The 1,153,433-nt window shown below is 38.6% G+C and overlaps 11 protein-coding genes across 33 annotated transcripts; 6 read left to right on the forward strand and 5 right to left on the reverse strand.

The window, feature by feature from the left end:
• Window positions 1–66,988: 66,988 nt before the first annotated feature.
• NALCN (sodium leak channel, non-selective) lies at window positions 66,989–306,587 on the reverse strand. Of its 10 annotated transcripts, none has more exons than XM_039562350.1 (46): window positions 306,180–306,586; window positions 304,923–305,362; window positions 304,331–304,440; window positions 295,346–295,492; window positions 292,829–293,011; window positions 275,045–275,128; window positions 273,329–273,468; window positions 272,382–272,510; window positions 253,359–253,513; window positions 223,928–224,070; window positions 223,705–223,809; window positions 220,941–221,027; window positions 179,906–180,037; window positions 171,795–171,962; window positions 167,138–167,329; window positions 160,291–160,428; window positions 155,052–155,126; window positions 127,215–127,351; window positions 125,168–125,309; window positions 110,961–111,034; window positions 101,633–101,734; window positions 101,125–101,194; window positions 99,840–99,931; window positions 99,556–99,678; window positions 97,026–97,082; window positions 96,516–96,636; window positions 96,283–96,414; window positions 94,338–94,505; window positions 93,105–93,209; window positions 92,299–92,405; window positions 90,226–90,346; window positions 90,044–90,142; window positions 86,497–86,590; window positions 85,854–85,960; window positions 85,396–85,470; window positions 82,532–82,651; window positions 81,471–81,539; window positions 79,161–79,309; window positions 78,357–78,450; window positions 77,433–77,565; window positions 76,774–76,889; window positions 74,326–74,483; window positions 73,524–73,674; window positions 71,305–71,454; window positions 70,510–70,627; window positions 66,989–69,213 (listed from the first exon to the last, which is right to left on the reverse strand). In XM_039562350.1, exons 4-46 carry the CDS (start codon window positions 295,451–295,453, stop codon window positions 69,020–69,022), a joined length of 5,217 nt encoding a protein of 1,738 aa, XP_039418284.1. In that variant the 5' UTR covers window positions 295,454–295,492; window positions 304,331–304,440; window positions 304,923–305,362; window positions 306,180–306,586; the 3' UTR covers window positions 66,989–69,019. The 10 variants fall into 10 exon arrangements, with proteins under 10 accessions (XP_039418284.1, XP_039418212.1, XP_039418154.1 ...); XM_039562278.1 differs by having other exon boundaries at window positions 304,923–305,365; XM_039562220.1 differs by lacking the exon at window positions 304,923–305,362.
• Window positions 306,588–315,147: 8,560 nt separating this feature from the next.
• ITGBL1 (integrin subunit beta like 1) lies at window positions 315,148–451,713 on the forward strand. The gene is made up of 11 exons (XM_010394119.4): window positions 315,148–315,417; window positions 316,696–316,907; window positions 371,887–372,033; window positions 375,264–375,386; window positions 378,477–378,617; window positions 381,357–381,497; window positions 385,734–385,880; window positions 433,800–433,916; window positions 443,890–444,036; window positions 449,229–449,342; window positions 450,847–451,713. Exons 1-11 carry the CDS (start codon window positions 315,344–315,346, stop codon window positions 450,936–450,938), a joined length of 1,455 nt encoding a protein of 484 aa, XP_010392421.1. The 5' UTR covers window positions 315,148–315,343; the 3' UTR covers window positions 450,939–451,713.
• Window positions 451,714–452,059: 346 nt separating this feature from the next.
• FGF14 (fibroblast growth factor 14) lies at window positions 452,060–836,655 on the reverse strand. 5 transcript variants are annotated; one of them, XM_010394117.4, is made up of 6 exons: window positions 835,970–836,161; window positions 619,332–619,371; window positions 549,686–549,796; window positions 541,430–541,533; window positions 461,376–461,574; window positions 452,060–458,852 (listed from the first exon to the last, which is right to left on the reverse strand). In XM_010394117.4, the coding sequence occupies exons 3-6, from the start codon at window positions 549,735–549,737 to the stop codon at window positions 458,716–458,718; spliced, it is 492 nt and encodes a 163-aa protein (XP_010392419.1). In that variant the 5' UTR covers window positions 549,738–549,796; window positions 619,332–619,371; window positions 835,970–836,161; the 3' UTR covers window positions 452,060–458,715. The 5 variants fall into 5 exon arrangements, with proteins under 5 accessions (XP_010392419.1, XP_010392417.1, XP_039418892.1 ...); XM_010394115.4 differs by lacking the exon at window positions 619,332–619,371 and having other exon boundaries at window positions 835,970–836,655; XM_039562958.1 differs by lacking the exons at window positions 619,332–619,371; window positions 835,970–836,161 and adding an exon at window positions 581,612–582,735.
• Window positions 836,656–905,441: 68,786 nt separating this feature from the next.
• On the forward strand, window positions 905,442–960,817 carry TPP2 (tripeptidyl peptidase 2). Of its 2 annotated transcripts, XM_039563180.1 has the most exons (30): window positions 905,442–905,680; window positions 912,029–912,157; window positions 913,916–914,011; window positions 914,432–914,536; window positions 915,205–915,329; window positions 916,048–916,211; window positions 917,408–917,562; window positions 918,554–918,630; window positions 919,159–919,286; window positions 921,161–921,260; window positions 923,265–923,413; window positions 923,553–923,668; window positions 925,258–925,426; window positions 927,681–927,838; window positions 929,336–929,412; window positions 930,215–930,321; window positions 931,118–931,272; window positions 932,421–932,537; window positions 934,089–934,189; window positions 936,145–936,241; window positions 936,513–936,650; window positions 938,052–938,296; window positions 938,495–938,573; window positions 940,458–940,496; window positions 947,114–947,265; window positions 947,363–947,459; window positions 948,339–948,469; window positions 950,235–950,442; window positions 956,768–956,887; window positions 957,513–960,817. In XM_039563180.1, the coding sequence occupies exons 1-30, from the start codon at window positions 905,519–905,521 to the stop codon at window positions 957,600–957,602; spliced, it is 3,786 nt and encodes a 1,261-aa protein (XP_039419114.1). In that variant the 5' UTR covers window positions 905,442–905,518; the 3' UTR covers window positions 957,603–960,817. The 2 variants fall into 2 exon arrangements, with proteins under 2 accessions (XP_039419114.1, XP_039419166.1); XM_039563232.1 differs by lacking the exon at window positions 940,458–940,496.
• Window positions 958,620–967,283, reverse strand: METTL21C (methyltransferase like 21C). Its single transcript, XM_019282881.3, has 5 exons — window positions 967,267–967,283; window positions 962,848–962,999; window positions 961,386–961,528; window positions 959,719–959,836; window positions 958,620–959,155 (listed from the first exon to the last, which is right to left on the reverse strand). Exons 2-5 carry the CDS (start codon window positions 962,987–962,989, stop codon window positions 958,761–958,763), a joined length of 798 nt encoding a protein of 265 aa, XP_019138426.1. The 5' UTR covers window positions 962,990–962,999; window positions 967,267–967,283; the 3' UTR covers window positions 958,620–958,760.
• Window positions 967,284–1,001,681: 34,398 nt separating this feature from the next.
• Window positions 1,001,682–1,007,267, forward strand: TEX30 (testis expressed 30). Of its 2 annotated transcripts, none has more exons than XM_010394122.2 (5): window positions 1,001,682–1,001,756; window positions 1,002,764–1,002,994; window positions 1,004,437–1,004,488; window positions 1,005,534–1,005,742; window positions 1,006,903–1,007,267. In XM_010394122.2, the coding sequence occupies exons 1-5, from the start codon at window positions 1,001,739–1,001,741 to the stop codon at window positions 1,007,074–1,007,076; spliced, it is 684 nt and encodes a 227-aa protein (XP_010392424.1). In that variant the 5' UTR covers window positions 1,001,682–1,001,738; the 3' UTR covers window positions 1,007,077–1,007,267. The 2 variants fall into 2 exon arrangements, with proteins under 2 accessions (XP_010392424.1, XP_019138634.1); XM_019283089.2 differs by lacking the exon at window positions 1,001,682–1,001,756 and adding an exon at window positions 1,002,101–1,002,252.
• Window positions 1,007,268–1,008,297: 1,030 nt separating this feature from the next.
• On the reverse strand, window positions 1,008,298–1,019,080 carry POGLUT2 (protein O-glucosyltransferase 2). The gene is given in 11 exon segments (XM_039563529.1): window positions 1,008,298–1,008,559; window positions 1,008,808–1,008,912; window positions 1,009,449–1,009,538; window positions 1,009,895–1,010,104; window positions 1,010,681–1,010,918; window positions 1,011,876–1,012,048; window positions 1,015,155–1,015,232; window positions 1,015,993–1,016,198; window positions 1,016,604–1,016,809; window positions 1,018,894–1,018,960; window positions 1,018,963–1,019,080. Coding segments are annotated over 11 exon segments (1,494 nt in total). The 5' UTR covers window positions 1,019,066–1,019,080; the 3' UTR covers window positions 1,008,298–1,008,541.
• Window positions 1,019,081–1,022,996: 3,916 nt separating this feature from the next.
• On the forward strand, window positions 1,022,997–1,037,703 carry BIVM (basic, immunoglobulin-like variable motif containing). 5 transcript variants are annotated; one of them, XR_005603545.1, is made up of 12 exons: window positions 1,022,997–1,023,079; window positions 1,024,171–1,024,773; window positions 1,025,704–1,025,830; window positions 1,026,716–1,026,811; window positions 1,026,905–1,027,009; window positions 1,028,776–1,028,870; window positions 1,030,052–1,030,184; window positions 1,032,453–1,032,524; window positions 1,033,399–1,033,482; window positions 1,035,158–1,035,254; window positions 1,035,712–1,035,869; window positions 1,036,214–1,036,304. XR_005603545.1 is itself a non-coding variant. In XM_039563967.1 (11 exons), the coding sequence occupies exons 2-11, from the start codon at window positions 1,024,284–1,024,286 to the stop codon at window positions 1,036,502–1,036,504; spliced, it is 1,590 nt and encodes a 529-aa protein (XP_039419901.1). In that variant the 5' UTR covers window positions 1,022,997–1,023,079; window positions 1,024,171–1,024,283; the 3' UTR covers window positions 1,036,505–1,037,703. The 5 variants fall into 5 exon arrangements, 4 of the variants coding, with proteins under 4 accessions (XP_039419901.1, XP_039420022.1, XP_039420084.1 ...); XM_039563967.1 differs by lacking the exon at window positions 1,035,712–1,035,869 and having other exon boundaries at window positions 1,036,214–1,037,703; XM_039564150.1 differs by lacking the exon at window positions 1,035,712–1,035,869 and having other exon boundaries at window positions 1,022,998–1,023,079; window positions 1,025,708–1,025,830; window positions 1,036,214–1,037,703.
• A 1,389-nt stretch (window positions 1,037,704–1,039,092) lies between these two features.
• LOC104685994 (DNA repair protein complementing XP-G cells-like) lies at window positions 1,039,093–1,054,215 on the forward strand. Of its 3 annotated transcripts, none has more exons than XM_039563742.1 (16): window positions 1,039,093–1,039,218; window positions 1,039,369–1,039,486; window positions 1,040,105–1,040,280; window positions 1,040,785–1,040,900; window positions 1,040,998–1,041,090; window positions 1,041,909–1,041,969; window positions 1,042,890–1,043,033; window positions 1,043,891–1,044,098; window positions 1,044,360–1,045,508; window positions 1,045,887–1,046,119; window positions 1,046,490–1,046,609; window positions 1,048,094–1,048,307; window positions 1,050,129–1,050,273; window positions 1,051,094–1,051,294; window positions 1,052,152–1,052,236; window positions 1,053,549–1,054,215. In XM_039563742.1, exons 2-16 carry the CDS (start codon window positions 1,039,399–1,039,401, stop codon window positions 1,054,101–1,054,103), a joined length of 3,588 nt encoding a protein of 1,195 aa, XP_039419676.1. In that variant the 5' UTR covers window positions 1,039,093–1,039,218; window positions 1,039,369–1,039,398; the 3' UTR covers window positions 1,054,104–1,054,215. The 3 variants fall into 3 exon arrangements, with proteins under 3 accessions (XP_039419676.1, XP_039419738.1, XP_020439156.2); XM_039563804.1 differs by having other exon boundaries at window positions 1,039,386–1,039,486; XM_020583567.2 differs by lacking the exons at window positions 1,039,093–1,039,218; window positions 1,039,369–1,039,486; window positions 1,040,785–1,040,900 and having other exon boundaries at window positions 1,040,193–1,040,280.
• A 2,061-nt stretch (window positions 1,054,216–1,056,276) lies between these two features.
• LOC104685996 (protein-lysine methyltransferase METTL21E-like) lies at window positions 1,056,277–1,074,687 on the forward strand. 2 transcript variants are annotated; one of them, XM_019282646.3, is made up of 5 exons: window positions 1,056,277–1,056,856; window positions 1,058,472–1,058,577; window positions 1,067,519–1,067,676; window positions 1,070,094–1,070,211; window positions 1,071,109–1,074,687. In XM_019282646.3, the coding sequence occupies exons 2-5, from the start codon at window positions 1,058,508–1,058,510 to the stop codon at window positions 1,071,531–1,071,533; spliced, it is 771 nt and encodes a 256-aa protein (XP_019138191.1). In that variant the 5' UTR covers window positions 1,056,277–1,056,856; window positions 1,058,472–1,058,507; the 3' UTR covers window positions 1,071,534–1,074,687. The 2 variants fall into 2 exon arrangements, with proteins under 2 accessions (XP_019138191.1, XP_010392434.1); XM_010394132.4 differs by having other exon boundaries at window positions 1,056,277–1,058,577.
• Window positions 1,074,688–1,131,393: 56,706 nt separating this feature from the next.
• SLC10A2 (solute carrier family 10 member 2) lies at window positions 1,131,394–1,141,916 on the reverse strand. Its single transcript, XM_010394133.4, has 6 exons — window positions 1,141,017–1,141,916; window positions 1,138,022–1,138,140; window positions 1,136,822–1,136,910; window positions 1,134,519–1,134,694; window positions 1,133,791–1,133,948; window positions 1,131,394–1,133,515 (listed from the first exon to the last, which is right to left on the reverse strand). Exons 1-6 carry the CDS (start codon window positions 1,141,436–1,141,438, stop codon window positions 1,133,343–1,133,345), a joined length of 1,137 nt encoding a protein of 378 aa, XP_010392435.3. The 5' UTR covers window positions 1,141,439–1,141,916; the 3' UTR covers window positions 1,131,394–1,133,342.
• Window positions 1,141,917–1,153,433: the final 11,517 nt, after the last annotated feature.

A 1,153,433-nucleotide genomic window follows, 5' to 3' on the forward strand; every position in this document is an offset into this window, starting at 1 on the left:
AGCATGGTTTGGCTATAAATATTGCTGTGAGAAAGAGAGGTAGGGCTGATATGTCACAGCTTTGTTCTTCTCTGGGTGAACTGAAGAAGACAGCTTGACCCTGTGCCTGGGCACTTTGCTGATGTGTGCTCAGCAGCAACACATGTCTACAGCACCCTGGCCTGAGTGCACGGAACTCACATAGACAAACTTTCAAGACTTCACTGAACAAAAAACAGCAAATATAAAAAAGAATTTTTTGAATACGAATTAAAGAAATATTATTCTTTAGAAAGAATTGTTCCAGGATTGACAAGTCTCCGTCAGACTGTCCTGCTATGAATTTGGAGAGCTGGACTGGAGGGAAGTGAGACCTTCCACAGACAATTTAGTGCTGCAAACTATTACTTTTTATTATTCACGATTATATTGCATTAGTACTTAAGCATGCACTACAAAAGATTGCCTCAATCCCCAGGGAAATGGTGATGTCAAGAGACAGAATAATCACAGAGCTTGAGAGAAGACACAGGCAGGGAGGATGACATGAGTGGCACAAGGCTACACAGCAGGTCAGCAGAGGAGGAGCGCAGATTTCCGGTCCCTGGCCTGGATTGTGCTTTCTCCCCAACTCTCAGCCTTGCACCAGCAAGAGGCATTCCACCCTTATTGTTAAGTCTTAAAATAAACAACTTGATAGCATCCCATATGTGGTCCCTGAATTAGTGCATAATGGAAACTGGTTTTACAATCTCTTACATTGTTTCCCTGCTGTTGCTGTCACTTTTCAGCAAGATACCCCAGACAGCAGTCTGGCTCAGCAATGACAATTTCAATTAAAAACATTTGTTTTCACATCCTTTTAACAGTTTCCACATGGTGAGAAGTGCCTCCTCTCCCCATGTGAATTTGGGGCATAGGACAGTGAACAAAGCATGTATGTTTCTCTCTGTATGGAATACTTAATTCCATTGTGGCTTCATTTGGCATCATGCTGTAGCAGAGCCAGGGTGTTGCACCGTTGTATATCTCACAGTGCTAATGGGAATTTATTTTCTCTAATCAAATATTCTCTGTTTAGCCTTTTTCCAACCTAGAAACAAAAGCAACTAACATACAAACAAAAAGGGAACTCTAGTGTAAGGGAGTAAGTTTGTTTGCTATGATATCCAGACTCTAAATATGCTGTTACTAGTTTGCAGATCATATTTCTGCAACATCTGGGGTTAAGTACACTTTATGTTGGTGTACACAGATTTAAATAAGTAGAGGCGTTTTATAGTTTAATGTCGTGACACTGCAAAGAAAACACATTTTTTCCCAGCAATTTAAGACAGTTTTTTTCATATCAGTATGCTAAGTTTAAGCACATTTGTGTTGTGCTGCAAATGTGTACTTTTTTTTTTTAGGAAAATGGTGTTTTTTGCCCATTAGCAACATAATGCTCTTCCTCCAAAGAGCCTGTTTCTCTGTCAGTACCCAAGTTCACTGTTTCACAGAAGTCACAGCAATTAGCAAGTAGTCAAGGGATCAGGACCTGCCCTGCATTTGAAAATGATATGCAGATATGTTCATATTTGATGTGAGAGGCAGGCATGAATAAAACTGTCCTGGCATTTTTGACCTTGGAGGAAACAATACTCACTAGTAGTGATTAAAACCTACCCTGGGGTGAGACAGCAATCTGGTCTCTTCCCTTTGCAGGATTGCTTGATACTTTTTATGTACCTCAGCTCTTTAGATACCTCCCTACTTAATTTGAAAGCTCCTCTGGTGCTTATTATTGATTGTCTGTGAACAGTCTCCCTGAAATGACTGTTTCTTGGGAGATGGGTACCTACTTTTTTTCCTAAAGTTATATAGCAGATACTTGCTAAAATTCCTGCAGAATGACAAAAAGCTAGGTATATTCAGGCTTGATCTGTGTCATAACAGATCTTACCCTGTATGCAGAGGTATAGCAACTGCAACACTCATCTAGAGTGGGAGAAATCCAGAAGGAATGATCAAAAGGCCAAGGCAAGCTCAGCTGAGGGCATGCCCCTCTCTAGCCATCACTGGGACAGACAAGAATCTGGTGAGGTGATGATGTACTGCTGACATTGCCGTGGTTCCTTATATAACTCTGTGTCTCCTGCATTCCTGTCTGGAAAATGGCCAACTATTGCTCAGATCATCCCAGGGCACTAGGGGGTGTTTATTCTCAGGAGGGGCACAGGAGGACACATCAGCGACCTGACAAAAAGCTCAATATTCCTTTTGTTTTCTTGTACTCTCAATGGAAGCATTAAATACTTACCAGTAACAGATTTCAAGTGCATTATTTCCTTACATGAGAAATGTAAATGAAAGGTGCTTTCCGAGTGTTCTGGCAGCTATGTTGGGTAGAAAGACTATCCCCTCTCACTGAGCACCAGGAACTTCAGCTACTTTTGAGACATGCTTAAGTCAGGCACCAAAACTGAGCAGACTCAAAAGAAAATCGTGTTCTTTGTTGCATCAACAAGGAACACAGCTGCGTTGTCTGTCTGTGTGAGTTCAGCAACTGTTGTTGTGGAACTGGATTAAAGGACCATCTGAGCAAAATGCAGAGACTATATTATTCCATAAGGATCCAGGTTTTTTGTATTCCAGTGAAAATAGCCTAAGCATAGAGGAAGTGCTGGGGAGAGGTGAGCCCTGGGAAAAGGGAGTAGCTTGGAAATGGCAAAACCAGGCGATGGGAATGGGATGAGCACATAGGATATGGAAGATGGCCCAGATTGGCTGTACTTCAAGGAGCAATGAAGAGCAGAACCCTTATGGCACAAAGTGGTAGATACAAAAAAGAGAAGAGATGAAGAGTTTTCTTTAAAAGACAGCACTAGACAACCAGAAAAGTGAGGGCAGCAAGTCAAGGAAGCCAAATGGACACTTGTGTCACATGAAATTTAAAACAATGATAATAAAAGCTTTGGAAAAATCATCCTATGAATTGTCTTATAAACTTCAACAAATGCAGTGGGGGTCTGCTGATCTCCATGGGACAACCAGCCTGAGGAAGTGCTGTTGAATCCTGAGTGAGGCCAGATTTTGTGGCATATGCAAAAGTAAAGGGTATTTCCCCTATCAAGAAAGCTAAATTAAGTAAAGAGTAAGTTTATTTTTTGTACTATTTTTGAAGTCCAGTAAATAGCTCTGGAGTTTTCATGCCCAAATACACACACATCCTATAGGCATGTGATAGTACTTACTATGTGGGTATTTCTTCATATTTCTCTCTTTCTTCCACTGCAAAATGAACCCAGGTTAAAGTAATATATATATTACAGAACCTGCTATTTTATAGAACTCACCTTAAAGGTCAGTCTCCCACAACAAAGAATAAACAAAAACATCTTTTTGACCAGCTAAATAATATAATCTAGATTCATTAGCATAGGATACAGTAAAAGTGAGACTATATGTAGGACTGAAGTTTTAGTGTATGTGGACAGTGTAAGGCACAGCTGTGCAACACTTGATGCTGATTTGACTTTTCATTTACTTCAGTGGCTCCTTGAGAATATCCATCAATCAATAATTGAATAGATTAAAACAAGACGTCTCTAGAAAGCAAATATTAGAAAACTGTTCCAGTGTATTGACAATATAGCAATTTAATCTTGGCATGAAAACAAATATATCTACCAATTGTCTGAGTAAATAAATTTGTTTGCTAGAATTGTTAATTTAACAGAACAGGGGTCATGCTAAAATATCCTTATCTGTCCAAGGATGAGGTGTGGACTAAGCCATTTGTCTCACTTAATAGTTAAGAGGGAGAGTGAGGTGGATGGTTCCAGGTACATCTCAGGTGAGACAGGTACTTTAAATGTCTGAGGTAAGTGAAAAGACCTGGCCATTGAAAGTGCCTGTATCTTTCAGTGTTAGATGGTCTATCCTAGTCTAGACATGTGATCACCAGGCAATCAGTGTTAAATAATGATCTTCACTACTGGCCATTGCTGTTATACAAAGTTCAAGAGGTGGAGGAGAAATACACCTCACGCATGACTGGGAGACCTTTGCACCTGCTTAAGTGGGCAGCAGAGAGAAATGATGACAAATGTACATCACGTGACAACTTCAAATGTCCAACAGGAATCAGACCTCCTTTTCTTCACTGGCCACTTGAGGAACTGACATTGGTAGCCCTGGGTGCCTATTGATCTGAATCACTCATTGGTCTCTTGAATGCGGATATGTTTACCAGTTACCAGGACCATAATTTAAGTAGTATGAAAATAACCTCTAGGTATTAATAAAACAACAGTTTTCAGATGCTAAATAATTGTTTATGTGAATGACATCTCTCCTAAACATCACATTAATACCCTGTGTTTGTACAAAATATCTGTACTGAGGAAGGACCTAGAAAGGAGATGCTACCCTGTATAAGACTCAGATCTCTTTTTTTCTGGTAAATGAGGAATTCCCAAAATTCAGGTTGGTAGTCCATAAAGTTCTGATCAGTTTGAATTCTCTCTTAGAGACCTGTGTAGTTATCTTTGAGTGCTGATTAGGTTTTGTGGTAAAGAAGTGTCATAGTTTGATGCTGGCCCAATGACCCATGAGAACCATTTGCTCACCCTCCCCTGCTACAGCTGGGCAGAGGAGGGAAAAGGGAAAAAAATTAACAAAGGCTTCATGAGTGAGATAAGGACTGGGAGAAACACTTCAAGGGTGAAACAGGCTCAACTTAAGTTGTGAATTGAATTTATTACTAACAGAATCAGAGGAGGATAATGAGAAGTAAAATAAGCCCTTAGAACACCTTCCCCCCCAGCCCCTCCCTCCTTTCCACCGACAGCTCAGGGAGGCAGGGCAGGGGTGTTTGGTCACTTCATCACTGAGATTTCCTTCTGCTGCTCCGGGAGAGGAGTCTTCCCCTGTGAGGCCGTGGGGTCCCTCCTACAGGAGACAGTTCTCCGTGAACTTCCCCGGTGTGGGTCCACTCTCACGAGCAGCAGCCCCACTGTCCCTGCTGCAGCGTGAGCCCCTCCCATGGGCACACAGCCCTCCCAAAACTGCTGCACCGTGGGTGTCTCTTTCCATGGGGTGCAGTCCTCCAAGGACAGGCTGCTCCAGGCTGGAAGCAAGGGCCCTCTCTCTCCAACAGGTCTTCCACTGGATCACAGCCTCTTCCAGGCGTCCACCCGCTCCGGCACGGGCACCTCCCGCATGGGCTGCGGGTGGATCTCTGCATCCCCCATGGATCCCCCCATGGGCTGCAGGGGCACAGCAGCTTCACCATGGTCATCACCACGGCCTGCAGAGGAATCTTGGCTCCGGCGCCTGGAGCACCTCCTGCCCCTCTTTCTTCCCTGACCTTGGTGTCGCCGTGTTGCTTTCTCTCACATGTTCTCACCTCCTCTTCTTCTCTGACTAGAATCCAAAATCTTGTGACTTTATTTTGATTTTCTTCTTAAATATGTCATCACAGAGGTGTTACCAGCCTCTCTCATTGGCCCAGTTTTGGCCAGCAGCATGTCCATCTTCAGAGCCATCAGCCCTTGGCTCTGCCGGACATGGTGGGAAGCTTCCAGCAGCTTCCTCACAGGAGCCACCTCTGTGGCCCCCCCGCTACCTAAAAACCAGGCCGTGCCAAACCAATGCAAGAAGATAATTCTCTGGAGAGTGGTGATGATAGAAAATGAGGCTTTTGCAGGCTGTTCATACCTACTCCCTTTTTTGTGTTATCCAAGAGTGTGTTATACTGTTAGCACTGCAGAACCAAAGAAAGCTTGTGAATGGGCACTCGTGTCCCCTGGGGCATGCCCATCCTTGACAGAATGATTAATTAATTTCTAGTGTCACCTGCTGTGCTTGGGAATGTTTATCTTGCTGTACCTGCACAGGTTAGAAAGGGGCTGGCTTGTCTGGCAGGATCTGAACAGAGTTTAAACAGTGGTCAAAATCAACATTACCTGTTTCTGTACTGATGGAGAAATGTGGAAAACAGTGCTAGAGCTGCTGTCAGCAATGGCAGGAAAGGGGAGCAACTGTGAATGTACTCTAGATACATAAGAAACTAGTGTGACCGTCATAGTGTGCCACAGAACTGATGATTTTCCCTTGATTTCAAGAGTGATTCAGGATGGGAAAGCCGGAAAATAAGATACTCTGTAGTCTTTTATGAGGATTGCCTACTTACCACTCTGTGGTACATAATGGTACTTGCTGTTCATTTTCCCTTTGTAGTTTGATTTGTGGGGGTTTAAAAATGTCAAAACACAGTTTACCCACTTTTTATATACTCATAAATCCAAATAAATAATAAAATAAAAATTGGGCCATTTATTCAGTCACTTTTTGGTGTATAACCTCGTTTTAAAAATACAGGCTTAGCTGCAGGGTAGGCAATCTTTCAGCATTTTGTTTCCAATCTGTCAATCTGATCAGAGCTTAAAGGACTCCCATTCTGTTTTTTCCATAGAAACAAAACACTGACTCAACAGTAAATATAGCTTAAGCTGCCTAACAGACAATATGCATTGTCTACTTCTCCATTGTCATTATCTTGGAAAATTGGCCAGTTGTCAGCTGAATGGACCTTGATACCAGGCACTTTGAAGGTCAATGAGTGGCTTAGTACAGAGGATTTGGCAGCACAAACATTGACAAATTTTGGAGAAAATATGTCTCAGGGATGAATCTCATTTATGATTTGTGATCATGAAAGTCATCAAATATTTGCATTTATGTATAACCCTAAGATTTTATATCCTGTGTTATAACTTAGGCCTCATCTCTTCTTTATAAGATCCCTTTTCAGTGCTGAAGTAGATCAATAAATTTAAACTTCCTCACTTTATCTTTAAGGCTAAGGAAGCTCTGTCCTGTTCTACTTTTTGGACTTCATAACACTGGTCTCAAAGCTGGTTCTTTATTTCACCAGTGCTGAAATAAAGAACTACAGTGCTATATTCACTCTATTTTCTCTATCAGAGTTTTCTATAACAAATCTCCAAGAGGAAAACCTTGTTGGATCCAGTTCCTTTAGCACTGTGGAAGAAAAATTAGTGACAGGTTGCAAGGTCTTAAATTGTCACAATTAGAAATGCATTATAAATGATCTGTAGTAAGTAGAGCTCTATGAGGCAGCAGACTACTGAGTTGCTCACTGACCAAAAGAAAATCTCTTTAATCACAACAGCTGAAACAAACCTAAAAAACCTGCAAATATTCAAGCTGCCTACTTTCATTTGTTCCACTGTTTTAGTCTTCTTTTGTTTTGTTTTGTTTTTATCAGGAAATAGAAAAAATTCAACTCCTTCTGAAGGCTAAAACTGCATACAGAAGTTATTTCAGCAGAAAGGCCCAGAGCCGTTATTTGCCCTGGTAGATCTAAGTCAGAAACCTGGAGAAATAAATATTATAGCAGTATTCCTAAGAGTAAAGAAATTGTAGAATTTGTTTATTTTCTGAGTCTGGTGTAAGCAATTCATCTGTTATTCTGGGTGGTTGTGAAGTTTATACGGAAAAGATTATTCTGTAACTCCAAAACAAAACCAAACCACAAATATTTAAACAGCTAAGAAGATTTTATAGTGAGAGTCACTGAAAAACCTCTGTTTTGAAAAGTCTGTCGATGGAGATAGATGAAAAATTTTGGAAAATTCCTTCAGAAAAAGTTTAGACAAAGTCAATTGGAAACTGTCTGCTGTCTGATGTACTCAAGGTAACATTAGTAAATGTTAAAAATGTTGATTGCAGTTGTATGAGTTCACAGTTTTTCCTACAATAATGAGTGCTGGACATGAATATGTGAAATTAGCTGATGTTTCAGTATAATTTTCCAGCAAAGTGACGTTTTCTAATAATGGATATTTCCTTTCCATACTTGCTAGTGAAGCCTACCAGGGAGCGTACTCCTACTGCCCTTATTTATGCTGAGCACTATTTAGTAGCACCCAGTACTTCTAAATTGGCAATAGCAGAAATTGGCTTAGAACCAGAAGTGCCTTTGAGCATCTAGGAGCATCTTTGGCCAGCTCACACTGTTTTGGAGACAAATCCTTCAGCCGACTTCAACTGAGCAAACTCTGTACCCCATCACTGCGATGCACAGGGGTCTCCGGGCTTGGCTGTGCATCCTTCGTGGGACCCAAGTGACATTGGTGCTGGGTTGCCACATGCATGTAATAGTTCACCCAGAGCTTGACTGAAGATCTTTGTATTCCATTCCACAATAGAGACAGATGCTTGTCCTCCACGGAAGAGAAGCACCTGTGATGACAGCCTTGCTACAAAATTTGCGTTATGTCGTCAGCAACCTCCGGATGCAGGACCAAGCTTATTCAGAGCTAGGCATCCAAATGTGAGTATGAAATAATAATTTAAAAAAAAATTCACAAAAGTCTCTAGACTTACTTTCTGGCTTGGTTTTCATAAAATTTTTCAAACTTTCAAACTTTGCTGATTTCAGGGGAATCAACAGTTGAGAACTCACTCCAGAAATAGGGTTCACATAGCTGAGATTAAGTGTGATCTAAATGTGGGTTTGTGTCTAGCATTCTTTTCAATGAAACTATAAGGAATATCTGAAGAAACAAAAAATCACCATTTTAAGGCCTTCTGGATCTGTAAATAGGAAAGCTAGCTCCTAAGGAACTGGAAGAGACTTCCATAAATACCAGTCTAGGACACACATTTACTTTTGGGCAAATAAGTTTAAACGATATAATTTTACATATCACCAGGGCTGTTGAAAAAAAGCCATGAAACAAACTGTGTCATGTGGAATTTATCTCATCCACCAGGAGCCATGGAAAAATTAGATGTCTGTTAAGAACTTACCATTTAGGCTTGTGCTGTAAGGCAGCAAAGTCATACTTTCCAGAGGATTCCATGTCCCCCATATCTTAGGCACCCACTTTTACACGGGATAGGCTTCTGTCTGAAAGTGTCTTTATTTCTTTTCTGACTATAAGGAATATTTAAATAATTTCATTTCATTTGAAACCTGCTGTGTACAAAAACAAAAGTGAAAAATAAAAAACTTGGAAAATATGGAAATACATAGAAAAAAAAAAGTAGAGAAACACATGACAGTTAGAAAAAATGAACCCTATGTAAAGGGTCTTTGTGGAAATAAAATTCTTAATTATGCTTATATTTAAGAATAACACCAAGAAGAAACAAGTGAAATACAAAGAAAGAAAAGCTATCCTTAAATTACAAGAACTTTACATTTAAGCAATCCACTGACCTCTCCTTTTATGACCTCTCATTTTATGACCTTTATGACCTTTATGGCTTTGGATTGTATTTTGGGGTTCGATTTTTTTTTTTTTTTGACCCTGAGTCACTAATTACACAGCAAAGGCAAATTGAGAGTAATCTGCAGCTGGATCTAACAGCATTGCTTCACAGTGGTATTTTCATGGCAACCAAAAAGCCTCCCTGTGCTTTGTGAGAAAGTATTGGAACTATACAGCAACACCAGAGCATTCCAATTACCCATCAAGTTATGGTTTTTTTCCTGATCCATTGTAATGCACTAACATAATCTCTGTGACTCGCCCTTCAGTAGATGATGTACAAAATCACTTACTTAGGGGTGCAATGACATTAAAAATATGCATGGCATCTTGGTCTTGTCTTTATACAAAAGTGCCCTGGTTCTGCATATGCAATATGGTTTAGCAAGATACCAAGGAACACACCATAGCTTGTAACACTGGCTACCTCCACCTTCCATGAATCTAAAGAGCAATCTTTTCAGCAAATTCTGCAGAAGTAAAATAAAATCAAAATAGGTGGTGGTCAAGCTACTATAGCCCGGTTACAAGAACTGTTTTTTGCAATGAATGAAAGATTGAGAAACCATACTGGGCAAGAGAGAAGAATTCCATATGAATATATGAATGTTACTTATTCAGACAGGGAAAAGCTTGTGTTTAACAACATGATGTAAAGAGAAACATCTGGGGACTTCTGATTCCTGAATAGTACACAGATTATGGCTAACTGTAAATAACCATGAACAAAGAATATCTCAGTAGCCAATATTTTTCTCTGCTGGTATCAAATGAAATTCATTTGGTATCAGCTGGAGTTTTTATAGTGCTAATGGAAGTTATTTTCAGTTATCACGTCAGCCTGTAAGTATACAAAGGCAGCAATTTTGCTGGTAATCTGGAGATCAGTTTGTATGTAGGGGGTATACTTTAGACTGTTTCTGCAATGCAAGCTTTTATCTTAATAAATGTGGTGAATCATAAATAAAAAGGAAATGATAAAAAAAGAACATTCAGCTGGGGCTAAGGTTGGATTTGGAAGCATTTCATAGTGTGAATGTCTGAACTCTCAAACATGCTGTCCAGTAAGCCCTGTGCTCAATGGAGAACCAGTGTACCAGAGAACCAAATATAACTGTTTTATTCTTTACAATGACTCCTCTGATATTCCTTTAACATACGACACAATATAAAATCTAGTGGAATTCTGTTGGGATGCATTACATACACAGAATTGCAATTCTTTTTAATAAACTCATGAATTTTAGCACATATCAAACTGCCAAAGGATTAAGTAATCCAATAAATAAGGAAGGGTTTAACTCTGTTTTTTTATAGCTCTGCAAATCCTATCAGCAATGCCAGTCTTTAATTGTGGTGTGTTGATTAGTATTTCAATACTCTTTGTTAAGAGGTAAATTAATTCTCCAAAATTGCACTTTTAGAAGAGCTTTCATATTTCACAGCTCAGTTACTCATTTTCTCTAATGACAAATTTAACAGTAGCTAGTTAAAATTTATCTAGTGTAATGCATACACAGTGCTTAGAAGTTACAGAATGTGTTGTTACAGCACACATAGACAATTTGGCTGTGCAAAAGAGTAGGGCCGAATTCTCAAGAGAGAATACACCTGAATTTTCTTATATTGATTAAAATGTCAGTGACTGCCAATGTTAATGGCCCTTAAAGCTGAAATTTCCTAATGTCCATCAGCCATTATAGCTATGTGAGATATGGATTGTTTTCCTACATGGTATTCCCTGGCATCCAGGTGCTCCAGTTGTCACACTGGGAAAACTGTCAGGGTACACAACAGCTCCATCCAGGCTTGACCACTAAAACACCTTCCCACTGAAAATAGAGTGAAGTGTGAAAGTATACCCAAGTTTAATTTTGTTTTGTGGTTGGGTCTCAACTGGAGTTTCATCAGACTTGGAAGTGGTCTCATACCCCAGCCTCTGGCTGCAGTCCTGTGATGCTTGCTGCAGCAGCTACCTGCTTGCTGCCTATACATTTGTGTAGGGACTGTATTTTAATTCACCATGTAATTATGGTGAATATTTCTTCATTATGATACCCGCTATTAATGCAAATAATGTAACACAGTCTGTCAAACTGTGTATTGACTTTCCATAATTAAAGGAAAGCATGATCAGCTAATGAGATAAACAAAAGCAACCACCTGAACATGGAACATATTGCTATGAGCTTTTAACAATGTTCAACATTTACCACTTTTTTACCACTTCAGGTAAAATTTGAATTATAAAAAAGACACACCCTCTAATTTTGTAAAGAATGAAAAGTTCAAAGTAATACAACAGTTCAAATGTTTTCTTTATTCAGTGAAAAACACTCACTACTGTTTCAAGCTGAAATGCACAATTGGATAATCCTAACCTGTCACAGATTATCAGTTCTTTTGGGTTTGAATCCCCAATAGTGAATCTGTTTTCATGTAGTCTTCACAATAGTTACAGGGACATAATTTGTAACCAGCACTAGATTAATAATTTTCTATTTAGGTAACAAAGCATTTCAATGCAATTGCTTGGTTATACTTCTTTAATGGTAACTTTCTTTACCTGTGCAAATGGTTAAACATCAGCCCACATTCTTTTTGCTATTCTAGTGAAACAACTGAGTCATGAAACCTACCTGAACTGACAGACAAAGGCAAACTTTCAGCTGCTGTATGTTAACTAAGATGACAAGAACATTTTTCCCAGCACTATTGAGATTTGGATCTTCATTGCCTTTGCCTTCGAGCAATCAGTTCCACTTTAGCAAAGAGAGTTCCAAGGCTGTTAAAAACTCAGCAGCACCATGACATCCGTACTCACTTTGCATTCATGACTGCAAGGCAGTACAGAATTAGGATTCTTCTGGTGAGTACAGGTGCTCTCATTTCACACTAAAGACCAAGGAGGTGAAGATCAATGTCTACATTGATATTAAAGCAAAGCCACTGAAGTGACATCCTGAACTGCATTAAATACCAAGTTCCTTGGCTAGAGGATGGTCTGATCTATTCTATTCTATTCTATTCTATTCTATTCTATTCTATTCTATTCTATTCTATTCCATTCCATTCCATTCCATTCCATTCCATTCCATTCCATTCCACTCTCCTGTGTTGTGGTGTCCTGTCCTGTCCTAGTCTTTATAGTAGTCTCACTATGAGAAGAGGTCCAGCATTTTTTCAGAGGTTTATTAAGCAGCATACTTAACATCTCTCATACTGAGATTATGTTTTCTTGTGTTTTCTCCTCTGGAAAAAGAATAACATGTAGAGTGGTGTGTTTATGGTGGGTGGGACACATTTGGAGACTTTCTTCTGCTTTGCAAGTCAGCCTCTATTTGCACTAAAGAGACATAGAAGATGCAGCAGGTGTTGAGTTCTGTGATGGTCTTAAGGTTCCATGTTAGTTCAGTCTATGCAGTCCTGCATCCTCCAGTCCCTTGAGAAAGCTGCTTGTCTGAAACAGGAAAGCTGTACACTTACAATAGAAAAGTGCATTATGCAGAATTGTCAGCTATGTAGTCAGCCTGCAGCAGGCTTAAAGAGAGGAAGCCTTAAAGAGGAAGTGCAAGAACTTGACCCTCATTTGATATGCAGAAAAATGGTTTTATATGCTCCTAGGATGCTGTATTGTTGAAGTTTACTGATGTATATTCTGTCCTAGTTGAAGTCTAGGTTATTTCATTGCTTTTGTCCATACGGAAGTGATAAAGGCATTTATAGGAAAGGGAAAATCAACAGACAAATGAGGGGATGCAGTCTCATAACCACACAGATCTAACTTGTCTTCTTAGGAATTCTACTACAGAAGAGCTTAGTGTCAGTAAAGAAAACAGTGTGGGGACTTGAATTTACTTCTGTGGATGTGTACCCGCATCTCTGAAAACCTTTCAGAATATTCTCCTTTGCTTTTCTACCAAATTGATTAGTTAGTAGTTCGAAGTAAATGATGAATATGAAAAGAGTAAAAGTAAATATTGGTAGACATTGAAAAGAGAGGTAGAGTCTCATTTTGCTATGCTTCAGGACAGATTTAAACTGATTTAGCAAACTTCTTGTGCCCTACTTTGAGAAGGCATCAACATAGCTCATGCTTGAGACTGCCAGATGCTGTAGAGTGATCCCGGCAGATGGGAATAGCATTGAAAGCAGCTGATCAATCACAGGCAGTGCTGTAGCTGTTCCCATTCTACCTTGTAGCCTACATCCACAAATGTCTGTTTTTAGGTGATAACTTACGCTGACTGTGTAGTTAGCATTTGCCTCATTTCTGTTTCTGCTTGCTTAGTCTGGAGAAGCTGGATGTTGGGCTGACAGTAGGATGAATCAATAGCAGCTTCTTCAAGGATCAGCAGGCAATTGGATGTGACAAAGACAAGGTTCCTCTACAGAATGAGCGCTTTGTTCTGACACAGCCTAGGCTGGTTGTGGCTGTCTTCCAGCAGCCAAGAGACGGCTCACGGCTGCTCAGTAAGGCTTCTGTCTCAGCCTGGGATTGCTTTGTGAGTGAATGTGCTGAGCCCTGGCAATGCAAGCAGGATGGGAGCTGTGGTGCTGCGTCCTGATGGATCCTCAGGAACAAAAAGTGACCCATCAAATTTCGTCTTCACATGACACTTGCATGTAGAATTTACTGTAGTTAAGTTGGGGCTCTTCTGTGGTCATTGCTGAGTAAAAAAAGCAGCACAAAAAGTGGTGCACAGGAGTAGGAATGGACAGTCACATTGTCCTCAATTATAACAGTAACCACATCTTTTAAGACTGTTTTAAGACCAAATATTGATAGATCATGTACAAAGCAATAATGTTTTTCAAACAGAATTTCAAGTAATTAGTGGTCCCAGGGTGTCTTTCAAAGAAAGCTATATTTACAGGTATGCTTTTCCATGCTGTGAAATTGCACTCGACACATAATTTCTAAGAAATGCACAAATGATTGAGACACTGCTGAGGAACTCCCTCTTGTCTCCAGTTTTCCTTATGATAACTGACCCGAATTTCTTTAAGTCAACAGGAAGATTGCTGTGATGTCACTGAGTATCCTTTAAATCCTACTTGTCAACTCCGCTGAAGTTACTTGCAGGTATTAAGGCTGAGTAGGTATTTGCAGATTTGAGCTGATGTTTATCAAATGTGAAATTGCAGTAATAGTAGGAAGCTTAAACAAATTATGATTGATTCTTTTTCTAATGATGATGAAAAAGACTTATTTTTTATAGGTAATGCAAAGCTTGCAGTGCTTGAACTAAAAAAAAAAATCCCAAAACTGTAGTAAAGATACTGAACGTGTTCCAAAACTATTAAAATAAGCAGAGTAAACCAGTAAATCATGAATATTGTAATTAAATCTAGATCAACAATAAAATTTGAATATTTATAGTGTTACTATGCTAACAAAAAAGTTTGAATTTTTAGGAAATCACCTTATTTTTCTAAATAAATAAATTTCTGCCTCTGCCTTCATCCAATTCTACATTCAAAACCATATGACTTAAGCAATAAGAGAGGGAAAAAAAAAAATCTTTTCTTAACAAATGTTTTCAGTGTTTTGGCAGTAAAATCTGTCATGGCCGAGTACTGCTAATAGTGAAAAAGGTACAACCACCATACCCAAGTGCCAGAATTTTATAAACACTGCCTGCTGAAAGTTCAGCAAGAACATGAATTTATCAGGTTTCCAAAATGAAATGTGGTTTTCCGGTCCTGTTCCATCTTCCAGTGTAGATGTTCAAACTAATTTTCTGTTATCTTAGTTATTGTTTTATGTTATCTGTGTCACCAGCCTTTCCTATCTTCTAGATTAGCTAAGTTTTCTTTAATTTATACTTTATCTGATGTTTGCAGAGTGTTTTCTTATTAACAGTGAGCAAAGTGTCGAGTTTCACTGATTTTCAGAGCTGGCTTCTTACATCTTTTCATTTCCCTAATAAAGAGACCATTGCATTCTTAGTGTTGAGAAAACTGCTTTTCCTTAAATCTCAGATCATGCCCTTCTCCATTCTAGAAGTTGCTACTTAAAAAAAAAAAAAACAAAAAAAATCAAAATACAGCATGATAAAATAATGATACTCAGCATCATTATATCATGAAGACAGCTTGGAAAGAATATCTTGCCTCTGTGACTGAGCTAGCATCTGAAATGTCTTTCCAATGGAAGTCAACATAGATATATAAGGCTCACCATATTTCAGTTTTTTCTTTTAATTGACTCAGCATTGGCTATCCTGCCAGGAAAATGCAGAGAACATTCAAACCCAGTTTTGGTTTTTTTTTTTTACATGTCATCCTTTATAAAAGGAATAACTGACACACGAATAAAATGCTTTGACATTTAAGTATTTAGTACACAGAAAACAAATTCCATGATCTTTTCTTTGAAGTCCACTTCTTGGCATTTTGGAGCAAATGACTTTATTCTGCATTCAAGAAGGAATGTCTGAAATGCCCTACTTGGAGTAGCTCTTTACACACTGTTTCAGAAGCAAACCTCGTACAGCTCCATTAAAACCAAAGTAAATCAACACATTGCCAATGCTGTTTTGTCTGTTGGTTGTCACAGCATTTTTTTATTGAATTAATGCAACCAACACCCTCTCTAGAACTGATGTTGTAATAAAAAATTCTTGATACCATTAGACACACTGAGGATATAGGTTTCTAACTTATAGGCACAAAATCTTAATAGTGGTTTTTGTTTTCACCTTTCCTTCATGTTAGAAGCTGAACTGAAGGACTCTTGAAGGGATTCTTCTTATCTCTTTCTGTCTTCCTTTCAAAAATGACACATACATTTAAAATAAGTATTCTGTGAGCACACTGAGTCTGTAAAGAGAAAGAGGCATCTCCAGGAGATGACTTTTCTTGTTCTCAGGTAATTGTCAGGTAGGTAGGATGACCTGCCCTGGAAAGAACTCTCTTTCTATCCTTTGCTGGATGGGATTGTGAGGAAGCACTTGTACCATATTAGTTGAAAGTTTTCACACACAAAAAAAGCCAGACACAGGTTTCAGCATAGGATATCTTGCTGAGGTCTTTGCTTCTGCCAGATCTCAACAATGGCAAAATTACCAGCTTTTGAAATGTCTGTAAATGCTTTATTTGACCTGCTGTGTTAATAGCCGGGTACAGAACAAGTAAAAGGAAAGAAAAAAGAACTTTTGGCATGAACACTGTAAATATGCTGTGAATAGTTGCTTATTTTTTATCAGTGTCATTTTGATTTTTTCTCCAAGTGAGAGATTCAGAAATCACAAAGAGTGTAGGGAAGAAATTGACCAAAACAGTTAGCAATGCTCTGATGCATATCCATCATGTTTTGTGAAACCAGAAGAGATCTGTGGCTACCCCCCAGACTACTATTCCAACCTGTGCCACTAACTCTAAACCTTTTCTCACGGCTGCAAAGGTATATTTGATGGTGGTGTATTCCCAGGTTCTTATTCTGGGCTCTCAGGTGCCAAGAAGATATGTGGTCATTTCAGAGAAATTGATGCAGTATTCAAGATTATATTTCATAACAGACACTAACCTATTGATCATGACATCAGTTTTAATCAATTTTTATAAAGGTTTTAGTTCACATTTAAGGAACTTGTATGGAGGCAGAAAACTTACTGGAGATTTAGAGAGTTATATGATCATGCAATAAAAATGTCAAAATATTAGTAATAAAAAAAATTGATCTTCTCTCCTGTTAATATAGGTTGTATTTTTCACAGGATAGCTGGTTTTAAGGAACTCAGTGCTAAGTCTTCTCTACTGTCCTCTGAGACAGGATGAACAGGAAATAGTCACTTCCTATATTGGGTAGTTAATAGAGATACCTCATGGGTCTTTAAGTTCATTAATTTCACTGAAATCTCTTCTGAAATGCAAAGAGTAGCAATGATGTTCTAAAATCCTGAATTTAGTTTTGCATTTGGAGGCAGAACACATTCGGTGATTTATTCACTGAATGCTTTATAAATGTAATTACAGAACAGTACAGATCACCTCTCTTCAATCTTTGTCCACAGTCATGAAAAAGAAATTGTTTACTCCACTACTGTGAGGAGTAAGCTTGAGACAAAAGTTCAACTTACATGAAGAGAATGATAAAATATACATCCTTTGCAAAGAGGAGAACTGATATTTAAGGCAGTGTCAGAGGGATAGGTAAAGAGCTGTACAGAAAAAGATTATAAAGCCTACTTTTTTTTTTGTTTTTGCATCACACAGAGACAGTGAACTTGAGAGAGTTCATCCACACATCCACTTGCCTGGGCAACCTAGTTCCTGCATCTATCTTAACTCACATAAAAATCAACAATAATTTTATGTCTTGATCTTGCACATTGAAAAGAAACACTTGAAACTTTCTGAAGGCATAGAATTGCCATGCCTTCTTCCAAGAATAATTTTGAAGTAGCTATGTTATTTTTGCATATTAAAGGTCCACTATTTTTGTTGCAGTTTTCATAAATTAAGAGCATTTAATCTTGAAATGTGAGTTAGCCTTTTAAAATTAAGTCCTACCTCACAGAAACAGAATTTTTTTTTCAGTGGGTCCAAAATATGATTTCTACTTCAGTCTGCAATAGGATAGCATCTATGCAGAGATTTGGTTATCATTACAGGTCTATGAAGTGCAGACATTTAATTGCCTGTGAGGTTACATGAGAGAGAAAATAGTATCTTAAATGTTAATTATGGCCTTTTCTTTATTGCAAGTTATTTTATCTGAGGAGAAAAATCCCAGTAAAGTTTTTTTGTCTAAAATAATAACGTAGATTATTAGATCCCCTAATGTCATCTGATGATTCACAGTCAAAGTTCTCTTTTATGGCCAATTGACGCCAAATGGCAAGAGCAGACCTGAGGGCAGACTGAGCAGATTACTTTTTTTTACAGCTGAACTCAGCCAGCACACCAGCTGTGTCATTCCACCGGACATTACTACTGTCAAGGCAAATGTGAACATTATTTCTCTGAAGGAACGCAGCGCAGCACTACCAGGCTTTTGGACCTTGGCCCCTGAACCAAGGTTGTATGAAGCTTCGATATTCCGATCATACCTTTAAGAAATATCTAATAAACAGGGGACCCTCTGCACCAACCCTCACACTGTAGAAACAACTACCTCACAGCTTTCTTTCATTTTCTGTGATCGCATTCTAAAGAAAATATGACTAAAATGGAAATTTTCAGGCAAAAGCATTAAATGAAAGAAATAATCTGTCAGTCTAGAAAACTATCTTCAGCTGAGAGTTGGTACCTTCTGTTTGAATAATTATACCAGTCTCAGTAAGTCCTGTCTCTTTAGATTTCCTCTGCATAAATTGGAGTATTACATCCCTGGCAGTGTGTATGGCCCCAGCCGGGCGTGCATAAAGATAATCCTTGTGCATTTGCAGAGGTGGCCATCCATCACAGATCTTTCTCTTGCCAGGCCACAGGTGCTTCATCAGCCAGTAATTAACAACTTCGTATTCAGAATGGTGACCTGGAATTCCCAGTCATATTGCTCTTCACTCACTTACTCCTCAGACGATACTTCCTAATGCCTCCTTCCCCATCCCCTCATGGCCTGTAAATGTACCCACTCACTGGGGTTTGCTTGCAGTTCAGGGACTGTTTCTCCTTTCCAGACTTCAGAGCTTTCCCTACTGTAGTAGATATGCCATTGATTTAAGACCTAACTTCAGAGGGATCACTCACATGATTAAAATGGCCATGTGCTAAATTGCCTACAACATCAACTTCCCCTCTGAGTTACAGACTCCCTCTGCAAGAATATAGGGACCACACTGGTCCCTATACAGGTTCACTAGCTGCACTTCTGTGCAGCTATCTATCCTTTCTCTGACTGTGGCTAAATCTGTATTATTTCCAGGTAGAGTATAAGAACATGATTCTTCTCTGAATACTCTATGAGTCTCTGAATTCTAGCAGCTCAGGGGAGAATTTGAGTGACTTATAGTTACTAAGAATTCAGTAGCTGTCAGTGCATTTCCTTTCTATGAGCATGAACAGTGTCCTGAACTTTTAGTAAGTGCACCATTCTGGGACAATGAGTTCCACATCTTAGTTAGGACCTCTCTTTTGCGCCTACTCTGCATGAGTGCTGCTCATCACATTTTCTGTAATATAAATGCATTTGAACTTGTTTTCTAACTTTAAGTTTTGTGAGGCTATTAGATATAATAATTATAATTAAATTGTATTGCATTATAATTGCTGACATTATATTATTTATCATATTTTACTTCAGTGTACTGCATTGCATTGCACATTTGGGGTTTTTATAACTTACATAGCTGTGAAAAATAGTAAAGCCAGTTAATTCAGATAGACTACGTACAGTGAGGCCCGAGATGGAACCACTACTACTTTATGAGGTCTCTCTATACATCTGCATCAAACACATGCTACAGTGCTTCAGGGTCTCACATTTTACCACCTTAACAATTTTACCACTGAAAGTTATGAGGCTTGTCACTGGCTTCCATGGGTGCAGTACTGAGCTACATATGAACTATTCAAGGTCACACAGGTATAAAGTATCAGGGGCGGGAAATGAACCTTTATCTCTTGACTCCTTATGTATTACTTTAGCCTCAAGCTCAGCCTTTGTTCCTTTGCTTTTATTTAAAAAATATTTCTACCAAAACATATTATTTTGTCCATGATGTTGCATGAATAATTCCTCTTACAGTATGACTTGGTTACTTTTCTCGTACATTTTTGATCTAGAAAGAAAAATCACAAGCAGTATCTTCCAGCTAACTAAGTTCCCCATTGAAAAATTAATGGAGCAATTTTGTACTTCCTATTGATCAGATCTTCAGGCTTGTAAGCCAAAACCTAGTCTTTCTCACAGGAATCAAAATCTAAAATCTTCTTCCATGCTTGCCCACAATTTTGGACACCTTTGAATAAGCTAACAGTAAAGTGAAGACTACTCCAGGGCCTGGAGGTGTTGAACACAGGCAGAAGACGTGTTGGATAGTTTGTTGGTGACCAAGATTTTTGCACTCACTTACCTGCCCTGGAACATGTGGAAAGATGTGACTAAATCCATGATCATTTTATAAGATATCGACAAAAGATGAACAAAGGTGTTGTGAAAAACACTTTTTGGTACTTAAATATTTCTGAAATCCATCCCCCAACAGATCCCAAAACAACCTTAGACTTCTGGAAAGTTTTTGCCCATGTTATTTGTATTGAGGACCATAAGGGATAGCCAGGCAGAAACACAGAAGTCTTCTAAGGGCAGTAATATTATTTATAATGGAAAGTTCCCATGCTGCCAAATAGACCACATACTACGGCAAGAGAAAAACAACTTAGAAACAAAAGGGCAGTAATCTCCATTATGATATTCATCTCTAAACATTCCCTGAAGGCGTTTTATAAACCCATTTGCAGGAAATGAATCCATACAAGATATGGGATTAGGAGGGTGAAAACAGCATAAGCTACTATTTATGTACACTGACCTCAGAAACTATATCAGATTGGCTGTCGGCCTCTATGGAATAAGTTGAACAGCCCCTGATGTTGGGGATGTATACCTTTGCTGTGTCATTTCATTCCTGGAGATAGCTGAGGAATTACTGCTGTTTGCCAACACTTGCAGAAGTGTGGCTATGACCTCAGAAAAATCAAGAAAATATGATAAGGAGTTGAATTAAATAAAAAAGAAAAGCGAAGGGGAATTATGAATTTCATTGGAAGTGCTACTTGCTATGATGTCACATATGTGGGAGATACAGGGTACTACGATTAGCACTTGGGATGTGATGTAGCACAGGATTTGCATCCCTAGCCAAGCAGTTCCCAGGTTTGGACTGTGCCAGGACTAACAGCACGGGTCTGGCACCTTTCTTCATTGCTGAGTTTGCTCTTTGCTGTGGTATCGGCGGAAAGGAAAGAGCAGGACATGGAAGTGTATTTCTCATGTGGTATCTGGTACAGGATGAAGCATGTGTGGCTTCTTTCTAGTCAGAGACAGACACTCCTTTTCATGCTCTGTCATTCACTCGTAATGTGTTGCAGTGACACTCTTCAAATAACTTTGAAATTATTTTCATACCACTTCCACAGGCAGGCAAGATTATTGCTACACAGAATGTGAACAAATGTGTTTGAAATCATTCAGTTATCTAATACACCAAATACAATGAACAACATTGAAGCATTTGTTATAAGTGTTAATTTTCAACAGAAATAAACACTGAATAGTACCAAACCTTTATAATTAATAATTTTATTTTGATTTTAACATCCTAATAATGGTAATAATTATAAGTTAATATGTTACTAATTATATGTTATTTTATTCCCTGGATGTAGCTTCGTCTTATAGAGCTGACAGAACAAATTGTCTTGCTTCCTTGCTTGCAGAAGTCTTTACTATTGGTGAAGACTTGTTAGCAGTGATATAGATTATTATAGCATTTTCACTTTGTTTCTTTTTCAGTACTGTCAGTCCATGTCTCCAGACTTTCATAAAATGATTTTGCTTCTTAAAAACACAAAAGTTGTCTGACGACTGAACATTTCTAATGTCTATGTTTCTACCCTTTGAACAATTTTCATGCTGTTTTTCACAAACTCTGTCTGACTGCATTTTTTAGGCTTTTAACTGGAAGTTTTGTCCTAGCTCTGTACGATCTTAATGGTTTATGATCCCATAGTTCAGTGAACTTCTGCATTGTTTTGATTTTTCTTCAGAGCCTTGAATCCTGATCTGAGGCTGTCTCCTCCGCTCTGACTCTTCTAATTGCCTTTTTCTCTAATCCCCATTATACTCTACTTGGGAACTCCACAAGCCTACCAAGAAAGAGGGTATCTCTAACACTGGAGACATGGCTTTGTTATTGCTTCACAAAGGATGCTGAGCCGGGTTCACATGCTCAAAGACTTCTTAGCAGGGTCTGTAGCTACTAACATACATAGACTGTAGTCATGAATGTTACTTTGGGGAAAAATATTAGGAATAGAAGAAGAGAGAGCAAGTTGAAAAACAAAGCTGAAAGGCTTTCCCCAGGTCCATCCAGGAGAAAAAGCGATGAGGATCCCTTGTCAAACAATCTCCCCAGATGCCCTCTCCAGTGCATCAGAATCCCTTCTCCCCCCAAAAATTTCCTGGAGTGACTTGCTCCACCAGTTCCATGTCCTTCCTATGTTGGTGGTACTGGGGCTGGATGCAGTGCTCCAGGTGGAGTGTCAAAGAGCAGAGCAGAGGGAGAGAATCACCCCTTAGACCCACTGGCCACTCTGCTATGGATGCAGCCCAGGATTAACTTGGCTTTCTGGGCTGTGAGCTCACACTGCCAGTTTATGGTGAGTTTTTCATCAACCACCAACCCCAAGTCTTTCTCCACAGGACTGCTCTCAACCACTTCTCCGCTCAGCCTGGAGGTGTGTCTGGGATTGCCATGAACCAGGTGTAGGCCCTTGCACTTTGCTTTGTTGAACTTCATGAGGTTTGAAAAAGCCCACCTCTAAAGGTGGTCAAGGTCCCTCTGAATGGCATTATTTTCTCCCTTAGTGTAAATCAAACACTGCAACCAAGGATAGGAGACAGGGGGGAAAGAAGGTGGTATTCTCATGCCAACAGCAAAAAGAAGAATCTATAATGACACTTAGCAGAGTTTGGCGATGCAAGGCCATGAGAATAACAACATGAGAGCAATAGTATTAGAGCAAAAAGGGAAAAATATGGCTCTGGAGAATCTGGAAAATGCTGCTTTTTTAGCCTGAGTGAGAGGGTACAGAGCTGGCAGGGAAAAGCAGGCTGCAGAATTGTGACTGCAGCACCCACAGCAATGTAAAAGGTATCTTGGGCACTGAGCAAAATTATGAAGTCCAAGAATTTCCCTAAATTTTTCACTTCTTATATGAAAATGTATTTCAAGTTCCATTATTTATAGGATTATTATATAGTTCAAATCTCTTGAACACACCCTGATAACCATCCTGTTCTTCCTTGCTTAACTACAGAGTGCTAAACAAACCTTGAGCCTCTGATGGGAAATAATAAAGAAGAGTTTTTGAAGCGTGAGGAAAAGATGGGTTGTTTTCCATTCTTGATGCGCTCTGAAAAGTTAATTAAGAGATAAATGAAGAATATGGCTGTGAAAGTAGGAGAAGAGCTTGTATTATGAGCATCAACTAAGTCTAACAGATCCCTTTCACACAAGAATGATGGATTTTCTAATAAGCCAAGTCAGGAGGTAGCCTACTTTTATGTTTTCTATCTTTCTTTGAATATTCTGGCTGGGCCCCAGAGAGGAACTACCTTTTATATAAATGAAGTCTGAGTAATTAGACATCTCAGAAAGGACAAATCTATGTGTGTGCTCTGCACAGCTTCTTGATCTCCAAGGAGGAAAAGAAAACCTAATTTCTAATTTGTCTGTTAGGGCTCACTTCATGCCCAAACTCCGTTTTTGTAAGGAAGGGTCTTACCCCTTCAAACCTTGCCACTTTCAATTTGGTAGCTTTGAAAAGGCCCTTGGGTCTCTCTCCTCTCTTAATTGCCTCTTCTTCCTTGGTGGACATGGCAGAAACTCCTTTCTGTCTGTCCTGTACCCAGTCATTACAAACTCTGGCCATTTGGAGGCTGGGCTGTTGCCTCCCTCAGGAAAGAGGGCAGATTGCAGATCTTTGTTGATTTCTCAAGGAGATAATGGAAATAAACCAGTGTGTATGACATATGGGACAGGGTCCAAGAATCTCCAAAAAAGTTTTGAGGGTACCAAGAGTCTTCTCAGGAATGAGAGGGTCATTCAGAGAGTCTTGAGTCCAGATGGAGATCCATATATTGGCCATGATTGCCCCTTGCAGGTGGTGGATCTGGCAATACCAGTGGGGTTTGTGTCACACACAACTTCTTCCACTGAATTATAGCCACCAAATATTAGAAGAGGTGATGGAAAATCATCCAGTTCTCTTCAATTCCCTCCAGGCAAAGTTGCCTCTGTTCCCACCATTATCAGGAGGGGAGGACAGAGGTGAGTTTTTACGTGTTCTCTATTGCTCAGTATAGCTGTAATACAGTGCGATAACAAAATAAGCATTGCTAACAGAGCAACAGATCCTAACAGATGAAAGCAGACACTTCCATTTTATATATATAAAAACATCCAAGGCAGGCTTTTATGTTAGAGGAAGCTTTGGGACTACAGACCTGCAAAGTGGCACACACATGTGTTTCCTAACTTGCTACAGGCAAAATCAGTCAGGTAATCTTCAACCAAAGATTTAAACTCTAAGATAACCAGTCTGAGTTTGCTTGAGAAAAACTATGGTGCTGTTCCACTGTCAGATTGGGCAATGGTTTCTGACCAAGGGTAGTCAGCATCTATAGAGCTGGATGGGGAAAAGAAAAGCATTCCTGTGATCTAAAAATGCTTGTACAATTCAGCCTTTGGGAGGTAGTGTTACTTCCAGGTTGACCACAGAACTTCCCTTGTAGCTGTGTTTGGCTGTGGCAGGGGAGGGAAGTTGATGTCAGTCGGAAAATGTACATGGCTATGTACAGATTTCATGGCATTGATACTAGTGTGTGTCTTGGCTTGCTTGCAGCCATTTCCCTAACAGATCTAGGACACTAAAGGGAATCACTAAGGAAACTTCTAGCATTATTAAAAACTTCTCCTGAGATAAAGTTAATGGTCCTGAGGGCAACACTGGGCCTTATTATCCACCCTGGGACCACCCAACCAGGATCCTGGGTCCCATTGCAGCTCAACCATCCCAGTTCCAGCAATGCTGCAGGAGTATCTGGGCTGAGCCCTGCCTCTCTTCTTACTCTGGACAGACTACAGCAACAGCTTGTTGCTTCCCAGAAGTGTTAGAGGCTGCCAGTGTCCCAGCTCTACCCAGAACCCTCTTCCCTGAGGTCCCCACAGCACTCTGCTCCCTGGTTCCAAGGGAGCAACTGGTCACTGCTGATCTTGGATATTACATTTCTTCTGTAAATAACCCTATCTGCCAACACCAGCTAGTAGGTCTGAAGGATCTTTTCCAAGCCAACCATGTGTGTGCAGTGTGCTGTTTGTACTGAACCCTGTACTGCCATCGTTCTTGCTTTGTCCTTCTGGGTACAAATCTCACACTTCTAGCTCTTCCCATTGGACAGCCTTCTGGAGTCTCATTCCCCAGTCTGTCCATACATCCAGGGTATTCCCACCCCAGGTGCAGAATCTGGCACTTTCCCTTGCTGAACTTCATAGGGTTGGTAATTGCCCAGGCCTTTAATTTGTCAAAGTCTCTCTGCAGGACCTCCCTGCCTTCGAGGGAGACAACAGCTCCTCCCAAAACTATTGTATGTGAACTTGTACAAATATCTCCTGCTATTTGTAAAATAGTGTCCTAATCCAGGTGCCAATTACAGAGTAGGCATCCTTTAGACTGTTAGTGCTAATAAGGAATGCAGTACCTCCTTCAAGGTCCTGACAGCAGAGATTGTCCATCAAGGTAATACAAGACAACTGTCATAAGAACACCCTTAGGAATGTCAGTCCCATGCTGTATGTTTACAAGCTCTCTTTCTGTAATAAACACACTTTTTATTTCCTTGTTTATACACCAGCAGAGAGATGTGATTTTGCATTTCAGTAAGTGTATGTAATTCCATTAACAGTAAGAGAGATTGGAATGTGCAGCAAAGATGCTATATCCTCAGGCATTCGTCTCTCATCTCTGCTAGAGAATTGGTCTGTGCTTATCTAGGAGTACAGAAATTTCATCCCGGTCTTTTTGTGTAAATTCTATATAAACTCATAACTAACAAGTGCCCTTTTTTTTCCCCCTGAGATTTTTTAATGATATTTTTCTCTGTTTACTAATTGTGGAATATCAGCAGGTCATAAATTACCATAGATTACCTCCAAATCCCAAAGGCATTTATTAGATATGAGAAAAAAACCCCAGACAATGTGGTTATGACAGAATGGATATTTTGTCTCATTGATAGATGTAAGATTTGATGGCAAATGATCTAGATCTCACTTTACTTGGATGTGCTTAAAAGCACTGTAAGAATTAATAGAACTATGAAGAGAAGAAATCCCTGTTAAAAAAGGAAAAAAATTATTTTATCTCTGTGTGTTTCCACCAAATATTGAAACTTGCAAGCCAGCCTAAAGGCAGGCTTCTAACCAAATATAGGCACTGATGTTTGGATCTGCTTTTCAAAGGCAAGTTCTATATATACAGGTTTGAAGTCTGTGGCTTTTAAGTAAAGGTACCTTTTTCTCTTATGAAGTTGGAGAGAGTTACAGAAGTGGGATTTTAAAAATTGGCCACAATCTGTATTTTCACGTCTATAATCTATGAATGAAATGTCTCAGAAAATGTTCCTGGGTAACTCTTTATTCCACAGAGAGAGAGAATAGAGAAAATGAAAAGCTGAAATGGGGCTGCAGTTAAGTAGGACTGGCAATTTGTCACTGGTGCGGGACTAGGAGAGCAGAGAGAATGACACTGAGGCTGAAACACTGAAGAATGTCTTCAGAGTGAGATTAGCAACAGTGCATTTGGTGGAAATGAATTTTCTTCCTTTATTCAATGTTTTTGTGTCAGAAATTGGAAAATGCAATGACCCAATTATTTCTCTATTGTATTGGCATGACTTCAAGTGACTGCCATTTCATGCTGATTGAAGATTATAGTTGCTAACTATGTTGTTGTAGAAATTGCAGAAGCTTTTTCACTTCCATCTGAAAGTGTTATGCTCAGTGAAAATAGTCACTCTGTTCTAGGAGCTGCAGTTCAGAAGTTTGTCCCACAGGTTTTCTGTTACACTAAAGCAGCAAGATCCAGGGAATAAAGAAAGAAAGAAAAGTTAGAAGAAAATTATTTCCCAGTCTGATTCTTGTGCCTCAAACACTGGAAGACCTTGTTCAAATCACTGTGCTCTTTATGCATGTTCAAAGGAAATAACTTTCCCTTCATTTGTCAATGAAGTGCCTTATAGTTCACAATGTTTTAATTGGAAAGAATGACCTACATGCAATCCAGAGATTCAGTGATGGTATGAACAACGAAAGGTCAAATGCTGAAGTAAAGCTTGTGTCATCACCTTGCTCTTTTTTTTTGTTATGTGCTAGGAACTTCACAGGCTAGGAGACTTCCTAAAGTACTGATTCAGCTGTAAAATAAAATGCAATAGTTTGTCATTTTATCAAACTACCCATGCATTGTTAAAAGGCTGCTGGGGATGGTAGAGCTTGAATTAATTTCTACATTCATTGGCTATGGAGATCTGAATTCCTCTGTACTTCTGCTATAAAAGAATTCACACGAGTTTAATTAATACTTGGTTTTACTGTTATTCATTATGATTTACTGTGTTGTTATGGTTTATTGTTGATGCATCATTTGAAAGGAGTTGACAAATTTGTGCCTGGAAGAGATGACATTTTTAATTTTGCAGGTGATTATGAGTATAGGCCAAATTCTGTCCCTAGATTTCACTTCATTCCTCTGAGACAGAGTCTGGCTTTAGTTTACAATAGACTTGTGCAAGTCTGCGAAGAAAGCTCATTTGCACTGTGTTGAAAGGATGATGTTCTACAAGGTATATAAAGCACTTCAGCTTGTCTTTAACTGCAAACAAACTCATGTAAGTTCAAGCTAATTACTTTTTGGCACTGAGGGACCTGAAATCTTAGCTGCTTGTTCTGAGCTGTCACTTATAAATTTACTGTAAAAAGACCCCAAACTTGAGTGAGTTCCCTGGCTTATTACTCCAGCCAAAGGCAGCATAAAAGCTTTATATATCAATTTGTAAAATACATGGATTTTGTCACTTGAACTCTTGGTGAGACCATTATTTGTCTTAAGTTCACTTTACCCACTTATATTTTTAAAAGTTTGGTGCTGAGGTACCAAAGCCTAGGCAACTAGTGAAAAAACTCCTTAGGAATACATCTTACAAAAGTTAGAAATAGGTTAGCTGAGACAATACAAGAAGTCCTGGTTAGAGAAGCAGGTCTCCCACTGACATGAGAATGCTTAGGATTCGACCTTTTGTGGATACATTTGAGTCCCTAGGCACTTCCCCTACTTTCCCCATACATTTCTGAACTGTGTTTTCTACGTTAGGAAGGGCCTGACTGTAAAACCAGCATAGACCCAGATAATGTTTTACTTGAATTGTCACATGAAATTGTTTATGTTGCATTCTAGAACACCATAAATTAAAATATTTTAATTTTGTAGTCTATTTTTTGTTTCTCTCATTGATTTCAGCCCAAATGTTAATCTCTGAATCTATATGTAGATTAAAGAAGAAGGTTTCAAAACCGAGTGACTGGTACTGATTTCAGAAGTCAGATCATAATTAGTCCATTTGAAAATATTGGCCTGAGATACCATGTACTTTGGAAAATTTCTTACGTAATAACTCTTTGAAACCTGATCATGCTTCATTGCAAATGGTGTTATTGACCTGTGTACGGAAAAGTCCTTTCTTCAGTGATTTTTCATTTCATATATTCCTCCTCTGCTTTGCTTTGCTTTGGTTTGGTTTTAAAATGCGTCTTTAGGGATTTTCTGAACTGGTTAGTAACTAGAAAAATATTCCTGTGTCTTCCCATATATACAACTCCAAGACTGTCTTGCTACCCACTATTATTGGGAATGCAGCCAAAAGAATTATTAGTGGCAATTGTTCAGGTGATGATTAATGTCTCAGCCTCCAGAAATGGTGGGAGAGAGCCAGTAATCGTTGGAGTTATAAAAGGCATTTCATGAGGCTATGCATGCAGCTTTACAGAAAAGTATTTACTCTTCTCTCTCCTGCTTTAGATCCATGTCTGCTTTTCTTTTATCTGCAAGCAGAAAATTGAAAGCTGTTTTGTTATTTTATTCTGTCTTTTGAGGGCTTCACTAGATGATCTGGTGCAACTACTAGTCAAATTTTTCAATTAAAGATAAACATATTTTTTTCCGAAAACTCAAATCAGACATGAATGGAGCTTTTTCCTGCCTACTTCCCTTTCTCCCTCATTCAGATTCTGGCAGCAGATACTACAATACTCTGATTTGTCAAAATTTCAGCACCTTTGTGTATATACATTTGTGCCTCTAATCTCTGCTTTATATTCTAATTTTGTTTGTTCATTTCCTCTGTTTCCTTTTTCTCAGTATAAGATTATTTTATTTATCAGTCAGTGAATATGTTGTTTTGGATACTGCAGTTTAGTCTATGAATGGTAGAACACTGTAGAAAAGGAGGATCCTCACAAGAATTCCCATCCCTCCCCTAATGAAATAATGCTCCCTTAGATATCTCTTACCCTAGTGTGAACAAGATATAAACAGTTCAAGTTGGTGGTGTTGAGAAAGGGGAATAAGTGAGGTGAAAATCCACCTGAAAGGATTCCATCCGATCTCCATCTTGCTCCATCTGAACAAGGTGCTTCCAAAATTTTTAAGGTGCATAAATTACTATGTCATTGTTGTCAGATTTCTTATGAAGGACCTAATTTCTTTTGAAGGACCTGATTTGCTTCCATGACAGAACACAAAAAGCTTAAGGAAATATGTTATTTCTGCAGTCTGCATGCCCAAATCTAATGCTATAAAATTCCTCTGTAGCTGTAACTAGTGATGGCTGAAGCAAATTTTGTATTAATCAGATTATAATTATCAAAAAAAAGGAAATGATGTAGTGAATGGGCATATTTTACCTGTAAGACTTTAGTGTGTGTGCAATCCACGAGTATAACATTACACAGTTGACTGGAAATTTGCAATAGACCTGGAGACCTGAGTATCACTGCATACCCTCCCTGAATGCTGCTGCTGAGCAAAGCACAGAGTCCCATCACAGAAAAAAAAAAAAAAAAGAAGTTAATTCTTTACAGCAGGCAAACAGATGTTCTTTGGAGCATTCATTTGGTCCCTTTCTGTGGAAGGGTGAACTTCCCTGATGAAACATGCTGAGAGCACTGGTTGTCTCTCTCAGGATATCTTCATTTTGATTAAGTCTGGATGCAATTTCTTCAACTAATCTTCAACATCTATGGATTTAATGCATAAATTTAAACTCCTTTTGCAGTCAGTAGAGGGAAAGAGGCCCTGAAGAAGGCAGCTCATCCCTTCTTTGGACAGTGGTTTGAAAGTGCAGTGTCATGGTCAGCCTAAGTCTATATGAGATGTGATGTTGTTGAAATGATGGGCCCCAAGCTCCCTTCTGTTCCCAGCCTAACATCTGTGCTGCCTTCCATGTGATGGGTCTAGACAACCTTCCATAGCTAGGATGAATATCAGTTTGGATTCTCCCATCTCTTTCCTGTAACTATAGGAGATGATAATCCCTAGAGGATATAAACTGGGTAAGATGAATCTTCTCCTTTGACCGGGAAAAGAAGAATAACATACTGCAATACTTGGCTTAATTTTTGTACAGAAAAGCATCCAAACTATAGTCTGCCAGAAACAGTTAAGAGCAATGGAGATTTTTTGGGAAGCTATGACTAGCTGCTATGCATTTCCTGGGAATTTATCCAGTATTTATTTCCAAACATTCATAGGATTTTCTTGAAGTAAATAGAAATATTTATTTTTTACATGAGCTTTGTCTCCCTCTTCTCCTCTTAATCTTTTCATTCACTTCTCATTCTTTACTTCCATAATTTCTTACAAATACTTTTAAAGATTTTGAATAATGGTGCTGTCTTTAGGTAAGACCATCTAGGTAACCTGAGAGCCCAGAAACTGAATCATCCTTTTGTTATACATTTTTTTTTTTTCCTAAGGAGAATTGATGAAGCTAGTGGCAAGATCTAGTTTGCCTAACTTAGAGATTGAGTTGTTCTTAAAATTTAGGGAAGTAGTGGGCAGTGCATCTAAGGTTGCCACGTAATCAAATGACAACTTATTTAGGTGGATGGTACTTTCCTCTCTAATAATTTGAAGGCATCTTGCCCTCTCTACTACTCATACAGGTGAGATAGGCATTAGTTTAGGATGGCAGGAAGGAATTCATCATACCAAAAGAACACCTAAGTTAGTAGCGCTAAAATCCTTTATTACCCGTGGACAGACATACATTGAGAATGCAATTCTTAGTTTCATTTAGACATCTAAAATGGGTCAGATGAGCAGCACCCTGAATTTCTTAATTTTTTTTAATGGAAATGGGAGTCTCAAGTGATTAGTTCAGGTGCAAACATCTATATTGTAAAGCTAAACCTTCCAAGTCTAAGTTTACTCTCACCTTAGTTATTGAAAATTTATATCTATGACAGATGCCCAATTTAGGAGACTAGTTGCCCCTGCCCACCTGGGACTTCTGCCAAATTGCATCTATGTGGTTTCTTTGAGGCCTGCCAACGGAGGAACTTTGGCAGTAGCCTTTCTCTTGGTTTTTATAATTACGGGATTTGTCTTTGCTAAGTAGGATCATTTCAACAGAAATTATAACCAATGGTAGGACAGATATGTGTGTAAGGATACCTGAAATTAGGTGGGTTGAATCCCATCTAGACTGGTCATGCAAGACTGCTTCCACAGAAAAACAGGCTGAAATGGGTCAGGAATTTAAAATAATTGCTATCTTTGCATTAGACTAAATGAACACTTAAAAACAATGCTGGAGTTAACTGTACAGCAGCACAAAGTGCTTTTACTGTGTGAGGGGAATACACATTTGGAAATTTCAATTAGATTTTGTTGAGGGTTACAAAGGTTCAGTGTGAATTGGAGCCTTAATATTGCAACTGGGCTTTCCTCTTAAACTTCATCTGCACAGGATTAAGTCAATAGTGAAAAGGATGTTATCAACTCAATTGTACAATAAGTGACTATTTGACTTAATTACCTGCAGCATTATCCCAGTCATAAGAGATACATTAGCAGTACATGTTTGCAAAACAGACAGTTCAGTTTCTCCAAAATCACATTGAAACTGAGGTTAAAATACCTTTGTGACACTTTTTCATGGCTCAGCGAACTCGTTGACAAAAATAAACTTATCTCTCACTTTGCCAGTTTGAGTGATGCCTAATAATCAGGAATGTCAAGTTACCTCTTGGTGCAGAAACAGAACAGGCTGTATTTGTCTGTTCCTGAAAAGGCATGACCAAATGTACCTATGGCTAACAAAAAACTTTATAATTAAAAAGGCAGGTTTTCTTTTGTCCAGGAAATCCATCCATTTCTCAATTCCTTCCTGGGAAGAGAACAGCAGTTCAAACAAAAGTAGCTCCATGATATCTCTGCATTGCTTTTCTTTGTCTTTATTCTGGTCTGGTGACAAGTTCACTTGAAGGTTAAGGAAGTCTAATCTCATTAGCTGTAAGTGTTAACAGTAAGGAGTTATTGGGTGCAATGATTTTTCTGGAGATAAAGCTGACTAAAGAAGTTCCTACCTCCTCTCAAACCCATCAACAAATACCTGTCCTCTGGAGGCAAGCTAATCCCCTCTTCTGAATTTTGCTCAGATAGCTCAGATAAATATATGTTTATGCTCTAAATTGGATGAAGAAAGTGATCCAGATTCTGGCAAATTGCTCAAAACTGTGTTTGGTTTCTTTAGTTAGTATTTTTTTTTTTTAATCTTCACTAGCTCTGTGTTTATAGTCAAATAAGAAATGAAGATGTTCAGACAAATACCAGGCACTTAAAGTTCACACACATTCAATGAAATAAAAAGCAGGATAAAAGGCAAACCCATAGAAGCTTGATATACTTCTGCTTTCTATTAGCTAGGTCAGCCTTGACTTCCATTCATCCAGTTTTTAGAGACGGCATCAATGATTTTTCCTAGCATAAAAAGCTTCCATGTTTCCATTTTCTCATTATAGGTATGGAGGATGTTGTGAGTTACTTCTCTTCAATGCCTCAGTATTTTCCTGCTTGATGCTGAGATTCAGATGATCTTTTGACAGCTGCTTGCAGAGAATTCGCTGGGATTAGCAACCCAGCACAGATCAGGCACTTTTACTGGTTAATAAAAGAAGAACAGAAGTGTGTGGTCTTTTAGAAACAGTTTTATTTGTGCTGCTGGATGTGCAAGACAGTGGTGAGGGTCTGATGTGGTTTGACCCCAGCTGGCAGCTCAGCCACTCTGCAGCCACTCACTCAACCCCCTGGTGGGATGGGGGAGAGAATCAGAAATCACAGAAAAAGTGAGACAACTCAAGGATCGAGGTAAAGACAGTTCAGAAGGAGAAGAAAAGCCGTGCACACAAGCAAAGCAAAGCAAAGGATTCATTCACCAGTTCCCACGGGCAGGCAGGTGTTCAGCCATCCCCAGGTAACCTGGGTTCCATTACCTGCAGTGGTGACTTGGGAAGAAAACACCATCACTCCAAACATCCCCCCTTCCTTTTTCTTCCCCCAGATTTATATGCTGAGTATGATGCCATATGGTGTGAGATATCTCAGTGGTCAGTTGGGATCATCTGTCTTGGCTGTGTCCCTTCCCAGCTCCTTGTGCACCCTCAGCCTGATCAATGGTGGGGTGAGAGGCAGAAAAGGCCTTGACTCTGTGGAAGTGCTGCTCAGCAACAGCTAAAACATCCCTGGGTTATCAACACTGTTTGCAGCACAAATCCAAAACTGCCCCATGCCAGCTACTGTGAAGAAAATTAACTCTATTCCAGCCAAAACTAGCACAGGATCATATACAACTTGCTGGCATTTGATTGCAAGGGTTTTCTCAATGCATGCCCATCTTCCTTGATCAAATGTTGATCAGAGAATTCACTGGTTGAATTCTCTGACTAAAGCTGTACCTGACCATAAAATCTGCTATAAAGAATGTACTTTGTACTTCACACTGCATAATTTTCAGGTTCAAGGTTCCTCAACAACTTCAAAGCAACTTCAGTAGTAGCAAACCTCTGCTAACTTTTCATTCGGCTTCTCTCTTAGCAAGGATCTTGTGGTGGGTGGAGCAGTCCTTTGAACTCAAACAGGAAAGCAGGACACATGCAACAGATTTCCTGCACGGGTATTTGCTTTATCTACCAGTTGGACTGTCCCTATCTTTGCAATTCTCGAGACAAGTTTTCAGTTGGCTTCTGCTATGGAAAAAATGTCAGAATGTATTTCTTTTAGATTAGGTGTTTGATTAGGAGAATCTTGTGTAAGGGGAAGATCCATTTAGTTCCTGAGGATGGTGGTGTGCTGTTTTGGGGTATTTTTCTTTTCCTAGAGTGAATAGAATGTCCTTAAGTTAAATCAATTTGAATTATGCAGCAAGGATACAGAAACAATCTGTTCAGAACCACAGCCACTGTAAACCACAATGGCTCACAGGCTTCATGGCCACAAGACTTGTCTCAACGAAAATCAACCTGTACACAACCATTTTGCATTCTAATCAGCATGGTCAGACTGTTCCTCCCCACCAGTCTGTAGTGCAAAATACCTACTTGGTGGCAAAAGGCCATTAAGCACTTACGAACAGTTCTTTTGCTATATGACTCCCATACTTACGCTCTGTAACTTTTCTGTGGTTGGTAGATTGATTTGTCCAAGTGCTACATTTGGCAATTTTTTTAAAGCAATCTCAGGTTGAAGTGGCTGGAAGTTTTACTCAAATGAAGACTACATTCTCTGACTTACTGTTCTGCCTTAAAAATGATGAATAGCCACCGTGCTTAATCACGGCCTTGATCAGCTCTAGAAGGTAATGGCTCAGACCTGTCTATGGGATGGCTCTTTGACAAATAATTGGGTGGAATCAATTTGGTATGTAACCGGACACAGATCATTTATTTTTCTGATCTTCAAAAAATAGTCAAATGCAATGAAGATTTACAGTAAGATCTATGCACGTTAGGTTAATGCATCCCTACAGTCTTCATTTCAAAGCTTTCATAGTTTTGTCAGTCAATTTGATTCAACATCATAACGAAAGTAAGTCTAATTTTCTTGGCTTTCAACACACCATTATTTTCAGCAAATCAAGCTTGCAGTAACAAGAATCAGAGTCATAGAGTAGCAGTGCACAGTAACAGATGAATCTCCTAGGGTAAGTAGTCATCTTTCACAAAAGGTGCATTGATTTATCTTCATTAAGGCACAGAAAGCAACCACAACACATCAAACTTGACCATTTACTTGTCTAGCTTCCCATTTACATCTCTGGGTCCTTCCATCAATTAAGAGTGAGGTGTTAACCCCCTTTGTTAGAGTTATGTAGACTTAATTTTGACCTTGTTTTTCAGTTACTGAAAATTTTCAAATGCTTCTATTTCTAGAAACCCCCTTTAAGAACCCAGTGGATCATTGCTAAGGGCTTATGCAAGTGTTCCTCTATAGAATCAGGTAGGTAAAAGTACGAGTGAGTCAAATATTTATTTTCTGCCCTAAGGGGGTGGAGCGAGAGAGACAGACAAAATTGATGAGGCGTTTTCGAGTTCAGTGTGATTTAAAAAAAGCCCAAGTTTTAAGCGGCTGTATATGAAATTATATGAGATGAGTGAAAAGGCTTGAGGCTGTGAGTGGAATTTGGCAGGGAAACAGCATTTGCTGAAAAGAAGCAACTGTGCTTGTTTTGTGGGGAATTGGCTTCATTTGACCAAGCTATAAACCTTGTCAGATTATGAGCTGTAGCTGTAATTTATGCAGCTTTTAAAAAGTGTGCAGCACACATATGCATGGCAAACTAACTACATAATGAAAAATCTAGTCAGGTAAATTGCTGCAATTCAGAGAAGGCTTCTTGAAAAAGGTACCTAGCAAGCACTGTCAGGCACTACATGACTGCTTGAGCGAGAAGGGGTTCCTGCTGACTTAGTAGGAGACATTTAGCTGCTCTTATACCTCCTAGGGATATATTGCTTCCTGGGTATTGTCAGGGCCAATCCAATGGATGAAAAAGGATTTTGGTTCAGTTCTGTGTGGCAATTCCTGTATTTCTAAGAATGTAAATTTTACCTAAAACTGAAAAGCTAATATCGCAACCTGGGATGCCCCAGGCAAAGCTCATTACATTAGAAAATGGAAATCACATTTAGTGTGTCTGGTTTCATCAGAGATTGTGCCATGCCACAAGGAAGCCACTGGGCCAAGACCCCTGTTAATTTTCATATATGTCAGTATGAATGGACATTTTCCTTTGCAGGCCAAATTCCCAGCTGAAGGTTCAAGGATGGCCTTTTCTGCACCTGTATTCTGAGTCTGTGGGAGAAGCTGTCCATACAGCTGCTCAGTACTGCTGCTGCCTAGCACTGTGCATCAACTTCCACATCAACTGTGTAGTGATTTTAGTGTCATTTCTCATATCTCATCAGAAACAACAGATTGAGTTAATAAACTTTTGTTTAAAAAAGACAACAGACAATGTCAAAGAAACACAGCTCTGTAGTTTTCTGTAGGAATAGGGATCTCGCTATCAAGGGTATTTGAGAGGTCAGGTCCAATTGAAATTGTATCTTACTATCTCAAATTCCCATTAATTTCATCAGAGGAAAAAAAGAAAAAGCTTAGTATTAATTATTTTGTGACCACTTAGCTTCTTTTGGTCTTGATTCTTACTTAAAATAACTCCTTAAGTGCAGTCCACTTCATATTACATATGCTTCCTCTTTAATATCCCTTGCTTGCCATCAATTCACATGCAAGTTCCATCCAAAACATCTGTTGAAAGTACCTACTCCTGAGAGCACTAATCTCAATATTTACTTAGTTATGCACTCATACTAAATATCCCCAGCTAATACAAAAGGCAATTAGTTTGCTGATTCATGGACTCTTTTACTTAAGTTTCAGCTAGGAGCAATAAAAATTAAGGTTGAATATGCCTTTGAAAAGGCAGTCTGGTTTACATGAGAACTTTGAGCTGAATGGAGATTGATGTTTGGTTCAGTACTGGTGTAGGCTTCTCCTCTGCAGAACTGTTGAGTTTCTTGCAGAGAGAAACCCATTTAGGAGGGCTGCTCCAGGAAGAACCACAGATCCCCTCATCCACATTACAAGAGGGGAGTACATGAACCCAAATGCCTACCACACAAAAAAATCCAACAAACAGCACAGTCCTGGGTAAGTTCGGGTAAGAACAGCCTCAAGGACTCCTACCATATTTAGAAAGCTGGTCATTTATAAAAGGAAAACTTCGAAGAAATAGTCATTTGAGCTCCTGTGTGCTTCAGCTCTTAAAAGCAAGCAGGGCATGATGCCATATTTCCCTCTCCCTGGGACTTGTTTCAGGAGGCTGACTCCCGAAGAGCTGTCAGCCAGCTGTGCTTCTTAGCAGTGATGCTGAAGCGTTGACTCAGGAAAGGAGGTAGGAGGCATTTAAATCACTGTCTCAGGCTGCCAAGATCAAAGCAGAAGTTGCACATTTTTAAAAGTGTAATGTGGCAGAACATCTAATAGCTGTAGCGTGGCAGCGCAGCCAATGCTAGGAGTGCAACACATGAGTGGCCTTTGCCTAGGACATGGCTGGTGGCACCAGCAGGAGTTGCCTACCCCAGCGGGAGAGTGAAGGGGAAGAGACTCAGAGCCTCCTTCTAGAGGGCTGCAGCAGGAAAATGAGATTGACACTGTTCTGGGAAAAAATGTCAAAGAAGGGGAAGAGAAACATCCCCCGATCACTCTAAGGACCTGGAGAAGGAGCAGATCACTCTAGGTTTTGACTTTTCACAGCGACATTAGCTCTTTAAGGACCCCTGCCCAGAAGCTCTCAGTCACCAGAAGACAAAAAAAGAGACCTGGTATGGTGCCCACTCTTAGCTCTGTCATTACAAAATTCAACTGATTGAAATTGCTGCCGACACAGGGAAGAAAACAGGGTAATTAGGAAGCCATGCCACTATTCTACTCTTGTTTAATTTGTATTACCAAAGCAGCTAGAAACACGAGACATTTCTGTGTCACTGTGTGTTACACAAATACAGAAAAACGAGATGGTCTCATTCCTCAAAACCTGCCGTTTTAATTTCCACAGGCAACAGACCTTAAAGAGACAGCAAAAATGTTGAGATGCATGAGAGGTAGCAGGTTAAGCATTTCCCCAGGACCTGCTTGTGGTCAGGGAGGGAGGAGGAAGAGGTGACTGCAGAGGAGGAAGGCACATATGACCTCTGGCTTGCGCAGAAGAGCTGCTGAAAGGCTATGTTGACAGAGTGAGATGGCAAAGTCACAGGTTCAGGGAGAAAACCTTTGTGGTGATGTGCTGGCTGCACACCAACAGCACAAGGTGACATTTGTAATTTCTGTGGCAAAATCTGTTGCACTGGCTGAGACAAAGGATTTTAGTGCTGGGAGGAAGTCAGTAAAACAGCCAGCACGTGCACAAGTGCATCCCAGGCAGTCTGTGTCATCTCTGAGGAGCAGAAAGCTGGATTACAGTAAGGATAATGTACTGTTTGTGGGGCTGGGCAGTCAATTATAGTCAGAAGTGTTTGCTCAAAAAAAAAAGCCAACACAAAAAATCCAAACCCAGACAACTCCCTCACTGCTGTAGGATTCAGACCTTGTCAAAAATGTCAGTCTGACAGTCCTGGAGCCTGAAGTCCTCTCATTATCCACAGAGCAGGTACAGCACTGGGAGCAGAAGGACAGGTTTTTCAGTGCTGATCTGACAAGCCTGCCTTTAGCAGTAAGATGCCACTTTTCTGTGACAGATATATTGTTGATCTCCTGATGGAGTCTGCAATTTGTGGTGGTAGGAGCAGTGGAATTTGGAGACTGATTGCACTCTTATTGAGAGTTGAGTTGAGGCAAACCACTCACTTTGGATCTCTCGAGTGAGAAGTCTGTCAGAAGTAATGCCTTACAGTCAAAATACGTTACGTGTAATTTAAACCAGGACCTCACAGACAAAAAATTAGGGCCCCATTTCAACACTCCATTTGCTCACCAAAGTTCTTTATGTTGGCTTTCAGACCCTTGAACCATTCAATATCTTAAAAATTCCTCTCTCAGACCTTGTTATCCTTCCTGACCTGCCTCAGTAACTAGGGGTGTGAAGATTTTAGGAGAAACTATTGAGAAGGGCATGAGAAAATTTTGATGTAGAATTAGAGCCACTTCACATGGATGCTGCACCCAATCATGTGTACTTCCACCTGGAAGGGCTTTTCATTGCTTGCATACGGTAAAATGCACATATGCACCATGGTCTGCCTCTTAGGGTCTCCCATGTCAGACAGCTCCTAGAATACCTGACAAAGGCCTCTTCTTTCTGACTTAGGTATGGGGATCCCTGGTCTCAATGTCATTTCCTACAACTCCAGTCTCTTATTCCTAGTCTATCTCCATGGATGGAGCAGAGTTTACAGGTTTATTCTAAACTAAGGATTAGTTTAAACAAAACTGTAGCACATTTGGGCAACTTGGAAAGCAGTGGTAAATCAAAAACTCCCTTAGAAATGTGTGATAGGTAGGTACCTAAAGTTTTTCTCAATTTTTATTTATGTCTTGAACAATTTGACATCTCCCCCTCAGCCTTGAAATACCTATTGGCAGAGTCTGCTGTTAGCTGTGGTTTAGCTTTTAGTTTGTTGTCTTCTTTTTTCATATCAGTCAAACCAGGCTGTAAACCCCCTGCACTCACTTAACAGCTGTAGTTGCAGTGGCTGTGCTCAGGAGTTTCACTAGTTTTACCAAGTCCCTGAAGTACTACCAGTAGTTTTCAGTATATCTGTATACCATTTTGACTTGCCTTTTGATATTCTGAACTGCCACTGCAAATGTCACTACTTTCCAATATCAGTCCAAAATGAAATGACAGTTCCAGGAAGGTCCTCCCCTGCTTCCTTTTCAGATATAGATTCTTTCTCTTTGTGCAACATAAAATGTGAACTTTATCAAATACTTTCCCCACCACCCTTTTTGATGTCAATAGCAGGCAGCATTCTCCATCAGCATCAAATAGGCTGGATACCTCTTGTCTGATTTAAAATGTGGAATAGGTATATAGACTGAATATTTTTATACCATTGCTTTCCATTTTTGCCATTTGCATCTATGTTATTTGAAAGGATGCTTGTTTTCTTCTGAGTATGTTTTGAGTGGCTTCTAGTGCTTTTATCAGTATTGACTGCTTTCCTTACCCATATTTGTGGCATTTCCTTTAATCCACTCTTTAGCCATCCAATCTCTAAGCATTGATTTGTTTAAATTTTTTATTAAATATCAGTGCTAAACCCCTTTTTCAAAGAAATGGATTTCTTGCCCAGAAGACTTCTGCAAACTTTAATTTTAGAGCATTTTTAAACTACATTTAAAACTATGAGCTGTGACAACAGTTGTTTTAATTTTTAGAAAATGTGTTTTCAAAGACATATATCTTTATACAGCATCTATGGGTGTACTGTCTGTTGGTACAACACATGTGCAATCAGATCTTGATCACTGCTACCTAGGCAACAGTTAATTTTTGGGTTATCTTGTACTAGTGATTGGTTCACAGAATACTGCATCCCCAGGAAACAGGCACGTATTTTTTTGTGTGAGAAAAACCTCTCTGCTCTAAACAGCACCTATTTACTGTCAAATGCAAGCAATCACTGTGAAGGCATTTAAAAATATGGAATGCCTTTGAGCAATGGTGCTTAAATTTTGATAACATGGACTATTCAATTACCTGAACAAGTTACTCATCCAAGTAACTTGGATAACTTCTGAAGTTACCAGAAACAAATGATCAGCTCCCCAGAGTGGGAAGACAGGTAATGTTTCAGTTCAGAATTACTTGTTTTGTGAGGGAATCAGTCCATTTGATCTACATACGCCCTAGGGGAAACACATGGGTTCAGAAACATTCTGTTTTTTCTGGACTGGCAGCTTCAAGGCATGCACTTCTCCTCCCTCCTGTGTAAAAGTGAAGCACTGCCAGGTGTGACTAGATCAGCTCAAGACTCTGGACTTCCTGGAAAATTGGTCTGATCCTGCCTGGCAGTTCTGTTAAGGAGGGATGAAATTAGTGAGCATGATGGCTTCTTTTTCTACAGACCTCTGACATTACAGCTTGGAGGCCCCTATCAGCAGGCTCCTAATAGCTGGCTCCAGCTGCTCTTCCCTGTTTTGCTCTCTGCTGGATGAGCTGACACCACCTAACAGCTCATATCATCACTGAGACCATGTCAAGCCCTTACAGGAACATTCATGTTGTGCAGGGTGACAGAGTCACATCCTGATGTTCTGCATCCAGTGACTGGAAAATCTGCCTCCATGTCCCTTTGCTTAGAAAGGAGTCATTAGATCAGATTACATTGCCATTTTTTCACCTTTAAGAGAGGAAGATGGCGCTTTAATATTAATGGATGGAAATTGTACATCTGTTTCAGCATTAAATAGGAGAAACCTGCCCACAGAAATTGTATACACCTCATGCCTGGAAGTGTTTAAGGCCAGGTTGGATGGGGCTTTGAACAGCCTGGTCTAATGGCAGGTGCCCCTGCCCATGGCAGGGGAGTTGGAACTGGATGATCTTTTAAGTCCCTTCCAACCCATACCATTCTGTGATTCCATGATTCTGTGAAACAGGACATATTTATAGTAAGTTCCCAACCTTACAGTAAGTTTTTATATTTGAAACACTTGGGTAAGATAACCACTCAGCTATTTAAATGGTTGCCATATGAGGAGAGAGAAACATTTAGATACAGTGAAAGGGAACCAAAGCAAGTCTTGTGAGGTACTGTTCTGCATTATCTCAGGCACTTCAGTGTCAGTGGGGAATTGGGCATGGCAGGCATTTAAATGCTCAGCTTTTTACTACCAGTGATGTTCCCTTTAATGCTTTTGTCTTTGAGGGAAATTCATCACATGTAAAACCTGAAGACACATCATACTCTTCTGATCATCCCTCATTATTGTTGTTCCATATGTGTTTTAATACAGCTGACCCCAAATGTTCAGAATTCACAAATCGCACTCCTGTAAGTGATCTTGAGTTAAACCAGAAGTTTTAAAGGAAAAAACACCCATTAATATAAAAAGCTTTTTAATTTCCTTACCTTTTATGAGCTATTATTTGGGATGTGTCATCATAAGGTTCTTTTGTGAAATTAAAGTCTTGATATTTCCCCTTGCCTTTTGCCTTGCTTTGCCTTGCCATCCCTTTCCTTCCCCTTTTCCCCTTTCCCTTTACCCTTGTGGACAGGGCTCTCAGGCAGCTCTTTAGTTGCCTTTTTGAACATGTTTTTTGAGGAATGATGCTTCTTTTCGTTCTTTCTGATTAAGACAAGCCCCGAGCAAGGAAGATGTCCTGCTCCACTTTATCTGTCTTAGCCTTTTGTACATTCAGCAGAAAGACTGTGAACATTTCTCATGTCTGGCTTCAGGTCTTTAAAGGAGGGAGGATAATTTTGTGTGTAAGGCATGGCAAATCCGTGAGAATTTTCTGGCCTCCTGTGAACCACAGCTTGAAAAATATGATTAAGTCTGTTTCTTTTTTTTTTTTTTTTTTAATGAACATGAAAGACCCTTGATTATTTAACAAGACCTATAAAAAAGTTATTTTACTTTTTTTGGAGAGCTGACCATGGAGGTTAAATTCAATAAATTGAAGTGTCTGTCTGCGCTTTTGTGTCTGGTTTTGAAATGTGTGTCAAGCCTCTGTTACAGGCCTTGAAGAATTCTGGGGGAATTGCCTTGGATAAACACAGAGATACAAAGTCATTTTAGGTCAGTCAGTCTCCAGAGTCTGTTTCAGAAAGAGCAGTCTTCCATAAGCTTGAGTTGTGCGCCCACCCTGTGTCCGTATCTGGCATATTGATGAGCATCCCAGCCCTTTATGGGATCTGGACATCTGAAATTGGTCAGGTGACGTGTGGGTGCCTGATGAATCCCTCTCCACACACCACTTAAGGAGCAGTCCGTGAAGTTATTCTAAACCCAGATACACCATGTATCCCTGATGCCCTGAAGAATCGGAGACACCTGAGCTGGACTGACAGAGCTGATATGATTCTCACACTTAGAGATCATGGTGTGAAGGTAGTTGGGATGCCCTAGGGCACCTCCAATGAAACCAGAGAACAGAACACGGAAAAATGAATCGATTTCTGATGTATTATCCACATTTCCATGGAGTTTATTTGGAACTAAGAGACGCAGCTCACACCTTGAACTGCCTTAAGCTGTGAACAGAATCTGCTTTTGGTTGTTATAAGGTGCAAACATGTGCAATTTAAGTCTCACATAGGCATTTCATCCAGTGGCATTAGTACTACAAGATGTTACATATGTACAAACAAAAATGAGACATTCTCCTTTGTGTTAGAAAAAATAAAAGGCAATGATTGCATAAACAATGTTTGGGGATTTTTTTGGCTCAGTTTCCAGATTATTACTTTTTGTCTTTGTATGTCAGCGTTTTCTTTTAGTTCAGTGATGTATTTTGAAATCTGTATTGCACACTTTCTAAATTCCCAAATGAATTATTAGAGAAGCACATCAAATTATGGGTTTTCAATGGCAAGATGGATATCTGCCTCTTTGCATATGCATTTTATGTAAAAATACAAGCATGCTCCTAATTTGCTCGCTACAGTGTGACCTTTGTATTATGGTTTTGTTACGAGAGTTTCAAAAATTGTTTCAGACCAGTGGATCATGTCTGAAGGAACAAAACAGCAAATATATTGTTGCTTTTTATTAAGGCTAATGCATGCTAATAAATGCTAATGCCATTTTCTAAAGTACCAAATAGTGATATTAGACTCCAGCATAAGAAGCTGTGGATTAGTCTCAGGTAGTTGAGAGATGGAAAGACCACTAAGCTCAAAGATCACAGTTAAAAAGGGAAAATGGAAAATTCAGGAAGAAAGCATGTATTTTAAAACACTAAAGTCAGACTGGTTTTGTTGATGTGGGTCTCTGTCCAGATCTTCCCTGTTTTTCCCTAGGGCTCATGTTTCTGTAAGTCTCATGCTTCTGCCAGCCCCACGGGATCACACCCAGCACCTGCTGGTGTCTGAAACAGTGGTAGATGCTTGGTGTGGACAATCGAATGTGAAGGCTAGAGGTTCCATTGTTTGCTGAGATCATTAGGACATATTTGACCTGGCTGTGCTGCTTTTGCCCAGCAGACATGTCTGGTGTCCTCCCTGTGCTGTCTGAACATCCCCTCCTGATATTTGATGGATTGCTCTGCTCCAGAGAGTCCTGGGATACTGCATTTAGGTGAGTTTGAGTCTTCTGAGCATAGCACTGAAAGAAGCTATGTCACCCCCAGTGTAGCTCTGAAGGTCACTACATTTCATGAGGGAAACATCCTAGTCTAGTCTTCCCAGCACACAGACAGGGAGGTTCTACTCTGCCTTGTAATGATAAAACAGAAATCTGCTGTGACTAAACTGGAACCCCAGAAGGTAATACCTGTGAAAAAAGCGAAAGAGAAGGGATTTTCTCAGCATGAAGTCAGTTGGTGATGAAAAAAATACTGCAAAGGATAGAGAAAAATTAATGCCAAAGACTGAGTTGTTACAGATCCTTGTTAACTGAGGGGCTAGAAGCAATTTCTACCATCTTTTAGGTGAACAACAGAATTGTGAGTGTTTTACATATTCTGTTCTTCTGGTTGAGCCAGACAACTGCTTATCACAAGAACTCTTATTTATTACACCCCAGGGTAGAAGGGAATGATGCATGAATATAATTCTTTCTCTCTGCTGTAATTCTGAGACCTGCCCCAGCAGGCTGTGGCAGCAGCTGCCCACCCACAAACACAGAGCCATGCGATAAGGCTATTGTGAAAAAGATTAGTTAATTGGATTAATTGTACAATTACATAGACTCTCAGGAGTAATCACAGGGAAACAGAAATCTCATAGCAGGCAAGAACTATGTTTTTAAAGTGTCATTTCAAGAGTGACAGAGAAGATAGATTTCCACTGCAGAATTTTTAAAAATTTTTCTACTCAGAGATCAGCTTCTCTAGAGAGCTGATGTCATAGAGGAACCTGGGTGAGTCTGAGCCCCTGCTCATGCCATGCAAGCCTTTGGTGTGCTTGGATGGTACTATGGCTGCAGAAAACTCTTGTGGTGCAGCCAACACAAACACTGCAAAAGCCAGAACCGAGAATCACTGAACATTGAAAGAAGGAACCATCACTATCTTTATGTCTCCCTTTATTATTTGTAAAATATTTGGAAGAAGGCAGCTGTTGTAAGCATTTTCCAGCCTTTTCTTAGCCTTGTTACTACCCTTCTTTCCGCTTTTAACCAGAGTACAATAACAGCACAATTGAGAAGAGACAGGATGTTTTTGGTTCCTTAAAATCAGAGGCTTGCTGTGCCTGGCTAGTATTGCTAACCATTAGACAGAGGGAAAGCTGATGGTTTTTCTTGTCTGGGACACTGAAAAATGCCTCATCCAAGAAATTAGAGAAAGAAAATAATGACTGAACATACAAAATAGCCAGCAAGATGACAACTAGATGATGACAATAATATGTAATCTTGAGAATGAATTTTGTTCATTAAGTCTGCAGGGATCCCACACTCTGTTTCTGTAAAAGAAGGTCTTTAAAAATGGACAGAAAGACTAAAATGGCCATAATACTTCCTTTTGTAAGTGATGAAGCAATCACTTTAATACATTAATTGTGGCTCTGCAACATGACTTGGATCTGTGACTGACAAGGACCCAAAGACATGAGCTCCTTTAAAAATTTTTTTTCATTGAAGAGTTCTGGAATAAAACCATGAGAATAAGAGAAGTTGAATCTCTCTAAATAATACAGAGAAGCAGTTGTAATTTTTGTTTTGCTGTTTTTAACTGCATTATGTATGCTATCCACTTTTTAAAATCCTCTTGAGAAGCTCTTTTTTCTTTTTATTGTGTTTCCATTTCTGAAGTGAAACTCTGGACCCACTGAAATCTACAGAAATCTTGTCTTGTCTGTTGGCCAGGAGCCATATCTGGTTCACCTCAGCAGCCCAAACAAAAAGCCGTGCTTTTTTAATATATCCAAGCTATTTTTTAATCAGATAACCCTTCCTTGTTCCTTTGCTCTATTGCTGAGGAAATGTGTTCTCATTCTTCCATCTTCACTGATAGCACTGGCAGTAGGTGCAAGAAGATGCTCAAGGAGTGCAGTAACTTCGGCAACAGATATAATTAACTCTATTATTGACATTATTGACAACTGTGTAGTGAAGGTTTATGTATTTTTTGGAGTATGATGGAGCTAAATAACCATGTTTGCAGGCAGAGAAAAATAACTTGATCAATCCACACATTTACTTTCTTTTTCATATTGAAATGACTTTTTCAGATTTGTCAATAAATAATAGAAACACATTGAGGAATTCAGTCGTTCATTAGGTTGGAGAGGCATAATTTTATCCATATGAGGTGTCTTTGCACAAATAACAAGAGTGAATCAAGAAAATCCAGTTATATCTTTAATTTATACTTGCAGTAGTTAGACGTTTTTTGCAAATGTGTGCAGTAAGGAAAGACGAGCTTCAAAGAAAATGGGTAACTATATTTATTGCACAAAGACCTGTTAATAAATAGGCTAGGAGAAGCACAAACAAGTTAAATGTTATGGGCAAAAATCAGTCGAGTCTGTGTAAACTCATCAATTAAACCTTGCGGAGTCTGGTGGGGCAGTCTGCATGGGAGCTGTGACCTCTGCTGTTACTGACTGAGACCAGGATTTTCTAATTAACATGACTCTCCAGGGACCACTGAATTGATGATGAGTTTTGTGCAGGTACCTGATCACCATTGCAAATAGAAGCCCACAAATTCAGATTGCAGGTGCTTCACTCTGTGCTGCTGAGATGTATTTTCTCCGTGCATGCAAAACGTGGAGTCCTACAAAACTGTTGCCCAGGCACTGCTCTGAAAATTCAGTCCACAGAACTCAGCTTCTTTTTCATTCTTGTTGTTCAGCCTTACTGAGACTGTGACCTTCCATTTATTTGACTTTATTTAAGCGATAAATTGTCTATTCTGTGAGAGTGTATTTTCTATGATTTCCAGTAGTATTTAAATACACCAGAGGTTTTTGCTTTGTCTACTTCTGGTTGGAGGTTGTTACATATTGACACTTTAGCCTCAACAGAGGAGAGGAATGCCTTATTAAAACTGATAGTTTCTACTACATGACCTTTCAAAAAATAATTTTACATTTTACTTAAGATTCCCAAGAAGCTGAGAGGCTACTGTTCATGTTACATTTCTATTCCATTTAATTTCTTCACTCCTCTTCTATCTTGAAACAGTTAGAAACAGGGCTTCATTCTAGTTTTGAAGAAGGGATCAATTTTTGTTGGAATGTAAACAGGACCTTCTCAGAAACAACATTATATCCTTACACAATGGAGGTACAGGTGGTGAGCAGCGGCTAAATAATCTGGGCTGCCTCTCCACTAGGAAAATTAGAAGTGTCAGAATCTTTGGCTATGCCAGATCACACAGAGGGGTTCAGTTTCAACTGCATGGGCTGGCTTCAGGCTTCACATTCTCCCAAGCAAACTGGCAAATACTCTCATTCCTCTCAATTACATGTTGCAAACAAATTTGAAATAGCTCTAGGGATAAAGTCATAGGTCAGGCACCTCAGCCAAGAAAGCTGTTCAGAAAAGGAAAAGGGTGTCAGAAGTAAAAGGTGTAAAGCTGAAAATAGTTTTGTCTTTGCTACAGTGAGGTGAAGTCAGAGATACAAGTGAGGAGATGTCCTGCAGCTGCCAGATGAAAGCCCATGGGAAAAGAGCTGGAGAAGGGCTATAGAGATCTGGGATTTCAGCTGCAACAGAAGCTGCAGGGGAAAAACAAAAATAATAGAAAAAAAAAAGATGATGTCAAAAAGCTTGGACATGCAAGGATTTGGTTGCAATGTTGAGATTCTAGGAGGAGTTCCACTGAATATTAACCCTTGGTGAGATGTGGGGGTCCTCAGCAGCCAACTCATACTTTTCAATGCAAATTTGACAACATAATTTCAAATGCGTAGTGTTTGCTTCCACCATGGCATTACCCCCATTTTCTGAGGAAAGGAACATGTGGGATGAAGGTAAAGAACAGTGACACAAGGGTTAACATCTCTGGGAACTTCATTTTAATGCTTCTTTCTCAGAAGCCCATTTCTGATGCCATGCTGGGATGCTAACAGATGAAGCATGTCTGGCTCCATGTCCCTTAATATTTCAACCTTTTATCTTCTGGTCCAGTGAGGAAGTGGTGCAGAACTGAAATGCCACCCATACTGTGACAATTCAATTGTTGTTTTATATTTTAAAAATGTCCTGTTGTTCATGGAAATATGACACCAACAAAAACCCAATAGGAACTAGATGGAATTATTTACTTGCGTGAATCACCAGCTTCTTTATCTGCAGCAAATCCATGTTTCTTTTGTAAATATCTGCTAGCGATGGGGCCAGTTGGATTAAAATAATTGGGGAGTTAAATTATCAACCCAGGAAAAATGCTCATTAAAAGTAGTGCAAGGCCAAAAGGAAGCCATCCAAAAATGTTGTCATTGTTCCTTAACTTTTTGTTGTATCTTAGACCACAAAATGAAGTTTGACACTAAATGACATACACTAATCCCAACAGCTTGTGTACTTTGTTTGTAAAGTTTATAAACGATATATTTTTCTCTTTTTTCACAGTTTCGGACTTTTACATTTTCATCTTGGCATTTCGAATATGTTTGCTGCAAGTGGAAAGGATGATGGCAAAACACTTCAGAACTGCCTCCAATTATATTGACCTTGAATTATAAATCCTTTTCTGGCAGGATAAGCTGGCTATTGTTGCACCTCAACCAGGGCTGGTTGACCGAAAGCTTCTAAACATGAAGGTGAGCAATAGTGGGTGAAAAATTATAAGCATGTGCATGAACAAGGCTGAACCCATGTGTAAGTATAATTCAAGAAATATATGGTTTGATGTCCCAAGGGATTGTGTACGTCACATGTGTTCATTTGATACTGTGAGCAAGTAACGATGGGACCCTACAAAACCCCCAAAACAAAACAGGAAGAGGTGTTCGAAACAAACTCTCCATTTACAAGAATAATTCTGTATCCTTTCCTACGCTATGTAACACACAGTTGTATATCAACTCCGTGAGAAAGGAAAATTGCTTTTATATAAAATAACTGATTTTGAAATTGAAGAGCAAGAAAGAACACTGTATGCTTTAAAATAAATTTGTAGTGTAAGTGTTCTTCTCAATAAAAGGGGACTGTTATTTTTCAATAGGCTTTTATTTCTAGAGTTGCTAAAACCTTTACTACTTCATTACAGTAAGAGAAAGCCAAGTGATTATTGATGTATTCCCTAATTAATAATTTTCCTCTTCCAGAACTATGTCAGCACCATCATTACTCCTATTTTAATAACAGAAGATGAAAAAATAGGCATAATTCAAAACTGCTGCTTAGTATAAAATGGATGGGGTTGTAGAAAACCAGACAAAATCAAGCAGACAAGCAGAAGTAAAATCATTAATGATTTATTCAAAAAACACCATTGATTTAATAATTTGGGGTTGAATATGGTGCATTTTGGAAGGCCCAATTAGCTGGTGGTTAGGAGGAGATAGCTGTGTGTGGAGTGCCCTTGCTGAGTGCGTAAAGACAGCGGTATTTAAAGGTTAAAAAATGGATGCAGGAGAACCTGCTTGGAAACAATTCAGGGCTGAACATGCATGAGGTCAAGTGTGAAAACTGTTTCCTGCTTATTCTGTTTTTTATCTCCAAGCAGAGAAGAAATCAATAATCCCATATAGTGCACACTTCTGAATAAGAACTAGCCACCCCATTCTGAGTAGCCCATTCACATGAGCTCCATGCATTGACAGTAATAAAAAGGAAAGAAAGGACCTTTTTTCTCCATTGCCACAAATTAGGAGCAGTATTTTACCTCTTCCCCTCAGTGCTGCTTTAGACATAGGTTAGCACACGGCCATTGCACACCTGAGAGGGACACAAAAGGTAATGTACAGCTATTTGGATATAAAATGAAAATACATCACACAAATGGCTTTGACTTAAGCAGACTCTGCAGGCAAAGCTGAAACATCCCAGAATGGGCAGAATACTTACCCTGATTCATGGAGCAGCATTTTACCATTCTCTTATCCTTCTTTCCTTCTGTCTCTTTTTAAACATAGGTGATTGCCTACAGGAGCCAAGGCAGGAACTCACAGACTCCATTCCATGAGTCAGTTCCTTTCAGTGAAGATGATTTTCTTTTCTCCATTAGCAAACATTGATTTTCCTAGTTTTGTTTCTTTGGACCTATACTCTGCAAGGCTCCGCCTGCTCCCACTGTGCTGCTGCAGATCATCAGTAACAGCAAGAAAATCTCTGACAATGATACAGGCTACTTACCTGCTGGTTTTGAGCCAGCAGAGAAAGCACAAAAGCACAAAAGAATGCAGAATAAAGATGGTCTGGTGGTTAATCCCTTCTTAAAACCTTTCTCTATTGTGATGCCAGCAGCAAAACTTGACAGTGGTCAGGCTGCAGCTGAGCAGAGACCTCTGCCTAACGCTGTGGCTGGAAGCCTAATTTCAGCTTGTGGTCTCTTGTACTTCTCCATCTGATTTACTCATCCCTTGTAAAATGTTTTAGGTAGGGACCATCTTTTCAACTGCTGTGTCACAGGGAAATGCCACACTGTGCTGCTTAAACCCAATCTAGATAAAAGAGGAGTATTTACTAATTATTGACATGTAAGGTAACGAGAAACCACATAAATATACATTCAAGACAAATGCAACAGGCAAACACAGCACTAGACGTTGAAAAACCCTTAATGAATGCCCAGAGATTTCTGAACATCCTTCTGTAACAAACCCCAGGATGTTTTAATTCCATGCCATCTCACAGTCCCCTCAGCAGTGGGTGTCCTGCAGTGCAACGTGTGGGCGTCTCAGCCTCATGGGTAGCCCTGCTGCTCCCCCCAGCCTGCTGAACCACAGCCAGGGGCCCTGGCATTTCCAGAGAGCCATCTGTGCTGTTTACCTTAACCCATGTTCCTGACTTAAAACACCAGGATGTGATTGTCATGCCTGTGTCCTCATGCCCTGCAGTAACAAGGCTTAACAGGTGGGTTATTTTACCATGTGCTTTGTAGCCCCACTGAGCGATCCAGAGGTGCTGATCTGCTTGTGTTGAAACTTGGGCTTGGCAACAGAGTGGGTGAAAATCCTGGTTTGGTGTCTTGTTTTGCAGGCAGAGCATAAACTACTTGAACTTTTTATTTTTAATTGAAGTATTTCAGGATTTAGCTACCACTGCTACAACAAAAGGCTTTTGCAGAACCATCCTTTTTCTGAGGCTTAGAAATATATGTTTAATTTCCATCCTAAATTTATTCATGGCCCCTTTTTACTCACCAGTGCTTGCACAAGCAGTGTTCATTAGTCTGAATAACAACTATTTCACAGGCTGCAGCACTGGAGGCCTGGTAGGAAGCTCCAACAGCCAGGCAGACTTGTGGGCATCCTAAATCCATTTTTCAAGGAATTCTTCAAGGCTGGAAGAACAGCTTGGTGTGAGAGCTGCATGGAAGCCAGACTCTCAGCTGGGGGGAATGCTAGCAACAGTAGGAAAGATTTCTGGATGAAAACGAATAAATGCATTGTTACACAGAATTTTACATGCAGTAGGACACAGCTTCACTTGAGAATAGAAGAAAAATTTTCCTTGGCCGTTATCTATCTCCCACACCTGATGCAAAATGACTTCCAAGGGAAGAGAGAAACTCTTCAGAAGAAAGTTAAATCTTCATCTGAAGATTTAGCTACACTAACTTAGATTTTATTAAACAAAAGGAAGAACAGATTATTTCTTTAGTTTGCATGCCAGAATGCTTAACTCAGCATGGAACACTTTGCCAGTGTCCATGTGTTGTCTCAGGGGAGCGAGCCTCTTTGACAGCTTGTGCGATAAGTGAAGAAGTAATTTGTGGCTTTTTATCTGTGAACTGGTTGTGCTCATTTATAGCCCTATTGGGAGGCAACAGCCTCTCCCTCAGAACAGAACCTGCTCCCCATTGCTGTGTCCTCTCCTTCTGACCAGGGGCACTTGAGAAGCTTTCAGCTTCAAGAATCTCCAGACAATCAACAGAACCCCCATGGAGGCAGGGCACCAGCTCTCTCTTCTCAGGATAGCCATCGGTTCTCAGCTGAGGAGAAAATATCTTTTTCATACATGGCTAAATCAAATAATCAAAGGCTTCCCTGGCACAAACACTGTTGATGCCAATAGCAGCAACAAGCTATGGTTTAATTGCCCCAGGCTAGGGATATTACCTTGCCTAGGTATCTCCAAAAAATAGTGTAAAGTGTCAAAGTTAAGTCACAATTTCTTATTGCTACTCCTAGATGAGTCCTGGAACTGCTACTACCCCTTCCAAACTGGCATAAGCCTTCACAGACATGTCCTATCCATACTGGAATCACTTCCAGTTTCTTAAGTGTCCTGGATTTCTGCTTATAGCATCCAGTTTTGACTGTTTGCCTAACAAGCAACATTTTCTTACCTAAGGCTAGTCAATCACCTCTCTCCTCCTGAGAAGGAGAAAATTTTTATATCATCAGCTTTTCAAACCACATCAAGAAACTAATTTGAATATTTTATATATATATTTATTATATTTATAGAAAGTGCAAACATTTATTGTTAGCTTTGGTTTTAAAATATTGGCTTCTCGGAGTTCACTGATGACTTTCAAATAGTTGGGAGCCTGTTATGCCTCTGGCAGACATCCTGGGAAATTTATGAGTGCAACAAACCTCCTGTTCTTTGGGGGTCTTTGAATAAACCTACATGTCACCATAATGAGAACAAGCAGCAAGCTGCTGTTGCTAGTCAGGGACCTTGTAAGACTGCCCTGGGATAAGAAGTTCTGGAAGCTAATAACCTTTATAGTCTAAGTTCTGCTTTTAAAATGTAGATGAAAATAATTGTGTGTGGCTGTGAATCCAGATCAACAACAGTGAACTATGGAAATAGATTTATGTGTGTGGGTCATTTCTCAGCTTGAGCAGGGGAAGTCAGCTGGATGATAAGTAGTTTTATTTAAATGCACATGGCAAAATTAGGAGATATTCCTGCTGAAGTCTGACTCCTGAGATTTCAGGTTCGTACAGCAGATCATGTAGGGCCAGGACTGTTTTTGAGGAATGGACTGCTCGAGCTGGAAGTCTAGCTAGAAATAGGACAGAATTTATGCATAGATGCAAGGCATCATTTTTTTCTGGAGTACAGAAGCTGCTTAAACTGTCACGTTTCAGGTTGCCACATATCACTGATGAACTTCTTTCAAGATCATGCATGCTGTTTATCGTATTTTGCATGTCAGATGGGGCCCATGCTGAACTCACACAATGATGTTATACTTCCTGTGGTGATAGGAATTGGAACTAGATGATCTTTAGGGTCCCATTTCCAACTAAACCATTCCATGATTCTGTGAGGGTCTGTCCTTGGTCTGTTGCTTAAAGGAGAAGGCCACATGGTATTTGGCTGCTGTTGAGAGAGTCGATGTCCAAGCTGAGCTTGGAACATGGGGCTGTGCCAAATATCCCAGATGTTTCTGTGTGTGGGAAGACACAGGAGGAGAAAGAGCCCTAGTGGCAGAGGTTTGTGGAGTCGAAGTACCCGGGTAAGTCTCCCAGTCAGCACTGGCATTGTCTGGTAAGTAGAGACCCCCACCCAGCTGAGCTGTGTCATGTTTTCCCTCACAAACTGCAGACTACAAAGGGACAATCCTCAACCACTATACAGCCACAGATACCACCAGACTTCTGTAAGTGAAAACTTTTCCATAGATTTCCATAGCCCCTTTCTATAGCCCAGGAGTGAGCGCTGAGGTGTCTTCCAGTGCTTCAAAAGAAGCCATTTTGGTAAAACACACTTTTAGTTGAAAGTAGGCACAGTGAGCCTTCTGTTGAAGCAGGCAGGAGCAAGGCAGCAGTGGGGCTGTGAGCATTACCTAACATTTTGACAGGGCAGGAGCACTTCTGCTCAGGAATTTTGGAAAGTTCTCCTAAGCAGGCAGTATCATAAAGCCCAGTTCCTGGAGAGGCACCAGGCTGTTGAGAGGGCTGCTGAGAGTTAGCTGAAGCAGCCTTGGAGCCTGACACACATGAGCAGGGCATGGGTGTTGCTGGGGACCTTGGTTATGGCACATGAGATCTGCAACACTGCCTTGTGCCAGGGGCTTTAGCAGGTGTTTCCCCCAGAGCCTGGATGCCTGACAGATGTGTGCCATGGGCTGGACACATCTCTGCAACAGCATTTTTAAAAATTCTCCACTCCTGCTGATGTCAAGGCTCTCCATGTCCACAGTGGTGTGGCCCCAGGCTTTTCTCCATAGGACGTAAAAGATTCTGGGTCTTAAAGTCCTTTGGGGAAAGATTTCCTCTTTCTTTGCATTTTAGAGCATCAAGGAGGCCTGAGCTTAGCAGAAACTGTCAAATAAAAAGCAGTGCTTTTGTGTGGCTCCCAGATAAATACAGAAAAAGTACCGTTATTGGCAAGGAGAGCTTTCTCTGAAAACAAGGAGATGCTAAAATAATTATTATTTGAAGCCTGAAAGGCTTGACTTTGCAAATTTAGAGTAATTTTAAAGCAAATCTACTTTAAAGTTTGTTTTAACTAGATTTTTTCATCACTTATCTCAGCAAAAGAACAGTGGCCAGGGCTTTCATATTTGGGGGCTCATATTGCATTTATGTTTACTTGTCCTTCAGTGCCCCTCCTCAGTAGGAAACAGCAGTGTAAAATAAAAAAGAAACTAAAGTCTGCTTCTATGCTGCATTGTTGTTTGGTCTGTTACTAACAGAGATTCACAGGAGAAGAGTAGCAATTAAAAAACTGCTGGAGTCACTTAGGGTCAATTTTTATTATTTGTGACCCTAGGAATGAAATGCTAATTACAGGTCAATGTACCAAAGGCTTACTGCTCCCGCCAGAAAAGCCACAGCCATATTTTCACTGAGATCACACACTTTGCTGCTTCAGGGAGGCACCACACCCAAGGGGATGCAATCAATGACAGGTTGCCTCAGGTGAGCACATTAAAGCCAGAGGAAGAATTCAGCTTGGAGAGAACCAACTGCATGTGCCTGTATAAGCTATGGTACACATCAGGTATGAAGATATTTGGGAAGAATAAGCAAGGATCCATTTGTGTTGGTGGTAGCCTGGCCAGAGGTGTTTTATGTAGTGGACAAGAAACATTTGAGACCTTCATGCCACAAACAAATACAAGGAGAAACTTGTTACTGCTCTGTTTGGCAAATGGTAAGCCATTGGTATTCCAAATCACCCAACCAGCTTCACGGCAGCTGGCTTACAAAACTCAAAAAGCAAGGTGAAGAAAGAGATGAGAAAGCACATTTCTGAAATCAGGAGGCCACACATCCAGTCCCTGAGTAGACCTTGTCAAATGTCTGCGGGTGCTGTGCAGTTTTTTTAGGCCTTTTGTTTTACTTTTATATCAGACAGATTTCTGCTGGCTAGACCTATTCTTTATTCTGTCTCATCTCAGTAAAAAGGCAAAAAGCTTTTCCACAATGTGCTATACAACATGAGAACTATTGCTCACCACAGTAGTACAACAAACTGTGCCAGAAAAGGCTTGTCTTCTACTTTATGTAGTATTTCAATATATATTAATTTAAGTCCTATGAAATATTACTATAATACAGTGGAAATAGAAAGCAAATACTGCTAGGGGGATGGTTCTGATCAATACTGATGCATCTCCCTTGTATTGCTTACTACTTCAGAAGGCAAACACAAAGGCACAAATACCATTAAAGAATTTTTTCCACTCAAGTATTTTAAAGTTTTTCTTGTAGCTGCTGTTACAGACCTAACCATAAAACCAGAAGATTGGCTTCACTGAGCCAATCTAAAGATCCAATATCCTGTCTTTGGCAGAGAGCAATGAGAGATGCTTGGAGAAAGAATGTAAGAAATAGCACATTTATAGAGTGATCTTTCCCCTGGTATGCACTCTCAGTTTCCAGCAATAACCATTTAAGAGTTTCCCGTGCCAGCTGTGGCATCCAGACCATCATGTTTAATGAGGAACTCCTCTCACTGGGCTGTCACCAGGTTGTTGTAATTAGGTCCTGCGTAATTCTGTGCCAGCTGGAGCTGGGCAGAGTCCAGACGGCTCCGGAAAAGGGCTCCAAGGTGCAGTTCCTGGGGCAGACCTCCTGCCGGGCACCCTCCTGCAGAAGGCGGAGCTGCCACTCAGCCACTCCCGGGGCGGTGGGTAACGGTGTGTGCCGAGACCCAGGCCAGCCTCCAACACACCCTGGCACAGGTGCTCTGCTATGCAGTGCTGTTCCTTGGGGTGAGATGGCAACTGAAGAAAAAGAGGAAGAAATATGAAATACAAGCCTTTACAGGAGCCTTCCTGAGAACTTTTACTGCTGGTAAGCTGTAATTTTGCATGTTTCAAGCAAAAGAGGTAAAACCTGTATACATTTCCCTATGGTCTACCAGTACAGTTTTCCAGGAACAGAATGGACTTCTTTATGAAGGTGTTAAGTGACTGAATTAAGGTAATGGCCTTAAACTGAAAGAGAGTAGGTTTAGATTAGATATCTGGAAGGAATTCTTTATTGTAAGGGTGATGTGGCACTGGAAGAGGTTGCCCAGAGCAGCTGTCGATGTCCCACCCCTGGAAGCATTCAAGGACACTCTAATGGACTTTGTGCAGCCTGGCCTAATGAAAGGTGTCCCTGCCCACGTCCCTTCCAAACCAAAACATGATATGATTCTATAATTCTATGATTCTTGTTTGACCCCATTGTGAAAAACAAGGGAGGAAACATGTATGACACACATAAGAGATGGCAGCAGCACCTTCAGAAGACTGTCATGTTAGAGAATTGCTGTTTTTGCTTTCAACATCTTTCACCCATTTCTCTGTAACAGAAAAGCTTTGACAGAGACCAGCTTCACTGTCTTTTCCACTATCTCAACATATCCCAGACTCATTTTCAGTGGTGCTTGTTTATCAGTCCTTCTCACCTGACTAATCTGTATGCTGACAAGCTTGTGCAGCTTCAGCCAGATTCCTTTGTTTGAGGGAGAGCACTTTTATTGAAGAGGTTTCAACCTGAAATAAAGCAGGGTGTCATGGTTCTGGTTCTTGGTTCCAGTAATGCCCTTGGCTTTGAAGCAGCCTGAGATACCTGATACACCATCATCTACAAGAGGAAATGTTTTTCCTTTGTGCTCTAAGGAATTCATTCTCCCTCTGACTATTAATTTTGCAGTGTACTATGCACTCACTTGCAGGTGTTAGTGAAGATAATTTTTGGGCCAATTAAGCTCTGACTTGGCACGGAGATCATATAGCTTTGCAGGTTGCTTTTCTCCTGCCTGGAGAACATATGTTTCCCTCTTATTTCCACACCTCACCTTTTGGGACAGCACCGTGATAAACAGTGGCATGACCTGTCTTCCTGAGCTGCTCCCTGTAATTTTAAACAGAAGCTGCTGGAGACACATCTGATACAACGATTGTCTCTGTTTACCCAGTCTTGCACTGCTGAGGTGTGAACTCACCCTTACTACCATGTGTGACTCTAGTCATTATTGTCCTATGTCCTTTGCAAATAACCCCTAAAGCCCGCTTGTTGCAGTGAGCCATGATCAGCTGAATCAAGTGGACCAAAAGGTCCATTGGTTTGATGCTTCCACAGCCCAAAAGCCTTGAGCATTCAAAAGGCTGTGAAAAATATATAAATCCATGCCTTACCATGGCTGCAGCCCTCCCCTCCCCGTATTTCTCATATTTGGCTGTCTTTCTAGAGAGTTCTATGTTCTTTGGTAGTTGATTGGCCCTTGTTACTCCTCCCTGCCTACCCTTCTCCCATTTGCTGTAATTCCTTCTCCCCACCTTGGTAGCACCCCCTGGCTGATGTTCCATTGGTTACTGTGTGTTTTCCACACCCATGTTGTGGGGGTACTGTCAGAGACTGAAATATTATATTTTATGACTTAAACGTTTTCTTAAAGGACTTTTAAAATTGTATTACAAAAGCTGCAAAGAAGACTCCCACACCCTGAATGGGGCTCTGACTGAGGCCTGACACTGCTCGCTGATGAAGATAAGATAAAGTAACAACTCAGGGCTGGGGACATTCACTGAGCACAGGCTTAACACCTCCAGGGTGGAGACCACAGCCCCAGGGCTATCAGCTGCCAGGCTCCCACAGACCCTCGAACCAAGGGGTGGAGGGAGGAGAGGCTTTGGGTATCTGGGAAAAGCCTCTGGTCAGAGGTGCAGTGACTGCCCATCCTCCACTGTGCAGAGGAGCCCAGCTGAGGGGTCCTCACCAGGGGGGGGAAGCTTATCCACAGCAGAAGGGGTGACATGGCCCATCACAGGGGCCCCCCTCAAAGGAGTCCCCAGACCCTGCACCAGAACACCAGAGATGATGCAACAGACCCTCAGTGTTGCAAGGGACAGTGTCAAGCCAGCCCCTGCAAGGGGAGACACGTGGGCGTTCCCACCTGGCCCACAGTGTATATTAATCCACGGGATTCTGCACTCTCTGGTGTGTGCTGTGGTGGGGTGTGGCGGCGTGGCCACGGCGGCGATGGGGGACCCTCACCACCAGCAGACCAAATGCAGGGGAGCAACGAGACATCATTGGGACCCTCGGATGGGTGATTGCTTCCACCTAACCCCTGTCACCTCTCCCTGTTCGCCCACCCCCCCCCCCCCCACTTCTTTTTTTTCTCTCTTTTCTCTTTCCTTCTCTTTGCCTCTTTTACTATCAAATAAAATACATCCATTTTTTGGCAACAACATCTGACCTCATTTGGTTTTAATCTCATTTCTGGGGATATTTTGAACCTTCCAGGTTCTTTCCGGTTTATGCTCAGAGACTTAGCTTGCTTTGCTTTCCTGGGTCTAAACCAGATTGTAACAGGTACAAGACCCCCTGCAAGCCTAGTTTCTTTGGCTTTCTCCATGGATTTTTCTTTCCAGTAAACCCTCTCTCCCACAAAGAAGTCCCTCTGCTTCTTTCCTACCTCCTTCGCGCACCCTCGCCACCGGTGGGCAAGGTGAACCCAACCCGAAGCTTCGCCTGCCCTCCTGCGCCGCGATCGGTTTCCGTCCTCCCTGGTCAGAGCAGGCAGAAGATTGCCCGGTGCTGGGACAGTGCGCTAGCCGGGCGGCACCGCGGCACCCACTGGTACCACAGGGACTCTTCAGTTGGGTATCCCCTTCATGGCTGCACCCACCACTACCGTGACATCCCTGGCAACTTAAGGACCAGCCCCATGCCGGCTAACTACCAGTTAGAGGTGGCAGAGGAACAGCAGACTCCTGCAAGGCCCTGCCTACTCACTTCTAAACATGGAAAGAAAAATAATGTCTGCAGGGAAGCTCTGTAAAGATTTCCTGAAAAATTATTTTATGCATCTTACATTCTGCCTTTGCTGCTGTCAATTGCACAGCTGTAGGACTTGGAGCCATTGCAGGGCTTTTCCAAGTAGACACACTCAGGAAAAAAACATCCAGACCCTCCTCAGCCTCATCTTTCTGGGTTGAGGAAAGTGAGGCACTGGAGCAGGTTGCCCAGAGACATTGTGAATGCCTCATCCCTGGAAGCGTTAAAGGCTGGGTTGGATGGGGCTCTGATCAACCTCAGCTAGAGGAAGGTGTCCCTGCCCATGTCTGATGGGGTTGGAACTGGATTATCCTTAAGGTTCCTTTCATCCCAAATCATTCTGTGATTCTATGATCTTTCTCCCCTTCATCTTTCCTCTGTGCCTTTACTGCCTCAATCTTCCCATCACTGCACAACTGTAACTTTGCTGCAGCCTGCTTGCATTTATCAACAGTATGATCACAGAAATTTCCAGCAATTCCTCCACATGGGCTGACCCTCAGCTCCTCCCTCCCAGCTAAATACTGGAAATGGAAAGAAACAATGGAAGGTTTTTATACTGGTCTGGGCTCCAGATTACATTTCCTGTTGATAGGTACCCCACTGCACACAGGAAAGAAGAATCTCTCTCTTGTTGCTTCCCCCAGCACACAGAAGCTGAGCAATGCAGGCAGTGTTTAACTGTGATGCCAAATGCAATTGACAATCACAAGAGCAAACCTGCCCTCGCTGCAAGGTAGCAGTGCCTTGTGTGCTCACAGGTTGTGGGCTGCTTCCCAGGCACCACTCTGCAGTGCACTTGCAGCAATTTTTAGACGCAGATGTGCACGGGAGTTTTCAAATGAAATTCATGCACAGTTCAAGTTGACTAATCCACTAGGTGGGAGTTTACCCAGGAAATACTTTGCTATGGCAGAAAGTCTTGTGGTTCGTGTTAGATGAGCCCTTGAGGAAGAAGCCCAGACTGTAATGTGAAGATGTGGGCATGTAACTGAATGTGGGTGAACCACAACTGGACAAGTCACTGCACACAGCTGGCTACTGCACACATGGGGGCATCTGAAATGGAAATGAACCACATTAGTCTAAACTGTCCATTAAGGAGGGACACCATGGGCTTACTGCAGCCGAAAGGAAACTCCATGCTGCTTTTAGTGGACATTGTGCACCATTCTGTGTTTTTTTCCCCCTCTTACTGTAAAAATTGTTATGAAAAAAATTACCCCAAGCACTCCCTGTTTTCATGATAAAAGACACAAAGCAAGCTGTACTTTCAAATATTTCTCAGAATGATTAACTATCCATCAACAAATATAATCTGTTATGGTATTTCTCATCTAACCATAGCTTGTAAGTGAACATGTGTAGATACTTGCAGCCAGGCAAAGAAGATCCAGAAATAAAAAGCAGGCATCACTGTTCAAATTATTGAGCAGAATTTCTGTGTCCAAGAAGTGAAATATGTATTTATTTTGTGGCATAAGGCTTTTGGCATCCTTAACTATTTGTTTCTTCAGCTTTAGTATCTGGATTTTGAAAATGGTCTCACTCCTGAATTTTCCTGAGAATTGATATGCAAATTTAAACTGCATTCCATCTGACATGCAAATATCATAGTCACTGGAGACACAGAAAATGGAATCCTGTTGCTAACTCAATCTTCTATTACAACTTCTGTGCACATCATATACAAGTGGGAATTCAAATGTCATGAGTTTCCCAAAAAGTCATGCTTCCACAAAAAAAATAAAGCAGTTTTTCTAGAAATACTGTAAGGTTAATGAAAGGTCCCTTGTTATATAATGATGGTAGAAATATCTTGTCACTGCAGTATCTAAATACTCTACAAACCAAAATAATTAAACCAGTATTAAAGCACTACCACAAGGAGGATCAAGCCACTTGTGTGAATGTGTGCAGAGACCAGTGTAAAGTAACGCCAGCCCTCTAGTGTTAAAAGAGTTCACATTTGTCATAGTTCTGTGACACCTCAGTAGAAGGCTCAGCTATCAGAAATCATTGAGATGGTCTATTTTTGGCAACTCTGGCTGTCCGGCTCCAGGGGAATATAATGTTTGATTACAACTGTGGGGGATTGATCATATATTAAAACTCTGTAGTTAGACTAGCTCAGAAAACAGGTCTTAGAGATCCTACAAAAACCTTCTCCTGATGAAAAGCACTGATTTACTTGAAAGAAGAAAGGGTTTGGTGAAAGCAATCTGAGCCTAAGTCGACTGTTTGTGTCTAGATGTGTGCTTTGTTCAGCTCAGTCATTTGGGATAAGGCAAGGAATTTACTGCACCAGCCACAGCGTGAAACAAAGGATGTCCCGCGTTCTCTGTGGTGTGGCAGGAAGGCTTGTAGGAATATTGGGGGTCATAGAGCTGCTCCAAGGACTGCACGAGGTGGAGGGAATTGTACCTAATACAGACTCATCTGAAATGACTCCTTGGGGATGTCTCCTGGTGTAAATTGCCCCAAACTGCCCAACAATATCTTGGGGCAAATTGGAGTGTCACATGGCAGAGCCAGCGCTGCCCTGGCACTGGGTTCCATGGATGCTCGGGCAGCAGGGTGCAAGCTGCTCCTAGAGACAGCTTCTAGTTATCATCTCAGCTCCTGCCAGAGACCATAAAAAGGGCCTCCTCTATGCAAAGGATTTGGAACCACATAATTAAAGTTGCAGGTATTGAGAGGGCTACTGTGTAGACCTGTGGGAGCACTCTTGCCATTGGAATATAAGCAAGGTTATTTGGGTTTAAACATATAACAATGTAAATAACCTTTAAACTGAAATAAGCATTTCCACAGGTATTCAAAGTGACTTAGAGAAATCAATTTGCAATAACAGGTTAAATTTAAGCTGGTGCAACTTCCTCACGTAGATAATCCCTTACAGATACACACTGAACTGATGAATGCATATGAAGTTGAAATAAATCTATAGGCCAGCATCAGATATATATTCTTTCTATTGCTGATGCAATTAAGATGAAGGTTTTAATACCTGGATTTTTAAATCTGGAGCATTTTACAGAGCTCAGAAGAAGCAACTGGGTGAAGAGTTAAACTGGCCAAGTTCAGGGCATTGTACTTTCTGGTGTAAGAGCTGGAGCTGGCACTGCAAGCACCTACATTTCCCACCTTCTTAATCACAGCAGCCAAGCCTGTTATTGGATCACACCCTCAGGACTGTCTGCAGTGTAGGAGTGGATAAATTATACACCTAATATCACTGATCTGAAAGTGTTGGCAGGAAAGCTTAGGCAAGCTTTTCTGTGTCTGTTGGCTGCTCTTGGCTGCCCAAGCATCATGGTGACAGAGGTGTCCCTCTCCTGGCAGAGCAGTCTGAGGGAACCTGCATCTTCTCAGTGCCTGATGACATTTTTAGAGCTTTAACTCCTCCCCACTGTGGGTGCTGTGAAAAAGCGGAGTTTTGTCATGGAAGACAGAGGCACAGGCACCTATTTGCATCTGCCAGCTTTGAGGAGGAAGTTGCTTCTAACAGCTGGGTGGCCAGGGCCAGCAGTGCCTACAAGCACTTTAAAACTCACCACCAAGCATCTGGTAGCACTTGGCAGGCAGTTGAGAAGGAACTGGGGAAAGTGATTTGTTTTTTTCCTTAGTGATGTTTAGTTTTTGAAATACTTGAATTGCTTGGGAAGAAGACCCAGTGATGTCAGCAAACCAACATTTTCTCTGAACAAATTCCAGTAAATTGAGTAAAATGTTCTTTTTGTACAGTTTTTCAGCATACTGATAACTAAGGTAGTGTTGTTCTTTCTCCTGGGTGTGATTTTTCTGTATGGCAGGTAAAAAAATTCAGGAAACGTAGAATGATTTGACTTGGAAAGATCTTAAAAGATGATTAAGTTCAAGCCGCCTGTCATAGGCAGAGACACCTTCCACTAGACCAAGCTGCTGAAAGCCTCATCCAGCCTGGTCTTGAACACTCCTAGGAATGGGGAATCCGTAACTTCTCTGGGCAACCTGTTCCAGTGCCTCACCCTCACAGTAAAGCATTTCTTGCTAATATCTAACTTAAATCTACCCACTTTCAGTTTAAGGCCATTAACTGTTGTCTTGTCACTACAGGCCTTCATAAAATACTCTCTCTGTCTTACTTATCATCCTGCTTTAGGTACTGGAAGGTGCTATAAAGTCTCCCCTGAGCCTTCTCTTCTCCAGCCTCAACAGCCCCAGCTGTCTTCATAGGAGAGGTGCTCCAGCCCTCTGATCATCTTCGTGGCCCTCCTCTGGATTTGCTCCAACAGATCCATGTCTTTTTTGTGTCGGGGACCCCAGAGCTGGACACAGCATTCCAGGTGGGATCTCACCAGAGTGGAGTGGAGGGGCAGAATCACCTCCGTCTCTACCTGCTGGTCACACTGCATTTGATGCAGCCCAGGACATGATTTGCTTTCTGGGATGGAAGCTCACATTGCTGGGTCATGTCCAGTTTTTCAGCCAAATGAACCTTTTCCTGGGGGACTTAAAAAAAATAATTGGGTGAATTTTTATGCATGATAAAAATTTATGGGTAACATCAGTTTTTCATAACCAAAATATCGATAATATTTAGTCAAATACAGCAAATAGGTTTTGATAAGATTTAAAAATAAAAAGTAGGGACAAAATGTGAAAGCTCTTCTTTTCAAAACAGATGCATTTGAAAAACAGAGACTTTAAGAAAAAAGTAAAATATTTTTTTGTTTTCTTAGATTGGTCAGAACAACTGAGAAGCTTGTCTTTATTTAGAAACAGAGATTTATTTATTTTTAAATAGCTGCTAAAATAAAAATGGGAAAAAACCCCAAAAACTAAACCCCAATGCTCAGGTAACTACCTTTTTTTTTTCTTTCTTTCTTATTTTTCTCTCTTTCTTTTCACTTTTATTTCTCTCTATTTTTAAACATGCAGTGAACAGATTCCCCAGGTGGTATGAATTTAGAAAATCTGAGAGGAGAAACTACTTGATCTGTAGAACACATCGTTCTATGGAATAGGTGCTGAGACACAAAAGCAATACTTACTACCCTTATAAACTGGCATCATGTACATTATAGTGAAATCATACCTGTTGAATCCTGTGTTTCTTGGGAGCACATGCTGAGAATGGAGAATATGCTTAAACACTGTCCACCCTACATGATATTGGAGAGCAAAATGTAAAAGGAAACCAGGAAAACAGGGCACAAGAGATGATGTAACTAACATCCAGCTTCTCTGACAATGAACTCAAGGGCCAACTCTCTTCTTTCACCTTTGGGGGAAGATGTACTTGCCAACAGCAATCCCACCACAGTGACTTCCAGCATCTGGAGGACCCAGTTAGAACCTGACTGCCCAAGTCTCTAGGACACACTGATATCTGCCTGGTATAAACCACTTTGTTTCCAACCTTGGCAAAAGTTTTCCTGAAAAAAAGTAATTCCCACTGAGATACCGGAGGCTTGTGCCACTGGTGGTTGATGCCTGAATTCAGAAGGAAGAACAGGTTTATGTCAACAGCTCTTCAGGTTGATGGATAGTGTTTGGAGTTTTTCCTTCCTTTTCTACGTGTACTAAAGACATTTCTTTCTTTCCAGGAAGATACCCTTTTATGAAACACACTTTTGTAGGTGCTCAGGCAATTCACCCAAATTCCCCAAGGCAGATATGCAAGTCAGGTAAAAGTATGAAACCAGTAAGGGTACTGGAATAAGCATCTGAGACAGGAACCTGTGGAAGGGGATAAAATGCCACTGCCCATACACTTAGCTCACTGATGAGTTAATAACTTCGTGCTTAGAGGTTTTTCGTTGAGAACAATGGGCAACAGCTGCTAATGGGGTCTGACACCAGTGCCCTTGCAATGAAGAGGAAGGTTAATTGAATTCTAGTGAGGCTTCCTTTGTGTTCCAGAGCGATTGGACAGACCAGGGCAGCCAACTTCCCAGCATCAGCCTATGCATTGTGGCAAGTTCATCTGTGGTGTGACTAAACTGCCTTCAATAGCAGGAATGAATTCAGCCTCTGAAAGCTAGATTCAGGGAGACTGAAATAATCCTATTGGAAATTTTGATTGACAACTCAGGGCAGTGTTTGTTTTGGCTTGTGGAAATACTGCAGGAGGAGTGGGCATTTTGGATGGGAGGTTGTTTGCTTGTCCTCCAAATTACTGTTACAACAGTGCAAACTCTTCTACTTCAGTTATTCATGGACACCCTAATCTGCATGGGCGTGTTGTGAATAAAAGAAGAGAACAAAATAGATTATTCTCACAAAGTTACTCACTTGCTCTTGGCATTTAATCTTCTCTGGCTTCTCAGAAGCTGTGATACTGGTCTTCAAATGCAGACAATACTGAATGTAATGTTATTTTGAAGATGTTTAAGCCTGATTGCACCACATTAGTCAAAACAAAGATGGTATTTTCAGCTTGTAAAAGCATACTTTATGTTTTCAGCTCTTAATTCAGTTGGATATCTTCCAAAAGCAAATGTTTTCAGATGATTAATTTCTTCATTAAAAAAGTGATTGAAATCTGATCTGACTTTGGAATGATATTGAGATACATCCTTGCTGTGTGTTTTCAGATTTCCCACAAGTAGGTTTTTATTTGAGCACTGACAATATGCACTACACTTTTTGTCCAGTGAAGCCATGAACACTTTTACAACCTGCTTCCTATGGAAAAGAGCTCCCTTAGTGGATGAAAAGAAGTCTAAACACCTTCATTTTTTCATTTGTATAGGATAACTTTGGATAGTAATATTCCTCCAGCAATTTTTTGTTTACCTTTGCTTAGGATCTTTTCTTGTTTGAACTTTTCTCTAAGGCTCTCTGGACTGACTGACTTCCTGACACACTGTTTCCTCTTTGTGTCTCTCTATTGTTGGTGCAAGCTGTTTGAACTTTCGTCATCATTCTTCAAATCTCTTCTCTGCTTCTTCATCTTAATGTGCAAATGTGCATTGGTTGCTGTGCTGCAGAGTAGGACCTTATTTAGTTATGTTGGCAGTGCTGTGCTGAGGTTCTTTACCTTAAACTGGTTGCTTGTGTGCCTGTGTATATATTATTTTCACATTTTTGTAACTTTATTCCGCTTCCTATATCTGCAAAAGTAAAATGGCACCCACACACTCTCTCTCACATGCAGGCTCTGAAGCAAACAAAGAAAAAACTGGGTTAAATAAAAAAAAAATGAACAGTCCTATTTAGTCCCATCTTTTGACTGAGACCCCTTGTGGCAGAACTGATGAGGTCAGTTGCTGGAGAAAAACAAAAGCTGTCAATTGCAAGAGTTTGAAAGCACCTCTACACAATCCTGTACAAACCACAGAGATTGTTACTGTGCAGCATTATCATGGATGAGCCAGATATAGCCAATGCAGTTACAATGAAAACCACAGGGAGGAATATTGCTTAAAGCAACTCACTTTTATTGACAGTGTACTGTAAGGCAAGGAAAAAATGTTTGCCAGATTTTTTAAAAAGAAGGCTTGCAGCAAGAGTTATCTGCAGTTCAGTGTATTATTGAACTGTCAAAGATACCATCTTTTATAAATTCAATATTTATCTTTTTGTTATATATACAAAAGCTCAGCTTAAACAAGCACAAAACATAACACAAAGTAATGGATTTGCATATGAAGTTTTGTTGATAGTTCATAATCTAGTAAACAAGAGAATGCACACGTTCTTTTACTATAGAGTTACAGTTGACTAGATTTAAACTTAAATATACCCCAAAACACATAAACCCCCCACAAAATACAGATGTATTCAATATGACTATTTTAGAAAAAAAAAATCTAAACAGTGTTCAACCATACACTGGGAAAAAACATCGACAGATACCAAGAAAGCTGTATTTCATGGCCAAAACTAATTTTCAATTTTGGTGAAGGCATCTGTGTGTTTTCACTGTTGTATTCTGACCACTTGAAATTAATATCTTGGCCAGATAAAAATTGCAAAACACTGGCTTTTGTCTGCTTTTGAAAGGATATATTTTTGAAGTAGTGATGTAAATAAACTGTGAGCCTCTTACAAGATCTCACATCAGGCCATGTTAGAGCAAACTATCATTTCCATAGGAAACAATGGTAACAGAAAGGTCCCAGCTATGCTATAAAACCTAGTCAGGGGCCAAGCAACAAAATCTGCAACCTCTTAGTTCTTCCCTGAGGGAAGGGCACAATTTTACCCCACATTTTTTGACAGCCTTAGATTCTGAAACTAGCAAATGTGGTTGTGTTTTGTGGCTTTCCTTCTCCACCTCCATATCTGTATAGCATTGGCCTTTCACTGGAAAAGCTTTTATGAAAGCGATAGCTGCTTTTTCACCAGCGGTAGTGTAGCACTATTGGTGGCTCACAAAACAAGTGAAGGCTAACATGTCAAATATGATGCGTCGGGATAAAAGGGACAAAAGTACTTAACCACAGCACAGTGCCATGCCTTACCTTTGCAGGGTTGTAGCATGAGCAGTAACATGGCTAAGTAAAATTCTACCTATCCAGGCAAAACTGAACGTAGTTTTGAAGACATAAAATACTATTTTGTAATTAGAATCCCCAACATGCTAATTTTTATCACAGACAAGAAGAAAATCTTACGACTACACAAGAAAAATGGGACCCAGTTAAAAGAAGAATAGTGACACCACACATGTATGTAACCGGTATATTCTGAAAATGAAGCATAAACCCATAATTTTATGTGAAAGTCTTCTGCTGGATGCTTAAATACACAGTTTTTCATGTATTTTTTTTCTTTTTTTCCCCTTGTTTTCTCTATGAAAATCAAGCTCTTTGCATAATTAACCAAACCTCAAAGATATTTACATTTTAAAAGCCAATCCTTCACCTTCTCATTTTAAAATGAGTAATCCTGTATCTTGCATATTTTAAAAAAAGGTCCGGAGAAAGCTTAGAATTGTAATTCAGTATCTGTACTTAGTAAAAATACTTCCCTTGAACATGAAGTCAGTGCTGACCTCTTCAGGTCATTTGTGAATAATAAAATCTTTCTAAAGAAATGTTACTAAATAAGAACTTAGGGAAAACACAACAAGAAGAAATACACTGCCCCTGTATTGTAAAGTGTTGCCACTTTATGGTAGAGATTGAAGAAAACCACAGAGGCGTGTATATCAAATTTTCACTATGATTCTACAGAACACATGAAATCTTTCAACGCTCTGTCTGCTAAAGGCAATATAGTCTTTCTGGCTTTTTTAGTACTGCTATAGTATACAGGTTTCTTAGAGTACAGTTAGTACCTATAAAGGTCAATTCTAACACAGAAGTGTGTGCTACGCTTCATATGGCAGGAGGATAAGCATAAGAGAAAATTGATGACATTGATTTTAAATAAATCACACATTGCACAGCATCTTTAATTCTAAACATAGAAAATTAGACTGTAGTATGACTTAAATGTTTGTCAGATATCAAGAAGGTCCTCTCCACTCTCATCACTCTCCACAGTTAATTGCCTTGTCCACCATTTCTTGACTTCTGATCCACAGGAAGCAGCATCAGACATGGGATTCATTTTGCATGCAACAGATTTCACAGTTGAACGTCCACCAAAACGGAGGTTGACTGAAGACACTGAATGGCTTATTGGTTTGGGGGCTAGGAAATTAAACACAAAGTTCTGTATTAGAGTTGACCTGCTTCTTGAACATTTTTGCTTAGAATCCAGGTATACAGAACTAGCAGGACTACGGCACCTTTAAACTGATTTAGTTCAGAAAGAGTAGGGCTCTGTTCTAATGTGGTGGTGGTGGGTTTTTTTAGTTTTTTTATTGTTTTGTTTTGTTTGTTTGTTTTCCCAGCTCCAGATGTTCACACTGCTCCCACTAATCTGCTGGTAGAGCAGTTTAACTGAGCAGTGTCTCATTTCTTTCTGCTGGCATAACTGATGCAAGATATCTCTTCTTATCCAGCTACTTGCAACCTAAATGATTTAGGCAGTACTTACATGAGCTAACCTGCTGTCAAAATGGTGACAGTATTAATGTGAGGAAGGGGGGGGTGGGGGAGGTGCTTTTAGGAGTGGGAGCTACGTCTAGAAAGTGATACTTTACTATGGCCTAGGGGTTGAAGCCAGTACAAGTTGCTGATATGGCACTAAACCACAAGTCTAAGTATATTAACTACACAATTGATCTTAATTATGCTATTCATGATTTTAAATACCTGTCTTTGCTGGACTGGAGGCAGACTACTTATCTGTCAGCTGTATTGTGCATGGAGATGACCCTCCTTTTTAGGACCATTCACTGAGGAACATTCAAAATTGACATGGACCAGATCAGTGCTAAGAAAGGAAACCCTGAGCTAGTCATTCTTTCAAGCTTTCTCACTCGAAGGCCTGTGCAGTTGACTATAGTAGTATGATTCCTCCTTAGCATGTTTCACTCTTTCTCTCTTTTCCAACAAAATGTTGATCTTTGCTGCCCAGTGATATTTAAATGGAAATCATGGATTGAAAGCTCTCTATTAAACTATCCTGTTTCTTGGACAAGTAAACTGGCCACTAACGTAGGGTCAATAACAGAACAGCATGACTATTTCTCCTACTTCCACTTAGATATGATTAGGGTCTGAATTGTGGCAGCCTTTGAAGGCAGTGCTCTGATTCAGAATAGGACTGACTGATGTCAAAGGTCCTGAATAAATGTATGAAAAAGTGAAAAATGCAACCTCTTTCACAGGGCAATGCTTGAACCCATCCAAAATTTCAGCATTGTGAGGAAAAGGAGAAACTGCTTTATTTCAACAGGCATGAGGATAGGAAAGCTGTGATGTGGTTGCAAGCAGCAGCCAGGAGGCAGAACCATGCATCATGAAGCCTCTCTTGGCCTTGTTACTGCACAGCACCAATTTTGCATGTGGGGACTCTACTGATAAACCTTTTTCACTTACCTGATGGCAAACGCCATTGTCCAAATTTCCGCTGAGGTTTCCCAGCATCTCCGGAGTCTTGTCTATAGCCACCTCTGTCAGAAAGTGTCGGGCTAAGGAGCTGCTGCTGGCTACTTGTCTGAAGAGAGGAAAAAGAATCTCAGTCATAGCTCCCCCCTGCATGTGTGTAAGCCTAGGAAGGGATACCTTTCTATTCTGTTTTAAGATTTGTCCCTGAATACAAACAAAACATGTTGCCATTGGTTAAGGCAGCATGCTTTCTACTCTTTAATACCCCAGAAAACTACTACTAACAAAAAGATCATGTGGGCTCTCTTTGCCATTCATCCTATTGAAGGGTATGAAATTATTCTCAGCCTACTCCAGCTACTGTAGAAAGCAGCCCTTACGTTGTACCTTCTATATTCCCTATCCTGGAAGAGCCGAGGACTCCTGCTCAGAGGTCCCAGCATGCCCAGTGTTTTCACTCTCAGTGTAAACACCATTTCAGAATGCCTGAACTGGAAAGCTTCACATCCCCAAGCCTGCACACCGCTCATGCAAGAGCTGAAAGATGGGGCTGCCAGAGTTGTACAGCTGAGTTTGCCCTTTATGGTGATAGCAAGACAGCTAAATATATCGGGGAATTACTACCTTGGAACATCTTGCCTTTACATCTGATGGCATAGACTGAGGTAAAACAAGGTATTGTTTTTAATTTTTTTCAGCCAAAATGATGTTTAAAAAAGAACAAATAAGAAGCATGGACATTTTCTGATTTGTTATGAGTAGCTGATAGTTTTCTGGATAACATACCTCTGGCTGTGCACTGTTGTCTTGATTAATGGCATTCATATCTTCACTTGGCTGTGTTGTCTCAATGCTGGGGGGATTCAGAAATCGGCTCAACTCCTGCTGTTGGCTCTCTCGTAGGCTATGGATAATGCTGCACGACTGCTGCTGTTTCTATCAAGGTACAATATGCGATGAAAAAAATGTCACACCAATGAATCTGATTTTTTTTTTAAGCATTCTAAATATTTAACTGAACAGTGAGCACCAGCTGTGGATCCCAGGTGCATTGATAAAGGTCCACATATTAGATGTCGCTACTTAAATAAAGTGAATTCCAGCATATTTGTAACCTTTAGGGAATAGAGGCTGAAACTCATGAACTACATTAAGTGGAAGGCACGTTGCTCAATTGTCGGTTTAAACCTAGAGTTTAAACACATACAAAGTTTTGAATTTATCAGTTAAAAGTTCTTGCAGAGAAAAAGAAACCAGGCAATTGGTGGAGATTCACAGGTAATTACGTGAAGGCAATGAAAAAATTCTGATTTCTTTCATGGACTTTGGAACGGGCTGTCAGTAAGACTGAATAAAATAGTAGTGAAAACCTTGGGACTAAGTATAGATTTGCAGTACAAATAGAAAAACAAACCTACTACCATTATGATTTTACAATCTAATTTGCTTTTAAATTAAAATAAACAGCACTTAGGAAGGGTTTCACTTTCCTGGGTAGTTTTCACATAATCCCTCTAGGGAGACTTACAGAATAACAAGAGAATTTGAAAATATATCTTAACTTCCATAATTACATTCAGTTTATAAATGGTTCATAGAATGTGAAATGATCTGAACCATATTATTAGAGTGAAATGAATAGCATATTTACTTTAACATAGTGTAGTTCAGTATCATGATGAAATGAACAACAGAGTTGAACAAACCCAGAACTGAGGGCTGAGATTAAATTTATGGCCGTTATTATTACAGAGATGAGATCAAAATGAAACTATGTATCATTGAACACTGATGTTTCAGCTGGAATGTACATTATATTCAAAATGTCCAGCTAAGTATTTTTATAAATTTACAAACACAAGAAGACAGATGCCATGATTACAGATCACTATGGAAAATCCCCAATCACAAGAAGAAACTTTTTATAAAAATAAAATATATATGTGTCAAAACCTGGACTCAGACTTACAGTAACTGAAATATCAGTCATCAATGCAACCAGGCTGTGACTTTTCATATAAAGGAAGAGTTGGTTTTGGAAGAAGAGACGAAAATAACTGCAAAACTTAAATCAAATGTCGTGATTTTTTTTTGTAATATAAATTTAATCCAAGCCAAACTTTGACCAGCATATATTGTAGCCATCCTGATTAGAGGTAAAATGTTTCTAACAATCAGAAACACTGCATAATCAGAACACAGAAGCACTGGCTGGGTCTCTTCTAATAACTTAAGAGACTGGGGTTTCCTGCACTGCTCAAGGCAAGTGCCAAGCCAGGATTTGTGTCATCTGGCTAATCTTCCCTCTACCACACCAGGCAGCTTCAACCACTGCCTGCTGGGAGTGGTCTCTGCCTGGACCCATGCCTGGAGGGCAGTGATGCTCCCGTGGGCAGGGATGCTCCTGTGGCAGTGGTCTGGGGAATATGAGTATGGACAGGAACATGCTGTGAGTATGGGTGACCCCATCCCAGTCCTGAGCCAACACCTTGCCCCTGCTTAGTTTACTGGCTACAGCGTGCCATGTTTCATACACCTGCACACAAAGTAACTGGAATGGCTCACTCAAATGATTTATCTTAATACAGGCTCCATTTGGAGAATCATCTACAGGTTTCTCATCTGCCAGCAGAGGCAAGGAAATTATACAATTGCATTCTGTGAGGAAAGATCAGGCCTATGAAGTTTCATTGAATTACATTATTTTTTTCTTTATTCCTTTGACTTTGGTCTCTGCACATGCATCTTCCTGTTGTATTGAAAAGACAGATAAAGTTTGGGCAGGAAGACAGTTTTTGCCTTAAAAAAAAAATGCTTATTTTTGTAGCGCTTTCAATTGACCTGTAACAATCTTTCATTTTTGCTCAGTTAGCAACAGCTACATACTTTTTCAAATAAGTGTTATCATGACTCCAGAGTAAAGGAAGCATAGGAACAGCAGATTCCAGTACCGTTGAGCAGTTCAATTTATGCAACCATTTAGATCCTGCTTTAGCTTGACTTACTGCTCTGATTCGCTTTAAGCACTTTTTCAGCCACATTCGTATGGTCTGTTTGGCCACTTCCTCTTCTATGGTATATTCCAGTTGTTCCCTAGCAAGCAGCTCTTCCAGTTGAAGACTTTTTCTGATATCAACAGACCTATATGAAAGCATGCTGGAAGAAACAAAATTTACTTATTTTTAAATGCTGGTGTCTTTACATCTTAATTTAGAAAATCAAAGCTCATACTTAAGATCTTAGTGTGAAAATACGTAATTCAGGTAGCACAGTAAATTCATATTGGAAGCTAAAAAATTGCTGAGATGATTCTAGAAGAGACTTACTGTGCTCAAAACAAAGACCTCATCACCCACATCCAGCTACCAGTACAGGTGAACTGCTGAACTGTGAGGAATTAGGGCATTTGTGGTGGTTTGGGGCTTTTTTCCCCCTAAGTGTTTACGCCTGGATAACGTTCCCATTTCTATTTTATTTCTAGTCAGGGTCACTGTCATGTTGCTACACTTGAAGGTACATTTCATTAGTTGGGATACAAGAGGGACATGTGACTGTAGTTTGTGACAAACCTCCTGCAATGAAAATGTTAAAATACTTACAGCTGATTCCCTAAGACCTGTATTTTCCATCACTAATATTTTTGCAGGAAGAAAAAGGGAAATCTAATTTTTGTAAAACATTTAAAATTGAAGTGCTTCTGTAGCTACCAGTCTTACCTTCTCCCAAACCTAATGACTACCTGTTAGCCTGGAAAGAAACACAGGCTGTTATACATGTTCTAAAACTGTAGAGAAAATCTCAGGGTACCTGAGCACGTCATGAAAAGTGACGTCACCACCATTGTGGAGCCGCTCCATTTCATAGCACATGTGCTTGAACAGCAGCTTGTCCTTGTCAAGATCCACCTCCAGCCTGCCTCGCAGAAGCCTCAGCAAAAATTTCACGCGGAAGGTAGGGATTACACCCTGTGTTAAATTGCATAATGGATGGTAAATTATTACTGTGATCCAACAACCAACTCAGGCATTCAGCTTGATCACTGAGAGAAAAACTATTTCTCCTAGCCTATTTAAGTCACTGTGAACACATTATTGAAGAACGTGCACATTCAGCCAGTTCTTCAGCTAATTCACAGAAGTCTTTGTGGTTATTTGACTCATATACAATGAGACTCTATGCCGTTAATTTTGCCAGAAATTTTCAAAATTGCTTGGGGATTTAGTTTCCCCATTTGCATTCATCTGTAATTAGAATCATACTCCCAAAGAGCTACCACTGAAAAATGGAAATTAAACTGTAGCTTAAACACTCATAGCCATGCCTATAACTCGTTGTAAACCTGTGCCCTTCTCTGTGCATCTCTGTAGGAACAGGAGAATGTTGAGAGTTTACTGGCTTTTTAGAGGTTATCTGCTCTAAGAGGCAGCGCATCCTGCACTTTTGGTGACAACAATTTTTATCTATTGTTGCTAAATTAGGACTGAAAGTACTTCCCTCTGAAACCGTGGTACTCACAATCTTCAAATATTTTGTTCTGCTAAACAAGCCTCATCAGAACTATTTTTGCTGCAGGGTGTTGTTCTGCATCAGAGATACTGTCAGTGCTGGGCACGATGGATTCAGAACTCTCTCCCCTCCGTGAGTACAGACAGGAGCTTCCATCTCCAGCACAGCCACATGCCAACTACAGACAACCACTTCCACCATAATGTTGTTCACATTCAAATCTTAGTGATGTCATGAATCATTCAGATGATGATTTAATTTGTGTGGGCATCTGAGCAGCTCAGTATCCCAGATGTTATTCTCATTTCAGAATCACAGAATGGTTGAGGTTGGAAGGAAACTCTGAAGCTCACCTTGTCTCACCCTTCTGCTTAAGCAGGGCCTCCTAAAGCCAGTTTCCCAGGATCAGGTCCAGATGGCTTTTGAATGTCTCCAAGGATGGAGACTCCACAACTGCCCTGGGAAACCTATGGTACTCAGTCATCATCACAGTGACAGTTTCCTGATCAGAGGTAACTCTTGTATTTCAGGTTGTGCCCATTGCCTCCAGTCGTGCCACTGGGCAGCACCGAGCAGAGCCTGGCTCTGTCCTCTCTGCACTCCCCTGCAGGTATTTATATGCATTGACAGGATTCCCCTGAGCCTTCTCCAGGCTGAACAGTCCCAGTTTTCCCAGCCTTTCCTCTCAGGAGACATGCTCCAGTCTCTTCATCATCTTTGTCTCTTTGCTGGACTCTCTCCAGTATGTCTGTGTCTCTGTGTACAAAGGAGCTCAGATGTGAAACCAGGACTCCATCTGAGGCCTCACCAGGGCTGAGCAGAGCAGAAGGACCCTCTCTGCCCTGGCCTGCTGGCAATAATTTGTCTAATGCAGCCCAGGATACCATTAGCCCTCTTTGCTACAAGCGCAATGGTGGCTCATGCTCAACTTGGTGTCCACCGGGGCCCCAAGTCCTTTACTGCCAAGCTGCTTTCCAACTGGGTGGCTTTAGCATGTACTGTGCCTTGGTTTATTCTTCTCCACATGCAAAACTTTGCAGTTCTCCTTGTTGAACTTCAAGAGGCTCCTGTGAGCCCATTTCTCCAGCCTGTGAAGGTCCCTCTGGATGGCAGCACGACTCTGTGGCAGATCAGCCACTCTGCCCAGCCTTGTGTCATCAGCAAGTGTGCTGGGGTTGCCCTTTGCCACTCTGTCCATGTCATTAATGGGGATGTTGAATAGGACTGGACCCAGTATTGACCCCTGGAGCACACAGTGAGTTACTGGCCTCCAACTAGAACCCTGCCAGTCATCAAGCTCTGGGCCTGGCTATACAGTTTTCAATCCACTTCACTGTCTTCTCACCCAGCCCATACTTGATCACTTGATCAGTGTCTCCATAAGAATTTTACAGGAGATGGTGCTGAAATCTCAGCAAAGCTCTTCTGAAGATCAGACACAAAAATGGATATGAATCTGTAGACTTCCAAGGGAACAACTTTCAGGGAGCTGGGAGGAAAGATGGTATTATACTGATCCTATGAATAGGTATGTTTGTTTGTAAATCTGCTATTACAAGCACTTCACAGAATACAGGTTAGTATTTGAAGCGCCATGAGCAACATTAAATGATGCTCACTTCTCAAATTTGACCAGTAACTGCTCAGAGAATTTTGTCAACACACTTTGTTTTCTCTGTATTCGTTTTCAAGAAAAACTGGAAATTTACTGTATTTCTGTGCTTATTATCAAGAAATTATTATTCTTACCTCTCTTTTGTCATCAACCATGTTCCATATAATTTGAAAATGCCTTAGATCATTATAACTTAAGAGCTGGTCTTCTTCAGTTGAGTAAAACAATGAGAAATTCTCCACAATGATAGCTGAAAACCACAAGAACAAAATACACCCTGAAGAAAGTCTGTTGTTACATTGTAACATCTAATTCTGTTGTGCAAACACCACATTAACAAACGCCTGTATGCTCAGACAAGGATTTTGAATGCATAAGATACTATCTTGCCACATCAGTATTCACCATGCTCACTTTTTAAGTGAGCATGTATCTTTAAGGCTGTATCTTAAATGCTGGTGAGATACCTAACCTAACATCTAAGATCAATTCAGTGAATTCCAATGATGTTTGAACAAAGGTTTTCTTTCTTCAGTTAAGCTCAGAAACCAGTGTTCCATAGGGTAACTCTACTCTACAAATAGAAAATATCTCTTTGTTCAAAAAGCTTTCATTCCCAAACTTCCTGAGTTTTAGCATTCCCCTGCCAAAGAAGTATCAAAATCATTATATGCATACAAGGTAACACTGACGGTACAAGGTAGCCTCATACCTGAACAGCACAACAGACTCACATCTAACAAACTACGTGCCAAGATGGATCTTTTTGTTATTAATGTGTATTTTCACTTACCAACAAGCAAATTTAGCATGATGTATGCAATGATGACATAGAAAGAACAGAAATACATAAGAGCACCAGCATAATTTCCACAGTCTGTTTTCCAGTAGGTGCTGTTATCTGGTGTACAAAATGGAGGCTGAACCTTCAAACCAAAAGAAAACAAAGTAAAGTGATAATAAGAATAAAAAAACTACTAATTTCTCTGCAATCAATACAATATTTAATATTATTTCTTTAAGGCTTATTCCCAATTAGGGAATAATACTGTGGGCATTAATGTGGGCAGGTTTTTTTCTTCCTTTAGTAGACAGAAACCAGGAAAGAGAGAGAGGTATGACAAAAAAGGCTGAGGCATGGATCTTACAACCACACAGAGGGCACATTGTGCATTATGCCAGGAACAACCTGGTGCTTTGAAGCATAGTGGTTTTCAAAACGTTTCTTCCCTGCTCATTAATTTTAAAAAGGAAAGGGATATGATTTTCCTTGCAACAGAAAGCACAGATAAACATTTACTTGGGCAAAATGTAATAATTCAAGGCAGAATTTTGAGGTCATCAAGACTATCTTTCACATAGAATGAGCCAAAGTACAGGAATCAAAGACAAGGTTAATCTCAAAAGACATCTAGCCCCCGTCAAAGCAGAGATAATAGTGAAAAATTAAGTTACTGCATTTCTGATTTTGAAACCATCTTTTTATTTTTGTTTTTAAATCAACTAATAGCCTAGCTCCATGAAATATTATACTGTGAGTATGAGACTGGAACTGCAATTTGTGTGTCATGTTCCGAGGTTTAGTGAACATTATTTTCTTGAAGAGATAAAGGCAAGCCCAACATTCCTTGTACAAAGCTAAGATACAGAAAACAGTTTGAGATGGAAGGGTAGCTCTCATTTCTTGTCTACTTATCTCTGGCAGTATTGTAATTACCATGCAGTCATGCATAATTTTGTTCCAGTCTTCTCCAGTGACTATTCTGAAGAGTACAGTAATAGCCTTGCCAGCTGATGAAAAATTTGCATGTCTGTTTTAAAGAAAGAGAGAGAGAGAGAGAGAGATTGAGAATGAGAGATTGTTTCACTTCCCAAAATTAAAACACTGGCAAGAAAAAATGTTTCCATTTTCTACTGTTCTACTATTTTAACCCAAAAATAGTTACAGTATTATTTGAATGAGCTCATTGAAATATTTATTTCATGACTTAAAATACAATAACTGAACTCTAGCTCAGACACTCAATACTCAGGTCTGAGTATTTTAGCTCACTTTATCAGAGATCTAAAGAAAACTCAAGGCCAGATCCTATTTCCTGTCTCCATTTTCTTTTGTAAGCCTGATGATGACTGGGAAATAATCCAGCTAACAGCCATTTCAAAGAAGTGTCTCCTTTCTGTATCAGCCTGGTATATGGATCCTGTTCCTGGGTGATGCTAATAAGATGCAGTAGGTACACTGTGTTTGAGCAGCTTGTGGGCTAGCACAGTACTGCTTTGAAGCATATTTCAGCTGGCATAATGAAGAACAGCTCTCAGTCTGCTCTGGGTTGGATCAGGTGTCATTTGGCCCAATGCACAAGGACTTGACCGTGTCTCCTATCAGAAATTCTGTTTAGAACTCTTCAGCCAGACCTGCAGATCTGTCTGGCTTTTACCACAGATAAACTTCTCTAGCAGAATGTGATTTCTTCAGGCTGTTTAAAGAACCTCCCCATGAGGTAGGAACTATATACTGTACCTGTTAATGTTCTCTCCATATTTCACTGTACCAAATAACACCACTCCAGCAAAAGCATAACAAAGAAGCAGTAAGAACATGCCCACTATGATGAAGAAACTCTTGTACATGCTGACAACCACAGTCAGGAGCAGCATTTTTAGTGTCACCTGGAAGGACAGAGAAAAAGCAGTCCATGACAGCATTCAGGAAAGCAAAGATAAAAGAGAAAAAACAGTTCTTACACTTGCCATTTTGACAACAAATCCTTTATACACATTCATTAATGGATGAGCTCAGTAAAATGGTACATTATGAATGTGATTTGAACTGTGTGTGCTTTTTATTTGTTATAGACATCAGCACATCTCCCTCATTTACAAGGTCAAGATGTTGCTCCTCAAGAAGTATATATAGGATATACAGTGTAGGATAGTACCGTGATGGTACAGCATAAGCTCAACTATAATATTCCAGGACCAGTATTTTCCTGAAGTATCAGCATTAGCAATGCATGAACAGTGGTGCAGTAAACTACTCTGGGCTTATCTGAAAGTGATCCTAACTGTTAGACAGAAACCACACGTACTGCAGCCTACCTAAAGGACTGTCTTCATGTATAGAGAAGGGGATTTCCTTAAGATCAGTACAGCTTCTTTAAGCTAGTAATTTCTCATGGAAGTTTGTGAAAGCCCAGGGACACCTTCCAGAAGCCTTCCAGTACCTAAAAAGGGGGTGACAAGGGAGCTGGAGAGGGACTTTTTACAAGACCATGCAGTGACAGAATAAGGGCAAGTGGCTTTAAGTTGAAAGAGGGTAGGTTTAGATTTGATATTAGGAAGAAATTCTTCACTGTGAGGGTACTGAGGCACAGGAACAAGTCGCCCAAACAAGCTGAGGATGACCCATCCCTGGAAGTGTTCAAGGCGAGGCTGAATGGGGCTTTGAGTAACTTTGTCTAGTGGAAGGTGTCTCTGCCCTTGGCAAGGGGGTTGGAACGAGATGATCTCTAGGGTCCCTTTCAACCCAAACCACTCTGTGAGTCTATGATTCTGCAAAGTTGGCCAAAGAGCATAAGATGAGAACATAATTATGAAAATTTCATAGGCTGTAGTCCTTGATAATAGGTATTACTTTCCCATGCATGTATATTTTATATTTTACTCTTGATAAATTTATTGCCCTAGATTGTCCTAACACCCTTAACTACTCTGGATGCAATGAAAAATTCCCTTTAATGGGACTGAGGGCGTCATTTTTCTTTATAATTGTGCCAAATTCCTGCTGACCTTTAGTCATCACATTGGATCAGGACAGGTAAATTAGTGAAACTGACACAGTTTGTAACATGAAAGTACAAACCAATAGGTTAAAACCGTGAAAAAACTTTACAATCAATCAGAAAGCTTTGAAGGCAATCACTTGGTCTGGTTGCATAGGAGAAGCAAGGATTTTTCATTTGACTTCCAAGGCTCTACAGGCTCTGTGTAGTCTGATTGAAAGAAAACTTTTTATCTTTACTGAACAAACCCTTTGACTTACTGTTCTTAACCCTGGCAACCTAGTACAGCAGTCTTTTTATCATTTACTTTAATATGTCAGACTTCACAGAAAATATTTGGATAGTCTAAGAAGTTCTACAGCAAGGGAATGCAGTGTCACCACTTGTTAAATAAATGTGTTTGTTCTCTGCTTATGCTTATTCTGCCAGTCTACTCTCCATTACACCAGAGAAAATCCAAACACAAAAGAAATGTAAACTTGAGAAGTGACTTGCTTTGTCACCATTCCAGTGTTTCCAGAAGAACATCTTGGCCCAAAATTGTTTTTAAATTGAATATAAATCCTTTACTGTGACAAGACATACAGTGTAAAGACATAAGACACAGACCTGCAGTCTGGAGGAAGAAACTTTTTTAAGAGAGCACTATCATATCAAAATGAGTGCATTCAACCACCACTACAATAGTCTTGCAGCAAAAATAAATAAAGAGCATGCCCATCACACCTCACTGAAATGGAAAGGGCTGAAAGTAGCATAGTGTATGTTCAGAATGGTAGAGAGCATTTTTAAAAGCTGCAGGATTGCAGCTGCATTTTGTTTTCTTAAAAAAATTAACTTTTCCAGTAACCATCGCACTATTATACAATATACTTAAAATCCTGACATTGTAAAGACAGCATGTAAAGTTGGAGACTGCTGCTTGAAATCTCCTTTTTTTTCTCCTGGAAAACTGAGCCTTACAGAATTTTCACTAGAGATGCACAGCATCCAGTCCTTTAATCTATACATGAGCACTGCAATAGTTGTAGTTCCTAATTTGTACTTACATGCTTCCCACAAATGGAGAAAAACCTGAAGACGATTACACATGCCCCCATCATGTACGTGTATGCATTCTGGAACACAAACACAGAAGACTTAATATATGGTCCCCCAGGAATCTCTTGAACAGATCACAAGAACTGATTTTTTAGTAATGTAGGGCAGTCCCCATATAAAATAAATCATAAACTAGTAGCAACAATATAAAGAACACAAACCCAACCTCCTCACACGTCAAGCCAAAGAAACGTCAGTCCTCTATTAATTATGTCCATCAGGCCCAGTGTACTCATCTAGGCAATTGCTGGGTTACAGAAACTCCTCAGACCTTCCAAGCTACTTAGCAGCTCCCTGAGCAAACTGTGAATGTCAGGGCAAAATGACTAGTCACACAAAACAGAACAGAAACAAACAGAACTTGGGGCAGACAAGAGAGAATCCTGCAGACATTATAAGGTTGTGACTTTGACAACTTGTGATTGATGACAAGTATCAACCACCCCTTCTCCTTCTCCTGTAAATAAAGAAACCAGGAGTGTAGTCAAATTTAAAAAACATGTGAAATGGAGAGCTGATTTCCTCCACTCTCCTTCATGTGTCTTCTTGAATTAAACACTGCCCCTTAACCAACACCAGTGGTATAGAATTGCTGTTGGGTTTGGCAGGGTTTGTCTAGTTCAGCAGTTTTGAACCTATGTCTTCTTCCAGTCCTCTGCTCCTGTTTGTATTCTGTACCTTGCCTCTTTCTTCCTTCATGCTCATAAGACTGTTAGCAAGAACTCTCACTCTCTTCAGTCTCCTTCCTTTCCTCACTTACATCCCTCCAAAAGACTTGTTTTCTACCACATTTACACACTCTAACTTGTACCAGTAAGACAATTTTTGCACTACATGATTGTCCAAGACAATGATTCGTTCTTGTTAGCATCAAACTTAGTTTCTTTCAGACATATTTCAGCCTTATTGAACTCTCAAACGTTTATCTGAATATATACCAGCAATCCTACTGCTGGTGCTTAAAGACAAAATAATTTTAATCACTGGAATTGCATTTTGTATATCTTACCAGTAAGGCAAAGTGAAGTATCACCCATATAACTCCAAGAGATGTCACCAAGAGATCATACCGATTTCTTCTGCTTTGCCAGAAGCCAGAAGGTGACATGGCAATAATCTTCATCGTGACCTACGGATAAAAAAATTCTAACTTGTAATGAAGAAATGATTATTCCTTGCCATGAGATCCTCTTCCATTCCCCAAAATGTTTGACTGGGTCCATTTTATGAAATAGTTTCAAACAATGAGGGGTAGATTTCACATCAGCTAAATATTCCCACGTGCACTAACTGGATAATATTAGCTTCCCTTGGATGAAGGAAAACTGGCACTTGTGTAAGACCACAGATGACCAAGGGATAGACAGCATTCTGAAATGTCTCTTGTCTCCATCAAGTATCAAAGACAGACTTAATGCTTAATGTATAGATTGCTGAGGTGAATGTGGGCTTCAGATAGCTTAAAGTTAAATAAGTCATGTCAATAACGTAGCTAAAAAAGCTAGCAGTATCCTAGCTAGCTAACTGTCTGTAAGCAAGCTAAAATGACATAAACACATCTGAACTCAGGAATATAATTGTGTTCTGCAGCAACCACAGTTCGGATTAATTAAAAAGCTTTCATATATTGCAAATATTTCTTGCTTTAAGGAATACTCTGTACTCATAATCATCTCTACTCAGCAGCATGTAAAAAAAAAAGCTAAGAACAGTAAAGACAGTATGTTTTACAATGTACCTGGTAAAAGACAGCTTCCAAAGTGCTTGACATTTCCAATTTAGGTTACAGGAATGCAGATGAGAAGCTCAAGAATAGATACTAATAGTCACAGAAATAGTCACATCAGGTAACAGATACCAAGGTAGAGTGATGCATTTAAAGGGAACACTTAAGAGTTTCTCATATACAAGTTGTATTAAATCTCAGAGCAGGTTAAGAGTCACTATAAAAAGGCTATAAATGTCAGGCATTCATTACGTTATTTTTTCCATCCCACCTTGCAACCCTGCCATTTAACATTTCTGAAAATGAAACCAGATATAAGAGGACACTAGCTTGAGGTAAAAGGCTGATTTTCCAGTTAGCTTTTTACCTTATAATGTTTTCTGAAGCCTGACTACAAAGTGAACAATGTGGTCTCTGAATCTCTAATTATCATTTGAGTTACCTAAGGTATCTTGACTCCTTATACCAGATTTACAGTCACCTGAGATGCCCTAGGGAACTGGAGATGGATGGATGGATGGGACTTGCAAGGATGACATAAGACCTGTAAACATCCCTGGCATTCTGGAGTGGCTAGTGGAGGTAACTGAATTTCACCCTTCACCTCCCTTGATCACAGTAACAGCTTAAACACCTACCTCACATGTAGAATTTAAACACCTAGCTTCAGGTGTCCATAAACTTGAACTGAATACCACACCATGGAAATAAAAAAAAATCACATCTCCCTTTACTCTGTCATCATCAGTGTGGTAACAAAAGTGAGATCTTCAAATTCTTCCTATTTTCTATACCACATATTTAGGATGTAAGCAGTAGAGGTTTAAGGCTGAATCAGGAGGTGTAGGGTTGGACACGGGACCATCAGCTATGCAGAAAGCAGACAGCAGACTCTGCAACCAGACTGTGCTGCATTAGGGAAGATCCTGGTCAAGAAGCTGCTTCCTCTCTCCATAAATTGTGTGTGCACTCACAGTGTGATAGCTTGCCTGTTGAGACAGCCAACAAATTTTTCTTGGCTCTGACAAAGTTCCTTTGAAATTCTAGAAGTGTATTTGTTTCCCTGGCAGTATAAGAGAAAAAAGTATTTCCAAAGACATAGTTACTAGGTAAATTAAAACCTGCCTGAGTATGACACAAATAAAACTTTTCTGTGTTTGCACAGTCTCTCCAGAGATACTGATTTCTCCTGGGTAGGGAAAAGAGAAGCAACAACATGGACATACTCTAGCTACAGCTGCTACAAGGTCTTCACTTCATTGTTTATTCATCACTGCTGGCAAAACCTATCAATGGAACATAGGAACTGTCATACTGGATTAGAGCAGTGGGAAACATAGTCTACTATCCTGTTTCTGATAGTGGTCAGTGTCAGCTATTCAGTGGGGACTGACAAGAAAAGTAGTCAACCAGAAACTTACAAAGAATTGTGTACTAACCTAACCACAGAGGAAACATCTTCTTTAGGATCATAAGTGTGTGCTTTGTTACACTATGGATATCCTTATACATTAAAAAATATACGTTTTTCAAAATGTGTTTAAATCATTAGATTCCAGTCTTATGAAAATAGGCTAAATACACCTTGCAGAGATTGTAGTAACAATATTCTCATAGATAGAGAGCTGCTACCACACAGGAGCCAGACTTGTGCAACAAAAGATAGACAATACTGGAGCTGGGGTGCAGCTTATTAAAAGATATTAAAATGAAGTACGATACTTAAAACAAAATGGAGGAAGGTTTGATTTTTTCACAGCTACAGAGTAGTGGCGAACACATCAGGAAAAACATAAATGAATGAAGCAGAACTTCCATTAGACAACATAGACCTTTTGTTGTATGGAGGGAAGGTAACATGAGATGTTCTGCAAGAAAAGAGTTCACTGGGTTCACCAAAGCACACTGTTAAATACTCAGACTTGAATATATATCAAAAGACACAAAGCTCAAGGTTGTAGAGAAGTATGACTATAACACATTAAAAGTTTCTTCTTACATGTTTAAAGACAAGTGACACGGAGAACCCTGAACGTACACATTCAGAAATAAACACCACTGTGAAGAATGAGAAGCATCCCTAAAGACAAAATGAAATATATAAATACAAGTCTTAATCTCAAGAAGTCATAAATATACTACTTTACCTCAAGGACAAAAATGAAGGTGAAAACAACAGACATTGTTGCTAAAGGCACAGTCACTGGATCTGCAGCATCCCACTGAAAAGCAAACATAATCCATTCATAGAAGAATAGCTGTTAAACAGAATAAATGCCTCTTCACTGCCTTAACTTTTCTTGAGGGTTTTGTTATGAATAGATTTCACTTTAAAATATACTCAGATAGGAATGGCATCTCGGTGTGCTCTCTCAGGTTTACAGCTTAATTAGAAATTAAAAACAGTGGACAACACTACAAAAAGGCAGAAATTGACTCAGCTCCACATTACAATTAATCTACAGTGATCTATGCCAACTGAGATTGCTGTATCTAGGAGTCATGTTCATCACACTAATGGCTCAACTGATCATTAATTGGTGTTAGGAAATGTGCAACACATGCTGTACTACTGTAATGAAACGTTTAAAAGAGACACAATTACCTTAACTGATAACAACACAGACTGGGCCAGAACAAGTACAGCAATAGTTCTCTTAAAAAATGGATGCTGAGTTATATCATACATCTTAGCTCTAAAGCCATCGTTATCTGAAAAAGAAAGAGTTTGAGGAGGAGGAGAGCTAAAATACAAAATGACATTTCCCCCTTATTTCTTGACATATTTTCCATGTTCATTAGCGGCAAAATAATCCTTTCCCATTTTCAAAATACATTTCTAATTTTCTGACACAATTTTCCATATCAAACAGGGCTTCTGAACATATAATTTCAAATACTGAACACCAGTGTTGCATGAAAGCTTTGGTACTTTTACGGCAAGTGCATCATTCAACTGCTGTCAGGTTAATACATTCCATTCATATCATTACAGCCAACTGCAAATATTTTTCATTTAGAAATTCATTTTTTCATTAAGGCTTATCCTAAAACCATCGAAGCACAACCTTTTTTGGGTTGATTTTAATAGCCTTATGGAGAGATCTGTAGTTGGAGCCTGTTTCCACATTAACTTATGCACAACCTCCTAGTGGCCTCACGATTACAGTTTTAATTTGAATTGCAGACTCCTGGGGAATTACGAACACTAGGGCTCAACATGAATAAAATCAAAATATCTTTGATACCCGGACGAGGTGGGAGATGAAGAGGTTGCGCTATCTTCAGTCTGCTTTTCAGATCCTCCCATCGTCTCTGATCTACAGTCAGTAAAGCTGTCCCCTTAATATACAAAGAGAAGCATATAAAAGCTTTTGTCATTTAACAGCTAGAGTGTTCAGCACTGCAACATGAAAACAACATTCTCCTTGGTGGCTGAGATAAAGTTACATACACAACTTCCCTTAAATAACACACTGTTTGGGGAAAGAAGTCTGAAGTATCAGCTGTTACTCAAGAGGATTTCTGGATGCATTAGCTGTGAGTTTCTGGGACTCAACTCAGCAGGCACAGTTGCTGCCCTGTGTAGCAGCAGCCCAGTGTGGGCAGTGAAACACTGCAGGAGGTCTTCCATTTGACTGAATGTCATTTGCCAGGAAGCAGAATGGTGGATTTTGTCTGGACTTTGCAGCAGAAAATCCTGTGGCTTGCTAGTGCTACTACAGTTTCTTCAGGGAAGGAGCCCTCCAGGACACCACCGCTGCTCTCCACAGCTCTTCTGCTTGGGGTGTAATTGAAATAAAATAATAGTATGCTATGAATCTACAAGAGTTCTCCACAGAGGAAGCTCAAAGAGAAGTGAAGACACACCTTTAGTGCGGGTGGTAGTAATGCGTGTAAATGTTCACATAACATAGCAAACTTCAAACAGAATTCAATGTTATCTAAAATGACCTTCAAAGGAAAATAAGTTCCTTATCACTTCAGAGAACTGTAAAATCTCATAGAAGGATTCTAGAGTTACAAAAACAAAGGAGACCTTTCAAGGTAAATGTCAAAAGCCTGTCTCCCAGACACTTGGCTCCTGTCCCAGTCAGAAAAGAGCCGCACTGAGCTGGGTGAGGGCTGGTGTGATCTTTGGGGCTTCCTGGGCATTGGCTTGTGTAGATGCTGGAACTGTGGCTGGCTGTGCAACTGATAAGGTCAGGATTTCGTCCTCTTAGTGATCATAATCTCTTTATAGAGCTGTGTTCCTAGATGGTACCCTGGGAAGAGGTGCCTTCCAACACAGTGTGGACAAAGTGACAGATGTAAAGATGCTGGTTATTCCTGTCAACCCCAAACGACACCATTTAGAAACACAGATTAAAAGACAACACCTCAATGAGCATGTCTGGTTCATATTCTTGGAGAGCCTTCACAGCAAACAAGACGAAAGGTGGCAAAAAAGAGTGGACTTTTGTAAAATCTAGAAATAATGGTGCCAAATTGCTTTGTTGCTCAGAAACTGCCAGTTCCACAAGCAGGATCATCATAAGGGAACCACAGAGCAGAGCACTGCAAGCAGATCTAGGGCTGGAGGAGCTGTGCTTACATTTGGACTTCAGCTCAAAGTGCTAGCTAATATTTTAGTTGATCATATCTTCACTGCTGACTGAACTCCTGGAACTTGGGAGCTGTGACAAGTGATAGGTGGGAATTGAAATGGGGCTGGGGGTTGGAATAATTTGGGCTGTTGCCCTGTCACTGGTACAACCAAGGACACAGCCCAGAGCTTGCTGCAGTACTTGCCAGTCCAGCATTTCCACAGCTGCAGTTCCAACTCATATGAAAAACTAGAGCATATCTGAAATTATAATATTTTTTCTTTTTAGAAAATTTAGAAATTTGTTCTCATGTAAAATAGTTTATTCAGTAATTGTCCAACTCCGATCCTTGTCAACAACTCCTGTAATTGTTCTAACCATATATCAGCCATGAAATTTCTAAAGAAAATATCTACTTTAAACACTAATATATTGGTCAAGTAACTAGTTTTAAGAAAATGCAACCTAATCTCACACTGTGGATTGTTTTGCTCTCACTCTCTGGGCTAGTTGCCAGCCATCCCTCTACAATTTTCTTTTTAGTTTCTGGGCATTTCTTCGCTCTATTTGAATATTAATTGGGTTGAAACTCTTGCCCACTTAATTAACATTAATCTTTTCAACTCAAATCTGAAAACATTTTCTTTTCCCTATAGTAAATACATAAAAAGTAACAAGAAGTCAAGAAAAAAGAAAGAAAAACAAACATTACATGCCACTGCCTGTTACTAAGAAACAACTGAAGAAGCTGAACCAGAACATATGAAAGACTTATACTTTAAGTATCATGTGAATTCTATAGAAATACTGCCTGATGCGCCTGTTCAGTGTAATTTACAGGGAACTGTTACTAGTGAGCAAGGACAAAAAGCATAAAGCTTTTTGTATTCATCTGTGTATTGACAAATTTGAAGGAAGAGTAATATTGCATAGCTGTACAAGAAGTGACAAAAGCATCTATAAAAATCCAGTGGAATTCTCATACTGTAGAAATTTCAGTTTTGTTAATTCACCAGTCAAAATTTAGTGAAGAAGAAAAGAAATTATTAGCACATTGCTCCTTGTTCTCTAGAACAGATACATTTTAACAGGAATGACTGCACTTCATCTCACCAAAATTACGCGAACATAAAAATACATTCAGAACAGGAGAGATTTTAGGCAATTTTTTTGGCTCACAATCTTCTTGACCCCATTTCATGATGCCCTGCTTGCCCACATTAATGCACAGTAAAGTGCTGCTTGGCTCCTTTCCAGAAGGAGTGAAGTGGTTTCCCTGATGGACAAACTCAACTGTTGTGTTTGCTGCTGAGCTCAGGTCAGGGCCATAGCCAGCGCCCAGCTCCAGCACGAACACACTGGGCTGTCACACATCTCCACACCCCACAGAGTGTAATCATCCTTTCCCTCCCATGCCACAAGTGATAAAAATATCCTATCTCATTATTTTTGTGAGCTTGAACTGAAAGATGAAAAAAATTAATAATTTTGTCTTGATGCCTCAGAGGCACCATAATAGGCTCAGAAAAAACCCTCAGATTAAAGGTTGTGCAGTGTATGTGCAGCAGTCCCATCCAGAGGATTCTACCTTTTAACAAGTGTAGACATGAGCTGCTGGGAAACAATTCCTCTGGGGGCAGGTTTTTCTCCTTTTCAGGGTAATCCAAAAAGCCCATGTGAACTTGCCTAGAACACTAGCTACCTTTTTATTTGAGTGATGGACAATTATTTCTACAATGTACTCTGCTGTTTGTAAGGAAAAAGCCACTCAGCTTTACTTTGGATCTGAAATACTGCAATGGGAGGGTTCTAAAGAGACCCCTTAGTTGCAACACATGGAAGCATAACGTCTTTTTATCTGCCACCACGTGTGCCTACATCAAGCTAAACAGCTGCATCTGTAAATACATCTTGCTTTATGTTTAATCTCCATCTAGCAGCACAGCTGCACTATAAATAAACTCTAACAGCTTTGTTAGAGTGTGTGATGGATTGCTGTCATCACAGGCTTCAATTTTGTAGCAAGTATGGATCAAGTGTATCTGAAGCCATATTTGCAGTCTCGCAAAACGTAAGGTTGGTAAGGCAGTACTAAAGACAGCCTTATCAGGTAACGTAGACAGCATAATATCAGTTTCAGATTTCTTACAGAGCCAGTTCTCCACTCAATAAACCCCCCTCACTCAGAATAAACCACCTCACTTAGTACCTTGTTTTCATTAAAATTAGCGATGACAACTCCAACAAAAAGGGTCAGTCCAATCATGCAGCCAAGGAATACAAAAACATGGATGTAGATTCCATGGATCTGAATAGACAAAAATAAGTAATAGTCAAAAAAATTCATAGTTACTTGTTGTAGAATTGAAAGACTCTGATGTGTTTCCTTACCGGACCGACACGATGAATAATAACATCTCTGACTTCCACCCAGCCTTTTAACGAAAGAACTTCAAATAGTGCCAGCATTGCATTGCCCACATTGTCAAAATTAAAATTCCGAGGATTTGCCCTGAAATGCAGTACACAAATAGGTGTAACTTCAGCAGTAAAGTTGTTCTATTTCTTACCTTGATTCTTCATAGTCTAACTTGCAAAGTTGGTGTGAAACCTCTGAAACATATCAAAGTTTCATATCAGGAATAAGAAAACAATAGCAACAGCAATAAATATGTAAAGCATAACTTTTTAGATCCCTGTGTATGTTTTGTTTTCTTACTCAGACTCTGACTCACAGTAGTAAAGCTTATAACATGTTCAAGGCCAGGTTGGATGGGGCTTTGAGCAACCTGGTGTAGTGGGAAGTGTCCCTGCTCATGGCAGGGGGGTTGAAGCTAGAGAATCTTTAAGATCCCTTCCAACCCAAACCATTCTATTGACTCTATGTTGCTGCATTTTAATGCTTTTGCCAGTGACATAAGAAAAATACAGAATTCAAGAAAACAATCGATCTGATGGCATTGGCCAGATTCTAAAATAAATTTACCTGCAGGAGATAATTCTCTAACACACATAAAAGATCTGGGCTCCAAGGTCAGTGAGATGGTTTAGAAAATGCTGTTCTCTGTTTCATTATCACGAGGAACTGATAGTATAAAGCAAAACTTACTGAGAGGACGTCACATCTTCTTGGCTTTCCTATACCATCTGCTCTGACCTTTTTTATCAGTTGAGATTCAAGACAATGTTTCCAGCTTAACATTAAAAGTACTCTCTTTGGGCTAGGTTAGCACTTTGCTCTGCCTCTACAATCTGAGCCAGATAATCCAAGGAGCCCAATGAGTTTTCGACAGTTTATAAGGTAAATAGTTGTATTCCAGAAGAGTTATTAAGTATTTGGTGCTTCTGGAATCCAACCATTCGGTGAAAAGAGAACTCTCAGATGTAGATACTCCTTTTATTGCAGTCCTTATATTAAGATCTGGCTCTTGAAAATCTGGCCTGACAACCAACAGGTGGCATAAATGTCTTTGCGGTAAAACATTTTTCTGCAATAACAAAGCATTCCCCAAAGTTTACAGTTATGCTGATTAAGACAGTCTTTGCTTATTTCTGGATCAAGCTGAACAGGATTGGATTTGCTTACTCGAGGAAGAATTTCTCTGAAGTATACAGAAACAAAGACTTCTGCAGATGTCAGAGTTTCACTGACTGTTCAAATCACAGCATACTATTTCATTAGTGTAGGGTGGCTCTGAATCTACCACTGCTGGTACATTCTTTATCCACAGACATGGCCAATTAAAATAATTGTAGCTGTTAAGCTGATTTTGCAAAATGCCAACCAAGTGAAAAATATAAACAATTAAAAAGAGTGAGTTTTGCCTGTTCAGGTGTTGGAAAATATTAACTGGACTTCATCAGAACACTAATCAAAAACATACATTAGCTTTTAAATAATTTTGACTGCACTTCTGCACCAGATAGACCACAAGGATTCCCTGCACTGGAAGAAAAAAGAAACTGCTAGCTGGCATGGTTGATGGCCATAGAAGAGAAAGGCTGTTTTTAGACATGATATGATCATTTGTTTTTATGGGTAGCTGTAGGCAGGTTGATTTCCATTTCTTTTTCTTCCCATCTTTTCCTATCTATTCTTAGGTTCTATTGTTGCTTTATGGCTCTCAGGATGCCTTCATAATAGTCCTAAAGAACAACTAAGTGATGATACTTTTCAAGAAAATAGCTCCTGCTGTAATAATAACCAAATCAAATCTAATTCCTATATAGGTTCAGTACCTAGCAGGTTTTTTTTCTTCCTTTCTGTTTATGAAGTGGAGGTTAAGTCTGGAAAATTTCATATTTCTGGCTTTTTACTAAATATGCCAGAATTTTTACACTTAATATCATTTGAGTTACAATAAAACCCCTCCACAAGTAATTTGATGTCATCACATTTGAACCATTTTTCTACACCAACAGCTGCATTTTTGAAGAAAGACAGGCCAAAGTGTAGCAACTCACCAGACTCGTGGCACCCAAAATCCAGGCTTTTTCTCTCCAGGTCTTAACTTTAAATTGAGATTTTTGGAAACACTTACATTTATTCTGAAGATGCCATGACAATCTTCCTATAGTGAAATAAACCACAGACTGAGATTAAACAGAACCCTGTGAGAGATGCCAACATGGCAGCATAAATAGCACATTTGCCATGATGGGAAAGCAATATACACAGAAATGAAGGGTTATTTATAAGTCTGTGATTAATAGTCATGGACCTTTACCCACATGAGAAATACATCTTTCCTTCAGGACTGACAGTGCTGTACAATTTGCAAGACTACATAGCCTTTCACCTCTTTCCTGAAGACCACTGCTCCCTTTAGGTGATGATGATATTTCTCCAAATGAAGTAAGAAACACAGTTAACTTTCTCCATGTAACCCACATGGCATCCCCAGTGATGTAGACCTCTAGCAGTCTAACCTGTTTTTCAGTTGCGGACCTAGGAATGCAAAGGTGTCATTTTCCATGATTAATTCCATGTGCCAGCCAGTCTTTTGCAGATAACATGGCATTCATTTGACAATTTTTTTTTAAGACAGTCTCCAATATTTGGACCTGCTTTACTTTTTATGTGGAAACCCATCCTTACCCTCAGTTGCTGACTCCTCTATCACCTTTCCCTCCATCATCCTGCTTCTGAAGAAGAAAGAGCCCAAGATCTCTGTTTCTCATATGATAGCTCTGATTGCCCCACTTGCTTTCCCCAGCAGGCAAAAATGGCACAAAGTACCATTATTTGGAAGCAGAAAAGCAGTTCTTACCCTAGAGATGATGTGAGGATCATTGCATTTAGCCAGTTTTCCAGCAAATAGCTGCACTCCAAAGCTTGCGAAAACAAGCATTAATGTCAGCAAAAGAATAGAAACCTGTAAAAATGAAGTTGTACTTGTCAACCTCTTCTTCTGCAGACTTGAAGAAGAGGATCAGCTCCCTTGGTGAACTGCAGGGAGGATTGTTTTGTGGCATAAACCTGGAGATATGGCTTTTGTAACAGACATGTTACTTTAGGTTCTGATCCAGTAACCAGGTGCTGTGTTATATTAGTCTTATTTTTAACATAGGATCTAAGAATTGCAGATAAGGATGAAAGCTTTCTTGCACTCAGTGTACTACCTTGCTAAATTCTGTATGCATAAGAATTGCCACTCACTTTAAATACATTGTTTGAGTACTTGCATATGTGCTGCTTCTGTTTTGCTGATTCAGGCTAATTAAGCTGATTAAGCCGTTGTTGGGTATTTAATTCCAGGATAGCTCCAATAAAGATAAGCATGGGCAAATTAAAATGTAAATATCTTTAACAGAATACAGTATCTATGGAATGCCCACTAGCTTTTTACTTTTTGTCCTTGTTCTATTGCTGTCTACAAGTATTCTGTAGCTTAGTGTTTTATAACAACCTGACCTAGTAAAGCATTCTGTTAAGGAATAAAATGGCTGTTGCTTAGGCTGCCCAATATCACATAGGGTCCCAAGACAATAGATTATGTTCTGATCAAGCAATTGAAGACTCCATTGTTGTTCTTATTACTATAAGTGCATGACCATGATCATAATAGTAACAAAAAAGATGTAATGAACAACTGTATTGTTTTTGGCTGCCTCTCAAAAAACTTGAAGGTAGAGATCTGCAGCTCAGAAACCAGGTTTACTTTTGTTCTTGCAGAGCTGCCATCCACTACTACTCATCTTTCTTGACCAACTAGAACTGTGAATAAGAGGTAGATTTTTTTTCAGTAGTCCTATGTAATTATGACCAAATGTATGCTAAGCAAGTAATATAATTTATAAAAGAATTATTACAGCAGCTTTATTCAGTATGAGTTACTTATATTCTAACTTTTAGCCTGTTGTGTGGTCATTTGCAGTGACAGCCACAATGAAATATAAACAGACAACAGCAGTGAAAAGAACAGAAAGCATGAATTTTATATCAAAATATTAACTTATTACACCTTCATACATTTTTACAAGAAAAAAAAATTGGCACATACCAAAAAAATTTCCTTAAAGCCACTAAACAGCTCTCGCACCACCTTCCTCATCTGAGGGACCAGTTTGAAAATTCGAAGAGGTCGGAGGCAGCGGAGCACCATTAGGAGCTGAGCTCCAGATTTGGCAGGGACGTTCTGAGGCATCCAGCACAGGAATATCAAACTCACCTGGGGGTAACAGGACAGGAAGAGGCAAAGAAGGATCAGGCTTACAATGTCTTACCTGGCATAGACACAGCACAGAAGGTCAAAGAGCACTTCTCTATCTTAAAATTAGAGGAAAGAATAAGGCAAAAAAAATCTTTTTTACAAAAAGGGCTTAGCTCTCTTATGCCCTGGCTTATTGTCCTAACTAATGGACATCAGCTTGTCTTTGTCTCCCCCTTTGACTCAAAATTGGTTTTATAATCTTAATCAGATGGAGTAGTTCCCAAAGGAAAAATAAATTAGGCTGATTTAAAAGACGGACACAAACTATATTCTTGGAGCAGGCAGCATTATGCCTCTCCCTCCTTCTCATTTCAGACATTCTACCCTGAAACTGAGAAATCCTCACCTGGAAAGTCTGTTAACAGTTTTCCTGACAGTTTTTCCTACTACATTGTTACAGGCATAAGCGGTTTTATCACCATGTGGTTTCATCACACGAATGTTATGTATTTGAAAGTGTTTTCAAACAGCATAGTTGTGTCATGTAGCCTGAACAATCTCTGACAAATGGTTATTGATTTAAAGTCTCTTAAGTGCTTCTTGTTTTTTAAAAGCCAGTGTTATTATAGGGGGACAGAGGTGAGAGTATGACAAAGAAGTAAGTGCACAAAAAAATGAAGGATCAAGATGATATCACCAATGATTTAAAACAGAATATAATTAAAAAAAAAAAAATTAAAGGACAGCCACCCCACCAAAACAAACAGACTTGCCAGTGCTTCTGACTTTCTTCCACATTCTTTTAACATCACCACAGTCACATTTGGAATATCCAAACTACACCACCTAAATTTTCCTTCAGACAAGCAGAGGGATTCAGAGAGATTTCAAGAAACTAAAGCACATAGGAATTGTGCATACTACAGTTTGCACAGGGTTTTGTACAAGTATGCATATTTTTATTTATGCTAACAATGGAATCTTTGATACAAATTGGTCATGACAAATTTTATGCAGCACATCTGCCTGGTGGATTAATCTCTGAAAGATTTAATCTAAATCCATCAAAGCCATTTTTCTCAGTAATTTCTTCAGTTAGAAATTATTTCATACTCTATTATACTGAGCACAGTTTTTGACACATTCTGTGGTGTTTACTGTCATATGTGAAGAGGAAATGGACACCATCCTCTTGTATTTAAATGCAAGAGATTTCCCAGAAAAAAAGGGCACTATTGAGAAACTTTTCCCTGAGAACCACGACTGATAGATATAGGATATAGAAAAATGTTGCTTTGCTTTCTTCTACAGCAATACCAGCAACAAAGATGTGCCCTCTGTCAAATGGTAAAGGCTTTTGAAACACCTTCAGTAAAGCAGGAATATTGTTGAGAGGGGAAGAAGCAACTAGTATCTATGAAACAGGTAAAATAAAGATTCTCCTGCATAAAAATGCTGAAGCAATGTCAGAGATCTTGAATTTACTCTGAAGGAACATCAGATCTGATAGTAAAAACATATCAACAAATAAAGAATTAAAAGGGGCCATACAATGACCCCACACTAAGTTGCCAGGTGTTTATCACATCAGTGTATTTTTAGACGTCTAAACAAGTATTTGTACAGATAACTGATAGGACTGCACATGAAAACAATGGTGTCTGAACACAAAGTACACTACTGCATTTGTATCATAGTATAGAGCCAAACCTTTTCACACTACTAAACATTTATATAACCAAATATATAAAAATTAAGAATGTCACAACAAACTTCAATAAATATAGAAACTTACAAGATATATAAATATGTCCATAACTCCTCCAAAGTCCCTAATGACAGCTGTTGGTGTAAAGAACAAGCCATCTGCCATAATCTTCAGATTAAGCTCAATACTCATGAATATTACAAAAACATACTCAGCAATCTGAAAATCAAAGCAGAGAACAATCATAGTTTAGGAATAGGCAGTGGAGAAAAGCAAGGTGACTGGGGTTCAATAATTGTAAAACGATTCGGTGGCAGTACCTGGAGTGTTGGAGCATGCATAACTCTTCTAAAAGGGGATTCAAACATCATGGAAATGCAGGAGCATATCGTAACAATAATCATGACCCAGTCCAGGTAAGTAACCAAACCCAGCAAGTCACTGCGAACGATACATAAGGAAGTGCCATTACAGAAATGCCCAGAGCTCTGTGTACCTGTTTTGTGCCTACACTACAGTTAAGTGCTTTCCTATGAAAAATAAATTGAGCTGTGTCAAAGATTTCAGTATTTCAGAAACATGTAGGAAACTAGAGGAGTTACATGCAAGTGAAGAAGAAAAGTTTGATTAAAAAATTCTCTTCCTGTTCATCCTTCTCCCCAAACAACTCCATAGTAAGAAAAACATTTTTTTTTGGGGGGTGGGGGGGTGGGGGGGGGGGGAGAGACATACACATGTGCATGCACATTTACACACATCCATGCATGTGTGCACACACACTTATACTGCAGGCTTATGTGATCAAGCAAAGTTACTTTTGCAGTGCTTACTAAAGCTGATGGTATTTGGTATTTTTCACAGCTCCAGTAACAGGATCTGTTTTAGAACTATAAAAAGAAGAAAAGATACAGTAATTTACATTTTATTTTTGTCTGCATTATAATTACACCATGCATCCGTCAACTCAAAGTAATTTCTGTCCAAAATCAAGGCTCCATTTTATCTTGTCTTTATTTTAAATGTCTGTATAAGTTTCATTTAATTCTATGCAATTTCAGTCATATTATCAACATAGATAGTATCACTTTAACTCATTGCATACCTGTAATTCCCCTAAGATTCTTTGAACTGACAGTTTTTTGGGTCTTGAATTTGTAAACAAGGACTTAATCTTGTAATTTTCTTGGGAATAAGGGGGATAACCTGCTTTATTTTATGTACCAAATTTTATGTACCAAAATGCTCTTCACATTTACTTCAAAACCTCTTGGACCATGGATGGATGAGGCTCTGAGCAACCTGGCCTAGTGAAAGGTGTCCCTGTCCAAGGCAGAGGGGTTGGAACTAGGTGATCCTTAAGGCCCCTTGCAACTCAAACCACTCTATGCCTCTGTGATCGTATGATATCCCCAGTTAAAATACACACACACACACACACACACACATACACACACACACACTCTCACAAAAATCCTTCCACAAGCTCTTGTCTTTTATTATTTCTTTAATCTTTTTCTGATTAATATTTTTATATTCTCTGTATCTGAATTTTCCCATGTAATTGCTGTCCTCCACCTACCATATCCAAACACCACTAGGCAGTCAAAGAGTGAGAACAACTCTGTAAGTAATATGCACGTATCTAGGTGACATGAGTTAAGTTCCTGCTGCAACAATTATTTATCAATTTCATACAAAGTAGAATGACTGCCGTGGGAGAAGCTACAAGAATACTTTCCAAGAAGTTTCCCCTGGCTCATTGGTTATAGGCACTTTTACTTATCTTCCAACTCCCACAGGAAATCATGCCAAGACAGGATCTGCAGTGACATATCCTATATTTCATTGGAGGGCTCTAGCCATCGGGATGTGAAATTGCCAATACTTCCTTGCTGAGCTTAAAGTGAAAAATGGACTGAACACACTTGAGGAATTACCACCAGACAGATTTCATGGTTATGAATTACAGGAATGCACAAGACATACAAGGAGAACAAGAAACATCTTCCACAGGCCAGGTTCACCCACTTAACACCAGTAAGTACACAGAACATACTGGATTAGGTGCCTTTCCACTGAATCCAATGACTTTTGCTTCTTAGACTCATGCCTCTCCCTACATTGTACATAGCAGCATTCCTCAGCCTTTTTTACTAGAAGAAAATATGTATCCTGTAATTTTGAAAAAGGTATCTAAAATATCTTACTTGGTAAGCTAGATGAGAAAACAAATAAAGCAGGTAGGATAAGTAAATTAAAAAAAAGACTGTTTAAGAAAATCAGTTTATTCTTGTAATTGCAAATATTTTATTTAAACTGTTTTAATATAAATATCCTGTTACCACTGGGCACTCCACAATGCTAAGAGGCAATCCACTTGCTAAGTGGATTTGATTGACTGTTTGTGTGTTTTGTTTTTCTGTTTTAATTTGCAACTGCTTCATGGACCAGTGCACCACAATCAAGTTAGCAGCTGCATAGAAAAGTGGGGATGTAACTCAAGGACACGTCTCCACAAAGGTGGCAGAACCTTAAATACACGTATTGTTAAAACTGAGTATCTAACCATCCTGCTACGCTAATTAAAAGTAATTTGTTGAAGGGCACAGAGAAAATCAGTGGTAAAGCAGCTGCTGAAACCAGTCCTTCTAAGTGCCAAGCTCATAGCCTTGAGCTATCTTACACTGTCTCTTTGCAAGATGACATGCATTAACCTTTTAAAATCAGGGCGCCAGCAAGAGACAGAGGTTTAAAAGAAGAGCTGTGAGATGATTTTATATCAAGCTGCTTGTACATGGCTTGTACATGCCACACTCACATATACCTACAGCTTACTTGCTGAGTCCTCCTGGTTTTCATCAGGTTTCAGCTTTTCTCCTATTATCTCCCACAGCTGAACACCTCCCCATTCCATTCTGGGTCCCTAACTATGGGCTAGAGAGTATTTGGGTGAGCATAGGTGCAATTCATTTCTCTTCACCTTCTGTTCTATGAGTAACTGTTGGTGTATAAAAATTTCTCACCTTATGATGAGGAACAGGAAGAGAATAGCAAGCTGATTCCCAAAGGTCTAAAAGTGGGAAGCATTAGCCTTTCCTCTCAGCTCATGCCTGCAGTTTCCCCACAGTATTGTCCACCTCAGCATCATAGACTGCTCAAACACATCTGCCCTTACACAGCATTTTATTGCTTCCTTTCCTCCAACAGCAAGACGACACCACAGACAACTGGCTGCCAGCTTGTCTGGTGACCACACTATATGCAGTTTTCCTTGTAAATGAAAATCAAGTTAGAACTTGATTTCTAAGGACATGGAAGTAAACACCCATTGGAGCCAATGTTGCTATGAAATGAACTTACGCATTAAAGCGAGCCCGTACCACCACTCGGCAGAAGTTCCTGAATCTGTGCTCACGGCCAACTATGAAAAGGGGTTTATCAAAATACGGGTGATTCTCTCGCAGCTCCTCCTCCTGGACTTTCCTTTTGAAAAAACGTAAATTATTAAGTGTTACACATTATGCCTGGCAAAACTATCCCTTACACTTTGTTCCTTTCTTCATGTTGACTCTTAATACTTTTAACTTCATACAGAGAGTAGTTAATACAGAAAATATGCACTCAGACTTTTGATTTTTAAATACCTCTTCATTTCAGCTTGTTCCTTTTTTTCTTGGATCATCTTTATCTCACTGTCTTCTCTCTGTGCATTTCTGTATCTCACTGTGTTGGAGTGCTAGAAGCAAAATGATTCCTTTTAATCGAGGTCTGAGGGTTGTTTTTTAATGTTTCAGATGAAAGCAAGATATGGTATTTTACATAGAAATATTCAAATGAAAGATCTTTATTTCCAAATGTAATGCACATCAACTCAGTCAAGCATATTGCACAGTATTTTCTATCTACAGCACAAGGCTCCTTATTTTCATCAAGGTTAATTTCAGTTCTAATTTCATGCTTGAGGCTCCATCCAATCTAACGTTTAACTTAAAAAACAGAGGTCCTGTAAGTCCAGCCAATCTCTCTGAACTGGAATGAATACCATCAAAGTTACTAGGGGCAAAGACAAGGAAAGAAAAGGCTTTACACACTCTTTCAGCTTCTCAAGCCTGCTGCATGGCTGCCAGGCTGAGAGGCATGCAGATCATACAGGTAGTGACTGCTGCGTGCAGGGCTGAGGGAGAGGGAGGGAGCGAGGCAGGATGCTGTCTGAGCTCATGGAGTGGAGGGAACAATCAGCACTACTGTTCTGAGTTATGTGAGTCTTTGAAGCACCCCTGGTGGGGTAATGCTGGGTGTTATCCTTACTATTGTATATTAGCAAAGCCACATCTGCTTTAGTTACCTTTAAAGACTGAGATAGTTTGGAAATGGGGTGACTAATATTGCCCCTTGACTTTTCATTGTCACAGAGATCCACAAAATATAAGAATTTGCAGAAATGAAAATGCACTTAACTACATGAAATTATACCACAGTGAAATCCTTGATTGCTGTTCTCCCTTTTAGTCTTTGTCCGTTTGTCTGACAGTTCTGCTGCTTGGAAAATATTGCTAAACTTCCATCAGAAATTTTGAAGTGCTATTTTGCCAGCCTGAATGATTTGTCTAATTTCAGAGTTAACACTTTTTAAGGTGTCCTGGGTAGCAATCGTTGTGTTCCCAATGCAGTGTCTGCAGATTCAGTGAATCTCTCAGCAAGCATTCCAAAAACAGTAAGTCTATCAGTGAAATAATCATGTCAATTATTTTGAGGATAATTCTAAAGCAGTTACAGCATTTGTCTTATGACTTCCTTTCAAGATTTCAAAAGACAAATTGCAAGCAAGTTCATAAACAGAAATGAGTCTTACACAAGCATTTATTTGATAGTACCTATTCTTATTTCTTATATTTTCAAATTGAAACCAGCATTTCTATGAGGACTTACATCTTGAGTCAATGTTTCAAGAGATTTTCCTCTGCTGATTCGCTGGCTATTTGAACCATGTCTCAGTGACCTGAAACAATCATAATCAATTTAACAATACATCTCAAGATGAAATTTTGACCTTTATAAGATGACCATTATTAAGCACTGCTCTTCAGCCACTCAATATCTCAAATTCTTATCATTTTTCTCTTGCTAACATCAGAAGCTTATATGCTCTTCAATTGTTTTCAATCTGGTCTAACATAAGCCAATTTCTGTCCTTCTGATCTTTAAATTGATAGCTTTGTAGTTGGCAAAGGAAATGACATTTGAAATAAAAAGGCATTTTTTCCATTTATACAGTACAATGAATTTCATTATGGTTACAAGGAAGAATGTAGACTTCAGTTCTTTGTACAAGTAAGTAGTTTTGGCTTTACATATGTTAGGGATTGCTCAAATTTAATTCCTTTTGTCACCTTTATTTTAAGAATATTTTAAAACCATCCCTTCTGTCCATTTTTACCTGCGTTCTTGTCGTATATGATGCTGGACACTAAGTATTGACCTTTCCTTTGCTGGCTGCCCCTCAAATGATCCACTCAGCATGCGTTGTCTAGTGCAGGCCCTATGAAGAAATGTAAAGATGAAGACACAGAGTTTTCAGTATAAATGATAATTTCAGAGGTAGCACATTCAGAGAAATCATCTTGGCTTTGTGGGGAGCAAGGACTTCAAGAGCAATAGAGAATAACAATACAAGAGCAATCGACTTTCCAGGAAAATATGTCCAAAGCAATGGACCCCCGCTCTGCAACACAACTGGTCATCCAATGAACCTTCTCCATGCCTTAGCAAGGGCCATCTATGACTTTTGTTCAGTTTGCTGTAGAATTTTTCATCCCTCAAGACTTCACTAAGTGTGAAAGGGGTCAAGCAATGCACTAACCATCAGTAAAACCAGTTTCTCAGCAATAAAGAAGGGAATAGAACAAGTACAACAGCAATTTTAGTCCCTTTTAGGGCTGCACACACATACTTAAGACCTACAACATAACTTGGAGTGCTCAAAATAACTGGAACCATACATGGTCTGAAATGAAAAGCTGCACATTGCTGATATTCTGTAATACGAAGTGTCTGCTCTTTGGGAATGCATTCAACTTGTAGCACTTTGTTGTGTGGGTTTTCTCACTTGTTTGCTCATGGTTCATTTTGTTTTTTGCTTAATTTTGGGAAACACATTTTACACATTTTGGCAGAAATGAGTATTTGTTGGCCAGTAAGTGTGACACAGCTGAACAGAGCATACGTATCTTTATCTCGATGGCTACAATGAAACTGATTTGCTTAAGAAAAGAAAAGGTTTCCAATAAAAGAGCTCACACAGATCCCTCTGATGGCTGAGAAATGGAATTTCAACACTGGAAACATATTTTAACTTTCCAGAATGATTCAATTTGAAGTTTACACTGTACACTCCTTATTGCTCATTTTGTGTTATGAGACCATTTAGAAAAACACAAGACCCAGCTGGTAATATTCCATACTTTTTATTGAACTGAATCTTCATTTTTTCTGAAAAGATGAAAAAAACTATATGCTCTTTGTGTAACCACTCTATTTGCCAGTCTACTGTAAGGCTTAGATAAATGCCTTGACAGCATGGAATGACCATGCTTGATGGTAGAAGGTGTCCATGGCATGTTCTTTCCCCACTGTGGCTTTGTTTTTCACTCTTCTCCACTTTTTTCTTCATCTTTTGGATTTAAACACATAAATGATACAAGCAGCAATGCAAAGTGATATCTGGAACAAAAATGAGAACATTAGAATGCTTGTCAGTGTCACCACTGCCAATCAGATTAGCATGCTAGAAAAATACATTGTGCTACACTTGTTATAGAAAGCATTAGATTACACTACACTGCACTAAAGCATCATGACATATAAGAAAATTACTGCATGTCTTATAAAACACAGCTCATCTTAGATAAATCATGAACATTTTAATACCAAACGATTTTAAGCATTATACTGTGGAGGATGATACCACATAACACTGTCTGAAAGCAACTGAGATATTTGAATACCTTTGCAATTTTTGATTGAAAAAAAAGGCAAAAAAGAAAACAATTATATCCTAAAAATAGATCCTATCTAACTCCATTAAAATTAAAATCCAGTTTTTCCCTGCAGAGACAATGAAAAGTTCTGGGGTCTGCCTTCTCTATAGAGGCTTCTTGGTGTGGCAAAGAGGGTAACTTATTTCTTTTTCCCCCTGTAGATATAAATTATTATGCTCTGCTTTTAACAGCTAAAAATTATTTTCTTGACATCAAAAAGTAACTTGTTCATAAACTTTTCATGTTCTTGTACACAGAAACTTGAATTCCAAGTTGCATAAACACTTAGTGTCCATAATAAAAGAAAACTTTAAAGGCTCAAGCAATAAATTCTTTACCTGAATAATGAACGAGATGGCTTATTTGATTATTAATAATATTATGAAATAGACATAGTCATATACTATGGGCATACTATGGCAGAATGGGCATGCATAAAGAGTAACACCTGTAGAAAGGCTTAGTATTGTTTATGAGCTCTAAGTTAGATTCCTAAATCTATATTTAGCATTTATATCCATTGCCTCATTTTCATTACCTCTGGAAGCCCTGCAGCTCTTCTGAAGTCAACAGAGAAATAATGAAATACTAGTTGTTTAGCACAGAGATCAGAAATTTTTATCAAGTAACTCCAAAGAGACTTTTTTGTATTTCCAGAGGAAAAGATGTTGTGCTGAAAAGGCCTTGTCTACTTTTGACAGCCTCTCTCCTGGCATTCTCCACTTCATGGGAATTAGTGCCATGGGAATTAATCTTCCTTGTATGAACTCTTAGTAAAAGCCATGCTTAGTTATCCTTTTGACTCAGAATCTGGATATTTTTCAGCTGCTTAGACACCTAGAGTTGCAGATCTTTGGGGACGTTTGAAAAAGATGGCAGGTGCCATAAATTTTTCAGAATTGCAGAGTTGCCACTTTTGAAGTCTGCAGTAGGGTTTATGTTCTCACTTTAGACATGTACATGTATGTGCTTACTCTCAGTGCCTGCCTGTGAGCCACGTGTGCAGGCCTTTAGCCAACTCACGGCCAATGGAGATGTAGGACTCAATTAAATTGGTTGGACAGAGGTGGCCAGCACCACCTGCCATGCCTTCGAGTGTTTTGCCTTGCTCCAGCAGGGTACAATACACCTATAAACTTCTATATTACCTGCCATCTTCCAGAGGATGTTTTGGACATCCTCTGGCATCCCACACATTACTGTATGTCCATATGTGAACAAATTCATTGAATGCTTGGTCAGTTAATTTAATTAATGATGTTTGGAAGGTATTAAACTAACCATAAAGTGGGCATCTAAAGACAAAGCAGTCAGCTGAAGATCTCACCGGGCTCCATAACCTTTATTGATTACAGCTCTGTCAACTAGATGGTAGAGTTCATCCCTTAGCTCACAGGCAGATTTGGCTGCCTGGAGTTGAATCCCAAACCAGGCACAATCAGTGTGCCACAGTGTTAAAAAATCAGTCCTATGTGGTTTGAAAATTGGAGTTTAAAAAAATGTTTTTCTTGCCTTGATACATTTTTATGTAACTGTAGCTGGTCAGAATATTTTGATCTTTCTTCAAACAAGAGAGGCAAAATTACCCTTTTTAGCTAAAATTGCCCTTTTCATCTTCCTATACTACTCCTCTGAAATATTAGATAGGTTCACTTTCACTTGTGGAGGAATAAGGAAGGTATAAAACAAAGGAGAAGAGAAAAGAAAATAAATATGTCAAGCTTCTGGACTTTGTACTCACCTTGCAGAACTCTGAACACCATTCAGCAGCTGCAAACCACATGCTCCAAATCTGTCTTGAAAAGTGCAAATGTAATAAAGTATCCTGAAAGAGAAAATGCAATTTTTTAGGTTACCAGAAAGCCAGGTGAAGATCACACAGAACAAGACAATACTGCAATACCACATAGCTTGTACCACATAGTTTGTATTACCTGCAACCAATTAGGAGGTCCACATTTCTGAAGTCCTTCAAACTATTTCATGCTTTGGAATTCCTGAAAAATAAGTCGTGAACAGAGTGTTCACATAACATTCTTTGACCAAATGTAAAATGTTAAAGGTTTTGATCAATACTTCAAAATACCATACCTTTAATGAAAATTTGGAGATCTCTTGCAGAGGGTAAGCATGTGGCGCACGCTTGGATTTTTAAGTCAGGTATCCTTTCCACAACAAGTATTTACTCATCCTGCATTCCAGTGTAACACTGATTTGGGGTTTTTTTCTGTATTATTTTAATGAGTGAGTATTTATGTAGTAATGGTAGCAACTGCATATATTGCTGTGTACTTTTGTTCTCCTTGAAACGTGCTCACACTGAAGCCTCAGTAGTGTGGTGCACTTCAGTGTAGTTATCAGCCTCATTCAGCACTGTTGTCACTCTCTATGACTCTCTATCCTTACTAAATCTTTCTATGCTCTCATTATAATTCCATCTAACTTGGAATATATAGCTAAATGTGACAGCCTAAGATTCACAGGGAATCCACTTGAGAGGCATTGTAGAGTTTCTTTCGTTCATTTATAAATTTAATTTAATAAGGCACTTTTTGAATAGCAAGCACAATGCACATTTTCACCACAGCCACACTACTGTTCTTTGGGGGAAAAAGATACTATTTTTTAAAGAAATCTGAATCTGCCTGGTGAAATAAAATGGATTATTAATGCAACTTGGCTAAGTCAGTTTTTTTCTTTTCCATGTTTTTTCTTGTTTCCTTCCATATGTCTCTAAAGCAAAAAACCCAGTCACTTATTTTCTTTAGTGACTGCTCAGGCAGTTGAGCTATGGCAGGAGACTTACTTTCCTTTAGCAATTTTTATTCTTGATTGTCATTCTTGCCTTGCTGTTTAAGCTTCTCCTCTCACAGGAGTATAATAACAATTTTTATTGGACTGTAGAAGAATCAATAAAAGCAATGCAGAAGAAGAAACCTCAAGTGGGCATCCAGTCTACCACCTCTCTCAAAATGGGATCAATTCCATACCTGCAGTTTTGGAGACTCCATAGCCCAATAACTCCACAATTGTGCTTTGCAGTGATCCATAACATGGTGTTCATTTGGCACAAACCCCATAAAACAGAGTAACTTCTTACCAATGGACATGTGCATTGCAGCATTTCTTTTTGTTTGTCTTTGCATCAGGCAGGTGAAATTCAGTCATGGCATACATTCGTAGAGATTTAGGAAGGTGGTGACTAAGTCTGGATTTTTCACTGGATGACAACAATCATCAATGGAACTTACCTGAAACATTTGTTCTGAGAAATGCATGGGGTCAAACCCTCAAAGTTACAAAGAAAGAACTCATACTCTTAAGAGAGAAAACATAAAATATATGCCAATAAATTTGTTGCAAGTGATTCAGAACTAACTAATACAAGTCAGTTATTTAACACAGGCAAATTTCTAATAGAGGGTACCAAAGGTATATCTTCTAGGATCATAGAATCAGAGAATCATTTAGGTTGGAAAATATCTTTGCTCATTCTCTGTACTAGTGTTCAGAGAGACTTTTATTTAGAGATAAATTTATAGCTTTCCTAGAAATCACTGTATTTTGCAGAAATACTTGTATGAACAAAGTCTGAATTATCTTCTAACATATTAACAAACTAGAATAGGATACTTAATTCAAGCAATTCTTTCTTCCCTCTCTCCCTTCCTCCCTCCCCGCCCTCCCCCATGGCAGTCTCAGTTTCAAACAAAAGATAAATGCATTGCATTCAGTTAGTTGTTTATGAAACTGAACATTCCACTTAAGCATGAGTTATGCTACTCCCTCAGGCCCAGGAAACACATCAGACAAATCTTGTCTAGAACAGTGAAAATCCTATTGCACACCTCTAGCATCAGTTTACAGTTTGATTATAGCATCAGCTGTAATGAACAGCAAATAAAAAGCTGCCCATTGGAAAAAAAAAAAAAAACCAGTTTCCCAACCTGTCACAAAATATGTTTTATATATATGCATTGTAGAGATATTCAAAAAGTGTCTGGATGTGGTGCTGAGCCACTTGTTCTGGGTGGTCCTGCTTGAGCAGGAAGATTGGACCAGATGACCTCCAGAGGTCCCTTCCAATCTCTACCATTCTCTGATTCTGTGAAGCACAGTTTAATGGAGACCAGAATGAGGTTTTGCACTATTGACACTTTGATTATATTTTGGACTATGTGAGACTACTTTTAATTTGCTCATTTTCCCCACCATTCTGTGCTGTTTACAACTTATCCTCAGCACTGGAGAGAATGAAGTGATTTATACTCAACATTTTGACTGGACCTGCTCTACTCTCTCTACTTCAGAAAGCCAGTGGGACTAATAAAGGACTAGACCCCATTTGTAGATAACGATCGAGCAAGGAATGAGGGTCAGAAGAACCACAGGCACAAAACTTGCTTTTAAGAGAAGCAGTGCTCACAGCAATGCAGAGTGAGAGAAAAGTGTGAAGCACTGAAGATATACAGGAGAAAGTAAATTTGCTAGAAGTGGTTATTGCTGCTGAGGGAAATGCATTGTAATTTTCAGAAAGGAATGGAGCCGTTTGCAATTCAGAGGCACTATTAAATGGGATCTTGTTTTGAAAAAGTTGTTCTAACTGTCTCTAACTCACTTTTACTTTATTTCATTTTTCATGGTTGAAGATCTCACCTCAGATTGGATTTATGTGAAGAGTTAAGGCCTTCTTGCTCTGACACTGGCAGTGTCAGATGCAAAGAACTGATCAGAGTCAAAGTACCAGGACAGTAGTTGCTACATGCTTGACTTGGTTCCCATGCCTAATTGCACAAAGACCTAAAGGAGGCAAGGTGAAGGTTGGTTTCTAAACAAGGATGGTTAGAAATGAGATACTTCCCTGGGGGTGTGGCAAGAAAGCTGCAGGAAAACAAAGAGACCCAGAAAGCTGCAGGAAACAAAGAGACCCAAGAGATCAGTTTTGCTGCATAATGTAACACCAGATGAGCAGGTGAGACACCCAGGAGTGCATGATCTGTCTCTCTTGGTGGTCAAGGGCTATTGATGTCCTTCTTCCTCCTCTTGGGGAAGAAGATGTCAAGCTGCAGTTCAGCATATAAAAGGGAAAAATGAGGTTTGGATAGAGAAGGATACACAAGAGAGACATGAAGGTACCTATGTGTAATGCACAGTCCTTCTATACAGTTGGTTATATTGAAACATTCACAATTTGATTAAAAAACAATTTGGCAAGGTTTAAAAAGTGTGGGGGGGAAAGGTCAGAGGTGGACTTAGGTTAGAACAGACTTAAAATACCCTTTCATCATAGCAATTTTATCAAGTTGAAGTTGCCCACGGGCAGCTTTACCTACATAGAGGTATTGCCTTAGATAAATGCTTCTTAATTCAGGTAGACGAAAAATTAAAATGATGCTAGAAGCAATCTTTTCAGAAGTGACATTCTGAGTTATCTCTTATTGTTTTTGGCATAAATGCTGTTTCTTCTTTTGTCAGATACTCTGAGTAGCTGAAAGTCACCTAATTTTATGAAGGAGTTTACAGCACTTACAACTAAAGCAAAAATAAGAACAAAAATCTCTCATGTTGAGAGTTTCAATTTTCCTGTTTGTAAAACTCCCCATAATCAACAGTGGGAACACTGGTAGTGCTCAGGACCAGTCAAGCACATCACTGGCAATGCTCTCTATCAGTTTGCCCACCAGATATGCCATGAGCACAGTTTTCTTATGCTGGAACAGATGCATTGCAAGTGTCATAGATCAGAGCTTATGTAACAATTTTGAGGCAATTACAAGGAACAATAAACAGTATTTATTCTTTTTCTCAGGAAGACAGTAAGACTCTTTGTAAATGACTTACAAGCAGCTCAAGAAAGCATTAGAGGACATGCGATCCATGTTTTTCTTACTTGACAGAAGTTCTCTCCTTTTCTCTGTTTCTCAAAGTTCATTGCTGATGATCCGGGAAATAGATTAGAAAATTCAGTAAATGTAGATTAAATTAACAGAGTAAATAGATAATTAAAAATAAAATACTAGATTAGTAAATGAAAACTTTATTCTTCTGCCTCTGAAATTTTTTTTCAGAGGAACTCAGGTGAATTGATGAGAAGTCCTTTTACACACGAGACTTTGGCAGAAGCCGTGATCTGAAGGACCAAGTGGAATCCAGCAGGATTGAAACTGGCAGGATTGATTTCTGGTTCTGTCCTTGTAACTCTGAGAACTTAGTGAAGTTCAATGGTTTGCTTGGATTATCCTCCCACTGTTTCAGACTGCTCCTGAAAAGGCGAAAGTTCTGTGCAGATGGGAGAATTCTGAATTTCAGCTTCCAGGATTTAATTTTTTTCTCCTATCTAAGAAAGAATGGAACTCTTACAATATCAGGGTTTTTTAAAAAAATATTTAAATATCTAGAAGTAGGGTTTTTTCCTTTGTCTACGTTTTTTTCTCTGCAGTTCAGTGTATGAAACACACCAAAAAACCTGACATTTGTGTAACCCTGGAGGCATCAATAACATTTCACAGTTCTCATATAACACAGAATTTCATTACAAATGTTTTACTGAAATGCTGTGAGGATGCCCATATCTAAACCTGCATTTTTAAAAGTATTTTGCTTAATCTATCTGTAACAGTAATTCCTGTAAAATCAAGGCACACAACTGAAAGAAATGCTTACAAATAGTGCACTAAATTTTGTTAAGATTGAATACTTATGGTATTGCATTTACATTTATCACTGATATTTTTACAATAAGTATTCATTTGAATCAGTGATTTTTTATGTTGTCATTACATGGGTTTAAAGACAGAAAAAGTTTCACATTAATTTCTAAAGTTCTCCCTGTGCTGCATTCTTATAGAGCATTAAAAAGAACCAGAGCTGTAAAACTTCTCAAATGGTATTCAAGAAACTTGAAAATTCAGAACTCACACTGAACCCCTAGTTCACTGCTCCTCATAAAACATTGCCTTACTTAATCTGTACATTTCAGATCAGTTATTCCTGTTGATACTGTGTATTTGCCTGGGACCTCTCACTGATAAAATGTTAATATAAATATTAAAAAAAGTGACCTATACATTGTTTGCATTAATAATGCACCTTATATTGAGAACAGTCATTCTAATGTAAAACCAACAGTGGCATGAAAAAACTGCAGCACCGAGTTACCTACGTGATAACTTCAGAAATGAGTCTTGGAGACTGAGGCTTGCATTATTCACTTACAGTGCTGAGTACTTACTTGATGTAAAAGGATGGATCATTATTAAAACATTCAGGAAATCCTTCTACAGAAGTCATAGTTCGGAAATCTTCACTGTCCATTTCGTACATGGAATATGATTAGCTGTAGTCTATGTTTTCTAGTGCACAATCCCTGCAAATGTTTATGTGCAGACATTTGCAAGAACCAGGCTGGAATTCTTTAGGTAAAATAACACCCCTTATGAAGAGACATGTTTTGGTTAATTTAGAAAGAAGAAGTGAAAAGAGCTGAAACATGATCTTTCTGCATGACACAATTCAAATACATACTGAAGAAGTACAATCCCTCTCTTTTTGCTGTTCAAGCATATAAAATAGCCAAAGAGCAATATATCTTCAATGATGAAGGCAACAGATGTCCTACAAAGGGATACATTATTATGAATATTACACATCCAGTAACATTCGTGACAAACAAGGCTGTGAGAAATCAGACGACACTCGAAAAAATATCAAATCACATCTGACTCTTACCTTAGAATTTTATTGATTGCTGTCTCTTTTTCCAGAAGGTTTCTTGCTCTGATGCTGAAAACAGATTTACGGAGCTATAAAATTAAGAAAAAGACAGCATACTTTTTAATTGTCTTAAAATATAGCATGTGTATCGGACAGACCAATTAAATCTTATGATGCTGAATGCATGAAAAGGATGGTGGGAAAAAACCAAAATGCTTATGTACATCTTTTGGCCTTCCAATCCTAATCCTTAGGTAGTTCTGTGTAGAAAGAAGCAGATAGTTTTGTTGGCTAGCACAAATTTAATTTACTACACCTTTCTTTCCTTCTCCAATTGGCCAAATCACACCCATTTTGCTACTCCTTCTCCACTTTGGATTTTGACTAGGCTGGATCACACTCTGGAGATGCCTTGATTGTACAAAAGAGCCAGCTAACAAAGCTTAGATGTATCATTTCAATGTCTTTTTTTCCCACACATGCAGAGAAAAAATATGGTGAGCAAAATATGCTTATGCTTGACTCTGGTCATGAACAGTGTTTCAGGAATCTTCTTGTGAACAGGACTTCCTGAATGTAAAAGGAAAGGACTGAGATACATGAAAAAACAAGCAAGTGATTAACAAACATAGCAAATCAAGGAGCAAACCATAGCTGAAGAATTTAGCTCAGGAATTGCACCTGTGATGAACAGAAAGCCTCTGGCACACTGTAAGACTTAAATCTGTCTGTTTGGAGATTGTTATCTTGAAGAAAATGGTTGAGAGAGATTTGGAAAACTCTTAGCAATCTGTGTCCTGGTTTTGATCAATCTGAAATGGAATCTTTAAGCACATTTCTTTAAATGTTCTTTAAATTTTCTAAAACACTAGCTCAAATCCAGAGTAATTTGACAAATAATTTTGCTAGAACTTCTCTCAAGACTCATATTGACTCTGGGTCACAGTAAGATCTTACTTTGTAGAGAAACAGAAGCCTAGAAAATACCTTAAAAACTTGTTAATTATACTGGCTGTACTGAATAAAATGGATACTGCTTTTTAAACCACAACTGTAACAGCAAGCTACAATCCCTTTCCTACCCCTTGCCCTTTCAGGTGTGGCCCCTTTAACCTTTCTCATGTCCTAGACCATCTCTGTACAGCCTGTAGAAGTAATAACATGGAAAACACCCCTGTTTTGAGAATCTGGGGGTTCCTTAACAACCTGCAACTTGGAAACAGAAATGAGGTATGCAACACTTCAGAATGTAGTTTGGAAAATAAGGTATTGGAATTTCAGTTAAGGTTACAGAAAGAGTAATAAACTTGTAGAATATTTGAATATAAACAAGAAAAACTTCCATTGGCTGTATATATTTAACATAAAAATAAACTGAAAATCATAGTATGAGATATATCTGTTGAGGAATACATCCAGTGCAGGTAGCTGGTTGTGCAGCTGCAGTGTGAGCTGCAGGTTGAGCTCTGGGGGTGCAGGTGCAGGAGCCCGAGCCCAAGGCAAGAGGCTGTGAACTGATGACCCTTTGGCTAACGAAGGACACAGGGACCTGTGGCACTCAAAGACATGGCAGGAGCTGATGACTCCAGACTTTAGCTTGCTTAGACTGTGAGTGTATAAATGCCCAGGGTGCTTTTGCTTGGGCTCTCTCCGTGGAGGCACGAAGCTCGAGCTGCTCTTTTGCTATTCAGTTATTGTAGCAAGATTAAATTATTTTAAGGATCTGAATGTCTGAGACTCTGCTGTGGGAAACCTGGGGTGGACCTGATGAGGGAACCTGGTGTGACTGTGTAAATGTGGGGTGTGTAGCTGTGAAGGGGCCTTGGGGTCAGCTCAGGTGATGGAAGAGTGACTACTAGAGGGGCTCCTGAATGGTCAGACAGGGAAGTAACATACCATTATAATAAATATACTGTAGGTATAAATATGTCATATATTGAAACATATTTGTGTAGGTTTTAACTCATTTGCAGTATCTTGACACAGGTTTAGTGAATTTATCAGCATTGTACTTTATTATGGATTTAGATATAACTGATGATGCTGAAAGCAATGGCAACTCTTTCACATATTTTCTTTTTCTAATGTCAATGAAATTAATGTCAGTGGAATCCTGTGTAACCTTTTCTCCCATAGCAGAATTGCAGAAAGAAGCTTCTAAACCACAGGAGCACCTATTTTACAAGATGTCAGCTAATAATTTTTTTAGGGCTCAGGGTTATGGGAATAATGAGGGTGGAAACTCGTAAGTTTTGTTTCAGTTCTTTTTTCCTTTTAAAAAGAAATGCTTTAGAATAACTGCAACTACATGAAACATCAGAGAGAAAAAAAGTGTGCTGCCTAGTAATGTGTTATGTCCATTTATTTCTAACAACAATTCTTGTTAGCATCTTAGAAATTGAAAAGATTTCAAACATAGGAAACATTAATTTTCTACCAAATTTCTAGTTCTTGCTCATCTGATCTCAGTAAAAAAAGCTGAGTCATGCAAATTTTCCTGAAATTTTCTACAGCTCCTTATCTGTCATAGACCACTTCTTTTCAGTGTTTAAATGAGGTGACAAAACACCTTGGCATTAAAGGTTGTGGCTCAAGCAAGGAAATTCACCCAGGTCATCAACAAGGAAGCATGCCCTGGGAAAGCAGGAATGAGGAGTCTGTGGATTTCCAAAGACTCCACAAGGATGTTGAGCAGTCACTTAGTGCTGCTACAAGCCAAATGTTAAACTACCTAGTGCCAGCAAGAAGAAGAATATCTAAAGAAAAGGTGCTGGCAGATCTAGGACAAGGGCTACTTATACACTACCAGGGACTGCTGAAGCCTCGCTCTAGGCAGCAAGACTAACAAAGGAGACAGTGGTGTATGTTTTGCATAAAAACACTGCTAAATCCCTTTGCCACCCCAGCTGGAAATGGTTTGATCCCCTGTGCTTGATGCCTTCAATGAATGCTGTAGTTGTCTGCTGGGGCTGTGCAAGAACAGTGCTGTACTGTGGTATTTGGCTGTCACAGAGCCAGAGATGCATCAGCCAGAGAGATGAAGGGAAGCTGTAGAAGGAGCGCACGTCTGGAGCCACTGAGATGGGAGAGAAAAGACTGCGTTCTGTTCGCATTTTCAAAGCTGTTCATGAATTTTATTTAGCGATGCTTGAACAAATAAATAAGGACTATAGAATCACAGGATATGCTGAGTTGGAATGGACCCAGAAGGATCATGAAGTCCAACTCCTGGCCCTGCACAGGACACCCCAAGAGTCACACCAGGTGCCTCAGAGTATTGCCCAAATGCTTCTTGAACTCTGTCAGGCTGGTGCTGTGACCACTTCCCCGGGGAGCCTGTTCACTGCTCAACCACCCCCTGGGTGAAGAACCATTTCCTAATATTCAATCCAAACCTCCCCTGACACAACTTCAGACCATTCCCTTGGGTCCTGTCACTGGTCACCACAGAGAAGAGATCAGTGCCTGCCCCTCCCCTCCTCGTCATGAGGAAGTTGTAGACTTTGATGAGGTTTCCTCTCACTCCTTTTTCAGGTAGAAGAGATCAAGTGACCTCAGTTGCTCCTCAAATGGTTCCCCTCCATGCCTAAGAAGTCATAGTAATGGAGAAAGGTATCAGAACAGGGTGTTGCACCACATTATTTATGCAGAGTGCATTTACTTTTCCTTCACTTATTTTCAGGACTAGCTGTGAAACTTGCAGCCGAGACAGGACATTCTTGGGCACTGACCTTGGTCTAAGCAGACCCAATGAAACTGCAGCTTAGGTGAAGTTTGGAAGGTTTTTTTACAATCCTGTCTGTGTCTGGACTGTGATGGAATTTAGGTTGCAGCCAGGTAACCATTCTTTAATCCAGGAATACATAGGCATATATGAGATCCTAGAGTTCGGTGCCTAGGGATCTCAGTGGTCCAAAATGGAATTCACAAAACAACCTAGGAACTTCCAAGGATTATGACTTTTGAACATAATGGTCCTCCTTTCTCTTTAGGAATCAGGAGTCCTTCCTTCAGCAGAACACTGGTGAATTTATCATGAGTTCTTTCAGAAGAAGCAATACAGGAAAATATTTTTAGATAAGCACAATTGATCCATTTCTCATATTTAGAGGAGTCAGTAGTCAGTCAAGTAACAACACACATATGTCAATATGCATGCTGAAGAAAATCAAACATTATTATAGATTTTTAGAATAGAATTTTTAGAATCCTTATTTCTGTATTAGATAAATGAACTAAACTACTTCCCATTTAATTTTCCAAATTTGCATAGCACACCAGGCAAATGCAGTGGGAGTGTACAAACAGAAAATGGGGCTGATGATCAGTGTTTTGTTTAATAATGTCTGGATGCCTCATGCTGGTGTAGAATGACACTGGCAATTAAAACTTGTGATACCTGCCGAGTTCTTGAATGTTGCAGAGGAAATTATAAGCAGTGTTAACATACAAAAGACATTACTCAATCAGACAATGTGAAATTAAGTAAGTACAGTACACTCTACTGAGGTTATTTTAGGGTATATCTGTTTAGCCTGCTGGGTTTTTTTATTACAGATTGCACTGTACTGTAAGAACACCCTCAGTGCATCTTTATTAGCATTTATTTATTAATTTATTTACTTCTCTAAGCCACCTATAAGTACACTCAATGCAGAAATCACAGTGCCATACAGCTTTCTGCTACAGAACATTATTTTTTAGCATACGACAATGTCCGAAATCACCTAATAGCATCTGATTACTCTAAAATATGTTTTCAGCAACACACCTTAAAGAATTCTTGCACATTACTTTAAACTGCTGTAGCAGGTCAGCAAATTCCCAATAGTATTTCCTGAACGAAAAGGTTTTGGATGGAAAATACCTGCTGCTACTAAACCATGAATAAAGCTTGTGTCTTGGTTCCCACGTTTCTTTGAGTTTATTTACACAGATATGACCACAGAATTAGGAAATCTGCAGGTAGTGCTTCTCTTCCACAAGTGTTGACACTCTTCTCTGCTGCTGTTGGCAGGAAAGACTTCAGGCAGACAAAATAATTCAGTTCAGTCAGAGTGAACTTGGTCTAAATGCTACAGCCCATGAAATCCCATTTGCCGACAAGGACAAAGCAACTGTTGTAAAATAAGCTAAACCGCAGAACATTGTTGCTCTGCAAGTGCCACCCGCTGCTTTGAAAAGGTACTGCAGGCATTTTCAACAATGTTTATTTAATAGTGTATTTAAAAAATCCAGGCTTTCTACCCTGGAAAAAGAAAATCCTTGGCATAAGATTAAAAGCAAAGCAACACAGGAAAATACCTTTGTGAAGTGTCAGGAAATGACTGTGGACCAGCCCTACACACTAGATGTACTGGCACAGCACTGCTGACTTCAGGGGGATCTGTGCCAATTTACACCAGCTAAGATATGGCTGAGTGGTTTTAAGTTTTGAGAAATGCTGTATATTTTGGTTTACTAAGGTTTGATGTATTTTTCTAGCAACATGTTTGCATGCCCAGACTCCAACAAATGCTACATAAAGCAATAATTTTCAACTTGAATTTGATAAAGAATTGTATGCTATCAACAGGTAAAATCTGTGGTGATGTAATGTATTATTTTTGCATCAGACTACTTCAGAGTTGGCAGAAGAGACAAGTGTTGGTGGGTGTTCAGGAACACAAAGTGAGACGAGATCTGAAAGTGAGACACACACAAGTGAGACAAACATCTGAAATGTTTGCTTGACAGTAGAAAAAAAAAGAAGTGCATGTAATCCATTTTTCTAAGGCAATTTCTTAAGTGTTATATTAAAATTAGGAATTTTAGCTTAGTGCTGTTAATAATGCTCTTATAGGCAACTGCAGGACCATATGGGAGTACTATGCTGTGCCATGCCAGAAATTCCAAGGAAGGGAAAAAAAAAACATCCAAAGCTTCTGTTACAGTTTAGAATTTGTTGCATGCCAATGGATGTTTTATGTAGACTTGCAGAATGAACAGATTGTTAGGTATTACATTGTTATTCAAACATGTACAGCTTCTAGGGAAAATATGAAAAGTCAGTACAATAAGCAATATATCAGAATAATTTTTAAGAAAGAGCGAGGAAATACTTGGGAAGAGAATTGAAAGGATTCCATAAAATTCCATAAAACATAAGATATTCCTGGCCCACAGGAGTTTGCTGTATAGCCTCTCAAATGCAAATTCAACAACATTCTGCCTATGCCTCTTTGGTTTGAAGAGATTGGACTCTTTCAAAATGAATGTGACAAAAGTCATATGAAGAGCAATGGAAGGCCAGGCTGCAAGTTTTTGGCAGATACCTAACAAAATGTTCACAAACACTTAAGCAGGTTAAGTGACTAAATCCTATAGGTAGTGGGGAATTTCTTAAGCTCTTTTGAAAACTCTGCAAAAAGGCTGCAATTACGAGAGAGTGCTAGAGATCAGTAATCCATTTCCCTCTCTCAAAGTAGAAGTATTTTCATTTGGACTTAGAAAATCTGGCCCTTTGTGAGGTTGTCCTATGTAAGAAATCAGCTCACTACATGGTAGAGAAAGCGGTCTAGCATTAGGTAAGTGCCACAAGGACTCAAAGGCTGTCCCTTTGGATCAGATGTCTAGAATGAGAAGTGGGCATAATCTCCTTAACTCTTGGGAGTCATTGACCTGAAATAGCCTTGATTCATTTTGTAGCTCTTGATTGCTGCCTCTCTTTTAAGGAAGGTAAAGTTCTTCTAATTAGCTGACTACTGGTCTGGAAAATCTACATGTCTTTTCATAACCAAGAACCTTTTTCAATTAAGTCTGAGATCGTGGACAAGGCTAATATTAGCACTCCTAAGATCTCCAAAGACCTAAAGTGGGGGGATGGTGCATCTCAGACACATGGGGGAGCAGCTCTGGGGAAGGAGAAAAATCCCTCTCTTTTTACGCCTTACAGAAACATGGTGGGTTTTTTTTCCCCCCTTTAGCATACCTGAGTTTTAAACTTTCATAGGTTTAATGGGTAGATTTTTCATAAAAATATAGACTGGTTTGGTTGGAAGGGGCCTTGAAAGACCATCTAGTCCACTCCCCCTGCAATGTGCAGGAACATCTCCAACCAGATCAGGTTACTTAGAGCCCCATCCAATCTGACAGTGAATGTTTTCAGGAATGGGGAACTCACCATGTCTCTGGGTAACTTGTTTCAGTGTTTTACCACTGTCATCATAAAAAAATTTTTTCCTTATATCTAGCCTGACTCTACCCTCATTTAGTTTAAAATCATTACCCCTCATCCTATTGCTACAGGCCCTTGTAAAAAAAGTCTATCCCCATACTATAAGCCCCCTTTAACTACAGAAAGGCTGCTGTAAGGTTTCCCCAGAACTTTATTTTTCCAGGCTGAAAAACCCTCTTTCAGCTTGTTCTCATAGGAGAGACAATTCATCCCTCTGATCATTTTGGCAAGTGCAGCCTTGGATAGGTTTGTTTCCTTTTGTTTTCTATCTACTCAGTGCAGGGGCCAGGGAGACCCTGTGAGAAGCTGATAAAGAGGGCTGGGTAGATTACTTATGGCAGCCAACAGCAGGTGGAACTGAGGACTCCTGGCCAAGCTGATGTGGGGTTTTTATACATTCTGCTGGGTGTACAGCACTGGAGGAGAAGGCTTACCCTCCACACTTTGAGCTGGGGATCTTGAAGCTCTAGGGAAGAAGGGACTGTCAGGCTGGGCTGGACTGGGAATGGAAGATATGGACAGGGAGTTTCAAGTGGGAGAAAGAAAACTATTACTTCTGGTTGAACAAGCACAGGCAGTTAATTGCGTTCACTGGAAAAAAGCAATCATTACTACTGTTAATCAGTTCTTGCGAATGAGTCCTGTGAGTGAGTGGAGGACAGAGATCTGGATTCCTTGGTAGAAGAAGGAACAGGGAATGTAGAAGGCTCAACAGAAGGACTTTCCTGTAACTCAATCCCTCATTGCCTCTTTCCTTCATGCCAAACTAATGTGTGCTCTTGGTTGAAACCCAACTGCACTAAAACGTGCATTTTGTTTGAAGAAAAAAGAGAAGTATGATTGTCCCCCTTGTGTTTTAATGCATCTTCACAGCCTTTGCATCAAACACTTGAAATATTTTAGTGTAAAACTGATGCAGTAGAAAGCAAATGCCTGAAGGAAGTCCTGAACTATGGTTCTTTTTGAAAATGGCCAAGTATCCAGTCCCTGGCCTCCTTTCTCTCAGAATGTCAGAAAACTGGCACTTTTTCAGGCAGACTTTTGAACATACTATGCATAGGCAAGAGTGACAAAGCAATTTAAAATCATCAGAAGTCAGAGACAGACCACAACAAGAACAGTCTTGATACTATTGCAGAAGTGTCTTCTCCACTCTGAAGGCAAACATGGTCAGAGAAGTAAAACATTACCAGCTCAAATGTGTATTTGGTAAAATGCTTAATGATAAAGAAATCTATAAATTGGTTATTTAGGTACAGGGACATTTTTACATATCCATTTTATATATATATAAAAAATTCTTTAAAATGCAAAAGAGAAAAAGAGGTCAGCTGATTTTCAGTAAACCTGAAATTTACTGTATTTACATATATTAACTTCATTAGAAATAACTGATGAGAACAGACATGGTACAAAAATTATCTTCTTTGAAAATCATAATGGTAATGAGCACAAAAATGCTGGCTCCATAAGCCATTATCATCCCAGCAGGTACATTGTTTTAATGACTCTTCTGAATGTTATAACAAGATTGATTTTGGCATTATCCTGTGAATGACATAAATAGGTAAGACTTGAAGCACTTGGCTGTGTTTAATTAATGAGTGGTATATGGAAACTGAAATGGTAGGACAGAGTTCAATTCAGACAAACTAAGAAAATGAAGAAAAAGTTTGAATTATTTTTGTTGATATGCACAAAACTGCAAAAAGTACTTCAGAAAAAAAGTAGTATGTATTAGTATTTAAAAATAATCTTTTATACTTGGAATACATGTGCAATTACACTTTATTCGTTTCTGCTATATTCAAAATTAACGTGATAAGATTATTCTTTCAAATTACTTACGGAAAAGAATAATCAGGAACACACCACCACTGTATCTTTTGTGCCAAAATTGTGTTTTGCACAACTGAATGCCCAAAATAAAGTTCAGAGAGGTTGATTAACTTGGGACATAAGTTTATTACAGTAAGAAACAAATTCTGGAAACTGGAATTTATGAATAAATATTCTCCCTTTAGTTCTAAGGAAAAAAATGCAAATAAATTGTATGACTATGTCTTTGCGCCTGATGGTTTTCTGAAAGGTATCTTGGGACACCCTGTCTTCCATACTAAAAGCTATGCCTTAGAAAAGCTAAAAGGCTATTTCAGCTTTTACGCTTACAAATACTTTCTGCAAGGAAAAGTCCTTTTGGAATACTCTCAGAAGATTGTTTTTTCTTTTCCTTAAGAAACAGAATAGTTAAAGAAGCTGAGCACAGATCAGAAAAAACCCAACACAGAATATAGCCAGATTAAACAAAAGCATCAAGATTAGGCAGCATGTCTCAGTAGCTCACAAATGCAGTATCTATGATATTAACAAAATGCGTTAAGCACAGATTCCAGCACGACGTCTGCTGCTTAATATTCACAATCTTCCATGGCAATGACTCTGGCTACCTCTGAGATTGGCTCTTACTTCCTGACCACAACCTCCCATCAAAAAGGTACATTTTGCTGTAAGCAGGAAATCAATGGGACTCTCATGTGGTGTGGGAGGTCAAGCTTTCCCAGGAGCTAGACCTTAATATTTCAGCTGGCTCCTACTGGACAAAGGAATGGCTACTAACTGCACTGCTTGCAGAACTAAAAACAAAACCCATACATGTGAAAGGAATCAGAAAAGAAACAGGATGATTGAAAGGAGAGAAAAAGAGAAAATATGTTTGCTACTATCCAGTTAATCTTACAAACGGAGAAATAGGGGAGCTGACTTGCTTATCTTCCTTCAATTAAATGGGAGAGGTCCAAGTCTAAACCATAAAATACATGGATATATTAAATGCTCTTGTGCTTTCTTTTGTAGTTCACTCCTGCTTTGCCACTGTTGTAAACATGCACATGGGTTATCTGTATTATCTCTACATATTGAGCCATAGGCATTTTCAAAGTTCATCTCACGAGTCTGTCAGTTTTGAACTTTACTCTAACAGCCATGTGCTGTGTTGTAAGGCCAAGGATAAGTAACCAGTTCAAAAGTGTCCATCTCACAATAATTTTCTGCAAGGTTTGCTAAAAGTTGTATGTCTCTTCGGAAAGCACTTTGAAGGGTTTCTGTGCCCATCTGATTCCAGTCTTGAAGTTAAGAAGGCAAGGCCAATGCTCTACAGCCAACTCAGATGTATTTCACTGGACACCTGATTTGTTGTAAATCTCATGTTAATTTAATTCTTTGTCCCCCTGAAACTTGCTGCAACTATACCTCAGGCTATGTGAAGGCCACTGAGCCACTAAGATGTCCTTAATTTCTGCCAACTACATTTCTTCTCATCCACCCACTCACACTAAAATTATGTTTCCATACTTCATCCAGTTCTTCCATCCAAGAATTTACTGAAATATTGGTTAGATAAGGAAATTCTCAGTACACTGTGAATAATTTTCGTGCAAATGTAGAAGTATAAAAGAACACTTCCCTCTCTGTTCCTAAACTCTCCTTTTTCCTAATCTACAATGTACATTTAATACCCTAAATCCCTCTTTTAATCTCGTACTTTTTCCAAGAAGTCTTCCTTCTTTCATCAGAAAATACCTTCACAGTGCTTTCTACTACAACTGGGGAATGCTCACCAATCTGAACAGCCCTGGTTTCTCTAATTTGACCGTGGGTTCTTCAGCTCATGGGCTGCAGACCACATCAGGACAGACTAGATCAGCATGCAGGAGGAGTAGGTCTGTGGTGAGATCACTGAGTTTAAGTAAATTTGCTCTGCAGGACCTCAAGTGGAGAGAAAAAATGATCCTCCATTTCCAGCTGTATTAAGTTCAGAGAACCCCAGAGAATCTCAGTTTTACACACAAAATGTTACAGATAATAATAGACAACTCAAAGCATAGTGCTAAGCTGCCTATCAAGCATCTGCATGTGGGAGAGCCCAGGTGTTGCTGGCATTGGATGTAGAAGGATGAACATGGCACAATCTGTATCCACATACCCACTCAGACTCCACACACTGACAGAGAACTCTTAGGAGATGTATAAAAGGTAAAGGGCATTTAGGTATCCAAAAGCAATTTTTTATATCAGTGTTTGGTAAGTTTATTATTTTCACAATTGATTAAAAATTTGGAATTAGAAAAACCTATGAAACTCACAGATTTCACTAGAGAAAAAGAGTATAGCAGAGAAATCTGTTTTCCAAAGCTATTCTTTTGATTTGGCATAGATGAAAATAATATCAAATGGATTGTAGTCATGGTTACAGTGATATACACCAAAAATAATTTTTTCCAAATCTTTTGAGAAGGTAGAATACCTTAAAAAAAAAAAAAAAAAAAAAAGGAAGAATGCACTGAAAATCTACTCTCCCTTTACACCTTAAAACAACTTTTAAAGGAATTTGGTAATTATAATAATTATAACACTGAAAGCACTAACTAAATCCATTCTATATAAAAACATATATAAGATCTTCTTTATTGATCATCACACATTATGGGGCAGATTGATTCTGAACACAAAAAATTATAGTGGCAGATTTTTCGAGAAAGTAGAAAAGAATATTGCCGAAGTGGAAATAAGGGAAAAACAGGGGAATGTACGGATTAAAGGCTTCCTATCACTTCGGCAGCTCTGGAACACAGAGATACTGACTTAAGTCCAGGAGTAACTGGAGGAACTAGCCACAGTTCAGCTCCCACAAGGGAAGGACAGAGTCAGATCTGCCAGCAGGATCTCACCTTTTGATTCTACCTTTTAATTCCACTTTTTTTTCCATCAACTACAATGCAAAAGCATGTGAAAAGTTTCTGAAGCCATCCTACTGCTACCAGGAGCAGTGAGAAGGCATCCTACCAGGCACTGAGATCAGTAAAATGTTTTGTCATGTTTCTTTTTTCACAAAGAAAAGTAAAGTATGGATGTAAGGTTTATACTTAAGCACAACCAGTCATTCCAAGCTTGTTTTAAGGATACTTTAAAGAAGATTTGTTCATACAAAAGTGAGGTTGCCTTGGCAACTGTAGCTATAGAAAGCTAGAGTAATTACTTCCACAAATCCTTCTTAATGCTTTCACCTCTTAATAGGAATGTGTAAATACCTTGTTTTAAGCTACATTTATGAGAAATGTTACTTATCATTGTTTGTACCCTGGAGGCATGGGGATCCTAAAGTATATGCTTAAAGCAGGTTGAATAGCGCAAAACCAATTTGCACATGCTTATTTAAATTAAAAAAATAAAGTCAAATAATGTATATTTGCTTTTGAAGGGAATTGAAAATTTGAAAAGAATGCAGCATTGTTTTCATATTGCAATATCTCATTGAATGAACTGTGCCATGTATTCATCTGTCTTCAAACACAGTAACAATTCACTTTTGTAAACAGCAAACAAAAGGAATTAAGATGGAATTTAATATACCTAAATTATATTCATGTAAACAGATCTACTGAGCCACTGCACAGCTCTGCATTGCGGACCGTGGACTTACCTGTGTGGCTGAGAGAACTTTAAGATCTTTGTTCATCTCTTCATTACATGGTAGAAATGTACTCTGATTACCCTGGCATAGTGTTTGAGATCCATTATTAGTGATACTTGGTATTGCTCTGCTAGCCCCTAGGCTCATCATTTAATAACTTATCCAGTTTTAATGCTGTGCTTGTTAAAGCAGATGATGTCCATTTAGGCTTGACTCCTTCCTACAACCTTCTTGGCCTGATATGTCATATTTTGCCACAGACCTCCCTCTCAGGCCATGCTGCTCAGCTTTGGCTTACTGCTGCCATAGAATACATCAGCCACAAGAATGGGTTCTTGCACAGAACTAGGGATGGCAATTAACACTAGTTTATAAATTGTATATTTTTATTCATTATCAGAAGAGTAATTTTTTTCCCAACTCTCTTTTCCCAGTTCTGATTCCCAGCTCTGCAACTCTGTGTGCATGAATGCTGCCCTGGGTTATGGTTGCAAACACACAACAGGAAAGCCAGTTGTACTATGTAACTGCAATGCATAGACTTTTTTTTTTCTTGTCTGCAATTCTGTAACTTAAAATGTATTTAAAACCCACAGACATTAATATTCAAAGAGGATTTAACAATGAACAATACTGAAACAATACTAAAACATAACAATACTGAAAGTAATTTTGTCTATAAAAATGCCACTAAATTATGCAAGATTACAAGTGATCAAGGACTGATATCTATGTAGATGCCACTAGAAATCTGCGAAACCACTATCTTCTATGATGCACATGAACATTTTTTTCTGCCCCTTTAGTTTTATAAGGTGTCAGAAGTCACATACATTTACTTATGCTGCTGCATCATCATGGTCATCATTCCAAGCAGGGTTAGTATTTTTCAAATCCAACCATCCATGGGAGACTAGCAGCTTTTAGCACAATGAGTATCAAATATATCTGTTCAGGTCTGTTTTCTAGTGATTCCCAGGCTTACACATAGGTCAATATCCTCTAAACAATTAGAATAATTTTAAAATTTTTACTCATCTTCAGTGATTCCACAGAGATCTTAATAAATTATTCAATTTCTCTGCTCTGCTTGTTAAAGCAGATGACATCCATTTAGGTTCGATTCCTTCTTTCAGACTTCCTTCACACTTCCTTTGGTGAAGTGTGTTTTCAAGATTGCAATAGTATCAAGGCACTCAAAAATCCAATGTGATATTCAGAAACTTTAATTTTCCACTAGCTGCTCAGTGATTAACAGCAAAACTACTTAAAAAAATTGCTTCAGGTGACGCATGCATTAAACAAATAATGTATCAAATCTTGAATTTTGAATTCAAAGGAGATGGGAAAATTTAAACCAGAAGAGGATCTGCTATGATGTCTTTTTTAGGCTAAATTAAACATAACCATTTAGCCTATGTTCAATCATCCTAGCTTTTATTCATTCACTTTTTATGTAGTCTGACAAACTGAATAATCTGATGCCTTTCCTCACAATACTCTAGGCAAAACATAAACTCTCTACTCTTGATTTACCTTTTGATCAATATATTTGTTTTCTTCAATTGCTGATCTTTTAGAGTGGTCACATGAGGAAGAAGATGCTGAAGGAAGTCTTCGCAGCAAGCAACTGGTATCTTGTTGCTGGCGATCAATAAACTGCTTCATAAAACTTTCCCTTGTGAACAAATAAAACCCCGAGAAGAGTTAATATCTGTTTTTTCTTATAACATATCACAATCCATTAGCGCAAAGATAGATAAACTCCTGAGAAAAAGTTGTACTGGGCTATAGATATATAAATGAACGGAGTGCCAGAACAACTGATAACACTTGAATGCATTTATTAAAAAAAATCCATAACTGAATTGAGAGTTGGATCTTTTGCACATAGATTCAAATAAAATAATTCTATTGCTTTTATTATTTATTTATTGACCAATTAAGGTGCTAAATATTTGAAGTGCCTTTTGCAGTTTTCAGCTCTTTTGAGCTCATTAAACAGCAAGTTGTTACTTCAATGTAAATCAAATTCTGATATAATCCAAAGGAAACATACCCTCTGCATGAAATTCTCTTGAAGATTTCAAACAACATCTGTTCATATAACTGCTTTGAATGTCAGTATTAAGGCACTTCAGCAATTCTGTGCCTCACATATGCCATGTTTAAAACACAGAGACATTTCTGTTTAAAACAAATATACATTCATCTTGCCATATTTTAAGTTCAGTAGAGTTGTCTCTTTTTAGTGTAAACTATGTCACAGCTAATTTTTCTCTGGAGAGGTATTACTACATAGTACAATAGCTTCAGATTTAAAGGTATGATCTGCTAGTGCTAGTCTGAAGTAGTTAATAGGATCATGAGTGAGTACAGAATATGCTGGGAAAAACATAACTAGAAAGAAATACCAAAAAAAAGACTAAGACTAGGAGAAGAATGCCCTCCAGATATAACCAAATGGTACTTTGATACTAAAAGTAAAACATCTAGGAATGTTTCCTTGAAGTTTGGAAGGTTGTTTTTCCTGACCTTTCTGACCAGTATTATTCCTTTTGTTCAGCTAAGGTACTACAAACAGGTCAAACTAGTTGCCTTACCTTTCCTGTGAATTTAATCAAAAGAAATGTAACCTCAGGAGACTCAGAAGAATGGCAGGAATCTTTCACATCATCCTCTCTTCTGGCATGTGCTTGTTGAGGATATTGAAACAGACCTGGAGAGGACCTGACCAGCCAGCTTGTGCTGTGTCAGCAGACTTTGCAGCCTGTATATACTAGAGAAGCCCTTGGATTTCTGTCAGGTTTTTATGACACCAAGCAAAAATAATTTTACTGTAACTGATGATCACAGAATCATAGGATGGTTTGGGTTGGAAGGGACCTTAGAGACCATCTTGTTCCACCCTGCCTGCCATGGGCAGGGATACCTTCCACTAGACCAGGTTGTTCAGAGCTCCATCCAGCCTGGCCTTGAACACTTCCAGGCATGGGTCATCCACAGCTGCTCTGGGCAACCTGCCCCAGTGCCTCACCACCCCCACAGTAAAGAACGATCTAGTAGATCACTGAGCATCTGATCTTTAGTTAAGGTGAGTTTCACAGGAAAGTGGTAACTATGCAAATACAAATAAGGGACAAGGTCATCACAGACTAACTGGTATTGGATGGTCTGTTTTACCCCCTCTAATGATTCGCTGCCAGTTCACCCTTATCTTTAAAAACCTACATGAGAATCCATTAGACTGCTAGCTGTCTATGTGAGTCAAGAAACTAAAAGCCAAATGAAAGAGGAGAAACAATACACTTTTCAATTATATTGTACTTGTGTCAGTTCTGGTCAATCTAGGTGCTTTCATGAATAAGGTATAAGAAATGCTAGGATTTTTTTTTTTTTTTCCCAAATGAGGGAAATGAGGTAAACCCAAAATGCCACATCTTTTGAATGCCTATGTTACTTCTGTTTCACTTATTTTCTGAACTACCTGCCTAACAGACAAGAAAAAAAAAGTTAAATATTTTGGGTATTATATGGCCCCAGAAAAGTTTACAGCATACTAGAAAAGGAAATATTTCAATACCTTATTTTTGGAACTGTGAAATCTGAAGGAAGCTTTGAGATTTTCACCATTTGTGGCCTGTTTGGAAATTTTTCAAAGATGCGTAGACGCAATGGAAGCTTCTCCTTTGTATCTGCATTAGCTTCACTTTGCTTTAGCTGAAAACAAGGAAATAAAAAATATACAGAAAAGGAAATTTTGCTCTGTAATATTCCACTAGTTTTTTCAGAATCCAAATAATAACAATGGCAATCATTTAAAGAAACAGAAGATGGCAGCAAAGACCTACAGAAGGTAAATTTGATACGCATTAAAGGCTTGTGTTCGAAGATGTCAAATACCTAACAATACCGTGCCTTTAACTGCAAGACATAAAATGGGAGGATTGCTAATAATTTTAATTTTAAAATATAAAGCATATTAATGTCCTATTCAATATGCTTATTTCTATGTTTGCTTCACAGATTTTAACACTTTTGTTGAAAAACCACCCATGGTCTTTTCTTATTAGGCACATCTTTCTGTATATGCTGACAGCTCTTTCATACTCAAAGACAACACAGCAATTTCAAAGGCAGAAATTTTAAGAGAATCCAGCTCCCAGAACACAAAATAACAGGACAATTACATTTAGGTGAGTATCATAAGTAATAATACAGAACTCAAAAGAATCCATCTACATCAGCAATACTTAGCTATGGCAAATCATATAACAAATGTTGCATTTATAATTATCCACAAACAGTTATTCAATGGAATGTCACCCATCCAAATACAGAAAAGGCAGATAAATCTATGTGGACAGATGATAGCTAAATCAAATGATATAAGATAAAAAGATATGATATAGAGATGATTCCTGAATTCTGATTACCTTACCTAGCAATTCAGTTGTGTTATTGCAACAAAATACCAAGTCAAAAAGCAGCAATGAAATTAATTTTCACATTTATTTTAAACTGTATGTGTATTGTATACTATTTCAACAAGCATGCAACTGAAATTTCAATTATCCTTCTCACCCCTGCTTGTAAGCAAAGGATTAGAAGCTTAAATTTTAGAAAACATTTTCACCATCAACACCTGCAGGGAATACTGCTGATAGACATCAGCTACAGATTTTTACCAGGGACAATTGCCCAGGAATTCAAACAGCGCTTTAACTCTCATTTGCCCTGCCTAGTGAAATGCATGCTCCCACAGCATGCTATAGTAGAAAATCTGCTCTGCTGCACTGTCATGCTATCAGCAACATCACCACTTCCAGCCACAGGACAGCTTAAACTGAAAATCAATTCATATTTGGTTGGATATAAGTTGTCATGTGGACTGAAAACTGAAGAAAACTGAACAGCTACAAACAAAGACTAATGATTAATGGCAAAGCTGATTCAGAATAAAAGGGAAATGTTGAATAAATCTGTATTGTGTGCAGTCCTGTTTCATCGCTTTATTAATGATTCTTAAAAGGAAGAAATGATGACATTAGCACACACGATATTAAAATGTGAAGAATTGCAAATACCACATTGGGCAAGGATGAGGACACATTTAGAAATAGTGGCAGGAAATAACAGACTGAAAAAATTCTACATAAAGAGTAAGAGCAGAAACTAAACAAGACCTTGGATTTCAATACAGCATCAAAAGGCCAATTTGGGCACCAATTACCTTACCAGCCAAAGGCTATGTTCACAACCAAGCTCTGTTGGTTAGATGTTACAGAGGTACGAAAAATGATATGGAAGTCCACAGCTCCTCTCTGTGCTGCTTTGAGGAGAACATATCTGGGTATGCAGTAATTTCTAAATGCCATTTTACCATTTTCTCACTGACAAGCCAAAGTAGTGCTGAAGAGAGCCATGAAACCAAGGGGGGGGGGGGGGGAGGGGGGGAAGAGGGAGGGGCTGTGTAAACCAACTGGGACAAGGGAGAAATAAGAAGAGAAAGACTAAAGGGTCCCAATATTTATTCCACATCTACCATACCTGATAATAAAGTAAGAGCGGGGGGGATGATGTAAATTTATGTAAGAAATATTTGAAAACAAATTATTTCAAGTATACAATAGTGTACACCAAATAAAGGAATGAGAGAACGAAATTTAGAAATAGGATTTCTAGGATGAGAATAAAGATTATTAGCCTTATGGGGAAATCTCTAAGCGTTCAGAGAGATCTCCGGAGGGAAGTGCCTCATCATTTCAAAATCAGACTAGTCAGAACCCCTGAAATGTCAGAGCGTTGCCAAAAGAAATCTTTCACTGACAAGGAAATTAATTGGATAATCTAACACGGCTTTTCTGCAACATTGTACTGTTGAAAGCTTTGGGAAGGGATTATTTTTAAGAGGAAAAAAAGGTTTCCAGTTTCCGAGACTTGTTTTCCAACAGGAAAACATTGCATAAATATGCATATTTTTAGCACAGACAATGTCACTTACAGCTATGAACTCCTGTTTTCATTAGCCAGTGTATACAGAATAGAGAGCATTGCAATGCTGTCTGAAGTCTTAGTGCAGAACAGAACAGGGAGAGCTTGAAAGCAGGAAACCGTATAGTTCAAAAGGTAAAGAAGGGGATAGGGGACTGTTTTAAAATAGGCTTTAAAATAACTTAAAGTCAAGGCAGTTCTACAGAATATCTCCAATTACTCATGCTGTGATAATATTACATATTGGGGAGCATGAGGCATTTAGCTTCCCTGAGTTCTTCTCCATGCACTTAGGGTGTAATTGTTGCTCCACATGACACACATCCTGTTTTGTATTGCTGCTTAGAACCTTTGTATTTCAACTTTCTCTAACACTTGACAAACACGTACATTTTTAAAGGTACAGGATTATGTTGAAATTGGGCTATGATGGTGCAGAATGTTTCTAGCAACAGCTAGACCCAAATAACCCAATAAACTGAAACAAAATATTGGGAAATTTTTCTCTATGATTTTTAGGTTTTATTTATTAATCTTTGGTGTGAACATGCCAAAGGAGATACAGAATTAACAATGTCTAAAGGCTAAGACCTACCCATCCTAACTTTTTGTTTTGTCCTCTATTCATTTAGTTCTGATCACAGAAGAGGAGCCAGTAACGTGCCAAACTTAAAGAGTGAAAGACGCCGTTTTCATAGAGTTTGTGAGGCAAGTGTATGTGAAATTCACTTAAATACTCCATTTCAATGAAATCAAATTATTAAAAAAATTACAGCAGCGCTCTAACTCTTTCATTTCAGTTGACAGACTGAAATAAATCATTCCAAATTAAAAGCTTTGCCACTGATATACACACAACCTATTTAGGACCTGGCCAGCTGCCCAGAATAATTTCATGGTGACTGAAAAGTTCAAACCTTTTGCCAAAGTTCAGGAGGCCTCACTAGCAGATGATTTTAAATCAATATTGTTTGGTACATTACAGTGCACTGCAATATGAACATTTTTCACTGCAAATCTTCTTTAGGGGCTTTTGAGGAATAAAATGACCATATAATCTGTGCTGCATGCTTAGCAGGATACGCCGTGTGCTCCAACCCCAAACACTTTGGGCACAAGACTGCACGTGGATGAAAGACATTAAAAACTGATACCAGCACCCAACCAACAGCTTTGCAGAATTTTTTATTTATCCAAGTTCTCAGATTTGCCATCACCTTTGGCTTGTCAAAAGGAGCTTTGAATGAAACCTAAGTAATTAGCAGTATAAGACATTAATTAAAAAACTAAAAATCAGAAAGGCAGATTAAATGAGCCCCTTTTTTCCTTTCTGTTATTCTGAAATCCTAAGGACCTGGCAGATTTTTCAACATGAATGAGCCATATTAAAAGAAGATATGCATATGGGTAAGCTGTCACATCCCACACTCAGCTTTGGCATCAAATTGTAACAACATTTTTGTACCTGCATTTGATTTAAAATTAAACACAAATCAGATGTTCAGTTACTATTATTTACACCTGCAATTTCATTTGCAATGAAGAAAAATGTTGATTTTCTTTGAGCACTCTGCATCATGAAATAAAGGGAAGGCAAAATCAACCTGGAAATTAGTGTAAAAAATTGGATAAACAGAATTTGGGTAATTAAACTAATACTTGCAGTGTTAAAAAGAAGTATTTATGAAGCATAGATCTTATTAGTATCTCTACAGTGCTATATAAAAGACTGACAAAAGCCTAATCCCTTGCCTAAAGTCACATGGTACATGGTGAATTCAAGCCATAATATTTGCCTCTTGGTTCTTCTAGGCCCTGTGTGGTGGCCCTGAGACATAATTACACCAGTTATTTTTCTATGGGTTTTCCAATTCTTCAAGGCATCTGAAACAACATGTGAGCTTTTGCGTGCAATTCTCCTGCACAGCACTTCTGTAGGATTACATTTGGGTTGTGCATTGCTTAATTGAGAGGCAGTTTGGTAGGAGGTGGGAGAGCACTACAGTGTCTTAGAGTCCAACCTGGTGGAGCCTTCTCTCTTCTTTCTTTGAAAGCAGTCTCTCAATTAAAATATTACTTGAACTATATCAAAGTATTGTCTGGAAGAAAGTAGCAGGAGCTACAGGAGAGACCCAGCATGAGTTTTGCAGCATGCACAGACAAGGGCTCAATGTCTGAACTTGCTCTCTTGTCCTCTTTTACTGCTTAGATGTAGTGAATTTTGCCCTTTGGGTTCACCTAAACAAAGGGGACACTGCAAGCAATAAAAAATTCTCCCATGTAGGTATGGTAAAACAGAACCTAAATTGATTTTAACCACAATCAGCATTGCCATGAGGAATTTTCAGTGAAATATACCAGAAGCTATTATTACAGTGGTGCTGGCATTCAGAGTAGAAACTGCACTGTTGATAATATAAGAGTAAAATAAACTGCAAAAGTTCCTGACAGATGGAGGAACCAGACTACATGCATTTCTCATAGGCACAAGATCTGTTTTTTTAATAAACAACTTTTCTCTGTCACAGGGTTTATAAGCTGTGTGTAGCACGGTTTGGTGCTGTGACTGCTATTCCCTAGTTGTTCATTTAGATAACTTTTTCTTAGTTTTGCATTAAGTCTTCCAAATTTAACAGATATTGAGGAAGATTTCACAAATATGGGATTTTTAGTAGCTTCCTTCCAATAATTGTAGCTCCTATCAGCTCTTCAGGAACAAATGCTGCTGACAAGCTATGAATCCAATTCAAACTTATCTAGCAAAATTTGGCTAAGATATAGTCTGTTTATCTAAAAGACGACAGGAATCCAAATTTTCATATTTTCCCTGTGATTGAAATAAATAAAAAGAACTTTTCAGAGGTATTACTTCATACTGACTACAAACTGGCAAGCATTGCTACATGGTTTACACTTTAGCCATATTTCCAAATATTTTTGCCTCTGCAGGGGCAAGTATTATATAATTTTAAAAAATGGGCAATCCAAGGTTCTGTGCAGTCTGTGTCTGCAATCAGGCCCCAGGAGTGTGCTTACCAGACTAGAGTCAACCTTCTTGCCTTTAGACTGAAGTAACCACCTGAATTACTTTAGTTCGGGTCTCTTTCATAGCCAAAAGGGAGGAAGAGACACTTGTAGAGGTCAGTTCAGACCTTGGGTTGGCTATATACTTCACACATGCTTATTTTTTTCCATTGACTAAACTGGGAACTTGAATCCAGTATGTTCTTCAAATCAGATACCTGACTCCCAGCAGCAGGATGAATCCAAGCCACAGCATCTACGACGGCATTCATCTCAGCTAATGACAGTTCTCCAAATGGGAACTAAACTGTACAGTCATCTAGGCACTTCTTATATTTAATTGGAAAAGCTATCTCCAGATATTGAATCATCCCATACCAACACATAAGCAAGACAAGCAAGATGGACTGTCACCTCAGGGTAACTCCATCACTGAATACAGGTGCAGTATACAGCTACACCTGTCCCAGCAATGGGGTATGGGCCTAAGAACTGGAATAAGATTGCCCATTGTGTTATATTGTTAACGAGACCAAGTTTCACTTTTTGCCTTGGCCAGCTGGCACTCCCCCTGATCATGCCTGAGCACAGTTTGGCACTTATCCCAACTGGGTACATTCCCTGTAGGCAGTATGGACCCTTCCTACTTAAATGGTAGGTAGTTTTGGGAAGGGAAAATAACTGCTGTATTTACAAGCCAGGCTGTGGCAGCTGGCCAGCTTTAAGGACAGACAGCATGTCCTGGAGAGCTTTCTCTCTTGATACAGATTGGCCAAATTACTATCTTTGAGAAGATGCTCTAGTGTAAGGAAGATGAAATAGATAATAGATTTACAGAATCATTTAGGTTGGAAAAGCCCTCTAAGACCATAGAGTCAAACCATTAACCTAGCGCTAGATAAGATAAACCCCCCCTTTATTTTAAAACAGTTCAGGGGTAGGTACATATTTTGATGGATAGTTTAAAATAGATAATGAAAATGAAAATTTAATGCTAACATGCATAAGTCTTTTACATAGCCATTTCACATATAAATGACATAATGAATATGAAAAAATACCATTTTTATATTAATTATTTTTCTCTTGGGATAAGTAGCAGAAACATTTTTGTTTCCATACAAAGGTTAGTGAGTTACAAAAGAATATCCATTATAATAGAAAATGCATTACATGCTCCATTTCACCAGGGGAAACTGCTTGAAACTTCATGTAAACTAGGTATCATTATTTGTTATGAACTACATTTGCGATGAACAACAAGTAACTAAAATATTTTCAAGTGAACAAAAGCACAAGATGCATGAATTATGCTCTTGCACAAATGTAAACTTTCAATACTGACTAGTTACAATGCATTCATCTTCAAGATTCAGGGTGAATTCATTACAACCTGAAAGGGTGCTTCTGCATGGGAAGCAAAGGAATTACCATTGCAAGACAATTCAGAGACTCTTAATGTTTGCTTTCCTGTTCTATTTTCTACACAAAGGAAGATTTCTAGAGGTAGCTTTGCAAATGGTCCTTTACCTAAATGTAGCTGAGGCACACATCTTCATCTGCCTTGCCAGGATCACAAAAAAACAGAGCCAGTCTGGGAAATTATAATTATGGGCAGACTTTCAAAGGTTCTCACCACAGGCAGCTCCTATTCATGCAAAAAAGAGCTGAAGACACTCAGTGAGCCTGATGGTCATGATTGACTGAGGAAGTCATCATCTTGACTATCTATCAGGATACAGATAGCCAGAGATATTTAAAATGTTGAAGAGTAGAGAGATCATAGGAATAAATGACTCAATCTGCAGAGAATGTGTACATCCCTGCCCATAGTTTAACAAAGGAAAATAACTTTTACCTAGGTCCTCTTAGTACCTAAGTATAGAAAGCCTGAAATTTTTCCCATACATGCAAAACTTTTATTCCATGTGATTTGTATAGGCTGCTCTATGCATTGTATGGGGTATTACATGACATAGATCACCTCTAAACTGGTCGGGACAGAAGGCATATCCAGCTTGACTTACTACTTAGTTTCACCTGCAGGGTAGGAAACACTGGGCTGGTTTTGGCTGTGGTAGAGTTAATTTCCTTCGTAGTGGCTGACATTGGGCTGTGTTTTGCATTCCCTCTGCAAACAGTGCTGACAACATAGGGATGCTTTCCTTACTGCTGTGCAGCACTTCAACAGAGTCAAGGTCTCTTCTACTTCTCACCCAACCTCACCAGCGAGGAGGCTGGGGATACACAAGAGGTTGGGAGCTGAACCCAGCTGACCAAAGGGATATTCCAGATCATATGGCATCATGCTCAGTATATAAAACCAAGGAAGGAAGAAGGATGGGCAGATGTTTGGCATGATGGGGTTTCTCTTCCCAAGTCACTGTTACACATGATGGAAGATGGCTTTCTTAGGGATGGCTGTAGACCTGCCTGCCCATGGGAAATGGTGAACGAATCCATGTTTTGCTTTGCTTGCATGTATGGGTTTTGCTTTACCTATTAAACTGTCTGTATCTCAACCCATGAGTTTTCTTGCTTTTACTCTTTTGATTCTTGGAGTGAGGGAGCAACTGTGTGGTTGGGGTTAAACCTTGACAAACACCTTTGCTATGTGAACCTAATTCCAGATTTCAAAGCAAACCTATGCAATCCATATGAATTTGTGAGCACTCTCTCAGGTGGAAGCAATTATGTGTAGATGCTGAAAAATATTTGTCACAGATTGTGATGCAAGTGCTTGTGCAGCAGACGGTATTTTGTTTCTGCGGGCTGTAGCAATGCAAGCCTGTGTTTCCTTCTTTTTAGGCATGCTACAGTGTGTTTAGACACTTGTAAATGGATACTTTGCTGGCATAGGCCAATATTACAGTATATTCTAACATAAATGATCTCAACAAAGACAAAAAGGATGACCTACATCCTTAGGACAACATGTTTTTAGGACAAAGATGTTTCATTTGAAACACAGAACACAATTCAGATGAAACACCAGATAAATATTCCTAAGAATCTGATAACATAACTACTAAATGTGCTAATGAATTCATTATTCTTGGTCTTACAGAGGTAGGCAAATGTCAACCACAGTGCACAGCACTTTTTGTAAACTTTTTTCCAAGTGCTTTTATTATAAACACCATTATCATGTGTACTTGTTTCCTTAAATGTATTCAGCTAAATATGCACATGGCTGTACACTTGATCTGATCTCCATGTAATCAGGTTTGTTTGGGATTGCCACATTGGAGAGGGTCTGTGGAAGGGCTGCAGAAATTTTATCTGTAATGTAGTTCTAGAGAATATAAAGGAACACTCTTCACAAGGAGACCTAGTCACAGGACAGGAGGCAAAGAATACCACTTGTTTAACAAAAAAGAGTTTCTCTAGATAGAACAAATCAATTCTTCATTATGAAGACAACCACTGGAATAAGTTGCCTAGACAAACCAAGGAAATTTTATCACTGGAGATGTTCAGGAATTGACCTAATAGGGATGAGGGTAACCTCATCTAACAGACTACTTTCAATAGCAGGTTGGACCTGGTGCTCTTCAGAAGTTCCTTCCATCCTAGACTTTTCTATGGTTCTATGACTTGGTGATAACTATTAATTGCAGGACAACAGATAATTATGCTCTTCAGTTTTACTGTTGTGCAAATGCATACATCATCTCCTAATAACTTCTACTTTTGTTCAAATCATTACTGGGCTCTATTAGATTCTCTGAGAAGATAATTAGTATAACTTAGATTTGAGTATTTGCCATTCACATTGCAGAGTAATTTCTACAATCAGATGTCCTTACTTAGAAAACATAACTGAAGTTGAGAAAAAATTCACAGATGTAGCTTAGGCCATAATCCAGGACATCTCTTTAAACAGGAGAGACTTTGTCTTTGCACAAATTAGCTGCCCCTTAGCCTTTTTGTGGATGGTTGGTTTGTTCATTTTGAACTGGAGGCAGAACATTTAATTTGACATAAGTGGCCTGAGTTTTAGATGCATTGGAGTTTCACAGTATTTTTCCAGTACAGAAATTCAGATAGAAGATTTATTTTACTAAAGGACACACAGAGGCAAACCTATACAAGTGGTAATTGTGAGATCACAAAGGCTGATCCAAACTACTTCATAAACCTTCTTGGCTGGACTAGATGAAAACAGAAATAATTTGATGTTACTGGCTGCCCTTTTTCCCACACAAGTTTGCTGATGAAATTTTAGCCAGGGCTAGATTCCTGAGTTCTCTTATTCCCTTTCACAAGGGATGGAGATTGTTTTCTTTGTGTCCTTGTGGTCATGGGCTGATTCTTTAAAGAGAAAGATATGTGTAAGAATTTTCCCTTTACTCTGAAATAGTGCTCCCACTCATTGGATATTATGCAGGAAAATCCTGCAGGCTTCCTCATCTTCTGTCACGTTTTTAAAAGAGTGCCTGATTCATTCTTGAGAAACTATAAAAAGGAGACATTCTCTGAATTCTAAGTGGAAAAGAAGTGACTGTCTTAGACTCAGGTACCAAAAAAATGCAGTAAAAATATAATTAATTAGTTCTTCTAAGCTGCTAGCTCTTTTTAATGAACAGGAATTAACTCTCATGCAAAGGCCAGGCCTCTACTTTTTTTTCAAGAATGCAGAAGTTAATTAGCATGTGTACACAAGATTCACAAGCTCCCATGGGCCTAAAACACAGTTCAGAAAAGGCAATGCAGACCTCTGCCACACAGAAGGGCACAAAGGCAAACCCAGCATGGATTTTCAAGACTCCCAACTGCTAAGAAAAGAACTAGCAATGCTACATAAGCCCTTCATTCCAAACTGCTGCAGGACTCTCCCTTAGTTCAGAGGATGGAGCATCTAGAATCATCTGTGTGCCCTGACAAGCACTTGCATTTTCCTTTGCTATCAACTAAATAAAACAAAAAATAAAGATTAAATGATCTCCCAGTGATATAAAAGCTAGGTAAGCATTTTATTCCCTGATGATATAAATGAAGCAGCAGAAGCTTACATTTACATTTTTGTTACTGCTATTTACACATTCAAAGCAAATACGGCTCCCATCCCTCCTCCTTGAAAAATGTCTGCTTTGATTATGATCTTTGGCTAGAATATTCAAAGGTCTCTATTTTATACCGTAAAAACTTCATCCAGGAGAAACTCTCTTGAATTTGAGATTTTTTTGACAGATAATACCATATTGTATATACCAGGAATTGGCAACTTCTGAATTAACAGTCAGGTGTTCATTTCACCGTTACAAATAAAACATATCCCCCAGAATTTGTGATCCATTGATGCTGTTTTTAAAAAATGTGACAGATGAGGGAAGAGGTAGGAAAAAAACCTCAAACAACAATGGTGTCTTGAAGCTACAGCCTTCAAGAGACTTTCAAAACTTTCCTAGTTATTGAAAAAGAAATAGTCTAGCATGAGTGGTTTTCCAGATGACCGTATTTTCCAGTCTTGAAAGGCTGGTTTGTTTTCTAGAAATAGACATAGTCTCCGTAAAGACTACTACTTTTGAAATAATGCCTCTTTAAATGTTCTGCATATGTCCCAGGAATGGGGGACCAACTTGAATTTTGTGACATTTCTATCTTCCCTCTATGATGAAAAGAAGGATTTTATGCATTTTATGTAGTACATAAATTTCAGTGTGGAACCATTAGTGTACTGTTCATTGGTTAATGAAATGTGCTAGACACTTATCTTTCCTGCCAGTTGTTAAAAATCCATTCACATGGAATCAGATATAATGAAAAGGTAATTTTTCATTTTTATTCCATTTTATAGTTATTTCCCACTTAGAATTACCTCAAGCACTGTTCTCAGAATAAAAATACTCTGGAGGCAAGTAACTCTAACTAGGCTTCAAAACGCTCCTTGATTTTCACACACAAATTCACATATATAAAATTTTATGCCAAGTGTGTTTAAATTAGATACACCCATTATAACACCTTGTTCACACAATATGTTCAAGAAAAATCCCCATGCTGAAACTCCCACTTTAATTCTGAAGCCTCAGCACACATAATTTGGAAATGATGCAACTGCTGAAATTGTCATTGGCATCTTCCTGGATCTTTTGAATTCCTGGAGGTGCTAGGTGAAAGGCACAGGACTCTGGCAATGTATTCTGACCAAACGTGTTCAGCATCCCAAATCCTGTCTTTTCCAACTCCTCCTCTACTGACAGACAAAACGCCACTTCTGAGGTATCACTCAACATAGCTTTTGGAGCCATGTACTTGAAAAGCCAGTTACCAGTGTTTGACCTGTCATTGTTCACGGTATCAATTAAAAGCAGTAGTCAACCATGTGCTCTGGTTCTACTTAACACGAATCAGGGGAGAAGAGAGCAGAGGGGAAGAGAAGCTTCATCCCACTGAAAAGTAATACTGGGTCATAAAGTGTGAGTACAGTTTTGCTCCTCACTAAATAAAGAGTTATTAATAGGTCTGCCAAAATGATATTTGCATTACCAGGGCAGTGAGACCCATTGGTATTAACAGGAGTAATGTCAGAACTGTCTTCTGGTGAATAAGGACTGTATCTGGCTGGCCTGGACTTCCCCTGTAAACACCTTGCTTTCAAACACTAAGCTGCCTCACCAGAAAAGAGGTCTGTGGAGAGCAAATGAAGACAAAGGGGAAACAAAAAATGAAATCTGTGAAAAACAGGACCAGCAAAGCATCAGCAACCGAGCTGCATGCAGGACTGACTTCCTAGTGCTTTTTCTAATATGGCCTAGATATTTTGAATTCTTGTTAACAAGAAAACAACTTCGAAGAAATGATGTTACAGAAATTCTATCCTAGTAACTTCATATGCTCTTATTGACCTCAAAAAAACCAAAAAAAAAAAAAAAACCAAAAAAAAGGTGTTTATAAGGAATATAAATGGGAATGACTTTTTCCAAGATGTGTTAGTTAAACTGCCACATTTTCTTGCAAAAGGAGATCACTTGAAATAGAGCTACTCAGTGGAAAGAAACTTTGATCTGATTCTAAAGCTACATCTACAGGTGCACAAAGACAGAAAAACATAGGAAGTAATAACAGGCACTCTAGGAAAGAGAGAGCTCTGAGGAAGTATTTGACTGGAATACTGTACATCAGAGGCTAGAGGGCATCAAACAAAAACAAGTGGAAGACTCATTAGTTGAAAAAGAAGTGTCTTTTCACATAGTGCATTGTAAATTTATCTTTGCTACTGCAGGCAGTAAATGATAGAATATACACAGATTTGAAAATAGATATAATAGACATGCAAGAAAAAAATCCATCAAGAACTACTAGACAAAGATACACCATGTTGGACACTGGAAGCTCCTGTGTCTCTGGAAAGTGACTATCACTCAAGTATGAAGTATCACCAGAGAATGAAATACCACTTTGTGAGTTCCCTTTTCTTGTGTTAGTTCCTAACCATATTTGTGGGAACTCACACCTTCTCATCAACAAATCAATATGATTACACAGAAACATCTTATTGTTTAAAATACTCCTATGTTCACACATCTCAACTTTGACATAATACCTTACTTATACATTCTACCTACCTATACATTTCACTTGCTTATCTTATACTACTTATACATATACATACTACTCTACTCATGCACTTTACTTACTTATACGCTCTACCTGCTTTTGCATACTACTCTACTCATGCACTTTACTTACTTATACGCTCTACCTGCTTTTGCATACTACTCTACTCATGCACTTTACTTACTTATACGCTCTACCTGCTTTTGCATACTACTCTACTCATGCACTTTACTTACTTATACGCTCTACCTGCTTTTGCATACTACTCTACTCATGCACTTTACTTACTTATACGCTCTACCTGCTTTTGCATACTACTCTACTCATGCACTTTACAACTTATACATAAAACAGTACATATACATTTTGTAACTGCTGTGCATGACATCTCACATTGCTTGATTGGTTTTTCTATTTTGCCAATGAGCTCCACCCCCACTCTTCTGATAATATGATAGGCTTTAATCTAGTGCAGCACAGTCCTTTTTTATCTATTCCTTGCTGTCTTGGTATTTAGTTTTTCAGCTCCTTCGGTCCCAGTTCTTTTCCACTTTAGCACAGTTTACCTTTCAGTCCTTGATGAATTCCTGAGGGCTCTAACAGGTCAGGCTCCTGATCCAGGCAAGCAGCATCGAGATGATGAGAGCAACAAAACCCATCCAGTGATCATCAGCCAAGTTAGCCCAGGAACAAACCAGCAAAGAACACATATAAACCTATCCCACCCCTCTCCTCAACCCTTCAGACTGGAGCTTAAAAACCTTCCTGGGGCTGATGTGCTGCAGCTGAAGGTGGAAAGGCCAGGTGAAGCCGGTGAGGGTAATTCCAGCCTGGTCCCACTCTGAGGGCTCTGGTAAAAATAACTAAAATTGGTTTGGCTGGGGCACACTATCAAGGTTCAAATACTTTACAACACATACTTTTCTGGCCACTGTCAGGAACTAGACTTTGATCCAGGAGGACCTTTGCTTTGGTCCAGCAGACCTGTTGGTTTATTCCAAGTCTAGAGATTCTTCCTCAGTGAGTTTCATAATAAATTTCTAAGGACAATTTGGCACTGGTTTCTTTTTATCAGAAACATATATGGCGAAATTCTACCAATCACTGGTCACAAGGAAGTGCAAGCAATTGTGAATGCCTTGGTTCCACTTTCAGGTGACACTGATAGTGATAGAGCATAGTGCCAATAATGCTAAAGTTGCAGGTTCAATCCCAGCATGGGCTATTTGCTTGAGAGTTGGACTTGATGATCCTTGTGGGTTCCTTCCAACTCAGAATAGTCTGTGATTTAGTGATATAATTAGAGCTATAAGAGAGGCATGAAGCTATCGTTCCTAGGATGTGAGAGGCTTTCCTCTGATGTCAGTGACCATCATATTGAATACCAAACATCACCATACTTCAAGAGCAGTAATTTTAGGGTAGAGGTCTGAAAGGATTTACATTTAAACACAGTACACCTGGGTTACCAAAGTAAAAGTTTTTAGTAGGACAATCCACTGCCATTACAAACAAGATATGTAGTTACTCCATATAATTTCATTATTGAAAAAGGATAAAATAATATTGTGGAATTAAGACATGCTCTATGGGGGAAAAAAGGTACTAAACAGAAGGAAACTCATTAGAGGCACTACTGGAGCTGTTAAGGATTTAAGGATTTTGTTTTAAAGAACAATATAAGGCATACATATACATTTTCAAGCATTGGCAATATATTCAGCACTTTAATAAAATTGGCATGATTTTAAAAGGGATTTGATGTTTTTCTGCAAACTGTAAAACTCACTCACTTTGAAAAACTGTATATTTGACAAGTTTTTTCTGTGTGGGTGTGTGTGTACACCTGCATTGACATATGCATATGTAGCAAAGGCATTTGCAGCACCTGAAATGAAGAAAAACTTTAATGATTCTGAAATTGTTAGCACATATGCGTATGTCTGTGTAGTTTCAAAATCACAGGCTACTTGTATTAGAGAGCAAAAATAGATACTATGTTTTTATGGTAAACACACCCAAAATATACATATAGGATATGATAATCAGATGCACAGAATGGAAAAAACAAGCATCTGCAAGTACACTCAGGAGGTCTTAAATTTCTTATACTCTTTTCAAAGAACATGGGAACAACTGCAAAAAGAGGAGCTTGTCCTGACATTTTGATTGGTGCTTTTTTGCCCTGAACATAATTGCTTATACTACTGCCTAGAGGGTACCTCATCCTCCCAGAATTCACATTATTTTTAGTGCAGAATGGAATGTAGCACATTGCAAGCTTTTGAACTACCTCAAGGCACTGACTGTAAAACCAAAATATATCTGATTCAGAGGTTTTTTGTATGTTTTAGAAGATAAATATTAAGATTCTTTACTTTTTTGGTTTATTTTTCTCTCTTTTTAAAAAACCTTACTGAAATATTTTAAATATGACTGAAGTACATGTTTCTTTTCAGAAGGACATGGCCAATGCAAATGGATCTGCATTCTCTGTTAGGTGCTTAGTTATACCTTTTCTACAAGCTCCTTGCCCGACTCTGAGATCTCCCATCTTAGTTTTTAACCTGATGTCCAGAATCCTCTGACTTATAAGCAAAAAAGTAAAGGCAAGTAGCTTTGCAAAGTGGGTACCCTGCATTCCAGATACAGGAGAGGACGTGATGGAAAGACGATCTAACATAGCTTATTCCTTTCCATTCCTCAGAGAACTGATGTAACTAAATTGTCAAGGCCAGAAGTTAGAGGGAATGAATTAAAAATTAAAACAGGTCTCACTTTCCTTCAGAATTTGCAAGAATACTGCAAACCTCTTTGGAGCTCCAGAGTGAAAAGGAGTAGTGGGAGAGGCATGAAACAAATGGATGTCAGAACAGATCAAATCAGGCCTACAGGTCACACTTGTTATTTGAAACACTGGAAGGGGTCACTTTTGCACGGTTGAGCATGATGCAGTGAGGACAGTCCTGGAAGGCTTTACAGAAAACCTCATAGCAGACGTGTGCTCCTGAGAATGTGTACCTGTGTATGGGAGCACCCGTGTGCACACACATGTATGAATGTCTAACACAGGGGGAGTTTGGCAGAACAGTATTTTACAAAATAAGAATATACATTGTTAATTTTCAAGGAAACACTAACAACACAAAGAAAATTTAGTTGTTTTTTATTGGAAAACAAAAAATAATGACCATCTCTACCATTTCAGTGGTGCCCAGTGACAGGATGAGGAGTAATGGTCATAAACTAAAACCTCAATATGAGGAAGAATTTCTTTACACTGAGGGTGGCAGAGCACTGGAACAGGCTGCCCAGGGGGTCATGGAGTCACCCTTTCTGGAGACAATCAAAATCCACCTGGACGTGTTCCCATGTCACCTGCTCCAGGTGACCCTGCCCTGGCAAGGGGATTGGACCAGATGAACTTCCAACCCCAATGATTCTCTAATGCCATTGTGAATGATCTTATGACTTTCTCCTGCCCCTACTCATGCTTAGTCAAAATTGTCACATAATTGTGAGCTAAGGGAGAGCCAGCAAAATTCCCACACATATGCATAAAAATATGCATTCTCAGCCACACCTTAAAGATAAAAAGGTATCTATTGAAACCCGTACCATCTCTTACAAATTGCAACTTTCAACAAGTTTCCACAAATATTTTTTCCACTTATTTTCACTAATACTTAACTGCATCACAGGATTTCAAGTCAGTTTTTCAAGGCAAACACATTTGAAACAAAAAGAAAATATAAGTGGTGCCAAATATAAATGTAGATCACATTATGGCTCTCATGGAGAAAATCTGTTACAACTCCTCTACTCCTATACGAGCTGCAGCTTCAGGAAATGAGCTGGGAAAGTGATCTCCTAGAACTGAACCAGAAAATAATTTTCTTCCAACATCAGGAAGGCTTTTTAGAGAAGCTTGATGCAGATCTGTTGATGTCACAATTCAAAGATTAAAAATAACAGACTGCATTAACAGTTTTGGTTCCTAGAGCTATTGCAAGCAGCTTGATCATATTTGCTTGACTTCCAAATCCACATTAAGGAAAAGCTTTTATTTTTGTACTGCTTCTGGCATCCCACGATGCCAGAATTATCAATTCAATTATCCTTCATACTAGACAAGCTTTCTTCTACCAGAACCAAGGTTAGGTAGAACTTGGCCTCACTCAGGGTACTGGAGAACATGGACTTCAGTTTGGCTGACAGTCAGATTTTAACTCATCTTCTTTCTATGACAGTTCTGCTGAATACACCTCTCTGTTAGTCCTCACCTCTGCAAGGCTCTTATAGGGGCTTAATTATGAAGACTTCTTGACAGAAACTAATGGATGAATGCAGAAATATTTATTCTTAGAAGCTCACAATTAGAAGTTAAAGAAAAATAAGCGGTGCACTTAGTTTTGGTTGCTCCCTTTATTTGTTCTACAGACAATAATATAAAAGCAGCAGGAGCATCTAGCAGAAGTTATAAAAATAACATGTATTTCCACTAGACAAGTGAGCTGTTTCAGTTGTTAGAACTGCTTCACATGAAGATGTTATGAATATCTGAAGGGCAAGAGTGCATGGAAACCAAATTTCACAGCTTAATATGTAGAAATAGTGAAAAAAACAAACAAAAAATGAAAAGGCATAAACATGACAGTTCAACTGCTTCACCAATCATCATGAACGTATACTCAAGAGGTCAGTAGTAAAACCTTCGCCTTCTCTTCCTAGTATCTGATTTCAACAGAACAACAACAAAAAAACCCCCCAAACCTAAAAATGAGTTAAAATTTGCAATCATCCCAAGCACTGAAAGCAGAAAGGCGCTATGTGTGCAAGAGAAAAAATAGCTAATGGAAGCTAATGTAGACCTGAGTTCTGCATTTCATTCCAGAAAACACTATTAAAATATTTTTATCTCTTTGTCAGGGTGACTGTCATGTTGGAAGCCTAGTTTGTGTGAAAGCTTTCTCTCACATCATGAATTTCAGCAATCGATATATGCCTGGGACACAGAAACACTGATTATGAATTATTAGAAGGATGTTTTAGTCCAAAAAAGAGGAGTGAAAAATACCAGAGCAAGAGCCAACTTGAAAAATGAGAGATACCAATAAAATGAGAGATTCAAGGAAACCAATGCTGCATCCATGAATTTATGGAAGCTCTCCTAATAAAAAGATTGTTGTTTCGCAATTTTCTAACAATGGATGGATGAGTAAACTCCTTCGACAATGACCACGGAGAAGTGATCATTGGCACTAAGAAATGTATGGTCTAATGTAAAGAAAAGACAGCACTAACTGTTTCTGGATGTGAAGGAGAAAGAGCAGTAGCTGAGATAATGGGAACCATAGTGGTGATGGTGAGTAGAGAAAGGTGATAAGCATACTGGCAAGAATATTACTGGAAAAACATAGTAAATTCAAAAAAAGGAATTCCAATATCTTGATATTGATGCAGCAACACTTGTTAACATGTGTTAACATATATTGCAGAGAATATAAGACTGATATCCTCAACATCACTGGCAGTGCAGTGAGAGCCTCATTCTCTGGGGAAGCAATTATTTGTATCTTTGTCTTTTAAGACCAAACATAACTACAAAGCCTTAGTAGGATACATTAAAATACATGACAGTCACATTTCTGACATATTCCCATAGCAAATGGTGAATGTCTGGTTTCACACAGACCACACTGCTTTTGCGTCTCAGCATACCTTTTGCTCCACAAGTGAGACAGGGCCTGTACTGCCTTCTGAACCAACCCAGGTGGAAGTCAGGAACCTCTACAAAAGATCCTGCCAGATTTGTGCCACGTACCCCTAGAAAACTAACTGAAGTGCCGGTGCCAGGGACCTGCTACTTTATGAACCTAAATTCACAAATGCAGGCTTTGTTTTCTGCTGTGAGTGAAGAGAGATGACCAGCTTTGAATGTTGACTTTTGTCCTTCTCTGTTGCCATTATCATCTAAGTCCCTAACCTAAATTAGGATCCCAGCCTAGGCACTTCAGTAAGGTGCCTGCTGTTACACACAATGGTTTTTGGCTTCATTAATGTGAAAGCACCCATTTGATTAAATGTCAACGAAATATGGGTTACTAATTCATTAAACTTGGATATTTATGTAGCTTAACTTTATCCACTGAAAATCAGGCATTTTGCCTAATTAACTGTCTAGACTTCCCCTGTAACAGAAAAAAGAGAGCACCCAACTTGGATGGGATGAATCATTCCCTGGAGGGTAACTATGACTACAGGCAAGTGCAGATGACTAGCTTAGACTACATGCCTAACTTTTTGCATGGCTAACAAAGTGACACGAATCTTGTCCCTTGACACTTTAGAAAATTCCAACCTTTATCTAAATGAATGAGAATTTTTTTCCTGGAATATAAGTGTTCAAAAACTTGAAGATGGTTGCTTCTAAACTCCTGAGAGTAGGATTAAATATAAAAACATTAAAACTTCTGTTATGTTTACTTTGTAAGTGTACAGTATTATAATGATTTATTTTTTTCAGTATATGTCAGAAGATACTCTTACTTCTTTCTTAAAAATAAATGCATTTAAGTGCATGAAGTTTTCTATTCTTGGGAGGTTTCTTTACATGGATTAAGAATGTGAATTCAATTGCTCTGAGTTAGCAATGAAAAGCACAGACACTGGAATCAAAGTAATAATTGCAAATCAACAAATGATTGCACATGAATTTAGGATCAAAAGTACAAATTGTGCTTCTTCTGTCCAGTTTAGAGACAAACAAAGCTGAATACAATAGGAATCACAGTAAGAAAATTTTATGTTTGCTCTGGGGATGTAAGTTTGGATTGTTTGGCATGTAAATACTACTTTAATTTAATAAAGAGTCCAACTCTTCAAGCAACCAAGTACCTCTGAGTTTTCCAAAAACAACAGGATGCTGTGGTGATCAGTCATGCAACAATAAAAAATATTTTATTATACTTAATATAAATATTTGATTTGAAACTTTTATTCAAATGCACTTAAGAGAAAAATGTAGGACTCAGCATTATCCCTTTAGAGACTAACTTGCTTTGTCTTGACTACAATTAACCAAACTTCCACTTACGTATTCTTGCATAAAAGGGAAGTAGTGTCAAATTCATATTTAGAATATATGTGCCAGAATTATCTTTACCAATGTTCAGAAATAAGATACTATCCCTTTAGACAGTAGGCCACCAAAAGTCTTATTATAATTCAGGTATTTTCTAATCTGAGTAGCAAAAAAGGAAAAGTAACTGTGTAGTGATAAAAAAAAATATTAAGTTTTGCTATGTTTCCCTGACAACAAGAACAGAAAAAATAGAGTAGATTTTAAGATAAGAAAGATTAACACATAAATATTTATTAGGTTTTTAAAATTCTTTTCTAAGACATCTATACTCTGCCGCATTAATTCTGGAAAATTAGGTGGCTGTAGATCCCAGTATAGACCTCCCCATTGCCTCCATCACCATCACCACCACCACTACCACCACCAAAAACCCCCAAGCATTATAGAATGAGATTCCATGATAGTGCTGCCATTTTTGATGGCACTCAAATCCTAATTTACTTTATTCTACTGCAATTGTGCCTTCTTATGAGACAGATTGCCTAATGGATTCCTTTTATTTCTTTTATGCCTTTGCTGTGAAAGCTCTGCAAAACCCACTAAAGTTTGGTTAACTACCTCCTTTTTGCAAAACTTCTAAGCATTTCAAAATGTGATCCGGACCCACTGACATCAAATTGAAGAGTTCAGACATTAAACATTGTTAAAACAAGAGTCTATCTCAACAGAAAATATAGCCAAGAATCTATCATTATCTCCTTTATGAAAGTTTCTGTTTTCAACATCAAAGAGTTAAAAGTGAGATTTAAGAGAGAAAATGAACATGGCAAAAATCTGTTACTTTTCAAAGCACATAGGCAAGATAATATAATTCTAAAGGCAACTCATTTAAAAAAAAATTATGTATGAGTAGATATAGATATATACCATGATATATAGGTAGATACACATACACACACACACACACATATACCTCTGCATATAAATATACCTCTGCAGCACTTCCTGCTTTGATATGGATTTAGGGGGGAAAAACTCATATGTTTCATGGTGTGGAGCAGAGCTGGAGGGAAAGGAGCATGTACATCTGACAAGTACCTTCACTGGTAAGTGTGTGAATTTAATTCAATTAGAAGAAAAATGTCCCTACTGCATATTGTTGCTTACTCCTCCAAGAATTTCTGTTGCCAGGTAGTAAGCATAGGGAAAATATTTTTAGTAATGGATGCCATCTGTAATGACGTTTTGAGTGTGCACTAGTGAGCACAGACAGCACATGTGTGATGACAGAAATCTGATCTTCCTTAAGGGATTTTCTCTTTGAATCAAAGAACTACACTTATGTGAGATTTCAACAATTTAAAAGTGGACATATGTTCCTGATTGACTCAAGGGGCCTAAGCCCTAAACCAGACTTTTTTTGATTCCTCATCATATTGGGAATTTGTGTATGAACCCAGGGATATCACTTCAGCTTTGATTCTCCAGTAGTAAAATAGGGACACAATAATCTTGTCTGATACAAACTGTAAGATAAACCCTCCAAAGTTAGTGAGGTAAGGTGGGTTATAAGCATAAGGTAAACAAAATGTTATATTTTGTTAAAATATTTTTTATTAAAAAATATTGTTAGAATTTTATTATATAATATATTTTAATGGTAGAATTCCAGGAAATAGGATTACAGAGGTAAGATTACATGGTCAAGGAAGTTAGACCATGGCTCATGCTCAGAGATGATTGAGATGCTTGCTCTTTCCCTTGTGGAATTACAAACCAGTGAAGTAATGGCACACATGCCTTTAGCCACCAATGGGCTCATCCTTATGCTATTTGCAAATTGTTTCTGAAATCCTGTTCAGATTATGAAACACCAGGGTGTAAGAATGAGTACAGTAGGTTAGATCAAAGGTCCATCTGTCCAGTACCCTTTTCCTGACAAGGACCAGCCAAAGGGTTCTGAGATCAAAGAACAGACCAAAGAAAGAATAGTCTTATTTCCTGTGTGCTTTCTCAGTAAAGCTGCATTATATGCTTGAGAAGCAGTGCTATACAGGTTTCACTGCTGTAAGCTACAGACTATGCTACAAATGAAGGAAAGATAGTTCATACAGTGAGGGTGGCTTGAGGATAATCTTGAGGTTGGCTTCAAGTTTTCTTGTAGCTGCCCTATTAAAAAAGTGTGTGTCTCTCAAAATTGTCCTCCAAAAGTATCTGCTACTCTTCAGTGACTAGAGAAGGAAATCTACATGAATATTTCAAACTGCATATACAACATTATAATGTGCTGGTGAACTGAGATGAATTTGACCCAGGTGTTTAAATCTTCACAACATTTTTAAGGAACTTCACTGACTGCAAAGGCTGTTAAAGGAGCAGGTACTAAAACAGCAGAGTAAGCCCAGAATGGAGTAGTCAGCAAGGCAAACATGAGTTTTCCCATACAGAACAAAGCTATGAGAATCTAAAAGTTTATAAAATTCTGATAGGAAATAGAAAAACATAAAAAATAAAGCCATATTAAGGAGAGGACATAAAACTAGACAAGAATAATACACATACAGGCTTTTATATTAATAATAAAACTTTAAAACCCCCCATGGTTGAATTAGAATTTGTCATTAAAAACTCCACAATGTTGTCACAAAACACATCTCAGAAACTTGGTAGCAGTAACAGGCAGTAGGATCCTACAGAATCAGACAATGCAGAACAGGCAACGTATTATCCAGATGGAGAGTTCATGGCACCAGTGAAAGACTGGTGCTATATGTTACAGAAATTCTACAGTCAATGCAGTGAATAAGGTAAATGCATATACAAACAGCACAGAATCCACGTGCCTTGAAACCGTGTCCCGAAATGCAAGAAATATTCCGCACATGTGTAAATGAGGATTATAAAGTAATTGCAAAATGCAAAATAGTATTCAAGGCCTAAAGACAAGAAGTAATAACATTGGGAAGCCTTTGTTTACCCTCATGTATGTTTAGAAAAGGGCAGAAGAAAGAGAAACTTTTTACTCATAAGTGATTCCTTACTGACTAATATAGCCAGAGAACACCTAAGTGAAGAGGTAGCTCATGGTTTATTACTGAGCAAGGTCTATTTCATGGCATAAATATCAAAAAAGCTATTATGTAACAGTGATAAAAATGCTCTTAAATTCAGATTTTACTTTACAAGTAGAAGGTCAAATCCATCTATTACACTGAATTTAAATTAAAAAATTAATTACTTAAAATCATAAAGCTTTTGAAAAGAAGTTTAAAGGAATGGACAAATGACAGAAACTGGGAAGGGGGGGGTATATGGAGTAGCTTTAAATATCCTGTTTTAGAAGCACAGAATACATCCACCACCTACAGAAAAACTCTAAAAAGGTCAATAAGACCAGCAACGTCAAATGGAGTGCAAAGAAGACTTGAAAGTAAATGGATATGTTTCAGAAAAGAAAGCCATATGCTAAGCAAAGAATAGAGGAAAAAAAAATCCCAACTTAAATTCTAGCTTTTTTTGTATAAAAATAATGGCAGATCATGAAAGACTTTGAGGGACTAATTTCTAATGAAATAAAATCTAATAAGGAAGCTTTTAAGGACATAAAGAAAGCAGGATGTCTAAAAAGAGCAACAGACTATTAATTGGGTGTGTTCTGAAAAATAAAACCAAAACAAGAAATTAAAATAAACAGTGTTGGCCACAGACAAGGTCAAAGAAGGCCATGAACTGTGCCAAAGACTGATCTTCAAAAAGGTCAGGAGAAAAGCTTTCGGAAGATAACTGACACAAGGTCAATTTGTTACTCTCCAACACCTGATAGCACTCTCTCAAGACTTCTAAAGGATCTCAGATATAACAAGGCTGACATGCAGCAGTGGTAGACAATTTGTCACCTAAATAAACTCTGGAGTGAGAGGAAAGTGGCAAATGTGACAAACTTTAAAAAAGGGATTCAGGATAGAGTACGAGAAGTGGGAACCTAATCAGTCTGACTTCATATCTAGGCAAATTGATAGAAATATGTAACAATGGAATCAGTGAATATGTGGAAAACATAATGGGAAAAATTAAAACAGCTGCTGCAAAAGAAAGTCATACTTCAAAATCTGTTAAGAGTGATGAATTCTAAAAAGAAAGTTAAAACTTTATCACAAAAGGCAAAAGACATCAAAGAAATCCTCTCAGTTTCTTTTTAACTTTGGGGCAATAGTTTAGGGAGAGTGCAGAGAAGACAGGCCTAAAGGACAAGGAAGTCAGGATCGTAGTTGATAGATTTCTTGTGCCTAAGTTTGGTATCATCTGCATAACTGATGTACCAAACGCCAGAGAAAAGGGCCCCATGGGAACATGAGCAGGATCAATGTCATACCTGGAGACTAAGTAGTGTGTTAGGGTCAGTCTGGGTTGCTGCAGAGGGTCAAGTTTATTGCACAGATAGATGGTGACTATGAGCTATAGTGCAAACCCTTTCCACTTGAGCTTTGATGGCAGACATAGATGAGAGGATGCAATGTGGCAGAGGGTGAGAGATGTACTGCAAATGAATAGATCTGTAAGGATACAGAGAATGATTCTGGTCTTAAACCAGCTGAATGGTGTCTTGGAAAAGCAGATTCTATTCTTATGTGTGCCTGTGCTGCTAAGTAAATCACTTAAATTAATCTTTCACAAGTTCTATGTTTGTTCTACATACTTATGAGGGGTACCATAAAAAAGACAGAAAGGAGATTAATAGTTTTGTCTTTGTAGCAAAGCCTGAATACGGTGCAATAAATAATGCACAGGATCACACACTGTACAATAAATGGATTAGTGGTTTATTAAAATGAGCTCTATGTACTCTTTGCACTGAGGCCAGACTTTTGGAATTAATATTATGTAATGGTGTAATTAAAAATTAAATCATGATGTATATCCTTAACTAAATTTGCACTGGCATGTTTAATTCTAAAGGTTCACTTTCTTTTAAATACATTATATTATAATCTCACTTAGACTCTCCTAGTAATTTCATGCATTTTTGCTTTTATTTATCCTATTTAAATACATTTACTGAAGGAACATGAATACCAAGTGTTTGCATATCATTTTACATTCTAGAGTACCTTGCAAATATTAACTAATTAGTCCTTTCCCAATAATGTGAAAGATAAGTAATAAAATTTTTCTTATCAAGTTCCAGGAAAGAAATTAAGTCATAATTAAGAAGAACACAGCTCAAAAGGGATTATTAGGTAGGTGTGATTTCTGGCACAAATATATTCTCCTTCCTGCCTAGAAAATAATTCAGTATTTCATCATCTGAAAATTCCCTAGGAGTTGAGCTTTACAGCCCATAAAGGCAGGGAAAAAATATATCCCCAAGTATGGCGAGCATTACAAATTCATCATTTTCAACCAATCAATGTCTTTTACATTAACAGCTTGAATTACTTGACTCTTCCCTTGGAACACCATTCATCTTTTAATTACAGATGTCAAAAATTTTTCTGTGCAGCAATACAGATTTATTTCTTTATAGAAATGGTCTTGATTAAAATATAACAATTACCCTACAATCCTGCTTCTTCTTAAACTCCATTTTTAAGTTGAGAATTCAAAATATCATTCAATTAAAAACTCTTTTTGCTTTATCTTCTGAGATAAGACAACCAATATTTCAGCACAGTAGAGCACAGTCACCATCACCACTGAGCCTGTGATACCATTGCATTTACCCCTCAGGAAACCTTTTCTGTTCTAGACACTAAATCAGTTGTACATTCATTCCAGTAATCTCATATCACTGAACTCCAGGAACTGACCCCTTACCTCCTTTCACCTTAGGCATTTTTAAAATATGCAACACTTTGTATAACATTCGTTTGCATAAAATACCAGAAGGGAATGCATTCAATATGTAATAGTAATACGTAATAGTAATAGTAATAGTCTTTGAAGAGACACCACTGTTCAAGAGAACATTTCAAAAACATAAGTACAAGTGAACTAGCGTCAGCACCTTGGACATTTTTATGCATCAGAATGGTGTATAATATGAATTATAATGCATGTAGAATCCATATACCATTATGCTATGTCCAGTGGTAAAGTGCTCTGCTCTGGTTAAATGCCCTCCTGGGTCATGGAAACAGTCTGTCATTGGCATGGTAGTAGAAGGTCTGGTGGCTGGGCAGCAGTTTTATTCTGACCCAGTACTACTCTCATGTAGTTATGCTGCTGCAGTCTCAAAGCTATGAAGTTAAAAGATTGTTTTTAAAATTGTATTTATGTCTTTTACTTAAGTGTACTCGATTGCTATCATAGAGACAGAATTCCTAACAAGATTTCAGACTGAAATGTGGCAAGCATCGCTAGTGGTGGCCTCTCATTACTGCTTTCTGTTCACCACTTCCAAAGCAGGTGGCTGAAGCACAAAGCCTTGCTGCTGCCATTTAATAAGCAAAGGTGTAGACTTTTAAAGTGCTTTATGAATCAAAGATGCTACATTTCACAGAAATCCACTGGATTTCATATCTTAAGCTCTTCAGTCTGGAAAATTGATTTGTGCCCCTAACTCATGCAGACACTATGAAAAATTTCCTGTAAGATTATCAGTATGATATGACATTGCTTACCATACATCTGAGCCCTTTTCATTTCAGATCATTTTACCTCTTGAGACTGGTAAAGGGAAAAATGAATGCCCTTGATTTGGCCTACTCGGTTTGCATACTCAAGAGTGTCCTGCCATCCCAAAATCATCTCTAAGATCTCTCACTTATGTAAACTGATCAACTGAAATCCAGTATATGTGTTTCATTGTCGCAGAGAATACTTGTCCTTTTAATTTATTTCAAGTTTGCAATACATGCAGATATTTAATACTGCAACAGCAAAAGCAGTATTAATTTCTGCATTGACTTCTATAAAGACAAATTAAAAGTACATAATATTGTCATGTAGAACTCCAATGTAAAATATCTCAGCTGTCTGTCCTTATTTTTCAAGGACTGAAAGAACATAATTCAAAAACAAGAACAAAAGCAACAAATGATGGCTATAAGCCAAATATTACAGAAGAAGTTCCCACGTGTTAGCTCATGCTATTTCATGCATGAAATAGGGAAATATTTATGACTTTGCTTCTCTTTGTACAGATTAAAGCGCAGCTATATATTTATTTAAAAGCTATGGATACCTTCCTCTCTGGAGGTTTGTGCACAGGGTCAGAAAGGCCAATGTGAACTCTCACATTTGTTTTATATGATTGGCATTTGGGGTTTAAAGCATGAGAGAATGGCTTCTTGGTCCTCAAATGAGGAGAGTCAATCAAGCAAATTAACTCCTCCAAGCATCTTTAGCCCTCCCCTGACACATGGACTAGAGTGTGCTCTACTGCTTCCTGACTGTGGACCCTCTCCTGGTACCCTCCCCTGCAGTGGAGCTGTGCTGTGCTCACAAAGCATGGGCAGGGATATCTTTCACTAGTTTAAAAGCAAAAAGATGGCCTAGCTGTGATTTAATTTTTTTTTAATTACAAGAGTATCTAATTTGACTGTAATTGATTACTAAACCAAATTTCTACATCTCTTTTATGATATCTTAATTTTCCCTTAAGGTTGTGCAATAGTAAACTATCTAACAAAATACTGCTATTCACTTCCGCATGTACTATTTTGTTCATTGTGATGAAGATGTTTCCCATCTTTTGCCACAAAAAGTAAAATGCCTTATTGAAAATACTTTCAAGCACAATAAAAACATTCTTACTTGTTTAAGTTTCTTTAGATCTTCATCAAGTTCCAAGTTGTCCAAAATAACAGCAACAAACAAGCTGAGTAGAATCTACAAAACAATTGTAAATGATTTGTTAAAGTTTATCTTATTTTTCTTAAGAAGTACTGTTAAATAATATGGAAAAATGGTGGCCCTGCTGATGTAAACACGATTCTTGCTTTGACATCTGTTGAACTAGTATCACCTGCTACTGTATATCTACTAGCTATTTTGCAAGTAGTAAATTGTTTTTTATCTTACCATGCAATTAGTATGAGTTTAAAAACGCTCAACTCTAGGTTTGATGATCAATGCATTATATATGTTTAACAATATACTCCTTAAAACGTACTACACATGAAGAGGAAATTAAATTAATCAGAAATAACAACAACAATAATAATAATAGTAAAATAAATGCAAAGCAAAATCCCAAAATATCTTGTAAAGCTAAGGTGGTTTTCAATTAAGGTGTGACTTTTTAGCCACCTGACAGTCATTTACTTTATGGACTTTCTTTATGCTCAGAGTGCCTCTGTGAAAAGTAGCTAACTCCACTTTGGAAGAAAAGTAAGCTGCTTCATTATTTGCATGCATCACATGTATAGGAAACTCATGTCACAGGACAGGAAAATCATGTACCTCCATTTACTCTACATTAAATATTGTTTAGATATGTTTCTAGGAGGAAGAATCCCAGGGAGAGAAAAAAAAGTGTGTATCAGTATCAGATTATTACATTTTCCTTGTCTACAGATACTGACCAGAGGCCAAAGAAGCTGAAAATGTGACTGACATAGCTGAGAAGCAGACAGAATTAGGAGAGTATGGTAGGTGACAGAGGATATATCAGCATACATAATCAGAAAACTTCTGTATTAAGGCAGTAAATATGTATATATACGTAAGTCAACAGCTCTCAGCAACTGCCAAGGTTTTAGTCTCTGAAGTTTGATGTAAACATTCTCAAACACACTGAGCTTCTACAGGCAAGCACCAATTTCTGATATACCAGAGAGGTACCAGAAGGTAACCTAACTTTTTTTTAAGAGAGGTACAGGCATAGAATTTTTCTGTGGTCTTGGACCACTGCGTGACAACCACAGCAAACATATCCTTCCACCACTACTTTTAAATGAAGTGTAAGTTTACCTGTCATATTGGAAATTTATTCCCCATCTATATAGGAAATGAAATTTAAGTGGCTTCATTTACCAGACAAGGAGTTTGGAACTCAAACTGTATCTGAGTTGAGTGTGTGGACTTTATTCCAAGGCAGGATTTTCTTTCCCTCCATGAACTATAAAGGTTCAGAAGACATAGGAAGGACTCTGGCCCATAACTTTCAAAAAAGTCAGAGTTTCGAAAAAACAATGTTCTTTTAACAGGAAGCTGGCTTTAGCAATATGTAGAATTTCCTGCACTTATTCAAAGTGACAAATTGTATGTGCCACATAAACAATAGAACATATAATTTTCAGTGATCCAACTATTACGAACAGTGGAAAAAAAGACAGCATTCAGAACAGCAACACAAGACAGAATTCTGATAAAATACATAATCCCTGGCACGATATAGAGGCCCAGGGAAGCTGACTTCAGTTTCAGGATGGACAGTGGTGATGCACCCCCTCATGCCACTCAAGCGACACTATGATCTGAGAAATGCTCATTAGGCCTCCACCTTGATGAACTGCACTCGGACTAAGCCCCTCTTGAGCTTATCAGAAACACTGTTCCCTAAACAGGGAACTAACAGGTGTCTAACGAGCACCTGATGTTTAGTGAACAGCCTGGGAAAAATATTTTTCTTGCCTGCAAAACAGCCCAAGAGGAGTAATATTTCTGTTGTTGAACCTTCAAACAAAGTTACTGACTCAAGTTGTGGCCAGGATGGAAAATTACTATGACTAAAGCCCACTCTGTAATGATCCTATAAACAGTGGTCCAAAGTGAGATCCTTTTGAGCACTCAATTCCCAGAACAAGATGTATGTCTCAAACACTTGGATGGCTGTGGAGCCAGCCAAGGACTTTTAGTAATGACAGGCAAAAATCATTGGTAATAATCAAGAACTATAGGTATTAAATGCCAGAGGAAAGAACAAGGTTTAGATGGAGAATGGGGGTGAGGCAGAGATAGGGCAGCACTTTTCCACCAGCTGAAACACAACACAGTACAGTGCAAGCGCAAGAATGACTTGACATGGATATGGGCAAGGCATGGGCATGGACTGTAGGGTGGGACTGATACCACCACAGACCTCCAAAGCCCTCTAACCCATTTCCAGAAGGCCTGAACAGACTGTGCAAGATAATTAATTAGCATAAAAAGAGAGAAACCTGTCCATTAAAATGTTCCCCCCCAAGCCCAGGCAGCACCCTCCAGTACCCTGGACATACATCCCACTGGCCGTACCGACACAGCTGGATTTACACTTACTAGCTGGATAATCACCCCCAGGATTCTGGACATCTCATTAGCCAGACGGATGCTGCTAGATCGATGCCAAATCCAGGCTCAGCATTCCCCCAGCTGGATTAATGCTGGAAACAGGACTAGTGATGTCTTTTTCTCTCTCCTTTTCTGTCTCTCTTTCTTTCTTTAATTCATCCATACCTCTTGAATGCCTCTCTTCCCTTTCACCTTACCTCTTTATTCAAAATCCACCGCATTGTGCTTATATAGTAGGTCATATACTACAGTCAACATGCTAATTTCCATGCCAACTGGAACTTTCTGATTGATTGTGGACCCTCTGACTTCTGTCATTCCTTTTGACCAACAAGCATTAAGGAATCTTAGGTACCTCCTTCATCTTAAGGATGGGTTGTCACACACAAACTACTTTGATCCCTAGTTGCTAATGAACAGTTTTGCTATAATTCCGTCAAGATTTTACAGTATGGTGTTTTCCTTCTTCAGACATCCTGTTCATTCTATGAAACTCCAGTACACGCTGCTCAAAGCATACCAGTTAAGGAAGTTCAGTTCCATACTAAAAAGACATACAGTACTCATTAAATGTATCACCCCTTACAGTCTTGCTGATTCATGCACTGATATGTATCCAGACAAGACTTTCATTAACTCCCTTTTTGCTTTTTTCCAACAAGAACCAAAGACAATGTACCACAAAAGAAAAGTTAAATGCAAACTTGTTATTTGTTAACTTCCTCTGCCGCCATCTCAACTAATGACAGTCCTTGTTTCCAAGAGACGGAGTCTTTTTTGAGCTTTAGTTTTCTTTTGCCTTCTAATGTGAAACCTATTAATTTCTTTCCAAGTCTCTACAGTCTGCTATGCCAAATGCCTGCAATTATCATTCTCAATTCTAATTGTCCCCCCTCTTCCGGTTGATGAAAGTAATTTCTTCATTTCATTTTTGTTATTCACTGATGGCTGTTTATTCTTAGAATGCTTCTTTTTGGTTTTAGTAGCAGCCCAACCATTTTCATGCTCCCTAACCAGTTCCATGTTATTTTCTTTCAAATTTCTTTTGCCTACAGACAATTGTGTCCTACACAGTTTTCCCTTCCAAGGTCTGAGGAAGATCTTAGAAATGAAACTAACAATATTGTAAGCCCAGATAATTCTGCAAAGTTATCTTTGCAGGGTTTCTTCATTCATGTGGAATTTGCATAGGTGAATGAGAAGAAAAATGTACCCTTATGGAGCAAAGCAAGAACTGTGCATTTAAATGCAAATTCCCTGCCAAAGGACTGAGGATGGTGTACTGAAAAGTGACTTCGCTCCTAGCAAAATCAGTGCTTTCAGTAAACAAATTGGAAGTCCCAGATGACTCTTTCAAAATAGAAAACATAAAGTAGAATACTAAAATTGTTTTTACAGCTAAATTATTTCTCAACTAAGATATGAATTTTTAGCAGATAGGTCACTTGACACAATTTTACTTCATGGAATTGCTTAATACTCATCTAAGAAGTAAAAACGGATTCCTGATTAGAAAATGTTCTTGATGAAGAATTAAAAAAACATCAATAAGATTCTCTTACAATACAAGTAACTGCTTTCAAATCCATGACCAAAAGCTCACTTCCCTTTTGCTTTATAACCCCAATTCCCATGGAGTTTTAAAGATCACTCCAGCATGAAAAGTTGTATTTTCTGACCCTTGTGAGCAAATTACACGTCCTCTGTATTTTCTGATACATACATTTGTTGGGCTTATACTTTAATGTGATTAAGCAGCTCTAAGAGCATGAAATGCACTTTATTGCCATTTATAAAGTGGTCAAGTATTCAATCCATATGAAGGAATCCATTACACCCACAACTGTTGTCCAATTATTCAGTCTTTAGAAGTGAAATACACTGTAATGTAAAAGAAGTAGATACAAGCTGGTGGAGATTGTATAAATACAGTTAATACCTTATGTAAGTAGACATCTGAGCAAAGGAAGAAAATGGAATGAAGAAAGTGAAAATAAGAGTAAGTGCATCAAAAACTGCAGTGAATGGAAAACACAAAATGAGCAATAGTAGGAGTGAATTAAGGGTGCATAAAATGGTTATTTTCCTGATTGTGGTATTTTCTCTGTGTTGGTATTCAAATAAAGTACCAAGCCCTTATTGATATAGGATAACCAAAGAGATGTTTTCCTTCCCATTTTCTCTATAAAAGAAGGTAATAATTCCATTTGAAATGCATACAGAAAGAAACACTGGCTTTTGTTTTTTTAACATAATCCACATTTCTGTTTACATGCAGGAACTGCTGTATCAATTCTCATCATTTATTGATTGATATACTATATCACATATAGTATATCACATTTCCATGCATTGATTTTGTATCAGGCAACAGGACAGTAGGGATGACTAGTTAAGAGTTTGTATCTTAAGGTTTTACACTTCTCACTTTAATTGCTGCTGCAAAGAGAATGCAATGAAAGCTGAGGAGACCAGTTCTACGTGATAAATAAAATCACTTAACTCTGAAAGCATTAGAGCTGTGAAGGTACAAGACAGATAACAATTATATTGGATCTAAGAAGAACAACACCTCACAGCAGAACAAAGGTCACCACCTCATGTCACATGGCTGAAGGGTAAATTTATTCTACCACATCCACAAACTAAAAAAGCCACCTATGCTAAAAATGAGCACCACAATTAGTTTTAACTAGCTGAGAATAATAAGAAATACAAGAGCTATGAGAATAATTCAAAAGTAAATGAAACACAGCACAAATTTTAAGTGAAAACTTACCAGAGTAGCAAAGAGATGATATAGTATAAAATATATAGCAACTACTGGTGCCCACATATGTCCTACAGCATTCAGTGTCTGATCCATGACATCCACCCATCCTTCCTGTGTGAGAATCTGAAACATTGACATGAATGCCTGCAAGAAAGAGAATTGCAAACATATTAACAAATTATACTAATATGGTTTTATTGACACATTCCTAAAACTGATTTTACAGAGCAGAACACCTGTTTTGGTTTGCTTTTTTAAACCTTAACAAATGTGTTTTACTTTTAAAGCCAAGTGAAAGGCTATTCATGAGCTAAAGGAGAAATAAATAGCTTGGTCTTTGACAGAACTGTAAACTGCAATTTGTAACAGTCCAAGTTTCATTAGCCCATACAAAGAACTTTTTGGTTTTCTTCAGTGCTGAAAAAATAGGCTAAATATCCTGAGCATCAGGGATCATTGTTTTGAATGTTATATTGTATTGTGATTTTTTGATTATGCTTTTTTTTCCATGTTCCCTCTCTACAAATATACCTATAATAAAGCGTTACAATTAAATGTGACCATAAATTATGTTATCTTGATAGCAGAAGTGTTTTAGGCACTCCACAGATGAGAATAACCAACACACAGCAAGGTCTCTTGATTCAGCCAATCAGACTTTTTCCTCTATATTTTGTAAATAGCATTTTTTGTGGAACTTCTGTAACCTTTTCAAATTCCTTGAGACCAGGTATATATGTCAAAAATATAGGAAATAATGGGAATGTTTCAAACAACTTTATTTAGCCATAGGAACATATGAAAGCAGATAAGCCTAGAACCCAGATACCTTTGAAACCCCAGCTGGAGCCTGCAGCACCAACTAGAATTGAACTCAATGTGAGCAATGTGTAACTGCAGATGTACATCCTATACAGACACTGAGGAATGCACACTGCCTAGGAAACAGAAATTTGAGTATGGTATCAATGAGGCCAAACTATTGTATAAGTTTCTTTTGCTTTTGCCTGACATCCAAAGCATTCTCTTCCCAGACAGTGAGGATCAAAGCTGGTATCTTAACTGAAGTTTATGCATAACCAAAAAGGGCTAGAAACTGAAGACATCAACAGTGCAGCTTACAGCTAATAAGATTCCTAGAATTCAAGATGTTAACACAGTTCCAAGGATATATTAGATCTGTGCTCAGTGTGCCCAGCAGCAGCAGATTAATGCATTAATGCAATGGCACAAAGAGAAGAGGATTCTTCTTGTCAAACCCATGAGAAAACAGTATCCAGACAGCCCTTCACACCAACTTACCCTAAGCTAAAACCTGTGCTGGAAAAGCTGAAAACATGTAGCTATACAAAGTTATGTGCTTGTGAAACAATGAAATGGGTCTAATTTATTTTTAAAGCTGCTGGCAAAAACAACTGGTGGGAGACTTCAAGTTTCTATTACTATTATAAACCACAGGAAAATACTTCGCTTGGGCTCTTTATCAAGTTTATAGAGTTTTTCAAACAAAAAAATTATTTCTCTTAGCAGTTTCTTCCAATGCAAACAGAACCATTAAGTTTATACCCTCACCCCTAAGGGAGTCCACTCCAGGTTGTGACTTCTCACCTGCAGTGAAAGTAAATTTACTCTAGAGAAGACTGTCCATGTGCATGTATCCAGCACTTGGTTTTGGCCCCATGTGAGATCCCTATGGCTAACAATCATTAATATGTGGTGACAAGAAGCTGGTTCAAATTATCTGAAATAATAAGGAGGATGTGGCATGACTTGCTACATGCTGTTTCTGTATCATGAAATCAAGCATATACCAAGGGCTATCTGCCTAACATTTCAAAGGAGGGCCTGCAAGTACAAAGCATGCTAGGATGGTGTAACAGGACTGGGTAAGGCAGGGACAATCTAATCCAGTGCATCTTGTTACGCAGGCACTGCATAAAAGACACTGCCTTTTTGGAGTGCCCAGTTGGAGAGAACAATTTCCATGTCTGTAACCAGGGCTTGCCTTGGAGAAAGTCTGCTGGAAGCAGGAAGGAAGTTGACTAAACAGTATCAGAAGACCACTGATACTGCCTGTCCATTCTTCTATTGACCACAGATAAGGATTCTAGCACTAAAGCTTTTTCTCCTTTGTTGATTTAAAGAATACATATTTTAAAGTGCTCAGCACTGCTTCTTGGTCTCAGGTTCCCTCTGTAACGGGGAGCTGAAGCTAAACCAGGCAGCTGTCATTTGGCTGCACTCAGAGCATCCCTGGAGCCAGTGGCCATTGCACCTGGCTGGTGTGGCACTCCTTGCTGAAGCATAAGGTGGGCACTACATTAAGTAATACATCCCACTGCTAGCTTTAAAAACACCTGAGGGACTGGATAACTTAACTAGTGCAGTATCCTTTCTTCTGAACCACACTTAATTGCCACAGCTTACTGCTTTTAGAAAATACATATTTTACTTAATTCTTCAAGGTATAAAAATACCTTCAATACTATGTTGTGGACTCCTCATTAATACAAGCACTAGATTAATGTGGAGAAGAAATTCTTCTAACATCAAAAAATCTAATCTTCCATCCAAACCAGTTGTGCATAAAGCATATAGTTCTATAAAATGGCCTTTCAATATAATTTAAGCACTTCATTATAACATTAAAGTCCAGTACAACGCAAAACATTAGTTTTAAGTAAATAAAGCAGTGCACAATGAATATGTGCTTTGCACCAAGCAATCTTCTTTAGAGCAAGTTATTTTAAGCTGAAAGGTATACCTCCCACTGTTTATTTTAGAATTAATTTGAAATGCAACCAGCTGACAGAATCAACATCTGTGAAGACGAGACTTAGAAATTTATGCAAATGGTGATTTTCTGAATTAATTTGTGTTATAGAAAAGACTGTCAATTTCTTTGAGTATTTATGCCCTGTTACTTAATGAGCTGTTTTGATGATGGAAGTCAAACTACCTTTTTATTTATAGCGTAAGATTGGCAAAGGTTTGGTAGAATATATGAGCCAAAGTGCCAGTTCTGACATCTTGTCCAACTGTTACAGAGGTGGTGTCACACAAATTATTACTTGGAATTATAATGCACTTGTTTTGTAACTGGTGCTTGTGCACAAAATTTTAGGGACCAAATTCCACTGGCCTAATTCATAGAAGCAGTTCTACAATCATTGGAATTACTTCTTCAAATTAAGTTAAGGGGGTTTAGGACATTGCTGTAACATCCTTGCAAACTGTTCTACCAGCATAAACTTATGTTTTCCTTCTGACACAGTCATGAGGGCTCAGTGATGCCCTGAGAGAAGAGTAACCGTCCTGTAAAAATGTGGCAGTGATACTGAGATTTTAACTTCATCAGAGAATTAAGACTGCATTGTTCATCTTTTCTTAATATGTGTTGCTTAGATTGAACTAGTATTTCACATAATGAACTTTCTCCAAGCTCAAGGCTAGGAGCAGAGACTTGGTTTTGTGAGAACTCAGGGATTATTGCTGCTGTGATCAGTTGGGCCTGGCTTTCATCTTGTGTTGACCCATTTAAAAGAAGGGCAGAATTCCCAACTTTGTAACTTGAGACACAGAGCAGTCAGCACATGGCCCCAAACTCCAAAAGAAACCAGGGCATGGAAGTCAGGGACACTAACAATGTGTTTTGTTCTCCATACAGTGAATTTTCTTAGCGGCCACCTTACACCTATTTGAACAGTTTCCCCCTCCCATTCCTTCTTCAGGGGGCCCTGTCCTTCCTCATGGCTCAATATGTGCAGGTGAAGAAGATGTGCAAAAATAAGAGATGGCAGATTGGTTAAAAACAGTAAAGCAAACTTCTGTATTTTTATACTTAGTATTAGAGAGAAAGCCAGTCCATTTGGCATGTTGTAATGGCCAAAAGAAGGGTGAAATTAGTAGCTATGGCAACAGTGAGCTTGTGCCTATTGATTTTCATCAGGAAACCATGTGAAAACATGCAATTTAGAGGCATTAGCAAAAGGAGGAGGTCTATTTGTTCCAAAACCCATACTGTGCCTTCTTATAAAGCACTTAGTTTCAAAATTATTTTACGGTTTGTCTCTTTCAGTGTAGAAAGCACTTTAATATACAAACTCAAAATTTAGCCTCTAGTGTCACCATTTTTGTCATCATGCTTGTCATCTCTGTATTTGCAACTGAAAAAAACTCACAGTAACAGTCCTGGCTATTTAAGGTCTGCTCTTCTTTGAGGGTAAGCTCTTAATAATTTATCTTAGCAAATTCTGGTATTGCAGACTTCATATCATCTCATATGTTATATATTCTGTCTTCAGTTATGTTTTGAAAATAATTATAATTGTCTTATTGCAAACTGATTCAGTGATCTTTATTCAGGGCAGAAAATGTGAGAACTCCCCAGACTTTGCTAGGAGGACACACTCCTTTAGAGGGATACCACTATTTCACACCATCAATCACAATTTTGAGTACAAAATTTTCGCTAAATTTTAACCTCTTAAGAGATGCTGCACTATAAAACTGCAAAAAGAAACCACATACTGTAAATTTTACACTTCTGAAACAAATATAACAAGGTGAATATGAATACAAATAAAAAAATAAATAATGAGATACTCATGCTTCTGGCTATGATAAGAAAAGTATAATTTCAATTCAGTATTGCTGGAACACTCTTGCATTGTTGCTAACAGCTCTTTTCTTTTTCCAGAACTTAAGTCAGAAAATAGAAGACAAGTAAAGACATTCTCTGTTTGTAAAAACATGGTTTAATTTGTTGGAGAGAATATTTTATCACCCTTCAAACAGGGATTTAGTATTTTCATACACCTGTTAAAATTCAATATGCTAGAAGAGCTTATTGAAGCTTAAATGGCAGCAGATTAAAATGCTCAAAATAATCCAAAACATTACTAATGTATTGATATAAATTGGAAATTTTTCATTGCAAGTGGATTTTTCTCAGGTACTTGTATCAATTTATCTAGTTAAAATGTGCAGGTGATTGCAGTCCTGTCTTAGTCATACTACAATTATTCTTTCAGGACTTTCACTGACATTTTGCACAAATAATAAAATAATCCTAAAACAAAATTCCATGGTGATTTGAAACCTGCAGTTTGAAGTTTTTTTCAGAAGGTTTACATGGGAATTGAGCACAGAATATGGTGGTAATATCACCTGATTTAGAGACCTGACTTAATTAGGAAAGCTTAAATTTTATTTCATTTTTTTCCTTTCTTCAGCATTTAATGAATTATACTGAATATCTAATTCTACCGGCTGCTTTTCTAAGCATGTTTTTCAAAACAGAAAGCATGGTGTCACATTATTCCCTGTGGGTAAGTATTTTTTTGTCTCACATTTGATGGCCAGCTTCCCATACATCAAGTTGAAGCTTGATAATTACAAATTGTTGTTTAGCCATTTTGTTCACTAAATGCATGACCCTTCAGGCTGCCTTATTCATTGTTATTTAATTGTTCCAACCAATGCACTTTCACTAAAATAGATACATTGGATAACCAAACTGGAATGACAGAAACAAATAAATTGTCACTGGAACCAATCCATGTACACTCAGTCTAATCCACTATTAAAGAAACTGCATTATTTTCATTCAGAACAGTGTGCTTCAATAAATACATTAGCTCCAATTTCCACTGATTTTCAATGTTCTGTTCTGAATTAGCACAATGCCTGTAAATATCCATTATTTATACCCAAAAGGCAAACACTTACTATGTCAATGCAGACAGGTTTTATAACTCCATGCAAAACAAGCATTCCTGTACAAATCAAGAACAACCACTTTCATAATATGAAGATATAACTCATGTGTAGACATGTTTTACATAAATTCTTGGATTGATATTTGTGCCTGTGGACATGAATCCTCTTCCTGTAACATGCTAGAGTACTGTTAAGCCATATAGTGTGTTGTGTCATCATCACGGTGCATAGGTAAAACTCCTCTATGTTCCCTTGACAGCACAAATAGAATACCTATCTCAAGGAAAGATGGCTTTCACTACAGAAGGACTACAGGAAGACTATTACACCCAGAAAATACAATTTTTTAATCTATACATATGGAGATAAACTGCTTCATGTTTTGCAGAAGGAAAGGAAGACTGCTAATGTAACACACATGATAGAATATGTCCTGGGTTGGGCTGGGATAGAGCTAATTTTCTTCCTAGTAGCTTGCACAATGCTATGTTTTGGATTTAAGATGAGAATGATGTTGATAATGCTCTGATGTTTTAGTTGGTGCTGACCAGTGCTTGCACACAGTCAGGGCCTTTCCTGCCTCTCACCCCACCAGTGAACAGGCTGAGGGTGCACAAGATGCTAGGAGGTGACACAGCCAGGACAGCCAACCCCAAATGACCAAAGGGATATCCCATCCCATATGGCATCATGGTCACCATATAAACTGGGGGCAAAACTGGTTAGAGGCTGCAAATTGGGAGCAGGCTGAGCATCGGTCTACATATAGTGAGCAATGGCATTGTGAGCCACTGATTTTGTATATTCTAATTCTTTTATCACTATTGTCTCCCCTTCCAGTTCTGTCCTACTAAAATTTCTTTATCTCAGCCCACAAATTTTACTTATTTTCCCCAATTCTCTCCCCTATCCCACTGCAGGGGGAGGATTGAACAAGTGGCTGTGTCATGTTTAGCTACTGGCCAGGTTAAATCACGACAGAATCACAGAATCATTAGGATGGAAAGGACCTTTAAGATCATTGAGTCCAATCATTAACCAAACACTGCCAAGTTCACCATCCATGGTAAGAAAATATCCATTATAAGAAAACAGTAACAAGGAATGAGTAATCAGTGCTTTTTATACTTGCCCTTGGAAAGGTTGTAAATCTATCCAGCTCTTCCACAAAGCAAAACATCTGTAAACTGATTGCTGACATTACAATCAAAAGGCTGGCAGTAAATACTACCAAACTCCCAAGTTTTTTTCCTGGTCCAAATATCTTATACACAAAATCCTCCAAAGCAGGAGAAATCTTTATAAGGCGAACTACTCTAAGAACCTGCAAGGAAAGAGAAAAATGCAACTGTATCAATTATTCGATGATCACATTAATCAACAATGTTCAAAATATCAGACATTAATGGCCAAAAAGGGACCTGCAGCCTTGTAGACCAATAAATATCAAGTTTCTACCACTTGTAACAGACGGCAAGTTGTGTGTTAGGTTAAAACCACAAAACCTGGAACATAAGCAGCATTGAGGCATACAGGCATGGGATGATAGTACAGGCATGGGAGGACCCAAGGTCTCCAAGGCTATAGTTAACTCACCGACTGTGAACAGTCATTGCAGAAATGCAACTGGGTAAAGCCAGCTTTGGGGTAACAAAGGGAGCAAAAAACATAGACAAAACACATCACAGATATTAAATCTGAATGCAATGTGGAATTAGAGACCGAAGGAGGTTTATAGTGTGCTACCAAACACAAGAACAGCTCCAGACAGGAGTCAAAGCACATCAGTCTGGATTTAGTAACTGAGAATCTCCTGAAGGGCTAGGTAAATGGCTCCAGTTTGATTATCATCACTGTTAAAATGTCATTATTATACTAAATGGACAGCATCCTGAACAGTCTTTGATGAAAGCTCTGCTTTGAGCAGTGGGCTCAATGAGATGGCGTTGAAAGGCCTCTTCCAACTTAGATTTCTCTGATTTTATGACATTTGTTATACCAGGTTAAATATTCACATAAAGAACTGCCAAGTCTTCTTCCACAGATCATCTTTCCATTTCAGTGACCTGAGGCAAAATTGTTTGGCATTACATACCACATAACCTAGCAAATTTGGTAATGAGCATAAATTATTTTTTATAATATTTCATATTATACATAGCATGGGAAATTTTGGGTGGTGCTTCTCAGTATCAGAAAAACTCAGTATCACACAACAGCATTGTTTGCCCCTGACATATCAGACCTCTCAGCAGTGGCAGCAAAACTTTGACCTTGTGTGGAACTCCTCACCCATTCACTGCTGAGTCTACCTTGAAAGAGCTGCTCACAATTCTGATTTTCCTGTTTCTGCCATTGATGTTGACACACTGACATGAACATCAGTATCAACAAGGGCAGTGGCAGCAACAGTAGTTGCTGAAGACACCAGACAGCACATGGGGCAACTGAGATTCTGCAATTCTTACGAAGAAAAAGACTCTATTCCAAGGTATTACCTGGATTTCCACAAGAATCATACAGGAACTAAAAGGTAGGAATTGCAGTGCAGTTATTGGCTGACCTTATGTACAAGTCAAATACTATTACTATGTTGTTTTTGGAAAGAAAATAAGTATGACAGAAGTTGTTCATATAATGAGTTTACTGTACCCTGTATCTTTCTAATAATGTATACCTTTGGACTTCACATGAAGCTTATCTCCTACCCATTTGTAAGGTATGCAGACTATGCTTATCATCTAGATTCAACTACCAAAGGGGAGAGAGAGAGGGTCCGCTCAAGAGAGCAGCTTACTCCAAGCACACCAGAGCCCTTATGTGATACAGGATGAGCCTTTGCTGTCTTCTGTGGCAAAGACAAACAAGGGTCCTAGATTCAGGGTTACACTGGACAGCTTAATTTACACAACGTTAGCACAAGGTGAAATAAAGTCCTTTGTTTCATATTGGTACCTTGACTACATTACATATAATCTGAGTTCATGAAACTGGCTACTAAGGCAGACAGTGAGATGAGTGAGATTTCCAAGTACCATTAACATGTAAACACGGTGCCTTCTTACTTACAAGATTTACTCGCGGTGTAAATATTAGCTCTGCTCCCATCAATGCTAGTTTCAACACAAACCCCAGTGGGGAGAAGATTTCATACTAGTTGATATTCTGAGTGGTGTTTTAGATAAACTCAATTATCTGCATTACTTTTTTCCCTTTTCTTTGGGGAACTTTAATTGACCTTTAAGCAACACACTAATCTTATTGATACTGTTTGGTTTCTTCATTTATTTTCATTAGGTGACAAATTGAATCTAGCCAAAGTACATTCTAATGAATTTATGCATTTTGTATAATTGGACTGCAAATTGTATTAAATTTAGGAGCTGTAGAAGATGCACTATTTGGATTAGATTTAAAAATATATTAAAAACAAATCAAAATGAGTAATGCAAAAGAGGAACCACAGCTTTGTTACAAATAATGGCTGCATCTCCTGCAAGGGATGATAGTTACTCAGAAAATGAGTCAGCAGTATTTTCCCCAAGCACAAATACAATACCATCACTTCAGTCCAGTATAGGTTTAATTCTGTTTAAACCTCTCCCTTTTATGCTGGTTCATTACAGATCTCTGCAATAATATGCAAAATCTGTCATTTCTCCACTGATTTTATGTCCTACAGATTATAGCCATGTAACAGTCCTTTGCTGTAGTCTTTCACAGAGGGCTTTGCAAAGTGCCTTGAATGAATGCACAGTGAATGCAAGGAAGATAGGTGGGAGGGTGGACAGTAGCCAATGTAGTAAAGAGTGAGCGATGTGCTGGCAAAAGGTAATGATACAGACTAATGAATAATGCAAACTGAAATGTATGCAAGGAGGACTAGACAAGCCAAACAACAATTCATGCTTGCTATTCTGGAATGTGTCAAGGACTTCTGTTTTCAGTAATCTGTTTTGTTGGCTGACAAGGAACACATTTACCCTGTCATCATGAATACCTAAATGCCTGGAAATCTGCCTAACATTAAGACATATTCAGGTGAAAAAGACTTTTTGACCTCGGTTGATTTGAAAATGTGTTATCTAGCTTGCCCAGAACTTAACTGTGGAGGAGTATCGTGTGTACCTTACATGCTGACATCAAAGGTGTTCTGAAACCTTCCAATCATTTGCCTCCAAGGGGATTTGGATTGCAAAATACAACCCAAATCTTTCAGTGTAGCAGGTGTTTCTGCTTGTAAAACGTATGTCTTTCATAGACTTTGGAAAAAAAATCGCATCTTGAAATTTTCATAAAAGCTAGCACTGTGTAATTAAAAAAACCACCACCGCCACCACCACTGCTCCACTAAACTAATTAAATCAATTAAAAAGACATTATTTTATTATCAGCATCTGGTTACATTTTAGTTACACTTTCAATCCTATGAGTTAGTGATGACATCATCCATTTAGTCCAACATTCATATTTTATACTAAAAATTCTTACAAAGAAACCACCAGTCATAAGTGGACTATGTTTTAATACAGACCAATTATTAACTAAGTTGCTGACTGCTTTAACTGAGAGCTCCCAGCTATGCTCCCTGTGTACTTTTGACACAAGAGTGCAATGGCATACTCCTGACAGATCATCCTTTCTTGCACCTTAGATGTATCATGCTGCACTGAGTAACAACATTCTACATATTTGGACAGGAAAATCAAAGCTAGAATGACTTAAAAGTCTTCAAATGATATCAGGTGAAAGCAAAATAGATTTTTTTTATCCTGAAAGCTTTCTTGAGCAGGTCTGCAGAACCATTTAGAAAAAATACAGGATGACATTTGCAGAAATCTGAAAATTATAAAAATTATAAAAAAAATTATATTTCAACCCACACTTGGGGAGACTGCGTCCCCCATATTGTACTCATGATTACAAGATGTGTCTCTATAACTAATCACATTTATTGACAGGAGTCTGTCTGATGATTTACTATTTGCCTTTATTGAGTATTACGTATTCACCATGCCAATCCATTGCTGAATAATGGGCAGATATGAATCCTTTAATATATATATATTCTTAAAAAAACCCCTTTCTTTAGCACTGTAGAATATAACACATAATGAATCCCAGTGCTTTCTCCCAAAACTGGAACAACCCTAAGCACTTGAAGGAGCATGAATAGGGAATTGGTTGGGCTGGCTGACAAGAAGAATCAGAAGTCAGAATTAATCAGTCTTTTTTTGTCTCTCTTTCCTGCTCTTCAGCCAAGTGAAAATGCAGGAAGAGCCTAAATAAACACACTTTTCCTCTAGATAAGGAATAGATGGACAACTATAAAACCCAAGTCTAGGATGACTCTGGATAAATTACCTCAGAAGACCCACAGTATCTTAGTTAGGCATGTGACTGCCACAGAGATGAAAATTTGGAGAAGCAACAGCAAGTGAACTGAGGACTCAAGGAGAGCAGTCAGGAGAGTAGTGGTGGACACTACTGGAAGGTGATGTCAAGGCTCAATGAAGAACAGTGAAGAAACAAAACAGAACTTAATGAGCAGTGAAGCTTAGATAAGAAATGGGAGTTACTGAAAACAGAAAGGACTTCTCAGCAATGTTAGAAAGAATCCTATTTTTGTAAATCCACTCAATGAACACAGTTAAAAGCAGAGATTTGTTATTTTATAGTTATTCTCAAAATGAGGCAATACTGTGAGAAAATTGAAATTTGTGTGAAATGTGGATGGGTAATGTTTTAATTTGGTATATAGGGTAAAAAGTAAAAGTATCTGATCATACCTGAAAATATGTAAATTGAGAGTGATAGAGGTCTGGATAAATATGGAGAGTGGTTCCAATCACAAGCAGCAGCTCAAACTTGTGAAGAGATGAGCTGATGTATCCTGTGAAACCCAAACACCAGATCTTCAAAAGAGCTTCTAAATCAAACAGAACTGTAAAAGCAACCTAGACGGATATATAAAATAAGAAAGATGCATTCAAAACACTGAGTTAAATTAGAAGTTTCTATGTCATGATGTCTATCAGGGCTTTGTATGGCAAAAATAAAGATCTTCATAATATTTAACAAAACCAACCATATTCTGAACAGAAGAAACAATAATAGATTTCACTTCATAAAATTTTCTAGACTCAGCATAGACAGGTAGATTTCACAATTTGCAAAGCATGAAATAGTAAATCCCTCCAGATGATCTTTCATTTAAATACACATATAAAAAAGAAAATATGACTTACAACTTATTTTTTTTTCAAATTATGAAGTAATGAGATTTCTGAAGGATTTTAAGATATTTAAGAAAGACACCAAAGTTTAAAGGCCTCTAGTTTGAAAACCTCTACTTCAATTTTCTAAAACATCCAGAGTAATATGACAACCAAAACAGCTAGAAAAGAGGCAATGGTTTTTAAGCACTTAAAACAAATTTTTAAAAGAGTGGAAATTCAAAGTTAGTCCAGAATTGGTTAATTTTCACAATAATGTTAAAGAACTTGGACATGGTGGGAAGTTACAAGGGAAGAAATCAACCTGTAGTGATTAAATGACTTTGGAATTCTTCCAGAGGCCTTTCCTGAAATATTTGCACAGTAAATTGCATAATGTTCAGCTTAAACAAAAGGATAGGTGTACGTCTTCAAGATTTATTTTCTCTTACTTCTCTCACTACCAAAAATCCTTCTGGCTAGACACACTTCCTCATGTGCCTTCTTATTTTACCACTGTATATACTCTGAGGTGCTCTCTTCCACACTGTCCAGCAGACAGGAAATGCAATGGAAACACTTTTCTGTGACTCAGAAATGTTCTCCTCAGACCCTTTACACACATTGGGACTTAAAAGAGACTCTAAAATAACATTAGATCACAACTAAATACAACTAATACTTACAAAGTGCAGTAAAAATAAAGAAAATGCAGCTTACATCTCCTTTGAGGACTAGCATTATTAGTCTGTTAAGATGGAGAGACTAACTGACTGTGGGCCATGAGGTCTACTGAATTTGGCTGGGGATAAAAATGCTAGAGACTAAGATTTTAATGCTGACCCTGACAGTGAAAATCTCTGGGATGCTGTGTTAAGTATTTACATTATTTAAAATTTAAACTCTACAGTCCATCAAAAATATATTTACCAACATGAAAGAGAGAGGTTGGGAGATAGCTAAATAAAACTTTACATATTTTATGTGTACAGGACTGTCACAAACAGGAGTGGAGATGGAAATGAAACAATGAAGCTTATGTCCTTTGTTTATTCCTCTAGTCCACAGAGCTATTTACAAGCACTGCTACCAGCTGTATTATATGGCTTCCTCAAGGCATGTAAAATAGTTACCAGGCTTCAAATGTCCTCAGAATGCTTCATAGCACTCCATCAATCAGGAGATGTTCCTTTTCTTAGGTGTCACGGGTTAGCAAGCACAGCTCCGGATTTTCTTGCAAAGAGGTGCTTACAGCTTCCTCTATGACCTGACAGAGCCTATCAACTGGCTAGTTCGAATATTGACAATTTTTAAGCAACTTAAAATTTTGACCGCCTCTGTGGTCCACATTTAAGAATGGACAAACCCCGGGAAAGAGTTCTCTTGCTTCCGGCTTTGGGAAAGGTACCTGGGCTGGGCCTGTATGGGGCCCAGCAGGCCCGGGCCGGGCCCTGCTCAGCCGGGGCCAGGCCGAAACACAGCCATCCTGGAGCCGTGCGGCCCTGTTCCACCTGTGGTCCCCCCAGCCCTGCTCTGTGCAGACGGTGTGGAGCCAGGGCTCTACACACTCCCCCCTCTCCAGTGTGGCCGAAGATTCAGCTGAAGCTGCCCCGCTGCCTGGCAAAGATCATGTAACCAACAACAATAAGCGACTCCAGCTGTGGGGCTGGGTGAGATTAACCCTTTTAGTGCTGTAAGTTTCCTCCAGAATAGATGAAGCCTGCAGACATAAAGTAAAGAAAGAAGAGCTGAAACCCTGAGGGAGGAGAAAGAGGAGACGCTTAGAAGCTGAAATTCTGTTGTGAAGCTATGGTGGTGATAGACTATGATATATCAGAGTACCCATTGTAATTTCATGAAGCATGGCGGGGTGGAGCGTTCAAACTGTAATTGTGAGCAAAAGCACTTGTTCTGGAATAAGCAAATGCTGAAGCAGCTGTAATTTGATGAGAAGTTTGAACAGGGAGAGATGGAAGTGGTGAGGGCTCTTGCTCCAGCCGGAAGGAGAAGACCTCTGTTCCTAGAGATGCTCCCAGAGATAGTCCTAGAGATGAAGATGATGAAGACCCTTTTCTCCCAGGAAAGGAGAAGGGCCTCTGTTCCTGGAGCTGAAGATGCTCCCTGAGATGGGTGAGGAGAACCTTTGTTTTTGAACAGCTCAACCTTAAAATTGTACCCCAACAGCTCAAGATTGGACCCTCAAAAGCAGTTGTGGGGAAAGCTGTAAGTTGGGAGAAGGGACTCCCACATGATGCGAGCAGAGAACCAACATGGGTGGCTGTCTTGTGATACTGAAGCCATGAGAGAATTTCTTGTGGAGGAGATATCTCCATAGCATGAGCAAGAGAGACTCCTCTTCCTAAATGAACTGAACAAGGTTATTATGGAAGTGGTAAACAGACTGAAAATCTCAAGGGTTGTCTTCTTACATTGTCAGTGGGAGAAGGGAGAAAGGTGGGGGGAGGAGAAGTGTTCTGAAGGTGTGGGGTTTTTTTTCCCTTTTTTTTTCCTTTCTTTTAGATCCGTTAATAAAGTTCTTTATATTCTTTTAAATTTTTTACCTGCTTTGCTTTCTCCTAATTCTTATCTCACAGAAGGTAAATAAGTAATGAGTATTTTGGACCAAACCACTATATTAGGAAAGAAAGGCTACTAAGAAATATTTGTGTGCTTTCAGTCACAGACAGTGTAGGGACGCTTTTATGCCCTTATCCTCAAGTGGATCTGGCCAGTTTTTCAGCCTGTGCTCTGGGATCTCAAAGAGCCAGGTTTGAAGAAACTACTTCTTTACATGAAAATCTCTAAGACACGAGGAAAATGTTTTAGCAAAAACCCTTAAAAATAAAGCTCACTTTTAATGACAAGACATCTAACCGAGTCATAAAAGAAGAAGGGCATTGAATTAGGCAAAATGGAACGGTGGTTCAAAAGCAGCTGCAATTTAGCTCAGAGCAGGTGGAATAACAGTGCCATTTAAATACACACATACACACTTCAGAGCACATAGGCTTCCTATTAGAACAAGACTAACAAATATGATGTTAAGTGTATTTTAATTTATTCTAAAAATGTGTGGGCAGGATCATTTGCATTTCACATGCTTGTCAAATGAATTCAAACCACTGGCACTTAAAAATGTATCAAATGGTTTGCATAACATCTGATTACATTTATACACCTGTCTTCCTGCTGACAGAGCTTGTATTTTTTCCTTCCTTGTAATTAATTACAGGAGAAGATTCAGAGTATCTGACTAGAACTTTTTGTTAGGCATGAAATGCAATACAATTTTATAGTTTTGTGTGGTTTTTTTTTAAGCTGGAATAATTCCTTTCGTTGCTGTAGAGACAAGGCAAAAGCAAACACGGCAAAGCAGAAAAAGCAGGTGTAAGACATGAGCAGCCACTGAGCAGCCACCCTCCACCGTGTTGTCAGTTTTGCTTTGGGGAGGCCAAGGAGGACCTAACAGGAATGGGCCATTTCTCTGATAGTTATGTCCCTTTTTTTCACCTGGAAGCTTTATGGTATTAATGACACCTTCATCAACACTAAATTTTGCTAGTAGCCACTTGCCTCTTTTTTTGGCAGAGGCAGAACTTACTATCAGTCAGCATCCAACAGTGACAGACTCTGTTTTCTTTGTGTCTTACCTGAAAGGTTATCAAGCTGTCGGGAATGACAAGAATTCTTTCAACGAGGATCAGTGGGATTAAGGGCACAGACCTCTAGCCCCTCCCTCACTACCAGATTTGACACAGCATTCAATCCTTCCTTCATCCAGGACAGGCCAAAAGCTACCCAAAGGCAGCAGTGCAAGGGGGCAGGTTACAAAAGGAATCTAGGAGAAACTATATAGGAGCACTTGGTTTTGAACTCTGGTATTCAGACAGTATTTGTAGGAATCATATGCAACTCAAATAAGACAGCTAGTCTGTAACATGTTTTAATGGAAGACTCATAAGAAACAAACATCCATCACTATTCTGTCTAGGTATTGAGCAGTTAAAGTTAGCATCTTCATTACAAATTACCAAAATGTGTTTGAAACTCTACTCTTTCCAGGATACTGCACTGGCGTTTTGAGTCATCCTGTTAAAATTCTGGTTTTGCCTGATCAGCAGGACTGATGCATACAAGTTGAAACGCCTGCCAGAATCTCTTATTTACTACTGGGTATACAAAATTAGGCAAACAATGGGATCTGGGTATAGATTAATTTGTTTTATCTTCTTGTCTAACCTTTGCCTTCTTGAGCCTTTTAATTTCATTTCAACAATGAAAACAGGTTTCTTTTCTTGGTATTGGGCATCTCAATAAATCCATTTAGTTTGCCCACTGACTTTAAGCAGATGTATTAATATGTGACCCATAGAATGGACCAAGTGAGATATTTCATTAGACATATCTTCTCCTAAAGCCAGCAGCTTCCAACATAACTTCTGGAAAATGTATCAGAAAGCCAGATATGCTTGCTGTAATCTATCTGGCCATTTCCTTTAGCAAAGGGAATCCTCACCACTGTTGGCTCCTCAAGTCAGCTCCCACTGAAGGGAAAGCTTTCTGTAGCCTACTCTAACAGAAAAGACAGAGCAGCAGCAGTGCATCCTGCTTCAACTAGTCTTCTTCACCAAGGAAACAGACTAGCCACTGTGGAATAATCTGCATTGTTTGAGTATTCAGCCTCTTCAAGGCTCTTAAAAATATTTCCTTTGTTTACCCTTTGTGCTACAAAGAACAAGTTTCACAACAACCAAATAGGAAATGACAGCAGCTTATCAATTTCTCCTCTCTCCCAGGATTTTTTTACTCTTCTGCTCTTCTGATACTTTCCTTTGTTCCTCCTTCCATAACATACTAGGGTTTTGTTAGTTTGATTCTTATAGTGCCTCTAGTAAAAGCATCACAGGCTTAAAAAACAAAACAAAACCAGGAAACCGAACAAATGGACATTAAAGAAATGCTTTACAAATAAAAAAATCCCACGTTTCTCTATCTCAGAATACTTTACCTCATATACTTCGAAATGTAAAGTGTAGAATGTAAACAAATGTGTTTTCTGACAACCTCTCCACTTAAAAATCAATTATCTAAGCTATGCAGAAACAGAAAAATATATTGTTAAAGCAAACTGGACATTGCTTCTAGGACAGAATTATAATACACTAGTCTACATTATATACTCACCTTGAATAAACCCTGGCAAATATTTCTATCAGAAAAAAACCCCCTGCAAACTTTATACTTGAAATAAATGTTGAAGAGATTGTTTCTACCACTGATTAATAAAAGCATTATTATACTATATATTCAGAGCCAAAATAGAAATAGGAAACGGAGTGTTCCCTATTTTGAATATAAATAGAATTAATGTCATTTTGTTAAGAATCCAGGCTCCACTTGCTGTATCCTGGGGATAAAGCAAAAATGCCTGCTGTGAAGAGTTCATGGCCTCAGGCTTTAATGTTGACTTAATTATTTGTTTCCAGCCAAGGATATTGTACTAGATTTGCCTGTGACAGAGTTAATTTTCCCCATCATAGTTTGTATGGTGCTATTTTGGATTTGTGCTGGAAAGAGTGTTGGTTACATAGGGATGTTTTAGCTGTTGCTGAGCAGTGTTTGCACAGAGTTTTTCTGCCTCTCACCCCACCAGGGAGCAGGCTGGGGGGGCACAAGGAGCTGGGAGGGGAAACAGTTGGGACAGCTGATCTCTGCTGAACACAGGGACATCCCATCCCACAGGGCATTGTGCTCAGCATATAAGGCTAGAGGAAGCGGGGGGGATGCTTAAAGTGATGGTGTTTGTCTTCCAAAGTTACTGTTATGGCTGATGGAGCCTGGCTTTCCTGAAGATCGTTTCCCTGCCCATGGGAAGTGGTGACCGAATCCCTTGCTTTGCTTTGCTTATGTGCATGACTTTTGCTTCACCTTTTAAACTGTTTTTATCTCAACCCATGAGTTGTCTCACTTTTACTCTGACCATTCTCTCCCCCATTCCCCTGAGGAAGAGTGAACAAGAGGCTGCATGGGGTTGAGCTGCTAGCTGGGGTTAAACCCTGATAAAGATTAGAATGAGTTTCTCTGCCCTCAATTCTACTCTCAGATCTGTGGGGCGTGTCATAAGACAACCCAGCATTTGCTGGTTTTATTCCAATGTCTTATTTTCAGGATAATAATTTTCATGTTCACGTAGTTTTTCAAATAGACTTAGAACTTCAGACAAAATAAAGACAACACATTTCACAATTAGTCTTGTAATTGTTGTCCGTGCCAACACTGACTCAATATTCACACAGAATACAGCCATACCCAGCAGCATGAGAGACAACAGAGAATGATGCAGCAGTGCTGTCTCTATAATCTGCACTTTTTTAAAGGTTTGAACTCTGGTGCTGTGTTTAACGGGCTTTTTTGCTCTCATTTTTGTCCCAGAACTCACGAACTCTCAGCTTCATACAATTTTAAGAGATCAGATACAAATTCTAAAACTAAGATTAAAAATATGTATTGACTCGACCTTCCTTAAACTAAAGAGATTCATAAAGCATTGCATTGTTATGGACTAAAGGGCTTAAAGTTGGGTGTGTGAGTCTGAATATCAAAAATACTTAGACATAGAAAACCACACAACAACCAAAAGCAGAGAAACAACCAGGAACATTCTGCTATCATGCACTCTAGTCTAAGAATGACCCCTCTGGCTCCAAAGGACTGTGTAACTATTGAAGTCAGGGAAACTGCAGTAAGCATAAAGTAGACATGTGCCCAATACAGGAAACTGTGATCAACACTTTCAGAGAACTGATCTTGGTGCACTGGTTAAAGAAGCGATCTTTCAGCACTGGTGATTTTTTACTCTGATACAGTAACAATTCACAGTGCCCATGGAAATAAGTATTTTTAATAAAGAATGCTACAATATTGATTGCACTTGATTTAGGAAAAACAAATATCTATTTGAAGCTTTGCCTGTACATTAGTACCAAAGACTTCAATTACTTCTTTTTTCTTTTCCTTTACCTGAATTAATTATTACTAAAAAGACAAGTATGCAAGGTTCTAGGATCTCTAGTTCTTGATCTACAGTAAGATCTTTGACCAGCTAATGACTCAAGCAGGCTTCCTGTCAAAATGTCACTTGTACCTCCACTTCACTGTTCAGGAGGACAGACTCCTCCTTTAAAAAAATCATGCCTGCATAAATGGTTTTTTTTGGTGGTGCGCTCTTGCGACTGCTGAAGCCAGACTATTTGTAACACTATTTTGGTAATGCTTAAGGACCTTCTGGCAGCTAAGTATATCTACCAAATAAAGAAGATTTAGGAAGAACTTCTATACTGTATTTTTAAAATACAGTTTTGTCATCTTTTTAAAGTGAAATTCTTCTGAATGTTACACTCCTGCTAGAGAAAGATAGCAACTCGGCAGCCATGCACTCCCTGCAGATGTTACACTTAAGCCTCCACTTACTACCACTAACATTTTGTTTGAGGAAATTACCTTTCAAAAGGTTGTAAGATAGAGCTGTCAGCCGTTGTCAGACAGAGGAAGTTGAACAACTTAGCAAAGTATTCTTGGAATGCTTAAGGGAATAAAAAATTACATACTAAAATGTTCTTGACAGTCACATTTTTTACTTCAGCTTATCTTGAAAATTACCCAAATAGTTGTTTCAGCATACTCACCTCAGCAAGGTAAAATTCATCATACTGTCTCTTGAAATTTTCTCCTTTATAGTAATTACTTGCAGCAACAATCACATCGACAGCAACCATGCTTAGTATGAACATATGAAACACGGATGACCTCATCATTTTCTACAAAAGAAAGAGTAAATTTTATCATCAAAAGGAGTCAAACCACATGCATTTTAAAGTTCTATTACATTGTCAAAACATAATTGGCTTTAATACTGTGTTATTCTAAAGCTTCTTTATATGATTCTAATTTATTAATCTTTAAAATATGTTTTAATATATTGCTTCAACTGGTTTACATGGCAAGTTTGGGGGATTTTTTTGTACTTTTCAGTTTTTATTTGTCAGTTGACTTCTTACTGAAGGTTTATAATTTAATATGGTATCCATTACTTTAGTATGTTTTAAAGCATAAAGAGCATGTCTGTCTACTCAGTTGGGCCTGGTTAATACTCCTGCATTATGATTTATTCACGCAAATCTTGATGACTTACTGTTCAGGAAAAAGTAACATCAATTCTATCTTGTGCATTGCTTTTTCTCAAGAAACAGATGTATTATGGGATTCCTCTGATGTCAAACTATTGCCTAAATGAATAAAACACATCTACATATAGTAGATATACACATCTGGGCCAATGAGCTGTGAAGTACTCACAGATAATTCACATATCTGTGTACTTAAAGCTTTGTGTCACTGCTGCTGCAGTGACACAGGAGAGGAGAGAAACAGAGGCACAGAGCACCATCCAGGAGTTTACATCTGTGAGATACCAAAACATTACTGATAAGATACATAAGAAGTATGCAGAAGTTCAAAGAAATAACTTCTAAGCCCCCACCACAAAGACCATGGACTTAGGATTTACCCTGAAAACCTAACCACTTCCCTCACCGGGTCAGCCACAGTAGAAACAAGAGTCAAACAGACAAAATTATTTTACATTAATCCACCTTTGAATGAATGGTCACTAATATTGATAACTTTTTACAAATTCCCACAAGTAATAGAGTTCAAGTCTTTAATATAAGTAAGTTAAGTACCATTATGTTTCCTTGTGTATGTTTCTAAATTGTGCTAACAATGGCAAAAGCCATTTTTATTTGTTTCTGAGTTTATATGTAGGGTTGTTGTATGTTTCTTTTTTGATGAAATTAGAACATAATATGGGCCGTATGGGAGGCTGCAAGGACTAGTATTTGTTCAGCTTTTAGCAAAGCCTTGTGCCTGCCTACTGAATAATTAATTTCATTTTGAATTCCACTGGTGTTTAAGATAGCTTCCTTAAATTGAAGCTGAATGGAGACTAAGCACATATTTACAAGCATACAACCTGATAGAATTGCCTCTTGTCTCTTAATACCTGGACTTTTTGTGTGAATTACAGGTAGCATTACAGAGAAGACAGCTCAAACCCTTCTCATGCAAGCCAGCTTCCTTTTGACCCTAGTGACATAAAATGGTTGCATATCCTATTCTAGAAAAGGAGGTCAGGAGATAAAGCCTTACATCCAGTAATTTACAGAACAAGCAGGGGTTAATACCTAAAGCACAGGTAAGTTACCAAAATAGTGGCTAAATAAGGTCTTGCTTTTATTTTTAATCCACAAGGCAAGCTATAAGAATACAATAATTAAAGATAGGGCTACTGGCATCAATCATGCATTTTTCTTCAGTAGTGTGATTCAAAACAGGTGTCATCCTTTACATTTCCATTTCACACAAATTCTAACCAGATAGTTAGTCTCTCTGCATATTTTACACTGTATTTTTAATGGTGTCAAAATTTCCATCATAATAATGAAGTATTCTGTCTCAATTGTGAAAGTACTTGCTAAAGAAACTAGTAAGGGAGGCTGCAAAAGGCACTTTTATCTCCTTTCACAGGGAAGCAAAATGGTAATACGGGAAAAATAAAAATGCATAAACTGTCTCGATACACATGTACGTATACGCACACTTTGTCACTAGTCTGTACCTCTGGACACTGTGGTGATTTAGGAATGGTACTCCTCAATTTAGTGCTGCCACTGATACTCTCTGAACCACACCGCCACTTGCTCACTGCTCACTCCCCCCGTCCCCTTCCCCTGCTGGTGGCTGGAGAGGAGAATTGGAGGCACAAAAGGTAAAGATCACGGGCTGAGATAAGAACAATTTACTGGAGATGGCAATGAGATAAGAAAATGAACAGTCACAGCAACAACATTAATAACAACTGTACAAGAGAGAGGTGAGTGAGCCATGCACAAAATGTTCAGAATCAGCACTACCCTAGCACTCCCTCTGCAACACTTACTTGACTGGAAAAGACTCCTGCTTGCAAGAGACTCCTTTGCCCCTGACCCCAGCAATGACATCACGTGGTATAGAATAACCTCCAGCTTCTAGCCATGCCCCCCTTTTGGCTACTGCAAAGACTAATCTTGTCCTGGCCAGAACCAGAACAGACACTCATAAAAAGATTTTCCAGTGGCATATTTAATCCTGGAAAATAAATAGCAATAACAGAAATAATATCCTAACCACAGTTTGTTTCACAGAATCACAGAATGCTTAAGGTTGGAAAAGACTTTTAAGACCACCAAGTCTAACCTAGCACCACCACCATGTTCACCATTAAACTGTGTCCTCAAGTGCCATAGCCACGTGTTTTTTTAAAAATTCCAGGGATGGTGACTCCACCACTTCTCTGGGCATTCTGTTCCAATGTTAAACAACCTTTTCCATGAAGAAATTTCTTCTAATATCTAATTTAAACCTCCCCTGGTGCAACTTGAAGCCATTTCCTCTCATCCTGTCATCCCCCCACCTTGCTACAACCTCCTTACACGTAGTTATAGAGAGCAATAACGTCCTCCCTGAGCCTCCTGTTTTCCAGGCTAAACATTCCCAGCTCCCTCAGCCACTCCTCATAAGACTTGTGCTCCAGCTCATTCACCAGGGTCCTTGCCCTTCTCTGGACTCACTGCAGCATCTTTTATTTTTCAGTAAAATTCAATAAGGCTTGTTGTCAAGGTCGCCTTCCCAATTAAACTGAAAAGAGACTATTTAGCTAATAGAGAGTATTACACTGGCATAATGTGATTCAACATTAAGATAATAAGGAAGGAGGCTCAGACAGGATGCAAGCCAGGCACAGGCTATGTAAAGGCAGGAACAGCTGGCTGAGGCAACAAATTAGGAGATAGCTGTGGTGAGGAACACCAAAAGCACCCAGGTGCTGGCAGAGAGACAGAGAGCACAAAGGGCCAGCAAGGTGGAGGTATCTGAGCAAATACCTCCCCTGCACACACAGCAAAAGTGCTGTGCTGAGGAGATAAAAAAATAAATAAAAAAAATCAATCATCATTTTTACATCTCAGGACTGGCCAGTTCATAGGGACCAGATTGGCATCTGTGTTTCTTGACTTTTTCTACGTCATGTCAGAACCTAGCTGCTCACTTGTCATGAATGCTGTGCATGATTAGCAGCTTTCCCGTTGGCCTCTCAGACTGCTGTATCTTTAGAAGACCAATCACAGTACTCTAACCCACAGACCTACTGTGTCCAGCTTTCCCCCTACTCTAATCTTAGTTTGTTCTTTCTGCATCACAGAATTTTAATTTGGATTTGCACCCTTAAAACGATTCAGACACACCTCTGCTGCAGTGTTCAACCATGAGAATTCACTGTTTCTTTACATATTTCTGTATTTGGAATGAGGTCTAAGTGAAAGCTGAATTTAATCCACAGCTCTTGCCCAAGCCTTGAAAGTAATTTTGGATCATCGGATCAGCAGTGTGTTATTTGGATTACAGTCCTTTTCAGGGCACATAGGCATGGAAAATTCTCCACGCAAACTGGAAAAAAGACACATAATGCCAATTTTTGTTCTTGTTTAATTTACTGACCTTTTTTTAGCCCTTGGATGTGTGTTTCTTAAGCTGTGTAGGAATGAGATGAAAGAAATATTCTGATGTTGCTGTCAGCCAGATAAATGGTAAATTGTACCTAATATTTAATTTGATTTAAGATTATGTGTTGAAGAAGTCTCAAGTGAAATGCCCTGCTGCTGACATCAATCAACTACAACAGTGACGAATTTCTTACATTTACTATGAATTACCTATAATGCTGGTATCTGACTGGATGCAGGATGCTAATTCTCAGTGTCCAGGACAATGAAGAACCTGTATGGCACAGTGCATTAAAGACGCAGTGGCCATAAAAACCAGTACATGACAAACTGTTAATGACTGAAATTCTTTCATTGTTTGGAAATACACAAAGGAGCCAATCTATTTTGTGCTCAGATGGGAATTTCATGACTGCAAAAAATACTTCTAAAATACTACTCATTGATTCAACACTATGGACATGTTTGGTGCAGATGAGGAACTCTGAATGAAAAACTGTATTTCATATCCCAGGTTCACCCAAAAATTCAAGTAATGACACTGCAATTGCTGACAGGTAGAGACTACCTGGCTCACTTAGTCTTACAGAGCATTACAATGCACAGTGTAAAGAGGTCTTTTGTCACTCCGGTAGTATCAGAATGGGGTACATTGCTTTAATACTCCTCCCACGTTCCTGCATGGCAGAGGAAGGATGAGTGACATAAATCTGCCTTTGCCAGCTCACTGTCCTGGAGAACATCCACAGCAGCTGCCACTTTGCACAGTCAGAGCCACACAGACACTGGCTCAGGAAAGCAGAGGTCCACGCAAAATGCAGTCACTAAGCAAACTGGAATTACTGAATATGAAACTACCTTTTCCTAATGCTAGATCCCATCTGGGGGCTTGATATGCACATTAGGTCACTCCTTGTATCACCCTCCTTCATACAGGATTTTTGTTTCAAGTACATAATAGGTCTTACTTACTAAGCAAGATGGTAAATGTTGTAAACTTGTGGGGTCTGACAGACTTAATAATGAAAGAACCCATGGGCTACATTACCCTGATATTACTATCTCAAAACTGACCCAGCTGATGATGTTTAATATTATCATGTGAAACCTTGAAAGAGGTGTCTTCAAAGGGCTCAGTGGTTTCAGTTTAGACCTACAGGAATTCAGATGGCATCTGATAATATTAACAGTCTTGGTGGTAGTCTAAGAAAACAAAAAAAAGAGGAAAAATCATCTTGAAGAATAAAAAATTGCCTAAAAAGCCCTCAAACTTATTAGTACTGAGCAAGACATGGTGAGGATCTGATCTGTAGAAAAGCTTTGCTTATTTTGGCTATTTAGTGTGCGAAAAGCTTAGAGTGCATAATTGTCAAACTGGCAGGGTAGCTCTTGAAAGTACCAAACCAATTAATGAACAGTGTAAACATCATTTAACTAAAAGACTTTGATAATCACTACATGGGTAAGCAACTTTTTTTCAGATTTTGATACTCTTGAGTTGCGCATTCATCAATGGTAAAAATACAGTTGTATCTGTATTTCTTTATATTTTAGATATACTTTAACACTTCATAAACCAGTAGTATCTCCTCGTCTGTGTTATAATGGGATGGCTCTAGCAAGCTTCTTACTCCTTTTTCATCTTCATTGGCTTTTGCTATTTGCACAAGGAAGCTAGATCCTGCTAAAAGATTCCACCCAAGCTTCCAGCTATAGCTGTTGAAAGACCTTGTACTGGCTACATGATCACTGCGGTTTACACCTATCATTATAATGATCCTGTATGTTATTTGTACTCCTTTCTATACATGCCTACTTGAAGACCACCCTTTCTGGTAGTTAGAACAGACTTTGGTTTGTTAAAGTTGTTTGGATGTGCACAAAAGAGTTGGGTGATATTACTGAACAGCAACTGAAAAGCTTAAATTTGTGCTACTCCAGTCTTTTTTACTTATGGGCCTGTTGCAGCCTAGATCTACCACCACAGTGACACGAAGGCAAATTCAAGTCCCAGCTTATCTCCATGCACAGAATCACCATCATGTGTGGAGATACATTCTGGAACAGCACTGCAAATCTTATGGTACCCAGTGACTTCAGAAAGCCCAATTAGCTGGAGTTATGTGGGCATCACAGAATACAGAACCCTTATTCAGAAGAGCTAACAAAGCATGACTCAAGTTCATTGTAACAGCTTGGAAAATACTAGGTCAAATAGTAATAAAATGAAAGTATTGTAAGTAAATTCTTTCTTTCTGGACATTCAGAGATCAGCCCATGGCTCCTAAATACATATAAAGGGATTATGGTTTCATAGAGCAGGGCCAGTTTAAGGTGTATGCACAGCATTTACACCACTAAGAAAGGAACATGACTGCCAGTCATTCTTGATTCAATGTTGAAAGCAGGACACATCAAATGCCTCACAAACTATTACAATATACAAGACCAGAAATAGCAATACCTCTTTGACTTCAGGATTCTATGACACAAGATTTCTAAGAGTCACTAAGCAAAGATTCAATCCTGGCCTAAAGAAAAGGGTAAGTTTTTTTATCCTATACATGTTTAGTATACTTATGGTGTTTATTTCGTCCTTTTTTTTTTTTTTTTTTTTTTTTTTGCAAAGTGCTTGAAGATACCTTGAATATGAAAGAAGCTTTAGAAAATCACATTCTATACACTGCTAATCACAGATAATTCATAGCGTGAATAGGATAAATTTGATTTTCATCTTGTTGGTTAATGGCCATCTGAGCAAGTACAAAATTGTGAAATTGCAGAAAATTTTCCCTTTTGTTTGCAGTACATTGTAGAGCATTTTACAAGCTATGTAACTAATTTTCTATAAACCATTTTGCTTTCAACTTACTTTATGACTGCCTGACAAAGATATGCTTGTGAGGAGAATTCAGCAATTATTCCCATGCTCTGCAATCTGAACATTTCTGAAAATTATTAAGCATTAACCAGAAATTTTATGGGAACAAACTTTTTAATATCTTATATTGATGCAGTTATGTATCAGTATGGGACATTAAAAAACATTGTAAATCTAAGATACTATCCACTTTATTTGAGAGGAACTTCGATGCTAGATGAATTCAAATAATGCAGCTTCATTGAGGAAATGGTAAATGATGAGTTTAAAGATGCTGGAAGAGGTGGCTTTTAGATACTGCAAAGGAAACAAGTCAGTAGCCACAGCTCAGATGTTTGGTGATGACAGAGAGGCAGTCTTGGCTTTATGGTGCAGGACAATTGTCCCAGTGCAATGAGAGCATGGTGGTTCTTCAGCAATTTTGTCTACAGACACTTGCTTTAACATTTTTATGATGGTAGAGAGGAAGTTCTTAGGGTAGTGATGTGGTAGAGATGAATGTAAAGACCCTTTAAGATTCACAGCCCAACGAAAAATCTCCCTAGAAACTCTAGGTTACTTTCAGATCACCTTAGCACAGAGAACCTTTGTTATCAGCTGCAGGAGATAATTTAGATGGTAAGGTGATAGTCAAGGGAGGAAAACACTCCACAAAACACAAACATCATAACTCTGCAAGTTTTAGAATACATGTTTGGAAACCTTTCTATAAATGTTTTCTGGCTGCAGCAGAGGTGACCCTGGCCTGGCAGAAAGAGAAGTATAAACAGTAAACTGTCCGGGCTTGTAAAATATTCTACAAGTTTCACTTTACTGTGCTTCTCTTTCCACCTTCTACCTCATCTGATTAGGATGCAAAAATTAAGGTAGCCACTGCATCTGTGTTTTTACAGGGTGTCCTACCATGCAGCCACAAAACAAGCTGGAAATGGGACTATTTCTAAATAATGGTAACATTTCAGGACATGCAAATATGCTCTCCAATAGATTTTGTGCTACAACAACATATTTTAAGGCAACAAATATTTCAGGTGACATGGTATAGCTAAAATCATACAGAAATCGGCAGTTGTTAAGAACTATCTTCCAACAGTCTAAATGTCTCTGTAATATTTGAAAATACAGGTGAGTCATTAATCTGTCATATTTACACAGACTTTCCTGCCTTTTAGAATAGATAATTTTGATTTAAAATTTAAAAGCTACTTTAAAAAACAGCAAACTGAATTCTGATCAAAGGAACAAAGTAAAGTCAATAAGACAGAAAGAATGAGAAAATACACACTTAGGAAGTAAACAGATTGAAATAATGATAGAAAGTCTACTGAAGAGAAATGAAAAACTCTTATCTTGTAGAGTTTTTTGAGTAACCAAGCCTTTAAGTCCAAAGTTTCTGTCAGAAATTAGATACATTTTTTCCCTTACATCCTAGATTTGAAAGTCAAAGTTCTATTTCTGCTATAGGACTAAAGAATGTGTTGCATATGCCTCTTTCAGACTAGCTGCATCCTGTTAATTCACATCCTGCAAAAACAGAATAAAGCTGTAGCATAGATACACTTCTGTACGCCTCTTACTAACAGCAGCCACTTTTCTCCTCCCACAAACTTCTAATAGAACAGTCAAAAAGAAAATGGTGACTCTTCTGCCCTAAAAATCCATGAAATAATGGCTTCTTTGAAATTAAACTACCCTCCTCCCCACCAGTTTATAAATCAGCTAACACAGTATGTCATTTTCTTTGCAAGAAGAGAGAGGAAGTAAGCAGCCTTTCAGCGACTGCAATCTGACTTACAGAAATTGAGAGCAGCTGCTGCAACATAAAAGAAATCTAAAAATACTACTTAAATTGTTCATGATAATAACAATGCACAGAAATTGTTACCTACCTGTCAGATTTTTAGAACTGCTAATAAGTATATCATCACCTCAGCAGTAATTTACTCTAAAGCTACATACTATGAAATGCAAAACAGAACCCAAATAATATGAAGTTTTAATTTTTTTTCCCAAATATAGCCATATAGATCAATTCAGAAAATATAAGTCAAAATGATTAATGACTAAAATGTGAAATTAAATAGGCCAAATTAATTTTTGTTTTATATCTAGTGACTTCATCAAAGCTGTAGGGTGGAAATTCACTCTGTACTTTACTAAGATGTGATTAATTACTTATGTGTCCTATGGGGATAAATATGCTTCCTAATCCCAGAGTACTTGCAAAGAGAAAGTACACAAGTTCTTTTCCTCTCACAATAAAAAATACTGAACTAGCTTAAAATCACAACGCTAAATGCATTTAACTTGAGTGCATTTTATATATATTAAAATTCATTTAACCTTAATGCATTTTATATGTATTAACCTTAGTGCATTTAACCTGTGTGGGTGACCACACACTGAAACAGGTTGCTCAGAGAGGTTCTGGAGTTTCCCTCACTGGAGATATTCAAGAACCGCCTGGACACAATCCTGTGCCATGTGCTCTAGTGTGATCCTGCTTGAGCAGGGAGGTTGGACCAGAAGTCCCCCTGTGCTGCCTTCCAAGCTTAGCCAATTTGTGAACCTCAGGTACAGGAAGAGGTGTAGAAACACTCCCAGCTGCTCATATTATGGATAAACACCACATAAATACATAATTATATAAACAATTTATGTATGCACATACACACATTTATATAAATAGCCACTTACAGGGCAGGCCAAAATTATAGCCAATTGCTGATGCTGCCTTCAGTCAATCACCTTACAGTGGATGTGCCTGACATTTTAAATCTATATTTTCTAATTTCTTCTCTGAAAACTCCAGCTGATTCACTATCAGCATTACAGCACTATCTGTGTTTACATACAGTTGCCAAATCCTCTAGATATAGTCTCCTATTTTATGTGTGTCATGTTTTCATATTTATATTTTGAAAGTATGTTAACCACAAAAGAAAAAAAAGAGTAATAATGTTGTACTTACTCTGTAGCAAGACAGCTCCATCTCTAATACTAAATCTATTTGCTACTATCTAGAAGCTGTGCCATTTATGAGCTGTTGTACATAATATATTGCTGACTCTTTCAGATACACACTAAATATAATTTTGACAAGTAATCGATTATTAAGCTTCAACTTCCCCCCAAATTTCAGGAGGGTGAGTGACAATGGAAATAATCTGGATCCTACTTGTGCCGTAATTCTTTCCATGCCTTCAAAATTTCTGTAACTTTCACATTTTACAACTCTAGGAACTTCACTTCCAACAATTTTCAATTAACAGTTGTTCCTTGAACTATATGCCTTCGAAGATCTCACCTGGAAGGCCTCCCTGAAACTGCTTCAATAGACTACTTACTCTTTCACTTACATTTCAATTCAAGAATCATGTCTCTGAAATATCATTTATTAAGCAGGTGTGAATCAGCCATTTTCACTGCCTCTGTTTTCTTTGCCTTTTTATTTCTCAATTCATTAGAATAATTTTTATTTTTATGTTATTCCAATACTGTACATTTACTAGCTGCTTTATAAATATGAAGGAAAAGGTTGCTCTTATTATAATGAGTAAGTCATGAGCTGAAAGAGCAACAGACCGTAATGTAAGTATTGCACCTTATTCTGCAGTTAGTACTCAGGATCATCATAAAATCCTTCAGAATTTTTGATACTATTTTTAGGAAATTACCCATGTACCAAGACAGGTGTAGCTGAGTTGGAGAGTAATGAAATACACTGCCTTCCCTTCCCTTTTTGCCCTCTCACAGTTTAAACCACTTTCTCAAGAATTCAGTGGAGATTCCATTTCAGTGTGGCTTTGTGGCTGTGTCAACTCCAATGAGCGAGTGGCTCATATCAGTTGGTACCTACTACCTCTGCATACGCTGTGTAGGGATATGGCTCAGCACTAGCCACATGTGCTGTAGCCCCGCTCTCCTCACAATAGTGTTCACGTCTCATGAATGACTTACGTGGGTGTTCTGCTGATAGTACGAAGTGACAGGAGGCAGGAGAAAGCTTACAGTACTCAGTGAGTTGGAGGACTGAAAATGTAAATCCTGCTGTTAGGAAGACTGCAAGGCATATCTTTACCTTTGAGCTCATGAAAAAACAAAGTAGAGAGTAATTCATGATAAGTAGAGATTGAGTTTCTATTTGCCTGCAACCTCTTGTACAATGATGAAGCACTATTTTCAATTCCCAACTACTGAGAAAGCCCTAAAAATCCAACATTTTAACATAAAAGAAGAACAAGAAAAGAAAAAAAAAGAGACATGGGGAACACTTCATTTTTAAGACATGATAGTGAAAAAAAAAATCCAAATGCTTCAAGGAAAACATGCATGGAAACAGCAAAAAATATGCCCACCTAAGTTTCTTTTCTTTTATTTCTATAGAAATATACATGTGGAAGCATCCAGTTCTGTCTTTGGACAACTTGCTGTCGGTATTTACAAACAGCATGAGAACCTGGAAAATGAGATTCTAAAAAAGCAATTCTTCATGGAAGGAAACATTTTTTCTTACTATCATTTCTTACATTAATTACTTCTTACTATCATTGTATTTCCTGGAAAATACACTAAGATAAAACCCTCCTTCATGGAAAAATTTTATACACAGCTAAGCTCCGTATATTCTGTTGGTACTTACTGCAGCTTTTTATCTTAGTACAATGATTATTATAACACATGTGCTCTGAATTTCTTTAGATGGCTGAGCTAAATTTCAGCACTTTTTCACAGCTCTGGTATTGTTGAGCTGTTTAAAACTTAGAGAAGTACTCGATCAGCATTAGAAAAATTAGAATACTTCAGTTCTTTGATAACTTCCCTTCTGAACTAAAAACTGCCAAATGTGTACTTTAGGCAATTAAGACAACTCCACCCAGATAATGAAAATATTTTCTTGGATCAGACTAGACATTTGCATCTATTATTGGTTTCTGCAATTAGGAAAATAAGAAAACTCCAAATAACCTGTAATTAATGAAGATCTTTTCCGGTCACACTGGTCATTTATATCAATTATTGGTTTTTGATTGCAATGCCTTGCCTCACAGAGTGCATTCATCTTCTTAGTTACTGTATGTACTGCATTTGTCTTGGGAACATGGTGTAGAGTGTAGTTCAGACTGGCAATTGCTACCTCCTTTGGAAGCCTATATAAATAAATATCAAACATTTTAATGGAATTTCCACCTTTTGCTTAGAACAGTTTTTTTCTTGCATTCTCCCTGCATAATTTAATTAGCACATTCTCAAACTCATGATTTACATATAAAAAGCAGAGATTACTTTGAAACAAATCAAATACTCCATTAAAGAAGTGATCAGATGAATAATTAGAAGCAAGAAAATATTTTTTGCACTTAGGCTCAAAGCCTACTTTCTAGTAAAGTGGCTTCCAATCAAACAAAATTTAACTCACAGAGGAGAATTATAGAAGTATTTCTCCCTCACTGAAATAGCACTGGAAACTGCTGACAACTTAGGCTCTATTGCCTTGGGCAGGGGGATAGCAGAGCTAATCAGAGACATTGATTGCCATTAATTCAGAGGGCCAGGGGCAGTGATTGGCTTTATACTTCCCTTTTTCTTACAAAGCATCTGTTCTCCAACTTCATCTGCCAGACTACCTTTACTGCAGCCAAGCTGTGATATCCCTTTTTCCTTCACTACGGTAAAACCAGTGGTTAGACCTATCTAACCAAAAGGATATGGAAAGACTACTCAAAATAATGAAAATTCAGATGTTTTCTTATCTGAAAATCATTCCACTTATTTTATTTTTCCGAAGAAGATCTATAGCACTTTTAAAAATTGTCACATTAATATATATCTCTAAGTAACATTTTTATTTATAATAATTCCTGAAAAATGGGAAAATACAGAAATTCCAGATTTTTTTAAAGTGATAGATTTATATCATTTTGATTAGATCAAGTATGAAGAAATTTGTCTTTTTTGAAAACCATCTCTTTAATTACGGGACTCAGATACATCCAAAACTGAAGAACTGTTTGTAAGAGATGATGAGATATACACCTGCAGTGTATTTTTATAATGTAGAAATTCTTTAAAGGGAACTCTTGTCACTGACCTACTGCAGAATACTGAATTAATATGCTCTACTAAATATCAATGAAGTATCAATGAAATGCAGTAGCATCCCAGAATGAAAATACATTGATTGTTTTTAATTGCTTCCATCTCATAGGTAGCAGCAGAAGACATTATTTCCCCACTTTAAATAGTCATGATATTAAGGTTGGATTTGGACTAGACCAGGAATCTTGTCTCATAAATATCCTGGAGATGCTGGAGTCATAGGACAAAGGAGAATGCAACCTTCTGGTTATATTCTAGAAACACCCACACAACTTCCAGTGTTTTTTTTGAATGTTTTTCCAAATAGGATTAAGAAGAGTTCAAAATTTAGATGCCATATAAAAAGAAATAAGCATAATGTGTAGTGTTCATAACTACGGTCATACTTAGGGCATAAAACCAAGCAGGTCCTACAAAAGACAAACAGATGCACCAAATGCGGGTATTATCAAGCCTTCTTTCAAAGTCTGGGAGGTTGTGTGTAGAGGGGTACTGTCATGATCCAGTTTCAAGGTTCTTAGAAATGCCTCTGCCTGAATTATGGTGCAAACGAGACCATATGCCAGTGACAATAGTAAGGGTTTTATTTGATGGTAAATATGAGAGAGAGAGAGAGAGAGAGAAAGAGAAAGAAAGAAAGAAGTAGAAAATAGGTGGGAGGGACAGAAAGAGTGACAGGGACAGAATAAGGAAAATATCACCACTCTGTGGATCTCAACACTGTTCGTTGATCCTCTCCAGCTGGTCTCTGCGTGGTGAAGGTCCCCCCGGAAGGCACAGAGTCCCATGGGTGTACATGCTCAGGCTGGGTGGGCACGTCTGGCCATGTCCCCCTGGGGTGGGGTCAGTCTCCCACAGCAGACTCTGGGTCTGTTGCACCACGTGCAGCCCTGTGGGGCCAAGCCTCTCATGGGAAAGTCCTGTGGATGTGCCCTGTGGGGTTGGGGGTTCCACAGCTGGGCCAGTTTGTGTAATGGGAGGATGGGTGTTTGTTGCCTCTCACCAGAGGTTGCACCATGCACCCAAAACCTCCTCCTCCCCCTCGGCTGGGGGGAGTCTGTGTAAGCCTGGCTTCTGTGAGCTGTGCTCTTCCCCTCCCCAAACTCAGCCAGGGATAGTTGCAGCTGGTAGCTTTGGCCTTTTGTGTATGCACACCTTTCCCTCAGCCTGAGATGACTCAACAATGCCTTTCCCTTTACCTAATCAACAGTTTGACTTTCAGTTCAAAGTCCCACTCTTCAGGGAAGCTCCTACAGCTGTAGCTTCTTTATAATGAGCAAAACTTTATATCAATGTTTGAGGCATGAACTATTTTCAATTTCTGACAGGTACAAGACAATTTTTTGGATTCCTTTCACCATTTCAGCTTCACAGAGCTGTGTTACCTTTTGCTCATCTATACCCAGCAAACAAAAAGAGCAGTTCAGTTTCATGTAAAGCTGATTTGTAACACTGACAGCTTTAACACAACCTAAACAAGAGCTGCTTCTCTGAATGCTACTAGAGATGGATGGGATTACACAAAATAAATGGGGTTGATCAAGCAGTAAAGACACACAGTAAAGGTAATGTGTGACTTTGGATGAAAATTATAAATTTTGGGGCATCTCCTCAATACTGAGAAGAGACATGGATAGAAAGAAATTGATTAAGTAAGGGAGAGTAAAAAAATACGTAATTTTCCTTTCCTACAAATTCCTGAACTCTTAAAATGCTCTTCTTCCTATAACCCATTCTTTCAAAAATTATTCCCATATGTCCCATATGTCCTTTATGAATTTTGCCTTCAGAAATACTTTCTTGATGTGAAAGCATGCAGGGAGGGATTTAAGAAATGTTCACACCAGGGGAAGGACAGAAAAGCAGAATAAGAGCAAAGGAGGAAAAACGGGTTTAGTACCATGGTGAACTTTGTAAGAGCATTTGACAGAACTGTGAGAGGAAATTGTAGGGGAATTGCTGTTCATGGGCCATGAAACTCATTCTACAATAAGGATTTGTATGAGCCTCACTTCTAGCTCCTGCTCTTCAGCTGGTGAGTGCAGTGTCTGCCTGAAAACGTAGAACATTAAATCAGGCTGGGAATTGAGAAGAAAGAAAATTAAATAAAAGAAGAAGACAGGTTAAAAGTTTGCCAACAGCACATACACAGCTGTTTTTAAAAGTTTAATTAATAAAAAAAATCTATAATTGTGATTCGATTTTGTTATATGCTAAATCAAAATGAAGCAGCTAATTAGTAAATGAAATCTTGCCTGGTCTGTATGGCAAGAGTTTCTATTGAAGTGAACTTCAAAGGATTTCTTTAAAAATATGAGCATCAAACATTTTTTTGAACAACAAAGGAATATCCTTTGATAGAAAAATGCTGCTGTCCTATATTTGCAATAAATAATTCTTATTTGATAATTCTCAGTGGAATTCTAAGGTATCTCATAAGACTCTAGGAAAGAAATATGCTGTAATTAAATGATAAACTAATAACATGTCTGACAATATTGGTGCAAGTTCTGCAAATTTAGATGATTTTCTTATCTGAAAATCATTCCACTTATTTTATTTCTCCAAAGAAGATCTATAGCACTTTTAAAAATTGTCACATTAATATATATCTCTAAGTAACATTTTTATTTATAATAATTCCTGAAAAATGGGAAAATACAGAAATTCCAGATTTTTTTAAAGTGATAGATTTATATCATTTTGATTAGATCAAGTATGAAGAAATTTGTCTTTTTTGAAAACCATCTCTTTAATTACGGGACTCAGATACATCCAAAACTGAAGAACTGTTTGTAAGAGATGATGAGATATACACCTGCAGTGTATTTTTATAATGTAGAAATTCTTTAAAGGGAACTCTTGTCACTGACCTACTGCAGAATACTGAATTAATATGCTCTACTAAATATCAATGAAGTAGCAACTTTTCAGACCTGTATGTTCTTCTGCCAGGGAAACACTGTCAGAATGAGACGACACAGACTTAAGCTGTGCCAGGGGAAGTTTAGGTGAGACATTAGGAAAAAAATTCTTCACAAAAATAGTGATGGCGCACTGGAATGGGCTGCCCAGAGAGGTGGTGGAGTCACCATCCCTGGAGGTATTTAAAAGAAGACTGGACACAGCACTTAGTTCCACGGTTTAGTTGATAAGGTGGTGTTAGGTCATAGGTTGGACTCAATGATCTCAAAGGTCTTTTCCAACCTACTTAATTCTGTGATTCTGTCCAATTTTCAGCTTTGACTAATTAGAATTTTATTTTAAGCAGATGAAATTTGGTGTGCCTATAAACTCAAATGCTTCTCATTATGACCACGATGGGGGTTTAAACCTACAGGAAGAGTAAGGCTTACTGAAAATGCACTACCACAATGTGTTATTCAGTATTTCCAGTGTGAATTCAGCTGGAATCTTAACATTTAAATGACCAAGGTTTTGAGTTATCATCAATGACTGTTAAAATTACATGAATCACCTCTTGTTGGTCTCTTTTTCTTCTGATTATAAAGTGCCTAAGGTGATCAACTCCTATCAGTACATTTAATTGCCAGCCTCATAAGGCTGCCAAATGAATTCTGTTCCTTCTATGTCTATGTCTGTACAACCACACCTATGCATAGCTATCTATTTTTGCCCTCATTCCCACCCATAAGGCTTTTACGTATTTTTAAAATTAATTTCTAGTTAATATTGCTATCCCACCAGTGCAAAGAATAAAATCATTAAAATTAAAATGGTATCTATCACTGCCATACATCCCCTTCTAAGCCGCAGTTTTATTCTATTATTCACCCTTTGCACACGTTATCTTATTATTCTTTTAAACAACCAGAAGGATTAACCTTACATGTTACATATATAATGATTAATTCTGAACTGAAACAGTGTGTACAGGTTAAACTGTACATTAATTTAAAATGTGGGGGGTTTTTATGTGAAAAAGGAACTTCAGTGCCAGCATTACTACAGGCAGTTTTCCAAGTGATCTGTGAAAGTAACTACACTGGTTTACCATCCTGTCATTTCAATGATTATGCAAGTCCATCATGTTTTTTCTTGAATACACTTGCATAATCACAATCCACAAAAATAAGTAAGTTTGTGGCATACAACATGAGTCTTATACATACTCTTATCTGTCTCAATATAAACTCCTTACTGGTTTATAAAAACACAGCACACTCACATGTTGAAGAGTTTTCTTAGAGATCAAGAGCTTCAAAGCCGTTAAGTGGATTTAGGCATGTAAGTTCTCCCTAAGTAATGAAATAGTCATAAAGCAACTCTTGGAATTGCTGAAGCATTTCCAATGTACATCATTAATTCTGACAACTAGGCAGTATTCAAAAACGTGTTTAATGTTAAAAAATAAGCAGTAAAGTAAATTTAAGGAACTCCCTTTTTCATTATATTTATAGCTAAAAGAAATAAACAGCTAGTTTCTCCCATACATCCCTAAATCTTCATGCTTTTAAGGAGGAACACTTAGCAAGTGCATGACCTTTTCACATCATGGCTTTTTGGTATTTTTATTTGTTTCAAGATGGTTTGATATGTAGCTTTGTTTCAATCTGCCATTTTAACGACTACAAACCCATTGTTCTATATTTAAAACATCAGAAATTAAATCCTTCTGCAGAGCAGTCAGTGGCAAAATTCTCACTGAGTTTGGTGGTGCCAGTTTTCTATTGCTTCTCTTCTGCACTTCCCCTAAACAGAAAGGGAAAAAATCTGGAGGAACAGAGTGGAAAAAAACCTGTGCTAGTCTCATGTCCCTCCCTCTTCACCTCTTCTCTGAGGGACAGGTAGAAGAAGGTGAAGCATTAGTGTTTGACTCTACCTAGCTGTTGCAGTGGGGATCCTGCAACATACATATATCAAACCAGGAGTCCCGTGGAAAGGAAATATATATGGACAGACAGATTCTTGATAGCTGTTTCAGAGAGATGTTTATTTCTCCAGCCGCATGGCCGGAGCTCTGCCCAGGAACTGTTCCAGTCACGGGACCAAGGGTCCTTCTGCCCGCGCAGGGAACACAAACCAACCAATGGGAACGAGGCTGAGCAGGGGCAGGGAAGCCCCGTGTCTGTGCCCTCAGGGCCCCTCTCCCAGGGCTCCACGGCAGGGGAGGGACCCCAACACCTCACCCGTTTTATTTTAATAAAAGGAGAATGAAAACAACTGGATAAACGTAACAAGAACAGTTTCAAAACAAAACAAGCCACCCTCCTGAGTCTTTAAATGTCCAATCAGATTCTGTGGAACATCTTAGGGCTGACAGAAGGGAGACAGAACTCTGAGCATGCTTTGTGGGGAAACTGAGGCAGGAGAGGGTTTAACTTCTTCCCTCCCCCTTTTCATCCCCCACTCGGCATTGGAAAGGGATTTTTGGGGAAACAATTGGCAAAAGCATGGTTTTGTGAGGGAAACCATGGGTGAAAAAACGGATTAGGAATACACTGGGGGTAATAGGATATAGGGTAAAAGGGAAAGGTGGGATTAGGAAAGGGAGACTGTAGGGGGGACTTACAATAGAGATACTGTCTAACATGACCACGATTTTTTGCATATATACTGCCTTTTACAGGAACACCATCAGGCCCAGTGACCTGCGATGCTTGTAACCCTTTTCTACCTTGTATAATTTTGAATTCCACGACTTCTCCATCTCCCAAGCTTGGGATGCATTTTTCAGGGTTATTCTTTTTAATAGCAGTTCTATGCACGAATATGTCTTGCTGGTTGTCACACCTTGTTATAAGACCATAATTTTGCTTAACATTATACCATTTTACTATCCCTAAGGTCTTAGTTACTATGATCTTTTCCTTTTTCCGAGTGGCTGCTGTTTTCTGTCTCGCTGCGTCTTTGCTCTCTCTTTCGGTCGCTCCCGTGTTGGAATTGTCGGGGCTGCTGGTGCCTGCGCGCTCTTCCCGGGGTCGCGTTCGGGGCTGCGCGGGCCGGGCCGGGCCGTGCCGCTCAGTTCTCCGTGCGTCGCCTCCTCTGGTCGCAGCTTTGCTGCCGCTGCCAGGCGCTGCACCCACGTCTCGGCCGGGCCCTGAGCGACGACTCCCCCGCGCCCTGCTCCAGTGCGCCTTTCGGCTGGGCGCGGCTCCGCTCCACCGCCACCGCCGCCCGCCGCCGCCCGCGCGCCGCCCCTCTCGGCCGGGCGTTCACGAGGCTCGCTCCACCACGTGCTGCGCGGGGCCGTGTGGGCACCGCCGGGTCCCGCCGCTCCCGCCACGCCTCGCTCTGCCGCCGACACTGCGGCTCGCGTGGCTCCGCCCGCGCGCGGGAACTGCCTCGCTGCTGCTCGCAGAGCGCTCGGTGCACATGGCCTGGGCCGCACGGTCCCTGCGCCAGGCTTCCCTTCGCCAGGACACAGCTGACATTGCTCAACAGTCTCGGTAACTAAGTAATATTCACGAAAATATTCTTCCATCGGCATATATTTTGACTCCAGTATTAACTGTGTCCAAACGGTTTTCCAAAAGCCCTTGGTAAGAATTAAATCCCAAGAAACATAGAAAAAGTTCTTAAACAACCATGCCAGGAAGTGTTTCAGTTCTTTTTGAGCTTGAATCAAGCTAAAATTTACAAATCGTTGTTCAAGAATCATTTTAAGTTTAAGATAAATGTCCATATGCGGCTCTGAGAGCCAAGAGTCTTCCCACCGTTCCTCCATAGTTTAGATACAGAATAGCAAAGCAAAACCAAGAAGAGGAATCCAAAGTTTCCAGGGTTTACTCACACAAATCAGTCGCTTAGGGATCGGGGATCGTTCTGCTCACAATTCTCCACCATTATGTTGCAGTGGGGATCCTGCAACATGCATATATCAAACCAGGAGTCCCGTGGAAAGGAAATATATATGGACAGACAGATTCTTGATAGCTGTTTCAGAGATGTTTATTTCTCCAGCTGCATGGCCGGAGCTCTGCCCAGGAACTGTTCCAGTCACGGGACCAAGGGTCCTTCTGCCCGCGCAGGGAACACAAACCAACCAACGGGAACGAGGCTGAGCAGGGGCAGGGAAACCCCGTGTCTGTGCCCTCAGGGCCCCTCTCCCAGGGCTACACGGCGGGGGAGGAGACCCCAACACCTAGCTCTGCAGAACACTGAGAATCCCCCATCAATTTCCTCTCAGAAACCCAGAAAAGGAGCAGTGAATCATCCTCTTTTGCAGCTCAATCAGTGAATAACAACCTGCCTCAGAATACTCAGCTGTAAGACTGACAAGCCAAAGTTGGTATTTCTGTATCATGCACAGCTCTTTGCCCAAGTATCATTGCAGGCAGATCTTCACTGCAGGTTTGGGTTTACTTTACTCAATAGCATTCTCAGCTAAAATAAACTCCACTCAATTTTCTCTATCCCCTAGGAAGTTGCTCCTATCACTTCTTGAAGGATGCTGCTCACTGCCACCTCAGAGCCTCCTGACATAAACTGGAAGATGCCAGTGCTGTAACACTGTACCTTGCCTGACTTCATCCACATCCTTTGCAATCTTCATGTGAAACATGTTCAGTAGTAGCCCTGAAAAAGAAACAGTGCTACCTCCTCCCACAGAAATCCTTCTGACCGGTAGCAGGACAGGAGCTATTGTAGTTCCCCAGAGCATACAACAGGCACGAATTCAGCAGAAAAGCAAGACCCCTACCAGAAGAAATGGTTCAGATTATCTTCCAGAGACAGAACATGAGATTGCTCGCCCATAATTAACTTGCTCAGAGAGCTCTCCCACTTGTTTGCATTGTTTCTGTCCTTTTTCGGTGACTGATATGCATATAGCTGTACATACGTATATGCATGTGAGTAGAGGAGCATGTTTATAAGTTCTGATTAAGTGGCAGCAACTAAATGGATGAGGGAGAGTAGTTCTAAGCAGTGGAGGTTATCAGCCTCGGCTAAGGACAGACAGCATAGATCAAAGGTTGCTGAGCTCTGGCTAAAGAAGAAAGAAAGAAGAATTTATGGTCTGTGAATAGATCTATTGGTAGTGGCTTCTGTGCTATGAAGCATTAGAAAATTTTACTTTGGGCAGAGGACAAAATGGACCTACTAAGTGTAAAAATAGTAAGACTTTTGCAAACAACCATGAATCGTCAGTGGGAGGGAGCTTCTCAGTAAAAGAGAAATGGCTTACAGGATATTGAAGAAAACTGCGATATCCAGGATGACAGTTCTGAGCCAACAGAATAACAGACTGGATGGCAAAAGTTTATGCAGCTAAGGAGAGGATGAGGGAGGGAATTGGATATACAGTCTGCTTTCACTAATTAGTGTTTCAGTTCCTCCTCTCAGTTATCTAGGATCAGGGAAGCGAAGGCCAGAAATAAAGAAGCACAGCACATGTACTGCCAACTCTGCTATATTAGCAGTGTCTGTAGTAAAATCTTCTGAAATCAAGCCCACTAGTACATATATCTGCTTTCCTCAGCCAAACCTTCTGCAAAGATTATGACAGGGAAGAGGAAATTATTTATATATACTCTTGGTACTGGGCAACTAATAAAATGTCACCACATACAATATATGCACCAGGTGGCATTAATGGCAAAATAATATATGTCACTTAAAGTATGATGTTTCAGGCTACTATTCAGAGGATGAGGTGAAGATTCAATGAAAATGACGGATTATGGAAATTAATTATGAGAGTTCCTGAAACACTGCAATTTAAATATGTTGTGGGTCTAGGCCTATAAAAATGGAAAAATCTGTCACAACTGTTAAGATCTGATTATTAAGAGATGCCTCTGTCTGAATTAAGGTGCAAATGAGAGCATGTGTCGAAGTCAATAGTATGGATTTTATTTAACAATAAAACTTGAGGTAGAGAGATAGAAAGAAACAGAGAGGAAAGGAGGGTGGGGAGAAGAGAAAGAGAGAGAGAGAGATCAAACCCGTCACCACTCATGGATCCAGCAGCATCTCACTGGTCCTTTTTCACCCTGGGCTTCTCGATGGTAGGGAGTCCTGAGGTCATTCAAAACTTTTCACTATTTATACATTTTACCAAACAAAGGAATTAATGTTTATTGGCTAAGTGATTTTCTTTCCTCTAGCGCTAATTAGTCTGCATTCTCAGCCTTTCTCCTCTTTTGGGTTGGCGAGTTTCTTGGGTAGATGGGCCATGAGTTGGTCATCGTGATCTCCCCCTTCTGGAATTACTCTTTACCTGGTCAGAGCTGATTTCAGTACAGTTCCTGGGTTTGCTTTCCTTGTGGCTGCATTCTTTATGTCCGTTAGCAGAGATGCATTCTTCTCCCCTGGACTTGTTTACATCCCCCAAAGTCTAGGATAGCACTTGGACAGTAGAACCACCTTTCTCTTATATCAAGCTCTTGTCACAGTGGCTTCATTTACAATCTGAGTTCCAGGCATCCATGGAGGCAAATTCGGGGGGGGGGGGGGGGCACTTCGGTGATCCCAGATGCCATCTGTCCCATAACTTGGGGTGATCTTTGTTGGAGCAGTAATATGTTTACAAGTAGTTGTTTCTTTACACAGTTTGCCACAGTGAGAATTTTTGTCTGGATGTATTACCCAAGATGTGTTAGCCAGACCTCACTTCTGCCAGGCTTGGAATTAGGGCCATCCTGTTGCTCCATTCTGTTCTTATCTCATGGCACAGTCCTTCTTTGGCCCTAACAGTGTTTGAGAGAGGCAACTGTGATCTTTAAGTCCTTACAACAACTAGCAAAGAAAGTGTCTGCTTCTCTCCACTAAGTATAGCCTTCTGTGCCTTAGTTGGACAAATAATTTTTAAATATCTAAAGTATGTTAGATGCCCATTCCTGCCCATAGGAATAACTGGTTACTGCTTATGAAGAAAGAATATGGTAGTGTTTTGCCAACTGTCCTGACAAAAGGAAGCCCAAGTAACAGCTCTGCACTAAGCTGAGGTGGAAATATCAAGGCTCCTTGTATAGACAAAAGGCAAAGCTGGGGGAAGAACCCAACATAGCTGAGTGCCAGTTTTACAGCTGTGATTAATTTTTGCCTTTCTCAAAGAATCACAGGATCACAGAATTGTTAGGGTTGGAAGGAATCTCTGGAGATTATCTAGTCCAACCCTCCTGTCAAGGCAAGATCACCTAGAGCAGATTACGTAGGAATGTGTTCAGGTGGGTTTTGAATGTTTCCAGAGAGGGGGACTTCACAACCTCCCTGAGCAGTCTGTTCCTGCCACCCTCAATGTAAAGAAGTTCTTCCTCATGTTCAGGCAGAACTTTTTGAATTTTAGTTTATGGCCACTCCTTGTCTGTTGCTGGGCACCACTGAAAGGTGGTTCATTCCACAAGAGAGTAAAAGGAGTATCTGCTGCACCATTATCCTTATCCCTACCAATACAAAATTACTTTCTAGCTTTTTTGTCCAGCTTGGCCTGGAAATGGCTGCAGACATCGGAGGGTATTTTCCTGCTACCACACAAACTCTTCCACAGAATCTACGACATTTACTCATAGCCATAAATTTTTTTCTTATTTTAATCATGGAATCATAAAATCATAGAATGTTAAGAGGTTGTACTAAATATTAAATATTATCTAGTCCCAAGCCATGGGCAGGGACAACTCCCACTAGACCAGGTTGCTCAAGACCTTATGCAACTTGGCTTTGAACACCACCAGGGTTGGGGGATCCAAAATCTCCCTGGGTAACCTGTTCCAATGTCTCACCACCCTCATAGTGAAAAATTTCTTCTTAATATCTAAATATACCTTCTTTTATTTTGTATCCATTACTCCTTGTAATGATTGTAGTTGCTTGTCCCATATAATGTATACCCTGCTCCACCCTAACCTAATTTTCTGTCTTCTCTACTCAATCCTTTAAAACACTCATCATTAACAACCAGGCATGTTTGTTTTCTGTGTCTATGTATTGTACTGTATTGTTTTTGCCTCTGTGCTATGAAAGAGTTTGTTAAAATCTTTTCATTTGAGGAAAACTCACCCTCTGCTACCATCTGGTACTTTTATTCTGTTAAGGAAATGAAAGCCAAGAAGCAACCACAAAAACTGATGGTGTCTGCTCAACTGTCAGTTGCCTGCATGGCTCTGGTTTGGACTTCCTCAGACAGTTCTCCTTAGAAAAACAGCCAAGCATGGCTCCTTCCATTCTGTACAATTGTCTAATACCACAAAAGTCTTTGTACCCTTGACCTCACTCCCTCTGGTATCAAACCTGAGAGCATGCAGTGCATGAGCTCAGCATCACACCATTATCATTCTGGCAAGTCGCCAATACTACACTTAATTTATTTTAGGTACTCAGAAGAGAAATAATTGTGCCTGAAAGACACAGGGATGCCACAGGGACCCAGAAGAGACAAAGGGACAAGCACTATGTAAAAGGGGTATGACCGATCTGTTCTGGAGAAGGAAGTTTAGAAGGCCATAGTCCATGTCCAATGGTGTCTAGGCCAGGTATCCTTCTTTAGCTAGGAAAATAAAGGTAAATATTCCCTTCCTGTTAAAGGAAATGCACACTCTTATTGTGACAGTTCAGTTTCATATATTGTCTGAAAGCTCCAAGACAAGAACATAAAAGGATTTTTTTTTGTATAGAAGAATTAAAATAACAGATTAAAAAAAAAAAAGAACTCAAACTTTAAAATATTTACCCTGAATAAAAAACTAAACCTAGGGCTAGAAATCAAAGTACATCTGTGCCAAAAAAAGGACTGCAAACATGTGCTATCTGTTCACATCCATTAAACATGAAGAAAGCCAGTCACCTTTGTCCATATGCCACATTGCTAGCTCTCCTCTTTTTTCCTGTTGGGCCTTAAAGATCCTCTTTTCAAAGGTCTGAAGTAAGGGTAGGAAAGAAATGGAATCCCAGGAAGGGGAAGCAAAACTGTGAGGGAATCAGCTTGAAGATCTGAATCTACTGTATTGCACTGCAGCCTTCAGCTTGTTAAAATGCATAGGGGAGTGAAGATGCTGCTCTTTAGCTATTACTTTAAAAATTTGCAAAGGATAAAGGATATAGACTTTGACATGACTGCAAATACTTCTCTGTAAAACAGTTGCATTTATGTGAATGAAATCACTCACAGGAAAATACGATTCTAAAAACTCTAGGTACCTTCTACTGATTTCAGTAGGATTTAATAAATGCAAAATACTTGTGAAAATTCAGTATGCATGCCTGGTGAAGCAGGACTTAATTTTGCTTTAAATCTACACATCAGAAATACATTATTAAGGCCTACTGAAGACAGAGGAGGTACAGACTTTGGCTTTAGTGATTCACCTGAAAAACACTGGCACACCTAAAATGTCCAATGCAGTCTGTAGAGTGATGGGCACCACTGGATTCAAATCCTCCACAGACCTCTGGCAGTGCCCATTACTTTCCATTGGCTCTGTGTCACTATGGTCCTACCACTTGGGGCTTAAAGACACATGAGATGAGTCAGGACCACACTGATTCTCAAGAGTCACCTCAGAGACCCCAAGAGTAACAAAAAGATATTAAAAAGTCATTTGCTTTAAAAGGTTTAAAAAAATCTAAAAATTACTCTAAAAAGAACAAATGAATAACCGACAAGAGCTGTAGTACAAGATACTCTTTGCAGTCCTAGTGAAAAGAGACCTTTCTTTGTGAAATATTAGAAATATAGAAAATACTGCGGGGTAAAACAACCCACATAAAGCAAAAAAACCAAAACCAAAACCCTGCTAGTTTTATTCTAAGACTCTTCCACTTTGCTCAGATTTGTCATCCACGTTACAGCTCCAAAAGAAGTCATGCTGCTCCTGCTGCTACTCCTAACACTTTGATTGCTCTAATTGTGCTAAGCACAGAAAAGCCCCATGACAATTTAAATACCTGTTTTCAGCTTGATAGGATTTGAAACACTGGACATATTTAACCCCAGAAGTAAAATTTTCTAAAGGAAACTCAGCTGAACTTCAATTTTAGTGGCATTACTGAATAGTTCCTATAATCCACTAAAGCTCATGTGCCCCAAATTTCTATGTACAAATTATGAGTACAATCTGTACTGAAGTCCATTGCTAAAATGAATGCTAGAAAAATGGTATATTTTGCCTGTTTAGGTCAAAGCAAAAAGATTGAAGTAAGAAAAAAAAAAAGGAAAACAACTGAAGCAGTCTTTAAAAATATTAAAACAATTTGCATATTTTTATTGTAGAAGATTTTTGGTTTATTAATTTGACCATGATGTTGTAAGAACTCAATGTCACTGCCTAATGGGCGAACTCTTGAGGTGGATTGACCCAGCCTGGATGCCAGGTTCCTACTGAGCCACTCTCATCACTCCCCTTCTCAGCTGGAAAGAGTGGACGGAGAAAAAACTTGTTGGTCAAGATAAAGGCAGCTTAATAGGGTAATAGTAAAAGCTGCATGTGGACGCAAAGGAAAACAAAAGATTTATTCTCTACTTCCCTTCAGCTGGTGAAAGCCAGACACTTCCTGGGAAGCAGGGCTTCATCATTCCTAGCAGTTTCTCTAGAAGACACATTTTGTAATAACAAATATGTGTGTGTCCTCTCCTTTCTCTTAGCTTTTATAGCTGAGCAGACATCATATGGTATAGAACATCCCTTTGGTCATCTGGGGTCAGATGTCCTGGCTGTGTACCCTCTCCAGATCATGCCCAGCCCCAGCCTACTGGTGAGGGGAGAAAGTTGGAGAGACAGCCTTTATGCTGTGTGAGTACTGCTCAGCAGCAGCCAAAACACCTTTCTAACAAAGCACAGCACTATGAGAGCTGCTGTGGGGAAAATTACCTCCACCTCAGCCAGACCCAACACATCTGTACAAAAGAAAGTCAAGACTTATAAAAATTCCTTATGGAAAATTTATTACTTCTGGAGCAAGTTTTCTGTGGACCCATTTGAAAATCAGGGGCTACACAAAAGGTTCTAGTCAGGCTTGTCAAAAACCAAGAAGGTCAGAGATTTTGGCTGTGTCAGCCAATCCTTCTGGCTGGATGGCTGTGCCCAGAGAGTGGTGGTGAATGGAGTTACATCCAGCTGTCAACCAGTCATCAGTGGGGTTCCCCAGGGCTCAGTGTTGGGCCCGGTCCTGTGTAATATCTTTATCAATGAACTAGATGAGAGGATTGAGTGCACCCTCAGTCAGCTCACAGAGGACACCAAGCTGTATGGAAGTGTTGATCCGGTGGAGGGAAGGCAGGCTCTGCAGAAGGGTCTGAACAGGATGGATCAATGGTCCAAGGCCAATTGCATGAGGTTCATCAAGGCCAAGTGCCAGGTGGCACCACAGGGCTGGGGGCAGTGGCTGGAAAACTGTCTGGTGGAAAAGGACCTGGGGGTGCTGGTCCAGAGCCATTGAACATGAGCCGGCAGTGAACCCATGTGGCCAAGAAAGCCAATGGCATCCTGGCCTGTATCAGCAATCGTGTGGCCAGCAGGACCAGGGCAGTGATTGTCCCCCTGTACTCAGCAGTGGCGAGGTGGCATCTCAAGCACTATGTTCAGTTTTGGGCCCCTCACTACAAGAAAGACGTTGAGGTGCTGGAGTGTGTCCAGAGAAGGGCAACAGAACTGAGGAAGGGTCTTATGAGGGGTGGCTGAGGGAGCTGGGGTTGTTTAGTCTGGAGAAAAGGAGGCTCAGGAGACACCTTACTGCACTCTACAACTACCTGAAAGAAGATTGTAGTGAGGTGGGGACCAGTCACTTCTCCAAAGTGACAAGGTGAGAAGAAATGGCCTCAAGTTTCACCAGGGGAGGTGTAGTTTAGATAGTAGGAAAAATTTCTTCACAGGAAGAGTTGCTGGGCATTGGAACAGGCTGCCCAAGGGAGTGATGGAATCACCATCCCTGGAAATGTTAAAAAAACACCTGAGGGATTGAAGGAAATGGATTAGAGATGAACAGGGCAGTGTTGGGCTAATGGTTGGACTCAATGATCTTAGAGGTCTTTTCCAACCCTAACAATTCAACGATTATATGATATAACTCTGACATAGAAAGGGTTTTGAAAACCTACTGCCTGAGATGAATTCAAAATACTCGATCCTAAATCTTCCCAGAAGATGCCAAGGGCCTAATGTGACCAAGTTTTCTGCTGCAGCAGGCTCTCCTCTAATAAGGACTATTGCCAAGGAAAACCACTATCCTTTTATAAGCTTAATCATAGTTAAACACCTATCCATTTTGTGTTTTTGATGTGATTCCAATCTTTTAAGTCTGCAGGAAAATTACACATTCAAACTGAGTAAGTCATGCTTTATTTTTTCAAATGCAAATCAGGGAGAACAATAACATGTTTTCTTTGTTTAGTTTCGGGAGTTATATTGCTACAAACTGTGGCTAGTAATTTACTTCGGTTGCAGTGAACAAGAACAGACAGTTCAGCAAGTAAACGGAAAGCTATGGAGAAGAAACTACGAACACAAAAGAACTGTGTCTAACTCATTGTTAACACGTCGTTTGGTATAATAGTTACAAAGAAAAAGGCAGGTAGGCAAGAAAGAGAGGAAGGAGGGCGATTGGGAGGGAGGCTGTATACCTTGCAAACTGGCAATATGCCTGCAGTTCTGCATTCCCCTTTTTAAGAAATTACTTTTCTTTTTGATGCATGTATGCAATAGCAGAGAAATAAAAGTAGAGACAAAATTACAGTAGGGATCTAATAATCATTAATTAAATTAATATTTGTTAATGCCAGAATGTTACCTATGGGAAGATTTGAAAGTTGTCTCACAAATGACAGCCCTGTCACCAAATACAAAACTGTCTTTTTATAACAGTCCTTACTGATATCCAAAGTCTATTTCCCTTTCTGATGTTTCCTCAGCATTGGGAGTTCTATTTGTATACACAGGCACAAAGAGCAACCATGTCCCACGGCTGGTGTTTATAGTCTTCAGACACTCCTGCCTTCCCTCCTCTTGTTACTGATTGCATGTTACAACAGCCTGTGTTCCTGACTGTCAAGTTTTGTTGTTTCAAATTCTTTGTTTTATTGAAACTGAGCACTCATCTCAAAATTGCAACCAATAGTCTTTGTACTGTTTTGTGTTATTTCTGCATAATTTCAGGAAAATCTTTAAATTAATCTGCAACTGCAATCAATTAAAATGCTGCATTGTTACTTTATGTAACCTCTTCCTACGAAAAAGCTCTGGAGGCCAAAACGATAAATGGGCTCAAAAAAAGGCTAGACAAGTAGATAGGTGATAAATCCCTCAATGGATACTAAATATAATGGCCTAAATTTAACACCCACTTCAGAAGGTCCCTAAATGAATTACTGCTAGAGTGCAAGTCAGGGAATGAGAGCATAAATGGGTATCCAGAAGTTCAGAGAAGGATGATCTATATATGCCTATTGCTGAGACTGGCCAAGTTTTAAGACATGGCAAATGCATTGTTTATCTGCTAGTTTTATGAGCACTGCAGGGTTTCGAGCAATCTATGACATTCCTGGATATCAATCCAAAGAAAGCAATCAAAAGGAAAGCAATGTGTTAAAGTATTATTTTTTGGGATAGCACCCCAAATAGGCTTTAATCTTATTAAGTATGAATTATTGACCAAAATACTGCGAAAAGAAAGCAAAATCTCAAAATCTGGATAAACACAAACATCTTTACTAATCTCACCATGCATTACTGTTTCAGTTCCATCAAACCAAACTAAAAGGAATGTAGACGTCCTAAAAAAATCATGCCTTTAAAGCTTTTGCAATCTATTAAAGGCATTTTTTATGTATTAAGAGTCTAGTGAGAGATATGCTAGCTATTTTCAAAGGGTTTGGGTGAGTTTTGTTCCTCAGGAAAATGGTGCATAAATTTGAATATAGGAAAGAGTTAATCAGATTGGAAAATATATATCCTGCCTTTAGGACACATTCAATTAATATGCATTCCTCTGACCTTTCTTAGCTAAGTATATTGTCACTCAATATCCTGTGAAGGATGGAGTTCTTAGTAAAAGATAGTCAAGACTCTCTACTGCCCTGTATAATTTTAATTAAAATTTGCAGTAAGTTTGGTTTTATTAATTCTTCTCTGGGCTCTGCAAACATTACTGCTTCAAAAATGAAAGGGAATATTATTAAAAGTTCTGTGTCAACAGTTGCATGAGTCTGGGCCTGTCCTTTGGCAAAACTCTACTTATTTAGTGTATTGAGTTATTTAGAACTTAGTCCCTCAACACACTATATTGTGCACTGGGAAAGGAAATATCCTAATGGCTAAGGGAATAGAGAGGGACTCTGGAGATCTGGGTTCAATTTATTGTCTAAGCACAAATTTCCTGTGGGCCTTGAGAAAACTGCTTAATAGGTTTATTGCTGTAGTTCACATTCCTTATTGTGGAAAAATATATCCCTGTGAGATTTGGCTACTGTGGTATTTAAACATAGTAACTAGCTACCTGAGAGGCACTTCGATAAGACAGAACTGTGTTAAGTTGGCAAATAGATATATCCAGCTGTCTTGGGGTGACCTTATGATGTGTATCCCATATCGCTGCCTATGCCCAGAAATTAATTATTGGCCTTTCTATGCCTCTGAACTGAGCCTGAGAGGGGGAAGAAAAAACTGAGCAAAACTTTCTCAAAGCAGTTTGAAACTTGTTCAAGGTCACATAAAGATAGCAGGTTTTTTTTTCCCAGCTGGGGCAGGGGGAGCGAGGAAGCACCCGGCTTGCAGTTTTTCCAGTCAGCTTTTGGCCAGTTTTTCCAGTTTCTTGTTCTCCGGAGAGAGGCTGAGAGTTGAACTTTTCCTTCTCTGGAATTTCGGATTTTCTCCCTTTTCTACTGGACTGCCTGATTGCTGTAACATCAGAGCACATCGGGAGGACTTTCCACTGGGCACAGAGGGCCTGGCCCTGGGCCAAGCCCCAGCTCCGAGGAGACCAAAGGGAGGACTCGAACACTTTCCCAGGTTTTTCCTCTACAGCGAAAGATTTTACCATTTAACATTATTTTCCTTTCCCGTGTGTTTGTTAAATAAATAGTTTTATCTTCTTCACTTTCCTTCGAGGAAAATTTATTTTTTTCCTGAACCTGGTGGGGGGAGGGGTGGTTGTGCCTTCTCTCAGAGGATATATATTTCTAAATTTGGCCAAACCGGAACACCAGCTCTCTAAAGCGAGGAGTGATGGAGGAAAGAATAACTTGATTTATGTGTGGTGTGTTAACAAAAAACCCTCCCTAACACATGCTTTGGAAGACACTTAGAATCATAGAATATCTTGAGTTGGAAGGGACCCATAAGGATCATCAAGTAAACTACTTCCAGCTAAAACCACTTCCCATGGGCCAGCTAGATCTGTTGGGTTTTGCTATATATAATGGTGCTTACTCCCAGAGACCAGGGCAGTGTTTCACCCTGTCAGACCTTGCTAGCTGAGGTAGAACATTGCAATGGTGCGTCGAGCAATGCACGTCTGGTTTTATGTCTGAGCAAACAATAATTCAGACAGAGATACCCTATAGGCTCTGTGCAGAGCCTTTGTAACTCATTTGTCTCACACAAACGTGTGGTGGTTGCACCAAACTGCTCAATTAGGTAAAACAAATGAGGAGGTTGACCATGTCTTTATTTCTGTGACAGCTGATCTGCAAAGAAGTTTTACAAAGGAGTTCCAGAATCCCACCTGGTGAGTAGTGTGCCTTGGTATGCGTAACCTGCTGGATAGCTGAGTGATGCTGGGCTTGCCAAGATACCCCTCTTGTCTATCCTGGGAGCCCACCTGCCTATCCTTGGGTGCATGGCATTCAGCAGAGCAGAACTAACATGCATGGACAGATACGGGATCTGCAAGGGACTCTTGCATACAGCAGCACAGTAGCTAAAAGTAAATAAGACTAAACCATGACAAGTGGGAAAGAAAAATGGGCACTAATATGGTATTTTTAAGAGCTTTGACTCAGTCACCTAAGTTTTCCTTAATTTTACAGAAGTGGCTGGAAGTTGCAAAATGAAAAATTAGTATGGTTCCTGATTATGACTAGTAAATCCATCCTAATGTGGGCCAAAGAAGCTTTTATTTTGATACAATGGTTTTGTATTTATTGCATTTTTCTTTTGAGTGTTCCCAAAGGTGCTTTGTGGTCTTTTGTTACTTGTTCTCACTGTTCCCTATGACTGGCATTGATTTAAAATATTGATTTTCTTTTCTTACTGAAAAATAATCTTTGTGTTTTCCATTTCAACATGAACCATTTGGTATGAATGCATGCTGAGGCTCCCATGTTGCCACATTATTTTGCTGTTGTTGATATTACTTTAACACATTGTAGTGTGTTAGAACTTCCTGCCTGCCATGAGTTACTCCTACAAGCCCAGTAGGAAGCTCTCAGTTCACAAATAAAGAAAAACTGAGGACCAGTTTTCAGAAGAAAAGCCTTTAAAAATTCTTTGAGCCTGCATTTACCCTTTAAATGCACAGTGTTTCTTATTTTTCTTTTCCTATTCATTTTAGAGGTTGCTAATGATTTTGTCACTCCTTTCTTCTTTTTGTCTTCCTGTCTGCAAAGACTTGTAAAGTACACATACTCATTTAAAGCTGAGAGAGATTCAACTTGTGTCTTCTGTGAAACCGTGGTTGGTATTACTAACACAAAGTAATGACATCTTCAGCTTTTGCAATACATAGTTTTGTAATGAACAGGAAAATTATGAAGTTTCCCACTGTGGCTCCTGTAGGAACAATAAGCCAGACAGCAATTCCCTGTTCATGTTAATAGTTTGGGCAAAAATGAAATGCAGAGCTGAAGATAGAATGATATTCGGAAAAAGCTTGAGGATACTGTGTCTGATGGGTCAGCATGAACAGAAGCAGTCTCTTACAAACTGTATGTGGACTTGTACTCTGATAGTAAAATCTTCAACAGATTAAAGATACTATATTCACTTTTAATCATATGTGCCTCACCTAGGAAAGAAACAAAAGGTCACAAAGCTATGATCCGAGCAAGTGACATAATTATTATTATTACAGCACTTTTAAATATATGATTAGTGTCAGAAATTTAAGCATATTTTTTGCATCAAAAAAAGGTTCATGCTACGCATTATCTCAATTTGTTAGAGTTCTGTAAAATTACAGAACTCCAGAGAAACTTGAAGGAGACAAAAAAGATGAAAAGCAATATCCAAAGGCATAAAAAAAAATAGAGATTGGAGGAGACATGGCCAGAGAAGATGGAATTGAGTGTTTCAGCAGTTTCATGAGGGATATATTGAATAAGAGAGAGAGACATGAAACGAAACAGTACTTAGGGATTTTCATTGCAGGAATAACAGAAGAGAACATAAGTGGGTTTTCTCTTCTTCTCTTTCATGGGAAGTAATTATTGGTGAACAAGAAAAGTTGGTAGTCTATTTATATACTAATTTGCCCTTTAGCGTAACTTAAGAATCAACAGCAAAAGGTATGCCTACTCTGCCCTATTCCCTTCTTATCTACAGTGGCTTTCATTAAATTATATACATGTACTCCTTCCAATTAACTGGGATCATCTCTTACAGTGGAAGAAAAAATCTTCTCTTTCAGTTTGCTAAAATTGAGTTTTGATTTGAATGAGTTTATTATTTGACTATATTATATGAGTTTACTCAGAAAAAGATTAAGTGATTCCAAATCCTAAACTTCTGAGGCTGCAATTAAATAAAAACCCATCCTTTTTTTTTATGCCCTGTTCTCATTTAGAAAATCTAGAAATTGCATTAGTTAACAGATGCTTGGACACTTTAGTGATGCACTTAGCATTGAAACAGTACTGAAAACTAACCATATTAGTTTTACTGAGGAGATTCGGGAGCAGAGTATGCAAAGTGTAATGTAAAAGCAAACTTAGTTTTGGTGAGATAAAAACAGTTAAAAAATGAGGAGGAATAGAAGGCTCTGCAGAGAAACTAAACATGTTGGCAACAGAAGAACATACACAATATAGTCCAGCCCTATCCTACCTTGCTATCCTCAGTTGTACATGGGAAGATAGTACATACTGGGCATTATGAAAAAAAAAATCAAGAGACTTCCATTATTTTCAAATTGTACATGGAGTATGGGAAGAAATGGTGAAAGTGTGGTGAATAGTGTAAAGGGATAGAAACTCCAATATCTGGATTACTCTCAGAAACTGGTTGGGGATTCACAAATGAGCTGTCACAAAATGTGTGCTCAGTTTCAGTGTTATGTTACTTCAGATGAGGAAGGTAAAGCTGTTAACCATCCTCTGCTGTTTGCTTGCCCCTTTTTTCAGAGGCCTTGACCATAGTAGTAGCTGCAACTGAAGAAGCAGTGAGTTTACTCCTGGGACACCTCAGTTTCCTGTCTTGTCTGATAATATAAACTGGTGTCCACTTCAGTTTATGTTAATAAAACAAGTTATGAATTCAGATGGCTGAAATGATTGCAGTTCATTCAACCAGAGGAAGAAGGGGACAGAACAAATAAAATGTAAATGTAAGTGGTAAGAATCACTATCCTTTTCTGTTATGAATTAAAAAGATAATCTCATAACACTGAAGAACCAAACATATTTTGTCCATATACATTTTTTTAGCATACTTTAATTCACCATTTTTTATTGAAAGAGACCAGAAAAACAGTAAGCCTCTCAAACATCTTGCAGCCCCTCTGCTGAACCTGAGCCAGTTTGTCAGTATTCAGTATATATTCAATATATCTACAATATATATTGTACCAGGGGCCCAAAACCAGACACAGTATCTGGATTCAGGCTTAGTGGTGCTGAGTAACAGGAGATCATTCCTTCCACACAATGATCCAGGATCCTGTCGACCTCCTCCGTTGCCAGGGAAGGCCGCCGGCTCCTGTTCAGCATGCTGTCTACAGACACTTCCAGAGCCTTTTCAGCAGTGCCCAGCCCCAGCTTATGTTGCTACAGCTGGTTCCTCCTGAAGTGCAGCTTGTGAATTTAAGCTAATGTCCCTGCTGGTCCTTTCCCCAGACCTGCTTACTTCCCCCTGAATAGCAGCTCTGCCCTTAACTATTTCCTTCCCAATCCTGCAGTATGGACAAACATGCTCACAGATATTAATCTACCATTTTAAGATGTAAATTTGTGAAGGATTCTTAAATTTTAAATAGATTTGAGGTTTGTCATTTGGTACATGCAAAGTAAAGAGCAACCAGAGGTCAGATGGTATTTTTCTATCCCATTTCAAGTAGGCTCATTCTTACAGAGAGGGGGGTCTTGCATTACTCCAAGCCGGGAGGAGAGAGAATGAGACTATCAGAACCTGCCCTTCAGTACTTCAGATTCCCTGTCTCAAAAAAAATGTCAACATGAAACATTCAGGACACAGATAGACAGGCTGCTGCATGAGGAAGAGTCTGAACACAGTCCTGCACTTACATGAGCACAAAAACCAAAAAAGTTATGCATTATTTTCCCCATAAAATTATTACCTAATATACCTAGATGCCAGCTCTCCAAAGGTAGTACTACATCCTCATAAAATCAATGAATCACAGAATAGTTAGGGTTAGAAGGGACCTCTGGACATCATCCAGTCCAACCTCCCTGCCAAGTCAGGGTCACCTAGAACAGTGATACAGAAATGTGTTCCTTGGGTTTTGAATGTCTCCAGAGATGGAGTCTCCATGACCTCCCTGGAAGACTGTAAAAAATATGTTTCGCAAGTTACCTGTTTTGTCTGTGACTTTAGTTCTCAGTCAGGAATGTTACATAACTTATAGTAGTGGTCCTGTGGATTTAAATTTTAAATGGGTTTTAATGCCTTTTAAGAGAAAAGAGGATGAGTCTGCTGGGGATGCAACACACACTTTAAACAAATACTTAAAAAAATGTACTGTCAGAATCGGATGTAGGGCAGAGCTCTGGGGCCATATCCCACAGCAGTCCAGTGTAGCCATTAAGAGTCTGCAACATCAACATGTTTAAGAAAGGCTTAAGGTTTTATTAAACAAAAAAATACATTCTCTGCTGAATTTAGTGTTATGCTCTTTATCTTCATTTTTCCATGTACTACACAGTTGCCTCCTGAGACAGTATTATACTTGTTTTGTAGCTCATCAGGATACATACTCTGAAACAACTGAAGAATTAAAGGACACAGTCTTTAGCTGAGTTCTTTCACTCCCAAAGTACATATTAATAATATGTACTTTCTGCCAGAGTTAGGTTTCAAAGTTAATATCCTGCCAAAATAAGTGTCAGCTTATACCTCTCATAGCCATCTCTTTTGTTTTGCAGATATTCTTTGCATACATTGCCTGGAAGAAGGTAAGAAGAGATCTCAAGTTTGCTGAGAATACAGCAAATCTGCCAGCCAAAAATCAAGTTCATTAAGCTTTGTCAGCAAGCCTTTGTTTTTTAATCAGAAATTGTTTGGGTTTTTTTCCCCAAATAAAATCAGGGTCATTCCCTAAGATCCAAATATACTGAAGTATCTACTTGTAGGAACTCCTAACAAAGAGAAACGGAATACTGTTCATGGCATAGATGATACCTTAAACACACAACTTAAGATCAGCAGTGGCATTTGCAAATTCTCATTTACAATTTCTCTTAGAAATTGTATGTTCTTATTTTCTTTCATTAAGCAAGAAATATTTGTTTCCTAATCAGCAATCTCACCAAAATTTTTATGCGAAAAGCTTAAAGGCAAGCAGTTACTCATCCTAGTTAATACAGTAGAGGAGAGAAAGGTGATGGTAGTCAACCACAGCCTCTACATATGGCTGTAGGTACTGTATTTAAGATGTAGAAGGCTCCCTACATAACATCCTTTGTCCACCCACTGGGGATATATTCACACTGTGAGTTTGTCTCGTCCTGTTTTGTTCCCAAATCCTAATCCCTGAGTGTGCCACAACACCTCCCTAACTTTCAGCATCTTCTGGTAGGGAGCTCACAAGAATGGAGGAAGCCAGGTGGAAAGAACATACTAGGTTACAGTCTACATCTATTCTGCCCATCTGAGGTGAAGTGTAGAACAGTTTTATTCCATGCACCAAAGCCAGTGCTCCAATACTGCCTCCAAGAGCCTTATATCTTCCCCATGCATCATAAAACCCATGTACACTGGGATCAGGTCATCATGCTACTAAAATCACTGCCCCACGAGCACTTTGAACTAACAAGAGCAGTGAGCTCCTGAGACAGGGAGGCTGAACAAAATGTACAAGATGGGCCTCCAGCAAACACTGTGTAGCATGGCCAGTGCCCATCCACCCAGAAAGGTACATGGCCAGGAACAGCATGAATAAAACCACACTGCACTGCCAAAAGTGCATGCAGACTGCACTGCTGACCTGCTACTGCTCTCTGAGAGAGGAAGACAGGCACATCATGCTGCCTTTTCAGAAATGCTGAAGTCTGGAAATATCAATCTGTGAGGAAGTATTGTAAAAGGCTCCAAGCTCACAAGTCTCTGATTACAAATCCACAGTCACATTTCAGAAAAACGGACGAGACCAAATGGTAACGGCAAGAGAAGCTGCAAATGGAAATACAGCCCAGAATCCTTTCAGTTCTGTAGCTCAGTAAACCAGGAAGACATCACAGGAAAAACACACCACATCACTGCAATTCTCAGCAATTTGAGATAGTTCACAGCACACAGATTCACTTGGTTCCCTGCTCTTCCTTAGGTGATAAGATTGCATTCAAGAAACAAGGGAATGCCTTTGGTTGGCTTTAATTTCACTAGTTCTATTTTAGTGGAAGATTTTGTACAGTTTATATAAACAAGTTAAAGCAGACTTTATTTCATGGAACAGGAGTTCCAGAGGTCATCTTTTCCAAGCCCCCTGCTCAAGCAAGGGACACTGAGAGCCAGTTTCCCAGGACAGCTACTAAATATTTCCAAAGATGGAAATTCCACCACTTCCCTGGGCAACCTTGCCTGCACTCAGTCACCCTCAGAGTAAAAAGCTGTTTCCTGTCCAGAGAGCATCTCCCATTGTTTCATGCTGTGCCCATTGCTTCTGGTCCTGTCTGAGAAAGAGGATGTTAATACTTTTGCAAGGAACCAAGGAGATGGAAGTTAGTTTATGTATTTCATTCTAGTGTCTAATTGGGAAGCACAGGACAATCTCTGCAAAAGCTCTGGTTCCTGTCAGGGAAATAAAAAGTATGATCTACAGGAATTGCAGAGATGTCTCCAGTGCAATCAGCGACTCATGGTTGCAGTGCTTGGCACTAGACAGGTCTTTAATCTCAAATGTGTGAAATACTTCCTCCAGTTAACTTGACAAGCGTTTTTCTACCAGAATTTAGCCTTCAAACCCACAAATCTCAGCAGCACAAGTCTTTAAAACCAGGCAGTAGATAGGGCCTGTTGCTTCTATTTAAAACTTTGCTGAGCTGTTCTTCAAATTTTTGCTACATCTATTTAGTTTACCTCCACAGCATTATCAGCTATTATTGCTATTTGCCTCTTCTTGCAAGGATGGAAAAACTGGAAAGATGGCAGAGCTGCAGAGCCCCAGGCAGGGAGGCATGAGATGTCTAAGGTGATGTAAAAAGACTGGTTTGGTCATTGATTCTCATTTCTCTCTTTTTTCTGTACCAACTGGAATTTTCCTACAAGGGACAAAGGTATGTCTGCCTTGTACCTTCTCCCTACTCCATCATGGGCCTGTGGGCATCTGGAAGCTCAGCGCAAAGGGATGTCAACAGCCCCCTTCATCTCCAGACCCCATTACTTTTCTACAGGCAGCTGGAAGCCTATCACAGTCATGGGCAAAGGCACCACTGTTACACCACCATATCTGTACCACACACCACCTCTGAACCCCACTAGGTTCCCACAGGTAGCTGAAGCCTATCCAGGGCCATGGAGAAATGCATCTCCACACCACCTACAAGCTCTGTATTTCACACCTCTGCACCCCATCATTGTCTTACAAGTAGTTAGACTGCATCTTTAAACAACAGTGTATACATGTATGTGACATGCAGACATATAAAAATAAACATAAATAAAGTGCATCCATGAATAAATCTGAGAACTGCACAGAGGAACCGGGGTGGTTGGAAGCCACCAGCGCTGAGTATTTTAGGGGTTATAAGGAGCAAGCTGCACAGGTTAGCAGACCAGCCACCTCTCTGATATTGGCCCAATACCAAACAAGAAACAAAAATAATTATATAACTGATTTTTATAGTCATTTCCACATGTCTTTTAAAACAAACTCGATTGAAATTTTTGTACTCATGCTTTATAGTTCACTGTTGCTGAAGGAGGCACTTCTCACATTCCCAGACTGCTCCCACTAATGTTCTGGTCCCTTTCTTGTGTCAGAAAAAACATTTAGGCAGCTGCAGGGAGTCTGATCAATAACAAATCCACTCCTTTCCCCCTGACAACCTTGATTCCATTCCCTGAACAACTGCATAAATACTGTGCCAGCTCAGGCATGTAGTGAGGGGGAAGCATAGCAATGAGGAAGGGTAAGACTATCTTCTTTCTGCAATTCTTGCATTATAATCTGATGCAGAACAAAAAACATCCATTTCTCAGAACATTTTAAAACCATTAGACTACCCTAATATGTGTAGACCAGCAGTTAAAAAACTAGAAGAAGTACTACATCACACAGAATACTTATATTTATGAATGCAGAGGTATCTAATGCATGGAAGTTCCAAATTATAGAAAGCAAGTCTTACTGCTCAACTCTTATTTCTGATATCTGAAAGCTAGAGTGTGCACAACACACATAAAACATAGAACAGCAATCCTCTTTACTGCCTCCATGATGACAACACCAACATCAATACAGCTTATTCGTCGATAGAGACAGTAATGCCATGAAGGATAAAGTTCCTAATAGGAATTAGGACATGGAGTTCATATAGTTAATTGAATACTGGACTAATGCACTCCTAACAGAGTTCATGTAGTTTAATGTCTTAAAACGGACACTAAAGCACTGTTTCAAAACTTCTTTTATTTCACAAAAGGATGAAGAACAAGAAGAAAACTGCTATCTGAGTGGCAAATATAAAAAGTTGAATGCATGAGGTTTATGTCTACTGGAATACAATTCACTGTGTTCACATGATTCCTAAAAGGGGAAAAAATGCAATATTACAAAGGCAGACCATGTAACTCAGATGGTATCTTAATTTTCATCTGAAGTTGTTTTCACTGTGAGTTCAGTTACACTTTATCCACATACCTGAGACTGTTACTTGAGAACACCACAAATGATGTTCCTGTTGCTGTCAAAATCAAGAATTAAATTTGGGAAGATGAATTATCTGTTCAGACATATGCTATAATCAAATATATGGCAGTGGTTTGGCAAAGCAGAGATATTTGAGAATGAACAGCTTGTGGAGGGGATTGAAGGTGCTTGCCAGCTTAGGGTTCAGCAATGTACATGCTGCCAACAAGAACGTGTATTTTAGCTTACACATTAAACCAAACATAACCAAAAACTGCCAGCAAATGCTATAGTTGATTTGGCTTTCCATTCTGAATTTAGTTTGTTTATCGAGAAATGACATTATTTAACTCACAAATAAAAATTTGAGCTGCTGTACAGTGTTCTGTACTAAAAATGGATTTATAAAAAAATTACTTATCTTAGTCTGGATTTATTTAAACAATGAGGACAGAGTTTTACAAATTAACTTATATCAAAGTAAGAATATAAAATCTGTAAGTTTCAAACACTGTATGGCTTGCTGTCTACATGCTTCTTCTCCATTTTTCTGTGAGCCTATTTTCACAAGGGAACAAGAGAAATTAGGTACTTCTGTGTTTATTATGATTATTCATGCTTCTTGGCATATGTGATTGTATTTTGCAGTTAATAAACAAGCATTTATGCTGTGAATATCCTAGGAACAGAATATGTTCGTATATAAATTCTGAGAGATAAAACTTGATTAATTATTTTATATTATATTTCAAAATCTTAAATCTCTCTCTCATAAGCACACAAAACAGAGCCTAGAAGGAATGATTTTTCTAATCTTCTCCCTTTGGGAGTGGTACATCTTCTTTTGTTGATCTGTGATTTTCAAGAACAAGTCTACACTGCAGAAAGCAATGCATTTAAAAAAATATGACTAGAACTGTTGTAGCTATTTCTCAGCACAGTTTCCTTATGGCAACATTTGAGTGATGCTGGTTACCCACACTGATTTATTAAAAAGCAATGTCATACCTGTAGACATGCAGGAGCTCTGCCTTGGGGTTTATTCACATCAACAGCCACAAGCTGCCAACCTCCAGCAGCATCTTCATGAAACATCTTGAAAGGGAAGACTGTTGTCAGAATGTTTTATGTGGCAATAAATACAAGTGATATGTAATACATTCCCCTTAAGGACCAGCATACATTTTCGTGATAGCTAGTTTAAAATAAGAGAGGAATGACTCTTTCTGCTACAGGAAAAAAAAAGTAACATGCTTTTTCCACCATTAATTGTCTGAATTTTACTCAGATAACATAGAACACAATATATCTCTATTAGTCCTAATATAGAAACCAATTCAATTAATCTCTGACCAGCATCATTAGATGGTGGTACCTGCTCAGAAAAATTTCGTTACTAAGGTAAGCTTATCCTAAGGAAACACAAATACATTGTGACCACAAAAATAAGTTTCATGGTGAGTTTGGCGATCGCAGAGAACCTCATCTTTTTACTGGCAAAATTATTTTACTGCAAGTACGACTTCATTTTTGTTGCACTGATGCATATCAAGAGTAGCTGTATAGTCCTTATGTTATTGTTTCACAGAGCTTATAATTCCTGTAAATAGCTGAATATTTCCAGGCTCTAATGATGTCAATGGAAAAGGCTCTCTTGACCACATTTTATCAATAGCCTCTGGAAGAGTAGATGTAGGCATTCTGTTTTATTGGGTTTTTTTCTCAGAAATTAGGACACAAAATGATGCAGACTGCTGGACATAAGGAACTGTGAGAAGCCATGCCTCAAAGTGATTAACACTGTCCTTGAAAATGTCCTTGAAAGAAAATGAATGGCTCCTGCATTTTGAGTTGCCACCTGCATGTACTATGTAATGAAGTGTGGCAAAGTTCCCACTTCACTCCCACCTTTTCCTTGACACCCAGCACTCAAACGAGTCACCTCAAGAACACAGCCACAGGAGCGTGGTTGAAGCTTAAAAGTCATCCTGAGAGAAGTGCTCATTAGACTGGGGACAGTGTCACCCAAATATGGTTGTAATTCTTCCAAGTCTTTATTTAGCATCTCTGCAGCAGGACGAGTTGCCAGCTAAGATCAGCACAGTTACTCCTCTTTTTACCATGCTTTAAAGTGCAGCGCTGAAGTGCTTTACAAGAACCTCCTTTTATAGTTTTCTGGAGACTCCTTCTTAGACTTCAACTGCAAGGACACTCATTTTCTTTTCTACAGGAATAAGTTCAGGAAACAGCTCAATAATGTATGAAGTGGACAAATGAAGGCAGGTATCTCCAGGCTACTTCATGCACAAAACAAGCAAGGGTTTTAACTTTTGTCTGGTGCTTTAAACAAGAAATCCTGCACGATATTTGCTGCCCTTCTTAATACAGAAAAAGATGAGTTGTTTTTGCAGTTTGGTAACCTGGACTCTCTTGATGACCCAGTATGTCAGTGACTCGAGGAACAAAGCAGTCATTCGAACCATTTGCTTGTCTGCAGCCAGTACACTATTTTAAATTTGTGTGATGCAGATTATATGCAACATGTTCATGTTCTTTGGCATGATGACATTATTTTGGATATTTTAAATTTCTTAATGTTGGCTGCTTCTTGTGTTTTCCTACATGGAACTCTCTGTTCCATCTTCTAGTTCAGAGTATGCTGGATAAGCCTATATGCTCAGGATTTGTCCTACGAACATTAAGTTCCCCAGGCTAAGCATATGTCATGCAGAAACGTCCTTTTTTATAGATTTTAAATTGATATCACAAAGTCTGCTTTGACAAAGACATATATAGAGCAGAAATTATCGCCACAAAGTCTATTTGTGGCAAAAGATGTAGCAGCCGGCAGAAAAGAACTAGATTAACATATTGATTTCAGTATCGAGAAGAATATAAAAACTATTAAATAATTAATTTTGAGAACTTAAATCCTCTGGCTTAGGAAAAGAAATAATCTCCAGCTACACAGTCAGAAAAAATTCCCTCGTGGGTATGTTTCTCATATCTGTCTTTCTAAGAGCTTTTTGCAGGTAGTTGGTACTAGCTCTTCACAGAGATGGCAAACTGCACTAGCCTGGAAAAGCCTGGTCCTCTGCCCATTTGGGCACATAAACTGATGGTTAAAATAATGAGCGAGAGAATTTAAATCTCAACCCAGTAGCTCTTCTTTTTTATACTGGGTTCTTTCCCTCTACCCAGCCCACCCATGGCTTCTTCTTATTCGTTATTTCTATTCAGGATCTCACTTTCTGTGATTGCCCCAGCTGTAAGCATGGCTCTTTCCTTGCCCCAAGAACTCATTTCTCTTTGGTCTCAACACACCCTTCTCAGTTCCTGGACCAGCTTCCCCAAACACTTCAGCTACCCTCTGACCTCTCTTCTTCCAGCTACAACTTTGGGATTTCAGCTCTTATTTCTTAGCACAGAAAGTGGTATCCAATAGCAACCCTGACTTCAAACCCACCAATGACATGATAAAAAAGCATTATCATACTTTGTTAAAAAGAATACAAACACAGTAATAACATACCTAGCCATATAGAGAACCATATTAACAGTCTTCTCTATTATTCCTTTCTAAGGAAGACTAGTTAGATAATGAAACAAAGAATTTATTTTTTCATGAAAATTCATATGTAGTGTTTAGAATATAGGTAGTAACATGCAAAGTCAAATGTATCACATATGACAGGAATTTTTTGCTTATTATTAATTCATAAACTAAACCAAATCAAATCCCCAAAGAATCTCAGCATCTCAAGTGCTTCACCTGGGTGGTGGCAGTTGAAGTAGTACTGCTCCTCGACCCCCACATCTGCTGGAACTGCACTCTAATTTCTGCAAATGTTTCAATGATGACTGCAATAAAAACATTCTGGAAAAAGAACAAGAAAGAATGGCTGACACAAAGCTCAGCAAGCAGAAAAGAGAAGAAATTAGTTCTAATATGATCTATGTTTCAGGCCAATTTAAAAAGACATATTTTTCAGTACCTTAACAAGCCAGGCCAGAAAGAAAATTAAGGTGATGAAATAGAAATATGAACGCCATCGGGGAAAACTGTCGATTGCTCGGTACATAAGGAACACCCAGCCTTCCTGAGAAGCAGCTTCATAAACAGTAAATATACTTGTGCCTGTCAGAGGAAAAAATGAAAATGTTTGGCATTAAACCTCCCTGAAAGTTTTCAGTATCAGCAAACAACAAACTTTTATCTATCTTATTTTTGTTTTTTCTAAAGGGTGTCAGCTCTCCATTCCTCCTTCAAAGAGAAGTTTTTCAGGTGCATTTCCACATTTCTTCCTTTTGCAATTGAATATGAATTGGTTTTGTATCAAACCAGACTGACTCCCTTCCCTCCCTGGACACACATGTATAATCTCTTAGAAGGGTTCACTGGCAGTCTGCAAGTGTCTCCAAAGGCAGAATTTGTCCCATTATTTGCATTCAGCAGCATCCCTGAGAAAAGGCAGATTTAACAAGGATTAACATTCAGTAGGTTAAAGAAATCACTATTAATATCAGTAATATTGAGCAAGCAGCAATACACCAAGAAGGTGCTTGACACTAGGAAGCACAGGTAAGCATCTACAGCAAGCTTCTGAACCATTTTGAAATTCAGAAAGTAGCTGCATTAACATACATATGTTGCCTTAAAGAAGCATTTTTAAGTTGAACTTGCTATATCACTGGGGAGTGGGGGGAGAGAAGATGAAAGGAAAGTTATGAAAGACCTTTTTGTGCAGAAAATACTCTCAAATAAAAGCTATAAAGCTACTAATTTTAAACGTAAAGTCCAAACTCAACCTAATGTCTGAGTGATAATATGCTTTTGCTAGCTTGCCCTTCCTCCTTATCTCTGCAATGAAAGCTTCAAAATATAGACCAGTTATGGCTTGCAAGTCATTCTTGTTTAAAGAAATTTTTTGTTCCAAGAAGAAACACAATTAAACTGTGAAATTAAACCGTGAAATCTCACAAACTGCTGTGAAATCACAGAATTGTCCTACAGCCACCCGCTAGTTCTGCTCCACAACTGTGTTTCATGGAACGTCTTCGATAAAAGAGAGGGAGCATGACAAGCACTGCCCTTAGCAAAACACAGCAGCTGCTAGCAACATAAAGACAGAAAGCTGACAATCTGATTCTTTTCACAGAGACGAAGTGGTTCTGAGCAGAAATTCTGGAGTCCAGGAGTTTCCCAAAAAGTCACACCAGCCTAAAAGGAACTCTGCACTGTTATTTTCCTGTTGAATTTGCAACATCTATATCCTTTTGTCTGCTAACAGGGATGGGATGAACCTGGAGCCAGAGTGTCCCTTTTGCAGAGAAATCTTCACTTATGAGAGGAGATAGGGATGAATGGCATTTTTTCTGTATAACACCTATACCTTTGATAGGTAGGTGTCAAATGGTTAAGATGGGCATGGTGGGTAGGCAAAACTGTTAATCATTTCTGTTAGTTTTTCTAGTAATTGGATTCCTTTCTTTTTACTGCATACGGTTGTCAGGACCAAGAGAAAGAAATGAAAAGGAAAGGAAAGGAAAAGCATTCAAGCATAGAAAGCAAAACCCTTTCTATTTCTTCAGAAGAAAAAGTGGTCTCTACAATACTGAAATATTCATCAGTGATTACTTCATGGGTATTTTACATTTCAAAAATTCAAAAAGTAATGGTTCAATTGTCTAATAATATACTGTTGCTGAACTGATTAAATTATTGAACAAAACAGTGCTGTTGAGGACAGGCAGAGATTAAGAAAAAAAAAGGAATCTATTAAAAGTTGCTGGCTAGGAAACTGTCATTAGTCATTACCAATGGGAAAGTCACAGTGAAGATTAGTAAAATAGAGGGGATGTCATGCAAAGTATTTATAACACATCACTGGGCCATCTGCCACAGTAAAGCAATACTGTGAATGGACAAAAATGCACAACCCAATTAAAATGAGTTTGCCTGTGACACTAAAGTAAAAATGTCTCCATAGTGTATAACTGGTAGAGTTATTTTTAAGGCTATTAGAAAGCAATCCCTCTTAAGAATATACATTCTTGCTTAACATATGTGACTAGAAAGTAATAAAACTTTCACTACTGATGCCAGGAACCATGTTGTTAACTATCTCTGGAAATCTTCTTTCAACTGGATACAGAATAAGGGATGCAACATCATGAGATGTTTTGCCTTCAAAAAGAAGAATAATTCTTAGTTAACATCTGCCTTACTGCATGTTTTTGCTCTTCTGTTTTTTTCTGATTATTTCTTTAATATCTGACTACCTCTTCCTAAAGCCAATGCATAAGTTATTTAAAGACTCTCCTCTCACAGCAACATACTATGTTTTTCTCACCATGTTCAAAGCCATATGGAGGGTGAGAAAATATCAAAATTTTAAGTGATGGTGGGATACATCCCAAAAAACCAGACACTGGAATGCTGCCATAAATGAAACTTAACATATGCCCCTCAGATCAAATGGCAAATTTCTCGTTTTCCACAGATGTCTGTATTCTATCAGTGACACAGTGTCTTTTTCTACTAGTTAAAAAGGCTTAAGTAATGACAGCTTAGTGCTAAGAGTCTCATGGTTAGGGCATATGAGAACATAGATCCCTCTGCAGCAGAAATATGGGTGTCACAGAATGAGGACTTGAAAACCTGCACGGCCTGGCTACTCAATATGCAACAGGCCCTGCTACTTCAGAATGCAGTCACCTCTTGTCAATGTCCTGAACATTAAGATCATGATTTATGCAACATAACTGCAGGCATCAGCGAGACTTTTCAGTCATGAAATAGCTTTCAATCATGAAGAGAGTTAAACACATGGCTGTTATGACATTGCTTATCAGCTTAGGCATGTTGGCATGGGCAACTTGCTGAATTTGAGATATAAAAATATTGACCAAATATTTATGATAATTTTCCTACTTATTTCAGTAGATGGTTAGACCTTGATGGCATTAAATATTAATTTGGGAGGAACTTCCTGATGACAAAAGAGGTAAAATAAAGTAACGTGCTTTGAAGTTTTTGTGTTTTGTTTGAATTTGTCTTATAAATTCCACATTTTGATGTTATGATAAAAGAATTCCTTTAAACACAATGATAGTAAAACAAAACAAAGAAGGAAAACACTTCTCAATTAAAACTAAATAAATCAACACCATAATCTGTACCAATCTCAAAAGACTACTTTTATCCAAACAAGAAACACTTCTACCTTTGGAAATGTTTTACAGCTGTACATGGTCATTATCAAAGAGAAAAGAAAAAAATAGTTCAGAAAATGAAAGATTTAGTGAAATACTAGGAAAGAGTTTGAATCTTGCTCAATTTATGTGACATTTTTACTTGTTCCATACTGTATGGAAGAAAAGACAGCAATGAGAGACGAACTGTATCCTTACTGATATTGTATGTTTAGTACATGGGGATTCAGCACCAGAGTGCAGGGGGCTTATTTCTTCTTCAATACATGTGTCTTTCAGATCTAGAAGATGGGAACATTAGCCTGAAGGGGTTTGGAGAAAATAATTTTTTTAACACCTAAATCATAATAATAAAAGAAAATTCTAATGGTATCCATGTCTAAACAGGAAGCAAGGTAGCTTGGCTCTTCCATGCTCTACAGATAAATAGATTACCAGGGAAAAGAAAATAATTAAAAGAGCCAGAGGACATAGGTGATGACTTTTCTTAGGGGAGTAAAGAAACACATCCTGGCAAAACCCTGTCTTTTAAATAACTAATGAATATAGAAGGTATATGTATTTTTTAAGAAAAGAACTCAAAGTTAACAGAAAAAGAATATTACTATGCAGGGATGGTCTTCAACATTCTGTATTTTATATTTACACATATTTTTTAAATACATAGGATTTTCTGCTTGTTTCTGTGACCCTGACACCGTCATGCTCTGTGACCATCTCCTTCTATAATCAGTTCCTTCTGCAAATGGACATCATGAAAAAGAGAGTGCACTGAATAATGCTGTAGTTTTATAATAGAAGAATTAAGGGAGCAGAGCTAAAAGGTCACATGGAAAATTCACTGAGACTGGAAACAGAACCCTTTCCTCCGAACTCGATGATGCATTCTTGCTTCTTGATTCAAAATCCCGTATTATTTGAGGAAGAGAGTGTATGGTGCTGAGGAGTTGTCTTTCATTAATTAATACCTTTGTGCTATGTGTAGCTATTCCAATTGAGAAGTAAAACCAGAAAATAGCCTTAGATATGCATTAACACTAGAAATTTCTGCATGTGTACCTATATACATACCTATATTGACTACCTTGGCTTACCATGTTAGGATTTTCTCAGTTTTCTTGTGACTGCTGTGAAGCTGCTAAGAAAGGAAATCTACAAGAGGGCCACTTCATGTAAAAAAAAAAAAAAAAAAAAACAACAAAAAAAACGAATAAACCAAAGTTTGCTTTTTTAATTTCTTGTTTTTCTTTTTAATCAGGAATTATTCAGGCAAGTAAAAATCCATGCGTTGTTATTAAAAGCTTAAACTACTACCCATTGCCACGCAAGGTATGCACCAGATGTCGGGCAGTGACACGCTCCTTTCCCTTACTTTACAGCAGCCGCTAGATGGGGGTCGTGCACCTCGGGCACATCTGGAACATCAGGCGGCGGCGGAGAGCCCACCCCGCAGAGCGCAGACTGTGTCAACCTCTCGGTGCGCCGGCAAAAGGATTGATTCCTCTATTTGCCAGCAAAATTAAGTCGCCTTCTGGCAGGTGCTGCTTTCTAGTTTCACTCTGCTGTGCTGCACACTGAAAGGCAGCCTTCCTTAACACGCTTCTATGACTGATTGTCCGTAAAGCAATATCCTCTTCCTCAGCTATGGAAATGTTATCATGCCTGTTTCTGTCCCCGCCTACCTTCACTCATAAATCACAAAGCTGAACGTTTCTGCAGGGCATGGATAGTTCATTGACCAGTCACCTTTTAATTTATCTTATCTTTCAGTATTAAGATACTTGTAAAATATTGCATGCAGTCAGGTTTTCCAGGTGCTTTATACTATTGTTTCAGTGAAACTGGAAAGGACTAAAAATTGTCCAGAAATGCAAGGACAAAGCTGTTAACACATCTGGGAAGCAACTGGCAGAGAGGACTGAAATTGACTAAAAGATCAAATCTTGAATGTCTTCATGGGGTTTCTTGCTTGTCCCTGAGTGAACAATCTATTTTACTTTCCCAAACCAACTGTCACCAGCCAGTTTGCCAGCCAGCAGAAATTAGGAAGAAAAGAAAAAAAAACAAAACCATGCCAATTCTCTGCTCATCTGTTGAAACCTCAAGCCCCAGTGCCATTTTCCTGTTACTGAGCCATTGAAAAACTGATTTACAACAGCAGAAAAAACCCGCTGCCAGTCTGAACACAGTCTTTTAATCCTTGCTAAGCATAGTGACTTAAAATATACAGTAGTGATGTGGCACTGATTCTTCATTTTGAAAATCTATTTGCTTTTGAGAAGATGAAGCTTTTATGTATGAGAAAAGAGTGTAAACAGAGACCGTACAGATAAAAGAACGAATATGGAGATAAAGAAACATTGCAAATACAAGTTCTCTGATCAATGCAATCTGATCTACAGACTTAGTAATGAAAAGACACGAAGTCAGTCAACTGCCAAAAAAAAAGAAAATGGACTTCTCTGCCCTGTTTGCAAGTATTTTAGAAATGCGTTCAATATTCAGAAGAGTCAGCTTACCAATAGGAATGTAGGAATGCTGGCCACATGTATGGACTGCACAGGGTAAATAGGAGCGTGCTTTGGGTAAGTCCATGATTAGTTGTACCATTAATGTCTTACATGTGATAGTGCTTAAGCTCCCTGATGTAATATTTTACGCTTTGAAAAGAGAAACCTGCTTTACATTTTTGAACAAGTCCAAGGCGTAAATAAAGACCAGCATTCTTCAAAATGACTTTACTTGTGCTTTGTTTATGGACATTTAGCCAGACTAGCATTTATATCTGCTTTTCTTTAATAATTTTTTATTAAAATAGCCATAGATTCACAAATAACTTAGCAAAGAGGGATCCCAAATGTCAGCAGACCTCATAAGCTGACTTTATATGCAGAAATACTGTCTGCTTTTTCCTTTTGGCAATTACACAACTGTAAGGCTAATACACTGTCTGTCTGACAATCACTTTTGTGAGTGTGGGGAGGCAACTTTACAAAATTTAGTGGCAGCTGGAGACAATCAAGTAAATGCTGAGCTGTGAGATATATGGCTTCCTGGAAGCTCTGCAGCACAGTCAAGTCTCCCACCTCTCCTTCGCTCTAGAGAGTATTTTTAAGGACACAACTTTTCTCGGATCTCTGGGGTCTCATCCTCAACAGAACAGGCAGAGCTTCAGGCTGAAGCCTAGAAATAGGACACTGCCATAGCTGTGCTTTTCCTTATCAAATGGTAATAATACTCTTCAGATCTAGAAACCAAGAATACAGAAACCCCTAGACCTTGGCTTTAAGAGTGACAAACACTGAAGATGGGCCAGTCACCACCTCAGTCTTTCCAATGAAATGCCTCTGATTGAAAGTGCAGTCATAATGGAGTCAATGAGAGATTTACATTACATTATTTACATTATATTACTACATTACATTACAATTTACATTATAGTAGATGCTATGACAAAACTGTATAACAAAAAAAGTTCAGTGGAGGAATCTCTATAATTTAGTAACTTATTCCTTTGAAAATGAACCATCTTTTTATAGGACTGTTACTTCTTCTTTTAAAATCTATTACATATGTAGAAGTGTTTAAAACTATACAGTAAAAGTAGCAGCCCAGAAATCAAAATTTAGAAATTCCCCAAAATTGTTACATCTAAAATTTAATGAGCACTTTAAGGGTTATCATATTAAAGAGAAAAGTTCAAGGCAGAAGTTTTAGTACAGATATGTATTTGGATTGTCATTCAGCCAAGTGCTAGGAATGACTATTAAAAACAAGGTAGTGATGGATTACTTTGTTAGAAAACAAAGTATGCAAATCTTCCTTGATATAAAGCATGCAAATTCAGCACTGACTTTTATACACTGTTAATCAAAACTATTCACTTGTTGCATTAGCTTTCCCAATAGTCACAGACAGAGCAATCTAATTCATTTTAAGTACAGTCATGGAACAGCAAAGCTGCTTCATCCTAAAGCTGTATTTCAGTTTCATTTGGCTCCTCTGGGCATCACCTGTGAATTGTAGGCACTTCTCCGAGGATGTACTTGCTCTCTTAAAATGAAGAGATCAGCCCCTTTCTCTTGAATGGATAACAGGTTCAAAAGCAATTGCATGAGATTTTACCAAAATCAGTGGTAAAACTGCTGTCATCTTAAATTAGATGCTTTCAAAAATTCCCCCCAAAAAATCCTAATTTGATTTGCTTCAGCTATAGTGCATATCGGAACAAGATTTTATTCTTTTATAAAAGTTTCACCAAAGGGCAACAGTAGAAAATCCCAACTAACAAGACCTGCTGAGTATTCAGTGAACAGAAATAAGGCAGCAACGGCACTTAGATCAATGCATTTCTGTAAGAAAAAAGAACAGACAGTAAAGCTCTAATGTCAAGTAGACATTATAAAAACCAATACATGTTAGAAATCTCATTAGCCTCCACATATCTGAATAACAGGAACAAATATACAGCATCAAATGCATCATAAGAGACTAATCGAACTGAAGAGACAATAACTTCCCTTCCAAAATAAAAGAAAGGAGCTCTGTGATTGACTGCTACAAGAAAACCCAAATGACACTCACTCAACGACTTGTTTAGTTATTAGTAAGTACTCCCTGGTGCCTTTTACATGCCACTAGAAGGAAAATAATTCACCTACTTTGTTGATGTGAGGGAGTGGTTTGCCCACTATCCTAATATATGCAGTTAGTGAGAGCATGGAGACATAGAGAAGTGGTTTAGTGAGCCGATGGCTCACTGAACCCCACAGCACCTTTATGAGATAAGCATATTGTCCTGCTTCAGAGACGGCTGTATTAAGTTAGGGACTCTGAGACTCTCCTCAAGCAGCAACACAATAAATGTCTAAGATGAGGCTATCTTAAAGATTTCTGATTTTAAAAGAGCTGGGTGTCAAAAGAGCCTGATATTTTTTAAAATAAAAATCCCATACATGGATGTCAGCAAAAAACCCAACAACTTCTTTTCCTTTCTTTCAGAAAACAAAATACTGAATTGAAAAGAAAACCAATTCTTGTAACATCTGACTTGTTTTATTCTTGACTGTCTTAAAGAAAGTATTTGCATGACCAGAGATCTACTGATTATCAAAAGAATTCTTGGAAGATGCACTAATAGACTAACGCAGCTGGCAGGTTTATTAGGAGATTAAAATCAAAATCTTTGGCAAGAAAAGCTGTATAAACTGCCAGGTTTTTCTTGGGAGAGAGTATTTCCAAAGTTTTAATACACTCTCTTTTAAACGTTGTTTTCAATATTATCTCCTTTTGCAGAAGTGCTTTCTGATCTTTATGCACTACTGAAAATAGTCCCACATACCCATAACAGAAATTTCTGGGACTTCTCACTGTCAAATCAATGATTTTTTTTTTTTCACAGATAGGCCTTTTTCTTGTTTTTTCAGCATCAAGTTTACCTGCAAAGATGTTTATTCTTTGAGTAGGTGTGTGTCAACTCTGTGCTTTGACTCAAAGCTGCATTAATTTCTTATAGACCAATGATATTTAGCATAGTTTTTCTTCAAAGCTTTTTGCTTAAGTGGAAAATGCGGCATTTTGTACTAAGACACATGAACACGTGGTTTGAAAAAAAGGACTGTGTATGAAAAAAGACATTTTGGCATTGCTCAGTGAAGCAGTTTCACAAGAAATACAAATCAGACCTACTCCTAGCAATTTTTTATCAAAGGATAAGCTAAAGAGACCACATTTTCCATATGAACATAATTTTCAGTGGGTGAAATAAAAACAGAGCTTTTAGATCTGAAGGTGCAAACAAGTGCTATGCATAAATTCAGGGTTGATTTTCTGCATGCCATTTACTTCACCGTGACTACCTCTTTGTCTACTCTTCAATTAGAAAAAAAACCAACCTTGGAAGTCTATCCCCTCCCTTCACTGAAGTCAAAGGCACCTCTAAAAGCATACATAAGGATAGTTACTGCTGGACCTTATAAACACGTTGTTATCCTCAGTAATGTGTCTGCAAGTCCTACCATGGCTTGGGTAGAAATTTTGTGTTGCTACACTACGGCCCCATATTTTTCATAACATGAAACAAATCCTGATCCTAGCTTGTAAGCTCTGCCAATACATTTCTGTAATATTTTGGAGAGGAAAATTATGTTCACAATTTTTAAAACTCACTGCCCAAAGTCAGGCATGTGAGCTGATGTTGAGATAGCTGGATATACTCAGATTCTTTGAAATGCTGAAGGAAACAAATTCAAAATTTTTAACCCTGGCCTAAATGCTAGTGCTTGAAGCAAAAGAAGAATTTATCATTCCTTTAGCAGAAACAGAGTTAAATTTATGGCTCTGAGATTCTACCATTTAAGTCCCCACAAAACATAAAAGATGCTGGGAAAATGGTATATTTGATCAACATGGTGTTTTCAAAACACTTATTAAATTGCCTGCCACATAAAAAATAAAACCAGAGATTAATACTATGACATGCAGTCGCAAGAACAAAGCACAGCTGTTTCCAGACCCATTAATTCTACAATCTCTCAGAGATGGGTTTCCTAAATGAAGACAAATGCAACAGGAGAACTTCAAAGAAATATCTGCTTCCAAAAGGGACTGTCAGGCAGATCCGTGGTACCCTGGTACTGAAACCCTTTCCAGTTACTTTCCTAAAAAGCTTGCAAAAGTACCAAGTAAATCCTGTTAGTAGTATTCCTGAGCTCAGGTCAGAGATAACTGTAACAGAGGAGAAACAACTGCTAGCAGACAATAGCAAGCACTGGAATAACCAAGCGTTTGTCTCCTTGGAGTTTGTTTAAGAACACATCAGCTAAGCACCTATAAGAAATAAGATAGGCACAGGTGACTCAATCCTGGAGTGGCCTGGCAATGAGCTTGACCTTTGGATAGATACCTTTTTTAGGTTCATACTAATTTTCTCCAATTTTACAGCATTTAAGAGTTCTCTAGAGCCAGTGTAGCATCTTATCTTTACTAGTTATTAAAAGAAAAAAACTTATTAACATGGATAAAGTAATCTGTATTTGTTTAGGCTGCACAACACCACAAAGAAATGAAGATCAAAGTCCAAAAAGCCCCTTGCACTAGGGTTTAGCCTGGAAAGTGTTGTAGGAGTGGTGGTGCAGAGCCAAGTTCCACTTCTTCTGAACTGGTTAAACCATAATTTTTCAGCAAATAAAACATTTTTTTTTTTCTCCATAAAGAAAGCATTTATGAGTCATAGGTTGTGGTTCTAACTTCTGTAAAGTAAGAGATGTCAACAAACACTGGGAATAAATAAAATGTCACTCAGGACATGGTTTGATGATAAATTAACTCTGGAAGATTCTGACTACAGTGTGACAAGCACCAAAACCATATGACACGAAGCACTGATTTGCTATAAACTGACTCTGCCCCTTAAAAACACCCTTTTATTGAGGGCTTTATTTTGTAATGAAAGGTTGAACACTTCAAGTGGCACTGTCCATCTGCACCCCAACTTGCACCAGAGCAGGTCTGCTCTTCTACCTCCAGCATAAAGTTGTCCCAAAGGCATTAAGCTGGTATAATTTCAGCATTCTGTGCCACCCTCAGTGACACTGACAGTAACACATTCATGTGCCCTGCCTCATCCTGAGCAATTGCTACTTGGGTCTCATCACATGTCAAACCACAGCCTAGGGCTACTGCAAAGTAGCTCTCCTGTGGGCACTTATGGAGTGAAACACCTTAGCTCCTGTTCCCTGATCTTTGTACGGATGTGCCTGGACCAAGTGTGGCTCCCTCCAACCCCAACACACACCTTCAGTACTATTCCAAATAGGCTCACATCCTCAGCATCTTCCACAGGCTGACATTCCCACATACCATGCATTCCTTCTACACTGGGTTACAAAATCACATCCCTGGTGGGCTGCGACAGCAGGAATGTGACACAATGCTCACAGGAACTTTGGACTGAAAAGTCTCCTATTTTTGAGTTATGTTTTAGGGTCACAGCGGTGACTCACGGGGTCAGTGGAAATCAAAACCAACTCCAGTACATATGGATATCAACCATTCAGCTACAGAATGGACCAGGCTTGAGCACTGTAAATGCCTGTCAGTCTATATCACATTGTTTGCAGACCAAAGACCAATGCCAAGCAGATGATTTTATTAGTGGAAATCCTGCCCCTGACACAGTTCCACAGTTCATGTTTCCACAGTACATGGCTCAGCAGCACTACGCATCCAAAAAATACATGGCCAAATATCTAAGTGTGAATACAACCAATATCAGTAGGAAGTTCCCAAGTTTAGCCTGCCAAAAATTAGAATACATAGAGGGCAAAACAGCACTAGGTACTTGTCTCTGGCCACAAAGAAAGGCAAAGGATAATACTGGCATTGAAAGAACCTGAGGTAGGCTGGCTTTAGGTATTTTCTAATCATCAGAGAAGTGAAGTCCTGAAAGAGTTTTTAATCTTGTTTTGCCTCTTTTGAAGTTGGGACTTCACACTTTGTATGAAGAATGGATATGACACGGTTCCCTAAGGTCACAAGAAGGAGTAGACAAGAGCATCACCAAGGTTCTTTCCAGATGAAAAACAAGGCTTCATCTGTAAATGTGATGATATAGGCTACGAACAAACCAAACCCCTTCTAAGTTCAATAGAGTGCAATTGTTTTAAATAACACAGGCTGAATCCTCAAGTCGCAAATAGTACAAAAACACAATTTCATTTTCATTGGCTTCCTGACAGAGATTTCTAAGAATACTTCTAATGAAGTCATGCAGGAAGGATTAACACTGTGGTCTGTGCAGGAAGAACTCAGCAATGTGGCTGATTTAATAAAGTACTGCACAACAGCTGGGGAAAGTAATTCTTTGGTACAGTGTCCGGTTTCATTACAAAGTATGTGTTTACTCTGAACTGCACTGAAATTCTCCAGCGAAAACTCAGTTCCTGAGTTGCACCTTCCCACTTGTGCCTGAGGACACTGTAGACACAGGTGCAATTGTGCATGTCTGTGGAAAATGAATTGCATATAAAACTAACAGTATGTCTATACTTTGGCCAAAAACATTCACTGCACAAGCTCTAACAATTTGAACACTCTAAAAGCTGCTGTCAGCATAGTAGGTCAAACCTATTTATAATATATTTAACTGAAATGAAAGACTGCTTAAGGACTGAAGGAATCAAGCATGTGTTTAGAAGGAAGGGAGGGAAAAAAAAGAGGTCACAGCTCTTGGAAATATTAAGAGTCCACAAGTTCATGAAAGCCTGGATATTATGGATTTCATAGCATTTCTAAGGTATGAATGAAATCAGAAAGCAACTGGAGAAAGACATGCTGATGGAGACTAGCTTGTCTGGTATAACATAAAGCATCATATCTGACAAATTTAGTAAAGTATTTAAGCAGAGAATAGAAACAGATGGGCGTGAAGCAACTAAACCACTTCATTTAGGTTTAAGACACCTGTGAAACTGCTGTAGAAAGCAGGTTAACCACAGTTTGAGTAAGTGCACAGCAGAAGCAGCATTCCTCAGTGGATAAAATGACCAGGTAAAAGCCTGGAAAGACTAATCTGATTTTGAAATAACTGTAAAGTCATCTATTAAATTAATCCTACAAGCTTCCCAGAGCAACTATTCAAAACCAATATTCCCCCATGACACTCCAAAATCTCTTCAGAATTTCTGTGAATGCTCAAATGACTTCAGTCAATATCTTTAGCTATTTCCAGAGCATTTACCATCTTGGTTTGTGAATGTCAGTGAAATACATATTTGTGGTTATGGTATAATGATGGTAGAGTGCTGAAAATTTTTAAATGTTTTTTTAAGTATGCAATTTTCATTTATTGCCACTACCTCCCCATGAATCCTCATTATTGCTCCACAGTTTTGTATCCTATAACAAGGACAAAAAGAAAACATCCAGGTAATGACAGAATTATGATTCTACATGAAAAAAATGAAAATAGAAGAGAGAAAACGCATATGGACTTCGTTCTAGAGAAGAAGATTAAGCAGTAGTTCAACTGAAGCCTTTTGCTTCAAAGAGAGATGGTAGTAGACACAGTTAATTGTCACTTAACTTCAGAATTCTAATTAAAATGCCTAAAAACATCTAAGTTTTGAGTAAAACAAACGTAAGAAAAATGTTATTATGTACAATATAGCAATGGCTAATATGGAAGGATATGTAAGTAGTACACATACCAGTATAAAAACTATGCAAAACCTGCCACAGGCAGGTAATTAGAAGAAAATAATATCACAGTTTATCAGAAGAGACATAGAGAAGTCCTGTTGTGACTAATCTATCTTACTTGAATTTGTCAGCCCCTGGGTAACTTCTGTCAAGATGAATCAGCCATGTGTAGAGTCAGCTCCTCAAGATATAGAACAGATTTCTGAAGTTTTTATCTTGTACATATTTCCGTAGAGCATCTATGCTCCATGAACAGTTAGATGTCCCTGTCTTGGTGATGACTGACAAAGTCTTTTGACAGTAGATTTGCTAACTGTTTTCACTTTTTTTGAATTTTATGCAAGAAATAATTTTAATTCTTTCAGTATCATTAATTTAAAAAGTGTGGAGCTTAGCTGGAAATGACCTCAAAATCATCCAAGTTCACTGTAGCTGTTTAAATTAAGAGCCAAAATTTGGAGCTTAGTTACTGCAATATTCTTCACATTGGAAAGAAAAAGGTCATAGTGTTGTATGGTTAACTCATTTTTGGATGTGAGCTGAGATTCTTAACTTGGGGGTTGATACAACGATGAAATGAGACAAAGTAATGATCATTATGGTACTTTCCACAGCAAGGTGGCAGTAGCACAGACCTGTTGGAAAAGTAGAGGATAACCTTCTAAATGAGTTTTTGGATGAGAGTGGAAAAGGCTGACTGTACTATGGGAGAAGATGTACATTGACATTTCCCAAGATGGCCAGTCACTCCTTCCCTGGAGATGGAACTGCATATCTTCAAAAAGTCTTAAAATATGCTCAGTATTAAGGAGTACTTCAGAAGCAGCTTGAACAATTAAGCAGTCTTTTTAGGAAAAATAGCAATTATTTGCGTATTGAAACAATTCACAGAACAAAAATGCCCCTGTGGCAAAGAGATCAAGATGTATTTCCCAACACTGTGTCTTGAGTAATACAGAAGTGATAACTATATGTAAGATGTGTTAAAGATTTATTAAAAAGATTTAGTTAGATCACCTGCTACTGCAAGATCTAGCTCTCAGTTTGTTTACAACCAAAACTTATGATCCGAGTAAAGAATACACAAGGTATTTAATGTTCTTAGGTAAGATTTTGGTCTTTCAAGCCATTCCAATCTTTCTCAGTTGCTATGAGAAAGGCAGTAACTGGAAGTGAATGGTCTTACAGTTTTTTTAAGAAGTATTTCAATATTTCACATCAGATCCAAAATATTATACTATTCTTTTAGCTTGTAACCTAGATCTTTTCCAATACCACTCAATGCATACTAGATAGCGTGGTAAGAATTTCTTCATGAGGCAATGTCATGACATTGACAATGGAGTAGAAATACAGTAGCCACTGGAAGTCTCCAATAACAATAGAGAAAAAGCACTGGGAAAAACAAACATTCAATATTTAAATACTTGAGTAACAGAGTAATAAAGTGAGACTGTGCACTATTTAATGAGGAAGGAGCACGGCATCACACATTTGCCGCAGGGTAGCAGCATGTATGAAGCCAGTTACCACAGATGAGCTGATGTGCTGGAGAGTCACACCTAAGCTGCTGCTCTGTGTGCGCTCCCCCCTCTTGAGTGGCCATCTGTGAACTAGATTTTCTGGAATAGCATTATCCCCCGTTATTCCCCAGTAGAAGTGGGAACGCCAAGCTGCAAACTGGCCCTGTGTTATCAAATCAAAGGTCTTAAAAATGATTTGGTAAGCTGCTCTAATTACAGTAACAGAGGGCATGTTGCATCAGTATTGCACATTGGATTTCTAGTGGGTGGCTTTGCTCATTTCCACCAACTTTATGAAAACGATGTCTAGGATAAAATAATCAAATCTCAGGAGGCAAGGTAAAAACCACATGTCCCCTGCATTACACAAGTGCTGAAGGTCAAAGCCTGTAAACTGGTCACACCCTGAAGCTCTTGTCTGAAAGTGAAAATCTTCCACTGTGAAAAAAATTACCTCTATTACTCGGTAACTGCAGCTTTCATTATGCAGCGCTATATTGTCTTAATGGCACTGACTGATAATTAAACCGATAGGATCTAATTTTCTTGGTACAGAATGACAGGTTTCTAATTGCCTGACTTCCTTCTCTGTCTATTGGCTAAGAGTTTTCTGCTCCTTAGCATGGCTGAAATTAGTCACACCTTTTGTTTCCAGGCTGTTCACACACCTGTCACACCTTTAACTCTCTTTTTTTCTCATTGTTCTCCATTCCTTGTCAGACTGTGAGTTGTTGAGTAGCTATCCACACAAACAGTCATTGTCTTTGACACAAGCCTTTCTTCAACTCTCATGCGTAGTGAAAACTGCTGGGCTGGGAGGTTGGTTTTGCTTGTAGCAGCTCTTTCTATTTGTTTTCTTAGTAAATCCTCATTAAGGAAATTATCTTAGTGTGCATTTATTTCCCTTTGACCCTGATATTCCTAGAATACATGCCCCTTGGTTGCTTTACTTAGCCTCTCAAAGTTATCTGACCCTTTGGTTACCATTCTGCACTAGGGGGAAAAAGAAATGTCATGGTAGATAATAGACCTGAGTGTTTTATCTCATGCTTTCCATAGGAATTATAGATAAACCGTAGCAGCAGTAAAGCGAATTTCCTCCTCTGCCTTCACAGAACATGTATCATAAAATCATGCTGGGAGGCCTTGCTGTGCTAGAGAAGGGGCAGTAGAAGGCAAGCATGAGAAGGTCACTGTGGAAATAGTATCTACATTGCATGTAACTCTCACACAGCAGCAGAGGGCACTGGGCAGGCTGAAGGGTTTCCAGGAGATGCAGTGCAAAGATTGTCCCCAGCTAGGGGTGCCCTCTGGGAGCTTGGATCCTGCAGAGCCAGCTGCAATGTCTCCAGCACCACATTTTCCAGCAAGCTCCAATCCAGGCCTCCTCAAACCATTGTGCTGTAGCACATATGTCTGTCCTCATCTGTCCTCTTGAGATGCAGCGCAGCAGGGAGCAAGGGGTGTTGATACTTAAGGGGTTCACTAAGAACTCAGCAGCTGTGCTGGTGCCAGTGAGCTCTCCAGTGCTCTGCTGCATTGGGGGGTTTTGTTTGTTTGGGTTTTTGTTGTTTTTTTTGTTTGTTTTTGGTTTTTTTTTTTTGGTTGGGTTTTTTTTATTTTTTTTTTTAAATACATTTGATCTCCTACCAATCTCAGGAGAAAACTTACTTGTATAGAATTTAAGACTATACTACTTCAGATAAATTAAGAAACAGTACATGAAGTTTTATGTCAGCAAGGCATCAATTCATCTAAGGTGATATAGCCTACAGCTGAAAAAAAAAAAACAAGATGCAATTAAAACTTGCATTTGACCTGCCTCAACTTTCATTTTCTTACTCCCTTCTAATAAGTTTGCCTTTCTGCCACATTTTGCTCTTTCACCTTTTCGTCTTATGACCAGTGACAGTTTATGGGCCTTTTATCTAACATCAGCGAATATGAATTTATTTTTTTTTTAACATTGTCATCATCATCACTGTAATACAAGCAATTATTAGAAGGCATATTAGAAGGAAAACTTCAAAAATAATTACTTTGATAATGAAATCTAACCAAAATATATTGGTCCAGTATGCAAAAAACTCTGCATTCTCAGGAGCAGATGGGAATGAAAGAGATAGAAGGAAGTGCACAGCACAGACATTGGATGGCTGATTAAATTCTATGCAGCATACCATAACAACTCAGGCGATATATCAAAATATATAAAGTAGCAAAAGATGCCCACCAGGAAAGGTCCACAATTACAAATAAAACAGAGAACAAAAGAAAAAGTAAAGTTTTTTTGAAATTTGTTTTATTCCACTATAGATCCACCTATTTAGGTACCAACACTAACACAGAACACCCTGAAATGGCAGGGGAAAGTATGTTCCACTGAAGACTCTCAGCAGCAGTAAAGTTTTCTTTGACTGTCAGTACAACTATACTAATCTATTCACATTAGTTTCACCTGATTGCCTGACTTAATGCAAGACTCAATTACTTCGGGATTAACACAGCAGTAAATTAAAATTCTGGAGGGCTGCTCTGCTCAAATTCCTCTAAGTTTCCAAAACTCTACAACTTCCCACATACCACTTTGTTAGCATAAGAGCTAACTCAACAGACATTATTTGTGCAATTTTTTTGTTTCTATACCACTGCTTAAAAACAAAAAGTCTTGATTAACTAGGCAACTAGAATGGCTTAACTGAAGAGTGAAGCCTTCAGGAACATCAAATAGCTAAGGAAGTGTCTTTTTTTGTTGTTGTTTTGGTGGGGATTTTTTGTTTGTTTGTGTGTGGCATTTTTTGTTTCTTTTAGGTTTTTTTGTTTGTGTTTTTTGTTTGGCTTGTTTGTTTGTTTTTGTATTCAGTCCACTTTTTCACTTGTCTGGAATCAGAAGTATTGTCCTAGTATCCTCTGTGGGTTTAGGTATCCTTAACACAGAAATACAAAGTGCTCACTGTGACCATGAGTAACAGCCAATATTAACATCCCAGTCATGTCTGTGGACCCACACTATACAAGCAGTTTAAGCAGTCAGTGTGTGCTGTAGAACAGCAGGACAGTGGTGCCTTAGCTGCAGGAAAGTGGGACAGCAGCTGCCTTCTGGTCCACATATCATGGTTCTTTCTGCCACAAAAATCAAGCAGGAATACTGGTATTGGGTCACAAAAATAGGTGGCAACAGACACAGTATACAGAACCAAGACCTCAGACATGCAATCTAACCAGCTGAGAAGTAACCTTTAGTCAAAGGTTTTCCATTGAAAATTCAGGGTTGAAAGGCCTGTTCAGTCCTAGCAATAATAATTTTGCCATGTGCCCTAGCATTTTTGCTGAACAGAGCGAACTACCACTCACCTTAAAACTTCTATCAGTGCCACACTGTTTGGTAACTACCATATCTCATCTCTAGCAGGAAGAAATTGTGAATCACATGCATTGGCCTGCTTTTTATAAACCTTTTCCATAACTATTAAGTAAGAAAAACTATTTTTTAAGTATTATGCATAAGGATATTCACTTACATATATAGTTAATAGAGGGTTATGATCCCTGGCCTGTCAGGCTACAGGAGCAAGTGATTTACAAAAGATAAACAATATATATATTTATGACCAAAGGAATTCAGTAAGTACGGGCCAGTCCCTCAGTGTCTGCTAAGCAGAAACGTCCATACTGAGGATATCAGCATTTCTAAAACCAGTCTGCTGCTGGCCAGTCATCCTGGGAAATGCCTTAAGACTTGTTAATGTGATGATAAGGTTTATGAAACCTCAAATAAACTTAAATCTAAATGGAGAATACAGGTATAATGAGGGCTGGGCTGTCTCCAAATAAAGAAAAAGTTTTGTGGAGTCAACAACCCAGTGTGAGTGCCTTTGGGGCCTGCCGATGCAGCAGCACAAATGTTCTGACAGCATTACAGCTGAACAAAACATAGGCACCTCTATTTGGAGCTGAGCTAAAGTTCATAAAGCAATCCCTAAGCATTCACTTAAGGGGGTCAAGTTACAATCATAAGGTGGGACATCCTTGTCAAAACAGAAGCAGTGGACCCACCACCCACCACCTCATGACAGCACAGTTCTGGAAACTGCAGAACTGGTGACCCACTTGGAAAATCATGTGGCTAATTTCAAAGCTCCTGATAATATTTCTTATTCAACAGGTGCAGAAATGGGATCAAAACATAAAGTGTACTTTGCAGGATGTGGGGAAAGGCCAAGGGAAAGAAATATTGCTGTCTGTTGTCTGCAAGGTGTTGGTTTACCAGACTCTGCTTTACCATGCAATACAAGATAACGCACATGCCATGGACACTGCCAAGGCTGGGAATATTTGTGTTATCTAAGCACACTTTGATAAATTAAGTTTGCCTAGTCTTCATTTCTGTTTCCGCCCATAAGCAAGTCCTTTCGTGGTGCACAAATTTGAGAATGAAATAATATTATTTTGCTTCTAAGACAAGTCTGAGTATTCTGTAGTAAACAAATTTTCTACACACTGCATTGCAAAATCTCTTCGTTCTGTCAGTTCAAGAATATGTCATTTTTATTTTTTATTTCAAGGTTAAGTAATTAACTAAACTATTGGGCATGTCAGCACTGGGGGAAGGATGGAACAGAATGCCTGAAACTGTTTTAATTATTCAGTTAGTAAGTTAATGATATTAAATGCACATGGAGGATAAAGCACTCAAAAGAAAAGCCTTCTAGAGGAAAGGAAAGAGCGGTAACTTAGTCACCTACGTGACATAAAATCATGAGAGACAGCATACTAAGAAGGCATCAGAAATGTAATGACTTGGCAAACAGAGTAAAAATCTTGAATTTCTGAGAAAAAAAATCATCAAGGATAATACACCTTTATTGCTTTGGTTCGTGACAAGAGTATCCTAAATGTTTCGACTTGATTTATCAAGAAAATTTCAGTGAGAGGAAAATTTGATCTAAAACGTATTATCCTGTAACCTGTACAAGATTTAATGCCAACAAAAACACAGGCAAGCATAATGTAAGACAGAGCTTCCAATGCTTTCTAACTCACCTGATGGCAAAAATTACACACTGTACAGAAGAGCATAATAGAAAAGGATGCTGGTGGGTAAAATCCTTATAGAAAGATTGCTTTCTGAAGCTAAGCTTCTACACAAACTGGCATTTGGAACCTTAGAGGAAAGAATGGCTAAACAGTGAGTGGAATCAAAGGTGAGCATCAAGAGAAAGGAAAATTTTGTCCAAAAATACAGCTTTTTTTTTGTATTCTGTGAAAACTGGATATATTGCAGATCTGCATTTTTTCACTACAGGGAGGAAGAACAGGTTTGGAATTATTAAATGTTTGGAGAACAGGAAAATATAAAACAAGGAGTAAAGTCAACACCCCCTGGTCCTTTTCTGTCGTGTCATCTTGTCATACGAGGAGATCAAGTTAGTCAAGCAGGACCTGCCTTGAATGTTCATCTTTTCCTAAATATATCTGTCTACGTTCAACTTCCAACCACTGAATTTCATTAGTACCTTTTCTGCCAACTAAAATGAATTCCCAAAGAAAAAACACAACTGAAATAAGTTTAATAACTTCTGTTACTAAAATTTTTCTAATGAGAAACTAAACATGGCCTTGTAACCACGTCCTTAAGAAGCTGAAACCAGTGAAAACAGTATAGTGCTTTAAGCCCAAACAGGGATTTGTTAGTTGACTCACTTTCAATTTGTCCATTATCTCCAAGAAACAAAGTGAACTTATATACCTTATTTACATAGCCATGTTTCACTCCTCACAGCATTTGCATCCCTCGAAACTATAATTACTTCCCAAGATGAACAACACAATGAGGAGTGCAAACTGTTCTCACCTGCACAGGGCACACAGACTGTTTTCTTTGCTCCTCTGTGCTCACCAAAACCCTGTATAACCTTCTGAAAGTGACTATGTAAAGGTGGTTGTCATGTCTAAGTTTATTTAGGTGGCTTCAGTGTGCAAAACTGGTAGGCGTTTGGTAGTAGTGGACACTCCAGAGTGGGGACAGCTGTTAAAAAACTGCTGCCCATGGCTAAGTCCATTCTGGAGCAGAGGAAATTTTTAATTAGGAAGGAGCAGCAGAAAGAGAGAAGGAGAGAAAAAGAGAGAGAGAGAGAGAAAGAAAGAAAGAAAGAAAGAAAGAATTGCAAAACAAAAAAAAGTATTATGGATCTACTCCAGATTCCTGTACCACTCCCCACCTCAGATGCTGCAAGAGCAGAAGAGTGGGGACTAGGACATTGGGAGGAGATGACTGAAGATGGGACAGGTGAAGGAGTAAAGGCATTTTCCCTAAATGCCTCTTAACTGTTTGCCTTCCTTAGTTCTTAATACCTGAGTGAGCGATTATACTACGTTAATTGTCAGTAAAACAAACAAGGGAAATTTCCTGATTTACCCACTGAAGTGCCTCAGCTGGTGTCAGGGCTCTATTGCTCAATGTCTGCAAGGTCTAGGAAGGAATTCCAGTGGGGGAAAAAAAAAATCTACCACCATTTTTGAAATAATGATTTCTAGTGGTTTCTCAATCAGTGGACTAATGGGACCTGCTTTAAGTCATTCTGGCTCACATTTACAAAATACATGTTTTATTACTAGACAGTCTGAATAGCTTCCCTAATTACATTCTGACACCTTCACACATTAACATCACTATCACTTGTCATGTTACCACATGATAACTCCACAGGTCGAAGTCATGGATGAAGGGCTTCTTCCTTGACACTGTGCATGAAAGTGCCTGAACCAAAGAGCGTCATTAGTGGAATAAATTAGACCTCTTTATCAAAGTATTTAATACTATGATATACTTTCTAGAATAAATGAAGCATGAAGACTCAATACATGTATCAAGCATATATATCATCCATAGATTAAAAGAGTCTGACTGGAAGTTTTGATGAAATCATTATTGAACCAATGCTTATTTCATAAGAGCTCAACCTTTCAGCCTTCAATGAGTACAATTAAATGGAGGCTCTGACTAAACAATTACATCCCCTCATTGCTTTCTATTATCCCAGATACCAAATGACCCAGAGCCCAGGGATGCGGGCTGTGGTGGTGATGCTGATCTGCATTTCTGGCCATCTTTGTCTGTGCAAAGTGACACCAGCTTCATTCAGGAGACATGATTGTGTGAAAGGGCAGTGGAGGGAGGAAGGAGGCATGTTGGGAGGCTGACAGAAACCCTTGCAAGCCTTTCAACTATCAGTTGTATCTCCTACTTTGAGCAAATAACCTGGTAATATAAATTTTATTCAGTTCATCAACTCATAATTAACTGCTTCTCATGGACGTTGAAGTCTCACAGCTGGCAAAGTAGTCAGTTTCTTAGGACAATTTATCAATCATAATCCACCTGCCCCTCTTGCCTATGCCAAAAGGAAAGACCAAGTGGCTGCTAATACTGCCACCAAGAGCCAAGCTGCCTGGGTCAGGTGGGTGGGTAGTGACAGAGTACCTAAAAGGTCAGCCTCTGCCACCAGCGAAGGGCACTTTTCTCATCCAGTGGCAGCTGGAATGTAAATCAGATTCTCAAGCGTTCTCTTTCATCTTGGTATGCCTTGTTAACATTCTGCCTCCTAAATGCTAAAGATGGTTTTACCCATGCTGTGGAGAAGTGGTCCATGGAGAAAAACTGGTAATAATTTCATGGAAGAATGACAAGGAGCAAGTCTTTATAGAACTCCCTCTAGAACCAGTCTCCTGTTGCTTGCTTTCCTAAGGTGCCTGAAGCAGGAATTCCTGCTGCTGCAGACTCAGAGGAAAAAAGAAGGAACCACACTCTGCTTAGTCCGTACATAGGGGTTAGTAGGGAATCTTTCCAGAATGCAGGACTCTCCCTTTGACCACTGTACTACTATATAAAAACATGGGTCATTTTTACTTTAGCTTTAAGAACTTGTATCAAATTAATGATAAAGATGTCTACATAAACAAATGGACTTGATGCTCTGAACGCTCGCAGTTTCTAGAAGTACCGTATTTGGGGTCTGATTTAGACTCACTTTTCAGCTTTTATTTTAGACTGGTGTGAGCATCCTTCCTCCTTCTCCAGATTTTTGCTCTTTAAGTGTTTATGACATCACACCACTCAACAAACTCTGTGGCCATTATGAATTCTAGTCCAAGAGACAGGTACCCAATTTCTAAGAAACATTAAAATTTATCATGGAAAATTTACTTAGTGGATTGTGGCAGATCCAGATTCACAGCATGCTAACTTAATCTTAATTCCTTCCTTCTGAACAATGCACCGAATGCCACCCAATCTTCCACTCTAAGAGCAATGCCTTTGCAATTCCAACTGGTTGCACACTCACAAGTATTTTCCCCATCAAAATTTAAATTGTTTATCCAATTTATGGGTAAACAAAGGGGCTATTTTGATCATTGAATGAGTCTTTTATTAAAACAATACCTATAAGAGAATTGAGGAAATTCGGTCCCACTGTGAAGTTTCCTTTCACAAACATTAAATTATGTTCACTTTTAATCTAACCATGGCAGACATTTTTCACAGTGACATACAATTTTTTTTCATACAGTTATCAATTTTAAAAAGGCTCTCAAATGTAGGCATGCAAAAATATTTAATTTCTGGGTCCCACATTAAAAGGAAGAAGTCCTTGTAATAAAAGTGGGAAATATCTGAGACCCAAAGCTCTGTTGCTGTTTCACAGGCCATAAAATCGGATGGTTTTGCTGGCTCACTGTGCCAATGAGCAGTGTTCACTTCTACTGTAAGGCAAGTAAGATTTAACACAGATGTAGTCTTTGTATATAGACTTTGAAGCCCTCCTTACCATGGAAATTTTGTTATTTGTCTTCAAGATAAAGTATGAGTGTTTATCTCCTGTATGTAAAATGGTCATTAACATGGTGGTCTTTCTCAAATACTCTTTGCAGGTACAAGAAGTAATTAGTATCATTTAATAGGATACTAGCCCTAGCAATTGGTAGATGGGTTGATGATAAGGATACAATTAGATCTCCTCCTCCTCCTTTCACAATGATCTCTCATGACCTAAAACTTCTCTTTCTTACTTTGTAGAATATTTTTAAACCTTTAGGTATCTTAATTTGGGACTTCCTTTTCCTTTTGAGACTATTTGAAGCAATGCAAATCACTGTAAATCATGGAAAAAACCTTCTCCAGAATTATGTGAAGAGTGAAATCAGTGATGTGCTGCAAGTGTACATCTGTAGATGATTGCAGATGATTGCACCCATGAGGCATGTGGAATGATTACTAGCTGATGTTACAAAAAACTGAATGCAAAAGAATCTGTACAGTGTGGAAAGTGCAGGTAAGGAGGAAATCTGTACAGGATCCAACAATAGTGGGGATTCTGGCACATTTGCATCTATGAAGCACCCTTTTCAACAGAACCCTATGAATAGACCCCTCTGCCAACACCCTCAGTGTGGCCCTGATAGCAGTTACTGCCATGTTAAATATTGAGTAAAGGTAGATGCACACTCAGATAAACAGTTAGATGTAAGGTAGAAGTACTTGTCATAGCCCTCCAATTCCCAAGACTTGTATGCTCGTATTTAATTCAATAATTATATTTATGCTCTTTAGGTGCAAATACTTAAACAAATATAATCATATGACTAATAATTTTTAAAATTAGTAGTGTCTGTTCACAAAAAAAAAAAAAAGTAATTTTTCTCAATATTTAGCTCAACTTGTCTTACACACTTCATAATACTGTCACGGTCTCAGCTGCACCCTACGCAATTAAACATGGCTAGGAAAAATACAGAGAAGAAAAGAACACAATCAGAAAGAAGAAACAGGCTAGCTGTGAACATATCTGATGCTCCCAGTGGGAGACAAGGCTGAAGGCTGTTCTAAGATGAAGAAAACATCAATCTTTTTATAGAAGCCTGAATCAAAACCAGCTAAGAAGTCTGAGAAAGAGAAGAGCTTGACAGTACCATACAGGTACAGTCAATAGTGAGGAACTTTGCTACCCACGTCCACACAGGCTTCCAAGCCTTTCATTCATATCCTTTCTCTTACTTCCATTCAGCCCCACACGTAGTGCTCAAAAAATCTTTCAGGCACCCTGAAGAATAAAAGATTCAATTTTACATTAAGGCTCACACTGTTACAACACCTACTTAAGAAGTCAAGTTCTGTGTCAAACTGTTGGAAAGAGTAGTTGGGTTTCTACTGAGTTCATAAGCAATTTACTATGGGAAAGCAAGAACTTCCTGTAGCCTCCCATCAGGTGGAACCTGAAACAGCTGAAGTCACCTCACCTAGAGGGGTACCTTATTCTTTCCTTACTATCCTTCCTCCCGTTTCAGAACTTCAGAGACAAAAGGATTTGAGGTACTGAAAGCTCAGCTAATTGACTCCTGTTTCATCAATTCTTCAGTTTCATGAACAGTTATGAGGTAGACCTCTGTGATTTTTGCTTATAACTTTTCCAGAGGTACTGCCAGACAGAACTTCCCTGGCTTTTAGTAACTGCGCTCTCTTTAGAGATTACACTTGCAAAATTGGCAATACTAATTGGTCTTTACTTCATTCTACATGCAATCTAGAAATATGCACATTGAAGGACAGAGGCATTAGCTGTAGATATATGCTGATGTGGCCTGTTTTGGAAAATGATCTTCACAATCACCTTGTGTAAATATCATGTTATTAATATATATTAAAGGGCACAGGCACTTGACAACCTATGGCTCAAATCTTCCTGTATCGTTGCTGTACAAATGTGGAATGGAGGCCAGTTTTGTAAAGAGAAAGGAAACACTTGATGGTCTACATCTTTTAAAAGGCTTTTAAAGTCTTTTAACACTGTCTTGCCATGACAACACACAGGAATATGGCTAGGTGACACTGCTCTGTGATGGGTGCAAAACCATTTGTTAGGTGTCCTTATGAGCAGCTATTAATGAAACACTGTCAGAAAAGGAAGACTGTCAAAGTTCCAGAGACTAATCTTGGTCTGGTTCTATTTATTTCTTCACTCTTGATCAGGTTGATAGAATATAAATGATACTCATGTAATTTCAGATAAAAGTAAGATAAAAGGCAGCACAAGTAATCAGGAGGAGAGATTTAAAACTCCGAAAGATCTTTCAAATTGAAGAAATAGTCTGGAAAAACAAAAGAAAGTATGCTATTCAACAGAGACAAGTGTAAGGGTTTACATTTTAAAAGAAATAAGTAAATAAAAAAAGGATAGGAAACAGGGATGGCAGCTCTTTCAGTAGGACACAAGGGCTGTAATAAATTAGAAAAACATGAATCACCCACAACATGCTGTTCTGAAAATGGAAAACATCTCACTGGGATGTAGAAATTGTAACAGAGCTTAAAACCACATAAAATTATGGCTCTACTGGGGTATTCTGACAGCACTGCATTTCAACAAAGTGTTGAATCAGCCAGAGAAGGTCTAGAGAAGGACAGTAAGAACAATTCAAAGTATAAAATGTAAGTCTTTTAGCAAAAGACTGAAACATTTAGAGCCATATGGAAGGCATAACGAAAGATTCAGAAACGCTTTTTTTTTAAGGTTTTGTCTATGCCAGTAGTGAATAAGGTGAGAAATTACTATCTTAAATTGCATAAAGAGGAAAGATTCAGGTTATGCTTTAGGAAAATCTTCCTAAGAGTACAGACAATGAAGCAACACAGTAAGTTGCCTGGAAAGATGATGAAGTCTGTTTCTCATCAGAAGGAGATGGCCTAAATTATCTTGACAAGATGACTTCAAGACACATTTATCAGTAGTCTATAACAATGTTCTTCCTTAAACAATATGTATACGCTTGCATGGAAACATACATAAAACAGATAAACAGAACACCTCAGAACTAAAAATAGAAAACTTGAGACGTAAATATATTTTATTTATTTGAATAAGTACCAAAACGAACACTACCATGTTTCCAACTTTCATCCTTTAAAGTCAAAGCTAATTATAAAAGTGGGACCAAGGTATGGCCAAAATCAAGGTATTTTCCAAATAGGAAGCTACCTAATTGGTATATTCACAGCATTAAAAACTCTATTAACTTTTATCTGATTAGGACAGCTTGGTCTTCACCCAGCAATAAAATTGTAAAAATGCCTTCTTTTTTCTTTCAAGAGAACAAAAATAACAGAAATGATCAAATATTCATAGCTTGTACTTATATGCCACAAATTAAGAGTTACTAATTATAAAGTAGTTGTAAAACTGCTATACTCTTGTGATTTTTGTAATGATAGGATTTCAGGATCCAACAGGACAGGCTGCATCATAATAACTGCAAATGAAATACAAATGAAAGTACAATAAAATAGTATAATTACACAGAAAAGATTTATTTCATTACTTACCTGTTAACTACATACAAAGGTGCATCACAAAAAGGATATTTATAAAATATTGATATACGTGATGGTTATAATCCTGTTTGTAACAGTCCTAATTTGAGGAAGCTTATTTAACATTTTGTAGGAAAGCTTCTGTGTCTTACTCAGTATTTTAAAGTTTAGTAATCAGCCTTCAGTTGATATTCAATTTAACTTCTGGCTACTGTACTTAGAGGTGTTATATCCTGGTTACCTATTTCTAGACAAAAACAATTTATCAGCTACAGGTCTCCTAGGTCTATTAGCTATCTCTGACCTTTAAAATGCAATACTCAGAAATACACATTGATAAGGCATAGGACTATGACTCAGGAGACCAGAGTTTCAGTCCTGATTTTTTAACCAGTTTTGAAGGCATCCATGGACAAAACATTTCACCTGCCTTTGCCAACCTGCCCCCATCACTAAAACAAGCTGGCCTCCTTTATTTAAGCACTCTGGGTCTCATTCAACTCTTCTACCCATTGAAGCTTGTCTAAGACATTGCAACTACTTTTCCCTGTTGACCAGGTAGGCAGCTAGAACAACACCCTTCAATGCCACTAATAATTTCATATGTCAAGATAAGAAGGGTGATTTCAATCTGAGGCCTAATTATTCTGACAATACCCCTATCTTGTGCTCCCCTTCCAAACTACCTGGAACTATAGAACTTGAATGTGGATGGTTTTAGGTTCTAGTGTGAACTCAGCCCATGTTCTTCCAGGCATGGCAGTAAATCTCAAGGTTGACTGAGAGATCAGACAGGATTATCCTTTGAGATCTACAGAAGAAAAAAATTATAGAAAATTTGGTACTATTGATAGTGTTATTCATTTAGCAGTACTGGTACAAATGGTACTCTTTTGACTCCCACAGGGAGTCAAAACAGAATGGTGCTTGGTTGAAATCAGGTTTTTCGCCCTCTCTCACAAGACAAAAATAAAGGACATAAATGGGACTTTTTGTTCAGAAATTATTTGGTATTACAGAGTACTTGTTGTAGCAGGACTCTGAGACTTTCTTGTAACTCTCTGGCTCATAGTGTATATTCAGCAACCTGAATATTTAGGAACCAACTGAAGCAATTTCAGCTGTAAAGACTTTCGATACTCAAAAAAACTTTTTGGATTGCAGACATTCAGTCATTAAATCTTTTCATTACCTTCAAATTCAGCTGAGGCCAGGATAACAGTCTGGAGCTCAAGCCAGAAAAATGAAAAGGAAAAAAAAAAGCTTATCAGAGTCAAAGAGATGCATCAGAAAGAATTCAGCCTGTGGGTATGTTCTGTCATTTGAAGGTACTTCCCTACCTGTCCTGAAATGAAAATTTACAGCTGCAGACTCCTGTTAGACCTCTGTCTGTTAAATAAATGTGAGATAACCACAATGTTCTGACAGAGTAACTGCATATTTTCCATTTGGATGCGGATCTTGCCACGGCTGCCCATGCTCTTGCCACCTTTCCTGCTTTTGTGTTCTACACTCATTTCCTCATGGGGATGGCACAACACATTGCAGCTGTCAGAGAACGTATTCTCCTGGTAACTGCAGTGATTTGCACAGAACACAAATTGCACCAGTTTTGCAAATCTGCCTGACTCTCAATGATTTTTCTGGCTGATGTTCTGACTTACAGAGTTTGGATCAAGATTGCCACAGATAACATGGTATCATTTTTTCTCCCATCTTCTCCTTAGTAACAAGATGATTATCAAAGTAATTCTGGATGGGGTTTTTTTTGCATGGGAATTACTACTAAAATTAGACAAACAGAAGGAATTTTATACTCTAAAATGAATCAAAAATAAAACACAGAAATTAGTCATCACATTTGCATACTGGTGATAATCAACAGTTGACTCCTTATAAAGACATTGTTTTAAAGTTATTTAAATCCTGGGATCCCAGGCAATGTAAAAATATATCTTAACTGCAAAGCAAGTAGCACAGCCTCTCCTTCTGGCATGTGCTCTACTTGAGTAGAATACTGATTGCACTTGATGTCTTTTCAGTACAGACATGAACTATCTGTTCCATTCATCTCAAAAACATTTTAAAATGGATACTGAAATGGATTTTACCAGTAGGACAGACCTATCTCATTAAAGCCACTGTAGCCCAGCTCTTGCCTGCTTAGTCCCAGATCTTCAAGGTCCATGCATTTAAATCCAGGTGGGCACTGGTAACCTTCTTCTAGCTCTCTGGAACAGTGGGTGTCTGGGATAGCTAAATTATTCCAGGTTACATTTCTGTGAAAAATACAAAATTAAGTTGTTACATAAACTCAGCCCATAGCAAAACTACACATCTGAAAGTGTTGAAAGTGAAAGGACTAAAGTGAAAAGTTCATCAGCAGTTATTTTTACTATCTGATGTTCTTTGGTATACGCTGTTTTCATTAATTAAGCACTTATTGTAAAGAGCAAGCTAACACTCTCCTACAACTTCAGCCTTAGGCAATGACAGTACAAATACTAACAGCAGAAATTTCATACTAATGCCTAGAGATCCCATAAAAATGGAGACTCTCCAAGAAATGGAAGAGTTAACATTCAGCTGTTCCAACTGCTCTGTAATGCAATTTGGACATGATGTTTCAAGCTCCTTTGCAGATCCTGAGAGTGTGTTCAACTGCAGCCAATATTATGACTTTGACTTACAAAGGCATTACCTGTGCTTGCTTTGACACTCCTTAAAAGGATCCTTGTGGATGACTTGTCAATCACCTGAATATGTATTCAGCTTCTTGTAACTTGGTCAGGACAGGTTTCCACCATGGATGAAGGGTCACAGGAAAGAAGTCAAACCATTACTTGTGTAGTGCAATTAGTATCTAGGCACTGCTGTGACTGAAACAGATCTGATTTACTTCTAGGTCAGTCCAGCAATGATTTAGTAGAAGAGGTGAAAAAATTTGAACTGGTTTGAATTGGTTCAAACTGATTTATGTAACTGACCGTTAGTAACATTTTAAAATAGAAAGATCATGAGACAAGGGACAGTGCCCCAACACAGTGAGACAGTGTTGGTCATTTTTCACTGTTGTCAGAGGCTGAGCATCACTTGTTTTCCCTGTTTCTCTGGCAGCTGTGGTTGAGCTGTTGGAGGCTTTGTCACACTGGACAAAATGGGAATTTAGGTAGGCCCAGAGCTAAGGGCCATAGAAGCTAAAAGGAGAGGGACAAGTTTGTTGCTCTCTGTTCTATTAAATATATGCCTCTGGCATGTACACATAAATATGGGTTACCTAAGTACTCCCAAACTTTGGGAAGGAGAAGCTCAGGCAGTTGATTCCCCCTAATCACTTACAGTGCCCAGTTAATAATCACAATACACAGTCCTCTGCCAAAACCAAAGACTGGTCACCCCATTTTCCCAGAAGTCGTTTGGTTAAGAGGCAACCTCAGCAAACCATCCCGCTCCACCCTGAGCAGGTCCCTGTCAGGGTCTGCAAAGCCACACAGCACAGAAGTGGGGATTCACATCACTTGTGCTGTGGGGCTGCTGGGCAAACCAAAGAGAAGAAAGGTCCAAATAAGGCTCCAACTCTGCTGAATGAGCACACAGCTAAACAACAACTGTTTTTCTCCCTGCTTGTATTCTCTCACCCAGCATATGAAAACCCTGATTTTTGGTTCAGGCCTAGGGCAATTTCAAATCAGATGTGAAAAGCTAATCACAGTGAGTTCTGGTCTGAGAAAAAAAAGTCAACACCATTTTCCATTCATGTTCAGGTTGATTTTGACTTCCTGGTTACAGCACAGACTTTTGGTATAAAAACACCCAAAATGAATTGCTGAAAGTTACAAAAAAATGTTGTAGTATTCACCCTGTTATCCCAAGGCTTTAACCAGTGTCTTAAAATATATCATTTTAATCTTGCTTGTCCACAGAAAAGGGGAAACTTTTCAGCCTGCCCTTTAGGATAATTAGCATCTTATTGTTTTTCTGAAGTCCTTTTCCTTTAATCTAACTCACAGATGCATTTTGACAACTAAATTGGGTGAACAGAAGCTTTAATTACTTTATTTTTATTGCTTTTATGCACTGCATGGAATAGCAATACATTAGTTGAAATCTGTCGGTGTGAAACCAAAGCTTCCTACAAAATTTTTCCTAAGCAATTATAAATGCAGATAAATAACTATTGTCACATCTATCCTGTAGTCATTTCTTCATGATACCAGGGAGACATATATATCTGCATGGATGCACACACAGACATGCACAGTTCCAGATGGAGTTTTAAAGAACACCCTGAAATTTACAAATGTGCATAACTAAAAATACAAGATACACAAGCATATGTGTATTTGTTCCACTTTTGTAAACATGCTCAGCACATGTCACTCAAGTATTTAAAAATTAATCTGTGCACCCTAATTCCTTTAAACTAGAAGATGTTAATTCATACCCAGTTGTATGCTTTATGTTAGATTTATGATACTGCCATCCAAAAGTCATTATAATATATAGGACTAACATAAAACAATATTTTACATATATTTTTAGAAATTAAGATTAATTCATTGGCTCAGGCAGATTCAGAACCCCAGTAGCTAATGAACACTGGTACACTGGTAGTTAATGAACTTCACATCATGGTTTGCATTAGAAAATGTCTCAAATCCCAAGAGGCCAGCAGTGTGAGGGCATATTATTAAAAGCATTGCTGCCTCAATCACTGCAATGAAAAGCATTCATTTAAGTGCTTCATTTAAACCTAGACCATTTTTTTATTTAACCTCCTTCTGAAAGAAAAAAAAAACCTGACCCCATGCATTGAGTATGATTTAGGGTAAAAATGAAGAATCTCTGCTTATAGCACTTGTACAGATACAGGCCTTTTTGGATCACTGTCACTTGGCAAATTGTGTTCTGCCTCTAGACAGTAAATAAGCATAGACTCACCAGATGTTTTCAATATAAGATGACTTAAATTTTATTCCTTCATGGGACATACTCAGTATCAATTAAGTACTGAGATACTGATTCAGCACATACCTAGTTTTAAGCATCTCAAAAGTTCAAGTAGGCAATGTGCTTAAATGTCTTGCTGAAAAGGGTGCCCAGATAAATTTATGAACAAGAAATAATTCATCCCAATAGACCAACAATATTTCTATGCAGAGTATTCAATGTCTGTGGAGTGCAGCATCAACCCAACAAGCGAGCTGAGAAATTAGTTCTCCACAGGAATGCCAAGGATGCAGAAGGAGATAATTGACTCCACATCACTTGATAGGCATCCTTCAATAACAAGATTGTTGCAAAAGACACAGGACTGTTACTCTGACATGTTTTTAAGTGCCTGAAGAATGTTATGATTACATACATGTGTACATCACAGGAAGAACCTGAACTGTTATCTCTTGGGAGTACAGTGCCTCTTTTCCATGGCATCTGTTACAAAACTGGTCTTTCAACCACTGTGTGATGTGAGAACAATCTCTCTTTTAGTACCTTCTCCTTATTAGGGCAGTTCTTCAAAGAGGGGTTTTGACACCTTAAGAGACAAATTACCACGGTAGCTTCTAGCTTCTTGTTTTCTGCCAGCCTGACTTTCTCTGTTGAAAATAGAGATGGGGAAAAAAATGGGATTTTTTTTTATTCTGGTATTCTATTAATTTTCTAAGATATGACCAGAAAGCTATTCAAAATTAGCAAGCTTCTTATGTAGTTTCCAGATCCAGAAAATTTTAAAAAACCCCAAAACTAAACCTAAGAGGTATATTTATTGATAAGGTAATAAAAAAAATAATTTCAAATGGTCAGGTAAAGAAATTAATAAGTAAAAATGACTTAGCTGGAGCTGAAGGATTTTCTGCATTTGTTAAAAGGAACCTCATGTCTGTCCCTGTACAAAACCAGGCACTGCCCAGCTGCTGACTGGAGAGCTACTGCATGTTAAAAATACCACAGCAGACATAAAAATGGCTGGTACATCATGAAGCAAATAAGTAGTAACTGTGCAGCTTCCAAAGAGGGAGCAATACATTAACTGGGGTCTCAGAGGAGTTGGCACTGATTTCTGTGCGATCCATTTTCATTAGTGACCTGGGGGACCTTATGAACCCAGCTTCATCAAAATCACACCAAACATATGATGAAGGATAACAAAAAACCTTTGAGAACAGAGAAAGATTATGCAGTTCTGAAGACTTTAAAGGTTACTCTCAATAACTGTGATTTAATGTCAAGTAATGAATTCAGAAAGTGATAGAACCTAAACACAAAATGGACGCTGCTGTATAGAAAGTACTAATACAGAAATAAGCTTAGATCAGATGACTGATAAAATATTTTTCTTTTAGATACCAAGAATTATAGTCTTTTCTTCTGCTAGACATCTAATTCTGAACATAAAACTCCAAAAAAAAAAAAAATCCATTCCTGTACATTTCAGAAGAGATGCTTCTGCTTTGCCATATTGCCAGAACACAAGGGAAAAGAACCAAGTTAGTGAGACTCCAGCAAGAAACTTAAAATAAATTCAGAGAACTCCATGGTACACAGAAGTTGCTCCTGAAGCTGAAATTAAATGGATGATGGGCTAGGATCTCCCAAATAAATACTTTCTGATGAAGTAATACTGTGTTTCTACATTGACTTTAGACAAGTTGTCTGATGAATAATAATACACTGCTCTCTTACATATATAGGTCAATAACATCTAATTAATTTGTATTTATTCTGATGATCAGGGTGATCTACTACTATGAAACAACTTCCCTGCACCATTCAACACAATGATTATAGTCCATGAACTCATTTTTTAAAGCTTTAAATTTTATCTTATATCAGTATTTTATGAAATGAGATGTAAATTACAAGCTGAATTCATAGTTGGAAAGTAAGGTCAACTGTGACAAGAGCATTCTGATTTTAACAATGTTTTGGAGCCACTTTTGAAACAACAAAAGATAAAAGCAAAATATGTATAGATGTATATTAATGGTAGTGGAACCTCTCAGGTCAAAAATATGACATAGTAAATGCTAATTGCTAGGGTAGCAAATAAAAACTCCTTTTTTACAAATTTATTTATAATTCATTGAATCATACAAAAGAACAGATTTTCACACCAAATGTAGAATAAGTTGTTTAGTCACCAACACTTCACATTCTAGATTTAAAGCTCCCTCCCACAAATGAGTCCATGAATATAGCCAAGACTTGTAATTCAATTTTATTTTCCTCACACTGATTACTGGGGCCTTTGCGGTGCCTTGTGGTAGCCCTTTTAACATTTAGATGCTGATCTAGGAGGTTGCACATCTCTGAGAGCCCTGTATCCTACTTGAGTGTCTTGGATACATCAGTAACACCAAATGCCTGCACATGGGTAAGTGCATCAAGTTTAAAACTCTTCAAGCTAAAAAAAATAACACTTCCTATCATCAGCCAAGTCATCAGCCTTAGTTTGTTTTCCCCCCATACCTCCAGCCAGTTATAGAGCACATGACCTTGTTCTCCAATCAAAAGACTTTCCTTAATGAAGATAATTTATAGAATTAGAAAGAAAAAAACCATATTCATGGCATAACCATTACTAATGGCTGTAATTTTATACCAATAAAAATGAGAAAATCTGCAATTAAGATTCTTATGACAATATCATACAGAAACATTGTGCAGAAGGGAAGTTTTAAATTTACTTTTCTATTTAGAATTTATCCTCTTAAAAGCTCAGATAGTTCATGGCAATTACTACACACCTGATGATATCATTAGGTAGTCAAAAATACTAAAATTTTTATTTTGTATTCCAAGTTACATTTGTTTTCAGAAACTCTGGGAACTTGAAAGATAGGAAGCCTAGATGGAAAATTGTTTGTATCACCTGATTCCTTGTAAAAAAGTAAAATGGAGAAAGCTTAAAGTTTATTTGTTGCTTAGTGACCATGAAAACAATCTAAACACCTAGGCAAATTTCCTTCACTTTGTCCTTTTAAATGTGTCTCTTATTCCCAAAGCCATATCTTAATTCTTACTGTGTTCATCCAATCAAATCCTTTTCTCCTGTGGGAAACTCTGAACATACAACTGCTATTAACAGATGGTTCCTAGACTACTTCCTTACACTTGTGCTCTTTTTACAGGCCTAACAATAGTAACAGCTGCTCCTGCACAGTTGTTAGAATAATAATATTGTGCTATAATAATTGCTACAGATTTGTTTCTATCATGAAGTTTTCTATTTAACATTTTCATAATTATTACCCCATTATGATCTCATCTTAAAAAGGACAATATTAATGAATAAATCACTGATATTGATAGTTCTAAAATTTGCAGTAGTAGTTTATCATTATGATTGGGCAGAATTTTTTCAAAGTGCACTCAGTGTGAGCGAACTCTCTTCTCACTGTAGTCAGACACATATATAATTGCTAACTTCAGTGAAACGGCACCATACTGCAATTGAGTTCTACTGATAGATCTTCTAGCTTGTGCAGAAAGAGACTGTGACTTAGAACCATGATGCTGCTGGAGTTATTACAGGTTCTAGAGAATACAATAACAGTGTCATCCAAACTCACTGGTGAAAGAAATTTCAGAGAGTACCTCTCTCGTTTAAGGACTACAGATTTGTTTAGGCACAATTCTTCCTCTGATATTTTATAATTTTAGCATTTTGCTTTTGGTCAAATTTAAATCTAAAGTCATCATGTACCATACTTACAGAGCCAGTTTCCTGTTTTTAATCCAACAACAAAATCTGTGTTATCTTTTAAACTGTAAGTGTGAAAACTTCATCCATATTTAATGTTTCTCATAATTATATCTGTAATTACAACTATAAAGCTTTCAACCCTTTCTGGTAACAGATTGTCTCTTATATCTATTCATTATTTTTATCACATTAAAAGATAAGATAGGGCATGCTTAAGGACTCATGGCTTTACGAACAACATAAACACATAGCTTAAGCTTTGGCAACATTCCATATTTTACATTTTAGCTTGGCAAACACAGATTCTACTAATCAAGAATTAGTAACTGAGGAGAATATCAGACAGCATCTGCTAGGGATAATTATATTCAAAGCAACAAGCCCAAATAACTGAGGGCATCTCTTCCATTAATTTTTAATAAATCTTGAAATAGCAGGGAAATTCCGGAAGAATGCTAATGCCATTAATTTTTAAAGAACAAGCAGCCCAACTGCTTAGCCTGACATCAACCAAGACAAAAGAAAGAGTGAGCTGGTGAAAAGTCTAATTGCTAAAGAGTAAAGAGCATTAATGTAACAAATGGCAGCCAGAATGGATTTAGAGAAAATAATTCTCATCATAGTAACATGATTTTTATAAGATTACAGATTTGTCAAATAAAATTGCCTAGCTTTGACTTTGTAAAGCAATTAATTCAGTAACACATGACTGATTAAAAAGTTGGCACTATATAATATCAATAAAGCCCCAGCTAAATGGGCTGAAAACTGATTAACTGACATGTCAAAAAAAACACTTGCCAGTGAAATGATCACCATGATCTACCGGAATCAATGAGGGAGAAACATATAAAATTAAGAATAAGGATAGAAACATAAATAACAATAAGAGCAAGACATTCTAACAAGTCGGAATTATTTGGTTACCTTGATCAAATAAACCAAAACCTGCTTTAATACAGGCAAATGCAAAGTTACAATGGTAGGAAAGCAAATCTTATGTCCTGTGGCCTATAGATTAAAAAGGATAAGAGGATGGAAATACCGTATTATAGAATACAGGTGCCACATAAAAGTTTGAGATGAGGGGATAAAACAAGGCATATATTGGTCCCAGTAACATCATGGCAAGAAAAAGCCAGTGCTTCCCCTAGACTGTATACACAAAGCAATAATGAATTAATGTTCCTCTCTGTATGACACTCATACAAATTATGATTAATTTTACATACATATTTTTGATCACAGTTTAGTATTTGAAAAACTGAGGAAGTTATAGAAAAAAAAGAAAATTACAACACTGAAGAACATATTTTGCAGTAAAATACCTAAAGAGCTAAATAATGTTAGTTTATTAAAAAGCATATTGAAAGGTGCTTCAATTGTTGTAAGTGGATTCACACAGAGAAAATACTAGGAATTAAGGTTCTGTGTAATCTGGCATAAAAAAGTATAACAAGAATAGAAAGCTAACAGTTGAAGCCAGGCAAATTAAAATGATGAATTAGGAACATTTTTTAACAGTGAAATGGTTTTTGTAAGAAACAAGAAGTTTCTTTTCTAATGACTGTTCTTCTGCAAACTAGTCAAGAATAGATACACACCTGGGAGACACACTGGAGTCAGACACAAGCTATAAGGTTTCATAGAAGTGAAACAAATTGAAGTCTGACTAGATGATCCAATAGTTACTTTTAATTTTAAATTCAATATATAGATACAGTAATATTTTACTACTGCTAATATATTTTCTTTCAGTAATTTTTCCAAAGGTAAATGATTTTTTTAGTATCGTGAAATTCAGTTTAGCTCTTTTATTCACTCTTTATCTGTTCACTTTCAGGCTTCAGTGTTGGGGTTTTTTTGCCAGTTTTCACAATCTTGTAGTGTCTAAGATCGAGTCTGTGGATGGAACTTGGATTTTCTTCCTTTTTTTGGCCAATTTTACAAGAAGAAAATTATTTACATGTTTATTCAACAAATTAAGAAAAGTAATGGTCTTACTCACTTTCTTCTCCCACCCATATTCAGTAATAAGGCATCACTACATCAGACTGCCTATTACGTGAGGCAGCAATACTGAGTAAAGTTCGATTTGATTTTGATTGTATTATTTTTTCAGTTCATATGTGACCTAAGTTAAGGTCTAAAAATATACCTTTGATGTTCCTTCTATTGCTACTCACTGCACAGGAATTTTGAACAGGTTGAGATTAAATCACTGAACTTATCTCACACTTCAGGATGCAAAAGTTCAAAGATCGAACACCTTTTTGCTGAACCTCTAGAAGGAGTGGCACAAGTAAAGACTGCAGCTCTGGTGTCCTGACTTACCCTACCTCATTTTAGGCAATGAAGACAGAGAGAGAGAAATACATCTCCAGAGGTTCGAGGTCAGTGGGTTCATCCACACTCCTGAGGCACCTTTCTCTCTGTGACTGTCAGAGAGGAAATTGAAGGCATTCAGGTTCCTAGCACAGGTGCTAACATCAAAGTCAGATGATTCTCTACTCATGGCAGATCCCTTATGTTACACAAAGGCAATAGTGTCATTGCCCAAATGAAAACAGGATGGCTGCAGCTACTCAACAAATTTGACAAGCTATTGGTTTGATCTCTTGTTACTGGCACTAGAGGAAATTAAATTCAAATCACTCAGCCATTACCCTTCAAAGTAACAAAGTCACTGAAGTTCACCACAGAAAAATGAGAAGAAATATTTCCTATGGACAGGGCTGAAATGTACATCCAGGCACTAGAAAACAAAGCTCAAAAATTTCAGAAGGTCCAGTATGCATTTGTTTATGAAGTAGCATGCAAAAACAGTACTACTTTGAGATTTCAACAAATTCCACATGACATAACAACTCTCTGACACCCCATTTTTGTGACTGCAACAATCAGTCATGAGGGAGCTGAATTCAAATGACAATTGCACGATATGTATGCTAATGCAAAACCTGTTTCACAGGAATCAAAACAACATGAATTAATGGCATTCACACAATGAAGGAGGCTGTCACTCTAAGTGTTTAATATACAGGAAATAAACAGGAAGATTTAAAATCAAATCTAGCTAGCTTGCATGAATCTGCATGTCACTGAGGTATATTAAATTAGACTTATTTACAAGCTGAAGTGATCTCATACATATAGTACTATTACAATCAAAACCAGCATTTATTTATAGAATTTAAAAGAAAGAGTAAAAAACCACATCTCTTCTCTTTTAAATTACAAAGTCATGAACTGAAATGTATGAAACAATCTAAGCTGAAGACTGTACCCAAGTACATTTTAAAGTACGTTCAGGACACTTAAAAAAACCCCAATGTTACATATCGGACTTCTCTGGATGAAATACAGAAAAATATCTTCTAAGTTGCTGTCTAACCACTATAGGGAAAACACAAGGCCAATAATCTGCACTGTAGGATTTGAAAATCCCAAGATTGAAATTCATCTGGGAATTACTTTCATCAAATCTTACGAGCACTTTTGGATGCCTCACCCACAGAGCAGAGTTCTAGCTACAACCATTGAATGGGGGAGGTATTCCTGACTCTTTCTTTGGACCAAGGCACCATGCAGTTTTATCTCACTAGATTTTCTCCTTAGGCACAAGACAGGGTAATCTTCAGCATGATAAAAAAATACTGCCATGAATCCAAATCTGCACTACATGCAAAACCAATTCCTTCCTAAAGCTTGTGTTGCAAAGTGTCAAGACCATACACAGAATGCCTTCATCAAATACACTTACACACACCAGTCACAAACATCTGAAGTGTCAGGAGATGTGACTTAGCCTAGCAGAAGGGGCTGCTACCACTGAGCACGTAAGAAAAAATTTTCAACATCATCCAGCTATCTCCAAAAGGAAATTATTTAGCATGTGGTAACTGGCCAGCTGATTGAGCCCATCTGCCAAAGCTCTCACTTTACCTGGGAGAAAGCTGCTTGATATCTCCATTTGATAGCATGACTGCTACTCAAAGTGGGCAAGAAGACTTACTGCCAAAACTGATCGCTGTTTTATCTGGTGAAATGGCTTCTCTGTCAGGGCATTACAGACAGCAGTATCATAAAATATGCAGCTGCAGACCTACAGTAAGGTCAAATAACTTTTTCAGGGATATAAAATATTGCTGCGTTTCCAAGATACCCAAATGTAAAATCTCAAATTGGTCTAGCCTTCAAGCCTACAGGCTACCTCCTGATCTAAAGAAAAATTAAATGAGGCATTGACAGTCTGTAACCAAAGCTTTGTCCTCAAATAGCAGCTGAAAAGCCCTTCTCATTAACCTGCCAGGTAGAAGGTGTACAATAAATTGGTTTGGATTGTAGTTTTAATACTGCTGCTGGGCAATGGCCATGACAATCAAGAAAAGAGGCAGACAGCACTAAAGACCAAATTGTAACAGGCAGTAATTGTAACAGGAACTCTTGTTCTGATGCCTTGGCAGGCGCCCCACATAAGGAGAGAGCATGAGGAGGTTAAGCCTTTATTTGAGGTGAACTGGAGATGAAGACAAGGAGCTGAAAGGAAGAAGGTGGCAGTGATGTACAGATTTGTGAAGAAAACTGGTCAAATCACACATCAGTGAAACCAGCACAGCCTGCTACAACAGGGACAAAAGGGTGGCAAGTATTTTAGGCTCTGGAAAAGAGCGAATGTGGTGTGCATTAGTGTCAAGTACAAACAGTTGTGTCAAGTACAAACAATGTGGTTCACTGAGTATAACAGCAGGTGTTCTACAGTAAGGACTGATGTTGGATTTGGGGGCCTTTTCTTGAAATTTATTAAAAAACTTCTCTATCTTACATGAGAGAGAGAGCAGGGGAGTGAGAGACCAACTACATAAGAGGCTAAAAAAGCAGTGATAGGGATGGGAGATGTATATAAAGATTGAGTAGAAATATATTTTACATATCTGGAACCCAAAAATTAATAATAACACCTCTGATAGTAAGAAGCGTGTTTTGGTGGGAGGTTTGGATAGTCCATGTGGGGTAGGATGAAAAATGAAGCCAGAACATTCAGGAATAGGCTGTCACCCCTACTCCAAAGTTTGTACACAAAGGGAGAGAAACCAATAAAAACTGCAGGAAGCCACTCTCTCACTTCTGTCCTAATGTACAATAGCTCTGCATCCAATCCTCCTCACTTCCAATATGTCTTCCTTTAAAAGAGATGTAGCAAAAGCAAAACTCTTCAGATGGCCAGGATAACAATACCTGAACTTTTGTTATGTCAAAAAGGACCACATAAAATCACAGAAAAATAAGGTTGGATAGGAACACTCAAAAGGACATTAAATATAGTTCTCTGCCACAGTGTATTTCTACATTTCCCAAGAGAAGTTCCCACAGCCTGTTTTAAAGATCCTCAGCAGGGAAACTGAGAGCCTCTCTAAGGAATAGACAGGTGCAACTTTATCCCTACCACTACAAACTTTTTTCCTAATATCCTATCTGACATGAAATTTTCATCCTGAAATTTGATACATGTATTTCCTATTCTAGGATATTACAGAAAGAGACACCAGATTCCTTTACTCTGTGCAAAAGTGCTTATCCACTCAAAACCTGTGATATGTCCACTACCTTTTTTAAGTTAAAAAACTGCTGAACACTATCAGCTCTGCTCTCTCTCTATATATTTACCTCCTTTAGACTCTCTCCAGATGATGCCTATATGATGTATGATAATACAATTATACATTTTTACAGGAGCACAGTACTGTTGATCTCTGTTCCTTCATTATGCTCCTAAATCACTTTATGAAGATCTTTTCCACATCACTCACAATGCTGTATTTGTACAGTTGGTATTTCCTCAGTGCAGTATATTGTCTCTGCTTTCATCCAACTTTTCAGAGCATGTCTTCAATTTTTCAAGATAATTTTCATTCTAATCTTGCCTTCCAAAACATGTGCAGTCCTTCCCAACCCCCCATCATCCTCAGTGCAGTAAGTGTATCCTATGTGCCACCACGCAGGATGTTAACGAAACTCCAAAAAGCACATGGCAGGCTTATGTGGACTCCCTGCTCTTTCTGTTCTGACATTAATAGCATCTCACTGAGCAGGTTTTTTAAGCAGTTTTGAACCTACTCTACAATTATTTTCACCTTAACCATGTTCCTCCTGCCAGCTTACAAAAATGTCCTGTGAGACTGCTATAAAGCCTTTCTAAACTAAAGAAATATGACATCCACTCCTCTCCAATTCACATGGCTATTATCCTGCCATAGACAATTATATTTGTTTGACATGGTTTATTCTTTACAAATCCATATTAGCTCCTACTCACTTCCTTGTTTTCCTCCAACTGCTTACAAATTTTTTGTTTGTTTATTCATCACCAAATTCTTTCAAGGATACAGTATTTCCCTGTAATTCCCTGGCTTCTCTTGCCCTGTTACTTATCCCTTCCTCCCTTTTTAAACTTCTACTGTTTTTCTGCTTCCCACCCACCCTCCACTACCTCTCAGAAATAATAAAATAGCTGAGATGATAGCTTCAGTCTGCTCACAAATATCTCAGGATGACTATTCCAGCATTTCCCAGGCCTTACTGAACTGCATTAATCCAAAGGATTGGGAAACGAATCAAATTTAGGCATCACATTCAGCTTCCAGAAAACAACACAAAAAAAAAAAAATCACCTGGTATTCAAAACAGTATATGAAATTGATCACTCATGGAAAGAGATGTGAAACATAATGGAAACAGATCTCTTTTAAAACTTCTTTCTCAATATTCCTTATAAATGCTTGCACATCTAGAAGTGACTCTTTTGCACAGCATTTCAAGGTTAAGTTAGATGTTCAGTGATAACTGCTATTTAACCCGTGAATGTCAGGACATCCACAGCCTGCTCTATTAGTTGCCTGGCTTCCTCTTGCAATATAAAGAACAGAACTTTTCCAGCTTTCTTTATATTTAAGAAATCAAACAATACCCAATCACCCATCAGGCAGATTCAGTGGAGATCATTCCTGGGATTCCATTTCTCTGGCGATGTCTGGTCTTTCCCTAAATTTTGTGATACACTGGAGGATGTTCTGAGTTCCAGCATCATGGTCTCCTGCAGGTTTCTGTGGAAAGCTCACTACCCACCAGGCCTTATCTCAGTAGAGCGATTACCGGGTAAAAAATCTTGTGGTGGCTAAATATAAACTTTCCTTACAGCAGAGAGGAGATTAGGTAGTTATGTTATTTAAATTTTGTATATATAGTGAGCCAATTTCCCAATAATCTATAACATCCACTCCAGCTTACTCAAAAGGACTTACTCTCAAAAAAGCCCCATAAAGGTTGACTGGCTGAGAAGAAATTCAATCAGTTTTGACGTCTGCACTGAGACAGACAACTGTGTAAAGCTAAATGGCTCCAAATCTTAATACAGACAAGCATAAGTCATTACTGAGCCACCAGGAGCTGAGGTAATTGGGTTCTCTCATTCTATCCTAGACCATCACTAAAAGATCACCTTTTTGTTTAAAACTGAGCTGGATAAACAAAAACACTGTAAAATCTGTGTTAAATGAATCAGAAGCATACTAACTTGGAATAACTATCTGTATAACAATTCTAATAAAAAATAGGATTTCTGCTCAGAAATCACATGCCCTCTGAAAGTGATGAGAGTCCAGCTCCTGAAGGTTCTTTCCCCTGAGCACCAGTACTGGTCACCACATTAGCACTATCTTCCACTCTTCTGACAGGATTGCATTTAAACTGCATGACTTCACTTTTTGACTGATGCTGTATTTTAATTGGTTTTGGTCAGGGTCTGTTGGGGTTTTATAAACAACATCAGGCCTGGAAAAGTAAGATTTTTTCCATTCTCTTGTCCTTGAGGAGTTTATACTAGAGACATGTTACCAATAAGAGACAGTGTGAATAAATCCCAAAGACAATATTAAAGCAGGTCTGGTTGTTCACTAAAATCAATAAATTAATGTGCTCTGTTAAAGAAGTCCTGTTACATTGATTTTTCAAGCTTGGTCTTTGATTTCTTCCCTGTCTCAGAAACCCGATTACTCATTCTACTTTCCCACTGCTGATGTAAGACAGTATCTCAAATTCCTTTTGTTCTTTTTAATCGTATTTATTTTCTCTATTAGATATTGTGGTGAACTTTCAGCTTCAGAGTCTTTGAAGTTGTTTTCTGACATTTTCGTGGCCTATCCACAGACACATGGAAATATGACCAGGAACCTCTTAGATCTTTCCATTACTCAGTAATTATTTTTTTATCTGTTTTCCTGGGCATCTCCTGCTTTAAACAAGAAACCTTGCAAAGAAGGATTTTAAATTGACTGCCATGGTGACAAGGCAGATGGGTCTACAGAAGTATTCAGACTATACCTTATCAAAAGTGTTCAAAAAAAAAAAAAAGCACCTTAAAAAATTACTTTGGGAAAAGAAATAGGCAAGATTAGCATTTTCTCTGTTTATGAAGCTTCCTCTCTCCTAGCTCCAGTGCAGACTGAGATTTACAAAAGGAAAATTTTCTGTTGTGGAATAAATATACACTGATTATGCACTTTGAAATCATTCTTGTGTAGCCAAACGTATCTTGGGAGTAAAGAAAGCACTAAGTAGCTACAGCAATGATTTGGAAAAAATTTCTCTCTCCTGTCCTTGTGAAAGTTCCTTTTGTATACTGGGGGTTACCAAGAGTAAATTACAGTAGATCTAGGAACACAACTTTTTTCACCTTAATTAATTTCATCCCTGAAATTAATCTCAGATATAAAAAAAAAAATCCTGCCAAACTGTTTATAATATATAGACTCGTATATTATTATTTATATATTAATATTATTATCAAGATAATTGGATTATACATAGATTACATTCCAAACATACCATCTTTCAAGCAACTAGAGAAGATCCATACTAAGTAAATCCATGTAATATACCAATTCTTGACAGAAAAAGATATATTGGTTGGAGATATCATCAGGAAAAAGTTTTTACAGCATAGTTGAAAAAAGGTAAGTCATAATCATGAGGGAATAGAGTAATAAAATCATCTAAGAAGAAGACAATGTTCCCTACAGGGAAGATGATTGTAAGAATGAAGGAAAAAAGGACTTATCAAACAACAGTAAACTTTTCAGCCTTTGTAAGCAAGTTAGATTCTTCTGATTTCTCAAACAGAATGAAAACTCCGACTGTGGTTAGCTCACTTAAGTATTTCTGTTTGTTGGAGTTAACATCAGAAAATGACTGAGAAGGTGGAGAGACAGGTGGTCAGGCAGTGTGGGCATTGAAAAGGATGAAAAGATAACTTGCAGTAGTCAAGAGACAATAAATGCCTGATGAGGATGTCATGTCCTTTCAAATAAAAAAGAATAGGAAGATTTTAAGACACCATTTTCAAAGACACTTGACTCCCTCATAATAATAATTCATAAGGCAGTAGACGTAAGAGTGATTTCTAAAATGTCAGAAATAGATGAAGTCTTGACCACAAAAATCAGATTTTACCCTTGCTGCTTGCCGTGGAGTTCTGCATAATAAGAAGCAAATTACTTAAAATTAAAGTTCTCACAGGTGGTCACTAATTGGATGCTTTTCATTTCTCTAATCTTGACTTAGGAGCCTGGGATCTGGTTTGCAGAAATACTGAAAATTTACAGCTATGGCTTAGTAAACGCTAAAGTTATTTAAGGACAAGTACAGCCAACTTTGGCCACTCTCCATTGCCTGGAACTGAGCCACCTGAAAGAGAGACAGACAGACTCAACCTCCGAGAGGAATGTTTAACCCTCACTATAACGCTGAGAAACTGAACCTCAAAAACAAAAGTAAAATTTGGCAAGGCAATTTTCATGCTTTTGTACTCTATTACATCCCAGCTAATAAACTTTCCTGGATTCAGAAGTGAAATGGCCCCTTCTTTCTAACTATATTTTGGACCAATATCTGTCCATATTGTCCTCTTTTCGCACCAGAACTGTTATTTCTTTCTCTATATTTATTTTCCTAGCCCATGGTGGGAATTATAAATTCTGCAGTTAACTCCAGGAAGGTCAGCCTTGACCTACATGAAGAAGGCCCACTGTAACTCCAACCTGAGCTTCCGCACCGCATTCCTCAAAATTTAAATAGGTGTAAGTCTCCACAATATATCACGGTGAATATTACAGACAAGAAGAGGAAATCAGTATTTTCAGAGTAGGAATGAGCAGTATGCCAAAACTGAGGTATACATTCACATGTCAAGAAACAAAGAAGAAAGTATGTTGTTCTTTGGATGAGCACCATTCATCAGAATAAATGGGGGAACACTTTCAGGGAAAAAAGTGGTGTACAATGTAACTGTAGTCATCATACACAATCACAGGAACCATTTAAAATTATAACTCTGGTTTGGAGATAGCAAAAGTGATTAACTGCTTGCTGAGGGTGCCAATCCCAGGTACCTTAGAAGTAACTTAAATTAGATTACTAATATTTATACAGCTAAAACCATATATACTTGATGATATTGAAAAAAAAAGGAGTTAATGCTAGATGTTCAAACCTCAAGTCTAAAATTCCCTTAGTTCTGCATACTTGACTTTTCCAACTTTAACCCTATTTAGGCAGGTTTTAAATTTTATTTTATACACTGGACATTTGTCCCTTCTAACATTTTCCTGTAATCCAGCCTTTCAAAAACCTAAAATTGAGGGGTTTCTGTATACCTTTTTTTTTTTTTTATAATAATAATAATAATAATGCCTTATTCAGAGAGCAACCCAAGACATGCAGAAAAATTAGCCAAAATATTTATGGCCAGCCTTAAAGTTATAAACTTAAATTTCCATATGGCAAACATCATTATGTCACATTTCATCTTTTTCTGCTGATTTTAAGGAACAGTTATATTCAGTGACACAAGCAAGTACCTGATGCGCAATCTTTCCTGCATTGTGCATTCCATTTCTTGTTCTTCCAAAGAACATTCTTTAACTCACAGAATTACAGACCTTCTCATTACCACAAGCAAATTTTTTACAAAGAATCTTTTTCCCCATGTCTACAGGAAACTGTCAAAACATCTGTCCTATAAAGATTTTCTCTTAAAAAAGAGAGGAAAAGTTAGAATGAAAGAACTTATGTGCATGAAATATATGAAGATCAGCTCCATATTTTACTACATTATTGATTACATAATTGAGAAAATGCCCCAAAGCAATTTTTTTTTAATTCAACAAAACATCATATTTTGGTATTTGGTATACCGTATTCTCAAATAATTTTATAAACATTTTTGTATCTGCTGCTTCTGATTTTATACTTGATAGTTTTTAGTTCTAGTTTAGAAAAAGCTTTAACACAGAGTTTTGCAATGATCAGATATTTTATTCAGCTCAGTAGCAGATTAATTGGTGTTTTGCTTTCTTACAATACTTACTCTATTAATTTTATGTTCTGACAAATTCAATACAGGAATAAAAGGATCTAATTTGACTAAAACAAAGGCCACAACTCCAGAGCCAACATCTCCCTATGCAAAGGAACAGGGACCAAACAAAGAAATAGATGCAATAGACTCTCACAATGTAATGGTAGTCAAGGACACAGTCAAGCCCCCAATTCAACAGGACAGGTAAGCATGTTATCTGTGATTTTATGAGCCATCTCAGTGACTCAAGAGGCTATATTGTACTTTCGAGGTAATCTTGTGGTTAAGTACATGTTGAATCAAGAACGTGACGTATACCCGATTACCAGTGTAAAATATTGATCATCGGTATTTTGCCAAGGCTGGGAAAAAAGGATCTTTGAACCGTAGCATCAGGTCCCAGAGAACTCTTATTTCTGAAAGGGCCTGAGATACTGGAAGAGGTTGCCCAGAGAGGTGGTAGATGCCCCATCCCTGGAAATATGCAAGGTCAGGTTAGACAGGGGCTCTGAGTAACATGATCTACTTGAGGATGTCCCTGCTCATTGCAGGGAGGTTGGACTAGATGACCTTTAAAGGTCCCCTCCAGCCCAAACTACTCTGTGATTCTATGATTCTACGGGTTCTTTAGGTCTGGCCCCATATAAAGACATTCTAGGAAAAGACAGAAGAGTGCAAAAGCTGATGAATCATCAGTGACCCAGATCAGCCACCAGTGGCAATGCTCTTCTTAAAAATCCCTTATGCTTTCCTGCTCTCTCACCTCCCTGCCCCACCCAATACACACAGTCACTCAGTCCCGTAAGTCAGACTACAGCCAAGTGCCACAAATTGTAATCTCTCTGTCACGGTTAAAATTTGTATTTTTCATAATTCTTACTATTTTTGTTTCCCCAATTTGCGTTAGTGTATTTTGCTGGACTGCTTTTAATCTATTAAGTCCATTTTACATCTACTGATGGCAACTAAAGTAAAACATATGCAAAGAAAGAACAGGCCCACATCATGCCTGCACAGGTGAACTCACCCTGGCTGTGTGTCATCAGTCACACAATGGTATGTAAAAGTTCCAAACATCTGCACTCCCAGGATCCCATACAGGAGAAGAAAGAACAGAAGGAAAATTGAAACGCTCCATATTTGCTCTCCAGAACGCCTGGCAAAAAGATAAACAGGTCACTGAAAGCACAGGCAATGTGAAGTCTCCTCTGAAAAGCTCTAAAATAGAAAATATGCTCATGCAAAGAGAGCAGTATTTCATGCTGCAGAAAATTTGTCCTTAAAACTGTTCTCTCGCTCTGTGCACAAACAGAAAAGGGGGCTGTGATTTTTTCTAAACCCTTAAGTTAGGGTAATTAAACCACCTGAAAATGGCAAAGGGAGGAACAAAAATACCCAAATAAAACGCATAAAATCTAGCTTCTGTAAAATACTATTTAACAACTTATACAGACAAGATATGGTAATGAAATAAACTTGATAGTGAATAAAGACCAAAAAACTCTTTCACTTTACCATGACATGTTTTTTGCCATTACATGCTGTACCAAACACACTTACATGTGTTTGCATCTCTGTATACACACCAATACATGCACAATCGTAACTGGAATGGTTAGAGCATGTGCTCATGTACTGTTATTTACAAATATTATCCTACTAAGGGTATTCACCTTGATTATTAAATGGCCATATTAATGGAACAGAATTTACTACCATTGGTTGAAAATTGCTGGCTACAGTTACTAGCGAAATTTGTTAAAATTTATTTAATATTTGAAAGTTCAGATCATTTTCTATAAAACCTGATGATTCCTTAAATATGGAAAATAGCAAGAATTTTTTGGCCAGAACTAAAACTCAGGAGGGAAAATGCCCATTAAGCATGAAGGGTCACTGACTGACTACATAGTCAGTCTTCTAAGTCAAAACTGAAATAAGCTCTGTTATTTTTCAGACAACTGCCTTACTTACTTCAAGATATTTGTTATCCTAGTTCTTGGCAGCTCAAAACGAAAATATATCCGGAATGCTCGAATCATAATGAGCGGTCGTGGAATCCGTAACATGCCCCAAGGTGACATTTGGTCAACTATTTCAGCTATTTCAAACACCTACAAAGAAAAGAATCAGTAGTTTGTCGTGATGACCCTGTCCTGCACCCATGCTCATTTATAGAGCTTTAAAAGTATTAATACTATACATGTTTTTTATTTTCATTTTCAATCTTTTCTTAGTTTATTTTATAGTTTATGTGTACCATATTTTTTTAAAAGAAAAGTTTTTGTAAATACTTCAATCCACTTCTAAATTACCCTCATGAAATTAACAAAATATAAGCTGCTCATGTTCATAATGTCTGAGTCTCAACACGCTCAAGAAGACCGTGCAAGCTTGTGCCATCTGCCTGTTTCTGTGCTAGTCCTACCCCAAACGTTTCCCACAATGTTGTTAGAAGTTATTAATATCTATTTCCAAATATGAAAATCAGTATCTGTTAATGTTGTACAGCACTAAGGTTTTTACTATTATATAAAAGTACATGTACACAGATTGCCTAATGAGTTGCAACATGATTATAAATTCTCCATTTAATTCCAAGTGCATGACAAAACTGTACATCATCTTCTCCTAGACTCCACTTACAACATAAATTTCAGCCAAGGCACAGAACAGGGAACCATTTCCTCAGTACACTGACAGGTTATGCACTCCATAAAGAGTATTTAGCTGAATGATTGGGTGCAAATGTCTTGTTTTAATCCTTGTCTCTCACTCTTGGAGAGTAACTGCTTGATTTAATGTTTGCTCAAAGTACTAAGAAAATGGAAGGGGAACCTGGCAATGCATGAACTGGGTAATGTGCGGTGCTTATCTGTATGATCAAACTTCATTCTGCACGTGTACAAGGTGTACCAAAGTCTCCCCTGTGTAACAAGCAGAAAATTACAATGTGTCTTAAATTTGTAAGAAATGTGTAAGTGCCGAACGGCAATCACTAGAGAACTTTTACAATCCTTATGCTACTTTAAGCTCAGTGTCAGAGTTTTCAACCTGTTCTTACCCAGAAAACCAGGTACAGTTAAGGACTGATTGATTTGTAGGACAAAATTTGACCTACACCTTAACACTGTGGTTTTTTTGCAAAATGTCCAAGTTCCCTTCTTTATAAAAATTTATCAAACTGTTTCCAAATGTATTTTTTTTTCATCATGCTTTAATATGAATTTTGGAAAATGTTTTTTAGGTGTGAGTGATATTGCATGAAATCACTCCACTCACTATATCATTACTTACAGAATGGCAAACATCTACCATTGGAATAATTCTTCTAGGTGCCTGACCTAGTCACCATGGCATCCTGCTAGACTCACTGGAAGGAAATGAGCACAACTGTCATGTGGAGTAAGAGAGAAATGTCTCTCTGAAGATCCTCTTTCTCCTTCTGACTGCACAGGGTTTATGTTAACAAACTCCATTTTAAATAAGAAAAAATAATCAAGATAAAGTCTACTACTAATGTGGATATGCTGCAATGTGCAATTATAAACCTGTTTAATTCAGCACAGTTTTTTAAAAACAATTTGATCCATGTACAACTCTACTTCCACAACTCACATTTATTTGGTTGTGCCATGTATTTTTCACAATTAAGGAACTATTCATTGTAAAAGGAAGTGAAATGATTACCTGTAAAACCAGTGACACCCAAAGACAAAAGACCATGAATCCATCAAACACACACCAACGATCCTTTACGTAGGAGCTATCACCCTACAAGAAAGGAATGCTAAGAGGTTAATTTTTGTTTACTGTCAGAATTTACAAATATCATAAGCAAGAGCTCTTGGAAGGAGAAGAAGAAGTCTTCCCTGTGTATTTTTAAGAGGTCACTTTTGAAAGACTCCAAAAGCCTAGTATCTGGATTAGAATATGCTAGAAGCACATATACACATCTTGTGGATGAATAAATACTAACTTCATTCTTGTGCAATAATTCTAAGTTTGTTTCAAAAAGAACTTACAAAGACTTTGCTGTAAATCAAAAAACACACAAAATGAACTCTGTACTTTTCCGTTGTATTGCCTATTACAAAATACTTACACAGGAAGGTAAGTGCAAAATGCTAGCAATCTAGCAATCTGTTGTGCCATTCAATTATTTGAATACTGTTGAACAGCTTCAATTAAATCAGTATCATTTTACACCCATTTTTTCATAAGTTTTCAGTCATTTTCCATGCTCTGGAGAAGCCTTGCTATTTCAAAAACACTTGATAGTAACCACTGTAACAACATCAGAGCATGGTTTTGTGTCAGTCCAATCCAGAGATCACTCCTAAAAGGCAGCGTAGAGAATTCTGCATCCAAGCTCAGTTTCCTTTATACAACACTATTCTCAACCTCTGTTCCAGTTTGCATGCTTCAATATCCTCATGTTTCACACCATTCCTGACAACATGTGACACAGGCCCTCTACTGCAAGCTATAAGAACACTTCTTTGTTGGGCTGCTAATGCCAGACACTTCAAACACTGAACTGAAAAATATCTACATTTATTAGATAGATTATGGCTAAGCATTAGATAGTTTTGTGGATCTCGTGGAGCACAGAGGAATTTGGGGAACAAATGCACATATAGAGAGATGAAGCTTGTTGAAAGGGAGACTAGACAAAAAGATGCCTAAGGAAAGTGGATATCCTATTCATGTAGAAACATATGCAGAGACAATGACAATGCATCTCGGGGCACAAAATCACAGCTTTTCAAATGAAGTTTCTCACAACAGATTTAATACAGCCTTCCCTGCCTCATACATTCTTTGGGTCCTCTTCTGTTAAGTGATCTTCCAGGTACATATGACAATGCTTGACATCCACTTTTCACAGGTATAATTGAGGGAAAAAATTATTGTCATGCCTCAAGAGTCTTGAAGCCGTTATTGGACTTGGCCTAATATGTGATTCCTGGCTTTATAAACATTTTTCCGTATCTCAGTTATAATTATTTCAATATTTGTTTTTAAATGTCTCAGCATTATCATTGATTCTAAAAGCACAGACAAGATGTTTTGTTTTAATCTAATATTTTCAATGACATACACTATCCTAAAAATGATTTATCATTCCTTGCAGTAGGTGACAGCATGATATATTGTGTAAACAGAGACAAAATATTTTTTAAATATTTATTTCTGTTGCTTAAAATTATTCAGGGCAGAAGTGAACTGTTAGCATATCAGGAAAATACAGTAAGTGATTTTCATATCAGAAATAAAGGACAGAGAATTTCAGCCAAGGATTTTCTAACACCTAAAGATGTTACAGTTCTCAATTCAAGAACTAAGAGGGGGAAGACTGCAAATCAGGGAAGAAACAGAACAGGAACTTTTGCATCATATTTTTTGCCTGTCCTTCCTGAAGAAAGTAGACTTAGTTCCCTGAGTAAACTGAGCTACTCAGTAACTCTTCACTCAGGGCTGAGAGAACTCAGCTATTTAGTTCTTATGTTCAGTACCTGTGAAGCAGAAATATGCTATTTCTCTACAGAGATTAGCTACTCACACTCTGAATCTCTTACTCTGGAGCAAATCTCCAATGAGATTTGTATCAACATGCAACTTGAGTCCTTCAATTGTGGCTCTGAACAAAAATGCTGATTGGTCTTTCTCTTGCTGAAGAACTCCTTGAAAATTACTTTTCTTCTCTTAAGCACCTTTTGTCTAAACAAAAAGTCTTCCCTGAGCTGTTCTGTACAGATCTGAGCATGAACTTGTGCAGGAGTTCCTATATTCACTCCCCTGTGAATAACCCACCAAGTTCTCACTGAAAGCCAAATCTTTTTTTAGAAACTGCTTTTTCTCTCCACAATAGGTATGGTATGATTGAAGCAGCTTTGCTGTTTTCTCCTTACAAAGGAAGATGTCATGACCCTTTCCAGTCTTCTCACCAGTTAGGCTGCTGCACCACCTCACTGCTCTCTCTCACACCAGGCCTGCTTCCACTGCTTCACCCTCCCAGTAAGGGTGGCTTTCAGTGGATCACCCACAGAAACTCAGAGCACCTGAACTACTCAATACTGAAAAAAAGACTACTTTTAGGGGAGGTCCTGGCGCTTTCCACTTTACATGTAGAGAGGCTTTGGCTAAATCCTATTTGCCTTTTTGGCTAAATCCTGTTTGCCTTTTGTCTGGCAGTGGATGTGGTGGGGAATCTTTAATGCTTTCATACTGTGTACTGACATATTGGATGTTAGTTGCTGTTGGAAGCATTCTTAAGGCAGGACCACATTCTGCTTAATGCAAAAATCAGAATATACCTGCTACTTCCATGAAAAATCTAGTTCTGGCTAAATACAGGCTAGAACTTACATATTAATAGAAATGAACAGTGAGTTTCATTCACATTTGAAAAAAAATTCTTTGGGCTGAAATACTACACTCATGGTCAATGGCAGCTTGTTCTTAGACTTGGAAAGGAATACGCATAAACGACATTTAAATACCTCTGGTGACATTGTACCTAAAGTAGCTGAAGTATTGCAGTGTGTTAACCCCACACCATTTTTTCATTGTGTCTGCTGAAATCTGAGAATTATTGAGGAAGTTTCATTTGGTATTTTTTTCTGAATGCACTATTCCAGAACATGAAGGATTAGTACTGTAGACAAGAAGCCTTATGCAGAGACTAATCAAAATATCTTAAAGTCATTAAAGTTGCTGACTTCCTACTGCCTACAGTGGATAGTGGATTCTTGTTGTGCACAGCAAGTCCTGAAAGCTTCTCCAGCAACATGACTTACAGCCTATCTAGACAACAAAATCATTTGCCACTTCTCCAAAATAAAGCACCACAAGGTGCCAGAAGATCCACTTTCTCAATTGTGCTGAGCACATTAAAGACAAAACACCTATTGCCAATATTAGGTGCCCTGAACAATCATTATACAAGTTCACAGGAAAAAAAAAAATTAAGACCTAACACACTGAAAATGTGAGTCAGTACAAAACACAGAGAGAACCACAGACAGAACTAATAACACCTGGGGCAGTCTCTCCATGAGAGCCATTACAGTTTGAGTTGTACCAGAAGGGATGACTAGATGGACTGCAATTCTTTAATAAATGCTTATTTCATTATCAACTCTGCTGAAAACAAAATAGTCTGTGAAATTAACATCCAAATTGCATAAAGCAATCTGCTTAAAGATTGATTATGTCTGCTAATTTTCTCAAGCAATTTCAGTATCTCTGTGGTAAGGTAGATAGCTTAGCTAGATGATAGCATAGACATTCCCTAGGTCATTTCTGCCCTGCTTGTCTCTTAACACCTCAGGAACACCTTGGGATGAACAGCAAATGCCTGCAAATGAACAGCCTCCTCTGCCTCCCTTCTTGCCTTCAGGAATCTCTGTTTCTCTGTCATCCCTGACTACAACCTGTTCTCTCAACCCTTCCCTCCTGCCTCTTTCCAGCTGACTCTGTCTGAAAGCTAAATGAAAGAAGTAATATATCTGCCCTGAAAAATCAGATTTACCATCATTTGGAAAGGACTCCTGTAGTGTTGGCTCTCTCATTAGACCCTTAGTCTCCCACTTTTCCTCACAGTCTCTGATAAACAGGATATCTGAAAGAATGCAAAGAGACCAGCAAGCTCCGTAACAACAAGCTACTGAGCCATTCTGTCATGATCACTGGATCCTACATGCGCTGGTAGTGGTAAATAAAGCAGATCCAAAACTCTGGTACACCCTTCAGATTATCCTGTGGGCAACTTTGTGTAGCTCTACAAACAAGCATTAAAGTGTGGAGGCTGACATTTATGGAGATTTTAGGAGCAACAAAAAAGCACAGGAGGAAATGGAAGGAATAGAGCGAATCAGAATTTGGGAGCATATTTTTTTTTCCTCCAGATGCAATGCTCATTATAACACAGAAAAAGCAAGCTATAAGAGAGAGCACAGCTGAGTTAGGGAAACCAACCTTCCCTCCCCCACTCCCTGACTCCACACAAACACTGCTTGGCACAGAAGTCTGAGTAGGACACAAAATTAAATCAGAGCTCAAGGGAGCACCTTTCCTAACCTCTCTCTGTCCTTGCATATGCAGATACCTATACACACACAGATGGTATGCATCTCCTACCTGGTCACAGAGTATGCATACATTCCTTATGTTTTTGGCTCAACTTCAAACTTACCCTATTTCCTTAAAAACCCGCAGTTTATAGTCTGCTTAGCAGCAGAACAATATGGACAATCCAGTTCAGACCCCAACCTGACAAATGCTTTCAGTATTTTACTCACACAGTAAAGCCAATGAAGAAATATGGCCCAATCAAGAAGAAAACCTATGTCTGACTTCTGTTCTAAATTCTCCTTTTTCATCCCTCAAAATAAAATTATTTCGCTAATGTCCTCATGTGTCAAACCTTAGGAGGAAACAAAGGAAATTGTGAATTGCTTAGTTAGGACCATGCTAATAACTGAAGAAAAGCTGACTTCTTTTAAAATGGGTGATCACCTCTAATTTAGTCCTCTACAACAGTGATAGGATCACTTCAAAATAAACCAACATACATTTTCTTAAAAAGTCTGTATTAGGGGAAAAAAAATAAACAATATATGTGTGTGGGAATGACACAGCTTCTCATTTTCTTTATCATAAAGTATCTTCATTCATAACAAAAGAACTTATTTAAAATATACTCACATAACAGCAATTGATTTGAAAAAGCCAACAGAATTAGAATTTCTGTGTAAAACTTAACTCTGAATGGCTACAATGAGTATAATATCACTTTATCATCACTGAATTAAACAAGTTCAATTTGTGCATTGTACCAAACTGCTCCACCATCAGATGTTTAAGTAGCACATCACATAGTACATAATTTATCTTTTTCCTAACATATACTATAATATGGAGAGGAATCTTGTATTCTATGCTAGAAAAACATTTAAAAAACCATTAGATATTACAGCACAAAACCCAAAATTACTCTGTTTTAATTAATAAAATGAAACACAACCCTTGCTAGTCCTTTGGGTTAGAGAGTGATGCCATACATACTACAGACACACAACACACATAGTTCCAATTGATCATTACAAAAAACTTCCTATAATCACTGCAGAACCACTACTTCATCCTTTGCAAATACTACAAAAATTTATTTTGAACTGAATTTGTTGAGATTTTCAGATTGTTTTAGGAAACACCAATGACGATACAAAGCTAAAGAACTATTCACTAAAGAACAGTCTCAAACCTGTTTTTAAGGCACACTAGATTTTTATTAATTTATGTAATTAACTACACCAAATTTAGTATTTAATGTTTCATATCATAATGGGAGGGTATTAAGCTATAGTATTCACCATTTCATATGCTGTTTTTAACAGAAAAAACCAAACAACCAAACGCCAAAAAGACTGTAAAGGAAGAAACAATTCTGGCTGTGAAGCAAAACTCAAGACTTTCAGACAGACAAGAAAGGAAATGCTAAAAATCCTATAACAGTGTTTTCTGTAAAAAAATGGGTGGAGGAATTAGTAAGAGTTAAAAACCAGTGTTTTAAACCAAAACTGCTAAGTTAAACAAACAAACAACCCCCACAAAACAAACAAAAAGAAAACAACACAAAAAAACCCCCAAACAAACCCAAACCAGAGACAAGCATCAAAGTGTTGCAGTCACTTCATCAAGTACAAAACTATCGAAGGGAATAACCATTTCCACAGAACAATGGAAAGGAATGCTACAACACACCACCTGTGTCACCCACAACATTGTAGAGCATCTCAGTTCAACTGAGTATCAAGTATTTTGGATTCACCACTATACAGACCCTCCAGGCACACTCTTCATATCTAGTCCATAGAGGAGAGATGCTAATTCCCAACAGAAATATGAGTCCTAAACCCTTGGGAAAGGGAGCTTTGCTGCTGTATCACATTGCTGCTCTCTTGATACACCACCTTACCATTGTAGCTGCGTGACAACATGCCCTGCAGAGATTTTACGGGTTACTGCACTGAAAGCCTAAATTTCATTTCCCACTCCATCTGCTCATTAGCCATCTGTATGCAGTGCCCCAGGTATTGCCTTACTAGCTGACTCAGCTCCCCTGGACATCTAAAGGGTTCAGCAAATCTAAAAGTGGTTGAGCAGGAGGAGGATTAATAGGATTCCCCTACATGGAACTGCACTCACTGCTTCCAGGAAGCGCACAGGAAAAATATCGCCACTGTGAGAATAGTTAAACATCTGATCACGCTGCCCAGAGAAATGCCAACATGTCTTTTGCTAGAAATATTTAAGACTCAGCTTCATAGGACCCTGACTAATCAACTCTGATCCCTGCTTTGAGCAAGAGGTTGGTCCACACCATCTCTTCAGGTTCCTTCCAACCCAGACTGTTCCCTGGTTGTGAGCATCTAAGCCAATCTCCTCCAAATGCCGCTTTCTTGGGCTTGACTCGTTCTACATCTAGTTCCACATGCATGGATATCTGCTCACGCTTGGAAGTAAACTGCAGCCCCGCAGAAGTGATGTGAAGCAAACAGTGCTGCGCTTTGTCCAGCAGTATTCTGCCCTTGCCTAGCTCCAGTGTTTATGGTGGATGCAATGGGCAGATTGGGATCCAAATGTTTCAAGGTGAAAGCTTTTACTTTGAAGTATCAAATATTGCCCGGAGGCTGAACAGGGAGATTTGATAGGCAAACAGTTTCATCTAACATGACAAAACTCAGATTTATGATTGACATTAAAAGCTCTCATTCAACAGGAAAAAAAGCCACAATGATGAGGGTTGGAATACATAAGAAGGAGCCACTTTACAGAAAGAGGATTGTATTATTTGGTAATTAGCATTATAAAAAACTGAAGAATACATTTTATACTACCGAGACCAGGAAAAGTTTATTGAAAGAAAAATCCTAGTATAGCTGTAAGAAAGCTGTATTTATATTAGTGGTGGAGAAAACAATACTCTGAAATCCAATTTTACATTCATCTTACTCCCTTAAAAATCCCACACAAATTTCACCATTTTTATGAAAATACAGCTGCACAGAAATGTTCTTATTCCCTTCAACAGGGATTTGGATATCATTAAGATCTGTTTATCTTCATGTCTTGTTTGATCCTCTCAAATTAAGAGAGATGGCATGGGAACAAAATAAAATAAAACAGAATTTTTTAATTATAGCAAACTTCCTGGAAAATGCAAATTTCAATACAGAAAGGTACATTAGGAATGAATTTCCCTCTCTTGCTACCTGAAAACGTAATGTGTTATCCAATATGTTGGTTTCACTGCTTTCCCAGTATATGTGTCATTTTATTCTGATATGAAGTAATACACTAAAAATATCCCTCAATAATAGCTGCTTTCATGAAGAATAACAAGAAAGTAATCCTTGAAAGTGCTATTAGAGAGGAAAAAAAATAACATTACCAAAACATAATTTTTGTTCATCTAATTGGTCTGTATATTGAAAGAGCAATTTCTAGCTACACTATGAAAGTCAGCGTGCAGTATAGTTTTTCTCAGTAACTTTTAGGTTAAATTTTGATCACCATGGTAGTCACTAAGTATTATATGGACACCTACTTCAATGCATGCCCCAGAATGACTTCTCACTAAAAACTCCCATGACCCCTTGACTGGTTAGAATAAATACCATTTTTATTTTAGAAATACTGCTTATGTACTTTCACCAAGTAATTTAAATGCCCTTGATTTTCTAATATGTTAATGCAAAAATGGTGCAAAAAGCCCCACTGTGTAATATGAGTCATTACTTTCCTGTAATAAACACTCCAATAAAACCAGACACAAGTAACCATAGAAACAGGTGCGTATATTCCAGTGCCATGGTCTCTAACCTTCCCTGGCCCACAGGCAATAACACCCAACTAGCAGCCTGCTGCAGGCGACTTCGAATTTCTTTTCCTCATGATAATCAGTTTTAATTTCTTTAATTTCCTGTGACTGGAAACAGCATCCAAGCATTTTATGAGCAACACAATCCCAGTAGGCTGGGAACAGATGTCCTTACAATGGACGTGGACAATTAGCAAAACAGCAACAAACACAGGAAAAAGGTGAGACAGAAGAATCAACTTTTGCAGACTGTCTTAATTCAGATAATGGATATAAATACTGTTTATATGAAATAATATTTAAAACTAACAATCACAGCTCCAACACTGAAATATTACAGTATTTAAGTTATATTTTAAAACAATTTGAAATAACATATTCTTTCCCAACACAGGATAGCATAGGACCTGCATGTCACATCTACGTTTCCAACACCATTATACATAGTGCAAAATTCCATTTTTGATATATATGTATATATATATGTATGTATATTAATATATTTCTATATTTGTAAAATAATTTGTCACAAGGATAAGTAATTTTCATCTTATAATCCCAAGACATAGGGTAAAAGAGAAACTCCAATCTTATGACAAATGGTCTTTTTGTGTTTGCTCTGTTAGCTTTTTACTAACACAGGTAAGTAGTTCTCTCTTTCTTTTCCCTACACTCTGTTTAGTCAAAGCATCCCAAAATTTTCTTATCCTTGCCACTAATTCTGCTGGTTATGTCCCTGCCCTCCAGGTCAAGGTTCTCACTTGTTTGTGACTTGCACATCCCAAGAGTGAGCTTTCAGCAGAGCTATCGAAAGCACATCAGAGCACGTTATTGCTGGATGACAGGAGCCACATACTCTGTTTTACTAGCCGACCTTTGAAAAGAACACAACTTTCTGATCCTTAACTCATTTATAAACTATGGGTATACAGCATTTCTAAAGTCATGGAGTAAAATTATTTTCAAAATTTCAATCTTCTATTTTCAGTCTGTAATGCAACAGAAACACCCTTGACAAAGTTATCAAAAGCTGGTGAGCCAGTTAACAGTGTTTCACCATAATTCTATTAATATTTCCATCACTTATCAGAAAGATTAAACTACTTTTGTGTTTTCTCCATTCTTGTTTGATGAAGATGGCATATTTAATATTAAAACTACTGAAAAGAAGGCAAAACAGATACTTGTAATAAAGTGCAGTAAACATGAGTTCTGTAATTGATAACTCAAGACAAACTTCTGAATTAGGATGATTATGGAAAAAACTCATTTAAGCATAAAATGAGTTAATGCCGTAAGTATTAAAAAAGAATTTAGCATCCCATTGTCTCTATACTTTCTGTAGTCCCCACCTGCCCACTGACAATAAATATACAATGAGTTAGAGAATTGCTGACTGTGAGATACATGCTGGTGAGGTGTTAGCCTGTGTACTTTAAACTTCCCTTTCAGTCAATGAAAAAAAAAAGACCAAATAAATTATCCTTTGAAAGAGTCTACTTTAGACACAAACAACTAATTGCAGACAACTGCAGTCCCTCAAATTAGTGCTGATGAATATTGGGGTTTTTTGCCTATTTTAAGTCTAAAAATCTATTTTTTGCAAGCTCCATTCTCAGTTCTCTCCTCTTGAGCAGACAGACAGCAACTACAGCAACCAAAGCACCTATCAGAAAAATGATGAGGAAATGATGAGGAAAATGTTCTCTCTGAACAGGACAAATGCTGCCTGGAAACACCTGATGTAGGTACAAAAATGCTGTTAGTGAGGATTTTCTTGTTATTTTCTAAGTCCGTGAGAGACTTTTCTCTCTCACAGAAGAGGTAGCAGGGAATGTAAACAACCAAGCCACCTGCAACCTTGAAAAGTCTTGTTTATGGTATAGTAGAAAATATTTTGATAATGGATGTTTTAGGATTTTGGCCAATCACCCCCAAGGGGTGGCTGGTCCTTTGTCCAATTAGACTATGAAGAAAAAAGTCTATAAAAGAGTTTGTAAAATAATTAAATAAATCAATCTTGGCTGCACAATTCCTGCCTGTTGGATCTTCTCTCCTCCTCCTCCCTATGGCTGCGGGACATGGTGATATACCGTAGGAACCAGGCCTGCGGTAATAACCTGACATGCTGGAAGAGACTGATTTCAGTTAACTAAGTAATTTGTTGTCTTTACTACTAGATAGAAGCGGGTGAAACTGATCCCATCTGTTTGTGACTGTGTTGGTAGAAGATGAAGCATAGTTTCAGTTCCTGCCTGAATTCACCAAGAACGCAGAAAGCTATTGGTGCAACCATTCACTTCTGCCCCTTGCAGGAGTACTGAAGTCAGTGAAGAGCACACAGCGCTACGGAAATAAGACTCTGACAAATCCACTCACAACTACTTCAGTTAGTACAAAAGTTTTGCTGTGAATGTAATTGATTTAACAATGGGGAAAATGTTAAGGACCATTACCTATGACTTTTTGCAATCTCCTTTGTTAGTTGACATGTGTCACAACTGCACAGAGAAAAAAAAGAGATACTTCTATTGAATTTAGTGCAGTGTTTATGCTGGATAAAAAAACATTCTCATTTTCAGCATTATGTGTCAAAGTGGCTTTTTTAACAGACAGGAGAAGGAACTCTCATGTTTTTTTTACAATGCAGGAGTAGGATAAACCATGCCTTCTTTTCACAACATGATTTTGGCGTAGGTTCTCTCATACCATCGTAACAGTGATGAGAAGCTGCAAGGAGGATGCAGTCTAATGAAGAAAATTTCATATACCTTCACAGTGTCTATGGAATGAAACTATATCCATTCATCTTTAATTCCCTAAAGGCTGAATTATCATCTGAGATAACTGTTACTTGGTTCCTTTTTGTTATAGTTTTGGCACATTTTCCTCTTTGGTTATTTTATTATATATAATGTCACCAGTGCAACTGTGCCTAATACAATTTACCTGAAATATTTCTCTATCTCCCCACACAAAAGCCAAAAGTAAATACTTCTAATAAAGGTAAAAGATGCCTTTAAAGTAAGGTATCCTTACCTTGATCATACCCATGTGAGATTACCTTCAGAAGATGCATTATTAGAAAGTAGAAGGTATTTTTTCATCCCACTGACTAAACGAAATAAAGTCCTTCTGTCACAGTTAGGATGCCCTCTTTCTTTGAGAAGTCTGATGTTCATCTAATATCACATCTGTTTTAGGCTTGAGAGTCACCCTTCATTTCTCCAATTCCATCCCACCTCCTTTTTCAAGGAGGAGATAATTTTGGAAACTTTCCTTCAATCAGTGAACAGACTTGTGTCAAGCACATACAGTCATGCTCTTAAGTGACATATGAGTGGGCACATCAATGAGAGCTTTGATTCTGAGGGACCGTAAGACTTGTCAGTTCAGTTCCAGGTTGACTCATGAACTATTTTGACAGACCCAAAGAGTAGTTGCTTCATGGTGCTCTCAGAAGCCTGCCAATCAATCAGTAAGTTATGCAGTAGACATAAACTGCATGTAATTTGGAGAGCACTTTAAATTTTATTGATGATAAAGTAAAGGAGATTGATCTGCTTTCATTTGACAGACAATACTTCCTTGATGCAGCTGATTCTTGCAAAGCTCTTTCTGACCAAGGAGCATGAAACATGACAGGAATCAGAACCAAAGAGTCACTGAACCCTGTTTACATTCTGGGAACTAAAGAGCATGAGAACAAATCTAGGATCAATCAAAGGAAGTGGAATTCTAAACTGAAAAGATCATGAAAATACCAATGTCAAAATGAATTCAGTAAGCTTTAACTATGCACTGAATTGATTACATTTTTTATTACATTTACTATCACAAGCCATCATTCTTCAATATAGATTTTTTTTAATTCAATATATAAGATTATTGTTTAGAATGCAAGCATACGTTGTAAGAAACAGATTTGCTTTAATTCTGTCTCTGTCTCATATAAAACTTCACAAACCACTCCAAATTCTTACTGCTTGTACATGTATTTTATACAATGCAGCCACTACATACATATACAATGCAGACAACATTAGGCAGACTGTCCTAGAATGTTTATAAGGTATCTTAATCAGTATGAAATTACAGTCTGAATTTAATTCTTTCAGATACAAGTTTCAAAGTAAAGACAGATGTATTAATAGCATTAGTTCACTTGTTCATGACATGTGACAATAGCTGCATGGGCAGCCCAAATTTTGGATAGATTTTACTAACACAGCAACAATAACACAGAAGGAAACATGAATAATAAAAGACACATCACCCATGGCAACATTTCCTTCTGGGACAACAAACTCTTGGATGGAGGCATTGGTTTCTTTTGTCACTTAGTTTACCCAGGGAAAAGGGAAACATTTTACAGACAAAAGGCTAGCAGTTTAGAAAGTACTGTTCTTTCCTAAAAACCCCTTGAAATCAAAGGAAGTATATTTTTCATTTGTCCTCAGAAGGTGTTAATTAGACATGACTTAACATTTTCAAAACCTTCTTAGCTCTATACTTGCATTGTTATTAATTGGGACTTTAGTGAATGGTGCCTAACTTCTCCATAAATTAGGTTTCTTGCTGGACTGTAATTTTGCATTAGTCATGGTTCAAAGGTTTATTAGCATTTCAATTCCTAAAGCATTTACAGAAATACTGATTCATGGTAAAATTCATTAGAACCATATGGCAGTGCATTCATTGGTACTACACTCACTAAAAGTCTTGAATGCATTTAAATTAGGAGACTTCAGTAATGAACTGCCTTATATAAAAATGTTTCATATACAAACATCTTTAATAAATGCCAATAGGTTTCTAAACAGTGCCTTATTTACTTCATTTGTCATTATCTTTGGCAGCCCATGGATCAATATGTTCTTGGAAAAACTATAATATTAAACTAATATTTTCCCTAGAATCAATAATCCAAAGAATAAGTCAAGTACTTCACTAAAAAGGATTATTCATTGAACAGCATTGAAAGAAACATGGAAAATTTTGATTAGCCATTAGGAGAAAGATTTTTTGCATAAGGTTGGTCAAGCACTGGAATAGGCTGTTTAGAGAGCTTGTGGAATCTTCATCCTTGGAGGAGTCTGAAAATCATCTGGACAACACAAGCCATGGGCAATGTTACCTAACTGGACCAGCTTTGGGCAGCAGATCAGACCAGATGACCTCTGGAGGTCCCTTACATCTAAGCTATTCTATGATTCCTCGAATGGCACCAAAGAAGGCACTTCATTTCAGTGTAATTATATTCACTGATGAATGCTACAAGACATTAAGTTTTAAGCAAATCCTCGGCTGTTAAAATAACGATAAATGCAGCCATTTTCTGCTTAAACTATCTTTGAGTAACAGTGGTTATGTCTAATCTATTTTACTGTATTTTTATCAGATAAATGAAGAGCAAAACGTTAGTGCGTGAAAGAAACAATCTGTGTTGTTATCTATGCATGTATAAAATGAATCGAGGCAATGGGACCAGCTCCAGACAGCTATTAATTCTGTGTGCCCAGACTCATCAGACATGCTTCAAAGACAAGCTCATCATATGACAATCAGAGATAAGTTCACCCTGTGCAGAGCAGCTAAGGACTCCAGGTCTGTCGAGTCCAGAGAAAAGGAGGCTGAGGGGTAACCTCGTTGCTCTCTACAGCTTCCTAAAGGGGGGAAGTGGAGAATGAGGTGCTGACTTCCCTGGTACCTTGTGATATGACGTGTGGGAATGGTTCAAAGCTGTGTCACAGAAGTGACTGGTAATTAGGAAGCATATAGAGGGTGGTTAAACACTGGAACAGACTTCCTAGAGAGGTGGTTGATTTCCAAACCCTGTGTTTAAGAGGCATTTGGACAATGTACTTAGTAAAACACTTTAAGTTTTGGTCAGCGCTAAATCGGTCAGGCAGTTGGACTAGATTATGGTTGTAGCTCCCCTCCAATGGTCCCTTCAAACTAATTCTATTCTATTCTATTCTATTCTATTCTATTCTATTCCATTCCATTCCATTCCATTCCATCCCAGAATCACAGAATAAGCTGAGTTGGAAGGGACCCATAAGGATCATTGAGTCCAATTCCCAACCCTGTACAGAACGGCCCCAAGAGTCACACCCTGTGCCTGAGAGCATTGTCCAAATACTTCTTGAACTCTGTCAGGCTGGTGCTGTCACCACTTCCCTGGGGAGGCTGTCCCAGTGCCCAGCCACCCTCTGGGTGATAATATCCAACCTAAGCCACCCCTGACACCACTTCAGGTCATTCCCTTGGGACCTGTCGCTGGTCACCAGAGAGAAGAGATCAGTGCCTGCCCCTCCTCCTCCCCTCACGAAGAAGTTGTAACTGCAATGAGGTCTTCCCTCAGTCTCCTCCAGGCTGAGCACACCAGGTGACCTCAGCCACTCCTCATACCAAAAGGCCCTTCACCACCTTTGGACACCCTGACAGTTTAATATCTTTCCTATATTGTGGCACTCAAAACTGCTGACTCATATTTGGCTTTCTGTAGACCTGGACTCCCAGGTCCCCTTCCATGGCACTGCTTTCCAGCATCTCACTCCCCAGTCTGTCCATACATCCAGGCTTGCCCAATCCCAGGTGCAGAATCCAACACTTTTCGCTTGTTGAACTTCATACGGTTGGTGATTGCCCAGCCCTCTGATTTGTCAAGGTCTCTCTGCAGGGCCTCCCTGCCTTTGAGGGAGTCAACAGCTCCTCCCAGTTTTGTAGTGCCTGTGAACTTGCTCAGTATCCCTTCCAGTCCTGTGTCCAAGTCATTTATGAAGATGTTGAAGAGCACAGGGGTAAGGATGGAGCCCTGCGGAACCCCACCAGTCACAGGTCCCCAGTCTGATGTCACCCCGTTCACTGTAACCATTTGTGCCTGACTCATGAGACAGTTGCTCACCCATCACATGATCTGTTTGTCCAGCTGTGTACTGGACCTTTTGTCCAGAAGGATCCTGTGAGAGACAGTATTGAAAGCTTTACTGAAATCCAAAATGATTACATCCACTGCCTTCCCTTTATCAACTAGGTGGGTTACCTTGTCATAAAAGAAAATCAGATTTGATAAGCAGGACTTTCCCCTCATGAAGCCATGCTGGCATTGTCTTTCACGTGTTTTTCAATACCTCCCAGAATAATCTTCTCCATAACTTTACCAGACACTCAAGTGAGATTGACAGGCCTGTAGTTTCTGGGGTGCTCCCTCTTGCCCTTATTGAAAATTGGGACAATGTTCTCCAGCTTCCAGACAGCTGGGACATCTCCAGATTACCAAGACCACTCAAAAATTGAGAGAGGTTTTGTGGTGACATCAGCAGCTCTTTGAGGATTTTGGATACATCCCATCAGGCCCCATAGATTTGTAGGAATACAGCTGAAGCAGCAGATCCTGCACATTTTCAGGGCCAACTGGGAGTTGATCATTCCTGTAGTCATGGTCCTCCAGTTCAAAAGCTGAGATCCCCTTGGTCCATTATCCATGCTGAACACAGAGGCAAAAAATGTGTTAAACACCTCTGCCTTGTCCATGTCCCTGTTTGTAAGGTGACCATTCTCATCCTGTTAAGGGCTGACGTTATTCTTACACTGGTTATTCCCATTAATATACTTGAAAAAACTCTTTTTATCGTCCCCCACAGTTCTGGCAGGTTTAACTCCAGATGAGCTTAGCCCCATGAGTTCTCTCCCTACAATGGCAAGCAGCATCTTCCCATCTTCCCATGTCACCTGATCTTGCTTCCACTGGGCATACATCTTTCTTTTTTGCCTTATTTCCAAGAGAAGACTTCTGTTCAGTCAAGCTGGCCTTCTGCCTCTTCTGCTTGACTTCTGACATTTGGGAATTGCCTTCTCCTGTGCCCTTAGGAGATGATGATTAAAAAGTGACCAGCACTGATGGGTCCCAGTATCTGCAAAAAAATCTTCCCAGGGAACCTTACTTACTAATTCCATGAACAGCCTGAAGTCTGCTCTTCTCATGTCCAGAGCTGAGGTTTTGCTGATACTTTTCCTCCTGTCAACAAAGATTTTAAACTTTCGCCAAGATGGCCACCAATCTCCACTTCACTCATGACATCGACTCTGTTGACAAGCTGTAGATCAAGGAGGGCACCTTTCTGAGTCACCTCCCTTAGGGCTTGTTCCATAAAGTTGTCACCCAGGTTTTTTAAGAATCTTCTGGCCCAGGTTGTACCAGCTATGTGATGCTCCCAGGTAATTTCTGGCAAGTTGAAGTCCCCCATAAGGACAATGGCAGTCCTTAATATTCTTTTCGCACAAATCCAGAAATTTAAACAACCCAGTAAAGACAGTAGGCTATGCAGCAGCATATCTTTTATAGCCCCTAGGTGTTGACTGACAGTGAAGTTGGTATTTGCATACTCAAAAGCTCAGAAATCAAGCCTTGTACAAAAGTCACACTGTTGGCCAGACTTCCCTCTCTCTCTGCATTAATATCTACATTTCCTTTTCTCTGCAAAGGCTGTACTGGTTGTAACTTTTTATCCCCACACTGTTCAAATGTACATGATGGTCACTGATTCCTCATGCATAATCCTGTGTCCACATCTTCACTTTCTTAATGGACACCTCTGAATAAGAGAGCACAGGTAGCACTGCACAAAGGATTACTTTGGCTTTATACAGCCCATGAAGATTTTCTGAGAATCATCTTATTTCAGTAACTTTCTAAATATTAATATTAATGACAATTCAACTTCTGCTATTAATATTCATTAAGTATGATGACACAGTAGCTTGGGTTTTTTGTTTGCTATCTGCAAACTCAGAAAAAATTCAAGAGCTTAAGTACAACATCAGATGGCTGGAGTCACCAGACCTTTATTTAAGGAGTTAAAAGCAAGTATAACATAACACACTGATTATCTATTATGTGCAGTAGTGATATAATTGCATTGCCAATAAGGTCTGCATATGGATTTTCTACATGAAAGCTGAATTTGTATCTTTTTGCAGAAGACTAGAAACAATGGTACCAAATAACGTTTACTAAAATATTGCACAGTTCTGCAGCCTCCAATCCACTTACACAAATTAACCCAGCAACAACAGCAGACATATATAAGAGAAGCATTTTGTTTACCAACATGGACTATATCAAGGTAAAAAAATTCAAAGCAAGATCACTTTTTCTACTAGCTCACCATAAGACTCATGCTCTTATTTAAGTAAAGTAACCATACAACAACACATCCAGCCATAGGAAACGAAATCAAAATTCTAAGTCCATATATGGACCAACAGACATTTACAAAATATTCTTGCTAATGTGTATATGGCTTAATTTTCCTTTCATTCTTTATAGTAATAAAAAGAAACTATCTGTTTCTTTCTAGAAAACCTTTATTATGAATGTTTGCATTATATTTTGGGGGGATTAAATATGCAGTAAAGCTACATCCTTATCCATCTGTCTTTTCAGTTTATACACCATGGTGTTGCCTGCAGATAAAAACAATCATAGCAAGAAGAGCAAGTTAAAAAAAAATACCAAATGTCATTAGCATACATTCAGATCACTTGGAGCACACAGAGAATACTGTTTAAACGCTTACCTTAACTATCCCACGGATATGCATTTTTGCTATCATCTCTGCAGTGTAAAGAAACATCAACAGAGTATCAAGAGCAAATGTAACATACTGGAGAGGTGGATAATGCTCGAAGGTCTTTGGAGTGTTCATACATACAGAAATAACACTGATGATGGCACAAATTCGTAGTAAAGAGTGTACCCACTGGAAAAAAACAAAAACCAAACACAAGATATTGCAAGATTGCTTTGATGTTCAAAAACACCTCAAATATTCAGCCTCCATAACTTATCTGGCACTCTTTTGTAAACACACGGCTGTGTCCTTTTACATCACAATCCACATACAAAAGATCTTCAACCAAAAACAAGCACTCCTAAATTACTTATACATATATAGACCCATATATAATTTTATTAGTTAATTTGTGAGGTTGTATAATTCAGAAACCAAGAATTAAGAGCCACGAAACTGAGAACTAGGATTCCATAATTTCTATTTTGTGGCATTTGTAATTAAATTTCTTTTCAAATGACAAGTCATCACATTTATGGGCAGACAGTAAGTAGAATTAGTTGAAGTTATAAATTGGGTGGATAGATTAAATAAAATATCTGTGGAAAATTTTAGCTCAACACTTAGAAGAAATTACTTTAAAATAAATTCACAATTCAAAAAACTAAGTGAGAGGCACAGGATTAAAACCATCCTTCCAGTTATGAAAATAATAATATAAAAAGAATAAGTATAAAAGAGACTATGTCACAGACAGCTACTTCTTTCAGGATTCATTTTTGTTCCAATCAAGTTTTGTTGCTATAGGAGAACAGTTCATTTCTATTACTACTTAGGACTCAGTCCCACTCCTTACTGCCAGTCAGAGAGGGAGGTGTAACAAAAAAGCACAACATATCAATACAGAGGTTTAGGGTTGGATTTTTTTATTTTAAATCAAAAAATCATTGAAACATCTTGAGGCTAGACAAATATAATGAATCATAGTAGGTAAAGTTGTACTTATCAAAACAAAAAGGAGAAGATACTTCAGCAAGAAAAAAAATCTTTAAACAAAAACCACTGAAGTATATTTATCAAAATTGTTCGTCTGGGGAAAAATTCGACACTCATTTACAGTGTATCTCAGACCTTTTGATATCCAGAAGACTTAAGAACAGCCACCGAATTTAATATTCACTGTTCACTCACTTAACTATAATGATATTTGACCCAAATTGAATAGCTCTATCATTTGCATACTCTGAGCCCAGATTAATAATTTGGAAGCAGAAGCCACCTGATGAATGATTTCTAATGTCCCTTTAACATCCACTTTGTTTTGAACCTTGTTTCAACTGAAAAAATTAACGTAGGTATTAAAGTGTGGCTGATATAAACCCCATTCTCTTCCACAGTAAATTGTCAGTACTACAAACACTAAGCAATATACAATTAGTCCATCAGCATGACAAGAAAAAAATTATTCCATAAAATAAATTCCTTGTGCATTGTGTGATGAGAAATGTAGGCAAATAACCCATCAAATATTTCTGCAATGACATTTTGAGTTTATTACAGCAGCCAATATAAACAATCTACTTAAATCATTTACAAGACAACATCCATATATTAATTCATGCTAAATAGTTTTAGGTGTTAAAACTCAGCAGCAAAGCTGAGGGCATCTGGCATCCTTACTGCAAATGAGATGATGGTTCCCTTAAATGAGTGCAATGCTAACAACAGGTATTATTTCAGCATATTTTACTTTCTGCTATTAAAAAGTAAAAAATTTATACAGTAAGAGAAATATGAAAATGCCTTCTCTACAAAACCAGAAATCATTCACAATATAGGAATCCTGGATGCATGCTCACTGCATTAATAAATAATAATTATTATTCATATATAAATAAATTCAATAATCATAACTATATTTACATGGTAAAGACATTTTCTTTATACTGCACAGTCTATTAATAACTCCACTCCTAATGTAACTTTCCCCAGTTTCAAGTTGCCAGACACTTCTACACCTCTTCTTTTCTCGGGGCAGGTTTTAGGTTAAATGACACCAGAAAAACGAGAGCTGTACTTCAAAATTAACAACCAAAATACACTTTTACATTCACAAATATTGTAAAAGGAGATATTTGAAAGTCAAAAGTGCTTACTGCTGTCTACCACTTGAACAATGAAAAGCTCCTTTTAACATCCTTTTCAAAAGCTCATTTTATGAACTTTTAATTTCAACAAACATTTTAGGAACAGGAGACATTGAAAGGATGGCTGTTTTAAATGAATCAATCAGATGGACTGGTGGGAACACACTGCTTAATCATCCCATAATTTTGCAACAGCCAAAAGAAACAATTTTATTTAGTCTTTGACATTTTTCAAAAAATTAACTGGTACACTAGCAACTATAATCCAAAATTTGTTTCTGACTAGTACCTAATTCAGAATTTTTTGTGGAAGTCATATTTCAACAATACAAGTTACTTTTAACTTAAAATAGTAATTACATAAAGAGATACCTACTGGTTTGTTAATCCATAGAATATCTGCATTGTCTGACAAGGATTCATCGGGACCAAAATCTGTAACTGGCTGGGCTTCCACCCTTGAACTCTGTTTCCTTTTGAGCATCCTGAAGTTAACTTCTCTTATCTATAATCATGAAACCTCCTTGGTGAAAAAAAACCCAGAAAACATTAATTCACTTAAACAGTTTTACGATGCATTTTGAATTGTTTTATAAATAACCTAAAGCATTTTGTTTTCATGCATACTTTTGTACTTACTAATAGGATATTGATTTTACTATATATAAATCACTGACATGACTCTTGTTAGTTTACAAAAAAATTATACAAAGGTATGCAACACAGACAATTACCAGAAACTTAGCAATGCTGACAGAAAATTTGTTCCAATATGCAAAGAATGCTATTGCTATGAACTTCAACACTGAGTAATCATTGGATGGATTTGACCTGGAGCCATTTAATGAAATGGTGACGTTTCCATTTATTACACTAGGCTAAGATAAATCCCAACATGCCAAAGGCAAACAGGTGATGTTAAGCAGCCAGTAGATGTTATTTACTGAAATCAGAAGAGCCTTTTTGCTATATACTACTATTAACACATTTTTCTAATACTTTTTTTTAATGTTAACAATTATTTATCCAACAGCCAGACAGCTGTCTGTCTGTGGGGCATGTGTTGGCACATGGAAGGACGGAGGAAAATGTGTCACTTTCACAAGGTCAGGCTGAGTCTGGATATTCCTGCATGGGGGGCAGTGACTGAGCCTTCTGTATGCTCAGCCATGTGAGCCACAACTAGGGGACACACCAAGAGAGCAGAAAGGTGAGTTAGATCTTAGTATTGACTTTCCCACAGACACAATTCATGGATCCCAGAGTCTAAACAAATCCAAACAGATGAGGAAGATACACTCTCCTGGGAAGTAACTGTCTGCCCGTGAAGTACAATTCTATTGTTCATGAAATACAACTCCTTAGAGATTTTTTTTTCAGCCAAGTGAGAGGGAGGAAGAAAGCAAGATCTTGAGACCTTGTTCTGGACCTTTAGTCTGGACCAAGTGCTGTTTGCAGGTGACACTGCCTTGTGACAAACAAAAGTGTATCAAAACAAGTATAAGAATCATAGAACGCTTTGAATTCAAAGAAACCTTTGAAAATATTTAATTCAACTCCCCTGCCATAGGCAGGGCCATCTTTCACTAGATCAGGTGCAAGTCCCATACACTTTTCAATGATAGGGCAACCACAACTTCTCTGAACAGTCTGTTCTTGTGTCTCACCACCTTCATTGTTAAGAATTTCTTCCTTATGTCCAATGTAAATCTTCCCTTTTCCAGTTTAAATCTGTTGCTCCTTTGTCCTGTCACTACAAGCCCTGGTCATTACAGCCTCAAGTATCACAATGACAACTGCAACATGAATGCATGGAGGAAACACTGTCCTCGATTAGCTGGAGGCAACAGTGGTCTCAGGACTGCACAAGTGCCCATGTGCTTGGTCTCAGCTGGCCTTTTCAATCCCATGGGCTGCTGCTTCATGTCCAAACACTATGCATGCATCCTTGTCTGTCTCTTCTTTTAGCTTTTATGGCAAACGTAAACCCTTAATCTTATTCCAAATCCCTCAAAGTCTACCCCTCCTCTGTTTTCTCTTTCAGATTCAAGAGGTCAGTTCCTGTCTCTGTAAAACCAAGTCTGAACCAGTGGTCTTTGTACAAACCACACAGTAACAGGGCTGAGGTCTTGTACTAATGTGCCCAGCTGGAGGAGCTGACATTATGCAATAACTGATTTTTTAAAACAAACAGAAATCATATAAAGGCACAAAATAAGGGACAATTTCTGACACCTATATTCATTTTAAGTGGTCATTCACAGCAACCTTAGTACAAGTGAAACTGGTAAGCTGTCACTAAAAACATGCAAATACTGGAAATGGATATTATATATTAATAACCCTTCTCTAACAAATGAAGACTGAAACAGTATTCACAGAGATTGTATGCTCTCACGTTCATGCTCAAGCTTCATGCTCTCAATTCTGTCTTCTAACTGAATTGACTTCTTCCTTCTCTTTAGCATTCTTTTTCCACTTTCTCTTATTTATTTCTGTCAGAGACTGAAATACTATAATTTATGACTTAAACATTTTCTTGAAGGACTTTTAAAACTGTATTACAAAAGCTGCAAAGAAGACTACCACACCCTGAATGGGGGCCCTGACTGAGGCCTTACACTGCTGCTCACTGATGAAGATAAGATAAAGTAACAACTCAGGGCTGGGGACATTCACTGAGCACAGGCTTAACACCTCCAAGGTGGAGACCACAGCCCCAGGGCTATCAGCTGCCAGGCTCCCACAGACCCTCGCACCAAGGGGTGGAGGGAGGAGAGGCTTTGGGTATCTTGGAAAAGCCTCTGGTCAGAGGTGCAGTGGCTGCCCATCCTCCACTGTGCAGAGGAGCTGAGGGGTCTTCACCCGGGGGGGGAAGCTTATCCACAGCAGAAGGGGGTGACATGGCCCATCACAGGGGCCCCTCTCAACCCTGCACCAGAACACCAGAGATGATGCAACAGACCCTCAGTGTTGCAAGGGACAGTGTCAAGCCAGCCCCTGCAAGGGGAGACACGTGGGCGTTCCCACCTGGCCCACAGTGTATATTAATCCACGGGATTCTGCACTCTCTGGTGTGTGCTGTGGTGGGGTGTGGCGGCGTGGCCGCGGCAGCGATGGGGGACCCTCACCACCAGCAGACCAAATGCAGGGGAGCAACAAGACATCATTGGGACCCTCGGATGGGTGATTGCTTCCACCTAACCCCTGTCACCTCTCCCTGTTCCCCCACCCCCCACGCACACTTCTTTTTTCCATTTCTTTCTTTCTTTTCTCTTCCCTTCTCTTTGCCTCTTTTACTATTAAATAAAATACATCCATTTTTTGGCATCAACATCTAACCTCGTTTGGTTTTAATCTCGCTTCTGGGAATATTTTGAACCTTCTAAGTTCTTTCCGGCTTATGCTCAGAAACTTAGCTTGCTTTGCTTTTCTGGGTTTAAACCGGATCGTAACAATTTCTCAGCCTAATGTATTGACCTTTTTTCTCTACTTAAGCACAACCAGAAATGCTTCAAGTCTCAGAGATGCTGGTGTGCTTTCTGAGGTCATGAAACCTTAAAATCTTACATTTAGCATAGTGATAAGAAGTTACTGCAATGCCCTGGGAACTGCATTTCCCAAACCCTTAGGAAAAAAATCCACTGCCTAAAATGTTTATTTTAAGTATGTTCTTTGGGAAACTGTTACTTAAAAGCAAATCAGTGAATTAACAAAATAATAATTTTATGTTTACTAGTTCTGGTAATTGCTATTACTGTCCTCCTAGTAAGCTCTTAAGAAAAGATGTAGAAATAAACAGAATTAGTAAGATAAGCACAATCAATAATTATGAGAAAAAGTTCAGGATTTGAAACACTGATTTTTTTTTTAGGCACTACTAATTTTTTTTTTTGATAAATGGTGGTCTAAATAAAATACTATGTCCATTTGGGGAAGAAAGCAAATTATTATCAATGCTCTTTTAGAAAGACTGTTGTTTTTATGCTTTTCTGAGAATTGCCTATTTATATATCTGATGTGTAGGAAGATTAGCCATATCCTTCTAATGAAATTCCCACTTATCCTTTTACCCAGTTCCTCTTTGTTTGTTCAAGTAATTTTTTGACTGGTCTAGGCACAGAAAATAACATGAACTTTAGATGTTCATAATAAATGTCCATAATGGATTCAGTTCACATACTTAGATCACAGAAATCACAGAATATTCTGAGGGACCCAGAAGGACCATCAAGCCCAACTCTTAAGTGAATGGCTCATACGGATATCAAACCCACAACCTTGGCATTACTAGCACCATGCTCTGATCAACTGAGCTAATCAGTGTTGTGGCTGAAGAGATTAGAATTCTTATTTTTAAGAGGAAGCCTTGAATAAACAAATCTCCATGTATATAAACCAAATGGAAGGGAGGAAATGTTATGGAATATAAGAATCAGCTTGTTTACTTCTCTACTTGAAATGACCAGAAATGCACACAAAAAATTCAGAATGAAGATGACAAGCCAATAATATTTCGGAAATGGTCTTCAGCAAGATTATTCAAAATACAGCATAGTTGCTTTCAAGCTTTTATGCAACTTTTTTTGTTGTTCTCACTACTTTTAGTTTACCAGGGAATACACACGCTTTTCCGTGTGCTGCAGTTTTGGGACTCTGGTATTTATGTACAGAATTTTAACCCTTGGACTACTAATTCCTTTTGCACTTGTTTCTTCAGGGAAGAACCAGCTGGAGGATGAAGAGAAGGGGAGCTGTGCACGAACTCCTTGCAGCATGTGACACGCAGTGAGCGGCGCACCAAGCTGTGCTAAAGGGGGGGATGCAGTCCTCCCTAACCCTGATACAAATCCACCCCTGCAGCTCCCGCATTGATTCCGACACACGTCATTAGGTCTTTCTTTGATCACAACCTGTTATTAATGTGAAAGGCTTAATACATTCCCTAGGATGTACTTCTAGCTGCTGTGCTTTTAAGACATACTGGGTGCAGGGCTTTCAGACAGGAAAATATAATGGAGTTTTGGGGCTACAACCACTTCATATTTCTTTGGAGTACTTTCTTTATAGTAGCAATGAAAATTCACATTGCAGGTGAACCTTTTCAGGGAGCAACATAATGTCTTTGCTTTTAAATTTCTCTTATTTTTAGAAGCAAAGGCAAATTAAAAGGAATAAAACTAAACAGAAAATTACTCATACTCTGAGCCCCTCCAGATCCATTAGGCCAGCCTTTTCTCTTCCTTTCTATCTCTGAATTTGCAGGCATGTTCTGCAACCTCTACACTTTCTAAACCACCCCCACCCACTAAATTTGCAGCTTCTGCTGAAATGAAAGCATGCCAGCACAATGGTTGGGGTGAACATAAGACCCATTGTGCACTTGGGAAAAAATAATCTGAAGAAGGTATAAACCAGTTTGCAATATTCCCACTAAGAGCAAGACACTCCTTCTGATGGAAATATGCAGTTCCTAAAAAAATCAAAATACAAATTTTAAAAAGTAGCTTATCCTCCACAACATCAAAAGCTGAGAAATCTGAGTCTCGTTTATAAAGCAAGCTCACTGTATATAGCATAATCTGCTCAAAAGATCTCTATCACAAAGTCAGGAAAACATGCTTATAAAGGCTCTGGCTGATAAAAAAGGCAGCTGAAAAATGACTTCACAGAAATATAAACAGGAAAATAAAGCAGATATTCCTACCTACAACTTATGGAAAGAGTTCAAAAATCAAGACAAATCCTTGGAATCAGCAATGCCTGGCTTCCAACATACTTTTCTCCTGCTGCCTATTGACTTTGTCACCTGAGATCATATGAGTACTGCCTGAAGGTCCTCCCAAGGCAGACCACCTACTAGCACTCTCTTCAATTCTGCTTTGAAAATGTCAACTCCTCTTCCAACATTTCCCAGACCACGGACACAGAAAGTGGCACATACACTTCAAGACAATAATTACAAATGTGAGAGCTAAAATGGGTGACAGAAAGATGATGTGAATACCCATAAGATACAGCATGATGACAAAACCCCATTTCCATACTACACATTAAAAAAGCCCCAAAGTACAGGCTACCTTAAAGAAACTGATTGCTCTTAACTGTAGCATGCATTACATGGTTATAGCAAAAATATAACTTCCCATTCTTTCATCTCAATAGCTTTCTCCTTTCCTTCTTTGCAAACTGACGCTATTTATGTATTGCCTGCTCCCTCCATCCACGCATTCTTCCACCCCTGATTTCAGGTACAGCTAAATGGCATTTCAGTATTTGTTTTCATGTAGCAAAAATTTGACGTGAGCAAGTTGCACACGCAATAGTATAGATATATTTATTTTAGAAGGGTAAAGACAGAATTCCAGTGGATACAATCACATGGCACATGCTACCATTTATTAACTCATAACTAATTTCAAGTTAAGACTTATTTCAGTTCTTTTTATCTCTCTGTGGTATCATTGTATCTGATGAAATGTTCTGAAATGTTCTGAAAGATCTCTTTTTTATTTAAGCATGATATACTGCTAATAACTGACCAAACTTTAGTATTTATTAAAAACAAAGCTGGTTCCTCACAACGAAGGTACACTGAAGGAAACATTCTAAAAATCAGGTACATTCACATTTTCAAATAATTTAGATACAGGTAGGAAAGAACAACTGATGATATCTTGTACTTACTAACAGGATCCCAGGCCAAAGATACCAGGACTAGGGTTCATAATTATGCTGAGAAAGGTTTAACAATTGCTTGAGGCTGCAAATGTAAGAATATCTAGTCTCAAAACAGACAGGTGTTCAGACTTTAGCTCTTTGCTCGCAATGCACTTCCAGTGTCTTGCCTTATTATTGACTAAGGACAATGCTCTTACAGTATTTATTTCTTACATAAATTCTTCCTCTCAAATGTAGCCAAAATAATACTCAGCAAGCAGAATCAAATATCTCATTGCATACAAAGGCAGATCTCTTGTGAGTCAGACATACAGTCTACTGCTACTGTCACATAATCTTGTTCTTTTTACTATAACCCTTCTAATATCTGGAATATACAATTTTGAAGAAACTACACATGCATGTACATGGTGCCATGATGCAGCCACAAATGGAACTTTTTAATTTTAAATAGAATTGCTTAGCTTTTCCACATTTTTTTAATTAAGAGATTTGGTTGAGTAAAAAAAAAAAGCCAGAACAACTGAAGATGATTTTTCAAATGATACTTTTAGACCACACCATGTCACATACCACTACACCTGTTTAACATACAAAACAGAGATACAGGTACTCCAACACAACTTATGTAGTAAAAAGAAGGTACCCTCTCACATTCCAAAGTCCCAGGTCCCTATGTATCCCAAAGCAGGAACACATCCAAGCATGAAGCAGCTAGTTCCCTGTACAAGTAGCCAGCTTTTGCTTTCCAGTGGAAACCAAGGCACAAGACTGGTGAGCACCCTCCATCTCTCCCCAACAGGCTGGTTGTTGGAATGACTGGTGAACATGACAGCTTTCCAAGTCCTACAATTATGCTGTCAGAATGGCTGATAAAACACTAAAATTTACTGATGGCCACTGAATGCACAGTAATTACAGAGAAAACACCAGTGGCAATGTATTTCCTTTAGGAATACATAGCACAGTTTAACAACTAGTTTATTTTGAAAGTTCACTTTGACTGTGGGCCACCTACCCACCATTTGCTGACCTAAGATAGGTCAACTGCAATGTAGTCTATACAAAAAAATGTCAGAGCCCATTCCTGACAAAGACATGCAGCAACATCCCTAGTAAGAATCATGCTGGAAAAAACCAGAGCAGTGTTCTGGAACTTGCTTTTGCAGCCTAACCCATGTACAGGTGGAAATTGTGTTTACTCCTTCGGGAAAGTAAGGGGACAGGCAGTACCAGGTCATTGTTTGAGTGGATTCAGGGAGCAACCCATCTTCTCTCTGTAATACCCCACATTCAGTAACACGCTCTGAGTACTGTGGATCAATTTTTCAGGGTTTTAAAGGAAGGAATGAGGGTATCCTTCCCAGAATGATACAGGGGTGGAAAGGAGCTTCTCTGTAGGCAGACAGCTGGCAGCATGCCTGCTTAAGTGATTATTTTAATGTTTCTGGGATTTTGTTGTATCATTAATTATATACTAGTGTGCCTAGAACCTTGTATACCCATTTTTTCACAACTTAAATACATAAAAATTAAAATAAACCGCAATTATATTCTTTTAGACTTGTTACAATTTTTGCTAAAATAATTATTGAAAAAATTGAAATATTCTAGATCATCTTCCCTTCCCAAATTCTTCCTTTTCTATCCTTTAAGAAATTGCCAGCAAAAAAGTTAATGCCTATAGATTTTAAACTTGAAGTCCTGAAAACAGAATTAGTACTTTTTCTTTTTTATCCTCTTATCTTTCCTTTAAAACAAATTAATTGATGTGCCCTTACTGCAGGGCAGGTCCTAGAAGTTGCAGCCATAACCTCTGGTACTGTAGGTACTGTACCCAAAGGCTTTATTTTGGAATGAAGTAAAAAAAAAAAAAAAAGGAAAACTGAGTTCACAGAATCATAAGCCAGTTCAGGTCAGAAGGACCTCAACTCTACTCTCATGAGACCCCACCTGAGTTCTCCAGGGGGCCCAGGTCCAAGGCCTGCAACACAAGAAAGACATTGATCTGTTGGAACAAGTCCAGGGAGGCCACAGAGATGGGCTGGAGCACTTCGCCTATGAAGACAGGCTGAGGGACTTGGAGCTGTTCAGCCTGGAGAAGAGAAGGCTCCAGGGCAACCTTAGAGCAGCTTTCCAGTACCTACAGTCCCTGGGGAGAGACTTTTCACAAGGACATGTAGTGACAGGACAAGGGGGAATGACCTCAAGATAAAGGAGGGCAAGTTTAGATTAAATACTAGAAAGAAACTCTTTACTGTGAGGATGGTGAGGCACGGGAACAGGTTTCCCGGAGAAGTTGTGGATGTCCCATCCCTGTCAGTATTCAAAGGCCATGATGGATGAGGCTTTGAGCAATCTTGTCTAGTGGAAGGTGTCCCTGCCCACAGCAGTGGGGTTGGAACTAAACGATCTTTAAGGTTCCTTCTAACCCAAACCATTCTATGATTCTATAATCTCAGAAAGTCTGCAGTCGTATCTTGTGCTCAGGCGTGACAGCCCAGGCTATTGCAGTTTACTCAGGTTACTCCAGTCTGATCTTGAAAACCTCCAACAAAGGAGGTTTTTTGAGCAACTTGTTTCACTACTTGATTATCCTCACCGTGGAGGGGGGAAAAAAAAGAGAGAGAGATAAAAGATGAAAATATCATAGAAAATAAAGAAAGGAAAAAGAAATTACCTAGTAGAACCAAGACAATTTGCAACTGTAGTCTAGGACTGGTACTTCTCAAAGCAAGGCATTTATCAGTACTTAACCAATCCAGGAAACTTCAATTTAAATAAAAGGTCCTATGAAGGTAATGAAAGGGAGAACAGAGAAATGTTGAAAGGGAAAGAAAATATGATTCAACTTGTAACACCCATATTAGGCTGACTTTGCTCTTTATCTCCAAAAGATTTCATGCTCAAAGTCTATGGGAAATCCAACCATGGAAGCATTCTATCAGTAGCACAGTAAAAATAATTTTTGAATGCAGCACTTCTAGTTTATTCACAAGCACATCAGAAATCTTATTTGTAACAGACTGAACTCTTAAATACCTAGGCAGGTGTGTAGGAAACCCAAATCTCCAGAAGTATTGGTTCTATCTCATCACGAGCTACTCATGCCTCAAGAAGACATTCTCATTGGTAGAAGTCTTCCAGGGCTAGATCCAGTAGCCCATTACCCCCTACAACGTAGTGTGATAGTATTCATCTCCTACTGTGAAGGTTTAAGTTGCAAAATGTCTTTGACTCAATACTTAGGTTTGGATGAATGCCATACAGACCTATACAGTCCTCATGGTACCAGCAGTGTCCTAGAGCTGGAAATAAGTCAAATCAGAGTAAGTCGTATTTCCAGGTGGTATAGTTTAAATGGGAATGAACTGTGATGGACCACATTTCAGATTAAAATAAAACAGATGCACCAAACAAGAAGACTAAAGCAAAAATGACATGCTGATTGTTACAGTTTTGAAAGTTACTAAGCTCAAACGGTAAAATGAAAAAAGAAAACAAATGAAAACAAGTCCAACTGCTCCTAGAAGTCTGCAAAGGTATATGCATATTCTTGAAGAGCGCTGGAGTCTTCTAGCAGCCACAGAGACCAACTCAAAGAAATGCGAAGTTAAGAAACTTTGGCTTTGTGATTCATGCAGCAGAGCATAGTTCATTGTTAATATAGATCATTTCTCTGTTGATCACTCAGAGGGCAGGTGGAACGGGGCTGCTGGGGAAGGAAATGAAAACAAAAAGGGGACAACGAAATGAATCAGGAAATTGACGATGCTTAAGACAAACACAAAATACTCAAACAGCAATTAGTTAGTGTTTTCTCTGTGTAAATATTTGCCTGAATGCAATAATGGTTAGCCTCCCAAATCATAGCTGACTTAAAAGCCATGTTTGCACGTTAAGGCCATCAGAAACCTTGATCCTTTCTAGAAATATGTCTCTGATTTTACTGGAGTACTAAAATAAACAGATGTCAACAACAAAAGAATATTAAGCATCTCTCTCTCGATGAACGAACCCCTGACACCGCACGTTAAAGAGATCTAGCCCAGGCCTGGGTACATCGCTACCTCCAACCACGCCAAGCCCGCAGCCCATGCGAACCAGCCGAACGCTCCCCTCCGGGAGGGAGCTCTCCACGGTGACCCCCGTCCCCATCCACAACCCCCCGATGAAACGAGTGTCCCCCGAAGAGGCCTGCTCGCCCCACGGCCCGCTCTGCCTCACTGACGAGGGCTGCGGAGGGTCGCGGGGCGCGGGGGAAGGCCGACGGCGGCCGGCCCGGAGCGCCCCCTCCCACCGCGGGGGAAGGACGGCCGGGGCGGGCGATGCGGAGGGCGCCGCCGCCCCTTCCCCCTGCCGCGGAGCCAGGCGGGCCTCTCACCGCGCCCGTCCCTTCCCCGGGAGCCGCCAGCGTTCCCGGCACAGCCGCGGCGGCCGCCGGCACCGAGGGGCCGGGGAGGGGAGCGGGGAGGCGCGGGGCCCCACCGCGCTCCGAGAGCCAGCCGCGTCCGCCGCCTCCGACCTACCGCCAGCATCTCCCTTCATGGCGCGGTCGGGAGCGGCCCCCGCGGCTGTGCGGGTGTCGCGGTGCTGTGCCAGCCTCGCACGCCGCCCTCCCCGCGATGGATCGGGGCGGCGGGGCCCGCCCGGCGGCGGCCGCGCTCAGTCTCTCGGCAACGGCGGCGGGGGCGGGCGGGGACGAAGCAGGTGCGGAGGAGATGGTGCCGACCGCGCACGGGCGCCTCGGAACAAATAGACCCCCGCCTTGCTCAAGAATCCGGCTGGGAAGAGAGGTGGCTTAGCGGCCCCGCAGCCGGGGGTGATGCCCACGGCAGTCCCGTCACGCAAAACACCCCCACAGCGGCTTGGAACTGAGCTCGCTGATCCCCGAAACACAGGAGCGTTGCCCGGCTCGGGACGAAGCCCGCACTGCCCCTCTGCCAACAGCAGCGCGGGCGGACGCGCCACTTGCGGCGGCAATTTTGTAGGGCTTTAGTTTGCGCTTCAGCTTTTTTTTTTTGTTGGTTGGTTTGGGGGTTTGTTTTTGCTTTTCATTATGCTCTTAAAGTGCTAGGATAGATAATTTATTTTGGTAAGAACCCCTATTTGTACATCTTAGGGCTGCTTCTACTACTGGTACACCTCTTTGCCCTACTTCACTGGTGGCATCAGCTGGGTGGCCTGGTTAATTTTCAGGTTACTGATGAGCCATGTAAAAGCACAGTCTTGAGCTCCACAGCGAAATAAATTCATTAAATATTCTCCCTTGTTGGGCTAGATTATCTTAGAGGTCTTTTCCAGCCTAAATGACTCTTTGAAAGAGATACCACAATTAGACAAAAAAAGAAATACTTGGAAAATTGTTTCTGTAAATCAAGTTGACATGTTCCAATCTGTATTTTTATCTTCTTGAACAAAGAAAAAAAATAGTAAAGTTGTGTACAATTTATGTTTAAATGAAACTGGATCATGGGGAATAATGTGAGCCTATAACTTTCTGGAGATGGTAAAGATATGGAATAGGATTCAGAAGACAAAGCCCTTAGCAAAATACCCCAGAAAGCTGAGGGAAAGTGTATGGCATAAATTGTATTAGGCTCCTTTAAATTATATCTATTTGATGCTGGCAACCAAAACTAATAAGCCAGTTAGGGAGCTGGCCTCGGGATTACAGATGCAGTCCTGCCAGCACTACTTACATGTATTACCAGCATTAGCAATTCCAGTAAATTTAAGCACCTAATTTTAGTGTTTGCAGTTTTTGGTAACAGTCAGCTGATGTTTCATGAGAAAAAATTTGAAAAGCAAAACAATTTAAGAATAAATGTGCTGACAAATAATACTCTTCCCATTTTGTCTTTTCCTCCCCACTTACATTTCATTACTTGGAATAAGTTGCTAGGCAGCATTATGCTGTTGGTGATAGCATCTCATAAATGAAAACTGACAGTTGCAAACAGTGAAATGTTGCAGCTATATCTAAACAAAAGAAATCAACATTTGCCAGCAGATGTGACTTTGTGTGGCATTTTTTCTATGGATATACTGGCCTCTGGAAAATAATTCTCGATAGAAAAATTTTCCAGTTGGAAGGGACCTCAGGAGGCCATCTGGTCTGACTGGTCTGCTGAAACCAGGCTCAGAGATGAGATCACACCAGCTTGCTTAGGGCTTTATCCGGTTGGTCTTGAAAACCTCCCAAGACAGAGACAGCACAGCCTCCCTGGTAAGCCTGTGTCAGTACTGGACTGTCCTCATGCTGAAAGATTTTTTCCTGACATGCACTTTGACCCTCCCTAGTCTGCTGTCTCTCCTCCTGCAATGCACACTTGGGAATAGCCCAGCTTTGTCCTCTTGACAGCTTTGTCACAGAGCTGTCACACTGCTCCTAGGTGCCCCCAAAGCCATCCCTCCTCCAGGCTGAAAAAGCTAAGCTCCTTCAGCCTCTCCTCATGGAGCGAGTGCTCCAGCTCCAACCACCTTGGTGGCCTGCCACTGAATTCATGTATTAGCACCTGTCATGTGTTGGAGGGGGGTTTAAAATTTGTTACAGTAACTTAGATACTGTTTAATAAGTTCCCAAAAAGAGGGAATTAATTTCCTTACATGTGGTTTGTGTTATAGAATACGTATTATGTATTTCGCACTTCTCCTTTTACCTGGTGTCTTATTTGGTAGCATATTGTTACTACCTGCCCTTCCTCTGTGAACCACAAGCTGCTAATGGGGACCACACTTTCAGCAGAAGACTGAGATCTCTTTGACAGCCTATCTGTGAGCACAACTTGCATCAGATGATGCTAGTGCTGGAAGAAGCATTTAGCCTTTGATACCTTGATGTACCTGCCTGTGTGCAAAGGCAAAACCGGAGTCTTCCATTCATAGAATTGTGCAGATGTTGGAGGTCTCCTGTTGGCAAGAAAAAGCCCTTTCTTGGGCTTTCTTCTCTGCTATTTGACCACAAATTTACTTTCAGACCTGGCACGTGAAAAGCAATTATGAACATTTTAGAATTCAAGTGGCGTATAGCAGATGTGTGAGGGTAAAATGGAAAACTTGGGTATCTGTAAAATTGCTAAGATAATTTTGCAAAGAGCCTATTAGTCCTTTAAAGTCTGTAACAATGTTTAATATTTAAGGCTGAAGTCTGTTTTAATTCTGATTTAGAAAATTCACACTGACCTAAGAAACAAGCCATAAACATATATATAAGGACAGAATTTGGGAGTTAATCTTACAATGTTACTTGATGGTAATGTTAAATAGGTCAAAAGGAAAGAGATTTCTTAGTAAAGATTTACCTCTAATCTCTACAAATCAAGACCAGATAAAGGAATTTCCTTATTCATCCTTCAAACTTCAACATGTTTGAAATTGGCCGTGGCAAAATGTCCATTCCAAAGAAAATTTTGGAAAATTCCAGAAGATTTGTATGGAGAATTCAAGGGGAGAATTCTCAACCTTACCTATAACTTTAATTTCTGTAACATGATCTACAAACACAGTAAGATCTTCCTGGATAAAAGGTAATTAACAAACCAAAGTTTCCTAGACTTGCTCACTCAGTAAGTCCTGAAAAAAAGGGGAATTCAAAACATCTATTTATTTTACATGTTTCCTTACAGAATTTGGACAGCCCTCAAGCCTTGGTTTTACTTCTGAATTTATTTGAACTTTATTTGCTCACTTGTCCTTACTTTCTCATAGCATCTCTTAAGGATGAAGAGTAACGTAAACAAATTTTGAAAACATCCCAAGGAGCTGAGCTTATTGAGATTGCCATTGTTGGAATTTGATTTACCACTTATGCAAGAACGCAGTGCTTGATCAGATTTCAGATAGTCTGTAATGACTAAAAGAATTCATGAAATATTCATTTTGAAATTATGCTTGAGCTTTTAAAAAAGGTCACAAAATATCATTTAGCAATTCAGAATTAAACCTCAGACCCAAAGGAAGATTTAATCATTTTGGCATAGGATACAAGTCAAAAACTGCTAAATTTCTTCCTGTTGCTCTTTAGCCTCAGTGTCCAAGTCCTTAGTCATCTTAATGGTGTTTACCACAAAGTTCTCCTATAGTCTCAAGTCCTTCTCTACTCATGCTGAGAAGCACCTCGATATTACTGGGGTCCCATGTGAATCAGATGAGCTGAGCAGCCCAGTTTGTTTCCACCTGTCTGCTCTTTACATCTCTGGCTAGTGGTAGTTTCACTCAGAAGTGTGTAACCGTAACAGAAATGGTCACACAGCAACATCAGACTAATGACAGCAAGAGAAACTCAGTTAACGTTCATGAGTAACTTTGATTGGGATGGGTTAAAAACTGTCATTCTTGAGTGTCCGTGACCTGTGTCAACATTGATGAACCAGAATAAAGGACATGGAGTATGGTTTTCTTAATTGCACAGCTTAAGGAGAGTCCCAAGTCTGCAACTAACTGTGTATACAATTAGTTTGCTTTCAGTAGGTACCGAGTTCTCAGAAGAAGGGCAATAGTGGTGTTTCCCAACACTTCCTTTTTCTTAATTTCTGTCTCTCCTTCATTTTTGGTTTAACAGCAAGCAGTGCAAGACAGAACATTGAAAACATACAAGATGGTTGCTGTTGCCCTGGAGAATCTGGTGTGCATGTGATCAGTTTAGGCACTCAACCTGAGTTACTGCTGTTTTGCCCTTAAGAAGTCAGCAGCATCTATTTAATTAATTTGCTATCCTTAGGAAGAGCTCTTCGGTCAAAATATGAGAATGATCCTTCATTGTAACTTAGTCAGGTAACTAGTTAAAAAGATCACAAAATAGTATTTCTCACTACTTTTGATTTTTCAAGATTCCCAGCATGAAGAAACATTATCCCTTTGAGAAATAAGGCACAAATTGACCTCAGAGTAATAATTTATGGTGAAAAATTACATGCCTTTTATTTCCTTTCTTGGGCTCTTAAATGACACTTGGCTTATAACAGAGCTTTATTTGCTTTCTGAAATAAGTGCTAAACAGCTAAGAATGCAATAGACTTGAGTTTAAAATGCACTGTTGTTGCTGGCATTCTGAGCTTTCTTGCAAGATCATGCTTAAATATCTTCTGCTTCCTTAAGGCCTCTGTAAAAGCAGGGTATTATTGCTGTTTAGGGGAATTCACTGAACAAACAAAAGACCTACTAGCTATTTAAAGTTTCAACTGAGGCATGAAGGAGTAAGCTACGTTTTTACACAAGAGTATAACACAATAACATCTTGATTAATGTTGGCCTATGAACTGTTTGGGTAGCATATATACTGTACTATTCAGGCCAGCAACATTCAGACCAGCTCAGCTTTTATCTTGTTCTAACCTTGATCCAAAAGCTATTTGTATTCCCTGTGTGATACCCTCAGCTGTCCCAGATTCCATGTCATGTCAGCAAAATTAACACAAGGTTTTCAGTTCTCCACAGCTCTGGTGTACTCTGTCTCCTGCTCCCTTCCAGGGATGACACTGACCAGCACAGCAATGAGTCTCGAGAGCTGCATGCATTTCTGAACTGTTCAGTTTAGACAGATTTTAGTTAACTCCATCAAGAACTTTGCTTCATGGCTGTTAAAGTGGTTTGTCACAGATCTTTACAGCCATCTAACGCAGTGATTGTATATCCTGATCAGAAGAATCACTGGACACTTATAATTCTCCTCCTTCCACATTTTATGGAGGAACAATAACTTGTTTTGATATGTGGGATTTTCAAATTCTGGTTAATTTTAGAAATTGTGATATAACTGAATGTGTCTGCATTTGAATGCCTCAGTCTCCACTCTTACAAACCCATGCTGTTACTAAAATGGCTTCAGTGGATACCCAGGAGGATTATTTGACAGATTTTGATGGTTTCCATTTTTTTTTTAAGCTTAGACTGTTCACTGTATGTGCATTTCGATTTGTTTTATTAAGGAAAAAATCCTTAAGAATGGTATGCAATGTGTTTTGCAAACCTGATGGCTTTATTAAAGTGACAACAAAATTAAAATGTTCACTAGGAGGCTGTAATAAAGGAGTAGGCAAAGTCCATCTGCCTCCCCAAGCCAAATCAAACCTTGTTCAATGGCACATTATGTCATCAGAGTCATAGAATTATGGAATATTTGAGTTTGGGAAGGATCTCTGGAGATGGTCTAGTCTAACCCACCTGCTCAGAGCAGGATAGCCTAGAGCATGTTGCCCAAACCCTGTCCAGATGGCTTTTGAATATGTCCAGGGGTGAAGATTCCACTACATTGCTGGGCGTTCTGCTCCAGCATTAGACCAGTCTTATAGTAAAAAAGCTTTTTCTTGTTTTTTTGCCTTATTTTTTAAATACTATTCTTATTTGATTTATTATAAAAAACAGTTCTGGCAAAGTTAAAGTTAAGATATTGCTTGCCTTTAAAAAACATTTTAAAATCACTGCCTTTGAGTTACCTCATCTACTGCCAGGCCTGCAACTTAGTTTCTACACAGTTCAGAAGACTACAAAACCACAAAAATAACCTTCACCAGTTTGGATAGGAAATTACCCTACTGGTTCCTCTACTGGTCAATAAAATTGCAGGGAAAAGGTTTATCCCAGTCTCTGACCATACCTAATCCTGCAAAATTTTATCAAGAACAGTAATAGGAATACACTAAAAAAAGTGAGGTTCAAGTGTAAGTGTGCTTAACAGCACTTTTTTTTTAATTATTATTCTATGTCTTTATTTGAAGTAATTTTGCATCTGATAAGTATTATTTAAACCTGGTGCCTACTTTTGAAAAGGCTGTTTACTATTAGAAGCTTCTCCTCCTCATCAGCAATATGTTGACTTTCTCTTTTCTACTTTTACTCTGCAAGCAGTGGCATTACCACTTGTAAACTATACATTTATCAAGCAGCTACAAGTCAAGAACCTTAGTCTGAAACTCCAATACATAGGAAAAGTAGCATTTTACGAGCGCTGTGCTTCGTGTAGGTGTACATTATCCAGCAGAGAACAAAGTTCCTTAGGGTTGTGCACAGGAGTGGCTGAATAGAAGGCAGCAGTTCTCAAGGCAGCATGATGGGTTCCCATTTAGAAAGAGACTGACTCCTTTTAAATTGAATTTACAGTTTGTGTGGAAGCCAATTAGCTCCTGAATACATACACATCGTATGTATATATGTATGTTTGTATACGTGTATATACACACATGCATACAAACATTCTAGGCTTAAATGATTAAATAATAAATCTGAGCAAAGGTTAAAATCCATTAAGGGAGCACTGAGATATTGTATTAGAGACATGTATGCATGGAAGCATTTATTAAATTTAAGCTCTGGGTGCACATTTCAAATACTGCACCCTTGGACTATGTGAGCATGCCTTCTCCAAATTCAAAAGGTCCACAGCCAAAAGGTGTGTATTTCTTCAAAACATGACAGATGTAATTAAATAAAAAATGAGACAGTGATAAGGTCATCATATGATGAATGTCTTCTCGCACATTTGGAGTTACAGTTTGTAGGCTGCTTTAAAGTCTTCTGAATACCTGTCAGCACCAGTCTGCTCAGGGAAAAAGGAGGAAGATGAACAGATGGCAACCTTTAAATTTGTAGACTAAAGATAAATTTAGTGCTAAAAGGGAATTACTACTGTTTAAAATGCAAAGCTTTCTATTTTTTCTTCTACAAATTGAGACTTCAGGCAGTACAATTTCTGACAATCACATTGTTCTTAAAAGTGCTCCTTTCTGTAATTTAAGGGGTTTTAATTGATAAATATTTTTTTACTGTAGCATTATAAATACATTTGAAAAACTATCACACAGATATAACAGATAGTGCTGCATTTAGCATGGACTTCAAAGTTCAAGGACTGTCAGAAATAAATGCCTGCCAGTATTACTTCCCTTTTCACTAGATCCATCAAAGTAAGTCAGACGCATGGGGTTAGCAGCACTGTAAACATTCACAAGACTGAAGCCAACAGATCACTCAATACAGGATATTTATGATCTGTGTTGCTTGAGAAAATATTTTAATGCATTTGTAATATGAAATATACTATAAAGGGCATCAAAACTGATAAAAAATAGATACAGTATGCAACAGCTGTATATGGGGATTTTAGATTTTTTTATATCCTAATTCTACTTGCTTGTATTTTAGGGTAAAATTGTGTGTCATAAAGAAGGTAGTACACTATGAGTAGACAGTGAACTTTTGCAGTTCACAACTTCAAGATAACTTACTCAAATATGACAAAAGTCTTGTGTTTTAATAGTCCATTGGAATAATATTTGGGTTGAACCTGTATATCTTCAGGAAATAAGAATGTATTTTTACAAATATGCTAGAGCAGACTTTGTCCAGTCTCTTGTGTTTCGATAAAGTTTTATCCTCCACCAGAGTGGGTACTTGACTGAAAACAGGCCCCAAACTAGACTTTAAAGGTTCTTTTGTCATCTACACGGTCAGCAGAACAAGCAGAACAAGGTCAAATGCTTGATGCTTTTTTTTTTTTTTCCAGGAAGATAGTTGGCAAAACTAGTTATGTTAGCAGGAATGCTGTGAATTGTACCCTTGAGTTCACTACGTAAAATGTAAGACACCCACTTAAACTCATAGGAAAGGCAGCCTCTGAGTCGGAGAATTTTAACTAAATCTTAAAATGTTTTCTGGAACAGTATAATCTGTGGTATATTAGATATTTAATATGAAATTAAAACAAGAGTTGTTCATTCTGAGAAAGCTGATGGGCTTTAATCTCCAATACTGGCTTCAGAACCAGTGAAAGCTTCTGTCAGCTGCCTGCTTTAAAAACGTGTATGTGTGTGTGTAGAGTAGAACACCTATAAGTTACCATCTTCTGTGGTCAGTTTGTTTCTTTAAGAGCCTTCCATCCCAGGGAGGTATCAGGCAATCAGCAATTTCCCAGGACAGCCAGAGGGATCGAAAACTTTTCCACAGCATAAAGAACTGCACGTGGCCATATCTGCCAAAGCTGATTCATTTGGAGAGACTATCCTTCCTTTTAGCTTAAAGTAATACAAAAAATCTCCCACTGCTGCGATGAAGTATTGGACTGTGTTTTAATAAGGCGTTAGGAAATGGCAAACTAATAATACTTTGAATGTGTGGTCACTCATGCTGGTGTAGGTTGGCAGCCTGCAGTGTCGCACGGTGCAGTGATGTGAGCAGGTGACCTCAGGAGAAGGAGGGAAGGGATGGACCTGGGAAGGCAGGCGCCAGGGAGGTGCTCCAGCAGTCAGGCAGGGATGCTGCAGCTGGGGAGCGCTGGTCCTGTCTCCTCGGAGGTACAAGTTTCACAGATTATCCCAAGCAGCCATCTGTCAAAGGACAGGGGGATACACATACCTCAAATATTTACGGTGCCTGTACTTTGAGAATGAGATAGTTCGTTCACATCTGTGAACGGGCCACTTTTAAAACATCAAAATAAACCATCTGGCTGCGCAACTGTTTCTAATTACTTCCCTGCCTAGACTGTAAACTTTGGGGTTTGGCACCGGCCTCCTTCCCAGAGTGCTGCCCAAATCCCGCTCCCAGGCAGCTAATCAGAGCCACTGCAGCACGGGGGGAGAGCGCTGGAGCCGGGCTTGTCCAGCTCGCAGCTCTCCGCGTGCCTGGCGGGTCTGTCCGGCTGTCTGTGCGCCCGTCTGCAGGAGCGCTCCAGCTGCGGCTCAGCACAGCTCGCACCATGTTCGCACGGGGGCTGCTGGGGCTGCTGCTGCTGCTGGGCCCCGCGCTGCCGGCCGGGCCCCCGGCCCTGCGGTAAGTGTGGCTCTCAAGTCTCACGGGGGGTTGCGACTGATTGTGAGGTGCCAGGAGCGTGGAAGCTGCGGTTGTGGAGGGAGCAGTGGAGCAGTTTGTTGGCTCTTCCTCTGCCTGCTTAAAAGTGACAGTGAGGGAAGCGCTCTGGGTCATTGGGAACTTCAACAGGTAGGTGCCTGTGCAGACTGCAGAGTTATTTGCAACGATGTATTTGATGCCCAAGATGTACACTTTGAAAGCAGTGAAGGGTGAAGAGCTGGATAGTGATGACTCTTTCCACCCAAACCTCTAAATTCTGCTCCCTGAGTGGAACAGGCACCTAACCACGGAACCCTGCTTATTGCTGCACTTCGGTGCATTGGCACAGCAAGGCACACTGCCCTTCGCTCTCCACCTCCACCAGCCAGCACACACCGGCTCCTAGAGCCAGCAGCTCCTTTGCTCCAGAGCCTTGCAAAATCTATCTGAGAAGGGCACGTTCTACTCATCTGCATCTTTAGTATTCCTTAGTGTTGTGAAGACCTATTTTTGGCCTGAGCAGTCCTTTGTTCTTTTTTCCTATTATTCAGCTCCTGATGAGACAAAGTGTGATTTTTCCTGAGTATGTCCTGAAAATCCTGATCTCCACGTGCTCCAGTGCATGGTACAATTGCATGGCAGAACTGCAAATCTACAGATCTAGCATTGGATTCTGCTGGCTTTACTAAAACCACAGCCACAAACTACACTGTTGCATGGAAAGCTGTGGTTACTTTGGTTTCCTTTTCCATTGAAAGCATGGATCATATATGTCTGACAACCAGAAGAATTACTTTGGAAAGCATATTTTATTAGAATCAACCATAAGTTTGCTTTATGATATATATTCCTGTTATGCTACCCAGATGTTTGGATGTATGTGGTGTCTCTAAGCTTTTTGAATTAATTAAGATCAAAATGTTTCATGATAGATAATCAAACTATACGTGTCTATGCATATATACCAGATATGCCTGATGAGAAAGTAGATGAGCCCAAAGTAGTTTAAAAGGTAAGTAAAATAAAGTATAAGCATTCCTGCAGGTAGCAATGAGATTTCTGACGAAAACGAAGAAAATTGGGTGATTTGAGGCAAGTAATAATTTGCAACCATAACTGAAGAGGTGGTAAGAACAATATTCTGGGTATTGGCTGAAGCCAGTGGAAGGAGGGTGGTTTCCCATGAGCTAAGCTCTCATGGGCTCTGAGCTGCAGCCCCTGGCTTTGACCGCAGGTTATTCTGTTTGCTGTCCCCCACAGGAACGGTTTGGGTATTCCTGCTTCCTGCCGGCTGTCCCAGGCTGAGTCGGAGCTCAGGTGCCACGTCCCAGGGGGGAAGCTGTGCAATGACAGAGGCAGATGTGAGTGTGGAGTCTGCATCTGCCAAGTGACTGAGTCTGGCAAATACTACGGCCCGCTCTGCGAGTGCCACGACTGGGTGTGTGAGACCTACGATGGGAAGATCTGCGCAGGTGAGGAAGCCCCGATGATGACAGAATCTTAGAAAATTAGGAGTGTATGTTAAAAGCAGAATTATGTTTGGAACACAGCACACTGATACAGTAGAGGTGATTATATGTGGGTCCCTGAACCATGACTCTAAAGGGAATTGTGGGCACATCCAAAGATTTTTCCAGATTAAAAGATACGTGTTACAGGTACTGTGTCTGACATAAAATGGGACTTAGCCTAGAGCAAGATTCCTCTGCATCAGGGGAAAAAGCAGAAGTTTCTTTGGGTTGGAGGCTCTGAAAACTGTGTTTTAAATCTAACACAGGATGCAATATTGCTCACATTTGTAAAATTTTTTTTTTCATTTGAACTGCTTGCCTAATAATGGTTTACAGTATCTACCCACACTTTATCTCCAAACAATCAATTTTGAGGGCATATAAATATGAAAACTCTGTTTTTGTCTAAGTAATGATGATGCTTTCCAAATAAAGACTTAAACTGATGTAACTGTATTGTGGTTTCAGGGGTTTCCTGACAGACACTGTATTCTTTAATAACATACATTTCTGGGACAGAATTTAGTCCCTGCCAGTTGTTGGAACATGTTGCTTGGTTTACATCTAAACATTATCACTTTTTCATCTTTCCAGCTGTCTTTACTTAAGTTTCTGGGTTATTTCGGTCAGATTTTCATCTTTTTTTTTTTTTTTTTTTTTTTTAAGCAGCTTAGAATAGGATTTTAGAAAAAAGCAGGGAGAAGAAATACCATCACATTCCTAAAGGGATTCAGCCTGGAGCTTGATGAAAGGGGCCAGAAGGGTACTTCATTTCTAGTAACCCTGCTTCAACAGCTTTACCAGATTCACAGAAACGTGTCATCTTTTCAGGCCAAAACCTGCAATTAGGTCAATGGGAATGTTACAGGAATTCTTCTAGTAAGAGGACAATACAAATGCATTCCAGCAGTTGGTTTGGCAAATTATGTAGGAAAAAAGAGCAAACTTAGTTTAGCAACAATTTATCCAGGAAGTCCAGTAATAACATGAGAAGATCAAAAATGGGATTATGAGAAAACGATTTATATTTGGCACCTATGACTTTGGAGTTCTGTAGAGAAACTGATTTATAGACTCTGCAGTTAGCAGTGTTAAATCCCCCTACATAAGAAATATCATAGCATTTCAGTGCTTTCCTACGCCAAACATGAATTTTTTTGATTGGTAGTGTGATTTGAAAGTGCTTGCTGTTGTTGCTGGGTTAATTGCATAAAGGGAAACTGAAAGCTCCTTCAATTTTAATATTCTGCTGTAAATTCCACCATCATGTTCCTGTTAATGTTATGAACAGTGGCTGCAAGTTTTTTCAGTGCTTTGGTGGTAAAGGGTGCTGACAGAATAAACAGAGCCAAGAGATCTCTTAACAATATTTAGCTTTTGGGTAGCACTTCATGGAGCAGTTCAAAGATGTGAATGCTAAGTGATTAAATGTATTTTAAAAACCAATTTTCTGTACTTGTCACTTTGTCACTCCTAGCTGGAGTATTGAAGCTGCTTTACCACTGAGATGTGAAATAATTTGAATTCTCTCTTCTGGGGAAAAAAAAAAAAAAGGTAGTAAAAAATTCAGTACAAAATCCTGGGGAGGGAAATAATTGTGAAGGGTGCAGGAGTTTTGCTTGCTTTGTTTGGGTTTTTCGACAGTAGTGCTGAAAGTCCAGCTGACTTTGTTGCAGTCCAGGGCTGCCCAGCACTGCAGGAGAGCAGCCCCAGGTAACTCTTTTGGGGCTGGGATCCAGGTGGTGAAACACTTCCTTTCAGGCTGTGCTTGTTGCCCTCTTCATTTTTCCCCTATTCATGTTTTTAGTCACTGAAATTGTGTGTATAAGGGAGGAAAGGAGCGTAGAAAAGAAGGTCAGATCTAGGATAACTGGCAGGAGACTGGACCTTATGTTGTATGAGTGATATTTTCCCCTACCCAACTATTCAGTGAACTGCATCCACTGATGTTTCTTAACATTACATCAGCAGGCTGATTTCCAGTGTGTGTGACATATTTCCCTTTCTTTGCATTTTTGGGCCCATTTTTTCACTAATGATGAAATTGTGTTTCCTCTAAGTGAATAGTCAAAATATCTTACTGCAGTTATAGTTCTGTTTCCTGCTTTGTTTTTCATGTTTGTATTTTGACATTTGCTGTCCCGTTTCACTGCGGATCTCTCCTGATACAATAACTGTAACTGCTGACTGGTACCACATGGAGAACTTCTAAAAACACTTTCAAGTGGTATTTGAGGGTAATGCTGTTTAAAACAAGCTAGTTTTCAAGCTGCCAGAGTGATTCCTTCTTCAAGTGACCAGTGATGTTCATATTCAGAGATGGACAGGCAGAGTTGTTTGGGTCACAAATGCCAAAGATAGCTGTGTTTCCCTGCCAGTCAGTTCAGACATACCTCCACTTCCCTTGCCTGTCCCAAGCTAAACAAAAGATTTAGTTGTTCAATATTCAGCTCATTATCTTAAAGGCACTTTTTGTGTCAGATCCACTTTCTGGACCAGTTGTTGAACAATCATATTCTGGGGAGAGACGGCCTGAAGGTAAAGAAAACGTCAGATGTCTATCTGATTGATTTGCTTTTTCTGATAAGCCTTGTATAAAAATGGGAAAGAGTTTATGCCGTGAATAATAAAGAAGAGCAGATGTAAATGTTTCTGTCCTTTTACTTTCCCTTGACACTTCTTTGCTGTATTTCCCTCCCATTATGTTCCCAGGTGCTTTAGAGGGAGTTCCAATAATTTTTTTGCCTTTTGTCCCACTGGGATTGATAAAGTAAGAGGTGATCCCTAATGGAGTCAGAAACAAAGAAGAGAGAAACCAAGTACTGTGGTCTGAATCACTGAGTCTCCTGTCCTCCTCAGCGGCCTTTTTATCTGCCTGATGTATCACGGGGTGTAGAGGAAATCGAGTAGATACTGTCATTCTCTTTGCAATGTCATCTTTATCTTTTTGTTGCTGATCTTCAAGGAGATGAGCTGAGAGGAGGAAGACTGAATCAAAACCAACCACATCCCCAAAGGATTTATGCTTCATTCAGAGCAGACAATATATTTGTTGCTGTTTATTTGCAGGTAGTAGTTCTGACCTCAGACAGTTGCATATTGCCTCAGGCTTTCTTAGCATAAGTAGAGCCCATGTTTTGTGCAAGGGAAAGTGGAATACAGAACTAATTTCTGTCACATCACTGCTTGATACCTATTTCTCTGTGGGGTTTTTTGCAGTATGGTGGAAAATCAATTTTAGTGAATTTTCTTTTTGTTTTGTTTTGGTTTGGTTTGGTTTGGGTTTTTTGGGGGTTTTTTTGGTGTTTTTTTTTTCTTGGTTTGTTTGGTTTGTTTGTTTGGTTTTTGTTGTTGTTTGGTTGGAGTTTTTTTTGTTTGGGGTTTTTTGGGGGTTTTTATTGGGTTTTTTTTTTGTTTGTATGGTTTTTTTTGGTTTTGGGTTTCTTTGTTTGTTTGGTTTGGTTTTTTGTTTAATCTTTTTTACTGCATCTGTGGTTAATGAAAATAGAAAAATTAAACTAAGCATAGACTTCCTTGGCCAACTGAAGTGGGAACACTTTACATGTTCTTAGAGAATGGACCACGGGAACTGCCAGCTGGGACATGTGACAGGATGATTGCACTGCTTGTAGTTGGTGAGATCAAAAGACAGATAAAATTTGATGACGACATAGACAGCAACATATGAAGAAGGTTTGTCTTTGCTCAGAACTATATATTCATTATCTTTGGTTATTTTTGGTTATTAAGATTTTATAATTCATTTTTCTTGCAAACTGAAATACCTTTTACATCTACTGAAAAATGGTGGCACAGTGTGATTTTCCATAAGCAGTTGCTGTGGAACTTTAATTGCTGCTTTTCAGGCCAGTGAAAGATTTTTCTGTTTCTTTCTCCAAAGCTGTGGTTGCTGTGGGTGCTGTACCTATTTTAAGACTAGTTCAACAATATAATGTCAGTGTTAGTTGTAGGTTTTCACAGCCAGAAGTGTTATCATACACAACATGAAGGGCAAAAGGATATAAGTGCCATTATTTTCCAATCTGTAAGGTTTTAAACTATGCAGAGAACACAAGTGAAAAATTAAAGTGACAAGGAGTAGATGTAGAAAGAACAAGATAAATCGAAATTAAAGTGTTGATGTAATACTGTGTATCCAATTGAGTTTATTGGATGTATGGTCCTATATACCAGTTTGAGAGAGTTAGGAATTTGAAATGGAATTTGGAGGACATTTTGAGCTGTGCTCTTTCCACAGAAGCTGAATAGTGTCTTTAGGCAGAGCTGTCGAAGTTGGAAAGGCTCTAACAACTGTGCTTTTGTATTCATACTGAAGGGAGGTCTGACATGCTGATTGTTCATTGAGCAGCATTTCTTGCTAAAAGTGTGAAGGAAAGTCAGCCTGTGACCTGCATTGATTGCCATTTGATCCAAAGTGAAATTCAAAGCCCTGGATTTTGAGAACAGATGTAAGTCTCTTCTCTGTCAGAGGCCATGTTTGTGAAGATCCAGCTGTGGCACATGTGTCCATTGGAGACAGAGCCTCCTAAAAAGCCCAAGTTAAAAATAGGGCAGGAGGCTACTGATGAAAATGGAGGTGGCGGTTCTGCTCTGACCTAGTTTGCTTTAGTCCAGATTTCAGAACTTGGCATTTTGTGACATTTCCTCCTGGAGCAGGGGTGTGTAGGTGTGATAATAGCATCCATATTCACCTCAAGACAGGTTCCTCAGGTTCTAGTAGAAGTGAAATCGTGATAGCATAGACCTCATTGCAGGTTCATTGCCTTTCTAAGTGCTCGACATGCCGGCAGACTTAAAAAGCACAAGCTAAAGCCTATATTATTCTCAGCTTTATGCTGTTGGTATCTGATCTAGGTAAAATCAAGCAGCCTTTGATACATTGACAGTTGCTGTACACACACAGTTTTTCCAAATGCAGTGTATGTGTTCATAGCAGTGGTGAGTGAGGCAGGAGGAAGCTTAGACACAAAAACTGCAGGGGAGATTAATGGAAAGGAAGCATTTTAAAAGTAACTTATTAAGTGTTATGTCCCTTAGCTGCTTAGCCCTCATTTTGAGCACCTTTATCTATAGATACTACTGACAGGAAATAGGTGCTAGTTTAAAAAGTAAAAATTAGTTTGCTGGGCATATGGAAGGTAAAGGCTTTGAAAGCACCTATCAGAGCTGGAATGTCATCCCTCAGGCTGTCACCAACAGCAAAACAAGGTGGGGAGAAGCATCCCCTTCACCTTTTGTCTTTCTGTAGTCTGGGGTGACAAGCTTATCCATTGCAGAGGAAAAACAAACCTTTGTGTGAGTTTTGTCAAAGCAAATAAGTGTCCTGAAGTGTGTTTGAATTTTTATGCTTTTTACAGTCTGATAATAAACTGAAGTATATTTTTATTTATTTGAAAGAATGCTCTTTATGAAAAAATAGCGTACACAGACTGTCTTTCTATTAATATTTGTGTTTCAGTATCATTTTTATTAAAAAGATATGGTGAATAGAAAGTAGATGGTGTATTTAATGTTACAGAAGTGTTTATTAATGATTTTACCTGCTTCATCGGTGGATAGGTTTCAGTACGTGTTCTTTTGACAGCCTTTTTTGGACAAACTGACTGGCTTGGTATAATTTTCTATGCTTATTAAAAGTTTTATTGCTGATAGCTGGTTCTGTAAAGGACTTCAAACAATCATCACTTATGGCACTGGACTGCAGACCTTTCAGTGTTAGTGTTCCCAAGTAATTTGTCTTGACAAACAACATTTCACTGATTAAAAAAGTTCCCATGAGCTTTTGTGGGAGGAAAGGACGTGTTGCTAGTGATGTCCAGGAAAAAGGGCAATTTGTGCCTAAAAGGTACTGGAGTTTGAATTTGGCCATGCAAAGAAGGACCCCATAATATATATGGGGTACCAGAACTTATCAGTGTTTTAACTGGAGGGTGTGGTGGTCGAGGACATGTTATGGTGCATTTATGGTGCACCACAGCTGTATTGCTGGATTCAAATTTCCTTTGGAGGTGGAAGAACTATGAAGGAAAAAACCGTGTTCTTCTTTTAAATGCTATTTTAAAAGGTTATTTAAAAGCTTCATTTCTTAGTGATGGAGGGAGTAATTTTTGCAGACGGGGGTTTGTGTACTTTTGGTACATAGGGAGTGGGCTGGAACACCAACTTGAACAGTTCCATGACCATACTCTTATATGTAGAAGAATAAAGATTCAAGAGAGTTGAGCTGCTTTGCCCTTCTGTGTGTCCACCTGACTGGCATCAGTGATATAATATGGGACACCTTCTTGTCAGTGACCTAAAGAGTCTCAGTCAGAGTTTTTGGAGGCATATCTGGGGCATTTTAATGGGGAAGGGCACTGGGAGTGCCAGCTCTGACACTGTCAGGTGTGAGCTGCGTACTAACTTAGTGATTTGGGAAATGTCACAGCCGAATGCTGTTGCCTTGGCAGCTCCATGCAGCAGCAGATGTTCTAACTGGAGCACCTGGTCACAGTGTTTTGTTCCTGGGGACAATTCTGGGGTGGGGAGATTTGTGAGTGGGCTGGGGGAGAATCCTCCCATGCCCCAAACAGACTGCCAAAGTCTACCTTTCTCAGGCATGCTTTTTCCAGTTGTCTGCCTCCAGCAGGTCCTGTTCAGTCTTTTAAACCAAGTGGTGTCTGTCATTTTAAATATTGGGGATGTTAGCTTTTATGATCCACAGTTAGAGGCTACTGAATGTAAAAATAGCTCATTTAAGTATTTTTCCTGTTTTGCATATAATTTCCTGTTTAATTAAAAGGATGTATTAAAGTTATTTAAATCTTGAAGCTGTGTGGTTGACAGCTAAGAAATGCTAAATCTGACTGTCTACCTTTGTTGAAGAGTCCTGTGCATTTGCACTATTATGCATCTTTTGATTTTGTATTCATTATGGTTTTCTCCAGTGAACTTATGCAGCAATGACAAGAGGAAAATGGTTGCTTCCTAGTATTTGAAATGGTTTAGTTCACGAACTTGGTAACACATTTAAAGCAAGATAAAATGTTAATCATTTACCTTAGTCCATTCATTTGCCTGAAATGTGGGGAAGACATGTGGCAAACAGTTTGGTAACACAGCAGTGTCAGGTAACACAGGTTTCTTGGCACCTCATTTCCTTACTCCAAGTGTTTTAAGCAATATTTTGCAGAAAGTAACTGGATACTTGTGAAACGGAATGGTACAACCTCATTAAATCTCAGGAGTAAAAACCCCTCTTCTTCAGAAAACCCTGTTCCTCTTGACTTCCTGAAACATCCAGACTAATTTCTTGTCTATCCTTACCCCTTTGTAAATTATTGGATACAAGCAGAGCTGGTATATAATTTGAATGGCTTTTCAGCAGAAGAAGATACAGGTGTTTTTTAAGAGATGAATAATGAATGGTATTCTGTGAACAAGTGCTAAACTTACATAATCCAAACCATTTATATGTCTGTATCTCCTGTGAGTATGTAGTTCCTGCCCTCCAGAAATGCAAGAGCCACTTCAGGTGTGGGAAACATGCCTGATATATGGCACTGAACTGTGATGGTCACAGCATCCAGTTCTCATATCCACCTTTCTTTGCAGTTCTTGCAACAAATTACTAGAAGGTATGCATTTTTCTTCTGACATTGAAGAGAGGGGAAGTTGAGGTCAGAGATCAAAAATATACCTTCGGATCATCAAAGGCTGATAGTGAGACTCAGAAGAGAACCCAAGGATCTGAGTTCTTCCTAGGGACTCTTAAACCACCAAGTCCCTATGAGTTGTAAGAATAAAATGTGTAAGTATTAAAACTATCACTTAGGCTGTGTCAAAACACATATTATGTTTCATGTTTAGATCCTAAAAATACTATTTCCTACAAAAAATAGTCCTATATTCCTTTTCCTAAGAACAACCTGTGCATTACATATGCAAAAATTGTTGATTTCTATGTGTATTATTTGAGTGAGAGCAAGTTGGTTTTATGGAAACACCAGTGTGTTTCCAGCTTAAAAGTGTTCCACATATAAATAGGGAGGTGAATTTGTAGCAAGTCAATCCCATAGAGAACTGTAGGTGCAGTGACATGCCTGGTAGATTGTTCCAGAGAACAGTCTTCAAAAGAGTGGTTTGTAATGATTTGTAAGGATTCAAAGCCGTGCTTTGAAGGATTACTGGAGAAGTTCAGACCTCTCACTTCAGGAACAGGAAAGAACTGAAATGGAGGAGGACAACCGATTTCATCTCATGACCTGCAGAAGGTCCAAATCATGCTGAATGGTGGTGATGCCATGACAAAATGTCATATAAGAACATATTGCACTGTAGTTTTCCTGAATGCTTTTGCAGAATTGTGCCTTTTAATCACTGTGTACTTTACATGAAAAGAACACTTATGCTGTCTTGTGGAACATACCACACTTTTACCCTAATGATCTTGATTGACTCAGTGCTTTCTCAAACAATTTTTAAACTGGAAAGAATAGTGGCAGTGAATAAATTGTACATCTGTAGTCTGACTTGCAGAGGTAAGGCTGAGACCTTCTGTTACAGAATCATAGAAGTGAGTATTACAAATTTATTTAGGGTTTTTCTGTGCCTTTGTAGTCAGGTAAATTCTGTGGGAACCAGGTAACCAGTAAGAAATACATTTAAAATCAAAAAATGGTCTTGAAGCACTTAAGTATTGTTGTTGCACTGGTACTTCTACTGGCTGTCTTTTGAAATAATTTTGTTTCATTCTCACTTCTGTTTCAAGCCACAGCCAATCCTCATCAGAGACATAGCAAGTATAATGAAGCACAACTCCCAGACTGTGCTTAGGAAGAGATCAAGGTGCCAGCTATCACTGCCCACCACCTACATCCAGTTTCTCTGGATGGGAATGGAGAATGTAGGAGCTATTGCAGTTGGGTACAACTACTCTCCATTTATGTGAGTTTGCCTGCAGCTGGTGTTTTTGGAAATCCTTTTGTCCACCAACCCCAGATACAGTGAACTTCTCTTTCTAGAACATACTAGTTTCTCATTCACAGGGCTTTAGGGCATCATCCTACAGTGAGAAGTACTGGAACATTTCTTACTGCCTTTTTTTCCCCCAAGGCTGTCTAATTAATTGAAGCATAGCAGAGAAATGTTATAGCATATCATTGGCATTGGTAATAAACAGAGAGAATTAAATGTGGCATAGATTTTTGTATCACAATAAAAAGTAATTGTCTCTTCAAGATTTATAATGTTTAACTTCCTACAAACTTTGTGTATGTGATACAGAAATACAAAAAAAAATTGATTGGAGATGGGATTGGCAAAATTACCAAACCCCAGTCATGTACTTTGTTAGATTTAGGAGTGGATCCTGCCACCCATCTCTACTTTTCAGCTTAAAAATATGTTTTAATAAAAGCAGATTGTGTGGCTTTTTTTTTTTTTTCCCCCAAAGCTAAAGAGAAGCCAATGTTTTCTGCTGACAGAAGTCCACTGAAATCAATAAAGTTATGCCAACAGAGAATTGGTCTCACAGCAATTCTGGCCCTTGTTTGGCCAAAATGTCTGGGTAATAGCAAACGAAATTACAACAGCAAAATGTAAATCCTGTCATTTACCTGAAGTGGTAATGGTAAAACAATAATAACAATAATGTCATCTCCAAAGTTTTGAATGCTTTTAAGCTTGACAACATTTTACATGATTTTCTGTTTTGTTTTTCTTCTGTGTATTGTGCTACTTTAAATAGTTATGTGTTAGTTAGTGGTAATTTGACTGGACATTTACCAAAATAATTTTTTTCCAGAGTGTCAGAGTTGGATTTAGCAGGAATGAGAGTTCTGTGTGAAAATACTCTGATAAATGAAAACCAGTCTTTCAAAGATTTAGACTCAGTTGTATAAATGAAGGAATTGTTTACGCTGAGAGAACTATCCCAAGTTTTATTAAATGGTCTGCTGGTTTGGAAAGGCACAGTAAAATTAAGATTTTTTAATTGGATGAGCAGGGTAAGTCTCAAGCCCCTCTCCTCTCACCATCCTAAAGCTTTTGTATATGCCTTTTTGTAAATGAGGAAATTCTATTCTAAATGTGTCAACTGCTTTAAATGTATGTCTGGTACACTTACATGCAGGTTAGAAAAGATTTTATTTACAGATATTGGCGAGAAAATACAACATGATTTCTCTGTAGGCAGTTTCAAAAGGCCATATCACATGAGAATTTCTGAATGAAGTTCTTGCTGGATAATACCTTGAAGGATAATATTTAAATAGTACAGTGACCACAGACTTCCTTTTATTTCATTGGTGCCTGTTAAAGGAGCTCAGAGGTTTTTAAAATAATATTACTGTGTATGGAACATCATTTATCAAGCTCTTTCAAAACAATATCATAATTCCTCTGGCCCTTGATATGGTCTTCCAGTTCTCTGTATTTTCCAGGTGTTGTCCTGGCTTTTCCTCCCATCTTTTTCTGCGTGAGCCATAGTTGCCACCCGCACTCTCAACATTTTCGTTATCTCCAATTGCCAATTTGTTTTACTAATTCCATTCCCTCTTCACAGAGTTTTTTCTGCTTTTTGGGTGGTCTCTATCTGGCTCAGTTCCTTGGCACTGCTCCTCACAGTTTTCTTAATCCATTCCTCTGGCACATCAAAGAACAGTTGTTTCCATGAGGACCTGGGTGGAAGTCAGATCCACCTTGGCTTTCTCTACACTCCCTGGTGGCTCTTTCTCCAACCTCTGCTCTTGTGTCCCAGGAATCTTGTGTCCCAGGAATCATGCCATCAAGAGGAGCTGAACTGCCTTGGGTATTCACAGACTTTGTAGAAGTTAACCACAGTTGTATTCAATCAAACACTCTTTCTTAGCTCACGCTTTATTCATGCAGGTGTTCACATGTAGGGGCGCTTGGTCGGATATGAATCTAAACCACAGAGACTTTAAAACAGGCATAAATCAGGTGCCCACTCCTGTATCATCATTTCTGCTTGCTTCACCCCTTCCTCCTCCCTGAGACACAGCACACTGAAATTTTACAGTTTGTTTTAGTTTCTCCAAACAGTCTATTAGTTGGGCTTCTTATTCCCAAGAGATGGAATGGTTTTGACCATAGTAAAAAGCTTGTCTTAGGGAGACTGTGGAATCTCTGTGGCTGAGGGTTTAATAACAGGTTGGACAAGTCAGGAAGGATCAACACACCCTTGTATGTGACTCCAAAGAAGTGGACCAGAAGATCTCTTCCAGAGTTCTCTTTGAGACTGATTTTCTTTGATGCTGCTGTGAAACCAATTCTCGGTTTGATGCTCTGCCTTAGTGAGGAGGATCTGTGGTATTTTGTCATGCTATTATGTTTCTAAATGTAATAATTTATTGAAATGGATGCATAACCACTGATTTTAATCTATTAATACTAGGAACTTTCATTTTCTGCAGTATTTATAGTACTTTATAAAACATGAATGTGTTTCAAGTTTTTAAACTACCACATTTTTAAATGACTACTACTGAGTCTCTAAGTAGGAATGATTTTGAGAACAAGCTTGCTTGTTTGAAGTTTAGGCATCTTTTCAATAGAAAGACATAAATTAATGTTTCTAGATATAAGTGGTGGATGGACTTCTGTAGCAAGCTCACAGCCATGGAAAACATATTTTATCCATTCCTTGCAATTTGATGGAAAAATAACAGTCAAAGCATTGAACAGAAACATTTCTATTTTTAAATTTGCTTTGTTTTAACAAGTGGATTCTTAGTTGACTACTGACCTTCTGGAGTTATGGCAAAATGAACAAAACACAGGGTGAAATTGAATGGTTGCCCTGCAGTTCGATGTAGACCAATATAGACCACGTTAAAAATTATATTCTAGAAGCTCTTAATCCTTGTTGGGTCCATTAAACAGCAAAGAACATAATTCCTACTTAAACAGGAATCACATCTGTTCTGAATTTTTCACTGGAAGCAAATAGGTAAACATGTTTTGTCGGATAATGAAACCAGGGAAGCAAGTAGTATTGGACTGCCATTTTTTTAACTGCTGCCATGACAATGTGTATTCCCTATATTGTCTCAATGCAAAATTATAACCTCTAGAAAGTTAATTATTCTTGGACAGCAACGAACTGATCTCTGTATTGGTAGCTGAAAACAGTACTTAGATTTATGACAAGTCAGAAGATATTGCCATTGTTGGGGGACAACACTTCCATTCCATCAAACTGATTTCTTTCATATCACTGGTCACTGAGAAACTGCCCCTGCTATTCCCTTCTTCAGCTAAATCACCCATGTATACACAGGACAATCCTATATACACAGCATACAGCACAGGTCTGTATGAATATTTCTTCTTCCTTCTCTCATTCTCTTGATCTTCCTGCATTCCCTAGGCATATGTTATTCATCACACTCGTTGTGCACATTTGTAGGAAGGAAATAGGGAATTCCACCCCCACAGAAAGCTTTCCCAGTCTTCTTTTCTCCTGTATCCAATGAATGTGAAAACATTACTGCCTAACTTCTCCTTCTACCCAGTGTTCCCCACATCCCTTTGGACAAGCCCTTCATGGATCTGTGTTTTGGTCTGGCTGATACCGTGTCATTCAACTGTTGCTGCTGAGAAACAATGGTTTCAGAAAGTGCTGTGGTGTAAGGGAAGTATCTGCATTTCTGGGCTGTGTATTCTATAATGCCAAATAACTCTGTGGTGCTTAATTTTTTTTGTTAGTTTAACCTGAGAAGAAAAGCAGTACTTTTAATGGGTGTGCTATGTGACAGAATTGTCACCTCACCAGTGTAGTGACGGAAGCTGATGTTGAGGAGTCCAATAGTCTTCACATAATGCACATTCCCACTGTACCCTCTTGATCTGTCTTTTCTCCCCATGTGAGTCACGTAAGTGGTTTTAAATGTCTTTCAGTGAGTCATATAGTTTTGCTAATTCTGTCCCTACTTTAATGTCACAATATACAGAGTAATTTTCTTACCTAAAAGCTAAAATTTCATTTGGTCATCTACTTGACACCTTTATAATAAATACTTGTTTTCCTTAAGCAAACTTTTTTGTTTGGTGTGGTCATAGCAGTGTCAAAATCTCAGGCTCTTGTTTCTATTCTGAACTGTCAGTTTGAATTTTTAAATCCTTTCTCAAAAATGGATCAGGCTGAGCATTACATTGGCTACATACCTCCTAACACCTTCTGGCAAGCATCAGAAGCCAAGAGTTCCACTCTGCTGTGTCTTACTGCTTGGCTGAAAAAGAATCAAAATGCACATAGAAAATTTACTGTGGTGAAAGTGAGAAGAAAAGGATTAAAGGCTGGAAACAAATGTAAGGACTTCATATACAAGTGGCAGCTGGAATGTATGAAACCTCATGCAGTACAGAGTGTTCCTCAGAACAGGAAAATGTAGGTCTGTTATAGCAGCAACAGTTTTTAAACAGTGATTTAATTTTGTGATGGTAACATTCACAAAATTCCTAACTCAGTGGTTTCATTCTGCCTGCAAATGGAAGAGACAAATGCCTGAAGACATTGTGCATGTGGTATAGAAAGGAGAGACTAAACTGACAGATGCCAAAAATCAATAGGGAAATACTAACACCTTTCTAGGCAAACAGCTGGGCAGGGAAATCTATTTTAGACATTTGGATAAGCAAGATTTATTTCTAGAAGAAATGTAAGAGAGAGCCAAAAAAGATGATTTGTTTGACTGCTGTGTTGAAACATATTGTATTGGCATTATATGTTTTGACATTAAAATGAAATGAGCAAGGAAATGAGCATAGTTCAGTATCTTCATACCTTTCCCCCCAGTACTGGATTCTTCCATGGTAGTCCTTCAATGATAAAAGCACTTTCACTCTCCTTATGTAATATAATGCAATTTAAATGTTTTTTTTTTTTCCATTCCACACCAAAAATACTGGAATGTGTCAAATAAGCAGTTAAAAGTAATACTTGCACGATAGCTTTTGAAACTTTTAAGTTTGAAAACTAAACCAGATGCTGTCCAAATACAGTGGAGTGACTTGGTGAGCAGAGCATCAGCATCTGAAAACTAAGAGTCTTTCTTCTGGTTTCTATAGAGACAAATCAGTGAAGTCAGACTGATTTTTTTTGTTGTTTTAAGATGTAAACCTTAAAAGCAAAGATTCCTTGTTTTGTAAATGGAATACAAGCATCTTTAATGCCTGTAAGGGTCATCTGTTCTGCTGTTCTTGCATGCAGTTTTTCTGTTGCTACAGCATCTACGTTGATCAAGGGTACACTTTGATATACCTGGCTTTCAAGCAGTTCCAGAGGCAGTACAGCAAGAGTAGTTCTGTCAGGAGTTACTTGGTCTACAAATGCATCTTGAAACCACGTTTTTTTCCTTTACAAAATGTTGTTGTAGTGATGTGTAGAGATTTCAGTTAATCTTTTCTGCTAATTTCCAAGCACTTAATAGTAGGATGTGCTACAGAAGGCTCTCTGAAGAGAGTGTATTGCGTACCATTTATATCAGTTCAACTCTCAAATTTTGTTTTCTCTTGAATATATTTCCACCTGTATTTTAATATGACTGAGAAATTTGATCATGTTTGCTGTTTTTCAAATAGTGTAAGAATGCTCTCTGATTTACAAATCCTGGGGAATTAAAAGTGATGCAGATCTGTACAGACTGCTGAATAGGCTTGTGGGCCTGTAAACATTTTAAGCTAGTATTGCCACAAAATTTCAAGACATATTTTTTGGTTCCTGAGTAATGAGAATTGGTCCTCAGAATCTCATAAACAATTGTGCAGTTGGTAAATGAGCAGGGAATTGACAGAAACACTGGTATTGGAACAAATTGTACAGAGGATGCCTAGAGGCAACTGTTCATCCTACAGGATGATCAGGGGAATTTCATCAGAGGATGAAAGAGAGGATTTCATCACAGAGGATGAAATGAGGAGGAAGAAGATAGACATTGATATAGCTGTTAATATGTATTAAAAACAACAGTCATTTTGCTTCATTTCTCTGCCTGCCTGCAAAACTTCAGTTCCTTTGCCTGCAGTGTTTGTAGTGGTCACAGTGAAATTAGCACATGCAAAAGGGAATTAGGTGCGACTAGCAAAGGGTACATCGGTATTTGTTTTTCAGACAGCAGAAATGACAGGATTAGGAAAATTAAACTTCTGCAATATTACTATGAGCTGTGCTGAGATGGAATTTTCAGGCTCTTCTCATCGCTGTTGACAGTGTCATGATTTTGTTTATGTCACACACTCAACATTATGGGCAAACTAAACCTCAGGATCAAAAGAGGAATTTTAGTGCTCTTTTCTGAAATTCAGATGTACACACCCAGTTATACTCCCCTACAGGAATCTATTGCATCAGAATGAATCCGTTTTGTTTTCCCTTTTTTTTTTCTTTTTTTTTGTTCTGTGTAAAATGCTAGTTCTCATGGTCAAGCAGAAATTTTGGCAGGAGAAAAAAGGAAAAATATATACATCAGTCAGAAACCCCACAGAAGCAAATCCCTTCTTCTATATACCTTTTATGATAAATATACAATAATATATTTTGCCATCACAAAGTAAGGCTAGTCTAGAGGTCTTTTTTGCCATCATTTTTAGCAGCATTCGCTAAATGGTGAAAACAGAAAGAACGGTCTGGTTCATAGCCAGTTTACCAGAATAGGATCAGAGAATGATTTAGGAAGGGCCTTGGGGAGGTCGGCTGGTCCAACCTCCTGCTGAAGGAGGGCTCTCTTCAGAGTTACTCAGGGTTGTTGTACACATGAAGTCAAAGTATGTCTATGTGACAAGACAAAAAAATCAGAAGCACAAATTAACTTCTGCTGAAATAATGCTTAATTATCTGACTCATTTGACAAAAATTAGGAACAGTTAAAAATAATTTTTGACATGTGGAGAGGTGGCTTATGAAACTAAACTGGTTTATTTTGCCATTATTTTAATGAAAAGTATAATAATTTTATCCTGGGAGGTTGTTTTTTTTTTTTTTTAATTAAAAGGTCTCTAATTTACATCAGATAAAAAGCAAGCACAGAAAAGAAAAAATTGTTGTGGATTGTCTTTTAAGGAAAGTCTGTTCATTAAGGTAGTTCTGCCTACCTCATTAGCACACAATCTGTCCATCTGCCCCAGGTTACTTTGTGTTTCTCATATTTCTTTGACCTCTCAAGCCACTAGAAGACTTGGCTTTTGCTATTGAATATATGCTAACTGGTTGCAGTGATTGTTTCTCTGTGGAGTGTGTGATGCACTGTTGGGCATTTCCTGTTGGAAGACGAGGGGTAGATGGTATGTGACATGTGACAGAAAGCAGAAAGTTAAACTTAGTAGTGCAAGTAAGCAGTTTTGAAGTTTGAAGATCTTAAGAGTTCATAAGTCGAAGATACATGAAGGAAGGAACATGAAAATTCATCATTCAGATGAAAAAATTTAAAAAAGAAAATTTGGGTTTATTGCTTGGGCCCAAATATGTCCCTGTTAACATAAAATGGAATCATAAAACTACTCTCTGTGTCTCTAACTTTGTACCTAGTGAGATCATGCCTTTATCGAGTTGGTTTGTCACTGGTCATGAAAGGCTTAATGACTTCAAGACTCACAGTTTCTGGGAACTTCATTCAAAGGTTTTTTCCTAGCACTTGATTACAGCCTGCAAAGGCAGCTGCTTTGACACTGCTTAAAACATGATTAAGACTTGGAAGGTCTTGTTGCCCCCGCTCAATTTGACTGTGGGATAGGTTCAAGTTAACCCTGTGTCTCATCCTTCCTTTTACAAATGGGACGTAATTACCATCCTTCCATAATAAAAGCTATTCTATATGGTCGTTGAAGAACATAGAATCTTTTCATGTTAAAAAGAATGCTCAATCTGGTCTTTTCTGTTGAGCCTGATTTCAAGAATAAATCTGCCAGAAAAAAAGTTAAATAAAAAAACACCTAGGTGACCGTTTGCTCTATTCATCCATCAGCAGGGAAGTAAACAGTTTGTCTATGATTGCCTGTCTCACTTATCTATTAGGGTCTGTTTGTTCTTCCTACCCTGTAATTACTCCATTGGATCTGCTGAAATATCCTCTGATTCACATTCAAACTATTTTCAGAAACACCCTTTAATTCTGGCGTGATATTTCATTGCTCAGTAAATATGAAGAGGTGCTCAAGATTTGCTTTATTACAAAGTTCTGGATGGCACTGTGAACTTATTGCTGTGTGAGGTTCCAGTTTGGCAGCAACTGAAAACTGATTTCCTGCCTGAACTGAATGCCAGGAGTTGGAGGCAGGAACAGTAGGTGGCACGAAGTTGCCCCTCCCCAGTACTAAGAAACTAAGTCAAGGCAGTCTCCCTTCAGGGGGATACTCTAGCTGGCTTCCCCAAGTGGGCCAGATGTTAAAACCATGAATAAATGAAAACCTCCCACTGCAAGGAAGTTAATGGAGGTGACCCAAAAGGATGGGTGATTGCTGGGCTGCATCACACATGCTGAAGTGAAGGTGGTGAGCACACAAAGGCAGCCACCTTGGGGCATGGAGCTTTTTTCTTTTTTTTCCTACTTGCCTTTACCTTTTAATTCTTTGTCCAATATTTCTGAGATACAGTGCTAACCTTGCTTTAGCATTTTTGGTTGTATGCTGTAATTTACTATTGGAACTGACAGGATGCTCCCAGAGATTTCTGTGTACAGGTTTTTAATGTAAAATAACTGAATAGTTATAGGATAAAAGTGTAGCAAAACCCTTGCCAAGCCAAGTAGTGGCATTTAGGACCATCTCTTATCCTTACCCTAATGTCATTTCAGAAAAAGATTTTTAAAAAGTCAACTTTATATATGAATCAGTAGAATCAAAAGTATGTTTCTCCCAGATTTGATGAGGAAAGCAAAAACTCTGTAGTGCTCAAATATTCAGAAATCCACACTGCTTTTAATAACAAAAAGAAAAAAAAAGAAAGAAAAACTACTGATATTAACTCTAGAAGAAACAGTACTTTGAGAAAGGCAACAGCAGGCTTTACAAAATTATCGCTTCAGTCTCTTGAATGAAGGGTAATGAATTTATATGCAGATGCACATAGCACTTTTGTAAAATGTGTCAGACTGAAAACTATCAATAAGCATTAACAACTTTTTAAAAGACAGCATTTAAAACTTAGGAGAAAGCTGGGCTTTGCTCTCATTTAAGTAGTGTGTTTTCCTTGGATGCTGCTTTCCTTGGATGCTGCTTTGTTTTATTAAGCACTGACAGACCATTTTATCATCCTCACTGCTGTCAGTCTATTCCCATGAAGCATGCTTAAATTAAAATTCTGACTCTTGCCAGTTATATCTCACACTTTTCTTGGAAAAAGATATTTCCCACCTTACGTGTTTGAAAATTTCTCTATTTATTGTGAACATTATTACAGCTAGGGTAATGCAAGGAATTGCATATTATGCCATTTTTCACTGGATTGTGCAAATAAAGACCAGAAAAAATGTATCCAACCTAGCTACCCTAACTTTATAAGGTTTGTTTGTTGTTTCCTTTTTTTTTAAAGTTGTATTTCTAATTCTTTTTACCTTATTGATTGGAGATCTAATCTGCTTTAATGCAGGTTGGTTTTGTTGTTTAAACCTTTGTTCCATTTATTTCCTTGGCTGTTACTGTAAACTGAAGTTAAATGTAGTTGTGTTTAGAAATATTGCTCTAAAATGGTGGTAAAATACTTCCAGCCAATATTAGATACCAATAGAAATGAACAGAAAAAGTAGAATTGGTCAACAGTCTAATTAAAATATATGCAGCATACAGTCTTATTACCATTAAAAAAATAAATACAAAATTGTTGGCAAGTATGAGAAAAATAAGTTCATAGGTCAAATAGAACCTTGGGAATGAAAGAAATTTTAACACCCTTCTCAGCTGTTTCCTTTTTCCCTCATCCACTTCTTTCCCTTTAATTGGAAGACATTACTTCTTATGGAATTTAGTCAGGAGAGACAAAGATGAAACATGGATACTGAAAGACTTATTATCTGCAAGTTTAAACAGCTGCCTGCTAACACTTAAATCAAAATACTTGAAGTAAAAAATAAAGCAGGTAAACAGTATAGAAGACTACAAATTTAGGCAGTTTTAATTTGTAAGTTGTTTAAAAAAACCCCCACTTTTTGATATCAAGAATTGTTCAGGGGAAAGACAAGTAACATCTATTCCTATACTATTTTATATCTATTACAAATAATGTATCTGTCCCACTACTACAGAATAATATATAATTAAAGAGAACACTACTATTGTGACCAGTAGCTTGGGAAACAATTTGAAAATAACACATCTTTCAATTATTAAAAGATGTGTTATGTTTGACTATGCTAGTTAAAAAATCTCTTATTAAGAACACAGTGGCAGTTCTTAGCACTGCTGAGTACTTTGGCAGAAAAAGCGAATTTGTTCAATGGGTACTAATGTTCTGTATTTGGAAAGAGTGACATATTATCATGTGATGATTACAAAATACCATCTCAACCCTTTATTATCAAGGACCAAATGAAACATTTTTTATTAGGAAAAATCATTTTATGATTAAAATTAAATAATTTAAAATTTAAGTATGAAAACTTGCACACCAAAATTATAAGGTGATGCTCAGCTTACACATTATTTTATTAGAGCTAAAGAGTTATGTATAATAGTAATGTTAAAAAACTCCAAATCAAATGATCCAAGTGACCCATAGGGTGTTCTAAGTTTGGGGTGAAATAATAGAAGGACTGTCTTGTGATTGGGTTGATAAAGAATTAACGAATAAGAATTTAATTTATAACTGTCAGCCTGGTTTTATGGATTTTTTAAAATTAATTTTCTTCAAATTAACTTGAATTAATTCTCTGAAGAAATTACAAATTTCAAAGTGGTTGTTTAGCTGGGACACTGTAATTTTGTGTCGTATTTGTTTTGTTACTGAAAGTCTTCCAATTTAGATTAAAATTTTACCACCATTAATGTTAACTTCAAGCAGTCTCAGAACCAGGCTCTTATTTTTTTGGTGGATTCACATTTTATTGATATTAGAGTATTTAGAGGTACTTAGAGTGAACTTCTACTAACAGCCACTACTCAATTTATTTTCTCATTGAGACCTGCTGATTTAAAAAGGCATTGGATACTGATTACAATTTACAAGACAGAGAGACTGGCAGAATGGTTGATAAAGATATTTTCTAACATTACTATTAGTACATAATCAATTCAAAAAGAATGTGCAGTAAAGGAGAGCCTGAGTAGAAGGACCAAGAAAGATGCACATGATGGGGGACAAAGACTGATTCCCTGGATAAACTCACATTTGATTGAATTAACAAGATATTACTTGTTTTTGTTAAAGTGTATTAATATATTTTCAAAAAACCCTTTTCTATATAGAGATGACCACAGATGCATACTGAAAAATAAGTGTGATGCCTTCACACAGCTCAAAAATTGTCTGCCCTTTGAAGAACTGAGAGGGTTTTCTTCTTCTTCAGAATGCCACTTTTCTGGCCTGAATTGGCTTGGGTCATAGACCCCAGGATGAAGGTGGTGTTTTAAGTCAGCACCTGGAAATGAGTATGGAGCTACCCGGGACAAGAGTTCACAATGCCAGGTCGTGCCTGCACTGCTTTTTACACCCTTAGATAGATTTGTTATTTGCAGTTGCTATCCTCGCCTTTTCAGTATTGTGTCTGAAACATGTGACATAAAAGTTCCTGTGTCCTTGCCTCTGTGTTATAGGAGGCATCCTTCTGCCTGTAGTTGGCTCAAAGGGCCGTGTCACACAGCATAGCAACTGAAGTGAGCCACCTGTGAAATTATGAGCTTTTTTTGCTTTTCTTTGTCTTTAGCAGAGGTATTTGAGGGGGCACAGTGGGCAGAATTTTGCCAGTCCAGAGCCGTGAGTTCAAGCCATCAGCATGAGCATGCCTTACATGCTCTAGCTTGAGAGGTTATTCTGGCTCAGGTAAGTGACTCTTCAGTCAAGGATAGGTCCTTGAGCACATGGTCAAGTACATCTGGCCTCTGCAATTCAGGCTTAAAATTCTCCACTGTAAATCTATGAGTCTACTGAATGAAGTCCTTTTATAGGGAGAAAGCAGCTTTACAGCATTGCCCTGTAGATAGCCAGGGTTCTTTATGCTTTATTTGCCCTCAGGGGATGCCTAAGTTTTGCGAGTCAGAATGATCAGGGCATATAACACTGGAATAGTGATATGTCTAACTGTCACCAAGGATGCTTATGTGACCCATGTTCTGCTCATGGATCTAGTGTTTGATGATTAGGGGAGATACTTCCAAAAGGCAAAGAAAGCTCAGGAGTAATAAAAGAAGTGGCAAAAGGGCCTGAATTTTCTTTTCATCACTAAATTTCTAATATTGACTTGGGGTAGGGAGTAGGGAATGTCCAGCTTTTAACACCCAAAGTTCTCTTTTCAGAGACAGACATAAAATAAAGACTATATCTTGCAAGGCTCTCATGGAAGGTGGCCAATGTGTGCACATTATTTTGATTAACTCATAAAAGGATCCTTGAAAAAATAGTATTTAACAACAATTATTACAAGGACAGATGATTGCATCCTACTGATATGCTGTCTATGGACTCTTTAAGAAAGTTACTTGGCAATATGAGCAGAGAGGAAAAACACTGATTGAAATTGGCACTGATCATTTACAGTGGACTGTCTGTATGTATCTAGAAAGGTTGCACATTGCAAAACAGTTATAAATATTATGAATCACTGAATATGAAAATTGGAACTGAATATAACACTGAATAAAAATTAACAAAAAATATCCTTAAATTTCATGTCTGAATTGAGAAAAGAAATAATGCTGATGTAACAGAATTAATTTTTTAATGAACAAGGTTATTATTTTTTATCCCTGTGTGATTTTGTTATGCACTTTAATTAGTTTAACAAGGCTAATGGATAAACTTTCAAATTTTTGAGATACTGTTCAATTAGATTCCATAGAAAATAGTGGAAAAACAAACAGTCTGACAGATTATGGAAAGATTCAGATAAATTAAATTGGTGGGTTAATAGATGGGGACTGTTACTGAATCCTTTTAAATGTGAAAAGAACCTGTAGGAATACAGAATGAAACACAGTGGTATCTGTTTGTAGGAAGCTTGTTTCAGAGCACAGGAGAGAGAATACAAGTGATGTACTGTAGAAGCAAATCACTAAATTGTAAATGCAGTTAAACAGGAGTGGTGGAAAGAGGGTCAGTAAAGAACACTACCTGGGGAGATATTCTGTGGTAGAAAGCCATCACTTCCCTTCCCAGCCAAGGGAAGGATGGCTGGGGGGGCAGCTTCAGGGAGGGCATTTGGCATTTTCAGACTGCATCATTCTCATTATCATCTCAATTTCTCCCATGTTTCAGCACAGAGGATTCTAGAGGTTTGTCCTCTGAGGTAACAAAAGCAGGTGTATAGTGAAGGTCCCTAACAGTGGCCTTTTCACCCATAGGTGGTGTTCCAGCCTTGCCTCAGGGCCAGTTTGTGCTTTCTGATTGAGGTGAGAAGGAAATTAAATCCTACTTGAGCAAATTGGAATTACTGGGTCCAAGCAGCACTTGCGGTTCCTAGGGAGGGAAAAAATAAAAAAAGCTTGTGGTTGGTTTTGAAACAGTGGCAAAAGCATTTTGTTTGAGGAAAGTATGTGTTGGTTATTTAAGAGATGAGAGTTTGTTAATGCTTTGCAGACCCATGCCTCCCCTGGCAAATAGATTTACAAGGATATTGGGTAAAGTGTTTCCATGGCAATGCTCAGGCCTTTTGTCAGCATTTTTCATGCGAGAATAGAGAGGTGCAACGCTGGGCAGTAGAGGGCAAATGCTTTTGCTTCCAAAAACCCAGAGGAAACTGACCCTTCTGAACTTCTGTGAGGCATGAAAAGGCAGGAGGCAACAAGGTGTTGGCTGTGGGAGGCTTTTGGTAGCATTGTCTCTATATCATTCCAGATAGAAAATAGCTTGAGACTGCCTTTTCAGGAAGTTCAAACAGAAGACCTTTGATGCTGATGCAAGGAGAGAAGCCACAGAAGGAGAGGTAAAAGCTGCTTCTGCAAAGGAGTAGCTGTTTAAACAATACCTGTGTATAATGATTTAGCCAGATGGTTACTGGCTGTTGGATTTCAGACCTGAACAAAGTCTGATCCATGGGATTGAAGGGATGATTATATACTCAAGTACATGCAGACAAGCAGAGAAATTCTGCTCCTATTTAACTGGCTTTTTTTCCTCCTGTGAGAAGTAGTAATTCCAGTGCAGTTGGATGAGGGATGAATTTTGCTTAGTGGCCTGTCCAGAGTTCTGAGATGTAATTTTTTTTTTTTTTTTTTTTTTTAAGCCTGAGCTTGGCAATAGTCCTCCGCCTGATGCAGGCTAAACAAATGATGTGTCCTGGAAGATGGTGGAGAGGAAGGACCCCTGAGTCCTCTGAAGAGGACCATAAACATTTCTGTAGATTTTTGGATTTGCCCAAAATTTCTCACAATTGGCATTGCTGGAATACTGTTACCTGAGAGCATCTTTGTATGAATGCTGGACCATGAAAAAACTTTTAAGTTAGTGAATGAAAGAAGATGTGTCTGCTTGATGTCTCTAAATACACAATTTAGACTCTCTCTTAGTTGATCAAGTTGATGACATCAGTAGGTACAAACTTGGGGAAGTCACAAATCAAACAGGAAAGAACGCTTTAACAAAAAAACTTCTGTTTTTGGACGCTGTGTATATTTTTATATTTATCAGGGATACACTTTGCACCACCAGCCTCTCAGTAGATCTTTGTGTTAGTTTTAGCTAGAATTTATGTAAAAATGGATATGCAAATAAACCCTTCACATAAGCTGGGAAGACACTGCAGTAGTAGGTGCTGTCACAGCAGGATGATGGCTCTGAGGCTGAAATGAACTAGACATACCATTTGAAAGAAAGAGCCGGGAATCGTGACTTTCTTTAAGGTGCTCACAGGCATTCTACTAAGGAATATACAGGGCATACTCAAGTGTTTTCAATGCAAATCATGAATTTATTGATTCACTTATCAACCCACAGGTGAATGATGGTAATAGGACTGCTTCTGCATCAAGCTTAGAATGGTAAGCACACCTTTTTCATGTTAATGAGCCGTCAGCAAACTGCAGTAAAACCATGTGCTGGGTGCTGGTGGTGTTTTACCACAGGGCAGGGTTGTTATCAGCACCAAGTGGAGAAACTATTTCTGGAACATCAGAAGCCTTAGGTCAGACAGTGGTCCCAAAAGAGAATGTAGTTCTCTGGGTCTGGGGACACAGTGAGAGCCCAGAGCCTCTCACTAAGGCAGGGGCTGGAGAGATGGTGCCCTTGGCTGCAGGTGGAGGGTCTCTGTCACTAAACAAAGGAGCTGCAGGAGGAGGTCAGCAGCTGCACAGCATGAGATGATAACAAAAAAGGCCAGATCTTCTCCAACACCATGCAGCTACAGGAACCAGGGTGCACAGCTGTACTGAAGAAGAGGCAGGCAGTGTCTGCATTTTTCTGACTGGAAAATGATGACAAAGCCCAGAAACTTGTGACTTCTGGCACTCATAGGAGATGATCACGGTCCTGGTAGCAGATGAGAAGCTGGGAGTTACCTTCAATGACAAACTGAACTGAAGCTGGCTGATCCTGAGCCACACAGCAGCACTAAGAGAGAGAGCAAGAGATCCCTGTGGCAGGGAATGGAGGTCACAGTCTGGTGTCCTAACCTGCTGTCAATGGTTGTTTGTTGCTGGTCACAGTTACGGACCTGAGACATGGAGAGAGTGCTGAGCCTGGTCCAGCCCTCAGACTATTGACCCTGCTGCTCTTCCATGTGATACAGGGGAGACCTGGAGCTTATGATGTGTGACTGCGTGGCTCTGGGTGTAAGGGGCAAGGCCTGGTGCTCCAGATCTTACTGGTGAAGGAGGAATGGCTCTTATTTTTAAACAAAGATCTAAATTAATTTTACAGACAGATCCATTTCTCTAGTTTTCATGACTTCTTTAGAAATGAAGTAGCTGGTAGAATCCTTGTAATTAGAATAAACTTCAGTAAGTTTTAAAGATCTTTTAAACCTAAGTTTAATGTGTACATATCATGTGCAAAAGTACTGCACTCCTTCTAAGAGCAAAGTCCTGGTCTATGTACTTTGAAAACCCATACTGCTTCTCCTTTCAGTGCCAGGACATATTTTTATTCACAAAGGCCTTCAGAGTTTATGCCAAAGGTTAGGTGTTAATTTTTTTCATGGTCATTGGGGATCCAAATTATTGTTTATATTTGCTTGAACTCACTTCTGTTGTACTTGTTACCATTATAAGATTTGTCTCTTTTCCCATGGAAAAGTGTAACTACTTCAAACATTAAAGAAAGAAAAAAACCTCATAATTGATATTTGGTAATTAGAGCAACTCAAGCTAGGCTGTAGGCTGTCTTAGCATTATTAGTTATATTTTGCCAACAGAAGATATTCAGCTTGTACTGCTGCAGAGAACACTGAGAGTCACACCAATGACCACTAGAAGTTTTAGTTTTTTGATACCTTTACTATATCGCTGCAGAGAAAAGGAAGAATGAAAATTAAGGGCAGTACTTCTAATTTTGCTCCATTGGGGTGGCTGTAGGAAAGTGTCTTGCAATTTTTTCAAAGAAACAATTCCTATTGATATCACTAAGTGCTGTGAATTTGAAATGACTGTAAAGTTGTACTCTGTCACCAGTCTCTGAACTGATTTTCTAGTTTTCATAGGCAAATGTTGTGATCTAGAGTTGATTCAATATTCCTGTTACCCTACAGAAATACTGGTGAACTTGGTTTAGCTATTTTTATGATTAATCTCAGAAATATTTTTTAAAATATTGCAAAAATGGATTTCAATTACTTCTTACAGTGTGACAGTGGTTGGTTACAGTTAATTAAAGATACATTTATCAATTAGTTGTTTGATAACTTCCTTTCTCCTGTGATTATTCTAAACTTTCTTGACAACAGTTGGTGAAAGCGTGGTCTGAAATGAACATTTTTCTCTAGATTAAACGTTGGTCATTAATTTTGTACTATAGTAAGTTCTGGTAGGATTCCTGTGCTGAGTTTTGGGCTCACTTGTGTAGCAGAAACATCTGGTTATTTGGCAGAATCTTCAGACAAGTATGTTGCCAGCTTCAGAGCTGTCTCCTCGTTTGCCTTATGACTTGGCTTTTCTTGGCAGATTGACTCAAATTCCTTAATGCCATTTTTTTTCTGATTTTCTTTTTATGATAAAGGCAATAGTTCAAATGTTTTAATTCAGTGTTTATACACTGGAAGTTCTTCTTGGAATATCACTGAAAGAGCACAGGTGACTGGAATGAAAAGTCTGGAGGTAGTGTAAATTATTCAATTAAAAATAAAAATAACTTCTTTCTGTTTTCATGTAGCATACAAAATAGCTGAAAATTTTAATCAGTATGATGATGTGTGCTGTCCAAACTCTAATAATTGTGGTGCTTATTATGAAGGCATTATGTTCTGACAGTATTTGCACAAATTATATCTCAGTTTACTACTGTATGTAAATTCTTGTAATTGCAGTCACCAAGACCCATGAGAAAGCCCCAGGACATCTGACAACATTTCTCAGTGCATGCTGTATGCCGAAAAAGTAAAATAGCTTTTCAGAAAAAATAAATGGCTGAATGTGGGGAAGTTCTGATAGTAATTCTTTGAATAAGGCTGATCAGGAACAAATATCATGGTAATATACAGTGCCTGTAAACTATACCCAGTTCTGTCAAGAACATTATCTACTCTGAGTACACTGACAAGGAATAATAGTTATGTTCATGCATTTTCAACATCACAGATGGTTAAAATTTGCTAATATTTTCCAACCAAGTGCCTATCAATTGATCATTTCCTATTGACAGAATGCTCCAAATAATTTTGTTCTGTACACCTACACTGTTCTTTTACATGGCTGTTCCTGGAAAAACACAGGGAGCTGTTCTTGGAAAAGCAAGGGGAGCTGGGTGCCTTATGCCCACATTTGCTTTTACAAATTAGGTCTGTTTATAGTGAGAGATGATTATGGTCTTTTAGGCTGTGCTTTCTTATTTTTTATTACAATTTCTATGGTGAGTTCTTCTTTCTCATTACAAAGATGAGTAACATAATCCTGCTGGATATTTAAATTTTGATCTCTTTTGTCTTATTCTTATAAATGCTCTCAGGGAGTGTTACTTGCTTCACATTAGTGTGCTAGAATAAATTTGACTAGCCCCGGAGGCAATGTTAATCTCTTCTGATGCAAGTTCTGTTTCAAATGCCAAGACCAGGTGGCAAGGTTTGGTATGAATGGGATTGTAAGGGGTTTAGGCAATTTCTTCAGCATGTAATTCCTTAGCCTGGTTTATTACAGCCAGACCATTCGTCTGGTTACACCCGCTGAACATCCATCTTCATGACTCCACTTGCTATTTCTCTCCCATTTTGCAGCACAGTGCATGCAGAGTTCCTGTGTGTTTTAGGGCTGTGTGGTACATAGGCTGACTGGATGCTTCATCTGAGACCCACAAACCATGAATTGCCTGTCCATAAAACTGTTGAGTAGCAGACAATTTCTAAACTGTGGTAGCTAAAGATTTATGTAAATGCTACATAGTGAAAAAGCAGGGAGGCTGGAAAAGATTTTGTGAGGACCTACAGGCTCATTTCAGCTTTTTATAATGAAACTCAGTGATTTGCAGTTGATCTGCCTTTAAAATTAATTCAGATTAATGTTTTAAGTTGTTTGAATGGTATCCTATTTGGACTCAGTGATCCTAGAGACATTTCTCAATCATAACAACGCTGAGATTCTGTGATTCTGGGACTTGGCAGCACTCCCATCTCATCTGTCCATAAATGTGTGCTATGCTGCCGTATTTAGGGAAATATCAACAGATAGAAAAGCGGTGTTGGAGCAGGGTCTGATATATTCAGATTTAGGAAAGATGAAAGTAACCCTGTGTAGCCACTTTTGAATGCTTTTATCCCTAATACACTGGAGCAATTATTCAAAAATATGTTAGCGATGTGAAAATATGTTCCTTGTGGTGCTATAAAAATAGCTGTGCCCTCAGGGTATCTGCTGTAAAAAGTGATGGACAAACAAGCAAATGCAGCTTTAATTTACCTTTAAAGCAGTATACAAAAACGTTTATGTTATCTTTCTTTTCTTTCAGACTATTTTCTTTCTTTTTTTAAAAAACATCTTCCCTGTTCCCCTTCTAGACATAGGCACTCCAGTATAAATGAATACTGATGATGAATTAATTCAGTCTACGGTAGATCTGCATAGGCTAAAAGTAGGTTATTGTACAAAACTCCAGTTTCTTGCCAAAATGATAACTTGGGGCCAGCAGAGGTACTAAAGTGAAGTATGACAGTAAAAATTAATCTGTTTTTCTAAAACTGGCTTTAAAATGTCACTGTAGCATTCTATTTTTATATCCTAATTGTCTATCAGTATCTTGTTTACATGCTTTCCATAATTATCTTATTCTATGACCTTACTATTGATCTTTAAAGGTGTTAACTTTGATTTACTTTTCTTCTTTTGAAATAAATTGTGGGTTTTTCCATCCCCTACATTGGGTAAGTTGTAATTTTCTCTTACCTCCTACTAGAATTGAAGTGGGGGAAAGAATTCATCTCTGTATTTTGCAAGATATTGAAGTATGAGCACTCAGGATTCATTCCTAGTAGGGCAGTTCTGCAGGTATTTCTTGGATGGAGTCTCAGACTAAAAGTTGGAAAACAGTATCAAGTTTTGCGGCTTTCAAGGCAATGAATAGGGAGCCAGAACCACAGCTGTGGAGCTTGCAGTAGAAGTATTTCGGGAGTACACTGAAGCCAGTTTAAGGGACTTCTTATAAACCCATTTTCTCTCTTTGTTGAGAAGAAAATGTATACATGCCTTTCTTTTTTTGTTGTTTTTTTTTTCTTTTCTGTGCAATGCAGTAGTATTATATAGGTATATGTGTATTTTAACTTGTAGGAACTGTGTTACCTAATCTGTACCACACTGAAAATGAGGTGCTTCATTCATCTTCCAGTGTGTGAACCTAAGGAAATTCTAAGTGTTAGAACCAATGGAAAAAAAAAAAAACCCATATAGCTAAATTGTGCCACTGTTTGTGGTAATGTTTGTATATTAAACTTGATGCCACTGTAACTTACATTTTTCCCTGCTGAATCCTTGCAGGAGTTAATTATCCAGTGTGGAAGTTTAAGAAAACCACTGACAGTGAATTTAGCAGGTTTTCTTAGGTGAAGAAATTTGACAGCCTTTACCCTTAGAGACCAAAAAAGCCTGGAGTACAAACTACAAAAGCTTGACTTGCACAGATTTGTGTAGTCTACCTTACTAATTGCTCTGAAATTCCTCATTGGCTGCTGTATTTTTATAAGATGAAGAGAAAATTAGCGTGCCGTTGCAATTTATAAATAATTCTTGCACATTTAACTCATAATTTTCATCATTAGTCAGGAAGCAATTAACATTTTAAATGCTAATTTTTAGACTATTAGAGAAATATCCGCTGATATTAGACTTCTGAGATGGGGGAGTGCCATGGAAGATTATTATAGCTTGAAGACTGTAGAGGAGAATACTATATGTTTCAATTCAGTGTCAGCAGGAAGTCATATGGTGCAATTCTATAGAAATCTGGGAGATTTATTTTAACCTCTGGAGGAAAAATAACGAAGCAGAGTTATATAGAAAGCCTTACCTGAGACAAAAATTGAAATGTAAAGCAAAGAAAAGTTTTTTTGAATGTTGGAGTTCTGTTGTTTTTTAAGTAGGACATTTAGATTTGTCCATTTGTGCATACCTAGAATTAGAAATTTTACCCCTGTAGCCTTTTCCTGTTTTAAAGTTATAGGGATTATGTTAAAATGATGACATCTGCAGATCTTTGATACCCAAGGCTAGTAATTATATGTAAGCAGACATTCCCACTGATGGGATGTGCAAAAGACCGGGTTTCTAGTTTAATCTCCTTATTGCTGTTCATTCCAGTGAGCAGAGGAGATTCTGAAATTGTACAGGATATAAGAAAATCACAAATGAGGGCTGTTTCTAGAGAAAGTCAGAGACCTAGTCAGTAAATGATGCTTAGGGGACAGACAGCTAATGCTGGGCTTGACCAGCTTTTGGGTCCGGGCATTGCCAGTGACTGGCTCTGTGATGTTCAGTCAGGGGCTCTGCTTCTAGAAAAAACAGGGGAATGATACTGCCTTCCTTCTCAGAGCACTTTGATCTTAGTGTCTTCTACGCTCTGTCATAATTACTATTTAAAACACTAAGTAATTGCATACTTGTATCATGGACAAAGAGAACCAGAAGAGCATTATGAAAGTTACGGAGCTGTATGTAGCCCCTGTTGCCCTTCTCCCCTCCCATCTTTTTTAATGCTGACATGCTCAGTTTTAGAAAATCCCAGTGTTACCTATTTAGACCTGGAAGTGTGAGAGTTACTTTGTTTTTCCATTTTATGGTGCTACTAGTTAAGATAATTATCAGAGTCTGTTAACTACAGAAACAAATTTGCTAGATCCACTGAAGGCCAGACACTGTTGGTCAGGACATATATTTTGCTTTAGGCAACTTCTCATTTCCATTTTGTTAACACTTATGTAACACCTAGCCTCATAACAAATGGGTGGTTTGATGAACTAGCTGAGTGTTATGGACTCTATTAGCCCTCAAATCTCTCCTACCTGGGCAACAGAGTTTGAAGCCATTCTTCTCAAACTCCCACTTTTGTGGCAAGTTTACTAGTAATGAAACAAATTCAGTAATGAAATTCAGTTGTGTTGTCTCAAACTGACTGTTCATACATTCAGAAAGATGTTCCTGTGTAGCAAGTGTCCATGTACAGGAGCTTATTATTGTACACCCACTCATTTTGCTGTTTTCAGCAGACAGCTTCTCAGGGCCCACTGGAAGTGTTCATTGCCCTCCATCCGTGAATGTTTGTTTGCATGATGCCATATTTGGTAGGACTATCTTTGTTGAATCCAGAGGCTTTCACTTAAAACCGATTATGACTTTTAACAACTGTGAAATATTCTGTTTTCTCCTTCTAATATAGGAGATATAGATAATTTATGTGTGAAATCCTTGTCCAGTTGGAGTTAATGTGAGTGTGAGCAGGGCCAAACTGCGAACATGTCATCAAAATTGCTTGTGTGTTTTCCACAAAGCCACTTACAAGGGCTATCAGATAGCAATAAGAGCATTCAGATGGTTCTAAAAAATAAATAAATAGTATAATATTCTAAGTTATCTAAAAATAATAATACTGTAATAAATCTTCACATGAAAAGCTTAGTAGAAAAAAACAAAGTCCAAAAGATGATGAAACCAGTAAGGACAAACATAAACAGCTGTAAGTTTAAAACATTCAAATAAAACCTGACAACAGATTAATTGAAACTCACATTACTAGAGCAACTGTCCTCTCTAAAACACATGTGTAATGTTGGATTTACCTGATTTCCATGGCATGTTACAATGGAATTATTTCACCAGTTCAATACTTGGAAAATTAAACATTGTCTAAAATTGCAAATTTATACTTAAGATGAGAAAAGCCACTGAAGCGCCATAGCAAGCCTTAGATTCATACGTGTGGCTGCAAGAGTTTGCAAGGCCAGAAAATTACAGATAGCAACAGATTCTTGTGCAAAAATTCCTGACTGATCCATGCAATAAATACCTACCTTAAAAACCAAATCATTTGTAGAAAGTAACAAATGCAGATGACAGGTCAAATCAGTATGTACGGCCCCTCTAGCTTTTCTTACTGGTTTAAACTCACAATGACCCACAATGTTTTCATTTGAAACAAAAATTTCTTGACTTCTGCAAAGGAAGAGGCTCTGAAGAATGTCCTGTCCTCTCTTTCTTACAGGACCCTGTAGTTACTATGCATCAGTTGACACTCATGGCAGTTTCAGACCACCAGATAAGTAAATTTGTGGAACAGAAGTGGGAAGCTAGAATTGTGAGAGATGTTTCTATCCTGCACTGGTGAAATTAGGGTGGAAACTGCCACTAAAAATAGCATGATTTTTGTTCCTTGGTGCTTTTTCCTTTCTGTCTGCTTCAGAGAGGCTGAGCTAGAGTACCGGGACAGATTGTGCTGGGATGTGGGTGACACAAGATCCTAAGGATGAAATCTGATTTCAACAAGACTATTTTTTATTTTGAAAGCTTTCACTGCAAATGAAAGCCATGGCATAGGAAGTATGACTTCACCTTGGCTTTGTAGTTAATAGCATGTGGGAGGTCTCCTGTGTTCAGGTCAGCACAAGATCATGCAGGCATCTAGAATTTCAACTTTATTCACATCCTGGTGTTCCCTTCCTACTAAGTGGGTTAACATGTTTAGAAGAATTTTCTCAGTGATCTATTTTTGCAAGAAATAGTGAAAGGAGTGATTCTGTCTGTGCAGTATGGGAGGGGAAAATGCATACTGAAACAGCTTAAAGCACAAAGAAAAAAGTATTATAACTTGATTAAGAATTGAGTCTCAATTAGCTACCACAAATATTTGGAAGTATTTGATTATTGCATTTTAATCTCACCTTAATCCCAGTTTGAAACAAGCTGAGTGTCCAGATCTGTGCTTTCAGCATTCTGCAATTTACAGTCTGAAAAGCCTTAATGGTATTGCTGTTCTTAAGAAAAGAGAGTATTTCAATATTACTTACTCCTACACACATTCCCATGTGTAGTCCAGCCTAAAACATCCCAACCTGTTATATATTATTTCTGGAAGCTCTGGAGGTATTTTGCAAGACTGCCCTCACTAACATAGAAGAAAAGCACTTCCAAAGAGCCAAAGAATGTTAAGAGTTTCTTGCCAAGCCACTTTCCATTGTTTACCAGCAGTCCTGGCTAAGCAGGGGGGGGTGTCCCTGTTTACTGGCAGTCAGCAAATATGACACCCATCTACAAGAAGGGCTGGAAGGAGGATCTGGGGAACTACAGGCCTGTCAGTGTGACCTCAGCAGATCCTCCTGAGTGCCATCATGAGCCCACACAGGACAACCAGGGGACCAGGCCAGGCCAGCATGGGTTTAAGAAAGGCAGGTCCTGCTTGACCAACCCGATCTCTTTCTATAGCAAGGTAACCCATTGAGTAGATGAGGGAAAAAGGCTGTGAGTGTTGTATGTCTGGACTTCAGTAGTCTTTGACATTGTTTCTCACAGCATTCTAACTATGACTAAATCAGAAGTTCTTGAGTTTTCAATGCAGCTCTCTTTTGGAAAGTGCAGAGGTGAAAAAATCAGTATAAAATCCAAGTTAACAGAATTGCATTGCTCTTTCTAGGCAGCCATTGTGTGAAAAAGGAAAGGAAGATACTTCCTATATTGAATTAATAAATAAAAAAGTATGCATAATAAGATCCTGCTGCCATTCACATTTGATTTCTCAATTTCCTTCCAAAGAAAAGGTAGTTTAAGAAAAGTCATTGCAAAAGTGAAAGATTGAAAAAGAGAGTGTACTAAGAAAAAGAACAAAGCTCAACTTGCTCTAATAGCTTCTCGTGAAGTCTACTGATGATTTGTACTGAAAAAGTGCCCACTTTCTATTTCAAAAGAATTTTAAACAGACCCAGTGCATTTTTCTGCTTTACCCATTAGTAATGTATGGTTGAGGCTTATTTTCCTAATACATTTTCAGAGACCTTTAAAAAATTATTTTGACATTTTATGGCAGCATGGAGATATAAATACCTTTTTATCTTCCATTTTACTTATTTTCTATTCTTTTTGCAATACCTCTGCAAAATATATATATTTTTTGTGCTAATTAAGGTATATTTATTTTTATAGATATATATGTACCTATATTTTATATGGGGGGGGAAAGGGGGGGATGTACATACCTGTATGTGGAAATTATTGGTTTGAAAAAGCACTGGAAAAACTTCCAGGTAACCTTTCTGGCTTGTTTAATGCCAGGAAAACAATGAGTAATACTTACCTCTGTCTTTAAAGTTTCTGTATGCTGTTCTTTCTTTTAGACATCGTGGAGAAATTAAGCAACAGATACACATATTAAAGTGCTAAGTGGGATATTGTGTACTTTCCCTGCTAGTAGTTATTTTTATTTACATTACCAACTTTAGTGATATCACAAACTATTATTTCTATTTCTGTTATAAAAAATTATCATGTAACAGGTATTACCTGAAGAGTAATAAACACTTAATGCTAAATATTGGTGGGGGCAGGGGATGGGGAATGTAGTTTATTTGTCACTTTGGAATTTTTTAAAATTCAGAATAATGACATTATTTGTGTGGTGATGGGAAATTACAACCTGATAGACCTGGAAGTACTCTGTTCAAAATTGTGATCTTGCTCTATCGTGGCTCCCAATGGAGTTATCATCTCTTAAACTGAAGAGAGCCACACCATTATCTGGGATAGTAAGATAAACTTAAATTCTTTTAGGTAGTTTTACTACCTTTGCTTCCACATGATACTCCTGATAAAAAGTTGTGTATGGAAGACAAAATTATAATAATTTTTGGTAACTTAGTAACAGGGAGGATCACAGTTGTGCAGTGCTCTTCTGTTTAAAACTTACTTATTTCCTGAGTCTTATCCCTACCTTCTTCTCCACCATCTGTTCCAACTTCCTTTTTTCACTTCACACAAATTTTGTGGTATCCTTTCCACTATGATCTTGCATTCCTATCACTGAAAACTAAATACCCACCTACCTGATACAAAGGTTAATATCCAGACTATGTGGTCCACCTAGGTGATATTTTCTAAATATTGTTTTTGTTTCTTTTTGACTGCAGGTGTTTTCCAGATCTCTGTTGTTTCAAAATACCTACTTTCATGAATATACATCCTAAAATATTTTCCAATTTTGTTTTTAAGATCAATAATCCCTGTATTTATGAGGGAATACTCCTTCTGATGATGCTTTTCATACTCAAGTTCTTTTGGTTTCTGCTAGCAGGCACCATTTTTAGCCTAGATTTATCTTCAAACTCTCAGTAGACCAATAAACATTAGTACTTGGTTAGTTCCCTGGTATATTTACGTTATTACCAATTTTCTACCTTACATTCTAAGTTTTTAAATAATTTTCTGTTTGTTACAGTCTCCTTGGAATCTAGGTATGTCAGTATATTGGTTTCTTACGCTAAGTATGTATTTTTAAAAGTATTTTTGCTAATATCACCAAATCATAGAATGGCCTGGAATATAAGGGACCTTAAAGATCATCTAGTTCCAACCCACCTGCCATGGGCAAGAACATCTTCCACCACACCAGGTTGCTCAGAGCCCTGTTCAACTTGACCTTGGATAGTTCCGGGAATGGAGCATCCACAGCTTCTCTGGGCAACCTGCTCCAGTGCCATCACAGTAAAAATTTTTTTCGGAATATCTAGTCTAAATCTACTCTCTTTTAGTTTACAGCTGTGTCCCTTGTCCTATTGCTAAATGCCCTTGTAAAATCTCCTTAAGTAATGTGACTTTCCCTATGGGAAACCACAAGCATTTGGAAAAAAACCCAAACCAACAGCCCCTCACGTATTTATCTTTAGACACGTTCATCTATGTAACGAGATTATATACAATATTTGTATGCAAGGTATTTTGTGACTAAATAAATTCTGAGCTGCAGCTATAATTCTAGAATGCTTAAACCTGAAGCAATTTATGGTCCTCTATTGTGCATGCAGGAAATGGAATGACATCTGGCACTTGTTGCTAGGCAAAGTGTGCCTACCAAATAGCACTTAGAAGTAATCCAGCAGTTTAACTAGTAGGAATGCTAAATTGCTTCCAATGCAGTTTGCCTGTGGTGTATTTCTAAAATGAACATAAACTTCTTTTCCTAACCAATAATTTATGCCCACAAAATGTAAGCCCCCCTGCTTGTGTGGGCAGTCAGCTCCATGGGAGAAAAAAATCCCAGCATTTTGGGGAAGCTTTTTTCTAGGATGTACTGAGCACCTCTCGAGAACGTTGATTTCAGTTGGAATTAACAAAACACACAATTGCTTTTTAATGCACAAAATTAGGGTCTTGAAAATCAGCACCCCTATTCACTGTGAGGGGTGTGGATGTAGGAAAGGAATTTAGCCAGTCTTTTCAGTAGGTTCAGCATTTGCTTCATCTCTGTTCCATCCTATGGACACTGAAGTGAAAGAGAAATGATTATGTGTTTGTGGTGGTGGACTGGAGAGATCACACGAAGACATCCTTCAGGATATTCCTGATACAGTACAAAGTAGCAATAACCAGTCATTTCAGATGAGAGAAAATAGTGTTTGAGTATTACATATGCATCTGGGTGAGCCATGTAGAAGAAATTAGAAACACCTGTGATAATTTACATCTGTTTGTCTGATCTTAAAGCCTTTCCAAGATTTAAAAAAATATCCACTGTCTAACTGGGATTAAACCAAGCCGTGTTCATAATGAATTCATGAAGATGCACATTTTCCAAGAAAATCACACTATTACACATACCTTTATTTAAAAATACTTGTAACAGAGAAAGACTTTATTAATTTATATTCAAATTAAAAAAAAACAACTTTATTTCATTATGATTTAACTGGATTTTTGGTTGTGGACCTCTATATTTTAGGTATCTACTAAAGACCCCAGCTGAATACATACTGTAGCTTTGTAGCTTTGATTGGCAGCTGTAGTAAGAATGAGATACTGCTTTGCTCAGTGATTGTCATTCAGACATTCTTTGCAGAGAACATGAATTTGAACTAATGGCAAGAAAATTAAACAGTTCTTCTATTGATTTGTTAATTCTTCTTGTTATAAAGGCATTTCTTTTAGGGAAATTGCATTCTGTTTGGGAATATCTTCTGCAAGGCCTGAATTGATTCTTGATGTGATCACATCTCATCCTTTTGACTGACAAGGTTGACTCTTTCTGCCAAGGTTTTTTAATGTTTTTTTTAGTTGAATTTTCCATGTCATTGCTTTCTTCCTTCTTCTTTAATTTCTTTCTTTATTTTAAGTATATGCTTTAACAAATGTTTATATTTTCTCACCTTCCCTTCTTTTGTTTCTTCTGAATCCTCTCTGTAGTCCACATTATATTCCAGTCCTTTCTACTCATCTTGTCCTGCCTCTGTCTCTCCTTGGTTTCTTTGTTTGTGCCGTCAGACTCTTTAATTTCTTCTTCATTTGCTTCTAGGTTCCTTACACATATTCTATTTAATACTGTCCTCTGCCTACCCCTACTGCCACAGCCACTTAAAGCAACTGATATTTTCACCCGGTTCCTATCCCTTCCTCCCCTCTCCAATACTATGCGTTCCCCTTCCAGCCTGTGCTTTTATCTTTTTTCTTTTTTCCGATGGGAAGCCTTGACTAAAGATATTTACTAAAAAGAAATATGTTCATCTTAGCTTTTAATTTTTAAGTACTATTTACAAAGTAGTTACATTGATCTTACATTCACATACACTTTTTTGTCTAAGCCATCATAGTCAGTCTTAACTTAATCCATATTCATAAGTGTCAGTGTTGGCATGAGTTCGTTGTCCTTGTCTAATCTATCTTTCAAATTGATCTGCTTCTTAGAACAACTAACATATCCATAATAAACAGACATTATTAATTTCTGTGATAATTGATTTTCCACAGAGTATGAAAGCTAGCCAGGTTGCAAATTGAAAAAGCTCTGGGAAACAAAGCTGTGCTCCCCAAAAGGGGAACAGGGAAACTTGGAGTTGTTCATGATTTTCAAAACACTATTTTAACAGTTATTTATTGCATTATTCTTGGGTTTTGTGACTGTAGTAAGGTTTTTTTCCAAGTTAATTTTTTTTGTCTCTTTTTAAAAATTATATTAATAACCATTTAATTCTCTGACTACCCAAGGTCTTATTGTAACTAGAATGGGTTTGTGATTATGTCAAGCTTTAAAAGGCATGAATAACCAGCATGAACAGAAAAATTATGAGTGCAGTACACATTGTGTTCCTATTGGTGTGTCTCAGTTAGAAGCAGAAACAGCTTGTTTTTATCCTTGTTTTCTGAACTGTCCATACTAGTTCCTTTTAGAGTTTCTAGGCCTTTCACTCCCACCTTCTTCCTCAAAATGTTTTAAAAGCGTAGAAGTCCTAGGGAACAAAAAAAAAGTACTCTTCTATTATCAAGCCAGTTTGGTGAAAATTCTTTAATTGTTTGTCTCCTCTCTTTTTCTATTGTGTCCTTTAAAAGGTTCATTCTCTTAACCTCAAACTCAGAAAAACAATGACAGTCTTGTTTACTGAATCTGTAATTTTAGAGGGTTTTTTTCTCTTCTTTTTTTCATTTATTGCAACCAAAGTTCTTAGGAATTTTGTCTTTTGAAAGCTGACAGAGAATCTGCCTTTATGTCTGTGCATGTGAGAGATTTGTTATCAAAAGGTGCCTAACATCCTTTGTTAGAGCAGCCTTCCTTTCTTGCTGCTGTGATTGAGCTTTTGAAGATCCTCTGATGGCTTCATTAGATGAGAGGACACCTCTGTCATGAGCAAGAGTGAAACCAGATATGAGAAAATCAATGTGAATTTTGCCATTGACTTCATCAGGCCAGTCTCCTCTGTATCCTTCTCTGTTTACAATACTCATTCTGTATGTTCTCTTCCGTTCCTTCCTGGCTACCTACTCTCTAAGAAGGAAATGCACAGGGCAGAGTGTAGGGACAAGCCCACTGACTTATGTGATCTGAGTGTAAAGACAGGGACTGGCTCAGCTTGAATACCTTGGGAGCATTAGCTAAACTTACTTGTTTTACATGTCTTCCAGTATGTTTTATTCCTTATTTATAAAATGTGGGTAATTTTTTTCACCACAGTTTCTGGACATTATGAATGTAAATGGCCACACAAATGCCTAATAATAGATTGTGATATGCTAAGATAATCTGACAATAGAACTATATAAATATCTGAAATTAAAAGAATTCAGGACTTCACCTGAAATTACTTCAGAACTTTGGGATATATTCTTCCCTGTGCTTCAAACTTTGTAAGGACTAGAAAATGTCATTCAATTGTTTGGATTTTTTTTTTCTAAATTCATTACTTATTAGCACTACATTTAAATGTGCATTGAGAATAACAACATGAAGAGACTGAGAAGTTCAATTATACCACCCACACCTAGAAATAATCTTTTTGCACTAAGAATCTGGAACAATGTTTTAAATGCAAATAAAACAATCTGTTCACCTTCTATCTATTATGTTCTTTTAGTTGAGAAGATTTCCCTGATTTATTTTGAACCAAGGAATAAAAATAGAGTTAATTTCAGTTTGCCACGAATTGCAGTCTCTGGTATTTTAAAAATGTATAATAGTGTGCTGATTACTCTTTGTTTAAAAGGATGGTAATCTGTGCATACTATCACAGTTGGAGCTCTGTTCCCACCTGCCAGCTATTTTCTCACTCTTTCTCTGGGCAAGGAGGGCTTTTTGTGTTGCTCTTTAAGTAATTTGATGCAAAGAATAAATATAATATCTCCTACTCTGAAAAAGCCTCTGCCCAAGTTTTCTGACCTTTTACAGAAAGGTCTGAGCACATTCACCCACCTAATTATGGTGACATACCCAAGGCACCTAAATTAGTAACTTATCTAGCTTACTAAGATGCCTACATTGTTTTTCAGACTGTGCTGTGCAGAGCTGTGAGGTGCTATGAACTACAGGTACATTTCTAAAAAAGGCAACTGAAGAAATCAGTTCTAATATGTATTTGACAAAATATGTGAGTTTTCTGAAAACAATCACATGTTATCTGGGAAATGTCTAGGGGTCTAAAAGCAAGAATATTTTATATCCTGGTAGAGACTCCTTTTCTCCAGGAATAAGCTCTGAATCAAACCAAGCCACTTTCTGGGGCCACTGACCTTAGTGCTTTCATAATTGTCTCAAAATAAAATCTATCTATCTCCCTTTATATAATTATATTACTATATATAACTTATTTATATAAAACTTTTAGAAAGTGTCCAAAGAAGGTCCATTAAGATGGTGAAGGGCCTGGAGGGAAATCAGTACAAGGAGTAGCTGAGATCATTTGGTTTCTTCAGCCTGGAGGAGACTGAGGGGAGACCTCATTGCAGTCTACAATCTTCTCATGAGGGGAAGGGCAGGTGCTGATCTCTGTAGTGAGAAGTGACAGGACCTGAGGGAATGGTAAGAAGCTGTGTGAGGGGAGGTTTAGGTTGGATATTAGAAAAATATCTTCACCCAGAGTGTGGTTGGGCACTGGAACAGGCTCCCCAGGGAAGTGGTCACAGCACCAGCCTGACAGAGTTCAAGAAGCGTTTGGATAATGCTCAGGGACTTTGGACTTTGATGATTCTTGTGGGTCCCTCCCAACTCAGATTATGGTATGATTCTATGATCCATCTGGAAAAAAGTAAATTTTTTCATCCCCGCCACCTTCTTGTCTCTGGCAGTCTTCCTATTTATAAAGAAAGTGCAGTGAATTCTTAAGGAATCCTGTTTTGAATGCCTGATTTCTTCACCAGTCCTCCTATTATTCCACTTGCTGAGCCTTCCTTCTGATGGAATCAAGTCACTGGATGAGGAATATTTTCAGAAGTCAGGATGCTGCCGATCTAGACCTGACCTTATCTTAAAGATACTGCAATTGCAATATATTTTAGACTCTGTTAGCTCAGGAAAAAAATTTGCAAAATACCATATACCATGTTTTGGAAGGTGAAGTCTATTTTAATTTCACTAAGGAGCCAGTGCACCACTTGGTAAATTGGTAAGCCTGTACTTTGGAGAATGTGTTAACAACGGGTGCTGCAGGAGGTTTGGCTGGACTGTAGAAAACTTGTCAACCTGAGGCATGTTCTGGGAAACAAGATCCATCTTTATTTTTCTGAACTTCAGATTCTTCTTAAAGCTGATAAAGAAAACACCATAATCTCTGAACAGGTTAACTTTACAAATATTTATCTTTTCTAAAAGCATAGGGAAAAATTTTGGCAGTGTTGATTAGTATTCAGAAAGCAAGGGAAGAAAAACCTAATACCTACAGTACAGTGGAGGAAGAGAATAGCCAAAACAAATCTCGAGAAGCGTTTGTTTAACATTTGGCAGTAGATAAATGTGGGCGCAACTTTATATGCTCAGAATTGTATTTCATTTTTCATCCATGCTGTTCATTGGAATGTTGAGGTATAACCCTTATATGTGTCCTTGGTGGTCAGATATTTTCAAAACTTTCTAGAACAAGATTTTGATGCACCCATGTTTTCTGCTCTATTAATGGTCTATTAAAACTATGTGCCATGCTGTTTGTTTTTAAATGTTAGTGCAAGCTTGAATACTCCTGCTTTATACAACTCTTATTTTTGTACTGAGTTTCGCCCATATGCTAGCAAAAGTTTTGGAGACGTTAGTGATTCAATTTCAGGGATTACTAGCTGGTATTTAACAATTTAAATTGTGACAAGCTGCTGTTTCCCATTTCTGTTTTCTGTGTTGTATATATCTGCATTGTTTTGAAGAGAAAGGCACCAGATTTCCTGCCAGACATAATTCTAGAGGACGTGGTTAATTGTATTTATCATCTTGAGCTATAGGAAGAATGTGCAATCCCTTAATTTCCTCCAAATGTAAAAACACCATTTTAATGCCATTAAATAAAATTATCCATTTCAAATAATTAACTATATTTATCATGAAATGATGGATAAATTGTTTTGTAAAGCTGTGCCGGTTTGGCCAAATTTAGAAACATATCCTCTGAGAGAAGGCACAACCACCCCTCCCCCACACCAGGTTCGGGAAAAAATAAATTTTCCGCAAAGGAAAGTGAAAGAGATAAAAACTATTTATTTAACAAACACATGGGAAAAGGAAAATAATGCTAAATAATAAAATCTCTCCCTGTGGAGAAAAAACCTGGGAAACTGTTAGAGCCCTCCCTTTGGTCTCCTCAGAGCTGGGGCTTGGCCCAGGGCCAGGCTCTCTGTGCCCGATGGAAAGTCCTCCCGATGTGTTCTGATATTGAAGCAGTCCAGCAGAAAAGGGAGAAAATCCGAAAATCCAGGGAAGGAAAAAAGTTCAACTCTCAGTCTCTCTCGGGAGAAGAAGAAACTGAACCACTGGCCAGAAACTGACCTGGGAGCAGCAAGCCGGGTGCTTCCTCACTCCCCTGCTGCAGCTGGGGAAAGTCGCCATCTCTGTGTGACCTTGAACAAGCTGCAAACTGCTTTGAAAAAGTTTTGCTCAGTTTTTCCTTCCCCCTCTCAGGCTCAGTTTAGAAGCACAGAAAGGCACAAGAATTAATTTCTGGGCATAGGGCAGCGATATGGGATACACATCATAAAGTCACCCCAACACACATACACAAAACTTTGATAACAAATATTAGAAATCTATCATTAACAGATAATACTAAATGTAATTCTTTCAGATAAGAAAGCACATCATCTAGGAGATCCTGAGTTTGAAAACAGAAGTCTTTGTATCACCAGTCGGTCATTTCTTAAGCACAATTACTGAATAACAATACCTTTCACAATGCTGATGGATTTCTTTTAAGTGTAGTCATTGCAGGAGGCAATGCAAAGGAGATACAACATAAAGTTTTTAGCTTCTGACTCAATGGTGGCTACATGGTCACCAAACAGGCCTTGTACAGTGCATTGGCTTTAATTAGGTATAGGTTCTCCTGTGTGCAGCTCAGTTTTGTGCCAGGCTTTTAGTTTTGACCCTTTGGCCACTAGGTCTACCATGCTGTAAATAATATCTGACTCATTTTTGTACTCCATGGAGTTGTCTTGCCCAGCTGACTTGTTCCATGTAATGTTTCTGTAACTGGCATGTTTAACGGAGACTTGTTTGACCAGCAGATAACCAGAAAATTACGGTAGAATGTCTGGGATTTCATTAGAGAATGCTCAATAATTGTAACACACCTGTTCTAGAGTTTGTTGTGAATCCCAGTAATAAAGGCTCTTGGACTCCATAAGGTATTGTTTAAAATACATTTTGCTGGAGACAACACAAGAAGGAAAAAACGAGTAGCACAGATCTCCTTAAGCTGTGCAGCATCAGAAGGACTTCTAATCAAGGCATGTCAAGCTGCCTGACTATCTGTCCACACTGAGGTTCACCAGTGTGATGGCCTTCAGACCTCTTATAGGATTTTCTTAGAAGTAACCATTATGGGTCATTCTGACTGTCAGGCAAAAGGATGTTCACATGACAACTTCAAGACCAAGGCAAAGCTACACAGGTGGCCACTTATTTCATACGTAGCAGATCAAAAGTTACAGAGCTAATCTGAGCTCATCCGCTCCTTAAAGCAAGTTTTTGGTGTCAACCTGTGCTCTATGTAAGCTGCAATACCAGCTGGATTCATTTTGAATGTGCAATGTGTATAACATAGCTCTACTCCTAAATAACTTTCTGATTTATTTTTTTTCCCCTCAGAGCTCTGATACACTGGCAACATTTGGTTTGTGCTTAGCTAGGTATATTTTAGCCTGACTGTCTGTAGCTATCTCTTCAGTACTAATGACACAGGCATTTGGAGGCACAGTTTTTAATAAATCTATGTGGCCCTTTTTTTTTGAAAATAAAAAACTATGCAGAATTTGTGGGTTTTTCATAGGGAGATGGTGGTATGTTTAATCTCACAGGGAATCAGAAATTTCTCTTCAGTCAGGTTTGCTTCATTGCTTTTAGGCTTACAGAGCCCAAAAGGTCATGTGTAGCCACGGACCATGGAAAGAGCCAGTGAAGGGTATCTGGGACAACATTTTTTAGTCAACCTGAAGTACATGGCAAACTGACTAGACTCAGGAAATGGGGTTGTGCTGGCTTTTTTGGGGATGATTTTCCTTCCAGTAGTTGGATGTGGCTGTTATCTGTGCTGGAAACAGTGTTGACAACTCAGGGATGTTTTAGCTGTTGCTGAGCAGTGCTTGCACAGAATCCAGGCCTTTTCTGCCTCTCACCCCACCAGGGTGCAGGCTGGGGATGCACAAGGAGTGAGGAGGGGACACAGATGGGACAGCTGGTTCCAGCTGACCATGGGGATATCCCATATGGTGTCATGCTCAGCATATAGAGCTTGGGCAAGGAGGAGGAAGGGGGAATGTTAAGAGTGATGGCGTTTCTCTTCCCAAATCATGTGTGATGGAGACCAGCTTTCCTGAGGATGGCTGAACACCTGCCTGCCGGTGGGAAGTGGTGAATGAACGCTTTATTTTGTCTTGTTTGTGTGCACAGCTTTTACTTTACCTATTAAACAGTCTTCACCTCAACCCACGAGTTTTCTCACTTTTACCATTCCAGTTCTCTCCCCCATCCCACCAGGGTTAACTTCTCTGAAAGTTATCTCATGGAAAGGAATTGTTCATCTCTCAGGTATAATTTTGTTTGATATGTGCAGTATCTGTGCAAAAGTCTACACTGGGAAAGTAATATATGGAAAAGCAGTCTTCTAGAGAAGCCAAAGAATACTTGCTCTGCCTATTTGAAGACCTTCTTACTCAAAAGTTGATTATTTTTGTTCTAAAAAAAAAAAAGAAACCATTTGGTTAAAAATAAGTAGGAAATCTTTTACAGAAAAATTGAATTATTAATGGAAACCTTGACTCTAGACTGTTTTGATGGATAAAACTAATTTATCTCTGTCTCCCTGAGATATTTATATCATCTGTCTAAACAGCGTGAGTCACATTTAAAATGATATCAACTTGTGCCACCTCCAGTGTAACAAACTGGAGCTGATTCAGCTGAGTGTTGCTTTCCTTCATTTGATTCATTCACAATATCCAATTGATTTTTATTAAAATTGAGTCAGTTCACTTTACAGGGAATTTGAATCCATAGCCAAGAGGGAGAAAAAGACATGTCACTGAGCAGCGGTATAATTTATTTTCTCTTGTCTTTTGGACCTTCTTACTACAGGTAGAGAAAAAATGTGTGTTGTCTTTGATTCTTGAGTTATGTGTATGTATACATAGGCACAAACTTACTAATTACACATGTGTAGTAATAAAACATAGGTTTTTTTTTTACAAATACAACTGTGGGTTTTATATACACTTCAAGTAAAAGACTCAAGCTATGAAAGACCATTTGGTCTCAGAGCACTGTCCAGTACATAGGTGTGCTAAAAATATGTATTACCTGTCATGTGTTGCAACTGGAAACAATGAAATTGGAGTAGAAACATTTGGAAACCTTTTATATCTTGCTTAATTTTTTTTTTCTTTTAAACAATTATGAAAAAGTTATTTCAGAATTTGCCATGAAATGAACTTCCAAAAACATTTTTTAATGTCATCTGGAACTCTTTGATATTAAAAAGAATTATTACCTATTGTACTGTTTTTGTGTTTATTTGCTGAAAGCAGTCATTTCTAATGCCTTGTTAGGCATTTAAGTGGAAGACGGATGGAGATGTAGAAAGGGCTACACAACTGTATAACCCAACACAAAGAGTTGTGTGCAGAGAAATTTTAAGAGCACAGGAGACAATGGCACCTATATGCCTCTTGCTGAGACAGATATTTGAGGGGGAAAAATTTTTTTAAATTTATATGGAGTCATAGACTGTGTGAAAGAGTGAAAATACTTCCTGGCCTCTTTCAGAAACTTTTGTTCTGAAATTCTAAAATACAGGATTATAATAGCATATATTAAAAAACCAGTACTATGACCAGTATATGCAATAAAAACCTTTTATAAGCATTACTTTAGTTTCTAATCTTGTCAGTGGAATTGCAATTGCCAGTAAGTATAGTTTTAAATTCCAAGACTAAGTAAAATCATTCATGATGACCTCTTTGGGCAGAGAAAGACAACTACAGTCTCAGTACTAGAGACTATTCATGCCTTCCAGGGGGAGCAACTTTTTTTATTTTACTTTTTGTTTTATTTTTTAAATTTCTAGCCTATTTTAATTTCTAAAGATACTGATTTTAAGGTATTTTTTGATCTGATCCATAGTTTCTTATTTATATTAGTGTATTTATCTAATACACGCATGTATCGTGTTGATGCAGATTTTAAGTGTTTTCTTAAAATACTCTTCTGCAAATGCTAATGCTTTTACTCTCCAAATTTAGCAATAGTACTTTTAAATCAGCTTATCTGCACAACTTGTATTGAGAGATGATTAGAAGATTTAAAACCTTTTGTTTTCACATTGACGCAAGTCAACATGAAACAATGATGTTACTGCTATAAATAATATTGTAGAGTACGGATAATAGTCCCTGTGTCTAGTTGATTCATAACCTGAAAATTAAATACCATCAGCAGTCATGCCTTCACACCTATCTCTGGTAATTTTTCTGTATTTTAATGTGGGTTCTGATTGATTTTTTCATTTTAAAACCCTATTTGATATTTGTTTACTAAAACATTATTCTAAGCAATCCCTGCAGCACACAGCACAAGTGCAAGAGAAATTTTTTTGCTTTTTCTTAGAAAGTATCTACAGTAGTTTATTTAGGTTTTATCCATACCTCTGTTGGAATTATGATTTAATGACATTTATAATGTTTTCATTGTTAAAGTGCTTCCAGTAATGACTAGATTGAGATGATTTGTCATCAGTTTTCATTTTAACTCTGAAAGTTCATTTCAGATAAATTTAAATGCAAGTGGGGAATCCAATCACTAGAGTGCTGAGAGGCAGACTCTGCTAGAGACCTTGTGTGCTCTTGTCAGAGTGACTCAGTCACTCAGGCTGCCCACAGCCCCAGTGCTCAGTGGTTTTGTCTGTTACTCTGGGCTACTTCAAGGTCGGGATACCCTAAATAAACACAGATGAACTGGTTTAATGTGAGAGCATTTAAGTTCCAGTGTCGTAAGTTTTCTTTTCATTTTTAATAGTCTTTTGAGAAATAAATAAGGTTAAATTTCTTTTCTTCCTTATAGGTCTCTGGGCCTATTGTGTTGCTTTTAAAATCTCTGATGAAATTCTTATCAGCACTGTGGCTTGTTGATAAAGGAGCTTCAGTGACAAAATTGGCTTGAAATGTTCTACTATCATTAGGCAGCTTTTCCCTTGAAATCTCCCCCTGGCTTTTTTGAGCATTATTTCTAAATTCCAACCAGTCCCCTTGGTCAATCCATAGTTTAACCTCGTCCTGTCATCACAGGGAGAGTAACAAGAGGTTGATGTGAAGGAGGAGGAGGCAGTATTTTTGTGAAAACCCCAGCATTGCTGAACCTCCTTTCAGCAGGGGCAGAATCCCTTGGGCATACTGCAAAGGTCAAGAAGACCTGGCTTTTGCTGGAGGTAGTGCAACACAGACAACCAAGACCCCAACCCTAAAAAGAGATTAATTAAACATACAGGGGTAGAGAAAAAAAGTAATAATACCAACTTTCTTATTTTTTTTCCCCCTGAAACTGCAACTCTAACAATTCTGAAAAGGAGATTCAGAGAAATGCTTCATCTGAATTCCAGGCACAGTTATTGAGAATCTCAAATGCAGCTAAATAGAATAGTCTTTTTTTCAAATCCTATCTTAGTATAACCTGAAATGTTTTCACTAGCTTTACATTGGTGTAAAGTGGCACAATCTATTTCACTAACTACTGGAAAGAAAGTCATCCAGTTGGAAAGAAATATTAAAAACATCTTCACTGTGCTGGTCTAAGTTGAAAGTGCAGAACAATTTTTAATTTTTTTTCCGAAGTTGTCAACTGTTACAACTTAATCATGCTTCCTATCTAATATCCCAGTTGGAATCTGGAATCCATAACAACAAATTCTTCATATTTCTTTACCTATTTAGTGAATTGATTTTTTTAGATTTGAAAAGCACTTCAGGAATCACTCAGGGGTTGCTAAAAATGCATAGTAATGTGCCCAATTCATTTAGCATGCCAGCTGCTGATTTTCTTCTGATGACTGACTTCATGCTTGAGAGAGAAATCCTTATCTTAGTATAAGCATCTCACCTGCCTGTAGAAAATTGATTCCATTACAATTTTAAAATAAGAACTGCCCTCAATTGTGTTCTTACATAGAATAATTGGGCTTTAGTTATCAAAAATACGTGACAGCAAGGACATCTGAGTGTATTTTAATGCCTGGTCAAACAGCCTGGATCTTTGCACTCAAGTAAGACACTTCTTTTGAAGTGAAGGTTACTTTGCTATAACTAATGGTTACTTTGCTATAACTAATGTGGCACAACCACATAAATAGGTATTATTCCAAAAGCAGTATTTCCAGTTGTGTTTACTTAATGAACCAAGAATTTATTTAAAAGCTTTGGCAGTTTAGTAAGTGCATGACCATAGTTTCACAGTTCCTTCTGGACAGGGAGTGCTCTATTCATCTTGCTGAGAAAAATGGTGACTACATGTAATTTCAAAGGTAGGATGTTGCCTCATTTGGCTGTTTGAATTAGCTACCTCTAGTCATATGTAACATCTGAAAGCTCTTAACTACCAAGAAGTTTATCCTTACCAAAATTTCTATTACAAAGTCAATTACCAATTTTTGCTTTGTAAAGAAGAGTTTTTAAGCTCATCCCTTGGACTCCTGGTGATGTTGTCGTGTGCTAGAGGTTATCCAGAAAATGAAACATACAGCAGTTGAACCCAGTCACCTTTCTTCCAATTCAAGCTCGTAACATCAAGATCAGTCTTTTATTATTTTTGTTCCCTGTTAAGGAGTCTGCATTTTTGTGCCCCACCACTGCTCTGTAGAAAAGATAGTCATGGCAGATAAACATGCATACATTCTCACACACACTTACCAACAGCATGGGAGGTGACAAAGAAAGTAGTTTGTTTTGACTGCTTTCATTGCCTATGGAAAGTTTAACCACAAGGATGTAGCAGATTTCAGTCACGGTGAACATTAGTCTGTCGCTAGCTGGCCACTGCAGCTTTGCGGTGCCAGAGTGCGGGTGCTGCCACCTTCCTAAAAGCGTCTCCAAAGTGAAGCCGCTCGGCAGGATCACCACACACTCACACGCGCGTGCACGCACACACGGATAGCTCCACTAATATGAGTCGACAGCAAAGAGGCAGGAAGGGTCTTCGTATGGGGTTCCACAGATGAGGTTTATTGCAGCCACACTATGAAGGGGTCCAGGTTTAAGTATGGGAGTGGGTCAAGCATCAAAGACCAATGATCTGAGGGCATGGGGGTGGTACACAGGCGGGACTAGGGAACGGGAGCCAATGGGGAAACTCTGGGAGAGTGGCAATGGGGCAAGGGCCAATGGGGGGAACCTGGCATGGGGAACCTTCAAGGGCATGGGACATATAAGGTAACAAAGGGGCGGAGGGGCCACAGGCCAACCAGGGAAGGAGAACTGGGGGAGATTAACATAACCGAACAGAGCATCCTGGGAGAAGCCTTTTCTGTTCACCCTAACCTGGGGAGGATCTTTTGGTACTTGGGACTGTCCCACCAGCGGACTCTCTTTGTTCCTTGATACCACAGGCTCACTGGCCACCACACATTAGTATATAATAAAAAAAGTTAATGAAAATGGGTACAAAGGTGGAGGGAATCTTTTCCAGTAAGACACACAAAAATTACAATGGCACTACTGAATGCTGCAATTTCTGTAGACACATAAAAATGAAAGCAACATTCAGACTTAGTTTCTGGTCCATCCAATAATTATTTAATGTAATTGTTTTTATAAACTGATGCAGTTCAACCTATAACTAGGCTGACATCATGCTCCTTTTTTATTCAAAGTGTGTCAGAATGATTAAAACCCGACATAAAATATTGTATAGATGAGTGAAGCAAAAGAACATAAATGAATCTGTATTTGCATGCAAGCGTATCTAGTGATGCATCGAACTCCAAAGTCCCAGCTTCCCAGCAGTTTAGTGAAGAAAGACGAACAACCTCTGAGGACTGTTCAGCCTACACAGGACCTGAGTCACTCTGCAGAAGTGCCTGTCTCTCATGATGGATTACAGACAGAGCTCAGCAAAAGCAGGCTTCCAAACTGATGCCCTGAATATGTGCAATACAGATGTGGATTCAGAACTTTTCGTCAGAGATTTTACCTTTTTACTTTTGCTCTTGCACCTGTAGGCATGCAAATATATAGTAGAAAAATATTTTTAGAAGGCACTTGGGTTGAGGTCAGGTGTCTAATCACAAAAGTATGTGATCAGAGCCTAATGCTTGTGGTTTAAATTACCATCTTTCTGCTCAGATGATTTAATTCCCAACCAGTTGTAACTTTCTATGTGGTTAAAATTCTTCACGTTTTCCCTGGGAAACTTGACATCAATCTTCCAAGGTTTAGACCTAATGGCAGTTTTAAAGGATAAACTGGGCTCAGGACCATATCACATACACTGTGTGCATAACTTCAGATGTGGATTTGTTACTGGTTCCGGTCCCTAATGATATCTCTTCAATGGGCACATCTCAGACACTCGTCAGCTAAAGGCTTAGTCACGCCATCTTTCCAGGACTGATGTCAATATGCAGTCATAGTCTTCTTGTTGTTTCCAACTGGAGAGATCTTAGCCTGTGACATCATTTCCTTGCCCCTAGTGTGTGATCCTGTGCTTGTATTTCCAGTTTCAATCCACTTTTACTATTTCAGTCCTTCAGATTGTCAGTCCAGTTATTTTTGTATGATCTTTCATCTTCACCTCTTTAGTGAGGTTTTAGAGGTTTGTTATTGCCAAATGTTGTTGGTGTTATCTGAATTTTTGTATCAGTATCAGTAAAACACCCACAGTTCCAGAAACATCATTTGAAACATAGCCAGTCATCATCCTCTGTTCCAGTAATATCCTCTTTTGTCCTAATGTTGTTTCCTTCCTTTAAACAACGTTGTGATTCTTTTGCATTTCTAGAGCATTTTATCCAGAATAATTTTTCTTTTCTTGAATGGCATTGTATCCAACATACATGATCCTATCACATGGATTTCATATGTTCCTTTTCTTACAATATTCATTATCTCATAAAAAGATATGCCAGGCTGTTTTGGCATAATGATAGTCTATTTTGGGTTAAAGCTGTTATTTCTTATATTCCATTTTCATTACTTCAGTGTCTCTAGCTATGCAATGCTTCATAGTTTATTTCAAATCCTGGCATAGCTCATGAGGTCACAGGCACTTGTTTTTATGTTGTCTGGATCATGTTCACTCCTTTTGCTTAAAAGAAATAAAAGCTAGGTTTTATTTTTCAGACAGTTGATTTCCAGCCTGATAGATTCATTAAAAGTCTTTGTTGTTGAACTGCCATTTATTGTAAAAGTATTTTAAGTACTCTCAAATGGAGATTATGGGGTCTTGGCCTCTAGGTCTAGACACTTCCTTAAAAATAGTTTTATGTCTTTGTTTTCTTCTCATCTTAGATGAATAATTTTCATTCCCACAGAGCATGTCATTAGCCACACTGCATTTGCTACTGGTAGTCAACATCCCCATATTAATTTTGTTTTGGACTGCCTGTAAATTGTCTTTAATCTTAACTGGGTTTTGCTGCTTGGTGAAGCCACTCTTTTTTCTGTTTTCTTTTTATTTGGATGATGAAAGTACATTTTAGAACGTGCAATTTTGCAAGATATGACCCTGCCTAACATTTTCTGTTCTCACTTTCTTCATGTATTTTCTGACATCTGACAGTTTTCCTAGCATATTAGTTTTATGTTCCACTGTACAAGCTTTCTGCATAATCTGGATATACTCTCTGAGATGACTGCTCATTTAGTTAGAAATGGAGCCCTTTGTTATGAAAGGTTTCTCCGCATGTTTGAAGCTGCAAGTTTTTCACAGTCCACAGCCAGTCTTTTTCTTAAAGGAATTACCGCTTTTTCTTGAGTCTTCCTTATTTCCTTGTTTTCTATTTTTTTGTTGATGTTGTTTTGTTGGGCTTTTCTTTAAAGTGAGGTTCTGATTTATTTATGTTTAGCATTTATTTGTGTAACAGCTATTCTAAAAAAATTAGAATGAATGTGTCATCATTTTGGGATACAGCTTTCTTCACCAACTGTTTAGTGAGGTCTTATACTTCATTTCTCTCATGTTATGTGTCACATCCTCAAATACCTGGGTCTACCCTTTATTGCTAGAATTTATTTTCTGGGAAGCTTCAATCTCACCTCATAATTTTCATAGTGCTAGTTACTCCTTATTTACTATTTCATAGTACTATTTGATTTCTAAATAATGCAGAAATTTGTACGCAACAAATGAGATCCTACAAAAACCTTTCTGAAAGAAATCTAAACCCAATGAGAAAACTTCTGTGCTTTCTTTAATTTTCTTACAGTTTATCACCTACTTGATTTATACTTCATCACATCATTATTTTTGCCATGAGGAAGACAATAATATTGGTACACGTGGGTAATAAGAAGAGGATTATGTCAAACTGATTTGCAGATCTACTGCATCCTCCATGTGACAGGGAAGATGCAGCAAAGTATACAAGCTATTGCAGGCAGTTTTATGGCCTTCTATGCTTCAGTATAGTCCTCTCACCCAAATTTTTGGGCAGAAGGTTGCCATTGCTTTACATTTAAAAAAAAAAAATCCAAATGGAAAAAGTGATATATTTTAAGGGATGGTAAGGTGAAAATCACACGTGTAATCTTACAAATTCATATTAGTTAGATTCCTGACAATTTCTTTCGGTTGCACGCAAGTGATCTTCCATTACTTCTCAAAGTTTAATTAATTTCTTTTCTTTTGTATTTTCTTGTTAAATAAAGCCAAGAAACTGCTCTGTATAACCACTTTCATGAAAGTATTTTATTAATCTTCTTTAAATAGGCTGTGTGCATTTTAAGTGAAATTATTTTTTTCCTTCATGCATCATGTGTTAGATTAGTGCATCTCTGTCTCTAACTGAGAGAGGTTATGCTGGACCATTGGTAATAACTTATAAGGAGTGACTTCTGCCTTACTCTGTCATTCAGACATGGGAATGGGAAAATGAGTCCTACTTTTATCAGAATATCTTTTTTTCACCAGCAGACATCAAACTGTTAAATCACAAGTGTGTCTCATATAGAGAATGCAAAGTCATAGTGACAAGTAATCCTTCAAAGGAAGGGAAACAGTTATTTTTTTTCTTTACTTTTTTTGTAAGCTGCCCTAGGATTCACCACCACTTGTCTGTCGGTGAAGCAGAGTAGCCACTAGAGTAGGTTTTTTATTCTGTATTTTATAATTTCTTTTCTTTTCCTTTACCAATGGAGAGTTATTCAGCAATTTTTAAGGTGGCAATTCATGTTCTAAAACAAGAGCTAGCATGTTCTCTTATGGTTTTGGTTTATGTGTTTTGCAGCTATTGAACTATCATGTCTTAGGACCATATTGGAAGGCAAGCAAAGTTTTATTGAGCAACAAAAGAGACTACCTTTTCTAATTAAAACTGTGTATTTACAATAGTTATTTAAATTCCTTCTTACTGGCAGCAGACTGAGGTTGTGTTTTTCAGGCTGTTGACTCTAACCGCAATGCGTTAAAAATAGACCGCAATTAGATTCTGTTTTTAAGATGCAGTGATAGGGAGGGAATCTTCTGTAAATCAAATATATATTCAAAAGATATTTATTTTAAAATTGAATGCCCTAATTTAAAAGAGTTGAAACTGTTTTCACATTTACTACCTAAAATTGTATAGGAATGCTAAAGAATGAAGTGATAAAAATTTGCATCTGGAAGTTAGTGTGAGAAATGATACTTAGTACGCAACATAAGTAGTGAAAATTGTCCAGCCTCTCAACCACCAGCACCCCCAAGTCCTTCTGGGCAGGGCTACTCTTGATCTGTTCATCCCCAGCCTGTGTTGATACCAGGGGTTGCCCTGACCCAGGTGCAGCACCTTGCACTTGGTCGTGTTAAGCTTCATGAGATTCCAAGGCACCTAATTCTTGAGCCTGTCCTGTGGATACAAAAATGCTTCTAGCAAGGATTTTCTTGCTATTTTCTAAGTCCGTGAGAGACTTTTCTCTCACAGAGATGGTAGCAGAGTTCTGTAAACAATGAAACGCCTGCAGCCTTGAGAAGCCTTGTTTATACTATAGTAGAAAAATATTTTGACAATGGATGTTTTAGGATTCTAGCCAATCACTCCCAAGGGGTGGCTGATCCTTGTCCAATTACACTATGAAGAAAAAAGTCTATAAAAGAATTTGTAAAATAATTAAATAAATCAATCTTGCTGCACAGTTCCTGCCTGCTGGATCTTCTCTCCTCCTCCCTAAGGCTGCGGGACACGGTGATACACCCTAGGGCATTTTTAATACTGTCCAGGTCCCTCTGGATGGCATCACATCCTTCAGGTGTGTCAACTGCACCACTCAGCTTGGTGACACCTTCAAATTTGCTGAGGGTGCACTTGATCCCTTTGCCTATGTCATTAATGAAGATATTAAATAACACTGGTCCCAGTACAGACCCCTGAGGGACTCCAGCTGCCAGTGGTGTCCTTCAGGACTCTGAGCAGTGGATCACTGCCCTCTGGATGTGACCACCCAACCAATTCCTTTTCCACCTAACAGTTCACCCGTCAAATCCATCTCTCTCCAATTTAGAGAAGGATGTTGTGGGGGCCTGTGTCAAAGGCTCTACGAAGTTCAGATAAATGACATCTGTAGCCCTTCCCTTGTCCACTGATGTAGTCACTCCATCATAGAAGGGCACAGGTTAGTCAAGCAGGACTCCCCCTTGGTGAAGCCATGTGCTGGCTGTCTCCTTTCTATTTTTTATTGTATATGAACTATGTTAAGTTAATCTGTTAGTCATGTTCATTTAACAATGTAATTGATGTAATCTATTTTAAAAGCTGGATAAGAAAATACCACTTTCTGAATGAAAAAATAAGGGACTTGACACACTCTTTCCTTCCTTTGCTAGGCCATGGAAAGTGTGACTGTGGGAAGTGCAAATGTGATGAAGGCTGGTATGGTGAAGCTTGTCAGTATCCAACTACTTGCAATCTTACATGGAAGAAAAGCAATGAAATGTGCAAGAATTCTCAAGATATCATCTGTTCTGGTGCAGGTAAGATGTCTTTTGTTGCTTTTGATACCTTAGTGGTCTCCCAGTGTTATCTTGAGAATCATTGTCGTTTCTAACTAGTAATTTTGTAGAGTATGTTTAAGAGACTGAGATATAACTGTATGTATACTAAAATGTTTAATTTTCCTAAAGGCCTGTTTCTGTGCATGTAATGTACACTGATTCAGAACACCTACTTTAGTACTCTGGTTTATCCATAGCTGTTTTGATTTGATGAAACTCCAGCCGTGTCATTTCTATTCCTCATCAAAATGTTGTGATAATGGCATTATCACAGGAAATGATGTAATTTCTATCATTGAGGAGGTATCTTTTCAGCTTTTTACCGGCTAGCGCTCGTAGTTCAATGCCTTAGAAAGCCTTGACCAACCTAGAGAGGTAGCACAGGCAATCCAGCATTTCAGTAGCTCTAAAATCGGTACCTGTATCAGCTGCAAAGCTGATACCACCAGCAGAAGCAAAGAGGGAGAAATATAGCTCCCTGCTCGCCTAATTTCCCGCAGTTAGATGCTTTCAAAAAGAAACAGGCGACAAGAGACGTTCGCAGAAAGAGTTGCAAAGCCAGAGAGGGCGGGGCCTCCCTTGATCTTCACTTTTATTGGGAGAAGGGGAAAGGGGCGGACTGGGGGCGGACCCGGGGTGAGCGGCCAATCAGACACTGCTGAAGAGTCTGAGTTACATTTGGCTTTGCCCGTGCTTGGAACAAAGGAGCTCAGAGCACGTGGCAGAGGCAAGTGTCTTGGGGAGGGGAGGGGAAGCTCAGAACAGGCAGCAACAAATCATGTGTTTGTGTTTACAGAATGAAGAAATGGCATTTGCAAATATATTTCCCAGACATTTATAAACTGTACAATTTTTGGAAACACTTTTAAATTGTACCTGTGATTATTAAAATAGTGTGTAGAAGATACGCTGAATCATTTAAAGGAGCATTTCCATCTTCACTGTTTTGATTTGGCAACAGTCTCTTCTGTAATTGTTTGGTTTTATAACAGTCCTGACTTAAATAGAAAGCCCTTTCAACAAAAAAAACCCCAAAACTGGAGGAAAACCAAATGGCTTTTTAGAAAACTTCATTGAAGAATGGTACATTTTAAAGGGCATTTTCTACCAATCAAGTTTTGAGACCAGAAATTGCCTTCTGGTTTTTCCATTACATTGATCTCCAAGTGAAAGACTGTTTCAAGAACCGCACTTCTGCTCACTATTGCTGGTCTTTAATTTCTGTTGAGTCCATACATTTTCATGCAACTGAATTTGTCACAAGTTAGTTCCTGACATGAGCAAAGGATCCCAAGGATATGTGGGACTTGTTACATAGAAGCTGGTTCTCACAACAGGATAAGAAACCAATTTAACATAAAACTATTAGTATGCAGCATACTGAGTAAATGATACACTTAATTTATGACAATAGATGTATGAAAGTTGTGATCAAGAGAGACATGAGAGATAGCTAAATGAGAAACTGACTCTCAAAAATAAGTATAGTTCATGGTATTTAGTCAAAGTTCTTAAAAAAGAACCTATTTCTATCCTTGGTTAGAAGTGGCCCCCCAGTCTTCACAGGAAAATGAACATAGCATAATAACCACTCCAAGTAGCTAAGGGGGAAGTGTTTGTGGCATCATGAAAAGAATAAATGCTTTTGCATTAAACAGGACAGGAATTCCAATGAGACTGACTAAGGAGTTTGGGGTAACTTTGATGGGCTGTAGCCATATGTATTTTGTCTTGGTGAGATTGCTTTTTGATTTGCTACTAGCGCTGTCATTAGGGTCTGAGCTCTGTTGTGTAATTGCCAATAAAAGATAGGAAGGGATGACATGAGCTGTTAAAAGTCAGTGCTCTGGTGTCACACAAATAATCATTTATTGTAATTTTTTTTTTTGGTAATCGATCAAGATCCACCTAAAATTTCAGTTTTCTGACTCTGTTCCTTATCATTTGTCAGAGCAACTAGGGCATCTGCCTAAACTGAGTTGTCTATGTGAGCAATATCTGCTTTTGGCAACAGAAGGAATGAACATTTTTATGATACAGAGTCTCTCTGACCTGTTTAGATACCCAATATAGGAATCAATTTTCTGTTTTATCTTCTTTCTTGTTCAGGAATTGTCTGTAATCATAACTGTTTTCTCAAAAATTGCACTTGTATTTGTTTACCAAGCAATTGTTGAAAATAATTGTAGCTCTGTAAGTTACTTATGTTGTATTATCAGTTGTATTACCTTACTATATTAGCTCCTGCAAACATTTTAAAAATTTACTCTATTGGAATGGCCATGTCTGTCACAGAGTCCAATACTTCTCTTCTTTGGATTACCGTGACGTTTATTAAAAGTTCTGCTATGCTTGTAAGGGTAAAACATCAACTGGTTTCTGCAATCTTGTGTAATATCAGCATAAAACTTATATTTTGGAGAACTTCTTTGGTGCCAATAACCGTGTTTTCTAAAATACATATGGAAGTCATGTGAAGAGTATGAATGTTGTGAATTTTTAAAAAATCTTTACTAGCTGACCACAAGGCCCCAGTAATGGCATACTGCACAAAGTTCCTACCCTTTCAATTTTAATAAAGGTAGGGACAGAGGTAGGGAAAAGGGGTTTCTTATATGAATGGCATAGTAATACTTCTGTTTCTAATGTAATTTTAATGCATTTGTGATTTTTTTTGGACTGTGGAACTCATTCATATGTTTATTTATGGCCCCAGGTCAGATAGACCCTCTGAGGAAAAAGGGGGGATTCCTCTTTCCCAGGGAGCAATAAAACAATTTTTTCCTATTCAGGAGGGCAGGTCATGGAGGGAGGCAGCCACAGAGCTGAGGGGCAACCTTCCTCATAACACCAAGGAGCAAAAGTGTGACCAGATGAGAGGTGATAGAAGAGAGATCGGTTTACAAATCCATTTGCATTCTTTGCATTTCCTGAGTGTGCTGGCTTTTCATTATGTCAGAATGCTTTCTTTTGTGGTTTATGTTGTGAAAAAAACAGCTTTACACTTCCAAGGCACTTGAGTGCTCTATCTCTGTACAGCTAAGATTAGGCTTTTTGTTGATATGGATAATTTCTGTGTCTGTCTTTATTTGGGTGGATGATCTTTAGATTTCAGCCTTCTCGGAAATAAAATATGTACCATCTTGGACGGATTAATGAAACAATTTCTATAATCTGCAGTCATTGAGTAATCTCTTAAATGTTTACAGGCACATGTCAGTGTGGCAGGTGCAAATGTGCAAACTCAGAAGGAAATGGACTGGTGTATGGCAAATTTTGTGAATGTGATGACAGAGAATGCATTGATGATGAAACAGGAGAGATTTGTACAGGTATGTATCTTAACGAGTGCAAGAAAAATGATGAAGATTAATACAGGCTGTTATTTAATTGTGTGGTTCTATAAAATATTTTTACTGAATGTACGGCTTAAAAGTAACTCTATTTGCAAGACTTTAGATTGCAAATTGTAAGGGGAAATTTCAGATGCAAAAATGAACTAAGCATAAGGTTAAAGAACGAATAAATCCTGTGACACACTGCTCTTTTTGGAAGAGCTGCAAGGAGGATTGTACAGGATAATTCACTAAGGTAATTCATAGCTTAGTGTGTCTTTCTTGAGTAGAATATATGAGGAATGTGAGAACATTGTGGCACAGATGAGAGAGAGCAGAATGGACGACATACAAAAAAAAAAACCCAAACCAAAACTAGAAAATAGATTATTAGGAATTTTTTCAAGGAAACAAAAATTAAAAATATCAAGAATAAATGTAGGATGATAACTCAGAAGCAAGAAGATAAAAAGAGAAAGGAATGGATAAGGAAAAAAATCACCTGCGACAGGAAAGGCAAGAAAATAAGATGGAATGAACTCTGCTGATAGATAGAAAAGCAACTGCAATTCAAACTGTTCTTTCATGTCATTATAAGGCAGGAACCTGGCAGTTAAATATTGTTTAACACACAACATTTATGGCATTATAAATGCTGTTGCCTATATTACGAAGGAGGCTTGTCCTTGAGCTGGAAGGTGCTACGAACTTTGTTCAAGCTACACACGTGAAGATTGTGTCCATACGCACACAAGAGTGTTCCAGTCTGCTCCTAGACTGTTCATATCTGGTGGTAGTGCTTCCTCTGTGTGTGTATCAAGAGAGAGAGTACTTGTGTAAAATAGCTTCCTCTGTCTTTTCCTTATGCAGACAGCAAAATAAATTATATTTAAGTGCCTTTGAAGGCAAAAAGAACTATTTTTTTAAGTCCTAGGATTAAGTAGGTATTTTAAATGAGGGTATACAGAAAGGTCCTCCAAAGTCCAGATTCAGGAGCAGGGCATAGTATTTCCAGTAACTGCCTAAAATAAAATGAATGGAGTGCAACATTTTTTATGTGCCAGTGATTCCATTTATATTTGCTTCTAACCATTGCATATGGTACCAAATATGATAAAAAAATTGTCATTCATTTAGTTCCAGAAAATTTTCCTACTGGTGTTTTTGTCTGTTTTTTTTTCCCCACGCCTGTTTTGTTGCTGGTTTGTATTGTTAGGTTTTTCTTAGCTTTTATTTCCTGTTGTCTCATCCACTCATGCTGTATTCCCGAAAAGACCAAATGCATCTGTGTATAAAACTAGTCTTATATGTATGGAGGATTCAAAGGGATATAAAGGGACAGAAAGTGTTGGTAGATTGAAGTCTCTGAAGTCCGTGATTGATCAGTATTAAAGCCATGCTACCTCATGGAATTTTTGGAGTCTTCTAAAGTAAGGTATAAGTTATAAACTAATGTTTTGCTTGACTTGGCTAGGTTGTTGTAAGCTGAAAAGTTTATGCACACAACTTATGAGTGTTATATGTTGCTTTACTTTCTAACAAATATCTACAATACAAAATCATGTGTTGAACCAGGCCTTATGCAGGAAAAATGTGTATGACAGCCCATGAACTTAAGGTCAAAGGCACATCATTTCCTCAACTGTGAGCTGGGATTTTATCCTGGAAAAGCATACAATGTTGTGCTGAGATATAGATGACATGCCTTTTAATATTTGCACAAGGGCACTGCATTTTTTTTAGCAAATCAGTTATTAGGTAGGGCAAAGTTGCAAAGATGTGTTAAGCTTTTCCATCTTCAGTTGGATTTTTATCAGTCAGCTGACTATCACTTTTTATTTGAGGTTACATAAACTTTGGAATCAAGATACAGCTTATTTTTTTAAAAGTATCATATCTTCTAGCAAATTAAATTCTGGTCCTGATCTTTTTTTTAAACTAAGGCTTTTTACTCTAAGGGAGCAGTTTTTCCTCCTGTCAACAAGAGGTAGTGGCAAATTTTATTGTTTAATTCATATTTATTTGAGGAGTATAAAAGTATGAGTGAAGAATGAAGTACTGATGTTTTAATCTGTGAAAATTGCCTCTAGATCAAATTATTACACTCCTTTAGTATTTTTCCTTTTATTTGCTGTCCACTGTTAATGATCAACCTCTTGGTAATAATAATTATTTTAGATTGTCTTTGTTGTTTAATTATCTAATTAAATTAATTGTTTTTTGACATTTAACCAAACAATTGTAACGAAAATTCCATGTGTAGCTGCAAAAACAGGAAAAATTTGCAGTCTTGATAACTGAGGATATAAATTGACCAGATTGTGACAGAGGTGCCCAGATCTACTGAACTCAAAGCAAGAAAGAACAAGATCCTGACTCGATCATTCTATTAAAGAATTAACTTTGGGCTCTAAGATTAGTAAGAATTGAAGCTACTTAATTTAAGAGCTTTGTGCCATGAAGCACATGGCACAGGTACCTTAGCAGATCAAAATGTTCCAGAGCTGGTTTCATCCAGGCTCAGATGATGCAACCATCTTTTTTGGGAATGTATGTTTTGTTAAATGAACATCTGAAAGATTCTTTTTGTAAATAATTCTCTTTTATGAGCTGGTTTAGCCATGTTCTAAAATCTTCTTGACCGGTAAGAAGGGAAGCCATATACAACATAGTCTGTGTATAATAGTTGCAGTAAAGGGACCTTGATTTTATCTGAGGAGTCAGGGACACACAATGTGTTCTTAGACATGCCAAGTATGTCTCCTGCCTTAATGTGTAAAACTGTGCTTAAATTTTATTACAGTCTTCAAAGTTTACCTATAAAGTAAAAAAAAAAAAAAAAGTTCAAAAAGATAAAATAATTATGTCAATTAGCGTTTATTGATTACATTTAATCTGTGATTAAAGGAAAAGTATAGTTCAGATATACTTTGTCTTATTTTATGTAGTCCTACATGGTCTATAAATTGTTTCTATTCTGTGTACAGCACTAAAAGTTTTTAAGAGAAAAGATCAAAACAGTTAAATTGTTAATGCCTTTTAAAAACTTGCCTCTTTCTTACTGTACAAAATTTGTTTTGGCTTAAGGCCATGGAAAGTGTTACTGTGGAAACTGTTACTGTGAGGCTGGTTGGCATGGAGATAAATGTGAATTCCAGTGTGACATCACCCCCTGGGAGATCAAGAAAAGATGCACATCTCCAGATGGGAAAATCTGCAGCAACAGAGGTGTGTCATTTGCATGGACCTTCTACACATATTTATATAGTTGGCTTTTATTTTACTCTATGCATTCTCCACAGTAGGACATAGATTGTGTTTGCTAAGAGTTTCTCATTGTTCTCACCTATTTCAGGTCTGGATATACACTTCCAAGTGGGTAGATACCTGTGTTTTGGTATAAACTTACACAAATCCACATCCACTTCTTGATTAAGCAAACCCAAGTTGTTCATATTCTTTATTTTTGTAGTAAGACTGAGCAGGATAATTTGTCATTTAGTACATCTGTGTTTTGGTGAAATACCTACCTTGCAAAATAAAATATTACCAGATTTTTGACTTTGAATGAACTGGTGCTGTAAGGTCACAGAACTGTATATATCGATTCCCTCTTAAAGAAGACTTAGGACCCACAGTTGAATGGGGAAAATGAATACACAAAGCATTTAATTTCCCCTACAACCTGAAAAAACACCTGTGAAGTGTTCAGTAACAATGCTGTGGAATGTATAGAGTTGGAAAGGTAGACTTCATACAGTTTTTCTAACTATATGAGGTTTTATTTGCAGAAAGTTCTGGAATTTAAATTTTACCTTATACGTCTGTCTAATTTTGCCTTTCTTTGGCAGAAAAAAAAAGAAAAAAAGGAAAAAAGCACCCACAAAATAAGGTTGCTTTTCACTAGCTGCTGTCTTCAGCTTCATTGAACAAGGAGTTAAAAAAAATACTGGGTTTTTTTTGACAATAAGCCAGAATAATTATAGTAGCACATAAGCAAGAGTCACATAGATACCTCTCTTAAAAACATCTCTACTGACAAAACCTGCTGTACTGTGAACATCTAATCATCCTGAGAGCATTTAGAAAACTCTCTTCTCATAATTGGGAGGAAATTGAAAGCTTGGCTCAAATACAGAGATCATGTAGGCTCATTTAGTCTTGGGACTTTAGCATAAAATTTTTGTGTAGTTCTGGAAATAATAGATATCAAAGTGTTTTCATATCAGATGCTTTCTTTGCACTGAGAAAGTAATTTCTTGGCAAAGAATTTCTCATCAAAGCAAGCTTTTAATCAAATTTGAAATTTTAATGTGCGATGATTTCTTTAAACTGGCATTGCAATGGGAGAAATTGTGTGAATAGCATAGCTGATGTTCTGAGTAGCTGCAACCTCCTGTACAAAGGTACATTTGTGTGATACTTCCCTGTCTTTAGCCTGTCATGTATTTGTGATTTTATCTTCATAAGAATTATGTAGGCTTCTGACAACATGAAGTTGCTTTCCAAGAAAGTATTTCTGCTCCATTTAGTCTTAATTACTGAGTGTTCTGTGTTTATACATCCTGTGATAAAAGTGCAGTTCATCTTGTCAGTCTTGAGCCCTCTAAAATCAAGTATCAAGGCTAACCTTGCTGCCCACCCTCTTTCAGTACTAAGATGGATAAATTGTTCTTATCTTTTCCCCTGCTCTATCTAGTCAACCATCTTAGACCACATGTGAAAATTTAGATTTTAAACTTTGGTGAGATCATGTTCTGCATTCTGACATGCAGGACAGCTGATCCAAATTAACTTTGAAGTTGTTTCTGGGGGGATTAATCACTCTCCAGAGGCACTTCCTCTTTTTGTTGGTTGGTTGGTTGGTTGGATGTTTTTCTTCTTCTTCAGTAATGTCACTGAATTGTTAAAGTGTAAAAAATTAGGCACAAATTTCTTGAGGGCTCTCTCAGGGTTTTTAGCACTAAACAGGGTAGTAGCCCTTCCTGCTTCATGTCACGCATGCTGGATTGTGTAGACCTTCTCCTTTTTTTAGACAATGTGCCCATATCTATGTGTACTGTTTAGTCATCCTGTCCTGTTGTCCTCAAATGCATTATATTGTTTAGAGTAACATAAATAAGATGACAGTGGTGTAGGCAGAGTAGCAGAAGGTGAAGCCACTCTGCAAGAAATGAACTGCATGCATCAGTAAGGTCAGGCTGCTTCTAAAAGCCTGTTGGCATCTCAAAAAAAGTAGTGAGTGTGTTGCCCTGAAGCATATTTGCATTTCTGAATAAAGAAAATACCTTTTTTTGTTTGGTTGAGCTTTTTTTTTTCAGATTTTCCCAAATAAGTAGGATGCATATTCTCTTCATATTAGTAAAATATGCAAATTTGTATTTCTGTCATATTCATATTTCTTCTCATTGTAAGCAACAGGGTGTGGCCCTGAATATTGACTTGGGAAAAGTATCCTTTCATGTAGATCTGTGCTGTTGTTCTTCATAGGTAAAGAATGACCTCCTAGACATTTTTGGCTGTGCTAGTTTGGATTCTCTTGTAGTTTAAATGTTTATGCTTTAACAACCATTAATTATCCCCTGTGCCCAAGCCCAAGTCATTTAAACAGAATTGATTTTCATTGTCATTACTGACAGGGCAAATTACTGTTGATGTCAAAGATGTACAACTCTTCTGTGAGGTACATTTTTTTGTTGACTCCTAACAAGGCTCAGTAGCAAAAAGAAACATGAACAGGAAGCCAATTTGTTTGTATAAAGTATTGCTACTAAATAATCATAGAAGGTTTCAAATCATAGAAGATACGCACAACGTCATGATTATCACTTGCAGCTTTGAAACTGCATTCCTGTGAGAGCTGAAAATTCACAAGTGCAAATTCCTGTAATCAGAGTGCTATTACTCTAAATTACACAGTTAATCTTCTATCTCTGTGTCTTTTTTTTTTTTTCTTATCATTTTTAGGCACATGTGTATGTGGGGAATGTACATGCCATGATGTTGACCCAACTGGTGACTGGGGAGATATTCATGGAGATACTTGTGAGTGTGATGAAAGAAACTGCAAAGCAGTGTATGATAGATACTCTGATGACTTCTGTTCAGGTAAGGTTTGTCTATAAAGGGGACTTATGTGTAGTTTCATAAAAAACCTTCCAGCTGGTCGGATCTTCCTCTTTCCTAGTGCTCCAATTCTCATTTTCCTATCTTAAAATTTACCCAGCTTGGGGGGCAGGAGGGGGGCTTGAAGGAGGCTTTTTAAATTAAAAGACATTATTCTGGTTTTTTTTCCATGCCGTTTAACAAAATCCTGTAAATATTAAATTATTTTAGGTGCCCATCTCCTTTCTAATACTCTTGTGTTCAGTGTAACCTAAGATGAATTGGATAATAGTTGAAAATTTAAAGTATAGATCTGTACTTTCTTGGGGAAATTTGATTTTGAAAGTTCATTAGATCAAATTGTGTTTGTTATTTCATTTTATATGTCAGGGAGATGATAATCAAGAAGAAGAAATTCAAGGAAAAATAAAAAATGAGTCAATGAGAAATGGTACCTTGAGAATTCAAATTAATATGAGAACAAGTAGAGCATCAATACTTGAAAAATATGACTATGTGGCCCAGCTGCACATCTGAAGCTGTAGCCCAGACTGTACATCGTAGACACATCCATCTTCCTTTTTCTTCTACTTGTACTTCAGAGCATTATATTCAAAACAGTTTCCATCTGTCCATCCCTCCATCCATCCATCCATGGTTTGCAATTTAGATGTTCCATGCATCAGCTATCAAAAGCTGAGATTCTGAGAGAGACTTGCATGCAATTTTATGTGGATGCTAATAAAGATGCTAATACTATGCAGGAGAGAAGGACTTTGATCAATACATGGCATGCAGTTTGTACACACAGGAACTCTGCAAAAGCAAATGAACACGGTTTCAAAGGGACTTTGCAGATTAGAGGTTGTCAGCTTGAATGGATCCTGTAGAAATCTGGTCTGGCCTAATTAATAATAGGAAGAATGCAGTCACATCAAGGACGATAATGATGTGGTATATTTTCATCCTATTCCTAGAGTGAGAGATGTCACATAGAAAGATCATAGGAGTTGTCTGTAGTAGAGAAAGAAAGCTGAAACCAACATGATATATAAAGTTTTCAGCCTTTTCTTTGCCTGTTTAAAAAGTGAAAAGTTTTGCAACTGTTGTGTTTATTTTTTTTTAAATACATATTCAGGAATTGCTAGCTAATAAAATGAGGGGGAAAAAAAGCTTTACTGAAAACCTTCAGTGACTCAATTTACTAGTTACTATTCAGCCACTTGCAGATATTATATAGATTTATTTAATGAATGAGCTGGAATGATGTAGAACTGTGTGCAGTCATGAGAGCAGCAGGAAGATTGACTTTGTTGTCAATTTTTGAATGTATCACTGTGTTGCTGTCAGTTATAGCACTCAGGCACTGATCAAAATATCAGCATCAGCTAAGGAATACAAAGCTTCGAACCAACAAGGTAAATGCACTCTCTAGTTAAGGGTGAACACAGGAGTTTTAAAGCTAATTAGATTAAAGCAAGCCTGTGGCATTTACAAATAATGCTGTAGAACTGAAATAATGATGTTTGAACTCCCCCTTTCCTGGACGTTACTGCCTTTGCAGCTGCTGCTGCCCAGGATGGTAATGGTTGTAAGAAAGCAGAGGATAAGAAAGTACAGACAGTTACAAAGGGTCTTGGGAGAAGATATTGCCATGTGATATCAGATTAAGGACTGGTACATTGTTCTTTATTACAAAGACATAACTGTAAATGAGGAAAACTTAGATATAAAAGGAGGGATGCATATGGTTTGCTTAATGTGACTAAAAATCAAGTTGAAGTATAGCTTTATTTTTCTGTCAACTCGTCAAAAATTTTAGTACTAATTATTTTTATCCATTCCCTTTCCATTATATTTTAGAAAAGCCTAATTCAGTCTTAGCTGGCCATCCAAGTATACATTCCTAAAATAGATTGTGCAAAAAAATCCATTTGCACATGCAGCAGTGTGAACAATGTCTTCTAGTCCTGCTGTTTAGTCCTGTTTCAGAAATAGAAACGATGCATAAATTTTAATTTTGGTTTATTGTGGTAGACAGGCAGAATCTGCAATTAAATCAAAGGTTTGATAGAGGAATTGTAGCGGGACAGGTTTTTTAATTGCTTATATGAAAACAATTTACTTATTGCACTAAGTGTGCACCCTTTAGGTGTATCTGCAAAATATCTTCATTGTTTCTCACAATTATTTGTAAATTGATTTGTAATGAATCCAAGAATGATTTGTTAGATTAGGGAAAATAATCCATCTCTCTTAAAACCTTCATCAAACAGAAATGATACAAAATTTTCTTGTCTTGTTCTGTCTACCTAATAGATAGAGACAAGAAACCACTTTGTCCTGAGTAGCATGTAGAAATTATAGGAAATCACGTTTTCATGTAAAGAGTTTTACTCTAACTGAATGAAATTCTATTTTCATTTAATAAAATACAAATTACAGGGGTTGACAGCCCTGATGTGAGGATTTGACATCACACAAGGGCAGCTCCCTGCAGAAGCTTCATATGGCTTGAGGTGACTGTTATTTCACAGTACATCATATTGTCAACTGGATGCCTTCTTTTAACACCTGAAGTGCTATTCAGAATGTTACTGAATTCTGAAAACTGTATTTCAGAAATCTTCTCAACATTAAAGTGTTTATCTTCATTTAAAGAGATAGTAGCTTTCATGACTTGACACAGAAAGAAAACATGCTTCCATAAGAAAATTCGTATGTTCATATATTTCATTAGTTCCTTTGCTGTGGCTCTAGCAAAGAAACTATTGTATGAAAGCACATAATCTTCTCATAAGTATCTATCTGGGTCAGGGAACATAAATACAATTCACAACCTGTCAGCAGGGACACATGAAAGCAAAGGACAGAATCATGGGATCACAGAATGGTTTGTGTTGGAAGGAACCTTAAAAATCATCTTGTTCCAACCCCTGCTATGGCAAGGGACACCTTCCACTAGACTGGGTTGCTCAAATCCCCATCCAGGCTTCCCTTGAATACTTACAGGGATGGGGCATCCATAGCTTCTCTAGGCAACTTTTTTCAGAGCCTCACCACCCCCACAGCAAAGAATTTCTTCCTAATAATCTAATCTAAACTCACCCTCTAAACAAGAGGAAGCTTGTTATGCTTTTAAAAAAAAACCCAAATGACTGATGTAAAGAAAAGTTGTTTTGGGAAATTAATAAAACATATTCTGGGGAGCGCTCTGATGGCTACTGGAATGCTTGCTTCCTCCCATTTTATCCTTGTGAACTGACAAAATAATATGTTTTATAAATTAGTCTTAAAATGCAAGTATGGTTAGAAAGAGATAAAATGTCTGTAACTATGGTTTTCAAGAAGAGTATGGATAGAGAAGTGGACATTGGAGCAATGCTTTGGCCCTGTGTCCAATGAATGATGACTGTGTGAAAATTGTGAGAGATTTAATCTGCTGTCCAAGCTCATGGAAATAAACATTTGATTTTGTGGCAAGGAATGTTGTTTTGCTGATTCTCAAGCTTTTCTCAGTGCAAGGAACATGTTGTATTGCCAGAATGTCACTGCTTTACGCAAAGAGCATAAAGAGGGAGAAGGACAATGATCTTTGTTTTCTTAGTTTTCCTGGAGAAAAACTCAAGAAAAATTGGGTATGTTTGCATTCATATAGAGGAAATGTACATGCAGGGAAGAGTCCAAAACATGCAACCAAAAACCATATCCAACTGTCCTACTGAAATGAGAATTGATTATGTCCAATATTTCAATATTTTATTATTTGTATATCGCTGTAGTAGAAGGCACTGGATTGAGGCTTGGCATTGATGTGACATTTCTCTAGGGGATCATGTTGATTGCAAGTAGATAAAGGATGGTATTGATATATTTCTGAGAGAATATGCTGCAACTATGGTAGAAAAAGAACACAAATGAAATACTGCCTTATGACATTCCACTTTTCGAAACAGTGTTGAAATGTATATTTTTAATCCTTCTTCCATCCTTTGCGTTAGATCACATGCTAAGTGGCAAAACATCCCTTAAGGAAAAAACCAGAAAAGGGAATATGGCTCAAATGGAATGGTAGACTAGTGCTATTTTCAGAAACAAAAGTAGATATAGTGAATTGGCTGTATTTTTTGCCAGTCTAATTACTGAATGAAGCCCCAAGTTTGATAAAGTTCATCCAATTATGAGTTTTTTATACCTCATCAGAATGGAGGTTAATCTTGAATTGTATTCATTGGAAAGGTCATGGACAGTGTAATTGTGGAAGATGTGACTGTAAAGAAGGCTGGACTGGGAAAAAGTGTGAACATCCACGTTCGTGTCCAATGTCAGTTGAAGAAAGTGCTAAGAAATGCCAAGGAAATTCTAATTTACCTTGCTCTGGAAGAGGTAAGCACATTTCTGGAAGAATTTTCTTGCCCTTTAAATGTACTTCCATTAAAAGAATATTAACAGATGTCCAGCATTACTAGTACTAAAAAATATGTACCTTCTTGGCTTTGTTAATGAATCACACCCTGTGAGTTAGGAGAAGGGAGGAGAAGAATACAAAGGTCACCTATTTTTCCTGCTATGTGTTTTATTTTACATATCTTAATGTTTATTTTGGATGTTTTCAAGGGTGCTTTGAAAATTGCCATAGTTTAATCTTGACTAAAGATACGTTAAAAATATGAATTTATTTTGTAAATTTTTGACAAAAGCAGCATGAGATTTTCAGCCTGTGTAAAATGTTGTGCCACCATTGTGATAAGGACTGCTTGGATTTTCTCTGCTTAAGAAACTGCCCTTTAGGTGCAGGACTGACTTCTATAAAATGCAGCTGTGCTTCAGCACAGTTTGCTAGTTGGCCACTGGCTTTTCATTTGAAGCATTTCTTTGTGACGCTGTAGCCTTTTCGAAAGCTTTGTCTAAAAATATATAGTAAGTCACTAAATACATGTTGCAAGCAATTTTTCTCAGAAGGAAAAGGACCTGCTAATTTTCCTCTGTAGCTGTGTGAAAACGTGGTTTTCTGCAGAGAGAAGAGAGAAAAGTAAATACAAGACAGAATATTGCTAGAACTGGTAATTGAAGTTATGAATTCTACCTATTTAAGTGTTTTCTGGGAAAGGTCTAAAGCAACTCTTGAATTACTGCATTTGACCCTTAATGTCAGTTCATTTGTGATTTATTCTTTCACTAATGCTATCTAACATAGTCAAAAATTGTAGGCTGTCTACCCAAGTTATGTCTGTGATAATTGTACTATTCTCCCCCTGTAATTGTCTAGCAGCTCATTTACTTCATAAATGTAGCATTAGGAGTATCTTAAAAGAACTATGTATTGACAAAATTGCTTGCTTTTTTCTTAATTAAGCTACAGTTTTCCAGTTAATTGTATCTCTCTTTTCCTGCTAAAATTTTTCACCAGAATTTTTGACTACAAGTTATTTGGAAAATAGGCATCTTTAGAAAATTAATATAATTTTATTGTTCATGTTTGCAAGAATGATAACTAAAAGAAAGAAGCATTGACTTTTGACTTACTTTATTTTTTTTAATACTGGATCTTTTTCTTCCTGCCCTTATGGATGCTGAATATCTCTTCTTTCATCTGCTGCACTACAAATTGTGTATCTTGAGAGATTGGAGTCAGCTGATTTAATTGCATGATTTAATTGCATTGTCCTCTCTGAGAGTCAAATGACAAAGGACGAATGAAAATCATAAAACCGAGTTTAATTTTAATAAATATACAGTGTTGAATTCTTTAAATTAGGCATAATAAGAAGAGTAAGTTTAAAGATTTTAACATCAATGACAATATTTCTACCCTCTTGGCTATCTGAAAAAACACCTAATGATGCTGAGAATGTTCTCCTGTTGAGATACTGGCAGAAATAAGTAATTTGCAGGTGAATTCATTTGACTGAACGATCTGTTGGTCAAAATTTTCAAAAGCAGTATCTATGGGAACAAAAGGCTTAATGGGTAGTGGCTTTCACTGAACTTTGACTTCCAAACAAGAAGAGATCACTAAGGTGTTCAAGGAGTGCAAAAGGCACAGGTGTGGATTTAGGACATAGTGTGATAGACAACTGCTTGTTCCTAATAAAGGAACAAGAAATTCTGCATTCCAGGCTTGAAAAAAATTCCCCATGAAAACTTCCATTTAAAAATGGAAAATATTATCTTTTTTTAGTCCTATGAACAATTTTGTTTAAGAAATTGGGAAGATATTTTAGTCTACTCATCTGTGTTTTACTGGACAGTGTATTTTTTTTACCTTGGATTTACTCCATGGAATTCCCTTCCTTCCATGATATTTTGGATATAAAAAAAAGTGTAAGAAAGTTTCTGAGCTGCTTAAGTAGGGGTTAGTTCCTATGAGAAATTGTCATTCGACTTGCGCAGTTAGACTCGGTGCCATTTTGAAATCTCACTACTTGTCACGGGCAGAAGTGTGACACAAGCAAATGAAACAAAATAAGGTTTTCCAATCAAACACAATCTCTTTCAAGTCTTCAGGAGTGGGAAAGGCCATACACTTGTAAAAACATTCCCAATTTTTCTGATGTCCTTAGAGAAGATTGTGTGACGAGGAAAGGAAAGTTTGAAAAGGGAAAGGAAATGTTACCTTTTCCATCTGAAAATGATGGTAGAGAAACAGTAATCCTTGCACAGGTCAGTAATCCACTGCACTGCTGAGGAAGTTGAGTACTTACGTCCTTATTTAGTGGGAGCTTTTGGTAAGGCAGTTCACGTATGGAATAAGACACACAACAGGATGTCCAGAGATGCAGGTGCATGACTTTATGATTTTGCCATGTATAGTGTTTCCTTAAAGAACGTTTTCTGTTCATCTGTACCTCTTTTTTTAGATTTAGATACTCTTTTTGTCTTTAGCAATGGAAACTAAGAGAATTGGCACATCTCACCCAGATTTTGAGAACCCTGGGTTCCCTTAACTATTAGTCATGTAATCTCAGCAAGAGAAAAAAAGGTATAGAAGAAAAATAACAGTGAAAAAAGCATCTTCTTGTACCTTAAATGTATCAGGGGTACATAAATTTGTATTAAAGTTTTAGAGAACTAAAAAAATGTTAGGAAAAACACAATTAGACAATCACTATCTATAAAATGCTATAAATTATAATTTCTCAGTCTACATTTTGCTCTTCTGAGAGCAGATGAAAAGGTGAACTTGGTTTTCAGACTGTAATTCCCTTCCTGGTTTTCCCTGCTCACAGGAATAACAAGCTGTTTCATGGGTGCTGGTCGGCATGTGGGGAGAACAGAGAGGCTGCCAAAAACATATTACACTGAGGTCTTACATTTCTTAGCTGCTCCAGCAGGTGAAGGAGAGAGGAGGCTTCATATTGACATACTGCATAGTAAATGAAAATGTTTACATGCTAAAATGATGTTATAAAGACAGAGGAATTACAAATCCTCTCAGTTACACCAATCAGGCTGCCTATACCATCAGTAGTTCCTGTTATATATAAAGTGAGAAAAGAAAATTTTGGGAATAAAAACACATTAAGTACTTTCCAAAAATTACTTTCCGTACAAAAGTCTTTTGAGGACGAGGAGCGATTCTAGGCATCTTCATTCATATAAAGTGAAGAATTCCTTCTACACTTTTATTCCCAAGAATGTTGATTTTTTTTAAACTTGCTGCATGACTTTTAACTGTAGATGTAATACTGTCATTTTTTTTCACAGTGAAAATCAGTTACTTTTAAGAGCACACTGTGCAGCAAGACCAGTGTCAGAGATAAAGGAAAAGACATACTAAAAAATCATTATGGTTAGAAATAAAGAAATACTATATTGTTATCAGGATTAAGGGAAAAGCCAAACCACTTTTCTCTTTAAAATGCACATCACTCACTTGAGTTTCCCCTTCAGGTACAAAGCAGATTTAAAAATAGTTTTAATAAAAAAGCCTTCAGGAAGAGAGCTGAAATTAAAAAGAGTAGGTTTTGAGAATAATAGATGAGAGGGGTTTTTAAAAATAATCTTGTTTTCCTCACTTACCCTTGGTGAACGCAGCCATTCCATGGAAGATTTCCAAAGATAGATAAATGAAAAATCTTCTTATTGGCATTGTCTTTTACCATTTAAATATATTTTCTATAATTGGTTTTAGTTATTTGCCACATGGAGAAAATGAAACTATTTCTTTATTGGTGAAGTTCCTCCTTACACCTGTGCTCTAACATTGGCTAACTGAAAAATGAAGGGATTTTTTGATTCTGTACTTAAAAAATTTCTGTTGTTTTTAAAAAGGCCCCTAAATCCCATTTTCAAAATACTAAATTATTAGTTCAAAAACTGTGTGGCATTTTGAAAGTTTACTGACAGAATTACTTTACAGTAACTTTGCTGTTTCTTCTCTATTTAAAATTATTAGATTTTGATTGACTTAATGGAAAAGCAACCGTGTTCAATGCATTATTAAAGATTCATTGTGTTGAACTAAGACAGAGAACAAATCCCTTGTGTTCTGTAATGCTATTGCCAGTCTGGCAAGATACCATCTCCTGAAGTCTGAAAACAAGGGTCAGTGGGGGCTCCAAAGAGCAGTGCCCTTGGCCAGTGCTTGCTGCAAAGACTTAATCCTTTTCTGGAGTATCTTGTGTGTACTATTGTATGATATGCACTTTGTGCTGCTCTGAAGCATCTCATTGCATGCACGTTGTTGTTGTGTCAACTGTTGTAAATTCCAGTCGATACAACATGGTGAACATATGCAGAAGGAAAGAGGAACACACATAAGGAATTGTATCTGTGTAGTGACAAGAGTGGATGGAACCTAGATAAAAATAATGTGCTAAATAGCTGCCTAAAACCAGGTGTAACTATACAACTCTCTTCTGACCTTTGTGAAGTCTTACATGACCGACGGAAAACATGACATAAAATATTCAGCTTGTAAATAATTTTTGGGTTGGGTCATTAACTACTGTAGCTTGATATAAAGCTTTGAATTACATCATTCAGTGTATATTCAAGATTTTTAAATCTATACAAACTGTAGTGGTAATGCTGATCTCTCCCAACAGGTAAGTCCCTACAATTAGGTATGATGCCTTTAAAGGTTAGAAGGGCTGCTGGTGGCCTTTTGGTTTTTCTGTTACCACTGGAGCCTCATTGATTTTATGTCCTCACAGTCCTGGTTATTTTGTTCTAGGTACAGTTATTAGTTAAGGACTTTGGGGTCCCTCTCTAGTATGATATTGCCAAAACTGATCAACAAAAAAAATTTCCTGTTTCTATTAGACACTTATAGAAAAACATTGCTTCTAAAACCTATGGCTTGTTGGCTTAGTAAGGGGAGATGATAGTAGAAGTTGCTATTTGAATAATTCACTATACTTTCTACATGACAGGATGGGGTCAGAGCAGAAAAGTGTAAACAATCCTAAGGTAAAATCTAGGTTACTACCCCTGCTACTAGCTCTTTACTGCAGCCTCTTATTATGCAAATTGTGCTGTTTAATTGAAGTGTAAATTACTCTAATGTACATCATCTCTGAATTTGGCATGCTGTTTTCATTCATTTTGTATGACCCCTGCATTCTGAAGGAGGTCTTAATTAAAGCACTATAGTCGACAGCCTGGCAGCAAGCAGCATTATTAGCTGGTGTAACAAGAACAGAACAGAAATTCAACTCATGTGTCACATCTCTAGCTTTTATCTCATCAACTTTGAGATCGAGCTCTTTTCTACATCTGTGTACTTCAAGCAGAGAGGCACTCTTGCTATGCACATGTTAATGCTGAATGAGCTGGCCTAACAGTATTCGTTACACAATTTGGAGTACTCTTATATGCTGGACTGGCACTCTGCACTCCACTTGTTGTCTGTTGAAGTCTAAGAAAGAAAAATAGAAATAAATCTTTGCATCCCACTCCTTTTAGATTTGGGTATCAATAGTTTAGATCACTGATTTTAAACAGCTTCTCTGATTCAGGCTCTGTTTGAGCCTTCGCTCTTAATTGAAGCAGGATACACTGGATGCTGTCTTTTGTTAGGAAGGCTTCTGAATTTTAAGTTTTAATTCTTATCGTTTTAGGTTTTTTTTTTTAATCAGAAAGTATTCAGAAGCTCAACACTTCAGTTTTTCTTTGTACAGGAAGCTACATATTTGTTTGTGACCCACCTACAGCACTCCTTGCTATTGTTTTTACTTTATACTGTTGTGTTTTTGGGAGACATCAAGTAGGGACAGAGGAACTAAGGGAAGACTAAATCAAAAGAACATTTCATTTTTTCAGTGAACCCTTACTTGCAGTGCTTATAACTCAGTAGTAAAAAAAATGGTTCATAAAGTACTTTGTTTCTGCATAAGTGCTTTTTAATCTGTTCTGGTAGAAGCAGGGTGTGTTGGAAGATGTCTGTTTCTGAGATTTAGGTGATATTCTAATAGTGAAGTAATTCTGTAATAGAATTTATTACTGTTCTGAATTCTCTCACTTGTTTTCGTGGTGAGAATTTTGAGAAGCAGTAAAGAATTGAGGAAAAGTAATATATCTGGTTCAGGATGATACTTAGGAATTAAGGCTGTGGGATAAAAGCCCAGTATAAAAAAAGGAATCTTTAAACCATGGATGCCACCTCACCAACCAGAATAATTTGACACGCTCTTTTTCAATGTAGCATGTTTTCATTAAAATATATTTAATTTTATTCTCACCAGTAAGAAAGGCAGTAAAGGACAAAACAAATTCTGATGTTTAAATGAATATGAAAGAGGCCAGATCAATTATTTACATACGATATATCTGATTATTCATATGTGATACATTAGTATGTAATTACTTATTATGAGTGTGGTAGGTGTCCGCTACAGACCATCTGATCAAGAAAGGATGTAAATGAAGCTTTGCAGTCCTTCTTAGAGCTGAAGAAAGCCTCAAGGTTGGAGGCCTTGCTAATCACAGCCAACTTACAGTTTTATTTCTAATGAGCCATATGCCTATTGGAGTGTATTTGGAGGCACTGGTTTAGGTAAGGTTAATCTGAAGGGTAAGGATGGTTAGGGTACAAAAGACACAAATCTATAAAATAGCAGACTTACTGCTCAGGGAGGAATGTGTTTTTCTGATGGCTGTAAGCAATGACAACGTGAAAGATACCTGCTATTTTCTCAGTCAGTGCCTCTGAAATGCTACCACCTCTGGACACATTGCAAATTTCTTTTTGTGTGTGATGTTGTCTTCCTCATTCTTGTTCCCTTGATTGTAATTCTTTCTCCAGCAAAGACCTCTTTCATCCGTGAAAGACATCTGTGAAAGACCTTGAAGGCCAGGACTGCCTTCTTTTTGACAGCTAGCTATCTTCTGTACATAGTCTCTTCTGTATCCCAGTCTTGATTAATCTTCTTTGCCTATATCTCCCCATTTCAATTGGCATGATTCTCCTTTGCTGTTCTTCTAAGTGTCAGTGTTCAGTGATTGTTAGTGTGTCTTTTTTAGTTGACCTTTTTTTCAGGCACCCCTGTTTTTTTCAAATTTTTTGAACTTGATTTCTTTAGCAGAGCAGGGAACATAATAGAGAACACAAACCAAGAAAAAAAAATGATATTTGCCTTTTGTTTATATAACATGAAAGTCTCAATATTGAAATCGCTATCCAGAAAAACAGTATGTGATAAATAATAGTTTTGCCTAAAACTGTGTGTGAATTTGGGTTAAATCTTCAGTGCTTGCTCTATTTGCATTCCAGTGAGATTTATAACTGTAGATGATGACTATATTTTAGAAGAATTCACCTATGTATTAATATATGTAATAGATCACTGTATTAAATTATCAAGCCAAATTATGCTGTTTACAACTGAAAGAACATGGTTAGTATTCAAAATGTTCTGGCAAAGCTTTGCATAAGTGGATACTTGCAAGTGTGAGACTTTGCTACAGGCTGGCAATTTTAGAATGTTTTCCTGTATTGGATTGCTGTAATTATCATAATTGCCATTACCTAATCAAAGACTGGACTGACACTCATTTATGCTAGACTTCCTCTTAATCTTTTGTCTGGTCTGTCTCTTTCATTTGATTAGACAGTGAGCTGCAGATAGACCCGCAACACATCAAGGCCTCTGATGGATGGTATGTGCTTATAGAGCCTAGAAAGCAAATACATTGTTGTCAGTGCTGGACAGAGAAACTGCATGCTCTTAAGCAGTAAATCCTGTCAGTCAGAGATTTGAGGTGGAGTTTTTTTAGTTTCTGCTGAAGGATGCCTAACATACATTAAATATCATTGCTTTTGATATCATAAACTAATTTGTAAGGTGGTAGAATGTAAGCTACGCATTTCAGTCAGAGAAGATATAACCAATTAAAATTAATAATATTTTTTAAAGTAGCTTAGATTTTTTCTGCTCCAAGTTACCCTATTTTGGTTCACTTCAAAAAGTGGTGTCTGACCAGAAATCAGGATTTATGAACGTCTTGAGTACTTGCAGGGATATGGGAATAATTCACACTGATGAAAAAATTATTCATTGCAATGTGCAAGGGTAATTGTAATATGCTTTTTCAATGCATACAACGTGAGACATAGATGCCAGTTCATTTTGCATTTCTGGAAGTGACACAGCTATTTAAAATGGAAGTACCTTTAAGTACCTTCTCTCATGACTTTGGTATATCAAGTGTTTTTAGTTTAATCACAGTAACAGGAGACATTCCAAAAGAATCTCTGTTGGAAAAAAGAAGCAAGTGAGATGTGTGCAAATGTTTATGTGGGAGAGCTGATTAGATTTTACAGCTTGTTTACTAGAACAAATATCTCCTGTAAAGTCATGAAGTTGTATGGTGCAGCAAAAACTGAGATTAAGGTCTGTATTGTCCAAAATGTTTACTCATCCCCTTAAGAAATGTATTTATATTGAAACATTAGTGCATGAAGTCAACTTGCATTTGGAAATGCAGAACTGACTTGTGTGTGCACAACAGAGTCAAGTCATCATCTTAGATAGATGCTACCTATTGTAAAAACACAGAGGACTATTCTGGGTGAGGTTCATCTCAAATTTATCTAGACATAAAAACATGAGATACTTCAGCCTTTGGTTTTGGTGGAGTGATATTTTTTTTTGAATCAGAAGCAATTTGCCCATTTCTTCTATATTTCTGTGTTACTCTAAGATGAATTGTCATAATTCATACTTTACCATACTGTCCTTAAAAGAATTAATATTGGGCTAACATTTAGATGCCTGCATTTGGGTTCTATGGATCATGCCAATTTATGAAATTATTTACCCCAAATGTAGTGTCTTTCTTTAGTTTAAATAAAGTTAATAGAAGTCTGCTGGAGCAAAGAACCTCTGCTGCTGATATGCAGATAAGAGTCCTTTCCTGAATACTTGTCATTTGTAGAGTGTTTTGAGCTGCCTTGGCAGTGACATCTCTACTAGTAAGTTAAATAGTTCTATGGATCACCCTGAGGCACTGCAATCTGCTTGTCTGTAAATTTGGATTGCTAGAACAGCCACTGGCCCACTTTTGCCCTGTGCCAGCTAGTATTCTCTCCAAACAGCTCCTGATTATAGTTCAGGAATTAGTGTGGGCTAGTCACTGGTCCCAGTAGGCAGTCTGGAGGAGGCCACCTTCATGGAAGACCCCTTGATAGTACAGATGCCGTTTCTTCCATGCCAGTTGGCCTCATTGCCGGGGAACTGTACCAATCCCATTTAATTGACTAGTAAAGGGACATCTATCAAATACTGTACTGTGGTTACTCTCATGAAGATTGACTTTCTTTCGGCACTGAGGTTGGTGTCTAGGTCTAGGAAGCCCTCAGGAAAAGATGAAAGAAAGACAAGAGTTTCCAGCACACAATGTCAAGGACCCACTGCTTACTCTGAACCTGTTACTTGCTCTGTGCCTTTTTCAAGGCAGCAACTTGTGTAAAATAAATGGATCAGTTCTGACCCAAAACTGATTTTGTGTAGTGTGACAGATGATTAATAGGTTTCCATGTTGATTGAGTAATTTGATTTCTTACTTCTTTTGTGCATATGAAAATTTTTACTTAAAAATATCTGAAAGACCCTGAAAATTCAAATAAAACCAATTTTTAAGCTGAAAACTGTTAAGGATTGCAAGTATTAAGATTGCTGGTGAAAACCATGATGTGTTTTTCTAGGCTCTGCTTTTTGGAAAGAAAGCCTGGACTTGATAGAATAATTTTAGAAGTGCAACTTTCTGTGGCAAAAATGATCCCCCCCCCCCCCTTTTTCTTAACTGGATTTAGGCCTGACCAAGTTCTAACCTAATCAATGCTTACTTGCTTATCTATTTTGTAATTTCTTGTTTGAGGAGTTCATTATTTCTCTGCAATTTTGCTATTTGTTTTGCATTTTGCTATGTTGTTCTTATGGTACAAAATGAGTTATTCCACTCCCATGGTAATTGCGTATCAGTAGGGTATTTGAAGCACATAGGGACAAAGGTTAAAAGTTTCTTCAAATTCTGTTATGAAGAAAGCCAATAAAAAGCTAAACCAACTTTATTTTTCTGGTAGTCAAAAATAGACTTACATGTTTATATCAATAGTTATGTTCTGTTTTATTCAATTCTGAAGTGCTGTTTGCCAACTTTGCATGAAGCACTGACTGGTACATTAGAGATACAGGTATTTCTAAGAGTCAGAACACTATAAAGGTAATTTATTAAGTCAGTTAATCTCATTTTCAAAGTATGTAGGCTTTCCTATCAAGAACAAATGTCCATCTTTCTTTTAACAAACTTTTAGAAGTTAATACATTTAGCAAATGCTGAATTTAAATCAACATGACTTTTATATTTAAGCTGAACTTCTACTCTGTTACTTTCAGAGGGTGCTTCTTTGGTGTGAACATACATAGTGATCAATATGTGATTTATAAGGAAAAAAAGCATAATATCTTGCACAAGCACTTTCTTTTCTGATAAAAATAAGAAGGAAATGTTGTGAGTTGCTGTTAAGTAAGAATGTCTGTAAAAAGATGTTCTTTAGAGTTTTAAGTCTATCAAACACCTATTTATAAAATGAAGCAACATTTTTTGTGGATAGTGCTTAAAGTATTTTGTTCCCTGTGATTTTGTAAGCAATTGCATTCTTTGCTTTGCCTAGGAAAACTGAAAAGACAGCATAAGCACCTTGAGAGAGAGATGTATGAAATTGTTTCCCTGCTTTTACATGCTATTATAGATATTTGTGTATTGTGAGACCTGAGTCCAGACTGGATTAAATATTTTAAATGGAAGAAAGGAACAGGGAGAGAAGTGCAGTTGGGAGGAGTATTGGCTTTTGATCACTCATTGAGAGTTTTTGCAGTTATCAGTGAATAGTCGGAAGTATAGTTAACAAATAAAAGCCTAAACACTTTCTAAAATCTTAGTTAGATATAAGTCTAAATATTTATATGAAATTTTGGGCAATAACTCTAAGGTAAACTTGTTTTCTGCAGTTTATGTTTGGGGAAAACTTGTGCAAAGTTCAGAGACAATTCAAAATCAAGAAAAGTCAGGCTGAAAGCTTATCTCCATACTGAGAAATCGCTAATAAAAGTCTTCTTCCTAGTCAAAATCTTTGTCCCAGAATTTGTGATTCTTTCTGACACAAGGTTTCACAAAGAGGAACTAGAAATTGCTGTAATACCTTATGTCATTTTTGTTTCCTGAATGCCACTAATGCACTTCTTTTACAGGAACTGCTGAAGTTTTTCTAAGCAATAGGCCTGTGGGTTCAAATGCTCTGCCCTTTCCTTGCCACCTTCGTTTATCCAGTGCTCAGAATACTTTCAGGAGACAGCTTTGTCAGTTCTGTTAGGAAAATTATTTTTTGGCACACTTGAAGTCAGATATTTGTCCATGTCTTTGTTCTTTTTAGTTTGTCATCTAAATCACATTTCATAAAGCCAATAAAGGAAGACATGACCCCAAAAAAATAAGTTCTTCTGATTAAATCATACTGTCAGTGAAATTTACTGTTACCTCAGCTCTCCAGTTCTAAAATTTAAAGCATAATGTTGGGTAAAACCAAGCAAAACAACTGTCTTACAATACAGCTTTCCAGAAAGACAGATAAATACCAGATTCAAGAAGCTGCTGTTTTGTAAACATAATAATCCTTGCTGAATCTGGTCCCTCTGAGACATTGAAGCAGAGACAGGCAGGCAAATCATAATAAACATTACTGGTATTATTTGAACCTTTGGATTTTTTGGTTGTTTTGAATGGGTTTTTTTGTTTCTTTGTTGGTTTGTGGGTTTTTTTTTTCTCTCACGGGTCATAGTCATGGTCTTACAGCTAGAATATCTGAAGACATGCTGCTCCTAATTTTTTGCAAAGTGCAATATGTACTTTATTTCTCATATGTACTATAATAAATGATCAGCATCTACTTTGCTTATTATAAATCAGTCATTGCCTAATTACATGTTTCAAAATGACAGCACTTTAACAATGAATGTTTTTGAAAAGTTGTGGGACAGAGAATTTAATGTGAAGCTATGTGTCTGGTGGGGTCCCTTTATCAGTTTACTCAAGAATCTTTTAACAGCATTTTCTGCCTCATCAATGCAGGCCAACATAGGAGCTGTGTGTTAGGAGTTAATTTGTTAACAACAACCCTTTGATTGCTATACCATGTCTTTCTTCTCATTGTGAGAGATGTCCATTTAGTACCTATGCCAGTACTGTGTGTTTATAAGGCTGTGGAACACACACACAAAAAATCCTTCTTTCTAGGTGGATTATGAACCTAGTCTGTTATTTCCCACTAGGGACTTGTTTCCAAACATAAGGCAATGATTAAGAATAGACATTGAAGAGAAACGTGCAACTTAACACCTTGTTTCAAATTTAGAGATTTCTTTTTGAAGAAATGACCTTTGGACTTGTTTGCAGTGTGTGAAAGTGGCAACCTTACCCCACCTAGCAACTTACAAACAGTGCTACTTATTGTTATTGCCGGTAGATGGCATTCTTTATATAAACTAAATAACTTAAAAGTTTGAAAGTTTTTTGTCAGTTTGTTTTGGGGTTTTTTTTGCAGGGAGGGAGGGTGGATGATAGACATTTACTTTTCAGGGTATTCATGGAAATCATACATGCCTGCTGTTTTGAAATACCTGTCAGAATTCCTTACTTTAATTCAGCTAAGCAGTCTTCTTTTTTTTTTTTTCTTTCCAAAATGAAAATAATTATGGAATAATGGAATGATACAAATTCAACTCACTCAGTAATTTTCACTTTTATATTGGGTGAGGAAAAGGAAAGGGTTTTTCTTTTCCTCTTCTGGAAGATAGAATATTTAATAGAGAGTTTAGAGTTATATATTACTGAAGCTTTCATTCTAGAAAACTTCTTTTAAGAATTTTTTTCTCCTGTATTGCTTACTGTCTGCAACACCTACAGACTATAGACCCAGCCATTTCTTCTGTAGCAGATCTGTGGCAGAACTGAGGGAATAACTCAGTGACCCAAGACCAGGTATAGTTTATAGCTCTTCAGCTGTTTGGTTGGGTTTTTTTGCCTATTTGAATGCTTAATCCAAAGCCCACTAAAGTTAAAAAGGAGATGTATATCGGCATCAGAAATTTTGTGGCCTGTTCCAACACACACTGAAATCAGAGGACTGCTTTCAAAGAAAGTTATGTTGATGGAAGTTAACCAGAAGATTTTTCATGCATTAATCGTATTGGAATCCATGGCCTTTGCAATGAAAAATGAACAGCTGAAGTGTAAAAGATATTTCAAGATCCATTGAAATTCAAAATGTGTTGCATATTCCAGTGCGTAATCCAGATATTGATCATTGTGGCTTTTGCCTGTGCTGAATGTTTTTTTCACAGGCACCAACAAGTAAATAGGACCCTGAGGTTGTGTGGACTAAAGTTCTAATTTTCCCAGCTGGGATACTGGAACACAGTGCCCTTGGTTCAGTTTGCTATCATGTGTGGACACATTCCATTACGTTGTGCCTGTAAAAGTGATCTGTATCCAGATGTGAGCTCGAGGAGAGTGTGAGCAGCAGCCTCTCAGATTCTGGGCAAATGAGCCTCCTCTGGCTAGAGGAGGTACTGCCAAATGCAGAACACCTTCCAGCTACCAACTATTAGTGACAACGAATATGTGTCTGTGAAATAATGAATTAATGCCAGTGATGGCTCAGTTTCTAAACCCGGCCTTTGAATTGCAGTGACTTTCAGTCCTTAATAATGTACAGCTGTGTTAAACAGAAGAGCTAAGTTGATCTTCTCTGTGACACAGGGTCAATTGACCTGGAAAGGCTTATACCCCCTAACTCTGAAAAAAAAAGTTAGACTTTTACCTGAGTGCACATTTGTGCTTACTGGGAGAAAAATCTGTTATTCCCAGGACTATCAGAAGTCCTGTGGGTTGTGACCTGGTTGCAGTGGTGATTCTTGTCACAACCCTGTAGTTAGAGGGCCAAGTTGAGACCCAGGGAAGAAGAAAGATATTTTAACTATGTTTATGATTATGCACAAAATGCCTATGGAAAGAATATTCAGGTTGTCAGTAATGCTCTGCTGCTCAGAGGTTATTCCATTTACCCAGTCTTCATTGGAAATGACCTTCAAAAATGGTGCTTTCTTAGTGAAAATACTACCTCAACACATAAGGAATCACATTAATTTTATGTAGGTATTTATCCCCCACTGCAAAAAGGTTCAGATTTTTATACAGGACATGCACTGGGGCACAGTTGAAGAGTAGCCCAAAGTGTCTCCCACCCTTTAAAGTTTCATATAAGCTTTGAGTGAACTCTGAAGATAAAGGGATTTAATATAAACCAGAAATACCACAAATATATGCATTTCTATGTATATAATGACATACTAGAATTCTGTTTTCTGCTTTTCTGTTGAATTACAGGTGCAATTTAATATTTGTCAACTAAATTTGATTTAATATCCTAATCGATGCCTATGCCAAAAAGCACTGACTACTAATCGTCTTTATCATTATTGGATTGATATTTAACTTGAGTTGGCATACAAATGTTACGAATTCTGGATCTTTTCATTCAAGTTTTTACCTCTAGTAACATTTTTTGAGCTTGTGCCCAGATGAGTAATAGTTTTGTTCTATTAGTTTCAGCATGTTTTAATACTTAAAAGCTGTTACCATAAGGAAGAAATATGCTGTTTTTTTCCCCTCTTCTTCTGGATGTAGAAAGAATGAGATAGCTAATCTGAACAGCCTGAACTTTATTTTGTATTAAGTATCTTTTTGTTTCACATCACAGATTCCAAGATATTTTTTGATACCTGAGTGTGACCTTAGCTGATCACTTAGCAATTGGAATGTGATGCCTAATTGATTATCATATAATACAGATATTTGCAAGAAGTAATCAACTTAGAGGCCTCTTGGTCTTGGATATATGAAGCAGTCAATTTGTTAATTAGCTTCCTGCACTGACTAGTCATAGATGACTGATTTTTGATTGGAGATATAACCATAATATTATGGTCAAGAAGGTATTTGTCCAGTATTTGTGAGGATACAGGGGAACAGTAATTGAATAATAAACATTCAATCATAACTTTATAAGAATGTTCAGTAATTAACACAGCAAAAATGGTAATGGTGCATAGAGGTAAATCATAAGAAGTGTAAATATGGCTCTTATCATTTCCTAAGCCTTAAGAATTCTTTGGTGGCAAGGTCAAAAAAGAAAGATGCAGGAAAAAAAAGTCTGAAAAGACAGAAGGAAGGGCATTAAAAATATAAATACAAATGTATTAATTAACATTAACACAGGTTTTTCAGAGGTCTGAAATTAAGTGCATTATGATGAGCATTTGCACCTAAATCAAAGGAAGTTGTGCAAAAATCTGTCACCTGTAGAATTATCTCACATGCGAAACTTCAGTTATTAATTACAATTCCACTCTTGGGTCATCTCAGTGAATATATTTACAGTAATTTACAGGAATTTCAGAGAAAATCTCTCATTCCTGATGTTGAGCACTGCCAATCTTATGTGCATCTTGAAGAGATCATCAGTCTTCTGGGCAGGAAGCTTGAACACCAGTAAACTTACAAATTGTATCAGTTTCTATTGAGATCAGGTAGATCATTTATCAGATGACAAACTTTCAAGGATGATCTAATAAGCAGGTACTCTATAGAAAGAAAAGTGTTCTACAAGGGTTCATTCTCCTGTTCAGCAGTTTTTCTTGCTTAACTTCTAAATACTTACGATTAGAGTTATTTTCATTAGAGCAAACAGTTATGAAACTGGACATGATGTGTTTAGGTTAGCTAGACCTAGCTGCAGTGCAAAGAGGACATGCAAACATAGCCAGTGGTAAGTAATATCTTAAATAAGATCTGAGGCTCCTTTAGGGGCAGATGATAACTCATACTAAGTGAGTGACCTTATAAACAGTGCTTACTGATGTGGAATTGCATATTGACTGTCATTTTGTCATGTGGCATGTATCTGTATTTCTGAAGAGCTTTCTCAGATGTGGTTCTTCCTCAATAGGAATGACTCATATCATCACAAATTGGATATTGTGACATTTTCAGGTGTTATTCCATCTTGTCCATCTAGCTCGGTGTTGTACTCTTCAGAGTATTCAGTATGAACTGAATCAGCAGGGTGACATAATCTTTTCTAGATTAATTTAAAAGGATTGTGGAGCAATATATCATTTAGATAACGGAGAGTTCTAATGATTTATGCTACTTAAAATCCATTAAAATAGAAATTTTTCTCCTCAGAGAGGGGTGACTTCTTGACAGCTATCTTTTAGGACATAGAAAAAGGCTGTATCACCTCCATACAGCAGGTTTTCTTTGGGGTCTAACATGCCTAGATGTCCAGTGGTGGAACATTGTCACGATCCGCTAATGCAAGCGGGGGTCGTGATGGTTCGTTTATCGATCTCAGAGTGTAAAAGGACACAAGAGATTTCAGTTTTAATCAAAACAGTGCACCTTTATTAAGTGCCCACAACACAGTAATGCAATAGAAGAGAGTAAGAGAGAGAGAGAAAAACAAAGTAGAGAGGGGGAAAAAGAGGGGCAATAGCTACCAACGGATGAGACAAAGTCCTCGTGGTCTTCCGCCAATAGATTCGTCTTCTTTCCGTGGGGAGATCTCCTACTTGGTTATTTTAGAAGGTCCCTTTATAGTCCTTTTCAGAAGCGAGGGGCAACTGGCCAAGAGGTTGGGAAATCTACAGCCGTTGTTATGGGGTCCATTGCTTTGGGAAGCAGGTACAGGACAGACGTACAAGACAGGTGTACCGGAGAGGTGTACAGGACAGGTCATTCCTTTCCGCTTCAGCGCAGTCCTTCCCGCCTGGGCAGCAAGAACGGCGCAGTCCATTGTGACCTGCACTAATTTTCCTCAGGAATGTGTACCAGTTCCCAGTGGGCACACCCGTAGGCAACACTTGGCAGACAATCCCACCTCAGCCAGGCCAGGACTGCTGTGTTCAGTCTCTGTCTTCGGCGATGATCGTGAGGCAGATGAGGGATTTTCGGACCGTCTCTTACACCACCCCGTGACTCACGATTGTCATCAAGCGAGCTCCATCAGCACGATTTCGTAGTGTCGTTGTGAAGTCTTCAGGACTCATCAATGTTGGTAGCATATCCTGGAAAAGGGTAGAGAACATAAGAAAGGAAGGAAAAGAAAAGAAAAGAAAAAGAAGGAAACAAAAGAAAGAAGTAAATAATTTTTTTAATCAGAATACACATGTAATTTTTTAATCAAAATACCTCTAATTTCTTATCACATCTTATTTTAATACTCGTGTAGTTCGTCTCGTGTCAACAACCTTGGGGATGTCCACAGTGGATGGGACGTGGACATCTATTATAGATGTCAATTGTGTTAACCGTTTCATCATTCTCCAATTCATGATGTATAAGACTGCTGATAAAGCAAAACCAATCAAGATCAAAATCAAGAGAACAATGATGGGATGACACAATTTGTTCAGGACACCTGTAGCAGAGGGTGACCACCCAAAAAGAGTATCCCACCACCTGTGTTCAGCATCTTTCTTTACCCTTTCTAGAACACGATGTATTTCTTTCACATTGTGATGAACAGTTACCAAGGTTTTCTGTCCATTTTTCTTGATCTTTTCCAAAATTTCAATTAAATCTCGGTGAAGCAACAATTGCTTTACCAAAGTAAGGTTCATCCCAATGGGGGTAGGCAATAATTGGTGAATCAGTGTGTAATTGGACTGTAAAAGGTGATAAGAAGTAACTGGGGCTAAATATGAAAAATCACATCCTATGATTTTAGTAAAGTTACAAACACAAAAATTTGAATGATTTTTAGTATCTACTACTACATTTTCTACAAATATTTTATCGCAAGCAGTTCTTAAGCATGCACATCCGTTACCTATATAGACAAGCACTGTTTCAGAAATCTCGTTAGGATGAATTTCAAAATGACAGATATTTTGTTCTGTATCTAAACAAATGTCTTGAGCTCTAATTGCATTACTTTCACAGATGAACCCTTGTTGTTCTCGGACAATACAAGTTTCTAAATTAACAGTTTGCCACTTCTCACCAATTTGATGGGCCCATTCACTATGCTTGAAAGGATAGAGAACAGCTCCATCATGGTTCAGCCCTAATGCAATGACAGGGAATATCAAATGCACTGAAGCGTTATGTATGGTTAGTACAAAGGCTGTGGCTGTCTTTGTGAGGGGATCGTAGGTAAAATTTACTAAGTTCCACCAGGATTGGAATTCTCTTTCAAAATCAGTGGCACTGTCCCAGATTATTTTCCGAATTTCAGTAGGAAAAGTGCCTTCTTCGCCTTCTCTTATAATTGAGGCAGCAACTGACTGCATCCATAATTGAGCCTGGATGCAGCCGAGAGCCAAGGAAACGTTGTTTTGTGTAGCATCGAGTGCGTCAATTATCAATTTGTGGTCATTCACATTTACCTTTTCCCAATTTGGTAATATGTTTGATAACAACCACTGATGGCTTCCCAAGGCTAATAGGGATGACTGTAGTGGTTGTTGTATTTTAGTCAAATCTGTAGTTGTGGCAGCCAATTTATTCATTAGTACTTCTGAATCAATACTATTTAAGATTCCCAATCCTGTTCCCATAACACCGGTTATGTCTCTTTGCGTTCGTTTCTTAGAAGGGTTCTGCTTTTGCAACCAGGTTGTCCACCCCTTGAAGGAAGTTTGCAAAAAAGGTGAACAAGCTGGCTGAACTTCTGAGACATTATTTTGCATCAGCAACTCGACTTGTTTAAGGGACCATGCTGGATTCTTCATGTCCCTCAGAGTTCTTCTGTGAAAAGCAAACACAACAGAGTCTGCCGCCAAAGGCAGAAAAATTAGAATGATGGAATTATGCAGCGTGTATGTATCCGATGCTCTCCCCCGAGGGCATCAGAGGCTACCCATGCATATTTATTCAGAGGCCTTTTTAGCACTAGTGGTACTTCTCTTACAGTAGGAAGGTCTACCAAAACAGGTTGTCCAGGGTAGTGTGCAGGTTTCTTAGGATCATTTGGTCCCTGTAATGAGAGCGTTCCCAAGGCATTTAAAACACAATATCGGTTCTTTGTTGGAACAATTCCACACCTCTGGGCATCTTTCTTTGTCAGCGCAGAAATTTGTGCTCCAGTGTCAATCAGAAAAGTTACAGGTGCCCGTTTAGGGCCTGTAATAGCTGTGATCATTATATCTCCTGTTCTATTTTTAGTGAGCATTCTCAGGTATACCCATGCTCCATCTCTTCGCCCACTGACAAGAGACGGGGTGTCTAGTTTCCCTGGTTTTGAGGGAGAGGTTGCTTTGACTCACCGCCCAGATTCTGAGGGAGGAGGGGTGCACTGGATTGAAGTGACGGATTTGGTAGAATGGGTTTTCGGCAGTGCCAGTTAGACACTACCTTACTCAATTTATCAGGGGGTAAGCCATTCATCATATCTTTGGGGACCCCCTTTTTGATGCCTAATAACCACCAACGCTGACGGTTAGGGATCTGTTTTACATTCTCTGGTTTTTCACTATGAGGAGCCCTAATGTACCTGACACCTTTTGTTTTTTCTGATTTTTCCTCTGGGATTTTTATAGGTCCGTATTTCCTACTGTAATTAATCAGATCTTCTTCAACCTCACTCCATGTCCAAACTTTGCGATCACCAGCAGGTGAATTCGATTGTGAACCTGGCGGCTGAGAGGGGGTTGAGCATGGAGTAAACCCAGGATTGGTAGATCTTGTTCGGTCGCTTGGGTTTCCAAGGAATCTATCCAGCCTTTCTATGGGACCTACAGCTTCTATGGTTTTTTGAAGGACAATTGCTGTAGGTTTGAGTGATTCTGGAAGACCTCGAATTAAAGGGGTCATCAATTCAGGTTTCACAGGTAATTGCATGGGGGATTCATATCCAGGAGTTAATTTCCTTTCATGGATCATTTGCAGACAGGCGGCTTTGTGGACGCTTTCTAGAAGTTGATCGGGGGTACCGACTATAGCTAAAGGGTCTCCCCTTTCTAAAGGATTGAGTCCCCCAGCCCAGAAAGCTGCACGCTGAGTCAGGGACCATGTGCCACGTTTGTCTCCTGTTGTCAAGAAAACTCCATGTCCCCAGTATCCACTGGCCTCCTGTTCAGTTAATTGAATTTGGTCTCCTCCAGTGAGGGACACTCGGAAAACATATTCTGTCTCAGATTCATGGGGGAGCCGCCCATACTCCTTTTTTAACCTAGCCAATTCCACAGCAGTGTATGGTATTTGTTTAGTGGTGATATGCGGTTCAAGATCTTCATCATTGATATAATTATATTCTGTTTTAATCAGGGGTCTTATACGAGGGCAGCAGTTTTCCCCACAATTTTTTACTAGTATTAGTTCTTTCTGGGGGTATATTTGGTTAATGTGAGGAGTTTCCTTTTCCTCTGTCTCTTTTGGTGAGTCAGTATTCTGTGAATTCTTAAAATATTCCTCTTTTAAAGCAGTTTCTAGCAAATGATTTTTATTCTTCTCTTCATCTAATTGTTTTTGTAAAATCTCCACTAGGTTTTGAAGTGAATCTATGATTGCTTTCTCCTCAGTACATCGCTTTAAGTGATGATCTATAGCCGCCGCAAGGCATGCCCCTAAGACAGAGCAGATTATGGTTTTATTTCGGCCAAATTTAAATCTAGTCTCATGTTGTAAAGAACATACTCTGTCAGTTACATTATCCAAATTAAACCAGTTATTTTGAGCCCATTCTTCCCCTCCCGGAGAGGGCCGGGCATTGTGTTTTGCTAGCAGAGCATAAAACGCAGCTTTAACTTTTGCACTAGGGTTTTCAGTCATTTTATGAAGGGATCAAAACCACCACAGGGAGGTAAAACTTAATTACACACTGCGACACAAACAGCTTCACTGTGTCTCCCTTCGCTTCCCTGGGTGGATGAAGAGACCAAATCTGCTTGGGAGGTACTCCTTAAGTTACTTATGGTTGTCTCTTCACTACACCAAGCAGTCCAAATTCACACACACACCAAAAAACACAGTTCCCTCTTTTACACTAAGAGATCTTTTGCGAAAAATCTGAAGACAGAGCCCTCAACTGAGTATGGGGTGCTTTTCACCTAGGCGTGTGCAGTTTGCGGGAAATTCGAGTCACCCCCCTTGCTTTCTAGACACCGCTCACCCTTTTCAGGGTGTCGGGCTAGGTGCGGCTGGAGTGAAACGTCCTTCCCCTATTACAGACTACACACAACCCCTTCTGTCTGTCAGATCCTGTCCGTGACGCCAGTTTAATGTCACGATCCGCTAATGCAAGCGGGGGTCGTGATGGTTCATTTATCGATCTCAGAGTGTAAAAGGACACAAGAGATTTCAGTTTTAATCAAAACAGTGCACCTTTATTAAGTGCCCACAACACAGTAATGCAATAGAAGAGAGTAAGAGAGAGAGAGAAAAACAAAGTAGAGAGGGGAAAAAGAGGGGCAATAGCTACCAACGGATGAGACAAAGTCCTCGTGGTCTTCCGCCAATAGATTCGTCTTCTTTCCGTGGGGAGATCTCCTGCTCTGTTATTTCAGAAGATCCCTTTATAGTCCTTTTCAGAAGCGAGGGGCAACTGGCCAAGAGGTTGGGAAATCTACAGCCATTGTTATGGGGTCCATTGCTTTGGGAAGCAGGTACAGGACAGACGTACAAGACAGGTGTACTGGAGAGGTGTACAGGACAGGTCATTCCTTTCCGCTTCAGCGCAGTCCTTCCCACCTGGGCAGCAAGAACGGCGCAGTCCATTGTGACCTGCACTAATTTTCCTCAGGAATGCGTACCAGTTCCCAGTGGGCACACCCATAGGCAACACTTGGCAGACAATCCCACCTCAGGACTGCTGTGTTCAGTCTCTGTCTTCGGCGATGATCGTGAGGCAGATGAGGGATCTTCGGACCGTCTCTTACAAACATTTAGTCATAGCTAAGGTGGATGACTGTAGGCATTGTATTTTCAAATGTAAAACTAAATTTTCATTTATCTTGCTTGTGCCTCTATAAGAATTCATATCTTTGAGCAGATGAGTGGAATTTACTTACACAGATATTCACAGAATGTCCATATTGCTGCATGTCTATTGTTTTAAATTTAGGGTAAAGTTTGGCTCAGAAAACCAGCAGAATTTTTCAGTCTTCTTCCAGAGGCTAGTAAATCAGCCAGTCAGGGACATGATTACAATCTTTGCATGGAATTACTTTGTGTCCGTAAGGATTGTGCAGTGCTAAAGGCAATGCACTCTGCATTATATTACAGAGAACCTTACTGTTTCTAAACTCTTCTGTCGGAATCCTAAGTGCATTGTGCCTCATGCCAAAAACCTTGCAAGGCTGACATTTCAGCACAGTGAAAGCCCTTGAGTTCTGCTGAGTATTTTCTATATAGTTTTACATTTTTATATGTAGGAGGCCTTCAGGAGGTTCTTCATTTGATGAAATAAATACTTGTGAGGAGATAATTAACTCTGTGTTTCTTCAAGTAGGTTTTGCTGAATTTTCATATTAATGATGTATTTCTAGAATATGATTTGCCTAATAATGGCAGAAATGTTTCAGTGTAAGGCACTATCATCAATAACAAAAAGTCAAATAATCAATGTATGATGTAAATTTTCACTCAGCTTTTTAAAACTCCTTTGGAGACAGTGGGGGCTGAATGTAGAAACATTTATGACAAGATGAAGTGTTCCTGCTGTATCTGAATAACTACATACAGCTCAGTAGTAAAGCAGTAAAAAAAGATAAAAAAAGGATAAACTCCAAATAGTGTAAAATGGACTTTGAAATTGAAGAAGAAATTGAAATGCAAAAATACTGGGAAAATAACCATTCTCTTTTTCTCCTGTGCTGGGTGCAGGTGTCAAGGTGGTGGTGGGGGTCTCAAGGATGGCCTCTATCTTGGGGGGAGGCGGGGGTCGGTTCCAGACAACTGCAGCCAACCCACCAGAGGGCACGGCTCAGGCCCTCAGACACAGGGGTGTGGTGCCTCTGGGAAAGGGTATTTAAGAAAGGTCAGAAAATGAGGGACAGGGAGGAGGGAAACAATGAGTGAGGAACAGTGGTGTGAACATTGTGGTCAGAGAGGAGAAGGGGGAGAAGGAGAAGGAGAAGAAGAAGGAACAGGAGAAGGAGAAGGAGAAGGAGAAGGAGAAGGAGAAGGAGAAGGAGAAGGAGAAGGAGAAGGAGGAGGAGAAGGAGGAGAAGGAGAAGGAGGAAGAGGTGCTGCATGGCAGAGCACACATCCACTGCAGCCCATGGAGGACCCGCAGCGGAGCAGGGGAGAAATGTGAGGAGGAAGGAGGCAGAGAAGAGATGACCTGACGAGAACTTCCATTACCCTTTCCCCCTGTGCCTCTTCTGGCAGGGGAGGAGAGGAATCTCCTGAGTGCAGTAGTGAAGCTGAACTTAGGAAATGGATAAGATATGTTTAGTTTTAATATTTGTCTTTTTGTTTCCCAGTACCCAAATTAGTAATTAAATATCTATTTAATATTACCAGATATTAAATATTCATTATTAGTAGTTAAATATTTATATTATTTTTATAATTAAAATTAATTTTCTCCAGGTTGGGTCTGTTGTGCCCACTGAATTTAACTTTGAAAAAACAATTCACAATTCAGATGTTTAGATTCCATACAGACATGTACTGAGGTCATTAGTTTCTTTTTAATTTATGAATGAAGCTGTATCTTCAAGAAAAGCCTATGACTCTCATTTGGAAGATGAAACCAGCACTTTCTCTGCCTGCATTTTGATTTTAAAAGACTTTTTTTGCTATAACCATTTTCAATCCAATTACCCAACAAGTCATCAACACTGTCTCCTTTACTCCATACAAGAATTAAAAAATAAACAAGCATTAATTCTGAGACTGGCCCACTAGGAAAGAGAAAAAAAGGTTCCTCATACAAAGTCAATGCTGTTTTAGTGATTCATTTGTCAAATGGCAGTTATCCTTAATCAACATGAAATCAAGACTGAAAATCATTGCATGAAATTTTGGGTAATATCGGTGATTGCTGTTATGGACTAAGACTGAATAATAACTACTAATACCTGGTCTGAATGATACAGGTAGGTAAAAGCACAGACTGTCAATACTTTAATAGAATTTCATTACAACTATGTTCTGCATGGTCTTGGTGTCACCTTAAAAGAAATTTCTTGGTTTTCCAAATAAGCAATCCAAAAGTCATCATTCAGGAGGTGTACTTTCATTGCACTGTACTTGTTTTTGGGTACTAGTATGTTTGAAATAAGGTTAAGAAGTCCCAAAGTTGGAATTTCTTTACAGTTAGTGCTAAATAGCTATCAGGATAGCAAAGAATGGTAGATAAAAAAGGAAGACAAACATCTCTAACAATAGTAAAGGATGATACGATACAAAGCAAAAATATATAAATTTCTAAAAACCTATACAGTCACAAAAAAAAATATTAGCAAGAAAGATTCAATTACTTCTCTTTTCTACTTTTTATTTTTTTTAAACACGGTATTAGAGGTATATACTCCCTTTGTTTACCTTTTCTGTTTTAACCTATAACAACAGAATTTAGTCAAATATTGTATCCAAGCTCGAACCCCTCATGGCTACTGTGAAAAATTAACCCTGTCTTTGGCTGAAACCTAGAACAAAGCATCACAGGATAGGCTAAGATTGCTTTTACTGTTTTCTTGGGTAACAACAGATCTCTTGAAGTCAAGCAATGATTTTTAATGGAGAAAAACTTGAACTATTGGAACTTAATTGTATGGTTTTATTCCCCCCCAGCTCTATTTACTTCATTAATAAACCACCAAAATGATGAGATGATATTCTGGATGGTAGTGATGTGATTAGTGGAACCTGTTCTCCATTCCAAAAGGCCCCAGATAATGGTGTTTCTAACTGGGCCTGTTGCAAAGTTTGCTGTGCAATACTTACAGCTGTATGCAATGCTGTGAATTTCACAAAGAAATACACTACAGGATAGTTTTGCAGTTTTGCAGGCAGCTTCAAGGTAACCTCTCACTTCAGACTGAGATAGCTCAGATCTCTTTTAATATTTGCTTTCAAAGACACCACATTAGTGTTAAGGAAGGATAAAATACTGCACAGTGAGTCTTTTAAATGGCACTATTTTTATGCGAGTAGATGCATAATGGCAGGCTAATGATTCTGCTCTGTCTATATGTTCAATAAACCAAACTGAGGTTTATATTTAGGCTCTGCATTTAGCCACCAGCTTAATTTCAATTACACAGTCATCATTTGTATTCTCTTAGTTCCTGTGCTCTCCACTGGGGAGTTACAGCAGAATTTCTTTAGGCACTGTAAGCCTATGTGGTAACAAGTGATGACTTCTGTCTGAAGAGGTTTCCTGTTTAAAGAGGGACTGCTCTGTTCCACTGTCAATAAATAAGGGCACATGGGAACAAAAGGGAACATTCCCTTCTCAGGATTAGTGTACTTGAGATTTTAACTGTTCTCTTGTCTTCTGTGTTATAATGTCACTTTCTCTGCTCTGAGGTATGACAGATTATATGTCGAATTGTGAAGCCTCATATTCCCCTGTAAGAAATACACAACCGGATATTTAAAAACAGCAAGATGGAATAATTTGAACTTTTAGTCTGAAATACTGACTAACATCTGCTTTCACAGCCCATAATGGGGTTCAAGAACCTTCCTAATTGCCTACCACCTTGATGGATCCATGAGGAGTAATTACAGCAATTAATATTTCAAAACAACACAGATTAATTAGATTTCACCAAACATTTATTACTATCTTCATATTTACTCTGTCAGGAATTCTTTTCACTGCTTTTTATTTAGTGTGATTTGGGTTTGTTTTGGTGTTATGAACACTTCTGACATAGACCAATATTGGGCAGTTCTAATAATGAGGACAGACTTGGTACCTGAGTGAGACATTTCAGCATGGTTATCTATTTTATTTTTAGTTCACACCTTATAGCTTCTGTCAGCTTATTCCAAGAGGACTTTGGGATACCATAAGGAACAGCAAAACTTTCAAAGCAAAATGAAAACTCTTGCAGAATTATTTTTAAGTGCTCTTTGATAGCAACTGAAAGAATTCTCTTCATTTTATGAGTGCAAAGTGCAAATGCGTCAACGGCAATGGCATTTACAATTTAACCTACAACATCAGTGTATGCAAAGTCATATAAAAGATTTCGTATTCATAGCTGTATTCAAAACGCTGCCCATAATGATGGTGCTTCCATTCTTAGGAGTCAATGAGAAGTGTCTATACGTCTTTCAAAGTTTTGACCTTCATTTGAAGGTGCTGAAATGATCTTTCTGGTTGTTTGAATTCCTTGGGGAGAAAAGGGGAAAATTTTGAGGATGGAACAAGACAAGGAGGGATTATTCCCTCCCCTCCTTTTTTTTCCCTTTTTGTTTTACCTTCCTACAAGTTTACTGCTTTGACACTTGGAAAGAAATGGGCTTCTCTGTATGTTCAATCAAGCAAGAATGGTAATAATTCATGAATGTTATATGCCCTTTTCTCATCTGATTTTTTATAATTATTTTGTCTGCATTTGGATCCGTAGGCAATCTTGAAGGGGTCCTGCTCTTCTGTGAGGGATGCGTGGTAGGGACCTAAGTTTTGTAACACAGTTTTTCATAGCAAATGGAATTATTATGAATCTTCCAAAGCTCTTCATGGTTAGTGAAGGGATACAGAATCAGATATAAGGGACCAGAATCAAGATATCTGTGTGTTCTGGCAGATTTATTCAAACAACCAACTTATCAGATACTCCATGACAGGTGGTACCTCAGCTTCCCATTTATAAACAGGGTAGCACAAAAATCTTTTAATGTCTTCTGTAAATATAAATAGATGATGCCTTTCATCAATATACACTGTGAGGTTACAGTCAAACTGCCTTGTGTTAAAGTGACATCCATATTCCTTCTATGGATAGGTCCTAACATCAGGGAAAAGTAAAAAAAAAGGGTGCAAAACATATGCATGTATTCCTTAGTCAAGTTGTTGGGTGCAGAAATATCTGAGCCTATTTACTTAGATTTTTGTTCCTATTGAAAGTGTCTTTTTTCCCTGAATCTACATTTGTCTTCTCAACTATTTCAGACACATCCTGCAGATACAGCTAATTAAGAGCCAACCACTAGTTGGAGTTTCCCTCAGTGCTTTCCACTGATTTGTTTTTGTTTATGATGTGCTTTGTTTGCTTCATTTCAGTGATACATTTGTGCAGTCTTATTTAGCCTTTAGAGCATCAAGTTACTGGAGCATCAGTGCACACAGCATGAAAAGAAATGAGTCATTCACCCATTCCCAATCTTTTGTTTCCTCATCTGATTGAAGGGTTCAATAAATTACTGTGGTTCATAATGACTATAAAAGTTAAACACTATTTTTATCTATTCAGCTGTGTTTTAAATACAGCATTGGGATCTATCATTCTGTCATGGAGAGAGGCTCTGGAAGCATTTGACAACTTATAATCTTTCCTCCTTCACATATTCATGAGACAGAAAGATTATGCATGCAAGCAATAACTTTACACATTAATTATTGAGTCAGATATCAGGAAGACCATAACTTCATGAAAGACAATGCACAGAAATACTTTGATTTGAAGAAAAGATGAAGTTCAGGGGTAAAGATCCCAAGATCTGAATAACAGCAGATAATTTCCTGTCCTTCCTCCTCTATTCTTTAGCTAAGTGTTGGGCATAACTATGTTAGGAAAAGTCCCTAAGGAAGAGCAGAAGTGAACAGCAGGAGATACAGCTGTTCACTGGGCTCATTAATGGGCTTGGGCAATGCCTAACCAGTGCTGATTACAGATGGTGCAATGAGATCCTTCTCTCAGTGAATCAGTTGTGTTTCTTAGCATGCTGAAAGGAGTCTGCAGGGCCATGACTGTATCACTTTCTACATTCCTTTTTCCTGGAAGAAGATGAAGCCAGCCAGTTACCTTGCCTAGACCATGCAGCAAGAGTCATGGGCTTCTACTACATCCTTCTGCCCTCTATATTGCCTCATTATTTGATTTAATGAATCAATGCACCTGTCTCGGTACATCGAGCACTGGTAAGGTAGCCTCCTAATTTGTTCATGAAGGTTGGTGACTCATACTACTGATTTCAAGTAATTCAACTGGCTGTGTTGTGGAAGCCCCTGCACTCATTCTTAGACTATTACTGGTTTTTTGATGCTAGCATTATAATTCATCCTGGTGTTATACAGGAATAATTCACTGGAATAATTTGTTCAAAAGAGAGAGAAAAGAACACTTCTATTGCTGTTTCATCTACACTCTGTAACACAGAAACAATGCTTGGTAGGAGTTAACCCATGCTCCTGAATAATCTTTTGCAGATTAAAAAACAGAGGTATACTGAGCAATTATTTTCATTCAAGTGACATTTGAATTTGACACTTCCCACAGCCCTTTTTATTCCAATAACATGGGCAGGATATGAAATAAATTTAGTGCAGGATCAAAGATGGCTGTTGTTTTTAACCTGCAGAGTCTCATGATAATCTCTATAGACTAGAGCCCTCTGCTTAAAAAGAATAAATACTCTGTTTCTAGTGATTTGGGGGGTTTTCTATATATTGCTTATGATAAGAACAAAACAGTTACAGTTATCTATATCCTTGTATGTAAGTGAACAAACACAGCAGCAATGACACTTTGGAACCGTTGCATAATTTGTGTGTGTTCACCTGTATATCCTGCTATACAAAGCTCAGATAAAGACATCTGAATTGTGTTATTTGGAATTGCTAATCTTTTGTATTTCAGAGGCTTTATTCTACTGTTATGCTTCTTTTGCCAGAAATTGTGTTTGTGTCTCCTAGCACACACTTCTTTTTTTTCTTTTTTTTTTTGAGATGTGCATTTGAGATGTGGTGTGCTTTGAACTCCACAGCATTCTGCTGGACAAACTGACTGTTCATTACTTGGATGGGTGTACTCTTCACTGGGTGAAAAACTGGCTGAATGACTGGACCCAGAGTGTGGTGGTGAGTGGAGGAGTTACATCCAGTTGGTGGCTGGTCATCCAGTTGGTGGCTGGTCACACTCCAGTGGAGGAGTTACATCCAGTTGGTGGCTGGTCACACCAGGGCTCAGTACTGGGACCAGTTAGTCCTGTTCAATATCTTTAGCAAGGAGCTGGGTGAAGGGGTTGAGTGCACCCTCAGTCAGTTTCCTGATGACATCAAGCAGGTGTTGATCTCCTGGAGGCCAGAAGACTGGAGATGGATGTGAACTGACTGGATTGATGGGCCAAGGCCAGAGGTGTGAAGGTCAACAATGCGAAGTGATGGGCCCTGCCCTTGGGTCAAAACAACCCCATGCAGTGCTACAGGCTTGGTCAAGAGTGTCTTGAGAGCTGCTTAGCAGAAAGAATTTTCAGCCAGCTGACCATGAGCCAGCAGTGTGCCCAGGTGTCCAAGGACATCAGTGACATGTTGACCTGTATCAAGAACAGTGTTGCCTGCAGGACCAGGGCAGTGATCATTCCCATGTACTTGGCAATAGGTGAGATCACACCATGAGTAATGTGTCCAGTTCTGGGCCTCTCACTTCAAAAAGGGCAGTGAGGTGCTGGAGTGTGTCCACAGAAGGCCAGTGGACCTCGGGATGGGTCTAGAAAACATGTGGTGTGGGGAGCAGCTGAGGGAAATGAAGGGGTTCAGAGAAGGTAAACTCTGGGGCTCAGAGAGGACTTCATCAGTCTCTACAACTACCTAAGAGGAGGTTGTAGTGAGGTGGGGGTCAGTCTCCTCTGCCATCTCTCAAGAGAAAGGACAAAAGGAAATTGTCTTAAGTTGTAACAGGGAAAGTTCAGATTAGATAATAGAAACAAATTTTCACTGAGAAGTGGTTAGGCATTGGAAAAAGTTGGTAAGAGAGGTGGCGGAGTCATTTTCTCTGAGAGTGCTCAAGAGGTGTCTGAATGTGGCACTTGGAGATATGGTTTAGGGACGATTATGGTTGTGCTAAGTTGATGGTTGGACAGATAATCTTGAATAATTGTGTGGTGGAAGGTTGGACAGATAATCTTCCAACCTTGATGATTTTGTGATTCTGTGAACTTGTCTTGAGATCCTACAGTAGATCTTGTGCTAGAACATAAGACAAACCATTAGGTGTTAATTACAGTCAGTACTACCGACTGACTCAAAATGAGAACACTGAATATCTTTTTATGCAAGCTATTTGATTCTTTGATCAGAGAAAACTGAAAGATAAGTTGAAATTTCTTTATAGAACATTCAGGAAGATTAATGCTGTCATAGTTTTTAAATAAATTACTTGATGTGCAAGTGTAACTGTTTTAAAGGTAGCTGGCAAAAACAACACTCTTGAGAATTAATTTCTATGTTACTTAGAAGTAAGTAAAATATGTTGCTGTATTGATTCTGTTCCTAATTTATGTGCTTGGAAAAAGCATAACCTGTTATGAACAAATAGTATAAAGACTTTGCAAAACAAATACATATCTTAATTTTCAAAGAAGTGCAGGATGGGCATATTAATTTCTATAAACTATTGCATTTCCCAGATTGTTTCATATTTTTTTGATGAATCAGAAAATGTTGGGTGCAAATGTGTATTGTGCAGTTCCACCACAAGCTTTTGGGAAGTCTGTATTTGTTTTTCTCAAAACTCCCTTAATGATCACTAATTAATCAATAAACATTTTTTTCTTTACCACCTATAGGAGAAATATCATAATAATTCATCTTGAAATTCTGTGATTTTCTGTGTAATGGAAAGCCATGATCATCTTGGTGCAATGTAGTTCAGCAGAGGAAAGAGTTTAAAATTAAAGAAAAATGTTTTAGTAGGAGGGTGACCACACACTGGAAAAAGTTGCCTTGAGATTTCATGTCGTCTCCACCTTTGGAGTCATTCAAAACAAACTGGACACCGTCCTGGGCAGCCAGCTATAGGTCACCCTGTGCTGAGGAGAGGGGTTAGACTGGATGGTCTCCAGGGGTGCCTTTCCACCTCAACTATTTTGTGATCCCTGTTGATGGCACTTAGTGACTTAGATTAGCTGAAAAGACTTTCCCACAAGGACACATTAATCTGTTGAATTTTGCGGCATGGCTTCATGGCAACAGTTTCATTTTCCCATTAATACAAACGAATTAATTTCAATTAGAGATAATGTATTGCAGTCCTGTAGGAGTAGAATACTTCGTCCATCTGTTTTCTAAGTTGAGATGGTGTGAATTCATTTTAATAGGCTGAATTCTGAGTGTTGTTATGTATGTCAATGCAAAGGAAAAGATAAAACACTCCTCAGTATGTGTATCTGGTTTACATATTTATGCAGATATTACTGTTAATTTATCTTATGCTGTGTTTTCTTTTTTACTTGTGTAACAAATACAGAAAACTGGAAGGTCACTCATCACTTGGCTACTCAGGAACTTGTTCCCTTGCAGCAGGCTCTTGCCATAACTGCCTGGACTTAACATTCACAGAAAGAGGGGAGCTGAAGTGGAGCTGAAGGGAGCTCACTTAGGAGAGCTGCTCCTCCTGTTTTTCAGGTTTTGGAAGCATACATGCCCTGTTGTCCAGTTTATGGTTCACTTTTTAGCCTTTGTGCTGCCTAGTGGGGCTCTACTTCACTGAGATATTTGGAGGCATTCTTAAATTTGAGTTTGTTTTCATTAAGTATCTATATGCAGGAAACAAATATATGAGCTTCCACACAGCTTGAGTTCCAGACACATCTCCGAGTTACCATGGACTGCATCTAGTCAAGGCCTTTGTATGGTTTGTACAGCTGTCTAGGAATTAATGTGATTCTTCAGACAAATACATAATTTCATTAGGAACACAGACTATGAATGAGCTCAAAACTCTTTAGCATTGCTAAGAGTTTGTCCATGGGGTCTTATACAGAAAATCCTGAGTTTATTTCCTAGTGTTAGCCATGCCATGCAAGATCTAGCTCCAGAGATGAAACCACATTAGTGTAGCAGCATGCTTGAGTTGTTGAACTCTGCTTAAGCACCTGTGTTCATGCTGATAACTTAGTTTTTGATCCAGTTTTGTTTGGAAAGATTGTACAGATCAATCATTAAAGCTTTTATCTACTTCCTAGCAGAAGCAGAAGGAACGGGTGAAGGCTGACATGTAATTTCTTACCCTTTTGTGTCAATGCAACCAGGGCTTGTTCTGTGTGAAACTTTTTACAAGAACAGGTAGTGATAGCACAAGGGGGAATGGCTTTAAACTGAGAGTAGATTTAGATCAGATATAAGGAAGGCTTTCTTTACTGTGAGGGTGGTGAGGCACCAGAACAGGTTGCCCAGAAAAGTTGTGCATGCTCTATCTCTGGAAGTGTTCAAGGCCAAATTGGACAGTGCTCTGAGCGACCTAGTATAGTGGAAGGTGTTCCTGCCCATGGCAGGGGGGTTGGAACTAGATGATCTTTAAGGTCCCCTCCAACCCAACCCATTTTGTGATTCTATGAAACACAGAATTGCACCATTTGACTTGTGAGCAGATTTCATGATGTTGCAGATTGGTGTGCACACACTACTTTATCTGCCATTCCAAATTTTTCTCTATTCAGAAGTTATTTTATTTGAATTTTTTAGGTGGTGGTGGTGTTATTTTCCCTGAAATTATATTGATCTTCAGTGTCATAAGTCATGATCATGTAATTTTGATACAGCATGCTGTGAAAGCTCAGCATTTTTGCATTTTGCCTTTAAGAAACACATGAATGTGGTCTTGCATGGGGTTTACATAAAGAAAATACCTGTGTCCATCTGTACTACCAATTTTCAGATCAAGTTATTTCAGGGGGAAAATGCTTATGAAAATGGTTTAATTTGCAGTATAGAATCAGAAGCATAGAATCATAGATTAGTTTGGGTTGGAAGGGACCTCTAAAGGTCATTTAGTCCAAGCCCTTTGCAGTGAGCAGGGACACATTCAACCTGTTCCAGTGTTTCACCACCCTCATAATAAAAAAATGTCTTCCTTATATCTAGTCTAATTCTATACTCTTTTAGTTTAAAACCATTACCCCCGTCATATCAAAATATTGTGTTTGGCTTGTCTCTTGACATTTGAGGTAGGGCTTGTTTGGTTTTGTATTCTGATTTTGTTGCTCTTCTGAACACTGAACCTCTGCTCAGCAGTGGTGGCTTTTTTTGGGTAAGCCTGGGTTACCTTTCAATTAGATACTAAAGTGAGGCTGGGTTGTATATATAGTTTCATGTGTATTACTTACACTGTATAAACTATTCAGATTGTCGATAGTTTTCCATTGTTCCATGAAACTTCTTGGGAAAATATATTTCTTTTTCATTAATTCCAGCTATAAATAAAGTAATGGAGAAACAGATAGAGATGGGTGTAATGTTTCCTGTTGTGATCTTTGAGGCAGGATGGATGAATGAGTCATTCATTTAAGTAGCAGTGCTGATAATGAAGGCTTCAAGGAAGATATTAAATTCTGTCATTGCGATCTGCCTGTGCTCGGGCTCTGGATCCTGAAAGCGACACTCCCAGACTGTCCAGGTCTGCTGCAACACAGCCTGCTCTGGCAGTTGCCTGCTGATGCTTTGCCTGTTGACCCCTTTTACCATCAAAGATACTGAAAGCCAGACTATTACTGTGTGAAGTGGAGAGTCCTTCTGGAAGTGATGCTGAAATGCATGCAGCCTCACTGCTGGGGAGAAGGCAGGGCTGCTGCTCTTGAGAAGGAAGCAGAGAGTCACTGAATTTTTAAAATAAATGCTTCATTTCTGTGTTTGTGTGTGCACTGAAAGAGTTTTGGTGTGTTTTGCATGCTACTGATGTTATAGTACATGTGGTTGCTGCTTGTTTTCAGCTGATGTCTCCACTGCTCTTTTTCCTCTCACAACTGAGTATCAGTTTCTGCCCTTGTCTGATCTACAATTTCCGCCCCCTGTAACTTATGCCTCCCACTATTTCTCACAGAAAAATAATGAGTTCTACTGATTATTTTCCTTATTTCTTCCCACTCCCTCAGCAACAAGCCTCACTAGCCTTTCCACTCCAGGAAGAGGGAAATGAAAATAGCAACAAAATTAGTAATTCTTCTGTGGCAGGCTCTTATTTGCTACTGTCAGTGCTCTGCCATAACTCAAATTCCTTGGGAGGAGGGTTAAAATCCAAGTAGTTGCTGTACATCTTGCTGCACAGGAATTTAATAACACACCAGTTTTTCAGTTGCATGGAGCTACTGAGGGGACACTTAAATACAATTTTCTTATGACTATATTAGCAAGGAGGAGCCAAACCACCTTCTTTGAAGAAACAAATGCTCTTTAGATCATTACTGCTTGCTGTTAGAAAAAAACAAAGTAAAAAAAACCAAAAAACTTTATTAGCTTAGGCAAGAGATTTGTTTCTTTTATATGTCTGAGTTATTTTGAGTACTTTTCTCTAGAACAGCAATAAAAGTAGATGCCACATTCTTGCTGTATTTAAAGCAATTTTCACAAATTTAAACTGGTAATACCAGGTCCATTTTGTTTCTATAATAAAATGCTTGTAGCAAGTATGGAATACTCCATCTAGGCCTGATTTCCAACTGAAATCAGGTATGACAGAGATTGTCAAACTCAATGTGTTCTATCTGGTTAGCAGTAATTTTGGGTGGTTTTTTTGTTTGTTTGGGTTTTGGGGTTTCTTTTATTTGTTTTGGTTGGTTGGCTTGGCTTGGGGTTTGGTTTGGGTTTTTTTTTTTTTTGTATTTGCTAAATAGAACTCTGACATTTCCTGGAAAAGGTCTGGGATAAATTTTTGATAGTCTGTAAAAATCCATATGAGCAAACATGGCTTAACACTAATTCATGGCATGCTGAAGTCAGAGATGGCATCCTAGTGCTGAAAGAATGTTTTTCACCACTACGATTTGCCTCCTGTCTGTTCTTTCATATCACTTCAATCTTTCATAGTGAAAGCCATGAACAACAAATGCTACTTTACTCATGCTCCAAAGCTTCCTGGCTCATCTCCAGTGGTTGTTGTGAATCAAAGTCTAAGCTTAACAGCTGAGTTTGTCTCCAGGGACAGCCACCTTCCCCTTCTTGCAAGGCATGGGGGGATGTGGGTTTTTTCATAATACCACTTTGCATGCCGACTGCTTTTAATACACTGGTTGCTAGGGCTCTGCTTCTCAGGTGCTGTAATCCTGCTTCTTTCTTGTAGACAAGTAAGTGGATTGCTAAGGATTGCCTGAATTCAGATCCAAGGTGAAACTCAGAAGGTGCAACCATGCACCATGATCCTGAGGGTAGTTAGATGCAAGTGTGTAAGGGGTAAGGTGACCATAGCAGTGACAGCAAAATTGTTCTCAGACAAGAACTGGTAAAGCTGGTAAAGTTTTGAACCATGATGGTGCAGGAAATAGAGGATTTTTCTGTTGGCTTAGTGGTCTCTAAAATGATACATTGCTTCATACTTCACTGAGGTGAATGTTTTGCTTAATCTGAGTGGTCTTGCTAGAGAAATTGAGTCTGATTATGTATTGTGGAAAATATATTGGCTCTTTCTATAGATAAAGTAAATTTGACTTGGATGGAAGATTTTTTTTCTTTTACAGGATAAGAAAGCATTTTTCTCTCTTCACATCACTGGTTGACCTAGCTATTGCGTTTAATTCTCTTTTAATGACACTTTTCTTCAAATTGGAAAAATTTTCCTGAGAACACCTGGGTTTCCATTTGCTGAAACATCTTCCTCAGAATTACTCATCCTCATCCCTTTGGCACACCTTTGTATTTTTGAGATTCATTCGCCTCATTTTGCAAAGTGTCAATCACAGGTTCTCCTTCTTACTTAGTTCTTTCTTTTGGCTGATCATTTTGCTTTCTGTTCTCTCACCATTACCCACTTATTCTTCTGTGAGCTCTGCTGCTTACCTGCCACTCTTGTCTGTTCCTCAGGGATGAGAGCAGACCTCATCACTCTCTACAACTACCCAAAAGGAGGTTGTAGCAAATTGGTCTCTTCTCCAAAGTAACAAGCAGTAGAACGAGAGGAACTGGCCTCAAGTTGCACCAAGGAAAGTTTTAGACAGGATATTAGGAAAAGTTTCTTCACTGTAAGGGTGGTCAGGCACTGGAACAGGCTGTCCAGGGAAGTGGCTGAGGGTCCATCTCTGAAGGTATTTAAAAGACATAGAGCTGTTGCACTTAGAGACATGTTTTAGTGGTGGAGTTGGCAGTGATGAGCTAATGGTTGGACTTGGTGTTCTTAAGGGTCTTTTCCAACCTAAGTGATTCTGTGATTCTGTGATTCAGTGATTTGCAGGCATCTTTGCTCTTCTTTCCTTCCATTTTGCATCTTAATTTTTCAGGGTGTTTGGAGAACTCCAAACTTATCCTTTGAGCTTTATTCTTCTGTGTAAATGGTTTTGCTTTTGCGTCCTGACTTCATGGCCAAAAGTTTTCCATTCATCTCATCTAGGTATGCGCTGTCAAAATCTTTTTTTTTTTTGCCAGATTTATAAGTTTTCAGTGTATCTGGCCATAACTGTACTGTCATATAATTTCATTACCCATACAAATTAAGCCTTCATCCGTATCTCTGCCATTAGTCTGGGAATACTTTCTTTGGTGGAGCTTAGATTACATTTCTTACACGTACATATTCCAGAGCATGTTTAGCATCATCTGAGTGGTTTTTTAAATGGTCTTCTCTTCTCGTCATGTCCCATCTTCTGCTGCCTCTGAAACCATTCAGATAGTATTTCCTGCTCCTACCTGTGAGTGTAAAAACACTAAAAAAGAAAGAAACAGCTTCCAGGAACCTCTCCCACCTTTACACTGACATCTCCATTGTGCTTCTGTGTTGTTGACTTTCACTGTTTTACCAGTGAGCTTTAGTTAAGGCTAAAAATGTACTGAAATAAACTTTTATAGGGTTTATTCCGCAAACATGGTTTATGTGAAGGGTTCAATTCTTTCATTCCCCTCCACTGGAATAACCTTGCTCTAAAGTTGCAAAGAACTGTTCCTAAATAGCTGGAGGGAGTAAGGAGTTGCATCTACCTTCAGATTTCTGTATTAGGGGCTGCTATCTCTGGGAACACTATGTTCTCCATACATTCATTAGTGGGGAAATAGGCAGATTTAATTTACAAGTTACTGGACGTGCTTATAAAAAGTACTTTGGGGGAGAACAGGTACACAAATTACTACAGCATGTAGCTTTGATGCATTCTTTCTCTATGCAGAAAGGTACAAACCTTCAGGGTTCACTGGATAGGCCCAGATTTCTCTGCTCAGTTGTTCTTTGGCTTGGCAGATTTTTTTTTTTTTGCTAGGCTTTTATAGTGAATATTGCTTTTTCCTTGAAAGGATTGCATTTTTTTTTTTTATAGCCAGCAATCTCATTTCTGATGAAGTTTTAAATATTTAATAGAGCAACTGGTCTGTAGAAAGAACTATTTGCATTGTCTTTGTGTTCTTACACGATGACTGAGGAGATTGACAAAGCAGTACTTTGTGTAGTATCTATACTTATTTCCAAAACAGAAGAGGATAGATGTTTCCAATTTAGTGTAGAATTCCCTACAGTACTTATCAGGCTTTACAGTCTTAACATTTTTAATCAGTTGTAAAAGATCCTCTTACTCTGTGATTTATATAATAGACCTTAGTTTTTCTATTTTTGCTTCATTTGACTTCAGAATGTTTCCAATGCCATAAAAAAAAATTGACTTTTTGTTAATCTTACTTTCATCTTTAATTTTTCCATGTATCAAAGTTGATAACAGTATCACTGTTTAAGCAGTGACTTTTAAAGACAGAAATGATTAGTCATTTTCAACCAAAAGAGATACAATCATTAATATCATGCATATGACTGAAATTTTCCTCAAAATCTTATTGACCAAAGTTTTCAAGGGACTAATGACTGGTCATGTGTTTTGAATTCTCCAGCTGCTGGAAGGCTTTTAATGTTTTCTGGGGAACACTGGGGACTCTTCTTTCTCTCTCTTCCCTCTTGAGAGAAATTATGGGAGGAATTGCAAGTTATATAAAACTTCCCTGCCACTCCCAGAAGTTCATCTTGTGTTGTAGTCTGACAGCCTCTGTACTAACGGGAAAAATATTTCCATTCAGTTTCAAGCACCTCTTTTTCCCATTGATGGTGTTTCCTTCTGTCCAGTGCGTGACACTGGCCAAGGGCTGAGGCTCTTCCAGACATCACTGTTTTCAGTGGGCCACCCCACTGAGAACAGACACAAAGTAGCTGGTGGCAGAGTGGGTCAGGACTGATAGCAGCTGGTAGAGAAGAGCCAGGCTGGCTGCACAATGCGACTGCTGCATTTTGCATCTACAACTTAAATACACAGGTTAATCTGCTGATTGTGGCTGACCAGCAAAATAAAGGTCAGTTCCAGCCAAGGCAGAAATCTTGGCAAGAGCACATCTTCTTTAGCAGTGATCCTTCTAGAAATTTTGGGGCTAATTCACACTATAAACCTGATCTTTTGCTCTCAGAATTAGGAAGAATATTAAGGTAAGGGTAATTGCTTCAGTATTGGGCTCTTCATAGGAGTCTGAGTTAACTAAGTGGAAGAAAATTGCCTTAATTTTAGTGTTTCAGAGCACTGTTGTGTTTGTCGGGAAGGTTTGGAAACTGATCTCATATCCATCTTTTTTTGTGGTGGAAATAGGGGAGCTGTCACTGGTAGGCTTTAATTACTTGTTGCATGTGTTTCAACTAGCTTGAAAACTGCTGTCTCTGATTGCTGAATTTTATTCAGGTCATCCAAACAGGAGGCTGAGTATAAATACATGTGGCTCCTAATTATACCTGTTCTCTCCAACTCAGTCTTACCAGTGTCCTTGCCTGCTCATGAAGCTCTATCAAGACAGATGAGCAAAGAGGGAGTTACTTTCAAGGACTTTAAACAAGTGCACACCTGTAGAGTGATACATAATGTTTCTGGCTGGTCCTTTGAGAACCTTTGGGTCACTGGTTTGTCTTTGCTATATGCACTCTTCTTGAAATCTGTAAACTCCGGGTTACTTGCAGTGAAGAATTTACTACTTATGCTTCAAATCATAGTGGGGAAATGAAGGATTGTGTTGTTTTCTAAACTTTGCTTCTAAAAAGCTGTTACTCCTTCATTCAAACTCCTTCAAAAGCTGTTATTTCTTTGTTCCATATTAGATACTTTTCTGCAGAGCCAGCCTTTTTGGGTGCTGCGGAGAAGCATTGTTTCACAGATGCCATTAAATTTGGGGCAAAGATTTTAAGAGCCATAAGTCAGTGTCTCTACAACAGATTAAATAGAGAGCCTTGTAACAAGAGGCTAGTGCACAATCTGGCCAGTTGGCAGCAAAAAAGGAAAAATTTGCTTAAGAGTGAGGGTAAGAGCATTTTAGCTTGGAACTACTCAGTAGATGATGCAGTTGCTAGGAAATGTCTTTCATTTCTGGAAAAAGTCTTGAGGTGAAAGCTAATCAATAAAGTAGATCCAGTGTGATGTCATTTGTTGCCATGGTTTCTGAACTTAGTAGTCTGTTATCTGCAAATAGTATTGATGGTTGCTATGCAGTTGAATCTTTTCATATTGTTGTTTTACCATTATTAAGCACTTTAATCTTAGCTAAAGCTTCAAAGAGCAGACCACTTAGGAGTTTAAATGTTTTGATAGATAGGCTTCTATTACAACCCTAAAATATCTTGAATTTTACTACCTAATAAACAACAGGCATCAGCAGGAAGTGAACAAGGTTAACATTTTGGTGATTAAATCTCCACAAAGCAGTTGACATTTTCTAGTAAATTAATCTGCAAATTAAATATCTCTGTGGAATTAGTGCTATGACTCATTACATGGCAGATCATGTAAAAAGAGGGGAAAGCAGTCAATCCCCTGGGTGATAAGGCAGTCAAATGTATAAAGCTCTAAATGGCTCAAAAGCCATCACGGCTTCTTGAACAATGGCCTTGTGTTTCATGTATCTTTCACTATGGGATTGTGCCTCTTTATTATATTTGGCTTTTGCTGAAAAATATTTTGTAGCAGCTTATGCTAAGCATCAGGCAGCTGAACAGGCTGAAAAGGAAATGAGACTTACTTTTCCTGATAGCTGTCAAGATGAAGAGAAAGCATTCTCAGGTCAGATCCTTTAAATCAAACATAACTTCATTTTTAATATTCTGTGGAGAAAATGTTAGTTTTAGTAGAATGCTTTGTATCCTTTGTTGATTTAGTTAGATACTCTTTGCAGTATTTTTTCTTCATAGTTTGAGTTTTTGAAAGCATTTTGGGGAGGAAGAATAAAAAAGAGATGAGGAGAGGAAGGGAAGTTAAAAATCAGATGACGGCTTTCTGAATTCTAGTGTTTGTGCATCTTCAGAGTGGCATTTGCTGTGCTGTCTATTTTTCTTTTTTTCCCCCAAAGTATTCCTTTTCCTCCCCTTCAATTTCCACTGTTCTCTGCCTTAACAACACATTTCTTTAGAAAGTGTTTTGCCACCTTCTTTCTTGTCCTCTTCACACATCTCTCCTCTATGTGGTGACTTTGACTATCACCTTTCTTTCAAACAGAGAAGTAATTGCCTTCCTAGTCCTACTTGTCCCCTTAATATAGTGAGTGAACTGCCAAGGATGCCCTTCCAGTGGGAGAGCCTGAGGAAGATGTCACCAGGAAAAGTGATGCATCCGGCTAAAATCCTACTCCTGCAAAGTGGGCAGGGGTGTTCTGGATAACTCCTCTCCTGGAACTCCTCTAGAAATTCCCTGCTGGCTATGAAGAAATGCAACTGGAGCTTTCGAGTGTATCCTCGAAGCAGGGCTACTGAGAGCAGGCAGATGGAGGAGACATGTCGGCTTGATGATGATAGCAGATGTCAAGTTAACAATCTGAAAAGGAAACTAGCAGTGCAGCAGTACTTCTTACCAAAATTTTTAAAGAGAGGGAGGGGAAAAAAAAAAAAAAAAAAAGAAACAAAAAAGAAAGACCACATGGAAAAGGAGATACAAATCAGTATTGCTGATTGGCAGGAGCTCTAAAAGACTATCTGATGCCAAATCTGTAAAATGGTGCTGTTGAGTGGAATTATCTAAAGAAGTATTTCACTATTAAGCTGTCACAAAGAAAAAGCATTTACTTCAGGTGCCATATGCCAACTGTGCAATCAGGCTTCCAGTCATACATCGTGTGTGTTCTAAAACTGGGGGACAAGTCTCAGCCATTTGAAGTTGCTCTTGCGTATAAATTGCTTTTACAATACTGGATATTCAGTTGCTTGCTTCAGTTCACTGTTGTGAAAGTTGTGTTGTTTGGGATAGCATACTTTTATTTCTTGAGATTTTTTATCTTAGGGTTATTTGGGTTCTTTGTGTTTTGAGGTTTTTTACCCTTAAGGACAAACTAAATTGTCAGACCTTTTTTAGTGCTCTTTCACATCATAAAGCAATTCAATTTATAAAAGACTAAAAGAAACATACCTTTTCTTTCTAAGAAAATATGCCCATTTTGCCTGTTATTTGAGGGAAAGCTTGGTACCTTGTACAAGTGAACAACTTGGTAAAACACACAGTAGTGGAAAGTCTCAGGCAGTCTTTAACAAAAGACTTTCTTAATTTGTGAATTTCTGCTGTTTTTCTTAGGCTAGATATTTATACCAAGAGCCTTTGCCAGACACTGAGTGTGGGTGATAAGCAGACATGGGAGTTAAAGTACCCTCTCTTAAAGGGAAAGGGTAAAGTCTGCAGAGCCACCATGGCATGGCTGCGTTGCACACGCCTGTGAAGCCTTTCAATCTGCCCCTGGCCTTTTCACATGGGACTCTGAAGTTCCATGTAACACTGGATGGCCCCGTGTCACTGGGAACTTAAAATAGATTTGGAGTAGGTTTTCCAAGCATGATATGGAAATTAAAATAAAAACGTGAAGCAACAAAATCATTTCGTGAAAGTACCCTGGAGATAAAGCAGCCTGGAATAAGAAGTTACCAGCTATAGCTACAAGTCTTTGAAATGTAGGATATAGTTATATGATAGTTGATTACATTTATTTCAGACCTGTTGATAGTGCTGAATGTAGTAGCTGATGCAGTTATAGCAGCTGAGAGGTGACCAGTAAGACTAAGAAAAATACAGATATTTAACCCCAATTATATACTTCAGCTATTGTTCATGTTATTTAAATAAAAATCTCAGAATTTGCTGCTAAAAGTTTACTTTAGTGTACAAAATTCTTGAAAAAAAAGGAGTACAAAAATCTGAAGTTTGGAAATTACTTTAGATTTATTAAAGCAATTTTCATTTCATTTTATGTTGGTTTGATTCAGCTAAGCTCTTCTCTGGAGCTGTTATATCTTTAGTTGAGGTCTTGGGTCAGTCATGCTGCAAATAATCTCTTTTTATGAGTAGACTCAAGGCATGTTTACTTTCTGTACATTGATTTAGAAGGAGAAAGATTCCAATCCAGATCCAAACAAGTAGTTGTTCTTGTAATAATTGCAGAATGTTTTTTCTTAAGTAGGAGGCGATAAATGCACAATTTTTTTTTTTTCCATAATGTATTGCAGGAAACAAAAAGTGCTTGTTGCTTTAACATTTTGTGGAAAACCCAAGTTTCACCCAATTTCCAAATTATCTCCACACAAACAAGTCCTCCACCCCAAGCCCCTAACAGCCTAGTAGAGAAATCCTGTGCAGACCAAGAAAAGAAATCCTTTGTGGTTTTTGTATCTTGTACTGATAAGTTCATTTTTTAGAAGAGGAAATACTTTTCCCAGCATAACCGCAGGTACAGGTTCATCTCTTGCTTGCCTAAAGTCCTTGTAAGAAACTAATCCTGAGATTTTCATCATTTGGATGAGATCAGTCAGATATTCATGCACTCAAAGGGGTTCTAAGGATACTTTTGTACATACTTAAGATGCTTCCAAAGGTTCCCTTTTTCTGACTCCTCATAAACCACCCAACCAACCAGATCCAAGAATTGCCAGCATTTTAAAACCCAAGGATCCCTTCATGTGTAAAGTGGAATTCTTTTTGTCTAGTCAGTACAATATTTTTATACAAATTTTTTTTAAAGCCATTCTAGATGGGAATTAATTCCAGGTGATTTTTGGAATAGGACATACAAAACGCACAGTGCATGTCCACTGAGAAATATGTTGCTGTTTCCTGCTTGAGTTTTTCAACACTGATCAAGCTCGGCTGGAGTGTACTGGTGTGAACACCTCAGACTGAGCAAGGCATGGTGATATTGCCCACCCTACTTTTGGCAAGTGTTGCATTTTGTTTGCCAGTTTTGTGGTACTGTTTGTTCCCTTTACTGGTCTCTTTTTCCCTCCACCACTCAGTCAGTGAATTTTCTTTTGCCCTACTTGAATCTGCTGCCTGCTATTACTTCCTTCAGCCACATCTGCTTCCCCACACCCTTTATGTCCACTGAAACTTTGTGATCTTCTGTACAAATTTTCCCATCCCCCTTGTCTGCTTTGCCATTTCTGAACATTATTTTAGGTCATGTTCACATCCAGCATGAAATGAGTTCTGCTGGCAGAAAAACACAGCAGCTTTACTGAATGTGCTCAAGTTGCCTGAGATTACTTGATAAAAAAGAAATTGCAATTTCTGATAGGTAATGCTTTCAGATGTTAAGCCTGGGACAGCCATGGGGCAGAAAAATCCTTACTAAAGGCAGATTCCCTCCTATTTATCAGAAGCCCAAAACACCATTTTTCTGATATGAAACTTGTCTTGCTTTTACCACAGTCTCAGTGCAATTTGGCACTGTATTTCTTACACATTAAAAAAAAAAAATTAAAAATGGCTTTATCATCCTGCACAGAAAAATCCTTTATGTTATAGAGTTACAGACAGGGAAATACAATGAAGTATATTCAGTGTTTATTTTTACATTGAAAGCTATTGCTGTCTCTTCCTCATATTTTTGCTGGCAATAACAGGGTAGAAATGCTTTATTCCACAAATTATGTACTTCTAGCACAGTGTTTTAAAATTACCTGTACAAAAGAGACTTTCAGTTAATCCATATAGGCATCTGGAAATTCGTTTGAATGCAAGCAGCTAATGGTCACAGCAATTTGCATGGGAGCAGGTTTAATGTAAATCTAGGCACTGTTTAGTTATATTTTTATAAATGTTGGATGTGAGGAATGAAAAAATACTATAGTAAATGGGGAATAAAATCAAAAGCTAAATGCTTAAGGCATTTTTTTTAGAATTCTAGACTCAGTTATCTAATGAACTTGTGTTTTGATGAGATGTGGCACTTTAATTCCCTTTAAAAACAAAAAAACCCAACCTAAGCTGATCTTTTGTCACTCTTCAAGTACTAACAATTATTAGTGATAAGTTAATACTCCTATTGACATCAATGGGAGGAAGAAGTGTGAGGAAATACTAAGACTGTAGGCAAATAAATGTCTCGTATAATTATTCTATTCTTAGCATCTTGCATTGCAATAAGTAGCTTAAGCTTTTCAATGCTAATAACTCATACAACTTCCATCATAATGCTTCCTTCATCTGAAGGCATCAGTTTATGACATTTACTCTCCCTGTTTAGCAAGGAAGAGTGGAAGCTCCTTGCTATAAATTGTCTGAGGTCAACTGATTTCTTTTTGCTCATAAAGTGTAGCTCTTGCACAGATGGTTGAGAAGGTGCAGAATATTATAGTCATTCCATTTTTAATTGTCTCTATATGCCTTGGAATTTAAAGAGAATTGAGGATGTATGGCACTAGCTTTCCCTGTATAATCAGGTTGCTATGGTAAACCTATTATTCTATACAAAGAAAAAGTATGTTTAGTAAAGCGCCGATCCCTTTTCAGTATAACATGAGCTTCAAATTAGTTCCGAATGATTGAATTTGTTTTGTAAGTATCTTATCACAATAGCTCAGAAAAGGTCACAGAATAAGGTGTGGCTTTTGGTATTTCAGTAGCAGACACATCCTATATAGTTAGCTGTTCAGAAAAAATAGGACTTTAATTCTTTGTTAAATTATCTCCTTAGAGTGAGCCCACTTCACATAATCTAACCAAAATCTCACTACTTCAGAATCTCACTACTTTTGGAGGCAAAATATCTTTATAGCCAGTACAAAGTTCCAGTTATTTAGTGACACCACTAAATTAATTTCTCATGCTGATCTTGTAACATTTGTAAAAGTAAAGGAACTAATAATTTGAGTATCAATTTCAGCAGCATTGTACTAAGCTACTGTAATTGTATCTTTGAATATTTAAAAGTAAAGAAATAGCTCAAAGAAATCCTTTTTCCAGAGAACTTGCTGACTGAGGTTTCTGTCTGCTTTCAAGACACTTTTAATTCTGCTGAGGTCTGCAGTCAGATATCTAAACTGTACCCTGAACTTAGGTGGGAGCCATGCAAAATAAAATATGAGGCACAGATTGGGAAAGTAGGGCCTAAATTCCCTTTGATCATGTATCTCTTACATGACAAAGATGTGCCTGATTTGCCTATGGATGGACTTCCCTCCATTTTTCTGCTGGTGAAACTGTTGCACATTAGCTGAAATGGATAATATTACTTGCAGCAGGGACTGAGAGGAACCTGTTCCCACTGCATCACAAGGGACCAGCCACTGGACTCTAACTTATTAAATGAAGCATTAAAGAAGATAATTCTTAGTTACAGAACATGCAGGATCCTCATTACAGGACCTTCCTTTGCTCATTCCTCTGAAGGATTTTCCCTTTCTGATTACTCCTCTAGTCAAATCAGCTTGCTTAAAATGATTTTACCATCTTCAGGCATCCTTATTATAGCAATGGCTGGCCAGGAGACCACTGCTGAGGATTCTTCTTTTGTTTATGTTATAATCTCCGCAACAGGTGGGTCCTGTTCATCAGGTACCTCTCAGCCTACAGGTTACTGACTCTTCCTTGGGACAGGGTGATGCTGCATTTTTTTAGAAGTGATCAGGTTGCCTAAGATGAATGCATAAAAAGGGACAAATTAGACTCAATAAAATTCTCTGTATGTTTAAGCACTAAGGATTTTTTTTCCCAATTTCTAATGTGGCTGTCCTTGGCAAAAAATTATAGCTCAGAGAATGTAGGCAAATAACATAATTTCTTCTGTACATAATCATATCTTAGATTTTGACATGATTACTAAGCACAACTCTATTCCTTGATGGGGGAGATGCACTTACTGTAAGAAGTTTCTTTCTGGAACAAGCATCCTCATATAATTGCCAATGCAACATAATTTTTAAACTATGCATATAATAAAGGTATTAAAAAGCATTTTCTCTAATTCTCTTTATCAGCATGTCTTTTCCAAAATTCTTGGACTTTATGTCCTTCTAGATTGAATCCTGGTGCATAAAATGTCAGCTCAAAAGTGCAATGTTGAGGCTTGGGAAGATGAAGAGTATAGAAGTTATAAAATGAGGAAATATTTTTCCATAAATAATAAGATCTCTCCCTAATCTGATTCAATTAACTGTTTTCTTAAAATAACCACAAAAAACAACCCCCAAAACCCCACAAAAAAATATAACAAATTAAGGTTAGAAGTTGGGAAAAGAACGTTTCTAATTATCTGTCAGTACCTTACCCTAAAAGGTTTTATTGTCATGGCACCTACAGTTAGAAAATCTCCACTAAGGTTTTCACTAACAGTCCTGCTCAATAAAATATTTCATCAAATGCTGAAAAAAATTAGTGCGGTGTGTTGTGAACTGTCTGGTTGCATAATGAAAGGCTGCACTTGGAGGATATTTTTTACTTTCTAGCAATACTGTAAATTTGGGGGTTGCAGTCAGTAGAGCAGTGACGAGGCCCAAGTTGAGTTTCACTGATGCTGTGATTAAATTAAATCAATAAGAGCAGGTTTTCTGCATCCTAGTCTGTGTCTCTGGTGGCAATTTTTCACACACAATATCCTTTCCCAAGCCCATCAAATGTAGGAGTTTGGTCCATGGTTGGTGCCATATTTGGAACGTTCTCACACCAGCATTGCATAAAATAATTTGAAAACATACAAAAGCAAACTTCTTGAAGTTCGGGCCCATTACCTGAACTAAATTTGGCTCAGATGTGTGGAATGTATGACTGTCCTGGATATTGATTTTTTTCCACATCTGGCCATTTATGGTTTTGGGTTGAAGATCTGTGGGAGCTTGGATAAATCTGTTGTCCCTTTAAGCTCTGGGGAGCTCTCCTGTAAATAGTTTGATGGAAGGGGAGACTGTGAAAGAGGTTGTGCTTATTTCCTCAGATCTAGACAAAAATTATGGGGATTTTGGCTTTCAAAAAGCTTGACAGAATATTTGAGGAATTATTTTTCTACATGAATAAAGAGTATCTTAGGTAGCTCTGTACATAGACTATAATTCTGATCACATTCTTCTTGGTGTTTCTGAGGTATGTGCTAAATATTTTAGATCAATTATAGAGGTTAATTATGCAGATAAGAATGGGCCAGCTCAGTTATGCTAAGTTCAGATATGAAAAACATGCAATACCAGTTATTGTTTATTGTTGCTGTTTCCACTAAGATTATAACAGTAATACTTTCCATCTGGTTGCCATGGAAGAGGAATAGTTTTGTCTTGCTATGTTTTTGGTTGGTTGGTTGGTTGGTTTTTAATTGTGTTTATTTGCTATACTTTAATTAATAGACCATGACTTGTTTTTGGGGATAGAATAGCATAGATTTAGGGTTTTATTCAATTTATTTTATTTTACTTTACTGGAATCATGACTCTTAACAATTATTTATTCTTGCAGGGAGATGTGAATGTGGCCAATGCACTTGTTTCCCTCCAGGAGACAACAGAGTTCATGGCAAAAACTGTGAATGTGATGATCGACAGTGTGAAAATGCAGATGGCGATGTCTGTGGGGGTATGTGTTCACTTGATATCACATAACACAGCATAGCATAATTTAACAACATAACAGAACTAAATCTTGACACTTTATAGCTTTCTGTTCCCCTTGATTTTATAGTGTAATGTCACTATAGACAATTTACATCTTTGATTAATAATAAGATGGCAGATTCTGTAAGAAACAAGCGCTAGAAACATTGAATATGTTAGGGAACATTTATCTTAAGACTTCAGGAATGTTAACACATAAATGAAAGTGCTGTAGTATATCCTAAATTTCATCAGTGTTCATTAGACAAGAATACAAGCACTTTAACAAAAACCTAAAGCACTAGGTAACTTTACATTGTATTTAGTACAATTGATGTTTTATTGAGGGTGCTGTAATAAACCTGAAGGTACTAATGACCAGAAAAACCTTTAAATATTTCATATTCACTGACAGTGATATGCCTGTTTTCTAAAAAAAGTAGCAAAATATGTTATGAAAGAATCTAAAATTCTTGAGAGACAGTGTCATAGTAATTGTAGATGCAGATGGTTTATTTTAGTGTTGCCAGTGAAAACCTTACCTTGTGATATTTCAGTAAAGTTTATCGGCATTTAGCAGTATTTCAAGATAGTTTGGGATATATAAGTACATACATACCACAAGGCATTTTATAAGCAGGTGAATAATATTTACCCTAAATGCTGTCTTTCTAGATTTTATTTGCTTTATTTTTAAAATGACTGTTTGGTTCTAAATATTAACAAAGTTGTTGATATGAAGAATGGCACATTGTATTGTAGTCCTTATTTCTATGTAAGAAAAAGAATGTATTGCTTCACGATCCTCATGTACATAAAAAATTCTGACTACAGGGAATATTTCTTCAAGGTGTCTGCCATGCAGAATATAGACATATATAGAAAATTTTTCTTTGAATGTTTAACCAGCCATAAAAATAGTTTACAGCATTCAGAGTAATTCAATGATATAAGTGTGTAGAAAAAAAATAATTTGAAATTTAATTTTGTGTAAAGGACATAAAAGTACTGAGAAACACTGAAAATCTGTTTCATATTTGTTAGAAATTAAATAGTTGGGAAACAAAATTCTTCATCATCCATGCTAAAAATATCTGTTTATATCACTCATATTTTACATTATTACATCTTCCTCTCTTTCTTTTGGGTTTGTCCATACTTCCATCTCAGCCTGAACTTCCTGAAATGTCTTTCTGAACTGCTTATTCTTTCCTCTTTCCTTGTCCTCTTTTCATTGCTATTTTTCTACCACTGTTGCTGCCTAGGCAATCACAGTAAGGACATAAGCCCTTGCTAGTAAATCTGTCTTTGGAGCATTATAAACTGGACTGTGTGGGGTCTGACAGTGAGCACTGAGTGCCTGTAAGCACAAAGAAGGAAGACCAGTGTTTTCAGAATAAATGCATGCTGAAATGAGAAATGTGAATGACAGCCTAAATGACTTGAATAGGAATTGTTGCTGTCCTCCTCCAACCAGCAGAGACTGATTAATAGCTTGCTTTCTAGACCAGCTGTCCATGCAACGAAAGAAAGACATGAGGCGAAAGCTATGATAAATTAGGGTACAACTGAATGAGACCCTATGGCCATGTTTCTGCGTGATTGTGGTGAGTCATTCACTTAAAAATTCAGCTGTCCATCAATGCAGGACCAAGAATAGAGACTTAATGTCTCCACAAAGACAGAGGTTGCAGGAGGAGTCGGCATAGATTTCACAGCACTCTGCTGTTAGAAATTGATTCATATAATTATGGAATCACAGAATAGTTTGGGTTGAAGGGGACCTTTAAAGACCATCTAGTCTGACATGGACAGGGACCATTTCACTAAGACCAGGCTGCTCAGAGCCCCATCCAACCTGGCCTTGAACATTTTCGGGGATGGGGAATCCACATCTCTTGCCACTTGTTGCAAGTCTCAACACCCTAATGATAAAAAAATCTCTTCCTTATGTCCAAGCTAAACCCACCGTCTTTCAGTTTAAAACATTATTCCTTGTTCTGTCACTACAGACCTTGGTAAAAAAATCTCTCCCCCTCTTTTTTATACTCCCCCTTTAAAACATCGAAAGGCCACAGTAAGGTCTCCCCAGAGCCTTCTCTTCTCCAGGATAAACTATCTCAATGCTCTCAGCCATTTCTCATAAGAGGGGTGCTCCATCCCTCTGACCAGTTTTGGGGACCACCTCTGGACCTTCTCCAACAGTTTCATGTCTTTCGTGTACTAGGGATCCCAGAGCTGGACACAGTACTCCAGCTGGGGTCTCACCAGAGTGGAGTGGAGGGGGAGTCTCACCTTCCTTGACCTGCTTTCGCAGTCTTTCCTTCACGTTCCACTTCCTTTGTCTGTGCCTCTGTACAGAGACTTAACATGCTAAGACTGGAGGAGATGTCTCATGCAGCCTTTTTGAGATAGATATGTTCTACCTAATGGCCCATTCCCTACTGTTGAGGTTTTTTGATTATGTAAGATTTTCCCAGGTGTACTGCAGTGTTGATCCACAGAAGTATTTAACATCACATTTCCTTTGGCTTTATTTGGTTCTTTGAGTCTTTCACGTGCAAGTTAAGTGGTTTTGGTGCACACACATGACCAGAGAATCCCAGGTTTTTCAGCATAAGTTCTTGGCAAGGCTGTGTCACTTTTTTACACCAGGCTGATATTTACTTGTCCCATATACTGGTGAGATATATTTCTCTCTGCCCTCTGAGGTTATGGCTGTGCTGCTCGCTTCAGATGTGTCCTGAGCTTTCAAGTGGTATTTGTTTTCTTTCTGTGTCCAGTCACATTTTCCAGTGATTTCATCATTGGCTGCTCTACCTCATGGGGTCGACTGTTGTCCATTACAATTTTTTTCTATTTCAGGATTGAGGGCAGGCAGACAACAAGAACACAGAAAAACAGTAAAGATCAATTTGGAATGGAACTCCATTCACTTCGATTTGTTCTCTGGACAATTATTGGCTTAGCTATGAGATCTTTTCACAGCCAAGTAGCAGCCATTGAAAGAATGAAAAAAAACCTTTGGGGTCCTCTGCATACTACAAGTTTCTGTAAAATTATGCTGATTAAAAACTCTGCAATAAGACCCAACCCAACAAAAATAGTAAAAAGTTGGTTGAAACGAGGATCACTAGCAAAGGTTTAAACTTGTAACAGGTAACTCATAACAAGACTCTTACATATTTCTGTGGATGCAGGCATTTTGTATTACATCAGTATATCATTCTGTGCTTCAAATAGTCGGCCACCAATTAGAACATTAGCTTTGGTAAGACCTTTTAATGTTTATTCATAGATGGCTGCACTGTCCTCAGCACTAAGAAACAACTAAGACTGATCATTCCAGTAAACCAGTTTTTAACTGGTGACAGTGGAATACTTTAAGTCTGATTCCTTTATTTGCAAGTGAACAATTCCACTTTGATGACTTTTTAACTAATTCTTTTGGCTACAGCACATTAGAATACAATCCTCACCAAAACACAATCCTAACACTGTAGGGAATCCAGCTGTGTCATGTCACATCAAAGAGTAAATGCAGATTATCTTTTTTGTTTGTTTATACCAATGCCTTTTGGTAAAAGGCATTAGTTATCATTAGTTTGAAATTCTGGTTGTACTATAAAAGCTTGTAGAAGCTAGAAGAGTTGACTTATTCTTGGAGTAAATGCTGAGGTAATTAATATTTCCCTCTTTACTCAGATTTGCCTTCACACCTCTCTTTTCTCTAAGAAAAAAGTGCAGCAAAACTCTGCTTGAGACTTTATGGGAGGGGAAGCTAATATATTTTTAGGAAATCTGCAAGTAAATTAATTTTCAGCACTCAGACACATCCTTTCATTGATTTCATTTACTCATACCCTCACATCCAAATACAACCATCAAAGTGTCTGCATTTAATAGTGTGGTCAGGATTCCTTGTGTGTGATATAGAACATGGACAAGGGATGCCACCCATCAAGTTCTCGGTATGTCTTTGTTTCTTCTTGACTGACAATAACAGCCTGGTCTTTAAATACGTCTTTTATATACTTAGGACACAAAAGTTAGGGTAATCCTTTTGACTCAGAGTTTTGCTTACTTTTATCTCTGTAAACTTCAGGCAAGTCTGGTGCCTGTTGTCTGTGCTTCCTGATTTTTGACATTCTTAGGACAAAGTTGTTCTTGTTGGGCTTATGAGGAAAAGAATGACACAAGTTATGTGCTGCATCTGCACTGACATCTTTTGTTGTTGATCAAACAGTCTTCTGCCAGCAAATCATCATGTCATTCATTATATAATTGCTTTATGAGAGTGCAGACCTTCTGATTTTGACAAAGTAATACATTCTTTAGTTTACTTCTGTGAATGTGTTGTTGGTTATCAATGTAGGTCATGTGTTTCTTCTGGTGCTTACTTACACATTTCCATCCATCCGTCATTCACAGCAGTGTTAAGATTTCCAACGTTAGTCTCTATGAATTGCCAGAGAACAAGGGAAAATCTGGAGTTTGTAAGGCATACATATACCTTAAGCCACAATTCGCAGCTTCCCAATGATTTAAACTTTTGAAACTAAGGCAGAAACTTCCATATCACATTCTTATAGTGATGGATTCTAGGATTGCACAGTCATCACCAGGATGTACAACAGTAAAGCTCCCTCTCAAAAGTCTGGTATAAGTTGCCCCTAATTGCCATGTTCATTTGAATATAAAATTTTCATTGCTATCCAGCCAGGATAAATAATTGGATTCAGAGGAAGTACTGCTTTTTTTTTTTTTTTTTTCTTTTTTTTTTGGAATATAAGATATACAACAGAAAATGTAAAACTGTAAAACCTTTTTTTAATGGAAGTTCTATGTCTGTACTGCAGAAATTATGAATGACATTTTATTTTGTCATCTGTTCAGTGAAGCAAAAGCATGATATTTTCAGATAACATGTTCTTATGAGGACCAGTAAGACCATAACCATAGAAATGAGAAAGCTATGATTAATTAAATGCTTCATTAAGAAAAAGCAAAGTATGGTACAGTTGCTCATTTCAGTCAGACAGTTTTCTCATTTCTTGCACTGATGTTGAACCACAGAAACAGAAGTATATAAGACATTTGTGGAAGTCTCTAATATATGTAGAAACCAAATTAGGAAAGAAAAATAATACCTGTCTATCTCCCCAACAAAGACAAGTTTTGGCACTGACTGGTCTGAGAATTCAGAAATATGATTCCTGATTCTACCATGGCTTCACCAACCATATGGCACATAATTTCAAAGTCTTCAGCCACCTAAGTTAAAGCACCTTTTATCACCTGTGATTCCCATGACTACCTTTGCCTGACCCCAGCTGGGCTCCACAAGGACACAGGGGTGCCTGCCTGGCTGCTGCCATCATAAAGATGTCCTTGATGCCTTAGGGCTTGTCCAATGGCACTGGGCATCTGAATTGAAATTCTAATTTCTCTGAGGTTCCTGCCATGTTAAAATAAGAGTTTATATCCTACCCAACAGTTCTTTCATCTGTGCTATCGAGGAGTCTTTAAAGGAGGGACCATATTCTTTTGACTGTGGAATCTGAACATATAATTGTTAGAGCATTCAGTTTATATACTATATATAGAAAGTGAACATACTAGATAGATATATTATCTCTCTATATATTACTTAATAGAAAATTTTTATGATGGTATTTGTTATTGAAAAATACAATTTATTCTCTTGGGGGAAAAAAATCCAAACCAAACAGAAAACCAAACCAACAGTTCAAACACATGTTTACTGAGTAAAACTGCTACTAACAAAAGTGAAAATGATAGTATCAAATAATGGAGAACTCCTAGGCTAACTGGAATAAAACTAATGCGAATTAGGGTTTTATTTTGACAATACTAAGAGGAGAGTTAATGATTCAATGCCTGTGCCTTTGTGTTTAACTGCTTCATCCTAGTTCTGAGGCACATCCAGGGGCAGCAACAGATAAATTTGAAAGGATTCGTAGGTCTTAGATACAAGAGTGACTACTGTAGCTGGTACAGGTATTAATGGCATTGCATAGTCTGCATTAAATTAAATTAATTTTAATTTTTCTAACGTTTCTTTTAAATGCACTACAAGTTTCTGTCCTGGTCACCCAGACATTTGTGGGTGACTTTTCATTTGTCTGAAAAGTCAACACTTTACATAGATACACAGAAAACTTAGTTTGTTTAGCTTTTCAGATAGCATAAAATGTGATTCATGTTTGCAAAAAGCATTTTAACTTAATCTTTCTGCTCAAATGGGCAGTAAAGGAATTGCTAGTATTATAACATTTAAGTTGATTAATAGATATTAATATTGTGAATCCAGAAGGGGCTTTTCTGTTGAACCTCTTCTACTGGGCTATAAATAGCCATTACACTATTCCCATGCTTCCCCTACACTGAAGTCTCTGCACTATGTCTCAGCAGGCCATGCTCTCAGAACCCCTAAGACCTGTGTAGCCCACACCAACATCACTTAAAAGTTTGTTCCAGTAGTCATCACCCTTGTTTGAAAAGCTGGTTCATTTCTTAAATGATTTTGTCTGTATCAGGTTTTCTCTCTTGCTTTGTCTTTCTCTGGTAGTTTGAGAGTACCCTTTCTGATACCCTTTGAATTCCTTGGAACTTTTTAGTACCCTTCCAAGTCTTGCAAAAATCTCTTCAAACTTAACGCCGGCTCACCAATGCTCCAATTTTGTTCCTACTCACTTTTCTCTGGGTAGGTAGATGTGAGGATGACACTGGCCCTTTTTCCTGCAGAGTTTCACTTGAAGGTGTTACTGACCTGCCTGACAGTTGTATTACTCAAACTGAAGCCACAGTCCACCTTTATTAGAATTAGAGAAGACTAACTGACCTACTTTGAAAATATAATAGACGGTCAGTGTATAGCTTCACATTTATATTAGGCTTCTCCAACTACAGTTGTCACAACTGTTCCTGTCTTCTGATATTCAAGAAAAACTGAAAAATAAAAATCAGTGTTCTAATAATGTTTTTAGCAACTTGTTTAGCATATTTGGGCAGGGTAATGAAGCCTGCTTGCTCAGAAGTATTTCTCCCAGATATATGTGGTTTAATATTCTCTTCTGTTAATAATAAAATGGAAAGTCCTGCAATTTAAAAGAAAAAAAAAAATGGAAGACCTGTTTCTATTTAAATACAGAGAGAAATATTTGTTTCATTTTCTGTGGTGTTCTCTATCAGGGAACCTGTGTTATGCTGCAATTTTTCATATTCTTAGTACACTTTTAAAACTTTTATTTTTCATCCAGTTAAAATACATTATATTATATTAATTTGAGAAACTTCTGTTCCTGAGGTGCCAAATTTTGCTTGGGCCTGGCCTCAATTTGCCATTCAGGAACATCATCTGGTTGTAATAATTGGTCTGTAAAGAAGAACCAGCTTCCTCTGTAATAATTACTTCACTTTTTTCATTGTGCTGGTGCTCCCATGTAGTGGTGCCTTTTGTATTACAAAATGATCATGCAGATTTTTGGGGAATACCAACAGCAGCTGCATGAGTAGTCCTAAACTGAAATTTCCCACAACAATACAATTTCAATTCCAGGCATGGCAAGAAATAATTCATCCTGGTGTCCAGTTTGGTTCAGGTTGATTTGGGTTATAATGGGCTCCTGCTAGTAATCTGTCACAGCTTGCTTTTTTGCTGAATTCATGTTTCACATTTAAATCTTGTGGTTATGTGAGTTATAATTCTAAATAAAATGATAGTGTATTTGACACCATCTTTCTATCCTTTACCTCTCCCCATCAAAGTGTTTATTCTCTGAGAATTAATTTTTAAAACATTGTTGATTATTTAAAAGTTCATTAACATAGATTTTTATGAATGAGCATTTTCAATGCAATTTGGTTTTGATTTTAACTGTTTTATGTTAGGTCTGAAATGTTAATAGACCAACACTTCCCAGTAAATCTGCTTAATCTGAGTATTTAGGGGTAAGGAAAAATCTCTAATTGAAGAAGTCCAGATGAAATGAATTGCTTAACATCATAAAACACTCATTTAACTATTCAGATTGCCCCTTTGTTCTGTGATTTGCAAGGAGGATATTCACAACTAGACCATGTAAAGCAGTTTTTCTCAGGCTACCACACACATATGAGATAGCTTAAAGTTAACAAGCACTGGGCTGAACACTTGTACACTTGCCACCCAATATATGAGGCATCCAAAAAGCTGCAGCTGCCCAAGCTGGTGTCAGGTAGAAACAAATATTACTTTTGTAAAACTGGTTATTTGAGACAAAAGAATCCTTTATGATTTGGCGATTTATATGGCATAAAGGAGGAGAGAAATGGTCATTACAGAAAAATGCAAGTCAAGTTTTATGTGGTAAACAACAAGCTCTGTTTGATGCAAATTTATAGATTATTCCTTACCTTTTTGACTTGTGTAAAGGCTTTACAGACATGATCAGTCTCTTTATTCATAACACATAATGACTACAAGAAAAATGCCTTAAAATTATTTTCTCAGAGAAATTGCCATGGATTTCTTACTATTCACTGCAAAAATGAGTGCAAGGGTTTGTATCTTCACAAATCATTTTCCAGCAGTGACATCCAGTTGTATATTTTGCTCTTAATTGGTTGAGCTAATCTGAATTCTTATCTTTATGTTATTAATTAAAAATAAATAAGGTAGATAAAAATTAAGCTTCTGACAGAAGCTTAATTTTAGTTAATGTAGACAATTGCATGACATATCTGGAAGGAGCAAATGGGAAAGTACTTATGCTTGGTTTTTACCTCTTGTATTTTGGGTTGTCATATAGTTCCTGCTTCCCAGTCTAACACAGAAATTCAAGTAGCATCAAGCTTCTATTGTTGCTAGTTATCAATTTTTAGAAGAGGGTAGAAATAATGTCATAATAGGACTGTGTCATTTTTACTGAGCCTTTAAGGTTGTATAGATAATATGATAAAAAACCCCAAAGATCAATACAGAGTCTGGGATACAAAAGTTATTTTAAACTTTTAGGTGCTGGAAATGACAGCTCCAAGACTTTGGTGCTCCCAGTATTTTTGTAATTAGAATTTGTAAAGTATCTGACTATCAGTAAGCCTGAATGAATTCCACTTACAGCAAACTACCAGGTTTGTCTCTCCTCTGGGCCTCTACCAGTGCTGCCTCTCAGTTTACAATATCAAGTTGCACTGGAAGCTTATAGGAAGTCCACTAATGAGAAAAACAAAATTGATGGTTTGCTTCCCTGCATCCTATGGCTCAGTGCTTTCCCAGATACTCCTACTGCTTATTCCCTTCTTCCCAGCCTGTGCTCCCAAATTATCTCAGTCCCTTCATTTCTACTCCCTTGACCTACATAGCAGGTAGGATAGGACAAAAGTCACTGGTATGTATAATTTGCTTCCCAGATTAGCTCAGGAATTATTGTCTCTGATGCAGAAATACTATTCAAAGCTGAAAAATGTAATTCTGTCTGAGACATTTCTTACTTCTTTTTTCTTTTCTATTCTCCATTCCTATATTCTTGGCTGTATTTTTTGTCACTTTTCCCTTCTTCTTGGCCAAATTTTCTACTCAGTTTACTATTCCACATATTTTTGATGAAATATTCAACATAATTCTTTTATTAATCTTTGTACAAATAATTCTCAAAAATTTATATTTTATCTCCCACCCACCCCCCCCTTAAAAGTGTGAATTGTGGCTTTTAGAGTCTATTTTTCACTCATGTTCTAGGGTTTCTTTCACCTTTCCCAGTGTTGTTTTCTGCACCCCACTAGGGAGCCCTGTTAAACACAAGATGAGAGAACTGGAGAAGGCCATCCTGCTGGGAAGCTGTGCTATCCACCCATCTGTCTGCATGCACTTCATACTGAAGAGGTCTGAAGCTGCGACCACAGTCACTGGTTTCTGCTTGTCTTGCTCATAACCAACCTTGGTGTCATTACAGGCCACGGTATCTGCTCATGTGGCCGATGTATTTGCCAGGATGGGTGGTTTGGAAAGTTGTGCCAGCACTCAAGGAAGTGCAACATGACGGAGGAGGAGAGCAGAAGTCTCTGCGAGTCAGCGGATGGCATATTGTGCTCCGGGAAGGGTAAGATCTGGCAGCTGAGCTACCCTATGTCAGCGCCTGCCAGAGGAAAATAATCACCTTCTGGAAGACTAATGTGTGTGGTAGGGGGTTGTTGTTTAGTAACCCTTTCCTTCAAAGGCACTCATTATTAAAAGGATGTTATATTTGGGTCCGTAACGCACTTACATCCATTTTGTCAGACACCCACCCCAGCCATACGGGTTCAGCAGCGCTGCTCTCCTATGCAATTTGTTAGTAGCATATAATTTCCTGTATGTGTTTAGCTGATGGTCTGCGTGGAACAGCTGTACATTATAAACTAACTGTTAGTGCTCCTTCCATTTTGGGGGAAAAGGGCACTACCCACAGTAACACTCTAGTGGGGAAGATGGCAAATGTAATATATTGGACAACAGTAAGTGGAGGAAAGTGTTTAAAAGCAACATGTGGTATCCTTAATCACTCTGCTCCCCAACACATCTGCAAAGGAAAAGTAGATGTCTGCAACCCCCACAAATGAATCCTGCAAACTTTCTCATTTACCAGTTTTCATTCAGATGGTTGCATCAGCTTCAGTTCAGCTCTAAAAAATTGCCACAGGGAAGAATAAAAGTTAGAAAATCTTGATAATTATCTGAAATTATTCTCTGAGGTTCTTACCTCGCCATCTTTCAGGCTAGGAAATTGCATTAATGGAAAGAGGGCTTTTTAGCTCCCCCATAGTGCAAATTGCCTATTTTTGTATATGATATGTCTGAAAGAGAATAGACAAAAAAGAGACTGGTTGGAGGCTAGAATGCACCCAATCCAGACTCTCTGTGCCATTTCCTATATTTGTATGTCCCTTGCATAGACAGGAAAGAAATCTGCCAGCTGGAAAAAACAGGAATATTCTACATCAGGCAGATTTCCAGTTTTCCCTTTGGTAACTTTTATTTCAGTGCAAAGGAAATTTAAATGCAGTTTCTAGCCCAGCCTTCATCCATCTGTATTATCACTTATCAGAATTCTCCCCTATTGCACCTTTTTTTTGTTTTTTTTTTTTTTTTTTTCCCCCCTCAGTTAATGCGATGTCATAAAAAATGAGAAATTTGCACTGTTTCTCTATTTTTTCTCCAGATGGGACTATCTTTAAATTAGTATATGTGTAAGAGGATGGTGAGTTACTGCAGAAATAGAAATTTCTCTGTTTTACTGCAGAAGTTAACTTTTTTCCTCTTAATGTGTGTCACACTGAGATTTTTTTATATAAACCATGAAGGTGAGGGAATATATAATATCAATAAAATGCATGATGTAAGATTCTATATAAATATAAACATGAAAAATTATGTTGGTTTTTAAAATATTCATATAATCTGCTACCTTTTTCTAAGGATGGCTAAAAGCTATTTGTTCCAGCCTGTGGGTCTTACTGTGAGAACAATTAGCTTTGAACATGTGTATCAAGGGTTTCAATTTACTTTGAGGCTTCGGGAGCAGATAATCCTTCAGGAATTTGCAGGGATACCAAGGATTTTTTCCTCTGTTGGCTATGCCACCAGCATGGTTTGGGATCTGGTCACTGATGTAATCTGTAGCAGCCTGAAAGGTGCTCTAGATTGTAATCAGCAGCAGGCAGGTTTTGCTTTTAAACTGTATGAATGGAGGTTCCAAAGGCCCAGATTTTCTAGGAAGTAGGTCTTTTGAACAGCCTTTACTTCCTATGGCAATTACTTCCTATGACAGGCTCTTGTCAGTGGTGCCAAGCAGTAGAACAAGAGGCAACAGGCAGAAGATGATGCGCAGGAAGTTCCACCTGAATATGAGGAAAAACTTCTTACTGTGTAGGTGACTGAGCACTGGAACAGACTGACCAGAGAGGTTGTGGAGTCTCCCTCACTGGAGATATTCAGGAACTGTCTGGAGGCAATCCTGCTTGATGTGCTCTAGGAAGACCCTGCTTCGTCAGGGAGGTTGGATCAGATGACCCACTGTTGTCCTTTCCAACCTTACCCATCTGTGACCCTAAATCCATGTTCAGCAACAGTGGTGGGATTTTTATTATTTTTTTTGTTAAGTTTCTTTGGCCTCTGAACACGTATTAGCTTCCACTGTCATGGAAGGTTGCCCTGAGGACAGTCAATATGAAAAGCTGTGTCAAATTAGATGCGATAGCAGCTTTATTGTAGGAACAGCAATTCACATGTAAGTGCCTGTCCCAGCAGAGAAATGACCTCCATAAGGCATCTTCAGCAGTGTGTGGTCAGTAAACATCCCAGAAGGCTACGATCTCCTGCCTCTTCTCTGAGCAGGATGGGGTTCACAGGCAAAGACAGTCTAATTTATCTAATTACTTATAACTTTCGTTGGTACGCTTTTTTTTTATTCTTTTTTCTTTCTTGATCCTAAGATACGTGTCTGGAAATCATGTCTTACCGCATACTCATACTTTAAAACATTGTTCATAGCTAGTGAAGCACTACCCAGAAACCAAAATGGCAAATTGTTCTTTCTGATTCATTAGAGTGAGAAGAAAATAATGACTGCTGGTCAAATAAAAGGGAATTTCAAACCTGTGCACTAATGGTGGTTATTCCATTTTTGTTGGAAACCTAGCCAGGATATGCAAGTGGTATAGTGGACTGAGGATAGCTTGAATTTCTGTGTGTAGGTTTTAATAGACTGTGAGGAGTCCTGGTTTTCAGCAGATAACTGCTGAACACTATCAGAAAATTGCACTCTGCTAATATAAGCAAAGTTGGGCATCCACTTTCCTAGGCTGTTTTCAGAATCTTGGCTCGCTGACTGTGCCACCTGTGGCAAAAGCTCTTCCCAAGGAAAACAACAACACCCACCACACTGCTGCCTCCCTGGCAGTAAAGATAGGGCTGTACATGGCGACTGTAACGGTGCAGGATGTGGGCAAGGTAATGAGCCAAATCCCATCCTAGAGGATCTGGCTGGCATCCCAGGAAACACCCTGCAACTCATTAGACTCAATTAAACTGAGGAGCCTCCCAGAGCAGCATGCCCCGTTCAGGGAAAAGACTCGATACACTCATTTCCCTAACAGATTTTGTATTTTGGAGCCTTATCTTCCTTGGTTGACTTGGTGTTAAATTTGCTGTATCTTCTCCAAAACAGTTTCAAACATCTTGGGCATCCCTCAGTAGCAGCATCAGTGCTTGCTTATGCAGAATCACTTCAGGCTTCTTACAGTGTAGTAATACTCTTAATAACTGCTTTAATTTCACTGAAATGCTCATACTATTCCTCATTATTTTCAAATGTCAGTACCTTGCAGTTTGTATAAACAGAGGTATTTGGTTTAAATTACCCTCAAATATGTCTTAGTGTATCTTACCGAGCAACCTTGTGATACGTATGCTATCCTCCACTGCCTCTTTATACAACGGCATTTTTGATCCTTGTAGGGAATGTCAATATTTTCTATGCCAGTGGCCCAGTAAGCAATATTCAGAACTCACAGAAAAAGTAGATGCTTAATCAAATACTTCCATCCTCAAATGTTCTGATCACTAGCTCTTCCTGAATATATTTACATGTTCCATATGTTACAAGTTAAAGCATTTCCCTAAGATTAGGCAATGAGTTAATTTTTGTAAATTTAAAATAAGCATTAAATTACACATTTAATTAAAAATTAGATACTCTGCTGAGGCTGTTCTGAAGTATTCAAGAATTAAGCTTCAGTATTTGTGGGAAAAGCAATGGAAAATTGGTTGATATCAGCCGATGCAATGTTTATTCTTTAAGAGTATTAGGATTATTGCTATGGATTTTATTCAGAGGTCACTGAAAGAACTGGGAAGATGGAAAAGCATAATTTTACAGGCTTTGGCTCAGGCCCTGTTAAGTAAGCCATGAATTCTGTATAGGTTATATTCTGACATAACCTCGCTTCCTTCTATATAGTTTTTCTTTAATAATGCATTAAACACATTGGTGAATTTTTAATGGAATCATTCTGGAAATATTGCAGGAGGCTAGGATTTCCAAGTGCATTTAACACATTTATAGGCATCTTCTGTTAAAGGTCAACTGCTTCTTTGGTGACATTTTTTCTTTAGCTCCACCTCTCATAGTTGAAAATTTTGCATGTATTCTTTGCTATAATTTATTTGGTGTTTATTTTATTTTTTTAACATTGATTTCTGCTCTAATCCCTTTTTAGGGCTAGGCCCACAAAAGGATTTTTGCTTAGCAGATACTAAGATCCTCACCTCAGTGTTTACATGTCTGAAATCTGTACAGGGCCAGGCTGCTGAAGATGCGATCTGTAAAAGCCAAGTCTCTTAAGCCAAGTGTTGGAATCATTTAGGAGGAATTACCATTTCCTTGTGGTATTTCTAGTTGCAGAGAAGCCTCTCTCACCCACTTCTCAGGCTACAGGCTTCCTGACACGATTGTCAGGGGGCACTTGTCACTTTCCAGGATTCAGAGCCGTGAACCTTCTCCTGAGGGTAAGAATGTCTCAGAGCCTTAAAGGGAGGCTTCTGGTGCTCCATGGGTTATGGGATTACCTGAATTTGACCAGAGAGTCCCTCCTTTGCCTGTGAGCATGTGGCCTGACATCCTTGAGGAGAAGGAGAACAGCATGTCCCAACAAGGGGCAGTAGGGCACCCTGCAGGAATGAGCCAGTTGCTGAGCTGCCATTATATGCACAAACTCTTTCTGACCTAGAGCAAATATTTAGTAATTCAGTGGGAGGTGGAAAAGCTTCATTTGTGCTGATAAGGATTTTGGGGGTCTACAGATGTTAGTCTTGGGCACTTCTGGTCTTTTGTGAACTCACCCCTAAAAGCTTTATTTTCTTCCTGGGTGTGATTTTGTTGCTTTCAGTAACAATGGGTCAGGGACAATTTGAGCTTTTCTAGTAAAAAAAAATGAAGTTCCTGGGAAGAGAAGTCCTGTTTGTAGGTCTCTGAAACCAAAAGAAAGCTTCAAAATGTGAATCCTGATTAAGTGAAATAGCAGGATCAAAGCATTAGTAGTAACATCCCACCATACTCTAGCTCACGCCAAAAGAATCCTTCCATTCAAAAGGCTTTTAGCTTGATTATTTTCTTTTGTGCTACGGCCTCTTAGACAGCAATTTTGTGCACATGCACATGTACGTATGTGTGCATATGTGTGACCTGGGTTGTTATTTCTAGCCTGAATATGCCAGTACTCTTTGACTGTGTGTAATAATTTTTTGTGATTTCAGGTTCCTGCCACTGTGGAAAGTGCATCTGTTCACCCCAGGAATGGTACATTTCGGGTGATTTCTGTGAATGCGATGACAGAGACTGTGACAAACATGATGGTCTCATTTGCACAGGTGCAGTACGGGCTAACACTTAATTGCTTCAGGAAACAAACTGGGTTGATGGGAATTATGTTAGACAAAGCCCAGCTTCTTTCCCCGTTGACGGAGGAAGCACCTTTGCTGGTTATTCAAACCTGTTATGATTGTTTCTTCATGCAGCACGATGATCTTAAGGTTTGAAAACAACAGTTAAAAGCCTGAGTATGAATTTAAATAAGTAAGCCAGCTATGGAACCCATCAACAATTCTCACTCTAACAGACTACAAGTTACTGTTTCTTGGCAAAGGACACAGTCTCAGTATTACAATCATTAGGTTTCCTTTGCCTTTGTTCTTTTACTGGACATTCCATGTGTCCATTTAAGTCACAGACAAGATTCACTTGTCTCATGATCCCTGGTGGGTTAGGGGCATAGTGGTGTGGGTTAACAGAGCTTCCTAGCAATCAGGCAATTGTCGGTGGGAGGCTGGAACACCTGGTAGCTTTCCTTATGAAGTGATGGTAAATGATTCAAGCAGCTTCACCTTAACATTGTCTGAATATGCAGGTGGCAGATGTCGATAGAAATGGGCAGGCTGCCAACAAACCCTCATGACAAACATAGTGACAAGAAGTAGCATGGGAATTGCTAAATTAACTCACTGGCTGCTTCCTGTTACAAATCTTAATTTTAGAAAATCTTTGCTGAGCGATTATTAGATGTGAAAGAACTCTGCAAGCCGATTAGAATGAGAGTGGGAAGGCTGACACTAGTAAATTGTGTCTTCCAGCTAGCCCTGTTTGCAAGGGTCATTTTCTGGAGGCAAGTAGCCAGTATAGCAGCAACAAGAGCCTTATCTGCAGCTCTAATGGCTAGTCATGGATCTTCACAAAGTCAGAAGGAAGAGGAGTTTACATAGATACAAAGACTACAGAGGTCTCAAGCTGAACATCTGAGAGTCATAAAAAATATTTAAATAAAATTAATACATGGATCTCAGTACTAAATGTTTCCCTGTTTCAAAACAGGGCCAAAATATTTTTCACTTAAGAGAGAGTTTGAGATAGGATTTATTTGTATAGCACTTCTAGATTTTAGGTTTAAAGATTTTGTGTTCAAAGTCATGGTTTTATTGCTATTCAGTTGGTTGCTTTTAATGACTTTTTCTTTATGAATAATAGTTAAAAGTAATCTTGTTTTTCTTTGTACTTGGAGGCACAGTGTGAACATTTAAGCCTCACCAGCTGGGTACAAACACTGGTGTACACAATTACACTACACCATGCACAGTTACAATATTTGCAATACTGCTGATGGAATATTGAGAACATGCTATTAATGCCTTGTAAGTATAGGTGTGGAGTGGCTTCTTAATGCAATGGTACAGTAATTGCTTCCTTCCAAAGGAAAAAGGGGTAGGGGAATAATAAAGGAACAATGAAACTACTTTAGCATAGCTTTTTACTTCCCACAAAATACATTTTAATGTATTACATTTCGATTATGATAATTGCCCTTTATTCATTCTATTCTAGGTAACGGTGTTTGTAGCTGTGGAAACTGTGAGTGCTGGGAAGGATGGAATGGAAATGCTTGTGAAATCTGGCTGGGGAGAGAATACCCTTAATGAAGGATGTCAAAGATTGAGGAGGGTTTTTTTGTTTGTTTTTCTTTAGGCTGCTAGGACATTTAATTTCAGAAGTGTCTGGGTGTGGGTGTGCATGAATGCACACATAAGTGGTTGTAAATACCTTAGAACACATTTGAGGATCTGCTCATTAAAGAAATGCATCAGAAAACTAAACAAGCAAGCAGGACAACCCAAGCTCTAGAGGGTGAAGTCATAAAATACTGGCCCTATGGAACTTCTCCAGAGTTTTTTTAAATTCAGTGGAACCGATATTATACCTGTTGTGACTATTTCTTTGAGCAACCTTAGGCAAAGGTATAAGAAAACCGTTTTTTTAACATTATTTACTTGGTTGTCACATCTCCTTATCAGTATGCACCTGTAGAAGAGTAGCACTAGTTGAATATTTGTCAAATAATTAGTTTGATTTGTTTTATGGTGTTTGAAAAATACATGATTTGTCGCTTTTTTTTCTTTCCAATAATCCTGATTATGCACCAGCTCATAAAATGAGAGAAACTGTAAAGAAGCCTATAAAAATACTAATGGTTTTTTATTTGGTCAAATAATTGTGTCACTGAGGTCCAATTACGTGACACCCCTAGACTGAAGACCCAAAATGTTTGAATGGAACCTTTTCCACAAGAGAATTTTTAGTTTCTGTGGTTGATATGTCAGTAAGTTGGTTATCTAATCTACATATTACAATACTTTCAAATACATAACCTATAGAAACATAAGGAATGAAACTAATAAAGATATAAAAGTGTGATTGCCTATTCTGCATGTGTATTCTGCAGCTCAGATGTACTTCTACTGTACTGTTCTGTGTATCTACAGTTGCCTCCTACATGTAAAGCAAAGGAAAATTTTTTATTTTAGTAACTTTTAGGATGAAAATTCTGTCTACTCTTAGAAATCACTGTTCAGGATAGATTGCCCTATCACACGTGGAATTCACTGAATTTAACTGCTTTTATAGAAGTGGAGAACCTGAATGTCAACTAACTTGAAAAAACATCTGTGCTATGCTGTAGCTTGGTCTCAGCCAAAGATGTTTGGACTATGTCAACAAAGTAATTAAAGTTCTAATACAGTAAATACAAACAAAGCAGTGGTATGAACAAAAATTTTATTTTTATTTTCCAATGGTGAAATGCTGCTCAGTGTGAAATTCACATTGAGTTATGAACGATGCACAACTATTGGGACTTCCCTAACTTATTTACATATGAGTCTCTTATTTTTTTGTACATGTAGATTTGGCAGCCCTTGAATTCTTTAGAGCAAAAAAAAGAAATATACATTTTAGTTTCAAAAGTGTTTACATTTTGTGAAACCATGATTGAGCAAGAAATTGATTAAATGGCTCAAAAATACTTCTTTTAGATACCAAACTTTAGCATTGTGGTTTAGGTGCCAAGGTCCTGATTTTTGAAGAGGTACATGACTCAGAAATAATGGAACTATGTATTAACAAAAAAAATGTATTTCCATTATCGGTCTAGAAATTAGTTTTCTTTTAGGAAGGACAGTTTTGAAATAGGAAAATACAATGGTACAGAACATGTAATAGAATGCAAAGTTTCAAATTAATTTAACTGCTCTATTATTCCCCCATCCCATATAGCTTGCTATTTAACTACCACTTTTTTCCCCCTTAACCTGGATTCTTTCTTTCTTTCTATAAATGAAGCTCATGAAGCCCATGTTTTCAGGAAGTATAATTACCAAACATCCAACTTATATATAAGCTATGCAGATACATAACTAGACATACATCCCAAAGCTGCTAGCTACTCTCTTATCAGATAACCAAAATATTAGGCAGAGTTCTAAACTGTATTCATAAAGTATAAAGAATCTTCAAAGTAAAATTCATCTTGAAATTTTATTTTATATTTTATACTTAAAACCCTTAAACTCCATGGAGTTCAACAGGAATATTTTCTTAAGTTTTAGCATATATGCATTTTGTCAACCTTAGTGTCTGGGGAGCACAAATTGTTGCTTTTATTTATATTTATGAATAAGGAATACCACTGACCTGAATCATCTTATAATCGCTGGGTTTTTTGCTTATACATTCATCTGCTGAATCAGAGTGTAAACAATGAAGGATACAAAGTTCTCCTTCCATTCCTTCCATTTGTACTTAGTACTGTATTAAGAAAATACTAGATAATCAAAACTCTTATCTGGTGTCAGTAGATGCTTTTGACTTGTTTTGTGGCATCATAACATATTTATATATACCGTAGATCAGCTGTGGTATTTCAGGTACTCATTCATATATAAAAGAACAATTCTTTAGGTGGTTGCAGTGTTGTTGATGCATTTTACTTTGTCATTTGCTTTAATTTTAAATTTATATACTTAAAGAGTATAAATTAATTTTTATTTCTACTTTTTTTTTTAAAAACCAATCAACTCCAGCCTTTTGACTACTGGATGAATTATGTAGCCATAGCATTTCAAAAATTGTTATTCAGGTTGTTTGTTAACTTACATATGGAAAAAAATCAGAATATCTAAGACAGCTACTCTCAGTGGTTCATGAAAATGCAATTGTCAAACAAAATGGTGCTATTACTATAAACCTTAAAGTATTTACTAAGACTACTAAAAATGTAATGTACACATTAATTCTTTTCCAATTTTTCTTCTGTTTCCTATAATGTTGCTTGAACATTTCCCCTGCTTTCTTGCTGAGGTAACGGGTGATGTGACACCCAGCATATCTATTTTTGGCTCATTTCCTCTCTAGAAAAATGAAATCAGAAGGAATAAGATTATTATTCCACATGTGAATATAATAGCTGTATTAATACATTGTTATCTTACACCTCATTCCCTATGATGGGAATTCCAGATATATAAACTGTAAATACAGGAAGAGGCATAAGGAAGTGAAGCTTACTGCTTGATTCTTCATAACTAGTGACTGTAAAAACCTGCTTCCAGGCCTGTGGCAAAAGGCAAAACCAAATTGGATAAAGGGGGACTTTTTAATGATTAGATTGATAAACCTTATAAACAAAAAGGTACTATAGCCTTGTTTTCTTCTTATGTGAGAAAGAGCACAATCCAGAAGTGTGCCAATGCTTCTATAATAAACTTGCAGGATTATGCCTATTGTGTATAACATACCTGTAATATCACCTATAAAAACCTGTGGATTGATTTGCTTCTATAAATTATTAACCTGCTTGTGATCCTTCTTTTCCTGTGGCTATACTCTTTCTTAGAAACACATAGATGCATTTAATCATGTACTTGCTCTCACTTTTCTGATGCATTGCCCTTGCTTCTTTACAGAATGACATCTCACTTTGTAGCTAAATGATACAGCTAAATGATACTGGGATGAAGAAAGCTAAGTTGAATATTTCTGTGACTAAGTAATTGAACAAGAATTTTATTACATCTTTAAAAATAAGACATAGCATTTGCATTAGTCATCACAGAAAAAAACCCCCATTATTAAACATTTTAGAATGCATTGCACGAAATATGAATTTATCTAAAGGGCCATTTAAAAGAAAGAGAACCTTCTTATTTAGTCTAATTTTGCTTCCATTCGCATTGGAATGTAGCTGAATAATGTCTTCTTTATACCAATAAACAGATGGATCATCATGATACACTTTTACTGCATGGACCAAACTGCCTGCTTTCATACCTCATTTCTTAAGCTAGTTTTAAACCAAGACAAAACATTTCCCCATATATATGTATATGTATATGTATGTCAGGGTTCTTATCATTGTTTCAGGTATGACCATAGTCAAAGTGGATTGCTATACTTTTTATCTAGTGGAGGGGAGGGGCTGGGAGTGATTTATTAACAAGAACATTAATGAAAATGACAGTATATTAAAAAATCAATTGAGAATGGCTAAAAAGCCCAGAATACAAAGCAAAAGCTCTGTTATGTGAACTACAAAGCACTTAAAAGGAGCTAGAGGCCCTTCTATAGGCTCTATCACGTGAGCAATCTCATAAGGATTCTTGTGTATTTATAAAATTTTTGAAGTACAGCAAAATGGTGCTTTGTTGAAGTAGTTCATATCTCCTCAAAACTGGATCTCTAAAACTGTGCAGGTGTGACTGATTTTGCTAAATAGAACTGTAGCTGAAACACAGATTTAAAACGAGAAAAGGAGAGAATGACTTTGTGCAGTGTTAACATATAAAATGGTAAGATGAGGTTAGATTGCAGTGTGAACAGTCTCTCAGAGATTAGAGAAAACCCAGAAGAACAAAATACAAAGCAAGCATGCAGAAGACCTGGAATGCTGCAGATTCACAGACAGCTGCACATGTAAGTACAAAAACCCCAATCTGTAAATACAAATTGATTCCATCAGGTTTACTATACAGTACTTTAGTAGTAACAGACAGTTGAAAACAGCTTTCACTTAACAGCAAAATTAATTTTAGAGGGAATAAAATGGTGAAGTCTCATCCTGGAGAACAGCAAGAGAGGTATTATATTAAGGAGCTGAAATTTTCTTTGGCATGGTAAAGGGGGAGAACTGAGTTTGCCAACCTATTTACATGAAGTTTCACCATCCTGTGGCCAGTGCAATGATGCTTTGCACAGTCTGCTTCTTACATAAACTTTTTTGTTGGTTTCCAGTATGCCTTCATATAAATGTTTTATTCATCATGTTGAATCTGTGTATACAACAAATAAGAATAAACACAAACTGTACAATGCGGACAAACTCTTTGCATATATGTATGTAAATTTGTAACACTGACCAACAGTTCTTTGACAGACAACCTACAACATGCAGTTAGTTCATCCTTGCCATACTCTTCCCATGCAACAGATGAGACAAGACAAAATTAAAGGGAGGAAACAATGCACAAAGATACCTTTGTTATGTTTAAACAGATTGTAGAAAAAAAATTAGGACATTGATTCATTGGATTAAACACTCATATGAATTTAGCCCACAGAAACAAAATCAGAAGACAATAATTAAAAAAAAAAAAAAAAAAAAGCTGTATTTTCAGTATGTACTAACTGCTTAAAGAAATTAAATCTGGCCTTAATTATAGCCTCCCAAACTGGTTCACAGATCATAGTTACTCAGGACCAAAAGGTTAATGTTGAAAACAATGCCTATATAGGATCAGGCAATAAACCAGATCCTCCTTGCATGGCTCAGCCAGGTCTCCAGCCCTGTCTCTCCTCAGGCTCTTACAATGGATGAGTAAAAAGACAGCTGAATGGGACATGAACTCATGTATTCCCTCCTCATGAATCAGATGAGAGAGAATGTAGCCTTCAGCTGTTTTATCTTACTTGAAATATTGTCAAGTTCTCCTCTTATAACTGTAGGAAGGCCTGGGGCCACAGTGGGACCCTGCTGACAGTACAGCATCAAGGCTGCTGCCTCTCATGGGGCCTGCAGTGCAGAGCAAGCCCCCAGCTCACCATCTGAGTTGCTTTGGTTTGATTTTGTTTTCTCAGGGATGGTGCACAAATCCCACTGGACCAGATGGGATGAGAAGGGCACACCAAAGTTTTTAATAAAGTGTTGTTTTCCCCACGCACACAGATTTAGTGCTAGCAGGCAAGGGCACAGTCTTAAGTCAAAGTTTCTTTGCATTTTTATCACAGTTTTAGATTAGGTTTGTATTTTTTTTTCTCTACATGGATAGAGGGCTTCATGCTTAACTCATTCCCTCCCTAGAAAGACCCAACATCAAGCATTATCTTGCTGTTCTCATATCACATATACAAAAAGAAGTCTGACCTACAGAAAAAAAAGAAAAAGTTTATCTAGAATTTAGCAGCTTTACAGTAGCCTCCTTGAAGAGTGCACTAAATGTTGCTTATAAAAACAGAACACATTTGAAAAGTAGTATGAAGGGTTCATTCAGACTGAATCAGTTGTTCAGCTGAGCAGACAGGGAGTTTGAAATAATCAGCAGTCTCTTTTAGGGAATTCAGCACAAAGATGTGATAAAACAAATTGCCAGAAATACTGTGCTAAAAAAGGAATGGATGGTTTCCTCTTTTTGTCTTTAAATATCAAGGTAACAGCAAGAGGCCAAGAGAGTGTTGCCACAGTTTTCCAGACTGAGATACAGTTTGATCTTTGCTGCCATTTCTAAGAAACAAATACCTTCTTAAGCATACAGAGAGTGCCCATATTTTTAATCCTCTGAAAGCCTGTGACTAAGTGTGCAAAAACTTCAGTGGCATCTCTGTGGTGTTCTCTAAATTTTCCCCCCACCCTCCTGTCCTTCATCCCCCACAACATTGACTTAATTGTTCACAAGTGACAAACTCAAAGGGTTGATGTTGTTTCTGGTAATATGACCCAAGGCTTCAATTTTATGATGTTTTTGATTTCTTCTAGGTTCATGTAGGAGAAAGTACAGTATATAGAGATCAAGGCAAGGCACCTTCAATCTAGCAATTTGGTGGGCATGTTATCCTAGGAAGCTGGGTGGAGGTACATACTGGGATATCAGTGAAATACATAGGACTGGACTTTGCATGCTTAGCTAAAAATAAAAATAAAGTTTTGTAATATGTCCAGTTTTAAAACTTCTTTTTTAAAACACCAGAAATATTAACCTATAATTTATAACTACCCTTTGCATTGGTGCTGCAAAATAGAACACAACAGCATCCTTGCCCATGCTTTGCTAAGTAGGTGTGGGATTCAGCCAAAAATAACAATGGCATTCAGTTCGGTTCCTTAAAAACAGGAAAGGATTATATTTGAAATGGATTTAGGTAGCGCAATTCTGATTAGTCTTACTTTTTATTTTTTTTTATTGGTGGTGGTTGTTTTTCAAACAATGAAGATTTAGTAGATGAAAAATGAGCCTTAATTCAGGCCTACAAGGCCTACAAAATTCTTTGGACCCACTTTTCCAAAAATGAGTGGGTCTTGCTCGCTGGGCAAGGCAAATGTTACCATTACCAGTAAGCCTGTGATATGTATAAAACACACACACAAAAAGAAACTATAGGGGGATGCCAAACACACATTTCAGAAAACTCCCCGTTGGTTGTGTTTGACACTCTTCCCTCCACTTCAATGCCAACCTCAGAAGCACAGTATCTGTTACTAAAGAGTATTCACATTTAATCAATATTTTAAGCCAGAGACAACAATCCTATTCTTTATAGATATAATTTGTAATAATAGATTTTTGAAGGCTTCCTGATTCCCTGATTGCTTTCAAAACTAAGCCACCGGCAACACTTAAGTTATAGAGAAACACAATCCTTGCAAAAGGTCACAAACAGTGGAGCGAGCAGCCTTATAAAAAAGGGAAGAAGAGAAATCCATAATAGCACAGGTTTACAGCATCTAACTAGAAATTACTTGATTATTTGTGTGCTACAAAATAGAACTTAAACACATGGATTTTGCTGAAACTGGACTCAAAAAGGGATTATGGGCAATTGTCAGCAGGCAAGGTATCAAGTGTACTTGTGAAGTATGTCATTCACATGAAGTGTCACAGTCACAGAAAAGATATTAAAAAGGCATTCCAATATCTGGTAGGGCATTCCATGGTCTGAGTTTAGCTGGTTCATCCAGGTGTCTTCTTGTTGTGGTGGAGCTACATGTTGAGATTTATCCACTTGCAACAACTCAGTTCAGAAACAGCAATGGGCAAGTTGGTGACTTGCCGCAAGCTGATCCACAGACATGGCCGAGGGGAAGTCTGGCAAGGATAAATCGCTCAACTGTACTCAGGACTCAGTAAAGTCACAACACCTGTGAGGATCTGGCTATGTTGTCTTGCTCTTGTTCACTGGTTTGCCGCCATTCATTATTGCAGATGCACTTGTGCTTTTACTTGGAGTTACCCCAGCCTTTGGCACTGTTTCTCCAATATCATGCAAAGATGGTTCTCGATACATGGCAACTGAGGAGAAAGAAGAGAAAAGGAGAGACATTTTTAACAATGTATCAAATATAGGCATTCATCTCAAATAGGATTAATTTTCTATGTTCCTCTTGCATACCAGGGAAACTACTTATTTTGACAGACACTGGTTTTGCACCACTGATAGAATTGCGTGACCCTCCAAAATTCTCACACTTCTGCATCTGACTTAAAAATGCAGTGGGAAACTGAATTCTTGCTTGTTTAATATCTAATATAGGTTCTTGGAAATGAAAAACCAGTGTTCTGTCTTTGCATAAGGAACACAAAAATACACATGTATATACACATGTGTATGTATATACAGTCCTTAAATGAACATTAAATAAACACGCAAGCTGTTAGAAGTAAAATGTGATAAGACGGATTGTAATTTAAAAATGGGATCATACAATACAGTTGTCTAGACTTAAGTGTTGTTAGTCATACATTGCAAGACTAGGCTAGGGTCCACTTCTACAAAGTAATGTGTACATCAGTCTCCCAAATCTGAGGAATTTGGCCATGGTCTGTTCCTAAGGTATGTTCTGAAGAAGTGTCCAGGAGATGTGGAGAGTCCAAAAAAGGTTTGGGGGTTTTCCTTCCTCATTTCCGAAAAAATATGCAGTAGCCACTGAGCATCACTGACTGTAGAAGTGCAGAAAACTCCAAATTAAGCTATTAACTGAATTCTTAGAGGAATTAGAAGTTTGTCTCTGGGCTTCTGTCCCTATCTAACCACTTTAAATCCTTTGAGGGAAATACATGTATTCAATTACACAGTTCCAGCATTAAGCTGCCTTAATGATTAATGCTCTTGGATAATTCAATTTCATTTTCCATGTCACTGAATAAGGTAATATTTCCACTTATACCTAACTTCAGTAGCATTTATTTATATCAGAGCAATGTTAAAAGAGGTGTCACAGCAGTCAAAGGAATTAATCATCACTCTGATTTCCAGACTGGGTGTGTGCTGCCTTAGCACAATTCCTTCATCCCTTGGCTAATTAGAGTAGGAGGCTGGAGCTTCAGAGTACTGACCTTGATCTTCAATGGTGTGAAGTTTCATAATAAATGTAAAGGGCCCCACAGCATCATTAAGTAATCAAATACTTGTTCTAACATTTCCAGTGACATAATCTAAATCCTTTTATAGCTTCTGGAAGACTGAAATTAAATGTCTTCTCTAGAGTACATAAGGCTGGTTATGATCTATATCTTCAGAGTGGCCCATAAATGTGTTTAGGGCACTTTGCTGATTAATTAAAAGAGCTTGGTGAAATAACACTGTGACCTACAAAATTATTATGTTGAACAACATGAAATGGAACTATAAAGTAAGGAATTATATAGCAGAGCTGTCATATTTGATGATTCTCATAAGCAATGTAAATCAAGATATTTCTAAGCATTGTGTAAGCTATTTTGATGGAGTCTGATCATCCAAACATTATTGAAAAACAGTAACTTTTTTCCTAATCCATAGGAATTTGCCTTGATTTTAAAAATGCGCTGGCTTTCCCTCCCTATAATTCTCACTTTAATACAGAGGGATCAAGATATAAAGTATTGATATTGTTGAGAGCTTATGAAACAACTGTAAGCTTCCACAAGACAAGGTAAGCACAAAGGCATCAACCTAACTTCAAATAAACATAAGATTATTCTGATTCTTTCCTTATGATGAAACTAAAGTACTTTACAAACTCCTTCAATCAAAAATTTTCAGTTAAAGTATCAAAAGAAATTGGACTGCTAACCAAAGCATTACTCAGGTATGCGTTTTCAGATGGTAAATAACGAGATAATTTTCAGAATGACTGAGGCTATGTGTAGCAATTAGAACAATGAGGAGTGACATCAGGACAAGAAGCAAAAAGCAGCATAGGTTTATAAAGGCCTGCAGAATACATAGGATAACAAAAAAGTTCCAAGATATAAATGGATTTTTCAGAGGATGTGACATCATTTTGGTGTGTAAGGTTACTGTGACTGCTGTTTGCTCCTGTCTTGATTTAAAGGCCAACTTACATGAGTTGTGTACATTACTCCAATTGGCAAAGTAATACAACATGGTTTATTTTGTAGAGAGACCTTTTGTTTTGTATTAGAAAGCTTTTACTTTGAAATGCTAACATTTCATCCATTCCCTTTATAACTCCCAATCATCCTACAACATCCATTATTTAATTCTGCCTAATGAAAGGACTGTTTTCTCACTGCAAGACTCACAACAGTTTTTGTCCCTAACAGCAGAATATTTTAAAAGCAGCAAAAGGCTCTTCCACAAAAGATTTCTTTTCTTGTAGAATGACCTCTTTGTCCCTGAAAAAATGTTTTTACATATGCCCTTTGTAGCATCACTACACAGAAGCACAAAACTTCTCCATGAAATTTTGGGAATGGCATTGGGATTGGCCCCTGTGTGGGGCATGCACATTCAGGAAGGGCATTTTGGAAACCATTCCCTCTTCTTGTGAGATCTATAGGAGGGTCTGCCAGGGATGGACTGAGCCTCACCTTCCAATGGCTTGGGTAGAAAATGAGCTGCTGGTTTTGTTTTCTTCACTCTGTTTCCTTTCATGACCTGCCCTTCTTTGTTCAGCCCCAAAAACCAGGCCCTCCCGGACTCCTGTTGTCTGTAGAGCATGGATGAGTAGATTACATAATAATTTTCAAAAACAGACTCCTTGAATTTGCACTCTGGTGTAAAAAGTTCCTGTGGGAAGAAAAATAAATGTTAAATGGTATCTCCAAAGTGCAGGATTTGTTTTTTTAATGTACAAATACCTCGTGATAAGTTGTATATATGAGTTATGATAAGGTTCTGCTTTAAAACTAGAAGTACCGTCTTTCTTGGGAAGACCTCCAGTGAACTTATTTCACTTCCCATGCATGCCTTAGTTTACCCATCTGTGCAACAGAGATAGTGTATTTTTAAAGTAGAAAGAGAGCCACACAGGCATAACAGCACTATTTAAAATACAGGCATAATTATTGTTATTATGCCTATTTTTCTGATAGGATATACTTATAAAGATTAAGAAAGTCTATGCTAAAATAGTATTAATGAGGTATCAGTTGTTCTGTTTTAACTGAATGCAGCAGACTCCCTTCGGTTAACAACAACTAATATTTGATGCTTAAAGTGCTGCTACCAACATATTGACATATACAGCATTCCCTGTAGTCCAGGAAAGTACCACCACAGGAAATACTATTCTGATGTACAAATTTCTGGACAAAGAAAAGTATTTCCTACTGGCATCCTCAGCATTCATTCCAAAACTAGAATTTTTTTTCAGAAGTTACATTCAATACCAGCAGTTGTCCTAAACTCTATATAGGTTAATCTAAGCATAAACTTCTGTAGTCCAAGAGCCAAATAATAATTAATATATATATATTAATAACACAATTAACGAGCAAAATAAACAGTGTGAACATACATAGAGATAGAGATTACCAAAATTATTTGAAAAAACCCAGCAAGTTAGTAAGCAAATAAATATACATTTAAAATATCACAAGAAAATAGGATTCTGTGTGAATGTGATTTTTCCATCTGTGGACCTATCTGCTGAAGCCTGTAGAAGAAATAAGACATAAAAGGAGAAGGTAGATGTGGGAAAGGAGGAAGTAGCTTGCTAAGTTTTCAGAGCTCAAAGTTCTCAGCCCTGAATACTCTTTTTATCTTTCTTTTAGTCATCTTTCCTGAGAAGTGAAAAAATCTAGAAACATCATATTTTTTCACTTCTCCATTCACAGTATTTTTTTTCCGTTTCTTTTTGTTCCTGGCCCCATGCAGTACTGAGTTAACACCCAGCAGGCAGTGTATTTTCAGGGTCTCTATGCCATCCCCAGCTGCTGATATACTGTAAGAATTTCACAGCTGTTTCTGCCACAGATTTACTTTCTGGAAATCAAAGTCCTTAAAGACACAGTTCCCCATACCAAAAAGCACCGATTAAATACTTTTCTGAATGTGCACTGAATGTCACTTGGTGCACAACCTAGTTCTCCTAATGTGGTGGCGTACATGGTATTTGTCTTGCTACAGCTTAAGTTACCACCTGTAAGCAAAGCTGTCTTGATGAACACCAGGCACACTATTAGCATTCTCAATTATGGAGCATCTTTGAACTTCAGATTAAAAATAATTGATGTATTTTATGCAGCAAGAGACTAAAAGCAGTTACGGAGCAGCTGGGAAATAATTTGTGAGCCTGCTGTAAAATAGGTTGCTTTGGCTGTGTCAGCCAGTACACTTCGTGTCTATAGGTTGCACTCTTACAGGATGCAAAAAAATATTCTGAATTGTGCAATGGGCATTTTTTTGCACTACCACTTCTTTACCCCCATGTGTACAACTGCCTATATATAGATATGAAAATGCAAAAATGCAAACAGAGTCTGTACTAGAGGCACTGAATACTAATGACAGGAAAACACCTTAACTGCACCTTCTCCTTTGCCATGGGGCTTTTTCTCTCTGTTTGAAACTTTAAGACATCTGTTGTTTGTGTTACTCTCCTTTCTCCTCCACTGATTTCAAGTCACAGTAGGGCTCAAGGAGACTCAAAATAAAACCAGAAGGCAGGGTGGCATGCTAGAAGGAATGCCTGTTAAAGCCTAGCACAAGCATTTACATGCGAGTCGTGTTCCTTGGCTGTTGAAACAGCAGATGCTTATCAGGAAATGCCTACACAGCTCTCCTCATTGCCTACTTCACTGAAAATGCTACCCCCTGTGTTCCCCATGAAGTTTTACTTCCTTGTAACGCTCAATTACCATAAACACTACTTCTTAGCCAATACTCATATTTTTTGTGCTATAAACAAAAGCTGTTTATCATTCTATGTTCCTCCGTACTAGAGCTGGTTGGCTGCCTCTAAACACTATTTGTATGTTTTCCCTAACAATATCCATTATGATACTTAAACAAGGTTCCTTCAATTCATATCTCTTCTCTGAATCTCTCATTTCTTTGGCATTGCAGTAGTGTTTCTGACAGTGCAGAGTATATGAAGTGGTAGGCATTTACTTTACCAAGAAAAAAAAAAATAGATTATGTCAACACAATTATTTGGCTACTCCTGGACAAACTGGCATCATTACTACTATGTAGTTAGGAAAACCATAATAATAGTCTGATAATTCTTCTTTTTTTTTTTTTTTTTTTTTTTTTTTTTTTTCATACAAGGAAGAGTCAAACCCGAAGACTGTATTCTACCTAAAAATACTGCAGCTATCCTACACCAGATATCCAGGCAGGGCAACATCTTTGGACAGGGTTTGCATTCATCCAGTATATTCGGAGGCCATTCTACCCAAGTTAAACTCTCAGTCGAATGTCCCTTAAATATATGTTGCTTTAAAGCAGACTAATAGTTCCAGCAGTGTGGGGAGTATTCATTAATGAAAATTAGGCACCTGACAATTACTATACTCAACTGCGGACACCAGTTCCTCTAAGGAAAGAGTTAATCAGAAGGAGACTTCTGAAATGGCCCCCTTCCCTGGGGCTCAGGTGAAATTGAATATTTCTAAGTTAAGTTAAGAGTGGTGCCTAAAGTCTTGCCTCAGACACCATCTCAGCTGGCTGAAAAGCTGTACTGAATTTTCTCCAGTAAAGTAGCCATAACACCTAAGATGTTGTTTTTGCATGTACCTAGGTCAAATTGTGTATTTGACTTAACCCAGTAAGAATTCCCAGAAAATTACTAATGTGCTTACAGCACTGACTTACAAAAAAAAATCCGTGGGCGACTTTATTTAAACCTATTGTTGGGGGAAAGGTGGTACAGTGGAGTTTTAAAAGGGAAACGGAGTGGTGAGGACACTCCCCTAGGCTACCTCCCTATCTGTATCCAACCTGAAGGAATCCAAATCTGCATCTGGCTGACATGAATAATTTAGATCTTCCCTGCAAGAATGACTTTTTGGTTTTTGATCCCAGGACATTTTGTATTAGGAAGTGAATGAATAAATTGCAAAACCAGACATGACTTGAAAACAAGAACTTGTGCTCAGGATTCCTCTTTCAAGGTCAGAGCCCAGATTTAACCTGTAGTTTTATATAAAAAAATGGTTTTATCCTGTCAAAGCAACATTTGAAAAATAAAGTGCATACCAGCTGCCAATTTCCAAAACCCCAGGAATGGATTTTGGCTGTGAACTGCAATCTGATACAGCTTCCTGGGTCCCAGAGTGATGCCTTAGGTTTTAACTTTTGTATTTTTCAAATCCTGAACTGCTTAGTATGTAACTCTGAAACTTCATACAGCCTTCATACAGCTAACATAGCCTGTTAGCTACTGTTCTCTCATGCTGGTTAACCATAACAAACCCTCTCTAGGTTTGCCCTTCAAGGACACCTTGCTGTCCCAGGTCCCAAAATACATAACTAAAGCCTCTGACAGGGGGAGCAAACGTGAGGTAATTACATTACTACGTGAAATCACAATTGGAGAATTAACCCTCATATGCAAATGGACCAAACTTATAAAAGTGTTAAAAGCCTGTGACCAGGGGTCCATCTTGGGTGGAGCCCCTTGGAGGCTTTTGACTCCCAAAGCGTACCTTTGAAGGCCTTTCAAATAAATACCAGCTTTTTTTCTCTTAATCTTGGGTAGCCTCTGTTTTCAGATAGCCACTTCAAGGCATCAGGAGAAGTGAAGGATGTATTAAATTATACTTTGCTGACAAGAATTTTCACTTGGATATTTTTTCTACATTCTCACCAAATTTTTGCTAGATGTGAGTCCTATTTGGAGATATTTTAATTCTTCTAGTTGCAGTAGCATTAATTCATTCACAACACAAAGACTGTGAGTTCAAACCTGTGGAATCAAAAGTTCAGTCATTGCAGCATTCTTAGTTTTGGGGCCCCCACCAGCTGCCAAATCTTAGCATTATAGTATTCAAAATGATGGGGTTTTACCTCATGGAATCATGTGGTGGTATCAGAATCTACTTTCATATAAGAACAAAACACAAAAGAAATAAAATTAAAAAGAACCATTATCCAAATCAAAAAAGAACCATTATCTTCTCAAATCTGGGAGCTCCTGAACATCAGAGCTCAGATTACTGAGCTGTGTGGTGTCAACACAGAGATATAAGGGTTCTTGGAAAAAAGTAATTCAGATGACAACTGAGATGAATTCCCTACCAAGTAATGTTATTCTGTCAATCAAAAGCTGAAGTATGACATGATAAAGCTAAGCCTCAATGTCAATCAATAATATGGCACTGTAGCAAATGGCCATAGTTCAAAATCAAAGTACAGCAAACTTTATTGTCCCACAAACCATTGAGTAATTGAAATGATTTGAATGGATTATCCCTGTAACTTCTAATTGCTGTGATTTCACAATTTAGTTTGTTCAAGTTAGCTAGTTTTAGTGAAACTGCACGTCCTGTCTTAGCCATGACCTTTCACTTAAAACAAACCCCACAAAGCACAGCATTTTTCTAGTACAGGTCTCAGAAAGAAGAAATATGCTGTGAACCACAGAGTTAAAAAGCCAAAACTAGCACGACAACACAACTAGCCACATCACTTCCAGATATTGTTTAAAAATTAAATGGGCACCTGCAGTTTTAAATTATATTTCTGTTCAGTAAATCAATAATGAACTGTCAGGACTGAACACAAAGTAACCTTCCATTGCACACCATGAGGGACAGCATAAGAACATGGCTCTACAATGGTCAGCTGTACCAACAATAAGGGCTCCCACAAAAGTTTCCTACCTTTGAGTCCTGAACCTTTAAGCCTCTTTAGATTTGTGTTTTATTCTGAAATATACGAAGGAAGGGCATTAGTTACAGCTCACAGAAGTGATAAAGCCAGCAGCAAACAAGGAGGCAGTGGACTCCCCTGGAGATGGGCACAACAGGACTTGTTCATCAACCAGGCAGCAAAAGCGCAGCTGTAGTTGGACTAGCTGCAGCTTCTCCTTGGTGCCATGCAGAAGACACAATTGCAATACAAGCTCAAAGAGATTGCCAGGCGAGGAACAGCCAGTCTAATCAAGCACTGTAGAAAACCCTGATACTATTCATTATTTGCACCTAAAAGTACAGATTATGGAACAGGACCTCAGTGCTTTTGAAGTACAGGCCAAGCGGAATCTGCCTGATGTGAACGCCTCACATTTCAAAAAAAACAACACATCCAATCAATGATATCAGCATGGGTAGGTGGTTATCAAATATTTTTTTTCTGTAGAAATAATGACAAAGGATTCTTAAGGACAGACTGGAGAAAGGGCAACGCTGGCTTTGTGGAGACTTATGAGAAATTTCTGCAGAGGGAGAAAAGCAGCATAGAGTCAGCACAAAAGTGTTTTGAGAGTTAGAGGCTAGCAACACAGGAATAAAAAAAGGAAATTACATTTTAATAGTGGATAGAAAGGTTGGAAATGACTCATGAAGACTGGTCTTAAAGTGGAAAAGAAGCAGTTTGCTTAATGAGGAAAATGCACTCAGAAGAGAAAAGAAATAAGTTAAAATAATGAAGGTGGGAAATGAACTTTGTGGCAGAGTTGTGAACGGAGACTGTGGAGGTAGCACTGTATTGCTCAGTGCAGGAGGGGAAGATGCTGCAGTGATCGAGGTGTGAAATTATGAGATCCCAGCAAACAGCTGCAGTGCAGTGGAATGGCAAAAGGCCTTGTCATAGAGATATTTGTGCAGCAAAACCTGTAAGATCTGGAGGCTTCACCTGCACATGAGACTTGGAACACCTAAATTGATATTCCAGTGACTTGCTGCACACTGAATTAGGTGAGTTAGACTACCTTCTTACAGTAAACTTATTTGACAAATGCTGGTGCAGGAAAACAAAATAATCACTTAATATTTCCCATCCATAACACCAAATTTTCTCAACACTTTAAATGGCTAGAAGTCTGCAGTTTGAAATTATCTTGTGCATGAGTTCCTCTTCAAATGGCAGAAAACACAGCAACATGTGGTTACGTACCTTATGAATTAAGGAGAAATTTGTATTCTATTTACTGCAGGTTCAGAAGACATTTAGCATGTCTGGCCTAAAAACCCCTTAATACAAGCACAATTTTTAGACATTAGAACAAGAACGAGCAAAACTGACAAAATTTTCTATGTGCAAACTGGCCAAGTAAGATACGAAGGAACACAAGACAAGCTTTGCAGTCACTTTACTAACTAACTTCAAAATAAATGGTAGTAATAGCTGAACCTGACAATCCTATAGATGTCCTACAAAAGCAGCGAACACTCACAGCCCCTTTCACACACTTTCTACCATTTTCTGACAGAAAAGTTCCTCAATAAATTTCTACAGTCAGAGAACACCATTATTGTCTCTTGTAAGCTAATGTTATTTCTGTCCTCTGGAAGATTACTAAACATGTTGTCTTTAAAAAAGAAGAAAATTATAAAAAGAGGACTTGCTATCATGCAGGTAAAAACCAGGGATGATCCTTGCTGGTTAAAGAATCACTGAGAGTACATTAAAATGTCAGCGTGTGAAAGCAAGCTTTTAGCTACAATTCCTGTATCTCACTTTCAACTTCTGAAAATGTGACTATAACTGCTTATAAGGAAATAAAACACAACTTTTGACTAAATTTAGGCAAAAGTCAATGTAAATTAATTCTATTGCAAATATTAGCACTTACTTAACTAGGATTCTAATTAGTAGGGATATGAATGGTAATATTGATCATGTAGCAATTCTTTTATTCATGTACATTCATAAGCACATAAAATAAGGTCATGAATAAAATTCACATGGCATACATAAAGATAAGTTAACAAAAAACAGCTGGAACAGATCTCTATGTGTTTAAGAGGATCACAGAATCATAGAAGAGTTAGGGTTGGAAGGGACCTCTGGAGATCATCTAGTCCAACACCCCTAACACTGATCAAATACCAAGTTTGGCTTAATTTTATGTCCAGATTGGAATCATAAAAATCATTAAAGTGAGAAAAGGCCTCCAAGATCATCAAGTTCAGCCTCTGTCTGAACACCACCATGTCAACTAAACCACAGCATTAAGTGCCACATCCAATCATTTCTTGAACAATTCCAGGGATGGTGACTCCCTGGGCAGCCCATTCCAATGCTTAACCACCCTTTCAGTGAAGAAATTCTTCCTGATGTCCGACCTGAACCTTCCCTAATGCAGTTTAAGGCCATTTCCTCTCGTCCTGTGTCTGCCTGGGAGAAGAGGCTGACCCCCACCTGCCTACAACCTCCTTTCAGGCAGTTGTAGAGAGTTATAAGGCCAAACCAAAATATAGCATCTTGGTTTACAAAAATCTCCTTATTTCACAACAGATAGGTTGCCTTGCTTACAACTAGAAGCTATGGCCATATTAACATATAATTTATAAAAGGCAATAATATTTTTTATGGAAGGCAGAGCACATGCTTTTTCATAAACTTACCATTTGAAAGATGAAACAATGATGTCAGAGAAAAAGAATATTTTAAATACTAACTGCAAGAATGATCCCAAATTACTACTTATATATACTACCCAGGAGAAGTCATCTATTTCTCTCTCCTACTTACATACAAGCTAGCATTATGTTACAAGCAGTGCTCTGGTATTAATCTTCTTTTGACCACTATATACAATTCATAGACATCAACTCAGTGGGATATGGCTGAAATAGAACAAATTTCCTTGATGTGAGAATTTCTGATATATGTTATTTAAAGTTGGACAGTTTTACTCAAAAAATGACCTAATGTTTGTGAAATGCAGCCCATCATGAATATCAGAAACATAACCCTCACACTGGGAATAAGTGAGTAGAGGTTGTTTAAACTCAAGAGAAAGTTTGGGGCAGCATCCTGGAAAAGGGTACTAATTTTCAAAACTGTCTTTATGGCATTCATTCCAAAACTAGAATACTTCACTAAATGCTCAAGAGTAGAACCACTAAAAAAGTGCTGCTTCACCTGAATAAAAGAAGCAAAATTTATTTTAGAAATATTATTGAGAAGCCAAATTTGTACCTATGGGTTTAGAATGGTCTGCAGCCCACCAAGAGCCATCACATGGTATAGAGTACTGTCAAGTATCCCCACAGACACATAAATGAGAGAGAAGCTGTGTTCTGCTTCATTCCAACTCTGAACTTTCACAGAAATGTGTAGTTTTCGGCTTGGGTACATCTTTGGCTTTAAAGAAAACACAGCCAGAATCCTTGTATCACTGAAATGAGATATTAGTTCTCCCAGAGCATAATCTCCTCCCCACCTAATCCTCAGCCTCTACCTTCCCTTAAGATTCAAATATGCAGTAAAAATTGCTTTAAGGCTTCAGCTTAAACACCAACAATAACTCCTTGCGGTATCAACACAGAGAGACATCCTTTATCTCCTGTACAGCATCTGTGATTAAAGAAACCCAGTGTCAATAAGAAAGGCAGATGCCCCAAGGCATGACTAAGAGAAATTGCATGCATTGTAGGGAATATTTTCTTCCAGTATTGTCATGGGGGCTTTTGGAGAAGAACATGAGTAAACCAGCCTATATTTGATGGTCACTTCCACTCAGAACAGCTGTAATTCATCAGCTTGTCAACCAGGTTCTCATCTAGAAAAGGTCAGTGCCAAGGGAAACATGGGACAGCACTAAACTAAGAGACTGAAAGGAAGGATTTAATGACATAGCTGTTGAAACAAACCACAGTGGGATAGGGAAGAAATTCTCATCCGGTTGCCCATCAATCCACCGTTCTGTCCCTGGATGAATAATGCAGGAGGAATACAGAGACATTCAGTCATAGACCAAACCTTTCCAAATGACAGTGGCATTTTTTGACACAAGTTTATCCAGACACTTGAAGTCATTACTGTAGACAATCTTCTGCAATGCAAATGCCTCAAATAAAACTAACTATAAAGAAAAATGCAAAAAATAGTTATTGGAAGGGCCAAGCACCCAAAAAGAAGCAAGAAGGATGACTTTTTCTAGTTGTTTACCACAAGGAAGTTTCTGCTCCTCTCTAATACACTGAAATATTGGATAAAGAAACATTATTCCAGTTTTTGCCACTATTGTGCAACATCAGATGGGATGGTATATTTTCATATATATGGTGTTTTTGTAGACCTCCCTTAGTATGATAGTATGACATGTCCATAACCATGTACAAATCCAAAAGTAAACATAAATAAGTGCAGATTTAGAGGTATTTTTTACAGTATAATTTAGGCTCCTTCAGTTCTATGTGTTCCTTCCAAAAGATGTGTGAACTTATGAAAGTTCAAAATGGGTGTAATTTACAAGCTGAGAAGCCAGAAAAAGTTGCAGGAACACCCAAGCTATATGAAGTGGCCTACTTTAGTGTACTCTTTTCTATTTCTTTTTTCTTTACAGTTGTGAGCCTGTTTTTCTGCTTGCAGCCTTTCTTTGTGACCTGTCAGTGTATGAATTATCCTGTCTAAAAATCAACTATTCTAAAAGACAGGAGCTGGAATAAATAAAATTCAGGACGGTAGTTATATGCAATTATAACTATGTTATTATTATATGAAATTCTTGCTAATGTCTCTTTCTCATCCTTTTGCTGTTTTACACTCGGTGTTTATAAAAAGAGCAGGAAAGGTAAATTCAGAGAAACCTTAGTCTGAGGAGACTTGTATAAGGCAAAACTATTGTGCAATGAATGTAATCAGATCTCTCAGAAAATGCATTAGCTAAGCCTGCTCTTGGTTTCACGACTCAATATAAGCTGCAGTTGATCACGGAATGCTGGGAAGCACAGGGAACAGAGACAACTTTTAGATGTTTGTTACTCAGCTCTTGTTATACAGCAAATATGTGTTTTAGGAGAAGCCACCAATTTCTTCCTTCTTTCACTCTGCATCTTTTTGCCCATCTTTGTTCTGCTTTGGAAGCACAACTAAATATTCAACAGGCTTTCCCCATTTCCTTCCAAAGCAGCTTTCACATATGAAGACAAAGGGCTCTAAATCCATTCTCTCCTTTTCCAATGAGAGGATAGAAAATGATGGACACCAAACCAGAAAGACAGCCAAAACCTGACAGGTTGACAAGTTCTTAAATATTCTGTACCATTTCCTGTTTTCTGCATTTTCATTCTTTCACAAAGATAGGTGCCTATAGCACTGTTCCACTTAAAAATAAAAACTCAGTGCACATAGGATGGGCCACCCAAAAAACTGCTGAAATATCTTTCCAGAAAATATAACACAAGAGCAAACTTGCCTGTCCTGAAATTAATAAATGTAAACACAAATCCAAAAAGTATTTCTAGTTAGGAAATATTTATATATATATAGAATGCAAATAGCAATATTCACTTAAAATATTTCAGTTCATCTAGAGATCTAAAAATATGTTCCTATTATTATTTAATTTTCACACATCTACATAATTGTTACTTCAAGTATCCATTATCAGAAGAAAGTTGAAGTACAGAGACTCATACCAAACACTCAAAAAATGTATCATGAATCAATACAAAAGAAAATCCATTCTGTCTCCTGTTTTAACTAAACAATTAAGGGGAAATAAAATGTCAGCCACTAAAAAGTATTTTTGTGGAATGGCATCACACCATTAACCAGTCGGAAATTGTGAAAAGAAACAAGTCAGACAATTTTGGGTATATGTTTATATGCTAAAACCTCAGAAATTTAATGTATCTCATTAGAAAGGAGATGATTACATGCAACTCTTAACACACTCAGCAGTGATGCTTGTTTTTGTTATGGATGGGTAACACCAAGGTGGTTATAGCTACATCCTGATGCTCACATAAAATTCCTCTTTCAGCAGCAAACTTGTAAGGGTTGATGATGAACAAGGTGAATATAGATGCCTGGCAAAACCCATAAAGGTACAAAAATCAGAGTGGTAGCAAAGGATTATGGATTTTTATCTGCCTCAGTGTTACAATATGCATTGCAGAGCCAAAAAAAAAAATTTTTTTTTGGAATTAGTTTTATCAAGTAGTTTTGGTAACAATAAACAAAGAAAGATTTTTGTCCAGAGCTCCTGCCGACTGTGTTATAGTCAATGCCACTACTTACTCAAGATGCTAGAAATCTGATCATCTAAAAAAACAGTTGTATCAAGCCACTACTTAACTCATTGTCTGTTATAGGATATTCTATAGCTGTCCTGAGAAAGTCAGACGTTAGTGTTACATAGACACAACATATTTATCCTAGAGCAGCTTCAATCTATTCATGAACTATCCCAGTGAATAGTGAGATGAAAGTATCCAACTTTTAACCCTTTTAATCTACTCCTGAGGAAGGCAGACTGTAAAACATAACAGCTTTTTCAAAGAGGCTCAGCTGCTGTGAATATATTTCCAAGAAAGCAATGAGGTTTTACTTGAGATTACAATTGCTTTTATGGCTACTTGGAATTTAATTTACATCAACTATGTTCCTGAAAAATGGAGGATCTTCCTCTTTGTCAACATGGCAATAAAAACGCATTATCTATAGACTTGAGTGGCTAATTGCAAGGATAAACTGAATTAGAAAACATATATTACTATTGAACTGTGTATAAAAACAATTGGAGGATCAGGGTCAAAACTCTAGCCAATTCAAAACAGTAAGTTGATCTGTAACCTTCCCTCAGCTGGTAAAAGAGACACAATGGGTACACATATTAACGTGTTCCCTGCTACATCATCTGTAAGAAGCAGGGGCAAACTGCTAAATGCAAAGAAAAGACCGTTTTAAGGTCTTAGAAATAGTCTTCTGATTTCTACAGCAAAAGGCATGAAGGTGAAAATATCAGGTATTTTGATTTCCAAGTTTCTTGGAAGCACACTTTTTTACTGGTTCACCAAAGCTGAGCACAGTTTTCATATGTTCCTGTCACGAGAAAACTGTGCATCAAGCCATACTACACACAAATTCTGAACTTCAAGGAATAATTCAGAAGAGCTGGAAAGAGGCTGAACTGCAGACAGTGAGTTGGTGAGTCCCAGCTGATGCCTGGTGATGCCTCTGTAGTTACCCTGATCTCAGCTGTCTCCTTGCAACAATATTTTAATATTTGTTGATCTACATTCCATTTTTCTTGTCCATTTCCTTCAAGTCTTTCAAGAACCTTTTGAATCTTTCTCCCCCAATAATCAAACCATTAGCATATTAAAATATTGCTACAGGTCAGAGGAACTCCTTGTCCTGTGAAAGCCACGGTGATTGCACACCTGTTTCTATACCTGTATATGCTGAGGAACGTAACTGTTTACCTTGACCTTAGGTTTGACTGCCTGCTTATACTTTCATGTTTAGAGCTATAAACGTGCAATTTGCTTATCCTCAGCTTTATCTGGATTTCCAATTTCTCCCACTGTCCTAAAGGCATTGCATGACACGCATTCATAAAATCTATCAAAGTTATATGTATGTTCTGCTCTTATTCCCATTGGATTATCTCACTAAATTCTTAAAATTGAGCCAAAACGCAGATGAAGGACCTGTGTTTAGATTTAAACTCCTGTTCCATTTGTTTACATTTCTCTTAGCTTCTACTTTTTACATTGGTCCTGATAGATACAAGCAGTCCCACATAAATCTGTGTAAAGAGCCTATTTTTCAATACTTATCACAACTGAATTTTGTCCTCATGCTTGTATTAGAGAATTAGATATGGATGTGTTTTCTTTTCCCTGAAAATTCCTAATACTGTTCCCTTTGTATAATCAACAGATTGTTTTTTTCTTCCTGCTCGTAATTCCCTACAAAACATGATTTTTTAGATACATGAGCTCTACTGAAGAGGCAAGCAAATGTGACCTTTCGACTGGGACTGGAGCAGTTGGTGTGACTCAGTGCCTGTCAAGGCTGATCTCACCGGTGCTAACTCACAGTGGTCCCGAGGGACTGCCCTGTGCTGCCACATCTCCAGCCATGCCCTCTGCATCACTGGCACACCCCGGACAAGGGGTGAGCCTGCAGAAGTGGAGTAACTCACAAATGAGCAACACACTGTCTGTGTCCATGATCTACAAGGGACAAGGTCAGCATAGAACATAGACACAGTGTCATACCTTTTATGCTGTTTAAAATGCATAAAAACAATGACTTGGGGAAGAACAAATGAAAGAGTGGACATGGAAATGGAGCTTTGACTGCAATAAATGAAAGATTTCCCAAACTATAAACTATTTTCTGTACTGTGCTGTCCCTGTTTTCTTTTCTTTTTTTTTAATTTATTTTTTTTTAACTGTGAGTTTTAACCCCTCATCAGTGGTATTTCCTCAGGACTTTATTCATGCCACTTCCATTCTTTTGCAAAGACTTCAGACAGCTACTGAAAAAAACCCCACTGAAGTTGAGAGATTTTACCCATTATTGTTCTGTTCAAATCTCTGATTTCTGTAATGGATAGGGTATAAAGTGTGTGAAAATAACACTAAGGAGACCCAGTCTGCTCATAAAGGGTTGGGACTACTGTATTTCATTTAAAAAATTGAGATTGCAGAGTCATTATAGGAGAAATCAACCAACAGAACACACAATTGAGCACCTAAAACTTACAGCAGGTGGCAGCTCCTCTTCTTCTGCCTCTCTAGTTTGCCTGTCAGGTATTTTTAATTGTACTTTTGATCTAAGCAAAAGCAAATAAACAGGAAAAAACCCCAAGCAAGCCAAGACATCCAGAAGTTTTTGAAATGTGGGTATTTTTCTACTGTATAATTTACAACAGCTTGGTACAGATTTATCACTAGGCTAATCCAGGGTTATTTCTTTATACACTGAATGTCTCAAACAGCTGCAAAAAAGAGAAAATTCTTATATCTTAACTAAATAACAATCATTTGGCAGACCTACCAGTCTTAAAACAAAATGGGAGCAGCAACTGGCTGCAGTTTTTTCCAAACAATAACACAGTCTTAATATTAAGTAAAAAATAAACATTTCTTTTTAAATCCAAATTTAGAGATTGGTTCACAGTACAGTTCGTCTGGATCCTCAAAAATGTAACATCTTTTTGGCATTTAGACCTGGTCCTCTATACTGATACTTCACCTTGCACATTCAGTATTTCACCAAGCATTCAAAGGTGTCAGCAGGAAGCACCAAGATATTTGGAAAATCTCAGGGTGTGAAGCAGGCTGCCAGTAACAGGCTGTGACATTCCAAATGAGACTGCTAAGAAAAAGAAGAAACCCTCTTCTTCAGGATGTGCACTGACATGATGCTCTGTCAGTGATTAAGAGATGAGTGCTGCTGCAGGGAGCTGCCTCTGCAGTGCTTATAGGTGTGTCTCCTCTGCTGCTTCTGGAAACCCATCCACCTGCGAGTTGAACTCTTTCATGGGAAAAAAGCAGTAATTGAAACAATGCTGCCAGTAAACACAAAATTGGAGTCATTGGATATACCTGCTTACCCAAGTCACTAATTTCAGTGAATAAACTTTAATTCTCTTATGTACTTGCATGAGATCAATAATTAGAAAAGAGGGAGTCACCAGGAATAGCACTCACAGTTTCTGCTGAGGCACTCAGTCCCCCGCAGTAACAAGAACATGTTGTTTACACTCTGTGTGATTTACATCAATAACAAAACTGGTATTTCACAAAAAGACAAACAGAAAACTTTTTATGTTTTTCATTTCTGTCAAGCTTTATGTCTTCAAAGGTCTGTACTAGTATTTCCACCCACCATTGACAGCAAACAGAATCAGAAAATCACAGAATGATTTGGGTTGGAAGGGAACTTAAAGACCATATAACTCCAAACCCCCTTGCCATAGGAAGGGACTCCTTCCACTTGCTCAGAGCCCCATCTAACCCGGCCTTGAACACATCCAGGGATGGGGCATCCACGACTTCTCTGGGCAACCTGTTTCTGTGCCTCACCACCGTGAGGGTAAATAATTTCTTCTGAATATCCGATCTAAATATACTCCTCTTTCATTTCAAATAAATAAGTTGGGAAAAAGCTTTTGGAGCACATCTAGAAAAACCTGTAAAATTGAGATTAAAGCCAGCATTCTCAAAGGTGATCTCTGATTTTGAGATTACCTTTTAGCAGCAATACCTGGAGGCCAGATGGTCAGCTATGCAGTGCTGGGCAACCTCTGGTTTGCTCTCAGCTGCTCTGGTGCTTCTGAAAATCAGGCCAGGAATTTTGGTGCCCAAATATAGAACTGTGGAAATCTACTCAGAAACTAGTTTCTCTAAACTCACAAAATCAGTCCCATTTTTCAGTCCAGCTGAAGTGCTTTGCTTGCCAATGTTAGGCCTCCTCAGGAAGCCCCAGGAACGGGCAGGAGCCTTTTCAGCACTGGTTGTCACTGTTATCCCTATGCTGTCCTGCCTATACCTCCTGTACAACACTCAACAAAGAGTTAGATATCTCACTATCTAACTTAAAAACACCAGTCCACATCTAAACACATATGCAGATCAAATGCAATTCAGAGCTGTGGTTGCAAATCAGTCCTCAAAACTATTTAGTGTGGGGGTGAATAGATTTCCTATTGGTGTTTCATCAGTGTTAAGTGTTTAAGAAAAAGGAAATCCACTGAGTTCAGATAGATTAGGAGAAGTGCATGGGACAAAGTTGTGCTATAGGACAGAGAAAAACCAGTACAGATGTTCAAGGTCTCAGTCATATGAATCAAAAGCAGAGTTCATTTGGGCTAAGACACTGTGGGTAAATGAGCAGGTATGAAAATATTGCTTATGGAAACCTCTCCTCCCATATATTCAGTGAAGTGCTAGGCTTTGCTTGCAGAGCTTCTTGTAAATTTTATCACTGAAGAATGGCATTTTTCATCATTAAAAAAGTACCTGGGATAGGCTAAGGATATAAGACCTGGTGGTCCTCAGATGGGCCTGAGGACATCCGGATACTCAAGTAGCTGGACATGCTACAGCTCTGCCTCATTTTTTTGGCAGGAGGCTGTCAAATCTTCCTGCCACTCCTCCCTTTTTAAAAATCCCTCATCCAGCTTTCTCCAGGAGATGCTAGGAGAGGCAATGACCCCAGGATGGAAAGGCAAGCAGATATTAAGAATCTCCCTGCTTTGCCAGCCTTCTTCCCAAGCTGAATCCATGCAGGATACTTATCTAGATCTGGAAAGTGAAATATTCATAGGACAACTAAGTTGCCACAGGTTGCAGCCTGACACTGTAAAAGGGGTTAGAATTCTATATAAAACACTTTATCAGAGCTCCAAAGTGAACAGGAAGTACCTGCTGCTCTGAAGTGATATCCAGGGGAGTACCATCCACCCCCTGCCTCAGCTGATCAATTCCTGTTAGCCAAGCTTTTTCAGAATCTGAAATTACATAAATGGAGTCATGCTTACAAAGAAAAGGAGATGAAAACCCTCTGCTTTATTTTTCTAACCTATTACTGCTTCCAAAATGCTATTGTAGGTATTTAATTATCTACTCTTATCAATAATAATAAAGTGATACAATATTTGAGAAAAAAAATCTCCCTTCTCTACTCACATAGAATCTGTCTCTTGCCTGACACTACTCCGGCTCACGACTTGTATAACACCCACAGTCTGCATAACTTTTACCAAAAAGTTATCTGGTACCTCAGCTTGTGTATCTATTGGATATGACTGACTCAAACCTCATCTACGTAGAGTTACAAAGTAGAGGTAAAATTTTGAAATATTACAGCCCTCAGAAAACTGATACAAAAATACTTAGGATCCTCCCTGGGACATAAGAATTAATACTTTAGGTACTTGGCTCCACGCCTCTGATAACAGTATACTTGTTTTTATTACTGAATGTGAGTTATTCTCTTTGGTTAAACGCTAGATTTTACATTTAGCTTAAAGGAAGAACTATACAGCTACCCCTGGCCAGAGATTTCACCAAGTACCAACCAGTAAACACCTAATATTTCACATCAGCATCACTCCATGCCCACCATCACCTAAAAGTGATAGCCAGCCTGCAGAGTGAGCTTCAAAGGCCCTTAATTGAAGCCCTGAGTTTAGGATAAACAGATCACACCGTGAGGACACTACAGGGATGTCATTAAAGGCACTTTGGTCAGGACCAGCCTGGCTCCTGCTGGATTTACATGCTCCTGGTATGGGGGAACAGGGAGTTGGTGCTGGGGCACAGCAACTGTAAACAGGGATCTGAGCCTCCCAGACAAATTGAGCCATGATTGAGCCATGACAGATATTCAACATCGTTTTCTTTTGGATTCTTCCAGGAAGCCCATCAATCAGGGTGGGCAGGTGAAGGAACCTGCTCCTAGGTGGGTCATGGCTCAATTTATGAATATTAAAATAGGCTCTCTCTCCCTTTACTGAAACTCAGAAGATACCAGACTTTAATTATCTTGGCCATTTCTTTATTATGCATTTATTAGATTCCACTTCTAAAATCATGTCCTCGAGCAATTTAATTTTTACATCTTTTTAACTTTTGGGGAGTGCTTTTGTTCATAGGTCACTCCTTGTTTAATTCTCAGGATAAAGGCCTTCTGTAGGTATCACCATATTTAAAAGTAAATAGTTTACCACCTATATTTCATGAAATATATTCTTCCCTTTAATTCACTGCTCCAAAAGAAAAACCCAAATAGAAAATGGAAAAAAAGGGGGAAATCATTCCTGAACAACATTCTGGTTTACATGTGTTTAAATGAAATGTTAAGCACTGTGCAAAAATTATAATATTAGTATAATTTTATGTATTTTAATAGCTTGAGTATTTCACTGACTTGCTGAAACCTCTACCAGGAGTCAATCCTTGGGGCCAATGAGCAAAACGGCAAATAGAGCTGAGTAAAAATACTCTGGAATAATTTATAGTCTTTAATGTGTTTATTTGCCTAAATGTAATATTTATATGATTCTCATTTAAGAAATTACTCAATGAAACATAAAATGTTATGAGCTGTAATTTATTTTATTAAAATAAAAATCAGGAACACATTACTCATATGGATAGTCTCATCTGAATTTAATCCCTATTGCTGGGCACTCTGATTCTTTCTAAGGTTCAGAAGCCTCAGGTACATCACTTTCAGAAAACTGTTCATCATGAAGAATAGAGAGGCCCTACAACACTCAGGAGAGATCTTATTATGTTTATTTCCCATGGATTAAAACAGCAGCCTTAAAAACTCTCAAGTGCCTTTGACAATAACGCCCCAACCTGCAAACATTTATAAATATAAATAACCTTAATTAGTATACCCAATGTTAGAAGGACACTCATATATATAAACTAAAATATATGAAAAGCATCATTATCTTAAGAGAAGTACTCTGAGAAGTATTCCAGAGAATTTATTAATGCTGGCTTCCTTAAGCAGACATGGAGGTGGCCTCATCTATATCTGCCACTGAGAAAGACACAGTTGAAAAAATGTGGGATTTGGAACCTAATCTATGGCAAAACCTAATATTTCGATTAGGATGGATTGGAATTATTTTCTCTCCTATCCTTTCATAACTAAGATATTTATTCTAAAGGGAAAACTGCTCTCACAAAATACTACTGTGCATAAGTAAGTAAGCTGCACATGATGTGGATGTGAATGACAGTGCAGGGAACTAGGTCAACGATATTGTTACAGATAAGAAAAAAAAAAAAGAGAGCGAATACAGCAGCTAATCTAAAACCAGAACACAAATAATAGCTTTTTAAAAGTCCTATATCGTTTAAAATTTTTCAAAGTCCCTTCCTTTTGTTTGATTAAATTTATATTTTTTTCTGTATTTCTGTTTTCCTCATACTACAAGATGATCCAATTTTTTTCTCGTGAAAGATCAGATCCCCATTTCTTCAACAGCAAAAAAAATTCTCACATTTGAAACCGAGAAAGCATTATCATTTTATTCCATAAGTCGATATATTTAAACATCTGTTTTGGCAAACTAATAATCCCTTTTTCCATTCTAAAAATTATATACTTCCTCAAATACAATCCTTGCTAAAATATTCCCTTCCACTGCCTCTCTCTTTAACTACTGCAGATGCCAGTCTAGGCATAACTGAACTGTCTTTCTGAGCTCATCTGGAACCTGAATTAAATGAGGTTCTTCCTCCAGTGATGTGTATGTGCCTTGCTTCTTGTGTACTTCCTTTCAAACCCACTGAGAGGTATTTGAACTGGGGCACAGCTTATTAGAATACAAATCTAAATAGATGAGATATTGTACGAGACCAAAACTAAGGATGCTAGGCAGTAAATTAAGAAATAATTTCTTTTAAGTTCCAGTTCATTCAACTGATTTACAAGGACTTTTTGAAAGATAAAGGAAACTCCTGAAGTGGAACAGGCAGTAACTAACCCACAGAACTCACAAAACTATTTCCTATTGTAGCATTAAGTGTTTTAGATGCCCTGAGCAAGGCTCAGTTTGGATTTTTAATGCCTCAGTGCTTAAATACATCATTGACATAAAACGTCAGTCGGAGCTGATGTATTAGCAGGAGAAGGAGATGCTATTACTTGTATATCAGAACATGGCACTCAATTGTCAAAGGTAAGCCCAGGCTTCACTGAACAAGCTACAAGCACCATGCTGTTACTGGGTCACTTGGGCCCCTTCTTCCAATGTGAGCATCCAAAACCACAAGAATCTCTGCCTCTAGATGGACACAGCGCAGCATTTAAAGACATCATTATTTTATATTTTCTTCTTTTATATTTTCCCTTTTGATGTCCTTATTAATTAAGAACAGGTTTCAGGTCTTCCTTTATAGCTGCAAAGAAAAGCTGCAGTACCTTGTGGGATTTCTACTGATAAGCAGATGAGACCTGAGCACACAGAGAAGTGATGACCTCTGAAAAGGTGAGCTGAATCATTTTACTGTAATGTACTAAGAGCTACTCGTTCAGAAAAGCCCTGCAACAGAAGGGGCTGTGTGGAGCAAGAATAAGAAGGATGAAGTCAAACTGGGATGCTTATAACAGCCACAAGAGTAAGAGTGAAATAATGAGTTTCCCCCTTCTTCTCTGGAGGTGAAGGAGACCCTGCTGTGACTCCAGAAGTGGAGGCAGGTAAGGGTGCTTGCATTCCACATTGCTTCCATCAGGCCACCAGCTGGGTGTTGGGCTGGTGGACAGTATTCATGACATGTCAGGCTCTATTTGGGCTTGTCATGTCCTGCCTGGAGCTTTGCTAGAGCTTTTTTGGCTGTAGCAGCAGACTTCCAGCATAACTCAGGTTAAAAGAGGCTTCAGAAGGTCCAACCAGTACTTGAAGCAGAGTCAGATATGAGAGGATGATGCTAATGCTTTTTTTTTGCTATTAGTTTATTTTCTGCATTGGTGACAAGGAAGGAAAGAAAAACATTAAATTACACTTGATACTTGCTGTTTTCAGATCTCATAATTTTTAAATCAATGTTTTCCAATTACTTGTGAGGAACAGTACAGTGCTGTAACAACAACAAACTGGTTATGAAATAACAACATTCTAAGGCATTTCTAGCTCAGGTCATATTTAAGTCAGCTTTTATCAGATGATAATTACTGTACCATAAACCCAAACTCTTCAAATTCCAAGTGCTCACTTTAAAACATGTGAAATTTCCTCCAAAATAAGTATCCCCTCTTAACTGAATTACCAGGAAAAAAAAGAAAAGCTAGAAAGATCATGAGGGATCTAAAAATCACAGAGATCCAACATTAATAAAATATTAAGAATGCTCAGTGAAGTCAATGCCAAAGAATAGTAGTTATTCATGTAATTCAAAATTATGTATTTTAGCAGAAATCCCTACACTCTGTCTATCTGTTGACATGCCTTTAGTCTGCTTCTGAAGAAAACCAGAAGTAAAATTCTCAGCCAAAAAAAAGGCATGCCACCACTTTTTTTCACATTCTTTTTGTGCTTAATTTTATAGCCTTAGAAAGAAATTATCGCTTTAAAAAATATTTCCTTTGTGAAAATAATAATAAATAATTATCTGTACATTACAATTTTTTTAAATTTGTGATGAACTTCTGCAGTGTGTCAGCCTTGATACTCCTATTCATCATATTGTTAATACCCTTTATATTACCATAAGAAATAGAAGTAACCTACTGTTCCACTTCTAATTATTTACCACTTTTAAAACAACATATGGCTGAGGTTAAATACATTTTTGTGAGTTCTGTTTGTTTGGCAAAATTTAGTATCAGCTTAAAATACTCTTTCCTTTAAATTCTTTTAAGCTTACACCTAAATATATAGGTAGTATTCTAATGCATTTCAATCAAAAATGAGTAAGACCAAGGCAGGTTTTTGTGTTGTATGTTTTAGGTACTTCACAGAACTGAGTAAATGCTGCTATTCCCATCCTCCTGCTGCAACACAAGCAAAGACAGATCCTGAGATTAACAACCCTGTGAAGTAAAAGCAAAGGCATATTTGCATCTTCCAAAATACCCACTCAGATAAAATCTTTCTAAGCCTGCTTAACACTCTGAGCTTACCTATCTTATTTACTCTTTTTTTCTGTACCACTCTTGCTTCATCTAAGTGCCTGAAGCACCTCCCCACCTGTGCTCATGAAATCCCTTAATGTCACTTCCAATTCCTGCACCTCTCAAGGTCTGGGTGAGGGCATCACCTGGGCCTGGGCTATGGGGAAACACACAGCCTCTGAAAGCACCTTTTCCAACCATGCCCTGGAAAATCTGATTCCACCCACGTGAAAATCTGATTCCAAGATGTTCAGAAAAATTACTTTATTATTGAATAACAGGTTTTTATCCACACTAAAGAATAAAATGGATGGGAAAACACAGACTTGTCTCACTTTCTCCAGATAGTGGCAGAGAAATGGAAACAACAGGACGGAAAAGTGCAAGACCCTTCCTGACCTCCCTTCCACACCCAAAAAACTAAATGTTTACTGTGATAATTTTTGTGCCTAGGATATGAAGCCTGTCAAGGATTTTGCAGCATATGTGCAGCAGTACATAGAGAAATAAGCTTTGCAATGACTTACAGTCAGAGACTAGGACTGTAGCCAATCTTTATTGTAATTTTTCAGTGCAGAAAAACTACTTTTTTGGAGACAATCATCTCATAATGCTTGAGAGCAGATTTAGCTAACAAAAAACCCCACAAAAAACAGGACAAAGTGGCAAAGTTTTTATTCTGAAAGTGTGGGAGGGAGCAAATGAGCATCTTTTCATGAAGCACATAAGGAGAAAATTCTCAGATCAGAAGCAAATCAGAGTGCAGGTGTATACAATTTAAAGAAATAAAAGAACAGCGGGCTATTGCAAAAATGGAGCCACTCTTAGACAAAGTACATAAGCAGCAAAGTGGGGTTTTTGCCCTGCAAATTTCTGAGCTCGCCTGCCTAATCTATAATAAATGTAAGTGGATAACATGCTATTAACTCTATGAAGACAAAAAAAAATGGTCTTTTTCTGGGGTGTTTGGACAGTTTCAAAGCAAATTTTTCAAGAATAACAATCCTGTGTCTCATTCATTGTGTTAAAGATCATTTTGATCTCACTCCTGGCAGACTAGGGTAAATAAATGAAATGAAAATTATTGTTCACAACCTAAGAGTGACAAACTAACTGCTGTACTACCCAGAAGGCTTACTGCTGGTCTTAAGTAAATACTTTCACAAATTCGGAATCCTGGCTTTGATAAGGATCAGCATCTTCTCCCTGGAACTTCCATCGCAGGGCAGATTTCTCCGGCCCTCAGAGGAGACGCTGAGCTGAGCGCCTGTGTGGCCGTTTGCCAAGCGATACTTTCGTGGAACTCCTGGAGCAAAGCATCGCACTCTGACACATTTTGCCAGCTGTCCTATATTCTCAAGCACAGTGACAAAATAAAACCATCTCATTATTTGACTATTACCCATGCTAATCCATGCTGCTTGGCCAACCAGTGTGAAACTAAATAGCCGATGACATTTTTTAGGGGGAAAAAAAAGCCCAAATCTAGGGGTTTGCAGGACTGTGGAATTACTCCAAGAGGCTTTCTGATGAGTCATTATCCAGCTGTCTGAAGCCTTTGGCAGCAAATACATTAAAAACATATTATGACTGCACAGCTTTCGCTCTGGGTCCTTGCTCCAGATGGGGGTTTTTTTGCGTCTATGTACTACTGCTCTCTACATTTTTTGCAGGATATTTATTCATGTAGTGCTAACTATAATAATTGCAGAATATTTATTCACTGAGAATTCTGCTTATACCTCAATATAAAACAGCTGTTGGGTGGCCTTGGATGATGCTGTTTAAAACAGCAGTTATAAATATATTATTTCCTCAGACTACACCTGCATCGGCCAAATTTTCCTGCCTGTCTCTTTTTCCACAGGTGCCCTGAGGAAGAGTTTCATTCTAGGCAATGACCTACATTAGGGCAGGCTTGCTGCTGCAGCCCCGGGGAGCATCATTCAGTGCTGTTCTGCCTCCCCACTGTGGAGCTCCAACTCTGACTTGTTTTTCATGCAAAGTCTCTTGCTCAGCTTCAGTCTTCCAGGGAATAACCTGAACATCTTAAGAAAAACGATCCATAGGAACTATTCAGAAAGGATTTAATTACTTGATACTAGTTGTCACTGAAAAATGCTCTGCTCATGCCAGAGAGAGAAAAAAACACCAGGTAAGAGTAGGAACACTCCTACTCAGGAGAGGTGATTCTTCTCCTCCACTCCACTCTCATGAGTCCCCGCTTGAGTGCTGTGTTCAGCTTTGGGGTCCCCAGCATAAGAAGGACATGGACCTCTTAGAGCAAGACCAGAGAATGTTCACAAAACTGATCAGAGAGCTAAAGCATCTCTCCTATGAAGACAGGAGGCCAAGAGAGTTGGGGTTGCTCAGCCTGGAGAAGATAAGGCTGCAGGGAGACCTTCCAGAGGCCTTCCAGTACCTAAGGGGGACTATAAGAGATGTAGAGATTGACTTTTTACAAGAACCTTTAGTGATAGGACAAGGGGGAATGGCTTTAAACTGAAAGAGGGTGGGTTGAGATTAGATATTAGGGAGAGATTCTTTACTGTGAGAGGGGTGAGGTACAAGAAGATGTTGCCCAGAGAAATTGTGGATGCCTCATCCCTAGAAGTGTTCAGGGCCAGGTTGGGCAGGGCTCTGTACAACCTGGTCTAGTGGAAGATGTCCCTGCCTGTGGAAAGGGGGTTGCAATTGGATACATTTTACAGTCTCTTCCAACCCAAATCATGCTATGATTCTATGTCCTGGTCTGTTTAGGGTGTAACTACTATGAGTACACCCTCCTAGAACACGGGAAAAAACTCTACCCTAGAGTACAGATATCCAGTAGCAGTGGATATAAAGGGTCTCTTCTGCATAACTCTAACTATGAAGTCTTATGCAGCCTGTTGAGAGACAGATGTACCTTCACAGAGTGACCCTTCGCAACCTATGATGTTGAAGTAAGAATGGTTCTCCTATACTGGTCATAAAGAACACATGAGGCAATGTCATAGGACAATCATCTCATGCTGATTGCTGAAGTTCAGAAAAAAACCCCAAAGCCATTGGGTGTGGAAAAAATACTGAATAGTAAATATGTGGCCAAGTGTTATAACCATAAGCAGCATGTCCTTTAATAACTTATGCAAATGAATGTACAATTTCTCTTATTTTGTGTTTAGTGTCACAGGGATCTATACTGCCAGCAATCCATCAGCATCTAGCACAGATACTCCTCTATAAATAAAAACACCGGGTGAGCACTTAAAAACAATTGGCATCAAGGAATTTTGGGGCTTGAAGTGGTGCTAGTGTTTACTACTCAGCTTCATTGAGTGCACACTGCAACAGAGGAAAACCCAGAAATATCCCTATATGTTAGAATAAACTAGTTATAAAAAAAAGTATATTTAACTATTTAAAAAGTTTATTAAACAATCATTGGCTCATGCTCCAAGTTGTGTTCAGATACAGAGACCGTAGGATCCAGACAATAGGATTTGCACTCAAGCCCTGTGAATACAGCCCACAAGGGTTCAATTATAGGATCAGGCATAATACAGTTTGTGAAAGAGAAAGAAAAAAGAAACCAACAAATGACAGTTGTATGGCTTGTGGTAAGTGAAGTTTAAAGACGATTGGCTAGTACTGCTCAGGCAATCTCTCTACATCTCCATACTACATCTATCACCATAGCAACTGCAGCCTTGGAAGTGTTTCCAAGACTCTAAGAGCAATTAATTTCACAGGAGATGCAAAACTGTATCCCTGTTCTCTTATAAAGGAGTTAGATGGATCACACCAAGTACCCCAACAGCCTAAATACAATAGTTATCGCAATTTACTTTGTAGGATCTTTTACTCACGGTTTAGATCGTTACTCAATAGTGCATTACAGGCATGCAATTTTAGGAAGGTGGAGAACAGGCTCAGTCCACCAAGACTGGAAACCTGTGAGCTAGTCCAAGGCAAGTAAGAAATCCTGGGCAGCAGTTTGGTCACTGCTTTAGGTGACACGGAATCCAGACAGCAGACAGTCTGCTCCCAGCAGGACATGCAGCAGCACATGGACTGGGAGAGGTCTATGCTAACAGATCTCTCCTCATCTTCCTAACTTGTGGCACATAGGCTATCTAAAGAAACCATTATCCCATGTAAACAAAAGCTTTCTCCACAATTGTATGGCATCACTAATACTTCCTCTTATATGCAGCAGCCAAACAGGAACTGACACCAGTGTTTGTGCTCTGGTCAGTGGCTTTACTATCAACTAGAACTCTCTGCAAAAAATCATACTGCTGGAACAAAACATCCTATTAATCATCACCCCACAATGCTCAGTATTTCAGAAACCAACACACACAGACAAGCATGTTGAGAGAGACACGAGATACTGTGATTTAATTGAAAGATAGAGATTCTTTCTGGACAGAGAGTTAATATTCTAGATAGAAGCTTCAATAACACAATGGTTATAAATTAATTTTATTAAGTATATTTTAAAAGATGTGGTTTTCTAGAGACTGAGATGTCATGAATATCCAGGTTCAGAGGAACTCCCTCCTCCTCATCAGTCCCCCTTTACTTATGGTGCTCTCTGTGTCCCACCTTTGTGCTTATGCATTTGATCAAAAAATGCATGCTCTTCATCTGCACCTTGTTTCTGGCTCACAACCACCCAGCTTGGAAACCAGTGTTACCAGTGAAACTTTAGGCAGAATATTGCACTTAAACATCCATTTCCTGCAGTAAAACACAGAGAAAAAGGGCAATGTACTTAAAGTCAGCTCCTGCATACTTGGGAAGAGGGACAGTGCCTGAAAGTCCTGGCTGGACTGGCTGGTTCTGGTAACATCTGACCTGGCACCAGCATAAAAACTGCTGCTTTTTCCTCAAACTGCCACTCATCAGCAACGGTCTTCCTGCAACCAGGATTTCACCTGATTGCTCATCATCATTAGTAGCCTTATTTCATTGCTTTCACTACTAGTGACTCCTTTTCCTTTCCTGCCTTGTAGTTTTCAGAGCCAAATACTTGGAGAGCTTCTAATTATCATTATTTCCTCCTCATGGACTCCTAAACTTATCATGGTGTTCCTCAGTTGGTATTCATTTGCCCTTTTAATCTCTTGGGCAGGCAGTTATCACCACATACCTACTACTTAACATTACCAGCAATCTTTTCTTAAATGTTATGCATAAATGTGAAAGTATTGGAAAGGTCATAGCAAGCATAAGAAGCAGAGTGGTGGGACTACACTGAAGCAGCAATTAAGAAGCCCACTTCAATTCAGTACTTATATTTGAAAAATATTCCTGTTCACCTCAGCTTTTCATCAGGGAGGGATGAGGTTGGATAAAGATTTTGAACCCAAACCTATAGAAAAGTGTCTGAAGCAGCTCCTCAGACCACAGGGCGGTCAAGGCAGCCAAGATACAAAAGTCCTCCTGGTCATGGTGCAAAACTGTCCCAGCCTTACCTGAAAAATTTCACTACTCATGTCACCATGGGTTTAGCTGGAAACTGCATCCCTCTTCTGGAACTTTAATGAGCATGTGCTGGATTAATTACTTGTAAGAGATATTCCCAGGAGCAGAGAATGCCCCAGTGACCCCAGATCAGCTTAGCAGTGCTATTTACATTCATACAAGACAAATCATACCTGCTTTGGGTGCTCTCACATATACTGTCCAGGCACACTGACAAATGGGACAATAGTCTCTACAGCAATGCAGTATCAAATTATAAAGCCATTTATCCTGATTTAAATCATTTACAGGTTTGGCATATTCGATTTTCCTACAGTCAAATGATTTGCTAGGTCAGAGGTGTTTATTTGCACTATTTTTCATTTCAGAACCACACAGTCAAAGTTAGCTACTTATTTAAAATAGTTTGATAAGCTCTATTCAATAAATAAATAAATAAATCCCCCTAACAATCCAGAAGACAGAAAAAACTTAGAACTCCTGTGTTGCTACAAACCCCACACTCAACAGAAGACCTGAATGAGGACTTCAATTATCTGAATTTGGAGACTTTCTAAAGAACAGTTTAGTTTAAACTAACCTAAATGTTGTCCAGCAGCTCCTGAGCTCACCAGATGTCACTATAGCATCTCCTAAAGCCACTATGGCCCAGTGACAAAAATGAGAGTCAAGCAGCTGAATCCCAGCTTGATGACAATAAGGGTTACTCTTAAGCAGAGAAACATTCAGTTAAATATGAAGAAAATTAATTAGCAGACACTGTTTGTCATTACAGTAGGGCAAAAGAGCTCGAGTATGAGCCAATAAAACTTTTTCTGTAAGTGAAATGCCCTGTAATTATTTGAACTAAATTACATTATCATAATCTCGGACATGTAGTCACTTCCACTCTTTTTTCAGAGCAAGAACTTTGTCTTCCCTCTTCATCTCTCTCACAAATACAATGTAATCCAATTAACATTTTATCTAACCCTTATCAGCACCTTCTTCAAACAAGTTCTGAAAAGGAAATGAAAAAATATATTCAGCTGTGTCTAATGAGGAACTCAAATAGTCCAAAGTACTTTTCTATAATTAGTGGGAAATAACTGAGAGTTTTAAAAGACTATTTCTCTCCAGATATGTGTACACTGCATGTATGTACAAAAGAGAAAAATTTGTGTCAACAATACATCTTCATCTCTCACAAATAGAAAAACAGCTCTTGTGGTACAACTGCGTATTAAAGAATATGCTATATTTTTAAACGTAGGTGTATTGCTCTTCAATTTGCATGGGCTCCAAAGAATGCACCCAGAAAACCCAAAAAATTTAGCTCTGGATTATAATTATCAAATGTATGCTGTACAGAAATGAGGTCTTTGGGGCTAAGTTCTACAGTGATTATCTAAATTTCTGCTGTGCTAAGCTTTAGAAATGAATGTAATATGTACTGCAGGGGAACAATACTACCAAAATTTTAACAAAACTATTAATTTCATGCTTAGGAATATCTTTATCACCAGAAATTAAATCTATTGCAGCTACTTCTCAGTACTGTTTTTGGTCTAGTGGGTGGCATCCCTGCCCATGGTAGGGGGGTGGAACTGGATGATCTCAAAGATCCCTTCCAAGCTATGATTCTATGATTCTACTTATGTAGCTAAACACTCTTTGCTTTAAATTTTTTGCTGACTGACTTTGCAGTTTGCAATAATGCTTCCATTAGGTCTCCTTGCTTCCAAAGGTGCAGCTCAGGGTACCATGTCAGGCTGATTTTACTCTTGTGCCTTCAGCCATAGTTTTGCTTCAGCAATGGTAGCTTTTAAATATTTCAGTCACGTTGTTGGTGTGATCCTCGAACTGCACCAAGAATTCAAATAGAAAACTATTTTTGTCTTGGTCAAGTGAAAGGGACAAATCTGGAAAACATAAAACACCTAATTGCTTCTTGGCTCTGAATACAAAAATTGAAAATTGCCTATAATTGGAAATTACATATTTTCATCTGTACATTTCTGCTGAAAACTTTTCTTCTGTTTTCCAAAGTAAAAACTCTGAAACATTGAGAATACTGTTATAGAAAGCATCTATCACTAAGCTAAAAGAGTGGAGTGCTACTATGATGCTTGTTAAATGGAAGAGTAAACAGAACACTCAATAACCCAGAAAAGAAAGTTGTACTTTTTTCTACCTGGAATAATATCATTATTTCCAACTGAATTGAACTGTCATTCTTTTATTCAAACAATTAAATCTGAAAGATTCCATGACACCATATCAATGCCAACTAGACAATTTTTTCACCCTTGGCTGGAAATCATGATGGTCCTCCTTTTTTTTTTTCATCACTGTTCAAAAGTGCCTCAAAAATATTCTAAGAAATCTGAGAAACATTTGTCTTGACAAATTGAGGACTCTACAGATGAAACTGAAATCTGTGAATAGCCAGGAGGTGAAATACAAAAAATTAGTAAAAAGAAAGTATACACTCAAACATTAACATAATCTCCAAAAAGAAGTGCCCATAGGGTGAGCTTCTGGTTGAGAGTAGGATATATAGAGGATAGAGCTGGAGGAGCTGGAAGACCTCTAAGGCATCTTTACCCGGTGTTTACCCTCTGCAGAATGCCATTTCCATCATTTAAAGATACAGTGAAGAGAACTGTCTGTTTTTCTTCTGAAGAGAAGAGTCTGTTTACTCATTAGACTTCCAGTTGATGAGCAAACAAACCTTTCGTATTCACAGTTCGAAGCACACAGGGCCCGTGCATAAACCTTTACCTGTAGGCTCTCACTTCACTTTCAGATATCACGGGTTACCAAAGTGAAGCTGAAATCACCAGCATGCTTCAAATACCACTGATTTGCAGTTGTAGGTCTGTAATTAAAAGCCGTGTTTGACATCGGAATTTAACTGACACCCGTATACATGGCTTTAGGCTGGTCTCCACTCTCATTGTGGTTTGCATAACATTAACTGAAATGCTTCCCTTGAAGGGAAACTTTCTGACAGCCAACTGAGTAAACAGCTTGGGTTCCAATTCCCTTCAATCATCCTACTGATGTGATCCAGTAGGAAGTGATTTTAAATCTGAACTGTCACTAAAGATCAAAGCTCAAGGTTAAAATAAGGAAGAAACAGATATCTGAAGTTTTTCACAAGACAAAAAAAAAGCTTCAGACGGAACTGTGTTTTAGTTATGCCAACTTGGATACAGACCAAATGAATAACAGCCTGTATGCTACAGAGATGCAAAGAAGTTAGGAAAACCCAGACAAATAACTGAAGCAACCTAAAAAACCCTCTAAAATGCCCTTTCCAACCAAACATGTTTATTAAATTATGACTGGTGCTAGGAATGCTGGATTGAAACTGCTGTAGATTTGGATAGGAGAGTTTTGGTATTAAACAGATTAGCAAGAGCTCTTGCTTATTAAGTCAGAATTGTATCTATATATTGAGATCCAGTGACCCTTTTCACAGTCATTGTTAACTAAGGACAATTCACAAGATGTTTTTTTGGTACATAACAGCCTTCTGTATTTCACTGCTTTCACTTTTTACTAAGCAAGAAGTGAAAAGAATTGGAGTGCTGTAACTGGTTTCCAAACCAGAAGATAGTATTTTGAGAAGAAAATTTTAACTAGCCATAGATTAAATGCAAGTGGAAAACCCCTTTTAGTCAACGTATTACTTTCACTGTAATTAAGTGCTTTTTCAGACTATACATCCTGTGCATGATATGCTGTGAAGTAGTTTTTAAAGAAACGGACACTTCATGTTCAAAAGAAACATACACTTCGTGTTAAAAAAATTTAATTAGACAGATATCTCCATCTACACCCAAAGTACTGGAGCAAGCCAACCACTTCTCTTCTTTTTCACACATCAGCAAATCAGCCCTGAAGTGCATCTCCCCAGAAGCTCACCTGAGTGCTCTGAAGGATTTACATCCTAATGACAACTGAAGAAGCCAAGAACAGCAAACATAATTTTTAACTTAAATTTTGAATTGAAAGATATCTATAAAATTAAACTAAGCATCCAACTGCACCAGTGAAGGGCTAAAATAAACTCCTTTTTTTGAAGATCAGCTTGCACATGTACAAAGGCTTGGACAGACACAAGATTTTCCCCAAACAACTGCTGACATGTCTCCTCAGACACCTCCACAGTAAATGTTTCACTGCACACATGGCTGAAAACACTATTTCCAGCCTAGGGGGACTTTGCAGTAAATCTTACAGTTCTCAGCCTTTAACTGAAAAGTATTGTTCATTTTAACCCTGGAAGAGATTGGTCACAAATCACCAGATTTGAAATGTCTACAAGGGCTTTTTTTGTTCAAAGTTTTCCTTTGTAACCTATAACAAGAAATTTCATTAGGGACTACTGGAAGCAGGGCACCTAGGGAAACAGGAGAATACACAAACATGAGAGAATGGAAACATACTGCTACTTTCTCAAAATTAAATCAATGTTTCTTATTTACTTAACTGGTAATAAAATTCACAGGCTTCCCAGTATTTGCCTTAAAATTATGGGGACATTGCCCGTTTTGATTTGCAACGTGCTGACTTCTTCAGTCACACCACCAAGGGGGACTGTAAAGAAGCACTTCTTTATTACTCTGTAGGCATTGCCATCTATCTTATCTTAATCAATTTGAGCACTATTTCAGGAATGATCCCTGCCATAAGTCAGAAGCCATGCAGCAGCACTTCAACCTTTTCAAAGCTCAGACATGATTTCAAATGTTTTTGCAGTTCAGAACAAAGATTTCTTACTGTGTGGACCAAAAATCCTTTATCATTCAGCAAGGGCGGTGCAGAGGTACCACCACTGTTCTTTCTCCTTACTGACCAAGGAAATAATTACTACTGAGAGCTTATGAAGAGACTATGACAGAATGTGAGACGAGTGAAAGTAAGTGATTTTTATATATATATATATGTATATATATAAAAGAAAAGCTATTTGTGTTTACATTTCTAGTTGACAGATCATCTGTTTAGAATGGAAGCATATAAGGCCTACAAGAAAAATTGCACAGTAACACACTGTGAAGAATTTTTGTTCGGATGCCTTTCAACGTGACTGATTCAGATGAACAATAATAAAAGTTTCTTTTCATTTTTAAGAGCTTCATTCAAGCTCTGACAACCAAAAAATTCTTCCAACAAGTTGCACAGTATAGAATGAATGCAGTTACTGGGATGCTTATTTTATGTATAATAACAGACCCTTTAGTTTAACAAGTCATTAGAATAAACATATGTCATACCACAAAGAAAAGAGATGAAAAATTCTTCTCATTATCTTCTCTCTCTCTCCCCTATTCAACTACAAGATTATTAATTGCAGACAGCAAAGGAAAATGTCTTCTTTTATGTGCACATCTGCATAGTTATGTGGTAGAGACATTCTATGATTCTATGAATTTCAGATACAAAGTAAAATTCAAAACGTCATGAAGCAACCTTCCAGTGCTGCATGAACTGATTTTAAACCACAGAAATTAGCACCAAAAAAAAAAAAAAAAGTTTTTTGAATTTAAAATCATAAATAATTTTCTGTCACTTCAGCACAACACTTGCTGAAACTCCCAGAGTAAATCTCTTGCACTATAAATTTTATTTCTCTTTCCCGTCATCTCCCACCCAAGGGAACCCCTAGAAGGGAAACACTGGCAGGAGTGCCCTCACGGAAATACTGCCTGGAACACTGATTTATACATCTGGCTGAAATAGCCAACCACTGGATGTCACTGTTACTCCACATGAAGTAAGCAAATACACCCATGAGATTACCACCACCATAGAGTAGCTGTCTACTGTTAGATACCTCAGAAAAAAACCCCAACAACAAAAGCCCTTTGAAAAATGCAGTGAATTTAAAATTTAGGAGGAGTTCAAAGGAAAACCATGCTTGGAAAACAAAGGCTTAGGGAAGCTCCAGTGCAAAGGGTGGTCAATGGTGGCCTATGTAACTGTGCCAAATTTTGGCTTTGAAAGAAACTAAAGGAAAAGTTGGCTTTTCCTTCAGAATGGGAGAGCAGTTTCTTCTTCAAGACCTTTGTATTTCTGGCTTCTGGGACTCCAGGCCGTTTCCAATTGCTACCAATTATATATAGCCATTGCTCTGCAAGTATTTTTCTAGTTGGAGAACATGACTTATTTAGGTAGCACTACAAAGACATATATGCACATATTAAAAAAATTCCTGTCAGCTGATTACTCCTCAGCTGAGTATCCTTATAGGGAATGGCTTTCAGTTCCATTAGTTTTCCCACGAGCTAATTGGTTTTCTGGTGTAAAAATGTTATAAGCTGCTTCATATTGCATTGTAAACAGAAATTTCAATATTCTTACAAGGGAAAAAAAAAGATGCTTATCTTCTCCCTAGATTGCAAAAACTCCCTTCTTGATCCCAAGTGATTTTCTCTGTGCCAGCCTTCAACATGAGACTGCTTCAATCTACTGGATAAGGCAAAAACCTATTTCTTTTTCTTTTGTGTATCATGCTTCACCAAGCAATTGTTTTATCCTTATTTTAACCTCCTCACCTGGCTGTCTCTACTATTTCCAGTAGCCCTTGAAAATAACTCAGCTTGCTATTTCCAGCATCACCTCCAAGAAACAAAATGAGTCTGAGGCCACAGAATCTGAAAAGAGATCTGACTTCAATTTAATGTGTAACTAATTGGGCTTAACCAAAAAGTATGCTCCTAGTAAATGTGAACTCTGTATAAAAACAAAAGTAGCCCTCATTTGTAAGGGGTTATGATTTCTTATTAACACATTCATGTTATTTTTTTTAAAATTGCTTAGACTTCCATTAGAAATTTAATCTGATGATTTCTTAGATACTTTCTTCTTTCAAATTAAAAACTAAGTGTTAGGAATGAAAATAAAATCAAAAGTTCGTAATGAGAGTTTGAAAGGTGTCTAAAATAGGCAATCATAAATAAGGAAATACTGTCCTTAAGTATCTTTAATTACAATGCCTAATTTTACCTCATGTATGTGATAACAGAAAGAGAATTTTTAAAAGTCATCTACACATTTTTCAATTTCTCTCTGCTGCTAAATATATACAATATTACTGACCTTTTTTAGCCTTGTTAGAATAGGATCTCTATGTTATCAATATTAACTATGGGGAAACTATAACTCCACTGAAATACAAATTAAAACTCAACACAGTGCCTCCATTTCCAGACAATATCTAAATCCGTTGCTCTAGTTAGATGCCATATGATTTTATGGGGTTTCTGGTCACATATTATATTTTTTTATGCTTCTAATTAAGCTTAAAGCTGTAGAAAAGCATAGCAATATATAATCTGTACAATCAGGAAGATGAAAGTATCTGGGACTCAAATATAAAAAAAGCATATAGAATGCCCTAAAAATGATCCACCCATTTATTAAAATGCAGTGGAAAATGCTGTTTTAATGATACAATGAAAGGGATTTCCAAACAACTAAAAAACCAGAGTTCATACAGCTTTTTCACTACAAAATGCAACACTGATTACATATTTTACGCGACAGAAAAACAAACAAAAAAAGTATGGGTCAGGCATTAAAGATTGGACAGTCATGTAAATTCTTTATGAGTTAAAGATGCAGGAAAAAAATAGCCACAGTAAAAATATTTCAATCAAACCTAGCTTTTTAACCACTCTCCTAGCTCCACATGAGCGAATATGAGAACTGACCTTTGTTTAATGGCACATCAAACCTGGCTTGCCATTGAAACCGTCAGGACACACGGCTCCAGCACTTCACAACATGTAGATGGAACCCTACATGTGATGGCCACAGACTCTGGCCACCTGTTCCTGTGACCAGGATATTGACCACAGTTTAGTAATGAAATTGAATTTTGTGGAACCATTTGTATTGATGGAAATCATTCACTGGAATAATGGAGTATAAAAGGCAGGCAACGACATGGCACATCACATGTTCCCTGGCCATAAAATAGATTTTTGCCTAGAGTTTAGACTTGTTTGACTTCTCTTTGCACTTACCGACTAGCCAAAGAATATGTGGGTATTTTAAAACCACAATAAGCAATAAAAATTCTGCCACCAACCATGCTTTTAACTTCAACAGAAAGGCAGAAATTGGTCAGAGAAGATTCATGAAAGCAGAAAAAATCTCTTGAAACATCTTTCTATTGTCTTTACACTGTCATGATGATGAAGCCTAGGCAATAGGGAATGGGGGTGAGGGTAGCAGGGGAGGAGAAGACCTGATTACTGGAAGACCTCATACAGTACATTACCAGACAGTGCAAAATGCTGAAATTCCAAGAAAGGACCTTGAGGCATTTCCTGGCCTTAGATAAGTCCCAGTTTGAAATTTTCTCCCTTTAATCTTTTTGCACTGACTTTAAATGATTCCCTCTTCCACGGTGGGTAGTTACAGCTTCTGGTGCTGCCTGCCACAGAGGAGCTCTGACATTGCAAGGGGATTTTCTTTGATCAACTGTAACAAAACCTGCGTGTCAGGCTGCATTTTCTTCACCCTTCATAAAGGGATTGCTCATTAAATGGAAGGTAAACATATTAAGAATGACAATTTCCATCCAATCATTCAATTTATGAAAGGACAGACGCTCCTTGCAAAGTCAAATAGTATGGCAAGGTTATCCATAATAGGGATTTTACAGTACAGCTGTCAGCATTCATAGATCATCTGTTTACCAACAGGTATCACTGTCACTGTCCTTGGGCTTTTCCTGAAGCAGGGGAGAAAACTGACAAATGACAGAAGCATGCACAGGATCTATGGCCTCGTGCATTCAACAGATGTTGATCCTGCAGAGGTGACCACTGCTTTCAGACTCATTTGCAGCTGCATCCTTTGTTTATGTAAGAATAAAAGAGAAAAGCTCAGTGACAAAGATGCCAGAACCACACAAACATTTAAATACTGTAGGGGCTGATCATGATTTGCTTCTGAGCTTGGTGCTTATTACTGTGAATCGTCTTACTAAAAATTAATGGAAGTACTCAAGCAAATAGAGCTTCTAATTGCCTGAGTCTTGAGGTCCACAGGTGTATAAATGTAGATCTTTACACCCACATGGAGTCCCCTGACTTCCCCCAAAAAACCTTTATTTAGGTGAAATCATCTGCCCACACTGTTCTTTTTTTAAGGATTAGAGATGCAGTTTGTGGCATAACATACCAGGCAATTTTTCTGAACTTCAACAAGAAATTAATTGCTTCTGGTTCAGACAGACAAGGAGAAGCTATTGTAAAGACACAATTTGAGTGCCAAAATAGAATTAGGATTGACAAAAATGTGAATATAGAGACCATCCAGAAAGTTTTTGCAGCCACAAAGAACATCTGCTTTTATATGGTCTTAAAATCCTCAACTAAAATTTGCAAACAATATTTAATTTTTTAATGGTTTTCCTGCGTTTCATTTGAAAGCTACATAGTCTTTTGGACATGTTGATGATCACTCACCAATATTTGTCTCCAGCTTCCACTTTACAGAGACAGCAAACATTGAAAGACTAAAGACCATGAAATTCATACTGGTGTCTCAACATGACACTGTTTCGTACACATGTCCCTGGCCTTCCTCTACCTTCCTCCTCTTTCAGGTCTTATCCAAAGCTTACAGAAGTTTCAAAGTAAGTAAAAACATGAAAGCTCAGAGAGATGGTAACGCACTAGATCCAATCTTTCTGTTTGAATAGTTCCTAGGGGATATGCAAGTAAAGATGACATCAAAAAATTTCTAAGACTCAGTTCTTTCATAAAACCAGCCCTTAAAATTCACCATATGATATTCTGATTAATTGCAACATAAATTATTATGGATACTGTATTTGGTTAATGGCTTTGTATCCATTTATTTTAAGAATTTTTCATTTTATCAGTTAAGTTAGAACTACTTTGAAGACTGCATGCAATATGGGATCTGGAAATAGTTCCTCATCTGGAAAGCTAATTATACTTCCCTCTTGCTTATTGGATATTTAATTTTGCTTTTACATTAGATACATTATATTGGTACATTGGATTCACTTTGACTCCAAATTTTCTACTGATTTCTGTAATGTGTGCCAGGCCAATCTGTGAATGGGCTAACTGTACCAAACTCTGCATGGTACAATGCAAAGGTAAAGTTTTCTGGCAATTGCTGAAAGGCCTCCTTTTCTCAAAAATCACAACTGCAAAAGGAATGCAACCTGTCACACCAAATTAAGTGCATAATAAATGCATAAGAAGCCTGCTTTCATCTGGACACAAGATATATATGCTCCCAATGGGCTGCTGAGTCTCTGCTGACTTGCAGCTAGGGAGCAAGTGTGGGCCCATTGAAGTCCCGACTCCAGTGACACAGAAACCAGCCAACAGCTCTGCAAACTAAGCTATCCTGTAGACTACAAAATACTAAAAACCTAGACAATTTTCTCAGGGCACAAAAACATGGGGATCATTCCAGTTTTGTGGAAAAGTTGCTCACCATGCAATTTACTTAATGAGCAGGAGACTTCTGTTGTCAGTCCCTTTTTTATCTCTGGTGAGAGAGAGAATGCAACATCACTATTTCTTCCCATAGAGAAGAAAGGATGTGTTTGTAGGTATGTGCAAATATGCATGACTGACAAGTAACGCATCTTGTAAAATCTTTGAGGCAAGAACCATATCCTCTATATTTTGGACCATTTTACAGTATCAAACCATTGCAGAAATCTTTACAAACACCTGGCAGCCTTTTTTTGCAGAAAATAACTGAACATACATTATTTTTCTACAAGGTGAAAGAGCTAGCTAAGATGACTCTCCAGCAACCATGCTCATTTTTAATACAAATAGGTATTAGTAGGGAAATTCTCATTCTAAAGCTGTGCCAATATTTGAAAAGGGCAAATGGACTGACTGCATGTCAGTTAACACAGCAACAATCAGGTGCATCAATCACCAGGCAAGAAAACAACCAATCACAACAAAAATTGTATTGGATTTAATTAGTAATTAAAACTTAGGCATTTAAGTAGTCAATTCAACATTGTACTACAGAAAATGTTTGGGTTTTCTTTCAGAGAAATACCAATTTATTCATTACTTTAAATTTGGTAGTTGACAAATGAAAAGAAACTGTGTTTCAAATATACCATATTTCAACTTGCAAAAGCATCTTACTTGATACTTTATAGCATTTTGACTGAAAAAAATGACATGTCTCAACCATATCTCTCTTGGAAAACACCCTAAATGAGAAAGACAGGCACTGGGTGAACTGCTTGTAAGAGGGGCCCATTGAGACAAAATACCTTAATATAGCCATGGAGACTCAGGTACTTAGGGATAAAATGCAAATAAAAATTCAAAAACAAGGATTAAGAATCATGGAAAATGCAAACTAAACAGGACAGAAGGTCAGTGGAGATGAATTTAGCATGAATTCTCAGTGCACAGTGCTTTGGCAAACAGGGCTTACAGTAGACTGGACTTAACAAACCAAAACCAAGTGGAGGTGGCTTTACCTCTCTGCACAACACGATCAGGTCAGTGATGGAATAGTGTTTTCATTTCTGATGCCCCTTCTTTTACATTTGGAAGCATGGGAATAAGCAGCTGTGGAGCTGGGCAGCATTGCATTTATCTATTCTTTCATCACAGTTCTTTTTGGAAGATGTATATCACATATTTTTGAGGACGGATTCAATGTTCACTGGTCAAAATGATAAGATGTCGTAAAAGGTAAAAGCCTTGAAAGCTGGTAACCACACTAGTCATCCTAAATTGGCTACTTTTGTATCTTAGTGTCTACTGGGCTGCCTCTGCAAAAAAAAGGCTTCTTCTGAAATAATCTCAGGTATATGGTGTCCATCATTTAAATTTACAGGAGGTTTTCCAAGGGAGACTGGAATGAAAATTTAGGTGCATCAAAATGTAGTTTGCATGAATAATAGACAACCAAAACATCTGTTGAAGAGAGCCACACAAACTGCTTTGGGACACTTGGGAACATAGAAGCATAGCCAAGGTAGTTTATAGCATCATGATCATACTTTTGCACCCATACTAATTGCTGTCATGAGAAATTAATTAGGATGGGCATAGTGATGAAATGATGCAAGTACAATGCTGCCAGCTGTGCTAGAGCCAGCTCCTCTGCAACAAGCTTGGCTGCCTGAATGGGGCTGCCTTACGTGTCACTGGCTGTGCCCTACACTTAGAGGAAATGTTACTGGTCTTCCTTTTGCCCTCCCCTAATATCCACGGTATTATCACACTATCATGAAAAGGAGGAACTAATACAAACCTGATACGTGGGCATCCCCTTAACATTTACCAGATAACTGGTAAATGTTAAGGGGATGCCTACATAAGAGACTGAATAACTTGGAGCAAGTTTTGCCTTGTGCTCTGGGACACAGGGCAGCCGCAGTCTATAACCTCTGTGATAGCAGAGTTCTGCGATCAGGCTCCAAGTTTTGTTGAGAAACAGTATACTGACTACACAAGTCAGAGTACTAATGAAGATATGTGAATTTTGAATTAGATATACCTCATAATCTATATTGTTGAGATATAGGTCAAGTTTGACTACTCATCATCCACCTTATAGACAAATGCACAGTATACCACTGGCAGTTCCAAGGACAGACATTCTTTATTTAGTATTCCATACCAGGATAAAACTAGTACTCATTGCATAGAAGAGCTTAGAATTCAACTATTGCATCTTTTGGTAATCATATCCCATTTTTCAAAGAAGTTTGCTGTATATGGGTAAGGAAATAAATATTCCTAGCAAAAACACTGAAAAACTTGAAAATCAATTCTCCCTTATTTATATTATTATTTTATACAAGATCTGAATGTTAAAAATAAAAATACTTTTTATATTCCGTTCTTGCTAAATCTGTAATGTATAGTTATGAAACCACCTTTGGCTTCCAGGATTAGAGTGAAAAGCATTTAGATAGTGATTAGTGATTTAGATTAGTGAAAAAAGTATTTTTGCAACTTATGCTAACATGACTTATCATCATGGGTTATGCCGTGAACTCTGAAAATGTTTCTACAATTTATTGCGTGCCCACAGAGAAATACTCTCTGACTAAAGCTGTTCAAGCAAACAGCAGTATCTACTCAACCAGGAAAAGAGTCCACATCATAGCTTTGCAAGAAATAACTTGATACAACAGAGTATCTGATAAAAATATACCTCTGCAAAAATTTAACAAAATACTTCAATTTTACTAAATACCAAAAGGTTGCAAAACCACCTGAAATTGGCTATTATTTCTGGTTATCTTATGAGAGGAAAAAGCAAATTGCAGTTGGGATATAACCTCTCAATTTTAACAGAGAGAACCTTTTCAAGATAGATTTTATGCTCCAGAGAATGCAGAAGTCTGGGGAGTGGAAAGAAGGAGCACTATTGCAGATGATTTCTAAACCATTCTGAATTCAGGGGGAAATGCAGCCCAAACTTCACAAAATCAATACCTCAGGCTCCCCAAACCATTTCCATCCTAAAGCAAGCATCAGTCTTATCAAATCTTGGGATGTTCTTATCATTTGCATTTATCTCCTTTGCATTTTTCTATAACTTTGTTCATGAATTTTACATTATTTCTGAATTTGCATCACCATGTCTAGTTTTACACCAAAAATATCATCCAAGGTTTCCTTTGTATCACCACAGAGAAAGAAAAAAAATTTCAATAAAAAATACAAAAAATATTTCAGATGTCATTGTTCAAAAAGTTTTAAAAGAAAAATAGGTAATTTTGGTCATTCATATAGGTCATTCACGATACTAAATTTAAAATATATTAATTTTTAGTGCTCAGTTATTTCACACATTCCTATTTAGCATTAGCTTTTTTCAGTAGGGAAGTATAGACAACCTACATACATACATAGTGCTGATTCAAATTTTAAATAGCAATGTCATAAGTAATCTAACGGGATAACAGCACTAATTAAATTCACAGTTAATACTAAGTCTTCATGGAATTGAGAATATAATGCAAAGGAACAACAACTTGCCAAGAAAATCTCCTCCCCAGACCTGAGGATTGTCCTATATTAGTATCCTCTGTTAACAGCTAGTTGAAAGTTAAGGTTTTAAGTTCTCAGTAACACACAGTATATTTTATTAAAATGTGCTTACTCTGATATAAAAAAATAATATTAAAGATAATACACAGAAAGAAACCCTGTCTTACATGGAGTAAATGTGAAACAAAAGCATGTGCTTTTATTTCACACAACACAAAAAGTAGGAGACTTTGATGGCACTCTTCCCAATGTAAGTCTCCGAGAGACCTGGTTTGTTGGAATGTAAGGTACATCCTAGAGATGTATGTGTAGTACAACTTTTTTTAAGAATTTGAGATTTTGGTTATATATTGCTGTACTCATAGAACTGATTACCTAAACCATATGATGTTGCTGGTTTCACACTTGGGAGTATCATACGCAGCTTGAAGCTACTCCATGCTGCTAAATGGGAGCAATTTTGGAAGAAATGCACAGAGGTGGTTGAAAGGGTTCATTCATTCCTTCATACCTTTTAACAAAAATAGAAAGGTTTATGAGGAGAGAACACAATCAAAACTTCCACATCCAAATATTTATGTAGAAAAAGGGGTGCTTCAGGAGATAGAAACAGACATAATTAAAAATAAAAGGATTCACATTTCTAAAATTAAAACCAGATATTGATAAACTAGCCGGACTAATGCCTTTTCAACCATTAAATTCCTCTTTATTGTCCTGTGTTTAATTGGACACACTGTCTAAGAATTAATATTAGCTAATAGACTTGTTATCTTCTTTATTAGTGTTCATTATGCTAAGTAACACTGCTGTATTAGACAGCTGTCATTCCTATTTTATTTAAATTTTGTACACTAAATATATTTAACCTGTTAACTGCTGCCAAACACTAAAAATAAAGGCAAGAACTCTGGGAAAGGAAACAGAGTTTATATGTCTAAATGAATACAATCAATTTAATAAAGCATTATCAAGTAACCAAGAATAAGAATAATCCTATTTGACAAGGGAAAATAGCAGGTGGGATAGGTCTTTTATAACATAAATATCTATCAAACTGAGATGATGCTAAATCCATTTTAAAAGGATTATCCATTAGAGGGCTTTTAAGGATAAAGTTTAAAATATGTCCCATATCTCACTAGATGCTTACATGTTTATATCAAGAAAGTGCTGCAATTATGGCAAGACTGAGTTGTTATTATAGAGAAGTATTTTGAAATGGGACTGACAACTAGCTAGAAGACAATGTTTTGACATAAATTTTCATGTAAGTTTTCTCTTAGTTCATCAGAAGCATGAATTTTTATTCCACCAATACATTTGGCTATATTTTTTTAAAATTACTTTGTGTATTCTGTCTGATGACTTGCAGGTAGTTTTGCCATTGCCAATATCTTGTCACAACTTCAGTCTCATGCTTATGTTGAAACTTTACATTTTATGAATTTTTTTAATCCTCATATTGAGACAGTCTGAGAAAGTGGAGAAAGATTGAGCATCAATGTGTGAGTAATTGAGCAGCACTCACTCCTAAGGGTGCTGCACAGTCACACGGGGGGTGCCACTACAAAGGGAGGCAAAAAAGGGATGGCAACCTACAGCTTCAGATGTTCAGAAGCTTTTGACCCTGTCAAACCAAATGGCACACAATGGACTGACTGCAATTTTTTCAGTATACAAGAGGAGCAAGAGTGTCAAAGATGAAGCACTAGAAGCCAAGACTATACCTCTTTTGTGTGTGTAACTTATTGAAACTGATAACTGAAGAAAAGAAAAAATACGTATTTGAGACTTAAGGTGTCTCTTTAAATTTTTTTGGAAACTAAATAAAATTAATGCTTGTAGAAGAAATAGATTTGTCTCAAAAAATTTTTATTTAAGTTTAGGTTTTAATTTTGGTTAAATAAATCACAGTTTTAATTTAGAAATTACAAAGTAATCAAAACCATTTCAAGAGCATTATTATCCAAATGGATGGTGAAAAGATGAGCTAATTGAGTGTGTGTACCTCATCTCAGCACTGATGTCCTGCACTAGTAAAAAAATTGATTATGACAGAATTCTTTGTACATATGACGTCCAAGCTGGACCCGTAGTTTGAAAGTTCAGAAAACAAATTCAGCCTAAGTAAGTGACTTTCTAGTGACTCTATCCTCGATCTCACTGCATAGGGTGATAGAAAGACTGAACTCGTGAGTTAAGCATGCCAATGAGATACCTAAAGCCGGGGGCAAACCTGGGCTGTTTTTTGGTGTAATAAGGCATGACACCCTGTTTTGCACAACCACAAGTAAAAAATAATGCACTTTGCTCACCACTGGCTTTGATCTGAAATCAGACATGATGCCACCAAGTCAAGTGGGATGACAGATTTGAACTCAGATGATGCCCTACAGGGTATTATTACATAACTAACCCTTCCTGTCCAGTTCCCATACACAAGGTTTCCCTGCAGTTCTCTTGCACAGCAAGTGCCCAGCTTTAACATCTTAGCAATTAAACAGATGAAGAGACATAGACAGTTGGTACTGGCCCTCTATGGCTTTTATACCACTGTGAGGATAAATGCAGCTGCTGGTCCTTCCTCAGTCCACAAGCTTGTAGAAATGCTTCAGGTTTTCTCTTTAAACCATTTTCCATCCATTACTCCAGGTTCAAGTTATCTGAACTGCACTGTCAAAATTCTATGAACAGGAAGGTCGGTCAAAAAGTATCTCTGAAAGAACAACAGAATCAGTAACTGCTTTCCTCTGGGAGTCCAGCTTCCCCAAGCACAAAAATAGACAACCAGAAACCAAGGAAAAGATTCCCTAATTTTATCTGCAGGACTGGTAATGAATCAACCAGAGGGCAGACTTGGGTCTTTTTGGCAACTCTTTTTTTCTTTTAATTTTCAGAAAATTATATTAAGCAGTGAAATGGCAAGAGTTTAGGTATCAGCCCATATACAGTTACCTTCAGCACGCTGATTCGCAAAAAGTAGCTGAGGGCCACAGGATGTCAGATTCTGAATACTCGTGGGCAGACCCTTCAGAATATGCAGCTACATTTACAAAGCCATTTATCCCTTTTACAATCAGTTATGTTTACTCTTAATTCTAGCAACATCATCCACTGCTGAAATTCTTCAGGCTCCTTCCTTCCTAATTTCAGTTGCAGTTTTCAAAACCACAGAATACCCTCTGAACCATGAGAACCTCTGCTTCCCACTCAGTGGTGTGAGGACAGACCTGTGTAGCAGAAATAGCAAAGAAAGAAGCAGAGGGAAAGAAGAAAACATTTCTTAAATTTATATTTTTGCTTGCTGCTCTTCTCTAATACTTTTAAGGTTGTATGAGCACAGCCTAATCCCCTCAGATAACCTATTTTTCACAGAATTCGATATTGCCCAAGTAAGCTGGGTTATTTTGAAATATCACCACTCCCTTCACAGCTCTACTGCAAGGCATGTCACAGTAAGCAGCATTCAAATAAGTAAAACATGACTACCCAAATGTTTAAAATATGTAAAATGCTAACAGTATTCTAAATACAGGAAAAGTGTTTCTTTAATGCTCTTTTCTGACAGTTCACCACAACTCCATCCATTTCAAAGGCTTCTGCTCCCCACACAGAATTAAATAGCTGCTACAAATGTCCTTTGAACAAGAGCTGCCATCAGTGGGATAGGAACACAAGCAGCCTGGGGACTGGTATCAAACAGTCCCCCAAAAGAAAGATTATGAAGCAACCAAGGACATCTAAAAAGAGAAATCTAGGCTGAGAACTATTTGAGGAATTATCTTGAGAGAGATTTCTTCCAGAAAATATACCAGATATGGTTTATGCTATAAAGTATCTTCTATCAGCATGGTCCAGGGTACACATAAACACATAGACACATAGACAGCTGAACTCTGACCTTCTGCAAGTAAAGCAATAGCAATCCTTGGAGTTATGTGACCCTTTGATTGACATTTGTGCATTGTGACAGTGTAGGTGTCTGGCAGCACAAACAGCTCTAACACCAACGTGGCAGTGCCATTGTGTCCACAACACTGGCACGGCTGTCTGGATTTTCTAACTCTGCTACCCAAGGATTAAATGACTATACATTCACAAACTTTAAGATGTCACATTGTCTTGGAAATGCCCCTTCTCTGCCCAGGTCATCAAGGGGATAACTACAAGTGGACCCTACTGCCCTAGTTAAGGAAAGGTATCCTGCCTGTTTTTCCAGTCTGAGGATATAATAACACAGTACAGAAGGTCAGCTGCCAGAAATCAGAGTGAATATGGATGCTCCTTTGGACATTTAAAAAAAGACACAGAATCTAATGGAAGATGCTCTTCACCACATGGCGAAAGCTGAGATCTGAAACAAGAAAACAAAGGACATATACAAAGGAGTGCTGCCACAATGCTGTGTAGGGCTTAGGGCCTCTTTGTACAGGGATCAGTGCCATTCCAGGAACACAGAATACTCTTGCAACACCCAGGGAAAGGCTACCCAGTGCCGAAAGGCAAGGAAGAATTCATAGAGGAAGCAAACACAGAAGATGCAGAGCCCATAAAGAACCATGAATTCTTTCAGATTCAACAAAACTATGGAGAAAGGTGGAAAAGGAAACCAGCAGTTTAAAACTCTCTGTCCCATAAGCATTTTAAAAAAATAAGATAAAACATCATTCTTTATTGCTTCCTTCATTTGCTTCCCCATGTCCCATCACAATCTCAAAACCCTTCTCTCCCCACTGTAAATGTCAGGAACAAAGACTCTTTATTTCAAGGTAGCCAGTTTTTTTCTGTGGCATGTAGGTGGTAAAAGAAGGCACACAGGGTGAAAAATTGTTAATCAATCTCAACCTACAAAGAGGAGCATGCCAAAAAAATCATATCCCCAACAAGTCGTTCCCTGAAATCTAGTGTGTGGTGGTGTTTGTTGTAGGCTATGGTTTTCTTGTTAGGTCTTACGTAAAAAAAAAAAAAAAAAAAAAGCTATAAAGTCAACCAAAAAAAGTCTGGATCCACAAAGAAAACATTTTATCAGAGGCTTCTAATGTAGGCAAAAGTAAACATGCTCACAAAGGAAACAAATAGAAATGTATATGGAACATTACTGATTTAAGCTAATTTAAGTGTGGTGAAGGTCTCAGAATTCAGCAACTGGATACTTGGACTACGCCACACTGAAAACATACTAATAAGAACTCCTCAAAAGTAGTGTTTCTACATAAAAATACATGTGCTTTTTTGTAATTAAGACCAAAAGGTCAAGTGCAAAGAAAACTGCTTGCATGTTGCACTTTGGTTCAATAATCAGACAAATTACAGAATGCTGTAAGAACAAAACAGTAGCAACAGTTCCTCTGAGATTAATTTTAGATTTTTTACACCAGTGCACAGTTATTTAAATTTTTCTGGAGTAATGACTGATTTGTTCTCTCTGGTTTGTTTTCTTCTAAAAAGAAAATAAATTTTGTCTTACTATGGGGGAGGAAGGAAAACAAAGACTCTTCTTGTGTTCAGATGGTGGTGGAGGAGGTGCTGGCCCAGACCACTGGCCCACATTGTTATGCAATGTGCTCATGCTCCAGTGAGGAAAAATATGTGCCACAGTCAGTGTGAATCTGCCTTTCATTACTGCTCTATTCCAGCAGGTCACCTCTGAGAAGAAGGAAGTAGCACATGCAGGCATTGTTAGTTCTACTTGCAGCAACAACAGCAATATTTGGTGACTTAGGATCTGGCTTCGTCCTGTGATACTTCTGCTGCCAAACTGACTTGTGTCTACTCCAACAGCAAATAATTCTGGGTCGTCTCTGTTACAGTTTCATAAGATAAAGACCAGTCTGGGCTCAAAAGAGTTGCTGTTGGAATAATAATGGCACTGAATACTCCTGCTTGGCCTTGAAATTTGCTATCTATCGGTGATAAACACACTTACCCTGGATTTTCTGATACCAAAATAATTACTGTTGTCCAAATCTAGGCAGGACACAAGCTGTATTTCCGTCATCAAGCCAGCTCTTGCTTGTCTCACAGCACTGCAGGAATAGGAAGTGCATGATGCACAATTTCAGGGATTATATCCCCCTGTGTGAAAGTTTTGCAACAGCCAACAAGTAGCTTCATTTTCCCACACTTGCTATTGAGTATTTAATGGGCTCACAACTACTACTCCACCGTAAGCAATTGGTATGTAGATGCCTGCCTCATCTGGTGACCTTCATTAACTGTCTTCATCATGCGTTTCTCAAATGATCTGATTTCCAACATAGCATGATTGACTGCTCTAGTAGTTGCTTTGAATTAAGGAAAATAAAAGAATTGGTTATACATACTCTAAAATGAAGTATCTTAGCTGATTTTTCCAAAATAGAAGTTTCTGATGAGGAAGTTGTGAAGAGAGTGAAAGTTAGTTTGAAAAACAGTGGTGAGGAAACAAGTAGGAGATAGTGGCTGGATGCTTAAAAAAATCCACATAATGGAGAAGATGAAAAAAGAAATTTTAGGGAGTTTGATCCTCATCACCTACCACACCCTGAGAGCAGCTTTTTTATAGCACAGCATGCCTGGAAATAGTATTAGGACAGTAGGGGTGCATAGTGCTGCAATTAATTTCTGCCACTGCAAAACATTGTTGTGAGAAAGGGGTACCTTAGAAAAAGATTAAAATATGAAAGAAGCACAGAACCATAAGAAAATTAGAAGTTGTGTGCTACCAGATATTTTATTAGTGCAATGTTTTAGTGCACTGATGAGTACTTGCAAGTGGCAGCATTTGGTGATCTACACTGGATTAAAAAATAAGTAATGCAGGCTGTATCTTTTGAAATCCTAGAAGACTGAATGTGAACTATCCCCCTTATTATGTAACAAGATGAAATAAATAACCTGAAGTAGCATAAAAGTGCTTATCGCAAAATAAAATACTTTTAAATGGTATGTTAGCATGTTTGACTCCTACTGCTTTGAAAGTCTACTGATTTACTGACTGTTTAGGAATATGAACCAAGGCTTTCACATAGACTAATTACTATGGAATACTGTGATATCGTCTACTGAGTGTACTAAAATATCACAGTGTCAGTAACATATGAAGGTAAATCCTACATCTGCAATGGCAGTTTCAAAACACATTGGTGCACTTGTCACTCAAAAGACTGTGCAATCTCCAAATTTAAAGTAATTGAGAAATAATTCTGGATTACAGCTTTCACCCAGTTACTTTGCACATGGGGAAATCCCTGGGGTTACAAGACTCCTTTTATAAACATGTACAGAACAAACAGCACTGTATTAAGCTGTAGTACAAATATTTGGCTCATTGCTTCATGGTTTAGGGATGCTTTACTGATGGAAAATAGGAGCTTTTGTGTTTCATTAACCCTTCCATTATCTTCCACGTAAGTCAACACTTCTCCTCTAAGAATGAAGGGATAGAAAACTGTGAGGGGAAAAAAATGAAATTCAATGATCTCTACAATTTAGTCACATATTCATATCAAATTCAGGACTGATGAACAAATGCTGGTCATATATGTTACATTACACAGGTATTAATCAAAATATTTATACCTTACAATTGTGTGAGCTGGTATGCATAAATTTTGTTGTGAGGAAGAATGTATCAAGAATGTACTAGGGATTGTAAAATGGTAATATTAAAAGTGTGCTTCTCATCCTTCTGAAAGATGTCTAAATTATCAGCAGTAAAAGGTCAAGCAAGAACCCCAACACTCTTTCACTTCTGAAAATAGTATGATATTGAATGCCTGTAAGAACTAAATTCAGTACTGTGAGCCAGTGAGAATCTGGAAACTGTTCAATCCCACTCCTCAAAGGTAGAAAGATACAATACTTAGAAGCAATGACATTTTAACGCACAGAAAAGCTTCTATTGATCCTAAAGTGATTACTGATTACCCTAGGGTGCAGGCAAACCTAAATCCATAGTTTGGGATATGAGCAGAAAATGCTTCTCTGACAGAATCAAAAAGCAAAATCAAAATGTGCTTGTTCTGCATCCTCTCAAGAGATTCCAAAAAAATCCACCCAGATCATAATGACAGAAAAAAAAGTAATGTGTATCTCTCTAGTCTGCCACAGTTTTGTTCCAGATGGATGGAAGGAGGAAAGAGAGGAGGAGACTTTATTAATCATTCTCTATATAGCTTTAGCTATCTTCTTAGAGAACTCATTTCAGAGGGCTTTTATGCCGGAGATCTGTGTATCAGAAAAGTTATGTAACAAAAATTCATCAAGACTAGGCAGCCACACCCAAATCTGGATAGATTTATGTGTGTTAATTCTTCCCCAAACTGATCTAAAAATTATAACTATTTTATCAGCCTAAACCGAGTTTCTAGAAGAAGAATTTCTGTACTGCTGGGTTGGAGACAGCTCGTGTGATGGCTTAATTATGAAAAGATAGGCATCAGGGAACTGCACAAGAATTGCTCAGATGGAACTCCACAGCTGAGAATTCCAACGTGCTTTTTCAGAAAGCATTGCCATAGCCAGTATCTGAGTAAAATGCCACAGAACAGATGCAGCTCTGCTTAGGGTGAGTGCAACCAGGAGGCAAAGAAGTTCTGGTCTCCACCACCACTCCACCAGGCAGTGCTGCAATAATGCTATGGGTGCCCGATAGCAAAAAACAACATGTACAGGCAGGCTGGAGAATAAAGATAAAGAGCAGAAAGAGGTGTTGAATATTTCAAGTAATAAATGTGCTGAACTATTAACCTTTCTTCTTTTTTTCCCCTCTTCTTTTCAATTGCCAGGCACATAAACAGACTAGGCTTTGTCCTATATTACATCTATAAAATAGCAGAGAACAGTGAGGTTTGGTGCATAGGAGGTGTTAAAAGGTGTCTCTAACCTGGACTAGGATGCCATATTCCCTAGGAATGGGATATCCCTTCTCTTGCTTGGGATCCTGTCACGGAGATACCAGTCACCTGTGCAGGCAACAGTTAGGGAAAAGCTCTCAGGATTTTTTGAGTTAGCTGTAGAGGTTGATTACTGCAGTTTGCAGGGACTTGCTGGGTCTGCTTGACTTCCCCTTACTACAGGGAACATCCTGTTCCTGATAGTGATGCTCCAATTAGGAACAAATGGAAACAAAGCTAATTCTTATTCCTTAACCTTTTCACCCATAATTTTGCCCTCAACACTTCATTCAGACCTTTAGCACACCTGCTCCATCTAACTACTTCTCTACAGAACAGCATGTGAAGGGATTTGAGTTGTGAATTAATTCTGCTGATACGAAGTCACCAGGGAATATGCCAGTGCAGATTAGTCATTTGCCTCATGGGATAATATGCCAGAAAGAAAATAGCAAAAATATATCAGGCAACTTAATGTGTCTGATGCTTTACACGACACATTACAGGAATGAAAGATATTAAGCTTTGATACAGTCACAAAGCAAAGAAAAAATTCATGTCACTTTAAAGAGAGATTTACATGGAAGCCCAGTTGCATTTGTGGATAATGAGACTCTACTGCAGCTTTGTCTTCTGTACTGATTTCTCCTTCACATTAAAAAATCTGTACAGAAGACAGACATGTTTAAACAACTTTAAGACTGTAAATATCACCTGTGATGTGCAGGGAAAGTGTAGGTTAGTGGTGACAATTTCAACTTCAGATTGTCTATTTTGGCCTAGATCTCAAGAGAAAAAATCTATTTGAAGTCTTTTCAGTGCACAGAGAATAGCTGAAACAAGGACCATTTTTAACTCCTGTTTTATTTTTGCTCACTTGCCTACTTTGCCTCAGATTTTTGCCTCTAGTCTTCATTACCGAGTTTTGATAACAGCTTCCAGCCCACCACTTCCCAAGCCTATAAAAAGAGTCACAATGAAAATTATCACAAATGTAAAAGAACTTTTAAACAGCCATTTAAACAAACAGACATGTAACCAGTTTTCTTTTGTGGTACATTTTTATTAGGACAAAATGTGTGTTGGACTCCTCCAGGCTCAGAGACTAAATTACCTCCTTTTTCATCAGCCTGAATAAAATCACATAATCACAGAATTACAGAATATGCTGAGTTGGAAGGGACCCACAAGGATCATGGAGCCCAACACCTGGTCCTGAACAGCACCATCCCCACGAATCTCACCCTGCGCTCAAGAGCATTGTCCAAACACTGCTTGAACTCTGTCAGGGCTGGTGCTGTGATCACTTCCCTGGGAGAAATGTTATCTCCTTCACATTTACACCATTTGCATGAATTGCTAAGCAAACATTTTTTAGTTACTGCTATTTTAAACTAAGAAATTGTCAGGTTTCCTTGTTCATGAAAGATCCAAGTATGATTTCTTTAATCCACATCACTTACCAATGATCTGTAAAACTGGAATTTAAAAAACTATATGAAAGCCAAACTAGAAAATTTAAGGAAGTTTTAAAAAAGACAGAAAAATTTCTGAGAAAAGGAGAAAAGCACCTTATGCTTTCATATCTCAGAATTTCTTATGGTTGTATTTTTCATTAGTCTCTCTGATGAGAAGAAAATTATATTTTCAAACATATGGGTTCGAACCATGTACATTGATCACCTGATCTGGATGTAGCATGGAGCACCTCAGTTAAGCAGGGGACAGATGAGAAATTCCAAAATAGAAAAATATCTGGGGGCTCCTCACAGTCCCAGCCATGAGGGAGAGAAAAAGGCATGCAGCCATGTGCAGTAAACATGCCTGCTGACACCCCTCAAGCGCTAAGTGCCAGCATTCCTAATCTTCTTCAGTGGCTGGTATTATACTACCTGGCACTGAATCACTGAGGGTCCTGCTAAGGAAGCATGAAAGTTGAAAAAAAAGGGCTACAAAAAAATGTTTTGTGAAAAGATGTCCCAGTGTGTTATAATCCAACACCTGGCCAATGGCAGATGCCTCCCCAGCATGGCCAGACTGCTGCTGCTCACGGCAGCCATGCTGATACCTCACAGCAGGCAGCACAGTCAGGCAGCAGAGTAAGTCTGACACACTAAGGCTCAACAGATTTGTTATTTCTTACATCTGAAGGGTAAGAAAGACAACTAATAAACACTATATAATGATCACTAGTGGCAAACTGTAAAAAGATTTATTGATTTTTAGTTGCTTATTTCATCCTCTGAAGCAAGCTGTGTTTTGACAAGTACAATACAGTATGGCATGGAAAACTCTAAACACACGGAAAAAATATATAATTTCATCAAGTTCTGGAGAGATAATGATTTGCTTTACAGGAACGTCCTATGACACGGCTTAAAGACCAAGTTTTAACACTCTTGAAGAGAATACAGAAAATGTAAAGTTAGCTAAACCTGAAGCAGGAGCAAAGGACACTGAGAGGGAATGGTAAGTGTGACCCAGGGAAGGAAGTTTCCCAATCAGGCATGGCCTTGCTATAAACTGATATTTGTCATCATTTGTTCTGACTGAGCAATGACTGGGAGATGTCATCTGGCTTGGGCTTCACAAATTAAATCTGCTCCTTGTAGCTGCAATGCTGTTTAAGTGCATATTACTAAACAAACAGAAATTCGAGGCACAAAATTGTAGTTCAACCGGTCATTGGGAAAATGTATTTTTTTCTATTCACATTTCCCTATTTACATTCAATCCTTTCAAAAACTACACAACAGAAAGACAAAACATTATCAAAGAAATGAACTCAATCTTATCCATAACCAGGTTTAAGTACAGCCCTGAACTCATCTCAGTTCAGCCCTGAAGATGACCACTAGACTAGAGATTTTGTGACTAAAAAAATCCTATCATTGAATTCAAATACTTGAGGCAGCATGTCTCACTAAAAGCTGTGAAAAAGAATGTTTAACTTAGATTTGAAATACTTATGCACAAGAGTGTGATTGTGAAATTCAGTGTATGCTTCCACAGATATCTCTGGAGTGCAACTGTTTTCTATGAAGCCTCAGCCTATCAGATCCCCTACTAAACACAGGAGTTATCTGTAATGTTTTTCTTGATATAAAGATTAACGGTTATTTAAGAACTTTTTACAAGGCATTTATAAACTAAAATATGAAATTTTACATAAATATTTCAATGTGGGTTTTTTAGTAATTTCAAAATTTGTGCACAGAAATCCTAAAATTTTCTTATAAGTTATAAACCTAAGTACACTATAGAGGTTCACACACCACTAAGTCAATAAAGTTTTGTCTTGTTTTCTCATCGAAAGTACTGTATGTGGAATCAAAATTATTACAAGACACTACTCTTACTGTTCAGAGGAGCCCTGTGCAGAAGGACAGATAGTGTATCAATGTAGTTTTGTACCATGACGAAAACTACAGGACGCATTAAGAAACATACTGGTGAAATCATTTTTGTTTTCCTCTATTTGCAATTCTTAATTAAAAATTGCAGCTATTTCTACTGGTATAGGAAACCTGGGAAATAAGGTTGGGCTTGAATTATATTTTGAATGGAATACACAAAGAAGTAAAAAACTGTAAGAGAATTAGCATCTAGTCTATTTTGCCAAAAAGGGTCTTAAGATCAAATAGGAAGTCAGAGGCAAGAACTGTAACACCACAAAAGCTGAGACATGTGGAGGTCGAATGCCATGATGCCAGCTGTATTACAAATTGTTTAAATTTGGATCAACTTTGAACACATGAATGTGAAACAACCTCCTTTTTCCTCCAGCCTAAAATAATCTTCCAGATGAATTTCTTTTGTAGTCTGCTCACAAGGAGAAATGGAATACCTTGTCTGAACTGAATTTTTGGAAGAAGCTTGTACAGCTGCGCAATACAGAAGAGCTGGGTGCATCGTACATCACAGCACCTGAGGCTGTGTGGAGACCTCCCCCTTCTCTGCTATGCTCTACTATGACAGCTCTGTAATCTGGAATCTCACCAGGTCTGGAATCTCAGCCCACGAGGATTCTATTTACAGTACTTGCTAAACAATGAAGGTGGTAATACCAATGCTAGAATTGACCAGTTCATGTTTGCAAAGGACACTGGAGAAGGAAAGTAACAGTTTTGTTTTGAATTCTGAAGGATATCCAGTTCACTAAAAGCCATAGTTGATGACAAAAAATAGATGCTTTGAAAACCCGCAAATCTGTGGATTTGTAGAGATTTGAATAAAATGTCAAATAGAAAGAAAAGAACTGCTTTGAACAGGGTTGGTTGGCAGGGGTTTTTAAATTTCTTCTCGCTTCTTCAAATCTTCAAATTTAGTAGTTCATAAAATTAATAAACAAACGATTACAAATAGAATTTGACTTAAATCTCAGTCATGGGACAGGCAGATGCTTTTCCAGAACAAAAGCAAACACTGAAACTTTCTCCTATATAGAAAAAAGTGAAAAAGATACTATCGATCAGCTTAGTAAAGCCAAATCTGAACAGTCACAGTCTGCAAAATCAAAAGCTAAAATTTTATCAGACTTGCCAGTCTTCCTTCTGAAAAGGTTCTTGGTTACTCATTGCAGTGAAAACTCAAGAGCAAAAAAAACAAAATGAAAAAGGTACTTAACCTACTATGGTAATATGTGAAAACAGGAGATTTAAATCAGATGCCAGGGTAAGGTATGAAGATAATGCAAAACAATTGACTTGGGTGTCCTCAAACACACCAAACAATTAAAAGTTGTCAGTTTTACACCTGTGTATTCTTCTAAAACATGAAAAATCAGTTGTGTCACTACTGTCTAACAGTTACTGCTATTGAAATGTCACATTAATCTGTTGCTTTCCCTTGAGTTAAGTCTGTTCTGTCTGAAATATTAAAGCATTAATGAAAAATACTCTTAAGGGTACTGTCTTTATTACATAAAACACATATGCATCCTTGATAGGCACTGAAAAGAAATTTATGCAAGAAAATACCCCATCTATTTCTATTTACTATGTATCCACTTACACATCATTACACTATGTACTATATCTCAGTTTTATAGGCAACAGACACATCAGCTGTTCAAATCAAGTACAACAAATCATTTTTACAGCATTGATTTGCAAATTTTGCTCACTGAATTGCATTGCTTCAGCCATTTGAAATGAATGAGATTGTTACAAGTAATAATGGTTTCCTTTACCACCACAACACCCTCATTAAACCACAAACAAATCATGAAACTGCCCCAGATTCTATATAATAAATCAGTCCTTTTATCAGAAATTCAGTATTACTGAGTCCCTTTAAAGTTAGCTGCATCTGAAAATATTAAACTGAGAGGCAGAAGGACTTTTCTTTATGAAAGATTCACTCTATTACATTGATTTCTGTGTGCATTAAAAGTAAAAATTGATTTTTCATATATACAAAAAGCCAACATGATTTTTATTAGATCCATAATAGTGACTGTGCTGTTGTTTGTTCTGAGCTAAAAACTTCCTTTTCTTTTTTATTGCTTAAGTCATGTACTCATAAATTGTTATATATATTTTATACACCTACTCTTGTCCCAATTGTTTTTGCTGTTTAAGAGACAATATTTCACACCAATAATGGAGAATATATTTTAGGATTATATATAATATATAAATTATAATAAATAATTTTTTATTGCACAACTTTTTTTCTATTTTTGTATGTGAAAAAAAAATTATAAGCAAGTTCCACATCAAATCTTCTATCCCTGTTTTATGTTTCTAGCCCAAAAAAAAAAAAAAAGGTTAGAAAGAATTATATGAATCAATGATTAAGAACTGAATAAAACTTTTCATATTGCACATGTGTCTAGACTCCCTTATGGTCTGAGTTTTAACAAGGATCTCTAGTTAAAAAGAAATTAAAATACAATCACAGCCACTGTCAGTGCTACATCAGGAGCACTCTTCAGTTATGTTTTGAGCTAAAACTGCAGCACTCTTAGAAATAAATTACTGTGCTTCTCTTGCATGGCTGCATGTGCAAAACCAGGTGTGTCACTCTTAAAATCGTGCTAATTAAAACACAGACACAAAATTTGATAATACTAGTAGAATTTCCTAGAGCTAGTGCAGAAAGCTGTAAGTATCTGATATGTGCCATCTATCTTAATGTAGCACTGTCAGCCCTGGCAGCGGTATAATGATTCTTTGGAAGGGGGAGTAAAACGAAAAATGAGCTGTTTGTAGCCTCTGTGGCTGGTTACAGACAGTGGGCACTCGTGTGCCTGTCCTCTCAGAAACAGCTTGGGTAACAAGGACCCACAACCTGTGACCTCAAAGCCTGGAAATGAACAGCAGGTGGTACAGCACAGAGGCAGCAGTAACCTGTCTGCACATCTCCCTGTGCCTCCTGTCCTGTATTACCTTCCTGGAGGAAGGTGTCAGCAAAACAGGTGCTCTGCAAAAGCGATCACAGATTCTTTACAGGTTAGTTAGGTTAACCCCTGTGCCCACACCTAGGCCCCACATGCCGACTTTGTGTTGCAAGAGTAATGAGTATTGGCACATCCTAATAAGAGGCAGAAATCTCCCAGGTATCCATCCCTGTCTCCTGGAATTGCTCTGACAAGGAGAAAGACCAGGATCAGAAAGCTCAGGAAACAACCAAGGTAGCATTACCTTGACACAGGAGATCTTAAATTATACACTAATACAGCTCTTGGCTAATTAAGATAGAATAAATAAATAACAGGAGTGATGTTTCCTTTCAAGAGCAAAAAGCACAGGAAGCTGTTGCTTAGTTGAGAAACTGCATTTTTAGAAACCCACCTTTTGAAGCTACAATTTAAACTTTTATATTTAATTCTGTACCTACAAAGTATGACAAATACCTTTGCACCATCAAGGAGTACTATCTAGCATGATGCCAGCGGTTGGCTGTTACCAAAGACACAGAATACTGCTGTTGCTGAGATTACAACTTGGGGGAACATAAACATAGAAAAATTTCATAGAGGTACAGCAGATGTGGATGCGGCCTCCAAAAATCTTTAAATACTGCCTTTACTCTGCTTGCTTCATGCTGTGTAGTTAGTAAGCACACAGCACACAGGAGAATTGCAGCAGCATAAACCCAGCTGCAATCCCATTGAATAAATCTCCACAGGGAAGGGTTGTATCAGAACAAAGTCCATCTAGCCCTGTAACACAGGAGAGCAGCCAAAAATATATTCATGTAGAAAGAGCAAAAAAAAAAAAGCCCAAACCTACAACAACAACACAGAAAACATATGGTACATAGAAAATCAGTATGACTACTTTTTTTAAAAAAGGAAAAAAAGCCCAAACCTGTAAGTCATATTCAGGTATGTTCCTAGTGTGCTGGTGGCCTATACAAAATGAAATTCTTGTACCCATTGCATCCCCTCCTTTCTTGTAAGAGCAATAACAACAACATTTGCATGTAGTACAAGACAGAGGGAGTAGGGTGGAGGCAGACCTCTTTCAGTGAAGAAGAACAGTGTTTTAACATGAATACATTTCTTTACAGAAGTCTTAGAAGATATTGGGCACTATCTTTATTTGTGACTTGCACAAGATGATTAGTCCTGGATAAAGGATACAGGGCTACTATAATTTGGGTCTGCATTTTAATTGTGGAATTTTCATGTTTTCAATTAAATGTTTAAATCAGTTTGCTATACACCAATGGAGAAAGAATTTTGGGAATTTAGCATGCTGAACTAAGCAGACAGTTACTGTATAATTTGTTTCTTTCATGGTGACTCCAATTACAATGTACTGCTCTGCCAAAAAAAAACCACCCCAAAACCTTCAAAACAATTAGCTGTTGCTGTAGTTTATGGCTTAATTAAAACCTTACATTTATCACTTAACACATGGAGCATGCAGTCCTTATGAACTGACTTTATAAGCTTATCAAGAAAGCACTACCACCACAACACTGAGTAATTTTGTGTGACAAGAACCACACTTTAGCATATACAGAATTTTTACTCCAAATAAAAAAAAAGTGACATCAGATTTCACTCAACAAAAGACTCGATTACAGTGTAGAAAGAACTACCTGCCCTAGGATGCATGATTCAAATTAAGTATATTTGAGAGAGTTTAAATATCTAGATGATAGACTCTTAATAATTAAGTACTAACTCAGCTTAGTTATGTTCAGTAACATATCTTCTAATCTATGTCTGTATCAGAGAACAACTAGCTCAGTAATAAATATACACCCCAAAATACTGGGGTCTAGAACTTTCCCTACAGAGAACTAAATCAAGGTAACCTTATGGTCTACAATTAAGTTGCAGAGAAGCCACCACACTCATTTAAATACTCTTTCCGTCATAAATTCTTGGAGCTGGTCCACGAAAACTACTGAATATTATTCTTGTATTTTGAAGGAAGTAAGGTTAGAGAGATGAGTGTCTTCATTGACAGTCTCTATTAGTCAGAGGATGCAGACTTGTCTTTCAATGGTAATAGTTATATTCCATGCCAATATCTACATAATTTCACTTCTTGAACCTTTTATACTTACACACTACTAAAGCAATCTAAAAACATCAAGAAAACTCATAGGATTGGATTACCTCAAATATTTTCTAACCCCACTGTGGTAACTGAAGAAAATTGGTGCAGTAGGTTTATGAGGCTCCAAAACAATTGACTGAACATGAACCTTTGCTATTTATCTTTTATTGCATACATCCACAATTCAAGCATCTCCTTTGCACAACACTATTTTGTTCTGAAACACTTTTGTCAACTTAAAAAAAAGGTCAAACACTCAGGCTTTTATTTTTTGTGTTGTGGAGGCTTTTTAAGTCTTGAAGTCATAACCATCTATCTGATTGCTTCCTAATCTCTGTAATATTTCTAAAGAATACCTTCACAGCAAGCTCAAAGGTTATGCCCTACTGCACAGCCATGTCATATTAAACTGCCTTCAAGAGATTTTATAGGCATTAAAACTATTTCTAGCTTTTGCCAGAAAATAAGTAAAAGGGGAATGAAGAAGTGGTGCACAATACAAGCTGAAACGGGAGCTTCTTAGGAAGGCACATTTTAGAACGCAATAAAAAGTCACATGAGAGCTTACAGAATAAGTTCCTCAAGGAATATATACTTCAGTTATTACTGTTATACAGTATGCTAGTGGAATCTCCTGGAACTTATTTTACTTCTTATTTGTGATAAAATTTCCTTTATTGACAATTAATGGTTTTATTTTGGTGTTTCTTTTTTTGAAGAGGTGGAAAAATAAAGGGGTATGCAGCATTTAAATTGCATCCACAACTCAAAGTGAAATATTTCTCTACTCTTAACACAGCTTATCAAAATTGTTTTTCTGTGGTTTTCTAACTTTTTTTCCCTATCAGTAGCGTGAAATATTGTACTAGTGGCAGGATTATTATGCCATTTCTGGACTCTCATCTGGTCATCATGCCATTCCCTTTCTGAACATTATTTGCTCCTTACAGTGAAAAGCAATTCAGACCAAAATGCACTGAGCACACCATAGAGCAAAGCTTCTGGAAATCTTGAAAAAAACATAAACTATCCCTAAACACAGAAGGTTAAACTAAAATATAAATTTATTCTTTAACAGCTTGCTGAACTAATCAAGTGTTGTTATTATTGTCTCTCCCTTCATGAACACACCACCTCTCAAGACTATTTTAAAAGTTCTCAGACCTCACAGTCAAACTAATGCCAGGAAAACTGAACTGTAAATCACAGCAATAAATGCATTTTTTTTCAAAGTGTTAGAAGTTCAACTACTTTTGAGTCCTTTTATGTGGTACCTCATTTTCTGCGATAACCTCATTACCCCAGAAAACAGACAATTGTTTCATCATTCCATTTAATGAAATAGGAAGTGGAATTTTCAAAAGTATTCACTCTTACCTGGGCTTTGCTCCAGTTGAATTTAGTGGGATTTTTATCTAAAATGAACATATTTGTGTTTGAGCCATTGGAGCTGCTGAAGGAGGTTATGAGGTACCTGCAGTGTAGCTACAAACCTGTGCTGCTGATCCATGAGATTTCAACCAGGCACAGCAGCCACACATTACCTTTCCTTTGAGCTCTGCTGGACATCAAATGAAGGCCATTGCATGCATTGTTTTCTGAGAAATAATTTAGACTAGATAGTTTCATTTCATTTTATTCTCTCAATGATAAAAATGAAGGTCTAGACTTCTGTGGGAAAAAGGACAGCACTGAAGACTATTTAAAAACTATTTAGAACATTTGAGGGTAAATATTTGTCTGTGCTTTTTTAGCTTTGCACACAAGTAAAAATGAATGTCTACTATGACTCTAGTATTGGACAAGAAACTAGCAAAACAACCGTTAGGAAGCACTGAGAAAAGCAAATAAAAAAAGAGAGGAAGTGGACAAAATATTATTAGAAGGATTTTCTATGCTCTGTGCTGCTGGATTTAATTTCTATTTTGAATCATTCCTATTTTCCTTCCTTTATTCTTCTTTTTGTGTCTGATGATTCAAAACAAAGCTCTAAGCTGTGTTTTGTAAGGATCAGGATAAGAAATTTGGGGATTGATACTAGTGCTGTAACTACCTCTCCGCAGATCACCAGAGCACTAGGTTTTGTTTATTGACTGAATTAAACAGTTTCCCTTTCATGTAGCAAATGACTCCTTTTAAAAAAGAGTGTATAAATACTACCAATATATTAGATTGTAATGAAAATATTTTAGGGTGATAAAATTTGCAATAGAGAGGGAAGGAGAAGAGGATCAGAGGAGGAGGGGACATAAGCCTTACAGACCAGGAGGCCAAAAGGAGTACGAGTTCTACTTTCTGGAGCATGAGTTAACTTTTCTCTCTGACAGATCAGTTCACCACTAGCCCACACAGAACCACAGAATCAGAAAATCCTGAGCTGGAAAACACCCACAAGGATCTAACTTGTCTAACTCCTGGCACTTCACAGGATTGTCCCCAAGAGTCACACCACATGCCTTGAGCGTTCAAGTGCTTCTTCATATCCTTGTTTCCATTTGTTCTACAATTTGTAACAATTATTAACTTTTTAGCATGTGTCACATGAAAATGGAAGTATTAGAGGAAATGAACCCAAACTTTATGGTACCAAAAATTCTTAAAAGATTCTACTAAGTTTTTTTAATGTCTGAAGCACACGTTCAAACAACATGAACATGTGATGAAACTTTTTTATAAGGATTTACATTAAGAAAACAATTTTACTGAATAATTTCTACATTAAAAAAAGGCTAAGCTGAAAGCACACCTAAGAAAGCAATACCATGGAAAAGATTTTTCAATAGTATGTCCTGGGTTGCAGTGTATTCTATTACCATCCTCATGAGCTGTTGAAATCAGGTGGGGCAGTGTTTCCTTGCCTCCTCCCCCCAGACTATCTTTCTGTTAATTGCCCATCATTGTCCTGCTTCGTGACTCAGAGATAACTCCCTCGGAAGTATCTTCTGTTAATGAGCCTAATCAACACTTGGCCTCATGACTCATTACCCCATTGTGAGATGCTCCACCCAGAGGGAGGAACCAAGCATCCCATCGTGGATATAATCGGGGACTCTGAACACCAGAGACACCCCTTTTCCACTGGATTTCCAGAGGACAGGTGCTACACAGCCACCACTGAACTTTCTGAGGAAGAGCAGACCCCTTTACTACAGCATCACTGCTTCAGAGGACTGCAGCCACCATTCTACCAGACTGCTACCACCACCCTGGCTAACAGGGTGTCAGGTTGTATCTTGACTCTGTCAGTTTGAACCAGTGCTTTCTTTTACTTTTTTTCCTTTTCTTTAATTTCCATTAAATTGCTATTCTGACTTGGTGCCTCCCACTGGTTTGTTTTCAAAGTAGTACAAGTATGTAAAGAGAAAGGGAGAAACAAAGCAAAAGCTACATTACAGACTGATAAGACTTCTATTTATGCTACAGATAGCATTTAAGTTTACATAACAAACCTCTACTCTGCAGTTAAAATTCAGATTACCTTTCAGATCTCAACAGGAAAAAGTATGGTATATATTTATTCACATATTTTCACATCATTTTCTTTCAGTAACATTTTCTTCTATGATTTTTTTATTCATGGGTCATTCTCATTTCAAAGCTATCTCTGCAACAATTTCTACTTTGTATATAAGGGGTTTCAGATGCACTTGTCTGCTTCCTACCTCCTTCTGGTAATTGTCTTGAAGAGCCACTCAGAGTTGGGTGTTAGAAAAATGCATTCTCATTACCATCTTACATTTCCAAGTCAACAGGAAATTTTTATTGCAGTATTTCTTTTGTTATTTTTATTTTTTATTAAGGTATTTTGCTAAGGTAGCCAGCATCATACTACTGGCTAGATGGTACAGTACATCCTGAAGGCATTCTCTCTGAGAAGTCTTTTTGTTTTCCCTGACCACTGTTACAACAGTGTTCTCTGAATAGAAAAGCAAATGATTATACGTAATGGAAAATACTTTTATTTAAGTTTTCCAACTCCATGTGTATATACATATATAATTCTACTACAGAAGACTGCATTTATATTTGGCTCTGCCATTCTTATGGTTTAAAAGTTTAGCCACTTTTAATGTACCCTCCATTTCCTTTCAGCAAGGAAGCAGAAGTCTTAAGGAACAAAAGTAGAAGATTGGATGCTAGAATCTGTTACACTTGTACTTTTCTTGGAAAATCTTTTGTAGCTGGGTTTTTCATAATACTCACTGATTATAACCCCCCTCAGGAATATTGTTTGCAGCCTAAAGCTCCGTTCCACTAAGCACTGTGGAATATTCACAGCTTTTTACCGGCTAGCACTCATAGTTCAATGCCTTAGAAAGCCTTGGGCAGCCTAGAGAGGTAGCACGGGCAATCCAGCATTTCAGTAGCTCTAAAAGTGGCAAATGGTAGCTGCAAAGCTGATACCACCAGTAGAAGCAAAGAGGGAGAAATATAGCTTTTGGTTTGCCTAATTCCTGCAATTAGAAGCTTTCAAACAGAGACAGACACGCAGACGCTGCTCGCAGAACGGGTGCGAGCCAAAGAGGGTGGGCCCCTTCGCAGGTCCTTCTTTTATTGGGAGAAGGGGGAAGGGGAGGACTGGGGGCGGACCCAGGGTGAGCGGCCAATCAGACACTGCTGAAGAGTCTGAGTTATGTTTGGTTTTGCCCACGCTTGGAACAAAGGAGCTCAGAGCACATGGCAAGGACAAGTCATGGCTTGTTGACCAGGGAGGGGGAAGGGCAGCTTGAAGCAGGCAGCAACAAAGCACCTCTAATTTCAACTGCAGGAATACTGCAAAATGCATTTTCTCTACAATAAAGGGCTGTTAATTAGGGTCTAATATTGACTGTTTTTTTTTTTTAATGTTGGGGCTATTTTTGATTTCATTACCTTTTTAGCAATTTGTTAAGCAAGATACAGACCAAAAGAAAACACACATATAAGCCATGTCCTATACTCTTTGCTTCTCTATACTCCTATGTTTCTTTGGCAAAAGGCATAAATTGGCTTTGAGTTTCTTAATACTACTGTGACTACCAGGACATTTTTAGGACATCTTAGTGTCTTCTAGACCACTAGAAGACACTATTTTTCAACATAAATTTTGTAAAACATCTGGAGCTGATCTTTGAAGTAAAAGGAGTGACATACTCGAAATATTTTAATGTGTTCTATCCCCTGACATGCAGCATTTGAAAATATAGAAAGTGGAAAAATTACCCAAATGATTATACCAGGATTCGAATAAGTAACGCTGAGAAGCACTCTTAAAGCGCAAAGTAAATGCATTCATATAATCCACTATATACATGGTGAGCTACACTTAAGAAAAGCATTCACAGAGATATATTAAGCTCCCTAGGGCCAGGAGTTCTGACAAGAGAAGACAGGTGTCTTGCAATGTCACATTTACACCTAGCTAGAGATGTTGCTTAATTTTTTCAGTAGCTTAGAAAAAAATAGCAGTTTAATGCTAAGATAATTTGTTTTATTAGCTTTATTGCACAAAATATATATAACACCATTTTAATATAAAGAAATGGAAATAAAAGTGTACTTTCAGTTTCAACCTTAAATCTTTCATTATTACTTTACTTTTAAGATGAAAGAGAAACTACCAAGTACATCTCACCAAAAAGAAAGGACCCTGTTCAATTTTATTGACATAACACCTTTCAAATATAAAAACTTTGCAAGTTGTATCATTGAATTAAGTATAGAGGTCTGAATAAAAGTATAGCTATTTTTCTAAGCATTATTTACATTTCAAATCACCTTTGATGCTCTCAAGGAGAGCTGCCAAGTTTAAAGAAGCTTTAACAGCATATGGCCTGGAATGCTTTTCATCTCACTGCATTTCACTTAATTGCTACCCATGAAATATGGATTTTATCTTTTTAAATGATGTGATTTTGAAATCATTATGTATTATTCAATGTGTATGTTAAAACTGACATCTGAAATGATTAGTTATATTTGATGTGTTCAATATTGCCTTTTTTTTACTATTCTCCACTGCAGAAGTTGCACCGAGCAGACTAGAAGATTCTTATTTAGAAAAACTTTTCCAAGATTCAGTAGAAAATACTAAAAGCTGTACCTGTTTCCTGATACTGCTGCTTTGTATTCATCTACAGCACAGCTAGGAGATATCCATGGTCAAGAGCAAATGAGCCAGATCAGGTTGTGAAAGTTAAGTTTTATCTGCATAGTGATAAGGTGGCTCAATATAAAATTCTTAGTCCCTGTGTTCAGGTATTCCAGTTAGCCAACAAAACAGCCTTGAGGGAAGAAATAGTTACCAGAACTCAAAAATAAAAAAGAGAAGACAAAAAGCTCATTTTTAGACAGCTACTTTGAACATGAGATTTTAGCCCCCAGCAAACAAACTGTATGAAGAAGATGTTTTTTTTCACTGTTCTGCCACTGTTCACCATTTTGTTAAAATGATAAAAAGATAGGACTTTTACAGAATCTACTGAAGACGCATTTCTGGAGACAGCATGTGGATGAATGGCAATTTTGCCATGGTTTAGTGGCAGAAATCAGGGTATTCCACACTGCAGACTACATGAGGCTTGCTGCAGAAAGAATTTCACAGTTTTGTTACATTCATTCTACCATAAAGTTAGCTCAAATCATTTGAATCTATGTCAATAATTTCTGTAGACATTTCCCAGGTGACAGAAGGCTTTGTGACTACATTCAAATCACATGCTATGGTGCTCTAATGAATTTATTAGGACTTTCAAATTCAAGAAAGCAATGGGAAACTCAGACACCTGCTTCCTAATCCTGTCAGAGCCTGGACTGAAACAGTCTAGAGAAAGACCTAGGGGCTCTGTGCAGACTAGCTTCTACTGTTACATATTCACATATCTCAAATCTCTGCTTCATGATTGACACTTAATACATATTTCTGTGACACTTAATATATATTTTAATTGACTATGGTCAATTAAACTCTTTTCTATTAAACAGCTTCCAAAATTTTATTATTTTTTAAAAGGAAGACAAGAAAGCTTACTGGCATTCCCTAAGAGCATACATGGGAGTAAAAAAGCTACATTTATTTCTGCATGTCAAAGTTTTTGGGGTCACAAAGTGGAATTTTTCAACAAAATAAATTTCTGTCACTATGATATTATGGGCATTTGTTGGCACTGCTAAGGCTCTGGTTTCACTCCTGGAAGCAACAGTGTTTCCCCCTTACTGAGGCTACCCAAAAGCATGGAAACTACTGAAGTGTGTGAGAAATCCTTGGCCTATTTCTTTATTAGCGTAATATAAGATTATAATTTTAATAACCTGTCCTACAAAAGCCTGCCTTCCTACCAATATTTCAACACCGATGTTTAGAATGGAATGTGTCAAAGAAAATGTTAATGAAAATATTTGCTTATTTTTTATGGTTACCTGTTTTACCTAGTCATACTCTAGAATAAATAAATGAACCTATTTAGTTGATGGTCTTTTTACAGTGTAAAGTAGATATTTACTTCGGAATAAAAGAACAGTGTGCCACCTTAATAAGGACTTATCCAGCAGAGCTGGCTTTCCCAGGTCACTTCAATCACAGAGTGATATCAAGTTGACATTAAGAGAAAGATACTAAGATACTACCAACAATCTTAAGCATAGCGAGAGAACCCCCTGCTGTCTACCAGTGACGGGAACTGAGCTGGAAACCTTTAGAAAAAGCAGCAGGCCCTGAAATGCCAAATAAAATTCCTTCTTACATCCAGAGATAAAGGAAAAAGAGTATAGCACTACTTTAACAAATAGGACTTGACAAAAAAAGAGAAAATAGATGCGGGCATTTTCCAACATTTCTTGTTTTGACAAATGGAAGAAAGTGAAGAAAAGGAGGTTGTTTCAGCTTCTTGGAAAAAAACCCCAAACGTATGAACAAACCTATTTACAGAACTTCTGAAGTCCGTCTCTTTCATAAAAATATGACTTAGTCTAATTATATATTACCCAAAGATGGTAATAACTAAGAAGGCAAAACAATTGTCTAATTTTCACTGATTTCTTATAAAGTTACTGTTACACAGCCTTGAATTCAGTGCTTCCTGATTTGATAAGTGATACTTTGTATTTCTTGATAGAAGCACAAATACTCTGAATCTGCAAAATATTCTTGTAAAAATGGATAATAATTTTAAATATTTAGGATGTTAATACAGGTTAGGTTCACTCTCAAAACAGTTTCATAGGGTGTGAGTTTGCTTTATTGTTGGGTTGGTTTGGGCTTATTGTTGGCTTGGTTTTGGTTTGTTTGGTTGGGTTTTTTATAACTTTAATGCCTGTCATTAAATTACATCTTTATGTATAGTTTACACTACTTTTAGTCATGCATTGGGATATATACACTAACACACCCCTTTACACATATAAAAAATACGAGCATTTAAAAATGCATTCGTATTTATGCTTTTCTTTTCTTTTGATTATCTAGAACTTTTACTAAAAATTATGGGAAGATTTCAGAATTCTCTACGTTCCTAAAGATCTTGAAAATTTGGTTGAGTAATTGTTTCTGGTTTTCTGCATTTCTGGATTATTTACTTCATTAAAAAAAAATTACCTAGATAAATTCAGAGTATTTTCTTCAAAATATTTTTAATTTTTATTTAGTATCTTTAATGCCTACAGTGTTACAATTTATTTGTCATTCCTTTATTTGGCAATATCTATGTTAACAGCTACACTCGTGGAGGTATTTTCTGACTTTTCAGTTAAACAACTAATCAGCATTTTCTTTACATTTCCATGAGTTTTTTATTGCTCAAATCTATTAATGAAGCTTCTACCACTGTAGGCTCACACACAAAAATATGACTCTGGAAGTCATGAGGATAACAAGGTTATAGTGTAATTTTTAAGACTAGGACTGCAGAACTCCATGTTATATTTCTGAGTTTGATGTTATCTACAAACAAATAAAACTGAGCATGCCTCTTCATAATAAAAGCTGTCACCTGCCAGAATAAAAGGTCATTTAGTGTGAATTTTGCATCTTGTCTGTCTCTAACATGGCCCATGTCCCTACACTTCCTATTAAGGTAACTCCAACAATTTCAAGTGAGGCTATTTTTATCATGGCTTGTTTCTGACAATATTCACTAGTGAGACTGTTTTCATATAGCGAGACTGTTTTCATATGATTGGCAGAGTTTGAAGTGAATCTAATATAATCTACCTGTGGATCATCTACCTAATCCTTTCTTCTGCCTTCTTCTTTCTCTGTGCCATACCAGCACATCAAAAACTGTGAGTTGGAAATAGTTTAGACACTACCTCACTATTCCTCATATTCCATCTATAGAGCAGTCACCTCCATATGATAATCCTTGGAAATCAAAAATCAATTGACCTATTTTCTACTCTAATTGTGTCAATTGAAGAAAAGTGACTTTCACAGTTCTGAGCACCAGGCAGGATGCTGACATTTGTCAAAGATGCGGTGAAATTTCTGTAAGTATTAAGGGAAATACCAATTTTATCTTTTATTCTGTTTTCAAATGCTATTCTTCAGCTACCTTCAGTGGTCAGATGCATGCTAAATGGGTGATAGAATAGCCTCAGCTGATGCTTCCTGAAGTTGTCACTTCCAATGCCTGAAAGGCCGATTCCTTCATCTCCTTTGTTGCTGGTGCCAATAGATACTTGAAAATGAAGAGACAAGGGCACACTCCTGATCTTCAAATGTCAAGAAGAAAATAGTCAACTCAGTCCTCCTCATGAACAATTAAATGTTGAAAAAGAATATTAAATGCTGTGTCTTTTATGTTACCGTAAGACTTAAAAGAAGTTCTCCAGGAAAAAAAAGGGGTGGGGGGAGGGCAAGAGAAAAGCACAAGGTTGAAAGCAGGTTGAAATTAAAAATGCATTTTTACTAATAGTACTTGTGTACTGAATTGAATGAAGGAATTCTCCCTGATATATTCTTTTCAAGAAGCTGAATGAGAATGATGCTTACACTTACCCAAATCCTTCCAGTACCTACTGAAGTATAGACCAATAGCTTCAAATCCCACTGGAACAAATGGAAAAATTGCTACCAAATCTAAAAGTCATTCTATGCCATTGTAAAAACAGAAGTTACTCTACAAAGATTGTGCTTCCAGATTATTCTATATTAATTATACTTCACTGTTTTGTCTGACCAGACTATTCTCTCTTTATCACAGTAACATGGATTTTGTTCTTTCCTTGGCAGAGAACATCCAAACCCATCCTAGGGTAAAGAACAAAATGCCAACAAGAATTTTGGAATGTAGTTAATCCCAGGCAGGTCTATTTTTAATTAAAATTTTATAAAAATTAAACCCTTATGTATTTTTTTTTAATAAAGCCATACTCCTCCAGAAATACAAAACACTGGGGGGTAGAAATAGTAACAATACTTGGCAAATAGATTAAAAAATCTTATACTTCCACCTATTCCTAACATCATCTAAGCTACTTTTAAGAGTAGATTTTTTTCATAATATTATTCTCTTTCCTGATGATCTGGGCTGTGCTAAGTTTTGGCCTGTAGCCTGAACAGCAATGTGACAGGGTATAACTGCTTAGGGGACATCAGTCACAACACAGAAGTCACATGCTGGCCAAGAGGGACATGAAAAAGAGAATATATGATGCTTTTGAAATGTCAGCTATATCTTTTTTTGTGCCTGTGGTATAAAACCCTTTCTCTATCTTTTTAAAATTCACCAGCTGTTAGGCAATTCTGCAATAAGTAAACAATTCCATGGTGAATTAGGCAATCGCATCTCTTTTGTGGAAAACTTTGGGTCTTTAGCTCTGTACATCTGTGGAGTCACAAAGTACTAGTATTTCATTTTCATGTTGAAACACTGTATTTTCAGCTTTGCAGACAATTACACTAAAGATTAAGTAATATCATGTAAATGTCTGGTAACACTAAAAAATCTTATCAGTCTGTTAATAAGCCAAAGCCTTCCATAATGTGATGTGCTATTGGAAAAAGAAACCAAGGGTGCACAGGAGGAATTAAGTCTTCGGGTTTTTGTTCCACTTAGTCAAAGTACAAGGTTTTCCTACAAATCCTGTATATTAAGTCCAGATGTTCATGGTTTTCCAGGTAGTGGCACCGTGCCACTTTTATTACAAAATGTTTAGTGATAAATAGAACAGAATGTAGAGGAGAGTCACATCTGAATTCAAACACAATGGGGTGACTTGTCTACTCACCCCTACTCCAACGCTTTTGCTGCAGTAAAATTCAGGTTTGACTGCTGATTTTCTACAGATTTATGATTCCTTGTGAGACACCCTCGGGGAGAGAAAATATGTCCCCAAGGCTGTATTTGTAGTCTGCTAAAAAACAAGAATCCTTGTCAAATCAAGAGCAATCAGTCAAGAGAGCTTCTAATCTGACAGTGAATAGAATATGCTGAATAAACACTGCACAACAAACTCACCAGTTTAACTCTTCCAAGAGGGATTTTTGAAAATGCTCTGTTACGCCAACCCTGATACCTATGAAATCAGCAATTGTAATTGGCATCATAACTAGGCCAACAATTGGTACTCCAAAAAAAAAGAGCCCTTCAACATTCAGGCAGTATTTTATAAATTTGAAATTGGAAATTTTAATTACACTAAGCTGTGGGCATAAAAGGCCCCACCACTGCTATGTGTTATTCTGATGCCGTGCCACAACTAGTGGCTGGTCAGGTAACAAGACAGATGAACCTCATACACTCCTTCAGGATGTCTGTTTCCACCTAAAACTGCCTCTGACTGAATGGTGTCCCAACTGAGGGAAAGAGGAGAAAGCAGGAAAGACTCACACTCTACAAACAAAAATGTCAAAAGACGGTTGTAAGAATCATAGAATATCCTGAGTTGGAAGAGACTCACAAGAATCACTGAAATTCAGCTCATGGCCCTGTATGGGAATGAAGATCTATGATACTTGTCTAAATGAGCATAATGAGCATATATGATCATGCACTACGCACAGGAATACACCAAGGAACACCGTTAGGGAAAGTTGCCAGCAGAGAAAGTCGAGGATTGAGGAATTTGACAAACCAAGAGGGAAATCAAGACTTGATGTTAGCTAACTATGTACTAGTTGCTGGACGCTTGTTTTTCTAGTCAGTTTTGTTTAGACACGTGAAAATCAGTGTCAACACACTTATTTATGTTGTAAATGAACTCTAATTGACAAATAGTTAGCTACAAATTTAGCTAAAGGGAAACAAAATGTGGTCTTGAGTATATTCACGGATAATCCCAGCCTTTTCTGTGGACATATTTGCCCACAGACTGTCTTAGGTCTGCAAAGCCACACAGCAGATCCTGTCTCTGGTCACAGAAAATCCCATAGGGAAAGGCTGCGGAAGCAGCCCCTGTCCCCTGTGGCATGCCGACATAAGAGAGGGGACTATGAACACCCTCGGGCAGATTAACAAACTCTGCCAACATGTGAAAGGCCAGGGTAAGGGGTCATTAGTCAGGACATTCAGAATCAGCATTTCTGTGGGCCTACCCAGATGGTCAAGTTTTCATACACGATCCAGCCCATGGCTAAAGCTGCCTTAGAAACAGAAATATCCCAAATTTTTCCATAGGCATATGGGATTACAAGGGATATAAATTTATCACTGACCATCAGTCACTAAGTTTAGCTGCACACTTGCCTCTTCAAATGAAAAAAATGAATCTGCTACAGCAAGAAAATTTGTGTGCATGACAGCAAGGTAAAACAAGAATCCCCCGAAATCAAGAATAATAGGAAACCTGTTACAAAAATGTAATGGATATCGTGTATAAGTCAGTCATTTATGTATATAACACTAATACCAAATGCCCCTACAACTTTTGTCAGCATCTGATATTTACACAACTGTATCTTTTCTACAAAGCCCTGTTGTGTAGAGTTGCACACTACAACAACATTTTAAATATGCCATCCTTCTTCTGAAGTCTAATCATAAGGACCACACATGATACAGAATTTTGTTGTAAAGATATGATGATATTTTAATACGCACATACTTGAGCCCACACCATTTTATTATAGGATATGAGGGGTACCTTAGAAAGTTCCCTGAAATTATAGGATCCTTGCATAATTTTCTTTAATTACTTAGGTAAATACCATTCACATATTTTGTTTTAATATTATCAGATATAAACTGAATATTCTGATATAGATATTTAAAATTTTAGACAAATTTTTTAAAAAATCACAAAATATGCATTTGACTATTTCATTTCTGCAAGGTAATGTGGATCTTTTGTCGCATAATGAAAGCAAATTTTTGCCTGACTGAAGCCATTCTTCAGACAAACAGAAATATTTTTTTGAAAATAGACTATATATCTAAAAGCTCTCAGTTCAGTTCTGTTCATCTATCTTTGTATCTAGACACATATCTCTTGGAAATAGTCCTGAATAACAGAAGATGCATTAACTATGCAGTTACAGAAGTGATAGACAGCACCACATGAGTCTAACTGCGCTACTCCACAGAAATTTGGGGGTTTTTCTTACCTACAGATCTTGATGATGCAATAGGAAGTCTTCTCTACACCGTAAGAATGACATTTATTATGAAATAGATTTACCATTAAATCCTCCAAAAATTGGCTTTAATATTTTTAATATTCATTAACCATTAATGGAAAGAAGTAGTAGGACTTTGTTTTGGAAACATGTAATTGTCTAAAATTTGAGAGATTCTAAGTCTTTGGTAGTCTTTTCGTACTTGGATGAAATGAATGAGTAAGATTAAACAGTAATGAATAGAAAATTAGAAATTTCAAACATGATCCTTTTTGCTTGGGAAGTGACAATTAGAAGGGAAGTAAGAGAACAGAAGCCAAGAGTGGTATACAACAGGCAGTGAGATGCATTCAACATTTAGGATTACAGACAACCCCAAACGTCTAAGAGCAACAAAGCAGAGAATGAAGAAACATCCAGAATAGTGTAGTTGTGTTTATGCAACAAAACAAACATTGGCCAAAAACACAGGGATGTTAACATGAGAGACAGAATTGCCAGAAGCAGAAATTTGACAGACTTGATTAAGCTGCTGGTCCATCAAGCCTGTGCTCAGCCTGTAGCTGTGACCATTGCACAATAGTTCAGAGACAAACCTCCTCCAGTGCAACTGCACTAAATGATGCTGTACATTGTGGAAAGCATTCCTCTCAGTCCCTGTGGCAGTCATCCTACTTCCTGAAGCATGACATTAGATCACCTCATTTTAGCATACCTACCTACAGTTACTATTCCTTGTCATACAATCATTGAAAAATATCCAACTGCAGCTGCTGACTCTGTGATTGTCCGTGCTTTGCCAAGTTTGGAAGAGCAATGTTTAATCTTGAGGCATTTATGTACATTTCAGGGAGAGAGAACACATATAGTAAGAGATTTTTGCATGTGGATATGAGAAACATACATGAGAAAGGAAAACGAATAATTTAAGCAAGTATGAAACTGTTTCTTACAGACAAAAATTCAGCTAGATCCTGGATACTGTAGACATTAATGAACCAAACAGGACATACATATTTGGTTTAACTAGCAAGAAACAGAGATGCAAATTTTGAGTCAAATTATTTTATTATCCCCAGTACAGCATTTAAATTCCAGGAGGAAACAACTGCCATAGAGTAAGGAGTCACACTAAAACACTGTCTCTTTATATTACTAATTATCTTTTTATATATTCAAAGTGGAGTATTTCATTAAGCAACATGGTTTATGAGCTGTAGTTCGAATAGTAGCCATTTCTGTGTGTGAAAAACTCAGAAAGGTAGCAATAAATGGAAGCACGAGACTTGAACAATAGTGATATCATCCTAAACATTTCTACAATGATGATATCATTATAGAGTTTTTTACAATACTGCTCTGCTCCACTGTGCTATTTATCCACTTTCTTATATCCCTTCTTATCACAGTCTCCTCATGTCAGCCTCATTCCATTCATCTCTTCCCTTCTCACTTCTCTCCTGCCTTATCAAACTCTTATGTGTCTCTGCATGCCTCCTTTTTTTACCTTATCTTGTGTGTGAAAGCATTGGCTTCAGCACATTCAATCAAAAATGTGCTGAAAACCTAACCCACTGAAAAAAGTCATGGACTTAGTGTGTATTTTGCACCCCTTTTCTACTACATGCTGTGGCAGGGACATCTGACACTCTTTTGTACAATATAACGGGGCTATGTTATCAGTTGTTCCTTAAGTGCTACCATAGAATAAATTCATTGGCAATTTTCTGTATTTATTTTTGGCAGGCAACCTGAGAGACAAATTACCTACCTCCAAACACATATATAAATAAGCATAAACCATGCAGGTGTTTTCCTCCTCCCTGTCAGTGTATTTCAACTGCTGGGACATGCTGAACTTGTTTACCTTTTGAGAGATGCAGCCCAATTTACAGAGGAACACAGCCCTGAAACATGCTATATAATCCCCTCTCAAAAAAAATTTTTCAATATGAAGCAAATATAGGTCACTTTCTAACCAATCCCAAAGTGAATAAAAGATAACAGGAAATGCAAAAATGGTATCCATATGCAAGGAAGCACTTTAATAGTAAGTCCTTAAAATAAGGGAGTTTGCATAAGGTCTGTGCATTTACAGTCTTAAAAATATCACATAATTAGTTTTCAAAAGTCTTTACCAGGAGCCATGATTTTCAAATAACTAAATATACCCATTTTCCTCTCTCCAAAGTGAGCCAGAATACTTCCAACATACAGATAATGACAAGTGAAATAAGGTCCTATCCCTGTCTTATTAAAGTCTAAGCTGGAAGATAAATGTGTGGGAGCAGGTTGAGACCCTAAAGCATAAGTCTGACATAAGAAAGCAAATAATGTTTTCTATTGATCACAATATTATGAGACACTCCACCCTGATGTCCTCACATTTACAGAACCACAGATACCTCAAGAGCAGAGAGACTCACCCTTTTCTGATATTTAGTATACTTTTGACCACTAGAAATAAAAGTCTACATCTTTTAAATCACAGAGCAAGCTCTATTTGTTACTTTTCTCTAAACAGATATATTCCTGACTATTTCCACAATACTTTGCAAGGTGGAGAATGGTCTTTGCCAAAACATAGGTCAACTACTGTTACAACAATGTTGTCTTGATGTCAACATTAACCCCTTCTTGATCATTCTTATAAAAAATTTAGTATTTTAAAACATTGCATTTCCTCTTTGGTTTTGTCTAGTTTAAACTCCCTTCTGCTCTGTTTATTGTAAAGATTTATGCACCTTTGAACACTCAAAGTACTGCACGTGCTAAGCTTTGCTATTCTAAAGCATAAAGCAAGGCTCTGTGAAAAGCTACACAAAATTTATTTTTCATTTGACTTTGATTTAAATATTAGAAATAGAGACTACTTCAGTTCTCACTCTTTTTCAGGCTTCACTGAAGGTGCTCCTATGTTCTTCCTTGAGGCTTAATTTTGTTCTCCTCAGAGAGGTCAATTATGTGGGCTTAAAGAAGTGGCAGAAATAACGGCATTGGGAAGCTGCCGAAATGTCAGGAGAAATCCTCAAAGGCTTTTTTTTCAGGTGAGAGTTGCTGGAGCGATAGAACAAATACACTTCTCAGCAACAGATATTGATGTTCTCTCTTTCATGAAGGCTGTGGCACAGACTGATAGCTTACTGCAACAGAAATGCTACCCCAACCAACACCCTTCCAACACCCTCAACACTGTGTACCATGGCAGATCAGAAAAACAAACCCCCACTTCACAAGATTATTCTGTTAAGCGAGTAGTGTGACATTCCCAATTCTGAAATACTTCGCAAAAAGTTGGGAAAACCTCTGAGAAATGCAACCATGTCTCTCCAGTACTTTCTACCTCCTTCCAGTGAGGTTCCCACAACCATACCCAGAAGACCTCTGGAGCCACAGTGCACTATGATGGAAGAGGGGACCAGGGAGGTCAGACCTGGCCCTGCAGGTTCAGTCATCTTTCAAAGCATCAGTCTTACTAAGAAACCATGCAGTGAGTTCCTGTGACTTTGATACCTGCTGCTGACAATACCACAGGTGTACTCTTTCCTCTCTGGTTTAGTCCACATCTCTGGTCTCAGAAAAGTGGCAGAAGAAATGGTGAAAGAGGAAACACAAAGAAGAAAACACAAGCAGGTTAAGGTGTTCTAGACAGGATTTTTCCTTGTCTAGATTTTGGATTTTCCCTTGTCTAGATTTTGGATTTTCCCTTTTCTCTTACTCTGATAGCCACAAATAAAAGGTAGTACCCTGCCAAACTGCTCCTATGATGAAAAAGGGAACCAGTAGCCCTTCCAAGCACTCCCATATATATCCAATAATTCTGGAGAAAAGTCCATTGATATAACCCCAGAAGACTCTCACATCACCATCGCAGGAAAACAGGAATTATAAAATTGACTAACATATTATAGGTTTTAACTCTGAATTCATCCTGTTAAAATAGCAGGAAATCCTAGAAGCAAAACAAAACCTGCAGCCCCCTGGAAGTTGAACTAATGAACCACTTGCAAAGGGAGTTGATCAAAATTAACATCAAACCCAGCAAAAGCTTCTGCCAAGTACTGCACTGCCATCTTCCTGCTGCAGGCAATACCTGTTCCCCATGGAGAACCCCTGCAGTTGTGCTCCCTTTCTCAGTGTCTAGAGCCAGTTTCATTCCTTTTGATTTTGACAAGACAAAACCTGGAAATGAAACCTCATCTTGCTCACCCTTTCCAAAGGAAGAAAGGAATAAGGCATAATTTTTGACTTTTAACATATGAAGTCCGTAACTATTACATCAAAAATCTCGCTGAGATGGCTCTTTGTGGAAAAATCCAGATTCTCAAACTAGCTTTCACAGTTATTAAGTCAGTCATAAATATTAAATTATTCACAGTTCATTAAACCATCTAAAATAAATTTCAACTAATTTTTAAAATTCTCATTGCTCACTAGCATACATGCAGAACTGGGAAGCTGCTAGTAGATAAATATATGCTATTTATGACTAGATATATATTGATATACAGATATAAGTATATGTAAATATACACACACAGAAAAATAAAGTTGGATGCAGAAATCCAAAGCTTCAAGCCAGGTGAACTTAATGGATAGTCTTTCAGTGAACTAACCCTTAAAAGATCAAGGAAAAACACAACATGAAAAGGCTATTGTTCTCATATTTCATATGATAGAAAATAATGAATTATGGCATTACAATAATTACTTTAAACACGTAGAAAAAATCAGGTTATGATTTTGGAAAAAAATTTGGAAAATTTATCTCAGGAATTTTGCAAAACCCTATCAAACTCCAAAGATTTTGCTTCTCCTTTATTTGACAAGACTTTGATAGTGTATGTTAGAGACCCTGGCTCAATCAATTCCCAAATGACAGAATACAAATCTCACTTGCTGCAGCGCAGGCAAAATAGGTATGAAAAGCTCGTGAGACTGATCTTCCCACACAAAGTGCTGCCCTCCTGTTTCTCTTCTAAGAAATACTGACATAACACTCTTCTATGAAGTTTCTGCACATTTTTCTCGTTCTAATTCTGAGAAATAGTTGAAAAAAATTTTAAATATGCCAGAATAAAGGGGGGAAGAAAAGGAGAGACTCTCAAACTGATGCAACCAACCATTAAAAAAGGCAAGAAACAATGTAAATTCACATTTGATAATCTGTATGTGAAACTGGTCTGTCACTGTACCTTCTTTTTCTTCTTCAAGAACACACAGCAACTTCACACATAATACCTTTCCTGTCGGTGCTGTTGCTTAATTAGTCAACATGATGTGAACCTTATTATAAAAATAATTGAGTTGGGGCCTTCAGTTTCTGAAGAGAGGCATCAACATGTGGGCTATTCTCACAAGATATGGGTTCCATATACTGTGAATATGAATGTGACAGGAAGAAGGGACACCAAGCCGTGCTGCGGAGGACTATACAGAACTTCAGTTTCAACTTATACTAAAAGTGCTACTTAGTCTACAGAGCATGCTTCCATTTTTTAAATCCTTATAAGAAATTGGTAATAAATATAAATATGTGCACATTTTAACGATCATTCCCATTATGCAGCAGTCTTTTTCAATGATGGAAGTTGGCATACGAAACTTAGAAATCTTTCTTCTCCCATCCTCTCCCAAATAGCCAAGGGAAAAACGTGTGACATGCAAGACAGAATTGCATTTATGTGCAACAGATACACAGATGTGAAAAACAAAAAGACAAAAAATCCACCAAGACAGTAACAGAAAGTGATTGGTTAAAAATATTTTTCTGCAAATGATGATATATAATTCTTCATCTTGATCCTCAGGGGAAGACAGACTTCTCTCTGATGCTTTGTCATTTTATATTCAAATGCATTAGTCTTTAAGGTGAAAGCAGGCAATTGCTGAGACAAAAATGTATTATCAGTGTTGTCAATACATTAATATGAAACAATCAAACCTGTATAGGTACTTTAATATGAACAATCAAACCAGCATTGATGTTTTGAAACCACTATCTTTAAATTTTTTGATCAAATATTATTATTTTTCTATTTGGCAAGGGTTTAAGTTGAAAATCATTTTGTAGACATAACAAAACTATGTCTTCCATTGTGTTTTCTAATATGTCAAATTTGTCATTTAATGGGCCAGCCACTCATCTTTCATTTTCTGCACAAGGAAGAGTAAGCAGTACATTATAAAAACATTCATTTCCTTGCCTTGCTCAGCTTCATTTAACTTGAACCATTTCCAGAATAATACATAAATACAGTGCCTATCACAATTTGTTCATGTGTGGTCCCCCTTCAGAATTAACCATCAGGAAACTGCACATTTTCTGAAATTTGTATTTCCTTCTGGAGTACTAAGAACTTACTACAGGAACAGTGCTGGGCAAGAATGTATTCTTCAGTGTGCCAACACATTAAAAAATGCTGCTCATGCCATGATCCAGAAATGAACTTCTCACACAATGAGATGGAACTGGAAAGCCAGTAATTAATTTTCTCTAATAGCTCGAGGTTTTTCCTTCTAGTTTTCTTCCTTCTGATAGCAAATACTGCATGTTTTCCTGTGATAGAATTTTTATTTCGAATAAATGCAAAAAAAATGTAGATCATACTGCTGGAATTTCAGCAGTTTCCAGCAGGCATTTTCTGAGAAGGAATTTTCTCTTTGCCTTGACATTGACATTCAAGATTAGTTCCATTTTTTCTTCCTAATTAGCTTTTCCAAGACAATTGTATGTTTGAAACAAACAGAATACTTTCCCTCAGGGCATCAGAAACTTAATCTTTCTAATTTCCTTTCAATAGACACTGAAAACAAAGAAGTGTGTTGTAACTCAGTTGGGAATTAAGAACCATGTGACATAAAAAAATGGGAAAAGCACTATGTACATAAATTTAACACAGATATCAATAAAAATATAGTAATGAAAAATCCTTTAAGCCACCTTGTTAATACCTGACAGAACTGCCTGTTCACATTAAAGTAGCTTTGCCTTTTAAAGGAAGTTAGGGCACTAAATTTACACAAAACTGAGGAATTTTATATTCACAACAACGCACTGAGTGATTAGCATTAAATCATTGAAATATCATAAACAGTCTGAGATCTTTCCAGTCACTTTATCCAGCAGCCTTCTTTGTACTCAAAAGTTTTTTTTTAAACTTTGATCATTCCACAAAGATAATAGTCCCTCACAGAGCTCTTTATTTTCCTTATATTTGATATAAAAAAATCAATAATGCTAAGCATACAGTTACAAGATTATGGTGATAAACCATAAGACTGTTAATGACCTTCTAGATGGAAGCTGCACTCATAAATCTCATCAATAAAAGTAATGGTTAGAGCAGTTTTTGGATTCCGATCAACAAGCCACTAAGAAAATAACTGCAGGTCTCTATTTAAAAATTTTGGAGAATTGAATTGAAAATTCTAATCTTTGTGGCATATGGCACTCTACCAGTATAGCCTACCAGGAAAAGAGCTCTATGGTATGTTTTTTTAGGATTGTTAACATGCAGACTTTCATACGTCGTACACAGTAATTTCTAGTGTATCCCATCTGGAGATAAGGCTGCACACAACCCCGGTGTGTGTAACATACAGACATTGTGAACTCCTTAAAAGTGGACACGCGTCTCATTCCTGTGTAGATTTCAAGTTCAGCTGTGCCTCTTAAACAGAGTCCAGCAAAATACTTACTGATGTGTAGAGGAAACCTTCTCCATTTAGGGCTATATACAACCCAGTCTTTACACCCTGGATAGCGACAACTCGAAGTCCCACTGGTATAAGGTTGAATAAAGCTGTGAAGGAAAAGCATGACCAGATATAAATATGCTACGGTTAATACAATATTCAAATAAACATAATTAGCAAAAAGAAAAAAAAATAGTTCCTCTATAATTTTTTAATGCTTTTAAAATTAGACTCACTCAGAAAATCTTGCTTCTCTGATTCTGGCAAGTAGCTCTGTATTTTCTTGGGCATTTTTAAGGTTTTGGTTAAGAGGTGTCCTCATTAAAGACTGATGTCAAGGGGTCTGTGATTTAAATTTTCTTTTTTCTTTGCTTTTGTGAATGATATATTTGATAGAAGCAGTAAGACACTGGTGTCAGGTAATGAAAAAGGCTTATCATAGTTCATCAAAGCACTGAAATATGTGCCTGACTCTAAATGTGCATAAATGTTATTGAACTGAATACAGAACTTGGCATAATAATAAGAAAATAGTTAGAAAACCACCTAATAACAAATACCCTAGAAATACTATATACTTCTGTAGTAATCAAAACAGCCACAACTTTGATTACTGTCTGAAAAAAGACCAGTGTGAAGAGTGGGAGTTTACCAGCCTCACCACAGAAAAACACAACTTGTTTAAGTAGGTGGCAGGAACCAATTCTTCTAAAACTTATGCCAGCACACACCTATACTAAGTTTACTGACTCATGCTAGAAAATGAGATGCAAAGCACACATCAGTCTTGGAGCAAAATACCTCGGTGAGACAGCGCTCATGCTAAATGTTTTTCCACTGTGGATGAGCCAGGGGCACCCAAGTCCTTGGATGAAAACCAAAAGCACAACATATGCAGTGGGGACTATGGTTCTATCAAGTCAGGTCTCAGGAACACAGTAACACCTACAATGAGTTCCTCAAAATTTAAGAAGGACATCCATAGGTGTGACCAAAAAGTATCCTGTATGAGGCTATCTGTAATCAGAATGCCAGAGCTAGAGCCCAAATCAAGAGAAGAAGGATAATTTAATTGCAGTGGATAAACACATTTCTCAAGGTGTGAAAATTCCTGTTTGGTCAAAGGACAAAAATCCACAGTTTGTTTATGATGAAGATGATCAAGTCTTTACAACTGAGAAAAAACCATAGGTTAACTATTAGAAAGATAGGAGTTTATAAAAAAAAAAGAGACACCTTTCCTTCGGCATTGTCATGCAGAAAAAGAATGTGTAACATTAGATCATTTTAGGAACACACAAAGCCAACATAAAGCTAGGAATTGTAGCAGAGTACTTCCCAGAGCAGTAGAAAGAAAAATATATTCAAAAGAGCTCTAGAAGAACTGAAAACAATTTGGCAGGTTTACAAAGAAAATAAAAGAGATTATAAGAATTAGCACAAATAAACAGCATTTTAATTTCTGTCATTTCCAAAATTCTCCATTATGCTAGGATATTACAGTGCTGTTTACTAAAAAATATTTGGTACAGACAAGGTTCCCTCTCTAATAGGTGTAAAACAGTGAAATATGGCACTCACAGAAAAGATATCCTAAGAGTATATAGGCTAAACACTGCACGGCTTGAGGGCTTTTAGTTCAATAAAATTTGGGAGCTAAAATTATTTATAAAGTCATTACCCTCGAAACAATGTCAAAACCAGCAAAATCACTGCTGTGGGTTGTGGAGGGGGAGAATTGAGCTTGGGTTTTTTCCTAGAAGAAAAGAAATTTCAGGAGGAAACCTGCACAGGAACACCATGCTAAAGGAGTGAAGAAACAATTGAGGGGACACCAGGAAGGAAAAGCAAACAATACTTGTATAAAGAAAAGAAGTGAACACAAAAGACAAGTCAGCCAGGAGAACTAGGTCAGCTAATGAAAAATAACTCCAAGTCACAGTGGTTCAGTCAAAACTTCTGGATGCTAGATATTATTTTCTGTATTACAAATAAAAATAAAGCACCAAAGCTAGAAGAAAAAAGAAAAAAATCCAACCACCACTGAACAAGAATTACAGGCCTGTAACACATCAGTGTTTAATGCAGCCTATAAAGCTACTGAAGTGGCTTATAGTTGCTGGTGAATTTAGAAAGCACTGTGGAGGGCATGTAATATATCTTTTACTGCCACCAAATTTTAATTGGAGATTTTCAGAGCTCCTGTAATTAGTCTAAACCCTTAAAATTTTAGAGTGCGAATTGCTGCAATTCTGCACACACAGAATATTCAATAAGTTTCACAAAATCTTTCAGACTTGAGTAAAACTAGGGAGGCCAGCCTACATTCAGCTATTGATTGACAAATATTCAGCAATGTGTTTCATACTGAGGTCAGCAAAACATGCACCAGTAAGGCACAGCATGTGGTTTTAATGTACTTTGAAGCTGGACAAAAGAAAATCAATTTCCTCCAGAACCTGACTGCACAGTACCCTTCACTGAGCAAGATTTTATTGTTCAATTACACATTTCAAACATTCTTAGGATTCACCTGTGCTATCCCTCATTCTAGTAAAAACCTGCTCTGAGAAAAGCAGAAAGCCTTCCAGAGTCTGCTGGCATTCCAGTTCTGCACAGCCAAACCTATATTCTTACCTGAGGGCGTTGTTAAAAAGAGCCATGTCCCTTGCTCCCTTCTATCTTTAAGGAAATGATCCGAAACCAAAACCTGGGGTGTGGGGAGTGAGGTCCCTGAACATCTTTATGTGCCTAAAGCCAGTTCAATGAGTCCACAGATGAGTCGAGAGAGGGGGAACCCTCCAACAGCCCAGGAAATATAGCTGTGCCTGGTGCTCAGTGTTCCCATGCTGCATGCTTAAGTAGAAAGCCTGGCAATTCCAAATGTAAGAAAGATGTGGGAACATCAGGGAAACCAAGGGAACCGATTGGCAAAAATGGTCCAAGTAAAACCCCTTCTCCTCTTCAGTGCTGTGCGCACTCCCTTAGCTTTGCATTGTAGTCTATCTAAACCACAGCCATAAAGCATTTGGGTTCTCCTCCTTTTCCTAAGCCTGCAAGCCTACTCCCACCGCAAGAATATCAGAAAATGAGAGTGGGGACAGTTAGCAGGAACAACTTGCATGAAAAAGGATTATTGGTTTAGGTTTCATGGAGGAGACTTGCAGGAACGCCCGATCTGAGTTGGATTCTAATCCTCAAAAAGTTTTAGCAAAAGTTTGAGTCCACTTTTTTTTTATAAGCAGTCACTCCTTTCTTGAGCAAAACACAAAACCGCCACATAACTTTTTCCTTCTCTTGTGTTATACCAACACAGTCCATTAACTTGAAATCTGAAATGCCTGAATTCAGATATTTCCATGTGCTCGTGAAAGTCTATTGAGGTACAGCTGACTTGTAGCTACAAGAAAATTGCTATTACAGCTCCCTGTTTTTCTCAAGATCTTGCTATAAACCGATGGCTTAAGAGTTACAAACTTGCAGCCTCTTCTGCATGCACACTGCCCTCGTGACAGTTAACAAAACTTTCCACAGCACCAAATGTCCAATCAGATCAAAGTAACCATTTCTTTAATTTATTTTCATCTGCAGGCCCACAGACAAAAATGACAACTCCAGCAAAACATCTTTTAGATTGGCAATGACTGCAAGGAGGTTGCTGTTGAGAGGTTTGTCCATGCATTTCTTATGGAGCAAACCCATTCCACCTGCCTGATGTTACAGAAGACATAATTAGAACTTTTTCTGAGCATGACTGAACATTGACCCTATCAGACTAAGATTATGCCAGTGGGAGAAACAGGCTTATCTAACTCCCAGAGGTGGTGTAAATAGATGATTAAATGCCTGTATAATTCTTTGAAGACAAACTTGAGTAAAAACCAGTGCAAGTATCAGGCGGCAGATATTTCAGTGCAGTAATCCAAAATTAACATTCATTAATCCAAATTTAACAGCACTGCAGGTGTTTTTTTCCTAATCTTTATGTGCTTTATTTCTATCTAATTATCTCCTTTACCTTTCAAGGGTGCTGTAAAGATTATTTTATGAGTATCTTCAAACCAAAATATGATAGTGGTAGGTATTTTATAAAGACATTAAAAAGTTAATACTTCCACATTCAATTTGGAAGATATAAATGGACCATTAGAAGCATGCATTCATTAAAAGATGAAAATAAAGAAATGTTAAATGGTTGCAGGATTTCTTGAAGAGCAACAATACCAGGTACGAAGCACCACAAAGGAGGTAAAGCATGTTGCAGCATCATAAAAGATGTGCACAGTACAGCCAAATCAAAGTTTCTTGGATAAGGTTCACTTTCTTATTTATCAGTTTATGAAATAAGACTACCAATGAGTACTGCTCTTTCAATTAGAGAATATTATAAACATGGTATAAACACGACTGAAATTTCATAAGAGGCACAAATTGCAACATTTGACGGTTCCTATGAAGGAAAGTATAATCTATGTTGCATTTTTTCAGTGATTGTTGCCTGAGATACACTCTAGGTGAATTAAAACAAGTGATAGAGCTGCAAGATTCAGGGTTTCAATCTCAGAAATTAGAGTTGGAATTTTCTGTTTCTCAAATTAATTAGTCTTCCTACTAAACCTACCCTTCATTCATGAGACAAAACTTTGAAGATAGACCAAAGCCTAAAAATGAGCTGGTGTAGGTGGGGAGGACAGGAGGAGAATGTAATGCTTGTTACTACAAGCACACATGAAAATAGCTTCTATTTCTTTATGAGTTCTGTGTAGTAGCTTGTGTTTCCTAAGTAATAATGATGAGGCCAGTGAAGCAAGTTGCATTTGCACCTGTAAAATCCAGGAAAATCAGTGTGAGATAATGACAGCTACACTGAGTAGGACCTCAGTAACCACAGCTACAGCTTTAACTACAGTTGCTCCTGCCCTTTGCTGCAAGCAAGACACAAAAGCAAACCAGAAACTGTAAGGCATTAGAGAAAATAAAAAAAAACAAAACTAAAACAAGATATCTCTGAGAGCAGGGCAAAAAAAAAATACAGACTGTACACACAAGATTGTTTGGCTAACAGCCTTGATTTGGTGAAGTGATTTAAGGAAACTCAGCACCATTAAGCAATAGGTGCATTTATTACCATTGTTTCATGAAACATCATTAACTCAGAAAAGTTATAAAAAGATATTACAGCAATGAACTGAAACCTGTTGGTCTGTTTAGGCTGGATTCTAATATCATGGCCATCAACATGAGCAGATGAAAGTACATTCAGGGATGCAATTACATGTCACATCTTTCTTCCTTTTTCATGCAAGCATTTGCGCACAGTGATAACAACACTAAAAGTATTGCCATCTCTCTCTGCAGTCTTTAGCCTTTACTCAAACTGGGACAATGAGCAGCTTACTAAAACCACTGGTACAACTCATTTTGACTTCAGATGGAAGCAAAGAGTCACATTAAAGAGACTACTGAGAAGCTTTAAAACCACCTTAGTCTTAGTTTGAGCTACCTCTCTATAACACTGTGACTCCAAAAGTGTGTAACTTATGTTTACTGACATACATATAAAATGAGTACAAAATGATATAGGCACTTGAGGGAGTTTTAATTTCAAGTACACCTCTAACTGCTTGACACAGAATACATGGCAGCAGCACAAAAAGTAGCAGCATGACTAAGCTTCAAACAGTTTCTTGCTGAAGACAAAAAAGAAATTGCATCTTTTTTCTCTCCCTCACTCCTCGCTCCCTCTGGCTTCTCTGACACCCAGTTACTCAGTGGGCTCTCTTCAGGGACGGTGAATAGTGCAGAAGACAGGTGGAAGGCTGGCAGAGATGCACACCCTTTGGCAGTCTGTATTTCTTTTTTTTTTATGAAATACACTTTAAATTGAAGTCATCCTCATTATCCAGGTAAATATTCTATCTGTCCTACAGACAGCTAATACATGTCCATCCCTTCACCCACTGAGCACATTAAATAGGCAGCCTGCAAGCACCACAGTCAGAAGCAGGATTTTCTCCGTTGGGCAGCTGCCAAAACTTCTTCACTTGTAAGCCTCAGACAGAAATTATCATGCTAAGAAGCTCACAAAATAAAATATCAAAATACTAGAAATTCTATCCATGAGAAAATTATTGTTTTAAAGTGAGAGAAGGAAAAACAACATATGCTGCAATAAACAAAAGCAATAGAAAAAAAATTAAACAGGAAATGAAAGGAAACAGAGTGGAAAGGGAAAAAACTAACAGCGCAAAAGAAACAAACACATATTCATACATTAATGAATATACCAAGTAGATAAATCTTTTTGGCTCTTAATATAGTGTTGATACATATATACCAGCAAAATTTCCAATGGAGACTGTAGGCCTTCCTGGCAAACACAGTAATCTTGCATTCTTCTGTTCTAAACTGTCTTTAATAAAAAATATTGGAAAATTGGACTAGTTAAGAAAAAAAAAAATCACACCACTGAAAGACAGAAAAAAATGACTTTATGGAAAAAAAACCAAAACCCCACACCTTTATAGCCAGAAAATAATTTTGGAGAAAAACAAATTATCTAACAATATTTATACAAAATACTGCTATATGAAATTTGGTTGAGTTTTGAGAAGTTCAATATTTCAGAATATTTATAATATAGATTATTCATTCTGCATTTTGGTAAAACAAGAACAAGGGAGATAGGCATAGAGATGGAAAACCAGAAATGCACAGAAGAGGGGAGAGAAAGAGTAAATAAAAAAAGAGGACAATTTGTGAAGCTGACAACACCAAAAACAGAAAAGTAAGGCACTGCGGTCTAGCTTTGTAAAGGCTCCAAATCCATAGAGATCTAAGAGTTAAAAAACCTCTCAGAAATAACAATAAAACATTAGAAAATTGTTGCAGTCATACACACCTTCTCGCTGAAGCTGAAAATAAGAGAGATGGGCAGAGGGAGAGAGATACGCACTTATACCCTAAGACAGTTCTGAGACCTCATCTAGGCAAAGCTTCTAAAAAAGTGATAATAATCTTGTCTTGCTTAAGGTCTTAGTATGTACTTCAGTACAGAAGTGGGGATGACAGATGGACACATTGAGGGAAGAAAAGAATTAAGGATGGGGGTGGGATGGGGAGGGCAAAGGAGGGAAACAAAAATACTTGGAAAACAAGCAGAGAGATACACAACAAAATATATTATCTAATTTTTCTCAGTTAGAAAAAAACCAAAACAAACAACAAAAGATGATCATGCGATGTGCTGATGAAAGGTGTTATAAATGACAGCTGTGCATCAATTAAAATCAAGACCTTACCAATGTAAAGCCGAAACCCCAAATACCTTAATTTTTGCAGCCTAATTCCAACATTTTTAAGGAAACTAAGGGGTTATTTATGTGTGCATAACAAGAAGATAAATATTGTGTATTAAAAGTGCTTAAAATAAAATTCAAGATGACACAGAAATGTTACTTAAATATGTCATGATAATTAAAATAAACAAAATACAAATCATATGTTTCTAGAGTAAGAATAGGTTTGTTTAATTACCATTTGCAGCTAAGTTATCAAACATATATATGCTCATTGAATGAAAATATGTGGCAGTATCATAGGAAAAGCATACCAAAGCAGCAGCCCACATGGCCTTTAAAGACCTCTTTTGTTTGGAATATTTTTAAAAACTGCCACTGTTGCAGTCTCTGCAGTGGCAGAAAATCTCTTAACATCATTGGAATTCTTGCTGGTGGAGGGACTGTAGGATTTTTAGCCCCAGAATTTTTAGTACCTTCAGCAAGGTAATTTAGCATGTGTTTTATTAAGGACTTTGACAGTTTAGCATACATTTATTTGCTTGTAAATTCAGATTTTTCAGGGAAATTTAGTTTCCATCTCTTGTTATTTCATTGTTATTTATTGGAATATAAGAAATTTATGTTAGATAAAGAGCTTTAATTAAAAAAATTCTTTTATTATAATTTTACCACTTTCATAAAATTACCAGAAGACATTCATTGGCCTAAATATCTCCCTCCTAAGGTGCATGAGCACTTATGCCTTCCCCTTCAGAGGCAGAACATTTAGGCCAATGTCCTGCATGAGCCATGCTGGTGGTCATCAGCTGGTGGTGGTTCAAACAGACAGAACCCTCCTCTTTGGAACAAAACACATTCAGAACCCCTCCAAAGGCATTAACATGGTGCCTGTGCATACACATTCGAGCGATGCGATCTGCGTGTGCGATTAAGACATTCCCCTGGGGCAGTCACTTACTAGAATTACTGCTGTCATCCTTGGTTCCATCGAGACTTCCATCGGGGTGCATTTGCAAGTAGTAGCCTTGCCTGCAATATAACCTGGTCACTATACCCTTGAGCTGGGGATCTGAAAGACAAACATATTTTGTCACTAGCCTCAAAACTTTTTCCAAGAGTTATCCCTACTTCTCTCACTGTAGGAGGAAGTTTGGTGAAGCAGCAATGCTGTCTTAAAAGTAAGTACTACAATAGGATGTGTGCTGATGGAGATCGAGAAAAATCTCTCTGCAGAGTGTTGTTAGCTCAGTTCTGTGTCCTGTTCTCTGCCTCCAACATCCTTGATTATCATTAATACAGGTGAAAGAGAAAAAAAAGAACACCCCAAATACCCACAGTCAAAAGCTTAAACCATATTAAGCCCTGCAAAAAAATTTTAGACTTCAGCAACAAGTATAGCCCATTACAGAAACTAACAAAACATTTGAAAAACCTTACTCGATTCATATATGTTAGCAACTTATTGTACTGCACGTAAGTTTTAGGGAAACTGGGTCGAAAAGACCTGTTTCCTTTCCTATCAAAAGTGGTAAACCTATCTGGTATAATTTACAACAGTACCATCTGAAGTTCCCAAAATATTTTAACCAAACTAGAAGCAGATTCAAGTCACCTGCCCTCTCCCACCCCCAGGGAATAACACCCACAATCAGGGCAAGACATAACCCATGTTCAATAGAAGGAAAAAGCTGAAAAACTTCTCAGTAAGCTAAAGCTACAAGAAATCCAGGTAGCTGAACAACGAAGGTACTCCATTAAATACGCTGCATTCATGAAAATTGCCAAGAATTGGGCAGGGAGTGCCGAGTCACAAAGTTTTTGATTCACAGCATAGATGTTGCCTTACCAAATCACAAACTGAGCTGTTGTAAAAGTGATTCAGAGAAAGAAGACATCACATCTTCAAAAAAATCAACAGAACTACCTCTGTGTGATATCAGTATTAATATCGTCAAACATTAACTATTAGGCCCAGTTCCAGGCCGCCAGTACATAAATTTGTGAGAAGGTTGGCATTAAAAGCATCTATATCATATCATGCTTAGCCCTGCTGTAATGCATTAAATTCATAAATACTTTGATACAGATATGTAATAAAATAAACGTGAACTTTGAAGGAAGACAGAAAGTATTTTCATGCAACCCTGTGGCCAGAATACAAAATTTGTGTATAATTGCTCTCACAATTAATCATGCTGAGTTACTTAGAGTATCCTAAGGGGATGTGAAAATAAACAGTAATAAACAAAACTGCCTCTAAGTGGTATGTACTGAAATTTCTATAGAGATTCAGTCCTATGAAATTATCCTGCAAATGTTTTTATTGAATATCCAAATTACGAAGTCATATTAAACAATAAGCCCATCTAAATTAAAAATAGAAGATTAAACTGTAAATATACTAAAAACTGTTACTATAAACAGTAACACCATAAGACTTCTGAGGCATGGAAATAAATAATTTAACAACTGAAGATCAACATATAAGCATATTACAACTTAATTTTTTAAAATTTATTTTAACTGCAAATTTTGCTTTCTGGTAATTTTTACATTTGCATAAGTTTGTCTTTATATATGAATACTCAGAAACAAATATTTTTAAAATTTTTAAACATGCTAAACTGTAATTCATTTGAATGTACTGTCTCCATCAACTTCATCAGGTAATTCAAAAGTATTTTCATAACTTAAAAATGAAAAGTGAGTTCCTCTTACATAGGCACTATTCCTGTCAAAGTAGGCTTTCAATGTGTACTTTCAAACTGACATGCTTGGTTAACACTTATTAAAAAGGCATCTTTAAAGACTAAATAAAAGTATAGTAAAAATATTATTAAAACTAGATCTTTAAAAATTATTTACAGGAAAAACATCAGCATTTTGAAAAACACTTTCTGTTCCCAAGGAATCATGAATAAGTGATTTTTTATCGACCCTTTCTAGTGCAAAGTTTCATAGGAAGGCAAAGTACAGTCAACTCACTATCACCAGCTGTTTACATCTACTGCTTCAAGGGAAAAACGTCAAACTTAGAAGTCGCTTTCAAAGTTGTTCTTTATACTCATTCCATTCATTTTTCTAAATTGACAAATTAAATCTACTTTCTAATGATCATTTGTCTGTTTTCATCAAAAGCATTATTTAACCTGCTTTACCAGTTATCCAAAATGATATTTGAATGAAAGTGAAATGACACATCAACCTTGATGCAAGTCATAATAAGACTGCTCCATACAGCTTCAAGGTAAATATCTCCAAGATGAAGCAGACAATCCTGTCAGGCAAGAAGTTTATCTCTTCCCCTTGCAGAAAGATAAATTACTTTTTCAGACCCTTTTTGAGACACCTGAGCAGCAAGCAGAGAAGAGAAATCTGCTAGTCCCTGTATTTCCGTATCATTTTATCTACCCTTTGTCTCTTAATAATATTACAGGAACAGTCTTAGCTTCAGGTGATTTACAAATGAGTTTCTCAAATGCTTGTTGACCACACTTTTTAATTCTTTTTTCTTTTTGCTGTCTGCTGGACAGCAGTAGTGAGCAGCAATGCCCAGAAACAACAGCAGAAGATTGGTGCTGCCTGTCCACAAGTGTTCTGGGTGTGTTACCTTTTTAATTCTCACCACAGTGATGCAGACAGACAGACAGAGCAGCATTTATTCTTACCCTTTAGCCCCCACACTCGCTTTTATCTTCCCATATGTGAAAGAAAGATAATGGCAAGAAAATACAGTAAAAAAATAAACCACAAACAAACAGAATGAGAGCATACAACCTCACCTAAGAGCTCCCAGCTCCCATGATTTTATTATAGAAGTTTTGCTACTAGTTCTCTTAAAATCCCAGCTGCTGCAGTGAGGTTATTTTGTGAACAATGTAATTTCTATTTAATTTTAAACACCTTGATTTCAGGGGAAATGAAACTAAAAAAAGCAAACTTCACCATGCATCAAAAATTAAGAGACAGTTCAACATGTCCTAATGATTTTTAAGCAATCTTATTTTGCACCTTGACTTCTGAGGTTGAACAGTTCAGCATGACATTTCAGCAATGTCCTACGTTGGGAAAAATTATTCTGACTTGTTGTTATTAAAGGTTGTCTCTTAAAATTCAAAGCTATACTGAATGGACAAAGCAACAGCTCTTCAAGACTCTCTTTCACAGCAATCTGTGTGACAGCAGCCACTTGCAGCCCACTTTTCTTGCTTTTTTTTCCTTGTCAGTGGTGATGACAAGGATGGATGATTGCAGTTAGCATGAACACTCTGTCAGTAGCTTTTCTGATGTCCTCAACAAAGGCAGAGTTTAATTAAGATGTCTTCTCTCTCAAATAGTGGCTACAAAAATGGCTTTGGCATTAACTCACGACAGGCTGAGTGCAACTCTTGCTCTAGAAAAATTATGACACTTTATGTTTTGAATTGTGAATATTTTCTGTTCACAGAGAGAATGGCTTTAGCATGTACTTTCCCACTCCAACACACTGCCAGAACAGATTTAGAAACTACAGATTTAAAATAAACAAGGGAAAAAAAAATCATTAAATATGAGTGTTAAGACATAGACGAACTTAAAATGCTAAAAGAACAGTGGCGAATATGCCTATTGTATATTTAAAAAATTAGTCCCTTAGCATCCACTGGAGTTTTAATTTTTCGTTTTTACCAGAGGAAGGCTTTTTTTTACTGTCATTATTTATTTCCTCCCTCCTCTGTGCAAAGATCCTAAATAAAAGCCTGCTGACAAGCAAATGCTTGATGGGGGGGGAGTCTCACATCAACTCACATTCTTATGGAGAATAAACTGCAGTATCCAGTCATCTACCAGTCTCTCACAAAATGAGTTGCTCAGTGGGCCAAGTAAAAGCCAGTATTTAGAAGTACATTCTGCTCAGATAGCAGAGCATCAAACTCATGATAACAACTGGTGACCCAGGTCCTTCATGTTTTACTTGTCCTTTATTCTTCACAATTCCATCCTGCAGTTCTCACTTTTGGATATTTCAGTGCTAAAAGTACCACTCACATTGGTCCAGGAAAAAAATAGAGCACCTTTTTCTTTAAGATTTATGGTACGCTGATAGTTACCATGACTTGGCTGTCATATCTTGCTTGCTGATGTTATGGTCAGATTTTGTTAGGAATCTTCTCCCTCATCTATTAAGCTGTATTGAAATATAAAAAAACCCCAACATATGTATTCAGATTTTAAAAACAAAGTAAACCCCCTAAAATCCTGCAACCAGCAGATTTCTTTGGAAGCTGGAAAGTAAAATACCCACCCAAAGTCCAGAGTGTTTCATTCCCTCCAGACACATCTTCTCATTAGTTTGTAAGCCCTGGGAAGTGCAAAAGGGCTTCCTGACTTCTCGCACAAGAGTACTCTAACAGTAGTGTGTGTGCAGGGTGTGCTGGACTGGAATTCTTGCCATGTCTCTTGCTGAAGCATCTCTAGTTTATAAATAATTAACTACCCCCCTGCAGGCACCTTAGACCCCATCCACTATACCAGAGTTCAAGACATCTTCAACCCCTCACTGACTTCTGCACAGAAACCTATTGTTGCTTCAATGTCTGGATACTTTTTAAAACTTCAAACTTGTCTCTGTAGTGCTTAGTATTTCAGAAACTTTCCACTAAGCAATTCAACTCTGGAAGCAGGGAAAAAATGCCATGTAAAAATTACATCTTCTTTTTTGGATTATCATTTCAGGTATTTCAGTTCCTGCTGTAATGCTTTTCCCAGTTTCCAAAAGTCATCTTCTTCTCAAGCATATTGCTTATGTTCAATTTCAACAGTACTCAAACAGGTACAGTTGTTATAGATTATAACACTACATTTTGCCTTGTTTTTGGCAAGCCTTGCATCGTCATTCCAGCACATAAAGTGCAGGGTCCTCTGAAATGTGTGTTACACAATCATAAAGGCAAGCTTGCTGAAGCAAGTACATTGCCAATGGGGAATTCAAAATACAGAACTTTGTACTTCATTTAAAGGTGATAAAATCCTAAATAGGCATCTGAAACCATCCTTCATTATTAAAGCCTTCAGCTGTTCCAGTGATACAGCTCTTACATTCAAAAGCTTTATACACTCCTTAACTCCTTTATTAGACTGTCCTATCACCTGGTGTCTCAATGTTTCCAAGTTTCTGATCGTGTTTTTACTTTCTCTCATTGTTAATAGGAAATGATAAAATATGGACATTTATTTTATATGTTATTATTTTATTTTAGTGCTCTCTCATTTTAATAATTTTTTCAGTATCTCACAATGTGCATCAGAAAACTAAAATTTAATTAAAAACTTGAAAGAAAAATATTTTTGAAAGAAAGTTTTGCTCTATTCAGGGCAGAAGAGAAAAGCACATAATGTGAACTCAGAAAAGCAATAGCTTCCATTATTCCCTGTTCCCATAAGTAATAATAGTACTTGTTCTGAAACGAGGTGGCTTTCTCTTTGCTCACTTATTTTTCCGTTCTCATGATGATTACAGGGCACTCAACTTTGGTGTTTATTTTTAACTCTACTTTTTGTCCATTTATGTCTCACATCACAAGCTCATCTCCTGCAGAACCTCACTTTGAGAGCGCGGTTAAAAGACAGAAAGTCCTCCTACGTTCCTGCTCTGTCATTGTCATTGGCACTGGCACTTCCACAGCATTTATGAAATTTCCCAGTAAACTATGAAAGCAGGTTGGAGTTCTGAAAAATGGTTGCTTTTCTTGAAAGCCCCCTTTGTGCTGGTATCCTTGCCTTTGTGTTGAAAATGTTTTTATGTTAACTGCAAAATGCGCTCCCTTCCATTTGTGGGCACTGACATTTTGGCTCTGGGTCTCACAGTGCATTTCAAACTACATAAGACTTGTTTCTTGCTATATGGTTTTACTTGAACAAATTTGATCATCCATAGAATTACAGGAACTTGGCTTCTAGCTGGGATAATCTATATCTGTTCAGATTTACAAGGTGATTGGATTTAATATACTTGTCTACAGCATAATAATTAACAGCCTCCTTTACCAGACATATTATTTTTGGAGTGTATTTGCTGGAAAGGGAAGAAGTTTAGGTTGTTCAGAAATCACTTTGTTCCAAAATCACAATTTACATGGCCATGGTAGTTTAATTTTAGTAAATTCATTTAATAATTTCCATTTATCTTCCTACTGGACACATTGTATAATTCTAATGGTTCTGATCTTGCAACACATGGATTTGTTGGGAAATTCCTGCCTGAACACTGCCTTCCACTTTTGACCCATGTTTCTCCTACTACACTAAAATTCAATGATCTCCACTTTCTTAATATCTAAATGATATCTAAGCTTAAGTTATACACAGGAATATGGAGAAAAAGCTGGTCTCTACTTCCAAGCTTACTTAGATAGCATCAGTCACAGTTTAATATATTTAACTAAAAAGCATCAACTTCCACTGATGAAAAAGCCCCATCTTTGCAACTATATTCACCTTCTCAATTTACTTTGAAATCCTAAAAATTCTACTGTCTAAATTCCATGTTAGAGAAATCTTGCTATTACAGTTTTTATTTGTTCTTTTCATTTTACATAAGCCTAAAAAATACCCAATATGTCTTACTGAACGTTAGGAACTTAGATAAAATAACATTCTAGTATTTTGTTTTGAAGCCCTTCCTATACCTGACCATCATAGTTCTACCTAGCATATTCTTGATTCTGAATTCTAACAGCAAAACATTAACATTATACAAAATATTGTTTAATGTTCCTCTTGGGAAAAAAAAGCATCAAGCAATAGATCCCAGAATTAAGTAATTTCTGTACCTTCAATTAGCAATAATCTCTACTTTGTTACCTTTCTATAAAAAGCTTTTGTCAAACGCCAAATATAATTTTTCTCACACTCAAAAAATACCAAAGCACAACATGGCAGCTTCTATTACCACTTAAGCTATGTATAAAATTTGACTAATGCACGGCCCTTGGAATCAGTAAATAAATGGGATTTAAGAATGAGATTTCTCTGAAGATGTCACTGAACATTGAAAGCACAATAGGATGGTCATAGATGACCTTTACAAATGTAACTGAATATATTTCACATAACACCTAACTTACAAAAGAATTAATTTGATACTCCCCTTCCTAAATAATTTCTATTTTTAGAAGTCAATGTTTGAACATTGCATTTGCATTTACTACCTTTACTACTTATCTCCTTGCATGCCGCATCATTAAGTAATTAAATATCTGAAGTCAGCTTCTATTTCTTTCACCAACTGACTTAGAACTAAATTTTAAAGTGCCTAAACAATCTATTTTACAAGAATTCAAAGCCATCAGAGTAATGGTTAATGGAGAGAGAATTAACAGGATAATTCGAATGCCAAGTATTGAATTCTACACCGCATTCCATTTTCTATTTTTGTATTCAGGAGGCTTCTGTAATATCAAGTGGCTGAGGTCTTTAACTTGTAATTAACTTTATTTAATTCTTGCCAGAATACATAAAAGTCCACATAATGAAGTGTATTCCCTCTGCTTTCAGATATGCAAAACCATCACTTCTGAAATATGTTTGTCAAGAGCATAGAGGATCATATTTACTTTTATTTTCTTGCCAGTGGCTCAAAATACTGTAATAAGCCATTCATATTATATTCACGAAATTTTAGTTTACTGACTAGTCTAAAAATTGGAGAAAAACAGAAATTGCACTGCCAATGTACTGTGACAAAGGAGATTTGTCCTAGTTAGGAAGTGGTAATTAGAAATTGCAAAATATAGAATCATTAGGAATTGCAAGACATAGGATCATAGAATCATGTAGTTTGGAAAGACCTTTAAGCTGCTAAGGCCAACCGTTAACCCAGCACTGCCAAGTCCACCACCATGTTCCTTAGTGCCTCATCTACGTGTCTTTTAGACACCTCCAGGGATGGTGACTCCACCACTTCCTGGGGCAGTCTATTTCAATGCTTTCATCCTTCCAGTGAAGAATTTTTTTCTAATATCCAACCTAAACCTTCCCTGGCACAACTTGAAGCCATTTCCTATTGTCCTGCCACTTTTTACGTGGGAGAAGAGGCCAACCCCCACCTGGATACAGTCTCCTTTCAGGCAGTTGTAGAGGGTGATGTCGTCACCCCTGAGGCTCCTTTTCTCCAGTCTAAACAACCTCTGCTCCCTCAGCCACTCCCTGTAAGATTTTTTCTCATAAGATGTGTCAGAGACACATTGCAGAGCAAAATTAAATTTTCTTTGATAGCTGAACAACTTAAAAGTTTTCCTGGTTTCAGGTGGAGCAGATTTCAAATATCTCCTATTGTAGCAGTCTCTTTTTTTTACTGCCACCACAGATACATTACTACATTTTATAAAGTTACAAAAATCACAGGTTGTCATTTCCACATGACAGTTTGTTGAGCTGAGTAGACTGAGTTGAGATTTGTGCAGGTTTAAATATATAAATCAGAAAGCCAAAAGAAACAGGAATTATCCTTTTTCATCAGTACTAACAAATTAGTGCACAAATGTAAACTCCTGATTAATAACAAAATAAAAGCATTAAGTAGTAACCAAAGATAAATATACCTGTTTCAGATTAAAAAACTCATTCAAAAGGAAATTAAGATGTTGATAAAACAATTACATTTCAATTTAGTGTTCAATAATTTACAAAACAAAGGGATTTCTTTTTTATATTGGACAGGAAAACATTTACTGTGAAAAATTTGGATCAATAAGCTGCCTTATAACCTTTAAAAAAGTAAAAAGGATTTTACTTAGTAGAACATCATGTATTTTTATATATTAGTATTTAATCCTCATGCTTTAACATATATCCTCATTGTCAAACCATTTCATTCACCAACAGTTTGAACAGATTTGTTTACAAAGACAAAATTTGTTTACAAAGAAATCGCAGCAAAGTGAGATCTGTTAAGTGCAAACTGCATTTCAGTCCTCTTCATGAACAAGCAATATTACTGGAGATGCAGGAATCCAAAGGAAAATTGATTGAGAAATGGATAATCCCATTGTGAAAAGGAAACAAATATATTTCCGTATCAGTTATTAGTTAAGAACATTATTGTTTCTGTATAAGCAAGATTACAGAGGTTCCATCAGACAAGCAGACTGTTTGTGCTGTTAGTATGAATACAATGCCTTATTTACTTAGAAAAATATTTATTTGTCTAGGAAAGCATGAATGCACTGGCATTAAATCTTATAGAAGAGCTACAAAAGAATTTTTAATATCATTACACATACAGTGTCATTAACAATTTTTTAACATTTTATACGGCATTACATTCCTCTTTCACAAAGGGTTGCTGTTTTCACTTATAACCTCCAAAACTACTAAAAGCAACAGAGGTGAAAATGAGGCAGTACTACTAAAAGGAAGTATAATTGAGGGTCTTCTGTTTTTTTCATTTATTTATTTTTTTAAAAAATTATATACCGAAGAAAGGACATGAGTTACTGGAAATGGATTATTAAGAACTCTTTGAACCAGAAAATAGCAAGACAAACTAAATATGAAGTTAATGTGTAACTAAGTGTTACCTGGGAATGCTCTTTAACCAGGGAAGAAATAACAGACTTTTTCCTATATTTTATTCTACCATATACACAAGCACTTGTACATTTTATTTGTGAGAATGCAGTGAGATGGAGAGACAGAAAGAGAAGCAATGCCTGGCTGCTTTGGTTTCCTGAGCTAATTTTTTCCCAAATTCTCCCTGTGAGAAAGAGAAAAGTCCATTCAGCCTGCAGATTGCAAGGCTTTATAATCTCTGGTATTAAACACAATTCAGAAATCCTAAGAGTAGAACCTTGGAAAACTGATTTTCAGAGACAAGAAAATAATCCCCTGCACTTGAAGAACACAGTCTGAACATTTTAGAATTCTGAATAAGAGAGTAAGTTCTTCTATCATCGGTATGACAAAACCATACCTCTTTACTGAAGCTACTCTCTGCCTATTTTTTGAGTTTGAGGTTTTGGGCCACGCCTTCAAGGCTTTTTTGTCTTCTCCCCATCTCGCTATCCAAGAAAACTTGGGATACACAGAAAGAAAACAAATTATTGTGAAGTTACATGACCCCAGGATCTGGGCTTTAAGGAAATCAGTAGAATTTGACACTAATGATACAGGACAATCACAGGAAACTGTGACAGGCAGTCACTCAACTAGAACCTCTTTGAGGGACTTCAGCACACCAGCCTTCCTTCTCTTCTCAGTCTTTTTTCAAGACTGACTGTAGCAAGAAAAAAAGGCACGGCTAAAACTGGCAAATTCCATTTATTCTAGCTAATGCTCCTAGAGGAAAAATAACAGATAAAAAAATCCCCAAACAAAACTATTTCGATTACTGTGAATGTTTTGGAAACACTATTTAGTCCAGATATTTAGCTACTAACCAGAAAATATTCAGAACTATAATCATAGCATCTATGAGAAAATGTGCAGAATCACTTCAGATCAACTTGATTATTCACTAATAAGGAGTAAATCTTCCAGTTCTGAATCTTTTTATAATATAATGGAGGTTCAGAAGAGACTACTCAGCCACTCACTGTCACCTACAGAAAATGAAAGTATTGTATAAAGTATCTCAAGATGGAAAATATCTGCTAGGTTTTGGAGGAGCTTGTTCCTGTTTGGCTCAAAGTTGGTTCATGTTTTGATGATGACCTGCCCAAAAATACCTCAAAAACACCGATAGAGATTTCAATCTCTGAATCTAAATTTTATTAAAACACAGACCAGAACATATAGCTTTAAAATATATAAACTGAAAATGAAATAAAAAATAACAGCTTGATAAGGAATCTCCCATCCTATCTAGTGCAATTTTACAGTGATTGCATGATCTGTTTTTTTTCAACCTGCTTTCCCTCCAGTGCAGCCTTCTCATCATGGCTATGCATCTGCCATATGTACTTTCTTAACATGTTCAGATTACAGGCCTTCCCTCCACAATTTCTCACATGCTGTCTTTCACTCCCTACCTACTGTACTCTCGTTCCTTTCTTGTTTCCCAGCTTTATTCTTGTTCAGGTATTGTTTTCCAGCTGTGCACGTCCAACAGTGCTGACTATTCAAGAGGACATAAGAAGATAACACTCTACCCTGCTGCCTAATCACATCTTAACTTTAATAACAAAATAGATTTGTAAGCTTATACAAATAAAACAAATTTGCCTTCAGTCACATATGTCATTCTTTACAAATTTACAGAAACAGATTCTCTTCAGGCTGTGAACTTAACAGAAGATACAAACTTCACCTTGTAGCTACCAGGAAATTCAGTGCAGTCTATAATTTCTGGTTGTATCATAGAGGTATATAAGCACAAAGAGCCAAACCCATCGGCAACTTCATCAGCCATCCAGCTGCGTTTTGCAAAGTAGTGAGTCAGACTGAAGAACCATGGCAGTTTCAAATGTGTATTTTCTCTCAAGATGTGTAATACAAAACTGACAAAAAACCCCGAACCAAAACATATTCCTCAAGGCTGGTGAGCCACAACACTTACGTAACTATGGCTCCTGCTTTCACTGTCTGCTTGGCTAAAAGAGTTAACAGCATCATCATTCCTTGTCAAGTCTAGCATCATCTCTTAATTTCTTACAGATGTCCAATTATGTGTGAAGATACTAAACGAGGCAAATTCCAGACCTCCTTCCTTGGTGTCTCCCAGTAAAGTAAGAGGTGACATTCCTCTAACCACGTATGGACATCTTCCCCGGAGCTAGTGATTTTTAACTCTTTCAAGATGGAGTAGTGAGAAACAGGTAGCTCATTCTGAAGGACAGGCCAAAAATGCACTGAATTAACTACACCCAAGAGAGCTTACTTATCCACCCAAAACATATATCATGTGCTCTTCAGACCTGTTCACACTCTGGATGCACTAATGCTCTCCACACTTTGGACAAGTCTTTTCACCCCCACCCCAAGACTCAGCTCCAGTCCTGTCAGATTGATCTGGTTGGGCCAGAATTATGGCCAGCTCCAGACAGCAGCTCATTCACTCTTATGTTGTGTTAGGAGACCTACCTATACTACAAAAATTCAACCATATGGGCACAACTAAATTTAAACTAGCTTGCTAGCATCCTCAACTATCAGCTACTGATTTTTCTCACACCAGGACTTCCACTCCACCCTTCAATTTGAAGCTTGTCCTGAAAACCACTTTAAAGAATACACAAATTCAACTAGCATGTTTTAAACAGAAATCAAAAGCAATTTCATTCTCCAGATCCATGTGTTTCTACTGCAGCAATCACTTGTGAGAGCCAGGCAAGACTGAGGTGTTAACCATGTGATCCAGCATTCAGGAGACCCAACAGGTATGCTTCTAGAGAAGAAATTACAACATTTTCTGAGTATTAATATCAAACCCGCTTTAAATCTCTTATATTTCCTGCACATTTATTCTACTGACAACTTAAATGTTATTAGAAGATGAAAGATTACAGAAATTGAAAAGTAGGAAATCTGTCCCTGGGACTTCCACAGCAACTTCTGCCTGTGCCTGGTGATGCTGCAATGACAGTTCTGCTATCAGCCCAGAGCAATGAGCAGTTGCAACAAGTGCTGCAAATTTTACTTTGTAATAACGTTCTAAAGACAGCCCTCAACTGAATGTTTGAGATTTCTTTAGCTTCCCAATGCAGGGCCTGAGCTGCCTGTCCTGCTTTCATTTTCTAAACCTCACATTCTCTTACTCAGGCTCTCCAATGAACAGTCCAAGGATTGCTCCTCTGTACCATAAGCAGAGGTGCTGCTGGTGCTTCACCTGTAATACTGCAGGTGAAATACCGTGTGCCTTAGTATCCTAACGCATGTGCAGATTTACATACACTTCAAGAGCAACATAGCATAGCTGAAACACCTAACACATCTACTTTTTATCAGGACATAAATTCAAGCTTCTTCAGCTCCCATGCACAGTCAGGAAAAACAAACAAACAGGCCATTACTAATTTAGAAAGCTACCTGAAATTAATCTACTTCCTTTTCAATGAAGCTTTCAATGCAGCTTTGTAGCAGAAGTCTTGCTTGTTACTCAGGGACCTTTGATATAGTTCTCTGTTTCTCAACTCAATCACAGCAGAAGTCTCCAACATAACTCTTCAGATTTGACACACAAACCAAACTCCTTTCTCCACACAAAGTGAGGATTAGCCTTCATTGTGCTTTATTAGGTTCTTCACTAAAATCCATGACAGCAGCCTCGTCAAGTGGGTGACACTTGATGTTTCTAAGAAATTATTTCTACCTGTATGCAAAGTGTGGGTTTACCAGAGAAGGAAGAGGAGGAATGGGGAAAGAGAAAGTAAAAGCTCCCATGACCCTGACCAATGCACTGTCAGCTATATGCTGCCACAAAACCCACCTGCCATATTTTTCACAGTGTATTTTGCAGAAAAAGACACCTGGTCCCACCAAAACAAACAAAATCATCATTAACTATGAGTTTAAATCCTTTTTTGCCGAACGAATTAAATATTCCTTTCAGTCAAAGACAGTTAAAATTATAAAATTCAACTGACTGACAACATGAAAAAAAGACCTGCTTCAAAACTGGGAAAAAAAATTCAAAATTGTGAAATATCTATCTGAAAATAAAAGCTTTACTCCAGACTGTTCCCAGGTTCATACCTTTTCCCTACAAGGAGAACCATGGTTAAACTCACATGTCTGTGAAGACTCTTTTGTTGCTTTGAGTTCTACATTTAGGAATCAACAAGTTTGTGAAGAAAAGTACCTTTAAACACAGATGTGGCCTATCAAATAATCTATCTAAAGCAGAGGCACATAAATCTTTTCCACCTGAGCTAATGGGATTTATTTTGAGGCTTCTGCTTTCAGCCTAGTTCTGGTGTGTATGAAGGACTCGAAATCTAAAGAACTTGTCATAGGTATATGCCCAATTTGGAAACACAGAGACACCAAGGAAGCAGAGTATTACTACCAGATTCAGATTTTCATAAGAGCAGAATCTATACCCACTCACTGGGAAAGTGTCATGCACTGAGAGAGGACAAGTGTCTTCCATTGAATTTTCCTGGCTGCCTCCTGAAATCTCCAGATGTCCAGCTCTAATGCAAAGAAAACCAAAGATAGTTTTTAATTTCTGCCTAAAATTGCCTCAGAAGTTGCCTCTGTATTTCTACTTAGCATTCTTTAATTTCAGAACATGGTTGGCTTTGAATATTTTGAAATATATATTTTAAAGGCCATAGAGTTATTCATTGAAATTACTGTTCAAGTTCAAAGACAAGCTGCCTCCATGATATTTAGGTTAAAAAACCTGTAGTATCTACAAGATTTTTAATGTGTCCTGTTGATTAAAATATTCTGTAGACTCTAGTCAATATGTTATCCTTGGACTCCAGCAGCATGAGAAAAGCGGGGATGGCCCTGTGGGCAAAGCAGAAAGGTCTCAACCAGGAGAGGAGTGTGGGTCAGGCTCCACTTTGGAGGGGACTGGGCTGGTCCAGAGCACAGGGGCATGTTGCTGAAAGAGGATAAGCACTGGCCTCATATTGTAAAGTCACAGTAAAAAGCCCCTGCTGCCAGCAAATTTCCAGGCCACACCTAAACACAAGGGATTAGCAACACCCTCACTTAACAGACAACACAATAGAAAAATGAAGAGGATGAACAGTTTGTCCAAAGCAGCAATACAAATGTGGTTTTCTGCATCCTAGTCCAGTATGTAGATGTCCCTGCCAGGCTATACAGAAGGACTTAATAGGACTGGAAAAGACACAATTAATAACTGGGTAGACAGAAAGCACTATTTACAAGCACGTCAGAGGCCCCGAGTCATACATTGATTGAGTGTGTTTGTTTCTGTAAAGCAGTGTTAATCCCACTGTTGAGGCAAACATAAGGATTTTAAAAGAGGAATTTAAAGTGGGGTAAGTGAAGGGGAAAAGGCTTGCCACTCTTCATAATATAAAAATATGTCAGTGCAAATAGCAAATTTGCATGTCAGTGCAAATTTATTAGAAGCCTCCTATCTGTGTAGCAAAATGTCATCTACTGATGAATGCAACTGGAAGGGGGAAAAAAATAAAAAGAAACTCTTGTCAACAGTTTCCAAACAATTCCAAATCAAATAATTTGCTTTTAAAATTATGTTTTGGTTAATTCATGTTAACTACTGGATATGTGTTGTTCAGAATACATAATTTCTCAGTGGAATTAGCTCTTCTGAAAAGTCACCAATTATTTTAATGGCAGTTTTTGTAAGCCATAAATATCTCTAAGACTTTTAGAAAAGTCCTGAGATGTTTCATAGAATCATAGAATGGCTTGGGTTGGAAAGGAATTTAAAGGTCATATTGTTCCATTTCCAATGCCATAGGCAGGGACACCTTCCACTACACCAGGTTGCTCAAAACCCCAAACAACCTGGTCTTGAACACTGCTGGGGATGGGGCATCCACAGCTTTTCTTGGCAACCTAAATTTAGAGCTGAGTAAATTGGAAATTAGTATGGAAATTACTTTACATATTGTTGGGACAATGGCGAAAATCTAAAATGTTGAAGTTCTCAAAATCTCCTTAATAAGCAAACACTACTAAATGCTTCAGGTTTCTATCAAAGGAATTTCTATACTCCAGGCATGATAAAAGACAATACATTTTAGTGACAAGAGCTATAATTAAGATAATCAGAATATTTTGGATGATACAAATGGAAGGGTAAATGGCAGGAAATTTTAGATTTCAAAATATATTTATTGCACCCTAAAATACTCCTTATTCTTTAGAAATCTGACTTCTCTGTGAGAGAAGAATCCAGTTTTCTCAGCTCTGCTGAGAGCAGGACATTCTGGGAAGTTAAGCTGCCACTGCAGTGCAAGGGAAGGCTCCCAAGGGTTCAGACTCCCAACTCCATCAGCCAACCTGCTGTCTGTCCAGGCACTGGAAACTGGGAGGCTGTAAAGAGGCAGATGGCTTTGTTTTGGGATCTACACTACTACTGTGGGTCTCAGCTCTCCTCAGGCCTGCTGTGCAGCATTTCAGAAGCATCCTACTTCTAGAGCAGACTCTATGACTAGAGTCATTAGGCCTTCTAAAGCATACATCTGATGCAGTCCTCCTTGGCTCCCTTCACAGCTAGTGAACCCATCTATTTTAGGGTGTCATGAATTACTCCCTAGAAATAAATATTTTTAATTAATTGCATGTCAGTCAAAACATGAACCTATAAATTGCCCAAGTTTTGGTATCCACATAGCAAGAATTTTCATTCAATCAGGTGAACCTAATTCCAAGGGTCTAGAGTAGATCCATGGCCACATATTTGCTGGTTGGAAAACATTCTTCATCCTGAAACTTCAGCAGAATCAAAATATTGTAGAAGAACATTCAGATTCAATGGTAAATGACCACAACAAAAAAAATCAATGATGTAACAATGATGATTGCAATGAAACTTGTCTAAGAAAAGCTGTGAGTCATCTGAACCCAGCCAGTATGGAAATCCTTTGAAATGGCATCCTTAAGGCAGAACTTTTCAAAACTGGACTTAACAGGAAATTATTTCTTAGCAGGAAGAACAGGAAAAGGTGTTCAGTAACTCTGTTTTTCTCCAAAGAATTTTAAATTACTACCTTAAATTCAGAAGTCTACACAAATATGTGGTAATGGTTAAACCTTCCCTGAATGACCTGAAGGGGAACAACCCCTCTGCCTTTGTGACACACACCCACAGCATTCCAGAAGTTAAATTACTTCCCTATCCTACTTGACACCTATCTTATGCAGTCCCTTGAAGAAATAAGTTTATGAGATCCTTCAACAGCAAAAAGCATTCTGCATAAAGATCTAGCTCCCATTCATAGTGTACAGGTAACAGGTTTACATGTGCCACATGTATTAGTTGACTGATGTCTAAAATCAGCATGTGGGTGTGGGAAAATGCATGAAACCAGCCTCAAGAGGGTTAAAGTTTATACATTTGTTTAACAGAAAAATGGTTCTAAGACATTGAAGCGACTCCTCTTGCTTTATCTGCCTACAACTACCATCACTCCACACCACCAAACCCTCTCTGATAATGTCCTGGCATTTGTAATAAAGATCAGTCACCTGTTACCTGACTATGTCAATGTATTTTGAAAAAGCTTTCCAGACAGAATTAAGCAGAAAATAATGTTCCCATTGTGAAATATGTTTTCAGGATAAAGCCCAGAATAAAGGTTTCTTCAACAAAAATTAAAAGGAAAGGAAAAACATTTCCAGGGTTACTCACACAGGAATAACTATCAGCCTGGCAACCAATGCAGGCTGGGGTTAAAGGCTTTTTGTCTGAATCAAAGTGAGTAGGAACTCAAGACTTGATATGTCCATGTGGTAGAAAAGTGCTTGAGCTGCAGAGATGCTTTTTATGCCCTGGGGTTTAAAAAAAAAAACAAAAACCAAAAAACTTCAGCCTTAAGACTGTTTTCCAGCACAAATTTTAACAGAACTATCCTGTTTTGATGGAAGTTTGGCATTTGGCCAAATCTGACAGACCAGTAAAACAGTTTCAGGCAAAATCAAAATATCAGTCCAACAACCTCTACCAGAAGGTCAGAAAAAAAAAAAATGTAGCTCCTTTGCCTAGGAAGAAGGATTATGTGTGACAATTTCACTTTACTTGCTCACCATAAAATATTTAGTTAATTCTTTTCTTCTTTCCTTGATGATGATATACAGTCCTAAAGAACTGCTTCATTTTTGTTTTTTTTTAAAGCAATTATAGCAACAAGCATAAAAACCAAAGCAAAATGCAAAACTAAACAAGCACAACAGAAGGTCACTTGAAGAAGTCACAAAATAAATTACCCAGATCTCATATTCATTAGGGCAGAGTTTCATTACTGCTACAACAGCAATAGACAATCTCAAAATTAGCACAAACTCTTAGTGCATATTCTACCCTCTCTAGCACAGGTGACTTACCACTGTCATGACTCCTTTGTCAGTATGTGAAAGCACAAACCCTTACAAAGCGTATGTTTGGCTGCTAAAAATAAAGCCTAGATAAATGAAGCTAATTTCTTAAAACATACTCTTCACTCAGGTTCCTACACCAGGTAACATGCCTGTCCCTGCTTCTCTAGAATGATGACTGGAACTTTCTAAGCTACACAGCTCGTGATGTCAAACCACACATGTTGCTGTGCTTCCATATCTGAAGTTTGGAAGATTTGCTTACATTGATAGCGCAGCTCCTCTAAGAATGCAAGCTAGAAGACCAATGCAATGTACTGAAACGTGTCTGGATGTCAAACATGACTCATTTTAGAAAACACCCAGTAAAACTTGCATCAACAGAACAATTGTAGTTATATTTTAAATCAATTCTTGATCCTTGTTTCGGTTCTGGGGGAGTGGGAATGAGTGGGTTGGTTTTTTTAAAGCTTCCGCTCAAATGAAACCTTACAACATTTATTTCTAGTAGGCCACAGCAGTTTAATGAATCCACAAGTATCTTTCCTTATATTCAGTGGACATGAACATAAAGGAAGATATATTTTTGATTCATATATCTACTACTTCCAGAACTACTTGTCTGGTCTCACAGCCTTGCTTGCTAGTTGCAGTGGTGAACTCAGAATGAGGAGCAATTTCTGCAGCTTCATGTGCTAAAATGAAAAACTCAGTCTTGAAAGATTTATATATATTCTGCACATACAGAAATTGGTGAAATGGAATCAAAATCTCTGATTTTGTTTATCAAAACCTGTACAAAAGTTGGTTGTGGTCATTAGCAGATTCCAAAATTGCAGTCCCAGAAAAAACTGGTTGTATTTAATTTTCTCTTTACAGATTGAAACAAATTTCATCTATCTGCCTATTTTAGTAATAGAAAGATATAAGAAAAATAAGCTCAGTGAAATATACTGGGGATAGAGGGATAGGCCTGAAGTTCAGCCACAGCACAGCGTGACTTGGCTGTCAACCCCACTCCACTGACTGAAATTACATAATTGCTGTCATGTGGATACAAAATGCTGCTAGAGAGTTTTTTCTTGTTATTTTCTAAGCCCGTGAGAGACTTTTCTCTCACACAGAAGAGGTAGCAGAGTTATGTAAACAACCAAACACCTGCAGCCTTGAAAAGTCTTGTTTAGAATACAGTAGAAAAATATTTTGACAATGGATGTTTTAGGACTTTAGCCAATCACCCCCAAGGGGTGGCTGATCCTTGTCCAATTATGAAGAAAAAAGTCTATAAAAGAGTTTGTAAAATTAAATAGATCAATCTTGCTGCACAATTCCTGCCTGCTGGATCTTCTCTCCTCTTCCTCCTCTAAGGCTGCGGGACACGGTGATATACCCTAGGGCCTAGGGCTGTGGTAATACTGTCAGGCAGTTGGTTGTCACAAACCAACTGTTACTCCCCTTGTTGTGTTTTAATGCATGAAAACTGCACAGGATCGTGGCAGATACGAGGCATTACAGAACCAATGAAATAAAAGTTAAAGCCTGAATTATTCATGTAACTACTCTTTGAATAAGTCTGGTATATCTGCCATAGTATTTCAGATGGAACAAGACATGAATAGCACATTTGTTTGAGTTTTCTCCCCATTCCATCCCTCGCCCTTGGGTAATCAGGTGTTTTACCAATATGGTAAGTCCGGATGTGTCTGTCAAAACAGGCTTTGACTGGAAATGCTGTTCCGACAAAATAGAAAATGCAGCATTCTTCACAGTGAAAAACTCCACAAATCTGAATGTCGGTTTGCTTTCCCAGATGACAGTACAGTCATTTTCTGAACAGCTTTGTTTAATAAGTTGTTGGTATTGCTACTGTGATTTTCAAGCTGAAGCTTTTCTGCAGCCGGAGCAGTCTCCAGTGCACTATGTCCTGTTTGGAGCTTCTTAGGGAGCAGACCACAAAAAACTACTACTCTATTTTTGGGTTTTAAGTAGTCTAAAGGTGTGGACCTAAGTTATCAGGCCTTCCAGTGGTCTAAACTTTGTCACAGCATAGATAATGATAACTATGGCCTTGTCTACATTGGAGTGTCATATTCTTCTATTCAAGGGTCCAAGTGCTCATGGAAGCAACATTACCACCTTACCTACTTGCCACAGAGTCACAAAAATACCCAGAGCAACCTTAATATTTAATAGCATAACTCATCTGCATATTTTATGTATCTGCAGCTCCATCCTATTGCTAGGATAGTCAAAAAGAACTTCTTTCCTAGTACTGTTTTTTTCTAATTTAATTTGAGGGCACATAGTTAACCAAGTGGCATATAAGCTCTAGGGTATCTGTTTCACTGCTCCCATTGGAACAAGATGTGAGATCCAGTGCTGATTGATTTTACCTTAATGACTGCCATGGCAAACCTTATTTCAGCCTTATCTTCCCAATGAAGAAGGGTGGCAACAAAGCTCAACAAAGGATACAAAAATGGCAGGTATTTCAATACTGGTATTTCAATAGTTATCCAGTAAAGACAGTTTTCTGTTTCCATGGCAGTAGCCAGAAGAGTTCAAAACTGTGTAATTTTCATGTTACTTACAAAAAAATTTAAAAATAAAAGAAAAAAGCCTTCTCAGACATAAAAATTCAACCCAATAACCAAATGGAGGCACTCAGGACTCACAGAGCTGTCAACATACTAAAGCCACTGTGCAAGACATTGCTGATATTATGGCAGAAGTGAAGAAACATTTTTTCACTTCCTACACAGCTACGACATATCCCTGAAAAAAACCTCAGTATGCCACAATCTATTGGACTCAGGATGTGAGTTGCACCATTAGTCCTCTGGTATCACATCTGAGCAGCCCTGAAAAATCAACAGCAAACACCTAAATTGTTCCTATGTAATGGCACACATCTATCTGGAAACCAGTTGGAAAAAACACCATTGCATCTAAAATACTGCACGATCAAAAACTAAATAAAGTAGAATAAAAATATGTAGCAAATAGTTAAAGATTGTTTCTACATCAGATCATGTTTGTTGTAGTTTGGGTCATCCTTGATACAACTGATTGCAACAAAAATACCTAAAAGGAAACAAAACATTTTTGCTGCTTCAGGCTCCAAATGTAGCTGGTATCCCTACTATAACTAGGAACTAAAGTTCTGAAGTTATCATACTACTTATATTCAAAGTTCATTCAATTCAAAGAGAGTGCTTCAAACAACTCCTATTATGTCCCAGATGGATGCTAATACCAGGACAGAAATAATAAAAAATCCTAAAAATTACCTTGTCTTTACAGGTCTGTTTAATCTACAAGTACTCAGATCTCTAGCCAGTCTGCTCAGGTGCATTTAACTTTCCCTTTCCACACCTTAACATGATTGAAATTTCTGAAAATTTAGCCAAAAATTTTCAGTTGATGTTTTTGTAAAAACATCATCAGCAATTTTCCACCGGCTCATTCCCCACAACTACTTATCTTCAACCCTTGTACCACTTGTACCTAAACACTCAGCAAAGAGTAGAAAACAGGCTGATCTTCCTTGCATCCCTCTCAATATTTGAAACAAATGCAAACTGTGAAAACCAAAATAACAATACTGTCTGAAGGTGGTAACGATCTGACAAAATTATAGTTAAGAACCTGTATGCATAAACAATTTTTAAGATGAGATTCACCATAGTCTTCACACTTTTGCCACTGCAGCTGCTTAAACCATTTTTAGCTGCTATTGCTTAAGCTCTGAAAGTGGAGAGTTTTAGTAACTCAGATTCTGAATTGTTGACTGTTTATCCCTGACAAATTTTGAACACAACCTCACTGGCATCCATTGACCTAAAAATATACCCCAGTAATTCAACAGAACTGCTTGCTTACAGCACCAGTTAATTTCAACCATTATGTTTGCAACATAAACCACTGGTAAACAGGATGATGATTGATTGATTGATTGATTGAATTACACTGAACCTGATAAGTAGCCCTGAGATGGCTATTGTTTAATCCAATCACTTTGTCATCACAACAATGAGATACAAATGACTATTCATACCTTAGTTTAATTACAACAATATTATTCAGGCTTAACCTGCATTGATTTCTATAACTTTTAACTTTATGAACATGAACATGAGTCTGTTTCTCTCTTGTTAACAGAAACACACTTTTGAAACAAAAAAAACTCTGAGAGTGCCGATACACTTTTCTAAAATAGAGAACTAGAGAGTATGGCTAATGGGAATGATTTCGTTTTTCTTCCTTTCTGTGGTTTGGATTCAATTATCTCTACAGCGACATTCACTTTTTCCAAAGAAAGATGGCTGCTTATTAGGAGCATTCAGGGTTTTCAAAGTGTCATAATGTATATAAATCTGAGCCATCCATTCATTTTGATTTATTTACATGCTTTTTTTTTTTTGGTCATTTTACATAGAACTTGCAAGAGAATATTTGTTATACAGAGCAGTACATATTAATTTTGCAAGGATTCCCCAAATCATGTGCATTACATCAAAAGACCTGGTGTTAGGGTAGTAACATCACAACCTTGCAGTTGTTTAGCACATAAGCAACCTAGACAACAGAACTTAATGAATTAATTTACATCTACCAAAGTGCTAAAATGCTACAGTTCTTAGTTGTACATAAATTGCAAATTTGGGGACATCTGACTTGAGAGCCGAAATTTAAAAAGTTTTATCTCTTTTTCCGTAAATATTGCCTCAAAAAGTCATTACTGATGCTCCATGGAAGCAGCTTTCTCATTTGTTTTGGCAAAAGTCTGTGGATATATAAACTAGAATGACAGATATTTCTACTTTGTCAGAAAACTAAAATACAACTGGAAGCAATAATGAAGTCGGATTTATCAATCGAATGCCTTGAAGAGTTCAGCCATATACTAATCTTTGCACAAAACCATCTCCAGAGGGAAAATAAAAAAAGATAAGCAAAAAACCCCTGTTGTCAGAATTCAGACTGTTAATTTAAGCAAGCCCTAACTATGTTAATAAGGAGTTTAAGACTATGGTCATCATTTTTTAATCTTTGTGAAAGATGTGTAAGTAATATGTGCACCAGTCTCCTATTGGAGTTAGTGATAAATACTAAACTTGATTATCCAAAGTAAGATTAAAAGAAAGTGAATCCAAAGTAAGATCCAAAGAAAAATTTAAAGTGTCCAGATGAAAAAATTACTTGCTTGGTAGTGAGAACTGATGATGATGATGATGATGATGATAGATGATGATGACGACAATGCATATTGTTCACGATCAATAATTTTCTAATGAGTACCTTAGGAGGAGCATATAAATTTTCAAATCCTTAAAACATACACAAGCTAAGTTCAATATCACTTGCTAGAAGCAAAAAAGTTTTGCTTTTCTTCGGATTATCTATATCAGCAGGGATCAATCTCTCAATTTTTCAGCCCCAGGAATGGTTTTCTATTAAAATATTCCAAAGTATCCTGTGCCATTTTATAACTATTCCTACTTCTTGGCACAGTCATGATACCAGATAATTGATAAGATAATGAAGAGGAACTAGTAGCATGAGGAATCCATTATTAACTTATTGTGTATACACAATATATATATGGTTATATATATACACACAACCATATTTAGGTCTTCATCTTGTAATCATGCCTCTACTTGCCTGAGGGCAAGCATGGCTAATCCTCAGGACTAATGACATAACTCTGCTTCCAGGTACAAGCCTCACCACACCTCTGATAAGACAAAACTTGCTCTGGACACAAGGGGAGATTTTCTAAATTTTGCTGTAGCAAAGCCCTTCCTATCTTGCAAGTTTCTTTCTAGGGCCTTAGAAAGAGATTCAATAGTTGATGGAATCTTATTTTTGTTGGCTTTAATAATACAGTTTAGAATGCTGTTTGGAACAAAATATTACCCATTTTATGTGTATTTGCTTTGATTACATAGAAGGAACTGTTCTGATTACACAGCGAGAAAAGTGAAAGAGTAAAGTAGAGCAATGAAGTTTAAGAGTTCATTTATTTGATAGTCGCTGGTATACAGATTACAGTGGCAAATTTTTCAACTCATCAGAATTTCATATGAAGAGATACAAACCACTAATTAAGTTTGAGGAATCCAAGTCCCAGTTATACATAAACTACATAGATGAAAATTAGAGGAGCATCTGCTCGGGCTGGAATATTCACAATGCATAAAGCAGTAAGTGTGTGAACAACCAAACACTCAGAAAATGCTGAAAGATTTTGGAACAGTTGCTATAATCCATGAATTACAGAGGTACAAGGAAGAGTGGCTGGAAGAAGTTCTTACTTCACCACATTTCTGAATATACCAATTTTTTATAAGATTGTTCCTAAAAACAAAGAAGAAATAATCAAGGATTAAAACAAAAACAAATGTAAACACCTATTTACTTTATATTCTAGCAGACAGACTGTTCTTTAGGAATTACCAATAAGCTTCATACACACCATTTTAATCACAAAAATTAAGTCTGCTGTTGTATGAAAAACTCTGCTGCCGATTTGCAGAGAAATCATAAGAATCATACTGAAATAGACTTCACTTGATTCATTATAGAACATACTTTTAAAAAAGAGTATTTTCATAACCTAAGCATTATATATATGTAATGGTTTCACATAAGTAGTTATATATAAGCCAAAAATTTAGTATTTATGATCACAGAAGTCTGAATTAAATAGTTACCTTTCACAGACAACCCTTTTTCACACTACAGAAAATCCTAAAACAAAAGCACAGTAAATTTACTAAAAAAAAAAAACTAGAGCCATTGCTCTAGTTTTAAATGGTAACTAAGGAAGTCTCTCTCTACCACTCAGGGAGTGCAAATGCTCATCAAAACCAAACATGAAATACCTATAATGCATTATTGCATTAAGGGAGACCCTGGTTCCAGCTCCCACCTCTAGGCTCTTAGTTCCACAAGAATCTTTACTGCAAAGAAACCTGCTGACCTTTTCTTAATCCTGACAGATCTGCTGTGTGCTGAGTGACTTTGAAATTCAGTAATAAAAATGCCTTGAGGCTCAAAAAGTCCCTTTTCATTAGCACACAAAATTCCACTCATGTTCACCTGTAAAAAGAACCATTAAAAATGAAGAATAATTTAAAACTTTTCCTTCCTTCCTTCCTTCCTTCCTTCCTTCCTTCCTTCCTTCCTTCCTTCCTTCCTTCCTTCCTTCCTTCTCCTTTTCTTTCCTTTTCTTTTGTATTTTTCTAAAAAACACTGAAAATAATCTAACAACCAAAACTACACTCTTTCTGGGGCCAGGCTTCACAGTACTAAAGAAGGAGCAGCTACATTTAGTAACTTGGATACATCTTGGAATTTGCAAAATAAAGCAGAAAAGGCAGACTGTGCAATGGAAATTATAATAAATTATGGTGGGGTTTTTTTTATATTTTTTTTAATTAACTTCTCCAGAGAGAATAGGTTGTGTGCTTGTGTTTCATAAAGCTCAATTCTTCTTACATGAAACAAAATGCTTGATTTAATATTTTTCTTAAATGCTGAGTTCAGTCATTTATTTTTGCTGATTACTGCCAATTAGGTATCCAATCTTGGTTCAATGTACAGTAGTTTTATAGCACAGTAACTCCAATGCCTTTCAAAAGTTCTACACCTGGGTAAGGGACTAGAATAAAGACCACAGATGTAATTAAATTGTTTAATTTAGTTACATCCTAGGGATTATACTTTATATCCCAGAAAAAGGATATTCTTCACATTCCTATTTCCGTCAACTTTCTCTAGCTTCGTTTATGGAAATCTGAGTGAACATCCAATATCATGCTTACTAGCTTCTACTCACCATTTTACAAAATGGCAACCATAACAACCTGAAATCCTGAAAACCTTGAAGGAACAAGGTTTCTGTAATTTTTTTCAACACAGCCCATCTATCTAAATTTTATATCAAGCTTTTACCATTTAATACTTCCTATCTTATACTAGCTTTCCTTTGAATTACAAAAATTCTCCATTTTCTTTGGTTATCTATTTACTTACTAAAATATAAATTTAGATAATGTTACCTATTACTGAAAACAGCTATAGTTTATAACATATAATCAGATCTTGGTAGTCCTGGACTCTACTCCTGCCCATCTGTAACTTAATGCAAAAATTATATTCCTAAATCCTGGCATCAAAAGCATCTAGGCTCTTCGTTGGCACCAGGAAAGCATATGTTCTTTAATTTTCAGTCCCATAGGAAAATTAATTGGAAGATCTACACTGGACCTCAGCAGGTTATCTTATTTATATAATGGAAATGACAAACTAAACCCTTGAAGTACAGAAATGTTGCCATCTACAATGTAATGAAAGCAGGTTGCTGATTTTTGATCATAATAAAAGAAATTTAAAGCCTTACTAATTTTCTTATATTTTTCTACCATGGAACAGGAATATCCTTTCTATTTTCACACCGCTCAGTCTATGGCAGAGCATAAGATCGGAGATGATTAATAATAATAATAATAATAATAACAACAACAACTATTGGGAACAAAAACGGGCCAGTGTCAAAGGGTTTCAGAAAAAGCTGATGGCACAGTAAGAGTGCATGTCAGGAGTACATCTTCCTGTCTATCACTAACTCCAATAGTTGCCTAAGGCAGAAAGGAGCTTACGTATGACCAAGTAAGACAGACCCCTGTTTACTCACTACAAAAAATGGGGATCCACAGCTGTGTATCTTCAAAATGATGCTTAGAGTCTAAATCAAAAGACTTCAACAGAAAACTGTTCTGTAACAAACTTTTTTGGTCTTATCTCTATATTGAAATTAATTACTTCTGTAATTACTACTGCTGACTTGAAAACTCATTCAAAACAAATTTTAAGTTCTGGATTTTGTTTGATTCAAATCAGAGCCTGAAACACCAAAAAAATTAATGTCAAAATACTGTTAATCTATCTGTCAATAGATAATATATTTTTTAAAGACAGCATTCTGTCTTTAAATACAGTGCAGAAACCTGACCTCACCTGTAACGTTTCTATTGGTACATCACCATGAATCAGAGACGACCTGTACTGCAATCTCCCCTAATATCTATAATAATCAGATAATTTAGTTCTACAATACATTTAATAGATACAATAAGGGATATACCTTACAAGGCTATATGTGGACTGAAACTGCCTGAACTTTAGAGATCCAGAAGATCACTCAAGCTTGAAGAGTTCATTTTCTAATGAAGAGTTAAATCACCAATTACTAAGTGAAGACATTCAAAAGCAATGTTAGTATATGGGAGATATTCTGAAATGACACTGCTACAGCACTATCCCTACATTAAATGCCCACTATTCTATCACTCCTGTTTGAGATATTTCTAAAAATCAATAGTCCCTAAAATTATGTTACCATTTTCAAGCTGTTTTTTCCCATTTGCTCTCAAAGCCAACTCATTCATCACTTTTAGAGCCACCAATACCAGTTTAGAATAAGAATTTCATCCCAGCCATTACTGCATTTCTTTCAAAAGCTTCCCTTAGCAAGCACAGGGTTTATGTGAAATACTGAATGCATGGGAAAGAAAGCTTGAGACGGAGTCTAAAAAGTCATGTTTTCAAAAATATTTTTTAAACATGCTTAGAATATTTTACACGAAATGTAGCATATTTGCTACACAATTTCAGTTTGTGATTATCATGCAGTCCTTTGAACAGGTTAACAGCAATGAAGGAAAGAAGTAATAATTTCTTCTACAAACTGTTAAGAGTGTTTATAGTTCCAAAAGGGTTGTGGTTTAATCAATTTCATTTGAAGAAAAATAATGAAAAACAAGCAACATCAGCTAAACACCCTGAAAAATAGACAGTCTTGCACCTAGACAATGCAGGAGCAGTGGACTTTAGTGAACTACCAAGAATTAATTCTGAAGACAGTCACATAGGAAAACACAGACACAAGTTTTGGCCTTCTGAAACTTTGAGCAAGGCAGATCATCCAGCACTGGAGCTGACTGGTGGGAGTTGATGTGGTTTCTTAAACTTTGGGAAACAAGTCATGTACACTCACATGCACAGATCTCCATTCCAGCTCCACTTCATTCCACAAGTAGGAGAACTAGAAACTACTTAGGGCATTATGCATATTGGGAATTATCTTATATCTGAGATTATGGGCGACTCCCACATCTGCCAAAAAAACATTAGCTGATCTACTGATGAATTTTCCAAAAATCCTTTCTTTGGAGAATTAAATTACTTTTGTAGATGCAGTAAAATCTAATCAGTGCATTTTCTGAACATGTTCCCTAGGTCTCTCTTTCTTATAAATATTAATGTACGAAATCAGGGGCCAAGCTGTCCCAAAATTCATACACTCTATGTATAAATTTAGAAGTCTTAATGTGGTATTAGCACACAGAAACAGTAAACATCACACTTGGCTTTTAATACATTTAAATGTTCAGCATTTTTAAGTAGAATACTCTCAAGGGACCTAATTAACCAAATGAAGATTTTTCAGATTAGCAAAGCAGCTAGATATGTAGATGAAAATACAGGCTAAGAAGTTTGAATTTGCACTAGTGACAAGCATATGCTTTAAGCTCTGCACTTTGTAGATGCATGAGGTGAAGTGACATTTATTTTCTTCTTTTTACTGGGTAGCTCCAGGTTAGATAAGGTTATTTCACATGAAAACAAAATATCATCTGTCAATTCTCCTATTTGTGATTACATTAACATAAATTAAACTGTTAGAACTAAACAACCTCTGATGCAGGATAGGATGACTCAAAATTGATTGATGTCTGGCATCAGATAGGCAAGATCTTGGCTTCCTGGTTATTCGGAAATTAATGACAGTGATTTGTTCATCAGATGACAGGTAGAATAAAATAAAAATTAAATAAATTTGAAATATCATAATACTAAACAATATGAATCAAATATGTCCAGTAAATGAAAATGGTTTCATCCACTCAGTAGATTAGCAAACATGTCTCCCCAAGAAATCACTTTGGCAGTTTAATTCATTAATCAAAGTCTTAGAAAGGCTGTTTAAAACTACCATGGCATCTATCATTAGAGCAAATATACAAGTAAATACAAATATTACTCTTTATTCTGAGTGAGCTCCTGGATGTATTTTTAATGCTACCATTCCTAAATGTTAGTCTCCCAAAGCAAACTTCTGTTGATATTTTAGTATGCCCCTAAAGGAAGGACCATGAACAGAGAATATGTCACAATGACAGAAAAAAATTCATCAGGGTATACATGATTGGAGCATTTTATGTATTCATAATAACTTCATTTTTTCTCAAATAAATCCCACTGAACAAGAACAGAACTAACAGGCATTTTAAAAGAATAATTTAAAAATAAAGAATATTTTTAAAGTGTGCTAACATGTTGGTATGTGTGCATATATTGTGTATATCTATTTACCTAATTCACTTATACATGTATGTACAAGAGTAAACGTGTATTTTTAATTTTAAAAGCTGCATCACTAGTTTTTGCTGCCTATTTCAAAGATGGGAAGACAGTTATTTTTCATATGCAAGCACAAAGCAAAACACTTTTTTATTCCAAGAAAAAGTTTAGCTTTTACTACTCTACATAAATATTTTGCATATACTTCTATTCTTCCATTGAATTGTATGAGAATGCTACAGATGGTTTGTCACATCTCGATTAGCTCATTTTTCACAATGCTCTTGTGACACTCTGTATCATTTACACAAGGTTTATTTGTCAAAATCCCATAGCACCTTTCTGACAACAGATGTTTTGAAATTCATCTTATTTTGCTTGGCAAAGACTTATTTTAATGGATGTGACAGTATGATTTCAGTGAAGAATTCACTGGTCATTTAACTCACTTTAGAAAAACTAAAACCAGACTCTGATAAATGTTCATTTTGTAACACTTATAATGTATTTTAAAGCAATCAGCCTTATAAAATGTGGTTTGTTTGGGTTTTTTTCAGAAATGATTATTCACTCTAAGCTACTCTGCATAAGATATTTAAATAATGACTTCGGCCTGATTGTTTCTTCAGTTTCCCTCTTAAATAGAATGCAACTTTGAATCCACAGGTATTCCATGTATCACTTTGTGCATCAGGAACATGCATAGCAGAAGGTATGACAGTATTTTTTTCAGCAGGAATTCTTACAGATGAGCAGTAATTCTGAGACCTTAATGTAAACCAATGGACAAATATCACCATGTCTCATCATAAAGGAAAATAAACTCAGGGGTCTGATACTGCAGATTTTACTGGTGAGTAGCCCTTGTTCTGATTATTCTTGCTGAAATGTTCTGTGTCAGTGGTACAGGTTAACAGAGGAGTTATATTCTAATTCAGTTCTCTTATTCAAGGATGTGACAAAGTGCCTTATGAAAAATGAATGAATGAAAAAGGATGAATTCACAAGTCTCCTTAAAGCCCCTCCTCACCTTAAAAATGTTTGGCATCTCAGTGCTGTGAGGCAGTCATCTCCTCCTCAAATGGTAATATTGTCAAATACAGAGTTTTCCCACAAATAAGAATGCACAGGTGGTCAAGCACAGTTGCTCAGTTAGCAAATCCCCCTAAACTTGTTTTACTGAAAAATATCATTTATAAAAATCCACCATCATATACCAGATACTCTAGTCTGCTAAAGCACACACAGACTGCTTAAAAAAAAAGCCACCATAGATGTTGCCACTGACATTTTCCTGCTCATCTTCATTGTATCCCTGTACTATCTAAAAATGGCAAGATTTAGCTTGCATTAGGAGTTTACTGCAAGAAAGCCATGTAAGAATAAAATTGTGTGGATTTTGTTGATTTATGCTTTTTCAAATGTGAGCCGTGATAAAGAAGGAGGAACAGGACAGTTCCCTGATTATGCTTCTTAAAATGATCTTCCGACCCAACCTAAAGAGGAACTGTAGTATACATACGAAACCACAACACATGGTGGCATTCTGTAATATAACAGAGGGTGGTTTGTACTTTATCATTGACTGGTAGGTATTAGCCATGTTTCAAGTGATACTTAACATTTTCACTCTTCATGATATAATCCTTTTGTTCTAAAAGTGCTTGTTTCCTGAGGACATAGAGTAAGTCATTACCATTTCTGAATGCTGTTGAATACCACAAAATTCAAAAACAAAGAAGTCACTGCAATACCATTGTACTTCTTTTATTTCTAGGGTTCTAATACAAAGTACTGGATAGAATGCAATCACCAAGGTACCAGTTTTCTCTGTTGACTCCTGGTCATCTTCCCTGAATAAGAACTGCCTGCAAAACCTGCTGGTCTGCATGGCAAGGCCCTGGCTGGCGATGGGCAACAGGCAGGTGGACCTGCACCTGGGTGCCCACAGGGATGCCGAGAAGCTCTCCCACAGCTGCCGGCTGTGCCTCACCTCTCACTGTGCTGACTGGGAAGTCACCGAGCGGCGGGGAGCGGGACCCCTTCACTACAGCCGGGCTGCACCTACCAAAGCCATATTGGTGGCTCAGTGAAGGGGCTGGCGAAGGATGGCCCCCGGACACCGGACACCCAAAGCGCCGTGCGCTCTTTGTCCTTCAGAGAGAAACACAAGCGAGACGGGGACGCGCGGGGAGGCGGGCAGGTCTCCCCGAGGGGCTTCCTGCCCGCAGCACACCTGTCGTGACCCACACCGGAGCCCCAGCGCAGATAGCCGGGCAGAAAGGCTGGCCCAGGGGGTCCCGACCGAAGGTCCGCCGGCTGCCGCCCTCCTCAGCCCGCGGATCCCTTCGGCCGCTGCCGGGGAGCAGGGAGCCGCCGGCTGGCGGGAGCGGGGGCGGCGCCCAGCCCGGGAAGTTTCTCGCCACAGGTTGCCCCCTCCCGCCCGCCCCCCGGGAGCCCACGGGCGGGCCCGGCCACAGGGACGCACCTTGGCGCCGCAACCGCCGCTTCTTGAGCCCGAAGATGCGGACCTTGGAGAAGATGTCCACCAGGTTGCCATTGCAGAGCCCGCGGTTCTTGTTGGGGCTGTTCCGCCTCCTGCTGGCCGAGGGCCGGTCCCAGTGCTGCTCCCTTGCCTGCCGCTTCTGGCGGATCAAGCCGCTGGCGATGGCCGCTGCCATGGCTGCTCGCCGGCTCGCCCACGCCGGGCAGGGAGGAGAGAGGCGGCGAGGCGCTCAGCCCCGGCGGGAACCCATCCCCGGGGGCGCGGGCGAGAGGGAGCCTCCTCCGGCCCGAGGCACGGCTGCGGAGGGGCACCGGCACCCTGCGGCCGGCGGGAGCTGCCGCCGCCGAGGGTCACCGCATGGGTGCCCCGCCGTCCCTCCCGCCGTGTCCCGGCGCAGGGGCACTTGCTCGGGCGGATGTCTGCGAGCGGGCTGGCGGAGCGGAGCGGCACGGAGCGAGTGGGACTCAGGGCAGAGCCGCGCCCGGTCGGGTCGGGTCGATCGGGTCGGGTCCGCCAGGCAGCGTCGCCTCCCGGGGCTGCCCCTCAGCCCCGAGCCGCCGCCGACCGCTCGCCCGCCGCTGCCATCGCCACGGCCGGGGCGGCTACCGCCGCCTCTTCCTGGCTCCCGCCTGATGATTGCCAAGTGCTTCAGAAATCAGCATCTGGAGAGAGCAATCTTCTTCTCCAGGGAGAGCTGTAATCACGGCTCCTCGGTCCCACCCCGCTCCAGCCTCCCCTACACACGCACGCACGCACACACACACACACACACACAGAGGCACGCACCGCTGGAGCTTTTTTTGTCCTCCCCAAGGCGAGGGGCGGCGAGGGTGCAAGCAGTGGAGGAGGGAGAATGGGGAAAGGCAGAGGAATAAAGCACAGGGGGAGAGAGACGGAGGGACGGGGTGATGCTGATGTGGTTTGCTGGTGGGAACCGGGAGGTTCCCGGTGGATCAGCCGCCAGCTGCCTCTGCCCCCCGTTAGGTTTCCGGGTGGCTTCGTGCGGGGCTCCCTTCCCGGGGTAAGAAGGAGGGCCCTACGCACTGGTGGAGGGGCGTATGGCCCTCCCCGTTCTCCTTCGCCCGCCTCGGCACACTGAGGATCCCTCGCAAGCACCCTCTCTCCAGCTCCCCGGCAGCGGCTCCCTGCCGGCCGCCCCCGCCGCCTCCAGCGGTGACACCGGCACTTGTCCCCGTCCCCAGGCGGGGGGAGCCGGGAGGCAGGGCAGACGGCTGAGGCGACACCGCGTTCCGCCAAGGGCACCCTGCCCCGCGCAGCCCCTCCGCCCGCCAGCCCGTCCGCAGCTGGGCAGGGGTGCCCGCCCGCCCCTCCTCGCCCCGCAATCCAGGAACGGAGAGAGCAGGAGGTGAAGTCTGGAGGGAGAGCGGGTTCTGCCTCATGGGAAGGTTTTAGAGCCGTGAGGGAGAAGCACACCTACGGGGCTGAGGGGACCTTCAACCCAAATATCAAAGGGATTACATAGGGCACCCACAAATAGCCACAGCAGGTGGATTTATCGATCACCAGCACCGTGTAAAATTATAGGCTACGTCTTGGAGCACTTAAGGAAGCACCAGCCAAGCTCACTAGACACAGAACACCTAAGAAGCATCTGCCCCGAGAAGTTCACAAGGCGCTGCAAATAGTAAATACCGTGTAAAATAAGACATCCCACTTCTTTCCTTTCATCTTTTTCTGTTGGCTTGGCTCCCTTTCCAAATAATGGCCCAAAGTTTTTCGTATTTACTTTCTGCAAGCCTAATGGTTAAACTTTCTGAAGTTTTAGCTAGCCAGAGGAAACTAGAGGAAGGAAACAAGCAGCTACACAGAAAAATATGCAGTTAGCCTATAAAGAAGGGCAGATGCTTGCACAGGCAATTATCTATTTTTATACTGTTTTCACAATACTCTAACTTCTTATCAGATGGTTTTGGGGTTTTTGTTGTTGTTGTTTTGCTTTTTTTTTTTTTTTTTTTTTTTTAAACAGGCTTGGAGGTGTAAATATTCATCCAGGAAAATTCACTGCTTTGCAATACAGAACCTAGTATGTAAGAATAGGTTCTTGTTTCAGCAGAGGATTCAGCTTCTTTGATATTGACCATTTTTCCCCTAAATCCTTTAATCTACGAAGTGCTATTTTTATACAAAGGGCAAAAGTGTATGGTGGGAACTCCAGTATACAGGGATTTTGTATTAATACTAGACCAACTAGGAACAGAACATGCACAATCGGATCTGGATAATACATTTTAATTCTATTTAAAAGTGTCTCTAAAGAGATTCAGCTAAGACTCATTGGATTTTCTATCTGGCAATTTTTACAGAGCAGCAATTTCCTTACAACGGTTACAATTGCCTTAACTAATGCAATTAGACAGAGAGGTGATGTTTAAAAATTTTAAATTTCAGTGTAGTATTTTTGCATACTGCTTTCTTTTTCCTTCCTTCTCAAAAGTGGACAAGACATGGTGTTGCCTTCCCTCGGACCCCTCAAGAGGGAAGCGCTCCTCCGAGTGCCGCCCCAGTGGGGCGTCCCCCTGCCCCGGCCCTGGTCCCGTGCCGGCCGCCTTCCCTGTCCCGGTCTGTTTCTGCCTGCAGCACCACGGACAGCGGAGCAGAGACCGGCCGCGGGTGGCACAGGGACATCCCGTCCCTGCCGTGGGCGAGCTGACAGGACATAGCCCAAAGTCAGCTCGACTTGGCTGCTGGCTCCGAACAAAGGAATGAATGAGAGAGAGTAGAGTGAAATAGAGGCCAGCCACCCACTATCTCTCATTTTCTCAGGAATGCAGGGCTATGATACATACATATAGCCCTAACATTTGCATGAGAAACTCTCTCCAAAAAGGTGTGGGTCCCAAGTTCCTCTTTATAGTATCCGATGATGCTATGCATTATATACCATCTACTACTGTTGTTCCTTTTCTGTGTTTTCCTTCAAATACTGGGCCTTTGCCAAAACACACATTTCTCAACAACATGATGCGCAGGGTGATGGCAAAGAAAGGCAAGAGAGAGGGTGAAAACGGGCGGTGTGCTATAGACAAAGAGAAATGTGTTTCTTACTTTTTACATTAAAAAAAAAAATAGCTTTGTACTCACATCTCAGAAATGCAGAGCAGTTGTTTACAGCTTAGGGTTTTACAAAGAAAACTCAAGAGAGCCATCTGGTGTCCTAACCTGTGATAAAATGTGTGCAATTCGAGTCAAAGCGAAGGTTCTGCTAACAGATGGATTGTACAAGTATGAACATATCGGCTACCTTAAAGACTAGGAACTGCATGAGATTATGCACTTAGGACAAATGGAAATATCTTAATTATGACATTTTCTACATTAAAACAGAGTTTTATTTCTGATTAACAAAATTCGGGATATGAAAACAAACGATTAAAAGCCAAAGAGGGGGTGAAGAGATTTTCAGTGCTTTCTATTCTCCCATCTGTTCATTTCTAACTGGTAATTTATTATGGATTTCAGGAGTTTTCTAAAACAAAAACATTACAGAATCTGTAAAATTGCTTTCTTGGACGAATTTTAGAGTAAAAAATTCAATGTATATAAAGTGTGCATAAAATGCTTGCTTTATTATATGCTAGGGTATGAAGCATTATTATTCCTTAATTTACTTTTTGCTGTATTACTGGGAACAAGCCATATTACATGCCAGCTAATTTAACATGTACATTTCAATGTGATCTTTTCAGGCATCAAAGTTCAATATTAAAATATATGTCATTGATATTTGTGTATATGCATATACTAGATATACATAAAATGCTTTTTTAATAACTTCCATTAGGAAAAATGGTATTCAATGCTTTATAGTCTATCATAACCTAGATCCATATGCTACAAAATTTGTAGAACTTAAAACGTCATCCTTATACAGTATGTGCAGTGGGAGTTTTCTTTTTTTCTTTTTTTTCACTTATTATATGTTTTGCAATAATTTGGATGATGTTACAAGATGCAGAGTAATATCTGGTCAATGCAGACATTAGAACTTTACAGAGATCTTCCTTTCATAAACCATTTCAATATAAACAAAAATGTACAGGTATGTACCCATGAACGCACATTCCACCCAAATTTTCTCCTCCCAGATATCCTGAAACTGTTCTTGATATCAAAACCAACCAAAATAAATCAAATAAAGGTGAAAGGTCTTACAAATATATTTTCTACAAGTGTAAAATGCCAGATTATAATGCTGCTATTAAGCATGTTTAAGTTTCATGAGCTCTACTGAAGTTTTTATTGCACTTACTTGCCAACAGTAGGGCACACACAGCTCCCTTGTCCAGTTAAATACACTAGAAGATGATGAGGTAAAGTCAGCTTACATTCTAGAAGTCATTAATAAAGTATAGTGAATCTAGATGTTCTTTCAGACTTTACAGAGTTGAAGATTGTTTCATGTCTTTGAAAATGTTTGTCTTTTTTGTTTCGAAGATGTTGTGTGCTATAGTTGCAAAAAATATTAGCACCTTACTCCTTATACTTCCACTCAAAGTAGAAAGGAAAGTCTAGGGGTAAAAGTACCAACTTAGGCCTAGCAATTGAAAGGCATGCATAAAACTACATCTAGACCACTGGGAAAATTTAATATTCCAAGAAGAGACATTTCAGGAGTGGAAAAATCACTTGTTTCTAAATTGTGATGGCTTTATTTAATCATCCTTATAGTGCTTCTGATAAGACTGCAGACTGATTCCCAAAGTACTGTTTCCAGCTGAAGTTGTGATTCTGATTTGTTGGTTCTGATAAAAAAATGTATTGAAGGTTGCTGGTAGTTTTAGTGGACCATAATTAAACTGTCTAAATTCAAGGTACATACTAAGACCCCTCCACTCCCCAAAATGTCATAAGAAGATGTGATACAGTCCTACAAATAGGATTATTCATGTAATTGCAAACTGATATCTTCCCAGGGCACACAGTGTGTATATATGGGGGAGGATGGGTGTTGGCAAGCAATAGTAACTTTCAGTTCTTGATTTAATTCTCTTGGGGGAAAAAGATGGAGCAAGAGAAATAACTTAACGACTTGAACAAGGTGAAATATATAATCTATGGCTTACTCTGTAGGTAGGTAAGTGTTTAATTGTACAAAACTGAATGAGCTAGAAAAACGTTTGTCAGCTTAAAAGATCACATTTTTCATGAGCATACCAGTATGAACATATTAAAACATAGATAATAATTCCCTTTTCAGATATTTCATGTGCATTCCATGTTTATCATAAGACTAGTATGGTATGTTTGTTCAATGAGCTGTAAAGAGTTTAAATGAGGTCAGTTTTATATGTTCTTGTATATTAATATGGATATAATTCTCCTTATAAGTTATTGTTAATTTCTCAAAAGTGAATTTAGTATGAAGCACTGAAATTTGAAATCCTTAACACCCTGAACACTTGATGGTCATTGATTAGACTTTGAAGAACATTAAGAACAAAGTTTGTTAAACATGGTGATATACTTTGCAGAATTTGGATTTCTATCCTTTCACACTTCTCTGTATCAAAAGCACTCAGCTTTCAGTCTTAGCATTCACAATGCACTCAAAGAGCCAAAATCATACCTATTAAAATTTACTAAATACATAGAAGGTCTTATGGAGTCACTTGTTTAAATAGGTCAGGTGAATCCGTTTAATTAAAACAAAAGTAAGCTTCCAATATGTTGGTCAGAGGACTGCACATATTTTAGCCAGCTTCTTCACAGGCTGTGGACTTACTTGATCTTATGTATCCAACTCATAAGAAAAAACATTAAAACATAATCCCTGTATATGCAAGAATAAATTAATGCACCATGTAAGGAAATCCTGCATTAGATGACTGGTTATGCAGAGAACATAACCATCCAAATACGTAACACTGCCTATAGCAGCTCAGGTGCAATATTTCTTCTGCATTGACCAGTGATATTTCTTTCACGTATTTCCTGGGTACATCTGTAACTCACAGGACTGAGTACCTCTACACTAGATATTGCCTTACTCTTTAGACATTACACAATTCTCAGATTGCTTGGGGTTTTTTTTGCTTTTTTTGACTTTGCTGTCCCCCTTCCCTTTCCAATGACAAATTGCACTGATTATCCTGTAGTAATGAGTCTCATGAGTAGTGCTGTGTCAAGTGAAACACCTGCTTTAATTCAGAGTTTCATTTTTTATTCCATGGGCTAACTCTTCATCCTTCGACAAGGGAGAAAGGTGGTAAAGATTCTTAATGCTATTTTTAACAATTGATCTTTCATCCAGATAAGATGTATGATTACATCTGCTAACTTTTAGCACAGCTCCTGTGACATCTTTCATGACTCTTCCTGTTTTTCACTCCACCTGTCCTCTATTTCCAATACCACTTCTTTTCAGACCAGGTGAACAAAAGAAACCAGCTGGATTGACAGGAGTATTTGAACAGCACACAGATCATATAAGGATCTCCAAAATAGCTCTCCCAGGCCCAAAACTTAAACCCATTTAGTCTCTTTTAAACAGTTAACAACAGAAGTGAAGGAAGAGAAACATAAAAATAATCAAGATCACTTCTAGTGTAAAATCTGAAAAAGTAATTAAAAATTAAATACATTGTGGTTTCTGCAGTGACATATATAAGATTTTACCTTTAAAAATGAAATAGTCTCTACAAAGAGAGGTTAGTAATAACTAATAACAGATACACATTACCATTAATTTTGTTCCTACTGAAGCTAATAGTAGATCTGCCACCAGACTGCTTCAAACAAGGCTCTGGTGACACAAGCCAGAAAAAGGACTTTAATTAGAGAAAAGCAAACATAAACACCCCCCCTCCCCCCCCCCCATCTTTAGTCCACACAGCTGCAGAGAGCAGTTTAAGATTTAGAGGCCTAAAAACAGCATGGAGAGCTTCTTCATTAATATGCACGGCTTAAGCCAACATCTGTTGCATTTACTTATCTAGGCACAGCAGGACTTGTCTGCTTTGCCTGACTTCTGAAACATGCAACAGACTTTGCTGTTATCCTCTCAAGTAACTGGAAGTCTCTGTAAGGTGAGTCTGCTTAATTTTGTTCTACAGAAACAAAAGAAATACTGTTCCTAAGAAATTTGGTCTCTACAGTGAATTTGCTCTGGAGTCAGTGCAGCTGGCAGAGCATGTAAGTTGCTATACCTGTTTCAGAATACTCTCCAGTGGGGATTTCCTACACTTAGAGCATATTTACAAGTGGCTTTCTTGCTTTCCCTGGAACAAATGTGAAAACACATGACAATATGAGAAAAAAAATGTGCAATATTTGTGAACCTTAAGAAGAAGGGAGGTGTTGGATTTTGACCATCTCACAGAGATCCAGGAGAAAAGGCACTTAATATCCATTAAAATAAACTACTGATAAGAAAAGACAGTATGAACAGAGATGTATATAAATTGCTGTCTTGAGAAGCAGAAGGATGATTCCCCTCAAAATACATCTAATAATCTTTTAAGTATAAAAAGTGATTTTAACCAGTGACAGGAAGAACTGGAGCATGTCTGTCCATGCTTGTGAATGCACACATGAACATACAAACACACCCAACAACAACACTTTGTTTCTTGGAAGAAAGCATGAAACACACTCCCTGCCAAATAATCTAGGAAAAAATAGTTTTATTTTCTGCTATGTGACCTAAAATTGACAGTGTGATTAATTTCACAAAATAACTTTCAGATAGTCATCTTTGTTTGCAATTCTTCTACCATTTATTTTTGAATACCTTTTGCTTTGCAATCCCTTTCATACTATTTTTGAGACATTTACAAGGAAAAAAAAAACCCAAAACTAGCATCCTGTTCTTTTCTTATTCAAGAGGGAAGGTCATCTTTGGGTACTGAAGTGAGAAAATGTAGATATAGAACAATTCTGGTTCATCCAATGTTCATCCAAAGGGTAAGCCTTGATCTCCTCTCAGATCTAATCACACAGATATGTCCCTTCCTTTGGGGTTCAAACACAACTAATGTTCTCTGAAAAAAGTCCCATACTGTGTTCCCCTTTCCAAACAAACAGAAAATTCAGTGCATTGTCTAATACTTTTATTGAATGCAGTAAATTGATGACAGATATAAATCCCTGAAAAGCAAGTATGCCTAGCTTCTTTTTAGTTAATCTAGACGTTCAGAAGTATCTGACATGCTAATATAGTTTATATTAGCATAGGAACAGATTTTTGCTTTCTCCCCCTCAATGTTTCTTTCACTCTGTATTATTTTCTTTGACTGAAAGATTTTCTTTGCACTAACACAATATTGTTAAGCAACAAATGCAAAGAAATATTATCTATTACAAAAAAAGCCACGGGGAAGCTTTTTAGATATCAGCCTTCTCTTTTCCTCTCTTTGATAAACAGTTAATTCAGCTCTAGCTTCATCACCAGTGGTACTTCCTATATCAGCACACTTCCATTTCACTTCTTCCAAAACAAAAAAATTCATTTCTTCTATACTTTTTTATGTATTTGAAAAAGTCTAACAAAACTAGTAATGAGTTCTTTGACCTAAAGAGAAAAAAGAAAGAATTTAAGAACTTCTGTTTGCCCATCTTGTTACTTATATGATCCTAGAACATCAAGACAAAGTTCATAGACTTTTGCTATCTTTTTACTTATTTTGTAGACCTGATAGAATAGAATGAATACTAGAATTATTTTTAAATCCTGAAAAAATTGCAGTACCTGCTCATGTTACTGTGGTGATATTCCTGGCTATTAGTTCAAATACCATAGCATTTATTATTAGTGGTAATAGCATGAATACTTCTAACATAGTGACCTGATTTTACAATCCAGTCTTACAAACTCAATACAAAATATCTGACAATTAAGACAACTCATCAAAACCTTTCAACATCGTATCTCTCTAATGTGCAGTGCAATTATCTGATTTGCCAGCAGTGGACACTGTTTGTCTAGTTATTCATGGATATATTGACTGAGGAATATCTTGCTACACATATTGGCATATTTTTGTTTTATTACTTGCACTGCAAGTAATAAACAAAAAACTTGAGTTATTTGTACCAGACACAAGCTGAGTAAAAATTGTGTGGTAGGAATATTTTTCAACATCTGTGTAATAGCATACTACTTTACATACTATTTTTAAGTAACTTTAGGAAAAATAGACTTATTCACATGGTTTTGGTTTTTTTTTAAATCATGATAATTTCAAGTTGTAAAAGATGTTCTGATATAAAAAAATAAACAATTCTTTGCTTGTATTTTTCATAGACTTATGGTTATGAGAATGAAACTGTACAGCCTTTGCACTGCTTCTACAAAATTCTTGCAAATAATGAAATGAGCGAGCTAAAAAATTCTAAGGAGAATATTTACTTCAGTATATTGTACCATTTGTTTAATAATACAATTGTTCAGGATATGCAAAGGATATGTTTTACCTACTGATATTTTTACAGGCACTTTGAAGTTAAGCTGACGAGTAGGTATCTTGGGGTGACTTTATGATGTGTATCCCATATCGCTGCCCTATGCCCAGAAATTAATTCTTGTGCCTTTCTGTGCCTCTAAACTGAGCCTGAGAGGGGGAAGGAAAAACTGAGCAAAACTTTTTCAAAGCAGTTTGCAGCTTGTTCAAGGTCACACAGAGATGGCGACTTTCCCCAGCTGCAGCAGGGGAGTGAGGAAGCACCCGGCTTGCTGCTGCCCAGTCAGCTTTTGGCCAGTTGTTCAGCTTCTTTTTCTCTGGAGAGAGACTGAGAGTTGAACCTTTTTTTCCTTCCCTGGATTTTCGTATTTTCTCCCTTTTCTGCTGGACTGCTTCAATATCAGAGCACATCGGGAGGACTTTCCACCGGGTACAGAGGGCCTGGCCCTGTGCCAAGCCCCAGCTCTGAGGAGACCAAAGGGAGGACTCTGACACTTTCCCAGGTTTTTTCTCCACAGCGAGAGATTTTATTGTTTAGCATTATTATCCTTTTCCCATGTGTTTGTTAAATAAATAATTTTTATCTCCATCACTTTCCTTCAAAGAAAATTTATTTTTCCCAAACCTGGTGGGGGAGGGGTGGTTGTGCCTTCTCTCAGAGGATATATTTCTAAATTTGGCCAAACCGGAACAGTAGGTCTTTGGTTAGGATGAAAGAATAGATATCTATAAGACCAACATGAAGAGTTGCAGAAGGTTTAGTAGAAACAACCTAGCTAGTTGGAACACAGTTTCCATTAATCTTAAAAATAGAAAGAAAGTCTAAGCATTTTTAAAAAGCAAGGCACAGGTTTAATCACATATAACATTATCTTAGGCACTATTACAAAAGTTACAGCAATCACCTGCCTATCTCAGTATTCAAATGACTCATTAAGCTCCTCCCAAAATGCCTATCAGTCTAACACTTAAATAAATGCAGTTTTCATGTAAGAATGTCCAGTATCTTAATAGCATAATTAGCTCATTTTCTGCCTAATACAGCTGAAACCTCATAAACAGGGCCCAACAGTTTACTGCCAGTACCTGTACACAGGACTCCCACAAAGCCTACCACAACTATGCCTTTTGCCATATGAAAAGCCAGTGGTATTCAGTGGTAGGATCATTTGAGATCTGCCTAAGACTGCTGTGAAATTGCCTTCCAGAAATCTGGGAACTTCAGAAATATTGGTATGAGATCTAGGTTCTGTCAGGCTGTATTCCAGTCTTTGAAAACCTGGAGTATCCATCTGGTCAATGACTTTTTCAGTCTTTTATTTTGTGTATAAGTGACTTAGAAGCCAACAGTCAGTACACAAATCCAGGCAACAGAGAATGCTTGGACTAGACTGAGAGACTGCTGAAACTTCCTTCCACTCACATCAGCTCTTAAACCTGCTCAGCCTGTGACACCGGTCCCAAACCCCACTTTTCCCAAGCCATCCACCATAAAACTGAGTTTGCTACTGATGGACATGTGTCTCTTCAAACTCAATCCCTTGGGACAGATTTATTACCAGGAATCTCTAAGTATCCCTTGCATTGTCCTTTTATGTTAAGGTAGGTCTTGTATTTACAGAAGTAAATTAAAATTTATCACCCCAAGTCTCAGGGCTTTTTTACTTATTTCCAGCCTTAGTTTAAGCACTATGGAAACTTGATTTAGCTACAGATGTAGGGAGGAAGAGCTAAATTAATACCAGGAAACAGCTTGATGAGTGGAAGCTCTCTTTGATGCAATCCAAACTGTGCTCTGTAAATAGTAAATGAGAGGTTCTGGCTATGCTAGACTGAAAAGGAAGAACAGAAGTCATTAGAAACAGAACAATCTGGCAGCCAAATTGCTGTGAACCTTAGCTCCTTTGCTAGTATTCTCTCTCTAGAGACAAAACATTACTTTCTGGGCCTTAAAGCTCAAAGACAAACAATGTACATATCATAATTTTTTGTGAAGAAAAAGAAATCTTAAAATTACCGTTGCAGTTTTACACAAGGAATAAGGTACTATACCATTCTCTAAGTATCACTCATATAAGGAAGTTTTTTTTGATTTTGTTTGATATTGTGTCATACAAAATAATAGTGCTTTGATGCTACTCACATTTTTTAAATTAACCACTAAAACCTTGGATACAGGTAGATCAATTTTGCATTGAATCCATTTCTAAAATAAATCTCCTAATTGAAAAAAAAAAAAAGGTTACCAACAACAGCAGACCTGGATCTGAACAGCATATAGATATTTCTAAATCTGATGGTTTTCTTTTTCCCAAGACAGAAAAACACTTCTGTTTTACAACAGGATCTTTTAACTGAAAATGTATGCAAAAAAAGGATGAAAAATATTTTTTCTGATAAGCGGTCTGGGCACAATTTTATGATTATATTCAGCACATTTAAACATGTGGAGCTGTTGGCAATTTAAACCTTGACTGCTTCTTACATGCTTCAAATGACATGTGATTTTCTGAAGCACAGATAATCCTTACCACTTCCAGCATACTTTCACAATATTTATTTCTGATGTCCTTGATTTATGAACCATAATGAAGTTAATCTATCAATAGTCTACACAGGCTCAAATATGAATATCAGCAGTTACCTGACAAAGCTTAAGCAATTTAGTTCTCAAACTCTAAACATTTCTCCAAAGATCATCACAGGACATAACTTCTTATACTTTTACTTAAAAATATTTATTTAATAATTATACTTTAAAATGGCATAGATTTATACAAGAAATGAAACAGATAGTGACACAAAATTTTCCCACTGCCAAAAGTGAAATGTAAGACTGGAGTCTAGAAAACAAAACCTCAGATAGCCTATCAGGAGTGAATCTAAATGATAAGATAGGTACAATATGGAAGGGCATAAGAGAATGTTTCTTTAAAATTCCTCAGAATTTTTTTACAAGGATAGAGGAATTAAGTTCTTATATATGTATACTGACATGTGTGAAAACACACAAATGTGAGAGAGAAGAGAAAATAATATAAATTAAGATGTTATTTAAAGAAATCTGTGACCAGTTTAGTCATCTAAGCAAATTTCACATCTATCATTACTAAATGAAGACTGTTTTCTTGATTCCAAGTATTCTTGATTCCAAGAAAACAAATTAAGCTACAGAAAAAGCTTTTTGAACTGAAAGAACTATCTTTTGCAGACTGAAAAATAAATTGGCCATTTTTCTCTATGAGAATAATAGTATATGACAAAAATTGTCAGTAAATTTATTTATTACTTACTTATTTTATGAGTTAATTATTTAAAAAAAAAAAGAAAAAGTCTAAGACAATGATACTGTTACCAATCAACAAACCTGATCTTACTGAAATGGAAATCTGTAGGATAATTTATCATATATAGCAAAGTTAGAGCAAATGTTTAACAATTTCAGCCATCACTAACAACTTTGACAATAAACAAGAAGGAATAGTATAATATCTAAGGAAAGACAGAGTGATTATTCACGGAGAAGCCTTGCTGTGCCTTTTTTTGATTCACTCCAAACAAAAACTAGGACCTTTTGTTCTCGTACAAAAATTAAGGCAGACTAGTGGATTTGCTGGGAAAATCTCCTTCATAAGACAGTTACCTTAAGATGAATTGTCACAAAGTTTGAGTTAACAGTGGTATTCAGCACCCTGTATGTACAGGTATTTTTCCAGCACAGATTCTGAGCTGCTGTATGCAAGACCCCATTCCTCTCTCACTTGCCCTAAACGTAGCTTCTAGATTTAGATTCCTGAGCCTAAATCTGCCTCTGTAAATGCCTCTCTGATGCTTCAAACATTATGAAATATTGAAGTTCCTATAGGGGTTTATACTAACTAAAAAAGTTTGAGATAAGCTTTTCTAAAAAGAAATTTTCAAAGTTATTAAAAATGTTATCAATTTTCAGTAGTTAATAATTCATCATTTGAAATAGGTTTTTTGTATTCCAGCATCAGCTGAAATATCCTGGATTTCCTTTTTTTCCTGCTTATAATGCTCATGCCCATCAGAAATCTTTAGGCCATTTAAATTTTCTCACAAAAGCCAGCAAGGGTGCTAATTAAAAGATTATGTAAAATATTTATAATGTGAAGTACTGTAACAATATAAATTATCAGGGATTATCAACTTTCATGCACTCAGTTATATCTGCTGGAACTTTAATATTTTGTATCGTAGCTCTGGTCATTTGTCCCGGTTATTCCGTGATGCTTGAACACATCCCAAGACAGATCTCCTTTCTCTTTTGACTATACTTAATCAACATTCTAACATACTAACAAAATCTGGTATACATGTACGTTTTTGCACACAGGGGCTCCCATAGTGACCTTAGAGCTGAGAGGAAAGTAACTGCAGATTTATTATCTAGCTCACAGAAATTAATAGTAGTGTGAGCAACTATTCTCTATGATAAGAGCTGGCTATTTCCCCACTATTTCTCTGCAGATAAGTGGCAAGATACTGGTTAATGATGGGCTTTTGGGGTGGAAGCGAGGAAGGGAAATGAAAGCATTAGATGAAAATCTGAGATGCTCTATGTTGTAAAGCCCTCCCAGCTTGTATTGGAATACATCTTCTGAGAAAAAAGAAAAGCATCAACCATTTCCACACACACTCTGGATTGGAAAGAATATTTCCACTTTAAAACCTCATATTAAAATACTATATAATTGATTGTCCTTTTGTATGAACTTAATGTAATTTTGCTCATTAAACTAAGTCAGCTATTAAAAAAATATTCTTGATGCAGTTCTGCCATAAAATTAAAAACTATACCTTATTTAGCTAAGGCACAAAACACGAGTTTATTCATTCTAACCACCAGCACATGTTGACACTGCCTTGGGAAAATGAATTTTACCTTCATTCAGGCTAGAGATACTGCCCTGCTCTGGGTTGCTCTGTTCCAGATGAACACAGAAGTGCAAGCAAAACAACCCCCTCTAGTTTTCCAAGATCTCCTTGTGGATACTCAATTTTTCAAATGTATATTAATAACAACAAACTGACTTTTCCTAAAATATATTTTCAGCGTCCCTTTTCTCTGTTTGGTGTTCAGCACCATTAATCCTCCTGTTTCTCTGTTCCATTACTTCGGCTTCATTAACTTTCTCATGCTACTGAAAAACCACAGTCTTTACATGTTGTCGAGATTCAGTCTGTATTATTTTTGAATTGTTAATTATTTTTTAGCTCCCTTATAATCAAATCTTATTCTCCCCTTTGTGGCAGAGCTTTCCTTTGGAAACCACTGAAGTAACCCATAGTGTTATACTGTTCCATATATGTGGTATCTAGTGCAAGGACTGAGCCTCTGTGACAGCTATGGCAAGACAAATCCTGCAGCCCACTGATGATCTCCATATGCTAAACATTTCTGGTTTCATCACCTATCCATCCCACTAAAGGCTTTCTCCCACAATACAAAATATTAGGAGGAAATCAGTGCTGCTGCCAGCATCAGAATATTTATAAAGTTCTGATGTAGGGCACAAAGCTGTACTTCCTTTAATATAAATTAGACTATATAGATCACCTAACTTTAGCATAAATAGGGCCATATTCTCAGTGGTGTCCATGAAATCTCAGTTTTGTTGTAATTATGATAACTAATACAGGAAAGGAAATGAACTCTGAAGAACAGTAGGTAGATTTTAAAAGACAAAGAATGGTTTTCTCTCTGATACATTCAATAGTACTGTTAATTAGAGACAATTTACTTGCTTATCTCTGCCCACATAACATGGCAAATAAAGCAACAAACGCCCTAAATCAGACATTTGGAAAATTAAAATTTTATGAGTCAAAAAAAAAGAAACCAGTACGTATTCTTTAAAAGCCAAGATCATAGAGGCTCAGAACAGTCTAATTCACTTGTAGTGTTGCCTTAACTGATTACTGGCCAATTGAAACTACTTGTTGTTTTATGACAAACAAAAGCCAGGTAATACAATCTCATTCAGAAATTGAACCTTAGAGTGAGAGAAATGTTGCTCTATTCCCCTTTCCTTCCTCTCTTACCAGCAGGTGGCACAAAGAGCAACAATAATGCTCAAGCTCACCCAAAACCCTTTATTATGTATTAGTTTCCTCACAACAAGATCAAAGATAATTCCTTTATTCTTTGCATAATAGTAATTCCACTCAAGCTCCAAACAATGCTAATATTACTCAAATTTTTGAAAAATCCTTCATCTTTATTGTGACCCCTTAATAAATCCTCAGCTAATCAAAGGAACATTGCTAAGAAAACACTGTGGGGATCCAGAGTGGGAGATCATGCAGGAATGTAAGCATGGTACATAAAAGCATTAAGAACTCTTTGAGGATTCAGATTTATAATACCAAAAGATGCAAAGAACTAGACTGAGGTCACTTAAACTTCATCACTAGAACCTTGGAATTTAGGCTCCCTCTACATGGATGAACTTGTCAAAAGGAGACAAACACCCACCGAGACTTTGGAAAAATCTCACCACCCTCTACTGATTATAAATAAATCTGTGCTCCTAAGAATTAGTTGAAATGAGAGGGAAGCATTCAACAGCTTTAGTACAACAGGAACTGTTTTTGCATCCAGCTTCTTACAAGGAGCTCTCTGATCTCTGCCTGATTTAGGTTTTCATAGTCCAGGTCAAGATTTTACAAGCCTGCTTTGTCCAACGTGCAGATAGGTCATCTCCATTCTTTCGATCCTGTATTTTGCTAACTATTCCTTCTCTTCTTTTCTGGAGCTCTGTGTCTCTCTCTCCCCAGATATGAGACAGGTATCACAGAAGCTGTTCATTTTCTGCTGAAGGTCAGGCTCAGACCAGAATCAGAGAAGACATGAACCAGAGTGGAGCTGCTTTGCCTCAGAGCACTCATGTTGTGTCAAGGTGCAGTTGGCATAGTGCCATTTGTGTGTTGAATCCTATAACTGTTTAGGCTGGAAAAGACCTTTAAAACCATCAAGATGGTATGAAACAGGAGAGGGAACATTGATTTGTTTAGCACAGTCAACATGTCTTTGTGTTTATGTGGTCATAAATGTCACAACTTTCTGTAGATACAGTAGGAAGATATTCAAATGAAAAGTGCAGAGAGAAATTAAAATTCATTAGCTGCATCTATTTTAGCTAAATAATTTCCCATGGAAATCACTGCATTCAAATCCTGCAAGAATAATTTTCAGTAGAACATCTGGGCATGCTAGATTCATTGTAAGAAGATCTCAGGGATTAAGGGACAATACTAATGATTTATATTTATTTTATTTTTTTAGTATCCTGAGCAGTAAGAATGATAAACAGCATTTGAGGATTATTATGCTCTTGGTTAGGTAGTACTTTATTAATCTCCTGAGTTATTAATCTTTGTGAATGACATGCCTGTTAACAAGCACTGTTAAATACTGGAATCAGACATGCTTCCAGTACTTAACAGTGGCAGAAATCATTTAATGGGCTTTCTGTCTCACTACCTTCTGCCTCCAATTTTTTGCCTTCTCTTGCTTTTTCCCTCTACCCACCATCCTTGCCTTTCCATTCAGAATTCTAAATCCTGTAAATTACTCACCTATTGTGTAAGGGATTTTAGACTAAACACTCACTGGGCAGGGTAAAGAACTGCCCTACCAGTAGGAAATGAAAGCCAGAAAACCTCTGTTTCTTTTGTTACAAGGCTACCAGTTTACCTGCTGCTCCCTTCTGTTAGAAGGTATTTGCTGCACAGGGCTACAGCCTGAACAGAAGAAAGAGATTGTCCCTTCTCATTGCCTGGTTTGTAAACTGCCATTCTCAAACCCCTCCTGTCTGCGAAAGACGTGTAGCTAAGATCTATCTATATAGATATCTCTGCATCTCTATCTATAGTCCAAAGCAAGTAAATCTGTAACTGCAGAGGCTATTTTAAAAAATGAGCATCATTTTATTCTGGGCTAGCTGTGCACCATGGCAGGAGAAGTTAACTAAATCTAATGCTTAAAATGACAAAGAAGTTTCTGATCCCAATCTCCAGAAAAGGCTTTGGCTGTAAATACCAAGTGAACAAATACAAACAATTCCACAGTAGTTTATTGCACTATTGAAGAAAAGAACTAAAATTTTGGTTTTGTTAGTACAGACAAAGAACTACAGACAAAACAAATTTTATTCACAAATGAATTCTTTTGCTTGACAGGGATACTGCCTTTGCACTCTAATAACAGTAAAATTTCATGTTTAAAAGTCATGTGAAAACACTGAGTATTTTCATTTTAGTTAAACAAACAAGCATTAAAAGAAAAAATACTTGAAAGGAACTAATGCTCAACACTGCAACCTATTACAGGCGCAGTTGACATGGCTTTAAAATGAATTTTAAGTTAGTTAGACAAAAATCAAGGGATTTCATTTGCTGGTCATTTGTGAAAATCTCAACTGTCTGTGCTGCATATAAAAAGTTAACAATACTAGACATTATTTTGAATATCATAAAATAAATATCTACAATATTATTGGACTCAGAAGAAATTGTCTTTTGACATTATTCCCCTGTTCTTTTGGAAAGTCAATGTTTCTCTGGTTCAAACAAAATTTTATCTGAATGCAGAGTTTAATATGTTATCATACAAAAAGACTATATTCTAATTAGCAGAAAACCAGCAAACCCTTTTTTCTGACATAGCCTTGAAACAAAAGGTGTAAATTCAAGGAATACTATCAGATGCCTGTGTTAGAAGCCATTTTAATGAGAAAAAAATCACAGCGGGTGTCTTAACCATTAACAAACCCAAGAGCTACAAATTAAAAGGTTGACAGGCAATTTGGGAATGTCTAGCCATTCCTCACTTCTTGCATATAATGGTGCAGTAGAAGCAAAATTAATTGCCATGTCGATGTCAGCAAGATGCACAAAAGAAATGTCAATGATTAGTCAGTGAATGCTCCCACCAAAACACTGAATATGTTCAGACAACTTCTCCCCTCTTATGCAACTTATTCTCAGCTTTGAAATTCTGGAAGGGGCAATAAGTAGAGCTCAGCAATGAAGAGCCAAGAATAGGGATCCATCTCTTGTTTTGAAAGTGATTAGAGGTATAGAAATATAATTTGCTGGTCATAGAAGACGTGGCCATTCTGTGGAGATGAAAGGTCTTAGCCAAGAGCGCATTTATCTTTGCATTTTCTCTGTGTCTGTTTAGATAGATATTCAGTTCCTGAACAAAATGCAGTTTCACTTTATGTTGATTTATCCACTAATCTCCAGCTCCCTTAGTCAAGCACTGCTTCCCTCTTCCAGTGACCAACAGTTTTACGGGGAGTAAGAGCAGCTCGCTCACACAGCCAATAGGAAAAATAGCATTCATTTTAGCAGGTTAATCTGCTGGATCTACGTGCTGATCCTGCTCACCATGTAGTCACAGTGCTGGAAGGCAGAGAAGAGGAATGTGAGACCACAAAAAACCTATGTCCTCCCAGATGAATGACTTTATAAAAGCTTAGTGTATTTTCTTAAAATGTCTGGTGCTCTGTAAGAGGTGGTTGCCTTGCATGCTTGAACTTCTGAAGTTTGCGTGTTAGTCCGGCAATTGTTAGCAGAAGTGTTATTGCTACTGGAAGTCTACGACTGTAATATTCTATCACAAGGATTTCATAAATGTTTAAAATAATTGAGTTACATTTTTTAAATCAATGGAAAGCTACTTTAATGAATGTTCCTGAGGTTTTTTGTAAAGAGACAGTAACTCATGCGAATGGTTGGGCTATTTCAAAGTCAATGGCAGGAACGTATGATGATTTAAAGACTTTTTGTATTGAGAGAAAGGAGATGATATGGTCTCAAGGAATTTTCAGACTATTGTATAGTGTTTGCAAATGTTCTTCTATAGTTCAACATTGTGATTACTAGATCAGCTATTAAACCCCCTTTAGAAAACAAACCTGAAGAATAACTGTTACTGCAAATTATTTTGTATGTGATCTCGGCTTTCTGAGAAAATATAGACCAGTCTGACCCAAGTCTTAATCATGACTTCTGAAGTACAAGGCTTTTAAGGTTTGACCTGTGCACTGGAATTCACTGATACTAAGCACAAAAGCTATCATTCCATGGTACAAGTCCTGCAAAGATCTGTGGTAGTGTGGTCCTACCTTGGCTTTCCCTGTGTAGCAACTGACTGACTTTAGTAAACTACTTATGAATTCAGATAATTTATAGGACGTTGTAGCAAGGTGGGATTTGGCATCTTCTCCCAGGCAACAAGTAACAGGACAAGAAGAAATGGCCTCGAGCTGTGCCACGGGAAGTTCAGGCTGGACATCAGGAAGAATTTCTTCACTGAAAGGAAGCATTACAATGGCCTGCCCAGGGAAGTGATGGAGTCATCATCCCTGGATGTATTCAAGAAAAAACCAGATGTGTCCCTTAGTTCTGTGGTGTAGTTGATGTGGTGGTGTTTGGTCAAAGATTGGACTCGATGATCTTGGAGGTCTTTTCCAACATTTATGATTCTATGATTGTCTTAAGTTGTTCACTGACCTGTTTTCCCAATTGCTTCAAACATGCAGATTCAATGACTGGGTTGTGTGAGACACAGAAACTGCATATTTATATTTGTTATAATGTTGAAAACCTCTTTCATACCAGCCTACTTCATAACAAGTGCTTATTTTTATTACAGTGATAGTACCAATGAAGTGACTTTTCATGGAATCAATGGCAAAATGTCAATGATTTTGATAGATCAGACCCAAAATGGCTGCCAATTACAGTACTCCAAATTTATTTTGAATGCGTTTAAAAATGTTTATCTTTGTTGAGGCAGTTGGGGAAGAGCTGCTTGTTATTTCAGCTTGCACAAAATTTATTTGTGCAACAAGAAATATTAGAAAAGGATAATAAAATACTGCATTATACATGGTTTCTGTTTTTCTGTTGTGGTGGATCAGAGCACATTACATGGTTAGTTTAATGAAAACCGTTAGAAATTGATGACTAAGAGTTACATATGCTGAAATAACTGTCCTTTGTAAGAAATGGCTTCAATGATGAGAAAGTTTGTGGCTTCTTCCTCAAAAAAAGGTGTGATTTTAAATGCCTGGACCAGAAAACACAGCCTGGTATGAAGTAATAATACTGAATTTGTCTTAAGTAATATAAATAAAAGTAGGGCAAAAAGGGAAGGTAGTGGCTGAATCCTAAGGAAGGAAGAAGACATAAGTAATAGCTACTAAAAACCATGAAGGAAATAGTTTCCCATCGATGTAAAATAGATATATAGATTAAGTCAGAAAAGAGGTTTGCAAATATTAGTTAGTATAGTTGTTTATAAAGTATCATCCTTGAGAAGAAGGTTGTTTATTATGCTAACACTTCAAAATAATAACAAAGCTTCTTAGTTTGCTATAGCCCTTATATATAAAAACATATTTTCCTAATTGATGGCTTCACGCATACTGATATCTGTGTGAGAATATCTTACCTTTGACCTCACTCACAATGTTTTATACTATGAATTAAAAGAAATGTCAGAGACTTTCATTAGGCAGTCCATCGAGACTTTACATCGCATAAAATGCAGGAATACACACAAATCAAGAACGTGTGGTTTAAAAATTACTGTGGATAACATGAACTAAAGCATATCAAAGAGGTTTTCTTTAAACATGTATGCAAAGAAATTGGAAGTAAACAATGGATTCCAACACTCAGATGATAGTGAGGTTAACCATTAAGTGAGGCTTTTTTATTTCCACAGTGAAGTGGAATACAGAAGAGTAACACAGTCACAGTTGCACATGTAGAAATTGAGCTGGTAGGAAACACACTACGGTTTCCTGAACATATGGCTCAAAAGTTTGGCATCAGAGGGTCAGCAATTAGCCAGAGCTGTCTCCTACTTTATGTTTGGGTTTGATATTTTTTAAAATCACTGGAAGTTTAATGGCCAAGTTTAAAATTTTACAGTAAATCAGAGTGTTTTGAATATGTGATAGTTACAGCTATTATTAATGAATGGGTTCTGCTAAGGATTGCTTACAAAATAACTGTGCTTATGTAAGCCAGATATATTTATGAAACTTTATTATGTAAAACATACTACCTTGACATAGAAGTTATACTCAGGAAAAAATTGTTTCCTTCTGTAAGAAGCTGTAGCTGAGATTGGCTTGTGGTAAATTTAACACCAAAACTTACATAGTAAAAACTCAATATTCTACATTGAATAAGAAATTTCTCATTAAACATTTTTAAGGGAGGGGAAAAGAAAGAATATGTTGTTATCTTCAGAAGGTCAGCTTCACTTCGTAAACTGTAAGTAAGTATGCTGGAAAATTAAACTTTCTTGGAATATGCATGCAAATATAATTAAAGCCCTAAAAAGTAGGCAGAAACCCCCTGCATAACCTTGGTAAAAGTTAGTTTGCTGATTTATTTGATCATCACATATCACCACTTCCAAGGAAGGACAATCAAAGAAATCAGAAACAGAAGTAGGTGAATTCAAATCTATTTGTTCACAAAGGGAGATAAAAGCCAGAATGCATTGGTTCTTAAAGAATGTTATTAACTCGTCCAGTGTTTTGCTGAAATGCATTACTTTGATACAACAAAAGAACTATGAATGCAGGTATTATGTCTGATGTGTTTTCCATGTCAGAATCCTTTGCTAGACCTTCTCTAAATGCATGAACTACATTGCTTCAGCTTCTAAAAATTGTTTTAGTTAAGACTTAAATTAATGGAAGGTTTAAATCTTAATACCATGCTAATTTTGATTTATCAAAATGAAAAAGTTTCCTTTCGAAAAGGAATAACTAATGGAAGTTTCTGACGTATTCAGAAGCAGATTTTTAGGCTTTCTTGACTTTTTTAAAATAAAGCTGTTATTTGTTGGAGACTCGTCACAAAAGGAGTCATGTCCTTAAAGGGTTATCCTATAGGAGGAGTCATGCCCTTAGAGGAATATTCAACAGGAGGTTATCATTAGGCTAGCTGTAACAACGACTATTAAAAAAAGAAACAAAAATTGCTGGACCTCAAAAAACATCAATATTGGTGGTTCCAGCCAATGACACATTACCGAAGTTGTGGCTACAATGGCAGACACATAAGAGCATACAAAACTCACTGTTACTGCACATTTAAGTCCAAAAGAATATGATTTTTTTTCCTGTTTAGCTATATAAAATATCTTGCTATTAAACTGGAGGCTTGCAAATTAATTTCCTTTTTAAAATAGGCTTTTGGACAGAAATCATACTCAGCTTGCTTTGGTCAATAGTTTCTAAAGCAATTTAAAGGAAATTTCCAAAGAAACTCCTCAACTCTTCCATCACATAAACAAGAAGCTTGCTTTCCTAGCAAATGGCCATGTGTTTATCACCCCAGCTTTGAACCTCTCAACCTAGGCCAAGGCTTTCAAAAGCAGGCTCCGGAGGCAATGCTTTTAGGGTAACAACCTATCCACCAACACTTGCAAAGGCTAATAATCTCCATTTTTGGAAGGCCAAGCCAAAATCCTTGCCCAAGGTTAATAATGTCAGTCATGATACAGGACAGTAAAAACCACTGAGCCCTTTTCCATCTGTTGTACCCATACAAATTCTCAGTGTTTATTAAATAAATCATACATAAACTGGTGGCCAGCGGCTTATACATAATTTCTAAAATAACCTCATGTTTTGAAAATCAAAATAAGAATGATAGAACGTGTGCATTGGAATGAGCATTGAGGAAGATAGCCATTAACAACTGATATTTAAAGGAATAGTTGTCTATGTAAATTAGCTCATAAGGGAGATATAAAGACACCTTTTGAACAACCTAAGTTCGGCAAAAATGTCACAAAACAAATATTTCTTGAAAAAGCTGTCTTTAAAAAATATGTCCTCACTTTTCATTGTCCAGCTATTGTACCATAATGTTAAAGCTTGAGAACTGGGAAGTGGAACAAAAGTACAAATAGAAGCCAAAACAAACAAAAAAAAAAAAAAAAAAAAGGGGGGGGGAGGGGATTTAAATTATTATTTGTGTCAGTGGAATACATATGGTGAAAACTAAATTTAGATTGGCTGTGATCCCACATATCCCATTAATTTTGGCTTTCAAACACGGAAAGACTGGAACAGGCTCAGCACAGTGGGGTCCTGGCCCAAGACACAGAGGTATTAGATGAGAAGAGTAACCATGCATAAATATTCACATATAAAATAGGCAGGAAGCAATGCATGTAATATCCCACATACTCATTCTCCCACATCCCTGAAATGCCTCCCTGAAATGTATCTGCATGAAGATCAGATATTTGTCCTTAATCACAACCTTCCATTGTCTAATCAGGCACAAGAAGAGTTTGTACACTCCACGGTTGACAGGGCAGAAATTTTTAAAGAAAATATTAAGGTTAGTATGAACAAAAGGAATGGATGTATGGTTTTGTAGAGAAGGGGAGGAGGGAAAGTGAATGTGCAGGTATGAAAGGAAGCAAGCTTTGATTTACAGGATATTGGTTTCAGCTTCAGAGAAAGAGTTAGTCAAGAGGATCCCTAAATTACAGTCAGCTCCTGGCTGGAAATCATACTCAAAGAAATCTGCCTGTAAATTTTGCAGAAAGCTGAACTTTTTTAATTCTAGTGATTGATCTGTAGGCTCAGTGGTCATTACACCACTTCTCACATTACACCATTTCTCATTGGACCAAAATCTTGAATTTTTGTATGACAAATTTTCCACTTAAAAAAGAACAATGCAGGATTTTTTTGGTTTCACCTGGCATTCCACAACGGTGCCCCCAGCTGCTTCTCTAGCCTGATTGGCAATGTGGGTGCTGAAGATCCATAGCCTGGAAAATCACTGCAGAAAGAAAAGTTCCCCCAAAAAAGGAATCCCAGGAACCCAGTACTGCAAGATTCAAATTCCCCTGTCAAAGAAAAGCTATTGCATCCCAGACCTGGAATTAGAAAAATATCTGTACTCTATCAGCTATCACCTTGTGTCTGTGTACTAAACTGGGAGTCACAGTGCAAACTGAAGTGTCCCATGCTGTATTTGTCTGTGTATCAAACCAAGATGACCTGAGAATGAGAAAACTTTACATCCTACAGGCCTATCCACTTAAGTCGGTGTTCAGATACAAATGATGACTATTAGAATTGTTCTATATGATCTCAAATTTTAAAAAATCCACATAAAAGGATTCAGACTAAATTGGTTATCCTTCCTAGTTTTCTTTGCTTCTGAAAACTTGCCTAAATGAAGTCTGTTATTGAAAGGTGTGCTTATCATTCTTGTGAACTAAGGAGAGAGATTTTACTTGGGAAGGTAATAGAAGTGAGAAAAGGAAAAATAAAAAAGCAGCAAAAATGCAGCTACACTGATTTTTTTTTCTCCTACCCCAGTTGCTTTCTCTTTTGATCTGTTGTATCCCACATCTTGATAAAAAGATTAAGGACAGTACTTGAAATTAAAATATGAATGAATTGCTTCATTAGGGTTTGCAGGTTCCATTCTGGAGTAAAAGTACACAACTGAGGCTTGACATAAAAGTAAGCTGTGTTTAGGGTACACTAAACCCACAGTAATATTTCAAGTGTAATATTGCAAACTACTACAAGTCAGCTGGAACATGTTAGCTGTTTCTGGCTGTCAAAACAAGACAAGCTATGATTCAAAGAAAATATAGCTATTTTTACTGCTAAAGTTCTGCAGTTGGCCCTTAGTTACAGGTGAGGGCACTATAAGCAAAAATAAAACCTCGGGACAGGCTAAATGAAGATTGTTTTAAAGTGAAATATCTTTAAAAGGCACAATGAAAACATGCTCACTGACATTTCAAATCAAAGAACAGTAACTCTTAAATTGAAAAGAGTTTTATATCTGGTATATAGACACCATTGTTTAGAGAATAATTGGAGCTTTTCACTATAAAATACATATTATATGCACATGCATATAGACATTTGAAGATAATTGCCAAAACTCAAAATTCATATAACCAAAGTGATGAAAAGTTAAATCTTCTGCCCAGTGCACCTAATCAGGGAATGATCTGAGGTAAAACTGAAAGAGAAATGAAGACACTAGTTCAGACATTTTCCTCTATGGTTATCAAACCTCACTTTTAGTTTTGATAGAGGAGACCTGGTATTCTAAGGTAGCCCTGTTTTTCCTAAGTAAATGCAACTGCAGAGAATTTCTGTACTTGTTTTCAAATAGGTTTCTGATATAACAAAATACATCACACACTCAAAATTATTTGAAGCTTAAATGTTAGTATTTTCTTTTCTAAATTACTAAATATGGCTTTAATATTAGAAACTAGTATTTTTTTGGTAGTACTTATATTTTCCAAATACAAAAGGCATTTTGAATGACAGCTACCATGACTTTTCCATTAGATATATTATTTCAGCTCAAAATACTTAATTGAATTGAGCAGGAAAAAAGGCCACATTTAGTCACTGGTGTAAATGAGATGATTTTAAAGAACGCTCAGCATCAAACTGTTCCTCTAATAGTGAAGCACTTTTTCTATTTGGTTGACTAAGCACACAATTTTAAAGGTCAGCAAGAAATGAATAAAGTCTTTACTTAAAAGTTTTGAATATGGTTTGAACCTTGACTTCATAATCATTTTTTACAGTCTAAGATATGGAATAATGTAAATGTAAGGCATTTTTCTAGAATTACCAATAGAAAAAGGCCATCTGGGTTGTCTGAAAACTGGTGTGAGAGAACTGAAGATGCTGGCATGTGCGTGCACAGGAGTGGAGTCTTGTATTTGGTTTCATTTGAGTAAAATTCTTAAAAATAAACAAAGAATAAAATGTTCCAAGAATATGAAGAAAGAAGAAAAAAAATAGTTACATTCTCTGGGATTTTAAAACTGGGCTATTACTGCATTGCTTCAATGAAACTATGTAAGCAGAAATATGCTGTGATGAAGAACTTCATGCAGAGAAGACAAATGGAAATATTTGATTCATTTACCAGAAGTCTGTTGTCTTTTGTGAAGCACTACACATGAGGTCCAAACCCTAAGATATTAAAATTTTTAACTAATCCAAGTTCTGCAGGTTCTGTGACACTGGACTATCAAATGCCTGAATGTTTGGATCCAGCCCCACACTTAAAACTATTGGATACAAACATAAACAAAGTCAGCTTGGCAAACAGAGGGCCTCACAGCGGGGTTCACTGCTGAAACTTGGGATTTCAGGCTGATTTTCCCATGCATCTTTACACTGCCTAAACACAAAAGCTAGTCAGCTCAGATTCTAGTAGGTCAAAGTCATCTACTAGCTAGGCCAAAACTACACACTGTGTGCCTACCTACATGTTTTGCTCAATGCCTCCTTTATTCACAGCAATACTGGCAGAACTGTCCAAGCCCAGGATGGTCCCCAGGATCCCAAGAGAGGGAGCAAAGTTGTCTGTTAAACACATGATGAGGGTGAGGAACCAGGAGCATGATGATGATGCAGTCAGCTGCTCCTAGAACACTGCAAGAAGACTCTTTTCTTCATGGAATGCACTTTTCTGACATTTTGAAAGCATATGTACCTATGAGCTCGATGACACAAAATAAAGCCAATGATGTCACAAGGAGGAAAATACAATTTTTCTTTCAACTCAGGGCAGTCAGGATATCACCTCATGTTTCATGTTTTGAGAGAAAGTGAGCACTACTTTCATGCACAAGTAATTTAAGTTAAACCTGTACCACTTTGATAATGTTACATTTGAGCAGCTACTGTTAAAACAGAACTGAAAGAAACCAAAGCAGTGCCTTGTTTTTGCAATAGCAAAAGCACGTGGAATAAAAAAAATCACAAGCTGTCACATAAATTTAATCATTTAACATAAATATATTTTCTTCCTCTTTTTTTTTTTTTTTTTTGCAATAGAAACAGTATGAATGTAGACATTTATCTGGTCTATATTCCGCTCATAAAAGTAGGTAAGTTTTACTGAATCTTCCATGCAAATGAAATTAAACAGTTGGTATTTATCAAAAAAATGATGAGAACACTGTCGGGCAAAAAAACCCCTAAAATCTATCGCTGAAGTTAAAAATATCTATAAAAATTATTCTGATGACACCTACCCATGTTATTTAATAGTCTAAGTTCCCAGAAAAAAAAGAAGATAAGCCTTCCTTCCCACCTTCCTTTTTCTTCCAACATCCTTGCTGCCACCAAAGCTCTTATTGATGCAAGTGTCTTGCAGATCATATACTTTCTAGGGGCCTCAAGTATATCCATATATTACCAATCATCAGTCTTCCAGTTTCAACTTTTCTTTACTCCAAAGTGGTAAAAGTACGTTTTTTTAAGAAATAATTTTAGATAATGCAATCCAACTTTGACAATTTGTGATGGATGAAACTTCATTTTCATTGCAAGCTATTTAAATCATGTGTATAACACCAAATAGAAAATCACTTATATTGTCTAAAACACCAAAAAGAAGTTAGTTTCCATCAGAGCATAACTAAAGAAACTCTCTCCAAGTAGGTTCAGAAAATCCTCACCTGTGTGAGGAAAAATTTGTTTAATGACAGACACAAAAATACTGGCAGTGGGAAAGTGGCATAAACAGCTGAGGTTTTCAGCAATGCTCTGCCGACATCAACAGCAAAGGGAGGAGAGCCTCGAGGTAGAAGGACTGCTATGCCTCAGTCAAAACCCAAATATTTTTGGAGATTAGGAGCCCACTGAAGGAAGTAATTGGCCCAAGAGATGGCAGTACTTATGACATGGATGTCTAAATTCTTCAGGGGAGACATCTTCTTCAAGACTTCACACAGTTTTGAGTCAGCAGCAGTATTTACCTAATACCAACATAGATTTACGGCCAAGGATCAAAAAGAAAAATACCATTTTGCTGTTCTAGCATCCATTTCCAAAACCCTCCTGATACTGGTTCAGTCAGATTTACCTTATTTAATTTGTTTGGGATTGCAGGCCTGCATGACAAATAAAGCTGAATTAATTTGTGTTTCTTGTGGTGAAGTAAGCTACACGTGTAAGAAAAGAATATTTATTTTTACTAAACCAAAGCATTATCTTAGCAAGACTAAGTATGAGTGTCATAATAACCAAATATTCATGCAAATTAATGTCTGAAGAAAATGTCTGATTTTTAGGCTAAGACAAATATATTCTCACACACTTCTACATCACATAAATGCATTTAGTAAACAGCTAAAGTAGCAATGTGTTTATATATCATGACTTTTATTATTTAAAATAATTCAATTATCTTGTTTCCTCTGGATTTTGCTCTTGCCCTAGCTGGAAATATAATCAAAATCTTTAACTTCGCCTATTTATGCAACCACAGAAAATGAGGTACTTACTATTGCAAAGAAAACAAGTAACAAAATAATTAAAGGTCAAATTTTTGACGGCTCCATCCCAAAAAATGACCAAGCAAGCAAGGGAGCAAAGAAAAAAGCTAGAATAGGTCTATGTATCATTAAGGTGCTGCATTACATATTTTAAAAGGTGTGTATGTGGGTGCACACTGCAGACAGATGACAAATCAATTCTTCAGGAAAAATACGCATTATGATTATTAAATGCTAACACAATTATAACAGTCAAGTGCCACATTCACTCAAGGTATGATGATGATATTCCACAGATGAAAAATTATTAGTAAATTTTATACCTGCACTTCCATAAAGAAGGTTAGAGGTTGCATCTAAGATTACCAAATTTAACATATTAAATATCAACAGGTTCTTAATGGATTAAATTTATTACTTTGAAAGAAAAGACAAACCCAAGAAGAGGGGGAAAATTTTCAGATATACTGAGTAAAGTTTCATTGGATTATTCTTTGGTGCTTTTACATTGAAATTTGTGTTTCCTCTAATGTAGTGCTGGTCTTAGTAAGTGATGTCAACTTTAAAATATGCCTGAAGAACAGAATGAGGGCTGGTGGTGAAACAATTTATGAAATGATGCATAAATAGCCTGTGCAGTTTCCCTGTGAGACTTGACAAAACATACTGGATTCTATCCAGACATCAAAATGTAATTAAGTATGATTTATTATGTATATTCATAGATTATTCATGTCTGAACACTTCGCTTGCTTGAACTGCATCAGAGTATTTGGCCCTGATCTAAAAAATATTTTAAGTGAAAAATCAGATTAGAGAAAGTTTTCCTAGAGGAAATAATTTTTTCTTTGTCTTTCTCTACACATCTAGAGCAATTAATAATTTGAGACATTGGATTAGTGTTAGACCATTAATCTAAATATTTAAAATAGAGACAGATGGTGCCAATACAACACACAGTGTGATCCTGCAGGAAAGAGAGCCTAACTATGGGAGCAACACCAATATTCCATATGTTCAGGCTGGTGGTGAACAAATTAAACAGAAAATGATTTGGTCCCAACGGCAACAGAATTGCCACACTTCCTACATAAACCAACAAGTTGTCAAACCAGTTCAAGAACCACCCCATGCTAATCTTTACATTTTCTTGTCTTTGTCCGGACACTTTTCAAATGCACCAAAAAATGGCTCCACTGAGCCAAGAGAAGCTCCATTTTCTCTCATTTCTAAGGATGAGAAATCCCTTAACTGTAAAATCCTGCCGCATTAGCCTTAGCCTGTTGTGTTCTTGATTTAGTGGATTGAAATTTTTGTTTAAAGAAGTGGTACATGATGATTAAGAAAAGAAGATGTGCATTCTCTCCTTGCTCTACTCTTCCCCTCCGTTCCCTGCTTGGTGTAAAGATGGTGGTTTGTAAATGCTCTGCAAATTTCAGTGCGGCTCAAAGAACTTTTACAGGACTTTGAGAAAAAAATAACCACCACGGCCATCCCCTCCAGCAGTAAAGGTATTGCCATTGGCCATGTGCCTGACAAACATATTACTACTGCTTCCTTTTTTAAAATATGCCTGTTTTAGCTTTCCTGTGCACCCCAAGCTCTTCCCTCCTCCAAGCTTTCATTTGGCCCTCTTTTTGGTGGGCCAAAACACAAAATTTGAGACCCTTTAATGGAGCCACATTTCTATGAATTTCTGTGTGGTAACTAGCACAGTGGGAGGCCAGTCACTGGCTGAGGACAATGAGAAGCTCTTACAACACCAATATTAATTTTGGGGCTTGTCATATCCTGCTACCAAACCCTAAAGGGTGTTTGCAAAACCTATGGACTGTTTATCTGTAAAAATGTGCTGGAAGAATGCAGAGAGGAAAGGGACTAAATAATGGAATTTATTCTGGAATAAAAATTAATACAAATGAGAAGGGTATTCAGGTTGAAAGAAATGCACCTAGTCAGCAAGAAAGTGTTGTAACAAAGTTCTAAGCAAAATGTAGAAAAAACACATTTCCAAAAGGAAAAATCATGCAAATTTTTTGGGTTTTAGCCATTGAGCTATCTAAATAATACTGTCTAATTTTATTTATTTATTTATTTATTTGAAAATGCTTAGCATCCTGTCACTATGGCAACAATTTTCTTTCCTGAGTGCCTCTTTGTTAACATTCCCTTGCTGTAGTAATGCTTCCATCACCATCTGGCAGTGACAATTTTTTTGCTTGAGTGAAAATTCCTCTAAAGTATAAAAATCAGGCCAGTTATTTTTAGAAAGCTGACTGCCCCAGCTCTTACCGACTTGCAGAGTTCCAGTCAGAACCTCTGTAAATTCAGTCATGTGATATTGATAACTTCAAGAAGAAGATAAGCAACAGTGTGAAGAATGATTGAGTTACAAAGCTGACCAGCTGTCCTTTTGCCTTTGATAGAGAATGTTTATTTTTTAAATTTTTTCAAGAAGTCATGTTTTAAAAACCACATACCCCATCTCACCTCCTTTGCTGCACTAAAATTCATTGATATTAAGCAGATGACAAAATGAACTCCATTATTGGTAAAATGTGTTCCAAGAATACCACATGAAGACTGGGAAACCCTCAGTTTCCATGGTAAATCATTTGATTCTAATACATTTAATAAGCGTGTTTAACATTCCATACTCTGTGGGTTAAATTGAAATAACGTAATCACAGTTATTAGGCCAAATAAATAAGGTAAGAACTCAAAGGAAGAGCAAAAACTGAGTATGTACTGACAATGATCCAGGCTGGACAAATATGGAAGGAAGAGCTCTTTCAAACATATACCTCCCTTATATCTACATTTTGATATTTCAGTAACTTTTCTGAATTCTCCTCTAAACCAGAGAACAATGTCATTGCGTCACAAGTATAAAATGAGCATTATTTTTCTGATAGAAATAATCTAAGTGCTACTAAATATTTAATCGCAACAAACGGTCAAGTATCTATTTTGCAAATCTAGTTATTGGGTGTATATGAAGAGTGTAGCATGGGACTACTTTTTTCAGATCACACATCCAAGCATGTGCCGCTGTTGATTTCTCCCTTCAAAGTCCAGAGCATAAGACCAGAGTTCTGTTCTGCTCCCTGCAGTGAACATATAAAATAGGCTCCTTTATATGCAAAAAATTTGCTTTCCATGTGTGTTCGTATACAGACAAATCTCTACCTCAGTGATGGTTTTATGGCCCTGAAAGTAAATGCTATCAGGAAAAGAAAAAGGAATTGACAGTACATCGTAGGCTGGCATTTGGAAACAGGAGAGAAGCATGTAGCTTGACCAGAAACATTGATGGAAGAAATATATTGATGATCACAAAGGGGAGTGGAGAAGTTGCAATGTCTTTTAAATTCTAGGCCAACTCTGTAGGGTTTGAAAGCTTTGTAGAACACATATGTTTTAAACTGACAATATTTAATGTGGAAACTTGAGAAAGAATCTGAAAAAGAAACCCAAAATATTGAGTCCTATGCTGCACAGTATCAAATTACTCATATTTCTCAGTGAGAACTCTGTAAGTAACCTTAGAGAAATTACTAAAGGTCTGGTTATCTTTGATGATTCAACGTTTCTCAGGGTTGGTATCTCAATACAACTCCCAAACAGCAATTTTACAAAATCTAGGCGGGGTTTTGGTTTTGCCTTTGGTTTACTTGGATTTCGTTTAACTGGTTGGTTGTTTCCTAACATTACTGAAAGCTTCCCCTCTTTCACAATGGACTAATTTTGGATTAGGTTTAATTTTTTTATTATTGAAGAAATAGGTTGCCAATTTTAAACATGAGATGAACTTGTTTTTGAAAAGACTGAGAAGAAAATTCACTATTACATCCCTAGTTTCACTTTTTAGAGAAGGTTACCATGTGTAAGATAACTTTGGAAAGGTCTATGAGGAAAACCATTAACGATTTCCTAACCAGAAAACAGAATGATAACATGGAGTTCCTTAGACAAAAGGACAAAGTTTTCATTTTCTTCTTTATAAAGTAAAGAAATCTAATTTTTATTGAAGATCATTAATATTTCTTTGTGTTACATACCATTGTAAAGTGCATAGTTCTTTTCTTTGGCAAAAGGGTGATCTTTTGAAAAGAGAAACATTCTGTCTTCCAGTCTCTTTTATAGAGAAAATTTAATACACATATTTACACAGGCAGAAGAAATTATCTAAAAGTCACATGAACAAAACCAGCAGAGCTCTTAGAGCTATATATTTCTTGAATGGACTTGTGAAATAATAATTTACCACACCCCAGTCATAAGAATGATGCTAAGACAAGTCTCTAACTCTGCTCAGATTGCTAGGAAGGATCAGCTTCTAATAGGGCCAGTCTCTCTCTACTGAGCATGAATAAGCAGCCCTGTATCTTAGAGAGGATAGAGGGAAGCGAGCTGAATCATAACCCTGCTTGTCAGTCATCTCCAGCACTGCTGGGCACGTCAGACACAGCTTCACAAAAGTCAGAAGTGCTGGATTATGAAGGAAGCAAGGGCACAAACATATTTTTTTAAAAATTATTTTTATTTTTATTAGCAGAATTAGACTGGAGTAAATTTCATAAATTGAGCAAATAATAGAATGGTTTGGTTTTGCTTCCCCATGCTCTACAGATTTGCCTCAAACTCAGGAAAGCTAATATTTTGCTAATATTTGCTCCTTTCTTCAGAAGTAGTTGCATAAGAAGGCTTCTTCTTCTTTTTGGCTGATGTCTATTTTGTTTGGACATCAAGTCCATGACTAACAATTTTCCCTCCACGGCATCTCCAGAATCCCATTTCTGAGTTTAACAAGAGAACTCTCTTCTCTTACTACTGCTAATGAGAATTATAAATAGCTTGAAACAGGCAGAAAAAAAAGTGGATGGGCATATTTACAAACTTTTTATAGTAATTTTAAGCAAAAAGGTCAGAAGCAGAGGGCCAAAAATTATTTTAAAGACAACAATCATTCTAGTAATAATAAAATAAACATAATATATTTAGCGTAAAGCAAGAAAATTTTAAGCTATGGGTCAAAGAAAAGCCAGCCAAAAGTATATATATCACTGCAAAATAAATAGACATCAGCATCAGAGTACTGTTAATCTGATTTGTAATACCAGAATAGCAGTTTTCAGGTACTGATGCAATTCAAAACATGACATCTTTCTAATTTGCACTTTAAAAATTCAGTATGACTGAAGAACTAGGTTTTTTTTTAAATTAACTTCACACTGTAAGTATCCAGTCTCAACGCCTACCCCTCAGTATTCTTAAGTGCTGCATTTCATTATTTATAACAGAAAAATTATTAAAATCTAGGAAATGGCAGAAAATACACCCACACACCTGCTACTAAGTATTTACTTATGCCACAGGAAAGCTTTGTTTAAAAAGGTTTTGTATTCTTAGCAAACAATGTATCTAATTCACCACACTAGGAGTGTTGTCGCAAACTTTTCTTATGCCAAAACCAGCAAATACAAGATTGACAAGCTGCAATATATACCTTTTGTTCATAATTCAGACAAAATGGATACTGGTGTCTCCGCTGCTAGCAAAGATTTCTGGGTGATGCAGAATTACCAAGGACTCTCTACAAGTCCCCCAAGTACCACTATTCCTCTTCAATGCAAATGGTAAAAGAATCACTGCCCCACACCCATTCCCATTAAAATACCTCTGATCGACAGTGCCACGATAAAGATATTTTGTACCAGTATAACCTGGAGGTGGTGCCCCCTCCACTACAGGCCAAGAACAACTCTTGAAATTAAAATGGATAACCTTTTAGGCTGCATGGACAGATGACTTTTTTGGTGATTACATAGATGGATCACAATTCCATTAAAAAAAAAAAAAAAAGGAAAAAACCCAACCCATCTGCAACCAGCTCAGATAGAACTTAATCCACAGTAATTATTCATCCCTTTGAAACTTTTAAAGTGCCATTATTGTTGACATCTTAGTAGCCCATGCATTTTCTGTCAAACAGACAGCTCTATTCAATATGTGTCATGTCTATGCAATAGTTATCATGAAAATTAATGATAAAGTTATGAACCTCAGAATAAAAGCAATTAATTTTTTTTCCAAATGCCAGCAGTACAAAACCTGTACATCTTAATTAGTTCTTTATCATCTTATTTCATATTTTTCCACAATATACAGTTATTATTTAGATTAAATACACTTTGTGGACTCATTTTCCATCATGATAGAGTAATTTTGCTCCGTTGACAATGTCAGTTTAGGCTTTACCCTAGTCTGGGAAGAATGTATGAAAGTATGGATTTCCTTGTATTGGGTTTGTATGGCCAGGTTTTAGTAGCTGGGAATCACAGGGGTGACTTCTGTAAGGAGCTGTCAGAAGCTTTCCCCATGTCCAGCAGAGCCAATGCCAGCCAGCTCCAGGATGGACCTGCTGTTGGCCAAGGCCAAGACAATCAGGAATGATAGTAATGCCCCTGTGATAACATATTAAAGGAGGGGAAAAAGTATTGTGGAGATGTAATTGCTCTCAGAGAAGAGAGAATAAGTGAGAAGAACAGCCCTGCAAACACCATGGTCAGTGAAGAAGGAAGGGGAGGAGGTGCTCCAGGTGCTGGAGCTGAAATTTCCCTGCAGCCCATGGTGAACACCACGGTGAGGGAGCTGTGTCCCTGCAGCCCATGGAGGTCAATGGGAGTGCAGAGATCCACCTGCAGCCCATGGAGGAGTTCACACTGTACCAGGTGGATGCCTGAGAGCAGCCTGTGAACGCATGAGAAGCCTGTGGTGGAGCAGACTCCTGTCTGGGACCTGCAGATCTGTGGAGAGAGGAGCCCACGCTGGAGCAGATTTCCTGGTAGGACTTGTGACCCCATGGAGGACCCATGCTGGAGCAGTCCTGAAGGACTGTGCCCTATGGAAGAGTGATCCACATTGGAACAGTTCATGGAGAACTGTTGGCTGTGGGATGGACTCATGTTGGAGAAATTTGTGGAGAACTGCTTCTTGTGGGAGGAACCCCATGCTGGAGTAGGGGAAGGATTACTCTCCCTGAGCAGTGGCAGGAACAACCTGTGATGAACTGACCATAACCCCCATTCTCCCTGCACTGCTGCACAGTTGGAGGTAGAGCTGGGAAGGAAGGAGGATTGGGAGGAAGGTGATTTTTAAGATTTCTTTTACTTCTCATTATCCTGCTCTGATTTTTTTAGTAATAAACTCAATTAATATCCCCGAGCCTGTTTTGCCTGTGATAGTATTTGGGGAGTGGTGTCTCCTGGTCCTAAACTCAACCCATGAACCTCTTGAGTCCCTTCTCTCCCCTGTCCAGTTGTAGAGGGGAGTGATAGAGAGGATTCGGTGGGTGCCTGGCATCCAGCCAGGGTCAACCCACTACATTCCTCTTAAAAGGACCAAGCACAGAGAGATCACACAAAATCCCTTTGTTTCTAGTTTCACAGTAGAAAGAAAAGAATTATCTAGATCATAGATGTTGTGCGAGTCCATAAACAATAACAGCATGCTGAGGATTAAAGTAATCCATTATAACATGTTTTTCTCACAGGAAAAAAAAATCTATTTTACTGAGCATCTAACAGATAAAATTTATTCTACCTTTTCCACTTAGTTTTTTGACACACAATCTGTGCAGATCAGTTAATGTACAGGATCAGATCTCTTATGTGCTGTCACCAAGAGAAGCGCAGATTCGCTACTCTGTTGAGAATTTACTGGTTCTGTTCTTGTTTTCAACTGAAATGGAAAGGCTTTCCTATCATCAGGGTGAATACAAATGCAGCTTTTGTTTCATAATTATCACAGCTATTCAGACCTTGAAAATATGACTTGTTTTTGCTGTAGCTGTACTGTGCAGATCTTAGGGGTGTCATAGAAACTAGGAATGATTCACTGAGAAGACATGTTCCTTCTCAGTCAATAGTGAACCAACAATCCAGAACAAAGCAAAGAAAAATTGGTCTAGTGAAGATCGTATCTTTCTTGAAACAAGTTTTTGACACATCATTTGCTTTTCTCTATTCCTTTTGATAACTAAATTCAATAAAGCATTTTCCCCATAATTTTTTGTGCTACAGCTATGATGCTTTATGTATCTCTCTGATAAACAACTTGTACCTTTTTAATGAGAGAGCAGAAATGAGAACTTCATGACAGAAAAAATCTCACCAAAACCCAAACCAAATGACAATGGCTTTTGAATAACTTCTGCACTTTTGAGTGAAGTGTTCAAATACCACAAAACACGGCACTTTTTAAAGTGCTGTCTGTCCTACCCTTAGAAGTAATACAACTTTGCTGTCTAATGGCAATCTTTCCCTTTATTTTACAAAAAGGATACCTTTACCTCTGGATAATCTGTGTTATTCATGGCTGACTACCATCTCCCTGTGTCATTCAAACTAAGATTCTGCAACTAGAATTTAAGTTTACAACATTTTGATGAAACTTGGACCAGAAAAGCAGGTGGTTCTCTATCAGGTCTACAGCATTAGCTTTTCAAAAGAGCACAGTCTATGCATGTAGTTGATTTTAGTTTAAATAGTATGATTACACTTTCCCCATCACAGCTGTTTTCTCCAAAATCCCCATATACAGTAGCCTGTTATATATTTTTAAAGATACCAGCTGTCTAGAAGACTTCTGATATTGCAATGTGATATAGAACCTGTCAGTTTAAGTTCAGTCACATTGTGTCCAAGAGTAAGCACAGTCTGATTCACTGCCCATGTGTACCTAATATTTCATTGGCATTCTTTCTTAAAATGTTGCAGGCATTTAACTAACAAAAACTGCGAAGATGTGTTTTTATAAAAAGCATCAAATAGCAGTATGAGGTATCACCATATGATTGAGCAAATTCTATGTTAAGACTGGTAAGTAGGGAGAGACAAAGGAGAAAGGGAAAATTACATACCACTATTTGTGTTTGTTGTAGTCCTCCCTCTTCTTCCACCCTACAAAACAAGATCCCATATAGCAAGCGTTATCTACCTACTAGGAAGCAGGAGGCAAAAAGATTGTCAATCATGGGGTATTACATACAGAAAACTTCCACCCTTTCTCCCCTTTGCAGTCCTTAAATAAAATATGAAAAATTTTGTAGAACAAGGAAATATACTATTATGGAGAAAGTCAGCATAATGTAAAAAGGGGAAAGAAGGAGGAAGACAGGATGGCAGAAAACAAGACTTTGACAAAGACAATTACTATATACGTAATTTAGACCTTTGTAATTCCTGTCTCCTCCCATCCTACAAAACAAGATTCCATACAACCAGTTGAAGTGGTAAGAAGTGAAATTGGCAGATCAGAAATTTAGACAGGATCGTCTAAATTGCCAGCCTGAAGAATTCTTCAATCAAATTATATCTTAAGCACCAAGTCTTGATAACAATAGTGGCAAGAACTGTATGAAGGATCAAATCTCAGCTTTGTAAGTAACAAATACTGCTGCCTCTGTCCTTGGTCTAGAAGATTAAAATGCTTCAAATGAGCTACTTATGAACAGGTACACACCAAAGATTTTCTGTGCCAAATTGAGTATCTTCATAGCCCTGCATATTTCTAGAATTACTAAAAACTTCCTTTCTCATGGAATGAAACAGACCTCTTCTTCAAATGAGTGTGATCTAGGTCAGGGGAGATGCAAGAACATCTGATGGCTCTTAAGTAACCAAGAGGTATAGCAATTCATGTGTAATGTTGAAAATTGAAGGAGAAAAACACAAAAGTTCATCTGGAAGTAATTAGTTCAGAAAAATACTGAATTCTGACTCCAATAACTGTTTGTGTAGAAGAAAATCATAGGGCTCAAAGAAACTTATGTTGAAAACGTTCTAATATCTATGTTTTGAAATAAGGAATATACTTTGCTTAATGTCTAACAGGTTGTATCTTGAATACAGTAGGCACAGAAACTTCTTGAGTATTAAAAAGAGTTTTTTGATGACCTTATTGGAAGGAGGAATTAACACCCAATCAGAGATCACTTGATAACAAAACCATTCTAAATTAAGAGAGCTCAACAGATGTAAAACAGCTTCAATTCTTAAAACTATAAAGAGAAACTGACGTTGCAACTATAAGACAACTAGGGTGTAATCATTACCAGAATTGTAGGTAAGTTTGAGAAGATTGAAAGAATATTTGTTAAAATACATACATTTCTGCAGCAGGTTATTGCACTGCTTTCATACACATTTAAGTAGGCAACTAAGCCAAAAGAGGAGGAGAGGGGAAATTAGATACTCGTGCAATCACTGGTGAAATATTACAACAGGACAAGCTTCAGAAACAAAGTTTTCTCACATGTTAAATAAATGCATCTTCTAACTGCTAGTTCCGGATCTTAAACGATCTGGTTTCAAGAAAATCAGAAACTATTCTTCTATATCACTTCTCATAGGAGTTACGGTTCATTCACTAAGCCATAGAAAATGGAATATAGTTAGCTGTATATTTTGAAATAAATATTACACTACTGGGAAGTTTCCAAACTTTAGAGCGTGATCTTTTTCTTAAATGATCTTTATAAAAAAAATTGTCTACACAAAATGCAAAAGTTTGAACATATAAAATTAAAATTCTTCAACTCCTTTTGAACTCTCCTTTAGAACAATATAATTAAGTCATGGAGGGTAGACAGAGCAAGACGGAACAGCAGTATGATGGAAGAAGTAAAATCCAAGAGAAGACAAAATAAGTTGATTTTTTTTCAATAGTAAACCCAGCAGAAGAAAACTTTGAGGCTGGTTGAAGATTAAATAACCCAATCCAAAAAAAAAAAAAAAAAAAAAAAAATCAACTCAGAATCAGAGAAACTGTGAGAAAACAGAAATGCACTCTCATTCCTGGAGAACAGAGCAATTAAACTAGAAAGCAGAATAAATTACATATTTGCCATATTGTAGCTACAAAATAATCTGTAAACTTCTATTTCCATGTAGCAAAGAGAAGATACTTGCTGACAGTCAAGAAAACTGGAAGGCCACAGATCACAAGAGAACAAAAGAATGCAGCACTAGCAGATGATCAACTGGGTTAGGGAAAACAAGGCAAACTGGATCCTACAGATGCTGCAAGTAGCAGGCAAATGATACAGCTACTGTAATACCCAGCAATTTCTGGCTGCCCAAATACACCATTCATGCCTGCTTTACCTGAACCAGAACCATCAACCATGCTCAAAGGATCTTTTTACAAGGGCAAGCAGTATAGAACAAAGGGAATAGCTTTAAACTGAAAAAGGGCAGGTTTAAATTTGCTGTTAGGAAGAAATTCTTCACTGTGAGAGTGGTGAGGCACTGGAATAAGTTGCCCAAAGAATTTGTAGATGCCTCATTCCCAGCAGTGTTCAAGGCCAGGTTGGATGAGGCTTTGAGCAATCTGGTCTAGTGGAAGGTGTTCCTGCCTGTGGCAGGGGGGTTGGAAATAAAGAATCTTTAAGCTCCCTTCCAACCCAAACTACTCTATAATTCTGTGATGATCTTGCTATACAGAGGACACAACACCTCCGCCCTTGTACTTACAGAATTCTTTTCCAGAGCAAAAAGGCAGAAACTCCAATAAGGAATTGGAAGGAACACAAAGAATGGGGTTGCACTTCTGACTTTTTGTCTGTGGAGGCTGTTTTGACCCTACAGGTTCCTGGAGTTCCAGTCAAATCCAGATTATACACATCAGCCACTGAAGACAGAACATAGCAAGCGTGGATTTCCCATGTGAGTTCAAACTCGCCTCCTTCAAACACTTTTTATTCAGCAGCAATGTCCTCATAGACCCAGCAGTCAGGTTGCATCATCTTTACATGCAGTTTGCTGTCAGATACATGCTGCCTGTCCAGATTAGTTGGAGTAAAGCCTGCACAGAGTACATAATACAGAATACCCACAGAGGCCCAAATCTCACAGCCCAGAGCTGGTAATATGAGCATAATGCTCTTAGGCCTGTAAACTCTGCACTTAGTCATCCTCATTCCAAATAACACATATGATTTTCTTACCAGAAACATGTTAATGGCCATGAAAACCATAGAGAGCACATTAAGAGATGTTTTTCACTTGTGTTATATGGAAGACCCTTTGGAATGAAAAGTTAGCCAAAAAATATATAACCAATTTCCACAGTGCAAAATTTGTACTTATGCAAAAATCATCAAAACTTTGATTTTAATTAAACATATTTTAACTGACATGAAATACAGGATTTCTTATCTTCTTGCTCCTTCAGAAAAAATGTTTGATCTTAAGCAACTTTACTGAAGTTGCAGAAGTTTCATGGATTGCAGTGATTTCCTCACACAAAAGATATGACATCAGAAATATCTGCTGAAACACTGAACTCAATCAAAATCTGAGTTGGCCATTTTTTTGTGCTAAATATCATATCCTAAGGGTTCTTGAAAATTCATCTAAACATCTCTAGAAAGATTTCTTTTTCTCAGAAGAAAAAACCCCATTTGTAAGTTGCTTTACCAATCTGCAAAGCAATTGCTTTTTTGGTAAAGTATTTTTATCTGTGTAAATCTAATTACCTGAAGAACAGGTCCCACTGGTCTGCATAGCAGCCAGCCACAGTGCTGGATCAGAAGAAGGCAGTACAGACACAAAAAGCAAGGAACCTATTTCTGCAGGAGGGACAGTCTTTTCTAGGTGGGACATGCTCCATTTAGCAAGTGGTGAGTGTGAACAGAATAAAGAGTATGAAGTGAATGCCTATTTAAAAAAAGAGAATGACTAAATAATAGAAAGAGTTACAAAAAGACCACTTGGGCAGTGGAGATGAAGGACAGTTTTATTGATTGTAAAGAACACATCAGCTGCCAGAATACTTGGAGGGGGGAGAAATACAAAGGAAAAGACACAAAAATCATAAAAGGACAAAAAAAGGCTGCTGATAGATCATTTCATGATTTAAAAAAAAAAAAAGAAAAAAGAAAAAGCAAAAAAGGAAATTTCTCACAAAATCTGAAAAGACACTGTACTGAGCTATATCTGCAGCCTGAATTTTAGCATAAGCATGAGCAGAAGACATATCTCTGAAAATAGCATTCAAACACTGGAACTTCTGCTTTCCTTGATTAATTAGGAAAAATAGACTTATTTGGGAAAGGAGGAGAAAAGATTTTTGAAAATAGAAAACAAAAAGGAAAAAACTACCAAAAACTAACCAATGAACCCTTAAACATTAAGAAGTAGAATGAGGAAAGGAGACAGCTCCTACTAACCAACTGCTCTGCCAGCATGACTGATATTGGATATTTCTGTGGCAACATGAGATGCTCAGAGATAGAACAACGTAATTTCCACACTTCTGCAAGAGACTGGCAACCTGTGACATGTGGGCCAATAATGTTAACAAAAGTCTAAATATGATTTTTTTTTTTCCCTCAGGTATCTTTGAGGCTTGTACAGAAAGGGATATACCTCATGTCTGAGCACCCTGTTATCCCTTGGAAGCCAAAGCCTTGGGCTCAGAAGCACAAGAGTTAAGAGAGCCAGTGGCCTAAGGTAGCATGCAACTGAATTGTTTATACCTCCCACTATTAAATTTTCATTCTGTTTCCTCATTTCAAATGGGTGGAGCTATACTGCTTGTTGTAAGGGAAGTTATTTTGTGGGCTAAGGTAAGAAGCAACATATGAAAATAAAATTAAGATGAAGTCTGAAAAATAAGACAGAAAATTTCCTTGGGTAAGATTCAGCTATCTCTGAAAGATGAGCATAAAGACCAGTATTGCAATCACAACAGCAGCATCTTAGATGTTGGAAGTGTAAGAAAGGAAGGAAAAAAAGGAAGAAAATACATACTAGATGAGAATATGGAGTTTGGCTTTCAGGATTTTACTCCTACTGCAATACTGCTCAAAAAGTAAAAAAAAAAAAAAAAAAATCTACAATAATAGTAAGTTGTAGTAACTAAATGAAAGAGACCTGACATTTTTCAGACACATTTCAGATGGGCATGTAAACAACCTTAATGAGACCACACAATTTTGTTTCTCCAGAGTCTTTTCATTTTTTGTTATCATTACAGTGAAAATAAGGGTTAATATATTCTAGGGGATAATCTGGGGATTTAATGTTTGGGCCAGTTAGGCTTGTGTACCCGATAGCTCACTATAAATGCACACATTGGAGCTTACAGTCAACTGTAGACATTTCATAATTGTTTTGAAAGATAACCTCCTCTGGCTCAACAGCCCTCATAGCACAACCAAAGTTACTATATATGCACATAACAGCTCAAAAATTTCAATATAATTAATAATTATTGTCTAGTCACAACAGTTAATCACTCACTGTACTGTGGACAGGAAATGCGTCAAGAAAATACCAGCTGTAAAAATGCAGCCGTATAATTAAATGAGTTAATTTCATTTATAAATGAGCACCTTTTGCTCTCCCAAGTTTGCTTCATAAACAATTACTGTTTGATAATACCATGTTTATTGTTTCAAGCCATTTTTATATGAAGAAAATTACATACAAGATGTCTTAGGGAAGAAAAGAAGATAGCATGAACTGCCTAGGATATAAGCCCTGTAGTCAAGTGCAGATCTTGTGGGATATGGTTATGAGGACTGAAGGAAAACCAGAAACTCAGAAAAGAAAATCAAATTACCCTACCAAGCTCATACAATAAATACTAGAATAACACCATATTGCAATTAACCTCCATTATATTTCTAGCACTGATGTATTTAAGAGAGATGCTGCTTCAAGGAAGGATGGCATTCCTCAGTGGTATGAAAGCTAGAGCATGACAATCCACTTTGCTTGCTCTCAGTTTTTACAGCGCGCAGTGTATTTCTGGACCTGTACTGGGCCTCTGTGGTACTACTACAGTACAAGTAACATGTCTAAATATACAGTCTTTGTGCAAAGTTATTCAGTTGTGGCTCTTTGTCCATCATTTATTTGGAAAGACTACTTGATTTTTTAATTCTACATCAAGATAAAGACACTTGCTTGTAATGTTTTGACTTTCTGGCAATATAAACATACTTTTTTGCATGTCGGAGAATATGCAATTAATTATTAGCTTTCTAATGTAAAGCAGTAACCTAAGTGTGAATCTGATACAATAATTATAATACTACCCCCAAATTTCAGTGAGTAATATACAATGGCCATCATGAAAGACAAGAGAAAATCCTCTAGAGAAAAGACGCAAAAGCTGCTGTAAAAGAGAAAAGCAGGAATGTGTGATGAGAAATGAAGAGATACATGTCAGTTTTACATGAACATCAAAAGTGTTGATGACAAGATACTTAACCCGGAGGAAAGAGTGTTATTCCAAGCTACACAAGCTGAACCCCCATATGAACAGAGTGAGGAATTACAATTGGAGGAGAGAAAAGAATTGGAGACAACAGAATAACAGAAAGAGTTTGTGTGTGTGTGTGCATGCCTGTGTGTGTGTGTGTCAGGGGAAGATTAACATCAGAAGAAACTAAAATAGAAGACAACTAGCAGATGAAGGAACCAGGCATTTAAAAGAGCTGAAAATAGATTTTAACAAACTATAATTAATCTCAAAAAGAAGAAATACATGAAAGAAACATCCATACAGTAAACAGAAAACAGAGAAATAAATGACACCTCAATATCTTTTGAGAAATCTGTTTTCTGTAGGTCTCACTAGCACACTATTCTGACTGCCCAAAGTAGTTTTTAAAACCTATAAAAATTATATAATACATCTACGTGTTTAGACACACAACTAAATGTCTAAGGCTGTAGAACTGCATTTGAATACTGAGGTCTTTCTGTATACTATGGTAATTTACTCTAACATGCAAGAACTGGGCTGTTTTTTAACTTATAACCTCTCCCAAGCGCTAGAATATGAGCTAAGTTGACTAATATCAGTTGTAGAAGTGTTGATCATATCCCCACAGTACATTGCTTGCTTTTTCTTTAAAGTATATTATGTGCTGAAGTAGTAAGAACACATTATGTTGGTCTGTAACAGCTTGAATCCAGGGTTGGCATTTTGTCCAGTCTGCGTACCAGACAGCTGTTGAGTGGTACCTAAACCTAACCTGCATCAGCAATTATTATGGGTCCAGCACATTGTGCACAGTGACAAATGTCTGGTTTATTTCCTAATCTTTTTTTTTTTTTTTTTTTTTTTTTTTTTTTTGTGTAATTCTTTGTTCTTCTACTAAAAAAAAATCTCAAGAATGAGCTCAAAAGGAAAGAAAGTGTAAACTCCACGGAAAATTAAGCATTTACCTGCCTTTTGTACATTTTAAAGCCCCTTCTTTTTACACTGTTACTCACACTTTGTAAGTTGTTGTAACTTGCCACATAGACTAATGATTACAGACTAGATTTGTGCACATTCTCTCACCTCCTGCTAATGTTCTCCAATAAGTGAATATTGACCTATCTCCTCCACATTATAGTAATGAAAAAAAAAAGCTGTTAAGAAATGCTTTTTGCATGATTTTTGTAATTGCCCAGCTTCCACTCAGGTACCTAAAAAAGATTTTCCAAAATGCTTAGCAACTGACATGTTTAGCATATTCCAAAAAAATTATGTCTTATTTTGGTAGCTATATAAGATTGGAGTATTTTGCCAGTGTTTTAGAAAAAGAAAAATCTAGTTTAGGAAACCTAATCTTCTTCCACTGACATCAAAAGAAAATCACCTTAACAGTACTGTAATTAATTTGGACCTGAAGTATATTTCCAGCATGATGTCCAGCTCTGCAAACATGGCAAGTGGAAAAAAAGATATAGCCTGCTACACACACTCTTAACTTTTGTGAAATAATAAGGAAGGACAGTATAAGACTTAACCAAATTAAGATGCAAAGCAAGAATGTGCTCACCTAAATGTACTCAGAGGTTCTGAAGTAGAAAGTATATTTACCAAGAGAGTAAAGCATGATAGCTCCTAATATGTACAACAAAAGACTCATCTGGGTTAAATACTTTATTACCCTGGTCTGATCGAAGACTTTAATTTCCTTACCAGATGTCCTTCAAAAGAGTACAATTTAATCTGGCTTCACATCCCACTCTTGAATATTTCACAGAAAAAGTTTTGAATGGATTTCCACCTCAAAGAATCTCAAAATTTTTCAACAAGGAAAATATTACAGAATTTCACATCAGTCAGCATTGTAATCATACACATGATAAACTTTCTGCAGCAAAACTGCCCAAAGACAGGCCATCCATATTCTCACAAATGAGGCCTGAGATGTATGTTATCCTCCCTGATCTGTAACACTGCTCCCACAAACCCTCCCATCATTAAGCAATGGATAACAGCTGTAAACACCTGGGAATGGCAGAGTTCAGCACTCCTATGTGTGTGCAGTGTGTGCTGTCCCTCTTACTTCTCACATATGGACAGGGTTTATATACCAGGGATCATGAACAGAGGGCCAGGTGATGCGTAGCAGCATAGGAAATGGGAGCTGTCACAGTTTCTGAAGCCAGCAGTGTCTCCTACCAAGCTATTTGTGGAGGTTCCTCAGAGGAACATAGGACACACATTTTTAAGGATGACAGTAATCTCCATTCTTGACGTCTGTAACAGCTGACGGTCAGGGAGATCCTAGGGCAAACTGTCCACAGTCTCCTTCAAATTTCTGCAGCAGACCAATATTCAATTGGCCATGGAAAAAATCTGCTCAAATGTTCAGATTTCTGATGTTATCCCAAGAACATTGTGGAATATTCTGATAGTGGCAAGGACTCAGAGCTGGATTTAATCCAGCATTATGCGATCACCAGAGAGGAAAATTAATCTCTGAACAAAGCAGTTCAAGGGAAGCAGCACTGGATACTGCAAGGAAGAGGGTATGCATTTTATAGTTAAAGGAGTCAGGGTCTGCAAATTGAAGAGTTCCCTGCACTATCTGTAGAGTTCTTAGCACTTCTCAAGATGAATTGTTGGGACTTCAAATTAAAGAAACCTCTGAAAGTCTTAGGGGGTTTAGAAAACAGCATCACTTGTTCTGTTCTGCCATTTTCATCTCAAAAGATGTAAAGTAATCTGGAAAAAAAATTATACCATCCAAAAAAGAAAAATACTTAAGTTAATAACATCAACATCTGTCACATGAACTGGAATATTGTAGCTGAAAATTCATAAGTCAATTGTCTTCCATTTTATAGGTGATTAAAAACATAAAAAATAAAAAATTTTGCAAATAAGTAAAGATGAACACTTCTCTTCTTTGAGTGGCCTGATCGTAGCAAATCAATTGCACACACATCCATTAGAACTAGGAACTTGTTTTTGTAACATGAAGACAAACTAAATCCAGCACTTAGGGGAAGAGTAACATTGACACTGAAGTACAGCTGAGAATTTTAACAAACATCCTAAATGCTAAATACCACCACCACCCCCTGCTGATGCAAAGGAACCTCTTCTGTACGTACACACATGCAAGGAGTTATAGTAGGATATAGGTTGCTGAAGGTTCAAATTACAAATCCTGCATGGATATTCAGTATGTATCACCACAGTAAATACCTAATTATTATGAAAATCAAGAAGAAGAACATCAGAAAATTACGAAAAAATTGCTTCTAAATTTTAGGGATTTAATCATCATATTCAATACCAAATTTAGAATGATAAATGAACTAGGTTTTTTTCCAACAATATTTCATTTTAATCAATATCTTACTCAACAAGCCACAGTTTCAGCACATTGTCTTGATTTCAGCACTTTTAAAAATGCAGTGTAAAATATAATTAAAATATTCTCTTGTAAACTACTATCTTTGGCTCTGGGGAGCAGAAAGCTTCCAAATTCTTCCCAGTTAAAAAATTTTCACCAAGTTCTATATGAAATTAAGCTTTCCAAATATCACCGAAAGTTTCTCATACTACAAGGAAATTCTTTGAATATATTAAAGAGTTTTACTAAAAAAAAAAAAAAAAGAAAAAGAGAAAAGCTTTAAGATCTTTTTCTTCCCAGAGAAAGTGTCCCTCTTAGCTGGCAGCAGGAAGAGTGACAAATAAGCTGTTCCTGAACTGAGACAACTGAGACAAGAGGAAATCAGCTGTTATTGACATAGAGAGATGATGCTGCCACACTTCAAGGAGACTTTATGTGCAAGAACACTAAACCTTCTGGACATGGTGTCCTCACATGGGACAAACTCAGCCCACTGTGAAACTACCACATGTTAAGTCGCTTGAAGCATGTGAATGCAACTCTTTCAGCCTCATAAAGGCTCTTATATGGGATTCCTGAAGTAGAATTTCAGCAGCCTGTCAGATTGTTTTGTTGTTGTTGTTGTTATTAGCAATTGGGAGAACTAGCTCTATTTGAAGAATTTGACTATGGGCCATGTTTCTCACTGTGCTAAGCATGGTTTACAGTTTGATCCCAAGAAGCACTCACAAAGTGTTTTCTTCTGTACATACACCTTCAGCTTTCATAAATGTTCTCTTCTTCACTTGGGCTCAAATAAATCCTAGCAAGATACTCTCTTTAAGAAAATCTACCCAAACAAAGTGATAAAAGTGATACCTCCTTACATTTTCATTTAGGGCACCTCTCAATCCCACTTCCTGAAAATCCCAACTAAACAAAAGCCAAGAGATTGTATTATCTGTAAAATTCTTCTGACTGATTGAGGGTTAAAGAACTTTTCTTTCTATGAAAAGTAAAATACAAGGTATTTAATGAAGCTTAAAAAAATATGTAATTTTACTATAGACGGAATCAATTTACTACAGAAGGAAAGTTACCCAGGTGTTATAAATTTACTATCGGAATTTATTATCAGAAAAAAGGGAACAAAAATATTTAGCTATTCATTCCTGTCAAAGCATGTGATAAAAACGAAACATGTCTACAATTATGCTATCCCCACCCACATGAAAAATAGCAATGAGGAGGAAATAGAAGAAATTAAAATTTTTCTTCTCATAAGAACCTTTACTTTATATGCTATAAAGACATACTACTGGTCAAATTCCAAAAGAGACATTGAGTGTTCACCATCCAAAGTAATTTGAGGGAAAATACACAGGTATCATGTCTGCAATTATGAAGAGGTAAGAGTTCAGTCAGATAGATTTCTGCACAGCAGCTGCAACAAGTAGCACTCCTGAGCACCTTAAAAAATATAAATCTACTAATCAGAGCAAATTTTACATCCCTGTAAATTCCTTCAAAGCCTTGCCTCCAAAATCCAGTATGAATCCACTGCTTTGCAGCTGCAGAGACCACAGTCTGAGAACCACCTTCACAGTAAAAAACATCTGAGTTCTCCTTCATCCTCCAGAGCTCCAGTAATTCTTTGTCCATACCTCCTTCATTCTCTTGATGGACCAGGAGTTATCAGAGGGTGTAGCTCTCCCTTCAATTTGCCCTGATGCTACTTAGGTTCAGGCAAAGAAGCAGCAAGAGGCACTAGGACAACCGAAATCAGACCCATCAGTGTCAGCGAAATCTGGGCTCTTGGACACAGCTGTTATGCATATCACTATCAGGATTTTCCCCCTCTGCAGTGATGGAGAGTTAAGAGATATGCAGGAATAGTATCTTTCTTAACAAGTATTTGTTGATCATTGACAAATGGTACAAGATAAATGACATAATAAATCACTTTGCTCAGCTTTCACTGGATTTTTTTATGATGGGGAGTGGGTATGACTGTTGCCATTCTTGCTGTCTTCATAAACCTCTTCTCTTTCATCCTTCCATCCTTTCACAGCTTTTCCATCTTCTTGTTTAAGCTCACCAACCTATTTCCTATTCCCCTTTCTCCCCTTCCACAGATGTGGGTTTTTTCAATCTTTAAATCTCTCGTAAAAATCAGAATTGGGAAGGTAAATCTGAAGATGCCCAGCAAGTTCAGTCAAAATAGCAGCACTAACTTGACAATTTTGGTCCACCAAAAGACTTCACAGAGGATATTCATGTTCAAGCAAAATATTTAAGTTAGATATCATTGCAAAGACAGCAGATACGCTCTTTGTTTTGGGCTGTAACTCTGTGTTGTACCGTGAATTGGACCCTAAAGGTGAGAAGCCTGAATACTTGTATTAAATAAAAAATTAAAAAAATAATTTGAGGCTTTATTTTTAAATTAAAATAAATTGAGAATTTAGTTACTCTTCTGGTAAACAAGGATTTGATTTTGTGAAAAATTTGACTCTTCAAAAGTATTTGAAGTTTTAAACTTTCCTTCAGGATAAAATTACATTGGCTGAAGAATATATGAAGGTAAGTTATGGAGGAGCAAATGAATTGTGGAGAAAAAAGCTCCCGAACTTTTAAATATCAGACTACTGATATTTTAGAACACCTTACCCAGAAGAGTAGTAGAAAAGAAGCAAAAGTAACAATTTCTGACACGGAAAAATTTAAAAATGGATAGCTGTGCTGCTTGCAATAATAAGAGGGTGAAACTCTGCACAAGTCTCTCAGTCATTGTATTCTCAAATTCCTGGCAGTTATGACCAAACAAAATGATCTTCAGATTTGAGTAAAATCAACATAAAAGTAAAATTTTGCAAATAATATAGGAAACATAAAAGGGTGAAAATTGTGATAACTTTTTAAGATGAATGAGAGGGAAGCAAGTGCAGGAAGATAATTATAAAACAGCTATTTGTTTCAGTTACTTGTATGCAGCAGGAACCTGAAAAGGCAGGAGGTTAATTATACTCAGTAAATAATGTTTTCATGAGGACACCTTTAGTAAGTATAACAGGTTCTCTGAAACTGCAACCATTATTTACTGCACCCATCTGTCCAGAAACATGCACTAACTGCAATGTCTATGGAGAAAGCAACACAAACTGAATTTAAACAGAAGTCTCAATGCCTACGTAATATGAGAAATTCCCGTGTGCAATTTTATCTATATTTATACTTTTAAGATTCCCTGCCTTCAGTTTTGTGACTCAATATTATTATTCATCTTAACATTGAAGTCTGAAACATTTCAAATGCATCCCAGCATTTCAGGAAACCACAACACCCAGCTATTCCCGACAATGCGTGAAAGAACCACCGCACACAGCAGTAAATCACTGTTTGTCTTCCACAGTAACTGCATCTTTTATACACCATTTGTGTGGGGTTTTGTAACATCATTCAAAAGAGCACTGTAAGCAATATTATAAATTCAGCACTGCAGCATGGTGCTTACATTTTCACATTAACTGATGTTTTTGTCTCTGATAAGTAGAGATACGGTTACTGATACCAGATAAACTTGGAAACACTAAAATAAAAGCCCCATTGATAACAGAGTTTGGAATAAATCACTCTTATCTGGCTAGGGAAGTGCCAATGATAAATTCAAGAGAAAAGAAATTACAGTGGGCTGCACAAAGTGCAGGGGTTGTTCCGTGCTCTCTCCAGCCTCCTCTTTAACTGCATCCACCCAACTTTGTCTGCCCCCTTTCCTGGTGTCTCTGCTCAGGAAACAGGGAAAAGAGCACCATGCAGGGAACAGGAGACTTGCACATTATGATGGTGGAAAAACACAAGCCATGTCACAAGCCCAATTTATATATGTAAACATGCATACTTTTGTATATGGAATATATGGAATTCACTGCCTCAGAATTATGCCTTGCTGCATATACAGTATGAGATTGCAAGGAATAGATATGAAATATCTACTTTAACACTGGAGCAAAAATTGAGAGATGATGGTTTATGTATTTAAGGGGATTAATTTTAGTTAACAAAACTTTGGAATAAACTGAGAGCAAGTAATTAAATAGAAATGATTGAGCATTTTTAGAAAAACTATAAAAAGCTTGTTAAAAATGCTTTTGACCCTGTTTTCAGTCATGTAATTGAAATATTCTGCACTTCATTTAAATGTATATAGTGCTGAATGAAGAAAAACTACAGTAATTAAAATTTACAGCTGTATACCATAATATGTAAAAAAAGCAGAAGAGAAAACTCAGAGAGGCCAATCTCCCATAGGTCATACAGTCGTGCAGCTACTGTGAGAAGCCACAGAAAACACTTTTTAAGCTTTGAAATAAAGTCAGATTTTGCTCATGAGAATACAATGTTGTATATAAAACAGTCTTGTGCCGTTGCATCTGAAAATATATATTTTCAGGTATAAAGAAACAGAGAAAGGAAGGGAGGAAGTGGTAGGAAAGAATGATGCTAAACATGGTTAAGGGCAAAAATTCCAGAAAACACATCATTAGGAAAAACCCCAAACAAACCATTTTTGGGGGGTTTTTACTAGTGTTAAAATAATATTATTTGTATATGATTTGGACGTACCTATAAATATTTTTCTATGTCCTACAAATACAAATATCTGTAAATACCATTATGAGAAAGGTCCTCAAAATCAGGTTATTTCTATATTTTTTAAAGTTTCATGGCTTTTTGTCTTCTCAAAAAATAGCCTTTAAGTGTTATTTACAAAGGAGTATTTTGCAATTAAAAAAAAATATTTTTACTGGCTGGTCTGAGTGTGCATGTAAGGGAAAGCACATTGTCCTTGGTGCACTTTAAGCATACAAATTATAATGGCCTTTTTGCTGCTGAAAACCTCATGCTGTTCTGACAGTCCATGCTCTTGACAATGTATATGGCTGCTTTCACTAAAAATACCTCTAACTCCTATCTTTTCTTATGTTGTGCCCCAAATGCTTTTTGGCAAAGTGAGAGGAAAAAGCACATGGAGAAATAAAAATTAATTTAATCCAAAATTTTTTTCAGACCTGAAAAGTCTTTTCAGAAGGTTGGATGTATACGGCAGTCAATGGGCACATAGGAAAAGGTACTACAAAGGAGACCCTGGCTGAATCCCTTGTCTTTTGACAAGTTCAACAGGCAGAGGCTTGACAAGGTTTAGCAGAACATAGATAACAACTTTCAGGTGGACCCTGAAAAAAAGTCTTGGCTACTTCATAATCCACTATTATTTTATCACCACTATATAAATATTTATCTATATATCTATACAGATATATACCCACAGTATGATTAGAAACATAAAACATTTGAGAAAATTAGGCTTTAATGTTTCGGGTGGGTTTTTTTTTTAATTGATACAAGTTTGAGCAACTTGGTCTAGTGGAAGGTGTCCCTGCCTGTTGGCAGTGGGGTTGGAACTAGATGATTTTTAAGGTCCATTTGAAACCAAACCATTCTACATTTCCATAATTCTATGAATTCACATGTTTAAACCCATACAAGAATCATATTTCTGTAAAAAATTTTGATATTAATCCTCTGAGATGTAAGGGACAAAGCAAAGAACACTATCTAATGAAAACAAGCATTTGCAGAAAGGAACAAACCCACCAACCTACCAACATTCAGATGCTCTGTTAGAGCAAAAACACTGCAAACTTGTAATCTTAACCTATATCTTTGCTTCCCTTGTCAAATAGCATGTACATAATATAGAGGCATTCAAAATTTAAACTTTTAAAAAAATGCATTTTCAGCTAGGTTCTGGATGTGCCTTTGGAAATTGCAAACTTTTCTGTCAGCTGTTGGCTCATAAGAACAATTCTTTTCCATATCCAGTGGTTCAGCATTTTTTCCCCTAAAGAAGTCCTAAATAACGTGAACAATAAAAATGAAGATCATAGCTCCAGCGAATATGCTTACAGCTTTATTCAATGCCTCATCTCCACTAAACCGCTATAATTCAGGTGAGGTGTGTGCTGGGGAAAGCCACCAATAAAAATAATTAATCAAAGTACCCACATTCCATCTCCTCTATGTCGCTTCACCATGTTTTTGTTTCTTTCCTCACTTTGTCCCACTCAACTGACTTTGCTCCAAAAGAGGTATTATGGTTTTATCACCACAGCCAAAGTTTTAAATTCTTCTAGATAATGTTGAATAAGAAGCATTACTAGAACTAAAGGAGTTGCCCAACAAGCTATTCTGGTTTTCTTCTAAATGCACTGGTAAAATAACAAACTCGCAAAACACCCTAAGGTGGATAATGGCTGTACCTTTTCAATTACATTTACAAAATGTTATGACACAAAAGAGAGCTCTGAGAAAGATTCAATAATCTGGACCAGAAGATACATTATTGATACTACCATAAGGCTGAAACAATCCTGATCACTACATACCAGGGCTGTTAAAAAATAAATAACACCCAGTAGTACTCCTTTTTATTTGCTTACAGTTGAAGAAATTTAATTTGGAAATAAAAACAAGGACCCCACACTATACTCATAAAATTCAGGAAATTGTAAGATTAGCTTTTTCAGGTTATTAGGTAATATATAATACTTACTGCTGAATCATTTACAAATATAAAAAATATTATTGGCTAGAGAGTCCACATAAAACAAACACACAAAGGCAAAATGGAATTTACTTTGTATAATCTTGTTTTCTCCTGTATACAGATTAATTAATACCAATTCTGTTAATTTTACTCATTGGATTAACTTGGATGCAAGTAATTGTGTCTGCTTAACTTTACAAATTTTCAAGGTAAACCCAATGCATCACAGTTATTTATTTCCATAATGCTACATTCTTTTTTTTTTTATTATTAAAGCTTGTGCTGAAACAAGAAATGAGAATAATAAGGCAATATACCAAGACAAGAAATCCAATTGCTATTAGACCACTGAGATATATCCTATTTGAAGACCTGAAACCAAGCATCACTAATTATCACAAAAGTTTTTCCTCCCGCTAACAAGAGAAAAGTAAATGAGATAGAGGAGAGCTATCTGAAGCAAGAACAATGTGAAAACATCATGAAGGGCATGAAATTAGAAGGCATAAGGCTCAGAGTTCCAGTCTCAGTTTGCCATTCCTTACAGATTTTATGCAATTTTTAGGACTCATAAAGGAAAGCCATGATAGGCTTGGGATGGGTAGAACAAGAATCCTGAAGCTTTATGGAGACAATCCAGGTGAAGACAAATGTGTTCAGATTCCAGACAGCTAGCAAATAATGGAGGCAACATTTTTTGTTGTTATCTCTTCATTTCATATAATTAAGAGTTATAAAAGGACACTGAATAAAATGCAAAACGAGCTAAAATGTGAAAAGATTAAAATGGAAACTATATGTGATTTTTTTTGTTTGTTTATTTTTTTCTGGTAATGAAGAACAGTTATTACCTAAGTAGGGGGATAAGACAAAGATTAAAGTCTTTCAAGACCTGGATTTAGTTTATCCTTTCGATGAAATTAAGTCACAGGCTTTCTGCCGTTCAAATGCTGAATTACATGTAATACTGCCAGGAATTTCTTGTTTTAGTCACGTGCACGTGTTAGGACAATTTAAATTTCCTACGTGCATAATGACTAATTACTTACTGAATTTGTTATAAAATACAAGAATAAAAAAATAATTAACAGGCCAAAAATGAATATGACCTTCTTTTGACAGTTCTTATATTTTATTCCAGTAGCAAATGTCAAGGTTTTCATGAAACAACTTCAATAAAGAAAAAGTGTATATAGGGAAAGAAATAGGTGTGAAGATGGCTATGTCAGATTCTGGCTTTTTTGTCCTTTCTCTAAAGGTTACATTTGTCAGATTTGATGCTAAAATCAGTAAAGGGAGCTGATGGGGAATGAAAAATATAATTAATAAAGACTTAAATGTTTATTTATCGTAAATTGACTTGCAAAACACTAGTCTGCTATGACAACTTTCCACTCCTTATTACTGTTTTTATTTAAACTATTTTAGCTCATGTTCAGAAATGTTAATTGAAATTAGGAGCTTTCTCCTACTATCTGTATGTTTCACTTAGTGGTCTAAAAGCAGCTGATCAGCAATTTCTTCGTAAAGTGCATGGGGATATTGACTTTTTAAAAATAAATTTAAAAAAAGAGAGAGAGAGATGGAGAGAATGTGAAAAGATGTCAAAATAATAATTTGCCAAATCTAAATATTTGGCTGGAATATATTTGTCACTTTGCACAAGAATGGATTTCTTTTTTTTAATGGGAAGATGAAAGAAAAAAAAAAGCCGGGAAAAAGGCATATAGGAGAAGTAATATTTGAATCACATCCCCAGTAAGTGCAACACTTGGTATATGGAGACCCCATTTAAGATCCACTGGCTGCAAAACCTTTTAACCTTGGTCTCCATACCCCAGTGACTATTGATTATCAGGCTTTTTTTGGTTCAATGACTAAATACAGTAAAATGGCAAACAAATTGCAGTTATGTCTTAACTGGATGATTAGCTATTCTGAGACACATGCACGTGCCCGTTAGCTCATCTCCAATCAGTCAGCCCTGCTGCAGTGCAGAATGCATTTAAATTCTGGCATGTCCTAAGGACAGGGAAATCACCCCTCCCAATTGTTCCCCCATACCACTTCAAAGGGTTTTATATCAAGGATGATCAGAGTACTGGGAAGCCTGCCATATGAGGAAAGGCTGGGAGAGCTGGGGTTGTCCAGCCTTGAGAAAGGAATGCTTAGGGAAGACCTCATTACCACGTTCCACTATTTAAAGTGTGACAAAGAGGAAGGTAGAGACTCCTTTTTTACAAATAGTCACATGGAAAAGCTGAGGGGGAATGGGTACAAATTACCCCTGGGGGGATTCCAATTGGACAGAGGATGAAAATTTTTGACACTGAGAACAATCAGCCATTGGAATAGTTTCCCCAGGGAAGTTTCCCCACCATTGACCACTTTTAAGATTTTCCTGGACAGGGTACTGGGACATCTTGTCCAGACTGTGCTTTCATCAAGAAATTTGGACCAGATGATCTGTAAGGCCCCTTCCAACCTGCTATTCTATGATATTATGATATCCTTTCTTTTATGGAGTGGCATTAAAAATGCCACACATCATCCAGTGGACAACAAAAAAAGCATCTTATCTAAAGTGTATTCACTTAAACATATATCCTACATCTTAACATTTTAATTTTCAACAAATACTTGTAATTAAAATCATTATAAAATAAGTAGGATGACTTTGTTCAACAAAAGTCAAAGTGTGATTCACCACACAAAACTATTTTCCATAGCAACTGCTGAAAAAATTGTTATTATTCATGCACTCTCATACATACATGTAGAACTATAAAAGCAAAGCCACTATTTTATTTTTTCCTAATGAAACAGCAAAAATTTTGGTCACATGCAAGGAAAATGAAACTTAGGAAGATTTGCTTGGAATAGACAGGTAGTTTTCTTTTTTTGGGGGTAGGGGGCACAGAGGGGGCAGGTGGGGTGGGGTTGGTGGAATATACTGACGCTTGTGGTTTTTCTATTAAAGAAAATGCAGAAAAGCATTAGTCAGATCCAGGAAACAGTTGATACAGGAAAGGAAAAAAAAATCACCAAACTCAGACACTGGTTGCTTCTATTCCCATAAAATCCATTTTGGATTTTAGGTAAAAGTTCAGAATAGATTCTGTTGAAAAATATTGGGAAATGCTAGAAAAAAATCAGCATTTTGATTGTTTTACCTAGAAGTGTTGCATAAACTAGAATCAGCATTGAGAGCAATACTGCTGTGGCTGGGGAGCATAAGAGTTTCCTGTAAACTCAGAAGTGCCACAGAGATCATATAAAGAGAGCAAGTGCTTGAGAACTCTGACACCAGCTGAAGCTGTGAGAGGACAGGCATAAAAGAAACAAAATCTCAGGGTCAAGCTCTTTGCCACTGAATACTGTAGATGAATCAAGCCATAAACAGACTTGAAAATTGATTTGACCAGTTCTCAGGCAAAATTTCTGAGTCAAATTAATAAAAATATACTTCCTCTGACTCAGGAAGATCCTACTTATTGTTACAGGAAATCTACTTTCTGAAAAAAGCATCCCTACCTGCTCACCCTGTTCTTACTGTTTCCCAAATATCTATTATTGAGTGATGGCAAACAGAATTGGATGGACATTTGGTTTGAACAAGTAAATTTGAACATGCTACATATTGTTGCCCACATACCTGCCTTTAGATGACCACATCAATATAATTAAGGTAACCAATCCCAAACAGCAAATTCCCATCTATGAAAAAAAGTGAGCACAGCTCTGGTCTCTGCAGAAGCCATCACTGTGCTATGTGGCATGAGCCTGGGTGCCATGAGCAGCAGCAGGGAAGCACAGAGGACCTCAGCCTGCCTCTCCCTCCTCTTCTCAGCACAAGTCTGAGCCAGGAAGCATGAGGAGCACGCACGAAGGACAATCATGCTCCCTCAGCAATGAGAGTCCTGCAGCTGATCATATGCCAGTATATTTTAAGGTCCATCAGGAGCCTGTTCACAAGAGATATCTGTTTTAGAAAAGCAAAAGTCAGTGTTGCTTTTAGCAAAACAGACCAAGTCAGCTCAATAGAAATAATCAAATATAAAAATAACCCCTGGTGACAAAGAATACAAGTAACAGTATTAAAGCATGAGCTTTACACTTGTACACTGCCATGTGTACATCCCATTCGCCAGCATGCTGCACCAAAACCAGTTAAAAAAACAGTACTGGAAGGATCCAAACACATCCAAATAAGCTTTAGAGAATGGTCTGCACATGGAGACTGCACATTGCAGTTTTCCCCGATTGGTTGGCCACGGGTGTTTCCCTTCTCTCAGAACAAAAGACAACAAACAAAAAACCCCCCAATAACCCCCCACGAGATGACAAAACCTGATCAAAATGCTATACAATGAGGTGCTTGAAATGTGCTTTTTTAAAATGAGCAGATTTGAGTTGGTATTCCTTTAAATCACTTACTGCATGCTAGTAGAAATTTCGATGAATAATGTAGCTTGGTATTAATACTCAAAACGCTAAATATGCTTTACAACAATTTGCTTTAAAGAGATGTACAAGTTCCAGAAGGTGAGGGTGAAAACTGTGGAACTCATCCTAAAATAAAATAAACAGCAGAGGGAGGAAGCAAATGCCTTAGAACAAAATCACCCTATTTTTAAACCAGTCCCATTTTTGTGTCTTTTACATATATATTTCATTTTTCTCTTTTGGTAGAGAAAATACACCAGTCTTTTATCAATCATACACATTTCTAGGCTCAATTTCCCTATGGAATACAGCTCATTAGAAAATGTATTAATAATAAATTATCTTTTTCTTCAAGTATATCCTGCCATTAAGTAGAGGGTTATTACTGCCTTATAAATACATACTGCTTTATCACCCGAAAACCTGGAACTGGGGCAAAAGAAGGCTTGAACATAAAAAAAATACAATTTCTCTTTTTTTAAGTGGTCAGTTCTTGCAGTGGAAGCGTGACACTTTAATGTTTATTCTCATTGCTGACAAATTTGTGCTCTCAGCTGTTTAAATGAAATGCATGATGGTTCTGTTACTATGATGTAATTCTTCATCAGGAAAAGAAAGAAATACAAGAAATCATTATTACCAAAAGCTGGCAACTTTTTCATTCCCTTGAAAAATTGACATCAAGTAGTATTTGAATTTAAATATTAGAGCTGTTCCTGCAGCTTACAACGGGCTGGTATTAGTTATGCCACAGGCTTCAGTAACACAACAAGGTTTTATGAGAAAACTCTGCTGCCTGCACAATTCATTCTGCTGGGCAGTGAAATGCTTTGGTGTCCATTAGAGGAAGTTTCATGTGACCCTCAGAAGCCGGGACAACAGATGTGTCACTGGAAACAGAAGGCCTTGGATGCTGCAGGAAGCAAATACTCATGAGGATTCCTTACCAGTACACAGAAGTAATTGTAGCTTTCACACTGCACTGGTTCTGCAATATGTCATTAGGAACTCTATGGCTACTCCTCCTACTCCTCCATCTCTGTCTAGAAGCTGTGAACACATCCCAGTGCCTCACAGTCTTGGTTCTTGTGATACAGTGCCCCACATACTAAATGTGCCTAGCTAGGTAGTCCTTCAGGATTTACTGCTGGTGCTTCTTTTTGGGAGGAATGGTGACCAGTGGTCACCCAAGATCGCTACCTTAAAGCGAAGGTGCTTAGGAATAAATCATGCCAATAAGACATACTAAAGCAGAAGGAGGTCTATCTATTTGCAGTATGCAACTGGAGACATGACTGCAAGAGATGCTGTAGGGTTTTTACAGGCCAATCCTGAGTGGGGTCATCCTGATACTCACTGCAGTGGCAAAAACGGATTTCAGTGCTAAGCAGATTCTATCAATACTAGTTAAAAATAAGCATGAAAAAACAAAAAAGCAAACAAACAAAACCCCACAAAAAAAACCAGATTCCATGCCCTCTTGCTATCAATGACCCAAAGAAATCTCTGCAAAACTATCAAATTTTCCCTTACTCATTATACCAGTACTATTATCAAATTATTTCATTCTCAGTAGTAACATGGGGATTTGAAATGAGAAAACAGCTACAATCTCTTTTTAAATTTATTAGCAAGGAAACAAACTCCCCTTTCACTTTCTTCTTGAAGAACGTAAGCTGAGATGATTTGACTGAGCTTAGACTTTGAACTTAAAATAGTTAACTGACACAGGTATTGGAAAAATTAATTCATTTATTGCTAAACAACACACAAGGGGAAGTCAAATACCTTTAATTGTTCCCCGAAGTACTTTTCTGTGGATGGAAGGAGGGAAATAGAGATAGACTACTAACAGGAATAAATAAATATTCTGTTAATGGACACATGTAAGGAGAAGTATCTTTATTTTCTTTTCTCTTTCCCAGTTCCACATCAAGGTCATATTAATCACATCATAAGCTCCCATAACTACGTACAAGATTGTACTCACATTCATAATTTTAAAACACATTTACCACCAACATTTTCATTATCCCCCCAAGATATTTATACTCCCTAAAGCACAGTTTTTTAAGATTGTTACAAATTTAAAATGTTTCAGAATATTTCAACAACTCCCTATTCCGTTCGCATCCAGATAGAAATCTCTGTTTTGAGTAGAAGAACAGCATAATTTACAACATGAACCTCACCATCTATTCAACTTTGCAGCAGTGTGCTTTCAGATAGCTTATCTGAGGAATCACATGTTAAATGCAGGTTTTTAGCTTTCTGTATGCAATACCAAGCAGTCTGGCAAGGCCATGAAAGCAGCAGAACAGGAGTAGTCTGTGTTCTGTCTCCTAATAAAATTCAAAATTTTGAATGTGAACCAAAACTAGCCTCAATTAAGAAGCACTGATACAGCCCTGGAGTTTGCCCTGCTCCAGCCTGTCCATTTCCAGGCATGGGAAAACATCTCCCATGATTCAATCACAGCTTTACACGATCTGTGTCATAAGCACAGACAACAGCATCATCAGTGAGACAAAAACGAATTGGAACAGCACAAAGACAGAAGCTGTAGCTCCTGGTCCCTCCTGTCAGGCAGGACTTGGCCCCTCCTGGCCAGTGATGAAGCACAAGCAGAGCAAGCACAGGCTCATTCTGGCACAGGCTGCTTTGTGCCAATGCCTCTGAGCAGATTCAGTCCCGAACAGTCCAACTGAAGACCTTAGCAAAAGCCTGCAGAAGCCAGAGACATCTGTTCACCCTGTGTCTTTTCACGGATCCCTCCAAGAGAAAGTACTGCTGATACGTTTTCTGCTGCTCTCCATATGCACATGAAACCCCTGTTAGGCCTCTGCTCTCACCAGCAATTTATCACAGAGCTTTTCTAGCCCTCTAGGGCTGACACTCATCATTTCTCTGCTGTAAATAAAAAAACCCCAGATCCCTGTACACTATTCCATGAATTTTAAAAGTTGTTTGAGGCAGTAGGTGACGGTTCTTTGCAGAGCATGTGTACGAGCACTACTGTAGGGACACAGGAGCTACCACAGGTCATTCTCTCTTTAATGAACCCTGTGTGCTGCAGTGCCAGCCATGCCAAATCACTGCACTTGTGTGCTTGTCCCCAGCAAGCATCACCTTCTGGAAGAAAGCAGAACATAACAGCATCTTAGCCTTTGTAATCCACACATGCTGCAGCACAGCATAAAGTAGCTGAGGAATTTTTGACAATTTGTTGCTCCAGGATTAGCTAAAAGTCCTCCCATCTAAGAAAAAGACTATTTGGTAATTATATTTGCCTTTCAGCTAGAAAATTTAAAACATGAATCTCAGAGGACAGATAGTGAGATGCTGTTACAGAATAAGATGTCTGATCCTTGCTTCTAACAAATGTCTAGCAGTACTTTAGAGTGTGATTGCAGAATAAAAAACAGGGGCTCAATTTTGTTTGAATGTCCTGTGTGTTTCTGGTAAAACTAACACTTAAGTGGAGCAGCAAGTGGGAAGATATGTTACTAGAGATTTCCAGGAGAGAAGCAAGAGAGTGAAAAAATCCATCCCTGTACTGAATAGAAAACCTGAGTTTAATAAGTATCATACTGATAAGCAGCACTCTGATACATTTTTGTATCAGAGTATCAGATTTTGCGGTTTTGTATCAGATAGATACCAAAGCCGTTTCTGCTTTGGTCCCTCCCTCCTACTGTACTTACAAACTCTGGGAGAAGTACTGCAATGTGAAAGACAGAAGGTGACCTGGGGTTGACCCTGGGGACCACTGTGCTCAAATTCAAACACATCTTTTCTATATATCTTCTCATAGCTTGTTTTCAGGTGCAATCAGAGGAGAAAACATACAAGAGAAAAATACTTCTGTGATAATCCTTCCAAGTTATAGAAAGCATTTTTCACAGCAGGAAGGGAAAACATAGTGGTGCTATTAGCACTGCTGGTAGGTTTGTCATTTAAAGGTTGAGTAATTGTGGTGAACCATCATATCAGCCCCATCCTCCCTCTGCCTGAGGGCCAGGCTTGTGTCATTCTGAGTTCATGGGGAAGTTACTGGCCACGGGGTAGGGAACATCCTCCAAAGTTCTTCTGAGCAACAAACTGATTTAATGCAGGTGTCTGTATTTCATTCCTACGTCATGCTCTCATAATTAACTTTCTGTAATCTTAGTAAAAATCCCTTAAGGATTGTTCCCATATTGGAAAGTAATTATGACACTGACAATTATGCTGGTTTTATTTCCCTTATTCAGCTATTCTGTAGTGAAAATAAGTTAGTCTCTCTAAGAAATGCCTATTGGTCAACAAATATTATGAATTATTTTTTACCCTGTTTTAAGTGCTGTACTAATTTTGTCTCTTGTTACTAACATATTGTTAGTAACAAGTAGGTTCTTGTTTCAAGGTGGTGGCCTACAGAATGCTGTCTCTAGGTTTTGGCATAAGTAAACTTAGAAAAAATCTGGTGACATCATACAGGGAAGAGAGGGAAATATTGAAATGGAAAACATTTCATGTTAAGACCCTCCCTTGATGGAAAAGAAGCAGACAAGGGTAATGGATCCAAAGCAGAGAGGTCGACAAGCCTTGGTAATACTACATTTTCAAAATGGATACATATGTGAAAATAATACATTTGTGAAAACTTAACTCCAAAGAGAGCCAAGCACTGAGAGTGAAAACCAAAGCATCCCATAAAGGTACTGGCAGCTTTATAAATGATGAGAAAGCCTTTTAAAATATTTTTTTGGTTTTTTTGTTTGGGCTTTTTGTGATGTGATTTAAAGAGTTTTTATTGCTTTACAAGAAATCCAGGGAACTATGTTCCCATCTCCAACAACATAATTATTAAACTGAGATATACACCCAGTCTCAAAGGCATTGATGGGCAGGCTCCTTTGGTATCTCAAAAAATGTGGATAAAAACCAAGAGGCCATGAGGCTTTTTAATCTACAAGTTTTTGTAAAACAGACAAGCAGCGCAAAGATTCACTGAGGCACCCAGTTCTGAGGGTAGACTTTCGGTATGGCATAAACTGGGGTGATAGGCCAGACTTCTGCAAAAGCAACTGAGTTTACTTTACCCAACTGCACCATCACACTGAAACCTGAACTTTATGAGAAAGCCTCAAATACCAGTACCTTCATACTTGGAGATTATTAGCAGGAGATATGATATGGGAGAAAGGTGTTTAAAACACATTTACATAAATAAAATTCAAGAATAGCAGCACTGCTTCTAGCAGCATTCATTACAGGCTGCTGAAAATGAGTCTGTTACCACAGTAACCAAGCTAATATTGGCTTTCCAGCTTGCAGACATTAAATCCCTTAAATACAGGTGCAAAGGATGAATTCAGAGTTTTGGAGCACGCAAATTTTCTCTGCCACAAATATCAGAAGCGGAAGGAAGAAGATACTATAAATTTTTATGGTAAAGACATAGTTAATCAGTTACCCAAGAAGAGAAGTGGAGAAGCTTGTGGTAGCAATGCAATTTGGACTGGATGGAGCACAAACCCTGTGCGGAATAACATTGTTTTTACTCAGAAATAACAGGCGTGATTTGAAGAGCTATTCTGGTGATGTGTAAGGTGAACTAGAATTCATTTCAATCCCTTTCAAGTGTAGAAAACAGAGTAAAAATACCGATTAAGTTTCTGGTCACCTGAGCAGGTGAGGTCCTGAATACAAGCAAGGAGTGGACCTGTTGAAACAGAGCATCCTTCCCACATTTTTTTCCCAAAGTAAAAACCCCCTCAGCCATATTATACTCTGAGGGAACTGTACTGTGCTTGCCTCTTCTGCCAAACAGGTGCTACAAATAGGCTACACCTCTTTGCAAGTCGTAGACATCTTATTTTTTCTAACTTAAGGATTAGTAATGAATTCCAGGAGAGCATTCACAGCTAACTCTTTCTAGAAATATTTTAAAGACACACGTTTTAACAGGGTTGGGTTATTTTATTTATACATATATTGTTCTTTAGTTTTGTACATTAATTGCATCCTAAGAAGAAAAAAAGATCCTTACAGACTAGAAGTTTTAAAAATCATATGAAGAAACTACATATTCCAAAGAAATTCTGAATTTCACATTGAGTATTTAAAATAGAACTGCATTCTGGAGTTCAATTGTTATTACATCACGCATTTAAAATAGATAAATATATGCATCTTCATACAGAATCTAAGTCTACTAACTAGAATCATCTCCTGAGAAATATCTGCAAGTTAAAAAACATGAATATTTGGGGAACAGAGGCCAAAAGATACTTGTCTCAGCCTCAGGGGCTGTGGATGACACCAGGATGCCCTAACCTCTCAAAAGGACTGTGCTTGAGGTGAGATTCCTGAGTCACTTCTTTCTCTCACTCTCTGACTGACTCAAACATTTCAAAAAAGCATGACAGAGGTAGGCAGGCAGCTGACACAAGCCACTCTGGCACTCTGGAGTAGCTGGGTCAGGCTGGACCTGCTTAGGAGAGTTTCCTGCCTCTTTCAGTGCATGAAGTCCCTCAAGAAGCTCCAGATTGTAAGCTCCACATTTCAGGGTGACCAAGATGACATTTCCCAACTTATCTGTGATTTTATCAAAATTATTTCAGCTGTTTACCGAACACTAGAAATGAACAACAAAAGAAAGCAAGAGGAGGTAAATAACCATGCTTGCATTACTGTGGACATAATCAGAGATTTTACTCAGTGATTCGCTCAAAAGATTTTAATAAATCTTTCCTCTCTGAAGTTTGATCGTCAAGAGATGACATTTCGCATTTAAGAAATCTCTGAAGCATATTAGATAGTGCTGTTGGAATGTTTTGCTTTCAGTGAGCACAGGATAAGCCCAACAGGTTCTTATATCAAAGATAGCAAATGTTGGGGCAATGTTCTTGCTCAGTTTTAATAAGAGTTGTTTTCTTTGCCGGTATCTTCCTAATGTTGTTCTTCAGGATATGTTCTTTTATGAACCTATGGTGGTCCACAAGGGGTTTCTGAATTAAATCTTAAAACTTGTCAGTAAAAAGGCTATTTAGAATACCAAACAATTAAATAACAGACATATTACTGAAGCACGTCACTATCCTGAAATCTGTTTTTTCCTTTTGCATATGATAGTAACACCTTGAAGACTAAGCAGCATGACAGAGTAAAGTCACTGTTTTACAAATCAACACGGATCGGGCAGACCTTTATAAATCCTGCCCACTGGTGTACTATAAACAAGAACCTATACGGATCATTTGTTATGCAGTTCCTAAACATATACAGTATGGATGTAAAATAAAAATATTCTAAGATGATTGATCCATGGGGAAAAGGAATGCAACAGGATACTGTTGCATAGAAAATGCTGAGAAAAAATTGTTTTTTCTATCTATGTGGTTTTTTGATCTCCGTTTTCTTCAGAAAAATGTTCAGAGCAGTATCCTACAAATTAATGTGTCTCAACCTGTTAACAAGTCTTATAAAGTATGTTTCCATTTTATTACCTCACTTTCAATCTTATACCAGAAACTTGCAAAGTTTTTGTGAGTAGTTGACCATCCAGATTCCCAAGCAGTGGTTCAGTGTGTGGGAAAACACCAGGATTCAAGCACTCGGTGTCACTGGCCTCTGTGTTTTCCTGTAACGAAGGGAAGGATGTTCTCTGTACTGCTTTTCCTCCATTCACAGTCAAACCACTTGTGTCAACACACCGAGGATGTTAAGAGTGTTCACTTGACAGTACATCCAAATGTCAACTCTTGCAGTTTGCAATGAAAGGTAAGTCAATATAACAGGTATTTTGGCAAATAGAAGAAAGTCTTGAATAAGTCTTTGCTTAAGATATCTGGTTGACTTCATATCTAATAGGAAATTTTGAACAGAATGCAGAACTGAAACTAAAAACTGATTTCCATAAAATCTCTAACAGCTATTACCAGTTATATAATATCAATATTATCTAACATAATATTGAAATGTTGCAAAACCTTAATTTTTTTTCCCCTTTAATTTTTAATTACAAATTGATATAAAATATAATCCATCAGATTCAGGCTTTCAAGAAATGTTGATTAAATTCAGAAAGACTCCAATTTTTTGAAGCTTCTGTTTCTCTGCCTCAGGGGTCTCAATATTAAGCTCTGTTATTAAAGGAAAACTAGCTGAGGTTATAATAATGAGTTTAAGCAATGTAGAAAATACCCACTGCATCTTTAAGAAGGCCCATTAAATTACAAGTCTTAATAAGGGGACTGAACCATTGCAGCATGGGACTGTTTAAAATCCAAATACTGAATCAAGAGCCTTACAAAAACTCTGAAATACTGTCAGCAGGCAGCATTGTCATCTCTGCATGACGAGGTATCACTGATTTTTTGGTGACAGGTCCCATTTTTCATGAAATTATACTCACTGACCCAAGTAAATTTTCACCCTCTGATATCTTACTCACTGCATCTCCTGTGGTGTCTTCAAGCTCTGATGACAAACTAACCTGGTTGCAGTATTCTCTATCGGTCTATTCTTTTAAAGCAAACAAAATGTATTGACCCATTGTATTTTCTGGCTCTCATATATGCATCACTAGCATGAGAATTTTTTAACTTTGTCACTGACTCAGAACGTTGTGATCAGTTCTTCTGAACATCTCTAGTAAATTACCAAATCTGCAGGAAGAAAAATAGTATTCGTTTTTTAGCTGATGTTTAACTTTCCCCTCTGACTTCTTAAATAAGTCATGTGGCGCTAGCACTCCCACATTTTCCAGCTTTCCTTAAAGCAAAACAATTCATTATTTCTGTCTTTTCTCCATCATGCTTGATAACTTCATAACTCAAACTGATATCAGTGCAGAAATTCTGATATGTCAGAGCTCATATGTTAACTGAACTACTTGCTATGCACATAATCTTTACTGGAGTGTCTAACTGCTTCAGTCACTCACTCTTCCCTTCCTAAATTAATTTATTCTCATGATTTAATATTCCTTAAGAGTCTGGGTAATGTCAGTCACACCAGCTATCACTTGTACATAGAATATGTTCTATTAAATTAATGGAATGTATACTAAAAACACTGCATATAAACAAGCACTTTAAATTTCAGAACTTTGTCATTTTCCATCTACATTTAGGAAAATAAAACAGCCTTTCAGAACTTCAGTGCAGTTATGATTTTTTAAAAATTGGAATGTTAAATATTCTGGAAGATTTGACAGGTGTATGCTGGTTTAACACTTGCAAGATAAATAAATAGCCTGAGCCAGACACTAATTTCTGACTGTCTCGATTTTACCATTTGAGAAACAGTCACATAATATGTCAACGTAGAATAAAGAACTCAGTCTCGCAACTTTGCAAGCTGCCATGCAAGACAGCAAAGTGTCCCAACAGTGCTTCAAGTAAAGATGGAGTATTCTTGGTATGATGAAGAAAATATTAACATTTGAGTAAGAAAACTGCTGTTTAATAGCAACCCCCAAACACTGGCTTGGTTTATTTTCCAGTTTCCTTCATCCATGCCCAAAAGCCCTGCCTCTTTCAAGGCTTCCTGCAACATAAATTTCCTTTAACTTCACCAGTCATAGAGTCATGGCATGTAATGGCATATAAACTGCATCTATTACAAAAGCAACCACATTTGCCTTGTCACCTTCACATTCAGTTTAATTTCTTGTAATATGGTAGCTTACAGATTTCTTTTTGATGTTTTAGAGCATGTATATGGAATCATATGGAAATATTTCCATAGTCTAGAGAAAGCTTGAAAATCCAATTTGTTTTAAAAGAAAATCTATATTGAAATTCCCTAGCTAAACTATCTTATCAGTTGGGCTTCTAGCACGCAAGAATTTTATATTTTTTTTCAAGAGGTTAAATAAATATACAACACAAAAGGAAAATATTATAATCTAAGACTAAGCAAAATGTTTTAAATGATAGGATACAAAAATATTCTCATTTTTATAAAAGTAAGAAGCTTCATTGCCTCGAGGGACTGTCACGGAAGTGAGCTAAAAACGGACTGGAGGACAGCAGCACACAGCCCAGAAGAGCTACGCCCTCCAAAGCTTGTGTCATACTTTCCTAACCTCCTCTTTCCCATTAAAAAATGTGTGCCAATCATCATTCATGTACTTTCAGACCTAGATGAAGTTAGCAGTTCTCCAGTTTCAAGAAGAGAGATAAAAGAAGTGAGAAAACCCACAGACTGCTGCTCTGGGCAGCCATAATCTCTAAGTGGCTTGAGATAAGCTGCAGCCCAGAGGAAGATGCTGCATAAACAGGCTAATTGGTCAGGCAAAGCTTTCCTCTGGAAACCATTAAAATGACCTTTATACCTTCTATTATTTAATTTTATAGTTCTTTAAAGGAGAGTAATACCAGTTTACTTTGGAACAGTTTCTTTGTGAGGTATCTATCTAAATTTTTGGCATAAATTAAGCAAAAATAGCAGTTGTTTTGTTGAGTTTTCTTTTTGAGTAACTGAGATCTTCAAGTAAATTCTACAACTTCAATATTACGGCCAAAATTCTGCTGTCATTTGAAATGGCACAGGATCCAGCAGAACACTTTCCAGTTCACCACGTAGCTTTGGGTTGAAGAGTTTGGCAGTGGTTTCCTTGTCCCATCATACAAGACAAATCTCTAATTTCTACACAGTCCTAATGAAAATATTTTTCAGCTAGATAAGAATTGAAGAGCAGAAAACTTTAATTGCTCAAGAAAAAAAACACAAGGAGGCTGTTTGGCTGTTTTATACCTGCAAAGTAGCAGGAACAAATAAGGGTGTTCTGCTCCATCCAAGTCAGGAGGTGTCTGTCTTTGGCTCTAATGAGAAAAGGAAAACCAGCAGGGCTTCAGAAAGCTTTGCCCGGGTGGTGCCAACGCCCTTCTTGCTGCAGCCTTCTGCATGGGGTGCACAGTACATGCTCATGCTCTCAACATCCGCAAAATGCTGCTGTAGGTGTTGTAAAGCACCCTCTGACAACACGTGACTGAAAGAGGTATTTCCTTTGAGAGAAGTTACTCACTGAGATCAAGCTGGATTTTTTTTACCTGTGATAAAAGCACAATTACAACTGGCATCTTTGTAGGAAATTCAGTTCTCTTGGAAATGATCAGCATCCATGGCAGAGAGAAAGAAAGGCCTCCAAAACTGTAACACAGTAAAATTTTAGCTGTTCATTGAATATGTGTCCTTCCCCTGCTGACACACTGCCAGTGAAAGAAACCTTGGAGGAAAAAAAGTTGCAATGCTTCACAGAAAACACTATTTGTTGATTTAGCTCAAGCACCAGAGCACAGTGGTTTGTTAATTTAGACTTTTGCAGTTCTGCTAAACTGAGTAAATTATGTTACAAGCCCAGAAGCAACTCTAGAAATAGTCACGCAATTTCTTTTCAGAGAATAAAATCATCTGAAGGACACAGGCAGAGCTGGATGAAAAATAAAAAAAAATCACAAAAAATGTTTTGAAAGTTTTTTCTTCAACTTTTTAGAGTTTTGACATCTCATGAAAAAGCCTCCTCTCCACCAAAAGCACCTAAGCCAGAAAGGCACTACACCAGTGTAGACCTAACATAAACACACGTGCCTGGGTTTCTCACATATCAAAGAAATAGCCTGAACTCTGAAATGCCACTTATTCCAAGAGACATTTGTCTCATTTTTAAACAGAAATTAGGTCCTAGTAACTCCTGTAAAAATTTGGAGACATTTGATATAATTTGATGGGTTTTGACAGAGGCAAGAGCTAATTAGAAATAACTCTTGCCTTGAATACTTGATCTGAGTATAAGAACTAGGACAAGTTTCTGGGGTTTAACAATAAGATTGTAGAAAAATTTGGCTGCTTGTGGATAAAACTGCAGTCCCACAACAAGCTGTGCTCAGGCAAATTGGCTTCTCTAGGTCTCTGATCAAGATAGCTGAGAATCAGTGCAAATTTCATTCAGAGAAAATAAAAATAGAAGGAAGACAAAAAAGCAGTTCAGAAGGGATTGGTGTCTACCCTCTGGTTTCTGTATCATAATTCCCTGGGATTATACTTCACCTCCCACTGAAAACTCCCAATGTTAACATCAACTGGTAAACCTGTCTGAAGTAGTGCTGGCATCCTGAATTATTTAAACAAGAAATTCTTCATAGTAAGGTGTTTTCAAAAGCAGAAGAGAATTATTTTTGCTGCAGATCTGTTGTGCAGCTAAGAGATGGGAGAGTAAAAGTGTTCTCCAAATATGCTGCAGGTGATATCAGCACCAGGGGCTGTCAGCGGGAGGTGAACATTCTCCCCTAAGAAAATGCTTCCATACTTTTTAAAGGAAGAATACATGGGGAGTTCAGGGACAGGGCTGGGAAATACTGTCTCTACTGCTCTTTCTGAGCTTGGAGTTTACTGTTATTAACTAGTTTCAGCTCACTGACTAATAACCTTGAAGTTTTCTGCCCTGATCCCACTAAATTAGAGGTGTAGGATAAGGATGCACAAGGTACAGTCTAGAGATACTGACCCTATTGCTGCGGTGCCTAATTAAGGCAAAAATAAGCACAGCAAATACTGGTTAATATCTATGCCACCAACCCTATTCCCCCTCCCAAACCTTCTCTCTGGTCTCCTCCTCCTTGCCTCTTTTCTGAAGCCTGGCTGCTGCAACAGCTCTTGGCTCAGTGGCTGAAGCCCAGCTGGAGTGTAACCTCTGCTGCTGGGATGGCAGAGCTGGGGCCAGCTGATCCGAGTCTTGGGATGGAAAGTGCAAGGAAGAAGTATTTCTGCCCTGTTAAGCCACCCTTTAATGCATGCAGTCAAGAAAGAGACTCTACCAGTCACCCACTTACTGGATGTGGTATGGTTTGTGGTGTGGTACGTTTTTCACATTTAGCACTGCTGTTTTCCCTAAAGAGCAGTCACTCATCTACACAGTGGGATGCACTATTACATACAGATCTGCTCCCCCCCAGAAAGGGGGGCTGCACAAGTCACAAAATCAGACAAGACAAAAATCTGGTAGAACATATGCCTCTACATGCATGAGACGAGACTGGACAACGAATGACATCATCTGTATCTTTGTTAACCCATTTTCAGGAATCTAGAGTCCCTTGATGGTTGAATTTAGAAAGACAACTAGTTTTTGCATGTGCTAAACCAAGATATCTCCTGTGTTTTGTTTCTTCTGGCATCTTGTTTAGCTCTTATGCAAATAATATAATTTATTGGAGCCATTTGCAACATTAAACATGGAACTGAGCACACAGCACGCATGACCAAACTGCACAACCGTATGAGAATGAGTTGGTTTCCAAAGATAGTTACATTAAGCTTACATTTGCAGAATAAATAATTCAATCCTCATGCTTCACATTTAAATATTTATACAAAATACACTGCTTGTCACAATTAGTTTGATTAAACTGTTAAGAAAAAGGAACTGTGCAAGAAATGAGACTTCATCCAGGAGGAGAAGCTATTTATGATGAAGTAAATTATGTGAAATTACAGAAGCAGCAGCAGGTCAGGAAGCAATCCTCCAAATCCATACAAAGATTTGACCCCCAGTTCAGTTACGGAAGGCTTTCTACCATCCTTTTTTTTTTTTTATTTAGCAAACAGGGCCGTGAGGTTATTTTCCTCTTTGTCTTATGGAATCATGAGACATTTTTCTATTTCCCCCATGAAAAGCCTTATTTATAGACTGAAAACACACTGTATTTTACAGACTATTTTTCTGCATCATTTTCCTTTACAACATGCTCAGGACAAATTATTTGCTTTCACAGCACGCTTGCCACAGCTCCTTAAAGCAGGAAGGAAAACGTAAAGGAAAACTTTGTCCCTTTAGTCTCAAGGGCATTTCTCAGGGAACTTCAAAAATCCTAAATCGACTCAGAGAGAAGCCTGGATATGCAATCCTGTTTACAGATCAAAATAGGGATTACTTCTGATCTGTGTGAGGTCTGGTGCTACAAAGTTTAGGGGGATTGAATGACACTCCCTCTCTAGGAGGAAGTAATCAGCTTACCCCATCTCACTGACACTAGTTTGGATGTGACTGAGGGTAACCCAGAGCTTCACATGACATTATGTAGTACTACTAGGAATTCAGGCTCTGACTGTGTGTGGAATACTGCATACTGCTGCAACAGGACAGGAATAGACAAGTGGGTCACCTTGATCTGAGACAATTCATTCTGTGTTCTTCAGTAACCAAGGGAAAAGAGGATGATGGGTCTATTCCATCGCTGACCAAATTCAAGCTGTAAGTTCATGTAATAGCATCATATAAGAGCATTTACTGCACAAAATAATCAGCTGGTAGGAGGGATTCTGCAGGACAAGCCAGGCTGTCAAACCAGCCTCCAGGTCAAACTCATGAAGGAGATGCCTTTGGACCAAAGGGGACTTACTTTGGTGGATAAATAGACAGAGGACAAATTAAAAATTCCTCTTGTTTCTATATAATTATTTTAATACCATTTCTGGAATAAGAAATGGGAGCCAGATTAGAAACGCTGCAAAAATTCATAAAAGTTGCAAAAATTCACAAATGCCTGTTGCACCTTCCATGGTGATTGGTGGTGCAAGAGCACAAAGAGTGGGAAGGAAAGTGTGGGATGCTGCCTTTGACTGCCAAGAACCTGCCAAAGAGGTTTATTTATTTTATGATTCAATGAGACCAAAGAATTTAGCTGTTGTATCTATGAAGCAAGCTAGATTCCTGAATATAAGTGATATTTTGCTCTTTTAATTATATATTTGGTTGACGTTTCCTCACATTCCATTTTCTCTTACTTTACCCTTCAAGTAAAAAGTTTTACTTTTCCTATTTCTGCACATTAATTAGGTTCAAATGAATGTGAGACACTCAAAAAGGTTCTGTTTTAACTCCCAGTACCAAAATGAGCACAGGCAGCTTTGGGAAAAGCTCTTTGCCACCTGGATTTAAGTTTAGAAAAGCTCTAGCAAGCCTGAACTTGGTCACCTTAACTGCTGGCATCTGGAAGAAGGTTAAACATAATTACATCTACCTAAATGAATCCATAACCAAGGAGAGGACTAGCACACTCTCAGAATCAAAACAAACAAACAGAAAACCCAAAAAAATTAGGTTTGACTATTTTTCCAAAGCTTGTCAACCAAGGAGAAAAACAGGTGGACTCTATGCAAAATCCTTGCTTTTGTCCTACACAGGCAAAAGTTAAATATGCAACTACAGTCCTCAACAAATAAAAAGATAGTCAGCTAAATTCATACAAGGAATTGATGTAGAACTTATACTACTGATAAAAGCTGCCACCACACCACAGATCTGCCTTCCTACAGTAAAGAAACCAAAACATAAAGAAGAAAGAGGCATCATAGGCTTCACTTTTGTGTACGAGGGGGAAGTTAGTATCCATGATGTGGGTGTTTATCAGTTTGACTTTTTCAGGAAATGGATTACTAGAACTCTTCGCTTTCCTCCTTTTTATTTCTGTCACCAAAACAGAGCAAAAAGGAACATTTCTGTGTCAGAGAGAGCAGCCATAGGAACTTTATCATTATATTTATTACTACCTAGAGAAACTTCCTCCCCAACGGTCCTCAATGCTGCCAACCTGCTGAGAGAAAGAGAAGTAGAGTGTTTTAGCTGTTTGCTGTACCTGCCAACAATTTCCTGACATTTTAGAGCAGCTGGGAAAAGGCTTCATTTTCACATTGATGATGTAGCAATTCAGTAAGAAAAATTCCCGTACGGATCTTTGTAAAGAGACTTTACAGGACTTACAGTAGGATAGGACCTGTGCATCAAGGGAGTTTTTGCTTGATTTTTCTTGACTGTTAGTAGTTTAATGAAGTTTAATGAAGTACTTGCAGCAGAGAACACTTTACACCAGTTTAACCTGGACCTGTCACTGAAAGAAACACTCCCACCAGGTTGGTTGTAACTCGGAAGAAATTCTCCAGCTCTGTTTACTGCTCAAGGGTTTGTGCCAGTCCAAGGCTCTCTCTGTCAGGTGTAGGAACAAACGACCATGCACTGGGCTTTTCTTTTAGAAGTAGAGCTGATAATAAACATTCAGGAGACTATGACCAAATGTTTGGGGTGTGGCAAAGGTTTGCAATTATTTTCCATCACTTCTGGTATAGCATGGGCTAAGATATAAAACTGCTATTTCTCCCAAATATCACACATATGTTCAGTGTCTCATAAGATTTAAAGTTACAAAAACATACAAGTTAGTGGGGGGTGTTAAGTATCAGACCTAAAAAGTTTTTCTTCAAAGAACCATGCAGTACTGGAATCCTTTACCTGTCCACTGGCCCCTGTATTGTTTTTTAGTTTGTACTTAGCCATGATCATGCCACTTCCCAACAGTCACGCAGTCAAAGAACATTTCATTCCATCAGTAATGCAATAAATCACTTAGGAAAACAGTATTCACTGTCAGCTGAGTCTGACTCAGGAAAGAAAATGTCCAAAGGTTGTAGAAGACATTGAACTTTTAACCGTACTACTAATTACTCTGATCTCATGATGTGCTACTTTCTAGCCATTATCCCTGGAATATGAGGTTTCAGAAAAACAAGATAAAAGAAAATCCATTATAAAGCAGGAGAGAATGACTATGCTAACCAATAGTCCCTTCTCTGTAACAAAGAAGAAAAAGCAATTTTAGTGGCAAAAAATTTTTAGTTGATGTTTTCAGAGTGGCAGTACATCTACCATATAACTAGCTAGAATTTATTATTCTATTATAGATATAATAGGCATTTTACTCCATACCTTCAGCATCACATGCAGATTCTCACTATGTATAAGAAGTATTTATTTGCATGTAGATAAGATATCTTGATTAAAATATTTGCATTAACACAAGAGAAAGTAAAATCAGGACCCATTCCCTTTTGGGATTGAACAAAAGTTGAATAGAAGGTTAACAATAATTTAAAAAAAACAAACAAAGACCTGTTTTATGAAAGATGCTAATAGTCATGTTTCTTTTTGACATTCTTAGAAAGACGAGCATCTGGTCTTCACACTTTGGAAAGAACAGTTTCAGTACCCATGTAGTTAAGATGTCTGACTTCTTTTGGGTTTGCATCCCAAATAAAGTTTATCTCCAATCCTTCTAACAAGAATCAGCTTTCTTCATGCTGCAGTGAAGGAACTTAATTATTTTGTTATACAGTAAAATATGCCTAATTGCTCATTGAGACCTTTTCCCTTGTTAGTTCAGATGGCCTAAGATCACCTTTATCGGATTCAATTACATTTTCTCAGGCAGAAACTGTAAGCCATTTAATATACAAGCTTCCCAATATTTTAAAGATAATGTCCAGGAGAGGGACGTTCTGAGGGAAAAAGCCTGTTGGTTGGAAATTTCCATTACTTGCTACAAATATAGGGGGTTTTACCAGATTCAAAGCGTTAACATTAAAGATATATTTGTCATAGAACACTTACTAATATTCACAGAGCATGAGGTCAAAGCTTCTTAGAAAGCTGAGATAAAACTATGCATACGTAATTTTGGCTTGTGGTCTCAAAAATATTATACATTTTGTGAATGACAAAATAAACTCATGTTAATTCTTCAAGTTGTTCCAATATGCAGGTGTTCAGCTGAGATACCAAGCCTGACAGACCCCTGAGCAACCAGCAAATGAAGGGGTTTTGTTGCTTTTTAATTCTTTTCCGGTAGCACAATGTTTCCCCTGTACTATGCAGAAACATGCTCTGTGGTTAAACTTTCATTAAAAGGAATGCACTTAAAATACTGAGTAAGTCTAAAGAGTAAGTTGTACCTTCTGAAAGTACACACTATTCATTATATACTTCAGCAAATGGGCCACACAGATAATTTTCTTGTGTGATGCAGCAGCTGTTATACAGCAATGACAAAACGCCAAGAATATATGGAAAGATAATGCCAGAAAAAACATTTTAAAAGTCCAAAATTATTAAAGAAATAATATAATTTTTTTAAAATCTTAGATAAGTCAGGTTAAAACTTTGATTTAACTAGTTATTAATGTGTTATACTATTTTATTTCAGTTATCTAAACTTAAGAGAGAGCTCGTGCAGTTGTCAATAGTGCATGAAAGACATTTCTATTCACTGCTGTTGAATCTTCTCCTGGTTTCCTCCCAAGATTCTTTAGCACATTTTATAACCTATACTTAGGATTGTAACACTGCTCTGCTGCATGGATCATCCTTTTCTTACGTGTTATGCTTAGGCTGGTCGGGTATCAATTTATTAATGGGATCTAAAAAATGCTATTCTAAAAATACGACCTAATTTTACTTAATATTGCCCTAAAAATAACAACATCACTCAATATTTCCTTAACACAAACATTAAATCACTGCCTTCTCTGGTAGAAGGTGTCTTATGTTACACCTGCCTAAGTCTAAGCACATGCTCCGGCCAAAAACACGTTTCTACTCTGCCTCCTGCCAGATCTCATGAACACATGGATGGAGGGCAAATAGGATAAGGTTGGTGATCTAATGAAACCCTTGATCCTACATTTTCACTAGTTAATTATCCACAAAGGAAATCAATATGACTCATCTGCATGCTGCACAAGTGCAAAGGGGACTGAAGCTGCAAGTCCCTGAGGGTCCAGGTGGGGGGTTAGACCCACAGTTAGTTTTGATCAACTGTAAAAAGAAACTGCACCCCAAAAAAGCTGAAAACAACTTTGGCAGGGCACTGGTTGGTCATGAAAATAATGAAAATAATTTGGATGATCTTGCACATAAATACTGTCATGTAACTACTGATTTTTAATTTATCCTAGTAGTCAGACTACTGATGCAACCAACTCAGCTGAATAGATATCCAATCCCTGTTTCAGAAACACAACATGAAGAATCCTGCCTAATTGAAAAGTAGTGCACTGACACTCATCAGTCAAACAAGCCAAGGAACACAGAAAACCATATGCCACAAGAAAGAGTCCTTGATTAAAGTCCCAGCCTTGGATGCAGACTCAAATTTTTTGCTCGCCCATAAAACTCTCAAGATAATTTATTGCTACTAAATCGACAGAGTGATAGAGAATATTCTAACACCAGACATCAGAAGACCAAAACTTAAAAATGTCTGGGCCTGAATCCATAAAAGGACTTAAAAAATAATCCACTGAAGGAAACAGCTGTCTTAAATTAGGAGTAACTAAATGGCAATGTCTAAATAATGTCTAATTTTTTAAATCTTGTTCAAAAAGCAGAATAGAAAATTCAGAGCTAGACAGAGAGCAAGCATAAAATGCCCAAGGAGAATTAGACATAAAGCAAGAGATTCATGCTTCAAGTGGCAAGTCATCAAAAACTAAGCAGTAGGAAATACCATTAACAAGAGACATGAGCTCATATTCCTTGGATCTTCTGACTCTGAAGTCAGCTTGGAACCTGCAGTCCCAATTTTGGTATGCCAAGCAGTGCCCACAACTCATCTTTCTAAGGAGGAAGCTGGAGGCAGGGAAAGGCATGCTGTTTCCTTGAACTCCAGAATTCAGGTACTTCCCCTTCAGGGCTGGTGTTGGCCTCAGTGCACGCTATAGACCAAGGACCAGAGTCACAGGCTGGGAATGGGCTACACCATGCAGCCTGCCCCTCCTGAAGCCCTGCAGGCAGCAGTGCCAGAGGAGACACTGATGCAGCTGCACAACATCTGGCCATACCCCAAAGACTGACTTTTAGGTCCTGTTCCCTAAGACCATTGCTACAGTTTACAGAAAACAGTCATCATATAAAATGGACAAATTTTATCTTTTATACGTGCTGACAGTAGTGCTACAAGTATAAAGTACAGAGGCGTAATTGCAAGAAAAATGTTTAGGAAACTGAAAAATAAAAACCTAAAGAGTGGGTGCTCTCATATCACCAAGCTCAACACGTTTCAGACCATAAAACAAGTGCAAAACTTTTCTACCTTTCCTAATCCCCTTCCAAGATGATTTACAGCAAGGACAACCTTGGGGTTAAGGTGCTCAAGCAAAAGCCTGTAGTGACACTGTGAGAAGTCTCTTTAAGGATAGATTTAGCAGTTTCAACAGTTAAAAGGATTTTTTCTTTTGCCCCTATTCTTACTCTTGACTATTTCATGCATCTGGCAGAGGTTTTACAACATATGTTCAGCAGGTTTTTCTTTTGCTTCTTTGGTAAGAAAAAACCAACTGAACAGAAAACATGAACATCTGAGGGGCAGAGAGAAAAAAAAACCAAAAAAATTGTGTATTTCTAAAAGAAAGAAAAAAAGCCAAAATACAATCAACCCCAAAAAACTGTCAAGAAAACTGTGATGTTTTAATGTGCTGTGTCTCACCACAGAAGCACTGGTTTGAATTTAGATTGACTAGATTGAAATAGCCCCTTAGTACTTCAGAAAGCATAAAATAATAAACATAAAAAATTTAACCCCCCCATTTATTTAAAAAAACTTACAGCAATGCCCCTCCCAGTTTAAGAGCACGGCATTGTTTTGTTTTTGATACACACAATTAGAGTTACAATAGAAGGCACATCTGGGAATGCATGCCAGAAGTGGTCACCACTGAAGATGCTCAACCTTCAAGGAGAACAGCTGGGGAAACCACATCATTGATCACTAAACACAGGAGTATTTGTGAAGGAGCTAGGTCAGAACACCAAGCTTAGTACAATAAGTAACTGAGGAGGACTTTTGGCTCTAAGCACTATTAAAGGTAGCATTCATATGAACTCGTCTGACGGTGCTTGAAGATATGCCTCAAAAGTAGATAAATTCCAGTGCAATCTAAAACTCTTCTCAGATCATGCACCAGTCCCCTGTGCTACAAGAATGAGCCTAGAAACAAAAATGCTTGAATGTCTCCTGCCTCAGTAAATAATGCCAACACATCAATTTCTTCCTACAGCCATCACTTAACTATTGCCTCAAAGAACTAAAGACTCCAGAAATGTTGATTCATAATAAAGCTTATTTTCACTTATGCTTGCCCAAACAGGAGAGTTTACACAGCTCTCCAGAGTCACTGGAACCTCAATTTAGCACAAGGTGACAGACTTCAAGAGATCTTATGTCCCTCGGTCACTGTAACTGTCGGTGTCACTTCCAGAACAAGGGTTACAAAGGGCACAAGCCATATGCTGTTTGTATTGCAACAGTCTTCTGAAAAAAAGCTCTGTCTATAGCTTACATGTGTGAAACTGTTACTCATTTAAATTTCAAATTGGCAGTGCAAAAAATACATACTGTGGCACTCGGTTGGGCATCCACCTTGAGTTTAAATATGGGTCTTCTCTATAATTTCCTTAAAGATCCTCTATGCTAACTGCAAATACATGTCTGTATTCCCAAGACCACTATGCTGTTGGAGGTTACAGGGCTCAATTTCCTTTACATGGGACTCAGAAGAATTTCAGTTTTGTCAGAATAATTAGGAAATGAGTCCATACTCTGGTCTTGTTATTGTGGGCACAAATTAATTATTTCTTCCCTAGATTAAAAAAAGAAATAAAATAAAGGGCAGAATATTAAACAATATTAAAACTTATCATTTTACCTTTCAATGCATTTTGTGATACTTTGATATTACTTATTGTCCTAAGTTCTTTACTGACCTTCCTCACCTTTTCTTAACTTCTAAAACATAAATTTGTTTCAAAACATTAGCTTCACTTGCTTTTCACTCTACCCAGGAGCTAACTAATTTCTTATACTCCTGGGTCCAACAGAGCAAGAAAAAGGGAAATGTCTTCTCTAATCCTAGAGTAGGTTCTCATTGTCTTTTAAATCCGTTTTCACAAGAGATGCAAATGTAGGTGTTCAAAACATTAACGGCATCCCTTTGAAACAGAAAGCTCAGTTTTTGGGGAGGGATACCATCCCCTGACAGTGTGTGTTGGGAAGACCCAACCACCCCTGCACACACAGACACACTGCAAAGCCCAGTACTATCCTTTGCTCTAAATGTGAGGCTTGGCTGATTCCATGGATGGATTTGCAGCACAGATTTTACTGCTCATGCAGAGATTTATTGAGCTGTAACAAATTACAAGATACCCTGGAAACAGGTTGCTAGTGCTCATCCTGCGAGATTGCTGAACTCCACTGACAGACTGGCTGAGATGAGGGCAGTGCCTCTGGGCTAAATTTTTACAGTAGCTGCCAGGAGACACATACCACAGATTTAACACGTCATGTTACTTGAAACTATGTACACATGCACACACAAAAAAAACCCCTGAAAAGTGTAATTCTGGTATAAAGCTGAACATGTCAGCAAACAACAGTTCCAATTCCAAACTCTCACCCTTCCAAAACTCCCCCTGCCAATTCTGCAGAAGTGTGAGATTATTTTGATAGCAAGTTATCTGTGACAATAATACAAATATGCTCATTTCCCACAAAGAAAGAAAATAATACATGACTCAATAAGTCTGTTAAAAAAAAAAAAATCCCACAGGGTACAAACATTCAATGAAAACAGAGATCTAAAGCAATTCTACATCATCCATTTTAGGACTTTATGAAGGAGTTACGTCCATTCATCTTACTTGCTGAACCATCGAGGAAGGATGGAAACCACACAATCCTTCATTTTAAGGACTGGTTAGCTTTCATTCAAAATCTAAACGTTGTTCTTTCCATGATCCTTCTCAAAAAATGAATTTCAAACAGTATCAAGTTAATAAAAGCAGTCTAGAATCACCACACACTGCATGAGGACTGAATTCAAAGCAGCAAGTCCTTTCAAAAGAGCCATTCAAATCAGATCCTGCTTTACTTCTCCTTCCCAACAATCTCAAACACAAAGTCCACAAAACAGCCTCAGGGAAAAAAAATATTAAGTACCAAATTTAGTGAAATTCCTGTTGAGAAAAAGAATTGTCATTTTCAAATTCGGCGGTTTCATGAACATTATTTAATATTAATATTATTTCTCTTATTGCTTATATTGTCTCATTAGTGTAATGGTCAAAAGATACTCAAATTTATCCTACAAATATATGCTTTCAAATATATTTACACAGTTTGGTTTTTTTTTTTCTTTTAGAATTACTTGCCAAGTGGTTGGAAGAAGAATTATAAAAAGCACACAGTTTGCTGCACACGTTTTGTGCAATGGCAGCTATTAGGTTTTACATGAGAACAGTGGTGTTCCCATGTACCTTATGTTTCCAAAAACAAATCATTGAGGCAGTGAACTCCTGTAGCCAAATACTACTTCGACAGTGGTAGTTGTCCAGTATCTTACCAATAACACTGTATTAGCACGGACCATTAAAAGAACTGAAGCTGCAATCCTGGGATACCAGATCATCACTCAGTCAACTGCATCTGGGAACTGGGGATATAAATGGCCCTACTGGAAGTGAGACTTCCTCCGTTCTTTTATAAAGGATGTTGGGTTTAGAAAAATGGTTGGACAAAGGGAGTTTTGATGACCACTGTGTTGAGAAAAAATCAGTATGCACAGGCAAAAGGAACAAGCATTTCTTCCTCTCAGATTTGGCTGAAGAGGAAAATTAACTATTCCACAGAACACCAGAGAAGGGAGAATCATCTGTGCTTCATGGTGCAGCATCTCCTCTTCATAAAGAGACTCAATGTTACCCATCATAGCTGGGAAAAAAAGGCAGATATCTGAGAGTCTGTTCAAAAGAGTATCAGAAGATGTCTTTCTAAAAGTTGCTAATGTATTAAGAGGCACTGAAATGAAAAAGGCTGAAAACGTTACACACAGGAGAAATAACAGGGAGGAGAGGAAAATATATTTTAAATTACAGGTACCGGTAAACCAAATGGCTCATGGAAGCTGTATTTCACCAGCACAGCTAGCATAGTTGCGACAGCCAAGATACAACTGGTTAAAACCAGCTCTTCTTAATTTAATAGACATCAAATAATGCAGCAGAGAGGGAGACACAATTCTGTCTAAAGCCACCCAGCTTCATTCCCAGAGCAAATAAGACATTGCTACAGCAAAAAAAATATTACTTCACCCCTCACTTCATTCAGTGTGTTTTGACAAATTACTGAAGAACTCCAATTCTTCAGAACCATATCTATTAAAGAATATTTATAGGCTCTCTCTACATGCAAATCCCAACCTTTTTACTAAAAATATGTCTCCAAGAATGACTAACTGGAAAGGGTAATACAGGCATCCTTATTGGTAATTAAAGCTGCAGTAGAGTGCGATCCTCATGGGCTTGCCTCTTCCTCCAGGGCTCCAGGCATCAGAAAATAGACGCTGAAATTGAAGAAAGTTACTGTGGGACAATTACCATTTAATCTCAAACTACAATCCAGAGGACTGATGACTAACTTTATTGCGGAAGTAAAAGCTGGGATGAGAAGCTGGAAGGTTGAATAGGAGGTAGGTAGACCTGGGTGTGGGATCTTCCCATTAGAACCGGAGGGAAGGCTCTGAGTCCTTGTAGTGCAGTAAAAGGCTATCAAACAAGTTCTAAAATCCCCATGAGGAAAACACCATTAACACTTCTTAGCACATGCTGCTTCCTTCTACAGTTTGTTCTTGTGCTTATCTAAGGCAACAACTTGTTGATCAATGACAGACTTTCTAAATTAAAACTAAAGCTAAAACTTATCTCTAAGTTTGCTACCATAAATGCAGTCTTTGGTATGTATTTAATTTACCTTTGTGTGTTAGGACTATGTGAAAACAGACAGATGAACCTTCAATTATATGAGACACCTGAGTATGTTTCTTTACACCTTAAGGTATGCACCTCCTATTAAACTTTGTTATAGTACAGCATTAAACCAAGGATACAAATTTTTAAAAAGGATATTTTACTGCTTATGCAGCTTTGTATTTCTCATCTGATTTCTGCTGAGAAGAACTTCCGAGATAAAAAAATCTTCATGATAAAGATTCAACAAACAATAGTATTTTTTGTGTATTAGTGATAACAATTCAACAGAAGAAGCAGGTCTCTGCAAGTGTCCTGCCTCTGAAGATCTTGAAATTTGATTTTTTCACCATATCAGCGCAAGAAAATGAAAGCTTATTGTAAACAAAGTCAAAGAAAATAAAAGATGAACTGAAGGCCAAAAAATTTGCTAGCAAACTGCTGTTATAAACATTGTATGTTTAACCATACAGTGAAACCAGAATACATGCTGCTTGCCTGAGACAAGGTAGAAGGATGATAAATGCCTGTACCAAGAGCTGATGGGAGTGGCAGTGCCTGAAAAAGCAGGCAGCGACTATTCCTGCGGTAGCATCACCTGACAGGAACACGCAGGTGGTAAAGCTCTTTAAGACAATTTTCTGTGGAATACATTCTCCATTCTGTTTCTTGCATTTATCAGCTCTCTGGCTAGCACAAAATGTACACAAAGCATTTCAAAGCTACAGAGTCTCTTTCTTGGTTGTTACCTGTCCATGAATGTTTACAGGGGTGACAGGGGAATCCTTAAAAGCCCAAAATATTAAGTTAGAAAAAGATGAACTAAGATACTTGTAATTAAGTCTATACATACTAAGAAAAAGCTCTAAAGGTAGTATACCACCATGAAAAATTTAGCTTTTCCGTTTGTGTTATAATACATTATCACAAGTGAAACTGTGGGACACACAGGTCCCTTCAGATATTGCACATGGATGGGCATTTTAACAGCTTTTAAAAATAATGCTTTTGACATCCAGTAGAGCTAGTACTCCTAAGAAGAATAAAAGTAATTTTTAAAAAGCCAACAAAATCCCAGCAACTTTTCAAATGTAAATTTAACCTGACAGCAATCTTGTAAAAAGGTTGGTAATTTCAGAGTTTCCTACCAAGACCCAAACAGAAATAAAACCAAATTTGGAGTAGAAGCACGGATTCATGGGCAAGCAAGGAGAGTTCTCAAACCTTTTAAAAAATTATTTTGCACACACACAAATGCATTTCATCTGTGTGAGAACTTGAGCAAAGTATCTGAATGCATAATAAATGATAACTGTTTTGAAATTAGCATAGTTTATTCACCTTAAAGGCTTGATTACTGACAAATGGATTTCTTAAAAGAAAGGAGAAAAAAATTTCCAAATTATTTATATTAGACAAATAGAACATGAGGGTTCATTAAATCAAATAAATTAAATTCCTTAATGTAAGAGCATCAATATATCTGATAGATCTTACAAATTTAGCAAGCTAACTTACGTCTACTTTTGATCCACTATAAGCATTTAGTTAATTTTTTCTTTCCACAGCCTTATCTTGCAAAGATTTATAGCTCTTTAATTTTCACTCTGCAATGTACTCCCAGATCTCAGTGGAACTATTCATGTCATTAAATGTAGAGAATACACATTCATCTTTTGCAAGAGTAGGGTCCAATTCTCAGACCAAGCTCCAAATTCAAGTAATAAGTCAATATTTAAGCAGAGGGGGAAAGTCTGCCAATTGCTTATATCATTCATTCAGTTACCGGAACGTATGCCAAGGTGGAAAGAAGGAAAAACCCATCCCCATTAGCAGAGCATGTAGGCAAACCATTCAAGGGAAGACGTATTCTGGGTAAAGATTGACAAGTTTCAAGTCTGTGGAAAAAGTTAAATGAATATGTAAAAGAATGTCTGCCTATTTTAAGGTAATTCATACTTTCACCTCAACATCTGAAAATACAGACTTTGTTCTGTTACTATTTTTTTTTCCTTTTGTAGTTATAGGCATATTTTTAATTTAATGAAAATGCAGTGAAACGTTAAAGGCAAATGTTACGGTAAAAGCAGGGAAATGAGAAGACCTACAGCTTGGAGAAACAAAATCCTGAGCTAGGAATAAAGAAAAAGGCTTTTATTGTTCTTCAATGCCTAAATTCACTTCAGTTGGGTTCAGTAGTTTAGAAGTTAGGAGTCTATGCTGGATTGCAGTTCTTGATTCAGACACCTGACTTTGGGTTCCTGTAGTCCCTTTGCAATCATTCGAGATTGAGTCAGTGTCTCCAATGGGGAGAGAAGGAGAGTTATCTCACCATGAGAAACCATTGGTTCTGGCCGTCTGAACAGTGGCCTCTGCTCCACCAGGCATATTTACTGCTTCTCCACTGACTCTGAGGAGCCCAGGCACTTGTTCCTGTTGGCATTTCCTTGAATGTCTCAGTTTGGACCTGAACCACACCCCTTGTTAGTGACAGTATTTCAAGCTTTTTTCTACACCCAGAGAGAAAAAATAAACGCCTCTCAGAGAGAGTTCATCCCCTCCAAAGCAGGTATAGAAGAATTAGGATATACTGTCTCCCAGGAGTGCCTGCCCTGCTCCCAGCGTCACAAGGCAAAGTTTATTGACTTTCTCTGGAACAGACGTACTGAAGGAGACTCATCTCACTTTAAAAATAGATGGTGTTATCACTTAAACTTCAGATCAGTGAAATAAATCCCACTACTGGGACTCCCTGGAAAGGCTGGCCCTCAGTATAAGGTTGCTCATCTAAAATGCTATTTCACTTAAACCAGAATTCAGGCAAGCCCTCGGGAGCCTGACTGAATGGCAAGATGAGCAGTGGACGTGCAAGCTTGGTTCATGTTGGTGCCCATCAGGAGCTCATTTGTTCTTAGGGAAGCCCATTTTTGCCCACACCCCATCTCTGAACATGACAACTTATTAACTTTACTATAAAAGGGATAAGCTTCCTTTCCATTTTCTGAAACTTTTGTTTCACCCTCATTGCTATTAACCCCTGTTACTATTTGACTTCAGCAAAACAGAGCTCATTTCTGTTTATTACTAATTAATTTTGTACATGTTTTCTCCCCTCAGTTTCACTGTAGTGCTGGGTTCCCCATCCTGCTCTGGTCTGTAACTAATATCTGTTTCAACAAATCTGGCTGCCCACCATTCCACCTTCTTTTATGGGCTTTGATAATAGCCAGTAAGCTACTTTCCCTCTCACTGATTACAGCTGCCCTCTTTTCCCTACCTCCCTAGATATACTGTCCATATAATTGATGTCACTGTGGGGCCATTTTTCCATCTTATGTAAAATCTCCTTCCCTGTGCCCTACCCTTTCATTGGTTTTACAGCTGCACAGATACGTCTGGGATTTTTTTATGTCTCAAATCTGAAAGTAGTGCTTCAGATTATGTACTTAGAATCTAGGAACGAATTCTGGATGCAATCTCCAAGCCACAAAACTAATAGACCCTGAGGATCATATTCCTCCAGAATAAATATAAAATAAATATAAAAAACCTGATGGAAGCCAATGGTTTTGCTGCTTAGGCATGGAGGTGTGCTGTCTACAGCGAACGTTGTCATTAAATCATAGAATTGTAGAATCATAGAATGGCTTGGGTTGGAAGGGAGCTCAAAGATCATCTATTTCCAGCCCCCCTGCTATGAGCAGGGGCACCTTTCACTAGACCAGGTTGCTTGAAGACTCATCCAACCCAGGTGCAGCACCTTGCACTTGGTCTTGTTAAACCTCATGAGATTCCCATGGACCCACTTCTTGAGCCTGTCCAGGTCCCTCTGGATGGCATCCTGTCCTTCAAGTGTGTGAGCAGCACCACTCTGCTTGGTGACATCTGCAAATTTGTTGAGAATGCACTCAGACCCTTTGTCTATGTCATTAATGAAAATATTAAATAACACTTGTCCCAATTCAGACCTCTGAGGGTCATTGGGACTCTGAGCCATAGACCGCTGCGCTCTGGATACAACTGTCCAACCAATTCCTTATCCACCCAACAGTCCACCCACAGAATTCATCTCTCTCCGATTTAGAGAAGAGACTAAAGTCTCTCTGAAGTCTCTCTAAACGGACTAAGAGTCCCCCCCTGTTGTGGGGGACTGCGTCAAAGGCTTTACAGAAGTTCAGATAAATGACATCTGTTGCCCTTCCCTTATCCACTGATGTAGTCACTCCATCATAGAAGGGCACTGGGTTGATCAGGCAGGACTTGCCCTTGGGGAAGCTGTGCTGGCTGTCTCCAGTCACCTCCCTGTTCTCCATGTGCCTTAGCACAGCTTCTAGGAGGGATCTGCTCCATGATTTTCCCAGGCACAGAGGTGAGGCTGTCAGGTTGGTAGTTCCCCGGGTCCTCCTTTCTACCCTTTTTAAAGATGGGTATAAAGTTTCACTTTTTCCAGACATCTTAGACTTTACCTGACTGGGTGAGTTACATCAATCTCTATTTAATAATGGCTTCTTCTTGCTAGCTTTAGTATAATTGCTTTGAAAAAATTGTTTTGATATATTGCACTGTACTACAATATACTAGACACTGCTGGTAGTTTCAACTTTTATACTGAGTAATAAATAATTCTGATTAAGATCTTTTGTCTAATCATTTGCCATAATAAATTATTCATTTTATATAAATATATCTGATTTACCATCTTTAATCCTGCAGGACAAGGTTACTTAAACCATTGACAATCTGAGGTTGATTGGACCCAGGCTCCGCTCTCAAGAAGGAGTTTAGAATGCAAAGGGCTCCTTTCTGCACCTCGTGGTTCAACAGAAGGGCTTCTCTAACTAACTTTGTCTGAAGCCCTCACTTCTACACATGAAAAAGGCCAGGAAGAACTTTCCATGCTTTGTCAGTGAATTTTCAGGAACAAGGTTCACCACATTTTGGAATGATAAAGCCCTGTTTCCAATTATTGAAATCTGAGTAGACAAAAGTGCAAGAAGACACTGCTGCACTGTGACTTAAGCTGTGCTGAACATCACCATCTGTCTTCATCTCCACATCTGTACTGGAAAAGAAGGACTTCCTAATGAACTATGAACAAAAAAAAAGGCACACATCATAAAACTGGATGGGTATGGACAGATCCTGCAGCTAAGACAGCTTAGACCTTTATGGCATGTCCCTTAAACCATAGCAAGCCCCCTTCAAAAAGAAAAATGGTTCCAAGCAAGCAGTATCTGAACATCTTCTGTGGCCATCAGTGCCAGACACAAAAAACCTGCACTTCTGGCAAAGATATGAATTTGTGGTGTGACACTTTTAAGAGAGAGGCTGAAAGAAATGTTCTTGATGTTCCAAAGTTAGAAAGAAGTTTTCAGGTCTTTCAAATTCTTCACAGTTTATTATCACTTACTGATTAATAAACTACCAGTTATATAAATGACCAGCCAGTGAAATAGATAACTTGAAATATATTTAGATAAAATGAAGTAACACCTATCCTCTGCACATCATTTCTGAAGTATAACTTAGAGGTAAAGTCCTGGGCCCACTGAATTCATAGAAATTTTATAACTGATTCCTGTAGTGCAAGATTTCACCAGCTGTTCTGTTTGTTCAGATAGGTATTGAATTCTTGACTTTGAACTTTGTTTTTTTCCACACTAGCTTAAGAGTGTTTCAAATGCACATAAAAAACCTGGAAAGCAGGAATATCCACTATGTCCACTGCAGGCATCCACAGCAAAGTCAATTACAGCAGTGCAAGTGTATAATTTTCAGAAATATTGCTAGTTATATCCCTTTCCAATCTTGAACAAACAGAAAATGCATTCTAGTGGTAGAGTTAAAGCACATCGTTGTCTCCTGAAAACTGCTTCCAAGCATGGAAATTTTTTTGTTGTTGTTGTTCTTATCATTCTTATCATTTTACAAATGCAATACCTCTAGTACTGTTACAGTCAAAAGGTAGAAAACACATCTTGCAATAGTGCAAAGAGCAGGTTCTGCCATTTGAACACTCATATACAACTAGAATTTATTCAAAGAAAAAGGACAGACTGATATTATGGATTTACACATAGACAATTTGTGATGCCTTAACTGTTCAAGTAGATATAATATCAACAGAAGTTGAATATTAATGTCGCTTTTTTACTGCTTTTTCCAAAAATAATTATAATAAATTTACACTAACTGTAAAAAAATCATCTTCGTGACTTTTACCTGGCACGTTAGTGCTGATTAGTTGGCAGGCAGTAATTTGTTAATCCAAGGTGGTCAAATTATTGTGATTTATATGACTGTGCTCTTTTCTCGTAACCACTGTTGAATACCAATTACTTCACACCTGATACTTAAGTTTAGACTTGGGACAATCCGTCTCTCCCACGTGGAACAAATGTGGCTCAAAATGCCTGGATAACTTAATGGCTTTTCTGATTCCTGCATCTCTTATTCAGGGCAAATCACAATTTCAAGTAATTCTTATGAAGCGCTGTTTGCAAATGCAAGCTACTTTGAAACTGAGTGCCTCTAGCAGATTGAAATTACAGATTAGACAAAGATCTTTCATAAGTCTTCATAAATGCACTCTTCCTTATCTCAGATTAGATAAAAGTGGCAACTACGTGGACAAACAGGAATTTATTAGATGCTTTTTACTATATCCTTGAAAAATCCCTGTCAGTGCAAGGATTTCCTGCCCTACATGGACAAAAATCACTACTTTCAGCAAATTACAAGAATTTGGAACAGTAAAAGCGGAGCTGAATCCAGGACTTCAAGTCTTACATACCTTAGTGAGAATTTCCACAGAGGAACTGACTACATCAATATCCAAAATATCTCATTTGGGTTACAAATAGTCTTATTTACTAACAGTATTTTTTCTCTGTGAGTTTGCAGCAAAGCAGTAGTTCTTAGTAGTTTTTAGCCTATGTTTTCATTGTTGGCAGCCGGGCAAACACTAAGATTCTTTAAGTTACACCAAAATGGCAGTGCTGGCTCAGAAAAAACCCAGTGATTCCCACACACCCACCTCTTCTTGGCCCAGTCTGCTTCCCAGGGGAAGAAAGAGAGGGTTGGCAGGAGAAGAGAAGGGGAAAGAAAAGGACAGGCATCCTCCATGCACCCCAAGGTGCTGCCTGGGTGTAGCTGGGAGGCACCCCTGGGAGCTCAGACTTCCCATAGCTCTGACGTCCCTCAGTACAAACAACAAATGCCCTACAACTCCTGATTTACATTTAAAGACATCTCTGTAAAACCCCACATACTGCTGAGGGCATAGGTTCAGAAGTGACAAGGTTACAGAATCGAACCCTAAGGACAGCTCAGTGCTGTTCTCATTATTGCTGTCTGTATTGCAGCTGTGATATTGACAGCGATCAGATTGGATCCCTTGCAATGCACTGCATGCGGATACACAAGATGGCAGTTTTCCACCCAGGAAGGTTTTGTGTTCTAAATTTAAATGAGATCTCATTTATAAATAGCAACAGAACAATGTTGTTAAATAGTCTCCTTTGCCAGCGTCATGATTATTCCAAATTGCATCAATGGAAGCAGAGAAAATTAACAGCTTTGCCTTAATCCCTTGTATGTTATGTTGGGGAATGTGTCAATATAACTCCATTCCCGGCACTTCTATTTGTGTAATTTGAAGAAAAAAAACCCTTACAAAATAGAATGTCCCCAAAGACAAACTATCTAAATCAGAAATGGCAAGAGAATTACGGTAAAAAGTTCAAAGTTGATGGTACTGCCCATGGCAACTTCTGAGATTGACTGTGCTTCTTGAAAAAAACTGAAAAAAAAAACCCCAGAAAGCCAAGAATCACACAAGGTAAAAGTAAGAATTAACTTTCTTATTTTGTAGTGGAAGTCCCCTACAGTTAAATATCAATTCCTTTTCTTTAACAGTTGGATAGAGCATGATATAAAACCTGCTTTCAGTGTGCTGCTCACTGGAAAGTGTTGGTCTTCATTACATACTGAAGCTTACGAAGGCATAGTTAAATGCCATGTAAATAACAAACCACAGTGCATTTTACCAGATGGCTGCTAAAGGCTCATTGTAGGCATCCAGGAAACCTACAAAGACAGCATTCAGAATGGCAGAAGTTACTAAGTGCACCTCTAGGAGAAGCATCAAGAGCGATGCAGGAAAACAACTAAAAAGGGAATAGGTCTGATGTATTACTGCACTACCCCAGTTTCACATGACTCTTATACCAGCAATTTTCCCAGGAATTGATCCAATTCCATTTTGCTGGACAGAGTTAGAGTGGCTTTAGGCAGAGAAAAACAGCAATGAATCAAATTTTCTACAAACTCCCATTATAGATTTCTCCCTGTCTGAAACCAAGAGGAAATATGAAGTATCTTCAAAAATAACTGCAAAGAGATATCTTTACAGTGATCATACATTGAGAAAGAAGAGCAAAATGTTTACCGAGGCCAAAAAAAAAGTGGAAAAAAGTTATTTCATTACTGAAGTTGGGACATGCAGTAGAGATTTGGGGAGATGAAGCATTTCCTTGCAAAGCAACTACATGCATATACTCCGAGAGCCTGACTGCTCAGATACAGAGGTGGACACTGCTGCAGTCTGCATAGAGGGGAGCTGTGCTATATATTAAAATTATAAAAGAGCCCACAATCCAATCCAATATGCCATGCAGCTTGTAAGCTGCCACGGGCTCAGGCTTGCTGGGAAGGCTAAAGCACAGACAGAGGATCAGGTTGTTGCCCATCCAGGAGGCTGCTGGCCTCACTGCCAGCAGCATTTCAGAAGGCACCTCAGAAAGGCTAAGATTTGTATTCTTGTTCCCATGCTCTTTTTCTTTTGTTTTTCTTTTTTTTTTTTTAATTTAATGTAATACAAATAGTATATGTCTAGATATGAGAGAGGGATATATAATAGTTTATTTCAATTCCACTACAAGCAAAAATTCTTATTGATTAAGCATTCTGGTGAAAACAAGTAAAGGTAAATTATCAGCATGTTAAAAAAAAAAAAATCATATATAGGAAGCTTTTTAGGGGAATTTCAGGGGAAATCAAAGCCAAAGGAGAAAATAAGCTGAAAGATGCAAAGATATGATGACCTCACATTCAAAGGAAGAGGACTTCTGATAATGGAGAACAGGAGTGAGACTCAAAAAAGGGGGGCTTAATATTATTACCCATACAGCTAAATTTATTAGGGTTAACAAAATAGTATAAATGTGAATATTAAATGAGACACCCTAGAGCAGAGAAGAAAGACAGGAGGAGAGAGTCAGGCTAATTAAATTAGGCAAACTTTAATAAAAGGGAAATACTGTGGGTGGGAGTTCAGAGAAATTAATTCTAGAATTTGGGTGAAATGAAGTGTGCTACTTGAAGCAGGTGACCTTTTCAGGGGTCTGGTGGGGGTGCCATCCACCTGCCCAGCCTAAAAAAAAGCACAGCTAAATGTTCAGTAACAGCTGCACACATTCTGAATACAGCCTTTGAGGTTTTAGGTGTTTTGGGATTCTCTGATGTTAAGCCTTAACCAGTGTGGAATCAAACATTCCTTCTTGAAAATACTAAGCTGCCCTTTCTTTTCTTCAGTTTCTTGTTTTGGGCTTCCGTTTGCCCAGAAACATATTATACATCATTATCTAGAGAACAAGTAGAACAAGGGCAATAACTAGATCCTTTGGAATGAAATGAAATAAAATTAAATAGTTCTTGCAGTTTGGGAGGAGTGTGCATGTTATGAGAAAATACCAAGGGCTTGGATGGAAAACAAACACCGTCAGAGTTTCTATCTGTAATCAGAATTTATTCTTACATCTCCACTTAAGTACGTCCAGGTAGATTCTTGAAGTTCTCTTTTGTTTTTTAAGGTTAGCCCCCAGGAATTTAGGGGTATCAGGTAAAAGCCCTGATGGACTGATAACCTTTGCAGCTGATGCAAGGAAATATTGAGGCTCTTTGCCAATGCAAAAGAAGAAGAAAACTAACTAAAAAATGAAACCAAGCAAAACCAAAACAGAGAAAGTGTGGGGTTTAAGGTTATTAAAAAGAAATAAAATCAAATGAGCTGTTAGAAGAGTTCAAATTATAGTGCTTCTATTAAGCCAATGATGGCAGCATACTCAATGAAGAGAAGCCCACAGTGCATTTAATGGATGTACAGCAGAACATTTTATAAAGTGCTAGCATATATTCTTGCTGTAAGAGAATATTCTCACCATAAAACAAAACAAAACGAAAATTTTGGGGGGTCAGAATCATTGGCCACCACAACCAGGAAGCATATATGCTTGTTTTCTATAAGGAAATGTGGGCTTTTTATTGTTCTGTGATGCAAATGCTATCTGAAATTCACATACTTCTGATAATGACTGCCTGTATTCTGACTTTTTTACATAGGTTTTTTTGGTGGGTTTTTTTTTTTTAAGTAACAAACTGGCAAATTTTAATAGCAAGCTCCAGTTTTCAGGACAAAGTCCCTACTGGCACCCTTTGAATCATTTGTTTTTTAGGCAGATGCATAATGAAAGGATACCTTTTATTCTCAGAATGTTACCCAAAATTAAACAGGACTACAAGGTGTAAACTAATCCAGGTTTGACTTGTCAGTGTCAATACTCATTTGTGTATCATGTTTAAAACACACGGGTTGCAGCGAGAGTGAAACAGATTTCAGACGTTGCTAGATGCATGTGTGATTATGCATATGATAAATCTCCCCAAAATTCAAAGCCACCTTCAAATAAAAGGCATGAATGCAAACCATGCAAACCACATGTGAATCTCTTCCCACAAAAGACAGAAAATAAATTTTAAAAGTAATAAAAACTCTCCTATTCCTTGCGACATCTTTGTGCCCATTCACAAGGCTCCTTTTAACCTTGTAATATTAACCCCCATGAAGAAGCCTCAGAAGGAAAAGGCATTCTGTCTTCAGCAGCAGGGATATAAAGGCAAGGAGCACAGGGAATTCATAAGGAATGAGCTGTATTAACCTTTTCTATCTCTAGTCTTTCTCTTTTCTCTCAAAAGAAAGAAGGAGATTCCAAGTTAACAGCTTCTCCATTGGTAGTACTACATCATTCCTGGGCCTAAGAATTTTAAATGTCTACCCTCACAGATTAGCCGGTATTAAAACAGGTATGGAGTAAAACATACTGATTTCTATCTGTGCTATTTTTTAATTACCATTTTCATCAACAAAATCTTCCATTTTCTAATATTTTTTTAACAAATCTGTAGCTGGTTAACATGACCAAGTTATCTGATTTGTAGCAATCTCCCTATTACTTCGGAATTCCCAAATCAAATTGTGTTAACTGGTGAAGTTTAACCACCATACATCAGAAAGCTCTAGTAAACTGGGACATGCACTGCAGTTTATTCCACCCACAAATACCAGTAAGACTCCTGGGGGTCCTACAAAGCAAACCTGCAAGGAAAAATCTCTGGTGAGTTATGCTCGATATTTCAGTTGCAAGTGGGAAAAGGGTGTGGAATAGGCTTGGGCTTCCAGAACTGCACATTTGTCAACAATAGGAAAAAAACGGAGAGAGAGAAAATCAGTTTGGCTGACCAAAGCACGTGTAAAATACAAAGCAAATTCCTTGTCAAAACTGGCAGCAAGAGAACAGAAAACACTGTCTTGACAATTTTAAATCTGTTAGGAACAGCTGAAAACCAGCGCATTGCAGAGGATATTTGCTAAGAGTAAGCCAAAGATGACTGTGATGGCAAGTAATAAAAAACTGAAACTGCTTCCATACATGGGAAATTATGTTCAATTCACTAATTCCATAGGTTTGCTCAATCTTGATAAAACTGAATGGGAAACTGCACACAGACAAGATAAAAAACATGATGAAATTTACTTTTGTGTAGCCAATGCTCATGAGCAGCCCCCCTGTAGGGCTGGTTATAGGACTAACAAACAATAGACAACCCCCCTCCAGATTCATTAAAGTAAAGCTTCACAACAAAACTTGAAGTAAAACAAACTTTTTTCTTCTTACTTCAGTGCCATTTTACTTGTAGTTTCCACCCCAAGCTTTTCCTTGCTAAAGAAAGAATTAATGAAACTCCATAGTAGTTTTAATGTCTTGACAGATTTGTTAATATTCAAAAGATTTAAATGAAGAATACAATTACAGTTCTCATGATGCAGCTAAAAGAGCCCACAAACCACTTCAGTTCCACTTAATTTTTACTGCAAGTGGACAATGTCCAGCACAGGAAATCCTGGTTACTGCTGCTGACCACAACTATTTCCGCTGCAGAATGCAGCTGCTATGGGCTCCTGGGATCTTAAAGGATTAGTGGAACTAAATGCTTTGAGATATGAGTAGGTTAGAAAGTTGCTGCAAAACTAAGGCCACCTCACAAAACAGCATTTCACCTATACATAATATAGTTGCATATGCATAACTATATGAAAACTGCCAAAACACCAACTTGATCAGACTACATAAAATATGTTTTCCTGTGAAACAGCACTATATAAAGAGCAATATGAACGTAAGTATACAGAGCAATATGAAGAGCAATATGAAGGACAGTACATGGACACCACAATGAGCACTGCACAAAAGAGCTCGCCTACCATGTGCGATTCCAGTCGAAAATTGTTTCTTCTTTAATTGTCTCCGCCCTGAGGCTTTGTGCAAATTGAAACACATGAATGTAACCCCAAAAAATGCCTAGCACAACACAAATGCTAGCAATTATGTTTCTTTCAATTTTGTTCAGTAAAAGAAGTAAAAAAACAGTCCTGTTCTTTTTCATCCACTCTGCGCCAGATGAGTCCTGGCAACACCAAAAGGCACCTTTCTTCATGTAAGAGGTTGGTAGAGAATGAGGAGAACTCAACAGCCAAGGCTATAAGAGCAAGAATGTGGGAGCCTGAGTGGAGCAGAAATAGAAATTGTATCACTGTCACACACAGGGAGCAAGAACATTCAAATACCAAGTTGGTAAAAAGGTCATAACCCGTGTCATGTATGCCAAGCAGGACAGTGAAGGACTTTTCAAATCCAGCAGTGAGTACAGTCATGGCCTTTGAAGGAGAGAGACTACCATGGCTTCTATGGTAGAAGAACAGGCAGTACATTTGTATCCTCACCCATAGACATGTGAAGCTTTTAAGACTCTTTTAAGTAAAGCCGTGTAAGTTTCTGAGTCTTGGAAAAGAGTGGATTGTTTATGGGAAGGGAGGAGTTAACAGGGAGGGTGGCCTGGGCTGGAGGAATGTTGGGCAGCTAGTGAGAGCAATGTGAAGATAAGAGCAGGGCATTAGGGGAAGAAAAAAATCACTGTGGCGATCATGCTGGGGAGTACAAGGCTGAAGAATGTATACCTTTGCTGCAGAAGGGCTAAAATCTGCTGCTGTTAGGAGAGGATGGTAAGGGTGGGAGGAAAGACCAAAGAAAGAATCTTCAGATATCACAATGTGTGGGGAAAAAAGAAAATTGAGTTGGCTAAGGCTAAGGTAACTGTTACAAGTGCTGCTGGAGAAAACAGAGAGTATAGGAGATGGGAAGGTGAGGATCACAACTCTTACATGAAGATAACTGAGATGCTTACACAGAAATAACAGATAAAATGGGTAGAGCAGTACAAGCTACAGGACAGCTAGCAAAGCAGGGTCTTGATGACTAACACAGAGGGGTTTGGAATGATCCCTGTCCACCTGGTACTGCTCCTTGTGAAAACAAATCATCCCCAGTTGACCAATGCAGATCAAAATCACCTGCCTGAAACAGCCTGTGCAGCCACAAAATGGTTCATGTGCAACCCACAAGAAACGCCAACAACAACAAATGAACTGTGCATACAGCCAGAGTTGAAATGTGTTAAAGCAGCTGGAAATGGTGTCTACAGGGCTTTGTTTGACAGAATGAAAGCCATATGGGTCCAGAGTCACATGTAAAAGCAACTATTGTCTGTGATTATCAGATGGGTGCCAGAGGGAGTCCAGTTATGGTGAGCTAACATTCAAAACTAGCGCTGGAGGATTCACTCATCCCTTGCACATGATTATGGGTCCTCTGAACCCTGCTAACATAAACAGTCTGGATTCAGAAGGGCAGGTCGGCAGGGAGGGGTATACTCTCCAGGAGGGAGGAGAGCCCAGGGAACCTAATAAAAAGGAGAAGGCAAATATGTACAAAAGATACAAGCAGTTTTAATGCTTGCTAATACAGACCCTGAAGATATACAAGCAAGGCCCCTGTAAAATAAAGACAAGATGGACCCCTGCAGTTCTGTGTATGGAGCTTGACTGCAGGATGGCACAGAGGGATTTTTTGCATTTTTATTTTTCCAAGTATGCTGCATGAGCCATGAAGATGGCACTGCAATTAGAATAATTGAGTTTCAAATTAAAAATTGAATGCCCGGGAGAAGATACAGCCAAATGAGTAAGAAACCACTAACCACCTTTGTGCATAGGTTGGCAAAAATGTATGCTAGAAATCAAAGAGAGGATCTCAAGAGTCAAGCCTTGAAACCAAGAGCAGGAGATCTCCAGCAATATGAAAGCAACACCTGCAGCTCCACTATCTGAGGAATATTTAGACTTTAAGATTGGGCAGGACCAGTTGCTCAACCCATTGGGAGACAGCAGATTAAGGTATAGTTAGCCAGGAGATACTTATAGCACCAATCCTACTATAGATGTAATGAGTGGTTCTAGCATGTTGAGAGAGTTTGGTGCTGTTACTGATGTCTTGAAACACACTGGGTGCCTGAGACACACAACATAGCTTAGCAAGTCTTTGGGGTGGGGTGATGGTGTTGTATTCAGCAAGACAGGAGAAAAATGACAGTTTAAGCAATGATCTCTGCGTAGAAAATAGTCTTATTCTGGATCTCAGTAATAATTGTTTGTACAGGAGTAATGCAGCAACAGAAAGCCCTGTAGTGATCTTGGTTACACAGTGGTGAGTGGCAGTGAAAGAACTACTTGAAACACCCCAGGGATGAGTGGCAAGAGAAGTTTGTACGGATATGCTCAAGATAAATTACTGTAGAAGGATTAACACATTTATGTTAGGATCCAGAAACACAGAAACCACATGAATGTCCAAGTGAGGATGAGAAAGAGTTGTGACCCACTATTATTAGTCCAGTGGTTATGGAGTACTAGTTCAATGACCCAGCTTATATAATTAACCAGTGTATCAAAGAGTGATGAAAGGATCTTGAGCCTGGTTTTCAGGGCAGTAAACACTGTCACTCGACAAACAGCACCTTGTGCTGTTAGGCTGCCAAAACCCATGGCCACAGAAGTACAAGAACAAAAGCAGCTTTCAGTCATGGACCTAGAAATCTATTTTTTTAAACTTGGTCTGTTCTTGGGCGTGGTTTTTTTTCCCTTTTTCCTAGAAAGGAGGGCTGGTATAAGTTTGTTTCCATATTTCAAGGGAAGCAATATGACTTCGCATGAATTCCTTGAGTTTCACAATTACAGTATTCCAGTATGCCAAGACATTTCACATCACCTGAATGTGTGAAAAATTAATCCATGAGTGAAGGAAAAGCAAAATACCATAGATGCTCTAGTAAATGTCTGTTGGTTTTGTTAAAAAACTTTACACTTCTTACAACTGGGGATGTTTGTGTGTTGTTCATATACACAAAATTATGTATTAGGCTAGTAAGGAACAAGAGATAGAGCATTCAGAACTGCCCATAACTCATGTGACTGCTAAAGGAGTTTAATGTATGATTTATATGAGGAATAAAAACCCTTAACAACATTTGAAATCGACTGACAACTGAAATATCTCCCTAAATTACTCTTCTGTGTTTAAGAGCAGGAAAAAAAATTATACAGGAAATTGTTTAAAACTCTTTTTTTCAAAGTTCATACACCCTGAAAAAACATCAGGTTTTCCATATCCTTTTCAGTATAATAATCATCAGCCATGGATGACTTTTTAGATGTTGATACCAGCAAACATCGTGGGCAGCAGTCAGTTATTGAAAATAACAATTTGGCTTTTTGTAAAGCAATTGGCACTGCAGTTATCTGAATGGCTGCTTGATAGGAACTGCTTGCAACCTACCCTGGTTTCTGCTTTTCTAGAGCTGATTCCTGTGGAGTTACAACCCAAACTTCATCTCAGTGGCAAAATTAGGCTGGAATATTTTAAGAATTGCAATGTTAGTGTAACTGAACAGCTTAAAAAATCAGTAATAGCACCTGTATTTTAGCATTTGAAATTACTAAGAGTTTTTAAAATAGCACAGAACAAAAGGCAGTTTAAATGGAGCAAGCTAGGAATAATATTAAAGTGACAGTTGAACTTAAATTACTGGTTTAACCCTGTATTTTCATTAAAGTTGATAATCTTTCTCAAAGACTCTGTAAACTGCTGGACCAGAGAAGGGACAACAACAGGAGTGAAAAGTTGAGCCTGCCTGTGTGAAGATGATTCTGTGTTGAACAAACAGTAATCAAATAAGCTGCCAACTGCAGTTTCTCTTTCGGGCTGACCCCACCCATCATTTCTGTCTCCTTTAGTGACGTCTTTGACACTCACTTCTTTAAGAAAGCGATAATAGAGCCAGGAATACACGGTTGCAGTGAGATGGCATCATAGCATCTCTGTGGCTGCGCCATGGAAGACATTTACCCCATGTGAGTGGGAGAAAAGAGGGGAGACATGAGTGCTCATGATGTGGGTCAGGGCATTTGCAGGTGCCCAGGCACTGGGCTGCAAGCAGAGCATTTGCTCTCGGCATGGCAGATCCTCATGGGCTGTGGGCAGCTTTCTGAAGGTACCCGTGGTGCCCTGGGCTTGCCTCACTGCCCCGGTCTGGGGACGCAGTGAAACAGGATGATGACAGACAACTAGCTAAAAAGCTGCTACTTATTCAAAAATCCATGTGCTTTTTTAGAGTAAGCTTAAATGACCAATGTTTCCCTTTCTGCTGTTTTTCTTTCTCTGCTAAGCTGAAGGACAAGGGTGTCTCTGCTAAGAAGTGAAGGCAGCTGGGCATGGCTGGGGAAGAGAGAAGTCGCTCTGCACTTCCCTGCATCAGCAGGTAAGAGGGCTTTCACATGTCAGTATTCTCATCCGTAATGACAGCCTCTTTGAAAGGCTGGAAAAGCCTCAGCAGCTCGATGCAAAAGGAGGACTCTTTCCTATTCATCCAACACTTTACAGTACCATGCTTTGGGAAAGCAGAAAGTAGTTTTCTGTTACAAAATAATTTTTTCTGTCATTTTCCAAATCACGGACAAAGGAAAATTAACAAGCTAGACCCATTATTCTCCACATTATACAAGAAAAAAGATCTTAAAATGTAAAGGCCACTGGTGATTTCAACAGTTGATCTGTGATCAGGTGCAGAATGTTGGGTCTGTGTTTCATCACCCCTCATGTAATTTTAATAGCAATGATGTAACCACTGCACTTTAATGCTGTCTTGGTGATGAATGAAATTAAAAGAACTGCCAGCAAAACCTGCATCTTCTATTCTAGGGGCACCTTGTTTCTTCAGCGGTTTTAAACCTCAAATTTTAAATGCATTAAGTTTAATCTAATCTGTGAAACAGCACTTCCAAAAGCAAAGTTTGTACTGGAAAAGGAAGCAGTCTGATCTTTTCCAAATACATTAAACTCAAATTACTCTGGAAGATTACAGCAACCAGGAGCCTAAAAAAATCTGTCTGCTCAATAAATATCCTTGAAGACTACCATACAGAATTTTTCAAGCTCTTCCATCCCATAGAAAACACTGCTTTAATGTACTGAAGGAGAAAAAATGGTTTAAATGAACTTTCATTAAAATCTTGACTACTTAAAATACATTTGATTTTCATTAATTTTCTCTGTTAACTATATCAATGTTTATTCTTTAATTATATTTAATTTATTATTCATTGCTTTGTATGTTTTCCTGATTAATTCACCTCGTGGTGCTTATATGCTTAAGTGCAGGCTTCACCACGTGACCATTTCTGATTCTGCTATCAGTTGTGAAACCCAATCTAACATGCACCACCAACTAGCAGTGTAAGGGCAGCTTGACTCCAGATATCTTTATTCACAGAGTAGAAAGCATTTGATAAACTCAAGATACTTCCACTTAGTCTCTGATCTTGAACCTTCACATTGTGTGTGTACACAGTGCAGGCTTTTACGCCAGACAGTGATAAAGATGTTCAATAGGCTCCTGTTTTAATAGAAGTTCAAGTCCTACATCAGCAGCAGAAATATAAAGTCCACTGTAATAGTATTGTAAAATCCATTATTTAACCATAGGATTTCATATACTGCTCCACTTGAGCTTTACCATTGCAGTCTATAAGGTATTAATAGTCATTTCAGTGAAATTGCAAAGCTCTTCTACATACACAGTCTTCTTCACTGTAATACAAGATTTACAAGGCAATATGTAGAACTGAAACATTTTAAAACCTGATGAGGATGTTTGATGCAACAGAGCACTTTACAGTAGTTAATGGTAGCAGATGGATGACAAAAATGAGTCATGATAATACTATTTTTCAGAAGAGGTGTGGGCAAAACAGATGTTAAATCTCTTTTTTGTTAATGCTCAAACAGATATTTTTTTCCCCAGTGTCTTTTTTTAACCCAGATCTCTTTCCAGTACAAATTCCCTTTGCTCTTGCTGCTCTCTGCACAGGAGGGCAGATGCTGCTCCCTTACTCCCAGTCTGCTCACCACTAACCAGGTTGGCTTTCTCATGGGGTTGCAGGTCCCCACACACACACGTTGTGCAGCATAGGAGCAACAGCTCATGGTGTTGACCCAAACTATGTGTCATGCTTTTGTGTCCTTTCCTGCTCTCACAGCCTGAATATTTAAGAGGAAAAAGGAAAACACTGTCCTGGTCTGCCCAGAAGCCAAAGAGCAGCTGCCTAATGGTGTCACAAACCTCCTCACCAGCATCTCCCTCCCCTTGGAGGAGCATCTTGCAGATGCTTTATATTATCAGAGAAGATCTGCTCTCCTTGTTCTATAATATAGTCTGCATGTTAATACCCACAAGCCACCCTTAGGTCAGCAATGAAAGGAAACAATTTAACAATGAAGAAATGGCTGATCCAAATTGCCACATACTCCTCGAGGACAGTGGGTTTTGTACCTTATTGTTTGGGGGTTTTTTGGTTTGTGTTGTTTTGCCTTTGGAAGCAATGCCTATATTTTGTATTCCTCATGTCTGATGTGAAGTAGCAGTAACTTGATATGAAGGACATCTTGAAATATTCTGCCTTTGTGAATATGAATGTAGGAATCTGCAGAAACTGTGAATGAACATTTACAACAAACTGTGAGCCTCCTACTGATGCACTCAGATACAAAACAGGAGGCGAGAGAGAGAAGGAAAAGAGATGAATTTGTTTTCCTAGCAAACAGCTGTCTTCTTTAACAGAAGAAACTAAAAAGAAAACTGTGTGAAGAGGCCAAAAGCTGCATTAATTACAGTATTTTTAGATGCTACAAGCACAATTTTGATAAACACTCTAAACTGTGAAAAAAATGGACTGTCAATGCAATTAAGTCTTTTTCATGGTGCAGCATCATCAATGCATGAGCCTGTTGAGAATATATTGTAGGCTGTGCAATGCCGTTTCCCTTTGATTAATGATTCAAGGCAATCAGTAGGGACCACACCAACTCCTGGGGGATGCCACAGCAAGCAAGCACAATGTCATCATTTAATTTCTTCTCTTGACCTACATTACAGAGTGAAGACTCAGTCACTATTAAGGGCCAAATTCCAGACATGGTTATAGAAAAGCAACTCCCACAGGGTTAAAACTAACACATACACAGCTTAGGAGAAAAAATTTTATTGGAGAGATTAATTCTTGGGTACTTGGAGGGACATTATTTATTTGTTTATTTAGATCAAGTGCAGGATATGGGAAGGTGACAGACTAACCTTATGCTAGTTTTAATGGCCAGACTGCTGCGAGTTACTTATACCAGAAAAGCAATTCCTCTAGCCAGGAAAAAGCTTGATCTTGTTTCTTAGCTCGTTAGTATTTCTGTTTAGCCAAAGTATGGTATTAGAGCTGGTGTTATATCAGGATACACCTAAAAGTCAGCCTGAAATAATCTTTCTGCTGGAGGCACCCAGTAGTGGCATCAGTCTGTCAGCCACATTGCTCTTCTCCAGTGACATGAAGTCCTCCATTTCATGCCAGTGGGCAGTGACCATATTATCTCGTGAAGAATTCAGAGCTGAGTGAGGTAACACAGCAGATTTGGTTTTATAGCCTTCAGCACTTGGAAAACACTAAGTTCAAAATGCTATAGCGCCTCCTTCAAATATCATTTTCTACTGTTTGGGAAGCAAAACTGTCCTCTGCTTCCTGAACCAGCTCTCTGTACAGTATTTATTCTTGCCCAAGAACTCAGTTACTGTCTTTAAGTGCATCATTGTTTCAAGCAAGGATAAGTGAAAGGCCAACATTAGCAATGTTGCCAACAGCAGTGTTATTCTGACATGCTGAAATTTTCTGCGGTGAGGGTAAAGCTCATCTGCACTAGAGGCATTATTTTCTCCAGGGCTAAGTGTTTGGAATGCATTTCTTGAATAACAAAAGGGCACAAACATGTACAAAAGCTATTTTCAGCTTTGACTTCATTTATAAACTCAAAACATGTCCACTATTTTCATTTTTCCCATAAGGGATAGATGCAAGAATAGATATGATAGATGCTAGTCACAATACTTTCTGAACTCCAGAAAGCTGCCCAGACACTTCAGAATGAAAATTTACATTATATGAAATGGAACAAAAGAATATAAATGCTTTGATACATGAGATTGCAGATAAGAATAATTCTGGCTGGAGTTATTCAGTGCAAGTTGTCAGTTTAAGCAGCTTCACTGGGTTGTTGAACAGGAACACACATACCAGTGGAAGCTTAATATTGTTGCTAAACAAAAGTACTAGAAAACTTTCTACTTTTCCTTTCTTTAAAGGTAATAATTTAAATCCCTGTGATGTTGTTTTTGAAATATAGTCCACAGAGTCATGTACACTGAAAATTGACTTCAGATCCGTGAATTGCCACCCATTAAGTGCTTCCTCTGAGTACAGTCATAAAAAAGATCCAGAACAAAACAGCACACTCTGTTCTTAGGAAGAAGGTCCACGAGGACCTACTTCTAGCCTAGCATCAAACAATTCAGGCAGTAATACTACTATTCTGTGGAATGTCTACTAAATTTGAAATTGACCAACACTTGCAAAGACATGTATTATTTGGAACATTAACAAAAAATTTGTATTTTCAACTTTCGTAAGTTGATTTTAAATTTGCTAAATCACAGCAGCTGCTGAAACATGTTTTATGTACTTATAGGCTGTTCATCAGCTGTCATGGGGTGCCATAGCTTTGCTCACCTTCAAACCAGAGATGGTTTAGTGCCTGCACCTTTCCAAATGGAATGGCACAGAAAGCTTACTGTCTCACACAGTCTTGAATTAATCACTTAATTATTAAGCTTTATATGTTACACAAAACCAGTATTTCTATTGCTGAATCCATTTAACTGCTATGTACCTCTTAAATTACTAACATATCTCTTCTGAGCTACTTAAGGGGAATTAAGTTCTTCTATAAGCATCAGGCATAAAAATACAACTCTCATCCTATTTTTCCCATCCTCATTTATCTATCTCTCTTTATGCAAAGAAGTGTTCCATTCTCCCTGAAAAGAGTAAAACTTTTAGTCCTCAAAATCTGGATTTCAAAGTCCTTTAGGCACCTGGAACTGTGCTTCCAAGCTTAAGCAGAACTGGTGGAAGCCTGAGAGAGTTAAGGAGTAAAGTTGCTTTATTGGCAAACAATCTCTATTCCAAGGATTTCACTTACACATTAACTATTTCATATCAAAATAAGTCCTTAGACCAAGCACAGGAAGCAATGTATCCCATTTCTGTTGCCCTCCTCTTGTGAGTCCTACCAGCTAAGGACCTCTGTCCTCAGAAATTAAAAGATTTAATTGGACCACTTTCAGCGGGAGGAGGGAGAGCAAACCAATCAGTCTACATAACAGACCTCTATTCCCTGAAGACATACTTTAGGCACTTAAATCCCTCATTAGTGAGACCTCAAATGTATATTTTGTAATTGGAAAAATAACTGAGAAACAGCCCATCTAAGTTTAAGAATAAACTGGCTAGTCCTATTTTAAAGAATGCAGGATTAAATGGTCTTTAGCAGACCTCCTCTTGCTTCTCTGACTGTAGAGAAAATCTGGGCATATTCCTGGAGCAAGAACCCCTTTCCCTGACTGCTGTTGCTGCTGCCTTCCTGTCTCATGTTCTCATGTCTACACTCATCCTCCCAAAAGTCACTGGACTGGAGAAGTACAATTTGATAAAAATCAAAACAGACAAACTATCTGCCTGATCAAGGGCTTCAATGTCCTTAGAGACCAAAATTCAAGGCCTAAATAGGAAGAACATAAGACATTAGTGACCACCTAGGGAGGATGGCAGCACTAACTGCTGTCCCACGGGAGATTGGAGGCAGAAAGGGGAGGAAACGGGGGAATAGGACCCTTATGAAGATTCACACTGTGACACAGAGATCACATTTTTACAAGGCCATCGATAAGTACATCCTGAAGCAGCTGTGAAGGCAGCCCACAAACCGGGACTTAACCGGAACTGCTCTTAAGCTTGTTCTGCCTATCACACGTGACTTGGATCAAAACTGCACGTGTCAATCACGATAAACCCTGTCCTTACATGAGCAAAAAAGCCAAAAAGATACACCACAATTTTCCTCTATTTCAGGAGGCAGAGACACACAAAGACAATGAAACTTGTTTAAAACGAGCAGCTAAGAGAATTAAAACCTGACAGTCAGTGTGGAGATTGTTGAATGAGCAACACTGATGAATGCATACCACAGATTTTTTTAAAAGTGTTTTTAGAAAGGGTGGAAAAGTCATGAGGACTGAACAGCAGGTTAGGGAGGTTATTGGAAACAAGAAGGCATCCCTCAGAAGGATGAAACTGTGTCAAACCTAAGAAAAATGAAGTTTTCATGAACCCAGGCAGATTTTACATATTTTTATTGTACCATACCTCTGACTTCTGTTCACTTTAAAGTGATGGGTAGTAAACTGCAAAAACTCTCTAGTATATGGTAAGCTGTTCTAAGAGAAATCAGGGATGAAATCAGTATTTACCAGCAGTAGCGAGTAACCTTTCTGTACAAAGCTGTCAAAGTACTTGGAAAAGGTAAATGCAAGCTGAGTTTTTCAAAGCTGGTTAGATGATAGGTAGATTTGCATACACAAAGAAAAACAACAGAGGTGGTGAAGGGTCTGGAGCACAAGTCTTATGAGGAGCAGCTGAGGGAACCAGTGTTGTTTAGCCTGGAGAAAAAGAGAGTAGGAGTGGCACCTTATCAATCTCTACAACTACCTGACAGGGGATTGTAGGGTGGGGGTCTGTCCCTTCTCCCAGGTAAGAAGTGACAGGACAAAAGGAAATGGCCTCAAGTGGGGCCAGAAGAGGTTTAGATTGTATATTAGGAAAAATTCCTTCATCAAAGAGTCATCAAGCACTGGAACAGGCTGCCCAGGGAAGTGGTGGAGTCACCATCCCTGGAGGTATGTAAAATGCATGAAGATGTGGCACTTAGGGATATGGTTTAGTGGTGGAATTGGCAGGATTAACTTTATGGTTGGACCCAATGACCTTACAAGTCTTTTCCAACCTAAATTGTTCTCTGATTCTATATAAGGAAAATTCATAAAAATTGATGAAAGAACACTTACATTTTAAGAAACATAGATATAATTTCATCTTCATCAAAAAGAATATGACTAATCTATTTGTCAATACTTTAAATAATAGTTTAGGCTGTGGTGTAAGAATTTCAGCTCCCATGTCCCTCACAGCATACTCCTTCAGACACTAATTTTGGATTGTTAATTCAATGGAAGATTGAATACAACAGGTTACAAGAAAAGAGTATGATATCATTCAAAACAAAATAAAAATACTGTAAGAAATAACCCCAAAATACCTGCCTGGAAACAGGCTGTTCGCAGTCTTTGAGGTAATTTTAATGTCTTCCTTTCATGTGTTGGAGTGTCTGCCTCTAAACTGCTTGCTCCTTTCCTTGGTGCAGGTTTACCTAAATGACCTGAACTTTGAAGAAAATTTACTAGAAATTACCTAGTGGAGAGATACTTTTTTGCATGTTGTACGTTGTTCCTATTCTCAGTATTTTGAAAGATTGTACTTCTCAACATTTCTACAGCCTTTTCAGAGCAGTGCTTTCAAAGTGATACTACTCACCATTTGTACCCAGATGTTTGCTTGTATGGGCAAAGGGGATGTCAGAGCTGATACCAGGAAGAATATTCATCCCCTTTCTCTCCCCTGAACTACGCACATTGGACTTTTCCTCTCAGAAATCTGAGATACATCTTGTCTAACTATAGCTATCTATAAGTTTCATTCTTGTATTTCCTCTTAAAAATATCAGTATTCTGTAAGTCTAAGGATTCATCTGGTATTGTATTCTGTTTCTATCAATGGCTGTAGCCACCTGCTTGATGAGAGTAAAAACAGGGACAACCACACAGAAGCACAGAATGATGTCGGTTGGAAGGAACCTTTAAAGACCACCTAATACAACTCTGCCATGGGCAAGGACAGCTTTCACTCGATCAGGTTTCTCAGAGCCCCATCCAGAACATTACCTGAACATGATTTCCCTGAGTACTTTCCTAGCTTCCATATGTTTTCCACTTGGATGATTTACAGAGCCTGATGTGATTTCTGGGTTACTAACTCCCAAAAGATACTTCTTCCAAGCACTTGTCCATTTCCTCCTAGAGACCATGTAACCTTTAATCACTCAAAACACTGCTTATCAGCAAGCTCCTTGGTTCTGATTCCAATCCCATGAAGAAATTTCTCTTTTTTTCTGTTTTGTAATGGGCTTCTCAGATTAATTTCATTCCCCTAGTTCTTGTATTTGAAGAGACAGCATGCAGTGTCTCCTTTTGCCATGGCATTCATGATTTTAGAATTATTATATGCCTCTATCCTCCATGTTCCCCATCTCCATGTCGTCTATTTGTGTCATCTGCTGTGGGTTAACCTTGGCTGGCTGTTGGGTGTTTGCCAAGCTGCTCTATCATTTCCCTTCCCCTAAAAAGGACAGGGGAGAAAACTGAAAAAAAAGGCCTATGGGTAGCAATAAGGACAGGGAGAGATCACACTTCAGTTTTTGTCATGGGAAAAACTTTAATTGACTTAGGGAAATTAATTTAATTTATAGACTATTAAACACAGTAAGATAGCAAGAAATAAGATAAAATCTAAAACCTCCTTCTCCCCCTCTCCCTTTTTTTCTCAGGCTTAGCTTCCCTCCAGACGTCACTACTTTCTTCCCTGTGAGCAGATTAGGGAGACAGGGAATGGGGGTTTCAGTCAATTCCTTATGCACTGTCTCTGCTCCTCCTTCCTCCTCCCACTCTTCAAGTATGAGGGCACTCCCACGGGATACAGTCCTTCATGAACTGCTTCCCACAGGCTGCATTTCTTAGTGAACCCCTTCCACTGGGTGCAGTCCTTCAGGAACAGGCTGCTCCAGTGAGGGCTCCCCTTAGGGTCACAAGTCCTGCCAGAAAACCTGCTTGACCATGGGTTTTCTCTCCATGGGTCCACAGGTCCTGCCAGGACCCTGCTCCAGCATGATCTCCCCATGGAATCATAGTCTTCTTTGGGTACCCCACCTGCTCTGACATGGGGTCCTCCAGATATCTGCTCCACCATGGACCTCCATGGAGTGCAGGGGCTCACCATGGGCTGCACCATGGGCTGCAGGGGAATCTTTTCTCTGTTCCCTGGAGCACCTCCTCCCTCCCATTCTTGATGTCTTCACAGCTGCTTCTCTCACATATTCTCACAGTTCTTTCCCAAGCGCTGTTTCCCAGCAGTTTCTGCCCTTTCTGAAATACATTATCCCAGAATCTCTACCATCATCACAAGCGGGCTCAGTGGCAAGTCTGTCTTGGAGCCAGCTGGCATTGGCTCTTTCAGACACAGGGGAACCTTCTGGCATCTTCTCAGAGAAGCCACCTTTGCACTTCGCCCTGCTACCAAAACTTTGCCATGGGAACCAAATACATATGGCCAGCCCCCCAAGTCACAGCTTGTAGGGGAGGCTGTTCCCTGCCTTTGACTGTTCATTTGTTTTTCCTGAATATTTCCTTTTCTGCAACATGACCTTTTTGACAAGAGGGAATATGAACAATTTGGTGTTCAAGATACGAGTGAGCCACAGACCTGTACACATACACTTTGTTCTTTTACAGTTTTCTGTTATTTTCCTATAAATTCCTAGCACTTGATACTTTCTGATTGTTACTGAGATGGTAGGTCCATAAAAATAACCGTCATAATCAATAATATCCCTTGAAATTATTGGTTTTCCAAAAAAAGGAAAGGTTTTTCCAGTCTTCTTTGCTAAAATCTCCATTTATAAATCTCTATCTATACCTCTGGTTTTGATTAAACATATATTTACTGAATATTTGGGATGAAAATTAGTAGCACTAAGAAGTTGAAAATAACAAGAATGTTCAAGTTATTTGCATGGCTCTTGCTTGTGTAAACAAGCCCTACAAGCAAAGCATTACTTTTTCCTCATGTATTAATTCAACTTTTATCACACAGTAAACGGGACAAAGGAAAGAAATTCTCATAAAAAATAAGAAAAACATTAATTTGCCTGTGACCATGCCAAATGCTTGCCTAACACCCTGACTGGGATACATTTACTGCCACCCTGAACCTGTAAGAAGCTCTCAGCAAACCAGGTGATGCTTGGTATGCCAGCCAACTGGGTCTAGGGATGCTATAATGAGTCTGAAGTTTTACTTTTTCCTGGGGAAATATAAATCCTGCATGCATTCAACTGCTGTACTTCTGATACACGTGTTTGCATAGAGAAGATAATGAGATATTTATAAGTGGCATGATACATTACCCCATAAAATTGATGAGCAATCCATGCATCAGGCTCTAAGAGAATCAAGAAATTAATCAGTCACAAAGTATCCCTTCTTGCTTCTGAATTCTAATTTCTTAGAGGAGCTGTGAAAACTGTAAACTATTAAGAAGTCAAAAGTTAACATTCTGCAATAACTCATGATTTATCCATCTGATTTTAAAACTACCTAATAGAAAGATTTAAGTGCTTATTTCTCTCAGGAAATAACAAAGATGAATGATGCAGTCAGAGGTGCAAAACAAAAGAAAAAATCCACTTAAAGGGTATATTCAGGAGCTTTTGGCAGGGAAAAGAGCTGTCCAAAACCATGAAGGTATAGAGCCTAGGCAGGAAGCCTTTCATAGTGAATGATACAGGCTATGGGATTATCTTTCAGAAGTGTCTTTCAATAACTTGTGAAGATCTGTTCAAGGTCTGGAATAGGTGGATGACTGGAGAAAGCACACCTCCACTGTTACAATATAATACCCAGAAACTTGGCCCAAGTCTTTGGTCATGAGAGTTAATTTCACTTTTGGGCTGCTCCAGAGGCAATATAAATATTACATGTTCCTTGCCTGGAGCTGGCTATAAATCAATCTTAGACAAGATGTGCTTAGAAAAGATGTGTGTTTCAGAACCCTGCAAAGTTCAGAAATATTCACATCAGAGAGTTACTCCACAGTGATGCAGTGCCTACTTTAAGCAGATCTACAGTTTATCACCTAAAATTACCCTCAGATATTTCCAGTGAGAGATATGATATTGAAGAGACTGTTCTTCAATTCACTGATTCTGCTAGAGTTTGGGTTGTCTGTAATCCTTAAACACTAGGTAATATTGTAGATGGAAGGATTGATTGTATCAGGTAAAATTGAGAAATACTTGGTTGAGAAGGACAAAGTAAAAGCAAGCCAACCAAGTTCAAGTGAACACACTGAGTTAATCTAGTTTGTTCTTTTATACCCTTTATAAAGATATCTGCTTCCTTCTCCTTTATCACTGCTACTTCATTCCTTCTTTTGAACTTTTGGACTAAATGACTATTGAAAATCTTACCAAATACCTCCTAAGATTTTTGAAATTTTCTTTTCAAAGGAAGTCATGGCCTGACCAATTTACTTCTTATTTATAAGAAACCTTGTCAAGACAGGAAAAATATTTTAAAAATTACTTGGAAGTAAACATCAGCTATATAAAAGACATGTGACAAAAACTTGAGCAAATTACTGTCAGGCACTATGTTCATGTGAATAGTGATGAATTTAAATCTCTTTTAAGAGTTTTACTGTCCCTCCTGACCCCTGAACTGGAGAATAAAAAACCAGAATACAAGTTCCTCCAAGCTGCAGAGATCCCCATTGAGAAAAGAATGAATTTTAGGTTTACATTCAGAGGCATCTAATTAAATGGTGAAAATGACATTCATGCAAATAGTACCCATTCAATTGATAGAGTACACATGTACTCTGCAGCATGTATGTTCTAATATTGAATGTGAAATGTAAGTTTTTAATAGCTCTAGAAGGCTCAAATGGATATTATAATGACTTTTTAACAATGTTCCTTATTCCATTTAAGGAGAGAGAATTGATAATTCATTTGCTTCTTTATTTCTGATTTTGTATTAGAAAGGGATAAATTACACAGTGCTACATTTGAAGCAATTCTCAGTCACAAATAAATTGAGTGGAAAGTAAGGATTAATTTGTGGTGGAAACAAGAGGGAGAAAATCAGGTTAATCTGCACTAGAGGAGAGAAAAAAAAGTAAATTACAGAAGTATTATAAGGGACAAGATTTTTCTGAGATGTATGAAGTTAGCCTAAAACTGAACTAACAAATCTCAGTGTCTATGACTTAACTATTTTATATTCCCTCCAATTTGAAACAACTAATGCAATGAATATATTTCTGTCTTTTAATCTAAGCTCTTATTCACCTGCATATTTATGCATGCAGTTCAGCAACTATTAGTAGCATTCCCTCAGTCCCAACTGGTCTCCATATCCCTCATTCATTTCTTATTGGAATTTTTCATGTTAATTCCCATCCTCTCTAAATTGACTGGTTTTTATGTAATGTTATTAAAAACCTTTTTATTCAAAATACTATGACAAGATAACTATTAAAGTGGCTCATCTTTTAATAATTAATTTTCTAGGAACTGACTTCTAATAGATGATATTCAAAGTTATAAATACTTCTTTTTTTTCCTTAGGAGGCTTGGTGTTTCTCAGACTTGCCTTTTTTCAAATTCTTCATTGGCAAGGAGTTATGATTCCCTCCTTCAGCAAGATCAAAAATTCACCCTTCTTCTCAGGACCATCTTTTACTGGATCTCTCCACTTACATTGCTGGTACGTTTGAAGATAGGGGCTTTGCAATACCTCTGCCCAGAGAGACAATACCTCTGCCTGTGAGATGTGAACGGCATCACTATGGGCAAGGCAAAAGAAGCAAACAAAAAAAAATGCCCAACCCAAAACTTTGTTTTCAATCAGCACCATTTTCTCCTCTTCCCTCTGACCTTTTCAAAATCAAGATAAGGTTTACTTTAAATGAGGTGCACAAAATTACAAACACCAGCTAGTTGTCCTAGTAGTGTCTTTTGGGGAAAACTTCAGTTTTAAAGAAGTGACTCATTAGTTTCTGTGCTTTCCAAATGACAAAAATGCCTTCACTGCACTTCCCTCAAGCACTGCTCTACTTGCCTTCTATAGCATCAGATTCTTGTTGGCAACAGTAGCTAGTTTTTGCTTCAGGACTGGATCATCCTGTGAGACCCCTACTCTCTCTGAAAACAGGAGCCAGGCTCCACAGAGAAGATACAGAAGCATAGGTAGACTTATTTCTATAAACCGCAGCAGAATAGTATATTTCTGGAAAGTTCTAAAATAAGCTAACAAAGCCCAGAAATTAAAAGCAGTACTAGTTCTGCTCTTTTTGAAACAACTGGGGGCAGCTAAGCTCATTCCTGAAACTGGAGATTTGCTCAAGCCACCACACTTGCACCTGGGCAAGCTGCAGATATTGGGTTACCTAAGACAGTCCAGAGGGAGTAAGCACCTCATACATTTAGCCTTCCCCAGTAAGAGGTAACAGTGGAGCCCAAAAGGGACTGCAAGAACCAGGAAACCTGAATTTGGATTATCGTTCTGCAAATACCAGCCCTTGCTGAAGCGAATGAAACAGAGTCCAGGTTTAGGAAACCTTTGTGCAAATCAATAAAGTGAACAGAAAGAACAACCAGAGTGTAAAGGAACAAGATACTGCTGTGGAATTACTGTACCTGCACCAATGGTCAACCAAGATAATGTTCAACCCAGCCTACAGCTGTTAACTCTAGTGTGAAGACACCCGAGCCCGTATTAGCACAGCAGTCTGGGGACATCCTGTGTGCCAGGAACAATGGCTGCCCACAACGAGACTGCCTGTCTAATCAGAGATTTTGTCAGTCTCCCATGGGCTTCTTCCCATATGAACTGTGTGCCTCCCCTCCAGGCTATTGCTGGGGCAGCAGAGACTCACTGCACCCTTGCCAAAGTACTCAGGGCTTTGCCATGAAAACAGCCACTAGCCAACCTTCACTCCAGGCTGGTCCTTACAACTTCCCCTTGAACCTTCGTCACAGACTTTGTTTCTCTGTGCTCTGAAGAAACTTTCTGACACTTTCATGCCCTGAATACAGAATATCCAAATCAGCTTCCTCATGTGTTTTTAGCAGTGCTTGCACTGAGTTTCTACTTCGAATGTGAGAACAGGATGCCCTGACAAAACAGTGCCACATCCCAAGCCCAAGTGTGGAGTCTGCCACCATAACTGTTTTGATTAAAATAGAAAGCATTACTGAATGTAGATAAAAAAGGCCATGAAGTACAGATTGCTAAGGTCAGAAGAATTCTGCAAATGGGTCATCATTTCCAGTACATTTACATTTACAGTACTGACACTAAAACCAATGCTCTAACTGCAATATCAGTGTTCTTCTCAATGCTTTTTAATAAAGTTTTTTCCAAAATGCTCACGGGAAGGTGAATTCTCAGCATGGGCTAACATGCTCAGAAACCTCATTGAAAGACTTCCTAAACATACAAAGTAATAATAAGCAGCACAGATGTAGTGGAATTTGATGTTGTAATTATAATTACAGCTTAAATTAATTTTCAAATGAAAGCAAAGCATTCTAATACCTACTCTTTCCTAAATAAAAATTTTCATTTCATGAATACAAGCCTTGGACTCATCACTCAGGATTTTCTCAACTTACTTAGAGCACCTATAAACTTTCACCCTGTCCACTGTGTAAATTTCTATAGGTGCACTGTAATTTCTGTAGTGTTTTGTATGAACACTCCAGGCTTTTCAATTAAGATATAAGGCATTATATCAGCTTTACATATATATATATTTCAAAAGAAGAAGCTTCCAGTCATGGAAGGAATTTTTAAAGAAATTCGTGGAAACAGTAGCTTCACTGATCAATATTGCTAGGTGAGAGAAATGGCCTCTCCATTTCCCTGTTATCCCTTGAGACAGATACATTCATAAATATGAGAAAGCAGAAGAAGTCTTCCAAGCTGCCAACATATTTGCACATCATATAACTTGCCCTATGATAATAAATACCCTGCTGCACCTGCTTGCCTTTATTGAAGGATATGTAGGAAATTTCTTCCTCAAGTTAGTAGCTCTACCTGTGAATACTGGGATACTGCCTACAAGGTAAGGTTTTACAGTTTCATCTGACCTCTCAGTTTCCCTTCATGAAGTGTGCTTTCTATCATTACTACTTTCTGAGAACTTGGAGGAAAGGTCAGGACACTTTTGTCTAGGAGTGAGCAAACAAATAATTAATTTATATGTATTTAGTTCTTTAAGAAATGCCTACTGGTTTTGTCCAAATATAAAGTAATAATATGCATGAACATGTCAATATTAATCTTGATTTCCACAGTTCAATATAGCTACCTCTTAAATGACTGTCCTAAAATGTGTTTGTTATCTTGAGATGACAACCCAGATAGAAACAAATTAATTCACACTACTGAAAAAGAATATTTATAGTGTTATTAGGTGAGGGCTGGAAACACAGTGAGTGAAAATGCCAGCCAAACCTCTTCTGACCCACATCATACTCCCAAGTCCCGGAAATGAAGTCCATGCTTGACTCTTATCAGCACTCCTTGGAATGTGGCAGCACAAGAGGGTAATCACACAGCGGTGCCGCAGTGTCAGCGCCCTGTCAGCTGGGGCTTTGCAACCACAGAACAGAGCCCTTGTCTGCCCAGGGATAGTATCTAAAATAGGCTCAACAAAGCACAAAAGAAGGGCTAATAATCCCTGCCCTAGAGAGTACACCCTCTGGCAGTTTGATGCTGTGCTGAAATTCATAAGCACGGCTCTTCAGTCGGTGCCAACCCCCTGAAATATCCATAAAAGTCTGCATAGTCTATTGCTTCTGCTCATGAAATTGAGAAGGACTTGGTACTTCAAAAGAAAAGCTACAGATAAAAAGTATCACGGTGGGAGGAATGCAAGTAGACAAGTTCAGGAGTTTAAATTTTTATTATTTATTTATTTATTTATTTATTATGCCTATTTTTTCTTTTCCTCCTTCATCAGCGTTTTTTCTTCTAAGATGCTGAATAGACCTTCAGCTCTGGGTTTCATTTCTCCATCTGATTCATCCCACCCAGGATCTGTGAAGTTGGCAGCATGCTATATAATTTCTCTCTGCTTACTTCTTCCCCCTGCAGGTTTACAATAGTGAATTTACTGCAGCAGAGAAAATATCATTCTGATCAAATATTGAAAAATATTTCTATATACTTTTTTATAGATTTATTTATTCTTAGCCTGTAATTTTTCTTATGATGTTCAAATCAATCCATTATCTAGCAAATAAAGGAAATTCTAGAGAGAAATGTCTTAATGCACTAAGGAACACATATTTATTGTAACATTTAGGTGTTATAAAGAACTGTGATTGCCTCCAAAAAAAACTATTTCAAGGGAACACAATGGTATAGCTTTTTAAATGGTACACACTAGCTCATTCTCCAAGCCCCCTTGCTGGTTGCTCTCTTCCTGTCCTCTATTTGTACAGGAGGTTCATTGAATCACAGCTTTTCTGCCTGCCTGAGTTTCACCCACTCATTATCAGGAATGAATCACATCTCCGTAGCATCTCCTCTCCTCCCAGCCAGTCTCCAAACAGAAGAACCAGCCCACAGATGAGCTCCTGATTTCAGTCATGTGAGCGATTCTCCCACCCCAGTGGACGTGGGCGACCACCTGTGGTGTGTGCACAGCTCGGCACTGGCTGGGTGGGTACAGCTGGGCACTGGGGCTGCACAGCACCAGGGATGCCAGGGGAGCCCAGTCCCTGGCAGTGGGAAGTCATCAGCTTAAAAGAGCTACCATGGTACCTGCTGAAATATCTCTTTCCTTCCCACACTGTTTCTCCTTGCTTGTGTAATGACCCCACTACTCCCCTTACCTCCAGGAATATGGTTCTAAGCTGTTGCAGTTTTCAGTGTATTTGCTTATGCTGCAGGTATGCTTTAACACCATTCCCAAAAGTGACTTGGATTATTGACTGATAAATGGTTCAAAAATAGCTGGTCTATCTTTTTCTTCTTTTTTTTTTCCCTCTCAAACTTGTAAAAGCAGCTGACAACCTGGGGTTCAGATTGTCCCATATTTCAAAAGAGAAACAGATGTTCTACTCATATAGAAATTACTGACTACTGTAGTCCTGAAGTCCTGGAGCTGAGTCAAGCTTTTCCACCAAAGATAAAATAAATACATTCATATTAGCAGCTTCTTTTGACAGTTTTTGTTATTTTTACTTTATGCACATGGATTTTTAAAAAGAGGCTTTAATGCCCAGATCTTTCTTCCCAGAGCCTGTTCTTTATTATATCATGTCAAATAAAGTAACAGAAAGAACACAGTGGGACAGAACAGCAGAAGAGGAGTGGGAAAGGGCAAGTAGGGAAAAAAATGAGGCTCGGGAACACAGTGCTGTGTTCAAATCATGGGAATACTAATGGATGAACTTTCCCTGAGGAGAGAGGCAGGCGTGAGAGCAGTTCACAGACCAGAGCTTGGAAAGAAAGGTTTATATCAACTAGCTTTGAGATTCTAAGTGCCTCACTATGAGTATGTAATTTTGGAATATTATTTTCTTGGGCTTTTTGTGAATTCAAGGATAATTCAGAAATCCTCCCCATTCAGGGTTTCTCTCTTTTGATCAGAAAGCCAGAGTGTATCCTCATGTTAAATATCTGTAACTAGGTGACCTGGCCATCCTAGCTGAGATATTCACATCCTTAAACACCCTATTTCAAGAGACTGACCACTACAACTTTACAAAACACCTAGTTAATATAAGCATCACCATATTATATAAGAGTATGTATTATTCAGATTGCACTCTTGAAAACTGTGTGAAGACTCATAATGCATCCCAACATCCTGATGTTACTGGATTAAGGCACAGAAGTGGAGCAGGACAGGAGATCTAATCTGGAAAAAAGATTTAATGCCTTCGACAGAAAGAAAAAAATTTTGAACGGTGTTTAAAGGAACAACAATAAAGGACCCAAAAGAATAAAATAAATTACATCTTTTTTTTTCACTAATTTATTTCTGGTTTGGAGGTCAGAGGTGAGGTGGAAGAAAACTTTACATGGGAAGGAAAACTATGGAAGCAAGTAAACTAAGGGGATGAACACTCGTCACTACTACCCCTTTCATCATTCCCCAGAGCCACAGACCCATTAGGACAGTGAGGAATCTACTTTTTGAGTGCTGTCCCAGTAAGACTCAGCAGAGAGATGGATGTAGATTTAGCACCACACCCATGACCTTTGGCCAGATCATGAGCAAGTCCTGGGAGATACCTGGTTTGTACTGCTGCCTATTTCTCTCTTATCTGACAGTCTCATTTTGACATGCAAGGCCATCTCTTGTACAAGACAACATTTCTGTGAATTTGTGACAAATGAGGTAACTCAGTAATAGTCTCAACAGCCCAATCCTGCTACAGGTTCACCACATCACAGAGCAGCTGACGAGACCATGTGTTCTGCCTACATCTTTCCAGCACCTGAGACAAGAATGGCTTTTTCTATTTTTGCTGCTTTCTTCTAGTACATTATGTCTTAAGAAAAAAAATTTAAACCAGCAGTCCATCTCAGCTAACTTTTTTTCCTTCATCCCTTCCCCAGTACCTAAGAGAATGGTCATTAGTTCTAAATATAGTAAAACGCACTCAAGCAGGACTTCTACCCATTAAAAAAACAATAAAAAAAAAGCACCAAACAAAAACCAAAACCAGAACAAAACAAAATAAAACCACACACTTTCTAGAAAAAATAAAAGGAAATTTAAAAGGAACACAAACCCACGAAAATGGAAGTCAGTTCCTGTTTAACATTCTCATTGCTTGTCTTCACCTGTTCCCTTCTTTCTCATCTATCCTGCACAGATAAAGATGTGCTAATATGAAAGAAACCCACAGTACCCACTGACATCTACAGTAGCATGTAGGCTCCATAAAAAGAACAGATCTGTAGAACAGAGAAGCTGGCTCTAGGGACTTGACATCCACTAAAAAGCTGACATTGGTGCACTCCCAGTTATTCGAAACTGAAAATGATCTCTGAATTCATTACTGACAGTGAGAGACACGCTTTAAACACCTTTAATTATTTATGTTTATTTATAGAAATACAATATAACTCTGTATTTTCCTCTATGTAAAAAAGTGTTACACTGTTACTTGTAACACCAAACAAACATTATATGGATTTCAGAGTTACCCGTTTTAGCAGTGAAATTGCCAAGGTAATGAAGCAATATTTATGACACTATGTAAGCCTTCCCTTTATTACAGTATATTCAGAGAAGACACTCTGATGCTAAACTAGTTCATCTCAGCAAAAGCTCACACATCAACTGTTTTGTTGAGGTGGGGGTTGAAATCTGACTGCAGCTTCTTCTTTGAGACATCTTTGCCTACGCCTTGTTCCTGGATCAATATTTCACTTCTGTGTTTGCTGGATACATACTTTTTGTTCATTTCTCCATAGGTACATTCCAAAATATTCACACATTTCAAAAAAATCACATTCTTTAATATGTACAGCAAACAATTGAAGAAGAATCTTAGTTAAGGTGTCTGTGTTGATGGGCATTTTGTAACTGGCAAAGCCAGCTACTGCAACCAGCATACTCTTCCAAACATGCCATACCCTGCTTGTTTTGGGCCTCCATACTCAAGTGGTATTGAAGATTCAGGGTTCTAAGTCAACTTTAACATTAAGGAGAAAAAGGCAAAAATCAAAACAAATATTTAATTTTCAAAAACTATACAGCAGAAGGAAGAAAGTGGCAGTTGGGTAAAACAAAATTTTCATGTCCAATCCTTACATGGAAGTGGAACCCACTTGGATATCACCCATTTCCAGGCTTGCCATCACTGGTGTGGAATTTTTCTTACCAAAAGAAGTTAGGTTTTCTCCAAGCTTTCATGTTGTTTTGCTGAAAGTTCAAGAAAAAAAAAACAAAACAAAGCTGTCTCTAGAGGGAGATCTGGTTTTATGCTCTATCTGCACTATACATTTGTGACCGATCTACAGGATAATACAAAAATCAGCCCAAATCTTAAAGATCAGCCCACCTTAGATATTTTAGAGGAATGGCCCATAGACTAAGGGAACTATATCTGCATATATATATCAAAAGACAGGAAAGAATATGTTGGAAACTTTGGGACCTGTCCATGATGGAAATGGTATACAATTAGGGGTGGGTATTGTCATGGTTTCAGATGAAGGAGAGTTAATTTTTTTCCTAGTGGCTGGTACAGTGCTGTATTTTGGATTTAGGATGAGAATAATGTTGATAACACACTGAAGCCTTAGTTATTGCTAAGAAGTGTTTACATAAAGTCAAGGCCTTTTCTGCCTCCCAACCCACCCCACTACTGAGCAGGGTGGGGGTGCACAAGAAGCATTTCTGTTCTATTCAATTGTCTCTATCTGAGCTCAAGAGTTTTGCTTTTTGTTTTCCACAAATTTCTCACTCATCCCACTGGGGTGGTGAGTGAGAGAGCAGCTGTGTGGTGTTTAGCCACCTGGTTAAAACATGACACCATTTCAGATCTAAGATGACTCACATTCAGCTACAGATCATCAAAGACCTGCCAAAGTACATATAGCTTGAAATTCCCCAGAATTGCATGTCTTCTGCCTCCCTTCAACATACATCCTTTGAGTATAAAAAAAAAAAAAGAAATCAAAAATCACTAAGCAAACCAAAGCTATTCTGAGGCAAGCACTCAGCATTGATAGTTTCACTTCTATGTTTAAAGTTGTTAAACTTGTAAACCACTAAAAATAGCACCTTCCAATGCAAAAACAAAGAAAAGAAAAAATCCTTACTTGGTTTTTCCTAAAAATATAAATATCATAAAAAAAAAGTTGAAGTGTGGCTTGCAATATACCACCTACAGGAAAGATGGAGAGAGGCTATTTTCAAGAATATGTAGTGAGATGACAGGGGGGAATGGATTAAAACTGAAAGAGAGTAGGTTTAGATTAATATTAGGAAGAAATTCTTTACTGCGAAGGTGGAGAGGCGCTGGAAAAGGTTTCCAAGAGGAGCTGTGGATGTCCCATCCCTGGCTGCATTCAAGGCAAGGCTGGATGGGGCTCTGACTAACCTGGTCTAGTGAAAGGTGTCCCTGTCCATGGCTGGGTGGTTTGAACTAGATGACCTTTAAGGTCCTTTCCAACTCAAGCTATTCTATGTTTCTATGATTCTGTGATTTTCATTTAAATAATCTTTTGCAAGTGCCTGAATGCCTTGTGTAGAAAGATTCTACCTGAAACACTTCTGATGCCTGATCTCTTCAAGATCTTAGTGGAGTTTTGTGGGGCTCTGTGGCCTCAGCTGAGGCTCCCTTTGAAATACAGAAACATCTTCTGTATGGAGGTACAGAAATCTCACTGGTCCAGTCCACTCCTGTTTCTGTAAGAGATTTACAGTGCTGTTTAAACTTGTACCACTTAATCATATCCTTCCACCTCTTAAGGAAGAGTGATTGGCATGCATTGCTGGCTTTCTATTTCTTCTCTTCTGGAGGTGAGGTGTGCTACATGATCCACCATAACAAGTTCAGGGAAGAAAATAATGAAATACTCTTTACTGCGTGTAATAAGTGGTTTATTCATACAGTTATGGAAAACATTTTGAAACAGCTGAGATTAAAAACCACAGGAAGCTGCTGAGGTACATTATTTATCAATATGATCTGTACCACTATTTGGCTCCTTCATCCTGCAAGTAATTTCCACTATGCAGTTCTTTACCAGGCACTAATTGGTAGCTCTGTAGGTACTCTTACGGTATATTTTCCTTTGCCTTCAAAAGTCAAACAGTGAAAAATAATGTTCCTAGGCTGATATTTTTATCCTATTTTTATTCCTTTAAGGAAAGACTACAGGAATAACTGTTAAAATTTGAAACATGGCATGTGGTCCTAATAGACTACTAATTTTGGAGTTTACTTCATATTATAAGAAAAAGGGTTTTTGTGTGAATGAAGATGTTCAAGTTCATTGCTTTTGCAACTGTAGCAGAAAATTTGTTTTAGCATTTAGGGGAATATGCTTTGAATTTGGTTTTACAAATATTTTAATATTGCAGTAACTTTAAACACATTTTTCTGTAACTTAATGGTGCTTGCCTGTCAAATTATCAATGATTACTCACTCATTTCAGGTGTGAGTCACAACCAACAAGTAAAATTCCCTTGCAACACGATATCTTCCAACAACATCTATTTACAGATAAAAATGTGCTGCTGTTCAAAGGTGATGAAAAACACTTGCATCCTATAAATGCCTAAGCTAATCATTTTCATACTTTGAAGAAAACAAATTTTAGACTTCTTAAGAAGGTCATCCTGATGAACAGTAAGGAAAGAGATGCTCTATAGGTTATAACAATAAAACTCCTCTGCAATTTACTGAGGTTTCTTTTTTCAACAGACCTATGATCTGTTGCTTACATAAAGTCTGGGAAGCAAAGAATTTCATGATTAAGTGTTTTAGGAAGCAATTATGGGATGCTTTCCAGTAACACAACCATCCAGAGTTATTGCTTTGCTTGGTGTTTTCATTTCCAACATCTCAAGGTTAGAAAATCTATTACACAAGGAAAAGTGTTTGCCAACAACTTGTATACAACAGCTCAGTTTTCACTGTTACCTCTCATGCTCAGAAAAGGGTGTAAAACTCAGAATAATAGAATCATAGAATCATTAAGGTTGGAAGAGTTCTCCAAGATCACTGAGTGCATTCAGCTGTCTAAGATTTGTATGATGTTCTCTATAGTAATTCTGTAGTTAAGAATTGAATTTTAAGCAACTATGATGAGAAAAGAGCAAATGAAGGTAGAAGCTTGCAAATGTGGAAGGAATGCTAACATCACCCAGACCATAATCTTATACTACAGGTTGAGTAGAGTTCCCCCAAGAACCACAGACCTGAATATTTGTAGGAATCCTTACATTCTCTCCATTTTGTCAAAATCCATGCTGGACATGATGCGAGACCTTGGGGATGCAAAGCATAGATGGATGCACTAGTTGCTTACACTTCCAGACTTGATGGCTCATACTCTGAAGTTACAACCGAGGACTCTATCCTTACTTTTTAAAATCAGGCTCATTTCTTCACAAATGTCCAAAATCTAATGGAAATGATATTACAGGACAGGAAAACTAGTAATATATAGCTATTACATGTATCTAATCTCATTCTTTTTAGTTTATTCTTCCCCAAACACAATTTATAAAAGAAGAAATTATAAATATACAATAATGACCTGAATTTATTTTTCCCATTCATCTGTATAGGAGATTTAAGTGCTTGTCCCAGCACAACTATGTCACAGGATGTGATATTCCTCTCTAGAGACTGCCTCAGTACCACAAAAAGTTTATTTTGATGACACAGCCGCAACAACTAAGGCATAAAAGACCACTTCTTGTACTCAACAGACTCTTGCTTGGCTGTATCAGCTGTACACAAGGGCAGGGATGGGGACAGAGGAGGAAGAACATGTTCCTCTCTCAACAGCCACCAGCTGGCACAAGGTCCTGTCCTCACTCACGGTGTGTCCAGCACAGTGTTAACTCAAGGCCAACAGCTTTTCCAGAGTTTCCTTCCCTTTTTATGCCTTCTTTCTCCCTGTCCATCTGTGGGATGCTGAGGAACTTGCACATTAGAGGCACCTTAATCTTAAACACTTCCCTACAGTGTATTCATTTTTTCATTCAGTCAAGACCACAAATGTGCATGCTAATGTCAGCTGTGCCAAGGGCACTTGAAAAGCTGATTGAGCCTCTGACCCCACTCCGGGAGATGAGATGCATGAGCACATCCTTCAAAGCACAGAGCAGTCCTACGCCTGTAGAATGCTGCTACGCCTCAGCATTTCTGTACTTTGCAATGTTTGTAGGAAAACCTTCCCTTCAAGCATTAGCCATCTGGCAACGTTTGCCTCTCAAATCTTTGTGCATGCCTCAAGAGACAGCTGTGGGCAGATCTAAGGCAGTAACAAATACACTAGACTAGGCCCTTGGTCTTTTTAAATTTTGTCTGTTTTAATGGAGAGTAGGGAGAAGGGGAGCATTCATCATTATACCTTATATACTCCATAAAATTGCTTTATATTTTGGTAGCATGTACCTTTCCTATACAAAAAGCAGTCTGTGCTTTCAAAACACTCAAATGTAGATTAAAAACTCAATAACCAGAAAGGAAGCACACAGCCAGCCTAGGTATAATTACAACTGTAATACTAAAATCAACTCAAAATACCTTAAATTGTTCATCACATCAATGCCAAACCTAACACCTGAGAACAGGGTGCTGACTTACTTGAGGAATACTTGTATGACTAACCAACCATGTGCTTGAATTCAAGTTTCAGACTCAAGCCAATAGCTGGCAATTTATTCTATTTCACAGATTCTTGTATTTGCAAAACACAGTTGCCATTTTTTTTCTTCACCCTTCAAAAGATATAAATTCACTCAGAAGAAAACAATGTCAGGCTTAAGGGAAGAAAAGCAACCCAGTAGTGAATTTATGATTTTGTTGTTTCGAAGGCTGCTAACTCAAGCTCCCTGCCTCCCTTTTTATTTTTATATGAGTACATAAGGAATTTTTGTCAGAGCAATCAGTCAGAGAAACATTAAACACTATACTTGATGGAATACATCCAGTAAATAATCACACTGGAATCAGTTTATCTACAAGAAATTGAAGTATATGGGCTCCAACTCTTAAGTAAAATACTTTCTTATGATTGAAACGAAGTGAAGACACCACCAATTCAGAAGATAAATCTCCCTCTTTTCATCTATTCTGCCTCTGCATACCCAGTGCTTATTAATACTGATGCTCAAACTCTGAAAAGAACACACTTTACAGATTAAGACAGCTCAATCCCTCACTTCCCAATTTAAAAATCTTGTCTGAACACACAGAAATTGATACATTACCTTACATTCTGTGAAAGCTAAATATAATTTTATTTCTGTTTTATAGTCCAACCTCCTGCTCATGTGAGGGTCAATTCTGAGGTACAACCAGGTCGCTCAGGTGAAGCTATTTCATCTTGAAACCCTGCAAGAATGACACTGCACAATCTCTATGGGCATGTCCTATCCCACTGCCCAAGTGTCCTCCTGAGAAGGACATGGGATACACTCCTATAAAAGAATGTTGCTTTTCCCATTTTTCTGTCTGTCACACTGCTTCAGAGACTGGCTCAGACTTCTCAGTTCCCTCCCTGTAGGCACCATGTGCCTGTGCTTAGGTCCTCTGCAGCCATCTCTGCCCCAGGCTGAATAAGCCCCTCTTCCTCAGCCTGCCACAGCACTGACCAACTTGACCTCCCCCACTGCAGGCCTTCACATAAGGCCTTGTAGGATTTCATGACTCCTCTTGTTTATGTACACCCTTCTGGATGGCAGCCCTACCCTCAAACATACTGATGTCTTCCGTTTGTTGATGCTGCCTTCCATTGCCTCCTCCAAGTTGGTTGGACATTGACAAAGTTATTGAAGAGGGTAGGACCCAGGACAGACCCCTGCAGTAGTGCACTTGTAACTGACCTCCGAGTAGAGCACAACCACTGAACTTTAGCCTGATCATCCATTCTTTTCACCCATCCGGTAGTCCATTATCTGGTCTGGAGTGTCCTAACTTGGACTGAAGAGTATGGTAGCAGATGGAGATGAAAGCTTTGGTTAAGTTGTAAATGCCATTCACTGTTCTCCCCTAGTCCAGCAATCCAATAAATTTATCCAAAAAAGGCAGTCGAGTTTGTCAGACATGATTTATTCCTGGAAAATTAATTCTGGCAGCTTCCAGTTACCTTCTATATGTGCCCAGAAATGTGCTCTAAGGAGACTTTTCTAAAACACCCACAGGGGTCACAGTGAGGCTGAAACTCTGTAGATCCCCAGATTGTCCTTTTTGCCTTTTACAGAGACAAGTGCAATATTTGTTTTTTCCATTCATTGGGAACCCACCCTGTTCTCACTGACTTTCAAAAATGATAGAAAGTGGCCTTGCAAGTACATCAGCCAAGTCTCTAGGCAGCCTTGAATGCAGCCAATCTGGTCCCGTCCTCATCCAGTGCTAGTCATTCTCTTCATCCAAACCTTTCACTGAGCACAAGACCTGAGAGACTTTTCTGGTGAAGACGCAGGCAAAGAAGACATTGAATCTATCAGCCTTATCCATGCCTCCTGTTACTAAATCACCCACCCTATTCACCAGTGTGTCACATTTTCTTTGCCTAGCCTTTAGTAAATATAGTGTTTTTCCTATCTGAAAATTACGTACTACAATACTTTAACACACAACAAGGCTCACTTTCGGAAAGGCAGGTGGGGAGTTTTGTTCAAAGTCTAAGGGCTTTGAGGTTTTATTTTAAAATAAAAAAGAGAGACTCCATGTATAAGTTTATTAATTAATTCTCTAATATATTTTCTTTATATCTATATGTAGCCTTAAACACTAAGCACAGGACTTGGGAAGTCTGTAACTTAAGACGAGTAATTATATTTCAAGTAAACCCTTTCTTTCCTTATATGCCCAGACTGTGTCTGAATTCAAAGGTCATTTCAACTAGAATAAATTTAATCTGAATGCTCTGTTAGAACAGATGTTGCATGTTATTTTGCATATGTCTATCTTCACTGCAATCAATAAACACCTGCATGGCAAAATGGGAATAGGGGACAATTTATTCCTCAGTTGTCCTTTGTGAAAAGGGAGTTCATGCAAAGGAACAGTGTAGGCAACTCTACTGGCTGCTGTGAAAGGGATCCAATGCAATCAACAGACTAATCTTTTACATGCCCATTTTAAAGTTTCACTAAACAACAGTACACAAGCTGAAAAGATTAATGGTAAGAAATGAGAGATTCCTCAAGCAGACAGACTCAGGTGCAGAGATCAAAGACAGTAAAAGGGTAATCAGAGTTCAATGCTGCAAAATACTCAGTACTGTAAACAGGCATGAATGTCAGAAGCTCTTTCAAGATATGAGGATGTCATAGGATGACCCCACATCTTGGAGAATAAATGTAGCAAATATTGATTTGAGCAAAACAGTTTGTAGAAGAGTGTGATCTGCAAAAAAAAAAAAGTATTTCAAACAAACAAAGCATGGTACACATTAATTCAAAAAATAAATCAATTTTTAGCTGAGAATTTACAAAGAAATGGGACAAGTATGGAGTACATATTTTTTCACAGCTGAGTAATACTCTGATCAACCATGTGCTTTGTAAACACCTGCCTGAATGTCAGGTCAGATGAATCAATCACATCTGAGTTCCTTCTTCTTCAAATACAGTTATTTTCCTCTTCTAGACAATGAGAAACCTTCTTAGAGGTGACTCATGTACATGGCTGTAGCTGAATTTTTATGATGTGAAACTTATTCTTTCTAGGACAACCTTTTGTTTGGCAAGAAGTAGCCAAAGAACTCCGCCTTGCAAAACGTGTGCCTAGTCTCTGAGTACACAGTGGTCACTATAAAAACACTCAGACAATGTACAGCCATGTTAATGCAAGGGCAAGTCTTGAGTCAGCCTTGCTGAGGTGTGCAGACCTTAGAAGAGCAGTGGGTGAAGCACTCAGAGAGACCTCAATGAGCAGAGTAGCCCTGTTCCAAGTCCTACTACCAGGGACTGCCCTGAAGATCTGCTGGCTTCTCTTACTTAGATGGGTAAGGAAAGAAATCTAAGGGCTACGTGAGCACACATAGACACAGTATCAGAATTACTGGATTTGTGCTTTCCTGGACACCACTACATTAAGCAATCCTTGGCTGTTGGGCTTTTATTGTTATTACTACTACTTTGTATTGAGAATTCAACTCTTAAATAAAGTGCTATAAGAATAACTGCAGGTTTAGATAAGTTGAAATCTTGAGCTAAAAAATTTAATGGTTTTTTGACAAACAGAAAGAAGGAAGTGTCTAATCCAAAACCTAGTCCCTATGTAAGAGGATACAAAATACACTTTTAAAAGACCTCACTCAGACTCAATTTTCAACAGCCTCTTTGTTCACACTTGGTAGGCACAGAAGGGTCACAGACCAAGTCTGACCCCTGCTCCTACTCCTGAAGGAGAGTGCTTTCCATATAATTATTATTGGTAGAACTATTTCACACAAGGTGTTGAACAGCTGTTCCAGCACAGATTTCAAGCACCGTAGCACTTTGGCCTGGGGCTCAAGGAGACGTGGGGTTGTGTTGGTGGAAGAAGATGCGGTGCTGCCTCTCAGTAATCCTTGAGCACTGAGACGGGGATTCAGTGTCGGTGTGGGAAATGCCAGCACCCTAAATAGCCTGCTTCACTGTCCATAACAGAAGTTGATTCTACTTAGTTTGGGTGCTCTGGGAATTTTGTAAAACCTAACATAAAAAAGTCTCTTTTGGGTATCAAAGTTCATATCAACACAGAATCCTGGAAAGGTCTTTACCCTCCTCTTGCTTCGGCAAAGCTTTTCGCAGTGCTGCAAATCTGAGTTCTGCCCCTGCCAATGGTTTGCTTACATTTAGTCTCACAGTGACCTTCGCTTCATTCCTTCCTCAGGACCCTTTCTCTAACTACCTATATTTCAACAATTCATCTTACTTGCACCTCACAAACTTCCATTCTCGTATGTGATTTTCCCATTACAGGTTTGCTCATCTTTTCCTGGCTGAACACACAAGTGAAAGGGTCCCAAGCATTGCAAGCTTGCCATATATATCTGAACAAGATAATTTATACAGAAAAGCAAACCACTTCAAAATACACTCGTTTGCTTCACTTATTTATCCACTTGTACAACTTCACCAGTGGTAGCTAGAAGCACAGAAGTTCGGTAATGAGAGATTAAGCCTCAAAATCCTCTTCCTGAAAAATTTGAAAATACATCAGTGAATTTAACTTCTCATAGAGTGCTGTAAGTGACTGAAGAATCTCCCTGGCCACAAGTTAAAAAATACAATTTTTTATACCTATTCAAGTGCCCAGTAATTCGAAACAGAATCACTTAGGTGCTCTGCTACCTGAAATTCTGCCTTTCAGAAGCTGTTACCAACTGCAATAGGTTTTTTCTGTCTTAAGACAGGGCAATCATCTTTCACCAGGATTAAAATTATGTAACTATTACGGGGCTTTTTTTCTCATAACTTGACACCAAGAACACAAGAAACAACTAGTGAATGAAGGTTTGATAAAGTTTATGGTTTCAAGAGAAATTACAGCTATTCAATCATTCTTATTGGACTGATGGTTTTTAGTAAAACAAAAATATGCTTGCTTTTTCCATTCCAAAACATTTAAAATAAATATTCAGTATTATTGGAATGTAGTAAATTGTGAGGGTTTTCTTATCCAAATTCCAGGTATTGAGGAAAGGGTAAAAAAGCAAGGTACATTTCTTCATCCATTCTGTGTTCATTGCAGAAATAATTAAACTGACACACATCTAATGAAACCAGTTCTAAAAAAAATAAGAGGTGTATATTTTACAAGGCTATATCTTCTGAGTTATTTGGGACAGATTTGATAAGTACAGCATCATCCTAAGCCTCAATTCACTAAAACATAAATATCATCCCAACCTGTCAAAAAATTTATGTCAGAATAAAAACTCCATTTTTTTCTCTAGAGAATCTCTATTATAACACCTTTGCTTCATTTTTCACTCAAAATAAAGACTTTAAGCATTATTATTCAGTGAATAAATATAAAACTCAAAAAACTTTCTCAGCTTGGTCTAATATGAAAATATTATTTGGCAACTAAAATTCATTCCTTTCTTGGGACATTCATTCTACTAAAGGAACTGAGGTGACACCTGAGAGCTTCAAGGTTTTCTTGCAACTGGACCTTCCTATGGAAGTGGAATATCTGCAATTATTTACAGATTCAGAGATACTCTGGAGGAGGAGCATGATTTGAATCCCTTTCTTGAAACCTCTATCTAAAATGAAAATAAAGTAGAATTAAAAATCAGTGGTTTTCTCCTTTAAAAACTTTTTTTTTAACTTTCTGCCCCCAAAAAAGTTTGTTTCTTATTTTGAATTAATTTCCTATTTTGGCAACCCCAAAGAATACTAAATCAAGAAATTTACCCAGTTTGATACTATGAAAGACACCAGAAGGGGAAAAAATCTTAGGGAAAGATTTTCAAGAAGTTTCATCTTTCTTCATTTATTCTTTTTTTTTCATGTGCTATTTCTCAAATTTATTATGGCTTTATATGTGTTCATCAGTAGTCACTGTACATACAAATCAGGAAAATTTCTCTTTTCAGATTTCCATCCACCCTGTCAAAAAAAAGACTGGTTGCACAAAAACCTTACTAAGCTGCCATCTTATCCATGTGAACACAATTTAAGTATACATAATATGTCAGATGAAATCAATCAGGAAAAATCTATTACTTTGTATTGTGTTCATCTGTGACCAAAAATCCTGAGACTTCTGATGCAAATATCAAATTAACAGGCAAAACATTAAAAATGCACACTTGGGAAAGAAGAAAACAACAGTTATAGGGGAAGGAAAGGAATACCATTCTGTTTAATGCAATTATTAGGCACACAGTAGGTGAAAACATCAGCCTGCAGCAATCCTAAACAAAACAGATACTCCCAGGTGGTGTTATCCTATGCAGCTTTATGCCTCATCCTAAGACAGAGCTTGATTCTCCATATCCAGCAAAAACCCGTGGGGTCACAAAAAGAAAAGGGTAGCATTTTCAGTTTATTCCTGTCAGCTTCCTTTACATATTTTTCTAACAGCCACTTTCTAAAATATTAAACATCATGGAAGAAAGAAAGCCTGAGATTTGAAAGAAAGAGCATTAAGGTGAGTCCACCAAGCAAGTGATTATCACTAGAGCTTGCATTCACCCCACCTGCCTGCCACTTTAAAGATCATGTACACTTAATGAAGTCAGTTACCCGAGGGAATAAGGGCATTACTCTTTACAAATAACATTATTATAACAAGGATTTTACTTCCTACCCAGTAAAAATCTGTAGGTGGTAATAACTCTGAATGGAATAACAGTCAATTCTTACATCAATTCCCACCTTCCTCGAATCCTCAGTTTTATAATAAACAAGATTTTTGTGGATTTAATATTTACTTTTCTTTCAGGATCCAAAGGTCTTTTGAGATGTAAACTTACAAAACTAAAGCACACATCGTTGTCCCCACCCACAAAAAAAAGGTGCTGTAAAAAGCTGGAAGGCTTGTCTACAAAAGAGAGCTGATGAGGATGAATTTACAGATATTTCAAGGCAACTCAAATGCCCATATTGTGAAGACACAGTTAACACAGCCACCTTGTGGCACATCTAACCAGGATCATCTGCCAAGAAGGCCTGGTGCAGATGTATCATGCAGCAGCACAGCCACTAGAAACCAAGGTCCATCCCCATTCTGCTGGGTGTTTTCAGCTGGATGGCAGAGGTGGCCTCACTGGGGCACACTGCTTTTTGTTTAAGCAGGCACAAGTTGTGTGCCCAGGTCAGGGGAGCTGGCAGGTGGGGTGGGCATGTCAACATGCCACCTTTCTCAGCAGTATCATTTAGATCCACTTATGCTGCATGAGGAATTATACCTTACTCCATTTTAGCATACTTCATGGTAATTGTGACAGGCTCGGTGCAACTTGCCCAAAGCCAAGAATAAGTTTGTCTCTATACAGATACATTTTCAAGAGAAGCAGAGGGGTAGCAAAGTCAGGTCTAGACAAAAATGGAGGGACTTCCCTGGAAGGACAAATGGATTAACTCCAGGTGTGATTTGATTACAGTTCAAAACAACCTATGGTGGAGCTGTCACACACTTCCTTCAACCCTAAACCTGAAGAAAACATGTTGGTGGAAAGCAGGGCTCCCCACAACTCCAGCTAACACTACTTGATGCAGCCCTGATAAGAAAGACCTGGGGGTGTTGGTTGAGAAGTAGTTCAACAGGAGCTGGCAATGTGTACTTGCAGCCCAGGAACCCAGCTGTATCCAAAGAGCCAACAGGTCCAGGGAGGTGATTCTGCCTTATGAGACCCCACATGGAGTCCTGTGCTCAGCTCTGAGGGCCCCAACATAAAAAGGTCATAAACCTGTTGGACTGAGTCCAGAGGAGGGCCATGAAGATGATCAGAGGGCTGGAGCACCTCTGCTATGCAGACAGGCTGAAACAATTGAGGTTATTTAGCCTTAAGAAGACAAAGCTCTGGGGACCTTCCAGAGCCTTCCAGTACCTAAACGGGGCCTACAAGGAGCTGGAGAGGAACTTTTTACGAGGGCCTGTAGTGATAGGACAAGGGCTAATGGCTTTGAACTGAAAGAGGGCGGGTTAAGATTATATACAAGGAAGAAATCCTGAGAATAATGAGGCACTGGAACAGGTTGCCCAGAGAAGTTGTGGATGCCCCATCCCCGGAAGTGTTCAAGGCCAGGTTGGACAAGGTTTTTGAGCAACCTGGTCTAGTGGAAGGTTTCCTGCCCATGGCAGGGAGGGTTGCCAAGATGATTGGTAAGGTCCCTTCCAACCCAAACTGTTCTATGATGTTTCTATGGTTCTGCCTTACTCCATCACTAATGTTGCAGGTCCAGCATATTTGCAATAGGTAGCCAAATGAGAGACCTTTCCATACTTCCTTGCAGCATGAACACAAACCACTTGGTTCTGCCCCACACCAATTTATAACTCAGGTAACATTAACATATGGCCTGTACAAGATGCATTGCCTACACTGGGCTCTAGAATTCTGGGCATATAAATGTGGACTAAAACCCGGGAAGCTTTCCAAGCAGCATGAGGAACCCAAAATCTGTATTCATTAGTGCTGCTATACAGATTACTGCTTTGAAGGGTGTGGCAGGTGGAAAAAAAGGCTTTGTTAAAATGCTATGGATCTGCACTTAGTCCTGGTGTTTCTTTACAGCCTCAATATTGTCTGCCTCTGTATGTTTACCCCTACAAATCTTTCATTTATCTACCAAAACAGAACGCCCTACTAGGAGATAAGAGAGCAACTTCAGGCATAAATCCATTCAGAGTAGAGAAGTTTCATTACAGACCAATTTGAAAATTAACCATTTCCTTGAAATTTAATCATTTTGTACTCTGCAAAAACTCTTACACTCAGATTGAGCTGATGAGTTGCATTTTGTGAACACAATGGTAGGTATCCAGAAACTACTTCAATATATGACTTCTTGTAGGAAAATTAATTTACTAATTTTGGGTTAGATGTTCCTTTTTTTTCCCTCTCTACACCACAGCATTTCTAAACACAACAGCAGACAGCTGTTCCATCTGGGTTCTCACTAATTAGTGAAAAGCCAGCTGATCCTGTCATTTCCCACCAAACTTTTTCCCCAGATACAAAGTCTAACTGTCACCCTCTAAATTTTCTTCTAGTAGGGTCCTCTCAACTTAAAATTAACTCAAGCATTTTCATTACCATTTTCTCTACTCCAACACATTAAAAACTATTTAATGTGTAATTAGGTTATAAAAGTGATACACGTCTAATAACTAATATATTTTATTTTTCTTGTACTTAATTCAGCTTCTGCTTCAGTATAGCAAGAGTACAGTCTTTGACTACACTACCTTTAGCACTGCAATAAATTAAAATATATTGGAATAATCAGCAGCATGCATTTGTAGGGAAACTATGACAGCTTTCATACCAACTATTCTCTAAGTATTTACAAGGGGAAATTTAAGTAAGCATGTCATTTGAAAAGAACGAGCTGCCAAAAACTCCACTCACAAAATTATTTTTCTTTTGATTTTGTATATGGTAACTCTGTTTTTTTCTGTCTCATATTATGCAAATATTCTTCTCATCCTCCTACACAATGGTATTTATTACACATCTGTCTTTACCTTTCTACAGTGACCATGACTGTATCTGATTTTCAGAAACTAAAATGATATTTTCAAATGAAATTTAAATTTATAAAGGATATTATTTATATGATTAGTTAGGTTTGTATCCTTACTTGTCATATACAAATATGAAAATTATTCATATACAAAATCATATACATATATACACTGAGAAACTTAGACTTTGGATTAGACTTCTCTACGCAATAAATCTGAAGGAAAATGGTGATCTTCAGGTAAAGGCTATGAACTTGCACTTCAAGAACTTCTGTCAGGATGAAAAACCTTTGTAATTTTCCTGCGTCTTTTAACTCCGCTAACAAAGTGTAAATAGTAGCTATATGACTATATAGGTCAGTGGTGCATAATGAAAGCACAAATAAAAATTATACAGTATAGTAGAATCATAGAGCCACAGGGGTTTTTAGGTTGTAAAAGACCTTTACAGTCATCAAGTCCAACTGTTAACATAGTTAACACTGCCAAGTTCACAACTAAACCATGTCCCCAGGTGCTGCATCTACACATCTTCTAATATCTCGAGAAAAGGTGACCCCACCACTTCCCTGCGCAGCATGTTCCAATGCCTGCCAACCCTTTCCATAAAGAACTTCTTCCTAACATTCAATTTAAACCTCACCTGGTGCAACCTGAGGCCATTTCCCTTCATCCTTGTTAGCTGAGAGAAGAGACCACACTTCCTCTTCCTGCCTCGTAGTTGTAGGAAGTGATAAGGTCTCCCCTGAGCATCCTCTTGTCCAGGCTAAACAGCCCCAGTTCCCTCAGCTGCTACTCATAGGACTTGTGCTCCAGAACATTCACCAGCTTCACCAGCCCTTCTCTGCACATGCTCCAGCACCTCAATGTCCTTCTTGTCATGAGGGACTCAAAATCGAACTCAGGATTTGAGGTGCAGCCTTACTAGTGCTGAGCACAGGGGGTGGATCACTGTCGCACTCCTGCTGGTCACACTACTGCTGATACAACCACAAGTTATTGCAGATACCAGCAGGGATAGGTAAAAAACTCTGGTGGCTTTCTCAAAAATAAGGAGTAAGATGGCTTTAACATGTGAAGAGCAGGAGGATGTTACCTCCTGGGAATGAGCCCTATCCTTACTGGGGTCATACCTGAATGTGGCCCAAAAAGCAAGTTAGGAATAGGAAAAGCACAACAATTGCTTCACGGAAGAGGGATAATTTAGCACAGCTCCCTTCCAAGCACCCAGAGGCCAGGGTATGAAGAGGGCAAGCAGAGGTGAACAACCATTCAGACTTTTTTCAAATCCACCTGAAACATCATGACAGCACTGTTGAAGAAAGGTGAAACAGGTCTGTGAAGTGCAGCTTCTTCAAGAGTACTTATCTACTGTCTAGTAAAAACCTGCTCTGAAAGCAAGCTGGAGGCCCACTTGATGTCTTTATATGAAAACACCCCCTTCAAAATAGACAAGTTTACCTTTGCCTACTACTAAAAATTACCTGTTGACCTCAGTGGCTATGTTAAACTCCTTGCCTTGAGCTTTGAACACATATAAAGCTGGCTGGAAATTAAAGACAAAGAAAGAAAAAGCCTGCTGCCTTTGTGCATTAACTTCCTGGTTAATGCATGTTCACTCTGCCTGATTTTGAAAAATACCTTAAAATTTACATTTGTATGGAACAAATTAGTTATATATAAGGGGGAAAAGTCACCATGTGCTACATATAGGTCTGTATATAATAAGACAGAAAAAACATAATTTATCAACTGAAAATAGCATGTGCAGACAAACTTACAGCCCTGAGAATACAGCAGTGAAATTGAAAAACATATCTCATTCTAATTTTTCTGAGACATAACAAATATTGCCTATTTATCATTTTTGGAAAAGAATTAAAGAAACAATGAACTATTTTTTAAGGCATTAGATATTGCAACAACACATTAATGCTAGTATAACACTAGTTTCCAGGGTTGGTTGTTCCCAGATGTTGAAAAGTTAGGAATGTTAAGAAGCAGTTGATATTGCCTAGGGGAAAATCTATTTCTTTCAAGTTTTCAGGAGGTACTCCCTTCTGACCCTTAGCAATTGTTTTGTCACCTTGAAAGCATGAAAGGAAAGCCTCTTAAATTTTGACTACTGAAATTTGGGATAATTAGTGAAAGTTCACAGTATGCTTGTTCTGTCTCCAGCAACTGCTACAGCTGACCATTAGAGACATGATACTGTGATAGATGACCTATTGCACAGATTTGTCTTGTTACCAAATCTCTCCAAGTATGCCTTCCACTCCCAAAAAAACCCGAAAAACCCAAAAGGGAAAACATGGATCTGAACTTCCCTCCTAATAAACGTTGTAAGCCAGGAATGGTGGTGAAGGATACACTACCAGACAAGAAATCACTTTTCTTTAAATCAGAAGAAATATTCTAAAGGGCAATTTAGGGGGGGAAAAAAGTAAATCTTCAAAGCAAGCTGAAATTAGAAAATAAAGACATGACCAGCAAGTTTAAAAATAATGTTGTAAGACCAGCTTAATAATTCAATCTGTATACACAAAGAAAAGAAATTCCTGCTGGCTAGTCTCTAAATTTCCTCCAGAATTTATGGTTCAGTCTTACTCTCATGGTAATGAGTTATAAATCTTTAACTGAAATGAAGGCTTATGAGTCTTTTAATTTTATTGGAGGACATATGGATCTTCCACTCAAGTAAATTTATTGCTGAGTCTTGTATTTTTTTTTCAACAGTACAATATCATTACTTTCTAATTGTTCAAGATTTTTCATTTTGACACTGATTTATGGTACCTGTTCATAATAGTACTGCTTCTATTTCCTGGAACCAATATAGTCATTCAGGGGTGACCTGGCTGCCTAAGGTTCCTTTGGTGATGATGCTGAGCATGCATATTTGAATCATCCATCTCCAGAAATTGATCTCTCCCACTGGTTGTCCTGTTTGGACAATATAAAGGCTAATCTGCCCCAAACACATTTTCTGATTTCTTGCAATTAGGAAATATCTGTTTCCCTTTGCTATTAATTTGTAGATGGCTGAATGCTGAAAACTATGCAAATAGTGCCATACAGGTTGAAGACATAATGGACACAGTCCTTTCTAAAAAAAAAACCAAAACAAACCAAGGTTGGTCATTTTTAAAATATATGAATTAGCTTCTGTACGTGGGGTTAATCTGTGCAGACTTTATCAAGATAAGGTTTAGTCTTCCAGGTGTAAAAGATGGAAACATAATTTCTATTTCCCTCTGTTCCTTAATAAAAGCAAGACTTCTTTCTGATGTTATAATTCAAAAATTCTGACATCTTTAAGAAGTGCTAACTTGGCTACTAGCATATTAAAATCTGTATATTTGAAAGAAGGAAAAAAAAATATAAAAGTGAGGTATTCTGTAGGAATAAGTATCAGTTGGAGAAATCCCACCATTAAAGGATGTTTTCACAATTAGTGGAAGAGTGTTATCTATATTTTGCAATATTATTGTTACACTAGTTTTTGGTCAAATATGCAGAACTAAAAATATTTCTTTCCATCTTTTGACTTCTGAAAGTTTAGAGTAGGGTTTCTAATTTGGATTTGGATCATTTGTACTCTTGTAATCTGTCTCTGTGTTGCTCCCATCGATTTTACCCTAGTATGACACTTTTAGAAAGTGCCTATTTATTTCCACATTGAAGCTGAAAAGTGCAATCTCAATTCTTTCTCTTTGAAAGATGCAAACCATAAACAGCTATAGCTGTCAGTTCTCTGTACGTCATAGCCCCACACATTGTTTTCATTCAATGCAGGTAACAGGACACATAACAGTTCAGTGACCCATCCAGAACAAGACAACTAGAACATAAGGTGATGAATCTGGTTGCTGCTTGTATGAAACAAGGAATGTGTGGCATGACAAAGACTGGCACAGCAATTAAAAGAGAAACCACCCCAAATCATCCAGATGTTCAGCTGAAAAACATGCAGGTAAGGAACACTGAGATAGCCTTATGGACAGGGCAGCAATTCAGACTGCTTCTGTTGTGTCTTCTCTCTGCCGGCACTGTGTACTGGAGGCGACAGGGAGAAGTTCAATTTAGGATGAGACTAGAGTGGGACAAAATGCCTGTATGACTTAGAGTCAATCTGGTATTTTTGGTTCAGGCCCAGCTCAGAACGTTGTATTGATGTGATTAGCTCTGCCATGCTACCACATGCAAGACTTGAATACCAATGTAGAGAATGCCGTAAAATGCACGGTACAGCCCTTTGAGGAAAAAAATTGTCTTGGTGCTACAGAAATTTCTCATTACCACTGTAGAGATGTTTGTTGTAGGTATAGGATAGAGGGAGGGAGGGAGGAGGGCCTGTTCCACAACAGCTATCACAGTATAAAACAGCTCTCATAGAAACATCTAAAGACATTTTATAAATACTGATGAAGTCTCCTGAGACCCTGACAATTTTCGGAAATAATATGCTTGTATTGTGGAAAGTTACTCTGCTGTCTGGAGGAGTTATCAAATTGCACAAGACCATAAATGTGTAACAAAGCTCTCACTAAATGTAGGTTATTGCGGAAGAACTGTAAGAAAATATTGTGGCATAAAGGTAGGGTGGGAAGGAGGGGAGCTGATTTCTCCTGAGAGTCATTCTCCACATTCCCACCTCCAGATGTTTACAGCTACTGCCTGCCACCAGCCTGCCACCCAGGATGCACCACCCTTCTTGTAGGACAGGCTCAGACCTCCCTGCTATTTTAGCTTTTTATTTCAGAGTACCTGGGGCAGGTACTTCCCCTTTGCTACAGCTCAGTGCCTTGCCAGACTACAGCAGCAATGGCAGGAGAGATGCTTACTTTGCTTCACCTTCTCTGCGATAAATTTATGGCTCAAAAGACGTGCAGCTGAAAGTGGCTTTATTTTTACACACACAATTTCCCCCCACAAATACACTTATCTTAATATGCCTGTAATCTTGTTAGTAGACAAGTACTTGGAAGCAAACTGCAAAAAGTCCATTAAGAGTTGTGAAAACTCTCAGTCTAGGTGCAATTTTAATTTAACTAACGTTCTTTAATAACATGGCACCTGGCAGGCAAAAGTATTTCTGTTCAAAAAAGAAAGTGCATGGGAAATGTCATTGACGGTTAACTTTGTGATACATAACAATAAGCAAATTATATTATTAAAAATTAGGTTCTTCCACAGAAGATACAGTTGGTAAAACAATACCTCTCAGCACTAATAGCATTTTGACTTTTACACCTATAAAGCTATTATTATGCACTTATTACATAGTGGTTGCTTTCATAACCAAAAAGGGAAACATTTATGACCAAGTTAAAAAAAAAGAAAATAAAGAACAGAACTATCCCAACACATCACAAAAAAAAAGGCATTTAAAGCTTAGACTTTTTTTTTTTTTTTTGCTAAAGTTAATAGATATTTTATTAAATCAGCTCTCAGTTTGGCCATTTACATCAAATTACAAAAAAGGAGACCTGACCACCTATCAGTGCCAGTTCAGACCAGTGACTGAACTCTGCATGATCACCAGTATTTATTGCCACAGCTACTCCTCCTGTGCTGGTCACAAGGACAAGTGATGGCTACAGCTGCTGTCTTCCAGAGCGAGTTAAACCTTGAACTGCCTTCCAACTCATTAAACTCACCACACTGAATTTGTAAGCAGGTTGTTCTTGAGCACCACAGGCACCTCAAGTACTTCCTGAGTACCAAAAAATATGCATTTATCCGTCTGGAATTGCAGAAGGGGGAGTGGATGTTTACCACATAGGTATACAAAAATGCCCTCATATTCTATATTTAATTGGCAATGAAATCACTAAAAAATCAGTTCTGGTTGGACTTCAGGTGAATACCTGAAGTGGACAGTGACTGACTTAACCCATTTTGCCTGTCCTTAGTGATATAAAAATTGCCACGCTAGAAAAGTCAGGGGAGAGTTTTTAAAGGTTTTGGCAGACAGGCCATGCACTTCCCAGAATACAAATTACTAGGACTTAGCTCCAAATCCTCAAAAGTTTTAGGTATTACTTTATTTTCTCTATTTCCTTGAAGTTTTTCTACTCCCTCAGCTTACTAAGTCTTATGCAGCTTCTGTTGTTGTTATCATGAAACACTCAGAATATATTTCTCGAGTGAATCTTTAGAGTGTTTGTCAAACCTGTTTATCAAACACAGGGCAGACTTATGCTACTGCTTCTTTCTGGGAAAAAGATAATCAGCAATTGCAGGAAGTCAATCTGTGTTGACTAAGTCCAGTAGATACCAAAGATGAAGACCCTTTTCAGGTACAGAATTGCAAAATCCCAGCAAAGGGAAACGCAAATTTGATATTGAAAATGAAAGAAGTCTTAAAAGTGACCAAAAGTTTCAAGTGAAAAAAAAATTACTTTGTATGTATGTTTATAAATATGAACAAACATTCAAGATCCCAGATATGAGGTTTATTTACATCCACATTTCTTAATGCAGAGAGTTCACTAGTATTGAATTACAACTATTTGTTCAAACAAATTCATGGGAAATTGTCATTTGCCCCATCTATTTTACATATTCAAATCGTATCTTAAGGTGGTGAAAGTAATAAATTAGTCTGCCTCAGATATTTCCTTAATTTAGTCAAAGTCAGAAACAGTATTATGTCTTATTGACAAGTAAAAATATAAAAATATACAAGTACAATGTGTGCAGCTAGAGAGTCAGAAGCTTCTATCAACAAAGAACAAGTTGTTAGTCTCTCCTTCAAAAAGGCTCATCCACATATCTTTGATATCCTTCTTTTAAACCAACCCATCAAATAATAGATTTTAAACCAATGTATCAAATGTGATTAACAACTCAGAGTATATAAAAAAGTAGATACCTTAAAAAGGCAGTGTTAGCTTTCTTAGCAGCACACCTGATTTTGCTTTTTATTCAAGCAAAATGTAAATAAATTAAACTAATCTGAGACAGTTTTAGAGCTCTAGGCAGCCTTGCTAAACTGCTTGGTTATCTGGATGGGAGAGTTCTCCTTTCCAGCAACACTTTCATCAAATAACCTCATCTGTTTTACGTGGCTTCTGTAGTGAGGCATGCCTTGCAATTTGGGAATTTTCATATTTTATTTTTAATAATTATGTATTATCAGTTAAATATTCCTTTCTTTTTAAATACACCACAAGGTGTCTCGTCTAACTTTAAATACAAGCCTCAGATCCTTTCATTCAACATTGGAACATAAAGAGAACTTTACATATAATACAAATACAATAAGCAATGAATTCTCCTAATCAGGTTTTCCCTTGCTCCTGTTACTAGAAGAGGAGGTTGGATGTGTTTTCTTTTAGCTATAAGAAAGCTTCAGCATCCATAAAATTATAGTAAGAGAGCAGACCTCATTTGTGCCACTTCAGTTCTCTTCTCCCCTTATGTGGGAGTATCATCAAACATTGGACTAGAAGGATCATTAAAGATTATTTAGACAAACTTGAAGCACTGAGACAGAATAAAATATACACAAAAAATATGTAGGTAAGGTGCTAATCTAAATCTCATTAAGGACGATTTTCTTTCAAATTCCAGGTGAATGTATAGTGTGTTGACAAAAATATTTCCTGATTAAAATTCACTTCTTAGGGCCAATTCTGAAAACATGCTTGTTTACTACTCATTAAGCAAAGACTTAATTCTCCTTGAGTCATTTGAATTGCATGTGAAAGAAAAGCACAGTATATGAAAATGTGCAGAACACAGACTGAAAACCAAAAAACACCCTAATGGCGATGGACTGGCTTCTTTGTGCTTTGGTTTGTTAAAGGTGAGGTTTAATGAAAAATGGTGATATTGGAAAATTATCTTTTCTGTACTTTGGGTATGAAATAATTGGATAATTAATATGCAAAATAGGCAGAACTTTTTCTAAACTATAAAATAAGAATTAATTCCATTAATTTTTAAATTCAAATATTTCCATCTTTAAAGTCAGTCATGATATCATCTCACTGTAAATGTAAAGAATAAATATAGAATATAGATCTGCATTTTGACCTAAATTTACTTCCTCTAGCCAAGTCTGTTGTGTTGACAAATATCCAAGCTTCTACTGTAGAAAAAGGAGATATGCCAAACTTGGTGTGTGATGGGCTTATAGAGAAATTGCAGTGATTTTAAGCTTGTGCTTGATAATAATAGAAGATATTTCACTTCTTAGCACAAATATTATAAACAGAATCACAGCCTCAAACTTATGTTCCTAGAGATTATATACACACTTATAATTACAGTGAACCTTAAAAACCTTATTTTTAAAATATTTTTATATTGCACATATATTTTTCATTTAAAGAATCACAGAATCACCAAATGGGTAAGGTTGGAAGGGACCACAGGGGGACATTTGGTCCAACCTCTCTGCTCAAGCAGAGTCATCGCAGAGCACACTGCACAGAATTGCATCCAGGCAGTTCTTTAATCTCCAATGAGGGAGGCTCCACAACCTCTCTGGGCAATCTGTTCCAGTGCTTGGTCACTGCACAGTAAAGAAATTCATCCTCGTGTTCAGGTCGAACTTCTGTGCATCACTTTCTGTCCTTTGCCTTTTGTCCTGTTGCTTGGCAGTGCTGAGAAGAGCCTGGCTCCATCCTCTTGACACCCTCCCCTTAATACTTACAGACAGTGATGAGGTCCCCTCTCAGTTGTCTCTTCTCAAGGCTGAACAGATACAGCTTCCTCAGCTTTTACCCGCAAGAGAGATGCTCCAGCCCCTTCGTCCTCTTTGTCACCCTTCACTGGACCCTCTCCATGTCTCTCTTGTACTGAGGAGCCCAGAACTGGACACAATATTCCTCTCCAGGGCTGAGTAGAGGGGAAGGATCACCTCTCTCAACCTCATGCCAATGCTCTTCCTAAAGAGTACTGCTGGCTCATGGACAGCTTGTTGCCCACTGGGGCCTCCAGGTCATTCTCTGCAAAGCTGCTTTCCAGCAAGTTGGCCCCCAGACTGTCCTGGTGCCTGGGGTTATTATTCCCCAGGTTCAGGACCCTACATTTGTATTTGCTGAATTTCAGATTGTTCTTATTAGCTCATGTCTCCAACCTGTTGAGGCCCTTCTGAAGGGCTGCACAGTCCTCTGGGATATTGGCCACTCCTCCCAGCTTTGTGTCATCAGTGAACTTGCTAAGACCTCTGTCCCTTCATCTGAGTCATTGGTGAACAAGTTAAACAACCCTGGGCCCAATATTGAACCTTGGAGGGGAACTGATAGTGACAGGCCTCCAGCTACACCCTGTGTCACTGACTACAACACTCTGGGATCTGCTGTTCAGCCAGTTCTTAGCCCACTTCACTGTCTACTCATCCAGTCCACACTTCCTGAGTTTGCCTACAAGGATCTTGTGAGAGACAGTGTCAAAATCCTTGCTGAACTCAAGGTAGACAATATCCACTATTGTCCCCTCAGCCATCCAGGTGGTTGTTTCATCAAAGAATGTTATTATGGTTGCAAAGTCACTTGCTCATACTCGACCTTTAGGAAATGCCAGAATTAGGAGAAGCCATTTTTTAAAAATGTTTTCCCACAATGCATTTGTAAAGACATCAGCTTCATGGTGCACATTTGATGAACATTTATGTTGTTGCAACATTTCATTATTGCAATAATGCAACATTTCGTTATTGTTGGATGCTTAGCCCAATATCTTATTTACTTAAAATGATTCAAACCCTAGTTTGAAAGAACAATCATTTATTTCCTCATGGGTTTTTTGAGGGCTGCCATCATTTATGCTAAACAAAAGCTTCAGGACAATTCATCTTTGCAAGTGAGGGCTGTAGCAGCAATCCTGCTTTCACAGCTAGGAATCTGTGACACAGTGACGTCATATGAGATATGTCCACAAATACCAAGTCAAGCTTAGGCAAACTGAGGTACATGGAGGCTTGCCATTCAGACAGAACTGAGTATATTTTCATGGGAAAAATAGCTGATGTGAAGATAACCTTACCTTTCCCATGTAAAAATCTCACTTCAAGATAACCTTATCCCTTCCACAGCAAAATTTCACAATCTTCTTTGTAATTACTGAACTACTTCTTTACAAATGGTGCTGTGAGATAGTTTAGCCTTCACAGAAACTTGGTAGGCTTGCCAATTTCATTGTTAGGACGGACCTGGTGTGTTTGGGTTTTTTCCCCTCTTTCTTTCTCTCTCCTTTGTGAATTTTTCACCTGAAGGTCTAAGGGAAGCAATTTCTAAGAATCAGCAGAGCTTTGGGGCAATTGGCAGAGCCATAGGTTTATGCAGCAGCCATCAGACCTCAGCATACATCCAGTGTCAAAAGGTGGCTGTGCTTAGACCACCACCCGCCACTGCCCATATCCTGAATAGAAACAAAGCAGTGGAGTTAAATAGGGAGAAACTGCTGTAGTGCTCATGCTCCAGAGCTGTCACAATGATGACATTCAAACATTGACTTCTGCACTGACATGGTATTCTTTGGGACCATTTATATCTGGACAAGCCAACATATCTATAATATAGGTATTTAAATCTGAGTTAGTTGCCCTAGGCTCTCCTTATAGTCAATAGAGAGAAATACTTCTAGGACATGATTCAACTCCTCCTAAGGCAGGTGTTCAAAACAGGTCAGATGAATCATTCCCTAAAAGCATCTCTTTCTTTCCATTGAAAGTGAAGGGGCCAACACCAATAAGCTCAAATGCAAACTTCTGTCACATAAAAGACTTCTGAAGTTTGGGGAGCTGAAGCCTACCCATGCCCTTACAAACATGTTGAGTGCTCATCCTTGCCAGGGGCAGCCTTGCTAGGAAGAAAGGCTCTTATTTACTCATCCTCAAACCCATTCCCAAAAGTGCATCTTTATTTTTTCCCCTGCACATAGCTGTTTTCTTATTCCCTAATTTCAGAGGCTTATGTCACCTTGAGCCTCACAGCATGCCCTTTTACCAGCAGTCCTCTAAGTGCTCTCCCTACTTCCTTAGGCACTTCCCCTCTTCTGCAGCCTTCTCCTGAGTGCATTAATCCCTTGCAGCTGCATTTCATCATCCCATCTGCTGTCTTGCCAGTGCCTACATTAACCATTTCTCTGCTTGAAAGAGCTTGTAAACCCTACCCCACACCATGACTTCAGATATTTTACTAGCATTTATCTGTACTGTGCACACTGAAAAGCACATTAGCTTATTGCACTTGGAGGAAACAGTCTGGAGAAGTGATAAAATGTAATGTAAAGATTTAACACTCCTGGCCCTTTTGAAATAAGAACAAATTTGTGGTTTTTTCCCTCAAAAATTATTCTACAGTCTTCAAGAACCCTGCTGTAATAGTGAAAATATTACAGCAGCATAGTAGTGGTGATTCTGTAGTTCAACCATGATTAAAATGAAGCATGCAAGTACACAGAAGCAAGTTGCATGAATGAAGAAACTGCATTATTTTTCCTTCCAAGGGGAACTACAGTCTATACACTTCAGGCAAAAAAACCCATCAACAGTGTTCCACCTAAGTTAGAGGTTACAGTACCATGCACCAATACAAAACAGCAGCAGCAGCACAGACAACTCCACAAAAAACCAGAGAGACAGTGTCTCATGAATTCTTAATTCATTAAGGAATGAACACACCTACAATCTGTAAAGGAATAGATCTGTTCTGAAGAACAAGGCAATTTGGGGAAAGGGAGAGTTTCTAATCACTTTCCTTTTGATCTGAAAATACATGCTTTGAGTTGAGCTGAAAGAACAAGAAATGAAGGTTAAAATAAAACTATAAATATTAAAAATGCTGTAAGAAATCCTAATCTCTGTGAAGTTTTCCTAGTGCCTAAATGGTAGCTATCATATAAAAGAGTGAAAAGCATATAATAAGCAGAATAACATTGGGTCTCTATAATAAATGATTTATTTTTCCTGTTTCTAAGCCTTATTTTTCCAATCCCAAGTCATCAACTCATCCAGCTCCGAGGAAAAACAAAAGCATAGTGTAGTCTTAGATTTAAACAGTACAAAATGGAAGCCCTCTGGAAGTGTTCAATGACAGACTGGATGGGACTGAACAACCTGGTCTTAGTGGAAGGTGTCCCTGCCCATGGCAAAAGGGTTGGAACTAGGTGAACTTTAACCATTCTGTGTTTGTACATCTATGAAAATAAAAATGCTATTTTAATTTTATGTACATGAAAATTATTACTGACTTAAATGGAGCTATTCATTTACATTCAGCTAAGTCTGTGCTTGTAGGATTAAAGCCTATTTCATAGCTAGGTGTATTTCAAAACCTGCAACTCCAATGAATTTTTCCTATAATTTTATCTTTTTTGTGTGGTTCAATGGAGATATGCAAGTACGAATATAAGGTAGCAAAAATCATCATCATTGGGTTTAACATTCTTTTCTCCTCTTGACAAGGGAGAAAATAGTGTCAGACATGTGAACAGAACAATAATTTCAATAGAGTAAGAATGCTTGAGTGTGGCTCCTTGGTGAAACATTTTTTTAACTTAACTGTCTCTATACAGTTTTATTATTCAGCACCAGGGAACATGAGTGCTGCCAGTCATTTGAATGATCCATAAAATGAAATTTGCCCAAAACAAACATTGGAAGACTTTATTAAAAGCCTGTAATTGGCATACTGGGGCCGCTTCAAATCTCTGCCTGTTGTTTAGATAAGCAAACCAGAGAGAGACATTTGACTTCCTGCCCTTAAGAGATTGGTACTAGGTATTGTTTTTAGCTTTCATAGAGCAGCTGCCTCTAGAACAAATAAATTGAAACTCAAGTTCACACCACTTCTCAAAACCTGACTGTTAAGACATTTTTAAACTGGCATAATTCAGGGTCTCAATTCATACTGAAAAACAAAAAATAAAAGGGCTTCCAACAGACATCTTACATAAATCAAATTTATCCATCAGAAGAAGTACCTACTATCCCTCATGCTAAAATACCATAACTCTGTGTCACAGTCAGCATCTTCTTTTGCAATCTGGTGAAATAGGACTGGTCTGTAGATCAGTTCAATAAGCCATGAGGGAAAAAAAGGTTCAAATTGTCAAAAAGTTCTGAGGAGATAATTCATTTCTGCCAGATTTCTGAGTTTCCAGGACAACCTCATGTTTTGTTAAGTGGGAAATTGAAAAAAGAATGAACTGGAAGGATATTATTTTGCAAGAGATTGCTTAGATGAGATTTGTTGAGGAGATTGACATCTATAACAATAAAATTTATTTATGGTTCATGAAGCCACCAGAAAAAAGAGATGAGATTGCAGCTGATTTAGGTTGGCCAAATGCATTCTTGGGAAATGAAACAAGCGGTGTCTGTGTATCCGCATACAAGTGACAGGACTTGGAACAAACTGATGCTGTTAAGTGCCCTCCAATGGCCATGTGCCAATACTGTTATCCTGTCTCGAAGAATCCTGTCTCTAGCTATCTGCTGAAGTCATCTGCTGTGCTGGTTTTGACTGTGGGAGAGTTAATTTTCTTCACAGGAGCTGGAGTGGGACTGTTTTGGATTTGTCCTGGAAAACATGTTGATATGTCAGGGATGTTTCCTTATTGCTGAACAGCACTTGCACGGAGTCAAGGTCCTTTCTGCCTCCCACCCCATCAGAGAGCAGGCTGGGGGTGCTCACGGATTTGGGAGGGGACATGGCCAGGACAGCTGACCCCAACTGACCAGAAGGATGTCCATACCCTATGGTGTCATGGTCAGCATATAAAGCTGGGGAAAGAAGGAGGAAAAGGGGGACATTTGGAATGATGATGTTTGTCTTCCCAAGACACCATTAGGCATGATGGAGCCCCGCTTTCCTGGAGATGGGAACACCTGCCTGTCCATGGGAAGCAGTGAATGAATTCTTTGCTTTGGTTGCTTGCATGGGGTTTTTTTCCCTATTGAACTGCCTTTATCTCACCCTGTGAGTTTTCTCACTTTTATTCTTCCAATTGTCTCCCACATCCTGATGCAGGGACAGTGAGTGAGTGGCTGTGTGGGGTTTAGTTGCACAAAATTTGCCCAGAAGACATAACAACAATGATTTTCCAAGTGTTTCAATTGGTTTTTTAAGTACTAACTTGTTACTACCAGCACCTTGCCAAAGAAATAAAATTCTCTTCCTTCAGCCTTTTTAACCAGTGCTTTTGGTTAATATCCTTTAAGTGTCAGGAATAAAAATGCACAATAGTTATTATATATATTGCTGTGAATTATCATCTGTCTCAGATTTCTCCATGAGCTCCTCAAGTCTATTTGTGCATGTGTGCTATCATCAACACAAATAACTATTTCTGTGCTTCATCTCCCCATTCAGTATCTCTGAAGCTATACTAAGGCTGTGAAAAATCCAGTGCATAGAATCTCAACCAGTAAAAGCAGAGTAAAAAATTCAACTAAAAATTATTTTTAATTTTCACTATTGATTATGAATGGCTTTGGGAATTGGGGCAGGTGTTCATGATTTCTAGACAACACTACTCTCTCCAATGCCAGTATGCCACCACTATGCAGAAAGCCCTAGGACCAATGATATTTCCTTCAGTACTCATTATTTCTGTTTTTCCTTCTTTTATTTCATTCCACTGAACAAGCAGTACAGCTTTCTCATTCTTTCTATGGCATTACAGCCTCAGATGCCTACTCAGTTTCAGTAGCTCCCCCACTCCTGTGGTACAGTTTTCTTTATTTCTGAAAAGGAAATTTATCAATACAATGGAGGTGTGAGCGTGTGAGCATGCGTGCGTGCGTGTGTGTGTGTGTGTGTGAAAGCCCAAGCATTTCCCACACCCTTGACATTATTACTGGTTCCACAATTCTTGAACCAGGTCCCCACAAGCTTTTAGGCAGAATTTAGGTGGGAGAGGAACACCATTTGGGTGCTTTCTGTTTTTTGAACATTTAAACAACACTTTTGAATCATTTCCTGATGTTTCTCTTGCAGGCCCTAGAGCTAAGAATATATAAAATACTTAAAGTGAATATCTGATTTTGTATTGCTTTAAGAACTAGAACCTTAAGAAAATTTCCTAATCAGTGCTACATTCAATGCCTGTGAGCAACGTAGTCCTTCTAAATCTGTCTAGAGAAGTTCTTTTCCAGTGTATTATGATGCTAGAGGCTTTGTACCTGCCATTTACAAAACCAGATAATTAAACAAAAAATGCATTAAGCTTAATCTGCATTGAAATTAATCTCTATAGAGCAAATATTTGTTGATCATGAAACAGCAGCTCAGAATCAGGGGTGTTATTTTCTGATGGTAACTATTTGCAACAATAATTCACATTTCTCATTTAAGCAAAAGTTTTAATGACCAACATGTCAATACACAGTTGACAAACATTGGACATAGGCAGTTGCAAAGGAGTAAAGGATTGTGCTTGCACATGTATGCATCTCCAGTTAGAGTTTTATTCTTTCAGCTGTTGTTATTACAAAAATAATGGATTGGATATTAAATGGCAGGCATTTCTGTGTGCTTTTCTTGTTTGTATACATGCCAGAAAGCAATTTTCAAGCTTAACTGAAAGACTTGTTTAAATTGTTTTCACAGTTTTCCACACTTAAATATTATCTCTTGTACCATTCTTTAAATATGCATTCAGCTTAGCCAAGCTGTAAAAAAATAGGGCTCTGAAATTCAAGTGTAAACAAAGAAAATCCCCATTACTTTCTGACGAGAAAATTTAATTCCTTCCCTACTGACTTCATGGGGCAGTCTGCTCTGCATTCTTAACACAGGTGCTTGGGCCATGTACAGCTCTTAAAGCACATAAGAGCCAGCGTAGGCTGAGCTGGAGCTGAGCACAAATCTTGGGCAATCTACAGAGCAACTCCACGTCCGTTTTGCAAAGAAAATTACAGTGCTCCTAAGCAAGATTTTGCGCCTGTGCTGAACCTTGTTGGCACAGTCTGCCAGACTGCAGCGGATAATTTGCACTCAAACTTGAAGTGGTGAAGCCGTTATCTAAGGAAATAATAAAGTTCCTCATACTGCAAATGGAGAGCAGGAAATACCTGCAGAAGAATAGCACGTCCATCTAAAATAAATATACAGATTCCAGCAAAATGGCTCTGCCTTTGGATACTTCTGAGGTATCCAACTCTTTCCATTTGTACTTCTATTAAAATAGTTCAGCAGAACAAATTAATTTAAGGGAATCAGTAGCCTGAAATTGAAGCCCATGTTAGGTGAAAGTCCTCACTATTAAGCTCTGTTTGGTGACAACATTTACTTGCAACAAATTCTGACCCCTCAATCTCATATATTGCTATTAATTAAATATCTATTGACTTCTGTGATGCTAATGCATTCAGTTAGGGTCGCACAGTTGAGCAGAAAATTTAGACAGAGGTATTCTGGTATTCATGAGAAACCTGGTGACGAGAGTTTCATGCTAACGGATCAGTAAACCTGAGTGAAAATCAGCAGAAGAAAAGACAAAGACAGGAAGAAATACATGACTGATAGTGTATTTCTTACGTTGTTTTTTTTCTTATTCCTCAGAGGTTAAGAGGAAAGAACTACAAAAAAAGAAGACATGTTAATAAATAAAAAGAGAGATTAAATTAGTGATTTCAATAAAAATTGTGATACTGAGGTCCCTTTCCAAATGCACCTTTAGGAAGATAAAGAAAAGCTGTCTGAACAAATAGAAAGCAGTGAAGACACCGTAATAAAAACTACTGAGAAAATGGAGGTGAAAGCCTATCATACTGTGCAGCTGTCTTGGAAAAGCCACAGGCAAGTAAGTGCTGGAAAACTGTAAGAGCATGAGACTGGCTTAGACAGGGAAAAGAAGGACAACATTTTTCGAATACATTATTCATCATAACTACTCGTGGTCTTTTATTAGACCAAGTATAAAGGGCAGAACAGGTACAGAAATACCAGTAAAAGGTATGTGTGGGTATAAAAATGCCAGTAATGTCCCAATAACATTTTATTAGCATTTTAAAAATGCTAAAGCACATGAGATTTTGCAACTGAATGTTTCCACTACATGTATTTCCTAGGTAATACAAAGAATGTTATTATGTATTTAAGCTTTGTCATTTGTTCTTTTTTTGGTTTGTTTTGGTTTTTTATTTACTACTTAGATAAATTTCGATTTTTTTTTCTACACCCTGTTCATGAAAAAGATATCTGAAGCTCTTTAAATGAGAAGACTCTACTAAAACTATATATTCATGATGACTTAAGAAAAGCCTCTATTTCTTCTCCAGGCAAAATTCAGTGGAAAAAAGAGTACCATGGGCAAGTCAAAATACCGACATGAACCCCATCTTATTTCTACAACATTATACAGAAAGAAGCCAAATATGGATTTAATTTACCTATGATAGCAACTGTAAATAAAAATGAATGCTCAGAAGAGCTGGGCAACGTTCTTTGTAAAATAAAGGGGAAATTTTTCAATAGACCTTGTTGTTCACAGCTATATAAGCTTGAACTACTACCGAGTGTCTTTCAGTGTCAGAGCAAATAAGCATTCAGTTAATATATCCATATTTATATCTTTCCCTGCATATTTCCATGGGCACACTTAGAAAAATGTTCTCATGCTTCTGCAGCAGGGATAAAACTCCCACTAGTGAGGTTAGAACTGAGCCACACAGTGTAGGCTGGAGAACCACTTGCAGCCTTGCTCTGATACATCTGATGTTCCTATAGTACAGCTACCATACAGGTGTGCAAGGAGATTGATTCTGGCATATCAGTAAGGGGCTATTTTGAGCAGTGGAGATGGAGAGACTAAAGTCAGAACTTTAGGGAAGGATGACGCAAAGATGTGTTTCTTTTCATTTCGAAATTTTCAGAAGACACTAATGTCTGCTTCCAGCATGAATTTGGTCTTTTTTATGCCGAGCCAGTATTTCAAGCTGGTACTATAGCTGCAGAAAAACAGAACTTCAAAATGAAAACTGGTTTCAGCTTCAGGCTGCAGTTCAGTAAATGTAACTCCAGCTAAATATAGCTTTTCCTTTTTTTATAAAACCAGAAACCTGTGCAACTCTATCAAAGTAGCTGCACCAATTTTTTTATTTGATGGCAAATGATGCTGGTGCCCAGGTAAAAGAAGTTAATGATTCACTGTTGAACTAAGAAGATGCTTTTTGGTGGATATGAGAAGAAGTGGAACAGTGTAATGCTTGTGGAAAAGAAGATTGAAAAGTTGTATGTTGCAAGAGTGTAAAATGGAGTTGCTGAAAGGCACAGAAAGTTCTAAAAAGAGAGAAGAATGAGGATATTTTACAATCATGAGAGAGGGAATAACTTTTTTTCATCAGTTGAAATGCATTAATTTATTTTTTTTATTTACTTTATTAAAATTCAGTTGGATTCAGGCTTAGGCTCCAGATAAGTTAAACACAAAATACCTGAAACTTAAGGTTCTTAAGTTTGGTTTTTAGCTCACATACAACTGTTGTCAACAGGACCTTGTAAAACTATTCCATACATTGACAGATGCAGTTTGTAAATAACATGGCATTCTATACTGCAGCAAATGATGCAGAAAATACAAGATTGTAGGTGTGGAGATTGCCATTAATAACAGATAGGACAGCAAGAATACTATTTTTAGAACACATAACCATGAAAATTTTCACTGTTTTGGGGTTTTTTGTTTTTGCTAGTACTTTAGCAAGTAGAAAAATTTTTATTATTATCATTTAAAATTAAATTAATATGATTGGATGCAATACATATGCTTCGATGTGTACATGACTTCTAAAGTGGTCAGCTTTTAGAAGCTCCCACTGTGTCAGATTCTGGATTCACTGTCTGAGACACACAGCACAACTTTGAGCACCATGAGGTGTCTTGTCTAACTTTAACCAGCACTCCAGAGATTCTCCTAAAAGTCTTTTATATTATCCAGCAGTACATTTGATGGCATTTCACACCTATATTGTTCCTGCCTGAAATAATGAACTTTCAGAATTAAATGCCTACAGATATTTCTGAACTGTACTAATGGCACATACTGCACACCTTGGAAAAGGCTATATATTTAGATGTCTGAAAATGAGATTATGACATAACTGAGTATAAATCTGTTCCCAGTGTTTTTGTTGACAAAGGCCCCAACTCTCTGGATCCCACACAAAAAGATGGTTTTTGCAGAATTGGAAGATGATAAATTTCGTCTTTGTGTTTCTCCCTTTCAGTGTGACTGTGTCCAAGATAATATGCAGCCAAATTTCAGGAGTATCTATCACATAACATTATAATGGATTTTTTAAATTATTGTAACTATTTTTTATAATAACCTGTAATAAAGAGGTTGACACATTTTTGAAAAGTTTTTCTTTAAAAACAGTTAATTGCTTAAATCTTGACATCTTAAAATTTATACTTTTACTGCAATCCATTGTCATCAGTGTGTTCAACTAGTTTGTGTCAGCTAGTTTGCAAGCAAATAATTAAAAGCAAAGGGTAATGCTAAGAAAGTGGGAAGAAATTAAATTAAACTATTCACAGAAACTTTAACACCATCTGCTAAGGTACATAAAGTCTCAAAAAAGAGTGTAAGCTAGCCAGAAGTTAATCATGATACATAAAATTCAGAAGTATGTTGTATTTTTTGTTAAATGCAGTAACAGGCAAGTATAGGAGCTCGGTATTAGCCAGGTGAAAAATGACAGGGGTTTACATGTTAAACAGTATTTATATGCTATATTTGGAAGTCTGAGCAGCTTCTTCGGAAGAAGTTGTTCAGATGTCCTTGCTTCTGCATCCAGCCCTCAGCAGTTACTCAAAGAGGTGCTGGAGCATAAGCCAACAGTATTTTAAGTATGATTTCACTGAAGGACAACTTCACTAGAAGGAAGAAAAGGAAGTCCAGATAGGATGCAACTACACATAAGGGGTCAACAAGCTATGTTTTGGGTTTCACCAGTCTTCACAGGAAGAATTGGAATGAATGGACAACATTTTTTTATCACCAAGTAAGGTCCCCTTACTCAGCATCTAGAGCATACTTTGGCAGTGTAAAAGGTTTGAAGGGGACCCTGTCCAAGTCACACACATTAAAAGTCTTTCTTGAAACTTAATTGAGCATGTTTATTGCCCTGTGTGCTCTACGGTGCTCAGCAACTATGTACTCCATGGGCAGCAGTAGCTTAGGACCTTTTGCAGAGGCCTGGAAGGAGCTGTGGCACAGGCAGGCTTCCTAATGCCCAGGGCCACAGGAGAGACCTGCAGCATGAGAATAAAGCCACTGCAGAAAATACTGCTTATCTGGAAAGCAGCATGTTTACAGCCAGCATGTCTGTTCCCCTGTACCCTGTGGACCTTCCTACCAGTCAGACCAATGTGAAGTACTACTTGGATATGAAGAGAGTGGGGCAATCAGAGAAAACCACTGTATGCTTTTGTACACTCTCCCACAAGAATAACCAAAACTAATTTTCCTGGTTTCAGACCTGTTCCCCAACATCAAACAAAAAGAGTTCTCCTGCTGAATTGGACAGAAGCATAACCGAGATGCAGAAAAGGTATCATGTGTTGTATGCAAATCCAGTAGAAGAAGAGTGTTCTGCAAGGGCAAATATTCATTTCCTTTCCCCACATCCAGCACTTTTCCACTTCTCTGCTCTTCACAATAAAGGACAAATGCTTAGGTACTGTGATTACCTAAGCACTGTCATTTTCATATAACTTTATTGTTATTATGCATAATTGTAATAAGAAAACTTGGACAGCATGCCTGCATGAAGTGCTTGAATCAGCTTAAAAATGTTACTGTGTTACACAAAAATTGCATGGCCTCTGTCAAACTAAACACATTGAAAACTACATTAAGCCTTAATTCTCTGCCTAACAGCTATCTAATAATCACTAAGAACTCCAGCTGCACAAAATGTAAAGTCCATTACAGATGCTTATTAAATTTAGAGATCTTCCATCACCAAATTTAAATAGAGTTCCCTTTAAAGTTGTCCCAACTATATGTCCAGTTTGATATCACTTTTCCTCCAAGCTCACAGGAAGGTTTATGAGCAAAGTCTTCTTGTGAAGTACTCCAGTGCAAGAAAGTGAAGAAAATGCTAATACATTTCTTAGATTTCTTTATGAGTTATGTAGTAGAATGTACTGGTCTGTGTGATCCTGACTTCTCAAGGTTAAAGAGAGAAGGTTTGAGCATGACAGTACTTGGAAGGAAATGTGGTGATCAGTATCTGTTCCACGGTGTAAAAAGGCAGAAACTGCTGTGTGGCATTGCTGGGCATCCAGCAACTCACTGCAATTGCAGATTGCAAACAGAAGGGCAACTGGCATCCCTTCTGGGTGAACAGCTGCACTATAACAGAAGACTTGTGCTAATAGAAACATCTAAAAACTCACTGTAACATCTATTTAGTCATGACCCTAAAAATCCATAATAGCCAGGAAATAATTTCAAATTTCTATAATCTTGTTATTTGTAAAGCCAGGAGACTTTAGCAAGAAAACAGGAATACAGGTAGGGATGAAGGGCAGGTGTCTCCATCAAATTCCAGGTACTGTTAAGAAACTCTCATTTTTTACTTCAATGATTTTTTGTTCCTATACCAGGGTGCTTACCAAAAACTTCCCATACTTCCAAAGTTTTGAGAAAAAGAGGGATAGTTAAAAAGAAATTCTTAGCTGACCTTCTAACTGACCAAATCTGGGGAGTGGATCCAAACGTGCCTCATAAGGTTAAGCACTGAGCTCTGCTCCAAAAGAGAGGTTGTCTGCAGATCTCAACTATCAGAAGTGGTCCAAACCTAACTACAAAATTTTTCTGGTACAGAAATAGTAGCCATCTTAGAGCATTCTTGTAGGCAAGGCCTGACTCCTAACAACTGATCTGTGGTAGCTATAATGATTTCACCAGAGTAAGCAGAATAAATTCTTAAACCCAACTATCAGCACAAATTCATCAGATTTTTTTGGACCAATCTAGCTGCAAAGCCACAAAAGCCTCACAGGGTCTAAAATATTCAGCATTGCCTCATCTAGTGGAGACAGAAGCTTTTAGGAAGAAAACTGGCACATTCAAGACTTCACTGAGACGTAAATCTTCCAAGGTTAAAATTGAAGATGAAGCCTGGAGTTAGTTGATGCCATGGCGATGACAAAAGCTGTTGTGCTAGGTCAGGGATATCATCTCATGGGTTTGGAGAAAGGCTTATCAACAATCTTATGAGCCCTATAGGAAATTAGGAATTTATGAGTCCTCTGCTCTTACCATAGCACGTTGGGGTGCAGATGTGCTCCTTTCCTCCCCATGAGTGGGAACAACTGTCACATTCAGAAACAAGGAAAAGATGGTACTGAGGATACAAAGTGATACTGTTATTTCAGGTCAGACTGAAAAGAGTTCTGACTCAAATTATGGGTGGCTGGAAATAACATAAAGAGGCTCATTTCTATTTGTGATCACCTCAAGAACGGGCTGACTGCTTCAGCACCTGGATTTCAGCACTTCTTGCGCTCTGGTGGCAGAGCAGAGCTCAGAGCAGTATGAGATATATTGCCCAGGATGCTGGATAATGTAATTTGGTATCTTATGATTTGGTACCTTTATGAGGCATCAGCAGATACGTGTGACTAGGAGAGATTAGGTATGCTTCACACAATTTCCCTTACTACCACAGCTGTCTGTCTTGTGCTGATGCAAAGAAAACTCTCCCAGCCTTGACCCAGCAGGCTAGCCTCAGTCTTCTTTTGCAATGAATGGATCAAGCAAGGTGATGAGTAGGCCTGCTGCCTGGTTCGGCAGGAAGCACATCAAAAGCTTATGTTGCCTGTGCTTGCCTTGGAGAAAGCAGCCCCGTATTTCATTTGGGGTTTGCCGCAAGGAGACCTAATTCCAGTCCCCTGGAAAGGCTGGAGGGATGAGCACGTGCAGCCCACTGTCCCTCGTGGGACCACCTGTGTGGTGTTGTTTTGCAGGGGAGCTTTGTTCTTGGACAGATGAAGAGCCACAGGTCATCCACAGAAGTCCCACGGCTCCCTGCTTTGGGGCAATTTCATGAGAAATCTTATGTCTAATACTTACACCTCCTGCACATCCTGATGGGGAACAAAGCTGTGAATGTGGGCCCCACCACACAGGGGCTCCACAGAGCCACCTCTTTGCTGCAAAAACAAAAGAGTGCAGAATCTCTTATACAAAGGGCTGGAGATGGGCGGTGGAGGAGAGACAGAGGCGTCTTCCCATAATATCCTGTCTCAGGGAGTCTGCCAGCAGACAAAGCAAGCTCTCTGGAAGCAGTTCAGCTTCCTGCATTGTTGAATAGGTCTGAACCTATTCTGTTCCTACTGTCTCTCTTTAGACTTGAGAATTATTGGGTATGAAACAATGAAATTTTGCCCAAATGAGCTCTGCTCAGATTTGCAGGAGGAAGTGCACCTTTGTCCATTGTCATAAGAAAAGAAAACAGGTTAAATAATCTAGCTAAATGAGTTAAAAGTCTCTGGCACACCTTCAAGAGATGCACAGTATCTGAAAGACACTACTTTTAAGGGTTTTATCCTCTTGTCCCCCTCTATGACAAGGCTCAGATCCTCTCAGATAAGTGAGTGCCCAACTTTCATTTAAGACAATGCAGGGCCTCCACTCACAAACAGCCTTTTTGGAGTGCAGCCTGTGAGTTGGCAACAAACAGAACAACCAGCTGATCACTGATTATTTTTAAGCTATTCTGAATTCAAAAAGAATCTCTTTTTTGCACTGCTTTTGATTTGACAATTTCTTTTTAAGAAATGGAAGGTGTCAGTTGGTGAGGAAGAAAGCACCCTACAGATTCTCCAGTCACTGAGTAGCTACTGAGCGTAAACAAGGCCTGGACGAATGATTCTCTACAACTGTTTACAGGAAAAAACCTAACAACCTGAATAAACTTGAACATATCAACCTGAACAGCTAAGTTTCATGGCTTCAGAACAGTTGTCTTAGATATCCCTAGCTAGTTTGTTGGACCCCTTGAAAATCTTTGACAGAATGTCAGAATTACACAGCGGCTTTTATTGACTTTAGGTTTAGTAACCAGTGTGAAAAGTGCTACTTCCCAAAATTGAACGGGCACTTACAGCACAAATACTTTTCCCTTTTGGACAGCAATAATCTACTGGCAGGGCAGCCACTGTAAAAATACCCCCAACCTGTTTTAAATAAATGTTGGAAATTAAGGATGGAAGGAAAAGTAGCTTACACTTGGAATTTTTTTTCTCATTTTTTCTAGCTGCATATTTATCTTATTGTCCTTTCACTGAAAAAAGTTGGAACATGAATCTGAGCTTCAAAATATCTCACCAATTTTTCTCTTACACCCTTCAAGCCTGGGTCCTATTACATGGCACAAACATTTAATGACACAAATATTGCTTGTCATGAAGAATTATTTCTAGACAAAAAGCTATTACGAGAATCCGTCTAATGATATGAGTAATGTGACACACAGTGACACCATTCCTCTGAGGCTTTTTTCTGTATTCCTGGCTTTCCCAACTGGCTTTTAAGAGGATGATGAACCACTTACTGATTAGGAGCAATCTCATCAGCCCTAACAATGTCCTCCAGATTCAGTGCTATGTCTCCTTTGAAATACTTCTATCAATAGCCAGGGATCACATTGTAATTATCAAAGGCATCAGAGGTAATTCAAACTATTTTACAGCTTATTACAAGTACTTTGGACATACTGCATCCTTTCCTGGTTGCAGATGACCCAGACGTGCTCTAAACCGCTTTAAATTTAACACCTCTGACCTGTACAACACTTGTTCATAATGCAAAGTAGGATATCTCTTTTTTATGGCTGTCCTGGTTTCAGCTGGGATAGAGTTAGTTTCTTCTCAGTAGCTGCTACAGTGCTATGTTTTGGACTCAGAATGAGAAAAATGTTGATAAAACTCTGATGTTTTGGTTTTTGTAAGTTGAATTTATAGTAAAATAAGCAAATTTTTATTTTTTGGCCCTCCTGCTCTGCCATTGAGGAGGTCCACAAAAAAAACCCACTAGGAGGGAGCATAGCTAGGACAGGTGACCTGAACTGTCCAAATGGATATTTAACACCATAGAACACCATGTCCAGTATATGAACTGGGGGAGTTACCTGGAAGGGGGGGGCAATCTGGGTTTAGGAACAGGGCCTGCGTCAGCGAGCAGTTCATGAGTAATTGTATTGTGCATCATGTGTTCGGATTTTTTCCTTTCCCTCTTTATTACCACTATTAAAATTATTTACTATTATTATTGTATTTTACGTTGTTTTCAATTATTAAACTGTTCTTACCGGAACCCTCAAGTCTTACTTTTGATTCTCCTCCCCTGTCCACCAGGGTAAAGGGTGGACACAGGGAGGTCGAGTGAATGGCTGCATGGTGCTTAGTTGTCAGCTGGGCTTAAACCACAACAATAGCTTATATATTCCTAGAAAGAACCTAACCCACAACATCTGGAGTTAAGCAGTAAATGGTGTTTTCTCCTCTTAAATTTCTATACAGGGAGTTTGTTTGCAAGCCACATCATTTGAACACTGGGCTGATATACTGAGAGCTATCTCAGTTTCTCTGAGGCATGACTGTGACCTTGAGAAAAGGATTGTCATATTCCCCATAACTACATGGCCATAAACAGATGCCTTTCACAGTAGTCCACCAACATGTTGTAGTCAAGACTACTGTTAGGACTCCTGTTCTTTCTCTAAACCATACTTAGAACATTAATTGTTAATTAATGAAAAATTAAGCAGGCATCTTTCTAGTGAAAGCTGCATGGAAACCAACACAGTTTCAATAAGCTATTGGATAAATTACTTAGATTTTTGGATAGCATTAAACATTCTGAATTGAGCATTATCTACAAGTAGAAGTTTTCAAACACCATTATCATTCCTACCAAACTACCAAGTCTCCCAAATGACTTAAAATGTATACTCTTAATCTTATTTGAAAAGCAGCATCTTTAAAACTAAGGTTTTTTTGCTATTTCACAGGTCAGAAATTACTTTAACTCTACAGAATGCTCATGAGAAGATGAGCTGTAATGGGGCCACCTTCCTCTCTCTCTCATCTTCACATCTACCCAAAAGATGCTTTTCTAAGCCATACAATTGCCTCTTAGCAGCAACACACCTCTAACAAACATCGAGGGCTACTTTTCAAGAAGAAGAGGAAAGGGAGCTTAAGCTTTTATCAAGATCCAACCCCTGAGTTCCTCATATCACTCCTTGTTCCTTATCTTCTCCCTTCCCTGTCACAGTCCTGGCAACTCACTGCTTCCCAGCAGCTTTGCAGCCAACAGGGAGAAGCAGCAGAGCCACACCACAGCCAGGGTTGGGATGACGTGCACAGGCATGTGTATGCACCTCCCCTGACCCAGGAGCTATGTCATGTCAGACCCCCTCCAGCATATGACCCACATGGGCCCATGGTGTGACCAAACATCTTGATGAGGCCCAGCTAACTCCATCATGTGGCAATGAAACCTGGGCCTGCTCATAGATATTAAAGGAAAAAATGAAATCTCTCCCAAAGCAGGCCCTGAACACATGCTACTTGCTATCTGCATCTCATTTGTCACCCAGTTCAATGCTGAACTGGGGAAGCTGAACCATATGCTCTGTGACCATTAGTAAGCCCATAGCACTTGTCCACAGGAAAATTTCTATGTGAGTGCTGATGAAATGTAACACTTTTCTCCCAAGCAACCTCATTTATACTCCTGCACTGCGTATGGGGAAAAACATTTGATAAGCAAAACACCTTTCTTCCCAGACCCATTGAAAACTGACTAATCCAGCACTGGGTGAGAAGAGGATGCACAGGAAGAATGTTGCAGAAATGCTCCACAGCAACAAATCACTGGGAATAATTTAATAGCTGCCAGAACACCACATGCCTTTTCTCACACACAGATACATCAATTTCGTTGTCTTCAGATCGATGCCTCCATGTTTACAGACTGAGGAACTCTGCACTGTCATCAGGCATTGCTTAAGCAGCTGAGACTTTTAAAGCAGGGGCAAACACTGCAGAACAGCTATGCTGTACCATTCTGTTACTATTATTTGTTTACTCAGTATGCTTCCCAAGGGATAGAAGTGCACTCCACAGTGTACAAACAACATCAAACCGTTATCTTCAAAGCATGATAAAGACACCAAAGTGAAACACAATTCTGAGGATGACCTTTATGTGCTATTATCTGCAGTGCAGTAATTAATTTTATCTGCTATGCACAAATGAAATTAATAGAGTCTTTTCAAAATATGCGAATGAATGGATGAACAAATGAATAAATAAATAAACGGAAATCATGAGAAACCTCTTCCAATAAATCTCCCTTTGTTTCACTTTGTGAAGCTGTACACAGGGGCAAAAATGAAAGACAACCCTATGTCCGTGTTTTGAAGTGCACTTATTCACTCTGAAGTGTTCAAAGAATATTTTGGCTTCAGATGCCAAGAAAACCTTTTAACAAATGGGCCTTGACTCAATCTGTCATCTAATATCAGAGGAAAAAAAACCCAAACCCTGATGTCATTCATGCTTTCAGACACCAGCAAAAACGTGGTGGTCAAGGTATTTCCTGGGTAATGGTGCGCTTGGTGGCCTGTGCCACTTGTCACCTGTGGGTGACAGGTCTGGCTTATAATGGGATAAACTGGGAAGTCAGGGAAGAAGCTTCTGCACAACTGTTGTAAGGCTGTGAGGTAAGCAGCTCAAATAACTGCCTAAACTGTAAGGTTTCTAACAAGGCAAACCACACTTTTACATAGCACACAGCCTAGCTGTTCTTAAAACAGACCCTCACAGGCAGATGTCACAGAGAAAACCCAAACTGGCATTCTTGCATGCATTTTAAAGAGTGTTTTCATATCCTTCATCCCTAAATTTTAGCAACAGACATGCTTCTGCCCTTAATCCAATGGGATCAGGCCTTGTATTTCTCCAAATAAGTCCTAGAAAGGACTTAAGCAGAGCCATGGGATCCACTTGGCTTTGGCTTTGCAAATATCCTTGGCTCTGCCCCCTGGTAAGTACTAGTCATCAACACCTGTGAACAGTTCTAAGGTAATATTACACCAAATATTTACAGATGCTCTGAGAGATTTTTTTTCCATCAGAAGTATACACACTTTTTCATTTGTTACAAATATGCAAATTCAGTGTTACCTCCCCTTCCCCCCTTCCAGTAAAATGAGTATCATAAAGAGGCTGAGCTTTCCCAAAGAAAGGGATGGTTCACTTCAAAATGTCATTTCAACTTTTACAATGGTATAACAATAATGACCAAGGTCACTTTTCATCTTCCTTCTGCTGATCCATTCATTGGTAGGAGTGAGACACCGTGAAGTATTTTGGGCACACTCAAGTCCTCTCTACTTTTCTTAACTGGAGAACTATTTTTAATCCCAGGGCTCAGCCACACAGTGCTATATGGTGCTAACTCCACACTCTGAAGTCATTAAAAACTTTGAGGATCTAGTTCGGGGATTGTCTGCACATTAGGTCAATGGCCCCTGTTGGTATTTAATTTGCAGTGATCACTCAATCATGTAAAGCTGTATGTTAATTAGGCCAATAACTGAAACATATTGTGAGAAGATTTAAGCTTGCAAAGCTGACAAAGATTACTGAAGTATCAAACAAAAGAAGAACGAAAGAACACATTTCAATGGGATAATTGAACAATAATATGAACAATCTATTTTAAAACTATTGATTTTTTTTTTTTTAATCCGTAATTGAAAAAATAAGGTAAATGCAAGAACAGAGAACACTCTATACTCCTCTACTGCTCCAAACAGTGGCAGTTCCTGAAGCCAGAAGTGCCATAGCAAATCAGTAATAAAGTAGCACACTTGCTCCTTAATTTATGAAAAGGTTTTCAGTACTTTGGAGCTTTTTTCCTTTAAATTTTGAAATTAAAATCGTACATTACCATGAGAGGTTTCTATTAAAAAAATTATAATAAATGTGTAGTCTTCATGTTCATGATGAAAAGCTTGAAAATATCACATGAAAAGGGGTAAAAAGAAGTTACCAAAAAAACCATATTATTTTCACTGCAAGATATTACATATACTTGAGAGGTATTTTATATTTTTAAAGGAAACATATAATAGAGGGTTTGGGTGCCTTTTCATTGCTTATTAACTTTCAAGCTTGTAAACACTGTATAGTTATTATTCCACTTACTTTGCAGGTGGAGAAAAAAGAAGCAAAAGATGATTTGAGACCCAGGACTCAGAAATGTTTGATAGCTTTGATTTCTTCCACGTTGTGTAACCAAAATGAGCTACTCTGGACTGCATTTTGAGGTTTTGAAGATAACTGCTCTTGTTGATATTTTCGCAGGTTTCTCAATACAGAAAAATAAAATGTTATCGGGGCTTTTTTTTTTTTTTTTTTAAGAAGTCCACAACTTGGGAATTGGCTCCATATGTCGTCCCAGAAATCCCTAAATTGTTGAAGTATGCTGCAGACATGTTTAATCTCTTCTCTTTTGAAGAAATTTGCTGATTTTATGTGCTGCACCTTCCAAAAGACATTATGTTAAGAATTCTCACATTCTTGGGAGAACAGGCATCACTTTATCCTGCAAGTGATCTCAGGGATTACAGTAAGAATTTTAAAGGGTAGGAGACATTACTTGAATCGAATAAAGGAAGAAAAATCTGGTCAAACTTAAACATGAGATTTTCAGGGAATTTAGAAGTCTCAGAAGGATTATTGAGTTAAAGAATGTTTTATTTGAAAAAATTCTGTTATATTCTATGCAAGAAAACATGTGTTATACCCCAGCAATGGAGTTGTGCTAACATAAAAATCTCACCATTAACAATCCTCAAATGTATTTTAAGCCCATTTGGGGTTTTTAGTCCAAGTTGATGTTTTGCAGTTTTAAATTAACACATTGTGTAAGGCTGTCACTTCTCTTTTTTCTACCAGCAGGTAGACACAAAGTTGATTGCCTAATTAAACAGAAACAAATTAGCACCAAACCTCTTTAGAAGAAAATTGCATAAAGGCATAAATAATCAGTTAATAAAATCATAAAAGTCAAATGAATCAGCTTACAAAAAAGTGATATGTTTCAGCATGATGTCATCTCAAAGATACACCCTTTCAAAGAAGGCTTTTATCTGTACAGCCAACATTTACATTCTGTTTTTAAATTGCTAAGAAACAAATGAGGATTTATCATTGAAAATAAATTATTTATTTCCTTTTGCCATCAACAACATGCTGTACATCTGATGAGTTCCTTTAGTTCATGGTCTAATTTTATTTTTACTGGAGGGAAAAAAAACCCAAAACCTTAATGTATTTTGTTTTTAAACATCCGTTTCTATCATTGCCAGGAGATGTTTATTGCAGCTAGTCAAGCCTGAGTAAAATTTTCCTATTGATTATTGGATTTTACCCAGTATAATATTTTACCACTTAATTCTTATTTTGATAATAAGGTCAAACTGGAGGCAAAATATTCCTTGGATGGAAAAAGACAATGAAATAACACATGATCTGTCCAATGCCATATAACAGGTACTTTTCCTGAAATGTACACGTCTACAGCTTCCAAATGTACTGTTCAATAATCAAAAATAAATTTATTACTTAAAGTAGCACTTATCAGTTTTAATTTATTTGAATACATCTTTCTTCATTTACAGAACTCTGGGTATGAAAAACTGAACTTTAATTGGAAGCTCAGGCTTAACAGAATCAATATTCAGCAGGTTGTGCAATCTGTCCAGATCTCTTTAGATAACTGGTCTTTCCACTGCTGTGTTTGAGGCAAGACTGAACATCATGAGTTCAGAATGACTAAAATCCAGACAAGAGCAAATGGCTAAAGCAAGTTAAGGTAAATTTTCTTGTTGAAATTACAGTTTAGAGGCAGACATTTATGTGCTAATACACTGTAGAATTAAAGTCTCTTGTCTTTCTGCTTCATGATATGTATAAACTGAAAAAATAATAACCAGATTTTTTTCAGGAATTACTTACTATCATTAACTCTTCGGGTGATTATACTGTGTCAAAAACTTTGTCATGTATAAAATAGGTTTTTTTAGCTAGCTTTCAAATTCCTTCATAAAAACTTTAAATATACTGTGACAGAAATAGAAATTAAAATTATGTCATTGGCAGCACCTCTTCTTTGTCTTTCATTAAGGACTTTAAAATTGCTGTCTTCATACAAAGTAGAAAGCAACTTAAAACACTTGGAAAATATTTTTATATACTTTTAATTGCAGGCTGAAAAGTGTGACAGAGGCCAGAGGAAATTTCATTGACTATAAACAGGTGTGAGTATTTTGGAGTTGATAGCAAGAAGGAAATAAAAATTTTTACTACACAGCTTTCAATTGATGATGTTTGGCTTTGCTGAAAGTGGCAGCACAAAAGCTGGCAAATACTATAAATAAATGCTCATCCTAAATTTCATTTATCTCTAGACAAGATAGTGTCTACAAATAGAAGTATTCTTAGCTGCAGATGAAGATACCCTGTCAAAACTGAAAGCAGTTTATAGAGTATACATTCTTATATTTTAAGATATTCCTAATTCTTTTAAAATATAACCAATGAAACAATAGATTCTTTTCACTGAGATTATGTAATAACAAATAATTTGGAAGCATTTTGATGTTTCCTTGGTTTGAGGCATCAGTGGTCACAGAGAAAAATATATCCTTTCAAACAAGTCATTAATTTTAAGAAGTGTTACATGATTGACTATTCATAAACTTTCTATCCTACTGTGTGGCAAACAGCAGTACTTAATTTTTCACCATAGTTAATTCATCAGTATGAATAATTATGCATAATATGTAGTAAACTGACACACTTACTCCAGAATCTTCTTTATTACATATTGTATTTTCTTATTTTATAATTTTATTACTGCAAAAGTTTCAAGAATTCTGTTCTTGAGCTATGCTGGGGTTGGGTTTGTGATCTGCTTGATTTGCATGCTGCCCTACATCTGACAGTCATTTGTAAGCGATTGAGAAATTTATTCTGCACAAACTCCAGTAAGTCTTGCTGCTACTCTGCAGATGCATGAAAACTGCTCTCCTACTCACTCTTGAAAAAGTAAAGCTTCTCTTTTTGTATTTTGACTCACCAGTGTGATGTTACCACCATGGTAGCACTGAATATAAATATGAACAGATTGACTAAGAATATTTTTATAATATCGAAATGTAGACTTTAATAATTTTAGATGTTCTTTCTTTCACCTCTCACGTTCAAAAGACTTGAGATTCTGCACCCCGTAAATATTGCATTCACCTCTGTAATCTACCTGCAGTTAATATGGGATATGTTTTAATTCTTATTTATCTTTTCATATCTAAGTAATCTGTTCATAAATTTGAAGAAGAAATTTAGGTTGGTTTAGGGTATTTTTAAATTACTGCATAGATCTAATTATACAATACCTAATACCATATTTATTTCAAATTGAATATACACTGCTCAAATTTGAATGGCAGGGTAATTTGGGGAAAACAAAGAACGGCCAGCCAAAATAAAAATATAACTCAGAATTCAAATTTGGGGCACAAACATCTGTATTTTCTTCAGAATTTACTATCTTTTTTTTTGTTAGGTCATTCAGCATCCAGTTTTGGATGCTCTAGTCCCAGTTTTGGAAATGAGGGAGATGTTTAGTAGCAGTCTTTCACCTCGCTTCTCCTACAAAACTTACATTCAGTCCATACCCGTTGGGGTGCCCACCTTGCTTGCTGATGTGGCACCTTCATTCCAGCATCTTCTTCGTGACTAAGAATAAATTAGCACCAGAGTAGAAATTATCTTCCCATACTCCTGTACATGGCCTGCTGAGACTGGATGAAAATTTCTTGATTATTAATGAAGGAAGAAAAATCCAGATTTTACTAGGTAAAGTTGTTCAGTCCCTTTGTTTCACAGTACTCTCACAGAGCAAAATGAGAGAGGAGAGCCTCTCTTCATTAAAGATTTGTAGCTGATTTTTATCCAAAACATTCTTCTCAGGCTGCATTTTACCTTGAAGAAGAGATTTATTCAATGCTTAAACTGCCTCACGTTGTTCTACAAAGGTGTGATTGACTGAGCCTTCCAAATGGTCATAGGACAAATGAATGAGAAAATCTCTGTCCACTATAATTAGAGAAGCATTTTTCTCTCAGAAAGAAATTGAAGAAGGGATATCATAAAATACTGGAGGTATAATCTCCCAAAGTCCCTGAATCTTTAGCCATGTTTATCTTGACACTGGACAAAAGCAAAGATTCAGCGACCCAAAGCCTTATTTGCATCAAAATACTGCTAGCAAGTTTGGTCAAGATCAGACAATGGAGGAGTCATCTAGTTCTTATACCACACATCTTGATGTCTTAGATAATAGCAAAGATTTTTTTTCTTAACCATCATATCAGTCTATCTGCCATGATCTAACTAACATTAAGTCTTCTCTGCGTACCACAAAAAGAGATAACCACAAAAAAAGGGGCAGCAGATGCAAAGACATTTAAACCTTGAAAACCAAAGGGAACAAAGAAGATATTTAGTAACGGAAAGGTCTTCCTAAAGTTAATTCCTTTAAGTGACAGAAAAAAAATGGTATTCCTTCAGAGGATGATAAAATTCCTTAAGAGAGCTTGAGAAGAAAAAAAAAAAATGCTGCTACTGAAAAATGCAGAGTTTGAGAAAGAGTTGAATTCAAAACTTTGGAAATTACAATTAATTGGGAATATATCTTAGGCATTTTTAAAGCTTTCTTTCTAAATGTCTAGCATCACCTTTCTGAATGGCAGTGTGATGTAACTTGCACTTAGCTCACACTTTTGGGGGTGGTATCTGCATCAGCCGGGTCCTTCCTCTGGAAGAAACAAGCATAATACTTTCAAAAATGCCATTCCTGCAAGGAGCCATTAGAATGTTCACCAGCTCCTCCCAGGCCTTTGCATTCGAGGCTGGTAACGTTTAGAAGTTTTCTGAATATCAGACAGATTCTATTTCTTTCACACAGCCTTTCTTCAGCAGAAACCCATCTGTATTTTTATGGTAACTACCTCTGAGATGAGGTACTGGTGAAGACTAGAGTCTAGTAGTTTTAAAAATATATTATGACTTCCAGGCTCCACCCTAATCTATCCTTTGATCTGTATTCTATCTGGGAGGTATAAAACCCCCTTATGTTCACTGGGGCTCTGCAGTATCTTAGCTAAAGAGAGTGTGCAGCTTTCATCCTGTGGGGAACATACCCAAGCACAGTTGAGAAAAAAGTCTATTTTTTAACAGAGCAGCGGCTGTCCTTAAATTCATTATTCTTTACACTCAGTGTTAAAAATACTAGAAATATAAGGCATGTCCATAAAAAAAAAAGGAATTTAAATGAAAACTTTGAGAATAAGAAGCTATCAAAAATAGAGACTAGAGGTTTGAGAGGAATTTCAGTGGCTTTTTTCTTCATTACCACTGCATGCCATAACCTTTGAGAAATGCTGATTTTTGCTTCCTGGGCAGTGCAGTTAGAGCTTCTTTTTACAATGAATGCAACATGACTTAACCACTCTCTAATTCCAGTTTTTAGACATTTATTGCGGGAGGAAAAAAAAAAAAAGTAAGAAAGAAAGGAGGTGGCAAATGTACTAGGAGGCAGAGGAGAGAAATTGTGCATGTATGTGTGTGGGAGAGCAGAATGAGTTCAGAAGAAAAAAGTCAGCTTTAAATCTCCTTTCTGCCTTTGCCCAGATGTCTTTGCATCATCAGATTTTGGTGCAGCATCCAACATCAAGACTCATTTTCTGCTAGAAAGCTCATTTACAGGAATCATTTAAGAATGAACTTCCTTTAGTAGAAACTATGTAACAGTAAACTGAATCAGAAATTGCTGTTCCTGCAGGTAGTATATTCAGGAAACTGAAAGAAGGAGAGCAGGATTTGAAACAATAAATAGATTTTTTTTAAAAAAAGAGAGAGAGAAAATAAAAAAAAAAGAAGAGAGAAGGCTGACAAAGTGATTGAAAATATGTAACAGTGCATATAAAATATCATATAGCGATATATTCAATATACCAGAAAGATCCTACCTGACCCATTTCTCTTTCTCCTGCCACTCATTTGACATCAGAAAATATTGAGGGGCGAATGTGTTGCCAAAAAAATCCCTAAGATTTTATCATTGAAAGGCATTTGAATCTTATGATTGGTAAATGATATTTTTTGAGATTATAAATCACTGCATCACTGTTACCCCTCCTAAGAGCTGCAGAATAATCACAGTGTGCATAAACAGACTAGCAACAACACCCATGAGATTTATGGTCATAAAACAATTTTACTTTGTTGCAGTATATTTACATTTAAAAGATGCAGTTTAATTAGTAATCATGGCAAGGAACTGAGGAAAATAAGACAGTTGACTGCTGACTGTGTTTTAGGTGCATTAATTCTGAAATAAGCCTGATACAAAAAAAAAGTGCTTTATTCTGCCTGGAAAAATAAATTAAATCATTCATCATTTTTAGTCCTCAGTTATGAAAAAGATGACTTCATTCTAGAAAAATAAGGGTAGAATTGGCAGATAAAAAAATTATCTTTCAGGAGAAGCAGCCTTCTAAATTAGATTGCCCCTTTATGAGTAAGCAGAAAAGATTACTATGAGACTAAGCAGACCTACAGAAAGAGGCCTGGAAAAACACACCTTTACTGCAAGAAAAAACTCACAGACAGAAGCTAAAGACTTCTACTCTTTTAAGAGCTTCACATTCTAGAATTCAGGAATCTGGTTGTGGAGTCCTATTACATTGAAACAAATGCAAGTGAGAAAATATCAAACCTGGTAGCAAAAGGAAAATGTGTTACATGGATGTTTCCAAAGATTTTAGAGAAAACAAAGTACAAAATATTAGTACTGCAAGAACTACCAGCTCTGGGGATTTTGATAATACTTGACAACAAATGGATCTGACCCTAAAACAGTTTTTTAAGAACATTAAACTGAGAAAATCACAGAAGTGTGTTACCATCTCTTCCCTACTTACATGGGACTACAACAGGACTTAGACCCATGAATTCCCAGGGTTAGCACAAAGTTTGCTCAAAAGTCTTTAACCATCTAGACAAAAATCAAACCACAGCAAATGGTGGGCTTGCTGGTAGCAACATTGTACTGGAACTCATTTGTTAAGCTATACTTTTATTTTTAAGAAAAGAAGACATGGAGAAGAGACACAGAAAAGAAAGGCAAAACACTGGATGCTTTCCATTTCTCTAAGTTAAGATCCAAATGTAACATCAAGATGATGCTAATATTATACAAGCTTGCTGCACTGCACCAAACTCACAGAACATACTGCACTACTTAAAACACTGCCACACTCTCTCTACAAGCAGGCTGACATAAAAAAGCCTCCTAAGTTATTTCTAGCATTAAGCTGTTCATCAGTCAAAGAAGGCATTCATTTAATCATCTTAAAAGGGTGTAATATTTTGCTGTGTTATCCATTCATTGTTATATATACAACATTACGTGATCTGCAGAGCAAAAATCCAAAACAATTGTGGTTTTCCACTGCACAAAAGCTTCCTTTTGTGAGCAAAAAGACAGTGTTTCTTCACCTGCATCATTGACATTAGGCCCACAAGGACTTTCTATTATAGAGGATCACACAGTTTTACAAGACGTAGGATTGGTTGGGCAATAAATAGTATAAATGTCATGTTACACTGCAGGAACAAAAGAAAAAATGTGTTGAAATATTTATTACACATATATCAACCTTTGTGCAGTTAAAACATAGAAATCTGATTAATTCTACAAGTGCATTAGTAACAGAAATCACAGAGAAACCTCTTCACAGAAGAAACACGTAATATTTGCCTCCTGCACCAGCATAAATTTTATAAACCATGGTAATCCCAGCATCTAATATTCAAATCCCAATCCAACATACTGGAGGTGTGGATATAAGAGGAGGTAGGATATAAAGAAGGTCTATTCCCATGCCACATACACACCCTACATTGCACCTGTGGGTTATCACAGCTTTTATCTACCCATTTAACCTTATGTTTAGATTGTCCTGGCATTCTCCATATCTCTAGTATGGGACAAACAGATCTCATCAGGTAGGTTTTACATGTTAGCTGGCTAATGAACACCTCTAGAAAAGGTCCAGAGACTTTGGTTAGATAAACATCTACCTGTTGGGTACAAATATACATGTCTGAGTATTGGATTGGCGAACTTTCTTTCAGAATATTGAAATGTTAGAGCTGTTTCTTACAGGATTTTAGCTAGGTGTGTGTAGCCTTGTTTTAAAATGGAAGAGCATCACCCAAAGGGTGCAAAGCAAGCTGTACAAGCTGGCTGCACGGCCAGAGGCCATCTCCTGGCTCACTTTATTTACCAGTAAAGACATAAGAAGTTCAACCTACAAAGAGGCTGAGAAGTCACTTTTTATACAAAGAGAACAGGAGAGTTTGACATGTAGACAATATCTAATACTTTTGCAATGGCAAGTAGCCAGTGAGTTAGAAATACCAAGATAATTTCAGCTGTTGACCTGTGGTCTGTGCTGCAGAGAAGGAGTGAAAAAATCCCCAAGGTCTGTGCCTCTCAAAGCTGGGATACTCAGCTTGTGAACTCTGAGTCTTTATAGGGACATATCTTCTCATAACGTCCTACTTAACCCCGCCAGATTTTTTTTTTTTCTTTCAAATAAGCCCCCTCCAGTTTCCTCTTTTCCTTCCTAACAACCAAGACTCTGTCAAGAATCACAGACACCCTCAGGAAAGGTAATGCAGACCACAGCAGATCTGCTTAAGGCAATGTTTTTTCCACAGACTATCATAAATCTCCATTTTAAGATTTAAAACTGATGGCAGATGCCAGGCCAGATCGCTCTCCCTCAGGTGCACTGGGGCAAGTGCCAGGGTCAGACAATTTTGTGCTAGAAGCTGGACAAGGAGCATGACCTAATTCTAGCACATGTACACTGCTCATGCCAGAAGTACCTCCAGCGGTGTTACTAGCAGTGTCCCATATGGCCTAGTTCTGTTCTCATTTTGATACCAAAACACTGCTCATTACTTATACCCCACCATCAATCCAGCGGTTTTACCAGTTCTGTGACTTCTACCAGATGTATGAAATCTAAACATCAAATAAAATGGAGTTACCTGCAGAGCACTACTGGCATTATTATATATAAGCCAAATTTGTTGCTAGTGATTTTCCCTAACTAAAGAAAATAAATGCCTTTCCTCCTTTGACAGGACACTGAATTTTTCTGCTTATAAATCCTTGACAAAGAGTATACATGGACATTGGAAGTATTTCACAGACTTTTCCATGACAATGAACTTGCACTTAAAAGCCTTCTAGCACTTAGGGAAAGAGGAGACCTGAAGATACAGTAGAACAGTGAAAAAGAACATGGGGGTTACAAATCAGAGAAATGTAAGATATGTAAGATATAAAAGTAAGGGTGAAGGAAAGAAAGGTGAAGAAAATGAGAATCCTATGCTGGAGTTGTACTGAGGTATCTGCAAGTCTTAAATACTTGTCACTCAGTTAGAAGAGGAGAGGAGAAATAAGTCAAAAATATGTATCTACAGGAAGTGTATTTTTATATTTAAAACCATCTGTCTTACAAAAGTTCAGGTCGCATCATTGAGTTAGATAATTGTAAGCCCTTCCAAAGACCCAGTTTTAGTAGAAAATGCTAACTTGGTATGAGTTCCTGGCCTGAAATAGCTGTAGGCTTTGCTAATGCATGACAGAGGCAAAATGGATGTGGTCAAAAATCCTTCCAGCTTCAGAAATTCCTGCTCCCTAAGGGAAGGCAGAGTTGCAATTGTAAGATGGCTCCAAGTCACCGGGAACCTGATAGCCACAGGATCCATGATTCAGAGTGCAATGACAGAGTGAACAGCATCCCCTCGATGATTTGTGTACTGAGGTTTACTTAACAACCAGTGAGACAAGAATTTTACTCGATTGTGAGGCACTCATGCTTCCACTGCCCCCACTGCCAGATGGCTACTAGACCTTGCCATCCATTTCCAGCAGGAATATTGTTTCTGGCTCAGGACAGTCAGGAAAAAAGTCAAGTTAGTTCCTACCATGTCACTGCTCACTGTGACCCATGTTGGTTGCTACAAGCCAAGGTCCCTGAGTGTTGCCTGGCATCCATCTCCAGTTGGGTCTTTGTGAGATCTTTAGTCTCCAGGATCACTTCCATGACCTTTCTTCCAACCATGTTCTTCACCTTCATCTTTCCAGGCTCTCTTCTTTTTTTCAGAGACTTTTTTCTTTTCAGAAACCCTTCTTATTGACATCAGCTCTTCTTTCCAGCACTCCAAGCCCTGAGTTTTCCTCATCTAAATTGTCTACATGCAGAAGTATGTGATCAGACACCCAATCGTTTCTGGCTCATGATTCTCTTAATTGAAGAACTGAGGACAAGACACTTTTGTTTAGTCCAGCTGTTACCAAAGTTTACGAGCAACTTACACTGGCTGCAGCCAGCAAGTAGGAGGTTCCTGCTCAGGAGTTCAGCGGCTCCACTTGGGACACTCACCCATGCCCACGAGGGCACCCTCATGGCATTGACAGTTCAATCCATTTTTTCATCTATGACAGTTATTCTACCTCATACCAGGCAATGCCACCTAAAAACTAGAAACACTGTATTTTGTAGCTGCAATACACACCTGAGAGAGCGCCAGTTCCTGCTCCAAAGATTGATTTTAATGACATTAGATGAACATTTCTCAACTCAGCCAGGGACCACAGTAGTTCGCTCTCATATGGTAGAAAGCTTGCTTTACATGGTGATAGGAAGCCAGAAAACAGAGAAGCTTCCCTTCTCCTTGCTGAGACATGCCTACAAAGTGGTACTGGGCAATTTCCTGGGAGTTGGAAGGTTTGGCTCACTAAGAAACTGAACCAACATTAGTTACTTGCTGTCTGAGCAGCTCAGTGAATTCAGATCAGATTAGCAGTGCTCCAGAGGGTAAAGGAGAGGAAGCTTTGGATTCAAATGGTGCTTAAGTGCAAGCCATTTGATCACATCAAGAATCATAGAGCCTTTACTGTTGCAAAAGTCAGACTGCAGGTGCCCAAGAAATTCTGTAGTCCAAGAGAGCAGAACTCATGCTGCCCTTCCTAGGTTAGGGAGGAGGTGAACAGCAGTTTCCACATCACAACTTTGTGCACTGGCTTCTGAATTCTGTGTGAGACACATTTAGATTCTGAGAAAAGCCTTTTGGGTCCAGCCTTTTCTGTTTCAGTCAGATTCCTGGAACGTGCTTGGTACTATCATTAAAAAGTCTCAGCTGCAAAGCCAATGATTGATGTGATCAAACAAGGCATCCATATGACTTGCCAGATATAATACTGTTATACATTTCTCACTCTTGCACAGATGCCAGCACAAGCCTGGCTTTCTCCTTTGCAATAACATGGGAGAGACATGCAGCAGAAGTCACTCTACAGAGGCTAAGGCAGCAACAGGAGTTGCTACCTATTAGGATACAGTCATGCATAGCGCAATAGGGTGAGATAAAGAGAGTGTACATGATTCAAAAGGATCTTGAAATACAGGGGTTTCTGTTTGGAAATAAAGGCTAAAAAGAAATTTCTTACAGACTCTTCATATTCTTTCAAAAGAATCTGAAATGTTACAATAATGTTTCAGTATCCATTGCCAACCTTCCACGAGCATTGGGCTCAGAGAGAAAAAAATTCGTGCTCAATCATTTTCCAAAGCAAGGCAACTCTGACAGGCTACAAAGAACTTGTCAGGTCTTCTCATGGAGGTCAGTCATTTAAGCATCCTCCTACTTATAAAATGGGTGGTGAGGTCAGCGAGCACTATCAGTCTTCTCAGAGAACAATGAGCATTAATGGGATGCTTAAGCTTGATTGTGAAGCTCAAAGTCTACACAAATGTGTCCTGTCTCAAGATGCTCTGACAAGGAGCCAAAAATACACCAGACATTTTTGAATGTGAACTGGTGTCATGAAATGTTCCATCAAGGCTAATGACATACTCTTTTAAGGTGCCAAGGCAAACCAAAAAAGAATTAAACTTCCCTTTGTTTTCAGAATTTTTGTTGCTTGAAATGACAGAGAGCAACACAGGCCTCAGATTCCACTGCAATCATCTACTTTCAAGGCAGACATGTAGATGACTAAAAGCCAATGCCACATATCTTACAAAGCATCAGTGCATACCTTCTATTCATAGTTCAGACTGTAGTGCTGCTTTATCTCAAATGCTTAAGGCATTTTGACTAAAATATAAATGCTTTGGGAGTACAGCTGAAATAATAAGTTTGTTACAAGACTAAAGTTTTGTGCATTTTTTCTATATTTTAAAAGAAAGGGGGGAAATTGGAATTTTCTGAATGGCAAATTGTCCTGACTATGAAACCGAAAATGCAATGCAAATAGTTATTATTACCCCCTCTACATATACATGTAGTCATACTCTTTTTATAGCTTTTTAGAATGACAGCCTCTGTGTTCTACCTCAGCAAATTCTGTTCAAAGGCACTGGAGAGTGGATCCACTCTGAAGCTGCAGACAGCTGTGAGGATTTCCCATAGTTCTATATTATACCTCATATTTCCAGCATTTGCTGAAGACTGACACCAAGAGAAAGGCCAGGAGAAACATAAACCATAAACTAGCCAAACATAAAGTAGGTCCTTGTAATGTGACAAGCCAAAGGGCAAGGTGGTTTTCCACTACAGATAATGCTACATGTTGTCATGGGAAAATATTTAATATTAATGGTCTGATGAGTGTTACTATTTTTATTAACATAATAGCATCAAAGTCAACATCAAAAGCCCATGTCTCTGTCTTACCACATTCAGTTCAAATATTCCTGTTATGGAGTTAAAGTTCTCAAGGCACCACAACACAGCAAATGATGGAGATTATAATCAGGTCATATCCTCTACACAGTAGCCATCTGACTGTACTCAGTCTTGTAAGTAAACCTGCATCAGGTTTCACATTGCTGCATCTGCATGCTATACAGACAGATAAAAAAGGACACACTAATACTGAGAAACAACTTCCTCCAGAGGAATAATCTTCATTCCTCTGTGCCAAAAAGTCACAGGAGATGGCAGCTCTAGCACCTGCCTTTAATGCAAGTTGCCTCATAGTAGGAGAAGTAGAATTGTTAACCTATAAAAATGACACAACCAGTAACAATTGTACGATATCTGTGTAATCACTGTGCTTTATCTGCGTAACACAAATCTAAACAAGCAATTTTGCTTTCCATATAAGTGATTGCAAAGGACATCTGCTCTGCCTAAGGGTGAGGTGGAATGATGATACAAAACACTTTTCCATTCCTGAGAGTAGCTGTGATGAGGAGGTATGGGGTGATAATTTTTTTATGACTTCTGAGGTCCCTAATGCAGAGAGTTTACAGGGAAGATATAAAAGGATGGAGAGAAGAAAAGGAAAGAAAATTAACTTTAAAATATCTCACTACTGTTACAGTCCCATCATCTTCCTCTCGTGCCTCTCATGTACATGTTGAAGTTTCTTCTGAAGAGACTTGGAAATAAATGCACTACTTTTGCCGAGAATAGCACAAAAATTCCCACACGGGAGAGAGAGGGATTACTGAGCCCGAATAGAGAGATCTACATGTTCGCATTATGGCTAATGAGAACCAACTGCACAAATTGTGGTAATTTGGTCAGCCAATAATGGCTATTTCCAGGGACACTTTAAGTATTTGTATACTGCACTTTCCCTGGGTAAATCTGTACAACACAGGCAGAAGCAGGGCTCAGGTGCTGATAACGCTCAAGTACAGTAATAAGATTGTTGTTGGTAACAAGGTTGTAGCTGTGTATCTGTGCTCCTGCATCTCCTTGTCAGATTTAGGTGAACACTACTTCAGGAATATCTGAACCGGCTCTGATCATATCTTTCATCTTCAACAAAAAATAACCAGAGCTATATGCATATTATGAAAAGCAAGCAGGTGGCAGGAATCTGCTCTCCCTAACTTGCACGTATGTTTTCAAGCACTGCTAAAGCTTCACAACTGAAGTGTCAAAGAGGCTGATACAATCAATGGAGTAAATGCCCTTAAAAATCCCTGAGAGGCCAGGTTTACCCCTTATTACATAGGCAAATTGAATACCTCCTTGTGGCCAACTACTGCCTTCTAAACTTGCATCTGTAAATGTTGCTTGGAAAACAAATAAAATATGGTGCAAATATAAAGTGAAATCAAGTTATTTGTAATTAACAGCACATAGAGACAAATTTTCATTCTTTTTCCATGTTATTTGTGATTAATTAAACAACCTCCATAACATCAACATCCTGTAATCCTGAATCAGATGCTCAAAGTCACAGTGCAAGGGTTACATTGTGAGGAAAAATATTTATTCCTTTACACTGACAATTGCATCGCATTCCTGTCCTGTCTGGGACTTTTTTTCAGAAGACTATAAAATAATTTGTGACAAAAAAAAAAAAAATTAAATTATGTCTATAGCATCCATAGGAAAGACAGACAAGAAGAAGCTTGCAGGAGACAAAATGCATTTATAACTTCCTTCGTATTTCTCAGTGTTCATTTTTTCCCCTACTTTTCTTTGAGGGCAAACAGTGGAATAATTAACATATTGTCTAAATCAACTTAGTTTTGCTAGTTTATATTTTATAATATACAAGAATCTATATTTGCATGGATTCCTCTCATATGAGGCTTAAAACAAGTGATTCAGGCATCACTCTGCCACTCAACCTGGATTTTTCTTCTGTACAGGTAAGTATAGTCCAATGGTTTTTTTTGGCTTCAACAACATATCTTCTGATGTCGACAAGAAAAGACATTATTTGAACTAGTGGAATTGATTTCAACTGGAACCAAAGTCAGTCCTACCAAAGTATGTAGTTGTTTTGCCTGTCCATCCAAATGGTTACTCTGGTGCAGGAAACATGAGGGCTCAGACTGGCAAACAATAAAAACCAATAAAAGTCCAAAATCCATGGCTTCTTACAGCTGAAAAAGGTCACTGAAAGCAAAGGGCAATACTTGCAGTGACAGTAGGTAATTTTGGAGCCTACATATCATCCTATACAGCATTTAAAAAGACAAGGCCAGACTGCACACGGAAGTGCCTGAGGCACTGGGAGCCTCTATATGAATTTCAGCTGTATCCAGGGACTGCAATCATATTAATTTCAGCTTGTTCAGACCTGTCAATGGATTGGTCATCCTCTGCAGTAACCAGTTGCTGTACAATGGCTGAACCCCAGGAAATTCCCTGCTTTACCACAGGTTATTGGTAAAATCATCTTTACTAGATTTTTTTGCACTGTTGTAAAGAAAGAGATTAATTCCACAGTTGCTCTCTTTCTGTTACTGCCTGAATCCCTCTGCTGATAATTTATTAGGTTTCTCTGTTTGAAAAGCTGCAGGTGGTAATAGAATATCCAGAAATTTAAGACATGTTCACAGTTTGATGTGGTGGAGTTTATAAAATATAATTACTGTGGGGTCCTATGAACGCTATATCATGAAGGTGTGGAAACCAGTCTGATTTTATGAACTCCCTGTGTATTCCTTTGCTAAACGACAGCTTATATTTTAATTTTTATAATAACCTGACATATCTATTATTATTTTTACTTTAATTTATAAATGAAATCTAAGGCAGTGCTGGCATCACTAAGTAATGGATATTCTTCAGTATTGAAAAACCTTCCATTGAATGAGAACACCATCCAAGACGGTTAGGTCAGGAAAGTAAAGCTAGGGAGATTAAAAACAAAAATCAAATCATTAAAAGACAAGAAACATCATTCCAACTATCAAGATCCCCCACTGAACTAAACTAGAAAAGAAAGTTGATTTTTTTAAAGATAGACTCTATCTCTAGGTGAGAGAAAGGAGGGGATTTCAGCATACACAGCAGTAAACCAGCTCCTGCACCTATAGTTTCTTGTACTAATTGAAAGTTTGGACTTCCTGAAAAGGGGGTGCTGGATGTCTCCAGCATCTCAGGAAGCCATAGGAAAACCCAAGCCCAAGCATGGTACCCCTTTGGGCCAACAATGCACTCACAGGACCCCAGCTCACCCTGTTCATTACACAGCCAAAATTACAGGGTGTTGAAGTCATTAAGAGACCACAAACCCTTTTTTTGGTCAAAGAGAAAACAAGAAAGAAGGCTGGAACTGTAGTATTCCCAAATTAATGGAAGCTTGAGGAAAGTGTGGTTTTGTTTGCAGAGCACCATACGGCAGGAAAACGTCCCTTTGCAACACCATTTATGATCACTAAACTAACTAGGGATGCATTGTGAAGGGGTGCAATTTGATATTTACCCTCTTTTGTTATTGATGGCTGCTGTTTTGGAATACAATGTCCCACAATCAGCCACAGAAAGTGTCCTGTTAATTTATTTATTTTATCTAGCTCTTCATTGAGAGATTGCAGCAAACCACACAGTAGGAAATAAGATGCATGAGCAATTGCCACTTCTGTGTTCTTTTGAAATGAAATACATTTTATTATTCAGCATATTCTCATCTCCTCTCTTAGCTCTAGAAATTCCAGCTGTATTGTGTATAAACTCAGATATTCCCAGCATCTGGAAGTATATCTCTTCCGTATGCCTTAGCACATCCTGCATCATTTGAGCTTTGAAACATGCAGGACAGAGGCAATTTGTCTTTTCATTGAATCAAGCCCTTAAACAAAACAAAACAAAACAAACAAACAAAAAAAAAGAACAGAAAGGGAGGTCCACCATGAAAGGGACCAAAAAATTCCAGCAAAAAGCATAGACTAAACAATGAATAATCTCATCTCAATAAATTATGTCTGTAAGGAACATGTCAAACTCCCTATTTTCTCAAAGACAATACTAAATTCTAGTATTTCACTTACATAATATTTTCTCCCAATTCTCCTATGTATTCAGGGCAGACACTTGATGCAGTTGATGCCATGAAGATTTTTTGCCTTTTCTTTTATACCCCTGTTATACCTTTTTACAACTTCTGTATTCTAAGTGCTTTTTGCCTACATTCTTGGACTTGTTTGTCAAGCTAAGAGACTAAACATTTTAGAAGCTTCATAGCTAGGGATCAGTGTGCCCCAGACCCCAAGGCCCTCTCGAGAACACATTCTGTAAACTAAGATAGAACCATCCAGGGGAAGGCTCCTTGGGGAGGGGGGGCTCGCTTGAGCCTCTCATTGGGGAATCTTTGATAGATATGCTAATTAGTGAGACCTATAATGTTATACCAGATCTTTTGGGGCATAGACTTGGTGGGGTGTACCTCGATGCATATGACCTGGATGTGTGCACCTAAGGATCCTTAAAATAAATACCAAGGTAAAATCCCTTTTCCCCTTCTAACCCTGTATGACTCTTGATTTTAAGAACAGGAAAAGGCATCACAGTGTCAGCATAATATTGGGAGAAAGGAAAACACACCACCGTGCAGATCCTCAAGATATATCAGCCAGCTCCAGTATCTATCTATTTACCTTTTTGTACTGTTCTACTATTTGTAAAGGCACACCCCTATTTCTGCTGTTGACTGAATGCACAGTCCTCATTTGGGCAGGATGCTGGCAAGGACAATGCTATTCATGATGTCTGGTAAATGAAATACTGAATCCATATAAATTGAGAATTTACATCTATACTCTGGACTTCTCTGCTTCCTGACCCTGCCTTGGATGTCAAGTTTGACAATGAGGTTGGAATAATTCATGTCAAAATAAAAAGGCCATTTTAGATAATCTAATAGTCATTTAGTGCCTGTTCTGTAACTTCCGCTAGCAGCACAAAAACCCCTGGGTATGCTACCAAGTGAATTCACTGTTAGGAGCCATAGTTTCCTCATTATCTAACAGGATCTGGCTGAAGAATTGAAGTGCATATTGAAAGTGGTGGTTTAACTCAGTGATTGCAGAGATACTTTGTAGGAGACCATGAAGAGCACCCTTTGATACCAGCTGGACCATTCTCTCTGAAAGGAAGACACTCCTGGAAAATACTTGACCCCTAAAATTCAAACCTCTGAACAAAACTTTCCAACTAGGGGTCATATATGCAACCTGGAAGAGGTGACAGAGTCATGGTAGGGAGGAAAGGCATCTGTAAGGACTCAATGGTGACTACTGACCTTTTGGAAGCAGGGGTGGGGACAGCTATTTAGCTGCAGCAGCACTGGCTGCAGAGATTTCCTAGAAATATAGAATATAAGGCACTAGACCACTTTGCTCAAAGCCCTGTGCAACCTGGCCTTAAACATTTCCAGGGATGGGGCATCCAGAACTTCTCTGGGCAAGCTGTTTCAGTGCCTCACCACCCTCACAGTAAAGAACTTCTTCCTAATCTAATCTAAACCTACTCTCTTACACTTTGAAGCCATATCTCCCTTGGCCTGTCACTACGTGCCTCCATCTTTCTCGTAGGCTCCTTTCAGGTACCGGAAGGCAGCCATTAGGTTGCCCCAAATTCTTCTTTTCTCCAGGCTGAATAATCCCCATTCTCTCAGCCTTTCCTCATAGGATAGGTGCTTCATGCACCTATTCATCTTGGTGTCCTCCACCAAGTCCTCCTCTGGACTTGCTTGAACACGTCAATGTCCTTCCTGTGCTGGGGGCCCCAGAGCTGGATGCAGCCCTACAGGTGGAATCTCATCAGACTGGAGAAGAGGCGCAAAATCACCCCCCTTGACCTTCTGGTCTCACTGCTTTTGGTGCTATCAGGAAATGATTGGATTTCTGGACTGCAAATGCACATGGCCAGGTCATGTCCAGGCTCTCATCCACCAGCACCCTCAAGCCCTCTCAGAGCTGCTCTCAGTTGTTCATCCCCTAGCCTGTGTTGATACCAGGGTTGCCCCAGCCCAGGTGCAGAACCTTGCACTTAGTTTTGTTAAACCTCATGAGATCCTCTTGGGCCCAGCTCCCAACATCCAGGTCGAGATGTCAAGCTAGCTAGTGAAATTCCCTTGTTACTTTTCAGAACATCAAGAAAGACAGAGATTGGCAAAATTGCATGAGAAAAACTGCCTTTAGAGAGAAAGAGGATTAGAAAATCCTGTCTTCCCTGATCAGACTATAGTGAGAGGTTGTTTAGCCATTAACTGTCTGGCAGATTTGAGGTTATCGGAGGATGAAGAATTCTTGGGGGGAAAAAAAAGGGGTGGTTTATGGGCTTGTAAGAATGTTAAATGCAAACAAACAAGCAAACACACACATAAACCCCCTCATTCCAGACTGATTATGAAGCTCCTCTTATACCGGAGAATGATAAATTATTACATTATTTTGAAAATATTCTCTTTATTCCCATTCTTAATCAAGCTGGACAAGCATCTCCGAGCTTTATTTTTGCTCCACAGTTTGTCTAAAGATGAAGACTTCAAAATCCTGATTAAGTGTACAGAAGAATGAGCTGCAGTTCAGGATAAGAGCAATTAGTGGACACTCCTTACACTGATCCAACTGCAACAGACCTCTTTTTTTACATCTTAAGATGACAAATGAACAGGAAAGCTAAAATATCTTGAAGTTTTATCTTTTATACTACAAAGTTTTTCTGCCACATAATTAATCTTTATTCCTCTACTGAACCATTTCTTTCAGACGAAGTAAGTTGCTGAACTATAATTTTCAAAACTATTTCACATGCTACAGGCATTTCACTCATCTTAGGAAGCAAAGAAATACTGAGCAGAGTGGTTATAAGCAGCTGGAACCTCTTCTTTAAGATGCCTTTCAAATGCCTTGATGACAGGGACCAAGAGAACCTCTTTTCAGTGCTGACAATTATGTACCCTGATTCCTTTGAAAGGGTTACAGCCTTAGTATATTTTAATCTACATAAAAAATTAAGGTCTACATTTCACCCATTATCAATTCTAGTAGCTGTAAATGGGAAATTAGATAAAGACATCAAGAACCTTGAGAAATCACCTTCTACCCTTGGAAGAAAGGAAGAGGGATGTCTGTTAAGAGCAGGATATCTCTTAATGTATAAATCCAGAATTTTCCACACATAAATCAGTTGACCTGATTGCAACAAGTACTTAAATCAGAGATTCATATTGACCATTTCTGAACAGGACTGTAACAGTTATCAGCAGTGTTAAATAATATACATGAAGACACCACCCTCCGTATTCTCTCCAGACACAATAGGAGAATAGAGATCCATCTGCTTGCAGATTTTTCCACACAAAGGCCCCAGTGATGCCCACACTAAACCCCAGCAGGAAAATGAGATAATGGTGAGGAACTGAATAACACAACCTTGATTTTTTTCTCAGTCATAAGATAAAATGCCAAATACTTGCTGAGAGATAGCAATAAAAATTTCATTTTTCCATTTCACCTTCTATATATTATGGCAGAAAGCAAAAGAAAATCTTTCCCGGCAGAAAAATTGTAATGACTGTTTTACAAGTCTCTCTTAAAGGTCAGTGGGAGTCAGAGGCTGTAGTGTAACAAGGCTCAAACCTCATCTAAGAGTTTTAGACATCAGAAATCATGGCTGGAAAGCCCTTGGCTGTAACAGTTACATATTCTTAACAAGATGAAGTTTGCAAAGGACTCAAAACCTTGGGAGATAAGTGAAAGACAAAATTTAACTTTTTCAAGCTGCTTGGACTTCCTGATTTGTTTTTCTTTTGCATCATAACAAAATTTGAAAAGTTGCACCAATGAGAAAAGGCCAACACTGAGGGTAAAAAGTAGAAAGCATGTAATATACTTTTATTGGGTCATCCCAAGTGGAGATGCAACATATACTGGAGGCGTATAGAAAGAGACAGGCTATTCAAAAGACTAGATGAAAGCCCTAGAGTGGGAAAACTGTCTTAAACAGTCAAGGGAAGATCCAGCCATAAATGTTATGACCTGTAGGAGGATATGCTGGTGCTTAGGGCAGCAAGAAGGGGCCTTGGCAAAGACTACCCCAGCAACAGCAAGCAAACAAGCATGTCTGTGTGGCAGCCTTCTGATATAAGAAGCAGCGCAGTCACATTAATGTTAACTTCTCCCAGATACTTTTCTTGCAGCAAAATTAAAAAATCTCAAGAGCCCACATTGCCACCTCAACCACACAGCTCAAAAGGAGCCTTTGAACATTGTATCGCAACTTGCCAGATTCTTATGGTACACCTACACTGCTAAATCACAGAAGTTTTCCCGTTGCTTCTTTGATATTTCATCACGCAACTGAATCCTGGATTTACCGTCCTCTCTAAAAAAATCCTAGTTACTCTTCTGTGGACACTTTATAAAGTGCAAACTGTGCCAAAAGGCAGTAGAAACAAATACCACGTGATGGGCACCAGCTATGTCCCAAGTTCTGCAGGGTTAGGCACGCGCCTCTCAGCCAGGGATTGCAGCAGCCTGAGTATCACACATCAAAATGCTGCTCTGAAAGGCAGCCACACATTCCCCACGCAGGGCCCAGAGAGGAACCAATAACAGGTACCATGCTGTTGCCAGCCAGCCAGCCAGCTCTGGAGAAGCTCATCCTAAAAAAAGTGTTTATCGAGATCCTTGGTTTTCTTTTAGTTAACAGTAGATGTAACCTTACTGTCTAAAAAAATTTATAAAAAGTCTTGGAGCCAGCACTTTGAGGATGTAGACCCTTGCCACAGAAGGAAAAAGAGAAAAGGAGAGGGTTTTGCCCTATAACAAAGTGGACGGCTAGCCAATAAGATTAAGATCAGCTCTGCACCCCAAAAAATTAATTGAAAGTCCTTTAATTCTGCTGCCAAATTATGTAGGAGGATTGAGAAACTTACAGGCTAGAAGTTATTCCCTGGAAAAGGTTTTTCTTTGCCTAGTTCTCTTTTTGCTTATTTGGTGGACTTTATAACCAAGCTGGGCAGGCCTGGATAGAAGCTATTTAGGGGTCCTACTGAGTCAGATGCTTGAGGGCCTAAATATGCTACAGTAGTTTTGATGAGCCTGAGTAGGGGTGTCTGTAAAACGCTTAGAAGGGTGGAGTATTCGAAATGGGCTCCTCAGAAGCTGGTGAGCACTACCATGTAGGCTATGTATGGACATTCTTTGGCACATCTCCTTTGCCTGACTCCTCATCTTTCACCTCAAGGGACTTATATTTGCAGCCTTTAGGCTATTAAACTAATTAAAATACACAGTGTTCAAGATGGAAAGGCTGCTGATCTGGCTTCTGTAAAGATGTCAAAAAAAATTACCTTTCCTCTGAGTCTGAATAAAATCAAATTATACACAGAGTAGATTAGATTAGATTAGAGAAGATCTGTTTCTTAAAGTATCTTATCTGTTCTCTTCTCATGCTATTCAGTCAAAGCAGGCAGATTCACTGAATGCTGTTTATATCTTTCAGCCTCATGCTTGCATAGGGATCAAATTCTGATCCTGTAAATGTTTTGCTTGTTCCAACAATGATATGTATAATCTTCATCTGACTCCAAAGTAGAGGATTTTAGCAAAAAGAGCAAGTAAACTGGGATGGATGTATAAGTGCATTAATGGCTCCTGCTAAATCTCAGTGATCCTCTTACAGGTACACAGGCTATAATGGATCACAAATAGACGAGGTAATGCAAAGTGCTTGCTGCACAGCTCACCCTCATGGCAGAATAGAAACAGTGCTTGCTGACAAGATCAGGAAACTGAGCTTTTTTCAAAAATGGCTTAGTGCTTCAGAAGCTGCCATGGTACTAGTGGGCATGAGTGAGATGAAAACTCATGTTCAGAGAAGCTCAGTGCTTGAGGAGTCCCTCCGAAGGAAACGTGAGAAAGCACCTAGCCCTGTTCCCAGCCCAAAGGCAGTAGGAGCTACACTTCCACATTATGTGAGAACCACTCAGTTTGTGGAAAGAGGCAGTGCATTTTATCTCTCACCTGAGAGTCAGAAGTCAGAAGAGTCAGAAGTCAGAAGAGTCAGAAGTCGCAGGCGAGCTTTTAGTCTCACACACCAGGGTGCAGGGTGCACACGGGTTCACTGCTTTTTTCTGAATATATGGGTTGACATTACTGCAAACTGAGCATCCCTTGTATCATTAAGCAGTCACTGCTATTACAATAGCTGTTCTGTGCATGTTATCCTCTCTCTTGCTATTCTCTTCTATTACATATTTGGGGTTATTTTTCCAGGATGTGTTTACATCTGGTGGAAACACAGTATGGGAAGTTATGAATCTCTTGAATAAGACATTCTTATGACACAGGAAAGAGCAAACCCAAGAATATGAAAGAAAAATTAGTTCCTTCTTGCCCTTTTGGTAGGGAACATCTCTCAAGAAGTGAAAGCCTAGAAAAGCGTTATTGTGTTATCTCCTGCTTAAGAGGCAGCTCACAAACCATCTCAAACAGCCTGTAAATTGAAAATATTACAAGTAATCACCATTGCATCACTTTTCCATGTAACAATTTACCGCTTTTTTATCTTTGTCCACACACACACACACACACACACACAAAGCTTCCTGCATTCTCCATGGTTCACTTAGTCCTTTTAAACTTTCTGGTTAACTAGACAGGCATTTGAGTACAAAATAAAAACAATAAATATTAAACAATTGGGACTCAATTGTTTTAGTTCCTTTGGAAATTGTTATCTTGTCTTAGCTTCGTAAGATGTATTTTTATCATTCTACTACACCAAGCATATTTGCTTGGAGACAGCCATTGTTATTGAGCTTTCTTTCATTAATTTCTGAAAAATAAATGTACTTAATATTTTAGGTAAGCATTTCTAAAATTATTAACTGTGTTTAGGACTTTTTTTTTAAAGAAGATCTTTCAGTAGAAATAAGTTCAAATGCATAACATTGAGAGGTAGCCCTACATATTCATACACAGAAAAACTCACAAATAAAAGTGTCACATCTTTTAAGTGTACTATCTTTCAGATAACAGGCTTCTAATTAGGTAATATTTGCTATGCATGCCTAAGACCTTTCAGAACTATAAACAAAACCTTTACTGCTGTGGGACCAAACATTTTACTCTCACTCATGAAATTTGCACATCATTTGAAAATGCAGTGGGTGGCTGTATATTTTGTACAGAAAAGGACAGAGTACCAAAAATTGCCAGAAGCAAGCAAATTATTTGTAACAGTGTATATTTATTCAAGGTCAGCCACCTGAATCAGCTGAGAGGTTAAGAAAACTAATGTCCCTGACAGGGACATATTAGTGAACATTCAACAGTATTTAAGTATAATTCATCTGCTTCCCCTGAATCCTGCCTTATCAGCTCCATAGCTGCTGGATGCTCACAAAACACTCACCTAAATTCTACGTAAACAGTGCTCATGGCTGCTGCTTGTGTTTGTGTTTTGGAACTTTCTCCTCTATAATAGAGAAAAAGGAACGTTAATAATAGGAACCATTTTCGTCTATTATGGGGAAAAGAAAGTAAAAATGTAGGAAAAGAGGAGAAACTCAACGCATGAAGGACAGAAAGATGGAAGAAAGGGATAAATGTCAGAAATGCCATTTTGTTGTATTCTGAGGAGTCATGAGCGTCTGATGTTAGCTCAGAGACAAAAAACTACCTCAAGGCTACCTTCTTTCTCAGCATTATTTTGCACCTTGCACAGGCTTTGTTTTAAGAACAGTGAAATCAGCTAATTGCAAGGTAAATTTGAGTGGTGAGGATGAATAAATGTTTGATTTCCTCAGTTAGCACCATATTTCCTTGAATTTATCTATGTGTATCAGAACAGATTAGAGAGATGAGACCTCTTCTTCTTCTTTTAGTGTAAAATTCATTTGAATGCCAGAGGAAAATTTGTTTCGATTTCTGAAAATGTGAGAAGGGAAAGAAAACCATAGAAAGTAATGTAATTATAACAGTAAGCATCTAAAACACTGAAATAACTAATAAGCTTCATCAACCTGAATCTAAGAAAAGAAAAGGAAACCACAACCTTTAAGAAGTGGGATTACAGTAACTTGTAGAGGCCTCTGCAATGGTATGGAATAGTATCAGGCTCCTGTGAAGGCTGAAGATATGCAATACATGACAGCAATCCATTCTAACCCACCTCAAAGCTCAAAATCATCTCATAAAATAGCATTAGCATTTCTGCAGACAAAGCTGGCAGGCAACTTAGATAAACATTTTTACTGGCACAAAAACATTTTCAGCAAATTGGTACATGTTCCTCAAAACATTTCTTTCATTAGAAAGCAGATAATTTGAAGTATTTTTCTCTTGAAGACAACATTGCATAAGACTCTATTTGCAATCCACTCTGAATCCTGCCTGCAGGGTGAAAGCCCACAGTGCTGAGTTGTCACATCAGATGTCCAGTGTCACACAACGTACGTTTAAATAAACTAAGCCTTGGGACAACTCAGAACTACAGAGCAGCGGAATCAATGAGAAGAAAGGTGATTTATTCTCACTGTAAGGCAGGAATAAGTTGAACCATCATAGTGAAGGACTGATCCCTCCTGGTTTCCTTTGGAGCACCTTCTTTCTTTTGACGTTCAGATGCCAACTGCAATCACCTCTATTAGTATGAAAAAATTCACTCTCTTCAGAAAGCCTAATACACAGACTAGAAAATTTCTCACTGTATTACTTATTTTTTAATAAAGTTCTTTTCATAAAATATATCTTAAAAGCAACAGACAAGGCACACTCTCCTTGTATAAAATCTCTGGTCAGGTACTCTCTTAAAAGCAGTCTTCTATTGCAGCCTCCAAGTAAGCAAATATACTAATAAAGAAAAATCAGGTAGCACAATGTGATAATCCAGTAATCTCATTTTACTGGCCAGATCATTCTTTTGTACTGTGATTGCATATCGAAGTTCTTAAACTACAGAGACACTTCCCAGCTGCTTCTGTTTGCAGGCTTATCTGATTCAAAAGGTGCCCCAAGCCATGTCCCTGGGCTCTGGCAGGCAGACCACTTCAGCTCCTGCAGTAGACTCAATCCTGTGCTGGCACAAAGGGGCAGAAAATGGGCAACAATGTTGTTGGATGTGCAACCAAACACAGTCTTCCCTTCCGAGCTGTATGGGGCAGGTACTGCTGCTGCCTTCCCCTCCTCTTGCTGTAATAGAGGGTGTGTATGTGTTTTTCTTTTTCCTCCCCACTCCTGCTTTGGCACTTTTTCAAATTCTGAATAGTTCGATCCAGGCTCAGGTCAATCCAAGCCACCTGAGTCCTTTGCACTGCCCTCCCCAGCCCTCCTGCACAACACAGAGGCAGAAGAGCCAGTGGCAGTAGAGGAACTCTGGGAACACACCCACACCGGTGATGAAAAAAGACCCTCAGAGTAAATGCTGATTTATATTCCAGTAGTAATAAAGGGCTAATTTAAATGAGCTCTCATTCCTCTTCATTATGTCACAATTTCCTTTGTAGGCATACATTTCTTTCTCTCTGGCTCTGAAAAGCAAGTCAGACCTGCACAGCAAAGAGCCACTCTATGTCCTTTTTAAGGATCATGCAATCTGGAAAGCCAGATTTTTCTCTATCTGCATCTAAGTCTATTTATAAGATCTGGGGTTTTTCCATATTAATTAAATTATAAAGACTCTGTGGCATGAGTTAAAAACATTTTAACATTTTCTTAAAATCAGTTTTATAAGAAAATAGGAGATAATCAAATGCCCAAACACTCTTAGGGAAGTAATTTTGAAAGGATACTGCAAAAGAATTCCCTATATCCACATCAGGAACTAATACCTTATGAAAATCAAACTGAATCTATATATCAGACTCTATGCAAAGATCTGAAATCTGTCTTTGTCAAACACTAGGTTTAGTGTTTGTGGGTTAGGTTTAACTTTGGCAGGCAGGTATTCCATAAGGAACATTTGTCAGACATTATGTGTTTGTAATAATATTCTTAATTTGAATTTGTATTTACTTAAAGCTGGCTTTTGTTTTTTAGGTAACAACTATTGAATACAACTTGCCAGAGTAAAATGACACTCTTTAAAAAACTATAGTGCATCCTCACCTTGTAAAGCCCTGCCTGGCCTACTGCCTCCGCAACAAACTGTAAAAAGGTAAACAAGCTTTACCACCTAAAGGGTCAGGTTTGAACTTTACCCACTGAAGGTAAAATGTTACTTGAACTCCTCACATGGGTGCTACTGAACTAGAAGAACAGTTTCTTGACTTAGGTTGGACTACATCTAACTTAGATTAGGTGTTTAAAATTAAGGCATTCACATTTTTGCATCAGATGTTAATTTTTCATTTGGTAAAATACAAGTGCCTATTTTAGTATGGCAAGTACCACCTTCTAGAGTTGTCTTTTCCTCTTTAATGACTGTTAAAATGGCTTAGGAGAAATATCTCACATTCAGTCTTCCAGATTTCAAAAATCAAGCAGAATGGATTCCACCTCATAGGCCTTATGTTTTCTTGAAGCTGTAGAACAAACCCACGTAGCAAAACATTTCCTCTTTGTTTCACCAAGATTTCAGCTTATCTACATTGGAATTTATAATGCACAAGAGCAAAATAAATGTCCCAAGTGTCTCCCTTACTATTGTATTACCAACAGAAAAAAATATTTTCAGAAATTTTTACCTATTTTGAATGATGTCCTTCTATGGGTAGGCTTCTTCAGGAAACCAATAAACACTTGGTTTTCTCAGCATTTTGATAAAATAAGAGGAAAAGCACAAGTCCCATGGAGTTCAGTTTTTACGCAACACCTGACAGGTTTTATTTTTAAAATCATGGGCTTGTTTGAAGTAATTTCTTAACAACATTTTGATATCGTTGCTAAGTTTTCGGATCACAAAAAGCAAATCATGAAATATTTTATATAACCCATGAGAACAAAACAGCTATATGTATGTTTACTTAAATGTACTTATTTCGTGTTCTCTTGTACATGTGAATCTAAAGCACCTAGCTCATCTGGGAACCAAGGGCATGAAAAATTTAGGAACTGGCCCCATCATACCTATTTGCTACTGAACACAGACATCCACAGGCTTTGAATAAATAACTAGAGCTGAGAATCTTCTTTCCTAGAGCTAGACCAGAATAATGATTATTTGTTATTCAGAAAAAACCCCAAGTCTTAAGAAAAATCAAGTTCTTGTCTGAAAAAGTGATACTGTCAACTACAACAAGAACAGATGCAGGTGATACCTTATAGGCAGAAATGTGAAAACGTTTCCAGAAGCACAGATAATCTATCTCAGCAATGCTTCAGATACTATATTTCTAAGAACAGAGGTTAACTCATTCACCACATCAGTGTTATCCTTGGCCTCAGCACGTGACAGTAAAAGCAATTTTATACACCTATAACCAAAGCGTACCAATTACAGTCCGAGTTTAAAAATTCAGGAATGGCTAACTAAGGGAAATAAAATAAAACAACTCTGCTGCAACTCAGTTCTTGAAAACATCAGATTTTCAGTGTCAGTTAGTTAATTCTAAAGTTTTGATATCATCAAAGCAGAGTTGTAGCCAAGTCTAAAGATCTCCTATCTGCTTTCAGGAAGCTGTTCACTTTCTGACCCACCATATGAATGACAGCTTCAGTGCTGTTGCTCCCTGTCCAGATTCTAAGCAAAACTGGCAATTTTCTGTCTGGCTCAACTCATCAAGCACTACCCTGCAAGACACAAGACAAATATCACAGAGTACATCTGCTCTGCACACACCTCTCTTTCCACCTAGATATTATAGGAACGCAGCACCCAAAGGAGTTCCTGAGAGGAGTCTGAGTGTTTCCCAGATTGGTCAGTATAGCAGCAGGAGCCCTGTCCATGTTGTCACATGTTCAGAAAACCATAGCCAAATGTCCATTGCATAAATACAGATCAGACCCACAGTGCACAAGCACAGTCTTCCCTTCCTGGGATGCCTGCCTATGCACTCAACAGGCTGTTCGCATTGGGATGTGGTAAAGTTGATGCATTTATTTTTTTGAGTATCAGACATTCTACTCATGCCCAGATCAGCTAAACGGCACACACACAGCTACTGTTATCCCAGATTAAACAGGCTCATTCTGCAAAGGACTACCATACACTCTTGAATTTATGTCACCTGTATATTTTCAGTTCTCTGCAGTGCTAAAATGGACCTTGACATAATTTTATACTGTTTAAAGCTACAGCATAATTTACGCTGTTTATAACTGCTGAGGATCTCATACTTTCCACCCAGGAAGAAAGGACCATGGAGTTTTTTGTCTTGAAGTCCCATACAGTACCCTTTGCAATCTTGTTCTGGTGATAAAATCTGCTGAGGAGATGGTGAAGGTTCTAGGCAAAAATCTCTCCTGAAAGATTCAGCTCCAAAATACATATTTTGTAATTTTAACTACATTCTTCCAAACTAAGTATCAGATAGAGAAAAAAAATTGAAATATTGTGGATTTACATAAGACACATGCAGCACATAGAAGCTTGTGAATTAATGGAGAAAAAGCAAGAAACTATTTATTCTAGAACAGAAAGTTTATTTTAAGAAAATAAAAAATAATAAAAAATTTGGAATTTGCCATATCTTTGGTGTTGTTACACCTCATCAGAGAGCGATACTCCATAAAAATAAATTTACAGATTACCTATAGGGAAAAAATCCCACAATATTTGAATTTTTAGTAAGGATATTAAGAGAACGGAGATGTAAACAATCTTGCAATCTTACTGAAGAAAAGGAAGGCGTATGTAACTTTCAACTCAGCTGTTCCTGAATTTTGAAGGAAATAAAAAAATAAAGGTACTTGCTGATAATGAAATTAAAGTTAGTAAAGTCAAGGATGATTTCTCTCAGGGTTTTTTTTGATGACTGAATCACTTCCTCTCCTTTTAAAACACCTTCTTTAGTAATCGGTGAGTGTGTTTCTTTAGCACTTGAGTGCAACTACCTTTGAATCATCAGATTCAATTAGTGGCAACATGTTACCTAAAGAGCAAAGCTAAATCAGATAAAGAGGATAAGAGAGAGCACAAAGTAGTTTAGAGTGAAAAAGAACTAGATGCATTTACTATAAAACAGCTGCTTCTCTTGGGGAGCAAGTCAGTGTCCTACAAGTGTTTGAAGATTACTAAAGCCATTTTTGGTAAAAGAGTTAATTTAAGACACAATGAAAAGAATTTAAATTAAATTTTAGGATTAAATCAGGAAGAATCACATGTACGTATCTTTCCAGAAAAAACACCCTGCATTCAATCATAACGTAGTCTGGCAAGAAAAAAGGTAAAAACCTCTTTTTCTAGGGGGTTGAAAATAAAAGTCAGTATTATTTCATTAATAAAATAATAATAAAGTAATTCCCTATGGAAATACAGGAAATTATCTTGTGTTTCCAGTAGACAAGTGTGATAAGCCTCCTATCCTTGCAGTTACAGTAGAATGCTGTTGTGTATGATGGGACCATCTTCTCCTACCAACACTGTTTGGTAAAGGCAGAAATACCAGAGATTGGTGCAAGTCATATTTTTCTCACCTTCACACTTCTTCCAGCAATACTGGTGCCCAAAATGACAGTGTTTAATGCTTCCTTCTATGCCAGACCCACCTGGGGATACCTAAAGACACTGCTTGTGTAAGGAACAGCTTTGCTCTGGCTTCACATCACAACAGCACGAGGAAGCACAGCACAATGCTCTCACCATGGTAGGCAACGCCCTACCTTAACACTCATATCAGGAGCTAAACAGGCCTCTTTGCAATCTTTTTATTAAACAATGCAATCATCATTGCACAGGTTGCCTAGATACCATCTCCCATAACTGTATGGCATGAGAGGAGGTCAGTGGAGTGATCAGGACTGTTATTTGTCTTTTAAGCTCCTGTCAGCCAACACAAAATTGCAATATATAAGCTAATAGATCCTTCAAACTTCATACATATGCCCCAGCTATCTCAGAAGATGATAAATGATATGGCATCCATTCAATCATTTACTTGACAAAAACACTAAGTTTTAACAGTTTCAATAGAGATTAATGTGAAAAATTTTAGTATTTCTGAAAAGATGCTCTGTTCAAGACTGTAATCTTAGTGTTATCTGCAGACCACAGAAGCAGTAAAGGCCAGTAAAATGTTATCTGTTCTATTTCTTCTTTCCCTGTAAGTCCAAGGTGTTTTGGTATAAAGATCAGGCAGACTTTATTACTTTCTCCATAATTACAAAATAACTTTCTGTTAGGTAACTGTGCAGCAAACAATTTTACCCTCTATACTTATTTATTTATATAGAAGTCAACAGCTGAAAAGGATTGCTCTGGTTCTCTCATGGTCCTTTGGAGTGCATGAACAAATGTCTGAGCTACTCCCTTGCAAAACAGAAGTGAGAACTTGGCTGCTGGAGCTCACCGCACATGGTCAGCCAGAGCAGATGTACCAAGCATGGAAGTCACCAACCCAGCAGGACTTTCCCAATCCTCAGGATGCAGAACTAAGAAACTAAGCTTGCAAGTGCATAGAAATAGGACTGCTGGAAGTTTTTGCTTCAACAATTTGCTTGCTAAACTGTGCTAAACTTTCAGCTTGCACTGTGGTTTCTAGTAACGTTTTCCTAAGTTATCTCTCCAAGAGTATTTGAGGCCGTCCACTGTCACAGAATTACTCTGTTAATTGCTGTCAGCACTGCTACCAGCCTTGTTTCATCACCAGATTTTGAATCCTGCAAAATATCTTCTGAGATTATGAAAATCATGTGGAAGAACAAGCTGAGAAACACTACCTGAGTGTACAGGTAGGTGTTTTCCCAGAATCAATTTATTTTCAGACTTCCTGGAACTGCTTCCAAACCTGGTATACATGTCCATTTTTTCCAGAGATAAGTGGATGCCTCCAGTATCACATATAAGGAAAAAAATTGGGCACAAAAAGATTTGGAAATGGACAGAACCATTTTCACATTACCGATGGGTTTTTCTACTCTTTTTGGTGCTTCCTGTCAAAGTGTCACAAAATTATTATTATAAATCCCTTGTCTCTCTCCTTTCTCCCTGCCCTTTACACATCACCATCTTGCATATATAAACCTGTACAGCTCAGCCAGTCTGCACCAATTACTGTCCAAGCCTGATCTTTCAAAAGCTAGTAGATCCCATTGTATTTAACATTTGGTTTCTTCAACATATATTTTTAACACCAAAGAAATACTGTTTTTGTAAAACTGTGAAGTCATTCAGGCATTATGGAAAATACAAAAGGACCTCCAGAAGCTAAAACATCCTGTGAAGAAAGAAAGGTAAATTCCAGTTAAGAAAACATTGAGAAAAATAGAATGCCTTGTAGAAAATAACCCAGCAGAAGTGTTCAACAATACAGTTCTGACACTTTCTACTTAACCAGCTAATGTGCTTTACCAATGCTGGGAATAATTCTTTCATCCTGCACCTGAGGTAGCCAAGGTATTAAATTACTGTGATAAAACAAAGAGTGAAGAAAAATGTGGGTAGTAGGAGATATACAGGCTGCCTGTGGTGTTATGTGCCTGGTCACAGGATGAAGGTCAGGGTCTGAGGAAGGCCAGGGAGTGTTTTTGTTGTGGTGGGATTCTTCCACCTACCTCTTTTAAAATTGTTCCCTACCATAATCAACCAGTTACTTTCTTTTCTTTGTTGTTTTGTTTTTTTTTTCTGGATTTGGGTAAACTTGTGACAGACTCTTTCCCATGCAAGGGAATAAAAGCAGAAATCTCCCACTACCACCTTAATGCCAATGTCTGTTCTTTGCATTTACCTTCTCTGGTGTCTAGGGAAGAAAACCAGTGATACAAACACACCCTCATCCTCCCTGGAGATGATAAGAAACCTCTGGGCTTATGTGATAAAAGGTTTTTCTTCTATTCTGAGATTGTGCTTGCTTTAAAAAAATATATATTAAAAAAAAATACAACCCCAAAACACCCAAGCCCACATGTTTTAAAATACCTCCTTTTTTTTGTTTTGCTTTGTTTGGATTTTAGGGAGGTTGCTGGAGGTCATCTTTATGGCTGCTCCATTTAAAGAGAATCTAAGTAGGGGTAAATGTGATGTATACAAGACACAGAGGATAAGCGTATACTTAAAATTTTGCTGAGCCAATAGTCAGTCCCAGGCTACGAAACAACTCAAATGCCCTGTGGACTGTGTGTTTATATAGGCTATCACTGTTTCAGTTAAAGCTCAATTTTAGGAAGCACTAACCCCTAGTGTATGGAGAAAAAAAGAGCTGTTTTGCTACTTCCTTCAGTTGTTAATAATTATCATAATTCCAAGCAAGCTCCCAATTAGTGTGAGCTAAATATTCAACCCTTCCCTTCGTAGTTTCCTAAATGAGAATCTCTTAGTCTAAATAAACATAATATTTAGTTTCATTTAAATACAGACGAGATTCAGTGCTTACTTTTAAAATTATTCCTAGACGTACTGTTCAAATACTTCATGCCTGATCTTTATCTGGCTGTTTCATTCCTCTGAAAGAGGTAGGTGTTTTAAAAAGAAAAAAGATCTCTCTTTCATGGGTTCTTGTTTAATTTTTTTTTTTTTTTTTGTAATAAAGTGTTACAGGCAGAATGTGGAGAGCTTTTAAACTGATTATATAACCCACAGAAAGATCCATTCCCTCCTTAGTCATCACTAACACTATTAAGCGAGCAGCTGCAATCCACACACCCATTTTTGCTTTTATCATGAAAACAGAATGAAATTTATCAGTTATCAAACACAATCCCTTCCCTGTATGAATAAATTATCTTGTGGTTATAACTTACAAAATGTTCCCATCTCTATTCATACCAAATGCATCAAGTCATTCGGATGACAGAACGCTACAAAAATTATCCGAACTGTCAGGAAGCTGCAATGACTTATTGTATAAAAATTATTCCAATTTTTACCAACTCAAAACAGAAGAAAAAAGCGAAAAAAAGAGAAGCCTTTCAAGAATATTGGTCATATATAGTTCAGAGTGAATCATCACTGACTAAATCATGTTTGTTCTTTCTAAGGAATCAATGATTTACATCTTAACGACACTTGACAGGGAAGTCATGATCCCTTCCTTCAAACAAATCTCCCCCCCGAAAAGCACTGTATGAAATTTTGAAAGTATCAATAACTTTAACACAAATGAATTTACAGTAACAAATATCTTCTTACATTTTGCACTCAGATAATGTCATCCTCCCTGAAATGATGGAAAGACTGAATTATTAAAGTCACATATGAGTATTAAGACATTTTTGCTTGTCTCTGACAAGCTACTCTCCAGCTGAAAGGAGCTCCATGGTTGAGGGAGGGGTATACAGAGCTTACTGATAGATCTGGAAACTAGAAGGGGTCTTTAACCTGTTTTTAATGATTCTGCAATTCAAATCTGGTCAAGTGTGCTTGATAAATACTTAAATAACTGAAAAGAATGTCTTATTCTATAAAAGAAAAGCAACACTTTTTTTCTGTCGATTTTAGTGATTATAAAGCTAGTTCAAGGTTTATGTTCATACAACAGAGTGTAAGTCTTTTCAAAAAGATTTTTCATAAAATAAAATTGCAGTTTCTTAAATCTGTAAAAGAAGGTTAAAAATAAACTTTTTTTTTTCTCTTCTGGAGACAGCAACTTCTTCCTTGTCAACTGCAAAAACTTCAAGCAGTTTTCACTTGAGCTGAGTCAACACAGATTGAGCAGAAGCATCTGGTCCTATGAAAGCTGCTGTGAGAGTTTGCAGAATTTTAAATCCTATTTCAGGAGCATCACGGTGACACTGTAATTATCACACTGCACTACTAAATAGGCTTGAGCTCCATTTTAAACACACAGAGCTTGTGCTCCAGCACAACCCAGAAACAGTAAGCTAGGCCTGTCTGGTAGTGTGACTATTCCAGGAATGTCTTCTACAGCAGCACCCTCAAAGCTCTTCAGTAAACGACAAAAGAAATCATGAAATTACTCTTTTGGGGAAAAAGTAAAATGTTTCTAATCCCTCAGTAATAATGAAAGTTTAGCTTATGCCTCAAAGTGTTGAGATACAGAATTTTCCAAAGTCACAGAGGTAGATCCCCAAAATGTAAGCTACTGCCACAGCACTGAGGGCCATGGCTGAGGAACCAGCCCAGTTACTGGTGTTTCTTTCCTGCGTGTCTGATTGCTTTGTACTTTGTATAAACCTTTTAACCCTAACTCATTTCATTACTGGTATCTATTTGAATTGCTGATCTACAGGAGTTTCTTGCAATTAATTAATTAATTTACTTTTCTTTTAGTTGTTCTTTTAGTTTGCTTGCCCCTGCATCTCTGAGTAATCAGAGCTTTTAACTTACCTTTTTCAATCCTTTGCATTCTTTACTATCTGTATCCTTCCTGAACTGAGTGGTCACATTTTAAATAATTTTTCTCCCTTCAAGACTTCCCTCCTTCTGCTATTCCAGTCTTTTTAAAAAAACCTTCTCATCACTGATCTTCTGTCATATTCTTAACAGTGGAGAAAACCCCCTCACTGTCAGTAGAATAATATTAATTGACACAGAGCACAGAATCCTCCACATTGCTCCCAGGGGAAAAAAAAAAAAAAAAAAAAAAAAAAAAAAAAAAAAAAAAAGGCTTTACTGGCTTGCCCCACATGCAACAAAGTCCCACATACCTCCTCTTTCAGGCTCCACATAAGGAAGTTAGCTCTGAAATTGGAGTGCATAGAGATAGTACGGACCTTTGCAGATCTTTGTGTGGCACCAACTGACTGAAAAGTTTCAGTCTTTTTGCATGCACTCGACACAAACCACAGGCTTTGCATTTTACTTACAAATGTTAAAATAAAAATACCAGCAAAATGTGTTAAAATTGGAAGGAATTTATTCCAATGCTTTTGACCTTGTGATCCATGACACACATCACCAGTAATCAAATTATAAGATGTACTCATTCCGCCTATAATTTCCTAAGTAACATCTTGAAGCAGACATCATCATCTTTTTGATGTGAACTTGCAACATAACCTTCATTCCCTTAATGTAGGCCCTAGGAATTTTCTAGGGACAGCAGCAGACAGAACATAGAGCTGATAGCAAAAGGAGCAATATTTGACCTTTCTGTTGCTATTAATAAACAGCATGCCATTTCCTCAGCATAGCACACTGAAAGAAAAGATCTTTCTGTGGCATATGCTGCCCTTTCCAAAGCCAGGGTGTTCATTCCTTCCTTCCTTCCTTCCTGCCTTCCTTCCTGCCTCCCTCCCTTTTTTCAAGAAGGTTACCTGTATCTTGTATGTATTATATTTGTATGCATAATTCCGTCTCATACCTATAATTCCATTTTGTATCAGTATAATTCCCCCTTAGTTTATTTAAGGGCATGTTTAAAAATATGTGTGGCCATGCTGCTGTTGCACCAATTGTTTTAAAACTCTTTACTTTGTCAAGCACACCTCATTTTTCCTTATACTCTAACATTTTTCTGAAGTGATGCTCTCCCGAGTAATCACGGAATTACCTTAAGGAGTGTTTCTCCCGCATCAGCCTTAACTCTGTTTCCTTTGATCAGACATTATCCAAACTAGAAATAAAACAACTAAAAATCCTTCCAGATGATCACAGACAACATACAAAGTTGGGCCTGACAAAATACAGACAAAACTATAGTGGGTCTAGTCTGCCTGTGTATAGATAACTCAGCTGACAGGAAGGAGGTAAAGTGAGGCATCACCTGGACCTCTGCTACTCTGATGTATGGCTTTTCCATAAAAAAACCAGGAACACATTGCCCTGATGGCGGAAAAGAAAGGTGAGAAAATCCCTTGATTCACTGAACTTGAAGACATAATACCTTAGAAAAAGAGGCTCTGTAATGCCAATCTGTGCAAAAGAAGAGCTTTTCCATAAGACACCTTCATTTGTATGATAATATACAGAAGGAGTTCAAATGTTGAACCAGATGGCCCAGAGAGGTTATTGGCATCCTTGGAAATATTCAACACTGACCCTCAGCAACCTTATGTGGTCAGGCCCACTTTGAGCAGGAATTGAACCAGATAAATTCCAGAGGCCCCATTCAACCTAAATTACCCCATGATTCTGTAATACATATCTTAATTGCTTCATATTGAACGTATTGAAAGGCAAGCCTGGCTCAGACTTTCTCCCTAAAAGGAACCAAATATCAACGTACACATAGGGCTTATAGAAGACATGGCCTCAGATCAAAGACACAGTCTATAAACCCTCCAAGGCTGCTGTGATTAGGAAATATTCAAATGCAAAGGCTTTTTTGTTCCTTGAACCTACCCCTTGCTCACAGGAAAACAGGAGATCTGTAAATTTATTATAACATAACAACATATGCTCTTGAAAAAACACTCCTTGTTTTCAGATTTGGACAATCGAGCTTTCTTAAACTTCAAAATGACGTCTTCTTATTGCCTATATGTATTTCTGTTGTATTTCCCATTGGAAGTATTTAAATATCTGACCATCTTTCATGTTATATCAACTCAACAAAACTCACAGAAGTCTTTGTTAAACTGGGACGTGTTTTGAGTACGGAGACAGGAAATATGAGCGTGCACGCAAAATGCAAAACACAAAACGCAGATAGCAGGAGTTGGCATTAATCACTTTTCATGTAACTGGAAGGGCCACCTAGACACAGGAGACACCTGTGGCAAAAACTATTACTATGAAGCTTTAAAAAAGTGAAGTGAGGAGCCTTTTAGTCAAGCAAATACCACCCCCTAAATCTGTCTATAACAAGGACTGATTTTCTCCTCTATGTTTCTCATCAGATTGTACATTAGTGGGAAGAAATTACAGTACTGTGCAGATGGTTCCTCCCTGCCAAAATGAAGGCATTTAGGGGAGAAGAAAATAGAAGTTGCCTACTAAGGCATTTGTTTCCTTCTAGCAGTTCTGGGTAAAAGTAGGAAAAATACTTATATAACAGACAATCCACCAAGAAAAGTACAGAGAACAGGTATATCCTCCATCTGATACTCTAATGCATTAAAACCCCTAAAAATAAAATTAATGTGTGCACACATCTTTGTTAACACAAATTTAATGTTGTGTTTTTAATTAGAGGTGATAACACAGACAAAACCTTTTTTAATGATTGAGACAAAAAGCTTCCTGGATATGAGTGTTGTAGTCTAAAGTGATGACATCACTAAAGCGATGGGTTCATCTACCCAGCTGAGAAACATGAAAGGAACCTAGATGGGCTTATTTTCCCTAGAAATATCTGCAAAGAAATGGCTTTCTGACAAGTCCATTATTAACTTTCTAACACAGGAAATCTCAAAGATCCCTTATTAAATAAGGATATGTTCTAGAATTGAGGTCAGAAGAAATGTGATAGTCTGTCACAGAACTTATAGGAAAATGTCGCTTTAAAATCCTGTAACATGCAAGATACATTAAACAAGGTGAAAGGCAACAAATGTGTTTAATTTTAATGTGCTTAATCTTTCAGGCCAAAAGGCCTACTTCAGCTTCTAGGCTGGGCTTTCTGTTCAGCATGTGGGCAGACATATCAGCCACATCAGTTCGGAGGAAAAAGAAGGAAAAAACGTAAAAAAAAAATCAAATCCCTTAGTATGTTCTTAAAAATTCTCTCATAGCTTCTAATTCAAAACTCTAATTGAAGCAAAGACTAGGATTTGAATAAAGCAAATTTTGTGTCTTCTGGGATATCTGCATTTCCAAAGCAGAATATAGGGTAAGCTCTCAGGTTAGTGATGTCCAAAAGGAATAGGGGAATTACAGAAAGGGAGGCAGGTTATACAAGCGGGAAATTCCTCTGGTACTAGTATCAATTCTTTGCTTTCAGTGACTAAAACTATGGCAATGCAACCATTTTTATGGGAGGGTACTGGCCTAGCCAAAAAAAAAACCAACCAAAGGACCAACCAACCAACCAAAAAAAACCCAACCAAACAAAACAAAAAAAACCCAAACCAAAACAAAACCAACAAACAAACAAACAAACAAAAACGTAGGAGAGGTCCTTCCTGTGCCTTAGGCAGGTCTGGTGACTCAAGGAGAATTCCAATTTAGAAAAGCTACTAAATGAAATAATTTGGTTTTAACCTATGCATGTTTTCCAGAAAGGTACTCTGTCTAGATTTAAAGACATAAGGAAGCAGAAAATACAGTTCTTAATAATTTGTTCTATCTATCAGGCATTTTGATCATTAACTATTTTGGACTTTGTCCAGTTTCAGCTATCAGATATTGGTTTCTCCTATGCCTTAGAATCATAGAATAGAATCATAAAATGGTTTAGGTTAGAAGGGACCACAAAGGTCATCTAGTTCCAACCTCCCTGCATGGACAGGGACACCTTCTGCTGGACCAGTTTGCTCAACCTGGCCTTAAACACCTCAAGGGATAGGGCATCCAAAATTGCTCTGGGCAACTTGTTTCAGTGCCTTACCACCCTCATATGAAACAATTTCTTCCTAATATCTGATCTAAACCTACTGCCTTTCAGTTTAAAGCTGTTCCCCTTGTCCTATCACCACATACCCTTGTAAAAAGTTCCTCTCCATCTTGTAGACTCCCTTCAGGTACTGGAAGGTTGCAACTCCAAAATCTTCTCCAGGATGAACAATCCCAATCCTCTCAGCCTTTCCTCATAGGAGAGGTGTTTCACCCCTCTAAGCAACTTGGTGGTACTCCTCTGGACTTGCTCCAACAGGCTGATGTCCTTCCTGTGCTGGGGACCCCAGAGCTGGATGCAGCCCTACAGGTGGGGTCTCACAAGAGCAGAGCAGAGGGGCAGAATCCCTCCCTCGCCCTGCTGGCCACGCTGCTTTGGATGCAGCCCAGGACACAACTGGCTGCAAGCCCACATTGTTGGGTCAAGTCTAGCCTTTCAACCACCAGCATCCCCAAGTCCTTCTGGGCGGGGCTGCTCTTGATCTGTTGATCGCTCAGCCTGTGCTGATACCGAGCATTGTTCCAACACAGGTGCAGCACCTTGCACTTGGTCTTGTTAAACCTCATGAGATCCCCATGGGCCCACTAGCTAAAGTGAAAAGCAACCTGATTTTTGACACTTTGTCTTAGTTCTTGTAGACTCTAATGAAAGCACATTACAAAAGCCTGAGCTCCCCATATCTGTTTCTAAAAGGTGTTTTCTCCAGCCTTAAAACCCTTGGGGTTTTCTGTGTTTTCCCCCTTTATCTTCTCCTTTTACTCAAGTCTCTTGAAAAAACAGTGGCATCAGAACTCCATACCCTGTACTGGTTATTAGCAATCAGAACAAGGCTGGTTTACCCACAATATTTATGCTAACATGCTCAAAGATTGATTACAGTCTTTTTGCCAAAGTATCACCCTGGTGCCCACATTGATGTATTCATCCAATATAATTCCCAAATACTGCTGAAAGTCTCTACCTTTCTGCAGAGTCTTCCTTTCTGTAATATGGTCTCCATCCTATGTCCTAGTGTATATTTGCTGTAGCAGACAGACCTTCCCAAACAATCCAAGTCATGCCCTGTGATCCCTCTTCCCAGAAGGTACAGTTCTCCTGACATGATTGCTTTCTTTTTGTTTGCATTAAATCAGCAGTAACTTTTAAATTTAATCTTGAAAGTTTATGAAAACAAAACAAGCAACTTCTCAGGTCCCAAAACCCAAAAAACTAGAATGATATGTAGAACCAAACAACAGCTTTAAGAAACTAGATTTTACCTACACAGATTTCTTTCAGTCTTTCAATCTAATTTGTAACATCTCCAAAATGAAACAAAGGCTGCTCAATGAGACTTGTTTTCCATACAACCATGTTGACTGTTATTAATTAACTTCCTACTCTCTAAGACATTAATAATTACATCCAGTGTCAACGTTTTCATTATTTTTCCCAGTGCTGATGTCCATTTATGATTACCCATATCAGAAGAACTACTTTTCTCTAATGCTGAAGCAATGTTTCCCTGTGATATACCTCTCTCGATTTGCAGTATTTTTCTGATATATATTAAAAATTAACACTAGGGTGGCAGATAACTTTACAATCAACTTACAAGTTCTGGTGATTTAAAACTGCTTTTCCTGAGCAGTAATTGTTTACCATCCTAATTATGAACCAGAATTTGAATGTCTAAATTATTTTCATGTAATAAGGATACACTGCCCTAATTTTTTCCAAATACAAGAAAAGAACGTTCTTTGAACAATCTCTTTTTCCTGAATCATGATAACAATTTAATATTTTTCATTCCATGTTGGATTGACACTTTTGCCAACATTCCTTTTGTTCTTAATCTATTAAATAGAAAATAAATGTCCCACCACTTAGACACACACAGCCATATGAGGCCAGATTAGATCCACTGCAGGGTACTAAGGGAGCTGGTGCAAGGGCTCACCGAGCTACTTCCCATCATTTACCAGCAGTCCTGGTTCACTTGTAATACTAGCATTTCAAGAGCCAGTGACCAAGAAAAGGAAGTCAATTGCATAAAGTTAAGGGGTATAAAAGAAAAAGCTCCAAATGTCAAGTGATTATAAGATATTTCAGCTACACATGCAAAATATGTGACATACACTTAATCACGTAAATGGTGGCTTCTTAGAACAGCTTCTCTCACAGTATGCAGCACTCAGAGCTATTCTCAAGTTTCTTCTCTAAAAGATGCTGAAATCAGTTCAAGAAAAACTACAGGCCACTAAGTAACAGTGAAAAAAAACAATTAAGTTCAATTTCCTCCATGGAATCACAGCATAAAATGACACTGTTGCACCAATCTTCCGAGAGAAGTATTTTTTAAAAACAAAAGTGAAGAAACTTATCAAAAAGACACGGAAGTAGGGAGTGAATACACTAAATATTTTAACCACAGTATGAAGAAAACTGAGGATTTTTAAATAGCTTCAGGTGGTAAAACACCAATATTTATATCTTTAAATAGTGCAGAAGGAAGAAGAAAAGAGAAATAATGGGAAAGGAGTGAGTATTTCTATGCTTCAGAGAACAGGTACTTAATTGTAGGCAATAAAAGTAAGTAGCGAATAGGAAGAAATTGCAGATAAAATATTCATGAGAGAAGAACATAGACATCCTGCAGAAGAGTTCAGTGAAGACACCTGCTCACCCTGCAAATCAATAAAACAAGCAATGCTGGATACAATCTGAACAAAAAGTAATTCTGGGTTTGATTATAAGGCTTGCTCATGGACCAGTACAGCCTGAATTGGAATACCACTTTTTGTTCTCTGAAATGGAAGAAGAGCAACAGAGAAGGCAGGTAACGCCCTCCACCCCAAGCCTGTAGAGCTTGAAGACGAGAAGATATAGTGAATAAAGATAATAAGGTATAAGTGGGAGATACTTCAATGAGGTAGGCAAAACAAACAAACAAACAAAAAACCCCTAAACAAATTTTTAAAAGGGAGAGAATGCATGAGAAAGTAAGTCTTATATCCACATTCATATTCATAGTGATAAAGGCTGATAAACAAAATTAAAAGAAAATTTTGAATGTTGCATAAATCCATAGTTTGCTTTTCTGTTGTAGAGGTTAGAATTTATATTTCGCAAAGAAAAAGCACTTTTTTAGATAACTCTTTAATTATACACATAAAGGTTTATAAAGAGTTTTGGAAAAGTTTAGGTAACAACCCTTCCTAGATTAAGGGGCAAAGTCAAAACCACTTGTTTGATAATTAAAAAATGGAAGATATAATTGAGCATCCTGGGCCAGCTGGGTCTTAGCAGTAAATGACAGATAGTGCAGGGCCTTGAGAGGGAAGATAAGGGATGCCATGGAGAGATGAAGATTCCAGGAATACAGTCCAAGTAAGTGCTTAGAAAAATAACTTCGTGTCAGGTAAATGCACGCATGTACTCTGCAAGGCCTACCTCTTCTCTTTCCCCATGTCTCCCAGAGGGAGCTACAAATACAGGTGAATGAGAAGGAGAAGGCCCCAAGAGACAAAATAGCAAACAAGATCATCAAGGTCATAATGTATCCAAATATTTGCAATATACAGTCAGGAAGCACAACCTTGTGTTGTGGGACAATACATCCTCTCTATGTACATTCCATATACTAATTATTGATCATGTTTAAATCTCACCAGAAAAAACCTAACATTTCAAGTAAACACTGGAATTTGATATCTGCATTATATATATGTGACAAAAGAGTCTTTTGCAGCATCCACAATGTTAAGATTTAAGTTTTAGTGCAGGTGTAACATTGAACATTGCACAATATTCCTTAGAGGCCCCTCTGCATTTGATATCTTTGTTTCTCATGAAAACCTGTTTCCCAGGGGCTAAGACTCCAGGTATAAATTCAATTATTGTTCAGAGGAAACAGCCCATGGTGCCACAAAGTGTGCTCATGAAGATGTGTTTAGGAAACAGGCAAGTGGGAGATTGTGGCACTGTAAAACTCTGCTCAGCCTCCAGTAGTCCTGCATGGCAGCCTGTCACAGTGCTGCACATGAACCAAAATTGTTCAGTAAGTTGGTACTATTCTGCCTCAATTCATTAATGAGGATCTGTTGAGAAACAATCACTTTAGACAGTGAGGTCACACATTTTCTGATGGGCCGAATGGAAACAGTATGTTTCCTTCTTAGTGATCTTCTCTCCATCTTTGTCTTTCAAAGCTGCTTTTTTTTCCTCTCTATTTTTTGTTTTGATTTTTTTTTGCATGGAAACAGTCTGACTTCGAGAATGAGGCAGGGAAATATTGACTGGTCCTTATGTTGAGTCACAGAGTCACTGCAGATGGACTAGAACGAAGTTACCATGATAAAACATGTTTCTTGATCAGCTTTCCTACCCCCTACAATGCAGGTGAAATTCACACAGTCTAACATAGGAATATAATATTAGACATTGAGGTCTGAGCAAATCAGCCTGATCGCTCCTTATCTAATGGAAATAAACTAGCATTTGCAAAGAGGAATCCAGCTCAGCCCAAACAATGTGTCTAAAAATGGACAGATGAAACATTTTGAAATTGCCCATTTCCCTCCATCAGCTACAAAACTAAATTAGGACTACCAGATCAGATTTAGAGGTTTAATTCCATCACGTCTAGACCAAGAAAAGAGACAAAACCTCCTTCTCGTTTCTATATGTCTACCCAGAATATTCTAACATATGCTTAAGCTTCTTCTTTACCTTCAGCTTTTTAAGCTTGTTATTCTGGGTGCATGCTAATTGTCATAAAACTGGTCCAAACTCAACAAGAGAGTGGGAAAAGGAACACTCTGAACATCCATCTGCTTACCCCTTGCAGATCTTTGTAGGATGTCCTGACACTGAATAAAATTTTTGGCTCCAAATCCTTTGAAATTTCCAAAACCAAATACCAAGATTGGATCTTACTTTCTTATGCCCACTCCCTGATGCATATTTTTCCTAAGAAAATGCATGCTGCATTTATTTATCCTTTTCTTGACATCTGACAATATACAAAAAGGTCTCATTTCAGTCACCTTCAAGCTTTTACAAAATACTTTTTTAAATAATCTACAACTCTCTGAAAGACACTTTATTTGTGTCACTTCACTTAGAATTAGAGTAGCGTATGTCCTCAGATGAGTCAGCTCATGGAGCTCAGAACCTCTTGAATCAAGGCCTGAGCTCCAATACTTTTTCATAGGTGCAGAGCAAGACACCCCATCTCTGAACAGAAGACCTGCCTCAGAGCAACCTGTGTCACTGGTGCACCAGCCCATCTCCCATGGAAGCCCAACACCACAGTTCAATTGGCAAAATTAGACTGGACATTAAAACGGATTTCTTTGCCAACAGGGCGGTTGAACACCAATACATTTTAACTTTTGATCATCTCTGAATTGGTGAGACAGTTGGACTAGATGGTTGTTGCAGGTCCCTTCCAACTGAAATATTCTATTCTATTCTATTCTATTCTATTTGAAATATCCCTTTGCTTTGCTGATAGAAGGTATATTTAAACTTCTAAGATGTTCAGTCTTATTCTTAGGACATTCTGTAGATTTTTTTTACTACCAGACACAAATTCAGAAGAGATACAGCCCAACTTATTCTTCCCTTCCCTTGTCTCCATTAAAAAAAAACATAAGAAGGGAAGAAAAGCTTCAGCATGATGATAGGTTATAAAAAACAGCATTGAAAGTAGAACAAGCAGAACAGCCACGAGACCAACACATAGTGCTGTGCTGGTGGCTCAGCCTCAGTCCTTTTGTGGAAAGATCAGTTTCCCCATATTGTTCCATCATTGTTTTGCACCCTGTACCAGGAAATCCTCCCTACAACAGGGAAAAACCGTCTCTCTCCTCCATGTTTCTCATGTATCTCCTGAAGCAATGCAAAAAATAAGAGGGAAAAAGACCTGGATACACCGCATTAGTAATTCACAGCCCTTCAGATGGCCACTGGGAGCCAGTACAGTTTTGGCAGACAATGGACAGAATTTGCTATGCAAATTCTTCTCCTTTCCATCACCAGCATCACATGGCTCTGTGCAGCCAAGACAGAGAAAGGGCAGACTTTCTCGAGGTCTCTCTACTGACCTAGACATCAGCCATCACCAGGCAGTCAGTGGAAAGTTGCTGGTAAGATGATGGGGGGTGAAAAGCTGAGGTTGCAAATGTACCATGCTCAATCACATCAATGCCTCAAACTCCATTTCTCACTTCCCGGATATTACTCTAGTGACCCTTGCTTTTCACCAGTTAACAGCCTGTTTTCCCCTCATCCCTGTTCAAAACTTACAAAATGGCATTAAAAATCCTTTTTTAATTTTGATTTCAGCACACTTCCAATGTCTTTGCCAAATGAAGAGTTGCTGTCTGCTTCTTTTGTTCACAGGTGGGCACTAGAAACATCAGCTATTCAACTATTTATTTTTAATACTAGATTAATTTTTAAACTGATTTCAGTTTGGAACATTAACAGACTTTCCTGCACCACTACTGAACTACAAGCTAATTTATAAATACATTGCATGTTAGTGTTTTGGAGAAAACCTTTCTTGCTTTACTACTTATAGAAACTCCTGGTAAAGCAGTATTAGTCTAACCAGGGGGCGGCAGCCATGATTTGGCATTGTTTGCTTTTAACAGTCCTCAGTATCTGCAGGTAATGATAGTTCTGACAACCAACAATCTTCTCCTGATGAAGGAAAGGTTTCATTCCACCTGGAGCAAGAGCAGTGGGAGTTAATTCCTGGAGAGAAAGAATTATAGGCATGAGAGAGCCTTTAAGAAAATGCCTGGAATATCCATGCCAGACTCTAATGTCCTGTTTGATTTATCTCTTAAGGACTTGAAATTTTGGTATGGAACTTCTAGATGAAATTTTGTAATTGCATGGGAACAACATTTCCTCACATAACTTGTATTTCATTTGAAAAAAATTTTAAAGTCCCTCTCCCCTTCCTTTTCAGATAAGTGCTTTGGAAAGTCATCAAGAACGTAACAAATGATTTTATTTTATTATGATTAAATTTCGACTTCATTGCAAACCACTTTGAGGGCAAATCCATTTATTGCTTATGGAATGAACTTTTAATTGCTTCCAGTAACTTTATGAAGTTTCTTCTAGGACTGAAACTGTTAATTATATGTAATATCATATAAATTTCTATACCTTCTTACAAACATCAGAAAACATCCATAACTAGAATTTTCCTTTATTTTATTGCTTACATCGCTGAAAAACAAAAAATAATGGTGAATCAAGATGATAGTTGCTATATCTATCATTTCCCAATGATTAAAAACTTGAATATTAAAATATTTTTTAAATATTTAATATTTAAAATACTAAAAAATGAATAGCTGAGTCCCATATCTATTCCCATTTAAACTAACAGAAGCAAAAACATAGACTAATAATTCATGAGAAATCAGAGATTTTTATAGACAAATAAACTAAGATTAATTTCTACTGGATCTTGGCATGAACCTTAGTTTCCATGACAGAACAAGAGAGAACCTGAGAAGCAAAAAAACCCAACTATATATATAGATGGACTGAAAAAAAGTTGGGAACTTCACTTTAAAAAGTGCAGATATTATAAAACACATTTAGATGGAACAAACAAAGATATCACAATGCATTGAGTACATCCATTTCTTGACTGTGAAGTTGTTTACATGGCCACATTGATGGCATTTTGGGGGAAAAAAACCCCAAACCCCGACTCTCTATCTCTACTACACCAAATAATTAAAAATACCTTATGGAACTTTGTACTAATAAACAATGCATTAATTCAGAGCCAAAAAAGATGATATTTTTCTGCAAATCTTTTTCTCTCTACAGCTGTGTTTTCTATCACCCATTTAGCTCCCATCCCCTAAGTTATCCCATTTCCAAAGACACATGGACACAATTACTGTATTTTAACATGATGCATCCCCCTTTGAAACCAAAAAAGCACACAATACACAGTGCAATAAATCTACTGAAACACTTCTTTTGAGAGCCTCTTCTGGTATTAACGATTCCTAGTAGACTTACTCATGTTTGACAAGATAAAAGACTATCTACCAGTGATGCAAGGACAGAACTGTAGATAACAAAGAACAGGAGGTCTCTTCATCTCTAAAACTACTTTTATGTGAGTTTAAATAGACAAGCATTTGTGTGCCCTATACACAGTAATTTCTGTCACTAGAATCTATAGTCAAATGTGGCTTTAAATTTGAGAATAACAAACAGTTGCAAAGCTTAAGCTCTGGAGAGAGTACTAATGAAACCCCATACTTAAAAAACTGCTTTACGTCTCTCTGACACCATAATTTGATCTTAAAAATATTTACCTGGCCTGATTGATACAAGAAAGAATATTCTCTCAAAACCTAAAGAATATTTAAACTTAATTAATCATTACAAAGAAATTAATTAAATTTGCAGTGCTAATCAGAAAAACATTATATTAAATATCGTTTGTGGTGTTTTTTCTCTGTCTCACTCTCTCTTTGTTGGGCAGCAAGGGATTTTGCTGTTAGTGCTTCAAACTGACAAGATTTCAGTCTTTCTGAAAAGGTAAGCATTACTTACAGTTAACCTAGATTAACAACAATAAACACTGTGACCAGCACTGGGACTCAACCCCATTGTCAGGTATTTTGGTAAGTTTTTAACCCAAACAGCCACTGACATGCGTGGGGATTCTTCTGATGGTGACTTCAGCAGAGTAAGGACTCTGCAGTGCATCCCATGTGTGATCACGATCCATCGATTGACTAGCTCCATCTTGGGAAGAATTTCAGTCTCTGTTTCTGCAGGGTAATTGAGGGACCTCCTCTAAAGTGCCAGGAAGGTCCTGCTGTTCTGAAACCCACAGCCAATCTTTGATCACACAGACTTTGAGTACAGAGTGGAGAACAGTTAATAGTTAAGATTTCAAAGTAGTAGTACTGTCAGTTTGGGATTTTTCCATACCTTCCTTGTTCACTGTTATAAACTAAAAATATCACATCTTCAGTATTTCTAAAAAGCTATTTTATATCTTGGGGGTTTAAGTTCTACTAATCACTAAAACTCTATAAACAAGAGTAGCTGGATATCAAATGCTCAGAAGTAATTTCTGTCTAAATTGTTTCTCAAGTGACTTACATTCGTGACTCTCTGTAAATCTCATGAAATCATGCTACCTCACAGTATTCAAACCCATTATTGTTACTTTCCAGAAGCAAATGAATCTTGGTAATTTTCCTAATCAAGTTTCAGCATCTAGATATCACAGTGAGAAACACTTTTACAAACCACTTTATCAACAGCTAAGATAGATATTTCTTTTATATTAACACAGTCAGTGGGCAGTTTTCAAGGCAGATTTTTAAGAAATTGTGAGGATTTCAAATGAGACATGATTTTCTATCAATGAAACTGATAAAAGAAAATGGAAGGAAGGAAAAGCCACAAAGGGGGATACATTTTACAGTTCTCTCTATCAGCACATGCTTCAGGTGACCAAAACAAAATATGAAGGGGATATATTACTTTTGCCTACTGATCTTAACATCAACCTGCACAAAAATCTGCTATGAGCCTGCATATGATCTGAGAATACACAGCAGAAGACACTGTCTGAAAGCTGAATGTCTTTGCCGTTCTCCTTTCTTTTATGGTAGAATACAGATACTGTGTTCCTACTACTATCAACTCTCCCACGAACCAAATTTAATTTGGTCTTAATTTATGAGATGATTTTTAATGCTCTTTTAAGGAAAAATTATTTAAAAGACAAAAAAAAAGTTTAATTTTATACATTAATTTTATACATATCTGGTTTAGAAACCAGACAACCCTGCTAAGTGTACAAATATTCAACATCACCAGAGAAAATCAAACAGCAATAATAGAAAAGGTCATCTCAGCTCTTTTACTTCCTTCATACAGGGACCTATTCTTAAAAATCTGCGTCTATGTCACTGCCATAGTATCTGGGAAGATGATTAATATCATTTTGACCTATGTTGACATTAGTCGTTCCAGAACATAAAGTCCTAGTTTAAAGGAAACAATGAATGAAAAGGTCTCAAGGACAGATATTGAAGTGTAAGTCCAAACAGGAAAAAAAAAGATTATCATAGATGAAAACAGTTCTTATTAAACAAATGCTTTACATTATTATGTGTTTCTCTGCATCAGGACGTAGCTTCACAAACATTTGTTCTCAGAGGCAAAGCCATTTTAAGAAATGCCAAAGCCTACTTTGGCTTTAGGTGCTTGTACATCTGCAAGTGCATCAGCTGTGCACTTTTTTTGAAAAATTTTCTTTAACACAGAATATTTCCCAGTCTGGGTGTGCAGTAAGGATCCACAGACCACTTGTACCCAAACGATCACAAGCTGAGGTGGGAAGGTGGGAACTGGAAGCCAGAGACCTCCTCAGCTGCCTTTACATGTGCAAATAGGTTCAGAAAGTGCACAGGTGTGTGCTCTTCAAACTCCTCTGAGTGATTTTTACTCACACTATAAGAAAAGAATTAAAAAGAAATGAGGCCAAAGTTACCAGTGACGCACTGCTCATTGTTTCAGCTTCTCACCTTCCAGCAACACCACTAGATCAATAGCTACTGTGTAAAAATGAGTGTAGCCATGTCTTTACAATAAAATAAAAAGATTTGAACAAGGAGAGAACAAAAGAGTGAAGAGAAGGTGATGAAAAGAAAGAAACTGAAAGATGCAACTTTTGGAAAAAGAGAATAAACAAAAGCCAAGCCTAAGCTCCCACAGTTTAAAAAGGATGTGATGGCCACAGAATGCTTCCAGAGGCGGACAACAAAGCTGGACAAACAGGGCTGGAAGGCTAAAGCCCTCAGAGGTTGGTCTACTTAGGAGAAAAGGAGGCTGAAGGAAGACCACATTGCTACCTCTACATCTTTATGAGGGGACATGGAGGGGGAGGTGCTGATCTCTTCTCCCTGATACTCAGGACATGTGGGAATGGTTCAGAGCTGCACTTGTGGAAGTTTAGACTGGACACTAGGAAGCACTTCTTTACTGAGAGGGTGCTCAGACTCTGGAACGGGCTTCCTGAAGAGGTGGTTGATGCCCCAAGACTGTCAGCGTTTAAGGGACATTTGAGCAACACACTCAACAGCATGCTTTAGCTTTTGGTCAGCCCTGAATTGGTCAGGCAGCAAGACTAGATGGTGGCTGTAGGTCCCTTCCAACTGAAATAGTCTATTCCATTGTATCATTTTGACCCTCTCTATGATATTCTAGTCTATAAATTACAGAGGAGAAAGCTTGTGATGTATAGTTTGCTTTTCCTACATTCATATGCCATATGGAGACTCTAGTAAAGTATGGCTGTGTGATTAAGCAATCCCAGCTGCTAAAACGATAAAACAAGTAAAACATCCAAGGATTTATCTTTTTTTTTTCCCTCATGAAAAGGGCAGGAAAACCAACAAAATTTGATGTATTTGTTTCATGTGACTGACACTTCATTTTGGTCATTTATATGAGAAACAAAAGGCTGGCAGGCCTTAAAGGGAAATTGAACTAGTAGTCTCCATGGCATCTTCCATGGCAGGTCAAGCTCTTATACATACAACTCCTTAAATATGGGCCAGGACCCCTTTTTTAAAAAAAAAAAATGAATAAACATAAGCAAAAGAAATACTAGAACTGCACACTCCTCTTGTTTCCTTTACTTCTTCACAATGCATGTACAGGATGACTTTCTAATTTTTAGTTTCTTTAAGTAGAAATAATGAAAAACTTTGAAGCTACAGACTATTTCTAACAGAAATTAATCATATCATGTCCTTTTCTTAAGCACACTGAGGCAACCACTGATGTTCTTATTAGGCTAATTTCCTCAGCAACAGCAAACCAAGGCCAAGACTCAGCAATGACATTAAGCAGACGTACTTTTTGTGTTGAGTTACCTTGCCTTTACTTCTGGCATACGCTGTCAGCTTTCACTACTCTGTCTGACTCAATATTTCTAAAGCAATGTTCCCACACCTTCCTACATATACTTGGCACAGCCCTTTGACCTGCTTCAGCACTACAAACCTACATAGCTAGCACTTGCTGAGAAGGAGCTTAAGAAAGCTAAGAAAAAACATTTTTTTAAGTCTAACTAGCAGTTCCTAACTAGCCTGGGCCAAAATATCACTGTCAAATCTTGACATTTCTCCTGAACCACTAAGCAGAGTGCCTACCACCAGACGAGGGACACACAGAGTTATAGGCAGAAGAGAAGTGATGACTCCCTAATGAGAAGGAAAGTAAAACTATTTACCAAATGAGTTCTGAAATTAAATGATGCAATCCACAGAAGACCACTACCTAAAACACTAATTGCAGAACAGGGCAAATAAACCAAAGTCATGTAATACAAGCATTGCAGGAAAGAAAGACATGAGATGTATAAATTTATTAGCTCATCAAAAGGATAACATTTATACAAGCTGAAAGACGTCAATAAACTTTAGCAAGCAGTCAGCCCTTCCATGCTAAATCTTCCCTTAGCTTCTCTAGAGATGCCACTTCTGGGATGAAGAGGGTGTCCTTTGTGCCTGCATCTGGGAACTGAGGATGAATCATTGCCAGAAGAATGCTGCTCCAGGACAAAGCCCATCTTTTATTACTTAATCATGAAAATTAATCTGTTTTACTATAACTATGATATGTTGTTGCAATTAGGATGTTTCCAGGTAGATTTGACCTAAGCTTAAAGCTGATTTTCATAGCTTGTGGTTCCCTGAATGATGATCTTATTTCCTAGCCCATGAGATTTGTGAAGGCAAAAAGTTACTCCACCATTTTGTACCTGTGACTATTTCATTTGACTTTTCTTCCCTTGATATCTCTTTCTGTTCCATTCTAGGTGAAACGTAAAAAGCAGCAACTTTCACAGCATGCTATGAAAAGTCTCCAAAAGTCATTGCTAGACCCTCTTAAGCACATTTTGATCTTACTCTTTGTCTTTCTTACCTCTATGTCTTGCTCCATGTTTTTTCATTACAGCCAGCAGCACGACAGAGTTTGAGGCTCCGGGGTAGTGCTTAAGGCCTAAACCGTCTGCTGTGCTATATTAGAGCCAGCAGAGGCGTCAACAAAGACAAATCTGATTGCTTCCACAGGACAGCTTTGTGGCACTTTCTGTAGCCTCAAAGACTCTGAGATCTGCTGACAATCCAAGGAAACTATCAGGTATCAGCTAGCACCTAGGAAATCAATGAGTAAGTAAACTTCCTCACTTTTCCTTGAACCCAGCTCGGAATTATGTGTTACCTAAATCCCTCAACCTTTCTCTTTAACTTCTTTGTCCCCAGGTAGCATTACTTGCATTGCCAATCCGGATTCAGCTGCTGAGACTTCCCACTTTAAAACTGTGTCAAGACACTGATGATGTTTTGACAGTGCAGGTTGTAATGTAGAACATTTGACACAGCTTAGAAAGAGGTAGAAAAAAATCTATTTCAAGTACAGGAGCAACCAGTTTTCTAATGTTAAAACAGAAAAAGCCAGACCATTGCAATAAAGAAACAGCCATAGAAAAAGACATGCTTGCTGGTAGAGTATATTATTTTAAGATGGTGTCTTCCCGACACAGCAGCTCTGAACTACGTATTATTATGCATTAAACTTCAAATTTTTAAATTTGATTGTTCGGAGTCACCTTCCTAAATCAAATGTAAGTACCATATTTCCAAAAGTGATGAACACCAACAAGTCCTGCTGCAGTGGTTTCTACTTTCATAGTGTGCTGAATTTAGTATGAGGAATATTTTGATAAAACAAATCTGTTTACTTAGATGTCTAAATAAAGGCTCAACTAGCACACCAAATTTCAGACAGATGAAAATTATTTTCCCTCAAAATATGAAATGTCTCTGCAGTGAAAATTCTAACACATTCTTAGCAGTAATAACAAGTAAAACTCCTAGAATAGATTACTTGTTCTCGGGAAAAGAGTTAATTTCATTAAACCCACTATGACTGCCATTTGAATCCCCTATTACAGGAGACTGTGCCTTGGCAAGCAAGGGGGGTTTTTAAATGCGTGTGTACAGTTCCTGGTCAAATGATAACAGACATTTTTTCTAGAAGCAACTCATGGCCAGAGGGTGCCCTTAGCACAGTAAAATCATAAAGCTTTGTGTGTCCAAGAGAGAAGTTGGGGTTTCTGACATTTGTTCAAGCCATCTGCATCTCCAACATATGATTACCAACAGAGGTTTTTGGAGCAGAGTGACAGGGAAGCAGAAGTGAGCACTTTGAGAGGCAGAGACATGTATCAATAGATTCACAACCAGCCAGGGCCTACCAAGTGTCTAGTTCTTTTTTTGTATTTTAAGAAATAAACACAAGACACAAAGCCTGTATTTTACAAAACAAACCATGGTGTAGAATAGGGACATATTTTGAAGCATAAGCAATGTGTGCATGTTTTTGGCTGGCTCCTTAACTCATTGCTTTCCATGCTTAGCCCTTGATTTTCCTCCTGCTGTTGACAGTGGCTCCTTGGACACTCTCCACACTATGTTGCACTTTGTTTTTACTCCAGTATGAAACACTAGATTGCAATAAGTAAAATTTTGGGAATACATTCTTAGCCAGGTGGTGTTCAAAATAAGAAGGTACCATACCACCTGTGCTTTTACAAAATGTTGTGTCACATTGTCATGAGGTAACCATCATGCTGCTCTGGCTCAATGGAGTTCTTTGTTGCAACATACTCTCTGAGCCAAAGGCATAGAAATAAACAAGAAGAGGGAAAGAATGTGATGATTTTTTTTTTTTTTCTGACTATCCACGGTGGCTTGAAAATAAAACTATAAAACTGTGGCAGCTACAATTATTTGCTATGAAAAAGCAAACATTCCAAGGCTGTAAGAGGAATCAGACAGATGATAAATTAATTCAGAATTCTTAATTCAGCCAACCTTGTCATACTTGCGATCATTTCGCATATGCCCTCAGTACATATGAAACTCATCCACAGCATTGCTTAAATTCTTCACTCTGCATTCAAGACTTTCATGCTTCTTTGGCAGTACACAGAAGGAATCAAGCAACATTTAACAGGGGAGTTGAGCAGCAACCATGAATTTGGCGCAAAGAGCTTCTGCACTGGTCTGTCTTGGAGCCTTCAGCGGCATGCCAGGAGTTTTCCACAGTAAGTGATCTACAATAAGCACTGTATTAACAGCTCAGGGGCTATCATTAATTGAGTGGGTGAGATAAAAGTCCCTTCATCTCCCTCAGTAAGCCAAAATGCATTCTCCTGTCAAGGATAAAACAATAAATACAATCCTTCTAATGGAGTATTATAAGCCTCTCAATGGAGTATTATTTTCCCCTCTTTCAGCTCATCTACATGAAAACCTAGAAAGAGGATGCTGCACTGCAGAATTGTCCATGATTGCAGTGTCCCCATTCCTACTGGAAACTCTTGCATTTGCCGGGCTGAGACAACCAGCTTTCCTGAGAGTATGAAACATTGTGTCCAACACACACACCTTAATGAAGCCTAGCAAGGTCCACAGAAACCTACAAGGAACTGTGTTCTGGTCAATATACTTTGCATTGCTAGTCCAGTCTCCTGAAGAACTGAATCTTAGGAAGACTAAAGAGATGCTGGCAAGGAGAAAAGCAGATGGAAGTGCACAAATTCTTCCACAATAGCCCTTCCCACAATGAATGTCTGCCCTGAGACCATGAAGAGCTTCAGTAACTAGGCTGTTAATTTGAATTTATGTCTGCTTCTGAAAAGCTAACTGGAGCCACTCCAATAAAAACACCTTCCACCTTCCTGGGTTTAAAAAAGGTTGGACTTGATCTCGGCAAATGAAAGCTGAGCTTTAATGTGCTCAAATGTAAAGCCTCCATATTATTTACATAGCTATAGTTTTCAGCAGCCTTTACTATCTATCTCTTTATGACTCCTCTAATCTTTAAAGGAACTAATTCAGTCAGAACAGAGAAATCAATAGCATGAAGTGCATCACTACCTGCCTGCTCTGTTAAATGATGAGTTAAATTCCATAGTACCAAAATCTCTTTAAAAGCTGTGTGTGATGCAATCAACTTCATGTGATCCTCCAGAACACCTGTATCCCACTACAGCAACAGGGCTGCCATTTTCAACAGTGAAATTCATACAAGTATTGGAACACTTTCTTGACATCACATTCAGGGCTGGAACTAACTCCTAGAAGACAAAACAAATTATCAACCATCATAGAAAATTGTAAAAGCTACTATCCCCAAGGGAATCAAAAGAATAATATAGGTCTGTTACTATTTTGGAAGTAGAGACAGTAATTGTCACTGACATGCACTTTTTATGTTTTGCAATGTACCTCAGTAATACTGAAATGAAGCCGTAAGCAGAGAAAGATCCACCTTTGCTCTTCCTTCTGAGCACTTTGGCTCTACAGAGCAAAGCGTAACGATATTACTTGATCTGATTACCTACAAGTGAAGAGGGAAATGCATAAAGTGATGCCTATGAATGCTGAGATGGGCAGAAAGCAGGAAGACAGGAAAAAAATCCTGTTGGCATTATTGATCCTCACCAATGGACACAGCCAAGCCAAAGCCAGTTATTCAGCTCAAGCTACTTTTGTGATTTCTTTGTCTCTCTTTTCCTTCTGTGCAAGGTACAAATCACATGTGTCATCATATTTCTTTTCAGAGTCTGAATTAGGAAAATAGCTATGAGCTTCCTCTCTTTTTTTTCAGAAATTATAGCTGTAGAAATTAAGCTGTTATACACACAATGTTTCTTAAAAGCCACGAAAAGGCCCCTTTAATATAGAATTATTTTGATCTAAAGAAAACACTGCTATTGCAGTTACAGACTCAAAAATGGTATTTTTAATCTTTAACAGAGATTTATACCTCCATAGTTCTATAACTTTCTGTAAAGAAACCACAATCTCCAGTCTTATTACTATCAGGGTTTCTATGGAAAATTCTTTTCTTCTTTGGAAACCAATGACAGATTAAAGATTTTATATACACCCACATAGACATAAACACATTTTTTGGTTTACGGATATATTTGCCTCCTCGCTGAGAGAAATATAAAAAAAGCCTGAGCGTGGAAAACTATGAGAACAGAGAAGGGGACTTACGGCCTCATAAACCAGGTATTTTGCTACCTGCATGCTTTCAAACACTCCTTGGCACTCCTGTCACACTTTAGAGAAATACAATCAGGTTTCCACAGGTAGAGGTGTACACAGCAGCCTGAGCTACGCTAGCTTTGAGCCCTCTGAAGATCTTCAGCTCTACATTTCATCTGTGTGGCCCCACCAAAACCAATGCTCATGTACCTGGCTAATTGCTGGTCATTTCCTCAAAAGCAAGCAGTATTGACCCAACAGCAGATACCTGTTTGATCTTTCTCTCCAGTCACAGGGGAAGATGGAAACACACCTAGTTTTCAACCTTTTTCAAAAGAGTAGGGATGAATGATAGACACAGCGGCTTGCAAGTGGATAACAAAAAGAGGTTGCAATTTTTCATGGATAATAAAATTATAACCACTGAGGAACACTATTTAAGTATACAAATGTAAAAGGTTGCTTTCAACAAAGCCTCACTTTGACCAGACAATAAAATAAAAATTACAGTATTAAAAAAGGAACAGCAGCAGCTACAGCAATAGGAAAGATGAAAATCAGAAACCCATTGTTTTCCAGAAAGGAAATTGTGACTGAAACTAAATAAGCAGAGTAATACACATGCTTTGCTTAGTGGCTTGCTCTGTAAGACAGTGCTTGAGCAGCATGGAATTGTTAACTTAAAGAGTTGCTTTGACATTGTTCAACTCTGCATAAGAATACAATATTTGGTATTATTCCAAATGGTAACAAAGCAATTGAAAGGAATGAACTAAAATTAAGAATTTAAACTGCATCTAAGTGTTAACAAAAATATGTGTCAATTAGGAACAAAAAACTCCTAGTAATTGTAAAGTGTTGCTTACTGAATATATAGGCTAAATACCAATAATAGGAAATACATTTTAGGAAATACATTTAATGGCTGAAGCATTTAAATAACTAAAAAAAACCCCCAAAACGAATAGTGTACTAATCATTATGCCACTTTATAAAACAGTGGGTATTATATGGCCTCCATGAGTTTTGAATAGGTCATAGAATGCTGGGAATTACACATTTCGAATCATAAGCATTTGGCTATTGCCATTTTAATAGACAGATTACTGCTAAGAATATTTAAAACATAAATGGTATGTATGTAATCTAATTAAATCTGACATTTACGGCTTTGCGTGACCTTAAGGAAATGCAGGCAAAGTACCTGCAATGCACCTGAAAGCTGCTGTACCTGTCAATAAATTCTAAGATTGCATGAGCTTTGAGAAGAGACATTCAGAGCCTGAAACAACTGGAAGACCATACCAAAAAAAAAAAAAAGTACCATATTCAGACTTTCCTTCTTATCCCTGTAAAGACTGTTGGCAATACTCACTTATTTGCTTTAAATTAGAGAGGATGATGAACACAACACTAATAAATTACAATACATGCAATGCTTTGGCTGTGAGTGTACCCTGTATAAACAAAGTGTATACAAAGCAATTTTACTTCTTCAGAGATCGTGACATTTATAAATTACTCTCCTATAAAATGAGATTAAGGTTGCTAAATGACCCGCGTAGGCATATTTTACTCCAAAATGAGATCCATAACTCATAACATGATATTGGTATATGGATATCCATACAATACACTGATCCTTTACACTCCAATGGGTTTCCAATAGCAGTGCCGACTTCTGTCACGTTTTCTTTGTACCTTTCTTTAGTCATAGAAATATAGCACAGCAGTAGTTCCAGAAGCAGATTTCACAGAACACACAAGTGATGCACAGAAACCCCTGAGGTATTGTTCCTCCTTGTCAAGCAATCAGTGTGGCTCCACGCCACAAGTTATTTCACAGCTGTGGCAAAAAAAAAAAAAATTAAACATGCACACTTTGGTGTGAAGGAAAGAAGCTGAAGTCCTCAAAAAACTGTATCCAAACCCATGTACTTTAATAAATTATTAGCTTTTGTCTGTATTAGAATGGCACTATCCCACCCAAATCAAAAGCAAATGGCTTTGCAAAAATCATGGTATAAATACATCAAAATGTTACATCACTTCTGAGCACATCATCCAGCACATTGTTTATTTATCCTTTCAATACCGCTCTGTGGTAGAAAGGTGTCCTCCTCATGTTGCAGTGGGGGACGTAAGAGAGATGATTTGTTTATTCCAACCTTCCAGAAAATCTACAGAAATAAGAGGAATATACTTTGTCTCTTCAGTGCCAGGTACCATCCTTTATGTTACATCCAGCATGATTTCTGATGTTTAAATCTGAAAATTTGGTACAAACGATATGAAAATCCACATTAACAATAGTGGATTGGTGTAATTCATCTTTTTTTCTGCTTCTTTACAAGGATTTTCTGAACAGCTGGATTTACTATACTCTTCCAATGCAGAAGATGCTGTGTTCCCAACATCTCTGAATTTCTTTTTGCCTGTGCCTGCAGGTTAGGTCTCAGGGTTATCAGAAAGTAGCTTTTGATGCGCTGGTTGTGGTTCACAAAATTTCACAAATTTCAAACAACAAAATACCCCACTCTGCAACATTAAGTATTCTTGTGTTTGACCCCCACAATTCAGATAAAGGCATTTAAAAAACTATGGTATGACTTTATGCGAAGTTCCACTTTTTAAAATGAAATGTAAATTCTATTAGTTAACATGTTAAATAAGTATTCTGCTATTACAACATTATAGAATACTTATACTGGGAAATACCCACAAGCTTCAAAGAGCCAGTAAATCAGCATCCCTAAAGGATACTGTAAATATTGCCTATTTCTTGAGAATGTCAGGTACCAGTTGTAGCACACAGTACATCACACTGCAATTATACATAATTAAAACCACAGACTTCTCCTATGCATTGTATTCCCAACCCTGACTTTCTCTTCCTGATTAACTTCTATGACAATGTCATACTAGTACTTTAAATTCCAGTCCCTGAAGCTGTAAAGGAAACATGCAGCAATGATCCTGAGTCCAGCATTTTTCAGCCTGGTCATGAACACTGCTAGATATCTTAGTTAAGCAGCAAGTCTCTGACAAGCAGGCAAGTATTTGCCAGTGAGAATTGCCATTCTTTGGACAGCTTTATCATCAGAACTACTAACAGCTGTGCTTGAAACCAAGCTTTGGCTTCATTGCATTCAGCCTTGCTCACCACTCCTCTTTCCAACACAAGAACTGGTAATGGCATACACTGTTTAAATCCCCTTCAATTTATCCTGTCATATTTTATTCCAACAACATAAACTGTGATATTGCAAGATACTGGGTGTTATAAAGTACTGAGTGACTTTTACTCCTATGAATGTCAGTGAGAGTTCAGTTTCTTACAAAACTGGGCTGATATTCCCTATCTCCTGTGAACAAATAATCCATGAAAACAAACAACAAGTACTAACATGCTGCATTAAGTATATTTCCATGGCAAAGTATCAAAGTGTTCTTGCAGACATTGGCAATTTTTGTAAATATTTTGCCAATCATGAAGTGAAAGCTATTAGTAGATTACAGACCTGCAATTCCACATGCAGATCTAGTGTATTACTTGTGGTTCACAAGCTTGAAGTGAAATCCACAGAAATTTTAAGGATCTGTTATAAACCCTAGCAGACTTTGTATGAGGTGCTGCATATGGAATGAATATTCTTCAGATCACCTTCTTTTGATGTGAAGACATCAGCAAGTTTGTAATACCCTTTATCCTTTAGGATCTGTCCCCTTATACTTCAGCTGTACTGAAGTGGACATGGATGCAAATGTACTGCTATCTATGCTTCCCAATACCTTTAAATGATTTAATGTTATATATTCAAATATATCTGATTTTCCAGTGAGCACACCATCAGCACATGGAATGACTTAAACTGTTGCTATCTGCACCCATATTATCTAAATACTGTCCTGGAAGATTTCTTCTTATAGATATGCTTTGAACCTGTCTGTATGAGGCTGGATATCTTACTTATTCAAGATAAACGGCTGTGCTGAGAAATAAAAAGGAAATTAGTATTTATAAAAATTTAAACCCAGAAGAATACTATTATGTACTAAAAAAGACAGGCTTTTATATAGAATTTTTGGCATTCAAGAACATTTAAGTAATGCTTTCATTCTATTACCTACATCATCATGTTATTCAAAAAATCAGCTATTATGGAGATGTAGCTACTTCATAGAGTCTGATATATAGATGATGTTTTAAAGCAAGTTAAGGCAAAATACTTCTTGCACAATTTAACTGAACTTAGGAATTCTCTGTAAAGTGAAAAAGGGAAATTCCAGTGCAATTCATGAAAGGAAGAGAATCTCAACACCTGAATGCCACCTGACCCCTAAACATAAATTTTAAAAGTTCCATGTTTATAAGTTCCTTATTTGAATAAAGAATTTATTTTCTTTGTGCCTGATGGCCAAAACTGTCAGCATCTATTGATATGTCTACTTGTTGAATTATTTATATTGTAAGTGTAATATTATAAAAAATATGGCCCGAGGCAAAGAACGCTTTGCAACAGAACCATATTTATATTCATCTGAGAGCCAAGTGGAAAAACCACTCCTGAATATTTATTTCAAACAAAACACAATTTAAATTAACTCAATGGGGAATAATATCTATGCCTGATAATTTAAAAAAAAAAAAAAGTTCTAAGTGCAACTAGTTAGATTTTACTAACCTAATGCAGTGATAACCAATGTGTGGGAGTTTTCTATATGGAATATAGAACAAATTGTGTCCTACTGCTTCCAAATACTAAGAATGGGATTTAAAAAAAAAAAAAAAAAAGGTAAGAAATAATATTCCAGCACTGTCTATTGGCAAAAACGGCCTGTCAAATCTATAACAGTCTGACAGCATTTTGGAAAATCCTGAGATTTTTCCAAGTCATGCTAAGATCCAGTTCATCTCTCAGCAGCAGAGTGCCAACACCAACCATTTACTACAAGGAACAGGCTGTATTTAAGTTGAAATTTACATTGGACTGCTGATGTGCTCCACACTCCCAGTGGTCCCATGGCCAAAGTTGTGTGCCAGGGCACCACTGGAGAACCCCTCTGGTTGTGTGAACACAGGTCCTCCAGCACCAGGTGCTGCCACAAGCAGGAGATTGTGCTACTGAGGACAACTGAACAGCAATCAGCTGCTGGTCACTCCACAGGACCATGGTGCAATCTGGACTGGAAGGCATCTCAGAAGGTTTCTGGTCCAACCTCCCCCACACAGCAGGGTCAGCTCCAAGATCATACCAGGTTGCTCAGGGCATTGTCCAGTTACCTTTAGAATACCTGCAAGGGTGGAGCCTGCATAACCTCCAGGGGCAGCCTGTGAGTTCAGCACACAGTGGGTGCCTACAGTCAGCACCTGGCCTGAACGTCATTGCCCACATACACATCATTTGCACTTTGAGCCCTCAAAAAAAAAAAAAGAAGGACTGGCCTTGTCTTTCTTCCTCCATGCTGCACCAGTCAGTAATCACAGCATCACAGGATCACAGAATAAGCTGAGTTGGAAGACACCAAGATCACAAGGATCATCGAGTCCAACTCCCGGCCCTGCATAGCACCATCCCCAAGAGTCACACCATGAATGACAGCATATGAAACTCACCTCCCCCTCGGATGTAGTAAATGCAGCTCTGCTGCAGCACCAGAACTGCCTTCTGACAGAAGTACCTTATTAACCGTAACTTCAGGAGAAAGGGAAATCTTGAACACACCTGAGTTACAGGTGTGTTCACATACTTAAAAAAAACCAAAATCAATACTAATCATGTCTTTGAGCCTGTCCTCTAGTGAGCAATTTTTAAAGCAGATTCCATGGATGATTTCATGTGCACAGGTGTGACTCTTTTGGTTTCACTCCCTCAGGAACTGATTGTTTTCACTGTCTCTTAGAGAATTAAATCAGCAAGAGAGAATGGCAAAGAGAATCAGGCCCTTATTTATAAAATAATCCATAAAACTTCTGTTAATATAAAACCAAACAGGACTTTTTGTGAGCTTAACTTGGCTACATAACAGTGTTTTGTAATGAATAAAGCAAAAGAAATACACAATAGTATTTTCATAATGCATCTAAAATATTAGTAAGCTACAAGTTTTTATATGAGTCATGTAAGGGACATAAGGTTAAGGTATTAACACAGAAATTATTTCATCTGTGGTTAAGGGTTCCAACCCACACTCCAAAAGGTTTCTTTGCTTATGTCAGCTGCATGTTACTCTAACAGTCATGACTCCTCTCTGATTTAGACTACTTGTTCCAGATAATATTAAATTAAACTCAAAATCTTGGCACACTGCCCATCAAGATCCCTGCATTTAAGAAAAATGCAGGCTTTTAAAACTCAAAATTAGAGCTTCAGCCTTTTTGATGACTACTTATCGTAATCCTATTCATTTGTTTTCCAGTATTGTCTCAGCTATGGAGGGATGCTGCTCTATTCTATGACTTTTCACCTAGCCATATAAAGAAGATATCTTTTCCAACAATTAATGCAGAAAAAAACAGACAAAAAGGAGAGGTTTGCCATGAGGCTACATGCAACTGTAATTAAGCGTGGGAGTTAAAATAGGGATTTCAGTTTCTCCCTAAGGAAGACATTCTTCAAGAAAGACTCACACAAAGGTTAGCCTTCTTTTTCTAATTGTGTGAACAGAAGATGTTATAGAAAGACCATTTTAATTATAACTACATTCATTTCTATCAAATCTGAAATTGTACACACTTATAAAGGTAAATTCAATAAGGCTCACCCTCCTTTTTCAATTCTTATGAACAGCTAATCTGAAAGCTCACCTTTTAATTGCACCTCTTGACATGTCAAACCACGTACAGGTATTGTGTTCAAAGGCACCAGTGCATAATCAAGCTGTAGAGAACCATAAAGATTACCTTCTGCCATAAAGCTCTACACATGCACAGATGTTAGCACATAGAATAGCATTAAATTCTTCATATTGCGTTCCAGGCTGGCTGTGAAAAGATGGTGCACATATACATACATGTATATATTTGTGTGTGTGTGTGTGTGTACACACACACACAGACCAGCAGCACAAAGGACTGGTGGATATTGGTCTTCATTGAGAAATTATGATAGTAGACTTTACTTGATTTTCCTTACTACAATGAAACTGATTCACTTCTCAGCTGGTGAGGCCTGCACTTCCCTAGAATGTTTGCACTTTCACCATCACTCAGCTGCAGATCAGCAACTTAATCTCTACCAAAGAGTGAATAGCAGGTGACACAACTTAATGGAGCACATCTCCATACCCATTTTGATTATCAGATTTGGTTTTGGATTACATGCATTTTCCATGCAGTATCAGGTTCAAGGCCTTAATCCCTATTTTTAAAGATCTCAATGGCTGAGCATCAAGATGTCTCATAGTTCAAGTACTGTGAGGATTTGGCAAATAAGTTCATCCTTCTGGCAGAATGGAACTTTCTACAGTAAAGTTTTCCTCAGTGAATTGCATCAACACCAGGGATGGGGCTCACCTTCCACCTCAAACACAAGACACATTCCTTTCAATCTTCTCTAACAACCCATATGCCTCTTTCTGAGGAATCATAACAGTTAGTTGGGCAATACAAAATTTGTATCTTAGAAAAAAGATGACATGGCTAATATTATAATGTATAGTATATAATGTTATGTATATATGTGTTTTATAACACTGTTATTATATTATTAATATATTTGTTTATAAAGATGTCATATTAAATATTAACAATCTTTAATGTACTTCATGTTGAAAAGAGCAACAATGAAAGATAAGATTGTGGTCAGTCACCTTTCCTTAGTCCACAAATGCAAAGTTTTGCTTAGGTACAATAACTGATAAACGTAATTTTCCCATTGGAGGAACTTGGTTAATTAGCTAATAGTATTGTGTGCAACTACAGCTTTTCTGTGTCTTGTACATGCCCATCCACACCTGCTCACGTCCACAGAACAAAGAACTAGCAAAGCAGTTACAGATACACTCACCACCTAGATACAGCCTAAATTTTTTACCATGCCAGTCTACGACTAATCTTAATCAGACCCAATGATCACTCCCCAGCTAGAACTGCATCAAATAAGGTGTCTTGGGTAAACTCAGAGCAAAAGTCACTCTCTCACTGCTGGTTGCACATACTGAGTGCACTGCTCCATCTAATCTCATGCCATTACAACATATTAAAGTCTCTGTTTCTCAGAGAAGGTTCACCCAGATGTTTTGAATTCACCTTATTTTTACACAGTGGATTAGAAAACTTTTCTCAGTACAAAATGAAATAAATCATCCTTGCTATTTCACTTTCTTTTCATTTAATCCTCAATTCACAAAATTGGGTCATTTTCAATGGTTTTACCACATGAAACAGTAAGGAATAATAATAGCCAGCAATTAAGTCAAATTTAGCACTTATTACTCAACAAGAATTGCCTAGGAACAGAACATGTTTTCCATAAATGCATTCATTGTTCAAAATTCTTTTGAGCATGTTTTATGCATTTGCATCCTCTCCTACGGATATTTAATAAGCTGCTCATTGCAAAAATGTATCAGAAGTTGAATACTCACAATTCAAAATTAAAGTTAATTTGACAGAGCTTAAACTGAATGTGCCTTTTGCTGATTACACAAGCATAACTCATCTGATCTGCAGTATGTCCATTCATGAGTCTGAATTCCATATTTGCTTTTCATTAATATTCTCCAATAATCATTAAAAACAATAAGTTTTTTTAACTACTTCTATGAGTAACCATGTTCTGAACAGATTCAAGCTACCTGCAGCAGGAGATAAAACAGCTCCACTGCGCTCTGTTCTGTCTTTGAGCATAAATCCAAGTGGCTATATACAATTGAAATCTGACTATAAAGTTCTAAAGAGGAAAAATACAGTGTGTTTGACATGAAATTAAGATAATTCTGCTTCTGTTTGTGTAAATGAAAAATACAAGCTGCTATCTCAACAGGATGCACAGTGTCAAACTTTAATGATTTCATAGCAAATACATAAGTGATCCATTTTGTATTCATCAGCTTTGATATGCTGTCTGCCCTCAAACACCCCTTTAAAATATGTACAAAGGCTGCCATACCAGACATGCTTTTCTGGACCATTATCTTTTTCAACCCATAGTATAACCACTCATCTACTACAAAGTTGAGGTTTTACATCTCTCCCTTTTAATTTCAATTATAACTCGCAAAAAAAGTCAAGATTCCCTTACAATACAAATCACTCAGGTTGAATACCCATTACGTGATCGACGCAGAAAGCGAGGACTTAGAATAGGCACACTGTATTTATAACATCCTTTGACTGTATCCATCTTTAGTTTCCTAGCACAGAGAATCAAGTCTGTAAGTTAAAAATAGTCGTCAAATCCTTGGTCTTAAAGTTAAAATTAGCACTTGAAAACATTCACACTTTGGGAATTATAGCTCGAGCAACAAATCTTACCATTTCAGTTAGAACATGTGACACTGCTCCTCTGCAACACCCAAAAAGCTGAACATAATGGGATGTTCCCTATTAGGTAGAGACTCAGGAGGCGTAGCAGCTCCAGGTTGGGCGTAACGTGGGCTCTGAGCCTGGAGCTGGAGCACGGTGCCACAGACGCCGTACTACACATCCAGCCTCCATCCCACGGACCTGGGGAGCAGTGTCATGTTGAAGATGACAGTGCCACATGGCAATAAAGTAAATCTGCTTCAGGTCCTTGTGGCACATGCCCAGCCCATACATTGTTTCAGTCCCCGGCCCTCCTCCTGTCACTTGTGCAGTTCACAACCATGTAAAACGAGAGTGCAGTAGGCAGACAGATCGGATTTGGTGTTTGTGCTTTACACAACTGCAGGAGGCCTCACACGGTGCACAGCAGCAAAGGAGTCAGCCTAGCATTCATTACTGTTTACCACCTAGCCCTCACTCTCACTTACCTGCAGACTGGTAAAAATGAACAAGTTTTCTTCCTTTCAGCTGCCTGTCTAACATGGTTTAAAATTCCCAGTCTGACCATGGAACCAAGTGGAACCCTGTGATGAGACAAGTGAGGCTATGAAGGTCTGTTTTCCAGCCACTGTTCGGCACAAACCAAAGCACTGTATTGACCGAATCTCTGTATAGACTTTGTTGGCTTACATAGCCATTCATCAGAACTTACTACAGGTAATAATACTGCATAACTAAGATTTGTTCTTGTCTTGAAATAAACAAGATCATATGTGAGAATACAACAGAAAAATGAACTACACTGTATCTCTCTTCTAAAAGCAATAAACGTGTGCCTTAGATTTTTAATATCAATAGACTGATATCTAGAAGGGGTAATTAGGTTTTTATTAAAAAATCCAAATAAATAAGAGACCAAATTAATAAAGATGTAGCTACCTCTTCAGCACTTAAATATCACAGTAATGGGGAAATACTCTAAAATGCTTTATTGCCTCCCATTTTCTTTCAAGTTGCAAATTTTATCAAATTATACAGGGGGGTATATATATATATATATATATATATATATATATAGTATTGCCAACCTCACAAGATTATAACCCACAAGCAAAATTAATATTATTATGAATATTATTTCCAAACTGTTCTTACCCCTTTCCTCACCTCACCTTTTTCCCTCTGGACCTGATTACATGCAAATAGAGGGAAAAATGGGGAAACACAGACATTCTGGGCACCTGCTACTCTTTCTGCTTTGCTTCTCTTTCTCTCATTTCACCCTATGTAATGGGAAAGGATGGGTGAGGAGATGCCACAGGCTTCTTGTTTTGTCATGCAGGTTGTCACTCCTGGGACAGCAGAAACCAGTGCAGGCTATGCAACACCTGCCTCAACTGGAAGCATCCTGCATCCCAGTCCAAAGCCATCTTCCACTTTCCTGCACTGGCAGCTATCCCACCCTCTGCAGCCAGCACTGAAGCAGAACTGCTGAGCTGTCAGCAACTTCTCACAAGAGGCCATTTTTTACGCCGCATAATTGTAGCAAAAAAAAAAAAAAAAAAAAAAATTCTGAGAGTTGGCAACCCGTGTTAAATTTGCATGCATATCTGATTAGCTGTGTCTTTAGAAAACAGAGTCTTACAAAATATTGCAAAATTATTCATTTTATTTTTTTAAAGTCTGGATTGAATTCTGTCAAAATATAAAGCCTGTTTTCTTCTTCCTTCCCTCCCTCCAATTGAGTATAATCCAATTTTCCTTTGAAACTGTAACATTTTATTTCACATTGCTTGGGAGTTTTGAGCAAAAAGAGAAAAACAGTAATAGGAATGAAAAGGGAATTTGCCAGCTTCATCTTTATTTAAGCAGCCAGAGAATGAAATAGAACACTTCTCTACAGTCAGTCCTCTTCTTCCACCCACTTCCCCAGAAAATATCTAGAAGATAAGGCTCCAAACTGGTTAATCACAGCTTATGGAAGTCATTCTCAGGGGCAGTTTTATATATCCCCTACATGCCCTTAGCCTGAGTTCAAACCACTGAGATCACAATACAGGAAAGGAGCCAGGATGTTACAGATCTAGGCGCAGATGGGAGACCTGCTCTGGCTCACCTACACAGCTGGTGTCAGAAGGCCAAAAACGTAATTGCCATCCAGGCTAGAGTGTAAGAGCTATGGTGAACTCAGACAAGATTTTCATGTTTGCCAGACTGACTGGGACATATTTTCTGAGACTGGAAACTGCATTACAGGAAGATTCAGGCAGGAGAGTTGGGGTCACATTTTCTGACCCTGCAGAGGAATTTGCTTCTGACATGCTGTTGTTTCACCTTTACCTGTGAAAGCTTGAATGACAAATGCTGCATTTCAGGCTGTGACTGGGGCTGCCAAACATCTATTTCGTGTGGCAGTCTCAGCTCACAGCTTGGCCCCTTTCTCCCAGAAGTCACATGGGACCACCCCAACCCATCCCTTCTCCACATTGAAGTCAAAGTAAGGAAGAGCAAACACTTTCACCACAAAAGGACCCAGTCTGCATCTTTACCTGCCAAGCTACTGCATATGACAATACCTTTCCAACCTACCCCCTTCTCAAACCTGCCTTAGAGCTTTCTTCCCAGTCAAACATGAGTAAGCCCGCTTGAGCCATCTTCCCAATCACTGAGCCCTCGCAACAATCAGAAACTTCCAGCAAAAGACAAAACCACCTGGTTTCCAAGACCAAACTACCTGCCTTCATCTCACCTTCACTCCACCTTCCTCAGTGCCTTCCTGGCATCCATGGCTCAACGAGCAGTCTCTCCAGCACATGTTCCTACTGCATGGCTCCAGTGCTCAGGCAAAGCTCAGTGCTCAGACAGTGAAGACAAAGAATAAAAAACAATAGGGAATCAACACTAAGCAATGTACATCCATGCATGAGACAAAACTAAAAGCTCTTCTTTCCTTTCTCTTGTGGTTCCAGAGGCATGTATTCTTTATTCCATAAATGTGCATTATGTGAACTGCCTCATACTGGTATGAGAAAAGCTGTATCAAATTGGTTACATTTTCTTTACAATAGTTCAGGCAGAATTTTGAATGCTGTATTTTGCTCAGTGTGAAATACCTGAGGACTGAAGCCATTTTTTAAAAGCAATAGATAAAAAAAAATTAGATTTCACTTCGGGACTTGCATACAATGACCTGGGTGTCTTTGTGTAACACTTTCTGAAAAGAGCAAGAGAGGAAAACCCAGGCTTCATTTCCGAAAGTGCACAAAGGGAAACATTGCTGTGGTTACACTGATTTTTTTCCCAGTACTTTGATACATAGGGGCTTATGTATATTTGACAAACACTAAGCAATTAGACACTAAGCTATTAGAGAGCATCCAAAGCAGGGCCACAAGGGTTGTGAAGGGTATGGAGAAGAAGCCTTACAAAGAGTGGCTGAGGTCTCTTGGTCTGCTCAGCCTGGAGGAGACTGAGGGGAGACCTCATTGCAGTTACAACTTCCTCAAGAGGGGAAGAGGAGGGGAAGTTACCGATCTCTTCACTCTTGTAGCCAGTGACAGAACTCAAGGAAATGGCATGAAGCTGAGTCAGGGAAAGTTTAGGCTGGGTATCACAGAGAGTGTTTTCACCCAGAGGGTGGTTGGGCACTGGAACAGGCTCCTCAGGGAAGTGGTCACAGCATCAGTGTGACAGAGCTCAAGAAGCATTTGGACAATGCTCTCAGGCACAGGGTGTGACCCTTGGGGATGGTGCTGTGCAGGGCCAGGAACTGGACTCAATCCTGATGGGACCTTTCCAGCTCAGCTTATTCTATGATTCTGTGACAAAAATAAGCCTTCCATAAAGTTTTCTTATTAGGGGGTAGAAAGCCCAAACTAATAAGCCATTCCCAGTGTCATGAATAAAGTCCATTTGCTTCTGCAGTGAAACACCACCTTTCATTTTTTATTATCCTCTTACAGCTTTAAGTAACGTGGTCACCATAGTTCATTTTCTTTGTGGTGAAACTTTATGCTTTAGTTCATAAAAATAGAGCATAAAGTTTTGCCATAAAGAAAATACTGTGCCTGGTAATGTTGACATATAAGTGATAAAGCAAGAAACAATAGAAAACAAAGAAAATGTGGGAAGAAATGAACAATGAATCCTGCACGCTCTTGTCACTTTAAAATAGTAGCTGTAAATTCAAACTGCAACTGCAACCATTTCTCTTGTCAAAGTCCTCAAAGCCTCTGTAGTTAAGCAGGCAGTAGCCCCCAACCCTGAAAAGGGTTTGGACACAATTCCTGGTAAGGAACTGTCACCTACATTAATGACTTTCTGCATATGGAGGGAACATTTCCTCTCCCCAGTTATGCTCACACCAGTGAAGAGATGGCATGAGGTACTTGGCACCAGTTTGCATTCATATGAGGCTTTGTAGCTCCAGATGAGCACCAGTTTCAGAAGGGTCTAGGCAGCGCTGGTAGTAGTCACTTGGATGTTTATGTATTGGGCTCTTCAGTACACCACGTAATAAGAAACATTATTCACTTGGCCATGGTGCAGCACAAGTACACAGAGACAGCTTGATTTCTAATCACACCTGAGCTAATAAGTCCTCCTGAGACTTATTATTGTCAGCTTGAGCTGTCTGGAAACATCTTGCCCATATTTAAAAAAAAATTCTCAGTCAATCCTCTGAAAAGGTCTAGTGCATCCATGAAGTAGAGCAGGCACCTGTAAAAGCACTACAGAAAACCTCAGAATGTGTTTTTCTAATAGACTTACTAGAATTTAGCAGCTAAAATCTCTGGCTCTGCTGTGCATGCTTCAGGCCAGGATTTTGATTGGCGAGTAAGGAGGATTTTCTCTCGGGTTGCTCCTAACCCCTTTCCCAAGCTGCCTGTGAGGTAGTCCCTACTGTGTGGCTCCAGTGCTCAGGCAAAGCTCAGTGCTCAGGAAAAGCTCAGTGCTCAGGCAGTGAAGACACAGAAAACAACCAAAAGGCAGTCAAGCAACTAAAGCCCTACTTGAACAAAATTAATACATATAATGGACATTAGTTATGAAGAAAGTTAACCACTCTACACACTGGAGGTTGCTTTGTACCCAGGCTTCTTATTCCTCCCTGGTACGAAACCCTTCAAAACTACAGGATTTAATCCTGCTGCAGTAGTTAAAGCATTACAGCTTTCTAAAGTCAATTAGGCCTAACATTTGAATGCTTGATTTTGCAGCTCCTTTTAATGAATTTTAATTTCTTTGTTTGTTTTAAGGCTGTATTGACAAATATCGTCAAGCAGCAACAAAAACAAGCTGAAAACAAGCACTGTGATTACATGCACCAGGTTTAACTTGCTTCACATCCCTGGGAGCTATTTACTTTTTTTCAGCTATCTGGATGCCAGAGTATGAAAGCTAGTGAGCAAGGAATGGTTTTAGATTAAGGTATTGAAAATAAGTTTGTATTCATAGAAAGAGTATTATACAAAAATATTAAATCATTATGCTTTTCTAGTCCTCCTTTTCTTATTTCTAAATAGATAGAGGCTAGTAAGTCTCCTTTAGCCCATAGAAATTTTGGAAGTACTAAATAACACCTGCATAATAATTTATGATCAGGATGGATACAAGAAACTAAAGCAATTAATTTTTTTTGTCTGTATTTTCTATAGTACAGCTGAAGAAACCTGCATGTTGCAAACTGGAGTTTCTACATACCACATAGTAACCAAAGGAATACAAAGCTCCAGGTGCATGCCCTGTTCTCTCAGAGCCTTCAGCACACCACTGAATGAATGCATTTAAATGGACCTAATTTTAAAAGGGAGAAAAAAAAGTAAAACTGCTACACATCTGATTGTTTCCATAGCACTAATTACTTTTACACTCTTTTCCCCCCTCAAAAATATCAAAATGCTTGGAATTATCAATGAAACCAGACAAAAACTTCTACCCTTCTCTCCTTGAATCACTACAGTTGCAAAATATTCCAGAGCACTTTTGATTACTTCTATTCATACAGAAAAAAAGGTAATGCGCTTGTTTCAGACATTACATTATGTGGCAGTCCTTTTAGGGAGTAAGTGCTGTTGTGACAGAAGCAAATCTCCACAGCATCACTGATGTGAAAGAAACCCTTTCAGTTTTCATCAGCTGAGACACTTTCTATGGTGAGGGTGTGGCTAATTTTTCTCCTGAGGCTGTTGATATCTTGCTGCAGATCCAGTAGCTTAAACATAGGAGAGATGTCAACACTGTGCCCACATCAGATAGAGACATACTTATGACTCCTGGGCAATTTTCTTTCACGTGCCCAAAGAACTGGGGCATGACTTCTTTTCTTTGTTCTCCCACTGCCATCTCAGCCATCCAGACAACGAATGCAGGTCTGCAGTAAGGATGTTTATTTACATCATATGCCCGTGCATTAGCTTTGTGCCATAACCATAGTCAAGGAACTGATCTGAAAAGAAAATACCAGAAATACTAGAAAAAGAACTGATCCCAATTCTGCAACAGGCAGGAGGTGGTTCTTTGTTCCCCCACTTTGTTGATTTCCAAAGTTGCCCTCACTCAAGCATAAACAGCTGAAAATACATCCCGGATTTCTGCCCACATTGCACGTGCTGTGTTCAAGTCATTTGGATATCAACCACATCCATCTTTGAACAGATGCTGAGAGTGCAGTAGAACAGGTAATATAGCTTCCACTTGCGTAAATATTGTATGTTAGCAACTCTATGTGAATTACAGCCCAAATTCTGAAAGATGCTAAAATCCCTCACCATTCATTTACCTGCTTAGACCCACAAGTAGGGGCCATTAGAAGTCACTATTTGTCAAATATTTTAAACAACATCCCATAACTTGTTATTTTCATTTCTGCAACATTTGACAGTAGTGTACACTGTCAACTGAGCAGAGGAAATGAGGAAAACAGGAAACTTTAATTGCCACTTAAGTAGAACTCACTGTTACAGAACAGCGACGAATGAGGAGCAGAAAGTGTCTAATGACACTTCAAAAAATATGACAAAAAAATTAGGTTGAGTTGTCAACTTTAATTGCTATCCATATGAAAGCAGAGTACTGGCTTTGCAGTTGTATCCCACATGCCACTAGGAATCTGTGAATTAGGTGCCTTTTTAATCAGCAGAATTTCAGCATTCCATGTAACACCAGAGATGGATTTGTTGCAACTGGAAGAAACGGGGTATTATTCTACATCCCGCAGCCATGGCTCTGCCTCTAGCCTTCTGGCTGTTGCAGAAACAGCAGAGACAGGGCCTTCCCCACCTTGTCAAGAATCAACCTCCTGGACATCTCTCTGTGCCCAGGATAGAAGAAATAAGTTTGTGCCAGCCAGTCTGCAGGAAGATGAGGGCAAGAATGAGCTAAGAACTACTTTGTCCTTGGTATGCCAAGTGCAGAACTAAAGTATAATCTCTACCCTTACCATATGAATAGCACAGTTTGAATGAGTGCACATTATTGTGCAGGGATTTTCTTCGGATGTATCTGGCACAGTCAGCACGTAATTTTAGTGCTCTTTTTTCATGACCATGGCAATACCATGCCAAAGCAGAGGAGTCAATAATAAAATCTTACCCTTTGTTACTGCATATAAGAGAAGTTGAATTTGGACAGAAAGCAGTAAGTATTGTGGGATGTTGGGATGAAGAACAGTGACCACCTAAAACTATTTTAACTGTATGGTGACATTTTTCTAAACCATTTTTGTGCCTGAAAAAGTATTTCAGGCAAGACAGGTATCCATTCTTGGTTCTAAAAGTGGAGATGTACATGACCACAACTCTAGTCCCTCCACTCCTATAGGTGCTGTGACCTATTTCATTTATAAGAGAGAACAAGCCACTGATAAAACAAATAAAGCATTACATTCCTCTTACGTCTGGAACAATTTCAAAGACCAATGAAAAATAACATAGAAATTTACTTAGGATCAAGGTTAGCTAGAGTAAACAGTGAGTAATTTCTAGCTTTTAAAAGACATTGCTAAGATGAAATACTTCCCTTATCTCCTACTGAAGTATTTTCCCGTTTATGTAAGTAAAAAATCATAGGTTAAAATAGTAATAAATGAAAGAAATAGAATAGAATAGAATAGAATAGAATAGAATAGAATAGAATAGAATTCACTCAGAAATAATAATTTCTTTGCTTCTGAAGGAAAAATCAAATAATTGGATTATTTGCTGGAACAACTCCTCTCAAAAACAGTGAATTTGAAGTTAGCATCTTCATTGGCTAAAGACTGAGACACAGACAGGCCTTGAGCCTGCTATTATTGAATTAATATGATTTTTGAATGACTGAGCTCATCATTAAACCTCTCAACATACTGAAATGCATTGGTAAAACTATAGAGTTGGGAAAGGCTGGTTAAGAAACTGAATGGTAATACTAAACATGAAAACCAAATAGGCAAGTGGCACCTTCCATTTCATAGTCTTGCTAACTGAATAGATCCCATTCATTAAATAATCATAGGGAAATTTTCTCCCCAAGACTCATCCAAGTCAAGGGCAAAAGACCTTTGGTCTGAAGCTGAATGCTCTCACACAAATGGAAATTTTTGTAACACAGCTGATATTCCAAGGTATGACAGTTAGGCCATGAGCCTTATCCCACCATGAGCATTACACTTTACCTTTAGGAACATTTTGAGCTCTATTAACAGCAGAATGAGAATTTGTGTAATGTAACCTATTTATTTCTCAGATTATCACTAGAATTTTTTAACTAAAAAATGCCTGCAAAAAGCCCAAAATCTAATTGAATCAACATCCACTGAAAAACCCTTCATGCTTCTTTTTACATGCCAAACTATAAGATATCAGAGAAGTATTACCAAAATTGTACTCTAGGAGTTCTTTCAGGTCCTTGTGCATCCATCGTAAATATGACTAATCAACTTCTGTTTAGACATTATCTTCTTAAACCCTCCTTACAGTATTGCCAAAAATGGAGCAAACTTGAGGACACAACTGAAATGGCTGCTGCACGATGAGAAAAAAACAAAATAAAGGTTCTTTAATAAGTATCAACAGTCTCGTGGTATCCATGAGCAGGGAAGAGCAGGAAGAAAGAGGAGTATACAGTGAATACTGTCAGTATAATAGAAGAGCAGAAAGGCTCTTTATAATAAAACAAAAGCTTCTTTTTTCTTTTTTTTTTCCTCACATTTTGAAGAAGAGAAGAACTTCCAGTAATAGGACCCAAAAATTTTGATTCACAGCCACAAAATGTGAAGCTCCTTTGCTGAGCATCCAGGTACCAGCGAATTTACTGGCTTTGTTCTTTCCTCCCTCTACTCCACTCACAAAAATCCCTCTGCTCACTGGCTGGATAGTGCAGTGAGCAGATCTTACTCTCTCTCTAGAGAAACTTCAGAAGCTTTTCACTCCCCATCTGTTATTCAAATACACCCTAATTTGTTCTGAGTGGATCTTGTTCTCAGAAGAGCAGTATTTGTCCCACAGTACCATAAACTCAAAGTTCAAAACCTCTTCACTCCTGAGGAAAAGGCTTCTCCTCTTAGGAAACATCACCTTGCTGAGACTCATCAGGTGACGGGGCCACACAGCATGCTCAAAAGATGGTCACTGCCAGCCACTAAGGTGTCCCTGGTTACTTCCTCTCATCATTAAAGGAAACCAGGAGAAAGACCAAGAGGTCTCTTATGGAGCACAGCAGAAGTGTCCTAGCTCTCAGGCTTCTTTAAATCCATCACGATTTAAAATTCAGGAAAACACACAGTGCTGCTGTGCACTACAGCAAAGCATGTGAACTGACAGGAACTTTGTACTGTACCCACAGAAGCAGAGTGGTGAGTAAACTTTGCTCCAAATCCCATCCATCCTCAGGTGGAAAAATTTTCCCACTGGATGCTCTAAAGCAGGATTTTCACTCTTTCTCTCATAAATTTATCTGAAAGGAAGATGGGAAGAGAGATGAAAGCAGAAGGAGGAGAATAAGTAGATGGGCTGCAGTAGAGGTCACGGCACTGGCAAAAATAATTTTCCCATGCTCATGTCTCCATCTCTGGAGGTATTCATAACCTGACTGGACATGATCCTATGCAATCCACTCTAAGTGACCCTGTTTTAGCAGGGGAGTTAGATGATCTCCAGAGGTCCCTTCCAACCCCAACTGTTCTGTGATTCTACGTCCTCTGTGGGCTAAGAAAAGGAAATACAACTTAAAGTGCTGTGTAACAGGATAATCTCTAATTAGATAACTGCATCTAGGGGCAAGAACAATCTGCCCAGTGATTATCCATGGAATATTCTGACAGAAATGGTGCCTTTTAATAGAGTTATTACAGGAAATATAAGAGCAACAGCTAATTTATTATCTTGTACAAAGAGTGGTAACAATTTGAAGAGAAAAAAAAAACCAGAAAAAAAAAGAACTTGTAAAAATATCTGAGCAGAAAAGATTCAGCTCCATCCTTTTGCTATGAAAGCACTGCGTGTTGAAAGTGCAGAGTTGAGTATGCAAAGTGCCACACTCCAGACACTAAGACAATTGTCAATGTAGAACTGCTCAGCACCAATTTAAACGAGTTGCTTGTAATTGGTTCCTATAAACCCTCCAGAAAATAGTTTCACTACCCCAACTGCCTGTCTCAGTGTATTCTCAGTTCAAAAGGCTTAACAAGGACATGCAGAGGGTACCACGTTAATATAATGGAGTTTTTTGGCTTAACTGCTCTCCTAGGTAAATATCTCTGAACTTAAAGCAAGAATTGCTATATTTGTTTTCAGTGATGAACTTTTATTTCATAATTATTGAGTTTTTCAGTCTACTGGGCAACATTTTACATACTGGCCTTTCCACCAGTGCTCTTTCAGAAGCTTTGTATACTCACCACTGTATCTAACCTCAAAAGAATGAGTATTTTTAGAACTATTCAAAAAGTACTGCTAAGATCTACCAATGTCACATATTTCTATACTAGCCAGATCTTTCTGTGTTGGATTAAAAACAAAACAAAAAAAACTTTTAAAAAAATGGTAGTACTCTGTCAGGGACTTAGGGTACGGTACATCCCCCTGAGGGAGAAGACATTAGTGCCATGTACCAGGGACAAGGAGACTACCAGGTGACTCGCTTATTAATTTGTATACTGCAATGTAGGCAGTTTGAACTTTCATTCTCTGATACTCTTTTTTTAGAAGTATTTTTCAAAAGGATTAGAACTTCCTGCCAAGTCAGCCTTTCATTTAATAAATTTGCTTCGAGGTCCTTCATTGAAGACACACTGAGACTTCTGAAATCTATTTGTGTAACCTCCAGTTTGACTTGTATTGCACTGTTGCCTGTACCTAACTGACAAAACCAAGAACTTTGGGATTCTGAGAAAAAACTCAGTTGTCTCTAGAGGAAAACCCAAGAGAACCATGTCCACATGGAAGGAAATTGTAGTTCAGTCTCAGCTGATCATTTGCTGCTTGTTCTATTTGTTTTTTCTAGACCTAGATTAGTTTGTTAACTAGATTAGTTAATGCCCTTGAGTGCAAACAAGGGAAGGTATGCTTGTTCTGCAAATTAGTCACTGTAAGATAAAATGACAAGAAGATGAAGCAGACTGAGGCTGATATTATAAGAATGATTCAAGTAATAGTAGATTAAGGACAGAATTATTTAATCTGTACAAGAAAATTTTTGTCTTCCACAGAAACTGGGGCCTTCCCTTAGAGGGGCCATGGAGTGGTGGATTAGCAAGAAAGGATCTAAGTTTTTAAATCTAGCTAGATTTTAAAAAAGCCAAAGCAGTGTGCCAAGGCCAAAAAACCTCTGCTTTTTTTTCTTCTGAGACCAAAGATCATTTACCACCACAAGAACAGTCCCATGTTCTGGTCATGGAGAGAATGCTTCCTTTATCCTCCTGTAAAACACATCTTTGGATGTCTTTGATGACCCGAATATGACCATGGAGCACTGCCATGTAAAGCAAATAGCAAGATACTTCCTAGAAGAAGGATTATAGGTGGTGCTTTCAGTTACCATGACAAAAGGAAAAAACTGTAAATGAGAAGACACCAAAAAACTTAATTTCTCCATCTTAGAAGGACTGAAAATAAAGTACTTTCACTTCTGAAAAGAACCTCAATGCAGTTAGTCTGGCCCAAGTTGTCTTAATTACCAGGCCATATGAAAAATCCTCGACATGCTACATCAATGTTCTACTAACAGAAGAAACTGTTTCCAAGATACCTAATACATTGAGAAGTATTTATACTAAAAGTGTTTTATTCCTCTGTTGCTAAAAAGACTTTACTGGCTTAGAAGATTTGACTTGCCTTCCAAATTCAGTGTGTTTAGAATGGTTTCAGAAATCCCAGCTTTTTCTAACAAGCTCACAGCCTGAATAAAGCCCCCTACTGTGCCTTATTTTAAGGCAAAACACAATTGTGTCCCATCACCAGAGCTTTTCATAACCGCTTTTATTGTAAGCAAAGAAAACACAAAAATCTCTGTTAAATGCAATACCCTTCTTAGCCCCAGATTAAGCAGTGATACTTGGGTTTCTTCAGAAATTCAACTTGTAAAGGAACAGTCACCTTAAGGGGCCTTCAAGAGATTGATGAAGAAAGAGGAATTTACTGCTTAAATTCAATCTTTTCACATTTCGCATTAAATGTAAGAGTAAATATACCCTGAGCATCCTCACAGAAAAGAATCAAAGGATTCCAAGTGCCACAAACTGATTTTCCCAAAAACTAGTAAAAAAACCTCCACCTAACCAAAACCAAAATGCAAACTGCTTTATGCTCTCCAATTTTCATCAATTTAAGAAAAACACACAAATATTCTGGACCATACTGTCAGACTATAAGCCAGACCCTTTAAATTCACAGACCATGACCAGATTTAGTCTGCCAACATATTCAAAGCATCAATAATCAGAAAAAAACCTATTTATTTCGTCATTTCCTCACAACTATATAAGGGGAGAGAGAAACTGGTGGCCATGTAGGGAGAAATAGATATCCTTTAATTAAAGGAAGATCAAGAAGTACATGCATTGACAATGCAGGTTGATGCCCATGTAGCCCAGCAAATAGAAAGCGGGAGTGCAGTGAAACAACAGGTTACCAAGATGACTGATAGTGCTGACAAGTTTTGTTGCACATGCTCACACAAATGAAGGGATGATCCCAAATAAGGTCAGTGAGAAGGAAAGGAAGTACAAGACAGTGAAGCAGAAGAAAAATTATTTTATTCAGGGACAGAGGAAATCTCCTGTCCTTCAGCTTTTCCTTACCCTGGAACTCCATCTTCTTCTTGTGAAAGAGAGAAAAAAGAGGAGATATGTTCCTTTCCCCAGCAGTATTGAGCTTTCCTTCCTGTCTCGTTCATCCTCCTCAGAAACTCCTTATGATTCATTCCCTGCAGACTCAGATCTGTGCTGCTCAGCTGCCAGACTTGCTTGGAAGCAGGTATACTCTGCTCTCCTTCCTCCACCAGCTTTGCGCAAGGTTAACCAAGGGCCCATAGGAAGCTCCTTCCTCGAAGGAGGAAGCTGGGATTCATCTACTTTATTGAAGCTCTAATAACCCGTCAGCTTCTCCAAGATGGTGTTATGCAGTTATTAGTCCAACTACAGGCCCTCGCTGAAGCTGGGGGCACAAGTAAATCACCCTACAAGCAGAGCTTTCCTTAAGTTTCATTACTGGGAGTGAAAGGCTTTTTGTGATCCTCTGACTGTGTTCAGATTGTTAAACTAAAGAAGTGCTAGAGCCCTAGTCATCCACACTCTTCCTTAAGTCCTGGGCACCACCTCAGTGAGCTCTCTCCAAGTTAAATCTGCCAGCGAGGGTGGTAACTGTAAGTGGTGTGGACATGAGCCAGCCAGAGCCATTTGGACTTGGATCAATCCCTGGCCCTTTTTAATTAAGCAATATAAATTCAGTCTTATGTTCCTGAACAACTAGGAAGAGTTTAAGGTGGGAGAAGGATATCAATGCCAAACTGAAGGTGGACATTTCTTACTCACAATTCTGACTTGCCATCTGTTAATATGAAGAGACTGGCTTTCCCTTTGAAGTTACTTGAAGATCTCCACTGTAGGCTCCTTGACGCATTTTTGGTCATCTACAAGGACTGAATGGCACCCAACATTCTTGACCTGTTTGACTGTGAACTTAATAAGCTATTGGAAGAAAAACACAAATTAATACTGAACCTATAGTACCTTCTTCTATAATTTGTACCATGGTGTCTTATACAAAGATTTACACAGCTTAAGATCCATAGAAGCATACATTCTGCATTTTAAAAGTTGTGCTGTAAAACAGTTTGGAGGGGGATATTACATTTCCTCTCACCAGAAGTTGCTGTGGCAACTACACAGGCTGTTTCAGTTTAGATTGAGGGCCACCCTCACTAGCCAACTCCTGTGCCATCATCCCTCCTGCAGGTGAGCTGCAGGTGCTACCCCAGGCAGCTGCAGCACATGCAGGGCTCCACACACCCATGCAGGTCCAAAGCATGGAGGATTGCCAGACAGGCTGCTCACAGGGTAACCACATGACAGCAGGCAGGCAGGAGGCCCTGGACACTCAGCCTAAGATCACCTTGGAGGCCACTTTTTCAGACCTATCCAGGGGAGTGTGGGAGCACCTTCATTTATAATAGCAAAGCAATGTTTACAAGGATATCTCACTTTTAGCAAGATAGCTAGAAATGGAATAAATTGAGAGAAGCTAGACTCTCAAATATAGCTCTCTTATATGTCCTTGGAAAGAAACACTTCTAGAAATAGACATTTTCAATGAAAATGTCCTTAAATTTCAGATCTATTTGCTCCTCAATTGATAAATAGCTTCAACAATTTCTAAATTCTGCTTGCCTCTAGGACTCTCTATCACTAACCTATCTAAATGACTACAGACTCCTTTAATCCCTCTATTATTTACTTTATAATTTCTTTTGTCATTCTGGTTTTTCATCTCCCTCTGAGAATAAGTGGGAGAGAGAGCATCCCACATTATTCATGTATCATCCACGTAGCCCCTGATAAAAATTCACCTAATGTACTAACATCACATTCTGACTTACTTTTGTTCCAACTTCAGCAAGTTCCACCCCCAAATTCTTAACCTACATATATGACTACAAGGGCTTAGCATCTATCTTCTCCTCATCTTCTGTCTTAAATCTATTAGCAGGTGTTCTTTTTGGCAGCCAACCGAGACCATAGTTACTCCAAACAGCCACTGAAGTCCAAGGAAAAGGAACTTCGAAAACATAACAAACCCTTGTTTTGCTGTTTCTCCTGATACTTTTTGAAAAGATTTTAACCCAGACTGCACAATGTACAGCTCACTTCTGCTTTGTTTATAAGGTCCTAAACTTCTGCCTCCTCTTTCATACAGATGGCAGCTGGCACAACTGGAATAAAATCATTCTCATCCAGCATCCAAGAGAAACTTAGTAGCATGAAACTTAATAACCCTACAGTTAAACTGCTGTGATATTCACCTTCATATACCTATGTTCAATTTTTTTTTCTCATTGTGCTTAAACACTTTTCTTTTTTTTTCTTTTTTTTTTTTTTTTAATGAGACCACCGTATTTATGTAGCTATCTTGAGGAACCCCTTAGAGAGTGTTTTCATCAATGGTGTGCAGCAATGGTCAAAATCAACATCCATGATGGTGAAATGCTAAGAAAGCCAATGTCTTCAAAGACATACTTTCACAGAAAACTTTCAGTCAGAAGAGACTATCTTCTGTGGCACACAAATCACGGGATTCATCTCCACTTCATGTCAGTAGTGCTTCAGATACATCATTTCATGTAAACTACAAAGACGAATCTAAATGAGGAAAGACACTAGAACAGAAAATCACAATTACTCTATTCCCACTACTTTGGTGCAAATTTCTCCTACCATGTAACTTGATTTATTTTACCCAGATATGTATTACACAGGAAACTACAACAGCCTAATTTTTTTTCTCTTATATTTTCACTATTCCACAAACATTATCAGCGTTCAAAGTCCAGTTTGAAAATAAAATAAGATCACCTTCAAACAATGTGGTTCTTCCATACAAACACTACATAATGTTTTATCTTCTGTAAAATAATCCCATACTGCTTTCAGATACCCTGTTCTATGGAAGAGTCCATGCTACAAGTTTCAAAGGTAAGAGGATTCATCTCTGCCATGTTTCAAAACTTTGTGCATACAGCCAGAGCTCAACACTTCAGAAAACACGGTTTAGTAACACGTAGTCACTGGCTCTGCTACTCATGTCCCTGGTCAGCAGAAACCCTAGAGCATGTTGCACTGAAGAGGCATGTTACAATCTTCTCCTACAATAATGTCCCTGAACTAGTCGATCAAATTGAGCTCAAAGGCGAACAAGGGGAATCAAAAGCAAGCAAGATCCAAACCACAGGTTTACTCTGTCTGTACCCTGCTGAGGTTATGGACATAAGGGGCATGCCTTGCATCCACACAGCTTTTGCAGTTCTCTGGGATCTCTTCTGCAGGGTGCCATGGCCAAAAGCTTCAAGAAGATACATAGCACCTAAGTGAACAGACAAAGCCAGGACCTGGAACCAACTCCCTACCAACTCAAATAAGAAATGCCCAGCACTATTATCCAGAAAACTTCCCTGGAAGCTGAGGAGTCCTGTTTTAACAGCAGAATCTCACACAATCATTTTATCCTCAAGCAAGTGCTATCCTCAAATGATCCTCAAAACAAATCAAAAGGATAACATTTGTTTAGGTCTTCTAAATCCTCTTGCTGATTTTACTGTCTTTTCCTAATCAATCACAATTGCTTTACAGCCTCTGCATTTCTTTATTCTGCTATTGTTCTACTACTGTAAATTAGCAGAAAGTGGGAAAACAATAATGTATACAGCTCGTGCCCAATAAAATAAAGGCTAGTCCATCTGCCTACACTCTGTCCATCCTAAATACCTATTATATCATTAATAAATAAGCCTGTGCAGTGGTTATGCTCATGGTCACTAGCTAACTATTCAAAGTAGTGGAGAGGACTTAAAAATATCTGAAAGAAATACAATTAGGGGCTAATTTTCCTCAAAGACCCTATCCAAAGTAAAAACGTGAGATGCTCGCAAAAGAAGAAGGTAAAAAAAACTCAAAGAGACATGAGAGGCTATAATGGAGATGACAGAGTCTGGGATGGATCAAGGTCGTATTCATAGAGACAATAAATGTCTGAGTAAAGCCAGGAGACTAGTAAATGTTGGTTATGAAACTCTGAGTAACCAGACTTTTTAAGGCAGAAAGTCTCCTTCACATGGGGACAAACAGAAAAAAAAGATTTAAAACAGCAAGGGACTAGGAAGAACTCTCTCAGGGGTGCAAAGCTTTACAAATTTCAATCCACTTGTTAACGCTATTTTAAAATATGGATTTTAGTGAAAGAGTCCAAGCCACAAAATTGCACCTGGGCTATAGACATCCTAAAGGTAGTTCACAGCTGAGATCTTGCATTGATCTCCTAGTGGGATAATCCACCTACATCATATTTAGGTTCAATTTCTCAGGAACTACTAGCTATCTGGGTTTGACTTGCAATTTCCAGTTCCAAGAAAATCAGAACGGTAAAGTGGCTTTTTGTGTCATTAGCACTACAAATTAATAGGGACTACTATTACTTTAATCCTTATTAAGATATTCCTGATCAGTAGTTCTATAAGATAATACTGTATTAGTGATTTAACAGGGGTTTTTTACGCATTTCCCTGTGCTATAATTTTTCCACTTTTTTTTTTTCATTTATTTTCCACTATATTTTGCACTGGTCGTTCCTCTTCATCTCATTCAATGTCAATAAATGCACCTATACAGCAATGAGTGTAGATATGTGTAGAAACTACTGAGCAATGATAATGCTCCACAGTACATTTCTTTAATGAGAATCATGAACTGGGAACTGTTTCATCTGGATGTTTTGTTTGATTGTAGCAGGACATGCTTAGAAATACGTTTACTGAAAGAGTAACAAGTCTGGCAAACTTGCCTTCTTTAAATTAACATTTTCGTCTCAAACTTCATTAAAGGGCAATGAAATTCCTGTATGTTTCCTTTGCTAGCATTAGTGAGAAGCAAGAGATTTATATGTAAACAGAAGTCTTTGCTTTTATATGCAAGCTCTCTCTCCTATTCAAACCATTCAACAACAGTACAAAATTCTAGTTTTCAGTCACACTAGAGCTTAATTCTTTAAAAGCTTCTTCAAGGGAGTAGTATTCCACTTCTTCCCTCATGAGAAAGGACATTGTGAAAACATGCCCCTTTCAGGAGATACTTCCTTATCCCATAACCCTAGAAAATCCATAGAAATTAACTTCTTCTAGCTGGACGAAAGCAGCTCATGCAAAGGGGACGTGTCAGCTGCTGCCTCATTTTTTTCCTCCAAAGTCAAAGATAGCCTATACTGTCAGCAAACGCAAGTTATACCACACAGGAGCCAAGATGACAGAAATGTCCAGGATTTCAAGACAGTTCAAGGAAGGAAAAGTCACCATGAAAGAAGTGCTTTTCACCTGAAAAGCTCTCCATAAACAGTAATCACAAACAAGGAGCAGGAATAGCAGTGTTAGCCTCTGATTTTCAGCACAAGAACCAAGGAGTACCCACAGAAAGTGCAAACTCCTCCACATCCTTTCCACACAGCACGTGGTTATGTGGAGCTTGCTGCCATGCAAAGCTTTTTGATGCCCAAAATAGAAATGCTGTTTGATAACTAAAGTTGTGGAGCTCTTTCAGAAGCTACTACACACAGTGACCTGAATACAAGCTCTGACTTCAGACAGTCCAGTGACAGCTGAAAACTGAGAGGACAAATTAGCGGAAGGATCAAACCCAAAGATTTGCTCATATCTTGCATTTTTTCTCACACCAACTGATACCCAGAGATGGAGACAGGACATGCTCAACAGCTGAGGCACAAGTCCTGCACATTCTGTATCTTCACCATGTTCTTATCCTTTCAGATGTCAAAGCCATAAACAAAAAAAACACGGATGACACGATAAACTTTTAGTGAAAAGCAAAGTCTATTCCTCTCTCAGCTCAGTAAAATACAGGTCTTTCGGGAATCTCCTCAGAACATTGTTTTTCATAGAGGATTACAGTTTATTTGTATCACTGTCCTCGAGCAAAAACCAAAAAATTCCAGTGGAATTAAAATGTTTAACCTTGGTTTCATTCTACTGTCTTACAGGATCAGGTACATTTTAGTGCCACAAAAAGATTAAGCCAGGTAATTTCCAAGAGAGTGTCTACTCCATGCAAGCGCTAAACTCGTTCAGTGCCAGTCCTCATGCTGTTTCCAGTTGAAAGTCAAATAAGCAGGTGTCAGAGCAAAAAGACAAAATACAGACATTAAAATTAGACTATCAATTTCTGTCAGCAACTGTGTGCTACCTATTGTCATTTGACCCACAAAACCATTCAATATTAACTCAAAAACTATTAAAATTTTGATTATGTTCACCACAGTATGGTACCTAAACTAGTGCATTGAATTTTACTGCAGAAGATGTTATTAATCTGGCTTGTGCAGATATTACTACAGATATTATTATTCTGACTTCTCAGTGCTGTTTCATCAGCAACTGTTTACTTTCCTTGCTACTATTTATGAGTGCTTCTAACAGCATATGCTACAAATACACTAAATCTGCATTCCATGTATCCATTAAATGCCTTTCAGTTAATGATTTTTGAGGTCTTGCCCTTAAAAAGTTCTTCAGAGTCAGTGTGCTCCTGTTTTGGACAACAACTTTGTTAGTTATTCACATGCTATATCTCTTTGCTGCAGAGTATATTGAAAAGAATACATCGCTTATATTTTGCTTGCTGTGTGTTCAGTCCACCACGGTGCTAAATGCTGGCAGTTCCCTTTGCAATTATTATTTTCAGTACTTCTGGGTGGATCTACTGTAAGGATCCACTTCAAGAACACAATAAATATTTTTTTTAATATCTGGTCTGAAGGTGAATATACTCTTTTGAACACTTTATTGTATGATCTCAAATAAAAAGATATCCTTCCCTGCTTCATTTGCTGTGACAATAGAAGGACCACCTGTGCAAGAAGGGGTCTCTTTCTGAACTAAACTTGGGCGCAGTCCTACAAAGTTTATTTCCAGGTAAACTGTTCTTCTGCTATAAACACATATACACTCCTTCGGTACAGTGGCAAGTAGCTCTTGGATACATTAATTGTACATCAAGCCTCGTGATACACCTCAGCAATTTTTTTTCACAACAGAGATTGTAAAATTTTATGATAATTCAATGTTTTGTTACTCAGTAAACTGTTCAGGAAACTAGCAATTTATCTCTGAAAAGCTATCATTCACTGAAATGCAAAAAACAAACAAAAGGGCCAACAGCACACTTGTGCAATGCTCAGACATTGCCTGAAATTTCTAACAAGCAGGAAGGGAAGGCATAGGTAAGTAATAGTGCGTCCAAAATCACAAAAGCCATCTAAACCAGAACTAGGTATAGAAACAAATCACTGCTCCCAAAGCAACAAGATCATCCTTGACTGAATGAAACATGCTCCAGCAGGACTCACTGTTTACAGGCACATTTGGCAAACATCTGTAAATATTCAGAGTTTAATTTGCACACAACCATTTCATTTACCATCTGCAATCCAGATTCAGAGCATTTTATCCTACATGTTGATTGTTCCTATGAAAACCTCAGTAGTGAGCCCACCAGCAACAAAATCCCCCCTCAGAGTCAATGTAACAGCCTGATTCCCATTTCTCTAGATTTATGAAGTCCTCTTGAAAAACTGGTTTCCAGTTTCAAGCAACTCTCTCATGTCCAGATTATATTTTTATAGGCATTTCCTAGACAGACAATCTTTACAAAGGGACAAATTCTGAATGTCTAAATCATTCCTTTTTAAAATTTGAAGTCAATAGGAATTTTAGCTTAAAATTAATATACTTAGCATAATCCGAGATGGTTAAGTAGAATAAACATGAAGCTCAAATGAAAAATGCATACACATAAATATTTTAACCTGTGATATCTGTAAATACATTTTTTATATTTTCCTTAAGCCTAAATCATCCTTTTTATGTTTGAATTCATTTATAAATGGCCTGTCATTAGCAGACATTGAACTAGGTGCAAACATTTTATTACAGTAGCAAGATGCATGAGCAGGCATAAATTTCACCCCTTAATAAGTAGAGTATGCAATTTAATTTGATCAAGAATAATTAAATTTGTATAAATTCAGGAAATGTATTCCATAGAGGACAAAACTTCAATAGGTGAAATACATGTAAATAGGCAGTTTTACATTTGAGCAAGAGAAACAGACCATGGCTTAATTTCCATTACAGAAATTAAGCAGTCAGAGCTGCTTTTCAGACCTACATGAGAGAAACTTCAAGGACCTGATCCCACAGCTCTTACTGTCTTTGCCTTTTGGTGGGAGGTTTGTTTTCTATGAGTAAGAAAAGCAGTGGGGAGGCCAAACTTTATCAGAATTCAGATAAAGACACATACACTATATTTTATGGGCAGGACACAAGCTTCCATTTCAAACAGATCCTCGCATGGCTGTGCTTAGAAGCTTTTTCAAAATTGTTAGCAACCATGAAATACCAGCCAAACTATTTTATGGAGAAGGAAATTAACATGGGACTATGCAAAGATTCCAGTTCAGCTGCAGCCTGGATTTCAGACGTATTGCTTTTTAAATAGCTTTTGCATTTGAAGTTGATGTGAGATTGATACTAATTTCCTAAACTAAATCCTCCATCAGTAATATATTTATAGTAATGCCAATTGCCATCTACTCTCCTGTCAACATTCCTGACTGTGTTGCAGAGATGCTTCTCCTTGGAAATGAATGGAGAGGAAACCTGATCCATCCTCTGTCTGTTGGGTTGCCACCAGGAGTGAAATGTGATAGCAATTCTCGCCATGGGGGCATCTAGTACTCCAGCCAACACACCTCCCATGCGCACCCAAACACTGGTCATTTGGAAAAAAAAATCTATTCACTTGCTGGACTTGCTTCAAAAAGAAACCAGAGATAATCTCCTTGCCCCCTTCTCCTCAGGCTCCAAACTCTCCCCATGACTTTGCCATTCCCCAGCTGAAGATACCCAGTTTGGAGCCTGGAGATGGTGGTGGGAAAGCCATGAGGACAGTATCTTATTATAACAAGCCCTGATTCAGGGCTTATGGTTTGGAGAACTTTTTAACTATTTGTGAGAAAAAGTCCCTTTGGTCTTGCACTTTCTGAAGTCCTCTCTATGTGTATGACAAGCAGGAAGGGCAGAGTTAGATAGAAATAATTGCAAAAGCAAGTGAGTCCCAGGGAACCTGACACATGGCAAACGTTTTCATGAGGGACAGGATGCTGCAGATATGTGGGGCTTCATTAGTTTTGGTACCATTAAACTCAGGAACACTCAAAAAAAATCAGCCACACCTATTGATTCCCAAAGTTTTTCTCCTTATGAAGAAATATAAAGAGGTAAATAACTGGAGCAATCAAACGCGGCTCCTCTATTGAGGATAACAAATTTTAAACCAAGGGGTTTCAGCCAACCATAAACCAAAGCCTCCTGATGCAACCCTGACAGAGACTTACACACAGCCCTTCGGACTCCCCATCCCTCCCTGCGCTCTTGCCCCACTCTCTGGAGCTCCGACCGGTGCCGGTTACCGGTGCAGGCGGGGCGAGGCCCCCCGGGACGGCGGGGGAGCCCGGGAGAGGGTCCGCACATGGAAGGGGGGCTGCAGCCAGCGGTGCGGAGGAAACGCAAAGCAGAGAACATTTGGAAAGGAACCACCCAGGCCCGTTTCTGGAAATAGACCAACTCTCGAAAGGGACAAAAAAAGTGCAGCAGGCCGAAAATAGCTAAATAAATTGCAATTACAGCCAGCGTTTGCTGCCTAACCTGCTGGATTTTCCGCACGGTTGGATCAGCGGCAGCTGCTCGCTCATTTGATGCCTTTTGAGACTAAAAAGCCCAGCGGCTCCCGAAAAGTTTGGCGGGCCAAGGGGGCCGGAGGCGGTAGCGGCACCCCGTGCCGCAGCGGGGATGGGGGTCTCCGGGCTGCCGCAGACGGGGAGCCCCACGGCCCGGGGGCACCAGGCGAGGCCGCGCATCGCGGCACCGGCTCCTTGCGCTCCCGCGGGACACCCCAGCCTGAATGGAGATGATCTGCCGTCAGAGCAACGGCGCCTGTGACCGAGCTACCAGCTAATCCGGCCAAGCAGATTATTAGCCTCCTCAGACACATAGCCGCAGCTCGGCGCTCCCGGAACGGGGTGCCAGGACGGGGCGTGCAGCTCGGCTGCGCTCAGCGTCCCGGCTGCTCTGACGGGATCAAGTCGGAGCGGAGCAGATCAGCGCAGGGTGTGCGGGCGGGGAGTGAGACCGCGGACCGGGCCGGAGGGGTGGCCCCCACCAGGGCCCCACTCCGCGCCCCCAGCCCGCTCCCCTCCCCCTGCCCACCTCGCTTGCTTAAACGTGCTCCCCCCACTCCTTCAGAAGAGGGGGTCAGCCCTCCTCGGGCCAGTCCAGCCCTTCGCAGGCAGAGTGGCTGCGGGGCATAGTGCCGCTCCGGCCACCCAAATCCTCTCGTCCCGTGCAGAGGGAGTAAGTAAGTGCGGTAAAGTCCCCGGGGAGGTGGAAAGCTGTGCTGCGGTTGCCTGGTGCTCCGAGGGACACAACTCGGCTTCAGGGGCCGATGTCTTGACAGCCGGCCCTCCGCAAGGAAATCTTTCTTTAGGAGAGGACGAGGGTGTGTGTCTGTGGAGGGGTATACACCTCACCCCCCGGTATGCAAACTGAAAGGTCTAGAAACCACCAGCCCCCTCTTCTTCCCCCCTCCCCCCCCCATCCCTTCCTCAGGAGCATCGCCTCTTGCCCAGAGCACCACGGCTCTGGAGCCGGCCCCCCGGGGGCTGCGGAGCCACGGCAGCGGGCAGGGCAAGCAGGGCCACGCCGCCGCTCCGCTCTCTCCCCGCGGTCACGGCCCCCGCGAGCGCGGCCCGGGCAGGCGGAGAGGGGCGTCCCCAGGGGCTGCGAGAGGGTGGCCCATCCCACCCGGGGGGGGCACACGGCTGGGAAGTGACCCCCGGCTGGCTGCAGTACTGAGGGACGAGTGAAGCGAAGGACACTTTGCGGGAGGCTGAGCGCAGCCTCCGGCGGGGCATTTCAGCCTCTTTGGTATGCTAAGTGTCTGCTTTTCACTGCTGCGGCAGCGGCGGGGGGGAAAGGGGCGAGACGAGCTGGCAAACGGAAGCCGGGGGCGGGGAAGGGTAAATCCGCCGAGGTGCCCACCTCGACTCTGCACCGGACCTGGGCTGGGCAAAGCAGCAGCCGGCACACCGGCTGCCTTTAAGGAGAGGGGTGCGGGCTGCCAGCGCTGCTGCTTGTTGATGTTGGGGTGTCAGAGAGGCAACGAGAGCCTATGATCTACTACACTGCAGTGCCAGCGTCAGGAGCCTCCTGCTCGGGAGCTGCCACTGCAGGGCAGCCGGCACACACACACCAGCGCGCACACACGGCATCCCTCCCCTCACAGCCTGGGCTCCGGCGGCTCTCGCCTCCCCAGGCACGCAAGTGCTGGCAGACAACCTGCCGGCCGGGGTGAGCGAGCCAGGCTGCGCGGGGGACCAGAGGCCGGCGGGGAGAGCCGGTATTTCCCCTGAAAAGCTCCCGGCTCCCCCGCCCGCCGAGCATCCCTTCTCGCCCACCTTGCTCGCCAAGCCGCGGGCTTGGCCTCACGGACGCCCCGAGCAAGAGGGATGCAACAGCAGCAGCGTGACCCCCAGGGACCAGGCGGCCCAGAGCACCTGCATTTGCATTTCTTATGTAATGTACTGCAAGTTTCCCCCTCGGAGCCGGGCTGAACCGAAGCGCATGATTCCGGCTGCCAGGCAGACATAGAGACGGACGCAGAGACACCGGCGTGTGGCACAGAGGGGTCATCCCGGCAGCGAGAGGCGGAGGAGCGGCGCAGCCAACCCGGCGGTGCTGCTGCTGTCACTCGGCATAGCTGGCTGAGTTACCGTCTGGGCGCAAGCCCCAAGAAAGTGTCTACCCCCTTTCCTCAGCACCCTCCACCCTCCCGGCCTAGAGTGCCGGGGGTGAGTGACAACGGGAAGCCCCCAGGCCGGGGGAGGGGGGTGTCTGCCTTTAGAAAGCCGAGCGAGGCGGTGGGTGGGTGTGTGTGCGTGTGGGGTGACATACTGCAAGCTATTCAGAAAGTGCTGTGCAGGACCCGAGCCCCGGCACACTCACCCACCGCAGGCAGGGCCGGCTAACACCAGCACAGGAGACCCAGTCTCCTCTTCCCAAAACTGACTGGGGGTCTCCACGAGGGGCTTGCATCGGGGTCGGAAGGGGGGAGCTCCACCAGCTTCCCCTCAAGAAGGGTAGTGATATAAAAGTTTCCTCCTTGGAAATAGCTGGGCTAGGATGGCCTTTGATATTATTTTTTTTATCCCTTTTCGGTGGTGACAGGGGCTGAAGCTAATACAAACCGTTCCTTGCTTATTCATACACGTATGCACATGCATGTCCGTGCTGGCCTCGATATATCCCCCCTTCTCCCCTCAGCAGGATTGCAGATCTACCTCGGCGAGCAACAGACAGGGTAGCATTAAAGAAAACAACGCATTGCAATGGATTGCTTACCAGTTGGGTTCTTGTTTTTCTTAAGACTCTTGCCACAAAGACACTGCAGCATATGCGATCCTTTGCTGAAAATGTTCCAAAGAAACCACATTGATTTGGGCGAAAAGCAATCCAGCAGCTTATACACCCTGAGAAAGAAGAGATCCTTGTGGTTGCATAATAATAAATTGAGATCAGTTCTCCTGAAGAGGGGCACCAGTTTTATCATAGAAAAAACGATTATATTCCGATCTTCTCCCAGTTTTTTTTCCTCACGTGGTATATTTCTTTGAGACTTTTCAACGGATGCTTTTTTTTCAGCCAGGCTGAACGGTTGTTCCCTCTAGAGCAACACTGGATTATAACCAAAAGCGTGGAGAGCAAATATAAGAAATCCCTTTTTTCAGCGAGAAGCCAAACGAAAAGTAAGGTAGTGAAATCCCAGCCGAGGCCAAAACCTCATCGGAGACACCGGCAAAACGCGGAAGAAAGATCCCCAGAGAGAAAACCATAGCCTGGTACTTGACTGCTAGGAGGATGGGTGGATCTGCAGAACAAAAGCCACGGCAGGATCCATCCTACTGAACGACTGCCATTGTGCAGCCCCGCGGCGGGAGAGCGCACCGCCAGCACCCGACGAAGCCCGGCTGAGGCGCAGAGACCGCTGCCGGCCGCGGGCGCGGACCCCGCCCGCAGCCCCCGCCGATGCCCCGCAGCCCCCGCCGCCGCCCCGCGCCGCCGCCCGCCCTCGCCCGCGCGGGCCGCTCGCCTCCGGCCCCGGCTGCCGCTGCGCCCGCTCCGCCGCGCAGGAGGCAGCACCCCCGCCCCTCGCCGCCCGCCGCAGCCTCGGCGCCCAGTCGCCGGCGGGCGCCGGGGGAGGAGGAGCCGCCGAGCCCCGCCGGCCCCGATCGCCGTCACGTAGCCACGTGCGGCCCGGCCCGGCCCGGCCCGGCCCGGCACCGCCCGCGGGCAGGACGGGCGGGCTGCCCCGGGGCTGGCCGCCCAGCGTGCACCCCTGTCCCCCTCACCCGAAGTGCCCTGGCCCCCGAAGTCTGTCCCTCCCCCAAGTGTGGCTCTTGCCCATCTCGGCCATGCCATGCTCTCAACGGTCACGAATGACCAACGCAGTCCCGAACTAAGTCAGCCCGCGAGGGGTGTTTCTTTCTGCAACCTGCTGGCATCAGACCTAGAGAGTGTTCTGGTGAGGTATGGGGGTTGGCCCGGCAGAGGCAAGCACCGTATGTTTCACGGTGTAGTGATGCCATGAACGGTGCAGTCCTGGGCTGGGACTGGGGTTCCCAGGTACCACAAATTCCCAGAGAGGGAGTGCTAACACAGCCCCACAAAGCACCTGCTGCACAGCCGAGTGGACAACACTGCCATGGGCAGACGGACCGGCTCCTGAGCAGGGCCAGTCAATGCTCTCCATAGACCCACCCAGGAAGAGCTGCCCTTTCACCAGTCCTCCCTGGCCTCTGCCAGAGGGCTGCACCAGCCGAGCCCAGACCGTTTGCAGCCACGAGTGGCAGTGGTAGTGCTGGAAGAGCTGGAAGCTGATGCCTGTGTTCTCCCTCTCGCCTTTAGAAGCTCTGTGGGCTGTTTGGATACTGGAAGATGTTGGAAGATAGGACAGAGAGCATGAACAAATGAGGGGAAATACTATGAGTAGTAAAAAGGGGCTGCTGAGAAGAGAGTGGAAGGAGAAAACAGAAGGACAGTGAACAGCTCTCCTCTCCTCTCCTCTCCTCTCCTCTCCTCTCCTCTCCTCTCCTCTCCTCTCCTCTCCTCTCCTCTCCTCTCCTCTCCTCTCATTGCAAAGTAATCTATATCCACCTTTATGATCATCTTTACCTCTTTGAGCAAAGGTTTGCTCTTTGACCATTCACTTTTTCCAGTATCAGAGTACAAACTGGAAGTACCCAGACACTGTTTTCATCTATGGAATCTCTAATAATATTCACATTCCTTTAGACATGGTCAGATGTTGGTGTTTTCTCCTGAGCCCATGGAAGATGGCATTGCTCAAGGAAGGGTAAGACTAAAATATGAAAAATGCAGAGGTTTGTGTGTGTGCTTTTTCTGCCTTGACAGGATCTGTTGCTTACCAACACTGGGAAATGCTTACAGTAAACGTTTGGTCAGCACACCAAAAAAAAACCCACCAGGAAACGGAAATTTTCCAATAGTTTTAATTTCAGTAAGATTCTGGATTTATACGTATGGATGAGCTGCTTGGTGACTAGATCCTCATCTACATGATGTTTAAGCATCATTACCCTGTTTTACAAGGATGAAGAATTACACACAGGAATGCAGTGCTATATAGTGAGAAGTAGCCCACGAGGTTTGCAGAACTTTGGAGAGTTCCTACCTCTGAGCACCCAAGTTTGTAAAACTAAAAAGAAGCAAAGCTTGATAAATTAAATGTAAGAAAAGTTAGAAAGAGAGTGAGGCAAAGGTCAAAGAGGTGATACTGCTTGTTGCTAACAAGTGGCTTGGTCCCTTGTTCCATCACCTTGGCTGTGATGCCTGTTGAGCTATTGCACTGGCATGCGGATGTTCCACAGGCTGCCGCGAAGACAAGCTGGCTTGGCCACCTTGCCGCCAGCTGGCTGGGAGTTCACAACAGCCCTAGTGCTATTCATGGTAGCTCATATGTCACAACTCCCTACAAACAAAAAACTGATCCAGAGTATTCCCAAAATATCTGGGGTCTTTGTTTATCTTCCCTTGACCACAAGAGCCAACAATATGTAGCTGGGCACAGTCTGTCATCTGTAAAAAACAAAAAGTCACTTACCAGCTTCCCACCCAAGTAATTGGTATATACCTCCCTCAGGCTAGCATGTAACTCCCTGCTTTCTAAATGAAAGTAAAACTTCTCTGTAGCATCTCATCATTGTTCAGTTGTCAGGAATTGTGGCTAAGGAACATAAGGGGGCTGGTTCTGATGGTAGTAATATGATTTAATAATTTACCAGAATTATAACAGAAGAAGAAATTTCGTATCTCAATTGAGACAACAAATACACACCTTGCCTGTCTGATAACTTAGTGCCCTTGAAAAGGTCCCCAAAGCATGGCAGGCCTGCAAAGAAATACCTGAGCAAGAGCAAGAATTTATTCAGGATTCCTCTTTATGCAAAGTCAAAGTCACAGAAAGATTAGCCTTTTGAAAGAAGAGTTGACCCAATGTGGGAAAAAACCCCCCAAAACCCCCCAAAAAACACAAACCAAAATAACTTAGACATCTAGAGGCATCTGAGATGTCCTAGGATATCTTGCAGCATCAGGCATGGAAGGTATGATTCTGGATTTGTGGGAGACCAGGGCCCTTACAGAGCTGCAGGTGGAGACCACACAGTGCATCCTGGAGAATCTCAAAAGGGCAGTGATTGCTACCTGTGTATAAGCTATTCTATGGAGCTGCTAAATCCTTATTGATTGCATGGGGGCTTAGATACTCAGCTCCTACACAGACACAGGCACAGTTCAGTTTAGGTGTCTTGCCTACAAGCTGTACTCCAAACTAAATGTTTATACCTGTAGACTCTTGCTATCCTTGGAGACAGCTTGTTCTGAAACCCTTCATCTCTTCCTCTTCTATGCTAGGGGCAGTGTCTGGAGGAGAAAGGGAGGATGAACCCTTCATCTTACTTAATAGTAGAGGGTTTTTTACTATTCCATGGAGAGAACATCAAAGAGAAGTTCCCAAGTACTAAGAGGAAGGGAGAGAAAGGTGTTGAGCCTTTCTGGAAATGTCACCTTGTTCCTAGTGGGAAAGGGAAGAAGGAGGGATTGTCAATCTCCCTTGATTCAGCATACAGGTGCACATGCCCTGAGTGAATGAAGAGCAGGATTTTGAACACTGGATGATCTTACAAATTTGAACATGCTGATCCACCAGTTCCAGCCCAGTACCAATATCTGTAGGACTAGAAGGGTGACATTTCTTGCCTGAGAAAGGAAGAGAGAAAATGGGGAATAGGCGAAATTCTTACAAGCAGCTGTTGGCCAAATCCATTGTTACATACATAAAAAAAGAAGTTACCAGGTATGAGGATTTTCCTGTTGTTCCACAGTGATGAAAGAGGTGCAGGGAGTTCTTGTGGCAGCTCAGGTGAAAAGTGCCCTAAACTGGTGATGCACTGGTGCCCTGTAGAGGTGATGCCTGGTTGAGCAGCCTGGGTAAAGGTGAACATACATGGATGGCCTGGGATTCTTTTGGTTTACTAAAGCAAGTAGATATGTTCATGAGCATGAGTGCTGTCCTCAATTGTCTGCCTCTGTCCTGCAAACCTGGTGTCTCATGACAGCATTGCTTGCGTGGGAAAGAATGAGCTAAGTGAACAGGAGAAAAAGAACCTGGAGCTGCCTGCTCAGTAGAGGCCTAGGGCCTTGATACTCAGCAGGAGCAATTGTGGAAGGAATCCTACTGTTTCCATAGAGAATAGTAAGATTTTATGAGACATTAACTGGGTGGTGGATGGGATATGAGTGTGACGTGGACCTAGTGATACATGAAATGGTCAGAAATCCAGATCAGAAACCCCAGCCCGTTGCCCTGTTCTGGACTGGAAGCCCCGTGAGAGGCTTTACAAGGAAGTGCCAAGTTTGCCTTACTGAGCAATTTGTTGATTTTAATGTAGCAATGTGAAAAAGGAGTTTTATTCCAGTGTCAGGACTCTGGCATGCTGGATCTGGTAAAACATAAAGACTGTGCTTGGACTAAATCTATTTTTTCAGGGGAGAATAAAAGACCTAAATTGGAACTAGCAGCCAGATTGAGATTGCTCAGATATTGCCCCACATTAGACAAAATGTAATCCATTCATTAGTCTGTAAAAAACTTGAGCAATGTTCATAGAAACGGAAATGCTCCTGCATGCCTTAACTGTGTGAACATATATCCCTGGCAAATGTAAGGTCCAGTGGCCATAAACATGTATCAGTCCACTTGGGTGTGTACTACCCCTGCTTTCCCCAAGGGAGAGGCTAAGTGCAGGCGATCTGGCAGAGCACAGAGTCAGCAAACAGGGCAGCATATGATGCAGGAGGAACCCATGTAGGTTTGCGTGTAGGATTTGTCTTCAGGAAGCCTGTTAAAATTCCTTCCATCGGACATGGAGCAGACTTGCTCAAGCAGGTTGTGGTAGCCATGCTTGCCTCTGCCTAACCTGCAGCACCCACATGGCAGTGACTGCCTTTAAGGCACTGGGCGGGGGCTAGAGTGGTGAGTGATTTACAGACTGAGCTTTTCAGCCTGCAGGCACATCTTGGCTTGTGCCGGCTGTGCTGGCTGTGCTGCTGGGGGCTGCCCTGGTACCAACTCCAGATGGCTTCAGCACAGAGCCTCCTCCACGGGCTGAAACTTTGAGAGTAGAGCCCTGACTACTCCGTGACTTACAAGCAGCTGTAAAGTCCTCTGGTTATGGCAGGAGGCTGGGCAGCATCCCTGTTTAAATTGCAAGGCTAATTCTTCAGTGTTTTGCTCTGTGGAAACACAAATCTGTCATTGCAGAGACCATAAGCTGTAGGAAATCTGAGATCATTGTGGTCATTCAGACAAAATACAGCTATGGGTAATAGAGCAGAAGGAATTAATTTTTAAACAAACCTGGTCAAGGCACTGCTTTCAAAGGCAGATTGAGCCTCTTTTCCTTCAATAACAGGAATTTCATAGAGTGCAAGAGCATGTAGGGCAGAGGATAGTAACTTGAGAAATATAAAAACATTGAGGAAGTAGGTACAGTTAAGATAAATATACTGCGAGAAATGTCTCACGGACTTAAGGACAATGGCATTGAAGAAGCAATTAACTGTGAAACGAAGCAAATAGTGAAGGTTTTAGGACAGTGGAAAGACTCAAAATAGCTTAGTCTAAGTTGTTTAGGTGATACAATGGTCTGGTATCTGTAGTTGCTTGATTTAATTTCAGATATGTGTAATTGCTATGAAGACTGACTAGTGAAACTTTTATAGTTCCTAAAGGGCAAAGCTTTTGTGTTACAGTTCTGTGGCCAAATTAAAAATGGTGTCAGTGAAAGACAGCAGAATGCTTTAAGTGTTTAAGTGGAAGAAAATAATTCTGCTTCAGCAGAGTTTTTTCATCTCACTTTGTTGTATTTGAAAGATGTGAAGAAATCAAACCGTTTGGGAAAGGAGAAGATACTAGAGCAACTAGAGACTTGGCCATGAGAGACAAGAGGGGAAATCCTACCTGAGTATCTGCTACTGATTATGCAAATAACTGAATCCAGCCCACCTGCAAAATGAACCAATGGCCAAAGTTGTAGAGCTGGAAGCAAGGTGCTCTCTTCAGGATAAAGAGAATGATTATCTAATCCCTGTCTTCTGTCATTGCTATTATCTGTAACAACAGTCCAGTATAATAAAGCACACATGGGCTGGGTATTGACTAGAGCTTTTTCTTTCTTCTATGTTATGTATATGTCTGATGTCATGACACAAAAATTTGTGAATTGCCCAGGTAAATAAGAGCAAAAAAACCCACAGAGCAGATAAAGGAATTAAAGAGCTTAGAAAGCAGAGACAGTGTCAAGAGTTGTCATTTGAATTTTTTCAGTAAGAACTCTCTACCTGCCAGATTTTATTATCACTAATCATTTCCAGAGCCTAAGTGATCAAGAGGAATAAAGATACTTATTCTCCTTTTTTTTTTTTTTCCTACCATAAAAGGATCCAAGCCTTACCCAAGACAGAACTAATTCAGGTTTAGCTTGAGTACCTTGACAGGCAATTTTGCTGTGCCACTGAGACAAAACTGAGATTTGGAAATCTGTCCCCACAGCTGACCCACTTTTTCATTTTCTTCCTGCATAAATAAAAAAAAAATCTTTTCTTGGTCAAGACTACAAAGGAAAGCTATCCATTCTTTGGCTCTAAAGCTGTGTTTTCTACTGTGTAATTTTTCTATATGCTTTGGTTTTGAGAGCATGTTAACATATAATCATTGCTGGAGACAGCTGTAATATGACTGTTTTTTGGTTTTTTTACATGTAGGAATGCAATTATTCTACAATGGTTGTATAAAGAGACTGTTCAAGACTGAATTTTTATGCCTGATGGTAGTGATAGTGAGTGGATTTCAGCTCCCAGTTTAAAATACCTAAATGTAAGAGGTCTACATGTATTTACACATAATCTATATACATCAATATGAGAGATGCCTGTCTGTGTTCCCAAGGTAGTCTGAGATCTCCTCAGCACAGTGAATGGAGTGTCAAGAATTTAGAGTAGACTGTAGTTTAGCGTTTTTCTGCTCCCCTCAAAACAGACACCAGCTCTGCTTTGCACTGCATGAGCCAAAAACCACTGTTGATTTCACTGACCCTACTGACTAGCTTTCCATAATAGAGATCATGTTTAAAGCCTTAATCTCAAGTTGAGTCCAATCCTTTATTACATATAGGTGATATGCCAATGAACACAGAATGAAAACAATTTGGGTTAATTTCAAAAATTATCATACTGGCAATCAAATGAATGAAATAGTAGGCAGTCAGACATCAACTTCTGAAAAATACCCTCTGTGTGGACATGCTGGTTTCTGCACGTGCAAGTTAAGCCATATCAGTTTCACTTTCTACTATGATCACCTCCCACATAAACAGCTTGATCTTTATAGGTGCTGAGAATTCATACCTTCTGGAGCCAAGAAAAGCTGCAACAGTACAGCAAATCTGAAAATTGGGACATTTATTTAGATTGCTATGTGAAAATGTTGATTTAAATACCCAGCTTGAAAACTTTAGCACAGCTTCCTCAGTGAGAAAAGAAAGCAGGTCCTACGATTATTATTCCTTGTTCTTCCAGTCAACATCTTCCAGTTAGCATCTTTGTTTTTTCTAGGGTTTTTTTGGGTTTTTTGGGGTTTTTTTCTCCTACAGATTCTGGCATTACATTCTGCTAATTGATTTCAGTGACGGTACCTCTTTAACACTTGTCATTTCCAGATAGTTTCTCAATACTGTTATTGTTGAAGGTAGAGATTTGCACCACACATATAACTTTTTTCTTCAAGTCTTTCTCTTCTTATCAATATTTAGTAGATGTTTGTGCTGAACAAGCTGTTAATCTAGAACATCTTTCTAAAGAACGTCTTAATTTTTTTTCCCAAAGGAGAAGTATTCACTTTGAGTTGTTAGCATCTTTTTCATATTTTTTTCCCCAACCAAATTATTAGTTTTAGATCTGATCTGGGCAACTCACCAGCTTTTCAGCTACATTAACAAAAATTTTTTGAGTAGCCGCTTGTACTGCACAGAGTTTGCCCAGAAATCACCAAAAATTTTTCACTTAAAAGCTTTACTTTATACTTGGAGCATGTGCCTTAGAGATAACCGTCTACTCTTTAATAAATTAAAACACATAGTGATGTACTTTTGTACTGCAAATGAATGAGAACATATTGTAAATAATAAATTACAAGAGAGAATGACAATGTATCTACTGCACATCTTAGATCTTGCATTTATGTTACACTAAATGACTGCTCTGTGCCTTCTGTCACAGAACCGTAGAACAAGGTACCTCAAAATGAGGTGTGTTAAAATGTGAGTGTTGTTGGAAAGCAAAGCCCAATTCGTTTCCCATATGCATCCTTGATAATCTGGAATCACTGTTGAATCACTGGGGTTGCTATTCATTCATCTCAGGTTAAGAGCAGAAGATGGCTTAGAATAATGGTCTAATCATCCTCTGTAGAGACATCTGGGCCATTCTGCTACCACTTTTTAAAGGAAAAAATTTACTCCTCAGGCGCAACAGTTCATTGGTTTTCATTTAAAAGATAAAGAAACAAAGCATTAAAAAACAGAATTAAAGCCATTTCCTTTAACCCATTTACCCATCTGAAGTCACATCTAGACCAGCAAAATCAAGAAACACAGAAACCAGCTTAACCAATATTAGTATATGTTCGGATGTTGCAGCAGCTGCAAAAATTCTGCTATTAGTTCTTCAACTAAGGCTCATTTTCACATTGAAAGGTGGCAAGATAAGGCTAGTAGAAGTCAATTAGGAATGGATAGATTACTGATTATATTTATTAATCCACCTCTAACATGTATTGGGTTTCAATGGAGTTCTAGAAAGAATCCAATTTAAGTGACAGATGGCAAGGATGAAAATACTGCTGTGGAAAACTAGGCAAAGCAGAGAACAGTTGTGCTCTTTAATAAATAACGTAGGATCCCGCATTTTTTTTATATATATTCCTAATGCATTCTGAATCCCATCTCAGGACTGCCTGAGTCTGGGCAGGAAAGAACATTTTCCATACTTTCCAGTCAGCGGGGGTAGAGGCTGGAGAAGCATCTTCTGAGAATGAGACCATAGGAAGCAACAGACTTGCCTAGACATCTAGGATCTAACTATCCCTGGAATGTATCGGAATGACACAGAGGAAAGTAAATAGTCAGCACAGGTTGATTCAATAGTTTCCTACTCTGGTTTATACTCATCTCTCTTTACACCATTCACAAACTCTCATGGAGTCACAGAGCAATGTAGAGAGCACTACATATATGGGAAAATTTGAGTTTGCTTCATTTACAAGTATTTTCATAAACCGTTTATTAAAAAGAAGTAAAATTACATTAGGACTGATGAGGGACCAAGGACAAAAAACCAGGCAGAGCCCTGCTGCAGTGTGCCCAGAGCTGTTATAGGCATGTCGCCATTTGAAAATGGAAGGAGTTCAATTTAGGGATGAGGGCCCTATTTCTTCCTTCTTAAAACATGCTCTGTAAGGAAGCTTAGTTAAGAAAGAACAAGAAATACGGTTTGATAAAAACAGTGTTTAGGTCATCCTTGATCTAACCATAGAAAGAACCCATAGTGTCTCTTTGGGTTTCATTTGAAAGAGACAGGAAGTTAAAACATATTAAGCAACTGAAAACATGTTAGACCTGAAAATCTTTAACTAAAATAACTACCAAAATTATGATTTCTTGATTTTTTTCACTATTTAGGCACCAAATCTAAGTCATTGTGTTATTGAGGTTATTTTCAAGTTAGCTGCCACAAGGTACCATAAACTTGTTAAGATTTTGTTGCTTTTCTGCAGTAAGCCTATTTATCAGGCATCAACTGACAAATAGTGGTAAAATACGCAAAGATGAAAAACAGAACAAAACTTTCAGTTCCTCCCTCTAGCCACACTCAATTCTAAATGCACTGCTTTTTGTCGTTCTCCATCAACAGGAGTAAAAGATAACGTTCTACACAGCATTAAAAAAGGACACCATCAGCCTAGTTTTAATAAATTAAATCAAAATCTAATAAAGCTACTTTCTCAAAAGGGCACCTGCCTCTGAGATCATCTCCTCTATATTCTTTCTCATTATTTAAACGAATTTTATCTAATTTAATTTTTTTATTACTTCTCCATTGTCTGCTGCTGTGAGACTGTTTCTTTCTTGCACACAGCAGCAAGCAGCTTGCAAAGATTCATCTCAGGACTGCAAGTAGAACCAAAATCTCAGGGCCTCTTTATGCACCCACTTGTTTGTTCTTTTTCCACTTCTTTAGCTTCAATCTGAATGATGCAGTATTGGAAAAACACGTGACCAAAGATGCACTCGGGCATACAGCATTCCCATCTTTACTCTCACATCACAACCCTGCACTCAGTAGCTCAACCTTAGGCATGTTTCTGCTCAACATGATAATCATTTGGATCCCATACAAAGATCTGCTTCAACTACCTTCTTCTTTACAAGATCTAAGTTAATTTTTAGATGTGTTTAATTTTTTAATCAGAGCTATCCCAGGAATGCATCTTATTCCCAGACCTACATCCTTCAGAGCCTAGCACACCAGATCAAGTATTTAATTTTCCATGGCAGCTTGGCAGTTAATCTGTGTGTTCCCCTTATGTCCTTCAGGTAGAAAAGGAAAGCCCCTCCTCACATCCATTGGAATAATGATGTCTCCAGTGTGATACTGTCTGTTCCTGCTTCTTTCTCAGGGCATCAAGAAGTCTGACCATGTGCTTCTGAGACAGGGAGCAGCTTCTTAGGTAAACAGTCCTTTCCCTAGCATCTGCAGGGATTCAGATGAGAGAAATAGTGCTACTCACCAGCTGCTGCACGGACCTACACCTTTTCTGAATGCTCAGAAAACATTTACAGATTAATCTTAGTGAATAATATTTTCCTACTATCATCTTGCTAAGGTCTGTAACTTCAAGCTCAGATGCTTTAAATTTAAGCAGCCATATTTAGGAGGTCTAGGTTTTCATCCTAGAGGAAACATGACGATTGAATTCTCATTTCTCTTTCGTTAAACTAGGGCATGACACTGATGAAACTGATACTCATTTCATATGCAAAGAAACAAATTGGAAATAATTTCTCTCCAGCTGAACAGTTCTGGTAGCACAGGCTGTGTTTTCTGAAAGTGGTGTTTCAAAGAACATAGGCAGTGCTCTGCAGAAAGCTGGACAGTACCACTTGTGGCAGCAGTGCTTGTCTGCAGATCTAAACCTCATCAAAAAAGCTAAATACCCTTTTGGCATAATTTCCTAATATTATTACGTCTTCAATGTAAAGGATTTTGTGTCATACATTACATAAAAAGTAAAGTCTTTGGAAAATGGCCCTGCAGTGGTCCAAACCATGATTCAGATAATTTCCTAATTCCCACCACTTCACAGCGTTTCTCTATTCCTTGCTGCCTGATGGTGGCAGCTAGCCCAAGCAGGCTATACCACTTGTCCTCACCTCTCTCCTGAGAAAACTGATGTCATTTGCATGTACAGGTGCAGTTAAGCCACAGAGCAGGTCACTCTGAGTAACCCACAGTGCTGACCCTCACACAACACTCAGCTTCCCACTTACCCTCGTAGGAAAGAGGCCAGTTTTCAAGGGTCTTGCCTATGCTCACACCTCTTCTTTGCTGTTTCTGTTGCCTTCCCCTCTGGTCTGGAGTCTTGGTTTTGCAGCAAATTCTCTTTTCTGCCTGACGTTCTGTCCAGTTTTCATTCCTAAAGAAGGGAACATTGTTTTATATTTGATCTGTTCCTCATTTTGTATCCTGGAAAATGGACACATCTTTTCTTTGTGCAGTGCATCCTGACTCGGAAGTGTGAGCTTAATCTGCTTCCACTATAGCAACACCAGGAGTGACACCAGCCACAGATCTGTTCTCAATGCTAATTTAGTTATTGTTGTGGTTTAACCACCAAAACCAAGACAGTTCAGAGAATCGCAGAATCAAAGAATCACAGAATCACTGAAAAAGCTGAATTAGAAGGGACCCACAAGGATCATCAAGTCCAACTCCTGGCCCTGCACAACACATCCCCAAGAGTCACACCAAGTGCCAGACAGCATTGTCCAAATGCTTCTTGAACTCTTATCAGGCTGGTGCTGTGACCACTTCCCTGGGGAGCCTGTTCCAGTGCCCAGCCACCCTCTGGGTGAAAAACCTTTTTCTAATATCCAACCTAAACTTTTCCTGACACAAGTTCAGGCCATTCCCTCAGGTCCTGTCACTGGTCACCACAGAGAAGAGATCAGTGCCTGCCCCTCCTCTTCCCCTCTCAAGGAACTTGTAGACTGTGATGAGATCTCCCAGAAGAATCTTTGCCATAACTTTACCAGGCACATAAGTGAGGCTGACAGGCCTGTAATTTCCAGAGTTCTCCTTCTTGCCCTTGTTGAAAATCAGGACAACATTTTCCAGCTTCCAGTCATCTAGGACATCTCCAGATTCCCAAGACCACTCAAAAATCATCGAGAGAGGTTTTGTGGTGACATCAGCAGCTCTTTGAGGATTCTCAAATGTATCCCATCAGGCCCCATTGATTTGTAGGAATCCAGCTGGAGTAGCAGATCCCTCACAAGTTCAGGGTCAGCTGGGATTTGATCATTCTTGTAGTCATGGTCCTCCAGTTCAGAGGCTGAGATCCCCTTGGTCCATCATCTGTGTTGAAGACAGAGGCAAAAAATGTGTTAAACACCTCTGCCTTGTCCATGTCCCTGTCTGTGAGGTGACCATCCTCATCCTGTAATGGGCCTTATGTAAAGTCATCAGATCAAAAGGGAGTGCTTGTAAGCTCTCTGGTGGTGTCAGCAATGCAGGCCAGGTGTGACTGACCACAAAGGAACAAAGCTTTTTACTGGCAGTTTACAAGACAAATCAGTGGCATCCAGGAACATCTAAAGAAATAAATGAAACCAAACCAAAATTTCTTGCTGATGCAGCCTGTTTCCCAAGTTGTCTCTGTATACCTAAGAAACATAGCATATGCTCCCACACTTACATTTGCATAGCTGGCAAGTACACTTTGGTTATAAAGCAATACATGTGGAATAAAACCATTAAAGAATAATAAAAATTAGAATCCCATGAAACCAGTGTACATGATGATCACTTATCAGAACATGGTTCTATTTTAACATATGGTCTGTAAAAAATGTTACTCAGTATATTTTAAAATCTAAAAGAATGACCTTTTTAATTGCTGATGAAATTGGCTTGCTCCCCAGGCAGTCCAGTTTTGATGAAGCTACAAAGGAAATAACTGTTTTGTGACAAAAAAAATAGAAAATGCATAACTTATATTTCCAGGAAATACCACAGATGAAAAAAGAAACACAGAAATATGGTGTGTCTTTTAATTATAATTTTTTTAATATTCATGGTAAGAAGAAGTAGAAATCAAAGTTACCACAAGCCACCATTATAAGCATTAATTCAACCGATTAAAAGTTATATTAATAATTTAACAAATTTTAATAATAGAATAACAGACTAGGTTTGATGAGCTAATAATACAAAGATTTATCAGAAACAGACAGAAACACATTATGCACAGGGTACATTTCTCATATTCATAGAAGATCCATTTATCTTATAATGAAAATATTGTAAGATTTGATCTACTGAAGCATCATAGGATACCCCAGTGTGACTGATGTAAACCTATCAGGGGAGTTATGCCAGACATGTTGATTCTTATCTTATTTTAACCCTGTTACTTTTCAAATAGTCATTTGTACAGCATGACATGGGGTTCAATGGTGCTTTTTTAAAACCTTTTTTCTTTTATTAAATGCCATAAAAGCATTTTCTTGTGAAGAAATCATAGCTCATTTTACATTTCTCTTAACAGCATTTACTTAACAACTTCACCACTTCGGAGTTACAGCTGGGACTGACTCATAAGATATTTATATAAAGGACTATTTTATCTTGTAGCTAAATTCCCATATACAGACAAACTCTAACCATAGATAGAGCAGGACAAGATTGGTACCAAGCAATGTGGATTTATATTTAGGATTGCTGAAGACTCAATTTTACAAAAAGCCTATGAAGTGATCTCACTGTTTATTCATTTCCTAATAGACTAACCTGAGCTTATTTCCAGGCAGAAAGTGCCTGTGAATCTTGAGGAAACAAACAGCTTATACAGTCCATCTGCTGCCCTCTTCTACCCAGAACATGCGGGCAGTTGCACAGCTGTATTCATTTGTTCCTATCATAGCACGCTCAAGGAGGCCTCTCAGTTATTTCCTAACAGAGCTACCTGACAAGTGTTGGTTCTTTTCAGATATGCTCTCTGTTTAAATTGAAGTAATTCTTTTTTTTATTTATCCCTGAAAAATAAACCAAGAACATTTCATGCTTTGACGTGTTTTCTTCCCGGCATATACAGTTTTTCCAATGAAGTAAACAAAAAAAGATAACAATAATCATAAATTACTGGGAACCCCAAATGATAGTCAAGACAGCCTTAAAAATGAAAGGCTGAGAAAAAAAAGTAATCTTGTGGGGGGGAAAGGATGGGTTTTTGTATAAAATAGGCTGGAAGTTTTGAAAATTCCCTTTCCCCTGCTGCCAAATCAGGGGAGACAAAAACCTCTGCTAGTATCTGATATTCGGTATTACTGAAGCCATTACTCTTAACAGAGGCAGACTACTACACTTATCCATCGACCGCCCCAGCCACACACTCATTCTGAGGGCTCCGGCGTCAGCCTGGCTTGGCACCCTCCGAGGCTCCCAGCCCCATGAGGCAGGGGCATGTCTGATCACAGCCTCTGCAGGGAGGCAGCCTCGTCCTTTGAGACACCTCACCCACTGCTGAGGCTGGTGCCCATGGGCAACTACTCTCAAATTCGACTGACTTGTGGTGTTATGGGTTTCTCCATTCTCATGGGGTTGGAGGAGGATTGGGATTTCCTCAGCTCGTGGCAGAGCCTCACGTGCTCCCTCTCAGCTCCATTGCCTGTTTTCAGATGGCTGTTTTCAGTAACTCTTTCCCCATCCATGTCCGTACGTCCCTGTAGAGCCCATTCATGCAAACCTACATGCAGGAGACTTTCATGACAAACTGGGTGTCATAGGTTAGCAAGCCTAGTCCCGGAAGGGATGTGCTTGCTAAGGGGTGCTTACAGTTTCCTCTAGGAACTGATAGAACCTATCAGCTGGCCAGTTTGAATATGGACAATTCTCTAAGCCACTTAAAGTTGTGATCACCTCTGTGATCCACATTTAAGAATAGGCAAATGCCCCCTCCAAGCTCTCTCTCGTTTCCGGCGCTGGCACAGGTGGCTGCAGGGCCCGTGTGGGGGCCCAGTGGGCCCGGCCAGGCCCTGCTTGGGCCAGGCCGGGCCGGGCCACGGCCATCCTGGAGCCGATGGACCTGTTCCAGCCGTGGAACCCCCCCCCACTGCCTTGCCGTGAGCAGCCGGAGCGGCTCGGCTCTCCCCCCTCTCCACTTCGATAAGAAAAATTCAACATTCCAGCTGCAAAGCTGCAAGGCCGAGGTGAGATTAACCCTTTTACTGCTGTGAAGAGCTGAAAACCTGAGGGAAGAGAGAGAGGAGATGCTTAAAGCTGAAATTCTCTTGTGAAGCTATGATATATCAGAGTATCCTGTTGTAATTTCATGAAGATATGGGGGGTGGAGTGTTCAACTCGTAAGCAAAAGCACCTGCACTGAGATAGGCAGATGCTGACGCAGCTGTAATTTCATGAGAAGTTTGGACAGGGAGAGATGAACCAGACGAGGACTTTTGCTCCAAATGGGAAAGGAGAAAACCTCAGTCCCTAGAGATGCTCCCAGAGATAGTCCTAACGATGAAGATGATGAAGACCCTTTGCTCCCAGGGAAGGAGAAGGGCCTCTGTTTTTTTCCTGAACGGCTCAACCTTAAAATTGTACCCCAAAAACTTCAAGAGTGGATCCTCGAAAGCAGTTGCGGAAAAAGCTGCAAGTCGGGGGAAAGGACTCACATGCAGGCAGAGAGACTCCTCTTCCTAAATGGATTGAACAATATTTGGAAGTGGGTGGCTGTCTCGTTGTAATAATGTTTTCATAGCATGAGCAAGAAGAGACTTCTCTTTCTAAATGGACTAAACAAGGTTATTATGGAAGTGGTAAACAGACTGAACATCTTAAGGGTTGTCTTTTTACATTGTCAGTGGGAGAAGGGAGAAAGGTGGGGGGAGGAGGAGAGTTCTGAAGGTGGTATAATTTTTTTTTCTTCTTTTAGGTCTGTTAATAAACTTCTTCATATTCTTTCAAGTTTGGTGCCTGTTTTGCATTTCTCCTAATTCTTATCTCACAGCAGATAAACAGCAATGAGTATTTTGGACCAAACCACTACACTGGGTTTATTTTTGACAGCAAGAGAGGGAAGGGAGGAATGACCCTTCTAACCTACAATCTTAAAATGATAGTTTTATCTTCCTCCTTTGCAAAAATAGCTCTGGTTCTCTGCTTGATCTTGTTCATCACTGAGTTACTGTGGAAAATGTTGCTTTATGAACACCTCAGATATTATGATAGATATGTGCTTTTATTCCTAATAGTTGGAAAGCCTTGAAAAAAGCCAGCCGATAAACTTGCAGATAGCACATCACCACAAAGGGAAGAACAGCAGTCCCTGTGGGGTAACTTAGCTACCTCTGTTAGTAAAGTTGAAGCTCAGAGGTTATGTTACAGCTTTTACTCTATATATTACATGCATTATGCCCTCCTCCACCCCAGTGCCATAGCCCATTCATACATGTTAGCAACTTATGAATGTGGCTGATCACACAAATAGCTGTTAACATATTTCTTGCAACTTGGAAAGGGAGAAGTCTCAATCACCTGTCATATCTGTGTTATTTCAAGGAAAAGAAGTAGGAAAGCATATCAAAAAGGACAGAATTTATACTCAAGAAATCCCTGGATAACAGTGACCAAGGTATGAAACTCCACTACTGTCCTTTTTTACACGGTACCTTTCCACATTAGAAAAAAGAGAGGAAATATTCTCCTCTATTTAGTACACCAGAACCTGTTAGGAGATCCTCCTGGGAAAGATAAAGACAAACTTCCCTGAGTCTGTGAGGGTGCATGGCCAAGGCTGTCCCACTCTGGAGCAAACACTTGCTCTGTTACTATCTATGTGATATAAAAGTGGGACACAATGGTTATCATGTTATTTTTAAAAAGAGCTGGTCATGCTTTATTAGATTGATATCTTCAAAGAGGACTATGTGGAGTGGATTCTAAATAGGCAAAGTCATCTAACATTTTAGTCTCTGTGTAATTAATGAAGATAAAGATCTGACTTAGTGAGGTTGCATCTCCCTTCCACTGTCTTCAGAGACACCTACCCTGCACCATTAACTCTAAAGGAAATGCAGGCACTCTCTTTTCTCCTGCCAGGCCAAATACCTCAAATTTCTGCAGATTTTCATAGATCAGGTAGACACATTGTGTTTTGCCTGCACAGACTCCCCTTCCACAGAACTTATTATAATCAGTGCTTTAAAACTCCCATTGTAAAACCTCTCTGTGTCACACTGGATGGTATGTATGTCTGGTGCTTTCAGGATACAGTGAAACAATTTGCTGACTTCCAAGGAATCAAGGAACCAACCTGACTCTCCACTCCCTGTACTTTCTTTTGCCTGTTTGTACAGCACAAATTGAATATAAAACACTCTCTACCAGACTCCCTGGCTTTTTTAAGCTAATGCTCAAAGAATTCTAAGTGTCTGTGACATGGCAGTATTTTATTCAATGTTCTACCCGCTCTAGCTCAAAGAAGTCCTGGGCAGGGAGTGGAGTTTTGGGATGCTATGACTAATGGGATTGTATATGAGGGGCTGTTTTTTAATCTCAAGATGTCTTTTTTTTTTTTTTTTTTACCCTGCCTGAAAAGTGTTCCAAGAGGATTTTAGTAAGAGCTTGGAGTCAAGTTTTGAAGGCATAACCAAAAAACAAGGAGTGGGATTTTGGTCTTCTGGGAAAAGGGATGGAAAGCAATGCCCCGAGGTGAGGGTGTGGATCATCCAGGTAAAATAGGTCCTGGTAGAAGTGAATCTGAGGTGTTGGACAATTGTATTAGTTCTGGGGAGAAGTGGTAAAGCAGATCTCATTACCAATTGTTTAGTTTTCTGGTACAGACATGCTAAAGGTTCTGGACACCTCTTCCCTGTGTAAAGGATTGTTCCTGTGATTGCTTGTGTCTTCTTCATTTACCTTTACCTTATGAATGTATTTATAGCTTCGGGAAGCTCCTTTTCTTGGAGCCATGCAGACAGGGACTCAGAGCCTGTTAGCTACTGGGCTCTTCCTGTTTTTTGTAGAATCATAGAATATGCTGAGTTAAAAGGGACCCACAAGGATCATCGGGTCCAACTCCTGGCCCTGCACAGGACAGCCCCAAGATCCACACTACGTGCCTGAGAGCATTGTCCAAACCCTTCTTGAACTCTGTAAGGATTGGGGAGCCTGTTCCAAAGCCCAACCACCCTGTGGGTGAAAAATCTTTTCCTAATATCCAGCCTAAACCTCTCCTGACACAGCTTCCTGTCAGTCCTTTGGGTTCTGTCACTGGTCACCATCGGAGAAGAGATCAGTGTCTGCCCCTCCTTTTCCCCTCACAAGGAAGTTGTAACTGCAATGAGGTCTCCCCTCAGTCTCCTCTTCTCCAGGCTGAACAGACCCAAGTGCCCTCAGCTGCTCCTCATGCAGCTTCCCCTCCAGGCCCTTCACCATCTTCATTGCCCTCCTCTGGACACTCTCTAATAGTTTCATACTTTCTGATATTGTGGCACCCAAAACTGCACACAATATTCCAGGTGAGGCTGCCCCAGTGCAGAGCAGAGCAGGACAATCCCCTCCCTTGCCCGGCTGGCAATGCTGTCTGTGCCTAACACACCCCAGGACACAGGTGGCCCTCCTGGCTGCCAGGGCACTGCTGACTCAGATTCAACTTTCAATCAACCAGGGCCCCCAGGTCCCTTTCCACAGCACTTCTTTCCAGCATCTCGTTCCCCAGTCTGTACCGTAAATCTGGGGTTGTCCCATTCCCGGTGCAGAATCTGGTACTTGTTTTGATAAACTTCATACAGTTGGTGATTGACCAACCTTCAAATTTTTCAAGGTCACTCTGCAGAGCCCCTCTGCCTTCAAAGGAGTCAGCAGCTCCTCCCAATTTAGTATCATAGGCAAACTTAGTAAGTCCCATAAGATGTGACACCTTTCTCCTGGTGGTAGCTGTGAGTCTAAACCGTTTGGCTTCTGGTGGAGACACCAGCTCCCAGTTTTGGAGGGTGATTCTGGGATCTCTACGCTCCAGATGTTGTGGAAATCATGCATGGCTTAGTGCACCAGTTCCCTGCTCCCAGCTGAGAGACCTACAGATTCTCCCATGAGGAAGCACAGAGGAACCAGGGCAGAGGCAGGCTGCCCATCCATGCTGGCAGGGTACACATTGTAGCAGAAACTAAAAGGCGATGGGATTCAGAAGGGCCCAAAAGACTCTCAGTAAGCAAAAACCTTTAGGGTAACAAATGCCACCAGATGGCTGGATTTGATGCTGTATTTATGAGGGAGATCAATTAAGAGAAGGAGTGATTTCACCATTTCATGGAGTATGTCATAGAGGCCAGAGATGACTGTTAAATTACTTAAACTGACTTCTCATGTATTAAAGTCTTGTAAATGTCACCCACACATTCCGTTCTGAACACAATGACTTTAATTAGACTTAAATATTTCAATCCTCAAGCAACTAAACCCTTTTGTACCATACAGTGGGAACAGACAAGAGTGAGGCATCAGTCTACAGTGAAGGGAATCTACTACAACTGAAAGGACCTGTTTTATTTAAATTGCAAAAAGTGCCATGAGTCCTTCCAGTATGGATATATTTTTCTTCCCAGAAGCATTTCTTTATCATCTCAAATCTGATGTTCAATTTGACTTTGAGTAAATGCCAATCATCCATTTTTTGACAGGTGCATTTCAGGATACCAGTTCATCTGTTGTGCTGCTCCAGTCAAAGTCTGATGTCTTAGAATAAGGGAGAAAAACGGAGAAAACAAAATTTGGCCAGTTGTTGTTCTTATTGTAATGAGGAGCCTTGGGAACCAATTACAGTCATTTATTGCAGAACTGCCAGTTCTGTGGCACTGCACAGGCAATACTGTTGCACCCTCTTCGCCCTAGCAATGTGTGGCTGAAAGTGAATGGCAGAGTGGTATTTAAAGCCACAAGATTCAAGGCAAGAAGGACCACAACCTCTTAGGCTTACTTGGTACCTGCCTGTGCAGTCTTCACACTCTCAGAAGCTGGATCAAATCCTATCTTTAGGACAGCAGCTAACGTCACCTTCCAATTATAGTGACTGCACCACCCTCCAAAATCAGCGTTAATTTATCATCTTCCCTGTTAGAAAGCTGCATCATACATCAAGGTGAATTTTCCTGACTTCTGCTCGTTGGATCTGGTTGTCTTATGTTATATAATACTGAATAGACTTCCAGTTTTACTTTCTTTCCTAAAAGCCAGAACTACACACTTGTAAGATCTTTTTTTCCCCCACATGTATGAGTAGCTACGCAAGATCTTATCTCAGCCTCTTTATAAGCTGAATAGGAACAGCTTCTCATCTGAAGGGTTATTTTTAGCAATTTCATTTTATGACTCTTCCTCTGGAAGTGAGGATAGCAGAGCTGCTATGGTAGTCCAGCATATTACAGTAGCACAGCACATTACTGCAGCACAGAAGTACAGCTATTGCAGAACTGTTACAGCGGCGTGTTGCTCCTATGTGCAAAGGCATTATTGAATCTCTCCCCTGCACTTTGATGTTCCCTCTTTTTCCCCCAGTCAAGGAGGAGCATCGTCTTGATCAAAGGTGATGCTAATATCTCTAAGGCCAGTGTAACACTGAAGGCTGACATTAAGGTGATGAAGATGGCCATAGAGTAAGCAAAAAAAAAAAAAAAATTTCTAAGTTCTGAAAAACATTGCTTGAAAATAATCGGGGGGTGGGAAGAATTTCCATTTGTAGTCATTGTGAAAGCAGAGAGCTAGGGTGTTTTTATATTATATTTTAAAAAGAAAGCAGGGTTAACTACTTAACTTCTACTTGTCATCGTGAACGTATTACAACTTCTCTAAAAAGAAATTATAACATTTTAAGATTCAAGGACAGGACAAGGAGAAAATCAAACAGACGAGAAATATTGACTGCCTCACTCTTCTTCTTAGAGTAAGGCTCAGATCCAAAAGGAAGAAAAAAGCTGAATATGTGCCTTGTTCGATAGCAAAGATTTTGCCAGAGGTAGTTTTGAAAACACATTTGAAACCTGTAAAGTGCACTACTTACAGGGAAATGTGTTTAACTCCCTGACGAAGTAGGTGACTTAAAATTTAGATGCAAGGCTCAAAAAAGTCCCAGTGTGTCCAAAACATATCACTGTAAAATGGTTTGAAGACAAACAGATTTATATTGCTAGAGATGTTTCTCAAGATAATTTATAAAATTATAGTTTTATTAATAAACAGTTATATCAGAATAGAGTAAAATATTTCTAAACGCATGTAGTCAACAAAGCAAGCTTATTGGAGCTATGTCATAAAATGGATATATTTTGCCATAAGGAAAAAGACAGAAAATAATTGGACATTACTTCTCCAGAAAAGAAGAAAAATAAAAAGTCAAAGACAGCCACTTATGATAGATCTTTCCGAACATATTTGTCATCACTTCATGAACATCTATATGATATGTAAAGAACACATTTCTGTTCTTTAATAATCGTCAGCAGCTACATGAAAGGAATACTTCCAGATTTAAAAAATAAAATAGCCATATATATAATTTAAAACCATTTCAGGTTTCAGTACAATATGTTTGCCTAAGTAGATCATGAAAATTGTTCATTTATGCTGGCAAATTGAATACCTGAAAATTCACTGAAGAGGAACATTTCAGAATATAAAAATGTTATTTAGACACATGATTTCCACCATATCTCTACAGAAAATAGGTCCTTAACTGATTTTTGCATGCTTAAAAATCTTTCCTGCAATCATGTTATCTAAAAAGCATAATTTTATGGTGTTTTTCTTTTAGAAGAATCTGTATTCTTCCTAACAAATTATCAGTGGGGAGTGTAGTTCTACAGGACTATCTGTTCCTGATGATTTTTTCAGTTCTAAAGGATGGGTGCCTACCAGAAACTCCCAGAATGAAAACTTGTCATCTTGGAAGGATCTGATCTCTGGAACCAAATAAAAGCAAGACAAGCCAAAATGATAGAGTTGCTTCTACTATTCGAAGTATTATAGTTGTATTCTGACTTTATTTGAGGAGGTTAAAACAGAAGTCATAGAACTGCGGAATGGTTTGAGTTGGAAAGAACATTTAAAGATCATTGAGTCCAACCCCACTGTCATGGGCAGGGACCCCTTCCAGTAGATCTGGTGGTCAAAGCCTCATCCAGCCTGGCTTCAAACACTTCCAGGAACGGGACATTCACAACTTCTCTGGCAAAGCCTAAGGAATAACGTAATCCAGGTAATTAATATTGTGGAGAAGGTATCCAGCTATGGATGCTGAGCATTGAAACACTGTTGTGAGTTGGTTTTGACTAAGCTGGACCTGGATGACACATGGAACTGCTCAGGAACACAGTTCTTTCCCCTGTGACTTCAGAATTCTCAGCTTATTGAGTATGCTCCTTTGAAGTGGGGAGTTTCCCTTTGAAATTTTCCAGTCTATATAGCACTATTTCTCTTTATTCTTTTTGTTTTGTCTCCCCAGAAACACCTGTCATATGCTCTGTCAACATCCTGACACCATAACCATTCACATAAATTGAGTTTCTTATTATTATGTAGGAATCTAAAAATTGTTGGAGAACTAGACGTTATAATTAAATATATTTATTCTTATGACAAATCCTAACACCATTTAACCACACATTTTTCCAGCCACATGAATTTTGTGCAGTTCTACTTCAGAGAAACTAAATTGATTTTTTTCTTCATGGTCATTTAGATAAGCAGCAAAAAGATATATGACAGCAGCCTGTGTTTTAGCCATGGAGACAATCTCCTGTGCTATCAGCAAATCTGACAAGCCTGACCCTGAAGGTTACTCCAGTCCCAGCAGACCCTGGAGAAGGTCGATGTGCTATCTTTGGCCTTCAGCTAGCACCGGGGAGACAAGCTACACTTATTGTTTACCAATCTGGTATCTCACGGAAGAAAAGATAGGTCAGAAACTCCATTTTTTCTTGTCTATGTTCTATTTTTGTCTCACCAAAGAATGACATTCTCCTGTTCTTTATCCTCTCCTTGCTTTTGTGCAGGGGCTTCTCTGTGTCTCAGCCAGTTCTAACACAGTAGGGACCTATACAAGAGCAACTAAAAAAAAGTATCTTCAGTATTCCTTGAGTTGCAAAATTTTTCCTCTAGTTCATCTTTCTGAAAAGCTCAAGAAGTAGAATAAAATTTTAATTTTTAAATGACTAAAAGATAGACTTTTGCGCAAAGCTTCCTTTAGAAGTTGAGCTCAGAGATAAATCTGGAAAACCCTTAGTACTTAGTTCTGGTTCAAACCTGCCTTTCCTCTGGTCATCTTTCCACTGAGGAAGTGTGTATTTCAGTGGAGGAATCTGCCCTGACTGCCTCCAGCTTCTTGCTTCTTTCACTGCAGGATCTCCATTCCTGACCCTCTGCCTCTACTCAAATAATCTTTTTCCTTGAACAGTTTTCCAGATTCTTTCTGAAAACTGAGTTTGTTTCTGTTACATGCTGCTGTGCCATATGGACACCAGGAAATGTTCAGAGTAGCTGTGTTTCTAAGAGCCTAAAGGTATTCTGGCTTATGCTGGTAAATCATCTGCTAGTAGTGTCTAGGATTTTCTTGGGGAAAACGGTATGTACAGTCCCAAAGATGAAACTCATGCACCATTTGTTCCTCTGCTACTGGTGCTGAAGCACCATTTAAGAAATTACAGGCCACAGAACTTCTGAATCTCTTCTGGAGGGTTTTGGACCTCTTCAGCCTTCCACCACCTGGAAGTGAGTGGAAGGGAGTGAGTGAAAATTGACATCGATAAAACGAGGTAATGGGGCTGTTGCATGAAGTCTCCCTTGATCATGTGGATTTTCCATTTTTCTTGCAGGACCCTTGGCTTGAATTGACTGACACAGGTAGGTCTAGTGAATTTCCAGGTGTCACTGCAGCTGGGTACTATTTGATCCTTTCCATTCTTAACTGCTCTGACAACCAGTTGAACAAGCATTAGGAAGATGTAAAATGAGTAGAATCAAAATTTTGAGTATTTTCATATTTATGTACCTTTCTATATTTAAACACTAGTTGAAATGAAAAGAAGATCAATTTAAGAAGGCTGGAGCTTAAACAAAATACAATGAAGGAGTTATAAATGGCTTAAATGAAACTAATGGCATTCATGAACAGTAGGAAATCACGTTCTCTATGAATAAACGAATTTTGACTGCTTCAGAGTTTTTGCCTTTGCACTCAATGTATGTGTGTTCATGTATTTGGGAATGAGACCATCTTCCCTGCGGTAGTTACTTGCAGGAGCACCAAGTCACACCTCTCAGTGAGTTTAATGGAAATGACAACACCAGTTGTCATGCAACATTCCCAAGGTGGATGGTGGGTAGGAGAAGGCAAAGTAGTAGGACACAGGTTAGTGTTTTGCTTTATTTTGCTAATTAAAACTACATTTCCTTCTGCATGAATGCTCTTTATGCAGGGGGGGAGGGGAAAGTCATGATTTTCAAATGTGATTATCATCTGCCTCTAGTGGAATTAACACAGCGAGTTGAGTCTTCCAATCACTGTGGCTAACAATAACTCTTTTCTAATTTGTTCTTATATTAAGTATTCATTAATTCTCCTTTTGTTTATTCTCTGAAAAATAAACCAAGTCTGCAAACGTTTGATATTGATGTTGGGTCAAACTTCAGGTTTTGATATTTTTCATTTGTTCAATGAAATGGAACTTTTTAAAGACAGTTAATAAATCACTTTGTCAGCTGAAAAGTGAACCACCATAAAAAGAATGCAAGTAGTAAAAAAGGCTCTTAAAGATATCTTAAACATATTCTGTGACTTCCTGTGAAAACTGTGGAGGGAACATTTTCAGTCAGTTTCCTTCAATCCATTCCTGATTGCCCCCTGAAAATTTTTATGCAGGGTCTAGCATGAAATATATGTGCACATGCCAAGGTGAAAGATAAATGCAGCTCTTTGTTCCCACTGTTTCCTCTGGATAAATCCAGAATATTGTAATGGAAATACCTGCAGGACCTGCAGCCCACCTCTACAGGCTGGTGTGAAAAGACATATATATCAGAAACTTCCAGCACCAACGTGGCATTTCTAACAATAGACTAACACCAACAATGATATGTGACATTCTCAGTGAGGTAATTAAATGTGCATTTCACCTGAACATTTTTCTAAATAACAGAAGGCTCAAAGCATTAAGTAATATGATTTGTGCAGTATAAAGAAAGGGAGCTTCCCTGGGATGGGCAGAACTCCTCTGAGGGATGTGGGCAGACGATGGAATGCCAGAAGGGCAAGGACGGCCCAGGACCCCTGAGCTGAGGGGTACAATTGCATCTTTTCATCTGGGCACACCCTTATATTTCCATGGTCAACTCTGAGGATTTCTACACTCCCGAAGTGTGAACTGAACTTTTGCTTAAAGCTTAAATACAGACTCCACTACCCCAGGTGTGAATTTGCTCCATTTCTGCTTACAAAATAATTATACAGTAATACAACAATGTATCATGAAAACCTTGAAAACTTACTGCTAAATTTGCATCTTTTCTTCATGCAAAAGACCTCATCTGTAAAGGGGTTTAGTGTGAATTCAATATTACTGGTTAAATTTCCATATATAATCAAAAAAACTGAAAGTTCAACAGATGTAAAAAACCTCAGAGCCTGGAATGTCTTTAGTGACTGTTATTAACAGAAATAATTATATTCTGCAGCAAATTCAATTTATACAACATTTGCTGTATTGGACAACAGGCATCTTTTATGCATGTTGGTGGGTAACAAGGTATAGCACCTTTAGTAATCAATTTTTTATATCAGTGACTCTTTTGGAGCATGTGATTGAGTGTGCAATATTCATGTCATCATTTTCAGCAATTTTCTCCAAACCCTGGTGATTGTTATTTTGTAACAGTTGAAAAAGCAATTTCACTTTACTGGAATCTGTCATTGGACTGCTTTGGCAATTACATGATGTCCAACACATGCAGGATAAAGACAGGACAAAATTAGAACTGCTGCCCTTCTTTCAATTGTGCTGTCACCAATATTTAGGACTTCAGGCAGTGGGACATTGTGGTTTATATGGTTCTTGTATTTCAATGCCTTCATAAAGGCAGAACTGAACATTTAAACCTGAAGGAGAGATGATACACAGAACCAACATAAGGAACCTGTTAAGATTGCACTCTTGACTGATGGTGTTACCCTAATTAGAGCAGGTTAACTCCACTTACATGTGCTACTTCAAGAAGCTATTTCTGACCATAACAAGCAACAATGGGTCAGCTAGTCTTGAAATGTGGGGCCTAAAGCCATCCGGGCAGAACTGTGTGTGTGCTTCATCCCTTTGAGGAAAGTACTGCAGAACAATGTAGATGCTCACAGTTTAATTCTCATTTACAACGCCATGCATCCACACTGACCTACCCGTTAATACAGGGACTTTAGAGCTTAATGAAGGTACTGCCATACTTATTTTTATTCTGTCATACCATGAAAATGGAATTTACAGATTCTTGCCCTGATGGGCCAGTGACGGATAATAGTGTTCACCTCACTTGCACAACTAGCGTCATCATCTCTATACAGCTTCATCCCATGAATAAAGGGAAAGGATGGCTTTTAAATTTCACGGAGCTCACTATAAAGAACTCTGTCGAAGATAAAAATCAAGGTCCTGATCCTGTAGACATCCTGTAGACATTTTCTTCTTTGGGACATTTTACTTTATTTTTCCACTTGTATTCCTCCTTTGTCAAACTATCTTCTTAGGGTTTTGTCAAACACTGATCTCTCTTGGGAAGTGCAGCATCCCTGCCAGGACCTGGGTTTTGTGGTTACCCATCTCTCACATCCTCCCATACAATGAGCCTTGACGGACATCTAGCTTTGTCTTTCTCAAAGGTCCTCAAGAAAGAAAGGTAATGAGCATTTCTGCTCACTTATATAATACGGTTCTTATTCTCCACATTTTATTCTTTCTCTCAATGTTCCCCCCTATTTGTTACCAATGAGGTTCATTGATTAGTTATGTCAACTTAGGATGTAAGCTCTCCCAAGCACATGCCATTGTGTTTGTATAACACCTGATTCCAGGACGCTAAATGCAACGGATGACAAATCCATATTAGGGCTACTCCTGGGTGCCACTGCCTTACAGAAAATAACATTCCCATTAGTCATAAGAACATATGATTAGTGCTGCATTTTTGTTTGTATAACCATAAATTACATGACTGTATTTTTTCTATGAAAAAAGCCCTGTGATTTCAGCAGCAGTGTAGGCTGATTTCATGAACAGGTAGGACAAGAAAATTTTATCCTCGACTCCTGATCATCCAGCAAACCTTTTACTTTTGATTCTCATGACATGATTCCTTTGTGAGGATATGAATTCTCTGAATACTTATTTTCAAGGAATAACTCCTTTTACTGGGTTGCAGGTGATGTGAAAATATAATAATATATTATTCAAACACAAAGCCTCAGTTAGGTTCTCAAGAGAACTATATAACCTTGATTTCAGTTGCTTTGGTTCATTCCATATTTCTTGAGGCTCTGTATTCTCCAAAATGCTTCCTGCAACCTAAGAAGAATAAAACCATTTCCATTTGGCATTACTTATTCTATTTCTTTTCAAAAAACAGCAGCAGCCTTGGTAGTGTTCATGCTCTGCTATTAAGGGCTAAGAAACCTTTTCCTTAATTATATTTTTGCAGACAATGCCTTCATTTCCTATTGCTCAGGGCAGATAATGCCATGCTGCAACACATCGAGTCCTGGTACACCAGCCATACACCTCATTATCCCAGGTCATGGGATGGAATACAACAAGACTGGTATAAATGGATGCCATGAAGCACAATGTAGGTTGTCAGGGATGAGTCCTTGACATGCAGCACTTCTCTGCAAAATCTAGCATGATGAAAGAGTGCCTTCTCTTAACTCTCCAGCAGCTAAAGGCAACAAACTGAAAGTGTGTGCAAGAGCATAAAGAACTCCAGAGCTTGATAAAATGTTCATTTTTAAAATCTTCTAAGTAGACGTGATTATCTAGTTAAAGTTGCAAGCAAAAATGTTTCAATATAATAGGATCTCATACAATTGGACTTTCTTCCTGCTTTTCATTATGCAGGATCCAGGCCATTCAGCTCTGAGAAACAGCAACTCTCTCCCTTCGGAAATCATAAAAGCCCATGATGCACCTTAATTGTCTATGCAGGAAAATTTGGCACTTACTTGAGAAGAATTGCCTTTGTTAGACACCTGAGATATATGTACAAGCAAATTGCTAAATTACGCTGACTTGATACAATCCTCCCTTTTATTTCTTATGTTAGAGTTATATTGCCATCATTAATTGCTAATTTATTAAATGTATGGAAATAGTTTACAGTTTAAAAAAATAACTACAACCTCTAAAAATTATTTTTATTATGTAAGAACAGAATCCAAAGATTTTAACAGACTAATCAAGGTATCTGCGTCAATCATTTATAAAAAAATGTAGATAAAACTTCCTGTAATCTGAATGAAAGCGGAATTAATTTTGCAGCCAGAATCCATTTTAAGCACTCACACATCCTGTAACCAGTATGGGCATGTTATGTATAACAGAGGGACAGAACTGAAATAAATGAAAATAACTTATTCTTTGGGGGAAAAAAAAAAAAAGGAAAATACATCAGTTTTCCCAGGGAAAATAAAACAAAAAACAAAAAACAAACAAAAAAAAACCAAACAAAAAAAAAAAAAACAAAAAAACAAAAAAACCAACAAAAAACAAAAAACAAAAAACAAAAAACAAAAAACAAAAAAAAAAAAAAAAAAAAAACAAAAAAAAAAAAAGAAGAAGAAGAAATTGACGGAGCAGGGCTCCTCCATCTCATGTTCTATTCATCAGCCTTTCATTACCTCTGGCATTCTTGGGGCATATTTCCATGGTGTTGTCTCCAGACTTGAAATGCATTGTAATATTTTGATGGCATGTGTAGTGTTCTGAATCCTGTAAGCAGCATTCTTTCTCTCAAGGTGATGCAGATTGGAGGCAGGAGAGTTTGCTATTTGTAGCAACAAAATTGAGGAAGAAAAGGATCAGTCAGAGCAGACTACTCTGAGAATAAAAGTATTTTTTGCAAGAACCCCCAAAATTGTCCTCTTTCAGCTTGAATGGGCCTGTATTTTTAAGCTGTTTCACTGGAGCCTGAAGTACACAAATGGAAGCAAATTTTAAAATGCTTTTGCTTTCTGGGATTTTTTGTAGCTATTATATGAATTATTTAAATCTGTCAGATAAAATGTAGTAGAGTGAAGAGAGTTCACTTGCTGTTCAGTGCTCTTCATTGAAAGGAGTTGAAACTCCCTCCCAAAACAAAAGCACAGTTCTTTTGCAGGACTTTTATGCGACAGAGGAGTGTAAAGCTCAGTAAAAACCTGCAGTTACGTGCCCATTTGCACACTGTTTTCTCCTGAAAGAAAAATGTTTGGGCTACAGTTCTCTGCTTTATAAGCCTGCTTCATTTCTCAAGGCCAGAATCCACACATCCACTGATGCTCTTGGAAAACACTGTGCATAGGCTGGTGCCACCCTCTCCTCCTCCTCCACCTGTGCGAGGGGCACTTGCCTTATCTGGTCCTTCCAGGCTCCTTTCTCTGACCTGTGGACAAAGTTGCTGTGAGAGCATGCCTGAGCACTAGAAGGCTCCTGAGCTCTTTACATGCAACACTGAGTCAGGCACTTCAGGATTACCAGGAATTATATCAATAGAAGAGGTCTGTGTGCACACAGTATGAGTCTGTTTGTCTTCCCTAAAATTTACTGGTGTGACTCATGACTGGCTCTCTCTTTGCTGTTAATAGCATAATTGAAATACTTTTACAGTGGTCAATTTAACATGCTTTAAACCCAACAGTAAAATGAGAGGAATGGCAATTACACTCCCACACACATTTTGTAATTTTTAATATCCATGGGCTGAGTAGAATATATTCTTGTTTGCTAAAGGTAAGGCAGATTGCCGGTGTGCACCACATCACTACACTCTCCTCATGGCTCATGAAGGATTTCAGTGCACTATGGGCTGGGGCTGGAATGGGATCAAATCTGCCTCTATGTTGCTCTAGCCAAGACGGAACAAAGGGAAGGTAAAGGTAATGTAAAGGGAAGGTAAGGGAAGGTAAGGTAAGGTAAGGTAAGGAACAGCAGCAAAGTAATATGAAGGGACACATGGAAAAGAAATGCTGTTAATGACAAAGCAAGAGAAAAATACTTAGGGAAAGTGCAGGATGACACTCCACTGACAGATGGCAAAGAGCTGATCCTGTGCAGATGGATAAATGAGGAGGACAGAAGCTGAAGTGAGAGACAGCCAAGTAAACGACTCAGGTTGGTACAGAAGAAGGTACCATGCAGAAGTGCTGTGAAGCATGTGCTGTATGGAAACGGGAAGCTGAAGGTGTCCCACTGCCTTTCCTTTCATTACATGGCAGCATTTGCTGGTTGCAGAGGAGCAGACTCAGAGAAAGTGCAGGTATTAGTTCTCCTACCAGAGCTGGCCTGCCCCAGGCAGAGTTACAGGCATTTCACACAGCAGAACTGTGCTCATTGTATTCTTCAGAGGCCTCAGCAGACAGATTTGTGGTGGTGACAATACACCGGGAGATCCGTCAGCCTTGTCACACAGGCAATGGTTCTGATGATAGAGCTGTTGGTTTTGGGCCTTGCCAAGAACATGAAAGTTGCAAACCATCACACTGATCGTCTGAAGAGTAACTCTTGCTCTTTGAGGCAATAACCTCTGTTTCTGCAGCAGGAACATGTCTGTGACACCATCTATGGCTGAAAACGTTTAGAATACACATATTCCAGGGGTGAATTCCCTCCCTGGGACTGACTGACTTAGTTACAAATGCTGCAGTATATAAAGTATTTTTCTGAGGCAATTTGGTGGAAGACTCTGCAAAATGGAGACTTGAATTGCATGATTCCTTAGGGTTGCTGGCAAATTAGCGGGTTCTGGGCTTCCCTTTTTCTGCAGTTTTTCAACCTTGCTCAGTGTAGTCACACACACAAATGCTTGAGACCCCTCTCAAACTGTTATTTGGGTGCAGAAAATGGTAGTTTATGCTAGTGGGTGATGTGCTGGTATAGCCATACACCTTTAGTTTGCATGCGAGTCCATTCAGACCCAGATCCAGACTCTGTGTAGGACAAACTTTATTTGACTCCCAAAATGTCCTCCTGTGTCAGCAAGGTTCACATGAAGGATGGATATTAATGGGAGCTTTATACAGGAGCATTGCTGGGCAAAGAACTTCACCTAGTGATAGTATGGTAGCTTCTTGGTTATATATTAAAATAAGGACAGAAGATGTACTTTAAAAAGTGAATATTAATATACTTTGAAATATATTGGAAAGTATTTTTTTATAGCTAGATGAAGTGATTATAGCACTTTAAAAATCAATCACTGTTCCCCATTTAAAGGTTCTTTGCATTTACCAAACTGATGAATAGCCTAATTAAATTCAAAGGAGTTAAAAAAAACAAGTTCATAAACTGAAGCATGCTGAAGTGCTATTTTGGGGAACACAAAATATGACTATGTCAAAAGCCTGTTTGGTGAAGCAGCATGTGATGAAAACTGTCTTACTCAATTGCTCCCTTTCTGTCTCTGATAAAGCTTTTGAATGAAGAATGGCAGTGCTGTTCCTTGAGGATCAGAGTTCCTGTTTCAACCTCACCTTTTTCACTTCCAGTAGTGATGTAAAACAGGAGGAAATTCTAAATGCAGTACTGTAAATTACTGCTCTCCATTTTTATTCTTTGTGGAGTTATGGATGAATAATAATTTTTTTCTTATTTTAGTGTCCAGGCAGAGTAAAATTCTGTTGCATGAGCCACTGTGCAAGCATAAAGTGGGACAAATTACTTTATTGTGAAACAGGCATGAAAAAAAGTTTAAAAAATTCTTCTCCTCTCTTGAATTGGGAGATTTAACAGATAGGACTGCATTGCTACAACTAAAATATCTAAAATTTTGTACCTTTAATTATATAACTAATGTATAGCTAATTATTATGTATTTATACTTGCTTATTTTTTTATCAATTTATGATCTATATTGAATTAATGGCTTCCTTCTTCCTAAAACTACAGCACAGTGAAACAACACAAGACAGCTACCGACATTTACATTTGCTTGTTCTTCATTTCTACTGAAGCCTTTTTAGTTTCTCAGGCTTGTTTGGTTTTTAAATACAACAGCAGGAGTTAAAATTTCCTTAAAAATGGTCAGCAGATCTGTATGAGAATTTAGCTACTCTGGCACTTGGATAATGAAGAAACAAACTCTCTTTTCTGCACATGGATTGCTTGCTTCCCCACCTTCCATGCAACACTTGTAGGAACCTGCTGTCTTCAAAATTTTGAACAGTTATCTCAATTTAAATTAGGTGAAAGAAACAGACAGGAGAAAGAGTATGAGGGGTATTATTTTTTATCCCAGATTTGAAAAGACTGCTGCAAAAGAAGAGCTTGGGTAGAGAAAATGATAGAGAAGAAAATATGATTGTGATTAGAAAAAATGTACCATGCAGGAAATAGAGATGAGGTCCAGAAACAAACTTGATGGGGAGGTGAGAGATGAAGTTGAACTAGGGCTGGGACCAATACTCAGCACAAAAACAGAAGCAGTGCAGTGAGAGAAGAAAGTCAGAGGACTGGAACAAATGAGAACTGCAGACAAAGTGCCAAGTCTAAGCAACATAGAGAAGGAAGTGTTAGCAAAGAGCTTAGTAGACCAGTCTAGTGAGAGAGAAAGGAAGATACAGCAGGCATGGAGGAGTAACATACAGCTCTGTGTTGGCCCTGAGTGTGGAGTACCACAGTACCAAACAACGGTCGGGTGTCAGCTAATGTGAGGAAAGGGGCAAAGCACTTTGCTACAGTGATAGATCTGTGGGTTTTCAACACTGTGCTCAGTGAGATGTGGGTTGACTTTTCTTCAAACTGCCAGCTTTTGAGGCATGTTCAGGATTAGTCTTTGCCTTGGAGGAAAGACAACAAGAGCTTACTCTGATTTTCTAGTTGTAGCTCAATGATTTAGCAAAATAAATAGAACTTCAAGTGAAAAGAAAACTACTAGCAGCTTCTTTTCTTGTTTGGATTTCTTTCTGCTAGCACATACTGGAGTTTGACATTACCTTCTCTTTGCTTCCAGATGCATTAGTACACACTATTCTACAAGAATAGTGTCACTGTCAGGTTTGCACTGACTTCTGCCACTGACTGACTTAGAAAGTGAGGCTTTCTGGAGGAGATAAGCTTATAAGTAGCTCCATAAAATTTCTACTTGTCTCATTTTTTACATTGTGTGGAGGTTATCAGGCAGCCAAAGCTCAGTCACTCTCAAGTGCAGTTCATGGCTCAGGAATACACAGGTGTCAGCAGAATTTATTGCAGAGTGGCACAGTCTGATTTCAGCATGTGAATGGTCCCTCTGATGAAAGCACATAGAATTTGGACTTTCCAAGAAGCATCTCACGATGAGTAGCTGAAACCTGTGATAAACTTAATAGTGTTTGCTTATGTTTTGGTTTTCTAAAATTCATGTGTCTGGAAAAAAAATCTATCTCCTAACCATTTTATTTAGACATTGAAGCTGTTAGTCAAATCCTCAAATTTTTCTTCTTTTTTCTCTTCTTCTTTTCTTCATTATTTATACTTTCACTTCAGTAGACTGGTGCTAGTGTCTAGGGCTATCTAGGGCTAGTATGAGCAATACCTGCTACCAGAAGCTCCTGGCAAATGGCTGATGTGTCTCCATTGAGCAGTGAGTACAGTTGCACATTTGGTCAGCTGAATTTTGGTTCTGAATCCAGCATCTGTTCCTAAAGTGAAGCCACAACACTCATTTTGTGGGATGCTGAGAACCCTGCAGATCCATCTATCCAGTGCATTGTACAGGTAACGTCTTCAGCCACTGCAATGATACAACTCTATTGCCTTAGTACCAAACTAAGCATGTTTGGTAATTTTCTAAATGGTTTAAATTTGTATAGATCATTATAGGGGAGAAAACACACTCTGTCTATGAACTTGAAGGTTCCTCTTTGTAGTGTGGGAGCATTCATAAACTCTTCACAAATATACTTTTAATAGCAGAAAGAAAAAGAGCTTGTCCCTAGGGTCATTCTTACATAAAATCTTGTAAAAAACTACAAATTCACAGCCTAGGAAAAAAATTAGTCCAGAACTTTGGTTAATCTTTGGCAACATTTTAAGTAACTGGAAACAGTCTTCTAAAGGAATGTGTCAGGAAAATTGAACTGTAGGAGGGACTGTCAGCTATGCCTACAGTTTCTTATATACATCTCCTATTGGTGATAACCCTATATAAAAATCTTAAAATGGTTAGTATGAGCACTGCACTTTCCTTATAATTTTCTTTATTTGAGTCTGATAATTGTCCATTAGATCACTGTTACTGCAGTTAATCATACCTGCCTTTCTTGGCAAGGTTTGCTTTCTTTGGAGTTGAGTTTTACCTGAAGTTACAGCTCTTTTTATTATTGCCTTTAAAGTCTAGAAACAGCCTACTCTTTGTTTCTGGTGTCTTGGTACATGCAGATAACCTTTATGTCTTGAACTAAATCCAGGAGGAAATGCGACTGAGACCTTTCACCACTGCTTGAGTGACCCTTCTGCACATATCTAGATTTTAAGTGTCTGAATTTAGGCAAAATTAATCCCATCCCAACTAGAGTTATTCACTATTACCCTCCTCACTATCAGATGAAGGGCAAAGAAACATGAGCAATTCCAAAAATCTTCACCTTCATTTGCAGATGTCATCTGACACTTTAATGTTACTCTCCAAGAATAATGAGGATACTATGCTGAATCTGAATTCAGAGCAGGCAAAATCCAAACCTTTGCAAACAAATGAACAAAAGGTCCATTCACATCTGCCAACTCTGTGGACAATGCTAAAATGTTCTCATTTTTCTCACTTTGTATAAAACTGATTCAAAACAAAAGCTCTTACTGGTCTGAAGGAATATCAGCTCTCCCCTCCTTAACATGGAACACGTGGATTCTTAAGAAGCTTTTGGCTTTTGTCACTGCTGGAGAAACCCTTCATTTGCATTTTTCAGTAAGAGTCTGATAAATAACAGAAAGTCCTTCTTTCCTGTCAGCTCTTCCAACTGCTTCAAGCCAGATGGAGCGTTCTCTTTCTGCTTCTCCCACCTTTGGTTTTGGAAATTCAAAACTATTTATTGTTCAGCAGGAAGCCACAGCTTGTCTTTCTCTTCTCATCCTATTTTGTATCTCCTGCTGCTGTAAATAGTTACAGACTGTGACTCTTCAAAGCTTCTCCAAGCTTATGGGGGATGATTCTGACCCAAGTTTTCTCAGTTGCTCAGTTGTCCCAAGGGATCCTGGCATTGCCACTGTCCACAGCAATCTTGGCAGTACCAATTAATCTATTCTAAAATAGACATCTAGGACAGATACAAGTGTCAAGGACCTCGTCCAACCATAACACTTGGGAAAGCTGGAAGCTGCAACAGAAACACGGGCAGCTGTGTGCCTGTAACCTCAAGGAAGACAGCATTGCTCTGGTCATTCCTGCTTCACATGAAGATGGTTTTCATCTAAATTACACCAGGCTTGAGCCTGTTTATTTCCACACTGATATTTAAAGAAAGTTAAAATTTAGCAGAATTTGATAGCACTCATTTGGAAGAATTGAGGTTAGAGAGGAGCTGTTTCGTCAAGTCTTACATATTTAGTAGCTGACATCTTCTGCTATATTTAGCTTGTGTACTGAAGAGCAGATAGCTGATTATGCAACAAATTGAACTTTTTCCGGCCTCTTTGCAATGAGCAGGGCATTTAGCAACCTGATTACAACTGTAAACAGTTAATAATTATTGTAATAAGGACTGCATTAATTTAGCATTAAACTACTGATATTTTCAAAGCATTTTACAAAATACTGGAGACTTGTAACATTCGTGTGAGTTAATTAAGACCTGACATCCTTCTTGTTTTGGGAGGAATCTCAGGATTAAGGGTCCCATCTGGAAAGAAGTGGAGATGACATTGACTCACGTTTCGGTTTTGACATTAATAATACTGATAACATTTAATTGCGTGCTTAAGCTCATATAATTTATGTGCCTTAATACAGAAACTGCAAAGTTATACTAAGATACTGCTGTCCCAACTTTTCCAGAAGTTTCTCTTGCTATTTATAATGAAGGCACAATTAAGCCCTCCGTTAATGAACTTATATATCCTGCTACTGTAACATTTGTTAAATGTGTGAGGAAAAAGAGGAAGTTTGGAAGAAAATTCATGCAGCAGAAAGCCATTCAGGTTTTTTTAATCCCCAGCTAATGGTGAATCAACTGTGTAAGTATCAGACATAAGGAATTTTTTTTAAGAACAGTATTTTTGTCAGTGTTAAATTTCATGTAGTTGGCACTTTCCAAAGATTACTGAGGAAATGGGTGGCATCAGGACTTTGAGATATGAAGAAATTTCCCCAAATATCCAGGCCTTTCATCTCTCAGTACTCTCCTCTAAAAATTAAATCCTCATCCTTCAATGAAAGAATGAAATAGACTTCTGAAGCATCATTACTGTGCTTTATAGCTCCGCAAGTAAATCAGGAAAGATGCTTCACAAGAAACAAACATCTTAAATGCTTTGGTTTCTCACAAAGTGCTAATTATCAGTACTATGCTGTACTATTATTCTTTTTGTGATAATTTTTTCTAATTATTTAATAAAATAGCGTAGTAAAAGAATGACTTTGACAGGTTAACTGTGCAGTAAATTGGCTGTTATTAGTCAACAGTGTTTCATAATATTATGTTGGTGTATACAGCTGTAGGTGAATTTTCAAAGTAATATAACTCATCAATAAGGAAACCTGCAGTTCTTGTTCCTAATTTCACCAAAAAAAAAATCATGTTTGAAGTAGAAAAAAAAAATGAACAAAACCTCTGTAGCTGATTTTATTGACTTATTGACTTATTGCTTGATTCATTCATGCTTATGCAAGGTGTGGGCATAGCCATGGTAAGCCTTCCAATGTTCACCCATTTAAAGACCGCAAAAGTTATTGTTGATTAAGTAATGTACATTTCATCATCTGCTAAAGTGTCAGCCCTGGGGAGATGGATTAATTCACATTCTGTATTCCCTAAGGAACCACACATTACCTGTGCATTACCACACATCGGAGACAGCAAGGCAGATCAGTTTTATCTGAAACAAGCTGTCTCTCCCAAGATAGCAGTTTAAATTAGTATATGTTTGTGTATTATTGCACGCAAAATTAATAGATTACTTTCATTTTTCTTCTGATAAAGCCACAAAGTCTCACTTTCCTTCTCTGATTTATTGACATTTTGATGTAAATTTTAATATGCTATCTTATGTGTTCTTTCCCCTTTTAGTAAATCAACTGCCATTGTATGTCATCATTCTGTTTAACCATGACAAAAAGTAACCACAGATTCAGTAGAACTTCAATTGTTCTCCTTTAAACATTGATATTCTGTGATTTTGTGCCACTCTTCCAAAGGAAAATATATCAGACCTAGAGCGGCAAATAGAAATACCCATTTTTCATTTGATGCCATGCTGCCTTAACCAAGTAACATCACCTATCAGGCTGTAAGGCGGCAAATGCATGGCACTCCAAATTAATGATAAAACACTACATAACTCCTGTCCCTTCAGCTTTCCAGTCTCATTCAGACTCAAAGCAAAAGAAGTTTTTTGCTCTTTTCTTTTTCCGTCCATAGATGTTTTTAGAGTTTTTTGGTTTTGGTGGGGGGATTTTTCCCCTAATAGCAACTCTTGGGATTTGGAGAGTAACAACCTAGTTTGCTGACAAGTTTCCTCAACTTTAGTATCCGTGATTTTTCTGACTAGGCAAGAGAAGGTTTCAGATGCAATGACTGAAGTCCTGAGAGCTTTGTGACATTAACTGGGAAGCTGACACAAACATCAGCTGAGACTAGGAGCAAGCGTGGAAGTGTGAGTGTCCAAGCCCACACACAGCCACTGTAACAGCTGGATGGCTGAGCCGACAAACGTGCCCCAGCTCAAGACAAGTGCAATGCAATACCATTCAGTGCAGCCCACTGTGAGGAAGGATAGCAGTGAGTGGCTTTCTGCACATTGCCATAGTCTAGGAGTATGTGCACCGGTGTCTCTTGCTTCTCAGCAGACACAGACTACTAACATTGTACCCTGCAGCAATCTGGTCATGTACCTGAGCCTCGTGCAGGAGGCAGTGAAGAAAAGTGCCAGCTTAGAAAAGCTCAGCTACAGGTTGCTGGCAAAGGAAGAGAGAATATTTTGTCATAGTCACAATGTGATTGAAGTATTGTTAGAGGTGTTTTGTCATACCACATTTGGCTTCTGATGCACACCTTCCCAACTGTGCTCAAAGGCTTAAAAGTTTTGATTAAAGACTTTTATTCAAATTACCGAGCATTGGGAGCATTCAGAATTTTCTGGGTGACAACTCTATTACTCATGACAGACTGCTTAGATATTGGTTAGTGAAAATGTCAAATTTATATGACACCAAATTAGCTAGAAAAACATGGAACCACTTGGGAAGTCACTGTCTCAGAGGCTTGATGAGATCAAAACTCAGTTTTGCATTATCATCTGATACATCTGATAAACACCAACAGGTCCAGAAACTTTACTCCTTTCAGGATTACTGTTACTAGTCAAGTTTTGGTCTGTTACAAGGACCTCAACGCACATGTTGACCAACACAGATTACTGCAGTTTGGTATGTTTTTGCTCATCATTCCATTTTTCAGCCAGTATGTCTGTTATGAAAAGCACTATATTACTTTTCATCTTTTGTGCTATTTTAACCTAGCACAACCCACTGCCTTTTGTTCACATATGTGGCAGAATGTCACTATGGTAATAACTGTGCTATTTTTTTTTCAGCTGTTTTAATGGTATGATAACATTTGTTGGAAGCTAGAGATTTTCTGGGGTACTATTTCTCACATCTGGAGCATATTGTCTATTGAGGTTTGTTCTGTTGATTCAATTTCTGGTTATAAATCCAGCCCTAAATTTTATTTGTTCTCCTTGGCTTCCACTCAATGATCTAAATTTGTAGGTTTTTACTCTTTATGTGTAATTTTCCTTAAGACACCCTGTGAAAATCACTATGCAAGCACAATTTGTGCTGCATGGTGTTATTAAGTATTCTCTTTTGAGTTCTACACTGAAAGAACTGTATAATTCATTTTGTTGTAGCTTCCCAAAGAAATATGTTTAGCTAAAATATTTTTGATTAAAAATTGATGTGTCATTTAGCTACTTCCCACTGATTTTAAGTGAACACAAATGGGATAGACTGGAGGTTTTTTGAAAGGTGTGTTCATCTCATGTATTTTCTTCAGGTTGAATCTAAAAAGGCTTCCACTGGAAAAATACTATTTCAAAGCTATCACACCTAATTTCTTATGACAATGTTCCTATGGAGGTGAAGATTTTAGAGTAAAATAAACAAAAACAGCATGTGTACTTCATAGTTGAGGCATGTGAATGAATCTCCTTTTCTTATGCTTTGAATTTCAGTATTACAGATCAGATGGAGCACCATGGTATGCAGTACTGCTTAAAATATTCTGCTGGTGAGAAGGCAATGTGAGAACTACTATTTTAAATTAAAAATCCCATTTTTACGTCAGAGCAGGATGTGATTATACACTGCTGCTTTGCAGTTCACCATAACAGTAGTGAATAGTGAAAACTGCTGTGAAAACATGTTGACTGACTTTCTCAACAGACTTTAACCAAACTACACTTCCGCAGGAGCCATCTCTGGTGCATTAGACTTCTAACAGGTTTTGTTGTGGAGTAAAAAAATTTGGCTTCTTTGCAGACCAGTCCTTAGAGAAGTTTTCTTTGATGCTTTGCAGAAGGGTAGCTTTGTCTACAGAACTGCAGCCAAATTTTACTCTCTGATCTATATGATCAGCTTTAATTTATCTTCATATTACTGGTGAATGTATACATGAGCTGATCTAATTTTACTGCGCTATGGCTTACATTGACAAAATAAGTTCCAATTCCAATAAATCCTATATATTCCCTTCTTTAGTAAGTATTAAATTTGAATCAAAATGCCATTAAAAATTAGGAATATCTCCAGATCTCAATATGCACTGGAGTTCCACTAAAAGTAATAATGGTGCTGAATCAAATCCAAATGGAAATACCCTTCAAAGTGGGCAAGGGAAATTAAGAACTGGATATGAGTTTATGTGACTCAAACCTGTCTTTAACAGTTGAATTATGAAGTTACAACCGTTCCTTGCTTAACTGATATATCCAGGGCACAAAAAAACTTGGGATCCTCTGCTAAGCTCTCCTGTAGTCCAATTTTGACTTGTTTTTGAAGGCATTGTCATCCTTCTGAGTAACTGAGGTACAATCTCCTCTGCTCTTGTCACTGACTCTTTTCATCAGCTTCTTCCTGTTTCACTGCACTTCAGTGTCATATCCTGTCTGCTCTGCAGTCTTTCCATTCCTCAGTCAGCGTATTCCTGGCATATATTTTTAATTCTCCTTCTTTTGTGGAATCTTGCCTCATAGATCTATGCCTACTCCTCTGCCCAAATACTGGGGGGAAGGGGAGAGGGGCGAGGTACACAGATCTAGACTAACTCAGAAACCAGATTTTTGCCTCATTTTTTTGTTCCTAGCTCATCAGTTCTTGTAAATTGTATGTCTCCTCTATATCTAATGGAGTGAAGAGTGTACTTTTAAAAGCCTTCAGGAGGAGGCCCTATCTGCCTAAATTTTAAGTACAAGATAAAAGCCTGCATTAGGGACATGGTTTGGCTCTGTGAGTCTCTCAATGGAAACATGGGAATATTGTTTAGGCCTGTACTTCCTTAGCTTAAGACAACTGAAACTGAATTTTCTTTTTTCCTGTCCCTCTTTTATGTAATTGTCATTGACATTTCAGATGTATTTCCAGTAATTCAAATTTCCAGCTGTGCAGTTCTCTGACGTGTCTTAGGCTTCTTATGGTCAACTTTACTTTTTCAACATCCTTCAAAATCCATCCTTTTCTTTACATCTCCACCAGCAAAACTTCATGTTGTCTTTTCCTTCTTTTGTTTTTTTCCAAGTTTACAGTCTCTAGTCTCTCTCACTGAACATTTTCATCTCACAATTTTTCAGCTTGAAACATTCATTCGATTCTGCTGTAAACTGCAGTTAACATGAGATCTGAGATCCTCGACTGGGTCCTTATCTCTTGCAAGATGAAGCATTAACTCTGCTCTCTCCTATTGGGAGAAGCAAAATCAAGTTGCTGTGTAACTGTGGGTCTCCTCCTCATCCAAGTGCCCTTCTGGCTTTTACTCGCTCTCTGTAGTTCTCCATCCATTTTCTTACTTTGTTCATTTCTTTGCCTTTCTCTCCCTTTTGGAATTCTTTCATGTAGCTCTAGCTTAAGGCAGTGGAGGTGTGGACAATGCAGAATACATGATGGTAGGTTCCTGCTCTCAGCTGGCCTGGCAGGACCCTGTTCCTCTCTCCATTGACTATGGAAGGAAGCAAACCACTGTTGGGCCAGCCACCTACTGTGTTTCCTCCTATACTAATCTCTCTGCTTTGTGATTTTCTTAGAGTGCATTAAGGAACATGTCTCCCTATAACTCCAGCCTTCCAGTCCAAGAATGATTCCCTGGGTCATTGCCTAGTGGAGAGGGGGCATGGTATTTTCAGGTTGTGCTGCTGTGGAGATCTGAAGGATACTGGTAATTCTGGCACTTGTACAAGATAGTTGATGTGTTTGCTTCAAATTTGTTTGCTTCAAATTGTATTTTTCATATAGCTTTTGTTTCTACAAGTAAGATTTATTTTTAATAGCAAATCATTCATGCTATGAGATGGTTTTTAACCTTTCTTGGTTCTATGTTTAAACTTCAGTCAGAATAATATCTTGATTAAAATATTTGTCTTAGACTTGAATGACAAGGCAAATATTAATGCGTGATTCTGCACCACAAGAACTGCAGAGAATGAAACAATCTTTACAAAACACATTTTTCTCCTGCTCACTTGAACACTGAATGACTATTCTACCTTCCTGGGAACAGCACTTTTTGTCCTAATTGTACTTTTAGTTCCCAGGAGGGAGTCACACAGGACAGAAGACACCCATCCATTTTAGCATTTGTCTGTTCTAGTGGACTTCCACTCCACATGAAATAGCTTGAGCTGATCAGTCGTTTTCCCCCACAAATTCATTGCACTTCCATGCATCTACTACCATGTCTCACTGACCAAAAAATCTGGCCTGTTGAATTTGTATTCTGTCTGGAATAGTATTGACAGGAAAAAGCAATAGAAGAGTTTAGTTACCCACATCTTCCTTTTCATTCACAAAAAGTCACCTCTCTCTCTTCACTAGCTAAGTATGGAGAGAGGGGTCCATCTAGTATTTATATTCAAGGCTAAGGATGAATAACGAATTAAAAGATTTACTATACAATCTTCTCAGCTTATTTTTCTGCCACTGCAGAACTTTATTGCTGCCACACAAAACCTGTGGTGCTTGCACTGTCTGACTTCATATGATGGATTACTGAGAATGAAAAATTATTCAGTGGTAACACCTCACATCACTCCAGTGCAATCTCACATGATGATAAATGCTTCAAGTGCTCCGAGCTCAGACTTGTAGAAGGGAGAGATTGAGGATGTTCAACAAAAACAAAAGCCAACGTGAATGAGCTTTCAAAGAAAGATGAAAGCGGAAGTATAAAATAAGATGTTACAGTGCTCTGATAGAGGGGATAAAGCCTCATTTGTGTCTGATTGGTGATTCTTGCAGTCTGGGAATGAAAGGAGAAGAAACTTGACTATAAGACAATTTTATTTGAGGAGTGAAGTAAAGTAAAACTAAATACTAGATATCTAGTTCCCTGGCAGAGACTAACAGGACTGACATAAGCCAACTTCCTTAAGATCTCTTCAGCACTGAAAGTTTCCTTTACATGGATAGTTTCCAATAGAGACTTTTCGTGTTTGTTTCACTGGTGACAGAAGTCTTGACCTTATAAACACGTAACTGAGCATAGGATTTACAACATCTCCTGCCAGTCCCTTCTACTTCACCAACTGATCTGGGACATCTCAATGATAGAAGGGGCATAACCAATAAATCTGGCTCAGTTTTCTGCAGTGTTTCCACACTTACTTCGGGTGATAGCCTAGAGGTATCTCTCAGAAATGCAGCAACAAAGGTGGGAAGTATGTTGCAGGAGTCAGGAAAATATGTACCCCAAAAAGCTGTCTGAAAGCTAACACTCAGAAGTAGTTTCTTCTCCAAACATCTCTGCACACAGAAGTTTCCTAGATTTAGCAGCTTACATGTGTCTAAAAGGAATTAGATTTTGGCACAGGCTGTGAGCACTTACAGACACAGAAGCATCTGAACACTCCATTGATAGGAGAGCTTCCTTGCACAAATGGCACCACAAGCTCCATCAGGGCCATGCATGGGTCCACAATGCCTGGAAAAGTTTCACTCAACTGTGAGCTAGGAGGTGAGGATGGCTTTGAAGACATCCCAGAAGGGGAGTGGGAAAACCTTGAATAATCAGTAATTAGCAGCACGGCTCCATACTGCTATTTTGTGATGGGGTTTCTCTGACCCCATATGAGGCACCCCCATGGAGCTTTCCCCACGTGAAGAGAGGCCTTGCCTTCTATGACTTGGACTTTGCAGGGATTGAGGCATATATGGAAGCTGGGCTGTAGGACTATAGGAGTCTGGCAGAAGTCGGGGTGTTGCCTAGGGGGTCTGAAAGTATCATGTGCTGACTCCCTGGTGGGGCCATTCTATGTCATGCAGCCCTCTCTGAACAATGTTTCTGACACTTTTGACAATGTCCATTAGAATGAGGCTCTGGCTGCTGTAGAGGTCTGGGTTGTCCAGCATCAAAATTTCTGTGCAGCAGGGAAGCAAAGGAGTCCCTCCTGGCAGCTTACCCTTGAACTAATATCACTAGCACCCAGAAATGGAAAAGCTGCATCTTGCCCTTTGGACATTTTAAAGGGATTCTGTGCATGAGGGTGTGGTGGGCCCTGAGCTACATCAGACCCCAGAAGGCCATGAGGACCACCTGTGGGTGTGGGGAGCTCCATGATGTGAAGTTGTTGCGAGCACTTGAGGGAGGGCCAGAGACCAGATGCCTGACTGTACAAAAGCAGCCACTCTTCAACACTCCTACCTCCACACAAGACAGTCTCTAGGCCAATACAAGCTGCATGCCATCATGTCCTGAAAATGATCTGAGAAATTCTCCTATCAGATGTCACAGACATAGCCCATACAGTCCACCTCCAGCATTTCACATTTAAATAAATGTCTTTCTCACCAGAAGTAAAATCTGAAAAGCACGTCTTTGTCTACAGTCAAGCAAATAAAAAAAGAAGAAAAAGATGAAAAGGAAAAGGAAAGAAATAAGGAACTTCAATTCCTGCCATGCAAGATAGTTTCAGGTGTCAAACAGCAATCAGTTACTGCTCTCCAGTTACACTACTTGTGGTTGAAGAAATTTTAACCTTAAACTTTATACTTAAAAGAAATAAAAAGCCAACATTGTTATCTCAGTTTCACAACAAGTAAATTTTAAAATATCTAAACTGACAGTCAAAATTTGTTATATTGGGAACTGATGTCAGATCCAGCTATATTCAAAATCTTAAACTGACATAAAATTTGTTATACTTGGATTATATGACATGCTAGAGTAAACAGGATTTTGCCTGACAGCTTCTCAGGCAGACAATTTTACCATTCTTGTATTGTGAAAAGTATGTTAGCAGTAGAGCACTGTAAGGGGTATATCCCAATATGCAAGAAAACTTGTGCAGAATTTTTAATGCCACTTGAAAATATGTGATGTAAAGACAGCTTCAGCTTTCTTTTACTTGATGGACTTGCAAGAGCATTAGAAAAATCAGATAAACCTGCTTAGAGTATCTAAATTTCTGAAACTATTATAACTTTTTTTCTGAAGTGTTATATTTTCATTATTTTTGCTAATTTTCAGATTAGCAGATCTTTGATTTTGCAACATTTTTTTGTCATAGAAGCATCATCTTTTTTTTCTGCTTTGTTGTCACTCTTTGGACTGTTTTTACTTCAGATATATCTAACAGTATATCTTAGTTGCAGTGAGGAGGCCAGAATTCATCCCAGTATTTATGTTAGGGACTTCCTAATACTCGATAGAATGCACTTTTTAATACATATATTCCAGTTTTCCCTTAGAGAATGTGATTTATAACTCCACACAGGTAAGTTAGGCTTGTCCCAGTACTGTACTCTGCAAAATAACAAATTGTTGAATATCTCTATTCATCACCAAAGTGTCACCACTCTAATATATAGGTTCTGTAGTTGAATGTAATTAAAGTATGCATTATTGATGTGTCTCTGCAAGAAAAGAAGCAGCTAAAATGTACTTTTGCCATCAGTACAATTCTGAATATGATGGCATCTGTGATTATTAGTTTTACCTAGTATCTTACAGGAGCAGTACTGTTTTAATTAACTATCTGAGGTAGTTCTTTCCTCTGTTCATTAAACAGCTTTCTCTGGTTTCCCTATCAGAATAACTCTGTTCACTTTTCTCATTAATCTCCCTCCACATAATCTGATAACAACTTTATTTTCTTTCCCTGAGTTACCCCAGCCTTTTCTCTCTTCATTTAAACTTAGCTCTGCTCACTATTTCTTCCCCTTTATTCATTCCTCTCCTATGACTCCTAATTATCATTTCCTTAAAACCATGCTCCTGTTTTCCCAACTGCTACAGCTTAGACATTTCCGAAATCTCTTCCTTGTGAAATATCTGAAACATTAAGTCATTCTGTATTTGAGAACCCCCTCTGTGAATGCTTTCTCGGCATTCTCAAGTGCTTCAGGACTACCTAGGAGACTCTGATGGGCTCAAGGCTCATTGCAATGCATGATCCATTCTACAAGAAATATAAATGTCACAGTCTTGAGGAGTATTGCCTTTCACTGAAGAACTGAGGTGCAGAGATGACAGCCTGCCCGTGCAAGTTCATGGCAGAACTTGGAGATAGTGGGCAATTTAATGATTTAATGTCTTTATTACCAAACCACCTCATCCTCGTCACTGGTAAAACTGAGTCATGGTTATCAGTCACAGATGAGTACAGATGATTCAGAGGTTCATTAATGAAGCACTCTTTGATGTTGTTGGAGGCTGAGCTAATTAGGTTCGGAGATACAGCCAGAATATTCAAGAATCTTGTTGTTTCCCTTTGTTTGCTTGTAATTGCTGTTCTGCAGTACAGCAGTTTTCTGCGCTAGGGGATTTATTTCTAATTTCTACAGAGTATTACATTACCCTTTAATGTAACTCCCTGGTGACATTTTTAAATGATTCATGCACACTTCATATGTACCGACTTATTTTTAAATGGAAGGTGCAGTGGAAAATCTTAAAAACACATCTGTACAGAGAGCCTTGCTGAAGACTTTGCATTCCAGGAGTCAGTGATCTTGGATAGGTCTCATCTGCTCTGTTAGGGCTCATACTTAGGGCTTGAGAAGCCCCCATGTTATTAATATAATATGCAACTTATAGCTTTGTAAAAGGTAAATTCTACATGGATCAAGGGGTGGTGTGCATTGATTCTGATCAGGAGAGCGCTGCTCATTGAGGAGGGAGTGAGCCACACCACAGGTCACCTGAGCAGGCACAGGACAGTATGCACTGGGCTGAATGTTCAGCGTGGCCTTCAGACTCTATTGTGCCATCTGTGTCCATTGACTGCAGGATGAGCTCCACCAGCTCATGGTACTGGGGGAGCCTGCAGGCAGCTCCCACCTGACGCTACTGATCGCAGCACCTGCCTGGCCTTGACTTCATCTAAAAAAGGGTAGCAAGAAGTTAATGTGTGAGCATCCTGTAGGAATACAGCAGTTTTCTTGTATACAGTACAATTATTGTATTATACAATTGCTCAAATGGCCAAAAAGCAAGACCTTGCCTCCACAGACATCATCAGCTCTGCATAGCTTGATGGGGAAATTCCATTCAGTCTTAGCTCTGATGCTGCATGAACACCTGTGCCCTCCATCTGAAAGAACATGACATCTACTCACTATCTATATTTCTTTCTAGTCTGTCTTATTAAAGCAATTATATTATTGAGTCTTTTGTTGTCAGGCCCCTTTTATTGAGGTCCAGGAAAAGCCCTGCATGGGCTTGTCCCCCTCTCGCCCTCCCCTAGAACAACCTCTCCATCGCTCTTACTGCTCAGTACAAAGTCACTAAGGACCTTAAATAAATACTATTCTGATTTTTAAATATAGTTAAAGAGTGAAAGCTGAAGGAAAAAGAAAAGTGACACAGCTTCTGGCAACCGAATTCAGGATTTGTCTCTGACTTACGAATTGTTTTGCGTGGTCACTATTAACAGAACATATTCATTCATGTAACTTAGTAATGGGCAACAAATCATCATAGGGGAGGAAATAAAATCCATGGCATACTGATTTCTAAAATATTACTCTCAGCTTGGAAAACCAGCACCTGAGGACTTTTGATTCTTACGCAAGAAACTTAGTGGGATCTTTCTGCACTTAGAATAATAGTTATATTTCTCAGTCATAAAGTCAGATGATGATATGATTAAATCATGGGAGCATAAATCAGGATTCTCATCCAGGTGACTTTCATGAGAAAATTTAATTAAACTTTGATTAGGTGTAGATTGGAGAGGAGAGGTATTTTTGTCTTGCCTATCCACCTCTGTGTTCACCTCTCCGTTTGTTCACTGTCTAATAATTTTTGAAGCTACCAGTCAATCTTAATTCACTATGACAGACTAGGTGAAGTTTTAAATATATCAGAGACCAGGCAAACCAGAACCCAACAGTACTGCTGCTCGGAGTACTATTTGCTTTTTCCTCTTTTCCTCTTTCTTTTTTGTTTTTTAATCTTTATGTTGTATAAGAGATGGAAATATTTCTGTCCTTTTTGATCAGTCCATAGAATCAGTTAACCTGTATCTTATTTCTAGCAGTAACTGAAACAAGAAAAGCATTTGTACAAGTACAGAATTACCTGTCCACAATAGAGTGGTCCTCCACAGTGGGATCTCTATCTCATGCCCTCTTAGTTAATGGCTGTATCTTGTCCTGAACAGGATTTTATGTCCCTTCTCTTTCCTAGGTTGGCTTTCTGAAGGCAAAAAAAATTTACAGTTTCTCTGCCTACCTGCTTGTGCATCCAGGTGTGTGACGCACCCACCAAGAATCATTGAACCCACTGGGCATTTTTAGCAAAACCTGAAAAAATAAAAGAAGTCTGGTAAACCATATGAAAATTGGTGGTTCTGAAAAGGAGTTTATATTAATGTTCCCACTCAAAAAAGGTCTGGCAAAATTCAGCTGCAATACACCTGGTTTGGTGATAGCTTGGGAGCCAGCCTGCAGATAGAGAGCTACAGTAGTCTACCTCTCAGCATCCAGGGCTGGAGAATGAGATCTAGGACATATAGGAGGAAAGCAGATGAGGGAACAAGGCATGCAGTAAGTCAGTTGGATTACTCTTTACAGACAACTTGTTTCAGACACTGTTGCTTCTGTAATAAGAAAAAAAAAGGTACAAAAGGATGACAATTTTCACGTCTCTTCATGGTTTTCTGGAGGAAAGGAAAAAAAATGGCTCCCTGCCACCATGAGAAAGTTATACAGAGTGTTTGCAGGGAGTGACTCCATTGTACTAGTAAATTTAACTGAGTGAAGTGTTCATGAATTTTTTAATCCATGTAAAGCAGAGTAGCTAAATTACGTATAAAAAAATGATTGCATAACCTCTGTAAGGTGTTGAATATTTCATCTCAGCCTAAGGATGCAGCATGTTCCATTAGCTGAAAAAGCCCTTGAGGATGTGTGAAAGCACTGGATGAGAGTGTCTCTATGTTACATAGGAAAGCATGCATACATGTATGTGTGTATCCATAGGGGAGAAGAGAAAATAGCTATGGGCAATGTAATATTGTGAACAGTAGGTTGTATCTCATTGAGAGGAAGCAGGTACAAACATCTTTCACTATAAAATCCTATTTTATTAGTATAATAATTTTGACTTGAAGCATCATTTTGCTTTGCAGTGCACCTTTGATTTCCTTTAAAGAGAAAAGGGAATGCTTATGTAAAATCTGAATCACATTCATATACTCTTATCTGAGTATCAGGATGTTAAATAATACCTTGTTTGTAATATCTGGCATTTGTCTAAGATGCCTTTGTTTTTATGCAATCAGCTTGCTGCTGAATGTTCACACTCCTTGTGGCTATTTGAAGAAAATAAGATTTAATTTAGCAAGGTATTTATTGTTAATTTGTTAGATAATTTGATCTCCACTGACATAAAGAGACTTTACTCATTCAGTCATTTATTTTTCTTGTGGCTTCAGCAGAAGCACACTATAAAACATATGAATTCCCCTAACTCAGTTCAGAGATGGCATACACTACATTCCCTGCAGCTCAGGTTCACACCTTCTGAAGAGCAGTGATCTGAAATGAGTTCAGCATCTGTAGTGGATAGATGTAAGTTTGGCTATGCAGCCATGCTTGGTTAAGCAAGAACATCCCTCTCTAAGTAGGTACTGAAAACTGCAGCTAAAACTTTAGTTGTATTCATCTGTTCTTGCCATGACTCCTAGATTAACCCATTAATAGCATGTAACAGTTTAATTATTTAGAGCTGTTCCATACTTAGCTCTTATAAAACATAAAACTTGGTTTTTCTCATCTGTCACAGACCTGGAGCCCATGTCAGCTCTGAGTTAGTAGCAATTTAGCTAGGCCCAGAAACACAGGGACAACATTGATCTGTAGGTGCCAGGTCCAGAAGATGAGGCAGACCTTGCCTGGACACAAGGATCACTGCTGTGACGCTGGCTGAAAAGAGCGGGAGAGGAACAAGTTGAGCAAGTGCTGTTGGTGCTTACAAGGCATGTTTAGCTAAAGGTCTGTAAATGTCCAGGGAGAGGCTTAGGATAATAAACACCTGGTCTTCACCATTTCCTTGTGAACATAAAGAGGTATGACAAGCAGTTACTCCCTTCCAGTGCTGGCAAAACAGGTTGCTGGGCAAACCAGATCGCTACTTTGCTGTCTCCTCTTTGATTTAGTCCAAGCTGTCTACAGTGAATCTTGGCCCATATTTCATTCCAGTCTGTTGTCATGGTTTAACCTCAGCCAGCTGCTCAGTCCCATGCAATGCTGCTCACTCTCCCCCAGAGGGAAGGGGGAGACAATCAGAAGAGTAGAAGTGAGAAATAGTTTAATAGGTAAAAGAAAAGCCACCCCTACAAGCAATGCAAAACAAGAAATAAATTCATTGTCCATTGCATGGGCAGGCAGGTGCTCAGCCATACCCAGGAAAGATGGGCTCCATCATGTGCAATGTCACTTGGACAGACAAACACTATTACTCCAAACTTCCCCCTTTCCTTCTTGCCCCAGTTTTATATCCTGGGCACAAGGCCCTATGGTATGGGATATCCCTGTGGTCAGTTGGGGTCAGCTGTCCTGTTGGAGGCTGTGTCCCACCCCAACTCCTTGTGCACCCCCAACCTACTCCCTGGTGGGGTGAGAGGCAGAAAAGGCCTTGACTCTTTGCAAGCACTGCTCAGCAACAGCTAAAACATCCCTGAGTTATCAACACTGTTTCCAGGACAAATCAAAACCAGCCCATACCAGATACTGTGAAGAACACTATCTCTGTCCCAGCCAAAACCAGCACACAGTGCCACCAGATGGAGGTTGCATTGGGCTATTCACCAGGAAAGCCTGGGTGAACTGGTCCACTCTGTGTCCATGTGACCCTTCCTCCAGGGTGGGTGAGGTGACCAGCAAACCCAACTGAGCCCACCAAGCCCATACCTTTAATGCTGCAGGAAAGGCAAAGTCCATGCTGAGGGGCTGCAGGGGCCTGGGCTTTCCCTTTAAATGTGCCTCAAAGCTACTTAAAAACCTGAGCCTTCAAGTCATGTTGGGTTGTTGCACGTGCCAGACAGGCTTGGGTCCAAAAGGATGAGGGCCTTAAGAGTCAACTTAATTTTTTTGACCAGTATAACCACAGGGTTTTATTCCATTTGACAAGTTTAACCGAGGCTTTTAATGAACTTTGGCACAGTACTCAATTGCAGAGGCAAGGTCTTCTGATGTAACCCTGGGAAATGCCATCATTGTACCCACATGACAGAAACTCTCTTTTCTCTCTTTGTGAGGGGTTGGGAGTTGTAGCTCTCAAAGCTCCCAGTCAGCACCTGCCTTTTAAACACTCCCAGCAACAACTACATCTCACTGAACTTCAAGGGTTCATCCCCCCTCACAGACAGGTGCCCTCATTAATGGCTTCTCACCACTGAAAAGGTTGGTGGATTTGCTGCTCTGTCCTGCTCCCTTCCCATAATAAAACAGAACAAAACCCAAACAAACAAGCAAACAAGCAAACAAACAAAAGAAAAATCCTGTTTGCTTTGTGCTGCTGCAGCAAAATAATTTTGTTTCCAAAAGTTCAGCAGGAGTAGCATGCTGCTGGAGAAGGAAGCAAGGCACACTGAAAAGGAAGCAAGACCTCTCAGTCAGCAGTGGTGATTTTAAATCTGTTCATCCCATCCTGTGAAAACTAAGTTGAGAGTGTAGATAGTGACTGGCTTCTAGCCCGGTGGCTTTAATACCTAACTGAAATCCAAGGCAATTTAACCACAGCAATTCAGTGCATTCATTTAAAAAACTAATTGCAGAGAAATGTTTCTTGAGATTGCTCAAGGCAAAGAGTGCATGCATGTTTTAGGATTGCTTTGTCAGAGCCTCACCCAGTCCACACAAAGAACCCACAAATCCCATTTCTCCAAAAGGGGTGATTTTAACTCTCATTTTTGTCTTTGAAAAATGTCTTTATCACTCCTGGTTATCACCTGGAACATATAATTTCACTCAATGGATTTTCACTGTTCCCACAACTCCTCCAAGAGATGTCTCAGCTTTAATTCTCTCACTGTCCTCTTTCCCCTAATGCTTTTCCTTAATGCCATATAATCAAGCAGAACACTGTCGGTTAGTCAAATTAGAGCGCAGATGACATGCCATCAGCCAGAAGGAATAAGAGGGATTAGAGGCTGGTTCAGACACATGGCAACATCTAATTAGTTGACATTTTGTGAAATCCTGTGAGATTTTTGGAGAGTGGTGGTAGGGAGTAGAAGAATGGTTGCTACTAGGTGATGGTGATAATTTTTTCCCACAGTCTCCAAAGGATGTGATTGATTACTCTGAATATTTTGAAAATTGTCATGAGTAGAGCATTTTTCTATATCTAAACAATTCATTTGGGCCTTCAAAGATGGGAAGGTGCACTGGGTCATTTACAATAGGACTTCAAAGAGTTTAGTCACAGGACTGAGAAAACTATGGGGAATGCTGAGATTTTAGCCATTGCTCTTGCTGTCAGGAAAGGAAAAAAATCCCAAACTGGTGATTGAGCAGACTTCACACCACACAAGGCTGGAAGATCCTCAGTGGGACACTTGGAGCTTTAAGCTGCCCAAAGGGAGATGAAAGGTAACCTTCTCTGCAAGATGTCAGACTACAGGCTTATAAACATGTCAGAAACAGAACCCAATATTTTGCTGTTTGAAGCCCAGAGACTGCCAATAAAGTTTGAAACTTGTATTAAAGCTGTAGTGAAACTGGCACTGAGAATGTTCATTTCCCATAGGGGTGAGAAAAATGAGATCTACATTTGTTTGATATTTTCCCTCTGTTTTCATTAACTAACCTGTTACACTAACAATTACTAACCTGTCACTAACAGTGGCCTGTCACAATCTGTTGCAGTAATCTATAATTGAAGTACTAATGTGACCAAACTCCAGTCGTACTCCATTTCAAATCAAATTACATAAGTGACAAAAAAAATCTTTCAGTTTGGACATCAGGAAGAATTTCTTCGCTGAAATGCTTGTCAAGCATTAAAATGGACTGTCCAGGAAAGTGGTGGGCTCACCATCCATGCAAGTGTTCAAGAAACAGCTGGATGTGGCACTTTGTGCTATGGTTTAGGTGGCAAAGTGGTGTTTGGTCCAAGGTTGGACCCTGGGATCTTGGAGGTCTTTTCTAACTATAATGATTCTATGATTCTATTCTATTCGACACTAGCATAATTTTATAACGGGCATGAAAAACAAAAATATAGCTTAAAGCAAAAGCAAGGGCGAACATGAGTATTTCTCATGAGAAAAAAAAGGTTCTTTGTTGATAAGTTGATAAAATAACATCAGATTTGATATTTGGTTTATATTTCATTTGGAAAAACTGAAATACAAGAGGATTATGAGACAAAAAATCCAATAACGATAACATCTAACAAAAAATCTGAAAAGGTGTGTGACTCCCTTAGGGCAGCAGACAATAAGAGTTCTGAAATGTGAGGGCATGAAGAGGTAAAGATTAGTATATACTGCAAAAAAAATGAAGACGAAGAAACAAAAATTGTGTGAACGTGGAATATTTCTTTTTAAAGGACAAATTGAAGCTTCTAAGAAAAATATATAAATTCTTTGACTGCAGTCAAAACACTAAAAGGGAGGAATTGGATCAAAGAGACATTTCCAACTGATAGACCGAACCCCTCTTTTTTTGGTGGACAGCCAGTAGAATTGCATACGGGGTTCTGCAAACCATCTTGGAAGCCATGTTCTAGTACATAGTCTGTACTCATAATCTTAATCATAAGGCATCCAGTAGTTGATCTGCACTTAGTATTTTGAAAATTATTAAGAAATATAATGATTTAATGAAAATTTAATCTAAACTATATTAGATCCTACTTTTAAAATGTGTTTTTTATTGTACAATTTTGTTACAATTTTTTTCTTGTAATGCCATTTTAGAGGGACTTCAATAGTCAGGTAAGAAATTAACTTTTGAATTTGCATTAAGCAGTCTTAACAGAAGCCCCTCTTCATTCCTCCATATGATATATTTTTGTGAAAATGATGAAATAAGAGTAACCACACTGGCTCACAGAGGAGGTCCCTTTAGCCCGGTACCTTGTCCTTGCAGTAAACAAGGGGGGATGCTCAAGAAAAGAACAGGAGAAACATGTTTCTCCTGTACAATAAACTCCTCCGAATTTTTGTGGCCTGTACACTTAGTGGTTTATAAGCATTAATAACTGCTACTTGACTAAGAACCATGAGGTCTCTGATCCCATAAATTCTTTATAGCCACAACATCCCATGAAAATGGATTCTGCAGCTCAGTTGTACTGTGTGCAAAGATATACATCCAGTTTTATTTGCTGCATGCCAGGTTTTGAGAAGAACTTATTCCTATTTACTTTCAGCACACTACTCATCTGTTAAGACTTCTGCCTGATGTCCCCTATGTCTCTCTTTTCCAGACTACTTCCAGCATCTCAGTTTACTGAGAAATCCATGAACTTGATCATCTTTGCAGCTCTTCTCTGAAGCTTCTTCTACTTCTGTCTTCTTATTTCTCCTGTGTGGACATTTTATTGTATTCTTCCCTTTTTGAGATGAAGCAAGAAGAACTGTATGTAATGAACCATACAGCTGTGGCATAATGACATTCTGCCTTACTCTCTGTACTCTGTACCTTCTGCTAACAACTTAATATTTAGGTTTCTGACTTCTATCAAGCATTGATTTGGTGTTTTCACCAATGCATCCAGAACATTTCAAAATGGCACTTGCAGAACATTTCAAAATGGCACTTCTCAGTAGACATACATACAAAAATGTATACTGCTGCATTTTATATATGATACACTCTTTCTTTGCCCTCACTCTCCTGAAGGATTTATATATGATATGTTCTTCCTTCATTTCCCTCAAAGATCAAGTATTATCTGAAAACTCTTACTTTGCCACTTCCTTTCTCCAGGCACACGCACGTGTTTCACACAGATCCATGCAGAACTTACTTATCAATTCCTAATATCTAAACAGCTGAGAACTTATTCCTATGCTGTGTTTCTTATTCCCACCAATTACTTGAACAGGAACCACCAGCATCCCCTGGCATCAGAGACTGCCAAAGGCATATGGGACTGCATCCCTGGAGCTCAGCCAGGAGATCAGGGAGGCATTGGTTATCCCCTTCTGCTCAGCACTCACTAGCTACATCTAGATACTGTTCCCCAGCACAGGAAAGACATTAATAAACTGCAGCGAGTTCAGTGATGGTCAGGGCTGGAGCCGTGTCCCTCGGGCAGGGGGCTTGTCCAGCCTGGGGCAGAGATGGCCTTGGAACACTGCACAGCTACCCCAGTACCTATAAGAAGCTTGAGGACATGGGAGTCAGACTATCCAACGTGATGTGCAGTGGGAGGATAAGAGACAATAGGCATGAATTTCATCTCCTCTGAAGTTTCACCTTTGATGTTAGCAACCAATATTTTCAAATCTGTGGACTGTCTGCACTGACTTAAAAATCAACATGTAACACCCATGCCTCACAATCTCTTAAAGCTTATGGAAAGCAGCTCCTTTATTTTTGAGGATTCTGAAGTTTTTGAGTCCTATTCTGAACTGTTTTTACCTCAAAATTATTTCCCTTTGTGATTCCACTTTGTTGACCATATATGTATTCCTCACTAATTCATGGGCAGGAATAAATAGAAGACTGACTCCAGGGGACATTTTGGACTAGTTATCTAGGCAGGACAAAAAGGCATCTCATTGATGTGATATGGAAAAAAACCTAAAAATTATTGAAAGTATTGTTAATTAGCCCTAAGGTTTATTTTGGAGTCAGAGGAAACAAATTAGCATATGAAGAGGCATGTTTTTCAATTTTCAGTTCTATCTAAACTGTAGAATATTTTGAGCATCTAATCAAACCGAAGAATGAAAAACCATCTAACAGATTTTCCATGCAAAAATCTATTTATTGATTAACCAATTGATTTTTCTAGAAATAATATTTTTCTTCTAATATAAAGAGCTAATGGTTAAGACTTCAAAATAACAAAATAATGTGTTTTCATTGCTTTACAAATTCTAAGGTGTAATTTTTAAGAGAAATGGTGAATATTCAATGTATAGAATTAAGGACACAACACTAGAAAGCTGTAGAGTTATCCCACAGATTTTTTTTTACACGACTACAACTAAGAGCAGTGAATGATGCTTCAGTCATGTATACATAGAGCAACAGTCACATCTAGTGGCCATAAAGTTAGTTATTTCTATATATGTTGCATGGCTAATCTGGGAGACATTTTTTATATTGAGTATCAAAAGCTATTATTTTCTATTTACATTGTATGCATATTAATAAAATTCAAAACACCCATATAAGAAAGGCACACATATATCTGTGCAAAAATCAATACTTCATAATTCTGAATTATGTTACAGTAAAAAATGCTGCAACACTAGTGGACGTAAGAAAAAAAAAATCAGAAAGCACTTAAAGATACTCACATGGATACTCACATTTTGATTTTGGCATGGTATAATGCCATTTATTAATCTAGTTAACTGTAACATGTAAAATGTTAATATAGCCAGAACAATCAAAGATATGGGGTTTTTAAATCCTTGAAAGCAGAGGCTTGCCATATATTACAGCAAGCAGATACATACAATATTTCATTAAACTAAGTCTTCAGGGCATGTTGGAGGATAGGGACAAAAATTGTGTTTATCCTGGATAAGCTGCTCTTCTGGCAAAAGAGAAATCTACCTAGGCAAGGAAATGGAAAAAGAAACCAGGCAATACTGATTTCCCCAGCTTCCCCAGCATAGTCACCTCCCACAGTACCTGGCCTTCTGGCTGCTCCACACAGGGCCATCAGTGCCTTAATTTGCAATGAAGAATGACCAGCAGCATCCAGTCCTTGAGTTCCTCAACAAAAGAGAGTGTATGGCACTGTGTATGGACAAGGGATAGTTTGGCTCCCCAGTCCAGCCCTATGCAGGATGAACTGATGATCCATCCAATCCTGATCTTGCCCTCTGGCCTCTCTTCAAGGCACAGGCAGGAGTGGGCTCCATGTGATCCAACATCAGAGTCTTACAGATGGGCAAGGAACAAGTTGAAACAGCTGCTGAGAAGTCAACCATCCCAGAAAGTGATGGGAGTAAGTCCAACCATACAGACAGATGGAGTATGTGAACCATATGCTCTCTCACCAGCCTAGATGCAGTTCACCCTGCACACCATACAGAATAACCGGCAAGGTCAGGTCTCCTTCACAAGCCTGCATGGACATGCAACACCCACTGCCTTTCACATCATTCACAAGGAGTTTTATTCCTTTGGCCTACATGATATTCCTCTCAGATCCTTTCCCCTAATTTTTTCTGCCTTATGATGAGCTCTTCAATATCACAATGGGTAAAGAATTCAAATATATGTAACCTACTTGGGGATTTGAAGCATGGGATTTGGGTAACAGATCCAGAGTATACATTCTTGCTACAAGACTGCAAGTAAGTACTCCTTGAGAGTGCAATTTGGTACAAACCAGATATACCAAACTGAGAATGATATCCAACTTTCCTGACAGCTGGAAGTAAGCCAAAGAACAAGCAGAGGACAATCAAACTCCTTCCATAATTCCCACGATCTCTGCATCACTCTCCAAGTCTGAAGGCATGATGTTTTCTAATAAGTAAATTCAAGGGAAGCAGGTCATTCCTGGGTAAGGCATACATTCTGGGTCAAAAGCAAAGAGAAAAGTTCTGAAACACAGAGTTTCTATTAATAAAATCTAGGCAACAGTAAAATGAGACATACCAATGTGTATTTGTAGCATTGCCAGTATTAAAGGTTACACTTACACTTGTCTAATTTAATCTTTTGTCTAGCTTCATTCAAAGACTACACAGAAGTCATCATTATTTTCAGTGCACTAGTTCAAACTCCTCTTTTGTTAATTAATGAATGAGGAAAGAAAGACCGTTTCTTTACATTTGCATTGAATTTGCTAACGACAATTGAGTTTGCACAATGGCATTGATGCAGCACATTGACCAGCACAAGAAGTAACAGTGACAGGTGTTGCATTGAGGTACAGAAATACTTTCTGAAACCTGTCACAGGCCTACTGACTGCTGCAATAATTTTCATTTACTTGCTTTGCAGCATGAGACCTCATTGAAGAATGAAGATACATGGGGGACACCCAAACAATAAATGGGCAAACCCACAACATATGTTAGTAGTTTTTGCTATTTGGTTGGTAGCTGTTTCCTTTTCTCTGTTTGGACATATTGCACTATGTCCATGACAAAGACACAGTAGACAGAACATAGCCACTGGTGTCATTCTTCGTGGCTGGTCATGTGTGAATATGCTCATGAATCATCAGAGATGTCCAAGGCACCTGAGCTTCTCACACCGACTTCAATTGAGCTCCATTATTATGAAGCCATGTTTAAACTTTATGACAATGACTGCTGTTGGATGGCTATAAGCTTTCTACAGAAGAGACAGGTGAAGCAAGAGAGGTGTACATTACAGAGTGTTTTACTGTACATTACTGTACATTACAGGGTGTTTTGATTGTATTGGAATAGATGATGATGAAGATGACAAGGTTGAGTGCCTATGGGTAAAGATCATGGGAGAAATTCAGAAGGGCATATGTCATGGTGGGAGTCTGTTATAGACCACTCAAGCAGAATGAACAGGCTGATGAGGCATTCTACAAGTGTGTGGCAGAAGTCTCACGATTGCTGGCCCTGGTACTCATGGAAACACATTTGCCAGATGTCTACTGGAAATACAACACAGTAGAGAGGAAGTACTCTAAGAGGTTCCTGGGGTGTGTGGGAGGCAACTTCTTAACACAACTGGTGAATGAGCCTACCAGAGGAGGTACCCTGCTAGACCTTTGTGAACAAAGGAGGACTAGTGGGTGATGTGGTGGTCAGTGGTCATCTTGGGCATAATGACCACAAAACGTTAGTGTTTTCTATAAGGGGTGAAATAAGGAAAAGTACAAGCAGAACTTCCACTTTGGACCTCCAGCAGACAGACTGTGGCCTGGTTAGGACATTGATAGATAGAGCCCTTTGTGAGTCAGTCCTGAAGGGCAAAGGAGTTTCAGGAAGGCTGGATACACTTTAAAAAGGTATTGTTTAATATTCAGGGCAGGCCATCCCCATGTGTGGACAGATAAGCCATTGAAGGAAAAGGCTGATCTAGTTTAACAGAGAACTTAGGTTGGAACTTAAGGATGGTAGGGATAGGTTGGCAGTTGGACTTGATGATCTTAAGGGTCTCTTCCAGCCTTGATGATTCTATGATTCTGTGATTCTATATGTTTCTACTTGGTTACTCTTATCTCAGCTGGTTTAAGGTCTTGATTTCATATGCTGCATTTTTCACTTAAACTTTCAGGCTTTGTCCTTTAGTACAAGAATTGTAGGGCTGTAAGTGAAGCATTCCCTAAACCATGAGAGCCAAGGGACAAGCTAACTCTGATCTATTTAAAATCCAGAATATTCTTTATCACACCATTAAGAAACACAAATGACTTTTAGTTCTGAATGTTTGCTGCCCTCAAGAGGAGAACGTTAACAAATATCTAATTCATGACATTACTCAAAAACAATGACTGAGGGGTGCTGTTTTTATGTTTTGCAAAACAGAAACACATCCCAGCCATTAAATCTCCAGATGACTACGTTGTTGAAGAGATTACAGTCTGAAAAACTTAGCTTTAGAGTTATTAATATTTTTAAATCAGATACAAATTAAAAACACATACTAGATAGCTGTCACCTCATCACTGTCAACATATTACTTCAAGTCACAGACTTGACTCCCTATGACCCTGAATAGAGGCAGCAATATCCCCACTGAGGACTGCCAATGTGTTCAAGTAGTCATTAAAAAAAATTAGGGAAATTACTTGCCAGTGTAAAGTGTTGCTACATGTTGTAACTAGTTTGTATAAGGTTAGTAGCTGCCTCTGCTTTAAAATAAAGGTAAACTGTCACTGAGTATTTGTACTACTGCATGGTGTACAACAACAAAGATTTAAGAGGGGCATAGGGACACTACTGTAGTCAAGGAAAGACCTGCTGCCATTTGGAGAGACTTCTCACAAAAGGCACATTTTAGGGAGTTCACAGTAACTTCTCTCACCTTAATGCAGTTTCTTTTTCTTTTATTTCAGGATATGCTGGTCCTTAAAGCACATTCCTTAATCCTGACTACCAAAATCCAACAGCTGCTGCCCATTTCCTATTTGAGTAAGCCAAAGAAAGATATTTGATATCCAAATTTATCCCTTAGAGACAAGAACTAGAACTTTAGATCTCAGATGATGTCTCCATTTTAGTGCAGGCTCACCAACTGAAAAAAAACCCCAAAAATACTGCCAAAAATATCGTAAAAGTGCTTTCGGAAAAATCTGGAAATATTCCTAGTTGCCATATTGTGTAGTTTCTAAGAAAACATACCTTAAATGCCTCCTATATTTACTTCCAAATGCATAAAGCATTTGTCAGACAAAAGCTCCTGAGTTCCATTATAGGGAATATGTACATATTTCATATATGTGTGCAGATATGTGATGTGTTTTTCAGCCTTTCTAAGGTGGCACTTTAGAGTTTAAACAGATGTAGGAAATCTTCAAAAAGAGCTCATAAGGATTTACATTCCATCATAAATAAGCATTAATTGTTGTACTTAAATTTGTAACAGTGTGTTGGTTTTGGCTGGGGTAGAGTTAATTTTCTTTCTAGTAGATGCTATGGGGATGTATTTTAGATTTGTGCTGAACAGCATTGATAACACAAGGATATACTAATTACTGCTGAGCAGTGCTTACACAATGTCAAGCCTTTTGTTTGGGGGTTGATCTGTGCAGGGTCAGAAGCCGGACTTGATGATTCTTGTGGATTCCTTCCAACTCGGGACATTCTGTGAGTCTCTAAGGCCTTTTCTGCCTCGCACCCTGCCCCACCAGCGAGCAGCCTGGGTTCACAAGAAGCTGGGAGGGGACACAGCCAGGACAGCTGATCCCAACTGACTACAGGGATATCCCCTATTGTCTGGTGTCACGATCAGCATACAAAGGCTGGGAAGAAGGAGGAAGGCGGGGACATTTGGTGTGATGGTGTTTGTTTTCCCAAGTCCTTGTTATGTGTGATGCCTGGCTTTCCTGGAGATGGCTGAACACCTGCCTGCCCATGGGAAGTGGCGAATGAATGCCTTGTTCTGCTTTGCTTCTGTGCATGGCTTTTGCTTTACCTATTAAACTGTCCTTATCTCAACACACAGGTTTTCCCAATTTTACCTTTCTGATTCTTTCCCCTACCCCAGCAGCGAGAAGTGAGTTAGATTCTGCATGTGGCTTAGCTGTCAGCTGGGGTTAAACAATGACATAATGTTGTCTGTGTAAGTGTATCTGTATTTCATAAATTTAAAAGGAAACACAGTTGTGGTGTCTTACAAAATCCAACTAATTAAAAGCCTAAAAACTCCAAAGTGACTTTCATGTAACAGAATAGCTCTTGAAATACCAACTACTTTGGCAATCACCCTATAAATACAGTATTCCTGAGATTACAAAATTTTTAAACAACAAAAATCAGCGTGAAACCAGCTGGAGGAAGAAGATGCTGCCTATGTTAAACGAAACCAATTTTGATCATTTATATTCATTATCTCATAGACTGTTCTGCATTCTCATGTTCACTTGCACCAAGATGTGCGTATACCAGTGGTCTGGCCAATTTCACTTATTCATGACAGATGGACATGGGTTAGTAGCTATCAACTTCTAATTAAACCCCTTGGATTCCTCTTGCTGACAATGGGGTTTAGACATAGTTTTAATTCACTTTGTGAATTATTCACTATGGCATATACTTATGCTTCAGAATCTTGTTTAAAGATTCCTCCATATACTTTTTGGAAGATTGATACCCATGGACTGTGTATCCTCATTCGGGCATCTTTGTGGCTGCAACCTTGCTGTCATCCTCCTGTTAGCAGAGTTCACATCTTCTACTCGAGCATTGTCATGCTGTGGCCCCATGAGAACTTAGGCCTTCTGGTCTTGCTGTAAACAATGGATTCCTTGGTGTTCACCCCTGGACTGACGTTAACTGTGTCTTTGGCTATCAGCATATGACGTTCTTTAACCTTTGTTTGATATTGTTTCTTTTGGTGCTTTTATATACATACAATTCCATCCATAATTCACTCTACTAGTCTCTGTATTTCTATCACAAATCTCTGCAAGTTATACAAGGCCAAGTCTGGGAAAAAGACTGAACTCTATTTTAAGCTTCAGAGAAACATGACAAATGAATATGCATGCTCAGCTCTAGAAATATAAAGTATGAATTTATAGTCAGTAATTTCTTTGCTCTTTTCTGAAGCATAGTTAAAGGAGGGTCCCTGTTCTCACAAAAATATGTTTTTAAAATGCAACCCTACTAACAACTTTGCCACAGACCACTAAATGTTTGAGGCTCAACTGGTACTGAACTGCAGCTGCAACTTTTTGCTGAGGCCAGTGCCAAATGAACCCTACCTTCTTGAATTTTCAGGACTAATAATTTCTTTGACCAGCATTATTGAGAAAGTGTTTAAAGCAATAAATGAACTTATCCTTATTATTATATCCTCTTATTATATCCTCTCTATATGGATATAATTTCAGACAATTTTAAACAAGTTTGTAAATGAAAACACACCCTAAAGACATTAGCTAGGCCTCAAGAGTCTGTGACAGAGAACAATAAGAATTCATTCTGGTAACTCTGACAGACATATTTGAAATATGATGATGTTGGAGAGTAATGCCAGCTGTTGTTCACTAATGATGTCATAATTTTATATGCATGCAATGATCTTTTTATTTTATATTTGTCAAGGGAAGGACATGGTAAATTGATCCAATCGAGTAAATAACTTTCTGAAGACAAAACTAAAGATACATTGTCCCCTAAGGAAGATTAGTTATCAAAACTAAAAGATGAGTGTTTTCCTCTCTGTGAAGTAAGAGCATTGAACAGTTCACTCTGCGGATTTTATACTCTTGCCCATGCTGAACTGCTCAGTAGTAAACAAAGAAAAAAGAACTGGGATGGGGTCTTCTCTTCAAATCTTTATTAAATACATACACACAAAAAAAAATTACACTGGCTCGTAGCTATCCAGGCACTTTGCAGAAGTCTCAGTACAGGACCTGGTAAAAAAAAAAAAAAAAACAAAAAAACCCCAACAAATCCTGTAAATCCAGTTTCCCTGAGAGAGTGTGTCATGGGCCACATGCAGTGGCCAAGTTCTCTCATGTAGTGCCTTAGTCCCATGGTGTGTTTAACTGTGGAGTACTGTGCTGGATCATCTCTACTCTGCACCAGCATACGCATGGAAGAGGTGGTACAGGAGCCTATCTCAGGTACCAGCTCCCAACTGCTTATATGGGATAGTTTTCAGACAGATATATTCCTTTATCGGTTCCATCATGAAGCCACACCAGCACAAGCGACTGGGAAAGCAGAAGAATGAGAGTCAATGGCCAAGGATCAGTCTGGGAAGGAGTGGGAAACTGCTTGTTCTGGAGGATTTGTGCTGTTTTATGCTTACACAGGAATAACAAGAGCCAATGGGAAAGGAAGGGAGACAGAAGGCAATGGCAGTAATTAAGTCACATCTTGACATCCACCTCACTCAAGGATTATCTATCCCCATTATTCCCTGAAGCCAGACCTCTCTCATAAAGGGGGGATAAGGAAGAGTCTCTACTGAGCACCTTGGTAATTAATGACCTCACTCAGAACGCTGAAGTGCCTGCCTTGCCTAACACAATTTGATCGAGCACATCCTCTCACGCTCTAACTGGTAGGATGATTCCTCCTCTCCGCATGTTGTAACTGAGGCAGGGTTGAAAGAAGGAGTGGGTGAAATCTGAAACATAGTGACTAAGGTAATTGCTCTCAACTGAAATTTAAAGAGCTTGTGCCCAACTCTAGTTGATACTTTGAATAGAATAATTTAACATTAATTAGAGAAAGAACGAACAGCCCAGTACTTCTACGTTCATGTCAATGCCTGTACTAGAAAGATATTAGGTCATGTTGTTTCGGGTTCACTTTGGGATGTTTCCATGCAAAACAGAACCTCCTGACTCAGAATCCTGCAACAGCTAGAGCATTTAATTTGCAGAAAGATGCATGCTCAGACAGAAAAGAGATTTGAAGCCCAGCATGGGACTTCTGAGTGTAATAACCAGGCAGATGATGCAGAAAGTGTCCTTAGTCTTCTCATCCGCAGTTCATTAGGCTGCACATGAAATCAAATTGATCGCTGCCTGGCTCGGCATCCTGACAGGCCTGACGCATGAGCAGTGTGGGAATCACTCAGGGCTGTCAAGACCAGAATAGTTTTGCCAGGTCTCAGATGCAGACATGGAAGCACATCCATACTGGGAGTATTCAGAGCAGAGTCTGTGTGGAACATCACATGCCCATGCAAATCTAGACAACTGGAGACATTTAGATGTTCACAGAATCAATCATGGAATGGTTTGATTTGGAAGGGATCTTGAAAGGCCATTTAGTCCAACCTCCCTGCAATGAGCAGGGACGTCTTCAACTAGATCAGGTTGCTAGAGCCCCATCCAATCTAACCTCCACTGTTTCCAGGCATGGGCATCCACCACACAGAATCACAGAATAAGGAGGTTGGAAGAGACCTCCAAGATCATGGAGTCCAACCCATGTCCTAACACCTCAACCAGACTATGGCACCAAGTGCCATGTCCAGTCTTTTTTAAACACATCCAGAGATGGTGACTCTACCACCTCCCTGGGTAGACCACTCCAGTACTTCATTATTCTTTCCATGAAAAACTTTTTCCTAATATCCAACCTATACCTTCCTTGACACAGTTTGAGACAGTGCCCTCTTGTTCTGTCAGTTGCTGCCTGGTGGAAGAGACCAACCCCTGCCTGTCTACAATCTCCTTTCAGGAAGCTGTAGAGAGCAATGAGGTCACCTCTAAGTCTCCTTTTCTCCAAGCTAAACAATCCCAGTTCCCTCAATTGTTCCTCATAGGGCTTGTGTTCCAAACCCCTCACCAACCTTGTTGCCTTCCTCTGGATCCACTCAAGCATCTCAACGTCCTTCCTAAACTGAGGGGCCCAGAACTGGACACAGTACTCAAGATGTGGCCTTACCAGAGCCAAGTACAGGGGAAGAATGACCTCCCTGCTCCTGCTGGCCACATAATTCCTAATACAGGCCAGGATGCCATTGGCCTTCTTGGCCACCAAGGCACACTGCTGGCTCATATTCAGTCGGCTGTCGACCAGCACCCCCACGTCCCTTTCTGCCTGGACACTGTCCAGCCACACTGTCTCCAGCTTGTAACGTTGTTGGGGATTTTTGTGGCCAAAATGCAGAACTTGGCACTTAGACTTATTAAACTTCATCCTGTTGGACTCTGCCCATCCATCCAACTGATCCAAGTCTCTCTGCAGAGCCCTCCTTCCTTTCAATAGATCAACACAAGCTCCCAGCTTAGTGTTGTCTGCAAATTTACTAATGAAAGACTCAATACCCTCATCCATGTCATCAATAAAAATATTGAACAGAACTGGTCCCAGTACAGATCCCTGAGGGACACCACTGGTGACTGGCCACCAGCTGGATGCACCATCACTCTCTGAGCCCGACCATCCAGCCAGTTCCTGACCCAGCAAAGAGTGCTCCTGTCCAAGCCATGGGCTACCAGCTTTTCCAGGAGTATGCTATGGGAGACAGTGTCAAAGGCCTTGCTGAAGTCCAAACAGACAACGTCCACAGCCTTTCCCACATCTACCAGGCAGGTCACCTGGTCATAGAAGGAGATCAGGCTGGTCAGGCACGACCTACCCTTCATAAACCCATGCTGGCTGGGTCTGATGCCCTGGCCATCCTGTAAGTGCTGCGTGATAGCACTCAGTATAAACTGTACCACCACCTCTGTGGGCAACCTGTTACAGTGTTTCCCCACTCTCATTGTAAGACAAACTTTTTGTTATATCTCGTCTGAAGCTAGCCTCTTTTAGTTGCTCTATTGCTATAGGTCCTGATAAAAAGGTTTTCCCCATCTGTAACAGTGTGCCCATGGAAGTGGTTGAGTCACCATCCCTGGAAGTATTTGAATAGATGTAGATGTGGTGCTTAAAGACATGTTTTAGTGGAGGGCTTGGGAGTGTTAGTCCAACCATTAACCTAGCACACTAAACATAAGAAATCTGAGAAGCTCAGGACTGAGTTTAAAACTCAAAAATTCTCAGGATGTTCAGGATCTGCAGAGTCTCAGTAAGATGCACAACCTTACCCTTAAGTTCATGTCCTAACACTGCAGTTGTAATCATACAATTACAAAATAGCTACATTTTAAAGACTGTCACCAAAATTAGGGTTTTTGTTTTCATGGTATCACTTTCAAGTCTGTTAAAAGTTGATTGGCACAGCTTCCTCAAATCCTGGGTTTTTCTGCAGAACCTGCCCTGCTACTTGGCAGTGCACATAATTTATACGTACCTGAACAATCTGTATCTGCTAATTAGATGAGTTGTTTGTGGTATAACTTTGAGACCAAGGCAATGGAACCGGGCAGAAATTCTCAGGGTTAGCAATAAATGTTTCCAAATTATAACACACAGCTTTTTCATTGAATGGGATGTGAAATATTTTGAGAATTTGTTGTAGTTTAATGTCTCAAAGTGTACTAGGAATAGGATATATGAGACTTCTGTTGATGTCAACATGCTGCCAGAAATACAAGCTTCTCCCAATGAGATGCACTAGCAATGATACACAGAAGGAAAACTAACTTCAAATAGGCAATGAATTAGGTATTAGACAAGTGAACAACCATCCTGTCAGAATAATTCTCTCCACTGTGGTAAGATCAGTCAAAGTTTTACGTAATAAAAAAAAAAAGTCTGATTATGGCTGTCAGACACCATCAGCATTCTAAGAAAGTTGAGCACATGGTATCCAAACATCAAAATGTAAAATTTTGATTCATGATTGAAAACCAAAGAGGGAAGCAGATTGAGTTGCACACTATGTTCATATGGGACAGATTTCACTTTTTTCTTTTTTTAATACTGTGTATTTTTAAGGCAATGCTCTCCAGGTTTATTTTAGTACTTGCATAAAAATCATGTGGCTCTCTAAAGCCATTAGTGAGCTGGAAGACAATGCTGATGGTAGCTCACAAAATGGGAAAAATAAATGAACTACCACTATTTGCTAGCAACACTCTCCCACTTCTGCTAGAGAAAGAACAAATGCCAGCTCCATTTCAATGAATATGAATGTCTAACAAACATTCCATAATAATTTCATTAGACCTGAAAAACAAAAAATGCACAAACAGAAAAACTCTCAGTAGCCAAAATCCCCTTTGCTTTACAGAGAACATGTTAATTTACCCTTGTCTGCTAAGGTAACTCTAAATAGAAACTTGCCTGAATCAAGCAAAGTGATCCCTCAGAAATCAGCCAGGTTTACACTTATTACCAGCTAAAATGGCTGAAGAGCCACATGTCAGATACTGCAAACAAGACATCTTTCCGAAAGACATTCTGTGTGTATGTTTTCAAGATACTCCATTGTTTGGGGTTTTTTTCAAGTTTGTATTTAAGCATGAAAACCAGGAAAATATCTTTGAAACCTAAGTTCCAAGTTGAGATTTTCCCTTAACAACTTCACCAAAAATTTTATTTTGAGCTTCCCTATAGCTTTTAGGTAGTCTTTTTGGTTTGGGTTGGGTTTTTTTTCCCTTTTAGGTAGTCTTTTGGTTTTTTTTTTTTTCTTGTTGGTTTGTTTTTGTTGTAGGGGTTTTTTGCTTGAGTTTTTTTGGGGTTTTTTGTGTGGTTGGGGTTTTCTCTGTTTGGGGTTTTTTTGTGGGTTGGTTTTTGATTTTTGGGTTTTTTTCTCCTCTTTGCTAAACAGTTGCAGTGGTACTGCCAACACGGGACCGTTTTATACGGAACAATGAATCAGCAGAAGAAGAAGAAAAAAAAATTCCCTAAGTAAATGTTTGCACACCGGTTATTTGAGTAAAGGAGGCTCAGAGGTGACCTTACTGCTCGCTACAACTACCTGGCAGAAGGCTGCAGCCAGGTGGAGGTCGGCCTCTTCTCCCAGGCAACCAGCGACAGGACGAGAGGAAACGGCCTCGAGGTGTGTGCCAGAGGAGGTTCAGGTTGGACACCAGGAAGAAATTAGTCACAGAAAGCGTGATTAGATATTGGAATGGGCTGTCCAGGGAGATAGTGGAGTCACCGTCCCTGGAAGTGTTTAAGGAAAGGCTGGACTTGGCACTCAGTGCCATGGTCTGGTTGACATGGTGGCTCATAGCTTGATGATCTCTAGCGGTCTTTTCCAACCTAAGTGATTCCGTGAGTCTGTTTTCGATTCGGAGGACCCGAGGCCGCAGCCCGCGGCCGGCCGGGAGCGCCGGGGCGGGACCGGCCCCCCGAGGCCACAGCCGCCACAGCCGCCCCGCCCGCAGGGCGCGGAGCTGGAAGGTGCCCTCGGCTCCCGCCGCTGCCGTACGTGGCCGCCACGACCCCGGCGCGTGGAACACGTCCCTCCCGTGATTGGCTACCTCCACAGCAGGCCCCGCCCACATCGGCGTTCTATTGGTCAGTTTAGTGTCGGCGCTGCTCGCGCCGCGGGCCGCGAGGGGGTGCGCGTCCCCGCGGGTCGGTCGGTCTGTACCGCGCATGCGCCGCCCTCCCGTGGCCTCTCGCAGCCTGTCCCCCCGCCCCGGCGTCGCCGGCCCCGCGCCCCGGTCTACGCGCCATGGCGGCCGCCGCTGAGGAACCGTTCCCGTTCCACGGGCTCCTGCCCAAGAAGGAGACCGGCGCCGCCGCCTTCCTTGCCCGCTTCCCCGACTTCGACGGGCGGGGGGTGCTGCTGGCCGTGCTGGACACCGGCGTGGACCCCGGGGCGCCAGGCATGCAGGTAGAGCGGGGCGGCGGTGGTCCTGGGTCACGGCCCCGGCCCGCAAAGAGCCCCCAGGTCCCGCCGGACCAACCCCGGGGGGACGGGGACGTGTGCGGGGGCGGCCATGGCATTCGGGCGGCCCGAGGCAACGGCAGCGAGAGCAGGGGAGGCCCCGGAAGGCTGTCCCGGGCACTGTCCCTGTCCCGGGGACTGTCCCTCTCCCGGGGACTCGTGGCTGTGTGTTCGCTCACGGTTCCCGCCCAGCGCGCGTGAGCGGGGGCTCGGGTGCGGGAGGGCGGGGAGATGCCGTAGCTGGGGGCTCCACACCGGTCTCCGGGTGCTGCTGTGAGGATCCTCCTCCTAAGCCGTCCACAGCCGTGTTATGGCACTTCAATCTCTTGGGCTGCCTTCTCTCACGCAGAGCTCATTATAAAGGAACGCTTTGTGTTTGTGTTAAACCTTAGCGTTACTTCGCCAGTACGTAGCTCGAGGCTACACACAGCCGCCTAGGTCTTTTACATGAAAAGTATATTTCTGGCATGATTAGCATACCCGTCTTTCTTAGTGTATTTTTCGTGCGTTTTATTGCAGTAGCAGTCTGTATCGAATTCGATTCTGCCAGCTTTTTTTTGGGTCTGCCGGCTATGTGTCTCCACTCGGTTTTGTAAATTTCTGTGTGTGATGTCAGTTTGGGCATTTCTCAGCACGTATTTCTTCTAACCGCTGTCTTGTAACATTTCTTTATCGTGTAAATTTGCATGTGGCCTTTTGTGTTACTGCTGCTTTTGATTTCTTGTCAGCATGTTTTCCCTGAGTGATGGCAGAAGAGTCCTTGGAAGAATGATTCGGAGTTGTATGCAACTCACTTGGATGCTGAATCCTTTGTTTTGTTTTGTTTCGACTAAGCAGGGTTTGTGTTGGTTTCCATCCTTTCTTTGGTGTAGATTTAACTCCTTTGTGACCTCGTTCTGGGACTTGACCCTGGTAGATTGTTAGTTCCGTGTTCTGAAGTGACTCCTTATGGGATTCAGTTAAACTAAAATATGAGTTAAGAGGACAGGTTGGGTGGAAGGAAGGAGTGGACAGCTATAACTTTGATTGATTTAAGCAGAAATGAAACTGGTGCTTTTGGCAAGAAGTTGTGGATAAGTGGCATAGTAATTGGAAAGCTTAATGAAAGCTAGCCAAATAGAAAGCAAGATAATACCATGGGCAGAGCAGAAAGTAGTAGAAGACAATTAGGAAGACATGAATATAAATTAGATGATGTGCATAGTTCTGAAGTTTCACATACAAAAGCAAAAAACCCTAAGTTTCTAGAAGTTATGAATGAGGAGTGGTCGACAATAACAAAACCCCAATAAAAATTTATGGGTAGCAGTGGGAAGCTTTGTTCCGATATAGGTAACCCAAGGCTCATAAGGGATACTTAAGAACCATCATGATCTCACTGCTGACCATATCAGTTTTCTCCAATTTATTTTCTTTATGCACAGGATAAAACTGTAGGTAGTGAAGTACAAGATTTGTAAAAGAAGTAAAAAATTTGGAGGGCAGAGTGTAGAATTCATGTTGCAGTGGGTGAGAGTAAGTTTGCAGGGTTGTTAGAAAAACCTGTAAAGAGGTTCTGTGATTTTTCCACACTGCCCACTTAATAGACCTGGCTTAAGCGACTTGCTAAACCACAGACGGGGGAGACATACTGCACAGAGAGTTGCAAAGGAGGCATAGGCAGCACACAGTCTAGAATAGCTTTGTAGGTGTTCAGCAAGATATTGTCCTCACTCTCTGGAGTATTTGGCAGTTTGCATTTTGCCTCCCTGCAATGAACCAGTGTCCTGGGCACCGGAAGTGACACAGCATAGCTGTACTGCAAGAAGTAGTTTCTAACCTTGGGACAATTTTTGGATTTTTTTTTGTTTGTTTTTTACGCCCCTGTCTTTGCTGCTGCTTCTTTTTCTTACTGTCAGTCTTATTGTCAATTCCTGACCTGGCATAGAGTTAGAACTCTGAGAGTTGAATCAGTTACTTAGAGGGAAGAGGAGACATTATATATAGCAAGGTTAATAGGTATTAGAACTTTGAGTTCCGGTTAATGACAATAATTGTTACAGGCTAAAATGAGCTACCCTGTTTTGAATATAATGGAGTTCTTAGTCAAAACAAAACAGTTCATTTCTTTGTTGATCCCTAGTATTTCATTACTGGGTAGGATTCCTTTGCTTGTTGATTCTGTGACTTGGTTTGTAAATATTGATAGCAGTGTTTGTTCCCTTTTCGAGGGACAGAAAGATTTGGGTACAGAGTTTAACAGGGAAATACCACTATATTTATATTCTTCCCTGGACACTTGCTGCTATAGGGAGAATAGTTATTAAGCTTAACAAACCTTCTTAAATCTTTTTCCTGTTGGTTGGCTTTCTTTGACACATAAAATGTTAATCAGTCTTGTACTTACTTTCCTTTTCTTTATGAATCTTTTGTAGCCAGTGCCCTCTAGGAAATTCCTTTCACCTCCTCTTCCGTTGTTTTTCCACCAGTTGACAGCAACTGTAAAGTTTAGTTTGTCTGCTTTCATTCAAGTTTTTTCTCCTTTCAGTCCTCTTGGTAGAATGTATTTCCTACTGTCTGCCAAGTCATGGTTTGTAATTCCTCATTAAGGCACAGTGACTGATGAAATTTTAGGTGCATTTAGTGGAGTGTTGTGGTTGTATATGTATAGTCTGTGCTCAACCCCACCCTGTTCTTTCCCTGTTCCCGTTGTGGCTTCTTATGTTTCATGATAGATAAGTCAGTTCATTTTGCTGTCATGTTTAGTTGCCTTCATTTTGCTTTTTGCAAATTTACTTATTTTGTGAAGTGGCTTTTGGAATTATTATTTACTAACATTACCTTGTGCTTTTATGTGATAACTTCTTAGCAGTAGCAGCTAGTTTGCTTTTACTTGCTTTTCAGCCCTGAGTTTAAAAAAATTGCTTGGAAGTTATTTTATTTGTGATGATGATGATCAGCTGTCCCGCGACCAAAGTGCTGAAGAACTTGTTCGTCTCTTGTGGTTGCAGTAGCTGTCAGCTGGAGTCAGTAATTGTATGGTCTGGCAAAAACTTGCTCAAATGTATCTGGCTTTCCCTTTTCCATTGGGATTGTCATAGATACTGGTGCTCCTCTACTTCTGTTATAACTGATCAGGTGCTAGGATTATGCACATAGATTAATTTTAGTGTTCTCAGTTTACTAATTTATCTGTTTTACAAAGTCAGAACTAACATGTAAGTAGGATTTTCAAACTTCAAGCAGAAATGTATAAACAACAAAATAATTTTCAGTTTTAAACTACTAATTTCTTTTTCAAATGCCTGTAGGCAAGCCATGATAATTAAGGCAGGATTGGGGGACTTTTCTAAATACAGTATAAAATATTTTTAACTATATAAAAGTTCTTTCTTTAAAATTTTAATGCAAAAGGTACTAAAATGTACCTTTTATCTGTAATCAATTCATTACTTCAGGACTCTTCTGTTCACATAAGAGAATTGATCAAGTTCACTTTATTATTTTTCATTATAATTTTAAACTCAGAATTACAAGATTTGAAAAGGAAAACCGAGCTGAACGTTTGAATTTCACTCTGGCATTGCTGCTGGTGGTCAGTGTGCTGAAGAGCAGTTCATGGCAGCAGGAGCTGCTGTATCAGTTACTTGCACTAAATTACTGTGAACCTGTCTGCATTGCTGCTGTTAGGAATTGAACCTTGAACCAGCTGAAACTCTGAGTTTCTTGTGTCTGACTGAAAGACTCTGGTTTGTTTGTTCTGACAGTACAAACTCACGTGCATGTGCGGGCCTGCTAGGTTTCAGCTAGGAGGCAAAGAGCCGTAGAGTGTAGGAGTTGCACCTTGTCTTTCTGGCTAGGAAACAACTTCTAAAACTACCCAAGCTTGCTGCAACATAAATCTGTGTTCTGGCCACCTGTTGCTGTATGACTTGCCTCCTTTAAACAAGTCACCTTGGATTACATTTTCATTCTTGTTTTCTTGTACTTTGATCACTGAATAGTTCACTTTGATTAGAGGCATACTGAAAAAAGTCTGGTGCTGATAAACTGAGATTTGACTTGCAGTCGCTTTAGTATTGGAGCAGCTCTTGAATTTTGTGTGAGTTGAGGCCAAGACTGAAGACATTAATTACCAATGCTCGAAAATTATATGGTTTAGTGCCTATATACTGTTCCACAAGTCAATTTTCACTACTGTATAGCTGTTGTTCAGTAGATGTTTTTACCACGTTAACGTGGTCTAAAAGATTTTCTTCAGTGAACTTGAATTTCTATGAACAGAGTAGCAGTGTTGGTTTCTGTAATGAAAATTCTTCCCTAGCAAGCCTCTTCAAAAGCAGTATTTGTTACCTTCTGGGAAATGAAATTGATGCTCTTTTTATGGTTGCTATGGGTTTGGAATATTTGGGGTTGGTTCTTTTTTATTTTTTAAAGCCAGTTTTCATTGGGGGTGTTGCTTGTTGTTTGGGTTGGTTTTTTGTTGTTGAGTTTTTGGGAGGTTGTTTTTTGGGTTGTATGGGTTTTGGTTGGGTTTTTGTTTGTCGTTTGTTTTTTTTTAAGCCATGAGAATTTGAGACCATGGAAGTATCTATCCTTGTTTGTTGAGATGTGATAAGAGCTTGACTCTTGTCCTTTTGGTAGCATCAGAGTGACTTTTATGAAACAGTTTGACAGTAGCTTCCAGTAGCTGACCTCACAATTTCAGAGCATTATTGGAACAAAACTACCTTCCTTATGTTATGTCTAACATCAGAATTATTAATAGAGAATAAAGGCAACAATTCCATATATGTAAATGGTAGAAAAGAGCAAATGTTGCTGCTTTTCTGAATGTGAAGCTTTTTTCACTTTCAGTGTAGTTAATGTATGGGAGATACTAGGAAGATGATGGATTCATTTTTTCTTTTTACACCAGTCTTTGATGTAGAACTGTAAAAATACGTACATATGGTCAATTCATAGAATCATAGAACAGTTTGGGTTGGAAGGGACCTTGAAAAGCCATCTAGTCCAGCCTCCCTGCAATGAGCAGGGACATCTTCAACTAGATAGGTTGCTCAGAGCCCCATCCAACCTGACCTTGAATGTTTCCATGGATGGGTGTCCACCACCTCTGTGGGCAACCTCTTCCAGTGTTTGACTGTTCTCATAGTGAAAAATTTCTTCCTTATACCTGGCCCAATAGTCTCCTTTAGTTTAAAGTCATTCCTCCTTGTCCTATCATTGCCTGTGCAGTTGTAAAAAGTTCCTTTGCAGGTTCCTTATAGACCCCCTTTAGGTTCTGGGAGGCTGCTATAAGGTCTTTCCAGAGCCTTCTCTTCTCCAGGCTGAAAAACCCCAGCTCTCTCAGCCTGTCCTCATAGGAGAGGTGCTCCAGCCTTCTGAATTCATATTCAAGCAAATACTACTGTATATGAAATACAGTTTTTGTGCTGTATAAACTAGTAGCTGCTGGATGAAGCATGTTATTGCAAGAAAATAACTTTGAGTATTTTTGCTAAATGTTAAATAAATAAGAAATGCTTGACTGTGCTATTGGTAATTGTGTAGGAGAGTCCTCTAGGTGAAGGGAACCTTAGATAGTTTCTTCTGTCATGTTTAGTTGCCTGCAACTACTTTAAATCCATGAGGGCCAGTTTTGTTTTAATTTGAGGAGGCTTTAAATTTATGCTCATAAACTCCTTATGGGTAGTCAGCTCTTCTTCTCCTTGCCCTGGCAAAAATACTCCTTATATAAGTATTAGATGTATATAGCCATAGCTACTAATAGTTCAAATAGATTAAAACACAAAGCAGAATCTTTGAAACAGGAAAAATAAGGTAATGGTGGCTTGTGTTCCTTTTAGGTTCCTTTAAGCTCAGTTTAGAGACTCCAGCTTGTGAGAGCTTGTACTTCTAACTTTCACTTTCTTACTTGTGCACTCATTACTATAAAATTTGCCCAGAATGAGGGGTCAGAAACAACACGGCAAATAATATGAAAACAAACAGCTGTTCTTGCAAATATGTTTTTTGCAAATTTAGGCTTGGTTTTAAATTGAGGCTGCCTGTGCTTTGTTGATACAGTGTTTTTACTTGTTTCTCTTCTAAATCCTTCTTAGAAATAAGTGGATTTGTATGAACCAGAAAGATGGACATATTGGTCTTAGTTCTTTGAAAATTTATCTTGAGTTCAAGTTGGTTTTATGTCCTTCAGTTAACGGTTGGGTGTCTAAGAAAGCTAGTTGATATTTTTAACAACAAAACTTTTCTGGTTTGTGTGCCAAATGGTAATCAAATACATTTTCAGTTTTTCTGTGCTCATATTTTCAGATGACAACTGATGGGAAACCCAAGATAGTTGATATAATTGACACCACAGGCAGTGGTGATGTAACTACATGTACCATTGCAGAGCCTAAAGATGGAGAAATTACTGGTCTTTCTGGAAGAACTTTAAAGGTGAGTATTTGGTGGTACAGAGACACCATTGGACATCATCTTCTTTGCTTAACAAATTTATAACCTGTTTTGGTTTTTATAGAACTTACTTCCTTTTAACCAGGTGTTGTGGTTTAAGCCCAGCTGGCAGCTAAGCACCATAGAGCTTTCCACTCAGTGTTCCCCCAGCAATGTGGGGAGAAGAGAATCAGAAGGGTGAAACTGAGAAAACTCATGCATTGAGATAAAGACAGTTTAATAGGTAAAACAAAAGCCTTGCACGCAAGCAAAGAGAAACAAGGGATCCATTCATCACTTCCCATGGGCAGGCAGGTGTTCAGCCATCTCCAGAAAAGCTGGGCTCCACACATAATGGTGACTTGAAGATAAATGCCGTCACTCTGAATGACCCCCCCCTTCGTCCTTCTTTCTCCAGCTTTATATGCTAACCATGATGCCATAGGGTATGGGATATCCCTTTGGTCAGTTGGGATCAGTTGTCCCAGGTATGTCCCCGCCCAAATCCTTGTGCATCTCCAGCCTGCTCACTGTCTGGGGTGGGTGAGAGAAAAAGCCTGGGAGAGAGCCTTGACTCTGTGCAAGTGCTGCCCAGCAACAGCTAAAACATTCCCGAGTTATTAAGAGTGTTCAGCACAAATCCAAAACACAGCCCCATATCAGCTACTTTGAAGAAAAATCAACCCTAGCCCAACTGACACCAGCAAACCAGATCTTACCCAAACCTAATGCTGCACTTGCTCATCTTCATGCAGATTGCTTAGTGTTTCTTACACTTTTATTATGTCTTTATTTCTAATATTTTCTGTAGCTGAATGGGGATGTGTACAGGGCTTTTGGGGGGGCTTGATAATAATTAAATTATTTGTTCAAAACAGTATCGGATATAGCTTTGAAAATTGGCTGAAGAAAATATGCTAATATACTTCAAAACTGTCAGACAGTTGTGTCTTTAAAAATGCTAGTATTTTCCACATTTGCATAAGCTGCAAGAGGAATTGTGTTAAGGGCATGGTGAATAGTTTTAGAGACTGAAATTCTGTGAGGACCTAGTTTAGACTCACTGAATTCTCACTATGCGTAGAACAGAAATGGTGTAGGATTTTCATAAAGGACACAAAATCTAGTAGAGGTCTTGGGTACACAGAACTGCTAATGTTGCTAACATGTTCTTGATTTCCTGATTTGATTAATGATATGATATGGGGGCATTACATCTTTGGATCTTTCCATGCTGTCAACTTTCTTCTCAGTTTTGCACGGAAGATGATTGTAAAGCTGAATCTGTTGCTCTTCTACTGTTGTTACTAGGATGAGCAGATCCTGATATACTGAATCTAAATTGCATCAAGATGTGAAATGAGATATTCGGATGTTTGTCATGACTTCCAACCCCACTCCCTCGTGTTAGAGTGTGTCTTTTCATTTATAGTACTGTTATTTCCCCAGACCTCTCCCCAGTAAAGTCAGTAAAGCTGAGGCTTTGTGTTTTAAAAGTAGACTATCAGGGCAACTGATACTTAAAGATGTTCAATGGCAGTGTCACGTGACCTGATACTGATTCTTTGGAAACTGGATTGAAAATGCCATGTCAAGCTGTCAAAACAGTGCAGTAGTTACTGTTATGGAGACAGGGAATTAAGTTGGCAGTATTTGCAGGTTTGTTCTGCTTAAGCTCTCTTAGACAGTGTTGGGCTTTTTTGTTTGTGGAGTTTTTTTAATGCCATTAGTTAACCTATTTCTAAATATACTTTTCTGTAGATTCCAGCAAACTGGGTAAATCCTTCAGGCAAATATCACATTGGCATAAAAAATGGCTATGATATCTATCCTAAAGCTCTTAAGGAGAGGATTCAGGTAAGGAAGAATTATCTTTTCTTTCTGGTATATAGTCATATTTAACTGTTCTGTTTCTTGATTTTGTTAGAAAACCACAGCATGTGATTTGCTAACATACCTAGGCTGCTAACCAGCGCTTGCAAGCTGTTCTCTCTGATTTTTTTGTTCTTTACGTGATCCATTTCTTCCGTGATTTTTTTCAGAGCAACAGGAGGCGGCTCAGTGCTCCTCCTCACAGTGGTCCATTGAGGCAAAAAGTACAGAAATTACTGATACCCTTTTTTTTTTTTAATTATGTGACAATTTATGTTTATTTATACTATTGTATGGAACTTTTTTAGCCATTGTCTCAAATCAGAATTTCAATTTATTTTTGTAGACATCATACTTTGACATATGTTTCTTAATATATTGAGGAACCTCTGTTTTATTTTACAGAAAGAACGCAAGGAGAAGCTCTGGGATCCTATTCACAGGCTGGCTCTAGCAGAGGCCTGTAGGAAACAGGAAGAATTTGATGCTGCTCATAGCTCTCCCTCACAGGTTTGCATTAAGTTTAAATTTATAAACTTATTCTTTGCAACAATTTGTTACTGGCTGCAGGATTAAAATGTTTCATTAGACGAGTGAAGGAAAGGTACTTGTTAGTATTTTGGCAGATAACTTACCAGCGTATCTTCTGATTAATTTTAGAAGTCTTTATATGGATGGTTGGTTGGTTTGCTTAGTGTTGTTCACTTTTGAAAGTTGATGTCAATTATGAAAATGGTATTACTTCAAAAGATTTGTTGGATATTTTCAGTAAGTTTTATTTTTAATTAAATGTGCTAATTTTTGATGCCACCATCCTTGCTGTGTTCAAATTTTCTAAAATCGATTTTTCTAAACATATTCGTTCTTTTGTAAACTGTGTACAATTTCAATGAAGTACCAGAAATGCCTCAGGTACTACTTTATCATTCAACAGTCTTAAAGAAAATAATGGCTTTAAATGTTACCTTTACAGAAATTAGAAGTAGTTTTACATCATAGGCCAAAAATAAATAGTGCACCGTTAAAAGCCATTGAACTTCTAGATGTTTGTGACTCCTAGGATAGTCTAACATTCCTGAGAAAGTAATGGAACAAATGTATAGCACCAGAAAGGAATGTAGGATTACCTATCTTGTAATAATTTTGGAAATACTCTAACTGAATTTTGTTCGCCTTAGGTAAATAAGCTAATAAAGGAAGAACTTCAAAATCAAGTGGAGTTGTTGAATTCTTTTGAAAAAAAATACAGCGATCCTGGCCCAGTATATGATTGTGTAGTGTGGTATGATGGTGAGACCTGGAGGTAAATGACTAAACTTGTCTAAAATGTCTTGTTCTATACATAAAACAACAGCTTGCATCGAAGACTTGTTACCTTTTATATCTGTCATCTTTATAGAGGTTTTAAGTATTTTTCTCTTTAAAATAATCCTGCTGTATCAGTTGAGTTTCTTGACAAAATTCTGGTCCCAAGTGAAGATGGGGTAGAGTAAAGTCTTTTTGAAGACAGTGTGATGTGAGTGTAAGCTTATGGGGTTTTTCTTCTGAAGCAGAATAAAACTGTTTTGACTATCCATTGGTGATATAAAAAAAACCAAAACAGAGCAGGTGTCTGTGCACAGACTTAGGGATGTAACATGGCACATTTCTTGACTGATAATGTGCATCATACAGAACAGTAAAACTTCAAATGTTTGTGTACCAGCACTGAATATCTACCTTGAGTGAAATTTCTTCCTTGAACTTGCATGAATTTTCATATGCTTGCTTTTCAAATACAGGTTTATTTGATTTAGTAGTGTTTGAAAACCAGTTTATTTAGGTAACTTCATAGTTTCTGAATCTTAAGTATAAACAACCAGGTTTTAAAATAGTTGCTTAAAGAACTATGTAAAGATACCATAAACACAGAACCAAACTTCCTGAAGTCTTTGTGCTATGCTCAGCTGGAGAGGGTAGATAACTGAAAGTTTGCAGCAGCTGGGAAATTGCATTTTTGTTTGTTTATTTTTTGTCAACAGAGCCTGCATAGATACAAGTGAGAGTGGTGACTTAGCTAACTGTACAGTGCTGAGAACCTACAAAGAGGCTCAGGAATATGGATCTTTTGGAACATCTGAGATGCTGAATTATTCTGTGAATATATATGATGATGGAAACCTCCTTTCCATTGTGACAAGTGGAGGTAAATGAAAGTAATCTTAAGAACATTTTGCTGCTAAGTAGGTATCATGAGAAGCAGTAATTTGTATTGGGTCCTGATTCTGATACTTGGGATGGCTTGAGGCAGCTGTCATAATACAGCTTCTGTTATTATGGCTTTTAAAAGCAATACTCATATTTCCTTAACTAAATCTGTAATGACAGCTCATTACCAAACTTGCTTGCATTTTTGTATGAAATACTGTCAACTTGATGTACATAAGCATATATACATAGAACGTGCATACTTAGGTACTCTTTAAGATGTTCCTGCATCTTAAAGCCTAAACTAAAGCAAACCTTCTTTCAAAAAACCTCTTTTGTTTTGTTTGTTAAATATAGGGCAATGATTGATTTTTAGTTGCTCTCCTTTGTACTTGTATACTTTAAGAATCTTAAATGTAATATCCATAAACAAAATGGGTATTGATCTTAATTTAGGTTTATACAAACTTTTTTATACAAACCACTCTGAACCCGTTTCAGTGTATTCTTTAAATCATGGTTTGTTTTGGAAGCAGAGTGGTTAGGATGGTATGAATGCGTTTGCTTTGAAAAATGCTCTTAATTCCTCATGAAACTATCCCATCTCAGTAGAGCTACATAAGCAGTCCAGGTTTCCAAATAGATGGTAACTTTTTTGTTCCTTTCTATGTTTCTGTGCAGTTCTGTTTTCTTAATCCCTGCTATGTGAGTTGTCTCAGGTGTAATATTCATAACTTTGAGTAGGAAGCGTTGAGCCTTTAAAGTAACTTTTATTAGTGGAATTAAGTTAATACCTCATTCCTCTCTTCCTGCTGCCTCCTTTCTCTCCTCAAAAAGCTGTTTGCTTTGTTGAACCTCATACAGCTGGCCTCAGCCTATTGATCCAGCCTGTCCAGATCCCACTGTAGAGCCTTCCTACCTTCCAGCCGATCAGCATTCCCACCCAACTTGTCTGCAAAGTGGCTGAGGACGCTCTCAATCCCCTTGTCCAGATCATCAATAAAAATATTAAACAGGGCTGGCTCCACTGCTGAGTCCCGGTGAACACTGTCACCCTTTTGGTATCAGCACCACTGGTGACTGGCCACTGACTGGATTGATGTGCTTACAGTTCAGTAAGTGAAAATTGAGCTGTAGCGTATTGAGTTCATATAAATGAAGTCCACTAAACGTACACACTTTTCATTTGCACAGGAGCACATGGAACACATGTGGCTAGTATTGCAGCTGGATACTTTCCAGAAGAACCAGAACGAAATGGTGTGGCTCCTGGAGCTCAGATTCTTGCAATCAAGATTGGTGATACGAGACTAAGTACAATGGAAACTGGCACTGGTCTAATAAGAGCTGTGGGTATTTCACTGAATAAATGATTTATCTCAGCAATGTGACTTAAGTGTAGAATATTGTGAAACTTCATGCCCTACTTGTTTATAGGCTTTGTTTTTATGGCCCTACAATATTTCCAACAAAGAAAACAAAAACAAAAATCCAGCCCAACCACCCCGCTGCCAAAAAAAAAGGCTCACAAAAATAACCCAACCAAAAACCGTAAAAGCAACCAGAGTGTATTTTAAAGCATATTTTAAGACTAGTGTTTTAATGTAAAACAAGACTTCTGTTCCATAGAGCACTTACAAAGTTTTTTCAGGCTAACAGTCTTGCAGTGTCTGAGTAGCTTGATGCATGAGAAAGTTACTTGCATTCTTGCTTAAATATTATATTTTGTAATTACTTAAATAACTATAGGAGGCATATAAATCTAGAGTAGAGACTAGTCACTACGTATGTTGCTGTATTTGTGTTAACTCCTCTTACAAGTGAGGAAAAATATCATTCCTGTTAATGATAAAGAGCTTTTCTGTACAGCGAGTTGATAAGGAGAAATTTTACACAAGAAAAGGACCTGAAATTAGGAAATTGTATTTCTAGCCCATAGAATATTTTGATATAGCAACATGAACAGTAATTTTTTTGCAACTTTTTGGAGTTCAACCAAACTGCACAGGAAAGGAGAATTTTACGTTCTTGAGGACATACATTAGAGACAATACTGGTGACATCTGCTGTCCTCGGTTTTGTCTTAGGGTAATGTCTTAATTATAGCTGGGAACATGGCAAGAATAAGGCTATTCAGGGAGTAGGTTTTTAAAATTTTCTTTGTTTGTTGGGAAAATAGCATATAACTGGTTGCAGTAAATTATTTTCTAGAGTCGAGAGATTTGTCTGTATTTCTTAGATATGTAGCAGATCAGTTTAAGCAGATGTTTTCTGTCATTCCTGAAGTCGCTTACTTTCTCTGACTAGTACATATTTTGCTTTCCATTTTTACTTTATCAGATGATAGAAACAATAAAATACAAATGTGATCTTGTCAACTACAGCTATGGAGAAGCAACACACTGGCCAAATTCTGGGTGAGTAGTGCTGTGGTTAAAGTATTTTAATTTCACAGAGGTGGAATTGTATTTGTTGAGCTTTGTGTAAGTCAGCTAGTCACTAAGAGTGGATTATCCAGGCTCATATGATTCATATGTTATAAACTGTGCAGTATAAATTTTAAACTGGCTTTGAAAGAAGTAAACCCTTAAAAAAAGCTTTTAATTTATGATATAGGCACAAATATATAATACACAGATTTATAATACATATACAAATAATTTTTTAACATAATAAAGAACTTTTGTAGTTGCAACACCACATGATCTGTGGGATATTTTCTGAAGACCTAAGATCACTACATAGTTATTACTCCTTTTTGAAACCCGAAGATATTGTTGTGGTCAGCTTCTGTACTGGAACCACCTCTGCTAGGTGTGGGAAGCAGGCTGCATAATATTCCTTGTTTGGTGAATGATCAGAGGTTCTACTAGCAATGGGAGCTTTGTCCTGTGGAAGAAAGCAATATTGTTGAGTAAATGATTTATTTCTTTCTCTTACTTCAGGAGAATTTGTGAAGTGATTAATGAAGCAGTGTGGAAACATAATGTAATCTATGTTTCAAGTGCAGGAAATAATGGTCCTTGCCTTTCTACAGTAGGATGTCCTGGTGGAACTACATCTAGTGTAATAGGTAAATAATCTGTTCTGAAAGAATTTTTGGCAGTATTCAGCTTCTGTCTTTTCAAACTTTGTACTTTTGTTACATATTTGATTGCTGAAGTAAATGTAAAAAATTGTCTGCTGGGCTACAAGGTTAATTCTGAGAGAGGCACTTGCTCTATGCTGAGGTATACAAATTTAGATTGTTATCTACTTACAATTCAAGACCTTACTTATGTAGAAAAGAGGTGGTAGAGAAATGGTCTTGATTTGATGTGGCTTTGTATAAAATTTGCAAAAGAAATCTTTGGTCTGACTTATTTGAATATTTCAGGATTACTTTTTCAACTGTAACTGTCTAAGTACACCACTTTGCTCCAACCAATAGCTGCTGGTAAATGCAACTTACAAAAATATGATTCGAAGTTGGATTCTAATTAATCTTCTGGAAAGTCTTGCAATGTATTCTGAATTCTTAGAGCTACAGTTTTGGATCATCTGTCTTTATCACATACTTTTAATTTTTATTTTTAGTGAAACAGATGTTTTTAATTTGGATATAAAATAATCGCATGTCAGGACCTAGACAAGTCCTTGTAGGGGAGGAATTCTTCCAGCTGCAGTGCCACTTCTGTGCAAGTCTGTTACTGTCATTAAAATTCTCTTTCTGATGGGTTAATACATGGTTTTGTTTTAGTGAGAGATTGAGTTATAAGTTTCAGCAAAATGTCTAGCTCTCAGGGGGTTGCTTCCTTAGTCTTAATTTTTATATAAATCCGCTATTGACGCACTAGTGCATTACACAAGATGCTTTTTAAGTCTCAGAATTCTTATGCAAGGAGACCAGTGTGTAAGGAGACTAGCATGAAGTCTTGAAAGCTGGAGAGCTGCTATTCCAGGGCAGCTAGTAGAATTAATGCTGATTACTTTCTGAAAGTTTATCTGCTGTTAATTCACTACTGAGACTGGGAGTTGGAACTGGAACTAACAAGCTCTTTTCAGGTCTGCACTGGCTTTGCTCTTACAGTGCCTCTACTCTGTCAATTCAACTTAGGTGTATCACTCTAGAGACTGGGTGATTATTCACTCCACATGCCAAGTAGCTTTCTCCTGTCCTCCATCTGGAGTGAGCCAGATAGAGTTTTTGTTTTTTGAGGGTAAAGCAAAATACAGCTGACAGGTTGGCTTAGTTCACATGGACACAGGCCTTGCCAAGTTTGTCAGCTTGGTATGGGTAGTTTTCTACCACCCTGGTAGTGCTTGTGCCCTAAACAAAGTGGAGCATTATCATTTCAAATAGGTAAATGACATAGTTGCAATGTGCATTCTTGGCATTCTCTTCTAGAAATGCTACTTTATCAGGGTTTGAAGTAGTCATTTACATACTCTGTGCACTTGGAACTGATACCCAGTAAAGGCTCTCTCCCCTGACTGTTTGAGATGTGTGGATATGGCCATTTGCTCCAGGGGTGTAGCTGTGAGCCACATGAACATGAACCAATTCACGTGGATTGCTCTGATGTGCAGTTGTTGTAGTTTGTGGCAGAGCAGTGTAAACAGAGGAAAGGGGTGCAAGAGAGAGAGAAGACATGTAAAAGCTACCTGTTGTGAAAGACATGTAGAAGGTGAATACATTATATTCCAGCTGAGTAAAAGTGAAACTTGGACGTTTACATGATATTTTAATATTATACAGTGTGCCCATCAGCATTGTTACTGCATAGCGTGATGTTTTACACTTGCCTTGCAAAACTACTTGGATTTAATGAGATGGAAAATGCGTGTTTCCATTTTAAATGTCAAGCAAGAATTCTTCTCATAATGAATTTCAACCACAGAAGTATTTTACTTTAGTTTTTAATAAAAATTCTTATTACATCTAAAACGCTTGAATGTTTTTTACAGGTGTTGGTGCCTATGTGTCACCTGACATGATGGTTGCTGAATACTCTTTAAGAGAAAAACTGCCAGCAAATCAATATACTTGGTCATCCAGAGGGCCTAGGTAGGTTATATTCCAAGAACAAATTGATTACTTTGGGGTTCAGATTATGTAACTCAGGATCTAAAATTGGTCACTAATACCAAAATAAAAATATTTCTTTCCTGTGGAAAGAGCATAACTAGCCTGCTCCTCTGGCAACACTTTTGTATGTTGGGCTCTGGAACTCCTGGGGGAGAGTGTATAGCATGGAATTGCCTTAGCACAGCCAGTATTTTTCAGGAAAGTATTTGGGTGCAGACCTATTCAAAGATGACAAAAGTTACTGAAAGGTTGTTTGGAAATTTGTTTGGTTTTTTTTAATTTACTTTTTTCTATAGCATTTATTCCATTAAGTTAGTGTGGTGGTGAAGTTAAATAGGCTGTAAGTGTTGAAGATTAAAATAAATACTGTTACTGCAGTGGTGTTACTTCTGACTTTAGTGACATTGCTGTGATGGCATAACTTACTCAAGGGTTTTGCTTGAGTCCAGCAGAGGTGTGAGTAGGCAGAAAAAATTGCTTTCTACCTCACGCCACAGAAAATTTTCTGAAAGATCTAGAAAAGAAATTTTAAGGGCAATGTAAACTCCAATTTTTATTTCATGTCTCAGAAGCATTTGATAGTAATGTGATCAACTAATGAAGAAAAAAATAATAACATCTCTTCTTGAGTTCTTGCCTGTGTTTAGATTTTGGGATTGTTCTCTAGCTGTTACGGTGTATGTATATTTACAGGCAAGTATATTGTATCAAGAATCTTAGTATGAAGAATTGTCATGTTTTGTGTAGGGAAAAGAGAAATGTGCTCTCTGCCTTCAGGTGAGAAAGGGAGGTGGATTTATAATTAATTTTGGCAGACAAACTCACATATATATATATATATTGTTTTTTGTGTGCTTAGTTGTTGTGCCCTGTAAAATAGTCAGAATGAGCATATGTCAGCTAAAAGGCCAAGTCTGGCCAAAGGGAGATTCTCCTTTTTTAGGGTGCAATATGCAGCTGACTGGAGAGTTCCTGAAGTTTGCTAGAGCAGTCTTCATGTAGGGATCAGTCTGTCCCAGTAAGCAGTAGAGGCTTTCAGGCAGATAGGCTGTGCACTGCTTGTCCAGAGGTGTTGGGATGCAGAACCTCTTTATGAGTTTTTATACAGCTGTCATCAAATATGTCCAAACATCACATTGCAGTATCATACCTGGAATATTCTGATTTCAGACAGGTGTTCGACGTACGAAGCTGTTAGTGTGGGATATAAGTAACCTAAAATACCATGCCTCTCCACAGAACTTAATAGCTCAGGCACAGGGTTGTCCTCATTCAAGCAGTGCAATTTTTGTCTATACAGAGCAAGAAAGTTGGAGCATATCTGGCTCATAGAGTTGAAAACCAGATGCTACTTTAACTGTTCCATAGGCACACAGTTGCTTGGTTCTTTAATATGCTTGTGAAAGAAAAAATGGGGTGTAGGCCCAGCTGATCCTGATCTACCTCTTAACATTACTTTTTATGTGTTCTCCCCTTGCCCTCTTGTCTCAGGCTTGTAATTCAAAACTTGAACTGGTAGTGAACTGTCAATGTGCAAAATTAGAAGTCTAGATTTTGTATCTTTTCTAGCCTTCCTCTCCCTTTTGCTATTTTTTCTTTGAAAGTAATAACCATTGAATAGGCAGTGTAGAACACTAATTTATTTATTCAAGTGTTTAATAGGGTGGTTGTGTGCATTTTTTAATTCAAATCCCAGGAAGTACTCTGCTGGCTAAAATGAAGTCTGGTGGAGAATACTGAAAGAGTGAAAATTTAGAAACCTCTCACTGTAAAACAGGCATAGCTGATGCTTAACATGACATTGTAAATTTTTACTTAGTGGCACACTTTTTCTTGGGTTTAATGGATTAATGGATTTAGTGAAGTAAAATGTTGTGAATGTTCTCTAAAGCGAACTTTTTTTTTTAAATGTACTGACAACTTTAAGATAAAGTGTGCAAAAAAAAAAAAGTTGGTATTTTAACCATTGCTTTTTAACACTAGCACTGATGGAGCCCTTGGAGTAAGTATCAGTGCCCCAGGAGGGGCTATTGCTTCTGTTCCAAACTGGACTCTGCGAGGAACACAACTCATGAATGGCACATCCATGTCTTCTCCCAATGCATGTGGAGGCATTGCCTTAGTATTGTCAGGTAATGTTAAACAATGATGCTACAATGTTAAACATAGATGCATCATCTAAAAGAGGTTAGATACTTTTTCCTCTTAAAAAAATGCTGTTGCTTTTAAAATTTTCATTGTATCCAGTAACACCCTTATTTTTAATTTCAGGACTCAAAGCTAATAATGTTCATTACACTGTTCATTCTGTCAGAAGAGCTTTAGAAAATACTGCAGTGAAAGCTGAAAACATAGAAGTTTTTGCACAAGGACATGGTATTATTCAGGTACTTGCAAGCAAAAAAACCCCAGTATAATATAAATAACTGCTGATGAGAAACTAACCTACAAAAAAACCCCAGCTTTTGAGGGGATCTCACTCAGTTTGTTCCATGCTACTTGATTCTCAAATCTCACTGGGGGAGAGGAAGGGAATGTAGTGGGAGGGGAGGAGGAATGAGAAAGTTCTTCCAGTTTCAGCATGCAGTTACTGTAAAATAAATGTGATAACTGGATACATTCTTAGACTGATCAAAAAGATACATGGACATAAAAGTGGGATGTAGATTTTTATCACCCACATGTAGATCTGGGCGCCGAAATTCTGTCCTAATGTCCAAAAATGTTTCGTTGTATTGTCAGAGACAGCTGTACTTGTTCTGTCCAGACAAAAGCTGGAACTGTAAGTTCTGGACAGTGAAAATAGATACCCACGCTGGTTCACAAAGAAGTACAGCTGCAATTTTACAGTAACTTTGTTGCAGGCCTGCACTAAATATTCTGAGTGCTCATGGTTTCCTGTGGGCTTCAGAGTAGCTTGGAAATCTGTGATGTGATCCTTTGTGTGATGAAGGCATACTGAGTGTCTCCCTGTGTGCATAAGCTTATGTTCTTTCAGAGCTGGGCCTGGTTTTGCCTACAGTCGCTCTTGTCCTAGTCTAATAGAAGTACTAAGATTTTTCTCTTGGCTTCAAGATGCCAGATATTAAATGCTTAGCCCAAAACTCATGTTCTGGAGAGGCTAGGACCTAGTAGGTAATGTCTGCTAAGCGCATCTGTGATGCCAAGTTTGATACAGAAGGCAGCAGTGGTGGTAGCCATATCAAATAAAAAATGAAATGCACCAGTCATAGTTGGTGTTTTAGTAGTCTGTGATTAAATAATGTGTTAAAATGTGATTAAAATTGATCTGGGAGACAAAGCTGTTATGTGTCCACTTGTCTCAAAGGAGAGCACCCTAATCTTCACTGGTGAAGGTATCTTGCTGTCAAGTAGAAGAGAATTTAAGATTTTTGTAGTTGGTAAAATAGCAAGTGAGGTAGAAGGGTGTCTTCTTAAAACAAAAAGGTGAATTTGTTATGTGACTTTATTGTGACAGCTCATGTACTTAGACTCAGGGCTGGATTTCGTGACCTGATTCTTTTACTTCATACCAATAAATAAAACTTGTATGGGTATTCTATTACTTGTCTCTTGAATTGCTCAGCTTCTTACTGTATAAAAGTTTTAAATGCTTTCACTAGTGTTGTTCCACCTATGAAGAAGTCACCTAAATTAGATTAGTAGGTTTGGGCCTTGAAGTCCTCTTCTTCTAAATAATCTCTGAATAGGAATCTTTTGATAGATTTATAATAGAGGTGACTTGGCCTTTTTTTTTTATTTTAAATGTTCTTGGCTTTCTGGGCTCTCTGTGGCAGACTGTGAAAGTTGCCTCATTTTCTGTATTGAGTATCATGCAAGCATGTGTGGCTCGGGTAGCATATGAGGTACTTTACTGTTTGTTGCTGTGCTTGCTCAACACTTCATATTGGAGGGAATATGCATAAATTGCTATTACGTTGAAATCTGTTAATTTAGGACTTGCTCTTTCTAACAGGTTGATAAAGCCTATGACTACCTCATTCAGAATTCATCATTCACAAGTAACATCGGCTTCACAGTTACTGTCGGCAGCAACCGTGGAATCTACCTCAGAGATCCAGCCCAGACAGCGGCACCATCTGATCATGGGGTTGGCATAGAACCTGTCTTTCCTGAGAATACAGGTAGGAAAGAGCTTTTGTAGGTGGAGGTGCAGGGAAATACAAGTGTGAACTTGAAACAAAAAGCTGTGATAATGAGGAGTGATAGGAATCTGTGCTGTAAAAGGAGTCAGTGTAACCCAAAGTTTCATGGTAAAGGAAGATACGCTAATTAACAACTTTGCCTTTCCAACCCCAGATTTATAACTGCAGGGCTTTCATATTTTTTGGGGAGTCTGTTGCTTCATGCTTTCTCTCACTGCAAAAAAGAGATCTCTCTTGGTTCTATAGAAATTTAAAGTGAAGTTGGGGAGCTAGGGAGAGACAGAGAAAAATAATCATAGACCCGTGATGTTTCATGAAATTACAAAACTTCAGGGGTTTTGTTGTAGATAATTTTTGACAGAGGTTGATGACTGTTCTAAAGATGAAAGCACTTACTCAGAAATTAGTTTCTCTGTTATTTAAAGACTGTAAATTCTGGATTTGGGCTTTATCTAAGTTTTCACAACCTGAGAAAAATCTCGTTTAACAAATTAGACTTCCGTTTAATATCTAATAATTATATCTAAGGGCATTACAGGAATTTATACAGATTTTATTACTAACAGAGTAAAAATAACTTGTGCAGATCAAAATAAGGTTTGACTTTTTTTTCCACAAACCATTTTGCTCTTCTGTACTGTATTTAGTAAAAATTGGAACTCACTGGGAGAGTGAGTTATGTTGTATTTACAAAGTGAGCCATGTGAGATCTTGTTACTGAGATTATTCCTTTCCTAAAACCAGTGATCATCAAGAAGGTTGGCATGTGACAAAGGGATGAGTTTATTTTGGGGCAGAAAGGCTATGAATTGGGGCAGGTTACTGACTCCGAATAACTTAATTGCTTGACAGCTTACATTGCAATTGGTGCATTTTAAATTTAACATATGACACAAAACAATCGTTCCCTAGACTTCTGCAGGATATAAGCAATCTAAAAACAATTAGGCATTTGCAATGGATGACTAGTAGCTGTAGACGTTGTTTCCCTAGTTTTCCCTGGTACCTGTTTTCCCTAGTTATTTCTGTACTGTGTCTGGTGTCTTCAACAAGACCGAGTAAGAGAAACTTTAAGTAAGAGTTTAAGGGAGGCTGATTGCTCAGTTTGTCTTGAAGCTGTCTTTGAGCTTTTATTGCTTCTCATGTACCTGTAATAGTGTGTTCTTTTCTCTGCTTAATCAAGATGTGATGAAATACCTGAAAATTAAGCTAAGCTTAATTAGGACTAGGAAACAGGAAAAAAATTTTCCAAGTGTTACTTATCTTTGGAGCAGGAGGAACCTGCTAAAACATTTCAACTGTGTTGAATGCTTTTCTGGAAGCTGTGCTTTAATACATTTTTGGCGTAGAAGCTAATTTGCAGAATCTGCCAGATTGTTTGCAAAATCTGACTAGATTATCATAGTAATTTTAATAGACTTTACCTCTTGCTTCGTATGCTTTATAATATAGTTTGGTAAATAGCATAGCATTCAAAATCAATGTGATTGCTTTTTATTGTATTTCTCTGCATAAGGCAATATTACTGTCCCTGCCTGGCTCCGTGGGGGGTTCAGTGTTACAGTCGGTAGCAAGGAGTCGAGAAGGGCATTTGTGTGTGTTCCGCCAGGAGCATTTATTGCTGCCACACTGGCGAAGGGTGCAGAGGCAAATACGAACGAAAAGGCGGGACCAGGGAACGGGGGCCAATGGGGAGCTCTGGGGGAGTGACGAGGGGGTAGAGCTGACGGCCAACCGGGGAATTCAAACTGAATTCAGAACAAGCGTCCTGGGAGAAGCCTTTTTGGTCACCCTAACATAAAGTGGTACTAGGGACTTGTCTTACTGAAAACTCTGTCCCTTGTAGTGTATTTTCACCAGCCACCACAGGGCAACACTTTGTCTATAGGTGGAAGCTTACACCTGCTTCCAGACTATGTTGTGGGTAACTGAAGTATTGCTTCCCAGCCTGTGTTTGACTTTGTCAGATTTGACTGTTTCAGGGGAGAGGAGTTTTAAAGCTGGGTATCACCTTTATTTTACTGCCTACTGCTGCTATTCTGTTTTTGTCAAGTTAAAAGAAGTAATATAGGACACTCTCCTTTGTGCAGAATCTGATATCCAGGGGCCCTAAGGAATTGACTTCTGTTATATTTTACTGATGCATACATTTTAATGGCAAATACTGAGTTACAGTGGACTAAGTACACATAATTGTGTTATTGAGTTGTTTTTTAAATTTGTTTCCTAACAGAAAACACTGAAAGAATATCTCTCCAGCTTCATTTAGCTTTAACTTCAAATGCACCGTGGGTCCAGTGTCCTAGTCATTTAGAACTCATGAACCAGTGTCGACACATAAATATTCGTGTGGATCCACGTGGCCTGAGAGGAGGAGTACATTATACAGAGGTATGGAAGTATTGGTGTTCTTAGCAAGGTTTTCTGCGCTCGTGTGCCTTTATGGGGTCTCTGTCAACTTTTTATAGAAATTATTTTTAAGGAAATAAAATCTGTGTGCTGTACAGACCAGAAAATAGTGCTACACTGCATTTCACTATACAGACTGAAGCCAGGGTTCAGCAACACTTGTGCTATACAATGCTGTATAGCACATGTCTGTAGAACTTTATCTGTGTTTAAAAAATAAAAGCATATAGAAAACATAAGCCAAATAACCATTGACTAAGTTTTTTTCCTCTGGATGTATCTTAATCCTTGGCTATGTATCTCAATGCTGTATTATTATTGAGGATAGAGATTTGTGGTTTTCTGTGGTTTTAAATACTTCTCTATTTTGTGGTGTTGCCATGCAGTCTTGTATGGAACAAAGATTTTCCTTTACCTTAAGGAGTTGAGTGAGCACAGTGGTGTAACAAATTTTCTTGTTTCTTCACCTGTTCTCCATCCTGTTTTGGAAGGTGAAGGAGAAAAATGTGTGGTAATTGCTGTGTACAGTAGAAGATTTTGCTGATTTTAGGCTTCTACATTCAAATTTGGTCCAATGTACTAAGGAAGTACATTAAATTTCTCATTTTCTCTCTCAGCTGTCCTCTTTCAGTCCTGCAAAAAAAAATCAACCAACAAAAAACATTTTTCATCCCCTCTCTTCTCATCACAAATGTTCATTTTAACACTGAAATGTTTCCATTGCATTGTGGTTGGTCATAATGAAGGTGGTACCAGCTTGCTCTTTAGAAGTTTGCTTGAGATGTTTAGAATTGCAAGTCTTCTATGGTACCACTGAGGACATTTTATCAAAGTCACTGTGAGTGGGGTGAGGCACTGGAACAGGTTGCCCAGAAAAACTGTGGATGCCCCATCCCTGGTGGTGTTCAAGGCTAGTAGGTTGGATGGGACTCTGAGCAACCTGGTGTAGTGGAAGGTGTCCCTGCCCATGGCAGGGGGTTTGGAACTGTGCGATTGATAAGGTCCCTTCCAAACCAAATGATTCTCTGATTGAACAGATTTTCAGAGATAGTATTTAAAGCTTGACTATGAAAGTCACGGTAAATCAAACTGTAGTTTTTCAAACATAATCCTAGGAGAGAAGGATAAAAGTATTTTTTATATAGCAATAAAAAATAGTTTAGCTGAACTAAAATAAGCCTGACACAAATTCTGAGCTGAAACAAAGCTGAGCTTTTTATATAGGGGCTATCAGGTATGGGTTGAAAGCTTGAAAATTTTTGAGGAAGGATTGAAATGAGTCAAAATGGGAAAATTTTTTTTTTTCTCAGTGATTGTTGGTGTTTTACTGTTTCTATGGTGATAGTGGTCAAATGACCTTTTCTCCTCAGTGATAACTACAAAGATTCAAAATACTCTGCAACTAGTTTAAGCTGAATGTTGTCTTCTACAGTTTGATTTTGACCAAAGATTTTATGTTTTTGTATTTTACTTTGTTAGGTGTGTGGATATGATACAGCAACACCTAATGCAGGCCCTCTGTTCAGAGTTCCAATCACTGTTGTTATACCCACAAGGTCAGTAAATCCAGAACTCTGAGAGTTCCTGAACTTCCTACAAACAGCTGAAAAGATTCTTACAGCAGACTTATGCAGCACAGCAGCGTCTCCTCGTGGGCTTAGCCACCAGTGGCAGTAGCAGCAGCTTCCTGGTCCATCAGCATACAGATGCCTTCTGGCTTGTTGACCAAACTGTCAGTCAATGTACTATTCATGTATGTAGGTCAACTGGAGATTGGTTTTTCATTTCTACCTGGTGAATGAGAGTACACAGGGCCAGAGGGCATTATTTGGCCATTGTACATTGGGATAAACTTTGATCATGACTTCAATACAGTAAGTTTAGAGTTGGTACTGTGCCTGTCATTGGTTTAAACATAAGACTTAAGTGATGTTGATAAAGAAGGAGAGTATTTTATTAAACTTATTTGGTGGACAATCTGCCCTAAGGGGGAAAGAAAAAGTAACTGTTCTCTAACTCGTTCATGGAAATATTGCTACTTCTATACCTTAGCTCATTTCAGTGGCAATTCACTCGGCCAGGAAAAGCAGATCCACTGAAAATGAGGATTCTGTGATACTTCTGTTTAAACACTAATTTCAGGGAGGTGGGAAGGTGTTTACGTAGTGTGGTGGAGCTGACATTTTAAATTTTTTGGATACATTGTGCTGTTGGATTCTTTACTAGAAGGATTAAAATAATTGGTGTTGAATATCCTCATTCTACACATTTTTAGAGTATTTTTGCATTTAAAAATGCTTCAGAAATTGGCTTCATAGCTTGTTTGACTGCTATTTGTGTTTTCCTTTTGACATACAGAGTAGATGAATCATCAAGCTATGACCTGACATACACAGATGTTCATTTTAAACCTGGTCAGATCCGAAGGCACTTCATTGATGTTCCACAGGGAGCTACATGGGCTGGTAAGGAAAATAACCACATTAAATAAATAGAAAATTGCATCTGTCAGACTTGACAAAGTTGGTTTTAAATAATTTTGAGTTCTGCCTGAATAAATACTGAAGGTTTGGCCTGTGAATATGTAAATATTTTTTTGATTTTTAAGCTCTTAGAGGAGTGATTTTGAGTTATTTCACAGTTTTTGGCATAGTAGGATCTTGATTCTAAGTCTTAAACCAGCCAATAACAATCTGAAGTGATTGCGTGTACCTGGAAGAATGCCCCATGTTTATGGAAAAGTATCAATGTCTGAGGCTTATTTAGCTTTTAAGGTGTATGGATGTAGTGTTGAAAGAAGTCATAACTGAAGAAAATGTGATTTTCACAATGGGTAAAAAGCTCAAAATTTTGCAAGAAGGAGGAAAAAAAGGGATTTTTTTTTCCTTGTCTTTGTGAGATTACTAAGCAATAATCCTTTCAAAAATCTTTAATTTAGACTGAAGTCAGTGATAAGACTCTTAATTTGGAATTCAACAGTCTTTCCTAGTACAGGTGTATCATCTGTATATCTGATTAATTTTGACCATTTAATCGAGACATGTTTCTCTTTTCATCCTCTGAACTTAGCTGGTTTTCCTTTAACCTGAAAGGGCTTTTGAAATTAACTGATACAAGCATTTTTCACATATGGAGCCACTTGGGGTACTGCATAACTTCTTAACATAAAAACTACTTATGAAAGTAGTATTTCTCTGGTGAATCTCTGCTTTTCTTTTAAAATTTGTGTCTTCAGTTGAAATTTCTTTTTCCTTAATCTAGAAGTGACTGTGTGTTCATGTTCAGCTGATGTGACTGCCAAGTTTGTACTTCATGCTGTTCAGCTTGTGAAACAAAAAGCATACAGAAGTCATGAGTTCTACAAATTTTCATCCTTACCAGAAAAAGGCACAGTGACTGAAGCATTTCCTGTCTTAGTAAGTTACCTTAAGGGTGGGGTACATAAAGTAATGTATCAGTGCAGTATAACATAACTTATTTGGGATTTTTTTTTCCTAAGAAAAACCTCAGACCCAAGACATTGTGTGTTTGCTACAGTAGTGAATGCATCTGATTTTCAGTTTTGAGAAGATCTCTAATAGCTTGCTAGTGTTTCTGAGCTATTTGGTAATATCATACATGTTAATCTCTTCAATTTGTTTGTACTTGATTATACAAAGCAGTTTGTTTCCCTTTCAAATAGGAACTATGACTTGTTGGATAGTTCAGCATATTTTGCCTTTAGTGTTTAATGCAGTTATCTGGGACATCTTCATCTTGAAGATGAAGGGAATAACTGACTGGCTCACATTCATACATCCTAGGTACAGCAGTCTTAGCCTGGGTAATGCTAGCTCAGGAGTCCAGAACCATCAGGGAATGAGCTATCAGTTCAGGGGTGTGGGTAGCAGAGCCTTCTTCTCAAGTTTGTCAAGTTTGCTTTGCTCAGTTTAGTTGTATAGCTCTAAGGCCTAAGAATAGTTATAACTTCTGTGCTACTCAGTCACTTGCCCTCTGTAAAAATGTCATGTGGGGGACTGTAAGCTGTGTTGGTCCCATTGACACATGAATTTTATCACGTTCTTTAAAAATTGAAACAAGAAAAACCCAGAAAACCCCACCAACCAGACAAAAACAAAACTAACCCAAACCTCCCAAGTTTCATGTCATCTTACTTAGGCAGAGAGTGAGATCTCTTCTTCTAATACCTGTTTTTAGGGGACACACATTAAACTGATCTATGAACTAACCTGTCCACCTGGTTTGAAGGATAAGAATGGAAGACAGAACATTTAACAGCAGTACCTTTCTGTGTAGGGTACTCCTACAGCGTAGAGTACTCCCTGGCACTCTGTTTTGAGGCATTTGTCAGTCATGCTGTTTTGTTGGAGTTTTGTGTTTCCTGAGCCAAGTATAATGTCTTACTTGGTACTGTACAAATCTATACAATTGGAGTAAACTGGACATAAGAGGTCTTTTTTGAATTGTATTCTGATCTTTTTTTTTGGCTTGGGCTGAAGGAGGCTGGGGTCAATAGAAGAGGAAGATGGGAGCTGGAGTCTAACTTTGTGCTTTTGTTACCCAGGCTGGAAAAACCATTGAATTTTGTGTTGCTCGGTGGTGGGCAAGCCTTAGCGATGTTAGCATTAATTACACAATTTCTTTCCATGGTGTACTTTGTGCTGCTCCTCAGTTAAACATGGTAAGTTTTCCAGAGTGCTTGTATTGAATTATTGTGAAATCCTGTAGTAACTCAGAAAAAAATAGCTTTTCTTCTTGCCTGTATTTAGAAACAGTAGAAGTATTTTTGTACGTGAGACTTTCATGTTCTCTCTTAAAAATTGTTAAATAGGAGTTCAGTCCCAGAGAAATGCCAGTTACCATTATTTATGATTTTTTCTATGCCTTTTCATTATAAACCAGTAGTGAAAAAAAGAAAGAGAAAAAAACCCAAACAAAAACCCTAAACTCAACACCAGTAGAAAAAACGTCCTAAAAGGCTGAAAATATAAATATGCTTACAGTACCAAGTGTTTTATGTAAATAAACTTTGCTGGGACCACAGTTCTTGAACTTGAATATCTAGACTTGTTGCTAAAACACCAGCACTCTCAATACCATATTCAGAGTAAAAATTCATTAAAATTTATTTTCTGTTCAGTGTTCTATTGAGATATGGTGATTGATTTGAGATGTATCATTTAGGGCAGTTGAAGGTACAGTGGGTGGGGCAGTGTCATGATTCCTCATGTTCTGTGATACTAAAGGATTGAAAAAGTTGCTTAAAATGTTAGTATGCTATTTAGAGTACTTTGTCTTGGTCCTATGTTCTTTGCTGTCCTATGCAACCTGGCTTGACTCGACACTGCCCACCTTAGGAGAGAGCTCTTTGAGAGCTGGTACCTACATGAAGCAGCACTATGCTAATCTGTCTTGGCTCCTGCCTTTTTTTCAGCTAAAGGCCAGAGCAAATTATAGCTGTCCCATGGGTGAATTCGGATGTATTCAGGCTCTAAGAGCTGAATAAACTGAGGAAGAAAGAGTGGATGCAGTGTGCTAAGGTACCAGGTCTTGAATTGGTAGAGTAGGAAAAGAAAGAGCTGTTGGGGATGGTGTGCACAGCAGCTGCCCCCCAGCCCAGCAGGATTACACCAAATGAATAATGGACAGTGAAAAATAAGATAATGCAAACAGTTTTGCCCTTCCTTTTTGAGCATCAGTAACTTTCATAAAATAAATTTTAATAGTGCTCAGTGTCTTTGTTATGGGATAGAAATAAATTTTTCTAATTATTTTGCCCATCACCAAGTCTGTGTATGCGGTATTGTTTCTCTTTTGCAGAGTTAATCTATTCTCTAATAATAGTCCTAGGAAGCACCATAAAATACTTGTTTTAATTCAATATATACAATATAGAATATTAAATATTGAAAGGAAGTCATCACAAATGCACAAACAAAGGCAGTCCTACTTGAAGTATGACTTACCAGTTCTGTACAAAGTATTTAAATTAGGAAGGGGAAAAAATGGATAAATAAAACTTCGGCTCCAGTTGCTAAAGTTTTGCAAGTCCCAGTATTATGTGCTGTTGTAAAATAGAGATGCACTTGTGACGCTTTCAAAATGACACAGTATTACTTGTTAAAGAATAAATAATTATAGCTTATGTTGTATTTTTGAGGGTCATAGCAGGTGGTCCCCATCTGATGTTGTAAGTGCACAGAAGCATAATTGTTCTATACTCTTCTTCTAGCACGCTTCAGAAGGCATCGTACGGTTTGATGTTCAGTCCCTGTTGAAATACGAAGATATTGCTCCGTGCATAAATCTGAAAAGCTGGGTTCAAACGCTCAGGTGGAGTTTCTGGGGAACTGTTTTGGGAGACTGGGAAACCTCCTCATATGTTGAGTTAAAACAGTAACACTGTAGCAGTGAAATTCAGGATTACAAAAATATTCCTGTCAAATTCAAAGTAGCTTTGGAAGCATCAATTAATTTGTCAGCATTCTCTTTTTTCAAAAACTTTACTTTCCTTAAGCTAACTTGAAAGAAGAAAAATTTACAAAAATATTCTACGCTTTCCAGACACTTAGAGGTAAAAGGTACTTTAATATCTAAAGAAGGAAATTGTAGAGTTATTGGAGTTACTACCTGCTACTGTTTCTTGTTTTGGTTTTTTCATTTTTGTTTTTTTTTTGTGGTGGTTTTTTTTTCCCCTAAGCATCTGCTTGGGATCCTGCCAAACTTAGACCTGGGAAGACTGTCCTCTCTCTCTTGCTTTATTAAAAGTGTTTTTGTAGAATCTTGACCAGATTTTTTTATGAAAAGCTGTGTTTACCTTGTCAGTTTGACACATGCTGATTTGGAGGAAAAACTTTGCTGGAAAATTTCTACAGTGCAACAGTTATTAAAGTTGGTCACTTCAGAAGGATAAAGAACTGCCATATGGTTTAAGTGGTACTTTTGAGATGTGGGGTAGACAATTTCACAGTGCTCAGTAATCCAAAGTTTTCCATTATCTGGGTCTGTCAGTGGAGCCTTGGGCTCTGTCTGGGGCTTTTGGGTACTTGTAAGTGGAATTGAGGTTGCCAGGAGTTTAATGAACATATCACCTAATGTTAGATTCAGAAATAATCCGTTCGATGTGCCCTAAGTGAGGAAATAAAGCTGTCCCTTAATACAGCTTTGCCTCATTCTTGGTTTGGAAAATGGAAATGCTCTTTACTCCTTGTAATATTTAAGGCACTCATCTGACAGTAAATGAACTGCAATTAAGTAAACAATGGAGAAATATTTGTGTATTTAAATTAAGGCATGAATAGTGTCTCTTGAATGAACTAATGAATTATAACACAGAGGAAAAATTACTGTATGGCCTTTCCTTCTGTCTCTTGTTTCAAGTGCTTGGAGGGTGGGTGAATGTTAGGGAGACATATCATGTGTGGTATTACTCCGTTCTTAAGACTTCTGTCAGCAGTCTATCTAGTGTCTGCCAGACCAGGAAACCTGGGTTAAATGGACGTGTGGTCTGACCCAGCCAGCACCCATATCTTACTGGGTGGTTACTCTGTGCCCTTGACGATAAAAGCGCTGACAGAATCTTGGAAACAAATTCTGATCACATAGTTAAAAGTTGCCTGATTTAATGAATGAAATGTAAACTTAAATGATGTCAGACCACCCTGATTCTGCTATTATTTCTGAAGCTGAGATTTTTCCTATATCATTATTGTTTTGTTTATAGCCTTTGATGTTTAAGGTCTAAAATGTTTGGCTGCCCTGAACTTTGGCTGCTTTTCCCAACTGTATCTGAGTTAACATAGACACTCCATAGTGTACATTCTTCTGTGTTACTACTCAGATTTCTGTAAGGCTTCTTACATTCTCTGAAGATATAACCTTCTATAACAAGGAATTATCAATTGTTCTGTCTTCTAATTGCAGTGCCATTAATCTTTCAGTTATGAATACAAGTACTGATTTCAGCATGGATACTAGAAACGGAACCTGACATTTTTTTCCCCTTAAACTTTTAATGGCCTTTAATTTTGAGCATTTAGATATGCTTACTACATTGGCTTTTTTTTTTTTTTTTTTTTTAGCAGTGTCTGTAGTGTCAGTAAACCTTGTTTTTGGACTGACATTAGTTTTAACTGAGGAATTTATGGTGCTTTGATAGTTACAATATATGAGATGTTATGGCATGTGCTGAATTCAGTTGTACCTCAGAACATGCTTCTACTTAAGCAAGACAAATTTTGATAGAAGATACATGTTTCTCAAGAGTACCTTTTGTTGTTTAACTGCAGACCAGTGAGTGCAAAAATAAAACCTTTGGGCTCCAGAGATATTTTACCGAATAATCGTCAACTGTATGAGATGATTTTGACCTATAACTTCCATCAGGTAAGGGTTATGGCAGTTGGTTTTTTTAAAGTTATTGATAAACACAGCATGTTTTCTAAAACCAGGTCTTAATTTTAACTAGCTTTCTCTCAGAAAAGAGGTCTAGATTCACACTCTAGATGCGCTACAGTCAAAATTCCATTCGGTCCACTTTAAAAGCGAGTGTTGCTTGAAACAGGCTACAGCTTAGTTATTTCTTTGAATATGTATGTAAGGATTGTAATTGTTTTATTCTGTAGTAGATTAAATGCTTTAACCTTTCTTTTAATAGCCTAAGAGTGGAGAAGTAACTCCAAGCTGTCCACTTCTTTGTGAATTGTTGTACGAATCTGAGTTTGATAGTCAGCTCTGGATTATTTTTGACCAGAACAAAAGACAAATGGGTTCAGGAGATGCCTATCCACACCAGGTACAGAGTAATGTACTTCTTTTTCCTTCTGTTTGCTGCAGACTGTAAAAACGTTCATTCTTTTTCACCTCCCAAGCCTCTTGTTAGCGCTTAACATTTCTTGATGTGTAGTTTTAATGTTCTTATATGTTCACAAGAAGACATAGAAGGTTCAATGATGATGCATCTCTATCAAAAAAACTCAGATGTGTGTCCATGGAATAGAACATGTTGGGTTTTTTTCTCTCCTGAGGAAGGAGAAAGAAGAAAAGCTGCTGACTTCTGATTTCTTATGATTTTGCTTGGTGCTTCTCAAGAAATGAATTCAAAATCGTGTCGTTCTTTATTTTGTTTTTTTACAAAGACAATACCTTAAACTTTTCTGTGCAAGGTGGAAAGGATCCATTATTTTTCCTGTAGTCTGACTTGTGTGCTGATAGAGCAGAGGCTTCTGTATTCATGAATGTTGTCCTCTGTGCTGTTGATATCTTCAAACAGCTTTTTTAATGCTTCAGCTTTTTTTACTTCCTGTTGCCATCTTTTGCACAACACTTGTAGATACTCTACTCTCTGTGGCAATCTCTGCCGTAACAGACTGTGTGTCTGGATCATGGGGGAAGTAGGGAGAAATGAAAAAAAGAAAAAAAAAATCACAAAAGAAGCTTTTTTCATAATTTTTTTGTTTTGAAACTGTTTTTTACCAATCTAAAATCACAGTTGAATATCATCAATGTAATGTTAACTTTGATAGATTGATCATTCTGGAAGTGTACAAAAGATAGTTTCAAGAGACATGCTTTAAAGTTTATAAATTATTTTCAGAAATTGCATTGTTTTCCTGGTTTTTAGTTCTGTTGTTGCTTGTTTTGGGTTTTTTTGGGATTTTTTAAAATAACGGAGACAATATCTGCATCTTCCTGAGTAACAAGCTCAGGACAAAGAGTCTGGCAGCTCTTTAAACTGCATCTCACAGGAATACTGAGTCCCTTGGTGTGAAAATTGGTAGAGTGTTTGGGACAGGAGAAGATGTTTTGTGGTCTAAACTGCAAAGCACCCCAACATAGTAAATTGAAAGTGTATTAAGGCAAACCTGCCAAGGTTTTGAAGTGAAAGCTTAACAGGAATTCTGATTATTATTTTAACAGTTAATTTGTTCCTATTTTAATACTGTATTATGTCAGCCTGTCTCGTGGTCTGAAAACTTAATTTCTTTTTCAGTCAGTACAAAATGTGTTTTGGTTGCTATCATGTCTTGAAAACACTCTTGTTTTCAGGAGATTCCAAAACCAAGCAATCTGGTATAGTTTAAATGGCTAGAGCTATGAGGATCAAGAACATGGCTGTCTTATTTCTGGGCTTCGGGGTTTTTTATGAATGGTGAAATACTTAATCTTGACATTTATGAGAACTTCTTTCTTTCAGTATTCTGTGAAACTGGAAAAAGGAGATTATACCATTCGGTTACAAATTCGTCATGAGCAGAACAGTGAGCTGGATCGCATCAAAGACCTGCCCTTTATTGTTTCTCACAGGTTGTCTAGTACCTTGAGCTTAGATATTTATGAAAACCATAGCCTTGCTCTCTTAGGGAAGAAGAAATCCAACAGTTTGACGTTACCACCAAAACACAGTCAGCCATTCTTTGTTACTTCTCTGCCTGATGACAAGTAAGTTATGAAGTTGTTTTTCTCATTGCATCTAGGCAACTGCCTCTGCACCTCACTAAAATGATACTTTAATAGTGTCTACCTGTCCAGGCTTGGTAATTCCTTGTGTCGCTCTTCCCCTGCTTGGCTTCTTTATTGTAGTTTCCATGAAACCTTAGTGAACCTGGGTTTAACACTGGGCTTACTTTCTTTGAACAGAATACCTAAAGGAGCAGGACCAGGATGTTATCTTGCAGGAAGTCTTACTCTGTCTAAAACAGAACTTGGAAAGAAAGCTGTGAGTATATGGAATGGATGACGGGGGTTTTTCTGAAATTCTTTCTAGCGAGCAAATGGCATGCCAGGAAGTGCTGTATTGTGTGGAGTTAGCACTTTAAAGAGCATTAGATTTGGTAACATAATACGTTTTAGAAGCAGTTGTTTCACTATAAAGTCAGCATAACTTCTAAGTAGTTCTATTATTATTTTCATCTTCTAATTTCAAATTTCATTGCATTTTCTAAATTTTGAGTTTTAATTCTTTTACTCTGAAATCTTTTATTTCTATAAGCAACTGCTTTTTTGTTGGTGTGCAGCCTTTAAAATTGAACATCTGTAACTCCCTAGCTTAATGTAATTTTTGAATGAAAAATACGTGCATATAGTGTTATGTGCATGTTGGTTCTGTAAGACTCTTTGTTGCTTGCATGCAATTTTCAGCAAAAACACGTGCTTTCTAAACACATATGTTACCATTACCAAGTAGTAGGAATTGTGCTGACTCAAATACATAAACAGATTTTCTTACCTGCTACACACTGATGTTGTCAACCACTAGTATGACTGTATGCTTCAACAAAATGGTATAAGATCTCTGTGTGTGATGCTAGAAAAAGAAGCATCTTTTTGCTCATAACGCAGCATCCTGTGAAAAATGTTTTTTTAACTTGTATGACTCTATAATGCAACAGTGATTATAGTAACCATGTCACTTTTCTGTGTATCTGGTGCTACAGTGTTTAGAAGATTCCCTTAGCTGTCTTTAAACAGATGGTAAGCCTGAGACTAAATTTTAGTCAATCCTGGTGATTGTTAGTACTCAGAGGTAGTTGATCTGTGTCCATATACCACTAGATATGGCTGAACAACGTCTGAAACTAGAATACATCTTCATAGAAAATAAGTTTCTGTGAGTAGGTTGGCATATACCTTTAGATCTTGTTGAGCATAAAAGTTTAGTTAATTCAATCTGAATTGATTGTAGCTAGTACTTTTAGGGCAGATTGCATGTAACTGCAGGTGAGAATGTATCAGGAGAATTTGTGTCAGTGAGGAAAAACCCAGTAAGTAGGAGCTCTAAAACACCTAGTTTAATATTTGTGATTCCTGCAAGGTTGCAAATGTGCTTTTATGAAATCCATGATAAATCAGTTACACTAGTCTAATTTAGTTTCCCTAGCTAGAACTGTGCGCTTCCTTGAACTACTGTTTGCAATTCTTGCATGTTCTATTTTAAAACCAGACTAAGTGGCTATGTACAGTGGTTTCTGGGATAGGAAGCAGGAGATAGGTAGATACAGCCTGTCAAATTTCATGTGATGGGGAATACTTGAGATCTTACACAGAAGGACATTCTAGCTGAGGTGTCTCTCATGTCATAGTATAAAGCATTACTCTTATGATCATATTTCAATGGAAAAAGGATGGTATCAAATAGCATCTGATACTTTCTGCTGCCTTTAGTGAACCTCAATACGTACCAGGAGACAAAAAAAGGAGGACTAGGCAGCAAAGTTGTCTCTAAGTCAGTGGGTGGATGCAAGGTAAGGGAAAATGTATCTTAATTTGTCTATATTTATTATGAAATAGAACAATGCCACTAAACAGTCAAAAAGCTAAAATTCTAAGGCTGGATTTCTGTAATTTATTAATTGAAGCTAAGTGGTTAACAACACTTGCTTATATTGCAGGAGTAATGGATTGTATATACAGTGATGCATTGGTTTATTAATTTTAAAAACCTGAAAGGGCATGCTTTAAGAGCATGTTTGATCATAGATGTGACTCTCTATAGGTTGGAAATCTGTAGGTTGGAAGTATAACTATTAATTGTACAGAGAAGGTGTCTCCATCCTGTGTGGTGTGTGCATGTTTTCTTACAGTATGTTATTCTAACTCCCAGGGGCAGTCTGCAGCAAAGCGACAAGGAAAATTTAAAAAGGTACTGAATGTTAGTTTTTGAAAAAGATATACTGAAGTCTTTTTGCATATGACTTAAAGAATTTGTCTACCAGTCTTGGTTTTTAATTTGTCTCCTTCATCTACCTGCTTAGACCTGAGTTACTTACTTCAGCACCTTAAGTATGTTTACTGGTAGAATGACAAAACACTACTGTAACACATAGCTGAGAGGCACGTGTGCATCTGTATACTTCTGCAACAAGTGCTGTAAAAATGCATGTGGTGTTAGTGGTCTGCGATTTTTCATGTTATTAAATACTCAGAAATGTTCAGTGTTTGTGCTCAAGATTTTTTGTGGCAAGCATTTCTGCCTATTCTGTCTGCAGGTTAAGAGTTAAATATAAACCTAACACTTTAATTTGAATTGAATAATTGAAATCTAACTATATTCCCAGTCTACTAAATTGAGAGTTGTCTTCTTTACGGCCACAAAAAGTATACAGTAGGAAGCTAGAGTTTATACAGTCATGTAGCAGGTAGTAATATTCACAGACTGAATTTTGGAGTGTGTATAAGATAGTTTAGAAAGGGGGTGACTTTTAATATAACAGTGTTTAATATTGTGCTTTCTCATATTTTCACATCAGGTCATACAATAATTTGCCAGCAGAGTGTGAAACGAGTTTGTTTAAAAGATGCAAAAAAATATTTTACTAGACTACTTACATAACATTACTGGGTTTTTTCTTGTTCTTAAGTTGTAATGGTATTTACTTGCTGTTGATTTCAAGGTACTTTGTTCTCGAGTGACATGCAGATTAGTCAGGATTCTTGTTAGAAGTAAGACCTAAGAACTATGACTAATATAGTTTATAGTCATGTGTCCAGTCCATTATTTTGTGAATAGTGAGCTGGAAGCTGAACCTGCTAACTTACTCTGGTCTTGGTGTAATAAGCGTGTGGGAATGTGATCAGGCTTTCCAAGCAGGATTTTAGTGTACGTTGCTGAGTTTTATTTTCATACCTGAAAATCATGCAGATCACCTTTAGAAAGATAATTTAAAATCCCCTGTGAATGCATGGCTTCCTGTTGAATAGGGTATAAGATCTTCACTAAGTGAATCTCTAACAAGGGAGTTAAACTCTCATAATAATACAATTTGAATAACAAAACTATTAAACAGATTCCAGAGGTTGTAGTCTTTTGGGGGTTTTTTTTGGTTGTTGGGGTTTTTTTCCTTTGGTTTTAGAACAGAGATTTGTGTTCAGATCTGAGCAGTAAAACCACCCAAGCCCAGATAAAAACTGTCCTTCTTGTTACTTCCATCTACTAATGGATTAGTAATTCCATTACTAATCAGTGTACTAGCAGCAAATAAACTAGTGGATTTCTGCAGGGCTCCATCTTCAGGCCTGTGCTCTTCAGCATCTTCATCAATGACTTGGACACAGGACTGGAAGGGGTACTGAGCAAGTCCGCAGACAATACTGAATTGAGAAGAGCTGTTGTCTCCCTTGAAGGCACGAAGGCCCTGTTGAGAGACCTTGACAAAATAGGGGGCTGGGCAATCACCAACCATAGGAAGTTCAACAAGGGAAAGTGTTGGATTCTGCACCTGGGATGGGGCAACCCTGGATGTATGGACAGACTGGGGAATGAGATGCTGGAAAGCAGTGCCATGGAAAGGGACCTGGTCAATGGCAAGTTGAACATGAGTCAGCAGTGCCCTGGCAGCCAGGAGGGCCAGCCCTGTCCTGGGGTGCATCAGGCACAGACAGCATCACCAGCCGGGCAAGGGAGGGGATTGTCCCACTCTGCTCTGCACTGGGGCAGCCTCACCTGGAATATTGTGTGCAGTTTTGGGTGCTACAATATCAGAAAGGTATGAAACCATTAGAGGGTGTCCAGAGGAGGGCAATGAAGATGATGAAGGGCCTGGAGGGGAAGCTGCATGAGGAGCAGCTGAGGTCACTTGGTCTGTTCAGCTGTGGGAGAGAAGACTGAGGGGAGACCTCATTGCAGTCTGCAATTTCCTCGTGAGGGAAAGCGGAGCCACAGGCACTGGTCTCTTCTCTGTGGTGACCAGTGACAGGACCTGAAGTGGCCTGAAGTTGTGTTGGGGAGGTTTAGATTGGATATTAGAAAAAGGTTCTTCACCCACAGGGTGGTTGGGCACTGGAACAGGCTCTCCAAGGAAGTGGTCGCAGCACCAGCCTGACAGAGTTCAAGAAGCGTTTGGGCAATGTTCTTGAGCACATGGTTTTACTGTAGGAGATGGTGCTGTGCAGGGCCAGGAGTTGGACTTGATGATGCTTGCGTACCTTCCAACTCGGTATATTCTGTGAAATAAAACACCTGTGTATTTCAGAGCATTGTTCTGCAAGAGCTCTAATTAACACATTTTGCTGAGAATGCAACTCAGAGGCCTTCCTAGTTTAAAAATTTTGATATTGACCTTGCCCTGTCATAAGTTTACATGCAGTTAAGATGTTTATCAGCACAGAAAACTTGTTTATATGTTTCTTTTGTGATGTAGACAGTCAAAAAAGTATGTGTAGATTTTTCATGTTTTTCAAAGACAGGTCCAGGCCCTCTTGTAAGATTAGGAGCCCTCTTTGCCACAAGGGCATGCTGCTGGCTCATGTTCAACCTGGTGCCCACCAGGATGCGAAGCTACTTTCGTATTGGATGGCCCCCAGCATGTACTGTGCCTGGATTTATTCTTTTCCAGTTCTTGCACTTACCTTTGTTGAACTTCATGAGGCTTCTGTTGGGCCCATTTCTGCAGCCTTTTGAGTTCCCTCTGGATGGCAGCAGACTTCCTGGCATATCAGCCACTCCTCCTGGTCTGGTGTCAGTAGCAAATGTGCTGAGGGTGCCCTCCTCCCCATCATCCAGGTAATTAATGAAGATATTGAACAGGGTTCAATCCAGAATTGACCCCGGGACACACAATTAGTTACTGACCTCCAACTGTGTGTCACTGATCACCCTCTGGCCCCGGACATTCAGCAGGTTTCAGTCTGCCTGACTGCATCTCTGATTTTGCATAAAAGCAGTTTGTGGTTATGCCAGGAAATAGCAGCCTAGTTTTCCAAAGACAGTTAATTCTTTTATAACTGTACAAAAATGTTAAGGGGTTCTCTCCACATAATAAACAGGTGTCTTTGTTTTCCTTTGTAATGCAGTTACAATCTGATGACTTTTTCCACTTGTCTTCAAGCTTTGTCCAGAACATAGTTAGAATGAAAAACATATCATTGACTTTTTCTGGTCTGTAAGAATAATTTTTTGTTGGTTTACATAATGCAACTTTTGAACAGCAATATGTAACAATTAGCCAAGGGATGGAAAGTTTCTACAACTTTCTCCCTATTCTGCTATCCTTTCTTCCAGTTTGAAGCAAGAAATGCATTATGCAGGTATTGATAAGTACTAGTGGAAGACTAATAAATACCATTGTGAAGTCAAATGAAAAAGGGTGACTTCCTTTGAGCATTAACATACTATCCCTGTTTAATCATGAGGTGTTCAAAAATAGGATGAAGTATGTGTCTGATAAAATTTTGTGTAAGCCTGCCTGGTGACTTCAAGAAGCTTAATTAATTTTCTATTAAGTGAGAGTTGCCATAAAAATAAGCAACACTGCACAAATTGTAGGCCTCTTAAAACAGATTCAGATTCCATATGTATATTCATCTTTATGTGCAGACAGGCATTAATATGAAGATACTTATTAAATGGAAAATGAGACCTGGGATGTGTTCCTAGAGGGAGCTCTTTTTCCTGTGGTTAGTTTTGCTGCGAATGCTTTGAAGTACAAATAACAATAGTTTTATATGTGTTTTACATGTAAAGTACTAGATGTTAAAACACCAGAGAGAAATCTAAATAGAAATTTGGAAGCCAAATTAACTGTTAATTAACCTCTTTTAAAAGGTGACTGTTTTGAGGGCACTGTGTTTGTTTATGTGTGCAGTTTGTAGTTAAAAGTAAACCCAGTGAGGATTATGATACTCCACAGAGTACACTGACCAAAGTGCATATCCTGTGTGCTTCCCAATACTGCGTATCTTTCTAGAGGATAAATTTGAAAGTTTCCTTAAAGAAATTTTTTCAGTGGATAATATGCTCACTTGCTGTCTTTCTCTGTCTATAGCTCTGTATCTTTTTATAGTTATATATAAAATGAAATCCAGTACACTACTCTAGGAATTCTGTTCCTGTCAGAGAGAAGTTTGAATAAGAAAACACATTGAACTGCTGAATTGTGAAGAGCTGCCTTTCTTCTCCTTAGTCTCTAATGATTTATGTTTCTGTAATGGCAATGACAGTGCCATTCTGAAATCTTCTGGTATCTGGGGAGTTACCAAGTGTTATAGATGATCCTAGTGTTTGCAGATAAAATAAATAAAGAAGCCTTCAGTCCATCTTAAGGCCTTGTAATAGTTTAGTTAAATGTGATAAACACCTAAACTTTATCCCATGAAGTAAGTTTGAGGTCTGTGGAGAAGTGTGCTCTGTAAGCTCTTTTGAGAGTAGGGTACCTGGGTCTGAAGGTCATTGTTTTCCTTTCAATGGTCATAGCTTGTAAGGCTTGCAGAACCTCATGAGACCAAAAGTACCTATGTGAGAGAAAGGGGAGATGACATTTTACTGTTGATGGTTTAGCTACATGGGATTAGTCTCTCAAAATGCAAGTGTTCATCCACATAAGTGAGATTTTGTTAATCCAATTATGTTTGGTTTGAAACTTAAATCAGAGTTACAGAGCCTTCTCATATAGACAAGGCTTGAGAATGCAGAGGTCATCTATATATGTAACTCCAAAAATACGTTGCCACGTGAAATGAAAAAGGACTTTCAAGAAGGAAATCCTCAACTATTGGAAGAGTATTTCTTAGAAAGTCAGGTTTCTTTTGTAGGAAAATACTAGTCTCAATAGAGGGAGGACATCTTTTAGAAAACATTGTAAATTAAGATTTTTGTGCTGAATTAGCTTATTAGACTTCTTAGAATGTTTGGTTTGCTTTAGTGAACTGTATTGTTGCTTTCTGCAACAATATTTACCTTAGTGAGCCCCATACCATGTTCCTGACCTCTTCCTGTGTGTACTTACTTCCATGACCTGTTTTGTCATGCTCTGGCCTAGGTCTTGCTGGAGGCTCATTTAGGTGTACTGACTGGTCGTGCACTTCATACTTGAAATGCATGTGTGCAGGATAGTTCTGTGAAAGCTACATGTTAATGCAGATTAGTTATCTAAACTAGTTTTCAAAAAATATTTAAATGTATTTAAAAATATTTAAAGTATTTAAATTTAAAGCTGGAAAAATTGTTCTAAGGGGATATTGTAGTCACTTTTACCAGTATTGTGTTCAGTAACCCACAGCAAGATGCTGTTCTGTTTGAACTATAAGTTCAAATAAAATTTTTCTGCATCATGATTTTTGAATGTTTCAGAAGTGTAATATTGAAGTCCCTTTCTGCAGTTTCTGTCACCCTTTTACTTGCTATTTAAGTAACTTTAACTCCATCTTGTACACAAGGGTTCATTTTATTACACAGCACTGACTTGGTTTATGGGAAGTATTCCCACAAATGTATTCTGGAATAATTGGTAAGAATAATTAAATTGCCACAGTAATTGAGCATGTGGCTCAATATTTTGCACCGTGTTGAAACAGAGTAGAGGTATCTAGAGGATTTAAACTTCCATGATATTCTCTGTGAAATATCTGATATGTAAAGTAAAGGGATATGTGCCCTCACTCTGTAGGTAGAGGCTTGTTTAAAGATTGCAACATTAAAACCAAAAAGAATGAAATGGCCTCACTCAGCAGTTTGATGTTTTAGAAGCAATGAATGAAATCTAATGCTACCTTATTTGCAAACTTCTATGTAACTTCAAGAACATGGTCTGAGTTAGGATTTTCCTTTTAAATAGCTGTAACTGATCTTCTCATGGTGGTTATTGACTGGTGTAGCATGAACTCAAACTATAGTGATATTTCTATGCTATCATTTAAGGTTTAAAAAAAAAATCTTGCTGTTGTGTCTACTTAATTAGAACAGAGATACAGGTGAAACTGGAAAGTCTGTGGCAGCAAACTGGAAATCAGTTGACTGTGGATGCATCAGTATGCACATGGAAGAAATAGTATCTTGAGAGGAATAAGCATATCCTGTGACATGTTTCATGTTTATCCTACTGTGGTATTATTTTTTAGAATTCAGCCATCTTTATTCATTTGTTTATTGCCAGATTTGTAGAATAGGATCTCTGTCTTTTTTCCCTTAGCCTTTTAACCAAGTTACCTGCTTTTTTATCAACAAACAAACAGAAAAACACCTTCCTTATTCCTTAACTAATATTATGTAAAATTATGTGAATGTAAAAATGTCAAAGTGGCTAGATTTTAGGCTTTCTTTTCTTATACCTAGTATGCTGTTTTAATATTTACATTCTTGCATTGCTTAGAATAAAAACTTAAAGGAGTTCCTGAATTTTTACTGTCTAATATCTTTGCTCTCAGAACCCTTACTCACTGTATGTGTAGCTCAGAGTAGTTGCTGGCTATGATGTAGCTTTCATACGACATCAGATAAAAATGTACTGTATCCCTCTCAGTATGTGTCTCTTTTCCCACCTCCAGGATGTCCTTACTGTTCACTATCATCTGATACCATCACCATCAAAGAGTAAAAATGGCAGCAAAGAGAAAGAAAAAGAACAGGAAAAAGAAAAAGATGCAAAAGAAGAATTTGCTGAAGCTTTAAGAGACCTAAAAATACAGTGGATGACCAAGTATGTCTGCTGTCATTACTACACAAGCTTGAAGCAGCTTGAAGTTCACAAAAATACTCAAAATCTGTCTTTCATGCTATATCCTTCTATTTTCTAGGCTGGATACCACTGACATGTATAGTGAGTTGAAAGAAGCATTTCCTAATCATCTTCCTTTGTATGTTGCAAGACTTCATCAGCTGGATTCTGAAAAGGTTATTTAGCACTTCTTACACTTAATTTGTCTCAATACATCCATGTAGCTTAAGCAACTGAGCCTTTCTTTGTATACATTTGAAATTGAAGTGACTGTACTCAGTATTAAAAAGCAGAAATTTCTAATTAAAGTGACAGGTGCCTCCCTTGAGTGTGATTTACTTAATCCCACAGCAGAATAAAAGAAAGGATGCCTAACCAGAGTGTGTTTGCTCATCAAGTTATGCCTTGTTCAGTTAAACAGATTGTAAATTTTCTTGCATACTTAGTCTACAACAGTTTTATTCTGAATGGTGGCTACTGAGACAAACACACATCCCAATTCTTTTCCTCTTCTGCACTGGTAATTTCTCCTAGCAGCATGACTCAGACAACTGAGGACAGTTACCCCCTAAAGTGACACAGCTAAATCCAGGTTCTTCCATCATTGTCCTCAAAAATAGGAGCTGTGAACAGAACAGTTTGCATGTGGGTTTTTTTTTTTTAATCTTGAAGGCAAACACTTTTGTGCATATGCCACTAGCTTGAATATTTTTCTTTTTATTTGGTTCTGATTTGATATTTATTTCTGAATTGAATAACCACTGCATTATATAAGAGTACTGATTTGTACTGAAAGGTGATTTTCTTTCTCTGCATTTTGCTTATACCAACCTCCTATTTCAGTTTGTTTTCAGTGAAATGGACTAAGCATGCAGGAAATCTTGAAGACTTTTCAGAGTTCTTTAAGCAAAATTTGAATGAAGTGGAGAAAAGAGCATGTTGAATTATCAAACGTTATTTCTGCATAGCTTTGCAATCACCCTAGTGTTAGTAGAATCAACAACGAAGTAGTGTGATTTCATGGTGCTCAACATCTTTTTGTATTCTGCTTTTAGGAGCGAATGAAAAGACTTGATGAAATCGTTGAAGCTGCAAATACAGTAATCTCTCATATTGATCAAACAGCATTAGCAGTATATTTTGCCATGAAGACTGATCCTAGGCCTGATGCAACTACTATAAAAAAGTACCTACCCAGTAAATAATTTTCCTGCATCCTATTTCTGTAGTCTATGTACTTTGTCTCAGCATGTAAGAAATGGAATGACTGTAACTTTTTTTGATAGCTTGTATTATTTTATTGTGGCACAGGCAATTTAAAATATGACTATACAATTATTGTGTTCTCTTATTATATCTCCAGAATGCAGGGACACTGAAACTTCCAATTTTTATTTATTCAATAAAATAAACAGGGGTGCTTTCAGGATGTAAATGTATCAGAAAAATGGGATATTAAGTTGTTTTGTCAAGCTTAATCTAAGATCAGAGGGACCACTGGAGTATCAGTAGAAGTATCTGTTTGAATGCTATCTGCCTTTTCTTTGTTTTGCAACCTTTCAGATCTGTGTTTGAAGACAAAATTTACACCAGCCTAAGAAGTAACTGCTTGCAAAAAATTTCATTTGTGAAAAGTGTGATCATGTGCTTCAGAGTATTTTTGAGACCCATTGTTCTTATTTAGTTTTAGATTGTTCCTCTGTGCTATCACTATATATATCCTTAGGAAGACAGTATTTTGAAGGTGACACCTTAGGCTAGAGAATAAGAGAAGATAGAGATGGATTTTGCTGTGTGTAGCATGGTGCTGTTTTAGTAACAGAACAGCAGATCTGAATATTAGGCCCTTAAAATGGGAGATGCATCTATGTTGATTATCTATAAAATACCAGATTTCAGTTGTAAAGCTAGTCTGTCTGTTCTGGCTATCCTGAATTCAGATTTGTGTGTAATTCTAGAATTGCTGATATAAAAGCAAAGCCTTGACATAATAAACTTCATTCTAAACATTTCTTGGTAAGTTGATCCATTAGGTCATGTGGTTTGAATATAACATCTGAAATTGAACACCAAATTCAATGCTTTAAATGGATGCAATTCCTTTGAAGTCAGCAGAATTGTATCTGCTTATGTTAGTGGTGGATTTCACTCTCTGTTTACAAAGCCAGGAACTATAAAGCTGTATTTCTAGATGCTGGCTTACTTTTAGAATCCTGAGTTGTCCTTGCCTTAAGTCATCTAAGGCATTTCATATGCAGAGGAATGATTGAGTATCTTTAATGAATAGTGTCTTTAGGTAATCTTTTATGATTAGTTTAATTTATAGTAAATAGCCTTTCTTTAAAAATTATCTTTCTGCTTATTTTCATTTTGTACCGATGCCTTTTTCTGGTCTTAAAATCAAGAGTCAAATATGGTTAGAAAGGAAAAGGGATTTTACCTTGGTATTTATTTTAAGGATCCTTAGGTGCACACGTCCAGGTGGAGTGTGCTGAAATGCACACCACAATGCCCACTCTCAAAAGATCTGGTATAACATTATAGGTTTTACTAATTAGCATATCTATCAAAAATTCTCCAATGAGAGGCTCGAGTGAGCCCCCCTCCCCAAGGAGCCTTCCCCTGGATAGTTCTATCTTAATTTACAGAATGTGTTCTGGAGAGGACCTTGGGGTCTGGGGCACATCAACCCTTACTTATGAAGATTCTAAAATGTTTAGTCTCCTAGCTGAACAAACAAGTCCAAGAATGTAGGCAAAAAGCACTAAGAATACAGAAGCTGTAAAAAGGTATAACGGGTATAAAAGAAAAGGCAAAAAATCATCATGACATCAGTGTGTACTAACTACTGTAAACTTTTAAACTTAAACTGAGTTAGCACTGTTTTTGTTCTTAAGGAGGTATTTGCAAAAGGCTCTAAATACTTTTCATACTGTATTTTCTTTCCCTAGTGAAATGGAAAAACAGAAGAGTACTTTAGTGGATGCACTTTGTCGAAAGGGAAGTGCACTGGCTGACCAACTTCTTCATCTGCAGACCCAAGAAGGGGCTGCTTCCAGTGATGCAGAAGGCAAAGATGAGGATCATGAGAGCTGCTCGGAAGCTTTGACAGAGACATTCTGGGAAACAACAAAATGGACTGATCTTTTTGACAGCAAGGTAAGAGACCAGAGCAGATTTTTTTTCATTTGCATGTTGGGTTTTCTGATGTTTTTTTTTCTGGAATTATGCACTGCCTTTGTGTGCACAGCCTTGTACATTCCTCTCTTCTACTTTTCCATGATGTCCCCGTATGTTGTGCTTCCTTTATGACCTCTTTCCACGGTGATTTTGCCAAGCCTGTCAAATCCATGGTAAGCCCATCTCTGTGCAAATGAATGTAGAGATTAAGGGAAGGGTGTAAGACAGTACCAGACTTCCACGAAAAAGCTGCTTCCTTTATTGAATTGCTTCTTTCTGTACTTTCCAGGGAATATTTTTGATTAACCTGTGCGCTGTTGTAGCTGTACACACAGAAGTGTGCAGCATCCATACCCTGTTCAGTCCTGCATGCTGTAGCCTCTTCCACACTATGGACAAGAGAAGTTTTGTGTTTTGCTGTCAGTAATGTCTGTAGAGGTAAAGGAGAAACCCTTGGAAATAATTATGCTTACATGTTTATTAGCACAGGCTTCCCTGACATTTCAGAGTTCCTGATCCTGAGAGCTGAATTTTTTTTCTCCTTCATTCAAGACAGCAATTTCAGAGGGGAAAAAAATTCCATTGTCGGTGATTAGTTATGTAGCTTTTAATTTAGAGAGGTTTTGACTTTGTATTTTTAACTTTCGAGCTATTGATGTTAATTAGTTTCTGAACTTAACTGTCACATATGGCTGTGTTTTAGTGGAAGATGGAGTGACCAGGGTATTTGTTGATAATTATGTAAAATTACCAAAGCACTTCAGATAGTTACAAAAGAGAAACTTCTAAGAGTAAAGAAAAAAAAGAACAAAAACATGTAACTTCCCTGACAGTAGATAAACTTCCTGTAAGAACTTGTGCTTTGGGTGGAGGCTTGATCAAGAAGGTTGATGGTGCTTACCCTCCTCACTTTAATGTATATGTCCTTGTACACATACATCTTTTCAGCATATCTCTTCTAATCATTAACTGATTATAATATGTGGTAGCAGATTTTGGTGCTTCAATCATATTGTTTTGCACATGATTTTCTTGCTGTCTGTTTGTAAATGCAATACTTTGTTCCAGTACAGTAACCCCTGGTTTACTTCTGTCTCCTGTTTTTTATTTTTTTAAAGCTGATGGGAATAATTTCTGTGGAAGAATGCCAATATAGATGTTTTGTTGGTGTTTCACTCTTTGGCTTTTATTTCAAGACAGATAACATTGTTGAGCTGTGTGCTCTGGGCCTGGAATAAGTAACTCTGATTTGAATTCTACAGATGAGGAATTGAACCTCTCTCTTTGACTGGCTTAACCATGGATTTGTCAAATATTCAGATTTTGCTCTGAAAATAGATTATTCCGTATTGTTAAATTGGTACTAAAAGACCAACAAAACTTTTCTAGATTTTTGTAGCATTTCACATGGAAATAACTTCCATCCTGTTTATGTAATATGTCTTCTTTTTCCTACTTTTTTGAGTTTTATTACTCAAATTGAAATCTAAACTGATTGACTGTCATGAGAGCTACAGAGCTACTTGCAGGGTGCAAACATGGCAGTTCAGTAGGTAAAACAAAAGCTGTGCATGCAAGCAAAGCAAAACAAGGAATTCATTCACCACTTCCCATGGGCTGGCAGGTGTTCAGCCATCTCCAGGAAAGCCAGGTTCCATGATATGCAACCGTGACTTGGGAAGACAAACACCATCACTCCAAACTTTCCCCCTTTCTCCTTCTTAACCCAGCTTTATATGCTGAGTGTGGTGTCATATAGTACGGCATATCCCTTTGGTCACTTGGGGTCTGCTGTTCCGGCTGTATCCACTCCCAGCTCCTTGGGCACCCCCAGCCTTCTCACTGGTGGAGTGGGATGAGAGGCAGAAAAGGTCTGGACTCTGCAAGCACTGCTCAGCAACAGCTAAAACATTCCTGAGTTATCAACACTGTTCGCAGAACAAATCAAAAACACAGCCCCATACCAGCTACTGTGAAGAAAATTAATTAGCCCATCCTAAACCAGCACAGACATAAGAGGTTTGAAAGTGGAGCAGTCAAGTCAGATAGGGATAGACCTTGTGTGAATGTCCTTCAAAGGAGACTTGTCAAGAGACAGCTTATTCTAAAGCAGTGTGTTGCAGATGAAAATGTGGAGCTCTTCTTTTATCTAGACATGGCTGTGTGATACTGGCACTTGAAAGATGGAACATCTGAGTGAGAAAGGCATTTAAATACTGCACTGATCATTCAATTATATATATATATAAAATAATGACTTCAGATAGAATTATTACTCTAAGTGTGTTTAGTTCTAAGCTTCCCATAAATCAAAGTTCATGCAGCTGTCAGTAATTAAAAAACTAAGTAAATTTTTGAAAACCGAGAGAGACCATGTGTTCTTTTAGGTTGTTTCTAAAGAGGAATCAAGAGCATCATCACTTTTCTGTGTGTTTCTGCTCACCTTCTAGTAAATAAAATACTGTCCCTTGTTTCATCTCTCCTCTGCAGATATAGCACTTGGGCACCACAGGGCATTTGTTACTTCTTTTGAATTGTCTGTTTGTCATTGAAGTAACTTGCTTTTCCCCATATTGTAGCAAGTATGTAGGGAAGTAACTTTACTTTTGATAGTAAGTGCATTTGTTCATACTTTCAGCTATTGTCTGAAGGTTCATTTTAAACAAAACATGAAAGAAAATATTTATGTCCCCTGTGTACACAAAAGCATTTCAAATAGACTCCAGTTAAGACAACTTTATGCAGCAAGTACTTGATTGATTATGCTAACATGTTTATAATGGCACTTTAGTTCTTTTTCCTAGAACATGGCTTTAAATTTTGTAGGCCAAAATCCTCAGTTTTAAACACAACTGCTACAGGAGAGTAGTGGGATGTTGTATGTTATTGGGAATGACCAATCTGTAGAATTTAATGCCCCTCAACATTTAAAAATAAGTTTAAAAACAAGTAAAAGGCCCGTACCTTTCTGTCCTATCTTTTAAACATCTTTAGCTTGGGTTGTTTTTCCTGATACTGTTTGCATTGTCAGATGCAGCTGTCTCTTCCAGCTGATTTTATTCAGTCACTGCCAAAAATGTGTTGCTGGACATTTGATTCCCTTAACTCCCCTCCCTCTCTTAAAAATGAGTAAATTTTTTTATATTAATGTAGGTTTTATTTATAATAGGGCAGTTAATAGAGCAGAGAAAAATCAACAAATGTAGCTAAAAAAGCTTAGTTTATTACCATAGATGTATATGAACCTGAAAAAGCTTGTTTGTTGGGAATTGTAGAAATTACAACTTCAGTGTTTTTACAAGTAACTGGAGTATGTTACCTACAGATTATATTGTTTAACCTAGTATTTTAACTGTCTGTAAATACAGGTGTTTTTTAATCAACTCTTTAAATGATTAATTAATTGATTATGCAAGTCTGTTTCCGTAGATAACAGCATTTGGATACTAGAAAAGTTTCATTAGGTGTTTTAGTATTGCTGGATTCAAACGTACTTTTTTTAAGAGTGTTTTCTGGCTTTTAAATACTTCAGCCTCACAAATTTCTTGGGAGAGATCATTTCAGCATTTTACTGTCCTAAATATGTATCTTTATAGCCAATGGCAAGTTAGGCAGCTAGTTAGGAGGTGGACATCCAAACACTTTCATGGGTCTGGCTCCCACACATAGTATTCCAGGCCATTAGCTTGGGAAATAAAGTATCTAACAGTGATTTTTCCCTCCAGTATCCTAGAAGTATGCGCTGCCTTTTCTCAGTACCCTTTTATTGCTCTTTGTACTGTTTCTGGGCCATATTACTTGTTATGCAAAAGCTGGCCTTCATTATTTTTATTACATAATTTATGATTTCATTATATAGTTATGAAATAATATCAAATACTTCGAATTCATTACTATTCTTTCATCTAACAATTAGGTCTTGGATAATACAAATAGGTTTATTTGATGGTTTTATACATTCAGATAGCAGCTGTTTTCTCTGTTATATCTTAATGGCACTCCAGTTTACCTTTTCCTTACACATATCAAGGAATCATAACCTTTACTTCTGTGATCTTATAAAGCTTGCAGTATTTTATCTATAAGGCTTAATTTGGCCAATATGTGTATAAGTTGTAAAGTACTGTTTCTTATCTAACATCTTTTGTTTGTAAACAAATTCTGATTTTAAAGCAACTCCTGCATTGTACGTAACTTCTAAAGTGCTAATGAATTTTTAGTAGTTTTGCTGAGCTTGTATACAGTTGATTGGGGGTTTTTCTCCAAACACTAAGACAGCAATTATTGTCTTATGTCAAGAGCTCTTGGAGCATTGTTTTCAACCTTTTGGTTCAGCAGAGAACCTTTTTCTCATTTAGAAATACCCAACCTTTTACTTGGCCGGAGCAAGGGTATTTCGTAAAATGCTTTGTTTTCTTGCCATAAAAACTCTAGGAAGCCCTGTTACGAAAGAAATGCTGTCAAGTGGCTTTCCTCCTGCCTTTATCACTGATGTTCAATAACCATTCAAAACTTACAGGGTCAGGTAAGAGCTTTCTTCATAGAGCAGTGACATTATTTCTGGTTAGCCTCCGATATGTTATATTTGCTGAGAGCTCCAATGCATTTTTCATTTGATTTTTTTTTTGTTTGGTTCTTTGTTTTGTTTTGTTTTGTGGTTCTATCATCTTTTACAGAAGGAATTTTTTTTTTTTTTTTTAGTTTAGTTTAGCTAACTAAGTCTGCTAATGGATCCACTGAGCAGTTTTTCAGAAATGTTTGCTAATGTGTTTTGCTTTAGGAAAATATCCAAAATAATTGGATGGAGAATGCAGCATGCAGAGTATTTTTCCAATAGCAATATTTGGAAAATTGTATATGTGAATGGTGCTGTATGCTCATTGTTGCATATATGTGTGTGTTGTAAGCTACAACAGCTTAAGTAATATTTCCACACAGCAAAATAAGTATTTGAAGACAGAAGAAGAATGAGCAACTCTTGAGTACTTGGCATAGTATCTTGGAGCTTCAGAATTATACCTTGACTTGCTTGATAATTAGGTTTATTTCTTTTTTATCTTTTAACTATTTATTGATCCTGCAAAGACTTGTGCATGTGATTAACGTTAAAATGGAAGTGTTCAGGCTGCTGAAACTAGACAGGTTCTTCACTCCTTGCAAGATTCAGATCTCTGGTTCCTTAATGTGTATATTCTTGAGAAATACTTAGGTTTTTTTCTGTAATGTAAAACGTATTCCTGAACATCCTTGAGGGGATTTTGTTAGCTTTTCTTAATGGGACATTTTAAGTGGGAAGTCTTCAACCTTTATTGTGGAGTCAGAGCAAAGGAAAATGTTGTAATGAATGAGGGGCAATGAATAGCAAGCTCTAATAAAAGATTTCATAAACACTTCCAACAACAGACACATACCATATTCACCAACTTTACTGCTATGTCACTCTTCAGTAAAAAATGAAAAGTATCTTGTTTACTCTGAGTGTTCCAAAGGGAATATATGAAAGTGTCTTGATTGCTCTAGTTCTTAGTGCTGCAACTGGTGAAATGGTTTGAACAGTCTTGCAACACCCTGAACATTGTCAGTGTTTGGGTGTTAAGAACCTGATTTATTTTACAGTAGTTCTTAGGTAGACACATTGATTTGCTCATGTGAAGCATTGCATTGGTAAGGAGTTTAAGATGGTTTTTTAGAAATAGTGTTCTCAAGAAGGAGCTTTTTTATAATCTCTTCTTAAAAAATTACCAATAGTGAGGAGCTGACCTAAAACTTGAGGCTTGTCTTCATGCTTACCTGTCTTCATTGCTTGTTTATAATTACGTACATTTCTCTGTCTTTGTCTGTATATATCATTCACTGTGTACATTCGTACTTGTTTCTGCAGTAAGTTTGTGACTACCTAGGCATTAAAATTCTCAATTTGGTTTTTGCTTCTCTGGGTCAAAAATATACCTGCCTGGTTGGTGATTCTTTAATTATCTTTTTAATATGCCATATGGTTGCCTGCAGAGAATGAAAATCTAAAGAAGCTAGAAATGTGACAAAAAATTAAAATAGTGATATCTGTGTTACATAAGAAGTTCTGAAGTCAAATATGTTTGTGAACTCAGAAATAGTCTCTAGGAAGTTCATGTTTATGACTACTGTGAATCATCTGTTATACTGCAAAGAGAAAGCTATCTTGTGTAAATGTTCTACTTTGTTTGAATCACTTCTGCTACCTGAACAGAATTTGATATTACTTGTTAAGCCTTGTAAGATATTAAGATACCTAATTTGTTCGGGTTTTTTTTAATTTGCATTGTAGGTTTTGACTTTTGCCTATAAGCATGCATTGGTAAATAAAATGTATGGAAGAGGTCTCAAGTTTGCCACCAAACTTGCAGAAGAAAAGCCAACAAAGGACAACTTAAAAAACTGCATTCAGGTAAGGAACATTTGCTCAAGTAATGGGGCTGTGTTCCTGCTGCATAAGCTTTCAGAAGTCAGATATAAGTCTTCTGGAATTTTTTGTAGTCTTCTCATTTTAGAAAGCACTGAATGTAACATTTTAACTTTTTCCAGGTTTTGTAACTCGGCCTTCATTTTAAATAGTGATTTTTTTTCTTCCTTTTTCTAGAATAACTCGTTTTTGAGTAACTGTCTTTTTTAGCAGATTTACTTTCTGGAACTTACTTTGAGGCATAAAAGAAGTAGAGACAACTTAGTCAAAGATACCTGCATAAAAATCCCCTTATGTTGCTGTTTACCACTGTTATTTTTTACTATTATTAATCATAACTACTGCTAGTAGAATTTAATGGAGAATCAATGGGAATTCCTATCATTAAATTCTTGTGCATTACATTTAGAGAATGTAGATCATATAGAATGGGGAGGAGGGGTCCCCCTTTCAGGACTAAGGAATTCAAAGCTCACCAGATCTCTAATCTGTTGTCTTTCTGATAGTAGACACTTTTAGTAAGATGTTGATATCAGTGCAGTGTTTGTTTAGATTTAGATGTTAAAAAGAGTAAGACTCATTCTTTAATGTGTGCTTTTTTTTTTTTCAGCTAATGAAGTTGCTTGGATGGACTCATTGTGCAACTTTCACTGCAAATTGGCTTCCTGTCATGTATCCACCTGATTATTGTGTATTCTAGAGAATCGAAAATTGTAAAATTAAAATGATTTTATATGGGACAGGATAGGAAAAGAGAAATTTGACTTTTTATTCGAACGCATGTTTTCATTACTGAATGCTGATTATTAAATTGTGTGTATTTATCAGTAAAGGCACCTGAGTATGGCTTAATACCTGTTAACCTAACTCCTGTCATCAGGGAGTTTCCTTATTGTGCATCCCATTGCTGGCAATGGATGTGCCAGAACTGCCAACATTGAGGATTTGGAATTAGTTTGGGAAGAATTACTGCATGCATGTTAGGTTCTGAATTGTTACTTTTAACTGCAAACCTGTAAAAGTTCTGTATTTTTTATGGTACACTGAATTTTAACATGTTTGATCTTAATTTCAATTGTATGAAGGCCTTAAAGCTACTTCAAGAGTAGCTACAATCTTACTTATTAGATGAAAGTAATGTACACCTGTATTGTTTGCAAGAGTTTACATTTAATGTTTTTAAGAAAAATTCAACCTCTCAAACTGTTACAATGTTTCTCAGAATTGCTGATGCATAGTACTCTTGTAAATTTTCATTTTGGAGTGATTTCAGGCAAACTCAGAAATCCTGGTGAAGCTGGGGATGTAGGACAGGCTGATACATGTTTAAAAGTGCCAGACAGTTACATCTTGATCAGATACTGTAAAGCTATACATAGATGTTTATTAATGTTAAAAATATAAAACACAGCAGAATAAATGTGCAAAGTTGAAGATCAAAAAACCACCATGTTAACTCTGATACTTTAAAAGGTTTTTATAATTAATAAAAATAATGAAGCTAAAAATTGTATTGGTTTCTGGATGAGTACATAAATAAAACTTGCTGAAAGAAAGCAGCTTACAAACAACAGAGGTTCAGTGCAGCCCAGAAGATCAATGTTTTTTGTTAAAGCCTTCTTACTAACATGGTTCCTTCAGTGGAGGGGAATTGGTCAGTTTGAACAGATCGTATGTATCAACCAGAGACAAATTGCTGTATCTTTTGCCTTGCTGGTTTTTCCATACTTGCAGTGCAAAACTTAGATGCATCTGCAACTTTACAACCATAAATGCACAGAAGGTGCAACATAATCCTGGAAAGCATTCCAAACTGTGAGGTGCTGCCACTAAATCAAGATCAGTAATAGTTCTCTCTTTAATTCTCTCTTACTGTGGCTTTAAGCAGCTTGACATTTGATTCTGGAAATTCTGCTAAAATGGTTGTATTAAATATATTGCAAACTTTTTCCAAAAATTCATAGTCTGTACTGAATCTGAACTTATTTGCCCATAGTAATACTGTTCCTGGCTTACAAAAGTACACCATTGTTGCTAGCAGGGGGTCCAGAGCTGCATGATGGTACACAACATCAGTTGCCAGTATGAAATCATAATGGTAAGTTGATACAGGAAAGTCTTCATTGAGGCCTTCTCCCCATACCAGTTTTCTCACTTCAGGTTTGTGGATATTCAAGTTCTTCGTATTTCTTGAAATATTATATGAGAGATTGTCAAGAACTTCAGGCAAATCAGTAGCTGTAACGTGAGCTCCTAAAGAAAACATGAGTTTGTTTAAATTCACAAAATCACTAAGGTTGGAAGAGACCTTCAAGATCATCTGTCCAACCATGAACCCAGCACCACCATAACCACCCGTAAACCATATCCCCAAGTCCCACATCCAGACGCCTTTTGGATGCTTCCAGAGACAGTGATTCCACCACCTCCCTGGTCAACTTATTCGAATGCCTAACCACCCTTTCTGTAAAATAAAAAAAATTTTCTGATATCAAATCTGAACTGCCCTGGCACAACTAATGGCTATTTCCTCTCATCCTTTCACTTGAGAGAGGGCAAAATTCATAGGCATGTAGTTGAACTTGTATAAAACTTAATCTGCATAACTGGTCCAGCCTCCCCCTCCCCAATAACTAGGGTAGTTACTTAGTTAACAAAACAGTATTTTACAATAATTTTCATTAAAAAAAAAAAGAAAAAACCCAAAAAACAGTGACAAAGTTTACTTCAACTGTTGTTTCATTGCCTTAAATTCACAAGGGCAGAGCTAGATCATCTTTCACTAGAAATCCAAAAGGAAATACAAGTTTACCAACCTAAGATACAGGCCACAATGGAAAGCAAGCCTGTTCCAGCACCAATTTCCAAAACTTTTTTGTCTTTGAGGTTGAATTGTTCTTGATTTGATTCCAGATATTGAGATAAAGCCAGTGCCTAAAATGGTTAACACATATCCATAAGAGGGTAACAGCTAAGTTGCACAAAAATTCATTAGATGTTTTTATACAAGGGTGTTGTTTTTTTTTTTAGTATAACGAGCAACACTGAAAGGTATAACAAAAATGTAATATGGGAAGAATTGTGATGTATCCTGGTTTTTTTATATATAAAAAAAATTAAAGCAGTTTATTTTTCGTTTTAAGTTTATGTGATATGGATTTACTACACACTTCTGCATGAGTCCTCTGCCAGCTCAAGACAGAATCATAGAATAAGCTGAGTTGGAAGGGACCCACAGGGATAGGCAGTGTTAAGATGTGAACCATACAGTCAGAACAGCAAAGTTTAACAATATGTAGAAAGTAATGTTCTGGTTTATTATCACAAGTGTTATGCTATACTATCGCTATCATAAAGTAAATTCAGGCTTCAGCAGAGATTTTTTGAAAACATTTTTTTGTTACAATTTTTTTAGCAAACAAAATATTAAAAATTGGTTATTTACAAACTCAACACTTGTTTATTGATAGTAGTATAACTGTTGGAAAAAAACCAAACAACACTGTATGGAAATATTATCAGGCCTTCGTAAAGATTTTGTCAGTTAGTAGAATATAAATGGGCTGTTTATAAACAACATAAACTGATGCCAAAGAAACTGTCTTCCCCCTTTTGCTTCTCTTCTTTAGAATTGTATTACTGTTTTAACTCTTGTGCTTTTCATAATGCAACACTGTCTACCTGCTCTGGGAAAGCTGACAGCTAATGAATCACCAGTCCAATTTGTGCAACCTCTCAATTTTCTTGGAGAGTTTACCATCTGCATTCTGACACTTGATTAATGTGAGAATTGACGATCTGACATTTCAAAATAAGATACTGTTTCACCCACCCATATGCTCTCTATTGTTTTGAAATTGTCTGCCATTTTTTTGTGAGCTTTTTAAATAAATGTGGATCTGAAAAAGTTTGAAATCCTAATTTTCATGTCTTTATCAGTTGACCCTCTCTTCCCTCAAAGGCAGTTTTCTTAGTCTGCATAAAATTCTGTTTTTAAGAGCAGGAGAAGCAGAGACTGAAGAACTGCTTAAAAGTATGATTTTCCATACTGTAATGAAACTGTTCCAGCCTTTTCTTTAAAATAAGTATATTTAATCATTATAACATCCTTTACTTACTTAATCTCTCACAGTTTTCTTTTTCAGCCTCCTTTTTATACTGCTGATTATTTACTTCCCAGCGGTGACTGATTGGAAGCATGGAGGAAGCGGAATGTTTCTTCCTGAGTTCCCTTACTGAGTTTTTTTTCAATCCCTACATCCAATGTACAAAACCTTTGGTGCTGTAGTCCTTTTGGCATAAACTGACAAATTACCCTAAGGCAGAGCTTTTTGCTGAAGGACTTAATTCTGCATATGGAAGGGAAACTTCCATTGTCAGAAGCATCATCTAAGAAAGCTTCCTTAATATTTGTGTGCTGCTGTCCTGTCCTGGTTTGCTCTTGTGTTACGTCAGCTTTCTGTGTGTGGTCTTGTGTACTCACCCCTGGCCATACCACAGCTCCAAAGTGTTCTATGGACTCCTGAATGACAATCTGGTGGCCAGCGTACGTGTAGTGCTCCTTATCAAAGTAGTGTGAAACTTTAGGAACCCAGTTCTGCAGTATTTTAAGAGTTACTGGTGAGCCTGTGAGAGAAAAGATTTCATGTGTTTGTGAGCAACTTGTTAAAGGGTAAAAAGTATTTTACAAAAACAGTATGTGTGGGCACATGGACTAGAAAAGTTCTCGGGACATTGGTCTCGAGTCATAGAATTGCTAAGTTTGGGAAAGATCTCGAAGATCATCAAATCCAACCATTAACCAACCCAGCACCACTATGTTCATCACTAAAATGCGTCCCCAAATGCCACATCTATGCATCTTTTGAACACTTCTGTGGGTGGTGATTCCACCACTTCCCTGAGCAGCCTGTTCCAATGCCTGACCACCCCTTCAGTGAAGACTAGTTGCTGTCCAAAAACAAGACAGTCTGTCTGGCCAGGGAGTGAAAGGAACAATGGTCATTTCCTGCCATTCTAGGTGTTCAAATGAGCAATTTAGAGATAGAAATGAGCCTTTTAGGAAAAGCTAACAATTCAAATATAAAACTCGTATATGGAATATAAAATTATATTCCATATAATAACAGCTAGAAGACTTTCAGGACCAAGTTAGCTTGTATTTCGGTGTTTGTGCTGTAGATTTTGTTTGTGAGGCCAGCAGCTCCAGAACAGCAAGCTGCTTTTTACGTAAGAAGGACTTGGGATTTGCATCTCACATTGAAGAAAACCTTACACTTAGTAGTTGTTTTTTAAGCATCCTTCCACAGAAGGAGGGTTGTAAGACACTTTTATGTTGACATACACAATGTGATTCAGCTAGTCAGTGCTACAGTTGTCCTAGGCTGTCTCATCATAGCAAGGAGGCTCGTGGGAGAAGTTTTTCAGATCTGTGCTGAACTGTTCCATCTGATGTCACTGAAAATGAGGACACTATTCTGAATGACTGAACTTTTGTTGGAAGCCTGTTAGCAGGATATGTGTAGAATTAACTGCAAGGGAAAATTTTGCTCTGGCTTGCAGGAATTTTAATTGATGCCTGCCTGGAATCCTTGGTAGCTGTTGGAGCAGTTTAGCCTGTTGAAATTTGTAATACCACAGCTTTAACAGTGCCAGCCCAATCAATGCATATGATAGCCATATCTCTGATTGTAATTGAGAAATAATTCTTAGATGTCTAAGTAAAATCCAAAGACCTTTTTAAATATTTATCTTAATTATGGCAATGGGGTATTTTTGTAGATTTGATCTGATAATATGTGCAAACATAAGGGGAAATAATGGGGAAAATTGGATATCAAAGGAAAAGGGACATGATGACATCTACTGTATTTGAAGACTGACAAAAATCAAAATATGATATGCTAGCATGCCATAGCAATTGCAGTATTTAAATTGGATTAAACCTGTGTTGGATTCTACGTGCTTGGAGCTGCAAGTGCAGTTTTCAGAGTCACACTGCTCTTCACAGGTTTCTTCTTCCTTGGATTGGCAGTCCATTGTTCCTTCAGTTTTGTTGGGGAATGGTGGCTGCTGTGCAGAGATCATGGCAAAAGAGCTGAAATAGAATGGGAAAAGTAATACTATAAAATCTTGCAGGCACTCTCTTCATATGAAATATGACTGGAAAAGGAGATTGAGTAGTTTGGGTGGGCTTTGGTGGCCTTTTGGTTTTTTTTTTTCCAGTGATGGATTGAAGGGACAGGATGAAATGTAACAGCCCCGCTCCACTGGGTGGTACAAGCAGTTTCTGGAAATGTAGTAATGCTCTCAGAATTTTTATTAATATCTCATTTATCATTTTTATTATTGTGTTTATTTTATCATTTATGCAGAAGCTTGACATTATGTCACTGAATTGATACCACTAGTCAGTCTGAAAATTGAGCTACTCTTATCAGTTGAAGCAATAGCTGAGAAAAAAACCTGTCTTTTCATGTCTGTGACTTTTTAGCTGTGTAATTTACTATTTTCAAAAAACTTGGGACTATGATTCCAGAGATAAAACTGTTTCATTTGCTGCAGCCAGTGCTCTTGATTTTGTCTCCTTGCATAGCGTTGCCTTCTCTTCTCTGTCTTTTCCTGCAGAACAGCTAACTCAGTTACACTGAAATGCAGTGAACTGCAGAGTATGCAGATGGCAGTCAGGAAATCATTGCAGTGAGAAGATTGAATCCATGAAGCTTTTTGGATAACTCTGTTATGAATGACTGTGCCTCCTCAGTGTACAGGCAGCACCCAACCTAAGAAGGAACTGCTTGATACCAGCTAACATCAATAAAAGCAGGAACAGGACTTGATGTAGATTTACTTGGGGAGAAATAGGTCAGTGGAATTTTTTGCTTGACTAGAGTTTTCTTCAGTGAAGCACCTATGTATATGCATATATCTGTGAGTGTGTGGAGGTACATATAGATAGCTGTAGATATATACACAGACACATCTATATTTAAAGAGCAAAAGGTTCAGGACTTGCTCTGGCCAGAGGCTGTACAAGTTCACCTTTGCCACATAACATGATGGCTGGAGTGAGCTATGTTTTTATCCAGGATAAAAACATTTGTCCATTCTGCTCATTCTTGAGACCGCATATTTGCTCTTTCCAGCCACAGGCACTGCAGACAAAGTGTTGTATCATTTGTTTGGGTTGCATCATACTGCAGGAGGCTGGTTTAGGTATCCTGGCTGGAAAGGAGTAAATCTTTGCCAATGGCCAAGAGGTTTAGCAATGCCTGCAGGTAGTTTTTTAAGGAGCAGTGTGACTGCTGACTTACGTGGGTGATTTAATTTGCACATGATATTGACACCATTACAGTTCTACTGATACCTGATACATTCCTTATATCAGCTGCTGTGTTTATTCACAAGGACGTGATTTCTGTTCTAATTCCTCTGACACTGCATTTGCTCAGTCTTGGCAGTGATTTTGTACTCTTACAGAAAAGAGTGCTTTAAAGTGCTTTAAATCGATTTCTGCACGAGTTTTTTTTTTTCTTCAGAGGGTCTCCATCTGGCTAGTAACAAGATCTGGCTTTCCCCCATTGTGTGTGATTCGAGGTACGATGATGGTAGGTAAGAGACTGAAGTTAATGGTGCAGTTACTGCATTTCCTGACATGAGTGAGTGCATCCATGTTCACATTCCACGTGTGACAGTGTGCCTTCTTCCAACAGCAATGATTTCTCATTTAATCAAAAATAGGCTTCTGGACTTGAGCAATGGCTCCTTTTCATGCCTTAAGCTAGAATAAAATCTGTTCATATTCTAATGTTCTCGGAAATCTCTGTGAAAATATTTTCAGACTTGTGCAATTGGGAGGGTACATAATGAAAAGAGAAGAATCTGTCAGAAATGGTGATGGCTACAGCTGGGAAGCATTTGGTTGAAGATATAGTCTTCTGAACATTTTATATTGAAACATGCAGAGCACTACATTCTCATATTTGGGGGTTTTTGGGTGAGTATTTTGTTTGTTTTGGTGAGGTTTTTTGTAAGGCTCTTTTGCATGACATTTGTGCTATTTAACTGAAAAAGCCAATCCTGGAACTAAAAAGCAGGAGAAAACTTTACCTTGTCCAGTACTCTACTATTTATAAAACCAGAAGGCTCATTGAATGAGTAAACTGTTAATTTGTCAGTTTGGGTGGAAAGTGATCCCCCTGTATTTTTTTTTCCTTGCTTAAACAAGTTCTTACTACAACAGGCCAAAATTTCAGTTGGCTGTGGGTGAATTCCAGAAAATAGCTTGGAATCATGCTTAATAAATACAAATTTGTGAATCATCTATTAAGCGCCTACAGCAAATAAAATTGTATCTCTGATCCTGATATGTATGTATACCCTATTATCATTCAGAGCTCTAACTTGATTAGACTTGTTATGTTACATTTTCAAATTAAAAATTGTTATGCTTTCCCTCACTTTGTCCTTTGAGTTCCCCTAAAATGGGAATCTGCTTAAATATTTATAAAGAAACTTTGCTGGTTTCACTAAATCCCTTAAAATGATCATGAGGCCTCAAATCCGCACCAGTGGTTACCCTGCTGCTGGTGTGGTCCTTAAGTCCATCAGTTACCTGGGTTCTTAGGTGGTGATTTGGGGGATAAACACTATGCACTCTGTGTTTGTATGTCACCTGACACACTGGGCTCTGGTTTATGGCTGGAGCTTCTAGATGCTATAATAATATCTTGTAGAGGTGTAGCTTTTGCTAAACAGAAAGGGGTTTATAAGTGCATATATATGGATATATACGCACATTTATTCTGCTGCCATAATTATTCAATTATATATTTCATAGGAGTTATAAGTAAGGGTTTTTTTAGCTGCAAACTACAGGACAGCTTTAGTCTTATAAAACCAAGAATTCAAGTATATTAGTGTCTTGGCCTTAATGGTGTACAGCTTTATTTATCATTTTAAATGACAAACTGTTCATGAAGACTACAGGCACAAGTGGGTATTGAGAAGCTGTTTGCAAATAGGTAATGTTTGCATTATTGCATTCTCTATGTGTAATATGTTCAAGTTGCTGCTGCACTCCTAGAATTACAAAAAAACCCCCATTTCTCCCTGTTTTGACATTTTTCTGATCCATGTTTTACTGAAAATTATATATCTCTAAAAGAATTTTAGTTTGATGACGTTGCAAGCAAAATCTGTTCCCTTAGAAAATATTGGCTCTTTCTGAATATTAGCAACTAGGTTTTTTTCCAAATAAGTCATGTTGGGAAATAATTATCTAAATTCTTTCAAACCAGTATTGACTTCATTAATAGTCTTAATCTGTCGTGAACAAAACTTAGAAAATCACATTTGATTTCTTCAGAACCTAAGGAAGAAAGAATAATTCACAAAACTATATCTATTTGACAATATTACATAAAATTAACAAGGTAATGAAACAGGGGCAAATTGTAAGATGATGATAAACCTTAAGGTAACAATTTATCCCCTGTAAGAATAAATTTTGTGCCTCTTAAACTGCTGAAATCGATGCTCAGAAAGAGCTTTTAATATCCAGCTACGTGGCCAAAAAAAAGTAGGTTAGTGAGCAGTGCTATGTCTCTGGGTCTTCAGCTGTAAACACAACTCTGCTGAAATGTGTTTCATCTCAGCACAGACTTGCACAGTGTACTCTGGGTTAGTCTGAAATATTTGGGCAAAAGCCAATTTCATTTGCTTACATGGAGAATGCAATTGCAGTCTGTTCGTTGCAAGATTGGGCTTAACCATACACTTACCATATGTTAACATCTGTTTCTTAGAGCTCATGCAATTTTCTCATGTTATCATGCACTAGATTAAAAAAAACCACCAACAATATAAATGGTAGGAAATAAAGGAAATGTCAATGCTAGGAACATCACTACAGTAAATCTATGTGACATTTGAATCTCCAAGGTAAATGCACCCAAATACCCCAAGCTAGTGACCGTCACTCTGCACGAAACAGAGAGCTGGATTCTGTTGGCTCACAGAGCTGACCTGAATGAAATACAAGAATTCAGACAAAGGTATTTCTGTTGTTAGTTAGCAGGGAACACAAAGGCATGTCAGGCGAGGTTAGCTGGGCAGCTGTGTGGGTACCTGATGTGGCAGAGGCCACGGGAAGTTTCCTGTGGGTGGATGCACGCTCCAGAGGTTTTTATACAGGCGTGCACCTGAAAAGAATAACTTTCCCCTCCAGCCAGTCGGATTGCAGGTTATTTAGAGTAACATTACCAGGCAGTGCTCGAAGAACTTACCGTGTTACACTTAAGTCTTCCACATGTGCAGTACAAAATCAAAACTCTTTTGGACTTTGAAGTCCCAAGCATACAAACCTTTCTTGGCTCCTCCAGACTCTGGTTCTGTTTTTGCAGATGACGTGTTCCCTGTGTTCGCCTTACATCAGCAGAGCTGAACCATGCAAGCAACTTACTGTGGGCAAACTAGCACATAAATAATGAGTGTGGCCACTTGGCAGCAGCCCAAGCATAGGGGAAAGGTCATGAAGCTCCCACTACCAGGAAAAGGTCAAGTCTTCCTTGCCCTGCTGAACGTCTGGCTGGGGAAGCTGTGGGTACCCTCCTCATCCTGAGTCACAGACAGTATGGGGAAGTGTCAGTCCTAAGGAAAAAACAACTTTCTCATCATCTTCAGTGCAGGTCATATCCAGTGCAAGAGGGCGCAAAACAAATGAAAATCATGAAAATCCCACTTTCATCAGAAGATCTTCCAGCTGATTGTTTTAAAACAGATGGATGTCATAGATGTTGAAGATGAACCAGATGTGTATTCCTTACACATCTCAAGAATTTGAGAGGTTTATATTCCTGTTTTTCTTTTGCTGCCCTTCTGCCCTCCCTTCTCCTTCTTTGCAAAGATTCTGCCAGAAGAAATTCAATCCCATTAGAGGACAGAAAAATTTAAAAGCTACTTTCAAAGTCATAAAGCTAGAAAATAACCCCTGGATAATAAATGAAGAGCTGAAGGCTGGCGAAAGAAATGGGGGAGGCAGAGGGAATGCAGATTTTTAACTCAATTTATAGGTGTTTTCATTTTGGAGTGAACAGCTTTTGAATTCGGGCAATGCTCTTCTGAGGAGTGGCAAAGGTAAAAAACGAACCTTTTGTGTCATGGCAGCTGTTCCATGTGTGGGCTGCTGTGTGTCTCTAGGAGTCACACCAAGGACAGAAAACACTTGGCTCCACATTCAAATGCTCATCAGTTTATTTCCTCTGAAATTTGATAGTTAAAAGATACTTTTTAATTTATACTTGGGAACTAGTATTAAGATAGTGACCGTATTAAGTTGATATTGTAAACATTGCATTCCACAGACCTGCCTGACTTTACAAGTAGTGGAAGTGAGTGGTCCTGAGGTAGGTCAGTAGCTGTTATTGGAAATATGAAGATAAGCTGCTGTTGGAATGACTGCCATGGCTTTTTTAAGACGTGGTCTTTTGAGCAGGCATGTTCCCACTGTCATGTTTATTGTATTTGTCACCAGGGGTGAATGTAGCTCCGACTGGTGCTGCTGTCAAAGTTCTGTCCTAAGCTTTGGAATGGGGCTGGTGCTGGACATAAACAGTTTATTTGTTAAATGAAATCAGAGGAATTGGCTTACTCTGTGTTGTGTCTCTTGTAGCAAGGATAGCAACTGTAGGGACAGTGTTACAGCTTATTTATGAATCATGCAGGCATGGCTTCATTTTTTTTTATAACTCATGGAGGAATCAGCACTGATACTCTGAATTGTAGCTTTTGTTGACATATATTTACTATATAATTTCTATAAATACTTCTGGTTCCACACTCAACTTCCAATTATTTCTTGTTTAACATTGAAAATGAGTGTTGTCTGGACGGGTAGCTATTACAGCTGGTGGTGGGGTCCGAGGCTGTGACCCAGGAAGAGGTGACCGGTCCGGGGAGATGGTCCCAAAAGGAATCGCCTTCCCGAGGCCCGGTGTCTTCCCTCAGCTGCTGGCAGGAGGGCCCTTGCAGAAGCTGTCAGCTCTTTAGTGATTATCAGCTCGTGATTCCAGCTCAGCTCTGCAGGGCAGCCTCCAGGCCAAACCAGACCGGAGAGAGAGATGAGAAGACCCATATGGCTGGTTCCGCACGAAGGTAGCTTTATTGTGGGTTCCCTCCGGCGAAGGGAAGGCCAGGGATGAGCTCTCTCCTCTACAGAGGCGAGCTGGTCTTCTTTTATAGGGATACAGGGGATCAGCAAGGGGACCAATGGATTACAGAGGGTCTGGGATAGACCAATGGGTTACAGAATGATCTGCATAGGGTATCCCAAAGGATTGTGGGTCTACTTTTCCCCACCATGACTCAAAGTCCTTTCCAGGGAGTCCTGCTGGGCGATTGCGAAGTCTCTTATCTCAGCAGACATCCCTCCAGGGCAGTGGCTGGGCACATCCCACAGGTAGCCCCAGGGAATTAAAATTTCTCCAGACTTCTGTGAATGGGCAGGCTGAGGGCATTACATCACCTCAGTTCTATGTGTAAAAGGGCATTTTTCAGTTATTAGTTCAACGTCCAGTTCCACAAAGCTCTGACTTATTTGGTTGGCTTTTCTGTTTCTCTAAACACTCATGGGAATTTTGCCATTTAGACCATTGGTGGAAGACAAAATGCAACAGGCTGCCAAATGTGATCAAGTAAAGCAAACTTCAAGTATTTTTAGAATGTGTGTATTTTAATGTGAATTGTGTAGCTTGCATAGGTTTGGGGGGTGTGTTAAGTCTGGTAATGTGAAACCTAATTGGTAGTGTGGGTCTTTTTCCCATTTAGTGCTATTAAACTATCAGGAAAGCTGGGAAGAGTATTTTTCCTGGCTCTGTCACTGAACTCAGCAGTAGCATTCTCTTCAGTGTATAGGCAGAGTAAAATTGTATTCATATTATTGGATTATAGATTACAGTGTTTCAATTTTAGAACAAATTTAAAGTTCCTCTGCTGTTAACAATAGCAATTACAGCATAAAAGTGGTGTAAAACTATTAAAATTTAAATGATTGTGATAAACAGGGATTACAGTCATTTACAGTCATTTAACACATCAGGAGCAAGAAGCCTGCCAGATATATGCCAAAAGACAGCAAGATTAAGCCAGAAAGGTTAAATTATATTCTTGTCAGTTAAATTGATAACCACAGATGAACAGGACCAGATGGTAATTACTCAGAACTCCACAGTGGTATTACCAGCTCCACACCAAAATGTCGTGCCTGCATCTGAAAGTAGGCTTGATACCCAAGCACAGGAAATTGTACAAATGTGAGGTGTATTTCTAAGGGGGTCTTGGAGACATATAGGGAGCAGTGGGGCAAGTAAGTCTGACATCTGTGCTAGTTAAACTGAGAGGAACAGCAGGGCTGGTGATAAATAAGAGGTACAGAAGGTTTTGTGTGTTCTTTGACAGTGTCTACAAAGATGTCATGGATGGTCCTCCAGTTTACAGCGTCCAGGGCTTTCCACAGGCTTTTCATAGGTCACTCACTAAAGATCCTTACAGAAATTGAGTTTTGTTGGGAGAAGGTGTTTTATCTTTTGTTTTAATAATTTGACAGCTAGGAGGCAATAAATGGTCAGGTTTCCAATGACCCAGGAGGAACTGTGCTGCTGAGTGTATTCCTAAAAGCTAGTGGAAAATAATGTGGTGACAATAATGTAGAATTATTCAAGACAGTGAAAAGCAAAATAAGCTGCAGAGTTCCAGAAGGATCTCTGGCATGTTATGAGAGGTGATAATGTGATAAATGAAATTCAGTGCTGACAAGTACCACATAATACACAGTCTCTAACTCAGTACCACCTAGGAAAGAGATTATAATGGCACCAGAGGCAGCTATATACCACAGCTATATACCTCTAAAACCACATCAGTAATCAAAAACACAAAGGGATTGTTGCATTTTTATAAGGAAATGGGAAAAAAACCAACCAACCAACCAACTAACCAACCAAACAAAACCAGTGAAAATGGAACACTGTTTTTTCTAGTATAGGAATTCAGACATTGTCTCCTATTTTCAGTGTGCCATGAATCTTTAATTAAAACATTCATGGTCTTGGAGCTTCTGCAGGATTTGTGGGAGGGCCTGGGTGACCTGGTGAATGACTGATGAAAAATGGCAGGCTCACACTTCTAGAGCAGATTCTCCTCATTCTTATTGCTGGAGACATCTGTCAGCAACCAGCTAAGTGTCTACAGCATGGTCTTGGCATGGTCTGCTGAAGTATAAAGAACTGCAAGGTGAATTTATTCCAGGTTGGCATCCCTGACAGGGAAACACCAGTGAAATATGTCACAGGAATTAAGGGATATTTCTCTAGGAAGATGACACAGCCGACAGCTCAGCTGAGGTGCCTTTATAACAAAGCAGGCAGCATGGAAAACAGATGGGAGGAGTTGGAAGCCACTGTGCTGCTGGAAATCTGTGACCTAGTTGCCACTACTGGAACTTGGTGGGATGAATCCCATGACTGGAGTACAACTGTTGATGGATACAGGCTGTTCAGAAGGCACAGGGGAGAAAGGAGAGATGGGGGGCCTGCCCTCTGCACCAAGAGCTGCACTGTGTGAAGAGTTGTCTCTGAAGAACAGCCATGAGCAGGTCAAAAGCCTGGGATGAGAACCAGAGACCAAGGCAGCAAAGAGGAAGTCGTGTTGGTGCCTACAGGCCCCAGATTAAGGGGAGCTATTGATAAATCCTTCTTGCTCCAGCTACAGGAGGCACTGTGCTCACAGGGGAGACTTGAATCACCCTGAAATCTGCTGGGAAAGTTGCACGGTGGCTCTAGGCAATCCAGGAGACTTCCTGTTATCCAATCCAGGATAACTTCCTGACACAGCCCTACCAGAGGGGATATAATACTGGACCTGATGGTCACCCACACAAGCAGGCTATTCTGGGATGTTGATCACTGCAGCCCAGGCTGCCTCCAATATTATGTGCTGGTGGAGTTTGCAGTCCTAAGAGATATGGGTCAAGTGAGGAATAAAGTTAGGCCCCTGAACTTTAAGAAAGCAAACTTCAGGAAAGCCAACTTTCAGCTCTCCAAGGAGGTAGTAAATAGGACCTTCTGTGAAAGTGTCCTCAGGAACAAGGAAGCAGTACAGACCTGGTAGATCTTTAGGGACACTTTCCACAGAGTGCAAGTGATTGTGCTTCCCAGGAGCAATCAATCAGGCAAAGAAGGCAAGAGTCTAGCATAGCTGAGTTGGGACATGATGGTTAAACTAAAGGGCAAGAAGGAAATGCATGGGCAGTGGAAGCAAGGGTAGGTGTCCTGGGAAGAGCATAGGGGCACAGTCTGTCAGTGTAGGGGTGTGGTGAGGAAGGCTGAGGCAAAGCTGGAGCCCAGCTTGGCAAGGGATGCAAAGAACAAGAAGGGGCCCTACAGATATCTCAGCCAGAAAAGGAAAAAAAAAACTGTACCACTCATGACAAGCAAGGCTGACACACTGGTAAGAGCAGCTGAAGAGAAGGCTCAGGTGCTCAACAATGTTTCTGCCTCAGTTGTCACTGACAGCCTCTCTTCCCACACCTCTTGAGTGAGTGGACCACAAGACAGGAGCTAGGGAGCAATGTGCTTCCCACTGTTAGCGAAGATCAGGTTCATGACCACATGAGGAATCTGATTGTCCAGGAGTCTGTGGGATCCTAGGAGATGCATCCCAGAGTCCTGATGGAATTGGCTGATGTAGTTGCCAAGCCACTCCCCATGATACTTGAAAAGTCAGGTGAAGTTCCAGGTGACTGGAAAAAGGGATACAAAGTATCCATCTTTAAAAAGGGTAGAAAGGAGGACCCCGGGGAACTACCAACCTCTCAGCATCGCCTCTGTGCCTGGGAAAATCATGGAGCAGATCCCTCCTAGAAGCTGTGCTAAGGCACATGGAGAACAGGGAGGTGACTGGAGACAGCCAGCACAGCTTCACCAAGGGCAAGTCCTGCCTGATCAACCCAGTGCCCTTCTATGATGGAGTGACTACATCAGTGGATAAGGGAAGGGCAACGGATGTCATTTATCTGGACTATGGTAAAACCTCTGACAGGGTCCCCAGTAACAACCTTTTCTGAATTGGAGAGAGGTGGATTTTTTGGGTGAATTTTTCTGTGGCTGAGGAATTGGTTGGATGGTCACATGCAGAGAGTAATGGTCAATGGCTCAAAGTTCAGATGGAGATTGGTGACAAGTGGAGTCCCTCAGGGGTCTGTACTGGGACCAGTGTTATTTAATGTCTTCATTAATGACATAGACAAAGGGACTGAGTACACCCTCAGGAAATTTGCAGATGTCACCAAACTGAGTGGTGCTGTTGACACACCTGAAGGATGTGATGCCATCCAGAGGGACCTGGACAAGCTCGAGAAGTGGGCCCATGGGAATCTCATGAGGTTTAACAAGACCAAATGCAAGGTGCTGCACCTGTGTCGAGGCAACCCCTGTTGCCAATACATGCTGGGGGATGGACAGATCCCCATCTATGGAAACATTCAAGGTCAGGTTGGATGGGGCTCTGAGCAACCTGATCTAGTTCAGGATGACCCTGTTCATTGCAAGAGGGATTGCACTAGATGACCTTTAAAGGTCATCCCTTCCAACCCAAAGCATTCTATGATCTTCAGTGTTCGGCATTTTTTTTCCAATTCATTATGGCTGTGGAATGAATTCTCAGCTTAAGGTCACTAATACCCAAAGTTAATTCTGGTGGCCTTCCTGAATAAGGGCAGTGAAAGGTGTAGGATAACACTGAATATGAACCTCAAACCAAACACACTGTTTTCATTATTTTTAAAATAAGAAATCCATTTTCCTTGGTAGATACCTTCTTTTGCTTGCCTGGGTCAGGGATGGTGACTCAACCACTTCACTGGGCAGCCTGTCTCAGGGCTTGACAAAAACTTTATTTTTTTTCTTTAGTTGATTCAATGTTTCATGTTAATCAGGCTTAGCCTTATTTGCACATACAATGAGATGACACGCATCTCAAAGAGGGGAGTAAAGCTGAGTGTTGCTAGGCAAGTAACCTGGAACAAGTTGCCCAGAGAAGTTGTGGATGTCCCCTCCCCCCACCCCGGAGGTGTTCAATGCCAGGCTGGATGTGGCTCTGAGCAACGTGGTCTAGTGGAAGGTGTCCCTGCCCATGGTAAAGGGGTGGGAACTAGATGATCTTTGGGTCCCTTCCAACCCAAACCATTCTGTGATTCTACGTAATTATTTTAAATTGTGCTGACACAAAGGGGATTTTCATGTTCAGGAGCATGGAAGAGTGAAGAAATGCTCCAAGATTTTATGCTGAGAAGAGGGACACCGGGCTGTGCCCACCTTGTCACCAGCTCCTGACTGCTGTTAGCTGTGTATTGTGCATTTAATGCCTGCTCTGTCCTTCCCTGGCAGCGCAAGCACTGCAGCTCATTAGCAAAGCTGTTGAGGAAACCAGTGCTGCATGACTTGGATTTATTGCAAGAGCCAAGATGGTGAGGAATGGGACTCTAAACTGAGGATTTATTTCCATAATCTAACCTTCCTCTGTAACTTATGCTGCTCTGGATTAGCCTAAAGAGCCTCATTCATGTGATGATAGATGTGTTCTGTACCTTCTGTGCCTGTCTATGTTGTCTATTGAACCAAGAGCTCTTCCTGTCTTGCAAGAAAAACAAGGGGACAGGTGAGTCAAAATTTTTTGGCAGTCTGAGTAGGACCTTCCTTCACTTTTCTTTAAGTGAAGAGCCCTGGAGTATTGTTTCAGTGCACACTCTAATACCAGAATTAACCGGTTGGTTTTTTGGTTTTTTTTAAACTAGTAATTTCCTTTTTGAGTTTTTTGTCCAGCTTCCATAAGTGTCTGTTACTATAGTAAAGACCATTTAGATGCCACACACTTGCACAGGGAGGTTGGCTAGAGAGGTACAGCTGCAGAGGGAAGGCAGGGAAGGAACAGAGGCACAACCTCTGGCACTGCTGCATGTGAAAAATGCATTTGACTGTGTGAAGTCGTGGGCAAATCAGATCCTTTGCCCTCATTTTCACATCTTGACAGCAGAGGCAATATAACTTGTCCATGGATTTTTTTTTTTTTTGACACAGATTAATTCCTGTTTAATAAAGTCACACACTTCAGCTTCCCTCAGCAGTGAGTTTTGAGGATATATTCAAACCTTCTCTAGTTAATTTTTCAAAATCTGAAGCTGTTTGCCTTATTATTTTAGTTTGAATTTTGTCATTAATCTCAGTTCTCCTCTGTTTTAAACAGGGACAGATTTTTCACCTCTTTCTCATCTACTTATTCATCCCACCTGTTTGGAGAGCTGCTGCTCCCTGCAGAGAGAAGTCACTAAAGCTGAACTTTCATCTGAACTCTCTCAAAGCTCTTCACTGAGGAGCCCCCTGCCTTGCCATGGGGTGTTCTCTTACCTCCTGTGGTCCCTCTACCATTTCTCTGCTGCTTGTCTAGAGAAGGACTCAATGCCATCTGCTATTTTTTCCTAATGGCAAGGAAAGATCTTGAACTAATTCCATGTAGCTTTTTATAGAGCTAAGATTGTGATGGTCTTAATATGCTGAACTGGAAGTTTAGCAGCAGGGGCTGCCCTTACTCAATCTGTTTGGGGCTGGTTACCATATACACAAACAAGGGACCAACTGAAGCTGGCTCTGTCAAGGATGAACACCCCACTCTCAGGGCTACAGGCTTTGGTTGATTACAGTTACCACCATTAACACTGACAGAGCTATAATTTAACAGCTTACTTTTTTGTTTTTGTTGGGTTGTTTGATTTTTTGTTTTGTTGGGTTTTGGTTGGTTTTGTTTTGGGGTTTTTTTGTAGGATATATAATTATCCCCTGTTGTAATAATATTTGCCAAGCAACAAATTCTTCAAGTTCTTATTCAGGTAAAGCTCCTGAAGCCAATAAGGGTTTTGTTGTGGTGAGGGTTGATTAAATGGCTGAATAGCAAGAATGAAGGTTCTGATTAATGGTATCCCACTGAAAAGTCTCCTTGCTTCTCTTCCCCTTGTGAGAAATGTGGTGTTTCTCTAGAAGGAAAGTAAGAGTGTATTTAAAGTCATTTCAAATGAATGACTAGTGAGTAGCTCAAGCAATATTATAATGAAGCAATTTGTTTTGCAGCAGGAATAAGTATTCAGAAATCAGTCTTTGCAGACTAATACTAGAAGTATTTAAAAAATATTAGATGGAAGAGTCTATTGACTTAGAATCCTGGAATCATTAAGGCTGGAAAGGACCTCTAAGATCGAGTCCAACTGTTAACCCAGCACTGCCAAGCCCACCATTAATCCCTGTGATTTTTAACAAACCTGGACTTGTATGAGCTTCACTATACAGATGCAGAATACAAATACAGTCTGTTTCCTTAACTATTGTGTGTGCAAATCAAAAAATCTAATGCAAATCAAAGCAGGTCTGTGCCTCAATTAGTCCTCAAACTCTTGATGACATTATTGAAACCATAGTGGAAATGTCAGATGGTTACCATAAAGTTCTGTGTCACTGGAGAGGGGGCTTTTTTGCCTTGGACCGCAAAAAACATATATTTCGTATTTTTTCCCAAGTTTATCTTTAAGAGGGCTCTTCTACATTTGGCATTGTGCTTTTTTAAAAGTTTTTTCTTGCCTCTCCCTTTCTCCATTTATAGAATGAGTTTGGGTGCGAAAGGGATAGTTCTGAAACGTCCAGTTTCACTTGGATTTAATCAAGATCTGTGTGCTGCAGCGTCGTATGTCTGAAAGCTCAGCAGGTTTGTCCAAGAAAGAACTGCAGAATTTAATCCTGAGTCACAAATAATATTTATTTTTAAAAAATCTAATGAGCTCCAGTGTCTATCATCACATTTTTTAGCTGCTGGCTGGAGCTATAAATGGGCTAATAAATTCAGTACAACCTTATCTGCTGTGTCTTGCTGTGCACCTGCTTCACAGGAAAACCTGTGCTGTCCATCTCTTAGGTAGGAATAGGATGCTGATTTTGGCTCTACAGAAGTTTAAAAGGATTGCAATCTGGATGTTTAACAAACATCTTCAGTCAGAAGTGATCATTAAGTCCTTCCTAGCTCACTGAAGAGGGAACTGCTGGCAGTGTACCCGTCATGATTTCTTTAGGACATCAGAATTAGTTTCTGGTTTTAGTCTGCAGAAGCACAAATTAGAGACATAAATCAAGGTCTGACTGTTTGAAGGGAGAGATTTGGCTTTTTTTTATTTTATTAGAAAGACAGCTGAATCTTAGCTTATTTCCTCAGCTTCACCTACCTTATCAGTGCGTTTTGTGAAGGTGAGAGGCCAGAAGGCCCAGGAACTCAGTGCCAGGGAGGAAGTCAGCCCTGGCAAACCTTTTGTTGTGCCACTGCCTCTGCAGTCATGCAGTGTGCCTGCAGTATGTTAGGAATGGCCCAGAAAAAGCAGAATTACGTTATCTGGAAAGTACCAGTAACACTTAAGGCTATGGAAGATTTGTCTGGCAGCTTTTGTAAGGCTATTCAGAAAAGATATTTTGGGATAGCTATTACATCAAGGTTAAAATGATTCCCTGCCAGCACCACCAAAAAGATGAGGGGTTACTTTATACATTTCATGCCAGTGATGGGCCCCACAAATACTTTGTTGGCCTCCTCCCCTCCCAGGATGTGGTTCCAGGCCTCCATTTTCAAGCCAATTGGTCAAAACCACAATTGTTTTAAAAGCTCTTCGAGGACTGCAATTGCAGCATTGCAGCACAGACAGAAGCTCAGAGGAGGAGTAGCTATACAGTGCAGGGATTATCTTCAAGTGAAATGTATGCCATGAGTAACTAGATCGTGCCACCGAGCACAGGCTAATCAGCAATCCTGGACAACTACATCTGGTGTTCCAAACCTGGTTTTGTGTCCCTTGCTCATCCTCTTCTCCATCCCAGAGCTCCAGCCTTCCTGCCTGCAAGCTTGCTGTCACCGGCAGGTGCTCTGCATTTCTGCTCCTGTGTACTTGGGTGGTAAGGAGTGATGCTCACACCTGTCTGAGTGTTCATGACCTGCTCTGGTGTCACTGCTCTGTGTGAAGCCTCTCTGCAGGGAAATTATTACTCATGTATCTCCAAACTGTGCTGTTGTGTGGATACTTTTACCTTGTTTCTCTTTCTGCTCAAACACTGAAATGTACTGCTCAGATTGCAAGGAGCTCTCTCCAGCTGTTTCAAATGGAAATAGCTATTATGGATGTTATGCAGTAAATGATTTCCTAGGCAGTTATCCATGCATGAGTTATGAAATTCAACTAGAAGAATAACTTTGGTTTTAATTATCGCTTCTGCAATGCGGCTCTTCTAAAGAATGTTGTTAGGGGTAGTGCCATGTGAGCTGCCAAAGCTCCTCTGCTCCTGATGTGGCTTCCCCCTGCACGTGTTTCGGGAGGCAGTGATCAGCCTGGGGTGCCTCCCTCCGCATTGCTGATGGATGTGGTTCTCTCCCAGCTGTTGGTCCTCCTGCTGTGCACTCACAGATGTATCTGTTGCAAAGGCACTTGTGATGGGGTTTCTCAGTCCTTGCTGACCAGGTTCTGCAATGTCACACAGGCACTGGGGAGGATGTGAGCACAGTAATGTGCTCTCAAATAACAAGTTTGCCCAAACCTTTTTAAGTTTGGGTGTCATCTTTGCTCTCCTGTATCACTCCTGTGCTTGTGTCAAACTGACAATGGAAACCTTTCATCACCTCGGCGGGGAGGTTTCATTTATCCCCACTACTCCTCCCCTGGCATAAAACAGCAACATGGGATTACAGGTTTATTGGAAGGGAGTTTGTTATCCTTAAACCTGATCACTGAGGTAAAAAAAGAGATGGCACCTACATGAACTGCAGTCTCACAACTGAAAAACATGCTCATCAGCAGGAGTACACAGACACAATTCTCTACGTCCATCCAGCAAATCTCTTTGCAAAGTCAGAGAAGATACTGTAAACAATTAAATATGTCAAGACCTTCACTTTCTCCTCATTAGCCTGGGATTGATCCCCATTAATTTTTTTCGTTTATTCCCTCCTGTCACAGCTCACTACAGGTCAAGATTTCTCTTGTTATCCCTACCCCTTTACTACCGTGCACAGAGGGTAATGTTTGTTCTCATCCGAAGAGGCTGTCAGACAAAGCCAAGGACGAATTTTATCTGAATTATTCAGACTCTCAGTACACATCCTGCCACTCTGCAAAGTCTATGCTGATGCCAAAAAAGAATTTCAAACCACTGAATATTGAAATAAAATTCACAAATCTCTCCTGAGGACTAGGTTGGCAAAAAAAAAAAAAAATACAATAACCTGACAGAGTGGCTCTAATTAATAAAAAAGTACTGGGGTATTTCTGAGGGTGCTGTTAGTGACAGAGGGCACAGCTCATATTGCTTAGACAGAACCACCAGGTCAGAAAACCGTAGGATAAAAAATGGGAATCTCAGCATCCGCCTCCAATATGCTTTTTGCGCTGGAAAACAGAATGCAGTGCAAAATAAGCACAGAGTGAATCAGTGCTGCCTGTGTGAGCCAGTGGTGAACCCACAGCAGACATGATAAAAGTCTTGTGAATAATATCAGCACAGACCTTGGCTCTCCCCTCCCAGGGACATCAGAGTGTTCCTGGCAGTGAACACACTGACAGCACTCTTACAGCCATGTAAGGACATGGGTGGCTTTAATATATACAAATACAGATAATTTACAAATAAATACAGATGCCTAAAGCCGTCTGAAACACCTCAGCAAGTCTGCAATAATTGCATGGGTTTGACAGAGAAGACACAGCACTGCTGGGAGACCCTCACCCTCCTGCAGCAGCAGCCACAAGTCCAGGTAGGGTACCCATGTTTAGGGCATTTGGAACAAGAGATTCAATACGAGTTGATAGCATCTAAATTCAGGCATCAGTGTGGGAGTTCAGTTCACTCTAGTGCATGGAGATATATTCTGTATCATCGATGAATCTAGAAATAATTAATCTCTAAAACCAGGATTCAGTAGCCTTAAAGCAGGTGTCTAAAGCTATTTTGGGTGTTGTGGAGTATCCCCGTTGGCATCCAGTTGCTTCACCAAAAAGAATGTGGGCTTTCTCCATCTTGCATCACGTCTACCAGCCCCGTGCAGATGTCTCATCTGCCCTGAGTATCAAATGGCAGGAGGAGCCAACATTAAAGAGCTGAAGCCCATCTGTGCTGGTGAGGCATTATCCTCCAGGCTCCCTTGACTGCATCAAACAGATCTCTGCTGATTAAAGAAGGAGCCAAGATACTAAATTTTAAGATAAGGTATAAGCCTGACCCCCCAAAATAAAGCTATCTCACTGGAAAAATAACAAGATTTAGGAACTGAAAGCCCCTTTTAACCCACAACTAGATGATTTATGGGTGCAACTATCTCTATTCCATCCTTCTCTTACCTCCCCAAATGGCGATCCAGCTTACAGGGTGATGATTATTTTTAAGTGAGTTTTTCATAGTCCCTCTTGTTGTAACTGCACCCCTGGTGTGAAAGAGGCTTCTGAATCGCCTGTCACCTAGACAAGGACGCCACAAATGTGTTCAGTGTAGGGATTCAGAAGCAAAGTGTGACAGGAGGCAAGAAGTAAACTTAAAATTAAGTCTTCTTCTTACAAGGTGAAAGAGATGGAAAAGTGTCTCCTTGGGAAATTCACCAGTCCTTGTGCTCAGACAAAAACATTTGGATTTGACTAATTGCATCTATGGGCAGCATCTGGTGAGATGGAAATTTTACCATGAAAATGGAGCTACAGGGGAGATGTAGCCAGAGACAAACAACAGCTTGGGGTAGGAGTTCACAAGATAGACATTTTGGACTTAACTGCCCAAGAGGCTTATGATTGCCATTTATGACCTAGACTTTTTTTCTGTCTGTGTCAACACTTGAGAGAAGTAACAGGTAAAATGGGACTGTATGTAAAAAAGTATGTCCCCTAATCAGTAAGTTGAAAAGCATTCTCTTTCCAACAGGAAAACATTCTCTTTCCCCCCATCTCCTCTTCTTGGAGGTGATACCTAAGTAAAGTTAGAAAGGTTTAACAGCTACAGAAAAATCAGAATAATTAAGATTTGTTTCAGTTTTGGTTACTAGCTAGTAGCTGTACTTGTCATCCATCTACTAGTCTAACCATCATCTAACTCCTAGAAATTTCAGAAAATTGGGTTGCAATTGCATGTGGAAGGCCATTCTTCCAGTCCAAGGAAGGAGCAACTACACCTGAGCCATTCCTGGCAGACATTTATCTAACCTGCCAAGAGGTGCAGTCTTCATTTTACGGAGGTCTGTGAGGAGCAGAGGGTCACAGGTGCTGGGTGCAAGGGTGAAAGCAGGTTTGAACAGTTTGCTTTTGTGCAGCCTCTGGCTGAAGCTGCAAATCAGACGATTGCACAGGTGTAGCACAAACATTAGGGACACTCCAAATCCCATTAAACCCAATAAGATTAAATTGAAAAATATATGCAAGCGCACTGCTGAATGACAACCACAAATGTGTTTGAGCATGAGGTGGCATTACTTGACACCTTTCCATATCCTTGGTGCCTCACTAGACTGAGACTTACATGGCAAGAAGTTGCTCCAACCCCTTATGAGCCCGCAAGTTCCACAGCTGAGTGTCCTCTAAGTTAAACGGTGCTTCTTAGCAAGATTAAAGGGCAAATCCTCATTTAAAGAGAAAAAATAGCATAGGTAGGCAGGCACCCTACTCCCACCCCCACGACATTTCAAAACATTTGTAAACTGAAAGGTGTGAGTGTGTGACACTTGGTGGGCACAGATATTGCAGCCGTCTATGCTGAAGGAGGACCACATGGAAGAGAACTGCTTTGGCATGTTGTTTTTTCCAAACTGTATCACTGTGAAGTCCGGATAAGAATGTACTTACTCCTCAAAACTGGAATGAGAGCCTGCAAACAGAGCTATATCCAGCAAAGTTTTATAGACTCAGAATTATCTCCAGCATCTGTGCAGGAAACATGAGAAAGGACATTCATGCAGTGATTTAAGATGTTGCTAATGAGGATAAGGTTGCCTCTACCAACTCTTGTCAGCTTCCCCATGCAGATTCAAGCTATTCCATCATTTCAAGCCCTTCTCTTGAACACCAAACTGCTACAGGCTCTCTTCTAAAGGCTACAACCAAACGGGTCTCATGAGCTCCGATACACCTGTGCAAGCAGGAAGATTTGTCTAAGAGCATTCTCTGTGGCCACTTTTCTTCTGCAGAAAGCCATGTCACTGGTTTGTGTGTGGTCTGACTAGCAGAACATTTCTCTGCTGCTTGACTGATGGGAGAATTCAGGACCAGATAGTCATTACCTTAGTTCTTGGTGACAAAATGTATCTTCCTAAAAGCAATGCTGCTGGCATGACTATCTTGAGCCTTGTAGCACAGCTTCTTCAAGTCAGCTGCTACCTAGGACCAGCAATAGCCAAAGCAGTATAAAATCCCTCTAAAAGAATAGCACTTTAAATTTTTAAATGATTATTTTTTTATGACAAAACAAATATCCCTCAGTTGAAGGGGACAATTTCTACAAACACACTTCTTATCTTGCAGTGTTTTAAAGGTTTTCTTCTGCACTTCTAGCTTAACATCTAGCTATGCTGCTCTGAATAGAAGAAGCTCCTTTAATAAGGATCTTTGATTTGTTGGTTCTAAAGTACAACTCCAAAACCACCAAAATTCTTATCTGCTACTTTAGAAATATGTTATAAACAACAGAGGCAAAACCTGCATACAGCTAAGCTTGTGGGGTGTAATATTTATCTTATCATTTAAATTCAGCAGTGAGTAATGGTGCCATATTACTTAGGAGAATGCTTTGCCAGTGTTTGCTAATCACTCTTCCTAAATGTAACAGACATCCATGGTCCAACAGATACGTATGGTCCAACAAATTGTAAGTCAATCTTCAGGTTCAGTGAAAGGCAATATCCTGATAGAAAAATGACTTTGGCTGTTTGTGATCAGCAACTTGAGTTACAGTCTCGGTACTCTCAGCACCACACTGTTTCATTTAAGAAACATGACCACATATTTTTAAAGTGAGGACTGGTTTTTTATTTCGTTGCAGAAGCCAAGTTAAAAATCATAAAGATAGCAAGAGAGCAACAGCCTGCCTCATCCAGAGGAGGAAAAATCAATAAGTAGCTGTTAAGTGTAAGAAGGATATAATTATATTCAGTATATGTATAATGGTTTCTGTATAATACCAATTACAGCATCGGGCTGATGGTTGTTTAATAAGAGACTTCTGTACTTAACTCCATTGCTCTCATCTCTGGATACAAATGTGATATTCATTTTTTCCATTGTGAGTATAATTTATCAGAAACATTGAAATGCCTGGTGTTTCCTGTCCCTGGAAACTTCCCTTCCCTATACTTAGGGCTCTGAAGCACTGCTGAAAGGTGAGACAGAAGTGAAGAAAAGTCCAGGGGTTGTCTCAATTGGTGTCACCCCTGGTGACAGGAAGGAAGAGGTGGTGCCCTGCAGGGCCCTTGCTGCCAGAGCTGACTTGGCCGAGCACCTGGAGTTAACCCAAATAGTGCCCAGCATGTGCAGGGAGAACCTGCTCCAGTGTTTGATCCAATGACAACTACAATGACAGTAGTTGAACACAAAGCAAGAGGCTTTTGGCAGAACCAAAATAACCCAGGAAAAAGCATTTAGGAAGTCCTTCATCCCTCACCCCTCGGCAGACAAGGCAGTGCTGGGTTGGAGCCAGCTAAGACACACCTCATGGCATATGTCAGGTGAGAGCACAGAATGGGAGAGATAAGCTTTCCTCATCCCAGTCTCCCACCATGCCACCCAGAGCCAGACAGGTTATTTCTGACCTGCTGTCTTCAGGGACTAATTAGCTCAGGCTTAGTTTCAAGTGAGCCATGAGACCCTCTTGAGTCAAGCATCAAAATTCCAATCACTTGATCCTAGGCCTGACCTACTCAGCTCTCTGTGAGGCAGGAGGGGACAGCCTGAATGGGCACCTGGGATGGTTCCCACTGGCTCAAGGGTTTTTCCACAATAGGGAGCCATCAGCAATCCAGGTCTTGGGGAGCTTGGCAGAGTAGCACCCACCTGTTCACCCACCTCCACATCAAAAATTGGATGCCCTTGGTGCTCCCACCACTGCAAGCAGGAGTTTTGCTCCCCACAGCTGTGCCTGCCTCCCCAGCCACCTCCCAGCCTTTCCATGGCCCTGACACTCACTGGCTGTGACATCACTGAGCTTGGTAACCCTCTCCCCACAGGAGAGGGGACTTCTCCTCTTGGAGAGGGTTTGTGTGTGCCACAGTGGCTGACCAGCACCCAAGCGAGGCCAAGGAAAGAGTGGCACTGTGTGGTGGGAAGCGGTGGGAAGAGGAACAGAAGTGAAGAAGGAAGACAAGCCACATTCTTATTTCCAGTCACCATTCTGTGCTGGCACAGAGACTCCCACCCTACCAAGAGTCCTGCAGCTGCCTCATTTAAATCAATCAACAGGGTATTCACACACCAGAAGTGAAGCCTGTGGTTTGAGGGCTTGTCCTGTGCAGGAGTGCTGCAGCCCCTTTGCCAGCCAGATTCAGTACACAGATACAGCACATTTGCATTGTACATCAACAGCAATAGAGATGTTGAGAAGTCACCTCACTTGTCCATTTCTTTCCCATTCTCCCTCTTACTCTGCTCTGTTTCCAGGATACTGTCCTCATTTCCTGGCTAGAAAAATCCACTGGCACAGTTTTACGTGAGCAAAGACTCCTTTCACCAGAACAGCAGCTTTTCTAATCTTATCCTCTCCCTGCTTTCAAGGCCTGCATTTAGACCTCTGACCAGGTGCCTAATCATTTTCCACGTCTATTATGGCATTTCTAGTGCAAGGGGACAGTGACTAAGTCAGGCTGCCTTTTCTGCTGGGCTGCTGGACCAGTCATATCACCTCACCCAGGCAGTTTGAGACTCCAGGCATCAGGATTACTGGTTCCCTATGAAAAGAGAACTGTAATTTCCTGATGGAAATCCATGACTAAAACTTGTCAAAATGTAATTTAAAAAAACCTAAAAGGGCATTACTTATTGTACTTACAATGCAACCTGGCCTCAGCAGACCAGAGACTCTGGCCCTCCCAAGCCTGCTGAATTGGTACCTCAGCAATTGCATTATTCATTTTCACTTTCTACTGTCAATGACTTCTTACTGGATCACACAGTGTTGAGTTTTCCTGAGTGGGGACCATGCCTGTCTGCCTGTAAAGCACTTAGCATAGTGAGTTTGTCACAGCCAAGTGTCCTTTCATCCCATGCAGCTGTCACATCTGGACAGGGATTTCCTCCTTCAAACACAGGCAAAGAGAGTAGGGAAGCTACAAATCCTGTGAATTACAGACTTTAATATACACATGCTGTAACACCTGTGATTCAAAGCCTCCTGGGTAATGGGACACGCCTGTGCTGGAATGGAAACACAGTCCTGTTAGAATAATGCTCATGATACAAATCAGGCCACCTAATTCCATAATTTTATTTCACCAAGCCAGCACCCCAAGTTCTAATTTGACCAAGGTCACCGTGGTACACATGTAGCCCACGACTCAGGCATGGGTAGCCATAACCATCAAGCAATGCACGGCATGTTCAAGTTATGAATGCGCCTACAAGCTTGTGTTTCACCTTGGTTCCCAGAAGTGAACTCCTTTGGATCTGATGGGTATGTGATGCAAGCAGCTCCTTCTTCAGTTAAATATGGCCTGGAAAGCAGCTGTTTAATGCAGATGCATTTAGGGGTGTTCACATTTAAGGTTATTTTTTATTTTAAAAGAGCTTGTAAGTGTTTATTTCCATCACAGGGTACAACTCTTCCCAAGTAACTATTCTTGCATCCTGGAGCTTGCCAGCCTCCCTTGGAAACTTTTCCTAATATCTTTTGACTTTACTATACAGAAGGATCCTGAAAGTGTTTGGAATAACGTGTTTCCTTATCTCAGTGAGCTTAAGAGGTATAACCTACATGGAATAGCCCCACCGTCCCATTCAGTGACTGTTCATACACCTAAGAGAAATCAAGTTCAGGTTGAAATACCTATATATGCATATGTGTTTACATGGACTCCACACACACACAAACACACATTTCTTTAAAAAGGGCTTCGCAAAGTCTTCGACGCACATGAAGGAACAACATGAAGCTGTGTCAGGAGAGGTTTAGGTTGAACAGTAGGAAAAGGTTCTTCATGGCACCAAGCCTGCCAGAGTTCAAGAAGTGTTTGGACAATGCTCTCAGGCACATTGTCCTGTGCAGGGCCAGCAGCTGAAATTCAGTGATCCTTGTGGGTCCCCTCCAGATCAGGATATTATATGATTCTATGATTTTTAAAAATGTGCAGTGAGCTTTTGAACCCAGGTGAATATATCTCACTTCAAGCACACCCAGACATCCATGTATTTTAACTGTGATGCTGCATCCCTGTGGTACCAGGAAATACATTGAAGCTGGACACCTGACACAGCCAGGCGCACTCCTTATCCTGCTCCCCACACCTCTGAGGAAAGAGGGAATACTCTGGCATGGGCCTCCCCTGGGAAACTGAAACCTGAAGTCAGAAGCACTTTGCAGCCCTGTCATGAGCTCAACTACCGACCTGCTGGGATAGTGCCAGAGGGTTGTCTTTGATATCTGTCAGTGTCAGAGGTGTTAATATCCAATTATAGCAAAAAGTGAGCTTTGCAACCAAGGAAAAACTGATGCTTCCTAAGCTGGGAAGTCTTTGTTCCTGGGAGAGATGTTTTTTTATCAACTATGAAATATAAAAAATCACTGTGTGTTTTCATTAAATTGAGAATGAGGGCTTTTTTCAACGTGTTGCTATTCTTCCAAAGTAAAAGAGACATTATACACAGAAAGATTTTGCTAATAAATGAGCAGGGAAATTAAACTGTCTAGCATTGTCAAAGACTAAAGTTATCTTGATCAATATCTGACACCTCACTAAGTTTCAGAAACACAATTTACCTTTCTCCATTTTTATTCCATTTTACACATCCATTGGCACAGCTTTTTATGCTTGCTTTTTTCAGTCTGTGGCAAGCTACTGAGTGAGTTAAAAAGGCTGACGCAAAGAATGCACCAGGCATTACCCTCTGCACCTCAGTATATAGGATCAACCTGCTTCTGTGGGGATTGTATTACTGCTGAGTGAGAAGGCCTGCATGGTCAAAAATACCCTGGGAACAGTCCACTTCCTGACTTCCCATAGTAAGCAGCAACAAAAGAAAATCTGCCACATGTACCTGTGGACAGTGCTTTTCTCTTCACTCCCTCACACAAGTTTCAGTGCCCCTGCGTCAGCAAGCTGGGGCGCTTTCATTCACCCAGGAGGAACTGGGAGGTGCTCTGTCTTGAGATGTGCTCCCCGAGGGGGATGGAGGCTGTGCTGTCCCTCTGCAGAGACAGCAATGAGATGGCAAAGGGCCACCTGCAGGGACAGGCTGCTCCTACTGATCCCCCTTTCTCTTATCATCCCTTGGGAACCTGATGCAGTGGTCAGGACACTAACTTCACAGGGGCAAACCAGAAAATAACTTTCTCTAGCTTTTTGCCCATTCAGTTCCCTGAATGCAACAAGGCTTTCTACAAGAGCATTGTAGACCAACTCACTGAAAGGATACAGGAGGGAGTGTAGGAGGACTGGCCAGTACCAGTACCGATGGGGGAAGGAGCAAAGTCAAAGGCAGTAGACCCTCATGTGTCCACCTTCCAACAGGACATGGACATCGTGTCTCATGGCAGGGGCTGGACCACATGCTTGTGGCTTCTGGCAATCAGAAGAAAATGAAAAACAGATGAACCTTCAAAGACTTGCCTCAGCAGCAGGAGTTCACCCCTGCTCACAGAACCTCTGTGAACTCACTGCCAGGCCCCAGGAGAGTGGAGGTAGAATGCCCTTCCTCTCCAGTGAGTGAAACAAAGGTGAAACCAGCCATCATCTCTTCCTCTATAGCCCATCACAGAGGCCTCAGCATGCTAGGGCTGCCTCCTGCCACCAAGAAGTTTGTCACCTCTCCTGACTGACTAGTAATGGCACTCGGGCTGATGAGGAAAAGATGGCAGTGCCCACTTGCCCAGAAAAGGAGAGTCTGTCCAGGGATGGGAACTGTGGGGTAAGATCCAGTCAGAATTTTTCAAGTACCTCTCTGCTGCCTAGAGACAGCAACCTAGCCATGATGGAGGTCACCTCATGCTTTTGGCAATCTCCCACAGCTGTTCCCAGCGCTGCTTTCCTTGCCCTTCCTGCACACACATGGGAATTTATTAATCATATCCTGGCATCATTTCAAAGCCTGCTTGGCCAGGCAGCCTGAAATTACTGTTTGGGACATGGTGGCAGTAGGGTGGGAATCTCCTCCAGAGCTACACATTGCAAGCCTTAGGGAAGAGGGCACAGAGAAGGGCTTTGTGCTACACTCAGGCCACTTCTATCTCAAATACATCCTCAGACACAGTCTTGCATCCACAGAGAGAACTCCCTGACTCACTGACCTCTTGTTCACAAACCTGCCCCACAGGCTGCCTACCAGCACTAAGTATTTCAAGCATGGCCTCCAAAACATCTCTGAAAAGTCACATTCCCTGGGGGACATTGATCTTGCAGCATCTGCATGCTTAAAGCAAGGAGGGCACTGCCGTCGACGGGCACAGCCTTGCCCAGGAGCTTTCCAAAGTTATCCATAGACCCTGTGGGGCACACGGAGAGGTGCTGTCCTCACCTCTCTGGCACCTTTGCCTAAGCTGCAGACCAGATACCTTTCATAAAGGTGGTCTCCCTTGCACAAAGACTTATTTATTTATATATTCCTGACTCATCAATCCCAAAGGATGTCACTCTCTAGGTGTTTCTGGCCCATGGATGCACCTTCCAGCTCATTCCCCTAAGCATTGGGGACAAGCTTTCCCCAGGAGCCTGGGGTGCAGCCTAGGCTCCAAACCCTACCTCAAGCTGAGCTCCAGTGCTGCAGCATTTCAGTGGTTTGATGTTACTGACCTAGCAGTGTTTTTCACAGGCTCATCTGAAATGAGGGCACTCCCCAGGCTGTTTACACAGTGCTGCTGCTCCTTCCCTTCTGACGAGTGTTTTGATGGGGATTTCTGCCATCCAGAGAAGATCTGGGGAATAATTTTCAGAAGGGAGCAGCTGACTGGCAAGGGAATCCAGCCACCTTCAAAGCTGTCATGTGAGATTTTTCACAGGATGCCAGAGAGGGCACTGAAATCATCAAGATCACAGATTTTCCAGGCATGGATTCCTGGTCATCCTACCTCTAACTATTAACACAAGCATTACTTCACAGTGAATGAACTCTACCCAATCCCCTTGCAGAGGTGTGGCATGAGGCTCCTGCAACATTTAATGCAATTTAACCTCTCAGACTGGGGCTTTAATCAGACCTAAATGCTGAGTTTGTGCTAGACTGTCCAGAGGAAAGTTTGTTTCATCCTGCAGGGCATGAACTTGTAAGAATTCTGGTAGAAGTTTAAAAAAAGAGTTCTGTTTTGCATATACGTCAGCATACCTGCACATTTGTGTGCGTATTCCCATGTGCTGGTGTTTGAAAAGACACCCCATTAAGTTTTTTGGCCAAAGAGTCAATGGTATAAACATGAGAAGGGATGTTTGTTTTTGGTTTTTTCCTGCTGTATTTTATTAGCTGCAATAAGCACAACAATAACACTACAAATGAAGAGTGGGAAATTCCACAACTGCAAACATAGCCCACCAATGTGCATGTATTGCAAGTGTCCATTTGTGCCTCCTCTGCAGAGAACAGAAAGCATTAGGGATGATCCCTGTGGTCCCTTAAGGCTCAAGATGCTCTAACCAGTCCTTGTGGCTTGGAAAATCCTTTTATCAATTACCTGCAGATTAGTTAAAAGACCTGGTGTCACATAAACAGTGTAGCAAATGTACATGTATCTTCCAAAGATGCAGTCTTGTTTTCACAGCTGGTTAGGGACTGGAAGGAATACACTGGGAAATAGAAGAGCTTCTCTATTAATATTTCAGTCATTTTCTTCCCTTGATTTTTCTCAGCAGTTTCTCAACGTGTGTAAGATGCAGAAGAAGGAATCCCACTCCTGCAGTTCTGGCTAAGACAGGAGTGCAGTAGGCTCTGGGAACTTCAGGATGTAGAGCCAGCATTAGGCCATCCATGCAGATGAACACCTGACTTTCAGCATGTGTTAGCTTTACCAGTACAGCTACCACTGGGGTTGCTTTGGTGCTTCTGCTGAACCAATAACCCATGGAATCAGCAGGTATAGTGCAGGTCAAGTTACCTGCACTTAGCATGCGAAACTGTCAGCACCAGTAGCACATGACTAAACCTTCTTCAAGTTGATTAAAAAAAAAAAAAAAAGTAACTGGCACTGGAGAATTCAAAACTCCTTAAAAAAGAAAATAAAAGAAAGAAATAAAGATAGTTGAGGTGAGCGTCCTTGGAAAGCTAAAGAAAAGGATGTAACAACTGGGATGCAAAGCAACACTTGACATATTTGAGGTATTATCAGCCTCAGATAATAAACTAGAAAACTTGTGAAAGAAGGTCAGAACAAGAATCCATAGGAACAGGAGCCTAAAGGAGTAGATTTTCATGAAACAATGAGTTCTCTGTCTTCAGATTTCTCAGAATATGAGGCTCTTGGCAAGGTGTGCAGGTAAAGCCCCCTGATCTCACACAGAGCATATCCAGTAAAGCAGGCTGGCAGAAGAGACATGTCGCTGCTGCTCATTTGATTGCCAACTATCCAGTTTCACTTCTTTGGTAGCAAACAATGTTGGGACATATCTGAGAGATGACAATGAGACATTTCTGACCGCTCTGCTACTCCAAAATACAGAGATGGGTCTGCAAGTGTTAAGTAATGGTAGAGCTGCAGAAACCAAACTCCTCTCTACAATGTTCCACTGACACAAATCAGAAAGAGGACAGAGAGAGATCAGTCCAGGAAAGAGAAGAACCCAACATGGCATGCTGCATCCTCCAGCCTCTCCTTCAATGATTCAACTGGAGTTACCTGGGGGGCCCTGCCTGGTCAAAAGTCAGCACACACTGCTCAGGCCAGGCCACTTGGGGTGCCCACTGTGTGGGCCAGTCTGCAGAAAACTTGCCTGCCCTGCCAAACAAAAGGAGGAATGCTCTCGGGAGCTGAATAAAAACACTGTGTAAGTGCAGGTCTGTATTAAACCTTATGAGCCAGCATTCATTACTATGTAGGTGAGATCTGAGACTGGGACCTTGCACATAAACACTTTGTCATACAAACATTAAAAATGCACTACCCCGCACTGTTTGTGCAAGGAGAAAACAAGCAATCCATTTCAGAAGAAGACATGTGCTTGGTTGCACACTTCCTTCAGGTAGTGGGAGAGAGGACAAAAAGCTGATGTCAATGATACTCTTTGATATAGGCAAAAACTTACAGGAGTGAGAGAGAGCTGCAAGGACTAAACAGAATTACCTACTGTGCCAGTACAGGCACAGCCTCTTCCATCTCCTCTGTGGGGCTGTGTCACTGCAAACACAAGGGCTGCTGCCATAAAGTGGTCTTAAAAGTTCCTGACAGTCACCACAGCAAACGTCATACAACATTGCACTGGCAGGGATAGGGCTAGCTGACATAGCTGGATTCTCTCATTTCTGCAGTCCTAGTAAAATGCCTTGCCACTTAAAAAAATATTTAACTGCAGTATTGTCAAAGCATCTACTGAGATGTGTTTCAGCTGCATTTCATTTTCACTAGCAAATATTGAAAGGAAGACTTTAAGTATTTTAACAGATTGATGCAAAAATCAATGCAAAACCATTACTTTCTTCCAACTCTTCTTTGACAAATCAACGGACCTACCTCACTGATCAGTTGATCTGACCTCCTTTTTTGCAGATATAAATTCAGTCCTGACCACAAGGGCCTATAACCTCAGCTCAGCATTTAGACAAGACCAAGAGCTCAAAGTGAACAGAACATCTAAGAGAATGACAAGTTCACAAACATGCTTTGCCACCACTGGCTCCAAAGCCTGATTTGGCAACAGTACTACTCTGGGCTAAATCTGATCTTGATCCAAGCTGAGGGCTTAGAGATCTCCCTTAATCTGGGAATGGCTCATTTTCCTAAGGGTCAGTATTCTAAACTCACTGGCCAGAAATCCTGCAGTTATTTTCTTGGGGACAAATAACAACAACCACCACCAACAAAACAAATAAAACCCAAAACAAAACCCCCTAAAACCAAACAGCTACCCACAATCCCAAAATCAAAGTAAAACCCACAGGAGCATATATATTCTCTTTGGAGGATATAAAATTGGGAGGACTGAAAGTAGCAATTAACCCACAAAATAAATAGCACCATAAATTCCATCCTGCACATGACTTTTCCCTAGGTCATCTTTTCACCACCCCTTTCATTAGCTCTGTCCCTGTCCATCACACTGTCAAGCACAAGGCCAAAACCTCACCGTGTGCCCTGGCACAAGCCAGCATGGGCATGATGCAGTTTGCCAAGCCTGCCTCCTTCTGACTTTTATCACCAACTTGCCTCGACTCCACAGCACGTCTGATGTCATTGCTCAGACATTCTCTGTCTGATTTGCTGCAATTGGCAAAGACCTACAAATTCCCCATGGAAACAAGTCCTCCAACTTGTGAGTGTAATGTTACTATCCTTAGTGTCTTCCCAGAAGGCTGCAGTGTAATGATCTTCTTTTTTTGAAGTTGCTTTTCAGTTAATGAGATTAATTGCGGAACAGACATTTGAGAGACCTGTGTTTTTAGATCCAGTCTCCAAAGGGCTTAGCTTGCTGAAGTATCCAGGTGATCAAGACAAGGCTGCATGTCCAAAAGTTCAAAGGTTAACCCTGGGATGACCAATCCCACATAAATAAAAGTCTCATAATGCTACAGGGTCTTAGGAGTACTCACAGAGGATAAAATCCTACACTTCATCTTTCTTCTTGCCATCTTCTTGAACTTATTCACGTCATATAATCTATTGATTTATAAGGGCTGAGGAGAAGAAGTGCCAAACACAGCTGAGGCTAAAAGCTGTCACGTGGATTTAGCAATCTGCTGCTCTCACAGCATCTCGTGAAAGACTTTCCACTTGGCAATCAAAGTGCCCATGTAAAAGAAAAGCACACTTTGTGACATCCAACACAACTTCAAGTGGAGTCAGGATACCTGACATGGTTAACTTCACCTAACAAGAAGCTCAGAGAGGAAATAGGTCAGGACACACTTAATGATGTAGCAGAGAAGTACTCATGAGGCTCAGCTTTGCTTAAATTCTGGATTTTAAATGAGTCCATATACAACATATGGACTACTACCTGCACCATTCTGGAGCCTTCACTCCCAGCCCATCAAAGTCTTTGCAATGGCTACAAGAGCCATACCCACATAGTTTTATAACAGCTTTGATCCATTAATTCCAGCTGAGTGACTGCAGGGCACAAAAAGCCCAGGATAATCAGAGCAGGTCTTTCAGCCTTATTCAAAGAGCAGTCTTAGTTTGGTCACCATTTAATGTTATAGTTTCCATGCATCTCTGTTGAAAATTTTACAACGAAAACTGCAGAGCATGAGCAGGTGGGGGAAGGATCACTCAGGCCATACTTAACCATTGCTTTTCAGGAAGCTATAGAAGATGTGAAGAAATTCTTACACATGTGAGAACACACTTGATCAGGATTGAAAGGTCTGGAACAGTGTTGTTTCTGGCTGGTCTTTCCTTGGGAGGGAGACTGCAGATAAGAAAGAAGGGTGGCCAAATGTCATCTCCCCAGATGTGCTCAGATTGGTTTTAGATACTGCAAGAACTCACACCTTCTCATCAACAAATCAATATGATTACACAGAAGCATCTTATTGTTTAAAATACCCCTGTGTTCACACATCTCACAACTTTGACATAATACCTTACTTATACATTCTACCTACCTATACATTTCACTTGCTTATCTTATACTACATATATATCACTCTACTTATACATTTTCTTACCTACATATACTTTTTACATCTTCTACATAACACAATACTTATGCAATTTACTTATTTATACACTCCACCTACTTTTACATACTACTCTACTTACACATTTTACTTACTTATACACGCTACCTACTTTCACATTTTACAACTTTTATGTAAAACAATACATATACATTTTGTAACTGCTGTGCATGAGATCTCACATTGCTTGATTGGTTTTTCTATTTTGCCAATGAGCTCCACCCCACTCTTCTGATAATATGATTAGTTTTAATCTAGTGCAGCACAGTCTTTTTATCTATTCCTTGCTGTCTTGGTATTTAGTTTTTCAGCTTCTTTGGTCTCAATTCTTTTCCACTTTAGCACAGTTTACCTTTCAGTCCTTGATGAATTCCTGAGGGCTCTAACAGGTGGGGTTCCTGACCCAGGCAAGCAGCATCGAGATGATGACAGCAACAAAACCCATCCAGTGATCAGCAACCAAGTTAATCCCAGAAATCCAAACAACAAGCCAACAAAGGATAAGGAACAAATATAAGCCTAACCCACCTCTCCCCTCAAGCCTTCAGACTGGTGCTTAAAAACCTTCCTGGGGCTGATGTGCTGCAGCTGAAGGTGGAAAGGCCAGGTGAAGCCAGTGAGGGTAATTCCAGCCTGGTCCCACTCTGAGGGCTCTGGTAAAAATAACTAAAAATGGTTTGGCTGGGGCACACTATCAAGGTTAAAGTACTTAACAACAGGCTACACTACCAAGGTTCATTCAAATACTTTACAACAAGATACGGCACAAAATGTAAGACTTAAGAATGCCCGCTTACCTGGATTTGCAAGGTCCTGTAAGAATAGGACAAAGGGCAATGGCTTTAAGCTGAAAGAGACTAGGTTTAGATTTGTTATTAGGAATAAATTCTTCACTGTGAGGGTGGTGAGGCACTGGCACAGGTTGCCCAAAGAACTTGTGGATGTTCCATCAGTGGATGTGTTCAAGGCCGGGTTGGATGGGGCTCTGAGCAACCTGGTCTGGTGGAAGGTGACCCTGCCCCCAGCAGCGGGGCTGGAACTGGATGATATTTAAGGTCCCTTCCAATCCAAGCCATTCCATGATTCTGTGATTACCAAGTGCCTTAAGATACTAACAACTGCAAGCACTGATGCATGGAGCACAGGAGCTGAGATGAATTCACTAGTTGGTTGAGCACTGAGTGCAGCCTTGCATGACACCAGGAGGATTTAAAATAGTTGGTGATAGCCTTGCAAGCATTCCTCCACCTAAGACTCACTGAGCACAGCTAGAGGATGTATGAACTGTCCTATGAACACACTATGAACTAGAAGACTGCTCTGGAAGTAACAGTTCTTTAAAAATTCTGCCTGGGGCCACCCACAGCCACATGGTGTCAGTCTTCAGGCTCATTTCTTTGCTTGCTAACAATTCTGGTGTGCATATATATGAGTACAGATGTTTATAGCCAAAAGTATATAGCTGGTAGCAAACTAGATCCTATTACAAATGTAAGTTTATGACAGTGTGTAATATAAAAGGGGAAAATAAGAAGGTAATAATTAGACCTTTCAGTTTGACTTCTAGGCACTAAACAAATACACACTCTCTGAAACCTACTGACAGTGGATTTGATAAATTGCGTGAAACCAAATTATTTCTCCTCCTACCCCAGTGCAGTAGATTTTGTGAACAGCAATAGATGTTGACTTTATTAAACTTTGCCACTGCTTCTTTCTATCAGACTAGAGAGTCATAGCATAAATTAACTTTCAAGAGCACACATACAAAGCCAGAAAACACTTCTGAGTAATGCAACTGAGATTGATATTCTGTTGGAACAGAAGAATAGATCAGAGAGAGTTCCTTGCACTCTTTTCTTGAACTCACTGTGTTCAGAAATATCTTGGACTCCAGAGTAGAAAATACACTTCTTAACTATACAGGTGATGTGAGACTAAAAGGAATTCCTGGAATGCTTTGGAAAAGAGAGTTAGAAACATCATAAGTTAGTCTTATGAGGAGCAGCTGAGGGAGCTGGGGTTGTTTAGCCTGGAGAGAAGGAGGTTCAGGGGAGACCTTCTTGCTCTCTACAACCGCCTGACAGGAGGCTGTAGCCAGGTGGGGGCTGGTCTCCCAGGCAACCAGAGACAGGATGAGAGGGCACAGCCTCAAGCTGCACCAGGGGAGGTTCAGGTTGGACATCTGGAAGAATTCTTCACTGAAAGAGTGGTTAGGCATTGGAATGGGCTGCTCAGGTAGGTGGTGGAGTCATCATCCCTGAAATTCTTCAAGTGGATGTGGCACTCAGTGCCATGGTCTAGTTGACTTGGTGGTGTACAGCCAAAGTTTGGACTCGATGGTCTCAAAGATCATTTCCAGCCTAAATGATTCTGTGGTTCTGTGATTCTGTCTGCCTAAATGAAAGAAGTGACCTGGAGGAATGATAATTGAGGAAGGTACAACATACATCTGCAGACCCGCTGCAGTTACTCATTCTGACAACTTATGAATAAACAAAGGGCCTAATTTTCTAATTTCTGTGAACCTATGTGTGAATTTAAGGCAAAGAGAAGTGCAGTGTCACTTCCTGCATCTCATAATAATCATATTAACGGAAGTGAAAATGGCCTAGGGTCTTGCAGCAAGATGCAAAATGTACAGAGTGCCCATATTTAGGGGCCATAGAATTATGTTTATAATTATAACTATCAATAAATTCCAGATAAGTAATTTATTTGGATGATTGATGACCCAACTGCAGAGGGTATCCTATTTTTGAACTGAGAATTAAATGTTAAAGAGACTCAAATCTTAACACAGTGTTCACAGCAAAAGTAACCCTAGCAGCAGCAATAACGTTCTTTACCATCCCTCACCATGCTAATCTTTTAAAAAGCAACAGATAGAAACAGAGTGAAACTTCAGAAGGAAAACATACATGGAATTGAGCTCAGCATTCAAAGATTGTATGAACATGCCAAAAATATTAATTCTTTCTTTGCAGCAGTGAGAGCAGAAAGGTTTGTTCCACTGGCTCCTGGCCAGATCAGTTCACCGCCAGCCAAGGGGAGAGAATAACTAGAGCAACCTCCTGCCAGTGCCCCGTGCAGTCCCAGCACACACAAGAACTTTAACAGCTGCCACTGTAAAACAAAGTGGTTGCATTTATCAAGAACAATGAGGGAATTCAAAATCCCTAACAAAGACTCTGAGAAATGTATAGCATCCAAATTTGCCATGCAGAAGCACGTTTCATGATGACACCTTCCTTAATTAAAGTATGGAACTTCCATTTAGCACCACAACTACAAAGCCAGAAATGTTCCCAGAGAGTCTCGTGCACAGAGAAGCTTTTATGCACTGCACATTTGCCACGTGATGTTATCTGTGCTCCCAGAGTTTGTGACCAATATAATGCTACAAAAGGAACCAGTCTCTGTACAGGGCATAATTTCATAAAAATAGGTGTCTAGCATACACACGTTATATATTTATTATATATTATATACTGCATATCAGTAGCACGTTTACTATGTAAGCGTGTTACTGATACACTACAATTTGAATAGACTAAAAACAGGTGGGCTTACTCCTTCACCCTTCACCCTTCACAGGAGAAAGTCTGCCAGTGACCAAGTTCTCCAGATCACCCTGGAGACATGGGGATTCACACACGCCATGCTAAAGTCCTGTATTTTTCTGCAGGTTATAGTGGTTCTGCTTATCGCCTGCCCATCAATTCCTCTGTCATAGAGGACCTCAAAACTGCCTCAGACCCTCATGCAGTATGATGCAATATTTAAAAACTAAGCAGTGTTATGGATATCACCACTTTTAAACTCAGGAAACTATACTGGCTAATCAGGTAATAGCTTGCTGATCACTTTCATAAAATTAGTTAAGTTACTTTTGATACCTGTGAACACAGCATGTCCACGTGCTGGTGTGTATCCACATCCTCAGGAAAAAAAAAGAAGGTTCTTGCTCAAAAGTCAAGTTTGTAATTTAGAGGGAGAGTTGAACTTTTAGAACAAATGTGTGTCTCCAGCCTAAAACAAACAAAAACTTTTTATGGTCTTCTATTAAAAAACTTTAAGAAAAGAAAAAATGTTTGTGATCCCAATGTCCTTAAGCCACTATTTACTTTGCACTGAAATACAGAACCCCCTCCCACCATATGTTTTTGTACTTTTGTAATTGCTTTTATGCATTCCTCTGAATAAATCTATTCCAACAAAAGATTAATGCAAAAGGTCATCTCTGTTGTTTCCATTGTGTGTTAATCTAAGTCTCTGATATGAAATGCTGTATTTATAATCCGAAGAAAAGAACAGGGATTGTCTGATGTGCTACTGAAAGTTATCAGGTCCCAAGTTTAGACTGGGGATAATGTCATTCTTTGATAAACAGCCACTGTTTCTTCAAACCCAGCTGCCTTTGGCATATCAAATCTGTCAGAGGTGCTTACAGCAGCGCATAGGTTATTGTAACACTCAACACATATTCCCATTGAGAAATGGCAAATCACATGCCTTCAACGATTTTCATATTTGCTGACAGACTTAGATTATTATGCACTGCATATTGTCTCCAGAATAAGCTTCTATTTCCAGGAGTGATGTAAGGTTAAAGTTATGAAACCATGCCATGCTCCTAAGAAACCATGTTTTCTTAGATGCTAAATTAAAAAGATTAATTCAGAAGTTCAGAAAAGATTCATGATTGGGTTTTTTGGGGGGAGCTTTAACTTAGAATATTAATTCATATTTAAGTGTGTAAGAAAAAGCCTAAGGATTTTCAATACTCCTGGCAGGGAATATAACTGGATTTCAGAAGAGTTACTCAGCACACTTGAAAATCAACAAGAATATTCTTAAATGTCCCCCTAAACCCAGAAAGGCCTAATTCGGAATAGTTTGGTATGAGAATTGCCTTATGCTGCCAAATTAAAAACCAATTAATTTGCATATTAATTAATGTATTTTATTAGATATGTAGAACTCAATAAAACCCAGAGTTTATCCATCATAAATAATTTGCCCATGAGTTGGAATCTAATATATGTATTTATATCTCAATTTCCTAGCCTCTCACATATTAGCAACACTTGGGGTCATTATCTTCTAGAAGGAAACACAGCAGGAAAAGTGTGGCAAAAATACTGGCAATAATAACTGGTCCAATCCTACTGCCATGGACCAGAGGATTAAAGAATGACAGTCTCTCTCCTTCCTCACGCATTCATTTCATCATAGAATGGTTTGGGCTGGAATGGACCTTAAGGATTATCTAGTTCCAACCCTTCTGCCGTGAGGAGAGACACCTTCCACCAGACCAGGTTGCTCAGGGCCCCATCCAGCCTGGCATTTGCAGTTCTCTGGGTATTAGCTACCCTGCCTTAAAAACTCTGCTTATGCACAGAAGAGCTTTAAGTGTTGAAAGGAGTTTGGGGCCAAGAAAATGAACAGAGAAAATAGGAAGTAAGCCAGTAGCAGCTTGCTGAATGCAGAAAGCATAAGAAAGTAGTTTTCCAGTGGGAAGGGGTTACACATGGGTAGATTTAATGGGATACCTGTTCCTCAAGGGCTGCTCTGGAGACAGTATGTGTGCAAAGAAGGACAAATATAGCAGGTGGATTGAAGAGTGAGGAAAAATTAAAAAGAAAGAGAATGCAAAAAGCAGACCAAGAAAGGAGCAAAACAGCACCAAAAATATAAATTATACCAGAGCACATAAACATCCATTAGGTATAGGAAAGAAAGCAGTGATGAAAAAAACCCAGAAAATTAATATGAAGTTTTTCTTAACCTTCCTCTTGCATGCCTGTTTTCTAAGTTGAGGTTGTAACTACTTTGGGACAACAAATCTTCTCAGTCCACTTCTGCCAAGTATCTCATTTACAAAGGCTTAACTGGTGTTAAGTACTAATCAGAATAGTGTGATCTCCAATCAAGATAAATTAATCTGACTTTTTCCTAGTCTGCTGGACTCCCCACGTGCGAGCTATGGCTCCAGGAGCAGCTGCCTGGACACTGTCTGTGGTTCAGCTCCCAATAGAAGGTGCACAACTTGCGCAGGCTGTGCCAGTGGCTTTCACTCAGCTTTATGATTCTGCATCTCACTTTAGGCATCTCATCTTCTAGGCAAGGTAAAATTCAGTTAAATAAATCTGCCTGTAAATCTCCCAGGTTCTCCACTTCTGTCTTCCACACTTATTATGATAATGCCTGGTGGGAATTGGCCTTGAGGCAGCAGGATGGTTGCTGAGACAGCAGCTCAGAACCTGAGCTACCCTGCCAGGTTCACTTCTCAGAGGGCTGCAATATTTCCATCCCTGTGTTTGATAATGTCCAGCTGGCAGGCTGACAGTGAGACCCTGAGGGCACAAGCCAGAGTGCATTTATTTTCCAGCAGGTGAACATATGAAAAACAAAGTTCTGCTTGGTGATGACACCTTCAATCAGCTAAGTAATAGGGCACCCTAATTGATATGAGTGAGCTTTATACACTGATACTGTAAGAAAACATGAGCTCTGACTAAATACCTTGCAATAGAGGATTTCGGAGGTTTTATTGGCTTATGAAATACTCAATATACAAATACTGCAAGCACTGTTGTACATTGTTGGTGCTGTCTTCCACCAGTTTAGGGCTGCGTTTGAACACAGTAGGTTATTTACTGTACAATAGAGCACAGCCCAGGGGACAGATGTGTGTTGGTACCTAGAAAACCAGCCATTGAGTGTCTTGCCCCTGTTTGTCAATGTCACAGAGATCCAGTGTGCTGACAGCTGCCAAAAAGAATTACCTGATGTCACTCTGGACATCTAACCCTTCCCTCTGTGCTTAGCGCTGCTGAGTCCACACCCTGAATCCAGTGTCCAGTTCTGGGCTCCTCACTTCCACACAGACACTGAGGCACTTGAGCAAGTCCAGAGAAGGGCAATGGAGCTGGTGAAGCTTCTGGAGCACAGGTCTTATGAGAAGCAGCTGAGGGAGCTGGGGGAGAGAACAGAAGGCTCAGGGGAGACCTTACCACTCTCTACAACCACCTGACAGGAGGCTGTAGCCAGGTGGGGGGTGGCCTCTTCTCCCAGGCAACCAGCGACAGGACAAGAGAATATGGTCTCAAGCAGTGCCAGGGGAGGTTCAGGTTGGACATCAGGAGTAATATCTTCATGGGAAGGGTTTCTAAACATTGCAATGGACTGCCCAAGGAAGGCGGTGGAGTTGCCATCCCTGGAAGGTGTTCCAGAAATGACTGGATGTAGCACTCAGTGCCAAGGTCTTGTTGACATGGTGGTGTTCAGTCATAGGTTGGACTCGATGGTCTCAGGGGTCATTTCCAACTAAAATGATTCTGTGAATCTGTAACTTACCATAAGCATCACATCTGTAATTCTTGAAGTCAGTAAGAACCTGACTTTCTGAGCAATCCCTAAGCAATTGGCTTAAATTGTTCTGAATTACCACCTAGCAGTCCATGGGGTTTTTGTGCACACAGGTGAATAAAAACAATTTACGTGGGGCTTTATTTATTTACGGGGGTTTTATTTATTTAACACGGCTCCACCGCGGTCCATCCCAAACTCCCGCTCCCCCGCGCAGGCCGCTGCCTGTTCCCGCCCCTGGGGGCGGGGCCACGCCCGGCTCTGCCCAATCAGCGGCGCAGCAGCCGGGCCTCGGGGCGGGATTGGCGCGGGGGGCTGTCACTCACGTGACGTCACGGCGGGATGAGCGGGCCGGCCGAGGTATGGCTGCGGCTGGTTCCAGTGGCCTGTGCCAGCGGGCGCTCCTGGGTCCTGTGCCTGGCGTCTGTGGGGATGTGTGTGCTCCTGCAGCCCACCCTTCCCCTCTGAGGAGGCTCTGGAGCTGGGCAGGGCGGGCGGGCTGGGTGCGCTGCCGCCTCTGCCTTCCCAGGAGCGGTGCATCCATGGCTGGTGGGCAGCTGCAGCTGTGCCCGTCTCCGTGTGCAGGCGTCCGGCCGTCCCGCGTGTCCTGTGCCATCCCCCTGTCCGGCATCTGCCATCCCCTCCCGCGGCTGTGGGAGCGGCAGCTCGGCAAGGCCGCTGAGCACCTGCCTCGGCCTGGGCAGCTCCTCTCGGAGCGCTGCAAGGACCGCGTCGGGAGACAGCAGTGGGTGAAGTGTGCTCCATCCCAGCCCCGGGGTGTCCTTTTTGCTCTCAGAAGCCACCACAGGGGCACGTGTGCTGCCCAGTCGCCGTTCATTCCGCAGAACATCAGCAGGTCTTGTGTCTGGATCAGCTCCTCCAGCTGTCTGCTGGTGGAGGCCCTCTGTCCCCCTGGAGCTGGCTTTGTCTGAACCGGTGCTGTCTCCTGGCCCTGGGGGAGGTTCAGTCCTTGCCTCTGTGCAGGCTGCTGCTTCGCTCAGTGGCTAACACACTGTAATTCCAAATTTTTGCTAGGCTGTGTCTTAATGTCATGTAGTCTTGTGGTCTAGGCAGCTAGTTAGGTCTGGAAAAGCTACACGTAGAAATATAGAGATGGTCAGAATAATTTCAGTTTATTCTTTGAAGCTAGGTATGGTTCATTTTCTAATGCAGAACATAAGGTGTGGAATCATAAAGTGACTTGTGCATTATTGCATGGAAAATCTTTGAACCAGAGGTGCAGTTACTCGTTTAGTACTCTTAAACAGGAGAAATAATAACAGGCTTGCAATTTTGGTTCATTTCTTAATTGTCTGCTTTTTCTTTTTTTTTTTTTTAAGTAATATTGGGTTTTGTTTCATTTCTAGGTTAAAGTGAAAATACCTTTTGGAAACAAATACCTTGATGCTATCTTTTCTGTCCCAGAGAAGAAACCAACATACGGAGTGATTCTTACTCATGGAGCTGGAGGAGACATGAACTTCCCTCAGTTAGTGTCCTTGGCAGACTGTCTTGCATCCCATGGAGTTCTGTGCCTGCGGTTTACTTGTAAAGGCCTTAATGTTGCTTACAGGACTAAGGCTTTCAAAACAGTTGTGGTAAGGAGTGACCAAATTCTTAGAGCAAATCTTAGATCAATGGGTGTTGTCTTCCGGGTTTCTTAAATTACAGCCAGAGATTAGTCAAGCAACAGTGGGGAAAATTAGAACCAATGTTTAGCTAAATGGAGCACTGTGTGTGAACAGAAACACCGGAGCAATTCTTAGATGGGCAACAGCTGGAACAGCTGCCACAAGTGTGCAGGTTTGAGTTCAGGGAGAAAGAAAAGCTTGACAAAAAGCAAGGGTGTTTAATAGGAAAATTTACAGCTTGCAAAAAAATGGAACAATTTAGAATGGAAGCGAGCGTGGTGGTCTGGGAGGGCTTGGTGAGGGAAGGGAGATGAAGAGACAGCTTTGGAAGCAGTTTTGATAGAAAGAAGTTGATCTGAGAATTGTGCTGGATCTTAGAGGGTTGGCAGCTGGGAGAAATAGACTTTTGGAAAAGAGTAGGGGACTGGGTCACAGCAGGATTTGAAGCAAGAGAGATTGGGATTAGCATATGAGAGCCTTAGAACATACGTAACCTTTGATTCCAAAATCAGTTTAAAGTGTTATCTGCATCTGTTTTTCTCTTTCTGTTGCTACCTTATTAAGGCTGTCCTTATGTGCCTAGGTTTTGCTAAAATGAGCAGCCTTTTGTTGTGAGAGCATCAGTTTAAGATTATCTCCCTGATCTGGAGCATGTTGGAAGGAATGGAATTTTTTTACTGATTATCTAGGGATTTTTAGTGGGACATAGGAAGTGCTTTGCATCGAGCATGAGGCATTTTTATAGCAGAACAAAGTCCAGTTCTAAAGGAATTTTGTATGATGTCATTGTGATTATATGTACATTAATTTGAAATCAGACTTTGCTGTCTTTAATGTGGATCTCCATTCTTTTTTAAAGATGCATAATGTTGTTAGGGCGTTTATGTTAACATGCTGCTGTGTAAAGGTAATTTGAAGGCATCTGCTAAGGTAGCATCTGATTAGTTATCTCCTAAAACCTGAAAAAATGTTGCTGAATTTTATCTTTTCTGTTGGGCTTAACTGATCATGTCACAAACTTTTAATTGGAAATACATAACCCCAATGAAGGGCATTTTTGCTAACCCGCCTTGCCTTTTGATGGGCCAAGAGCCTGCATGGGTTCTGCTACTATCACTAAGTTGATACGTAGTAATCACTTATGTTTTGGTAACTTGAGAGGGCATCTGGTATTTCAGACTTGCTGAGAGCTAATGTGAAATTGATTATGTTGTTGCTGCAAAATGTTATGAAACCATTTTTGTGATAAACCCCAAAAGAGCGCCTTGTATGTATCTGTTCTTTGTTTAATCTGCAGTGCTGAAAGAGCGTCCCATTTTGTGTTTAGTAGCTACAAACAGAAGAGATCCCCAGCTTCCCAGCTATCTTAATTCTGACTTGTAATGCTTCTCTTTCTCTTATTTCTTTAGGAATACTTGAAACTTTCTGATGATTATAAACTTTCTGGTGTTTTCCTTGCAGGTATTGTTTTTATTATCAATAATTTTCTCTCTTTTACTGTCTCTAATAATAGCAATCTGTAAGTGTTCCAAGTCTATCCCACTTTGGTGAGAAGTGAATGAGCCCTCCTTATGATCCCATAGATCTTGCTGCAGAGGAGGGAAGAGCAATAGATTGTATTTTACAGGTACTTTGGGAGAAAACTTCCTTGTCACAAATTACAGGACATGAGTTTTCTGATTATCCATGTGTGCTTTTTAACTGCAGGTCTTGAAGAATTCTGGTTACTAGTAAATGGAAAACAGTTTTCCCAAAACAGGTTTTGGTAATTAAAACCTAGTGGCAGATAAAAAAAGTCTGCTGTTATGTGAGAAGGGGAATAGATTAGGAATATCTTAATAGGGGAAATTCTAAATTTTCTCTAAGTGAAACCAGATCTGTGCTGCTATAAGAATCAGCCACTTGTAACACTCAATTACAGTGCACTGTCAGTTCATATGCCTCCTCTTTGAGGAGATACTTTGATACTCCCTTGCTGTCACTGACTGACCTCATGTTACAAGTTCACACTTTTTTTTCTCCCTTTTACTTTTAGGCTGAAGTCCAAGGTGTACATAAACACTTGCTGGATTTGTTTTGTGAGCAAAGTGACATTGAGCACAGAATTTTGTTTTGAATTTGGGCAAATTGAGGTTGCATTAACAAGATAGTATCATGGCTATCTCAAATTTCCAGGCTCTGGAGCACAGGACCAGTCCCTCTCTTCCCTTGCCCCCAGGATGGGCTGTTGTTCCTTTCAGTATTGCAAAGGATCTGTATCCATTTATATTTTCTTTCTTTTCCGCTTCTTTTTTAAACAGGGGTGTAAATGTTATAACTAGACAAATATCTCAGCAGAAAATGTTGAAATTAGAATTAATGTTTTTCATGGAGTAGAACATCCCTAGCATTTCATACCACTGAAATAACTCAGTTGGATTGGTTTTGGGAGTTGTGTACTAAACCAGAATGCAGATGAGGTGACAGCAGATAATACTTTTTTCCTTTATTTCTACATGGGAGAAAGGCCGTTCCATGGGCTCACGAGCTGCTGCCTCTGTGGTACGTCAGCTGAGCCAGGATGATGATGATGATGGTTTCATTCAAGGTCTCGTGTGTTTATCTTACCCATTGCATCGACCCAAACTGCAGTCCAAGCTCCGGGATGAAGACTTATTACTTACCAGGTGTCCAGTGCTGTTTGTCTCAGGATCAGCAGATGAGATGTGTGAAAAAGTGAGTACCCTTGTACATCCTGCCATGACAGGGCAGTCTGGAGGAGCAGCAATGAGCCTCAGTGATGTCTGTATTTCACCTGATTAACAGCCTTCCCTGAACAGGTGTCTTCTGAAGGAAGCCTTGGGTAGGAAACTTCATCAGACACAAAGAAGCCTGGCAGTGCTTTCTTTTGCTGCTTAAAACTTAATGGATCATGCTTGATCTTCCACTTTAGCATGCTCATCTTTGGGCCACTGAAAACACCACTGATTTAAATGGTTTCAATAGGATTGCACAAATTAAAAATGGGCTATGGAAGGAGTGAGTTATTTACTATTTTGTTTTAACCATTTCAAGTTACAAAACCTGTGCTGTGCCACCAATTTCACACTGGTCACATTGCCATGGCAAATTCTTCTAGCAAAGCAGTTCTACCCACAAGCCAGGCTTCTGTGGTAGAAAGTGATATTTTTGCAGAGATGAAGAGCAGGTGTGCAGAGGTAGGCAGGGAAATTGCTTTTCTGCCTTGTTTTCTTGCAAACAGGTATCTGTTGTTCTTGAACAGGTCAGCTTGAATTTGGGGCTATGTGCAATTGGCATTTTTCATGCTTGGACAGCTTCTAAGGAGTCATAGTGCTTTTGCGAGGAGTTGTTGCTAAAATAAGTCAGGCTAGCAACCAGCAGATCCTTGGAGTGCCCTCTTAATGGGGGAATCTTCCACTTCATGAGCTGGTTCTTAGATCTGTTTGCTGAGAAACTTCAACAGTGTCAAAGCCAGTCCCTAAGGAATTACATTGCTACTTTGCCTCTGTAGACAAATCTTTCTTCAGTTCTATGTTTTTATTGCCAGCACTACCCTCTGACGGTAAAAATGGACTCCTTTGTCAGTATGGGGAGGGTGCCTGCACAGGGTTGTGACCTGTGCAGGTTTTGAAGTTCTAATTTTCTGCTATTCTCTGTTTGAGTGAGGGTGAAGCATTGAGCAGATCCCAGTATTTATATCCTGGATAGATAATATATCCCATTTTCCTATCAAGTGTTTTTCATGTGCACACAGATCCATTTGGATTTTAGCAGCTGCCTATTATGCATTGCACAGGCAAAGCAAGAGACATCTAGGAGTTTCAGAGTTTGTAGCAGCTGATTCTCTAATATCTGCATTCTTATTTTCTCCACAGAAATTGCTAGAAGGTGTGGTGAGCAAAATGAAAGCCCCTAAAAAAATCCATTGGATTGATAAAGCAAACCATGGGATGGCAGTCAAAGGACGAACAACAGAAGATGTCATGGAAGAAATAAATGCACGAGTTTTTTCTTGGCTTAGAGAGAATGTTCAACTGGAGCACAAATAATTTGCAGTGTTCAAGCAGTATCTTCATTTAGTTTTTCCTAAATGTGGCCAATAAGGGGTTTGTTATTTTTGAGAGGCATATATTTTTTTAAACTGATCTTTTCAGAGGTCTAAGTGCAAGTGCAAATAAAGTTTTGTATGAATGAAAAAAAATATGCAAAACAATAAAGAACTTCTTGAAATAACAAAATATATCATGGGAGCATTGTTCTCTGTGTTTCTATGCAAATAACCATATACAACACTTGGGGAGGCAGAGGATTAAGTAATGCTTTTGACTAATATTTGAAGTAATATACTGGAAAAAATCTAATTGGACAATGTATCTTTAGGGGTCTTCAATTCCCAAGTCTATTACTGATGCTGCACTCGCTTGCAATTAAAACCTACTGATTTGTAGGGTTCTGCCAGCACCTCCCCTGAGACTGGTGAGCCTACTCTGCCTTGGTGCTGTATGCTGGCACTCCCAGGTGCTTCAAAACCAGTGAGGCAGGGAGAGGAATCTCTGGTCGTTTACAGTGTCTGCCACCTTAGGGAGCCAGATTCTGCCTGTGTGGGAAGGAGGAGGAAGAGGTAATGCAGGCAGAGCTGGGCATGTGGAGCAAAGAATATGGTTTTGTTTACAGTTTTGAGAAGTCCCCTTCAGCAATGTCCTTTGTGTAAAGGAGGCCCTCTGATATATAAAAACTCATAGAAGACAAATTGTGTTTAGTGATGGAGGAACTCCTGGAGCAGGAAGCAGTTTGCATCCATTGTGACATACCACACAAGGCTTCTATCCCGAGGGCTCTGAAGAGGCAGGCCAGGGTCTGCACCTCATCACCCATTAGCAGGAGGAACTCAGGTCCCTGTCCGAGCTCTGACACTGGAGAGTGGATGAAACACTTTGTATGTACTGGCAGCTGCAGCCTTTCTCATTATGGGCTGTGAGTAACCTGTTGGTATAACCAGGCTTACAGCAATATTGGAATTGTGGTTTTCCTTCAGGTTAACAAGACTTATTACGAACCCCACAGCCCTGGCTTTGAGATTGTGTCTGAAGGAACAAAGTTTGGTCTGAAAAAGATGCCTTTGGATGGATGGATGGATGGATAGATAGATGAGTAGGGGGGAAGATGTACAATTCTTGTCTGCCCTTTTCTGCTAGTGAAAAGACTGACTATAAACAAGCATGAGTAAAAAGTATCTGCATTTCTAAGGTAACTCAGGACAGGAACACATGACTGTTACAAACATGTTTTTTATTTAAAAAAGAAATTATAAAAATGTGTGTGAACATGCCACCCCACTGCATGATAAAAAGGAAATCGGGGGGGCTTTGTTTTCTTCCATATGTAGATCATGAAATGGTAAACTTTAAAATACCCACTGACATTATCCATGGGCATACTAATCCAGATTCTTCTTCTTTCTTTAAGAAGACAGTCTGAATGTATGTAAATTTTGAAAAAAATTATTTACTTCTGTCAGAGTTCATCTTTGGCCTGCAAGAAAGAAGAAAGAAAATCAAGAAAGAAAGTCAAGAAAGAAGAAACATGGTTCAGTTAACTGGAAGCTTAATTTTTCACTGTCTAGTCCTGCAAATGCATCAAGAAGTGTTTCTAAGTTCGATAGGTGTTAATGGCCTGGCCTGATAACTGATACCGTGGGGCACTGAGCAGCCATGCTCCAGCGGGGCTGAACAGGAACAGAAGACACCCAGCACTTACACTTAACTCTGCATGTACTGTACCTTTTTTCGGTGGCAAGTGCATGGGAAAAGGTCATCATCAGGCTGCTGCACCTTCTCCATCCCATCTCTGATTTTTGGTTCACTCACTTGCAAGCTGGCATATTCCTAGTTTTAAAAAAAGGAAGGTATCATTAATTCATAAATTTTTTAGATTGTACATCTGGTTGCCAATACTGCAGCAACTCAGCTGAGCCATTCTGTAACAACTTTGGGGCTACACAATGTGTTCCTGCAGACTCTGTCACAGACAGGGTGAGCGGACACTCAGCTGCAGATGGGAGCCCCTTCGGGTGCCTCCCTGGAGTTTGGTATCTCGGTGCTAATGCACAGATATTTTCAGCTGTGGTTCACAGGGTGTCCGTCTGATGTGGAATTCTTTGATCATTGTGGGCAACGTATGCTGGCAGATTAGATCAAGATTTATGGGATCTGACTGCCTCTCAAAGAGCCAGCGTAGTCTTAAGGGGTTTCACAGGATACAATTGAATACAATGTTTGTAAACCAAAGGAAGATTTTAATGGCTGCTGCTTGCTTCGTGGCTTCAAGTTCAAGACTGGCCAACTTCCAGCAGCTCTGTTGCCCTGAATTCTCGCTGTGTGATTTCTATTTTTGTGCCAGTAGCCGTTAAAAATATACTGACCTGGAAAAGTTTGAAATAGTAACAAAAAATGTGGTCTCCCATGAGATTGTTTCTTGCAAATTCTTGTCCAGATTTTGCAATATTTTTTGCCTGTTGAAGAAAATGAAAGTGTGGTTTATTGCTTTTATTGCCCAGAGCTAGTATTTATTTCAGGGTGCTACTGTTGACTGGGGAGTTACATATGATGTTGACAGTTTAGAATAACTCAAATAAAGCACTCTTTTTAAATGTTAAGGCATTGTTATGAAAATACTCTTTTTTTTCCTGAAGTTCAATTTGATTTCAAATTAAGGACATTATTATGCATTTTTAAGTGTTTTCCCTGTTTGTAGAGTTGATGAAAATAATTTTCAAGTCCTTCTAATATTTTTTTGCTTTGTTTTAAAGAAATGCCATTTTTTCCTCTTCTAGAAACATCAGTGAGTACTTCTAAAGGCGTATTTTACCTCTTCATCATGTTCTTTTGCCCACTGTAATTTTTCTAGCAGATCACTCAGGTCACTTTTAAATGGGATGTAATGTTTCCACGGCTGCAGCTCGTTATAAAAGTGCTCATAGTAGATGGAGTCTTGCTTTAGCACCACACTGTTTCCTGCTAGTAGATAAGGCAATCTGTATGCTGCCACTGTGCCATCAATATTAATTTGGTATTTATACTGGAAAGAAAAGGACCAGAAGTTATTAAAAACCACAAGATGCCAGTGGCTGGGTTAGGTTATATTCTGAGGGCACTGGTGTTACTGACTTGCCGATATTGAGACATGTAGGACTGGCTAGGCAAGCATCAATGTCTAAGAAGCTTTTATTATCTAGTTTGGAATTCGTCACAGTGCAGGGTACACAGAGCTTCATCAATTAAGTTCTCCGGGAATTCTTAGGCGCTCATCCTCGGATGTGAGGGTAGATGTGCCACTTCATCCACTGATTTTCCCACTATGTTAGTTATGTTAGTAGTCCTGATCGCTGAATCAGGAAAAAGAAATAAAAAGGAACTTGAAGTTACATAGATTACACAAGGTTCTACAGAACCTTTAGATGTAAGTCAGACATTATTATCCTGAGTGTAAGAGCTACATAGCAGTTAATCCCACTGGAGGTATGTCTAGTCATGCTTGTTACTTGTGGTGTCCTGAAAAACTAAAAATCACTTTATTATCAATAATACAAACTAAGTTATTTGATAATGGGAAACAGTGAGAACTGAGTTCTATGAAAAATGATTAGCGGCTTACCTTAAAAAAATCAAAAAATGAAATGTGCTTAACAATAGGGCCATAGAGGCTTTCATCATGTTTAAAGAAAAAAAAGTTTGTGAAAGCAGCGTCTATGATCTCTGGATGTCTCCTGCTGAGTTTTACAAGCTCGAGCCTCTCTTTGCGGCTGTCACGTCCTCTCCAGAAGGCTGTGCTATTCTTGTCTTCCCACAATGGGCCAGTGTTTGCCTGGACTGACATCATATCCAGACTGACTCTGCAGGAGAAAGAAGTGATTTCATAGTGTAGCCTACTGGAAACTAATTTTTAAAGTGCAATTACTTAAACGAGTTCACAGTACCCATAGACAGAGAGCAAAGATGAAGGTAAGTCATGAGCACACCACGCTGTGTTACTGTATGAGTCATTTGCAGCAATAGAAACAGATAATGAATGTTAAGTTCACAGGCATGTGGCATGACAGCATCAGTTCAACAACATGGCATGTAGAAAGAGTACCTGTCAGCTGTCATGGAACAAAGTAAGTAAAAGTGGATATGGTTGCCAGACAGATGAAGGTGATGCAGGATAATGTATCTTGCTTAATAAAACATACTGCACGTCCTTTAAAATGTTGAGAATTTAAAACACATAAACTGGGAGGGCAAGGGATAGCAAACTTAGAAAAAGTCTTGATAAAAATAAATGGAACCTGAACTAAATGCAGTGAAATGATAAACAAGTTCAAGATGGATTACAAAGATCCCCCTTAGAAGCCATCTTCGTAGTGTTTCAAGACAGAACAGAGCAGTTGCCAAGGCTAGTTATGGTCAGTAATCAAGGTGGGAGATGGTAGCTCCTAGTACAAGAATTCTAGCTAGTTGGGATATGAAAGGTGCACAAAAACAGGATTCTAGCAAAATCAGGAATGAAAGACACCTGGCCAGTTGTCAACAAGTTCATGGGGGGAGAAACAAAGCAAACAAATCAAATGCTTAGCCTTGAAACACTCTTAAGTGCTATTTTCAGTGACTTGACCATGTTTGGATAAATTCAGATTTTTGAAATGAAACAGTGAAGTATAATGTCAATATATTGATTACACAGTTACTGCCTACCTAGGGTGCCAGTGTCTCAATGAGTAAATGAAAACAGTTAATATACTGTTAAGTCATGGATCTCTATGGAAGATCATTTACTGTGAATTTTGTCAGGAGTTTAAGCCATTTCTTACCGTCCCATAGTCTCCAAAACTGAGTCTGTTAAGTCATATGTTGGCATGACAATGTCTTTTGACTCACTGGACCCACACCATGAGAAAATCGGGTGCAAGTTCTGTGGGGGCTTCCTTTTCTCCAGAGGCCAGTCCCCCAAATTTACAAAAAATTCTACATCTGGCATTTTCACCTAAACAGAAACAAAGTAGGTACAAATGCAGTTTAACACAGAACAGTATTCTGCTGGCATTTCACATTTTTTAAACAATCTAAGAGGAAAAAATAGCCAGGTGTCTAATATACTTAATGTACCTGTAATAAATCACTGAAGTTTAGAAACCTGTTAGAAGTACTGAGACCATAGAGTAAAGCCTACAAAATAGTATTTTTTAAAGAAGATTTGTACAAAGTCACATAAGGCATAGGAGCACCCTTTTTAGAAGATGGTTTCCTGTTATACTTTTCATGACTAACCACACAATCATTTTATCAGGCTAGCACTGGGACCTTGTCAGCAACTGTATAGCCCCAAGGTAAGTTGGATCACCTTGTTACTATATGAAAATTGCTGCTGGGTGGTAAATCAGTTTTCCGTCACATCAGTGATCTGATTCACCCTGTGTCTGTAGGATGCCTAAATCCAACAGAAGAGAAGAAACAGAAATAAACAGCCATGATGGGAAGACCACATCTAGTCAGCACTCTGGTTAATTATTAAGCATAACATCATCACTTATTTAAAATATTTGGTAGTGTAGAACCATACCTGAAATCACTGTCGCAGCCAAAAAGCAAGCAAAGTACTGTCGATGGCCAGGAAGCAGGACAGAGGGCATAATTTTGCTGCTACATGAAACTGTAATGCCTATATTAAGGCATTAATACCCCTATATTAAGCACTGTGTGTGGTTTGAGTATGTTCAGGTGAAGTAAAAAAAGGTATAAAGAAAGGCAGCTTTGTAGTTTTCCAAAGAAAGGACCAGCTGCCTAGTGAGGAGACACTGAAAATGGTGAGACAGTTCCGTTAGGAGAGCAAAAGAAAAAACATGACATATGGCTGAGTTTTACAGAACCCTGAAGGCACATAAAAGGTCAGTGCAGATCTAATGTCATATCTCAGCTCACTCTCTTCATTTCATTTTTAAAAATATACATCTCCAATACATACCCCTCAGCTACCTCTTTCAAAGCAAAAGAAATTAATAATTTGCCAAATATCAAACATTCTTCTAAATAGTGGAAGATACTACCTTCTTTTCAAAGTGTTTGCCACACAGTCTAAGACTCAGCACTAAGCTTCATTACTACAGTGCCATCTAATGGTTGTAATGGGCATAAACCCCTACAAATTGTATTTTCTACACATCCTCAGCGGCAGAATCACTCAGCAGCTTATATCTTCTTCTCCAACCAACTATCTACTGTCACTCATTGACACTGTCCTAAGAGAAATTCTTGAGGTATTTAACGGGACTGAGACAAACTGTGTTTTCTAGATCTGTAAACAGTTTCTGGTTTTGGAGTTAGCAATCCTTCTTCGACATTTAGTCTGAAGTCCTTAGATGTAATTTAACTCCATTATTTCTTGTCCAACACTACTGACACCAAAAACAGTTTACTTCCATCTTCCAGAGAACAATCTTTTAGAAAATTTCAGGCTACGTTCATGTCTTCCCTTAGACATCATGTCCTCCCTTAGACAATGTCAGATGAAACAAACCCCAGTTAATGTTCATTTGTACATTTAGTCACTTGTCCCATTTTCCTGTGCCATATTAGTTCAGCAACGTTAGCAATTGAGCAATCCTTAAAGCGTGACACTCAAAGGCAAACATAGTAGCATAACTGATCCATTACTAATCCTGAGGATAGTGGAAAGGTTACTTGACATTTCTTTCACGTGTTATGTTAACTTGCGTTTAGCTTTTTGCAGCAGAGTGCCACTGCTGAGTCACATTACACCAGCGACACTGTAACCTTCACACTTTTCTGCAGAAAATAACCTCTCACTCCCTGTTTTAAACAGCTGCCATAACTATAACACTTCTCCAGCATTTGTGTATTATCCTGCCTTTGTCACTTAATTTTTATCTATTTTTCCATAAATTTCTCTTGTTAAGAAAATTTAAAATTATGATTCTGTAACATGAGGTGCTTGAAGGTTCTTTCATTTTTGTTATCTGAAAATTCAATAAGCGTATTCTCTAGTCCATCATTCAGTCAAAATATAACTAGTTATTAAATGGTGACTGAACCTACAATAAATCTCTGAAGAATATTTTTGTGACACCTTTCATGTCTCTGGAAGCATTGGCAACTATTATTTAAGTAAGTCTTTCCAAGCAGATTACATTAGTTTCTTCTGTGCAGAGTTTTTTACCTTGTTTGTGAAAAGCTTTTGAGACTTAGCCCCAAAAGCCTAAAATAAAGATACTTGACATCATAATAGAAATGTATTACCTTGTTATAGAAAGGAATTTTACTACTGTGACATATTTTATGATAAATCCATGTTGTTTCATACCAATTACCTTATCTTTCAGCTACTTATAAATAATGTGTTTGTTTTTACTAATTTTTTAAGAAAGCTTTTTAGGTGAAGAACTCCATACTTCAGTAGTTCCTCTCCTTTCTCCTCTTTTTAAAAGAAAAGGCACTTTTTCTTTTTACAGTCAAAATAGATATTAACTTGGCTATCTTCTTATTTCTCTTACTATTCTTTTTATGTAAAAATGACATATTTGTGTGTGCTGAAACTTCAGCCCAGCTATATTCTGTCACTGTGTACATAATGTCAGGGTTTTTTCAGCGTTTTCCTAGGAAAGAGTCTGTGTGCTGCTTTTTTCTTGTACATCAAATAAGTTTCCCACCACACCACCTGCTGGGGTTTTGTTACTCCTTCTCAGTGGAATTTAATGGAGAACAACATACATTCCCTACTTTTTTTAAGCCATCCTGTAAAATGTACTTGCAGAGACAGAATTTTCTATTAGATGTTACAGGATGATTTATTTCGTCTACAGAAAAAAAGAAAACAAACAAACCAACACACCCTGTCCTGGCTTATCAAAATCACCTATAAAAGCCTGCTATTCAATTAACTTTCGTGATACTCCAATCAGATGGCATTCTAGAACATGACAGCTTCAAACAAGGAAAATCCATGATCTTTCCATAATTAATCAACGAGGAAGAGTTTTTTAACAGAAACAGCAACAAATACACTGAAGTGTATTTAAGCCCAGGCTTCTATAAATTTGGACATGCAGAATAAGTGGCTGTACAGATGTACTCACTTTTCTTGTCAAAGAAAGCAGTATGGCATCCATGAAAATTCTGAAGCCAACATGTTCCCCATATGTCTTTATATAAACCTGAAAATAAACAAAGGTTTTACTGGGTGATTTTATTCCAGAGAACGGCTGGCACAGTTCAGAGCTCTTTTAATCGCTTAGTAACTCATCAGACAGATTGTATGGCTGTACAGATTTGTGAATCAGCTGGGAAGCAACAGAAATCACAGAAAAGTGATAAATAAAATAAAATAATAAAAATAAAAAATTACAAGCTTTGCTTGCTTTTGCAGATGTTTGAGGTCTGTTTCATGGAAACAGAAACTGTTGCTTATTTCTGTGGTGTTCCATTCTTCTAATTTCTGTATAAAACTCCACTGAAGTAAGTACAGCTTTGTAATGAAGAACTGTAGCTCTGATCCTCAGTGCAGCTAAAAGTGATATTTCTTTACCTCAGAATTATGCACGATGTAATTTATTGATGCACTTCAAATTAGATGATCGTGACACCTCACAGCAGTACTGCTCAGAGAACAGGAAACTGAATTAGCATTTAGGAGTCTTGGGTGTGTGCCCAGTACTTCTATTGATTGGCTGGAAAGTAATTTGCTTTCACTGTGTTTCAGCTGTTACATGGACAAAAAAGCACTTACAAAGCAGGACAGATACTGCTGAGCTCATACACAAACTGCAAAGTAGTCAAGGACAGAGAAGCAAGCAAAGTCTTGTTCTTAAAGAACAGACTACAAGAAGCATTCACAACTGGGAACAGACGAACTGCCCAGTTAACATGGCTTCCCACCAAATTCCCATATGGACTTCAGATCAACCCATTCCATACCTCATTGTCTTTGATGGTGTAGTGACACAAACTCTGTCTTTGTCCAAACCTCTGCGGAATTTCTTTTGCAATCTTATCTGGGTCAACAGTGGGAAAATTTGCTAGGTCCCTCTGAATCTGTGGAATGGTTTGAGGGCAGTTCATCTCTTCCAGCCATGCACTGCTCTCCTCCTGAGGGCAGTCACAGTTTTCATGGTAAATAGGTCCTATTGGGAACACAATTATTATTTAATAAGTCATAATATTGAGCTGTTGAGATCACAGAAGAGGGTCAGACACTGAACATTCATTGCTTAGGGCCAAAACTTCAGCAACTCTAAATGGACATGTCTGAAAATTTTTTTAACTCCAATGAAGTCATGTCAGCCTACATCAGCTTCTGTGTGAGACCCCACATGTATTTATTAGGCAACAGCTTCACAGCATTTGCTTCCTTTTATTATTTTGAATACTATGCGTAGGACACATACAATAAATCCGTAATTCCGATGGGATTTGATAGTCCAGAGAAGCACCGAGGTCCCAAAGAATCCTATGCTTGTAGTAGAAGACATTCTGGGACACACTTTGTGAGCCATAGTAGGAAACCTGTGTGTAGTGGTGCCTCTTACCTTCTAAAATATATGGAGACTTTGCAACATGCTTATCTCCAGTTTTGACTTCTATCCTCAGGCTTTTGTAGCTTGCATACATCCTGTATCTCACGAGGAAGGAACCATCTTTCCTGTCCAATACTTGCACACCAACACGAGTGAACTGTTCTTCGGGAGCAGTGATCTTCACCTGGAATGCATTTTCACCTGGTGATGAAGTGAACCTACCCAGAGAATAAGTGGGAGCTTAATAAACAAAGGAAACATATAGAAGATTTCTTAGTCTGGTCCATTCCTTTGCAAGCCAACAGATTTCCAGTGACTTCTCTGAACCACATTAGGCCCCTACAAGCACATGCTAATGTTCACAATCAAGGTGTGATTTTTCCAAAGAGAATTTTGGTAGGCTACCTAAAATGTCTCACGCCATTAGAAGCATTAGATATCAAGAAGGTTCCAGTCAGCCACGAGCGCAGCTCCAAAAATCACTTGGCACCCTACACTTGGTGCCCTACTGGAAATACAGTCTTTGACTATATGGGAACAAAGCACCTTTAAAAGCCAGCAGAGCTTTTGATTGGTAGTGGCTCAAGTGTAAAATGATGGGAAGGTAGAGAGCATGCAGATAAATGGATCTTGGTGGATATATCTTTGCGTCCTTTCCTGTAGGGACAGAACAAGGGCAATGGTTTTAAAGTGAAAAAGGGTAGATTTGGTTAGATATAAGTAAGAAATCATTTACAATGAAGGTGGTGAGACACAGAAACAGGTTGCCCAGAGAACTTGTGGATGCCCCATCAGTAGAACTGTTCAGGGTCAAGCTGGACAAAGCTTTGAGCAACCTGGACTACTGGAAGTTGTCCCTGCCCATGGCAAGGGGGTTGGAACGAGATGATCTTTAAAAGTTTCTTCCAACCCAAACCATTCTACAATTCTATTAAAAAAAAATACTAGAGCAAATTTCATTTTAGCAGGTTAGTAAGTCTATTATTTTACATTCAGAAGCAAAATGTTTTCAGATTACCTTATTTTCCAGGTATTATTTAAGGAAATACAGAACAAAGTTAAACTTAATCATTATGGTAGCTTATATGGGGAAAAAAAGCAGGGAAAAACATTATAGAGGGATCAGATAATTCAATGTGCAAATGAGATATTTTGGTAAAATTCACCATACACCAAACATAGAAAAACCTCCGTAAAAGCAAATAAAATAATCTGAATAGTCATGAATTTATCACATATCATTGAGGTATTAACAAAGTTGGTGCGGTCAAAATGCTGTCAACTTCCTTCCACCTTTCTTCCACCTTTCTTCCATCTCTTTAAATATAGTCCCAAGTATTTAAGGAGACCCTGGGATAGAGAAAGGTGGTGGGAGTAGCCGAACTAGGGGGTTACAGCCCAAGATCCTGGTCACCTTTCCTAAAACTTACTCGAGTCCAGACATACTCGAGACCTGCCAGTTCAATTAAATGCAAGAAATATTTACTACCCGAGTTAAGCTGAACTGGCAGCTTCCGTACTCACACAAGCCATGGCACACTTAATCCGGATGACCTTGATGGAGCATTCTGAGCTCCTACCTAGGCTGTATGACCAGTTTTCCTACAGGAATGGAAAGCAACGAGCATCCTCTGAAAATCACAGAATCAGAGTTGTTAGGGTTGGAAAGGACCACTGCAGATCATCTAGTCCAATCCCCCTGCCAAGGCAGGGTCACCTGCAGCAGGTGACACAGGAACGTGTCCAGGAGAGTTTGCAATGTCTCCAGAGAGGGAAACTCCACAGCCTCCCTGGGCAGCCTGTTCCAGTGCTCTGCCACCCTCAGAGGAAAGTTTTTCCTCATGGTGAGGTGAAATTTCTTGTATTTTAGTTTATGGCCATTGCTCCTCGTCCTACTTCATTCCTATGAAGTTTACCTACTGGCCTATGGAGTAATTCCTAAATTATTCTACTGATCTTGCACCTCGGCATGTAGGAGAAATACGACTGTTCCTAACAGTGGAAAGAAGCAGGCTGCCTGAGCCTAACAAATTAAATATATTAGTCACTGCTAAAGTTTTGACAAAGGAGAATAAATAATGAATTTTTCCACTGACTAACACGTATGTTTTGCTGCTGAACATTTTCATCCTCTTATCTCATCCCCTCGCGCCGTTATTTGATACTCCTTGAAAAGATTAATAAGTGATATACAGAAAGAGTCACGTGGAGAGCTTTTAGCCTGCCCTTTCAACAACAAAATCGCAATCCTCTCGGTTTGACCCTGCCCACAATCTCCCCGAAAAGCCGCCGCCGCCCTCACCTCAGCCCTTCGGCGTCCACGGCCTGCACGTAGAAGTACCGTGCGGGGAGCGCGGCCGCGGCGCGCAGCCCGGGCCCCACACGGCGCTGCGCTCGGCGCTCGGCCGCCCGCCCCCGCCCGCGGCCGCCGCCGCGGCTCCCAGGGCGAGGCACAGCGGCCACAGCGCACGCATCGGCAGCGCTGCCCCCGACGGACCGACACCGCCGGCACCGGCCTCCCGCCCTCCCCCGCCGCCGGGCAGTCCCGCCCCCGGCGCGGCTCCATGGGGCGGGGCAGCGGCATCGCGGGGCGGCGCTGCCGAGAGGCGCCGGCCGGTTGGGAGGCGCCGGGTGAACCCCCGGGAATTACCGGGAGCATGGGAAGCATTGAGGACAGCTGCCTCTCCCCGCGGCCATCATTTACGCATCCGGACATCTCTGCGCCGCTGTTTAACCTGTGCCATGAGCTGAAGTTCCTCGCCCCCCCGCCCACCAGCCTCCCTTCACTCCGTTCCCAAACGTCAGGGTGGGAAATGGAGTTTACAATCAGGAAAATGTTTTTTCAAAATTCTCCTCAAAGCAGCTGAAGGTGAAGAGCTTCTTTACGCTGAGGGTGGCAAAGCCCTGGAACGGGCTGCCGATGGAGGCCGTGGAGTCTCTGTCTCTGGAGACATTCCAAACCCACTGTGTTCCCATGCCACCTGCTCCAGGTGACCGGCCTTGGCAGGGGGGTTGGATTAGATGATCTCCCGAGGTCCCTTCCAACGCTAGCAGTTTTGTGACTCTGTGATGTGTGGCTGCCGGTAGTGCAGATCTGGGATTGTCTGAAGCAGAGGTGAAGGGGCACTTCACCTGCTGCCACCAGGGCAATCACCCAGCGCAGGCCTTTGGTGATTCCATGGCCCTTTGTCTGTCAAGTAATCCAGCCTCCAATTGCAGAGAGCTAGTCCCAAACACTAATGCTATTCTTAACTACTTACAGAATCATTTAGGTTGGAAAAGACCTCTAAGAGTATTGGGTCCAACTGTTAACCTAGCACTGCCGACTCCACCATGTCCGTGAGCACCACATCTACACATCTTTTAAATGCTTCCAGGAATGGTGACTCAACCACTTCCCTGGGCAGCCTGTTCCACTGCTTCACAACTCTTTCAGCAGAGAAAGTTTTCCCAATATCCAATCTAAACCCTTCCCTGGTGCAACTTCAGGCCATTTCCTCTCATCACTTACTACTTGAAAAACCAACACCCACCTCACTACAACCTCCTTTCAGGTAGGTTGTACAAACACATACCTCAATGCTTTTCTTTGTCAACATTTAGCTACAGAAACCTCACAAAAATTAAGGCCTCTTCATGGCAGAACTTATATCCCAAAAGATACTTTCAACTTTGCTCCTTATTGCTTCTCTCTTGTTAAAGCAAACAATATAGAAAATTGAAAATCATCAGCAAGGACTCATGAATTTCAAAGGTATTTTGTATTTTACATTTTGAAATACTGTAAATATGCTTAGAGAAAAGCACACAAAAATCACTTGCTTGGAGAAAATTGCAAGCTGAGAAATGACAACTTGGATCAATGAAGAGAGTCTTTTCTAACCAACAACCTCATTACAAAATGCCTTAAATATTACCCAGCTCCAGCTTTTAAATACATAGTTTTTGCCCTGTTATGTTCTCATGGACATGACTTTTCAGGACATTCAGCAGTTAGAAGACTTATATTTTCTAGTCTAAAAATTCACACAGACTCTATTGTATATCCATGACCCGTTAGCTCCTCTCCTTTCCCCATCTTTACTCTCCTGATGTGTTTTACAGGCAGAAATCACACTCCTCAGCTTATACTTTGCTGTATGAGAGAAGCCAGTCTCCTCTAGTGGAAGAGAACTTTAAAGATGTTTTTATTTAAAAAGAAATTTGATAGCTGTAGAATTCACAGATCATCCTTCCTCCCCTCAGCAGGATGGCAATGACATGTTAAAAAAAGCACAGCAGTGATGAAGTAAAGGTGACAGACTTCTACCCTCCTGATGTTCTCTCCTCCAGCTTTTTTCCCCCACATAAGTGCAGCTCAGGGAATCTGTGCAGAGATTTGGCACTACTTGTCAGCACCCAAACAAGTTTTAAGATAAATCATGCAACCTAATTTTAGTCTTGGCTGGCAAAGCCAACATCGCTGCTATCCTAATGGCTATAATTTGGCTCAGACAAAAACGCTTTGGAGGCAGAATTATTTAATTACATCAAAGGCTGTTGGCTGACTAAGGCTCAACAGGCTTCCAGCTGGCAAAGGCATAAGGGATGCTCTCCATTACAAGGGGCAGGTTGCCTCAGGATGAAACCACATAAACTACTGAATGTGATCTAGGTTTTCTCATGTCCAGGGGATTGCAAACATGGCTGTATCCACAATTGCTCGAGCACTTTGGCAATGTAGCTCAGCCTAACCACTGAGAACTATCAAATAACACTAACAATTGAGGAGATATTAGATTCTTTTTTTTTTCCCATTAATTGCAGCACTTCTCACAGAAAGTATTGCTGGGAATAGAGGCTCTGTGGACTGAGGGCACAGTGTCATAATTGCCAGGAGTGAATCCTCTATCTTGAGGACATCATATAACTTTTTGATATTTTACTTAAAATTTGATAACGACTTTGTTATAAAACCAATCATTTAATGAAAAAAATCTGAATATTTAAAAATTAATCAATTTTACATATTTGTGGCAGTATCAGAGCAGCTCCAGTTGTATCTTCAGTGTCACTGTGTTTGTTGACTGCAGTGAAGGATGAGATTAGAAATATTGTCAGCAGTTCCAGACACTGTTACCTGAAATTAAAATTTTGTTCCTTCATACAGTTTTACAGAAGCATTGTTGTTACACGTTCTTACTACTGTCAGGGGAACCAAGAGAACCCTGGTGCAAATAAAACGTCCAGACATCAGTCCCTTGTTCCCCAGGAGAACCCAATGCTCACTGTTATGCTCCTACACTTTCCCCAAGCTCAGCGGGAAGACATAGCCAAGTTAGAAGTGTGATTCCAAAGCTGAGCCAAGAGTGGTGTTGAGCCTGGCCTACCCTATCCCGCTTTAACCTAACAGCAGCTCGGGGCAGCAGGGACTGGTGCCGGGGGCATCCCCTGGGCAGCCCTGTGCCACGCTGAGCCCTTTGGGGCAGGCAGATGCCCACACCCCAAGGGGACACGGTGAGGGCACGGGTGACCCCGAGCTGCCCAGGGAGCAGTTCCAGTGGGCAGCAGTGCTGGAGCTGGGAGCTTTCACTCAGCACCTGTAGTGCTCCGGCTGGTGGTGGCGATGGGCCATTTGTATCAAAATTTCATTAGCCAACAATGCTTTTGCTTTTCCACAGAACCACTGAACGCGTCAGGTTGGAAGGGACCACAGTGGGTCATCTGGTCCAAGCTCCCTGGCCAAGCAGGGTCATCCCAGAGCACACTGCACAGGATTGCATCCAGACGGTTCTTCAGTATCTCCAGTGAGGGAGACTCCACAACCTCTCTGGGCAATCTGTTCCAGTGCTCGGTCACCCACACAGTAAAGAAATTCATCCTCATATTCAGGTCGAACTTCCTGTGCATCAGTCTCTGCCCGTTGCCTCTCGTCCTATTGCCGGGCACCACCGAGCAGAGCCTGGCTCCATCCTCTTGACTCTCTCCCTTCAATACTTACAGATATTGACGAGGCCCCCTCTCAGACACCTCTTTTCGAGGCTGAGCAGGCCCATCTCCCTCAGCCTATCTGTTTCTCACTTCTCCGCGCCCAGTGCCGGCACCTCCCGCCGCCGCCACCCCCGACCTGCTCCTCCCCTCCCTCCCCGCTCGCCCGCGGGGCAACAGCGGGCGAGACCATGAGGACGCACGGGGGGGGAGGGCGACTGAAGAGGCGCCACTGACGGCGCTGAGGCGCAGTCACGGCCCAGCTGGGAGGCGCTCGGTACCGGTTCCTCCGAGGCACCGTGAGGACCCTCAGCGGGAGCGCGGCCGCCGCCGCCGAGCAGCCACGCGCCTCCCCCCCGTCCCCGTGCGGCGGCGGGAGTTGGTGCGGGCCGGCGGCGGAGGAGGCGGGGGGCGGCGGGGGGCGCGCAGGTGAGCGCGCGGCTGTGTCTGCTTCCGGCGCGCCCGCGTCCCCGCTCCGCCGCGGCCGGGGAGGCGACGCCGGCGGGCCCCGCTCCGCGCAGGTAACACGGGTCGGGGGCAGCCCCGCCGCCCTCGCTGCCCCCGCCGCCCTCGCCGCCGCCGCCGCCCCTCGCAGGCACCCAGGAGGGGAGCGAGCCCACGGTCCCGGGAGGCCCCCTTCCCCCAAGCCGCGGCTGTTCACTCTGGAACCGACTGGCGGCAGCGCGGGGGGAGGGGCGGGTGATTGGATGTGTCCCTGCGCTCCGCCAGCGGAACCCGGCCGGCCGTGGGAGGCCAGAGGCGCTCCCGGGGCGCTGCAGGTGCAGGGCAGCGACCCGAAGCCGGTGTCGCAGGAGGCGGCTGTGGAGCGGAATTCCTGCCTCCCTCGCGCCAGGTTCCCATCTGCGGCGCGTGTCTGTAGACGTGCGAGCTGCTGAGATGACAGATAGCACACACGCTGTCAGCTTGCCCTTTAAAAACGATCGTTCAAAGCAAGCCAGCCAGCCGTCTGAATGTGTTTTTGGTAATTCTTAGCTGCCATAAACAAAACCTGCTTTTCTTTCTCACGTCTTGAAGAATAAGAGGCGCATAAAAATAAAAGGGAACCGTTAACAGCTATAGGAGGAAAACACTGGAACAGATTGAGGGTAGTGTTGTCAATTTACAATCGATAGAGGCTATAGTTACTGTAATATTATGCTTGAACTTCACTTGCAGCAGAAGTTTGCAGGATTCAGCAGAATTAAGTGACCTTAAAATGCTGTATGATGATTTATTAATTTGTATAAATTATTCTGTACTCCACATTAGCAGTGTATTGTGACTGTAAGGGATAGAAAAGATCAACCACAACCATGTAAATATGGAAAGCTTGTAATTTTTTTATTTTATTTTTTTATTCGTGTGCTGGTTTATAAGTGTAATTGCTCATTATGTCCTCATCATGATATCACTGCAGTGTATGCTGTTGGCACCTCAAAAATGATAAAAAGTGCTGATTGTGAGGTTCTAGAGATGCTTAGGGAAAGACACCATGTGTGTTGTGGTATTTTGAACGGTATTTCAGCTTTTATTGGCTATGAGTTCAAAGATAAGCCTTGTGTATATTTTATGTCGAATGAGACACCTATACTAACTTACCATTTTCTTTCAGGTACCTCACTGATACCTTGCAGAGGCAATGGAGGCAATGATGAAAACCCTGTTGTAATTAAAACATAAAGAAAAAGTATTCCTAACTGTGCAATACTCTTTTAGTATCATTCAATGCCTACTATTTCAGAAGATGAAAAAGAAAATGGTTCTGGAAATAATGGAAACACTGAAAACAGACCTGGGAAAGAATCCCCAGAAGCTTCTCTTCATGATCCCGTGAAGCCATACTGCATGTCAGATGCCTCCACTGCATCCCTGGTGTCTAGGGAAGATGGGCATTATCCATGGGGATGTCCTGTGACTCATACAAGAGAGAAGTTTTATACCATCTGCTCAGACTATGCTTTTTTAAACAGAGTAACATCTATTTGTAAAAGTCCAAGTGCTTCAGTTAGTGCCTGCCTATCAAGCAGTGCTGCCTTAAATGTTGGAAATAATACGTCTAACTTGCTCAGCGTTCAAACTGGTGCTTCAGAGATAATCTACAGTGAAGATGCTAACTTGGAAAGCCTGCCTGGCAATCTTGGAAAGCTTCCACTGGCATGGGAAATAGACAAATCAGAGTTCAATGGCGTGAACTCAAATCTGAAGAACAAAGCAGGTGAGGTGGTGAAGTTTTGATATGAAAGGAAAAGGCTTCATGTTTACAGCTTGTCTGTGAAGGGGGTTGGCCAGCACATGTCCCGTGAGGAAGTGCTATAGAAGAGCCTGTACTTCATTTCAAGGAACCTGCTTATCAGGACAGAAGAGAGTGAGAGAGAAGGAGAGAAAGTCGAGTGTAACTGCCAGGGGAAGTGGATCCAAAACAAGGCTGGCTTCTGCTTAACTGTATATTATTTGGGATGGTTTCTGCTGTTGCGCCCCCAGCCCTCCCCCTGTGTTATTGGTGTGACTTTTTTCTTTTGTTTTAGTAGAACCTAGTATGTTATACCTCTGGATGTATGGCTTCAAAATGGGACAAAAATACTTCTGCTTGAGCACGTGGCCCAACTCTCCATTTTCTGCTGTCACAGTGGCTTATAAAAAGGAAAAGACCTTGGGTGTATATTATTATTAATGGATTTGCATATAAGTTTTCATCAGAAACTGTAGCTGTTTGCAAGGCTGGCAGTGAAAAACAAGCATTTCATTATGTTCCCTGTGTACTTAATGTTAGGAGATGAGAGGTCCATGTTGGTCTGAGAGTCTATTTCTGGGATGGGTGATATAACGCATTAGAATAATCAGATTGACTTACCTCTCTAAACAGTTGGGCAGGTCATCATTAATTCCATTTATGATCTAAACACCGTGTTGTTTACAGAGCTAATGGCAGCTTTACAAACCTGTTGATAGTTTAGAGCTTTCTCCTGTATTTGAGCTTTCTCCTTTCAATTCATATTTAGTCCCAGTTTACACTGTGTCTCTATTTGAGCTGTGTGCTCAAATAGAGTGTCTCTATTTGAGCTGTATGCTACTACTAAGAGTATTTAGGAAGAAAGCTATGAATGGCAACCTAGGCATCCTTTTGATTCTGAAATTTGTTTTGCAGGCAGCATGAAGAAACAAGGGACAAAGAAAAAATCCGTGGAGAAAAAGAGCAAACAATACAGGGAGTGTCCTCAGCGTTCAGCTGTTGAAGATGTGAAGGAGAGAAAAGTGTTGGACCTTCGGAGATGGTAGTATTTATAAATTGCATTTAAAATTACCCATGTAGTTTCTCAGTAAACACTGTTGCTAGTTACCCGATTTCCAACTTCTTAGTAGTGTCTTTTTAATTTTTTTAGTAGAAAGGGGATATGTTAAGCATACACACTGTGATGCATTCTACAAGAAAAATTAGAGCTTCTCTTCCATCTGTTGGAATTCTTAAAATATTTTTCCTTCTAAATTTTCCTTTTACTTTCAGTAAAGGGAAAAACTTATGTGGAGATTCATTTCAAAAAGAAATACAAGTTCAGTAGCATGGTCAGGGAAAAAGTAACCTTAAATGTACCACTGATACCTTTTACTCCCAATTTTAATTGATCAGAATCTGTCGTTTCTATAGGACCATTATTGTAATAATATAGTTCACTGAATTCACTTAGTTTAATGCATCTGTCCAGTTCTTACTTTATGTCTGTGACATCAGAAAGTTGGAGTTAACCTAGGGAATCTCTGACCCAGAATGACGTTCATTAGTAAATTGGTAGAGATGCAGTTTGCCACAAGTTCACATGTTAGAAGAGACTGGATAAATCCATATGTTATATTAGTACAGAGTCATATTTTCTGACAGTCGTTTGTACAGAACTCCCATGGGGCTGTTAGAAATTTGACTGATTTATATGAAATAGGGTAGTAGCATCTAACAAAGAAATTGGTTAACATAGTTGCTTAATTTTTCTTTTAGGGATAGAGTTGTTTCGGTTTTTTTGTTTGCTTTTTTTTTAATACAGGTGACATAAAAACATTTAATATAATGTGGCACTTTAGTGATATGGCACACAAAAAAGTAGTTGAGGTTTATCATATAAGAGTCAGTAATGTGTTACTAATGTGTTTGGGGTTTTTTGTTTAAGGTATTGTGTTAGCCGACCTCAATACAAGACCTCCTGTGGAATTTCATCCTTAGTGTCTTGCTGGAATTTCTTATATAGTACACTGGGAGCTGGAAGGTAAAGTCACACACAGAGTGCTTTGCTTTGCCTCTAGAGCTTCAAAAATATGTTTCTAATTACGATACTTCTTTGTTGTTTTTTTTTTTTAAGTTTACCACCCATCACTCAAGAAGAGGCTTTGCATATACTGGGCTTTCAGCCCCCATTTGAGGAGATTAGGTTTGGTCCCTTCACTGGAAATACAACTCTAATGAGGTATGTTTGGTTCTTTTGATGCAGCTAGGAGATAGAACCTTTAAAAATACAGTAGTAGTTCATTTATTTAAAAACAAAGTGGCCGATGTGTTAATCCCCTTAAGTTTTAGAATAATGAAGCATACCTGAGTACTCTGACAATGAAACTTCCCAAAGAGTTGTTTGCACTGGCCATTTTATATGGTGTGATGTTGTTACACAGGTCAGGTCAGTGTGAAAGTCTATTTGAATTTTGGTTCAGTTTGTGTAATGGTTGTATAATACTCTAATGAGTCCAGCCTTCTGGTTAGCAAACTTTCTCTTTATACTTACGTTCCTGTTTTTGAAAATGCATGTTAAATACTTGCTAGTGTCACTGAAACAGCCTGAGAAGACAATTGATACATTATTAGCTTTAAGTAAAATGTAATTTAAGAATTGAAAATGAGATAGTGCTGCACCTTTGCTCCAATGGAGCTGTTCAGGAACAAAAACATGGGTCTGGAGTCACAGAACACTTTGAAATTTTTTGTCACTTCTTCTCTGCTGTTTCCTGATATTTATAGGTTGGACCTAAATTCTTAGTACTTTTTTTTTTTTTTTGGGGTATTAAATTAATAAGACATTCTAGGATTAAACAGAGCCAAGGAGCGTATTGTACTAGAGTGCTGAACATTTTGACAGGGCTTTGTTGTGTTACACTTTGGTAAGATTAAAAAATTTTGCATTATTCTTGCTTCATGAGTTGCATTTGATTTAGTTAATTTTTTTTAGGGCAATATATAGTGTTTGGCTGATCAGGATGGTGCTGGATATGAAAATGTGGCAGCAGTCTCTTCTGCATCCAGCATACTGGCTGGATTGTTGGAAAGTGTCGTGAAAATTTCCTTACCTGCTTTAGGAAATTCAGATCCAGGATTTGTACCTCTTCAGGAATATGTCAGGGTGTAGCAACTCTTATAGACCAAGCTGATACAATGTTCTGTCTCTTTATGTCAACAGTGTATACAGACAAAAATTTAACTTGTAATTCTTCTTCAGTTTCCCCTGTGAGTGTCCTGTGTGTTGCAGAGAAGTTACTCATCTTTTTCTTTTTTTTTTTTCCTGCCTGGTCCAGTAATTTTGAAGTACTTGGCAGATTCGAAACAGGATGGCTGGGAGCCAGCCCTATTGCCCAACATAGCTTTGTGATTGAGGTATTATCTTCAAACATGTGAATTTAAATCTTCTAATGTGGAAAAATTGCAGGCCTGTCCTTGCTTAGTGTTGCGGTGAGGAGATGCAGTCTGAGGCTCCTGTAATGCTCAGGCTTTGTGAAGTTTAGGGGAGAGAAACCCAACAGGATAAGCAGAAAGTCTCACTTGAAGGGTCCCTTCTGGTGTCTTAGATTTCATTTATGTACCTTACAAATCACGATTGAAGTTTGGCACCTCAGAATTTGTGTGTCTTTCTAAAGGCTGAGTAATTGAACATTAGAGGTGACTGGACTCAGTACAATAGGACCAACATTTCACATCCAGATTTTTGGTTATTATGGATCTATGTCAAATCTGGAAAAGCAGAATGAAGGAAAAGGCTCTATGTATTTATTTTACTGTCTAGGATATTTAAAGTTTCGTTTGTATTGGGTGCCATAGTCATCTACAATCTAAATACTAGTGAGGTAGGTACTTAGTAGCACACCAAGACTTTTTTTCCTAAACTGTCAAGCATAAGGAAAGTGTGAGGAAATAATATTGTATTTAATAACTCTTGAGTTACTACAATCTTTAAGCTTATTGTTTCAGATGGTTTAGGCAAATAAATGATCACTTCCATATCAAGGGATGCTCATATGTTCTATATAAACCTCATGGGAAGAACAAGACAGCTGGAGAAACTGGTACGTAGCTAATCCTAAAGCATTCATCTTATAGTGTATAAATTGAAAAATCCTGCAGTGTGTAGCATTTGACAGGACAAAGTCTGTAAGTAGTACTTCCATTCTGAGATAAGGTATTGAATAGCTCCAAGTTGGTTGACTTTTTTGCTTTTACTTTTTCTCTTATCTAGCTAAAATTTTCATTTGTACTTTTATTATGATAAAATACATTCTGTGCTATATATTCTGCTGCCACAGAATTGGAATTTTAAGGTATCCATGAAAACACTGCATTTCCAGTTCTGCATTCGTGTGTGGGAAGATTTGTTTGCTGTCATCCACTGGGAGAGCAAAAAGTGTTAGTCCTTACTAAATGTTTTATGCTTTTTAAAAGCCCAGTTTTAAAGGTAATGAACTCATCTGTTGTGCTTGACTTTAGCTAACATCTCTCTCTGAAGTTAGGTGATTATTCTCAATTAGCTTATGAAGTTGCATTTTTGTCTACTTTTTTAGGCGTGCTATTTAAAAAAATTTTCTTTCATGCACAGTTTACTATCCTTTGGTATAGTCTGGGTAATTACCTTCTAACTGAAGGTTTTTTTAAAAGCACAAAACCATGCTGAAAAGTTTTAGAGATTATGAAAATGGAAATTTTTTTTTTCTTGGTATCCCACTTGAAAATTGTCGTGTTTCAGTGCCTCTTCTAGTCTTCTCCTGAAACTGAGCACTGTGGTCACATTATAAACCATTGCATGCCCATATGTGTTCCTGAGACTAGGAAGCTGCAAGAAGCTCATGATACCAAAATGTTTGGGTGTTTTCAGTGGTTTCAGCAGTATCATCAATGTGCGCCCCATCTGACTTGGGGCAGTGGGACTACATTCTGTTGCAGCATGTATTTCCTTGGTTAAGAGATACTTTTGGTTCTTGTAAATTTGATTTTGATCTAAACACAAAGCATACTTTATATTGTGTTTCCCTGGCACAGACTGTGCAGCAGATAGTATTTAATTTCCTGTCTGGTACAAAAGAGTAATAATAAGTTCAAAATCAAAAGTGTACTTTGTGCATGCCTGTCAGGTCATGTCCTCCCATTCAAAAAGCAGTATAACTACTTTGTTGTGAAATAGGTCTTTTTTTCTGCTGAATATGTTACATAGGATCCAAAGCACCCTGGCCCGTAACCTGACCTTTCTTTGTAGCTGCAGGGGCCCTTGCGAAGCTAACACGTGGACTGAAAGACGAATCAATGGCCTATATCTACCATTGCCAAAACCATTATTTTTGCCCAATTGGATTTGAAGCAACCCCAGTAAAAGCTAGTAAAGCCTATAGGTAAGATACTGTGTTTATGCTTATTTTAGTGGAAGACACATACAGAAAAAATTACTTCAAATTGATACCATTTTTCTCCATAAATAACATTTCAGTTTGTGTCATATAGGCATTTGTCTGAGCTAGAAAAACACTACAGTGTGATTTGAAAGGACTGATTTAAAATGAAACATAACTAAACAGACTACACTGAGAGAACTTAAAAGAGAAACTGTAAGTGGTATTAAGAAATTGTTTGTTTAAAGGCCTTCTAGCCAGATGGAGAGAAGGTGGTTATTTTATTGAAGGACAAGTGAAAGTAACTAATCTGAAAAATAAAAACGTGTGGGCTGAAAAAAGGCCAGGTGGGGTTTTTTTAAGGCTGAACAATAAAAAGCTAAGTAATTATGGGGAGAGTCTTTCTAGAGAACTTGGAAGGGAAAACAAAAGAAATGTGTGTATGTTGCAATTTTCCTTTATAAACTAGAAGCAAAAAGTCTACAGTGATATTAATCCCTCATGAGGTGAATGTGATGAAATTTACACTTAGAAACCAGTGCTTGTGTGTGGCAAGAGCAGGGGTTGTGTGGGTATTGCAGGATGGTGATTATGTACTTTTTTTGCATTAATGTTGACTAATAATGGTGATGGTAAACTCCAACTACTGGAGTGTAAGGCATAGAAAAGTAAAGATACCTGAATAATTTGTTACCAGGAATTGGCAGGGGATAGGGGAAGAAAAGCTAGGAGAGAACTTTGGACTTTGACAGTAGGTTTGGCTTTTTTAAACAATGCTTGACATGCTGGACTACTTCTATAAGCTTAATATGCCAATTTTAGAATAAAAATACAGTTACCTGTATCATAATTTCAGATTTGTCAGGGTGAGGCTACTAGGATAATATAATGCAATAGTAGATATAGTTTTGAATTAAATACTGGTTTTAAAAAGGATAATAGCATTAATAGTCATACTGAGTTTAGGGGGAGTCTTGCATTAAACGCACAAATTTTAACTTTGAAAATATTAATTCTTGAGATCATATGTGTTAGCTTTTGTAAGGTATTTACGTTGCTGCTCGATGTAGAGTGCTATACGTAGTAGAGTACTCTATGCACTCTCTTGTGGAGAGTAGTTTGTTTTATCTCATTCACTGAATCATATTAAGCTGTTTTTCCTCTCTCAAAGTAGTTGCAAACATGGTATGTATTAAAGGATTCTGTTAGACTTTCTCAAGGTTCAACCATTGGTCTGTATTTATGAGCATTATCATAGAGCATAAGTAGTCAATCCCTGAGGAAATTAGCAGATACCAATAGTGGGGAACGTCAAACAATGAAAAGCATAGGCCACTCGTATAAAGTGAACTGGCTATTTGCTTGCTGAGCAGTCTGAGTTTGGCTGTGTTGAAGAGGTAGGGTCACGTCAAGGAATGGAGAATGCTAGCTCTACTTTTGGAGTTCAAAATGGTCATTGATTGGAGGTGATAAAGCATAATCATCTGAATCTAATTTGTCCCCAGTGTGAGGCTTATGATAGGGTTAATGAAAGCTTTTAATATATGAACAAAAGGATATAGTTTCTTATTGAGACGAGTTCACTGACTTGCCAGGTTTGTGAGGAGAGTGTAAGAAATATGCCCCAGATAGAAATCCAACACATTAGCCTACTTGAATTTACCGAAATGTTAATCACGCACTTACTCAATCAATTAGTAAGAATCTGCCCTGGAAGACCAAAATTAAAAAAAAAAAAGTTCACTAGGTCAAAAATGCAGTCTGAGAAATAGTATGGTCCAGTGTGTGGAAATGTAACATGCCTGATAATTAATTTAAATTTATATTGTTTAGTAATGAGTCAGAACAACACTTTCATTCTTTACCCATGGCTGAAATGGATTCTTAGTCACTAGTGATGTTATTTTTAAGTCAATATTAGCTTTTTTTCTTAACAACAGTTCTCTTCTAACAATGAAACATGAAATAACAACTTCAAGGAGCTTTTATAGCCTTACTTTAGGCTGGAGGTCAGACCAGGTGAGCATCCTGTTTTCTTTGTATTTTCTGACTCTGCTGAGGAAAAAAAAAGTTTTGTTGCAGAAGCACTGCCCATAGATCCTGGAGCAGTTCTTGTTTACCAGTTTTTGCACTCTAATTACAAAGGAAAGTTTTTATTTAAAAATCAAGCTAATAAACATTTTAGGTCCCAAAAGGAGTGGGTAGGTAGGTTGCTAGGCTGAGCTTAGAGACAGTTCTTAGGTCACCCACAGACTTCCTGTATGATCTTAGGTTGCTGGATTTGGACTCGGGAGACCTGGGTTCAGTTCCCAGTTCAACCACAGACTTCCAGTGTGACTTTAGGTAAGTCAATTAATCTATCCTGTGTCTTGGTTTCCCATCTTTGCACTGATGGAATACATTGTTATTTTACAGGGAATTTTTTTTAAGTAAACAAATTGTTCCAGGAAATAAGGCCATATGTTGTCTAATACCATAGGCAGAAAAGTCTCAGGTTTTGTTACAGTTGAAATTGATGCAGTTTTTCATAAGATAATTATACACAGGAAGTCACAGAGCATTTCTGTGTGTCTCATCAGTCTGTCCTAATACCTGTCACAAATTTTCCCTGACAAGGTTACCGCAAGCTTTGAGCTTCTTGGAAGTTGATTGCAAACTAGCATTAGTTCAAAGGTTTGGATCTTTAATATCTGGTATTGGATGCTTAGAAGGAAGCATTTGAAATTGCCACTTTTTGTTCTTACAGGTTACCCTACAACTCTTAGTAACAACTGCCAGCCAAGGTATAGGTTAAAAATAGTGGAAAGAGCTCTTTCATGACTGCTAGGCATCACAGATGGGGAGGAAGCTGTTTGTACCACATTTGTGTGGCTTTCCACAACTCTTATTTCTGTTGTTTCCTATATATTTATATTTACATTGTGTACCAGACTGTCTTTCATCCAAGTAAAACTGCTTTTAGTGAAAATCTGTCTTCCTTCCAATTAATGTGCAATAGCATCCCCAAGGTTTGCTTTCAGGCCTTGTGGAACAAAAGGTTCCCTGTATGCAATTGTGAGCACTATAGCACAGGAGCTGGTTTTTAGTTTGGCTGAGGAAACAATTTTAAATGTTAAAAAATCCTAAAATCCTAAAAAGGACAACAGACTGTTAATATCTCTTTTTCTTTTTAGTATGCACAATAAATCTTACTAGGATTGTATCTTCTGTTGAACAGAGGTCGTGTCTTGCAGCAAGAAGTAGAATATTGGATCTTAATTGGAGAGCCGAGCCGAAAGCATCCAACAATACACTGTAAAAGGTATGTTACTTGGTAAGAATGCAGCAGCTTCCACTGCACCTTTCCCAAAACTTGGCACTTCAAAACAAACCACACTAACAGCGCTGAGGGCTGAAGTCTGCCTCACCAACACAGGCTCTCTGTGACCCAATGTTTTCTTTCAAATCAGTTTGGAGTTCTCTACTCAGAGTCACCAAGGGACTTTTTAGTTCTTTTTAATGACTATATACATGTGTATATATGTATGTATCTGACATAAACAGATGCTGCTTTAGTGAGAAGCTTTGTGTTTTGACCTCAAGGCTGGCTCTGCAGCTTTGTATCACCTGTCAGAACATATGTGGGCTCCTGAAAGCCAAAGCCCGTATCTTTTGTTTGAGCGTGACACAGCTCACGTTAGTCAGGAGGAAAAGGCACCTCAGCCATCTACGGTCGTGCCAGTTGTGACTTACAGACTGCATGGCCCTTTGAGGAGTTTACAGTGGAGCTGAGGACATCCACAGGCTGTGTCTGGGCTATGCACAGGATATTCTGTTGCTGCTGACATCTAGCTCAGGTACAGGTACAGCCTGTACTTTGTTGTTTTATTTGCTTATCTGTGCATTTAAACAGTACATTTATGATGAGGTTTGACTCATACAAAGTTGATGTCTAAACTACACATACAGACTAGGAGAGCTAGAGGATGCTATGTAGAAATATCATGGCTTAGTTATATTTAATTTTTTTTTGTCAGTGATGTGACAACTGCAAATACCTGGGTATTTTGGACTACAAGATTAAGTGCAACAAAATTAAAAGCACATTATGCATGTGGTTACTGAGAAATGGCATACTGTAGATCCCAAAGGGAGAACTTTGTCCTGTGGTATATTAGCTACAAATGGCACAGGAAAAGGTTTCTGAATATATAATAAAACCCTTTGTAATACTAATTTTGATTGTGGAGACATTCTTCCTCCTGCTGCACTCCTAATGAGAGCTGGCAGAGAGAGTTCTGTGCATAAGGAAAGAGGGCAAAGGTTGGAGTAGAAATGCATTTTCTGAACTTGGAGGGTGGTGTTAGAGAGAAACAAGTAGTTAGACACTGATAGAAATAAAAAGGTGATGTGCAGGTTTAAAGGGGTCTGGAATATGAAAGTACTTGTTTCAGTTGGGCTGGAAGGAATTATGAATCTTTGAAAAGCTGAGTGAATGGGGAGTGATTGAATTGATAGTTTAGAATTAAATAAAATGGAGGAGTTAGTTATGATGAGAGCTGTCTGGTAAAAGCACATTTAGTGTGCGAAAAAAACCAAGGAATTGAACAAAATAATACAAAAGGGTAGGTGAGGTTTAAATAAAGAAAAGGCTAATGTTTCTCCTTGCCTAAACCACACTTTGTTTCTTTCCCAAACTGATGAATTGGTAAGCGTAAGGAATGTAACTAATGACTCATGGTGCTCTTACTCACTTTGGAAGGCGTTTCCCAAGAGCAGGAATAATTACTGTGAATGCTTTGATTAAAAGTGACACTTTTATATCTAGCTTGATGTCTCTTAATATTGAGGCTTTCATAACTTCACACATTCATTTATCTTTAAATCACTGGTAAGACTATTTAAAGCTACAGATCTGTATTTGCGTGCATGTGTATGTGAGTCTTTCTGCTGCTGAGGTTTTATGTCAGCTGAGTAGTAATGATTTTATTCTGTAGGTGGACAGATATTGTCACTGACCTAAACACTCAAAATCCAGAATATCTAGATATTCGACACCTAGAGAGAGGATTGCAACATCGAAAAACAAAGAAGGTAAGGTAAACTCACTGAGATGGGAGGAAACTCATGGTAGGTTTTTGCAAACTTACTCATACTTCAGCAGTGTAAGATAACTTCACTGAAGAAATTTGTTCTGTTATGAAGTGTTGCTGAAGACAAAAGTATAATGTGAGTTCTTGCATAACAAAGTCATTTAGATTTACTTGCTGGACAAGATATAAAACATCAGTAGCTTGGTATATACTAGGATGAACCACAATATCTGTGTATACAGAATGTATTTGGTCACAGTATTTAACTTTGTTGCTTTAAAATGTAGCTGCAGCAAGTATAGAAATGTTCTGCAGACAAATTACAGACCATTTGGGGTGTGACCTTCTAATGACATTTTAGTGGGAAAGAAGTACAATCAAGTAGGATTGGGCATAAAAGAATGCGTGTCTCCCTTGTGTGGAGTTACTGTCAATGCATGTGGCTTTCTTTCCTATAGATAGGGCTGTATCTCATGGGTGGAGGATGTATTTGTGATTTGAAGATGGAAAGTCTGTGAGAAATAATAGACTGAAGAGATGATTTCAGGTGTGAAGACCCTGTGGAAGACTGTGTCAGCAAGATCAGGATGGACCAGAACAGATTATTTCTGAGAAGGTAGCTAGAAAGTAAAAAAAGACTAGCAGAAGATAAGAAGATACTGGCCCCTGAAAGATAAAATAGGTAGCTTAAAAAGATCAAAAAGGTGAAAAAGAAAGCAGTAATTGAATCTGGGAAACAATCAGAACTGATTGATGCAAGTTGTATATTTGTGTATATGGGATTGTGTTGTTTTGTTGTTTGTTGTTTTTTTTCCTGGTTTGTGTATTGTGGCACTTTTTGTTTGTTTTCTTTTTGAAAGTATTGTGTTACTTGCCAAAATGCTGATATCAAATATCTATGTATGTTAGAAATGTGCCTGTAGTGTGCATTTAACAAAGAACCTTTTTTACTTCGATTAGGTTGGAGGAAATCTTCACTGCATCATTGCCTTTCAGAGACTTAACTGGCAAAGATTTGGTCCTTGGAATTTTCCATTTGGCAATGTTAGACAGAATAAACAATCTCAAACACAAGGACAAGGAATTTCCAAATCTGAGAGTGAAGACAATATATCTAAGAAACAACATGGACGACTGGGTCGATCTTTCAGTGCTAGCTTTCATCAAGAATCCATGTGGAAGAAATCTAATCTTCGGGAGAGGAGGAACAGTGGGTATCAGAGTTATAATGATTATGATGGAAATGATTAAAATTAACTTTAGATGATAGAGTTGATATATTAAAGTTAGTTTTAATCAAAACTTATTAGGGATTTATTAGTCCTAGAACACATAAGAATAGAAATTATGGTATAAGATACAGCTTCATAATTATTAAATAAATACGTTGATGTGGTTGCAATGGACGAGATCTGATGTATAAAGTGACAAATAAGCACAGATTGTTGTAATTTTGCAAAGGTGAATATGATAGCAAAATCTATCATTTCTTTTGAAATAATTGTACTATGTCCTGATCTGTGAAAACAAAAGAACAGATTGAAATCAGTCAATGTAATAAACAGACTTCATTGAAAATATTTATTGTTCAAAAGCATGAAAAATTATGGTATGACTTTATAAAAAAGGGTTATTCTGCAAATGGTGTAAGGATAAAAGTAAACATTGCCTTTGTTTCTAGCACTTCATTTTAGTAAGGCTGCCCATATCCAGTGCAAATGAAAAAAAAAATCACATTTGTTAGAAAACTTGTTGGATTTACAAAGAGAACGTACATTCTCCGTTTAATTCCCACTAGACTTCTGTCAGTTGGATAATCATATCTTGTCAAGAAGGTCTCCGTTTCTTTTCCCTTATCTGGTTGCCTGTTTTTGACTCTGAGGAATCACCTGTTTGAGGATGGAACTTCTCTATTACTTTTGCTCTGTGGGTAGAGTGGCTGAATTCTTACCCTGGAGCCTCCTGAGAGCACGGACTGACTTAACACAAGCTTATGAAATTCGGTATTAAAAAGCTGCATTTACCATTAGCCAAGAGAGCTAGCTGAATACTGTGTTCTGTTGGCAGTTCTTTTCCTTGTTCAGTCTTAAAACCTCTGTCCTTTCTCTGCTGCTCTTTTCATTTTGTGTGAAGGGGATGCAAGTGCTGAAAGCTGCTGGCAGCCCCGATGATATACCTCTCAGCCAGAACAATTCAAGCTTTTTCAGGTGTCCCAGGTGAAGTCTTCTTTTTTTTTTTTCTTTCCCTGGTTAATCTAGTTGTTTGCCCAAACACATCTCAACAGTTGTATTGTTCTGTGTACAAATGTTCATACCTGCTCAAGGATTAATTTTTTGACATAAAAAGATTTGTCATGGAATGCAGGGGTTTTGTAGGTTGCTGCTTTTGTTAACCAAAAATGGGAGACTTTTAGACTTTTGTTCATTCAATAAAATTTGTTTTCTATCTTGTTTGCTTTTCATTTTTCATGGAAATGATGGCCCTGCATTTAGTGAAGGTCTTCAGCAAAGTAGGTAAGTGACTGATCAGAGTTGCAACTGCTACTTAGCAAAGTAGGTAGGATCTCTTGGGTCATGAAGAGTGGTGCTCTGTGCAGCCCCTGGGACTATTAATGTTTAATTTCTCGAAGTCTGCCAGCCTCATGACTGAACAAAACCCATAGGTTTTGAAACTTTATTTTCCAGATCAACTGTTTTCAGACCCTGTTTTTGCAGGCTGAGGTTGGGCTGAGGACTCAGCTTTATTTAGAGTACTTAAGCTGTGTTCTTCAGGGGATTTAGGACTTAACGTAGCCAGAGTTACATGTGTGTCTCATAACTTTTGCTTAATAGTGATAGTTGCACTGAGGAACAGGGTCTCTCCTCTGATGGTAGCTGGCTGCTCTGCTTAAGTAGGTTGTGTTGAAATTCTGGCTGTACAGTTATTTTGCTCTTGGGTTGGAGACTATCACACTTCATCCACGGAGTACGTAGTATGGATTCTTCAGCACTAGCAGGAGCCAGGTGCGTGTCCTTGGGGTTGTGCTGCAGGGAGCGTTCTCTAGGGATTCCCAGGTCGTGGGGTGCATGCAGTGAGGGCCACTGGGGCTATGGTTGGGCCAGAACAAAGAGAGCACAGGCTGCAGGGGCAGTCATGTTTGGGGGTGGAAAACATAGGACTGCTTTTGTTCTGCATTGTGGGCTTTTGTCCTGGGACAGGAGACTTTTTTCATTCTCCAGCCAGAGATAGAGTGATAGAGCCGGTAAAGGGTCTAGAGCACACATCCTATGAGGAGCGGCTGAGGGAGCTGGGGTTGTTTAGCCTGGAGAAGAGGAGGCTCAGGAGTGACCTTATCGCTCTCTACAACCGCCTGACAGGAGGGTGTAGCCAGGTGGGGGTCGGCCTCTTCTCCCAGGTAAAAAGTGACAGGATGAGAGGAGCGCAAGATCCACCAGGCGAGGTTTAGGCTGGACATAAGGGAATTTCTTCACAGAAAGGGTGATTAGATAGTGGAAGGGACTGCCCAGGGATGTGGTGCAGTCACCGTCCCTGGAGTGTTTAAGGAAAAACTGGACGTGGGACTTAGATCATGGTCTAGTTGACAAAGCGACGTTCGGTCACAGGTTGGACTCGATGATCTCAGAGAGATCTTTTCCAACATAATTGATTATGTTATTCTCTGCTGTTTGGCGCTAGGCTCTCCTTCGGGCAGCCGAGGAGCCCACCGGCCTCAGGAAGCGCGGTGCCCCCGAAGCCGGAGAACGGGCGCTGGGAGCCGCCCGGCCCCGGTGCGCGGGGCGGGCTGTGGGCGGCCGCTCCCGGGCCGGGCCCCGCGTCGGCTCCGCCCCGCGCACGGCGGCTCCCGGCGGCCCGCGGGGCTGCGCCGGATGGGGCCTGCGCTCGGGGCGCGGAGAGGCCGCGGATGGTGGGGTCTCCTTTCCGCGTCCCTTCCGCGTCCCTGCGCCAGGATCTGCTCCCCGCCGCAGGTCCGGGACCGTGACCCCCGCCTGTTCCTGCCCCTGGCCCTGCCCCTGGCTATCCCAGCCCGAGCAGCTGCCTCGTTATTTCTGTTTGAATTAATGAAGCAGTCGCGGGCCGTGTAGTCTTTGGGCTATTCCTTCTTTTGTGCCTCATAGGTTTTCTCTCAAAGCAGCTAAGAAAGGACAATGGGAGTTCAAGGACTTTGGAAGCTGCTCGAATGCACCGGGAGACCCATAAACCCAGAAACACTGGAAGGGAAAATTCTTGCTGTTGGTATCCTTTAAAAGTAAAGCTGGGGAACCGAAGTTGCAAGGGAGATTATTTTAACTATTTCCCTTATTTAAAAGTGATTATCTTTTTATTATTTTTATTACCTTTAAATTGCCAACGTTCTGGTAAGCGGGCGTTTTACTGCATAATATGTGAAATACTAAGCTCTTTTATTTTCATCTTTTAAAAAATAAGACTTTTTTTAACAGGTTCATTATATAAGCGTTGGACTATAGAATTTTGCACTTTATAAATAAATGTGCTGCTCTCAGTAGGACTACAAGATGAAAAAGTTTTATACTTAACACATCAGCTTTCCTATCCTGTATTCTTGGTTAAATTCTGGAAAGACGTGTAAGGAAGTTACCCTTCATTTACCTGTAAAAATAACTGGGGAGGTATTTGCTGCACTTTTGCTTCCACTGCTTTTTGTGCAGGGAAATAGGGGCAATGATTTGTTCTTTTTCTAAGTTCATAGCTATTTCGGTAATCTCGGTTTTGATAAGACAAGCCCGGAGCCGTGGGCAAAAGCCACTCAGTCAAATCTGTGCACTTTATAGGAAATCCCAATGTGGTATATGTGTAAGAGAACACATTTTTTCCTCTCAGTGGTTCTTTAAGATATCAGTATTTGGTTGAACCAAGCAATAAAGGGAGCCAGAGATCGTAGCGGTATTTCTGTACGGAATGCTCACCTCCTCACTCTGTTCCATCGACTCTGCAAGTTACTGTTTTTCCGGATTCGACCTGTCTTTGTTTTTGATGGAGAAGCACCTCTTCTGAAGAGACAAACCTTGGTAAGTACCTTTTTGAGTCACTGCAATACAAAAGAGGATGTAGGTCTGCTGATAGTAAGTAGCCATTTTCAATGTCCTTCCTGTTGTTCTGCTTATGCTTCTGAGCTGTGGGGATGGAGGATTGAAGTCCACTGCTGCGGAGGTGTCCTTTGCAGTTCCAGCCTGGGTTAGCTCTTGGAAGATGCAGCAGCTCTCTTTTGATACAGGCAGGTTTGATTTGCATAGGAGCCAAGTTGCAGAGAAATAGATGATGATGCAAGCCTGGCTTGTGCTCCGGAATGGACCTGAACTCAGCTCTGCAGACGCTTGTACCCAGAAGCTGAAAGCTATTCCTGAGTCCCACAGAGGAAACAGACATAGAAGTTCTGAAGGCTCTGTCCCCCTTGGTGTAGGATGAGTTAGGAGTAGCTCCTAGGCTCAGCACACAGAATTTTAACAGGGATTCACTGGATGTGCATCTTCAGCATCCAGCAAAATATTGTTGGTGTAATCTTATTTTCATAGGCTAAGCGAAGACAAAGAAAGGAAATTGCCATCAATGATTCCAGGAAAACTACAGAGAAACTCTTAAAAACACTTTTGAAGAGACATGTTATCAAAACTGCTGTTACAGGCAAAAGGCAAGAATAAAAATTATTTTTCCCGTGTTTATAAGTGATAGTAAGTCTTTTTGATGTTGTTAACTGCTGTTTTGTTTTTTTCTTTTTTTTCCCTAAGCAATGAAGCTTTTCCCAGTATTACACAAGTTCGAAGAGAAGGAATTGATGATATGTATGTATTGCCTGCTTTAGAGAATGAAGAGAAGAACAGGTAGGTAGAATTAAGAAAAATAGATTAAATGGCTTTTAATAAACTCGGATAAAAGTATAAACCATATTTTTTGATGCAGATGAAAGGCCTTTGACCTATGAGACACTGTAATATATATATAAAGTATATTTCTTTAATTTATATTTTATTTCAGTTTCTTTTTGGATACAGAAGCCTTCTAGTTATTTATGGGAAAGTAACAGAAGAGGCTTTCAGCCCACAGATTAAATTTCTACACTGGATTCATGTATAAGGATGAAAGTTCTACCTCAGTCTCTGTGGCCATGTCCATACAACTAAATGGGACTGACTGATTGTTCAAGCTTGGGTGGCTGCTGCCTGTGTGGCAGCTTGATTCTGTTTTGTGTTGACATGTTCAGCAGAGGCAGGCTTTGTCTGTACTTGTCACACCTGTGACATCTTCTTAAATAACACCCAGTGAGAATGTGAAGCTGCCCTGTGGGTCACTCTTTGCGCATCTGTGCTTTTATAAACTTCAAATGCTGACCAATTAAGAATTGTGTCATAATCTAAACAGCAGCAGTTGTCCCAATCGAGTTTTAAGTGACATAAGTTTGCCTTCTTACTCTCTGTTCAGATCTTTTTGACCTGTGCATGTATTTGTATGTGTGTTTGTGTGTGTGTGTATATATATATATGTGTATATATATATATATATATATATATATATATATTTGATGATGTGAATTTTTGTACTTAACCAGCAAAGGGATGACTAATGTCTTTTTGCTTAAAATAGAAACTCTATTTCCCTGGGTGAATATCTGCACCTTTTGTTTTCTCTTTGTGTTTTTTAGCTCAGAGGAGGAGGAAGAAAAAGAATGGCAAATGAGAATGAGCCAAAAAATGATGTTGCAAGTATGTGCAACCTAGTTGCCTTGTTACTGTGAGCTATCTTCTCATTCATATGCTATGCTTAAAAGACAAACAAAGCGCTTAAAAAATCCAGTTGTTTGGAGATATAGGTCTTACTATAGCATTACTTACAAGCAAACAAGTACTCTAAGAGTTCCTATTAATGAGGAAATATAAATGTAATTTCTCCACTGGAATACAGCAGAATAGAAAATTCTTCTGGTACTCTTTTTTTTTTTTTCTTTTTACTACTTCCTCTGAACATGTGGAGAAGACATTGGTTTTTGTAACAATGCAGGTGAAATGCATGCATTTGTGCACATGTGTATGCAAGTAAAAGACAGCATATTAAACAAAATTCCTGTGCTTCTCCAGGTATGAACTGATGTTGAAGAACGTCAGTACTTTAGTTTTCACAGATAAATTCTGTATTTGCTTCTGATGTGCTGATCTGATAGGAAGAGGAGAAGAGAAATATATAACCTAAGAAGAAGACGTAATAAGTAATAAAATTATCTCTGCTTTCATCAATAGAAAAAAAAAAAAAACCCAGAAAAAATTCTTGGAAAGACTGTTTATCTTTGAAGTTGTTCTCATTCAGGAGAACCTCTTAGAAGGATAAAATCAGAGTAGCTGAGGCTATATGACCTGCTTCTGTGATTTATGCTAAGTATCTTTTTGTAAAAAGAATAAAACCAAGTTTCTCTGTATATTGTACATCAGTAATGAGCTATTTAACATTATTTTATTACATAGTAGTTACTTTTTTTTTTCTTGTTTTCCTCACTATATGGGAAGCAGCAACAAAGTTCTTTTGGTTTTTTTTTTTGTCTTGTTTGGAATGATGCTCTAAATATTGTAGTATTTTTGTTGTGCTGTGCAACAATACATAAAATATGTATTGTTGTTTTCTATTTTTATAGGAACAGTTATGTGAAAATCCTTATTCTATAGATATTGAATCAGAAGATTTCCACAAACTGCCTCCGGAAATAAAACATGAGATCTTGACTGACATTAAAGAACTTACGAAGCGAAGAAGAACATTGTTTGAAGCAATGCCAGAGGTAATACTTAAAACAGCTTTCAAGACATCAGAATGGAGCTGTTGCCATTAATGCAGATGAAGAAAGAGTACTACATCTGGAAAGCTTTACGCCCTGGACTGTTTAATAAAAGATGTTACCTTCAGGAGAAAAAAACCCCAATGAGATAATGACTCTTAACAGCCTTATCTCTTGATTTGCACTAAAATTAGCAGAGCTAATTCCATTTGGCAAAAATGTTAAAAATCATGCTGTGTTTCATGCCTCATCAGCATGATGCCCAAGGTTGCAGAACATGCTACTGGTGTGGATGAACCAGACAGAATGAACACGGCTTCGATTCCAAACCCTGAGGTTGTTAGAGGAGCTGGGAGCTGGGAAAAGGCTTTTGTAACTTAGGCAGATGTGTTAAGCTGTTCAGAGAGAAGTGGGGAATCCTATAGTGCCACTTCTAAGTGAGATCTTGAAAGTCCAATATATATCAGATCAAATGATGGCTTGTGTCCAAGTGTAAGCTAAGAATCATCATTTTAAAGTGATCCACGTAAGGATTCTCTTTTAATTGCCTTTTTTTTAAGGTGGGGGTGAGGTCTGATGACCAGCTAAGTTTTATTGGTCACAAAATCGAGGTCTCCTGTTTAGCCAGCACTCAGAGCTACGGGTACCTTTTAGAATTGTTGTGTGTTGCCAGTGTAGTATTGCTGTTACTTTGGAGTGCAGCAGCCAGTGAAAGACAAATGTTAGCTGTTTAAAGGAACTCTTCAAACAATTCCCACACTCTTCCAGAGCGTGGGAATTCAACTTGCTTAAAAGGGGTGTTTTATTTCAATTGACTTGTTTGTTTTGTTTTGTTTTTTGTTTTGTTTTGTTTTTTTGAGGACTCCAATGACTTTTCCCAGTACCAGCTTAGGGGTTTGCTTAAAAAAAGCAACCTCAATCGGTGCATAGAAAATGTACAAAAAGAAATGAATCAACAGCACTCGGGTGAAATCCAAACACAATATGAAAATGAAGGTGGTTTTGTGAAAGAAGTGGAATCAAGAAGGGTGGTCTCTGAAGAGACTTCTCACTATATTCTGATAAAGGGTATGTCAGGTCTTAATTTTGTAAAACCTGTTGTTTGGAGTGTACACTCAGCAACTGGTAGTTTTAAGAAAAACCTCAATATTGTTTGTTGGTGCATGTAGCCAGTACTTTGTATGAAATGTGCATTACTGTTATACATCATTAACTGTGATCTGTAAATCTACAGAAAAGTGGTTTATTAATCTTTATATAGTGATGTTCATTATGTAAAATGGAATGTTGTTTTAAAGGAGTATTTTTCAACACAAAACTTTCTTTCAGGTATTCAAGCAAAAGAAGCTATGAGTAGAGACTTGGAAACTACTGCAGGACCCTCATCAAAAATGCATGAATTGACTAAATTAAATAAAATCAATGAATCTCCTGCTAATGCAAAGCTGGCTGCATCTGACAAGATGCAGACAGAGAAAGATGACAGTGTGGTGGCAGCGCCCCCCTCTCCTCGGACTTTGCTTGCTATCCAGGCAGCTATGGTAGAAAGCAGCTCAGAAGAAGAACTTGATGCAGGGCAATTGAACATGGACCAATTTGTATCAGAGGAAGGCAGTGTGTCCCCAAGAACACTGCGGGCAATTCAGCAAGCTCTGAGTGAAGATGATAAAAGGGAGGAAGTTTTTACTGCTACAACTGATGGAGTGCTGTCAGAAAGACCAGAAGTGAAGGATTTTCTGCTTAGTAGCTCAGATGAGGAAGAGCAGACTGCTGAAGTTAAAGAGGGAAAAAACATTCCTACAGCTACAATTCATTCATCAATCCAAGTGACTATGCAAGATGCTGAATTTAAACAGAAGAGTCAGGAGTTGGAAAAACGTCATGTTACACCCAAAGACACTGGTATATCCAGAGATGAAAATTATTCTGCTATTGAAAATACTAGAAAAGGCAAAGAACTTACAGACAAAGAAGAAAATGATTCAGAAAATCATATTGCACCCAAGGACACCAGTATGTCTATAGCTGAAACTTATATTGACAATACTATAAAAGACACAGAAGATGTAGACAAGGAAGAAAATGGTTCTGAGAATCATATTTCACCAAAGGATACCAGTGTGTCCAGAACTGAAAATTGTTCTTATATTGACAATACTAGAAAAGGCAATGAAGACTTAGACAAATTAAAAAATGGTTCCAAAATGGACTTAAAGTCTCCGGGAGATAAGGATATGAATTTGAGTGTGCAGAAGCCAAGCTGTTCCCCTGTGCAAACTGGTATAGAGGCTTTGATTCATGCTGAAACAACAGAGCTTTCTAAAAATGAGGAAAACTTGAAAATGTCTGAAAATACACAGGAAGTAATTTCCCAAACAGCGGAAAATGTATCTGGGAATATTAGTTTATTTCCAGGAGCAAGGGATCATGAGGAGGAAAGAGAAGGGATGTCACAGTCCGAAGACAGTGATTCTGGTGGTATGTGCTTTTTAATTGTGTAAAAAGATGAGAAAATAGGACCATATTGTATTTGTAGTCATTTGAATGTAACCTTTTCTCCTTGTAAGAAATGCTCTAAAATACATTTACTCCCAGATATGTAGGAGGCAGGAAGAAAAGCTGAGCTATGTTTTTTCCCTTGATGTCACATGTTATTATTGAAACCTGAGTATAGAATATGGAGAGTCAGGAAAGCATGTTGTGTACATTGACCTTAACAGGTGTATTAACATAAACATTAAGTCAGCCACTTGGTTTATGTAATTTCACAATCCTTATATTTATGTACTGCATATAGAAGAAAAAAGTCACTGCCCAAGTTAAAAATGTGTACAAATCTCTATTTTCCTTTGATAGGAAGCTTTATTGAAGTGGATGCTGAAATCAGTAATGAGGCTGAATTTCCTACTAAATATGGTGAAAAACTGGGTGATGAAACGGCACTTCCAGAAGTGGAGACAGACAGACCTGATGTTGTCACACAGGACTTGCTGAAGGAGTCTGATGAAGTGCAGTTGGGAAACATTCAGAATGTTGAAAGAGAAGCTGATGGTAAAGATGCAGTGGATGAGTGGCAAGACATCAGTTTGGTAACTCCTTGTTTCTTGTTTTGAGCTTGTAATGGAGTGCTTTGTCTCCAACTAGTTGTTAAGGAAAACTATTGGGCAGCTGCTTACTGTTTCATTTCTTTCTCACATATGTATCTAATTGTATGGGAACTGATCTTTCTTTAAAGATCTCTCTCGCTAAAATCAAAGGAAAATTTCAAGGTTTTAGCGCATTGATGACTAGAGCCATCTCTAGTCTTAGAATTTGCTCCATTAGAGAAGCTAACAACTTCCTAGTATGAATTAATGGAACATATACTACTAGAATAACTGTAGTTGGAGACTTAGTGTTTTACTTTACTAAGTATACCTGAATTATTGAAATAATAAAAATCTTGGTTTATATTTTCAGGAAGAACTAGAAGAATTAGAAAAGGACCTTTCTGCTGAGCAGAATACGCTTCAGTCTCAAAAACAGCAGCAGGAACGTGTTGCTGCTTCTGTAACAGGACAGATGTTCTTGGAAAGCCAGGTAGTATTTGTTGAGTCATTTTGATTTGTTTGCTTCCTCCACCCCGGTCATTTACTCAAAAGCTTAGTTATAAGGCACCTTTTCTTCCTCTTAAGAGCTTGTTTTCTTCAGTTTGCTTGATTTAAAATACTGAAAGAGTAGAGGTAATCTTCAAGTCCAATAATTTTAAGTAAGTGTTATAACATTATAAAATAATAATGTAGTTATGGATAAGTCAGTGTATCTTTTAAGCACCAATTTTGAAGCTTGGGCCAATTTGATCTTTGCCTGTTTTTGTGAAAGGTGCAAAATGAACAAAAAATATTAGGAAGCTATATTCAGCAGCAAATAATTGATGCAGTTTGTGTGTTAGGTAAACTGATTTCTCCTAGGGATTAAAAGGTAAAAAATTACAAGAAGTCTGTATAGTTTTATGCCCTGAGTAAGCAATTAGAAGGACTCTTACCAGTAATGCCTGAATAAGCCTCTTAGTTTTGTGTCAGTGTTTCAAGGTTTAATACAATGTGTTTGGGTTAACATACCCAAAATATAGTAGACTAGTGATAGTGTCTGTGATGTAATAAACTTACACTAACAAATTAATTCTGAGAACTATGTAAATGCTTTTATTTTTTTTTTCCTAATGGGACAGTTTAGGTAGTTTTAAAATGATATTTTAATCTTGGTTAAATATTTGCACATGCTTGTTTCTCCAGGTGATTTTTTTAAAGGCCAGTAGATTGCTGTTGCAATATTACATGCCATATAATTGTAGGCACACCATTATAATTGTCTTTTGATCTTGTGCTTTTATTCTTAATTACAGTAAAAATTTAAAGTCTTGAGACTGATTCTGTCAAGCCTCAAAAGCCGTCTGAGTGAAGAATGTAATCCAGGCTTGTGTAACTAGCACAAGTCTGTAAACCTAGTGCGTGTGGGATATTTAACTGGGGTTATGTAATGTATCCCATAAAAGCAAAAATGCATCAAAATAGAGGCATATCAAAACACTGTCCAAGGAATGATTAGTCTTCCCAGTTTCCTGCTTGATATGAGTGTTTCTCATATGCTTTTGTACTACTTTCTTAGATAAAGTGATGACCAAATCCTTTTTTAAACGTGAATATTTTTATTTTACTTTTTTTATTTAATCTGCATCTTTCTTTCATGGAGCCCACATAATTGTAATGCATGGAGTTTTCTCCTTGCTGTGGAAAACAATACTTAAGTATGCTTGTGTAATTAAGATGGCAGATTCTCAAACTGTGTGGTAAAAGTGTCCTTAAGTGGTGCTTGACTTATGTGGCACTGTCTGCCTGAGAGGAGTTGAGTGGGGATTCCCCCTTGACTTAACTGAGCTTGGCACTTTTTACCGGAAGTTTAATATTTGTTGTCAAATATTAAATAACTCCCAAGTGTGAGTCTAGCAGTTTTGAGTCAAGCAGAAGTATATTAGAAGTTAATTCTTTAGATGAATTATTAACTGTTTTCCTTCCATCCTACAGGAGCTCCTCCGTCTGTTTGGCATTCCATATATTGAAGCTCCGATGGAGGCAGAGGCACAGTGTGCCATACTGGACCTTACTGATCAGACCTCTGGGACAATCACTGATGACAGTGATGTTTGGTTGTTTGGTGCACGACATGTTTATAAAAATTTCTTCAGTCAGAACAAATATGTAGAATATTATCAATATGTTGACTTTCAGAACCAGCTAGGTAAGCCTGAGGTATTGATTTGTTAAACACATTCTTTAATAAGACAGCTCCATCATCTGTCTCTTTGAAATTGTATTCTCTACAGAATTTTGTGTCTGTTATTACAATGTCTGTTCTTTGGAGAGTCTCTGAAGCCATTCAGTTAGGTTGCTGTTTTATTGCCAGATGGCTCCCCTGAATCTGCAGACACCTGCATTTAATATACTGAGTTAGCGTGATGATCATCAAAGCTGGAGATATGAACTATTATACCAGTTTCTGGGTAAATGTTAGCATGACTTTTCTTATGTGGTGGGAAAATTATATTCTGGTGTCATCAGATTCTTAGTCTTCTGGAGATGGAAGTTAGTTTTGGACGTACTGAGATGTAATATATTAAAAGAGGATTTGGAATATGTGTAAAACATTTTTCATATAGTTGACACTGACAGATTTTTTTCTTCCTTCAGATTACTCTTGAACTAGTGTAATCAAATTGTTGCCAATTTTGTTGAACTGCTAAGCTTCTGTGTCACATAGAGTATTAGGCAAAATATGAGCTAATTTATACTTGTTATTATGTCTTGAGCAGAACTCTCTTAAAATCAGTTTTTACATTTTCAATTTGAGGGGCTATAGACTTGGAAATAGTATTTTAATGTCTTTAGCATGAAAAATTTCATAACATTTTTATGTGGCGAAAAATGTAGCTTTGGTTTCTTCCAGAAAATTGAATGAAATATTTTTCCCCTACTTAATTATGCTACTGTAGCTTAATTGGAAAGGATTGCTGTAAAAGCATGTCTGTGATTTTTAACTGGTTTTAATGTGATAAGCCAAATCTTTTATTTGTTTATTGGGAGAAAATAGTCATCGTCAGTCTTTACATCACATTGCTCTGCAGTTTTGTGTTTCTCCTTCTTTCCCATGCACTGCAGAAATTCTTCTATCTGGACAGCTGATGGATATCATGACTAGTGTGATGGTGGTCTTGCTTTGTGTTAGACTCACATCCCTCCTTTGCTGTGTCGAATTTAAAAAAAAAAATTTTTCAAATTTAAACTCTTGAATCTGACTAAAAATCAATCTGGTTGCCCCAGACCTTATAGCCTATCAAATAGAAGTGGTCTGCTGAGTTCTTCCTTCTTTAGGGCTGTTTCACAGGCTCTTCTCTACTAATAGTACCAGCACAGAGCAAAAGGCTCCCAGTTGGGAAACACTTCTAGGAAGCAGAGGCATTGATATTATGGACTAGAATTCAACCAGAATGTTCTTATTTGATTCTGGCATTACTGAATTCAGGTCAGCATTAGATGAGAACAGGACAGTAACTGGATTAAATAAATGTAAAAAAAAAAAAAATCTCTTAACAACCCCGAATTTTGAAATTACAGAATCACAGAATTATTCAGATTGGAAAAGACCTCTGAGATCATCAAGTCCAATGTTTGTCTGATCACCACCTTGTCAGCTAGACCATGGCACTGAGTGCCACATCTGGTTGTTTCTTGAACACTTCCAGGGATGGTGACTCTTAACACCTCAATGCACAGTCCATTCTAATGTATAACAACCATTTCCATTGAAAAATTCCTCCTGATGTCCAATGAAACATTTTCATTTTGGCAAGATGTATTTGCCAAGGTAGCACAATTACTGGTACTTGAGCTAGCAGGGGCATATTGATACTGCTCCAGAATATAATTTAGCAAATTCTGATATTGAATTAAATATAATTTTACAGAGTTAATGCCTTTGTGTTCCTCTCAGTTTTTGCCTTTCAGATAATATTTTTCAATTTGTAAGATAATAGATGCTGGATTGACACACTTTCTTTTTCAGGGTTAGATAGAAGCAAGCTAATTAATTTGGCGTACTTGCTTGGAAGTGACTACACTGAGGGCATCCCAAATGTTGGCTTTGTAACAGCGATGGAGATTTTGAATGAATTTCCTGGGCATGGCTTGGAACCTCTCTTAAAATTCGCGTATGTTTTGTCATGTTTTGCTTTTTTCTATCTCCATATTGTGATTATTAGTGAATATGCTTCTCTGATGCTTAAGCATGCAGCAAAACGTATGACCATCATTGAGTATCATTAATGGGACTAAGTAGCTCTAAAATATGACTCCATTGTATCACTATTTGGAATGACAGGCAGGTAAGGTGACAAGTTGATATATCAATCACAGTAAGACAAATGAAGACAGCAGAACAGCTGTAAAATTGTGCATCTGTCTCAGAGTTCATTGGAGACTTGGATCCATAGTGGAGCAGAGGTTCACTCTCCCTGGCTTGCTGAGAGGTTGCTGTAGCTTGCTCATAGAGAAAGGGGACTTGAGTGAGGAATGGATGACCTGGAAAGCGACAGGCAGGTAAGGGTGTGGGCAAGAACAAGATTTGAAGAGGGCCAAGGCAGCTGTAGTGGCAATGGCAAGGATGGTTAGAAGTCTTTTTTTTCCCCTTTCTTTTCCTTGCATACCAAAAAACCTCCAAAAATGATAATTGTGTGTGGAAGAACCTCTGCAAGTGAGGCTGAAGTAGGGGCCTTCTGTTTAGCAGCTTATGGGGAATCCAGGTGATGTTTGCTACTGTGGCTTACAATGGCTGTATTTAGTGTGTGTGTTTTGTCTTTTCTACTTTCAAGATTATTTTTCCCTATGGCCATCTTTCATTGGGAAATTTTGTACTTCATCTCTTGTAGTAAGTGAAGTACGGAGACTAAGGCTATTGAAATTAGCATGGTGGCTCTTGATATTTCCGATTTTATTTTATGAGGCCAATTAATAATTTTCTCTGTTTTTCAGTGAGTGGTGGAATGAGGCTCAGAAGAATAAGAAACTGAGGCCTAATCCACGTGATACCAAGGTCAAGAAGAAGCTGCGAGAGCTAGAGCTTTATTCAGGTTTCCCAAATCCAGCAGTGGCAGAAGCATACCTGAAGCCTGTGGTAGATGAGTCAAGGGGTTCGTTCACTTGGGGAAAGCCCGATGTAGAGCAGATCAGGGAATATCCTTTTACTTGTTAGGTAAAAGTACTCAAAGTTCATAAGGAGTCAGTAATGGAGTGTCAAGTTCTTAACATCTCTTTGCTGTAAGGGGTCCCAAGCCCTGTCTGCATGTGCTCCCCTAAAATGATAGCAGCTCTGGAATGGAAGGGAATGCAGCTATGCGTGTGTGGCACTCAGGGCTGCTCTGCCCTCCTGAGAGAGTGGGCTGCCTCACTTTGCATGCATGGAGAACCTTGTAGCTGAACTGACTAGTTTGTTGTGATATTTCTGTAACTGCCCTGTGCCTGTTTCTCAGCTTAGAGTGGGATTGTTTGCACACTCCCTATGCATGTTTGCCATTTCTCACAAGTAAGTGTTAAAGCCTAGACAGAAATGGTGTTTCAGTCTGCACTTTATCCCTACTTATTCCTTGCATTTCTTCCAATAATGTCTGCTTTTTGCTTCTGTTGCAGTCTGAGCTGCAGCTGACTGTTGAAAAGTAGATGACAATGAATGCAGAGCTAAGTGTTTTAAACAGTAAATGAAACTTCCAGTGGGTGCAAATATAAAAATAAGGTTTGTTTATAGGCAATACCATTTAGCCAAAAAAAGTTCTATCTTCACTGAGACATACTTTTAGAAATGTTGATATTTCTAAAATATCAAAAGAGAAAAAGTTCTGCAACTAATGGAGATGTAGTAGCGTGATTGTGATATGTTGTTTTAACTGAGAGTCTTTAGACTGATTTTGAAGTAGAAAAAGCTTTGTAGTGGAGCAACTTTCTTCCAGACATTGTTTATGTAAGGGATTTTTCATTTTATGTGTTTACAAAATACCAGTAATAGCCATTTCATAAAGTTCCTTAACTTCCTGCACATTCTGCAAGGATCACTTTGGCTGGACTAGGACAAAGATAGATGGAATCCTTTTGCCTGTGATGAAACAGCTGAACTTGCAGCAGGTAAAGTAAAAACCTACCTGTAGTTTAAGGGTAACAGGAAAATTGCGAGAGAAGTGTTTTAAAAAGAACAGCAAGGCTTTGAAGTAAAATCTTTCTCAGAAGCTGGGCTTTGGTTTTTAATCTTTTTATGTATTTGTTTTTTTAAAAGTCACTAAGCTTGCTTCTCTAGAATTCATTTCTGTATGATTTGAGTGTGCTGTGAGGTATTCTGCATAATTTCAATTGTTGGTTTCAAGTTTTCTTACCTATCAAGCACCTATCTCAAGTCCAGGCTGCTGTTTGTTCTGGACATAGTGGAAGCTACAGGTACCTCAAGCAAATTCAGTACTTCTAGAAGACTGTGCTGTCTCTAAAAAATATTTATAAAAGTGCCCCTGAAATCTTGGTGAAGTGATACTGCCCATTTCATGCTGTACACATCCTTCGAGGAGGAGTGCAGACTGAACTGTTGAGCCCATTAATAATGTTACTCTAATTTCCAAATAAATGTTCTGTCAACTTTCATTACACTTGAAAGTGAATAGTGATGCCTGCTGTGATATCAAAGTCGGTTGTAAAGTTGGTCCCCACTATCAGATTCTTTTCTCCTTTTGCCATACAAAAGATAGATACCTTGTCTAAACCAGTGTTCTAGGTTCTCTGTATCGCTAAAAGGAGCAAAAGCCCTGTCATTAAATACATATACTTTCAGGTTGACTGGAATATCCTTTGGAAGTGTCTGTCTTTCTTAGACAATTTTAGGGATAAGGTAGACAAGTGGCTTAGCCTATACAAAAAGCCTAGCTGTGGCTGAATAGCAGAAATCCACGTGGTGTGACGACTACTGCTTCTGCTCTTCAGTCTTTATCCTGTAGCAGCATGTGGTGCAATGAACTTGAGTCAAAAGCCTGCCTGTTCTTGCACTTGCAGGCACAAATGGGAAGTGCACTTAGAGCATTTACTTAGTAAACATTCTGCTTTAACAGCTGGAAGCTAAGGATGTGTTTGTAAGGACATACTTAAGGGCACTACAGAGATTCTCTGTATTAGGGTTGACAATAGCAACATATGTCTAATCACCAGCAGCACAATATTTATGAAATCTCTCTCGAGTTTGCTAATTATTAATTTCTGTAAAGGTTCTTGTTGCCTAATTTATTATAAAGTATGAATATTGCTATAATGATGCATCTTACTGTTCACATTTATGTGCATATGTATTAATTTCATTAGTCCTTTGTCCTGCTTCAGTTTTGGATGCTTTATAGCATAGCTTACAACTGAATTCCCATCACAAAAATATCCAAATGTGTTTTTGTTTTATTTTTGATAGACTCAGCTTCGAATTGATTCATTCTTCAGACTAGAACAGCATGAAAAACAAGCTATTAAAAGTCAGAGACTGCGCAGAGCTGTGACTTGTCTGAAGAGAAAGGAAAAAGAAGCAGATGATGAAATTCAGGAAACAGCCACTGCTGTTACAGAGGTGGAACTTACACAGCCTGGGAAAAGGAAAGGGGAAGGTACCGCAGGCGGTGCAAATCAAGCTGTGGCAACAAAAGTACAGAGTGGAAAGAGAAGAAAACATTCAGATTCCAGGAAAGAATTTTTGTATGGAGGTGGTTTTGTTGGAAATTTGCATCTTTCAGAAACTTCTAGTGACTCCTCAGTGGAGGAATCCAAGGGCAGAGATTTAGGCAAGAGCAAAAGGAGGAAAAACATGTCTGCAACAGAGACAGGAGACCTCAAAGAGAAAAAGGGGTGCAGTAGCTCAAGTGGTGAGGATGAAGACCTGGGAAATGTAGTCATGGTGACTGCCAAACCTGTGTTTGAAGGCAGAAAAAAGAGATTGCGGAGCAAGAGAGGAATAAGAAATAAAATGTCCTAAAGAAAAAAAAATTAAAAAAGAGAAACTGTGTGTGATTTTTCTGACTTGAGCTTTGTAAATATTCTAATGAATTATTTATAAAATGTAATAAATTATCCCTATTTTTAATGCATTTTGTCACACATTTTCTGTCCAGAACTTAAATAGAAGCAATTCTAAACAATGAAAACACTATTTTTAGCACATTTACTCAGAAAGACCGAGATTGCACTTGATAGAAGTTTCCAGGCTTCAGATTTTTAAATTGAGCCAAAGCATGTTGTCCATTTATTTGCATTCTAATTGACTTGATAGAGCTGTTAAAATCACCTGCAATCTGTTCCTTCCCTAAATTCAAATTTAAATGAAATTCTGAAACTTAATTGGGTTATTTCTAGGTGGTGTGAGAAGTAAAATAAGTTCAGTTTTTTACTTTTCTTCTTTCCTTCTGAGGAAAGAAGACTAAGCCTGTTTCGAAATTTTTGTGACCAAAGTAATGTTTTTTTATTGAAGAGAGATGATGCAAACCCTCAAAAAATCTCAAGGAAAAACATACAGTACAGTAAGTCCTTCTATAATCTGATGTTCAGCAATTGTTTGTGTTCTGCATGTAAAACACGTTTCTAGATTTGGAGTTACATGACTGTGTCCAAAGACATTTGTTTACAGAGGTGATGTTCAGAGGTATCTCCTGGTTGCAGCAGTCACATTGGATTAATTTGCGAGTGACAGTGTGAAGCTCAGACTTCTCACACGCCTCACTTCTCTGAATATCGAATTTATTTCTGGCTCCTGTGGTTTAAGGAGGAAAAGCATGTAATTCTACCTGTCTTACTTGTGTTTGTACATTACATTTTAGTTCTTCATGCCTTTTTTTTTCCTTCTCATTTGATATTTCTGCTGCATTTCTCATTGTTTCATTATTTGAAAAACAAGTCCATACATTAAATTTTTGTGTGAGACCTTATCCTCCCTCTAATGGGTGCATGGCTGAGGTGAACTGGATGGGATTTGGCCCTTACAATTGCAGGGAGTCTAATATTTCATGTACAGATGATACTGGGTGAAAATCATCCCTTTTGATACTACTCTTCTAAAAGATTATAACATTTTAAGCAAATTCTCAATCTGTCCAACCAGTTTACAGCACTATTTTGTAAATCACTTGTTAACATTACTGAATTTTACTTTAAAAGTGTGTATCAGGTCCTGGTGAGTTGTTTATAAATGTAGATGAGCTCCCTTTAATTTCTTCTGCTGACTATGGTACAGAGACCCTCATGTCTCTGTAGGGCTTGTTTAGTATTTTTGCACAATAATTTATTATTTTTTGGTAACACCCAGAAACCCCAGTTGAGGTTGAAGTCTAATTTTTCTAAAAAATGCTTAAAGTCAGAGATGGCTTCTGTCATGAATTGATTACAGTCTAAAAAAGAGAAGTCTTAGATACCTGTATTTGTTGCCACGACAGTGTTTGCGATCTCTTGAACAAATGGACATCTTGGGTATGGAGAAGGGTGTTGGGGAAGATGAAACAGGAAAGCCTTATAAATATGATTGCCTGACAAAAGATTTTGGGAATATGAAAACTACAGGCAACATCGAAATGAAAGCCACTTTTGAAATACCAAGTCTTAGTTACTGAACAACTGGAAAACAATGGTATGGCCGACTGAAGGTAATCCCCTCTTGATGGAACAATACCCTCTGCTTGCAGACAGGTCCAAGGGTCAGAGCAGACCCTACTAGCTCAGCAGAAGGGGTCCAAAGAGTAGTTTTTAGAAGTTAAGATGTAACACTCTATGGTAATATAAGAACTCTTATAGGCTGTGTGTAAATGCTATAGGATTTGTATCTTGTATTAGATTGGTTAGTGACAATTAGAATATTCAGTACAGAAGATGATTTATTGTATTGTAACCAGGACTTCAGGGATTCCTTACTAACACTTCCACTCCTGCTCTCACTTCCATTCCTTACTACTTCTTCCACTCTTGCTCTTACTCTTGCTCTTACTTCCACTCTTGCTCTTACACTCTCTCTCTCTCTCTCTCACCCGTTTACTCTCTTGCTCTCTTGGGCCTGCTCAGAGCTGAGTCTGGCAGCTCTGAGCAGTGCCCCTATACCCACGCCTTTTACAATAAACCCCATGTGTCCCAAGACCTGCCTATAGAGATCTCTCGTCTCCGTCACCGACCGTCCCGACTGAACCCGACAGTAACCTACAGAAGGGGTATGTTTATATTTATTCAGGGTGACAGCTGTGTTGTGGGGTTAGGATTTTGGGGGTTGTGTACCTCGTGACAGTTCTGCATTGCAATGTGAGCATGTATTTCTATAATGATGCTGCAAAAGCACCGCTGCCTCTTGGTACATTTTTCTCTTGGAAGACGCTTTTGGCTCCTAAGAATGACTTTGAGCTCTTTGGTTACTTTTTAGTAACAGTGAGAGGTTGCTAACAGCCTGCCACTAACCCTGTGTTTGTAAACAGTACTCCCAGGTTGGTTACTTGGTTGGTTGTAGCTCCCTTGAGTGGGTGCCTCCTGCTGTTACACAATTGCTCCCTTACATAAGGGCCGGTGAGTGGTTCCCTGTCTCTGCTCGTGCTGCAGCTGTCGGGATTTATTACTGCTCCCGGTGTGGGGATGTTGGCAATGTGTGACACAGGCTTCGGGACACACGTTTGCCTGCGGCTGTCTGGGGGGAAGCCACCAGCAAGAAAAGGACTGTGCTGCTGTTGGAGCACCATCTTTGGAAAGCTGTGAGAGATTCAGGTAACATTGACCAAAATGCGGTGACTGCCAGTGGCGTTTCACTTGTCTCTGTCCCTTACTCTAAATTATTTTGTATCATTTGCTTTAAACAGCGTAACTGAGCTGTTCTGCTCTGTTTAGTAGCTTGTAGCACTCCTGAATGCCTAGTAGTTCAGTGTACCTCAGGATATTTTTAGAACAACATAAAAAATGTAGACGACCACAAAATACAAAGGCTTTGTCCTGTAGGGTGATTTTACCTTTTATTTTGTCTTCTGATGGGAAGAAAATTTGTCTTTTTGTTTTTTTTTATACTGCTGAGGTAGACTACAAGCTGATGAATGTGTGTAGCGTTTTCTGCTTAATAACCCCGTAGTTTCTTATGCTACTTGTTATTCTGAAGTTGCATACAAAGACTGAATCCCACGGAGTATCTTTTGTGTTGCCTATCTAATGATGTTGCTATTGCTAAGTTCATATATAGACATAAATATAATGGCAATATTTTTGTTCTGTGTGCTGTGGTGACATGTAGAAAGCCCCCAAGTTATTTTCACCTTCAAACAAGATAATGGCTGCTGGTATTGTAGTAGCAAAGTTAAACATTAAATCTGTGTGTCTTGTAGTGAGAAGTCAAGAGAGTGAGGTGCATCCTCTCAAACAGGAGAGGGCTGTTCCATACCGTCCTCTTTATCCTGAAGTTTTGAGAGAAAAACCTGCCTAAGACTTTGCCCTGTGAGGATGATTTGATATTTAGAATATATTTTTACTTTGATTGCCCTTTCCTTTTTACTTTTTTTTTTTTTTTTTTTTTGGTCCCACTATAGAGAGATACTCTTTTAGTCATTGCCTTATTGAATTGCAGCCCTGTTGGGTGTTTAGACATCTGGAGATTAACTGTATGCTGCCTGTAACCATCCTGGCAAAAATCAGTCAAATTTCCACATTAGAGTGAACATCTAAAAATGATATCAAAGTAACAAAAATAATCAAAACACTGGTTTATTTCTTTTTGCTGTGAACTCTTTTTGCTGTTCTTTCTGATTGTAAAATATCAAGAACTGGAGACTGTTGGTTGTCTGTCTGCTTTTCTGCAGACAGCTGAAAATTGTATTGTTCTCTGTCCCACCTTTCCTACTACTTTTTTCTCCAGTATGTTCTTTGTCTGTTCATATAGGCACATATACTTTCTGTTCAGCATATTATTTGTGAATCCTGCTCCCTTACTCTCATGTTCAGCTTTTAGGTTTCCTTGCCTTCCAAGCCAATCAATTCAAACAAGATTAGATCCTATTGGTGCAATTTTCCTTCTCTTTCAGGAATTTGTTTCTACCTTTCCTTTAAATCCTTTATAAGCCTACCCAACCTGATTTTAATTGACTATAAGTTTAAAATTTATCAAAGCTTTTGTTTGTTTGTTTGGTTTGGTTTTTAAAAAATCTGTTCTTTTTCCTCTGTGACAGTGTAACAGTTGAACTAGTTTGCTGCTTCTTGTACTTTTATGCCTTGAATATTGATACTTATGTGTCTTCATGTCTTTATTATCAATAGAAGTAAATTGTGGCATAATACAAGGAATTTTTCTTTAATGAAGCTTGTGTGTGAAAGAAGATATAAAGCAATTTTATTCAGACAGGCTTGTGTTTCTCTGTCCCCGGGTTTGTGGCATAGTATGGATTTGACATCATCACAGCGTAATCAGCTACAAAATCAATGGGTCAGAGAATTGGAAAGACAAGAAGGTAAAATGTTTCTTGTTTCATTATGTTTCCTTGTTACACTTAAGAATATTGTGAAGTATAAGGAACAAAGTGTCTTGCTGACAATGAGCTTGTGATTAATTTTTTTTCTGAAGAACCGTGTTTATGGCATTTGTACAGAAAATGCAACACAAAGTGCAGTTGTATTGTGCTATCAATGCACGTGGTATATTAATTGTGTTATACCTGCATGCTCTTGTCCTGGCAGTTTCCTGCTGGTGCCTGGCATCTGTCCTCCAGTTTCTTGCCTGTGTCTAGTTCCAGAGAATGAGGCTGTGACTATGCTCAAGCTGTTCAGAGAGGTTTGTTTACAGGCTGTCAGTTAGGAGAATTGGTTATTACAAGCTTGGTTTCTGTCTAGACAGCCTCAGACCCTACCTTCAAATACCTCCAGGGGCTGTTGGCAGTGTTTCCTCTTAAGTACTTTCATGGCTGCACATCTTTGAAGATTCTAAAGCTTCATAAGTAGTCCCCTCTTTAGAGGTCACCAGGAGTAGGCAAGGTATTAGACAAATGCATATGTTTTGGGATGGGATCTAGTTATGTTCTACAGCTGAAGGCAAAAGCAGGAGATTTAAAAAACAAATTATTTTTCATAATATTTTTGTTTAAAATCTCAGCTGAACTGTGGTCTGTGTAGAGTCAGGTAGTTCTCTTCCATGTCTATAAACATTAGTCTAAGATGATAAGGAGACATGAATGGAAAATTGGATGTCTTTACAGTTTTATCTGACACCAGACTTTGGCATCTTAAATTCCATGCCAAGTCCTGGAGGTGGAAGGGTGCTGAACCTGGTGCATGGAGATTTGCCTGCTCAATTACTTTGAGCCTGTGCCTTCCTTGTTCTCATCCTTTTCCTCTACTGCTTTCCCCATTCCTGTTTTATTATTTCACCTCCCCAGTCTCAGTATCTATTTCTCAGGGTTCTTATTCCAGTTCAGTTTGTTTGCAACTTTCAGTCATAGGATCATAGACTCACAAGATGGTTTGGGTTGGAAAGGACCTTAAAGACCATCTAGTTCTAGCCCCCTTGCCATGGGCAGGAGCACCTTTCACTAAAACAGGTTGTTCAAAGCCCCATCCAACCTGGTCTTGAATACTTCCAGGGATGGAGCATCCACAACTTCTCCAAGCAATCTGTTCCAGTGTTGCACCACCCTCATGGTCTGAGAGCTTTATATTTGGTGCCTTCCCCTTTGCTTATTAACTTACTTGTCATACATTCTCCAGTTTAAAACTCCTTAGTTTTGTTCATGATTCCCATTACTACTGGTTCTCAGCTTACAGGTTGGTCCTCACCCACTCTGATCATTCCTTTTGTGACTTTAAACAATCAGCTCTCCACACCTGCATTGTTAGGTGTCTCTTTTCTTTCCTCTCATAATTTCTCGTATTAACTTTAACTCTCCTTGGTTAAATGTTTCTGAGACCAGATGCTACCACTCCTGTCCTAATTTCTTGGGATACTAAATTGCTTTACCCCAGTTGCATTATGTAAATTCACCCCAGAATAATTTTATCTCTGAGACAAAAGGAGAAGAACAAGTTTGCAAGGTGTACTTGTCCTTGACAGTCCCTCGTCTCACTTCACTTGGCCATGGCTCAGTTTTTAATCCATAAATATCTGAGAAAATGCTGACCTAGTAACCTTCACGTAACTCCTGACATTTTAGAAGGGACACACTCCTACTTTCCCTGCCTGGCAGATGTCCTAATTGATGGCAATTCCTGCCATCATTTCAAGCATCTTGGTGGAGTCCAGAAAGGTGCCTTACACAGGACATACTTGGAATGGAGCCAAGTGAAAAGCATCCTAACCCTGTAACTTACAATTTAAGTTAATTCAGCTGGGGAGAGGGAGTGACATAGCATCTCATTCATATTTCCTGAGTTACTTCTAAAGATTCTTCTTATCTCTCTCATTCTCTTCCCCACTGACGCTTTTTCACTGACTTCAAAGACTGTTATAAAATGTGAAAAACATTCTGTGACCTGAGTATGGACCCCAAGCCTGCCTCTTCACAACTGAGTGCCCAATTTGTAGTTGGACTTCTCCTTGCTTGTTATCCTTCTAGCATGATTCTTGCAGTCCTGGTTTCCTGATGGCCCACCTTACTAGTTTAACACTTCTCTGTTCTCTTTCTCTCCCCTCTAAGGAGACACACTTTTGCTTAAGGCCTTGCTAAACTCAGGTGAAAACTTCTTGTGTATAGATAGAACAGAATTTGGAGTCAACACTCAATTAATCAAAGCATACATTAACTTTGTAGAGAAGTCTGTAACTTATTCTTCTGGCTCAGCCATGTGCCCATCTTCTCCATTTTCACTTCTTTAGCATTTTCAGTAGCTGCATTTCGACAATAAATTATATATCTCAACTGCCACATGAGAAGAGTGGTATGATTGCATGGGTTGGTGTTGTTAGGTTACTTTCAGGTCCTTTATGCAGAGGAATATTTTAGAAATCCAGAATTATTGGTAGGTGAAAACTGACAGCATTTTCTTGAGTTTATTCCTATCTGTCAGGAAATTAGCTGCCTTTTATAAAGTATGTTGGATCACCTAATTTAAGAACGCAGTCTGCTTTGTAGTCAAAGGGAAATAATTTAGTTATTTTTAGAGATTAAATAGCTTCTGAGCCTAGACTTGGAGATATTTTCAATGACAGACAAACATGACGAAGTAACAAGGGAAGAACTTGGCAAACTTGAATTCATTATGTGTTCATGAGATAAAATGATTACAGTACTTCTATTTTCAGCCATTTAATGGTTTTTAGATGACCTGTGACTTGGATAGGGCTGGGATAGCAGTGGTGCAAATTTGAAATTGAAAACGTGCCTCTCAAGCCTGGGTAAATACATAGACTGGATACTGTGAACAAACGCTTCTCCTGTTCCTGTGTCCTCGTGCTCTGGGCTAAGTGCATCTTGTCTCTTGGCTGACAAGAGGCTGCCTGTGGGTGGCAGTTTTGTATTTCTGCATTTCAAAGTATAAAGTTTCAAGAATTTCAGTACCCTGACATGGTATCTCAGACTAATCAATATAATACACCCCTTCATTGCCATCACTTCAGCAGGTTGAGCTTGTAACGAATGTACTGGAATGCCTACACTTACATGATGATCGTTTTTGTAGGTAGGGATGAAGTAAGGAAAAATTAGCTGTGCAGTTTAGACATACTGGAATGGTACTTTGCTTTATATTCTTAGAAAGGTGTAGGTTACATCTGACTTCTGTGAAGTCAAGGGTATGACTAACTTCCCCTCCTAACCCTGTCCTTTAAGGGCCCTTAGGCTGAAATGGAATAAAATAGAAATAAATGGAATGAAATAAAGATAATAAAGTGATACTGCTTGAAATTTAAGGACTACTTTGTGCTTCAGGATTGTGTATGTTTCCATGGAGCCGTCTGTAATGCTTTCAGGACTAGGACTCTGATCCTGACATGTCAGTAGCTCAGTAAAAATTCTGAGACTCCAGAGTCCCTTATTATTGTGACCTTTATGTAGTTTTAGGATAAACTTGGTCTGAGCCATTGGAAATATCCATATGGGATACCTTTGGATGATTTCTGTCAGTGGAGTAGTGTAACTCTTCTCCAGTCATCTCTTACAGAGCTAGTTGCCGGTTTGTTCCCTTACTGATCATTTTGCAGGTATCCTCTTGACTTTGGGATATATAGATAGCTATTACAGATATTTGTAATATAAGAAATATATATTATATATATTATGTCCACATAATATAAATAAAATACATCTTAAGTATTTAATTTGGATGACTCCACTCCCATGTGTCCAGAGTGGGGGGTGATCTGAAGCGTCCTGGATATTATATGAATTCTTGGAATCTCTTGGATACTCTCTTGCATTACTCAATCAGTAATATCAGAACAGGTAGTCCTCCTGTGAGGAGGCAATTGCTGAGAAGTCATAGAGGAACCATCTTCACGGCTGTTTATGCATGGTATTGAAATATTTGTAACGACAAGTCTAAATGGTAAATTTAAAATCTAAACTCTATAGGTGAAAGTATACTGCTTCTGAAGAAGGGAGAACATGTTGCTGTAGGGTTGGACTTTGTCAGGTCAAATTCATGCTGAAGTCTTGGATTTCATTCCTTTTGCCAGTTGGAGAAAATCCATCAAAGCAGGAGAGAAGCAGAAGATGACTGGATCTTATTTCCTTATGACATTGGTCTGTGACGCCATTTGACCTCAAGAGATTAAGGACAGTCAGGCCAACACTAGAAAGAGACTAATATGGTTTTTTTCTTCCCTGTAGGCTGTTTCAATGAATCAATGGGTGAAACTATTGTTTCTGAATTAATGTTTCTTCTAATCCACTATCAAATTACTTGGAGTATGTTTTGTTACTCTCTGTGTTATTTGTGAATGAGTCTGAAAATGGAGATGTTGACTGCTAGTATATCACAGCTTTCATGTGGAAAGGCCCTTTTACTTTTTTAGCTACGTTTTAATTCAGGTATCTAGATAGTGGTAACATTTTTTTAAATATAATTTTGATTTAACCCCTTTTTTGCTGCTTTTTATGCATTTTAAATGCTTTTTATGCATTTTAAATGCTGTTTTACAATGCTTATCTCTGCTGCTTTTTCATTCAGTGGAGAATACAATATTGTAGGCGGTATCACTAGTGATGCAGTGAGAGATTTAACATATGCTTTTAATTGATGGGAGATACCCAACTGAATTTTAAATTTACCATTTCTGATGCAGCTGTATACTTATAGGCAGGATTTTATGTGACAAGTGATGTAAATAGCTGATCATGTAGCTCGTTTCTAAACATGTAATATTTCTACTCATTCTAAGTAAAAAGTGTGCAGATAAAGATTGCCCTCAGTGTTATATAAAAAGATGCTGCAGTTTACAACTTGTTCCATTCTGACCTATTCTGGTCTATTTCCTGTTATTTTACTTCTACCCTTCCCTTCCCTACTTGAAGAACTTCTCCAGCTTTCTCTCAGCAGAACTCACATAATTTTCTTTCTTTAGGTTTTCTTCTAATACATAACATTTTAACATTTGTTTACCATGACTTGTGAATGTGTCAGCAAAATCCTCTGGTTCCCTACACAAGATTTTGCAGTTTGACACACGTTCCTCTAACTAACCTGCCACTGACTTCACAACTCCAGTCTTCCACATGGTTAGTATGTCTCTTTGGAAAACTTTGTTTGCATTTCAGTTTCTTTGCCTTTGAGAATGATGTTTACACTCATTTGATGTGGTTGATACAGTGCAAGATGTGTCAGCAGTACATGAGCTTTTTCCCTCAGCCCTGATATTAATGTAAAATCAAGGGAGCTCGTGGAACATGCTCCAAAGATGTTAGACTTCTATAATAAACAAACCTTATCTAAAATATTCCAAAGAACACTGTAAGTAATTAACCTATTAGACAAAAAGTCTTAAGAAACTTAAAGATATTGTTGAAGAATTTGGGGCATCTATAGAGGGTAACTTTGTGTACACAAGTTCAACACAAAGGAGTTCTATCTGTTTCACTAAGAAAAATGATCTCAATTTCTATATGTTACCTGGACAGGATCAAACTGCCTCATCTTACTGTAAATAAGGTTCCAGAAACTCCAGCGATTTCTGTGTTTGCTCATGCAAAAAGATGAATGGGCTGAAGAAGACAATTCTGTGTGTGTATCACTTCTGCGCTTCTCCACATCACAGAAGGGGAGTGAGGGCAAAGCTATCTTGTCAAACACAACCTGTGTGTTTGTTTTCTTCTGGCTTTGTGAAGAAGGGAGGAGCCACTCCTGTCAGACTTTTAAGTTCTGATAGTTCAGTATCTGTGCTCCAGGAGTATTGCTGGAAATGCCCATTGTGCACTTCCATTCTTACAAGAATTGAGAGCCAGGTCAGTCAAGCCTCCTCTTCTCTTATCCGACCCTATTCTACTCATGAGTCATCTCTTTTTGTCTTAAAATGTCATTAGAATCCATTCAATGACTCATAATTTCAGAACATTTTTTCTGAACAAGAGAATATGGACTAACACTGAGGTAAACACTTCCAGGAGAATAACCCCCTTTCAGCTTTTTACATCTGTTATCAAGGAACTAGTTTGATCAAAGTACCAGTAGAATTTAGTTGATGTTTTCAGATATTGAAAGAGTTCATCTCACTTGGATTTTACTTACAACAGTTTTTGTGTCACTTGAAAGATTTCCCACTAGTTCTTTATTTTTCTATTCTCACTGCTTTGAGGGCAGTTACAGTAAAATTAACTTCTTTCCTTTTGTGCACTCCCACAAGAAGTTGTTCTGAAAGATAAAAAGCAGCAAACAGAGGAGTGCTTTTTGCTGTGCAAAGGGAAACTTGTATGAAATAAGTGAATCCGACTAAAAGTCTGCACTCCTTATTTTGTCAGCACTCTGTCAGGATCATTAGCATCCTGGTTTTTATAAACTTTCTTCTTCAGGCCTTGTCTAACATATGATAACTCTGATGAAAAAGATATTCTTTTTGATTCTTCACAATACTAGTGTCTTCTTAAAGGGAAATAAAAAAAATTAAAAATGTGTAAGTTTCTCCAGATAAGCCACCTGGAAGACTACCAAAAGGATAAAATGGGCAAAAATTCAAGTGGTGTTATTGATCAGCAGATTCAGGATTCTTCTTTCAGGGGTACAGACAGTTCAGCTCAGGAAGAGTGCAGTGGCCTACAAACTCTGTTAGTGTAGGTGCTATGCAAAGCTGAAGTAGAAAGTTTTCTGATCCTGTAGGGAATAGGTGGGAAATATTTATTGAGTGCTAGAGGGGCAGCTGTAATACTGGAAAGGTTTTATAGATCTTCTGACAGGAGCTTTATAAGTTAAGGCTTAATAAGTTACCAGGTTCTCAACAAAATTGGATCCAAAACAGATGTCAAGGGAGGAAGAATCAAGAAAAATGGTTGTAATTGAAAGGTAATAGAAAGAATAGCTTTTACTTCCACAGCCAGTAATGATCACAGAACAAGATCAGACTGCTCTAAGCAATCGGAGAAGATTAAAAGCAGGCTATATCTGGTATGCTTGGAAAGAAGGATGATCTATTAAATACACTTATGATATGTGTAATAAGACAGCTTTTTATTATTTCTTTCATAAAAGAAAGATTAATTTTGCCCAGAAGCAGCATTTCCCTGGCACTTAACTCATGTTTGTCAAGAGCTCCCTGATTACAGGCACAGTGATGCATGTGTTTTCTCCCAGCTTAACATTAGAAGCTTGAAGAGGCTGACAAATACTGCTTGTTTCCTAGCATCTTAAAATACCATTGTTTCATTGTTGAGCATTTTATTTTAGTTACCTTTATAAAATTTATAAAAACTGTATTTCTTCCTGTAGTATATGCATGGCATTATTTTTAATTTTGCTGTATCCCATGATTAGGGCCCCCCCCCCCCCCCATAAATTCTACAAGTATTGTGGTTGGTTAGTCAGTTTTTGTTGGGTTTTTGTGTCTTAGTGTCAACATACCAAGATCGAATATTTTTGGTTTTTCTTCCTTGTTCGCATCTATTCTCTAGTTTCCTCCGATGCTGAAAGTTGAGTTACAAGCTTAAAGCACTGGCTAGTGAGCCTGAGCAGCTTCCTGATGTCTTTATGTTTGGTATCATCTTTTTCTTTGTTCACCCCTGCTTTTGTTCCTTGGGCCTTCTATCACAAGGAAGGGAGAGATAACTTTGTCCGTAAGTTATCACAATAAAAATGCTGAGGCATGTGGTAAAATAAATGACAACACTTGGGGTGTTATGTCCTGTGACTGCAATGATTTGAGGGGGAAGAGAATGTGAAGACTCTTCAATAGACCAATGTGTTTTCTGTTGATGAAAGCAAAAATGGTTTCATTTTTAACAGCCATCAGGCCCGCAATTTCCATGCAGATCCCAAATTAATATCTGTGATTTTAATGGGAGCTTCAGGCTTGATACAGAAACTCTTTGCCTGAGGTGGTAACACAGTTATCTAAATCTCTAGAATGCTTTCTAGAAGGTGTAGCTTGTAAACATGTTTTGCTTTTGATGATTTTCCAACAGATCACAGTTGGCAATGAAAGAGAAGTTCCTGTGAAAACTTGGAATGAATCTAGACTTTGCTAAGAAAATGCTCTAGACAATTTCACTTACATATTTTTTTCCTAACATTGTGGTGCAGTTTTGTGTGATGATGGCAAAACTGAAACTAGCTTAGTATTCAGCTAAAAAGGAATGAATCCTCTCCTGTTAGAAGAGTTATCCAGGATTGTGTTAGCTATCATAAATATTCTTTGCTTAGCAACAGGGATGGCATTCAGGATATCAAGCCAACTGGAAAGAATCCCTCTGACAGGGCTCTGTTGGGGTGGGTGGATAAGCTTTCCTGACAACACAAGTGCTTTCACTCCTGTCTGTCATAATTTGTGTTGCTAGGATCTGTTTCTCAAGTTTTGTGACAGACTTATAAATGATACTCTGGCTCCTTTTGTTTACTGTCAAAAAGAACCATAATATGGGGAAAGTGACCAGTAAAAGGATATGGGGAATAATGAAAAATCCGGGTGCATACGACCATGAGTGTCTATACTAAGGCAGCTGTTCTTGAAGGGAAAAAGAGGTTTAAAAATTTCCTTTGGGTTGCTGAAATGGAAAGCAATGTATGCTGACATTCCCCTTCTTTACTTTTTATGAACTTGGCTGCTTCAGCAAAACAGGAAGGAAATTATTTAGTTACACGCTGAAAATTTCAATTAGAATTCAGAAGAATTGCTGTGTACCATGCTAACCATTAATGGTGAAATGTATTTTTATTCACAGATGTAATTTATATTCTTGCTTCCAAACCAGCTTTTCAATATGAATTGGTAGTTTCATAATCAGTTCACTCAGCCTGTTTGACCTTTTATACTTTTGCTTCCAGGGGAAAAAGAAGATGAACAGATAGTTGCAGAAATCATGGGGAGGCGTTTTTTTCCTGATCTTATAACTCATAAGACCTGGGAAGGCTTTCACTTTGCCGGCCATGAGATAAGAATTACAGAAGCCACTGATTGTTACGGGGCAGTCGTCTGGCCATCGGTACAATATTTTTGTAGTGTCATTATTTTTTATATTTGGAGTCTTCTAGCACTTTTTAATTTGTTTTGTATGATAAACATATTTTGTTATATGTTGTAAAACCAGGGGAATAATTCTGTGCTTCTCTGTTCTGCAAATCCCAAACCTGAATTTAACCTGGTTTTGTGTGGATTCATGTTTCGCAAATCTTACATGGTGTTTGTTGTTCGTGCCCCAGTCACGCAAGGTGTATGATCTCCTCGCTTGCCAGGAGCTTTTAATCCTATTAGCCAATTACAAGCATACTTTGAAAGAAATATGGCAGTTTTATGATGATTGCACTTCTGTACATTTTATAAATACAGATGGCTGTGTAGCAGGCAGATCCAGGTTGAGGAAACAACTGTGATACGAGCTCATGAGGTGTTAGCACTCATAGAAGCTACTCAACCTACTCATGTAAGAAAAAATTACCTTGTTAATACATAGACATGGGAAAACGTTCAGCTGGAGCTTTCAGTTCCTTAGACAGCCAGAAATCTAGTTGGAGAGAACCACTGTCCTTGGCTCTTGATGTAAGAACCATCAACACATTCACCACACAAGGAGCCTTCTTCAAGTTTTGAATCTGTACAATGCAGAAAACTTACTGTTTTGAAATGATTAAGACTGAAAGAAATCTCCAGGAAGGTGCCACGATGCATGTTGAAATTTGTGTCCCTATAGGAGAGACCCAGGATGCTCCATTTCTTTCCCAACTGCATTATCCTTCTAGGATCATACTATTTTTTAGAAGTATGACCACAGTTCAGCTGAGGATAGTTGTCCTACTCTTCTGTTTTGAAGTCCAAATGATATTCCTGGTTTTAGGAGACCTGGACCAGTCATCTGTACTATATGTTTTAGTGACCTCAGTGCATGTCTTCATGGAAAGTCTGGCTGACTACCAATTATTCTCACAAAATCATGGACTTCAATGAAAAACATTTTTTTCACCTGGAAGGGCTTAGCTGGTTTTGTTGTGGAAGGAAGACAACCCTTTTTTGATCTCTGTCTCTTAATGTTCTCCCTTCCATTTCCATCTAGATATACTTGAAATCTTCTGAAAATTTGTCAAGAGTGCAGAAACTTTAAGGAAAGTAAAGTTTCTGCATGTTTCATGGAAAGGAAGGCAGATTTCAAAGTTTCCCTGATTTAACCCTCAGAAACTTTGATTATGTCAACCATTTTCTACAACAGAATACACCAAAACCCTGAGGGAAGGAATTATAGGAATTAATGTAACTAGGAGGAAATCCTAATATAATGTCAAATATAATGTCAATATAATGTCAAACATCAGACCCAATCTTTAGGAACCTGACTTTAATTATTCCTGGTTCTCACAGACTGATTTCTATATCAAAGTGCTGTTGATTAAGTGATATATGTAAGTTTGCATTACCTTCTCTTCTGTGCTCTGAATTAAGAGGTAGGAAACAAAAGTTTTGTTTGAATTTGTAGCATGTCAACATTGGGTCAGCAGTCCTTCTGTTCCTTTCCTTTTCATTCTTAATTAGTTAAAAGCAAAACTAATTTTTCTTTGCCAGAGCAAGCCATTAGTAATTGCCTTTCCAAATGGCCATCTGCATTGTGAGAGGATGTGACAACCTTCTATTTTTCAGTGGAGACTATATAATTATCGAAGTCTGGAAAAAATATGGAAGAAAATCTGGAAACCATCTTTATCAGAGAAATAAAATTAGCAATTTCTATTTCAATAGTGAGCTAAAACTCACTGGTCAGTGTGAGACAGAGCAGAAAAGCTGAAGAAGATTCTTAATCACAGTTTGTATACACGTGTAAGGAGTCTGTTGTAGATGCTCTTTGTGGCTATATTTACTATGAAAATCTGCTAAGCTTAACAAGGTAAGCAAATAGAAACTGCAAGCAAACTGAACCAGAAGAAAAGGGGGTAAATCTATTTGTCCCTTTTGAACCCTAACAATAATTAATTACTGTCAGAAATAACTGACTATTAGAAGAACTTAACAAGGGTGGTTGTGGATTTTCTCTCACAAGTAGTCCTTATATCAAGATGTGTTTGTGAAGGACACCTTTTATCTCAACCAGAAGTAAGTCCAGTTATAAGGAAGAACTGGTGACTGGAATTTCACAGCTCATGTTATATGTTGTGACATATTATCTAATTGCAGTTGTTCCTTCTGGCTGTAATGATTCACAGACCTATATGGAGACCTGTTGTAGCATTTATTTTGTGACCTATAGAGCCCAAAGATCATAGTGAGCTGTGATCCTTTAGGGATAGTGCTTGAATTAATATTGCTCATTTGAACAGACAACAATTTTTTGCCTGCTTTTAAATGACAACTCATATTTAGTAAAGGGATTTATTTCATTAATTTGTTCAGTATGTTCATGGATTTCCTCCCCTACAGGCTCTTGTTCTGTGTTATTTTTTGGAAACTAATTCTAAACAATGCAATTTGGTTGACAAAAATGTGATTGAAATTGGAGCCGGAACTGGCTTGGTCTCCATAGTAGCCAGTTTGCTGGGTGAGTATGTGATACTTCTCTTATGCTCTTGGAAACATCTCTCAGGTGAATAGTGGAGGACAGAGGACGAGGCTTGGTTCTTCTAAGAGACTGTTGTTTGAAAGCTTCCAAGAGCAAGAAACAGTAAATTCTAAAAGGCTTGTTTGGAAACATGCTCTGTTGGGTTTTTTCTGGGAGTGTATTGATGCAATAAAGGAGGTCCCAGTAGATAGGTTGTCATTTACTGTGTTAAACTGGGGATCAAAATAAGAAATTAGTGGCTTCACAGGATGTCAGTGGCAAATAGACTGACCCAGATGTAGGTATGACCAGTGCATCCTCTTCCTTTGATCAAATAGCTCTTGGATGCCAGGTCACTTTCTATCCATTTGTGTTTCAGTATTTTCCTTCAGCAACTTGGTTTTTCTGCTGCAGACACTGTTGTGTTTACTCTCATGGCACCCTATTCGTCTTCAAGAGTAATCCAGGTCAGTGGGTTCTGCATTTTAACAGAACTTTAGCTTTCTGTAATCTGAGAAAGCTTCTTCTTGCATGAGAAGGAAAGAACCTGAGGCAATGCTTACATCTCATGCTGACCTCTTGGATTCGGTAATTGGTATTCTTCGGTCCCTAGTCAGCCACTGTACTTTTAACCAATGTGATATCAACATACTGTAAGTATCTCATTCTCCCCACCAGCTGCATTTAGGTGGCAAGCTGTAGAGTAGACCTACTAGGAAGCAATACTTATTTTAAGCACAATGTCTAAGAGTTATTGGGAGCATCTAGATTTCTTTATTGCCCTCAGTGAGAGTTACCTGATAAAACCAGTTCCTTGTGCAGTGGCTTTTGTGAATGGGCTTTTACTCAAGTCTTGATGTATATTCAAATATTATGTTTGTTTTCTCTGTGTCACAGGTGCCTTTGTGACTGCCACAGATTTGCCAGAACTACTGGGAAACCTTCAGCACAACGTTCTCCACAATACAAAGCAGAAATGCAAGCACCAGCCTTGTGTTAAAGAATTGTCTTGGGGAATTGATCTGGAAAAGAACTTTCCTAGGTCTTCCTGTCACTTTGACTACATTATGGCTGCTGATGTAGTTTACTACCATCCATTCCTGGATGAACTCCTCCTAACTTTTGATCACTTGTGCAAGAATGATACTGTTATTCTGTGGGCCATGAAATTTAGGTTGGAGAAAGAGAACCAATTTGTGGACAGATTTCAGACGCTGTTTGACTTAGAGATGATTTCTAATTTTCCCAGTTTGAACATAGCCTTGTATAAAGCAATGAGGAAAGGCAGGATGAAAGCCAGACCTTCCAAACCGATGGTCTGAAAGAGAGATACAGGGAGGTGACAATTTCAGCTGTCCTGCTTGTTCTCTGTTCAATAATTTCCATTTTAGTAGCTGCTGACACCTACATGAATGGCATTTCTAGATAGGTAAAACAAATCATCAGATTCCTAGTGCATTCCTATAAATTCCTAAATTCAATTTGCCAACAGTGTTATACACAGAAGAGATATATCTGTGACATTTTCTTGACTTTTATGTGCTAAGCTGACAGCTCTAATAACTTTCACAAGTCTTACCATTATTGTTATGGCTCATACAATGAACATTTCCAAAAGTTTTCAATTGCAGCTTTGAGCAGTCTCTTACAAGTTCAAACAATTATTTAAAACTTAAGACTATAAATCTTTGTATTTAAAAGTTTTGGTGTCAAATCTGATATTTCCCCATTCTCACTATCATGTTAATCCTTCCTTTGAATACCCTTAATAGGACATTGAATTAGCTGAAAAAAACTCACCACTTGGGAAACACACTGTTATAATAAAGAGATAGAATATATTAGTTGCTCTTAATTTATTGATTATGCTTCCATTTTTTACTTAAATTCAGGGATTCTGCAACAGACAGCTACACACATGGGACAAGCGGGAGTTAAATGTTTTGTTGCTTGAACAAAGGCCTTGTATTAGAAGCATACAGTGTATCACCAGCTGCCCTTCGCAAAGACTTTAAATTCTTGGTCTGGAGGTCTGCTCCTCCAAAAACAGCCGGTTATCTGAACCTGAGGGAATAACAATGGAAAAAGGACAGTGGCCATCCAGAGAGGAGCTTTGCACTGCTGACTGCTGGTGGCTGGAGGCAGAAAACTAAACCAGCCTGTCATGGTGTGGCTGAGGCATGGATAGGCTTAGATTTATTTATTTATTTATTTATTTTTTTAGTGTGAGCAAACAAAATTCTTTCTTCCTGGCCACTCAGTACTGCATGCTCCTGTTTTCAGTGCTCTATCCAAGAGTGTTCTTTTGGGAACATTAATAAAATTATTTTTTCCACACATAGTATTTTCTGATTCTGTATGTAGTTGATTTTGAGGCCTTCAAGTCTCTTTCAAACTAGTGAAGAGAGCTTTACCAACTCTACTGTAGCAGGCAATTGCCCTAGTAATATGGAGGCTCTGGGGACTGGCAGTATTTATCTTTCTAGCTCCTGTTTGTATATTCTCTCAAGGAGTTTTTTATTTTTTATTGTTGATTTCCTGAACATACTATTGCTTTTATCTCTGATTGTGGCAGCTGCATGTTACTTATTTACTCTGGCACAACTGTGGGGAATGTGATGTGGAATGTACTTTTTGTCCCAGCTGAGCATTGGTGCCCAGTGTTAGACATGAAGTGTTGCAGAGAGGAGAGACTGAGCTGCCAAACTTTTCCAGTGGGAACTGGGTATCCCATGTTTGAAAGGAAAGCGGATGAGGATGTGGAAGGAGGGATCTGTTGTTGGAGGGAGGGTTGCAGAGAAAAGGTAGCTACAGGGAGAGGGTAAGATGGAGGAAGAAAAGGAGAATACAGTGAGACTGACTTAATAAATGGTTAGGAACCATAGCACAGGGGTAGACCATTTTTCTTGATACTGATTGTAATGGGGGCATCCTTGGTGAAACACGAAGGGTGACTCTGGGGTAAAATTAAAACAATCAGTAGCATGTCTCAGCCCAGAGGCAAAATGAAAAGAAAGGGAGTCAACTGTATTTTCTACCTCTCCTGCTAAGAAATCACATGTGAGATTTCGCCTTGTAGGTTATTAGAGAAATATCTAATCCTCATCAGTAAATTTCCTTGACAAAGTTTGTAGACAGAGGTAGCATCCTTTATTGGATCAATCAGTATAGCTAGAAAATTAGACTTTTTACCAGCTGACAAGGAGTATTACCCCTCCTTACAGATGTTATTATGCATATGTCCTTAGATAATTACAGCTGTAGAAAAACATGACTGCAAAATGGAAATACTTGGATTTTTTTTTCCCACATTGTGTAATAGAAATAGTTTAGAGCAAGTGAATTAAGAAACAAACAGGGTTCTCTGCCATTGCTTGATTTCGTCTCCCTGCTTCCTTCTTGACTTGCTTGCAATCATTAAATCTACTGCAGTTGTAACCGTAATCCTTGCATTTGAAAGAGCATCTCAGTCTACAAATGTTTCATGGATAAATGGATTGGCACTATAATTGGTGAAATGATCTTGTGAACTCCAAAACAATGAAGGTGAAAGAGGAAGACTACAGCAAAGTGGTTAAGTGGGATCACTTTTAAATAGCTGTCCTGCTGACTAGCCCTCCTGTTTGGGCCACAGACTGACCCCTGCTGAGCTTCTGCTGAAGGCAGCAGGAGATGTGTTTGTCAAATGGAGTCAGGATTCAGCACTTTAGGCCCAACAGCTTGTTAATATGTACTGGAATGTAACATCAGTTCTCTTTCTCACAAGTCTGCCTAGCACTGCTGTGTGAAGCTTCCTGGGAAATGTCTAGTGACTGGCTGCTCTATTGTACAGCCACCTTTTGTCCTCTGGTGTGATGGGCAGGTTATTAGCCATGACCAGTGGACGGTGAGCTTGTATGTGGCATTTGCCTATGGAGTTTATTAATGCTCTTTGAGAATAAGTCTCCCATAAATGTCAAGTATTACTGACCCCTAAAGTCAGTCATAATTTTAATAACCACTTATTCTTTATTCTAATATCACAGATAAAGGATCAAATTGTCATTCAGTGCATTATAGTGCTAATACACATGGCATTTGTATCTGTAGTTTCTGAAAGGCAGGGGCCAAGAAGGTCAGTTAAAGCTCCACTTCTAAAGAATGCTAGAGAATCTGCCTATGCTGGTAGGCTTTTACAGTCGCTTATAGGGTGTTATGGTAATCAAACTAATTTAAGAGATAAATTGGGGTGTATGGTATAGGTTCAATCCATGCCTTGGGTTTTATGTATTTCAAGCTAAGAGCAGCAGTATATTTTAGTAACTTGATGGTATTCGCTAAGTTTTCTCCAAACAATATGCTTTTCAAGTGCTAATATTTTCAGGAAGGGTTCTTTTTGTATAAAGTGTATGTAGAATTATTACAGTGATTTACTCTGCTGCTTATTTTATAATTGCATCAAGGTTTTTTACAAATTGTTGCCTTTTGCCTCTCAGAATTAAAGAAACAAACAGTTTCAACATTGTAGAGTTTCCATATGGTCGTGTTGTGGTTTTGTCTCTCTCTTGCTGAGTTTCAGTGTTGCAGCTGAGTGATTTGGTTCTGTTTGTGTTACTACACCCACCCACTTGGGCTTTTACCTCTTATAACAACTGTAAGAAAAAGCTGCAGCCGCTGAAAATTTAGAAAAAAAATTCAAATGACAGTACAGATCTCCTGTGCAAATCTCATTTTCATTTAGAAGCAGTAATGGAGACCCAGCCTAAGATAGGCAACTGCCAAAAATACCCAAATAACTACCCCTGGCCCAAATTGCAGTTGAATGATGAACAACTTATATTGGCCATTATACAAGCCCTAGTCAGTGCTAGGTGAGCAAAAAAGATTAAAGAACATCGCGTGTGTACTCCTGAATGGATCTTTAAGTCCAGTAACATTGGGTATGTCAGCACAGGTGACTCAGTCATCTGAAGAAATCGTACATTTACCAAACAACCCAGGACCTTGAAACCTAAATGGATTTAGAAGTCACCAATTCAGCTAACACCCTTTGAACTCTGCAGACCTGAATGGTGCAGGACTTTTCCCTATTCAGCCATTTTTACTGCACTGGTAACCTTGAGGTGATCTCGAGATAAGTTCAGTGACATAGAAAGAAGCTGTCAAGATGTCATTGCTCCATGGGTGTGATTAAGAAATTGACATGTTCATTCTTATAATAGGTCTGTGACTTCAGGGTAATGTTGTTACACAGGTGTAAAGCAAAGAGGAAACTGAGCTAAATATCAAGGGATTTTAACCTCACTCACAGGGGAAAGTCCAGTACCAAAGTTCTTTCACAGTAAAAATAACATTTCCTGTGCTCCACCTTGTTTGAATTTGCTTACATTAAGAAAAAAAGTAAATTAATTTTATTATTGCATAAAAACAAATACTTCTGTGCCACTCTAGATAAATTATAAACACCCTAAAAGTATAAGCAGTCAGTAATAGGCCACATTCTCCACCAAGTGTTCTAAACTAAACTGCTAAACTACCACAAGGCCAGAATAATATAACAAATTTTCCTTTTGCATAATTAAGCCATCCAAACATACAATACACAGGCTGTGTTGGATAGCCTGGAATTTCAGAATCATTCGGGTTGGGTTGGCACCTCTGAAGGCTACCTAGTCCTACCTCCTGCTCACATCTGGGCTGTATTCAAAGTCTGAACAGGCTGCTCAGTTTCTCCAGTTGTACATGAAAATCTTGAAGAAAGAAGAATCCACAATACCCCTGAGCAGCCTGTTAATTTCTTTCCCCCCACCTCCACCTCAGATATCCAACTGGAATTTCTCTTGCTGCAGCTAGGCCTCTGTCGTCATTTTGCAGTGCACCTGTGGCTTCATCTTCTCAATAGCCCTCTTGTTATGTAGCAAAAGACAGCTATGAGATCCACCACTCAAGCTGATGAAACCTAGTGCTCTCAGCCTGTGCTTCCTCCTGCCCCTTTACCCTTTTAGTTCTTCTTCTTCAAACTCTCTTTAGTTTGTTAAGATTTCTATTACTAGTGGCTCCACAAGCTGACACAGTGCTGTGGATGGGGCATCATTATGCCATGTAGAAGGGTAATAATCATAATAATCACTTTGAATGATCTGCTGGCCACACTCTTGCCAGTGCAGTTAACTTGCATCAACTGCAAGGCTACAGCACTGTCTTTGTTCCTGTTCCATCAGGATGTCCAGCTCCTCTTCTGCAGATGCACTCCCTAGGTTGTCAACTCATGTTGGCATGAGTCAAAGCCTGTGCTTTTGCCTCCTGTAACTATGTTGGACTATGTGGATTTTATCAGCCTATTCCTTCAGTCTGCCAAAGCCCCTCTGAGCAGCAACTCTGCCCTTCCCCTGTTTGGTGTCTTGGTAGCGTTTAATTTCAGTTTATATAGTCCATTGTCCATGTCACTGATGGAAACTAATGACATCAGTCCCTGTCATGAACTCACCTGCATCACTCCTACAGTTTGCTTGCTTGGGTTTTTTTTTGTTCACTAGCTTTGAGTCTAAAGGCCCAGTCAGTTTTTTAACCACTCCTCCATCTGCATCTCTACAAATGAGCTACAAAGCCTCTATAGGAAAAAAATGTGATAAAGTGGTGGAAGAAAAAGCGCTGTGCTCTGCTAGTCCACAGGAACAGTCATAGAGAGTAATTAGTTTGTTCAGGTCCTTAGCAAATTTGTATTGGTTGTTTGCAAACATATGTTCTTGGAAGTGTCTTCCAGGAGGGTTTCTTGCACAGCCTTCCTGGAGATGGGATGAAGCAGACTGGACTGTGGTCCTCTTGAGCCTCCCTCTTGTAGTTTTTGAATATGGACTAATATTTGCTTTTTTCCTTGGTGACTGGGAGCTGTCTCTGACTGTCACCTTTTCAAGCTGATAGCAATCTTACAGTGACATCAGCCAGCTTCCTTGGCATCCTCAGGACACTGCCTTGTCCCATGGATTTCTGTGTGCCCAGTGGGCTTAAGTGGACGCCAGCTTAGTTGTCCCCACTCCTACTGCTTTCACCAAACTCTGTCACTAAACAGGGAGATATGGAAATCTTGAGAGCTGGTCTTGCCAGTAAAGACCAAGGAATGGATTAGCTCAGCCTTTGTCACATCTTTTTTTTACCCTACCCCACTCAGCAGTGAAGTCACATTTTCAACTGACTTCCTTTCGCTGTTCATGTGTAAAGCCCTTCACATCCGTACCTTCTAATCCAGCTGAGCCTTAGTTTTCCTAACTCCTGCACTGCCTGTTTGAGCAATGGCTCTTATTCCTCCTTGGTAGCCTATCCATGTTTTCACTTTTTGGGTATTTCTTCTTTTTTCGGTTTTAGCTCACTCAGAATATATTCCTTTTCATGCATATTTTTTTCCAGAGTTTTCTTGACTTTCTGCATGATAGCATAGGCCAAACTTCATTGAGGAAGCTGTTCCTGAAGATTAACCTCTTGACACCTTTACTCTTCAGGGTAGTCTGCAATGAGGTCTCACCTATTCATTTCTTCAAACCTTCTCTCTGGAAATCTAATTCTTTAGAATCTTTTTTAATATCATAGAATCTAAGTCTTTATTCTGCTACTTGCCTTCTTCTCTTTTCTCAGACCCCACAACCCCCATTTCAGGGTTGCTGCAGTCAATACAGCCACAGGCTCTCATTATTTATGAGACCATTATTTATGAGTAGAATATCCAGCAGAGCAATTTCCCTATCTGGTCCAGCATCTGCATCAAAAAATTGATTTTTGACCCCAAAGCACTCCAGAAACCTCTTGAGTTCCTTGAAGTGTTGCAAGTTACCTTTCTAACATATATCTGGGATGGTCAAAGTCCTTGTGAGAACCAGGGACTATGATACTGATGCTTCCTCAGACTGTTTAAAGAAGGCTTGCCCACCAGCTTTTCTCTACCAGATGGTCTATGGCAGATGCCCGTGTTGGTCTCCTCTCTGATTTTACCCGTATGCTGTTGGCTCACCCATTGTCTTACCTATAGCAGGATGCCATTTATCCGAATCTCTTCTCACAGAGTACTAATCCACTCCTGTCTTTGTCTTCTTTTCCTGTCCTTCTTAAAGGCCTGTGGATCACAGCACAGCAGTTTTGCCATTTATCTGAAATACAAGGTGTCGTGGGTTCGGTTTGTTCCCGGGAGGAAACATCAATTTAGTGTAGTGGTTTGGTCCAAAATACTCATTACTGTTTATCTGCTGTGAGATAAGAATTAGGAGAAATGCAAAGCAGGCACCAAACTTGAAAGAATATAAAGAAGTTTATTAACAGACCTAAAAGAGGGGAAAAAAAATTATACCACCTTCAGAACTCTCCTCCTCCCCCCACCTTTCTCCCTTCTCCCACTGACAATGTAAAAAGACAACCCTTAAGATGTTCAGTCTGTTACCACTTCCATAATAACCTTGTTTAGTCCATTTAGAAAGAGAAGTCTCTTCTTGCTCATGCTATGAAAACATTATCACAACGAGACAGCCGCCCACTTCCAAATATTGTTCAGTCCATTTAGGAAGAGGAGTCTCTCTGCCTGCGTGTGAGTCCTTTCCCCCGACTTGCAGCTTTTCCCACAACTGCTTTCGAGGGTCCACTCTTGAAGTTTTTTGGGGTACAATTTTAAGGTTGAGCCGTTCAGGAACAAAAACAGAGGCCCTTCTCCTTCCCTGGGAGCAAAGGATCTTCATCATCTTCATCATTAGGACTATCTCTGGGAGCATCTCTAGGGACTGAGGTTTTCTCCTTTCCCGTTTGGAGCAAAAGTCCTCATCTGGTTCATCTCTCCCTGTCCAAACTTCTCATGAAATTACAGCTGCGTCAGCATCTGCCTATCTCAGTGCAGGTGCTTTTGCTTAGGAGTTGAACACTCCACCTCCCATATCTTCATGAAATTACAACAGGATACTCTGATATATCATAGCTTCGCAACAGAATTTCAGCTTTAAGCATCTCCTCTCTCTCTTCCCTCAGGTTTTCAGCTCTTCACAGCAATAAAAAGGGTTAATCTCACCTCGGCCTTGCAGCTTTGCAGCTGGAATGTTGAATTTTTCTTATCGAAGTGGAGAGGGGGAGAGCTGAGCCGCTCCGGCTGCCCACGGCAAGGCAGTGGGGGGGGGTTCCACGGCTGGAACAGGTCCATCGGCTCCAGGATGGCCGTGGCCCGGCCCGGCCTGGCCCAAGCAGGGCATGGCCGGGCCCACTGGGCCCCCACACGGGGCCCGCAGCCACCTGTGCCAGCGCCGGAAACGAGAGAGAGCTTGGAGGGGGAGTTTGCCTATTCTTAAATGTGGATCACAGAGGTGATCACAACTTTAAGTGGCTTAGAGAATTGTCCATATTCAAACTGGCCAGCTGATAGGTTCTATCAGTTCCCAGAGGAAGCTGTAAGCACCCCTTAGCAAGGACATCCCTTCCGGGACTATGCTTGCTAACCTATGACACAAGGCTCTACAATACACCAGTGTGACTATGACTATCTCTGGGGCAGAATGGTAATTGGAAATCAAGAGACAAGTAAATCAGGATTACTTAAGAGATGCTGCAGTTTTAGGGGCTATCCAGGCATAAAGTCCAAATGCATTGAAATCGTGAATGCTTATGTCCTAGAAGGTCCATAATTAGGTGAATTTTCTACAGAAATTAATTGATTTTTAGAGGTTATTAACCTCTAGTATGAGATGATTACTTTATCGGATTACCCAGATTATTATCAGATGATTATTATTACAAATTATCTATAGGCCATCTGTTCTCCATGTTATTGACCCTACTCACATTCTTTCAAGCTTGAAAGTACTTCATGTAAACAGAAAATGTTGTTGCTCTTGGGATGTCTGTGGTTATTACACTCCTGTGTGCAGCAATGAGTGTTGCACTCCAAGGGGCTCATCCTTGGCAGCAGAGTAGAAGGGTCATTAAATCTTGGCTGCATTCCCACCAACAGTCAATCAGTACTGTATTAACTGGTAAAAGTGTATGAACACTCTGGGTAACTGTACAGATTTCTTGATGGTAGAAACCATCTTTGTTCAGAGCACATTGTTTCTCACGATTTTTTCTGCTGTTCTCTCAAAATAAAATTGTCAGCAATGTTCCCCAAGTGGTGAGAACAACCAAATTACATGGTTGTGGTGACCTAACAGTGAAACTCTGGAACATTCTCCCCCTCTAAGATTAGCTCAGTTGGTTAGACCAATGTGCTAACAATGCCAAGGTTGTGCATTTGATCCCTGTATGGGCCATTCACTTTGAGAGCTGGATTGATGATCCTTTTGGCCTCTTCCGGCTCAGAACATTCTGTGATTCTGCTGTTGTGCTGCCATAAACCATAAGAAAGACACATAGCTTCATTCCAGTTTATTGAATCAAATAGTACGGCTTTGCTTTAAAATGGGGAGACACAGATGGAGATAGATGGTAAATCCGAATTAGAATTTCGGAGACTATAAACAGAAAAAATCACTTTCTTGCCCATTTCTTCGTGATATGGATCACAGAATCACAGCATGGGTAAGGCTGGAAGGGACCACAGTGGGTCATCTGGTCCAACTTCCCTGCTCAAGCAGGGATAACTGTTGAAATATTTTTAAGTGCACTCCATAAGCACAGTTTGCCTCTTTCTGGGCTGTACTCCTTCATCAAAGAAGGAAGCTGTTGGAGAGTGTTTTAATCTGAATAAAATGACAAGCCTTACAGTTTCCCAGACTCATCCGGGTGGTCACACCTAATGTCTGGGGACCTCTATTAGGGCTCTGTCTCCTGGAACAGGTGGAACCCTGTGCTCCAAGACAGGTGCCTGAAAGACTTTGGCTCAGATGAAACAGTGGACACAGACTCTTCAACTTTTGAAATGTGGTTTTCCTAGATGCACAAAAAGCAAATAACTTTCAGTCAAAGTGTGTTTGTTGAAACGGATATGTGCTGTAAACCCACTGTTTTATTCTGCAAATGAACTTTATCAGTAGAGTCCCAGCAAATTATAATCAGGAAAATGCAGTGGGAAAAAAAAAATATTAAACAAGCTGTGCAGGAGGTTGCAGAGATAAGAAATCATATGGAAATTATTTCTGAGCTATGTAAAATAGCTCAGCTTTATTCAATGCTTCTTTGCAGTCTAGTGCCCATTTTCAGTAACCTCCTAGCAGATAGTCCATGTAGCAGCCTTAAGCAACTGAATAATAGATGCAGGAAAAAGTTTTGTAAGACAAATTGTCTGACATAGCCTGTGAAGAGGAATCTGCCTTTTATTTAGTACATAAGGATACCCACTTGTAATCTCAGCAGTACCAGAGGTTGTGATAGCTGCGGAAATAAAAAGGATGTCAGAGTATAGAAAGAGGAGGAAAGAATAGATCTGGGATGCTTTTTCATGTGTGTGGCCTCATCCATTTTTTCTGCCTCCTAGAAATTTGATATAAAATGTATATGCGGTTTAGAGAGTTATTGGAGACTCCTTAATGCATCTTCCCACCTGAAAGAGCTTTGTCATTCGTCCTGCAGGGCTAAGCTTAGCCTTGGGTATCTAGTATCTGATCCCATAATTCCTACCTTTCTGGATGCAGAGCAATCCAGATGCAGAACCAAAGCAGAGATTGTCCCCATCTAGCTCCATGATGAGAAAAAACCTTGAACTTCAGTCTTCATCTTCTTGAGTAAGTGCCATAGCCACTAGACAAATACATAAAATTCTGCACCACTGCTTCCCAGACTGGATCAAGAGACACCTACTCTTTCTTTTAGTGGGAGAAGAAGATACATAATTTATGCAAACTAGATCATTACCACAGTGTTTAAATTCTGTGTAATATAAATGGAGAGATGGAGACACGGATGACAAGTGCATTTGAAGACTAGGCAGAAGTCTTGAGGCATTGCCTCTCTGCTAATTGTTTAAGGAGCCTCAAAAATAATACTGAAGGGACTGGATATATCCTTGCAGCTTCAGGCAAACACCTAATATTTCACTGAGGTAATATCAAAGACAAGCATGCAAATTAAAAACCTTAATGTCACTATTTATTTATTTATTATTGTATCTTACATTTCTCTTAGTCATTAGAAGAATTTACTGAACCAGTTCATTAGATAATTAGTGTTTTCTTCCAAGAGGAACTTTTCTCCAGCTAAGACAGCACTTCAGAGATAAGCCTATGATATTAGAGAGTTCAGTCCGTTGTGGCCCACAAGCCAAATACCAGATGTTCACAAGAGATATAGATTACTTATTAGTACGAAATAGATCATCATCCCTTGAAGTTGTGTCCATTCCAAGAGAGATGCAGACACCATGAAGTTCCCACAGAGACTCAAATTTGTGTACTGCCTGAGCAACAGGTAATCTGGGTCAAAGCAAACACTTCAGTATATCAAGAGCTGTTAAGCCTCTTCTCTCTCTTCTCTTCTCTTCTCTTCTCTTCTCTTCTCTTCTCTTCTCTTCTCTTCTCTTCTCTTCTCTTCTCTTCTCTTCTCTTCTCTTCTCTTCTCTTCTCTTCTCTTCTCTTCTCTTTTCTCTTCTTTCTCTCTGTCTCTGCTGAAACCCAAACCCTATTTTTCTGTCTCCTTTTACAGGTATTCTTCTTCTGAGGGCTCACTGTAACAGGAGGTAGTACCTCTGTTGGTATGCAGAAGTCTCACTTGACCTTGTCTCAGCATTTGGAGTTCATGCCACCCTTCTGCTGTTTCTTGCAATCCAGGTTGACAGTGGCAGGTGCCTCCTCCTTCAGCCAGAACGTTCTTTCCCAGAAGCTAACAGCCTGTTCTCTCCTGTGAAATGCAATCCCCCCACAAATGTGCTGATGCTCTAAGAAGTTAGGAATCATGCCACCTTTTTGCATGTTTAGGGCTACTTTGTGCCAAGAAAGATGCACAGCACCACCATAGCCTGAGCCTTCCCTCCCAGTGATCAGGGATCTGTTCGTACAGGAGATCAACACACTGAGCAATGGGTATGTCTGTTGCCAGTGTATTTTCCCAAAGCAAAGAGCACAGTTGTAACTGAGCTGAATGATGAACAGAAAGATTGTGACAGTATTTTAGTATAATTGGTTGTAGAGGTGGGTTTTAAATAGCTGGACAACATGACACTTCAAGAAGACCCTGCTTGTATCTGTCTAAAGCTGAAAGTTCTAGAAGTCTTGGCATCTTGAGGCAAAGACGGAACAAGGTACTGTGATAATTCAAAGTGGATTCTGTCACTGCTTAAGTGACTTTACTGCCTCCCTTTTGGGCATTATGGGCTTCTACTTGGAGCTTTATGATATTATTGGGATGTCTTATTTTGATAACACCTCTGTTTCATTGTCCTTCGGTCTTTTTTTCAACCAAGAACCCCCTCATCTCTTGGGGCATGTGTTTCTGTGAGTCACCGGCACAGTGAATGAACCTGTAGGGAAGCTCTTGACACAAAAAGAAGAAGCACCTATGCCTTTTAAACATGTAACCTCTGTAGGTACTTTAACACTTGTCCTATCAAGGCCTAGAAGATTTTCCTGGGAATCTGGTGTTGAGATGGAGTGACATGAAAACAATGCAAGTAGTTGTGTGGAGGGGAGTGGGAGCCTGTGTATACAGAAGAGAAAAATGGTTGTGCTACCACTGCTGGTGACTGCATGTGTGAATTCCATAACACTACTTGGAAAAGGACCAGTAAGAGTTGCTCTTCCATTACTTGATCTTGTATTAGGCCTGGGGGCTTTTTTCACTTATGCCTAACAACAATCAGGCTACTCATTGTATCAGTATAGCCTCGGAAACCATGGTGGTATTTTAGTAGCCTAGAAACCATAATGAGGAATGTCACTTAAAAAATGGGCAAGATGGTATCTCCCACCTGAAGCCATGTCTGAGGAGGTTGAGTGTGCTGGTTTGGCAGTCTGTCTGCACGTATGTGGCACTGCGTGGCAGGGGCTAGTGCCAGAATAAGATTTAGCATACTGTGGGCTGTGTAAGGGGCTGCACCATTACATCCCTTCTCCCATGAATGTTCATCAGTCCAGCATGGGACTGAGCAAAGCTGTTGCACACATCTGAAGCTGAAATAGGTAAAGTTGTTGAACCAGAAAGTATTTAATGCTTAGTATATGTGTTTCTGCACTTTTCTTTCACACTTTAGCTGTTCCTTCTTGTAACTTGGAATTCGCTTTTCCATACTTTACAATATTTGATGGGCTTTTTTACTACTTGGGTTCATGTTTGATGAAGAGGCATGAAATTTATCCCACTAAACTCTAAATGAAGAGATGCTGAGAGAAGGATTTATAGATAGATAAACAAACTCTGTTTAATTAAAAGCATACCAGCTAAAGAAGTGTCTAGATAATGAATACTTTAAACTTCTCTCCTGTTCCTTAATTCGAGATAAAGATGATAGTTAGTCTTCAGCTTTGATCTAGAAGTACAGGGATCTAGTTTCTGTCTCCATTTCCAGACCCACCTGTCACACATAGATAATAATCAGGTATACTTTTACCGTTCCTAAAATAAGTCTAGAAGCGGGAAAGGCTTCTTTTGGCCACCGGAGGTCACTGTAGCTCTAGAGAAAAAACAAGCCACCGACAAAAGAAAACACCCCCTTCCCCCCCCCAGCCAAAAACAAAACCCCAAACCCCTAAAAAACATTAATTAACAACTGACCAAGGAAGGCTTTAAAGATTGAGTGTTCTGGGACTTTCTTTATTGTGTTTACAGTGTGAAAACTGTGGGATATAAAACAACAAAAAACCCCTCCACTGAAATATATGACATATTTTTGCACATTTTTTTTCCAAATTGTGCATGTTTGGGATGTATTTTGAGCAAATAGTGTAGGAGTCCACTTCCCACGTGCTCCTCTACATGCTGTGAAGATTTCAAGTGCTCAATGTGAGAGAGAAGGCACTAGGCTAATGCTCATCCTCTCATCTTTACATAGGGAAGGATTTTTTCTACCACAATTTTTTTCCAGCCTCATGTGACTGTTATCTGAAGCATCTGCATCACTTAGCTGGCCACCTCTTGAGGAGATCTATACCCTGAGGATACAGGAAACAAGGTTTCTCAAAATTTCGCCTTTGTCCTTCTTTGCCTCTCCAGACAGTAAAAGTGCAACATCTGCCTCCCAGCAGGCAGATGACATGCTCAGCCACAGCAAGCCCTGGTGCACCAGGGCCTGAAACCAGCTCTCATTACTCCTGGTTACTGATGCATATGCAAGCACTGGAACTGGCACTGTAATGAGCACTGAGCTGCCTTCACTGAAACTTGTTACCTGCTGCATGTGTAGCAGCAACACCAAAAAAGACTGCAATATCTATGTGAAAAGGTGGTTAGACTTTATGGCTTTTATCCTGCCCTGAGGTCTGTGCTGCTGCAGCACTCCTGCCATCAGCTGTCGAGCCACCCAGTTTAAAGCCAGCTAAGGAAGGATGAAATTTTGGCAATAATATACAAAATGGTTTCCTGCAGCAGAGCATTTTAGCATATGCTCAGGCATAACTATGTCCCTGACTCCAAATAGTGTATAAGAATATGGTTGAAGAATGTAAAAACTTTTAAAAAGACTCAGAATTTGTTAAGTTCTTGTACCAGAATGGTTTCCTGTCACTTGTACTCTAATAGGTGCAGCTTGGAGATCTGTCGCTGGAAGATACAGATCTTGGCCCAAAAAAGCCTCTGGCTAAAGGCAGTCAATCAACAGTTAATATGAAAAATACAAGTGAGGGAAAATACAGAGAGACTAAAGATCTGCTCCATTAGATTGACGTCTACTAAAAGCACTGAAACCGAGGTTCATCCTGTGCAAGGTACAAGCCTCAGTTTCCTTTTACAATTTAGCTCTGAGGGGATTCCTCCTCTCTGCCTCCTTTCAATTGTGCAGAAGAAAACATGAGTAAATGAGGGTTGGCACCTCCCAACCCACCTTTAGGTGACAGTCATGCCCTGTGGTGAGTAAGATGAGCTGTGCTATCAGCAACATGAGAGACATGGCTCGGAGCAATCTGCCTGTTTCCCCAGGAAGGCTTCATTTTAAGCGAGACAAGCTGGCAAATGAATGACAGAAAAGGTCAGAAATGTGCATTTCAAAGAGAAGCTGTGGTCACTCACATCTCTTTCTTTGAGGTGGTAACAAGCCAATTTAATAGAAAATTCATGCATGGTTAAGTGTTGGTTGTTTATTGGTTGATATCTGATACTCAGTGCAAATAACCTTCAAACACATGTCTGGACACATGATGCAAAGTGTGGCTAATAGGCTCACAAGAAAAAGTTTGGTGGATTGAGATAAAAGATGACCAAATAATGGAGTGGAATCCCCTGGATTCATCTGTCTGCATAAATACTTACACTGCACTCAGTCTGCATGTCATGCCTGTGACCGGCTCGTGCAGAGGACAGCTGCCCTGCAAGGTGTGTGGTGTAGGGGTGGAGAATGCAACACTGCAGCCGCTGGCTTTATGTCTGTGTCTCAATAAAAGGGCAACAAATTTGGAAAGGGCTTTAGACTGATGTTTCCATTTCAGACCAGTGTTGCCTTATTTTCTGGTGACAGAAAGTCCAATAAGCCTCTTTGTTTCGTGTTAGAAATACTCAAAATAATTATGAATGGGGCTTTCACTAGTGCCCACTAAGCTCTCTTTCAGGAGTATTGGCACTTAGATAAGGCTGGTGCTATGTCTAGAGTTGTTTGGTGTCTTCATGGACTTGCACAGCACCTCTCACTCCTCTGAGGAGATGTTAGGAGGTTAATATCAACATATTTGACTTTGCTATGTGCGTAAATGTAATCGGTACGTCATTTGGATTGAGTCCCGAGCTAGAGTTTGAAGGAGGATAGAGGAATGCTATTCCAGAACAGCTCATTGCATGTGTGCCATGCACAAAAGGTGTATAAGGTAAAAATGCCAGTGAAGACATGTGGAGAAGGTGGTAAAATAGGGGAGTAGGTTCACAGCTGGTCTTGTGGTTGGCATTGGTACCATAGGAAGTACAACCGCTTCGACACTTAAATCCTTTCCTGTCACAAACTTGTCTCACAGGATTGTAGACAGAAGGGAGAGGCTGGTACAAAGGACACCATGTGAGCCTCAAGGTATGTGCTCTACTGCTTCCATCTGGCAGAAATTTGAGACATTTAGAATGCTGACTTTGGATTTTCATCTGATTTACTAGCCTTCCGGGCTTATTTCTTTGAAAGTCAAGTGTGGGAAAAGGTCTTACTTGAGGTCAATTTTCCCTGTACTGTGTGAGTGTGTGCTTGAGTCACAGAGAGAAGCAGAGAGCAGTAGTACCAGTTTTGCTCAGAGAGGCCTGATGAAGGCTGCCAGGAAAAAGGGCTGAATGCAGAGTGTGAGCTGAGTCTGGATGCTGTTCCTGTAGAATAAGGGACAGGGAAGTCTCCAGGTGCAGCAGTGATCCCTTGAAGAGGAAGGAATGTATCTGGATGGGTCTGGAGGTATGCACAGAAGGGAGACTTTCAAGGGCAGGTGGTGCTGGTGCTCCTACTCATTACTGAGAAACTTCATTCTTTTTCAGAGTGAAAACAGAAATTATATATAATAATATTTTATCAATTTTTAACACCTCACCAACCAACTCCATTGCTTTCCAAATGTTTTGTGTTTACATCCTTTTTCTACCATTCAATTTGAATATCAGAAAGGAAGAAGTGCTTCAGAGGAAGAGAAGGTAGTTTCTAAGGAATTTGCAACAAGAATTTCACAGTAGGAGAACTCAAAGGGAAATTTTTTAGAAAAGTTAACATTTGATCCTAACCTCCAATCCAATTTGGAAAATCAGCTCCTTAGCTCCTGATTAAAAACTGTGGCTGACAACTGTACAAAAAGCAGTCATGCTTTAAACAGGAGACCTGGCGTCTGAAAGACATTATCCATCAGTCTGTCCTTAACACCACATCAACATCTTTGGGAGAAGCAGGACCAAACACAGGGTGACGTACTTGAAGCTCAACTTCTCTAATTATCTGTAACTGCCTGAGTGATGTTGGGCAAGCCTCTGCCCTCCTGCCACTGTTTTCTTGTCAGTCAAATACAGTTTTCCTGCTGAGTGCTACGAAGTCTGCCTTTTCTCAGGCACTCCGATGTTTCCAGTCTGTTTACTAGTTCCTCCCTGTTTTTCTAGGACTGTTGCTTGACCTGTTACCATACGTTTGACAGGGATATCAGGCAGCCATGGGATAAGCTGCCTTCCCCTCCCAGATCTCCCTAAGGAGCCTATAATGCAGGTCAGCCTCCATAAGGCTGTGTGGCACCCACCATCTCATGCTGACCTATGTCCACCACAGTGGCGTATCTGAGAGCAATAACCAAAACCACCGCGTCTGTGAGGTTTCAGCTATCTCTATCAAAATCTATCCTAATGAAATGGTAACTATCATCTACCCAACTTCTAGATGGTGGGGACAAGCAGGTTAAAGCAAGTCTTTTTATGCTTCTGAGCCTGGTTCAGTGCTAAGCTTGTGTTATTGTGGGTCATGAAACATAAGAGAGGGGGGTGGTAGTGATAAGTGCATGTGTCAATCTGTGCCAACAGTTTTACCAAGTCCTTTCTTGGCTCCTTCATGTCAGGTTGCCTTTGGAAGGACAGTTCGGTCTCTTGCTTTCTCTTCTCCCTTAGTAAACACAGTCCTGGTAACCTATTTTGTTATTTCCCTTTTATTCCTCTGAACTTCCCAAGAAAATGTTGTCTCTGCTGGGAGGATTTTGAAGTGCAGGCAGGTTGTGCAGGTGTCACTGTTGTGCAAGCTGTGGTCAGAGCCCTGCTCAGTTTCAGGACTCAGGCACGTCAGTCATACAGGCTGAATGAAATCTTCTGCTTATCAGAACAGGTGAGCCTTATTTTCTGGCTGCTGCAATGCTCAAAACATTGCTGACAAAGTTAGGAATGCTGTAATGGTATTTGCCAGGACATCTCCATGGTAAAAATGAACCTGTTTCCATGCTTCATGCTCATGCAGAGGTGGAAGCGTTGCCTTCACTGTCTATCACAGCAGCTCTACACAAGACAGGGGAAGAAGAAACTGCCTCTACTCTCTAAGCTAGTCTCCCTTTCTGCCCAGACAGACATGACGGGACAGAATATCAGCCTTCCTGTTCTCCTCCTTTTCCCTGCCTGCTGGGGCTGTCCTGAGGGTCTTTTCCCCAGCCAGCAAATTCTCTATTGCATTTGTACCTTGCTCTGCTGGAACTCATTTCTGCTGGGAGCTTGGAGATGTGGCCCTCCTATGAGGCAGTTCCTATTTTTAACATTATCCATTTTTTCACATTCCTAATTTTAACATCATAAACTGAAAAAAAGCCACCCCCAAATGAACAGTTTGTCAGGTCTGAGCTATCCACTAGTGAGGATGAATCATACACCCAACCCACTTTGACAAGATTTGACCATGTAGCAGTGGGTGTGACAAAGACTCAGAAAGAAGGTACAGATGGACACATAAATGCAATCTCTCACATGCTTATGCTGTGTGTACCATTGCTTCAGTAGAAGCTCATGTCCCTTCTTTACTTGTTTTGCATGGGCAGTGGAGGCATTTTCTCTGATTGCTCGTGATGTTGTGTTCTTGAGTCACTGAGGGTGTGCAATTAACAGGTCTTGTTTCTAGCTGTTGGGATTTTGGTTGCTACATACACAATTTTGGACGTGCTTCAGAAAGGTCCTCTGTTAGAATGAAAATATCACGAAGGAATTTCATCTTTTATTTTTTATTCCTTCTCGAAAACAAACAGCAACCTTTCTGTGTTTGTTAAAAAATTGTTGAGAGGTGTATCCTGAACTGCTCTTTTCAATTCCCCATGGGAATTACTGCAGTAACGCATGATCATACATATCCAGCCAATCTTTCACTACACTTTGTACATGGTGAATAATAATGTCTGACTGTGGGCCACAGTTTAGAGAACATAAAATTGGGCAATTTGCAGTAAAATTTGGATTTAGACACATTACTGCTAGTCTCCATCATTCCCAGTATAACAGACGGTGGAAAAAAGCATTAAAATAATAAATTGTCCACTGAAAAAGCAGTAAATCCAGACTGTGCTATGAATTTAGCACCTCAGAGCTGCCTTAATGAGCCATGGGCTGCCACCTACTGACATGCTGTTCAGCAGGAGACTGAAAGCAAGACAGCAGTAATGTTAGAAATAGTATGGGATTCACTGACAAGCTGCAGAGGTATGAAGAAAGAGGTGAGGAGGCAAATCATTAGTCTGCTCATGTTTGGAGTAGGAAATAACAGCTGCGGCTCAGGGAGGTGGTGTTGTCATACTGTAACTGCTTAAACACCATGTAACTTTGTGGTAAGTTTTTCTTAGGATTTTTTTGCCACTGTCCTTCACCCTGCAAAATGAGCATGATATTTGGTCAGTGCAGTCATGCCAGAGGGATGGGTACTGCGAAGAAAGGAGGCAGAAAGGCATTCCTTTGACCCAGTACAACTTGAAGGAGTTCAAGCCTGAGTCAATAAGCTCAAAAGCAGAAAAGGAAGGCAACTACTTCTGGGTTTCAGACAAGTCTCAAGATTGTTAGGATTTGATTTAGCACAGCAGAAATCTTCAAATTATCAATACTGTAGCTATCTGAGCCATTGAGGTGCAGAGAACTGTTGAAGAAATTGCAAACTAAGCTGGCAATCAGAGATTTATATATTACTGAGGGAATTTTTATTTAACATCACCAGTATTATTACCTTAATAAAAAAATAGCCATATAATATAAAATACAATTCTGTTATTAAGAAGCATTTAGTTTTTAATAGTTAGGTATTAAAAAAAATGTAAAATTCTGCTGTTGAATGGGCAGTGTAATTTCCCCCTCTGGGGGAATTCAGCTTCTGCATGAAAGAACCAAATCTTTAAACAGCACAGCAAAGGGACTTAAAATGAAAGCAAAGGTAAATTATTTTTCCCTTCCACTTCGTGTCTGTCATTATGAAAGGTACTAATGAATGTATATTTCCCAAACTATTTGCACAGTGTGTGCAGGAAAGGATTGGATCATTATCTCTGGACTTTGGAGTGGGACTTATGTTGCATAATTTAAGACACCTTTTCTTTTTGTACATTGTCTGCTTGATAGAAGGCTTCACACGCACCTTTGAAATGCACATTCCAAAATGTGGTTCCCTTCTCCTGCTTTAAATGTCTAGCTGAGGATGTGTTTCTTGCTGCTGGTGGTGAAGGGAACTGAAAGAGCAAGTTCAGACAAGTTCACCCCATCTCTCATCTGAGTACCCAGAGAGCGGACACAGCTGGAAATGGCAGAAGGACATTTCCCAAATCCCCTGACACTACCTCCTGCCCTTGATTTAGAAAAGCTATTCAGAGGTGGAGAAAAGGAAAGTCAGTTTCTCTAACCATGTCTCTACATGATCTCTGAGAAGCAGCTGTGAGAGCATCTGCCAGCACAAGGTGCCCATTGCTGCCTGAAAGCTTTGCAGACAACTCCTTGGGGTGGTGGGAATTCATCTCACGGTCTGCTCTCCTCATGGAGTGCCCTCTGCTTGCATCCAGACAGCACTGGCTAGCTCTCAAACACTGTGCAGACTATCTCCTTTCAATTCTTGCCTCTTCTGTTGTCAGAAGAATCAAAAAAGCCAAAACAGGGGATAGTTCTTGTGAGGACGCACAGTCACCAAGATACTGACTGAAACAAGCAATTACTTCCCAGGTGAGAACATTTCAATGACAGGCTGCCTTAGGATGAGAGAAGAACAGCAACTGAGTGGGGGACACATTCTCACATACTGAGAATAGGCTTCAGGAACTTGCAAATTTAAATGAAAAAATAATGAAAATTTAGGTTTAATTTTTAATTTTTTCCCCATAACCGACCTTACATCTCACAGCTGATCGATAATTTGCTTTGACATCTGAGTTGCAAAAAGAAAAGAGAAAAAGGGAAAATCATGGCAATATGCCACCTAATTATAGCTACAACACAAAATCACTACTTCAGCTGTATCTGACAAACATCAGGGAGGCTTTAAATCTAGCTATGCATGAAATTTCTAACAGATTTACCACATGTGTGAAAATTTTCTGCAAAACATTGAAAAGGATAAATTCTACACTTTATTGTGTTCTAATTAAATAGACAATGAGGCACCATATCTGGATTTTTTTTTTTGAGCCTTAGATACTTGCATATCTCATTATAATAATTAACAGTACCACTGAAAGTGAAAATCAGTTTTGTGGGAGCTGATGCCCAAGTTGTCATGAAAGAGAATAGTGAGGAGAATTGCTTTCTACTTGGAGAAAATCAAGCTGTGAGATTTCAAAAATAATTATCATGACTGTGAAAAATCTGCTTGGCAGCTCATTTCATTTGTGTCTCAGGGTTGCCATTCTTTCTTTTCAATGATTTCTTGCTAGGTCTAAATACAGACCTCCAGTCTGATGTTAATTCCCCACCTCAACTTCTAAACTCACTTTTGAAGAGAACTGGGAAAGAATTATGTTTGGTGACTTCTATGATACTTGGCATTTAACTGCACTTCATCTTCACTCCTGGATGTAGACTTCAAAGTGCCACAGAGCTATTAATCCATCCTCCAGTGTTCGCCATTAACTCCTACTCTAAGTTCTTATTCTGCTATGGTTGGAATCAGAAAATTCAGGCTAGGCTTAGCAGGGACGCCAGGAATGTGTCCAAGGATCCACACTCTGAGGTTTTGCTTTTGTGACTGTGTAAATGCTTACTTCTACTCTCCTTAGTAGTCCGAAAATGCGCATCACAGTACATTAGTTTTAATTAAAAAGTGAAAATGAGGAACCCTTATAAACAGTTTCAAATGTTAAGCTGTGTTGTAAAGAATCTTTTGATGATTTATAATGTAGAAACAGTGCTCTGCTGATCACATATAGGGCTGGCCTAGTTTGATTTTAATGCACTTCTATGGGAAGTGTCAAGGATATCACTATAAGGGGAACTGGAATGAGCAGTCCTTATTATGGGTTCTTGTTAGCACTCTGTACTTGAAATAAAACTGAACTGTGCTCTAGTAAATTGTGTCTGTGCACTGACCCCTGGAAAAGAAAAAAAGAACCAAAAAAACCACAGAGGGTTATAATCTCCTAAAAATGAATAGGCTTGCATGAAGATGTTGCTGACACTTTTCGAATCTGAGAATATATTATTCTGCGAAAGACACGCCATTAAGCAAATTTGTTTTCTCTCTTGCTGCCTATTTTGCTTGTAAAGAGTACCTTTTAAAAGGTAACTCTTGATGCCAAGTCTCTTCTGAAACATGCTGTAAACCTGTGCATGGCTAAGATCATGGCAAAACATGGCCAAAGGAAGCCCAGGCAGAGGGAAAAGGATTCCCGGATGCAGCAAGAATTCTGCCTTAATTTGAAAAGGCATATGAGGATTGTACAGGTTTATCTGCAGGTATTGTATCATGAAAAATATGAGAGTAACTGTGAAAGTCTCTTTGGTTTAGACGAGACTTGTTACATCTGTTGACCAGATGCTCCATTAGATTTCTTTTTATGCTTATATTTGCATGGATTTATACTGTATACTTTGAGGGGCTTTTTAAAGAGATGTGATGTTACACCTGCTATCTCTGCTTTGGGGGAAGTTCTCTCCATAAGTACTAATGTGGGACAACGCTCACTTTTTCCACATCTAACTAGAAGAACTGGGAAGATACAACTCTGAACCCTTTTGCCGGGAAGCAAAATATCCTGCATATTAGGCAAGAGCTCAAACAGGTGGGCAGTGACACAAAATGAGGGCACAGCTTTTTTGCCTGTTTTTCGCCCTTCCACTGTTACTGATGGACTCTGAGCAGCTGACATGGGAAGTCTAGGGTTTGCTCTCCTCAGCTGGTCCAAATTCCTCCTGGGTTCTCTACGACTGTTCTGCATCAAATATGTGGATGGTGACACATGACATCTTCTGTTTTGAAGAAGAGCAGGTTAAATGCCACAGAGAGCAAAATTTTCTTTAGCGAACCCTCTTTATTCCAATGAGCACACGCCAATCACTTGTTAGTGGATATTTGAAGAAGGAGGCAACTCCTGGTGCTCAAACCACCTGAAAACTGTTTTCCTTGCTTACAGATCTGACAGCTCTCCTCTCCTGCAGCTGTACTTATTGATTAACTGAGACAAGTCCAATATTTAGCAAAGCAACCTGGGAGGCAGTTTTTAATAAAAAAATCTATACAAAATAAACTTTACTGTATTATAAAGCTTCATGTCGCAACTTGAATGTTACTACTGGCAAATCACCAACAAAACCCACATGATGATTTGTACGTTCTGTTCTTACCATCAGGGAAGGAATTTTGCTCTCAAAGCATTATGTACTAATTTTCCTCCTCATGGCTGTCAAAAGTAGAAGACCAGAAAGGCACTGCCATTTCTTTTCCTGGACATTGGAGAAAGCTCCGTGTACCTCTGTGCTTTGGTGCAAAGCATATGTTCAGGCATCAATGGCCTAATTACATGATGTTGACTGATCCCTCAACGACTGACTCTCTGTTTGTGGGAAGCAAAGTTGTCTTTGTCTCTCCATTTCTCCTGCTGTAGCTGTGGCTCACCTTTTACTTAGATTTTATCACCCCATGCTAATCACCAGCTTTGGTCATGGAAGTCTCTCACTTCAGTAAGTTGGGGAAAACTCTGAAATGATGGAGAAGCTACTGAAAAGCGTAGGTACAAGAAACACATTTCTGATTTCAGGTGTTTTGTATATGTCTTCTATCAGCAAAAATGAAATTACATTTCTATGACTGATTACAATAATTAGTGAAAATTTAACAAAAAATTTTGCAACACTGTAAAAATCGGAAGCAGAAATATATTTTTTTACATATGATTTTTCTAAATATATGTGCATCTTAGGGAAGAGCAAAAAGGCTTTTCATATACTGCTGAAAAAAAGTTAAAAGATCCTCTTTGAACTTTTTAGCACAAGACTTTTATTTTCCTTACAAGACTATAGACCTTGTGTGAACAGTAAGTATCTGCTTATTACTTTTGTTTGCCCTGGTTTGCTGCAGCTGGGTGGATACTGTCACCCCCACTTCTGCTGCCTCAGCTACTGCTCTGAGCATGGAGTGCTGCTGAGCCCTGGGCCAGCTCTCAGCACAGTTGGCTGCACTGGTGTTTTACTGACTGTATGGCTCCCCAAGGACCTTCTCAGATCCTTCAGCTCTGCTCCTCGGCTTCTGGCGTCTAGAGTTCAAGCATTTGCATTTAACATGCACATTCTTCAAATCCTTACAGAAATGGGACAAACGGATACACAGTTTGGTCCTGAGTTTGAGTTTGAAATGCTTTTAGCTACAAATGCTTGGGCTGGTGAAGGGAGAGTTTATCAGGGAAAAGATTAAGTTTAAACCCAGTGTTTCCATGTTAATAACAGCATTATTATTGTCATCAAGCACATGCACTGCCTATCTCACTAGTAAAGAGCTCTAGTGTATCATTCAGCTTCAAGGTCTGTTCAAAGGATTTTTTGTTGTGCTCTTGTTAGCTTTGGATTGACCTTGCTTTGTTCCCCTTAAGTTTTTGTTTGTCTGAGGAACAAGTTTTAGAGAAATTTTACAATCATTTACAAAGACAAAGCTAAATCTATTCAGGTTGTCTCGTCATGGGGCACAAATGCTCCAAGTAAAAGTTAATGTACAGTTTTTAAGTATATACATTTCACCAGGTTAATATTTAATATTTGAATTATCTTACTTAGATGTGGCTGTTGCAAGGGAAAGAGTGTCAGTGCTCTTGTTGGCTGAAGCTTCCTCGCAAGCAGATACTTATACATTCTCTCATGCTTCCCCTTAGCTTCTGCAGTTCACCTGATCCAGTTGCCCATGGTGCTTCTTGGAGGCCAGCCGAGGTCCTGGGGCATGAAGCTGGGCTTGTGTCCAACGGGTTTGGATGATTTGTGGGTGCCCATTCAAAGAATATCTGCAAAAGCTTCCTTTTTTTCACAGTATACAGTCCGATATCTTCAAGGATTTTCATCATGTCCTCTTCTTTGGCTTCCAACAGTGGTGCTCCTGCGACTTCTCAACAGAGTCTCTGTCCTTCGTTCTTATCAAAGGTGACACTCTTTCTTACTTCAAACAGCAACGTCTCTGTTGTTTAAGAACAATTCTGCACGTAGCTGTTTCTCTTATCCCAAGCTGAAGGTTGAAAAGGCCAGAACTCTACAAAGCCGTTGTTCTTTGGGCAGTTCTGCAGGTTGTGCCTGGTCAATGTCACACACGAACAATCTTCCTTCCACTTGATCAATGTGATGGACAAGCAATCTTCAATGCACCTTGTGATCAAAGCACATTCACCTTCATCAGACTCACAGTGGTCCTAACAAGTTGAACGTGGTGGAGCATTTGTGAATAATGAAGTTGTTTTAAATATAATATATCGGAGTGGTGTTTTGGTATTCCTCAACACAGAGGACTAAAACACTAATATATTTACATTAAACAAATGAATGAAAGTCTTTGATGTCCATCTTCCTACTTCTGTGTCAGTCTTGGCTAGTCTACATGTATTTCAGTATTAACATTCTGTCCACCTCTTGCTCAGTCTCAGAATTACACAAAGTAGGGATTATTTCAGAACCTGACTTGAAGTATCTGCTATGGGTGCCCAAAATAAAATTAGCATAGACAGAGTTCAGATGCTACTTCTCTGTGCAGACAGCCTAGATTTCCAGTGCAGGAACCTGCTTTAGGATCCTTGAGCTGGATAGTGCCATAGCAGGATAGGACTGTGCCTTTTTATGTTCTGAAATTATTGGTTAAACATGTTCAACCATACATCATTATGTACTGACTGTAAATCGGGTGAACAGTTTTCAATTGTGCAAAGAATGTGTCCTATCTTGCACATTTGTTTAAATAAAATCTGCAATTGGCCTGAGAGACTATTGCATTTTGCTTGGCAAAGTCTCAGTCAGTCTTTAGTGGCCAGTGTTACAAATATCACTGTAGTCACATAGAATCATATATTCCACTTGAATTGAAACTATATGCGCCAAATAATTTTTCTTCAATACATGAGACTTCAGATGGTTTGAAAAATGGACTGAAATTTCTCCTGATTGCACAACAACATCGATCCTCATAAGATGGAAAACCTCTCATATCTCCTCTTAAAAGTCTACTGTGTTGCCATAAAATGAATTGTTTCATATGAATGTCTTCTATGATTAATGATAAAACTGAAGGTTTTTTTTATGATACAGGAAAATATTTAGCTTTATCCAAAAGGGAACCCCAAAAGGACAAGTGGGATGTTCATCAGGCAAGAAAATTTGACAGAGAAGAATTTAGTGATGGCCAAAGATTACAGTTTTGCACATTCTGGCTTTTTCTTTGGTTGTTTCTCTCTTTAAGTGTTATTTCTATAACTGTGATAATGTCAATAGGTGTAGAATAAGGAACGTTGCAGGAGAATGGGATTTGTGTTTATATGTGCCTGATGGCTGCATGACTTGGTATCAGTTGGGAGTGGGTTCAGGCAGAGCATGACACATAAGATTTATAACGCCAGTGTCTCAGCAGTTCCCTTGCCGCACAGGAGCGCCTCACTCCAGAACAAACAGCTCCATGCTCATGGCTTGCCCTGAGCAGCTCCTTGCTCCTTGACTCCCTCTTAGCCAAGCCATAGTCCTTCAGCTTTTGATACCCTTCACCTGAGCCTATAGCAGTGGCCCAGTGGCCCAGGCTCACCAATGATGACTTCAGGCCCTACCTGAAGCATGCAGAATTAGCTATGGTGCAACTCATAAGGTGCCATTTGGGATTCTCTGGGGTACCTGAGACACCTGCCTACGCCTGGCAGATATATCATGAGACTTAGGAGAGATCGTGCTCTTCCAAGGGGCAGGTGCAGGCTGGGTGGATACCCTGTGCCATCCAAAATACTGTTGGTTACCAGTGCTCATGCAACTAAATCACACTCTCAGACCCCTTCCGTAGTCAAGGAGGAGCAATAATCATTTCTAGAGGATTGTTCAAGATATTAGGTAAGTTGAATCATGCTGCTATTTCTTTTTCTGTTGACTGCAGAAGACTCTTCAGATGATAATGCTCCCATAGCCAAGCATCTCAGTTTGATTAGATCTGGGTTTGTACATCTCATGTTCCAGATGATACGGTAACTGTGCAGAAAAGCATATGCTGATTCTAATTAGTTTCTGATTGGATCTAGGCAAAGTGTTTTTCTCTGAATAACATATTTACAAAAAAGCCCTTACTGTTTCAAGGTAGCTGATAATAATTCATGATATTTGTCGCAGTTCTGCCGAAAGACTAGGTTACATAAAAATGAAAGTATGCTGTAAGGAAAAGTCAGAGGAGTTTACTTTGGTCTTTTTTGAAATGGTTGTTCCCACATTTATCTTCACGATGAAGTTCTTATACTGACAAGAGAAAAAGGGAACAGATACCATATTGCCAGAAGAGGAGAAATATGCTTCTTCTTCTTCCTCAGACCCCTGTGTTTTGCCTGCTGGGAGTAATTCAACGTCTTATTCTCTTTGTTTTTCAAATTCTGATTAGAAGCCTGTTAATCCTTGAAAATGGTGGTAGACGGAGGCTGGTAGACTTGGCTGGTAGACTGAGGCTGTGGAACATCATGCCACTTACCTCTGCTTCTCTTTGCTGCTGGATTGTTTTTATTCACTCTGCCTCAGAGCAGCTGCCAGCTTGCTGGAGGCAGGGCTGGACTCCCTGTCCTGGGGCTACACCTCTGCCTCTCTCAGGCTGTTGCAGACAAGCGTTCAGCTTCTCCTGCTTAACATCCTTCTGGTCTTTCCCGGGGATGTGGGGTGAACATACATGTCCTCTGACAATGTTGTCTCAGCCTCTTCTGCTGACGCTTATCTTGGCTTTGTAAATATAAGCCAAGAATGAACTGGATTAGAAAGGGGACTGGGGCTTAAGTTTCCCTCTTTCTGAGTCATTCTCATTCTGCTTGGAGTATTTCAGAATATTACACAAAACAGAGAGGGATCAATGGGAGGGATTACAATGCCCACAGCTCGGTTGTTAAGAAACTCTCCTGGAGCAGGGGCATCCCTTAGGTGGGTCCCACACATCCCTAATGTGGATGCTGTAACTGTCAGGCTGCTATCCATGACCTCTGCTGCCTCCTTCAGCAGGCTTTCGAGACTAGACTTTCGATTCCATTCCCTTTCTCCGCCTTTTTTTTTTCCCCTCTAGAGAGCAAATGTCATGATGACAGCACATTTTTCAGGGGCATTGTTTTGCTGGGTTGTTTTGACAAGAATTGGCGCATAGCACAGCTCTGTCCCCGTGAATGTGTCTGTGTGACATAATGAACAGCAGTCATTACAGAGCATTCCAACTCATCACAGAAAAGGCAGGGGAAACCTGAGATAACTCAGCCTAAGCAGCCAGGACTTCTGAGGTTTTATTAAACACCTAATTTCCTCCATCAGCTAAAGAAGGAATAAACAAGTCAAAGGGTGAAGAACTGCTTCCCTCAGTGCTGATCATATTGAGCTGCAAGACTAATGTCTAAGCTTTTGGCCCTTCCTCCATCTTCACTGCATGCATTGGCAAAGACTAGAAAAAACCTTGCAATGGCATTAAAATATATTAATAAAGGATTAGTAAGAGATATTGGAAATTCAGTTCATTTCAGATCTTGAGTAAATTGCCTTTTAAAGCCTTTCTGTATATCAACAGGAATTGCTGTAGAAGAAATGTTTAATTTATTTACTTGCTGTATTAAATTAGATAATTTACAGAAATTATCAGTCATAAATTGGCCATGGAGTGAATCAATCTGATCTCTATGAATTAGTTTATCTGTGACCTGTTTTAAGATATCTGACAGGATTGTGATAAAAAATTAATTAATTATTTGATTAAACAGGGCAAATGTTGTCACTCTGAATGAGGTTCTAGCTCGCTCATCTTACAAATCACAGCTGTAAGAGTTCATCTCATTCGCCATGCATTGCTCCAGGATGTACTCCTTGTCTGAAAGACTGGTCTCTCTCTCCAAAAAAATCTATAAAATATTCTATTTGATACCCATCGACTTGATTGCTTATTTCTGTACTGCTGAACTCATTTCCTCTGAGGTAATTGAGTCAATCGGTTTCTCATTATTTATCAGATCCAGCTTTGGCATTTTAATTTTAGATATTCAATAATTTCTAGTCTGTCAGCTTCTAACTTTGATGTACACATCTCTTTATTACTGTATATTAACAATTTCCTTATTTTTAATTTTGATGCAGTTGATACACCTATTACTTGTGAATTGCTCTGGTTTTTGAATTATTTTTATAATGTTTTTATTAATAACACATATATGTAACCTGAAATGGGAAATAGATGTACACACTTTTATATACAAAATTATGGACAGTAAAACTCAATTTGTTGGAAAGTTGAAAAAGTTATTTGGGGGTTGTTATAGCTAAAGAACAGTCAGATATTTAAATATCTATATTAAAATGACATTTACAAAATATTTGTTACTGTTAACATGTGTTCAGCAACTAGGAGAGGGATAGGTACTTAAAAGTAAGGGGAATGAAATAAGATATACAATATTTGATGCATAAATTTAGGCATAAATGGATAAGCATATGTAAGAAGTTGATGTTAGAGAGAAAGAGGAGTGTGAAGAAAAAAACACTGCTACCACACAGTGTTCTCATTTTTCAAAATACTCTATTGTTCTTAAGGAAGTTTTTCTGCCTCTCTTTTTCCTCTCCATTTAACTGTGGAAACTTTCAGCATTTATCAAAAAGTTCTTTACTTGCAGCAGGTCTAGAATGCCACCTTTGACACTTTAACCCCCTTTTCTTCAAGGCTGTCGCTGGGATAAAACAGTACTGAAAAGATAACTTTCAAGGCAACCTTGAGCTAGTGCCAGCTCGCTAACTTGGGCTCTGAAGATCTCCTTTAGCTGGAGTTATAAGGAGTTGGTGTAGTCTGCTTGGGAGATGTTTCATGGTGAGCCATGATACAAACATATTTTTATTTAAACACTTTGATCAGGCTGTTTCCTGTGGTTTTGGTGTTATTGGCCAACGTGTGGTCTGGTTATATCCTGATTGCACAGTGATTGATGGGCATGTACAAACTAATGCTCCTTTACCATGGTGTCCTGGAAAAGCAAAACTCTTCATGTGCTCCAGCAAGCAACATCTTTGTGACTTCAGTGTTCTGGAGGCTGAGCTTTTTCCTGGCCTGACATGATCCCAGGATGAAGGGTGTTACAGCAGGTTTTGCCTACTGGGATTCTGTTTACATGGCTGGCCTTTGCTGCTGAATCACAAGCATTTATTGACTTTATCTGACAAACTGATGAACATGCTTTACCTTTCTGAATGCTAAGATGCTGCTTGTGAATTTAATGCAGGACGTGAGTCTGCTTCTGGCGCCAGAAATGTGGTGAAAAACACATCTGCAGCATGAAAAACTAGAAAATCAAGGAGGTAGTGACAACAGGCCAGGCACAAGTCAAGGCAGCTTCTGGGAAAGGTCAGTCCTGTGCACACAAGAGGGGAGGAAACCTAGGGCTAATGAACTTACATAAATTAACTTTTGGCACTCCCTTCCCTCTTGGGACTCTAGACACAGTAGCATTAGCAAAATACAGGCAGATGCTTCAGTTCATAGTCTCTTCATTAAACTAGAAAGTGTCTCCAAACAAAAAAACCAAGCAAAAACATGAAAAAAAGATTAATAGAAAAAAGGTACCCGGAGTGCGTAAAAGGGAAAAGAATGACTGCTGAGGAACCCTTTCCTCTGTCTCACTTCTTCATGTGTTGGAAATTGCATCCCAGCAAGCCATACCTTCTTGTCAAAGGCTTTACTTTGGTGCCACCCCCACAAAGACAAGCTCTATGGGCAATAACCTAAAAGTAGAGCTTCTGCCCAAAGAAAACAGAACTCCCAGAAAACATCTCCTCCACTGTCATTCTCCAGATTTAACAACATTATATGATTATCAGACCCTTCCCAGAGTTTTCTCAGAGGAATTTCTGCCCTTGCAAAATGACTCTTATTTTCCATCGCTCTGATCCAGCGTAAGGCAGTTGTTGTCTCCCCTGGTCTTCTGCAGTTGTCACCTGTAGTAAGTAGTACCTAGGCAGTAGTACTACTAGTAGTACCAGTAAGCAGGACCAGTAGTAGCAAGTACCTAGGATGGGAGTAAGTCATGAACTTCAGGTCTAGAAAACAACTCTTAGAGCTTGGAAGTTCTGAAGAGTTGGCACTAATTCCAGAAACCGACCAGTCCCTTGCTCTATGCATTCTTGGTTTTGTTGGTGACCATAAAATGCGTCAATTAGCAGGCACTTCCAGAGTGTTCTTTTCCTACATGGTAAGGAACAAGGCAATTTAGAAGTTAAATTTGGTTTCATGTATTGTGCATTAATAGATCAATTCTCACCTAGTCCCAGCGGAAGAGACAGCACTCAGTTTGCTAATGTGTTTGTAATATTAAGACAGCCCTTGAAATGTGACACTGTATTTAAAAGTGACCTAAAAGTCATTCAAAGAAAATGTCATATGGGACAAAAATGCTGATGGAGTGTTTATAAATATTTACATATTTGTTAAGTACATGAAACTCAGCACTAATTTTAGCACTGTGGTAACACCAAAGAGGGCAGGATACTTTTATGGTTATTCTGAACTTCAGTTTGTGTAAACATGTGGTAAGCATCACTGAGCTTCAGGTCGTCCACTGTCCTTGGAGGGCAGTATATGTAGAGCTGATATTTGTGACCCTGTAAACTACTCTGCCCTGCCATACTGTGTCACTGGCAAATTGTCACCAATGACCCAAGATGAAATATCTTCCCAAATTCCTGTTCTCTCTGTGCTTTGCATAGTTTCAAGAATACTGCCTGGGAGAAGGCAAGAGTGGCAAATCATAATGTGCTGAGTAACCTAAATTCAGCATCTCTAAAAGGGATCAGGTGTGCGTGTGTAATGCAGAGACATCTTTGGATGGGTTCCTCAGGTCACCTTCCTTTATAGGCCACAGGAAGGAACAAGCATTTCCAGTCTAAACAAGGGAGAAGCCAGCACCTCCCATCCTAAATACGAGGTTAAGTGTAGATTGGACAAACCACACCTGAAAATACACCCTCTAACCAGGCACTCAGGATGACTAACTTAGATGTAGATTGTAGACATTGGAAACACCAGGTAAGGATGAATCCTTCTGTGTCTGAATCCTCATTTTTCAGAGAATGTATATTACAGCAACATTTATTACTCCAGGTGCTTTTGATCAGTCCCAAAAGTTATTTGCTTCTGGCCCTGTATTTTCTGCTGAGGTAAGCTACATGTAGTTTTTCTGTTCTGAGTCTACTTTAAATAAATAAATGTTCCACCATCCCAGAGTTGTCCCTTATTGCATTCAAATCTGTCGCTTTCCTTGAGGAGACAACTGAGCATAGAGTGTAGATTTTCATTTCATTACACTTCTAGATGTGTGTATCAGCAAAAACTTGTTTTATAGAGCATACTTTATGCAGAGTTGAGGGTCATGAAATATGTGAAGGTTTAGCATTTCAATGGAAACCATATACCACATTTGCTGTCATTACGCTGCTGATGGAGAATAAGAGAAATTAGTTTACCTAGCTACTGTTTCTTAGGTACCCAAATGCTGCACTGATTACTGCTTTTCTGAGCTGGATATACATTTCTACATCTTTAGAGGGAAAAAAAGGATTGAATATTACTGAGACTTCTTAGTTTCTCAAGTCAAGTGAAGTGTGGGTCAAGAATATAACTAGAGGAGGCAATATACCTGTTAGGAGGTTTAGACCCTTCTGCTACAAAGACATGCATTTTTTGTTACAATACACAAATCTCTTTGTAATGAAAACAGAGGGGTCTCAAAACAATTCAGATTTCTCAAGCAATGATAAAAAAGATCATATGGCTCAGTCAATTTTTGTTGCATACAGGATATAAGGACATTTTCAGCCAATAGGAAATAATTTTGTTTCAGGCTTTTTATTGCCAGCGCCATGAAATCTGCCAGTCTCAGTGTCTCCTATTTTCCAGCACCAGTTATGCGAGGATTCCAAAACTCAGATGTCCAGGGTTTCCTGGAAGGAAGAAACTTGATGAGAAAATGAAGAAATCCATCATATGCCTGTGCAGCTCACTCTGGTTCCTGCATTATCCTGCACTTAAACAGTGGCCTTGAACTCCTGACAGCATTATGAAACAATGTTCATCAGTTATTTGCTCTGGGCAGCACTTGTTTTGCCAACTTGAATCACCTCAAAGTTAAGTGCCTGAATTCTTTTACCAGTTAATGAAGAGAAATTGCCACTTTCACAGTGTAATTCATCTCTGCTGGTTTAGACATCTTGGCTAGGGCTTGCACTCCAACCCCATGTTTCTGTGGGATCTCTGGCTATGTAAAAGTCATGAATCTACTCACATATATGGTTGGCTTCTCTTTAGCCTTTCATAAAGAATATATGTTCACAACAAAAATAAAAGAGAAATAGAGAAATTCTTTTACTTCAGTGAGAGAAAAATAACATCCTTTCCTATGGTGGGAAAAAACATGCATGAGAATCAGTATGTGAGAGAAAGATGGAAGATGGCTAAAGTGAAGGAAAAGTGACTATTTCCAAACATATTAAACAGTGAACTTACCCTGGATCTTCTTCCTTTTAATTTAATGGTAACAATTCTGCCTACTTCAAGGTATGGGATAAAGCCAGACAGCACTGCGAATGAGCACATACCCATTAGGAAATTAATGATCACTGTGACAGGAATGTTTAGAAGGCTGAAAAATTAGGCCAGCTTTAAACATTAAAATTTAACTTCAGTAAATTAAGTGCTTAACATCATACTTCTTGATAATGGCTAAATCTTACAGAATATTAATCATCACTGTTTTGTACACAAACCTGTTAGTCCTTAACACTTATCCTGAATTAGCTGCGAGTACATAATATCAAGTAGCTGTTGCTGTGCAGTTAGCATCAGCTGTGCCTAAAGGAATCCACACAACAAATGTTAGTTTTTATCCCAGGGGCTCATGCATCGAGTTCTAGATCTCATGGGTATGAAAGCCAACAAATGACGTAGCACTGTTCTTTTTAAGTAGCTCATTTAAAACACTTTATGATGAGGCTAGGGCACTGTGGTGCTGTGTTTATAACTACGAGATATGCAGCGAAGCTAAATTAAGATTCTCGTTCTTTTTAACTACTCACCACTGTGAACAGTACTGACTGATACAGTCTGTAGGAGTTTTATTTTTATCAAAGGCAATGTTTGTACTGTATCTGAGAATGTAAACCTTCGACAGTTCTGACCTCTAAATTCTCTAAATTCCAATGAACAGTAGCTATAGTATTATTTTTTTTTTATTTCACGATGTCTTTATCAGTGATTATCTTGAACTTTATCCCTCTTTGATTTTATAGAGTTAACAGTTGATGAAATCAGGATAGCACAGTGCAGGCAGTATTGCTGAAGCTTGTGTAATGATTAGCTTGACAATGTATCCTTAAAGTGAACGAAAGAAATTTACTCCAAAACTTTTTCATCATGCATCCATGAGACAACGAAGCAATAAGAAAAGAATTATTTTGTGAAATGAAGCTTCAAATTAATTCTATATTTTTTCTCTATATTTTCTGATTGGGCTCTGAAAACCTTTCTTGAAACTCAGGGATAGTTCACATGTTCTAACTTTTAGTACTAAAACTTTAGGTACTCAAGTCTAGCTTAAAAAGTAGTCTCCCTCTTTTCTAACTATAAACTCCCTTTAGAGAGAGAGGTTACCTTAGGGAGTGATTGAAAACAGAAATATAATTTTGAGTGCTCTGAGATTGCATACAGAAATACACCTGTGTCACAGTATCTTGCGATGGCTTGTTTCTTCAGCAGGAGGGACACTTGGTATGTACAAAAGCAAAGCCTGTGGCAGTCAGCAATGCAGGTATTGCTCCCACTGACGGGTTCTGGAGTGAAGCTGAATCAGTTTCAATGTGGCGATACTTTTATCTCCCCCTTGTGCATAAAGGGAGCTCAGGAAAATCAGGCTTATTTGGAAATACTGAGTGCCCAAAAGCAGGTGGTGGGAAAGCTCTCCACCATGGTCATTGTTGGTCAAGGATTTTCCAGAATGACAAGGCAAATATTTGTACCACGCTGGTTTTGCTAGTATCTGATGCTTCATGCATCCCTGTACAAGTTTTAAAAGGAGTGACAATATTTACTGAATGCAACTGCAGCCTTTGCAATCACTTTGCCTTCTGTTTTTGTAGTAAACTAGATGGATACATCAAAAGATTCATCTTTGTCTTGTGGAATATTTCAGAGGATGACGTAAACTGCTACAATTACTGTGAGATAGAGGTATAGCAGATGAAGATTTCAGTTTTATCATTTACAGAGGCTTCTCTCTCATACCAGTAGGAGATCAAGGTTATATCTGGCATGTTTTCTCTACGTTGGTAATGGTACTCAATTTTCCTTTTCTTGGCAAAAATATATATACTCATAGTACACTACAAGTTAGTCTTTAGCCTTTTTATATTTTATTTGAAAGTGAATACGTTTGCACAAAATTATTATCAAGTTAAACGATTTAGTCCTAGAACTTTCTTCAAAGTACTAGGATTCATTAGTTTCATAACTGTCAGCCTCACTACTATGTAAGGAGGTCTCATATACTCAGTTTCAGAAAAGTACAGGAAAGAGGAAGGCTTATGGGAAAGGCAACCTTTTGCACTGAGTCATGTGCAAACATCTTCCGATCTCTCCTGATATGATATCAGCAAATTTCAATGCATGGGAAAAAACACATGAGTGGATGAGTGCTAGAACATGCTAGAGATAATGGAAAGTTTCTGCTAGACTGGGAAACATAAGAATCTAAAATGTTTATATGTAGTGGGTCAGCAATGTGCTGATTCACACTTGTATAGTTTGTCCTCTAGTTTAGTTTAGACAACTGATGATTTTTCTTCTCTCAAAATGCCATTACAACATAAAAAAACCTGGTTATTTGCTTTCCTGACAATTAAAACCATAAAAAGTGCTACTCACAATCCAGACATTCACTCAGAAACATCTGGTGGGTTCTTGTGCGACAGCAGGGTCTGGAGGCATCCTCTGCCCTATGTGCTGTGAGGTTATGGCCAGCCCCTCACACTGAAGTCCTCTGGGGCTTTCCTGTCCATCCTTCCACAGAGGTCCAACTCAAATGCCTGATGTGATCCCTCTGAACGGGATGGAGAAGGGCACAGAGCCTCCAGCAGCTGCAGGTCCCCCATTTGGTTGGTGGGGGCAGCTGTCCAGCAGCCTAACCTGGCTCTGCCCAGAACGAGTACCAGCTTTGATCCACCCTTGCAAGAAGGTCATGGTGGCCTTCCTTTCAGACAAAAGCTTTCACTCTGAGAAGAGCAAGTGGGGGAGTTCTCCCTTTTAAGAGTTGATTTTTTCTTTGTTTTTGTTTTGTTTTGTTTTGGTTGGTTGGTTTTTAAGTCTGTTATCTACATTGCATAAATTGATGTTTCTGTTTGTTGCTGTTTGAAAACTGATTTGTATTTTTATGTCTAAATGCCTGTTTATATATGAACAGCATATTTTTAAACATTGCTAGGGATTTTCACGTTGACACTGTACTGTCTTAGTGACAGTAGTTGAGCGGTAAAAGTTTTTAGTGACAGAAGAACACTGGATTTGGACTTGAGTAATTTATGGGAATTATTTTGATGCTTGTTTTTACTTCTGTAGGTTTTTTCACGGGTTCATTTTTAAACTATCCATAGGCAAAAACAGTAATGAAGGAAGAGCTACAGTAGAAAAAAACCACAATTAATATTGGACCAACTATTAAAAAACATCTCCAACTCTTCTAGGAATCAAAAATGATTGCTTCATTAAATAAGAAATGCAGACTAGACATGATGATCTTTGTGGTGGACACAGAATTTTAAAGATACTTCTTAACAGCAAATTTCCAGAACTGTGAAAAAGTAATTTGAAGAATGTAAGACACAAGTAATATGGATTTCTAGAAATGATTTTGAAAGTCTTCAGTTGGAAATAAAAAAATGAGCTCATTGTGTCAAAACTTAAAGGCAATACTCCAGATGAATGACCAGCAGAAAAATCCCCCAGATCTTCAAGCTTAACAACTTTTTTTTGACTACATGGGTAAAATTAGAAGATTCCGTGGAAAGTGTTAAAAATGTGGTCAAAATACATAAGCAAAACTCCTATTTTCATCTGAAGGACAAAGATATTTTACTCTTGCAATACATAAACAATTCCAATGAATCACTTTTAAAAATTAAATAAAATAGCAAAAATATAAAAAATAAATAATTTTTGAATTCTCTTTGCTCATAGTTCAAGACTAGTGCAGGCTATCTTCAAACTGTTATAGATTGAAAATTTTTTCAATGCATTAAAAACTCTGTACTTGAACACTTTACATTACATTGCACTTGTGACATCTGTGGTGAATTTGTAATAGGTAACTAATTTGGGAGATTATTTTAAAGTATTATTTGGACTTGTTTCAAGGTTACAGTGTGAAAAGCAAAACTGGTTTTTAAACAACTCAGTACAATGAACTTGACTTAAAAGCATTCCTTAAGTTTCAAAAGAACTATATATATCCTTGTGAGAGTACTGCAGCACAATTCAGGATGATTTATTAGGATCACCAGCTCTAAGGCTTATGGGCAGAAAGATAAAAACTTCAGTATTGACACCTTGAAAGCCTTGTGACACAGAGACAATTAGCCCTGTAGAAGTTATAAAAAGAAGCTTGGGTCAGGAAAATGCTTTGACAAGAATGCTGCCCAGTCATTTCCTTTTGAAGAAGACAGAAAATGTGAGCTTTAAAAATGAACATGCTGGCACCTCCTAAGAAAAAAACACTGTTTCCTCTACCTTAAGGTTACATGCTATAGCCTTACTAACTATAGTGGAAGGAAAGGGGACACTGTCGTAGGAGGAAGTGCAAACAGTTGAACACTACCAGCAGTGTCATTGTCTCTCTTTTTCTTGAAGTCAGAGAGAATGTTTTGGCAAAGGTGACAAACTGTCCCCATGGTTGCTGGGAGTGCAAGATCCAGCACAGCTCTGTGTGGGAAATGCACAGTCAGCTGCATGGGGAGTTTGGCAGAGAAGAAAAAAGCAGTGATGTAAGAAAGCCATAGTATTTGTGTCAGTAAGTGATGACAAGTTTCCCAACAACTGATGAAACAGAAAATTCTTACCAAAACCAAGAACTGTTGGAATTGTTTATCTGGATATCATATGTAAGAAAAAACCCCAAACCCCAGTGTTCATTTTTACATCTTCTCCATCTTGGTTGTTGATCCATTGATTTCCATTAAAAAACCCCACAGAAAAAAACCCCCAAAATACAATAGCTGTCATAGAACAAAGTTGATGATGTCCTCCATATGTGACTTGGAATAAGTTTAAAGAAAAAAACGAACTGTTCCTTGTGAAATTATTAGAAGGCAAGTTAGCAGAAGGCAAATAGGAAGAATTCCTTTATAGTGAGGAACTTGTAGCATCACCATTCATACCCTGCAGACTACTAACAATATGATAGAAACTGTAGTATGTACCTGTAAAAGATGATTTTGCTATCTCAGGGCAAAAGTTTATGCTTCTAAGTGTAAGTGGTCTGATTTTCAGGTGCCTTTAACCACACGTATGGTGCACCAAATTTCGTGGTATGTGCTGAATTTCTGCTGTATTAATCAAAAGGAGGATGTGGATGCCCAGTATCAGTTAAAAACCAGGTCACTTCTTCAGGCAGGCTTAGGTATTGATGTGGGCCCTTGATTTCAGATATTCATGTTTCAAAAATTTGAGTTTACTACAAATTTATAAAGCAAATTCTTCATCCAGTGAAGAATTTATTTCTGTGCTCCTCAGTGCTTTTTGTTGCTGTTCTAAGGGAAAGCACTGCAAGCTGTCTCTCTAAGCAGATAAGATTGTGATAAGCTGCAGCAGTTTAGTAAAGTCTTTTTCACTCATTTTATAACATAAAATAAAGTATAGTTATATTTTACTTTTTTGTTCTTGGAAATTTCCTTACACAATTCATGGGATAGTTTTATTAGATTGTCACTGGTCAAGGATCATCAATAAGTTTGGCAGAAGGCAATGGAACAAGTTCTGTTAATTGCACACATTCAAGCTTGCTAGGTACAGTGGTGTGGGATGCCTTTGAGATGAAAATATGTCCCTTTTTTTGTAAAACAAATACATTTTAGGGAGATTAAGAACAAAAGATACCTGTCTTGCACATGATCAGTTGCAGATGATTTCGAAAAAGCTCAGAGCTCTTGGTGTCTCTGATGATAGGCCTTTGGACTCAGACCTACTCCAGTCTGTCATATTATTTTTCATGTATTGTTCAGGCTAAACTTCAAATCTTCAAGTCTTCAAAGAAAGAAAAAGGTTAAATTAAATTAAATTTATACATTGTAAAAGGTGCTTGCTATTTAAACAACTTTAATTTTAAACATGTATTTTGAAACAGATAGAGGTCCAGCTTCTTAATATTCCTTAATAAGCTCCCAGCTCCATATTTGTGCAGACATTTAGGAGGGATAATTAATATGTAAGCTCTCCACCTCCCATCCCCTAGGCTTTGCACCAATTACACTGCAACAGTAGCAATTGTCTGCATTAGTAGCTGAACTAGGAATTTGACTGAGTGAAATGGAGAATGAGAACACTATTTCTGACAGGTGAGGAATGGAGAGACAAAATTCCCTTGCAAGTGTCTCTATGAGAAAACCATCATCCACTGTGAGTTCTCCATTGAGTCCTGACACTTGCCATGCTGTTGAGTTAACCAGGTAGAAAGTACCTTTGAGTGTCAATATGTGTCTGTTTTAGAGACAGTTCAGGGAGACTGAGGGACTGGAGTCTCACTGAATGTGCAGGGAGAGCAAAGCTTGACTACTTGTCACCATAAGAAATACAGGACAGAGTAGGTGCTGTTCAAGTCCCCATTTCTCTTTTATCCAGCACAGAATCAAACATATAAAAGTTTAGTGGATTTGGGGGTCTTTAAATCTCATTGTAGACAAAAAAAAAGATAACGATGCTCTGTAGCAAATGACATTAAAATATCGATATAAAATAGAATAAATTAGTAATGAGAAATAAAATATTTACAGTATAACTATGTCTCCTATTACAACTTCCTCACTCTGACAGCATTGTCAGCTGTGTCTTGCAGAGTTTCTGTGGCTCAGGCTCATAGTAGAGGGTAAATCAAAGCCATGGAATCTCTATATTTCAGATACCCCTAGTTTAATTGCATAAGACCTTCAGTTATTCAGGTAATCACAAGTGGGGGAACACTTTCAATTGGAAATCTGACACCAGTACTGCAGCAGAAGGCTGCCTACTAAAAACTTGTCTCATTGCAGACAAATAAGACTAAGTGTGAAATTTCCTAAATCTCACACAGGTGTCACAGCAGAAGCACAGACTCCTGCATAACCCAAAACCTGCTAAACTGTGATGAAACTTAATTGTGCACTTTTTCTTGAAAGTTGAGAAAAAAGAATTGAGGTTCAGGGAGGTTACCTCTGTCTCATGTGCTGAAATCCCTTGGATTGTATAGGCAGTGGGAGCACAAGAAGCCCTCCAAAATACTTCAAATTCTGGAAAAAGATTTCTACCTTGAATGATGCTTCAGGCTGTGTCTCCATGCTTTTCCACTGAAAAATTCAGTAAATGAGCATCACCCAAGGTACTTGCAGTGGATGAATTCATGTGACTTCCTCTCTAACAGCCTATGTGTTCAGGGATAGTAATTAGGGGCAGTGAGATAACAATCATCCCTCTCTCCCTCTAATCACTAAGTCCACTGGACTTGCTCCAGTATGTCCTTCTCTTTCTTGCAGTGGTGATCCCTCAGACAGAATATAGTACTACAAATGCAGTTTCAAAAGTAGCAAAAAGTCCTTCCCTAGATCCGTTGTCTGCACTTTTATAGCCAGGATACTGATGGCCTTTGCTGCAGATGCTGCTACTTGTTTTACTTGTCCACCAGGCCCCTGAGGTCCATTTCTGCAGAGCTGCTTCCTAAATGTGTGCCTTGTAGCCTGTACTATCTCATGGAGTTGTTCCCATTTGAGATGCAGGACTTTGCATTTGCTTGTCATAGAATTCCTTCAGTTGGAATGGACACATAAGAACCATGAAGTCCAAAACCCTGCTCCTCACAGGACTGCCTAAAGCTAACCCATGTGACAAGCATCATTGCCCAGGCTCTCCTCGATCTCTGACAGGCTTGGTGCCATGACCACTTCCCTGGGGAGCCTGTTCCAGTGACCAGTCAACCTCTCAGTGAAGAACCTTTTTCTAATGTCCAATCTGAACTTCCCCTGCTTCATCCCATTTCCTCGTATCCTATCTCTGGTCACCAGAGAGGAGATCAGCACCTGCCTTCCACTGCCCCCCTTGAGGAAGCTGTTGGCTGTGATGAGGTCCCCCCTCAGCCTCCTCTTCTCCAAGCTGAACAAGCCAAGTGACCTCAGCCACTCCTTGTAAGTCTTGCCCTTGAGGCCTTTCACCAACTTTGCCCACCTCTGGACACTCTCATAATTTGATGTTCTCCTTGTGTTGATGTGCCCCAAACTGAGCACAGGACTCAAGGTGGGGCCTCACTGTGCAGTGCAGAGTGGAACAACCACCTCCCTTGGCGGGCTGGCGATGCTGTGCCTGATGCACCTCAGGGTATGTTTGACTGTTTTGGCTGCCAGGGCACTGCTGACTAATATTCAACTTGCTGTCAACCCAAACCTCCAGATCTCGTTCCAAAGAGCTTCTCTCCGGACTGTCATCTCCCAGTTTGTACATGTAACCAAGATTATACCCACCCCAGGTGTAGAATCTGTCACCTGCTCTTGTTAAATTTCACATGGTTGCTGATTGCCCAGCTCTCTGTCCAGAGTATATCCAGGTCTCTCTGTGAGGCCTCTCTACCCTCAAGGGAGCTCACACCCACTCCCAATTTAGTATCATCAGCAAACTTAGCTAATTTGCATTCTAGTCCTGCATCCAGATATTTTATAAAAATATTAAAAGTTTTGCTGACAGCCTGTTTCTCCAGCTTGTCTAGGACCTCTGAATAGCAATATATTTGGTATCACCTGCAAACTTGCAGAGAGTACACTGCTGCCCATGATGTTAATGGAGACACTAAGCGGTGTTGGTCCCAGCATTCATCACTATTAACTGTCTGTCAGCTGAAATTTGCACCACTGATGATGACTCCTTGAGGCCAGCAGTCCAGCAAACTTCCCACTCACATTATTGTTCACTCATCCAGCCCATATCTTACCAATTTGGTGATACAGAGACTGTGAAGACTGTGTCAAAGGCCTTGATAAAGTCAAAGCATGCGGCATAATCCTGCCCTTTCCCTTGTATCAGTGCCAGTCATCTCATCACAGAAAAACACCAGGTGGTTCTGGCATGATTTGGCCTTGGTAAATTAATGTTGAATCTTTGCAGTCATCTTTTATACGACTGGAGAAGACTCCTAAGCACATTTGGTCCATCCTCTTCCCAGGATCTGAGGTGTGGCTGACTAGCTTGTAGCTCCTGGGTTCTTATCAGTGAAAACTGAAGCAAAAAAAGGGATTGAAGACCTCATGTTTCTCCTTGTTACCTCTCTGTCCTGGTTTCTACTGGGATAGAGTTAATTTTATTCCTACTAGCTGGCACAGTGCTGGGTTTTTTTATATTCAATATGAGAATAATGTTGACAACATGCTGATGATTTGGTATTCGCTCAGTAGTGTTTACACTAAATCAAGGGCTTTTCAGTTTCACCTACTCTGATAGGAGATGAACAGGAAGCCGGGAGTGGGCATGGCTGGAACAGCTGATTCAAACTGACCAAGGGAATATTCCATACAGTAGAATGTCATTCTTGGTATATAAACTGAGGGGAGTTGTCCAGGAGCTGCTGGGGAATGGGGTGGGCATTGGTCAGTGGGTGGTGAGCAACTGTGTGGTGCATCTCTTGTTTCTCTTGGGTTTTATTCCTCCCTCTCTCTTTTGTTGTCTCACTTTTCAATCTTCTTTTTCTTCTTATCCTTATTATTATATTTTACTTTATTTCAATTAGTAATCTGTTCTTATCTCCATCTATGGGCCTTGCCTTTTTTCCCTGATTCTCCTCCCTATCCTACTGGGGATTGAATGGGGTAAATGACTGCATGGTGCATAGTTTCTGGGGTTCTCAGTCTCCTTAGATGTCCTTTTGCTACCTCTGTCCTTATAGAAAAAATTCTTGCTGACTTTGTTTTTCCTTTTTTCCCCCTAAAAATATGCTGTCTAGATTTTTCCGCATAATGACCAGATCCTGAATTTCTTGTGTCCCATGTGCTATTCATAGAGGAGAAACACCAAGAAAAAACACAACCATATAGCTGATTTGCTATAGGATATAGTGAATCCCACCTGAGGATGTCTGGGATTCTCTCAGCACATCTTCCTGGATGGTGAACAATTATTACAGCAGGATCTCTGCAGCTTGCCTGCCTTAATTCTGTCTTCAAATTAAGAGGAACAAACTGGGAGGAATGGCCATCATTGCAATGGACTAACTGGTACAAAACATGAGTGGGAGTTCATGCCAGCTGTGGAAGAATACTAAAAAGGTGTTTATTTTTATGTTAGGAGCTACAATGAAAATATTCCTGTACTTTATAAAATCATGTAATATAAACAAGAAGAAATTCCTGTAAATAAAAGTTGTAACTTCTGTATCAGATGCAGGTATTCTTTCTGCTAAGTTGTCCTTCAAATAGCAACCTTTTGGTCAGAGTTTATAGGGTAATAAATTCCAAGTATTATATTTACAGAGATATGTAGACAGCCAACATTATGTTTCACAGTTTCTGTGGTTCCATCTGCATCAGTCTCGTACATGCCATGTGGTGCCCAATGACTCATGGCCCTGTGCCTCAAGGCTCACCCTACCCAGGGTGTGCTTCTTGCATCTGCTGCTGCTTGGTCTTAGCTTTGGGTATCTGATGGGATCGTGTGCTCTTAGGACATCATCATCATCTTCTTTGTATGACTGTTCATTTCTATGTGTCTGAAATAATGCAAACGGTTTTGTTGGAGCCTATTAGGGTAGCGATTGTATAGCATGCAGTGGAATACCTGTGTTTCACAGGAACATGGGAAGTCACAGGGGAAAATATCCTTACAAGCTGCCTGACAGTGAATAATTAGATAGGAAACTGGTGTGAAAATATAATTCCTTGATGTTAAATAATTTTTTTTTCTTTTGAAACCAAACTTTGCTTTAATTAGCAATAATGACAGGATCCTTCTCTTCTTCATCTGGCTTCAACTCTAGTTTCCTTTAAAATGTGGTTTTATGGAATCCTTTTATAACTCTCACTAGTGACAATGGTTTTCAAATGTCATCAGCTGTTTAATGTTTAACATGCTTTCTGTTGTCCTTAACCTCAGAGTTTACCAGATTAGATATTCATTTCCTTCAAGGGGGATAAAAAAAGGAAATTTTCCTGGCTGATGTTAACAGAATATTCTATATTTACAGTTGTTTGCATTAAGCCATGATCTGTCAATACTTAGGAAATAGCAAAGGTGTTTTCCCATTACTACTAGAGTATGACCCTTTGAAAAATGTTCTTTCTTTTAGAAATTGAAAAAATGTTCCATGACAGTACTGCCTTTGAAGGCACAAAGGTTGCTGAAGACAGCAAACTTTTCTGTATACGTAAAATTGTGAAAAACGGCTGTAAAAAAACATACTGATACTAATGACATATTGAGTTGGTCATGGAGGTCTAGAAATGGCTGAAAAGCTGCATGAACGAAGCTTCTAGTTTCCATCTGTAAGCTGTGCAAGGATTGTTTTTTAAGTACATACAGGTATCTCTGATATTGTAATTGTGTAAAGTGCCCCTAAAGATCTGTTGCCCCTAACTACCCTTTGGTTTGTTTTTTTTTAACTTCCTTTGTGAGTATTTTGTTGTAAAATACTTTAAAATATATATATATATTTCTAACATAAAAAACAAGAAAACCACCAGTGCTGACTCGATGCCTTTCTTTTAGGGAGGCAGAATGGTGTAGAGCAAATATTCACTCCAGATCCATGGGAATCTCTCATGGGGGACCTTTGCCATGCAATGTGAACGGATAATTCAGGTTCTGTTTTATTTTCAGTTTCTTTACAGAAAGCTGAAACCATCCAAGTACATTGTTGACAGAAAAGGACTTCTAGAAGATACTTGCCTTTGATCTCCTGCCATACTGTGCTGTGGAAGTTATCAAGTGCTCTCAGAACTGCTAGAGCAAATTTTGCCCTCTGAATGCTCTTATCCATCAGAGCTGTGTCCCATATCTCTAACAGCTGTCACAGTTTTCTCACAGAGTTATCTCCATCTGAAGGAGAGCAGGTGTTATTTCTAGCACTCCTTCGTGGCCTGGCATCAGCAGTCTCTCACTATCACTGCAGGACCATGGCAATGCTCCAAGCTGCACATTTCCCACAAACACCGGATGGCAGGGATCTAGGGATTAACCACAGGGCCCACACCTAATTTTCTGATATAAAATTATAGCACTCAGGAGGTTTATTTCACCTACCTATATTCTTTTTCCTCTAGTCACATTAGAGTAATATTAGAGTTCAAATTGTCATCATCCCGAGGACAGGGGGTCTCGTTTTTGCTTGTTTTGGGCATACGCTCTGGCCTCACGAAAATCATAATCTTAGCTAAGTGAAAAAAAAAAAGCTTCCTTTTCAACACCTCTTTCAAGTATGGGAAACAGATGGCTCTCTCCATGCTTCATGACTGTTACCATTTGATGTGAAGTATCTCCAGTGTTTGAGTTTGACACATGCAAGGGCACCGCTCTCTGCTTTAACACATCTTCCATATCTTGAAGATATTTAGGGATGCTACAAGGCACCAGTTCAGAACAGTCCCTTAGGCTATGGTTGCTTTATGATGTAGTTGCTATAAATGAGAAAAATGTCCAGTAGCTATTATGGAGAATACTGTGCCTCACACCAGATATGCATCTTTATTGCCTGGCTGCCCATTCAAGACAAAGTGACTGTCACAAAGGAAGAACCATCTCTATTTCACATCTCTGATGCAGTTGAATAGATCAGAGCATCACCCATGTTCATGATCCCTTTCTGCTAGACAGACCAAAATCATGTAGGAGGACCTAATTTTTCTCTGGATAGCTCTAGACAGCTCCAGATATCTTGCCTATCTAAAGTTCCCATTTACCTATTTTTGCTTAATCACATAGAGCATCATTTAGCCTGAAGCAAAAAACTTGGAGGATTGGAAAAAATCAGTGCTGGATTCATGAACCTAAGAAACTCCACAGGGTTTTTTTTTTGTTTATGAATTTGCTGTTTCTTTGCTACCTACTTGTTCTCCAAACTGTGTGTTACTAATGTTGGGGGTTCTTAATGAATGAGGGATCTTCATTAGAGTTCTTCAGCAGTGTAAATAATACTTTCTATACCTAATTTGTTTCAACAATGAAGTTTGCTTTTTTTAAATTACATAGTAAGACTTTAAAAAGTGGAAGATGAGTAGCAAAATTTCATCAGTTTTAAGTTAATGTAATACAGTAAAATTTCCTTGACTAGTTTCAAGGAAGCTTATGCTACTGGTTTTCCACACTGGAGTCAATTAGAACCTTAATATTATCTTAAATTTTAACATTCAGTATCCTAAGTCATAAAAAGATTGAGTATGGAACACTCATAAACACATAACATAAATTACAATTCCCCAGCAGTGATGTACTGTTACACACAAAACCTTAGCAGAAAAGGCAGAATATTTATAAGTCATCACTGTGGTTTTGTGCTGCAGAAAAGAAAAGCACTAAGGACTATTTGGAATGCTTGTTATTTATTTCTTTTCCTCCACTGCTTTCATTGCAATGAAAGAAATACTACAGGAAACTATTATTTCAGTTATTGTGCAAAGGATGAATGGCAGCAGTAATACCATCCCCTGTTTCAGCTATATTTTGAAGTAGGGTACATTAACAACCAATTATATAACTTTGAAGAGGTTTGATATCTGTGCCTGGGAGTCTTATTTGCACATTTCAACAATTTTGGGTATGTTAATTTCCCCACTGATTTGAAGCTTACTATCTCACGCTAACCTGCCACTTCCTTCATGGCTCCAGAAACTGTTGCTGTGAATCTCTCTTTCTACTGCCTTCCTCTCCCTCTGTGTCACATGTGGAGTTCAGTCAGTGACCTTGGCATGCTCATGTCCCTGAACCCTGTCATTTTTTTGTGGGTGTAGTCCTAAATAACATGCCAGGTTGTCCCCAAACCACTTGACTAAGCAGTAAATTGAACCCAGCTCCTAAACTGTCCTTCAAACCATTTTCCTAAAGTCTATTTGTCTGTGCATAAAATATTGTGGCAGACGACGTTGCCACATCAACTACTTTGTAAAGAATTATGGCTTTGGAATGGTGATGACTGCTTAAATATCAAATGGGCTTATTATGTGTTCTTTGAAGTACACATATTGTTTCTATTTGAAATACTGTGCATTAGATAACTGCAATGTCCCACAAAAACAAATAATTGGTATCTGAAGCTTCCTACAATTGAACATTTTACCGATAGAAGGATTATAACTGATGATATGGACAGTGCAATAAAACACGACAAAATGTAATGAAATCCTGTACCTTGTCTTAACAGATTTACTTGCTTACTTTCTTTTGATGTTTTCAGCAAGACTAGAAGCCCAAACTGCCCAGTCTACTGGTTCTAGGTTGTGATATCATGACAATGCCTTTTGAACTGGCAGAAAAATACTGCCCCAACCCTAAAACATGTCACTGACATTGTGGAGAAAAGCCATTTTGAGGTGATGCTTTCATAGCTCATTTTGAAGAATGCAATGGTTAAATAAAAGTGACTAAAAGTGGAGCAAATAACAAGGCATCTCATTTCAAATCAGTTTCTTTTACAGCCTGCAGTAGTGTCATCAACCTGTAATCTGCCTTCTAACTTCAATATTTTTGTTGAGAGAAGGTGGGGAAGTGAAATTTAACTTTCAAATCTGATACATAATAAAGGAACAGACCATCCTGGGAGCAAGCACTTTTCAGACCAAAGGTGACCAAACAGAGTCTGGTTTCTCCCAGAAGACATGCCTTCTCAGCCCTTAAATCCATGTCTTCTCTCTTGTACCTCCTTCACTTAAATCAATGCAAAACAAAAAAACATTTTTTTTTTCTTTGTATTATCTGAAAAGGATGGCTGTTAGGAGAGAAAAGTGCTCCTTTAGAAATCAGAGGGTTGAAGTGCTTTAATTTAAGCTCACATGATTAAGGATGTAAAGTTTAAAATTTGAGGGCAAATGAGGCTGGCATTCTAGAAAAATCAATACAGATCAATTTACCTCCAATTATTTTCTTATTGCTATCCTAGAGAAGAACACCTGGGTTACTAAAATAGAAAATAGTAGTGGAAGTTCATTGCATATCTCAATAAAAATTAAGAGATGAAGTAAGAAAGAGAGAGACTATGGCCTCAGTTATGCCAGTGTTAGGGAAGGATTTACTAAAAAAGAATTTAATCTCACCACCTTTTTTAGCCCTTAATCATTTGAATTTGGTTCCCATGATGGAGAACACCTGTACAATGCCCACCTTAGCCGTACAGTGTGACCTCATTCAATCTTTAGCAACTCTCATCAATCTTTAATGGAGGTATCTGGAAAAGGTGTATCGGTGGAAAATCCAATTCTCTTTATTTGGTGATTCATTTGAAATCCTAAATAGACGCCTCCCTCGCCTCCCCGCTTCCCCCCCAAATTACCAGATAATAGAAGTAACAAGTCAAACTAGACAGGATCTCTTTCTACAAGCCTCCATTACAGTTCCCTTTCTTCCCTGGACTATTTGGGTTACTAGGGACTTGCTTTAAGAAAACCAGTTTCCTCAAGACTAAAAATCTGAGTATATGTTACATGCCAGAAGTAGGAAAATTTTACCTACCCCATGAGAATTTTCATTGATATCTAATAGATGCATGTATTTCATGTGTGTGTGTGTCTATAGATCTGACTATTATGTACACACATATGGCAATATCTAATTAACATGAAGAAAAAAATTCCACTTTACAAAAGATATTAAGCCATATAAAGGTGTGACATTTATATCAAGAGCCAAGTTAGGAACGACTTTTGCCATTTAAATTGCCAAGTTAAATACAGCACAATTGAAGCAAACCTGTCCCTCCAGGCATTCATAAGCTTACATTTGGGAGCTCTTGGAAGTTAACTTAGCACCAATAGTATCTTATTTAACTTGGCTGTTTAGAGGGCTAACCCTTCAGCAACTTGGCTCATACTGGCCGTATCACACCTTTACATGACTGACCTTCCCCTCTCAACTTTCCCTCTTTTAGTGCATGCTGAGGGTTTTTGATCAGATCTGATTTATGCTGTTTTGGCCAATTAGCATGAAAGACAAAAACAAAATCTCTGAAGGACAGGTCTGCAAGTATAAAATATAATTGGATGTAAATGGACCTGTTCACATTCTTTTTGCCTTAGCTCAACACGAGAGCGTTAAGTGCCAGCTGCCTGCTTTTGCCTGTAGTCTGTGCCACCTTACAAGGAACTTTCCCCAAAGCCTGGGAGTCGGAACATTTTTTTTTTGCTCTTGTGCAGAGCTCATGCTTTGCACTAAAAGAAGCACGTATCTGCTCTGGGAGGCAATTAGGGCTGGGTGCAATTACAGAAGAAAATGGAGAGGGCAGCTGGTGTGTTACTGAAGGGTTCTGCCATAATATGTCAGGGCATGCATGCAGTAGAGCTAGATGGTAGTGTTAAAAGTGCACAGAGGTCCAGATCTTGACTCTTTTGGTAAATACAAGCCTGAAAGACGCTAAATTAGAGTATTGGATTCCTGTGGAAAAGTGTCAGTTGTGACTACCACAGTGAAGAGAGAATTCGGCAAAGAAAGGAATTTATTTTTGACAGTAAAATGCTGTTGCCATATTGGGCATGGGAAACCGAACTTCTTCAGATTGCAGATGATACATAATTAAAGACACTCCCAGGAGACTTCTACCATTTGAGTCAGCAAAACCAGAATAAATGGCAATGGAATCTGATCGAAATACTGTGCTGCAATCTTTGTAGATTATTACCTGAGATAATTAAACACTTAGAAGTCATAGTAATGCCTGCAGTATAAGCACTTAGATTAGATAGAAAGGACACAAAAGGACTTCTCTGAGATGTGTACGTCACCGCGTAAGCAGTGTCATTCCATCTTCTGATCTGGCATGATATTCCAGTCTGTGCAATAAAACCTCTCCATTCAAGCTGATACATGGACAGAGATGCAGGGGGAGTAAACGAAGAGGGGTCAAATGGCCCCCAAGAACCGCGGTGGATAAAGATGGATTTATCAGTGGTAGGAGATGGGAATGAGTATATTACCCATCTTCTTGGTGGTAGTAACTGTGTAACACACAGAGTGAACAGCACCCTTTATACTGTTCTGAAAATTGGCCCCACATCAATGAATTTAATATTACATAGCCAGGGTATGGTTCTGTTTACAGCCAAGCCTAAGGAAGTGGTGTCTTCCACGAGAGGAATGAGGAGAACCTTTCCCAGTTTCTGGGATGTAGCTGCTCTTCAGGAATCAATGGTGGACTTGGCACTGCTGGGTTCACAGTTGGATTCAATGATCTTAGAGGTCTTTTCCAACCTAAATGATTCTAGGATTCTGTGACTCTTGGCCATATGGGATGTGAACAAGCAGGATGACATCTTGCAGTGCAGGCAAAGCCAGTGATGGAAGGATCTTATATCTACATCCACCAAGGCAGACTGGCCAAGGATATATCCATGAGTCTAATTGAATATCTGTTTCCTCCTGGTATCTGGGTTGGTGTTTCATTGAGCTGAGTAAATAAAGATGCTTTAGTAGAAGCAGATGCATCTTGATGGTACATCATCAGCAAACCCTTTATCTATGTTGTTCAGAGCTAAAAATTAAACCAATTAGTGCCTGGATTTGTGCTCCACCTTGCTATCTCATATCTCTGATGCCAGTTTTCAAGAACAAGATATGCAAAGAAGCGATAACTTTTTTCACACATTTTGCTGTAGGTAATGTTTATGGTCTTCTCTTTTTATTTGAACACACTGTGCTGGCACATCCTGCTGTGCAGTGAAATCATCTGATCTCAGGGATTAATTACGCAGAATGAAACCGGAGCTCAGTTTTCCTGCTTCCATTATATGTCATGTTAAATACCAGTAGTTTCTGATTTCTGTGTAAATATTTCACATGATTTCAAAAGTTTAGTTTCAGGACATAGAATGAAAAATAGGAGACAAGACAAAATAATATAAGCTAGTTGGAAGGAAGGAAAAACAAATGCAGCAGTACAGTAAATTGTTTTCCAATTGAAATAGCAAGTGACAGATCTGAAATGACCTATGAGTTTAACTCCACAGATCCCTGTTTTTTAAAGACTATTGAGGTTGTTTAGTTTGGTGGTGTTGCATAGAATGTGGAATTTCCATTAAAATTTCTGCAGCCAAAACCTACTATTCTGAACAGAAAATGAGATTTAGTACAGTGCTTCAAGAGATGGAGTACTCATTATCACTTAGACAAAAATTTCAAGGGATTGATTAAACTGCAATAAAGGATTTCAGTTATCTGTGTTGAGATCTAAAATTAGTCTAAAATCTGAATTCACAAATCCCAATCATCTGTGCAAAACTCTCTCCACACAAAAATCAGATCAATCTTCACAAGTTTGATATTAGAGTTAGGGAGGAAAGAGAGAACCAATCTGTGCAGTCTACTACTTAATGAGTGCACAGTAAAATGGTGCTAAAATATTTTATATTTGCTTAGGCTGCTTTCTAAGCTTTTTCCTAAGAATACATAGATTATATTTGCTACAGTACACCATTTTTCTGTGGAAGCTCAGTCTGTGTCATAAATTCAGTGAAATAGAGCACTATATGAAACTGCTTAACATGGATCTCACTTTTTCTGCTGTAAACTAACCAGACAAATTAAAGTGGGCTGAGGAGACAGAGCCTGTACTGCAGCGAGTAAAACTAAACTCTGCTTGAAAGTTACAGAGAAAAACTGACTGAAGTGTTTGTTTAAAACAACAAAATTAGACAGATCTTTGTATATCTATCAGGGTACAGGTTGAAGGGAAGGATGTTATTTTCTTTTGATTCTTTGCAGTTTAGCAGTTGTCCATTGCTCACTTTCTAATCCAAAGTGCATCTTTTAGATGAGGTCTTGTCTCAATTCGCTTGAAATTTATCTGATAAGAAAAGCCATTTTTATCTCTGATGTTGTAAAGATGGGACTCACTGGTAAAAGTGTGTGGCACACCCTATTTGATTCAGCATGTAGTTAAAGACAAAAGGAATATTAAACTTTGAGCAGTTACTTTGTCATCTGTTTTGATATCTGAATTTTGATGGTACATTTTCATAGAGAAAAAGAGGAATATTGAAAAATGTGAATTCTTTGGCAGTTGTCAGTGTCGATATGAAAGGCTCCACACCCTGTTTTTTTCTAAAAACTGTTCTTGCTAATTCTGATCCCTCATCTCAGTTTTATGCCAAAAGTCTTCTTGGTTGGACTGGGGTGTTGCAATCAACATTTCTGGCTTTCCTTGTGTTATATCCATTCTGTTTCTATCTGCTCAGACTTTACTTCCATCAATAGTTAATGTAGTTGCTCAGCTTTGCACACTTCTACCAATATCTGTCATCCTCATTTCTCTTCTCTCCTTTTAGTGTCCTCTATTCTTATACCTACTCATATATTCACACTTGTATTTCTGAAAGAGATAAACCTTTTTTTTCCCATCTCCCTGCTAGTGATCTAGTCAATCTGCATGAAATAGGACAGAGGTGCTCTTTGCACCTCTCTGGCTGAGTCTAGACTTATTGTTTGTTGTTAAGTGCCATGCAATACATGGCTTTATCTATCAATTGCTGACAAAGAGCTGGTGTGTACAACAGTGCCTTTCTGGGTCTAAGATTTACCTCCTGGGGATACCAGAGCTATCTGTGATGGGTCTGGCATGTGCTCAGGCACATGGAGGCCCAGGTACCTCCACACAGCCAGAAGGAAGATTGTCTAGATTGTCTCACTCTATGTGTATATATATGTGTGTACATATGTATACCCTTAAAGCACAGAGGACAGGGCCTGATTCAACCCCATAGTGCTGGGGGCTGGCCTTTGCCAATACTTGTAAGTACTGCAAAAACAAATAGCAGTGGACATGAACTGCAACCCTGTGTGCAGACTTTTTTCCTGGCCACCTTGTCGTTTAGCACCATTTCCTTGTGCACAGGGCAATCTCCAGCCACAGAGTGGAATGTGTAAGGACTTGAGGTGCCATGGCTCACACTGGTTGCTGTTGACACACACACCTCTGGGATGCAGCTGTGTTGGTCACTCTTTGCCCACGTGGCCCTCTCCTACAACCCACCAGCTGAGCTGTGCTCATGGTTACTTTCCCTCTGGCTGAAGAGGTTCTCTGGAGGGCAGCCCCAGTGGCAGGGGATGGTGTCTGTTCGGTCTCTCAGGCATCTCGCAGTCCTGTGTTACTGCACCGTCAGCATCAACGTTCTCTTCTAAGGGGATAAAACATATGACTTGACAAATGCCTACATATCAAATATTGTGAACAAGTCAAAATCCACATATGCTGCTGGCTCAGTCCAATTATTCTGGTGGAGAGTCTAGGAGCAGTACTGTACCATACAGTGCTCTGATGCCTACACACTATTTTCTGTGCTCTTGCATAATTTGCAGGAATGTAAGCAGTTGTACGACCTCTAGGGAAAGTTTTCATGCTGCTTGGAACACAGGACTTCTGCTTTGAGAATATGCAGTCCCTCAGAGAAGGGACACAGTGGAAGCCGGTCGAGAGCAGAGCTACAAGGACAGCTTGGCTCAAAGGCTCTGTGCTAAGGATGCTGATACGTGCTGAGCACAAGTGTAATAAAAATAATTAAGTGGTTGAGATTTCTTTAGGGAATTGGGAAATGGGATTTAAATCTTCTTAGGTGGAAGAGGAAATTGAACTCTGTCCCTCTGCCCTCCCCTACTCTTCCAAAGCAAAGGTGATTTGGCTAATGTACACTGAGAGAAGGAGGACAAGGAAGTAGTAAATGGGTCATCAACAGTAGCTGCATATAAAAAAACCAGCAGAAACACCTGGTTGCTCTGGGACTCAAGTTGATTTGCTAAGAACATGTCTGTTAGACTGAGACCCCGAGGAGCAACTGGTGGTGGATTTCCTCATTTCTAGGTCCTTGCTGGGCTTTGGGGTAAACTTCTTTCTGACCTGAATGATGTTTTAAGCACTTTCAGAGTCTGTATGCTTGTGTTGCTTAACTGTCTGAGGAGCTTCTAGATAAAACTGCAATATGTCTCTGGAATTCAGGTACCTTTTACGAAGAGTTTAACATTGAGTGCAACAAACAGTTTTGCACTTTTGCAAAGGTGCTTATGCATCAGACTGAGTATCCTCTCAGCACTAATCTTCCTCCTCCACTGTCAAGTGTCCTTTCTTATAATGTTGTCGTGGTGTTGGCTGGGAAAGAGTTAATTTTCTTCCTAGGAGATGGAACAGTACTGTGTTTTGAATTTAGTATAACACTGTTAACACACTGATGTTTCAGTTGTTGCTAAGTACTGCTTACCCTTGGTCAAGGACTTTTCAGTTTCCCATGCTCTGGCAGTGAGGAGATGCACAAGAAGATGGGAGGAAGGGAGCATGACTGGTAAAGCTGACCCATACCAGCCAAATGAATATTTCATACAATAGAATGTCACATGCAGTATATGAACTGGAGAGAGTTGGCTGGGAGAGGATGTTCACTGCTCAGGGACTGGCTGGCCATCAGTCAGTGAGTGGTGAGCAATTATATGGTGTATCACTTGTTTTGCTTGAGTTTTATTCACTTCTCTCTCTCATTTTCATTACAATAACAATAAAGATAAAAATAAATTATTATTAACAGTATACTTTATTTAAATTATTAAACTGTTCTTAGCTCAAGAGTTTTACCTTTTTCTGATTCTCCTCCCCATCCCACTTATAGGGGGAAAGTGAGCCAGGAGCTTCATGGGACTTAGTTGCTGTCTGGGGTGAACTCACAGCACATGCAGAGTAAATATCATGTGAGTCACAGATTTTTGAAAAACATGCCTAAAGATAGAACATAATCTCTGAACCTGGCCCTGCAGTTCTCTGCAGTTAAACATAAATAGCTCATGCAATAAAATTAGCCTTCATAACATAGTAAAAAAGTAGAAATTCTCCTTTGAGAACTTAATACCAGGGATCACTTTCATTCCCTCTCATAGCCATTAATTTATTTAACAATAAAAATATGTAACATTCAAAGTGCAGTGTAAATGGCACCATGACTAAATTGTAAAAAAACCCCCCAACATTACATCAAAGATATAGTATTCTTTTGGAATGAACATGCTCATTTCTTTGTATAAATGAGGGCTCTCTTCCACAGAAGCAGAAATTGCTCTAACTGAAATATCTACTTAGTTAAAGCTTAATTTATCATTAACAACATGAGTCAGAGTTACCATAAGTCTATAAGGAAACAATAGGGGAAAATACACAGTCTTTACCCTGAATTCTCTGGCTCTGCTAAAGCTGGACAATTTTGAGTGTTTAAAGAAAAAAAAATGGGTTTGGGCATGTACTGTTACATCTACACCAGTAAATAAGCCAAGAGGAAGGCGCGAGCTTGAGGGCTGTCTCATGACTGCTTGCACCCTTCCTGGCACAGCTTCAGCTCTGGCGGCACTCTTGAGTGGCACCAGGCTAGGGCTGATGAAGGGGATTGTTTCCAGAAGAGAGCCAGAAGTGTGTTCTTCCTGCTCGTGGGGGAAGAGAGCTGACCCTTGTGCATGTGAGTGAGACAGCGTTGCTTGGCTTTGGGGTCAGAGACTGCTCCCCAGTTTATTTACTAGAAAAGGGGTAGCCTAAACTTTCATCTCTACTGTCAGATTAGCTTGGATTTGAGCCTGATCCCAGCCTATTTTCTTGTCCATACAAGCCTTAGTAGTGGCTTGTGGTCTGGCTCTGTCTGTAGGGAACCAAGTGGGGAAAAGTAAGCACAGAGAGTGTGACTGCTTCATCCTTCCCCACTGCCCCCGTGGATGGTATGAGTACAGCTGGTGCAGCCCAGCTGGCTGGAGAACAAGGCACCCCAGTGCTCTCTGCTCACCAGTGCCTGAACACAGGTTCCTCTCCCAGCCATCCCTGATTCTTCACCTCCCAACTCATGCAGCTGAATCCTCTACACATTTTGTAGCACCACCGTGTTTCTGGGTGACTGCAAAGACCTCGAGGATTATATGCTCTCTTCAACTGCAAACTGGTCTGACCATATTCCAGAGGCAATCCAAATATCCTTTGTGATTTTGATATAGTAAACAGTCTGGCTGTTTTATATTTTCTGACTGTGGCAGGTTTTCATTTGTGTCTTAAATGTTTTCTGTGGAAGATTTCTGAAAAGCACTATAGAACAGGTGAAGTGGTACAGAACAGACAGAAAGTCATCTGTGTGATGACTGGTTCCTCTGTAGACAGCTAGGTATGTCTTCACAAAATAATTTTATCTGAATTTTCTCCTGTCCTCCCATCACTACGTTGTTCATTTCAGTAGAGTCTGTTCTATCCTTCTATTCAGATGCTATTTCCCTTTCAACAGGCAAAATATTTGAAAGCATCTTGTGCTTTTCCTTGGATTTGATGTTTACTGGAAATGACTGGAGAAGCAAACACAAGAACCTCAGAGCTTCAGTTAGCTTGGCAATGACACAAGTAGGTGCTTAAGAAAAGGGTGTAAGAGGCACGGGCACATATCTCTGTAGCTTCCACCAAACAATTATTAAAGACTATCCTATGAGCTTTACCTCAAACATCATATTAAATTGCTAGCAATGAATTTATGGTCCATAAATCAGTCTTTTTTTCATCTTTTTCTTAAGCCCATTTTTTAGATATTGTGCATAATTTTATCTTTTTTTTAGCGATCATTGGATATCATAAACCTGAAATATGTGTTCTTCTAGACAAGCTGTATGTTTTGTCTGTTTCCTCAGTAGGTGCACTTTTATGGAAAATTTTTCCATACTAGCTGTGGTTTATTTTATGAGTTCAGAGTATATTTTTAAAGAAAAAGCCTTTCGTGGAAAGAATTTGTGTTCTACCTACAGCAGATTTACTACTCACATTAGAAACACATCACCAGCAAAACCTGTAACCCTGACATTTTCATTAATCCCCTGCAGTTAATTCCACTTGTGGGGAATTAATTGTACCATCAAATTATTTAATCAGGGCCTTACCATCTCAATATGACCTCCTTGCTTCTAGTTTGAATTGAGATGGGGGAAAGCATATTTAAAAACTGTGATGAAATCTCCCAAATGAGTAATACTTAAACTCATTGCAGAAGAAGGAGACAGAAGGTCTGCAGTCATATTTAAAAGAATGTATCAAATTACCTTAATGATACCTGATCAGCAGACCTAATCAGTATATATGAAGCAATTAAGTTACATCTATAAGATATGAAGCAATGTTAAATTTGTTTGAGTAGAAACACTGGGTGTGTAATTGCTAATATTTCTCATGGCCAGGAAGAATTGCAGTGAATGAGAAACTGCCTCGAGCCTTGTGTGCTCTAAGGGAAATTAACTGGATTCTGTTTGTTTGGAACAGAAACCTTTTCATAACAATATCTTAGATATGTAGTAACCAGGAAGTGAACCATTTGAAGGAGCTGATCCACTCCCTGTTGAAGTCAACAGAAATTTCTTCAGTGTTGAGCTTTCCCTTCCCTTTCTTTGGAGTTTTAAAGTATTTGCTGTGATTGCAAAAGATTTCTCAATTGGTGATTAGAAAGGCAGAAGTTCAGTCCTCATGGCAGAATCCCCAAAAAATTGAAGTCCAAAAGATGATGCCCTGTATTTCAATTTAATATTTCTAAAGCTTCATGTTTTTCTAAATCAAATTTCATCTAAGGTAGTAGGCTGATTTATGATCTTTCAAGAGAAACTGGTAATTGATTGATTCATCTTACATTATGTCCATTATGGGCAAGTAGAGCTATCACTAATACTTTTTTGTATGCTCTTTGTTTACATAGATATAGTTTAGAATGTCCTCACTGAATTTTATTTCTAGATCTTTCCAAGTCCCATGTAATTCTAGGGGGAGATGCAGGGCTGGGAGAAATTTTTTAAGGAGATATACTTTTGCTCAGTTCTTAGAGGCAGCTGAAAGTAACACTTTTGTTGTTTGTTTTTCTAAATTCTTAAATATTTTACAATATATTGTGAGGGTGTTCTTATGGCCTTACAATTACCCCATGTGAAGCATTGACCTTTCATCTGACTGTGGAGGAATTAATATGGATCACAGGAAACCCTGCAAATAAGGATTAATTACACGGAAGTCAGAAGGAGTATTAGGCTGATTAAACAAGTGTGTGGTGCCATTTTAGTCGCCATGGTAGGTGCAGGCAGGACACAGGACCTACAGAATACTTGTGACTTCCTGGACTGGCAGCAGAAATCCAGGCAGGACATTCCAGGGCATCTCACATCACACTAGGTCCTGTGTTCAGGCAACTGAATGTCATGCTTGATTATGCACAATGTCTTTTTCTCCTTCCAGAATTCTCCCTGTCCCTCTCTTTGCTGACCATGGAATACATATTTATATCCAGATTTATGGCTACAGATTGGCTTGGCAAATGTGATTGTTGCATCTTTATAGGCCTTATACTACAGACCTTGGGATGAGTGAGGCATTAATTCAACCGTCATTTCAACTTTTAAGGTGTCTCTCCTTAGACATACTTCATCTCATTTTGTCTGCAGTAGCTTGAGAACAAGCACTGCAGCAGAGTCACAGTCTACCCAGGCCTTCTGAACATGAATGACAATCTAAAAGTAAACTAGCAGTGGTAGCCTAGAACCTGTATGACTTCTTAGAAGTGGTAAATTCACAATTGCCAATATGTGTAAGAGTTAATTAGAATGGGCATTTGTTAGCCTGAACAACAGTGCATGATGCTTTTAAATTGCACAAGCTGCAATGTCCCATCCACAGATTGTTTCCGTGGATAGAAGATTGTTTAAAAAGGAGTGGTGACTCAGTGATACTGTCCTTCATTGAAAGGATTTTCCACATTCACTGTGGAATGTGAGGAGGTGACGCTGAGCAGGTTAAACAAGCTGATCTCAGCAGTCCAGGGTTTTCCTTTTGACAATACCAAGACAATTGCAACTGCAAGGTTGGAGGCCACCACACTCCTGCAACTGAATAGCCTATATCCCAGCATTTATAGGTCTATATATAGACAAAGAAATATCTTTCTGGAGAGCTCTGGGGTGAGAACACAACTTCTCCAGTGGTTCCTTACATTACTGTGAGACAGCTCACCCCAGTTCCACAAGTGATGGTCTGATACTGATGCTGTCCAGATTTCACCTCTACAGCTTGAGATTTAGAAGTTGTCACATCAGCATAAGCCTGCTTCTCACACATTAACGAGACCTGGGTTTTTTTCCTCTAGAGCCATATTTGGGGCAAGATCTTTGAGCTGGCTTCGCTTCATGTAAAGCTTGGGACATCCTTGCTACGTGTAACTGTAGCTTCATCCTTCATCAGGGGCCTTTAGTGCACACATGTATTAAAAAAGTGTATTGAATATGGCATGAGATATCTCATGTTCATTTAATCATCATTGTTTTAGCCAGAGAGATGGTAGATGCCTCATCCCTGGTCACATTCAAGATCGGGTTGGATGGGGCTCTGAGCAACCTGATCTAGTTGAAGATGTCCCTGCTCATTGAAGGAAGGTTGGACTATAAAAATTTCCAGGTCCCTTCCAACCCAAACCACTCTATGATTTTATGATTACTAAACATATACATTTGACGCATAACATGAGATGTTTTTGTTACATCTCAAAGCTATAAACTCTGTCTGCATGTTAGGTTTCAGCCTCAGTTCTTTTCACCTTAAATTACTCCAGTAGGCAAAATTATAAATAGTTTCTGACTTTATTTAGTTCAGTGTTTATACAGTTGTGTTAAATACACACACACACACACACACACACACGCGCGCACACACGCACGCACACAGAATATAAGCAAGACAAACGATTATTCTTCAATACATTTTCAAGATCTGCTTGAAATATTCACAGAAACATCAAAGTTCAGCATGGGGGAAGAGTAGCAGCTTTGTGCGTGAGAAAGACATGATCCTAACTAACTTCCACTGTCCATTTTTTGACCGATGCAGGAGCAAGACAATAACCATTTTAGTACAGATGTTACAAATAACAGCTTATCCTTTTCTTGATGAACCTGTTATTTCACAATTTATGATTTCTCCATAACAGTCTTCATCACATTGTTTTGTTTAATATTTGCTCTATAAAACACAGAACACCTCATTGTGTACTAACTCCCACTCAGTGTTGAACTCCTCCTTGGAACTTATGACCATTCTGATCTCCCTGCCAAATAAAGCATCCTCAAGCTTCCCAGAACTCAGGAACATTTTGAGACCCTTTCCCCCACATATGGTAGACAGCAATAATTTATTCTTTGTTTAGTACTGGGCATGTTTCTGCAGCAGTGGAAAGCTGCACATTGGGAACTTAAATTCCACAATTTCAGTTGTGTTTGTAAAAAACCTGCCACATTAACTCACCGTACCTTGGAAGGTCCACTTGAATATGACAAAAGGGTGTACTGTTTCCATATTCATAGCCAGTTCATTCTTGAGTTTTTTGGTCAGCCAACCTCTCACTCATTTATCTGAAGTTCTCTGGAAATTTTCTTTACATAACAGCTACAGGACTAATGTTACTGAATGTTTCCTTAAAAAATTACAGCTGCAAGGAGTTTACTGCACTGTTTCTCCTAGAATTATACTCATTTTCTCCACTCAGTTAGGAGAGATTTCCATAGGTACTCTTGAATTTTCAGAAACAAATAATGTGTAATGTATGTGTACGTCCAGTTATTTCTATTCAGGGTTGATATAAATAAAATCTTAAAATTGTCAGCTACACCAATGTCTACATGTCATAGACATCTGTCTATGTTCATCTGTTCAAATTTATTTAGTTCATAAAATAACAAAAATATATAACTCTCTCCAAGCACTGCTGTCTCATGTTAAGATTGGTGGAACTAGTCCTGGATGAATCAGGGACATTTTGTGTTCCATTTTCAAATGCCTTCCTGTCAGTGCAGGAGCTGATAATTTCTTACACTTCCAGAACCTCTGCTTGCTCCTTTGTATGAAGTGTCACTGCTGTCACTAAAATTGCTCAAGGCTTACGCCCTCACCTTTGTCTCTCTCTTCATGTGTCCAGCACCTAAAAGACCCAGACTGAAGATGCAAGACTGTTACATTCTATTACTTTCTATTATTTTGGGCAAAAAAATGGAGTCATAAGGTGCCTTGCACTTGCTAAAATTATAGCTTCAGAATAAATTAATGCTTCAATAAATTAATACAGTGTTTTAGTCTATCCAGACTAAATGAAACTTTCATTATTGGCTTGGTCCAATTTCATGCTTGATTCATATTCAGCCTTTCCAGATCTTTCACATCTACTCCTGTTCCTGCTCAGGCACTTTCACAAGATACCTCTTTGGTGTGGAGCTGAGACTAGCAGATGGATTTGCAGGACCATGGGCTGGAGTTGGTATTGCAGATATCAGCTTCTTTTTAGCAACAGCCTACCTTTATTCTGCTTTTTGTTAAATAATCCATAATAAAACATGACATATTTTTAGGGAATTAACCTCAAAACCAGATTTTACCATTGTGGCAAAAAACATGTTAAAAATCAAAGCAGATCTTTCTTAAGTTAATCATTTTACAGTCTCACTGTACAATATCAGCAGAACTTCTTTTGTTAACTATTTCCATGAGCAAAAATAATGTGAAAAAAAAGGTTTAAGTAAACTATATATATTCTTTATCTTTACAGCTGGTGGGAGCAGAGGTAGTTTTCTCTCTCATCTCATCTGATACAAATCCTCCATTTATTTTGGCATTTGATTTTGAATCCTCTTTTTGCTCTGTTTTCTCGACATCTGTCTTTGTTTTGCCTCGGTGCCTTCTGTAAAGACGGTAGCCTGAGGATCAATACATGTTTAGTGTTAAATAAAGGAATTATAAAAATTGCCCGAAAAAGACACTGTAGTAACATATAGCCATGCAATATTTTCTTTCCTTATATTGTTAAAACATTTCAACACCTCCAGACAGTTTCTTTAAAGTTATGCTTTGAGTTTGAAATCCATTTGATTATTTTTTACCCTTCTTGTTTTCTCCATTTACATGTAAAGTTAAACTGATAATAATAATATTGATAGTTATAGTGCTATAATAGAAAATCACTGTGCTTTACCTCCTAAAATTAGTAGCGCAAATAACAGCTGGAAAATGCTGTAGATGAGTGGGAAAGTAAACATCAGTTCAAGTTGTTCAGGAGTGAATGAGAGCTGTACTATAGTTGAACACAGCTGAGTGTTTTGCATGCCTGTTTCCAGAGACACTGTACGACACCTAAAGGGAATAATACAAAGACAGTTGTGAAATAGTATCCTGTAGGTCCTTACATTTTTTACTAATCTGGATAGGCAAACAATGTAATGGACAACTAAGAAAATTGTATCCTTCAGCTGACATAGTCAAAAAAACACTCGGCCTATGGCTGGTACCACCAATTATTGGCAGTTCAGCAGCTGTAAAAGACTGTGAACCACCTTAAAGGCACATATGTGGCACTTGCTGTCTCCCTCTCTCGCAATGATGTTCTAAATTGTAGACTGCTACATCTACACGAGAAGTTTTATTGGAGTCCCAACCCACTTACAAGTCAGGTCTGTTTCACTTGTTTGAAGTGCAAGATATTAGCACACAAAAGGAAAACATTTGAAGGATAGGAGGAAATGCTATAGTCAGAATCTGTAAATAAATGTGCGCAAGGAAAGTTTTGTCTCCACATAGTATAGCAAAAAGCAGGGTTGGTGAATGAGTGACTCTGTAACATGACTAATGTTTAGGGAGCATTCTCAGCATTGATTAATCATGAAATAAAATCTTTTTACACAGTTGAATAAAGCTGTGGAATACCTGTGCCAAGACAGGCCAGCTACACGAGCCAGAAAGAATCCTAAAGTATAGCCAGCTGCTGGAAATATGGTGCCAATGATCCATAATTTGGGTGAGATAATCCAGGAGCCTTTGTAGAGTATTCCCCCAACCACAGCAATGAGCACGATGAGCACTGCTCCCACAATGGAACCAACCTGTGAAGGGAAAGAGGAGGTTCTGAGTCACTGAATCACGGAATCACAGAATACTGCACAAATGAGATCTCAAGGAAATTTAGACACAACAAATATGGTGTCAAACATGCCAGTGATTGCCTCTGAGTCACTGAAAGTCTTGTTGAACACAAAACCTAATGTTTACAGCAATACAATTCACAGCTGGCAGAGAGATTAGATAGCTGCCATTTTTCCCAAACAAAAGATGTACGATGTACTTCAAGGTGTGACAACAGCTCTAGATCAAGACACAGCTGTAATAGGTATATATAGCAGATACCTGTAAAACTAGTCTTTTGAAGGCTTGACTATAATTGTACTTAGGACTAGAGATTAAAAATACAGGTGTGATATGAGTGAGGAATGGTGCACACATTAGAAAAATTTCCCCAGAGTTGTCGGGAAACTTACAGCCTAGTAGGTAGAATACCGCATTTTCCTTCCCCCCATGGTGAATCACACTCTGAGGCTTAGTACAGTGTGTGCTAACTAGATGCTAGACTGCTAGTGAGCTAGTGCTAGGAAATTATTTGCCAAGTGCAGGGGTAAATCTTTAATGGGGCTGAAAATTCATGTTTGAAAACTGGTTACGAGCTTGTATAGCCCTTCTAGATAGATGTAATCACTGCAGTTGTTCTTATTTCCTGTGTCTGAATGTACTGAGATCTTTACTGCTGCTCCCCTAAAAAAGTTATAACTCACTCTCTTTTCAATACCCAAGTGAAATGTCTGTCATTAAAGCATATGTTGCCAGGAATCCCAGAGATAGACTTCTTAGTCTAAGCTTAGAAGAATCTATTCCTCAGCTAAAACATGTATTCCCATTGAACTGGCTTCATCAGTCTTTGGCTGAAGCATTTTTAAGAGCACTGAGTGAACAAGTGCTTTTGTTTGTCTGAGCTATTAACCACATGCACCTAGGAAGAAGAAACATGGTCTGGCCATGACACGCTGTTCTTTCACCTGGCACACTGCCTTTGTGCTCTTGTCTGAATTTCTCACTATATGGGCCTTAATCTGACAGCTATGGCTCAATCTTGATGCTTCATCGTCCTACACAAAGCAAACTGTCAATGGACCGTTCTGTGGGTTGCTCACCCACTTGGCAAGAAAGGGGATGAAACAGGGCTTTGGTGAGAGATCAAGTAGAGTTTCTCTCATGTGAGTACAAGTCCACGCTTTTCCCTTGACTGATTAAACAGAAATAGTAAGCTGTGAAAGCATTTAAAAATGCAACATGATAAGCTAGTAGTTTAATGAAAATGAATTGACTTAAAAAGACCTTGTGCTCTATGCTGTCTGAGCCTATAGCAAAGACAGGATAACAAAATATAAGTAGAAAAACAAGTGACCAGACTAGATTTCTTTAAGAAAATTTAGATAATATATGTATTAACTAAGAATGGTTAGCAAAGGCCAAGAGTTCTCAGCACATCTGAAAATCTCTTTAAACCTAAACCAAATGCTCAGAATGATTAATTTGCTGCTACCCTAGATATGGCTAAATTATTATTATTATTATTTTGATGAGAACAGTTTTTGCCCAAAACCCCCCTATTTTTGATGTATCCGAAACCATCTTACAAAGATAACTGTATTTTGTGAATAATTTTTTTAGGTTTCTTTATAAGAGCTGGAATATTTTCAGTTTATTATTTTTAAATAAAAATTTACTTCCCACTCAAAATTTGGCCTACAAAAAAGCATGAAACTGCTTTGAAAAAAAGGAGGAAGGCATTTTGATCCATAATGATTTTATTTTTTATTGTTTTGCAGAGAAAAACTTCTTTCTGTTGACCTGAATGATTTGCCTTCCAATCTGAGTTTACATTATATACTGAACTCAATTACTAACATAGTTGCAGCAAAAGACAAAAGCAGGTTCTTTAGATAATGATGGTTTCTAATAATGCATGCAACTCATGCCTGTTTGTGCAGAGGGAAAGCAATACATTTCCACACCATCTCATTTGTTTTCTGCTGAAAACTTTCCAGGTCTTATGGAGTCAGATACTAATACTATGAATAGCAATGTACTGCTTCAGTGGTGCCACTGATTCCATAATTTGTCCATAATTGCTTATGCTTCAGCCTTATATATCCTACCTTAAGTATCACTTTTGCCTTACTAGGCCATTTGTGGTTAACAAATATTCCAAACGAAACAGGAATTACAAGAGCTACCAGAGAAATTCCTGTAAAAAAAGGAGAGAAGTTAAGGCCAGTTATGGTGCAGAAGCTCACAACAGGACAGACACCAAGTTGAGTGACTGTGGGCATGGAGCCCACAGGGAATGTTTCTGGTGTGCACACCCCGGAGCATGCACGCTCGCTCTACCCGCACCTGCCCGTTTGCTTTTCTATAGACTCTGTTATCTTTGGCAGCCTGTTGAAGTAATTGCCATTCTGCTGAGCTACATGCTCATTCACCTGCATCAGAAAGGCAGACAGAAATTTGAGTGTGCTAATCATCACTATCCTGTGATGTGAGTAGCTATATTAAATGTTCATTTTGTCTGCAGGTGTTTTGCTACTGTACCGTATCAGCAACTGGTTTAGAGCTTCTTTTGTTTTGGCCTTCCCCCTCCAGTATTTATTTTGAAAGCACGAGCAATGTATGTGATTTTTGTTTTTCCCCAAGGACAATGGGAAGTGAAGTTGAAGAATGTGAAAGTGATTCTGCTGGTTTTTAAGATTAGCACAACATGAAACTGCACTTGATAAGCACTAGGGCCACAGCTCTGCAAAGCACTGGAGCATGTATTTCTAAATACCTTAACTATTTTCTCTTTGTAGCTGGATGAGATTTTTGACAGGAAGTCAAATGAAGCCACTCCTGGCAGTGTAGATTGCAGGTTTTCAAAGAGACTCAGCAGTTTTAATCACTTGCTTAATTATCCACGTGTGCTTAAGTATTTTGCCAGATTATGGCCTCAGCATTTAGCACTTTGCAGGATCGTGTCTTAAAGCTGCTACAAACACTTTCATTCAGGAGAAGCAGCCATCCCTATATTAACTATTCTATATTCTTATCCCAGTACCACGCAGAGTGGAAAGAAAAACATGCACAATCTTGTCATAATTATCTGTACAATATTTATAATGGCTTCAAGTCTTTGGCAGAGCTGTGGACGATGTGAAATGATTTTTGGTACCTAATGCCCATGGTGGTTATTAAAACGTAGAAAGAGGAATATTTTTAAAAATCTGAGGTAATTTCTCCCTGACTGCAGGATAATGGTATACAGGTGGTTGTCACTAAAGGGAGGATAGACAGAAGGGAAAGTGCTGGTTCACTGGACTCACCAATGCTGTCATAGGGGAGTACAATTGCATCAGAATCAGTCCACATCTTGGTGTAAATAAAGAGGCAAAGTGGCATCATTCCCATTGCAAGCAGCGTGGAACAAGTTGTCATGCTGATGCTGCAAAGAAATTGGTTACAGTGACTGTTCATCTCATGCTAGCCCATGGTTTTTCTCATTTTCTTATTACCATTTCACACCTTGTGAAAGGTTGTGCAAGAAATATTGCTAGGTACTGACAATTTATCCTGTTTATCAGATTAGAGAAAACCTAAATGAAAGGAATGGCTTCTGCTGAAAAGAAAAACCACGAAATATCAAGGTGTTCTGCAGCCACAGAACCATAACTTTTGGTACGATGAGGCAGTCAGACAGGTGGCCAGCGGGAAGGTCTGTTGGCAAGTCTGTCTGCATTCTGCCTGTCCGGCTGGTTTCAGAGAGGATGACAATCTGCACAGGCAACGGGCAGAGATGGACATCAAATGGAGCTTTCCATTATAACAGCAGTTCTAGACTGTTAAAATTTCACTCTGAACTCAACAGCATAGAAATCCATTTCATTGTCTAGGACGTGTGATATAATGAAATTCCCTTTTCTGGCTTGTTTTGCTCTAGGCCAAAGAGTAGGTGCTAAGAATTGCTCAGTGAGGCTTAGCATAAGTATTGTTGCTGCATGTTGCAAAGATATTTCTGGTTCTCTGTTGTACAAAAAGATGCATTCTGCTACAGGAATGAAGAAAAAGACATTTTAAATAAGGAGGAAACTCTGAGAATTACAGTAGAATGGATAAAATTATGCCTACAAATCTCATTCTTCTGATATAAAAATACTGAGAGACGGTTCTAGTTAAGAGAGTTTGGAAGCTTTCTTACGATCCTCACTTCCGACTTCTCTTTTTTGTTGCTTGTCCTCAGAAAAGGGACTACTGGTCGTGGCCCACAAACTGAGCAGATCCAGAGAAATCTAGAAAAATTAATGCAGAAGCCACAGGAATATCTGCATTAATTTTGGTTTCTGTCACTCTCTGCCTTAGAGTCATTGTATAGGATTTTGCAGGAGCCTCTGGCAAAAGAATTCCTGTAGAAGACTCCTACAGAGAAAAAGGGTCACAGGTTACAATTAAGGTTTGATGAAGTCCCAAATGGATAAAACCTCTCATGCTCCATACCTCTCTATTTCCTGTATCTTTATACTGTCCCTGAACATACATCCTTCTCCAAAATATGGCCATCCTCTAACCCCAGTCCCTGTTTCCACAGAAGCAGTTGTTTTTATGAAATATCAAGAGATGTCTCCGTGGGGAAACATTAAAGAATATCAGCTGGGTTTGATTTACTAAGAAAGGTATGAAGCATCATGCTTCACCTGACCGTGCTTATAATGCTAATTATAAAACTAATTCCTGCTCTAACTTGTGGTCTATTTGCACAGAGAGGTGTTGAAGCAGAACTATAGACAATGACCATGGGTTGTAATGTACAATCATAAAATATTACAGTTAAAACGAAAACATTGTCTGATATGATGAGCAGGTTTCTATAATACTGTGGTGGTTCCAGAAACCAGCCACACAACTTCTAATGTTACTCTTCTATTGAGAAGATGCTCGCCTTGACAATCTCCTGTATCCTGTGGTCCCTTCATCTTTGTTGCAAAGGTATTGACCAAAAGCCTTTGACTTCTTACGGTAAAGGTCTTTATCTGCAGAATAACCTTTTAAAGGCATTTTCAATTAACTTCACCCTCTGACATCATCACAGGATAGAAATCCTGTTCATGTTTATAGAACTATAAATTTGCATTTTTACCATTGATTTCAGTGGTGCAACTCTGAACACACAGAGCTGACCAAGCATAGTTTAGCTCAGTTTATTCTTCCAAGGAGAGATTAGAAAAAAATTTCAGACTTGTACTCAATATCTTCCCATCTGTGGTTTCTTAGAACTGTATTAATTGAAAATAAGTGTCTTACGGTTCTTAGTATCATAGCTCTTTCCTCTACAATGAGGAAGTCAATGATTAGCAGAGCTGACCTCATTCATAATTTGAAAGCTGTTTTTACATTAACACCTGTATGTGACAGAAAAGTTCACTCTTTTCAAAGGATGGAAAAAATGTCATATTAAAGCTACAAATATTAGGATTCTTAGACGGCTCATTTTTAAAGGCTCTTAATGAATCCTCTATGGAATTTGCGTCAAGTGTAGTGTTCATTCCTCCTGTGTGTTTGTTGTCCTAGGCCATGTCAGGTGCCTTACACATCTGTTTCTGAGTTCATAGCACTTTGTCGTTGAGACCATCACACTTTGCCACAAAGGAGGGTTTTTCATTGCCTCCCAATATGCGGGACTGCCTTAAGTAGTGGTTTCTAGCCTGTAACATATTCCCTCAGTTTGAAGACTCTGCATAAGTTTCCAGGAGCAGAAAGAATTGTCACAAGTGATGTTCACTAAAACTAGTTCCCAAAGAGAAAATAAATGCCTGCCTTTTCACTGTATAGAACACAAAAGGAGGGAAAATATTTTTCCACAGGAGCTCTTTTTCAAGAAACATTACTTCAAGAACAATTGCACAGCCAATATCTTGTGCAGAGGATTTTGATACTAAAATCCTACGTGGGGTTTTTTTTAGAACTCAGGATCTTGGGAGAAAGAAAAGTAATTCTAACTTGGGCAAAGTTTTCACAATGTATGTTATCTTAATTGTCTTCATAAACTATATTTGCTCCAGCATCTGAAGTTTTACAATAAAGATATTTCTAATGTGCACAGTTCTGTCGTGATAGTTTCCTCACAAATTTCCAATGAACCAAGGATACTTGCTATTCTGCTTATATTTACTGCGATTACGGTAACTAACCTTCTTTACAAGGAGAAACCACCATGCATGTGCCAGGAAGCTAAGAAAAACATCAGAGAGATCAAACAGTCCTTTTCAATGTAAAATTTACCATGTAAAGAACCACATGAAGTACTTAGAGAATGGCTGCTCTTACCTTAGGTCCATGTCTCCATCCACCCAGTAGGCGATGACATTCGAGGCTGTGCCCCCTGGACAGCATCCCATGATCAGCACCACGACAGCTTGAATAGGAAGGATGTTAAAGGCCAAAGAGAGCAAGAAGGCTGTGAGAGGCATAATTCCAAACTGGCAAAGGAAACCCACAAATATACCCCAGGGTCTTTTTATGTGGCCCAAGAAATTCTTAATTTCCACATTGCAGCCCATGGAGAACATCACCAAGGCCAGCATGATTGTTAGAACAGTACTTAAAACTACGCTCAAAGTTTGATTAAAATTATCTTCTGGTAATACGCAAGATGTGCCATCACAAATAGTAGCATTTGCTGGACAAGCCGTGGAGTTTTCTGCCAAATAGCCAGCATTAAATTGCTGGGAAAGAAAGTTTGTCTGCATTTTGAAACACAGAACTGCTCAGTACATCCGTGGTAAACTTTCAAGCCTGTGTAAATGGCTGTTGGTCAGTGACTTCTTTTAAATGATCCAGGAAGCAATAAAGTGCAATAAATGCCTGAAAACTCTTACTACTCTTGAAGGGTTTGGCAAAGTGCTGATTCATATAGTTATAAAAGTTGCACTTGGTGGGTACAGTGACAATTAATCATTTATTCATATGATAATGAGGAATCCCACATCAAGAGAATAGCTGTGTTAATATTTAAGGGTGTAAAGGAGGCTTGTAGTGCTGCTGAGCCCATGAAATGAGAACCACAGGAGGAAGAGACAGTTAGGCTTCATTCTTTGAATTTCTTGCATGCCTTTGGGAGACTTGCTCATGCATGCAGTGCCGCTGACAGTACGGGGGTCTGTGTGGTGAGTAACTGAGACACGAGAAACCAAGAGCAGAAGTCCTGAGATATTATTTGAAGCTGCAACTGTTGCTAATGGATGCAGCATTCAGCATAACACACAGGCTGATTTGAATGATGTGGAATCTTTGTTTCTGGAAGCATGGAGATTCACCATCCTCCTGGCACCTTCTGCCAGGCACAGCTGGAGCAGTCAGACTTTGATCCATCTTGGAATGGAAGTGGTGGACAGTGAGAGGAGCAGTGTGGGGTGGCAAGGGCAGAGGAGGAGGGACATATATTCGCTGAGCCAAGTGTGGGGAGCAGAGAGCAGGGCAGTGAGGCTGGCATGCTACTGTGGAGCCATGGCACCCAGCTAGTCGACCACATCCCCTTCCCTGCCGTGACACGCTCAGATTCCACACCAGGGGTGACAGTGCAGGTCACTTTTTTTTTGCCTGGTGTAGCACAAAGGTTGTGGCACAAAGCCACACCTGGTGTGGCTTGTGGTTCTCTATCATCCCCATGGCTCTAAAGAAATCTCAAGTTTTGAAAAACTTTTAAAGATTTGCCCCTCAGGCTTCCTTGAAAATCTGGAAATTTTGATGATTTTCAGAGGAAGAATATTAATGATTCTTTGCCTGGGGCCAAGCTTTGTGGCAGAAGCATCTTCAAGTGTATATCTTAGACAAAAATCAAGCCTGAAACTAAAGTGCAATTGATGCCCCCAATAAACTTTATTTTTCAACACAGAAATATTTTTTACTAGGGTAGCGTGCTAATCTGTAATTATCTTCGGCAAGCAAGACTCTCACTGGAAGCCTCTGCACTTTGTGCCTAACATCAGTGTGTGAAATGATAGGAGTTGCTCTTTTTTTTTCACTTTAAACCTTGAATCGTGTAGGGGGAACTGACTGCATTAGAAAGGATTTCCCAGCATGCTCAGACGGCACCTGCTTCTTTACAAAGGGGTCAGTTAAATGGCTGTGTCTCCTAAGTCACTGTTGGGTGCCTGATGGGATAATGTCAGAGTAGCTTTATCCCCCCAGGCAGCTGGCAGCTCCTACCCTGTGATTAGTGCCACATCTGTGTGACTAGGATATGTCTAACAGAACAACAAGTAAGGTAATAAGGAGTAGATGAAAGGAAAAGAAGGCTACGAGATCTTGGTTTGGCAGAAAAACTTACTCTCCTTTTTATGCTTGCTTTCAAGCAGAATGTTTTAGGAGCTTTTACTTTTCAATCCAAATCTTTTAAAGGGCTAGTAAGGTTTCAAAAGCCATGTTAATAATGCTGTATTAATATTTTCTATAAAACCTCTATCAGAGTCTTGATTTGCACTTGAACTTGCTTCTTGTTGAAACCAAAATTTTTTACTAGTGTCTTGAAATCTCCAACAAGCCTCAGGGCTGGGGGCGACTTTCCTAGTCCTGTAAATGTCTGGTATGCTGTGGAAACCCAGAGTGAGTAGTTTGGGAGAGGAGGTGAAGCTGGGAGTGGCTGTTTCTCGGCAGAGCCTCATGCAGGGCCTTGCTTTTACCTCCTTCCTCTCCTTGCAGACCCTTTGTCTGAGCAGTGTAGGGGTGCTTGATGCTGTACCCCCAAAACCAGCACAGATGAAATGTCCTTGGTTTTGGTCTCCAGCCTCCACCAAGGGACTAGAGTGTCCAGCTGTCATTTTGGAGTTTGATTTTTGGAAACAGTTTGTAAGGGGAGACCTTCACACTCAGGTTTCGTGCTCAGCTGAGGACAAACGGGACATCAGCTGCTCACCAAGATGGCATTGGGGTCAGAAAGTTGTGTAAAATTAACCTGTACATAGTGCTAGATTTGCCTTTGTTTTTTTCCCTCTATTTTAAAAGGGACGGTTGGAAGTCATTATTTCAGCAGCTAGCTGTATAAAACCTTAGATCACAAAAATGTTGTCTGGAAACAGAAGACAGCCCTTCTGAATTCAACTTATTATTAGGCTGACATTGCCACAATATAGCACAGATGGGAATATTTGTATCAAGAAGTCCTTGTGTGTTGTTAGGGAACTAAAACCTTATCCAAGACATTGAAATATTTACAGGCACAGTTAAAAACCTTGGCATGTTGCAGGAGGTACAGTATTATTGAGTAGGCAGGTGGGTCTCTCAGGAGTGCTGGATTTCAAACATTCCTCTAAGTCTGTTTTGGTTTTCAAAATGTGCTTCTGGGATTTAATCCATTTGCAGGCTAGCGGGAGACATCCTCAAGGAAAGCAGCAATTCAGAGATGGTTTTCAGAGATTCTTAGCTGTATGCCTTCTGTTTCACTGCCTGTTTTCCACTCAAGTTATGGAGCTTAACTGGTGAGATGGACTATGTACTGCTTTGTGAACTCAGCTGGCATCTTTTGCCTGTACATGTTGCACATGTTAGTCAGGGTGATTTTAAGTATTTGCCATTAACATTCAGAGAAGGAAGGAGCAGTGCAGTGAACTTGGTGGCATTTTGGTGATGATTAACATGCCCAGACTGATTCTTGACACTGTCAGCATACATCAAAAATGAAAAAATCTCTGCTTAAATAGAGAAATTCCAACCTAACTGTATTTTTGCATCCTGAACAGCAATACTCTGATTTGTCTTCTTGAATTTTTGTGGTGATGAGGCTACCGGCTTATTCAAGTTAGTTTAGTGTCACTTCAGCAAACAAATCCAGGCAGGTAGAACTTGTAAGGATCTGTCCCTGTGCCGCCAATTACATAATTGATTTATCCATTAACTCAGGCAGTTATAAAACAAGAATAGCAGTAAGTGGATACAGAGCCCTACACTGGGAGAGACAATTTAACAGTTTTGTCTTTTATGGCTGTCTGGTGCTTATTTCTGTGATGTTTCTCTTAATGAGACTTATGAATCTTCCCTGTCCGCTTAATTCAGACTCTGAGATGTTTCTTAGTGTATTTATGTCTTGGTTAGAAGAATCTTTTCTTTCAGATAATTGATTACCTAAAGTCAATTACCTGCTTTTTACCACCATCTTTAAAAGAGAGACAGCAGCTGTACCTAGTATTGGTGACCTTGTTTATAACTTTAAACTTTAGTATAACTATAGATGGAAGATTTTGCTCATTTGTTAAAAGCTTTACTACATTGGAAGCTTATAGAAGGCATTAAGAAAATAAAATTTCCACACAATAGCAGGAGAGAAACTGATGACATTAAAATACATCTAGCTTGGAATAGCTTCCTAAAGAACACCAAAAAGTCATCTGCAAAACTAACTTAAAAAATCTTTACATTTACATTTTTACATTTCACTGACTGGTGCAGACATCTGCACTCTGCCTGTTAGATTCTTGAGCTGAGTTTCAGATTAAATATTGGGGGCACAGGTGTTGAATTCAGCTGGGAAAAAAAGCCTGATGTGTTACATACTTGGATTACAGGCAAATTTATTTGGCTGGTGTACTGATTCCGAGAGATGCACCTTACAATCATGGCTGAGTTCCTGCACAGAATAAGTGATTGGCTGGAGATAAAGGGTTCTGCTACAATTTGACAGGGCTCTAATTATTGTGCAAGGAGAAATCCATAATGCTTTTGCATTTTTTAATGCAATTCAGGCTTGCCAATCCAAATCATGTTTCAGTGTACCCATCTTAAGTAGCCAAATGGGAGCGTTTTCAGTAGAACATAACAAAAGTGCATCGTTACTACACAAATGCATGCAAGAGAATGCAAAGGCCTTAGACTTCAAAGAAGTTTGCTCTTTTCTGATAGGTGTATGAGGGGAAATCTGCATTTCACATGTTCAGCAAGGACTGTCTGCTGTAAAACAAACAGCAACAGTCTGCCAAAAGCATAAGGTAGCCTTTTGACTGCCAAACTGTAAGAGTGACTTCTGACATTGATTAAAAAGATGAAAGTTAGATAATTTCATAACAAATCAAAGAAATGAGTCATGCTACCAACTATAAAAGTGTAAGTTTTTGAATGATTCTATTGGATTGGAATCCCTTAGTAAAAGCATGTTTTCACGTTCCTCAACAAGGATTGGCTTTGGTCTTCGAGGGCTAACACCCCACACAAATATTTTGGTACCTTTACCTGTCCTTTTAAAGTTGTAATTTTAATTAGTAGTAAGGCTTAATTGGGATAAGTGGCCAAAAAAAAAATAGATGTCTAAATTCTAGCTCAAAGGTCTGATTGATTTTAAGTCCACAAGGTTAAAGAAAAAGAAAATTGTTATAGGAATTTTATTTCCTTGGAAACAAAATTGGCTCTGCTAATATTCATCAGAAGGGGAAACCATATATACAGTTTCTTCTTTGTTGTTGTGTCAGTTTATGACATTTAACTCCTGACAAGTAGTAGGAAACCAGTGTTTTTGCCTGCAGTTCCAATGGCCTTTCCCACCATTGTCCAAGTCTGGAACCTGGCTGCACCTTTTAAAATTTTCATTTGGATAATTGATAAATTAATTTGATATTTTGTCTTTGAACTAATAAGAAAATCACTTAATTTTTCTCTCTATTACTTTGAGAGATAAAGGCAGAGCAGAGAAAGCAGAGAATTACAGTAGAATATGATTGATAATAAGTGAATAATGATCATGAATTAATTCACCTCTCAGTGGATGGGACGTGGCTTATGAAGGAATAAAGCATGACAGAAGGAGATCAGTAGATCAAAGCATCTGGTGCTGGGGACTTAAAAATTTCCCTGAATGTAATCTGGGTATTTTACTTCAGCATGGTTTAGTCTGGTCCCTGATTTAGGTGTCCCTATCATGTGTACTTTGAAATGGTCTGAAAGATCAATCATGGGTATGAACTCATACATCCCTAGTATTGGAGCACATCTGTAAATGTGCAGTGGGCTTTTTGGCTTAGTTATAAACCATTAAAGAAAACCAGTTAGCACTCACCAAAATCTCTCTGCTAAACAACCTGGCACATAATAAATAGGAAAAGTTTGGGGATTTATTTCAACATTGCTCTAGTGCATCAGACCAAAACTACAAAGGGGATGCAGCCTTAGGTTATCCGTGTCATCTGCACTGGGCTGGTTGATGGGCAATGGGCTGTGAGAGTTGTGTGTCCTGCAGGGACATGGCTGGGCGGAATATCCTAAGGGCATCAAAAGTAGCATTAGATACCTACATTTAAACAGCTGAGTCCCAGCCTGGATAGCTGTGCTGAAGAATTGTGAATTGTGCCCTGACGTTCCTGATCTCTGCTGAGAATAAATTAAGGCTCATGTGAACAGCTCTGAATCAGACAGCTACACTGGAGATGTTGAGAGCCAGGTTTTATAGAGCACATCCTTTAATGAACACAAAACCAAGAAATTTGAGGAGAAGAAATGTTACTGAGTTCCTGCTTTTAGTCTGCCCAGGAATTTGAACAGGAACAGAAAGTCAAGAGGCTGGAATTGCTTCAGGTAAACACTGAGCAGCACTTCTGGGAATGAGAAAAAGAAGTAAAGGAGAGGAAATTTTTTTCCACAAACCCTGTTTGCTCATGACCTCTCTCTATCCTAGTCAATATTTGATTATGCCACATTATTTGTGTGGGCTGGCTGAGGGAGTGCTGGCCTGGAGCAGCCTGCTGGCTGTGCTCAGAGAATTTTGCAGATGGTTTGTCTGGGACCCGATTGATGCACACACAGGTCCCTCTGGGCAGAAATGGCAATTTTAAGTCTGCTACCCTTTCAGCTTGCATCAGTTTTTTAACCAGTGGGTGAAAAAAAAAGAGCAGAGATGCCAGACACAGTTTCTGCATGCTCCTGCACCTTGGCTGTGCTTTTTGCCTCTTGGTAATGTCGGGAGCTGGGGCAGAGTCAGGCGTAAATGGCAGCTCGAAGAAAGCCTGAGGATCTCATCTGGCATCAGGCTCCTGCAGTGGCAACCTGTTAGTACAGGACCCACAGCTCTTCTTGAAACATGCACTCTTGCTAGTGCAGATGTCTGCTCTGAAAATGCTTATCAGAATTATTTCAATCAGTTCTGTTCTGAAATTATTTCCATGGAAATATAATCTTCGTCTGGTTGCTTTCATGTCCAACACAGCTGAATATCTCCTATTTGGAGTGTAATAAATCAGAAAGGTGTATTGATTTCATCTTTACAAGAAAAGCAATTTATATATGAATATGTAAAAATGAACACATATAAACCACTGCATATATACATTTATATATAAAGCATATGCAACACTAAAAAAATTATTAAATATGGGTGTGGAGGTGGTTTGGCATTTCTGGTGAGAGAGCACCTGTGCTTTCTGAGAATTTCCATGTAAATGAAGTGACTCTTCTAAAAACTTTCTTAACCTCCTTCAGCAAATTACAACATACTTAAGAAATTACATTTTTTTTCTGCTGCTGAAATAAGTATAGGAAATATTAGATTTTTGTACATCAAGATCTTCTGTAGCTATTTCAGTAATATCTATTTCCTCTTCATGAGGATTTTGTGATCAGTCAAAAACTTGTTGACCTACTGCAAAGTAGCATTAACTAGGAAAAAAACCCACGTCATTTTGAATGCTTTATCAGAAACGTGGACAAGTAATCTCTAAATTTTGTTTTAGTGTTCTTAATGATTTTTGCATGACTCAGTTTGCAAATTTAAATATATGATTATTTACATACATAGTGTTCCAGTTCAAAATGTTTGAAACACCTTTGAGTGTTTCTAAAAGATCCAGGTATTAATTGGAGGAAATTGTTTTCTTTGCCTTCTGATTCCTGGACACTTAGACTATGCTTAATGCTGGTTATGAACTCTCTTTTGTGAGTTTTAGAAATGCTCTTAAAATGAGAATTTGAATGCTCATACATAGAAAAAGACATCACTGTGGGACTTCAATGAAATCAATAAGTTGGTGAAAAAACCCAGTTATCTGTTCACAGTAGTATCTCTAAAAAGCATTCAAATGAGTTTTAAACAAGAGTGCATGGGCACAAAATACTAATGTAGACATGGCTTTTGCAACAGTCAGGAATATAAAATTGATGAGTGGTACTCATTATAAAAAAATGGGACAGCACCATACCAATGTATTAAAATATAAAAAATTTATTAACCCTTTTTAAAAGTAGTTCATGTACTTTATATCAAATGACAAAGTTATGGTCCAAAAATTTTTCATCTGCATCTCTAAATGTGTGGGCTCAACTTTCTCACCCTTTTTTTCCCCTTTTTTTTGCCAATGTGACCTGGAGGTATCTTGCAGTAGAAATCAAAATATTGAAAAAAAGTGGACTTAAGAGTACAAGGTAGATCCTTGGAGACTTAGTAATACCATTAGTGGACAAGCTGAAATAAAAAAGCAAGTCCAATTTAGGCACGCAGCCTGCTGAAGTCCATTTCCATTATAAAATATTTCTCAGATGTACATATTTTTTTAAATAGGAAAAATCCCTCTACAGTAAATGAAAGCAAAAAGTCTACATTTTTTAGGTCACTCAAGAATATAGCTAGGAAAAAAAAAGGAGAAACTCAGGTTTAGTACCAGCATCTGAAACAACTCCTTTTATTTTTCTTCTCTGCAGAGCAGCTGTTATTTCTTTTGTGTAGAGGAACACCTCTGGTCAGATGGCCTCTTTATGCATCTAATGTGTGTGTGTTCCCTGGAGGAGATGTCCTCCTCTAGTCCCTCCGCAGGGACACAGATTCAAGGCCAGGCATGGGTGGTGCTTTTTGAGGGTACTACAGTCTGCAGTGAGGACGGGGACCAGACTGTGCTCTGACCAGGACAGTAATGAGCTCACTAAAGTAACACACAAATCTCACAGCTCAAAGCTTTCTTTGGCTGACTTTCTGCATGTACTATTTGTTAGCTGCACATCGACCTTGAGATTTGATATATGCTGAGCATGTGGGGGGATAGACCTTTATCTCTTTAACTTGCCTTATCTTTGGGATCTAACTCCTCCTTTGATCACTAGCAAGAATGAAGAATACTTGCTATTAGTTTTATAGATTTCTGGAAAGAAATCTTTTAAAAGCAGTCTCTGAAGTAGGAGGTAGATAATGTTTGTACACACTTCAGGGGAAAAATGTTTCTGTCTGAATGATAGCACCTATGTTCAGCTAAGCCTGGGTAAGACAGAGACCATGACATGCCAAATAATAGACTTGCTAGCAACAGCATTACGTGAAAATTGAGGAATATTTATTTAATTGAAAGATAAAATACTCTCTGGTACAGAAGCCTCCTTTCTTCACATCCAGCATGTCATCAGCAGTTCTTATACAATATTTATTGTCTCCTGATTCTGTGACTGAGCGAATGAGTAATCTGAAGGTCTCCTTTTTTTTTCAGGGCTGCTTGCACTTGTGTTATCAGCACTGAACACACCTGAGTAAATGGGGCTTGCTGAGATGTTTGATAGGCAGAACTTTCCAGGAATCCAATGGTGCTACTGCTGTCCTCTGTGATTGCCCTTGGTGAGACAATAGTGACAAAGACATGCACACAATGATTAATGCCTCATCCCCTGAGCCCTTTTTCCCTCTGAAGTCCCTTGCTGTCTCTGGCCCAGGATATTTTTGCATAGTGGAGAGAGAGGGGACAAGATAGGAAGGAATGACTTTACATCTGAATGAGAAGTTTTCTCTTTCTGTCTCCCAGAAATGAGACTCCCCTGAGTAGCTGCAGCTTCACACATATTTAACTGAGCTCCCAAGAACTGCTTGCCAGCCAGGGAGCTCTCTGAGCCAGAGGCTGGCTGTTCTCTACAGGCTTTTCAGTTCATTACTGCAAACTACATAAGGAGGAGAACTTAAGCTTTGGGTTTAGTCAGTTTAATGAGAAACATGGCAATTCATCTTATCCTTTACCTTTTTTTTTTTTTAATTTTTTTTTTTTTTACTCTTTTTTCATGGAAGGGAAACCTCTGGTATTGGCAACAATGTGCTGTAAGTGCAATGGGTAAGACCCAACTAGGGCCAAGGGGCTACCAGTGAAACCATGTTGGTGAAATTAAACTGATCAGGAGAAGGTAATTGCAGAAGGGTTTTCCAGAGAGATGAGGAAGCTTTCCTTCTTAGGCTTGAGGAATAGCATGAATAATGAGAAAGATAAGTAAATTGATTATGCCCAGAATTTCATTTTTTAAAGGCTTTTTGCCCTACACAAGTAACAGTAAAAATTTTTAAGTAAAAAAATCTGATTCAGTTAGCTATTTCTTCTGGCTTGAGACTGCCTTTTCCAGCCCAGACTTTAGTAGGAACAGCCAGTTCATACCACATTCATTGATTCTTCAGCAGTTCAACTTAAATGCATATGTCTATCCATGCTGTCATTATTCAGGAATATGTCTCCAGGGAGAGTGATTTTTACCTCAGGCTGAAGAATGGAGCATACTGAAAAGCTGTCTATTAGCTTGTCATTATCCATGCCTTCTGATGCTTAGTGCTTGCTCACGTTTTACTCAGACCCTTGAAGCCTCTGTGTTTTTCTGATTTCTGCAGTAACACTAGATCTTTTTACAAATTTCAGACTTGCTGCTCTATTACTTTTTCCAAATTGCTGTTAAACTTTCAGAACTGTGATGGCCTTGTGCCTTCAACCTAGCCTGATTAGCGTACAAGCAATTAAAGAAATAGACTTTAAATTCCTCAGAAAGTTACATGGAGCGTATGGAAGGGCAATAACTGAGGAGAGCTGTTAATGATCTACTACCCAGTTCAGCCTGAACCACGGGTATCCTCAGCCTTTCCCTGTGTGAGAAACTACTTAGACCAAAGCTCTGCAAGGAACTTATACAGAGAGTGGAAACATTCACAAACTAGGAGATGAAAATAAAAAAACATTTGTTAATATATTGGCACAGTCAAACTTAGGAGACTCAGACTTAATCTCCGAAATTGTAGGTAAGGATAAGTAAACAGCATTCCCATAGGTAATTATCCATTACCTATTTCAAAACTCAGCAATAGAATACTTAATTACTTCTAAGGTAGGGCAAGCTCACTTATTTGGCTTTTAAAAATGTATTTATTATTATTGGCCCCTGTAATCACTGTAAGTGGCACAAATGTCCTGACTAAATGATGTTTGAATTAAGCTCCATGACGTCTGCAACAGCCCATCAAACCTAAAGGTGCAGCTGATTACCAGAAATAGTTTGACATTTAGTTTTCACATTGAGCAATACTGGACAGCAAGAAGTGGAAATGCAGTGATCAAACAACACAGTGAAAGAGACACTGTTCAATCCCAAAGCCTTCTGACTGTCCCAGAAGGCTTAGACCCTGGGGGGCATGTGGTAGGACTCTATATTTATCCAGATAAAGACTTCTAACATGTAGAAATTCTGGGTTTTAGTTTATCAACATCAAGTCTGTTGGTAAGAAGTGTTGGGCAGACATCCATAGGTATAACTTGCAGATAATGTTGCAGTCTTTAACGGGGTGTTCAACAATTTGTTAAATCCATATAGTGGTTGTCCATCTTCTGTGACCGAGATAACTAGGCTGGAAGTCTGGACCACTTGAACATATCAAATTTATCTCTTGTGGTAAGAGATGGGACAGTAAAAGCAGCCAACTGATCTTGTGATAAAATTTAGAAAGTTAGCAGCAGTAGGAAGGAAGACATTCTAAGAAATGCTTAGGCTGAAAAAGATAAACACTTCAGCAGCCTACTTTTACACTCACTTGTCATAAAAAGGTAACGGCAACATTATCTATGAGTTTATCTTGTTCCAAGTAGCTTCTTTGAATCTCCAAAGCAGCTCACGGGCCCAATGGCAGATTGAAACCACTGCTCTGTAGCAAAGTCGTCTGGGTCTTAAAGCACTTTACCTCCTGAGAGAATCACAAATCCACATTTTTGCAACTGTGGATGATGTTGTTCAGGAAACAGATTAGTTCAAGACAACTACTTTACAAAGAAATGGAATTTGTAGAGGTAGAAAACATAACAGGAAGCTTGGCTGAGGCTTTTTTCATCTTGGAAAATTTGGTCACCCCAGGCAGTATGAAGGCATTTTGTGACTGGTGTCACTGAGTTGTGGAGGAGGAGAAGGAGACTAAGGAGATCTTATCCGGAGGCTGTTTGTTGCATCTTGTGTTACCAGCTTAGCTAAGCTAGTAGCTCTTGGTTTCTGTGATCTGTCCAAGTGGGTGTTTACTCTTTTTATTTTTTTACTACTTTTGTCCCACTGATGTTATTTATGAACCTGACAGTCAGTTAGTTAAGCACCTAGCAGTTATTTTTAATCCATGTGGAGTGCTGTTTTCTGTCTAGCTTCTGGTCTAGCTTCTGACACTTTCCCTTCCCATCTGATACAGCAAGAAGAGTCTGCCTATTCACCAGAGACTTCTAAATCATTGTGTCAATATTTTGGCTCAGGAAAGGGAGGAATGAGTAAAAGTGAATTTAACCGATTGTGCTTTTTGGTTATTAAAAACCCCAACCCTTTTTCTCATGAGAAAAGATGGTTTTCTGGAAAATTAGGACCTTTTGGAACTGCTCATCCCACTACTCCACCTTCCACACCCCTCCAAGGTGTTCAGCAATGCATGAAGATGACACCTCCCATGGGAGCAGCAACAAGAATCCCTCGTCACCTGTGTTCTACAGCTTTGCAGAAGCTAGCTGGCTTTTTTGGCGTCAC

This window comes from Corvus cornix, chromosome 1 (genome assembly GCF_000738735.6).
Source record: "Corvus cornix cornix isolate S_Up_H32 chromosome 1, ASM73873v5, whole genome shotgun sequence".
NCBI lineage: Eukaryota > Metazoa > Chordata > Aves > Passeriformes > Corvidae > Corvus > Corvus cornix.

Excerpts from the sequence above, each read along its gene's own strand:
- NALCN (XM_039562155.1), bottom strand. The coding sequence starts at position 295,453 with ATGCTCAAAAGGAAACAGAGTTCAAGGGTGGAAGCCCAGCCAGTTACA. Across the intron at positions 273,469-275,044 it reads GGGTGTCACTGGTTTTACAG|GTGTTTGAAATAGCTGAAAT; the intron begins GTAATCATTTCA and ends TTTTCTTTGTAG. Across the intron at positions 180,038-220,940 it reads GAGCTCCTGCATGTCTACAG|AAAATGATGAGGTCATCCGT; the intron begins GTATGACATTGC and ends TTTCTTTTGTAG.
- ITGBL1 (XM_010394119.4), top strand. The coding sequence starts at position 315,344 with ATGTTCGCACGGGGGCTGCTGGGGCTGCTGCTGCTGCTGGGCCCCGCG. Across the intron at positions 433,917-443,889 it reads AGATGGCGATGTCTGTGGGG|GCCACGGTATCTGCTCATGT; the intron begins GTATGTGTTCAC and ends GTGTCATTACAG. Across the intron at positions 449,343-450,846 it reads TGATGGTCTCATTTGCACAG|GTAACGGTGTTTGTAGCTGT; the intron begins GTGCAGTACGGG and ends ATTCTATTCTAG.
- FGF14 (XM_010394115.4), bottom strand. The coding sequence starts at position 836,177 with ATGATAAAACTGGTGCCCCTCTTCAGGAGAACTGATCTCAATTTATTA. Across the intron at positions 549,797-835,969 it reads GAAAAACAAGAACCCAACTG|ATCCCCAGCTCAAGGGTATA; the intron begins GTAAGCAATCCA and ends TTTGTCTTTCAG. Across the intron at positions 461,575-541,429 it reads AAGGTTTCCTCTACACATCA|GAACTTTTTACACCAGAGTG; the intron begins GTAAGTATTTTG and ends TTCTTCCCACAG.
- TPP2 (XM_039563180.1), top strand. The coding sequence starts at position 905,519 with ATGGCGGCCGCCGCTGAGGAACCGTTCCCGTTCCACGGGCTCCTGCCC. Across the intron at positions 947,460-948,338 it reads ATCAGCTGGATTCTGAAAAG|GAGCGAATGAAAAGACTTGA; the intron begins GTTATTTAGCAC and ends TTCTGCTTTTAG. Across the intron at positions 956,888-957,512 it reads ACTTAAAAAACTGCATTCAG|CTAATGAAGTTGCTTGGATG; the intron begins GTAAGGAACATT and ends TTTTTTTTTCAG.
- METTL21C (XM_019282881.3), bottom strand. The coding sequence starts at position 962,989 with ATGATCTCTGCACAGCAGCCACCATTCCCCAACAAAACTGAAGGAACA. Across the intron at positions 961,529-962,847 it reads GCACGTAGAATCCAACACAG|GCTCACCAGTAACTCTTAAA; the intron begins GTTTAATCCAAT and ends TTTCTCTCACAG. Across the intron at positions 959,837-961,385 it reads GAGCTGTGGTATGGCCAGGG|GCACTGGCTTTATCTCAATA; the intron begins GTGAGTACACAA and ends TAACCATTTTAG.
- TEX30 (XM_010394122.2), top strand. Across the intron at positions 1,004,489-1,005,533 it reads TTCTGGTGTTTTCCTTGCAG|GCCGTTCCATGGGCTCACGA; the intron begins GTATTGTTTTTA and ends CATGGGAGAAAG. Across the intron at positions 1,005,743-1,006,902 it reads CAGATGAGATGTGTGAAAAA|AAATTGCTAGAAGGTGTGGT; the intron begins GTGAGTACCCTT and ends TTTTCTCCACAG.
- BIVM (XM_039563967.1), top strand. The coding sequence starts at position 1,024,284 with ATGCCTACTATTTCAGAAGATGAAAAAGAAAATGGTTCTGGAAATAAT. Across the intron at positions 1,033,483-1,035,157 it reads CCAACAATACACTGTAAAAG|GTGGACAGATATTGTCACTG; the intron begins GTATGTTACTTG and ends TTTATTCTGTAG. Across the intron at positions 1,035,255-1,036,213 it reads AACATCGAAAAACAAAGAAG|GTTGGAGGAAATCTTCACTG; the intron begins GTAAGGTAAACT and ends TACTTCGATTAG.
- LOC104685994 (XM_039563742.1), top strand. The coding sequence starts at position 1,039,399 with ATGGGAGTTCAAGGACTTTGGAAGCTGCTCGAATGCACCGGGAGACCC. Across the intron at positions 1,039,487-1,040,104 it reads AGGGAAAATTCTTGCTGTTG|ATATCAGTATTTGGTTGAAC; the intron begins GTATCCTTTAAA and ends TGGTTCTTTAAG. Across the intron at positions 1,046,120-1,046,489 it reads AGTGGCAAGACATCAGTTTG|GAAGAACTAGAAGAATTAGA; the intron begins GTAACTCCTTGT and ends TTATATTTTCAG.
- LOC104685996 (XM_010394132.4), top strand. The coding sequence starts at position 1,058,358 with ATGTGTCTTCATGTCTTTATTATCAATAGAAGTAAATTGTGGCATAAT. Across the intron at positions 1,058,578-1,067,518 it reads AGAATTGGAAAGACAAGAAG|GGGAAAAAGAAGATGAACAG; the intron begins GTAAAATGTTTC and ends TTTTGCTTCCAG. Across the intron at positions 1,070,212-1,071,108 it reads CATAGTAGCCAGTTTGCTGG|GTGCCTTTGTGACTGCCACA; the intron begins GTGAGTATGTGA and ends TCTGTGTCACAG.
- SLC10A2 (XM_010394133.4), bottom strand. The coding sequence starts at position 1,141,438 with ATGCAGACAAACTTTCTTTCCCAGCAATTTAATGCTGGCTATTTGGCA. Across the intron at positions 1,138,141-1,141,016 it reads GATGGAGACATGGACCTAAG|CATCAGCATGACAACTTGTT; the intron begins GTAAGAGCAGCC and ends ATTTCTTTGCAG. Across the intron at positions 1,133,949-1,134,518 it reads GCTGGCCTGTCTTGGCACAG|GTGTCGTACAGTGTCTCTGG; the intron begins GTATTCCACAGC and ends TATTCCCTTTAG.